This window comes from Sparassis crispa, assembly GCF_003851025.1.
Source record: "Sparassis crispa DNA, contig_000002F, whole genome shotgun sequence".
NCBI classification, from domain to species: Eukaryota; Fungi; Basidiomycota; class Agaricomycetes; order Polyporales; family Sparassidaceae; genus Sparassis; species Sparassis crispa.
The window spans coordinates 1,088,753-2,034,303 of record NW_020939749.1 but is presented as its reverse complement, the minus strand read 5'-3'; the positions used below and the strand labels follow the sequence as shown (position 1 = coordinate 2,034,303).

The 945,551-nt window shown below is 52.3% G+C and overlaps 328 protein-coding genes and 8 non-coding genes across 336 annotated transcripts; 158 read left to right on the top strand and 178 right to left on the bottom strand.

Annotated features, from left to right (window-relative positions):
• Nucleotides 1-38,698: 38,698 nt before the first annotated feature.
• Nucleotides 38,699-41,649, bottom strand: SCP_0306700 (Ochratoxin halogenase; the record flags this gene model as incomplete). Its single annotated transcript, XM_027756059.1, has 11 exons — nt 38,699-39,168; nt 39,274-39,386; nt 39,480-39,633; nt 39,689-40,060; nt 40,173-40,300; nt 40,361-40,509; nt 40,567-40,730; nt 40,866-40,908; nt 41,251-41,347; nt 41,462-41,571; nt 41,626-41,649. 11 exons carry the CDS (start codon nt 41,647-41,649, stop codon nt 38,699-38,701), a joined length of 1,824 nt encoding a protein of 607 aa, XP_027611860.1.
• A 436-nt stretch (nt 41,650-42,085) lies between these two features.
• On the top strand, nt 42,086-45,389 carry SCP_0306690 (predicted protein; the record flags this gene model as incomplete). Its single annotated transcript, XM_027756058.1, has 14 exons — nt 42,086-42,176; nt 42,249-42,256; nt 42,310-42,399; nt 42,457-42,472; nt 42,533-42,600; nt 42,657-42,782; nt 42,856-42,954; nt 43,006-43,070; nt 43,124-43,205; nt 43,258-43,384; nt 43,438-43,502; nt 43,551-43,618; nt 43,685-44,124; nt 44,185-45,389. 14 exons carry the CDS (start codon nt 42,086-42,088, stop codon nt 45,387-45,389), a joined length of 2,550 nt encoding a protein of 849 aa, XP_027611859.1.
• Nucleotides 45,390-46,208: 819 nt separating this feature from the next.
• Nucleotides 46,209-47,657, bottom strand: SCP_0306680 (Probable lipase; the record flags this gene model as incomplete). Its single annotated transcript, XM_027756057.1, has 1 exon — nt 46,209-47,657. The coding sequence occupies one exon, from the start codon at nt 47,655-47,657 to the stop codon at nt 46,209-46,211; it is 1,449 nt and encodes a 482-aa protein (XP_027611858.1).
• Nucleotides 47,658-47,962: 305 nt separating this feature from the next.
• Nucleotides 47,963-50,543, top strand: SCP_0306670 (Multifunctional tryptophan biosynthesis protein; the record flags this gene model as incomplete). The annotated part of the gene is made up of 2 exons (XM_027756056.1): nt 47,963-48,279; nt 48,458-50,543. The coding sequence occupies 2 exons, from the start codon at nt 47,963-47,965 to the stop codon at nt 50,541-50,543; spliced, it is 2,403 nt and encodes an 800-aa protein (XP_027611857.1).
• Nucleotides 50,544-50,827: 284 nt separating this feature from the next.
• SCP_0306660 (hypothetical protein) lies at nt 50,828-52,802 on the bottom strand (the record flags this gene model as incomplete). Its single annotated transcript, XM_027756055.1, has 6 exons — nt 50,828-51,082; nt 51,137-51,837; nt 51,887-52,034; nt 52,100-52,174; nt 52,228-52,534; nt 52,588-52,802. The coding sequence occupies 6 exons, from the start codon at nt 52,800-52,802 to the stop codon at nt 50,828-50,830; spliced, it is 1,701 nt and encodes a 566-aa protein (XP_027611856.1).
• Nucleotides 52,803-55,534: 2,732 nt separating this feature from the next.
• Nucleotides 55,535-57,418, bottom strand: SCP_0306650 (Mitogen-activated protein kinase SLT2/MPK1; the record flags this gene model as incomplete). The annotated part of the gene is made up of 11 exons (XM_027756054.1): nt 55,535-55,721; nt 55,785-55,918; nt 55,985-56,188; nt 56,253-56,334; nt 56,383-56,462; nt 56,515-56,805; nt 56,860-56,892; nt 56,945-57,013; nt 57,063-57,093; nt 57,149-57,183; nt 57,251-57,418. 11 exons carry the CDS (start codon nt 57,416-57,418, stop codon nt 55,535-55,537), a joined length of 1,314 nt encoding a protein of 437 aa, XP_027611855.1.
• A 1,301-nt stretch (nt 57,419-58,719) lies between these two features.
• On the top strand, nt 58,720-60,470 carry SCP_0306640 (Uncharacterized transporter; the record flags this gene model as incomplete). The annotated part of the gene is made up of 5 exons (XM_027756053.1): nt 58,720-58,986; nt 59,041-59,383; nt 59,440-59,528; nt 59,582-59,833; nt 59,889-60,470. 5 exons carry the CDS (start codon nt 58,720-58,722, stop codon nt 60,468-60,470), a joined length of 1,533 nt encoding a protein of 510 aa, XP_027611854.1.
• Nucleotides 60,471-60,667: 197 nt separating this feature from the next.
• On the bottom strand, nt 60,668-62,141 carry SCP_0306630 (D-galacturonate reductase; the record flags this gene model as incomplete). The annotated part of the gene is made up of 10 exons (XM_027756052.1): nt 60,668-60,841; nt 60,901-61,076; nt 61,133-61,312; nt 61,368-61,442; nt 61,503-61,615; nt 61,686-61,764; nt 61,821-61,833; nt 61,883-61,906; nt 61,961-62,024; nt 62,077-62,141. The coding sequence occupies 10 exons, from the start codon at nt 62,139-62,141 to the stop codon at nt 60,668-60,670; spliced, it is 963 nt and encodes a 320-aa protein (XP_027611853.1).
• A 246-nt stretch (nt 62,142-62,387) lies between these two features.
• Nucleotides 62,388-62,470, bottom strand: SCP_t0306620. Its single transcript is given in 2 exon segments — nt 62,388-62,422; nt 62,433-62,470. It is a non-coding gene; the product is annotated as a tRNA-Gln (tRNA).
• A 271-nt stretch (nt 62,471-62,741) lies between these two features.
• SCP_0306610 (Probable phospholipid-transporting ATPase) lies at nt 62,742-67,730 on the bottom strand (the record flags this gene model as incomplete). The annotated part of the gene is made up of 22 exons (XM_027756051.1): nt 62,742-62,901; nt 62,953-63,042; nt 63,096-63,279; nt 63,335-63,360; nt 63,416-63,558; nt 63,608-63,841; nt 63,898-63,941; nt 63,995-64,109; nt 64,163-64,308; nt 64,359-64,445; nt 64,496-64,610; nt 64,662-64,745; nt 64,808-65,056; nt 65,111-65,332; nt 65,396-65,949; nt 66,000-66,017; nt 66,073-66,130; nt 66,183-66,300; nt 66,356-66,640; nt 66,695-66,903; nt 66,961-67,112; nt 67,169-67,730. The coding sequence occupies 22 exons, from the start codon at nt 67,728-67,730 to the stop codon at nt 62,742-62,744; spliced, it is 3,855 nt and encodes a 1,284-aa protein (XP_027611852.1).
• Nucleotides 67,731-68,366: 636 nt separating this feature from the next.
• SCP_0306600 (hypothetical protein) lies at nt 68,367-70,842 on the bottom strand (the record flags this gene model as incomplete). Its single annotated transcript, XM_027756050.1, has 10 exons — nt 68,367-68,454; nt 68,515-68,842; nt 68,895-68,966; nt 69,017-69,152; nt 69,204-69,562; nt 69,617-69,770; nt 69,902-69,989; nt 70,054-70,161; nt 70,241-70,422; nt 70,492-70,842. The coding sequence occupies 10 exons, from the start codon at nt 70,840-70,842 to the stop codon at nt 68,367-68,369; spliced, it is 1,866 nt and encodes a 621-aa protein (XP_027611851.1).
• An 834-nt stretch (nt 70,843-71,676) lies between these two features.
• SCP_0306590 (hypothetical protein) lies at nt 71,677-71,988 on the bottom strand (the record flags this gene model as incomplete). The annotated part of the gene is made up of 1 exon (XM_027756049.1): nt 71,677-71,988. One exon carries the CDS (start codon nt 71,986-71,988, stop codon nt 71,677-71,679), a length of 312 nt encoding a protein of 103 aa, XP_027611850.1.
• Nucleotides 71,989-72,454: 466 nt separating this feature from the next.
• SCP_0306580 (hypothetical protein) lies at nt 72,455-72,801 on the bottom strand (the record flags this gene model as incomplete). The annotated part of the gene is made up of 2 exons (XM_027756048.1): nt 72,455-72,539; nt 72,602-72,801. The coding sequence occupies 2 exons, from the start codon at nt 72,799-72,801 to the stop codon at nt 72,455-72,457; spliced, it is 285 nt and encodes a 94-aa protein (XP_027611849.1).
• Nucleotides 72,802-73,097: 296 nt separating this feature from the next.
• SCP_0306570 (ABC1 family protein) lies at nt 73,098-75,482 on the bottom strand (the record flags this gene model as incomplete). The annotated part of the gene is made up of 6 exons (XM_027756047.1): nt 73,098-73,408; nt 73,464-73,474; nt 73,536-74,277; nt 74,338-74,709; nt 74,766-74,901; nt 75,231-75,482. The coding sequence occupies 6 exons, from the start codon at nt 75,480-75,482 to the stop codon at nt 73,098-73,100; spliced, it is 1,824 nt and encodes a 607-aa protein (XP_027611848.1).
• Nucleotides 75,483-76,195: 713 nt separating this feature from the next.
• Nucleotides 76,196-79,618, top strand: SCP_0306560 (hypothetical protein; the record flags this gene model as incomplete). Its single annotated transcript, XM_027756046.1, has 8 exons — nt 76,196-76,391; nt 76,453-76,581; nt 76,640-76,788; nt 76,853-77,890; nt 77,952-78,131; nt 78,185-78,383; nt 78,437-79,230; nt 79,292-79,618. 8 exons carry the CDS (start codon nt 76,196-76,198, stop codon nt 79,616-79,618), a joined length of 3,012 nt encoding a protein of 1,003 aa, XP_027611847.1.
• Nucleotides 79,619-79,831: 213 nt separating this feature from the next.
• Nucleotides 79,832-82,189, bottom strand: SCP_0306550 (predicted protein; the record flags this gene model as incomplete). Its single annotated transcript, XM_027756045.1, has 6 exons — nt 79,832-80,772; nt 80,827-80,920; nt 80,983-81,236; nt 81,297-81,429; nt 81,486-81,817; nt 81,865-82,189. 6 exons carry the CDS (start codon nt 82,187-82,189, stop codon nt 79,832-79,834), a joined length of 2,079 nt encoding a protein of 692 aa, XP_027611846.1.
• A 1,565-nt stretch (nt 82,190-83,754) lies between these two features.
• On the top strand, nt 83,755-87,107 carry SCP_0306540 (Probable beta-glucosidase; the record flags this gene model as incomplete). Its single annotated transcript, XM_027756044.1, has 17 exons — nt 83,755-84,054; nt 84,147-84,254; nt 84,309-84,379; nt 84,432-84,665; nt 84,727-84,851; nt 84,903-84,983; nt 85,034-85,092; nt 85,150-85,580; nt 85,630-85,657; nt 85,713-85,856; nt 85,914-85,948; nt 86,007-86,145; nt 86,203-86,384; nt 86,432-86,462; nt 86,516-86,691; nt 86,743-86,809; nt 86,865-87,107. 17 exons carry the CDS (start codon nt 83,755-83,757, stop codon nt 87,105-87,107), a joined length of 2,454 nt encoding a protein of 817 aa, XP_027611845.1.
• Nucleotides 87,108-87,455: 348 nt separating this feature from the next.
• Nucleotides 87,456-88,884, bottom strand: SCP_0306530 (Formamidase; the record flags this gene model as incomplete). Its single annotated transcript, XM_027756043.1, has 8 exons — nt 87,456-87,497; nt 87,577-87,597; nt 87,649-87,776; nt 87,881-88,024; nt 88,085-88,093; nt 88,150-88,177; nt 88,243-88,774; nt 88,832-88,884. 8 exons carry the CDS (start codon nt 88,882-88,884, stop codon nt 87,456-87,458), a joined length of 957 nt encoding a protein of 318 aa, XP_027611844.1.
• A 325-nt stretch (nt 88,885-89,209) lies between these two features.
• SCP_0306520 (Importin subunit beta-3) lies at nt 89,210-92,766 on the top strand (the record flags this gene model as incomplete). Its single annotated transcript, XM_027756042.1, has 14 exons — nt 89,210-89,298; nt 89,358-89,451; nt 89,506-89,895; nt 89,945-90,496; nt 90,559-90,788; nt 90,842-90,904; nt 90,958-90,982; nt 91,042-91,115; nt 91,180-91,393; nt 91,456-91,561; nt 91,628-91,699; nt 91,766-91,927; nt 92,004-92,238; nt 92,295-92,766. The coding sequence occupies 14 exons, from the start codon at nt 89,210-89,212 to the stop codon at nt 92,764-92,766; spliced, it is 2,778 nt and encodes a 925-aa protein (XP_027611843.1).
• Nucleotides 92,767-93,180: 414 nt separating this feature from the next.
• Nucleotides 93,181-94,649, bottom strand: SCP_0306510 (Ribosomal RNA small subunit methyltransferase NEP1; the record flags this gene model as incomplete). Its single annotated transcript, XM_027756041.1, has 8 exons — nt 93,181-93,219; nt 93,277-93,461; nt 93,521-93,563; nt 93,616-93,683; nt 93,748-93,889; nt 93,947-94,259; nt 94,317-94,575; nt 94,637-94,649. The coding sequence occupies 8 exons, from the start codon at nt 94,647-94,649 to the stop codon at nt 93,181-93,183; spliced, it is 1,062 nt and encodes a 353-aa protein (XP_027611842.1).
• Nucleotides 94,650-95,010: 361 nt separating this feature from the next.
• SCP_0306500 (O-methyltransferase gedA) lies at nt 95,011-96,637 on the top strand (the record flags this gene model as incomplete). The annotated part of the gene is made up of 6 exons (XM_027756040.1): nt 95,011-95,386; nt 95,442-95,568; nt 95,619-95,866; nt 95,919-95,975; nt 96,028-96,235; nt 96,295-96,637. The coding sequence occupies 6 exons, from the start codon at nt 95,011-95,013 to the stop codon at nt 96,635-96,637; spliced, it is 1,359 nt and encodes a 452-aa protein (XP_027611841.1).
• Nucleotides 96,638-97,939: 1,302 nt separating this feature from the next.
• On the bottom strand, nt 97,940-101,393 carry SCP_0306490 (hypothetical protein; the record flags this gene model as incomplete). Its single annotated transcript, XM_027756039.1, has 5 exons — nt 97,940-98,347; nt 98,412-98,833; nt 98,886-100,485; nt 100,539-100,955; nt 101,013-101,393. The coding sequence occupies 5 exons, from the start codon at nt 101,391-101,393 to the stop codon at nt 97,940-97,942; spliced, it is 3,228 nt and encodes a 1,075-aa protein (XP_027611840.1).
• Nucleotides 101,394-103,843: 2,450 nt separating this feature from the next.
• On the top strand, nt 103,844-110,576 carry SCP_0306480 (Orsellinic acid synthase; the record flags this gene model as incomplete). The annotated part of the gene is made up of 9 exons (XM_027756038.1): nt 103,844-104,464; nt 104,523-105,185; nt 105,239-105,566; nt 105,620-105,804; nt 105,855-107,089; nt 107,147-107,353; nt 107,401-109,955; nt 110,016-110,467; nt 110,526-110,576. 9 exons carry the CDS (start codon nt 103,844-103,846, stop codon nt 110,574-110,576), a joined length of 6,297 nt encoding a protein of 2,098 aa, XP_027611839.1.
• A 214-nt stretch (nt 110,577-110,790) lies between these two features.
• SCP_0306470 (Cysteine desulfurase-like protein) lies at nt 110,791-112,270 on the top strand (the record flags this gene model as incomplete). Its single annotated transcript, XM_027756037.1, has 4 exons — nt 110,791-111,142; nt 111,213-111,565; nt 111,625-112,032; nt 112,109-112,270. The coding sequence occupies 4 exons, from the start codon at nt 110,791-110,793 to the stop codon at nt 112,268-112,270; spliced, it is 1,275 nt and encodes a 424-aa protein (XP_027611838.1).
• Nucleotides 112,271-112,728: 458 nt separating this feature from the next.
• Nucleotides 112,729-114,440, top strand: SCP_0306460 (predicted protein; the record flags this gene model as incomplete). Its single annotated transcript, XM_027756036.1, has 7 exons — nt 112,729-113,203; nt 113,262-113,608; nt 113,659-113,873; nt 113,938-113,960; nt 114,014-114,085; nt 114,133-114,224; nt 114,279-114,440. 7 exons carry the CDS (start codon nt 112,729-112,731, stop codon nt 114,438-114,440), a joined length of 1,386 nt encoding a protein of 461 aa, XP_027611837.1.
• A 413-nt stretch (nt 114,441-114,853) lies between these two features.
• SCP_0306450 (hypothetical protein) lies at nt 114,854-117,249 on the bottom strand (the record flags this gene model as incomplete). Its single annotated transcript, XM_027756035.1, has 11 exons — nt 114,854-114,941; nt 114,993-115,275; nt 115,345-115,416; nt 115,467-115,602; nt 115,658-115,795; nt 115,865-116,010; nt 116,069-116,222; nt 116,347-116,434; nt 116,521-116,625; nt 116,702-116,883; nt 116,938-117,249. The coding sequence occupies 11 exons, from the start codon at nt 117,247-117,249 to the stop codon at nt 114,854-114,856; spliced, it is 1,704 nt and encodes a 567-aa protein (XP_027611836.1).
• Nucleotides 117,250-118,239: 990 nt separating this feature from the next.
• Nucleotides 118,240-121,406, top strand: SCP_0306440 (predicted protein; the record flags this gene model as incomplete). Its single annotated transcript, XM_027756034.1, has 5 exons — nt 118,240-119,377; nt 119,440-119,562; nt 119,617-120,777; nt 120,830-120,916; nt 120,976-121,406. 5 exons carry the CDS (start codon nt 118,240-118,242, stop codon nt 121,404-121,406), a joined length of 2,940 nt encoding a protein of 979 aa, XP_027611835.1.
• Nucleotides 121,407-122,260: 854 nt separating this feature from the next.
• On the bottom strand, nt 122,261-122,701 carry SCP_0306430 (hypothetical protein; the record flags this gene model as incomplete). Its single annotated transcript, XM_027756033.1, has 4 exons — nt 122,261-122,274; nt 122,327-122,530; nt 122,590-122,617; nt 122,687-122,701. 4 exons carry the CDS (start codon nt 122,699-122,701, stop codon nt 122,261-122,263), a joined length of 261 nt encoding a protein of 86 aa, XP_027611834.1.
• Nucleotides 122,702-123,372: 671 nt separating this feature from the next.
• On the top strand, nt 123,373-124,159 carry SCP_0306420 (hypothetical protein; the record flags this gene model as incomplete). Its single annotated transcript, XM_027756032.1, has 3 exons — nt 123,373-123,530; nt 123,585-123,712; nt 123,828-124,159. The coding sequence occupies 3 exons, from the start codon at nt 123,373-123,375 to the stop codon at nt 124,157-124,159; spliced, it is 618 nt and encodes a 205-aa protein (XP_027611833.1).
• An 867-nt stretch (nt 124,160-125,026) lies between these two features.
• SCP_0306410 (hypothetical protein) lies at nt 125,027-126,345 on the top strand (the record flags this gene model as incomplete). The annotated part of the gene is made up of 4 exons (XM_027756031.1): nt 125,027-125,211; nt 125,326-125,450; nt 125,766-125,864; nt 125,915-126,345. The coding sequence occupies 4 exons, from the start codon at nt 125,027-125,029 to the stop codon at nt 126,343-126,345; spliced, it is 840 nt and encodes a 279-aa protein (XP_027611832.1).
• A 3,002-nt stretch (nt 126,346-129,347) lies between these two features.
• On the top strand, nt 129,348-131,480 carry SCP_0306400 (hypothetical protein; the record flags this gene model as incomplete). The annotated part of the gene is made up of 10 exons (XM_027756030.1): nt 129,348-129,584; nt 129,651-129,681; nt 129,737-129,844; nt 129,895-130,008; nt 130,070-130,270; nt 130,326-130,476; nt 130,542-130,691; nt 130,748-130,926; nt 130,989-131,025; nt 131,078-131,480. 10 exons carry the CDS (start codon nt 129,348-129,350, stop codon nt 131,478-131,480), a joined length of 1,611 nt encoding a protein of 536 aa, XP_027611831.1.
• A 2,032-nt stretch (nt 131,481-133,512) lies between these two features.
• Nucleotides 133,513-135,263, bottom strand: SCP_0306390 (Transcriptional activator Myb; the record flags this gene model as incomplete). Its single annotated transcript, XM_027756029.1, has 7 exons — nt 133,513-134,452; nt 134,509-134,609; nt 134,665-134,732; nt 134,789-134,832; nt 134,885-134,919; nt 134,975-135,120; nt 135,176-135,263. The coding sequence occupies 7 exons, from the start codon at nt 135,261-135,263 to the stop codon at nt 133,513-133,515; spliced, it is 1,422 nt and encodes a 473-aa protein (XP_027611830.1).
• Nucleotides 135,264-137,718: 2,455 nt separating this feature from the next.
• Nucleotides 137,719-137,901, top strand: SCP_0306380 (hypothetical protein; the record flags this gene model as incomplete). Its single annotated transcript, XM_027756028.1, has 1 exon — nt 137,719-137,901. One exon carries the CDS (start codon nt 137,719-137,721, stop codon nt 137,899-137,901), a length of 183 nt encoding a protein of 60 aa, XP_027611829.1.
• A 1,110-nt stretch (nt 137,902-139,011) lies between these two features.
• On the top strand, nt 139,012-141,432 carry SCP_0306370 (hypothetical protein; the record flags this gene model as incomplete). Its single annotated transcript, XM_027756027.1, has 6 exons — nt 139,012-139,306; nt 139,362-139,427; nt 139,483-140,005; nt 140,064-140,302; nt 140,360-140,423; nt 140,478-141,432. 6 exons carry the CDS (start codon nt 139,012-139,014, stop codon nt 141,430-141,432), a joined length of 2,142 nt encoding a protein of 713 aa, XP_027611828.1.
• A 247-nt stretch (nt 141,433-141,679) lies between these two features.
• SCP_0306360 (DNA-directed RNA polymerases I and III subunit RPAC1) lies at nt 141,680-143,656 on the bottom strand (the record flags this gene model as incomplete). Its single annotated transcript, XM_027756026.1, has 8 exons — nt 141,680-141,861; nt 142,063-142,174; nt 142,408-142,535; nt 142,642-142,741; nt 142,858-143,011; nt 143,076-143,245; nt 143,297-143,404; nt 143,504-143,656. The coding sequence occupies 8 exons, from the start codon at nt 143,654-143,656 to the stop codon at nt 141,680-141,682; spliced, it is 1,107 nt and encodes a 368-aa protein (XP_027611827.1).
• Nucleotides 143,657-143,765: 109 nt separating this feature from the next.
• SCP_0306350 (hypothetical protein) lies at nt 143,766-144,224 on the top strand (the record flags this gene model as incomplete). The annotated part of the gene is made up of 1 exon (XM_027756025.1): nt 143,766-144,224. The coding sequence occupies one exon, from the start codon at nt 143,766-143,768 to the stop codon at nt 144,222-144,224; it is 459 nt and encodes a 152-aa protein (XP_027611826.1).
• A 708-nt stretch (nt 144,225-144,932) lies between these two features.
• On the top strand, nt 144,933-145,018 carry SCP_t0306340. Its single transcript is given in 2 exon segments — nt 144,933-144,970; nt 144,983-145,018. It is a non-coding gene; the product is annotated as a tRNA-Ala (tRNA).
• A 127-nt stretch (nt 145,019-145,145) lies between these two features.
• Nucleotides 145,146-146,894, top strand: SCP_0306330 (hypothetical protein; the record flags this gene model as incomplete). Its single annotated transcript, XM_027756024.1, has 10 exons — nt 145,146-145,456; nt 145,506-145,599; nt 145,647-145,780; nt 145,834-145,950; nt 146,001-146,099; nt 146,153-146,241; nt 146,310-146,434; nt 146,482-146,606; nt 146,684-146,738; nt 146,847-146,894. 10 exons carry the CDS (start codon nt 145,146-145,148, stop codon nt 146,892-146,894), a joined length of 1,197 nt encoding a protein of 398 aa, XP_027611825.1.
• A 10,163-nt stretch (nt 146,895-157,057) lies between these two features.
• SCP_0306320 (hypothetical protein) lies at nt 157,058-158,483 on the bottom strand (the record flags this gene model as incomplete). The annotated part of the gene is made up of 7 exons (XM_027756023.1): nt 157,058-157,341; nt 157,452-157,503; nt 157,554-157,739; nt 157,788-157,847; nt 157,903-158,038; nt 158,198-158,300; nt 158,348-158,483. The coding sequence occupies 7 exons, from the start codon at nt 158,481-158,483 to the stop codon at nt 157,058-157,060; spliced, it is 957 nt and encodes a 318-aa protein (XP_027611824.1).
• Nucleotides 158,484-160,534: 2,051 nt separating this feature from the next.
• SCP_0306310 (hypothetical protein) lies at nt 160,535-160,916 on the bottom strand (the record flags this gene model as incomplete). The annotated part of the gene is made up of 2 exons (XM_027756022.1): nt 160,535-160,732; nt 160,788-160,916. 2 exons carry the CDS (start codon nt 160,914-160,916, stop codon nt 160,535-160,537), a joined length of 327 nt encoding a protein of 108 aa, XP_027611823.1.
• A 691-nt stretch (nt 160,917-161,607) lies between these two features.
• SCP_0306300 (hypothetical protein) lies at nt 161,608-162,057 on the top strand (the record flags this gene model as incomplete). Its single annotated transcript, XM_027756021.1, has 3 exons — nt 161,608-161,743; nt 161,801-161,822; nt 161,877-162,057. 3 exons carry the CDS (start codon nt 161,608-161,610, stop codon nt 162,055-162,057), a joined length of 339 nt encoding a protein of 112 aa, XP_027611822.1.
• A 476-nt stretch (nt 162,058-162,533) lies between these two features.
• SCP_0306290 (hypothetical protein) lies at nt 162,534-163,149 on the bottom strand (the record flags this gene model as incomplete). Its single annotated transcript, XM_027756020.1, has 2 exons — nt 162,534-162,817; nt 162,876-163,149. The coding sequence occupies 2 exons, from the start codon at nt 163,147-163,149 to the stop codon at nt 162,534-162,536; spliced, it is 558 nt and encodes a 185-aa protein (XP_027611821.1).
• Nucleotides 163,150-163,560: 411 nt separating this feature from the next.
• On the top strand, nt 163,561-172,013 carry SCP_0306280 (U3 small nucleolar RNA-associated protein; the record flags this gene model as incomplete). Its single annotated transcript, XM_027756019.1, has 15 exons — nt 163,561-163,602; nt 163,655-163,735; nt 163,790-163,989; nt 164,041-164,422; nt 164,477-164,759; nt 164,817-165,226; nt 165,279-165,571; nt 165,625-165,914; nt 165,970-166,262; nt 166,318-169,727; nt 169,780-171,370; nt 171,427-171,580; nt 171,637-171,779; nt 171,829-171,920; nt 171,974-172,013. The coding sequence occupies 15 exons, from the start codon at nt 163,561-163,563 to the stop codon at nt 172,011-172,013; spliced, it is 7,704 nt and encodes a 2,567-aa protein (XP_027611820.1).
• Nucleotides 172,014-172,137: 124 nt separating this feature from the next.
• Nucleotides 172,138-173,136, bottom strand: SCP_0306270 (CTD kinase subunit gamma; the record flags this gene model as incomplete). The annotated part of the gene is made up of 4 exons (XM_027756018.1): nt 172,138-172,602; nt 172,657-172,872; nt 172,929-173,028; nt 173,081-173,136. 4 exons carry the CDS (start codon nt 173,134-173,136, stop codon nt 172,138-172,140), a joined length of 837 nt encoding a protein of 278 aa, XP_027611819.1.
• Nucleotides 173,137-173,685: 549 nt separating this feature from the next.
• Nucleotides 173,686-174,480, top strand: SCP_0306260 (hypothetical protein; the record flags this gene model as incomplete). Its single annotated transcript, XM_027756017.1, has 3 exons — nt 173,686-173,923; nt 173,978-174,053; nt 174,108-174,480. 3 exons carry the CDS (start codon nt 173,686-173,688, stop codon nt 174,478-174,480), a joined length of 687 nt encoding a protein of 228 aa, XP_027611818.1.
• Nucleotides 174,481-174,897: 417 nt separating this feature from the next.
• SCP_0306250 (hypothetical protein) lies at nt 174,898-176,164 on the bottom strand (the record flags this gene model as incomplete). The annotated part of the gene is made up of 5 exons (XM_027756016.1): nt 174,898-175,338; nt 175,402-175,605; nt 175,662-175,805; nt 175,866-176,100; nt 176,151-176,164. 5 exons carry the CDS (start codon nt 176,162-176,164, stop codon nt 174,898-174,900), a joined length of 1,038 nt encoding a protein of 345 aa, XP_027611817.1.
• A 140-nt stretch (nt 176,165-176,304) lies between these two features.
• SCP_0306240 (hypothetical protein) lies at nt 176,305-177,439 on the top strand (the record flags this gene model as incomplete). Its single annotated transcript, XM_027756015.1, has 4 exons — nt 176,305-176,497; nt 176,557-176,804; nt 176,861-176,929; nt 176,987-177,439. 4 exons carry the CDS (start codon nt 176,305-176,307, stop codon nt 177,437-177,439), a joined length of 963 nt encoding a protein of 320 aa, XP_027611816.1.
• Nucleotides 177,440-178,243: 804 nt separating this feature from the next.
• Nucleotides 178,244-180,209, top strand: SCP_0306230 (hypothetical protein; the record flags this gene model as incomplete). The annotated part of the gene is made up of 11 exons (XM_027756014.1): nt 178,244-178,298; nt 178,374-178,465; nt 178,527-178,791; nt 178,844-178,899; nt 178,952-179,080; nt 179,148-179,153; nt 179,214-179,361; nt 179,417-179,581; nt 179,631-179,803; nt 179,867-180,082; nt 180,135-180,209. 11 exons carry the CDS (start codon nt 178,244-178,246, stop codon nt 180,207-180,209), a joined length of 1,380 nt encoding a protein of 459 aa, XP_027611815.1.
• A 279-nt stretch (nt 180,210-180,488) lies between these two features.
• Nucleotides 180,489-184,039, bottom strand: SCP_0306220 (hypothetical protein; the record flags this gene model as incomplete). The annotated part of the gene is made up of 24 exons (XM_027756013.1): nt 180,489-180,586; nt 180,643-180,665; nt 180,727-180,758; nt 180,812-180,931; nt 180,984-180,996; nt 181,059-181,174; nt 181,282-181,406; nt 181,460-181,617; nt 181,670-181,794; nt 181,847-181,917; nt 181,967-181,992; nt 182,044-182,097; nt 182,148-182,172; nt 182,227-182,288; nt 182,345-182,485; nt 182,543-182,644; nt 182,703-182,730; nt 182,784-182,843; nt 182,903-182,957; nt 183,012-183,463; nt 183,524-183,638; nt 183,690-183,714; nt 183,767-183,785; nt 183,847-184,039. The coding sequence occupies 24 exons, from the start codon at nt 184,037-184,039 to the stop codon at nt 180,489-180,491; spliced, it is 2,238 nt and encodes a 745-aa protein (XP_027611814.1).
• Nucleotides 184,040-184,673: 634 nt separating this feature from the next.
• On the bottom strand, nt 184,674-186,459 carry SCP_0306210 (hypothetical protein; the record flags this gene model as incomplete). The annotated part of the gene is made up of 3 exons (XM_027756012.1): nt 184,674-184,708; nt 184,760-186,179; nt 186,235-186,459. 3 exons carry the CDS (start codon nt 186,457-186,459, stop codon nt 184,674-184,676), a joined length of 1,680 nt encoding a protein of 559 aa, XP_027611813.1.
• A 4,109-nt stretch (nt 186,460-190,568) lies between these two features.
• On the top strand, nt 190,569-192,802 carry SCP_0306200 (hypothetical protein; the record flags this gene model as incomplete). The annotated part of the gene is made up of 2 exons (XM_027756011.1): nt 190,569-192,656; nt 192,713-192,802. 2 exons carry the CDS (start codon nt 190,569-190,571, stop codon nt 192,800-192,802), a joined length of 2,178 nt encoding a protein of 725 aa, XP_027611812.1.
• An 875-nt stretch (nt 192,803-193,677) lies between these two features.
• On the top strand, nt 193,678-194,247 carry SCP_0306190 (hypothetical protein; the record flags this gene model as incomplete). Its single annotated transcript, XM_027756010.1, has 1 exon — nt 193,678-194,247. The coding sequence occupies one exon, from the start codon at nt 193,678-193,680 to the stop codon at nt 194,245-194,247; it is 570 nt and encodes a 189-aa protein (XP_027611811.1).
• Nucleotides 194,248-194,702: 455 nt separating this feature from the next.
• Nucleotides 194,703-195,760, bottom strand: SCP_0306180 (3-methyl-2-oxobutanoate hydroxymethyltransferase; the record flags this gene model as incomplete). The annotated part of the gene is made up of 2 exons (XM_027756009.1): nt 194,703-195,592; nt 195,649-195,760. The coding sequence occupies 2 exons, from the start codon at nt 195,758-195,760 to the stop codon at nt 194,703-194,705; spliced, it is 1,002 nt and encodes a 333-aa protein (XP_027611810.1).
• Nucleotides 195,761-196,751: 991 nt separating this feature from the next.
• On the top strand, nt 196,752-199,883 carry SCP_0306170 (Probable glucan 1,3-beta-glucosidase; the record flags this gene model as incomplete). The annotated part of the gene is made up of 10 exons (XM_027756008.1): nt 196,752-197,337; nt 197,402-197,689; nt 197,837-197,960; nt 198,025-198,110; nt 198,174-198,289; nt 198,386-198,471; nt 198,539-198,678; nt 198,730-198,868; nt 198,921-199,140; nt 199,281-199,883. 10 exons carry the CDS (start codon nt 196,752-196,754, stop codon nt 199,881-199,883), a joined length of 2,388 nt encoding a protein of 795 aa, XP_027611809.1.
• A 2,643-nt stretch (nt 199,884-202,526) lies between these two features.
• SCP_0306160 (hypothetical protein) lies at nt 202,527-202,943 on the top strand (the record flags this gene model as incomplete). The annotated part of the gene is made up of 1 exon (XM_027756007.1): nt 202,527-202,943. The coding sequence occupies one exon, from the start codon at nt 202,527-202,529 to the stop codon at nt 202,941-202,943; it is 417 nt and encodes a 138-aa protein (XP_027611808.1).
• Nucleotides 202,944-203,185: 242 nt separating this feature from the next.
• SCP_0306150 (hypothetical protein) lies at nt 203,186-204,885 on the top strand (the record flags this gene model as incomplete). Its single annotated transcript, XM_027756006.1, has 6 exons — nt 203,186-203,378; nt 203,439-203,612; nt 203,663-204,166; nt 204,230-204,423; nt 204,476-204,799; nt 204,859-204,885. 6 exons carry the CDS (start codon nt 203,186-203,188, stop codon nt 204,883-204,885), a joined length of 1,416 nt encoding a protein of 471 aa, XP_027611807.1.
• A 3,976-nt stretch (nt 204,886-208,861) lies between these two features.
• Nucleotides 208,862-210,021, bottom strand: SCP_0306140 (hypothetical protein; the record flags this gene model as incomplete). Its single annotated transcript, XM_027756005.1, has 3 exons — nt 208,862-209,119; nt 209,179-209,817; nt 209,869-210,021. 3 exons carry the CDS (start codon nt 210,019-210,021, stop codon nt 208,862-208,864), a joined length of 1,050 nt encoding a protein of 349 aa, XP_027611806.1.
• An 855-nt stretch (nt 210,022-210,876) lies between these two features.
• On the top strand, nt 210,877-211,209 carry SCP_0306130 (hypothetical protein; the record flags this gene model as incomplete). Its single annotated transcript, XM_027756004.1, has 2 exons — nt 210,877-211,015; nt 211,064-211,209. 2 exons carry the CDS (start codon nt 210,877-210,879, stop codon nt 211,207-211,209), a joined length of 285 nt encoding a protein of 94 aa, XP_027611805.1.
• Nucleotides 211,210-214,536: 3,327 nt separating this feature from the next.
• Nucleotides 214,537-214,636, bottom strand: SCP_t0306120. The gene is made up of 2 exons: nt 214,601-214,636; nt 214,537-214,572 (listed from the first exon to the last, which is right to left on the bottom strand). It is a non-coding gene; the product is annotated as a tRNA-Thr (tRNA).
• Nucleotides 214,637-215,255: 619 nt separating this feature from the next.
• SCP_0306110 (hypothetical protein) lies at nt 215,256-217,906 on the bottom strand (the record flags this gene model as incomplete). Its single annotated transcript, XM_027756003.1, has 4 exons — nt 215,256-215,888; nt 215,954-217,500; nt 217,550-217,713; nt 217,779-217,906. The coding sequence occupies 4 exons, from the start codon at nt 217,904-217,906 to the stop codon at nt 215,256-215,258; spliced, it is 2,472 nt and encodes an 823-aa protein (XP_027611804.1).
• A 1,971-nt stretch (nt 217,907-219,877) lies between these two features.
• On the bottom strand, nt 219,878-222,395 carry SCP_0306100 (Protein kri1; the record flags this gene model as incomplete). The annotated part of the gene is made up of 8 exons (XM_027756002.1): nt 219,878-220,390; nt 220,442-220,818; nt 220,882-221,108; nt 221,177-221,425; nt 221,488-221,888; nt 221,942-221,997; nt 222,050-222,241; nt 222,290-222,395. The coding sequence occupies 8 exons, from the start codon at nt 222,393-222,395 to the stop codon at nt 219,878-219,880; spliced, it is 2,121 nt and encodes a 706-aa protein (XP_027611803.1).
• A 1,617-nt stretch (nt 222,396-224,012) lies between these two features.
• On the bottom strand, nt 224,013-225,438 carry SCP_0306090 (hypothetical protein; the record flags this gene model as incomplete). Its single annotated transcript, XM_027756001.1, has 3 exons — nt 224,013-224,507; nt 224,565-224,945; nt 225,004-225,438. 3 exons carry the CDS (start codon nt 225,436-225,438, stop codon nt 224,013-224,015), a joined length of 1,311 nt encoding a protein of 436 aa, XP_027611802.1.
• Nucleotides 225,439-228,072: 2,634 nt separating this feature from the next.
• SCP_0306080 (ATP-dependent permease MDL1, mitochondrial) lies at nt 228,073-232,765 on the top strand (the record flags this gene model as incomplete). The annotated part of the gene is made up of 20 exons (XM_027756000.1): nt 228,073-228,182; nt 228,253-228,382; nt 228,449-228,544; nt 228,603-229,087; nt 229,707-229,845; nt 229,897-230,005; nt 230,068-230,200; nt 230,550-230,605; nt 230,661-230,737; nt 230,789-230,857; nt 230,923-231,115; nt 231,206-231,302; nt 231,355-231,364; nt 231,434-231,651; nt 231,709-231,804; nt 231,847-231,914; nt 231,984-232,106; nt 232,155-232,282; nt 232,341-232,550; nt 232,607-232,765. 20 exons carry the CDS (start codon nt 228,073-228,075, stop codon nt 232,763-232,765), a joined length of 2,706 nt encoding a protein of 901 aa, XP_027611801.1.
• Nucleotides 232,766-234,937: 2,172 nt separating this feature from the next.
• SCP_0306070 (hypothetical protein) lies at nt 234,938-236,055 on the bottom strand (the record flags this gene model as incomplete). Its single annotated transcript, XM_027755999.1, has 2 exons — nt 234,938-235,475; nt 235,535-236,055. 2 exons carry the CDS (start codon nt 236,053-236,055, stop codon nt 234,938-234,940), a joined length of 1,059 nt encoding a protein of 352 aa, XP_027611800.1.
• Nucleotides 236,056-236,486: 431 nt separating this feature from the next.
• SCP_0306060 (carbohydrate esterase family 9 protein) lies at nt 236,487-239,968 on the top strand (the record flags this gene model as incomplete). Its single annotated transcript, XM_027755998.1, has 12 exons — nt 236,487-236,606; nt 236,670-236,734; nt 236,842-236,973; nt 237,028-237,046; nt 237,104-237,453; nt 237,511-237,928; nt 237,982-238,027; nt 238,077-238,194; nt 238,256-238,351; nt 238,402-238,505; nt 239,042-239,321; nt 239,380-239,968. 12 exons carry the CDS (start codon nt 236,487-236,489, stop codon nt 239,966-239,968), a joined length of 2,337 nt encoding a protein of 778 aa, XP_027611799.1.
• A 779-nt stretch (nt 239,969-240,747) lies between these two features.
• Nucleotides 240,748-242,484, bottom strand: SCP_0306050 (hypothetical protein; the record flags this gene model as incomplete). Its single annotated transcript, XM_027755997.1, has 3 exons — nt 240,748-241,518; nt 241,572-241,875; nt 241,946-242,484. 3 exons carry the CDS (start codon nt 242,482-242,484, stop codon nt 240,748-240,750), a joined length of 1,614 nt encoding a protein of 537 aa, XP_027611798.1.
• Nucleotides 242,485-256,030: 13,546 nt separating this feature from the next.
• SCP_0306040 (hypothetical protein) lies at nt 256,031-256,386 on the bottom strand (the record flags this gene model as incomplete). The annotated part of the gene is made up of 2 exons (XM_027755996.1): nt 256,031-256,291; nt 256,348-256,386. The coding sequence occupies 2 exons, from the start codon at nt 256,384-256,386 to the stop codon at nt 256,031-256,033; spliced, it is 300 nt and encodes a 99-aa protein (XP_027611797.1).
• A 146-nt stretch (nt 256,387-256,532) lies between these two features.
• SCP_0306030 (hypothetical protein) lies at nt 256,533-256,889 on the bottom strand (the record flags this gene model as incomplete). The annotated part of the gene is made up of 1 exon (XM_027755995.1): nt 256,533-256,889. The coding sequence occupies one exon, from the start codon at nt 256,887-256,889 to the stop codon at nt 256,533-256,535; it is 357 nt and encodes a 118-aa protein (XP_027611796.1).
• A 653-nt stretch (nt 256,890-257,542) lies between these two features.
• Nucleotides 257,543-260,031, bottom strand: SCP_0306020 (hypothetical protein; the record flags this gene model as incomplete). The annotated part of the gene is made up of 8 exons (XM_027755994.1): nt 257,543-257,710; nt 257,763-258,047; nt 258,096-258,251; nt 258,582-258,766; nt 258,818-259,542; nt 259,590-259,701; nt 259,751-259,942; nt 259,995-260,031. The coding sequence occupies 8 exons, from the start codon at nt 260,029-260,031 to the stop codon at nt 257,543-257,545; spliced, it is 1,860 nt and encodes a 619-aa protein (XP_027611795.1).
• A 30-nt stretch (nt 260,032-260,061) lies between these two features.
• Nucleotides 260,062-263,703, bottom strand: SCP_0306010 (hypothetical protein; the record flags this gene model as incomplete). The annotated part of the gene is made up of 10 exons (XM_027755993.1): nt 260,062-260,386; nt 260,439-260,584; nt 260,637-260,981; nt 261,037-261,666; nt 261,748-261,855; nt 261,904-262,159; nt 262,511-262,601; nt 262,688-262,796; nt 262,844-263,599; nt 263,647-263,703. 10 exons carry the CDS (start codon nt 263,701-263,703, stop codon nt 260,062-260,064), a joined length of 2,823 nt encoding a protein of 940 aa, XP_027611794.1.
• Nucleotides 263,704-263,721: 18 nt separating this feature from the next.
• On the bottom strand, nt 263,722-264,269 carry SCP_0306000 (hypothetical protein; the record flags this gene model as incomplete). Its single annotated transcript, XM_027755992.1, has 3 exons — nt 263,722-263,858; nt 263,913-264,118; nt 264,172-264,269. 3 exons carry the CDS (start codon nt 264,267-264,269, stop codon nt 263,722-263,724), a joined length of 441 nt encoding a protein of 146 aa, XP_027611793.1.
• A 519-nt stretch (nt 264,270-264,788) lies between these two features.
• On the top strand, nt 264,789-268,005 carry SCP_0305990 (hypothetical protein; the record flags this gene model as incomplete). The annotated part of the gene is made up of 7 exons (XM_027755991.1): nt 264,789-264,962; nt 265,011-265,306; nt 265,356-265,481; nt 265,531-265,646; nt 265,698-265,877; nt 265,924-266,888; nt 266,941-268,005. 7 exons carry the CDS (start codon nt 264,789-264,791, stop codon nt 268,003-268,005), a joined length of 2,922 nt encoding a protein of 973 aa, XP_027611792.1.
• Nucleotides 268,006-268,371: 366 nt separating this feature from the next.
• On the bottom strand, nt 268,372-272,137 carry SCP_0305980 (hypothetical protein; the record flags this gene model as incomplete). Its single annotated transcript, XM_027755990.1, has 6 exons — nt 268,372-269,153; nt 269,207-269,486; nt 269,536-270,546; nt 270,595-271,691; nt 271,741-271,960; nt 272,012-272,137. 6 exons carry the CDS (start codon nt 272,135-272,137, stop codon nt 268,372-268,374), a joined length of 3,516 nt encoding a protein of 1,171 aa, XP_027611791.1.
• Nucleotides 272,138-272,347: 210 nt separating this feature from the next.
• SCP_0305970 (hypothetical protein) lies at nt 272,348-273,905 on the top strand (the record flags this gene model as incomplete). Its single annotated transcript, XM_027755989.1, has 3 exons — nt 272,348-272,360; nt 272,466-273,662; nt 273,712-273,905. The coding sequence occupies 3 exons, from the start codon at nt 272,348-272,350 to the stop codon at nt 273,903-273,905; spliced, it is 1,404 nt and encodes a 467-aa protein (XP_027611790.1).
• Nucleotides 273,906-281,295: 7,390 nt separating this feature from the next.
• Nucleotides 281,296-282,372, top strand: SCP_0305960 (hypothetical protein; the record flags this gene model as incomplete). The annotated part of the gene is made up of 1 exon (XM_027755988.1): nt 281,296-282,372. One exon carries the CDS (start codon nt 281,296-281,298, stop codon nt 282,370-282,372), a length of 1,077 nt encoding a protein of 358 aa, XP_027611789.1.
• Nucleotides 282,373-283,518: 1,146 nt separating this feature from the next.
• On the bottom strand, nt 283,519-283,719 carry SCP_0305950 (hypothetical protein; the record flags this gene model as incomplete). The annotated part of the gene is made up of 1 exon (XM_027755987.1): nt 283,519-283,719. The coding sequence occupies one exon, from the start codon at nt 283,717-283,719 to the stop codon at nt 283,519-283,521; it is 201 nt and encodes a 66-aa protein (XP_027611788.1).
• Nucleotides 283,720-285,266: 1,547 nt separating this feature from the next.
• On the bottom strand, nt 285,267-285,920 carry SCP_0305940 (hypothetical protein; the record flags this gene model as incomplete). Its single annotated transcript, XM_027755986.1, has 1 exon — nt 285,267-285,920. One exon carries the CDS (start codon nt 285,918-285,920, stop codon nt 285,267-285,269), a length of 654 nt encoding a protein of 217 aa, XP_027611787.1.
• Nucleotides 285,921-285,950: 30 nt separating this feature from the next.
• SCP_0305930 (reverse transcriptase-rnase h-integrase) lies at nt 285,951-286,238 on the bottom strand (the record flags this gene model as incomplete). The annotated part of the gene is made up of 1 exon (XM_027755985.1): nt 285,951-286,238. The coding sequence occupies one exon, from the start codon at nt 286,236-286,238 to the stop codon at nt 285,951-285,953; it is 288 nt and encodes a 95-aa protein (XP_027611786.1).
• Nucleotides 286,239-287,446: 1,208 nt separating this feature from the next.
• On the bottom strand, nt 287,447-287,845 carry SCP_0305920 (hypothetical protein; the record flags this gene model as incomplete). The annotated part of the gene is made up of 1 exon (XM_027755984.1): nt 287,447-287,845. The coding sequence occupies one exon, from the start codon at nt 287,843-287,845 to the stop codon at nt 287,447-287,449; it is 399 nt and encodes a 132-aa protein (XP_027611785.1).
• An 837-nt stretch (nt 287,846-288,682) lies between these two features.
• Nucleotides 288,683-289,024, top strand: SCP_0305910 (hypothetical protein; the record flags this gene model as incomplete). The annotated part of the gene is made up of 1 exon (XM_027755983.1): nt 288,683-289,024. One exon carries the CDS (start codon nt 288,683-288,685, stop codon nt 289,022-289,024), a length of 342 nt encoding a protein of 113 aa, XP_027611784.1.
• Nucleotides 289,025-289,963: 939 nt separating this feature from the next.
• On the top strand, nt 289,964-290,392 carry SCP_0305900 (hypothetical protein; the record flags this gene model as incomplete). Its single annotated transcript, XM_027755982.1, has 1 exon — nt 289,964-290,392. The coding sequence occupies one exon, from the start codon at nt 289,964-289,966 to the stop codon at nt 290,390-290,392; it is 429 nt and encodes a 142-aa protein (XP_027611783.1).
• Nucleotides 290,393-290,673: 281 nt separating this feature from the next.
• On the top strand, nt 290,674-291,036 carry SCP_0305890 (hypothetical protein; the record flags this gene model as incomplete). Its single annotated transcript, XM_027755981.1, has 1 exon — nt 290,674-291,036. One exon carries the CDS (start codon nt 290,674-290,676, stop codon nt 291,034-291,036), a length of 363 nt encoding a protein of 120 aa, XP_027611782.1.
• Nucleotides 291,037-293,453: 2,417 nt separating this feature from the next.
• Nucleotides 293,454-295,170, bottom strand: SCP_0305880 (Glutaryl-CoA dehydrogenase, mitochondrial; the record flags this gene model as incomplete). The annotated part of the gene is made up of 11 exons (XM_027755980.1): nt 293,454-293,513; nt 293,567-293,574; nt 293,635-293,687; nt 293,739-293,872; nt 293,941-294,115; nt 294,169-294,329; nt 294,388-294,454; nt 294,528-294,646; nt 294,709-294,734; nt 294,877-294,986; nt 295,073-295,170. 11 exons carry the CDS (start codon nt 295,168-295,170, stop codon nt 293,454-293,456), a joined length of 1,011 nt encoding a protein of 336 aa, XP_027611781.1.
• Nucleotides 295,171-296,856: 1,686 nt separating this feature from the next.
• On the top strand, nt 296,857-297,270 carry SCP_0305870 (hypothetical protein; the record flags this gene model as incomplete). Its single annotated transcript, XM_027755979.1, has 1 exon — nt 296,857-297,270. One exon carries the CDS (start codon nt 296,857-296,859, stop codon nt 297,268-297,270), a length of 414 nt encoding a protein of 137 aa, XP_027611780.1.
• Nucleotides 297,271-299,829: 2,559 nt separating this feature from the next.
• On the top strand, nt 299,830-300,129 carry SCP_0305860 (hypothetical protein; the record flags this gene model as incomplete). Its single annotated transcript, XM_027755978.1, has 1 exon — nt 299,830-300,129. One exon carries the CDS (start codon nt 299,830-299,832, stop codon nt 300,127-300,129), a length of 300 nt encoding a protein of 99 aa, XP_027611779.1.
• A 1,679-nt stretch (nt 300,130-301,808) lies between these two features.
• Nucleotides 301,809-303,206, top strand: SCP_0305850 (hypothetical protein; the record flags this gene model as incomplete). Its single annotated transcript, XM_027755977.1, has 3 exons — nt 301,809-302,105; nt 302,182-302,452; nt 302,536-303,206. 3 exons carry the CDS (start codon nt 301,809-301,811, stop codon nt 303,204-303,206), a joined length of 1,239 nt encoding a protein of 412 aa, XP_027611778.1.
• A 151-nt stretch (nt 303,207-303,357) lies between these two features.
• On the bottom strand, nt 303,358-306,609 carry SCP_0305840 (Glucosidase 2 subunit alpha; the record flags this gene model as incomplete). The annotated part of the gene is made up of 7 exons (XM_027755976.1): nt 303,358-303,969; nt 304,026-304,411; nt 304,464-304,662; nt 304,716-304,817; nt 304,881-305,150; nt 305,214-305,842; nt 305,895-306,609. 7 exons carry the CDS (start codon nt 306,607-306,609, stop codon nt 303,358-303,360), a joined length of 2,913 nt encoding a protein of 970 aa, XP_027611777.1.
• A 428-nt stretch (nt 306,610-307,037) lies between these two features.
• On the top strand, nt 307,038-307,415 carry SCP_0305830 (hypothetical protein; the record flags this gene model as incomplete). Its single annotated transcript, XM_027755975.1, has 1 exon — nt 307,038-307,415. One exon carries the CDS (start codon nt 307,038-307,040, stop codon nt 307,413-307,415), a length of 378 nt encoding a protein of 125 aa, XP_027611776.1.
• A 675-nt stretch (nt 307,416-308,090) lies between these two features.
• On the top strand, nt 308,091-308,390 carry SCP_0305820 (hypothetical protein; the record flags this gene model as incomplete). The annotated part of the gene is made up of 1 exon (XM_027755974.1): nt 308,091-308,390. One exon carries the CDS (start codon nt 308,091-308,093, stop codon nt 308,388-308,390), a length of 300 nt encoding a protein of 99 aa, XP_027611775.1.
• Nucleotides 308,391-308,554: 164 nt separating this feature from the next.
• SCP_0305810 (hypothetical protein) lies at nt 308,555-309,256 on the bottom strand (the record flags this gene model as incomplete). Its single annotated transcript, XM_027755973.1, has 1 exon — nt 308,555-309,256. The coding sequence occupies one exon, from the start codon at nt 309,254-309,256 to the stop codon at nt 308,555-308,557; it is 702 nt and encodes a 233-aa protein (XP_027611774.1).
• Nucleotides 309,257-309,739: 483 nt separating this feature from the next.
• On the bottom strand, nt 309,740-311,997 carry SCP_0305800 (hypothetical protein; the record flags this gene model as incomplete). Its single annotated transcript, XM_027755972.1, has 6 exons — nt 309,740-310,413; nt 310,689-310,701; nt 310,762-310,872; nt 310,931-311,541; nt 311,593-311,714; nt 311,771-311,997. 6 exons carry the CDS (start codon nt 311,995-311,997, stop codon nt 309,740-309,742), a joined length of 1,758 nt encoding a protein of 585 aa, XP_027611773.1.
• A 1,359-nt stretch (nt 311,998-313,356) lies between these two features.
• On the top strand, nt 313,357-315,156 carry SCP_0305790 (hypothetical protein; the record flags this gene model as incomplete). Its single annotated transcript, XM_027755971.1, has 1 exon — nt 313,357-315,156. One exon carries the CDS (start codon nt 313,357-313,359, stop codon nt 315,154-315,156), a length of 1,800 nt encoding a protein of 599 aa, XP_027611772.1.
• Nucleotides 315,157-315,636: 480 nt separating this feature from the next.
• SCP_0305780 (hypothetical protein) lies at nt 315,637-316,185 on the bottom strand (the record flags this gene model as incomplete). Its single annotated transcript, XM_027755970.1, has 3 exons — nt 315,637-315,984; nt 316,056-316,106; nt 316,159-316,185. The coding sequence occupies 3 exons, from the start codon at nt 316,183-316,185 to the stop codon at nt 315,637-315,639; spliced, it is 426 nt and encodes a 141-aa protein (XP_027611771.1).
• Nucleotides 316,186-319,483: 3,298 nt separating this feature from the next.
• SCP_0305770 (hypothetical protein) lies at nt 319,484-319,930 on the top strand (the record flags this gene model as incomplete). Its single annotated transcript, XM_027755969.1, has 1 exon — nt 319,484-319,930. The coding sequence occupies one exon, from the start codon at nt 319,484-319,486 to the stop codon at nt 319,928-319,930; it is 447 nt and encodes a 148-aa protein (XP_027611770.1).
• A 330-nt stretch (nt 319,931-320,260) lies between these two features.
• SCP_0305760 (Putative sulfate transporter) lies at nt 320,261-323,352 on the bottom strand (the record flags this gene model as incomplete). The annotated part of the gene is made up of 16 exons (XM_027755968.1): nt 320,261-320,416; nt 320,473-320,512; nt 320,566-320,686; nt 320,743-320,763; nt 320,819-320,927; nt 320,981-321,128; nt 321,203-321,265; nt 321,329-321,460; nt 321,512-321,679; nt 321,735-321,876; nt 321,930-322,174; nt 322,222-322,334; nt 322,401-322,592; nt 322,665-322,770; nt 322,829-322,925; nt 323,118-323,352. 16 exons carry the CDS (start codon nt 323,350-323,352, stop codon nt 320,261-320,263), a joined length of 2,088 nt encoding a protein of 695 aa, XP_027611769.1.
• Nucleotides 323,353-323,886: 534 nt separating this feature from the next.
• On the top strand, nt 323,887-325,571 carry SCP_0305750 (Subtilisin-like protease; the record flags this gene model as incomplete). The annotated part of the gene is made up of 4 exons (XM_027755967.1): nt 323,887-324,342; nt 324,401-324,911; nt 324,962-325,096; nt 325,153-325,571. The coding sequence occupies 4 exons, from the start codon at nt 323,887-323,889 to the stop codon at nt 325,569-325,571; spliced, it is 1,521 nt and encodes a 506-aa protein (XP_027611768.1).
• Nucleotides 325,572-328,561: 2,990 nt separating this feature from the next.
• SCP_0305740 (hypothetical protein) lies at nt 328,562-334,002 on the top strand (the record flags this gene model as incomplete). The annotated part of the gene is made up of 9 exons (XM_027755966.1): nt 328,562-328,747; nt 328,793-328,849; nt 328,906-328,941; nt 328,994-330,247; nt 330,301-331,475; nt 331,528-332,012; nt 332,069-333,329; nt 333,391-333,465; nt 333,519-334,002. The coding sequence occupies 9 exons, from the start codon at nt 328,562-328,564 to the stop codon at nt 334,000-334,002; spliced, it is 5,013 nt and encodes a 1,670-aa protein (XP_027611767.1).
• A 148-nt stretch (nt 334,003-334,150) lies between these two features.
• Nucleotides 334,151-335,789, bottom strand: SCP_0305730 (hypothetical protein; the record flags this gene model as incomplete). The annotated part of the gene is made up of 7 exons (XM_027755965.1): nt 334,151-334,197; nt 334,250-334,385; nt 334,455-335,221; nt 335,276-335,328; nt 335,383-335,438; nt 335,493-335,636; nt 335,694-335,789. 7 exons carry the CDS (start codon nt 335,787-335,789, stop codon nt 334,151-334,153), a joined length of 1,299 nt encoding a protein of 432 aa, XP_027611766.1.
• Nucleotides 335,790-336,364: 575 nt separating this feature from the next.
• On the top strand, nt 336,365-337,825 carry SCP_0305720 (cAMP-dependent protein kinase type 2; the record flags this gene model as incomplete). The annotated part of the gene is made up of 5 exons (XM_027755964.1): nt 336,365-336,680; nt 336,737-336,966; nt 337,028-337,243; nt 337,300-337,661; nt 337,723-337,825. 5 exons carry the CDS (start codon nt 336,365-336,367, stop codon nt 337,823-337,825), a joined length of 1,227 nt encoding a protein of 408 aa, XP_027611765.1.
• A 322-nt stretch (nt 337,826-338,147) lies between these two features.
• SCP_0305710 (Succinate/fumarate mitochondrial transporter) lies at nt 338,148-340,847 on the bottom strand (the record flags this gene model as incomplete). Its single annotated transcript, XM_027755963.1, has 10 exons — nt 338,148-338,377; nt 338,441-338,596; nt 338,647-338,868; nt 338,924-339,122; nt 339,181-339,249; nt 339,299-339,404; nt 339,460-339,506; nt 339,934-340,026; nt 340,091-340,267; nt 340,329-340,847. The coding sequence occupies 10 exons, from the start codon at nt 340,845-340,847 to the stop codon at nt 338,148-338,150; spliced, it is 1,818 nt and encodes a 605-aa protein (XP_027611764.1).
• Nucleotides 340,848-341,577: 730 nt separating this feature from the next.
• Nucleotides 341,578-342,442, bottom strand: SCP_0305700 (predicted protein; the record flags this gene model as incomplete). The annotated part of the gene is made up of 4 exons (XM_027755962.1): nt 341,578-342,015; nt 342,068-342,172; nt 342,223-342,354; nt 342,413-342,442. The coding sequence occupies 4 exons, from the start codon at nt 342,440-342,442 to the stop codon at nt 341,578-341,580; spliced, it is 705 nt and encodes a 234-aa protein (XP_027611763.1).
• Nucleotides 342,443-342,896: 454 nt separating this feature from the next.
• On the bottom strand, nt 342,897-343,151 carry SCP_0305690 (hypothetical protein; the record flags this gene model as incomplete). The annotated part of the gene is made up of 1 exon (XM_027755961.1): nt 342,897-343,151. One exon carries the CDS (start codon nt 343,149-343,151, stop codon nt 342,897-342,899), a length of 255 nt encoding a protein of 84 aa, XP_027611762.1.
• A 767-nt stretch (nt 343,152-343,918) lies between these two features.
• Nucleotides 343,919-347,217, bottom strand: SCP_0305680 (hypothetical protein; the record flags this gene model as incomplete). The annotated part of the gene is made up of 4 exons (XM_027755960.1): nt 343,919-346,613; nt 346,665-346,852; nt 346,914-347,099; nt 347,149-347,217. 4 exons carry the CDS (start codon nt 347,215-347,217, stop codon nt 343,919-343,921), a joined length of 3,138 nt encoding a protein of 1,045 aa, XP_027611761.1.
• A 342-nt stretch (nt 347,218-347,559) lies between these two features.
• Nucleotides 347,560-348,210, top strand: SCP_0305670 (predicted protein; the record flags this gene model as incomplete). Its single annotated transcript, XM_027755959.1, has 1 exon — nt 347,560-348,210. One exon carries the CDS (start codon nt 347,560-347,562, stop codon nt 348,208-348,210), a length of 651 nt encoding a protein of 216 aa, XP_027611760.1.
• Nucleotides 348,211-349,452: 1,242 nt separating this feature from the next.
• SCP_0305660 (hypothetical protein) lies at nt 349,453-351,120 on the bottom strand (the record flags this gene model as incomplete). The annotated part of the gene is made up of 6 exons (XM_027755958.1): nt 349,453-349,530; nt 349,593-349,775; nt 349,832-350,332; nt 350,394-350,725; nt 350,778-350,859; nt 350,920-351,120. 6 exons carry the CDS (start codon nt 351,118-351,120, stop codon nt 349,453-349,455), a joined length of 1,377 nt encoding a protein of 458 aa, XP_027611759.1.
• Nucleotides 351,121-352,895: 1,775 nt separating this feature from the next.
• On the top strand, nt 352,896-356,430 carry SCP_0305650 (Asparagine--tRNA ligase, cytoplasmic; the record flags this gene model as incomplete). The annotated part of the gene is made up of 13 exons (XM_027755957.1): nt 352,896-353,228; nt 353,283-353,429; nt 353,488-353,667; nt 353,723-354,033; nt 354,087-354,180; nt 354,233-354,644; nt 354,699-354,841; nt 355,554-355,732; nt 355,789-355,821; nt 355,875-355,902; nt 355,955-356,074; nt 356,139-356,167; nt 356,226-356,430. The coding sequence occupies 13 exons, from the start codon at nt 352,896-352,898 to the stop codon at nt 356,428-356,430; spliced, it is 2,214 nt and encodes a 737-aa protein (XP_027611758.1).
• Nucleotides 356,431-356,536: 106 nt separating this feature from the next.
• Nucleotides 356,537-358,374, bottom strand: SCP_0305640 (Glucan endo-1,3-alpha-glucosidase agn1; the record flags this gene model as incomplete). The annotated part of the gene is made up of 11 exons (XM_027755956.1): nt 356,537-356,806; nt 356,871-357,109; nt 357,158-357,257; nt 357,314-357,343; nt 357,392-357,535; nt 357,597-357,671; nt 357,728-357,926; nt 357,983-358,102; nt 358,155-358,210; nt 358,268-358,289; nt 358,346-358,374. The coding sequence occupies 11 exons, from the start codon at nt 358,372-358,374 to the stop codon at nt 356,537-356,539; spliced, it is 1,284 nt and encodes a 427-aa protein (XP_027611757.1).
• Nucleotides 358,375-358,789: 415 nt separating this feature from the next.
• Nucleotides 358,790-360,565, bottom strand: SCP_0305630 (Mitochondrial import inner membrane translocase subunit TIM50; the record flags this gene model as incomplete). Its single annotated transcript, XM_027755955.1, has 8 exons — nt 358,790-359,083; nt 359,140-359,330; nt 359,384-359,540; nt 359,597-359,698; nt 359,751-359,855; nt 359,911-360,027; nt 360,085-360,150; nt 360,200-360,565. The coding sequence occupies 8 exons, from the start codon at nt 360,563-360,565 to the stop codon at nt 358,790-358,792; spliced, it is 1,398 nt and encodes a 465-aa protein (XP_027611756.1).
• A 1,817-nt stretch (nt 360,566-362,382) lies between these two features.
• Nucleotides 362,383-364,222, top strand: SCP_0305620 (Inositol-3-phosphate synthase; the record flags this gene model as incomplete). Its single annotated transcript, XM_027755954.1, has 4 exons — nt 362,383-362,642; nt 362,701-363,826; nt 363,879-364,044; nt 364,107-364,222. 4 exons carry the CDS (start codon nt 362,383-362,385, stop codon nt 364,220-364,222), a joined length of 1,668 nt encoding a protein of 555 aa, XP_027611755.1.
• Nucleotides 364,223-365,496: 1,274 nt separating this feature from the next.
• SCP_0305610 (Cell wall protein) lies at nt 365,497-366,748 on the top strand (the record flags this gene model as incomplete). The annotated part of the gene is made up of 4 exons (XM_027755953.1): nt 365,497-365,719; nt 365,782-365,982; nt 366,034-366,140; nt 366,194-366,748. The coding sequence occupies 4 exons, from the start codon at nt 365,497-365,499 to the stop codon at nt 366,746-366,748; spliced, it is 1,086 nt and encodes a 361-aa protein (XP_027611754.1).
• A 526-nt stretch (nt 366,749-367,274) lies between these two features.
• SCP_0305600 (hypothetical protein) lies at nt 367,275-368,486 on the bottom strand (the record flags this gene model as incomplete). The annotated part of the gene is made up of 3 exons (XM_027755952.1): nt 367,275-367,591; nt 367,668-368,369; nt 368,432-368,486. 3 exons carry the CDS (start codon nt 368,484-368,486, stop codon nt 367,275-367,277), a joined length of 1,074 nt encoding a protein of 357 aa, XP_027611753.1.
• A 1,022-nt stretch (nt 368,487-369,508) lies between these two features.
• On the top strand, nt 369,509-369,736 carry SCP_0305590 (hypothetical protein; the record flags this gene model as incomplete). Its single annotated transcript, XM_027755951.1, has 1 exon — nt 369,509-369,736. The coding sequence occupies one exon, from the start codon at nt 369,509-369,511 to the stop codon at nt 369,734-369,736; it is 228 nt and encodes a 75-aa protein (XP_027611752.1).
• Nucleotides 369,737-370,739: 1,003 nt separating this feature from the next.
• SCP_0305580 (hypothetical protein) lies at nt 370,740-371,219 on the top strand (the record flags this gene model as incomplete). Its single annotated transcript, XM_027755950.1, has 1 exon — nt 370,740-371,219. One exon carries the CDS (start codon nt 370,740-370,742, stop codon nt 371,217-371,219), a length of 480 nt encoding a protein of 159 aa, XP_027611751.1.
• Nucleotides 371,220-371,279: 60 nt separating this feature from the next.
• On the bottom strand, nt 371,280-371,729 carry SCP_0305570 (hypothetical protein; the record flags this gene model as incomplete). Its single annotated transcript, XM_027755949.1, has 1 exon — nt 371,280-371,729. One exon carries the CDS (start codon nt 371,727-371,729, stop codon nt 371,280-371,282), a length of 450 nt encoding a protein of 149 aa, XP_027611750.1.
• Nucleotides 371,730-373,793: 2,064 nt separating this feature from the next.
• SCP_0305560 (hypothetical protein) lies at nt 373,794-374,207 on the top strand (the record flags this gene model as incomplete). The annotated part of the gene is made up of 1 exon (XM_027755948.1): nt 373,794-374,207. One exon carries the CDS (start codon nt 373,794-373,796, stop codon nt 374,205-374,207), a length of 414 nt encoding a protein of 137 aa, XP_027611749.1.
• Nucleotides 374,208-375,281: 1,074 nt separating this feature from the next.
• Nucleotides 375,282-376,910, bottom strand: SCP_0305550 (N-acyl-phosphatidylethanolamine-hydrolyzing phospholipase D; the record flags this gene model as incomplete). Its single annotated transcript, XM_027755947.1, has 9 exons — nt 375,282-375,408; nt 375,458-375,565; nt 375,619-376,107; nt 376,166-376,182; nt 376,238-376,290; nt 376,343-376,470; nt 376,526-376,650; nt 376,708-376,735; nt 376,789-376,910. 9 exons carry the CDS (start codon nt 376,908-376,910, stop codon nt 375,282-375,284), a joined length of 1,197 nt encoding a protein of 398 aa, XP_027611748.1.
• Nucleotides 376,911-378,090: 1,180 nt separating this feature from the next.
• On the bottom strand, nt 378,091-380,254 carry SCP_0305540 (hypothetical protein; the record flags this gene model as incomplete). The annotated part of the gene is made up of 4 exons (XM_027755946.1): nt 378,091-379,191; nt 379,243-379,528; nt 379,583-380,067; nt 380,120-380,254. The coding sequence occupies 4 exons, from the start codon at nt 380,252-380,254 to the stop codon at nt 378,091-378,093; spliced, it is 2,007 nt and encodes a 668-aa protein (XP_027611747.1).
• Nucleotides 380,255-381,100: 846 nt separating this feature from the next.
• SCP_0305530 (hypothetical protein) lies at nt 381,101-381,328 on the bottom strand (the record flags this gene model as incomplete). The annotated part of the gene is made up of 1 exon (XM_027755945.1): nt 381,101-381,328. One exon carries the CDS (start codon nt 381,326-381,328, stop codon nt 381,101-381,103), a length of 228 nt encoding a protein of 75 aa, XP_027611746.1.
• Nucleotides 381,329-381,820: 492 nt separating this feature from the next.
• SCP_0305520 (predicted protein) lies at nt 381,821-388,590 on the top strand (the record flags this gene model as incomplete). The annotated part of the gene is made up of 11 exons (XM_027755944.1): nt 381,821-384,507; nt 384,558-385,356; nt 385,414-385,881; nt 385,937-386,598; nt 386,659-387,455; nt 387,505-387,639; nt 387,691-387,747; nt 387,810-387,935; nt 387,998-388,109; nt 388,162-388,315; nt 388,372-388,590. 11 exons carry the CDS (start codon nt 381,821-381,823, stop codon nt 388,588-388,590), a joined length of 6,216 nt encoding a protein of 2,071 aa, XP_027611745.1.
• A 504-nt stretch (nt 388,591-389,094) lies between these two features.
• On the bottom strand, nt 389,095-390,260 carry SCP_0305510 (Uncharacterized oxidoreductase; the record flags this gene model as incomplete). The annotated part of the gene is made up of 7 exons (XM_027755943.1): nt 389,095-389,282; nt 389,358-389,628; nt 389,688-389,727; nt 389,782-389,888; nt 389,946-390,080; nt 390,141-390,161; nt 390,219-390,260. 7 exons carry the CDS (start codon nt 390,258-390,260, stop codon nt 389,095-389,097), a joined length of 804 nt encoding a protein of 267 aa, XP_027611744.1.
• A 326-nt stretch (nt 390,261-390,586) lies between these two features.
• On the top strand, nt 390,587-392,569 carry SCP_0305500 (Uncharacterized ABC transporter ATP-binding protein; the record flags this gene model as incomplete). The annotated part of the gene is made up of 4 exons (XM_027755942.1): nt 390,587-390,595; nt 390,665-390,747; nt 390,797-391,446; nt 391,506-392,569. 4 exons carry the CDS (start codon nt 390,587-390,589, stop codon nt 392,567-392,569), a joined length of 1,806 nt encoding a protein of 601 aa, XP_027611743.1.
• Nucleotides 392,570-392,947: 378 nt separating this feature from the next.
• Nucleotides 392,948-394,175, bottom strand: SCP_0305490 (hypothetical protein; the record flags this gene model as incomplete). Its single annotated transcript, XM_027755941.1, has 4 exons — nt 392,948-393,360; nt 393,422-393,533; nt 393,590-393,758; nt 393,826-394,175. 4 exons carry the CDS (start codon nt 394,173-394,175, stop codon nt 392,948-392,950), a joined length of 1,044 nt encoding a protein of 347 aa, XP_027611742.1.
• A 480-nt stretch (nt 394,176-394,655) lies between these two features.
• On the bottom strand, nt 394,656-396,191 carry SCP_0305480 (predicted protein; the record flags this gene model as incomplete). The annotated part of the gene is made up of 6 exons (XM_027755940.1): nt 394,656-394,803; nt 394,866-395,010; nt 395,061-395,237; nt 395,292-395,762; nt 395,837-396,026; nt 396,078-396,191. 6 exons carry the CDS (start codon nt 396,189-396,191, stop codon nt 394,656-394,658), a joined length of 1,245 nt encoding a protein of 414 aa, XP_027611741.1.
• A 228-nt stretch (nt 396,192-396,419) lies between these two features.
• SCP_0305470 (hypothetical protein) lies at nt 396,420-397,651 on the bottom strand (the record flags this gene model as incomplete). The annotated part of the gene is made up of 9 exons (XM_027755939.1): nt 396,420-396,601; nt 396,702-396,837; nt 396,890-396,916; nt 396,974-397,009; nt 397,060-397,100; nt 397,152-397,181; nt 397,237-397,301; nt 397,356-397,585; nt 397,640-397,651. The coding sequence occupies 9 exons, from the start codon at nt 397,649-397,651 to the stop codon at nt 396,420-396,422; spliced, it is 759 nt and encodes a 252-aa protein (XP_027611740.1).
• Nucleotides 397,652-398,513: 862 nt separating this feature from the next.
• Nucleotides 398,514-399,416, top strand: SCP_0305460 (predicted protein; the record flags this gene model as incomplete). Its single annotated transcript, XM_027755938.1, has 1 exon — nt 398,514-399,416. The coding sequence occupies one exon, from the start codon at nt 398,514-398,516 to the stop codon at nt 399,414-399,416; it is 903 nt and encodes a 300-aa protein (XP_027611739.1).
• Nucleotides 399,417-399,597: 181 nt separating this feature from the next.
• Nucleotides 399,598-400,430, bottom strand: SCP_0305450 (hypothetical protein; the record flags this gene model as incomplete). The annotated part of the gene is made up of 5 exons (XM_027755937.1): nt 399,598-399,687; nt 399,747-399,829; nt 399,887-399,959; nt 400,044-400,295; nt 400,356-400,430. 5 exons carry the CDS (start codon nt 400,428-400,430, stop codon nt 399,598-399,600), a joined length of 573 nt encoding a protein of 190 aa, XP_027611738.1.
• A 408-nt stretch (nt 400,431-400,838) lies between these two features.
• Nucleotides 400,839-402,702, bottom strand: SCP_0305440 (Isoleucine--tRNA ligase, cytoplasmic; the record flags this gene model as incomplete). Its single annotated transcript, XM_027755936.1, has 5 exons — nt 400,839-401,531; nt 401,582-401,764; nt 401,871-402,303; nt 402,375-402,458; nt 402,512-402,702. 5 exons carry the CDS (start codon nt 402,700-402,702, stop codon nt 400,839-400,841), a joined length of 1,584 nt encoding a protein of 527 aa, XP_027611737.1.
• Nucleotides 402,703-403,729: 1,027 nt separating this feature from the next.
• On the bottom strand, nt 403,730-404,827 carry SCP_0305430 (hypothetical protein; the record flags this gene model as incomplete). The annotated part of the gene is made up of 4 exons (XM_027755935.1): nt 403,730-404,025; nt 404,086-404,506; nt 404,571-404,752; nt 404,806-404,827. The coding sequence occupies 4 exons, from the start codon at nt 404,825-404,827 to the stop codon at nt 403,730-403,732; spliced, it is 921 nt and encodes a 306-aa protein (XP_027611736.1).
• Nucleotides 404,828-405,353: 526 nt separating this feature from the next.
• On the bottom strand, nt 405,354-408,509 carry SCP_0305420 (predicted protein; the record flags this gene model as incomplete). The annotated part of the gene is made up of 12 exons (XM_027755934.1): nt 405,354-405,843; nt 405,898-406,044; nt 406,101-406,177; nt 406,231-406,371; nt 406,422-406,537; nt 406,593-407,104; nt 407,162-407,670; nt 407,720-407,850; nt 407,906-407,972; nt 408,024-408,110; nt 408,162-408,254; nt 408,330-408,509. 12 exons carry the CDS (start codon nt 408,507-408,509, stop codon nt 405,354-405,356), a joined length of 2,550 nt encoding a protein of 849 aa, XP_027611735.1.
• A 324-nt stretch (nt 408,510-408,833) lies between these two features.
• Nucleotides 408,834-409,964, top strand: SCP_0305410 (WD40 repeat-like protein; the record flags this gene model as incomplete). The annotated part of the gene is made up of 1 exon (XM_027755933.1): nt 408,834-409,964. One exon carries the CDS (start codon nt 408,834-408,836, stop codon nt 409,962-409,964), a length of 1,131 nt encoding a protein of 376 aa, XP_027611734.1.
• Nucleotides 409,965-410,456: 492 nt separating this feature from the next.
• Nucleotides 410,457-410,639, top strand: SCP_0305400 (hypothetical protein; the record flags this gene model as incomplete). Its single annotated transcript, XM_027755932.1, has 1 exon — nt 410,457-410,639. The coding sequence occupies one exon, from the start codon at nt 410,457-410,459 to the stop codon at nt 410,637-410,639; it is 183 nt and encodes a 60-aa protein (XP_027611733.1).
• Nucleotides 410,640-412,201: 1,562 nt separating this feature from the next.
• Nucleotides 412,202-416,929, top strand: SCP_0305390 (predicted protein; the record flags this gene model as incomplete). Its single annotated transcript, XM_027755931.1, has 25 exons — nt 412,202-412,325; nt 412,385-412,482; nt 412,530-412,683; nt 412,747-412,844; nt 412,898-413,003; nt 413,057-413,129; nt 413,183-413,412; nt 413,469-413,535; nt 413,588-413,764; nt 413,830-413,955; nt 414,008-414,109; nt 414,162-414,209; nt 414,263-414,396; nt 415,127-415,159; nt 415,213-415,255; nt 415,312-415,477; nt 415,533-415,553; nt 415,871-415,937; nt 416,002-416,204; nt 416,263-416,307; nt 416,364-416,382; nt 416,441-416,450; nt 416,508-416,591; nt 416,644-416,784; nt 416,833-416,929. 25 exons carry the CDS (start codon nt 412,202-412,204, stop codon nt 416,927-416,929), a joined length of 2,466 nt encoding a protein of 821 aa, XP_027611732.1.
• Nucleotides 416,930-417,422: 493 nt separating this feature from the next.
• Nucleotides 417,423-418,914, bottom strand: SCP_0305380 (hypothetical protein; the record flags this gene model as incomplete). Its single annotated transcript, XM_027755930.1, has 3 exons — nt 417,423-417,513; nt 417,599-417,980; nt 418,035-418,914. The coding sequence occupies 3 exons, from the start codon at nt 418,912-418,914 to the stop codon at nt 417,423-417,425; spliced, it is 1,353 nt and encodes a 450-aa protein (XP_027611731.1).
• Nucleotides 418,915-419,299: 385 nt separating this feature from the next.
• SCP_0305370 (hypothetical protein) lies at nt 419,300-422,764 on the top strand (the record flags this gene model as incomplete). The annotated part of the gene is made up of 10 exons (XM_027755929.1): nt 419,300-419,599; nt 419,661-419,949; nt 420,006-420,471; nt 421,110-421,217; nt 421,280-421,441; nt 421,505-421,563; nt 421,630-421,889; nt 421,952-422,034; nt 422,088-422,139; nt 422,198-422,764. 10 exons carry the CDS (start codon nt 419,300-419,302, stop codon nt 422,762-422,764), a joined length of 2,346 nt encoding a protein of 781 aa, XP_027611730.1.
• Nucleotides 422,765-422,921: 157 nt separating this feature from the next.
• On the bottom strand, nt 422,922-424,150 carry SCP_0305360 (Acyl-coenzyme A:6-aminopenicillanic-acid-acyltransferase 40 kDa form; the record flags this gene model as incomplete). Its single annotated transcript, XM_027755928.1, has 3 exons — nt 422,922-423,566; nt 423,628-424,044; nt 424,100-424,150. 3 exons carry the CDS (start codon nt 424,148-424,150, stop codon nt 422,922-422,924), a joined length of 1,113 nt encoding a protein of 370 aa, XP_027611729.1.
• Nucleotides 424,151-424,600: 450 nt separating this feature from the next.
• SCP_0305350 (hypothetical protein) lies at nt 424,601-425,119 on the top strand (the record flags this gene model as incomplete). The annotated part of the gene is made up of 1 exon (XM_027755927.1): nt 424,601-425,119. One exon carries the CDS (start codon nt 424,601-424,603, stop codon nt 425,117-425,119), a length of 519 nt encoding a protein of 172 aa, XP_027611728.1.
• Nucleotides 425,120-426,902: 1,783 nt separating this feature from the next.
• SCP_0305340 (hypothetical protein) lies at nt 426,903-427,673 on the top strand (the record flags this gene model as incomplete). The annotated part of the gene is made up of 1 exon (XM_027755926.1): nt 426,903-427,673. The coding sequence occupies one exon, from the start codon at nt 426,903-426,905 to the stop codon at nt 427,671-427,673; it is 771 nt and encodes a 256-aa protein (XP_027611727.1).
• Nucleotides 427,674-428,446: 773 nt separating this feature from the next.
• Nucleotides 428,447-428,671, top strand: SCP_0305330 (hypothetical protein; the record flags this gene model as incomplete). Its single annotated transcript, XM_027755925.1, has 1 exon — nt 428,447-428,671. One exon carries the CDS (start codon nt 428,447-428,449, stop codon nt 428,669-428,671), a length of 225 nt encoding a protein of 74 aa, XP_027611726.1.
• A 506-nt stretch (nt 428,672-429,177) lies between these two features.
• On the bottom strand, nt 429,178-429,663 carry SCP_0305320 (hypothetical protein; the record flags this gene model as incomplete). The annotated part of the gene is made up of 1 exon (XM_027755924.1): nt 429,178-429,663. One exon carries the CDS (start codon nt 429,661-429,663, stop codon nt 429,178-429,180), a length of 486 nt encoding a protein of 161 aa, XP_027611725.1.
• Nucleotides 429,664-429,823: 160 nt separating this feature from the next.
• SCP_0305310 (hypothetical protein) lies at nt 429,824-430,177 on the top strand (the record flags this gene model as incomplete). The annotated part of the gene is made up of 1 exon (XM_027755923.1): nt 429,824-430,177. The coding sequence occupies one exon, from the start codon at nt 429,824-429,826 to the stop codon at nt 430,175-430,177; it is 354 nt and encodes a 117-aa protein (XP_027611724.1).
• An 826-nt stretch (nt 430,178-431,003) lies between these two features.
• SCP_0305300 (hypothetical protein) lies at nt 431,004-434,063 on the bottom strand (the record flags this gene model as incomplete). Its single annotated transcript, XM_027755922.1, has 3 exons — nt 431,004-433,145; nt 433,195-433,475; nt 433,523-434,063. 3 exons carry the CDS (start codon nt 434,061-434,063, stop codon nt 431,004-431,006), a joined length of 2,964 nt encoding a protein of 987 aa, XP_027611723.1.
• A 3,411-nt stretch (nt 434,064-437,474) lies between these two features.
• Nucleotides 437,475-438,957, top strand: SCP_0305290 (predicted protein; the record flags this gene model as incomplete). The annotated part of the gene is made up of 8 exons (XM_027755921.1): nt 437,475-437,516; nt 437,588-437,749; nt 437,830-437,927; nt 437,986-437,996; nt 438,061-438,119; nt 438,171-438,707; nt 438,828-438,852; nt 438,911-438,957. 8 exons carry the CDS (start codon nt 437,475-437,477, stop codon nt 438,955-438,957), a joined length of 981 nt encoding a protein of 326 aa, XP_027611722.1.
• Nucleotides 438,958-439,753: 796 nt separating this feature from the next.
• Nucleotides 439,754-441,133, bottom strand: SCP_0305280 (Aldehyde reductase 1; the record flags this gene model as incomplete). The annotated part of the gene is made up of 8 exons (XM_027755920.1): nt 439,754-439,938; nt 439,995-440,132; nt 440,187-440,295; nt 440,355-440,429; nt 440,488-440,630; nt 440,684-440,843; nt 440,913-440,981; nt 441,035-441,133. The coding sequence occupies 8 exons, from the start codon at nt 441,131-441,133 to the stop codon at nt 439,754-439,756; spliced, it is 978 nt and encodes a 325-aa protein (XP_027611721.1).
• Nucleotides 441,134-443,553: 2,420 nt separating this feature from the next.
• On the top strand, nt 443,554-444,957 carry SCP_0305270 (hypothetical protein; the record flags this gene model as incomplete). Its single annotated transcript, XM_027755919.1, has 1 exon — nt 443,554-444,957. The coding sequence occupies one exon, from the start codon at nt 443,554-443,556 to the stop codon at nt 444,955-444,957; it is 1,404 nt and encodes a 467-aa protein (XP_027611720.1).
• A 1,643-nt stretch (nt 444,958-446,600) lies between these two features.
• On the bottom strand, nt 446,601-447,710 carry SCP_0305260 (rRNA-processing protein; the record flags this gene model as incomplete). The annotated part of the gene is made up of 4 exons (XM_027755918.1): nt 446,601-447,056; nt 447,126-447,268; nt 447,321-447,453; nt 447,510-447,710. 4 exons carry the CDS (start codon nt 447,708-447,710, stop codon nt 446,601-446,603), a joined length of 933 nt encoding a protein of 310 aa, XP_027611719.1.
• Nucleotides 447,711-447,993: 283 nt separating this feature from the next.
• On the top strand, nt 447,994-453,489 carry SCP_0305250 (IkappaB kinase complex IKAP component; the record flags this gene model as incomplete). Its single annotated transcript, XM_027755917.1, has 23 exons — nt 447,994-448,209; nt 448,284-448,490; nt 448,546-448,684; nt 448,734-448,814; nt 448,877-449,064; nt 449,130-449,544; nt 449,609-449,639; nt 449,704-449,813; nt 449,882-449,974; nt 450,031-450,573; nt 450,631-451,132; nt 451,183-451,341; nt 451,388-451,554; nt 451,609-451,742; nt 451,796-451,919; nt 451,967-452,061; nt 452,113-452,176; nt 452,225-452,362; nt 452,413-452,537; nt 452,588-452,750; nt 452,812-452,938; nt 452,995-453,122; nt 453,173-453,489. The coding sequence occupies 23 exons, from the start codon at nt 447,994-447,996 to the stop codon at nt 453,487-453,489; spliced, it is 4,266 nt and encodes a 1,421-aa protein (XP_027611718.1).
• Nucleotides 453,490-453,650: 161 nt separating this feature from the next.
• Nucleotides 453,651-455,739, bottom strand: SCP_0305240 (hypothetical protein; the record flags this gene model as incomplete). Its single annotated transcript, XM_027755916.1, has 8 exons — nt 453,651-453,822; nt 453,882-453,935; nt 453,995-454,091; nt 454,153-454,475; nt 454,534-454,909; nt 454,979-455,038; nt 455,094-455,208; nt 455,398-455,739. 8 exons carry the CDS (start codon nt 455,737-455,739, stop codon nt 453,651-453,653), a joined length of 1,539 nt encoding a protein of 512 aa, XP_027611717.1.
• A 463-nt stretch (nt 455,740-456,202) lies between these two features.
• SCP_0305230 (hypothetical protein) lies at nt 456,203-457,898 on the bottom strand (the record flags this gene model as incomplete). The annotated part of the gene is made up of 8 exons (XM_027755915.1): nt 456,203-456,378; nt 456,442-456,569; nt 456,622-456,677; nt 456,739-457,055; nt 457,110-457,375; nt 457,425-457,499; nt 457,556-457,805; nt 457,862-457,898. The coding sequence occupies 8 exons, from the start codon at nt 457,896-457,898 to the stop codon at nt 456,203-456,205; spliced, it is 1,305 nt and encodes a 434-aa protein (XP_027611716.1).
• A 378-nt stretch (nt 457,899-458,276) lies between these two features.
• Nucleotides 458,277-458,786, top strand: SCP_0305220 (hypothetical protein; the record flags this gene model as incomplete). The annotated part of the gene is made up of 1 exon (XM_027755914.1): nt 458,277-458,786. One exon carries the CDS (start codon nt 458,277-458,279, stop codon nt 458,784-458,786), a length of 510 nt encoding a protein of 169 aa, XP_027611715.1.
• A 6-nt stretch (nt 458,787-458,792) lies between these two features.
• Nucleotides 458,793-459,478, top strand: SCP_0305210 (predicted protein; the record flags this gene model as incomplete). The annotated part of the gene is made up of 4 exons (XM_027755913.1): nt 458,793-458,866; nt 458,921-459,045; nt 459,101-459,324; nt 459,398-459,478. The coding sequence occupies 4 exons, from the start codon at nt 458,793-458,795 to the stop codon at nt 459,476-459,478; spliced, it is 504 nt and encodes a 167-aa protein (XP_027611714.1).
• Nucleotides 459,479-459,691: 213 nt separating this feature from the next.
• Nucleotides 459,692-463,311, bottom strand: SCP_0305200 (hypothetical protein; the record flags this gene model as incomplete). Its single annotated transcript, XM_027755912.1, has 12 exons — nt 459,692-459,916; nt 459,976-460,103; nt 460,161-460,214; nt 460,291-460,523; nt 460,575-460,687; nt 460,751-461,220; nt 461,278-461,338; nt 461,398-461,634; nt 461,700-461,786; nt 461,873-462,058; nt 462,152-462,339; nt 462,762-463,311. 12 exons carry the CDS (start codon nt 463,309-463,311, stop codon nt 459,692-459,694), a joined length of 2,532 nt encoding a protein of 843 aa, XP_027611713.1.
• Nucleotides 463,312-466,512: 3,201 nt separating this feature from the next.
• On the top strand, nt 466,513-467,019 carry SCP_0305190 (hypothetical protein; the record flags this gene model as incomplete). The annotated part of the gene is made up of 1 exon (XM_027755911.1): nt 466,513-467,019. The coding sequence occupies one exon, from the start codon at nt 466,513-466,515 to the stop codon at nt 467,017-467,019; it is 507 nt and encodes a 168-aa protein (XP_027611712.1).
• A 534-nt stretch (nt 467,020-467,553) lies between these two features.
• On the top strand, nt 467,554-468,093 carry SCP_0305180 (hypothetical protein; the record flags this gene model as incomplete). The annotated part of the gene is made up of 1 exon (XM_027755910.1): nt 467,554-468,093. One exon carries the CDS (start codon nt 467,554-467,556, stop codon nt 468,091-468,093), a length of 540 nt encoding a protein of 179 aa, XP_027611711.1.
• A 137-nt stretch (nt 468,094-468,230) lies between these two features.
• On the top strand, nt 468,231-468,461 carry SCP_0305170 (hypothetical protein; the record flags this gene model as incomplete). The annotated part of the gene is made up of 1 exon (XM_027755909.1): nt 468,231-468,461. The coding sequence occupies one exon, from the start codon at nt 468,231-468,233 to the stop codon at nt 468,459-468,461; it is 231 nt and encodes a 76-aa protein (XP_027611710.1).
• Nucleotides 468,462-469,294: 833 nt separating this feature from the next.
• On the bottom strand, nt 469,295-470,334 carry SCP_0305160 (Pre-mRNA-splicing factor cwc15; the record flags this gene model as incomplete). Its single annotated transcript, XM_027755908.1, has 6 exons — nt 469,295-469,297; nt 469,352-469,376; nt 469,433-469,523; nt 469,581-469,831; nt 469,890-470,165; nt 470,222-470,334. The coding sequence occupies 6 exons, from the start codon at nt 470,332-470,334 to the stop codon at nt 469,295-469,297; spliced, it is 759 nt and encodes a 252-aa protein (XP_027611709.1).
• Nucleotides 470,335-470,696: 362 nt separating this feature from the next.
• On the bottom strand, nt 470,697-473,475 carry SCP_0305150 (hypothetical protein; the record flags this gene model as incomplete). The annotated part of the gene is made up of 15 exons (XM_027755907.1): nt 470,697-470,807; nt 470,861-471,023; nt 471,080-471,117; nt 471,171-471,195; nt 471,265-471,435; nt 471,495-471,647; nt 471,713-471,773; nt 471,830-471,904; nt 471,961-472,314; nt 472,372-472,503; nt 472,575-472,816; nt 472,879-473,000; nt 473,061-473,137; nt 473,211-473,364; nt 473,425-473,475. 15 exons carry the CDS (start codon nt 473,473-473,475, stop codon nt 470,697-470,699), a joined length of 1,929 nt encoding a protein of 642 aa, XP_027611708.1.
• Nucleotides 473,476-474,066: 591 nt separating this feature from the next.
• SCP_0305140 (hypothetical protein) lies at nt 474,067-481,171 on the top strand (the record flags this gene model as incomplete). The annotated part of the gene is made up of 13 exons (XM_027755906.1): nt 474,067-474,277; nt 474,326-474,551; nt 474,608-475,121; nt 475,184-475,313; nt 475,374-475,500; nt 475,547-476,163; nt 479,790-479,937; nt 479,991-480,010; nt 480,063-480,127; nt 480,186-480,706; nt 480,766-480,785; nt 480,838-480,902; nt 480,959-481,171. 13 exons carry the CDS (start codon nt 474,067-474,069, stop codon nt 481,169-481,171), a joined length of 2,877 nt encoding a protein of 958 aa, XP_027611707.1.
• Nucleotides 481,172-482,147: 976 nt separating this feature from the next.
• On the top strand, nt 482,148-484,136 carry SCP_0305130 (predicted protein; the record flags this gene model as incomplete). Its single annotated transcript, XM_027755905.1, has 4 exons — nt 482,148-483,371; nt 483,431-483,618; nt 483,677-483,809; nt 483,867-484,136. The coding sequence occupies 4 exons, from the start codon at nt 482,148-482,150 to the stop codon at nt 484,134-484,136; spliced, it is 1,815 nt and encodes a 604-aa protein (XP_027611706.1).
• A 986-nt stretch (nt 484,137-485,122) lies between these two features.
• On the bottom strand, nt 485,123-485,702 carry SCP_0305120 (predicted protein; the record flags this gene model as incomplete). Its single annotated transcript, XM_027755904.1, has 3 exons — nt 485,123-485,531; nt 485,583-485,628; nt 485,678-485,702. The coding sequence occupies 3 exons, from the start codon at nt 485,700-485,702 to the stop codon at nt 485,123-485,125; spliced, it is 480 nt and encodes a 159-aa protein (XP_027611705.1).
• Nucleotides 485,703-486,346: 644 nt separating this feature from the next.
• On the top strand, nt 486,347-488,332 carry SCP_0305110 (hypothetical protein; the record flags this gene model as incomplete). Its single annotated transcript, XM_027755903.1, has 14 exons — nt 486,347-486,358; nt 486,417-486,472; nt 486,548-486,593; nt 486,647-486,746; nt 486,802-486,895; nt 486,952-486,968; nt 487,019-487,170; nt 487,233-487,303; nt 487,359-487,389; nt 487,447-487,506; nt 487,565-487,659; nt 487,708-487,777; nt 487,832-488,204; nt 488,262-488,332. 14 exons carry the CDS (start codon nt 486,347-486,349, stop codon nt 488,330-488,332), a joined length of 1,248 nt encoding a protein of 415 aa, XP_027611704.1.
• Nucleotides 488,333-488,579: 247 nt separating this feature from the next.
• SCP_0305100 (Uncharacterized protein) lies at nt 488,580-489,221 on the bottom strand (the record flags this gene model as incomplete). Its single annotated transcript, XM_027755902.1, has 4 exons — nt 488,580-488,658; nt 488,714-488,781; nt 488,853-489,066; nt 489,217-489,221. 4 exons carry the CDS (start codon nt 489,219-489,221, stop codon nt 488,580-488,582), a joined length of 366 nt encoding a protein of 121 aa, XP_027611703.1.
• A 370-nt stretch (nt 489,222-489,591) lies between these two features.
• SCP_0305090 (predicted protein) lies at nt 489,592-491,430 on the top strand (the record flags this gene model as incomplete). The annotated part of the gene is made up of 3 exons (XM_027755901.1): nt 489,592-489,799; nt 490,215-490,647; nt 490,716-491,430. The coding sequence occupies 3 exons, from the start codon at nt 489,592-489,594 to the stop codon at nt 491,428-491,430; spliced, it is 1,356 nt and encodes a 451-aa protein (XP_027611702.1).
• A 672-nt stretch (nt 491,431-492,102) lies between these two features.
• On the top strand, nt 492,103-493,115 carry SCP_0305080 (Protein FDD123; the record flags this gene model as incomplete). Its single annotated transcript, XM_027755900.1, has 4 exons — nt 492,103-492,237; nt 492,292-492,444; nt 492,503-492,708; nt 492,770-493,115. 4 exons carry the CDS (start codon nt 492,103-492,105, stop codon nt 493,113-493,115), a joined length of 840 nt encoding a protein of 279 aa, XP_027611701.1.
• Nucleotides 493,116-494,771: 1,656 nt separating this feature from the next.
• SCP_t0305070 lies at nt 494,772-494,855 on the top strand. The gene is given in 2 exon segments: nt 494,772-494,808; nt 494,821-494,855. It is a non-coding gene; the product is annotated as a tRNA-Gln (tRNA).
• A 147-nt stretch (nt 494,856-495,002) lies between these two features.
• SCP_0305060 (hypothetical protein) lies at nt 495,003-495,477 on the top strand (the record flags this gene model as incomplete). Its single annotated transcript, XM_027755899.1, has 3 exons — nt 495,003-495,141; nt 495,195-495,367; nt 495,424-495,477. 3 exons carry the CDS (start codon nt 495,003-495,005, stop codon nt 495,475-495,477), a joined length of 366 nt encoding a protein of 121 aa, XP_027611700.1.
• A 657-nt stretch (nt 495,478-496,134) lies between these two features.
• SCP_0305050 (hypothetical protein) lies at nt 496,135-496,379 on the bottom strand (the record flags this gene model as incomplete). The annotated part of the gene is made up of 2 exons (XM_027755898.1): nt 496,135-496,153; nt 496,228-496,379. The coding sequence occupies 2 exons, from the start codon at nt 496,377-496,379 to the stop codon at nt 496,135-496,137; spliced, it is 171 nt and encodes a 56-aa protein (XP_027611699.1).
• Nucleotides 496,380-497,057: 678 nt separating this feature from the next.
• Nucleotides 497,058-500,186, bottom strand: SCP_0305040 (hypothetical protein; the record flags this gene model as incomplete). The annotated part of the gene is made up of 5 exons (XM_027755897.1): nt 497,058-497,236; nt 497,313-499,218; nt 499,296-499,815; nt 499,865-499,939; nt 499,990-500,186. The coding sequence occupies 5 exons, from the start codon at nt 500,184-500,186 to the stop codon at nt 497,058-497,060; spliced, it is 2,877 nt and encodes a 958-aa protein (XP_027611698.1).
• A 1,209-nt stretch (nt 500,187-501,395) lies between these two features.
• Nucleotides 501,396-501,879, bottom strand: SCP_0305030 (hypothetical protein; the record flags this gene model as incomplete). The annotated part of the gene is made up of 2 exons (XM_027755896.1): nt 501,396-501,427; nt 501,486-501,879. The coding sequence occupies 2 exons, from the start codon at nt 501,877-501,879 to the stop codon at nt 501,396-501,398; spliced, it is 426 nt and encodes a 141-aa protein (XP_027611697.1).
• Nucleotides 501,880-502,700: 821 nt separating this feature from the next.
• Nucleotides 502,701-505,306, bottom strand: SCP_0305020 (Uncharacterized protein; the record flags this gene model as incomplete). The annotated part of the gene is made up of 19 exons (XM_027755895.1): nt 502,701-502,922; nt 502,976-503,017; nt 503,071-503,457; nt 503,518-503,566; nt 503,619-503,755; nt 503,808-503,890; nt 503,943-503,951; nt 504,019-504,075; nt 504,133-504,156; nt 504,223-504,285; nt 504,345-504,370; nt 504,428-504,474; nt 504,529-504,628; nt 504,684-504,711; nt 504,770-504,909; nt 504,962-505,011; nt 505,076-505,125; nt 505,184-505,232; nt 505,289-505,306. 19 exons carry the CDS (start codon nt 505,304-505,306, stop codon nt 502,701-502,703), a joined length of 1,581 nt encoding a protein of 526 aa, XP_027611696.1.
• An 863-nt stretch (nt 505,307-506,169) lies between these two features.
• SCP_0305010 (Probable coatomer subunit) lies at nt 506,170-506,868 on the bottom strand (the record flags this gene model as incomplete). The annotated part of the gene is made up of 3 exons (XM_027755894.1): nt 506,170-506,320; nt 506,374-506,599; nt 506,688-506,868. 3 exons carry the CDS (start codon nt 506,866-506,868, stop codon nt 506,170-506,172), a joined length of 558 nt encoding a protein of 185 aa, XP_027611695.1.
• Nucleotides 506,869-507,676: 808 nt separating this feature from the next.
• On the top strand, nt 507,677-509,005 carry SCP_0305000 (Putative monoglyceride; the record flags this gene model as incomplete). Its single annotated transcript, XM_027755893.1, has 7 exons — nt 507,677-508,045; nt 508,096-508,296; nt 508,386-508,484; nt 508,537-508,587; nt 508,642-508,671; nt 508,727-508,801; nt 508,862-509,005. 7 exons carry the CDS (start codon nt 507,677-507,679, stop codon nt 509,003-509,005), a joined length of 969 nt encoding a protein of 322 aa, XP_027611694.1.
• Nucleotides 509,006-509,429: 424 nt separating this feature from the next.
• Nucleotides 509,430-511,778, top strand: SCP_0304990 (Negative regulator of differentiation 1; the record flags this gene model as incomplete). The annotated part of the gene is made up of 6 exons (XM_027755892.1): nt 509,430-509,498; nt 509,553-509,993; nt 510,060-510,599; nt 510,657-511,040; nt 511,106-511,377; nt 511,430-511,778. 6 exons carry the CDS (start codon nt 509,430-509,432, stop codon nt 511,776-511,778), a joined length of 2,055 nt encoding a protein of 684 aa, XP_027611693.1.
• Nucleotides 511,779-512,516: 738 nt separating this feature from the next.
• SCP_0304980 (L-type lectin-like domain-containing protein) lies at nt 512,517-514,421 on the bottom strand (the record flags this gene model as incomplete). Its single annotated transcript, XM_027755891.1, has 12 exons — nt 512,517-512,799; nt 512,858-512,960; nt 513,024-513,045; nt 513,116-513,184; nt 513,244-513,361; nt 513,417-513,450; nt 513,509-513,602; nt 513,679-513,741; nt 513,791-513,838; nt 513,908-513,938; nt 513,997-514,058; nt 514,326-514,421. The coding sequence occupies 12 exons, from the start codon at nt 514,419-514,421 to the stop codon at nt 512,517-512,519; spliced, it is 1,023 nt and encodes a 340-aa protein (XP_027611692.1).
• Nucleotides 514,422-514,746: 325 nt separating this feature from the next.
• On the bottom strand, nt 514,747-515,685 carry SCP_0304970 (ER lumen protein-retaining receptor; the record flags this gene model as incomplete). Its single annotated transcript, XM_027755890.1, has 6 exons — nt 514,747-514,783; nt 514,855-514,950; nt 515,008-515,265; nt 515,319-515,475; nt 515,545-515,613; nt 515,664-515,685. The coding sequence occupies 6 exons, from the start codon at nt 515,683-515,685 to the stop codon at nt 514,747-514,749; spliced, it is 639 nt and encodes a 212-aa protein (XP_027611691.1).
• Nucleotides 515,686-516,544: 859 nt separating this feature from the next.
• Nucleotides 516,545-517,999, top strand: SCP_0304960 (chaperone J-domain-containing protein; the record flags this gene model as incomplete). The annotated part of the gene is made up of 4 exons (XM_027755889.1): nt 516,545-516,957; nt 517,006-517,156; nt 517,210-517,546; nt 517,611-517,999. The coding sequence occupies 4 exons, from the start codon at nt 516,545-516,547 to the stop codon at nt 517,997-517,999; spliced, it is 1,290 nt and encodes a 429-aa protein (XP_027611690.1).
• Nucleotides 518,000-518,193: 194 nt separating this feature from the next.
• Nucleotides 518,194-519,185, bottom strand: SCP_0304950 (Clathrin light chain; the record flags this gene model as incomplete). Its single annotated transcript, XM_027755888.1, has 4 exons — nt 518,194-518,407; nt 518,466-518,618; nt 518,674-518,807; nt 518,874-519,185. 4 exons carry the CDS (start codon nt 519,183-519,185, stop codon nt 518,194-518,196), a joined length of 813 nt encoding a protein of 270 aa, XP_027611689.1.
• A 276-nt stretch (nt 519,186-519,461) lies between these two features.
• Nucleotides 519,462-521,186, bottom strand: SCP_0304940 (RNI-like protein; the record flags this gene model as incomplete). The annotated part of the gene is made up of 5 exons (XM_027755887.1): nt 519,462-519,735; nt 519,795-519,875; nt 519,936-520,128; nt 520,186-520,286; nt 520,339-521,186. 5 exons carry the CDS (start codon nt 521,184-521,186, stop codon nt 519,462-519,464), a joined length of 1,497 nt encoding a protein of 498 aa, XP_027611688.1.
• A 416-nt stretch (nt 521,187-521,602) lies between these two features.
• On the top strand, nt 521,603-525,275 carry SCP_0304930 (Calpain-like protease palB/RIM13; the record flags this gene model as incomplete). Its single annotated transcript, XM_027755886.1, has 22 exons — nt 521,603-521,644; nt 521,701-521,929; nt 522,001-522,088; nt 522,143-522,332; nt 522,393-522,501; nt 522,630-522,727; nt 522,782-522,819; nt 522,884-522,904; nt 522,956-522,997; nt 523,054-523,109; nt 523,167-523,262; nt 523,320-523,451; nt 523,503-523,602; nt 523,653-523,690; nt 523,748-523,935; nt 523,984-524,013; nt 524,068-524,220; nt 524,270-524,487; nt 524,540-524,616; nt 524,669-524,816; nt 524,869-524,961; nt 525,014-525,275. 22 exons carry the CDS (start codon nt 521,603-521,605, stop codon nt 525,273-525,275), a joined length of 2,448 nt encoding a protein of 815 aa, XP_027611687.1.
• A 322-nt stretch (nt 525,276-525,597) lies between these two features.
• On the bottom strand, nt 525,598-527,103 carry SCP_0304920 (Uncharacterized protein; the record flags this gene model as incomplete). Its single annotated transcript, XM_027755885.1, has 7 exons — nt 525,598-525,603; nt 525,666-526,043; nt 526,093-526,314; nt 526,389-526,614; nt 526,670-526,782; nt 526,837-526,877; nt 526,932-527,103. The coding sequence occupies 7 exons, from the start codon at nt 527,101-527,103 to the stop codon at nt 525,598-525,600; spliced, it is 1,158 nt and encodes a 385-aa protein (XP_027611686.1).
• Nucleotides 527,104-527,404: 301 nt separating this feature from the next.
• Nucleotides 527,405-530,418, top strand: SCP_0304910 (hypothetical protein; the record flags this gene model as incomplete). Its single annotated transcript, XM_027755884.1, has 5 exons — nt 527,405-527,550; nt 527,606-527,969; nt 528,035-529,981; nt 530,044-530,311; nt 530,375-530,418. 5 exons carry the CDS (start codon nt 527,405-527,407, stop codon nt 530,416-530,418), a joined length of 2,769 nt encoding a protein of 922 aa, XP_027611685.1.
• A 474-nt stretch (nt 530,419-530,892) lies between these two features.
• On the bottom strand, nt 530,893-533,133 carry SCP_0304900 (hypothetical protein; the record flags this gene model as incomplete). Its single annotated transcript, XM_027755883.1, has 11 exons — nt 530,893-530,961; nt 531,019-531,178; nt 531,230-531,377; nt 531,431-531,680; nt 531,744-532,222; nt 532,281-532,347; nt 532,404-532,481; nt 532,579-532,648; nt 532,698-532,793; nt 532,848-533,069; nt 533,120-533,133. The coding sequence occupies 11 exons, from the start codon at nt 533,131-533,133 to the stop codon at nt 530,893-530,895; spliced, it is 1,653 nt and encodes a 550-aa protein (XP_027611684.1).
• Nucleotides 533,134-533,480: 347 nt separating this feature from the next.
• SCP_0304890 (predicted protein) lies at nt 533,481-534,721 on the top strand (the record flags this gene model as incomplete). Its single annotated transcript, XM_027755882.1, has 5 exons — nt 533,481-533,835; nt 533,889-534,178; nt 534,237-534,362; nt 534,413-534,483; nt 534,547-534,721. 5 exons carry the CDS (start codon nt 533,481-533,483, stop codon nt 534,719-534,721), a joined length of 1,017 nt encoding a protein of 338 aa, XP_027611683.1.
• Nucleotides 534,722-535,111: 390 nt separating this feature from the next.
• SCP_0304880 (hypothetical protein) lies at nt 535,112-535,273 on the bottom strand (the record flags this gene model as incomplete). The annotated part of the gene is made up of 1 exon (XM_027755881.1): nt 535,112-535,273. One exon carries the CDS (start codon nt 535,271-535,273, stop codon nt 535,112-535,114), a length of 162 nt encoding a protein of 53 aa, XP_027611682.1.
• Nucleotides 535,274-535,752: 479 nt separating this feature from the next.
• SCP_0304870 (hypothetical protein) lies at nt 535,753-536,314 on the bottom strand (the record flags this gene model as incomplete). Its single annotated transcript, XM_027755880.1, has 5 exons — nt 535,753-535,816; nt 535,869-535,894; nt 535,951-535,985; nt 536,035-536,090; nt 536,145-536,314. 5 exons carry the CDS (start codon nt 536,312-536,314, stop codon nt 535,753-535,755), a joined length of 351 nt encoding a protein of 116 aa, XP_027611681.1.
• Nucleotides 536,315-537,087: 773 nt separating this feature from the next.
• Nucleotides 537,088-538,378, top strand: SCP_0304860 (hypothetical protein; the record flags this gene model as incomplete). Its single annotated transcript, XM_027755879.1, has 9 exons — nt 537,088-537,128; nt 537,192-537,225; nt 537,276-537,318; nt 537,375-537,589; nt 537,694-537,710; nt 537,772-537,808; nt 537,859-537,920; nt 537,976-538,160; nt 538,218-538,378. 9 exons carry the CDS (start codon nt 537,088-537,090, stop codon nt 538,376-538,378), a joined length of 795 nt encoding a protein of 264 aa, XP_027611680.1.
• Nucleotides 538,379-538,848: 470 nt separating this feature from the next.
• SCP_0304850 (Importin subunit beta-2) lies at nt 538,849-542,240 on the top strand (the record flags this gene model as incomplete). Its single annotated transcript, XM_027755878.1, has 9 exons — nt 538,849-538,953; nt 539,013-539,342; nt 539,571-540,471; nt 540,534-540,607; nt 540,659-540,769; nt 540,832-541,143; nt 541,204-541,678; nt 541,731-542,005; nt 542,061-542,240. 9 exons carry the CDS (start codon nt 538,849-538,851, stop codon nt 542,238-542,240), a joined length of 2,763 nt encoding a protein of 920 aa, XP_027611679.1.
• A 700-nt stretch (nt 542,241-542,940) lies between these two features.
• SCP_0304840 (MFS glucose transporter mfs1) lies at nt 542,941-545,433 on the top strand (the record flags this gene model as incomplete). Its single annotated transcript, XM_027755877.1, has 14 exons — nt 542,941-543,277; nt 543,342-543,437; nt 543,496-543,595; nt 543,665-543,795; nt 543,875-544,071; nt 544,126-544,291; nt 544,347-544,502; nt 544,560-544,580; nt 544,631-544,677; nt 544,732-544,790; nt 544,849-544,985; nt 545,042-545,087; nt 545,156-545,306; nt 545,368-545,433. The coding sequence occupies 14 exons, from the start codon at nt 542,941-542,943 to the stop codon at nt 545,431-545,433; spliced, it is 1,710 nt and encodes a 569-aa protein (XP_027611678.1).
• Nucleotides 545,434-545,699: 266 nt separating this feature from the next.
• SCP_0304830 (hypothetical protein) lies at nt 545,700-546,480 on the bottom strand (the record flags this gene model as incomplete). The annotated part of the gene is made up of 2 exons (XM_027755876.1): nt 545,700-546,057; nt 546,113-546,480. 2 exons carry the CDS (start codon nt 546,478-546,480, stop codon nt 545,700-545,702), a joined length of 726 nt encoding a protein of 241 aa, XP_027611677.1.
• Nucleotides 546,481-548,629: 2,149 nt separating this feature from the next.
• SCP_0304820 (predicted protein) lies at nt 548,630-550,631 on the bottom strand (the record flags this gene model as incomplete). Its single annotated transcript, XM_027755875.1, has 9 exons — nt 548,630-548,699; nt 548,753-548,838; nt 548,927-549,026; nt 549,265-549,379; nt 549,437-549,613; nt 549,669-549,751; nt 549,804-550,011; nt 550,077-550,176; nt 550,260-550,631. 9 exons carry the CDS (start codon nt 550,629-550,631, stop codon nt 548,630-548,632), a joined length of 1,311 nt encoding a protein of 436 aa, XP_027611676.1.
• A 902-nt stretch (nt 550,632-551,533) lies between these two features.
• On the bottom strand, nt 551,534-552,390 carry SCP_0304810 (hypothetical protein; the record flags this gene model as incomplete). Its single annotated transcript, XM_027755874.1, has 4 exons — nt 551,534-551,731; nt 551,787-552,052; nt 552,121-552,253; nt 552,361-552,390. 4 exons carry the CDS (start codon nt 552,388-552,390, stop codon nt 551,534-551,536), a joined length of 627 nt encoding a protein of 208 aa, XP_027611675.1.
• Nucleotides 552,391-555,902: 3,512 nt separating this feature from the next.
• Nucleotides 555,903-557,402, top strand: SCP_0304800 (glycosyltransferase family 8 protein; the record flags this gene model as incomplete). The annotated part of the gene is made up of 2 exons (XM_027755873.1): nt 555,903-556,099; nt 556,463-557,402. The coding sequence occupies 2 exons, from the start codon at nt 555,903-555,905 to the stop codon at nt 557,400-557,402; spliced, it is 1,137 nt and encodes a 378-aa protein (XP_027611674.1).
• A 522-nt stretch (nt 557,403-557,924) lies between these two features.
• SCP_0304790 (glycosyltransferase family 8 protein) lies at nt 557,925-559,747 on the top strand (the record flags this gene model as incomplete). The annotated part of the gene is made up of 2 exons (XM_027755872.1): nt 557,925-558,124; nt 558,859-559,747. The coding sequence occupies 2 exons, from the start codon at nt 557,925-557,927 to the stop codon at nt 559,745-559,747; spliced, it is 1,089 nt and encodes a 362-aa protein (XP_027611673.1).
• Nucleotides 559,748-560,000: 253 nt separating this feature from the next.
• On the bottom strand, nt 560,001-561,763 carry SCP_0304780 (hypothetical protein; the record flags this gene model as incomplete). The annotated part of the gene is made up of 3 exons (XM_027755871.1): nt 560,001-561,197; nt 561,257-561,629; nt 561,678-561,763. The coding sequence occupies 3 exons, from the start codon at nt 561,761-561,763 to the stop codon at nt 560,001-560,003; spliced, it is 1,656 nt and encodes a 551-aa protein (XP_027611672.1).
• A 608-nt stretch (nt 561,764-562,371) lies between these two features.
• SCP_0304770 (predicted protein) lies at nt 562,372-566,207 on the bottom strand (the record flags this gene model as incomplete). The annotated part of the gene is made up of 16 exons (XM_027755870.1): nt 562,372-562,722; nt 562,783-563,049; nt 563,105-563,490; nt 563,553-563,622; nt 563,684-563,827; nt 563,888-563,897; nt 563,955-564,026; nt 564,083-564,154; nt 564,214-564,277; nt 564,335-564,406; nt 564,463-564,715; nt 564,779-564,913; nt 564,967-565,153; nt 565,224-565,957; nt 566,005-566,049; nt 566,109-566,207. 16 exons carry the CDS (start codon nt 566,205-566,207, stop codon nt 562,372-562,374), a joined length of 2,961 nt encoding a protein of 986 aa, XP_027611671.1.
• Nucleotides 566,208-567,791: 1,584 nt separating this feature from the next.
• On the top strand, nt 567,792-569,616 carry SCP_0304760 (predicted protein; the record flags this gene model as incomplete). The annotated part of the gene is made up of 10 exons (XM_027755869.1): nt 567,792-567,922; nt 567,981-568,140; nt 568,201-568,300; nt 568,352-568,556; nt 568,608-568,690; nt 568,763-568,939; nt 568,997-569,111; nt 569,164-569,263; nt 569,343-569,428; nt 569,514-569,616. 10 exons carry the CDS (start codon nt 567,792-567,794, stop codon nt 569,614-569,616), a joined length of 1,260 nt encoding a protein of 419 aa, XP_027611670.1.
• A 558-nt stretch (nt 569,617-570,174) lies between these two features.
• Nucleotides 570,175-576,058, bottom strand: SCP_0304750 (DNA polymerase zeta catalytic subunit; the record flags this gene model as incomplete). Its single annotated transcript, XM_027755868.1, has 19 exons — nt 570,175-570,434; nt 570,486-570,742; nt 570,794-570,964; nt 571,017-571,148; nt 571,202-571,359; nt 571,417-571,596; nt 571,646-571,798; nt 571,856-571,983; nt 572,043-572,286; nt 572,335-572,467; nt 572,519-572,665; nt 572,714-572,912; nt 572,963-573,277; nt 573,334-573,448; nt 573,501-574,242; nt 574,303-574,410; nt 574,484-574,588; nt 574,639-575,794; nt 575,845-576,058. The coding sequence occupies 19 exons, from the start codon at nt 576,056-576,058 to the stop codon at nt 570,175-570,177; spliced, it is 4,917 nt and encodes a 1,638-aa protein (XP_027611669.1).
• Nucleotides 576,059-576,239: 181 nt separating this feature from the next.
• On the bottom strand, nt 576,240-580,000 carry SCP_0304740 (Low-affinity potassium transport protein; the record flags this gene model as incomplete). Its single annotated transcript, XM_027755867.1, has 20 exons — nt 576,240-576,566; nt 576,628-576,683; nt 576,740-576,794; nt 576,849-576,895; nt 576,954-577,102; nt 577,155-577,170; nt 577,226-577,260; nt 577,313-577,474; nt 577,535-577,678; nt 577,727-577,741; nt 577,813-577,820; nt 577,869-578,007; nt 578,063-578,178; nt 578,228-578,601; nt 578,649-578,843; nt 578,899-578,960; nt 579,013-579,450; nt 579,500-579,534; nt 579,585-579,699; nt 579,897-580,000. The coding sequence occupies 20 exons, from the start codon at nt 579,998-580,000 to the stop codon at nt 576,240-576,242; spliced, it is 2,592 nt and encodes an 863-aa protein (XP_027611668.1).
• Nucleotides 580,001-580,877: 877 nt separating this feature from the next.
• On the bottom strand, nt 580,878-585,733 carry SCP_0304730 (hypothetical protein; the record flags this gene model as incomplete). Its single annotated transcript, XM_027755866.1, has 6 exons — nt 580,878-581,828; nt 581,890-581,973; nt 582,045-583,401; nt 583,458-584,683; nt 584,733-585,418; nt 585,484-585,733. The coding sequence occupies 6 exons, from the start codon at nt 585,731-585,733 to the stop codon at nt 580,878-580,880; spliced, it is 4,554 nt and encodes a 1,517-aa protein (XP_027611667.1).
• A 760-nt stretch (nt 585,734-586,493) lies between these two features.
• SCP_0304720 (Cytochrome b2, mitochondrial) lies at nt 586,494-589,027 on the bottom strand (the record flags this gene model as incomplete). The annotated part of the gene is made up of 18 exons (XM_027755865.1): nt 586,494-586,543; nt 586,595-586,727; nt 586,778-586,857; nt 586,908-587,139; nt 587,197-587,231; nt 587,288-587,348; nt 587,404-587,505; nt 587,560-587,674; nt 587,740-587,816; nt 587,867-587,953; nt 588,006-588,099; nt 588,161-588,261; nt 588,314-588,443; nt 588,495-588,557; nt 588,615-588,657; nt 588,707-588,715; nt 588,778-588,810; nt 588,952-589,027. The coding sequence occupies 18 exons, from the start codon at nt 589,025-589,027 to the stop codon at nt 586,494-586,496; spliced, it is 1,521 nt and encodes a 506-aa protein (XP_027611666.1).
• Nucleotides 589,028-589,560: 533 nt separating this feature from the next.
• On the bottom strand, nt 589,561-591,081 carry SCP_0304710 (hypothetical protein; the record flags this gene model as incomplete). Its single annotated transcript, XM_027755864.1, has 9 exons — nt 589,561-589,622; nt 589,675-589,803; nt 589,856-589,937; nt 589,994-590,155; nt 590,210-590,411; nt 590,463-590,524; nt 590,574-590,646; nt 590,696-590,769; nt 590,830-591,081. 9 exons carry the CDS (start codon nt 591,079-591,081, stop codon nt 589,561-589,563), a joined length of 1,098 nt encoding a protein of 365 aa, XP_027611665.1.
• Nucleotides 591,082-594,122: 3,041 nt separating this feature from the next.
• SCP_0304700 (hypothetical protein) lies at nt 594,123-595,159 on the bottom strand (the record flags this gene model as incomplete). The annotated part of the gene is made up of 5 exons (XM_027755863.1): nt 594,123-594,496; nt 594,570-594,702; nt 594,754-594,857; nt 594,918-595,079; nt 595,138-595,159. 5 exons carry the CDS (start codon nt 595,157-595,159, stop codon nt 594,123-594,125), a joined length of 795 nt encoding a protein of 264 aa, XP_027611664.1.
• Nucleotides 595,160-595,957: 798 nt separating this feature from the next.
• SCP_0304690 (predicted protein) lies at nt 595,958-596,646 on the bottom strand (the record flags this gene model as incomplete). The annotated part of the gene is made up of 3 exons (XM_027755862.1): nt 595,958-596,266; nt 596,331-596,576; nt 596,629-596,646. 3 exons carry the CDS (start codon nt 596,644-596,646, stop codon nt 595,958-595,960), a joined length of 573 nt encoding a protein of 190 aa, XP_027611663.1.
• Nucleotides 596,647-598,314: 1,668 nt separating this feature from the next.
• On the bottom strand, nt 598,315-599,282 carry SCP_0304680 (predicted protein; the record flags this gene model as incomplete). The annotated part of the gene is made up of 4 exons (XM_027755861.1): nt 598,315-598,799; nt 598,861-599,011; nt 599,065-599,165; nt 599,222-599,282. 4 exons carry the CDS (start codon nt 599,280-599,282, stop codon nt 598,315-598,317), a joined length of 798 nt encoding a protein of 265 aa, XP_027611662.1.
• An 818-nt stretch (nt 599,283-600,100) lies between these two features.
• Nucleotides 600,101-601,015, bottom strand: SCP_0304670 (predicted protein; the record flags this gene model as incomplete). The annotated part of the gene is made up of 5 exons (XM_027755860.1): nt 600,101-600,113; nt 600,174-600,588; nt 600,650-600,791; nt 600,846-600,949; nt 601,006-601,015. 5 exons carry the CDS (start codon nt 601,013-601,015, stop codon nt 600,101-600,103), a joined length of 684 nt encoding a protein of 227 aa, XP_027611661.1.
• A 748-nt stretch (nt 601,016-601,763) lies between these two features.
• SCP_0304660 (hypothetical protein) lies at nt 601,764-603,388 on the bottom strand (the record flags this gene model as incomplete). The annotated part of the gene is made up of 9 exons (XM_027755859.1): nt 601,764-601,833; nt 601,903-602,126; nt 602,184-602,217; nt 602,278-602,367; nt 602,427-602,595; nt 602,654-602,836; nt 602,892-602,910; nt 602,969-603,092; nt 603,153-603,388. The coding sequence occupies 9 exons, from the start codon at nt 603,386-603,388 to the stop codon at nt 601,764-601,766; spliced, it is 1,149 nt and encodes a 382-aa protein (XP_027611660.1).
• Nucleotides 603,389-605,255: 1,867 nt separating this feature from the next.
• On the bottom strand, nt 605,256-606,596 carry SCP_0304650 (Leucine carboxyl methyltransferase 1; the record flags this gene model as incomplete). Its single annotated transcript, XM_027755858.1, has 5 exons — nt 605,256-605,412; nt 605,461-605,609; nt 605,663-606,000; nt 606,059-606,198; nt 606,241-606,596. The coding sequence occupies 5 exons, from the start codon at nt 606,594-606,596 to the stop codon at nt 605,256-605,258; spliced, it is 1,140 nt and encodes a 379-aa protein (XP_027611659.1).
• A 147-nt stretch (nt 606,597-606,743) lies between these two features.
• Nucleotides 606,744-607,478, top strand: SCP_0304640 (Mitochondrial import inner membrane translocase subunit TIM22; the record flags this gene model as incomplete). Its single annotated transcript, XM_027755857.1, has 4 exons — nt 606,744-606,918; nt 606,986-607,182; nt 607,243-607,403; nt 607,469-607,478. 4 exons carry the CDS (start codon nt 606,744-606,746, stop codon nt 607,476-607,478), a joined length of 543 nt encoding a protein of 180 aa, XP_027611658.1.
• Nucleotides 607,479-607,997: 519 nt separating this feature from the next.
• Nucleotides 607,998-610,620, top strand: SCP_0304630 (hypothetical protein; the record flags this gene model as incomplete). Its single annotated transcript, XM_027755856.1, has 6 exons — nt 607,998-608,232; nt 608,285-608,776; nt 608,831-609,310; nt 609,372-609,719; nt 609,767-610,194; nt 610,252-610,620. The coding sequence occupies 6 exons, from the start codon at nt 607,998-608,000 to the stop codon at nt 610,618-610,620; spliced, it is 2,352 nt and encodes a 783-aa protein (XP_027611657.1).
• A 303-nt stretch (nt 610,621-610,923) lies between these two features.
• Nucleotides 610,924-611,244, top strand: SCP_0304620 (hypothetical protein; the record flags this gene model as incomplete). The annotated part of the gene is made up of 1 exon (XM_027755855.1): nt 610,924-611,244. The coding sequence occupies one exon, from the start codon at nt 610,924-610,926 to the stop codon at nt 611,242-611,244; it is 321 nt and encodes a 106-aa protein (XP_027611656.1).
• A 718-nt stretch (nt 611,245-611,962) lies between these two features.
• Nucleotides 611,963-612,346, top strand: SCP_0304610 (hypothetical protein; the record flags this gene model as incomplete). The annotated part of the gene is made up of 1 exon (XM_027755854.1): nt 611,963-612,346. The coding sequence occupies one exon, from the start codon at nt 611,963-611,965 to the stop codon at nt 612,344-612,346; it is 384 nt and encodes a 127-aa protein (XP_027611655.1).
• Nucleotides 612,347-612,896: 550 nt separating this feature from the next.
• On the bottom strand, nt 612,897-613,502 carry SCP_0304600 (Uncharacterized protein; the record flags this gene model as incomplete). Its single annotated transcript, XM_027755853.1, has 2 exons — nt 612,897-612,942; nt 612,994-613,502. 2 exons carry the CDS (start codon nt 613,500-613,502, stop codon nt 612,897-612,899), a joined length of 555 nt encoding a protein of 184 aa, XP_027611654.1.
• A 398-nt stretch (nt 613,503-613,900) lies between these two features.
• On the top strand, nt 613,901-614,715 carry SCP_0304590 (hypothetical protein; the record flags this gene model as incomplete). The annotated part of the gene is made up of 5 exons (XM_027755852.1): nt 613,901-613,945; nt 614,007-614,191; nt 614,263-614,401; nt 614,461-614,563; nt 614,615-614,715. 5 exons carry the CDS (start codon nt 613,901-613,903, stop codon nt 614,713-614,715), a joined length of 573 nt encoding a protein of 190 aa, XP_027611653.1.
• A 935-nt stretch (nt 614,716-615,650) lies between these two features.
• On the top strand, nt 615,651-617,152 carry SCP_0304580 (APH-domain-containing protein; the record flags this gene model as incomplete). The annotated part of the gene is made up of 7 exons (XM_027755851.1): nt 615,651-615,779; nt 615,832-615,840; nt 615,903-615,934; nt 615,994-616,272; nt 616,333-616,684; nt 616,741-616,941; nt 616,991-617,152. The coding sequence occupies 7 exons, from the start codon at nt 615,651-615,653 to the stop codon at nt 617,150-617,152; spliced, it is 1,164 nt and encodes a 387-aa protein (XP_027611652.1).
• A 479-nt stretch (nt 617,153-617,631) lies between these two features.
• Nucleotides 617,632-620,101, bottom strand: SCP_0304570 (Heat shock 70 kDa protein; the record flags this gene model as incomplete). The annotated part of the gene is made up of 10 exons (XM_027755850.1): nt 617,632-617,709; nt 617,765-617,943; nt 617,997-618,200; nt 618,252-618,494; nt 618,547-619,322; nt 619,380-619,456; nt 619,509-619,584; nt 619,641-619,902; nt 619,952-620,000; nt 620,051-620,101. 10 exons carry the CDS (start codon nt 620,099-620,101, stop codon nt 617,632-617,634), a joined length of 1,995 nt encoding a protein of 664 aa, XP_027611651.1.
• A 412-nt stretch (nt 620,102-620,513) lies between these two features.
• SCP_0304560 (Uncharacterized protein) lies at nt 620,514-622,533 on the top strand (the record flags this gene model as incomplete). The annotated part of the gene is made up of 12 exons (XM_027755849.1): nt 620,514-620,578; nt 620,632-620,868; nt 620,924-621,039; nt 621,099-621,137; nt 621,204-621,296; nt 621,359-621,537; nt 621,593-621,674; nt 621,733-621,897; nt 621,958-622,057; nt 622,113-622,158; nt 622,218-622,281; nt 622,340-622,533. 12 exons carry the CDS (start codon nt 620,514-620,516, stop codon nt 622,531-622,533), a joined length of 1,380 nt encoding a protein of 459 aa, XP_027611650.1.
• Nucleotides 622,534-625,033: 2,500 nt separating this feature from the next.
• Nucleotides 625,034-626,902, top strand: SCP_0304550 (FAD-dependent monooxygenase afoD; the record flags this gene model as incomplete). Its single annotated transcript, XM_027755848.1, has 11 exons — nt 625,034-625,037; nt 625,087-625,109; nt 625,163-625,220; nt 625,279-625,362; nt 625,412-625,477; nt 625,533-625,918; nt 625,971-625,988; nt 626,047-626,220; nt 626,273-626,362; nt 626,413-626,463; nt 626,519-626,902. The coding sequence occupies 11 exons, from the start codon at nt 625,034-625,036 to the stop codon at nt 626,900-626,902; spliced, it is 1,338 nt and encodes a 445-aa protein (XP_027611649.1).
• Nucleotides 626,903-627,442: 540 nt separating this feature from the next.
• On the bottom strand, nt 627,443-628,163 carry SCP_0304540 (hypothetical protein; the record flags this gene model as incomplete). The annotated part of the gene is made up of 3 exons (XM_027755847.1): nt 627,443-627,448; nt 627,513-627,886; nt 627,938-628,163. The coding sequence occupies 3 exons, from the start codon at nt 628,161-628,163 to the stop codon at nt 627,443-627,445; spliced, it is 606 nt and encodes a 201-aa protein (XP_027611648.1).
• Nucleotides 628,164-628,651: 488 nt separating this feature from the next.
• On the bottom strand, nt 628,652-628,807 carry SCP_0304530 (hypothetical protein; the record flags this gene model as incomplete). Its single annotated transcript, XM_027755846.1, has 1 exon — nt 628,652-628,807. The coding sequence occupies one exon, from the start codon at nt 628,805-628,807 to the stop codon at nt 628,652-628,654; it is 156 nt and encodes a 51-aa protein (XP_027611647.1).
• Nucleotides 628,808-629,892: 1,085 nt separating this feature from the next.
• Nucleotides 629,893-633,709, bottom strand: SCP_0304520 (Plasma membrane fusion protein; the record flags this gene model as incomplete). Its single annotated transcript, XM_027755845.1, has 3 exons — nt 629,893-632,152; nt 632,203-632,468; nt 633,242-633,709. The coding sequence occupies 3 exons, from the start codon at nt 633,707-633,709 to the stop codon at nt 629,893-629,895; spliced, it is 2,994 nt and encodes a 997-aa protein (XP_027611646.1).
• A 1,128-nt stretch (nt 633,710-634,837) lies between these two features.
• On the top strand, nt 634,838-635,914 carry SCP_0304510 (hypothetical protein; the record flags this gene model as incomplete). The annotated part of the gene is made up of 1 exon (XM_027755844.1): nt 634,838-635,914. One exon carries the CDS (start codon nt 634,838-634,840, stop codon nt 635,912-635,914), a length of 1,077 nt encoding a protein of 358 aa, XP_027611645.1.
• A 4,909-nt stretch (nt 635,915-640,823) lies between these two features.
• On the top strand, nt 640,824-641,708 carry SCP_0304500 (Protein rer1; the record flags this gene model as incomplete). The annotated part of the gene is made up of 6 exons (XM_027755843.1): nt 640,824-640,997; nt 641,059-641,068; nt 641,139-641,144; nt 641,203-641,389; nt 641,453-641,587; nt 641,639-641,708. 6 exons carry the CDS (start codon nt 640,824-640,826, stop codon nt 641,706-641,708), a joined length of 582 nt encoding a protein of 193 aa, XP_027611644.1.
• Nucleotides 641,709-641,962: 254 nt separating this feature from the next.
• Nucleotides 641,963-642,970, bottom strand: SCP_0304490 (Uncharacterized protein; the record flags this gene model as incomplete). Its single annotated transcript, XM_027755842.1, has 3 exons — nt 641,963-642,705; nt 642,757-642,870; nt 642,922-642,970. 3 exons carry the CDS (start codon nt 642,968-642,970, stop codon nt 641,963-641,965), a joined length of 906 nt encoding a protein of 301 aa, XP_027611643.1.
• Nucleotides 642,971-643,161: 191 nt separating this feature from the next.
• Nucleotides 643,162-643,942, top strand: SCP_0304480 (predicted protein; the record flags this gene model as incomplete). Its single annotated transcript, XM_027755841.1, has 4 exons — nt 643,162-643,306; nt 643,365-643,459; nt 643,526-643,813; nt 643,877-643,942. The coding sequence occupies 4 exons, from the start codon at nt 643,162-643,164 to the stop codon at nt 643,940-643,942; spliced, it is 594 nt and encodes a 197-aa protein (XP_027611642.1).
• Nucleotides 643,943-651,212: 7,270 nt separating this feature from the next.
• SCP_0304470 (NADPH-dependent 1-acyldihydroxyacetone phosphate reductase) lies at nt 651,213-652,225 on the bottom strand (the record flags this gene model as incomplete). Its single annotated transcript, XM_027755840.1, has 4 exons — nt 651,213-651,630; nt 651,691-651,841; nt 651,900-652,105; nt 652,161-652,225. The coding sequence occupies 4 exons, from the start codon at nt 652,223-652,225 to the stop codon at nt 651,213-651,215; spliced, it is 840 nt and encodes a 279-aa protein (XP_027611641.1).
• Nucleotides 652,226-661,189: 8,964 nt separating this feature from the next.
• On the bottom strand, nt 661,190-662,202 carry SCP_0304460 (NADPH-dependent 1-acyldihydroxyacetone phosphate reductase; the record flags this gene model as incomplete). The annotated part of the gene is made up of 4 exons (XM_027755839.1): nt 661,190-661,607; nt 661,668-661,818; nt 661,877-662,082; nt 662,138-662,202. 4 exons carry the CDS (start codon nt 662,200-662,202, stop codon nt 661,190-661,192), a joined length of 840 nt encoding a protein of 279 aa, XP_027611640.1.
• A 265-nt stretch (nt 662,203-662,467) lies between these two features.
• Nucleotides 662,468-663,394, top strand: SCP_0304450 (Probable glutathione S-transferase; the record flags this gene model as incomplete). The annotated part of the gene is made up of 4 exons (XM_027755838.1): nt 662,468-662,572; nt 662,626-662,728; nt 662,779-663,239; nt 663,296-663,394. 4 exons carry the CDS (start codon nt 662,468-662,470, stop codon nt 663,392-663,394), a joined length of 768 nt encoding a protein of 255 aa, XP_027611639.1.
• Nucleotides 663,395-663,518: 124 nt separating this feature from the next.
• SCP_0304440 (hypothetical protein) lies at nt 663,519-665,241 on the bottom strand (the record flags this gene model as incomplete). The annotated part of the gene is made up of 4 exons (XM_027755837.1): nt 663,519-663,534; nt 663,598-664,470; nt 664,525-664,927; nt 664,986-665,241. The coding sequence occupies 4 exons, from the start codon at nt 665,239-665,241 to the stop codon at nt 663,519-663,521; spliced, it is 1,548 nt and encodes a 515-aa protein (XP_027611638.1).
• Nucleotides 665,242-665,837: 596 nt separating this feature from the next.
• On the top strand, nt 665,838-666,780 carry SCP_0304430 (glutathione-S-transferase; the record flags this gene model as incomplete). The annotated part of the gene is made up of 4 exons (XM_027755836.1): nt 665,838-665,942; nt 665,993-666,095; nt 666,160-666,623; nt 666,682-666,780. The coding sequence occupies 4 exons, from the start codon at nt 665,838-665,840 to the stop codon at nt 666,778-666,780; spliced, it is 771 nt and encodes a 256-aa protein (XP_027611637.1).
• Nucleotides 666,781-667,103: 323 nt separating this feature from the next.
• SCP_0304420 (peptidyl-tRNA hydrolase II) lies at nt 667,104-667,880 on the top strand (the record flags this gene model as incomplete). Its single annotated transcript, XM_027755835.1, has 5 exons — nt 667,104-667,223; nt 667,383-667,439; nt 667,494-667,562; nt 667,615-667,626; nt 667,692-667,880. 5 exons carry the CDS (start codon nt 667,104-667,106, stop codon nt 667,878-667,880), a joined length of 447 nt encoding a protein of 148 aa, XP_027611636.1.
• Nucleotides 667,881-668,170: 290 nt separating this feature from the next.
• SCP_0304410 (Ubiquitin-like modifier hub1) lies at nt 668,171-668,605 on the bottom strand (the record flags this gene model as incomplete). Its single annotated transcript, XM_027755834.1, has 4 exons — nt 668,171-668,246; nt 668,304-668,403; nt 668,457-668,487; nt 668,591-668,605. 4 exons carry the CDS (start codon nt 668,603-668,605, stop codon nt 668,171-668,173), a joined length of 222 nt encoding a protein of 73 aa, XP_027611635.1.
• A 197-nt stretch (nt 668,606-668,802) lies between these two features.
• SCP_0304400 (predicted protein) lies at nt 668,803-673,504 on the bottom strand (the record flags this gene model as incomplete). The annotated part of the gene is made up of 19 exons (XM_027755833.1): nt 668,803-669,367; nt 669,418-669,535; nt 669,584-669,647; nt 669,700-670,157; nt 670,210-670,379; nt 670,434-670,597; nt 670,650-670,990; nt 671,049-671,112; nt 671,162-671,223; nt 671,276-671,421; nt 671,474-671,610; nt 671,669-671,734; nt 671,785-672,046; nt 672,099-672,241; nt 672,292-672,409; nt 672,464-672,697; nt 672,750-672,870; nt 672,924-673,290; nt 673,352-673,504. The coding sequence occupies 19 exons, from the start codon at nt 673,502-673,504 to the stop codon at nt 668,803-668,805; spliced, it is 3,753 nt and encodes a 1,250-aa protein (XP_027611634.1).
• A 1,534-nt stretch (nt 673,505-675,038) lies between these two features.
• Nucleotides 675,039-676,722, bottom strand: SCP_0304390 (hypothetical protein; the record flags this gene model as incomplete). The annotated part of the gene is made up of 6 exons (XM_027755832.1): nt 675,039-675,350; nt 675,410-675,725; nt 675,779-676,047; nt 676,101-676,303; nt 676,352-676,660; nt 676,719-676,722. The coding sequence occupies 6 exons, from the start codon at nt 676,720-676,722 to the stop codon at nt 675,039-675,041; spliced, it is 1,413 nt and encodes a 470-aa protein (XP_027611633.1).
• A 1,914-nt stretch (nt 676,723-678,636) lies between these two features.
• SCP_0304380 (S-adenosyl-L-methionine-dependent methyltransferase) lies at nt 678,637-680,340 on the bottom strand (the record flags this gene model as incomplete). Its single annotated transcript, XM_027755831.1, has 12 exons — nt 678,637-678,676; nt 678,731-678,787; nt 678,856-679,040; nt 679,095-679,123; nt 679,183-679,354; nt 679,406-679,430; nt 679,483-679,529; nt 679,583-679,681; nt 679,733-679,764; nt 679,819-679,987; nt 680,035-680,217; nt 680,281-680,340. The coding sequence occupies 12 exons, from the start codon at nt 680,338-680,340 to the stop codon at nt 678,637-678,639; spliced, it is 1,098 nt and encodes a 365-aa protein (XP_027611632.1).
• Nucleotides 680,341-680,917: 577 nt separating this feature from the next.
• SCP_0304370 (Mitochondrial distribution and morphology protein) lies at nt 680,918-683,242 on the top strand (the record flags this gene model as incomplete). Its single annotated transcript, XM_027755830.1, has 10 exons — nt 680,918-681,273; nt 681,328-681,380; nt 681,437-681,841; nt 681,894-682,222; nt 682,278-682,684; nt 682,738-682,810; nt 682,868-682,877; nt 682,937-682,965; nt 683,016-683,167; nt 683,230-683,242. The coding sequence occupies 10 exons, from the start codon at nt 680,918-680,920 to the stop codon at nt 683,240-683,242; spliced, it is 1,827 nt and encodes a 608-aa protein (XP_027611631.1).
• Nucleotides 683,243-683,433: 191 nt separating this feature from the next.
• Nucleotides 683,434-685,380, bottom strand: SCP_0304360 (predicted protein; the record flags this gene model as incomplete). The annotated part of the gene is made up of 9 exons (XM_027755829.1): nt 683,434-683,563; nt 683,623-683,739; nt 683,800-684,059; nt 684,119-684,376; nt 684,430-684,586; nt 684,657-684,780; nt 684,846-684,959; nt 685,023-685,080; nt 685,138-685,380. 9 exons carry the CDS (start codon nt 685,378-685,380, stop codon nt 683,434-683,436), a joined length of 1,461 nt encoding a protein of 486 aa, XP_027611630.1.
• A 276-nt stretch (nt 685,381-685,656) lies between these two features.
• Nucleotides 685,657-687,020, top strand: SCP_0304350 (Bax inhibitor 1; the record flags this gene model as incomplete). Its single annotated transcript, XM_027755828.1, has 10 exons — nt 685,657-685,857; nt 685,908-685,980; nt 686,033-686,043; nt 686,098-686,165; nt 686,223-686,399; nt 686,452-686,506; nt 686,562-686,613; nt 686,669-686,840; nt 686,905-686,918; nt 686,977-687,020. 10 exons carry the CDS (start codon nt 685,657-685,659, stop codon nt 687,018-687,020), a joined length of 867 nt encoding a protein of 288 aa, XP_027611629.1.
• Nucleotides 687,021-687,484: 464 nt separating this feature from the next.
• SCP_0304340 (predicted protein) lies at nt 687,485-690,048 on the top strand (the record flags this gene model as incomplete). Its single annotated transcript, XM_027755827.1, has 3 exons — nt 687,485-687,655; nt 687,712-688,407; nt 688,468-690,048. The coding sequence occupies 3 exons, from the start codon at nt 687,485-687,487 to the stop codon at nt 690,046-690,048; spliced, it is 2,448 nt and encodes an 815-aa protein (XP_027611628.1).
• Nucleotides 690,049-690,945: 897 nt separating this feature from the next.
• Nucleotides 690,946-692,286, bottom strand: SCP_0304330 (hypothetical protein; the record flags this gene model as incomplete). The annotated part of the gene is made up of 4 exons (XM_027755826.1): nt 690,946-691,348; nt 691,402-691,702; nt 691,765-691,916; nt 691,994-692,286. The coding sequence occupies 4 exons, from the start codon at nt 692,284-692,286 to the stop codon at nt 690,946-690,948; spliced, it is 1,149 nt and encodes a 382-aa protein (XP_027611627.1).
• A 210-nt stretch (nt 692,287-692,496) lies between these two features.
• On the top strand, nt 692,497-693,190 carry SCP_0304320 (Mitochondrial import inner membrane translocase subunit tim16; the record flags this gene model as incomplete). The annotated part of the gene is made up of 4 exons (XM_027755825.1): nt 692,497-692,499; nt 692,559-692,649; nt 692,719-692,888; nt 692,963-693,190. The coding sequence occupies 4 exons, from the start codon at nt 692,497-692,499 to the stop codon at nt 693,188-693,190; spliced, it is 492 nt and encodes a 163-aa protein (XP_027611626.1).
• A 1,433-nt stretch (nt 693,191-694,623) lies between these two features.
• SCP_0304310 (hypothetical protein) lies at nt 694,624-698,033 on the top strand (the record flags this gene model as incomplete). Its single annotated transcript, XM_027755824.1, has 3 exons — nt 694,624-695,086; nt 695,218-695,721; nt 695,776-698,033. 3 exons carry the CDS (start codon nt 694,624-694,626, stop codon nt 698,031-698,033), a joined length of 3,225 nt encoding a protein of 1,074 aa, XP_027611625.1.
• Nucleotides 698,034-699,106: 1,073 nt separating this feature from the next.
• Nucleotides 699,107-700,940, bottom strand: SCP_0304300 (Uncharacterized protein; the record flags this gene model as incomplete). The annotated part of the gene is made up of 7 exons (XM_027755823.1): nt 699,107-699,316; nt 699,376-699,474; nt 699,532-699,681; nt 699,737-699,841; nt 699,899-700,203; nt 700,254-700,845; nt 700,911-700,940. The coding sequence occupies 7 exons, from the start codon at nt 700,938-700,940 to the stop codon at nt 699,107-699,109; spliced, it is 1,491 nt and encodes a 496-aa protein (XP_027611624.1).
• Nucleotides 700,941-701,994: 1,054 nt separating this feature from the next.
• SCP_0304290 (Protein kti12) lies at nt 701,995-702,846 on the top strand (the record flags this gene model as incomplete). Its single annotated transcript, XM_027755822.1, has 4 exons — nt 701,995-702,111; nt 702,167-702,246; nt 702,305-702,467; nt 702,526-702,846. 4 exons carry the CDS (start codon nt 701,995-701,997, stop codon nt 702,844-702,846), a joined length of 681 nt encoding a protein of 226 aa, XP_027611623.1.
• A 467-nt stretch (nt 702,847-703,313) lies between these two features.
• On the top strand, nt 703,314-705,218 carry SCP_0304280 (hypothetical protein; the record flags this gene model as incomplete). Its single annotated transcript, XM_027755821.1, has 8 exons — nt 703,314-703,600; nt 703,669-704,149; nt 704,201-704,241; nt 704,288-704,557; nt 704,612-704,678; nt 704,730-704,814; nt 704,869-704,985; nt 705,043-705,218. The coding sequence occupies 8 exons, from the start codon at nt 703,314-703,316 to the stop codon at nt 705,216-705,218; spliced, it is 1,524 nt and encodes a 507-aa protein (XP_027611622.1).
• A 540-nt stretch (nt 705,219-705,758) lies between these two features.
• Nucleotides 705,759-711,149, bottom strand: SCP_0304270 (RhoGAP-domain-containing protein; the record flags this gene model as incomplete). The annotated part of the gene is made up of 10 exons (XM_027755820.1): nt 705,759-705,883; nt 705,937-705,998; nt 706,059-706,386; nt 706,443-706,556; nt 706,612-706,704; nt 706,759-707,372; nt 707,428-707,720; nt 707,785-710,100; nt 710,189-710,633; nt 710,980-711,149. 10 exons carry the CDS (start codon nt 711,147-711,149, stop codon nt 705,759-705,761), a joined length of 4,560 nt encoding a protein of 1,519 aa, XP_027611621.1.
• Nucleotides 711,150-711,435: 286 nt separating this feature from the next.
• Nucleotides 711,436-712,365, top strand: SCP_0304260 (hypothetical protein; the record flags this gene model as incomplete). Its single annotated transcript, XM_027755819.1, has 7 exons — nt 711,436-711,492; nt 711,546-711,607; nt 711,652-711,692; nt 711,756-711,845; nt 711,934-711,991; nt 712,056-712,190; nt 712,248-712,365. The coding sequence occupies 7 exons, from the start codon at nt 711,436-711,438 to the stop codon at nt 712,363-712,365; spliced, it is 561 nt and encodes a 186-aa protein (XP_027611620.1).
• Nucleotides 712,366-713,936: 1,571 nt separating this feature from the next.
• SCP_0304250 (predicted protein) lies at nt 713,937-715,954 on the bottom strand (the record flags this gene model as incomplete). Its single annotated transcript, XM_027755818.1, has 6 exons — nt 713,937-714,143; nt 714,217-714,315; nt 714,375-714,524; nt 714,587-714,691; nt 714,760-715,854; nt 715,916-715,954. 6 exons carry the CDS (start codon nt 715,952-715,954, stop codon nt 713,937-713,939), a joined length of 1,695 nt encoding a protein of 564 aa, XP_027611619.1.
• A 1,119-nt stretch (nt 715,955-717,073) lies between these two features.
• On the top strand, nt 717,074-718,025 carry SCP_0304240 (hypothetical protein; the record flags this gene model as incomplete). Its single annotated transcript, XM_027755817.1, has 2 exons — nt 717,074-717,651; nt 717,713-718,025. 2 exons carry the CDS (start codon nt 717,074-717,076, stop codon nt 718,023-718,025), a joined length of 891 nt encoding a protein of 296 aa, XP_027611618.1.
• Nucleotides 718,026-718,406: 381 nt separating this feature from the next.
• On the top strand, nt 718,407-719,436 carry SCP_0304230 (Probable very-long-chain (3R)-3-hydroxyacyl-CoA; the record flags this gene model as incomplete). Its single annotated transcript, XM_027755816.1, has 4 exons — nt 718,407-718,455; nt 718,504-718,904; nt 718,967-719,279; nt 719,345-719,436. 4 exons carry the CDS (start codon nt 718,407-718,409, stop codon nt 719,434-719,436), a joined length of 855 nt encoding a protein of 284 aa, XP_027611617.1.
• A 294-nt stretch (nt 719,437-719,730) lies between these two features.
• Nucleotides 719,731-721,569, bottom strand: SCP_0304220 (Aspartic protease; the record flags this gene model as incomplete). Its single annotated transcript, XM_027755815.1, has 11 exons — nt 719,731-719,795; nt 719,853-719,873; nt 719,927-719,988; nt 720,044-720,158; nt 720,221-720,257; nt 720,325-720,390; nt 720,444-720,515; nt 720,571-720,639; nt 720,709-720,972; nt 721,041-721,487; nt 721,543-721,569. 11 exons carry the CDS (start codon nt 721,567-721,569, stop codon nt 719,731-719,733), a joined length of 1,245 nt encoding a protein of 414 aa, XP_027611616.1.
• A 491-nt stretch (nt 721,570-722,060) lies between these two features.
• On the top strand, nt 722,061-724,271 carry SCP_0304210 (hypothetical protein; the record flags this gene model as incomplete). The annotated part of the gene is made up of 13 exons (XM_027755814.1): nt 722,061-722,201; nt 722,253-722,451; nt 722,504-722,531; nt 722,588-722,886; nt 722,945-723,017; nt 723,074-723,163; nt 723,221-723,369; nt 723,431-723,524; nt 723,596-723,678; nt 723,738-723,820; nt 723,911-723,926; nt 723,979-724,157; nt 724,221-724,271. 13 exons carry the CDS (start codon nt 722,061-722,063, stop codon nt 724,269-724,271), a joined length of 1,485 nt encoding a protein of 494 aa, XP_027611615.1.
• A 129-nt stretch (nt 724,272-724,400) lies between these two features.
• On the bottom strand, nt 724,401-729,771 carry SCP_0304200 (hypothetical protein; the record flags this gene model as incomplete). The annotated part of the gene is made up of 22 exons (XM_027755813.1): nt 724,401-724,449; nt 724,505-724,634; nt 724,700-725,044; nt 725,116-725,357; nt 725,409-725,484; nt 725,545-725,678; nt 725,733-725,781; nt 725,835-725,882; nt 725,929-725,985; nt 726,046-726,126; nt 726,185-726,278; nt 726,344-726,514; nt 726,582-726,773; nt 726,820-727,179; nt 727,234-727,263; nt 727,327-727,440; nt 727,504-727,677; nt 727,728-727,786; nt 727,872-728,742; nt 728,794-729,129; nt 729,195-729,595; nt 729,657-729,771. 22 exons carry the CDS (start codon nt 729,769-729,771, stop codon nt 724,401-724,403), a joined length of 4,128 nt encoding a protein of 1,375 aa, XP_027611614.1.
• A 281-nt stretch (nt 729,772-730,052) lies between these two features.
• SCP_0304190 (Cohesin subunit rad21) lies at nt 730,053-732,491 on the top strand (the record flags this gene model as incomplete). The annotated part of the gene is made up of 7 exons (XM_027755812.1): nt 730,053-730,055; nt 730,102-730,222; nt 730,281-730,420; nt 730,478-730,593; nt 730,665-731,170; nt 731,219-732,180; nt 732,231-732,491. 7 exons carry the CDS (start codon nt 730,053-730,055, stop codon nt 732,489-732,491), a joined length of 2,109 nt encoding a protein of 702 aa, XP_027611613.1.
• A 316-nt stretch (nt 732,492-732,807) lies between these two features.
• Nucleotides 732,808-734,326, top strand: SCP_0304180 (Probable glycosidase; the record flags this gene model as incomplete). Its single annotated transcript, XM_027755811.1, has 7 exons — nt 732,808-733,034; nt 733,087-733,226; nt 733,295-733,519; nt 733,579-733,660; nt 733,714-734,065; nt 734,119-734,176; nt 734,238-734,326. 7 exons carry the CDS (start codon nt 732,808-732,810, stop codon nt 734,324-734,326), a joined length of 1,173 nt encoding a protein of 390 aa, XP_027611612.1.
• Nucleotides 734,327-734,596: 270 nt separating this feature from the next.
• On the top strand, nt 734,597-737,102 carry SCP_0304170 (hypothetical protein; the record flags this gene model as incomplete). Its single annotated transcript, XM_027755810.1, has 7 exons — nt 734,597-734,633; nt 734,681-734,719; nt 734,766-734,849; nt 734,897-735,039; nt 735,093-736,444; nt 736,531-736,744; nt 736,809-737,102. The coding sequence occupies 7 exons, from the start codon at nt 734,597-734,599 to the stop codon at nt 737,100-737,102; spliced, it is 2,163 nt and encodes a 720-aa protein (XP_027611611.1).
• A 235-nt stretch (nt 737,103-737,337) lies between these two features.
• SCP_0304160 (Cysteine synthase 1) lies at nt 737,338-738,697 on the bottom strand (the record flags this gene model as incomplete). The annotated part of the gene is made up of 6 exons (XM_027755809.1): nt 737,338-737,474; nt 737,528-737,719; nt 737,781-738,183; nt 738,246-738,360; nt 738,418-738,548; nt 738,605-738,697. The coding sequence occupies 6 exons, from the start codon at nt 738,695-738,697 to the stop codon at nt 737,338-737,340; spliced, it is 1,071 nt and encodes a 356-aa protein (XP_027611610.1).
• Nucleotides 738,698-739,207: 510 nt separating this feature from the next.
• Nucleotides 739,208-740,029, bottom strand: SCP_0304150 (ADP-ribosylation factor 6; the record flags this gene model as incomplete). Its single annotated transcript, XM_027755808.1, has 6 exons — nt 739,208-739,283; nt 739,336-739,411; nt 739,464-739,715; nt 739,767-739,817; nt 739,874-739,939; nt 740,002-740,029. The coding sequence occupies 6 exons, from the start codon at nt 740,027-740,029 to the stop codon at nt 739,208-739,210; spliced, it is 549 nt and encodes a 182-aa protein (XP_027611609.1).
• A 297-nt stretch (nt 740,030-740,326) lies between these two features.
• Nucleotides 740,327-742,474, bottom strand: SCP_0304140 (hypothetical protein; the record flags this gene model as incomplete). Its single annotated transcript, XM_027755807.1, has 1 exon — nt 740,327-742,474. The coding sequence occupies one exon, from the start codon at nt 742,472-742,474 to the stop codon at nt 740,327-740,329; it is 2,148 nt and encodes a 715-aa protein (XP_027611608.1).
• Nucleotides 742,475-742,698: 224 nt separating this feature from the next.
• On the top strand, nt 742,699-744,238 carry SCP_0304130 (UV excision repair protein; the record flags this gene model as incomplete). The annotated part of the gene is made up of 7 exons (XM_027755806.1): nt 742,699-742,740; nt 742,797-742,893; nt 742,949-743,028; nt 743,088-743,447; nt 743,508-743,669; nt 743,732-744,061; nt 744,125-744,238. 7 exons carry the CDS (start codon nt 742,699-742,701, stop codon nt 744,236-744,238), a joined length of 1,185 nt encoding a protein of 394 aa, XP_027611607.1.
• Nucleotides 744,239-744,561: 323 nt separating this feature from the next.
• SCP_0304120 (hypothetical protein) lies at nt 744,562-748,827 on the bottom strand (the record flags this gene model as incomplete). The annotated part of the gene is made up of 7 exons (XM_027755805.1): nt 744,562-747,548; nt 747,603-747,707; nt 747,756-747,834; nt 747,890-748,109; nt 748,197-748,463; nt 748,530-748,645; nt 748,711-748,827. 7 exons carry the CDS (start codon nt 748,825-748,827, stop codon nt 744,562-744,564), a joined length of 3,891 nt encoding a protein of 1,296 aa, XP_027611606.1.
• Nucleotides 748,828-749,012: 185 nt separating this feature from the next.
• Nucleotides 749,013-750,113, top strand: SCP_0304110 (hypothetical protein; the record flags this gene model as incomplete). Its single annotated transcript, XM_027755804.1, has 2 exons — nt 749,013-749,222; nt 749,277-750,113. The coding sequence occupies 2 exons, from the start codon at nt 749,013-749,015 to the stop codon at nt 750,111-750,113; spliced, it is 1,047 nt and encodes a 348-aa protein (XP_027611605.1).
• A 6,422-nt stretch (nt 750,114-756,535) lies between these two features.
• Nucleotides 756,536-756,751, top strand: SCP_0304100 (hypothetical protein; the record flags this gene model as incomplete). The annotated part of the gene is made up of 1 exon (XM_027755803.1): nt 756,536-756,751. One exon carries the CDS (start codon nt 756,536-756,538, stop codon nt 756,749-756,751), a length of 216 nt encoding a protein of 71 aa, XP_027611604.1.
• Nucleotides 756,752-756,908: 157 nt separating this feature from the next.
• Nucleotides 756,909-759,304, bottom strand: SCP_0304090 (hypothetical protein; the record flags this gene model as incomplete). Its single annotated transcript, XM_027755802.1, has 6 exons — nt 756,909-758,218; nt 758,270-758,344; nt 758,401-758,593; nt 758,650-758,730; nt 758,779-758,867; nt 758,926-759,304. 6 exons carry the CDS (start codon nt 759,302-759,304, stop codon nt 756,909-756,911), a joined length of 2,127 nt encoding a protein of 708 aa, XP_027611603.1.
• A 183-nt stretch (nt 759,305-759,487) lies between these two features.
• On the bottom strand, nt 759,488-760,764 carry SCP_0304080 (hypothetical protein; the record flags this gene model as incomplete). Its single annotated transcript, XM_027755801.1, has 5 exons — nt 759,488-759,996; nt 760,065-760,145; nt 760,195-760,379; nt 760,437-760,682; nt 760,745-760,764. The coding sequence occupies 5 exons, from the start codon at nt 760,762-760,764 to the stop codon at nt 759,488-759,490; spliced, it is 1,041 nt and encodes a 346-aa protein (XP_027611602.1).
• A 413-nt stretch (nt 760,765-761,177) lies between these two features.
• SCP_0304070 (hypothetical protein) lies at nt 761,178-764,572 on the bottom strand (the record flags this gene model as incomplete). The annotated part of the gene is made up of 10 exons (XM_027755800.1): nt 761,178-761,786; nt 761,921-762,224; nt 762,282-762,875; nt 762,922-762,934; nt 763,019-763,370; nt 763,421-763,495; nt 763,572-763,576; nt 763,654-764,039; nt 764,089-764,335; nt 764,386-764,572. The coding sequence occupies 10 exons, from the start codon at nt 764,570-764,572 to the stop codon at nt 761,178-761,180; spliced, it is 2,772 nt and encodes a 923-aa protein (XP_027611601.1).
• Nucleotides 764,573-765,263: 691 nt separating this feature from the next.
• On the top strand, nt 765,264-766,704 carry SCP_0304060 (hypothetical protein; the record flags this gene model as incomplete). The annotated part of the gene is made up of 3 exons (XM_027755799.1): nt 765,264-765,504; nt 765,558-766,028; nt 766,106-766,704. 3 exons carry the CDS (start codon nt 765,264-765,266, stop codon nt 766,702-766,704), a joined length of 1,311 nt encoding a protein of 436 aa, XP_027611600.1.
• Nucleotides 766,705-766,854: 150 nt separating this feature from the next.
• Nucleotides 766,855-770,989, bottom strand: SCP_0304050 (Chitin synthase 3; the record flags this gene model as incomplete). The annotated part of the gene is made up of 20 exons (XM_027755798.1): nt 766,855-766,905; nt 766,956-767,081; nt 767,134-767,160; nt 767,215-767,454; nt 767,506-767,530; nt 767,589-767,691; nt 767,746-767,897; nt 767,951-768,012; nt 768,066-768,140; nt 768,194-768,214; nt 768,266-768,497; nt 768,550-768,593; nt 768,647-768,660; nt 768,722-768,828; nt 768,881-768,903; nt 768,954-769,036; nt 769,091-769,250; nt 769,309-769,608; nt 769,660-769,767; nt 769,847-770,989. The coding sequence occupies 20 exons, from the start codon at nt 770,987-770,989 to the stop codon at nt 766,855-766,857; spliced, it is 3,096 nt and encodes a 1,031-aa protein (XP_027611599.1).
• A 262-nt stretch (nt 770,990-771,251) lies between these two features.
• Nucleotides 771,252-773,747, top strand: SCP_0304040 (hypothetical protein; the record flags this gene model as incomplete). The annotated part of the gene is made up of 12 exons (XM_027755797.1): nt 771,252-771,390; nt 771,594-772,045; nt 772,098-772,283; nt 772,335-772,476; nt 772,528-772,607; nt 772,654-772,760; nt 772,809-772,854; nt 772,909-773,040; nt 773,091-773,162; nt 773,224-773,311; nt 773,362-773,612; nt 773,670-773,747. The coding sequence occupies 12 exons, from the start codon at nt 771,252-771,254 to the stop codon at nt 773,745-773,747; spliced, it is 1,773 nt and encodes a 590-aa protein (XP_027611598.1).
• A 579-nt stretch (nt 773,748-774,326) lies between these two features.
• Nucleotides 774,327-775,417, top strand: SCP_0304030 (hypothetical protein; the record flags this gene model as incomplete). The annotated part of the gene is made up of 7 exons (XM_027755796.1): nt 774,327-774,373; nt 774,424-774,531; nt 774,587-774,665; nt 774,726-774,836; nt 774,898-775,045; nt 775,101-775,206; nt 775,261-775,417. 7 exons carry the CDS (start codon nt 774,327-774,329, stop codon nt 775,415-775,417), a joined length of 756 nt encoding a protein of 251 aa, XP_027611597.1.
• A 380-nt stretch (nt 775,418-775,797) lies between these two features.
• Nucleotides 775,798-779,948, bottom strand: SCP_0304020 (predicted protein; the record flags this gene model as incomplete). Its single annotated transcript, XM_027755795.1, has 9 exons — nt 775,798-777,102; nt 777,160-777,293; nt 777,348-777,589; nt 777,641-777,883; nt 777,941-778,200; nt 778,261-778,414; nt 778,473-778,669; nt 778,740-779,252; nt 779,334-779,948. The coding sequence occupies 9 exons, from the start codon at nt 779,946-779,948 to the stop codon at nt 775,798-775,800; spliced, it is 3,663 nt and encodes a 1,220-aa protein (XP_027611596.1).
• Nucleotides 779,949-780,289: 341 nt separating this feature from the next.
• SCP_0304010 (hypothetical protein) lies at nt 780,290-780,933 on the bottom strand (the record flags this gene model as incomplete). Its single annotated transcript, XM_027755794.1, has 3 exons — nt 780,290-780,432; nt 780,541-780,625; nt 780,697-780,933. 3 exons carry the CDS (start codon nt 780,931-780,933, stop codon nt 780,290-780,292), a joined length of 465 nt encoding a protein of 154 aa, XP_027611595.1.
• A 137-nt stretch (nt 780,934-781,070) lies between these two features.
• On the top strand, nt 781,071-782,529 carry SCP_0304000 (hypothetical protein; the record flags this gene model as incomplete). Its single annotated transcript, XM_027755793.1, has 6 exons — nt 781,071-781,180; nt 781,236-781,288; nt 781,337-781,627; nt 781,685-782,127; nt 782,178-782,413; nt 782,466-782,529. The coding sequence occupies 6 exons, from the start codon at nt 781,071-781,073 to the stop codon at nt 782,527-782,529; spliced, it is 1,197 nt and encodes a 398-aa protein (XP_027611594.1).
• A 2,852-nt stretch (nt 782,530-785,381) lies between these two features.
• SCP_0303990 (hypothetical protein) lies at nt 785,382-787,021 on the bottom strand (the record flags this gene model as incomplete). The annotated part of the gene is made up of 4 exons (XM_027755792.1): nt 785,382-786,059; nt 786,118-786,160; nt 786,228-786,647; nt 786,702-787,021. The coding sequence occupies 4 exons, from the start codon at nt 787,019-787,021 to the stop codon at nt 785,382-785,384; spliced, it is 1,461 nt and encodes a 486-aa protein (XP_027611593.1).
• A 477-nt stretch (nt 787,022-787,498) lies between these two features.
• On the top strand, nt 787,499-787,830 carry SCP_0303980 (hypothetical protein; the record flags this gene model as incomplete). Its single annotated transcript, XM_027755791.1, has 2 exons — nt 787,499-787,694; nt 787,757-787,830. The coding sequence occupies 2 exons, from the start codon at nt 787,499-787,501 to the stop codon at nt 787,828-787,830; spliced, it is 270 nt and encodes an 89-aa protein (XP_027611592.1).
• Nucleotides 787,831-790,430: 2,600 nt separating this feature from the next.
• On the bottom strand, nt 790,431-791,012 carry SCP_0303970 (hypothetical protein; the record flags this gene model as incomplete). Its single annotated transcript, XM_027755790.1, has 1 exon — nt 790,431-791,012. The coding sequence occupies one exon, from the start codon at nt 791,010-791,012 to the stop codon at nt 790,431-790,433; it is 582 nt and encodes a 193-aa protein (XP_027611591.1).
• A 1,927-nt stretch (nt 791,013-792,939) lies between these two features.
• Nucleotides 792,940-793,193, top strand: SCP_0303960 (hypothetical protein; the record flags this gene model as incomplete). Its single annotated transcript, XM_027755789.1, has 2 exons — nt 792,940-792,985; nt 793,033-793,193. The coding sequence occupies 2 exons, from the start codon at nt 792,940-792,942 to the stop codon at nt 793,191-793,193; spliced, it is 207 nt and encodes a 68-aa protein (XP_027611590.1).
• Nucleotides 793,194-793,756: 563 nt separating this feature from the next.
• Nucleotides 793,757-796,984, top strand: SCP_0303950 (predicted protein; the record flags this gene model as incomplete). Its single annotated transcript, XM_027755788.1, has 6 exons — nt 793,757-794,673; nt 794,752-794,862; nt 794,931-795,334; nt 795,385-795,573; nt 795,624-796,469; nt 796,569-796,984. 6 exons carry the CDS (start codon nt 793,757-793,759, stop codon nt 796,982-796,984), a joined length of 2,883 nt encoding a protein of 960 aa, XP_027611589.1.
• Nucleotides 796,985-797,816: 832 nt separating this feature from the next.
• SCP_0303940 (hypothetical protein) lies at nt 797,817-798,516 on the top strand (the record flags this gene model as incomplete). Its single annotated transcript, XM_027755787.1, has 2 exons — nt 797,817-797,972; nt 798,037-798,516. 2 exons carry the CDS (start codon nt 797,817-797,819, stop codon nt 798,514-798,516), a joined length of 636 nt encoding a protein of 211 aa, XP_027611588.1.
• A 203-nt stretch (nt 798,517-798,719) lies between these two features.
• SCP_0303930 (Histone acetyltransferase ESA1) lies at nt 798,720-800,558 on the bottom strand (the record flags this gene model as incomplete). Its single annotated transcript, XM_027755786.1, has 5 exons — nt 798,720-798,900; nt 798,955-799,286; nt 799,340-799,385; nt 799,440-800,413; nt 800,478-800,558. The coding sequence occupies 5 exons, from the start codon at nt 800,556-800,558 to the stop codon at nt 798,720-798,722; spliced, it is 1,614 nt and encodes a 537-aa protein (XP_027611587.1).
• Nucleotides 800,559-800,852: 294 nt separating this feature from the next.
• On the bottom strand, nt 800,853-803,435 carry SCP_0303920 (ATP-dependent RNA helicase DBP7; the record flags this gene model as incomplete). The annotated part of the gene is made up of 3 exons (XM_027755785.1): nt 800,853-801,284; nt 801,336-803,295; nt 803,344-803,435. The coding sequence occupies 3 exons, from the start codon at nt 803,433-803,435 to the stop codon at nt 800,853-800,855; spliced, it is 2,484 nt and encodes an 827-aa protein (XP_027611586.1).
• Nucleotides 803,436-803,787: 352 nt separating this feature from the next.
• SCP_0303910 (Peptidyl-prolyl cis-trans isomerase B) lies at nt 803,788-805,451 on the top strand (the record flags this gene model as incomplete). Its single annotated transcript, XM_027755784.1, has 12 exons — nt 803,788-803,935; nt 803,988-804,010; nt 804,066-804,210; nt 804,260-804,285; nt 804,340-804,374; nt 804,434-804,495; nt 804,550-804,560; nt 804,619-804,660; nt 804,717-804,765; nt 804,827-804,891; nt 804,956-804,994; nt 805,083-805,451. 12 exons carry the CDS (start codon nt 803,788-803,790, stop codon nt 805,449-805,451), a joined length of 1,014 nt encoding a protein of 337 aa, XP_027611585.1.
• A 992-nt stretch (nt 805,452-806,443) lies between these two features.
• On the bottom strand, nt 806,444-806,694 carry SCP_0303900 (hypothetical protein; the record flags this gene model as incomplete). Its single annotated transcript, XM_027755783.1, has 2 exons — nt 806,444-806,565; nt 806,619-806,694. 2 exons carry the CDS (start codon nt 806,692-806,694, stop codon nt 806,444-806,446), a joined length of 198 nt encoding a protein of 65 aa, XP_027611584.1.
• Nucleotides 806,695-806,919: 225 nt separating this feature from the next.
• On the bottom strand, nt 806,920-807,336 carry SCP_0303890 (hypothetical protein; the record flags this gene model as incomplete). The annotated part of the gene is made up of 1 exon (XM_027755782.1): nt 806,920-807,336. The coding sequence occupies one exon, from the start codon at nt 807,334-807,336 to the stop codon at nt 806,920-806,922; it is 417 nt and encodes a 138-aa protein (XP_027611583.1).
• Nucleotides 807,337-807,589: 253 nt separating this feature from the next.
• Nucleotides 807,590-810,038, bottom strand: SCP_0303880 (Histone acetyltransferase GCN5; the record flags this gene model as incomplete). The annotated part of the gene is made up of 8 exons (XM_027755781.1): nt 807,590-807,786; nt 807,840-807,991; nt 808,045-808,078; nt 808,130-808,511; nt 808,568-808,879; nt 808,966-809,399; nt 809,449-809,569; nt 809,697-810,038. 8 exons carry the CDS (start codon nt 810,036-810,038, stop codon nt 807,590-807,592), a joined length of 1,974 nt encoding a protein of 657 aa, XP_027611582.1.
• Nucleotides 810,039-810,445: 407 nt separating this feature from the next.
• On the top strand, nt 810,446-811,509 carry SCP_0303870 (predicted protein; the record flags this gene model as incomplete). The annotated part of the gene is made up of 6 exons (XM_027755780.1): nt 810,446-810,834; nt 810,890-810,975; nt 811,037-811,044; nt 811,101-811,229; nt 811,287-811,330; nt 811,386-811,509. The coding sequence occupies 6 exons, from the start codon at nt 810,446-810,448 to the stop codon at nt 811,507-811,509; spliced, it is 780 nt and encodes a 259-aa protein (XP_027611581.1).
• A 294-nt stretch (nt 811,510-811,803) lies between these two features.
• On the bottom strand, nt 811,804-813,465 carry SCP_0303860 (Formate dehydrogenase; the record flags this gene model as incomplete). Its single annotated transcript, XM_027755779.1, has 10 exons — nt 811,804-811,817; nt 811,874-812,110; nt 812,168-812,336; nt 812,395-812,453; nt 812,511-812,685; nt 812,745-812,924; nt 812,992-813,054; nt 813,106-813,159; nt 813,206-813,325; nt 813,376-813,465. 10 exons carry the CDS (start codon nt 813,463-813,465, stop codon nt 811,804-811,806), a joined length of 1,161 nt encoding a protein of 386 aa, XP_027611580.1.
• A 1,032-nt stretch (nt 813,466-814,497) lies between these two features.
• SCP_0303850 (EXS-domain-containing protein) lies at nt 814,498-816,090 on the bottom strand (the record flags this gene model as incomplete). The annotated part of the gene is made up of 4 exons (XM_027755778.1): nt 814,498-815,092; nt 815,151-815,372; nt 815,430-815,627; nt 815,684-816,090. 4 exons carry the CDS (start codon nt 816,088-816,090, stop codon nt 814,498-814,500), a joined length of 1,422 nt encoding a protein of 473 aa, XP_027611579.1.
• A 156-nt stretch (nt 816,091-816,246) lies between these two features.
• SCP_0303840 (hypothetical protein) lies at nt 816,247-817,075 on the top strand (the record flags this gene model as incomplete). Its single annotated transcript, XM_027755777.1, has 5 exons — nt 816,247-816,565; nt 816,623-816,696; nt 816,772-816,804; nt 816,856-816,944; nt 817,015-817,075. 5 exons carry the CDS (start codon nt 816,247-816,249, stop codon nt 817,073-817,075), a joined length of 576 nt encoding a protein of 191 aa, XP_027611578.1.
• Nucleotides 817,076-819,165: 2,090 nt separating this feature from the next.
• Nucleotides 819,166-822,472, bottom strand: SCP_0303830 (predicted protein; the record flags this gene model as incomplete). The annotated part of the gene is made up of 12 exons (XM_027755776.1): nt 819,166-819,846; nt 819,906-820,435; nt 820,490-820,614; nt 820,668-821,128; nt 821,185-821,402; nt 821,450-821,515; nt 821,566-821,612; nt 821,665-821,698; nt 821,749-821,930; nt 821,985-822,182; nt 822,229-822,251; nt 822,305-822,472. 12 exons carry the CDS (start codon nt 822,470-822,472, stop codon nt 819,166-819,168), a joined length of 2,733 nt encoding a protein of 910 aa, XP_027611577.1.
• A 609-nt stretch (nt 822,473-823,081) lies between these two features.
• SCP_0303820 (predicted protein) lies at nt 823,082-823,837 on the top strand (the record flags this gene model as incomplete). Its single annotated transcript, XM_027755775.1, has 1 exon — nt 823,082-823,837. One exon carries the CDS (start codon nt 823,082-823,084, stop codon nt 823,835-823,837), a length of 756 nt encoding a protein of 251 aa, XP_027611576.1.
• Nucleotides 823,838-824,508: 671 nt separating this feature from the next.
• On the bottom strand, nt 824,509-825,632 carry SCP_0303810 (Probable ATP-dependent kinase; the record flags this gene model as incomplete). Its single annotated transcript, XM_027755774.1, has 4 exons — nt 824,509-824,671; nt 824,727-824,842; nt 824,900-825,553; nt 825,624-825,632. The coding sequence occupies 4 exons, from the start codon at nt 825,630-825,632 to the stop codon at nt 824,509-824,511; spliced, it is 942 nt and encodes a 313-aa protein (XP_027611575.1).
• A 2,689-nt stretch (nt 825,633-828,321) lies between these two features.
• SCP_0303800 (hypothetical protein) lies at nt 828,322-831,749 on the top strand (the record flags this gene model as incomplete). Its single annotated transcript, XM_027755773.1, has 5 exons — nt 828,322-828,338; nt 828,378-828,413; nt 831,262-831,397; nt 831,469-831,488; nt 831,635-831,749. The coding sequence occupies 5 exons, from the start codon at nt 828,322-828,324 to the stop codon at nt 831,747-831,749; spliced, it is 324 nt and encodes a 107-aa protein (XP_027611574.1).
• A 201-nt stretch (nt 831,750-831,950) lies between these two features.
• On the top strand, nt 831,951-832,196 carry SCP_0303790 (hypothetical protein; the record flags this gene model as incomplete). Its single annotated transcript, XM_027755772.1, has 1 exon — nt 831,951-832,196. The coding sequence occupies one exon, from the start codon at nt 831,951-831,953 to the stop codon at nt 832,194-832,196; it is 246 nt and encodes an 81-aa protein (XP_027611573.1).
• Nucleotides 832,197-833,066: 870 nt separating this feature from the next.
• Nucleotides 833,067-834,469, top strand: SCP_0303780 (Putative uncharacterized oxidoreductase; the record flags this gene model as incomplete). Its single annotated transcript, XM_027755771.1, has 7 exons — nt 833,067-833,090; nt 833,157-833,230; nt 833,298-833,416; nt 833,486-833,553; nt 833,606-833,708; nt 833,784-833,921; nt 833,979-834,469. 7 exons carry the CDS (start codon nt 833,067-833,069, stop codon nt 834,467-834,469), a joined length of 1,017 nt encoding a protein of 338 aa, XP_027611572.1.
• Nucleotides 834,470-834,807: 338 nt separating this feature from the next.
• On the bottom strand, nt 834,808-836,050 carry SCP_0303770 (hypothetical protein; the record flags this gene model as incomplete). Its single annotated transcript, XM_027755770.1, has 2 exons — nt 834,808-835,946; nt 836,002-836,050. 2 exons carry the CDS (start codon nt 836,048-836,050, stop codon nt 834,808-834,810), a joined length of 1,188 nt encoding a protein of 395 aa, XP_027611571.1.
• A 541-nt stretch (nt 836,051-836,591) lies between these two features.
• Nucleotides 836,592-838,398, top strand: SCP_0303760 (Uncharacterized protein; the record flags this gene model as incomplete). The annotated part of the gene is made up of 6 exons (XM_027755769.1): nt 836,592-837,367; nt 837,421-837,485; nt 837,539-837,749; nt 837,810-837,960; nt 838,012-838,114; nt 838,172-838,398. The coding sequence occupies 6 exons, from the start codon at nt 836,592-836,594 to the stop codon at nt 838,396-838,398; spliced, it is 1,533 nt and encodes a 510-aa protein (XP_027611570.1).
• Nucleotides 838,399-838,629: 231 nt separating this feature from the next.
• SCP_0303750 (hypothetical protein) lies at nt 838,630-841,266 on the bottom strand (the record flags this gene model as incomplete). Its single annotated transcript, XM_027755768.1, has 6 exons — nt 838,630-838,983; nt 839,040-839,237; nt 839,293-839,757; nt 839,812-840,729; nt 840,790-840,999; nt 841,063-841,266. 6 exons carry the CDS (start codon nt 841,264-841,266, stop codon nt 838,630-838,632), a joined length of 2,349 nt encoding a protein of 782 aa, XP_027611569.1.
• Nucleotides 841,267-841,488: 222 nt separating this feature from the next.
• SCP_t0303740 lies at nt 841,489-841,583 on the bottom strand. Its single transcript has 2 exons — nt 841,546-841,583; nt 841,489-841,524 (listed from the first exon to the last, which is right to left on the bottom strand). It is a non-coding gene; the product is annotated as a tRNA-Val (tRNA).
• Nucleotides 841,584-841,686: 103 nt separating this feature from the next.
• Nucleotides 841,687-842,944, top strand: SCP_0303730 (hypothetical protein; the record flags this gene model as incomplete). Its single annotated transcript, XM_027755767.1, has 7 exons — nt 841,687-841,701; nt 841,771-841,887; nt 841,956-842,042; nt 842,101-842,305; nt 842,357-842,523; nt 842,579-842,693; nt 842,751-842,944. The coding sequence occupies 7 exons, from the start codon at nt 841,687-841,689 to the stop codon at nt 842,942-842,944; spliced, it is 900 nt and encodes a 299-aa protein (XP_027611568.1).
• A 1,377-nt stretch (nt 842,945-844,321) lies between these two features.
• Nucleotides 844,322-846,125, top strand: SCP_0303720 (predicted protein; the record flags this gene model as incomplete). Its single annotated transcript, XM_027755766.1, has 4 exons — nt 844,322-844,510; nt 844,563-845,041; nt 845,099-845,318; nt 845,379-846,125. 4 exons carry the CDS (start codon nt 844,322-844,324, stop codon nt 846,123-846,125), a joined length of 1,635 nt encoding a protein of 544 aa, XP_027611567.1.
• A 243-nt stretch (nt 846,126-846,368) lies between these two features.
• On the top strand, nt 846,369-848,473 carry SCP_0303710 (hypothetical protein; the record flags this gene model as incomplete). The annotated part of the gene is made up of 3 exons (XM_027755765.1): nt 846,369-848,070; nt 848,123-848,327; nt 848,380-848,473. The coding sequence occupies 3 exons, from the start codon at nt 846,369-846,371 to the stop codon at nt 848,471-848,473; spliced, it is 2,001 nt and encodes a 666-aa protein (XP_027611566.1).
• Nucleotides 848,474-848,827: 354 nt separating this feature from the next.
• On the bottom strand, nt 848,828-849,523 carry SCP_0303700 (Peptidyl-tRNA hydrolase; the record flags this gene model as incomplete). Its single annotated transcript, XM_027755764.1, has 3 exons — nt 848,828-849,192; nt 849,251-849,393; nt 849,456-849,523. 3 exons carry the CDS (start codon nt 849,521-849,523, stop codon nt 848,828-848,830), a joined length of 576 nt encoding a protein of 191 aa, XP_027611565.1.
• An 870-nt stretch (nt 849,524-850,393) lies between these two features.
• Nucleotides 850,394-852,432, top strand: SCP_0303690 (hypothetical protein; the record flags this gene model as incomplete). Its single annotated transcript, XM_027755763.1, has 7 exons — nt 850,394-850,762; nt 850,827-850,883; nt 850,933-850,992; nt 851,054-851,401; nt 851,459-851,893; nt 851,948-852,136; nt 852,193-852,432. 7 exons carry the CDS (start codon nt 850,394-850,396, stop codon nt 852,430-852,432), a joined length of 1,698 nt encoding a protein of 565 aa, XP_027611564.1.
• A 608-nt stretch (nt 852,433-853,040) lies between these two features.
• Nucleotides 853,041-854,938, bottom strand: SCP_0303680 (Malate synthase, glyoxysomal; the record flags this gene model as incomplete). Its single annotated transcript, XM_027755762.1, has 6 exons — nt 853,041-853,508; nt 853,560-853,764; nt 853,815-853,949; nt 854,010-854,339; nt 854,393-854,528; nt 854,593-854,938. 6 exons carry the CDS (start codon nt 854,936-854,938, stop codon nt 853,041-853,043), a joined length of 1,620 nt encoding a protein of 539 aa, XP_027611563.1.
• Nucleotides 854,939-855,477: 539 nt separating this feature from the next.
• On the bottom strand, nt 855,478-856,343 carry SCP_0303670 (Protein GET1; the record flags this gene model as incomplete). The annotated part of the gene is made up of 4 exons (XM_027755761.1): nt 855,478-855,548; nt 855,612-855,878; nt 856,004-856,184; nt 856,260-856,343. 4 exons carry the CDS (start codon nt 856,341-856,343, stop codon nt 855,478-855,480), a joined length of 603 nt encoding a protein of 200 aa, XP_027611562.1.
• A 438-nt stretch (nt 856,344-856,781) lies between these two features.
• SCP_t0303660 lies at nt 856,782-856,878 on the bottom strand. Its single transcript has 2 exons — nt 856,841-856,878; nt 856,782-856,817 (listed from the first exon to the last, which is right to left on the bottom strand). It is a non-coding gene; the product is annotated as a tRNA-Lys (tRNA).
• Nucleotides 856,879-858,702: 1,824 nt separating this feature from the next.
• SCP_0303650 (60S ribosomal protein) lies at nt 858,703-859,038 on the bottom strand (the record flags this gene model as incomplete). Its single annotated transcript, XM_027755760.1, has 4 exons — nt 858,703-858,750; nt 858,807-858,852; nt 858,911-858,969; nt 859,036-859,038. 4 exons carry the CDS (start codon nt 859,036-859,038, stop codon nt 858,703-858,705), a joined length of 156 nt encoding a protein of 51 aa, XP_027611561.1.
• A 219-nt stretch (nt 859,039-859,257) lies between these two features.
• Nucleotides 859,258-859,935, top strand: SCP_0303640 (FK506-binding protein; the record flags this gene model as incomplete). Its single annotated transcript, XM_027755759.1, has 5 exons — nt 859,258-859,413; nt 859,484-859,524; nt 859,589-859,620; nt 859,683-859,781; nt 859,835-859,935. 5 exons carry the CDS (start codon nt 859,258-859,260, stop codon nt 859,933-859,935), a joined length of 429 nt encoding a protein of 142 aa, XP_027611560.1.
• A 196-nt stretch (nt 859,936-860,131) lies between these two features.
• SCP_0303630 (predicted protein) lies at nt 860,132-861,802 on the bottom strand (the record flags this gene model as incomplete). Its single annotated transcript, XM_027755758.1, has 3 exons — nt 860,132-861,050; nt 861,109-861,180; nt 861,240-861,802. The coding sequence occupies 3 exons, from the start codon at nt 861,800-861,802 to the stop codon at nt 860,132-860,134; spliced, it is 1,554 nt and encodes a 517-aa protein (XP_027611559.1).
• Nucleotides 861,803-863,886: 2,084 nt separating this feature from the next.
• SCP_0303620 (hypothetical protein) lies at nt 863,887-864,440 on the top strand (the record flags this gene model as incomplete). Its single annotated transcript, XM_027755757.1, has 2 exons — nt 863,887-864,222; nt 864,273-864,440. The coding sequence occupies 2 exons, from the start codon at nt 863,887-863,889 to the stop codon at nt 864,438-864,440; spliced, it is 504 nt and encodes a 167-aa protein (XP_027611558.1).
• A 1,802-nt stretch (nt 864,441-866,242) lies between these two features.
• Nucleotides 866,243-866,560, top strand: SCP_0303610 (hypothetical protein; the record flags this gene model as incomplete). The annotated part of the gene is made up of 1 exon (XM_027755756.1): nt 866,243-866,560. One exon carries the CDS (start codon nt 866,243-866,245, stop codon nt 866,558-866,560), a length of 318 nt encoding a protein of 105 aa, XP_027611557.1.
• An 86-nt stretch (nt 866,561-866,646) lies between these two features.
• On the top strand, nt 866,647-866,907 carry SCP_0303600 (hypothetical protein; the record flags this gene model as incomplete). Its single annotated transcript, XM_027755755.1, has 2 exons — nt 866,647-866,763; nt 866,818-866,907. 2 exons carry the CDS (start codon nt 866,647-866,649, stop codon nt 866,905-866,907), a joined length of 207 nt encoding a protein of 68 aa, XP_027611556.1.
• A 907-nt stretch (nt 866,908-867,814) lies between these two features.
• Nucleotides 867,815-870,012, top strand: SCP_0303590 (hypothetical protein; the record flags this gene model as incomplete). The annotated part of the gene is made up of 5 exons (XM_027755754.1): nt 867,815-867,912; nt 867,971-868,175; nt 868,238-869,176; nt 869,241-869,411; nt 869,479-870,012. The coding sequence occupies 5 exons, from the start codon at nt 867,815-867,817 to the stop codon at nt 870,010-870,012; spliced, it is 1,947 nt and encodes a 648-aa protein (XP_027611555.1).
• Nucleotides 870,013-872,546: 2,534 nt separating this feature from the next.
• SCP_0303580 (hypothetical protein) lies at nt 872,547-875,252 on the bottom strand (the record flags this gene model as incomplete). The annotated part of the gene is made up of 9 exons (XM_027755753.1): nt 872,547-872,833; nt 872,887-872,968; nt 873,041-873,372; nt 873,675-873,731; nt 873,791-873,970; nt 874,024-874,421; nt 874,473-874,781; nt 874,842-875,035; nt 875,097-875,252. The coding sequence occupies 9 exons, from the start codon at nt 875,250-875,252 to the stop codon at nt 872,547-872,549; spliced, it is 1,995 nt and encodes a 664-aa protein (XP_027611554.1).
• A 1,747-nt stretch (nt 875,253-876,999) lies between these two features.
• SCP_0303570 (hypothetical protein) lies at nt 877,000-877,479 on the bottom strand (the record flags this gene model as incomplete). Its single annotated transcript, XM_027755752.1, has 1 exon — nt 877,000-877,479. The coding sequence occupies one exon, from the start codon at nt 877,477-877,479 to the stop codon at nt 877,000-877,002; it is 480 nt and encodes a 159-aa protein (XP_027611553.1).
• A 69-nt stretch (nt 877,480-877,548) lies between these two features.
• SCP_0303560 (Retrovirus-related Pol polyprotein from transposon TNT 1-94) lies at nt 877,549-881,538 on the bottom strand (the record flags this gene model as incomplete). Its single annotated transcript, XM_027755751.1, has 4 exons — nt 877,549-878,633; nt 878,680-878,983; nt 879,037-880,731; nt 880,966-881,538. The coding sequence occupies 4 exons, from the start codon at nt 881,536-881,538 to the stop codon at nt 877,549-877,551; spliced, it is 3,657 nt and encodes a 1,218-aa protein (XP_027611552.1).
• Nucleotides 881,539-883,057: 1,519 nt separating this feature from the next.
• SCP_0303550 (hypothetical protein) lies at nt 883,058-885,001 on the bottom strand (the record flags this gene model as incomplete). Its single annotated transcript, XM_027755750.1, has 6 exons — nt 883,058-883,709; nt 883,759-883,898; nt 884,118-884,217; nt 884,280-884,772; nt 884,825-884,890; nt 884,944-885,001. The coding sequence occupies 6 exons, from the start codon at nt 884,999-885,001 to the stop codon at nt 883,058-883,060; spliced, it is 1,509 nt and encodes a 502-aa protein (XP_027611551.1).
• Nucleotides 885,002-885,356: 355 nt separating this feature from the next.
• Nucleotides 885,357-887,919, top strand: SCP_0303540 (hypothetical protein; the record flags this gene model as incomplete). The annotated part of the gene is made up of 5 exons (XM_027755749.1): nt 885,357-885,605; nt 885,650-886,014; nt 886,069-886,197; nt 886,276-886,382; nt 886,439-887,919. 5 exons carry the CDS (start codon nt 885,357-885,359, stop codon nt 887,917-887,919), a joined length of 2,331 nt encoding a protein of 776 aa, XP_027611550.1.
• Nucleotides 887,920-888,901: 982 nt separating this feature from the next.
• SCP_0303530 (hypothetical protein) lies at nt 888,902-889,547 on the top strand (the record flags this gene model as incomplete). Its single annotated transcript, XM_027755748.1, has 2 exons — nt 888,902-888,931; nt 888,984-889,547. 2 exons carry the CDS (start codon nt 888,902-888,904, stop codon nt 889,545-889,547), a joined length of 594 nt encoding a protein of 197 aa, XP_027611549.1.
• A 454-nt stretch (nt 889,548-890,001) lies between these two features.
• SCP_0303520 (OsmC-like protein) lies at nt 890,002-890,675 on the bottom strand (the record flags this gene model as incomplete). Its single annotated transcript, XM_027755747.1, has 4 exons — nt 890,002-890,061; nt 890,117-890,298; nt 890,358-890,514; nt 890,574-890,675. The coding sequence occupies 4 exons, from the start codon at nt 890,673-890,675 to the stop codon at nt 890,002-890,004; spliced, it is 501 nt and encodes a 166-aa protein (XP_027611548.1).
• Nucleotides 890,676-891,204: 529 nt separating this feature from the next.
• SCP_0303510 (hypothetical protein) lies at nt 891,205-893,048 on the bottom strand (the record flags this gene model as incomplete). Its single annotated transcript, XM_027755746.1, has 17 exons — nt 891,205-891,310; nt 891,370-891,453; nt 891,507-891,566; nt 891,621-891,630; nt 891,692-891,710; nt 891,771-891,784; nt 891,847-891,871; nt 891,923-891,970; nt 892,031-892,207; nt 892,267-892,277; nt 892,336-892,418; nt 892,466-892,518; nt 892,570-892,590; nt 892,647-892,733; nt 892,789-892,864; nt 892,912-892,954; nt 893,006-893,048. 17 exons carry the CDS (start codon nt 893,046-893,048, stop codon nt 891,205-891,207), a joined length of 960 nt encoding a protein of 319 aa, XP_027611547.1.
• Nucleotides 893,049-894,045: 997 nt separating this feature from the next.
• On the bottom strand, nt 894,046-894,710 carry SCP_0303500 (hypothetical protein; the record flags this gene model as incomplete). The annotated part of the gene is made up of 4 exons (XM_027755745.1): nt 894,046-894,242; nt 894,299-894,401; nt 894,534-894,615; nt 894,679-894,710. The coding sequence occupies 4 exons, from the start codon at nt 894,708-894,710 to the stop codon at nt 894,046-894,048; spliced, it is 414 nt and encodes a 137-aa protein (XP_027611546.1).
• A 235-nt stretch (nt 894,711-894,945) lies between these two features.
• Nucleotides 894,946-895,660, bottom strand: SCP_0303490 (hypothetical protein; the record flags this gene model as incomplete). Its single annotated transcript, XM_027755744.1, has 4 exons — nt 894,946-895,139; nt 895,258-895,304; nt 895,367-895,521; nt 895,577-895,660. 4 exons carry the CDS (start codon nt 895,658-895,660, stop codon nt 894,946-894,948), a joined length of 480 nt encoding a protein of 159 aa, XP_027611545.1.
• A 1,124-nt stretch (nt 895,661-896,784) lies between these two features.
• SCP_0303480 (Pyranose dehydrogenase 1) lies at nt 896,785-899,456 on the top strand (the record flags this gene model as incomplete). The annotated part of the gene is made up of 16 exons (XM_027755743.1): nt 896,785-896,905; nt 896,965-897,043; nt 897,097-897,180; nt 897,237-897,302; nt 897,356-897,396; nt 897,446-897,503; nt 897,559-897,670; nt 897,725-897,780; nt 897,834-897,904; nt 897,961-898,283; nt 898,350-898,522; nt 898,575-898,728; nt 898,788-898,873; nt 898,928-899,087; nt 899,145-899,204; nt 899,268-899,456. The coding sequence occupies 16 exons, from the start codon at nt 896,785-896,787 to the stop codon at nt 899,454-899,456; spliced, it is 1,833 nt and encodes a 610-aa protein (XP_027611544.1).
• Nucleotides 899,457-899,602: 146 nt separating this feature from the next.
• On the bottom strand, nt 899,603-904,022 carry SCP_0303470 (Pre-mRNA-splicing factor RSE1; the record flags this gene model as incomplete). The annotated part of the gene is made up of 13 exons (XM_027755742.1): nt 899,603-900,307; nt 900,359-900,484; nt 900,537-900,743; nt 900,795-900,914; nt 900,967-901,135; nt 901,312-901,524; nt 901,587-901,828; nt 901,884-902,296; nt 902,352-902,713; nt 902,771-902,949; nt 903,010-903,297; nt 903,344-903,735; nt 903,794-904,022. 13 exons carry the CDS (start codon nt 904,020-904,022, stop codon nt 899,603-899,605), a joined length of 3,645 nt encoding a protein of 1,214 aa, XP_027611543.1.
• Nucleotides 904,023-904,683: 661 nt separating this feature from the next.
• On the bottom strand, nt 904,684-908,732 carry SCP_0303460 (DNA topoisomerase 3; the record flags this gene model as incomplete). The annotated part of the gene is made up of 17 exons (XM_027755741.1): nt 904,684-904,841; nt 904,897-904,986; nt 905,034-905,120; nt 905,176-905,301; nt 905,362-905,389; nt 905,444-905,952; nt 906,000-906,378; nt 906,432-906,557; nt 906,628-906,806; nt 906,863-907,054; nt 907,104-907,324; nt 907,378-907,514; nt 907,565-907,646; nt 907,698-907,953; nt 908,010-908,176; nt 908,228-908,592; nt 908,646-908,732. The coding sequence occupies 17 exons, from the start codon at nt 908,730-908,732 to the stop codon at nt 904,684-904,686; spliced, it is 3,189 nt and encodes a 1,062-aa protein (XP_027611542.1).
• An 874-nt stretch (nt 908,733-909,606) lies between these two features.
• Nucleotides 909,607-912,136, bottom strand: SCP_0303450 (U3 small nucleolar RNA-associated protein; the record flags this gene model as incomplete). The annotated part of the gene is made up of 12 exons (XM_027755740.1): nt 909,607-909,823; nt 909,890-909,988; nt 910,047-910,180; nt 910,236-910,307; nt 910,358-910,508; nt 910,563-910,648; nt 910,698-910,782; nt 910,848-911,285; nt 911,339-911,474; nt 911,525-911,579; nt 911,628-911,815; nt 911,872-912,136. The coding sequence occupies 12 exons, from the start codon at nt 912,134-912,136 to the stop codon at nt 909,607-909,609; spliced, it is 1,926 nt and encodes a 641-aa protein (XP_027611541.1).
• Nucleotides 912,137-912,242: 106 nt separating this feature from the next.
• SCP_t0303440 lies at nt 912,243-912,331 on the top strand. The gene is given in 2 exon segments: nt 912,243-912,280; nt 912,296-912,331. It is a non-coding gene; the product is annotated as a tRNA-Val (tRNA).
• A 924-nt stretch (nt 912,332-913,255) lies between these two features.
• On the top strand, nt 913,256-913,806 carry SCP_0303430 (hypothetical protein; the record flags this gene model as incomplete). Its single annotated transcript, XM_027755739.1, has 2 exons — nt 913,256-913,513; nt 913,570-913,806. The coding sequence occupies 2 exons, from the start codon at nt 913,256-913,258 to the stop codon at nt 913,804-913,806; spliced, it is 495 nt and encodes a 164-aa protein (XP_027611540.1).
• Nucleotides 913,807-916,878: 3,072 nt separating this feature from the next.
• SCP_0303420 (predicted protein) lies at nt 916,879-918,206 on the top strand (the record flags this gene model as incomplete). The annotated part of the gene is made up of 3 exons (XM_027755738.1): nt 916,879-917,840; nt 917,908-917,972; nt 918,070-918,206. The coding sequence occupies 3 exons, from the start codon at nt 916,879-916,881 to the stop codon at nt 918,204-918,206; spliced, it is 1,164 nt and encodes a 387-aa protein (XP_027611539.1).
• Nucleotides 918,207-920,342: 2,136 nt separating this feature from the next.
• SCP_t0303410 lies at nt 920,343-920,436 on the top strand. Its single transcript has 2 exons — nt 920,343-920,380; nt 920,401-920,436. It is a non-coding gene; the product is annotated as a tRNA-Val (tRNA).
• Nucleotides 920,437-920,607: 171 nt separating this feature from the next.
• SCP_0303400 (Protein SEY1) lies at nt 920,608-923,670 on the bottom strand (the record flags this gene model as incomplete). Its single annotated transcript, XM_027755737.1, has 13 exons — nt 920,608-920,751; nt 920,803-920,869; nt 920,925-921,268; nt 921,324-921,550; nt 921,612-921,750; nt 921,809-922,185; nt 922,239-922,437; nt 922,493-922,829; nt 922,880-923,043; nt 923,098-923,183; nt 923,236-923,310; nt 923,362-923,459; nt 923,513-923,670. The coding sequence occupies 13 exons, from the start codon at nt 923,668-923,670 to the stop codon at nt 920,608-920,610; spliced, it is 2,415 nt and encodes an 804-aa protein (XP_027611538.1).
• Nucleotides 923,671-924,007: 337 nt separating this feature from the next.
• SCP_0303390 (Malonamoyl-CoA synthetase vrtB) lies at nt 924,008-926,819 on the top strand (the record flags this gene model as incomplete). Its single annotated transcript, XM_027755736.1, has 15 exons — nt 924,008-924,116; nt 924,168-924,268; nt 924,331-924,556; nt 924,609-924,706; nt 924,760-924,971; nt 925,028-925,166; nt 925,218-925,298; nt 925,351-925,475; nt 925,530-925,594; nt 925,655-925,801; nt 925,858-925,896; nt 925,949-926,131; nt 926,182-926,251; nt 926,317-926,584; nt 926,643-926,819. 15 exons carry the CDS (start codon nt 924,008-924,010, stop codon nt 926,817-926,819), a joined length of 2,040 nt encoding a protein of 679 aa, XP_027611537.1.
• A 109-nt stretch (nt 926,820-926,928) lies between these two features.
• SCP_0303380 (hypothetical protein) lies at nt 926,929-927,965 on the bottom strand (the record flags this gene model as incomplete). The annotated part of the gene is made up of 2 exons (XM_027755735.1): nt 926,929-926,952; nt 927,012-927,965. 2 exons carry the CDS (start codon nt 927,963-927,965, stop codon nt 926,929-926,931), a joined length of 978 nt encoding a protein of 325 aa, XP_027611536.1.
• A 2,409-nt stretch (nt 927,966-930,374) lies between these two features.
• SCP_0303370 (hypothetical protein) lies at nt 930,375-932,118 on the bottom strand (the record flags this gene model as incomplete). Its single annotated transcript, XM_027755734.1, has 4 exons — nt 930,375-930,449; nt 930,501-930,515; nt 931,064-931,336; nt 931,645-932,118. 4 exons carry the CDS (start codon nt 932,116-932,118, stop codon nt 930,375-930,377), a joined length of 837 nt encoding a protein of 278 aa, XP_027611535.1.
• Nucleotides 932,119-932,299: 181 nt separating this feature from the next.
• On the bottom strand, nt 932,300-933,508 carry SCP_0303360 (hypothetical protein; the record flags this gene model as incomplete). The annotated part of the gene is made up of 1 exon (XM_027755733.1): nt 932,300-933,508. The coding sequence occupies one exon, from the start codon at nt 933,506-933,508 to the stop codon at nt 932,300-932,302; it is 1,209 nt and encodes a 402-aa protein (XP_027611534.1).
• Nucleotides 933,509-934,290: 782 nt separating this feature from the next.
• SCP_0303350 (hypothetical protein) lies at nt 934,291-944,584 on the top strand (the record flags this gene model as incomplete). Its single annotated transcript, XM_027755732.1, has 6 exons — nt 934,291-934,815; nt 934,876-938,120; nt 940,546-941,470; nt 942,294-943,468; nt 943,812-944,198; nt 944,299-944,584. 6 exons carry the CDS (start codon nt 934,291-934,293, stop codon nt 944,582-944,584), a joined length of 6,543 nt encoding a protein of 2,180 aa, XP_027611533.1.
• Nucleotides 944,585-945,551: the final 967 nt, after the last annotated feature.

Here is a 945,551-nt window from a genome sequence, read left to right as displayed (position 1 = left end):
GTTTCAGGGGTCATCTCCTGTGGAGCCAGCTCCTGAACTGTAGCCTCTGGTTCTGCTGATTCTTGGTTTGCCTGTTCCTCATCCTCGGAGTGGTCATCGACTACACGTTGTGCGTGTAGTCGCGCGGGCCGAGGTTTACTGTAGTTCGGGCACGTCGGGTCTGTCGAGAAGTGGCCCTTGCCACCACAAGAATAACAAGTGATGTTTGTGTTCGTCGCCTTGTTATTTGCTGGTGGTCTCAATCCCGAGACTGCCGGGTTTGTAGTAGGATGACCACCCCCATGATGTTGTCCATCGCATGGGTTCATCATTCTACGGCCAGCATTACCAGCCTGCCGTGCATGTCCTGGGTGTGCCCCTCCTCGTCCTTGTCCTTGCGGGCAGTAGGTAGGTCGTGTATCTCCCGTCGATGATATCATCAGCGCGAGGAATGACATGGCCTTGCTTGAAGTCCGGGTCCCTGTATGGTCCCCAGTCTTCTGAGGCTGTTGGCGGTCCTTGTATGTACGGTATTGATCCAGCCATCCGTTGCCCTGTTCGATCGCCAATGCCAATCGATACAGTGCATCAATAGTGTGTTTCTTAGGCGATAGTAGGTGGGCTAGGCACATTACTTCTACCATTGGTAGCGGTAACGCATCCATAAACCTCTTCCGGAAGGCATATTCCATTGGGTATTGCACCATGCGATCTGCGTGGTGTAATAGCCTGTCGTATAGTTCACTCATGTCACCACGTGATAGGCTGTACATCACCTTGTCGTACTTCTCGGATGCTATTAGCTCTGAGTCCTTGTGTAGGAACCGTCGGTGGAGGTGCATCACTGCATCCTTGAAGTACCACTGTCATACTTCGTGGTTCGGTGACTGCACATTCAGGAAAAACCAGTTGGCAGCATCATCTTTAAGACTTTGCCCCAATATTCGCAGATGATCATCCGCATCCATGGCATCGCCAGTGATGTGGAGAGTCTTGAAGTATTCCAGCAACTTCTGTAGCCAGACCTCGAATGCATCAAGATCGTCCTTTCCATCGTACTGTGGCGGTGAAGGCATCTTGGTGACTCTGAGGTATGCTGGTGGTTCGTTGATGGGATCTCTTGATACCATCTCGTCCACCATTGTATGGATCCTCTCGATTGCGAGAGACATATCCGGAGATATCGCTCCTGAGTCATGTGATTGTTGTACGGTCATGTGGCCTGTGTGCGTACCTGGTGCGGCTGTTGTATTCATTCCCGGGAATCAAGGGGGTCAGTTCACTACGGTAGTGACTGCCGGGTTTGGCTGGGTCACTCCCGATTGGAATGTTACGTTCCGAGCAATGTTGGGCTGTTGCATAGCCGCCATTGCGTTCACTGCAGGACCTTGCATCGGTCCTGCAGGTCGTGTGTTCGTTCCCACTGTGGGCTGCCCTTGCAGCCCATGGGGGTATCCAGGTCCTGCAGGTCGTGTTGGTCGAGGAGGCAGTGGTGGCGAAGTCGATCCATTGGATCGCGGTAGTTGTTGTCCTCCAGGTCGGTGTCCCCGGGGTGGTGTTGCGGGCCTTCAACCATTTCTTCTGAAATGGTTGAAGTTGTTCCCATCATCTCCGGGGTATGGACTGGAGTTGTCTGAATCGTCACTTCCGGGGTCACCTTCAGGAGCTGCTACTGGAGCCGTTCCGGATTGGAGCGATCCCCACATCGCGCAAGGTGTCGATGATACCGGCGGTTGTACTCTGAATGTCCTCAACACCCTTTCAGACTCTGAGGCCATCCGGTCCAAGTATCTGGTGTATATTAACACCCTTTGATTGTAATCCTCGTCCAGCTCTCCCTCCTGCTGTGGTCGGGCCAGCCGATGGTACGCGCTCTCGATAATTATATCGAGAGCACCTGCCATCGGATCCTCGACCTCTGAGGGGTATAATCCTTGTTCTACTGCTATCTCCTCGATGGAGTTCCTCGTTCCCAAGGGGACAGGTTGATCCATTGGGTCAACTTCATCTCCTAAGAAATTTTCGAGTTCATCCATTATCCTTTGAAACCGCTCGTTCTGCACTTGGCGGGTCCATTAGTGTGCCTTACGAATGGCCTGCATCTCACGTTCCTGCTTTTCTTGCAATGCGTCGAGTTCGCAGTTCACCTCTTCTCGAGCCCGCTGGAGTGCCTCTCGGGCTCTTTCTCTGCACATGCGTTCTGACGAGCTCATGCTTGCAGTGCTTCCTGGGGCTCTATCCTTAGCGCAACGTATTTCGTCCGCTAAGGAAGATGTCGGTTGCGCTGGCAGGGCCAGGGACGGAAATCTCTGCGAGTACTGCGAAGGATGTCGTGGGGTCCTTCCCATTCTCATCGTTTCCGTTTCTTTGCTGGCCTGGTGAGATCCAGTGGATCTCACTGGCGTTCTGATGTTACGATTCCTGAGGTACGAAGGAATCATTCTTTATGGGATAGGGCTTCCGCCAAAATCCTGAGGGACAGATGAAACGGCCCCTATGCGTGGGAACGACTTTTCAATATAAATTTGTATGCATGGGCTGCACCTAGTCCTGGGTTAGGTCTAGCGTTTAACTACAAACTTTGTAGTGCCTGTTCTTACTCTACTACATCTTGCATACAGGCGGTCTTTCAAAGTGATTGTAGTAGAAACCAACGCGACTTGCACAAATAGTGATCAACAGAAGTGCCATAGAGAACCAATGCATCATAGTCAGTGAAATTATAGAAGCACATACTAATTCCAACACATACAAAGCAGTACCATTGAAATCTGTGAAGGAAATGGAGCATAATGCTCTCTTAAACCAAGTAAATCTGAGTAAAACTGGCTGAGATATCTCAGTTTTGGATTAGAATGCTCAGTGTGAAGTGCAGAAAAATTGTATAAATATCAGAAAATTTGAGAATGACTCTAAAATGCACATGAACATGCTAGATAGGGCGCGTTATTTTTAACAAGCAGTGCACATTGTTTTTTTCTTAAAGAAACAAGGAGAAGTGAGAGAAAACAGAGAAAATGGACTGTAGCACTCCAGCAAGTGATTTCGATATTCTAAGAGTAACACCGTAAGATTCAGCTTGCAAATATGGTCAGAATGGCCACTTGGTTTATCCAAATCCGAGCAGAATTGAGAGAACTACAAGCCTGGAAAGTTTGGCTAGATGTGTGAAAACAAGTGCTTTGAGCCAAAATGGATTGTAGCACTGCAGGAAGTGATTTTGGTGTTCTGAATGTGATACCATCAGATTCAGCTCAACAAACCGGTCAGAATGCATGCTTGGTTCATCAAAATCCGCGTAGAATTGAGTGAGCTACAAGCCATTCAAGTTCAACATCATGGGCTGAGTCCGAAAATCTTGTCCAAATGCGGTAGGCTGACTTTCAACACACGGCTGAGTTTAGATATTTTGTCGATGGACCTCACCCGTCGACAAGATTTCTAAACTCACCGTGTGTTGAGACTCCGACAGTGGCTGTTGCCGTTCCTTGCCGTGCAGTGCCTATACTTGCCAGTCTAAACATTATACTAGACAACAGGCTAGGAGTCAATATATCACTTTGTAGGCCACTGTAGGGCCCTTACTAACTGGTACTAGGTGGTCTACTAGACTATTGTAAGTATCTTACAAAGTGATACTGGATGACATATCTAACTATTGTAGGGTCATTATAAACATGTTTACTAGGACACTTATGAGAGATTACTAGAGACTAATGAAGGTTACTGAAGATTCTTACAAAGTGATGCCAGGTAACATTTCCGACTATTGTAAGCTCATTACAAACTGATACTATAGTATATATTAGGAGCCAGTATCATAAGGTGTTGTTGACTTGCTGAAGATTATTAGACAATATACTAAGAGTCAGTAGGCAACTTTGTAGACTATTTAGTAGTACAGCCCTTATTAACCCACACAACTTATTACGATTCCTGAGGTACGAAGGAATCGTTCTTTATGGGATAGGGCTTCCGCCAAAATCCTGAGAGACAGATGAAACGGCCCCTATGTGTGAGAACGACTTTTCAATACAAATTTGTATGCATGGGCTGCACCTAGTCCTGGGTTAGGTCTAGCGTTTAAATACAAATTTTGTAGTTACGATTCCTGAGGTACGAAGGAATCGTTCTTTATGGGATAGGGCTTCCGCCAGATCTTGAGGGACAGATGAAACGGCCCCTATGCGTGGGAACGACTTTTCAATACAAATTTGTATGCATAGGCTGCACCTAGTCCTGGATTAGGTCTAGGGTTTAACTACAAACTTTGTAGTCTCTGTTCTTACTATACTACATGTCGCATACAGTCGGTCTTTCAAAGTGATTGTAGCGAAAACCAATGCGACTTGCACAAATAATCTACAACAACAGTGCCACATTCCCTCCTCTCCATCGTTACAGAACCATTCATGTCTCCCATCCTAGCTCTTCTGGTTAATTGTTAGTAGTTCATTCAGTGAAACAGATAATTATGTTATTCACCTTCAAGAAGCTTAATCAATGTGTCTTGCAGCATGATCTTCTGGTATCGTTCATAAGAAATTGACTTTGGCTTTGGCCTCTTTGCCTCCACATCTCTAGGTTTCTGCTTAGTATGTGTCATATTTATACTATTGCATGCACTCACAATACAACCTCGACACATTGTTACGATTCCTGAGGTACAAAGAGAATCGTTCTTATAAGCAGTGGGCCTTTGGAGGCTGAGGTGAACCGTGACGCACTTTTCCCCAAACTGTGGGAAAATCTCAGAGATAGAACTTAGCTACAAACATTCTAATGGCTCTTCTTGCCCAACTACAAGTTGAGTATAGATGAACATTCAAAACTGTTGTATTGAAAACCGGCGCGACTTGTACAAATAACCATCAACAGATGCATGGCTGCAGCACTTTAGATTAGATAATAGATAACAGCTCTATCTCAGGGAACATTAAAATTATATTTTATGCAGTGTTGTACTGTGTTTAATGCATTGTAACCATCATTATTGAATTAAAACCGAAAAAGAGACCTAAGTAGCACTAGAAGACCTGCTTAGTCAGTTTCCTAATTTGGAAACTGACTTACTAAAGGTACCCATGATTATCTGGACCATGCCTCTAATTTTTCCGCTTTTCTCTGTCTTTTTTTGAGATTTCTAACCTCAAAATACACTTGCCCAAATCTGGAAAGTCAGGAGCCTTTGAAGTTACAATTCTTGAGAAACAAAGAGAATCATTCTTACAAGTGATGGGACATTGAGGGCTAAAAAGGTTGGCTAGTATATGTGTGTAATGACTATATAATATTATAAAAGTGTAATTAGTATAAGTTTTTAAGAACCTTACCATGCCTGATGATATATCTAATTATCTTTACTAGATGATGTAGTATCCTATATAACAGCCTACTTCAAAAAATGACACTGAAAAATGTTACCAACATGCCTATATGAATCACTACAAAAAAGGTTACCAACGTGCCTATAAAAATCACTACAAAAAATGACACTAGAAACTGTTACAAATATGTTTGTAAGAATCACTACAAAAATGTTACCAATGTGCCTATAAGAACCACTACAAAAAATGACCCTAGAAAGTGTTACAAATGTGCCTATAAGAATCACTACAAAAAATGACACTAGAAGCTATTACAAATGTGTTTATAAGAATCACTACAAAAAATGACCCTAGAAACTGTTACAAATGTATTTATAAGAATCATTACAAAAAATGACGCTGAAAACTGTTACAGATGTGTTTATAAGAATCACTATATAAGATGTTACCAATGTGCGTATAAGAACCACTACAAAAAATGACACTAGAAAATGTTATAAACGTGTTTATAAGAATCACTACAAAAAATGACCCTAGAAACTGTTACAAATGTATTTATAAGAATCACTACAAAAAATGTTACCAACGTGCCTATAAGAATCACTACAAAAAATGACACTAGAGGCTGTTACAAATGTACCTATAAGAATCACTACAAAAAATGATGCTAGAAACTGTTACTAATGTGCCTACAAGGATCACTGCAAAAAATGTATACAATAAATTGTTATTATATTATCTACTAACTCCTAGTATGCCATCTGATAATGTGTAGTAAGTGTCCTACAATGTCCCACTATACATTGATAACAGTCTACAAAGTCGCCTACTGACTCTTAGTATATTGTCTAGTAGCATTCAGCAAGTCAACAATAGTCTATTACACTGGGTCCTAATATACTCTTTAGTATCGGTTTGTAATGAGCTTACAATAGTCTGAACATGTCACCTGATGTCACTTTGTAATTAGTAACCTACAATAGTTAGATATGTCACCTAGTGTCAGTTTATATGATGCTTACAATAGTCTAGTATACCACCTAGTATCAGTTGGTAAGGGCCTTACAGTAGCCCACAAAGTCATATATTGGCTCCTAGCATGTTGTATAGTAATGTTTAGTAAGCCTCCTACAATGCCTTATTATACTGTTTATTGAATTCTAGTACACCCTCTAGTATCAGTTTGTAAGGGCCTCATAATGTTCAGATATGTCATCTAGTTTGTGTTTGTAAAGGCCTTACAATAGTCTGAAATGCCACCTAGTATGGGTTTGTAGAGACCTTACAATAGCTCAGACTTGCAAGACCTGTTACCATTGTTGTCATAACCTGTACTTATACCAAAAGTCCGAGCTTGTAGTGCTTAAAAGCTGCCCTACAACAGTTACTAATGAAGCTAATAACCTTGAAGCCAAGCTCTATAGTGGTCCCAGGTATACCTGGTGAACGGTTCTTTAGTTCAGAAACAGAACTGCTGACTTTGAACATTTTGCTGCATGTAGTAATTATTCAGCCACCAGAGCGCTGAGAATGAAAAAAGTGTCGATGCGCTCGATTTTTTGGATCACATCGACACTTTTTTCGTTGTCCGCTCAAAACCTTAACCAATTTAGGCAAGTCTCTAGCAGCTGGTTCCCACACTTTCAGCCAAACTTGCAGGGCTTGTAGCTCACTCAATTCTACTCGGATTTTGATAAACCCGGTAGGCATTCTGACCGAATTTTTGAGCCAAATATGATGGTGTTACTGTCAGAACATTAGCATTACTTCCTGCAGTGCTATAATCCATTTTCTCTGTTTTCTCTCACTTCTGCTTGTTTCTTCCGGGAAAAACAAATGTGCACTGCATGTAATAAATAAGGCGCCCTATGTAGGATGTTTAGGTGCATTATAGGGTGATTCTACAATTTAACTGGCATTTTTACGATTTTTCTACACTTTAGGCTGAGCATTCTAATCCAAAACTGAGATATCTCAGCCAGTTTTACTCAGGCTTCCTTAATTTAAAAGAGTATCTGCACTATTTTATGCATAGATTTTAATAATACTCAGGTCTACATCTTAGATATCATTACAAAAACTGGAAGTGTCTGGTTTAATGATGGGGTTACAACTGGGCAGACTTGTATACTAGAGGGACAAATAGAAAGTATGGATTCAACAGCGCTGACAAAGTGTAGATCAAAGATTAGTTCTGTTGTAGTATATGTTAAAGCATGACTGTATTAGATTATAATGTAGCAAAATGAATGTTTAATTATAAAAATATACAACTGTAATACTTTTGAATGATGAGTGTAAAAAAGACTAAACACATGTATCAGAAGTGTAGGCCTAATAGATATTAATATCAGGAATTGTCCTTGCCATGCGTTAGCATTGGCCCACTCCAAGCAAGTGCCTGTTGTTACTGTACTACAGCTTGCATACAGTCGGTCTTTCAAAGTGATTGTAGTAGAAACCAACGTGACTTGCACAAATAATCTACAACAACAGTGCCATATTTCCTCCTCTCCATCATTGCAGAACCATTCATGTCTCCCATCCTAGCTCTTCTGGTTAATTGTCAGTAGTTCATTTAATGGAACAGACAATTATGTTATTCACCTCCGAGAAGCTTAATCAATGTGTCTTGCAGCATGATCTTCCTGTATCGTTCATGAGAAATTGACTTTGGCTTTGGTTTCTTTGCCTCCATATCTCTAGGTTTCTGCTTAGTATAAGTCATATTCATACTATTGTATGCACTCACAATATAATCTCAACACATTGTCTTCTATTTCTCTGGTCTACAGTCCACATTGAAGTACTTGTATTTCTCTGCCCATTCTCAATCGACTGAAATCCTTCTTTGATTGTCAGCTCTCCATCAGTTTTGAGTCTTCTTCCATATATATGCCATTTATCTGGGTTATCCATCTCCCAATACCAGAACATCTCGTACTCATTCAGCTCTCCATGACAAAAGTATAACTCGCGTAAGGTCGGTAGTTCTCTGAACCATGTCGTGATACTAGTCTCTTCATGTTGCGACATCACATCGAAGTATTGCTGACCACTGTCAATTCCAGTGAGTTCTACAGGTGGTGTGAAGGTGAGCATCGGTGTGTCAAGATGAAATGTATGCAGGCAAGGTAGGCGGGCAAGAAGCTGTAGAAAATTGGGTTGATAGCATGGCATTTCTTTTCTCTCTATGCCATTTAGTTGCAGAATTCTTAGACTGGATAAAATGCTTACTTGCACCCATGCTAACAAAGAATCCTCATTATGATATAAATGGAGTTGCTTGAGTGTACTTCTCCCATCTTTCCACCATGCAGTTATGCGTTGGAGCTGGTTTGTGCACACCTGATAGCTGATAATGTACTTCAAGCTCGTCAAGGTGGTCATAAGGGGTATAGCTGCCTTGGCCAATATTTGTATTTGCAGTACATTGTAGTTGAGGCAGTGCCGTAGATCCAATTCATAAATGTTCAGAAATGTCAGATAATTTTTGTTTGGGCCATTGCTGAGATAGCATCTGCAGAAGGACTTCTCGTACTTGATGATTGCTCGAAAGAAAGCAATAAGCTGATCCTCTGTATCGATAATAATTGTCGTTGGAGGAAAGGGAGGAATGACTGTAGCATCGAGCCAACATTTGCTCGTGAGTCACAGCTTTTGCTGCCACATCCTGACCTCTGTCTTCTTTGCCTCTGTCTCAGCCTCCTTCACGGTAAGAACCTTCTTTATGCTGCGGGTCAAGTGCGACCAGTCCGATATGACCCTCTTGCATATTTACGATTCCTGAGGTACGAAGGAATCGTTCTTATACAGGATGAGCTCTAGAGGGCGCTTATCCTGTCACGATGTTTTTCCCAAACCGTGGGAATGACTTTTGACTACAACTTTTGTATGCGTGACCTAGGGTTAGGGCTGAGTTTGTAGGAATGCCACAAGGGTTAGGGTCAGGCTTCATCTACAAATGTTCTAACAGCTACTGACTGTAACTACAAGCGGACATTCAAAAAAAGTTGTATTGAAAACCGACGCGACTTGTACAAATAGCTATCAACAGATGGGTGGCTGTGGCACTTAGATTAGATAGCAGATATCAGCTGTACTTCAATATACAGTGCAACCACAGAGGCACGTGATGTATATATTAAGTGCGATGCAGGTATGCTAAATGTGGAATGCTCCTGTGGTCATGACCGTTAGCTGCAGGCAAAACCACAGGGGCACACAGATGTTTATATCGAGTGCGATGCGGGTATGTCAAATATGGTACATTCCTGTGGTCATGACTGTTAGTTGTGGGCATGATCACAGAGGCGCGTGAAAGAAGGTGTCCTTGCAGTGCGGATACCTATCTGGAGTGCAATGTCTAAACAGTTGGAAATGTTTCATGTGGCACACACCTGGAGTTGTGTCCCTTGGTTGCAGTTGTGACCACAGGCATGTGGAGTTGTGTCCCTTGGTTGCAGTTGTGACCACAGGCATGTGAAAATGTGCGTATTGCCTGTGGGGACCCGTATTATAGCGGTCGGTGTGATTGCAATTCAGGAGGGCTCGTGATAACATGCAATCTGTCTCTGATTTCTGTAAGTGATGACGCTAATATCTTGCCATTTCATGGCACGTCTCTTTCTGTGAGGGTGTATGCTAGTACCCTGCCAATACATGGTGCATCTCTTTCTGTGAGGGTGGACGCCAGTACCCTGCCATTACATGGCAGGTATCTTTTCGTGAGGGTGGACACCAGTACCCTGCTGTTAAATGGCACATCTCTTTTTGTGAGAGTGGATGCCTACCCTGCCATTACATGGCATGTCTCTTTTCGTGAGGGTGGACGCCAGTACCCTACCACTACGTGGCACATCTCTTTTTGCAATGGTGACAGTACCATATTATTACATAGCACATCACTTTCAATGGTGGACATTAGTACCGAGGTGGTAGGAGATAGTATAAAACCATCTGCAGAAGTAAGCACTGATAACGAGTCATTAGACAATACTACATTACCTGCTGTATCAATCCATGGATGCTGTAGATAGCAAGCTGGACATATGTAGACAGCAATGGCAATCAGCCAAAGAAGAGACAACATATTGGAGTGTGCTTAATGCAATGGTCAGAGTTGAGTTAACGATGGTGGTTTTGTAGCAAGAAGCTGAGGCTGCAGAACGGGCAGAATTTTTGAATTCAGCACTCTGAGTTAGGTCTAGCTAGAGTCAGACTACAAATTTTGTACTCTCTGGTGTTAATGAACTACATCGTGACTAGAATGGGGGTTTCAAAGTGGTTGTAGTGAAAACCAATGCGACTCACACAAATAAAGCTCAATAGAAGTGGTACAGCAGCCACAGGAGGCTGATGCATTATAGTTAGGGAAGTGAAGGAAGCACATAGTAATTCTAAGATGTAGAAATGAGTATTATTAAAATCTATGCATAAAATAGTGCAGAATACTCTCTTAAACCAAGGAAGTCTGAGTAAAACTGGCTGAGATACCTCAGTTTTGGATTAGAATGCTCAGCCTAAAGTGTAGAAAAATCGTAAAAATGCCAGTTAAATTGTAGAATCACCCTATAAGGCACATAAACATGCTATATAGGGCGCCTTATTTATTACATACAGTGTACATTTGTTTTTCCTGGAAGAAACAAGCAGAAGTGAGAGAAAACTGAGAAAATGGATTGTAGCACTGCAGGAAGTAATGCTGATGTTTTGAAAGTAACACCATCAGATTCAGCATAAAAATCCGGTCAGAATGCCTACCGGGTGTATCAAAATCCGAGTAGAATTGAGTGAGCTACAAACCATGCAAGTTTGGCTAGAAGTGTGGGAACCAGTTGCTAGAGACTTGCCTAAATTGGTTAAGGTTTGAGCGGACAACGAAAAAAGTGTCGATGTGATCCAAAAAATCGAGCGCATCGACACTTTTTTCGTTCTCAGCGCTCTGGTGGCTGAATAATTACTAAATGCAGCAAAATGTTCAAAGTCAGCAGTTCTGTTTCTGGACTAAAGAGCCGTTCACCAGGTATACCCGGGACCACTATAAAGCTTGGCTTCCAGGTTATTAGCTTCATTAGTAGCTGTTGATAACAATCTCTTGTATACATTTTTTGTAGCGATTCTTGTAGGCACATTAGTAACAGTTTCTAGCATCATTTTTTGTAGTGATTCTTATAGGCACATTTGTAACAGCCTCTAGTGTCATTTTTGTAGTGATTCTAATAGGCACATTTGTAACAGTTTCTAGGGTCATTTTTTGTAGTGATTCTTATAAACACGTTTGTAACACTTTCTAGTGTCATTTTTTGTAGTGATTCTTATACACACATTTGTAACAGTTTCTAGTATCATTTTTTGTAGTGATTCTTATAGGCACATTTGTAACAGTTTCTAGTGTCATTTTTTGTAATGATTCTTATAGGCATATTTGTAACAGTTTCTAGTGTCATTTTTTGTAGTGATTCTTATGTATTAAGAGTCAGTAGATGAATTTGTAAACCACTGTAAGGCTCTTTAATCCTTGTAAAATGAATATTAATAACTTTTTAGTCATGTTTTTATATAGATTTAATAAAATGACATAGTAATATCATTTTGAAGTCCTAGCTACTTTTTAGTAATGTTTTTATATTTTTTTTGGAAAACAGCATAGTAATATCATTCTGACGCCATTTTGAAGCTGAGTCTTTTAGAATGCATACTAATTACTTTTTAGTTATGTTTTTATATACTTTTTGCAAAATGACATAGTAATATCATTTTGAAGCCATTTTTCAGCTCAGTCTTTTAGAATGCATACTCATAACTTTTTAATAATGTTTTTATATAGATTTTATAAATTGACATAGTAGCGTCATTTTGAAGCCATTTTTTAACTCAGCCTTTTAGAATGCATACTAGTCACTTTCAAGTAATGTTTTTGCATACTTTTTGCAGAACAACATAGTAGTATCATTTTAAAGCAATTTTGAAGATGATTTTTATGAGAGGTGTACTAATAATTTTTAGTAACATTCTTATATAATTTTGATAAAAGGACAGTGATATCATTTCAAAGTCATATTTTAGATGATCCTACTCTGAGATACTTAGCAAGATGTTAGACTATTATTAGACAGCAACAAATAAATTATTCTCTACATTGTACTAGATTATCAACTAATATTAAATGGTAGGCACAAGATTGATAGGCGACATAGCAGACATATAAGACTCATGTGATAATATACCATATTATTGTTATAAAGTGTGTTGCACACTCTTATATACTATTATAAGATTTTTATAAACTATGATCATATGACATCTTATAAGTGAGTCAAGAGTATATTATTATCAGAAGCTTACTATATATTATTAAGCAATATACCAGTTGTGGAATAACATTATAGACTGTTATAATGCTTTTATTTAAAAAGAACTAGCATTTTGTGGTAAATGTTTTATATAGACAAATAGATGACATGTTGGACTATTGCAGAACTGTTACTAAATATTTCTAAGTGAAATATTAGATGAATAGCATACTAAAACATTGTAATGCAGTTGCTGATGATACCTGGAGTATCTAAATAATATTATAAGTCATTCTAATACTTTATTTCTTTTTAGTATCTGTAAAAAATGAATTTTTACATAAATGTAGTTGAAATAAAAACAGAGTTTCAGAGCTTCAAAAAATTATACACTAGAAGAAAGACTTGAGTTCTTTACACTTATTAGTATAGCATCAAATGTTAGTCGATTTTTGCCTAAAGTAACTGTTTTAAGTGAATGCAAATGGTGAAACCTTTAAGTAGATACTGAATAAAAATACAACATGCAATGCAATGCAATGGACCACTCTTCACAAGTAATCAACTACTAAGGAGTAATACAAAATGATTAATGCATGTGGAAACAATTAGATGATGAGAGAAAGGCAGGAACACAGGACCTCAGGAATCATTCCTGCCATGCAAAGCAATGGCCCACTCCCCACAAGTGGAATGCTGACTTCATTTGGAAGGGCTGGAATAATTCGATCTGGAGGTGCTGACATGACATATAGTTCTCTGTCGAACAGCATATGATAGTTTACACATGTTAGATTACAGATCATTGCGGGATTGGTATGTTAAATATGTTAGAATCATAAGGGGGATTATGCGCTAGCTCTACGACCTCGTTCACCGCGAAAAGATCTTATAAATGTTCATTTAGCATCAGTTTATATTATATGTCAGAATGGTATTCTTACCAACTTCCTCGGGGAGATGCTCATGATACAGAGCATTCAGATTGATTCTTGTGTTGTCGACTTCAGCAATAAACTTGAAATATTGTCCAGCGATAACTTCCTCCTTCTACAAATATGTGAATATCTGAATGAATGCTCAAGAGATGACTGAACAAACATTGTCATCTTTCTCAAGATTTAATATCATTCATGTTGTATCTGGCGCAGTGACAATGGCGATATTCTGACTCACCTGCATAATATAAGCTCGTATTATTATATCTGAGTAGTGTAAAGCTTACTGCATTTATCATACAGGTGAGCTTGACCTTTCTTCCCTCAGGATATAGGTGAGCATAAAGGCAGAGGATTGTTCCATTAATGTGAGGCGTAAAATGGTCTGAGTTCATGATGGTTATATTTTTCACAAGAGGTGTGTGATACCGAAGACATCAACTGCAGTTTCTGACGGACTCCTGATATCGGGGGGGAGGGGGGTGATGTGACCATCTGCAGCCTCGGCAAGTCCCTGTAAGGCATGAGCTTTGTTTCTTTGTCACAAGGTTGGTGGCGTGGCTTGCTCGCTGAGTCATTGTAAAGTCATGTGGAGTGCACGTGTCTCCGCTCGGAGACTGCACAATCTCTATTTATGTTGCTCCTTTGCAAGCTACAACAGAAAGGACCTTCTCACATTGTTTGACACAGTTTATGGAGGGTCCTAAGCAAATTTTAAGAGAATTGGTGAGGTATTGCATGCACTATGCAGAAACTGGAACCTGTAGAAACCTCCGAATAGGGAGGAAGGACCCCGGAGCCCTAAGGGGGGGGTATGTAACGTTTCATACTGCGCAAAATGTGATTTGGGCAACACATGCGGTCAGGTGCACGTCAGGTCACGTTTTGCGCCATATGAAACGTTCAGCACCACAGAGCGCTTAACGTTTCATACGGCGCAAAATGCAAGGTCCACATAACCTGGGGACATCTCCTCCTCTCCTTCTCTTGAGCTTCAACCTGGACCAGCTGCTTACAGGTGAGTGCAGTATTATTTCTTCCTTTTATCTTTCTACTGAACTTTAGGGGGGCATGCATAATCATGCCCCTCCTCTCCCATCCTTAGATCCCATGGGAAGCCACCTCCCCAACTCCCCTCTCCAGCCCCACCACCTACCTTGCGCGTTGAACACACACCCTCCCTGGCACGAGGATGTGCCAGGGAACACGATCGAGGCCCCCACTTCAACAGTGGGGGCTGCATTCTTTGTCATCAACCTTCAATGCACAGCCAACCTCACACCTCCCGCACTCAGCCTCCCGGCCCCTCCACCTACCTCGGGCAACGAACACGCACCCTCCCTGACATGAGGACGTGCCAGGGAACGCGACCTAGGCCCCCGCTTCAACAGCGGGTGCTTTGTTCTCCGTCATCGAACTTCGACGCGCGGCTGATCTCGCACCTCCCCCACTCAGCTCCCCCGGCCCTCTACCTACCTCGGGCAATGAACATGCGCCCTCCCTGGCATGAGAACGTGCCAGGGAATGCGATCGAGGCCCCCGCTTCAACAGCGGGGACTCCATTCTTCGACGCGCGGCCAACCTTGCACCTCCCTCACTTAGCTCCCCCGGCCCTCCATCTACCTTGTGCGTCGAACACGCACCCTCCCTGGCACGTCCTCGTGCCAGGGAACACAAACGAGGCCCCCACTTCAACAGCGGCGGCTTCATTCTTCTTTGTCAACCTTCAACGTGCAGCTGACCTGGCACCTCCCTCACTCGGCTGTTCCTTGACATATGGTGATGGTATGTACTCTGTGCTCCTTGTGTACTGACCCAAATGAATACCTTTAGATTATTTGGCAGAGAGACACACGTGTACTTAAATTTTGGGCCCTCTGATGTTATCAAAAAATTGGCAAAGGTTGTGTTCTATAATACCTCTATACACGTACATAGAAATGTGCACTAAAAAATACATCAAGAATGCCTACGTACCATAAACTCTGTCATGTCCATTCAACATATCTGCCGACACCTATCTTAGCGATGTCTGATCACTCGGGTTCCTGTTTAGATCACCGCATCCCAGTACGTTCTAACCATTGGCTTTATTTAAGTCAGTGATGATCCTAATTCAAGAAGAGAGACTTACAGACTTATTTTGTACGTTCAATAGACTTCTGAATAGCCTCCTTGGTGATCATCAAAGGAATAGGGAAGAGCTGACCAGACTGATCACTAGCATTCGCACCCATAATCCAATGATCCTGCTCTTTCTGTCCTCGAATGCTCATTTTCTGAAATGTCTCTTCTAGACCGCAAATGAGGGATCTGTACTGAGAGACCTTGCAAAAGAAGTGTTCAAGAAACATAACTCCAAAATGGAGTGTTTCCTTGTCCTCTGGAGAAAGATGGGTATCGAGGTGATCATAAATCACAGTGAATGCTGCACGAACCCAGGGTGCATGATCTGGCTGGTTGACATTAAACCCAAGGACATTGAGACCTTGGAATCCTCCTTTTTCTCCATGTTTCAAGATAAATGCACACATCTCCTCAAGTTCTGGATCCTTGCAAATGCCATATAATGCAAGATTGTTCGTGAACTGTAAAAGGGTAAGGCCAGAGTGTAGAAGCAGCTTTGTTTCTTGAGCCCATTTGAATGTCTCGCTCCAGCTCTTGCGAGGACCAGTATAGGTGGATGGATCTTGGTTCAGCATGTCACCAAGATATGTCTCCCATGCATTTTGAGTCTCCTGCGACCAAAATGGTTTGAATTTCTCTTCCATAGTGATTACTCGAGATGGTACTCCTTTCTTTCCTGGTATTGTGGCATGGATTTGAAAAGCATTACTGGCCTGTCCCCAACAAAACATGTTCTCATATGGCTTTGGAGGTGCTTTGCTGGTACCCGGAGGATATTGACTCTCGTATGCTTTGATGGCCTTATTGAATGTAGCAACACAATCAGCCTCAGACGCAAAGCACATGTTATTGCTTTTGACAAAGTCTGCATTTAAGCTTCCTAGGCCTGCTGACATATAAGACATCATCCATGAGAGTCCCACACGACAAGTGATCTTCTCGGGTGGTAGTGCTTCCCAAATTTGATGCGCGTAAATATTGTCTGCTCGCACAGGGTCATAAAAGTCCAGATTCTTCATCAGCTTGCCATGATATCCTGTACAGCTGACCGGCAGCCCATTCAGAACCTTTCATATGGTCTCATCTCTGACAGGTTTGCCTCTCCACTTATTGAGAGACTCTCTCAAAATCAACTCAATCTCACCAAGGAATGGTGCACCTTCAGCATGTATGTGTGTCTGCAGATAGTGGACCTGGTGGGGGCTTTTCTGGTACGACCTCTATTACTCTAACCAAGCCTCTCCTGGCTGTCCGACCGACATGCTTTGGTACCTGCTGTGGTCCAAGGTGTTGTAATGTCTCAGATCTTTCTAAGAGAATCACATTTGACCATACTTGATCTCCAACTTTCCTGCACAGTTCCTGCAAGTCTGGCTCTTCATCTAAGAGAGCGGTGATGCCTTCATACAGATCTGAGAGGGCTCCAACTGGATTTTTCAAAATCTTCGCTGATGGTCCTTGATCGCTCATATTTTGAAATAGCTTGGCAGGGCTTAGCAGTATATCGACTACGTTGTTTGATGCAAATATTACATCTTCACCGGAGAAAACACTGAGAATGGTCTGAAGGATTGCTCCTCGATTAATGCTACAGCATTTGATTCCATCGTGTTCTTTTTTATTATCCTCCGATGATTTATTCTGTGCAGAGCGTCGGAAATTTGACCTGTATTTCTTATCGTGCTCGCCCATACGGTCAAAAATCAGGATTTGGGATAAAAGTTCCAAGAGAATATCAGCTGCCTGACTATGCAACTTGTTCTTCGACAGCTTTCCAGGTAGCTTTGGAATGGAAACCAAATTCATTCCAGCATCTGGTACAAGGCCAAATAAGTTCCGAGGGATTCTTGCAAGTGTTAGATCTGGTTCATTGGATGCCTGCTGACTCTCTACAGCAGGTGGTGGAATAGCAGATGTCTTTGCTCTCTTTGCTCGAGGCTTTGGAATATACGAAGTGCTCTGGCACCGATATAAGTCTTCTACATACTTGAGCATATGTACGACAACATCTGCAAACTGGCTATACTTTGCAAACATGAATACCAGCTTCTATGCTCTGCAAATCTCCCATCTGAGCGCACGGTTCAGCGTGTCTGTAAATGCTTGAGCAGCTTCGAGTACGGGTAATGCTTTGATCGTCTCTGTCAGCCGTTTAAAGATGACCATGGCACCCTCAGCAGACCATTGACCTTCCGGTAGTAACTTGATCTCCTCATTGATCTGAGTTTGTATAGCAAGGCCACGAAGCCACTGCTTTGGATTCTGAAGATCGTTGGGCAGATGTTCTAGTTTGGAGTGCATAGAACGAAGTTGTTCAAGTTCAGAATGTAGAGATGCTGAATTAAACAGAGTCAAGGAAGTGTTGCCAAGTTTTTGCATTGTAGGTCGACTGATAATAGTCTGAGCTTGTTCCGATGTTTGTTCATTTGACTGCTGTATATCATATTCTGGGAGACGCTGAACAGTGAACTCGTGTGCAGATGAGCTAACTTCGCCTATAGCTGTCTCAAGACTATTCATGGAGATGTCTTCACCCAATGAAGTACTTTCGTGGTTTTTCTTGTGATGTCTTCTTCGAGTACACTCATTAGATGGCAGTGGCGGACCCTCTTGCCCTCTCGCCTGCCAGAAGGCCTGAATCATCTCACTTGCACTATAATATCAATGATCAGTTTTGTTTTTATTATAGTCATATTAGAGTACTCACTGAATATCACTGGTCTTTACCCAAGAATCTTGCTGAGTATCATATCCCAGCCAATGAACATGATATTGGTTGTTCTAAATGTTTAGATAAGCATGTTGAACAATAATATATTAGTATAAAACAAACCTTTTCATCAAAGTCCAGGATCTCTGACAGCTCTTCCTCTGAGTCAGACTCTTCATCATTAAACTCCTCTGGAAGTGTGGTCAAATTAGAGTCTAGGCTTGACTGTCATCTTTTGTGTCGCTTCACTGTTCCTGTACCACAGAGTTGTGTGTTATCCTGATGACTGGAAGATGTCGCCTTCAGATCAAACATGGAAAATGCTGGACGAGATGGCATAGTTTTGAAAGCAGGTTGACTTGAGCGAGTAGCAAGTCTACGATCTTCTGAGGAATGAACTGGCAACACAGAGGAGGATTCTGCACTTCCAGTTATTGCAAGCTGAATGTGTGAGCTGCATACCAGATCCCGAGTAAGATTCATGTAGTACTTGTTAGCGATGTTGAAGAATCGCTGTACACGAGACCGCATCTTAGCAACATAAGCTTGGTCATCTCTTGGATTCCATTCACGTGGCAGACAAGCATGTGTTTCTCCATTCTCATCTTCGTAACTGTGACTAGCCAAGTAGGCATTGATGTCTATGAATACATTCCGAAGCTTGAGTGTGACATTCCAGTCATGCATTGCTTGCTCCCGTATCATTCTATTGTAGAACGAATGAGCAGTTCCCAAGAAGATTCGACCATGCTTGACAAAGTTTAGATGTGAACTCTGCTCAGAATTTGCTGAAATAGGCTCATTTTCAAAACCCACGGGAGGTGAAACAGACAGGGCAGAAGTACGCTTAACCCCTACTGTTGATGGGTATGAAACATATCCGACACGTTTGACCACGCCGAAGCGTGTTCCAATCTCCTTCAGAATTTCAGGTTTCCACTTTCGCATCTCTTCTGGTGGAGCATAGGGAGCACTTCCACCATGTAGATCATTGCCTTTGAATGCAGCAAATAGGGTTAACTCTCCTGTCTCACAAATATATGTTCCAGGTCGAGCAAGCAGAAAAGCACCTGGGTCTGCACCTGGTGGAAAAATATAAGAATTTGTTCAAATATTATCATACTTAGTCAACTTACCAGGGGGAAGCCTGAATAGCAGTGTGAAAAGTGTCCAAAATTCATGAGCATCCTTGCCATCAGCATGGAGAGTCCCTTGTATTCCAATGGACATGATCATTTCTCCTCTGTGACATTCTGAAGATACATTCATTTGCAAGCTTGTATTATTAGGATCCAGTCCACCGAAACCAATAACATTGTTGTCAATTTGATAGAACTTCATGCAAGTCCATTCTTCACAACTGATGCATTTCGGTAGAATCAGAGAGAAGAGAGCGTTTAGCGCCTGTGTGATTGCAGATATGGAGAGTGCAGCAGCTCCTGTTGCTTGAACAGCTGGTTTGAATATACCCAGGCCATTTCCTTCTTCTACTGTCGATGCCAAACTGTATGATCTGTCCACAGAAACTGTACCCTCAGAGTTTAGTAAAGCATCTGTGCACGCCTTCCTGGTCTCTTGATCAGTTCGGTTATTTATCTTCAACCCTGGAAGTGCATAGACCGGAGGAACTGCAGGTTCATCATTTTGAGCTGGACAGCCTTCCCAAGTATACTTTCGAAGTATATCAACACGTTTTTGAATTTCGTCAAAGTCGGGAAAGTGACTAAGAGACTCCATAGTATGTAAACATGCTACAGTTATGGTATCATGAGGATTTCCATCCAAAGTCTGAACAAACAGAATACCGGCAGGCATTTTAACCATTCCCGGTATGGGATCTATCTTCATGACTCCATCCTCCATATATGGATCTACCTTTGGTCTGGCAGTCTTCAGTATTCTTGGATGCTCCTCCGTCAGAATGCGCGATGTATTAAGGTCTGACGTGAAGACTCAACCAGCAGTATATCGATTGTCTCTCTCGACATTCAATTTCCATACTGGCAATTGCAGGTAGGCATACAAAGGGTGGGGAGGTGGTGGCAGTGGTGGACACAGTTCGTCATTTTCTATCACAGGACGCAGCTGCTGTGATCAAAACTTTTGCTCCCATGTCGGAGGTGGATTCTCTTCTGAAAACGGAGATGCCAGAGTTACGAATCTTGGCATACCAAACTGATATCGCTCCCAGTCCACATTCCTGGTTTGGAGTCCTTGTTGCAGCCATGACAAACGAGAACTCTGTGTCGATGGTATTTGGCCGGAGCCTGTAAAAAACAAATAATTTTATAAGCAAACAATTGAAATGATGGGTAGCACAGAACTAACCGATTGTAGTATTTGTGTTACTCCTAGTCGTCATATGTTCCTTCAAAAATGAAAAGTTTCTGTTCAATCATATCTAGTTTATATTTAAAACATAAATACTGTCATAAAAATTTACCTGAACAATTACGACTGCACGCTATACTGGTCAGGCACCTTGTGCTGGAGTCAAACGTAGTCTGCACCTGAATTTATCCAAAGTTAGCTCATATAACAAAAATACAATAAAGGAAGTTACTCAATATCACACAACACACCACCGGTGAACTTTCAAAAAAACAATACACAAGGTTCTAGTACTTCAGAAGAAGCCAAAGTAAGAAGCAAGTCGCCCAGTCGTGAGCTTTAGCCAGGAACACTGATTGCAGTGAACTCATCTCCCAGCTAGTTGGGATAGCCAAGAGTTGAGTGAGAATCGAAAGGAATAAGCTCCGACCTAAGTGGATCTCTAGACACCAAGTTGTGTCCAAAGTCTTCTGATACACCTTCTTGCTAACTGCTTAAGTGGTTACCTCAGCCTCCTCGGCCTTTTGGTCTCTCGGAAAGCCCCCTCCCCGAAGGTTAGTTATCAGGCGATCCCCTGCAGCAACCTCGGTTCACTTTCGTGACCTCAAACGGTACCTGGCAGTCGAACTGGGTGTATCAGAATCTGAAATGTCAACGCCTTGCAAGGTGAGTACTGCAATGCAGAGTGATCTAAAACAAGGTGTATCGTGGTCTTGGAGTGTGGCGAGCTTGGCAGTGCAAGGCAGCTGCAGAAAGGTATCTGAGCAAGAGAACAAGACTTGTGTTGCTAGAAAGAGGCCTACAGCAGAGGATGGAAAGAGGAGGAAAGAGCGCAATGCTGCAGAAGCATGTTTGCAGCACACGTTGCATCACAGGTCACGGTTCATGCCACGCGGAAATATGACTCCAGCGGCACGTGCAGTCAGGTGCACGCCAAGTCACATTTTGCGCCATATGAAACATTAAGGCGCTTAACGTTTCATACGGCGCAAAATATGCCACATGACCTTGGGACTTCAGCTTCTCCATCTCCTCCTCTCCTCCTCCTGGGTTCCTTACAGGTGAGTACAGTATTTCTCCTTCTTATCTTTCTACTGAACTTTAGGGGGCATGCATAATCATGCCTCCTCACCCATCCTCAGGTCCTGTTCAAAGTGTGCTCCCCGTTCCTCCTCCTTGTCATGCGACGCGACCCCCACCACCTCCCCAGAACATCCCCAGGCCCTCTCTCCCACCTCTGCCATCAAAGGGCATCCACCCCCAGCACAAGAATGTGCCAGAGGCTGAACGAGGCCCCCACATCAAATGCGGGGGCACCATTCATTGTCGTCATCGCGCGATGCCACGCGGCACCAGCCACCACCCCCATCTCCTCCTCCAGCTCTATCCTGCCATCTGCCGTCGATCGGGCATGGTCCCTGGCACGAGGATGTGCCAGGGAATGCAATTGAGGCCCCCGCTTCAACAGCAGGGGCTTCGTTCTTTGTCGATGACCTTTGACGTGCCGCCGGTGTGGCACCTCCCGCGCTCACATTTCCGGCCCCTCCACCTACCTCGGGCGACAAACACGCGCCCTCCCTGGCACGTCCTCGTGCCAGGGAAAGCGATCGAGGCCCCCGCTTCAACAGCGGAGGCTTCGTTCTCCCTCGTCAGTGTTTGATGCATGGCCGACGTGGCACTCAGATCCACCTACCTCGGGCGATGAACACGCACCCTCCCTGGCATGTCCTCGTGTTATGGAACGTGATCGAGGCCCTCGCTTCAACAGTGGGGGCTCCGATCTTCATCATCGACCCTTGACGCAGGGCTGCCTGACCACCTATCCCACTTCCTTGCTCGGTGTCTCAACCCCACTCAGGTGTCGAACATGCACATTGCTGGACATGTGGACGAGCCAAACAGCACAAATGAGACGAAATGGGGGCTGATCTCATACCAGTTTTCATATAGTTCATGTTAATTAATATATATTAGTCTGTTGTTTGGTATTTTTGCACAGTTTACTTTTTTTCTTCGTGTTCCTTTGGACACAGGCAGGCTTTGGAGCTTCTCCAAGATAAAAGCTAAAGACAGTTTGCACACCAACCATGTCTTGGCAGCAACCTTTATAGTCAACAAAAGGGGTAGATGGTCAGTTGCATTGAAGATTACTCTGCCTGAACAAACAGAAGGTTCGCTAGGCTTCTACTTCAGCTGCACTGTAAGGAATGTCTTCAACTTGTTCATGAATGCAAGATGCTGACGCCATGCGTCACTTTGCAGAGTGACGCAAACACCATGCGCCACCGACACTGATGTAGTGCGTCACTTTCAAAAGGGACGCCGATGCAGTGCGTCACTTCCAAAAGAGACGCCGATGCAATACATCACTTCCAAAGTGGCGCCAAGACCCCGTGTCACTTATAATCAACACTCTGCATCTCGAACATAGATGCAGCACCTGTAAGTTGTTGCTCTGGCCTGATGTTTGATTTTTGTCATACAGACTTATACACTACGGTAGTACTATATATTGTCATTATCCCTACTAGTAACTCCCATGCTAATTGAAACTCCGAAAACCTCTTTGGATGACCGAGTAAGTAGCACATCTTTGTACATAATACTAGTGGTAGTGTTTCTGACACTAGTATGAGTAGGTGCGGGCTAACGGACTTTGTACAACCTCAAAAAACGCGCAAAATCATTATAAATTGTGAACGGTGCGTCACTTTCCTGCCTGCGTCACTTTTCCCAGCGTCTGCATCTGCATCAATGTGTTGGCGCCTGCATCAAATGTGTCAAGCTTTGTATGTAATGCACCGTGGATGGAAGGGGGAGGAGGAATTTATTGTATGCAATAAATTTTGAGACGGAGATCAGTGGAAACTAGATTGCAATGCAGTTGTCAATTCTAGTTTCCAAGGGTGGTGGGGAAGGTTCTACGAGAGGGGCTTTCGAGATCAGAACGCAGAACCTCCGGAGCGTGCAATGTCGGTCCTGAGAACAGACATCCGAGTCAGGTCTGAAGGGGAAACGAGACCAAACCATCCAAGAGCGCAGCTCCCTACGTGTCGAGTCTCCTTTGGAGACCCGACACCCACACCCCAGAGCTAAGTGATAGATGTAGAGTATTGTATAGCATACCTTGAATATATATATTGTGAAGGACAACAAACCTTAAAAGTCAACTTGATTGAGTGGCTTATAATCAATGATTGACTAATTTTTACAACCGTCATGATGACTTTGACCTCAGAGATTCTCTGTATGGTGCTTGAGGAGGTGGTGCTTCCTTGGTCTGATCTAGACCATGATACAAAATCTTGGCAGCTCTCCCTTCGAACCGTGGATCCCTTTTTCTACCGTGAGGTGACACCTCCGCCTGCAGCCATTCACATCACCAGTGCAGACTCTCTTTAGGAGCTCTTTCATAATATCATTACTTTTGAAGCGACTTGCTGTCACTGTTCCCTTGTCACTGTTCCCTTGTGTATGGTGACACTATGAGCAATCAACGAACACACCGAAACTTCCTTGACATCTATCTGCTCCAGATCGAGTGTGATCTCACCGTCGTTGGTCGGGCACTTAGACTTATGGGTCACCTTTCTGAGCTGAACTACATCATTGCGGAAAGTCATATCCTGTCACAGGGGGATGTCATTGTGGATCACTTGATATCCTGATGGCCAGAGAACCAATGTCCTCTCGAACACTTTCATTTGTATGACTACTGACAGTTGGTGATTTTGTGAGTAGCATTATAAATACGATGACGTTGACATGGCTAATACTTATTATAGAATGACATCACCCAGCTTACAGCATCAACTCCTTGAACAAATCCTCTTTTTCTCATTCATCTTGCAAAATGTCATCATCTTTGAATGGTCGCCATCAACTCACGACTTTTTGCATATCCCATTCCACTTTTACCAGCCACCATTTCCGAACTCCCTGCCTTCTTTGCGACAGGTACTTTCGACTACAAAGGTCGAGAGCACAATCTAGCATGTACATGGTACAGTGCTATACCATCATTGCAACGAATCTTCCTATCCTATGCTGGCTGGGATCCACTCGATGTGTGGAGTTCAGATGGAGAGTCTCATGGGAGAGAAGTGTTGGTGCAGCGTACAATTGGTGAGAGGTTTGAAATTATAGAGGCTTTGAACTCTAGCCTGTATGAGGGGCATCGATATGATCCTCATCCCTTTGATGGACAAGATCACACAGAGGTGTATCCTGATCCTTACGATTTGGATTCACAGATGGAATGGTCTAAGGTAAATGTGCTTATGATCAGAAGATAATGTAGACTTGACGGTAGATATCGAACATGACTTTTTTCTTCTATCCTTCCTTCCTCTCTCCATTTTTCTCATGTACACAGAGATAAAGAGATAAATTACTACTCGAACATACTGTAGAATTGCAGTTGAATGTACAATATCATTGTTGACGTGCATCGTCATGTGTTTAAGGAATTCAGTCGATCAGTGCTTATATTTGTTTATTGTCTCTTTCATCATTCACCATGGGTAACTTTGCAACAATGCCACCAGAAATCTTGAAGCACATCGCTTCAAGTTCTGAATGTATCAAAGATTGAACACAGTTCAGCTGAACACCACTGGCATCTAGAACTCTGTCGTGTCTGTCGTTCATTATTTCAAGGCTTTCTTAACCCTTTACCTTTGTCTGCAATCGATGTTCTGAATCTTGGACGTCTTCTCGATCTTTTTCAGGCTATTGAGGATTACGAACGACAGCTTTGCAAATGCGCACTCAGCAGAGGACAATCTCAAACTCACTGCAACTTTCTTCGCATTTATCAGTTGGGTGTTCATATGGACGAGTTAGACAACAGTCTGGCTGTCCAACGTAGAGCTCGAGAGATCACTCCCTTTATGGGAGACTTCAAAGAGCTCAACATTGCCATCTCTGATATGGCCTGCTCTGCAGTGATCACACGCTTTGCTCAGTGGTGGAATGTAGAAGGATCTGGGATTGAGAAGATCAGACTGATAGATCAGCAGAACTGGGAGTTGGATGAGGTGCGTGGTCTTCTCGTCTTTGTGGATCTTAGCTGATAAATTCAATAGAATATTAACATTCTGGATACTCACCGACCATGGCATGATATTGAACGATTCACATTCGAGCTATCACTCTTTCCTCAGCTACGTGTTCTTATTATTGACACTCCATTCACCATCCAGCCACTGTCACTCACTCTTCCAAAGTCGGTTCGAGGTATCCAATGCGCTATCAATCCAGATCGACCTGCTGTTGTGCAGGAAGAAAGAACAATCACCGACTATTTATTCCAGGAACTTCCACAGCTTCGACGTTTACACATTGCTCATTCTGAGCTCAGTATGTTTCATGATGTGCCGGATTATGAGGGCTTCAATGGCTCTCAATTCACTGGACATCGTACAACCGATGGAATTGTCGAATATGGACAATGCACAGTTGATGAAGACATTCGAGGTCATCAAACGGATCCAGATGAGCTGACGACTTGGGGTATGCCAAAGTATGAGTGTGACTCAGATGACGATCATTCTCCTGCAGCTTGGCCCTTTATGCAAAGTTTCTTTCCTGGGTTGGACGGATAGTTCTATTGACTTACCGAGTTTCTTCCACTTTACAATGTTATCTCTGTCTCTTTTGTAGAGTCATGTCACTTACAATCTGCGATAATTTTTATCTGCTTGTAGGACAATTAAATAGGCTATACATTACTGAATGATGGTGAGTGAACTATTCATGACTACGATAACCAAGCTAACAAATGTGAATTCTACTCAGAATTTGTGTCCATATTCTTCTCGCGATTCTCAGTGTCAAGATGCAAATGTTTGATGCCTCCAATCGTCGAGCCATCTTCATCGTAACCTATCTTGCGCTTGACCCTTCGAACCAGCAATACAGGTGTGACCAGTGAGTTTAAAATAACCTGGTTGCGATCCTGGAATATACGTACATCAGCGTTCAATCTATCTGATCCATTTGATTACTTCTTACCGACAGCACTTGATGATCCAGAATGCAGATCAATTGTAACTTGCTCAACATAAGCATGCATCCCTTCGATATTGGCACGGTGCAAAAGGTGACCTGAAGCTCTATGAGTTGACCTTCCTGGATGACTGACGGCTTTATGACAACAATGCTATACATGACATGCTATACATGACAGTCAGCATTTGTGTTTTGCATCATTTTAAACATTCACTCACCTTGTCTCTCCTGAAGGCCTGGTGATACGTTCAAAGTATTGAACAACATTGTTTGTAAGATACTTCTCATCTCGAATATGGCTTCTTAGGATGCCAAACGGATCAACGTTGTTTCCAATCGGAATCTCGTTGTTGTCCTCCATGTCCCGCATAAAAGAAAGGTACCGATTGGAGAACTCTAATACAAGTTTATCATGTTCACATGTTGGACTCCATGGGATGAGCATGCCTTTATCGAGATGTTGAGCAAACAGTTGATGAATGGCAATAACACCCTTGACTGCTTCTGCAAAGATCGGAGAACTGAGTCCCGTCAATTTCACAGACTGCGTCGCTCTGAAGAGCTTTGAAGGGAGCCTGATATCTTTGAGCTGTATCTTCTGCTGACCACAAAGTCTGCAAAGAAGGCAGCAGCGCAAGAAGAGAAGCATCTGGCCTTGGAATTAAAACCCGGTTACTTTACTGTAGAACATCCTCAGAAAGCAACTCACCAGGTACGACTGCTGGCTGAAGCAGACAGTCTGGTACCCAACTTTGTAGGTGGATTATTGCCTAGATGTGACACCGATCGTGAAGAATACTGCCTGACAATGCTTGACGCAAATACATCCTGGCACAATACCTTTGACGAGTATAACACCCAGACAGTTAGAGCTCATGAAATTCTTCCATATAAGCTATGAGTGCAATGATGCTACAGATGATTTTGCTGCTGCACGTAAGGCAGGCAAGTTCCATGGACAAATGCCCTTTGGTATGGATGACAATGCAATGAATGAACTTGATATCCAATATCAAGAAGATGAAGCCACAGGTGTAACTAATGATCTCGACTTGATGCCTGAATCGGATGACTGGAATCAAGTGGGTGAGAAGATGCTCATCAGAATTAGCAGTATGCTGCAAGCTGAAAGAATTATGCAAACATCCGGGTGACTGGACAATATGGATACAGGTGTGGGCATTTTGAATCTTCCTACTGAGACTATTACAGGTCAAGATAAAACAGCAGTGGAATGGAAAAACTTACTTGCTGAGAAGCGACAGGAGATCCTTCGTACACGAGAGGAACAGGCAGTAGATAACAATTCAGATGAAATAGATCCCAAGACAGGACTGCATATAAGCAAGGATGTGAACACAGTGAAGGTAATTAATTGATCAGTCTTATCTGAATAAGAATTTTGAGGCAAAGAACAAAGCAGATCAAACCCTGATCAATAATACTGTCAAAAACTTTAGTCTCAATACTGACCAAGAACGTGTCTTACGAATCATAGCAAACCATGCAACTGATCCCAGTGGTGAGCAGCTGAAGATGTACTTGGGCAGAATGGCAGGTACAGGAAAATCTCAAGTTATTAAGGCCCTGATTCATTTCTTTGGTGAGCAAAAGGAAGGCTATCAGTTTATGTGTGTTGCACCTACAGGCTCTGCTGCTGCTCTCATTGCAAATTTCAGCAAGTTCGGTAACTCTCAGACTTCCCTGATGCAAGTACGTGCACGACTCCTCAATGTTGACTATATATTTGTGGATGAGGTGTCTATGGTAGACTGCAACAGCATGTATAATATATGTGCAAAAATGAGCACCGCTCTCAAGAATGAAGGTATACCCTTTGGAGGGATCAATATGATATTTGCTGGTGATTTTGCACAGCTTCCACCGGCTGGACCTACCTATTCTTTATATTCACATAAGGTTGGAACACACGTTGATCTTAGTAATGTACATACAACCAATGGATACCATCTCCAAGAAGCCACACTAAGCAAGGCACTCTGGCATCAAGTTACTACAGTAGTAATTCTGCGTAAGAACATGAGACAGCGCTTACAAAATCCAAATGATGCCAAATTGTGTAAGGCCTTGGAGAACCTTCACTTTAAATCCTGTACTATGGCAGACATTAAACATATTGAATCCAGAATTACCGGTCGTGCAGCAGACAAGCCCAAATTGAACCAACCAAGATTTAGAAATGTGTCTGTGATCACAGCATGGAATACTCACCGAGATAAAATCAATGAACTTGGATGTGCATGATTTGCTCAAGAGACTAAGCAGAAGTTGAAGACATTCTATTCTGTAGACAAATGGTCAGATACACCAGATGATAAGCCAAACCGCAAACAGAAGGTGGTCAATCCACAATGGAAGTCTAACAAGATTGAGCCAGGAATTCAAGCAAGACTATAGGAACTGCCTCATGCTAGTACAAATCATCACCCAGGGAAACTCACCATTTGTCTTGGTCTACCTGTAATGATTAAAACAAATGAGGCCACAGAATGCTGTGTAACTAACGGTGCAGAAGGTATAGTTGTTGGTTGGAAGTCAAAGCCACTTGAAAATAATAAATATGCCTTAGAGACACTGTTTATCAAACTCACTGCACCTCCAACACCCGTTCAGCGGATTGCCTGAGAACGTTGTACCTATTAGTCAGCAGGGTATCAAAGTGAAGTGTAATATGCAAAATGATAAACTTCTAACCATTATGCGATATCAAGTTCCTGTGATCCCTAACTTTGCAATGACAGACTTTGGATCTCAGGGTCGTACTCGTCCAGACAATGTCTGTGACTTACAGAACTGTCGGTCTCACCAGTCTGTTTACACTTGTCTATCTCATGGATCTACATATGAGGGCACTATAATTGTGCAGGGATTTGATCACAAAAAGATGACAGGTGGTCTAACTGGTTATCTGAGGCAAGAATTCAGAGAGCTTGAGTTATTGGATGAGATTACCAAGTTGCGGTATCACAATAAGTTGGCCAGTAAAGTGGAGGGCAATACTCGCAATCAACTCATATATTCCTTCCGATCATATAAAGGACCAGACCATGTACCTAAAGGCATACATTCTGAGCTCAAATGGTCACAGGAGAAGCCATTTAAACTTGAGAAAGTTGAAGAAGAGAGCGACTGGCAGTTATTGAAGAAACCTAAGAAGGGAGCCAAAAAGACAGTAAATGACATAGACGTACAGATGGAAGAACCCGAGATCTTGCAGGTAAAGAAGGATATTAGCAAGTTTGTTTCTGCACAAGGCACTAAACAGTTGACAACTGTCAGCAATGATCCAGGACAGAAGCGTGGTGCAAAGCGAAAGCATCTTGAGGAAATCAATGCAATTTTGCCTGAGCAAAAGAGACATAAAACTGAGAATGACCCTGTCAATCTTGCGGCAAATGGTCCAATTGGATTTAAATGGAACAAAGACACTTACAGCTGCACATATGATAGCTTGTTTAGTATTTTATTTCATTTATTCTCTACAGAAACTGGGCATTGGATGGCAGATATATGCATGCAAAATCAATATCTGGAGCACTTTACCGCTGTATTTAGAGTAATACTCCATCAGGTCGATCCTGTTGCACTTCCAATCACTGGTACTGCAGGCTCAGATCTAATAAAGCTGTGTACCACCATGCTTGGCTGTGATGAAGACCATATAACTCGAACCCTTGTCTGCAAGCATTGTGTATCAACATGGATCAGAATCTGACAATACAATATTATGGGACTGCACCAAGTCTATCTGGAAAGAATCAGGACTGAAAATGGGAAGCTCTAAGTGGCGCAAGCTGTCGGACTGGTTATTTCCCTTGTTTGACAGAAAAACATCAGTGCCATGTCCACAATGTGGAAAGAAGATGTACATGCAAGTAAACTTTGCACAGAATCCAAATTTTGTTGTCTTCTCTACCAATGAAGTGAAAGTTGAGTGTAATCCCAAGCTGTACATTGGTGAAGATGATCATGAATATCAACTTTGTGGAATGATATACTTTGGTGGATTTCACTTTACATCTCAGATTATAATGGCAGACAAGCAAGTATGGTATAATGATGGTATTAGCACTGGTACTCACTCCAAATTTGAGTGTTCTTTGGATGACATGGCAGCAAATGTATTGGCAGAAGTTGAGGACAGAAGGTGTAGCATTGTAATATATTGTAAGATGTAGACAGAACCTACTGTTCAAAAATTGCTTGAAAGTTGAGTACAAGAAATCAGGAACACAGGAACATCAGACTATGAGTTGGGTTTATATCTACCTAGAGTATGGTTATACAAACCTATGCACTAACAGGATTGTGGCTATGAACACAGGTAGGTATAACTATGCATAGCCTCTACATGGCAGTGCATAGCATAGCCTACCCTGACTAATCAACAGGTATCTAGGTGCACAGCACCTTGCATTGCTTTGAGTCTAGACCTTTGGGAGACTGATGAATAATTATCTAACCTAACACTTCCCCTTATGTCAACCAGTCTTCCCTCTTCAACACAATGCAAGAACCACCTCATATACCTCCCCCTGAACCCACTCATTTCACTACATCCCAATGTTCCTCGTCGCGCGATTTAGACTTGGATGGATGATCGGCTTCCATCTCACTCTCACGCAGCATCATAGACTTGTGGGGAGTGGGCCATTGCTTTGCATGGCAGGAATGATTCCTGAGGTCCTGTGTTCCTGCCTTTCTCTCATCATCTAATTGTTTCCACATGCATTAATCATTTTGTATTACTCCTTAGTAGTTGATTACTTGTGAAGAGTGGTCCATTGCATTGCATTGCATGTTGTATTTTTATTCAGTATCTACTTAAAGGTTTCACCATTTGCATTCACTTAAAACAGTTACTTTAGGCAAAAATCGACTAACATTTGATGCTATACTAATAAGTGTAAAGAACTCAAGTCTTTCTTCTAGTGTATAATTTTTTGAAGCTCTGAAACTCTGTTTTTATTTCAACTACATTTATGTAAAAATTCATTTTTTACAGATACTAAAAAGAAATAAAGTATTAGAATGACTTATAATATTATTTAGATACTCCAGGTATCATCAGCAACTGCATTACAATGTTTTAGTATGCTATTCATCTAATATTTCACTTAGAAATATTTAGTAACAGTTCTGCAATAGTCCAACATGTCATCTATTTGTCTATATAAAACATTTACCACAAAATGCTAGTTCTTTTTAAATAAAAGCATTATAACAGTCTATAATGTTATTCCACAACTGGTATATTGCTTAATAATATATAGTAAGCTTCTGATAATAATATACTCTTGACTCACTTATAAGATGTCATATGATCATAGTTTATAAAAATCTTATAATAGTATATAAGAGTGTGCAACACACTTTATAACAATAATATGGTATATTATCACATGAGTCTTATATGTCTGCTATGTCGCCTATCAATCTTGTGCCTACCATTTAATATTAGTTGATAATCTAGTACAATGTAGAGAATAATTTATTTGTTGCTGTCTAATAATAGTCTAACATCTTGCTAAGTATCTCAGAGTAGGATCATCTAAAATATGACTTTGAAATGATATCACTGTCCTTTTATCAAAATTATATAAGAATGTTACTAAAAATTATTAGTACACCTCTCATAAAAATCATCTTCAAAATTGCTTTAAAATGATACTACTATGTTGTTCTGCAAAAAGTATGCAAAAACATTACTTGAAAGTGACTAGTATGCATTCTAAAAGGCTGAGTTAAAAAATGGCTTCAAAATGACGCTACTATGTCAATTTATAAAATCTATATAAAAACATTATTAAAAAGTTATGAGTATGCATTCTAAAAGACTGAGCTGAAAAATGGCTTCAAAATGATATTACTATGTCATTTTGCAAAAAGTATATAAAAACATAACTAAAAAGTAATTAGTATGCATTCTAAAAGACTCAGCTTCAAAATGGCGTCAGAATGATATTACTATGCTGTTTTCCAAAAAAAATATAAAAACATTACTAAAAAGTAGCTAGGACTTCAAAATGATATTACTATGTCATTTTATTAAATCTATATAAAAACATGACTAAAAAGTTATTAATATTCATTTTACAAGGATTAAAGAGCCTTACAGTGGTTTACAAATTCATCTACTGACTCTTAATACATAAGAATCACTACAAAAAATGACACTAGAAACTGTTACAAATATGCCTATAAGAATCATTACAAAAAATGACACTAGAAACTGTTACAAATGTGCCTATAAGAATCACTACAAAAAATGATACTAGAAACTGTTACAAATGTGTGTATAAGAATCACTACAAAAAATGACACTAGAAAGTGTTACAAACGTGTTTATAAGAATCACTACAAAAAATGACCCTAGAAACTGTTACAAATGTGCCTATTAGAATCACTACAAAAATGACACTAGAGGCTGTTACAAATGTGCCTATAAGAATCACTACAAAAAATGATGCTAGAAACTGTTACTAATGTGCCTACAAGAATCGCTACAAAAAATGTATACAAGAGATTGTTATCAACAGCTACTAATGAAGCTAATAACCTGGAAGCCAAGCTTTATAGTGGTCCCGGGTATACCTGGTGAACGGCTCTTTAGTCCAGAAACAGAACTGCTGACTTTGAACATTTTGCTGCATTTAGTAATTATTCAGCCACCAGAGCGCTGAGAACGAAAAAAGTGTCGATGCGCTCGATTTTTTGGATCACATCGACACTTTTTTCGTTGTCCGCTCAAACCTTAACCAATTTAGGCAAGTCTCTAGCAACTGGTTCCCACACTTCTAGCCAAACTTGCATGGTTTGTAGCTCACTCAATTCTACTCGGATTTTGATACACCCGGTAGGCATTCTGACCGGATTTTTATGCTGAATCTGATGGTGTTACTTTCAAAACATCAGCATTACTTCCTGCAGTGCTACAATCCATTTTCTCAGTTTTCTCTCACTTCTGCTTGTTTCTTCCAGGAAAAACAAATGTACACTGTATGTAATAAATAAGGCGCCCTATATAGCATGTTTATGTGCCTTATAGGGTGATTCTACAATTTAACTGGCATTTTTACGATTTTTCTACACTTTAGGCTGAGCATTCTAATCCAAAACTGAGGTATCTCAGCCAGTTTTACTCAGACTTCCTTGGTTTAAGAGAGTATTCTGCACTATTTTATGCATAGATTTTAATAATACTCATTTCTACATCTTAGAATTACTATGTGCTTCCTTCACTTCCCTAACTATAATGCATCAGCCTCCTGTGGCTGCTGTACCACTTCTATTGAGCTTTATTTGTGTGAGTCGCATTGGTTTTCACTACAACCACTTTGAAACCCCCATTCTAGTCACGATGTAGTTCATTAACACCAGAGAGTACAAAATTTGTAGTCTGACTCTAGCTAGACCTAACTCAGAGTGCTGAATTCAAAAATTCTGCCCGTTCTGCAGCCTCAGCTTCTTGCTACAAAACCACCATCGTTAACTCAACTCTGACCATTGCATTAAGCACACTCCAATATGTTGTCTCTTCTTTGGCTGATTGCCATTGCTGTCTACATATGTCCAGCTTGCTATCTACAGCATCCATGGATTGATACAGCAGGTAATGTAGTATTGTCTAATGACTCGTTATCAGTGCTTACTTCTGCAGATGGTTTTATACTATCTCCTACCACCTCGGTACTAATGTCCACCATTGAAAGTGATGTGCTATGTAATAATATGGTACTGTCACCATTGCAAAAAGAGATGTGCCACGTAGTGGTAGGGTACTGGCGTCCACCCTCACGAAAAGAGACATGCCATGTAATGGCAGGGTAGGCATCCACTCTCACAAAAAGAGATGTGCCATTTAACAGCAGGGTACTGGTGTCCACCCTCACGAAAAGATACCTGCCATGTAATGGCAGGGTACTGGCGTCCACCCTCACAGAAAGAGATGCACCATGTATTGGCAGGGTACTAGCATACACCCTCACAGAAAGAGACGTGCCATGAAATGGCAAGATATTAGCGTCATCACTTACAGAAATCAGAGACAGATTGCATGTTATCACGAGCCCTCCTGAATTGCAATCACACCGACCGCTATAATACGGGTCCCCACAGGCAATACGCACATTTTCACATGCCTGTGGTCACAACTGCAACCAAGGGACACAACTCCACATGCCTGTGGTCACAACTGCAACCAAGGGACACAACTCCAGGTGTGTGCCACATGAAACATTTCCAACTGTTTAGACATTGCACTCCAGATAGGTATCCGCACTGCAAGGACACCTTCTTTCACGCGCCTCTGTGATCATGCCCACAACTAACAGTCATGACCACAGGAATGTACCATATTTGACATACCCGCATCGCACTCGATATAAACATCTGTGTGCCCCTGTGGTTTTGCCTGCAGCTAACGGTCATGACCACAGGAGCATTCCACATTTAGCATACCTGCATCGCACTTAATATATACATCACGTGCCTCTGTGGTTGCACTGTATATTGAAGTACAGCTGATATCTGCTATCTAATCTAAGTGCCACAGCCACCCATCTGTTGATAGCTATTTGTACAAGTCGCGTCGGTTTTCAATACAACTTTTTTTGAATGTCCGCTTGTAGTTACAGTCAGTAGCTGTTAGAACATTTGTAGATGAAGCCTGACCCTAACCCTTGTGGCATTCCTACAAACTCAGCCCTAACCCTAGGTCACGCATACAAAAGTTGTAGTCAAAAGTCATTCCCACGGTTTGGGAAAAACATCGTGACAGGATAAGCGCCCTCTAGAGCTCATCCTGTATAAGAACGATTCCTTCGTACCTCAGGAATCGTAATGCAAGATCATCCAGTTCGTCAAACTGCTGAATGGTGAAGTGCAGAGAGTGTCGCCGGATGTGCGCACGAGGTGGCACAGCTGGGTGAACTAGCATGTGATGGGACGGTTAATTTGATGCCGGAATGGTGGTGCATTCCAATTCAATGTCAAGTGGGGGTGGTGCCGGCCAGATACGTGTGATAACATAGTAAAATGAAAGGAGGATGACCGCAGGGAAGAGTGCCCCTGCAGTAATAAGAAGGGCGAGAGTGAATGTTTTCATAGTGATTAATGGTGCAAAGAGATAATTTGAACCGCAGCAGTGAGAATGGTATATGACGTGGCAGACACATGATCCGAGGAAATCTGAGGAAACATGAATCCGAGAATGTCCGAGTCATTCAGCACATTCGGAAAGATCCGAGGGTTTGGTGATTAGATCTTCAAGTCCATCATCTCACAGCAGTAGATAATCTTTGCCGCTGGCAAGGGCTTTGTTAAAATGTTCACTACCATCTCTGCAGTAGGAATATACACCGGTGCAATTTGATTAGCCTCCACAGTGTCTCAAAGCCAGAAGAAGTGGAGATCCAAGTGCTTCATTCTCTCATAACATTCTCGATTGTTAGAGACACTCATCACAGACTGATTGTCCATGTAAAGTATACAGGCTTACACTGTATACCCCAGTTCTGTGAGAAGATTACACATCCAGAGAATTCTCTTTCCAGCTGCAACTGCAGCAATATACTTGGCTTCTGTGATGGATTGGGCAATAAGGGAATGAAGCTTGCTACTCCAGCTGATAGCTCCTGTGCCCACTTTTACATGCTAACCAGTAGAGCGACAGTTATCCCTGTCACGACCAAAATATAAGACAGACCTCAGGAATCGTTCATGCCATGCGAAGCAGTGGCCCACTCCCAGCAAGTCTAATCTAAGTGCTGCAGCCATGCATCTGTTGATGGTTATTTATACAAGTCGCGCCGGTTTTCATTATAACTGTTTTGAACATCCACCTATAGTCAACTTGTAGTTGGACAAGAAGAGCGATTAGAATGTTTGTAGCTAAGTTCTACCTCCAGAATCTTCCCACAGTTAAAAGAAAAGTGTGTCATGGTTCACCTCAACCTCCAAAGACCCACCGCTTATAAGAACAATTCTCTTCGTTCCTCAGGAATTGTAACCTTCATGTCCAATAGTATAAAGTGAGCAGGGAGAAACAGGGAAGACAAAACTCTTGGGACCTCTGTATCCAATAGCATAAAGCGAGCAGGGAGAAGTAGGGAGAAAGCACCTTCCGAGTTTTTTCCATCCAATAGCATAATGTGAGCATCAGGTGACACGCTCAGCCAATGTTCTCGGATTTCATCTTAGTCACGTGACTTCTTCGTTGAGCGCTTCACCGGTGGTTACATGTTCACAAGCCAAACACTTTTGATGCATGACAGTGCGGTAATCGAGAGCCGTGGAAAGTGGCAGGAGCAAGGCGTGAAGCTTGCCGAGGGAGATGTGGGGCGTGGGTGTCATTATTAGTAGCGGGCAGCCTTATCTCATCAGCACTGCCTTATCTATCATTTTTAGAGGAAACACAGAGTCATTTCCAGGTGGTATTCAGAGTATAAGGCAAAATAGCATTCCTTGCTAGTTAGCTTGTCGTATCGGGTACATATGACAAGCTAATTAGCTAGGAAACACATGAGGTCCAGGTGTGGGCGCTTTCAAAATTCTGGAGCCACCAGAATTTATGGATGCTACTTTCCAACAAAACTCCAAGTAGTTGCTTCTCGCATCGCCGCCACCACACTGTTGCAAACTTGCCATATGCATATGTGAACTACAAGACTGATGCAACAGCAAACAGCAACCGAGCACAGCGACCAACCTGGTGATAGCCAACATACATGGCTGTGCCAGTAATACCTCACAAGACAACACCAGACCATGCAACATAATAGGGGGAGTCAAAGTTGGCAGTTTTGGGGCGATTCAGAGTTTCTCCGAAAACGGATTCTGACGATGATTTTGCATCCCAGAATTGACTCAAAATCAGAATCGGACGTGAATCACATTGAATCGTCGAATAGCCTCTGGAAGCGCTTCAACCTCAGAATCGCCGATTCTCACACCTCAATTCTCCTCCCTCTGTATCTGCCACTACAAAATATGTAATCATTGGAAACAATTAGTTAGCCTTTATAGAATTCATGATAGATGCATGCCCTAGTGATAATATGTGGACTGTGATCTCATTTGCCATGCAATTCTCTATACTTTAAATTTCTGAGTTCTGCCCTTTCCTTGTTCAATACTCATACTAAAAACACCCAGGGAGATAAGCTGTGGCACACCTTAAAGAAACAATGTATGTCTTTTTCCAGTACAGTACAGTACAGCAAAATCCTCGCTGGAATCGGCACAGAATCGCACCAACCCTTCACAATGAAACGGGGTGGTCAAAATTGATGGGATTTTCACACGATTCAGTTCATCGAAATCGACTCAGAATCGTTCCCAGAATCGCTCACAGAATCGTCCACTCGGACTACCCCTAATATGTGATATCTAAAATATGTCAGTGTGATACCAGAATGTTACCACATCAACTCACGATGCTCCGTCGCCTCGGCCCAAGTGTCTGTGATACTGGTTTTTACTGGTTTTTGTGCTGCACACGAGGGTTTTATGCTGAGCGACTAATGGAAGAAGCAGAGAAGGATAAGCCCCTGATTGTTTGTAACCTAGTACTTATAATACCACAATATTTGAGCATCTGATATTCATACGAAATAGCGGAGAGTCTTAATTAATCAGCGGATGTCCATGCAGAAAGTGGGGAGTTCCAAATAATCAGAGCAGAGAGTCCCAAATAATCCGAAAAAAAACAGCAGATGCCTATTGTGAGCGATAATTTCCTTTAATAGGTTCAGGTACAACCCCCTAACAGCTTATTAAGCAATGGCTGTAAACTCGCGGAAGATAACCGATTCTTTAGGGAATCGAAAAGTGTGTTTATCATTTTAAACTTAGCTGAAAGCAGTCAGCTCACATCATTTCGGACGGTAGCAAGACCCTGGCTCAAATTGTGTTCTATCACTTTTCATGGGGTAAACACGAAACATAATCATTGACCAGCTAAGAGACCTGTCCATCTTTCTGCAGACCCAGCTTTCCCTTCTGCAGCCTCATCACATACCCATCTACCTTCTCCTCCTCAAGGCTATTCAACACATCTCCATGTTCCGAATGAATGATTCGACGCGCATTCACCTTGTCCAATACCATCCGTACCTCAGACTCGCTCTTGTGCGAATGCGACCGTAATCTGCGGGACACGAATTTCTCGATCTTGACTGGGTCAAGGAGCGGCGCGCGAACGTCCAGAATATCAAGAGGGCACGCGTCGGTATCCAACCCCAAGTTCGATGCTTCATGAGGGCTGGACTGGTCCTCGGGCAAGCTATCATCAAACGAATACAGACTCCTCCTTACCATCTCGTGCTGCTCAGGTGTGGTAGGGTCGAACAAGTGGACACAGAAATCCAGGGCGCGCTGGACCTCATGCTCGGAGAGGCGAGTGCCCATTTCAGCTGCTCCTTGTATCACTACATGAACGGTCGAATGATGTCAGCACGCGTACTAGTATGACGATCTACGGGCATAAACCTCGGCGAGCCGCGGAGAAGTGAGATAGTTGAATGCAAACCTACCAGGTCGAAGAAACATGAACGCTTTGTCAAAGTTGTCTTCGCCTATGTCCGCGAGTACATTTGTTGATTGTGAGTGAATCTGCTTGTACGCGCTCAACACGACGACGAGGAACCTGTGTTGTCGCAATCGAAGCCATTTAGAACCTCTCCACACCAGAACATTGGGCACCTGCGACGACGTGCGATCGATACTGGATGTCACCTACCTTGTGTACGATATTGCGACCCTATTGCTGTGCCAGCGCGCCGCTTGGAGCTCCGTGCAATCACCGCGTATGGAGGCAGCGATGGTCGCAGCCGCTGTGAGCGCGCCCGTCAAGCCAATATGGATACCCGACGAGAAGAATGGATCGATGAAAGCTATTTGATGCAGTTATTGAGAGACAGCTGGCTGCGTTAAAACCCGAGCACTCACCACCCGCATCTCCAATAATCCGCCATCCTTCTCCAGCGTAAGTATCGGCAGAATAGCTGTAGTCGCTGGCGCTTCTCGCAAAAGGCACTTCCGCTTCGTTCAGTCCATCTTCGCACACTTTCATCAGCTCACCGTCTCCAATGAGATCTACGACGCCCGGCGCCAGCTCAAGGAAAGACAGGTACCGGTCTGCGAGCGTCGAAGAAGTCTGCGAGGACAGGGACGGCCGGCGCGCATGACCAGTCATCTGCGGCACGGCACTAGCCAATGACGATGCGCGGGAACGAATACCAAGCTGCTTCTGATGCATGACGACACCGACGGAAGCGGTGTTGTTGTGCAATGGAATGAACCACGCCCAACCGGATTCATCTGCGGCGAGAATCCCTCAGTGAGTTTTCGCGAAAAACACAACGGTTTGTACCAGACATAGATGAATACGGCATCTGCGAGGGCTACGCAGATGTAACACTGAGATACTCACCACTCAATGCTTCGAACCAGGGCGCATTTTCTCTGGGTGTGCCCGCTCCATACATGCCAGTACTTCGCCAATAACCCCAAACGGCCACGTTCCTAAGGGATTCGTTGAACTTGCGATTCTTGAGATATCTTTACATCGAAAAGAAGTTCAATCGATACGAAAGAAGCACTTCAATAACACAGACTTACTTTGTGCTCATTAGCCCCGCTCTTCCACTTGCATCTACCAAAAAGTCAAAGGCGATCTCACCCTTGCCTCCAAGGACTGTCTCATATTGCGCCGCCGTCGGCCGTCCCAATCTAGGCTTCTCCACCCCTTCTGCAGCATCCACAGAAATCTCAAGAGAGTCATCAGAGTGCACCCGTTACACCATTGACTAGTGTCGAGTCCTTACCTTGGCATCCAGGCCTGCGTTCAAAAACTCGATGGAGACAACGCGTGTTTGCTCGAATACGCGGACACCACTTGAAGCAGCATGCTGGAGCAGCAGCTGGTCGAACTCGGCGCGCACGACATTCCATGCATTGTTATCGGCGCCTAGAGCGACGAAGTCGGTATCTAAGCGTTGGTTAGCGCATCTCACCGAGACAGCGTAACAGATTGAACAGGGTGAACGCGAAGTCGAACGTGAACGTGATGTATATCACTTGGGCAAGATATGACGAAAAGTCGAGACGAGGTGAGCAAACTTACATCCTTCGCGCATATATTGATTGAATTTGATGGCAGAGCCCGGCTAAACAAGAGATGAATGTAAGCATCTGACTTAAGGAGATGGCGGACATATCGGAGAGCAAGCACTAGGATACAGTCAATGCTGGGAATTTGTTGCGGAGAGCTGATTTAAGCGGCAAGAAGTCGGTGCGCTGATTGGCAGGCACGTGCAGGCCCAGTGTGAGAGGGAATCCAGTGCAAATGCGTCAAGGGTAAAAACCAGGGTGGCCAGAGGGCCATGAAGGCTCAAGACACGCGTTTTGAAAGATACGAAACCAGATGCCACGTATGAGGTAACGACAATACATCTGGACCACCGAGTAACGGAGCTGAGGAGCAGAACGCCAACAGGAATATATATTACCTTGCGTACAAAGCCATGCGCAGCAATCTTGTCTTCTGCGTCGATGAAGCGCAAGAAGTGCCGCACGGAGGGTATCAAAGACTCTCCAATGTGATACCTACGAATGAACGAGTCAACGATTCGCGTCGAAGGCTTCTACTACCGATGCAGCGTCGTTGGTCACAGGAGGGGAAGACCTGTGCAGGACGGCGTGGTCACGCTGAACGCTCACCGAGGAAACTTGGCCATTTCCAAGAGGACGACGTCGAAACCCTCGCGGGCAAGGGTGGCAGCGGCATAGCTACCTGCAGGACCACCACCTATGACGAGGATTTGCGTCCGCTGTCGAGAGACGGTGAGTAATAAAAGGTGCACGACTTGGGAGTGAAGATAAACCTTTGGAGGCTCTGGGACGGGCATTGCGAGTTACAAAGTGTTGGTGGCGGGGGCAAGCAGATGGCGGGGGAGAAGGAGGAGGGGAGAGGGGGGAGAGACGCGGAACGTGTTCGCGAGAGTCAAACAGAGCATTATAAAGACTTCGATTTGAAGACTCGCCCTGCCAGACAGCGTCTGGCAGAATTCCATCGGGACTGCAAGTACTCAGCGGGAAGGGAACCAGGATCTTTCCACCACCACTTCCCAATCGGGCAATCTCATCCTTGCCGCCACCCTAGGCCTCACAGTCCCCATGATGTAGCGCTCCCTTTGATTTCACCTCGTTTGCCACCACTAGTAGTGACCCGGATTCGCCGCCCTCTACCGTCTGGCTACATTCTTTCGCTCGTGGACGTGATCGGAAACCCTTGGTGGTGGCTGACGGCCTTGGTAGTGTCTGACAGCCCGGCATAACCACTGTATGGCCGACGTCCAGAATGGACGGTGCTTTGCAAAGACTGCCCTAGCCGCCGAACCGCCTTTGATCCAAAACGGGAGTGTGATACTGCAAGGTGCCTCCCACGTCCCGCTCACTTGCCCGTCCATACCTACTGAACTGCGCTCGTCTCTTCGGCTGCATCTAGCACACCACGTACGTAGCTGACTATTCATCCCCTTCACAGATTCACCCCGCTGCTAATCCAGATTGGATGGATCATCTCCGGATCCTTCACCTTCGTAGCTATCGTCGTGTCCTTTTGGCTCATTGACAGGCACTTGGTATGGTACACAAATGTATGTAATTCTCCGGACCGCACAGCTGTATCTCATTCTGTATACATCTCCGCGTAGAAGCGCGAGCAGCGGTGTACGTCCATTGCCTCGCGTGTTCGTTTACTTGTGGAAAATTCATTTTCAGGCCCCGTAGACATCGTCCGGATTCTGTTCATGGTCCCTATTTATGCCGTAGTAAGCTTTGCCTCCTACTTATACTGGGTAAGGTCTGTGCACTCTTCGATCATTCACATTTTTGAATTTCTCTGCGTGTGCAGAACCACTCCACCGCCCTCCTTCTCATCCGCGACTGCTACGAGTCGACAGTGCTCACCGCATTCTTCTATCTCCTCCTGACGTACCTCTCTCCTCATGTACCCGAACAGAAGGAGATCTTTCGCAGGGTAAGGTTTGACGGCTGCCGATTGCATTCGTCGTCTCTCTGCTCCTGCTACTTTATTGAATACGATCCTGTAGGTGGGTCTTTCCTGTCAGAATGATCGGGAAGCATGCAGGAGGGGAACGAAGCCAAGAAAATGGGTCTTCCCGCTTTCCTTCGTCCGCTGGAAGCCAGAGGTAAGTCCGATCGCGAGCATGAAACTAGAGTCAAACATATGTTGCCCACAGGACGGCCTGTATTTCTTCCAACTCATGAAATGGGGTGTCCTCCAATATTGTGTGATCAGACCAGTGTGAGTATGCACACCCCTGCTACTTGACACCTTGTTCCCATTATTTCTGTCAGGACGACTCTTGTTGCGGTGGTGCTCAATTATGTGGGCTTGTACTGTGGTGACTCGTGGAGTCCCGGCTGGGGACACATATATGTTAGTAGTCTGCTTACGCTGCTAGCCGACACGAGTCGAATGCACTTCGCAGATCACTGTAGTCGTGTCAATCTCCGTATCTGTGGCCATGTATTGTTTGATTCAGCTTTACCTCCCGATCTCGGAGTACTTGGCGCCTCACAAGCCGCTCTTGAAGCTGTTCGCGATCAAGGCAGTCGGTATGTCTCCGTCAGCGTCTCACGTTCATGTCGTGATAGAATGCAACGTCCAGTCTTCCTTACCTTCTGGCAAGAGACGTTTATCTCCAGCCTCGAGGTGTTTGGCGTCATCAAAGACGTAAGCTCTGTCTCCTGCGACCCATTCTCTGGTTTACAGTTAATACAGACACAATACATGACCGCCGACAACATCGCCACCGGCGTTGGCGCAGTCACGGAGACATTCGAGATGATGTACGTAACATGCGCCGTCCGGCGCGAGACCAGACTAACGACTCTCCTCTCCTGGAGACATTCAAGGCTCTTCGCGTTCCTCCACATCCGCGCCTTCACCTACAAGCCCTACCGCACCGCACCCGAGCGTACTCCACGCTGGCGCTCGCTCGTGCAGGTGCTCAACTTCAAGGAGACGTTGCGGGAGCTCTGGGCGGGTGCCGTGTACATGGCCCACCGGTTTCGCGGGCACGAGACGGATGTGCAGGCGCGGCGGGAGGCCGTCCTCGAAGGCGTCTTCGGGAAGTCGCGTTATGACATCCGTCGCGCCGACCAGGCGGGGAAGAATCCCATCGTCGTCGCGATGGAGGAGACCGTGCACGTCGATGCGGAGTGGCAGTGGCTCCATGCTGCGGACGGGCAGACCCCTCCGTGGGAGGCCCGAGACAGGTGGCACAGAGAAAAGAGCGACCCCCTTGCTGAGCAGATAAAGAAGGGACTGTCGAAGACGGGATACAGTAAGGCGGGTACGTCGATTCTCCCCCCGTGAGTAGCGACCTCTCGGTTTTGATGATTTTCTAAACCAGATCGCATGAACGCTCCGAGATATGATCGCCTCGGAGAAGTCGAGGAGAGCGGAGCCCCTGCCGCCGGCCATTGGCGCCGAGAGTATTCATGGTGGCGAGACATATATGCGCGAATATCGGGGTCTGAGATGCACTGGGAGCTCGAACAGGAGCAGACGTACAATCGCGCCTCTGAGCCTCGAGGTCGCGAAGACCCAACTGGCCAAGATCAGACGAGGTTATTGCAACACAACGTTGGGGAGCATGACTACGAGGATCAACCGCCACCATCCGTGATACGGACGTATAGGGATAGTCAGAAGAAGAAGGGTCTTCGAGACAAGGATGTTCCACTTGCGCCGCAGGAGCCCGAAGCACTGTTGTCTGCATTCGTCTCCCCCGAGCGTGATCCGCCACCACATCCGCCTGCTGACCGGCAGGCGACACTGACATCGCTGCAGAACCGCTCGAGCGTTGTGTCTAGTAACGTCCCGTCGTCCCCGGCGCTCACGGATAGCAACCAGTCGGACAGCTTCTTGGGACGGGCGTTTCCGGACGTGGCGTACTCGTCGACGTCCGCGGAGGTGGTGAGCGTCGGACGGACGTCGTCAGAATCGCACCGGACGCGGGTGCGGCTGCCCGGGGAGCCGGAAGTGGTCCCGGAGAGCGTGCAGCAACTGAAGACGCCGGTGTTTGTGCAGTCGCCCCATCGCGTTCGTCCCGAGGTCGGGACATATCCAGCAGCACTGCCGATCCCTTCACCAGCATCGACGGATCCGAGTGTACGACCAGGTGTGCCATTGGCCCGACCCGCGCAGTCCAAGTCCTCCGGCAGAGGCAGTGCTACCATGCGTGCTCCCGTACTAAGTGACCGCAGATATTCGTACGGCGGCAGACGCAGCACCCCGTTTATTGCGAACCGCTACACGCCAAGTAGGGATAGGATTGTTCTGCCCGCACGCCTTGCCCCTATCACCGATCGTGAGGAAGCGACTGCTCTTTCTCAAGTTGAGCCAGCGTCGTCGGCTGTCCAACTGGCTCCGACACCTTCGTCTTATTCACCGCTAGTGCGTCCTCTACAGGTGCGTGGATCCATGACCGCGTCCGAGGACCCGCCAGTTGGTTCGCGAGGGCTCCGAAGGTCGACATACAACGTGAGGCGACAGAGCTACGCGCCTAACAGTGCATCGCCTTGCCGGATCCATCGGGACGGTAGCAGACGATGAAGGGCAGATCTCGCGGGGCTGTCGATCTGAGATGCGTCTCCGATCTACTCTTTTCTAATCACCTTTTTTCCTCTGAACTCTGGCGACTTGTGACGATGTAACCACGACCCTTGATGACTTTCTACCACGAACGCTTATGATTATTGCATGACCTTGTTTATTCGCGAGCATAAATGTGTATACAACGTCAGGGCTGGGAGTGATCGAGAGAAGATGCGTCCGATGGACGACAGAAAAGGCAAGTGTCGTCTACCGTCCTCCCGTCCCATTTGAGGTCCGTCTGACCTCCGCCACCGACGACTAACACCCGGACCCCTCTCGAGGCTCCATCCCCCTCCCGCCAGAGCCTTCCCGACTACACCATCGCCCTCTACTCCTGCCAGCGATCAAGTACAATAACGACCAGGCGAACGGCAAGGACTACTCCCACACTGGCCCAGCCTTCGCCTTCAAGCTTCAACAAGGTCGCCGGCTTGACAGACAGATGACGTGCATCCGTTCAAAGCCGACGCCCAGGAGGACCACTGCGAAAATGTCCGGACGTATCAGAGTGACACCGCTAGCTGACGGGCCCGAGAATTCAGCACGTCTAGACACTTTCTGTATTCGTTTGTAATTGACGCATTATTCCTCGGATCCGGACTTGGGGACGGTAACATACGGCATCGACGGAAAATGGCATACGACTGCACACCGCAAAACAGGGAACGAAAGCGTACTATCTACATGACTGGACGTGTTGTTGACAGAATGTCTGTGCTGAGAGCGATAACAAGAAACATGCATGCAAGGAAAAGAGGAAGAGCGTTAAACAACGCGCTAGCTCTCGTACCCCGAGCTTACAGACACGGTATCCGACGTGTCCGGAACCTCCAAATATCCGTTCAGCTTTCCCTCACTCAGCACCCGCTCTGGCGCAACGCAGTAGGCGCGCAGAGCTTCGACTACGTGAGGGATCACGTCCTTGTCGATATCTCTGCCCCATAAGACGTCAAGGTGCTCATAGCCGTGCAAGCACCTCGAGGTCGTGTGTCTCGGCAACTCGTGCAGCATCGTGCCAATGTCGACGAGCGAGTCGCGGTCGCCGTAAAGGAGGAAGATGGGGGTGACGATGTTCCGCGTGGGGAAGCGCGCAGGGGCGTACGAGGTGACACCAGAAGGGCGCGCGGCGGTCGAGCGAATGAGTACTACGCGCTGAACGTCATCATCATACATCTGGAACTTGCCGTTGCGCATGATCTGGAACCAGTGCACGACGGACTTGACCGACGCGAAGGAGTACAGGTGGGAGAACGCGGCGAGCTTCTGCTCCGGCGAGATGTTCTCGCTGCGCCAGCCAAACAGGAAGCGCAGCGAGATTGTGATGATCGCGCAAAATACGGGCGGGTACAGGAGGGACTGCCAGGCAGGGACGGAGGAGAGGATGGACTTGCGGCCGAAGATGAGGAAGAGCAGCGTGGGGCTCGCTTTCATGAGGACGTCGACCATGGGTGCGGACAGTCCTGCGGGACTCATGGCGGGGGCGAGCGCGATGAACACGTTGATCTTCTCGTTAAGCTGGGGGTGGATGCTCAACGCGGCGAAGGCTTGGGCGGTGCCCTGGCTGAAGCCGACGTAACTGAGGCTCGCCTCCTTGGTCACGTCGAGGATATACTCGATGGAGTCGGGTATGTCGTGCCAGGCAAAATCGTCTATGCTGTAGTTCCAGAAGCGGGCAGAGTTGGGGTTGTGGTGGATGGACTTCTTGGAGTACTTGTTCCCGCGGTTGTTGCCGAGCCAGACGTCAAAGCCGAGCTCGACGAGGGTGAAGGCGATGGAGCGCTCTGCGGAAGTGAGACAGAGCCAGACCTCGGAGTTCATGAGCAGGCCGTGGTGGAGGTACACGACAGGCTTGCCGGTGGAAGAGCCCCGACCGCGCCTCTGCTCACCCTTCCTGAAGGGCAGACGGTGGAGACCGAGGAGATATCCATCCTTGGTGTGCACGACGTGTTCCTCGAATGTGTAACCAAAAATCTCGCAGAGGCCAGAGAAGTCTTGGGCGCGGCGGATGCGGTCAGTGAAGCGCTGTTTGTCAGACTTGGGGAGCGGTGGACCGACGAAGAAGTGGAAGACAGGGCGCGAGCGGTCGTAAAACCACTGGATGACGGGCTTGGGGAGAAAGGAGATGATGAAGGTGAGAAGAGTTTCGAGAGCAACAAGAAGGGAGCCGACGAGGATAGCAGCGTACTCGGGGCCAGTGAGACGACCTATGACTGGAAAGTACGCCATGGCGGCAACTTGAAGGAGCAAAGGAAGGGTCACGTGGCTAGGGCGGTCTACAAGGAGTCGGTGGCTACTGCCGCGGCAGTCCCACTGTAAGGCTCGTCGCAGGCTCGTCCTGCAAACGCGTTTCATATGCAAACGCACATACAAATGCACATGAGAAATGAACAAAAATAAGCTTTTTTTGCTCACCGTCCAACTATTGAATTTGATGCGGCGGAGTGCACGCAGATGATCAAGGACCATGACCTGCATATCCCATACGCTCAAAGCCTCAGCTCGTGAGGATACCACTCTTGCTACAGACGACCATGGCTCTTCCACCCGAACTCGACCGTCAGATAGACGTTCTGCTCATCGACAACTTTGACTCCTTCACCTGGAACCTATACCAATCCTTGTCCCTCCTTGGCGCAGATGTCACCGTCGTTCGGAACGATGCTATCGCGAAGGACCAGCTACCTGCTCTCAAGATCAAGTTCTTGATTATTTCCCCTGGCCCCGGCCATCCTGCTACGGACTCGGGCATATCCCGCGATGCCATACACTATTTTACTGGCAAGGTCCCTGTCCTCGGTGTATGCATGGGTCTACAATGTCTCGTGGATGTCTTTGGCGGAAAGATTTCGTGAGTTGATGTTATTTTCATATCTTTCGATCTTCTCCTGGGTTTGGTGTCTCATTCGTCATCCTTCGTGATCGCGTTCACTTCTCTCGGGTAGCTGAGCGTTGTATCAACTTCGATGGCTCGCGTCCCTTCTCCTTCATGTAGCCTCTTGCACCACTCAGTACTTACCTTCTTCCAGTTCCGTCGGTGAGATCAAGCATGGCAAAGTGAGTCATATTCGGCACGACGGGCGCGGTTGCTTCACGGGCATACCACAAGGGATTAAATCCACTCGGTATCACTCTCTCGGTGCTGGCATGGCTACCCTTCCTCCCGTCCTCGCCGTCACCGCCACCACGCAGGAGAGCGGCATTATCATGGGCGTGCGGCATCGCCTTTACACCCTCGAGGCTGTGCAATATCACCCAGAGAGCATCTTATCCGAATCAGGTGATACGCTCGTGAAGAATTTCCTCTCCCTCCGTGGTGGCAAATGGCAGGAGAATCCTACGTTTCATGTCCTAGATCGCGACCTCCCGCCGTTCTCCGTAGATCCCGTGGACGGAGCAGCAAAGCCCGCTGATAAAGTGCCGACCATCCTAGAAAGAATCTACGCACAGCGGATGAAAGATGTCGAACTTGCCAAGAAGACGCCAGGGACGACGCCAGAGGATCTAGGTACATTCCTCGCCATGAATCTCGCACCGCCATCCGTCTCTTTCCTTTCTCGTCTTAGGGATGCTGCTCGAAAGCCGGCCCTCATGGCGGAGATCAAGCGTGCCAGCCCATCCAAAGGACCAATAGCGATGGCTGCCAACTCCGCTGAGCAAGCACTGACCTATGCGCTGGCTGGCGCGTCCGTCATCTCAGTCCTCACCGAGCCGACGTGGTTCAAGGGCACGCTTCTCGACATGCGACTCGCCCGCCAGGCCATCGACACACTCTCCTACCGTCCTGCCGTGCTCCGCAAGGACTTCATCTTCGACGAATATCAAATCGCAGAGGCACGTCTCCACGGCGCGGACAGTGTCCTGCTCATTGTCGCCATGCTCCCTACTCCCCGTCTCACTGCCCTCTACGCGTACGCGCAATCGCTTGGGATAGAGCCACTGGTTGAGGTGAACAACGCGAGCGAGATGGAGAGGGCGATTGAGCTGGGTGCGCGCGTGATCGGGGTGAACAACAGGAATTTGCACAGCTTCGAGGTGGATATGAACACCACTAGCAGACTTGCTGACATGGTGCGTGAGCGCGACATCGTGCTCTGTGCGCTGAGCGGAATCAAGGATGCCCACGACGTGAAGGCGTACCAGGATCAGGGTGTTGGTGCGGTGCTGGTGGGTGAGGCGCTGATGCGCGCGGCGGATACCAGCAAATTTATCCGACAACTCTTGGATTGGCCTGAGCCTGCGCATGAACTCATTGCCATAGACAAGGCTCCTCCACCATTGGTCAAAATTTGTGGAATCCAGAGCGTAGTGGAAGCTTTGGGTGCGATGGACGCTGGGGCTGACATGCTGGGCCTGATGTTTGTGCCTACCAGCAAGCGATATGTATCTCTTGCCCAGGCGCAGAAGATCTCTGCTGCCATCCACGCCGCACGCCTGTCACGACCTGCACCGAACACCTCACGAAACGCTACTGTGAATGATCAAACGAACCGCCCTTGGTTCGCCGCAAATGCAGCGCGCCTCGGCAGTGTGTTGTCCTCACCAGACTCACCTGCTCGCCCCCTCCTCGTGGGCGTCTTCCAGAACCAGCCTCTGACGGAGATCGTCGCCGCGATTGCTTATGCCGGTCTTGACATGGTGCAGTTGCATGGCTCGGAGCCTCCCGAGTTTGCGCGCCATATACCTGTGCCCACCATCCGCGTGTTCCACGTCGACGTGCAAGGCAGGGATCTCGCTGGGCTGACAACCCCGGGCCTCAGCGAGTTCGTGCTGCTGGACGCTGTCAAAGCAGGTAGCACCGATGGGCTCAGCGGAGGATCAGGACAGAGCGTGGATTGGACTATTGCGCGTGATGTCGTGAGAAAAGGAGAAGTCTCCGGACCAATCGTACAACAGGGGGGCGAGGACGGAAATGTAGAAGTTCACAAGACGATGCCGATCGGATTCATGCCGATTATTCTTGCAGGCGGCCTGACACCGGAGAACGTGCGGGAAGCCGTGGAGGTCATAAAGCCCTGGGCAGTAGATGTTAGCAGTGGGGTGGAGGTGGATGGAGGTAGGGGGAAGGATCTAACGAAGGTGCGAGCCTTTGTGCTGGCTGCAAAGGGCTTATAGGTCTTCGCTGCGCATTGTATTGTATTGAATGTTTCCACACTACCAATGTACTGGTCTCGAGGTACAAATATTCTTGTGCCTACACCCGCGGTTGGACTTAGAACAGTTTGCGCTCTAGTGAGCCGCCCATTAATTGCCGCGATAACCCAGAGTACAATACAACAAATACACAGCAGAATAGTCGAAGGATGAACAGCATGTACCAACAGGTATAGCAATAGCACGCAAATATCACGAGTCCATGGGATCTCTATCGGAAACCCCACTTCGACGACGAAGACCACTTACTCAGCGACGCACCAAATCTCCAACCTCCCCTCAGATTTCTCCTTGCCCCGCGCGGCCTCCCGAGCGGTCTCGATGGCGAGCTCATAGTCCATCTCGTCGCGTAGAGACACCTTCTCGCCGTCTTCGTCGCGGAACTGCATGCCGAGCCCGTCAAGCTCGCGACCGAACTTACCGGTTACGCGCGCGAGGAACTCCTTCCAGGGCATGTCTGACATGAAGGTCATCCCGCGAACATCTTCTTGGTAATGCAGCTGAACGAGCGGATCAATATGCGAAACAGGGCCGAATAACTCGAGTGACCGCACCTTCACTCGAATCTTAATCACATCCCCAGCGAGATCATCATAGTCACCACTCGCGTATCCCTCCTCGTCCTCCTCATAATCGTGCCGCGTATCCGGCCTAGATCGGGTCGTACCGCGCCGTGTAGGGCGTCTGCGCATGCTGCCATCAGAGCCCGCGCCAGCACCGGAACTCGCGCTCTGATATGTGCTGCGCGAGCGCTGCATAGCGGCCGTTGGCATAGCCGGAGCAGACATGGGCTGTGTATCTTGGCCGTACGTAGACAGATACTCATCGTAGAAGTCTGTCACCAGCGTTGTGCGCGGTGGAAGACGCTTGTTTCTGTCTGGTATGAAGGCTCCGGACGCAGGAAGCGTCGATGCTGGTGCAACGGGAGCAGGAGACACAACAGTGGCAGAGGGAGGAGCGGGTGACGCGTAAGGAGGTGTGCCGGGCTTGCGGATGCTGAGCCCACGCGTGACGCCAGGACCAAGTCCACTCAAAGAAGGTGGCACCGCACGAGCACCGGACGTCATGCTACGGGCAAGAGCACCAGACGGCGCAGGTGGCGGTGTAAGGGTGCGTCTCACAGGAGATACTTTTGCAGGAGAGGAAGGGCGGGATGTCGCAGCACGAGTACGGTCAGCGTAATTAGTGGCAACATTGATCGTCGTTTTAGACCGTTGAAGGGGAACGGCCCTCGCGCCGTCATCATCTCTCATTCCTGCCGAAATCAACACGAAGAACACGGATAATTGGGTCAGTAGACGTACTAGACGCAGTAGGATTGGCAACCGTAGTGGCTCGAGAGAGCATAGCACCGTCGATCGCGGCACCCGTGGGAGAGATTCCTTGCCTCAGGCGCGCGACGCCTGTAAACTCGGTGTATGCATCGCTTTCGTCTGAAGTAGCTACGAGTTTCTGATTGGCAAACACAAAGACCAAAATCAGTTGGACTGAGATGGATGAAAACACGTAACACATACAGCCTTTCCTAGGTAATCCTTGGCCTTTGCGTTCTTGAGCTTGCTCTCAGAAGGGCGGTAGAGTACACCGACGGGCTGAAGTTTTCTGAGCTCGCTGGGTAAGGGGGACAATCGACAGTGACACTCACAATACTGAAGACTGTGTAACCCTGACCACGCTCTGCAATAGCCTCATCTATAACGTTGTGCTCTCGTGTGATCTTCTCCCTGCGAGCTTCCTCCATGTCGGCGAGACCCTCGACGACAAATCCCTTGTAGATGCGGGAGAGACCGCGATTGAAGAGAATCTCAGCTGACCAAAGCTGGAACTTGAGACCAATCTGGTCATAGTTTATGTCTTGATTACCGCGCAGATAGATGAGTGCATCGTCGAAGTCTCGAATAGCAGCGTCAAAGCGGTTGAGGAGAAAGTTAGAGACGCCACACTGGAAATAGCTGTAGGAGATGGATGTGAAGCATGACTGAGGAAAGGACAGAATGGGACTGACGCAATAGCAAGATACTGGTCGAGCTGAACAGCAGCGGTGAACTGCTCCACTGCGAGCTCGTGTTCGCCGAGTGTAGCATAGATGAGACCGATGTTGGTGAGGATCTTGGAGGAGTCGGCTATGGTTGAGAAGATCTCGATGCTCCTCTCAAAAGCTTCCTCGTCGTAGGCCTTGAGGGCTGCGGCCCATGTCTCGAGCTCAGCCTTGAGAGACATGTGGAAATGAAGTCAGAAAGCAGGGCGTTCCGGACGCTGGAAAGGATGGTGAAGAGGAAGAGAGCACCAGGCTGGGAGAAGGGCGAATGAGGCGAGAGCGGGCGGGAAGGGAGCCTTTAGAGCACGGCGGACGGGAGTTTTGATGATCACGGCGGCCATGCCCAACTTTTATCTGCCACTGCCCGTTGACTGTCCGTCCATAATTCGTCCTCCGTTGCCATCCTCTCCCTCGACTTTCTCATCTCCTCCCATCGCCCTTAGTCTCAATACAACCACCCCGAGTATATGCATCCAATGGCACCCGCCTCACTTGTTCTTCAACATTGTTGTGGGCTTGGCAATGGACACGGCCGCCCCGTCTCAGACAAAAATATGTCACTAGATAGGTATGTTGCAGATGCTCCAGAGGTGCCCCGAACCAGCCCCGAACACGCCTCTCTGGTCCGTCCGTCGTTATGGTGACTTCCCCAGCCTCCCTGCTGCCTTGCTGCACTTTATTGTGGCGATGCTGCCTACATGGGAAGAGCCTCCTTGTCCGCAGTCTTCTGCAGCGGCGCAGTTCGCCTAGCAGAGCATTACATACGGTAAATTTTCCGATATTTTCCTCCAGCCTGAGGCGCGACATCGGTCATGTCTATTCAATCCTCGCCGTCTTCTGTCAGCTTTGATCATCGTATCTCCCTGATATGGTGTCCCTGCGGCTCCGTAGCCTCGCATGAACGTGTTCCCGAGCGGCCAGAAGCTGTTCCCGTAGCAGCAGCTTCAACTCATATTCGACTGCGTCCTCGCCATGTTGTTACTTTAGCGTTTCTTCAGCCTTGCTCTCTGCATTAAAACTGGCCGCGTGCCTTTCGAAATGCTGGCTTCACCGTTCGTAGGCCTCTCCTGGTGTCAGATACGGATATCCTGAGGCACGAAGGTTGAAGCAGAGTATCTGCAGCTGCCTTTGGGAGACTATCTCCTGGTTTCTTCCCAGTCTTTACAGTGCCGTCGCAATAATCTATGATGATGGTATGTCTCACCACATCCAATGTCATCGATATTGACATCGTGGGCATGGCATGGCACTGGGAGGAGTCTGTTCCTCAACCTCGGAACAAAATCCAGTTGTTGAGAACAGAAGTCCCAAGACTTCTGTAACGTAAGGGCACATTTAACTTCCGATCATGATCAGACATCGCTCTCGGGGGCAGCGGCTGAGGTTGTTCACTCATGTTGGGCAAGGACCCTGGATAATCCCCCCAAAGGTCGTCGCCAAAACCCCCCCAATTTACAAAAATCTGTCCGGCCCATTTTTGGCCGGTTTAGGGAGTTTTTTGTCCGGAAATAGCGACATCCTCGCTCTGGGGACGTCCATTTTAGGCAATTTGTGGCTATTTTTAGCCTTTTTCGGCTTTTTCCGGCGATTTTCCGGTGATTTTTGCCCGAGAACAGTTCCATGTCCGGATAGTACGACGGCTACATGGTCCTTAGGGGGTCCATTTGTCCGGACATGACGACGGCGTGAGGTCGATTTTCGCAAAAATCTGTCCGGATTTGGCGACGACCTTTGTGGGGATTATCCAGGGTCCTGTTGGGCATCAGTGTCGGCAATCTGACAGTGCCCCCCAGTAATTTAGCCCCACAGTATCTGCAGTAGCCTTGGTACGTTGTTTGCACCTGTCAATTAGGATGTTATCTCCTGTCCATTCTCGAGTGGCGGCAATTTGCTGGGATCACCCAGGGTCTGTCATGTCAGCCAATTTCCTCTTGCAGCACATCTTTTCTATGCTAGAATAACCTATTGCCCAGTTGTACCCGCCCGAGACTTGCATCGAGACTTGCATCGTATTTGAATGCTCAATGAGTTCTACCGTCTGCCCGCAAGTTACAGTCCTTAATTTTCACTCTTCCTCCCTTATTTTCCTGGACTCGACATAGTCGTAAGGTATCCTCAACCATCGCAAGAAGGAAGCGGCTGCTGTAGGTCGCAGTGTCTGCCTTCAATGCCACAATCCTAGGAGATTCATTTTTTTTTCGATGCGACGCTGCATTCTGCCGAATCCCTACGAGTATATCTTAGGCTGCGTGATACTTCCACAACATGCAGAGCTCACACGGGATATGATATGTATTCTCTCATCAGAAACATCTGTTCACAGCATCGTCAGTCTGCGATCACCAGATACATGCTCCCCGTTTCCTAGGCCCTTCTACCTACACTGCAGGGATTCATGCTCCAGCTGTATCTTTCTGAAACTGGCGACCGGTCTTGGCATACATGCCAGCCAAGGGGAATGTCCTGTACTCCGCGCCAGTATCCTCGTCTATGAACGCCTCGCTGTAACTGAAGAGCCCACTCCTTAGTCTCATACCAAGCACCGTCCGCGTTCCGCCGTATTGCGTCTCCTTCGTCCATCGTCACGTCGCCAACGACTCCAGTAAGGAAAACCAGAACGCAAACAATATTTGATGGTCAACGTACACGAGGGTCAGATGTAGGAGAAGGTCTGACTCAGGTCTTTCCCCCAAAGCCGATGGGCTAACACTTAAAGGGGTTGCTATATCTATATGGATACTAGCACCACAGCAGCTAGTACGAGTGTCTCGATTATGATCTTGACCACATAAATAGCAAGTCCTCTCAACATCGGTAGGCATACGCGAGATCATGCCCCGTTGCAAATCTTACATTGTTCTGAACTTCATCAAGTAGCAGACCTCCAACGAATGCACGCCGGTCATTCAGGCATTTACGCGTCTTTTCGTCCGATGTGCGTCCCAGCGAGTTCCCGCTCCAGCTCGGCACTGGGGTCGTCCATCACGGGGCTCGCTGGCCGCTCCTGCTTGGGCGCAGTGAAGCCCGACGTAGCACCGTTTGGCGGGGCGTTCTCGAGCACCGGCGAGTTGAGAATCTCGTCGCGGGATGGCATTGGCAAGCTGAACAGGCAGCAACAAATACATTTAACATTGACGTAGACGAGGAGCAAGAGACAAACACACCTGTCTTGCCGACGAATCTGGCCAGCAGCTCTGGCTTGCGCGCGCACTTCTGAGCGGAATTGCTGCACCTCTTCAACGATGAGTCGCTTCATGCCTTCGATTGAATCCTCGTCTTCGAACCCAAAGTCGAATGACTGCAAGTCGGATACATAGCGTAGTTAGCGGAAGGAAAAACGTAAGTTTGAGATATGATTACGAACCGAGGGACAGACGGGCTCATCCGCGGGGTCGTGCCACACAGCGAGGTAATGGTGGTTGAGAGCCTGCTCACATGTTATGCGCTTAGCAGGGTCGAAATGTAGCAGCTGCGACAATAAGTCAATTGCTAGCGGGTTTGCACGCGGGAAGAGCGTGGCGAATGGCACCCGAGGCTTGATGGGAAGCGAGCGGATGTAATCCTGGGCCTGATAGATATGTTGGCGGGTTAGCGATCAACAGGTGGCGGTGGGATCAATCAGCGGAACGTACGCGCGGTGAACCCACACGACGAAGAGTATCCTCTGAGGGGGTACCGAGGTAGTGCAAGATCTGATTCAGCTGGTCTACGTAGCTACAGACCAAGTTAGCATCCTAACAATGTCGGGCATGTGGTGCTCACTCTCTTCCTTTGAAGATCGGCTTCCCGGCCAACAGCTCGGCCAAGATGCATCCCACTGACCAGACATCGATTGCAGGACCCTGACCTTCAGTCAGTACAGAGCTTACGCACCGATTACTGGCCATCACTCACGTAGTTGGCAAAGCTCAACATAATTTCTGGAGCTCTGTACCACCTAGTTGCAACGTACTCTGTCATGAATCCTTGGTTTCCAGCCTGGCGTGCACTGCCACCGCTGGGACTGTACCCTCGGGCCAAACCAAAGTCGCAGATCTTCAACTCGCAATCAGCATTTACGAGTAGGTTGCCGGGCTTCAGGTCACGGTGGAGCACATTCGCAGAGTGTATGTACTTCAGTCCGCAGAGGGTTTGGTAGATGAACGACTGGAAGTGCGCGTCGGAGAGCGGTTGCTGAGAGCGGATCTATCTTGCGGTTCAGTACACATTGTTATCGCGAATGGGTAGCATCGGACTCACGATCGCGTGCAGGTCTGCTTCCATCAGCTCCTCCTACGAAGATGCTTTACATTATGGAATTTAACGAACTCATCAGACTACGCACGTAGAGGTAAACCTCATCGAAATTACCGTCAGGGCGGAAGACGATATCCATGTCATATAGACAGGTAATCTGCAAAATTGTGAGATCACCAAAGTGTGAGATATGCTCCTGCACAAACATTCTTGTGCCCACGGAAGTGGTGAAGTAATCTGCAAGCGAGAGATAAGAGGCGGGGTCACGCCATGTTTTATTACTATGGCGCACTTGATTTCTCTCAGACATCTTTTCGTCAGTATTCTCTGCAGATAAGTGAGGACGAACTCAGGACGAGCGAGCACGAGGACGGATTGTCGGTCGAGAACGTACTTTGGTGTTGATGTTGGTAATCTTCTTGATCGCACAACCCTCTCCCGATCTGCGATGTTTGGCTGCAACGACGCAACCGTATGCGCCCTGGCCAAGCTCCTTGACAAACTGATACTCCGAGTCTACGATGAAGGTAGAGTTGAGTGCGGTGAATGTGTGCCTTTGCATTATGAACCGGTGACGAGAAGGGGTGACAGGATGGGAAAGGAAGTGGAGGAGGATGTCTTACTGTAGGCAAGACTGCGACTGTATATATTGTACCGCGCCTTGGCAATGCATGAAACGCGATGATGATCGATACCTCAACAAGCGCCCTACTGCCTCCCCGATATGGCATCTCTCCAACTTTGATCTCTGAGGCAAACTCATGTTCTTCTCAACCTGAGTCCGCACCCTTTCCTCGACCCTCTCGTATCTCTCAAACCATTCGACCCCCTGTATTTATGCACGATGTTAGCGCGTCAGAGACACGCATCTTGCGTCCCCCTCTATCACCTCCATCATCTTGTCGCTAGGGGCATTGCTTGCAGGCTCTAGGAGTCCGAGTTGTTTGCTGCCAGTGACAGATGTGCATGATATGTCGTCGTAGTCGTCCCACATGTCTGATATTGCAATTTCAGCCGCTAAATAGACCACCCAAAATATTTGGAGGATGCCACAGGGGCTGGGTGCCAAAATCTCAACGTAGATACTTCACTAACATAGACACGGTATATGCAGCCAGTGTCCACGGGCCCGCACGTTGGTAGCGCATCGCAGTGTGAAATGTTGTACTCTGCCGCTGCATGCTGATCCTGCTAGCAATTGTGAGGATAGGAGGTGAGCGGCAGGGAGGTCGAACTGGAAGTGGAAGGGATAGCGATACGCTGCTCTTACAACCACGGATCTCACCGGAGATCTTGGATTATTGAATACTCCCAGATCTGCCTGCGAGTTGCATTCTGCTCGAACCGCAGCCAAGCAATGGGACAGGTAATCCCTGTATCTCCTTAGTTTCGCCCTCCTCATCGTCAGTACTCCCAGTATTCAGAAGCTCACAATCCCGGTCCGCTTGCTACATGATCGGTTGGAAGATCTGCATCCCAGCGAGCGCTCGATGCCGAGGATCCCACTGGAAGCGAGTCACAGATTTTCTACAGGCATAGCGCTAACCTGCCTGCGGCATACTGTACTGTCGAGTTGCTGCTGGATGCGGTCTATCTTTGGCCGATTTGCTCCAGTGAGTATGCAAGATATGACCATGCGCGTAATCACGCAATATCTGACTACTCTGCCGTCACAGTCTGTGCTTTACCCGTATCTTTGTGTTATTCTATTCCCCGCCGCACCACACAATGTAGTCTTATAAACCGAGGGGCATCTTCTCATGTCACAGTGCTCTCTCTCCCTCTCGGCGCTGTCGCCTCGCTCTTCCAAGAGGCGCCTAACGAAGCTGTGCTCACTGACGTGACGAACTTATTACTCTTGTCATGACAGACCAGACTTCCCCGAACTCTCTCAATGAGAAGGCGTCTCTCACCACTAATGAGGTTGATGTCGTCCCGTCCGCGGAGAAGAGCACCGCGATCGCTGAGCGGAAGCTCGTCCGCAAACTCGACCTGCGTCTCTTGCCCGTTCTGACCATGCTCTATTTACTTTCCTTCCTCGATCGTTCAAACATTGGAAATGCCAAGCTCGATGGGCTGACAACGGACTTGAAGATGAAACAATCTCAGTATCTGAACGTCTTGACAATGGTGCGATCCCTTACGACTCTCTTGCCGATCCCAAATCCCAATACTTTGCTGTAGTATTTCTTCGGATACGTCTTGTTCGAGATTCCGAGTAACATCGTTCTCAAGCGGCTTACTCCTCGACTATGGCTTCCGACCCTCATGGTCGTCTGGGGAATTGTCTCGACACTGATGGGCCTGGTCCACAATTACAGTGGTCTGATGGCTGTGGTGCGTGTCTATTCCACGATTCTCTCATGGGGATTTTCACCAACTGTCATTGTCGACGCGCAGCGCTTCTTCCTCGGCGCAACGGAGGCTGGCTTGTTTCCCGGGGTTGTTTACTACCTCTCCTGCTGGTATAAACGTAAGGAACAGCACTTCCGCATCTCCATCTTCTTCAGTGCTGCTAGTCTCGCAGGTATGGACGGTTGCCTCTAAGTCTAGAGCAGCCCTAAAGCTAAGATTCACCTTTAGGTGCATTCGGCGGTGTGCTCGCATTTGGCATCGGAAAGATGGCAGGTATCGGCCACAAATCCGGTTGGTCGTGGATATTCATAATTGAGGTACTGGCCCTCTCACTTACGGTGTTGGTGTCGAAGAGCTCATTATATTCCAGGGTTTGGCGACCATTGTCCTTGCCTCCTTGTCATATCTCTTCGTGCACAATTATCCAGACACAGTGTCCTTCTTGAGTCCCGCGGAGAAGACGCTGTTGCACGACCGCCTGCGCGATGATAATGACGCATTGAACGGCGAGGTGTTCGCGTGGAAGTACGTCAAGATCGCATTCCAGGACGTTGCAGTGTGGCTATACTGTTTCTGCTTTATGGGCTGCTCGTTGCCGCTGTACACACTAAGTCTCTTCATGGTAAGTACGTGGTATGTTTTCTGCTCATCTAGGTACTGATAGCCAGCATGTACAGCCTACGATCATCGCCGACCTGGGATACTCAGCAGCGAAGGCACAGTTGCTCACCGTGCCGCCGTACTTCGTCGCCACCGTGCTCACGTTCGGCACCGCGTGGGGTTCGCACCTCATCAACCGCCGCGCCCCCTTCATGATCGCAGGCGCGGTGCTCGCCATCATCGGGTACATCATCCTCATCACTGACAGGCGCACCGGCGTGCAGTACTTCGCGACGTTCCTGTGCGCCGGCGGAATCTACCCTGCAACCGCGATCACGCTCTCGTGGCCCGCAAACAACGTCTCCGGACAGCTAAAGCGCGCCGTCGCTTGCGCGATGCAGATTAGTATCGGCAATATCGGTGCAATTATCGGCACCCAACTTTACCGCTACGCACCGCGATTCTATCTCGGGCACGGATTCGCGATTGGCTCCCTGAGCATGCTTACCGTCTTCACCTGCATTAACTGGGCCGTACTTGCGCGCAGGAACAAGGAGAAGGAGGAGACGCTGTCCGGCAAGCACGAGGATCCGCAGCTGGAGAAGGATAGCCGTCTGCATTTGGGAGACGCACACCCTTCGTGGAAGTTTCAGTTGTGAGAATAGTGAGAACATATGTATGTATACAGACCCGACTTCAAGCACTTGCTGTATACATGCTAGATTATGGGTTTGACGGGCCGACAACAAGCCACACCAAAACCTGGAATAGAGATAATATACATACGAACCTCTTATCATTCATGGTAGCGTACATGCACAAATACATTTGGTTGTTCGGCTACACCGTATCTGTACTAGTCAGTCATAATCCCGCCCTTCTTCATATTCCAGCCCAACTGCTCGTACGTCCAGCCAAAAATGAAGCCGTCATCCGTGTAGTTGTGGTAGCTGAGTAGCGACTTGTGCATGCCAGGCTTCTTGTGGATTGCATTCAGGACTGTCATGTCGTCATCGGACAAGTCTAACAACTGTAGGACGACACAAACAAGATGAACTTCAATGAATATCGCAATACGCACGAGCTTACTGTGATATTGGCTTTCATCCTCTCTACGTTCTCACTCTTCGGGATGACGATAGTCCCACGCTTGACCGCCCAACTGATCACAACCTGTGCCGGGGTGCCGCTGTGTTTCTCCGTAATGCGCAGAATATCCGGATCACTGAAGAACACGGGTTTGGCTTCGCCAGGCATTGGTCGGCCTTCGATTTCCGGAGTGGTCAGATGACAAACTGAATTGTAGGTCGGAAGCACTGACCGAGAGGAGAGTAGGCGGTAAGCAGGACGCCGTTTGATTCGCAGAACTCCTTAAGCTCGAACGACGGCAGACAAGGGTGCAGTTCGACCTGATTGGTAGCGGGAATCACAGTTGCATGGGGCAGGATCTCGTTGAGCGTCTTGACAGAGAAGTTAGAGACCCCAATGGACTTGACCTTTCCTGTCATAGGTCGGCGTCACAACGACTGTCCCTAGCTCAGAAGCGAATGTGGTACCAGTCTCGAGCAAAATTTCCATGTCCTTCCATGTATCTAAAATGGTAGGTTTCTGGCCATAGGGTATGGGTTTACCTCAAGGAACGAGAGTAAATACTAACACATAGACAACGACGATCCCAGAATTTCGCACACCTTGATCATCATTTGCTTGAGGCCAGTGGACGAGATAGAGATCTATATAACCACAATCCAAGCTCTTCAGGGATTGTTCAAACGATTCGCGTACTTTGTGATGATGATGATTCCTACGAATAAGTCAGAAGGGGAATGCGTGAGTGAGATACAATGCGAACCGGCTGAAATGTATTTGCGTACGGTAGCTTCGACGTGAGGAAGATCTCTTCCCGAGGAATTCCCGATTCACGGATGGCTTTCCCCACATGTTCCTCGTTGCCTGCAACTACTTGAGCGGGCTGCGGAAGTACAGGCGAACAGATATCAATGGATTACCGTATCCGAATGCCTACACATATATTAGGGCTTCAATCGTCACCACAATTACGCAAACATACCGTGTCTAGATGGCGGTAGCCCAGCTAAAGAAAAGGGACCGTGCGGAGCCATTATCTGAGGTCGAAATACGAACCTACCTTGAGAGCGTTCTTGCACATGAGCTCAACGGTTTCGCCTCCTCCAGGAGTACCCATCCAGCAACTGCAAGAGTGCGTCAGGGTAGCACTTTCAAAGCGCAGAACGTGAGACTGACCCCATACCGACAGAGGGGACTTTAACGCCATTATTAAAGGTGAAGTAGGGGATATTGGCAGTCATCGTGCGGCACCGGGAGACTCTGTGTGCAGCGGGAGGACTGGCTGACAGTTGCTGCCATACCGTCTTGCAGATTATATGTTATCGGAGAGAGGTGCGGAGGAATTGGGGCGCCGGGCCGGGCCACCATGTACATGACCTGGGGAATTCCCACCGATCGGTCCGCATCATTGGCTTCGAACACAGCTCTGAAATCCGTTCACCGTCAGCAAACTTTGCGCCTGTTCGACGGACTATGCGAGGACAAAAAGGCCTAGCCAGGGTTCGAACCTGGGTCCCAGGAACTTCACCGTGTCAAAATCCTACGTGCTGAACCACTACACTACAAGGCCGCGTTCCGCGGTAAATGGCGCCTGGATCTCCATCACAATACCATGAAATTTCTCAGACCGGTGGCTGAGAGATATGATAGCGAAATCAACCATATTAGATTGGCCCGGGGGGGCCCACATCGCGGTTGACGTCCAAGTGGTGCTGAGTGGTGAAGCAGCCAGCGTCGGTCAATCGTACTGGACGTGTACTTAACAGAGGTATCATCAGCCGATGAAGGAGAAAAGATCGCGTGAAATACATTGTCCTTCCGCATAATGATATTTTAACAGATCAGTAGCCTGTAGGCCGTGCGCCTGCCTTGGACGTATCATAAGCTCTAATCATCCGTGCCTGGTCTTGCCTCGCTGCGTTCTCCGTCTGACTGAACGCGAACCCTCTATTACGCCGCATGCGTTGCACGGCACGAACCTTCTTGATCGCCTTCTGGAACCTGGAACACGTTCCGTCATAGCATCACAAGACGACACTGAAACAGACGCACTGTTCTTGACGAGGACGGTAGTCAGGGATATTGTACTTTTGGATCTCCTGTGCAATGTGATAGGTCTCAGGGTGATATGTTCGGCGATAGCTAGAGGAACATCGTCAGCTTCGAGCGTGCCTGCGAAGACTTTTGGCGCTTACTATTTCCATGCGAAATCTCTCGTTAGGCAGAATATGGGCACCAAGATTAGCATGAAATAGAACACCGCATCGGACCACAGTCGGGGTACAAGCCCTCGATATTCTGTCGAGAAGCCGATAGCAGGAGCGACAACGGCATACAAGGGGAGGAAGACCATCGTGAACGCAAACGAACCGGGAATGGCTGTAGTGATCACGTCAGAAATTGCACACGAAAGAACAAGAGTGTTGCCACTCACCTGCCACAGTATACTTGGTCCACAAGCTGATGGAGGAACGAGTAAGACAACGAAAGATCAACGGTAGCACGAGAGACGTACTCGGATACCAGCGCCGCTTTACCGAGAACTGTGAGTAGGACGGAAAGATAAAGCATTGTACCCCAGAACCATAGACCTGAGTCATAGCCAGTAGCCTGCTTGAGATCGCCCCAGAACAGGATAATGGAAAATCCGAAGAGGATCTAGAGAGAAAGTCAGAGAGATAGCTTCTATGTCCACTGAAGGACGTACAATACTGTGATATAACGCATTCGCAACCCACAGCCAGAACGCAGTCTTCGTAAAGAATGCGTTCTTCTGACCCAACATGTATAACTGCGGATAACGGTCCAGTATCCGTGCAGACACAAACTGATCGAAAACACCAATGACAAGAGGTGGGAGGACAGTAAAAACAACGTTGTACATCGACAGTGTCCATGACTCGTATGCGACTTGGCCAGAGAAGTTATTGAAGAAGGAGAACTAGGGAGGTAACGGGATGAGTTATGAATTCACAGATCAGATAAACAACGTAATACCCAGAACTGCGTCATGTAGAGCACAATATTCTTGTAGAAGGAGACTGGAGAGGACAGTGTCAGTGAACAGAAGACTACTAGATGATACTGCGCTAACATAGAAGCAGTTTGGATAGCCGCTGGTAGCTCCAAGAACCGTGCACCAGGAGCAATTTCTTCAGGAATCGGAACTGAGATATCGATACGTCCGCAGACCGAGCAGCTTGTAAGCCCTGGTATATCGTTAGAGACAAATGCTGGTGGGACGACAGAAGGTGGCACGTACCTCTACGCCGGAAATGCCTACGCCAACATGCGCAGCTTGGATCATGCTGACATCGTTAGCACCATCTCCTATAGCCAAGAGTATAGCTTTCTGGTTCTTTTTCACCAATTTGACCACAAGAGCCTTCTGAAGGGGGGAGACACGACCTGTAAACGCATCCTGAGCAAACATTCGAGCCTGCTTGTGTATAACATACAGCAGATAACTGCCTTGCACATGATGGCGAGTTCGAGGAATGTCGAGGAAATCTCCTTCTCCAACGCAAAACCAAGACTCTTGCCGTCTGAACGAGACATGAGGGCAAATCGGGAGAACATGAGCGCATTATCTTACCGATGACAAGTGCAAGATCTTCAAGTTCGCCAGTGTTGCGCTGATTGTTGATAGCAGATAACCTCTTGGTCAGAAAATCCCGTGTGTCAGGCATTGTCTCCTCGTTCACGATGACCTTCGTTCAATGGATGACTAAACTGAGAATCCTGCGGATGCCTACACTTACCAAGTTCATTGACTCAGAAATGAGCCTGCACGACATGCCAATATTGATCGCAGTTTCCTGTCGATCACCAGTCAAGACCCAGACCTATACCAGTAATGCGACATCAGCAGAGTGCAGAGAGAAGGTGTAACACGTTACGATACAACTTTAATGCCTGCCATCTGGAGCGTGTGGATAGTATCAGGAACACCATCCTGAAGCTTGTCCTCAATGGCGGTCGCGCCTAACAAGAACATGTCCTTCTCAATAAGTTCTGCTGCTCCGTCCAACGCTTCGCCACGGCCATTGATCGTAGCTGCCGCTTGGTCATAGATGGTCGACCATTGTTGGTATTCCGCCTCCGAGACGTCACGAAATGCTATACAGAGCGTCCGAAGACCTTCAGTTGCATAGTCCTACCACGCGTAGAATATCAACACACGAATCGTCATATACTAGCACTAACTAACCTCAAGATGGAGTAATGTCTTCTCTGTATAGGGCTGCTTCTCGCCCAAGCGTTCCAAGATAACCGTATCAGCACCCTTGCAGAATAATTTGATCTTCCCGTCTGCACAACGGACAATCGTGGACATCCGCTTCCGCGTTGAATTGAATTCACAGATGTTCAAGATCTGGTATTCTTGAGCTGCGCCACTAATGTTCACGAAAACAGACTTTGGCTTTCGAGTCTATTATGAAGCCATCTCATCGTTAGCACTCACATCGTAGGTTATAACTTTTGAGGAACTTACATGGAACTGATATCCCAATAGCTCCGCACCAGCCACAAGCGCTGCCTCGTCAGGACTACTAGCTTGGTAGTGCATCTTGCCATCGCGAACCTCGGGAATAACGGTATGACAGACAGCCAATAGGGTGAGGAATTCATGGACAGTCTCGCGTTCGGCGTTTGCTTCCGAAGGAACATCCGTAAAAGGATTCTCGCTAGCACTCAGCAACGTCTTCATCTGAGCGAATGTTCGCCAACCATCCTTCCCGTCTTCAGAATCACCGCGTTTACTCTCGTCAACCACATCTGCGTAAGCGATCCCGGCTATGCTGCAGCAACGGAATTCCATCTCGTTGCACGTCAATGTGCCTGTCTTGTCGCTGAAAATATACTCAATTTGGCCGAGTTCTTCCACGAGTGAGGATGTCCGACAAAGTGCCGGTGTGTCTGTCCGCGCGTAATACATGTCAAGGTCGGAGTTGATGAGCTGTGCTTGCCAGAACTTTACGACCTCCATAGTGACGATTAGTGAAATGGGGATGAGGTTATTGTACAGAATGATGAACGTCAGAATATCTGCACCATTCTCGGTCATTGGAGAGTGATCATCAATATATAAGACAGACCTTCAATAAAGTTCTTGGCTACGCGAATCAACTCAGCGCAAGGACTTCCTTACTATCACAGACTGCAACTCACCTCGTCCAGCAATTGACGACGTCTCATATAGATACCATTGTTGGCTCGAGAAGAACCACTACACGGTGGGATGAGATGGATGAGCTATGGCGTGACGACAATCCACAGACCGTTCTTATACTGCTTCCAATGGTCGACCCTAATGACAGCGCCAACAACAACACAAACAGGAAGACAATGTGGACATTGACCTGCCGTTCTACAGCGGTCCTCTTTATTGGTGCGGCGCTAAAGATGCATCACTCAGTGGTGTGATGAGCAAGGATGTAGAATATGTGCTCACGTGGCGTTTCGCATCAGTTTGGTCTCATGTCCGGTGAAGACAACAAGACCGTAAGCCCATGTCGTATTCCTCAGTTGTGCACCCCTGAGCAACAGTTGATCCGGTCCCAGAGGCACCTGTTTTGGTAAACCGTCATTGGTTGTGAGCTCGATAGTACCTTCGTACGTGTACAGATGGTTGTTGGGATGTTCCGAATGGAGGCTTCCATGGAGGACGGTCACCAAGTGTGGAGAAATCAGGTAGGAGGTCTGCGGTGAAGCTTGTTTAATCTTAAGATTAGTTTCGCTGTGGACCTTCAAAATTAAGACCAAGACAATAGCACGAACATGGCTAACTTACCCGTCGAGATTGGACGTTTCAATGTAACAGAATCCTTCGGGTTCGCTTGAGCTGAGCAGGATTACATCGGCGGGAATGAAATCGTCATTTTCCAATCTTAAAACATCGCCAACCTCTATGTCCTTCCACTTCTTTTCCGCAAATGTACCCTCCGGAGTCAGAACTTTCGACTTACGGGCATTGAGCTCAGAATCAGACTGGTGTCTTTTCTGGCGAAAAAGGTATTCATTAGGATGCGTCATCTTGGAAAGAAAGATATCACTAACCAGGTCCTCCTGGGTCTCCTTAAAAGCGGATGCCAAGAGCACAACTGCCAACGGCACGATAGTGGTATAGCGGCCCGTCGGTGATACCCCAGGTATTTGTTGAATCAACGCTGTGAACAAGAAGAATAGATTTGCATATTTCGAAAACTGCTCTGATATTCCCAGTACATCAATGGAGTGCACTTATGCAGAAATGCGCCATCCTCACCGTATAAAAACTTGGGGACAAAGGTCAACGCGTTGTATTTGGTGGTGGAGACGTAATTCGAGCAGAACTCGGCATTTGCCAAGTGGCTATTCAGGACAACTACTCTCTCTCCTGTCAGAACCTGCTCCTTCTTCTGCCAAGGCCATTTCCATCGCTTCCTAAATGATTGCGACGGTCGTTTGCGATGCTTCTGTGAAGTAGTAGAAGCAGAGCCATGAAACGGTACCGAAGATATAGGTAGGGGAGTCGGTTCATCGTCAAAGGACCAATCTGATTGTATAGCAGCAGGGAGGCTCAGCTGAGAGTTTCCAGACCCAGCCGGAGGAGCAGCAGCTTGAGTTAGTGGAAACCCGCTCTCTTTCGATTGCATGGCAGCAGGTCGACCAAAGGCGGAGTCCAGGAAGTCATCCTCGTCTTCGTCATCGAAGAAAGGGTCCAACGCCTGTTCGGAGTGTGGGTGATGAGATGCGGAGGTAGAGGGAGGATAGCCGTTGTTGGCAGGCTGATATTGGCGAGACGCAGGGTTCGCTTGAGACACGAGACGTACGAAGTCGTCGCTCATCGTGTCCAGTGTATGCGCGGAATGAGCAGAGATCGCTGCAGTGAGTAGGGTGCCAGAGCACAGCTGCTCGGTCTAGCAACCAGCGCGCAGTGACGCGCGCACGTGGCTATTCATCGCTGAGCGCTTAACTGTATAACACGTATAAGCTTCCTGTTGACGTCTGTCACGGCGTCCTTCCGTCAATCGCTACGAGAAGTTTTCCCATGGTGGAGAATAATAGGGTTTTCAGCCTTATTAAGATAGAAACACAGTGAACGAAATTTCATAGCACGTTGAGTGAGAGAGAGTCATAGATACGGCCTCTAGTTAGCAGAAGACAGTCGTTCCTTTCTGATAGATCGCACATGCATAGTCCCAGTAGTTATCTATGATCATGGAGCTCGCCGTGTGACGGCACGCAGTGGAAGAAATCCTGTGTTTTCCTATGGTAGCAGCCATGTCTACGGGTAGTCCTTCGAGATGATCCACATTGCCGCAACTTCAACTCAAAGCCTTCTGAGAACTAGCCAAGGCTGTAACTCATACAAGATGCTAGATGCATTGATAATGTAAGGTAGGTAGGTAGGTTACTGGCTATGGTTGATTCTCGAGCCATTTTAATAGAGCGTATCAGGGAAGTGAAAACTTAAAGCAACTCTAACATTCGCCTCGACGCTGAGACGTACGCCTGTGCATGGAAGCCCTGCCGAGGAGTCGCCGCAATTTGGTAGAGATCTTACTCCCGCTGAATTGGCGATGAGTGAAGTGAGATGATGAAAATTGCACAGAGGACAACAACACCTACATAGATTCCAGCGGGGAGTTAGAGACTGTTCCTTCAGTGGTTGCAGGAGAACCGACATCTACAGCTAGCTGTGAGACTAGACTTGAAGAGTGCAGAGTCGGATCAGTTGTCGAAGGCGATGAGTGATCAATCTGCTCTGGGTTGACAGATATTTCGTGTGTGAGGCGAGAATGCTGGCTGTCGGGACTAACACTTGGCTGTGCGGAGGAAGATCCGACTGGCCGAGTTGAGGAAGTGATGTGATCACTGACAGAGGGTGCTGGATGCAGTGAGGCGACTAACTCTTGCGATGTCTCCCTGTACTGAGACTCTAGTTTTGTAAATCTCCCTGTGCGGTTCCACCTCAGCCTGCTACTGAATGTTGACAAGATTGTACTTACATATACGAACACGACCATTGTCATCACAAGTGACAATCAGCTCATTGTTTGGACTCATTCTTACTGCTATCACTGAGAGAAGTTAATTCAGACCTCATTCCAACAACTGAGCATAAACTGACATTGTGCGGAGTCATGGCCCTGCAAAATGCACTGCACCACTGTCGTCTTAGCATCCCAGATATGGACTTTGCCACTATTGTCGCCAGACACCACCCAACGGCCATCGCACGAGATACCTAATGCCCACACTGGAGACTGTGCAATATGTCACACAAGTAAGGAGACAATAGACAAAGGTATGCATGCCTGGTGGCCAACAAACGTCCCACTGTCCCTGGTAACATTGAATGAAGTTTGAGACGCAGAACCACCGGAATGTTCTAGCTCCTGAGTATTTTCATTGACTCCGCCTTGCACTGCTGTATCGGCCAATATCGTGCTGGTATTCCACATCTTCACCGTCATATCAGCGCTCCCTGTTAACATTTTGTCACTACCAGGAGTGAAAACAGCGTCGGTCACCCTATTCCCGTGGGCTTTAAAACGCTTGGTGACAGTGCCTGTCTCCAAGCTCCAAATTCTGATCCTACCACCTTGCTGCCCTACTGCGACAAAGCGTCCATCCAGCGCAATAGACGCAAATCCTAGTTCATGAATTTTGATGTCTGTAAGCGCAAGTGTCAAAACAAGCCACATACGATGCACTGAAAGAAACCAACTACGAATAGCAGTCCCATTGGTCATGTCCCAAATCCACACAGTATTATCATCCGATGCTGACATGAGCAGCCGTCCATCTGTTGTGACTTCGAGCCCCCATACCGTCTGAATGTGTCCAACAACAGTATGTTTGATAGCATCACCATTCCAGAGCTGCAGGACATCATGCACATAGCAACACCATTTCAGAACAGAGGTTTGCATGTTAGCCAATATAATATGAGAGAAATGGTTACTGCTGCCATTGCAACAATCTGGCTATGTTGAATGATGTAATTACTCACACTAATGCGACCATCTGTATGTCCTGTTGCAAGAGTCTTTCCATCTGGGCCAAACGCAAATGCGGAAACTGGATCCTCTCCCAAGGTTCTATTTGCATTCATGAGTACTATCAATAAACATTCTCAGACAATGACTAAAGCATGCATCATACCGAATCACTGAAAGTGTAGCAATCTCGAGTATTCTCAAAAATTGCCTGCCACTCCCAACTGCAATGAGTTTGCTGTCCGCAGAGAAGTGTGCATAATAGGTACGTTCCCTGCACGAAATAAATTCCCGGTGACGAAATGAAATGTGAATTTATGAGTGTAGTTGGAGATGAAGGAGCAAAATGTTACCAGTCAAAGGTATACAAAAGTTGTAGTTGCACGGTTCTTCTGACTGTCCCTTCCCGATCGCGGGAGAGGTTGTACATTGCAGACCAGCCCTCCTCCATCTGACTACCTTCGGGTGGACAAAGGTTTCTCCTGCACAATAGACATCTATCATTTTCACGCATCCAATGCGTCGCGCATCGTTGCTACAAGACGCATCATACGCGATTCCACGTTCGTTAGAAATCGTAACCTGAACAGGAAAGGACGCGCACATGGAAAACATGTCCACATGCGAACTGTTTGAGCAATTCGGGACCTGGATTCGGCGATGTGTCTGCGGTCCCTAAGGACTTCCGCCTAGGAGGCTGATAGTCTTCCCAGCATATGTAGCACCTAGAATTATGATCCTCCAGAGGAAAATCAGCAAACTCCGAATCCTCCCAGTCTTCAGGCTCCGGTGCACACGTGGATGCAGCGTCCATTGCCGGGACATAGCGAACAACAGGGAGGACGTCTGTCATCCTGCAGCGTAAAAACCGCTCGCTGTTGCGGAGGACGTCGTCATTCGTGACATCGTCCTCCTCCATCTGCAATTCCACCTCCTCCGCCGTATTGTCAGACATAAGGATAGCGGAGCGTGCGCTAGGGATGCAGCTGTGCAGGATCACGCAGGACGGGTGAAGTCAAGGATCAAATTCAAAGGCAAGCAGAGGCAAACACATCATTCTGGGCTCGGGATCTGTCACACGCGCGCGCGCTCGTGGATCTTACAGCGTCTATTCAATACACTGCAGTCACCGGGAGGTTCAATGCAAGATCAGCAATTACACAGCAGCAGGCCATGTGTAGGAGAATTTTGATGAAGCTTTGAATAGAGACTGTGAGATACCAAACCATAAATAAGTAATGTAACCAGATGAACGCTGCATCGCAGGGGAAGGCAGGTACAGAGCTTCCGAAGTTCTTTGGCTGGCGCCCACGCGCCCAGATCATGTGAGCGCCCTCAAGGCCTCACGCCCAATGTATTGTAGAAATATATCCTGGTCCAGAACCAGAACGGCAGTTGTTTACGACGATGCTCCAGGTGATGCATTTCACTTTGCAGTTGCACGACGCACAATTTCGAGAATCGTTGTTACTCATTCCTATCGACTAGAGGCTGGTTAACGAGCCTACATCCAGGTGTTCTACGTTCTTTACATAAAAAGCGAGTCAAAGCTGCAGTATCAAAACGACACTTCAAGTGACTTGAGAAATAGTGATAAACTTGAATCATACAAGTGATCCCGACGACGATTGCCACTGCTAACCCAACCGGGACAGACAATGGATTAAGAGGGAAAAAATACAAGCCACTGCCGACGGAGACTTGCATGTGCTTTCGGTTGACCAACAGTGAAGGTACCTGGGATCCTAGTTCAGTGCACTCCTTTCATTCGGGAACGAATTTCTGTACTTTAGTAATCTGTCGGTAAGCGTATGTTGAGAGGATGTTCCGCAATATCGCCCCAGGTCATCGCCGACCACTTTTCCGGGTTCGTCTTCGCGTCATGATAGTGGGCAAATGCAAGAGCAGTATGCTTAGCGCATTGATTCGCTGAGACGCAGCCGATGCCTGTGGCGAGCCCAGTCATGACGACTGTTTCTATTGGGAAAGGCTGTGGGTCCACAGCCGCTCGGTTATTGTGTTCGTCAATCTCAACAAGCAAAGACCACACGCAATTGTACACGATCTCCCTGTGCCACGCGACGGAGCTTGGGAAGCGCATGGTGGGACAGAGTGCGACAAAGCGACAGCCGAAGGTGTTTGCGATGCACGGGGTATCCGAGAGAGGGATAAGTGTGCATGTGCCTGGAGGTGCGAATCCACGCCAGCGACGATATAGGACGGCTTGGGCAAGGACCCTGGATAATCCCCCCAAAGGTCGTCGCCAAAACCCCCCCAATTTACAAAAATCTGTCCGGCCCATTTTTGGCCGGTTTAGGGAGTTTTTTGTCCGGAAATAGCGACATCCTCGCTCTGGGGACGTCCATTTTAGGCAATTTGTGGCTATTTTTAGCCTTTTTCGGCTTTTTCCGGCGATTTTCCGGTGATTTTTGCCCGAGAACAGTTCCATGTCCGGATAGTACGACGGCTACATGGTCCTTAGGGGGTCCATTTGTCCGGACATGACGACGGCGTGAGGTCGATTTTCGCAAAAATCTGTCCGGATTTGGCGACGACCTTTGTGGGGATTATCCAGGGTCCTCTTGGGCAGCACTCGTGAGGGCTGACGGATCATCGGGAGGAGCTAGCACATCGGAGAGGATCTGGTCAAAGCTGAACCAAGTGAGAATTTATTAGCAAGAAAGTGAGCTGTCACGATGCCTATTAGGTCTCACCCGCCATCAAATCTACCGAAGGAGTTGGCAGGAGAGACGACGCAATCGAAATGTGTATTGGGAGGTTTGAGAGGTGAGAGAGTACTTTCGAGTATAGTGACTTGGGCCTGACATTCTTGGGGTACAAGGGCTGCAAAAGCCTGTCGCCACTCATCGACAAGGTCAGTTGAGACATCGAATAACACGAACTTGACAGTCATATCCAGAGGAGTTAACTTGGTTAGGCGAGTAGCCCAAGAGTAGCCCACTACTAACTCCCATATAGCACGTGATTTTACGTCTGGACCAGACTGCATGGGCCGCCACTGCACCTTTTGCATCTCCTTATATGTAGCCCTCGTACCCCAAGTATGTCCTCAAGTCGCTATACTGGAACACTGCGTCAGGAGCGCGCTAGATTCTCAGAGATGCGGTTCTCTGTGATGCTACTGCACCAACGGAACTGGACTCGGCTCTAAAATAAACTCAGGAAAACACCTATGATACAGACCGGAACTCAGCCCTCAAATGCGTCTGCCGCAATCTCCACCCCAAAGTTCGTTTTCGCGAACCCGCGCATCGTCCGCTCGAGCTCGTCCTCGAAACCTTCGCCCTTCAGCCCCAGCCGCACCCGCGTCCACTGCCGCACCTTACTGATCCAGAACGCGAGGTCGATGGACCACGTAACCGCCAGGAACGTCAGGTACCGCAGGTACTCGCGCACGCGCTGTCGCCATGAGAGATTTGGTAGCTCGGTCAGGGAACGCGACGCCCAAGAGCCTGTTATGCGGATGCGGTTCACGGGAGAGCCCAGTAACTGATTATTCCCTGGGCGAGAGCACATCAACATCATGCCTTCACGTAGGCATCGACATCGACTCACCTTGCACGATGCTGTAACATGGTTGTATCAGTAAGCACTTACAGCTCGTAGACGTACCTCAACGTCACTCACCGCATATTCCGCCCGATGAAGATGAGCGCTTTCGGCATCTTATCGGTGTCCGTCAAGAAACCCTTGAGCTTCTCCTTCATGCGCATGCTCCGCTCATATTGGTCCATCTGCTCAAAGTTCTCGCCGTTGTCCTGGTTCGCGAACTTGACAGGCCGCATCAATGTCGCGCTGGCAAACAGGTCTGGCGTCCCAATACCCCACTGCTCCGCGACATCCTTGACGACATCGAAATTGACGGTAAGCAGACCTTCCCAAAGCGTCGCGTACTGCTTCCGGAAGGTATCCGACACCCGAACATACAATCCGTGGTCGAGGAGGACGAACTGCGGGATGGTCGGGTTGGCCGGGTGGGGGCGAATGATGATGTTCCCGGGATGTGGGTCGCAGTGCACCCATCCCCACTCGAATATTTGCGCGCTGAATAGGTCAACCATCGTTTGCATGATAGCCTTGACGCCTCCCTTTAGGGGTGTACCCTGATACAGCTGAGAAGAAGCAGAAGTCAGTGAGCGGGAGTCCTCCTCGCCCATTAGCTGCATGATCCCGGCACGGTCGCTGAGCCGCACGCCGTCTATCCACTCCGCAACCATCACCCTCTTACTCGAGAGCTCGGTGAATACCTTCGGAATATACACTCGCTTGGCAAGACGTGGCTCCGCCGCGACGAAGTCAGCCATCTTCATCGCGTTCTGCGCCTCGAGCTCAAAGTCGAGCTCTCTCCGCAGGTGGTCAGAGATGAAGTCTGTCATACCAAAGATATCAGTCAAGTAAGGGTGTCGAGTGCAGGCGGAAGCGCACCTACCGACGACGAAGTAAACCGGAAGGTCAAAGAGGTAATTCTCATACACCCACATAACCAGTCGGAAAGCCCCCAGATCCCATCCGACCTGTTTACTGACGTCGGGTTTCTGTATTTTGACCGCTACCCATTGCTCGGTGCCGTCCGTGGCCTTGAGTTTCGCACGATGCACTTGGGCAATACTCGCGCTTGCAGCGGCGCGTTCGTCGAAGTATTCGAACACGCCGTCCGGACCATCCGGGGGTTTCCCGAACTCGGACTCGAAGACCTTCTTCACCACGCTGTAAGGGACTTGTGGGGCGTCGTCGAACAGCTTCGAGAACTTTTCTTGCATCGGTCGCGGCATCAGCGCTGCATTATTGGCAAACGCCTGACCTGTCACCACAGATGAGAAGGTTGTGAGAAGGTCCTGTAAAAACCGTACGACTTGCCTATCTTAATGTAGAGTCCGCCATTGGCTGTGAACAGATCGTAGACCATTTCTGCTACGCGTTCATGAAGGGCTGGTATCGACTCGCTCATTTCCGGGGTAAAGTTCCATTTGTAATCGAGAGCGATCACCATGCACTATGAGACATGTGAGAGATCAAGTAGCTTGACCGTAATGATATGCTGCAGTCCAATAAACCGAATGTAAACCATGTGCACAATGACATTATAGACTGTTTCGGAGGTAAGTCCAGTCAGTTGACAGCATTCTTCTGGATCACTGCATGGCCGTCAACTCCGGGCTCACAACCTGTGAGTAGGAGAGGAGTAGCGCGCATATGACATCAAAGGCACAGCATGACAAATGGTTCGAAGCTTCGTGATCTCAAAAGCTTTGCACTACGCTTCCGTGATGGGGGCACCTTCACAATGTCGAAGAATACAGAGCTGGGGAACGATTGACGTACTGTCCAGAATGTGCGCAAATTTCTCGCAACGGAAGATGCGTTGTACTCTCTATCGAGAAACCATAGGCCGCCCAAACTAACGACAGTGTACAGTGTGCGGCGGGTAAATGTCTGCAGACGAGGCTTTGATTGTACGGCGGCTCGTGGGGGAGTAAAGTTACGGCGAGGCAGACAATAAACGGCATTGACGTCCAGCCTTGTACGAAAAGGAGGACAGCGAGCGCTGCCGGTGCGAAAGCATGAAGACAGCATGGCAGTAGACAGCGGAGTCCAAAGCGGGCAGACAGGATGCGAATTCGAGTTAGTAAGCACGATCACCTTCAACACAGTTCGCAATTCGTCGTGAATATATGAGCTCGGGAGGAAGACAGTTGGCAGGGCAGAGTAGAAAGTGAAGCCGTTGGCGCGTCAACGCGGCAGACGCGTACTCGTGACTGCGTGACAAGCGTGGAGAACTCGACGCGCGTCCTCCGAGTCCGAGTCGTTGAGTTGAGGCAACCGGGATGAGGATGACAACCCTCGGCCATGTCTAAGCGCAGTGTGCATCTGCGACAACGAAACAAAACTCGCAGTTTGTTTGAAGGCTAACACACATGTCCACCGTTCGGATGAAACCAGCTGGAGGCAGCACAGCAGTGGCAAGAGTGAGTGGACAACTGGCTCTCGGTAGAACTGCCAGTGGCTGTGGGTAGAACTGGCTCTCGGTAGAACTGGCTCTCAGTAACTCTGTGGTCTGCGCTGTGGAAAACACGACGAAGCCGCATGCGCTGAGCATGGAGAGACGGCGTGGGAAGGGAATTGATTGCCACGCGCGAAACGCATTTCCATCAGGATCGGACACGGCGCGCGCATCGACCTGCCACTGACCTCGTCTCTGCCTTCATCTTCCTCCATATACCCGTCCCACGCAGTCTTCTCATTCCTCAGTCAACTTCGTAGCTGCTACCGCTACCGATATCCCAAACATGAAACGCTCCGGATCCTCTCGCGTTCCGTCCCCGACTAACACCACCTACTCTGGCATCTCCAACTATCGCTCCGAATCATATCGTCCTCTGCGGGACGCCACACCCGGCCCTCTCCCAAACGCGGACCCCCACACTGTCGCTCGCATTCATTTCGACGAGCTAAGCAGATACTTGGCGGCGTACCTCGCCAAAGGTCCGTCAAAACCTGCTGTCTTCCCTTCCGATCCTCATCCGACCCTTTTCTCTCTGGACAGAGCCCGCCAACTCCCGATCTACAGCCAGACAAAAGCTCACTCGCCTCACACGACAGCAATTTCAAGAGCTTTCTACAGATGTATACGACGAACTCGTGCGCCGCAAGAACAACACCACCAATAATGAAGGTTCCTATTATCATTCATTGCTACACTCAATCTGGTTGACCTGCTTTGTCTGTTTCAGTACCTTTCCTTCCTGTGCGCGATGACTTCCATCCGAAGCGAAACCAGGCTCGACAGAAGTTAGCGACATTGCCCACCGGCCGATTCAAGGATCTGTCTAGTGATGTTTACTATGAGCTTGCGCGGCGGTACCCTGAGTTCAAGGAAGATGTACGTCGTTTTATTCGCTATTCAATTTATTCAAGACCTAATTATCTCGTCCTTTTGTCTCCAGCCGACCGATGGTGCCCCCTTACCTTCGCCGGGCTCTACATACGATGACTATCCATCTCCCGACTTCCCGACATCTCCGCGAGGCAACGTCGCCACGCCACCTGTCCCAATTCGACCTGCTCGTCTTTCCGAAGACAAGCCCTTCGATAACGGCTTCGCAGGCAGCCCCTCCACCTCCACCCGGAGGCCCAGTGAGGACACCTACGGCCGGCGCAGACCAAGTGATGACGACTTCGCCAACGGACGCAGCTCCGGTGTCGAGGGCTACGCGGGCAGCCCCGGCGCAGGCGCGCGTCGACGGCCCTCCCAAGACCTCTACCGCTCCGACGACCGGCGGCGCCCCTCCCAAGACACGACAATCCGGCGCTCGGAGGACCGCGAGCACCCTGGCGCGGGTGTCGGGCGGCGGCCGAGCGAGTCCGTGAGCGTGACGAGCGAATCGACGTCCGCATCAAACGCCCAGAGCGCCACTGCCGGAATGGGCATGATCATCCCGAACAAGAGCACGATTGCGGAGGAGGTGATCGAAGTCCCGTACGGCCGCGAGGTGCGCGACAGCTCGAGCACCGCGATTGACGACCGGGATCGCGACCGCGACCGGAGTGGCGAGCGCGGCAGAGAGACGGACACGGATGGGGAGGACTTTAGTCCGCGTGGACTCTCAGGGGGAGGCCTCGGCGGGCTGAGTGGGCTGAGCGCGCGTTTGCAAGCGGCGGAAGGCGAGGACGAAGACGGCGCCGGCGGGAGGAGTGACGACTATTTCGACAAGATGTCGTTCGGGCGTGCGTCGGTTACGTCGGATAGGTCCACCGGTGCCGCTGGGATCGGTTCCAGGATGCTGGGCGGTGGTCGCACGAGCGTGGGTGGGGACGAGCACGAGCGGCTAAGGAGGGACTATGAGTTCAAGATCGCCACTATGCAGTCGCGGATCACGGGCCTCGAGCGGGATCTCGAGGACGTGCAGCAACGCGAACAGAAGTGGTCCGAGGGGGAGGAACGCGTGCGCATCATGCAGCAGGAGCTCGAGGAGCTACGGCAGGTGAGCGCTAGTCTCGTTTACTTGGATGATATGCCGTCAGTTGACGGCTCTGCGATTTAAGCGATTGGAGGAGAAGGGTGGCGCCATACTCTCTGTGCAGCAGGAGCTAAATACGCTTCGAGAAGACCGTACTCGAGAGAAGGGGATTGAAGCGCGACGAGCACGGGAAGATGAAGAGGAGATGCAAATATTGCGGGACAGGTGTGAGCGTTTGGAGGCCGAGCATGAGGGTCGTGAACAGGTGAGGAACCTATCTTTGCATATTATATCCCTTCCACTTACGCTAAAAACAAGGGTAACCCGGAGCTCTTGGATCAACTGCGGTCTGACATGGAGGGTCTCTTGACTGAGCTCTCCGACCTGTCACGTCGGAACGACGAGCTGATGACCGCCAAGGATTCTGACCTTGTGATAATCCGCGATCTTGACTCCCAGCTGAAGGAATACAAGCGCAAGTACGAGCAAGCCAAGACCGAGCTCCGCAGCGTGAAAGGTGAGTGGCGCGATCTTCGAGAGAAATCCAACTTATCTGACGACGTGCTGTAGCGACCTCGCAACTATTCCTCCAAGCACCCCGAACTGATGACCAGCTACCAGTATCTCCAGAAGGTGGCCTCTTAGATATTCACGTTACCGCCTTCGTCACCGCGATCGACAGTCTGCTCACAGCAGGACGGTCTAACTCTCCAACACGCGTTCTCACTCCCATGAAAGCTGTCGTAAACGCTGTCACTGTCATTATCGAAGATGTAAGAGCGTTCGAGCGCCGACCTCGGCGAGATCGCTCGGAGGTTGACCTGGATGCGTTACGAGCTCTGAGAGAACGAGCTGATGCCACCCTCAGCAACCTGGTTGCGGCCACCAAGACGCATGCCACAAGCTCCGGAATGTCGCCTGTCAGCCTCCTAGATGCTGCCGCAAGTCATGTTTCTGCGACCGTCACAGAGATTGGCAAGACAGTATGCATCCGGAAGGCCACCAGAGCAGAGCAGGAGCAGTTTTCTCCCCCTACGACCTCTACATCCGCGACCAACGGGTTCACGCCGTCGCTGCGGTCTGTGGACGAATACCGGTCGGCACACCAGAGAGGTGAGAGCAGCGCAAGCTCAAGACGGGGCGATGAGGTCGCAGCGTCAGGGCGCTTTACGGAGTCTCCTTCTCGCTTTTCGCCCGGCCGATCTTCGCTCGAGGGGCGGCGACCGCCGTCGAACCCCTCCAGCTCTGAGACGAGTTCTCCCCCGCCTATTTTCGACAAGCCTGCCACACATAGCACAGGCGGCATGACTAGTGATGAGTCTGCCGCTGCAGAGGGAACGGAGGACGCCTGGACGGAACTCAAGGTACGGTGTGTCCATAACGCGAGTTCGAGTGCCATGGCACGGTTTTGACAACTTGTTGCAGCCCTACCTTGAGGCACAAACTGAGGCAATTGTATACGCCATCCAAAGCGTACTATCAGGCGTCCGCAGTCCAACACCGTCTCCGACGCTCAGTGAGAATCTCACGCAGATCATCACGATTGTCTCTAGTATAGTCGCTGTGTGCAAGGACAATCTCCCGCCAGAGTCAGCCCCACAAGGCGAGGAGGTTCTTCGGGAGTTGGGCGACCATGCGAACAAGCTGAGCGAGGTGCAGGCGCAAGCGGAGGTGACAAAGGAGTCGCGGCAGATCATGGCGAAGTCGAGCTTCGCGGTGGCGAACGCTATGAAGGGTTTAATGAAGCTATAGCACGAATTTAATTTTGACAGAATACCACACATTCCCGATACCAAGTCCGATACAATTACAGCGCGCAGAGATAATGAGCCTGTGTCCATTGAATACCGCTTCCAGTCTCAGGATACCATTAGCACACGTCTTTTTGCTGTTCAACAACGCCTACAAAGAAACTTGGAGAGGTGAACGTCCGGTCACCGGAATGTCACGACATGCCTATCAAGATCAAACTGAGTCCTCTCCAAAGACGAGTCCAAGTTGACTTTGAAGGAAAAGGCACTGCGCAACTCTGTATGGTTCGATGCTCTGAGTAGAATTCAAGATCACAACCTCGTTGTCTCCTGTATAAGGAGACCACTCCACGAGTGCGCCCTCGTAGTTGGGGTTGCCGTCCCAGGCCAAAGACGTCCATCGATTGATAATCTCGCGCGTGGTCTCGACCTCCGACTCGGACAGCGGCTGGTATAGGTCATCGGTCTCCGCCGTCGCAAAGACCCAGTACAACTCGTCCGCATGGCAGACTTGACCTACACAGGTAGCTGGGTTCGGAGTCAACGGTGAACCGAGGCCCACTCCGAACTCGACCTTATAGGCGTTTCCAGGATTGGTGGTGTTGGTCTCAAGGGATGCCAAATAAACCATAGGGCAGTGAATATAGTAGTCCGTGATGAGCTGAGCGAGAGTCAGAACGGAACCCGAGATCCCGTCCTCGGCAGGCGCAGTCTCGTACGGATAGAGAGTGGTCTGGTTAAGGATGAGAACTACATCCGTCGAGTTGAAGTAAAGAGGGAGACTATCTGGGAAAACAGAAGCAGAAGAATCCGGCGGAATGGTGCTGGGAAGGAAGTAGCAGTACTCGCACTCGTTGCTGGCCCAGATAGTCGGAACGCGGGCGTAGGCACCATCCTTAATGCTGGAAGCGATGTCGGTGAGGACGTAGTCTCCGTCAATCGCGATGCTCCAAGCAATGCCGAGTTCGAAGGACGCCAGGGCAATGTCACCGGCAGAGGAGTTTTTAACGCAAGCAGCTATTTCCTCGGTGAACGTCGTAGTTGTGTTGGGGGCACAATTCAGCCCCTTCGCGAGCCTTAATGATTGGTTTAAAGCAAGTGGAGTAGCCAAGAATGGGTCGGAAGTGCCAAAATCGGACTCAAGTATGGCGGCACCTAACGGCATTACTGAGTAAGGACCGACGACCGTGCTCATATTTCATAACTTACTGAAAAGACCGTCTGTGTAGGCAGGGTTGGTCCCTAGCAGATACCTGGTCATGGTACCACCAGCAGATTCGCCATAAATGAGGACTTTCGTTGGCTATGAAATGCCGAGTAGCGTCAAACTCAGTAGCTTGCCTGAAGACATCGTGGACCACTTACATCTCCCCCGAACGCTTCGATATTGTCTTGCACCCACTGCAACGCAAGAAGCGCGTCCTTAAGTGCAGCGTTTGAGGCGTTGAACCAACCGAAGGCCGTAAGACGATAATTGATCGTGACAAGGACGACGCCTGCATACGATACCAGATTGGTACCGTCGTAAATGTTGGAAATGGAGTTGCCCACGAAGCCATCGGTTGTCATGTTGTAGGGGAAGGGCCCGCTGTCTCCGGTGTTAAGGCCACCTCCATGAACTAAAATCGATGACCGGTGACTAACCAAGCACGTCAAAGGTGGTAATCATTCAGACTCACTGAAGAACATCACTGGTAGCCTTGGCGCAGTCTCATCTGGGCACGTCGCAGAATTTACGAGAGGAGTGAAAACATTCAAGGTGAGACAATCCTCCTCTGTATGCAGTAGATGTCCATTGTCAGGGTCTGGTGGCTGCGAATCTTGGCGATTAAAGCGGATCTGCTGATATTTTTTGTGCGCGAACATACCTGAGCGCACATCGGCCCATATGCAACAGCCGATCTCTCAGTGTTCGATGAAACTTGGTAGGATGTTGCTGGCTCAAACCGAGCTGCACCTGCTGTAGACTCAGCGTACTGGATACCGAGAAAGCGGAAGCTAAATTTGTCGCGGTAGCCATAGAGAACGCCAGCGGAGTTAGTGGGCAGTCGAATCTGGCGCGAAATGTCGTACGAAGTGACGTTGGAACGGGTGAGCGGTGCAGAATTGGTGCAGAGAGCTGGAAGCTTTGCCGCATTCGAATCACTGGACTGCGACTCCGTCGCCGAGTCGGAAGACAGAAAAGTAGCACAGCCACCATCTGTCTTGTTCAGTCTCTCGATCGCGAAGACAGAGAAATTCACTCACCCTCTCCTGCGATCCAAATGTTTTGCCCCAGATTGATCGCTACGCCATGCTTATCGGAAATCAGAGCAGCAGTCAAATTCGCTGCGGTGAGACCGGTGCTGTTAGGTGCGGGTAGAAGTGATTCTTGGAGCTGAGCACAAGCTGCTGCTGCGTCGGAACAAGTAAAGGCACTCTTCAGGTACAAGGCACTGGCGCGGTTGGCGTTCAACGGATTGAGGTCGTTATTGGATACAATGACAACATCCGTGTCGGGATAGGTCTGCCAAGCGTTGGCGACTTGTAGGACAGTAAGGTAAGCCAGCAGAGACCACAGCATCTTGACCATTTCTGCCAAGAGGATGCTCAGACCATGACAGCCTGCTGCCTGCAGCCGACTTTATATGATCCCCGGCCATCCTTTCCAATCCTGGGTGCTCAAACAGGCCCTGGTGCAGATGGGCCTGTGCGGACCACCGGGCCCTACCACTATGCACAGTCCATGATTCCTCGTATTGAAGAAGGCGGGTAGGACTACAGTGTGCGGTCAGCTGTCGTATAGTGGAGCATGTGATGGAGAGTTTTCTACCCTGTACAATCCTGCTCATTTAGTCCGGAAATGCGTGGCTATCGGTGCGTTGTCGCGTGCTAATTTCATTGCCGCCTCAGTTAAGTTGCCTTCTGAGCTTGCTTTTATCCTCAGTCCGTACCTCACCTGCCAATGGCGTATTTAGCAACGGATGCATTCCCTGCTTGTGAACTTCTATTGATGATATCGCGGGAAGAAAGTAAATTCTTCTTAGCTTCCTACCTGAGGACTCGAACAAGAGAAGATATCGTCCTCGATTAGAGCTGCCGATCACTTGCATTTGCAGCTGGGAGGCCACTGGCCAGTGTCTTCCGCCCTCGTCTCTTCGTAACTCAACCAGGCCTCACAGATTGAACCCACCAGCACCACTCAACACTTCCCCTTCCCCCATCTTATACATTCTGGACCGTCGACGATGGACCATGAACGTCAACAGGTCTCCCCTGTGGTCACATAATGGATCTCCGGAACGACGGGGAAGTTGTTGGTTTGTCTGATAATCAATCTAACTGACCCTCATTCACCCTCATTTAACCGTCATCGTGTATGATTTCCGTTTCCGCAAGGCGTTCCGACTGTCCCGTCCGTTATACAAAATGGCGCAAATATGGCCTTCGCACTGTCACATTTTTGACCTGATGACTTGCAGCGTGTTGCTTTCTCTCATCGATTGTTCACGCTAATATTATCATATGGGGGCGATGAACGACCTTCGGGAAGATGTCCAAATATCGCAATAAGTGCGTACCACGTGACCGTGACGCGTCTGTGGCAACTGCTGTTCTATGTTCTTGACCTCGTTACTACCATACGTAGTGCTATGTTGAAATATCTACTCCAATATAGACAGCTATAACATTACAAGGTAAGCAAACAGTTAGGTGCTGAAATTTGCTCTGGTCTGTAGTTCGCACGCAGCCCAATCTCTTCCTGGCTCCGGCGAAATTGAAGCGTGGTTCACCTTCTTTTTCCCCGCTTGAGACTGGCTGCGAAGTGTAAAGCTCATTTATAACAGCTGGTGGCAAGCTATGTTGGGTTTTACCGGTTACCTCTTCATCTTCTCCAAGTCATGCACCGAGATTTATCCGGAGTCTGCAGATCCATTCTCGGCGACAGTTCGGCGCAGGTTTGCGGAAAGCAGTAACTGAACCAACTCGTATGCATCCACTTCTAGCTCAGAGATTGATCCATCACACTGTCTGTCGTCTTCTTACCCTTGCTATAGAACATGCCTTTCAGTCACTGCAAGCGATCCGTGGGTATCGACATGGAAGTCGCCTATATAGTTGGAATGTGGTGTTTTTGTCCGTCGACGGCACCTCCCCATGATGATGTCTAGGCGGGTGTTCTTCTTGTTGGCCATTCTGTCCTGGACGGTGGGCTGGTCCTCCAGGGCGCAGTCTTCTGTGGCCAGTTCCTACTTGGCGACAGAGACAGGTCCTCTGACTCTCACTATCTCGGAGTACCCCTTCACTCCTTTCCCGACTGCTTCATCGACGCCAGACCCTCCGGTGTATCCTGCTACTGATCCTCTGGATCCTCCTCCTGTGAGCCTTGCTGGCCCTCTTGTCATTCCCGACTTCAATCCGGCATGGGACATAGCATACGCGAAGGCACAAGCGACGGTAAGACGATTAAACGTGTTTTGGCAGCAGATCACTCATCAATAAATACGCGTCGCTTCTGGTGTACATCGATGTTCCCGCGCTACCCATAGATCGCCAATTTCACGATCGAACAAAAAGTGAATCTTACTACTGGCGTCGATGGTCTTTGTGTCGGCAACATCCCTGCGGTTGGCAACTTCACCGGTCTCTGTTTGGAGGTGACTTACTACACACGTCGTGAAAAAAAACATGAATAATTGATGGGCATACAGGACTCTCCCCTCGGTGTTCGCTATACTGACTTTGTGACCGCTTTCCCAGCTGGTATCACAACTGCCTCAACGTGAGTCGGTACAACCCCGACAGTGTGCCCTGCCGATTGATATATTTTGCAGCTGGAACCGTGCCATGATGCGTACCCGAGGCTTGTACATGGGCCAGGAATTCGTGGGCAAGGGTGCGCACGCTGCCCTCGGGCCAATGATGAACATGGGACGCATCGCCCAGGGAGGTCGTAACTGGGAAGGATTCGGTGCAGATCCATTCCTCTCCGGAGAGACAGCATATGAAACGATTCTTGGAATGCAAAATGGCGGCATCCAAGCTGTCGCAAAGCACTATATCAACAAGTTCAGCTTTCTTATCTATGACGGATTCGTTCTGGCTGATTGTGTTTGTTCCTCTCAAAAGTGAGCAGGAATGGAAACGCACTCAAGAGTCCTCCAACGTCGATGACAGAACTGAGCACGAGATCTACGCCCAGCCTTTCATGCGTGCAGTTATGGCTGGCGTTTCTTCTGTGATGTGCAGTTACAGTAAATTACATTCTATGCTCTCGCATACTGGCTCACCTGTTTTGTTCACAGACTTGATCAATGATACTTATGCATGCAATAATAACAAGACTTTGAATGACATGATGAAACGGGAGTTCGGTTTCCGAGGATGTAGGTCCAATCCAGCGCTTGTTCATGTCGCGTCTCAAGCATTCGTGAAGACATTCAATCGGACTGGACGGCGACGACAGAGACCCTATCTGCAGTTGCTGGATTGGATGTTAGTGTCCAGCTGCATGCCTTAATGACACACATCTGAACGGCTTTGCAATCGCAGATGACAATGCCGGGAGGTATCAACTTTGGCGAGACTGCATCCTACTTCGGTGGCAATCTCACTGCGTTTGTGATGAACAACACCATCTCCTTGGAACGTCTCGACGACATGGCCACAAGAATCATCGCTGCCTGGTACTACATGCACCAAGACTCGCCAACATATCCCAAGATCAGCTTCAATATGAACGACCCTTACGATCCTGCGACAAACTGGCACATCAACGTGCAGAGCAACCATTACACCGTTGTGAGAGAGATTGGCGCTGCAGGCGCTGTGCTTTTGAAGAACAACGGAGTCTTGCCATTGGCTGCGCCGAGGACTCTGATTATGGTTGGAAGCGATGCCGCTCCATCCACAGCTGGACCGAACCAGTACGTGGATCAGGGTGGCGATCCCACTGGTATTCTGGCAGTAGGCTGGGGTTCAGGGTTGGTGCCTCATATTCCCTACGCGTTCAAACTGATTCCATGTCGCCAGAACTGATAACTTCACATACCTCATCTCCGTGAGCGCTAGGTATCTGCAATTGTGAATGATTACTGATATCATATCTGCAACAGCCCTACGAAGCTATCCAAACGCGCGCTAGAGAGGACCAAACCAGTGTCTTCTGGGACTTCGATGACTGGGATCTGGAGCAAGCCGCAACTCGCGCCCTGGACGTAGAAGTTGCCATTGTATTCGTCAACTCTGACTCAGGCGAAGTATATTGAGCTGTTATATCATCCTTTTTCCCTTCTTAACCTCGAAACTTTTCTCAGGGCTACATCACTGTTGACAACAACGCCGGCGATAGGTGAGTTTCAGACTGTAACAGTTAGGCAATCTTCAAGGCTGTTAACGTATGTGAACAGGCAGAACCTGACGGCATGGCATCAGGGTGATGAGCTGATTCTGGCTGTTGCGGGAGTGAATAACAACACTATTGTTGTCACCAACAGTGTTGGTCCTCTAATTTTGGAGCCTTGGGTTGAGCACCCCAACGTCACCGCTGTTAGTTCTTTCTGCGATATATTTGCTTGCTACCGGTGCTCATGTCACTCATTCCAGATTGTTTGGGCCAGTCTTGGTGGTCAGGAGGCAGGCAATGCTATCACGGACGTCCTTTATGGTAACTGGAACCCATCGGGGAGACTGCCCTACACCATTGCGAAGAGCCCGGAAGACTACGCGGCTCAGCTCGTCACTGGTGGAACAGCAGACGATATCTTGTCAATCACCTATACGGAAGGGTATGTTGCCATTTCAACATATGTATGGCACTGAGAACACCTCTCAGGCTTTTCATTGATTATCGCTGGTTCGATGCCGTGTGTTCTCTCGCATGCTATGCTTTCGACATGTCTTACTAATCGGTTCACAGCAAAACATCACTCCGCGGTATGAGTTTGGATTCGGCTTATCGTACACTACCTTCGAGTACTCCGACTTGGCGATCACCAAGCTTGATATTCCGGACTACGCCGACACAGCTCTGATCAGTAACTGGGAGAATGGAGGAGCCTCCCCTGTTGCCGAAGGATCGTCGACCGCTCTGTGGTATATTCCTCTTGTATTTGTCGCTTCCTGTACTAACGACAGACATCGCAGGCTGCACATGCCCGCGTATGAAGTGACGTTCTATATCACGAACACCGGTTCGCGCTACGGGGGCGAGGTTCGATTGATTCATCCGCACTATTCGTGATCGAACCTAATGGCCTGCACCGCAGATCGCTCAACTCTATCTCCATCACCCAGCCTCAGCGTTGGAACCTCCGTCTGTCTTGAAGGGGTTCACTAACATCGAGCTTAACCCCGGAGAGATCGGACTGGCCACGATCACTCTTTCCCGATATGATCTGTCCATCTGGGATGTGGTCGACCAGGGATGGGTCAAGCCGGCGGGTACCATCACGTTCTCTATCGGTGCTAGCAGCAGAGACTTCAGGCTTAGCGGAACGATCCCTGCGTGATGATCTTGATCGGGCTGTACATGACAGTGACGTATGGGTGTTGTGCTGTGTATAGTACACTGAAGCTCAACCACGAAACGCTGATACACATATAGACTGATTTAGATGGATTCATCACCCCGCATCAACCATGAGTCTTCCACTAATGTATATTGAATGCCAAGCTTGCTCGATAAAGTCTGCGCTGCTCAGGATGACTACGATCCGAGTCCTAAGACATTCCCGAACGAAACTAAGATTACATACACATCAGATATCTCATGTTCTGTGCTATCCGAAAATCATACAAAAACTGTTTGCTCATTGACCTCCAGACATGACGCAAGATTGATTGTTGCCCACCTATGCCTATGCTTTCGTGAAGATTGACTTGGGTATCATCATCCCGATCTATTCAGACGCACCCCGTGAGATAGACGATTGAACGAGACGGATTCGCAAAATCCACGGCATCACAAATGGCACTCACCACATAGTTGGGCATGTCCACCTAGAGATATGTCATTGGCTGTGAAGCTGGGGGAAATCGTGGAGGACTCACAACTTCATGCATTCTCAGGTCTCCAGCCACACTGCACAGCATGTATGCTTCCGTTCTGTCAAGTCCATGCTCTGCACAAAGGAATGCGATCATGTTTCGCACAGAGTCACGTGTAGCTTCTCTGATATCTGGGGGGATACCAGGACATGGAAAGGTCACGGTTGAGGGCATAACAGGTGCAAGCACTACGGTAAGATGACGAAACAGCTAAGCAAGAAAATACTCTGCCGACCTGAATCGATGCCGGTTGTGCAGTAAAACTCTTCTCCGCTGGTGCTATAAGCCGGGATGGAGAAGTGAGGTGTCTTTACGTATGGCTTGTTCTTCAAGACAGTCAGCCTAACCGTCACCTTCATCGGAGTTTCAATGGCCGTTCCTGCGTGGAGAATAAGAAAATCATGATGAAAAGTGGTACCAACAAAGTGTCATTACATACCGCACACTTCTACCGAATAGTCCGCAAAAGTAGACAAGCGAGCGTATTCGGGCAGTAGCGCTCACCTCCGTCGCCCTGTGCTGCGTGGCCGTCCTAAACGCCCAATAATCGGATGTACGATAAATAATTTAGTAGACCTCGACGAGTTGATTGCTTACACCTATGGAGAACAGCGCGCCTTCGACTGCAATGGGGAGATACAGCGTCGAACCTGCACTGAGATGGCGAGTGTCGATGTTACCTCCCGTTTTGTATGGAGGTATAGTGGAGAAGGCACCCTTCTCTCCGGGAGCAATGCCCATCTCGCCGGCGAAGGGACGTAAGGGGATTCTGATGCTGCGAGCTTCGTCGAACCAGGCGTATCCATAGCCTATGCTGCCCGGACTGTTCTTGTTGAGCGACCAGACTTTCAGGGCCGGGTCAGGGAATTCATCAGCAAGGAGACCGAAGCCGGGTATACAAGCCGTCCAGCCCCAGCTTGCTGTCTCTATGTTCAGCACTTCGACCTGAAGCGTGTCTCCAGGAAAGGCAGATGTTACGCGCACAGGACCATTCACTTGATCCAGTTGAGAGAAGACGAGAGATGAAAGGCTCGACACAGTAGATCCCGGATCAATTTGACCATTCGAAGCATCCAGACAATCGAATGTGACGGTCTCTCCGGAAGAAACGGTAAGAATAGGTGCAATGCTGTAGACAATGCAGAATATACAAACGTGAGGTAAGATGTCCATCGTGGTGACTCACCTATTATCCCAAGCCAGATGGCATTGGGATCGACTTACAGCGTGGATTGACATGCTCTAGGCCTATGAACAAATCCGTAGCACTGTGAAGCATGGGAAATAAGCATAGCACGCATACCTACAGACCTGTGTTGAATTGATGTTGTATACTGCAACGCCTGCGTAAGTTCTATCTATCAAGGTGATAAGGTTGCGTGCCGAGAGGGAAGAACAAGCAATAGCATCGACTTCGGAGATGGCCAAGTAAACTTGAGCGCCCGTCTAGGCGCTAAACCACTCACAAAATCCCGTATTTATTGTGCTTGCGCATCGCGTATCCGAAGATTCCGACGACCGTCCACACGATTCTGTTTCTCGTCTGTGCGTGTGCAAGGTAGCGATGGAGGCTGTTGTACCCCCAGAGGTCACCGCCGAGCTCACCCAGATCCTATCTAACCTTGTCCTCGGCGACAACCAGATCCGCGCAAAGTGAGTGAGCACAAGCTCGTGTACCGATACCCCAATCTCTGCTTCTGACTTGGATATAGTGCAGAAAAGGCCGTCAATGAACGCCTTGCTCAGACTCCGGAGCTCTACCTCCTCGCCCTGGCTCAGTTTGCCACTGCCGCAGATACTGAAGTAGTATGTCCACCAGTCTGTATGGCATTCTGTTCCGGGTTGAGCATATCTGCCCAGATGCGCTCATTTTCGCTGGTGCTCCTCCGACGTCTTCTATTTCGCCCCTCGCCGACCCATGGTCTTTCTCTGTATGACCACCTCTCTTCCCAAAGTCTTACAACGCTGGAGCGGATCCTGCTTCATTCTCTCCTACACGAGCCTTCTTTGGCTGTTCGTCGGAAAGCTGTCGACACCGTCACAGATATTTCCAACAATGCCATGACCAGAGGCAGACCTTGGCACTCTCTCCAGGCCCAGAGTTTTTCCATGGTTGATTCTTCTGACCCTATCACTCGTGAAGCTGCCTTCAAAGTTTTCTCCGGCTGTCCTAACCTTGTCATGGACTTGCAAACGGACGCTGTTGTTGGTGTTCTGCAGAAGGGCCTCCAGGATGCCCAGAGCGTAGATGTGAGCGGCAACTCTCCTTCGTACTCTTCGACCATGACGTTCTCCTTAGGTCCGTCTGGCCGCTCTTCATGCGTCAGTGGCATATCTTTCCGCCTCAGATATCAGTCAGCAAGCACAGACCTTGTCTCTACTGTATCCTATGCTCAACACGCTTCCCACCATTCCGCACTCCCACCTCCCTGCCTTCCTGTTTGTCCTTACTCCGCTGGCATCTTCTCATCCTGGTCTCTTCCAAATCCACCTCCCGGCCCTTTTGTCGTTTCTCCCCGCACTGATCGTCCCAACCGTCGATGCAGGACCCACTCCTACAGTGGCGCGCCCGAACCCTGCTGCGGGCGGAAGCAGTTTCGTCTTTCCTCCCCCAGTGCAAAGCGGGAACGGTAAAGGAAAGGCGCCAGCGACAGCGGATGACCATGGTGCCGACGATGATCAAGAACAGGAAGTACGCAAAGCTGCTCTTGAGTTCATGTTGAGCCTTAGTGAGGCCCGTCCAGCCATGGTCAAGCGTGTTCCAGGATGGGTAGACGTCATCGTTCGCGGTTGTCTAGAGGGAATGGGTGAGATCCCAGAAGATGAGACTGATATTTGGCTGGAGGCAGATGTAAGTTATCTTGTGCTAAACACATCTCGACAAACTAACAAGTTTGGTATGATTACGATTAGCCTGCGGACGACCCGACGGACGACACATATCCGCATGTGTATGAGCAATCTATTGACCGTCTTGCATGCGCGTTGGGCGGCAAGGCAGTGCTACCCCCAGCCTTCCAGTATATCCCAGCCATGCTTGCCGGTCACGATTGGCGACTGCGACACGCAGGACTTATGGCTATCGCTGCTATTGCTGAAGGAACCAACAAGGTCATGGTCCACGAGCTGGATAAATTGGTCGAGTGCGTCTCCTGCTTCGGCCGGCGGCTCTTCTCACTCACGATGGTCTGCTTAGTCTCGTCACCCCAATGTTTGCGGACCAGCATCCACGTGTGCGTTTCGCAGCCTGCCAATGCATGTACGTGCCATCTGTCTCTCCGTTTGACGTCCTCGTGTAAAACCACCGTATAGCGGACAGCTTTGCACCGACCTTGAGGTATGCGCGCTCACTTCCTCGTCTTCCGAGCAATCGTTTGACACATTGGCGGAGTGCAGGCGGTCATACAGGAGCGATTCCATCAGCAGATTTTTGGAGCGCTGATACCTACATTAGAAGCACCCGAGGCTCGGTGCGTTCTGATTATCAGAAGTTGTTGAACAGTACTCATGCCCTAAGCGTGCTGCTGATAACAGTGTTCACGCACACGCTGCCGCTGCTTTGATAAACTTCTGCGAGGGTGTGGAGTGCGAGACACTTATACCATATCTCGACCCTATCGTCGAGCGTCTCCTCAAATTACTTCACCCAGGTGCCGACAGCACAAAGACACCCAAGCGATATGTCCAAGAACAGGTTATTACAACACTGGCGATGGTCGCAGATGCCAGTGAGGCGACATTTGCCAAAGCAAGTCCCTCGAACTTATGCGTGTGAACCTGAATTTGTGCTCACAGTAGGCGGATGCACAGCATTATGCGGCGATAATGCCGCTGTTGCTTAACGTTCTGCGGAACGCCAACACTTCGGAGTACCGCAAGTTACGGGTGAAAGCAATGGAGTGTGCCGGGTTGATTGGTGTGTTTTTTGAGCTCATGGCTATTTCGGGTTTCGCCTTATCAGTTCTCCTTGCGTGCTTCCCAGCCATCGCTGTCGGTCGCGATATTTTCAGACAAGACGCTAACACGTTCATCGAGCAGCTCATGCGCATACAAAGTAAGAACTTTCCTTTGATAAACACATAAAATAAGGTTCACTCGAGTGCCGCTGATGGTATTGCAGACAGCCCAGTAGATCCTGGAGACACAATGTTGAGCCACTACATGATTGCAACATGGGCGAAGGTATGTCAAGCGATGGGACCCGAATTTGAACCATACCTCCCTGTGGTCATGCCCCCATTACTCGTCGCTGCTGGTACGAAACCAGATGTATCATTATATGGTATGTCGCCTTCGTGCGCTGCATACGCATTCGCCTCAGACTGAAATCATGCGTTGTGTGGACGTGATCTGTGCAGAGGAAGACCACGTCCCAGAAGAGAAGGATGGATGGGAGACGTTGTCCATGGATGGTCAGCACGTGGGTATCAAGACGTCTGCCATTGAAGAGAAATGTCAAGCGTTTGAGACGCTCATGATATACTGCTCAACCTTGGGCGCGCGATTTGCTCCGTACATGCCCCAAACTCTAGAGCTCGTGCTGCCATCGCTTCGATTTATCTTCCACGAGGGGGTTAGAGAGGCGTGTTCCATGTAGGTTCTTACCCACGGTGATGTTACACCTGGAGTGCTGATCAAGTTCGTGACAGGTTAGTTCCTATGCTTCTCGCGTGCGGCAAGAGCAGTGGAACTTTGACGACGCCGATGGTCTCCGCATCATTCAACCAGCTGGTCACCTGTATCGGGGTAGAGACGGACTCATCCTTCCTCTCATCTCTGTACAGGTGTTTCTCAGACTGTCTGCGCGTAGTTGGGGGCGTCGCTGCTCTCGCTCCCGAGTTCCACCAGGGTGTAATGGAAGCTACGAAGCGCCAGTTGCAGAATATGGCAGATAAACGCAAGGCGCGTGCAGCGCGATCCGCGACGGAGCTCGCAGACGATAAGGATGACCTCATGCTCTTTGAAGAGATGGAGGAGTTTGCACTGGAAGACATGGGAAAGATGCTGGCAATTTTTGACCCAAACCATCCTCTGTTGATGGCTGTCTCGAGTGTGCGGGAGTTGGGGCTGCAATTGTCACAGTGGGAGAGCGAAGATGAGGAAGGCGGCTCCGAAGGATAGAAATTGACAAGTCATATCTCCCTGTGCAGGCTTTCTTGCTGTGTCATTATATCGCTACGCATGCTATTGGATAGAATACCTGGTCGCCACTAGAGCCGTTACACTCGCTCGGTCTGTCATGAATACTTACGGTACCCCCAGTGGACGTCACGATCGCGTGTGCATGAAGTACACCACCGGCACTTCATCAAACACACGTGCTTTCAGTACGCCATCTCAGAACGAAGAATATTACACGATTGAGCACATATCTACGGGGGATGCAGATTACATTCACTCCCACAAAAGATCGGAGAACAGAAATACTTAACCTCCCAATGCCAATCAGCACCTTGGGCAACTCTCGAGCTCAGGTCCAGTGAAATAGACACAAGCGCATAAATAGTGTCTCCTCCCGCGAAATCTGCCTGTTTCTTACACAATGTCCCATAGGTCCTCCAGCGCACAGCAGAACTAATTGACGCTTTGGTATGACTTCAGGTACAAAAGAGAAGTAACACTGGCACTCACCTTACCGCACACAACAGACGCGCTCAGTGCATGTTCACTGATGCTCAGCCTGCCGTCGACAATGTGTTCCGCGAAGTTGTCAGGTCCACGAGCCATCGCGCCCACGAATATCGCTATTGGTCGCGAAGGGGCGAGCGAACGGAGGTATGGTTGTAACCTTCGAGGTGCCGCGTTCCCAGTGAGCGCTATACATCAGTCTGTATCACTAAAAGAATAGAACGCTCAATGACGGTGCTGAACATACCAATTTTGATCGCATCATGTGGAAGATGAGCGTCAAGAGGGCCCTGTCACAATTATTAGTTTCTTGCACAGATGAGAAGTCGTCAAGCCACTGGCATTTATTATTCGGAGTAATACTTTTGAATCGGATGCGCCCAGAATGGCTCCCCGTTGCAACAATTGAACTGGAAGGAATGTCATGTGTGGTCAGGAAGTGCAGTAAAATGCGTCACGGAAAGTGAGACATACCAATAAGTCCGCTGAAACGCTTGAACGTGCGCGGGATTCTCACGTCAGGATGTACCTCGATGAGAATGCGTTGAGAAGTATGGATATATATCTGCAGCAACCCTGCTTTATTCAAAGGTGAGTCTAAGAGCGTGAGCAGGCACTGCCGACATGCTTTTAGCACACACAGACGACAACGCATGCGCAATGCAAACTATACCTGGTGAGTAATGTCCGGCCTGGCTTCACTAATCTCTCTTCCCATTCGCATGAGGAGCTTCTGGTGCTCGTCGCAGTTCAGCAACGTACACTTTGACGCTGTTTGCGTTCGTGCAGTATGGTGCCCTGTTGTATCCACCCAGCAGGGCTCCAATGAAGCCCGCTCCAGTACCACTATCAGCCTGCGGTTGGATATGTCTGGCATCTTCCCCGCATCCTGAAGAGGTACTGGGAGGTCGCATGGTTGGGAGTCATGCGCGTGGACGATGGTCACGGCTGGCGCAGGCTGGTATGTTAGCTCTGGAAGAGGCGGGCTGATTATAAAGACATCCTTAGTCCGGTTCCACGTATGAGAGGTAGGAAACACTCACGATGGCGGAGCAGAGCTTTCTTCTGACATATCTTCGTCGTGGAACAAGTACCAGTCGGAATTGTCTCTCGAGTGCATCTGAAAAATGGGACGCGACGGATCCACTGGGCTCGTACGCGTGCGCGTAACTCCACTGACAGAATTCGGTCGAATACGGGTGTTGGAAGCAGGAACTCTCGGACTCTGCGGATGCATGGTACGAAGGGTATGGGTGCTGCCGGACTCGGATAGACGACGCGGACGAGGAGAAATGATCATGGCTTCGAATGGGAGTGCAGACGAGTAAGATCTCGGACAACGGTGGGTTCATAACTAGCTCACGACTGAACACCATTAGGACTTTTGCAGGCCGTGAGTACGGCCCTACCGGCAAGCACTAGAAGATAAAGGTCGGCTTCTCCGAGGCAGTTAATAGACACAAACGAGTCAAGACCCACATCCCCTCCGAACAGCGGGCAACGTAGGACCCGCGAGACGCGGGTCCAGCGGGCGAGCACCGCGTTGCTCAAGGAGTGGCTGTCCAGCGAGAGGTGCTGAAAAATAAGCGCCCATAATGGAGATCGTACTAGTATACAGTACACGATCACTCGGGTCTATCGCTACCTCGGTCTTTCAAGGGCCTCCACGTCTACCTTGTCCCTTCTCTACTTTATAACCCGCTGTCATGCTCTCTCTGAACACATCTCCAACCCACAATGGCTCCTTCTCCTCGTACAGAAAAGTTACTCGCTCTCGTCGATCTCGTCGCTAACGCCGCCCAGATCGTCGCCGAAGAGTGGGAGAAGGAGGAAGACGCTGCAAGCGTCAAGGGATATCAGGGGACTCCTCTCCCTACCGTGGAACTATACAACGCCCAGCGTACCATTATCTCAGCCTGCGGTTCCTTCACTGAGCTTGTCCATGCGCCACAGAGCCGCCTTCTAGAAGTAGCTGCTGAATATTTCGAGGCCCGAGCTCTTCATATTGCCACCGAACAACGCGTTGCCGATCACCTCTCCAAGGTGGACCGGACGGTTGGAATGTCGGTGTTCGAGCTAAGCAAGATCATCGGCATCATACCCCAGAAGCTCTGTGCGTATTTGACAGCTTGGTTGGGTTAAATTGAATTCTGACGAGATATCAACAGCACGTGTTATGCGCACCTTATGCTCGACTCATATTTTCGCAGAAGTGCAGGAGGGGCGCTTCGCTAATAACTCCGTCAGTGAATGCTTGGTAAACAACGAGCCTCTTCGCGCGTACATTGTTTCCCTGTAAGTATCCTTCCAGCCACGCTCCGAAACAGGGTACTCATATTGTATAGTGCATGGGATATCTATACGGCATCCGACAAGTTGCCAGAGGTTCTCACAGATCCTATCAAGGGCGCGTCCAACTCGGTGACCTGCACCGCGTTCCAGGAAGCCCTCGGAACCAAGCTTGCTCGTTGGGACTGGCTTGAGGAAGGCCTTGGTCAGCCGGATGGAACCGTTAAGCCCCGCCCGGCGCTCGAGATCTTTGGCCTTGCGATGCTTGGCGGTGGTAGAGTCCTTGGAACGCCTCTCTACTATGGTGGGCCTTGCATACACTCGGTATCTTCTTCTGCTAATACTCGAATGCGTAGACTTCCCGTGGGAGTCCCTGAGCTCCGCTACGATTGTGGATGTCGGTGGCGGTGTTGGTACGTGACGGCCTGTCTTGTGACTGGTCGTCGCTGATGCAGTTACGTGCAGGTGGAATGAGCATTGATCTCTGCAAGCGCTACCCACCCCTCAGCTTCGTCGTCCAGGACCGCGCTCCTGTTATCGAGCAGGCGAAAACGGTATGGCAACGCGAACAGCCAGACGCGCTCGAGTCTGGTCGCGTTAAACTCATGCCGCATAACTTCTTCATCGAAAACCCTGTCAAAGGCGCGGACATATACCTCCTGCGCTACATTCTGTAAGCATCTAATTCATCCTCCCCCATCATGGTTAGTCTTGATCATTGAACACGGACAGCCATGATTGGGAGGACGACCGTTGTGTCGACATCCTTGCTTCCCTGCGCACCGCGCTAGGCCCCCACTCCCGCATCTTGATCGCCGATCAGGTGATGAACACGACCCTGGGCTGCCCCGAACTACCCTCTGCGCCGTACCCTCTGCTAGCCAATTACGGTGTCTTCACGCGCTTTGCTCACGAGCGCGACCTAGACATGATGACGATCATCAACGGCGCAGAGCGCACTCCGGCGGAGTTCCGGGTGCTCGCTGAGCGCGCGGGGCTGGAGGTCAGTCGCATCTGGGAGTGTCGTGGTATCGTCTCCATCACCGAGATGAGGCTGCCCGCTGCGAGCCAATGATGCAGAGGGATGCTATAGCTTCAGTTCCAGGTTTATATTGGGGAGGTTGTTTTACTGCTGATTATGTGGTGCTATTCGTGGTGTGAATGCGAATGTAAATGTATGTGTAACTCAATAGAGAGTCGGTGTCCGAAACCGCGTTGCCAGTGTTGAAACGTTGACGTGTGACGTGAAGTCTCTCAAGGACCCATGTAACCTCCAGTTATATAGATATTGAATTTGATGTTCAGGCGGTATACACAGGGACCCATGTAACCGCCACTGATTGTAAATGCAATTTACATAATCTGGGATCTACAGGGATCTGTGCGCAATTAGTGATCTGCAACCGCTGTCAGTGATATGCTAATGATGCACGGAGCATCCAGATGTAGGATGCGCGAGCCAGCGGGGCGTGCGTTTGATATTCCACTCATCGTCAACCCTCCACGGAGTATTCAGGAGAAAAAGGTGCGCTGATAACGCTAACGTACTGGTGGTTTACCGTACAGACTTCGCCTCGGACACTCAGATACGAGCCCATGAAGGCGGCTTTCACACACAGATCAAAAGGTGTGCTATCGGCACTACTATACCTAACAGCTATCACCTGAAGGTACAATTTACTAGTACCTAGTGCGGGTGCAAAACTCACGGTGGATTGGTATGATATAGTCATAGACGCTTTCCCTTCCCCGACACTGGTACTAATGACTCAACGACAGCCTATAGTACGCTAGAGAACGTGGTCAACGAGCAACGTGCCGTCCAAATGCCAATTGAACGGAATCACAAAGCTACTCAAATTTACCTAGCCGTTTCGACGGTCCGACTCGCAAGTCTAGCGTCTTCGATGGATTCCAGAACGACCCTGAAGGCATGGTCAGATTCCATCCCCGGGGTGGTATCTGGAATCTCCGACATGACGACATGGTGCGAGCCATACATCAGAAAGGCATCCACCTGCGCTGACATTGTAGTAAGGGGTGCACGACTGATGGGTCACCCTGAAGACTTGTCAAACTTGCCGGCCGATAGTGTATAGATTACCAGCTGTGGCCGAGCGGTGTGGCTGCGATCCAGAGGCTCAGGCTCAGGTCGGAAGCAGGTCGGAAGGTGTCTGATCTTGTAATCACAATCTGGGATCTTCAGTCGATCAACACGGGCAGGTACCCAAGATCATCGTATACGCCGACCAGCTCGGAGTAAGACACGACCAGCTTCTGGATCAATGATGTAGCTTGGGAGATACTTATACACAAATGGGATATACCAATTCGCATCTACGCGTGAAGCCAGAACGCGAGCAGACATCAGAAATATTCACCTCAGGAACCCTTCATCGCGCCAAAACTTGACATAACGGAGAAGGTGACTGGGCTCAAGTGGCCCGCACGCCTTCAGAGATGGCGACATCGTCTTCGCTATGGACATATCTAGCACCACCTGCCCCGTTGCCATCCTGAGGAACTCGGACTCTAGGAAGGGCATGATCTTTACGGAGGGGTTGGCGACCGTGTCAGGGTTCTCTCGCACTTTGTCCAACCACTGCAGATAGGGAAGAGTTTGGTCTGGCGAAGAGAGTTTGAGCTCTGACGCATACACTTCTAGCGCCTCGGACCACGGTTGGCGAGACGGGTTCTCGAGATGGTACACGGGACAGGACCACGGGGAAAAGAGCAGTTCGATGAAAGCCTGCGACGCTCGGTTAATGGGTATCCACGATGCGTGCTGTCAACCATGAGAACGTCAGCGACCTGTGCTGTACGACATCCCGAGTCAAAGGACTACGAACCCCTTCAACTATTGGCATTCTTCCGACAGCAGCAGCCGACTTGATTATCATAGGCAGATGCTCCGATATACTCCAAGCGCCAGTGGCCTCAGGGCCTGTGAGTTGGCCAATTCGAACATTACCCGCAATGATACGATCTCTAAATCGACGAGACGCCTCCTCGAACATCTTTTCGCAAACCCACTTCGCCTCTGCGTATCCGAAGTGATCGATGGCCTCCGGATCTTCCAACGGTCCTTCCTTGATAGGCTCGTTACCTCCATTGAGGATGGGATAACGCCCTACAACAGCAATGGAAGACGAAAACAGAACTCGTACAGGAGATCTGCAAGTACTATCCAGACAGAGTTGCACAATATTTCTGCTTGCATCGAGGTGAGGGCGGAAAGATGTGAGAGACCGGTTGAAATCCATGGGCCACGCTTACAAGATATCAACATGATGCTCAACCATGACCTAGAATGGAAGACATACCGTTGTGTATGATGTGTGTTACTTCCCGGAGACCGTCATATGTGGAACTATCTAACCCGAAGTGTTCAAGCGACAGATCACCTTCAAGCAGCACAACCTTCTTCCAGTCTTCACCCAGATCAACACCTATTTTCGTCAGCGCAGCTAGCTGACGCTTGTGAATATCACTTGCAGACTGGCGATTCAAACCTATTACTTTCGTTACGAAAGGCGAACGCGCAAGATCGCTCAACAGCGCACTTCCGAGACTGCCAGTGCTCCCAGTCAAGAGCACGACAATGTGCTTAGACGTATCGCAAGAGCGCGGAGCCGGCTGTAGAGCGGCGATCTTCTGCATATACTCTGCGGCGACATTGCGGATTTGTTGGATTCTATCACATGATGCGTCGACGGAACCTGACCCAAGATGTGTCTTCAGAGCTTCGAAGATACCACGGACAGATGGATTAGCGTAGACGAAATTGGGTGAGATGGTCCAGGATCCCTTATCTCCCCACGAAGCGAGCGCGACAGATGCAGCAAGGCGACGACGTAGCACAGTCGCCTGGAGGGAGTCCATACCACGTTCGAAGAAGTCGTCTTCGTCCGCGATAGCCCGTGGGATAGTGAATGACGCGTGGACAGCCTCGCGGATAGCTTCCTTCAGCTGCTCGTCGTCATCTAGAGGCAAAGGCTTCACATTGGCCATGTCAGCCTTCGCGTACAGCGCATCGATCTCTGTCTGGAATAGCTTGGCGTTGTCGTTCCGCGGGATGCTGCCTTTGGGGGTGCGTGCCAGGGGCAGAGAAGACGACGTAGTGACGAGAATCATCTCGCGCGTCACGCGAGCATGGTTGTCTGTGAAGTCGTTACCGAGGACTACCGCCGGCCAGATCTTGTCGAGATAAGATGACACCTCCTTTTCGTCCGCGACATCCAGCTGCACATGGGAAGCCGCTTCGACAAGCAATGCCAGCTGGAACTGTCCCTCCCCGATAGCGACAGCGCCTTTCACAAGAGGGTGCTCCGAAACGTGCTGTTCCAGTAGCGTCGGTCGCACCTTCTCGCCGGTCGCGAGGACAATCAGATCATCGACTCGACCAAGGATCTTGAACTCTGTCCCAGGCTTCTTGGGGTTCACTGTGAGCAAATCCTGAACGATGAACTCGCAGGACGAGCCCAGAGGCAGCCCAACGAGACGGTAATTTCCGGGCTGCCCGTCAATAGCCTCGATGCGCAGGTTCAGATCATCTCTCAGGCGCAGATAGTGCCAATCATAACCCTCTTCGGGAATTATAATGGGCGCAATGGCTCCTAACTCGGTCACGCCCCAGTGATTCAGAATGGGTACACCTGAGGCAGCCAATGGCTCTGCGACGCTCGACTTCATGGCCGCACCACCGACAGCCACAAGCCGGAGGGGACGAAGGGCGTCTACACCACACGAACCCTCAAGAAGGTACAGCTCTTCGAGTATCGAAGGGACTGTCATCAGGGATGTTGCGCCACAAGACTTCAGAATCTCATACGAAGATGTTCCGGTGGGTATCGTTGTCGCTGCGAACATGGCGACTGGAAGTCCAACCGACAGTGAGAGGCAGGGAGCAAGCAATCCGAAGCCCTTAGATGATACTCTCAGCATCATACCAAGATAAACATGTATCATTCACATACATGATACAGCGGCAAAGTCGAGAAGTTCAGACCGCCATCGACATCGTGCTCCGACAACCTGTGGCAGGCGGCATAGCCGAGCAAATATGCGTGTGTGTGATAGATAGGCTTTGGCAGGCCCGTCGTTCCAGACGAATGCAATATCACTACGTTCTTATCCCGAGCATCGATGATCTGGTTCGCCGGCGGCGATGACTGAGACTCCGCCTCCATGGGTGCGGCTCGCACGAAGTCGACGTATGATGGTACCTGCAGGAAGCGAGGTTGCACGGCTAATTCTTCCTTCGACGACAGCAGAGACGTCGCTTCTGCGGCAAGAATCTCCAGCTGCGGAGAAATGAGAATAGCCCTGGCGTTCGTTTCCACGGCAAGGTGTACAACTGCCGGGGGGGACAAACGAGCAGACAAGCATACCACCTGGAGCAAGGACAGATGTCAATCACGTCCTAGAAGAAAAGGAAGATAGAATCTCACAGGAACACCGACGCGCAACAAAGCCAAGAACACGATGAACCAACCGACGTCGCTGGACATCAACAGAGCAACCGGGTGAGCCTTGACGAGTTTGCCCTCCACTATCGCAGGAGTCTGCACCATACCCTGCTCCGCTAGCCACGTGGAGCACCGCAGCACTGCGCTGTGGAGGTCGCCCATCATGATGCGACGCGGCGGTAACTGGACGTCATGCTGATACTGCAGGCAGAAAAGATGCTTCGGATTGTAGCAGGCATTAAATTCGACCAGATCCGGAAGGGAGCGGAGGCTGTCCGGCGGGGGGGAAAATGCCGACGACTGCTGCAAGCTGAATTTCGGGCGCACGAAGGACATGCTCCCTCTGTCGCAGTAAAGAACCATGAGTGTAATGTTTTCGGTTGTGTTTTCAGTAGGTGATCGTGGTTAGACTGCAGCAGAATAGACAAAACAGAGCTCATTAAGAATGCGCTCGCCGCCAGACTTACAGGACGCGAGTGGCGAGGACCGGAGTCGGCTCCGCGTGCGCACGGCGTGATCTTGATAGTGTCACGGCCACAACGGAGTTGTAGGCATGCATGCCACCGATGCCGAAAAGGGTACGACGAGAGTAAAGATGTCTTCAGTACTTTGGTAGTGAGGTGCTGAGGACCGTCTGCGCCAGGGTCGGAATGAGCAGGACGCAGAAAGACAACAAACGCAGAGGCCTAGCGTAGAGGTACACTCCGCAAGGCGTCAGTGATGACATAACGCCGTCATGCCTGAACCAGAGTGACTCTGATCGAACTCATGAGGGGTACTTACTGAAACGCGGGTACAAGGATTGCTGCATTGGAAGCATTCCCTAGCAGCCTGTGAATAACTCTTTCAAGATGCCACGACGTTGCACGTCTCGGGCATCGCAAAGGCCGATGGTGGTATAGGAAGGAATCAAGGAAGCGGTCGCTGATCCTGGTGTTTGAATGTTTGTCGAGTTTGCTGGAACGAAGGTGTTTAAGCCTATGAGTAACATCAAACGATTTACCAGAGGTTGGCGGGACATACCTAGGCAGATGTCGAGTAGCTTCCCGTCGCACCAGAATCGCTACAGGCCAGACTTCAGAAAAAATATGGCAGTAATTGTGGTGTAGTTTACGACTGCAGGGACAAGATAATACACATAACAAGACGTAGCAAGTATCAGCAGCTAACCTCCGCCCCGCCTCAGGCTGAGGCGACAACCATAGGGATGCGCACAGAAGCATTCAAAGTCACTATGAAGCCGTCCCTCCACACATGGTCGTGCACATCTGTGTGCCCAGCAAGAGATGAGCTGGAAGGGATGTTGGCAGAAAGATAGGATGCATCGAAGCAAAAGAATCGGAATATGTTGTCGATCCGGCCATGAAATACTGTCGAAGTTCAGCCTCTGCAGAGACTCCACGCATTTGTCATGGTGCCTTTGGTGGACATGTGGAGCCTTATAATCTGCGGAGATAGCACGCAAGACGAGAAGAACATCCGCACCATTGCCACTCTTTCCCGCGGGATGTCCGGAGCGCGAAGGGAGAGCATTGACCTTGCGGCATCTTTATGACGAACGCAAGTTCCCGAAGAGGATGATGGGTTGCAACTTGTCGAAAAGGCTCTGATATGGAGTGGAGTGTGCCCAGTGCGCAAAGTGCAGAGAGCGTCAAAGGCGCGTTACCTTGAGACCGCAGAGACTCATTGAATGGCAAGAGGATTCTCACCTTTCCGAAGAAGCCGAATCCAGGGTCAATGCCCTGCGGGGAACCCGTCCGAGCAGTGGAAGGTTGGCCTAATATTATCCGACGGCGCGGCAAAGTCAACCCTGCAGAGCGTCCGCGCCAATATTTGTGGCGCATGCAGTGTACGATCTGCATCAAGTTTCTCAGCTCTCCGCGTTCAAGACGCGCGCATAAGTCAGACTGAGTCATGAGTACTGCATGAGTAGTCAGTTTGCTAAATAATAAATGTCGGAAAACTCTTAGCGCCCATATAGTGTCACGATTTTGTCACAATTTCATTGAATATCCTTGAGTTACAAATTTCGTTGCCTTTTAAGGCCATTATAAGGTTTTGTCCCGAAGAAAAATGCCCAAAAATGGTTTAAATGGTACTAGATGGCAAAGTGACCAAAAAGTGACAGTCACAATGCATCACAATTTCATTGAGTACCATTTAAACCATTTTTGGGCATTTTTCTTCGGGACAAAACCTTATAATGGCCTTAAAAGGCAACGAAATTTGTAACTCAAGGATATTCAATGAAATCGTGACAAAATCGTGACACTATATGGGCGCTAAGAGTTTTCCGACATTTTATTTAGCGCTCACTGCAGGATTTCAAGCTGTGCCAGTAGACTGGCCGCGCGTGACAAATAATAAATGTGCACTTGTTACCTCATAGTCCACGAAGAGTTTGGAGATACCGGCGATTTGGCGGAGCAGAAGACTGGAGATAAGGATGGGAAGCCAGCTCGGTCTACTGTATTTTCGCAAGAAATAAAATTGGAAGGAATCCCGGGAGAAACGGTTCATGTCGGCGATCTCTGTTGAAGATTCGTCTGATGATAGCAAGACGCCCTCCGGGCGTCCCGGATATTGATTGATGGGATGTTTGTCCGATGCGAGGTACGGACCGGAGTATGCCATCCTGAACTTTGTCTTCCTTGCATCTCTGCGTCCTCTGGCCATCATCGGGGCTGGGGCTTATCGGACTCTCACTCTCCACGAATATATGTACCTATTCCAAACCATGCTCAAGTCCTCCAACGGCTCTCAACGGCCCCCCTTCACACCCTCGTCTCTCTCTCAGGATTCTACTCCTTCAGATGACGCAGAGTCTCCCATACAACGCATTTCTCTTCGATGGCCAGGGCACCCCCGCCAGCTTCGCCCCACAGACTATCGCCACTGCGCTCCGAGATGCTGAGCTGCCTCTAGGGAGCGCTCTCCTGCTAGCTTGCCACCAAGCATTTTTGCACGAGTTTCAGTCCCTCTCACCAGACGAGCAATCAGTTTCGGGACTAGACATTCCTCGATTCTCCTCACCTCGCGCTTTGTTACATATCTCGCTCGACCTCAGGAGTAACGCCATCGTTGCAAATACACATCTCTTCCTCGTCCAAGTACTGCGCTATCTGGCTGCAGCCGGTGTCTCCAGTCCGGGGTCGAGCGGTTTCTCCACAGAAGCTTCTAATTTCATTGGGTTTTCGTCAGGAATGTTCGCAGCCACTGTCGTTGCAGCCTCACAGGATATCCCCTCATTCCTAGTCAATGCCGTCGAGACGTTCCGACTCGCTTTCTGGTTAGGTCTGCGCTCGCAGCAATTCGCATCCTCGACGCTTTCTCTCCAGCCGTCTTCTGATGCGTCTGCGCCATGGAGTTTTGTATTTTTTGGTGCGCCCCGTGATGAGGTCCAACGTGCTGTGGACAGCTACAACCAGAATCAAGTGGGTTGATTGCTTCATTATACTGTTTTTCGATGCACTCACCATGTCGCTCGGGCAGCCGTCTGGCCCTGTTTTACATCTCACCGCGGTGACGCATGCTACTTGCGTTTCGGTTTCTGGCAGACCGGAAGCTTTGTCCGAATTTAGAGCCAATCACTTATTGTCCACTTCTTCAAAATCTGCAGCGATCCATACTCTGTACCACTCTTCTCAGACGGGAGAAGTCAAGGATCGCATCATGGCCGATATCGCTCGGCGGAACATCCGTTTTCCCACTTACGATGCACTAAAGCACTCCCTGCGCTCCACGGTCGACGGTGAAATAATCAGCGGAGCAAACCACGGATTCTCCCCAACACTAGTCGAGGCGATCGTCGACATGACAATGCTCCATCCCGTAAATTTCGATCGCGTCATCGCCGCTATTTCTTCAGATCCGGCCGTCAAGGACCGTTCTCTCCGCCTCATGAACATCGGGCCTGGTACTTCGCTCTGGCGCGGGATGGCGAGGTCGTTGCAGGATCTGGATATCACTGTCGTCGATTGGACGTCCATCGCAGACTCTGAGGGTCCATCCAACCCAGTCCCGAGAGCCCTTGTAGATTCTGCGCCCAGTCGCGAACCAATTGCCATCATCGGCATGGCTGTCAATCTTCCCGGTGCTCCAGACATTAACGGGCTCTGGGAAGTACTTGAGAAGGGCCTCAACACCGTGTCCGAAGTTAGTCGTGATTATTCTCCAAATTAAAATGACACTGACTGTCCCCCATGCAGATTCCCAAGCGCCGGTTTGACGTCTCCAAGTATACGACTCCCTCGAAGGACTTAAAACGGGTGATGAAGACGCGGTTCGGAAATTTCATCGAGAGCCCCGACGCTTTCGACAACGTGTTTTTCCGCGTTTCACCCCGTGAGGCGCGCAGCATGGATCCTCAGCAGAGGGTTCTCCTCCAGGTAACCTATCACGCACTCGAGAACGCGGGTTACGTGCCAAACGCCACACCCTGCTTCAACCCGGACACATTCGCCACATACGTAGGCGTGGCGACAAATGATTACGTGCAGAACCTGCGAAACGACATAGATGTCTACTATAGCACGGGTATGTGACTTTCTCCGTGGGAAGTATGCACCTAATCCATCTGCCAACATCAGGCACTCTGCAGTCCTTTTTGAGTGGCAAGGTCTCATATGCGTTCGGATTCAGCGGGCCTTCCTTAGTCATCGACACGGCGTGCTCCTCATCCATGGTATCTATCTATCAGGCTTGCCGCGCTCTCAACAATGGTGATTGCAACGCCGCTATTGCTGGAGGCGTCAATGTGATTGCCAGTCCAGACGTACGTTTCCCATGTCCACCAGCAATGTCCATACTGAGATCCATGGGCAGATGTACTTCGGCCTTGATCGAGCGCACTTCCTCAGCTCCACCGGCCAGTGCCGTCCCTGGGATTCCTCCGCCGATGGGTACTGCCGTTCTGAGGGATGCGGGATGTTCGTGCTGAAGCGCCTGTCCGACGCGCTGGCCGAGCAGGACAACATCCTGGGCGTCATCCGCGGCATCGAGGTCAATCAGTCTGCGAACGCCGAATCTATCACGCATCCGCACGTTCCGACGCAGACCCAGCTGTTCAAGAAGCTGCTCGCGTCGACGGGTATCCAACCGAGCCGCATCAGTGTCATCGAGGCGCATGGTACGGGCACGAAGGCGGGCGACCCGACCGAGCTTGAGAGTCTCCGCAACGTCTTCGCCGTCAACCGCACCGCGGAGAATCAGCTTCATATCACGTCGGTGAAGGCGAACATAGGCCACGCAGAGGCCGCGTCCGGTGCTGCTGGTCTGGCGAAGCTGCTCCTCATGATGCGCAAGCGCACCATCCCGGCGGTGATCTCGTTGAAGCAGCTGAACCCCAGGATCCCTGAGCTTTCCATTGACGGCACTTGCATCGACACGCGGCTCACGCCATGGAGCGCGCCCGCTGATGGCGATAAGCGCCTTGCTCTGCTCAACAATTTCGGCGCAGCGGGCTCCAATGGGGCCCTGATTCTGGAAGAACCTCCTGTGCCTCAGTCGTCTGGTACTGCTTCCGCGCCTACGGCCGTCGTCGTCGGCTTCTCGTGCGACAGCGAGGCCGCCGCCGCCGAACTGCGCAGGTCGTACCTGCAGTACGTCGACGAGTCGGTGCACGACCAGCTGTCCCTCGCGGACTTCGCGTACACTGCAACAGCGCGTCGGAAGCTCTACAGGTACCGTGTCGCCGCCTCTGGCAAGACGAAGGCAGAGCTATGTGCCAACCTCAAGGACGCGAAGATGATTGAAGTGGAGAAGTCGGCGGGCAAGACCGTGTTTGTGTTCTCGGGTCAGGGTGGGCAGTATGTGGGTATGGGCGCGAATCTGTACAAGAGCACGCCGGCGTTCCGTCGTATTGTTGACGAGTGTCACAGCAAGTTGATCTCGTGGGGATATCCGAGTATCTTGAGCGTCATCCGTCCCTCCGGTGATGCTGACTCTGCTTCAGCCGATTCTTTCGAGGTGTTCCAGTCTGCGGTGTTCGTTCTCGAGTATGCGTTGGCCTCGCTGTGGATGTCGTGGGGCGTTCGACCTGACGCGGTCGCTGGTCATAGGTGAGTAACATTTGGTCTCGTTTGGTTTCATAGTAATAACACTGACTTCTCTGCCAGTCTCGGAGAGTATGCGGCTCTAGTTACCGCAAACGTCATTACCATCGATGACGCTCTCAAGTTGGTCGCGGAGAGAGCTCGGCTCATGAGTCAGAAGTGCGCTCCTAAAATCACCGGCATGCTGGCGGTCAGGGTGAGCCCCTCGAAGATGACGGAGATCCTCAAATCAGCGAACTATCAGAGCCTGTCGATTGCGTGTTACAACAGGTATGTTGCCATCACCAGACAGGACTATCGCGCTGACACACGTGTAGCACTGCCGACTGTGTCCTTGGGGGCAATCTGGACGAGTTGAAGTTACTGCAGGGCGAGTTGAAACAAGCGGGGAATAAGACCATCCTATTGAACGTCCCATACGGGTACCACACTTCTGCCATGAGCCCCATCCTCCAAGACTTGTGCCAGCTCGGTAACCAAGTGAAGATCTCGGCGCCCACGATCCCTATTGTCTCTAACGTTTACGGAGTCGTCGTAGCCCCGGGCGATCACTCCAAATTCACGCCTGACTACTTCTCCCGTCACTGCGGAGAACCTGTCCAGTTCGAACAAGGGGTGACGAGCCTCATGGGTATTGAGGAGTTCGCGAAGGTGTCTGCTTGGATAGAGATCGGACCGCACCCTACAACACTCCCCATGTTGCGCTCCATTCCTCTTGCGTCGCAGAACACCCTGCACCTTCCGTCGCTCCGCAAGGACATACTGGACTGGGAAACTCTGTGCGGAACTCTCTCTAGCTTGTACTGCGCTCAGACGTCCCTCTCGTGGCGCAGCGTGTTCACTGATCTCGCGCAGACTGCCAGACTTGTCGACCTTCCCTCGTATCCGTTCGCCGACACCCGATTCTGGGTGCAGTATGAGGACGAACGTCCGACCCAGAGCCTCGATGCCCCTGTTACCAAGGCTGCAGCTCCGCCGCGTTTCTCCTTGCTGGGTACTTGTATCAGCGTGCCGCCTCCAGACGTGGAAGAAGCAGCCGTTTTCGAGACTCCGATTGAAATTCTTTCCCATCTCATAGAGGGGCACCTGGTGGCCGGATTTGCTCTTTGCCCAGCGTCGGTGTACCACGAACTTGCACTTGGCGCCGCACACATTCTGCTAGAGAAGACTGGCAAGCTGGATCCCGACGTTGTCTTAGACCTTTCGGAGATCGTCTATGCGAATCCGCTCGTGTATTCATCCGAGGTCCGTCGGACGATTAGAGTGGAGGTGACGCCGTACGAACGAGACGAGAAGCACACGGGCAAGTTTACCATTGGCTCGTGGGTGGACACACCTTCGGACAACCAGGCGCATTGCAGCGGCTTCTTCGTGAAGCGATCGGCGACATACGCGAGCTCGAAGTTGGCACTCTCGAAGACCATGATCGAGCGCCGCATTCAACCCATGCAGAACGGTTCTCCGGCGTCGGAGACTTTCTTCACGCAGACGGCCTACAACGTCATCTTCTCCCGGGTCGTCCAGTACTCGAAGGCATATCACACGATGAAGTCGGTCACCATCGACCCGAACGGCGTCGACGCTTTCGCCGTGGTCAAACTGCCACCCGAGGCTTCGTCTGGCCAGTTCGTCGTCCACCCCATCTTCATGGACACCTTGCTGCACGTCGCCGGATTCGTCATCAATTGCAACGCTGGTCAGAACGAAGCATTCATCTGCAGCCAAGTCGACAAGGCGAAGGCCATTCCCGAGCTCATCAATCCCTCCACGACGTACGGCGTCTACTGCAACATCGGCTTCCTTTCCGAGACGCTCGCCGTCGCCGATGCTTATGCTATCGAGCTTGATGGGACAGCGGGCAACGTCGTGGCACACATGAAGAGGATGCGGTTCCGAAAGCTCAGGATGCCCGGGTTCAAGAGTCTCTTGGCGAGGGTAGCACGTGGTTCGTCTCAAACACACGCAGCACCTGCTATTAGTCAGCCAGGGAACCGCGTCCCTGCCGCAACGCAAGGATGGGAAGACAAGCTGATTGGTCTCATCGCTGAGACGTGCGATGTCAACGTTGCCGACATCAAGCTGCAGTCGCGACTCTCGGACCTCGGGATAGACTCCCTCATGAGCATTGAGCTCGCTGGTCGCATCCAAGCGCTCTTGCCTTCGTGCGACATTGATGCTAACGCCGTCGCCTCGTTCAACCGCGTGGGGGATCTCGTGCTGGAACTCAAGGACAAGTGTGGATCCTCGACTTCTGCTAGCTCTGACACACTCCACGACAGTGACATTGTCTCTCCTCCCCCAACGCAGGTCTCGAGCCCCAGGACACCGGATTCACTGTTGAAAATTAAGGAAATCATGTCCTCGATCTTGGGCGTCGCCATGCGAGACCTGTCTGAGGACCAGGACCTCGAGCGCCTGGGCTTGGACTCCCTCACTTCTATCGAGGCGCGCCACGCTCTGCAGTCTTCGCTGAACGTCAACCTCGCGGAAGACGTCTTCATGATCTGCAAGACGATCCGAGACATCGACACGGCGGTATCGGCAATGCTCTCGCCGCCTTCCGATGTCCCGAAGGTGCATCCCAAACACACGGAGCAATCGGAGAAGCCTGCGTTGCTCGGCACTGAGATCAACCCCGTCAGGTTGCAGGAGGGCAGTAGCGCTGGTACGCTGCCTCTTTTTCTGATCCATGATGGCAGCGGTATGGCCCATCCGTATGCGCGCCTTTCGCCGCTCGGTCGCCCACTCTGGGGGATCCATAACCCGAAACTTCCGACGGGAGATGCGTGGGACGGCGGCGTGCTTGAGATGGCGAGCCACTACGTGGAGCTGATCAAAGCTGCCTCGGGTACGACTGGATGTATCGTTGGAGGTGAGTTCAATTTGGTTCTCGGAACGTGTTGTGCGGAGCGCTGATGATGACAAATTCAAGGATGGTCGTTTGGAGGAGTCCTTGCCTTCGAGGTAGCCCGGCAACTCATCAGAAGCGGCATTCGTGTCCCTGGAATCGTGCTCATCGATTCCCCCCACCCACTGACGAAGAGCCCTCTCCCCGATTCGCTCATCGAGAACGTGATCGGAGGCAAGGGGTCAACGAACAAGCTCACCGAGCTTGTCCGTGCGCAGATGCGCCATGCCACCCGAGCGCTCATTAGCTATGATCTGTCGCAGTCTCCAGCCAGCGGCGTGCTTCCGCCAAAGGCAGTGATGTTGCGCTCACAGGAGGCCTTCTCGCTTCCGAGTGTTGAGACCGAGTCGGCGGCTTTCCTGGCGGAACGAGGCGACCCTGCAAGCTCTGTCGCGCAGTGGGAGAAGGTCCTTGGTGTCTCTGTTCCCGTTATTGACATTCCTGGCAATCACTTCGAGCCGTTCGAGCCCAGATACGTGCGTGTTTCATGCTGTAATTGTCACGATGATCAGTGATTGACGACTTTCATCGCAGGTCGGCGTCGTCTCGGAGAAGCTGAAGGAAGCAGTGGCTATGTTAGATTGATGTTGCATATAGAATGATAGACTTACGGACGCATATTCCATGTACGTATAGACCATGAATGCACTGTTGTATTGATAATTCAGATCCTCGCCGGAGGGTGATAATCCTAAGCCTAACCCTGATTTAGGGTTAAGCCCGGACGGGCACCCGGTTGAGCATTAATGTGTGACCGTATCGATGATTTCCGCGCAGGCGTCGCTGCTATCGAACGACGATGACGACCTTCGACGTCACCCGCGTACGCGCTGCCTTCCCCGCTCTGTCCTCGGACTTCCTGTATGCGGACAACGCGGGCGGCTCCCAATGTCTCGCCGATGCCGCTGCGCGCATCTCTGATTACCTTCTGAACACGAACGTCCAGCTCGGGGCAGACTATTCGGTGTCTGTAACTAGTACGGTCCGTGTCGAGAAAGGTGCTGAGGCGGCGCGGCAGCTGTTCAACGCAGAGAACGTCGACGAGGTCGCGTTTGGCAGCAGTTCAACGATGCTCGTTGAGAACCTGGCACGCGCGATGGAGGCCGATATCAATGCCGGGGACGAAATTATCATCACAGGCGAACATGAGTGTCAGTGAATTCTCTTCTTCTCTTGCAATAACATGTCTTCCTCTCCGATCCGTCTGACAACTCGCTGCAGCTAATTGTGGGCCTTGGAAGAGAGTGGCTACTCGCCGAGGGGGCATTATCAAGTACTGGCACGCAACGCCGTCTCCTCTTTTTCCGAACAACCCCTACGCTGTGTTCCATGAGGTAGACACGCTTCTTCTGCTCATCACGCCAAAGACACGCCTTGTTGCGTTCACCGCGTGTTCAAACATCCTTGGATCTGTTGTACCCGTCAAGGAGGCTGTGCGAGTCATTCGTGCGAAAGCGAAAGAGCTAGGAGTGCAGAAGCTCGAAGTGTGCGTGGACTGCGTCGCGTATGCTCCGCACAGGCGTATCGACGTCAGAGATTGGGATATCGATTACTGCTATTTCTCCTGGTACAAGGTATACGTCGACCCAATCGCTCTACTGAAGCGCAGAAACGTGTTGATTCACCTGCACAGGTGTACGGTCCGCACGCATCGGCGCTGTATGTGCGAACACCTTCCCTGAAGCTCTCATTGTCTTCGCTGGCACACACCTTCCTTGATGTGGCCTCCAAACCGTACAAGCTGCAGCCAGGCGGGCCAGGCTACGAGCTCGTGTGGGGGTGCACCGCCGTGCCTCCATACCTGCGTGCGCTTGCACCTTCTGGCGACCTCTGTGACGCGTTCCAGCTGATCGCGCACCACGAGCAGACTCTGATAGAGCCTCTGCTGGTGTTTCTACGGAGCAAGGAGGCGAGGGGCGTGCGCATTGTGGGAGATGAACACGCCGGGCTGAGCAGAGTGCCAACCATCAGCTTTTTGGTAATTGGCGATCGTGCCATGCGTAGCCAGGACCTGGTGAAAGAGTTTGATAAGAGAGGCAAGGTAAGCTCTCCGTCCAGCTATCTTTCCTGTGACTTTCTAGTCCCCTTCCTCACCGCTGATCGTTTCTGTATTGCAGATTGGGATTCGCTGGGGCCACTTCTATGCGTACACGCTAATCGACACACTGGCACCGAAAGTGGATGTCAAGGACGCGGTTGTACGAATTTCGTTGGTGCATTACAACACTTCCGATGACGTTGCACACATCATTGAGACACTCGAGGAGGTTCTGGCCTGAACGCAAGTGGTCGTGCCTTGGGTATTGCTGACGCAGCATTTATACGCTCTGTCGATAGGCGTCTGTGTCATAAGTAATTTCTATGGTTGTTCGTCCTCCAAATAGCCCAGCAATTGATGGTCGCTTCAACGCGGTCGTAGTCAAGTCCCGCCCTCAGTCAGCAGTGGCCCCGTGGGAAATTTGCGAACTAAAACGACTGTCTAAACAAGACGAACTTATGATGACGCTCCATAGTCGAGGCTGTGTCTATAGCCAAGAGATTGGACGGATGACGCGCGCATGTAGGTGCGTTGCATCACTAATTTTTGGCATTGCGGGTCATACATATATAATATGCTTAGTCGGCTTGACAGCATACCATTACTTCATTATAGGTGGCTCTGGAGCTTTCAGTATGATACAAAGGACGCTACATCTTCACCGCATAAACCAGTCATTGTCCGTTTGAACCTCGACCTATGCCTGCATCTAGGTCCCCCCCACCATGCCTCAAGGATTCCGATCCTGTCTTGCGGTACATTGGAGCTGGCGCCTTTAACGGTATACAGAAGACCGAGCTGGACGAAGCTCAGAGGAAGCAGGCTGCGGCTCCCAGACCCCTTTACCAGTATCCCTGGTTCAGCGATGGGTTTGCTCAGCACCGGCGCCGAGCCCTGAGAACCTACTTCTATTCCAACATCGTCAATTGGCTCATTGTCTGGGCGTCGGTCTCTCTCCTGTATGGCACGTACATCCGGAACGACGATCTGGGGAAGTTGGAGGTTTTCGTTGTAAACTTCGATGACGATAGTCTTGGTTCCCAAGTGGTCGACGCGTTTGAGGTTTCACTTGAGCGGGCGAATCATCTTCGTCTAATTTTTCGAGACACGTTTGCATCAATCCAAGAAGTGCGGGATGCTGTCTACGACGAGCAGGCATGGGGTGCTGTTATTGGTGAACGACGCATTCTAATCTCACGATGAGCTTTGTTTGACGCCTATTCGCCGCCCAGTGAACGCTGCAGCTACGCAACGCCTCAGACAGGCTCTCGTCACCGGAAATTCTAGCTATGACCCAACCAGTGCGATCGAGGTCGTCTCCGAAGGCGCGCGAAACCCGTTGACCTCCAACAGCCATCTTGTCCCAGCAATTCTCGCAATTCTTGAGCCAGTCATCGTGCAAGCTTCGATGAACGCGAGTGCTACATTCTTATCTGCCAATCTCGACAATGCGACGGCAATCCGAACCGCCCTCAATTGCCCGCAGTGCCTATCATCCGGCTTTTCCTACCTGGCAAATGACCTTCGTCCAGCATATAGCCCGAGTGCTTTTGGCGCAGTGCTCAGCGGAGCGATCGCTGTAAGTCTATACCTGCGTTTGACACCGGCAATGTGCTCACTTTTTTTCAGCTTATAACTTTCAGCTTCACCGTGGCTGGTACGGCGAACAAGATCGGCATTTTGCTCGGAGAATATTTAAACATCACGTCGACGATTGCGTGGCGGTGGCTCAGTTGCATGTTTGCATACTTCATCATTGCTCTGTCCATCACGGGTATTCAAGCCGCGTTCGGGATACCGGTTACGACACCATTTGGAGGTCGAGGCTTCGTGATACTGTGGATGTAAGTGGCGATTTTTCCGATCCAAGATGCACTACTTAGAGGGCCGATGCTTTGCGTTACACAGGTTGAACTGGATGACAGTTTCCGGTATTTCTTTTCTCTTCAACTTTTGGTTACGGTGTTCATTTTATTCAATGCAGCTTTCGGATTGGCCATTGAGGCGATAGTGACGGTCTTCGGTTTCTGGACTACAAACTGGTTCCTAAACTTCTGTAAGTAACGTACCCATCCCATCTCCTCAAAGCTTACGTCCAAACAGGGGTGTTCTGGAACTCTGCTGGTGCCTCGTACTCGAATGAGCTGATGCCAGGATTTTACAAATATGGCTACGGTTTTCCACTGGTGCATGCGGTAAGCAATGTAACCATGGATATACGCGCAGAACCGCTGATGCTCTCAGTGCAGATTCGCGGAACGTCGACGATTATATATGGCACAAAGAGTCATCTAGGCCTCAACTTCAGCGTATTGATGGTCTGGATTGTCGTGTCGTCTGTAGTAATGGCAGTTGCGACCACCCTCCGCTTACGCTGCAACATGCGGAGAGGAGTCCACACTCTTCCGTGAGATGGCCTGCCGATTGACGTCATCGTAGAACACATCCAGTAACATACACTGCATTATACCGTCTGCCATCTTCAAGTGTACGAACAATCGTGCTCATGTAAGTGATTGTGTCCCAAGAGCCTGTCTGCTTCGCTGGAATCTCGATATTTGCCCTCCCAAAATTTACATCGGGTTCCGTCCTTGTACCCAAGAGCAGTGTTGTGCTCCACAAACAACATGTTGGTCGGGATTTCAAGTAGGGTTTCATTGTTGTCAACTGGACTAAGGGCAAAGCAAGAAGGTCACTGTGGTGCTCTTGGCCTTTGCTAACATTCATGAGATGTATTTGCACACAGATCAGTGCAAACAGGCTGTACCATTACAGAATGTAGTCAAGGATAATACTAGCAGATGGGAATGATCACTTTTCACAGTCAATGTTCATTTTGATGCTGAGATGTGTGTCGGCGTGAGAAGGTTTGGATGAGGAGTTGCCGCAATTTTGCAAAGATTTTACTCCTGCTATATTGGCCTTAAGTTAGATCCTTTATTTGCACAGGGAACTGCACCTACATAGACTTTGGTGGTGGGCTATTAGCTGTGGAGCGAGAATTCTTCGGAGATTTGACATCAAGGACTGAGTGTGTGGTCTGCTCTGACATGGCAGACACATCATGTCCTAGAAGGTGGTCATTGTCTAGACTGACCCTCAACTGTGTGGAGGAGGATGTGACTGGAAGCACTGTCGCAGTGACAGAAGCTATGTAGTCATTGACAGGTGATGTCGGTGGTTCAAACAAGGTGGCTTGAACTTGTTGTGCTTCCTTGTCAGATGAATCTGCTGTAGTGAATTTCCCTGTATGATGATACTCTGATGAGCTCAAGGTGCACAGCAAACTGTGAGTTCCATCTGAATGGTACTTGCATATATGAACACAGCCACTGTCATCACTAGTGACTATCAGCTTGTTGTTTGGACTGATCTTTACCGCTGCCACTTTAGATAACTCTATGAAACTAGATTCCAACAATTGTGAATACACTCACATCCTGTGTTATTATGGCCCCGCAGAACACACTGCACTACAGTTGTTTTCACATCCCAAATATGAACCATGCCCTGGTCATCACCGGATACTGCCCATTGTCCATCTTGTGATATGTCTAATGGCCAGATTGGAAACTGTATAACTTCTGTGTCATGCAAGTAAAGCAATGAGAGGAACAGGTGCACATGCCTTGTGCCCAACAAATAGACCATTATGAGGCATATCATGACAAATACTAGGCACAGCAGATTGACTTGCTTCTTGTGTGTTCTCATCAACTTCACTCTGTGCTGCTGCCCCACTTAATATTGTGGCCATGTCCCATACCTTCATCGTCATATCAGCACTCCCTGTCAACATTTTCTCGCCACTGGGGGTGAAAACTGCATCAGACACCTTATCACTGTGGAGTTTAAACTGCTTGATAATTCTGCCTTTCTTCACGCTCCATAGATCAATTTTGCCACCTTCCTGCCCGTGAGCTATAAAGGATCCATCTGGCACCAGAGATACAAATCCCAGCCTGGCAGAGCATTTTATGTCTGTAAGCAGATGTGAGAATGAGCTACACACAAATCCAGTATGTCAAACAATACCCACTATGAATGGCACTCCCATTGGTAGTATTCCAGATCCAGATGGTGTCATCATCTGATAATGATATAAGCAACCGTCCATCAGTTGTGACCTCAAATGCCCATGTCATTGCAGTATGTCCATCAAGTGTGTATTCCACAGCATCACTCTTCCAAATCTGGAACACACCATTCAGCATTAATGTTATCACAGGAGGGGAGAATGCATTCCAGCTCAACATAACTCAAAGAGTATGGGGGCTATTGCAGCCATTACAACTACCAGACTGGATAATGGCTCACATTTATGTGACCATCTGCATGTCCTGTGGCAAGTATCTGTCCATTCGGGCCAAAGCATGAGGAGGAGACTGATCCATCTTCGAAAGTGCTGTGTGATTACATGTATTATAGGACAAGGATTAATAAATGTGGTAAGTTTACATTCACAGGAGATGATAGGAAACCCCATCATACCGAACTGAGGTTGTGGCGATGTCCAATATCCATACACCATTTGGGCCACATCCAAATGCGAGGTATCTGCTGTCCGCCGAGAAGCGTGCTTGATAGGCACGTCCCCTACAATCATAGAAGTAAAGTTCAAGCAAACATGAGCATGTTTAGACCTATGGTCTGAGGAAGAGAAAGAAACCACCATTCGAAGGTATGCAGTAGTTGCAATTGTACCGCTCTTTCGACTACCCCATTCTGATCATCTAAGAGGTTGTACATTGCAGACCATTCCGCCTCCGTCTGAGTACCCTCAGGCGGACGAAGGTTTCTCCGGCACAAGAAACACGTATCATTCTCACGCGCCCAATGTTCTGCACACCGTTTCTGCAGTACAGGATTACAAATTGCACGGGTCGGAAGAGACGCACTGCCACGTACATGGAAAGCATGGCCGCATGCAAACTGCTTGAGCAGCTCGGGAGTCTCCTGCTCTGATGCAAATGCGATCAGTGTTGACTTCCTCCGGGGTGGCTGGTAGTCCTCCCAGCATATGTAGCACCTGGAATTGTGGTCCTCCAGAGGAAAATCAGTAAATTCTGAGTTCTCCCAATCCCGAAGTTCGGGCGCAGCCGTGGACCCGTCCTCTGGTGCTGGAACATAGCGAACAAGAGGGAGAACTTGAACCATTCTGGAGCGTAAGAATCGCTCGCTAGTGATGCGGTCGTCCGGCGACTCGTCCACCTCGTACATGACACGAGTAGAGCTAGCTTGAGAAAGAGTGGATTAGATTGAGGTAGCGAAATATGCCACAGAACTGTGAAGTCAAAATAAGCTGTAGAAAGCAAGTCCAAGATCCAGAGACTGAGGAAATGTTAGGGATAGCGCCCGTGCGGCGCTGTACGCGTGCCCCTCATGCTGCAGCCGAAGTGTTTCCATGTACTTACCGTGACTCTGGTAATATACCTATCTACCTACCTACCTATCTACCTCCTCACCGGTTGAGGTCACGCAAACAGGACAAATAGTGAGTGCAGACTACCAGACATTAGAAAGCCATGTTCACAGTCTCGGTGGAGGAAACGTACGTGTCCAAACGCGTCGGCGAGAAGGTCTATGTAATAATCGGCCGGAGGTGCTGTGGCTGAGACGTTCATGAGACGCGCTGCACGTGTGGGGGATCGCCGATTCGACATGTCTCTCCTCAGGTGGACGAACTTCGGTTCTGGACTGAGCTGGAGATGCAATGTGTCTCGCTGTTCCTCGCTAAACATTGGCTTGCTGAGCCTGCGGTCCGGACACAAAATTACAGCCCCTCTTCCAGGGCTTATGAATCTAACCAGCCACCATTTTTAAATAGCCCAGAGCGGTAGCAGTACGTTGTCCGTGAAATCACCCCACACAGCGGAGAGTTCAACAGCAGGCCAGCCAGTCGCGTACGTGTGCAATCTGGGCGAACAACCAACAACCCTCAGTTGATACCGAAGCGTGGATGGACTCCATCGCGATGCCGAGTTTCCTGACCTGTAAGGTGATGGTAAGTTCATTAATATGGTACGTCTCTGTCACGGTTATGTCTCATCCCTGTCGTGTTCAGACTTTGCTGATATGATACTCCCGTCAGTCCGAATACCAATGTCTTACTTTCGACCACAGTTCTAGATTTTGAACAGGCCAACCTCCATAGCCGCCCAATTCTCCGCGGTCCGGCCGTCTGAACCGTAATGAAGCCACCTCCCCGCAATGACCATGTCGAGACTCTTGGCTCTGATTTCCATACGCACTGTGCTCTACGCGCTTCCCACTTTAACACCCTTGCGCGAGAGCTCGCAGTCGAAGAACACTACTCCTGTGCAGGTCTCAGGAACAGCGTTAGCTTTCTGCAGTATGCCTCTATTCACTCGTCACACCAAAAGGCCGCCTTCGCCAGAACCAGAGTTGGCAGTGCCGCATTCCCGTGTTCGTTCTCCCAGCGTATCCCACAAGTCCTCGGATCCGGCTAAACCGCACGGATACAGCAAAGGGGGCTTGCAGAGAGATGCTCAATACTCGCAAGGTGGCGTTGTCCGGCAACCAAGCGAACCTCATCGAGACCCTCGGTCGGAAGCTCATTTCTCTGCCCATCCTTCAGCGAAACCGATGCTCAGGCAACCGTCGCGCCGGGGAAGTACTGGCCAAGAGAGGCGCGAACGCCAGCGCGCCCATGCCGTGTCTATAGCTCTCGATCGCGCCCCTTCTGTATCCGACCCTCGGGATGCGACGACTGGACTCCGTGATTACGCTCTCGTTGGTGACGAGTCGCAGTTGTCCCCGGTACACTCGAGCGTCCGCTCGATCCGCACAATCGACACGGAACCTGATCGGCTAGCCAGAACTTGTGGACAGGGGCCGATCAGTATGCGCACTGCCCGCCCGCGTCCGCTTTCGAGCACCACAACGCCGCGGATGCCGTCGGCGGCACGGGAAGCGCAGTACATAGCGCAGCCTACATTGGGAGAGGATGAAGATATAGGCAAATACGCGTTGTCCAGCGGTGGTCAAGTCTGCTCCTTACGTGCTCGTCGCTCTCCATCTTCGCACGCGCACTCCTTCGTACCATCCTCTTCCTTGGTTCCTATGACTCTTCCGTATAAGCAACAGCCCGACGAGGATGACCATGAGTCCCCAGCGTTATTTCGGACGCCAGAGCCGCGTCCGGTGCTGAAGTCGCTCAGCAAGCTGTTGCAAAGGCAGGGACAGCGATTACAGGATTACATTGAAGTCGAGGAGCTGCTCGAGGACAAGGAGCGTGAGGAGAAAGATAGGCAAGCTATAGCGAGGAGGCTGCAGTCGTTGCTTCTAGATGGTCCCCAGAATGGCGACGGAAAGGACACCAAGTTTCGTATGTGCTCACCTTCTTTCTGTTCTTGAATGTCACTAAAAAGCCCTTCTGCTCGATCTCAGGTGTCTTTGGTGCGTCCTTGCGGGAAGCAGCGACCTATGCACCGACGACCGCTGTGTTGTGCGGGTATCAGCATAACCTTCCTACTGTCGTGTACGCATGCATCGAGGAACTCTATCGCACGGGTCAGTAGTCACTTCATTGTTTTTTACTTTCTTGTATCTGATGCACTTCTTCAGGTATATACCAGCAAGGACTGTTCCGTGCTCTCCCCAATCGCGCTCGCCTCTTCAAACTCGTTGGTTCATTCAACACTGCCCCTCCTCCCTTTTCGCCTGCTCCGTACGAGCTGCCGACGGTGCGCCAGGAATCTATGCCGAACATTTGCGCGCTCCTCTCTACGTACCTGGATGCTCTTCCGGATGCTCTGTTGAACCGCACCTTCCATAACGCACTTTGGAGCTGGTGCATCCGGCCATCGGTAGCCAGAGAGGAAGAACAACGCGCGCGAGAAATGTCGCCCGAGCAGGATGGCGACTCGTACTCCCGATCCAAGAGGCGGCGGAAGCGATCTCAGTCTGACCCCTTCGTAAAGGGTTCTCCTTCCGCTCGGGACATGACGCAAGAGGAGTTGCGACAACAGGAACTGGATGCGGAGGCTCCACAGATTGCCATAGCACAGCACATCTTCCGCCTCCTTCCTCGAGAGAACTTCTCGTTACTCTTCTACCTGTGCGCGTTCTTCACACAGATCCCACTTTGCCCGGACAATGGGATCGTCTTTGAGGACGTCGCTCGTATCTTCGGGCATCGGCTCTTAGGCGGACCGAGCAAGAATGCAGCCAGATTGATGATGGTGTGGCTGTTGAATAGATGGGGACGAATCTCCGAGGGATTTTTCGACGCTGAGCAGGAGGCAGTGTCCAAGAGGGGCTCCAGAAAGAGTACCGTTCAAGTAGGTGCCCCGGATTTCAATGCGGAGGAACGAAACCGAAGGGCATCATACCCCACAAGAATGGCTGACAGCAGCCGTGTGCACCTGACATATATTGACCAGTGCGACACGTATACCGAGTTTGAGCGCGCGGTTCATTCGCAGATGCAAGATCATCTCGGCTTGCCTGCACGGCGACCATACTCCTCGTTCTCGTCAGATGCATCCTCCAGCACGTTCACGTCCACGACGGACAGCGAGCTCAGCGACTTCTCTGGACAGCCCATTTCTAGGTCTTCCCTTGTACCAAGGACAGAGGGCGACGACCAGAATCAACGAGTGAGCAGTGGAAAGGAACCGTATGCGCCAAACAATGTCGCCATTGTGAGGACGCAGGACTATGTTACTTTCCCGGGTCATCCTCCCGGCGATCGCGAGGTGATCGAATCACCGTACCCTGATGCAGGTGAGCACAACGTTAGTGGCCACTGAACCAGTGTTGACGTATGCGAGAACAGATAGACACGGTACTTCTCCGTCTGACACTATGTATCAAATGAGCAGAGTCGAGTCAGCGGCCGATTCTGCCAGTATTTACTCCGCCGGTGAGTGCGACTTGGCTTCCCCGGGTGTGCCGTGTACCATGGTTGATGCTTATGAACAGGCGAAGATGATGCCACGTCTTGCGATGAAACAGAGTCGCGATCACACGAGTCCGACGAACAGTTTAGTCCATTACACCGAGTGGAGCGCCATCCCCCGAATCTGTCGTCTCGACTTGCGGACTCTACCTTCCTCCCTACCGATCTGTCTACGTCCAACCGTGAGCTCTCTTCCGCCCGCGACCGTATTGCCCAGTTAGAGCGTGCCCTTGAGCTCGCTGGCGCAAGAACGCTTGATGGTGGACCCGCCGACGCAGAGCGAACTCCTCGCCAGCAAACCCGTTATCAGTCCGACCAAACAAGAAACGATACTGCGAGCGCCGTGCACAGCGAGACACGGAGACAGCTACAGGTTGCGCTCAGCCAGCGTGACGACGCTCGGAAGCTTATGCTGAATTTTAAGAAAGTAATTGAGGGCGCACTCGAGAAATAAATCCGGATTAATTGGTGTTTCTTTCGGTCATACATGTTGTATCACTCATCTGTACACGCTGTATCGTTTACTTTCGCGGATCCTGTATTTGTGTTCATGTCTGCACCACCATATGCGTAGAACTATTGTAGATTCTGATTTAGTCTGCCAGATCTATCGCGTAGCGACAGCTCCATCCACGTTCCTCAGTAAGGCTAACGTTAACTTAGCCGCTGTAGCATATACGCCAATTTGACGGAGAGGAAGTCGACCCGCCGAGTGATGTGAAACTGAACCTATTTAAATAAGAACGGATGCATTCGTTTTAAGATCATCCGCATTGCTCGGGTTCACAAATTTGGACGTGCGGATGTCCCTCTAAGATAAAGTTTGCCGCAGCGGAATAGAATGTCGTAATACTCTGCGATGTCATCGAGCTGTTCCCAATTCGATTCATTCATTGCAGTTCCTCTAGCTAACCGAGTTCAACCTTTGGTTGACCTGGGTGCGATGATCCTAATTCGTGTACAGATTGGCTAGGACGTGAATTGGTTGAGGTAATAAGCAAGTACGAATGCGTCCGAGGATGGGATAGAATGACAACAGAGACAGGTCAGATGGACCAGAGAGCCAGCAAGATGGTATTAGCTAAGACATCGTGCGGCTGTGAACAAAAACACGTCAGATTTGCGCGGGCGTGCACGTCAGTGAGCGGAACAAGGTCAGCGGAGGAACGGATAGCGGATAGTCGGGATGTCGCTAACGCGGAAGTCGGGTGCACCCAGCTTCACCGTCAAGACGGTGATGGAGGGAGGATCGGAGGAGCCGACAAACGTATAAAGTTCCTAGGAAAATGACACTGTAAGTAAATATTCTCATTGTCCTACATCTGCAGCAAAAATCAGCAACATGTTGTTCTCAAGCAAAGTTCTTTCACTCACCGCGATTCTTCTCTCGATATCTGGCGTCTGCGTCGAGGGCGGTATGTCGAGATTCCCTCTTGGTTTTGCTGTTCGCTGATTGCATATAATTAGCCGTCACACGCACCACCACTACGTTGACGAGGACGAGAACGGTTGATGCCTTCTCAACCACCACCATCCCCGCCACTACCACGGTGACGTCAACGACGGTCGCATCGGTAACTTCCACGACCACATCAGTGGTGACGGCTACCACTACGACGACTCCTGGGGGCAGTTACCCTGGTTATCCTCCTTACCCTGGGTACCCTTAAACACAGGCATGACGGTGCGCAAGGTATTAAACAAATATCTTGAGATGTAAACCGAAGACATTACCTTTTTCCCTATCATTATGCTTAGTCTCTAATGTTATTATATCTATGTAATTTGTAAGGGCTTTTCAGTAATTGAGCTGAGCTCGAATAAGCTCTGAAAAGCTTACTTATTTCTCCGCGTGCAAACTGGTGACAAGAGTTGACGTGGACTCGAGTTCAAAAGTAAGGCACCAACGTACCGTTACTACATTCTTTTAATTATATAAACTGAAATCAAACGCCTCAGAATTCTATGACAAACGATATGTCGTGCAGTTCGGGCTTGAGATCGACGCGATTTTTAAGGTATATTGAAACGGTTGGACAACGGCAGCCGTATCGTGGACACAAAAATGTGGTGATGACTCTGATGAGGCTCAAACGAAACGTTCTACTTACGATAATCACATCAGGACAGGGGCAACTGTCGGCCACCAACTAATCTCCGGGCACGTGACCGCAACTCGTTTCAACTTTCAGCGTCAGGGCGAAGACAGACAGTCAGGCGAGTCAAGGCGTGTCAATGAACAGCTGCAATATTTCTCCTCAAAAAAAAAAAGTCTGAAGATCATGCCGTGAAATTTATCACCCCACACAGCGGAGAGTTCAACCAGTCAGTCGGAAATGGTCTCGATCTCGATCCCTTTGCGCAGGCCTATATAAGCTCGCATCTCTCCTCTCCTCTCGACCTCCTTACGAGTTACAGTCATGTTCAAGGTCGTCTCTATCCTCCTCGCTGCTGCCTTCCTCGGCGGTGTCTCCGCCCAGAGCAGCTCAGCTGTTCCGACGGGGCTTCCTTCCAGCATTACACCGTGCATCCTTTCCTGCGTTCAGCAGGCGGCTGCCTCAGGCGGTTGCAGCAGCTTGTATGTATCCTTTGTATTACCATCCCTGTTTGACCTCTGACTTCGCATTTTCAGTTCGGATCTTTCCTGCGTCTGCACGTCGACTGCCTTCCAGAGTGCCGCGCTCTCGTGCTTGCAGGCCAACTGCACTTCTGCGGAGGTCTCAGCTGCTCAGGCGCTCCAGTCAGCTGAATGTGTTGCAGGTTAGTCTACCGTTTACTGCCTCCTTAGCGTTATCATCACAGAACAGCATACTCTTATGACTGGCCCCTCTCTACCTGATGCACTAAATATGCTGACACGACCCTTTTCATCCAGTGAGCGCGAGCAGCAGCGTAGCATCGGCTACGTCTGTTCCATCCTCGCTTTCTTCCGCTGCTTCCTCTGCAGCTTCCTCGGTGTCCTCTGCTATCTCCAGCCTCTCTTCCGCACTCTCTTCGTCCCACTCCAGCATCTCTTCCGCACTCTCAGCGTCCCACTCCAGCATCTCTTCCGCACTCTCTTCTGCCACTCACAGCAGTTCGAGCTCCAGCAGCAGCTCTACCAGCTCCAGCGCCGCTATGGCTCTTGACCTGATTAGTGCCGGAGGGCTTGCAAGCGTCGGTGTTGCGCTCGCGGGAGTTGTCTTTGGTGCCGGGTTGGTACTCTAGAGTCTAGAGCGGCTGTTTCCTTGCAGAGCGCAGGCTGGTAATATGTCGTTGAAGATTTCCCCTCGCGTTGGACCCTACCTTGAACGTTACATTTCAAAAGTATCACGAGTTTCGCTGTATTTTCACGTAGTGCTACGCCCCTTTACGAACGTTTGTCGACAGGAGGCAGTAGTACGTGCGTCTGCTATTTTCGCAGTGTTATAAAGTTTCCCTCATGCTCGAGTTTTCAAATGAAACTTTTGAAGTGCATGTGAGGCGGCTGTATGCAGCATGGCCTGGGTGGTGCCGCACGTAAAGCGAAATTTGGATTGATCGCGTCTCTCAATTCTTGCATAATAGCATGTCGTACCGCACGGCCTGGGCTAACACCGATTATCATCCATGGCTATCGAGCAAAAGTCGGTGCGACAGAGATGCAGAAGTGACCAGCTGAGGCGCTCACGGGTTGTCATACCACGCGCCCTGCATTTCTCGGAGGCTCTTTGGGACTTCGAATTCGTTAGCATCAAGTGATACGTGTCTTGCGGAACGGGGTCTCTTCTGTGTTCTTCTCTGCGTGACCTCTGTGTCTCGTCCCCACCCTTATAGCCCACGGCAGAGTCTCTCTCTTCTCTCGACGTCCGGACGCTGCAAGCCCCTACGTCGTACATCTCGCCTGGTCCAGCCACGCTCTCTCACGCGTCGTTCTCTGCGTTCTGCTATAAGCCCCCATCCAAACTTTGATCCGCGTCAAATCCGCGTCCCTCAGATCAGTTTCAGCACCAGGCTCGCCGACCATCTGCCAGCCGGTCGTCCACTCGCTTCAAACTTTTCTTGCGGTATACCTGCACCTGCATATACCCACTTGCTTGCTGCATCTCCTGAATTATGCGCGCGGTGCACAACCCCCGCTGGGTGCCCCTGCTGGTGCTGTGGAGCTGGGCGTCTAGCACGCGACGCGACGGTCGCCCGATTGTGCTCGGGCTTGGCGTAGAGGCGCAGCCTTCTGGCCCGCCGCAGTGTGCGGCCACCTGTGCAGTGGAAGCTGCAACAGCGACGGGGTGCGAGGGACTGTGAGTAATATCTATTGACCCCTATGCTTCTGGTTCAATTTTTTTTGTCCTCGTTGTGCATCCTCCGTTCACGAATTTCGTTGGTGCTGACGGTGCATCCTACCGGGACCACAGGGATTTTGCGTGTGCATGCGCATCCCCGTCGTTCCTCAGTTCCGCGCAGTTGTGCATGAGCAACGAATGCAATTCAGCCGATGCACAGACAGAGATGCAAATTCTCGACGCGACGTGCAGTGGCGGTAAGCTTCTACCCTCCTTTAACTTGTCGATGGTGGGTTTGGTCTGGGGAAAAGAGGATCTCTCGCTCCGATGACAGTTCGTCCTCTGGACATCAATCCGACGCCGCCGTGTCAGATCGCGAATCAGGGCAAAGTGGCTTGAGGCATTGTGATGTACTACTGGCATTTCCTCTTGAGCCATATGTTCGAAAACGCCAGTATTAGGCCATAGTGCATCTGGCCTATCTACATTCACTCACAGTCTTTCCCACCACGAACAAGTCACCGTACTCACTTTCCAACGGGAGGGACGCGGAACTGATGGCGTTTTCGCAGCGAGCACCTCTTCGCCAATTCCGACATCGTCAAGTGCATCATCGGCTCCTCCCAGCTCGACTGCAAGCGGAAACTCAAGTAGTAGCTTACCCACTTCCGGTATGTTGCGGTCTCGGAGCCACGCTCTTGGGCTCAATTAGTCATTCCAGGCCCGCCTTCAGGCAGCGTTCCTCCTCCAAGTGACAGCGGCAGTGCAACATCACCTGGAACGAGCTCACCTGCTTCGGCCTCGGCATCCACGACCGCTGCGCCTTCATCCGGGTCGTCAGCCTCTGCGTCGGGTTCGGCTCCCTCGAGTCCCTCGCCGGGTTCGTCAGGTTCGGCGTCATCGTCGGCGTCTCCCGCGTCAACGGCGACTCCGTCATCGCCACCGAGTTCTAGCGCGCGGGCGTCTACTCTGACTGTACCCGGAACGACGTCAAACCCTCTATCGGCCTCGACGTCCTCGTCAAGGAGGCCGACGTCGACGGCCGTGGTTACGGTGACCCGTAGCTCGGGTGGCGCACGGGTGTTCGCGTCCGTGGGCTCGTCGCTGGTCGCGACGCTGGCGGGGGTTCTAGCGGCGCTGCTGCACGTTTGAAGGAGGGGTGTCCGGACCTGGTACATTTAATATGATCTATATGAACACGTGTGTTGTTGTTCATTCACCGAGCAGTTGGTCGTGCCGCGCTGTTGAGTTGCGTGCGATGGTCGGACGTGGTTCATTAAGCCTTTCCTGTTTAGGGACAAATGAAAGGAGTCCCGGCCTGCATCAAGAAAATCAAGATTTATACGGTTAGATTGCGCTGACCTGTGACAGCGTGACTCGCCACTTCGCGCGGATTGCGCTGGCCACACTCACGCCACAGCCTCCTTGGCGGGTCTATGTGGTCCCAGAACTTGTCTCTGGTGAAATATGCACCGTAGAACGTGCTGGAAAGCCTCGTAATTAACGGACGCTGTGTTGGCGTGACGAGCAGATGGACGTGTGACACGCGTGACGTGATGGAAAGAACAAAGGCAGGCGGCTGAGCAAGCAGCCGCGCCGTCCTCTGACAGCCAGCGACTGTTCCCGCTTCTCCCTCCTTCCTCCTCTCCGCCGTTCCCCTCATCCGCCTCGCCCTCCGCCACGACTTCCAACGACCCTCACGCCACCTGTATCCTCGACGCACACCCCGCTGTGTCGATTCCGCTGCTACACTGACGCCGCGATATCAATCCCGCTCATTCAGCCATGGGCAACTGCGTGTCCGCCCAGGACAGGGAGGCGCTGCAACGCTCCCAGGAGATAGACAAGCAGATCGAGGAGGACTCCCGCAAATTCAAGAAAGAGTGCAAGATTCTCCTCTTGGGCTCTGGCGAGTCGGGCAAGTCCACGATCGTGAAGCAGATGAAGATCATACACCAGAATGGGTACACGCGCCCAGAGCTGATGACATACCGCACCACCATCTACCGCAACCTCCTCGAGTCCGCACATAACATCATCCTCGCAATGCGTAAGATCGGTGTGGACTGCGTGCAGCCCACCAACCGCGCGCGAACAGAGCGCATCCTTGACTACGCCGTGGAGACGTCACCATCATATTACTTCTCGGAGGAGATGGCCCAGGCTGTCTTCGAGCTCTGGCAGGATCCGATCATCCCAACAATCATGGATCACAGCAGCGAGTTCTACCTCATGGACAGCGCGAGCTAGTGAGTTCCAATTCGTCCGTCCCAGTACTGCCCTAACGCTCCTTCAGTTTCTTCACAGAGGCGTTACGGATAGGGACGCCCAACTATGTGCCTACAGAGACGGACGTGTTGCGGGCGAGACAAAAGAGTACGGGGATCACGGAGACACGGTTCAATCTTGGACCATTATCGTGAGTGAACTTGATGCATAGTGGCGCTGGCACTAAATTTGGCGCAGGATACACATGTTCGACGTGGGAGGCCAACGTTCGGAAAGGAAGAAGTGGATACATTGTTTCGAGAGTGTTACAAGTATCATCTTCTGCACAGCGCTGAGTGAGTACGATCAAGTACTCCTGGAGGAGAGGAATCAGGTATGTTCGACCTCATACCCTGGACTTGGAGGTGGTCTGACGCGATATCCATGGTACAGAATCGTATGGCAGAGTCGCTGGTACTGTTCGACTCGGTGATCAATTCGAGATGGTTTTTGCGGACATCAATCATCTTATTCCTCAACAAGATTGATGTCTTCAAGAATAAGCTACCCAAGGTACTGCCCCGCCGCTATCCATTTGGCATCGTTGGAACTTAAGTGTTGACACGCTTGACAGGTGCCGCTGGAGAGGTACTTCCCAGAATACACAGGCGGGGCCGATATCAATAAGGCGGCGAAATACATATTGTGGCGGTTCATGCAAGCGAATCGCGCACGTTTGAGTGTATATCCTCAGTTAGCATCGTGACCTCCCTTGCTCTTTTTGTGTGTGGGCTGACTTTAACGTACACAGCTGTCAACTCGGGTCCCTTGGCACGTACGGAGAGTCACCGAGTGAACACGTCAAATGCCAATAGTAAGCCCATCTTTCGGTGCGATTCAGTACGAGGGGGATCTTACTGTCATCAACGTAGGTGTAAGTGACAGATGTGGCGCGCAACTGAGAGCTGGCCATTGCCGCACGACAGTACTTGGGAGTTCGACTGCAGGATCATTCCCGCAGTGTGTGGTACTCCATTCTTGCCTGCTTGAGCGAGGGTGGCAGACAGGTGGAAGGAGTTAGCAGGGATGGACGAGCGATCCTTCTTCTCCAAATTGGGAAAATTACATTCCGATGAATTTGAGAATCGGTCATTACATAACAGCATGCCGCGCTCAGTATAGTTATCCGATTCAGCTGTACGAGTCTTCTTTATAAGGGTCTTTTCTTCTTTATTTCGCCTGCCGCTCAGGGTAACGCGATCTTCTCGAAACGTTCGCGCCTTTCAGATTCCTCGCAATCCAGCTATTCTGTAACATCTCTGTTACGTTTCAACTCCTGTATTTTTGCGAGTGTAGTATCCTGTACCAGCGTGTCTAGAAATTTATGCCATGTCAGTTGCAAACTACGTCTGGAGAATGTGACACAAATCGTCAGCTGCGCGGCACAAGTGGATCGGATCTGGCGTGCGAATGCAGCGCCACTAACCCCAAGTAATAGAAGCGTTTGCCTCCGTGGCACCAACGAACGTTAATGGACGTCCGCGTTGTTGACTACGTACTCGGGTCCAGTGTAATGAACATGAAGTCATCTCGGAATCGGAACACGGAGTCGGGGCGCGGGCATAGCAGATAGGTACGGTGTAAGGCTTTCGTTCTGGCCGACTTACACAAGTTCTAACGTGTGTAGTAGGACGTTTACTCGACACTTGCGCATGGTTAGCAGACGTAGTAACCTGACGGCGCCTGGGGCTATGCGCGAACGGCTATATGCTAACTGCTATGTGGCGTCGACGGGGATGGCAGGCGCTTGGCACGTCTTGGCTTTCGCCGCGACGCAGAGTACTTCATGGCATCTGGAAGTGGAATGGCTCTCGCTAGGTTCCCCCAGTTTTGCTCGAGCTCCACGACGAAGTCCTTCGAACGGCCGTTGGTGAAGCTACTGGATCATGGAAGCGTCCCCCGGGGCTGTGGCTATCTCCCCTCTGCCTCTTCGCAAGATCTCCAATGCCAGGCGGTACACCCTCTTCGTCGTCTTCTGCCTCGCCATGTTCCTGGACGCCTTCAATCTCTCGGCCCTGTTCGCTGCAACCCCAGTCCTCGAGTCCCACTTCAACATGGACGAGAGCCAGGCCAGCTGGGTCATCAGCGCGTTCCAGCTCACATACGCTTCCTTTCTCTTGATAGTAAGCACACTACCAATACTCACGCCGAACCAACGAGCACTGGCTGACTGTATCCCCCTCCTACAGAGCGGTCGGATCAGTGACGTCTACCATCCAAGTGAGGTCATCTCTGTACTGCCTTCGTCACCGCGTATCTCTCACACACTATTCAGAGCCGGCCTTCGTTCTGGGAGTCTCCTGCTTAGGCCTGCTTTCCCTCGGCACCGGTTTCGTCAAGGACAAGATAGGATTGATCATCCTTCGCGCACTATGTGGAATATGTCGGTCATGTCAAATTCTCTTCTTTCTGCTTCTCTGACATAACCGCCAGGTGCCGCGATGACGATCCCTTCTGCTCTAGCATTAATTGTCAGGTTCTTCCCGGAACCCCGCGAACAATCCCGCGCAATTGGTATTTTTGGTGGTGTCGGCGGTGTAGGAAACAGTGAGCCATCAGCTTCTTGCGGTCTAGGCCGTCTGCAGCAGCTCACTCTAGTGGCTGCTAGCTTCTGGGGCTATCATCAGCGCCCTCTTCGTTGACTTCGCGAATTTTCATTGGATATTCTACTTCGTCACCATCCTTGCAGTTCCATCCGCAGTTGCTTGCATCGTACTGATTCCTCCCCAAGACAAGTCGGAATCGGACAACTTGACGGCGAAAGAGAAGCTCAGAAATCTGGATCTAGTTGGCGTTGGCGTCCTTACGGGTAAGTCTGATCTCCCCTGAACACGAGGGCGATCTCAACCGGGATACCGCTGCAGCTGCCCTCATTCTGTTTATTTTCGCCGTCACGAGCGGTTCCGATGCAGGGTGGTCATCGGCGGAGGTGTTAGCTCCTCTCATCATCTCAGTTTTCATGGTCGCCGGGTTCTTCTTCTGGGAGACCCGCCTTCCCCCCGAACGGGCTGCAATGTATGTTGTTCGCTTATATCCTATCCTGGCTAATCGTTCTGATCCTTTGACCCTTGGAACTCCAGCCCGCCAGCGACATGGTTCCTGCCAAATCTCACAGTCCTGTTCGGTGTCTCGCTGCTCCCCTACTTCTGGTGGAACACGGCGATCATGACTTTCTACGGTTTGTGGCAGAAGGTATACGGTTGGTCTGTTATCAAGGCTGCCGTGCACATGTGCGTCTTCGTCGTTCCGTTGTTACCAGACGCCAGTGACTTAAATTACTTTTTAGGATTCCTATCGGTGTCACCTCCCTACTGGTCAGCTTTACAGGTCCCATTGCGCGCTACATCCCGCGGAAGTGGATTATTCTATTCGGTCACGTCATAGCGATAGCGGCAACTATCCTGTTCGTGTTCGCCGACGGACCCGACAAGTATTGGCGATTCGTGTTCCCAGGTCTCACAATTGGTAGGCCTGCGTGCTTCAGTCTCAGTTTACGGGGATTTGCTCATTGGCCATTGTGTTCGCAGGCAGCGCAGGGGCCATGCTCATTTACACGCACACCAGGTTCGCCAAATCCCTGTAATCACATGTAGAGGTCTACTTACATAATTCCTAGCATCGCGATCTTCGAAACTACCCCAGCCACCATGGCCGGTATCGCAGGCGCACTGTTCAATTGCGGCATCGAGCTCGGCGCTGCGGTTGGGCTCGCGGCAGACACTTCGATTGAGTCAAGCGTCGAGAAGTCGCACGGCGGTTTCTATGAATTTTACGGTCGCCGCGCGACGTTCTGGTGGCAGGTCGCGACGCTTGGCGTCAGCGCACTTGCCGTCCTGGTATTCTACCGCGCAGACGCGAAAGCGCCACCTCCCTCGGAGGCGGAGCGCGAATACGTGGCGCGCTCGTCTACGGAGAAACGCGGCGTTGAGAGTGAAGTGGCCACGTCCGTCATGAGCCCGGAGCGCACGCCAGTAGAGTCAGGGCGGTCGACGGCGTTTGAGGACGAGAAGGGGTCGTGAGCTCGCGCAGTGGTCATAGAAGCAAGGCATTGTATCTTATCGCTCGTTGCTCCACGGATAGGATGTGCACGAGATGAAAAGGAACCCCGATACTTAGATGGACGATAGTAGGCACGATTAATGTTCATGCACGTGGCTCGGAAGCGGTTCAGAGGACGTTCTGTGTACTTTGACCGAGAGGGTTACTTCTTCAGATTGAACTGTCCGATCGGTCGGAAGTTAAGAACTGGGCCTTTTCGTCCTGCTCCACGGTGGAAGCTGGAAGGCTTGTCAAGCTCCCCACCGCATACTAGGAAAGCTCGTTGAACTCGGTTGATACGCATAGATTACAGTTTCTTCGAGTCTGTTTCCCAGAAAGGAAGGTCTGCACAGCCTACTAGTCTATGGCAATCTCCGTTACACGCCTATTCGCTTTACATTGAATTTCCAAGAGCGTATGACGGAGAGCGGGGGTGTCGGAGAGCGGGGACGTCGGAGAGCAGGCGGGGACGGAGGGCAGCCTGGGATGCTCGATCGGGTGTCTTCAGATTTCGGCGTTGTGTCTTCCTTCTTCCTGATCCGTCACCAGTATCCCATATTCAAAATGGGGTAACATCGGGTTTGGGAGTTCTCCCGAGAGACGTGCTCTGTGGCTTTGGATTTGCGGCCCCCCTTAACGATCCAAGGCAAGGTGATAGGTGGACCTACCCTGATTGGATATACGCTGAATAGTCTCTATTTTCGGCAGGCCTAAGAGTTCGCTGCTTCTCCACAATGCACGATTCTTTTACGTGCCACGCGTCTGCATGCAGATCGCGCTGGAGTAACTCACAGAGAACCTACGATAGTACTATGTCTATCATAGGACTTCCCCCGCATGGAAAATAATCATATGAGGCCAAAAAAAAATCACAGAGAATCTTGGGCTGAGTCGGAGACGCATGAGGACTTCAAGTTCATGCGGCTGAGGCTTAACAACAGTCTATCATCTGATAATACAAGTTGCTCGTTCAAACGGAGATTTCTATCCGAATCACACATCCCCCCGGGCCACGCAGCCAGCAAGCGTCGAGTACGGGTCTCGGGATCTGATTTCTCGTTCCTAAATGATTACTATATTCGGCCCAGCTCCGAGTCATCATCCCCTTTGGGATACCGATCGCTGTCCCGCCGCGCACTGAGAGAGAGAGGAACTGAGATAGAAGAGATTTGTACAATCGAGTTGTTACCAAGTTAATGTCCTGTGGAGAACAGTGTAGGACGTAGTTCCGTCATCACTCGCAAGGCGCGCTTACTACTACCAGGAAAGGATACTACTCCGGGATTAGAAGAACGCACCGACATCACCTGCGACTATGTACCTGGAGAGTGATGGAAAGAAGTGTTTTGCGGTGCTACGTGTTTCATTGTTGTCCTGCAGTGAAGAACGACGTCGTCTGATGGAGAGGCAAGTCAACCGTTCAAGTCGATAAATGCGTGTATAACGTCAGAGGGGTCCTGAATGGCGTAAGGTTAATCACTGCCGCACGGTCACCGCTCAATTACGACGTGCGCAGCTCCCGGGTCGGCGCGCTCGTGGAGGGCTGCCATGTATGTAAAATGACTTTAATCTGTCCGCAGTTCCGACATCCCGGACCGACGCTTGCGTATCGTGATGCGTGGGTAAGAACCTTGCGAAATCAGAAAATCAATGTTCTCAGCCACCTCATCACCGCTCGTTCTTAACTAGTGATACGCTGATCGCGGCAGACACTTGTTGTGAGACCGGTCTGTCAACGCCTTGTCGCTTGCTGCCCACAGCAAGGATTAACGTGCGTAGATTAGCACCACGGAATACTTACTTCCCTCGATGCTTTACTACACGCATATACTGATGACTCCACAGTAGGAAGTCTATTCTAGCCATCCTAATCGTACAATCCAGCAGAAGTGTATTCTACATGCTAGCATCTAGGTATCAACTGACAACAAACGTCCTCGTCCTGGGAGAATGGCGTGATACCAATGTGAGTCGAGGAATCTGGCCCTCGAAGCAATGTCGCCCGTGCAACGATCATTGAGAGCCAGCGCCTTGTCCGCGCGTTAGAATAGTGGATAAGGAGTGCGATAGCGACTGGACTGTGGACCCGATGTCCTGGCGGTCGCAAATTGCGACTGCGACAGCAATACGCCGATCTGAACGGTCGACATTTGGCTGCGACACCTGGATCCTCGCGCGGTCAGGCAAGCTGGGCACACTCCCAATTGTCACCTGGGCATCAGAGAATGCAGGGAAATCTGAAGGTGGGGAAGTTACGTAGGGAGATCTCAATTGAGGATGTAACGCGGAGGAGGATGTCAAGAAATCGGCCTTTTCCGGCGCGGCGGCCGGCTGGAAGCCGTGAAGATCTAATATGTCACCGGAAAAATGTGGAGCGACGCTGGAGGAGGCCTGCTGCGATACACCAGTCATTGGATCGAGGAAGGATGAAGGCGTGAAAGTTGCTGAACCGAGAACACCATCCGACCACGGTCCAAACAGATTATACTGCTCGATATCTCCCAGAATGGGAGGTGTCCCGGCCGGAGGAACGTGATCTAACAAAGACGTAGGAGAATTCGCAGACAAATCAGCAAACGCGTCGGACATGAAGAGATCTAGAATTTGATGCTCCATGGCAGGACCTGCTGGTGGAGAGAAGGAACCAGAGGGCGTATCTTGGCACATACGTCCCGACTTCATCTTGGTTCTGTCAACGGGGCCAGCCTCGACTGTGCATCCAGATGCACCAACGTCATTCTCTGTGAGGGGCTCCGGAGTCGACGGAGGCATAGAACCCTCTGGAGACGATCGGCTAGTCGCTGAGTACGATTGTGGCGACGCAGGGGAGTATGAGGAGGGAGACGATACCGAAGCACCACGGGTCCGCCTTCTAGAAGAGGTGATGATGGTGGTGTTCCGCCGGCTCCTAGAACCTGCAGGACGATCCGAACCACGTAAAAGGTGATTGTATCTGCAGAGCGTTTCGAGCATGAGAAGTGTCGCACGCACTAAACATTCAAGACTAACCTGTTTTTTGCAGCCAGTCCTGTTCTCCCGGGAAGGCAGTTGCGTGCAATATTGGCCCACGAATGCCCTTGTTCCTCGACCCCTTTGAGAAGAAGTTCGTCCTGGCAATGAGGTCAGTAGTGTTTAGAGTGGGGGTTGACGGCATTAGACACTTGCTTCTTCCCGGCTCCACCCACTACGATCAATAGAAGGATTCAATGCGTCGTTCCAACGCTTTGCGCATTCTGTGATAGATATTGAGAAAATTGCAAACACAGACCAACAAAGGTGCAGCACTTACGGCCACTGTTTCTTGTTCGCACTCGGCTCGCGACCAGAGCCCATCTACAGAGGTGTGTCAGAATGAGAGAAAACATGATATGGCGGGAGATCTGACTTAGGACCGAGCTCTTCAACGGCATTGAACAGACGCTACAGGAGCGTTGTTTCAGCGAACGGAAACTTGGGAGACTAGCTGTGGGTCTACCTCATCTTCATCATTGGTCCAACTACCTTTAGAGACGACGGTAGCCATTTGAGCCCACCACCGCTTCCGACAATCCTTGTTCGTTCTGTTGGGTATATGTTGAGCAATTGCGTGCCACCGCGACGGAGGATTTGTGTCTGGGTCCTCTGTTCATAGAGCGAGTCAATGATGAGGATGGTGCGCACGATAATAGAAGTGCACCTTCTTCAATTGCGGCTAGAAGTTTCTCATCTTCTTCCTCAGTCCATGGGCGACGATCTCTAGGTTGTGCTTCATCCTGTGTCTGCATGACGGTACAATCGTGTAAGTGGGAGTGATCTGGGAGCGAGAGAAGACTTGGGCTTCTTCGGATGCTCAATGGTGTGTCCCACCACGCTTATACGATCGGCGAGAGGGGCGCCTCCAGCACATCCAAGCCATCAAGGTGTCAAACAAACCAGGCAAAATCCAAATACGGGGTATCAAAGGAATAAATGTCCTGCTGTTGAAATCAAAACGGATCGCATTGAAAGTGACTGATACTATTGGCTCACCCTCCGAGCGCCTGCTCATGACCCTGACTTCTTTGGTCTTCCTTACTGGAAAAGAGAACCTAGACAAAGGAATACTTGCGTGAGAACCCGTTGCACTGGTCGAGTTGCGCTCAAATGGCAAGTGCCACAACGAAGAGTCGCTTAACCCTTACCATAATCCTCCAATCATAGTGATATAGGAAGGCAATGGGAAACACCACGTCGTGGCAGCACTGTTCGGATAGATGACCAGGCTTGCCGATGTCATTAAGCACTATGCAATAGATCTCAAATTTGAAGGCGGCTGATGCTCTCGGAAGCCTGAGATAACGACAGTTGGTGAGAAAGTCGGTACTTGCAGAGCACCTGGACGTATACCCCAGACACACTTGCGCAGCGTCTCCGGCTGCAAACGTGTCCGACAGTAAATAATAGTCAGCGTCTACCGGACCCACTTTGAGTCCGTACGCGCCATTTTGTAGCCACTGTAAATCGCTGCGCAGGGAAGTCTATTTCCCCCCGGGATCAAAAAGAGCGCAGACATCGGATGCGATGACCCATCAGAGCGGAGCAGCTGTCTGTATGGTCATTGGATCTCTGCTTCATGAATGCCAATACCAGACGCCAGTGTCGGAAATCCAGTACACAGCACGTAAGTCAAAGTGGAGGAGCGCAATTGCTTTAGAGCAGCTTCCATGATGACGGGAGTCAAAGACATCGCCGTCGACGCGGACTTACGTACATATGCAAGGCGGTGAGTAGCGCGCAGCGTTGACTTGAGTCGTTCGATGAGCGTCTGACTATAGCCAAGACACACATCCATCTTCAACCCAATCGAAGTAACGCACATATACCGCGTACAAGCAATCGGATAAGCAACTATGAAGTTTGCAAGACCTGCCATAACAACATCTGATAAGACAACAATTTTCCAAAGACTGACCCTCACAGCACACCGCGCGAATTCTCAATCGTCCTTCAGTTACCGTGACTGTTCACAAACTCGTGGGCACCGTCAGGCAGGAATGTTGAAGGAAAAGCCTGAATATTGGCAACCGATAAAAGGACGTAGAAACAACTTGACAGAAGCGGTGGATGTTGAGACTGGCGCTGGACCGTATTAAGTAAGGCGCCCGGACGACAACGACAGTCCATCCACCTGCTCGAAGATTCGTCGACCAGGCCTTAGTGCCTTGGCAGGGACTCGACGCATGCAGGATTATATACACAGGCACGTCGACGCCTCAAAGATAAGAGACACACCGTCTGGGCGAGTTGAGATTTACGAATGCAACTTGCGCTGGGCGAGCAAAGACTGCCAACTACACCTATCTGGTCAGCTTCCTTCAAACGGTGAATCTATTCAAAAGCGATAACTGCACGACAAATAGTGCCGTGTTACTTGCAACGCATCGAGTAACGCCTATGCGACGCCAGACAATACCCTGATCAAGCAGGCGGCGGAAGCGTCCACGAACCCAAGTCATCGAGTTAAATCACCAGGCAGCAGAATGTCGAGTACCAGATAGGTAGCTCAGACCGGCTGGAGCGAGGAGGAGAGTGCAAGAATGCATAAAACGCCAGAAAGGACAAGGATCGGTAAGGTATATCCCATGCTTAGACCTTTCTGTCGGGAGCATTGCACTTGTGGGTATATCGAGAACGATCTACGCGAACTTCCGCAGTTGGGCAAGCGGACTTACAACAATCAGAAGGAGAAGTGTAGATCCTGTGTGTTATAGACGATAAATACGACGAGATTTGACTATTAACCACCTACAGGAGCTCGCTCCCCACTTCCACGGAACGTTAGGGATCTCAGTCCGAGGGGAACCATAGACGGAACCAAAAAATCTAAATATGGCTATGCAAAAGAGCAGGTGATACATGTTTCTCATTTCCGTTGGAGCGATGGCCGTTCGAAGCATGTCAAACATGAACTGGAGGCATTGATGGTCAATAAATTTTGGTCGGACGTTCACTTGGCCGACGGCTTCTCCCCACAAAACATCAAGTGTGATCTAGACTGCTGACCTGATCTTGGCGATTGAGGCCCTCGGCGACTCATATTTGTCCAGGCTCCAACACGCTGAGGATCGGCTTTAGGAGAACGTCGCTGGAGTGTGTGAAAAGACGAAGACATCGGCCTGCACTCAGCCTACGCGGAAACAGCGATACGATGACACGCACAGTACTTTGCTACTTCTTGTCACCACAAGTGAGACGGAGTCGATGCACAAGTCATCCAACCAGCGGCTGATTACCAACATTGGTAAGGACGAGGAACGCAGAGACGAGAACGTAAACAGCATGACAGCACGCGCGGGCCAGGACGAAGTGCCAGAATGGCTAAAGCGAGATGGCTTGGTAGCTGGCCTGTTACCGATTATAGATATCTGGGTCTGGAGTCCCTGAGACTGACCGGTATTGAGTTGGGCCTTGCGGCTCCAATTGAGAGGCCAACCGAAGAGCGAAGAGTCAGCCCCGTTCCTGCGAGATACCTCGATATATTCTTGCAGTAGCCTAGATAGATAGGAAGACTTAGGATAGCCTCAAGTATTGGGCATCTCCCGAGTAGTATCTGTAGTAACATATGTCATGGGATTCATGCTCTAATCCAAGCACAAATATTCGAATAGACAGTGGAAATGTCTCATAGGCAGCAGCGTCAGATCTCCTTACACACAGAACAAGAACGTGGATGCAAATTGGGATGCACGACCGCGGGAGGGATCTGATCTGTATGGCACAGCAATGGATAAAGACAGTGGCACACCAATCCAACGGCGCACCAAACAACCAGTAAAAATTCGACCCTGACGGTGACATCCAGATCACCTCGAAAGCGATCTATCGCAGAGACAGAGTCCTCTAGATTCACCGGCGTTGCAGAAATTTGCAAATCTGCCAGGGTAAGCCGGTGTGAATAAACAAGAATGACCGTAACGAGATCGCTCCCAGAACATCATGCAGAGTACCGTAGACATGGTCGACCTGCAGCTTTGAGTCTGGCCTAGTATGTGTTGACCACGGTACTCGGGCAACTGCCAGATTCGTCGATAACGCGGGCCTGCCGCACGTGACAAACGCGCCCGAGTTAGACGCGAGTAACGACAGTAGTACTTGCTTCGTCTAAAACGGTCGCCAAAAACTTGAAACTCATGCACAGAATTACGATTTGTGTTGATCTGAGACTCTGTTTATCGGCGCACGTCTCCTGCGGCCCTGCCAACTTGAACCTGGACATAGTGACTTTATAGCATGGTGTTCATTCGGCAGCCAATCCATCTAACGCTCTTGCCCTGCGTTTGACAGCAGCTTAGACGAGATAATCCTTATCTTGATGGTTCTGTTCGGTCTGCTAGATGTCGCTTCCGTCTGCACTCGGGTTCGGAAGTACACAGGAGGAGGCTCGATCAACTACGGGGACCTCGTTTACTTACTCCGGTCTCATGTGCTCGGATGAGGTGCCTGAGATATGAAGCTTTATAGAGACCCATCGTGGCCGTCGTCAACGCACATCTCATGGTCGACATGTCTTTCCAAACCGCTCGATTCACAGGTCCTCAGAAGTTCACCTACAAGCACGGTTTTCGCCAACCCATTGCAGAGGGTATGACTCAAACAGCGTCTGGTGGGCAAGAGGTACCGTCCTACACCCCTCCTCCTTCCGTAGTGAAGGAGACGTCGGTCATGCCAAATGAACTTGGCGTCTTCTCTGACAACACATATCCTACCTTGCTCAATGGAACAAATACCCCACAAGGTCCTCCAAAATGGTTCAAGAAGGAATCGGAAGTGGATGTCCTGATTTGTGGTGGTACGTACCCTTGGACAACTTTGCGCTCATAGGCTGAGTTTCAAAAATGTCAAAGCCGGTCCCTCAGGCCTTGAGATAGCCGTTTCTCTCATCAGACAGGGAGTCTCTTTCAGGATTATTGGTGAGTAGAGCTTCAGCTCGCATCGTAACTTATATTCTATTCACACGTGTCGCAGACAAGGCAGAAGGACCGCTGCTCGCAGGTAGAGCCGACGGAGTGCAACCTCGTTTCCTCGAGACAATCAGTCAGTGGGGTTTGGCCACCGACGTTGCTGAAGAAGGCCCTATCATCGAACGAACCGCCATTTGGAAGGACGGCCACAACCTGCTGTTTAATCGCTCTCATCAGTCTGATTCACGTTACCGCGGCTTGCACGTCATCACACAGACTGCAATCGAGAACATCTACCTTCGCGACCTCCTCCGACACAGGAAGATCGTCGAGCGCCTGACGTCTATCGAGTCCTTCACCGTCGATGAGTCTGAGGAAATATCCCATCCCGTGTCTGCCACGCTCGTCAATGAGAAGACAGGGGAGACGGAGAATGTCCGCGCGAAGTTTCTCGTAGGCTCTGATGGCGGTTCCAGTACCATTCGTAAGCAGCTCGGTATCAAGTTCGATGGAGTTGCAACCAATATCTATTGGGGAATCATTGATGCTGTCTTCGAGACCACGTACCCCCATGCTGGCGTCTTCGGGTGAGCGCTCTCCGCAATTACGTTCAAAAGCAGGATGACTGACCGAGTTCAACTCCAGCTGCGTCGTCAACTCTGAACATGGCGGATGCTGTATCATTCCTCGCGAGGACGGCATGATTAGGCTGTATACGAAGATTGATCCCGACCGCGTTGTGGGCAAGGAACGCCTCGAGGAAGGTGGCGCAATGGATATCGGCACAATCACTGCGGATGAAGTTCTTGCACAGGCCAATCGTATCTTCGCTCCTTTCACATTGAAATTTGCCTCCCCAGTTAGCTGGTTTTCTATTTGGAAGAGTGAGCGTAACTGTTGCTGTCACTATGCAATCGACTGACAAATCACTCCGCGGACAGTCAGCGAGCGTGTTGCGGAGCGCTTCTCCTACATGAACAGGGTCCATCTCGCGGGTGACGCATGGTCAGTAGCCCGAAATTATCTCGCAAGGAAGATCCTAACTGCCGTCTCCCACAGCCACGTACATAGCGTCATGGGCGCATTCGGTTTGAATGCTAGCATTTTAGACTCCGCTAACCTTGCGTGGAAGATGGGTCTCTGCGCACGTGGGTTGGCCGATACCGAGAAGCTGATGCCCACCTACGAACACGAACGCCGTCGGCATGCTGTGCGCATCATCGAAACTTCCGGCACTTACTTGCGCTTTGTCTGCGCTTCAAACGCACCCATTGTCCGCCTGGATGGCGTGGGTACGGAGGCTCGCGAGGACGAGGACGATAGACCGGCCCTCCCGAAGGAGATAACCGAAGAAGCGGATCCAGGCAGGCGATTCTTGAAGGAGTTCTTCGCTAAGCTCGGGGCGTTCTTGCTGGGCGTGGACTTCGAGTACGGACACAACCTGCTCAACCCGCCTCAGCAGATAAGGAACGACGTCTCTCTGTCCCGCGTTCTGCCGAAGCCTGCGACGGAAGTTGCGTGGGGTGTGCGCGCTCCCAGCCCGCGTGTCACGCTCAGCCAGCAGAAGACGGGCTATCTGTATGACGTCTGTGGCGGGGCGGACAAGTTCACGCTTCTCGTCTTCGCGTCCAACTTCCAGGGCCCCATCCTGCGCGGCCTTACCGCGTTGGATGCCCATCTTGCCTCATCTCAGTCGTTCTACAATCGGTTTGGCCGGTCGAACATGTTTAAGATCGTCCTGATCACCAACCTCCTCCCACTCGATTACGAGGACCATTTCGCCGGCAATGCCACGGGCACTCTGGAATACCTTCGCAAGATTGCGACGCTCGTCTGGGACGACCAGCTGCCAGGCAGGGATGCGCACACGGTGTACGGAGTCGATCACGCAAAGGGCGCTGTCGCCGTCGTGCGGCCTGACTTGTGGACCGGGATATCCGTTCTGCCAGGGGAAGCAGAGATGCTGGACGAATATTTCGAAAGGTTCTTGACGGTCCCTGGGAAGAAATCGTAGTGAGGGCACATCTTGAGACAGTGTACTATTAGAACAGCTAGATTGATTTCGACGACAAGTATGAACTGGTGTAGGTTTTCTCTGAGTCGAACGCTCTATGACATCTCTACTGGGGTTGTACATGGCAAGAATCAGATGCCAACGTCGTACACGCCAGTTGTTTCGCCAGAGCAATAGGTTTGATACTTGTCTTTCTTCTAGCACCAGTGTTACTCCATCGTCCTAGTGTAGCGCTGTCGGCGTCGTATCATGTCCCACCCATCTGTACATCCCCGTCGGGTCCCACAATCCCTGGTTCTAACGCGCCGCCTGAGTCTACGAGTAGCGCCTCGGCCGCCTGGCGAATGCTCGCAATCTTCTCGCGCATGACCTTGATAGATTCAGGGAACAGCTTCTCGGGCGCGTATGGCCCCTCGGACTCGACGCTGACTGGGGTGACATGGGGATCAGCATGTGTGAGAACGCCGGTCGTACGGATAACGAGAGGGAGGTCCTCCCGATAGATACGGGGGGAGCGGCGATACGCCGCGCGACATTGACGATACGGTATTGTAGCCGCGAGCGCCCTCCGGGACTCCGCCCGGAGATTCTGCGGGAAGTGTGGGTAGAGAAGAACAATATGTTACTCACAAATGAACCAGTCCCTAATTCTTTTCAGCTCGACACAACCTTCGAATTCTGGATGTCGGAGCACTTCCCGAGACATACTCTCTTTCCGCAAATTGAATTCGTCGATGGTTATCTGAAGCGCTCTTGTCAGTCTCGCAATCCTCTTTGTGTACAATAACAACCAAAATGGCGCCAGGTGAATGCCCAGGGTGCGTACAGGGTCAGAACAACCAATTGGACCCCAGGGCTTTTCTCAGCAGCGATGCTCCGGTCAGAACGACAATAAAATCGCGACGAATTAATCAACAACGGTAAGCAAAGAGTAGCGCAATATTCGATTCCGAAGATACTGGCGGCCAGTCGTACCTTGCCTTTCCTGTCCACTTGCACAACACCTGGACTGAAACAGTTCGCGAACTTGGTTGCAAGATGCGGGGGTACGGGCTTGGCGGGGTTGAGGACGATGAGCGGGTGCAAGCGGTAGGATGCAGTCGCTGTAACGTATCCGTGAAGTCAGCCAAAATGGACAACTCGGAAGCGCCATGAACTACCGCAGGAGAGATATGCGAAGAGACATGATACTGCATGATTTGAACTCACCGACTGGACTCCACTTCGCGTGCTCCTTCCCGACGCCCTTGACCGCGTGCAGCTCGACTTGGATCTCCTGGCCCGGCCTCAGTTTCGCGATGACAATCTCCTGCTCGCCACGAGCACCAAATCACACCACCGCACACCGCACACCAGCAATAAGAACACCAAGTTTGCAGCCGCAACATGAGCGAACGCACAGAGGGAGGGCGGGGGACTACTTGCCTTATTTGTCGGTGCAGGCGGTTGTGCCAGGGCCATTTCCTCCTGGTCGCCCTGCGGCTGCCATTTAAGATCCCCGCTTTTCACCAGATCATGGATATAGGGATTTTCGCTCCCCTTCTCCGCGTCCTTGTCCCATTCGCAGACGGCATTCAACCTAGGACATTCGCGCATGAAGTCCTGACACATAGAAGACAACAGGTACAGACGTGCAGACGTACTGGAAGACGACGGTGTTGTGGTCGCTCGGTATGTCGGTGGGTGTCCGGAAGTCGAAGAAGGAGGGGTCGACATTGAGGGGAATGAGCCCTAGGCGCTGTGCGAGGATCTCGTCGTGGATTACAGACGTGTTGTTCCAGACGTATACATGCTCGATGGCGATCGTGGGGACCTGTCCTCGGAGGCTTAGCGTGTCGCAGTCAGCGAAGAAGGTACGATGTACCTCCGCAATGAGTATTCGGCGGAACGCGTTCGCAATGGAGGCGTCCACTCCGACCAAGTCAAACTCGATGGATCGCTCTGAGAGCCGCTTGACTTCAACTTTTAGATTCTGAGCTTTCGCAAGCGCAGAAACATCAGTACGCTGCCGACAACATGCTGGCCGGGCCAACCGGCAGAGCAAATTGACTCAAATATGCACGGAACGCACATTCCTGAACTTCTCCAGGTCCCAGCTGTGGTCCTCGTCGGGATAGTGGCCAGGATACTCCGTGCTCGAGACGTCAGAAACACGCTCTGCGTGGATGCCGACATGTCGTCGCGGGTTGAACACCGACGGTGGCAGAGAGTAGGTCGATGCCATTTTTTGGCGAGCGGAGCCGCGGACTGGACCAGGAAAACTGGCGGGAATGACCCAAATATGGAAGGTGTCTACAGTAATCGTCGCAGCGCCGTCGCCATCGACTCGGACTATGTCTCTATCCGCGTCTCACCTGCTCTTTCCCGTACCCCACTCTCAAATTAAAACCGGCTTCACGACCGCGCATGCCGTTGACGTCCCGTCCATCCACCAGGTCCATCTCAGCGACAGTGCTCTCGGCGTGCACAAGGTTTCGTCCGGTACGACCCACACCCTCGTCCGGCCTCCCGTGCCTCCCTCTACCGACTCAGATGAGCACACATGGGACGCACTATTTCCAGCCGGAAGCGTCAACCCAGGAAACAAGTCTGCCCCCCCGGGAGGGTTTGGCTTCTACGTGCACGGACCGCCCGAGTTTGCACGAGCACTGCGCGAGGAGGCGCCGAGGGAGGTGCTCATGAGCTACGCAGTGATGTTCGAGGATGGATGGGAGTGGAGAAAGGGTGGGAAGCTTCCCGGGATATGTAAGAGACCGTCTCTTGCCGCGTGTCTTCCACTGTCTGTCGTCTGAAGTAGGAATTCGTTGACAGATGGAGGGGCGGGCGACTCTGCGTACGGATGCACGGGCGGCAGACAAACGGAGCGCTGCAAATGTTTCAATTTACGACTCATGTGGAGGCAAGGGCATCATGTCATCCGTCCGGTTCTTTCCTCTCACGTTTACTTCTACCTCGTAGAGAAAACGGCGCTGGCGAGCTATATGCTTACCTTCCGACGACGGATTCTAACGCTGCGCGTCTTCTCGAAGTGCCACCTCATTCTGTGCAGCATCCAGACTACGGGTTCTCGGTCGGCAGAGGCGCTTGGCGATTTGTTCCTGGACAGTGGATTACTGTCGCACAGCGGGTGAAGATGAACGAGGTCGGACATGAGGACGGTACATGCCATGATTGGTTTTCAATGGGCTTCGCTGACTGCAGAGCCTACAGGTGAAATCGAAGTGTTCATCGATGGGCGCTCTGTGATCTATGTCGGAGGTCAGACCTTCCGCACGAATGATGCGGTGGACGGGCACGTCCAGGGTCTGCACTTTCAGACATTCTTTGGAGGTGGGTGTTCATGAATGTTATGCTGCCTGCGCGCATTGATGTCTTGTGCACTAGGACACACGCACGAGTGGGCGTCGCCCAGACACCAGCATGCATGGTTCACAAAGGTTTCCGGAGCGATTCTTCGACCCCCAACTCGACATAGTGAGCTGTGAAAATGCCCCGTCTATGGGCATGTGGTGTAGTTGGTTATCACGCTCGCTTAGCATGCCAGCTGATGTGCGAGAGGGGTCCGGTTCGATCCCGGACATGTCCAATTTTACTAAGGGGCAAGGTGAACACTGAATGTAGGGTTAGGGCCTATGTCGTCAAGCTCCAACGCATTCCATTTATATGTCCAGCATGATCAGGCGCCGCAGCGCATCTCTTTGTCTCGTTTCACGATGACCTCCATCACCATCGATGAGGCGGGTACACGCCCCCTCCAGCGTATCCATTCTACCAACCTCCCTTCTCATTCCCAGGAGCCGTCGTTCGTCGCATCCGTCCTTGATAAGCTCATCGACTCCACCGCAACTCACCACGATGTCTCCCACACCATACATGCCCCAATGCATCTCACTCACCTCGTTTCATCCCTCCATTCTCTCATTCCCGGCATAGAGAAGTACGCCACAGAGTACCATGTCGGCAATTACGTTGTAGTTCGCGCCACCGGCGAGAAGTTCTTCGAGAGCATGCCCATCTACGGCAGGTCAGTAGGTTAAACCCAGAGCGTGGCGGCTGCCGTCTCATTATACAAGGCTTGGCATGCATCTCCTGTTCTACGGCCACACCGAGATCAAGGTTCTTCACGAGAAATCAGTGGAGGCTGTTCTCGAGGATCTCTCCATCAGGGTTTGTAGCTTTCGCGTGCCACTCGATCGCCACTGATCGTTGCACAGGAAGGGAAAACGTACGACTCCCCCGAGTCTGTCAAGTCCATTCCGTCCTTCATTCGGACTTACTCGCTCGAACTCGATCAGCTTCTCTATCCCGACATCAGCTACTACAAATGCTTCAACGAATTCTTCTACAGGTACCACCACCCTACCACCCCCTGCACATCCTGACATGACTCTGGATGCGCAGGAAATTGAAACCAGACGCGCGCCCGGTAGCTCACCCAGACGATCCTACGGGTATATGCAGCGCAGCCGATTGCAGGCTCACAGCGTACCAGAACGTTGATCTCGCCAAGAAATTCTGGTCAGATTGCTGAATGTATGCATGTCCTACACATGCTCATATATGTACAGGATCAAGGGTAACCACTTCACCGTCGCCAACCTCCTCGGCGTTGCAGAGGATTCCTCGAATGCACAGGCATTTGACGGTTCCAGCGTCGCCATATTCCGGTATGTTCTCTCCTTCTGTGTAAGTTGACGTTGGCAAATCCGCGTTTGCGTAGCCTGGCACCTGCAGACTACCACCGGTTCCACAGTCCAATCGATGGCGTTGTCGGTGAGACCTTTGACATTGCTGGAGAATACTACACCGGTAAGCAGGTGGCGCCAGGACACTCCACCAGTCTCGGGCGGTTGATGCTGGTGATGCTGGCGCCGTAGTGAACCCGCAGGCGGTGAACGAGCCCAACTTCGATGTGTTCACGGACAATAAGCGCTCTGTGCTCTACATGACTCACCGACTCACCGGCCAGCCTGTTGCATTCGTCGCGACCGGTGCTATGCTCGTCAGTCCGAGCTCCTCTCCTCTCTCCATGCACTGACGTGCCGCCAGGTCGGGAGTATCAAGTGGACCGCGGGTGGCGAGAAGGGCCGCAACGTCAGCCGCGGCGACGAGCTGGGCTACTTTGCTTACGGTGGGAGCACCATCGTCGCGCTCTTTTCCCGCGGCCTCGTCACGTGGGTCGCGTTTCTTCGTCATCCGTTGCCTGCTATGCAGACCTATGAGCCAGTCTGACCATGCTGGCCTGGCTCAGGTTCGACGAGGACCTCCTAAGGAACTCCGAAAGCGTGCTCGAGACCCAGATGAAGGTGCGGAGCGACCCTCTTTCTAATCCCTCTCGTGGCAGGGATCCGCGTGAACCCCGCCGTGCTCCTCTCAGTTGTTGCGCGGATTGCTGATTTCTGATGTGATCATAGGTCGGATGGTCCCTCGGGCGCAGCCAGCCCCCAGCGGCTGCCCAATGAGCGCATCACCGGCATGCAGCATTCACCCGGCAACACGTATCGGGTGTTGGTGCACTTCGTAGGGAAGAACAGCGAGATCTTGGATACCCAGCCGTGTAATTGTATATTTGATAACGGAGACGGAAAGTACACTGAGCCCATCTCGCATCGGCACACACGCCGCAGAGTACTGCGCATCGCTCGCCGTCTGGACGTGCGATGCAGAAAGATCAGGCCCGGGATCAGAACTTGGACTTCGCCTCTGCCTTTTTTGTCATTTTTTCCGGAGATCTGCAGTGCCGCCACTATGCCGGCACTGCGGCGAGTGCGATGGATCTGACTCCGCCCGAGCCCTGAGTGCCGCCCTTCTCCAAGCACATGTCTCCTCTCCGACGTGATAGAAGCGGCGATCCCGACCACGTCTCACGCCTGACCTGTGAGAGTGCAGATACAAATTCAAGTTCACAACTCCGCAGAGAAGCACAGAGTGTCAGTCCAGGCTCCAGGATGGGGGAGCCTGGAGGTCGCCAAGAGTACTTAAGAAGCAAGCGATTGCGCACACCGTACCTCCGATCCCGAGATCCTGAATGGATGCGCGGAGCGAGGCCGTCGATTGCTATCGAACACTTTTAATTGAGTAGGAACAAGCGTTCGTGCCTTCTTCGGAGCGGCCGCAGAACGGCGCCCTCGTGCATGCGGGGAAGCATGAAACGGACTGTCGTAGGTCACCGCAGCAACCGGATAGTGACGGAACGAGCAGGTGAGGCCCAAGTCATGTCCAACAGAGGATGTGTTGCAACTGAACGGGTGGGTTCGAAAGTACGCAAGACGGGTTGTGAGCCGGTTTCCCAGTTCTTTCTCGACGATCTACAGTAGCGACGTGTTGAAAATTTCCCAAGTATGTGCGGTATCTCATTAGGCGGGCGATATTCGTAAAGAGACTGAGCAGGAAAATATACGGTTCCACGTTCGAAAACTTGCCTTGTCCGTCAACAGAGCACAGAAAGAACAAAGATTGCACCAAGGTTCGGTTATGAGTGCGTCATATTAATATAACGGTGAGAAAACATTTGCATCCCCTGTGAAAAGAATCATACACCATGCCCGGTGGATGGCAAGACGTCTCCCAGGAGTAGGGCCAACCCTACATTGTGTCGCCTGCCATAATTTGATCTAGGGCCGTCGCAGACAAGGCTATCCTGTCGTAGATGAAATACCTCAATTGGCCGCGGGGAACGACGATTCGCCTCTGTCATCTACAAATTCATGTCATTAGTGCTAGAACCGAGTACATCATCCCATACACGGGATACCCAATTGGCCACGAGTGGGCGACTCGTCCCTAACTTCGATGGACTACGGCCTCCCGGCATGCGAGCGGTGCACATTGCTATTATCGGGGAACAAGGCCTGTGGCAATGACCTCAGCGGAAGGTTGGTGGCATGCAAATGATGATTCGGTGATAGAGCAAAAATAAGAGGAAGGTGAAAGAATCAGGAATTTCTCTGATTGCGCCGCCGGCGACTGCGCGGGTGTGGCTATCGACATTCTACTACAAAATTCGGGAGAGTTTGTATGGTCAGAAAAGAGGTCCATTGACAGCAATTCAGTGTCTGTGTGATAGGCTGCAATTGGTATGTGACGACGGAGAGGGATGAAGGAATAATTAACACAAGATAAAACCGTTATCGTGCGTACTCATCACAAAAACCGCCGCCAGATTTTATCTATTTTGAGTGACCCAAGAATTTTATCCGTTGTAATCGGATTGTATCAGAGATTCAAGGCGATTACAATCGTGTGACAACATAACAAATAATGTCACGCCTTCTAATCGACGCATCATATGTTAGCACCTTCCAAGGGTATTGCACTCTCATTCCATTCGCCTTCGGATCGCAACACAACGCTCCAAAGCCTTTTGGCCCTTCCCGCCTCTACGTGTGGCGAACTCCCGGGTACTGCCGAGAACTGTACAGCTGACTCCACAACATGTCTTGCCGTTGTCCGTTATCCGTTGTCCTTGCCTTGCTTCAACTTTCAACTCTGGCCATGCCCTTCATTCTAACCTTTTTCTCCACCAGGGGTTCTGTTTCAGATTTCCACTTCACCCTTCAAACATTTCTTCCGCTGAAGTGACGCGGCATCAAGGTTTCAGGCTCATATCTTGCTCTGCCTCTTGCACAGTGGCCCCGAAAATTCATGCAAGGCCTCTGGGCGCTCATGGACTGGCCGTCTCACCTATCTTGTCTCTCAGTTGCTTGGCTGTGGTGCGGTCTCTGCTCTTCATGCCGGCATGACTAGGGGCTTCTCGGATTTGCAAGTAGCTTGTATTCTTGCATGGGGACTCTCATCCAAGGATATGACTCGAGCAGCGTGCTGAAGATATGAGCACATTATCGCAATTTTAGAAGGAAGATTCCACCTGTGAGGATCAAGCACAAGCGCGGCGCATTGCATCCGAAGCTGGTCGTCAACATTCCGCTCCCACAGCGTCGCGCTCAGGTGGTACCCGGTTCCGACACAAGATCCACGCAAAAATACCATCCCTCCATGCAACTCACCGGCGTTGGCAAGCCTGTACGACATGTTGCATCCGAAGCTGGTTGTCAACATTCGGTGTCACCCTCACGGTGGACAGAAGACATACGTGAAGGATATTTGCCCCACCACACGATGCTCGTTGCCAACATTGCTAATCTTGTGCCACCTAAGGCGTTCCCCCACCTGTGTCTATTTGTCGCTCTCCAACACGCTACAAAGTATCACGAGTAGCAGTACACCTCTGCCAGATACCTGATACCACGACGGCCGACAGATCTGAGTGCGAGGAGGCTGTTCACCTCGTTTGATGTTCCTGATGCGGGCACCTTAACAATTCCCGGCCCATAGCACTTCCTGCGCACTCGCCGCCGCCATCAGTGCCCATGGTGACTTTCTGGCTCTTTGTATGCACCACGGTACCACTGCGCGTCCACATGTACCTTATACTCATGAAATATATGTCTTTGTGTACATTATTGCACGGTATATGCAACGCATTGAAGAACTGCAACAAGCAGCTCGAATGCTGGACTGGCAGTGAGCGCAAGTCTTTTAAGCAGTAATTTAATTCAGCCCATTCCAATTGATACAGTACATGATTTTATTGGCATTATATTCAACTTCTAACTTTTCATTGTTAAGGCTTAATGCCATTTTATTCATTCCGGTCATTCTGATGATTTTATCCATTCTAATGACATTCTATTGCGATATAAGGGCATTACAAGTTCTGCGCCTTTTTTGTGATGGCCTATTCGGGGTGGCTTCTCCATAGCCAAAAAGGACATGGCCAATGAGGTGGGTTCCTGCAGATGCGAGAATTTGTATTTTCAACGGCCAGACGCCATAGGATGCAGCGCAGAGGCATATGACTATTGGGGTGCATCACAGATGCCATCGCCCATCATGACAAGAATTTCAGTAGGAAGTGCTCATCAGCTGCAGCGGAAGGGGCTGCCTGAGCCTGAGTGACTCTGCTGCTCGATCGAGCAACTGGTGCTTCACTAGGGAGGTCTGCATGCCTCAAGTCCCCACTATATAGTCCACTGTAGTAGCCCATGTAGCCTTGTTGTATTTTCCAGAAACGTGTAATCCCGGACCCCACGGAACCATGACACTGTCCTACTACACCGCCATTTCTGCTGGAGATCTGCCGGAGTCTTCGCTGCTGAGATTAGATGACAGCCAGGGTAGATAACCCTGGGGATCACAGGCTGATTATCAGTGTGAGATCTATGAGCAGAGACCTCCATAAGAACTGTCAAATATCCCTGTGAGATCCTGAGTGGAATATCAGCAGAGTCTTCGATGGACTCTCTGAGGCTCTGAATGCGGACACCCTCCAGAGCATTTGCATCTGCATCTGTAGTCCACTCCTTCTATACGATTCCGACATACTCCACCGTTGCATCTGTCGACTGGCACACCACGTTCATCCTGCCGGTATTGGCACCACGTTAACTACTGAGCAGCAAAAGTATTATGACTTTGCGGCTGGAGATTCAAACTTGGCACGTGCACGTGAAGTGTGGACTTCAGACCGCTTCAGACGGTTCGTTTCCTCGGCTGTCACCTTTTTCTCTCAACGTTCTTGACTGCTGCTAGTCCTTCCCTTTTTTGTCTTCTTCAACATCCAACATCCTTTTTCGAAACAGGTCTTTTACATTTTTTATGTTAACCTCTCAGTCCTGACCTGCTTTCCGATAACCCTTCGCCAAACCAGAGTCTGTCACCAAGTCCAACATCCGAACCGTTGGAGCGCGTGAAGTGCCAGTAGCGCAAGTGGCCTCACAACACAAATGATTCTATTGCTAGGTCCATAGGCAATGATGGCATGCTTGAGGGCATAGCATCCATGTGGGGGATGATGTCGCAGTTTGCGGAGTCCATTGCATGGAATGCTCAGGAGGGTCCTGTTCCAGGTATGTCATCATCCGGTATCCTGTCTTCTGTTACTCATCTCATTCTGACCCCTCAAAGTTCAGAATGAAGAAGAATCACAACAACCTCTTTGCTTGAGCAACCGGTCGACAACCCCCGGCTGCACATGGACATCGAGCTTGTGCACATCGGAGAACGATGAGGAAAATGTCGAAGTATGTCCTCCCTCCTCAACTGTAGCACTACTCTTAGTGACCTTTGCACAGATTCTGGACAAGGATCAACTCGTGGTGCATGGTCATCACCTCTAATACTTACTCCGGCTCGCGTGACTCAAGTCTCAAGCCACTGCAAGCCTGCACCGCGATGGGCTGACCATTTACCTAGTTCTTGAGGGAGGAATGACATCATCTAACTGACCTAGCATTGTTTCAAAATCCTGTAGTTGTCCTTTTCCTTTTTATATTCTCATGTATTTGCACTCTCATGCAGCTCATGTTTTATACAAACCCTGAATATGCATGCATCCATTGGGTCTTTTGAATGCTCTGAGGCCCTGATCCGAGTGCAATGTCGCAACCACTGCTGGCACCGACATTTGAGGATTTGATAGATCACATCACAAGATCATTCATGCTCTGAGTGAGAGAACAATGGGCTATCCCACGGAGCTCAGGCTCTGGATATCCGCCTAATCTCAGCAGGAGAGCTCTGATAGATATCACGCTCCTGCAAGGGTTCTCGGATTTGATGATTGATCTCCCAAAGAGCTCCTGGCTATATCTTGAAACAGCCGATGTGATTTCTCCGGACATCCCGACTTAGATCTCACACTGTACTCCGGCACAAATGGTGGTGTACATGGCATTGTTTCAGCAATATCGTAAGATTGGGAACTTTATGTCGAGTACATACCAGGCTGCCCCAGTGTATCAAAGTAAATGGAAAATTGAACCTCTGTGAGGTAACGTTGTTCTGACAGGTAAATACGTGTTGGCGCAAAGAATCGCGTGCACATTGCATTTCAGTTGTGAAAGGGAGCGGTCACGTGCATGCAGTTCCTAAGTTACCTTCAGGCTGAGGTTTGGGGTACAGCAAGAGGCATGCACCGGCAAAATCCGAGACACAGGGTAGGGGGAGGGGGGGCAAGAGGGCTCTGGGAATGCAATTCTTTACTGCAGGTTGAAAACCCGAAATAAGAGTCCACAGGGTACCCTCCCTCCCTCCCTCCCTCCTTCCATATCCGGAAGTGACAGCCTAATTAGGAAGGTGAGGTGCCCAAAAGATGTGGTCCGGTGGCTTATGGAGATGTTTATCAAATCCTATATTGGCTTATCCAGAGAGGAAGGGGATGCATCTGAAAGATCACAGAGTAGTTGCATGTCTTTTGACTGACTACAGCACCTCTTGGGGAGGACTATGACACCAGTAATTAATGCATGACTTGCCTGTGTCAGACAGTTTATCAAGGTTCAGTGTCAGAAAATAACATTGCACATGTCCTGGGTCCATTCCTGACCGGAAAAAATGTTCCTGAAATGAGAAAAGCTCTCGGAAAGGTCAATTTATGGTGGCTACACAAACTCATTTAAGGACCACTGGACCCCCCCTCCCTCCCTAACCTCCGGTCTCGGAATTCTCCGGCTGGGCCCTCTTGGGGGGGGGGGTCTCCGAGGCCCTTAACTGGAAATTATTTCCACCCAAGAAACTGCTAGTAGGAGGTGAGTGAAGGCTTATTCTCATGAGTTCCATGCCTTACAGTTGAAACCTATCACAGAGGAGAGCTTGTAACATGTATCAGGGGGTGGTGTTCAGCCAGCGGTGGGGGGGGGGGGGGCAGCATCAGGAAAACCCAACTTTTTCTTAAGAGAACACTTAACTGCCTTAAATGGACTTATAGTTCTTATTTAAGGAAATAAGGACAAAAAGGGCATAAGCCATATTACATTAAGTGTCTGAAATCCAACTTATTGAGACTTATTCGAGAACTTATAACCTTAAATAAGGGTTGTCAGAGCAAAAGGTCTCGAAGGAAAAGTGGGGTTTTCCTGATAGGGGTTGGGGTCAGGGGCTTAGTAGGTGTGATGTCGGGTCACACTAGTCTCCCAAAGGCAGTGTAGCTACTCTGCTTCAACCTTCATGACTCAGGATATCCGTATCTGATGTCTGCTTTCCTTACAGTCATTTGCATATGAAACCAGAAACACCGCGATAAAATCTTTTGTTTGTTCAAGCCAAATATTGCCTTAACCAGTATCACCGAGTCCTCTCTGACTGTCATGCACGCTGTTCACTAGCTCCCTGTGTCCGACATAGTGCAATTCTCTGGATACCACAAGTCCACCATCTATGAAATTCTTCGACTCTACCGAGAGTATGGCCAGGTCTCCAATCCACTCGCTCAAGTGCAAGGCCACCCCTGAGCTCTCGATGCAGATGATGTTGCATATCTGTCCACTCTTCTTGATATAAATTCAGCAATATATTTGGATGAGATTCAGGTCAAACTCACTGAGGATCGAGATATTGACATCTTGTTGGCTCAGTGATGTCAGTTATGGGTGATAATAAATTGTGCTAGTTAACAGCATGAAAGGATAAGCAGGCTCCTAAGTTAGCAAAGGATAATCTTTGAGATAATCCCAAGGATGATCTAAAGGATTATCTGAGTTTAAAAGATGTTTTTTAAGTTGTCACCAGCCAGAATTGAACCCTCAACCTTGAGAGAAGGTCACATGATCAACTGACACTAGACACTTTAGCCACTACACCATATCAGCTTATAAAAGTTACTCTCATGTATCATACATATAGGAGATTTTGCTAAAGAGACTTAGGCAAATTCTGTCTATAGGTGCATAACTGAGTGAAAACACAAGACAAAGAATGTCATAGTAGCATTTCATACAGTCTATACTGCTGTTTATATTATAATACCTATATATTAACTTTGTATATATTGTAAACTACTGTTCACCTTATAGGTACCATTAAAGGTCCATTCTCTAAACTTAAAATTTATGACTATAGTCTTTTTGTAAAAGATGAGATCACATTGTGATTGAATTGTAAAGTATGTATTAAGAATGTTATTATAAATATGCTTTGCCTTGTGTTTAACTTAGCTACTCTCTTATGATTGGCAGAACTTGTCTAAGTCTCTTTAGCAAAATCTCCTATATATATTATACATGAGAGTAACTTTATAAGTTGATATGGTGTAGTGGCTAAAGTGTCTAGTGTCAGTTGATCATGTGACTTTCTCTCAAGGTTGAGGGTTCAATCCTGGCTGGTGACAACTTAAAAAATATCTTTTAAACTCAGATAATCCTTCGGATTATCTCAAAGATTATCTTGAGATAATCCCCCAGTTTAAAGGCTTGCTGATAAGATAATCCTGAAAGAGGTCTGCTAAGTAAGGAGTTTGCTAATCTTAAAGGTCTGTTAATTAACAGTATATATTATCTTTTATAAATGACAATGATGGTTGGCTACCATCTCGCATGCCCTGCACAATCTTGCCCTCTCGTGGTGATACGCTCCCTGCAACTCTGGCCTCTGAAAATGTGTTTTTCAGCGATCGTTCAGACCTCACTACTCTATACCTTAGCCTCTGAGATGCATCCGACCCTTTTGTGACATTCAGTGAACTTTTCTGACTGCATGCAACCTTGTTCGACTTCGCTCGATGCCTCGTGACTTCTCTCCGAGATTTGACATTCTTTCGTCACTTATATGCCACTCTTGCATCTCCCTGCTGTCGGATACCACTTACCCGTTGTCCTTTAGTCTTGTCTGATGCGCCCTGGCCAATTTCCTTCCAAGTCCATACTTCTCCGACATCGCGCCGCCTCCCTGGATGTTGCGCCGACTTGCTGGTTCATCGCGCTGACTTATCAGTGTTGCTCGATGGTCGTGCCCTTTTGTTTTGCAAATCTCATTCCCTTTATCGTTCGACCTTCCCCTTCAAGACTCCTACCTTCGTGCTGGACCGGAGATGCCATTAGAGTGTTCCATGTGGTTCAGGACAAGTAGCATATGTTTTCTTTCGATTTCACTCTACTTTACCGTTCATCTCCATTGCTAACGTACAACATTCACCTCTCCACTCCCTTTACCTATTTTTCCATTGGTCCTAGGCCATTGCGGCTCTTTCCGATGTCAGGATCCATCTTCTGACATTTTGCGACTTTCACATCTTCTCTCCCTTTTTCCCCCTCTATAAATACCTGCTGTATCTACATCGATTATCATTGAAGACCAGTAGGAGACTTTCCCCTTCACTTCAGATCACCGAGAAACTGTGTTTACTGCGATAGCGACTTCAAACTGCAACATACCCCACTGTGACACTGCAACACTGCGACATAGCGATATAGCGAGACTGCGATACTTCGAGACTGCATACTGCGACTGTGATAGCGAACTGCGACACTGCGATATAGCAATATACCACCTGCATTAGTTTTACTCTGACTTTTGCATTAGACTGACTGCAACTTCATCGAGATGGCAACTACTGCGTTTCCCCATAGTGTTCTACCTCCACAGATGGTTCCCTTCACCTTTGTGATTTGGTTCATCTTCGCCTACGAGTTTGGCGATCACATCGTGACCTTAGCTTCCTACCTCTGACTTTCGCGACTTCGTCATAGATTGTCACTCGACTTCACATTTACATCACGAGCCCTCGTTCTTTTACAGGTTGCATCCCCCTTTGGCTTAGGTTGAGGTTCTTGGACCCACTTGCATCATTTTACAGTTGCGACGCCCTTCCCTCTCACACAGACAGCCCTGCTTCTTATTTGTTTTAGTTAGGTTTAGGTGTTTGTGTCGGGTGTGCACTCATCAGCGGAAGCTGATCTCGAAGAGTGCACTGGAGTGGAATGAGCTCCTTCAGGCTACATGGCAGGCACAGTGGGGGGATATACCGATGGAATACATCGTGTGGTTGGATGAATCAAGTGTTAGGTTAGGTTAGGTTACAGCTGGGCTGAGATGGGGAGGGCTTGTGTGCATCGAGATACCTTCATCCGTGGCCAGCGCTATTCTGTTCTTCCTGCACTATCACTCAACAGAATTATTGCCTTGGACATCTTTGAGGGGTCAGTCAACAAGGCACAGTTCATTGAATTCCTAAGGATGGAACTTGTACGTGCATGACAATCTTCTGTGTATATAATGACTCTATTCTGCCTCACAGGCACCGAAACTCAACCCATACCCTGGCGGAACAGCGTAGTAATCATGGACAATTGCGCTATACATCATGACGAGGATATTCGAGAGATCATTGAGGTTGACTGTGGTGAGTGAGACTCAAAAATATTCCGTTTCAGAGCTGAATCAATGTTTGAAGGTGCAAAACTTGTGTATTTGCCACCGTACTCACCCGATATGAATCCGATCGAGCAGGCATTCAGCAGCATCAAGTCATGGCTTCGCCATCATGAAGATGAAGCCACTATGCCAGAAGTTCAACCTTGGCTTATACATCAGGCCATACAGTCTGTCACAACAGAGAGTGCTCTGGGATGGATTATGAACTGCAGATACTTGTAAAGTAGTAAGATATGAAATGTAAACTAGGAGTCAGTAAATGAATGGTAGACAACTTGTATAGACAAATGAGTGACAGTTGTTTTAGATGAATGTAAGTTACCCACGGTCCTCACAGAGCTTATATGCCTCAACGCCGTCTCCGCTTCTGCTGCAATCTGTCTATCCACTCCTTTGCAAATAACTGTAGTTTAATGACTCAACCTTCAACAGCACCAGTCAGCTCACACAAATGAGCCAGCGGGACTTCGGGAATGATGTCTGGTGTAAGTTCTTGAGCAGCAAGAGCATCTTCAGAAGACAGCATGTCAATACCTTTCTTCTCGAGAAAAGCAACAAGGAAGCTATGGAGGTCAGCAGCATCATGAGGCATCCCCAGCGTTGAAGGTGGTGAGTGCAGAGAAGTATGCCAAATAGGCGTAGATGGAGGATTTGCCGCTGAGAATGCAAGAGGAGACACTGCAAGTTGCTGTATCAGAAGAGCTGTGACAATGCCCATCAGAGCTGTGTTGGCATCCGAGACCGGCAACAAGGTGACATGTGGTCCAATTTGTCCTCACAACTTCACAGGGGCATCTGTCCATCTCTCGCACCTTCAAACTCAACCACATTGGGAGGGACTTGCTTCATAGCATCATGAGCTGCCTACAACACAATCTAAGCAGAAAGCTCATAAGAAATGATAAGGAACTCACTATGGCTGCTGCCCACAACTTTAATCTACGGTTGTTCAACAGAATATGTTCATGACTGCCCTTATAGCAATAACCAGGCTCACTGTGCTCTCCAGTATGATCTGAGCAGCTATGCAGCTTCTTGAGCTCCAGGATGATGGCACCGTAAAGTTGTGCCTCATCCGAGACAATTTCCAGATGTGGAACCTAGCAGGAATAAGTGACTTCACCAGTGAATGGAGCCATAATCATTACCTTTGTACCATAGATGAGCTTCTCGTCTGTGTCATTTGCTGTCTCTATCTGTTGGAATACCTGTGATGAGAAGGTTATTAGAATCACAAGAAATGATGTTTGTAGTGGTACATACATGCTTACGAAGACGGAAGCCTTCCAACTTCTCGACATCAAAATCTACATTCACTGAACAGCCTCTCTTCTTGAGGATCGCACCGAGAGTGACACTAAATTCGTCATCAGTTTCAATGGTACCTGCACCACCTTTCCTGCACAAATGTTAATGTGAGCAATTATGGGGTGCGAAGAGAGAATATGTATGTCATTCCAGTCCACCACAGCTTGAACGAAGGGCCTGAATGTGGACCAGCTGCATATTGCTCAGTTAACCCGTGGGCATCAAGGAACACATCTCAACATGAGCATACTTCATGACATGTGTTGACTTGTAACTAACCCTACTGCCGGTATGTGGGGCTCCCTTTACCATCTCTGTATAATACATGATGACATTCACAAGGTATCGGACAGCTATGACAAGTCAATACAGCATAGCAGCCTAGAATATAAGTACTTACATGCTTCCGGATGTGACTGTGGTTCCAACAGGACCGGAACTGGCCCTGGAACACCATTAGGAGCTGGCGTGGGCACTCGTGTGAAGACAGGTGCAGGTGCAGGCACCTGAGCTGGAGCTGGTGCAGCAGCTATCATGGCCCCCAGCTCTCGTGCTCACTGAGATTCTGTACCTGTTCTAACGACAGCAGCCTGTTGCCTCGTTTATATCTCCTGGTGGTTATGGTAGAACTGTGGGGGATTTACTCCACCATCTGTGATGCAAATATGAGATCACATATTCTAGAGTTACAAAACAGAATATACCAATCCAGGCGGGGTTTCTGACCCACCCCTCAGAGACAGGTCACTCGATTGTTGACTGCAAGTGGGAGGCTGATATTGTATAATATGAAGAGGATATGCATTATTTCCCGTGCAGGTAGACTGCAGAGGAATCTGTGAGTGACCCATGGGGGAATGGTATACGTACTGGCCATTCTCTTGCTTTTATAAGATTTCCCCTAGAAATTGTAGACAAGACAACCATAGAACATCTGAAAGTCCATCAGACTGGAGAGGGTAGTCAAGAAACAGCAAAGTCGTGTATATTGCATGGGCACAACATTGACAACCGTTGGTGGTTGAGAACAGGCAGGATTTAACATGGCGATGAGAAGCTTGACTACTGGTATTCATCAGAGGGGTAGTAGTCATAGGAAATGTGCAACAGGAGGGACAGCCAATGAATAGCGACTGTTGAAGGGGGCATCGTAGCGGGCAGTGCCAGCAAGCAAGGGGATGTGACTAGTGTCACAGACTCAGTCATACTCAATAAGGGAATATTTGGCCTGAACAACTTGAAGACCACAATTCTAGATGCTACATATGCTGGGAGGACTACCAGCTGCCCCGAAAGAAGTCAACACTCATCACGTTCATATCAGAGCAGGAGGCTCCGGATCCACTCAGGCAGTTTGCATGTGGCCATGCTTTCCATGTACATCTCTTCTGACTCACTGCAGTTCGTTATCTTGATCTACGTGTACTGTAGAAATGGTGTGCAGAACATTGGGCTTGTGAGAATGATAGGTGTTTCTTGTGCCGGAAAAATCTTCGTCCTCCTGAAGGTACTCAGATGGAGGCGAAATGGTCTGCAACATACAACCTCTTATGCGATCACAGCGGGGTAATCAGAAGAGCGGTACAGTTAGAACTATTGCATACCTTTGAATGGTTTTGTCTATCTTCTTTAGGTCATAGCTCCAGACACGCTCACATTCGCTCACATTCTGCTTGATTACAGGGAACATATCTATTATGCACACTTTACAGCAGACAGCAAATACCTCGCAACAAAGTGGCAACCCCGACTTGCTGCTTTGCTAGAAGACCCGATACGGTTCCCAGGCCCCTTTTATTATGTGAATGAAGACATGCAAGCATCTGCAAAAATTTCAAGGTCTAGGTAGCACTATGTAGCTCGGGTAGGCCAGAAAGGCACGTAGCAGGGTCTCTGATTATGTAGGACTCTGTAAAATGGGGTATCCTATGATAGATGGTGATAGGGCCATAGCATGCGAGGGTGATAGTGCCTGTAGGCTCGCATAGCAGCTGTAATATCAGCTAGGAACCTCTCCCGGACATCCACAACACAGAGATCTGGTGTCCGATGCCAGTTTCTCATTGGCAGACAGGATGAACTCGATGTGGGTTCAAAAATATACAATTAAATGCATTAAAAAGATAATACGTTGGCAGATATGGGTATTGAGACACAATGATCTTACCTTTTGACATTATGGTCAGAATATTCAACACCACCCATCCTCGCAGGGCCTTCAACCACCTCACAGGCAACCCAGCCTCAAAGTTCACCTCAATTCTCTATTGCTGCAAAGTCATCATCAGTCAGTTGATCCAAGATTCGGACCACGGCGGCATCCTCGAGCACACCCGCATTAGACCTAAAACAACATATCAGATGCACCGCAATATGGGAAAAGCTGTACCCTCATCTGAGAGTCTGCAAGAGGTCTTCCTACATGCAGCACGATGCTCGTGAGTGCATCTTCGAGTATGCCTCCCAGTTATTGAGCATGTTGAGGTGCTTTAGATACACCGGTTTGTATTTTCGAGCATGCATGTCGAGCTTCACGTGAGTTTCAGTAGCATATTCATTAATAGCGCACTCGATCTACGGAGATTCATCAGCTGTGCACATAGGAGAAGTGGTCCTCAACATGCACCACAGTAAGGACCTGGGCAATCATTGCCAAAGAAGGTCCTCTGACAAAATACTCCTGATAGCGGACATCATCAGAATCTTCGGCATCCGCAAACCACATCTTGGTCAAGATATCCATAATGATTGGATTGTGGCATAGGGTGGTAGGGCTTGTTGGGTCCTGAGAGTGATCATGAGTAGTCAGACAAAGCACAGAAGACAGTGTGATGATGTACGACATGAGCATGTGCCGCCTTGTGCTTCAGGTGTATGACAAGAGCTCGGTTGTGTTCCTTCACTTCATTAGAATGCCCTTGCTTGAACCCAAACTGCTGCGGCAGAAGACCACGAGCTATTGTCTTCATGACGCCTCGGACTTGAGGTGCACGGTCTCGAATCTGAAGGAGAATCAGTAACACAATCACGCAGAGGGGACTTACTTACTAAACTGCAGTCCTTTCATCAGCAAAACCCAACTTTTTCTTGCAGAGCTATTTTGACTTTTTGGTCTTACAACCCTTATTTAAGGCAATAAGTCTTCAAATAAGTAAGATAGGCCTCACTCATATCCAACCACTCGTGTCGGGCATCTAATGTCACGCTTACACCAAAATGGCGAGCGAAAGTGCTTGCTCGTCTAATTCCTCTTTCCACAAAGCCTTTATCAGAAATGTGTTCCCTGGGGATTGTTAATGAATATTCCCAGGGAGCACATTTTTTTATTTCACCCTCATAGGAGAGAAATTAGGCTGGCAACAACCCAAAGTGAACGGCGACCAAACAGAGCCAACATCCAGCAGGTAAATATTTGGCTGATAAGTGGCCCTTACCACACCATCCATTACCATATCGGGTATCAGACTTTGACTTATTGCTCCCAAATCAATTCTTGCTCGGAGAGCAAGCTCTCCCGACCCAAAAGTGAAAGTGTCCTTTTTACACAGTTGTTGTGCATTATTTGTTTTGTGGCAATTCTGTCCGCTCCCGAGCAAGTTCCGCCGCCGCCTGGCGGCCTTTCGAGTAGCATCACTCTCGGGCAACTGTCGGGTCACAACCATGTCACGGCGCTTAGAGTGGTTGGGCATGAGTGAGGTCTATCTTATATTTACCGGAGGATTACTCGTCTCCCAGGAAGAGAATCTTGCGCAACGCAGACGTGCTCAGACTCCCATCAGTGCGGTCTGTTTTTCACGTACGTTTGATTTTGCATTCCTATGTAGTCCGTGACAGCTAACGACGTGTAGTACAGCAGCTGCGCACGAGCATTGGATGTACGAGAATTGTTCTCTACACCTAGGATGAGCATCTTCAAGATTAGTACCTAGTTGCAGTCTCCTGCCAATCGGCGCAAGCACGGAACACCGTGCACAACGACCTACCGGTTCGCCAGTGGCAGTCGCCTCAGTCTGGGTGATAACATGGACACATGGACATATACTCGACGTCCCGACCGACATGTCATTTATGGAGCAGGATGCCGTTCTTGGATACCAGGACAGAAATTGATTTATGTGGAGAGGGGCAAAGGTTCAAGCAAAGTTGCAGAATGGCGTATAGAAACATAATACTCGCCAGATCACAGTCGTTGGCGCAACTTGAAGACGGCAGATCTAACAAGTTACTCTGCACCACGCAGGCGGTAAACTACAATTGCATGTTATGAATGTATTGTACGACAGGCCAGCACGGGATCGAGCTTGTAGGCAAAATGTACATCTGAAACGCGAGTATCTTCGAATTCATTGACGGGCAGGCTATCGCCCATTGAATCAAAAGATAGAAAACATACGGCTATCCTGAAATGCATGAGAACTCATATAGCAACGTAAACGACAGCACCGATAACAATACATGATGAACGGATACAAGCGAAGCTCTTGAAATGAAGTGACTATCATCGCACTTCAACTTGAACTCGATGTCAATTCACTCAGAAATGATGGAGAATAAAGTAAGCCAAGCAGTTGCTATTGCCAATTGGCTCAACGGAAGCATTCTTGATATTCGCTCAGTGAGCTACACTCGGCGTGGTAGGCGGGAGGTGGATTGTTATCCGCATCGAGCTCCGCGAATCCACGCGTAGTCAGCTCGCCCGGCTTTAGCTTATCCTTTGCAGAGGGGCTCAAGGAGGAGCGCGTTGAACCAGATAAACGTGGAGGGGGGGTGAAGTCAGCTGGTGTTAATGGGTCTTGTTCCACGTCGGAGAACTCCCAACCCCCGTCTGACCTCCGATGAGCAACGCGCATGTTCTCGCCTGGATTGTGCACTGTTATGTCACATTTTAGGAATGTGTAGCACGGCCACCAAATTTGTCGAAGACTCACCAAAACGAGGCTGTTCACCACCTGGTGAGCCGAAAGGCGTGACACGACAAGCAAGGTCACTCGGATCAACAACACTGGAGGTATGCCGGTGGAAACCGTGCACCGGAGCGTGAAACCGTCGACGCCGCAACGTCCAATAGCCGATGCCCAGCAGAGTGAGAAAGGTGACCACTCCAATAGAGACACCGATGGCGATGGGTGTGTTATTCGATTTCGTTGCTGTGGGAGCTTCAGCACTAGCAGACGGCTGAACGCTGGCGATAGACGAAGACATCTATAGTGAGATGTTGGATGAGAAAATGATATCGTGTTACTGGATTAATTAGACATTCTATAGGCCGAGGGGAGTGGTTGAGTTCTTACCGATGATGACCGTCGCTTTTGCGAGGAACGAAAGAGTGTGAGGGGAGACAGCGAGAGAAAATGAGCGCAGCGATCGTCTTGCACAAAGGTTACGAAATGGTTGGAGGGAAGGGGGAAATTCACTCACGTAGCAATGCGTCCCACAGCTGGTCTGTGCCTTAAGCCTATAACCGAAGCAAACGCCAACTTGAACAACGTTGAACGAATGCTTCGTTCAGAGTCAATCACGTGGTGGTAATATGAGCGTCTATTCAGTAGTCACTGCGTTGAACAAGCGCTGAAAAATTCAACGCCTCAGAGTTCATTTGGCCATCACCAGAGAATGGAGTCGCATGAAGACTCCAGACCTGCAAAACGGTTCAAGGTTTGTATACATACATACTTGTATCTCAGAACGACCCTAACGTCTAGTGCAGCACCAGTCCTACAAGGAGACACTAAAAGAAGTCCACTTGCCTTCGGCTTTGAAACAATCATATCTTGATCATGAGATTGATGTGAGTGGACACATTATAATATGATGTATAACTCCTCAGTGTGCTCGGTCGCAGGAAAATGATACACATTTTCGCGAATCTCTCCGTCACTGGAGGGAGCTCAACCTGTCGCCCGCCTTCATTAGCTTCGCAAATGCGGCAGAAAAGCTCTCTGCATCTATGCCGTTGCTGCTGCATAACTGGCAGGACATTGTGGAGCTTTGGCTGAAGGCAGTGGATGCAGCAGATGATGAGGCTTTGAAGGCTCTGTTGGAGTAAGCACGTTCTCAGGCGTCCTTTTGAGATCGTATTGACCATGCAATTAGCGTCTTTCAAAGGCTGGCACACGACCTTCGGACTACTCTGTCTCCCAAGTATCCCGCTATTCTGAGATGTTTGCTGCAGCTACTTCCCCACTCGCTGTCCGCACCTGCCCTCACGGCTCTGTTGGCAACATATTCGGCGGTATTCAAATATGTTCTCATTCCGTCTGTTCAACCCTTGTTGCTGGAGCAGGCGTGGGAGATGTTCAGCAATACACTACCACGATGCAGCCCGGAGGTGCAACGGGCAACGGCGGAGGTTTGGGGAGCGACGCTTCGGAGACTGAAGACAACATCTCGGGATCAATGTGTTGGCCTGATTGCAGCCAGCTCTGAGGGTGATATTGCAGACGCATATGCTTGGATTCTAGTTTATGCATGCAAGGTGAGCACTCTTCATTTGGTCGCTGAAGATCGCGATCCTCATTATGATTTGCAGTCTGTCTCGCAAACACTACATACAGCTACTTCGACTCTGTTTTCACCTCTGCTACAGTATCACATCGCTGTCGAGGCCCCCAAGAGATCATTCACTCTGATACGGCGTGTCATGACTGCCCTGATCCACCACTGTAAGAGTGCAGAACAATTCGCTCCAGTCGCGGATCTTCTTGTGGATCAATTCCTTCAAGCTGTCAAGTCAGATGACCAAGAAAGCATTCGTCGTATGCTTGAGCTCGTGACAGTAGCTTGCTCAGTCCGCCAAGGATCGAGGATGATGTGTGAGTGCGTTTTCTGCATGCGCCTAGTCTCATTGCTGACAGTATTCTGTGTTACAGCTGAACACTTGTCTATTCTCCTTAGGCAATTCGAGTCCTTACCGCTATCCGATCTCCTCCACAGCGCACTTCTGAAGTTTGCTGCCACGTCTCTGACTGCAGGGGACATGTCACTCTGGATGAGACATGGCCGCAAAGTAGTGGAACGTTCATGGGAACGACCAGCGCTCGGGATCGAGCTTTGCGGAGCCTTGTCAGACTTAGCCTGGGGAGGTTGGAAGTTCATCGCTCTGCAGCACGTCCCAAGATTGACCCCTCAGCTGCTGAAAAGTCATCCCAAACAAACCCTGGAACTACTTGTCGCATTGCATCATGAGAAGAGGCTGGATGACGTTGATATTGTCTGGAAACGACGGTTTCAGACATGGGTGACAGATACGTTGCAAGGATGGGAGCAGAATGAAGAGAATGTAGGTCGGAAATTCTCCCACGTCATTTCCTTGTCTCAACGAATCGTTCTAGATTTTGACCCTCAACGATGTCCTGGCATTATCCAGTCTGCTCCCATCAATCGCTCCATTTCTTGTAGGAGTCATCGATACGACGATCTGCGCCACCGATCCGCGGAGTGAGTACGATAGGTCCTACGCAAATTCTGCCTGGGTTATGGGAGCATGTCTTCAGTGCTTATCTTCGCGGGAGCCTTCAGAATGGGTTGCCCAAGTTGATGTCGCGGCCTGGACTGTCAAGCTCGTCAAAAAATGGTATTGGTCAAGTTTTGCACTGAGCGGCCTAGTTTCTCTGCTGCGTGCCAGGTATGTCAATCTGTTCTATCGTGGCAGACGTATTTGAGCTTAACAGGGTGCAGTGGATCGAAAAGTCAGCTTGTCCCGTTAGAGACGCTTTATGCATACCTTCAGGCGTCCCTCCTATCGCATTCACATTCGTTGCGCTTGGGCGCCTTGCGCTTGCTCACGTCACCGCTCGTCAAGTCACCCTCTGGACTTGCTGAGACTCTCAAGAAGTGTCTTCAGGCCGAGGAAGTGTCTATTGATCTACAGGGTGTCCGAGAGCGTGTTCTCAGACTAGGAAAGCTACCATTGGTCGTCAACGATGGAGACGATGCTGCTGCGGGCATCTGTACTCGATGGCTCATAGGTAGGAACCGCGTCTCTGCCAGGGTGCTGCCCAGTTCTCATATCACATATATCAGCTCAGTTCAAAGTCAACTTGCGACCACTCTGGTCTCCTGCTGCTGTGGCTATGTCTACACTGTCTCGCCGGTTTGATGACGTCGTGTGGCGGCTGGTATTCCAGGAGTTACAGGCGGCGTCAAGCAGTTCCGACAGTAGTACTGGTCCGACATGGCTCAAGGAGGATATACAGAGTGACGAGGACGATATATGGGAAGAAGAGCGGTCGTGGCGGGATCCAAGCGCTCACAGAGCACGCCTTGTGCTAAATAAATGGGGTCGCAATGATGGTGCGAATCGGACAATCGTCAAAGTAAGTTGTCACTGAGAATTTATTCTGTGCTAGCCTTTACCCAGATTTTTGTTAGGCTCAGCTTGTAGATGATCGATTCGATCCCGCCTCCTACGAAAGTCAACTTGTTTTGGCATTGGGAGAGTGCGCGGCGCTGGCCGAGAAGCACAATCGTGATCTGGTACCCTTTTTCCTGTCAATCGCTGGACCCGAGGCATTGTCGAAAATGCCACGATACAAACTCACTGCTTGGCTTTCACTTTTGTCCAAATTCGTCAATCCAAAGGCATTACAATCGACAGAGCGTCTACGTTTCTTATACACCGCTACCCTGTCACATCCCGATCGGTCTCTGCAACGTTTGTCGCTTTCTTGCATGCTGACATACAAATCTCCACATTTGCTGCCTCATGAGGACATGCTCCGTATGTTATTGGATGACACTAGATGGCGAGATGACCTTGCCCAGCTGGACATCAGTGGGATCGAATTGGGCGAGCGCCACGAGCTGGTGGATGTCCTTATCAGACTGTTGTTCGGCCTAATGTTGGAGAAGCGCGGGCGAGGGCGCGGCGCACACCGCCGTGCTGCCATTTTATCTGCTCTAGCTGGGTGCACGGACCAAGAACTCTACTTGTTGGTGGATCTCATGCTGCAGCCTATCAAGAAGAATGCGGTCACACTTCAAGCTAAACAGTACATAATTCAACCAGTCTCAGAAGAGGTCTCGGAGAAGCAACAGATCGGTTTTCTGACTCTTCTAGGTGACGTTCTGAGATACCTGGGATCGCGACTCGAATCGCGTTGGCCTGTCCTACTGGAGACCGTTCTGGAGCTACTGTCTCACGCTCAAGCTCGGTTGAGTGCACAGAAGGCGGATGACGCCGATGGAGAGGAAAGCGCAGACGCCGAAGAGGAGCCCGAAGGCGAAGATGGCGGTGAACCCACGAACAGGAGTACTCGCATCATCAGGCAGCTGGGGCTGAAGCGGCTCATGGACTTCTTCCACTGTCCTGTCTCATTCGATTTCACACCTTACATGAAGGAGTCATTCCGTGCTTTCATCTCACCACGCCTGCCACTGCTTGATTCCGAGAATACCCAAGCACCATCCGCCCTTCTCGAGCTCCTCTTCACTTGGACCCTCCGGAAGGAGCATGCGAGATACCTCGTGGATTATGATAATCTCACACTTCCCAAGATCTACGCATGTCTCGTTGCAAAGAACGTTAAGCCTCCTGTAGTCTCCAAGATCTTCGACATCGTCGACCACCTCTTAGCTCTCTCGGCCGAAGATGCACTGATATCAGCGACCGTACTGCGCCCTCACGTCTCTCTGCTACTGACCAACATGTCTCGTTTGATAGAGTGCAACAAAGATGTTGGTACAGTTGCTGATATCCTTGGACGGCGACAGATCACTGTCTTGTCGGAGATTGCCCCGTACCTGACCAATGGCGAGCAAGCAAACACATTGTTAGGATTATTTTCCCCACTTCTTCGCAAGACTGCCAAAGTCGTTCCGGAGAAGGTGAAGGTTGACCTGGCGAACATCTTGTGCAGCCTCTTTCCACTTATCCCGGAACTGTCGGACTCTAATTCCGTGCCGTATACCAAGACTTACACTCTTCTTTCGCGTTTATTCCAGAGCTTGCGTTCAAGACAAGCTCGTTTGGCCCTTGTCGCGGCCTTTGACTGCCTTGCGCAGGCAAATCCCTCCATTCAATCGCTTGCAGACCTTATGGCCTCACTGAATTCATATTCCTCGAAACGGATTGACGAGCCGGACTTCAATCGCCGGATGGAGGCCTTCACCCAGCTAAACGAGTCGCTGTATGCTTCATTGTCCTCCAAGGACTGGTTGCCTATCCTGTACAACATGCTCAATTTCATGCAGGATCCAATGGAGCTGGCTGTTCGAACCAATGCCGGGTACAGTCTGAAGCGTTTCATCGATATCGTTGAGCACACGTCGGACCCGGAATACAAGGCGACTTTTGTAAAGGTTCTTTATCCTGGCATAAAGAATGGCCTGCGTTCCAAGAACGAGATGGTTCGGGCAGAACTACTTGGCGTTCTCTCTTATGCTGTATCAAATTGTGATTGCATCGAATCTTTCCGAGACATGCGGGTGTTACTTGCTGGTGGTGACGAGGAGGCTAACTTCTTCAATAATATCCATCATGTCCAAGTACATCGGCGCACGAGGGCGATCCACCGATTAGCTGACCACAGCGATGAAGGACATCTTCGTAGCAGTACTTTGGCGGAGGTGTTGATTCCACTTGTGGGGAACTACGTAGTCGTGACCGACACTGTGGACCATCATTTGGTCAATGAAGCAATCACTGCAACTGGACGAATGGCGCGGCACCTGAGCTGGGGTGCATACTTCAGGCTCACGCAGCAATACTTGAAGTTGGCACGGCAGAAGGATTCATCCGAACGAGTGTACGTTCGTGCCCTCGTAGCGATCCTGGATAATTTCCACTTCCCAATGGACAACATCGTCGATGACCTAGAGCGAATGGGTGCTTTGAATGGTGATGACGCTGAAGGTGCCGACGAGGAACTGGCTGGTGAAGGACCTGCAGACTTACCGAAAGTCGCAGACATCTCACGAATTGAGGATGCAGTTAATAACCGCCTCCTTCCCAGTCTCTTGAACTACCTGGAGAAACGCGATGAAACTGAGGACAGTCTCAGAATTCCGATATCCATCGGTATTGTTCAGGTGGCACGACATCTCCCTGAAAGCACGCGTGAACCGCAAATCTCCAAGCTGCTGACAGTCCTTAGCCAAATCTTCCGCAGCAAATCTCAGGAGACGCGAGATCTCTCTCGGGACGCACTTTGTCGCATCGCTGTCATCTTGGGACCATCGTATCTTCCTATTATGTTACGGGAGCTACGGGCTGCGTTACTTCGAGGACCACATCTTCATGTACTGGCCTATGTGGTGCACTCGTTGCTGGTGCATGTTACTACTGGGGATCATGCAACGTTATTCAACAAGCTCGATGATTGTGTCAACGATGTGGCCCATGTCTCTGCGGAGGTTGTTTTCGGCGAATCCGGGAAAGATCTTCAATCAGAGGAGTTCAAAACGAAGATGCGAGAAGTGCGCTCTTCCACCGCCAAAGGCCTGGATTCCTTTTCTATCATGGCCAAATATATCACTCCCTCCAAGATTAGCAACCTCCTCCTTCCAATCCGGAATATCATGAAGGAGACGGAGACCCTGAAAGTGATGCAGCAGGTGGATGATCTGCTAAGGCGGATTACAGGTGGCTTAAACGCTAATCAACACTTGGTGCCAGTTGAGCTGTTAGTACTTTGTCATACGTTGATAAGTCAGAGCTCTCGCTTCCTCAAAGACGCACCTGTCTCCCGGAACTTCCAAGGAAAGAAGCAAAGCGACGCCATAGTGCAGACGAAGCGACATCTTGACGTGGAGTCCAACCATTACGCTAACAACTCGTTCAGGTATCTATTCGTCCATCCATGTATTAATTGTTATTTGACGTTGTAATAACAGGTTCGTCAATTTTGGGCTGGAGCTTTTCATTACCGCGCATCGACGCAGTCGTTTCGACTTCCAAGATGCCAGCGTCATTGCTCGCCTAGAACCGATGGTGGCAACGATTGGGAACACTCTGTACACCAACCACATGCAGATTGTCATCTCAGGGATGAGAGCTGCTGCCGCTATTGCGAAGTGCCCTCTGAAGTCCATCCAGAAGTCGTTGCCCGTCTTCATTCACCAGATGATTGACATCATCAAACAAGCCGGATCGACTGAATCAGAGGCAGTTCAGACCGCTTTCAAATCTCTGGCGACCGTTCTTCGCGATCAGCCTACGGCTCAAGTGAAGGAGAAGGATCTGGTCTACCTCTTGGAATTGCTATCGCCAGACTTGGAGGAACCCTCGCGGCAGGCGTCGGTCTTCACTATGTTGCGTGCCATCGTGTCGCGGAAATTCATCGTCCCAGAAATCTATGACTTAATGGACAAAGTGGTAGAAGTGATGGTGACAAGTCAGTCTCCCCAGGTGCAAGAACTATGTCGTGGAGTGTTGCTTCAATTCCTGCTGGATTATCCGCAAGGGAAGGGCCGGTTGCGTAACCAAATGACCCTTCTGGCGAAGAATTTGACCTACGTATATGAAAGTGGCAGGAAATCGGTCATGGAGCTCCTCAGCGCCATGATATCCAAGTTCGAGGTTAACCTAGTCCGGGAATATTCGGATCTTCTGTTCGTTTCGTTGGTCATGGTCATCGCTAATGACGACTCTGCTAAATGCCGAGAAATGGCAGCTGAACTTATCAAGAGCCTGTTTTCACGTCTAGCAGATCGTCAACGCAATGTGATCATGTCTCATCTCCACTCTTGGGCTGCACAGCACGCTCAACCCCAGCTGGCTCGAGTGTCATTGCAAATTTGCGGCATCCTCATCGATCTTGTACAGAAGGATATTGTACCCTACGTTCCAACCATGATCGAGGATCTGAATTGTTCTCTCAGGTACAGCGCCGAGATGCTGGAGTCTGTGATGATGAACTCCGAGGATGCAGATATTGTGGACCAAGACGTTGACTGGCAGACTTCATACCATGCCCTACTCGTCTACTCCAAAGTCTTGCGCGTCAGTCCAGATTTAGTTCCCCAAGCGGACGCAGTGGACTGGCCAGTCGTAGTCACGCATCTGATTTTTCCACATGCATGGACTCGAACAGTCGCGTGCCGATTGCTTGGATCTCTGTTCGCCGCAAAACCAGTAGCAGCGCCGCGCTCAGACTTGCCTGATGATTCTCCCTTATCTGTGACTGGGATGGAGGATGTAGCGAAGAAGCTGTGTTTGCAGCTTCGAAGCTCCAACCTTGATGCCCCTCTTAGTCTGCAGATAGTCAAGAATCTGTTCTACATCGGCAAGTGTTTCTGCGCCATTGAGTTACCATCCCGCGCTTCGGAGACGGTAGAAGAGCCCTTGGACCAAGATGACGACGAGGACGACGGTGGTCAAATTGATGAACATGAGAAGAGACACCCACTTCCTTGGTTATTCTCGAGACTTTCCTTCCAGGCGAGGCACGCATATACGGCGCGCACAAATAAGGCGTCTAGCTCCGTTTGTGCTTTTCTCACTCATCAAATTCTGAAGATTCTTAACCTCTGTTTGGGCAGGACAACTGGTCACATCAACCTGCATCAGTCCTCAAGTGGTTCGCTGCTATGGTTTCATTCATGGATGCAAGCAAGACAGAGCTCTTCCTCATGCATATTCTCTCCCCCGTGTATCGTATCACGGAAGATGATACCATTCGCGACTCGCAGATGGGTAGGTGCATGTGAATATGCTTTTCTTTGGTATATCCTCATACAGCTATGCCATAGACGAGCTCAAGGCACTGGCAGTGGAACTTCAGGAACTTGTGCAAAGCAAAGTTGGCACCACCAACTTCTCCAATATGTACAACCGCATCCGACAAGGTGTGCTGAATGTTCGAAGAGAACGTAGAACCGCGCGGGTGTTGCAGGTTAGTTCTGCTAATGGTCACAAAGAACATATGACTGACCGCATGGCAGGCAACGACTAACCCTGAAGCTGCTGCGAAGAGAAAATTCCAGCGGAATACTATGAAGAAGGAAAGTCGTAAGCGAAAAAACCAAATATTTGCGTGAGTCTTACGTATTGGCGTTTGGAACATCGTCTCCTAACGCACGATTACAGCGAAGGAAAGGGACGAATCAAGAAGAGGAGAGAGGAGTAAAAACAGTCGTTTACTGTCTTGCACGCTAGTTACACTAACTTATTCATGTCCGCTTACGCATCGTTCCTATCCTTGAAGCTTGAAGAAATGCATCATACTTTCGTGCAGGAGTACGAAAAGATAACTAAGATAGATCCATTACTTGTTCACCGTCCTCGTCGTGAGAATGTGAAGGAAGACATAGCTCGTTCTCCTCTACAACTGCATCGTCATCATCCTCGTTCCAATCACTTGTTGTTTCCCAGTCATTCTCAAACTCGATATCCAAGGTAAGCTCTTCCTCCCCATCACCGTCGTCCGTCAGCGGCATGAATGAAGCGAGTTGGGGTGGTAAGTGAGCATGCGGATTGTGGGAAATCGGCTGCACCCATCGCCGTTCTCGCAATCGTTTATGGCGCTCTCGATCCTCCTCAATTCGTTTGAACACCTCGTTTCGAGGCAACGATGTTGAGGGGGTTGAGGACTGAGTAGTAGCTGACGGTTCTGTTGCCGATGATTCCAGAGATGCTCGGCGACTATCAAGGGTGGCTAACACATCGTCAACTTTCTGCGGATCGAGTACACGCTTGCTCCTCCAGCTTTCCAATATCTGGATCAATGATGAGTCATTCCATGATAACAAGCAGTATAGAATAAGGGGTACCTGTTTTGTACTCATAAGGTTTGGTAGCCCTTGTCTGCCTTCGGGAACAACATAGTCTACGATCTTCCCGAGATCCCGAGTGACATAGTCAACGTAGAGCGAAGATGTTTGACTTCCGTCTTGGACGACAGTCCCGGAGTGCGACCTGGCTAAGAGAGACGTTTCACATAGGGAGTCTAACAGATACAGGATGTTGATCCGGTTGTTAATGGACCCCTGGCGGAGAGCATCTGGATAATTGCACATAAGTTGTGAAAAGATGTCTGACTGACTTTTTGGCACTCCTCCACGATACAGTCCCATAGGTCTTCGCCGCAACCGGAGAAGTATTTTAGTGCATAACCGACCACTTTTTGGATGGACTGCTGAGAGCTGATGAGCCATTTAAGATCTTGCCGTTGTGCACCATAGAAAATACACCCACGCATTTAGCCGCCTCAGTAGAGTTAGAAACTGTATTCTGACTTCGAAGGGATCCATATTTCCGCAGCCTCACACTCAATGTGAGTCGCAGCTGATTGAGCAGTGGTGAAACTTGAAGCACGTCAAGAAACGTCAAGCGCCCAGAGGCGAAACAACATGGCTGTCCTGATATGGAAACTCCTGTCGTTCAGTTCTAAGAGATTTAAGGATGCTGACGTTTATTATTCCAAGCACATACTGTACACTTCGCACATACTAAAACTGGCATAAAGAGCGAACGTCTCGAATTCTCCGAAATTGGGGTTTCTCTCGTGTTCCCATCGACTTTTGAATTGTCACCGAGGCTTTTGTGTGTCGCTATTTGTTGCCGGTGGCATGTCCAATGAGTCCATTCTGGTTACGCTGCGACTGTGCATTGAGTTTCCTCTTAACCACGATTGCCAGACCACCGTCCCGCCAAGCGGTTGATCCCTCTCTTTCTTTTGCATCTTTACCCCCCCTGTTATAGTACAAGAAGTTAAAGAAAGCGGGCCAGCCAACCACTGGAACTGTCGACGAGATTAGAGCACAACTCGTCAAGACAATTCGTTGGAATCTACCACTATAATGTTGTTCCCACTCCCACTATCTTTAATCCTGCTCGTTTCGTCGACTATTGCACAACCTTCTTCGGGTTCTGCAGTTGTACCCTCCGCATCTTTGCCCGGAACTCCACTTAGTTCTGCTTCATTCGCCTCCGCTTCCAGAAGCGGAGCGAGCTCGGTTGTGAATGGATCATCCAGCGTAGTCCCATCCTCGACGAATAGTGCGGAGTTCCCGAGCTTAAGTGGATATTCATCTTGCGGTGAGTTCCATGGTGCAACGTCTGCTGGTCATAGTTGTTCATCGCGCCTGCCAGTTGATCAATGTTTGGACATGGCTATTGCGGACACTGGATGTGCCAGTGTAGTGGATGTGGAATGCTTTTGTACCAAGTACGCTGTCATCTCTGTCTTTTCCGTTCAGTACTCAAGAGGCTGCGAACTTAGCACCACGATTTTCACTAACGGACTGGTTCAATGCTTGGCCGCGCAGTGTCCATCTAGCATCAGTGCGGCTGAAGGCTTATCGCAGCAATTTTGTAACCTTGCGTCTCCGAGCGTGTCGCTCACTTTCCCCTCGGCTTCATTGACCTCGTCGAAGCCGTCTTCCACCCCCCTTTCCTCATCCTCTTCTCGCCCGGCGTCGTCTACATTCACTCCACCTACGATGTCTCACACCGCCTCTTCTACGTTGGCATCCACACCTTCTGCATCCTCGACCACCAGCGGCGCTCTCGCAGTGTATCGAACTCCTGGATTAGATATCGCCGTCGCGACAGCATTAGCATTGGCTATATTCGGGATGGCACTAGGCTGTTAGAGACGATTCACCGGCCTTGGGTGCGGTTACCGCGACCGTACGTATGATGTTCGGTCGATTTTGGCGAAGAGAGACATTGGCGCGCCCTCCATGGATTTTTGTCTGTTTCTACTTCTCAGCTGTTGTGCTCGCCTTTCATCACATAGCATAGTCAGAACCGCAGTACTTCATGTACATACGATACCCTACAATGCCTGCATGATGCGGCACGAACTTACATGATCTGAAACTAAAATTCGGCAAGTGTGTTCAATATGGCGAGGACAAAAAACTCGTTCGCATACGAGGTCATTTGGAAGTCGATACGAAACAAAAACTTGGATAGCTATAGCGCAAAGAAAAAGCAGAACGCACTAGATATATGTCAGTAGTAGAGAACAGCACCTACGAAGCATGGCTACGGCACGTTTACCTAGATCAATACTCCACTGCATCGTCGTCGTCCGCATGCATCGGCGCAGGTTCCTCCTTGTGCTCCTGCTGCTGTACCTGCACCTGCACCACTTCTTTGGCGGTCTCCACAGCAGATGGTGCCGCAGTTGCTGGAACAGCCTCATCCTTATCCACTTCCATCCCAGCCTCACGTTCGGGCCGCGGCGCATCCTGCGTCTCCGGCCTGTTGGCAGTGGAGGATGAGACGTCACCACCGGTGCTGTCTTCTGTGGCCATCACGGCATCCTTATCTGCGGCAGCCGTCGGTGCGCCAGGTCTCTCTCCCGCTTCGGGCTCTACTCCTCGTTCCAACTTCTTGCGCGCGTCCTCTTCAGCGACGCGCTGGCGCAACTGGGTGATCTCCTCGACGCCTGCTGTCCGTTCCTCCCGGAAGGCCACCCATTCCTTCTCCGTCGCCTCCTTCACCTGGTGGTGGTAATAAAAATGAATATGTCGCTGGTCTAGGAAACGGAGGTCGAAAACGCTCACCTCCGCTTGACGTCGCTGGATAAACGTTTCTTGCGCGGGTGTGAGTATTGCTGGAAGGTAGTATAGCGGTGGAGGATGTGTGCGTGGCATGGGAGCCAATGGGTTGGTAGATGGCGGCGGTGGTGTGTCATCGTCCACAGGTATCTGGTCGGAGGTGAGTAGGAAGTTGGCCAGCAGCGGTAGTCGTGTCCGGCGAAGTTTGTGCTACACCATCTCCATCAGCACAAAGACATAAATATGTTAGGACCTGCACAACGCACGATCGAATCCTTCAGCTGGAGCTCTTCTTCTTTCCTATTCGCAGTGGTCTTGTCTTTTTTCGCCTCTTCGGCTCTCCTGACAGAGTCAGTCTCTTTTCGCAGCTTATCCTGTAATCTCTGCTCAATCAAGTGCCGCTTCTTGGCCTAGGAGACAGCGCCCCATCTGTCAGCTCCGTACATGCACGCAGATAGAGGCGCGCGTACCGCTTCGCTGGCGTTCCGCTCCTTATCCTCGTTCTTTGCCTTGTTGAGGGTACCCAACACGAGCCCGAACATAGTCTTGCCGCGTTTACGTTCACGCGACTCGACAGCCAAATCGATCCGCGGTCGCTTCTTGTTTTTGGGAGCCATTGCGGCAGGACCTGTGGGAGGCTCAGAGGCATCTTGCATCTGCGTATCTTCGTTTACATTGGGTGGGGTATCTTGAACTTGAACTTGTCTAAAGAGCGATGAGTACAACAATCAACACAGGAAGAACAGATCACGTACTCGTCGGTCGACATGGTCGAATTCGCCGTAGTCGCAATATAGTAGCAAGGGAAATAACGAAGGTTGGAGCTACGAGCGTCGCAGAGGGCTATCCCTTTCTAGGATGATGAGTAAGATACCACATTTGGGAATCCCGACGTTCATACCCTCCGCCATGCCTCCAAAGACGTTGGCGAAGACAGCGAAGACTTCTACTCGCAAACAGATTGTAAAGCAAGTCGGAAGAACAAAGGCTACCCCGAAGCATCCTTCACCAGTATCTGACACGCTCAGACGGTTCTTCACTTCACTTTGTGCACAAATCGACGGCGGTCACTTCAACAATGCAATCAAGACATGCGACAAGAGTATATCGACATCCTGCATCTAATGTTAGAGCTTGCCCTGATGACTATATGATTTGCAGTACTCCGGCTGGATCCACACGACGAGGATGCCTTGCAGACAAAGTTGTTCTTGCTCCTCCAGACCGAGCAATATGGTACCGCATTGATGCTGATTAGCGACGACGGTGCATTCGCAGGCTATGATTTTGAGAAGGCATATTCCTTATATCGGCTTCACCGTGAGTCAGAAGCGGTGGACGTGCTGGGTGTGATTAAGGAGAAAGATGATTCCGACAACAGAGGGGTGCGACATTTGGAGGCTCAGTTGGTACGTATGCATTATGCTGTAACGTTAGCCCGTCCTCAAGTTCCCTGTACCACCAGGCCTACCGGCAAGACTCATACCAAACCTCGTTCGACCTGTACAATCAACTTCTTGACACAGCGGAGCCGGTAATTACTTTGTAAATACTGCTTTCCGCTCGCTCATTCAACTCACGGCGCATATAGCGGTCAGAGGAACAGTCTGATATTTTGACCAACCTCGAGGCATCGCAGAAGCATCTCGACTTCATCAACATAGACTTCCTCCATGTCCTGGACACGCTACCGTCTTCACTGACAAGCGGCCTTGAGTCTGCCCCACCTCCACAGCCCTTGAGCTCTCTGGCTACTGCCCTGGCAGTTGCCACGGTGACTTCAAATACCCGTGCAGAAGACGATTCTGCGAGGAAAGTGAACACGGTGCGGAAGCGTGTGCCAGCAGGCGTGGTTCCTGGCGTCACACCTCCACCAGACCCGGAGAGGTGGCTCAAGAAGAGCGAGCGCTCAACGTTTGGTCAGGGGAGCAAAAGGCGGAGAGGTGGGGGAGGAGCAACACAGGGCTTGGTGGAGAGTGGGGGAACTGCAGGGCATCAAGGAGGCAAGAGCGGTGGAACGGGCAGAGGCAAGAAGAAAAAGTGACACGGTAGAGGCAAGGCGCGCACCTCGTGCTAGCCATGCGGGCCCATGCTACGTACTTGACATCCTTTGCCTGCAGATTATCTGCCGCGCAGCACACACCTGTCGTGCATCTCAATGCATAAGTACTGACCAGTCTGATTGGCACGGTTATCGCGCGAGCTCGGTGCCAGCGCAGGCCACCTCCCTCGTGTTCATGGGCCTTCGATCGTAGCATCAATACCGAGCTTGAGGAGCTGGTTTATCCAAATTATCCACGGCGTCGAGAACACCTGATGCATGGAACCCTGGTGTTTGGGGAGTCGTCCGAGTCTTCGCCTGTCTTGACGGGTGGAACGCCATCACGTGCTTCCTCCAGTCGGGAATGAGTTCGCTGCGGTGTCGATCGTGCACGACAAATTGCGGCCAATACATGCCTGCCAAGAGAATGCCAGTGATCGAATACCACGGAACCTCGCTTTCAGAGCTGATATTCCAGTCGATGTGGCACGTCCGGCGTAGTCGCGTACCAGGCGTGCTGGGGTGACGGTGCGTGGCGTAACGTATCCTCTTCTCTGGGAGGCTGCTCACTAGCTTAAAATATTTTGGATCGACAATGCGCCATGATGGCGGCAATGATTTATTCTGCAAGTTGCATGTTCGCGTACAAGTTCTCGCGTGGCACGGCATGTTGTGCGCAATAAGTTTAGGCTTCGGCTTTGTCTCCATCTGCTGTGTCATCTCCGCCCTTACTGAACAAAGCGTGCAAAACACCTATTAACCACACCACAATTGGCTTCATCCGTCCTGCTCCCCCAACGTGCCACAATGGACACCTCTCACGCTCCCCTTATAAATGCAGTCCGGGATGTGCATGCAGTAGGTCAGCAACCCCACCAGTGTTCACGACTTTCAAAACACTTAGCAGCCATGTCTCATCATGATGTCCTCGGTGTAGTTGTCCTCGCCCGTAATGGCGACCGCGAAGAATACTACCAGGATCCCGTCACCTATCAGCCGGGCCCGACGCTGAGCACGCCCCTGGGTGAAGTGCGTGGCGTTTTTCCACCTCAACATGTTATTATGTGCTGACTCGTTGAACCTCTGTCAGGTCCAAGCACACCAGCTGGGCCACTACCTGCGCAACACGTACCTGAATCCCGAGTCGTCCTCCCATGTCAAGGGAGTCAATTCCAACCTTGTCGACTTGCAGCAGGTACATGTACGCGTAAAAGTTGGCGGCGAGGGCTCTTCGGTGTTCGACTCCGCCACCGCATTGCTCCAGGGGTTGTTCCCGCCCAACCCGAACAATCGCATCACGCTTGCGAACGGGACCACCGTGGTTGCTCCTCTGAATGGGTACCAGTACATTCCTGGTGACCAGCATTCTACATTCTCAATTCCTGATTCGTACTGAACCTTCTTTAGTTGAGACAGTTGAACCCAGTAATGATCGCTCCCTAGAGTCTTGGACAGACTGCCCAGTAAGTTACCCCGTGCTACATGTGCGCTTCAACTGACATGTCTTTCGTGTAGGCCTTCCAGAAGCACGTTGAGAAGGTTCTGGCTTCTTCCGAGTTCAGAGAAGTTGCCCACGGCGCGCAAGCTTTCTTCACCGATGTCAGGGACTTCGTGTTTGGCAGGCCCACGACTATGGAAAACTGGGTAGGTGGAAGTATCACGACATATGTTTGATGTTCTAACCCGATGCACTTGTCCTGGCCTTATATAGTACAACGTGGGTTGAACGTTGTCCACTTCTAACTGTCATGGCACTGATCTAGGAATCGCTTTGAAGGTCTGGGACTACATGAACACTGAGCTGGTCCACAACAGGACTTACGCCCACAGGCTTCTGCCCACTTTCATCGAGCACGCACGTGGTCTTGCCAACTTCCGAGAGAATGCCATCTTCTCCGATCCGAGCATGGGTGGTATTGGAAACAGTTGCGTCTGCATATCTCTGATGTCCGCGATATGTCTGCTAAATATCGTGATCAGTCGCTAGTCGCACTGCGCTCAGCTCGATCATTGAGTCCCTCCAGCGCATCGCGTACAATGGCGATCCCCTCCAGTTCATGCTCATTGAGACTACTTACCAGCCCTTCATCTCGTTGTTCCATCAGACCGAGATCGTGAAGTCCCACCCCGAGCTCGCGGCCATACGTACGCTTCAATATCTCCATGCTTGAATGTGTCTCACATTCCGTCACAGCCGACTATGGCTCCGCTCTGGCTATCGAGCTGCGTCGGTCCCGTTCTCCCGACACCCGCGACTTCTTGAGGTTCAAGTTCAAGAACGGCACGAATGACGATGAGTTGAGGACCGTGCATGTCTTTGGGCACCCCGAGGATATCCCCCTCACCGAATTCATCTACCGTCTGGAGGTGAGTGGACCGGGTACCGGGCATTGTGGATGGAATTTGACTTTGCTGCGGCGTTTTCGTTAGAACTCGGTCATCAACAGCAATGCTGATTGGGCCAGGGCCTGCCACACCGGTTCGGCTTGGCCCGAGCTTCCTCAGTATGCCTCGACCAGCGCCACCACCGTGAATGTGCTCTGTGGCGTAGCCGCGGCGTTCATTCTGATGCTCGGGTTCTGGCTCGCTTCGAAGTCCGTCCGCCGCTTTAAGCACCGCAACTATGTTCGTCTTCAGGAGGAAGAGGTTGGTCGTGATGGCCCTAATGCAGCTTAAACGCTAATAACGCGGTTCACAGGAGTCCCGGGTACAGCCTTCTCACTTCTCTTACAATGCGACTGGCGAGAAAGCAAGGATGATCAACAGAGCTTGAGCTATTGTTGCTTGATTTGATGGTGCTTTGTGAAGCTGGACACTGCGGGACACTGCTTTTCTGGTTCTTGCTGCATATGTATGTCGCTGGTTTGAGCTCAGTCTGACTCATAGTCTGTTCTATCAATATATTGTCTTGTCGTCGTGATCCATAGATTGGGAAGCTATCATCGAGATATACGTACACGCGTGAGATGCATAATTATTTGTCCAGTTTACGGGAAATCCGGGGGGAAATACATAGGATATCGGTGTTGAAGGTCAATGACGCAGTAACCGTCTACGCGACGGTGAAGGTAGAGGATTGTCCAATGAATGCCTTGATGGGTCCAATAGGAGGATTCGAGTCGCCAAAATACGACAGACGATATGTACCAGCTATGCCAAAAACCACTGTCAGTCACATCATTATTATCCGCATAGTCAGCACTTGCCTGGTGTGCCAGTTTCGATGACCCTGATGTATATATATACAACAGATGTCAGTACCAAAAGACACTAGAGAGCTTGGGACAGACCATTTGATAGTCACAGTGCTGGTACCGAGCACCTGAGAAAGATATGTCACGGAAACAACTCTGTCACAATATGCTACCTACTCACAGTATTAGTTCTTAACCATTCGAATGTGGTCGATGGATGCGAATCTGTTCGGACAGGGCTCCATTGTCCATCGAGAAGCCGCTCGACATATAGGAAGGTTCCTTCAAGGCGAAGATTGTTCTGCGCTCGTATGAATAAAGATCCAAATGTACGCGAGTGACCGACTACTGACCCTTGGATTTGCTCTGAGTTTACGATGGTCCACAATCAACACGATGACCAGATAATTCGAATGAACGGGACCCACCCAACGAATTGTGCGACTACAGTATCACCAGCATGGTATGACTCTGCGGTCTTAACGTCTACAAGGATATCACCGAAACTCTTGAAGAGAGGTGGATTGTCCTTCGTCACAGGTTTCTGGACATAATAAGATTGGAAGACAAATGTGGAATTGGAGGGAAGTAATGTGACATGCCAGTCATGAGTGACAAGGCAAAAGTACTGAGGAAGATATGTGGGCATACCTGCATTGAGATGACCTTGCCCGTTAGATCTGGCGGGGCCGGATCCGATGAAGGTGCTGAACTGGTGTGAGCCGCGAGGTACGGCACCAAGTTGGTATACTGGTCGAGGTATGCTTCAAGCGTAACTGCGGACACGAAGGGTTGAGAAGGATCAGCGAAGGGGAAATTGCCGGCTTACATGGGCCAAACACCGTAGATGCGCCCTCATAACGCTGCACCGCATATTCTTCTCTAGTTGTCACATAGTGAGCGTACGTGTTAGCAGGACCTGCAATGACGACATAGGCATCCTCGCCGATCACTCCAGACGAGATGAGCTTCGCGCGAATTAAGTCCCTGGTTGATTGTTCATTAATTCGTGCGAGTATCTGGTGAATAGCCAACTAACCGCATGCGTCTTCCGGCCATGGTGGTCATCTCCCCAGGAACGATGAGCATGACAAAGTTGCCTACGCGTAACATCTGCATATCAACAGTGTTCGGCGACCAATCGTATGGTTGCTTCGCATAACCCTGAGAATCCAGTTGTCAGCATACGTCAGGAACTAGTGTTACATCGACCAACAGCGTTGAGTAGGATAGGCTTGGGATATTGGCATTCAATTTGTTCACGAGGGGGCAGGGGGGTAAGAGCGCCTGGTTGATAATCAGCACGAGCCTGACTTCACTCCGCCAAAATGAAGACCTTTGACAAGTTCCCAGAATGGATTCCTGACCATTCCGTCAGCCGCTGGACTCGTCAGTTACGATGTGAGTGCTTACCGTGAATTTGACGAGTTATCTCCTTGAATAAAGTCAAAAGCCCCTGGGCCGTCCCTGTAAAGTCGATGAATGAGGCACTACTGAATAATCAAGGAGTAACTTACGATGTTCCTCCGGCGAACGAATAGCCTATGAGGTTATAAGTATCAGCGCTGATCCTAAAGCAGAGGATGTGTAGCTGACCCAACGCTGAAGGACACGTTCGCACGGTGGTGCCATTTGGCAAAGTGAAAGGTCGGAATGACCTATTCAGTAATCAGATCCGGGGCCAAACACCTTCACACAGCGCCAGATGACGCACATATTCAGATACGTATGAACCCACTTCACTGGGCCGCTAACCGGAGACAAGGCCTGATCCATCAATCTCTTCGCGCCGTCAACTTGATATTGTGCAATCATGCGGTTTGACTCAAAATCGGATATCCGGAAACCTGGTCCACTATCGCGCATGCGTAGGATCACACTCGATGGTATGGAATACTCGAACTCGACGTACCGTCCTCGGCAGTCCTGTGTCCTATTTCCACACGTGGAATGGTGGAATTCGCAGGGTTTACCATCCCAGGGTTTCCCTGGGCTCTCGCATAATGGCCCCAGACTGAATTAAAAGCGCATTGGGTCAGAGCCAGGTAATGAGGAATCGGATGATCCCTCACGTGTTCGGGCTCGTGTCCCCAACATTCGCTGTGCAGATACATTAGATCCAGAAGATAACCAGGATGCTTGAGCATACGTACATTGGGTGAATCCTGCTACAAATGTAGTGTTACCAGGCATAGCAGTCGGCTCCATCATAGCTGGATGAATGTTACGTATCAGAAACACTATGACTAAACCGACGTTCCGAACCACTCACCCTCATACATGTACGCAGCCATTCCCTTGTTATCACCACTCACGAGAGTGTTATTCTACGAGCAGGGATTCATATCTGTATTGAGGGAAATACGCGCTTTACAATATACCTGATAGATGCTGGTACCATGGACGGGGAAGAAGCTCAGAAATCCTCTTGCATTTCCATCCGTGTCGTCGAAGCGGAGTAGCGTCATATCCTTGTCGATGTCGTGCTGATACCTAGCTCGTTCTTCTGCTGGGTTCGCAAGGTAAGCGCTTGGCGACCGGTTGATGTTCGCGTTCAGGATGGTCGTATTACCGAAGCTGAGCTTCCCGGGCGACAGATTAGCATGCGCGCGTTCTACAGCAAGTACAGTTCCAGAAACGATAGCGTCCGCGGTCTGTTTCACGTAGCCAAGGGAGGTGATGTGGGGTAAGAGGTTCTCGAGATAGCCACCGACACCGCTGTGCGAATGTGTGGCGACGAGAGCGACATTATCGTCCGTGTATAATCCAGGGAATCGGGTAGACAGCTCGGACACGATAGAGCGACGAACGCCACTGTCTCCCATTCCAATGTCTGGCACCACCAACAATAGTTAAGACAAGAACCATCAGGATTGCAATGAGACAACCATACCGGCGTTGATAAATACGATGCGATTGGAGGGCTCGGATGAATCAGCGACAATCCACGCGCGACTTCGTTGTCGCATATGTAACCCAGTATCCGTCTGGTGTTGATCAGCGTAGCCCTAATGACGAATGAGCGGACATTGTAAATCGAGTTCAGTCAAGTTACCCACCATCATGTTGGTTTCGACCACCGGACTAACCTCATGCTGTGAGAACTACACGCAAAGACGGACATCATAGTAATTACCCAGTAATATCGCCTATACCTAACGAACAGAAGTGGTAGTTAGCCGGATAGCCCGTCGAATTCGCTGCGACGGGTCGAACCTAGGCCAATCAAATATTCAGTGGATGTAACTTGGACGCCAACGTTTCCTTGCAAGCTCTGCGGGTACATCTTGGTTGACGCCAGGAAGGCGCTGGTCCACAGAAGGGCTCTGCTCATAAGCTCCATGAACAAGTGCATGATGTTCCAGACACCTGAGTCCTCTCCCAGGTCCGAGGCGTCCAGGAGATACATCTTGGCTATCAAATCGACCTGATCGATAAAGACGTTTGACCTGGCGAATGGTCTTCGGAATACAGACAACTTGTGACGTTCAGATTGACCAGTGAAAACGCAGGACAAGAAGGGATAAAGCCAGCCCTCGTCCTTACAGCTGAGCAATGTAAACGATGATGTCCTCGGCGGTGTACGAAGAAGGCCTTACACAAAGGTTGGGATACATAAAGTTTGAAAGGGTGGGACACCATCGCAACGTTGTCGGCGCAGGAATACACACGCGAGTCCACCACGGAGACGCCGCAGCGGATCTTCGGCGCGATCTAATCAAATCAAATCGTTGCACTCCCAAGAGGCAGCTCGTGACAGCTATGTATCACTGCAACATGATAGACTGGCGGAAAGTACTTAAGGATGCTCGTGAGCACCGCCTGCTCTCACACCATCCACACAAAGCGCGTACGACTTACATAGTATGTAACTTAACACTATGACGGGCCGCGGCCCCGGCCCGCTCACACCTTGGCCATGGCACACACGACTCTCTGGCTGCAGTCTCAGTAGAAGTATGCCATGCCAGATGTATGTATCTGTCAGCATATTTACCGGTTTTTTTTAACTAGGAGTTGATAACAATGCAGTTGTACCTACTTCAAGGTCCAGATGCCCATGGATTCAGCTCATTCACTGCCAGAACCTTTATAAGTATGCGATAGGTGGGTTGTACGTTCGACTTACCAGCACGACGCGGATACAGACCGCGACGGACATCCATCCTGTCTGTTTTTCTTTCTAGTCGAGCGTTGAGGCATGCCATTCCCAGCTGCAGATAGTAAGTATAAGAGTCCATGGATCGACCCCCGTCCTCAATCAGACCTCCGCGGCATCCGTCCACGCGGTCCAACCGCGGAAACAGTGTAACAAGACAGGAAGCTACCATGTCCATCTTTCCGAATGTCGAGTTCATGAGATCGAGCTTTCTCATATGGGAATTGGGCACGAGGGCCGCCAGAGCGTCACTGTCGAGGTCATCCGATTCAGCATTGATCGCAATGCTCAGCCTGGTGAGTTTAGGACAGAGTGTCACCAAACGAGCAAGTCCTTTGAAGGTGACCTCAATCGACTCTACCCAAGAAATCTGCAACATGAGAATGTATAGCTGTGGCCAAGCCCGTGCCATCCTCTCCAATGCCAAGTTGTCCACTTCAAAAGACGAAGGCGATTGGATCTGGATGATGCGCATATTCGAGAAACATAACAATGGCTCTAGTGTTTCTGAAGTGACAGTGTGTCTTTCGTCCAACTCTTTTGGCCATTTACTGAACTCTACGCCCGGAAGTCTGACGACGCGCAACGAAGAATGCGAACACCGATCACGAAGTGTTTCCAGAAATTGCAGAATTTCGGCAGCAGTGGCGGGAATGAAAGCATGCATCCAAATCTCTTCCAATTTGAATGCACGCATGAGGTCCAGCAAGTGAATACAGGAAACCATGCTCTGCAGTCTGAGCGATAGCTTTGTCAGGTGCATGAAAGGTGGATAATGATCGGGGATGGTAAGAAACCCGAAATCTGTCGCGTCTGGTTTCTCTATCGCCACATTGCATAGACGAGGCATTCTGCATAGGTGGCTAATGAAGTCGTCGGTCCACGCCTGGTAATGGACGACGAATTTCCGCAAGTTCGGGCGCGTGAGTGCGATAGCATGTATTGCATCGACGATGCATTTTGGCTCCATACCGTACATTTCGAATTCGAGTAAAGATGGGCATATATCGAGGAGAGACGTCAAAGTGGATACAATGGGCGAATATAGAGAGGGATCGAGATTTGCTCTTGAATTATGAGACAGTGCCAGTGAGAAGGATTTCAGGCTGGGCCCAAAGAATAGCGATACAAACTGCAATGCATCAATTTGATGGATATTCCAGCGCAGTGCCCCAAGATTAGGAAGGAGAACCTTGACAGGCCGGTACAGACTGAGTGAAGTGTAACAGTGTGCATCGATTGCACAATCCGGGGGGATTGCGCAGGACTGCAGCAGCATCTCGAATTCTTGGTCGCGGAACTCGATGTCGCGAAATCCAAGACGTCGAATGCGTGGCGAATAGTAGAGGAATCTATCCCAATCGGTGGACACTAGAGGCCTCATCACAGTCTATCAACAACCATGAGTAAGACACTTTGTGAGGGAACTAAAGATAAGGACTCACTATGATACATTGCTTCTCGCCATATGTATTCAAGGTATCTGATTTGCACCATGCATCCTGAGGCAAAGTTTGTATCAATGGCACAAGTGTTATCAGGTTATGCCAGAGGATGTCAAGAGCCGGTTCCTTGAAAGCTTGACAAGTCATGGCCATGCGAAGGACAGTGTGATAACCACCATAGGTATTCCACATGTATTCCTCCGAGGGTGACTCTAAGTGCCACATGATTTTTGCATAGTCAATGATGGTCAACAGAATCTCATTCACTTGGAGACAGCGATGCATCTATATGCTCGAATTATAGCGTTAGTTTCGGATATCGAGGATACAGGGACGTCGCAGACGTACTGTGACTGAAACCGACTGAGCCACAGTGTTGAAAGCAATTATCGAAATGCTCTACCCAAAATACTCTCCTACTCGCACTGGCCGATGTCGCCAAGTGTGGAGGCTATTGTTACGCGTCGAGATCACCAGTACGTATGTCGACGTGTGGTTATTATAATAATACCTGACCTGCTGCCTGCCAGAGTGTTTGTTCAAGTTCAGGAACACTACAATCGCCCTTCGAAGACCAATCACATTGTTCTGTTGCCAAGTTCAAGTTGGGTAGGGTGCAAGAGGTTGCAGCGACCTGTGGGGACTTCAAGTTGGCTATCGGGGCGCAGGCGGTATCGGCACAAACAAATGATCGAACTCGATCGCAAGCGACTAACTAGGACCCCGGATTATAGGTGAACAACCCTGATCCGACGAGCCCAAAAATGTCTAAGCGCCGAAACTCGAAAATCGACCTTTGTGTCTGGATGAAATCAGGGTGAAGTGCCAATTTCCCCCCAAATCTTGTCTGGATGGCGGCATCAGGCTCCTGAAAGCGCCATTTTGGCGCTCGCCGAGGGCTCTCTGGGGACAAAATGTCTGCACCAGCACCAGGCTTTTCAAAAAATTTCTCCCAAACTGTCTGGATTATATCAGGGTTGTGCGTGGATTTCGCCCAAAATTTGTCCGGATGGCACTCAGGGTTCCCCACCTATAATCCGGGGTCCTGACTAACTCTGACTAACTCTATTTCTTCTTCAGAGAGAAAGTAGTCCAGCCACGTTAAGGGATAGCACGCACTACAGCGGCGAAGAGAACGGGCAGGAGGCACATTATACATAAGTATCGATAAAAAATGCAAGGCGAAGTCCAATGTATGTGAATGAGTCTACGAAGTCCATGGTATAATGATAAAAGCCTCTCTCGACCAAATTTCTAGATAAGAATGCCCTACGAGGCCATTCCTGCATTAGAACCGGGAACAGCAGAATCACATTCCATGTCAATAGCGTTGGGGCCATTTTATAATTGCGTGTGCTGGGATAGACTTTGCCTCGCTGCAGTCATCACACTTGAAGGGCCTGAACACCGATTCTGGCAATCAAAATTAACAACAAACATTTGTCTGGAGGGAAATTCCTGCCAACCTTCACATACTCTCCTACCGGATGTACAACTACAATCTGCATATCCACACCACTCGGTTTGTATCTGCATATCACCCGTCCTCATATCAATTGCAAGTAGATTTGTAGTTCGACACAGAGTGGACGCACCTGTGTATGCGTGTGACAACATATATAATGAACAAACACTCTGGAGAAGGTCAGTGAGTAAGAGAGGTGGTAGAGATTGAGTGATGAGACAGACAGGTGTCTCTCGCAACTCCTCTTCTCAGCGAACGCAGTTTCGGAGATCCGCTTCTTACAGAGAAACATTTATCGTGGCCACGACAGAATGGTGAATGAAGTGAATAGAATAGGAGTTGTTCGCGCACTTTATATCATTCATAGTGCGGCGGCGGTTACTTGAGAAGCTTGGCTGATGGCTCACTGCAATCTGACCAAAAGCCTCATGGTTCTCAATCAGCGAGGTCGCCTACAACAATGACAGAGTGAGTAACTAGCGCAGAGATAATTCTTGAGGATCAATCTCTTTGCCATAGCAAAATAGAGCTGTAACGTGTTGTCCTCACGACAGGGAGGATCTCGCGGTCGTAATACTAAGTAAGAACTTGGTGGTTGTGGCGGAGAGATGGGTCACACAAAGTCTTTCTTCGCCGTCTCCATTTGCTCCTGACAACGTCCATGACTAAAGGAAGAGGCAATAGGCAGCTCACCTTGGTGTCCGGAGTCACAATTGGTCCATTAGGCGGATGTCGCGTTAGCGCCTTGGTAGAAGACAATTCCACGATTGCCAGGTGTTGGACTGCACAACCGGTAAGGGCTTCTCAAAGATCACATACCTACGACTAGAATAAGTATGCTCAATAACAACGTTGCCAGCCGTAGTTATTGTCGCTGTTACAATTGAAACCCCTTCCGCCGTTCACCTAATAAGGAAGGTCCGCGTCGGCACAAGGATGGAACCAACGTCCACCCACAGCTGGCAAAGCAAAGAAGTCGTGGTACATGTTCCGACTCAACAGATATGCAGTGACCGTCTTACAGAAAGGTCGCACTAAGGATCGTTCGTTCCTGCGCAGCGGCGTAAGGTGGGCATAAGTATCCAAGAGTAGCGGTGTGCGCAGCTTGACATCGCAAAAGCTACGGCAGGCAGGTCGACTTAGATTGCAGATCCCATGCTAAGCGGACAAGGCAGGGACACATGGACATACAGGTTATGACAGAAGTCCCATATTGATAGTTGAGGATAAAAGTCCCCGCAGTGTGTATATGTGATGCCACCTTTTAGCTACAAGTCGAAGCCTGAGAGACAGAACATAAATCTCGAAAGTTGATAAGGCAAGAATTCGTCCACCCCTCACTTCGTTCTTCAGAGGCAGGGAGACAACGCGTCGCATTTCAGTAAGACCTAGTCAATTTGAGTGTGAGCCATCAGGAGACATAGCACAACGTGCGCCAAGAGAGAGATACCAGAATATCGAGAAATGAGTAGCGCAAGAGACGAATAATTCTGAGAGACGTGGGCGCACTAGATAGAGGGTAGTGCCCACTGGAAAACGAGTAAACGAGTAAATTTAACAGTCACTGGAGGCAAAAGTGGATGTTCTGCCTTGGAACAGTGTCTGAACATCCAAGGAACAGATTACATTTTTGGACATGTCACATGTTCTGAACATGGTAAGGAACATCTAATATGTCTCGCACAATGTTCCATTGGAGAGCATGCTGGAGACATGTTGCATGTACCATTCTGGAACATATAATATGTCTCACACAATGTCTCATTGGAGAATGTCCTGCAGACTTGCTGCATGTTTCATTCTGGAACATTTATCATTTTGCTACTATATTCTGGGCTTGTCTCTTGGTGCAATATGCTCTGTATAATAAGGATTTCCCATGGCCAAACACATTACATTTCTGGCCGCCGTTAATCTTCAGAACATTGTGAGAAGATGTTAAGTGCTCCTACTCCAAACATACAAGATGTCCTGGGCACCAAGAACATTTGCAGTACATGTAAAATTTTAGTATGATTTTAGTATGTATCATACATGTACTGCAGATGTTTTTGGTGCCCAGGACATCTTGTATGTTTGGAGTAGGAGCACTTAACATCTTCTCACAATGTTCTGAAGATTAACGGCGGCCAGAAATGTAATGTGTTTGGCCATGGGAAATCCTTATTATACAGAGCATATTGCACCAAGAGACAAGCCCAGAATATAGTAGCAAAATGATAAATGTTCCAGAATGAAACATGCAGCAAGTCTGCAGGACATTCTCCAATGAGACATTGTGTGAGACATATTATATGTTCCAGAATGGTACATGCAACATGTCTCCAGCATGCTCTCCAATGGAACATTGTGCGAGACATATTAGATGTTCCTTACCATGTTCAGAACATGTGACATGTCCAAAAATGTAATCTGTTCCTTGGATGTTCAGACACTGTTCCAAGGCAGAACATCCACTTTTGCCTCCAGTGAGTCACCCCAGATCGCGTCACTCACGTGGTCGACGCGTGTGACGTGACTGTGACGATCGTTCGGGGCATGCTCCGCAAGCGGCCTCACCTACCGCCGCCATCTTCCCCAAACATCTTGTTTATCTTGTCACCTATCATTTCCGAGTTTCCGAGACAAATACGACGACATTGAAGTTGCTACCTTACACCGGTTTCCTTGTACGCATTCCTACAGTGGCTGCAATTCATTTGTCTCACAAACCTGCTCTCGAGCCCGAACGTATCCCAGAGTCATTGCCAAATCTTCCTTGCTTTTTTTGTTCAGTTCATTTGATAAGACAATAGGTAAAGCTGATGTGTGGATCAGTATCCATCATCAAACTCACAGTATGCGGTCTAGAGATCGTCCGTCTTTGACTATGCGGACGCGACGCAAGGTTCTTCAGGACAGGACTCCGGGGAATACGCCACAAGCGCACAAGTCCAGTCGCGCCCACATCGCGACTCCCACCTCGAAGCAGCGCATACTTGGCAGTCCCAAGCGTCCGCCTCTTCCCGCGTTCACTGTAGATGATGGCTCGCAGACACTTCCATCGTTCGGTGAGGGCCTTTCTCATGGATCTCTGTTGACTCTAGGCGCCAGGCTTGAGAACCTGGACCCTGCGGTGGACCTATTGCGAAGTCCGTCTGCCAAACGCAAGACCGGTCGTGCAGCAGCCAGGTTACCTATACAGTCTACTCCTCTGTCTTTCTACCGCAGACCTCAGAGATCCGTGGGCAGTATCCTTTCCATCCGAAGTCCCTCTCGCGTGACCCAACCTACAAAACGTGCTATGTCGCCACTTCCGCCGTCTTCTCCTCCCTCCGCTTCCTCTGTGGCGCCATTGGGGTACGAGAATGAAGAGAATGAGGACAAGGAGAACGTTCATGCGCCCATTCCCGACATTGCCGAGCATCACAGTGCAGAGACGAAGCAAGATAGTGACCCATTCGGATTTCTTGCGGTAGAGAGGAAGCTGAAGGCCGCGAGAGATCGACAGCCGCAGCGGGGAGGTTTGATGAAGAATGCACGCAAGACGCGTTCTGTTCAACGTCGGGCACCGCTCGGGCAGCTCTCAATTCCGGTGCCTGTCGCTCCACCGTCACCGCCTCCTCCCTTACCTACGCCACCACCTGCAGAGGACGCCGACGATGACCACAACATTGACGACCTCTATTTAGACAGTCCACCTCCGCGTCGCCGTGCAGTATTCGCAGAAATCACAGGAGGACCTATTTTTTCTGCTGCTGATGTCGAGGCGGAGATTGAGGAGGGTGGTGAAGACAGAGAGAACGCATATTTTCCCCATCCTACGATGCCCGATTTTTCGCCTTCGGTTGCCGAAAATGATGAGGACAAGGAGAATGCGCCTGCTCGTCTTCCTGCGCTGGTCGATTATGCATCTCCAGACGTCGAGGAAGAGGACGACGACAAGGAGAATGCTCCTGTCCGTCTCCCGCCGATGGTCGATTTCGCGTCTCCAGACGTTGAGAATGACGAAGACAAGGAGAATGCCCCTGCTCGTCTTCCAGCCATGGCCGACTATTCAGACGTCGAGGATGGCGACGAAGACAAGGAGAATGTCCCTGTCCGTATTCCGGCGATGGTTGATACCATACCTCCTGATGCCGAGGATGACGATGGCGACGATGATGATCAGGAGAACGTTATAATCGTCCCTGCTATTATCCCGCAGGAGGCGCTTCTGGCTGCTACCAGCTCGTCGTCTTCCCGGGATGACCCCCTCCGGACACCGCACAAACCGCGCAAGCGCTCCCCCCTTCCTACTCCATCTTTCTCATTGTCTAGCTCCGCTGTTTCGTCCCCCGTCGAGGAGCACGTTCGCGCGCAGAGTCTTAGTCGCAGTCTCGCGGTCGGCGCTCTGTCCTCGCTGTCTCCCGTCAAGCCTTTGTCTGCCTATCGTCCACGCCCGAGCGTTGCACCGCATCCGGCACCCCACGATGTCGACATCTCCGTGCAGACTGCCAGTGAAGACGAAGGCAAGAAGTCGGAACCGCAGGCAACGACGGGCAAGAGGAAGCGTACAAAGGCAGATGAAGGGAAGAGCGATACGGAGGAGGATCCGATGGTCGTCTCCCGGAATTTGGAGAAGCTGCTACCGCGGAGGCCGACTAAGCTACCCGCTCGTGGATCCGGGCCATCTACACGTGGACGCGGGAGAGGGAGACGTGGTGCGAAGGGCAAGGGGAGGGCTGTGGAGAGTGCAAGTGAGAGCGAGAGCGAGACGGAGAGCGAGGAGGAAGAGGTGGCCACTAGGAAGACGCGCGGTGCGGGCAGAGGGCGCGGTGCAACTAGGAGCAGAGGCAGAGGCAGAGGACGGGGTAGAGGAAGGGGAAGAGGCAGGGGAAAGAGTGTTGCGCCGAGCGATCGGGTAACTCGAGCGTCTACTGCCAAAGGTAAGGGGAAGGTAAGGGCTCCTGCTGATGAGGACGTGGATGTGGACGAGGTACATTGAGCATCCTGAGACCTTGTCCTCGTGCATGCTGACATATTTTCACGAAGGAACGAGCTCGTGAACGGCAGGCCCGTATCGAGTACTTCCGCAAGCTGGACGAGTACAGCATCGAGAAGGAAGACGTGTACGTTGTCTAATCGTTGCGGAAAGATCTAGGTCGTGTCGTTGTCTTGCTTTTGCTCTTGCATTCTGTTTCATGTCTCACCCGAGATCCTGTATCTCTTGATTCACGGTAAGTGTCTGGTGGCTTGGAGATCCACGGCGGCTGACCATGAGGTTTCATTTTGTAGAGTCTCCGCATTGTATGACTTATTACTTTATGCATAAATCCAGGGCAATAGTTGTCTGTAACAACACGCGTCTTGTCCGAATACATTTACTAATCTCCACACTCCACTTGTCGGAAGACCTCCGAAATGTCAGATGCCCCCGCAGGAAAGCTCTGCCTCCTGCCCCGGTCTCGCCGCAGGGGTTCTGTCAGTGTGCTGATATTCCCCGTGGGCGGCCCATCTCGCTTCTGACTCCACAAATCTGATCTCTGCTTGCATCCCCGATCTTCGCAGATCCTGGATACGTGATAACGATGCTGTCGCCGTCCGGAGTTCGATCATCGTCTTCTAAAAATTCGCGCTGGCGGATCCGGTGCGTCTGGCATGGTGACGCTGTGCGCAAGCCGGTCTCGGGTCGGCAGTTTTAATCGCGTATCCGGTCAGTTTTCCACAGCATCTACAGCATCTGAGTAGTTAATCCACGTCCGTCCGATCAGACACACCAAATTCTACAACCTCCGGGTGCGACGGTCGGGGTGCAGTGAGTTCAGCATCCGAAATTCGCACCTGTCGACCTCGCGCTCCTTGTCCAAGTCTCCTCTCCTCCAATCTCGGTCGTCACATCTATGCAGGGCATTCATTCCCCTCCCTTCCTGTCCACTACTTCTTCTTAACAACAAGGGCACACGGTTCTGCAGCACGTAAGGTAACTCCAACATGACCACCGTCCCCTCTCACCCACGATGCAGAAGATCCGGTGGTACGTGCACAATACAATCCCACATGAACTAGGCCATACATCGTCGAACGATGGACCTTGTCCAGGTCGACGCGCAAGCATACGAACCAACAGAACTCCCTCTGGGTTTCGGCAAGAACCACCACCGGGTCCGCGGGAGCACAACGAAAAATCTCAAGAACTCTCCGCAGAGACGATCCTCTCCTCTCCTCTGGACGACCCAGTGGATCCGACGTCGGCGTCGAAAGCACATCAGATATCTCGCAGCGCACAGACGGCCGCACCGGAAAAGCGCGGCGGTCCTCCGCCGCGGGCTTTCAGTGCTCAACGGAAGTACGTAGTAACTCCAAGACGCACCGGACCACAGGCGGCGGCGGCGGAACCCCTGCCAGCGCGCGCCGAGTCGGGCGTCATGACGTGTTTGTCCATCGTCCCGACGACCAATTCTGTGAAGAAAGCCCCAAGTTCGCGTGTGGGCGCGACGACTGGCGAGCCGGGCACAGCGTGCTGGTGGTACATATACAACGCCCCGAGAACGGGTTTGCGCGCGTCATCTGCGAGAAGCGGCGTGTAGGGAGGGAGCGCATATACGCCGGGCCTGCGATTTGTGGTCCAGGCGGCGGGAGGGACGCAGACGCATGCGCCGCCACTCGGATCTATATATGTGATGCAGTTCGCCGCCCGCGAATGTGCCCCGCACGCGGTGAGGTCCGACTGCTATAGCCGCATGCAAAATAGTCAGGTTTAATTGAGACGCAGATCCGGATGCTCTTGCTGTGTGATGGACCAGAGGGTATGAGGGAGTCGCTGTCGGCTTGTCCTGCTGCTGTACGCGGGAAGACGCGACGGCTTTCACGCGTAGTCACTAGATGATATACGTACATGTATGCGCCGGTACATAATGAGTAACTGCCAGGGGAACATTTCAGCGTCGTGAACTGAAGGAGGCAAGGGTACTCACATTACGGTGGAGCCAAACCACGAGCAGGAAGGATAGCGATGATCCTTCCAAACAGTTCACGTAGAGACTCACGACTCTGTCTCCCCGACACCGGACGACAGCAGGGCCTCCTCCTCGACCAACCGCATGAACTTCTCCAGCTCCCCCTCGGCCATCTCATAGCTCTCCGCCGCGACGGGGAAGGTGCGCTCCCTGACCGCCTGCAAGTAGCTCTTCACGCCGCCCTCGACCGCGCCGGCGACATCAGCAAAGCGGCGGACGAACTTGGCCTGGTGGCCGCCCCAGGTGCCCATGACGTCGTCCCACACGAGCACCTGGCCGTCGGTCTCGGCGCCGGCGCCGATGCCGATGGTGGGTGCGCGGCGGAGGCGGCGGGTGATGTACGCGGCGAGGGGGTGGGGGACGGCCTCGAGGACGACCGCGAACGCGCCGGCGTCCTCGAGGGCGAGGGCGGCGCGGAGGAGGGCGAGGGCGGCGGGGGCGTCGCGGCCCTGCACGCGGTAGCCGGAGAGCATGGCGTGGCGCTGGGGGAGGAGGCCGACGTGGGCCATGACGGGGATGCCGGCGGCGGTGAGGGCGCGGACGGCGGGGACGACCTCGGAGCCGCCCTCGAGCTTGACGGCCTCGGCGCGGCCGTCGCGGACGAGGCGGACGGCGCTGCGGACGGCGTCGGCGGGGGAGGCGTGGTAGGTGCCGAAGGGCATGTCGGCGACGAGGAGCGGGGCGGTGGTGCCGCGGGCGACGGCGCGGGTGTGGTGGACCATCTCGGGGAGGGTGAGGCGGGTGGTGGAGGGGAGGCCGAGGCAGACCTGGGCGAGGGAGTCGCCGACGAGGGTGATGTCGACCCCGTGGGCGTCGCACGCGCGGGCGGTGGGGAAGTCGTACGCGGTGAGCATGGTGATGGGTGTGCCCGCGCGGCGTAGTTTGTGCAGATGCTCGATGGTCACCTTCCTACGGGCTTTTCATGGTGCGGGTGAGTAAAAAACGAGGGGGAGAGGACAGGAGGGGACGTACGTGCGGCAGCCGGGTTGTCCTCTGGGCGGACGCTCATGCATCTCCGGCTGAGGAAGCGAGTAGTTGGGTGACAGGGAAGGCGGGACGAACAGAGACCGAGTAGAACTCGCATGCTGGCAGCGACTCAGCGACGGCGATCACGCGGAATATTATAGTTCTGCTCAGGAGGTGTATCCGCTCTGGGCACAGAGCTCAGCGTTTTTAGCATCGTACGACTTCTCGCACAGTCGCGAGAGAAAGACGCAGTAACTTATATGCCCTCAGCCGAGTCATCTTCGTCCAGCTCGACATTCAGGTCACCTTTCGTGCTTCTGGCATTCTAAACAGAGAGCCTCCATTTTCTACCAACGACGTGTGTCGCAGCATGTTAGTATTGCATGTACTTATTACAGCGACAACCCTAACTGGGACCCATGCCGGTAATATACCTACCTATAAGTAATGGCGGCTTAGAAAAACCGAGGAAGAGAGCACGAATAGCTGCTAGTGCCGTCAGACCAGCTGCGAATGACATCAGTGGCGCTGTGCGCCGATATTTCTTTCCTTTTCCAGCATCTCCCCTTCCCGTTTTGGTATCAGACTTACCCGACGACGTCATCCCTTCAAGAGAACGTCTTCGCTCTCGTGTAGGACTAATCAGAGAGGCCGGAAGGTCCTGAGCTGAGAGTGCTGTACTTTGATGGGTGATTGTGCCTTGAAACTCAGTCTCCTTCCAATGATGTTTCTAATCAACTCTCCCAACCCCTTCTGGATCCAAGACCTACGCTTTGAGGACGCGTAGAGAGCGCGACGTCGCGTACAGTAATATAATACTCCCATCCGAGCTCGCGGCCTTTCCTCCTCGCCTCCTCGCGGCCCTTCCTCCCACGTTCTCCAGGCACGTATGCTCCACCGCCCTACCAACGCAGCTCCAAAGCTACTCCAGGGAAGATGTAATTATCGTCGGCGAGTGGAGCAAGAAGAGAATCGTGGGAGTCGAGAGATATGAAACAGCGCGGGCGGCTAACCTTGCTATATTGGGCACGCATGTCTCTCTTTTACGCCCGGGGCCTGCATCGAGGCTTCAAGCCTCTTCCCCTCCTTCTGCTCTCTCCTCTCCTCTCATGTATTCCGACACAGAGGGCCCTCACTTGTCCACCAGAGACTCGGGCTCCGGCTCAGAGTCCGACCAGCCAGACCCTGCGGTGCCCTTCGTGCCCCATCCTCCTTCCGTATTCCCCGCCGCGTCGGGTGCTTCCACCCCTCGCGACGACTCTGCGATCCCTACGCCCTACTCCGACCCATACCAGCCCTCGGGCGACCTCCTCGCGTCCTCTGAGGGCCTCACAAACCGTGTCGACGGTATCCCCCAGTCCAAAGAGCTGGACGCCGCAGAGGCTTCCGCCGCCTCCGATGCTGCTGCCCGTCGCTACACAAAGCGCCCTTTCTACACCCGCCCGCTCTTCTGGCTCGTCGCCTTCATCCTCCTCGTTGTCGTCGTCCTCGCCGTCGTCCTTCCCGTCTACTTCCTCGTCGTCAAGAAGCACAACCACTCCAACGCCTCTTCTTCCTCCAGCTCTGGCTCCTCCAACGGTCCCCTCGGCACACCCCCAAACACGCCCTTGACAGCCACCAGCGGCGGAAATGGCACCACCGTCACCATGCAAGACGGCTCCACCTTCACGTACATAAACCCCTTCGGAGGCTACTGTGCGTCCCTTCCTCTGCGCACGCTCACCCGAGCAAGCTGACACGTCCCGCCTCCCCCGCGCAGGGGTGTCCGACCCGTCCGACCCGTGGAACAACACCGCGCGCGTCAACTCGTGGACGCCCGCGCTCAGCGAGAACTGGACCTGGGGCCAGGACCGCGTCAACGGCGTGAACCTCGGCGGGCTCTTCGTCCTCGAGCCCTTCATCACCCCCGCCCTCTTCCAGGCCAACCCCGGCGCGGTCGACGAGTGGACCCTCAGCACCGCCCTCGCCGGCAACGGCACCCTCCAGCAGACGCTCGAGCAGCACTACGACACCTTCATCACCGAGCAGGACATCGCTGAGATCGCCGGTGCGTCTGCCGTCCGTCCTTACGCTGTGCTCGAGTCCCCACCGGGCGCCAGACGCGCACTGGCGCCCGGTGGCGTCGATTTGGACGTCGAATTTGAAGTCGCGCTGAGCGGGTGGCGACGAATGCTGATCTGACTGCGCCGCACAGGCGCGGGCCTGAACTGGATCCGCGTGCCCCTTCCCTTCTGGGCCATCAACACCTGGAGCAACGTCGGCGTGGACGCCACCGGGGCCGCCGTCGCGGAACCGTTCCTGGCGAGGACGTGCTGGAAGTGAGTGCATCCGCATCGTGGGCACTCGTCCCAACGGCTGACGCATGCCGGGCGTTCCGCGAAGCTATTTCCTGCGCGTCGTCGGCTGGGCGCGCAAGTACGGCCTTCGAGTTAACCTTGACTTGCATACGATCCCGGGATCGCAGAACGGTGAGCCCCGCGTCGGTCCCCAGCTAAGCTCGCGCTGACACCGCGCTATCACTATGATGCCAGGGTACAACCATTCGGGCAAATTGGGCGTCGTCAACTTCCTGAACGGGCCCATGGGCCTCGCGAACGCTGAGCGTGCGCTGGACTACATCCGGATCCTCACCGAGTTCATCACCCAGGTGCGCAGCTCGCTCACCCCGTTTCGTCCGCCGGAATCTTGAATCTAACTCCGTTCTGAATCCAACTGCGTTCCATGCACCCTGTACGACCAACAGCCCGAGTACGCGCCTGTGATACCGATGTTTGGCATCGTGAACGAGGCGCTGCTGTCGACCATCGGGAAGGACCAGCTCATCACATTGTGCGTCTTCCGTTCCCTTCCGTGCTTGTGCTCCCGCCGGCTGACCGCCCGTCCGGGCCCGTCACAGCTACCTGCACGCGTACGACATGATCCGCGAGATTACGGGCGTGGGCGAGGGCAAGGGCCCGTTCATCTCGATCCACGACGGCTTCCAGGGCGCCGCGTATTGGGCGGGCACGCTCACCGGCTCGGACAGGGTCGCGCTCGGTGCGTGTTGGCGTTGCTGCTCCGGTGTCGCATGCGCCTGACTGCGTGCAGACACGCACATGTACTTTGCGTTTGACGGATCGCCGAACGGCGAGCCAGTCGCCGTACCGGCGAATGGGAATGCGAACATGCTGGGCGGGCAGTGGCCGCTGATGGCGTGCAACGCGTGGGGCCCGCAGGCGAACACCAGGTACGTCCCGTCCGCCGGGCTCGGGCGCGATGCGCTGACGCCTGCGTCGCAGCCAGACTGCGTTTGGGGTGACGTATTCGGGCGAGTTCAGCAACGGGATGAACGACTGCGGGCTGTACGTCAACGGCGTCGGGCAGGGCTCGAGCTCCGCTGCGAACTGCACGTTGTGGTCTGACGCGGCGCTGTGGAACGAGACGACGCGGGAGGGGGTCAGGACGTATGCGCTCGCGAGCATGGACGCGCTCCAGGACTGGTTTTTCTGGACGTGGAAGGTGCGTCGTGCTGCTCTCCCTCGCCCCTTTCCCTCCCCTTCCCAATTTCCATTCCTGCGCGCCTGCCCTGCTTGACGCATCCGGCGCTCGGCGGAATCTCGCATCGGGCATTCAACAGCGCTAACGGTTCGCGGGTGCAGATCGGGAACTCGTCGACGTCAAACAGCGTCGAGGCGCCGCTGTGGTCGTACCAGCTCGGGCTGCAGTACGGGTTCATGCCGACAGACCCCCGGGAGGCGATCGGGACGTGTGCGGCGCTCGGCGGGGGCCAGAGCCCGTTCGACGGCGAGTACGCGTCGTGGCAGACGGGCGGGGCGGGCGCGGGCACGATCGCGGCGACGTCCGTGGCGACGTACGGCGTGTGGCCGCCGACGACGATGGCGGGCGTGCCCGCGCAGTCGGTGCTGATGCTCCCGCAGTACACGGGCACCGCGGGCGTGAGCACGCTGCCGGCGCCGACGGCGCTGACGAGCGTCGCGACGGTCCCGGTTGGGAGCGGGTGGTACGACGCGGGGGATACTGCGAGCGCGGTCACGACGATATCGGGCTGCACGTATCCGGATGCGTGGTATGCGCTCAGCTCGGCGATACCGACGGCGGGGTGTGGGGCGGTGTCGTATGGTGCTGCTGTGGCGCCGGTGTTGACGTCTGCGGTGGCTGCGGCTACGACGACGAGTAGTGCGCCTGCGGCTGCGGCGGCGACCAGCGCGCCGGCGCGCAGGTACGGTGGGGCGCACACATGATGGCACGCGACCAGCCCAGTGCTTCCGAGTCTACACTTTTAGATGCGTGCGACTACTTGCTGTACATCATATACCATATCTTGCGGACTTTGCGAGACGCGCGATTCGCGCCTGGACAGACTTTGCTTATACCCGCACTATGTACCGCGTACGCTACTGCGTGTGATGCTCGTCCTACTTACATACCGATCCTCGACGTCATGTGCTCGCGTTTGCAGTCCGTGCGCATACGGGCGCCCGATGTAAGCGAGCGGCAGCGTGACCCGCGGCAGGTGGCTTCTGTGCTTCTCGAGGACGCATAAGACCTGTTGGGGCCAGAACGGGGTTCGCATGTGCGGTAGGCGTGCATCGACGCCAGTGCGCGTCCGAAGCCCTACGTTCGCATCAGCACGGAAGCCTGCAGGCCAGCAGGAAGAGGCGTAACGTCTGCGCATATGACATGGGTTAATAACGCTGTTATACACTGTCGAGGCTCGAGCTGTTCCATCAGGTGCGCGAGGATTTTTCCAGAAGGCGGGGGCGAACGCGAACCGAAGCAGCCCGTGCGCCCCGGAGCGCGGGGTGTGTGCGCCCGAGGAAATCGAGAGGCTGCAATTATGATAATTAATGGAGATCGTTCCCGAAGCAATAAGCTCATACTGGGTGACTTTCCGTAACACAGTTTAGATACAACTTTTCTAGATTTTGCGTTCCAGACTGCTAAACGCTCTGTAGGCGCCCGAACCACCTGCCATAGAAAGGAATCACAACCGTGACTGAGCGGAGTTCCGGGAAATGTCCCGGATAGCCGAATCTCCGCCCATCTTGAGTCGATTGCACCAAATGCTCTCCAGACAGGCAAATCTGGAGAGGGGGTCGACACCCTCTCCAGACGTGCATCAGAGGCATTAGCGCCCGTCCCGCTCACTTGGGCCGGTCTAACGGTTGATTGTCACACTTGGTCACGAGCGGGTCACGCTTTCACGCTCCGGTTGGAACTCGCGAAATCTAGAAAAGTTGGTTCTAAACGTTACGGAAAGTCATCCACTCACGACTTTGCTGTCCCGCGCCGAGGCGAGCGAAACGCGACGCACGTGCCGCCGCAGAAGACGAGGCGCGTGATCGTGCGCTAGAAGCAGCCCCGCCCGCATCCCCGCGCCGCGCTGCTGGGCGATGGTGCGCAATTGTTCGCATTCGAGATGCGGGGACTGACGCTCTCTTCGCTCGCTGCGCGTCGGTGTAGCTCGCGAGCGTTTCTCGCCATATCGAAGGATAATAATAACATTCCAACGATTCTGGAGACGGCGGCGGCGCGATCTTGATTGCGCGGTTTCCTGTGTGCGTTGATCAGTCGGTGCGTCATATCACACAATACGGCCTCGTGTTTGTGGGCAGATCAGTCCGACCCGACGACGAGCTCCCCGATCGTGTTCTTGTTCTCGTGAACTCGTTTCGTTTCGGTGTTCTCTGTGATGGGCCCATGGGTTTCGGGGTCGCGCGGTCTGGTGACATCGGTGCACGTCCCGAGAGCTGCTCGGAACGGGACCGTGGTACGTCGGTTGACCCATGCAGCGGGCGCGTCTGGCAGGCCTAAACAGCAGCGGTACGACTGACGGGCAGATGCGGCGCGGGAGGGGAGGCGGATTGTGGAATGGATTTTCGGTGTCGACGTCAACGGGTGGAACACATCGACGCGTCCATGGGCCGCGGGAGAAGGGTGACCGGTGACCCGCGATAGCAGCGGGGGCGGGCGTCCATCGGGGTAGGATCTGGGGAAACGCGGATGCAGCGATTTGCACGCGCAGAGTCTGATGCAGACGTGCGCTGATTAGACGCGTCCCAGCCAGTCCCCGTGCCCACCCCCTCAGCCAATGCTCGCCGGGCGCCTCCGTCCTCCAATCGCGTTGGCCAGTAAACCTCTGCCAATCGTCTGCGCGGGCCGGACAGAAGAGATGACAGAACGGTCACGACACGTCGGTGGGCAATCGCTATCAGCACGCACTGCCAGCCAAGCACGTCCAGCTGCGATTGGACCAGGGGACTCACCCGTCAGATTGGCTGGCCAAATTTTTACCAGAAATCAGGTGGTGTCTACGCACTGTGCCGTGAATCGACCACAATATTTCCAGAGGGAGTGCCGGAAAGGCACATCAACGGCCCCTGCGCGAATGAGAGGACGTTCCTCTGCGAATTTGCAGTCGAAAATAGGAGACGCTGACAATTTCAAAGATGCGAGCGGACATATGAGGCAAAGTACGTATAATGCTGTGGCCAGCCTAGGGGGACACGTTAAGTTTTAGCATGAGACAAAAGGCTAATATTCTGAGCGAGATACCGGGCGGCACCCAGAGGATTGATAGCAAGGACGGGGGAAGAGACTGGGAGTCGGGAGGCTGCCCGCTGGACGGAGGCCGGGCGATGGCGTGGCCAAAGTCTTCTCAATTTTGTAGAGGACCACTGTGGCGGGCGGGGATTACCCGGAGAGGAGAGCGTCTACGAAGGAAGCGGAAGGCTTCCCGTTTAGGACGGTCGCTGAGATTCCATCGCCGAGCTGGAGGGCGGTGATTGGCTGGCGCCTGTTCTCCTCTGTTCTCTCCCTGCTCGCCCGATGGTGTATATGCTTATTTGCAACAGCGAATCGCATTCCGGCGTGTTTCGGTCGCGATGGCTCGTCGGGCTGCAGCCGCTACCAAGTCCGCACGCTACGGCTTGGGTACGGCATGCAACTATGGCCACTTGGGGTCTGCGTGGACGGGGAGTTGGCTCGATTTACGGCTGGGGAGGCGTCATATGCCGTCCTCGGGAGTGCTTCTGGCTGAATTCGGGGAGGCGTTCTTCTGGGTAGCCATCGGACCGGAGCGATTCCATCGTCGGTTTCCCCCAGATCGGCGTTGGGGTGCGGGCGATGAAGCGGTCGGAGGAGGATGGACGCCGTCGGTTCCTCGGACGCGAAGCGCGCGTCGCTGTGGGAGAGGGGCAGTGCCGGGCAGTGACACCGTGCGTGGACGAGGTGGGCAGGAGGATTGGCAGGGAGCAAGTGTCCGGATGGGGGAGACTCGAGAAAGCGAAAACTCGAGTTAATCGCACGGAGGAGCCCGCGTATCTGAAACTCGAATATCGATCTGGCAAGCAGCGCGATTCGCGAAGCCAGCGAAATCTCCCTTCTAGCCCCACTCTACCCTGCCTTAATTAGACTCTCTCATCACCCTCGACGCCCGTTCCCGGAGATCGAACTCTACAGGCGTCTACCCTCCACCACTCCCTCTCTCGCTGGATATAAATCCCTCCTCCCGCGGCGACTTCTCTCCCATCCCTCTCTCACAATGTCCGCCGCCCGCCAGTTCGCCCAGCACGTCCGCGTCTCCTCCACAGACGAGCTCTCCTACTCCTCTTCCTCCAAGGACGAGATCAACGACACCATTCAGACCATCGTGACAGGCCGCAAATGTTGGAAGACAATGAAGGGCAAAGGCGAGGTCGTCTGGCCTCCCTATCTTGAGGCCGCCCTCGTCGAAGGTAACCCGCGCATACATCATCCTGTTTCTCCAACGTCTGCTCAACCACGCGTTCGCGCAGGTCTCGAGAAATACCAGCCCGTCGAGTCGCGGACGGCGCGTGCCTTTGGTCGTTTTCCAATGAGGAACAAGTTCATCTCGGACTACATCTTCAACTCGACCGGCAAGCGTAGGACTCCCAAGCAGGTTGGCAGTCGCCTCCAGCAACTCAGAGACACCGCCGAGGGCAAACGTAGTAGGTCCTCTGCCCACGAATTGTTCTCGCCGCTCACCACATCCCTCTAGTCCTCCAGCTCTTGTCCAGCAGACACATCGCTATGATGCACCCCTCCAAGGCGGAATCGCCCAAGGACGTCGCGCCGAACAACAGCGCTTCCGACCTTCCCGGGAACACGCCTTCGTCCACTGCACCCTCTCCCCCGCCTTGCAGCTACGTCTCAATCGACGTCATCCCAGACAACGGCCTCCAGCAGCCCGCAAGCCTCACACCGCTCACCTCCTACGGTGCCGGCCCGTCCTCGTCAACCTCCCCGTCGCCCAGTTCCACGCCGCGCACGCTGCGTTCCATCGATCCCACGGTCACCTTCATGTCGCGCACCCCGCTGACTGCGTACTCGTCCTTCCGTGTCCTCCAGAACGACCGCCGCGTGCACGAGGAGCGCACCGAGCTTGAGCTCTGCTCGTCCTCGTGCATGCCCGCGCCCGTCTGGGGTGCGCCCATGGAGTGCACGTTCCTCTACAAGACGCTCTTTGTCCCGCAGTTCTGGCAGCGGCTCTGCGACTGTAACGGTACGCCCCCGCGCCGTTGTTCTCTTACTCACAATTCGCTTGCTGACGCGTTGCCGCCGGCAGACCCGACGTCGTACACGATCGTCCAGGAAATTGTTCGCTCGTGCAACCCGTCACAGTCTGCCCAGACGCCCGTTGAGGAGGTCCTGCTGTCTGTCGTCTACCAGTTCAACAGCCCCGCCTCGACGCCGCCGCTCTCCCCGCAGGCGAGCAGCTTCGGCGACGCTGATCCGTCCCCCTTCTCGGCCGAGTCCAGCGTGAGTGCCCCCTCTGCTAGCATGCGTGTCAGTGTTCTAATTTTCCCTGCAGCCCGAGGTCGGCTCCGAGTTTGACGAGCTCCTGATGTACGGCGCGCTGGAAAGCCCGGCCACGGTGCAGACCGCGTCAAGCGGCCACGGCGGCTTCGCCAGCATCGCTGGTACGCCGCAGCTGCTCCATCGCGACGACGAGGGCTACGTGAGCCTCCCGCCGAGCCCGCTAAACCTCAACTCGCCGTCAGACTGGAAGTTCGCGGGCGCGCCTGCTGCTGGGATTGCGCAAGATCCCGCGCATGCGGCGCTGTGCGGTGTGGGGACCTACCCTCCCTTCCCCGCTGCCCCCAACTGCTTCGACGCCGCGCCCCTCCAGCATTATGTGCGTCTCGTCAGTGTTCTATGTCTATGACCGCCGCTCATCTCATCGTTGTCTTCCAGAGTTATGATGCCTATGCTGCCGTATGACGTGTTCAACATCTAGTGCCCCGGCCGGACTGCCTCTGCTCTATGCTATGTCTGGTACGCTCGCCGCCGGCGTCGATCACCAGCGCGTCACCATCTCAGCCCATCTCTCGTCGTTCCATCTCCATCTTTCTGCGCTGTAAGTGTCCCTGTATACCTGTATAATGGCCCGCGCGCGCCCTCCGTTATTTGTTCTCGTCATATCTAGGATAGACTTTACGGTACATACATAATCTGCATTTCCTCCTCGTCATCGCCGTCATTCCGCCATTCGCCATTTGGCACTCGCCAACACGTCGGTCATTATTCGTTCCCTTTAACTCATGGTCGTCATTTCGTTGTCCATGTTTTTTTCTTGTTTTATGGCATCCGGACCCACCGCGCCGACCGCGCTGCAGTCCGCATCCGCGTTCGCGCCGCCCGTAATTCAATCGATAATTTAATCGCAATCACACACCGGTACCATCTTGAAGCGCCTTTGCCTTTGCCTTGTTCTTCTGCCAGCGCGTCTATATAATGTGACCGCAGCGTCCGGGAACACCCAGCACACACGCATCGCCCGTCCCTTCGTGATGGCGAAATTCGCAACAGCAGAAGACGAAGAACCGCGCTCGAGCGCGAAAGGAACCCTTCCAAGACCGCGAGATGCAGCCAAGGCCAAGGCCAAGGCAGCGCCTGCCGGGCGCAGCGTCCGCCCGATATTGTGCCGATCGATCTGCCGCATGTTCCGCATCCGTCTCGTTCCGTCTCACAACAATTGCTCGACGAATGCGGTCGCAGAAAATCCACAGAGAAGAAGCAAGTCCACAGACTCGGAGTCCGAGAATCGCAGAGAGCCAGTACTATGTGCAAGCCCAACGCCCGATGGCCATCGACGGCAGGCCTGCGCGCGCTGTGGTCCACTGTGGGTGTGCACCCGTGCACGCCCCCGGTGGCCTGATCGCGAAGGCTCACGCGTGCGCTTCGAAGTTCTGCCCGATCGGACGCGTCGAGTGCGCCAGGCCAGCTGCAAACCGCAAGTACATACCAGCAGGGCCGTCACTCCGAGTCTCAGTCTCTCGCAGCCACAGACGCGGGAAAGACGTAATAATATTCAATTACAAGCGCTAGACGAGAAAAGTAGCCTGAAGCGGCTGGAACGCCAGCTCGTGTGTATGTACACGCATATATGGTATCTCGAGAACAAGAGCAGGCGAGCACCTTCGGCTTACACACAGCCCAGGGATGCGGGGGGATCGCAGCCAAACTCATGGTCACCGTGCTAGGGATGGGTTCCCCCATGCCGCAGTATAGCCTAGCATTTGGAATTAGCACGCAGACGATCAGAGACGCGGAGAAATCGCTGGCGCTATGTAGAAGCCGGGGAACGAAACACTCCGAGAGTCCCAACGAAGAGAACGGGGACGAGACCACTCCGAGGAGAGAACCAGGAAGAACAACCCGAGTACCATCGGGCGGCCGTGCATCGCGAGAACAGTGGTCAGGTTATACAAGGGTGAACACAAAAGACATTGACAGGTGCCAAAGGGGGGGCCGGTACTAGCAGATGGTGGCGCAAGACGACGGAGAACAACGCGAAGGTGGACAGAGACGCGGTGGCGCGGACCGCGCCAGTCGTTGGGGTGTGCGAGGACGTTCTAGTGAGGGTGCAGGCTCGCGTTGCAGAACCGAACAGAAGGCGAATGCGTCCGTTATGGACATATTGCTCTTCGGCACACGGCGGGCTGCCTTCGCGGAAAAGATTCCTGGACAAAGTGCCCCCTCCCGACTGACCGCTTGTTGCCGAGGATTCAGCGTCGCCTGCGCATGTATTTGTCGACGATCCTTGCAACTGGCGCCTGCATACTCGTAGCAGAACACATGTGAGATAGGTCATCCATATGGCATGCAATGCAGAAATGCCATATGATGATCAAGCCGGGGACATTACAGCCACGGTGCTGTACTAGGACGTGTGAGTGCAGGGGCGCGCACACTGCAGAACGCCGCGGAACCGCGTGTATGGGATCGTCTTCGTGAATTCGAAATTCTTACCAGAGCCCGCGACCACATTACGTCTGACATAGATCATCAAAGAAGTTTGTCACAAAAGGGACACCACTCACGAGCGCGTTTGGGCCTTCTGACGGGCTGAAAGAAAGTGGACGAATCACCGCGAGCGAGGCGGGAGCCAATACATGCGCGAGGATGGCGCCACGGAAGAGCACGCCATTGGGGCACGGGGGAGGGCGGTAGTGTGAATATGTTTCGCGCTACCTGAGCGAGGCCGCTGATTTGCTGATGAAAATACGATATGGCAAAGTCCTGACAGATTGATGCGACCCGCCGCGATTCGTTGGCCCCGGACTAATTGGGTGAAATTTGTAGAGGGGGCTCTGCAATCCAGGACCACCATGAGGATGTCGCCATAAGCGTGAAAAGAAATGAGGCCGTGGAGAGAGCCTGGCGAGGTACGTACGTGGGACTCTGGAAGACGGAAGATGGTCATGGGAGATGGACTAACACAACGAGCTCCTTGATCAGAGGGCGAACGTGAATTTGGTGGACAGCATGATTCCAGCCACCCAGTATATGTATCCGGTCCACAATCACATGCATTCTCTTCCCAATTTGGCTCCAGTCCTCCGCCTCTCAGGCCAATAGCGTCCTTGCCCTCTCATTGGCCAACCACATTTAATTCGACTGCAATCTCGGAAACGGGAAATTTAGCTAGAAATTTAACACAAATGGCTCTCGGCCGCAGCCGAACGCGGTGAGTTCAAAGTCCCGCCAATTCTCAAACCAACTTCCTCCTTCTGGCTGACGCTCAGAGGCTTTCCTCTTCACACGGGCAAGCATTCTACCGATCTTACGGCACTCTCCCAAGCACAGGAAACTGCTGTAACGCGCCAGCGCGTACATCTAGCTCCGTCGCAAGGAAGACACCGCAATGTTGGACATGAGCCGTGTCGGGGGAACTAGAAGATAGGGTTCAGCGCCGCATTGCGCTGCTTCTAGATACATCGGATGCTGTATTGTGAGGACGCAGGATAAGCAGGATAGGCAGGTGAGCACCCCTCTGCAGTTCGCACCCCGATTCTGCTGTAAACAGAGCGACGACCTCCCGATGCTCTCTCCCGATATCGTTGATTGCGATTCGGAGCCAATCGCACCATCTCTAATCCTAGCTTATCGCAATCTCACCCAGGAGCCTGGAGACGCGGTTCCGCCAGACTCATCCATGGACGTTGAACGGCGAACTCTGTCAACACACTGCGATGAGGTCTCGGATCGATCGTTGTTCCAGGGTGAGCCAATTCGCGTCCGGTCCAGCAATCGCTGCTTCGGACAGTTCCATTTGTGGTACTGATTGGAACTGCTGCAGCAGATATTTTGGCGCTCTGTAGAGACACCAGAAGGTTCACTGAATTTATTTCTAGCCCGTGCGGCGGTGCGACATTGCACAACTGTATCGTCCGTGCTCGGCAGCCTCAATAAATCGATTTTTTGCCCGGTCGAATTTTACTTATTTTTCTCAAGGTCGCGAGGCCGAACGCTTGCTTCAATTTACAGTCGGTCTTAAGAGGTGAACTGTTACACTCCACAAACATTATTACGAATCTAAAATGACTAGCTATCATCATGCGAGGCTCCCACATCCAAGCCGTCACCCAGACATGCAAAGTGGCTATTGGGAACCTTCAAATAAACCTGCCAACTAGCTGCAGCTGCCTGTGCATTGTAGGCGGCACAAGATGAGCATCAAAGTATTTATCATTGGGTTGACGCCCGCTGTACTTCGGAATTGGGACTCATTCGCCATCAGGCATGGCGCGCAAACCAGGAGTCTCCTTTGCGTTCAGACGGAATGACTCCTGTGGTTCTCGGGGTATCAGCCAAACCAGCATTGGCGTCGTAAGGAGCATATTGAGAAGTTCTGCCTCGGATGGATTGCTGAAATGATACTTCATCCATCGGGACTCCTCTATACGTCGGTGCATCAGCAGTCTCTGATGATGTCCTCGTCTGCAAGTAACCACGGGACAGACAGTGCTTCGGGAGCCGCCTTGGCAGTACTGGCGAGATATCTCTCTGCGTATCTTAACAGCTCATCCAGCGAATCGCCCGACTTGTCGCACGCGCTCTCTCCCGCTCGACTTAGTGGTGGGAGGGGCTGCAGTGGTAGCATCGGCGACCTAGATGCGGGTGTACTCGCAGGTGAGTCCTCTATGAGGATGGGCCAGTAGCCGCCAGTTTCCTGTTGGCGTCAGCTGTCGTCAGCTCATCTCTGGTTCTCTTTTAGGGTGTGCCACGTACCATCTCGTCATCAAGGAAGCTCAGGCGTTGCTCCAGATTGAATGCCTCTTCGTGGATGCCTCTCGCGTCGACTGATATCCAAACCTCTCGCTCTGGATCGACCGGTTCGCATATTCGCTGTGACCGGTGCGTATAGGGTGGTGTTGGAGGACGCTCAGTGCGTGGATCGTATCTCCTTTGGGATATATGTGAAAAGGAACGGAGGTCCAAGAACCACTGTTCATCCTCCTGTAATTCTTCGGGGCTCATAGTGGCGTTATCTGCCTCATCGTCGCCCCGTTTCAAACTTCTGACGAATACACTGCCCTGATTTCTTGCTAACGGGCTGTTGGCGTCGCATTCGTTCCACATCCTCGCGTACGGTGATCCTGGGGACAGGGCGACAGGGCTACCCGAGTATATGCTGGAATCAGATGACAGATATTCAGCCCAGCACGCGCCCCGCTGCGTACATGCGGTGTTCTCCATGCTCGAATACGGGTTTGGAGATGTGTCATCCCACGTCGTGGGTGGTACCAGACGGTAGTGTGCGCTGCCATCGTGTTCTGACGCTGGCGATCTTTCTGGCGACCAGAACACCTCTGCGCTATCTACTGGGATAGGATTGTGGATGGTGCCGAGGTGGTGGTAGTATCCTATCTGTGTTTCTGTGGTGAGTAGATCGTATGTGCTCAGTTTGTTTCTACTTACAGGCGTGTCTTGTTGGATGGTAGGAGCCTGTGCTTCCGCTTCCGGCTCCATGTTGATGTTGGCTTGCCAGAGTAGCACTGGTGAGAATCGTGCGGCTGGTAGCTGTGGTTTGGGCGCCAGGATAGTCTGGCTCGTTTCGTTTGCACGGCTCATTGAGGATAGGTCGAGGAGCAAGATGGGGTTTCAGTGAAGAAGGAATCAGTATTGACGGGATGCGTTTTATACTCTCCTTCACAACGCACAACATGCCTTGCGAGTGGCGTCGAGAGACCCACCACTTCTTTTCCATTGTCCGTGCGATGATGGCACCTCACGCGCTAGCGGCTTTGTTCGTGGAGGCAGTGGGAGTTGCGGCATTGATCGGCATTGATGCCAGTGGTTTGTTGTAGGGCACAAAACGTGGTGGGTGAGCCCTTTTGTGCTGGCTCTGGCCATCTGTAACTGATGGCCATTCACCAGCTACATATGTGTACTCCATCCTGCTTTATCCGTGTCGCATGCGTTTGCAAGGCGATGGTGATCGACCGGTCTGCACGAGTGAGGAAGGAAGATCACTGATCTCCATAGATATGTACAACCTCTAGGGTTAGGTGTTACACAAGGTGATTATCGCCCTTCTCGCCACCTATGTTAAGTTATAGCACTGATTACAATCAATCCTCTGCCGCCGATCCTACTCACCAGGAGTTACATTCGACATGTTCCTCTTACAGGACGATCGACGGCGGCAGTAGCCCTCTCTCTGCGAAGCGAAACATCCACTGTGTCAACTTCGCCACCCCATGATCCATTGTTACCCGGGGAGCTGTCTCGCGGCGACGCGGCTTCCTGCCATATGTTCTGTGAAGAGATACACAAACGTGTCGGCTTCAGTTCCTCGTCAGCTAGTATGGCAAGGTCGCGTGCATATCTGCCATATTCCTGCCACCAGAGCATTTCGCCGTCAGCTCAATTTCCATCTTTGCTGAGGGATTGCGCACCTTGTCACCACCGCGTGCACATCCTCGGATGTCTGTTTTGTCTTCACAGACGACCTCGTACGCTTCTATTAACGCCGTGGAGCCCAGCTCGCGCACACGCTCCATTGGGGCCGGCATGCGCACTTTAGGAGTGGTGTCCACAGGAGAGTCGTTGTCCACATCCAGAGGTAAGCTGGGATCCTTCGGGCTCGCAAGCAAAACCTCAGCGGTTTTAGAAGTCGACGCTGCAGTCGACCATGCAGACGACCATGCAGACAACGTGGACTCCGCGTCACACTCCGTCTCGCTGTCCGAGGAGCACGCCACCGGCACCTCGGAAAGCGGGCTCGTCACTGCGTTGTCTCGCTCCGCCTTCCACTGATAATACTTCTCGAGATCCCAAGTGTACTCCAATTGCGCGAGGACTGGCTCTTGCTCCGTCTGGTTTTGCGGTGTGGCCCCGAGGTCACGCACCGCCATGAACGGGATGAGGCTGCGGTCGAAACGGCTGGACTTCGACGGAAGGTGTGGAGTCCGGCAGACTTTCGCGCTGTGGACCCAGATTGGACTGAGGATGGTGTCGAGGTGGGCATCCTGCTGGTACTCGGTCTCGTTAATTATGCTTACCTCTAACACAATATGAAGCTCACATGCAGCTTGTACTTTTCCGAGTTACGGGGATAGAACCCGACGTTTACTCGTTTGAGTTGTACCAATGGCATGCTGTAGCTTGGACGGCCCATGGTCCCGCACGCTGTGAGGGAATGTGTTGATGGAGTTTGCTGAGCAGCGTGGCCGTGACAGAATGTTCAGTTGACAAGCCTTCGCTAGCGTCACTTGGTAACTAAAGGAATTTGCTGGTTTGCGTGCAGTGTGGTGGAGACGGAGATGCGGGGGCGGGGAGCAAGGTGAGTGAGCTGCTTAAAAGGTAAGTTGTCGTCAAGTGGCTCACGATCCGTCAGGCCGCCACTCGTATCCTCGAACAAAGAAATAGTTTGTTTCGCTCGGAATTGAGAGCTCTACCATCTGGCTCTCCCCAAGAACGTAGCAGTTCATGCATGTTCATGATGTTCGCGACTGGGAAGTACTCGCTCAGACGTTAACAAGCCCGCATTATCGAAGAGGGCGGGCAGCGTGACCGGTATCACGTTATTTCCATATCCGGATAATCCTGGCCTGAATGCGGAATCGCTTTTTGCCGTGGTCACAGGCGCTCCTAGTCACTTGCAGGTGCGAAATTTACCACCTGTATGTTCTCTTCAACCATCTTCTAGTTATATATATGGATTTCGTCGCCAGGTATAGATTGGACATCTAACAAGTTTTCCCTTGTGAACTAGATTTTCAAACGCTCTCCACCCAGAAGCAAGGACAACGGTGCAAGTAAGTACTCACATGGTGGCAGATTGGTTTCAAGATGTATCACACAAGAACAGAGTATTAGTTGAGCCATGTATCAAATGGCTGGATGGAACAATCTGACCATTCCACTGAGCTGCTTGTGTAAGGGAGCAGCTGCCAGTAAGTATGCGGGTTCTCCTCGGTCTCTGCCTTGTCATCCAACCACTCGCTTTCTCACCCGAAGATGGATGAGCGTTCGCCCAGAGGAGAGCCCGTCAGCTGTCCGTACGTGCCCTTCCTACCCTTTCCCCCTCATTTCGCTCACCCGCACCATGTAGCCCGTAGGAAGGTGACCATCCAGCACCTCACAAACTCTGTCACGCCGGTGTACCTATCACGATGCTCACCGCGTACAACTTCCCCGCTGTTCGTGCCTGCTACACTGTAGTGGTCCACATCTCCCTCTTTGGCGACTCTCTCGACCAGGCTGCGTCGGCCTCCCCCCCATCACTCCTCATCCTCGTGATCCACGAACGCCCTCCGCGGCGCGTTCGCCGTCGTCCTCGAAGCTGTACCCCACCCTCTCTCCGCCTCGCGCACCGACCATTGGCATCGACGCGAGCTGCGAGACGGACGGACGGGTGCTCGTGTGGGACGACGTCATGGGTGCCTGGGGCGGGCACCAGGCGAAGTTCGACCGCAGGTTTGCTAATTTCAGGGGCGCGATCGAGGGCGGGGTGAAAGGCTACTTGCAGGCGGTGAGGGATTGCAGCTTCCCCTCGCGGATGAGAGCTAAGAGTTGGGGGAGGGAGAGCTGAAGAAGTTCAGGCGATTAGTCGAGGAGGATGCTCCGCCGTTGTCGGGGAGACAGGGTCGTGATCATGAGTGAACACTCTGCACGCCTTTGTTGTTTGGGAGGTCCCTAGCCCACTCGTGGGTTGGTTCCATCGTAATGTGAGTGTACCCGCCTCGCATTTCATGATGCTAAAGTGTTGTCCTTCTGGCAGTCATACATCATGTACCGGCGCATACATGTACGTATATCATATATTGACACCGCATGAAAGCTGCTGTCAATCTATGTTCCCGAGTTCAGTACTAGTGTGAGGATAACCTGACCCCACTATATCCGCAAGGCTCTGTCCATTGCAAGTGAGTCTCCCGGGATTCAAGTTCATCGCACTTTACCCTGATCATTTCCTGTGCGACCACAGCATCTCGTGTGTGGAGCACAACTCGCGGAAGGTGAACTCGAGAGTCAAGCTGCCGCGCATACATCCGCATGCCTTCCTCCATTTTGGCTGCCCGGACCACAAGCTGCAGATCCTGTATGCGCTTTCTCCCTGCACGCCGACGCTGCCTCCACCGCTCGCGGCAGCAGTCCCATGCTACCCCAGTGCTCACGGTAGTAGTCCGGCGCTACTTCCACGGCTCGCGATAGCACTCCGACGCGGGTAAACCCGCTCTCGGTCGTCGTGGACTCTGCGACACCCAGATAAGAAGCCACCGAACTGCAGGTACGAAGATTGTACATGCGCTCTCTATCATCCCTGCAGGCCGATTGCTACCAACACTTCGAGCGAGAGCAGTCATCCTGCCGGGTGCATGAACCCGCTCTTGGCTGTTGCTGAGCATTACCAGCGACACCTGAGGAGTGGCTTCGGTCACTGATGCAGTGACGGTCCACGAGTTTCCTCGGGCCAATCTTTGTGCGTTCTTCATAATGTGGCTATTTTGTTCTCAAATCTGCCAAGAAGACGCCCAAGGAAGATGCCAGAGGATCTGGTTACATTCCTCGCCATGAACCTCGCACCACCATCTGTCTCATTTGTTTCTCCTCTTAGGGATGCTACTCGAAAGCCGGTCGCAATTTGGACGCGTGCAGAGCGCAAGGACAGCACAGATGAATGCGCCCTCTGCAGGTAGCTGTTCGATATGCCAGAACGACTCCACCACCAGACACGGTCGTTGAAAGTTCTTTACGACGCTCGACATGTGCTATTGAACACCTGGACGAGGCTGCCGCAGCAGTGGTGGCGAGTGACTTGGTGCATCTCACGTCCTCTTCTCTGGATTATCGACAAAACTTGTCCGATGCGGCCGTCTCCACACTGCAACGTATCCAATATGTTATCGGCACAGCCATCGGATTCACTGTTTCGTTTCAGCTACGAGGTAGCTGACAAAGTGCCTGCTTCATGGCACCACCTTCCACAAGCGGGACAATTGTGCAAATGGTCTCCTTGTGATGGCTCGGAAACTCACATGCTAGCTGGTTTCAGAAAACTTAACTTGCCAGTGGGTGGGGCAAGGGGGTGCAACGAGTGTTAGTTGCGTCGGTTAGTTGACTCAAAAACAAATTCAGATTTGCCCGCTGGCTGGATTGAACAACCGACCTCACCATTCCTTTCCCTGCTTACGTAAGAAGGTAGTACGAGTGGCGCGCTCTACCACTGAGCTAAGCGGGCGTTGTCAAGAATTGTTAAATGAATGCGAATAACGGGGATCAGAACAGAGGAGGAGAACCATACTAGAATTGAGTGTGAATCGGAATTACTTAGCCTGAGACGCGTAGACGCGTCAGGGATTCAAAAGCGGTCCATACGTAAACCTTGCAAGATGGGGCAACGCTCGTGCTCTGCGCCATGTAGAGGGCACTCGCTTGCATTGTGTACACTATTCAATAATCCGTCTGGTAGTATTCAGCACTGGAGGCGGAAGGACAATCGTACACATTGACACGCGACTACACAACCAACACAAGAGCGATCCAAGGTTCGAAGACGGTAGAACTGGGGATGAAATAACAGTACGCGCAAAAGGGGATCAACTCGGGGTGATAATACAAGAAAAGGAAAAACTGGAGAAAGGATGCGAAGGGATACTCCACAAAGGCCTGAACGCGCGCAGTACATGTGCCGGGCGACCAGAGCGAGCCAGATAGCCGAATCTTGACAGCCGGATAGCGTGGACTGTATGCACGAACAGTTGAATTCCAGAGCAACCCGCGGCTTCGGCGAGGGAACCACGAGTTGGGCCGTTCAAGCTACCTTGTACAGGGGGATCACAGATCCACCCATCCCTCTCTTACCCCGCGTGGTCGACAGTTACCTTGAAGACAGAACGAGGCACCTCTGTCCTCACTCTCTTCGCGTCGCCATTACCAGCTGGCTGGAGTTCACAGCCATCTTCGAGTTCCTCCGAAGATCTCTTGCGTAGTCGTGCCGGGGAAGATGTGGGGCTGACATTTACCGGCGAGAATGACCCTTCTCTGCGAGGCCGCTTCGGAGGTGTCCCGCCTCGCTCGCTCAAGTCCTTGCCTTCAACACTTTGCACAATGGCTTCCGCAAAAGCTTCGGCGTCAAGTTCCCTTGAGGATCGCTTTCGAGGAGTGACTCGACAGGCAGAGATTTCCGACAGAGATTCTGGAATGGAGGTATCGTCTCCTTTCTCGGATTCACCATCTTCTTCTGGGTCTTCCTCTTCTTCTTCCTCCTCCTCCTCCTCCTCCTCTTCTTCATCCTCCTCTTCTTCTTCAGCGCGTGCTGGAGAAATTCTGATAGAAACAGGCTGCTGCGGCACTGGCTGAACACAGGGTGAAACCTGTGGCGGCGGTTGGCTTGGAACGATGTTTCCGGCCGCAATATTGGCCTTCAAGACTGCACGTTCACAGACGGTACACCTGCATTGGTAGAGAGGCGCGCATGCCTCTCTCCAGGCCTGAAAGGGGCAAGTCACAATAAATTAATGAACGGTGTACTATCAGGAGAAGTAGAAGAACGCACGGCATTGAACGCCTCCAAGCTGTACAGCGGCATGTGAGCCATTGTGACCGGTATATAGGGAATCGGATGCAAGATCTGGGGAGACTTGAGCACCGGGAAAACCGCGATTGGAAGAACGGGAGCAGAAGGCGCAGTGGGGGAAGACAAGCAATCATCGTCTTTAATACCTCCACTCGGCGGAGGGGACGGCGTGGTCTGCAGCGTTGTGGTCGACAGCACTGGACTTGTTGTATGGGAGCCGTCCGATCTAGAGGAGGAAGAGGACGCGTCATCATCCTTCGCTCGCTCTCTGTCGCGCCCATGCTCGCGCCTCGCATTCGCCCTGCGCTCCAGCCAGTCAACGCCGTTGAACCACACGCCTTCATCTCTCAATTCCTGCATAACGTCCTCGGGCGTCATCCTCGCGGCCTTCATCGTTGGATCCACACCGTCAGCCGTGCATTCGATGACCAAACGCCTCACGATGTTATTCATCGGAGGCAATAAAATCTCCCTCATTTGCCGTATGAACGCCTTGTAAGCCTGTTCGCAGAGGTGGAACGAAGGAGGAACCGGTGCTCTGAGCGTTTTTGGCCGGGGATGTTCCAACTCCTCGCCGTCCGCAACGGCCTCGCTCTCGCGATCCTCTAAAGCTCCACTGTATATTGCCCCTCTATTCCAGGGGCATGGATGTTGAGCGGGCACGTCACCAAACTTGCTCCTGTCGGTGTAACCGTACCACTGATCGGCAGGACTGATCCAATGGCCGTCCAGGATGCGGTTTCTTGCCCAATCGTTGATCGCGATCTCGCGAATGCCTCCCGCATCTTCCGTGATGCTCATTAACTCTGGGTCGTCTGCATCGCTCACATCCTCTTCGCTGGTATATTCCTCCCCAGCCTCGGCCCTAGACACGAACCGCGATGCGGCAACGGCTTGCTTCAGCATGTCGGCTAACTTCGTGTTCGTTCGTAGCCAATGTTTCTCCCGAGCGAGGGCGATGACATCGCCGATTGTACCTTCTCCAAGGTCAATGAATGCCTCCAACGACTGGCGCGCCTCCCAGTCGGGACACTCCCAGTCAGTGCCTCCGACGGCCTCCCGATCGGCTGGGATGTGTTGCACTCGTCGCCAGAGCCACTCGGCTCTACAAAATCGGCATGTCGCCTCTACGCCTGGCCAAGTCTCTTCGTCCTCATTCTCGACGCAGAAGACTGACGTTCCTTGGGCAAATTCTGCCTCTCCCTCCGATGCGGGTGCTTCTCGCAAGCAAACCCCGCAGTAAGTGGTCTTCCTATGCTCGCGACATGTGACGATGCTTCCTAATGTTGGAGTCAAAAGCTGTCGTTTGGCGTAGGCCAGGCCGTTATTTGTGTATGGCACGTTAATTCGGCATACCATACACGAGGAGCACCGAACTGTCTGGAAATGATGGTATGGAGTGACGCGTAGGGTTGCGGCATTGGTCGAACCGGCTGTGGCGTTGGATTGTACGAACGCGCAATGCCCAAGGACGTTGTGCGGGTCGATAACAGTGAGCGCATGTTGCCAGAACAAGTGATGCTCCACTGGTGACAAAGATGAATGACAAGCATGGCATAAGCAAAGAAGACATACGAGCCAACCCCCACGACGGACAAAGGCACATCAACTTCTCGAGGTCAAGCGCCTGGCGCAAGACCAGGAATACGAGGCGCGAGGGCCACAACTCCCGCATTTCCCAAGTATTTGGAGGGCGAATGGCTGTTGTGACATCGAGCAGATAGAAAGTAGCGATAAGTCTTTGGATACAAGAATCAGTGACGAGTGGCGCGAACGAGAATGGGCAAAATGAACAAAAGCGGACCTGATTATTTCGTGGGGTAGCTGCTGCCATGATCTGGTGTATTTTCCCTTGTAGACTATGGCTCCGTCGCGGGTGGACGAGGAGAGAGACATGGAGTTCGACGAGGAGGACAAGTTGACGGTGGCCATTGCGGCGTCACAGTATTGTGGGTGGTGACAGATCGCGACTGAGCGGTGTCACAACGCACCCGTCAAGCCACTCCCACTTTCCCACGCACGGACCACCCCTATTATCCCCCCGCTTTTCCAACCCAATTTGCTAGAAATAAATCACGGTCGTCGCTGCTGCTACATCGACGTTGGAACAACCACTGGTCTGATTGAGGTCGTTCAGCCTCAGCCCTGCTCATTCTCCGACGCGCTTTTCTTGCGACGTAATATATTCACGATCGGATAGTGTAGGCGGATCTTCCGGATCCATAAGATCTTTGACAAGATTGTGGCGCGAAAGTACTTGCGCGGAACCACTTCCAGCGAGCTGTCTTGCTTAAAGTCGCTGAGTATTTTATCTTCACGATTACAGGAGAGCCACCTGGATACATCGACGAATTAGCGTACTTGAGTTTCATCTCTATCGGTGAGCGGAAACCAATCGTTGGTGTCTTAGCTCGGCGCTCCGTTCTTTCTCACCGCACGACCTACCTTGAAGCCTGAATAGCTAGGTAAAATTGCGCGCTATCTTTAATGTTCGGCCTCTAGATCTGTCTTATTATTTGGGGAAATTTTTCAAATGTGAGTATTCCTGACCTTTTGAGATTGTTCTTCCTGGGTTGGACGGCACCTGGCCAATTTTATTCATGCTGTCCCATTGTTAAATCAATGAACTTGAATCTGCACAGGCTTCTATCAGTGGATCTCTTGATTCCGGATTCGTATTTTGGGCGTGGCTTCACTGGATCTTCTGTCGCTGTCTGGTCTCCTATCGTGACATATATCCTTGCTACGTCCTGCAATACATTCAAGTTGACTTCAGACTAGGAGAGCCGTCTTATGTCAACGACAATGCGCTGAACCTCCGTTTCCGAGGGCAGAAGTGAGGGCTTGGCCAAATCTTGCCTGACAACTTGAGACGTGTCTTCTTACACTCGGACTTGGAGTCAAGAGGCAGGCAGATCGTCGGAGCTATGGTTGTGGATCTAAGTACTGAATGAGCTCTCATCCTGATTGTCGATGTGTGAGTATTTGTTACGACTTGTTTGTCCTCGTGTTCCTGCCTTGCCTGCACAGCATGCAAACCCGATGCGAGTTTTCTCGCATATCGTATCTTTGGCTAGGACGGGTTACGCACCCCGGCTTCTTGACGGTGATTTGCTATAGGGCCATGCGCAGGACTTGTCAGCCCTTAGTGCACGCATGAACGAAGACAGCCGCTTCTCCGCAGAGTGGGTCACGTATTACGAATGACATGTTGCGGTACCAGTGGGCTTGGTTAGCTTCATCTTTCCTGTGCCGACATACGGACGGATTCCGTAGCGGTCTTATTGAGAACCGCCACGGATAATTGACTCCTATCTGCGCCTTGGGACGAAGTGTCGAGAAATTCAACTCAAGAACTCGAACAGTGACAATTCAGGTATGGATCAAATTTGCGGTGCGTTGGAAGTACTATTCTTTTCTATCCTGCTGAGATGCTGTTCGCGTAGTGAACCCAAATGACCCCGCTCAAAACTCTAGATGTTCCAGTTATGGTCATCGTTGACGTTCACACGCTACAGCAGCGGGAGTGAATGATACGGTCAAGCCTCTGTGCTTCCGTGTATATCACGTTCGTACGTATATGTAAAGGTGTAGAGGATGAATTGAACTCCTGGCAAGCAGGTTAATTGGACGGGGACTTGCCCAGAAACTCAACTATTCCCTTTATGCAGCATGTTCAATTGCTATTCAATAGCTCCAGCCTTCGCAGAACCGAAGTACGTACGCCTGCCTTGGTCGAAGTAAGCATCGTGCTGTAACGTATCATCGGTCACCTGCAGGGTCTTCCTTCCGAGTCTGCTCTGAGCGAACGTCCCTTTCATAAACATTCTATTACACCGCAACTGTGATGCAATCAGGTGTGGGCTCATGACATCCGTTAGACAATCGACGAAAGTACAGGAATCAAATATCAGCATGTTCGTGCTTCCTACGTCGCCTTCGCTTCTTTGCCGTATGGGTACTCTGTTGCACAACATCTGCCTCCCTGTCCACCACTGCGGCCGAGACATCCTCCTCCACATGCGGTATTTGTCGCTTTCGCTTGCGCAACTCCTTCCTTGCTTCAACCTCTTCTGTGTTTTGGTCGACAACATCTGTAGTTTCTACCACCAATGTCGCTCGCTCCTTTAACCGCTCCTTCTTACCCCTTCGCTTCCTTGCGTTGTCACCTACGCCATCTTGTCCCTGTGGATCAAAACCACGTTCCTTCAACTTTGCTTTGAGCTCCTTCAACCTCGATGTACGACTCGCATCCCAGTGCTTGCCCTTTCCTTCCTTGCGATACGGTGCATACTTCTTGATGCCCATATACGAGTTCAACTCCGCGTCGGTTGCCATCAATACCTCGACAGGCGATAGGGCGAAAGACTGCGGTTCCACTTTGGCGTATTTGAAACGTGTAGGTAAATCCCCAACCTAAAAGGTGGTGAATAATCATGAAAGGTACCCTTGCGAGTACCCACGCACCATGTCGTTAAATTCCAATTCGTACAGCTCATCCATGTACTCGTCTAGCTTGCGCTTGCGCATCTCTTCTGTGCCATCCCACTCCTCATCGTCAAGATCTCTGTGGAGACGCTCGACCTCTGCATCCATCTCGTCCACGTCGACCCCTCCTTCGTCAATCACATCTGCAGGTTTGTCTTTCTTCTTCTTTTTCTTCTTTTTTGACTTGGACTCGGAAGGCTCTGAAGGTACAATATTGTCGATGTCGATCTCATCATCCCACTGGGGTTTCTCTTCGTCTACTGCATCCGCATCGTCGTCATTACCATATAGACCCGTCATCTGGCGATCATGCGTATCCGGGTCCCAGTCGCCGTCGAGGTCAAGTACCTGCAGCGCTGCAGAAACATAAAACATGCGCTCAGTATAAAATTTCGGTAAATGTTAGAATATTTGTTGACCTGCAGTGTCCTCGAGGTTTTTGCCACCTTCCTTCCCAATTTTTTCTAGCTTCGCACGGAGCTCCTTCATCTTCAACGCTTTTAGTCTCTTCACCTCTTCCTTCTTCTTCAACAATTCTTCCTCTTTCCTGGCTATGCGTTTCTCTCGTGCTTCCTTTCGCGATGTATCTTCGCGTCGGACTAGCGAGGGAAGATTCCTAGGATACCGCGCAATAGTTGCTGCGTCTCTGGAGGTAAATGGAGACTTAAGCATCTGGAGAAAACGAGTGCGAGAGGCACACGAAGGTATACGCACGGTTCCTCGAAACGGAAATTATACGAGCTCTCGAATCGATCCACAACCTCGTCAAACTCGTCCTCATCCAGCTCTTCACTCTGCGCATCCGCGCCAGTACCCTCTTGCTCTTCCACTTCATCTTCTAAATCCGAGTCAGCAGTAGAAGTACCGTTTGCCTTGCCCTTGCCCTTCTTGGATGCAGTAATCTCACTGTAGGTCGGGAGCCGACGCGCCGAGCGGTCAACCCAACCGCGATTCAAGATGTAGCTAGCCAATTGTTCATACTGTAAGATTGATGAGCACCTGAGAGTCAAAATCTCTGTACGCACTTTATGAGGAACTCCTGGCCTTCATCCTGCTTGCTTTTCTTCGTCTTCTCTTCGCCTTTCTTCTTCTTCTTGGACCTTTCAGCTTCATCCGCAGAACCAGATGGCACGCCTCCGTCTTCTTCGATCGTGACGATATGGGTCAAGTCCTCACCGACCTCCTTCTCCAGGAAAGCACGATACTCCTCTTTTTCCCGCTCAAGCTCGTCTTTTCCCTTCACTCGAGGGACTAGAAGGTCATCGCCGTCACTGTCTTCGTTGACCGCAGTGTGGAATGCAGCAATGGTCTCGCTTCTCAAGACAGCCTGCTCTTCGTAATGCGTAAGAGGCTCCGGAGAAGGTGACGGGGATTTCGAGTCGAGAGCGGAAGCCAGTGCGTGCTGGCGCATCGTGAGGGGCTTCGACTGCAATGCGGTTCAGTATGGTATGAAAAGGATGATATGTAGTATGTAACTACCTTGTTTTTCCGTGTGTGCACGGAGATCGTCGCGTCGCCAGTCTTCTGCTGCTCCTCTACGGGATATATATAATCAATAGATACGCAAATGTAGTAGAACACACCTACCCTCGAAAACATCTATGTCCTTCTCATAAATTGCAGGGTCCTTTCTCCTGATGCGCGCAAGCGTTCTTAGGATGGCTGCGTCCATAGCGGGTGTGAGTTCCTCCCCATCCTCGTCCTCCGACTCTGCATCTTCCGAATCTTCCTCGGACTCTACATCATCCTCGTCGACATCTGACCCGTACTTCTCCTTGACTGCCCTCTCGTGAGGTCAAATTCTCATAGAAGTGTGTGCGCGCTCACGTTTGGCGAGCTCTTCGCGCTCTTTTCCGTACTGATACGCCTTTGCATAGTGCTCACTGATGGTAAAAGTGTGGATGTCTTCAGTGTCAGAGCCTTCCGACAGCATGGTGGAGCCCAGGGGGCAGTGAAGATCTGCAGAGGTTTTCAAGCCACATCATGCGCACGTGATTGACGCGTTCATGTCAAGCGCCCATTCTGACTGAGCGCACGACCTCCTTGTCTTCTGCACTAATCTTTGGAACACGCAACATGGCATGTACTTTTCTCTCAAATCGAGGTCCTAGTCTGAACTAGCTACTTATGGCTATCTTGTGCTATGCTTTATATGTAGGCCTCGCTGCACTTCTGTTCCGAATGCAACAATCTGTTGTATCCCAAGGCTGACGAGCAGCGTCGCATCATGGTCTATGCTTGTCGCATATGCCCCTACGATGAGATAGGCGAAAACAGTTGTGTGTACAGGAATGATTTATTGACTGTGACAAAGTGGGTGTTTTTTGTGTTTGACTGGCCTGCCGTGTGACATGCTCTTCTGTGATGTATGCAATACCCCTACAATGACGGGTTATTTCTTGGCGCATTGATGAGCAATAAATACGCTGTGTTTTTTCAGAGTTCTGACTCTTTTATATAGAGAACAAGTTGGCGTGACGACGGACCTAATGAACGATCCAACACTGGTGAGTCAGAACCGGATTATTCATCGTCGCAGCCTCAATTTCGCACATAGGCCCATTCAAACATGCAATGCCCAAAATGCGGTAATAATGAGTATGTGGTCGTTCCCTATTCTGCTGTGGATCTATTGACCGCTTGCCACGTTGCTCGTCTGTCTTCTTATCTTCGCAGCGCCGTCGTCTTCCAAGACCAGTCAAAGCGAAAAGAAACCCGCATGATTCTCTTCTATGTTTGCACGAGGTGTAACCATAATTACACGGATCCGACACTCCCCAAACAAGATTTTGAAACGGAATAATACTCGGGTACATGAAGGTACATATGATGGCGGTGGATGGTGGGGTCAGCTTTCCTTTTTCCTCTGGCAACGTAGATGCATTTTACTACTGCTAAAGACATCTTGTACGATATAAAAGGTACTCATATACTTAATATTTCCGTGGAGGTCGTCCTGTATACACGTCATCGAATAACACTTGTGTAGCGGCGCTGCATTTGTAGCCCTGCTAAAGCAACTAGTGCAAGACCCTCTCTCCAAAGGTTGTTGTGCCGAGACTAGTCCGCTGATCGGACACGGATTTCCTGAGGCATGAAGCTTTGAAGGTCGAAGCAGAATGTCTACTCTGCCTGGGGAGACTAGTCCGCTGCCAACCTGCGATTGGCGGCTCCCGGACAGCTCACGGCTCAAAGATGCTTCACCAGCACCACTCACACTACGCCATCCACTCGCCAGTGAGAGGCAGAGTCGTACATGTGCAACACCTTGCAAGCGGATATCTCCCGAAATATGAACAGAACCCCGCTCTGGTCGGGAGCTAAGTCATGCGGAATCGCCGAAAGGTAGGTAGGTAGAAACAACGCCGAAAGAAGTGTCGGAACATCCATACAATTGAAGAAACTGTATATGTCAGAAAACCATAGCGGATGTCTAGTCCTCGCCTACCTCGACTCGATCATACGAGCAAATCGAGTAATTATAACCGAACGCAACACCAACTCACACTTTCGAACCCTTTCTAAATCACCACCAAGGCTACCAAAGGTGTCAGAGCTCATCGCGGGGATAGCGGTTGCGTCCTGCATCCTGCGGTCGGGACAGAGCCGGCTGGAAAGGCTCCAAGAAACGCGCCGTATTGACATCAACGTACCAGCCATTAAACACGAGCTGCGGGTCTTGATGTCCCTGCATGGGCCGCCCCTCCTGCCAGGCTATCGGATTGCGTGGATCCGGGCTAGGTCCCAGGTACGAGGAGGTAAGCAGCCCAGAATCCATCATCGACCTGACCCGCAGCCTCGCTTCAGCGAACAGCATGTTGTACGAGGCCATCCTCTTCTTCTTCTTCTCCCTCTTGTCAATGTAATCAAGGATGGCCAAGGTCCATGGATCCCTAACGTCTCCGACCTTGACAGCCTTAACGTTGATTTGAGTGTCGAAGCATGCTGATAGGAGGATGCCAGATGAGCGTCTGCGAAGGTCGAGCATACCGCCACCGAAACAAGCGGTGCAAAGCATTGTCAGATTCGCACTCTGATGCAGGTTCTATATGTTGAGTGAGTAATCTGATATCGAAGTTTGAATTAAGGTTGACTTGCTCACCTGCTGGACGGTGTCCGCAATCCAGTCGTCATGAACAAGCTCTGCGTTCTGACCATCCTCTGTCTCCGCAAACTTCCAAGATTCATCGCGCCCACGTTCATTCTCGTCATTCCCATACAGGGGAACACCGTGAGCATCGACATATAAGAAACGGATGTCGCCAGGCTTGGTGTCTTTGAGTAGTGCAGTGAACTTGCTCTTGAACTGCTCAGCTGTCGGCGCTTCCTGGCCTCTCTTGGTCAGTCTCGGGCGATCCTTAGGCTCAGCATCATAATATAACATCTCGACATTGCTGATGCCAAAACCGAGAGTGTCGACGAGCATGTCACGAACCCTGTGAATGCCTTCATCGACGCCGACATCGTAACGGATAATGAGTGCCTGTGATATTGGACGATGAACTCAGCACGACAGTAATGTGGAACCAGCCATTGCCGACCTTTTTCTTCTGCAGGAGGTCATTGGCCAGCTGCAAAGTTATGTGTTCGGATTTCTCGTCATGGTGACCGCTCATTGTCAAGGTAATCCTATCTCTGGTCCGATCCACCTCCCCATCGAACCTGTAGAAGGTCACCGGTATCCCGAGAGTCTGCGCATCGCCGGTAAAGGGACCCGCCGTGACATCGAGAGTACCCACACGGTCGCGGTTAATCTTTTTCCGGCCGTCAGCATCCTCCATCCATTGCCAATACACGCAAATGGGATCGCCTCCATTGAATGTGGCGGGAACGATGACAGTAAGCATCTCGTCGATAGCGTAGTTACGCCAAGAAAACTTCCCGGTGTACACAAGGCACCTGGGAGTGAACGGAGGCTCCTTGTAACTGAGCTGTAAAACCATGGGGTCTGACCTGGAACCGTTCGCGTCGCGCATCGTGAGCGTCAGTGTCTCTTCATCGGCATCCTGAGCGCCCTCAAACTTGTAATAGTGATCATGGAAAAATCCGATATCCCTGGTCACCGTGACGCTGTCAATGGTCCCATTGAGGGAGACCATCACTTTCTCCTCCCCAGATTCATCTTTAGTCCACTGCCAGAATGCAGAGACAGGTTCTCGCAGATCAAAGGTTGTCGGTAGAACGACCGTAATTGCCTAGTCCACTGCGTAATGCAGAAAGTTGAGTTTTCCTCTGTATATGAACATCCTGAAACGGAATTGTTAAGCAAAAGGCTCTCAGCTCTTGTTGACTACGTACACAGGTGAAGCTTGGAATTCAACTTGGGGAGTAATTCTGCACAGATGCGGAAGAGATATCAATTGAGATGGAGAAGTGACGGACGAAACCTCACCAAGGCTGCTATCATACATCCTTCAGAATTGAATTCATACTGCGCTCGAACCTTCTGCACACATCTGAGGTAGAGGATCGCTAGGAAGCAATCATATTGTAGCCATTGGACAACCCCAAAATCGCTCCACGTGTAGGTGCGCGTGGGGTGCGCACTTTGTGCTGAATTAAACGGGCTTCCCGTGCATTCACGCACTATTGCGATCGTTGCTTCGGCATCGTGCATCGCAGCAGGTGGTCCGTAGCAGTGACGCGTGTTAGTTGGCCTACAGAGCTCTTATCGGCCTTACAACTTCAGGTAATGTCGCCAGATACTCACCTGAATTACCCCATGCACTCACTACGCGCCATGCGCATCCACAGGTGGCACGACACCGATCTGCGAACTCCACACATTGTGAATCTGCTGTACATACCTTTTCGTAAATAGCGGACGCTACCGGTTGCTGCGTGGAGCTGCTGCTACAACGCCGGTGAACACGTAACAGCGCACCTCCTCATGAGAAGTTGTGTATTTATGTGAGCCCAGATCTTTACAGGTCGGCGTTGGGTCGGCGCGCACCCGGCCGTGTGGATCGATGGATGCGCAGTCACGGTCGCATTCATAGGTCCGCCACTCAGGCTGCTGGCATTCTTCACCTGCATCCGGCCGTGGACAACCCGTTTATTATTCAAAAACCGGGATTGACTGTGTTAAAGAACTTCCTAAGAAGTATGGGGTAAATACTAAACCGTCAACGGATATTGATCGACACTCTTGAGGATTTCTCCTGCACTACATCATGCAGGCACCATTGCATATCGCCGCCAAATTGAGGGATATGCTTCCCTAGCACTGCGTGGAATGTGACACGAAAAAAGAGAGTTCGGTAGATAGAAGTCGTCCTTGTCGCTGCATGGCAGCAAGGACATCAGCAAAAGCGGGAAATTTTTATGTAAGGTTACACCAGTTACATCGGGGTAGCAAGGGTTGTGTAAGTTACACAGGACTAGTAATATTTAAACTGATTTGTAATCACAGTAAAGGTAGTAGAGGTCTATAAAGAAGATAACATAGAACAGAAATTGATACACAAGTTAGAACAAAAATACATGTCGACAAAGAGTTGTCGAGCGATGTAACCCAAGTCAAACGTTGCTCACCAGGTTACACAGTCGGAAGAACTTCTAGACGCCTAGCACTCTCCGCAGAACTCGCTCCGAGTTGCTCTTGCATCGTTCATATTCAGGCCCCCGGGTACCGCACCAAATGCAAGCATTAAGGCAAGGCTCTTGTCCAGGCCACAGTGAAAAGATCCGAAGTTGTTTCGAGGCAATTCTGAGGCAATCTGAGGCAATTCTGAGGCAAGTCTCGATGCATCGCGACTACCGTCCGCCGACAATTCTCGCCACCCTCACTCGCGTATAAATTCGCAGCATCTGCCACTGCAATGTGCCTGCCAGGTGAGTGCCGTTACACGCGGCTAACTGTATCGCACAGGTGATACCGGGCTGTTGTTGCGCGCAGCTTGGTTGGGCTTCCGTGGTTGGAGCGACACGCGGTGCGTTCTATTTCAATCTCTATTGTTTTATGCCTGTGGGCGGAAATGTAAGTGTGTTGATTCCTAGTGTTGGTTGTTACAGCGGTACATGGGTGTTGGTGCGGTAAGTAGACCTAAATACTTGTTTGTTATGGCGGCACGCGGGTGTTGTTACGCGGTAAGTGGGCGTTTCGACGGCACGCGGGTTTTGGTGCAGTGAGTAGGCCCAAGTAGTTCTAATGTAGAGCACTTTGTACGTGTTGTACCGCTGTAATATAATATGTTGACATAATTTGGAATACTTTGAGAGTTATGAAACCGATCCGAATGAATCGGTTTCGGTCTGTTTAGGACGGTCTGTGCCTACGTGCTACAAGTGCATAATAAATTTTGCAGGAAGTTATATGAGCTTCATAACCTGTAAAATGTTTCCAGAGTTTATAACTGATTATGCCAGTTGGCAACTCTGCAATCTGACTCAGGATTACAATGCAATGTATTGCTTGGTGAAAAAATTGCACAAGTTACGTGGGATTACACCTTTATAATCTCTTTGGAGAAAATTCCCGGTTTTGCTGATGGAGATGCGGCGATACCTGCACGCCGGGCCGGCCGTCGCGAACAGCCGCTGCGACTTGGCTGCGATGGTTCTTTTTGCACAGGCTCCCGGTCAAGTAACTGCCAACTGACAACATAAATATGCCCTTGAACCTCCCCGGCATCCTTGCTCTTCTACATCTTCTCATCAATCCGCGGCTTGTGATACCATCCATAGCCGTTAAAGGTGAAAGGCCTGTCTTTCCAGAGGGGTTAGGCCATCTAACCTCTCGATGCCATGCAGTAAGATATCCGCCAACTTGATTTTCCTGAGCTACGCAGAGTCGGCTACCGTGGTGTAGTCTTTGACAAGGATAACTGTCTGGTATGTGCTATCGTACAAGCGGAGGGGTTTGAGCTTATCCAGTCGCAGACCATACCGCATCAGGATGCATTGATACCAGCGCTGAAGGTGAGTACCCAAATGATTTTTGTGAGGACATCCAGTCGGTTGATGAACACCATTCTTGTGCCTCAGCAAGCGTGGGATGAGTGCCGGGAGACCTTTGGAGATAAAAACGTGTTAATTGTGAGCAATACCGCTGGATCGCATCTGGATGGAGGAGATATTCAGGTGGGTAGTCAAATCTCGAGCATCCCTTCATTTTGACACCCACACGCGACCTTGTCAGGCTGAGTCTGTAGCCCATCATCTCTCTGTCGCAGTACTCCGGCACTCGTCCTTCAAGCCCTCATATTCCTGCATAACATCCATACGGGCTTATTTCGCTTCCCTCCCAACTCCTGTTGCAGATAATGAGCTGGTCATAGTCGGGGACCGCATTTTCACAGACATCGTCATGGCCAATCGGATGGCTCGAAGGTTTGTGCCAAGGCCAAGCGTTCACGAGAAGGAGTTTCAAGAGGAGAAGACGGTCACCCGGAGAACGGGCCCGTTGGCAGTTTGGACGGAGAATGTTTGGCAGAGGGACAACACCTTACTTCGGTGGATGGAGAAAGGTGTCATGCGTGGCATGGAGCGGTGGTTTGTTAACCCTCGCGATCTCACTGCAAGGGAAGAACTGAGAAGGAGATTTGTGAAGGATTTACCGGTATCGGAGCTCAGTGCCACAACCGAGGGGTGGCTGCACAAGCTGTGGACTACGTTCCGCAAATAGTGTGCGGTGATCACAGCAACGCTTGTGTGAATTTTCACGGCAAAAACATAGCAGAATTTGTTAGTTACATCCCGACTGCTGCTGAGAAATGTTGTGTCACTTGCAAGGAATAATTCAGGTCAATGCCGATCTCCGTAGAAGAAATCGTGGACCCGGAGACCAAGCTGCTACGCGTCGCGGCAGATCACGTGTGTTACGCCACGCTCAGCGGCGGCTCACCGTGTCAGTTACTCTCCACCATCTCCGTGTCGTCTCTGCAGCTCCATTAAGGCCAACTGGAGGGTCAGACGGCTCAGTCTTGGCCGTTACCATGCTATTTGTAGCGGGGACCTTCAGGGCGAGGGTTCTCGTCTTGCCTATCCGCCCTTCCTCTTTGCTAAGGCTTAATTTATCGGCGTGCAAGTCCGACCGGTTCAGAGTTGCAAGCAGATTCCTGGCGACCCAGTCAACCCCGACCCCTCCTTCCACTCCTCATTCTTCAAATACAACTCAAGATGCACATCCGCAGTCAACAATAGAACGCTCAAGACCGCTGCCGGTGAAACCAAAGTCTTCATTATTATCACGTCTCTTCCCCTCGTTTATCTCAGGCGCCGCTGGTAACGCTTCGTCTTTCAGCAAGATTGTCGCGCTTGCGAAGCCGGAACGCAAACCGCTTGGAATTGCTGTTGGTCTCTTGGTTGTGTCTTCTTCAATATCCTTGAGTGTGCCCTTCACGGTCGGAAAGCTCATAGATTTCTTCACGTCCACGGAACCCGTAGGTGGTGGTTCGGTGTCATCGGAAGCGTGTTCTGAACGTTATATGTAGCAAATACCGCTAAGCCTCTCGTTGTGGCAAGCTTCTGCGCTACTACTGTTACTCTTTACCACCGGTGCCGTGGCTAACGCTGGACGTGCCATGCTAATGCGTTTGTCGGGTACGTCGTTAAGTTTGGAATGTCGCCTCATGTAAGGGTAACTTAACGACGTCCGTTTGAAGGTCAGCGGATAGTGGCTCGTTTGCGCGAGCGGATGTACGGTGCAGCTCTCCGGCAAGAAGTGGAATTCGTTGAACGTGGCGAAGGGGATGTGCTCAGCAGACTTAGCTTGGATTCCAGTATTGTGGGTGAAAGGTATGCATCAGATGTTGCTATTAGGCAGTTTGGGCACCACCATTTTCCCGCCGTCAAAAAGTGGCCCCAAATTCCCGATTTCGGTGGTGGGCTACTGTCCAAAATTACGTCGACTGCGGCGGAAATTGTCGAAAAGTGGCCGTGCCCGAACTGCCTATTCTTACTCTCCCATTTTTTGTTTTCGATATGTCCAAAAGATGGCCAGGCAAGGGTGCCATCTTTATTTGCTGCCGCAAATCAACAGAAGCTCCTGCGAAGAAGTGTTCTTCGTCATGAATTGTACCGCGCGCTTCGCTTGCATCTGTAATAGACTTCTACGGAAAACATGGTGACTGAGTTGATGACTTAGCTTGACAAACAACTTGTCGGACGGCCTACGTTCTGTGATCATGGCTTCAGCTGGTCGTAAGTAATTACTCGTGATGAGTACTCGGAATCTTGCTCACAACCATTACATCAGTTGGTGCTATGTTCTACATCTCACCCACATTAACGTTATTGATGCTCACGGTTGTTCCTCCTGTCTCGCTTGGTGTCGTACGTTGTTGTACTGGTTACGGTCGAAGACAATCTCAAACGGCTCTGCAGGTGTTCTACGGTCGATATCTCAAGCGATTGTCGAACAAGACTCAAGAAGCTCTGGGCGACATGACCAAGGTCTGTTTATTTGCATTGTGTTTGCATTGCTACTCAATATCGGTCTGCTTGTCTTGACTACCTAGGTTGCGCAAGAATCCCTCTCTGCAATGCGTACAGTTCAAGCGTTCAACGCGCACCCTCATGAAGAACGGAAATTTCACGAGAAAGTTGGCAATGTGCTTTCTCTTGCACGAAAGGAGGCAATCGCCAGCGGAATCTTCTTCGGTAGTACAGGGTGGAGTGGTAATGTTACTCTTCTGGCTCTTCTCGGTTATGGTTAGTCAGCTTCAATGTCTGCGTGCCAGGTGCCCGGTGTATTCCCTACTTTCCCCTCTCACAGAATTTTGTTACTTACCATTGCCGCAGGAGGATCTCTAGTTACTCAGGGAGCAATCACTGTTGGAGACTTGACCAGTCTGCTGTTGTACACAGTATATGTTGGAAGTGGTCTACAGATGCTAACGTAAGGCAGATAGTTAGCTCAAGATTATTTTGCTAATTCTTCATATCTTCAGCTCGTTCTTCGTATGTACTCGTTATCCTGTTGTCGACGACATGGTCACTGAAGTTGCAGTACTCTTTACCATCTCTTAGTCGTCCATTATGCGGGGCGTCGGTGCCGGTGTCCGCATCTTCGAGTTGCTGGATCGCAAGCCAGCAATTCCTCCAGATACAGGTATTATAGTAGATCACTCGCGCCGCGGTCCTGTTCGATTTGAAGATGTCTGCTTCGAGTATCCGAGCCGACCAGGGGTACAGATCTTGAAAGATTTACATTTAGAGGTGAATGTCGGTGAGAGCGTCGCGATCGTGTAGGTATTCTGTTTGTTGTCGAGGGGCTACTTCCCTGTGATAACATTTCTTCTCAGCGGAAAGAGTGGAAGTGGCAAATCGTCCATCAATGCTTTATTGATGAGGTATTATGACCCCGTCAGGGGCAGAGTTACTTTTGATGGGCAAGGCAGGTCTGCCATGGTACTCTTCTGAATGTGTGCTGATATGGTCAGTCTAGACATCCGAGAGTTTAAGCCTTCCTCGTGGCGTAATTTGATCGGCGTTGTCCCTCAGGCTAGTGGTGCCGCCGTGCTGATTCTGCGAACATAACTCAAGACTCCCTTTTTTTAGGACCCCGTGTTGTTCACAGGAACAATTGCGTCGAACATAGCCTATGGTAACGAGTCAGCTACTCGCGAGCAGATTGAAGCTGCGGCTCGTGAGGCCAACTGTGAATTCGTGTGGGGAATGCCGCATGGTTTCGATACAGAAAGTAGGTGGCATCGTGTTGCGTTAACTTGACACTCACCTGGAACATTAGTCGGGCGATTGAGTCTCAGTGGTGGCCAGAGACAGCGCCTAGCCATCGCCCGAGCCTTGTTGAAGAAGCCTGCGATCTTGGCCCTTGACGAAGCCACTAGTTCCCTAGATGCAACATCCGAACATCGGGTGAACATTGACGATTCTGGCCTTTATTACCCCTTCACTGACACCTTGGACCTGGCAGGTCAACGACGCGATTGACAAAATTCTTAGGTCGAGACAGACAACATGCCTTATCGTCGCGCATCGCCTTTCGACGATTGCGCGGGCAGAGAAAATCGTTGTATTAGAAGGTTCGCCTTGTTCCGCTAAGTTTGTGAAGCCGGGTGACCGATGGTCGTGGCTTACTCTTCCAGATGGACACATCAGTGAGGCGGGAACATTTCGCCAACTGGTACGTTTCAAATGTATCATTCTCTGCAACGAGCAATGCTGATAATGTCCATCTAGGTCAACAACGAGAACTCAAGGTTCCGGGAGCTCGTGGCTGCCCAGCTCAACGCCGCCGCCGGTGAATCTACCTTATCCAGCTCAGCAAAGCCAACACCGACAATTACAATAAATTCACACACCCCCTCCCCACCGCCTCGACCCGAGGCACAGCTGTAGCTCAAAATGTGATCGCAACGAAGTATTCCACTGCTGAAGGGCTACCTGGAGTCTCGGACATCATTATAGAATCTCATCAGTCTGTATTCAACGACTTATCCGCATAATGTTGTATTTAGGCACAAGCAGGCTCTCTACTCATGAGCTATTTAATGTGATACGGTAGACCTGGGCCTCATGACGAGCATAGTGGAAATCGCCTGCGTGTTCGCCTACATACACGACAGGCAACGGTGGCTTACCAACAGCCGCAACAGACAGATAGCAGAGAGGGAAGTGTCTTAAAAGCCTCTTTCTGACCTTCTAGATGCGCACTCGACAAAGAGTTTTTCTGACAACAGGATGTGTTCGGCCTGAGACCCCAGCGTGACAGGCTGGTTGCCTTACATGGAAGATGATCGGAGGATAGTAAATCTGTCCGTTTAACTGCAATGACTTGTAGTTATTCCATCTCTGCAATCCACCTCCATTGATAGATTGTCCGAGGCCATTGCCCGTCGTGATACAAGACGTCAAATCGATCTCTTCTCAGGGTCACGATGCACACACAGCACGATGCACACACATGATGCACTTTCGGTACACAAAGACGCGCGCATATTGCTTCAGCCCACTCACCATCCACATACCACTCTGCATATCAGTGGGAACCATCATGATTCACGCATCACAAGCCTCGATGTCACCCACTGTGACGCAATCCCCGCAATCAATGCACGAGGGCGGTATGCCCACCTCGCAGACCGTCCCGGAGGCTACAGCTGTCGCGGAGATTATCCGGTCTATGAAAGGATCTTTGGATGAGCTGAGCGTTTGTCATTTCCGCGTGCATCAGTCTCCTGTATTCTGATTGGGGAACCTATGTCCGCTTCATCTTCAGAAAACGTTCGACGTATTGGCAGGACAGACTGCCGATGGGCAGAGACCACGCGCAGAACGGCGGGCTGTACCAGGAATCGCCGAGTGGGTCGCACCACAGATATTCCTAGTCGTATGAAGGAATACTGAGTTTTGCTTCAATGCCAGTTTTCAGGAACAGATGAAAGCCTCAGACCAGAGACAGGAAGAGCAAATTGAGGAGATCCAGCGTGAGGCGCCGGGCAGGTATTAGAATCTGATATATTCCATCTGCTGAACCTTCTTACAGGGCTCTTCGACGATGTATTGAAAACCGATGTCGTCGAGCATCTCCAGACCGCGAGTGAGTGATCATAGACCGTATATGCTTGAAAGTCCTCCAGTAAGCTGCCGAACCAGTCGCAAAAGAGCTGTCGCAACAAATAGACAAGGCGGTGGAAGAGCAGGTCTCTCTGCTGCTCCCACAGTATATACCTCAAGACCTTGTGAACGAGATTGTCTGTCATAGGCGACAGCTGGAGGAGCTGGAGCGACAGCTGCACAACTCGTGGGTACCGTGTTGTATTCGTCATCGAGTTGAGCTGAGGCAAGAATCTAGGGAGAGCCGGCATGGCAATTCCATGCTGAGTACGGAGCGAATGAGCGATCCATTGCACACCATTTTGAAGCCGAATGGAGAAGTGAGCGATTTCTTCCCGAAAGACCTCGAAGGATTATTCTACATGGATGGTCAGTGTTTGAAAATGCGCTTTCGGTGCTCACCTGAGATATATTATTTTGTCGGCATGACACAGCGGAGACTGCGAAAGTACTGATGGAGGAGTACGATATCGCTGAAGAAGTGTCCACATCACGGGAGCGCAATGTAAACTCCCTCATGCGGTTCTGCGGGGTGACATATCAGATGGTGCGCACACAATGTCATCTGTTTTGAGTCGTCGCCGATTCTGATAGTATATGAAGACTGTTCGTGCTGGTGGTCAGACACCAAAACTTTCGGTAATCACATAACGGACGGGACTGGATCCGAACATGTCATCGGGTATACGACAACGCGCAGTTGTTCAGGTGCTGTACAACCGCGAGAGTCGTGCAACCGAGACATTGTCGTGATCCGGAGAACATTTCGTACCTGTACTACGTAGTCACGGAAGGTTGCTGAGCATGCACGGATGGAACTGCAGAGAATGTGTTCTTGTACATTGTACAACGTACATGTACATACTATGATCGATGAAGGATATCCGTAATCTATGAATACGAGCTACATCAGTAGCTGAAGTCCGAACTGAGCAAAATACACCTTCGTAGGTTTCACTTTCCCCCACCCATCAACTCGCTGACAATTCGCACAACCACTCCAACAGCCTCTCTGACCTTCTCTCTATCCGCTTCTCGCACTCGTACCATTATCCGACCCTCGAATTTGTCCGGATGAAAACGTAGCATGGTCTCACGAAGCCTGTCCTTGCGTCTCTTGACAGTTTCGGCATCTACTTCTTGGTCACGCCCTTCAGCGGGTACCAAGAACGTCGAAATTGCCTGCAGTGACAGGTCTGCAACAGACATCGCGTCTCCTGTCTTCATGACGGGCCACGGAACGTCCGAGAACCCGATTTGCTGGTGCAGTGGTTCACCCGCTTCAAGCAGCTTTTTCCACTGAGCATTGTACTGCTCCCTCGCCTCTGCCTCGCGCTTGCGGTCTCTACCTCTCTTCCGTCGCATTCTGTCTTCTTCCGCTGCCTTCTCCAGCCTAGAAGTTTCTTCTCTGATAGCCTCTTCATATGCTCGACGAGCAGCCTTCTCGGCCTCCTTGCGAGTTTGTTCTGCATGGTCTGCAGCATGCTGTTTCCTAGTTATTGAACAATCACCATCAGGTCGATGAATGCTTTGCCAATCCGGCATACGTACCTCCACATCCCCGCCCTGATCCACTCCGCGTAGTCCTCATCCTCCATCATCTGTGGGTTTATGTCTGCGTCGTCATCCATCCGGTCCATGCCTCCGCCTCGCCACCTCCTGGGTACATGCGCATACGCGTTTAAGCGCGACTCGACCGCGTCCAAGCGCTCGTCATCTTCCAATGCCCCCCACATCTTCTCCCGGAAGCGCTCCTCCTGCATCTGCGCGTAGATGTGGTCGTAATCCGGCTTGCGCGCGCGGTGGCTGGAGGAAACAGAAGGGGGTGGAGGGGGACCGTACTCTTCTTCGGTGTCAAAACCATACTCGTCGTGTGCTTGTTTGTGTGTGGTCCCGGTATGCGAATGAGAGGAATCTGCTCGCCGCCGTTTCGCCCGGCCATCCTCGTCGCTGGAGTATTCGTTAGGACGCCTCTTCTTCGCTGCCCTCCGTGCCGCTTTCTGAGCCTTTCGCCACTCATGTTCTGCTTCTTCTGCTGGCGTCGGCTTCAGGTGTAGCTTGCTCGAAGGCATGGCGAGTGCTAAAGGCAATGTAAAACGGTGTTGTCAGTTTGAGACCGTGACGTGACGCGTGCAATCCTACTTTCCTATTTTGGACCCCATTCCTCAGCGATAAAAAAGATCTTATCTTATCTCGCCTCAGTTCAAAGGGATCGTGTCTGCTCGAGTGCTCTCCAGCGAATCATTGCCTGTGATCCAGCTGAGGAACTCTAACCTGCCACTCGCTCGTGCGAGGCCTATGGATGCGAGTCCGGATCGATTTCTCGACCAATGTTCGCACCCTGTGTCCCAGATCAGTCGATGGCACGATAGAGTTATCGGCGTAAGCCTCGTCCATATGCTCATCATATGTTTTTCGATCATGTCTGGAATTCGAAGAGGCACCCTTGCGAGCGTCGTAACCACCAGATTCTGCGTTTCTCCCTCCTACCATTTCCACCAACATGTCTGCTCCCAACGGCTTGATCTGTTTCACCAATTGTCTGCTGCCCCACGAAGATGGCAGCTTGGAAGAGAAAGATTTGTGGATTGACGAGCGCCGCGGTGTGATTCTCGATGCACAGGTGAGTTTGAACTTGACTTTAGTTCATGTAATGGAGTTCTTTAAAGTAATCTGGTGGTGTTAGCGTACGTTCTTCCTCCGCAAGGAAAGACCGGACAGAATAATTGACCTTGGCGGAAACATCCTGAGGTGCGTTGGCTCTGAATGATGCTTGGTCGCAGTGCCTGGAATAGAAGGCTGCCTGTTGATGTCACTCGCCATCGTCCCTGTTAAAACTGACATGCTTTATGTCGTAGTCCTGGTTTCATGGACATTCAGATCAATGGAGCTTATGGATTCGATTTCTCAGTCTACGAAGGAGATGACGACGCCTACCGTCAAGGGATGAGGACGGTTGCCGAGAAAATTGTCGAGACTGGTGTCACTTCGTGCGTATTACCGAGTACTTTCCTCCAGCAAAATTGGATTTGAACGCTTCACAGTTTGGTTCCCACAATTATCGTAAGCACCTCAATGTTTCTGTACCTTCTTTTGAGACTCATTTTGTCCCGCATTTAGACGCAAGAGAAGTCACTTTATCCCAAGATCCTGCAGCTTCTACGTCCGTTTACCGCTTCGAAATGCGCGACCCTCCTTGGATGGCATGCAGAAGGGCCCTTCATCCAGCTCGCGAAGCGCGGTGCCCATGCCCCCCAATTCCTGATGGCTGCGTCGGAGGAACTGAAGTCATTCGAGGACGTCTATGGCGCAGATAACCTCGCCGACAAGGAAGACTGGCTCATGACCGGAGAAGGCTCTTCCGATAGCATCGGCGTGCGCATTATTACGGCCGCTCCAGAAATCGCGGGCGTCATTCCTGCCATGGAAGAAGTGGTGAAGCGGGGCGTGATTTTCTCCATCGGACACAGGTACGCCACGCTTCCTGGAATACTCTGAGCATACTGATTGTGGCTGCCGTTTTGCAGTACTGCAACTACTGACGTCGCGACGGAAGCCGTGCGGTCAGGTGCACGCCTCATTACACACCTTTTCAACGCCATGCCGCAGCTGCACCATCGTGACCCCTCAATCATCGGGCTTCTGGCAGCGTCTCCGCACATTTCGTACCCGGGTTCCGCTGTGGAGAGGGCGAGGAATTCGCCCCTCCAGCGTACTGAGTCGTTGTTGAAGCAGGTCGCCCTCTCCAACGCGCTTCACGAGGGCCCCAAGGCCGCCTCAGAAGCGTTCGACGACACCGAGACACCCCCGGAGACACCTGTCGTCCATAATCACACCGAGACGGATTTGCACCTTGTGAAGGGGAAAGTCACCGACCTTGCGTTCGAGAGGCCGTTCTATGAGCTGATCGTCGATGGTATCCACTCTCATCCTAATTCTGTTCGGGTACGTTCCATGAAGCTCGATTGCGACATGTATGGTGCTAATTCGCACTGCAGCTCGCACATTCCACCTTCCCCGAAGGCTGCATCTTAATCACGGATGGTATGAATGTGGTAACTTGTGAAGCACCAAGTCTGACATGTTTCCTCAGCCATGAAGATTCTCGACCCGCATCTGAAAGATGGCGTCCACGAATGGCGCGATGGAAAGCGCTTCGTGAAGGAGGGTGACAAGCTGTACTTGGAAGGGACAGACACGCTTGCAGGCAGGTGAGCTGCGCATCTCACGCGCTGCATCGTATCGGGCCAGCTGACCCGGCGTCTGCGCCAGTGTGGTCACGCTTGACAAGTGCGTCCGGAACTTCTCGCGGTTCACGGGCAGTTCGCTGGGCGAAGCTATCAAATGTGTCACATACAACCCCGCGAAGTAAGTCTCGGGGTGCAAATTTTGGCTGCGCTGTGCTCATATCTTCGCAGATGTCTGGGTCTCGAGAACAAGAAGGGCACGCTGCGCCCCGGTGCGGACGCCGACCTCGTCGTGTTGGATCGCAAGGGCAACGTGTTGAGCACATGGGTCAAGGGTCAGGAAGCTTGGAAGAAGAATTAGGATGGCCGTGGCACTTCCATGAACAGATAGAATGCATGATTGATATCAGACGCATGTAGAGCAGCAGTGTGATATTTGTAGAAATACCAGAATTAGACTCTCGCGGGTAATAGTATGTTATGCAGAATATTGTGCTGCCAGCCTGAGTCCACTCCGTATAACGGTCACTGCAATTGCAATATTGTGATCTGGACGCGAGTCGAAGACCGATAGATGTTTGGGCAGGAGCCAATCAGATGCGGGAGATCAGGCATGAGAGACGTAAAACGAAGCCCGATGATCATCGTCGCTCGCTCAGCTCAGCCACCCGTACGACGTCGAGCTCGACGGTCGGGAGGACTGGGAGCGATGACCAAGACACTCACCAAGCCGCTCGGGGCCGCATACACCGCCAGACTACCAAATCGCAGCGTGGGAAGGGATGACCAGGACCCGGTCATCCGCAATTATAGTCTCGTCCAATTTCACCGCACTGCACTTCCCCCCCTTCCTTCCTTTTCTCCCTCGCAGCCGCAGACATGGCGACAGACTCTCCTTCGCCGTTCACCGACCCCCCAAATTACCAGTTCCCCACTCATCGTCTGCACCGCGTCTTGCGCAACCCAGACAAGCAGCCAATCGTCCTGGTCGCGTGCGGCTCCTTCAGCCCCGTAACCTACCTCCACCTGCGCATGTTCGAGATGGCCATGGACTACATCCGACAAAACACTGATTACGAGATCGTGGGTGGCTACCTCAGTCCCGTCAGCGACATGTACAAAAAGCCGGGCCTCCTTAGTGCATATCACCGGTATGTGCTCCTCTGCAGACTATCACACTAGACGCTGATCGTCAGACGACCCCCGCAGAGTAAATATGTGCACGCTTGCAGCCGAGCAGACCTCCTCCTGGCTCATGGTCGACCCATGGGAGGCCTTTCAGTCCTACCAGCGCACCGCGGTCGTGCTCGACCACTTTGACTACGAGATAAACACCAAGCAGGGCGGGGTCACGACCGCAGACGGCGTGCACAAGCCCGTGAGCGTGATGCTCCTCGCGGGCTCGGACCTCATCGCGACGATGAGCGAGCCGGGCGTGTGGTCGGACGCGGATCTCGACCACATCCTCGGCCGGTACGGCGTGTTCATCATCGAGCGCGCGGGCTCGGACATGGACCAGGCGATCGACAGCCTCTCGCGCTGGCGGCACAACATCCACCTCATCCATCAGCTCATCCAGAACGACGTCTCCTCGACTAAAGTTCGCCTCTTCCTGCGGCGCGGCCTTTCCGTGCGCTACCTGCTGCCAATACCCGTCGTAGACTACATCGAGCAGCACGGGCTATATACCGACGATGGCTCCTCCGCCGCTGAGCGGGAGAAGGAGAAGGGCAAGGAACGCGAGGCCGGGTCGAGCGACAAAGGAAACGTCGCGCTCGCATCGTCCTCATCATCATGATGCACGGACATCATGGATAGCCTTAAAGAATTATAGAGACGGAGAAGTCTTTTTGGCGCGTGTACGATGACATTGCTCTCACGTCTACGTAGATGAGCACTGCATTCCTCTATTAATATTCTGTATGGTATTGGGTTGGGAGACTGAGGAAGATCGTTGTTGTACGTGCTACTCCCCTATCAGTGTATGATAGTCCCCATGCGATGTCTCCCTTTCGCTGCGGATGGTGCAATTCTGAGTTCATGGAGACTTTCCGGATAGGGTAATACCAGTTGTATTCACGTGCATGGGTCTCGTGACCTTTATCGCATGGACGGTGAAACCGGGCCGCCAGGGCGTCTGTATCACTACCGTAACCGCCGAAAGACAGCTTCCAAAGTGTAGTTGCTCCGAAGCTCTCCTGCAGTCTACAGACAGGCTTGACTTTGCTATATGTGCCTGAGATGGGGTGCCGAAACTGTATTATCTACTTTTGCGATTAACAAAGACAAGTAAAGTGTCAATACAGAGACCGTAAGCAAACTATCGGGGATGCGGGGTATAAGAGGAGATGCGAAGACATGATGCGAATGCAGACATAATAGGCCATACCAAGCGAGAGTGCAGACATACGGGCATACGAGGGGGGCATATGTATTATAGTACACTTACCACCGTCGCCCGGGTCAATAATTGAGTAGTTGGTTCCAAAGGAGCGACAGGACACGAGAGTTGCATGCCAAAAAAAATCCGGATCCAGACACCAGCAGGATCATGCGAAACGTCCGTCAGAGACCCGATCAACACACCTCTACCTCCCACTCCCCTCCCTCCCTCCCCGCGCTCGGCATGCTCTTCAGCGCGATCCGTACGCGCCGTCGGCCCGTCGCCGGCGAGCCTTCGCGCGAGAATCCGCTCGAACTGCTGCCGTACTCAAAGTCGAGGCTCGACCCCGAGGTGTCAAACAATGACGGGAACGTCCTCCTCGGTGACGACAGACCAAGTTCGTCCTGTCCATCCAAGGACATTCGACCGAGACCCGTGCTGTACTCTGTGCCGATACCAAGGAACGGACCCAAGCGGTCTTCGCTCGAATCACGCCTCGTTGAAGAAGACGCAGACGACGAATCGCTAGTGCCGAGCATGGCCTGATCCTCCAAGTCCGAAGAAAAAGCCGGAGAATCCGCAAGCGCGGACGCTGGGGGGTGTATGCGAACCCGAATCTTCCCATTTTCCGTGGGGGACGCGTCAAACGAGATGTCCAAACCGCTCAGTCCGAGAGCCTCCGAGTCATTGTCCACAAATTCTAATTTCCGGGCCGGCGAGATGGTGGGGGTCGGAGCCATTGTCGCGACGCGCCCCTTGTCGTCGAAATCAAGGTCTACGTCCATTACCGAGCTGCCCGTGTTTACACCCGATAACCAGTCGTAATCGCCAGGCATATAGTTCTGCAATTCGAATGGGTTCGAGGGAGGAAGTGAGGATGAACCAGCGAGGGGAAAGGTGAACGCGCTGGGAAGGGTGGAAACTCTAGGCATAGACAACAGAGTAGGCAGAGCACACAACAGAACCTTGATGAGCTCCAATCAGCATATGCTCTGAACGCCGCAATCAGATGTCTCACCATGAGTCCAAGACTGGCGCCGGATCTTTCACCCTTATGGACTGATTGCACAGACGCTGAGCGTGCAGGGAGCTGAGGTTCTGAAGACTCCATCTTCACTGAAGAGGCACGTGGAGATGCTTCGTGCGACTCGAACTGCGCCGCAAGATCACGTTCACGCTGCTGCACAGCAGCCAACTGGTTCCGGAGCTGTTCCACTTCGGACTGCAACCCGCCGCGCACGTCTTCCTGCTGCTCTGAGATGCTCGCATTCTGCGTGAGCGCCAGTAACCGCGCGTTCTCCTGCTCGAGTTCGGCAACGCGACTGCAGAGCAGAAACGGGCACGGAGTGAGCCGCGTGTGAAAGTGGATGGTATCCTCGGGAACGGACATACATCTCCATGTTCTCGAACTCTTCCCGCTTCCGCTGCCGGCTGAGAAACGCGGCGGCACGGTTTTTCACAAGGCGTGCTTCGCGCTTGCTGAGGCCCGATACGTCGGGGGGCACGAAGTCCCTCGTCGTAACGCGCTCGCCGCAGGCGCGCGCCTTCTTACTGGAGGCCATGGCGGTGCTTGATGGTCTTTTCGATGGAACGACGTTGGAGTTGATGGAGATGGAGAGGTGCGGTTGTTCCGCAGGAAGGGACACGGTCGAGCCTTCGGGAGAAGGGGTGTACATCACGGTAGGGAAGTCATTGAAGACCTGGTGAGTGGGGAGACAGAGCGCGGGCTCGCAGCCCTCCGGGCTCATGCGAGTCTTGAGCATGCAGGACGCGAGTATAGGGGACTCAGTGCCGGAGCTGGGCGGCGAAGGGGGAAAGGTATGGTGGGAATGGGTAAGTGAGAAAGAGTCGGCTACCGAGTGGTGGTCCCAGGGCGCAAAGTCTGAGAGAGGGGAGGACAGGGGCGCGTCGCTGGAGATGATGGCGGACATGTTGAGGACCGGGAGGTGTCTAGACATTTTGGTGAATTAGGAGAAGGTAGTACGAATTACGGTAGGGATTGAGCGTGCGGTGGTGGTGGTGGTGGTGGTGGTGGACGGAAGGGATCAAAAAAGTTCGGATAGGTGAGAGAGGCCCGGGCTTATATCGCTAGGATCCCCGCCAAATCCATTCATAGACCCGCGACGTAGCCGACCAATCAACCCAACTGATGTTCCACCCAAAGTTCCACCCCTGCCCCTTCCTCATCTATCATTTTTTTAGTTCCTGCCAGCTCCCATGTACCCCCCCTTACCACCCCACCTTCTGTCACCCACACGCCCTCTCCCTGCTGCAGACTTCCGGGTTCATGCCATTTCCATAACACTGTAAACTCTATCCGAGTAAGCTTCTATGCGTCACGCTGACTGCCTGCGCAAGTACTGTCCGGTCACCACGTACTGCGGCTCCCAGCCCGATATGTCAACTCTGCAGCCCGGACGAGGTCGGAGGGCGTGTACCAATATCCCAGAGCATATCCTCATTCTGATTACGCGGGCGGTAATTAACTCACACTTAAGACGCCATTCCCCTCCGAGGACAAAGGGAATGTTTAGCTGGCGTTCACGCCGCTCTCCCCGCTCGAGCAGAGTCAGACAGTCTTTGTGTCCTCCCTCTCTCTGCTCCGACTCGGGTCCTTGCTCTGGCCGCATCTAAACAGGTACGCCGATCGTTTCCCCTCTATCGTAGTCTGGCGCGTTCCGTCCATCACGAGTGCGTCCTCCTCTGGGGCTCCGCTCGCACTCGTGAACATCTATCTTCTGCTGCGGGCGGCGTCGAACCTCGGTCCTACACTTTGTTCTTGCCCTGACATCACAGGAATGTCTACGAACGTGCACGAAAACTTTCCTGGTACCTCACCGTGCGGTAACGGTAACGTTCCTCGATTGAATGGAACGGTTCTGGAAGGCTGACTGACGTGAGTTGCCGGGGTACACCATGTAAATTTCTCATGTCTTGTTGCGACTAACATCATGTCGATATTCTGCGAGCTTCCTAGCATTTGGCCAATCATACGTGATTTTGCAGTGACCGTGGCAAGATACTGACGGTTGGCTCTTACGCCTTCCTCAATCAGCGATCATGCAGTCCTGATGGGCCACAATCACTACAAGTCCTCGGACTTGTTTCGGCGAGAGCGATTTTTGCTTCCGTCTATCTTATCTAACCAAGTAACCCCTCAAGCCTCAAACTCAAATCTGAGATAACGACAACTTAGGCGCTCGAGGGCCCAGCGCTGCGTGCGCATTGTACGGAATGACAGAAAACCGTGCGCCACCAATTCCCGTCCAAGTGCACTTCGCCGGTCAGGAAGTCGCAATGTCCGCTCCATCTCCGACCATCTCCGGGCTAACACCGTTGGGAGTTCTTGTTTTACAGCACCCACGCACATCGCCTTGGTAGGCAGTATCTCACTGGCAGATTTCCATTGAACAGTGATGCCCTTGAGAGAAGTGGATCAAATACACTGTTCGGACATGGCTCACGGCCAACGCGCAGACCAAGGGTGCAAATGCAAGAGGACTTCTGCCGGCTACATAACTATCTCAATTTACAAAGGTGGAGTGATGGAAAGCTATTGTTTTGTCCAAACTATGGCTCTATCATGTTGCCCTATAGTATGAACTGAAAATGTTCAAGAACGATTGGAACATGTACAGAAACAAATGTATTTCAGTAACATTATGGAATTATGTGGATCTGTTTCACCACTTGGGCAGAATCCATGACCACTACAGGCCATTGAGATGAGCACTGCTTGAACAGGTTCCCACAATGTAAGGTCACTCAAATCAAGTGCTGGAAATCATTTGCATCCTTAAGATCCTCAGATAGATTAGACCAAAATGTGAAAGATGTGCTTGAGATGTTCAAATCTAGAAATGATGAAATATGGCTGAACAAAAGAGTCTCCAATGGATTGGAAACTATGAATTGATTGCCTGAAGAAAAACTTCCATGAGCCCAAGAGAAGGTTTAAGCATAATTGTAAGCTGAGCATCAACTGGCTTCAGATTAGAACAAAATAGAACAGGTGCAAATGAGATTCTTTATTGCAGTGATGACAAGAAGTAAGGAAGGGCAATGAAGACTCAACATGATGTAAGTAATGTATAAAAAAGGAAGAAGAGACAAATAGTAGAATAATTCTATTGAGAAACCCCCAGAAACCCAGAAACTCCAAGAAACCCCGGGTTTCTGAGGCTGCTTACAGAAACCCCTCAATTTGGAAACTTGAGAAGTTTCCCTGCCCAGAGGAAATCTTGGTGCCAGGCAGGCCACCCTCCATTGGCTGCTATCGGTGCTGTCCCAACAATGACAAACCTCTGGTGTTGTTTGTGTGGAAGGCAGGGCAGACTCACTACTGAGGTTCTCATGCCGTTTCATTGAGAAACCTTGCAAGCAAGCAAGGTCTGTTCAAGCTCTTATGTAATTACTTGAAAGGGAGAGGAAGAGGGAGACTTGGCACCCTTTTTTGGTTGATGATTGTCATGTTTATATTTTGCGAGCCATCATGGCAGCAGCCACTTTTAGAAGTATATCTGTCTCATATATCCGAGAGACCAGCGAGAACAATATTTCCTCCATTTCATATACATTCTGAGTTCTCATACCTTCAGTGTGACTTGTTTGATAAGCCCTAATTCTCATAATGAAGTTTCGAAGTTGGGGAGGTCACGCTTCGCTCACTTTTCAGAAATTCTGTACAACTGGTGCCGCATCTCGCTAAGCAAGACACCTACTAGTGATGTAAGTGCCCAGGAGCCCGGCCAGCTGTCAACAGTCTTCCTTTGAGAGAAACTGGGTTGCTGAACAACTCAAGGTGGTTTCTGGGGTTTCCAGGTTTCTCAATAGAATTATCCCAAATAATACACTATGTGTTTGTGGCTAGATCACATGAGCACAGTTGCACAAAGCCCAAGCCAATGACATCAACATAGCCCCCCTTTTAGGGTTCTATTCAGAGGTTTTGACACTTCATCTCTTCAGTTTCTGCATAGCATACAGTCTCTCATGTATCTTCTTCAAAATTGTGTGACCCAACATATGTATCAAATAATTGATTAAGCAGCTTTTTGTCAGGTCAATGAGCTGGAGAGTGTTTAAATAAGACTTTTGTCATTCCATGATGGTTGTGCATGTGACATTATTGAACTAATGCAGAAGTGTGCATGACAAAATAACACTGTGGCTATCTCCCTGTCTCTATGTATAGAGTCTATACTGCTGTAATATGTTTTCTCACTGCTGGACTATATTATTAATTACTTCTACCTCAGTTGTTCTAATTTCTTTGTCAGAAGACTGGTCTCCAGTTTCTCAATCTGCTGGAATCAGTGATACTTCTGACTCACTTCACTACCATGACCAATTCTCTTTAATTATGAACACTACATCAGGAACTCGAGATAGCTCTATAGGCTCCATATGGTAGCGGATGGAGCTCCGGAGTGATGGAAATCCCCCCCATCATATAGAGCAGGCCATCTCCGTGCCATGCCAGATGGAGATCATGTCTCTGCATGGAGCTGGATGGAGACAGCACGTGGCTTGTGAGACATACTCGTGAGCACCAGAGACAGGCTCAAGCTGTTGGATATTCTTGGAAAATACTCATAGAGCATGTAGGAAGAGATATTAATGCTGTCTAGATACATCTGCTTGCTTAGGGCATTTAGCTCTCTCTGTCTATAGCTGGCATCTTCATGCAGAGGTACAATCTCCATCCAGCTCCAAATGGAGCCGAGGAGACCTATCCTCCATATGGAGGAATCTTGATTCCCTGATATAGCAATGGCAGCGCTCCTACATACCAGAGTAGTCACTCCATCTACATCAGCAGAAGATAACACTTTCTTATCTGATAACTTAGCTGACTTAGCTGACCTTTGAGTCTTAAATGAGCCTGTCAGATATAAGCAAAAGACATCAGCCAGCAGAACACCCCAGCTGTCTCACCACTCAGCGACATCCCCACACTGAGATTCTGTCATCACCACACCCACTGCTCGATGGCCACCTGATACTGTACATCTCACTTGACTCACACGTGAATTAATTAAAACATCTGCAGCAAGGAAGCCATCAATTACCAAAGACAGAGAGAACTTCAGGGGCATACCTTGAGACAACACCAGGCAGGTCATCTACTAGTAGGCCTTTGTCTACAGTTAGAGGATGTCAAATCAACTTTATCAACATTTAGTGGACAGGCTCCTGATCATAACAGGGATCAGGGTACTGGTACATGCACCAGGTGATGCATATTGCAGGGAAGCAAAGCACAAAAAAACATGACCAAGCCTGACATATGGTCATACATGATGTCAGGTCTTCAACGTTCAACAGACCATTACAAAAAGACATGAACAAAGGGAACATGAGCGTGACAGGAGACAGATGAGAAGGGGTCGAGATGTCAAAGAGATGTTGAACTTCCAAGCATCAGTGTGGTTACCATCAAGAGTTGACTGAAAACTGTTCCGGCTTCAAACCGGGCAGAATCTCAAGTTGCATCAGGCTCTGTATGGGATAGCCTCAGGCTGATCAAACTTTGAGCCTTGTTGGACTCGGAGCTCAATTCCACCACTCATTCACCAGGCTGTGTTACAGGGGCCAGTCATGCCACCGTACATCCGGTTCATCATCGTCAGTGACTAGGCCTTCGCAAGGGCTTAAGTCAATCATGGGGGGTCCGACCTCGAGTCATGGCGATGACCAGAGGTCGGCCCAGTGGAGCTGTCTTATGAACACTTGGCTGCTGTCTGCGGACCAAGGTGTTACAATGGTCCCTGGCATGGGCCATGCGAACGGGCTCCGGCCCGAGTTGGAACATTCTCACAGTATGCAGCTGTGATGTCGAAGCCTCACCTAGAGGCTAGACCTTTGGATATCACGTGCTATGATGTCACTAATCTAGAATATGACGTCATGGTTCTCGACCTAGTCTAGGTACAGCCGACCCTAGACCTCGGTACGTGTAGTCGGCCCGGCCTCATGGCCACCTCATGATGCTTATTGACGACACACCTATACCTCATGGTGTGCACCTGACCTTGTACTGATAAGATGGACCAATGACGGCCATTGTATTATATCGTATGTACGAGTATATAAGTGGCATGTATTTGATAGGTTCCCCAATCTGAACCTACCCATTCATAGACCATATCTGGTGCATGTTGGCTTGAGGATGATCGCTTGAGTCTTGCACCGGTCCCCGACGGGGCCGGTTGGCATCGACGACTTGAGCCTCCTAAAGGCTGGTGTGTACTCGGGTCGCCCCTTGGGTTCCCTCGTAACAAAAGGTTCAGATTCCCCTTGCTTGCCTGACCTACTATGGTCTAAGGCACTCATTGCATCTGACAACACTTGATGACATTGACGATGACGATCTGTCGACCACGACTCTGATGATCGAAGACATTGACGATGGCTCCGACTCTGATGACCAAGATCTCTGACGATCCCCCAGTCCTGGATTGGACTTCGATGAACGACATTGACGATGACGGACACGACCACGAGCTGGATAGCTCACTGATAAGAATAGCAGAAGGATGGACGAGCAGTAGCAGGGACTACACTATGTGCTCTTACTCTTATGTCTTGATCACTACCACTGACAATTCACGATGAACGATGAACACCGACGATGCCGAACACCTACCCTCCAGGGGTGCACCCAGTTTGGTTGCCAGGTGCCGCTTGAGGTCACGCTTGTGACTGAGGCTGCCACTAGAGACAGACTGATCACTGATCCTCAGAGAGGGGTCTGTCTGAGAGACCAATAGGCCGAGGAGGCTGAGGTAATCACTCTCGCAACCAGCAAGACGGTGCACAGGGTATGATGCTTCGAGACAAGCAATGGGCTGTTTAGCCGATGACGAACGAATTCGCGAAGCTGGAAGGTGGGCAACTCCAGGAGTACTAAGCCCCACATCGTCGACAAAGGCTCTCGACGTTAAAGATACCTTATGACAAGAATGATCGAATGACAAGAAAGATGATCTCGACCGAACCCTCGATAATGGCTCTCAAGGCTGAACAAACCATCGCTCGAGTGGACATTCGCTATCCACTATAAACAAACAATAGATCTTAGCTGATGACACCTAGTGAGGCGAGTTGCCCAGGGTGCAGAAAGATTGACAACTCAAGTATCTTACGAGTTGATTGACAAGAATGGTTGTTGCCAAATGGCACGATCTCCGATGAAGGCCAAAGGCAATGATTCGCGCCAGAGGTTAGAATGACCAGCGTTATGAGCTCGAGGTCCCGATCGATGAATGCGGGAACTGGATACCCGAAGAATAAACCAGTTCGATTCTCTCGATGATGAACGGTGCCTGGGCTGGGGTACGTGCGATATCAGTGGTTGACACACCACATCCGAAAATGAATGTCAATCATGGCTCTCGACATTAAAGAAACCAACTTGAAGACCTTGATGCAATAACCAAAAGGTCTGATTGATGAACGACAGCTGAAGGGAGGCTCCAATGAATGCAGCACTGGAAGGATATAAAGGCGAAGGGCACCACGGAGTTAACTGGAGGCAACACGATGATGATGTCTGAGCCTAGGCCGAAGGCTCGATGGGGCGAACTTTCACACCTTTCAATGAACAACAAATTGAAGAAAGAAAGATTTGGAGGTTAACAGTATGCGACACTCCAACCCGATGACAATATGGATATTGGCTCTCCATATAAACCAATGAACATCGAACAATATCTTACTGGAAGATGAATCGTGAGAGATTAAGTTCCCCGAACCTGATGAAGAAAGGGCGCTGGCAACCCTTATAAACCAAGCCCCTGGGAAGGGCACGCTTTTCGAAACACGTGAGGGGTTGTTCCTCGTGAATAGATGGCACTGATAAACAAGTATGATCGAAATCGATGTAACTTGAATGGTCATTGCCAGATGGCATGACTTTGGACGGACACTGGTGATTCGTATAAACCAGCCTGACGGAAGCCTTCGACAAGGCGCTTTCCATGACATGCGAGGGGTAGTTCCCCATGGATAGAAAGGACACTGGGTCACGGCCGACCCTTGGATTTGATGTAGGCTGAGGCCTCATCACTTGGATGATTTAGAACAGCGATGAACGGCAATTTTGATGCCATGTGAGGGGTTGTTCCCCATGGATTAGGAATGACACACGAAACTGGAACACATGATGAATAGGGCATCCATGGAATATGGACAGAGGCAGTCGATTCTATTCGACGCTGATGCACGATAAGACCCGACGAGAAACAATGACGAAGTACATGCCTGGGCTAGGGTACGAACCTGGGCCGGAGTACGAACAATATTGAAATATCGAACGGAACCTTGAGCGGGAGCTGATGCTCTTCGCTCCTGATGAATTACTGGAATATCGACTTGGACGAATGAACACGAAATGAAAGCCAAATGGCAGGACCGTGGCATTCACAGAATGTGAAGGAAGATAGTCGCTTTCATGCGACATTGACCCAAGATAAGGCCATGGTCATCCCGATGATTAGAAACGTTGAAGGTCTCCTTTGGAGACAGTGACAGACACCAGTGCTCTGTAGAAACCGGTTGATACACAAATCAGCACTTGAAGAGTGCTTCCTCAGGAGTTTATGCTGGTGCAAATAGCCTGAGGGCCTGATAGTCTTATCGAATGACTTGACAAGAAACTTCGAAGAACCCCTTGTGTGGGTGATGCACACATATACCAGAAATGCGAAGGGCTACACCAAACGGCTAGTCACTGGGCCCATTCCGAGACTGTAGAACCCCACCCAAAGTGAACCGGAAGTTCCAACACACCATCATGCTTGTGTGTTCGAATGGATGAAGCTTTGGAGCTCCAGCTTTTACAGGACCACTATCCCAGAACCGCCAACAGTCTCAGATGAGAGTCTGACCATACCTTAAAAGGATGAGGCAAGGATGTTCAAGATGAGTCTTTACAGAAGAATCGTGGTAAATCAGGACCACGACGACACTGTCTGACTTCTCAAAAAGAAACACATGTCTGCAATGACTATAAACTAGAAGGATCTTGCTCAGATGTCAAAAGAGCACTGCAAGTCCGTAATGACCTTAAACTAGAAGACAGCCGAATGCTCCAGTTGTGAAGAATGGCTTTCAAGTCGAGGGCGACTTGAGCCTTGAGCGGGAGCTAATAGGCATAGTAAGCGAGGATGAATATCCGAGCTGGAGTAATTGGGCTTTAGGAGCCCGGGTGACAAGCGAGAGCGAGGAACCCTACCACAGGGCTCAATTTTTTCCCGCCCTCCCTCCTCATCAAAACGACTCTTACCTGCAGTCGCCTAGAATAATTGGGCTTTTGCCAATTTTGGTACCGGGGTATAGAGGAGGTGTAAGCCTGCTGAAGGCTTACGGACCTGTGAAGGTCCACCGACAAGCGAGGCGAATGGGCCAAGTGGCATAGAGCGCAGGGCTTAGTGAGCCAAGCTTCGAAAAGAAGTGACGAAGGAACTTCCATCACGAGTCCGAAGAGATACGTGAAGTAGCTCGAGGACGAGCGACCTGAAGGGAGCAACCGGCAAGAAGGTTGCGACTAAAAGGGAGGCGGAGTGCAGTGATGGCTCTGGCCTCTGGCTTTTTCTTTTTTTTCTTCACCGATTCCGCCTCTGATTTCAAGAATCATGCGAGGCTGCACTTCGATGATGAATGACGAAGACGTGGAATTTCTTTTCATTTTCCTCCATCTTTTCGACTCCGGACTTTTCCCCTGGATTTTGATTTTAGATTTTGACACTCAATCGAGGCGACTGAGCCTTGAGCGGGAGCTTATGTTACAATGGTCCCTGGCATGGGCCATGCGAATGGGCTCCGGCCCGAGTTGGAACATTCTCGCAGTACGCAGCTGCGATGTTGAAGCCTCACCTAGAGGCTAGACCTTTGGATATCACGTGCTATGATGTCACTAATCTAGAATATGACGTCATGGTTCTCGACCTAGTCTAGGTACAGCCGACCCTAGACCTCGGTACGTGTAGTCGGCCCGGCCTCATGGCCACCTCATGATGCTTATTGACGACACACCTATACCTCATGGTGTGCGCCTGACCTTGTACTGATAAGATGGACCAATGACGGCCATTGTATTACATCGTATGTACGAGTATATAAGTGGCATGTATTTGATAGGTTCCCCAATCTGAACCTACCCATTCATAGACCATATCTGGTGCGCGTTGGCTTGAGGATGATCGCTTGAGTCTTGCACCGGTCCCCGACGGGGCCGTTTGGCATCGACGACTTGAGCCTCCTAAAGGCTGGTGTGTACTCGGGTCGCCCCTTGGGTTCCCTCGTAACACAAAGTCGATTCGTCGCACAGATGTAGATGGTAAAACTGGTTGATGTGTAATCAGGACAAGATGGGGACTCCAGCTTGTCCTGTCGGTCTTATATACAAGTACAGGCGTCTGTCTACCTGTAATACTAGAACTACGATTGGTCCATCGGTATCAATACAAGGGCACAGGGTTCGTGTACCTGTCCCACAGTCATGAGAATGCTGAGTCAGTCATGACTCTGCGTGAGAGACAATCTGTCCATATGGAGATAAGGTCGTGCTGTAACGTCAAGGCAGCAGCGAGGTCGTCGTGCATCTAGCACATGTATCAGGGTCTGGGGCCATGCCCATGAGGTTCAGTATCTGTATCGTAAAGGTAAGGCAGAGGTGAGGCACACATGCCTTTGTCGTGTGTGTGATAGGAAGTGCGTCCAGGTCTGGATCTCGCACATGAGGTAAACATGCCTTGAGCACAAGGCGCATATCATCAGATGATCTTGTAGATCCGGTACAGCTCTAAGATAAGGGTTCTGGATAGATAAGCACGATAATCATGATGATGTCATGGTCACATGGCCAGTCTAGGCAATGTGACATCATTGTCACATGATCGTTCAGGGTGGAGGCGGAAGTCGTCCGCGCGTTCCACAGAGAAGAGCTTTGTAACAGCAGCTCCCGTTCAGGTCTTCAATTCCCTGGATTGAAGTCGTCAAGAAAGTCAGTAGGGAAATGGAATGGAGAAATTCCATGTATTGTTGTTCATCGTGTCATATCATCGCATCATTCTGGATAAATCAGAGGCGGAAAATGAAAAAATTGACCTGGGTATTAATCCTGCTTTGCAAACTTCATTTTGCTTGTCGCTCGCATCCCTCTAGCATTGCTCACTCCAAATGCAAGTCTTCTGTTTGTCTTCTTCTCATAAGCTATTCAGCTATGTTCATCATCTTTCATTAGTCTTGTTTCTTTTCGTTGTGCTTTCGCACAGTGAATGGTCAACTCGTGTTGCCCATTCTTCCCTACTACTACCCCGGCCTAAAAATCATGAGGGCGAAAGGTGTAGTGTCATCTTCAAAAATTCGCAGTATGGAAAGAGAATGCGGTGGAAGGGAGGGGGGGAAAAAATTTGCCCTTGTGGGAGGGTTCCTCATCCTCAATTACTCTTGTCGTTCCTCGGCTTTGCTCGTCACTCCTCGATTCCACTCATACCTCATCACCCAGGCACTCGGGCTCATTCCTTTGGCTCGGATATGCATCCTCGCCTACTATCCCCTATTAGCTCTCATTCACCAAAATCAAATTCCCTGGATTTGAAACCGATAAAAACAGATAACAAATTGTAAGAAGGTGGGCAGCAAGGGTCTTCCAGTTTCGAGTCGTTGCGGACAAGTATCGTCTTCTAGTTTGAAGTCATTGCGGACAAGTATCATCTTCTAGTTTTAAGTCATTGCGGACAAGTATCGTCTTCTAGTTTTAAGTCGTTATGGACAAATGTCGTGGCCTGCTGGTTATAGTCAATGCCAGCATGGTCAGTCATCTTCGTGATTAAAGGATGTCTTCGATGTTTCTAATTATCGGGATAATTGTGGCCTTATCTTGGGTTGATACTGCACTTCGTCGGTTATCTCCCTTCACATTCCGTGAATGCCATAATCCTGCCTTTCGGCTTTCATCAAGGTCGTTTGTCCTTCTGATAACCTTTCTGCACCCCGGGTATCTCGCCCTACTAGGTGTTCTCAGCAAAGGTTCAGATCAAATATCCAATGGTAAGCGATAGCTCCCATTCACGTTTCATGTCCGATTTCATGTCTTTATCATTAAAGTACCCGGCCTAGGTTTGAACTACCCCGGCCTAGCGTGATACTTCATCAAATATTTCATGTCGGGTCTTGTCGTGTGTTGGTGTTGAATGGAATCAACTACCTCCATCCATATTCCATGGATGCCCTATTCATTGCTGTGTCATATATCGAATTTCGTCTGTTTGTTAAGTTCATTCTTCCAGATGATGAGACAACAGTCTACATCAAATCCAAGGATCGGCCGTGACCCAGTATCCTTTCTATCCATGGGGAACTACCCCGCGCATGTCATCAAAAGTGCCATATCAAAGGCTGTCGTTCACAGTAGGTTTACCCATTGAGATCAGTCTGATCGTCAAGGGTCGCTAGACCTGTTTAGGCATCTAGCATCGGGTGTCATCATTGTGGTGGTCAACAAAGGACCGTCTGGGACTTCCAGACATCATCAAATGAGTCATGTCTGTCTGATCATGCTCGAGTCGTTATCGTGGTGGTCAACAAAGGACCATTAGGGGTTTCCTAATATCAGGTGTCATTATCGGGGATTGGAGTGTCGTGTACTGTTAACTCCAAGTCGTTCTTTAGTGATGTGATCTTTTTTTTTAAGTTCAATCATCAGGATAATCGTCGCCTCGTCGAACCTTCGGCCTAGGTTCAGTATGGATCATTGGTTTATATGGAGAGCCAGGATCCGTCTTCTGTCAGAACCTTTTGCTATGTCATCCAAGGTTCATCCAGGTTCAGTTTCTTTATCATCGAGAGCTGTGATCGACAGGGAATGATTGAAGTGTCAAATCGTGTTACCTTCAATCAATTCAATGGTCATCAACTCATAATGGCATTGAGTTGTCAATCTTTCTGCACCCAACAAAGTATAAAAAAACTATCATACAATAGCCTGAAAATACATCTTTTACTAATAGTAGGACATCTCTATGTACCCCTGGCACCATGGGACAACCAGTAATACTGGGATATAAATATCAATGCCCTAGTACTATAGGACATCCCATATGATAATTGTGCCATTGGACCAGCCTTTGCCCTGCCTTTACCCTGGGTAATCCCATATAATGCCCTGGGACATGTATTGGTACTATGGTCTGTCTGACACCTGAGAGGCTCTTAGCCACTACACAATATAGATTATGTTGAAGCTAAGAGCTAGGTCAGAAGGGTACCCTGAAGTGCCCCAGGTAACTCGCCATGCAGGGTGTTCTCAGCCAAGATCTATCGTTTATTTATAGTGGAGAGCGAGTATCCACTTGCTCAGTCCGAGCTCCCATTCAGAGATCACAATCATCAAATGGTCATCAGATCGGACTCGATAAGAGTCTACAGTTTATACGGGTTGCCATTCCCGGGATCAACAATCATCAAGTGTTCTTCAGATCAGACCCAATTAAGAGTCTACGGTTTATATGGGTTGCCGTTGACGGGATCAACAATCATCGAGTGTTCTTCAGATCGGACTCAATTAAGAGTCTACGGTTTATACGGGTTGCCGTTCCCGGGATCAATCTGCACCGTGGGTATCTCGCCGCACTCGGTGTTATCAGCCATGATCATTAAGTGTGCGACTTAAGTCCTTCGTCAAAGGCTGCGCACCATCCTTGGCCCATCACGGTCCATAGAATTGGTACTAATTCTATGGCGGCCAAACCTTTCCGATTCGCAGTCACATGCAGCTCGTACATGTCTTTGATTATTACACATGTCGTAGCTTTCCTCGCATGAGGGGATTCGACCCCTGAGAGTCACCCAATGAAGGGTAAACTCTTGAGAGTTCATTTTAGACAAGGTGCCAATCAATTGTCTTTCGAAAATCTGGTCTCACCTAGGAATGACCAGACAAGGGTCATCATCGTTGTTCCAATGTGGGATGTCAAGAGAATGGAGTGTCAATCGCGGTATCTCCATCTCTGTCGTCACAGGTGTCCTAATGTTAATGGACAAAGTCAAAGTTATCAAGTGCAAGGTATCTGTCGCCTTGTTTGGTCAAGAGAGCTGTCCGCTCCAGCCCATTCAGTCATGTTTGTGAACTGGACTCCCATTTACCCTGACATTGTCATAAACTGGACAGCCAGCGGACGTCGGCCCATCGGTCTGTGTAAGGAGCTGTCAGCGATCGGCTCATGGCGATGAAGGGAATGCTGGAGCGATGGGCCCACCGCCATAGGAGTATTTCTGAGCGATCGGCCCACCACCATGATGCAACTATTATACAGGCATGGGCCCACCGCCGTGGTGATAGTTCTGAGCGATGGGCCCACCGCCATAGGTGTATTTTTGAGCGATCGGCCCACTGCCACGGGGCTATTATACAGCCATCGGCCCACCACCATAGGTAGTGTTCTGAGCAATCGGCCCACCGCCACGGGGCTATTACACAGCCATTGGCCCACCGCCATAGGTAGTGTTCTGAGCGATGGGCCCACCGCCATAGGTAGTGTTCTGAGCGATCGGCCCACCACCATAGGTAGTGTTCTGAGCGATGGGCCCACCACCATAGGTAGTGTTCTGAGCGATCGGCCCACCACCATAGGTAGTGTTCTGAGCGATGGGCCCACCGCCATAGGTAGTGTTCTGAGCGATGGGCCCACCGCCATAGGTAGTGTTCTGAGCGATTGGCCCACCACCACGGTGCTATTATACAGCCATCGGCCCACCGCCATAGGTAGTGTTCTGAGCGATAGGCCGACCTCCATAGGTAGTGTTCTGAGCGATGGGCCCACCGCCATAGGTAGTGTTCTGAGCGATTGGCCCACCACCACGGGGCTATTATACAGCCATCGGCCCACCGCCATAGGTATATTTCTGAGCCCATAAGCATGGGTCGCCTGAAATATCTGACTAGCCCGGGCATAGCTGAGTTATTTGCCTTGCCCTAGGTTGTCAACTGGGCTCGTATTGTGTCCGTGTCGTCTTGGTGAAGCATGGGTGGTTGAAGGAACATACCGGATGATTCATCAGGGAGTAGCATAGGTGGATGTATGAAACATGGAGATTGGTCGGGGGGAAGCATGGGCGGATGTATGAAACGTGGAGATTGGTCAGGGGGAAGCATGGGTGGATGCCACACCTGGTTGCCCGAGCCAAGAAGTAGACCATACGAAGTGAACGGATTGTACCCGAAGTCAACCGAAGAGCACGAAGTAGACGAGGATGCGGACGTGTGCAAATCAGCATACGAGCCGAAGGACACCACAGAAGAAGGGGGCTCCGACGCCGAGTCATTGCTCATGCGGCACCTCTTGCTCAGACCTATCGGCCCACCGCCATAGGTGTAGTTCTCAGCGATCAGTCAACTGCCATGGGCATATTTTTCAGTGATTGATCCACCACCTAACAGGGCAATGATGGAGCTACCGCCGGCCAATAATTTTCACGTAATCCACCGATCATTCCCTCCAATTCTGGTTAGCTCACTATCAGCTCTCCTTGCAGTATCACACTCTCTCCCACTGTGGGAAGGGTTGGCGAACTGTGGCGAATATCCTTCGCCATCTGAACATGGAGTTCAGAATGACTTCGCCAAACTCTTCCAATTGGCATCGGCGTTTCGAGACATGCATCAGATACAATTTGGGATGTGCCCTTCTGGGTAGAGTATGTGGAGACGAATGGCGGTCCTTTCCACCGTGAGTAGGGTTGGCGAACTGTGGTGGATATCACTCGCCATCTGAACATGCAGTCCAGAATGACTTCGCCAAACTCTCCCATGTGGCATTGGCTTTCGAGCCATGCATCAGATACCATTGGGGATGTGCCCTCCTGAGGAGAGTATGTGGCTACTATGTTTCGCCTTACCACACCAGGTACATTGCCCAGGTAAAAAGACATGACAACCTTATATTCGACACACTACAGCATGAACGGACGCCTGGCATTGGGCGATTACATTCCTAACTCACGCAGCTGCCGCGTCGCCTCCTGCAGCTCTTCCAGCACCACATCCAGGTTCTGATCTGTCCTCTCGTGCAACCAACTAGTGAGGTTCGTGATGCGAACATGCAGCTGTTCAAGCTGCACCAGTGTAGACTCGGAGACGGTGTACACCTTCTCCTACGTTCTCGAGGTTCAGCAAGACTGTAAGGTGCTGGAACGTACCACTCACCCAGGGATCACCAAGTTTGTACCACCAGGCCTCTATAGGGCTCCCCGCCGGCCCAACCTGATGATCCCATTTCCACCAGTAGTCGGGTGAATCCTCGAGTAGGTTCTTAGGACGAGGAACGAGGGTGGTGGGGTGTGGAATCGCCTTGACGTCAATGCTGATGGGGCGCAGAACTTCACGATTGAAAGTGCAGACGGTGAGGACACTGGCGATAACTCCGCCATGGTCAATATGGTCAGCATGACCCGCCAACGCGAGGTCGCCACAGATACCCCTGACGGCGAACTGCACAGGACTCAGCAGGGTCAGGCGATATCAGCAAGAAAGGCGTACCATCTCCCGGCGCAAGCCTTCCTCCCAACGGACCTTGGTGAAGTGATCTGGGTCAGGCTCCAGTGCCAGAACAGCTTCTTGGATCCTCCAAGTGTAGACTTCCAACTGCAACCTCCCTCTGGAGAACAGGCAGGGGCGCGCATCTGATGTTGAAGACTGGGCAGACATGACGGTGAGTGGATGAGCCGAGGTTGATATCTGATCGACCTTATCTGATGTCTGATGTCATGCGATTGGAGAGCACATGCCGAGATGAAGCCCTCAGGCGAGGATGGAGGTCACTTCACCAAATGTGATATTGGTGAGTAGGAATTACATATATGACGATCACTACATCGATATAGCAAACATGAATATGCGTACACCCCAGTGAACCCTGACTCAAAGCACATTTTCATCGCCCGCCCTTTCGTCCTCAATGTCCAGGGCGAGGATGTGGCTGAAGGCGTCAGTGGCGTGGCTGGCGAAGGTCCGCCACATACTCACTTGCCTGGCGGCATAGCAAACATGACCCCACCAGGAAGGATCCGTCACCTCGAGCCAGTGAGCCCATCGTTCCGCATTCCGCTTGAAGGTGGCTATGGTCCAGGCCATTTCCGAGTGGACCAAGACACGCTCCTCCCTCCATCTCTCATATCGAGCTCTGGCACGCAGCCAATTCACTCTATAGACTGGAGGGTAAATTAGCAGGAGGCCTAGAGATTGATCGGACAATTACGAACACTCGTCCATCCATTCTGATGAACCTCGATCTCCAGCGACATCCATGGTCCAGAACCAAGCCAGGTTGACGTTCCTGAGCCCGGAGGTGCTAGCCTCGATGACGGCAGTCTTCACGTGCAGGTCCTTCTTATCCAAAGGGCGATAGAGGGCCAAGTCTTCATCGGTGGCGCCCAAGTGCATAATGGCGCGTCGGTTGGCGGAATAGAGCCTGGCGCAGGCCAAGACGGTCTGATCGGCAGCATGAACCTCTGCCTGTGCACGGGTCATGGTTCCGACGCTGTTGGCTGGACGAACCCTCTTGCGGTAGAGGTAAGACTTCAGTCCAAGCGCCATGCGAAGCTCGTGGAGGATGTCATTCATCAGGCCTTTGCGCAACTCCAACTCTTGGGCCGCCAGGGTCTGGAGCCTGTTGGTGACGGCGGCCACGAATCCGATCTGCGAAGGTAAATTCAAGGAAGCTTGCTCGGGTGGAATCGCATCCTCGCCATACTCAGCGTCCTCCGGGTGTATTTGAAAAGGATTCTCATCCAAGGAATCCCAGAGCGCACCATCGTCACGATCTTCCATGGTGGGAACATCCTCCAACCTTCCCATGAACTTCTCAGAGCAACGTTGGAATGTGAGAATGCTGACTTCGAGGCGCTGACGGCGCTCAAGAGTCTTGAGGTCCTCCGCCACGCTCGGATTTTGACCCGCCTTGCGGATATCATTCGCAAGCTTAAGCCTGAAGGCTGTCAGAGCTGTATTTTTGTAAAGACGAGGCAAACTCACTGTGCTTCTTGAATTTTGAGGCCAGTCGACAACCATCCGGCGGTGCCCTTCTCCAAGCCCTTGGCGGACTCCTCGCCCGCCAGTCTGAGTTGGGTGAGGTCTTTACCCGGGGCTTGCATTCACGTCAACTACATGCCACACGACGATGGAAGGATACTTACCCTTCCTGAGCTGGACATTGAAGGTGTCCATAATCTTCGGATCATTTTGGCGAGCCTCCATAGCGTCGTCGTACTCCTTCTGCCATGCCTCAAGGACCTCCTCATCTGTGGATGCAGATAAAGCTTCAAAGGACTCCTTGCTTCTTGGGAAGCCCAGGAGCACGTGTTTCCACTTTGTCATCAAGGTTGGCACTGTAGGCAGCATAAGGCAGGTGGCAAATAGGGAAGGAGGAACCAGGCTCACCCATGCGAGTCGTCTTCTTCCAGTTAGAGTCATTCATGTGATCGTCAAGGACTTCTTGGCGGTGAGCTCAGGTCATGCCCCTGGTACTGCCTGAGACCTCATTTGTGGGTGCCCACAGGGTCTCGATGACCTCGCCATCGACCATACCAGCGCCAACTATAAAGTTGGGCGAGAACCATTGGAAGCAGCAATCTTGGTGTCCGTGCACATGAAACAAGCCGATGCCTTGGTCTATCTTGAGCTCGAAGGGCATCCTCAGATAGGCGCTGTGGCGGAAATGTTTGCAGACATGGACGCCATACTGGCACATGATGTCGTACATGACGAGGACGAGGGTGATACCGGTGAGGGTCAGGAGCGCATTCCTGAGAGAGTAATCCATATTCATTTGTCTGCAGAGGGTGCGTCGGTGAGAATGAATCATGACAAGAGACATATGCGAACCTTTCTCCCTTCTGGAAATCGACGACAGTATGAGGGACGAAGAAACCATGTCTGGCGCAAGCAGTGGCCCCGATTCCTGTGGCGTCGAGGTTGGCGCGATCCACATTGGCCTGATTGACAGTGCGGTGCTCATGACAAGTGGAGCGCTGGTGGGCTTAGGAGTCAAGGTGGAAGAAGAACGTGCAGCCAGACACGCACCTGATGGGACTCCATGGCCACCGCCAGATGAGCCTTGTAATCCTCTTGGCCGACCATGAATGCCTGGCCGTCACTGAGGGCGACGTCCTCCTCGGGGTGCTTCATCTTCATGTGCTCTGCACTGAAATTGCCATCCATGACAAAGCCGCATTTGAACTTCCACTGCACTGGATCTGCTTGCCAATCGAAAGGCAGGTTGAGCCCAGGCTGGGGACAGGCGGGACAAAATATGGCGAGGCCACCCTTCTCCACAGGACGGAGGGCATCGTGTGAGAAGCCGTGCCACTTGCGATATTTGAGTTGGCGCCATTGGCGGGACACCCGCATCAGCTCACGATAACGGTCCTGGCGAGGAACTGGCATGAACGGTTGGGCCATGGGAATGCATGTGAACACTTACGGGAACGGTGCCAGGGAAGGCATTGCTCATGACCCGTTTGAGCTTGCTGTAGTAGTTTAATGCCGCCGTCTTGCACTCTTTGTTCTCCAGAAGGAAATCGTCGAGGACAGCGAATGTGAAGGCGGTATGGGGATCCTTGACGGTACCAGGGTAAAGTCCCATTTGAAGAAGCTGCATGTCACGCTCCACTGCCATCTCACACTGGCACCAGTCAACGCCGATATGGTGAACGCCAGAGATGTCGACAATGACTATGATCCGATTCCCGTAACTGTCACGGCGAGGTGGCCGGGAGAGCACCGGTGGCACATCTTCCTCCCAAGTGGGATCGGGAGCATCGTCGGTTTGCCTTGCTTCACCGTCAAGGGTGCCTGCCAGAGGTGCAAAGTTGAATGGGACCTCGCCATCATCTGAGACCTCGCCATCATGTGCATTTAGGTCTTCATTGGAGGCATTCCAGAAATCGGACCCCGGGGCCACCACCGGCGCAGGGTTGTTATGTGCTGTGAAGGCGCCCAGAGGGCAGGGATCTCCGCCATGCCCCAAATGGATGCAGACGCCAACCCGATACAGTGATGCCAGCTCAAAATACTGACCCTGCCAATGCTCTATCCGATGGAAAGGAGCACGCTGATGGCCATTACGACAGCAGTCGGTACAGGTGAGCAGTCTGCCCATACAGTCCAGGCATCGCCACCGTCCCTCACCAACCTTGCATTCCGCACAGTTTCTGGGCTCAGGCGGGGCTTCCATCTCGACAATGGCATGAAGATAGTCATCACGGTGGGGTATCCAGTCCCTCATGAAGTCATTCTGGGTCTATCACGCATGGTCAGACCGTCAGATGGTCATGGCGGGAGTGCCCACCTTTGTCTTCCGAGCCGCCGGATCCAGCTGAATCGGCACACCTATGTTGCCCAGGACGTCGCCATCATCCAAGTTAAACAAGGAGCCTGAAGCTGGAGCCTTCGATGGACTTTTGGAAGGCGATGGCACGTTTGAACCCGTGGGCATGGGCAAAGGTACGTCTACATAGTGTACTCCCCTAGTGGTCTGCTTAGCTACCTTGGTCACAAACTCAACCTCGTCATCCAGGTCTACAACGAGCCTGCTTTTGTTGCGTCTGCTCATGGTTCAGGTCAGTGGGGAGTCGTATTCCAAGCCAATCGATGAGCATTGTGTCCCTATCGCACAACACGTGCAAATCACACACGGCCTTGCTGCCCATCAGACTACTCATCAAGGTGGTTAAGAATGGCTGCAATGCCTGGGCCTTATCACCTCGTGGTCTCTTTAGGCACCATATCAGCATTATGCAGATAAGGATGCCATGTTGGTGAGAGGTCCGCCAATCGTATGTCGCCCTCAGTGCTAACTTTGCCTTGACTCGGAGTAGCATAATGTTCAAAAGGGACACGTGCACTTGCACCGCGCGCTCGCCAACACTGCCGCCATCTGCCCCACTAGCACTCACAACTTCTCGACTGAATACATTTCGCCACCATCTCCGCCAACTTCGAGGTCCGCCAACCATACGCTGCCATCAGTGATAACTACACCTTGAGCTGAACACTGTCGAGATGTGAAATGCGCACTCGTACCGCACGCTCGCCAACCTTCAGCTAGGATTCGGAAATTCGTGACTCCATACATTTCGCCATCACCTCCGCCAACTTTGTCCCGCCAATGAAGCTGCCATCGACAGTCTCCATCCCCTGCATAGTGTTCTCGTCTCCATCAGTCTTTGGCATGATGTCCCTCTAATAAGCGAGCCAGTTAGGACCTGTTCTGAGTTAGAAATGCAGACTCGGTGATGAACTGTGCACATGCCAATGTGTGAGGCGTAATATGAAGCTTGCATCCAGTGGGGCGCCGGAATGCCTAGCCTGTTCTGGACACCCTCTCGCATGAAGTATGCATAGACGAGCCTTTCGCCATCTGCTCGAGTGACGCCATGACGAATCGCCTTTCCACAGAAGGCTATGACAGTTCCAGGACTATAATCAATGGCGACACGCATGGCGGGGAACTTCAACCACGCGCAAGTGTAGTTGCCCAACGTCGCCAACAGGTCGTAGAAGGTGTATCTTGTCTTGCTATCTCGGTGGAAAGGAGTTTCCCGGTTGGCGATCACCTGGAGCGCATTGAATGGCGACGACCAGTTCAGCGCCATCTCTCGCAATTCTGGGTCTTGCTGGATCAAACCTAAGCACTGGCGTCCTGCGGCATATAGTGTTGGGTGAACGACGGCCAGGATGGCGCCCAGCAATGCGGAGGAGTCATGAATATCACGCAGCCAACTTCTTCCGCCCTCAAGCTTCAGGCTGGCGGAGGTCTCCAGCCTCCCAGACTCCATATGCTGCAAAGGCTGTCCAGATGCAAGGCAAATGGCGTGTTGTTGGAACCAACCTGGCGAGAGACACAAGGAGCCCGCTGGGAATTGGGCACACTCCTCAGAAGGCAAGAAGTACAACGGGTTGTGTCGCCAACTGGCGGTGGTGCTGGAAGGCTTACTGGCTGCTATTGCTGGGTGTAGGGCCCTGGTCGCTTGGAGCATCTTCATCTGACAAATTTGTCAGATCACAGCGCAAGGCTGGGCAAGCCACTCACCTGGCGGTCTGGTATCAACACTCTTGGAAGTATCCAAGCCAAGATGCGTCCGTGCATGTCCACGAGGGTGGCGGGCTAGTCTATGCGTATTTCGCTCTCACCAAATGGAGGAGGCCACTTCCGTTCCAGTTCTGCCTCGAGGACTTCATTCTGCCCCGTGGGCTGAATCGAAAGGCTGTCACAATATCTATCAATGTCCCACTGCAGCCTTACTATTACAATGGCGTGATCAGTGTGATCAGACCTGCGGCAAGACTAATGACTACCAGGATTACGGATGGCCTTCACAAGAGCATCTGCAATGCCATTGCACTCCAATAGGAGGGCGGATGGCATGGACGGAGGCACTTCTATAGATGGCGCAGAATGGGCTGCATGAGTGGCCAGATGGAGCTTTCGGCGGAACATGAGCTCCAAGACTCCTGCTATCTGATCGGTCAGTGGCATGGGTGACAGATTGCTCATCTTGATACTATCTGCCAATCAATGGGACGATTACAGCATGCATCGGTTGAAGGAACGCACAGGTGTATGGCGGGCTCAGGCGGTTGGCTTGCAGATGCAGGGGAGAATGTAGGAGGGGCCAGAATGGCAAAGAACAGTATGCATTCATCTGCCTGCATATTGCTTGCAAGCACGTCCCTTGCACATCTCACATGTTCATCATGCCGCCGAGCCAGACTTGATGCCGCCATGCCGGATCACGGGCCGGGTGGTCCGCCATGTCTGGGCCCTTCGTCACCGCCATCTAATTGGCCGAGCCTAACTCCGAGGAAGCCCTTTATCCCACAGATTAGCATGCAGATGATCGCCAGATTGCCTCCGCCCAGCATTCGCGAGATGAAGTTGGCGTGGTGTGCTCTGCCATAGAAGCGGCATTCAACATTGCCTTTCACCAGGTATGAATGCTAGTGCATACCTACTACCACCTCCTGCCACTGCGAAAAATACACATACAATGCTTCAGCAGTCACCACACACCATGGCGAGGAGGGTAATTGGTGTAAGCCCAAATGGGCCATCAGCACGTGCATGTTGAGTTGTGGGCGGCCGACAAGGAAATGGACAGAGCGCTGCCCATTGAACTATCGACCCCCTTCACTGCCCCAACACAAAAATCTCATCCTCGACATCGAGAAAGCATGCCGGCGAGATTTGTAATTTTGACGGAGCATCAGCCCATACTCTCTGAGAAGCTGCGGTCTTATGACATGGCAGATGCCAAGGGACGCAAGACTCTGGTTCAGAGCTTGCGCCAGAAGCTGAAGACACAGTTTGTCGACACGTCAAATTATGATGACATCATTGTGGAAACTGTGAGCAGTGTTTCATGTCTGTGAGGTCCCCACTAACTCTCACCGCAGAAAATCCGAGAGTGGCTCAATAACCACGCCCGCCATGCGCAGGAGAAAGCGACGAAAAAGCGTATGCATGTTTCTGGCAAGCCCAATGCCTTCAAGGTGTGGGATGCGCTGGAGAGGGACAAGGTGACTGAGGCCGCGCGAGCACTCGCCGCAGATAAGGGTTGCAATGTCTCCAAGGTGTGGAGAGTCGCACGGAGTGCCGAATGGGCAAAACTGTCCGAGGAGGAGCAGAAGGTGTATGAGGAAAAGGCGGAAAGTTGGCGCAATGGCACTCTGGATGATAAGACGAAAATGAAGTGCGTACCTCCTGTCACGTAGCATAAGGCAAATCCTGACCTAAGACAGGCTGAGGGAGCAGCGAATAATGCAATATCTGAAGAAGTTCGCCAAGACTATGTGGGACACCATGGGCATTCGCATGGCATTCATGCTAGCATATCCGAAGGAAGCGGGGAGTCTGAAGGTAGAGATGTGAGCGTAGACCGTCCGACTGTCGCCATCTGCTAACCCCCGAGTGAAGGGTGGAGGTCAACCACGCCATCACCAATGGAACTCCATTCGGGGCCTATCCTGGGTGGCTGCGTGCTTACCAGCCTCTAGCAAAGGTGTTCTCTGAGTGGGCCAAAGGCGAATACTGTAAGAAGACCTCAGTTGCATTGTCGCTGGCACACTGACCTGATTCCTTAGGTGTGACTGAGACTACGGTGACGGTGAAGAAGACACCTGCCGATTGCATGCGGGCCATGGACAAGATTCAGTTGATGGCCAACAGTTTTCCTCTGCTCCCGTCGGTGCCCGAAGGTATGGCGGAAGCACCTCTCAAGGTGATGAAGGTACAAGTTCGAGACTTCATGAATCATCACTATGGTATGACACTCCCACTGGGTGTTGAGAGATGCTGACCAGTTTACAGCATTGGCGAAGGGTGTTCGGAACTGCAAGTCGCCATGGACGAAGCTGAACAGCATAGACGACATCAATGAGGTTATTCCAGCGGAGATGCTACCTGAGAACTTCCAGTGGATCGATCCCTCAAAGATGACAAGTGTTCCCATTCGTGCCCTCCTCGACCACTGGCGGGCACGCCAAGAGGAACATGGACCTGAGCAGACCATGCGATTCACCCAGTACTTCAACAAGGATGGCGAAGCTGCTCCCGCCAAGTATGATCCTCTTCCACCACTTGACGGATCAGCACAGGCATTAGAAGAAGGATCTGAACATGAGGTCCAAGAAGCACTCACACCGAAGAAGGCGGGGAAGGTGAAGAAGAAGGGTAAACCTGTGCGCAAGGTCACGGGAAAGGCGGCATCGAAGGCGACAAAGGGCAAAGCGGCCCCTGGCGGAGCCAAAGGCGGTGGGCGTAAACGCAAGACGAAAGATGCATACGACTCGGAAGATGATGCCAGAAGCAGCCAAGACTCTGATCGGAGTTCGCTAGATATACCCAGCATGGCTTCCGAAGAAGATACGGCCAGCGATGAAGATTCAGGGGATGGCGAGAGCGTGATTGCGAATAAAGCGAAGGGCAAGGCAGTCGCCACCACCAATGGACGTAAGGCTAACAATGGCGGTGCACCTCAAGCGAGTGGTAGCGGCGGTGCCAAGACGAAGGCAAAGCGAGGTCTCCAAGACCTTCCTCTGGGCGAACTGCACAGATTTGACACAGAGGAGACCGATGAAGCATGGAGTGAACTGGAGCCCAGTACAAAGGAGCTCAGGCTTGAGCTTCAAGGCCGAGCCCCACGTCTCACTGGCGGGAGTACTGTGGGGAGTACTGTGCCCCACCTCGTGAAAAGGAGAGACGTGTTTCTCGCCACCCTTTCCGTCGAACCGCGATACCAGGATATGCTGAAGGAAGTCAAGATTGCGACTGTGGTGAGCTCCTTTCGTGGGGATTCATAGCCACTATTGATCATCCGTCATATAGCCCCAGGTGTATCGTTTCGCCAGGTATGATCCGATTCCCTGGAGCGAATGGTCGTATGGCCAGCGCTACCTCCCGCCGTCATTTCATGCGGTGGACAACTTTGACATCGTCGAGAACTGGTTGGGCGACAAACCATGGCTGACAAAATATCGGTTCTTACATCCACAGGGCGTACAACAATCTGCACTCATGATTGGTATGGCACTGAGGGACCTCACACGATCTCAGTTCATTGAGGAGGGCGAACCGACCAACCTTCCCGACTATGTGGTGAACTCGGCGATCTCATTTGACGCAGTAGAGCAGCTGCTTCGCTGTTGCGAGATCATTACCTTGGACATGGTGGAAGGGAACGTCACCCATGCCATGGTGAAGCCAGTGAGCAAGCCTGCCATACGCAGTGCCCCACAAGGTGGCGATGGCCTTGGGGGCCAGGAGGAGCAGGAAGGTGATGCCTCTGCAAGAACTCACGATGGCGCTGCTACTGCTGCCAAAGTTCACAAGGCTCACCAGCCTGCCCCCATGGCTGACAAACCAATCATTCCAAGTGGAGGAGATGAAGGGCCGAGCCAGGAGACCAGTGGTGGGGCCTCTGACGATGGCGAAGAGGACGATGCACACTTGTCCGTACCTAGCAGTGGTGCTGAACGACCGCCACCACCTCCGTTTATACCTAAGACGAGGAAGGCCGCAGCCACGGAGGACCGACCGTCAGGTCAAGCCAAAGTGCTCCAGGGAAGGTCGATCACTGATGCCCTTCAGAGTAATATCCCCGGCAGGATCACTCGCAGTCAGCGTCAAGCGATGGATGAGTCGCCCGCCAAGAATACCCGCAGTCAGCATCCACTAGGAGCTGTGAAAGATTTGAAGAAGCTTCCTGATCCAAAGCGGAAACGTCAACCAGCACGTCCCGAGCCCGATGGCGAAGACAGCTCTGGCGAAGACAATCCGCCACCTCGGAAGCGTGGACATGGTACTCGGGACAAGTTGGTAGTGGCCTCGCCGAGGAAGAAGAATGCGAGGGCCGAGGACTCGGATGATGGTGACAAGCCTCCCGCAAAGTGAAGACGAGCTCTGCCTCAGACCCCAGAGGTCAAGGACAAGGGAGAAACCAAGCTGAAGCCGGTCCATCTGGGGAAAGCAGCCGCCAAAGTGAAAGAGAGTGGCCAAGTTGGCGCAGGTCGCAAGACCCGCAGTGGCGGCACCAGACCTTGACAATATAACTCCAGTTCAAAGTAGACTCGTAGGCTTCCACATTGTTTAATGTGACCCATAGATCTACATAGGTAAAGCCATGGAGATGGTGGCAATGGCGAGGGGAGTTGGCGAGAACTTCAGCAGGCATTCAGTTGACTTGGAGTGGCAGTGGCGAATCGAGTGCATGGAGATTCCATGCTAGGTTAAAAAGCATGTATATCAATACTCTAATGACTACACATTGTGGCTATCTGGGCGAAAGGCGGTGAAGACCATGGCGGAGTCGACCTTCTCTCGGAATGCGTCCAGAGACTTTGCCACCAGCGAGGTTTCCTCTCTCACCGTTGCCACCTCCTTCCCCACCTTCTTCGCTTCATCCAAAGCAGACGTCGCCACCGCCATCGAATCCTCTTTGGCGAGCGCCAATTCCATCTCCAGCTTGCTCGCTTGAGCGATCGCCTCTGCCGCCGAAGACCTGAGCTCCTTCTCCATGCTGTCTGACCGCGCTGCCTGGAGCTCCATCGAATGACGGAGGTCGGCCAATTCACCCTGCAGCTTGTCGACATCTGCTTGGCTCACCGTCTGGTTCGCGCCTTGCTCCAACCTGTTGACCTTCTCCTTGAGCTCTGGCAGGCAATGTCGCTTGGCGACGAGGTCCGCCACCGCCAACTTCACGCTCTCCTGAAGCTCGATGGTGACCGGCCTGCGAAACTCCTCCATCGCCAACTTGACCTCTTCGCGAATGCTCCGGGCATTTTCTTGAAATGCAGATGGCGGGTTGATTCGCTGGAGTGCCGCTGTGATCTCTGCCTTGACGGTGTTGAGGTCCGCCATCCTCTCCTGGAATTGGACTTCCATCCCGTCCTTGTGCGCCAGGAACTCCTGTCGCAACTTGGCACAATTCGCGCAGTCATCGTTGGATGACTGCGAGGTTTCTTCGCCACTGGGGGTGTCGCCTTCGTTCACTGGAGTGGGACTTCCTGTAGACACTCGCTGGATGTCGCGCAAGTGGGGTGCTGTATCCCTGGTCAGCACTGCATGGATTCGAAGCTGTGGCGGGCACACTTACCCTTGCTGGTCGGAGGCACTGCTCTGAGGCGGTTCGCCTTCGCATCCCTTTTCGCCTCCGCCTCCTTCTTCGCTGCCTTGCGGTCCAGTGGGGCGCCCCTCTTAGCTGGCCTTCGCCCTTCATCGAGATGTCCTGCCTTCGCCAATGTGGAGGACTTCGCTCCCTTCGACGCCTTGGATATCTCCAGGGAGGGCGTCACCTCCTGTGCCACCTCACTCGTCTCGTGGAGCATCAGCAGCGAACGCCGCTGATCGTCGTGTGGCCGCTCCAAGGACGCGCGCTGTTTCATGGTTACATCGACTCCAGCTGCGACAAGATGTCCTGCTTACCTCATCCTCCACCACCTCTGCCTGATACTCTGGTGCATCCTCTGGTTTGTCGGCGACTGGTGTCAGCATGCGCTTGCTGCTGCTAGCTTGCGGCGGAGCAGCTGGCCCTGTTTGGAAGGCCATAGCCCGCACCGCCTCCATTGCCAGCCTGACGGCTTTCTCCATGCCATCGCCTTCTGCCAGAGGCATCTTGGCTGCTGCCTTCGGAGCACTCGCCTTCACCTTCCTGGTGATCACGGGCACCATTGGGCCCGAGCGACCTCCCATCGCCACCCTTGTCGTCTGCCCGCCCTCCTTCGCAACAGACTTGGCAGGCAGGACCTCATCCGGCTCACGTACTGAGGTCCTGGTGACCTCGCCACCATCTTGCGCACCTGAGTTTTGGCTCCTCACCGGCTTTGCCTTGGGTCCTGATTTCTTACCTTCGCCAGGTTTGGCGACTGCACCAGACTTGGCAGGCGCACCAGACTTGGAGACCTTGCCAGAGTTGGCGACCTCACCAAAGTTGGACAGAGCCACAGCTCCAGTGGCGGTGGCGGACTTGGTGGCGCGCTTGGACTTCGACGATTTCTCCACCGAGGCCTCGCCTTCAGCGTTGGCTTCATAGGACGTGATGGTCGCCTTCTGCTTCGTCGCCTCGATCTCCTCGCCACCCTTGACCATGGAGCTGGATGCTGCAGCATTGCGCGTCTTGGTCTTCTTCGGCGGCTTGCACTTCGACGCTCCCATGACCATGGGTTCTGCACCGTCGGGCTCATCGGAGTCGACCTTGACGTCGTATGGAGGTGGCGACGTGGGCAGTGGCTTGCCCTCTACCACCAGCGCTGCACACATCTCTTGGAACTCACGCTGTGCGGTGTGTGAGTTTCCTCGCAGGGGCACGCCGTCCGTGTTCCTCGGCGCGATGCTGCAACTGACGCCTCGTGCTGCACATTCGAGGCAGCGACCGAAGTTGGCGGTGTTGAGCTTGCATGGCCACTCTTTCTCCTGGCAGCCAATGCAAGGGACGAGCTGCAGGAACATTAGCACAGGTCAATGTCTCACAAGATCGTTACTCACCGAATCTGTTGCATGTGCCCACATGAAGTCAGACACACGGGTGGACATCTTTTTCCACATGTCCTTCTGCGACACCGTCACCTTCCCCTTCCCCTTCGCCGTCGCCTTCCCCTTTGCCGTCGCCTTTGCCTTCCCCTTCGCCTTCGCCTTCGGTGCGACATGAGGTGTCGCCGTCATCCTCGTTGTCTGTTTGACAGGTTTGGCAGGGGTGTTCATCTTCGCAACACCGTCGTTAGAGTCCCCTGCGGTCTTGGCGGGTAGATTGGAAGGCGGTGCCGGAGTCTCGTCTTCACTTTCGATGAACTCCTTGCTCTTGTATTCCTTCGTCGCACGCTTATTCTTTGGCGGCTTGACGGTCGGTACTTCCTCTTCATCGCTTGACTCCTTCGCCTTCCTCTTCCCGCTCTTCTTCGTGCTCACCTTCGAGCCCTCCACCTCGGTCTGCGCCATCCTCTTCTGCGCACGCTGCGCTCGGCCAGAGGTGGTCGGGGCCTCGCCTTTCTCCTTTGCGACCTCGATCGGCTTCATCCGCTTCGCCTTCGGAGCCGCCTCCTCATTCTCACTCTCCTCACTCGACTCTGTGATGACCGCCTTGCGCTTTCGGAGTGATGGGGCAGCTGGCGAGATCGATATTGGTCTGGCAGTTGGCGGAGGGGGCGACGCCGCATCGACCTCGATGGATTCGGGCTGGCCTGCACCCGGCACGTCTTCCGCCATCTCATCGTCGTCATCTTTGTCGGCATCGTCGTCCTCGTCACTGTTGGCATCGTCATCGTCCTCACCCTCCTGCTCCTCTCCCTCTCCCTCTCCCTCTCCCCCATCCTCTTCCTCACTCATCGCATGCGCCGCCTTCCCCTGCACCTTCTCCTTGCTCTTGCCCTTTCCCTTGTCCTCCCCCGCCTCCACGTGGACGATACGCTCACCCACCATGCCTGTCCCGACATCGTTGTCAGCTCTCTCCTTGCCTTTCCCCTTGGTGACGAGGTCCCCGGTAGCCAGGTCCTCCTCGCCACGTCCCTGGGTGTCGTCATCGGCTGGCACATTGCCCCAGCCCTCCGCTGGCATACTCTTCACCGGTGGCAGCTTGCAATATGGATCTGGTGCAGTCAGTGTGTCGCTCGACGCCTCACAACACTTGTGACTCACCTTCAGTCCACCACTGCCTTCCCAGGTCCTCACACTCCCCATACTCGCGCACAGCCAGAGGGTACCTCTTGTATATCCTCTCGTCGTCGTTCAATATGTGGTCCAGCTGCGCCAGGGCCTTCTGCTGGTACGCCCGGGTGAATTCCAGCAACGCACTGATGACGATGCCAGGCATCCTCAACGACTTCAAGGGCTGCGGGAAACTCTTTTCAAGCCGACTCTGTGTGGCATATTCGGTGAGGGTATGCCAGACCTGCGACCGATGACTTACCACTTCGAGGTAAATCCTCGCCTCCCAGTCCGAATAGCGAGGGTCGTCCTGGCGAGGCGCCGCTGCAACAATAGCCGTCAGTCGCGCGGCCTGCAGAACATAGTTGGGGTCGATATCCAGAGTCATGGCGAGCTTGGCAGAAGAAAGCGTGAGGGTGTTTCAAAAGCAGAGGTTGCAGTACAGCGGAGGCGGAGCAGACGACGCTATGAGCTGGCAGACGCGATCTGCACCAAGTTCAACTTCACACGCCACGCGACCACGTGCTTTGCACGTGATCGCTGGACTTGCACGATTTCTCAAGTCTCTCAAGGTCAGTGTGACCTGCCGCAAGTTCTCATGGCTCCCAACAGTAAGTTCTATTGCTCTCCTTGTGGAATCTGACTCCTTTGTGATGTTATCTGACCTTTCTATGTCATATCAATCCCCTTTCTACAACTGATCTCCCGCGATCCAGGACTGATCGAAGACTTGTCTGCTCACCACAATCTACCTGCCATGGCCAGTGACGCGGAACCTCCTGACACGCTGGACATTACGATGGGCGAGTCGGATGAGGAGGATAGTATCGCTGAGCCCCGTCGTCCACTCATTTCGGATCTCCTTGACTCTCCTGGATCTGCCCAGATCTCCTTGCCTCTCCACTCTGCTTCTCAGACACCCCTCACGCCCTGCCACACTACCCCGTCCCTGGCGGCTCCATTTGCGCCATCCAACTCGCCACATGAGCATCTTCACCGCCACGCCTCGCCAAAGGTACAGGCGTCATCTGGATCTGTGGCGCCTGTGGAGGGAAGTCGCACACTTATTCCTGACCCTCTGGCGCCAGCTTGGGATGAAAGTCGTGGCAGTTCGCCAATCCATAGGCGTGCACTCATCTCAGATTCCACCCCCACTGTGCCCGGTGGAATGTTCGACTTCGACACTCCTGGCATCTCGCCAATCCCTCGACGCGCCCTGTTGGAAGCTACTCCCCTTCCTCCACCAGCTCACACTTTCGACTTTCGCACTCCTGACACCTCCCAACTCCCTCGACGATCGCTCATTGCTGAGCCCCTTGACGCTATGCCACGTACATCCATCCACTTCAATAGTCAAGCAAGTACGCCGATGGCGAGGGGCATGCTGGTGGACGAGACACTTGACGCGGAACCAGTGCCGAAACTGCTGGACTTTGACAATAGTCCTCCCGCCACGCCAGGACGACGGCAAGCTCTGATGATAGACAGCCCTGGTGCGACGCCTGTGCGTAGCCAGGTCCGGTGGCTAAATAGTCCCAGCACTTCGCCTCCAAAGAGGCGGCCTTTGTTGGACGATGTTTTAAGTCCACCGCCTCCGCCATCGGCGCCCTCTCACTCGCCAGCTCGCACTTTCGATGACAGCAATTTCCGCCATGATGCACCTGTCATTCACTATATGAAAGGCAGCATCGAGCCAGTCACTGTTACTTCCAGGATGCCAAGTCTGGCAGCACTTCCAGATGAGCTGCCGATCCATCGTCCCACCCATTGGGAACAGGTTCCAGGCTTATTCCCAGATACCACACAGCTGCTGCCAATGGCAGTCCCTGGAGAGACGAATGCCGCTTCTGGCTCACAAGTGGCCCGCCTCGGTAGATCGTTTGCGCAGATCGCAGCAGAGGCAGACAGTTCCAGTGAGTACATCCCTGGCAACCTTCAGTCTGATGTTGACCTTATTCATAGTGGACGATGACGAAGGTGATAGCTTTGCAGTTAGTCGTCATCATGCCATGTTGCGGGAGCGCATTGTACGTCTTCAGCGTGAGCTCAACCTCACTGAGGATATGCACGTTGCGAACCTCAATGCCAGCTCGACCATGTTCCAAATGGGGTACATTCTGAGGGACATTCGTGGCGAGGCGTATCGCAGCAACTGAACTAGTGTCTTTGAGCGTTCTGGTGTTAGCAATATATGACCGCTATGTAACAGCTTGTATACCAGTACAAAATGGATACATTCACTTCTGCATCACTAAGCTCTAAAGCCCATCGCTCCTCCAGTGTACTCTTGAGATGGGCGGACTGCGCTCGCCATCACCAAGGCATGTTGTTGCCAGCAATTGGCCCATCGCCAAAGGACCTGAGTGAAAGCTTCACTGCATGGGAATATCGCTCCGCCAGCAAAGGGCCCACTGCCAAGGGTCAGAGGGTTGGCCATCGCCAAGCCGTGTTTTCGCCACCAATTGGCCCTCCGCCATGAGTGCTGGTGAGTGATGGGCCCACCGGCAAAGGTCAGAGGATTGGCGATCACCAGAGCATGTCATCACCACCAATGCGCCCAGAAACTGCAGGGCTGTATGTGACAATGGGCCCATTGGTGGCGATGACATATCCTGGTGATCGTCAACCCACTGGCCTTTGGCGGTGGGCCGATTGCTGGCGATAACATGCTCTGGCGTTGGCCAACCCACTGGCTTTTGGCGGTGAGCCGATTGCTGGCGGAAACATGTCCTGGCGATGACCTATCCCATGGGTGCTTGCAGTAAGGCCCTCACTGAGGGTGCTTTGGCGATGGGCCGACTGCTGGCGATAACATGCTCTGGCAATCGTCAACCCTCTAACCTTTGGCGGTGGGCCCATCCTTCAGGTTACACTCTGGGTGATCGGCCCACTGCTCATTCGTCATACTCTGGCGGTGGGCCGATTGCTCAGACAAACATGCTCTGGCCATGGCCAACACTCTGACCTTTGGCGGTGGGCCCATCCGTCATCTCATTTGTCATACTCTGGCGGTGGGCCGATTGCTCAGACAAACATGCTCTGGCCATGGCCAACACTCTGACCTTTGGCGGTGGGCCCATCCGTCATCTTACACTTGTGGCGATGGGCCCACTGCTCATTGATCATACTTTGGCAGTGGGCCCATCGATGGCGATAACATGCTCTGGCGTCGGCCCACCCTCTGACCTGTGGCAGTGGGCCCATTGCTTAACGGTTACAACACTGTAATATGCCCTGCTAGTGGGCCGAGCACTGGGATAAGAACACTAGCGGTGGGCCCACTGCTAGTATCCCACACATGAAAGATATGGGCCCACTGCTGGTAGAGGTCAACATGGTGACAATGGGCCGACGTCCACTGGCTGTCCAGTTCATGACAATGTCAGGGTAAATGGGAGTTCAGTTCAGGTAACATGACTGAAAGGTGTGTCCGCTCATGACACAGTCGCTGTCTGCGAACTGGTCGAAGTCATCATTGTCGTTCCAATGTTGGATATCAAGAGAATGGAGTGTCAATCGCAGTATCTCCATCTCTGTCATCACAGGTGTCCTAATGTTAATGGACAAAGTCAAAGTCATCAAGTGCAAGGTATCCGTCACCTTGTTCGGTCAAGAGAGCTGTCCGCTCATGACACAGTCGCTGTCTGCGAACTGGTCCAAGTCATCATCGTCAAGAAATGTATCATAATATGGTCACTGTCTGTGAACCAGTCGAGTCAGGGTCGTCAGACTCTAAAGCATAGGAGCTTGAGCCAAGGAAAGAGATCTTGTCCTAATGTTACGGAGGCCAGTTGTGCCACTGTACATCCGGTTCATCATCATCAGTGACTAGGCCTTTGCAAGGGCTCAAGTCAATCATGGGGGGTCCGACCTCGAGTCATGGCGATGACCAGAGGTCGGCCCAGTGGAGCTGTCTTATGAACGCTTGGCCGCTGTCTGCGGACCAAGGTTGATTCATCGCACAGATGTAGATGGTAAAACTGGTTGATGTGTAATCAGGACAAGATGGGGACTCCAGCTTGTCCTGTCGGTCTTATATACAAGTACAGGCGTCTGTCTACCTGTAATACTAGAACTACGATTGGTCCATCGGTATCAATACAAGGGCACAGGGTTCGTGTACCTGTCCCACAGTCATGAGAATGCTGAGTCAGTCATGACTCTGCGTGAGAGACAATCTGTCCATATGGAGATAAGGTCGTGCTGTAACGTCAAGGCAGCAGCGAGGTCGTCGTGCATCTAGCACATGTATCAGGGTCTGGGGCCATGCCCATGAGGTTCAGTATCTGTATCGTAAAGGTAAGGCAGAGGTGAGGCACACATGCCTTTGTCGTGTGTGTGATAGGAAGTGCGTCCAGGTCTGGATCTCGCACATGAGGTAAACATGCCTTGAGCACAAGGCGCATATCATCAGATGATCTTGTAGATCCGGTACAGCTCTAAGATAAGGGTTCTGGATAGATAAGCACGATAACCATGATGATGTCATGGTCACGTGGTCAGTCTAGACAATGTAACATCATTGTCACGTGATCGTTCAGGGTGGAGGCGGAAGTTGTCCACGCATTCCACAGAGAAGAGCTTTGTAACAGGCTGAACACGGTGCATCTGAAGGTCTAGGTGTGTACCTACCTACGTACCTGTGACCTTGTGATGGGTGCGCGCCAACAGGACCCCCATAACTCGCTTAGAGCTTCGATCCCGCCGGAGGCCATTTTCAGGGGTTAGGAGACAGTCATTTTTGGGGGTTTCACACTCAAGCTCCTGACCTCCCAGCCGGTTTCAGGAAAAAATGAGATCAGACATCTGCGGTGAGAAATGGGTTTCCGCCAGGTTCAAAACAACTTTTCGCCGGAAGTTGAGGGTCTTGTTAGAAATCGCGCCTTAGTTCCCAAATAGGAAGGCAGTGATGGCGGGTCAAGATGCATCAGGGCACGTGATTACGCGTCCTAAAATAGATTTCTGTATATATACAGTTCTAGACGCTCCACTTTATATAAGCAAATTTCCTTCTTTACCTTCCTTTGTAATCATGCCCTCGGCTTGTCTGTCCCAAGGGAAAAATTCTGGAGGCTCCAGAATTTTATGGGCGCTACTATGGGCACTACTTTCCAACACTCCCCCTCAAGCCGATGGGCATTCCGAGCTTCTTTGTAAGCTTCTCGTGCCTCGGCTTAGGGAGTGACTTTGTTAGGATATCTGCTATCATGTCCTCCATGGGACAGTAATGGATATCAATATATTTATCCCTCAATTTCTCGTGCACATAATGATGCTTTACATCAAAATATTTTGATTTCGCGTGGAATTGGAGATCACATGTAATTGAGATCACCACCGTATTGTCCTCGAATAAAATCGTAGGATCTTGTTGCTCGAAACCTATTTCTTTGAATAGTGTTCGGAGCCACACGACTTCTTTTGCCGCTTCGGCGGATGCCATGTATTCGGCTTCCATGGTAGATGATGTGACTGTGGTTTGCTTCTTTGAGCTCCACGTGATCGTACCATTTCCTAATTTGAATAAATATCCCGAGATTGATTTTCGATCTCGGATATCATTCACATAGTCTGCATCTGAGTAGCCCACGAATTTGGCTTTATCTTCGGGCTTGACATCTGCAATTGGCCCGTAGATTATTCCAAGTTCTTATGTTCTGGATAGATAGCGGAGGACACATTTAGCAGCAGTCCAATGAGCCATTCCGGGATGGGCAGTAAATGAGCTAAGCCGTTGCACGGCGTGAGCAATGTCTGGCCTCGTGGCAATTGCCACGTACATCAGTGATCCGACAAGTGATGCATATCCGTTGTCTTGGTTGCATTCGTCATCGGTTTCGGGTTCTTCTTTTTCAAGCACTGTATTTGGATCAAGAGGCATCCCGACCGTGTTAGCGTTCATAAGCCCATTCTTGTGTAGGATAGACTCAATATATTTTGTCTGAGAGATTTTAATTGTCCGCTTTGAACAGTCTCTCTCAATTTCTATCCCCACAGTTTTCCGGGGTTCGCCAAGGTCGGTAACTTCGAACATATTTCGGAGTTCACTCTTCAATTAGTCCATCAGTGCACAATCATTGGTAAATATTAATAGGTCGTCTACCCAAACAGTGACGATTTCTATCTTATCACCTTTGATCTGAATGTACGCACATGGATCCAAGAATAGGCACTTGAATCCCGCGTCTAGTAACTTGCGATTCAGCACGATATTCCATAAAGGGTTTTCTTCAATTTACATACACGATACGTTCCGTCACTGTATCCTTCGGGTTGCCACATGTACACTTCTTCTTTGAGAGTTCCGTTAAGATAGGCGCCTTTCACGTCCATCTGTCCGATCTCCCAATCTAAGATTGCAGCTAGCCCGAGGATGGCTCGAATGGTTTCAAGGCAGACTACGGGCGCGAACGTCTCGGTATAGTCCATGCCTGGGATTTGGGAATATCCCTTTGCAACCAGGCAGGCTTTGTATTTAATTATTTCACCCTCTTTGTTTGTTTTCTTGACTAGAACCCATTTATTTCCTACGGGTTTTCGATCTTCGGGAGGTTCCACTGACTCCCAAGTCTCCATACTCTGTAGTTGATTGAGTTCCGTCTGAACTGCCTGTTCCCATTTGGGCCACTCAAGTGATCTCTTGGCATCACTGAGCGTCTTTGGCTCGTCCGCATCCGCATTTCCATGGGCGCTCATCGCATTATAGACTAATTCGGCAATTGATTGATCTGGATCATTATCCAGATCTTCGTCTGCCTCTGGGTCATGCATTAGATGGTAATCATGCCGAACTGTCTTTCTTCTGGTTCGTCTGGGCTGGCTTGGTGCGTCCATCCCGCTTTCCTCGCGTTGATCAAGATCATCATCCTGTCTGCACTTTCGCAGATTTTTGGCAGGTGACTGTGGCGCGGAAGTTCCTAACTCCCCCTTGCACTGCACATCTGCGGTTGTTGTGAGGTTTGGGACTTCGGGTCTCCTTTCCACATGCGGCACGTCTGACGCATTGCTAGGTAAAGTGCTCAGAAATATATTTTGCTCCCCCTCACGCTGTGCTGTGAGGATAGGTATGTCGGATCCTATTTGCTCTTGTGGCACGTGAGGTGCATTGCTGGGCAAATGGTCCAGGGAATTTGAAGAAAATTGGAAATTATGCGAGATTTTAATCTAGCGTGTGTGCGCATCATAATATTTGATGGCTTTGGGTCCATCCATGTATCCAACAAAAATATATTTGTTGGCATGGGGCGCTAGCTTGGATAGTGTTGCATCCTCTGTGAGGACCCATATGGGGGAACCAAATTCTTGTAGGTACGAGATATTTGGTTTCGTCCCATTCCATTTTTCTTCGGGAGTTGCCCCATTTAACGCCTGGGTAGGCGATCTATTTTTAATATAGACTGCGTGAGCAATTGCTTCAGCCCAAAGATAATGAGGTAGATCTCTCGCATAGATCATCGTGCATGCTATTCCAAGCAGTGTGCGATTCAATCTCTCAGAGACTCCGCTCTGGGATGGTGAGTACGGCGCAGTCGGACCCATCTCAATCCCTTTCATTTGACACCAGTTAATTAATTCGGTGTTCATGTATTCTCGACTGTTGTCGAGCCTGAGTCGCAAGGGTTTGTTTCCAAACTTGCACTTCAATATAGGTAATATAATTCTTTACCTTTTCAGTTACTTCATCTTTATGCCTCATAAATAGTACTGTACTTCGACGACTGTAATCGTCGGTAAATGTAATAAAATATTTCCACCCTTGTAGAGCGGCTGTCTGCGCAGGTCCCCACACATCTGTGTGTGTTAATTCTCCAGGTACCTTGCTGCATTCATCTGTCTCTTTGGGAAATGGCTTCCGCATCGCCTTTGCTTGGATGCACGCCTCGCAATTAATTTCATCTGGGCTTGGCGATATTTCTAGGCCATCAACAAGCCCTTCGCGATATAATCGCATAAGCGCTGGTTTCCCGATATGGCCATAGATCTTGTGCCACTCTTCCCAGGTATGCGGGTCATATTCCTTAGCAGTATAGGTTCGTGCAGGTTGCGGAACTATTGGACGCAATTTCAACGAATATAGTCGTCCATTTTTCTTGCCTATAGCAAGAGTGTGTTTATTTTTATCTATTAGTATTGCACAACTATTACCCATAAGTACTCTTCCTCCCGCGTCGTTCAAACGCGTGATGGAGAGGAAGCTATTGGGTGCTGTCGGCGCATACAGTACACCATGGAGACGGAATTTCACTTTCCGGTCTCCTACTTCACTTTCGACATCAACCGTACCGCGGCCCAATGCCTGTGTTGGTTGCGGTCCGATGCCAGTGATCGCGTGATCTTCAAGTGCCTGATAGGTCGCGAAGACTTCACGATGATTTGTAATGTGCAAAGTTGTCCCAGAGTCGGCAAACCACTCATAGAAAGAAGTGATTTTGCCATCAGATCTGAGAGATACAGTGTCGCTATCATTATCGTAGGCTATTTTTGCCTCATCCTCTTTTGATTCGACCTCACGCGCTTTGTAAGCATGTTCCATCCTGTTACAATGGTACATTGAGTACCTATCTTTTTCCTTTCGATTACATTGTACGATTACGCGTTGACCCGAGACTTCGAGTCTCGATATCTCTCGACTCGATCTGGACTCTCTCTCTAGACCATGACACCATAGTCTAGAACCTGTACTGACTCATCCCTCACTGTGAGGGTACTCACTGACTCATCCCTCACCGCGAGGGTACTCGCTGACTCGGCCATTACTGGCATGTATTACTCAGCATGTACTATTAGTATATAAGGCTGAGATCGTCGACTGGAACCCCAGTCTCGATCTGGTTACTTTACCTCTCAATACACAGGATTATCACCTAGTCCTTGTGTGATCTTCTTGACTCTCGATTCTTGACTCGCATTTACTTAGTCATCGAACAACTTAGTACTTGCTCAACGAACCTCGGACAAGTGGTACGCCCCAGCGTAACATAAGATCGAGACTATCCGATACCGCTCAACCTTTTCAGGTTTAGAGCAGAACTACGTTTACAGAAACCTGACGAACCTTAGCCGATAAACACCTAGCAGGGCAAGTTACCCGGGGTGCGGAAAGGTTAGGAAAACATTGACGCACTAAATTTTTGAGGACTAGAAGAATTTTTGTGCCCTCAACCTTCGTCGATAAGGTGGGATGAAAACCTAGGACATCCAATCCACCGAGGCTCGTCATCGAGAGAATTCAGAGCCCTCCTGACTATCAGAGAAGGAAGGCCGGGTTGGAGGCTTGCATCGGACGAAGCAACCTACCGAAGAATCTTTGAAGAATTCACCAGAGACTATCCAAACGAAGCAGAGCGCTTCGCGATTTACACTGAAGCAAGATGAAATGTTAACCAACTACTCGACCCAGCAGAAATACAATGAGGAGTTGACGAAATAACCCCGGGACACCCATTAGCAGAAGCAGCAGCAGCAGCAGCAGAGGCAGCAACAGAATCAGAAGCGGAATCGGAAGCAGGACCAGAAGCGGAAACAGCAACCCCTGCACCAATCCCCATGCAGCTTATACCTGCAGCAGCCTTTTCTGCGATCCCGGTCCACAGACACATCATCTCGAATCCATTTCCCACGATGACAGCACCAAAGCCAACCGAGCTCAAACTCTCCCAACCTGAACCTTTCTCGGGAGATATGAGCAAGACAAAGATATTTCTGCAAAGGGTTCAGACGTATGTCGACATCAATGACGAAATTTATAACAGCAATAAGAAGAAGATTGCATTCGCGATGTCCTTCATGAGAGGAGGAACGGCTGAAGCATGGGCTGAAACATGGTACGATGACCACACCGACAACCTAGGAAAGCTGAAGGACTATGGAACCTTCGATGCATGGGTCATCGACTTCAACAAGGCATTCCAAGAGACCGATCCCATGGGATCGGCGATGAAGGACCTTGAATCCCTTCATCAGACGGGAGAAGTACAGGATTACGTTAACTTGTTCCTGGTACTTATGAAAAAGGCCAAAATCACGGAATACCCAGCACGCCTCCATTACTTTAAAATTGGACTATCCTGCCGACTTCTCGAGCGAATCATGAACGTCAACCCACTCCCCACCGATATGGAAGGATGGTACAAGAAGGCGGTTGAAATTGACAACCAAACCAAGTCAATGCAGATGTATACAAAATTCCAGAACAGTTGCCCTAGCAGACAGCAGCAGAAGCAGGGGCAACAACAGAGGAAGGGTCCCGTCTACACACGAGACCCTAATGCCATGGACATCGACCGCATGTCGCAAGAAGAACGTGACAGGCACATCAAAGGAGGACTCTGCTTTGAGTGCCATCAACAAGGACATCACTCGCACGATTGTCCTAAGAAGAAGCCGAAGAACCCCAGAAACACTTCCAGAATGCACAAGGAGATACAGGTTGAGGAATACGAAAGGGAACCCTCAACCTCGAAGACAGAAGATGTCGAAGAAGACACCGCGTCAGTCAAAAGAATGACCATCTCCGACAGCAACGTCTCCAAATTACTCCAGGAGTTACGAAAGATGCAGAAGGAACGTAATGACTGGATCAAGAAATTAGAAGGATCAGATTTTGGATCCGACGGGCTGTAACAGCGTCAGTACCGTCATTGCCGACTTGCCACCCAAATGTAATTGTATGCGAATTCTTGGGAAAATCGATACACGTTCCTATTACCTTGGGTGTGCCGAGTGAAAGTGCTGATATCTCTGCTCTACTGGACTCAGGAGCTGGAGGGATGTTCATGGACAAATCATTCATCGAACAAATGAAGTACCACCAGGAGAGACTTCCAAAACCAATTAAAATTCTCAACGCTGAAGGTACTCCAAACAAGCTAGGATATGCGACACATTGCGTATGGAAACGTACAAAGGCTGGAAGAAGACAGAAAGTATTCCAGTACTATGTTACCAACCTAGGAAAGGACGAGGTTATCCTCAGATTACCCTGGCTTCAGGCAATGAACCCCCGGATTAATTGGGAAACAGGCGAACTGGATTACAATTGGAGAAAACCCACTGTAGAAACAGTCCGAGATAATGAACCAAAGGTACAAAAGGCGGCAAACGCCCCCTACATCAGACCAATCGACAATAACGGACGATCTTGGGAAAATAACGATCCAAAACATCCAGAGAACCGAGTTAAACCAGGGGACCCAGAGCTAGGAATTCCTGATTACAGGATTGAACTAGAGGATAGCGAATTGCTTATCTCGTATATCCAAGGAAACCCGGTACTGGTGATATTTGATTCACCAGGCGATACAGCGACTCCCGAATGGCCAACCAGAGGTGGTAATAAACCAGCCTCGGGACCCAGTATAGGGCGAATAATGAGGGAGTCAGAGAAGTTTCAGAAAAGTAGTCATCGATAATGGATTGCACTCCAGATGATGGCATAGTGGAGGTTCAGAGGTAGTGAAGGTCTACGCGGGCGATTGCTGAGATACGATGCAGGCGTTGTCGCCTTTTGTATTCCCCTAGTAGTCTCTCGGCATTTGTCAGATTCATTTCGGGTTCCCATGAGTTCTCGGCAGAAGCGTATCCTTTCCACTTGACCAGGTATTGGGTCCAACCGTATCTTTGTCGGTGGTTTAGGATTGCTTCGACTTCGTATTCCTCGTGCTCTTCGATAAGGTCAGGTGGTGGTCTCGTATCATTCGGGCCATGAATCTCCGTTTCTTTGTAAGGTGATAGAAGGCTGGCGTGGAATACGGGGTGGATTCTCCGTCCTCATGGTAGGGTCAGGCGGTAGTCCACGGGGCCTATGCGTTCTTCAATAATAAAGGGGCCTTCACGTTTCGGAGCCATTTTCCGTGTCGGGTACCCAATGTTCAGGTTCTTTGTGTTGAGCCAGACCTTCTGACCCTTTGTGAAGTGTGGTGAGCCTTTCCTGATCTGTTCTGCCAAATGCTGTCTTGCTAGCTCGTGCATGGCTAGGGCCTCATCTCGAATCTTCTGGAGTTCAGATAACCGAGTTTCCACCGAGGGTACATTTGTCCTAGGGAGTACCGACGGGATTCCGCGTGGTTCATATCCCATCATCATGCGGAATGGCGACATCTTCCGTGCTGAGTGTTCGTGTGTGTTATGGCAGAATTCGAGGTCCGGTAGTCGGTCTACCCATGACTCGGGGTTGTTACCGCAGTAGAGTCAGAGGTACACTTCTAGTTCCTGGTTAATGTGCTCCGTTTCTCCATCTGACTGGGGGTGGTAGGCTGTACTCATTGAGGACTTGATTCCCAGTATCCTGCATAGTTCTTGGAATACGTGTGATGCGAATTGTGTTCCTCTATTGCAAATCAGTGTGTCTGGGAGTCCGAATCGGGAATAAACTTTTTCGTGGAAAAGTTTTGCCGTTTGATCCACCGTGACCGTCTTCAAGCAAGGGCAAAGAATTACCCCCTTCATAAGGTCATGGTCTACCACGACCATGAGAGAGTCAGAACCACATGATAATGGTAGGTCTGTGATGAAGTCGACTGATGAACAGGAAAATGGTAATGCGTTCGGGGTTGCTGGTATAGCATTGGAAGAGATTTAGTGGGGTGCGTATTGATCTTCATCTGTTGGCACCCTGCATATCCTTCTATATAGGCGCACACTGCAGAGTAAAGTCCTTGCCACCAGAAATCACGTCGGACGAGTTCAAGGGTTTTGTAAGAACCCGGGTGTCCCATGGCCGGTGTGTCATGGTACAACTTGATAATATCACGTCGGAGAGGTTGTACTGGGGGTACATATATGCGTCCTTGGTATTGGACAAGCCCGTCGGTGATTTTCCAATCATCGAGGGCAGATTTCATTGGTGGTGGTCCTTTGTGCTGCAAGGCTTGGAGCGCATCGTGAACAATTTGATCTTTAATCGAATGTGCGCAAATATCTTGGTATAATTGTGTCGATATCGAATGCACAAGCAATGCTTCTGGGAGAAGGATACAATCTTCGTTATCATGGTCTCGGTCACCCTTTCCAAGCAACCGAGATAGGGTGTCCGACTGTATCATTTGCATTCCTGGAACGTGCACCAATTGGAGTTCAAATTGTGATAAGAAAAGACTCCATTGTGCTTGGCGTCTGTTCAACTTCTGGGCTGTCCGGTAGTAGGTCAGGTTCTTGTGATCGCTGCATATTATTATCGGGTGGGGAGAGCCATCAAGGTAGTGACGTCACTCTTCGAGGGCCCGAACGATCCCTAATAGTTCTCTGTCATAGATTTCGTAGTTTCGTTCAGCTGGGTTAAATGATTTCAACAAATATCCACATGGGTGGAGGTCTCCATTGACATTAGTTTGTCTAAGCACTGCTCCTGTGGCTACGAGTGAGGCATCGGACTCAATGATAAACGGTTTCGTCTTATCTGGCATGAGGAGTATGGGCGCAGAGACAAATTTTTCTTTGAGCACATCGAACACCTGTTGGCAGTTGGGGGTCCATTCTCATATTGGTTTCTTTGTCGTCATCGTGAGATCTGTGAGCGGTCATACTATTTTGGAATAATGATCGATGAACTTCCTGTAGAAGTTCGCAAAACTAATGAATGCGCGAACGGCCTTCACCGTTGTTGGTTCTGGCCAGTCCTGGATCCCTTTCAACTTGATTAGGTCCATTCCAATATGATCTGGACGTATAATCATCCCAAAGTATTCAACTTCTTGGGAGTCGAACGTGCATTTCTCCGGTTTGACGAACAAATCATTTTGCTTGAGTCGTTCTAGGACTCGAAGTGTACGTTGTCGATGTTCTTCCATGTCATTCAAGAAGATAAGGATGTCGTCCATGTAGATGATCATCCACCCTTCATTGATCAGGTCTTTAAAGATTTCGTTCATCATTTTCTGAAACGTCGCCGGGGAGTTGCAAAGTCCGAAAAACATCACTGTTGGTTCGTATAGTCCTCGATTTGTCTTGAACGCTGCTTTCCACTGATCGCCATCTTTGATCCATACATTGTTATATCCAGATCGAAGGTCCATTTTTGTAAAATAGCGTGCTCCCTTGAGTTTGTCGAGGAGTTCTGTGATCAGAGGAAGTGGGTAGGCATTCTTGATCGTTCCTTCATTCAAGTATCGATAATCTTGGCAAGGCCTAAGGCTCCCATCCTTCTTTCCTACGAAGAAGAAAGGGGATGCCATTGGTGATATCGATGGTTGAATATATCCTTTTCATGTATTCTCGTCTAGGAATTCATCGAGTGCCGTTTGTTCTTTAGGAGAGAGAGGGTAAATCTTGCAGTCTTTTGGTACGAATTCGGGTTTTAAATTGATAGCATGGTCCCATGCCCGTGAGCTTGGGAACCATTCTGCCGCTTTCTTTTCGAAGACGTCTTTGTATCCCATTAGGTCGGAGGGGATGAGCTCTTCGAGCTCCTTCTTCGCTCCTCCTGCCTTTTGGATTGCCTCTTGTACCAATTCCTGCGATTTTCCGCTAGCCTTATAGAGCAGTGTGTCCATGCCAGTGTTACATAGCCAAGTGTTTTGTGCGATACTAAATCGCCCAGATCGCGTATCCCTTGTTATTCGCCCTATACTGGGTCCCGAGGCTGGTTTATTACCACCTCTGGTTGGCCATTCGGGAGTCGCTGTATCGCCTGGTGGGTCAAATATCGCCAGTACTGGGTTTCCTTGAATATTGAAGGGTTTCCGATGAACAGTGTGATGCCGTCGGAAGCAGGAGATACGTAGGAATGCCTTTGAGGGCAAAGGCGGCATAGGAAGGGGCTTATATTACAATGGTATGTTGAGTACCTATCTTTTTCCTTTCGATTACGTTGTACGATTACGTGTTGACCCGAGACTTCGAGTCTCGATATCTCTCGACTCGATCTGGACTCTCTCTCTAGACCATGACACCATAGTCTAGAACCTGTACTGACTCATCCCTCACTGTGAGGGTACTCACTGACTCATCCCTCACTGCGAGGGTACTCGCTGACTCGGCCATTACTGGCATGTATTACTCAGCATGTACTATTAGTATATAAGGCTGAGATCGTCGACTGGAACCCCAGTCTCGATCTGGTTACTTTACCTCTCAATACACGGGATTATCACCTAGTCCTTGTGTGATCTTCTTGACTCTCGATTCTTGACTCGCATTTACTTAGTCGTCGAACGACTTAGTACTTGCTCGACAAACCTCGGACAAGTGGTACGCCCCAGCGTAACACATCCTCTGCTGTTTCATCGGCGGGCCCTGTCCGGCTTTACCGCCGCCTTTAGCCCGACAATCCATGGCCTTATGCCCGAATTTTCCGCAATTCATACATTTGACCTTGTCGCGGTGCCAACACTCATTACCAAGATGTCCAGGCTTTCTGCAGATCAAACATTTTTTGTATTCCCTGAAGGGGCGCTTCTTTCCTTTGGCAACCATGGCTTGGTCCGAGGATTGGCTGTGCTCGCCACGCTCATGCCTTCGCCTATTTTCATCAAGAATGATGGCAATCAATTCTTGTGATGTAAGCTGAGGGCGCACGTTGTCAGCACCTTCGGCGCCAACATTGTCGCCCATGGCGCCAAAGTAAGAGCTGAGGAAAGAGTCCCAGCTCTCCGGTAATGAGGTAGCCAGAATGAGCTGGAAATCCTCGTCAGAAACAACCTTCCCCATTAGGTGGAGTTGTTCCTGGATCTGTCATAGCTGTGTGATGTGACTGGAGATATTATCTTCTTCCTTGGCTTGCATCCGGTAAAAGTGCCGGCACAGCGCGAGAATCCCATGCTGTCCACGCTGTTCCTTGACTGTGCGAAGCTGCTCCCACATGGCCCATCTCGGCTCCAGCAATGTGAACCATCTGGGAATCTCCCAGCGATAGCACAATTACATTCTGGGCCTTGAGGTCCTTCTCTCCCCAGGTGCTAATCTCCGCCTCTCTCGCTGCCCTATTGGCCGGGTCATTACTCGGCTGCGGCTTCGGTGTCTTTCTGGTCACATACTCCTGGAGACCCTTATCATTAAGGATGGCCTCGACGTGGCGCTTCCACGGGAGCCAATTGTCTTCCTTCAGGAGCGGGATTCGGTAAGCATTGCTATTGCTCGTATTATCAGCACTGGTCGACATTATTTGTTCTCGTACTAGTAAGGGGGTAACAATTTTTGTAGCCACAATAGGGGCTGTTGTTATCCGAGTATTTATTGGCTAGAGCCGGGGCTCATAACCTGTTAGAAATTGTGCCTTAGTTCCCAAATAGGAAGGTAGTGATGGCGGGTCAAGATGCATCGGGGTGCGTGATTACGCGTCCTAAAATAGATTTCTGTATATATACAGTTCTAGACGCTCCACTTTATATAAGCAAATTTCCTTCTTTATCTTTCTTTGTAATCATGCCCTCGGCTTGTCTGTCCCAAGGGAAAAATTCTGGAGGCTTCAGAATTTTATGGGCGCTACTATGGGCGCTACTTTCCAACAGGTCTCCAGGAAATTTTCTCTCAGGGACCATTTTTCGGGGGTTTCGCACTGAACCTCTAGCAGAAGGGGACAATTTCGGGGATGTCCTGCACATAAGTTGTACCGGTTTTTGGACGATTTTCGGGGGTCCGAAATCGGAGGTCCGGCCTGCGGCGGGTCCAATTTCGGGGATTCAGGCATCGGGGCTCATAGGGAACTGCGGGGGGTCCTGCGCCGACGCGTGACTAGGTATTCTTCCAAGCTCAAACAGTTACGGCCACAGGCTCAGCAACATTGATGTCTGCCAATATATGTTATCGTCCAGTACCTGCCTTGTTTCTATTCACAGTGGAAGTTATGTCCGGAGAAGGAGTCAGAAACAGTTGCGGCGCAGCACCCGCAGCTGATTGCAGTCGCGCGAATCATACGGTCATCGCGCTAAGTCGCGTCATGTACTAGCGCTCGAGAGCATATTTCGTCCTTCTAGCGTGTGTTCTCTTGTCCACCGCCATGATCATTACGGATGATACCCCGCCCTCGCCCTCCAAGAATGCGCAACCGCTCCCCGGCGATCAGAACCACAGCGATACCAATCCTGCGCCTCCTGCGTATACCGGTTATCAGCAGGGTCAAGCCTACCCTGGCCCCGTCCCCAGTGGCTCAGGATATGTCCCAATAATCGACGCGGAACCTCTCCCTGAACCAGCAGGGAAGCGGTTCTTCAAGGCGTTCGGCGTTGCGTTGGTCATCTATTTCCTTCTGGTTGTGTTCACCGGCAGCGCCATTGATGTAGGACAGAGCCATAGGCGCAGGGTGAGTGGAGTCGTCTGTCTGTTACCAGTCCCCGTTTGAGACGTTGTAGTTGCATCGGGTTGACCCTAACGTTCCCGCGACTCTTCCTGAGGGCCCACCTGAGGACTCACCTCAGATCCCACCTCAGATTCCGCTCCCGCTTCCGGTCCCAGGTGAAAAGTACGGCAAGGTGATACGCTGCGCCAGCGGGACTGCGGAGAGGTTCCCGTCAGAACCGTTTCGTACAGTCACGTTTGAGTTGCCGCTCTCCGCAGACGTCTTGTACATATTCTCTCGTGGATCTCTGGCAAGGGGAAGCATAACATTCGTGGAAGAAGAGGGTGCACACGCGGATCGTGTACATGTCGATGTCTCTTTACTCGTTGGACCGACGGAGCCACGGGACGCAACCAATGTGTGCTTGCTGGAACGTCAAGAAGGCCAGACCGGCATTGGAATACTGGTATTTAATGACCACAGCACTCTCCTGTACACTCATGATGACTAGGAATTAACAGACACCATCTATGGTTGGACCATACGACCCCCTCCAGTTCTACGTGACTGTCCGATTTCCGCGCTCTTCTGAACAACATCTCAACGTTTCGGCCTTTGAGACCGATCTTCCTTTATTTTCGCACCACATCAGCAGTTTGGACGGCAAGATTGCTTTCAAGTCACTAAATCTTAAATCTACCAACGCTCGTATTGTTGCCGAGGTTAGTTCAGGTTGTGTCAGGAGTTTGCGTTCTGCCGGCATCTCACAGCATTTTTTCAGTCATTGTACGCAGAAAGTGCAAATATTAAGACCACGAATGGCGCTATCCAGGGTAACTTTCGCACATCTGGTCATCTTTCACTCGTCACAACAAACGCGCCAATACAAGTTTACGCCCACCTTACCCACGATAACGTCAGGGAAGAGAGTACAGAAACTGCGATGATTACCACCAACGGGTAAGGGGACTTACTTGACACCCTCACCGGTGCGAGTTACTCATGCTAGCGGAAATCGGCAGAGCCATCACAGCATCCGTCCGAATGTCCTCACCCGACTCGACCGGCGGCGCATTCAAAGTCTCTACCCAGACCTCCAATGGCCCAGTGCACGTCCACTTCGTCGATTCTCCTGTGGACACGTATCTGGACTTCTCAGCAAGGACGTCTAATGCACCCGCCGGGGCGTCCTTGCATCGTGCCTATGAGGGATCGTTCAGCCTCCACACCACGCATAAAGCGCCGGTCCTGCATATCAGCGAGCATGCTGAGGACCCTTCTGGAAGAGCTCGCGGTAGGAATGTCACATCTTCCCGTTGGAGAAGCGGCCTGGAGGGAAGCGTAGCATGGGGAAACCCACCTTATGACCAGCCGTTGGGCTCTGCTTCTGTGCAGAGCACCAATTCTGCAGTCACTTTGGAGTTGCAATGATCGCCGGCATGTGGGTGAGTGGCGAATGATGTCCCACCGGGTGTTTTGCATGGTGAACCCCCTTCACAGGCAGCTGTTCGATGGATTTATTTGAAGCGATAGAATCGTTTACTGTACAGTATTTGACGGCCGGTGCAGCGATAATAGGCTACTTGGTGCTGAATGATAGCTGTGACGTCGTATCTCGTGATGGCCTCGGACAGCTTCTACGAAAGTGACTTTGCTATCGTCGGGCCCGGTTGAGTTGTCCTGGTACTCAGACTTAAACTAGTATACCTGCCATGCCCTTCAAGCGACCTGCCCCTCAACCACATGAGGACGACGACTCCCAATCCGAGTCTTCTTCCTCCATCCTTCGGTCATCCAAGCACGCGCGGCTTTCCCCGTCGGATAAGGCTCTCCCTGAAGTGAAGATATACATCGTTCAGGCCAAGCTTGATGTAGCGACGATCTCTGAGCTCTTCCTCCTCGCAGAACGACACACCGCCGCAGTCTGCAGACATGCCGAGGACGCAGACGTGATTATCACCGCTGTGAGCATGCGCAGACGGCTGGAGAGACACGTTCCCTGGGAACTTGCCGTGAGTATTTTCGTCGTGCTGGCTCTGCATTCCAAGTTGTATGCAGGACTTCTCTACTCTTGAGATATCTTTTGAGGTGTGAAGATCGTAAGATTGGAGAAGTCCTGCGCTCGGTACCGCTGGAATGTCTACTTGCCGTGATACGCCGTCTCAAGAACGCTTCTACTGAAGCCATCGTCCACCAGAAAACAAAAGCTGTCGTCACCCTGGACTGGCTACGAGACTCCATCAAACACGGTTCACCGCTTCCCTGCGGCGACTACGTCGCATTAAAGGACTTGCATGAGGAGATCATCACCCACTGCCCACTGTGCAACGCCGCCCCCTGTGCTTGTTCAGATTCCTCTTTTTACCCGTCCCCTGTCACCTCTCCTGCCGCCTCGCGCAGTCCAAAGTACTCACTTTCTCCTCCGCACCACGTATCTCGAGCCAATCAGTCTCGCGGTCCCCTCATTCCTTCTCCTGGGCCCTCCACCTTGTCTGCTCAAGCCGCAGCTATGCCTAAGCTTCCGTTAACCTCGGTCAAGATCCCGTCCAATCTTCAACCGCCCTTTCCGCCGATACCTACCAACACTTCACGACTTAACTACGCTTCGCGTTATGCATGCCAACGCGCATCTCCTCTCGTCTGTCCGAACGGGGGTCTTGTTGCAGAACTGGATATCATGCACCGCACTAGAACTCTGGAAGGAGAAGCACGCAGCTCGTTGAGCTATCAGCGCGCCGTGTCCGTCATCAAGGGCAAGTGTACAATCCAACAGTTGTACTCCCATCTTGTTCATCTATCTGTATAGCCTATCCTCATCCCATCAAATCACTCAAACAGGTAGAGAAGCTTCCTTTCATCGGTACAAAAATTGGCGCAATGGTATGTTCTTCCCCACCCTCTAATCCCTTTATCCGCTAACCCACCGTCTGTCTCAAGGTTGAAGAATTCGCGAAGACCGGGAAAATAACCGAAGCCCGTGCGTTCACACTCCCTGTAGTCGTCTCATACCGCTAACTCGGGTTCTGACCGCTCAGAGAAACATCTCACGTCCGAGCGCTTCCAAACACTATCTCTCTTTTCCTCAATTTATGGCATTGGACCCACTACTGCTCGCCGCTTATACAATCTCGGCTTGCGGTCGTTGGAAGACCTCGAAGTATATTACGGCGTCGACGATTCCCCGACATCAGAGCTTGTGGAGGTAGAACACACAGACACCCGCAGTGCTGCGAAAGGACGTCACTCCGGCGGCGAGAAAGGCGAGAGCGATGAAGGACTGGGGGAAAATTGGACCCGCATCGCCCTGGGATTGAGGGCGGATCTGAGCCTCAAGTACGTGTTTGTTTTTCTCCCGTCCTTTCATATATGTGGTCCCGAGGTTTATTTATCTCCTTTATCACCAGGATTCCCCGAGGCGAGGTCGAGGAGATGGGCAAAGTTGTAATGGCTGAGCTCGACGAGCTTGAGCCTGGGTGCGTGTCAACGATTGTCGGCGGGTCTGTTCACCTCATTGATTCAGCTTGCAATCGCTCACGCGTTGTTCATCTACCTCTAGTTACAGGCGAGGAAAGCCGGAGAACAACGATGTCGACATTGTCTTTACCCATCCAGATCCAGGGCGGGTGAAGGGACTCTGCAAGCGGTTCGTGAGCCGATTGCACGAAAGTGGTAAGGTGGTCTTCGTTTATCTTCGGATTGCTCTGCTCATGATCGTGGTCAGGAATGGTCACTCATGTCATGCGTACGTTCCGACTGCGTAGCTACGCATCCGCTCCTCATGATATCTAATGTCCAGACCTATCTGGTTTTCATGGGCACAATCCCCTGCGCACGACACACTGGGACTCGCTCGAGAAGTCATTGACCGTGTTTGTCCTCCCACCGTCTTCCCCTTTCGCGCGCGGGGTTCGCAGACGGCTTGACCTCATCTTCGCACCCCCCGAAGTCTACTGGACAGCCGTCGTCGGATGGTAAGCTCACTGAACTCACCCAGGTCAGTACTTCTGGGGAGTATGTAGCTCACGGTGTTTTCTGTGTAGGAGCGGCTCCATCATGTTTCAACGAGATCTCAGGCAATGGGCGAAAGATAAATTGTATGTCGTTTTCATTCCTAGTCAAGACTCACATTTACCGACGTGGGCGTGCGAATAAACAGCTCCATGAAATTTGACAGCTCCGCAATGTGTGTGTTGCTTTTTTAATTTAGTGACTATCGCTCACACGACGAGCAGAACTCGCCGGTACGATTCCAAACAAATTTTCCCAAAGACGGAGAAGGAGGTGTTTGACGTATTTGAGCTTGAATGGATCGATCCAACTTTGAGAAATGCGGACGCATGACTTGCGAGTAAGGCGAACCATGTCATCGAATGATTTTATCTTGCGTTGTTTCCTCTCACCAGGGCTGAACTTGTGCATCCATTCATCATATTTGTAAGTTGTGCGATCCACCTTGTATCATACAGAGCATATGATTGCTTTTTTGTACAACCTAATTTGCGAATGCTTGGATTCCTGTCATGGCTTTTCCCAGAATGAGGGTGTGTATATCCTGATGAAAATATAGTGAGCATTTCCACCGCAGGGACACATGAAATAACGTACATATGTCCCTGTTCGTCACGGCATTATGTTTAGCAGTCCGACCCAAGCGTACCACATTTTACTCTTACCTTCGTACGTATTGACGACTTGCAGATTCGCAACATGACGCCCTACATGGTACCTATATGCGCGATCAGATACACAGACACCGTGATAGAAGCGAGTAACTGACTCGTCCGAGCACGCGTTCCCGCCCAGGATATCCAGCACCTTGCGTGCGTGCTCAAGGGCTTTACCACAGTTGTTACGCTTCACGACGCTAATCATCTCTGGGGCCAGCTTCCCAGCATCCTTGAGACGGCCGACCTAAAAAGTATGAAAGATGTCAGCATCTCAACACGCACCAGGACCAACTTTATAGCGGATAAACGCACCTGCAAGCTCGCATGCAGACCTAAAACAGCCTCGGTCTGCGCATCCACGAGTTTCTTCTGCACCAACTGGAACGACGCGAGTGGTCGGTTGAATTGGTGGCGTTCAAGTGCATATGCACGTGTTCGGTTGATACAGTCCTCTAGGGCACCGATGGCACCCCACGAGATGCCGTACCTGAATTTCATGTAAGACGAGAATGACACGGTCGTAATACGAGATAACTATGCCTGGCGTTATTCAGACAACCGAAGGGTGCGCCTAGACCTTTCGCCTTGGGCAGGAGGGCGTCATGTCCGACCTCGACACTGTCCAAGAAGATTGAGCCCGTAAGGGAGCACCGCAACGCGAGCTTATGCTTGATTGCAGGTGCAGTCAGGCCCTTCGTACCCTATCAAGCAGATCTTTAGATTATTCCACATGCGCCCTCGAGCGGCAAATATGTATACCTTCTCCAGGAGGAAACCTCGCACTTTATCGTCCCACTTGCAGCGAGCCCAGATAACGAAGACGTCACTGCGTATGCATATTGCAAATTGTTAGCAGGTTTGTGGAGGAACATAGGCATAAGACGGGAGAGTAGGCTCACGCGACAGGGGCGTTTGAGATCCAAGTCTTCGCGCCGTTTAGAACAAAGCCGCCGTCTACTTGATCTGCAGTGGTCTCCATGCCCGCAGGATCTGAACCATGGTTTGGTTCTGTGAGGCCCTACGAATGGAAGGTATCATGAAACGGTAAACAGTAAATCAAATAACAACATAAGAACATACAAAGCATCCAATAAGTTCGCCCTTCGCTAATGGTCACGGACGTCAGTTTCGTGACACCAAATGAGATGCAGTCCATGCAAATCGGTAAGGGTATCGCTTCGGGATTGTCGTATCCGAATACAAAACATTTGAAAGATATGTAGCTGCATGAAGCTGGAAGGAGCTCACCAAGTCGGGGTAAATACTTTTCCTTCTGTGCGTCGCTTCCGTACTCGTTGATTGGGTGCATCACAAGGGAGGATTGAACAGAAGAAGTTGAGCGGTAGCCAGAGTCAACCCTATGGGATGCAAAGGTTACAATCACCACCAAAGGGATACGCTCGAATATGTTTGAGACGCAACGATTCGAATGACGAAGACTGACCGTTCAACCTCGCGTGCAATGAGTCCATACGCCACGCTGCTCACACCTGCGCATCCATAGCCCTGAATAGTAGGTCCCAGGAAGCCCAGCTTACCCATCTCGGGAAGGATGTCATGATTGAATTCTTGAGTTGTTAAGGTCGGGCGATGTGTGGTGGGGTAGTAATTTCGGGATTATGTCGCGCCGGGGGACAGAGTTTCGCAACCGATGCATCGCATATGGCGAGGTTCCCAAATAAGAGTCAGAACGGATTCAGAAAATGGAGAATCCGTCAGTTATCAAGTTAGAGCAGAGTTGATGTTGAAAGACGCGAGAGAGCGCAGCGCCATGCCACCGAGGGAAAGTAAGACAACGCAGACTGACCTTCAGTACGTTGAGCCTCAAGGACGCGCGGTAGGAGGTTCTCCTACTAGTTGGGGTAAGATTTAACACGACTAGCACAACAGCTAGAACAAAACTTGCCTGACAGAATGCTCTAGCAGTATCGCTGGGAAATCCCAATAATTGGTTGTGTCTACAACCTTACTTAGTTGACCGAATAGACATACCGTATAGCAACCTCCTCTTCCGTCAGAAGACTCTCCAGGCTCAGAGGATCCTAGATAATTGAAAGGGGATATGGTGGAGTTATTACAATGTAAGGACGCAAAAATTAGATGTACCTCCCAATCAAACGCCACATATTCTGCAAGACAGAGATATCAGACAAGGGTCGATAACAGACCTGCACATTCGGCGAGCACCTGTAGGAATTAACACATACTTGAACTGGCCCTCGAAGGGATAGATGAGGAGAACGATCGTTGCACAGGGAGAGCAAGGCTCCTTTTCGCCTGATGCTGAATATGCGGTAATCTCTTGAGGCTACCAAAATTTACAAGACGAAAAGCGGGAGTTGCACTCATGGTTTGAGGAAGGATATGGAGGAACCGGGGAAAACACGGTCACGGCTCGTCGTCGCCGAGTCAATGCGGAGACTTTCGCGGAGTTACGCCTCCCACCCCGCTTTCCACGTTCATCACGCTGGCGCTCCCGTCTACCAACAACTCTCCTCCAGCACTCAAAAACTACACAGTTGCAGGAATTATCGGACAGCTTGAACTTCAGTTCCGCGAGACACAGCGTCTAACTCGAAGGACCAGTCGGGGGTGTATCATTTTGAACACCTCCTGCATGGTATGAAAGCTTGTACGACATGACCATCGGCATCGACTTGCAGACTGCAATTATAATACTCCTCCAGCTCCAGTTCAATCAGGTATTCCTTACGTGGTTACGATAAGGTAGTGGCGACTCAAGCTTAGGGAGGATGTGGTGTTTTTCTAGGTAAGCCTGCCAACATCTCCGTGTCTGCCACATCATATTTACCTGTAAGCTGAGCTTCTTTTTTGAAGAAATATCGCTCAGCCTGTGATGCATAGTCAGTTACAGAACGCGAGAATGTTGCTCGAGTCGGAGTGGTACGGGGAGGCCCGTAGCCTCCAGCAGGGCTTACAGCGTGCGTCCTCGAAACTCTCCTTCCACACTTTCCACGGCTGCTGTTCGGTATTAGTCTCTTGGGCTCAACTTCAACCAAAAATTTGAGTTGACGATGTCCGTCGCGTCGCGTTCGTCCAAGTTGCGATCATGATGATGCGGACACGTGATTGCTTGTACTTCTAAATTTACATCAGGTCATCCGATTCATCGGTTCTTTGTACGAGCAGTCGACCTTCGATAGCGGAGATGTCGGCCGTCAGGTTTCTTCCAACCTCTTCGCACGATCAACCACAGTCAGCGAAGTAATGTCCCGCTCTTGTGTTAACGAATATGACGTTGAACCTGCCCCCGCGCTCATGCCTACCGGCGCATCGACACCAACCATGCCCTCGATATCTGATGCTCTTGCCATGTCCAATTTGCCCACAACTGAGCCGAACGAACCAAGAGTTCCCAACCGTTCAGAGACGCTTTCTCTCACAGACCAAACCAATCTAGTTCCCTTCAAGAAAGTGATCACAGTATTTTCTGGCCTTTCGCTTTGTATTCTCGTCTCATGTCTCGACTCCACCATCGTTGCTACTGCCCTTCCGACAATATCTGATGCATTCGACGCTGGCGCTATTGTATCGTGGGTTCCGTCCGGGTACCTGCTCACCTCTACTGCCTTCCAGCCGCTCTGTGAGCAGATACGATGTTCCCTCAATCCCCGTAGCTGATTGTCTTTTCCCCAGATGGTCGCTTCAGCGATATCTTTGGGCGTAAGGCCGGCCTTAGTCTGGCCATGTCTATCTTCATGCTTGGCAACCTCGCCGCGGGATTTTCGCGTACTATCATCGACCTCATCATCTTCCGCTGCATTGCAGGTGCGGGCGGTGGTGCCATCGTCGGCATTGCACAAATTGATATCTCTGATGTGGTGACTCTACGTGAACGGTGTGTTTGCAGTTCATGAAGATTTTAAAGAATACTGTCTCACGCGTGCTGGTCTACGTCTGCTCTGAATCTATGTAGGGGTAAATATCAGGGCATCATTGGTGGGGTCGTCGCTTTTGGCTATGCCACCGGTCCTTTGATTGGTGGTGTCCTATCAGAAAATGTCTCTTGGCGGGTTAGTAACCTCATTCCTTTAGTCTTTGGAGTTGACGATATGATTATTGCACCGAGTTTCTTCTCCCACTGACTTGAATCACTCAGTGGTGTTTCTGGGTTACTCTCCCCATCTCTTTCACCGCAATGTGTATCGTTCTCCTTGTTCTCCCGCTCAAACCTATCGAAGGCAACTTCCAGAGGTAAGCAGCTCTTCGAATGCTTGGATGTAAGCATAGGGTAGGGTTAGGGTTACTACATCGAGGTAGTGGATGCTATACTCATAACTTCTCCCACTGATTTGGGTGCGTTGGGGCTCGATATGCTGGTGATTAACTCAGAGCTTGATTGTGCTATCCGTGCTATGGAGGTGTGACCTTCCCATGGGCTTCAGCAGTTGTGCTTGCAACTCTTTTCGGCGGCATCCTTATTGTTTCTCCTTTCTGTGTCTGGGAGTGGCGAGGTGCATCTCTACCCGTTATACCTAGTGCGTTGATTATAAATTCTTGCTGAACCCTATAGTGACACACATGCAGTGTATATTTCTAAACATGTCACTGTTTCCGGGGTCTTTATCACCATGTTCATCAAGTGAGTTCGAATTTCTCTCTATGCCATAGTTGTTCTCAAACAATGCAATGGTATCATCTTCTATGACACGCTTTTCTATCTACCACAGTTCTTCTAAGTCGCCCTTAGCTACTCGCCCATCCGGTCTGGTACCTTTCTCCTTCCCGTCCTCGTCAACCAGACAACTACTAGTTTCGCCGCTGTGCGTGTCGTATCTTCGCGCCCCGTGGACTTGCTGCGCAGTGCTGAAGATGATGGTGTTGCCTTTGTCCTTGCTGGCCAGGGCAGTTATCGGTCCAGATTTGCATACGTGGACGGACCTGGTGAATGTTCCAGCAGCATTGTATTGTTGGATATCTGTGGACGTTGCGAGAAAGACTGAACTGTTATCTGGCGCCCAAGTGCAACAGACTGGTTCTGAGAGCAATGAAGAAGTTGATGGAGCAGTGGACGGTGGCCGTTTCAGCGCAGGTTGATCGAGGCAGATAAGAGATTCTGTAGTAAAGACGGCAAGCATGATGGTTTGTGCACCGTTCTGTATTAACAAAAAAATTGGTTAGATGTACTGAGACGCGCGCTGTCCAACGACGGTTCCCTGCTTGCAACCACGTCCGCGGCTGCAGCACATGTCCACAACCTCACGCACGGTGCACACACCGTGCTTCGCGGGCTGTCCGCGGGCACGGGCGCCATCGCTGCTTGCGCCTTTCATCCCCACTCGCGTACACGGCTGTTGCTCGGTGCGGGAACAGTTCTGCTCGCGTACGACACCACACGCCCCTCGGGGCCAATCAAGACCGTTCTTCTCACCACAGCCTCGAGGTGCACTCGGGCAAGATTGTACAGACGTTCGACACCCACAAGGCGCTGGTGACGACTCCTCGAGATTACTCAGAGCAAGAAGGGGTATAATTCTTGAGCCGCATTTGTACTGATGCTCACTGCTTGGATTGTGATGGTGAGCAGAACCGGCCGATATCGTGTACGTCCTCCGTCCCCTTAAGACATGACTCTGCTCCTGATTCTCATTGACACGTCCTCATACTAGACCATCATCCACACAGGCTTCGCTGTCTGGGCAGTCGGCTGCGGGTGTCTCTCTACCGTGACCGACCGCACGTCTAAGGGGCTGCTTGTATTCTTCATGCTCCTCGCTGGACTGGGTCCGGGACAGGTAGGTGAAATCGCGTGTCTACCGAGTAAGCAGTTATATTTCAACTGCAGACACTGCAAACAACAACCGTGGCTGCACAAGCCAGAGTGTCCAGACGGATTTGTCCGTCGTCACCGCCGTACAGAATGTACGACCATTCACTGTTCATGAGATAAGTCTTACTGATTAGTTACTTTGAAATTTGCGGGCGAAACCACAGTTCATCCGTCTACTTGGCGGCACACTGTCTCTTGCTCTTTGCTCAACAATCATGTACGTCGAATATTGTCACAATACTCCAGCTGTATAATTCACCACAGCAACAACTCGCTTAGGCACTCTATGATCCCCTCGGCCTATCCTCCTCGATAATCGGTAAGATACTCGCCGACCCCACACTTGTCGGTGCCCGTTTGTCTTCCACGACATCTGCAACTCCCTCTCCACGCTGGGCATCACGCCCGCTATGGCCGTGCGGATTCTGGCGAGATACACCCGTGGTTTCCGGGCGGTTTTCATCACGAATGCTAGTCTCTCCGCGGCTGCTACGCTAGTGAGCGTGCTAATGATCCGCCACAAGGAACTGACACGGGGCGACGAGGAGGGGTTGCGCATGGACGATTGTGCGCAGGAGAAGGCGGCACGAGAGGAAGACAGAGACCCGGAGAAGGCCGTGACTTCGTCGAGTCGTGCGGAGGATGCGCCGATGGGCATACTCCGTTCGCAGAGCCTGAGGGAGGGGTCTTCTGACGAACGGGGGTCTTGAATGCTACGCTAACCAAAGGAGCTAGATGCCGGCAGCTGTCAGTATATTGATATCCAATGGTTTTTGCTTTTGAGGAATATATGTGTGTGGGATCGCATTCTTTAGATACATATTGTAACATGTAACAATGTTGAACAATTTCCATGAGACAACATACCTTCTCGCATGCAGTGGCAACGCGTAGATGCACGGACAACAGCGGTGTCGACTATGAGAACCACCGCTGCAGAACTGGATCTACGAAATCTCCGTGGAACGTTGGATAGTCGAACCATCTCGTACCGCAAACCACCCCAAGTCGTGTCTTCATAGCTCGAAGCATCGGTAGACAACCCGTGATGACTTCCACCATTGCTTCGAAGGTTCTGTCCGGCACATCCCCAGGACAGCAAATCTGGAAGATGACCTCCAGATGTGGACGGTCCTGCGCATTGTTAGACAAGCTTTGGTCCAACCGGCTCCAATCCATACAGCGGCTTGGGTAGAACGCTGGTGGGACCGCGAATACCTGGAATGCTTCTATGCTGATGGTGACCTTCTCCAGGCGGGTGTGCACAGGTTTGATTCGGGATAACAAGAAGGGAATATTGTCTAGGGGAGGACCTGCTACGTGACGTGTTTGTGGAAAGTAATGAGACCGAATGTGGAGCGATGTGAGTCGCGGAAAGTTCTCGACGTCAGTGCACTCTTGCCAGGCGGACGGGCATAGTTCGACGGAGCCCAGTAGTGAGAATGTTAATTCTTCCACATGTGCACCAGCTGCATGCACCAGCTGCTTTATGAGAACCAGGCTATCTGCCAACGCCAGCCCCTTTATTTCAAGCTTGCGGATACAGACCCTTACCGAAGCTCGAGACAAGCAAGCCATCAATGAACACCCTGAGCTTGGGTCGCACTTCAAGGAATCGACACCAATCGCTCTGGCAGTTGAACTGGTCGCGGGCTCGGGATCGTCTCGCACCGCAAAAAATCGAGTTAGAGCCAGAGTAGAAAGACGGGGGCTTGCGCGCAGCAAATGCAATAGATCCTCCTTGCTTATGATGACACCGTCAAGCCTGAGGAATTTCACCGTCGCAAGTAGCACGGGCAAATTGACCCTGATATCGTGCGACATGTCGGTGGCTGACCAACTCTTGATAGAGAGGTAATTTACGTTCGGAAGGTTCTTGATGCGTGGCGTCTTTTGATTGAATCACCCACTCTGGTCACAAGAGCCGATGGCGAGGTTACGAACGCAAGAACCCAGGTCGGGTGATTCTTTTAGCAGCCCCTCAAAAGTCAAATAGTCTTCAGCATCTTTCAGCGTGACGGTGCGGAAGATGCAGCGGCGTGTTCTCGCACCCCACATGCGGCAGGTCAGGCTGCATGCTATGAGGGTGGGGTCGTCGTCAAAAAAGTGGTCCAGAATGAGATCGACCAATTCCGGGGGCAACGCAAGCCGCAAGGAATGCATCCTCGCACGTCCTATCACACGAGTAGTGAGCCCATCACAAACACAGGGACGAAGCCCATATGGACAACACAGCTTACGATAATGCAATTATTCTGGGACGCTGGACTGAGGATAGCGTGCAAACCTGAGTGCATGCAACCGTGACAAGCCCGGGCCAATTGGAGGCTCGCATCACGTGCATGCGAAGTGTCTGCGAACTTCGCAATTTCGCACCTCTACGGTCTGCATGTTTGCTCGAATACGTCCCTCCTGTAGCGCGAGCCTCAGGCAGTGCGCCCGACGCGCCCTCGCGACGGAGGGCCAATCTATATCTACAGAGCTGCCACCACCTCTCGATTCCTTTCCACCTGTACCTGAAGCCGATCGCCACGCTGACCAGCAAAAGGCGCCAGCTTTCGACGAGGACAAAGCTGGCATAATCGTGCGCCCATGGGACGGCATCCAGTCAATGCCCGAGGTATTTTCACTCATTCGCGGAATCGAGCGCAAGTATGGGAAAATACGCGAATATAGCATTTCACGGGTGAGCGGTGCACATCGTCTCCTTCCTACGGGAGGCGGCAGTGGCGTTTCTAACGCACTGAGGCGCGTTATATCAGGACTATGACTTTCGGTCGCAATATGCTCCATTTTTCTGGGCTCGCTTTGAGGACCCCGCATCATACGAGCGCGTCAGGGATGCGAAAAGGATCACCCAACTGGAAGTTCCTGTCGTAGACACGGACCGCCCTGGTAATGTAGGACTAGACGACCTGCAGGATCTACTCCTGTCGGAGGATTGGCAAGGTCCAGAGGAGCAGGAGTTGGCGGTAGGAGAGGTGGAAGGGCAGGTTAAGACGAGAACGGTGGACGTGAAGATCGAATTCTCCAGTGAGTGAACAACGCTCTTTCGATCTTCGCCCTCGTATCACACTGAGCGTCTACTCGTGTCTCGCCGGTATTCGCTCGACCAGAGTTTGGTTTTTATCTCACATCCGTGAAGCCTGACAAGACGAGCAATGGCGCGTTCCAACAGGCATATCGTTCATGGGGTGGATTCTTCCAACCCACCCCGGATACTCCACCCGAGGCGACCCATTGGATGAGACAGGTTAAAGGCAACTCGACCCGCAGGCCGCGGCAGGTGGAGGAGAGCCCTGCCGAGACGCACAAGGTAGACTCGTTTGGGTCACCTCAACAACTTGAAGGTCATGTGGGGCACGAATTCGATACACAAGCTGAAGCGGATAATCTTGCCTTCACTCGTTCGGCAGCGCGTGCACCACCAGCAAAACCCGCCACACCACCACCTGAACAACCCGCTGCGACATCTTCATCCTGGTCAGACCCTGTCCAATCTGCTAGTGTTATCCCTCCCACAGTTGAGACTGTACCGCCTGTCGTCGAGACATCCGTTCCGCATACCGCTGAGAAGACCGAGGAGCCCAGGGCCCCACCGCAGCTCTCGCGGCGCGAACGCATCCTTGCCCAGGCCCGTGAAAACGCTCGCACGCCACTGCCCTCACAGGCGCAAAAGGCGGAGCAAGCGAAGCTGGAGGAGGCAGAAAAGAAGAAGAAAGCGGAGCGTACGATGCTTTCTGTGAGGGAAAGGCTGTGGAAGATTATGGGCGAGAAGTGGTTCTGAGGCGGTGTGGGACTGCTTGGCGCAGGATACTCTACAACTACTCTACGTATCCAGTCTTTGACATTGCGAATAACAATGCGCAAGAATATTAGGAACCTGATTTCGTCTGTCAGAGAGAAAACGATGATTCACAGCAGTTCTAGTATACATATCACACTTGGACGACAATCTCCCAATCCCTCGTCACGCTCACGCTAGGGTCCTTGATGACTAGCACACTCGCGCCTCCCTCCCTGCCCGCCGCGGCGACGCCCGGCGTAAATTCGAAGCTCAGCTCAGCGCCGCCTTGCACCTTCACGCTCATCGGCTTCGCAGCGAGCCCGAACACGACGACCCGCTCGACCCTCACCCCTGCGATACTCCTCGCAAACTCATTCGCGTTATCATACGTAGCCAGCGCGACCCCATCGACCGCCTCCGCAGGCTTCTGAGAGGCGAGGTTCCTGCTGCTGATGCGCACGCCCTTGCCCGCCTTCTGCGCGCCGAACTCCCGCCAGACGAATTGGCCTTTCTGGTGGGCATACGTCACGCCGTCGTCGAGGTACAGCTCGCCACGCGCCCCACCGCTCTTGTCGAGCGCGACACGCAGGGTGAACGGGTCATGCGCCATGAGCGGCGACGACCGCCGCGGCCGCTCGCGCGTCGGGACGATGGACCCGCCGCTTATGAGCAGCGGCGTTTTGTACAGCTCGGCAGGGATCGTGACGTTCTTGCCCTTCGCTGCACCGTGGTACGCGTAGTGCGTGAAGTAGTCATAATAAACCTAGCGACAGATATCAGCAGGTCATCTCAGGCAAGCACGAACGGAGTGACACGCGCCTGGTCTTCGGGGAGATACACCGAGATCTCTTTAACGCCTTTCTTCACGATGGGCTTGACGAGCAGGCCCGAGGAGCCGACAAAATACTGGTCGTCGACCGCAAAGCCCGCCTCGTCCTTCGGAAACACGACGTAGTGCGGGCGCAGCACGGGCATGCCGGTGACGCTCGCCTCGCGGAACGCGGTGTACCACACCGGCAGCTGGCTGTAGCGGAGGCGCAGAATGCTGCGGAGCATGCTCTTGTACGGCTCGTCGAGCAGGTACGGCTCCCGCCGCTTCGTGTCGATGTGCGCGTGCGCCCGGAAGAAAGGCGAAAACGCGCCGACTTGGTACCACCGCACGAGCATCTCTGGCTCGGGGTTGCCGAAGAACCCACCGACGTCGGCTGGCCCGTCGCGTCAGAGACAGCAACGGTAGAAAAAAAAATACAGACGTACATCCTGCGAAGCTGAAGCCGCCAATGTTGTTCGCGAGAACCATCTTGACACCGACTGCCATGTGCTCCCACGTTCCGAGGTTGTCACCAGTCCACATCGCTCCGAATCGCTGAGAGCCAGCATAGAAGGAGCGAGTGAGCACAAATGGCCTATATGATGGGTCCGTGCGGGCCATGAGGGCTTGGGAAGTGATATTTGGCTGCGACATATCGAGGTCAGCAAGGAGAAGAGAAAATTCTAATAGATACCAACGAGGAGCATTCCGTTGATGTTATGAATGTCGCGGTGCTCCCACCCACCATAGTGGACATTATCTCGGGGCATGCTAATTTCTGGACCGTTAAATACCGAGGGCTAAAACATTAGGTGTAACCATCAGATCAGGCAATCGCTCCGATGGATGGAGAACACCCAGACCTCATTCATGTCGTTCCAGATGTAAGTGTTGACGGTACTTTCTGTCCATGTCCAATGATTGGGGTCTTCCTCGGTTTTGAACAACGACTTCCACCAGTCCCAGCTCGCCGGATTGAAAAAGTCTATCCACGCGCTGCCGCCGCTCCAGCACCAGCCCTCGTATTCACTCTCACCGTTCTTCTGCTTGACGAGCAAACCGAGGTCGCTCGCACTCTGGTAGACAGGGTAGTTGCTCGTGCGCTTCAGGTGCGGGTCGACGATGACGACCATCTGCGCGGAGGATCAGTCGGAATCCAACCTTCCTGATGCTCGAGCTCGAGACGCCCCACGCACCTTACGGCCTATCGCCTCAACGTCCTTCGTCATCTCGACGGGGTCGGGGAAGGTCTTCTTGTCCCAGATGAAGTACTTGTGCTCCTCCGCGTACTCGATGTCGAGCCAGAACACGTCGACGGGTATGTCCGCCTGGTCGAAGCGTCGCTGAACGTCGCGGACATCGTCCGAGCTGATGTAGTTCCACCTGCACTGGTGGTGGCCGAGCGCCCAGTGCGCGGGAAGCGCGGGGGTTCCGGTGAGCCTTGTGTATTGGGCGAACACGTCCGCGGGCGTCGGACCCGGGATGAGGAACACGTCGAGGATGCCTGACTCGGATATCCAGTGTGTCTCTGTCGCGCCGGGGGAGCCGTGCGCGATGTCGATCCACGTCTCGGACGCGATTGCGTCGAAGACGGCCACGGTGGATGCCGTGGAGTGCGCGTGCATCAGCGGGATAGAGCCGTACAACGACATGGGAGAATCCGCAAGGTACTCGAAGACGTCTGTGTTGTAGAGCCGGAAGGGGTCGGAGTAGTAGGCCGATTCGCCGCTCGTAGTGGGGAGCGAAAGACTCGTGGCGTGTTGGGGAATGCCGTAGACGTGCCCGTGGTTAGGGAAAGAGATATCCAGAGATAATGATTCGGGTCCTCAGGCAAATCTTAGAAAAGTGCTCAAGGATTCATATCGGAGCGCACTCACCTTTGGGCTTGGAGTCGGTCCACGAGGAAAACGTTTCTTCCCACCAGCCATCTTCCGTCTCACCTTCGAACCATGCGCGTGCATTAACCTGCTGCATAACAACTTGAGAGCCATCCGAGTCAACACCCTCCTCAGCAATGGCTTCGGTCTTCTCCACGGACTCCTTGGTGCGGAAATGCTCCATGTGGAGGAGACCCTGGCCATTCAGGACTACCTGCTCCTTGCCTTTCCGCAAAAGCGAAACTTTGAGAGGCGAAAACGCGACCACAACTTCGAATTCCTTCTTGTCCCCGTACACAGCTCGAACTTCATTCTTGCCCGCTGTCCACTTGATTTCCCGACTAATTTCGGGCTCTGCCAGCAGCGCCCAGGATGCCGCCTCATCGTAGCGCTTCCTTAGACCTCCCACCTCGTCCATGCGAACGCGGACTACGCCGTCCTTATGTACACGGACGTCTAAGCCGAAGTTGACTTCTGGGTAGATGGACGACTTGACGCCGGCGGTGAAGGACGCCTCCTCTGGTGCAATGGCAATAGTAGATGGGTCCACAGAGTAAGGAGAGCGCCATGTAGACGAGGTTTTTGCTCTAGCGGATAGGGCGCGACCTCTGCGACAGAATGCAGCTTGCGAACATGTTTTGAAGTCTTGTGACTTAACGGCCAACACGGAGGGCAGGGTAATCAGCAACAGCAGCAACGAGCCCAATGCCCGCATGGTATATAGCTGTTCTCTTGGGAATATTGTCAACGCAGACACAGACAGAGACAGAAACAGGGAGCCTCGAGAATGCGTTCAGTTCACTCGGAAGCATTGCTGGCTGAGTGCACGTGTCCGGCAATCTACCCCGCCACACCGGTTAGCGATCGAAAGACGGAAGGATGTTTCACGCGTTTCGACGCGTCGGGGGCTCGTGTTGGTCCCATGCACATTCTCCTGCGACATCTTTCCCGTCAAACAAACGCAGGCGGACATCCTCTACTACTCTTTGCGAGGAAAACATTCTCGACGTGCCGTGCAGCTGCGGATTTCAGGCGTGGCGTGCCGGCGGAGGACAGAGATAGCCACATCAATCTCATGTTCGGTTGCCTGAACGCTGGAACATAAAGGCAGCAACTCGCGCTCGCCAACCCCTCCATTCCAGCATGGCTGCGACGAAATCAGACGCTGATGTGCAAGCCATCCCGACGGTATTCGACCCAGCAACATGCACACGGCGCGGCTTCTGTCCGGTTACCCTCCTCAAGAAGGGTGCAAGCCCAATCGAGAGTCATTCGCTGTACTTTGAACAGCATGGCTCGGGGCCGGAGAAGATGCTCTTCATCATGGGGTGTGTGCGCAATGCTAGAAACTTGTCGATCGCTTCTCATACATACAACATTAGCTTGAATTCGACGTCTTTCACAGGCTATCAGCAGGTCGAATATTTCGGGCGCAAGCCCGAGTACTCTATCCTGGTGTTCGACAACAGAGGTATCGGGAACAGCGGGATTCCGATGGGACCGTACAAGTACGTTTATTAATCTGTTCACCGATGCGGTCACCCCGTGTAACAACCATATTCATGCAGCACGAGTGGGATGTCGGAAGATGCGATTGTGCTCCTGGATTATGTCGGATGGACCGCCAAGCGGGATGTGCATGTGGTTGGAACCTCGTTGGGAGGCATGATCGCTCAGGGTACGATATCGAATCCCTTCGTTTCGTCACCCGTCCAGACCAAATTCCATACAGAGCTTGCTACGCGGATACCTGACCGCATAATTTCCCTAACGCTCGCAGTAACAAGAGCGCGCGGGAAGTCCCTGGCGACCTTACCTTCCGTAAGTGTCCAAACCGCGCTCGCTGACGCGTTCCTCACTGTGCTTCCAGTGCAAGGGCATGTTATCGTTGAGCAGGTACATCCCGGAATGACTCGTCGCATCGATTCATTCAGTCTGACGCTGAGTTCAGAATTTTCATGACTCGCAACCCCTACGACAAAATCCCAATCACTCTCAACATGCTATTCCCCCAAACGTGGCTGGATTCGCCAGCGCCCAACGACTCTGAGGGCCGGACGAACCGGGAGGTCCAAATGGAGGCGAGTCCTCCGCCGGTACAGGTACTTCCATGAACAGACTAAGCCCTCCCCGCAGGTGTATCGCAAGCGCATGCAAGTGACCCCCCCGCAAAAAGCGCTGGGCACACTCTCACAAATGGCGGCGGCGGTCACGCACACGGTCTCGCCGGAGCGACTCCGCACGATCGCGACGTCAATCCCCAAGGTCGTGATCATGGTCGGAGACGAGGACAACGTCGTCGACACAAGCGAGAGCCGCTACATAGCGGAGCACATGCCCAACGCGGAACTCGTGGTGCTCGACGGCACGGGCCATGGGATCGCCATGCAGCGCCCGGTGGAGTTTAACGCAGTGGTGGAGCGGGCGATTCGGGAAGGGAGGGAGAAGCTTGCGCAGGAGCCCGGTGTCGCTGACGAGGGAAACGACGTGACTTGAGACTCAGACAAGTGATGTACGTACCCTGTATTGTATCTGTGTAGACGTATATCTACTCATCGGACAATGATACAAGCACCTTAGATTGAAAATTGGTTGCCTGCCCTGAGAATGGGTATATCGAAGCAGATTGACAACAGCGGTTCAATCGCGTCCTGCCGTAGTTATACCGACGAACCGCTTTCCTCCTTTCCTTCCCAAGCCACAGCTCTGATCGGGCTCCCATCGCACCCCTGCAGATTCAGCGGGAGCAAGCTCACCAACGGCCGCTCCCACCCGCTCTCCACTAGCCGGCCGAGCCCACACAAATTCTCCACGATCACTCCCCCGCTCCCGAGCACGATCCGGTGCACCATCCCCGTGTCCACGCCGGCGGCCCACTCGTCCGGACTGAGCGCGTCCATGCCGATGACGCGCACGCCCATCTCCAGCACGCGGCGCGCCGCATCAGGTTCGAGCCACGGATGGTCGCTGTAGTTCTCCTGCCCATAGAACCGCGACCAGCCGGTGCAGAGGAGGAGCGCGACGCCGGAGCGCATCGCGTGCGCATGCGGAGTGAGGTCCGCCCAGGTGATGGGGGCGTGCGCGGGCTTCGCACGGAGGTCTACGACGAGCGCGGGCGCTGCGGCAAGGAGCTCGAGGTCGAGCGCGTGGATGGGCGCGCCGTCCATGAAGAAGTGGTACGGCGCGTCAAGGTGCGTGCCTGTGTGCGAGCCGAGCGAGAGCGCGTGCACGTTCGCGAACGCCCCGGCGGAGAGCGAGGAGATGAGCTCTGCGTTGTAGATTGGGTGGCCAGGGCAGGCGGGCACGCCTGCAGGGACGAGCGGGTGCGTGAGGTCGATGATCGCGCGCTTTGGGGAGGACATGGGTGGCACAGACGCGGGGGCTGGCGCGACTCTGAGGTCTCCCAAATATTGCGTGGTTTACTTGGGTGAGACGATGAGTATCGATCAGGCGGTATTCATCGTGCATATATGCCACGGCTGACCGGTCCGGACCCGCCATCGCCCACGCTACGGTGAGGAACAGCCTCAACTCGACTTTGAACCCGTGTCGTAGGCGGAATGTATTATCTGATGAGGATTGACTTAGTGGGCCTTTGGATGAAAGCTAGGAAGCGAGGTAAGTCTCCTTGAAGAACACTCACGTTCACGAGGTTCTCAATGAGATGTCACATTCTTCATTGAACACCTCAGAGTCTTGTACTGAGACATAACTTGCCACATAACCTCAGGAAAATCGATAAACCGGCCTCCTGTGATCCGGACACACTACACTCAAGGGTCAAAATCTACAAATCCAGCGTGCAGTGAACAGCACCGAACATAAAAGCAGACGAACACCTCACCTCAAGAGCGCACATGTCTCCACGCAAACGCACGCACAGGCGAGCCGTCGCACCCCTCAAGCTTGAGCGGGACTAGATTAACGATCCACTCTCCCTCCTGGATCGCCTCCAGATGATTCAAGTTCTCCGCAATAATACCCCCCGCACCCAGCACAACCCTATGCGCCGCGAAATCCGCCTCATGGCTCGTCTCGTCCGGACTGAGCGTGTCCACGCCCAGCACCCGTACGCCAGCGTTCACAATCCCCTGTGCGGCACGCTCATCGAGGAAGGGGTGCTCCAAGTACGTCTCCGTCCCCCAGTAGCGCGACCACCCCGTGCGGAGCAGCAGTATTATGCTACCTCCCTCGCCTGAACGCCGGCGCATTTCGCTTTCATACGGCGTGAGGTCCGCCCATACGATCTTCTCCTTTGCACGCTTGGCAGTCAGGTCCACGACGAGCGCAGGCCCGACGAACCGCTCTAAGCCGATCTGGTCTATGCGCGTGCCGTCTGCGATGAAGTGGTACGGGGCATCGACGTGGGTGCCTGTGTGAGAGCCCATGGAGATCGCCTGGACGTTCACGCCGTCCTTTGAGAGAGTGAGGGCAGGGCAGCAGGAGTATTGCGGGTCGCCGGGGTAGACGTGGACGTTTGCATTGAGAGGCTGTGAGAGGTCTACATATTCCTGAGGCCCTGACATAGCACTAGAATAACGCAGTACTTAGGCACTTGGTGGTAGCTGAGGTGAAGTCACAACAAGCCCTGCGTCACATGCGTGGATGTCTGATGCACGTGATTGCGACGCGTCACGTCTCAGTACTTGTTGATAGACAACTGAAACGATCTCAAACTCTGAGTCTATTCAGAAATTGGAGTAGTATTAATGATATAATCAGGCCTTTGTAGGTATAGCTTAGCATGCACGTCCGCGAGCCCGTCAATTGTTCGTATATCAACAGTATCCGTACGCATGAGACTTCTCTGTTAAAGCATAAGGCAATTAACATACAACACCACTACTGAGAGAGAAGGGTGACGCACCAAAGCAAAAGAGGTGCCCCGATAGATCATCTGGAACAGTTCGTTGAACTCGTCGTGGTCTTTGCCTATTCCGTGATCGGCGAGACATCGCACGGCGGCTCTCTTCACCGTCTAGGCGGAAACTCTCAGTTCCCAGCTAATTGCCGAAAGAGAAACTGAAATTGCTCACAGCCTTGTTGGCTTTCTCGACGTCCTCAGGAGACGACGTCTCCAGCACACCACCAGCACGATGCTTCCCATCCACCGTGTGCCCACTTCTTCCTGCAGTCGAGCTTTGTGGCTCGCTGGGCAACGGGGTCAACCTCGCAGGCAGCATCGGCACCTTAAATTCGCCATCCCTCTTTGCCACTCGCGCGTCCCTCCCGAGCGTCCTTACCGACTTCCCCGGTCCAGCACGACTCGGCCCCGACCTAGGCATATGCAGCATAACCTCCCGTGCCCTCTCCAGCGCATCCTCATCATCTTCCAGGGCCCCGTCTGAGGGCCCCTTCCCCTTCGCATGCGACGCTTTGCTCCGCTTGGCGGAGTCTCCAAGTTCGAACCTCAGTCCGGACGGCTCGCGTTTCCGCTTCGCGCCAAATAATGGGGGTGGTTTACGCGGAGTCGGGTCGTCGGGGCGGGGCGGGCGCACTGCTGGAGGGGGCGTCGGGAGGATGCGCGCCGCGAGGAGGTGCAGTGTCGTCGGTGTTGAGGTGGAGGTTGATGGTACGGGTTCGTCGGATGGGTCTTCTGCAGCTTTCAGTTGCCCATAGATCAGGATGTCGGTTGTTCCTACATCGCCTGCCGAAACGTAGGTGATGGACAAGGCATGCAGGACAGGAGGAAACTCACTGCTATCGCTCAGGCTGACACGGATACCATGGTCGGTCTTCCTATTAGCGGATGTGATAGGTATTGAGCAAAGTATGTTCTCAAAGCATATTCTAGTGATTGTAGACAGAGGATGGATGTCTCTGAAGCAAATCACAAAAGGTCAAATCGTGCGGGAGGATCAGCATGGGCTACACACACGCTAACATTGCCGACAAAATCCAGATAGACATTCTTCAGCGTGGTCGTTCCCAAGAAGTGCAGACTTGGCCTTCCTCGCATACTCTCCAGGGCGAGGGCGAGTGGGTTATTGAAGAGATCTGCACCATCGGCAATGGTGGCGGTGAAGCTGAGGCCGTCGAGAAGGAGATGGGAGTCGGGAAGAGAAAGCGCCCCTCGGTACAGCAGACGGTGGGCTGCTGCCATGGGAGCGAGTAAGGCGGAAGCAGTCGCAGGGGTCGGGAAAGTGAACTGCCGTGACCGGACGCGTCGCGACGCGTTATTTATCCATGTTTGCATCACGCGCCAGGGCTGAGTACTGAGTGACAACAGCCTTCCTTTGGCCTTCCTTCGTCCCCAGCTTTTTTCGTGGGCCGTCCTCCCAATACTCGGCATGGGCATGAACATTCACAATGCATGATATTACACCATGTCAGATTGCATTGTGAGTGTTCATGCCCCTTCAGAACTCGTCCCTCTTCAAATTGATATCGCCACTGCACGCATACGACATGTCTAATGCCGCTCCATGTCTACAAGGTCTGAGCGGCTCTTTGGCGTGTCAAGATGAAGGATGATAACGATGCCTGCTTACTGCGTTCGGAGATCTTTATTTGACAGACGAGGACAAATCACTTCGCACTCGTATGCCTGCCCGGTCCAAGCCTTGTTCCCCGTCGATGCGTTACCAGCCGTGGCAGTGTTTGAGCTCGTTGCACAGGGACCGTCGTGTGAGCTGAACTCTTCTCCGTGGCGAATACCTACTGACTACACGTTGATATGACAGTACACCCACATCTCGATGGTGGAGCAGGATGTTGTGCCGCCTCCGGTTCCTTCTCGTCTTGCTCGCGCATCTGCATCTCTGACCATTCATTGATCGCCCTCCACAGATACGATGCGTCGCCTCCTCTTGAATAAATGCAAGTCATAGCGAAGAGGAATACGGCAGGTTTTTCTCTGAAGCGTCCTTGCTCGATACAGTTCCGAATGTATGGATGAGCTCTTCTTCTTTCGTCTCTCTCGAGGACTTTGCCAACTGATTCATTCGTCGGATCGGCTGTGCAAGGACGCCTCTATTGATTCCATCCACTGAACATGTTGCTTTTTGAAGCGTGTAACCGTACTGCATGACTCTTCCCGGCCTCGGTCCGTACTGCGTCACGTTGCATGCATCCTTTGTATATTGTATAGATCGTCTATATAATGTGATGTTGTAAGAACCGTTCTTATGCGCCTATGCAATCGCAAAAGGCAAGCGCTGTGCGCTGTCAAGTTCGATCTACAATGTGCACGAGCCGATACCAGAGCACCGTCCTCCTTTTGCAGCTAGCGAGGGCGTACTAGATCACTGGCGCGAACACATGCACGATTGGCACTGATAACCTGACAATCGCTTTTGTTCGTCCGCTTTTCATCTCAAGCAACCAACGTGGGACTGTCACACTGTATGACTCTACCCCTTTGAGGACTCGCCACTTCCGTTCCAGAACCTGGCTCACCGCTTTTCCTCCTCTTTCTCTTCAACGACCTCCGCAGCGGCTTCACTTTCGTCGTACTCTTCCCATGTCTTCTGATAGCATACCGGCCGTCGTCGACAAGGATGTACGCCCGAGGCCGCATGCTCCACCCAAGTGGAAAATCCCGTACAGCCGCGTCTCGTGGTCGTATCTCAGGAGGAAGGGCGAGCGCGACCGAATCCCGGCAGCCACACCGATCCACCCACGGCCACCGCATTATCATGATTTACTTTTGCGCACCAGATGGAGGCCTGTCGTGGAGGAACCGCGCTCTCCAGACGAGCAGGATTTGAATCCGACGTTGGTGGGAGTCAGAGTTGCAGAGGACGCAATCAGCACTTATGAAGCGGACGTCGGCATGTCTCCTGACAAGAGCGAGGTGCGCGTCGATGTAGAAGTGCCCAAACTTTTCGACGGTGAGCTGGAGGAGCCCAAGCTCGCGATGCTGCAGAAGATATGGGACGATCAGGTGCGGATGCTCCTGGGCGGCGTGCTCGAGCTCCAGCCGTCGCTGTCGCTTTGGGATGGGCTGCCAGACAAGAACCTGTGGGATCTGAACGCCATCGATAGTCCAAGCGTGTTGTCCAGTGTTCCTCGCACTTCACCTGACCTGTTGGACCCCACGGATTCAGAGCTTTCTGTCGATTCCGATCCACTCCCGTCGACACCTAAAGCGACAAAGAAGTCGTATGCCCATGCAGTTTTCAGCGACGGCCGTGAGTCCTCGTCTCCCGACAAAGATCAGGTCTTTTCTCCCCTGCCATCGAAGCCACTGGATGCGTCCGCTCTTTCATTCATCCCCCTACTCTCAACGTCGGTTAACTCCTTCCCCCTTCATTACCCATATTCATCACCCTCACCTTCGCGCTCTCCACACTATTCCTCCCCGTCATATGAATTTGAGTTCCCATCACTGAATTCCAAATCAGCCCCTCGGTCTGGGTCTCGTTCGCTCCCGCCGACGCTTCAGAAGGACGAGAATGGATTCTACAATCAGGTAGACATGTTTGCATCTGCCACGTTGCAGGGACACGCGTCCCGAATGACTACCCGACGACCATCTGCCGCCTTCCTCCCCGCCTTTCTATCCGAAGGCTCTAGCCCTCAGCGTGCACGCCATTCGTCGAAGACACGCGAGCTCGTGGACCGTCTTCGTTCGTCAAACTCACGAGAGAGACCGAGCAAGGGCAGAAGGATGGATTGCAGCCACCGGAGTTCCCTACCTACCGTGAAGGATGCAGTGGAGTCTTCAGAGGACGGGTCGGAGCAAGATAACTCCGAGGCCACCACCTCCAGGGCTGATGTACTATCCGACACTGATGGATGGATTACTAGCATCGTACAAGAAGACGGCAGGCTCGAGTCCACTATGTCGGAGGATGGGTGGATATCAGGCCTGTCTGGTGTTACAGCGACCTCTTCCGCCCACGCGAGGCCTGCGAGCAGTGCGAGCCAGTCAACATCTTCATCCACCTTAGGTGGCCCTTTCTCACCCGCCGCCTCCTTAGACAACTTCAATGTGCCCTGTAGCCCGACCGCGTCACAGGCGTCCACGTTTTACCCTTCGCAGGTCCCGTACGCGCCCTTCGCTCCCACACTCTCCCCGACCAACCCTGCCATGGCGGCGTACATGCAGATGACGATGCACATGCAGGCGCAGCAGCAGTGGCAGATGCGGATACCGGTGGCGCCTCCGAACGTAGGGTTCTCCCCAGCACTCGGCGTCTTTCCTCCTTACGCCCCTTATGCCGTCCCGCCGACGGCTCTCCCGCCGTACCCACTGCAACCGGTGCCCGCGCTTTACGAGGCCCACGCCAAGGGTGCGAGCATGCATGCTCATTGGTGAGCGAGCCGTAGGCGTTGTTTCCTGTGTGTTTGATTGTCGCTGATGTGTGATTGCAGACGGTTGATCGCTTGTGTTCCTTAATTCTGCGCACCTTTTTTTCACCGGACGTCTGTTGTAGTAACTCGTTTTAGGTAGCTATACACGGCTCTGTTACGGACTTTTGTATAGGTTATTCCGATTCATGTCCTTCCGTTCAGATGCCCCTTATTATTACTGTGCTTCTCTACTCATTTGACCTCCGCTTCTTCAGTGCGAGCAGTCTCGTAAGATTGAGTGCAGAAATGTAAAGGGTTTGTCGTAGCCCTCCATTTGAGGATTCACGTCACTGCGGAGACTTCACGAGGTAGCAATATAATAGTCATTCGTCACAGCAGGCAAGATATACAACATCGAAGAGGCCACAGGCTTTAGAAACTTAGAACACGTGCAAATGAAGGAAGAAATTGGCTGTCGAGGATCGGTTTCCGGTCGTCGGTCTGGCTACTTGCGGGTCGGTTGGGCCGACGTCTCGCCTGACTGGGATATGGGGGCAATTTTGTCCACTCGGCGCTGCATCATGTCCACGTCCTCCTCGAAATGCTTGGCATCCGCACAGCCCCCGGTGATGAAAGTCATAGCGGGCGAAGATTTGGGAGATGCCTTACTGGCTTTATCGAAAGCGCGCTTGGGGCGGTCCACCGTGCACCCGACTTGCTTGAATCCAAGATCCAACGTGATCGTCCGCGTAACATTCCCCGGTTTCGTCATTGGAGGATCGACTTGTGCGGGGGGTACTCCCGGAGACGTCAGTGTTGCCTTCGTAGCTGCAACAGCAGTACTACTGTCGATCTTGGGAAGCATGGTTTTTTGCACACACGTCAGTTGTGGCCAAAAATCAACACCAAGGAGACGCCACTTACAGGGCCTCGGCGAGAAGAATCATCGCTCGGGGCCTTAGGTCTGTCGAGCTCCTGCACGCGAGTCAGTTGTCGACGAAGACGAAAGAATTACGATGTGACTTACAAATGCTTTCCGTGGTGTTTCGGCCATGTTGAAACTTGATTCAGGAATACTTGGAGGTGGAGAATGGGGAAGAGAATGAGAATAAGTGCTGGGGTGATTGAGCCTTTATATACCGTGGTGGCACACATTGCCTGAACCGTGGACAATCGTCTGGCTTTGTCTTGCGCAATGCTTCTATGATCGAGCTGCGTCATCACACCCAAACGCCACTGGACACAGAAAATCCTGACAACGGTGGCACACGAGAAGCAACGACGACGGATGCTTCAGATTTGCGCGGACCCATAAGGCACAATGGACGCATAACATGGCTGTAGCTATCTCCACAATGGCTAGTTCAAAAGTCTGTTCGAGTGTACACACCTCGAGTATCGACACAATCATTGCGTGGAAAGCGCACGACAAAGCGATCCACAGATTCCCGCACAAGATGTCTTGCAGGTATACAACATTTTGCCCGGTTGCCCCTGCGCAAATAAAGAAAGATGACCGCCGTGCTTTGTGCAGCACCTACAGCACCTAGTAAGCGGTAGCCCAAAGCCAATATTGAAACCTTGAGTGCCTACGAGTCTACGACTTCAGCGTACTGGACCGAAAATTGCACAGCCTGAGCCAATAAGGTCGTGTAAACTAGCCTGAGAAAATCATGTCTAGGTTTCGCCACAATGATTGCTGCAATCGCCATTGAGGCGTCGGGAAGGTTGCTAACATGAGGCTGCAGCGTGTGAAGAATCGTCCAAATCTGTCGTCGCAACGTACGCGCGGAGTCCGAAACAAAGATTCAAGATGAGTTTGTCACCGTGTGACGCTTTCAAGTTCCACTGGCGGTGCCACGGTGGTCCCGCGACCGAAGCTACATGTTCTTTGCCATTCCATAAACCACTAAATCACGGCTTGTCCATCACAACATCATGATCTCAACGTTCACTACAGGCCAACTTCCACCAACATTCACTAGTCTATATCGTCTTTTTCTCAGGTCCACCGCGAGCTCGGTTCTGAATCATCGCAGCGCCACCCGCCGTCTGAGGATGCTATGGAGACCGACGTTTGAAGGTGCCGCACGAGTGATACACGCTTTGCGGAGTGATTCCCTGGTTCCGAATGAACGCAAGAGGTTACAACGCTGGTATACCACATGGGAGAATAGAGGTGAGCATAACTGTAACTTAGGCTTCTACTTGATCTCAACGTTACCCTCGGGATGCAGTGGATAACACCCTAACCTTGCTATGTATCTCTGCACAGCATCGTGGTCTTTCCCATAGTCTCACGCGAAACATGGACTCGTTGGTGCAATCTCACCTCCGTTACGGGCGACTTAGAGGAGTTCTCTGGCGGAGGTTTTGGAATCCAAAATTAGATCCCAACTCTAGCAATTATCAAGTGAGAAACATAGGCGGTACGCGTTCGAAGAACAAGGCAGATATGAAAGCCTCCAGGGATCAACTCAATGACGGTGTGTTGGCCGCGCTTGGAGAAGTCATTATGATGGCCGAAGGCAAAAGTGGTATCTCGTTGGGCAGAATCCCGAGCATGGATAAAATGGCTGGATACAGCGGAGGCCTATATCGCCATGGAGTCAGTCTCACTTGTGTCGTGTTTGCTGGATGACTGAACTAGCATGTCCAGGCATCCGAGGAAGCTGAACTTGAGTGATCCGCAGTGTTTCCCTGGGAATACTCGATTCGGGATGACTGTTCTTTTAACTCTAGTCCTGTAACAGTGGATGGGGCCGTGTCATTTTTCCCATGATACGGGGTATGGGCCACGAAATTCACCTCTTGACGTGGAATTGGCACTTGCGTTTGCACTCTGTATGTCGTTGGAATCACTGCCCCTTGCCACGCCCCACGCCAGCGTGACATGCCCTTGACAGACTCGCATTCTATGCTGGCTGTTAAGTGCTATGAGGCTTGAGGTGTAATCCCCTTCACGCGCCAGACAGTCAAAACTTTTGACTGTCTGGCGCGTGAAGGGGATTACACCTCAAGACTCAAAAGGCTACCTACCGGCGGCGCTGGTATCCAAGCCCCAAGCAACTATTGACGGTGTGTTTCCTCACTGTATGCGGCATGCATTCTGCAACTCTGACTTGACTCTGATGATCAGCCTGTGCGTTGCTTCGCGTCAACAAGACTTCGGTGTCAATCACCTTCACGGCTCGGTGGTGATCACGTGATAAATGTGTTACCCATACGTGAACGGCGATGCGCTCTCCCACCACTCTCAACGCTTTGCAGATATCATTAGCGCATGACTACGCTTGCTGCATGCCTTGACAGACCATCATGCTTCCCGATGTATTTAACTAGCGGGATGATACCCTCGCATTCGAGCGTTACCACCACACTGGCAGGTGTCGCGTCACGTCAGGAGCAGTTCCTGTGCTTCTAAACTCCATAGAAGTAGAGCTCAACGCGAGTTCCTCCTTGTGCTCGCCCACTTTTCCGTCCTTCTGGGATTTCGGTTTGGTTCGGTCCCGGTCTCTTTTCTTCGCTCTTCTTTCTTCCAACTTTCGGATTTCGTACATTTTCTACATTTCTTCTTTCTCTTTTCGACATTATGAATCCCGCACTCTCCAGGTGTCGCTCTGCCGCTCCTGCTGGACCCCGGCGACGTTCGGAAAAGTCGGGAAAGGTCGCTGCGCGACCTAATCTCTCAGTGGACCTTGGACATACCTCGAGGACAGAAATTGCCTGGAGCATTGTCGATTCTCCTGTACTTGGCAGGATAGAGTTTACCTCTTCAAGATCCTCTGACGTGGTATCTCAGAAGACTGTCGAACCTTCTCCTTCACCAAATTTGAAAGCAGTTGGTTGTCCTCTTTCGTCCTTTGTAAGCCTTACTGAGTTGGCACCTCTAGTTTTCGACTTGCATTATCTCGCCTTTAAATGTTAAGAAGAACCGCCGAAGGGGATTAATCAGTGGCGCGCGCCTTGTGCTTCCTCCTTCCCCTTTACCGCCAGCGACGCCTGGACGTACACCTCAGACTGCCTTGACATTCACGGCGGAATGGGATTCCACGGAGAGAGAATTTTTCTTCTCGCCCGTGTCCGAGGAGCAACCCTCATCCTCCATCAGCCTGAAGGTGTTGTTCAGCCCTGTGCCAGTCGATATCGATGCAGAGTCCCATGGAATCGAATCAACCCGGTGCACACCCCCCGACACTCCATACAGCTCTGCTGATTCAAGATCTTTTCCTTCCGACGACATATTTATTGAGGAACGGAAGGAGTCTATTTCTACCGCCCCCACCTCCGCGGTCGATGGGTCCAGAAGCATCCACCAAGAGTCACCCGTGCCGCCTCGAGTTCCCTTCTACATGTTCGAGACGGAGATGCGACGCTCCATCGCCGTTTCGGAATCCGACGAAGCATATGACAAGACGTGTTTCGAGGGTCTGGATGAGGACGTGTTGTTGCACCCTTGGATGGCGTTCGATTCGTTATGCTGGGGTTCTGCGATTGAGAGGCTACGCGCTTCGCAGCAGGCAGGAGGGTGGGACACTGTACCATGTGCACCCGTTTTCAGCAAACCACTCCCTGATGTCCCGGTTGATCCAATCGGAAGCAAGTTGCTCGGTTCTCGGCAGGTAATACTATCGTGCATCTTAACGCACCTTGTGCTGACCTCGTCCTTGCACGACCCAAGTCGCGCTTTTCCAGGGACAGCTGCACACCCCCACATCGAGTTGGATTTCCGCGTTGCTTCGACGTGTGCAAAGTGTTCGCTGGGGCCTTCCACTTTCGTTAGCCCTTTTCATGACTAGGTTTCCTTATCCGTTGACAACCTTACTCGCGATATACCTCGCATGTACCACTATCTCCTTACCGACGCCGCGCATATCGCATCTTTAACCGTTAACAAGAGCCTTCCGTTGCTGAGTAGTTATAGTCCATGTGCATCACCGAGAATTTCATCGCTTCCACATTGATCCACTGTCGCCTGTACAAACCGAGTTACGTTGATGAGGCAAGCAGATGGGGGCCGGCGGAATGATGAGTACATACAGTGGGTCTCAAAATCGTCGGTATCCTGTATGTACTCTAGATACGGGGCATCAAAGTCATAAACCTAGTCGTCACTACCCGCGCATTATTTAACGCTCTCGCATGGACTGCTCGATACGCGCCATGGCGCTTGCGACATCCTTGCAGAAAGCCTTGTCACCAAGGAGTGTAATAATCCCACCACGCTCAAAGGATTCGCGGGGCCCCGGCTTGAGATGGGTGATATATAGACCTACCCCGCGGCTCTGAAACAAGATGATATGAACATCCCCGGTCGATGTGAACTAAAAGAAAAGTGTACTTTGTAAGTCTCCACTAGTTCGTAGAAAATCTGAGTTGCACTGTCGCACAATGTGGGGTCAGCCAGGGCATCGGGTAACACTCGGGAACATACGAAGCGTCTATGCTATCAACATCTGCAAGATGGAACACGAGAACGCTGGCATTATGCCGAAGCGGCTCATCGGACGGATGATGTTTGTCGTTGCCATAGAGTTCCAATCGACGAAGGCGCTCTTGCAAAGAGAGTTGAGTGTGGGAAGCAATCACAGCCGCGAATTTGGGCCGTTACCTTTCAGCTGTGCCGTGTTGGCTACATTATCATCAGATTTTGTTGATTAAACTCGAGTTGTGTGCGGGGCACCCACCGAAGTCCAAATTTTCACGAATGCGCACAATCAGTGCACCGGCGACATCCTCTTCAGCATCAGGGTTCTCATCAATGGATTTCCACCTGTCCGTACCCGGGATATGGCCCTGTCCAAGACTGAGTGAAACGAACTAGATGCACCATGAAATGTAGTAAGTACCAGAATGGTCATCCGTGTCTTCGATGATCGATGCACGACTAGCAACAGAGAAATGACCAAGCTGACCGCGACCCCAACCTCGACATTCCAGACAACGGTGAAGACGAACGTGAGAGCCATCAAGAGTAAGTCGACCCAACTGCGCAGTCTGGAAACAGAGACAGGACAATCAAAAGTATTCAGATTATGCGATCGCCCCGCAGCATCTACGCATTCACTCACCTCCAATAGAAGATGACGTCGTGAGGCACCTCCGCAAAAAGAGTAAAGACGACGAGGCATATCCTAAGGTCAGCGGGTCATAAGCACTGTCATGCAAATATTGATGAGCGGGCAGAGCGGACTTACACCGATGCAAGAACACATTTCGGCAGGTAGTATAGCCAAGGGAGGAGAAAGAATATTGCAAGGAGAACAATCGCGGAGCACACTAATGAAGACATTTGGGTTCTTGCCCCAACATCGCCGTTAACCCTCGATCTGCCAACTCATTAACAGATAGCCCGACGTGGCAGCCTACACATTACGCACCGAGTGATGGAGCCACCAGCAGGCAAGGTTCCAGGGATGAACGATGCGACAAGATTTCCAGTTCCAAGTGCGACGAGCTCCCTGTTCGGGCTGATGGTGTAACCGTAGAGGGCTGCGTTCTGCTTGGCAGAGACTATACTGTCAAGGAAGCCTATGATAGCACAGAGGCTGAACGTCAAGTCTCAGCATCCCACAAGAGTTGCGTCAACGTGTAGCAGCTTACAGCGCGGTTGACGTGGTTCGCTTCATGTATTTTATTGTGAGCTTGTGAACTGGAAACTGTAAGAGTGACGACCCTGTGTTGATTGGGACACTCCCTAAGATTTCCACACCGGCCTGATCCCAGTCGAACTTGTCTGATAAAACTGTTGGATCACAATTAACGTAAAATCCTAGAGAAATAGGGTCATTCACTTGCTCGTTGAGAGTACAACCACCACAAGCACTTCTGGGAGACGGTATATAAACCAGTAATTCTTGAATGGTCCCTTCATATTTCTCAAGAAGACCAAGACGAACAGCGCGCCAAAGCTGATAATAGTCGTGGCGCGGTGACCATGGGTGAAAACGTTGTTAACGATGAACAACGCCTTGTCCACGGCTGAGTGCAATTCATAATTGTGCTGAATTGCAGAAAGACCCAACATGGGTATGAGTTGTTCTCTGCCACAATATGAGCTAGTCCTTACAGCACCAAAATGATGACTCACATCATGATCACCAGCGCCACGGCAGTGACAAACCCACGTAAGAGCGCCCTACTGAGCACTACGTCCAAGAAACCAAGTCGGAAAAAACCCAAAAGGAAGCTGATTAATCCCATCTATTCCAGCACAGAAAGCAGGATGATGAGATTAAAGAGCATGTGAAAAAGTAGGCATAGTCGCACCTGGAACGTAATTATCGTCGTCACAGCGAGCGCGATCGTATTTCGGTCTAAATGGTGGGAGTGTGGGTCGGAGTGGCAGATTTCGTCAACGGTTTGACCGATTAGAAGAGAGAGAGCCGCTTCTGGCGCGACGTTTAGCTGGCGAGAAGTACCAAGAAGAGCGTATACCATCCCGGGTATAGAAGCCGAGAACTGGCCAGGTAATAATAATGGTCAAGACGCGTTCCAAACACGACTGGAGATAGTTGATTCTGTTTCACGTACCAGGCCAGTAACAGGACTCAGCTTTGCGAGAGAAGTAGCATACGAAACAGACTGAGGAATGAGCATACATGCTACCGTGAGCCCTCCAAGGAAGTCCCCGCCGAATCTGTTGTGCAAGTCAACACATTAACCAGAGATTTGTGATTAATAGCGTCAAGGCTCACAGCGAGAGCGAGTACTGCGGTATCCAGCCAAATGATGGAACGTAATACTTCACCTTCGCCCACGTTGAGTTCCTTCGTGTTGGAGGAAATAACTGGCCTGAAAACGCCTCTCGTAAATGAGAATTTGTTGACAAGACAAAAAATAGACGGCGTAAAGAGGTGTGCGACAGAGTAGATGCAAACAGCTTGGATAGTATCCGCTGACATGCCCGAAGATGTCGATGAATACTCCGAATGAAACAGCGTATATCGCGCAATGCATGCGGGTTGGCACTGACTATTCACTCACCCGTTATCGACGACCTCGTTCCATAGGCTCGCGATGCCTGCTCGACGTCTTCCTCCGCACCACCAAGTAGTGCAACCCGTTCCTCTGTCATGCCCGGTGTTCGAGGAGTCTTGGTTCCACTGGGGGTGCTTGCACCAGAATACATGGCTTTCATAGACGAGGCCGCGGATTGGGAGAAGGTATGATAAGGGGGGGTGCCCTCCGAGTCCGCGTCAGAGCCATGAGGATTATTCATTCCGATGGTTCCGCCGCCGCAACAGACGGAGTTCGGATGAAGAGAAGAGCTCGAAACCCAAGTCTATATAAAGCAAAGGTACTTCGATTGAGTCGACAGAGGCTGCTCCAATGCACACACAGCGCAGCATAACACATGCAAGGGGCGTGCCATTGACCAAGTATCTCACAGCCTAAGCTAGTGGATTGCAATGTTCGCAAATAAAGTGTAAATGACCGAGAGCTATTCGATCGCCTCATAGTCATCCATTATTATGCAGGATTAATCTGGAAACTTCGTGGCATCGATGCCGCCGCAGAACCACTAACTTCCCGGACCTCCCCTTACAACAACCACGTCGACAACTGGAGATTACCGACTGTACTGGACGGCCAGGTATAGTGCCATCGCTGCCTGCGCTACTGACGACTTACAGAGAAGTCTCTGGCGAAGTGGGGTTGTCAGCCACATTAATAACAGGACCAAATAAATACGCGTATCCGTTATCAACTGCGAGCGGAGCGTGACTCTTCACCACGTCCTCGTCTGACGACCATGTCTTCCCTCATTTTGACATCTCTTCTGGCCGTCTCGTTGGCGGCATCTGGATTTGCCACACCCCTATCGACTCACCCGTATGACATCCCCAGCGAACGGTCGTCGATTGCATTCGCGCCTCTTATGGTCTCTCACCATCCTCATGGATCGGTGAACAACTCGTATATCGTCATGTTCAAGGACGGTATTAGCACTGCTCTCATGCAGAACCATTGGAACTTCTTGCAGGCTGTGCACGTAGAGCACCCGTTGTTGGACGATGTCGACGGTTTGAGCCAAGTATATGATGGACACGTCAAAGGTTACGCTGGCAAGTTCAGCGAGGGTGCCGTCCAGAGGATCAGGCAGATGCCTGAGGTGGATTTCGTGGAGGCAGATCAGATCGTTAGGACCCTAGACATTGACGTGGATGCCCACGTAGACGCGGTGGAGACACAGAAGAGTGCGCCATGGGTGAGTAATTTTGCTGAGTACGTTGTTCGTCCCTCGCTGATGCAGGATGTGCATGTAGGGTCTGGCGAGGATCAGTCATCGCGCCAAGCTCACTTTTGGCACCTTCTCCAAGTACTTGTTCAGCAAGGAAGGCGGTTCAGGCGTCGACGTGTACGTAATTGACACTGGCGTCAACATCAGGCACGTTGAGTTCGAGGGTCGTGCGTATTGGGGCAAGACTATTCCGCAGGGAGACACCGACGAAGATGCCAACGGGCATGGTACTCACTGCTCGGGTACTATTGCTTCCCGGAAGTATGGTGTCGCCAAAGCTGCGAACATTATCGCGGTCAAAGTCCTCGGCAGCAACGGCAGTGGGTCGATGAGCGATGTTGTTGGTGGTGTAGTGTGGGCTGCACAGTCAGCTGCAGCAAAGGCTGTTGCCGCTGCGAAGGAGTTGGCTTTGACCGGTAAGACGAAACACAAAGGTTCTGTTGCCAACATGAGTCTTGGTGGCGGCAAGTCGAGGGCGTTGGATGATACTGTCAACAAAGCTGTTGACCAAGGCATGCACTTCGCCGTTGCAGCGGGTGTGTAGTGTGGTATTCTTCCTCTCACGCACTGTTGACATTCTCTGCAGGTAACGATAACCGCGACGCATGCAACAACTCCCCTGCCGCTGCGGAGAAGGCCGTTACTGTCGGTGCCTCCACTCTCGGCGATGAACGGGCCTACTTCTCTAACTTCGGGCCTTGCGTTGATGTCTTCGCCCCTGGTTAGTACAGACTTCTCAGACGATTCGTCACCACTGACTTTTGCTTCGCCATTCAGGTCTCCAGATTCGCTCCACCTATATTGGCAGCGACACCGCTGAGTCTATCTTGTCTGGAACTTCCATGGCATCTCCGCACACAGCCGGCCTGCTTGCATATCTGCTGTCGATCTACCCGTCGTCGACCTTCGACCCATTCGTTTCCCCTGACCTCGTTCCGCCGTCGCCGCTGTTGCAGGGATTCCCATCCACCTCTTTCTCCAGCATTTATGCGTTGACGCACGCGTCGCTCCCCGGTTGGGTGTCAATTTTCCTCCCGCCTCCACAGTTGGTCGAGGAGGCATTGCTGCCGGTGCCAAAGACGATGACGCCCAAGCAGCTCAAGGTCGCTCTGCTGGCGTTGGCGACTGAGGATGCGCTATCCGTTATCCCTACTGATACGCCTAACCTGTTGATCTTCAACAACGCCACTGCGTGATGCCGCCGCCTGTCGCTATGTAGTCCACGGATTCGCTGTCTCCCACTGTCTTTGCTTTGGTCTCTGTAACCCACCGTTCATGTTTGTATAGCCTTTAGTTACGGATCATCGACGCGATTTGCCATAGCTGTTGCTGTTTAACGGAAGCTCGATAAAGTCAAGGTACAGATTGCAATTACTAGGGGTTGCAGGCTTGCTCGGTTGAAGTCAGCGCTTGGTGATGTCTACTGGATTCTAAGCACACCACATATGAATTGTTAAAAGAGCGCTGAGTACTGAGTAGCGAAACACCAAATTTCGATGAGATGCCCAGCCTGACGCCTTAACCCACTTGGCCCTCCCACCTTGCGTTCAGGTAGAAGGGAGATGCTCAGCAGGGAAATCCACACGGGAATCTGAGCCAACCAGAAAAGCGAAAATGTTTACTGTCGCAATCTTCGCAGCAGATAGCTACGCTGAATGATGATATTTGTAATAATTCTCCATCTGCAAAATAGAGCACAAACGTCGGTGACGGAGGATGGACATACCCAATAATGCAAGTGAACTTTGAGTCTTGATGATGATCACTATGTAGTGAATAACCTGAATTGACATTAACAATGTGTTGCTGCATTCACTAGCATATGCCAATAGTCTCAGCTGCAGGACTTAGTAGTGAATGCATAATGTAAAGAGGAGAACATCCTTCAATAATGATTGACCTAGAGATATCATCACTCGTACCAGTAAAGTATGATGTCATAGCGGACTTAGACCGCGATAGACTCTGGCTTCTTGGTCACCTCGTAGTTGCCTCGTAGGGCACGATGAGCTACTTTACCTTCGACTACATCATTAGTGGCAGAGTGCAGGGCGTCTCTTTCAGAGCCTTTGCGAGACATGCCGCCCACGAATACGGGATCGTAGGATGGGTTCGCAACGACGATGTAAGTCAACATTCGGCCGCAGTGCACCGAGCAACGAACTCACCGGCATTCCTCCGACCTATAGAAAGGCAATGTCATCGGTGTTGCGCAAGGAGAGTATTACGCTCTCCTAGATTTGTACGTCAAATGACCGCGTTGTTCGTAGAATGAAGACGGACTCACTCCCGTCCAGCAGAAGTGCGCTCCACACGGGACCGCGGCATGCAAGGATTAGGCATGTCGAGATATCCAACGAGCGCGCCCTAGAGGTGCTGGAGTACGACGCATTTGAGGTTCGGCAACACTAGCGATACTCGGTTAAAGGGGATGTCTACGTGTTGTGGACGGTGTCAGATGGATGCGAGTAGCAAGCAGTTGTAATCGAACTTGTTCCACAAGATATCCAGAGGCCCAAAGCATTAGATGCTTAAAAGGGCGCGGTTTTGAGCGCCTATGTAACTACGGGCGCTCAGTGCGACTCGCACACTTCAAGTTGTCACTTACACTCTGCCTTTTCTGTACCCTGCGCCCTTCTGTCCTCTGTTCACCTCGGGATGGCTAGCAAGTTGCGCATGTCAATAGGGGATATTCTCCATCGTGGAGTGGTGTACTCGCTAGTAGGCATCAGCATCTGGGGGGTGGCCATGATGGGCTTCGTTCACCGTGACACGCTGCAGAAAGGCAAGGGTAAGCACATATTCGCGTCGTGCACCGTGAGTTGATCTGTGAATCTGTTGAGTAAATGGTCTTCAGAGGTGAGTTTCTTCCTACAAATGCAAGACCTGCTGGGATTAATCTATATACGAACGCACAAGGCTCTGGCGCTCCAAGAAGCGACCGCATCCGCACAGAAAGCACAGCAGGTACACTTTGCCGAAGCCCATTCTCTTACAATATCTCATGGTTATGCATCAATTCTGATAGGACGAAGCGAGTGAGCGGGCGCTCGCAGAAGCAGCGCAATCTGCGTTCCGAGGACAAAATAAGTCCTCATGAGTACGCTGTAGTACGCTGTAGTTCGAAGCGACCCTCCACACCTATACCTCTTGGTTACACTGGTCAGCCACATTCACCTGCGTCCAGGACAGGTATACTTAGACAGCCCTTCAGATGTTTGCGCACACGTCCGTGTCATAGTGGCTATTGTATCAGCACCACCTCTCAGAGTCTGTGCATCACCGTGCGATAAGCTTAATGTTGCCGTCTGTCGCCCCATGGTCCTTTCGACCCTCGGACTTTCCGACTCTGAAACAGTTATGGTGAGAACCAATGCCCTTGGCTCGTAGATACTGCCTGCAGCCAGTGGAAACTACAGTGGTTCACCGTATTGTTCCCCCGTTCGACATTGTGCATACTCTTGGAACCCAAAGCCAAAATTGCCTCTGAGCATCTCCGTCAGCTTCCAATATGCCACGGTCGCTCTGTGTTACTGTATACACTGACCTGAGTGTAGCTTGCAAATTATCTACGGATGGTAGTATTTAAATATCACTCGAACGAAAGACCCAGCACTTGATTTTATCTAGAGTAATTTTTCTGGAGGAGCTGTTCGTGAGATTTCGTACATCCCGGATTCCCCGTCCTGTATTTTAAGCTTGTTTCGTGCTTCAGTTCCAGGAATTGAGAAGTGCTGCCAGAGATGGGGCAAACATTGATTGGCTCGAGCGGAGAGGACGACTTATTTTATTGCTGAAAGTGCGAGTTCACATTACTGGGTTCGTCGAGGCCTGTCATTAGACATGTCCTAAGCCCACTGCAGGGGCGAAGGCGGATATCGTATTGTAAACATTGTAAACAATATTCGAAGTTGCCGGATATGGCAGGAGAGACTTGACTACCAGCCCGTTGTTTGTCAGAGACAAATAGGCTCCTGGAATCGCAAAATGGCCTGCGAACATCCTCGATCACATACACCGTCCGCGTTTCCGCAAACTCCTCCACATCTCCATATTCTTGACCCTGCTCTTCCGGCCTATCTACCGGTCCAAGAATCTTGTCGAACCGTGCTGTTTTTGCAGAGATCACCTAAGTTCGCCTCGTCTCCCACGTGTCGGCAATGCACACAGTCGAGAACGAACATAAATGAGTTTTCGTAACGCTTCCACTAATAGCAGGGCTCCGAAAAAGTCTTCACGGCGTAGGCTTGGTGCCGATGGACACGGGATACCTGGTATTCCAGGTGGCACAGACGCAGAGGATGACCGAGCAGCGCGTATTCAGCAGAGGCAGCATGAGTTGGAGGAAGTGTTGGATCGTCACGACACCTTGGTACGTGAGCTTACTGTGGCTTACTTTTGATCTAATCTGTCCTAGGTCCGTGAAGCTTTTCACCTCGAGAAATTCGGGTCTTTAGTGCGCTACGATCCGAAGGTGCGCAAGTTCGTAATATTTGAGGCGATTTCCCGTTCCTTATCCATGTGTGTTAGGTCGCGAAGGAAGACAATTCTGCTGTTTTTCAGGAGGTATGCTTTTGTTGCTCATAAAAGATTTGTGCATCGCTTGAACGGTTCGCAGTACAAGACTCGGTTTGACCTCTTAGAACAATCCGCAGAAGCAGGTCCCTCTCGCCGTACTACGCGACGGGCGCACACAGAGCGTGTACAGCTTCTCAAGGGACCAGTTCCTGGTCCTTCTACCGCTTCGCAAGGCAGGCAGCTAAGAAAGGCGGAGACGTTGAAACAGCCCGACAACATCTCTGTCTGGCCAGCACTATCTGCAGTCAAGGGCAAGGGCAAACAAAATGCTGATATTGATGGACTGGTAACCACTGTGCATTCAGAACGTGCCCGAAGGGGCAACGGGAAGGGGAAGTCATCCGATCAATTCGCTCATAGCATGCCGGAGCTGCGTTCACAAGAATCATCTCAGACGATTTCTGGTAGACGATCTCTCAAACGTAGAGCGGATGACATCGTTTCCAGTGCTGCAAATGGACATCCTCGTCCACCCCTGGGGAAGAAACGGAAAGTCATTCCATCTATATCTTCCTCGAGCGCTGTGGATCTGTATCTGCCAGCTGAAACAGTTGACGACTTGGAGCAGCCCGATAGAATAACCGACAATGGCAAGCTTTTCATGCCTCCAAGTGAACCATTGCCTACTGTACGTTCCAAACGTTCGTTTGGACGGGAACGTCATGCGCAAGCGACCAAACAGATTTTATCTTCTCCAAACCTCCCCACTGCTGTCATTTCATCTCACCCTCCTTGGCCAGTAAAACTTGCGTTACCACGCATCAAGTTGATTGTACGGCGCCCACCACCATCATTGTCATCCCCTCGTCAGCGGCCTTCACCACCTCAGTACGGGGAGTCCCTCACATCGTTGTTATCCTCTTACTCAATGTGGGACAACAAAGACATCGAGTTGGACAAACTGGAGCGGATGGCACAGAACGACGCTGCGATATGGGGTCGAATAGACGCACTCCGGCGCCATGGCAGGTTACTTCTTCCCGCCGAGGACGTGGATTTTTATTTTTCGTCTGGTAGTCAACCCAAGCCTTCTGGTGGCGCTGGCACTCCAAATAAGCCTACTGGTTTTGGTGACATCTGGGCGCGCGTGATCGAAGCTGTGGTAGAACGATATCGTTCATCCCCGGTAATTGGCCCGCAGGTTGCTTCTCAAGTGGCCAGCAAGATTCGAGGGTATTGGGACGGGCAAGCTGTGAAAGAGGACAAGGTCAAGCTACAGGAGGAGAAACGTCTCAGGGCTCTGGCCAAGGCTACTATCAAATTGGTTGTCGCAGAGTGGAAGAAAGCTGTGCACGTAAGTCTGACTCTTCTATTGTACCTCTCTTTTCATCTAATGGATTTCTGTAGCATGTTAGAGAGGAAGAACGACATCAGCTTGAAGCCGAAGAGAAGAAACGCGGCGATCAACATCTCAGTGCCCTAGTTGACCAGTCTGGTTCAATACTCAAGGCACAACATCTCGACTTAAGCAAGGCAGTCTCTCGCAGTCGTTCCAGCAGTGTATCAGGTGCTTTTGGACACCCAGCTTCTCCTGAGCCGCAGCCGAGCGACTCTGTTTCTAAAACAGACGAGGATGAGAGTGCTCAAGACGAATCGGATGATAGTGAAGACGATGATGGTATTGGCTTGAGTTATCTTGTCCAAGATGCCCAGGACGCTCCTCCCATCGGCAAGTCAGTGACGAGCAGTCGGTCCCCATCTCCTGTGCCGACGATAGGACAAGAGGAAGCCGACATGCGAAGCGAGGGGGCTGCCAGCAGTCAGGGTGCTCTTGGGACTAGTCGAACGGCTTCACCGAGTTTGTCATTTGGTCACATCGAAGACGACGCATCCGCAAACATGCAGGTTACCGAATCAAACACCGAAGACATGTCCGAGCGTTCGATGTCGGCAATGCTGTCCTCATATCGAAGATCTCCCAGCCCACAGCCCTTTCCTAGCGTTGTTCCACCGTTTGGCATGTTCGAAGATATCTCTGATATAGCTTTTCCGGGGCATCATCCGGACAGTGCTCTTGCTACGATGCAGTTACCTTCCAAGTCGCCTGCGCCGTCGATTGTCTTCACGATTCAGGACGAGTCCATCAAAGAAGCACTGCCCGTATGCCAAGATGCCGAAAACCCTACGTCTCCCGATGTGGAGTCCACGCCGACCCATCTGGACGAGGCGTCTCGCTCCTCAACAGTGCAGCCCGAAGAAGGGACTGAGCTTTACAACAAGAATCCTCGGTTTTCTGTACAGTCTGATGTTGCAATGGAGACCCAGGTAGATGCTGAGGACCACGACGAGCATGCGGCGCATGAAGACAATGCTGCCGAGGACATGGAAGAGGACGTGTCAATTCCTTTTTATCTTCGACCGTTCGCCGTTACGCCTGTCGAGTGGGACACACAGTCAAAGATCAAAGCGCCATTCCTTCTTCGTGGAACCTTGCGGCCATATCAGCAAGCTGGTCTTGAATGGCTGGCCAGTTTGCATACTAATAATCTGAATGGTATCTTGGCTGACGAGATGGGTCTAGGGTATGTTGGTTGAGAATGTTCATTTGTTGGGTGCTGACGTATCACTGTTTAGAAAGACTATTCAAACCATTGCGCTGTTGGCGCATCTTGCTTGTGATCGCGGCATATGGGGACCTCACTTAATCATTGTTCCTACCAGCGTGCTATTAAATTGGGAGATGGAGTTTAAGAAGTTCTTACCCGGCTTCAAGATTCTGAGCTACCACGGGAACACCAAACGTCGGAAGGAACTGCGACAGGGGTGGAATAACAAATACCACTTCAATGTTTGCGTTACATCATACACCCTTGCCAGTCGAGACGCCCATGTCTTCAAACGGAAGCACTGGTACTACATGATCCTTGATGAAGCTCATATGATCAAGAATTTCAAGTCCCAGCGATGGAACACGCTGCTGATGTTCCGCTCTTTTCGTCGCCTGCTGCTGACTGGTACTCCCCTTCAGAATAACCTCACCGAGTTGTGGGCTTTGCTTCAGTTCCTGATGGCAGGCACTCACTTTGCTAATTTGAAAGAGTTTGGCGAATGGTTTTCCAGTACGTCTTCGACCTTGTTGTGGTACAGCACGGGGACCTATCTTCTCGCTCTTTAGATCCTTTGGAGAGGGCGATCGAAATGGGGAACGTTAACGAAGAGACTCAGCAACGCGTCTCGAAACTGCATACTGTGCTTCGGCCTTATCTGCTTCGACGACTGAAGCGCGACGTGGAGAAAGAGCTACCCAGCAAGTTTGAACATCTTGTCATGTGTCCGTTATCCAAGCGCCAGCGGTTTCTTTACGACGAGTTTATGGCTCGCGCAGATACAAGACACGATCTACAATCCGGCGTGTATCAGAAAATAGCCAACATCCTGATGCAGCTGAGGAAGGTTGTAAATCATCCGGATCTCTTCGAAGTTCGTCCAATCTTGACGTCATTTGCGATGGAGCGATCTGCCATCGCGGATTTCGAAATCAAGGCACTTTTTGTTCGTCGCGAATTGCTCAAGTCCAGCGACGAAGATCGAGTGAACCTCGATGTTCTGGGATTGCAATTCGTTGACAATCAGAACACCTCTCTCTTGGCGGCTGTTGAAACTCGCCGCCTGGATGGTACACCTCACCTACCAATGATTACAGAATTGCCAGGAGAACCACCTCCTTATGATACACGTACCAGCGCAGGTTACAAACGGTATCGTACGTATCAACTGCGCGCTGCCAATATTGCCAGGTGGAGTCATATTGGTTATCTCAATCTCCTCCGCTGTCAGCGTATGCCGATTTACAGTCAAGAACTGGTGAGGTGTGTGAAGCCCCTTCACGAGTCCTTGCCACCGTTGGCAGTAACTGTGACACCGTACTTGAATACCGTCGACCGGATTCACTCCGCTATCAAGTCATATGCTTCCCGGGCGGATGAGATGGCTGGTATCATTGACAGGTTCGCGTTCGCCACCCCTGCGGTTGTCGCGCGGGATCTTCCGGCTATTGCCCTCTCTGGACTCGAGGGGCCTCTTCTGCGTACTTTGCAAGATATGAATTTCGACGTTGTTCTCCACCGGGCTGCCGTGAAGCTTCAGATTGCTTTCCCCGATCCTTCCCTACTACAATACGACTGCGGTAAGCTACAGGAACTTGCGCAACTGCTACGGGAACGCAAGGCTGGCGGTCACCGAATCCTCATCTTCACACAAATGACCAGAATTCTTGACATCTTGGAGACCTTCCTCAATCTGCATGGCTATCTGTACTTGCGCCTCGATGGCGCAACGAAAATCGAGGACAGGCAGTACATAACGGAACGTTTCAACTCGGATCAAAGAGTCTTCTGTTTTATATCCTCCTCGCGATCTGGTGGTGTTGGAATCAAGTACGTGTTTTCATATACCCATTGACCGACAGCTTTGTTCACTCTGCCCTTGCATTTAAAGCCTTACAGGTGCAGATACTGTCATCTTCTATGACAGCGATTTCAATCCCCAGATGGATCGTCAATGTGAAGACAGGTAAGTATCTTGTAATTATTTTATTCTGCTTCCTCCGATAAGTTGTCTGCTAGGGCGCATCGGATTGGACAGATCCGCGATGTCCACATCTACCGGTTTGTCTCTCGCCATACAGTCGAGGAAGCGCTCCTCCGCAAAGCGAACCAGAAGCGCTCCCTAGACGATCTGGTCATCCAGAAGGGCGAATTTGACTGGCGCTCACTGTTCTCGGATGAAGTGGCGCTTACGAAGGCGTTGGGTGACGTCGAGGACACTGAGGACGCACATGCTGCAGCCGTTGCTGCCAGGGAAGCATTTGCACTGGAAGGAGCGGACGAGGCAGACTTCGAAGATGGCGGTACAGCGAACAGAGCTATCGAGACGGCGGAAACGGAGGCAGAGACTGCTGAGACCCAACAAGCAGATGATACTGTCGTGCTTGAGGATGATGAGGATGCACAGGCTGTGGAAGAGGAAGTCGAGGAGGAAGGGGGCACTGTCGTCGAGTATATGGTTGCTTTCGTCCGTGCTGATATGGAGTACTTCCGTGATCTATGATATGCTTTTGTATGCCGTATGATAATGTTCTGTTGTATTCGATACATGGGTACTGATTAGTGTTTATGTTATTGGACGACACTGACCTGCGCTAAGAGAATCAGGGAGGAAACGAGCATGGCGGTGAAGGCTATGGGTAGGTTAATAATCAAGAACTGCATAGCGCGAACATGAATGCCTTTCTGTCGCAAAATCCTACGCCATAATAAGCCAGCCAAAGAGGCAGAGAATGTCAGTGTGAATGCACCATAATTAGAGCCAAATGCAAGTGCGTATATGGCGCCGTCTCGAGTGCGAGTGTCGATGATATTACTCGAGTTCGAGATCCAGAGCTGGATGACACGCGCGAGAAGAATTGTCGCACCGATGTTAGTACCGCAGACCTATACAGCAAAGAACGATGTCAAACGACCGAGTTGAAGAAATGTCAGTTCAGAGGAATAAAAACGCACATTGCAAGCTATGCATGCCAGAAACCCCATCCCGCCGATAGCCCCAAGCACACCAGTCTTGTCGATCCATGCAGCCCACCACCTGGCGAGAACCTCCACCCAGCCTTTAGTGGCGAGTGCTTGTACAAGAATGAACATTAAGAAGGCGAAAGGGAGTAAGGCAAGGGGAAGACGCTCTACGATGGTGGTGACCGTACGGAACGTGACTGAGACGACGCCGAAATAACGGGTCAGCCAAGACAGCAGGGTTTCAGGAGGTGCTGTGAACAGAGACGACTGGTGCCCTCGTGACGGTATTTGGTGCAGCTCAATCTCCGATTCATGAGCTGCACGATTCACGGGCGGTTGAGACGTTGGTCGAGATTGAAGTTTCTCGAGAGATAATCGTCGGTGCCGGGTCCAATCGTGGTGGAGATCCCGCGATAACATCATCACCGCAGGAGGGACAGTCACTTCCCACACAGGGATGCCTATGGCGCTCGTGCCCACAAGCACACCAAGTGTGATTAAGACCAAGATGCTCCCAAAAACGGCACCCTTTTGGTCAACGAGGGTCACGCCAGTGTCAATGTCCTCGAATATCACGTCGATGGAGCGAGGGATCAAATCAGGTGAGCGAAATAGGCCCACGACCAGAACAGGATAAACGAAGACGGCAGCGGCAAGAAAGGGTAGGATGCAGTGCGCAGTGTACGTTAAGAACGTCAGGGAGAATGCGCCCGACAAGACCAGATTGGTAGGGTTTGAGGAAACTAGTACTACCGATGCTGCAATGGCAGGGTCTCAGGACATTCGATTATTATTCTGGGTGGCACTCTTACCCATGTTAGCAGCAGCAAACTGAGCAAATATCCAAGCAGTGGGGGGCGTAATCCTGAAAGCATTCACATGAGACCTGTGAGATGGATTCATGCGTAGACGTACTCACCCAGATATTCTCGTCAAGTATGCCAAAAAAGCAGTGCCAGACAAAATCACGGGATCCTATGAGAATGTTAACGCTGAGCAAATTCCGCAGAAGAGTGCACGAATACCCACATTACCGACAAATACACCACAGACTAGGAAGAAGCAGTAGAGATACAGGTATAGCTTACGGCCAGATGAGCCACCTTTCCGGACTACCCAGAGAGCAAGAAATCGGAACAATCCTGTAGCATCCAAAGAGATTGACAGGTATGCCTAAAAGGATATATTTCTGGGACGTTCCCTCATGTCGAGGTTTCTAACGAGATTTACCAGCGATATGAACAGAGCCATTATGTTCAGAGGTTTTACGCCATTGGCACCAACTATTCCTTCACGTATGACGGTTCCATCGATTGCGCCTGTCATTAGTAACAGAAGAACTGAGAATAAGGGGACCGTGATATAGTTGAGATGCGCATATATTCTCCTCAGAGGGCGGGAAGACGTAGGTAAAATTCGGAATACTGCCAAGACGTTCAAAATGCCCCGGTGGATGGTCTGTGGTATCGGAACACGAATAGGGAAGACCACAGCAATGTCTTGAACCACATAGAAAGTATATAGACTTCAGGAAGCAGAATGAAATATCCGGCTCGGACTGGACTGACTGGAGATCACAAATAAGACCAAGACCAGGACAGCGGGCCAGCTTCCAACGCCAGAATTTGAGGAGACCATCTCACTATGTCCTGAGGTAATCCTGAAGTAATCTGGCTGAGAAAAGATAGAAGTGCATGCTCAAGTCAGTGCGATGATAATTTCGAGGAACTGACTACCGCGGGACCCCTGACAGTACTAGTGGCGGGAGACCGACAAGACGGCGAATTTGTTGCCACCGACATGGAGAACAATGGCACGGCCAACAAAGTCGCGTACACGTCTTCCTCTACTCACATCCCCCCTCTGATCCCCCCTCACTGCTTGCTGCTTAGGCTGACCAAATGTTTAAGAAAGTAGCCGACAAGCTGGGACACCTCGGTCCTAACAAGCAGTCCATGCATGCTTCGACGTCTTCATCGGTCTCGTCGATGCCGTCTGTCTCAACTATGTCTCATGAATACCGCTCGTCGATCTCTACGGGGATGACCTCCGTGAGCGGTCGAAGCAAGCGGCCGGAGAAGATAGAGATCGAAGAGAACATTGGGATGGTCGGTCATCCACTCCTTCCACCGCGAAGACCAAAGGGATCCTACCGGCTATCCGACTTCATAATTCAGCGGACTCTTGGAACGGGAAGCTTCGGGCGGGTGCATCTTGGTTTGTTCTCTTGCGCCATGTGTCCACCTTGATCTCCCTTCTGAGTGCATGCGCAGTACGAAGCAAGCACAATCTACGCTTCTATGCGATCAAGGTGCTCAGCAAGGAGCGGATCGTGCGCATGAAGCAGATCTCGCACACGCGCAATGAGCAGATGATGCTGCAAGCGGTGCAGCATCCCTTCATCGTAAACCTCTGGGGCACGTTCCAAGACTCGGCGAATCTCTACATGGTCATGGACTTCGTCCCTGGTGGGGAGCTTTTCACTCTTCTGCGAAGATCAAACGTAAGGACTGCAGGAGTTGCGTGCTGTAGAGCAGCGACTAACATGCTCACTCGCTACGCAGCGGTTCCCAGACCCAGTCGCCAAATTTTACTCCGCCGAGGTCGCGCTCGCCCTCAACTACCTCCATTCGCTCGACATCATCTACCGCGACCTCAAGCCGGAGAACATCCTCCTGAACTTCGACGGCCATGTCAAAATTGCAGATTTTGGTTTCGCGAAGTACTGCAACACCACCGTGTGGACGTTATGCGGCACACCGGACTACCTCGCGCCAGAGGTACGCGAATTCAATTTTGCGATCTCGTTGTAGTGGCTTGGCCTTAGACCGTGTAGATCATCGGGAACGCGAGGTACAACAAGAGCGTCGACTGGTACGCACTCGGCGTACTCATCTTCGAGATGCTGGCGGGCGTCCCACCATACCACGAGCCGGACACTAGCGCGGTCGTGCTCTACGAGAAGATCACCCAGGGCCCCTCGTGCATCAAGTGGCCAGCATTCCACCCGAACGCGACTGACATCATTCTCAAATTCATGGAGAGCGACCCCTCAAAACGCTTTGGCAACCTGCGGCACGGCGCCGGCGACGTGTTCGCGCACCCGTGGTTCCGGGAGGTCGACTGGGACAAGCTGCGGAATCGCGAGATCACCGCGCCGTACTTGCCCAAGATCAGCGGTGACGGCGATGCGAGCGCGTACGTCGTTGTCCGTCGTCCGAGACTGCTCTGTGGGTGATTTTGATTTCTGCCTGGACAGGTTCGAAACATACCCGGAGGGGAACACGGCGGCGCAGTATGGCGCGTTCACCGAGGACCTATACGGTGACCTGTTCCCCGAGTTCGAGTATGCGAGTTCATGACCACGATGATGATGACCACATACCCCATAGTATTTATATCCATATTGTGTGTACTATACTCCGCAACGGACTAGGTCTGTAGGATTGATTGTCACAACGTTATTTCTTGTACTCATCACGCATATATCCGTGTCATGGCATGCATTTGATGACGTACCGTCCGCAGCGGAAGTCAGACAACACGCTGGCGAATTTGACTGGCTCGGTGAGATATACAAAACCATATGCAGACAGCTTCCGTCTAGAATGTCCGTGTCCTATATATGCAGTACAGATCCTACAGAAGCGGCACACGCAGAGCCTCCGCCGCGCGCCCCGAAACTCACTCGCTATACACTTTCTCCTCCGAGGAGCCCTGCATCGTCTCCATCGCCCTGCGCACGCGCTCGTACACCGCGAAGACGATCGCCTGGCCGGGCGCGACGCGCAGCACGCGCGGGGTGATGCCCTTGTAGAACGAGCTGACGCCCTCCTGCCGCCACATGTCTCGCGCGATCGCGGCGATGCGCTGGAACGCGGAGACGCCGGGTGGCGCGGTGGCCTTCTGCAGACCTAGAACGGAAAACGCGCAAACGTGTAAGAAGAAATAGAACGCGCGGACCGGAAGACACGTACGGGTCTTGATAGTGTCAATCGGCGCGTTGGAGAAGGGACCCATCGCTCCGGAAATGAGGCCGATGAACATGTGCTGGTACGAAGGCAGATCGGTCAGTTCAGGCTGTAACCGGTGCGCAAGCTTCTTCAGCTCCTGGTATGCGGTAAAATTGGCGCCTAAGGCGAAACAATTCAGAGACGATCAGAGCAAGCGACACGAAACATACCCTGGTTGGTCGCCTGCCGTAGAGCAGTCAGGGTGACCCCCCGGTACAGGGCGCCAAACCCCTCCTCGCGCACGATCTGGTATACAGCATGTCCGGCATTGCGGTATTGTGGGACCTCGAGCGGGTCAGCGAGGGAGTGCTGCTGCGCCTGCAGCCGGATCTTGACGACCTCCATGGGGGTGACGACCATCACCGCTTCCGTGCATCCCGCTCCGAGCCCCGCTGCATCACGATGTCAAAATACCAAAATTGACCCGCACGCGGGGGAAAGACGCACCGAGGAAGATGTTTCCGACACTCGTCTTGCCCGTCTTCTTGTCCGCCAGCTGCTCCTTGTACGTCTCGAAGCTCGCGAAACGGATGGCCATCTTCGGGACGATGCCGGAGAGGACAGCGCCGAGACCCTTGTAGAGGGCGAGCGGGGTTTCTCTCCGTATGATCATGCCGCCGGTAGCCAGGAAGCCGCGCGGTTTTGTCTGGGTAGCGGGATGTAAACATGGCGGGTGACACCGAGTGCGGGGGAGGTAGACGTACTCCAGGGGCTCTGCCCGACCGCGAGAGCTGCATGCGGACCTTGATGGTGTCGAGAGGCTGACAACATAGCTGCGAGAACAGTGAACGGTTTGTTAATCGTTCCGACGCCGACACTTACTGCCTCCATCGCACCAGCGAGACCTCCGGCGGTCAACTGGATCGCAAACGAGGGTTTCTTGCCATCGGCCGAGCGCGACATGGCCAGTGCAGGGAGCGAGGAGAAACTACGGTCGACACCGGTCAGCACGTCGCAACAAAAAAGGGGCCGCTGGTGCTCACAAAAAAATTAAAAGCGGGAATTGGTATAGGGAAGGGGACGACGGAAGCTAAGACATTACACTCGAGCGGGCGCGGGTGGCTTTTGAGTGTGACTGCTTGGTGGAGGCGGGGTGGGCATGTGAATTAGTCTGGGCTGGCGGAGGTACCCCAGACATGGCCAGGCCATCCCCGCATTCCCGAGCCCCGTCGGCCGCTCCCCTTCCGTTCCGTCGATGTTCTTCGCACAGCCTGCACTCGTCCGGTCTTTCCGAACCATGCATTGGAATGACTGTAGCTTGATGACGGTCTAAGATGGTACATACCAAGGGAGAAAGAGCGTGGAGCGTGGCGGATGCAAGATGGACAGCAGAGGCGCTCGGGAAGCACTCCTCCAGTATACAGACAACAGTGCGGGGTAACTACATATGTGTGGCGTGCGGAGATAGTACAACATCTACTGAATATACCCAACGAGCGACGACGAGAGCTACTAACTAGCGAGGGATCCGGGGAGGTACAAATAAGCAACGGGGGAGGTAGAGATATAATCGAGTCCTGCAAGTTTATAGCAGATCCGCGCTGCGGGCGCTACGCATCATCATCATCGAGACAAACCGGAACGCAGCCTGAGGCCAGCCAGCCCCCGCATCACAGCGGTCTTCAGCGTGCCCCCCTCCGCTCGCCGCTCCTCGGGCCATGTGGGGAAGAAGTGCACCGAGTCATTCGGATCGGAAGCAGGGCTGGAGAGAAGGAACGCCATCTCCGGGTCGCAGAAAGCCGGTCCCGCCAGGATCGCCTCGCTCATCGACTGCGACAGCGGCAGCGGCGCCTTGCCAAGCGCGATCACGATCAGCCACGCAGCCACTAGTGCGCACGCTGCAGCCACTCACAAAGGTGACGCGCCTGCGCTCTTCGGCGCACTTTGCGAACGCGAACGCGGACCTCCTCCACCGCAGCGCGGTGGACAGGTCGACTTCTGTTGGCGTGGTGATCTCAGAGTCGGAGTCGCTCGCGGTGTCCGATCCGTGACCCGAGTCGCTCCGGAGCCCGCGCAACGCTGTCGAGTCCTTCGCGCACTCGTCGCCGTCGCACGTCGTAGTACACTGCGCATAGCACAGATCAGCGAACGCATCGACCGGTGAAACCAGCACGTCGTCGTCGAGCTCGTATAGCCACGAGACGTCGAACGCCAACGAGACCAGCGATAGAATGTGATCCAAACGCAAACGGTCTTTGAGGTCGGGTGGCGATAGGTCCAGCAGGGTGTCATCGTCCCCATCATCGTCCCACGGCATCATGCTCGTGGGGGAGTTGCCGGGGACATCGGCAATTTTACTCGTAGAGGGATAGGAGTGAGGATAGGATGTGGATACGGAACTATCTAACGTTGAGTCTTGTGTGGAGGTCATGGTACTAGATCGTTAGCTGAGCAGGGCTGCTGAGCCCATGCAACATCAGGTCTGCGCTTCCTATCTCACGGAGAAGACAAAGACTCACAATCCGTATGATCGAGAGTGATGTTGAGTAACCGTGGGCTGGAAGAAACGGAATGGACGTCTGACTACTATTCTGATCAGACACGATACCCAGGAGTGAGCTTCAAGCGTGCATTCTGCTATCGCTGGAAGCACTCACCTAGAGGACAATCAGGGAGTTACAACGGATAAGGGCACTGCCCAAAGTTCGGGGCTGGTGTGAGCACGGCACAATCAGACATAGAGCGGGCCCGAATCCTCAGGTATTTATCTGTGGATGCTAGCACGGCACCACGACTGTGCTAATTGTGAGACGCTAACCAAGGCCAATTGTGAACGCCCGAAGAGGATAAGCGCGGAAGCGGTCCGTAGTCACGCCCACGCGTCAAAGTCACATGATTCTGCTCAGACGCGTCGCACGCGTATGAGATCCAGCGTCAGAGATCAGAGAAGAATGCCATTGAACAAGAACAAACAAAATGCGAGGTAAGACGATCGATGTAACGAGAATGCAGGATAAGCGACGATGCGAGCGACAGCAATGGACAGACAGACGAGCAAGCGAGATGTGACGAGGGGAGATACAGGCTGAGTGAGGTGACATGGGAGGAAAGGACGAGCAGCAGGTAAGTAAACGAGAAAAGGAAGACCTTGCCGAGAAGCATTATCTGTCGGGACTGAGAGAGAGCGCGGCCACGCTTTTTCGCCTCAGTTTCTGGGTTACACCCTTCGCCTTGTCAACCCAGTTGTTCGCAGAGCTCTTCTCAACGGCCATAGAACGCTGGTGACGGAGAGCGGAAGAGGCGGAAGAATAAGCTACCGAAGTAGCAGGTTCATGATGGGCGCTTTCGTGGGCCTCGGCTTCGACCGTGGCCTCCTCGACGGAGACGCCGATGACCACGTTGCTGGAGGACAGGGGTATCACGTCCTTGGAATGTCTGCGGCTGCGTGAGAGTTTCCGGCTGAGCATACCGCCCACGGCCCTGGAGATGGACTGCCGTCCCGCGATGGTCGCGACATGGGTAGTGAGTGCCTCGTCCGTGTCGTGATCATCATCGCCAATCTCAGTGGATGCCAGAGAATCTGCGCTTCCCATATGCAGCTGCAGGTGACCGTTCAAATTGAGTTTTGTCTTGACATGGAGTGACACGTACATGAGGTTGTACCTGATAGAAGGTGGGACCGCGGACGACGTAAGAAGACATGGTCGGCGGAGGTGTTGAAGGAGGGCCCGTGGAGACGTCTGAGGGCTCTACAGGCTGCAGCTCGACGTCAGGAGAGAGGCACGGGGAGTGAGGACAGCGCTCACTTGACCAAAGCGAGAGACCGAGATACTGCCGCCCCTGCGGCGGCCGGAGACGGTGGACGCGGTAAAGACAGTGCTCCCTCGAGTAGCCTGTTGCGCCCGCCGCTCACTCTCCTCCTCGACGCGTTGGAAGATCTGTATTTGGAGGCCAGTGTCATGGACACGATGGGGGAAAATACGCGAGGGTACTGACCTGCTCGATGCGTTGAGAGCGGGTGGACATCTCGAGGAGGGAAGGTCGTCAGTGGGGGGAGCAGGAGGTCAGAGGGTGGTGAGGAGACGGGAGAGGCGTGGGTTGGCCATAAATATACGGTTGAAAAAAGAAGGGCGGGAGGACGAGATGGCATGTTGTTGCTTCCAGCTGGATCTGGACAGAAATTTCCCGGGGAACGGGGACTGCCTGCGACGGCCTTCGGCAAGAGCCTGGCGCTTACTCCCGTTTCAGGAGTGCGCCCTCCCAGCTCTCGCCAAGTCCGCGAGCACCATCACCACCACCCGTCGAAGCTACCTCTCGTTTTACGTCGCAAGTCATCAAATTTTTCCTCTCCAGATTGCACCTTCCATTCCGCAAACTGTGCGTTTGACCGAACGCCTCTTCTGGTCGTAGAAGCGCCACTACTGCGCCAGCTGCTGCACCCGCGAATACACCACTCGCTCCTTCCCCTGCTGGTCCAGCTTTAGTCCGGACGCCACAGATGGCCTCCACCCGGTACTTGCCCCACGTCCTCTACTCCATGGCCATCACTTCCCTCGGAATGCACCTCCTCCGGCAGCGCAAACAGGTCGAAGCGGACCGCGCTCAGATCAGCGCCCAAATATCCATCCTCGAATCCACCCTCCAGCGCCTGCGAGCCGGAGAGCGCGTCCCAGACCGCGAGTATGAAAGGCTTCGGAAGCTCGCGTTCAGTCACGAGGAGCCCCAACCGTCCCATGCCGCTGGGAAGGAGGCGATTGGGTGGAAGGAGGTATTACTTGGCCGGAAAGACGTCGAGCCTTCTGTTATGGAAGAATGGGAACACAGGGACTTGGAAAGGGGTGAGTAAAGTTACTAGCAGGCACTGCACGCCAACCCCATCTTTTCTGATTTCGCTCCAACTCTCAAGTCCGGAAAGAGGTGGAAGACACATGACCCCGCTAACGTAAACGCTCGTGAGCTAACTGCTTGTAACGGAAACGTCTACACTTGGCTATGGGAGCGTTCATCCTACTACGTCTTGTAAGTGCTGCTTGTATTGTGGACACTACACGCTCATCTATGCGTCTAAGAATTGTCGTACAGTACAGTATATATCACTGTTGTATCATGGTGCCACTGTGTTCCCTAGTGCGATCTGCGGAGGCTCGACGGCCCGTTGTGGACGTTTGGAGGTCCCATATATGATCTTTATCTGACCGGCAAGAACCATATAGCAAGGCGAGGCTGGGCTCTTCGCATCCATTATACCTTCTGAATTTGTATTTCGGCGATACAGGCCCTTTCACGTTACCGCGTTACCCCTCTCGAACAGGCCCAAAGCATGTGGATGACACGGCTGTTCCAATAGTAATAGACTGTCTTGGGTGAAGAACATATACGATCAACGTACGGTACATGACGCGTGATGACACAAGCACACACAACAATATCGGAATGCAGGACAACAAGGATGCGAGCGTGAATAAAGCCGTCCAGAGTATTCCAGGGTTCCAAGTGCAGTAGTTACTCTCGGTCACCTCCGAGAAGGGCGTCCATGAACCCACCCCAACCACGACCGCCTGCTGACGCAGTCTTCGCGCTGGCCCTCCCTCCAGCTTCCCCCGGCTTCTGACTGTCACTCGGCGTGGACGACCTCGCACCAGCACCTCTGCCAACTCCCCACGCATTGGTGTTCACAGCGAGTTTGGCTCTCTCCGGCGTCTGCGGCCTGCCAGTGCTAGTCGACTGTTGTCCAGCATTAAGAGGCTTACCCCACGCTCCGCGCACAATTCCTGGCGCCTGTTGCTCGTTCTTGTCTGCCGGGTTTGCCTTGGCGTTTGTCTGATTCGAAGGCGCGTCGGGCGGTGTAACGGACGCTGCCTTCGCGCTTGCACCCGCGCCAGCTCCGGTCCCGGTCGATACGCCCTTGTGAGGCTCGGGGGTGGTCCCGGTGGGGCCGCCTGTGGTCGTTTCGCCGGAAGACTCAGCACCTCTCTGCGCGTCCCCTCCTGTCTCGGGTGTATCGTCCTCGGCCTTGTCTTCCTCCCCAGCGCTCGATGTTCCAGCACCGTCTGGGCTCTCGTTCTTCTCCTTCGCCACAAGTGTTTCCTTCTCATCGCTCTTGGGTGGGACATCCGGCGCCTTTCCTTCAGTGGACGTAGGCGTAGACGCTGCTGTCTCGGCTGCGACTGTTCCCTCCGCTTTGGGAGCAGACTGGCCGGATTTGGCAGGTACAGACGCGTCCGGGCTCGTGTCATTCGCCGCAGGCGTTTCCTCGTCTCCATCCTTCGTAGGAGGCGGAGGCGCGCCTATCCCGACTGCAGTGGTCGCGTCGACTGTGGGAACAGATGGGTCGGGCTTAGCAACTGTGGGGTCGTCCGTCTTTATGTCACCATCCTTGGAAGGCGCACCCGATGACACATCCTTTGCGGACGAAGCTGTCTCGGCTGCAGCGGTCACATCGATAGACTGGGCAGCCACAGAGCCATCTGCGCGCTTATCGTTGGCCGTATTATCTGCCTTTTTGTCGCCATTCGTCGACGAGGCGTCCGTGGCATTACCCGAAGCATGCGGAATAGCTGGTGTAACGCTCGTGCCGACTTTGGAAGCAGGTGACTGGGACTGGGCAGCCGCTGAGGCGTCTGTCTTGTTGTTCGTACCAGCGGATTTCTTGTCACCCTTCTTCGCAACCGCAGCCGACGCGTTCTGTAGAGACTCAGATGCACGAGGTTCTTTGCCTTTGGGAGTAGATGAGTTGGATGTGCCAGATGGCGGGATGTCTGCGCTTCTGTCCTGCACAGGCGATTTCCCACTGTTGTCACTGGGAGAGGCGTCCTGCGCATTCTGCTCTATTGGCGAAGGCGCGTTACTCTGAGCAGCATCGGCCATCTTCTTAGCCTGCTTTGCAGCTGCTCTCCTGGCTTTGGAGGTCATCGGCTTTGTAGGTGTCTCAGCGAATATAGATGCGTCATCGGACGCCTGTGGTTGTATCGTATCCGTCGCCGTGGCATCCGCGTCCGCAACGCCTCCGCTGCTCGATAGAGTCTCTGTAGGTTCGTTGGTCGTCTCTGCCAGTGGTTCTGCAGGTGTCGTTCGGTCGCTCTGAGACGTGGTGAGAGAAGCGCCAGCATTATCCGGAGTGCTCGCGGCGTCCGATTGACTAAGAGACTGCAAAGGGCTGGTATCGCTACGATCTGCCGCCACGCTTTCTCCCGTTCTGGCTACCGGTTCTGACCCCGCCATTATTCCCGCCGTTCCCTCCCCCGGACGCTTTGTCTCCAGCGGTTTCTGTAGGAGTACCTGGGGCATCTTTTCCTCCTTTTCCTCCTCCTTCCTTCTCCTTCCCGTTTGCTTCGACGGCGGCGGCGGCGGTAGCTCGGGTTGTGCTTGGGGCTGAGGCTGTGCCGTGTTGGTCTGCTTCGCCGGTGACACCGGTGCTTCCACCGCTGGAGTCGACGGGTTTCTCCTTCCCTCCGCCGGTGTCGAGGAGTTTCTCTTTCCCTCTGCCAGTGTGGTTGCCTGCGAGATCTCTGCAGGAAGCTCCGTTGTTAACCGCGCCGGCTCCTGCGGTTGAAAAGTGGACATCAGTCGACTGAGCGATGGGGGAGGGGAAAGGCTCGAGTTAGATTGACCTGTTGCCGCCGCGCCGTTCGGCGCAGTCGAGGCGGGCGAGAACACGTCTCCGGTGCAAATGCTTTTCACAGCCGTGGCAGATGCGGAGCCCAAGGTGCTGTAGGTGTATGGCGACTTGGAGGGGGAGATGCAAGGGTCGAACCTTGGCGCGGTCGGGCTCGACAAGTGTCGCACAGGAAGGAGCGAGGGTGAGACGATGGCATTCAAGCTGAAGACATCGCTGACAACGTTTACCATGTCGTCATCTTGACATTTTACCGGCCCAGGGCTGCGAGCACCGTTGTCAAGAATACCACGCGCGCACTCGCGTGCGGTCGCCAACAAGAGCGAGGTCTCGAGGCCGATCTGACGGCCCTCCTTGAGCGACAGAGGCTGGGGGCGGACACAGATCTCGATGTAGGATGGAATGAGGAGCTTCTTGTCAAGTTCATACATCTGGTACAGCTCGATCTTGTCTAGCGGGGCAATGTCAAACTTCTCGAACTCGCGTTGGCATAGCTTCTTTACTTCAGTGAAACACCAGTCGGAAGCCAGTTTGACGATGGCTTTCCAGTCGTCAAGGTGGGCGTCGTAAATGGAATATTTGCTGTTCACAGCTTATCAGGCCGATCAGCATCTCATGAAGACCTACACTCACGGATTGTAGAAAACCCATAAAAATCTTTCAAAGTCGTCAGATCTAATGTCATCTAAGGGAAACGGATTTGTCTCCGTAGATCCCCTGGGGCTCTGGCCAGCCGGAGCGGGTACTGCCAGGTTTTTGCGGAACCATCCTGACTCCCGTTCAAAAAAGTAACGGTGAACGCGAAAGAGGTGTGTCTCCACCTTGAGAGACGGGTGATCTCAGCACCTGGGAATATGGAAATGTATGAAATCGGGACATTACCAAAAAATGAATGTCCCCCCCCTGGAGGAAGTACTTGGGGTGCCGTTTTACCTTCTCAATGACCGTGTCCACGGGCGTCGAGCTGTGGTAGTGCGCCATTGGAGAATTTTGATGGGCGGTGGGAGACAAGACGAGGGACGGTGCTGAACCCAACATATAGCGCAGGAGATTGTCGAAGACAACCGGCTACACGTGTTGTTCGCATGTTGGGTGAGATAAATAGTTTCGACCCGACCTCGCGTGCGATCTCGCCCTGCACGTTCCGCGACTGCAGGCCGCCAGCAGGCGCGCTTATCCCGTCCATTACGTTGGTTGCCATACCGGGAAGAGGTCACATCAGAGTCACCAAGCAGATCGTGGCGCCTGACCGCGACCGCTCCGAGTCGATGAACCTGCTCCGGTCCCTCAGATTCCACCGTCTTGCGCTCCTCTCTCGTCAGGCGCACACTCAGGCCTCGCAGACGGCACATGTATTGTTCGAGCGACGTCTTCCTTGGTACTCACGGTGGACTTACGCCATCATAGCCGCCGACATCGTTGTGACGTGAGTGCCGACTAAGCTTTCGACCCTTTAAACTTGCCCGGGCCCTCGTCTGACTCTTCTTGTAGTGCTACATCGTGCGAGCTGGTATGGAACCATTGGACAATGGTTGAAGAAGCTCCGGCCGATGTATCGTCCATCACTACCCCAACAGACGACCAGGCCAAGGTCGTACAGCCTCCTGCATCGACTAGCGACAAGGTTTCAGGGGAGAACCGCTCCGAAGGTGCCGCGAATACCACGACAGATGCAACCGCGCAAACAGAAGGAGGTTTTGTCCTTCGTCCATGGCACTACCGAGCGCTGTACGTAGCAGGGCAGCTGTTCGTGGGCTTCGCCATCGCAGCTGCCCTATACGGAACCCAAGCACGCGTCATTCGCAAGATATCCTTCATTCCTTCTCCCGCTTCTTCTCCCAGTGTCGAAGCGACCGCTCGCACGTTACCCAAGCTGGCGGCTCAACCTAACGATCGCAGCGTTCTCATACAATCTGCGGTTGATTTCCGCGATCAGGGTATATTGAAACTTACGCAAGACTGCACTCTAGAGAAAGCCAGCAGGGCGGAGGAGATGGTTCTCCGGTGCAAAGACATTGACGGTGTGTTCTTGTTGGGTTTCGATAACGCGACTATCAATGGCGAGGAAATGCCGGTGCAGGCTAAAAGGGATGCCATATGGAAGGCTTTGTATGGAGCGAAGGAAGGGCAGAGACTAAGCACGGAAGAACGGTGGAAGAGAGGGCGTATTCTGGACTGAATATTCATGACTCCCTCTGACAGTGTTTTCATTGTGAATAGAGTGTTGATGACATGCACACAATAAGTGGCATAACTCAACAGGTTGACCGAGGTCTACTGGAAGGTGGAAGAGAATAGCACAGCTAAAGAGTAACAGGATAAGGCTTACACAGGCCGAGCGTTCATGCTCCTCTCCCTCTGCCCCTTCCTCCGCGCATGGGGATTCCGCGTGCAACTCCGCGTCCTGATATCCGCCGCTGAGTAAAGTGCAATGAAGAAGAGAAAGAACGACATACCTCTTGGCGGCGCTCCACGACCTGATACAACACAGGGATTGAGTACCGCGAGTAGACGCGGTTCGACAGTACGTACCTCTGCCGCCTGAGCCACTCACATGCGCTCCTCTTGCGCTTCTGCCGGCCTCCCTGGCCTTGGTCTGTTCCTCACGTACAGCATCCAGTAGGGTGTCAGGTACTCGTAGATACTTTATCTGATCAACCAGCCTAGGTCATGATCCAGTGTAACAGCGATCAAAAGCACACGCACCGTGCTACCTCGAATATAGCACTCTTTCAGTTTCCAGAACTTGTCGCCTTCCGCGCTGGTCTGGTACACTTCTTTGAGGGTAATGTTCATGAAATTGTCACAGTTGACGAGATGCCCGTTGAACGTCTCTCCATTCTTCAGTTCGACTAACTGTGCAGACAATCTGCTCAGTTGAGAGACGAAATGGCAGAGATGGCGAGAGTGGCATGCTCACCATTGGCTTGTTCTGCGCAGCGTTCAAAAGGGACAGCGGTAACTTATGATAATGAGATATTTCAGTGCATTCTGTAAATTCTGAAAACGAGGATCTCACCATTGTGGACTGAGTTGAGGTGTTCAACGCTGCAGGTTCAATTGGCGCTCAAGATCACCTTGCCGAGCTGCCGTTTATAGCAAGGCGCCTCACCAAGTACTGCTTAGCGCGCGGGCATGGTTGCAGGACTTGCTGAGGACGGAACATAATTCACGGTAGTTTAGCCATGAAACGGTATACTCACTCGCCAAATGGAAGATATGTTTACATGGGCATGTTAAGCATATATGTACATCGTGTATAGATAGCCATGGTTCAACATAACATATACAGAATGAACCCTACTAGTAGCGGTACAAGCTCACCACATATTGTAAGACCTATTCAAGTTGTCAATATTTCAATCCATTTTCCCGAGTCCTTCGGAGGACAGCATGATATAGTACTATTTTATGGTATTAGTCACGCCCACGAGTCACGAACGACATCGCAGACAACCTCGAAGTCCAGACGGTTAGTTGCGTCGATTACCCATCGACCCTGGAAATAAAAATCAGACAGGGCTGGATTTTCCGTCTTGCACAAAATAGTATCAAAATTACCGTGTATAAGACCCGCCCTATACCCACAACGCGTAATGTTTTGCCCGGCAATATCAAGCTTCGCGCGTGCTCTATGCCGAATGACGTGCCCGTCCCAACCATGCCACGAGAGGGCATCCAGCTTGTATACAACCGCAGCTGACGCAGTTGCTGCGCGTGCGCGACCGCCGCTTCGATTTGGCGCTGGAAGATGTGGGATCAATGAATACCACATCATCGAGTACAACGTATGGGCGCACCGGCTGAGGTGGGAGCGGAATGGATAAAGTCAGAATTTCAAGCGCAGGAAATAAAGTGCAGATACACTGGGCGTCATTGATGGTCAGCTGTACAGAGGACACCGTGAAACTCTTCAGCGTCGATCGGTGCACAGCGGCGAGATCGAGGAGAAACCGGCGGGGAATGAACGCATCGCCCAGAGTGGAAAAGGAATTGAGAGTGAAGGTCTCCAGCGAAGGCCGGGGTAACAGTCGGCGAATCCACGGCCATAAATGCTCGGGACCCTGGACGTCTATCGAGCTCGTGCGAACAGTCAGCTCTTGAAGAGATGCCAAGGGCTCGTCCGAACACCACAACAAGCCGGATCCGAGGTACTCAGTGTCGAGCGAAGTTAAGTTCGGAAGTAAACTGAGGATTTCCAGTATCGCGCTGCTAGATGCGCCCTTCAGTCGCAGTGATCGGAGGGAAGGCAGATATGAGAGAACTGAGACCAAGATCGTCGCAGGAACACCAGCACAACGCTGCAAGTAAACCGAACGTTGAGAAATTTCGACTCCGACAGCAGCTGGTATAGCAACTGACACCTAATTCAAGTGTGGTAAGGGAGCTGCCCAGTTTTTCCGACCATCCCTGCATGATCCGCGGTGGGCCTTCCATACACCACAGAGCGACTTTGCGAAGATTTGTGAATTCTTTCAGTTTTGACCAGACTTCTTCGCTAAAACCGAGGTAGGTATGAATGGTGAGTTCCTGGACGTTGAGGCCCTTGAGAACGTCTAAGTAATCAAGCAGAACCTTGTCGTATTTGACGCCGGCGGAATCATCGCTCCAAGAGAATGACACCAAATTGGTGCACAGATTGAGTGCTTCTCGGCAGCCGGGCAATAAGCCAGGCGTATAGAATGCGACCCCGCCTGATCAATGCTGTGAATAATGAGGCACGGGAGATGCCCACATAGGACCTACTTGTTTCCCTCACATGTCGCACATATCTTGCATAGTCTCTTTTTTCCAACAAGGTTGTAGATGGGTGCAAGACCACAGATTGCTCAAGACCAACATCAGTGAGACATAAATTCCGAATAACTCGAAATGCATGGTGTCATACCTGTGATCGTGTGTCGATACGTGAATCTAAACGTCGGTAGAGGATGGGGGTGGCCGCACGATGGAAGGATCGCGAAAGGCTGGCACAGATATGCAAATCTCGCCGATCAGCGTGCTCGAAGATGAGAGGCAAAACGTCCGTCGGCATGTCATCTCGACTTGCAGCAACCATGGAGACCAGCCCAGATGTAGTGTAGAGCATATGTTGAGTCTGGGGAACGGGTAATGCAGCTCGGACTTATCGCCTGGTATCCGGAAAGACGCCGCTAAGTCTTCCGTACTATGACCGCATAGTAACATAGTTACTTGGGGCCTTACTGAGGTGCCTTGAAAATCGGTGCAAAACTGTCCCAGGTCTATTCAGGCTCCCATGCTCAACGAGGACCATGGCGGGAGGTTCAATGGAGTGGGAATGCAGCGCGAGATCTAGCATGAATATAAGTTCAGCATGCACATGGATATATGCCAAAAATTGCGCAGAATCTACAGCGCCGCCGGCGCGATTTCCTGCGAACCCGGTGAGCCGGACGAATCTGCAGAATCTAATCTCGGCTTCTAGTCAAAGCTTGCAACCAGCCATTATGTTCTATCTAGTCGGTCTCGGTTTGTGCGATGAAAGCGATATAACCGTGCGTGGCTTGAACGTACGTCGGAGCTACATCTCTGCACATATGTTTTTCTGACCTGAGATAGATCGTGAAAGGCTCCTCACGAGTGTATCTCGAGGCCTATACTAGCATACTCATGGTACAGAAGGAAAGATTGGTTTGTTCATTCCGGTGGTTATATCCGTGATACAGCTAAGATAGAACCTCGCAAGGAAGCATTCTATGGGAAAGACTTGATTCTGGCTGATCGGGACATGGTCGAAACCGAGAGTGACAAGATTCTACGAGATGCCGACAAAGAAGACATATCTCTCCTCGTAGTCGGAGATCCCTTTGGGTGCGTAGTACAGTAAAACTGTGAAGTATAACCTCGATCCAACAGAGATGCAGGGCAACCACACATACCGATATCATCTTGCGAGCGCGGGCATTGAACGTACCCACCAGAGTCATCCACAATGCGTCGATCATGAATGCTGTCGGGGCTTGCGGTCTCCAGTTGTACAATTTCGGGCAGACTGTTTCTCTGGTATTTTTCACGGAGACATGGAAGCCTGATAGCTTTTACGACCGTATCAAGGAAAATGTGGATCTAGGCATGCATACGCTGGTACTCTTGGATATCAAAGTGAAAGAGCAGAGCGAAGAGAACTTGGCAAGGCGCGTTCCTTTCTGCTGAACTAATACTATGCTCAATTAACATGTCCTTTCCAGGGGAAGGAAGGTCTATGACCCACCACGATACATGTCAATATCGCAGGCAGTTTCACAAATTGCGGAGATAGAAGATGTTCGCCAGGCAGGTATCCTCAGATCAGATGAGACTCTAGCTATTGCGCTATCTAAGGTGGGAGGGGGCGACGAGGAGCGCATCGTAAGCGGAACTCTCGCTGAACTACTGAACCAACCCGACAGTACATTTGGCGAGCCTCTGCACAGTCTTGTTATCGTGGGGAAGCGACTACATCATCTTGAAGTCGAGTATGCTCAGGCGTTTGCAGTAAATAAGGAGAGTTGGCAGAGGGTCGCGAGAGATGTATACAGGTGTGCCTTAGAATCCTGATTTTTACTTTTGTACATGTTTCCAGCTGAATCCTATGGCACACATGAACAATAATTTTCACATAGCCACAAGGGTAATATTTAACGTGTAAGATACGCGCGCCCTGAATATCTACGCGATCTATGTACGGCGATGGCCATGCCAGTGGCAGATAGTGATCGAGTCATCTACGCACCGATTTAAGTTGACAGTACTCTAGTGGTTCGGAACTTGAAACTCGTCTGTCTCATCACTGCATTTCTGACTCGTGCGCCTCTGGCTATCCAACATAATTAGAGGCAAAAAAGGTATAGTCTTTACACCACCATGGCTACAATACATGTAGACGAGTCTGCGGGCTCCGATGAATCTGGCAAGGGCACTCCGGAACTGCCTTACCAGACACTTGCCTTCGCTATTTTCACTCATGGCGCATCTCCAATTTTGAGTCGCAAGGATCCGTCGGGTACCTACGAAGAACCTACACAATCCGCTTTGAAAAAGGCGAAGAAGGGGGCGGATGGTCTCGAGAAGAAGCGCGAGAGGGCCGAGCGGGAGGCGAAGGAGAAGGCGGAAGAGCGACAACGTCGCGAAAGGGTGCTCGAAGAGAGTAAGAAGGTAGTTCTTACAGAGGATAGTAGCTTGCCCGCAGCGACCAAGGTGATCGTGCACTTAACTCATCCTTCTCTGTCCTCCGAACTGATGTCTTTCTAGGCTAAGATCGGTAACCTCACTCCCTTGAGATCCAAGCGCATCCGTGTCTCGGGATGGGTACACCGCCTCCGTGTACAGAAAGACCTCATATTTGTCGTCCTGCGCGACGGCACGGGCTATCTACAGTGTGTCTTCTCTGGTCGCGTGGTAAGTCTTCGCCCGACTGGTGTACTCTGAATTGATTCGACTGCGGTCCGCCCGACAGGCTCAAACGTATGAAGCGCTTACGTTGACACTTGAGTCGACTGTTGAGCTCGTGGGTACTCTCCACCCAGTTCCGGACGGAAAGACCGCTCCAGGTGGCCATGAACTGACTGTTGACTACTGGAAAGTAATCGGTGCTGCTCCAGGTGGTGAAGATGCCTTTACCAACAGATTGAACGAGGTGCGCTGCAGTCTAGTATCGTATTGTTTTTTTTTTCACTTCACTCTGGCTTTAGAAATCAGATCCCTCTATCCAGGCGGACCTCAGACATCTCGTTATCCGTGGAGAGACAGCGTCTGCTGTCCTCAAGCTCCGGGCAGCCCTTCTTACCTCATTTCGAGCATCCCTTACGAAGCGTGATCTTCTAGAGGTTACGCCGCCGTGCATGGTGCAGACGCAAGTGGAGGGTGGAGCGACATTGTTTAAGTTTGACTACTATGGTCAACCAGCATTCCTCACGCAAAGTTCCCAGTTGTACTTGGAGACGTGTCTTCCGTCTCTGGGCGATGTATTCTGTGTACAGGAGAGCTTTAGAGCAGAAAACAGGTACAGATATATTTTCTTGATGAAGGAAATCCTCTACTGATTGAAATATATAGCCACACTCGCCGTCATCTGAGCGAATATACCCATCTAGAAGCTGAGCTCGCATTCATCACTTTCAACGATCTTATGGATCACATAGAGGGTGTTGTACGCGTCTGTGCACCTTATTACTGTTCCTACGTCTTAACAGTCCACGTAGATCTGCGATACCGTAGACATCCTCCTAGAGTCCCCTAGCTCCGCTGCGCTCATCAAGCAACTCAACCCCAACTTCACCAAGCCTGCGCGGCCATTCCGCCGCCTCTCATATGTCGACGCTATCAAATGGCTCAACGAACACGGGATCCAGCACGAGGCCGAGGACACGGAGGGCAACGTCATTAAGGACGAGCAGGGTAACGCGAAGATGGTGGAGCACGCCGTTGGCGATGACATCGCCGAAGCTGCTGAGAGGAGGATGACAGATATCCTGGGCACGCCGGTCTTCTTGTATGGGTTCCCCGCGGAACTCAAGGCCTTCTATATGAAGAAGATCCCCGGGGAAGGCTCTGGAGAGCATGTGTTCACAGAGAGTTGTGATTTGCTCATGCCTGGTGTGGGCGAGATTGTTGGTGCGTCGATCTCTCAGAAGTCCGTGTGTACCTAACTAATCGATAATATCATAGGTGGTTCCATGAGGATAGCTGACATGGAAGAGCTCCTAGCCGCCTACAAGCGAGAAGGTATCGAACCTTCTCCATACTACTGGTTCACCGACCAGCGTAAATATGGCACCTCCGAACATGGTGGCTATGGCTTGGGTGTGGAGGTGAGATCTTCTGCAGCCAGCGTTGAGATCGAATGTAGAGTTCACCATCTATCTTTCAGCGATTCTTGGCATGGCTGGCCAACAGGTATACTGTCAGAGAATGTTCGCTTTATCCAAGGTATGTTGCCGTACTCTGTTTCCGATGTGTTTAGTGCTGACGGCTACCTTGACCGTTAGGTGGCCTGGTCGTGCAACACCTTGAGCTGCAATATCCTCCTTGTAGACTTCTAGATGTGATATCACGCTGTTGTTCCGCATCGTGTAAGCTGTGAATTAGTACGCTATTTTGGCCGAGTAATATTACCCATGGGACCGTACGCCAATATGATGGAGATGCAGACAAAAGTGAAACATTTCTCGCGTTAGGAACTGATCGGTGTAACCGTTGCTCAAACAGCGACCGAGCAACGAGAACGAGAGCCCAGCCTGAGCTGCTGGGAAGCAGGCGGCTGTATGAACCTGGTGGCTTTCAAGAGAATACTCGTCGTCCTCAGCCTGCAGGACAATTGTTGAATTCGACATCGCGTTGTGCATGAGCTCACGACTTCAAGCTGTTTCTCGACCAGCGCGTCCTTTCGTCACTCGGACCACCAGGATGATATCTCGCTTCAGCAAAGCTTTCTTGTCGATCATATTCGCACTCGTATGCACACCCAATTCTTCGCCATGCTGCTGCTGAAGTTCTGAGCCGTGGGTGTGATTGACCTACTAGTTTCTCCTGGGCTCTCTTGCACTTTTACACCCTCCATCACGGGCGTACATCGACCCATGGACCGGAGACCTGTTCGGAGAAGGTGGCGTTGAGAAGGATCCCCACATCTACCCTGCGTCGCATGCTGAAGGCGTCCACGGTGGTGTCATTATGTCGAAGTTGGGGAACGCTACAGCTAAGTGAGCACCTTTCGGTGACCTTACCAAAAATTAGCCCTAACTCAACTGTCGGTCAGGGCTCAATTGGGCAGAGCAACGTGGAAGTTGCTGTGAGTATTCACATTATAACGGTATTATGTGGTAACATCACGTCGGTGCACAGGCATACCATGACGCTGCGTTTTCCCGAAGTTCGTTTAGCGATATCTTGTGCGTTTGAAGGAATCTAACATCCGTTATCAGAATCCAAGCCAGGATGAGAGAGATGCGTTCAACAGTTATTTTCATCTGTTATCTCGACTGTACCCTTGTGGAGAATGTGCCATTGAATTCAAGGCACTCTTGAAGAAATTCCCGCCACAGGTATGTCCCTCAAGGCTGTTCATTCGTTTATATGAGAGCACTCAAGTTAAATCCTCTTCAATAGACTTCATCTCGAAGGGCGGCAGCTACCTGGTTCGTTATGAGTGTCTTCGATTTCTTTCGGTTGCCGACTGTCCCTCTTGTTCAACAGGTTATGTTTCGTGCATAATCAAGTGAACGCTCGGCTGCACAAGCCCGAGTTTGACTGCGCCGACTTGGACGCGACTTACGACTGCGGCTGCGGTGACGCGCCTGTGGGAGCAGTGACCGCAGCGGTACATGACCCCATGGATTTGGAAGACGATGCCAGCAAGGATCGCATTACGGGTGTGGAGATGATCAAGGGTGGAAAATAGTCGGCTGCTCTGACCAATTCTGTTTTTGGGGGGCAGTGGGTGGGTGGGTGTGATAAATCATTACTATTTATTCGGGGGGCCATCTGTATTGTATCGACCTGCACTACTATACCGACATGGTAACGTACGCGTTGAAATTGAACACCCTTGGCTGTGTCTGGAAGCGAAAGCCGTCACGTTCCGGCGTACATTCTGCGGCCAGGACGCGGCTCCGGAACAGCTGCGCTTTCATGCTTCCACCAGGGACCATCTTGGAAGACAGCTTGGTCACTCCGCCAGCAACCTCCACTGTCTGAGGAACCTGCTCGTCGGTGCTTGTGAGGACGACCAGACCAGGCGCGGTGGAGAAAATTACGACCCAGAACTCGTCGTCCGTCTGCAGCATTCAATGTCAGCATATCAGACGGCCTTTACTCAAACACTGGCAGTAATCGACTCACTAGGTGCCAGTTCTCCGGACGGGGCAACGTATCCTCAGTCGCATCAGCATCTTTCAGATGAGGTCTTGACCACATGTAGATCTGGTCTTTTTCAATCGCAGAATAATGCCCGTTCTTGAAAGCGTCCGCGTAGTAGCGAGTTAAGTGCAACCAAGGTTCGTGTGGGAAGCCGTCCACCCAGGCCTGGGAGTTAGGCTGCGCTCCCTTTATCGGTCCAATGTAGTGCGATTCTCCGTAGTCTGCGACGATCTGATTCAGTTCAGCCATGTGCAAAAGATGGAACAAACCGTTCCAGGAGATGATCTGCACGATGTCGATCTCGTCGCGCATAGCGATGAGCTGCTCCCATCTACGGACATAGAGCCAGTCATCGCCACGGCGGATCCACTGTATAAGAGAATTACAGTCTCATGGTCCTCCAGTCATAGCAGAAGGATGCCCACATTCTTGTTCCAGGAATCAGGCCCGTAGTGCTGTCAATTCAATGAACGCCAAGACTTCAGAAGGCACTGAACTCTTACTGTGAAGAACCAAGGTGACACCGCCGCCATGAAAGTCCGCCCCCCTAGATGATGAATATGATGTCGGTCAGTGTCCAGCCTGGGATACTTGACCTCCTCGCGCGGTGATCCTGGATGAAGGTGAAGGGGCCAGCTACCATTCCACTTGGACGAATAGAGAACTTAGACTGAGGTAACAGGGAGGATGACAGAGGGAAAATCCTACGTTGAAGTAACCGTCCATGGCGGTTATATGTGGATACCGCGCAGGATCGATGAAAAACGAGGGTACAAAATGTACCTTTGTTGTGCAGACATTGTTAGCAGCATCCAATGACACAGGCTAGTTTTACAGACTGGAGCAATCTCCTCTAAGGTTGACTTGACAAACTTCCACGCATGGTTCAAATCCGTATGACCAAATAGGTTGCTCTCTCCTGCGAAAGTCGAGATAAACACTTTACCATGATGAAGGAGCTGGTTCGGATGGCCACGGTAGCGTGTCACGTAGTCACAGAAAGATTGGACATCGTCCGAACAATTAGCAGGAATCAACCTGGCATCACAACACTTTCTTGAGTCAACGACTTAGAAAACTGAGCTAAAACCTACGTCATATCGAAGCTTGGAAACAACTTGAAAGGCACACCTGATTGCAGAGCCGCATGGTAGCAATCCGCCACACGACTCTTCTCCCATTCGTCTCGGCCAAAATTGAGTGCAAACCCGTCACTAAAAATTCAGGGGTTACGTGGTAGGCACTGACATTCAGCACTTCACATACATTCCATGAGAGCTCGCTAGGCGAATATCATCAAGCCAATCTTCCACTGTATAGGGCTAGTGCACGGAGCATCGTCAAACACGCAACGCGATACGAGGAGACCCTGCCCTCACGTATGCATTTCCTACCATGAAACTGATATAAACGATTGAGCACGCAGTATCCGGAAGGGCGAATTGGAGTGTACGTACTGAGCGACGACCAACTTCCTCGCGCACATGGTGCCTCGCGACAAGCTTCAGGACAATATTCAAACAGAGTATGCCCCCTCACGGATGGTATCTGTGACGATGATATATGTATTTGATCTTAGAAAGTACTTACCCAAATAAGGCAAAGAGAATCGTATTCCAGTGCCACCGACGAAGTAGAGCAAGGCTTGCGTCCTCTTCGCCGAGGAGAACTTGAAAAAGAGAGTTGCAGTAGTCTCAGAGTATTGCTGTGTTTTCAGTACTAGGTGTCCCGATCTTAATGATGGTCAGATATTGGCCAGGAGTCGGTCCCGGTATTCCCTCGAGCCTCTGCACACAGAAGATCTCTCCAACAAAACCGGCACCTGAAAACCGCGTAATCCATGCTCACTGCAAGCAAAGAGTGGAGATAGCATTGGGATACACTAAACTCGACAAGTCTGGTTACGGGGACGTTTTCCCATCGGTGACAGGCACGGACACCTCTGAACCCTTGCCAGCTTTAGGCTGTGCGCCCTCGCCCTCCTTCTTTGGCGGTCCACCGCGCAGGAATGCCTCCGCAACGCCCCAGAATGTGCCTGACATCTCCTTCGCCATGGCCTCCTGATCCTCCTTGATCAACCGGTCGAAGTTGTCCTTGTTCGCATGGATGTATGACTGCTCCTCTTGGTACTGCAGCTGCGCCTCACGCCGCTTCTGTTCTAGGTAGGTTGGAGGGACTGGAGAGGTGTTCTGTGGCTACGGTTACCATTCAGTGATGTGGTGTCAGCAAACATGCGTCCGTGGTTACTCACCTGGCCTGGCCCGCCAAATAGATTGCTCAAGGTAAACGAGCTGGTCGAAAAGCCCCTTCGGTTATTTTCCCATTCCTCGATATGCTTCCGCGTAGCCTCAGCCTCTTTCTTCGCATACTCTATTGGTATGTCCTGCCCGTGATACGCTTCGAGAATCGGCCGGACATCTTGAGGCTTGTATATCGCAATCGCTGTAGGGGAATTGGTATGTGACAAATAAAGATACGGGCCAGAGTGTACTCACATTCAAGGAATGGGATCATAGCAATAAGACCCTTGTCGCGTACTTCGCCCGTCCACTTGGGAATAACGACGGCGTTTTCTGGCTGCGCAGAGATATGTTCTGGATGTGCGTCCAGTAAGATGACCTTTGACAGGTCTCGGTTGAGGTATGTCAGATCCTAGATGAGACTGCTAAGTATCTAATTCAGAAAAGAATGAACCGCTGATATCTCGCCTTGATAGGCTGTCCATTAATGGAGCGAGTAGCATCGCGGAAGAGTCTGTAGCTGATGTAGAACTGGTACGGGTCTAGTTTCTCAATTATAGGAGTAGCAGTCTGTGTTCAATCGTGAGCTGGCAGTAAGCATGGCCATGAGAAGCAGACATACGTAGTGATATTGAGTTGTGAATATCACAATCTCATAAAACTGTGATAGATAGGCTAGGAAATAATCTACACCTGGTCGTTTTGCCGTTCGCCAGCCATGTTGACGCTGAAAATTTGCTTGTCAGAAGGCGGTGAGGAAGTGCGATGTAACAATGACTGACATCCCAAGTTGATGTTACGAGGAGGTCATCAACGGAGACAAGTAGTGTATACGGCTTCTGCATCTGTCCAGGCAGTGGAGGGGGCAATAATTCTGGCCAGAGGGGCTCCGTGAAGAACTGATGTATAATATCTGCATGTTAGCATTTATACAGGTCGAATGAAGCGGCACGCACATCAAACATGCTTGTGAATCGTTCCTTCGTCCTCCCCCACCGTGTAGACGGTGCATCTTCTATTCTCTGAGCCGTCCGTCAGCGCATATGTCTCAAATCTTATAGAGCAACAAACCAGCTTCTTAGCCTTTAGCTCATCTGCCTCCCAATCCCGGCCCATGTACCACGTTTCCACGCCAGCACCAATGACCGCCACGAGCATAGCACCCCGCGCCATGAACCGCCGTCTTCGTTCGATGCTCGACAAAGAATCCTTCGACGAGCGCGCGCCCGTTCTCTCCCGTCGCATTTCCTCCTCCGTTGATGGTGCAAAGTCCAAGCTCGGCAGCGACGGAGACGGCGCTGGCGCTGGAGGAGGGGGACGCTGGGGTTCCATCGCTGGTACCTTCGGCGGCGGCGGGGGCTTGGACGCCAGACATCGTACAGACTGGGAGACGACCCTACGTGCGATGGGTGTTCGTGCCAGCAGAACGGCGTGCATTTTATGAGGGGTGCCGAACCTGATGTCTGACGAAGAATTTCTTTCTCAAAGTCGCTTGCAAGGGTACCAGGACCGGCGTCTAGCCTTCCTTTTCCGGCCGGAAATCATTTTTGAAGCTGACTCTCTTGTTACTCTCGCAGCTCATGGGATCCTTGACTCTGCGTGATAGGCCCAGTCTGCTCTCGTAAAGACACACGTCCTGTGGGCCTCTGAAGGTGTCCCTACGGCTACACTGTCGTGACGTCGCTGAATTAGTGCTTGGTCAGGATGTCGTGGTAAGTCCACTGGTTGGACTATGGTTAATGAAAGAGCATGTCTTTTGCGAGGTCCAACTGCTCGTGGACTGATTACGCTCCGTTGTTACGAGGTTCAACGTGTGCACTGTGCATGGTATGAGCGTGTTCGGCTTTCCAAAATGCGCTCACTGTGCGTTTTCCGCTGGCTGCCAGAACTCGCGCATCGCGAGCTTTGCGTCATCTCGTGTTAGCAGGTTTCGGTTCCTGGTGTGCAACACTCGTTATATTTTCTGTTTGTCTAGGAGAGCGCCATCACTCTCTGCAATCGTCACATTTAATCTGATCTATCTTGGCCTTTCGATGGGCAACTTGTGACCGTCATACCATCCTAGTATCATGCGTCTATGCAGGTCAATGGGCTTAAGTTGTCTTTCAGAGATTGAAGCTTCTTGCTAATCTTCGATTGACAACTTAAGCTCATTGATCTGCGGCCTTTGACTCGTGCTGTGACCAATTGATCCGGTCTGTTTCACTCCTAGACTGGCTCTGCATATGCGAGATGTCCTCCGAGTGTCAGAGCAGATGCGCGCGTTCTCCAATCCTCATCGACGTGGTAGACCGGCCTGCCATCTCAGGCTGTTAGCCACGCTCTTCCATCAAGTCTTCGGCGCATGGTTCCGCTCTGCAGCAATGTCTTCGACGTGAAGCCAGCTGGGGGCCCATCTCATGGGTAATAACAATTCTTACTGGGGAGATTACCTGTTAGCGTTATCACACCCACGCCGCCCTTCGCCTTGTATTGGTGAGCTTCGATTAGTCTTGCTCTTGCTCGAAGTGTGCTGATATGTGTCATACAGTATGCCTGCAGCATCACTCGACTCAAGACCATGTGTCTCGGTACGTTTCTGTACCGGGTTCATCAGAATTCTTGGAGTCCATGGTGCGTCTGTGTCCGGCTTGAGGGGACAGGTTCGTGAACTTATCGTGAAGTCACTTAACGAGAACGTGTCTCGCTGAGAGTTTGAGGGTGCGCATTGCCAACGCATTGCAACGTCTTGAGACGGTATCGTCAGATGTAATGTAGACGACCTATGTACGACGTGGTATCGCTAGAAGCAGAAAAGTTTGCTTTTTCGCCCTTTTTTACGCGCGCGAGTGGGGCTCTGAATTTGTCGATCAAAATCAAAATCAAGCGAGAAACGAATCAACAGCCGGGTAGAGTAGTTACCGAGGGATAGCGCCATCGATAAGTCCGAGATCATGGGCTACTATCAGAACGTCCTCGTGAGATATCCAAGACCGCCTATAAAGTGTCGGCGTGAGGTCCAACTTCTGTTGTGACCCTTGTCTTCACCCACCTTGCGCACCAGCGAACGACACCGCGCCTTGCTCGTCTCTTTCGTATAAAGGGCATCGCCCATTTGCTATAGCACTTCGAGACCCTTCGACTTGCATGTTCTCAAACCAACTAGGCAGCCCTCACAACCCCCATAGAGGTTCCAAGCACACCTGCGGCGACGCGTTATATCAACACTGAAATTCTCCCTGTCTGTCGTATATTTACTCTAGACATTCCATACCATGGCACCGTACTCGAACTCGTCTGGACTGAATACACCCGAGTCCGAATTGGAGTCCGTGCTCCCTGTTCACCCTACAGCTGCGCGTCGCCCGTATCCAATCGTGGTACAGTCCGAGCAGACCTCTTACAGCGATGACTTCATCACCGCTAAGTTCACCAACCGCGGTGCTAGCGTCACCGTCACAGACGGTCAGTACCTCATCACGCCTTCCTTCAAGCAGTACGAGTTCCAGACTGCCAGGAAGGTTTCCAAGACTGGGTATGTGTTTTTTTTATTAATGATGGGGACCATCTTTTAAACGCGTTTATATTGATAGTCTGATGATGGTCGGTTGGGGCGGTAACAATGGCTCCACCTTGTCCGCGACCGTCCTCGCCAACCGTCACAACATCGTTTGGCATACCAAGTCGGGTATCCAGCAGCCCAACTACATCGGGTCTATGCTCCGTGCATCCACTGTTCGCCTCGGTGTCGATCCGTCTACGGGCAAGGACGTTTTCGTTCCCGTCGCCGACGTGCTCCCGATGGTGCACCCCAACGATCTCGTCTTTGGCGGTTGGGATATCTCCGGTGCTACCTTGGACCAGGCTATGAAGCGCGCGGAGGTCCTTGACTGGGACCTTCAGCGCCAGGTCGCGCCCCACATGGCTGCGCTCGGGAAACCCCTGCCGTCCATCTACTACCCTGACTTCATCGCTGCGAACCAGGAGGCGCGCGCTGACAACGTCATCCCGGGAAAGGACAAGCAGGCGCACCTCGAGCGCATCCGTGCGGACATCCGCCGCTTCAAGGCTGAGAACGCGCTTGATCGCGTCGTTATCTTCTGGACGGCTAACACGGAGCGCTACAGCGAAATCATCCCGGGTGTGAACGACACCGCGGACCACCTCCTCGCCTCGATCAAGGCATCCCACTCCGAGGTGTCCCCCTCGACTGTCTTCGCTGTTGCCGCGATCTTGGAGGGCGAGCCTTTTGTCAACGGTGCCCCCCAGAACACCTTCGTTCCAGGTGTTATCGAGCTTGCTGAGCGCAAGAAGTCGTTCATCGGCGGCGACGACCTCAAGTCCGGCCAGACGAAGCTGAAGTCGGTGTTCGCCGAGTTCCTCGTCAATGCGGGTATCAAGCCGCTCTCTATCGCTTCGTACAACCACCTCGGTAACAACGACGGGCACAACCTGTCAGCGGAGCCGCAATTCAAGAGCAAGGAGATCAGCAAGAGCAGTGTGGTGGACGATATGGTCGGCGCGAACGCGTTGCTGTACAAGCCTCCCCAGGAGGGCCCTGTCAAAGGGACTAAGGCTGCCAAGGGCGAGCATCCCGATCACATCGTTGTGATCAAGTACGTCCCTGCGGTCGGGGATTCCAAGCGGGCTATCGACGAGTACTACTCCGAGATTTTCTGCGGTGGTCGTTCCACTATCAACATCTTCAACGAGTGCGAGGTACGTTTTTCAACTCTTTGCGCTTCGCGCGCTGTCTAACTATCCATGACAGGACTCGCTCTTGGCCACGCCCCTCATTCTCGACCTGACGATCCTCACGGAGCTCCTCACGCGTGTCAAGTACCGTGACGTCGCCGGCCAGCAGGCTGAGTTCTCGCCGCTGCACCCGATCCTATCCCTTCTCTCGTACATGCTGAAGGCCCCGTTGGTAAAGCCTGGTACGTCCCCATGACGGTAGCGCACGTTGCGCGTCCATAGCCTGATCGCCGTGTTTCCGCAGGCACCGATGTCATCAACAGCCTGAATAGGCAGCGCAATGCCCTCGAGGCGTTCCTGAAGGCTTGCATCGGGCTGGAGGGCAGCAGTGACCTCCTGCTTGAGACTCGCCTGTGGTAAATGTTGGACGGAATGTACCATGCCCTTGTTTCTCAACAAACTTGTGCGGCATTTGGACGTGGTGTGTAGACAAGGATCCATCGGGCCTTCAACGGTCCCAAAGTGCTTTATATAGTGTATCTGCGAATTGAGAATTGATTTGATGCTCGTGTCGTTGTGTTTATTAGTGCGAACGTCTGGGTCTACTGCGACTTTGCCGCCACGTTGTCTTCAAGTAACCATCGACATGCGTGTCAGTGGCTTTGTCTTCGTCCTCGTGGAGACCCTTTACAAAACTCTATGACAATGTTCTCGCAGCTCCACGGAAGGATATCATTATGAAAACGGTAAATCGAGGCCAATCCTTCCGTATGCCGTACTGGATGCGTACAGTAGGACGCAAACGTACAACATGGATTCTGAAGTTCCCAGCCACCGGAACGTGTGCGCCTTCCTCCTGCGAGCTCAAGGCAAACGCGCACCTTTCTACGCATTCCCAATGTTCTGACATAGAGCGGAAAGTAAGGAGCTAGCCGCTTGCGAGGCTTCTTGGTAGCTACCTTGACAATGGTCATCTCTTCTTGAACTGTATGTCGTTATCAGCGTAGTACCGGCAGAGGAATTACTGCATGCACACTGGGAGCCTGAGGGCGAGCGAACATGTCGATACATTCGCACGAACGAAATTTACAGCGACGGTAAGCGCACGGCACAGTCACTTATCTCTGGAGGAGGAGAGCAGCTGTCATGCCATATGTGCCGTCTCTCTTAGCGGCCAGTTCCTTCTGGCAGGGGCTGGGAAGCACAACAAATAACGACCGATTGAGTGGAGAGAATTTGGGGGACCGTCCTCTGGACTTGCTCTCGTCGTTGCTGAGACAGGCAAATACCACTGCTAACTCGCAGTCGAGCAGCCGAGCCTCGAGGGAGGCGTAAGCAGGTTCAGAACACGAGAAGCAAGTAGCACCGCGCTGAAAGGCAGCCAATTGCGCGCAGAACTGCCGCGGTACATAGTCCTGCTCATCAGTTTCTCCAAATGCAAAGACGCACCGTACTCATGTCAAATTTTTCTTCATGAAGAAAATGGACTGCGAGGTTATGCATATCTGTGCCTGAGTATTATGTGGTTGTCGAGGAGCGTGATCGGAAAGCTTGTCTCGCCCGCGAGCGCCTTGTACTGGAACCATTCTTTCCTTCGACTGCACGCTCCCACTCTGTCCTGACGACTTTTAACACGCTCGTTCATAAGACTCACATTCACTTCTATAGTCCACCGTCGTTCGAGATATTGCATAATGTTCACCCTCTCTCTCGTTGCAGCCTCATTGTTCCTCGGCGCAACAGCCCAGGTGACGCCCTCGAACATCGTCCCCTCGTCCTCTGGCTCTCTCGCCGCCATCAAGTACACCAATGTCGGCGGGTCAGGTACCTACAGCCAGGTCACCGACATGATCCCTGGCACTTTCCCGTCTTGCACTATCAACCCCTCCTGCATCACGCAGGAAGTCTCCGTTAGCGGTGAGAACGCTCCCACAATATGTGCCATGAATCCAACCTCAAATTGTCTCCATTTGCTCCAGGCAACCTCGCGCCCTTTGACGATGAGCTCACCATGGTGTACCGCGGTCCCGCGAACATATACAACATTGCTGTATATCAACCCACCAGCAACAGCTCCAGTTCTACTTGGGCTCAGACAAGTTCTTGGACTGCAGGACAGCCACCCACAAACTTGGTGTTCATGGCCAACATGGGCGGTGGAGCCAGTGGGAACTGGTCGAGTAAGCAGTCGCTTCTCAGAGTGCACGTTTAAGATGCTCACGACGCGACAGTTTGCGGTGGATCTAGCCAGGCCTACGCGAATGGTGCTTGGAACGCCGCCGTCGCGACCCCCAACGAGGAGGTAGCTTCTGGCTACCTTGACGAGACGCACCAGATCGTAAGGGTCGTTCTCCTCGAGACTCTTATGCGGATTGATCTCCTATTTCTCAGAATATCATGACGGCTACTACCTGCGAGGAGAGCCCTTGCACGGGCTACTCCTGGGGCACTGCCAACCACGGGTGGAAAGGCTCCAAGATGTTCGTCTTCACGCTCGACATGCCGGCCTCGGACAACGCGGCGGACGTCCCCGCCGTCTGGGTGCTCAATGCGCAAGTCGTCCGCGCAGCGCAGTACGGCTGCAATTGCCGCGGCATGGGCGGCAATGGCGGCTGCGGCGAGCTGGACATCCTCGAGGTGCTCAGCGGCTCCAGCCCCAACCAAGCGATCTCGGAGCTCTATTCGTTTATGGGCGCGACTGGCTCGGGCGGGGAGTCGTTCGCGCGCCCCAGCAGCGCTTCCACTTATACCGCGATCTTCGACATCGACACCGACTCGATCGCGATCCAGCAGTTGACTGAATGGGACTACTCGACCCCGTCCATCACTCGCAGCCTCATCGAGGGCTACCTGGCCGCCCCGAAGACGCTCGCCTCAGTTAGCGGCAACTCGCGCCGCTCCGCACGCAACCTCATGGGCGCTCACCGTCGCCGCCACGAACACTGAGTGCGTTGAGCGCCATGCGTGATCACGACATGCATCATGCACGCAGCATGCTCCCACTTGTTATCCGGAACGATATACACGTTATCCTATATTCCACATTGTATCCTTCGCTGCTCTCCATCTTCTGTTCGCGTTTGACTGATTGGGTATCTCCTATCATCCGTCCAGGGTTACTTTCCGCTGCACATAGTCGGCGTGTCTCCGAGCCCAGCGCTCGCTATTGTCCCTTCGTGCTCACTGTCGTCCCTCCTCCTACTTTACAGGTTCGCACTGCTAGATGTAGTCGGGTCGATGTATCCCGTATCACATGGCTGATAGAGTGTCTGGTGGGCTTCATGCCCTGTCAAAATCAGATCTTAAACAAATTATTCAACTGAACGTCCTAGATATGTAGCTCGACGTGAGTATATGCAAGAGAACAAGCAACCAAGCCAGCGAACAATAAGAATAAGTACCAAGACCAAACAGACTGCCAAGACGCGGAACATCGTCGCGAGAAGTACAGGCCCTGCGGCTCCCGCGTTCCTCACTGGGACGGGCTCTGACTACGATAGGGTGCTTGGGTGTACAGCGGCATGCTAGAGTAGCCGTACCCAAACGGTTGTACGCCTCCAGGGTCGACGGACATCGCCCCACCCTGCCTGCTCTGTGATGCAGCAACCGCGCCCGGACGACCTGCGTAGAGGTCGTTTCCCTCAGGAACGTCGTTAACGTCCATTTTCACCTCGCGCGCGACTTTGTTCGGTCCGATCCGCAGCGTCCCGGAGCGGAACGTGGGCGGGGGGCCTTGGTTCTGGTCAGAGAGTTGGGAGAGGAAGTCGCTGATCTCCTCGTGCACGATACCTGCCCACGAGAATTTAGAGGACTGGGCTTAGCACATCAACCTATCACCTTCGGGACGCAGTGGGGGCGCACTCACGTTGGCTATCGTACGCGGCCTGGCTGCGAAGCGAGGCGACGGACTCGGTGGATTGGGAATGTTGAGGTGCTTCCTGGGACTGAGACTGAGATTGCAACTGCGATTGAGACTGAGATTGCAATTGCGGCTGTGACTGTGATTGCTGTGACACGGAGGGAGATATGCCCATGTCCTGAGTCAACTGAGTCTCGACATCCTGGGCGGATGTGGACGACTCCGAACTACTGTTCCTCTGCACATGCGACAGAGGCTGAGAAGGGCGCTCAGCGCGCGGGGCACCTGGCGGGATCCGCCGGGGTAAGGGCAGAGGGGAAGGGCGCTTCATCTTCAGGCGTTCGCCATTGGCTGTTCCACGGGGGGAACCATTGAGCTGACTGGCGATATTGATCGCGTCCGTCACCATATTGGAGAGAGCGGGTGAGGGCGGGACAGAGGCGATGTTGGGTGTCACCGAGGATTGTGCGGCGTATCGGGCAAAGCTGTTTCGCGGAAGGGGAGTGGTAGGGAAACCCGGCGGAGAAGGCGACGGGGAGTGAGGGGGTGTCGGAGAACGCCGCTTTTTAAGATTCCTAGGGAGGGGCGGCACGGCGAGCGGGGAAGACCGCTTTCGTGGAAGGCCGTTCTGTGAGGGTAGTACTAGAGGAGAGCTATGCGTCGAGCCCTGTTGGGAGGTGGTCGACAAGTTTGTGGCCAGCAAACTATCTAATGTCGGTCAACGGTTGAGTTGGCCTAATCGTTATCGCACGAAATGGGCACGAACTCACCTGTTGCCCCACTTGTTCCCTCTGTTGACCGGAGATAGAGATTCCAGTCCTGCATTTTGACAGTCAAAATGTCGGTGAAGTGCTGGTGTTCCAGGTGATGCACCAGGTCGCGTCCATCTCGGAAAGTCTCCCTACACCAGTTCCAATTGCAGTGGTATACCTCAGGTACTGTGTTCATAAATTGTAGCTCCCGTAAAGTTCAGACTGAAGAGATGGGGAAGGAGGACCGTCGTAAAATCCGGACCCTAAGGCTGGGAGAGTCGGTGACCAGACTTGGAATGCGCGCCGGTCACGTCACCTATGTCACCAACACGTGATGGTGGCGCGAACGCGTCGCGTCCGCCAGCGGCAAACTTCTCCAGCCTCGACGCACAGGCCGACCCCAGTGGCTGTATGTTGGCGTAAAGCTATCCATTCTTTTATTGCTTATTATGTGAACGTGTATAGATATCACTTTCACCCAGTCAGCCCACCAAAACATATTCCGGCTGTACGGCGCCACTACACTTACCAGTTGCTCACTAGATGGCTACACGAACTATGCCAACATGGGCGAACGGCAGACTATACGATAACATACAAAAGCTTAGCGTACATACCCACTTCTCGTACCTTCGCTAATGCAGATTGAGCTTGCCGTAAGTTTCTCCATACCAATCTCAGAAGCTGGCGAGTTACGGTGGCCAGAGTTGCCCGACTACAAGCTCGTCGTCGAACGGGCGACGTGTTTCCGGTTATTCTGAGGCAAATTGACCACGCCGTGATCAGCGACTGTTCTTATCTCCTCCTCGTCGTCGTCGAACACCTGCGAATCGCTATGCACATTGACGCTCAGCCACGCGTTTGACAGGCGGTGCCGGCACCTCCGCCACATTGCGACCACTGCCTCCTTCCATTGTTTTCTGTAGCCGCGATAACTCTGCTTCGGAAACTCTTCAAGGAATGCAGATTGTGGTCTGAAGATCCATAGTCTGCCACTTCCGGGTCGCTTTCAGTTACTTTGTTACCGTCCACATATATAATCGCTCTCAGGCTAACCACAGGCGACACCAGTGGGCGGCGCACATTTCTGGCAACATGCCTAAACGCCCTCCTCCTGTACAGGCGAAGGAAGAGTCTCGTTTTTTGACCGTCGTACACCCGTACCCCGCCCACGCGAACATGGAGCTGGAGGACGCCCGCAAGAACTTCACTTACTGGATCGCGGCTTGCATCGGCCAGGAGAACATCCTGGCGTTCTTTCACAAACCTCTCGTACGTCACACTCTCTCAGATGTCAGTCTGATCAACCTCATTGTTCTCTAGTCTCGCAACATGATTATCATAGAAATACCGAGAAAATATCCTGAACCACACAAATTGCTCGGTGGGCACCTTTGGTCAGACTTTCTCCAATGCCCCACCTTGGAAGAGGCAAAAAACGTCTCCAGGGTTTTCTACTGTCGGTACAGCACGGGATGGGAGGTGCAGAAGTATGGTGAGTCTTGGTCAGATCCGTTCAGAGGCGACACTAAGACAACGTGGTCAGGATGGAAACGCGTTTCGGTTAAGGAAGCTTGGTTCAAGAGTAGGAGGCCGCAGGATAAGTCAGTCGAAACTATTCCTTGCACTTCTTCGGCCACAATGAATGTGGATATTTTTCAGTGTGTTCAAGTTCCCGTACCCGGAGACCCATTTCTGCGAGCTTCCGTCGGAGGATCAGACCTCGTACTCACTCTGTCGGGATCTTCCTTCGAACCGCTTTCCTAAGCCGCCGCCCTCCCCTGCTCCTCCCGGTACGTACCCATCTACTCTGACAGCGTATCATACTGGCTGATATAGGTCGTACCTCCAGTTGGGTCGGCAGAATGGACCGAGTCAAAGGCCGTTCCTGTGGCTACTCCCGTCCCAATTCACCACACTGCTGGAGATTGGTCCGATGGTAGCTCCCCCCCTTCCGATGCCGACAGAGGTCCAACTAATGCCTCAGAGTGTGAGTTTTCCCTTCCCGCGCAATGAAATGTCATATTAACAACACTCATGCGAAGTCGCGCACGCTGCGTCTCTGCCGCTTCCGAACCAATCGAACTCGCCAGCTCCTCCGGGAACACTTCGCTTTCCCCCCGGGCTCAACCTCTACTATGCCTCATCGTATGGCTCAGCCTCTCCGTGCACGAGCGATTTTGGGCTTCCCGTTCTCGAGGGCGGCGGCCGCAATTCCTCCGCGGCTACTTCCGTAGATGGCGAGAACACAGACTGGCCCAACTCGCCCGTGGATGCGGACGTCGGGACAAACGTTCCGCCGGCCCAGGAGAAGATCGAACGTGTTATGGAGAGTCTCACCATCGAAGGCTCCGCGCCCGCCAACTCAGAAAGCGACTGGGGCGTATGTGAGGGCGCGGGCACGGGCGATTACACCGGGGAGCCGATTACGCAACCCAGCAAGGGTCCTAGTCTAGTGATGGTGCACGATTCATTGTGGCCAGAGGAAGACAATTCGGAGACGAAGCAGGAGGAATTCCGATGCACTGTTCACCACGAGAGGGGCCGATGCTCCAAGGGAATTTGCAATGAGTACAAGGCATTTCTGAAGAAGAATAAACTCAAGGGTGGAGTGGTGGAGAAGGAGCGCAGCCCGGCCGATAGAGGTCCGTGGAGGAGTCGGGGTCAGAGCAGAGATAGTGCAGCAAGTGGTGCGTGTTCACGCTTCAGCTTGGTGCCTGTATTCGGGCCCTGTTTCGTGGTCATGGGCGTAAGTATCGACCTTTCTGTGTTTCGCAGGTGTGTCTTTCGGCAATCATCCCGGTAATGTGAGACGCACCGGACGCCCTGGTGGCAACGCCAATGACAATGTCCGGGCCAAGCCTCTTCATCTCGGGCTTGGTGCAGAGAATAGCAGCACTTCTCCTTCTCCCTCTCCCTCTCCCTCAGAGCCCACTCCGCCGACGAAATGTTCCGCACCCAAAGCTCCTAGCACTGCTGGCACCGTTCGAGACAAATCACGCACGGTGAACGGTAGCGAGGCGAAACGGGCGCAGAATGTTACGTCGGTGACGGGCTCTGCTAAAGGCGATGTCGCGTCGGGATCTGGCTGGGGCAACGTCTGTAACTCAGGCGTCACTTCCAAGCAAGCTGCCGACGATACTCGTTCGGTGGCAGCGAGCTCGGCGAGTGGCTGGGGCTCAATAAACGATCCGTGGCCTACCGTAGGAAAGAAGAGTTGGGCTGACGAGGTAGAAGAGACGATGGATGATTGTCGGTCTGTTACTTCCGGCGGGTGGGGCGACGCAGTCCCAGATCCATGGTAATTCTGAATCATATCACGTTTCAACAATGTCAATGCAATGAGGTGCGTGCCATTTTGATTTTATTTCGGCTCGTTGACTTTGAGATCATAGAACACAGACCCAATATCTCGATTGAAAGTCTCCTTCCTTCCTTCTTTTCTTGTTGTACTAGCTCAGTCGTCGCAATGTTGTCGTCGCGCATCGCGTTGCTTTATATCGATCTCCTGGCACGCAGTTATCTGAACCTGCGATCACTGTACCAAGCTTTCTTGAACGCCCCTTCTCGTCTTGAAAATAGCCACTTTTATATCTATGTTACCTACATTGCTCCGGGATACTGCTTACGATCACTGTGTAGAAGGGACTGGTCCCTTGTATCATCTGGAATCAATGCAGTGTAGGTCGGAAAGTGTGGGGATGCACCGTCATGATATATTCTCCCCATGATTCTTCAGCCATTTCCGTACAACATTCGGCATGGGACACGCTGTCGATTCTCCCTTATCGTCGGTGTCGTCGTACATAGCCTGGCAGCACTTGTACAGCTTGCGAAGATGATCATCGCATTTTTCTGGGCTGTACATATTTTTGTTCAGGCATGTTTGCAGTGCGCAAGCTATGATTGGCTGAGCCTGAAACTGCATGATAACGCGATGAACAAACCTTCGGCCTGACATTGGGGCTCAACAGATGACTGAAGGATACAAGAGTCAACTGTGCGCATCGACTTCGGGATTTAAAGCTTTCTATACCTCCGGCATCAAGGCACAGGTCTTGCGCCCCGCGCCTCACTGAACGAGTCGAGTAATTGGGAGTTTTCGCACGCAAAGAGGCGATTTTCGTCAAAGGTTGAACAGGTGTCGGTGGAAGGTAAGAAGTATGGTACAGATAGTGCCTAGCATTCCAGTCCTTGCTGTGCAGAGTGCAGAAACTTAAAGCGAGGAAACAAGGATGGAGAAAACTACGTCAAAGTCATGGCACGTGGTTATCCCGAAAACACCGGATCTCTGAATCTGCACTGGTTCAGATTGTTTGAAGATGTCACCGGCGGTCTTCCATTTTACTACTGCTCTATGTCGGGGCCAGCAGGACAAACGGTCGGCGTACATCCCGGATGGGATAACACATATCATACTCAAGTATCGCCACAGTGGATGTGAAACCTCGGCTGAACTAAATCCGGCAGGCGCCCATTCATGACCATCATTCATAGCCCCGAAAGCGAGACATGCTCTCGTTCTATTTCTAGGTTAGTACTGTATCTTCTACCATCTCTATGTTGCAGACTTGGTGCGTACCGTCGCCGGTGAGTAGTTGAGTGGTATCTCAATTACCTTACAGGATTTATAGTGAATCTGACCCTTCCGCCTAGTGATGTCAAATTCGTGGATCACCGCTGTGATAGCGCTTTCCATTCTCATGGGACTCGCTCTCATTGCTGGCTTGCTATACCTCCTGTATTGTCGCCGGATGCGGCAAAAGTCAGGGGATGATGGTATACTAGAAGATCAGCCTGGTTGGCTAGGGCGGATCGCCAGGAATTTTGAAGGCGGGGAATCGCGCAGAGCCTTATCCCCACTCACATCAGCTTCGACCTCCCAAGGACTTCTGTCACAGCAAGAAGCGATGAAAAACGCTTGCGAAGAGCAATCGAGTCTTTTGCAGGATCCTGCACACGTTGTCTCTCACTCACATACGCTATCACTTCCGCCGTTAACTCCCAACCGGTACACAGTGTCCGAGAGCCAACCCTCATCGTTGGATACCCGTCGTTTGCGCTTTCCCCGCTTTTTTTCGCCGAAGAGTGACTCCAGAGTTGGTTTTCCTCTTCCCCTTTCTGCTCCACCTCCGTCTCTTCAGAGCGGGGGGGTTCAACATCGCGCAGTGCTGCCAGTATTATTCAGTCGAGGCACCCCAACTGCTTCCCGTGCTTCTCGTCGCGATAAAGAGCTGCCCACGTGAGTCAGATGCAGCGATACACGAACTTGCTCACTGACATTTTTTCTTTCAGTTTGCCTTCGCATACAGAATCATCGCGGAGCTCTTCAGACACCGATTCAAGAATACCACTTATACGACAAGAGTCCTTCCTATCCATGTCCTCCGAACGCTCTATATCTGTGACCTCCTTGCACACCATCCCAGAGTCCAGGCTGGAGCTCGAACTAGCAGAGGACGAACTCTCATTCCCCACTTTCGAGATATCTCCGACCTCAATGGCCTCGCCACGGTATAGCTGGCTGCCTAATATCGTTCAGAGGAACTTGCCTTGGCGAGCGCCGGCTGGGAGCGTCATGTCCATGCCTGTGCCTGTGCTCGAAACTCCCGAGTCGTCTGTGCAGGTGCGCAGCTTGGCTGCCCTTCATTCGACTCCCGAGATGCTAGAAGCCGAGGACGAACCGCCGATGTCGTCCGGTATGATTGGGTTCAGTGGGTACACGTATCTGAGCAGCTCGACGGCGGACTACTACTCATTGTCGCGACCCCTTCCGGTGCCACCGACGTGCTGAATGCAAGTACTTCTTCACTACCGCGTACTGTACACGATACCTCTCCGAAATACGGAGTTTCTCAGGCCTACGACTTTCACGCTAGCAAATCCCTTATACAATTAATAGGCATTCTACCGTACTATATATTTGCATACATGACAGGTCGTACCCGCACAGCACTATGGCCATTCTTGCAGTGTAGGCATAGCACCCGACCGAAACCAGAAGAAATGAAACACGGTTGAGATATCATAGGCCGCTACAGTCTTTGGCGATTCCGTGGTCTCTGACGCCCATCGATTACAGCGTCTTCGGAAATCCTTGACGTGCACTTTTGTCTTCTGGCGAGACGTCTTGCTCTTGTAGGTTGAACATTGAGCGCAGGCGGTCGGGAAACACGTCCCGCGCTCCGCTACGACGAGGCAAGATCCTTGCGTCAGATTGAGAAATATTTCGTCAGTAGTATCCTCATCTGCTCCCATGTGCGGGGGCCCGTGGGACACATTTTGGTCATCCTGGTGCGCATTGTACATTGACAAAAATAGCGCATTTATTCACGCGCAAGCTGTAGTGCAAATACTGGCTATCAGCCATAATGCTAAATCAGGGCTCGGAGGGTCGGGACTCTGGTGGAGGCCACGGACCTTCTCAAGCGAGGAGATCATGCCATTAAAAAATGGCACACGTTGAGGTTTTCCGAAACCGCTGTAAATCTGAGTGGGGACTTGAGCCGTTGAGAACACTGCTCTACCATCAAACATTCAACATGGAGCGAGAGAGGCGAGCACTTATTTTGCAAATATATCTGCTATTCTCGTCTGCCTCCAATACCGGGCGTAGGAGATGGCACGCTCAAATTCGGCGCATGTCCTGAAGCGTTGCCGGCCCAGGGCTTTTCGTTCGATCACTATTGACGATGTTTCAATGCCACATGTTGAAAGTCTTCCAAGTAAACTTTCCAGGCAGATTGGGGATGAAATGGCAAGGTAGGATTCCTGCAAATGCGCACCGCTCATTTCATTGACACATCTGCTACGTAGCACACCTACTATGAAAGGGAATGACGGAGATTAGAAAGACAGTAAACTGGATTCAAATTACACGCGTCTCGCCCAGCCCACAGATATCGAACTGGCTGTCCTTCAGCCCGGCTTCCGCACAGGCCTTTCGCAAGAGCAGGGGTGGTTCCATGATTGGCTCGGTAGTTAATATCCACGTTCTGGCTTCAATGTTAATAACGCCGACGTCGCAAACGTATGTAGGCTCACCCCCAGTGCATCGCCAAAGCCTTCTTAGCCCTGATGTCCTGGAAAATCCTGACGCTGTCGTAAGGATTCACGTGCAGATTGGAGAACAATGTCCGTGGTGCATAAGCACTGAAACAGTTTTCAGCACATAGTCATAGTGAAAAGGAAACTGCACAACATACCCTATTGGAAGAAGTGCAAGGTCGAAGCTGCCGAATCGTTCTCCAATTTCAGAGAAGGCCGGACAAACAGGCACTTTCTCCTCGTCTTCTCCATCTCGTACCGTCCGGTACCCAGTATCACCTCCGAAATAGACCTTCTTGCCAGTGTCGGCCAATTCGTCCTTTCCTTTCAGCTCTTCAATCGCCCACGACGACCATAATGAGCGCCATCGGTCAAATAAAGAGCGGTTGGCGGTATGCTGCGACGGTGTGCATGTTATTCTGAACGTTGCATCAACGCGGCGCTCTCCGCCTTGCCCTACATCCGTGTTCCCAGCAGAAGAAGATGGAGAAAGTGGAACAGTCACGGATCGCGCATCCCACCAGTCCAAAATGTGGATATGCTTGCGCGAAATGCCCATTTCTCTGAGGGTTTGGAGGTTGCCGAGAGGAGCGAAGACATGCGGGTGGTGGCGTTCATATAGGACCCGAAGTGTGGACGCATCCATGCTACATGTCAAGTTAACAAGCTGCACGAAGCTAGTCAGGTGGCGATACAAATTCTTACTGATCGTAATGGTTGTGCTAGCCAGATAAGTTAGCACAGGACCTTTGATAGAGATAATTGGCCGATACTTGCCGAAATAACGATTGCATCTACAACAGGGATATTGTTCGCAGAACAAGGGGCCGCTGATAACCAGCTACATCAGACATGGCAACTGTGAAATTCGAGCTTACTCACGAACAAGCCTTTCAGGTCCAGCCCATTGTACAGGCGCGCAGCGTTGTGACATCACAGGGTCTGTCAATATCCGCGGTCCCCTCGAGCCACCCGGTGGGGTTGGAAGTTCTATCAAATAACACGCATGTCTATTGGAAGAACTGTCGGCGCAGAAGCTTTGGATAGAACCAACTCCTTGCTTACCCCAACCATGTTGCCTTGATTGCAGCACCATCTGAATCCTTACCCCACGTCGGCTCATGCGTTGGAATCCGGTCGGATAAATCATCAGGCACCCTAGGCCGGGATGTAGCTTGACGAGTAAAGAACTGGTGAGGCAACACAAGTGAGCCGTATCCAAGGTGCCGTATGTATAGAAGACGCACTGAGACCCATTGCCAGAGGGCTGGAAACCTTGGGCCGAGAACATTAAGCACTGAGTCTTGTAACAACGATAGAGTAGTTACCGGAATGAAGGCCACGGATTACGAAAGCTGGACTTGGTGTCGTCCAGATGATGTTCTGGACGACCACTAAGCCTTTCAGCAGTCAACCTGCTCGGAAGTTCTTGCACGATAGTCTCGCTCATGGCGGGGGGTGAAGCCATAGCAGAAAGTAACGACGCTTAGAGGCTGTAGAAGGGCAGGGAAGATCCAGTGAAGAAGCGGCCGAGCACACGCGTGTTCAAAACCTTGTACGGCTGGAAAGCTGAGCGCTGAGGCGCTGACATGCGAGATTGTGACGAATAAGTTGTTTGAAAGACGCTACGCGATGGTAATAAATCAGCAACAGCGGTTCGTTGATTCAGAGTACTCGTATCTCGTCGGCGACGGCAGCGTTACTACCAGTTGCGCCAGCTCATAACGTTAACCAGAAGCCTGGGGCACGAAAACACAATAGGGTAGTTCAGAGTAGAGGTTTCGAGAAGCCCGAAAACTGTTTTCAACCTTGAACAACCCGCCGAAAACGGTTTTCGGCTAGGCGCGGGCGACACTGTTCGGAGGCGGACTTCAAATAAGCCGCTCTACGGGAGAACCTCGGGCATGCCTACCGAGCTGTCGGCGACGCCAAAGTAGCTGTGCTCATCGTGCGCGACAGCGCCGCTGTCTCGAAATGCATCCCCCGACCTAAGCACTTATTGTCTGCCATGTTTAAGAGGTCTTTCATAATTTCCATGAGTATCACCCTTCCAGAATAAGTGAGCAGAAAAATTAATTTCTCCACCGGAAGACCCTGTCACTGTCGTCGACGACAGCGACGACGTGCCCGTCGTCGATGATCGGCATCTTGCATAGCTCACTTTCAGAGTCCGAAGTTGATGCCGAAGAAGCCGAAAACCGGCTTTGGGCCGTCATCTCAAAACCAAAGTCGTTTTCGGATTTCTCCGGCCTCGAAAACCGCATCGAAAACCAGCTCGAAACCCGGTCGAAAACCCTACTCTGAAATACCCTAATGTCCACTCTGCCTGGGGGAATACCGCCTACACATTCTGTAATGCAGCCGCTCGTGGAAAAAATTTCTGTCAGTCTAAGGTTGACGAAGGAACTCACCCAATCCAACTATATGTGGATCCATCGAAACAAGTCACAAACACCGCAGAAATGAGACAGTGGGTATACCATCTTTTTCATACATTAAGCAGTTAGCGTTACATGCAGTAGTAATCTTGCAGGGGTTTACGTATGTGTTAGTACCAGGTAAATCCAGCTGTGAGTTAGGATAAGCATAGTCCAAGTAGCTGGCGCATCCGGATCCCGACTCGACGGCCGCTACTCATAGCACAGAATAAATATTCTGCCCTCCTTGACCGATATGATAACCGCGCCCTGCGATTGGTCAATGTTAATCGTCTCCACGGCATCTAGGTCCAGTTCCTGCGGTATCTCCAAAGTCCTCACCGCTCCCTCCGTGTTATATCCGTCAGCAGGCTCCTTCGACGCACCCCCGGTCTTCCCGTACAACGTCTCATGCTCGTCTGCGTCGCTGGTGATAGGCGGGAATGACACGAAACGCAACCGCTTGGGTTCCGGCCCCCAGTCTTTCCTATCGGTGTCCACGAATTCGATCCATACCGCATGTCCAAAGTCAACTGCCATGAGCGGTCGAGGGCGCTCCACCGTCCCCGCCCCGTCGTCGCCCTCCTCGTCCACACCGTCGATTACGCACACCACCTCGAATGGTTCACTGACGTACCATATCCGCATCATTGCGTCCTCAAGTCGTCGAGGCCGTCCCTGTGTGTTATTCGCCGGGCCGGAGTTGGCACTGTGGGGCACTTCTACTCCACTTGGCGAATCCGAGGACCCCGCCCGCCCATGTAGTTGCCCACCAGCTTCTACGGCAGCTGTTAACGCGCCAAGAGAATGATGAGCATCTGGCTCAGCCAGAGGTACCTTGAAGTAATGTTGTGCAAGGACATATCGCGTCCTGTGTGTATCTGGGTCGTGATCAGCCAATAGAACTACCGTGCAGCTCAGTCTGGGGACTGCAGACAAGGTAGGCCACCATTGCCGCACAAAATGCGCGCTCTCGGGGTACCAAGGAGGGAACGGGAAGGGGTTTGGCGTCACGGATGCAGCGGCTGGGTGACGTGGGCCACCAGTATTGTCGTGTCCCTGTCCGTTGTTCGAAAGCGAAGTTGTTGCAGATGCAGGAGGGGGCGAGGGAAAAACGAACGGTGCAGACATGGTGTACGCAGGGCATACACGGTCGGAGATGGTCGGGAAGAACCCCTTGGCGGAGGACGACGGCTTGACATGCTGCTGCAAGAGAGAAATTGGGTAAAAGTATTGATATGCGCGATCGCTCTCCTCTGAGTGAATTACAATCTGTTCCTTGTGGAGAATACATGACCAATTTGAGGACAGCGACTTAGAAAGAGAATGTCAGTTGTGACACGGCCACGGAGGAGGGAAACTCACGCATTCAATACCGGTATCTATAAATACGAATTCATTCTTGTCCCAGTCCAAGAGTGCGTATAACCCAATGGTGTTCAAGGCCGACACCCACACAAATGCAGATAGTAACCGAGATGCAGGATCAAGCAGAAACACATTCATCACCACCCCGATCGTCCTGAACGTTGCTAAATGGGAGAATACAGGTGCCACAGACGCATCACCATCTGCATCAGTGCCATTCTCTGTCCCGCTATCAGGAAAATGCAGCTTCATGAGCACAAACTCCATGAGTCTGTCGTCGTATCTGTAGCAATCACGTTGTAGTCAACAAGAAGGAATGGAAATGTAAGCCACCCACGTCTTGTGCAGAACTTTGGCCATTGTAAAGAACACCGTGCGGATATCGAACTCCACGCGGCATTTCCACAGCTCCCATCGCCCATTCGGGTCCCACTCCGCAAGACAAATGTCACGGTGGACATCCCAGCACACGACTTTCCCGCTTTTCGTAGCACACAAGCTATAACTCGAGGTAATCGGGGAGAGCCAGTCAACCTCTTCGTAAGGCGGGGCGCTAATTACTCTGTACCACTTGGGCGTCGAACTGGAGTCTGTAGTTTCTTCGGCGTATGGCGATGAGTGCGACGGACGTGGCGCACGGATCGACCAAGCTGTCTCGAGACGGGTGGCCTTCTTGACGGCTGCAATGAGCTGATCCGTGCTGAGGTCCGATAAGCGTTGAAAACCGGACAGAGGCAACGCCCGACAGCGGCGCAGAAGGTCCACCGCGAGGTTGCGGAAAACAGGCCTGGTAGTTGCAAAGTCATGAAGAGACTTGCACGTCTTAAGTACACTTGCATTAGCTGAATATCGTTACAATGGAAGGCCAGCTCACCAGCTGAACAGCGTAGATATCCCGCAGATCGAGGTGTTGAGCTACATTCAATAATAGATCGTACGGAAGGGTATTCAGAGACATGTGTTCTTGCGGCGGTGAATCCCAAGAATCGGTGGAGATGGTCGCTGCCATTGAGTGGCACGCGTCTAATATACGTATGAGCTCCAGTTTGCAGCTTTCCCGCGTCCAAAATGCTCGCTTCGACTGCTTGAGAATGTCCAGCTCGCTAAGTTATATTACCGTCGGGCACCATCACATGGACGACATGGACAACAGTTTGCGCGATGTAGTGTGACCAGGCGCCATTTGTTTAACCAGACAGAGATGAGCACCGGGGAACTTGGATATACGAGAATGTTGCTCACAGTAGAATAGAACAAAGACAACCAAAAAGGCAGGGGTATCTGGACAACTACAGCGGGCAGTTTCAAGTACAATCCGTGGACCAGATGTCAGAAACGATGGAGTTCTTTGAGCGTCATACAGAAAACATTTGTTTCCTAACGCTTTCCCTCTGTGCAAGGAGGCTCAGACTATCAGAAACAGCGCTTCCACGTAGGCTGAATGAGCGAACAGTGCAGGCAGTCGGCCGTCGGTACTGAGTTGGAGAGTATAATGATAACTAAGCAATGTATTACCATATTTGGTGCGCTCGGGGTAATGCCATATCATTCCAGTGAGCACTTGCAGCACCAACGACCACGACGATTACTACGTCGTCTGCTCACTCCTCTCCTTTGGATATACCACCTCGTTTCACTCAGAAGTCTTTATTATTCCATACAGTCATCGCTACGACTCCAGAAATATATACCTGCTGCACCGACAGCTCTCAGTGCGAAAGTCATCCGACCTTCCGGCACGAAACATTCGATCAATCCCTCCTTTGTCCCACACTGCTCTCTTATCCCCAACTCATTCCATGGCCCCTCGCCGTGGTGTACCTCCTGCTAGCTCACTGAGCCCTCCGGATCCGGTTCAGTTGGGCTTTGGCCTGTCTCCCGGAGGTACCCCGTCTCCCTCGTCGCGTTCAGTTTCACCCTCGGGTAGCTTCGCGTCGTTTCTCTCGCGTCCGACGAAATGGTTCCATCGCTCTACGCCTGGAAGTGGCTCACGTTCGTCCATGAGCTCAAGCGAGCCGAGGTCGAGCACCAGCTCGGTCGGCAGGAAGCCCAAGATATCCCACCCGACGGATCCTCGCCCCATTCTCGATCATATTGCGGCAGAAAAAGGTCTGATTGGAAGCGGGGCAAGCAGGTGAGCATCTGGTTGGCTTATGGTGCGAAGTTATTGTAGCGTTCCAAACTTGCTATTTCGGGTTCTCCAGCACCGCTACGTCTCCACGGTCGGTCTCAGTATATTACTTCTATTGTTTAAGGCGAATCTTGGTCCATGTTTCCCAATTGCTTTTCTGTTGCAGATCCGAGAGAAAATTTACGAACTGTTCAATATTTGAGTAAGAGCTGTCTCATGGTCGAGAGTGTCCAAGTACCTTCTCGAATCACTCTTAGTGTCGACAGAGATTCTCAATCTACTGTACAGTTTGAATTCTTCCAAGTATGACTTGCATAAGCGGCGATCTTTCCATACCAGTCGTTTCATCTATGCCCGTCGACTATAGCCGTTGGAACGAGAGATGTAACACGGGACTAACTACCAGCTCACAGATCCGTCCTTGACTTGTCTCTGACCCGCGAAATGACCGCAGCAGATTTTTCCAGAGTATCGACTCGAACCCCATCCTCCCCATCACATCCTGTTCTTTCTCGAGGTCTCGGCGACTTGCGCAATGTTTCACGCAAACCCTGGTCTAAGTCTGCAGATGATCTCGGAAAATTCACCTCCCAACTCTCGACTCCTCCCCTTACTCCCATTGATACATCTTTCCAGGGCAGAATTAAGCAATATAGGAACAATCGCTCAGACAGCTTCGGAAGCATGAACACCATACCCTCGCCAGCCGGCCCTCCAGCAGCCTCGTCGCAGAAGCACTTCCCGTTTCCTGTTATCGCAGCTTCTGAATCGCTTTCCTCATCTCCACCTTCACGATCCGCTATGCCACCTCCAGCGCCGTCACCTGGTGGCTCCAGCAGTGGATCACTGACACCCATCGGTCCCAATACTGGTTCCCATGTCCATGTACGCTCTCACTCATTTACACCACGCCTTCCGTCGAAGCTGTCGGCTCCAAAGATCGCTCTAGTCCCACCTAGTCCGAAGAGGAAAGGATCGTCGTCTTCTGACCGTGAATCGGATAGAGAACGCGACAAAACGACATCTGGTGGAGCAGCCATCAGCTCTCCCAGCAGATCCCCTTTCCCTTTCAGTCTCAGCGGCGGTGGAAATGCCTACAAGGCCACTTCTCCCTTCAATCCCACCAACGCGGATTCTTTTGGTCACCCACCATCCTCTTCTAAATCTCTGGCTCCACCCACAATTGTCGAGCCAGAAAATGACGGATTGGATCCGAAGAGGAAACGTACGTCTCAAGTGGTGTATCATTCCGGATTCGTGAACCGCCTGGTAGACTTCTCGCCATCTGGAATGAATGCACGCGCCAATCATGCGTACATGGCCGGCGGTGTAACCCCGTCATTTTCAAGGGGTTGGAAACCGTTCAAGTTAGTGCTGAAGGGATCCAAGTTATATTTCTATAAACCTCCGAGCGATCGTAGTGCCGCTGTGAAGGAGTTATTTCCGACGGAGCTAGTCGCCGTGTTAGAAGACGAGACGTTGACTGACACGGAGGCGGAACCGAACGATGTCGATGTCGAGGATCAAGAAAGAGGTGGAAAGGGAAAGGAGAGAGAGGAAACGAGAAGGAGAAGAGCCTACTGGGGTCGCAGTACTCACCCATCCTTGGTTGTTGGCGCGACGATTGAACGGGGGACCTTTGAAGCGCTTATTCACGAGGCCGTCTTTGCGACGACGTTTGCAAACCCCTCCCAGCAAGCATCCCAATCTTCTGCTGAACATCGGGAGACGGAACCAGATGCAGACTGGGAAGATGCTGTGGAAAAACCACAGAATACTTCGCGATACAGACCGGAGTGGCGAAATTACTCGTCAGCGGCCCTGCTCTGCCTTCCGGCTCTTGTAGATCGGCAGGCCTTTGAGACAGAGTTCATGCGTTGTTGCGCGTATCTCGTGAGCGGAACTAACGATGATGCAAAGGTGGAAGAATGCGCCAGGGTGCGCTGGTTAGCGACCACTTACCTGAAGTACTATGGAAAGCCTCTCGACGCCGATGCCTGGGAGAAGTGGCGGGCTGACACGATGTCCGACTCCGAAGTGGATGACGGCCCTCGCATTTCAGGTCTTCCGCAGTCTTCGTCCATGCAAGGGTTGTATGCGCTGTCGCCTCAAATGTTCACTTCACCGCAGACTAAAGGCCAAGAGTTCTCACCGAACGTAGGAATGTTCTCGCCCCGGCCAGAAGGAGACAGCAGGCTGATGTCTCTTGTGGACGCGCTGGCTGAGCCTCCTCAATCTGCTACTAGTCACTCTGTGACGACAACCCATCCCACAACTCAATCGACGAAAACGTTGTGGAATATCCTGGAGCGTGACGGTTTGTCCAGGGATGTGCTTATTGGCCTAGATCCCCACTTGGTCTCACGCAGTCTCTTACTGTACCAGAAGAGACTGCTCAGGAATATACCCGATAACTTCACTGCTGATCTTTGTCTTGGGCCTGAAGAGATTGATGTTCAGGGCACCGTCACTTCTGACCCAACTCCAAGCCTTGCACCATTTTATGGAAGTGAAGAACTGCCACACTGGCTTACTAGACTGATATTGATCCAAATTCTTGTCCCGGAATCTCATGCAAGCTCAACTTCCTATGGCGGCACTGTGTCGCATGTGCCCGATATGCCAACCTCTCGTACGCACTCTCGTTCCGAACTTGTTTCCGCGTGGGCGAGAATTGGCGAGGCGTGCCGTCGGTCCGGAAACGAATGTTCTTGGCGTGCAATCATGGCTGCGTTATGCTCTCGCCCTGTCGCTCGATTGGAGAAAGTGTGGAAGCGCGTAGATGTTGAAGCTTTTTCCCTAGTGCAGTCATGGGTGCGGCCTTGTGAAACAGGCGAAACTATGCATGTTGAGGAGCCAAAGGTGGTGCCATGGGCTGGTGACGTCAGACGCCTCCTGAAGGAGTGTCTAGAGAGATCCAGGACTGCTGATTGCAGCGAATGGCAAGTCGACCCGCTCATTGAGGCCCGCGAGAGATTCGAAGCATTTCGGACGGAATTTTCGTTGTGCGGCGGGGGCAACGCTGAACCAGGGCCAGTCGAGGACACGGATGACGTCGAAGCATTGGTGGAGCAGTGGAAGAACTCATGTGATACTGAGGCCGTTAGATCTGTGGCTTCGAAGTTCATCAGGTATGCGTTCTTTTTCTCCGTTAATTCTGCAGCTCATCCAAGCTATCCAGAATTGACCAGTTCATGTCGCTGTCTCTCGCCGCTGAACCCCGGCGTAAGGGTCTCTTCGAGCCGTACTACTGGACACGACCTGCCGCTCAGCAACTGAATCATTCGTTGGCTGCATTGCTATTTCCCGAGCCGTTGCCGACGTCATCCCTCATCAACCGAGAACTCGCCTCACGTGGCCGCTTGGAGAGCAATGCGTCCACTCTCAACGTACAGGATTTACAGTATCTGCGCGAAGTACGACTGAAGTCCTGCAATGATAGCGTGGAGCCCGCTAAGCCGAACAGCCTCGATCTCGGCGGCACTATTCTACCTGTCTTCAATGGCGAACTTCTTCTCCTTGTTCAACCAGGTGCAGATACCGTACCATGTTCGCGCCCTGGTTCACGAACTGCGTCGCGTCCTCCCAGCTCCGTCGTAGATCATGCGCCCCCGGAGAAGACAATTGGGCGTACACCGTCGATGAGAGTGACACCTGGCTCCTCTCATGTATTGGAACGGAAACCAAGTGTCATCCGTCGCAATTCTCTGCCTTCAATGTCTCAGAGAACAAGCCTTGTGGTTAGCGAAGTAAGCTCCGAAAGACCTCTTCGTGTCGTAGTGCAGGCTGGTACCCTTGATCGTCTTGTGGACGTACTTGCACATGGTCTTCAAGGCATATCCGTCTCTGTCGCAGATGATAATGGCGAGATGCCGCTAAATGACAAGAAGGTAAGGGAAGTTAAAGTCGATATGGACGACTTCTTCCAAGTCTGGTGGAACGTGTTTCGCAGCTTTGTGACGCCACAGGTCTTATTCGAGGTACGCATACGTTTAAACCACGATTCGGTATGATCTTTCCTCACTGTCAATTGCCAGTTGTTGCGAAAGCAATATATTGGTGCGCATCTCGGTGCCACCCCTTCAGCTGCGGAAGTATCTCGCGTTGTGAAAATTCGTTCGGAGATACTGGAGACCATGAACGAATGGATCAACCGGGGCGGTGGAGCTCAAGATGCCTTGGATGACGTCCACCTTTTCAATTCGTTTGACAGTTTCTTCAGGCACTCCCCAGATCATGCTCTCCCAAGCTCGACTAATGTTCCCAACTTTCCGCAAGCGCTCAACTTCCTTGACCAGATCAGGAAGAATGTGCAACTATCTTTCACTTCCCAAACCATGAGACCATTGGCTTCCATCCTCCCCATATCCGAGAGTTCTATGAATGGCCTGGGTATCCGAAGTTTCAGTTCTGAACCTCCGGAGATTGATCAAATCGACCCGGAAGAATTGGTCAACAACCTGGATGCGATGGTATCAGCTGCTTTTCGTAACGTTAGCGAAGAGGTACGTTTGTATGAACCTATTCCAGTATTTCCATTTGAACGGCTTTTTTCCGTAGGACCTGTTTGTTACTGCCGATCTGCTCGAGATTCAGTCTGCAGACCGCACTGGATGGTTCCTTCCTCGTGATCCCAGTTCTATCGCAGACGAAGTGGAGATTCAGTTCATGGACGCCTACATCATGGAGATAGAACCATCGTCACTCATCTCTGAGATGTCTCAAGATTGCCTTTACCGCTTGCTTCCCCCTTCCATCCGAAGTTGCATCAGAGCATTCGGTATACTCCGTAAATGGCTACTGTCCAAACTGATAACCCCCAAGTTGGGTCTTCGCGCGAGACATGCAAGGATGGAATTGATAATGCAAGCCATTGAGGTCTGTCGCCTCCGTAGCGAGTCTGGCCCATCACATCTCCCGCTTCCGGACCGTCCTTGCACCCGAACCTTCGTGGAAGCAATCCTCACGTCAGCCGTCCTCAGCGTTGAGAGTCGCATGTATCAACGTGCGTGGCAAATTGTTGCCTCTGCACGCGGCACTTCATGCGACACGTTGTACGCTTTGTTGAATAAACCGGCTATCACGTCTATTACATCACGAGGTAGCCTTGTCGTGGACGTAGGATGGGTCTTGGACAAGATGCTGGAAATCATCAGCACCCCCGATATCTTAGAGTCCACGAACCAGGAGTCCGTGGGTCTGGTAAACTTTGACAAACGCAGGTGCGCGCAATATCAGGCACGCGTGTCGCTAACTAACCAGACTATTCATTCTCTGACAAGGTCTCTGCATACTCTCATCAAGACTACTGCAGGACCTATAGCAAAACGCAGGAATCGGCGACACAATGTGGACCGGCACGACTTTGAACGCTTGAATCGCATCGAGAAAGAGATGAATTCCACGCATTTTGACTTCCGGGTCATCCGCGAAGAGGCCCATCGTGAAGCTACGCAAGCTGGCCCTCCTGGATCGTCGATCCCAAAACGAATTCAACGTCCCTTCCATGGTTTGGTTTCTCTTCAACAAGAGAAGAACAAGCGAGACAGGTACCTGAAAGATCGACTAAGCAGAGAGAAACGACTAGAACAGCAGCGGAACGACAAGCGGGAAGAATATCTCAACAAGGCGATGAACACTAGACGACAATTTACATCGGTCCAAAAGCAACACCGGAACAAGAAGAGTATGTCATCTGCGTTCTTCCAACTGATGCGGCCAATTTCGAGTGCATTCTCGTCTGAGAGCGTGTCGGCCATGTCCAAACGAACACCAGCCGAGCTAGACTTCACTCCAGCGCAGAAGCCTTCGTTGGTATTGAGCGTTGTTGATGCACGAGTATCTCACTTCGTCAACAATGAGCGCTCGTTTACGTTCCAACTCGACACCGACGATGGAGGGCACTGCTTGCTGCAAGCTATTGGTAAACCAGAGATGAAGAAGTGGATGGACACCATCCAGCATGTATCGAAGACGGCTGCCAAGCGTCGCTTGACTTACTTAGGGCAAAATTCTAAGATGCAACTTTCGGATCATCTCTTAAGTAAACCTGCAACAGCGTCTAGAGATCCTGTGGCTGGTGCGTAGTCCTTGTTACGACAATGTCCTCCAACTAACCTTTACTGCAGTATTTGGAGTCGAACTCGAGTTTCTGCTCGAGCGAGAAGCTCCAGACTGTGAAGTACAGCCTGGTGCTATCCCATCTGTCATCGAGCGTCTGATCTGTGAAGTGGAAAGCCGGGGTCTTACCGAGATAGGCATATGTAAGTCTCGTGGGTGGATAAGTTCCCAACGGGTCTCATAAGCTTTGATAGATCGTATCGCTGGTGCCCATTCTGAAGTCAATGCTTGCAGAGACGCCTTGAACAGAGGTATGAAACTGCCGCTATAATCTGAGATTCTACTTGGCATGCTCAAATTCGTTGACTTGCAGGCGAATGGCCCATCAGTGAATCTACGGACGTTCACGCTGTGTGCGATCTTGTCAAATCGTGGTTCCGGGTTCTCCCTGGTGGGGTCTTTCCATCAGCCTCCTACAGCGAGATTCTGTCAGCTGCCGGTGAGTATTGCCACCCTTCACTGGCGGTTTTGTGTGCTGATAATTGTGCTCTGGGAAACTAGCGCTCGACGGTGTCGACCTCGATACACGACTGTCACATATCCGCAAAGTTGTGCATGGACTTCCTGATCCGAATTTCGACCTTCTCAGGCGGATTGTTGAACATCTAGAGAAGTATGGCTGACCCTTGCTTATCGATCATAATTGGAGCTCACTCTGGGGATAGGGTGACTGATTTCGAAGAGAACAACCAAATGACCGCCGAATCCCTTGCGACTGTGTTCAGTCCCAACTTCTTACGTTCACCTAACAACGACCTGGGGGCATTTTTTGCAAACATGAGTGCTGCGCATCGCGTCACGAAATTGCTCATAGCACATGTCAGTTGTCGTGCACCGTCGTATATGTTTTCAACTGACCACCCATCACCCAATAGTTCCATATGATTTTCGACACCGATGTCGATCAAGATCACGAAGCTGAGCTTGATCATGATCAAGACGAGTATGATTTCGAAGAGCCCATCCCAGAGGAGGATGAAGATATGGACATAGTCCCAGACCCTCCTGAGAAAGACAGCATACCATTGGATCCTCCCGTCCTCGACGCAGAACTCAGCAACCCACTGACATTCCCATTCCCTGTATCGTCATAGTATCAGTCTTTCCCTTCCCGTTCTGTCATTTCTGCGTACCCTATATGTATCCTACGCCTTGTGCTCACGGACTTCACGCTCTCTCTAAGCCTCCTCTCTTTGCGTCGGTACTGTGCTGTGTTATCCTGTTACATACTCGCTGCTTGCGAGTGGCTCGGACTTCTAGGCGAGAGCTTCATGATACCATATCCGCAAGATGCTAGATGACGGACTTGCCTGCCTAATTGTGACTTATTGCACCTATCTGTCTCAGTGTTAATACCAGTACGGGATGTTTCCCCTGTATCCGGAACCTCTGCCTAGATCTCGCGACCGGCCTCCCGCTTTGTGTCATGATTTCGTTTTTTGCATCCGCTGCGATGTCAACATCCTTCCATGCAGTCGTGAATGGCACAACGTCACGTCTAGGACAGACACTAAAACACACTGCGAATTTCACGAGTACGTACAGAATCTACAGATACACTCGACTCGGACTCAGTAATGACACGGACGCCTCAAAGCCTACAGCCATTGCTTGTTACCGAAGTGCGAGATGAAGGCGCCGGTGTCGGCGACAGTCGTCTTACGGATCGTGTCGAGCATGTGCTTAACAGAAACCTCCGGCGTGATCGGCTGGCCATTCCAGCCCGGAGCTGCCGACATGAACTGCGTGACCATCTGCTTGATACCTACGAGCTCCTCCGGGGTGGCTGTAAATCGGCGTTGAAGGCGAATACGAAGAAGTGAGAGCCATAGAGACAGACGAAAAAGGACCAACAACATACGAGGGCGCAGACTGGTGTTGACGAGGCCAGGGGAGATCGCAAGGAAGGTGAACCCCTCGTCCTTGAAGCGCGCACCGTACTTCACGACCACCATGTTGAGGGCAGCCTTCGAGACGGAGTACGGGACGTGCACGGCACTCCCGGAGGCGCGTGTGAACTCGAGGTCGGCGAGGCCGGTGCTCAAGGAGACGACCTTCTTGACCGAGCCCTTCTTCAGGAGCGGCAGGAACGTGTTGGTAGTGTGGAGTACCCCGATGACGTTAACGTTGAACTGTGCGTGGGGACAACCATGAATACATGGTCAAGGGACCGGGAAAAGGAGAGCCTTACCGACTTCTGCATGCCCTCTGCAAGCGTCTTTTCGTCAGGGCTGAAATCACATATTATAAGGCACCGAAGTTAAACATGCGGTGGAAAAACTTACAAGGCGTCAAGAGAGATTTCCCTCGTCTCGTCATCGACGTATGCAGCGTTGTTGATCAGATAGTCCAACGAGCCTCCGGTAATTTTTGCAATATCAGCGGCAGCAGCCTGCAGCGAGGTGAGAAACGTCCCTAACAGCCACAGAAAATCCTCGTTGTTAATTACCTCGAGTGCGGGAAGGTCCAGAATGTCGGCCTTGAGAACGTGAAGGTTGCTCCTGCTTTTCTGGAGCTCGAGCAGGGCGGGAGAGCCAGCAAGGTTGCGAACCAGTCCGAAAACTGTGTTCTCCCTGTTGGCGCTCTGTATATCAGCAGTAGAATCAGCGTTGCGTTCCACCAAGGCTAATGGATTTCGCCGTACCAGCTGACGAACAAATTCGAGCTGAAGGGCAGATACGTCAGAGTGAAGTAGTTCGCTGCGACACAAGGACGAACATACCCCGAGACCACGAGAGGCACCAGTGACGACGTAGGAAGGCATGATGTATGAGAATAGGGGTTTATGTTACGAGGCTTACTAAAGAGCTGGAAAGTCGAGGCTGGAACTGAGGAGACAGTGGCAATGTTGGCCCTCCTTATATACCACAACCCAGTATGCCATGACGTCTGAGCCTAAAACAGCAGCCACACCTGTAACCACTCTGGTGGAGACGAACTTCGCCGATCGAGGGGATTATCAAGAGCAGAAGGGTATATGCCGATTCATTAGGGATTTGTCAATCGAATTGCACATCGTCCTGCTTGATGTTTTTTTTCAGAGGGCCGCGCGCTGGTGCCTCGGCTGCGATCACCGAGGCCGTGTGAGGGATGAACCTGGTGAGATCCAGAAATGAGATTTAAACATACGGCTGGCTTACGTAATTCTCATACTAACTTTACGTGCAGAGACCATCTTCGACAGCCACCGGATCGTTCAAGGCTCTTCAACATCGGTATGCAATGGCCTACCTTCCGGGCGACTCCTGGTTGTGCGTTCCGCCCCCTCTCACACAGGCCATGCGCATCTCGACTCTATAGCAAGTCTTCTCGCTCAGCCTCGGCCGAGTCATCTCCCCTCATCTTGCACATGCCCAATACTTCCGTTTATGCCCACGGAGCTTCCGACGAAGCGGAACCTGTTTTGCACAACGTATCGTGGACAATTCGTTCCAATGAGGCATGGGCTGTCATCAACTCTGGGTTTGGTGCAAGTAAAAGAGATATCCTCGAAGCACTTCTTGGTCACCGCAGGTTACATCCCTTCCCAGTGAAGGGCCTTTATCCTTTCCTCAGTGACAAAGATCCACATCATCATGTGCGTCTTGTCTCCTTCGCGCATAGGGATCACTCCGCAGGAACGGGTTTCCAAGATTACACTGCACGGTATGGTGCACTACGCCAGGAACACAAAAGAACGTTACGCGAAGTGTATTTTCCCGAAACAGCCCGTCCTCCGGAGCATCTTGCTCGTCCAGAGCTATTCAAAAATGCAACCGGTACAGTGTCGTTAGATGAACATGAACGGAAGATGAAGCACGAGTTGTTCGAACAACTAACTACCCAACTAGAACTGACAGACCTGCTCGACCTACCGGTTATCGCGCTGAGTAATGGCCAGACGCGTAAAGCGCGAATTGTTCAGCATATTCTCAATAGACCATCTGTGTTAATATTGGACGAACCGCTAAGTGAGTCGAGCGCTTATCCCTACGATTCCCGCACGTATTCACTCGCATCCACCCACCAGCCGGTCTGGATGTGGGTACAAGACGTTTGCTGCTCGATTTCCTGAAATCCTTACATTTCTCCGACTGTCCGCATTCCCCTCACATCATCCTCGGCATGCGTCATCAGGATTTGCTTCCAGAGTGGATATCGCATGTTGCCCTAATAAGCCCCCACCGCACGGTCAAGACTTGCACGAGAGAGGATATGATTAGAGGAGGCCATGCTCACCCCGTTGTACCCACTGCGAGCAAATCACTCCACGCCAGACAGGTTTGCACCGAAGTAGTTCGCATGGCACACCTGAACGTGAGCTATGGCGCGCGCCACGTCCTCCGCAATATCAACTGGGCCATCCGCGAGAATTCGCGGTGGCACCTCATGGGCGCCAATGGCTCGGGCAAAACGACGCTCCTCGCAATGCTCACGGGCGAGCACCCGCAGTCGTACACGCAGTCCGAGCACCTGCAGCTCTTCGGGCGGGAGCGCGACCAATGGCCCGCCGCGAACCTCGCCCTGCGCATCGGGCGCGTATCGCCAGAGCTGCACAACGCGTTCCCGCGTAGGCGGGGCATGACCGTCTGGGACGTGATCGGCACGGGCTTCAGTGGCAACTTTGTACCGCAGGGCCGCCTGCGCATTGGCACGAACGAGGACAGCTCTGCGATCGTGCCTGGGTCCGCGTTGGAGCATTACAGACTGAGGCGGATGTGGCAGGTGCTGGAAGGGCTTGGGCCGAGAGCGTGGAAGGGCCAGATACCTGACGGTTCGTACGAAGCCGACGAGGACAAGGAATTTTCCAAGTGCATGTTCGTCGACCTCTCGCCGGGCGAGCAGGGCATTGTGCTACTCATGCGCGCTCTGGTCGGTCAGCCGCCGCTCGTGCTGCTGGACGAGGTGTGGTCCGGGATGGACGAGAATATGGTGACGGCGGCGAAGCGATACCTGAAGGACGGCGGAGGAGGACTGTCGTCAACTCAAGCGTGTGTGGTCATCAGTCATTGGGAGGATGAGGTGCCATGGACTCGCGAGGACGGCGTGCAGAGATACCTACTGGAAGATGGCGAGGGGCAAGAAGTGAATTAAACGGGGGGGATCATGCAACTTTGTTTATCCTGAATTCAATCTTGGCGTCCACGGTGAGGCCTGTGTCTTTGACGTGTCGTTAGCAGTATGCTGCAAGTTTACATGTCATCTAGAGATGGAGGATTCAGAAGACTGCAAACCAGATACAGCAAGACCCATTACTCTTCGTTGTGAATGTTCGCTTTCGCATCCGACCAGCTCGTTCACTCAGCGCAATTTTCTGGAAGGACAAAGCATATTGGTGGTAAGGCATAAGACATAGAGCATATAGGTCATAATGAGTCCATGTCCAAAAGGACAGCACCATATCGCAACACCGGGAATAACGTACAGGATGGCATACTTTTCCTTCCTCACCCTCACCCCTTCGCCTTCTCCTCAACACCAGCATCCAATGAAGCTAGCAATCACGACAGGCGCAATACGCAATACAATAGCCTCTGCGGATATTGGCCTCCGTTGCTTCATGAGATCTAGCATCACAAATGCGAGCACGACGCCAAGTAACACGACCTTGTGGTTCTGTATCCCATAATGCCACGCAGCTTTGGCTGTGACTGCTATGGTATGAGGGATACCGACAACGGCACGGACCGCCATCTTGATCGCATACCGCAGCGCAAGGTATGCCACGACAAGCGTTACTAGCATCGAGAGCAGCTCAAACCGGGCACGTGGAGAGTGGCGGAGCTTCCAGCTCATGTCTCCGCATACTCCCCTTGTCGTTCGCCACTTGTCGATGAAGATTACCCTCCTCTCCCGGGCGAGGAGAGTCGCGGGGCCTGGTCTTTCTGAAATACGGAGAAATACGGGGTTGAGCGCTCTCCTGTCGTGGCGTAGAGGAAATCATACCGATGACGCGGAGGCAGCGGTCGAAGTCCCTCGTCATCACCTCTACGGCGAGACTGGACAACCTGTCCGGGTCGCCCGGGACCATCACTTTCAAGCGTGTCCAATCTACTGGCTGTGGATCATGGACGTCAACGGCGACGCCGGAGGAACTGTAGGCCGTTGACTCACGTAACAATTCTCAAGGTTCCACAATCTCCTGATTATGCGCATGTCGAGATCGCCATTGCTCTCCAACGGAATGTCCGCAAACAGATCTGGGTCCTCGAACAGATCTGAGTCCTCGAACAGATCAGGTACCATGTGTTCGATGGAGTGGTACCACCTCACGCGCACCATGCTGTTGGGATCGAACACAAGAGGTTAGAAAGAGTGTTCGTTAGAAGGCATTCCGACGGAGATGGTACCAAGGCGGCGGCGGCGGCCTGTATGGCACCTGGTGAGGTGCACTCCAATTGCTCTTAGATGGCTTGCGGTATGGCCGGCTGTATTCGTATGCCTCGGCCGCGAACTCCAATGGCGTCTTCTGCAAAATGCGCGGAACGGAAAGCATATAGTCAAGTGGCAACGCCAAAAGATGAAAAGTTCGAGATTTCTCTGCCCAATCGGAGAAGCCGGGAACCCAGCGACTGACGGCATCGCAGTACGTGCGGAGGTACTCCGGCGTTCCATCAATATCACGCTCCTTGGGAGGCTGGAGTCCGAGCAAGTCGAAGGGGTCACCGTAAGTTGCAGGTCGGGAGATTGTTGAAGGCATGACTTTTCAGTCGAAGTGACTCCTTCGCAGCCGCTCCTTTAAATACCGTTTGGAGCTGGGTGGCCACCGGCTCAAAAAGTTCAAAGCTGAACGTTGCTTAGCGGCGGGACTTCTCGCCGAGCTAGAAGTGACGCAACAAGGCTTCCAAGACGACGTTGCACCATAAGCCAAGTATTCACGTATAGGGAACAAGGACATGTCTGTTATAGGGCAATTATTTGGTTGATCGTTGAACGAGTGGCGTGCAGACAAGGGTGGCCAGAACCAGCGGCTTGGTCTTGCGGAGTACAACAAGTCACGTGATCGCGACGCGACGCGGAGTGGCCACTCTCAGCTTGAACGTTCTTGTTGAAGACTTATGCAGACATTCTATATGCCAAGATACATTGGTTGCGGCGGAGAATACAAAGCATCCAAAAAAATATTTTTGGGACGAAAATTGGACGAGAAGGTCCTTTCCTCGCCCGCAAGGTGACGGGCTCATTCGACGTCCTCATCGATATGGATGACAAACCTGGAGTGCGACTCCGCACCAGCCCTGGCCATCGTATCCTCGTTGGAGCACAAGAACCGGTGCTCTATCGTTTCTCCGTCTTCTTCGGTCTCTACTATCAACACCATATGTGCTCTGTAGTGTATGGAGAAACATTCATCGGTAGTCCTGCCCAAACACTGTACTGATCAACGCACCTGTTGTAGAGATGTTCGATCCCGAACGTGCGGCAGGCTTGCATCAGGACCTTGGATACCAAGTGCCTGCCGCGTGTTTTGAACAAGGACTCTTCGCCGTCGCCATACACAACTGAGATCAAGAAACGGTCGTCTGCAGATGGGCCTGGCACTGCGCTCGCGTCAGTATTCTCATGAGCAAAATGGTTCCCGTACCATCCTGCGATTGGCTTTCGGATTGTGACTGCGACTGCGCCTGTGCAAGCGCCACAGACGCTTTTTCCGTCTTCACCTTGGCCTTCACCCTAGCGTCTTCCGCCTTCATCTTAACGTTCTCTGCTTTGTCCTTCACGTCTTCAGCACTAGATTTGAGTGGCTTTTCCTGCGGACGACCTGGCAGATGATATCATCGTCTGTTAGCGAATGACACACGAACGGGGGGCAAACTTTGGCTCGAAACGGAGCTGCGTGAGTGGCTCGGGCCCGCTCTGTCCTCCCGTTGGAATACCCGAGAAACGTGTTCGACAGGCAGGGGAGTGAGTTCACGCTCTTCCTCGGCGGGTGGCTGCGGAATATCCGCCGCCCCGCCTTGCGGAGCATCAGGGTAGTTCTCAGCATCTCCCTCTTCGTTCTTAGGGACGGCTTTGTCCATATCTTCGTCCACATTTTCCTCGTCGGAAGACATGTGTGTGGGGCTTCTCCTCCCTTTCTCAGTGGCCGAGTCTGGCTCGTCTCCGCTCTCCGCGTTGTCACCTTCATGAACGCGCGGCACGGGGGAGTTGCGGCCACCGCGGGAGGAGACGGAGGACGACGGTGTGAGCTGCTGCTGTACATTTGAACCGACCGACTTCCGAGAGATGACGCGCGAAGATAACCTGCGCGACGCGGAGGCCTTAGAGAGCCTCGAGATGATGTGGCCTATCGCAAGTTATTGAATATTGTACATGGACGCGTCGATTACGTCGACTGGAAGGCTCTGGCGGGCCACTTACCTTGCAGAACGCTCTCAGACATGTCGTTTTTCACTTCCCGCACTGAGACGGACCGCAGCAACTCGGCGATGCCCTTCCAGGCACCGCCGTGGATTTTCACCCTTTGTCCGTCCCAGCCGGAAAGATCTTGCGTCTCCAATTGCAGCACACCCTTCAAGCCAAATTCGTCCCTTACAATCTCGAGTGCATCCTGAAGTGACAATAAGGACGTCAAAACGCGTCAACCGCAGGGTCGGAAAACATTTGCCTCGAAGCTCTGGGGAAGCGGTAGCAAGCATCTCTGGTCAGCATGACAGAAAACGATTAGCTGCTGTGTCGACTTTAAAGTCGGATCGTACGATGACTGGAACAACATGAGGAAAGCGTGAAGGAGAAACAAGTTCAACTGAAGAAGCACAATCGCGTAGCCACCATCAGACGCGCAGATCACGTGGTACGCGTAATGACGCGTAAGCTTTGAGCGAAGAAGTATCAATCGCGAGAAGGAACATGTACGAATACAGCTATAATCAACAGTGTAGTACTACCTACTATTCAAATATGCACAGATCTTTGTCCACACACGCTTCATCCAGACCCAGCTCTACGGCGCGCTGAGCACCGTCTGCATGAACTGGTCGTAGTTGATCTGGATCCACCCATCTCGGTCGGCGTCCAGCTTCTGGAACGCCTCGGTGAGCTGCTTGATGACGACGCACGCGCGCACGAAGCGGTCGAACGTGATCCCGTCGTCGCGGCCTCCGGCGCCGGAGCCTGCTTTCACATCTACCCCACGGGGTAGAACAGTCAGTGAACATTACACACACACCATTGCACAGGAGAGGGAGGAGGAGAGCGAGCGGGAGCTCGGATGGGGGATGCTCACCGTATTTTCGCTCGACGAGCCCGAGTAGCGGGGGAGATAGGTTGTAACCGAACTGCCTCAGCGCATCTTGGAGCTCGCGCTTGTCGATGGATCCGGAGCGGTCACGGTCGAAGTGCTTGAAAACATGCTGCCAGTCCTGAAACCGGAGATTCGAAAAAATACGGAAAAGTTCTTCAATGGACCCATACCTTAATGTATTTCCAGAGACCAGCAAACTTTGCCGACATTATCTGTCACACTCTTGAAATTACACAGAAAAACAATCGACTAACCTCGTTGTAACCAACGGAACCACTCCGATCCGTATCCTGTCTATGCATTAGGGGAAAGGCAACTGAGGAAGGAATTGGGATCTTACGAAGATAGTCATCAGGAGTTTCACAGTGTCAAGGTCAAATGCTGGTGCGATTTAAGCTGACCGCAAAGTCTGAGCGATCTTGGACGACTCACGCGTCCAATCTCCGTTGATCAGCGCCTTCTCTGTGGTTCGAGAATGAGAAGGACATAATACACAGGTAAGTAGAGCGGCACCCACGAAGCTCATGTGGGCTGATCTGGCCTGATCTGTCTGTATCTACGGCAGTGAACCAGCTCCATAGTCTGCAGAGACGAATCAGTGCACAGGAGTGTATCGCGTCGAGATCGGACACTCACTGGGGATCAGCACCGGCAGGAGGTCCTGCGGTCATCGCTGGGGCAAATCCTCCAGGCTCTCCGCCGTATCGTCCGTAGCCACTGGCGGGAGCGCCCCCGTATCCGCCACCATACCCTCCGCCATATGCCGGCGGGGCTCCTGGGGGAGGCGCGCCAGAGGGAGGCGCATATCCAGCTGGGGGGCCACCAGGAGGAGGTGCGTATCCACCGCCTCCGTATCCACGTCCAGGCTGCTAGCACATGTGAGCAACATACCTAGCACACGACAAGTTGAGCAGACGCACCCCGTACGACATGTTAATTCAAGATCTGATTTGGAGTGAGGACAGATGGGTATGAGATAAAGAGAGTCGAATTGCAACGACTCTTGTTATATAGCCGCCGTGGAGCACAGCCTAGCTGAGTGCACCGCCTGGATAAGATTCAGAATCAGAGGAGCGCAGTCGTGTAATACTTGGCCACTATGGGCCATCAAAGGTGAGCGCTGCCTAAATCGGGACGCGCACACAACGCCAATCATAGGTTCAAACCCGTCCACGCCGACACAGACTGCAGCTCTGGTCTAGCTGCTCCTAAATACGCAAAACGTGCAATATAATCATCGAGAACAAGGGTTTGGTGTTCTACGGCCACCACTGGAGGACTGCTATGGGCAAGTGTCGCTGGTCCCAGCTCAAATCTCCGAGGCAGGCTCGGAGATTTGAGTTCTGACCAGCGACGCCGGGCAAGTACTCTTCAGTGTCCCAACAGCGAGGGTGCACGGATACAACTTACGGGCGGCAGGATGCACATCCGTCTCCGACACGGATGTGCAATGCTCTCGTCCGCACGCCGCTCGTGCTATAAAGGCGGTATGTATCGTGGCAAGTGCCCACCTAATTATCAAGCCCCATCCCACCGGCACTCACTTATCGCCCCTTCGTTCAAACACACCCTTTTTCAGGAACCGCCTCCTGCCGACACCTCACCTCGTGTTGCTAATCTGTTTGTTCGTGGCACCCTCGTGCCATCTGTTCCAAAGCCATATATAAACTTCTTCCGCGCGATCTCTTGCCCCTCAGAAGAACACACCTCGAGTCTGCGACTTGAATATATCGCCTGATACAGCAACTCGTCAAGATAAATCACATACACCACTCATTCCACTATCTTACCGCAATGGCTGCCGCGACTTTGACACTGTCCCTCACTCCCGTGTCCTCGTCTTCCGTACCCCCGATCCACCACTATCCATCGACACCCCTCGTCCAATTTCCCCCGCCGCTCCCCAGTCTGCGCCGTCCGCTCAGGGAGCGTTGCGGCTTCAACCTGAGGATCAAGACCACCTTCACTCAACCAGAGCACACCGCTCCGCGATCGCAGAAGGGCCACATTCAGCCGCATCGTAACAATCTTCCTCGCAGACGCAAGGGCGCCAAGCGTACCATCTTCCACGAGGAAGAGCATGTCGCAGAAGCTGCCGTCGTGGCCCCCACGAGGGAGCCGCCGAAAGTCGTCGACAGATGTGTGCAAGACATCATCCCCGGCCTATCCATCGCCTTCAATACGGGTTTGAGGAGCGATGCGACGCAGCTCCTCGCAGAGGGCTATACCCACGTCGTCGACGTCTGCTACCCCGCTGATGACGCCCACGAGTTCGTCGCGGGCTCGATCGAGCATGCGCTCGAGGGCCGACTGCAGAGGCTGTGTCTCACCCTTCCGTCGTCCGCACGCGTCGACGATATCTCCCAGCGAGCGGGTCTCGCGCTCACCGACCAGCAGCTGCGCGCCTCTAGAGACTTCCTGGGGCAGACGCTCCCCTATGCGTCCGCAAGCCAAACATCGGGCGGGGACGTGCGTATCCTCGTCGCCACCCCCAGCCTTCGGACCACGGATGCAATGTGCATCGCCGGCTGTTATCTAGCCTTTGTGTCGGGCAAGAGCGTTGAGACGGTTCTCCGCTACATCGATGAGGAGGAGAGTGTACTTAGTGTCTGGAAGGGCGAGGTGTCCGAGGACGAAGCTGAGAGGGCGGAGCGCATCGCTAGGCTATGGTCGTGGCTGTCGAGCGTTAGACGGTGAACACTTCGGCACGCCTGGAGCGTCCTGACCGTATCATACGGCACAGCTGTAGCATTCCAACGCAAATAATGTACTATTGTTATATATCATGAAGACAGTACTTTGCTATTCGATGACAAGAAGGGACCTGATGATACAGTGGAGGTATAAATGAGCACTATGGGTGAAGAGAAGGGAGTAATCAAGCAGGTCTGATGCGCTTCTGTGCTCGTGAGAAGATCTCCGCAGAGGTGAGTTGTCGGCCATAGCGAATGTATGCTAGTCGCAACTCCTGCAAAAGCGATTAAATATGCGCTGCCAGCCAGCGTAAAATAGTAACAAGGGGCTCACCTCGAAGCTGTGCTTCTGGTACGCCGGCATGCTAGAGATGCAGTCCAGGAAATCTGAGTTCTTTTCGCCATCTATTATGACAGCTGTGATATAAGATGTTGAGCGCGTTGCTGTTAAATGCGTGGCGAACTGTTACGCACCGGGTGATACTTTGTGTACGACGGGCACGGGCATGTACTTCTTATCGTCTGCATATGCCGAGCACCGCAATTCCTTGAGTCCGCCACAGATAGGGGCAACATTGACGAGTGGCGTCAGAATCGAGTACTGAATCGCATTATGACGACAGAGACTCACCTCGAAAGACCAATTGCAGAAATCGGGCTGGAAGACGATGGAATGAAACACGTTATGCTTGTCATACGGGTCAGCCGTCGGCCGGAAGACATGCGTTTCTGGGAATTCGGGTGGCACGACCGTCCGAGGCTTGAACAAAGGTGGCAGACCAAGCGTGGCGCGCTCAGCGTCGTCGGTTGGCACTTGAGGGCACGGTGCTGGGGGTTTCCCAGTCTTTTCGTATGCATGGATATAGTCTTCGACGCGGAGCTCCTAACGCTCGTAGGGTCCATTAGTTCAGACCAGGGAGACGACGACGCGGTACGCACTCACCTCGAAACTCTCCTCTTTCCCACCGCGCACAGATGCGACGTACATGTGGAGCTCCACGCGTTTGACGTGTACCATGGTGGCTCAGCACACCGGCCGTGAGCCACAGATTGAGATAGAAAAGAGTCAAGTTCTTAGCCGCTACTCTTGGCGCAGGCGCTCACTGAACGTCGAAATCGAGTGCTTGTCCACTTATGGCAGGTGTTGTATTGAGGTTGAAACATTCACGTGCAACGCACTGGCAGCGGCTGGCACGTCCAACAATTGCCAATAATAGGTGGTGGTTGCTCCACGAAACACCAGGCAATTGAATTGTCCTACATAGACCACTTGTCTATCTAACCCTCTCTGCCATTGTGGGTGGAAACAGATAACAATTCGGCGAGAATCCCATATCATGGAGACACAACGAACGAGCTCTGTACAACCAAGTCCACATATCACATACAGGACGCTCGGGCCACCTCTTGTCGACCAGTGTGTGCTCTAAGGCCATGCCAGAGACAGCATGAACCTCATGTCAGCTACCTCCTGCTCCTCCTCGACAATACTTTCTTTCTTCTCCTTCATCTCTCTGGTATCAGCGGGCATTGCACCTACCGTTCTTGTGATGAGTTCCGCATTCTCCGCCATTGCTTCCACTAGCTCCACAGCCTTCCCCTCCGTGAAGCAGTAAAATATGTCCACATTGTCCGTAGCTTGCAGACTGGCCTTCTTCCGCAGCCTTTGGATCCTGTTGATGAGCTCCCTAACAAGCCATTCTCCCGTCAGTTCAGGATGGACTTGGATGTCAAGTCTGACTACGACATCATTGTCGGTATGAGTGTCATATTGCTGCTCCGAGGTAGGAGGTAATTTGATATAGCGTTGGACCACCAGATCGCCAGCGATGAGCTGAATTCCATCTACCGTAATTTGCCCTGCCTTGAGATAGACTTTGATCTCGTCGCTCGAGACATCAGGCAAAGCCTTCTTCACCCGCCCAAGGTCTTTTCTCAGCTTCCTTCCCAGAACGCTCCAGTCCGCGACAGCTCGGTAGCGCACGCCTGAAACGGTCTCATCGGATGTGAAGATAACGTTGCGGACATTAAGTTCAGACTGAATGTAGCGCTGCAGAGAGCGCACATCACTAAGGTAGCGCATGTCCGCATGAAAGACCAGCAGCTCTTTGAGCGGCGTCTGTAGAGGGGATCGGTGAACTGTCCAGTCAGGTTCAGCACGGGACTGACCTTCAGTGATAGACCATGCCGTTCTCTGATGTTGCGAGTCAACTCGATGACTGCTTGCATCCTACGCACTCGCTGCTCGATCTCGGAGTCGAAGTACTCTTGCTTGACTTCAGGAAAGCTGAGGAAGTGAATCGATCGTTGATCGCCTGCAGCGGGATCCTCCGGGATGAACGATCGCAACGACTGATACATGTGTTCAGTCAAGAAGGGTGTGTAGGACGACTGAAGGCCGCGATTCGCCAGTATTTTGTCAGTATGATCGAAGCTGATTTAATGAGACAATGCGCACCATTGTTTTGCAAAGGGTGAGGAGAGTCTCGAACAGGGTGTTCAGGGCAGCCATCGTGTCCTGTTTTCCGTCTTCTCCCTTCAGCCGTTTGCGATTGAGACGAATATACCAATTGGTGAGATCATCTATCAACTCAAGGAGACTAGGAATGATGGTATATAACCTATACGCTGCCATCTCTTCACGGACAAGGTAAATTAGAGACTGACAGCGAGCCAAAATCCACCTGTCCATGACATTGCCAGAGACTGGCGCGTGCGGGTCGTATCTGAAATCTATTCCACTAGTCTTCTTCAATAACGCTACTTGTCCTAGGAAGAAACGGAAGGAGTTTAACCAAGGTAGAAGAACGCGGGACACTACTTCGCGGACCCCATCCTCTCGGAAGCGGAGGTTGTCGCCGCGTACAACGGGAGAGTTCACGAGGAACATCCTGTGACAAGTGCAACCGTATAAGTGCAAGCCATTTAGAAGCTTCAGGGAGGTATTGGCACTGGCTTATACCTTGTAGCGTCAGCGCCATATTTATCGAACATGAGGTTAGGATCCGGATAATTCCTTGCACTCTTGCTCATCTTCTTGCCGTTCCTGCACAACCATCAGGTCATGTAAAGGAGAGTGTACAGCGACTGGCGACTCACTCTGCGAGAACGAGGCCAGTAACTATCAAATTCTTCCAGGGCGCCCGACCAAACAGGTGAGTAGACAGTACGAGCAAGGTGTAAAACCATCCTCGGGTTTGGTCAATGCCCTCAGAGACAAAATCGCCAGGGAAAGTCTTTTCAAATAACTCCTTGTTCTCGAAGGGATAATGAACCTGAGCATACGGCATACTGCGGGACAAAAGGCATAAACGATGAGACCTTGCCGGTCCGACGTGCCCAGACCTACCTTCCAGACTCGAACCAGCAATCGAAAACCTCTTCAATACGTCTCAGAGTGCCCTTGCCTTTCTGCGAAGGAATTGTGATGTGGTCGATTTTGTCTCGGTGAAGGTCATTGATATTTCTGGTCCCGGAAAGTCGTTCCAACGCTTCAATAGAACCAACGCAAACAATCTAGATGTGATCGCCTCCTCAGGACACTGATCGATCTCCCAAATGCATGACGAACCTCCTCCATGTCATCACTCGCCCACAGCGGGATGGGCGTGCCCCAATAGCGATTCCTCGATACGTTCCAGTCCCTAGCGTTGGCGAGCCAGTTTCCAAACCTGCCCTCTCCGATCGCTTGTGGCACCCTGCAAAGATGGCAGTATTACTCTGGATAGCACTAAGAGGTAACCTGCATAATACGAACCATCTTGTCTCTCGATTGTTCGCTACCAAATGATCGATAATAGGCTGGACGCGAACGAACCATGCAGGCACAGTCCGGTAGATTAGTGGGGTACCCGACCTTTATTGGAACGTTGATCAAATAGATAAAATGAGCAGAAATACCCTAATGCACCTCCAACAGAATGGATATCGGTGTTGAATGGTCGACTGTACTATCAGCCGGCCCTTCGCCCTGACAATTTTCTGGATTTCTTTGTCTGCATCCTAAAAATAAAGAATATATTCTTACGAGCGTTGAGGTCGACCGCGCCACATACCTTAACATAGCGTCCCTCTAGGTCCGGTATTTCTTTGGTGAATTTGCCAGATTCATCAATGGGGCAGGGTGGCATTTCATCCTGCTGAACAATCCCATTGGCTATAGCAACTCGGAGGTCTTCTGCTCCAAAACCGGGCGCTTGATGAACGATACCCGTACCGTCAACATCTGTCACGTAGGGGTCTACGACGACTCTGAACGCCCTATCTTGGAACTGAAAATATTAGACACGGGATGGAAGGAAAAAAGAGATATATGCATCAGGTTACCTTGTCAGTGAAATATTCAAATAATGGGACATATCTCCAACCGTACATGTCTGACCCTCGGTACTGGCCGACCCTCTTATACTTGGCTTTCTTGAGGTCCTTGTACAGTGCTCTGAGCAAACCTTCATGCAGGATGAAATATATGTCACGCTCCTGATCGTGGATCTTCACATAAGTAAATTCAGGGTTCACGCAGAGGGCCAAATTTGATGGTAAGGTGTACGGCGTAGTAGTCCAGGCCAACAACGAGGTACCAGGATCATTCACCAGGGGAAAAGCAACCGTAACTGTACACCATTGTTTAAGGCATGACAATGACTGCAATATGCGGAAGAATGTGGACTGACTAGCGGGATCGCTGACCACTTGATAATTCTGCTCCGCTTCGAAATGGGACAACGGTGTGGTGCAACCCGTAGAATAAGGCATCACTCTCATTCCACGATAAACCATATTCTTCTCGAAGAGCTGGCTAAAGGCCCACCAGACAGACTCCATGAACGATGGATTCAGCGTCTTGTAGTCATTATCGAAGTCAATCCAGCGTCCCATGCGCTCGACCGTGCGTCGCCACTCAGACGAATACCGCATGACAATACTTCGACACTCGGCGTTGTACTTGTCGATACCCATAGCCAATACGTCCTGTTTGCCCGTGATGCCCAACTTTTTGTCGATCTCATGCTCGACCGGAAGACCGTGTGTATCCCAGCCAAAGCGTCGTGATACATGAAATCCGTTTGCATGAGCGTGTCTGGTAACGATATCCTGAGGGTCATAAGCACTCATGTGATGATAGATCCACGTCGTACTCTTTGATTCAGATACGTACTTTAATCGTCCCCGCGAGCAAGTGTCCATAGTGGGGCAGGCCAGTAGCAAACGGCGGACCGTCGTAGAAAGAATATTCAGGCCTACCTTCAGACAGCTTCAAGCTTGTCTTGAAGGCATCGATAGCCTTCCAATAGGCGATTACCTTCTCCTCTTCCTTCGGAAAATCGAAAGGAGCTGCAGCTGGAGAAAAGATAAGTCACTGTGTGAAGATGTAGCAATTGTTCGCAACTTACTGTCATGCAGAGCGAAAGACATAGCAAGGTCTGAATGTGACTGTCTGTTTGATACTCTCTGAAGTCGAGAGAATATTTAATCGATGACTGGATCAGGGCGGCTACGAGTCATAGCGAGTCACCAGAAAAAACCTCCCATACTCACATGTGTACTAATTTCTACTCTACGCAACTCCATCTATTCACCGTAGCTATGAAACATGATAATTAGTCAAAGTTCAATCCATTGCGTCCTACGAGAGAATACTCAATCGCACATCTTGGAGTGTAAATAATCGAGGAGACTCACAAACTTGGTGTCTGTACGACAGTCACAGTCACTCACTGGAGTGACCCTTACTAAGAAGTGGGTCCACAACAACGAGGGTCTTGTGTCCAGACTGCGGTCCACGTAACGGGGAGCCACCACCAGCTGAGTGATAATGATATTGCTACAGTATTAGTACGATTACGATCCACAATATAAATGATGTCCCAAGGATACAGCAACACAATCAACATAATTTACATCCGCACAACAATAATCAGGAAGGACGCCGGCGACCCGCTCACGCACTCGCCATGACCACAGGCGGCAAGGACTCCGAAGGCTTCGACTTCTTCTTGCTCGTAGAAGCCGAGCTCTTCGTCTTCTTCGGCGAGTCGGCGGCCGAGACTCTGGGAGCGAGAGATTCGGAAAGGTCCGCCTCTGAGGCTTGGTTCGTCGGTGCCCCAGATGCCTTCCCCTTGGGCTTCTTCTTTGACGCGCCGGAGGGGGCCGCCTTGAGAATCTGACCTAGAGGTCCTACCTTCGCGTGTGACGGAGTGGGGGCGTCGTCAGGAAGAACAAGCATAGCTGAGGGGAGGACAGTCGGGGCGGGAACAAGTGGCTGACTAGGTAGAGCTGACTGAGATGGGGCGATAGCCGTAGATAGAGAAGAGAAACGCTGCTGATAGTACGGCTTGAGAAGTCCAATCTGGTGATCAATCATCTGAGAGTTGAAAGGTACAAATGGTGGTGGTGGTGGGAAAGGTGGTGGAGGCTCTGAAGGCTTGGCGCTGTTGGCGACATCATTAGCGTTGGAGGAGCAGTTATGGAAGACTAGAACATACGCAGAAGGTCCCTCTTTGTTCCCTTGGTTGCCCTTGCCTTTGAGCAACCTCTTCGGGATCGTAAGACTTGACAAACCGAACTCGGCAGCGATACCTAACTCGCGGAGACCAAGGAAGTCTTCGCCGAACGAATCTGCGAAATTGCCCCTACAAAAGAACATCAGCATCAACAGTTCATCCGGAAGGCATAAATGAATACATACATGACAAACTCTCCCTCTTCCGCTTCATCCTCCGCATTGTGGAACAACGCATCATCGTCCCAAGCCTCCTCTGTGGTCTGCAGAAGGAAGGATCAGCAAGATGAACGAAGCCTCGGGGACGATGACATACAGCTTCTCGATAGGCATTGCCAAGCTTCTTCTCCAACTCGGCCAATCTGCCCCCGTACCGAATGATATCATCGTTAATATACCGTTCAAGTTCGTTGATTCTAGTTGTCCCGCTCTCAAATAAGGTATGCAAAATAATTTCCTACGGGTAATTCTGAAAAGAGGTGACCAAATCAAGGACATGTCACATACCTCCGAAGTCATCTTGTCTGCATACTTATCGCATAGAAAATGAATGGTCCGTCCAACGTTCAAGAGATATTCCGATGTAACGCTCGCCAAAACGTCTAAGGCTGCTTTAGACGTCCCTGAAGACAATGACATATGAGTCACATTGTCATTCAGCTGGGAACATGATGATACCTTGGAAGCCGGCATGTTCGAGAACCTTGCTCCCCATCCAATGCAAACAATCGTCCGCATTTTCCTCGCCAATGTCGATGCCAGAACCCATTGGCCTCCAGGGCCGTTCATCTACAACATCCTCGACGTCCTCCACCGCAAGATCAGGCGGAACTGCTAGGGAATTTCCCTCTTCGGTGGACTGCTTTAGAGCAGAGAACTTGGCATGAGTTGTCCGCACCCGCTTCAACGTTCGAATATTGTTGTTCATGTGGAACAAGAGGCTGCTTTGAGCTAGCTCGTCCTTCTTCCTCTTTTTCTTCCGACGAGTAGCTTCTCGAGGTTGGTCAGTTATAGGCTTGAGCGGTGAAGGACTGGGTATCGGTTCTGACGATGCGTGCGCGAGAGTGGGGAGACCATTTCCCAGCAGTTCGTCGGACTGCATGGCGTCCCACCACAATTCGACCACCTCCTTCTCGACCGGAGTATGCGTCCGGGCGCGTTTCCGAGGACGGTTGTCAACATAGCCGTTCCTACACAATGCACGCCACGTCAGTGATTACAGACATCTTTGAGTCGCCATGACGCACAACTTCCGCTTCGTTCCTACTTCCCCTTCAATGGTCTTTAACGAAACTTCCGGATATTTGCATCCACTAGATTCGCCTTCATCATCAGACAGTAATGCGTACTCGCCCAACCGTGTGGCCAGGTCAGCCGTCGAATATTCGACACCGTTGGGTATAGCTGGCTTCCCAGCTTCCTGAGTAAAATCCCCATCCAGACTCAAGAACGTTGCCATTCCAGCAGGCGTGCGAACGATGGCAGGAGAATCTTGGAAGGGCAAGTCTCGGCGGGCTTTTCTACTCGTGACGACGACGGACGGCTGCTTTACCGGACTAGGGGACTTCATCAATGCGGGAGTATATGGGGGACCATGGCCGTTGACAGTCACACCATTCAACAGCGGGGTAACACAGCGAATGGAGATATCAGCGGGGATGACAGGATCGGCGCGTTCCTTCCAATCAGTGATGTTCTTCAGGAGCTTCTCAGCTTTGACCTTGAGGCGCCTGGCGCACATGCGCAACGGATGGTTCTGCAGTACCCGTGAATAACATGATAACGGTCATACCAGGGTTTCTCACTTCGGTGGCGTTGTAGGTGAAACAATTGGACCATATCAGGTCTAAGTCATCCTTGAACTCTCTCTTGGATTTATATTGCTTCTGCTTGACCTTCCTGAGCATAGTCTGCAAGTCCATGGGATTCGCGATAACTGAGTTTCCATCAGTATCGGGCGAATATGCGCAGTGCGCAGCGTGCCCACATACCATCGTAATAATCTGGCACATCTGTCTTGGACACCGGTTTGAGGAAGGCCTCCGCGTCATGGTTGTCCTGCACGTGCGACGTGAGTAGGCGTGAGGCCAAAACGCGACGCGAACGTACCGGTGTTATCGTGCGGAGGTCGAGGAGTAGACCTTCCAGGGAATCATAGAACGCATCTCCAAGCTTGGCCACATCGCTGCTTTGTCGCTGCGACAAGTTTGTTATGTGCAAGTCATGGCATAGTAGGTGGATACTCACGCGGCTTTCCTTTACGGCGCTTAAGAGTAACTTGAGATCGGTCTCGGGTAGAGAGGACTTGAGCTGGCTTGCGGTTAATGTCCTGAGGAGATTCTGCATGACGGTTGCGGTTCAAGCGTCGACATTAGATGGATGGACGGAGAGAGACTCTGCGCGGGCTGCACTCACATTCATCCTCACTCCATCCGGAAGTGGCACGCGGTGGCGGTAGTGAAACAAAGCGGGACTACAAGCTCCGCCAGCTCCGTCTAGAATAGAGCGCCACACGCCGAAGGACCACAATTCCCTCCATGGTCTGTTCTTGCTCCGAAATCCTACCGACTTCACCAACTCTTGCTCACTTGCCATAGATACTCTGCACGATGTGCCGCGCTGCTACAGTCCTTCAGGAATCCTCGATATTCGACCGGTCGGCGAAGAAATCTGGGTTGCGGCGTTGTGCCACAGTCGCTGACATAAGACGCGTCGCGGCATAGTCAGCCAGACTGAGCGACTGGGGTTGTTTCCTTCGTCCTCCACCCTCCGTCGCCGTCTTCTGGGCTTTTTGTCTGCTACTACCACATTGATGCTAGGTTTCGACTGATTTCTGCTCATATTTTGCTGTGTTATCAAAACCTCATCCAATTCATCTATCCAACAGTCGACACAATTAACAAACCTCGCGCCGTGACCATGTCTGGCCTCAAGAATTCGCCCTTTGGCAAGCGTCTTCGCGCTTCACATCAAGATCAAGACGAGGATGGTCCCCGAAGAAACCGTCCACGCGTAGCCCCGTTATTCGGTGTCGCATCCGCGTCGACGCCCTCCCTGGACTCGCGACCAACAACGAGCGAAAGTGGCGGTCCCGAGTCGCCAGCAGAACAGCGAGGTCCCCGAGATTATGGAGACCGGTTCGTACCTACAAGAGATACAGGCGACATGCGCACATCCTACCATCTTATGGACGAGAGCGCTCCATCCACGCCGTCTAAAAACAAGATCATCCCTACCGAATCAGACGCTCTGAAAGAACAGGCCAATGCTATCTTCACCTCTATCCTCCACACAGAAGTCACACCACCGTCCCCTCGCAGAGCCGTCTCACCCACCCGCTCGGGCTCGGCTGTAGCCCCGCCATCGACGCCGACACGACGTCGACTTTTCGCATACAACTCTCCATCCAGATCCAATCCAGCTACACCCACGCGGCGTCTCGACACACCGACAGACGAAGCATACTCAATGAGTCCAGTGCGTGCGGAGAGCAGACAGCTACTGGAGAGTCCTCGGCGGCAGCTCCGTAGTGTCTGCAAGACCCCATACCGGGTGCTGGATGCTCCAGAGTTGGCCGATGACTTCTACCTGAACTTGGTGGATTGGTCAAGTACGAACGTTTTGGGTGTTGGATTGGGCTCGTGCGTTTATTTGTGGACGGCGCACAATGCGGCTGTTTCGAAACTGTGTGACATCAGTAACGAGAACGATACAATCAGCTCTGTATCATGGGTACAGAAGGTGACCTTTATTCTTTCCCCTCACCTTTGGAGACTGAAAACTTATGCCTTAGGGCTCCATGCTTGCCGTTGGCACACTTTCTGGGCGACTGCGTATATACGATGCAAGCACGCTTCAACTACAACGGACGTATCAGCAGGCGCATACGCAGCGGATTGGCGCCCTTTCGTGGAATTCGCATGTGCTCAGCTCAGGCTCCAGGGATCGTCAAGTACACCACCGGGATGTACGAGAGCAAACCTCACGGCCATTCAAGCGGTGTCAAGGGCACCGGCAGGAAGTATGTGGCTTACGATGGAGTTCGGATAGTGGACCACAGGCTGCCACGCTTGCCAGCGGGGGCAACGATAACAAGGTCTGCATATGGGATCTACGTGGGTCTAAGAGACCGGGATTGGCAGCTGCTGGCAGGAGTAGCACTGCAAGCGCACAAGCAAGCAGCAGTGCAGGAGAGGATTCAGGGGAGGTGCCGTTGTGGAAGTTCCATGAGCACACAGCGGCGGTGAAGGCCCTTGCATGGGATCCGCATGTGTCGGGCATTCTGGCAACGGGAGGAGGAACAGCGGACAAGCATATCCGTTTTTGGAATGTATTCAACGGGAGTATGTTGAATGAGCTAGATACTGGCAGTCAGGTGTGTCTTCATACTAAGTGACAGGTCCCCACAATCGACTCACGGTATGTATGCAGGTGTGTAACCTCACATGGTCCTTGACGTCTCATGAGCTTGTGTCAACACACGGGTTCTCGTCGACTACTGCCCAAAACCAGATCTGCATATGGAAATATCCCTCATTGGACATGGTTGCATCATTGACAGGCCACACGCATCGAGTGCTCTATCTCGCTATGAGCCCGGACGGCGAGACGATCGTCACTGGCGCTGGCGACGAGACACTCCGGTTCTGGAATGCGTTCCCGAAGAAGGATAACCATGAAGCAAAGCGGGAGAGTCGACTCGACTATGGACGACTGATTCGATGATAATTGCTACTGTTATCTTTATTTGTTGCATATCTTCTGCTCTCCGAGCTCCAGCACCTCTCTTCCCACCTGCACGTCGTCTCTCTCCACTGCATTCAAGTTGACACCGTTCTCGCACCACCCATTCCGTACAAGATGCCACGCTCACACCCTACACATGCTCCTGGAACATGTTCACCCGTGTTCATGTTCGTCCGCTACCATCTACTAGTCATCGACATTCGCAGCATCGTCCCTACGCACAAATGCACCACGATCTCCACGTCTTCCACCCTCGCTGCCCACCAAAACGGGTAGCGTACGCTTATTGCTATGTAATGTACCCGGATTGTTTTTTCCCTCACTTCGCCTTGTCGCTGTGTCACAATGTGCGTTCGGACGTGTTGCTTCGTCAATTGTTGTTTCACTCCCTTTCGGTTTTTTGTGGGAGTCACATAGCTCATGATCTCTATTAGGGTTCGCGTTTTATGTACACTTCGAGTTCCAAAGTCTTGGTCTCGAGCTCTTAGACATATATGTGATGCTCTGACGTTTGGTGTGTCTCCTTATCAGTGGTGGTCCTCGAAAAGGCAGCGCTCAACCAGCTGCAAGGGGGGCTCGTGAATTCCACCGCACACGTAGTACTGACTAGTACTAACGCTCAGGCGGACCTATGCAGAGCGGTCCACGCAGTCTTTTGTACCCATCTATGATGGACGATATCGATCCTAGGAGCCGGCGCTCCGCAATGCAGTGTCCCAATGTTGTTCCAGCCGGAAACTGCCCTCACACTGTGGCCTCATCGATATCTACGAGGTTCGTAGTGACGTTGAAGTGGAACCATGCTCGAGCCTTCACGCGAATTTTGGACCAGGAGATGTACTGGGTACAGAATGTTGTAGCTAATTCCGCGTGACAGACTGTTTGGTTTCGAATGCAGCGTGTAAGACATATTAATCTCTGCGCTACTGTAGCAGCTTGACCACAGGTGGATGTCAGGTGCATACACAGTTGTGCCAACGTTGCTCATTCGCGTACTGAGATCCACAGAATTATCAACCGACGAATTACCCTTCCAGATGACCTTGTAGGCTCCTACATAGCTGAGTCTGTCTCGATGCCCTATTGACAGTGGTGTCATGACACGGTGCCTCACTAAACACAGGGATGACGAAATTAGTCCGAGCTTCTACTGGAACCCGCGAGTCTCTTCGTGAAGCTGTCACGATGACTTGGGACCATGGGTTCGCTCATTAAAGGCCCGATGACTACTCCTTCGACTGTCTGGCAATCGTTACGCCACGGTCTACCCCACTGTGCGTGACAGCCGAGCCTATCAAGCTGCCATCTTCTATTCACACGGGCATTAATAACGTAGGTTCCAACTATTGGTTCGCCTATGCGCGTACTCACGAGAAGTCTTCCGGCACAGAGCCCCCAGCCATGGATCAGATTCCAGCAGTACTTCTATCTCGACGTTGTCATGAGACACCTTGGCATTATATTGCCGGTATGACTGCCACCTAGCATAAAAGTGTGGCTTCTCGTACCTTAGGAGGGTCATTCACTTCGACCGTCCAACCATGGGGTATCTTTCCAGTATCGTCTTGTTGGGAGCAGTTGCTCTCTTGTATCGTCTGTACCGCATCTACACTCGTGTGTCCATCGCAGATATTCCGGGGCCAGAGTCGCAGTCATTCCTGCTAGGTGAGTCGTGAACACACCGGCTTGTGGGTCATCCCAACGTTAAATTCACTATTTCGCAGGCAATTTCCCTGAACTATTTCAGACGCAAGCAGGGGCCATAGACTTCGACTGGCAGAGCCGGTTCGGAGGCATCGCCCGCATCAAGGCACCTCTAGGAGTAAGTTTCGTATTGGTATCGCCGTGCTGAAGCTATTTTGATTCCAGCTCATGCACAATTCACAGGAGGACTACCTGTGGATATCAGACCCTAAAGCTCTGCAATACATCTATCACACGTCAGGTTACAACTTTCCGAAGCAGCCTGAACGTCGAACTCTGTCATACCTCACATCCGACCACGGTTTGACTTGGGCTGACGGTAAGATAGTAATAGCATCCTTCATTGGCCGCTACTCTTATTGATTTCAATTACGATTTATAGGCGAAAGGCATCGGCGTCAGCGGAAGGTGATGCTCCCTGCATTCGGTACGCCTGAGTCCAAGGCCCTTTTGCCAATCTTCAGCCACTATGCCGAGCAAGTGCGTGAAGAACTACTTTAGTGATTTACAAACGCTCTAACGCATTGTAATAGATATCCTTGAAGTGGAAGGACCTTCTGCTGAGTCTGCCTGAGCAGGCCTGTACACTCAATGTGTCTGCCCAAATCACTCCCGCCACTCTCGATTCCATTGGCGAAGGTTAGTATGTCGTCGATCTCTGTTCCTATCTGTTTGAAGCATTGTGCGTTCAGCCGCGTTCGACTACAAATTTGGACTCCTGAATGACGGCAATAATGAGCTGGGGCTGGCATACAAGAATCTGGCGTAAGTTCTGCTTCGAAAAGCTGTTGTGGAAGGCGCCTCAAAAGGAGTAACAGCGCAACTATATTCTCGTCCCCTACGAAGGCGCACCTTTTTCTTTCTAACCTCGGGCACTACATTCCGATGCCTGTACAGGAAGCCATATACAACTACCTTCCAGGGCGGGGGCTTGACAAGGCGCGGCACAACCGAGCGATTGCCCATAAAGTTGCGAACGAGTTGCTAGAGATGAAAACAGAAGCTCTCAACTTAGGTAAAGGAAGCCGGGACGTAATGAGTATCCTAGGTACGTCTGTCGTTGGATGGCTCTGGATGAACGTGTCTGAAGTTCCTACCGTGCAGTCAAGGCAAATGCATCGGAGAACGAGAAGGCAAGGCTCGATCACGAAGAGATGGTTTCGCAGATGAGGTATATCAGCTTGTGTGCTCTTTCGCGCGTTAGTTAACAGAGGGGATCATAGGACGATCATGCTAGCTGGCCAAGAAACTACCTCAAACACTTTGTCTTTCGCGTTCCTCGAGCTCGCGAGACACCCTGACATGCAAACGCGTCTCCGCGAAGAAATCAGAGCAAAGGAGCGCGTAGTACACGAGCGTGGAGACAGCGACTTCACCGTACCAGACATGGAAGCGATGCCGTACCTGCAAGCTGTGTGTTGCGAGAAGTACTGCGTTTCCATCCTGTGGTTCCTCACAATTATAGGCAATCGGCGAAGGACGATGTCATTCCTTTGTCCAAACCGATCACGACGTTGTCTGGAAAGGTGATAGACAAGGTGCCTATCCCGAAAGGGATGAGAGTCGTCTTGTCCATAGCGGCTTACAATCGGTGAGTGTTGGTGCGTCTCATCATGATAATTGACGGCATAAACCTTGTAAAGCGACACCGATGTATGGGGCAAAGACGCACATGTTTTCAATCCCGAGCGATGGTTAGAAGTTTATGGCAAACGCGGCCCATCTGTCGGCGTGGTTAGCAACATGTGCGTATTTCATAAAACTGTGGTGGCAAATATGCTGATGTGTTGCGAACAGTCTAACATTTGGTGGCGGCATCCGAGGTTGCATTGGATGGCGATTCGCGTGAGTCGAATACCATATTCTTGGTGATTGATCGAGATTCAACCGCGACACAGGCTGTACGAATTGCAAGCATTCCTGATTGAGCTCATATCAAACTTTGAGTTTGCACTCACGGATGATATCAAGCGCCTCCGGAGGGAGAATTCTTTACTAATGGTTCCTACCTTGGAGGGAGAGGTTGAGAAGGGTGTGCAAATGCCGTTGAGAGTGTCGTTGGCTGCTCGAGATTAGAATAGCTGTTTATTTGCGGTACATGTATGATTTTCTTTATGCTCCGTTGACCCAGTTATTTAAATCCTGTGAGAGTTTGGAACCACGATATATCTGCTTGTCTACTCGGTGAAAATGGCGGCAAAAATGTGATCCATGGTTGATGATGATGATGATGAATTCAGCACTTATAGACGCGGTGTTCTCCGGTCGATACATGGGTGTCTACTGTATGACTAGGAGAACGTCCAGGTGGGGTCGAGGTATGGCGTGTGTATCTCGAGAGGGAAATAGTACATAAAAGTAACGTGTAGATTGTGTCGCGTGGGGTGTGAGGTGTTCCTCGGTGTTGTGATCCATGGTTGCAGACACGGAGAAGAGCACAACAGCGACGTGGTGAGGCTTCTACTGCACATGTAGGTGGCTGGAGCCTGAGACTAACAAGGGCCCCGAACGGTTCACGGAAAGCGCGGAGGTAAATCTGCAGATTAGATATTGACGTGACGAGATTCGGTTGATCTGATCTACCGTTTTGGCAATCGGCCAATCGCGTTTTCAGGCTGTACTTAAGTAGCCGTTCCCGCACTTCCACGCTCCCCTCCCTCGTAGCGTCTCCCTGGAGCTCTTGGGTCCAGCGCTGCGCAGATTCCCTTTATTTCAGAATAGGGCTACAGCCTCGTATTGTTTAACCATGAGTTTCTGGACAGAGACATCTGACGGTGCCATTGACAAGCAATATTGTGAGCCTTGCTTCACGTCTCTTATGACACTGAGTGACTAAAGTCTTTTCCAGGTGTTCTCTCAGTAATCGTGCAGCTTTTCAGTGGCTTGTGCACGTCAGTTTTTCTCCACGCCACGTCTGCCTCGAATGGAACTAACCACTCCGTTATAGTTGGGATCTCATACAATGTTTACCCTTTGACATTTCCTTCTGGCGAGGGAAGCGTGTGCATGCCCGTCATATCTTCTTTGTCTACGCTGGCTGTCGGTACATCTCGTTTGTGTCGGTGGTGTGCAAGGTCGCCTACGTTTGTGCACTGAAGTTTCATAACTACGAGGTAGCTTCTTCCGTCTCTGCCTACGATATACAGTTCATCATTTTCTTTGTATCAGGCTCTCCTTTATATATGCCAGGTGTGTTCCTTCACCTAAATCTGTGTATGATCAGCTAGACTTCGAACCCTTGCCCAAAAGATTACCTACTGCATTTCTCTGGCATTTGCATACCAAATATTTGCAATTCGCATGTATGTAAAAATCTGCGACCCAACTCTCGTCGCCACATTCACTCGTAATTACCTTGATGATTCAGCATTTCTCTGAGCAAGTGCAACGTAGTAACGTACTGTGTGACTGCCCTTCAGATAGGACTATGCATATGCATGATAATTGGTATGGAGTACACTTTCTCTTTGCAGCGGTCGCATGGGTCTAACATCCTGGTCTTCCAGGTATATCGCAGGTCGGACGAAGATGGCATTCAGACGTATTTCGACATTTCTACTGGGTTTACCGTACGTATGCTGTCCCGCATGCCGTCCCTCACCTTCGCAATCTTCTTGACCTCGTGATTCGCTATCAGTTGCCTTTGTATCGGCAATCTTCCTCGGCCTGGCGATCTGCTTCTTGCTTCGCGCTCATCGCCGTCACGCGTATCCATCCGAGTGGCAGGACTCTCGCAGCAACACAAATCTGAGGAGAGATTGGTCAGCTCTGTTCGATCAGCTTATCAGGGAGGCAGCCTTCGATTTTGTTCTCGTGTGTATGATTCGGACGGTTGCTACGGTTTGTCCGCCATGCTCACTTGATGTCTGTGAGCCAACTGAAGCATCTCTCGCCTTAGGTATTTCATCTCATTGCACTTGACCCGAGTGCGAATCTTAGACGGGTGCGCTTGTCTGGACATATGGATAATCTAATGACTTATTCTTGTTGACATGTTAGACAATTGACTACGCCGCATGTGAGTGATATGCACTTATGCGTCTGATGATACACCAACGGACATATTCCCTATGTAGTCATTGCAACGTTCGTGCTTATACTCTTCACCTTGATTTCGTGCTCATATCCGGTCTGTTTGTCCAGGATCATGTGCGCTTGCCATACATTCAAGACGCTTTCCCGCCAAGGTGATGTCCACTCGTCTTGTTTGTTTTATCTTTTGAATACGTGGGTGTTCCAGCTTCGTCACCTGCAACCGTTTAATCATCGTAAAGTTCAGTTTGCAAGCGAGACGCGAGAAGCCGAGCCCCGCGACTCCGCCCGAAAGCGCAACCAGATCCCACAGCGTCATATTATCACCTGGTCCGTCCGCCGTCGGCGACAAGCTGAACGGCGAGATGGAGCTTGATGTCTTCCTCGAGTGAGTACTCCGGCGTTTCGACCGTACCATCTCATAGTTGTACCGCAGCCACGCCGCGCTCCCGCTCAAGTCGCCGCGGCTCCCTGCGCCCTGCGCGCCCTCGTGCTCTGCTGCTGCGCTGCCGCCTCGTGCTGTAGTCGTATAGCACGACCCCTTCTCCTCTCGCACGGGTCCACGGCGTCTCAGCCGAGCCCGTGCCTAGGCCGACAGTCATCCATCGCAGCTCCGAGTCTCGCATCATGCATCGCGAGTACACCCCTGCGGGTGGGTCGCCCGCCCGCTCGTATACCACCCCCGTATCTCACAGTCGCTGCTAGTGCGAACCTTCTTCGGCGTCCTTTTACCAGCACGCCGAACTTTGCAAGGAGCGCACTAGAAGGGCTCGTCGTGATGCGGTGGTAATGTGTACCTACATGTACTTTGTAGCTATAGCGTCGTTTTGCATGTTTTCGGACGGATGAAATACATATAATTGTTGGTCATTACAGGACATCGCACGGAATGGTGGTGGTACAAGACAATTTGGATCCTCCAGTACAGCAAAGTCCATCGTGAAACACAGATAGCATAAATAGAAATTCAGATCGGAAATAGCGACGGCACACATGAAAGCAAAGTTAAGAAACGAAGGAAGCCTTCTAACAAATAATGCACTGCGCATCTGGCTTGCCCAGCCGCGCCTCGAGTCTGGCCTGTAGGGATTCGTCGCTGCCAATGTACGAGCTGCCACTGACGACAAAAGAACAGAATTAGTGACATAGTGATATGCAACAACACTGACGGAGGATCGAAAATCAGGGAGAATAACACTTACTCGTATTGGAGGCTGTTCGCCATGAGGCTCTCCCCAAGAGATGCCACAATCATGTCATTAGGATAGTTCGGCCCTGCTGGGGCCAACTGTGAGGAGCCTGACTTTAATCGCAGTGAAATTGTGGGTTTGGAGTTCGCTCTCGCCTCGCCTCCCTTCGATGGCGAGAAGGGACGCACAACATCCACCAAGGACTGTGAAGTGGAGGCTGATTCAGGTGAAGTCGAGGGCGCCTCCTCGATTATGAGACGAGAGTCAATCCACGTGGGGGGACTGTGTTCTACGAGAGCTAATGTGACGGCCCATGTACCTGGCCTCTCGCGTCTGTGACTCAGACGTTTGTCGCCGTCAGTCACAATGAGGAATTTCAATGACCACATCCTGCCTGCCGCAGTCTTCAGCAAATGAAGATGAAACCGAGCACGCGAATAACACGCACCTCTAGCTATGAACTCTAACTTCACTTGTTTGGACACTCTCATCCGCTTCTGAAACAGCATGACGCGGAACCGTACAATGAATGCACCCTCGTCTCCAGGGACGTTTTCGACCGCAATCTCGTCTCGAGGAGTGGAGCTACCTAACAAGATCTCGTCTTTGCCATTCAGTGGAGAGAAGACTGGCATCTGCCTCAGCCATTGAAACAGCGGTTGGTTGGAATTCTGCAGGCACGCGAGGCGGATCTCCGAGATGGTGGCCTCAGTCAAAGGCGCAGCGAGATCGAGAAGGGTTGAGATAAGGTCACGCTCGTGGGGGCTGGGAGGCTGTAATGGGTGCTTTATGACTGCCCAATATATGGTACTGCGGCCCTCGAGAGAGGGCTCTTGGAGTATGGAAGGTAGCGAGAGGTTATGCGTACGACATGCTTCGGCGCAGCTGTCGATAATGAGGACAGACGCCGTCGTCTCGGGCTGTTTGACAATCTCCCGCAAAAGACCTGTAACAGACTCCTTAACTTCTTTCGCTGTGCGAGAACTGGACCCGAATGTACGGGCGAACCAGGTGGAAGAACGGGCCCCTGGTTTCTTGCTCTGCAACGACGATAGAGTGGAGGAAAGAGTAGGCGATATTGGAGTCGAGGGAGAGGGAGATGATGGAGTGGAGACGGGCGAAGTGCGTGGAGTCGAAGCAAAGGTCCGCAGGATTCGACCGAAAGGACGTGCGGTGGGTGGACCGGCCTTTGTCTCCTGCAGATGAGCATATGCCTCTGAGGTCGCTGCTGCCCACTGGTCGAAGTCCCCATCCTCGTACGCCGGCGGTGCCTCTGCGGCCAGCTCAGCCTCGCCGATGTAAGGGAGGGGATCCTTTATTACGATCATCCTGAGCTGAGGGCAATGAAGGGTCGATAATGGAATGCGGTGGGCGTAGGAGCCGAGGTGACTTGTATACTCTGTCGGTCCCGCGGACGAGCTTCAATCACCATCACCGCAGCGCCTGTCCACTGCGCTTGACCGTTTCTCTGCTCTACAGTCCACACCTGTGACCGACCAGTGCGATGGCTGTGTTGCCGCATTGCAGCATTCGACGCCGTCTAGATACGGCTTTCCGAGTCCTCATCATCGAGGGCCGATAGGCCATTTGTCGGACATGACAACGTGAGCGACTGCAAAAATCGTTCCGTGTTCCGCACATATCTCAGCCGTCCATATTTATGTCCAGACAGCATGTTTACAAGTATCCTTCACTGCGATCCGCCATACCGCCATGGCCTATCGAATTTTGGTCGGGTCATACACCAACGATATCTACACCTTGAATTTCGAACCTGATACTCCGTCTCTCACACTCACCTCGTCGGTGGACGCCGGGTATCATCCGTCCTGGCTCACCTTCAACCCAATAGATACATCTATCGTGTATGCGGGTCTTGAACAACAAGATGGGAAAGTCGTCTCGGTAGAACTTGACAAGGAGGGCCGAGGGACGTTACTCGGAGAAGCTCCCAGCGGTGGAGTTGATCCTTGCTCCCTGCTCGCTGTTAGAAATCAGCTTCTCGTCGGAAATGTACGCATACAATTCACATTAGATGCAGAATATATGGTGACATTCATGTCCGATTTTTAAGTACACATCCGGCACATTTGCTACCGTCCCTCTGTCGGCAGAGCCGCCTTATCTGCAGGGATCGCAGATATCGGTCCTGTCCTTCCATGGAACAGGCCCCAACAAGGAGCGCCAAGAATGTTCACATATCCACCAGGTTGTCCTACACCCCAAGCGCGAGGAACTCCTGGTTCCTGACCTGGGCGCCGACGTTGTCCACAGATTTGCGAGAAGCTCCAAGGGCACTTGGGAGCCTGTTGGAGCAGTCCACTACAAGGCAGGTGGCGGTCCGAGGCATGTCGCCGTTTATAGTGAGCAATTTATCGTCATCTGGTCTGCCTTTACTTCTCGTTGACCGTTCCGTCAGACGATGTACTATATACCGTATTAGAGTTGACGAACGAAGTCACTGCCCACCGATTTCCCCAGCTTCCAGCGGACCCTATCCTCATTGCGACCCTTCCGACCATGCGCAATCCACCGCCGACCACTGTCTTAAACATGCTTGCCGCAGAGATCCTGCTCCCGACACCAAACGCGACGTTCCCTACACCCTACCTGTACGTTTCCAATAGAAACGACCCGTCTCCGGAGGGCGACTCTATCTCCGTTTACTCCGTCGCGGATCGGGAGAAGCTCGAGCTGGTTACGGAGGTCAGATCAGGTCTGAAGCACCTACGCGGAATGGTCTTTGGCGGTCCCTACGACAAGTTTCTTGTCGCTGGCGGTGTGCACGGTGGAGGTGTGAAGGTTTTTGAGCGCGTTGATGGAGGAAAGGGTCTGAAGGTAATCGCTTCCATTTTCCTGGAGGCACCTACTGGTTTCTTGTGGGCGTGAGGGGCTATAAGGACAAAGTGGTGATACTGTACTGACACCGTTGTAGAACTCTCATGGATTGTATGCTGTAGCTCGGTGTAGCTCTTGTCAAGTAACTGTACAACAAGGTGTACTTTACGGTCTTTGAACGATTGATTCTTCTCGGACTCTGTTGCAGTTAACGTCGCTGTTACCAGGCCTGTGCGCTGCTAGTGGTGGGGTCATCATGCTCATGATCGCGATCACCTGCATTGAATATGACCGTCCGAATCGCCGACGCCCTTGCACACAGGCCCGTCGAGCGTCACGAGTGCTCAAGTCATGTCGAGACGGCGGATACTTCTCTCCTCGACGGGTAGCAATATTGCGACGGGGACTCGAAGGTACGAATCCTCCTTCCCCATGGTCAGTGCGAGACGTACTAAACACCACACCTTGACCACGTCATTTCGCTGATGTCGGGGCGTCCAGACCATGACCTTCTGTCGTTGTTTGTTAACTCGGCGGATTGCAGGCATCCAAAGGTCGACTTTGCGTTCCGACTATTTTGCATGTCAATGTTTCACAAAGCGTCGGTGAGTGATAACCTTCCCACCCTCCCCACCTGGGAATGCACACGCTGAATTCTACATGATGACTTGCATTATAACACCAGATCATCTACCGGGGCGCCCATTACTCCGCAGGGCCTCCCACTGTCAGGGATCCGCGTCCTTGAACTCGGACAACTGATCGCAGGGCCATTCTGCGGACAGCTATTGGGGTGAGGCGATCAACATCATGCTGCTGCACAGTAGAGCTGAGTATGAATGGTGGAACCTTCAGTCACTTCGGTGCCGAAGTCATCAAAGTTGAACCGCCGCACGTCGGGGATCCCCTCCGTGTGTGGAGAGAACTTGACGTCGACGGCGTGAGTCCGTGGTGGCGCAGCATCGGGCGCAACAAGAAGAGCGTGACAATCGACTTGCGCAAGGAAGAAGGCAGAGAGTGAGGACTTTCTCGCATCTAGCTATTCCTAAGGTAGTAATCCTACGACTGCATCCTTACCAGGCTCGTCAAAAGGCTCGCCATCAAGAGCGATGTCGTAGTGGAGAACTTTAAACCTGGGAGTAAGTCCCGGTCTTCTCCTGCACGAGCATATGCAGTACTAGATATCCTGATTGCCCCTCCCTCAGCTCTGGAGAAGTGGAGCCTTGGTCCTGCCGACTTGCATCCACACAACCCGTCTCTCATCTTCACTCGTGTCAGTGGATACGGGCAAACTGGTCCTTGGTCGTCCCGCCCAGGATATGCGTCGGTGTGCGAAGCAGAATCTGGGTTCCGGTACATCAATGGAATGCCCGATCCCCAGACAGGCGCACTATCGGGACCTCCTGTACGACCAAATATCAGCCTGGGTGACTCGGTCGCTGGGCTGCATGCAGCGTTCGGTACGGTGAGTGGAACAAGAAATGCAAGTGGGATGAGAACTCTAAGACGTCCTTGTTGGTTGCGTAGGTTTTGGCACTCTTGTCGAGACGGGCAAAGCTTGACAAGGGTGAACCTGGAGGGCAAACGGTAGATGTCAGCATATTTGAGAGGTACAACTACCTAACTGGATGTTGCCCTGCCGTATACTGACTTTAAAGGACAGTATGATCAACATGATGGAGGGAATCATACCCGAATATGACCGCAAAGGCAAGGTAACCGAGCTCTATTACATTGTTACCCCGTAGATTTGCATTGACCGCTCATTTCAAGATACGTGGTCCATCAGGCTCCTCCGTGACCGGCATCGTGCCCACCGGTGCATACCCTTGCAAGCAATCGCTGATCTCACCGGAGGTTCCCTCCTACGTGGTCATCGGCGCCAATGCAGACACGATGTACAGCCGTTTGATGACCGTCATCGATCGTCTCGACTTGACCGGCCCCGAGTTCGCGCACAACCACCATCGGGTAGCCCGCCAGGCGGAAATAGAAGAGGCCATCAGTGCTTGGACACGATCACGCACCGCTGAAGAGGTCGAGGAGGCACTACACGCTGTCGGTGTACCTGCGGGACGCGTTCTGAGCGTGAAGGAAATTGTGGAGAGTCCGCACACGAAGGCTAGAGGTGTGGTGGAAGATGTTTGGGTGGGCGATCAGGAGAGCGGGTGGAATGTGAAGGTTCCAAAGGTTGCCCCAATTTTGGAGGGCTGCCAGCCGAAGACGCGCTGGGCTGGTCCCCACTTGGGTCAGCACAATCGGGAGGTGTTCTTACAAGAATTGGGGTTAGAGGAATATGAGCTGGCGCGATTGCAAGCAGAAGGTATTGTTGGAAAGTAGCTCCTGGATCTCGCACCTCTTCTCGTTCTCATGGCAGGAGGCTGCTGAAGCTGTGATGAATAGCTACAAATGTCTTCGGAGCTATGCATCATGCTGTACAGGACGATATCGAAACGACGTACTGATAATACACATCTGAGCATAGACAGGTAATAAGCTACCATGGCAGCTCGTATACCTCGCTTTGTTCACTACTGCCAGGTTTTCCAAACACCACTTCTGCGCAAGGCTTCTCCCTCGGCTCGAACATCATCACAATATTGAATAAGGTTGCAATACGAGCCAGACCACCCTTGGCAATATCGGGCACACAACATATTGCCTGCGGGGAGTTGACCGAATCCGAGAAAACTCGATCACGAAGAAGAGCCGGATTTACACCCTGAGGTAGACCTTCGCATCCTAAGTCTTGCATTATATTCCCGCAAAGAGAGCGCGCTCTTTTCAATCTCATAGGTGAACCTGATAGCCATGGGGGCTCGTCCACGAGGTTATTCTCGAGGAAGTGGTTCGTGTGCACGATGATACCGTTCCTGTCTTCCTTGAGATAAACACCTCCACGGGGGGATAGCTCAAGCCCACGTCCTCCATTGGCATCTGCTATGAGGATATGTTGGCTCGATGCCGCACCGCCAAGGCGTTCGATGGCCGCGATAGCTGAGTCAACGGAGTCATGCTCAAGAGCTATGCGCAAGAGTAAATGAATGGGAAGAAGGGAAGTCGAAGTCGGAGATGCACGAATGGCGTTCAAACACACACCGACGGATGCGGAATTGAACCCGATCTTTCCAACGATGCCAGGCTGGTGAGATTCGGAGGGTAATCAGCAATAGTATTACGGAACAGGTTCGCGCGCCAATCACCTCAATCACCATCCAGATGGAGGGCTTTCCAACCTGCGTGATGTGTGCCAAGGCGAGGTTTTCACCGACTGACGTCCTCCAGTCCCAGTTCTGCGCGAGCAACTGCTTCCCAGAACCTCTCATATTCCACGCGAGGCTCGTGCAGCCGTCATCCCATAGTCCCAGAGCAATCTCACTTCTGGAATTAAGGGCGACAATATCCAGAAGGCCGACGTCGGTGCCACCGACACCGTCCGCAATTCCACGCATCTCCTCAAGGAGTTCCGGTGCAAGCGCAGCGATGATCGACCGGTATTGCGCGGCTAAACCCAGTACTTTCGGCCATTCAAACTTGCAGTTTTCTAGGAAAATATCACGGTATATCTCCAATTGACTATGGATTTGGGGTGCGAGAAGACGGCCGTGCGCCAGCCCAATCTGAGAAATGATTTAGTTTCTGGCGCCAGAAACCGAGCAAGAGCGACGACAGTACCTCGTACGGCGAACCGCTGAGCTCGACCCTGGGCACGGTGGGCCGTGGCATTATCAGCGTCAGAAAGATACCGACGGAAGCAAGTCAGCATGTTGGTTTTTATGGAAGAGGAAGCTAGCGGCAGCCTGAGGGATGGAGCGATTATCTTGGGTCACGACAACAGATAGCAACTGTGGGAGCGAACTACTGCATTGGGAGGATACAGCCTCGTTGATATTGCCGGCGAACGGACGGAACGGTGCGTCTCAAATACTAACTCCCTGCTGCGGGCTGCACACTGTTTCTCTTCAGAGATTCCCCCGTATCTAGGCTAGACTTTACGCAGAAAATCGGTGTCGTTGTATTACATTTACGTTTGACGGGTGAGCATCCAATTTTCGAACTCTCCATAAAACCACCGACTCTGATTGCCACCAGCCAGAACTGCTGGCAGATTCAGGCTGCGCCCTTCTCATACCCAACCGCTATCAAGGGCTGTAAAATTGTCATTCTGGCGCCAAGATGGTCCTCGAGCGAAAGCGGTCTCATTCTCAGGATGTCCCCATGCTTCCTAGCTCTTCCTTCGCCACGGCGACCTCTAATTCCTCTGCCCTACCGCGTCAAGCCTTCAGTGCTAGAGGTGTAGTTTACCCACCCAATCGTAGTTCCTCACCTCCAGCTTCCGCGTACTTTCCGCAATTCTCGGGAGACCACCACCAGGACCTTGAGCCAACCACTGCAGAAGCTAGTGCACACTTTGCGTACAGTACAACCCTTCGCAGACACCATGTTGAAGGCATCCCAACTCCAGGAACTGCTACTGGTTTCCCGTCGTTGGACGAGTTGCGCTCCGTAGCCGCTACGGAAGGTGCCGCAGGACTCTGGCACCGCACTGTTGGAACTATTTCCTCGTGGTTTTCCCAAGGGAGAGAGGGTTACGAAGCGCTGCCAGTATCGAAGGAAGAGACGAAGGCGACAGCATCCTCTCGTTTTGCACACTACACTGCACAAGTGAGCAAATTGGTTTCTCGTGCGAAGTAGTTCCAACCATTGTACAGGATACCCTCGCTCACTTCGGCACTTCTCCCTCAACGGGTCTTTCGTCTGCCAGCATTGCTGGCCTACTTGCGACTCACGGATACAACGAGTTTGTTGTATCTACGCCAGAGCCACTTATTCTCAAGTTTGCAAAGACGATATATGAAAACCCTCTTATATTACTTCTATGTGGAAGTGCATGTGTGAGCGTTTTCATGGGAAATACCGACGACGCCGTGAGCATAATCATAGCTATCATTATTGTGTTGACCGGTAAGTCCACCATCTTCTATTGATGTGCGCACTGCTACGTTTGTGGATGTGGGCTGCAAGGCATTGCTATGTGATGCCTGCAGTCGCTTCCCTCAAGCATATGCAGTGTGTGATCTCACAATCGTGACATGGTGGCGTCAAGCTCACAGCATTATAGTTGGATTCGTACAGGAACAAAGATCGGAGAAAAGCTTAGAGGCTCTTAACAAGCTTGTTCCTCACCATTGTCACCTCGTCCGGTATGGCCGAACATGTTGTCCTAACTTTTTCTCCCATTGACATCATCGCAGTGATGGCAGCACGCTCCACGTGCTTGCCAACGAACTTGTCCCTGGCGATATTGTCACCTTTGGAACGGGCGACCGTATACCAGGCGACGTGCGACTGCTCAGTGCACAGGACCTCGAGATAGACGAGAGCAGTCTGACTGGAGAGACAGATGCTCGCCGTAAGGATGTCGACCCCTGCATACCTGTATACGGTGCTTCCGGTAACGGGTATGCAAACGGAAATGCAATCACGCATGCAAGTGAGCCGGTCGCATTGGCAGAGAGGTCGTGCATTGCGTATATGGGCACGTTGGTCCGAAACGGTGTGTACCGTAGAGACTTGTATTGCGTGTTGCTCATCTGTTGTCCTGCAGGTAGAGGTTCGGGTGTCGTCATTGCAACGGGCACGGAGACCGAGTTCGGTGTTATTTTTTCTATGGTGCAAGATGTATGTGGTCATGCACCTTAGCCGTAGAGTCATTCCTGATCGAACGCCTGTCACTAGGTAGAAGAAAAGCGCACACCTTTGCAGCGTAGCATGGATGAACTAGCGAAGAAGCTCTCTCTCATTTCATTCGGTATTATTGGGGTCATTTGCATCATTGGAGTGCTTCAGAAACGGCCATGGCTTGACATGTTCACCATCGGAGGTACGTTCCGCACTTGGCTCTGCAGAGTCGATATATTAACAGCGTTATCGAAGCACAGTATCTCTCGCAGTGGCTGCGATACCCGAAGGTCTTCCCATCGTCACGACAGTCACTCTTGCACTCGGCGTGCTTCGGATGGCAAAACGCAAAGCCATCGTCAAGAAGCTGCACTCCGTGGAGTCGCTTGGCTCGGTCTCAGTTATCTGCTCGGATAAGACTGGTCAGTGCACATCATGCACTTAGCAACATGCACCGGTAGGCAGAATTTTATTAATACACTTGTACTTCTGCAGGTACTTTGACAAAGAACGAGCAAACTGTGATTGAGCTCTACGCCGTTGACGAGACGGTACAGATTGATCCTTCCGCACCTGTTGCGCCAGCAGGTATCTCCCATGCCACGAGGAAAACGCTTTCCATCGGATGCCTATGTAATAATGCATTACAGAACGAGGAAGGAATATATGTCGGGCATGCTACGGACGTGGCTTTGCTGAATGTGCTTTCTGTGTTTGGGATGGTGGATCATCGTCAGGTATGTCCCACCTCCAGCATCTGTTCGGCTGATACATAGCTTTGGTGCAACAGGATTTCATGCGTCAGTCTGAGCTATCATTTAATTCCGAGAGGAAGTACATGGCAGTCAGTGGCGTTCATGTATCCTCCACAACTGCTCCCAATGGCACAACGATCAAGGAAACGAATCGCGAGATGTACTACATCAAGGGTTCTATCGATGCCATCCTTGAACGATGTAAATTCTACTATGTATCTGACGAATCTACTCCTGCGCTGGACGCTAACACGAGGAACGTCGTGCTGTCTCAAGCGCAGAAAACAGCCTCCCGCGGTCTTCGTGTCATCGCAGTTGCATATGGCTTCGGAACTGTCGAGGCAGCCAGCCGATCTAGTAGCCGGTCATCTATGTTACCTGCCACCCAGGCGACTCCTCCGTCGACGCCTCTACCTACCATAGATAGAGAGAAGTCGAAGAACAATCTCGTATTCGTCGGCTTCCAGGCAATGCTCGACCCCCCACGCAAGGGCGTCGCTGACTCCATCGCGCTTCTCCAGTCTGGTGGCGTCCAGATTGTCATGATCACCGGAGATGCAGAAGAGACTGCGCTGTCGATCGCTCGTGCGCTTGGCCTGCGTGTCGGCTCCGGTAGCTCTGGTTGTTTGACAGGCCAAGTGATTGACCGCATGACGAAGCAGCAATTGAAAGAGCGTGTTGGCGGTGTCAGTGTGTTCGCACGGACAACACCGAGGCACAAGATGGCTATCGTGGAAGCATTCCAAGCGAGAGGAGCGATTGTAGCTATGACTGGTGACGGTGGTATGTATGTTTCCTTCCTAGTGTCTTAGGGTGAAGTCTCACGGTACTGGTGCAGTGAATGATGCGCCTGCGCTGAAAATGGCAGAAATCGGTGTCTCAATGGGGAAGAGCGGCACCGATGTTGCGAAAGAAGCAGCAGATGTTATCCTCGTGGACGATAATTTCAGTACTATCTTACCAGCCGTTGAGGAAGGTGTGTTGTCTTTGTTCCTTCCTCGAAGCACGGGGGGCTAATGCCCGTTCGTGGTTCGTCATCATAGGGAAATCTATCTTCCACAACATTCAGAATTTCCTCTCATTTCAGCTGAGCACCGCCGCCGCCGCATTGACACTAATCACGCTCAGCACAATGTTCGGCTTGAGCAATCCTCTGAACGCCATGCAGATCTTATTCATTAATATTTTGATGGATGGTCCGTTTTTCTCCATCTACATGCTCGCCACCTCTAGCTGACAAGCTATCAGGTCCGCCAAGTCAATCGCTGGGAGTAGACCCTGTCGATCCTCAGATAATGCGCAGACCGCCAAGAAGAAAAGACGAACCAATCATCAGCAAGCGCTTGCTGTATCGCATTATTTTTTCGGCAACCATCATCGTCACTGGGACGATGTCTGTCTACATGTACGCGTTGTCTGACGACCACGTGTCAAGACGAGAGCAAAGCATGGTAGGTTGTGGCAGTTCGAAATCGTCTGCCGTCGGTACTGACATGATCGTCAGACCTTTACATGCTTCGTCTTCCTTGACCTGGTTTCTGCCGTGCAAAACCGGGGACTCTCGTGCGGGATCATTCAGAACCGGATGCTCGTCGCGACTGTCTCTGTATCGTTCCTGGTCCAGTTGGCACTCATCTATGTGCCCTTCATGCAGAGCATCTTCCAGACAGAGGCTCTGGGTATAGTGGATCTGGCGACGCTGCTAGGTTTAGCAGCAGTATCAATGGGTCTGCATGACGCTCGGCGGAGATATGAGCGGTCTCTGAATGCCTCGCTCACGTACGCCAATGTAGCAGAGGAGATGGCGTAACTTACATGTGACGATATTTATGCTCATTCCATTGCGGGATCCGGAAGTCATCAAACACTCACCGAGAGCATGCGTGCATTTGGGTCTCACGATATGTGTACGAGCTGCAAACGGTGAAGGGCTCTAACGATGAGATCTCGAGAGCGAAAGCACACAGTTCATTGGACAAGCAAAGCTCACTACACAGCACAATATTTGCGAAGCGAGATGCATGTGCAGTGGCAGAGTATCAACGATCTGCCCTTCGGAGACTAGGACAACTTGCCAGCGGCAGGAGCTAAGGTGCTCAAGTACGAATCTTAAAGTAGGAGAAAATATATGTACATGGCAGACGCCCTTTGAGCAGCATTCATTGAGCAGCATTCAGTAACCCCAATCGAGATCCTGTATGTCGGAAATCACTGGCCCTCCAGGGGCAGTGTCGTGGGCATTGGACTCCCGGCCGGATACAGCTTCCACTCTCAGTCAAACCCTCTTCCCCTGGAGTTGCGGCAACCATTTTGCCACTACGGATCCCAGCCTGTCAAATTCTGACTTCTCCACCGGAGTATGAACGTAACCACCAGGTGCGGTCGCCCCTCCGCCACCCGGGCCAGTTGCCTGTCGAGTTGCTCCGGTTGCATGTGGACACTTGGTTCGATACGCTGCATGCGGACGCTGAAGTGGATACGCTGCAGCCGAGAGTGCACGGAAGTGATCTTCGACAGGATGGTGGTTACCCAATCCATCGAATTCTCCTGACTGATGAGAACACTCTTCAGGTGCAGAGAGACCAGTCGAGGATTGCATGAGAGATCCAGAATGTCTGCGTATAAGTCCTTCCTGTGCGGCGGCACTTCGTCGATGGTCAGTGCTAGGTGTTCCATGTTGCGCCCAGCCGTCCGTAGGAGGCCCTGGACATGTGCCGCTGCTCCTTCGTAGACGCTCAGCCATGCAACCTCGAGCCGGCGAAGGTGCAACACGAAGGGCCCGCGCGATGGCCAATCTGTCATCAGCAGTGAGGTGTGTGCCCATGAGGGTATCGATGGTGATGCTTTCCTCGCCCACAGAGTTTGGAGGGATATTGAAAGACTCGGAGTACCGTTCGACTAGTAGCCCGCGGGTTACGTGAAGAGCGGATAGCTTCGGAAACGAGCAGACTATGGCGTAAAGATGCTCCGCCATACGAAACGAGCACTGGCAGAGGTGGAGGGTTTTGACATTTGGAAAGAATTTCCTCGGAAGGTCCGGTATCACCTGCTCGGTCATCTCTCCAGTATACCAACACCGGAATGTGAGGTCTTCAACTCGAACGAACTTCTGCAACAACGCAAGGTGCTCGTGATTCTCCGCGTCTCCGCTTTTCCGGTAAACGACGAGTTTTCGAACGTAAGGCGCAAATCCCGGGAACTGTTCAAGACGGCATTCGAGAAGCGCCCACTCTGGTCCAGATTCGACGAAGAGCGTGCGGAATCGATTAGTACGTGCCGTATGGAGCCAGTCATTGCACGTCAAGCTACAGCCTGAAAGTGCGCGAGGATCGTTACAAATATATCCAATGATCTCGTCCCATATTTCTAGAGGTAATCTTCGTGCGCTGGTTTATTGAGACACCATGGTCGACTCAACGTCTCCTGCAACAGCGTCGATTGAATCTGCGCACATTTCTTGCCAAAGGAAAGAGATATGTACCTGTCTGATGCATCGTGATCACAGATTGCGTCAAACGCGACCTAAATGGCTCGCACTTCAAATTGTCTTTTCTAACAAGCTGCATAAAAGACATAAAAGACATGGGTTCCCGGTCAATATCCAAAAGCAGGGAAATAGGTGAGGGTGCATACAACCAGGTTCGAAGCCAGAGAGTGATTGATTCGAACTACGGACAGATGTCGTGATCTGAGACAGAGTGAGCCGCCCGGGCGTTCAGTAACATCTTTGCTAAGAATGGCAGGTGAGTTGGAACGGTTAGACGCTCGGACCACGACACAATCCAAAGCACGACCCCTCTCAGCATAAAAACAGATCTAAGAAAGAATACAGTACTAGTTGACTTCTAACTGGCGATCCCAAAGTCATATTTCTACTCCATCCTCCAAGTGTCTCATTATTGTGATGCTTGTATCTACTACTGCTGGTGAAGATAGACTGTCTGCTGGTACAACATACATAGCATGGACTAAGCATCAAAACTAGACATACACGCAAGAAAAACTCTATCTACCGAGATGGATCCACATACCGTACATGCGCAAAAGATGGGGTGATATGGATATACAGCAAACCGTCCGACCGACACAGCAGAGACGAAAAGACACAAATGCAGAGGAACATCGACCATTCCGCGACCAGGCTAGTCCACAGGAACAAGAAAACTGGCAAGTGCCCAACCGATGTCGCCCGTGCGCAGGCGTACCAGTAGAAGACAGTCCTCGCCATCGTCCACGTACAGTGGAAGTTCTGGATGTGTCGAGGGATGACCTGCTTCCCGAAGCACCTCAAATTCATCGTCCTCACGGAGAGTGAAGAACGGCAGGCCTTTGTACGAGATACCCGGCGGCGGTAAGCAGGGATGCACCACCCGGCAGGAGTACATAGCGGGTGCCTTACTCCCGTTGGTGAACGTAGCGGCTTTGGGAGAGGGCGAGGGGGATATGTTGGTGACACTTATGACGGGCAGCGAGGGCGAGCGGCGATGCCGTGAGTTGATGGATGACGCGGGGCTTGGGCGGAGGGTGTCGGTCAATCGCCGCCGAAAGCTTGGTTTTCGTGACGGCCGGCCGCGGTCGTCATCTAGCAACGTCTCAGTGACTGAATAGATTGTTGATGTCACATTATGCAAGCTGCTGCTCGCACTGACGCTGGTGCTCTCCAACGTATCGATTATGCGTCCATGTGAGGTCGACTTTTTGAGCGCTGTCGGAGAGGATATGGGCATGCTTCTGGTGCGTGAGTACGCAGGCTTGTGCAAGGAGACCGTTGATGCACCGTATACGTAATTGGCCTCATCTGGGGCTATCTCTGGCGTGAGCTTGAGCGATCTAGTCGATTTGCCTGACTTCTTCGACCGTAGACTCTCGTTCGACGGGCGGCGCTCAAGCTGCCGCCGCCCAAGATCGATAGAATGCGTGCTGCGGCTCTTCATGCTAGCGGGGGATGCAGCGAACGAGTTGTGCGACGGGCTGTGTGGTATATGTATGGGCTCCAGCGCGGAAAGCACGGATGATACGACGACAGTCGAGCCCGACTCACTCCACATCTCGAGCGAGCGCGGGCGGTCCTTGCGCTTCTCCGGAGTTGCCTGGCGGCGTGGCGGTCGCACAATGTTCAGCCCACCGACGGCGCCCTCGACCTGAGCAAAGCGATTCCACCAGACGCTGACCGTCTCCGCCGCGCCCGCGTTCATCTCACCCTCGGCCTTGAGCGCATCCCACAGCTCGGCCCAGCGGTCGCGCACATCGCGCCAGAACATCGCCTGCCAGTTGGCGAGCTGCAAGATGCAGTGTGTCATCCCCTTATTCAGCAATGCGATATATTGCGGCAATTCCGCGAAGAGCTGCGCACGGAGAGCCACGTAAGACTGCGAGGCTTCGAGGAGCTGCGGGGGTGGACGTGACTTTGACACATTGAGGTTGAGCAAGCCGTAATGGAGTGGCTCAAGCGTGTGCATCGCCTCAAGCAGACGGAACGGCGCAAGTGTAGTGTCCATAAGAGCTGACAGCTGCCTGAGTAGCTTGTTTTTGATCACACCCGCGAGGTCGTTGCATGTAGGTAAGAGCTGGCTGCTGATGACGGTGATGAACGCATCGAAAGCCTCGGACTTGATGTCCCGCGACATCCAGATGATACGCCCGAAGCACTCTGCCCACTCAAACAGGTGCTGCATCACCCCACGCACCGAAGCAGTCCAGTCCACTGTTTCCTTGGCGAGCTTCTGGATGAACACCTCGTACCGCTTCAGCTCCTCGCCCATCTGCACGACCTGCTCCGCCTCTTGATTTGCCTCAGCCCCCTCCTTCGTTTTCTGCGAAGAGCTCCGCAAGCTCTTCATCCGCCCAAGACTGACAGAGGTTGCGACGCCCAGATTCAGGCCCTTCTTCTTCGGCTTCGGCTCGCTCCCTTTCTTGGTCGGCGAGCCAGACGCAACACCCGTCAATACCTCCTTGACGACCTCGCGTCTCCGCTGTCCCTCGTTCACGTCGCGCGCGACCTCCTCCATTTTCTCCCGCGCCAGCTTTAAATTCGTCTTATCGCCATGGGAATCGGGGGTCTCGTCGATGATCGCGCCGAGCAGGAGCGAGTATTTCAGCAGCCGCTGCACGGGCTTGATGAGGAGCGATGGGAGGTCCCACGCGTGTGTGAGGCTCGACGCGAGCGTACGCGTGTGCGCGAGGTACGCGATCAGGGCGCGCGTCTGCGGCAGGTTATTGAGATGCTCGAGTGCGGACGGGTGCTTGGTGATGTAGGCCTTGTAGAGAGGCTCCAGCGTGGGGATCTACGGATCGTCAGTGCACACATAAGACCGCGTGAGGAAGGGAGCCCACCGTCTCGAGGAAAAGTGCGCCGACATGGTCCTCACCCGTGCCGCCGTCAAGGGCAGCCCCAAGGGCCTCTTCAAGCTGCTCGGAGAATGTATCCGCAAAGACGGCAATTTCGGAGACATTAGTGAAAATAATTCGTGAATCTTCCCGTGTCATCGGAGGAACGGGAGGGACCGCATTAGATGAGCCGCTACTAGAGTCGGATGCTGTGGAAAGGGTGCGCGAGGATGAGCTTGATGATGTCGGAGGCGAGACCGAGGACGCTTGGAACGGCGCAGGTTGGCCTGAACACGGATAAGTGAGCGCCAGCAGTAAGGCGAGCATGTCATACCTAGTGCTAATGGGATGTGTATGTCGCGGATCAAAGCGAGATCAGAGGCATACGCGCGCTCGGAGGAGAGAAGCTCGAGGAGGGCGTGGGTGCGCTTGGTGACTGTTACGGGTGCATGGAGGAGTGACGACGCGGTGGATTCTGCGTCAGCTTCGCGGTCGTCGTCCTCGATCGGAGACAAGCAACTGGATGTCGAAGGATCCGGTGTGATGGGTAGAGGCTTGTCAGGGGTTTTTGAGCGAACTCGAGTAGTTTCTGAGAGACCGGTGAAGGAAGCGAAGCTGCGGGAGTGCAACAAAGGCATGCTGAGCGAATCTGGCTGGGACGAGCTGTGAGTAGAGCCTGCGGAGTTGGCGGGGGGTCTGAGGGGGGACCGAGGGGGAAGAGGGGGCAGCGAGGGCGCCGTGTCTGGAACGGCTGGAGGAGCTGGAGGAGCAGAGGGTGAGCTGAGAGCGTCGGTGGAACGAGTAGTACCACGGTGGAAGGTGGACGGTGGATCCATTATGCCCACGCGGCGGGAACGAGGCTCGCTCACGGTCATCTTCTTCGATATATTCTCCAGCCCTGCATCCAATTCTCCCGAGCCTCTTCTACCCAGGTCAACTTACCACACAACGCTGCAGCCTGCTCCGCGCCTCCGAAGCTGGCGAGAGGAAAAGAACACCCAGTTTTACTTTACAGCCGCGATCCGTGAACAAGCAGTGCGGTGGGACGGAGCAAGATGCGTACACGTGAACCACTCGTGATCCACACGCTCCGCCCACACCGACACCATTTTCCCGGATATCATCTCCAGACTTCCAGTTGCTGATCTGTGCTCTTACAGCAGAGTGCTTTGGTGGCCTCGGCAGCTACCCAGTTGCCCTACCCTATCCATTCAACGCCTCTGCGCATCTACACTGTCCTGCTGCTTCTACATAGAATTCTGTATTCGATTGACCGTGAGGTGTATGCACCGCATTCTCGTCACTTCCCACCGGCAGAACCAACTCGCACCGAATCCAGATGGCAGGTCAACGGAACAGGAGGTAAAGTTGTGTTTGTACTGAAGATGTTGTCGATACATTGTTCCTCGACGCGAACGTCAGTCTCCGGCATGGGGTTCATGGCATGCGCGGCCTCGAACGGAAAACGATGCAAGCTGTCGAGCGCGAGGTTGAATTTTGCTGCAAGGTATGATCCATTACAACAGGTGGTGCGGTCAATATTTGAAGGGCAGAACGTCTACCCCCCATTTCCCGCAACTGTCATCTTTCCAACTCTTTAGTTGCATGGTGATATGTTAAGTAGCAACGCAGACAACAAATCTCTTACTTAGAAAAAATGATTGCCGTTTCGCTTTGCTTCTTCTTCCCGGACCAAGTGCGCGGTAGCTTGGCCAGAACAACGCCTGCTCATCTTAGCCTCAAACTACAACCAATACAGGACTCACAGGCCAAAGGCAATAACCAGCAAAGCACGATCCGACGATAAGGCACAAGAAATGCTTCCGCGTTTCACGTGAGAAGAGACCGCACATTGCCGGCGGAACGTGCCAGTGTACCTGGCGATGGGATCTGTGCTTTTCCACGCTCGCGTTCCTGATGTGAGCATCTTCAGCCGAGTGTGCACATCGCTCCACACAGACAGAAAAGTTGCTGCGAGACGAGGGAGCAGAGAAACTCACAGTTGAGATCCGAGCGGATGAGAGATGTCTCAGGAATTGTCCCGCCCGGAAGCAAATACGATAAGTTGATAGCGCCCACGGAGAGATCTAGCCAAGCTGCAGGGCCTGACTTTGGCGCGTCGCCGTGCATGAATAGATGAAGACGCGCAGCCTGCAAACCGGTGACGGAGAAGGACCCAAGCAGAGAGTAAGGAATCCTGGACGTTGGAGTCATTGAGGACACGGGACGACAGGCGGACGGATATAACCAAGTAGTGGCAGGCTGGCCCTCTTTGGTTGAAGCGATCTAGCGTCCGGCTGTTCTGGAAGACGTCAGACGCGGCGGGCGGCCTCTTGCAGCTCCTGATGGCACGGCTATGGTACTGAGGTCGCGCACATTGAGGAGAAGAGATGGCGAAGCAGGCAGTATAGTCGCGCAAAACACAATGAAAGGACGAAGGAAGAACGAAGATGAAATGATGAAATGATTACTTGTCCAGAAAAGGGTAAGTTTGGAGTAAGGAAGCAGTAGCGCTTGCCTTATGAAGCAAGTGTGATGATAGGAATAAATATATTTCGAAATAAGGTTTCTGGTGACGGTTGGCCAAAGTTGCCAACCCGCGTCCTCCTCACGTTCCCATCCAATCTCCCACCATCCAACTCATATACAGCATTCTACATTACCCCCTCCCTCTTGCGCGCTTCCCTTCAACCCCCTTCACGACTCACATTGCAGCACGCGACATTAGCAACTAACATAACACACAATTACCACCCTGCCCTCGCAGCGGAAAGCACACTAGCGCCAGAGGACTATCACAGACAAAGCCATCTAGATTTTTACTCATCGTGACCCGGCACACTTCGTCTACAGTCTCATGAGCACAGCATCCCCCACTGCCTTCCTTCTGTGGGCAATTATCTCCGTCCTCGTGCGTGTCTTATTCTTTGTGTGCACAAAATAAGGCTCACCGCACCATGGCAGTTCCTCACATTTCTTATCTACCACCTTTGGAGCTATGACCGCTTCAAGTGTCTGCGGTGGTCGGCGGGGCGGCAGCCCGGCGCGTTTAAGCGCGTCATGACGGTAAGTTACGCTCCGCATCTAAAGGTGAATGTTCAGACGTGCTTGGGGGCTAATTGTGCATTTTGGATGTAATAATATATAGTATTCGTACTTAGGCGCAGTACCAATGTTCGTCATATACAGTGTCGTGATGACGGTCATTAAGTTTAGGGAAGGTGCGAGTCCTGGTCATTCCTCTACTGCCTTTTTATCTACACGCGTTTTTACGGTTCTTTTTTTACTGCACATAGGCTTCACTACCACCCCAGAACTGAAGAGTACGTACACCAGCTATCCGCTCATCCCCGACGCTAACTGCGTGGCTGCTGATCTTTCGCTTATCCGTTTGGGAATGCTGACTCGGAAATTGCTCAAACCTCGTGTCGCTCACTATTGGATATCAACGCTTCGACCGATGACCTCATGCCTTATTCCCTCGTCACGAATTCGCTGGTGGATCTGATGCTTCCTCGGCTTCAATTCCGATACTATACGATACGATCTGGACCCTGGTTTAATTGATGATGACGTCGAACGAACTGACGTGCCGCGTCTGGAACGGTTTCCAGTCATCCCGACGCCACTGAACATGTACAACACGCAGAACCATCGCTGGATCGTCCCGATTAACTTCGTATTCAGCTTCGCTTGGGGGCTGGAGCTGTAAGTTCTTTGTGCAGTGTCACCTTGTTGCTGCGCCTCAATCCATTACCTGGATTATTCTTCTCTTCGTGGTTCGCGACTCAATTCGTCCATCGACATGATGTAATATAATGCAGAGTGACACATCTGGAAGGTCCGTAATCTCCGCTTCACATTCTGAGATGTCGCTCTGACTAGGCTTCAATTACTTGTCCTCCGGATACCCATAATTACCTGCCCTCCCGGACTACTTGCACTCTTAGAACTTGCCTTCTGGCTATACCTCTTACATCAAAACCCAGACAAAGCGCCATGGTTCTCAAGTTGGGAATACAGGTTGTGGTATAATGGTAAGTTATAACTTACAGCTAAGAAACCTCCTTCTTTTTTTCCTGCGACAAGCATGCGTGAGGTTGACGTAAATACGGCTCGCCAACATTAACTCCGGCTACGTGAATGCGCAGTCGGTAATGTACATGTCGTACATGGCTATTCCTTTTCAGCATCTGCACGTGAAACAACTCTTCTGACTTCTTGGCTGTTCCGTACTTCTTCTCCCGCTCTTTGGGTTTCCAGGCAGCCTAGTGGCTATTGTGGGTATGCCTCTCACTGCGTTTATCGCGCGACACAACGTTGTCACCGTAAGTTTGCCAATTTGCTCTGGGCTGGCGCTCCGATATTAACCACCCCAATAATCTGACACCGATGATAGATTGATGCGTATATTTTCCTCACCGGCTCGTGCGGCTCAACGAGCACGACGCTGGTCTTCCTTTATGTGTTGTGGCGCTTTCCACGCTTCATAAAGCATGTGAAAGAGGAAGGAGCGGATCCCACTGTTGTCGTGCGGTTGGCGACGTTCTATCAGCTCAACGTGAGTCCTTGCATTCTCTCCTATTTGCAATCGGGGGAGAAGGGAACGGCGGTACACTGACGCTCGCTGTTTATAAATAGCTAGCTCGGGTGGTGTTCAGGTTCATGTTTACGCTCCCGCTGCTCGTCTTGGCGTTGGACGGCATCATCGGACGGCGGCACATTGTAAACAGGAACTTGTGAGTCTCATCTTCTGTGACCTAAGTTTATTTGATTTTAGATCATTCATTTTGATAGATTTTGGACAGGTAAATGGAGCTTCAGTCTCATATTATTTGTTGATTCGTTGACGCTCTGACCATGCAATTGTAGATTTCCTATTGATGATTGCAGGCATTGGATGTTTTGTATCCAGTACGATCACGCTCCTTGTAAGCGTATCTCATTGCACCGTAGGGATTGTGCTAATGTTATGGGTGTAGATTTTCTTCCCTCGTTCGATTATTCGAGAGGCTGGATACAAGCCTAAACCGTCATCAACGGCCGCCAACTCGCCGAAAAGCGCGCCTATCACCCCTCCCGCTTTGTCCTCGCCCTTCAATGCAATGAGCTCGCATGTTCAATCGCCGCTCTTCTCCCCCACGACTTCGCAGGCTGCACATCTGACTATGAACATGCTATCACCCGTGTCATGGGATAGCGAACTTGCAGGGCCAGCATCTCCCGGCGAGTCGAATTTCGAAGCAGAAATGCACCAGGAACATGAGCTCGAATACGATCCTGAGTCCGCCCCACCATATCCACACCTATACCAGCGCCATCCCTTCCCGCACTCGCTATCGAGTCCACAAGTCCCTTCGGCGCCGTCATCACCACACGAAGTGCGTGTCACGATACCACAGCCCGTACGATACGCTCAGGAGCCGGTCTATGTGAGCTATCGGCAGAACGTGGGCGCGTCTGAGGACGCGGTGCATCCTATGATGCGCAGTACGCAGTCACACGATTATAAGCACGCAGTGCGTACTAGTACGGTGCCCTGTCAGAGTAATAGGGCGGGACCGAGATTACATCCCTACGTGCATATGCCTTGTCACCTGGATGTATCGATTTTTCGCTGACAATTGACTGGTTTGCAGGTTATAACCTTCACGTCTCCCATTGGTATATGAAATTCGGCACACTGTAGTTGACAAAATACTTACTTCTTCGTTTATCGCAGATCTCATTGGTATACCCGACGAAGTCGACTATCCCCGAACGATATGAGTCGGACTCCCTCTGTATCGATCAAACGAAACTGTTGCCGCGTCAAACCCGCAACAGACACGAGCCCTCCTAACGAACACTGGATACCCATCATTTGTACTTCTATCATCGTCGGTGTTGTCAGCCCCAGCATCCTGCACCTCTGGACAGCTCTATTTGTCCGTTGGATACGCCCTCCGTGTCGCCATCCACACTTTCTTTGGTCTGTACGGTTCGTTATTGTTTTGTATCAGCCATTGTTTAGCAAAGTCTCACCACGAAGTGTGTAGGCCAGAGTGAAGAGCAGGAAAGCACACGAAGCGGGCGCGCCTGATACATATTTTGTCATGTCGCAGCTTCTCGCTATGTAGTGTATCATTGTCCGCTTCGTTGGTGGTCCCTACTGGGCTTACAGTATGTCTATATAATACAAGGGAATATTTCTAAACGGGCTGCCTGGAAAGCACTCAATGCCGCCCGAGCTGCTGGATGATCCTGGCTGCCACCAATGATCGATGCACGCCACTTGTTCAGATCGAAACCAGTCATCCATAGCCAAGACACCCTCAGAATCATGGTGTGTGAACCAATTGTGCAGTATGATCAGGGCGGTAGTAAGGAGTAGTCTATTTTGAGACAGGGAAGATCACCAGCGTTTTCGTGCCCAAGTGAGCGCTCATACTTCATCAATAAGCTTCAAACCTCATGAGCATTGTCAAAAAGCACGTCTATTGATACAAAATACGAAGTCGAGTACGAATGGATACATGTGAAACGAGGTACTGGTGGTTCTCAACAGTACCCCCGCCGCCCAGCTTCACGCAATCTTGATCTTGTGCGTGGCGGTCTTCTCTAAATCGTCATTGAAAATGCTGATATCCCAGTGCGGCGCATACAGGAAGGGCATGTTATAACGCGTAGCGTGGTGGCGCCCCAGCTCCGTGATCTTCTCGTAGTACTCCTTAGGCAGAGTGATCTGCTTGAAGTTTGAGATAATGCGATCTAATACGTATCGAATGGTCAATTTGGATTCCAGACAGGGATGCTGATGCACGCACCTTTGTGGACACTCTTGGGAATCACGCAGTAGCCTCTGTAGACACCCCACGCAATCAGGACCTGCGCAGGGGTTGCGTCGAGTTTCTTCGCAACCTCCTTGACTTCAGGGAAATCCGTCAATTTCGGCTTGCCGAGCACTGTCATAGTCCTGATGAGATTCGAAGACTTGCAGAGGGAGGGAAAACACTCACTGTTGTTGCCCAACGGACTGTAAGCCGTAATGGAGATGTTATGCTCCTTACAGAAGGCGACAAGATCGTCCTGAGGCAGAAGAGGGTGCGCCTCAATTTGGTTCATTGCCTGATTAATTTATATATTCAGTGGAGAGTCATCACCGTTGGAGATCATGCATTACATACAGGCCACACGCCAGTAGCATCCACGATGCCTTTGATGTGCTCGATCGTGAAGTTGGAGACGCCGACGGCCCGTACCTGCACATCCATGCAGATTTCTTAGACACCGCAGACACCTTATGCAAGCAACTCTTACCTTGCCAGTTTTAGGCAGTTCAATCATCTTCTTCCACGTCTCCACAATGGTGGTATCTGTATCCAGCTCGATCCACTCCTTCTTGTCAGCGCGCTCCGGCATGACACCCCTTCCGGTGACAAAGGCCACCGGCCAATGCACCACTGCAAGTAGTCAGTATCAACCGCAGCAATGATGATTCCGATACTGAACGCACGATAAAGGTCCAGATAATCGATTCCCAGTTGGGAAAGTGTCTCGTCGAGCTCCTTCTCGACTAGCTCAGCCTTGTGCGAGGTGTTCCAGAGCTTAGAGGTGATGAACAATTCCTCGCGCTTGACGACCGACGGAATCAGTTTCTTCAGGGCGCGACCAACCTGTGCAGAATCAAGTCGTGCCAGACATGATCAGTTAGTTGGTCTCTTGAAACCAACCAACAGACGTACCTCGTCTTGGTTCTGATAAATCATCGCAAGGTCAAGGTGGCGGTAACCATTTCGCACGGCGATCTCAACCTGGACGAAAGTATTAGCTCGACTATTACATGCCATTTCCAACAAACACTTGCCGCTTGTTCGACTTCGTTAGGCTTCGAGAGCCATGTCCCCAGTCCGATCTGTGGTACCTTAGCTCCGTTAGACAGGGTAACAAACTGCCCATGCGACATCTCGATTGAACACTAGGAGGAATATCTGCTTCGGAGGAGTCGCCGGCCAACGCATGAGTGACTTGGTCGCGCATTTATATGGGCGAGCTCCCGACCTAGGTCAGGATATCGTCACCGTGACGGCCCTCAGGAGTGGCCCGGGCCGGGCCGCGGAGACCTACAAGGGCTGACCTAGAGGCGCGCCCCACTAGGACCCTGGATAATCCCCCCAAAGGTCGTCGCCAAATCCGGACAAATTTTTGGTAATTTTGGCCCGAGGTCATCGCCATATCCGGACAAATGAGGGTCCCAAAGCCACCATGGCCATCGCAGCATCCGGACACAAAAATAGGTAGAGGATCCTAGGCCATCCTGTTGTCCGGACATGAGTTTGGATAGCCGGAGCCTGGAAAAGAGTCGATGTGACTAGTAGGTACAACATGGTACAGTGTTGTCAGCGGTAGCGGTTTACGTTGTAGATAACTCTGTGTTCGAATCCCGCTGTGACCTTTTTTCTTGTCGAAATTAATGCATTTCTGAGGTCGTCTGCGCAATCCGGACAAAAAAGTCACCTTTTCAAGGCCATCTGCAATGATCCGGACAAAAAAATCGCTTTTTTCAGGCCTAGGCCGTCTGCGCGATCCGGACAAAAAATTGGCCAAGTCGAGGGTCGTCGCCGATTCCGGACAAAAAAGTCCCCAAATCGGCCAAAAATGGGCCGGACAGATTTTTGTAAATCGGGGGGGTTTGGGCGACGACCTTTGGGGGGATTATCCAGGGTCCTGCCCCACTCCAATAACGCATGACCGTTTAAGGCGTCTCACATTCCGGCTGCATCTGGATCAAATCTGGATTGCATGAACGAAATACATGCGGTACAGTACCTCGACGCAATCGTTCCAATCGACTGGAATTGTGCATCCTACCGGGATGACTATTTCCATTAGATATTGACGGTGAGGTGCATCATCAGCAGAAGATGGATGGACAGACGTACCTCAAGGATAAATGTCAGCGCAGAAGGCGATACCGTACTTTATAGAGGAACTTAGGAAGTGCGAGATGGCCGACTCCGGAAGCAAGTATAGTTTCTCTAGTCACAAGAATTACTCGCGACCTTCGCAACCTTTTTCCTGTTGCTGCTTGATGAGCATGACACCACCTTACTCAATAAGCATCGTCATTGGGTCGTCATTTCCATTGGCCGACGTGTAATGACAACTCACAATACGGATGGGCTGAAACTGCGATTGTCGACATTCATGTTACATAGAGGGGGTCATGACTCACGGCAAAACCTGCATCACAGATGCTATGTCCATTATGACGAGATTGCACCAGCACTGGATGCAATTTCCAATAAGTTGGTGGGAGTACGCAAATGTTATTTGAAAGGTAGAGTGGATAAGTTTAGTGTAAATGGCACTGCTTACAAGAGACTTATCTGAAAGATTTAAAACCTATGCCAAAGTAGAAATAACTTCATAATAAGTTTTCCATTTCTAGGATAACTTTCAGATAAGTCTCTTCTAAGCAGTGCAACCACTAAACTTATCCACTCTATCTTTCAAATAACTTTTGCATAGTCTCCCCAACTTATTGGAAATTGTATCCAGTGCAACCACTGTGGAAGGCGTGGGAAATTCGCCTAAATACGACATTGTTCGGTAGAAGCATGTGACATGTGACATCCGAACTAATTAGTAACACTTTAAACATTGGCGGACTCCCGCCAACTTATTGGAAATTTTTACCGCTCATCTTTGGTCTATCTTGGGAATTTCTGAAACGGCGTTGCCACCATATTCAGGGGTCCTGACACATTTGACACGCTCGGATATGCGATCGAGGACGTCGCGGATGTTTGTCTGATGGGTTACCACTTGTCGTCAATTCTGAAAGATACTGTATACAGGACGACGGCGCCGTTCCATGAGTAAACTACAGAGCAGGTGGTATGGAAGATGGACGGGAGCAAGATAGAAGAATAGTGAGATGGCGCTTGCAAGGACTCGAAGTTGAAGCTTTCAAGTTGAAGTTGAGCTTGAGCGCTCGTCGGAGCCGCGAGCAGTATGACGATACTATATACAAAGGGACGACTGTCTTCCTTGCAATCTAGAGGCTCCATGAGCCTAAGTGAACACCACTGCCTACCCTGACGCGGTCTTTGGAAAACGGGCGTTCCGTTGGAGGCACGTGTGCGAGCCATAGTCTTCCATTGAAGGTTAACATGGTCGTCTGGAGCAGCATGTACGTTTGATTGTTGGCTATGTATTTGGTATGGGACATACCTTGCACCACTCACACTGCCGTCACCAGATTACGTCCTCCTATTTTTATCCATGCGAGGACAGGTAACCCTAAATTATAAAACAGACAGGGCCTCGCAAGGTCAGCTATATATGAGACATCCGTCTTAGCTGCCATCCTTTGGTTTAGAAATGGCGCCTCCTAGTCTATCCATCCCGCCGTCACACTTTCCTCAACATATCTTTAACGAGCTGAGCGTTGCCGTTAGAGGACCGGTGTGCAGTCGTTACAGCTCAGAGTACGTCTGTTCGTCCATGACCAAACTGTTATTCATGAATATGTTTCACAGGTTTGCTGAGCGTTCCAGAACTTTCAATGGCAAACTCAACTCTACTTCCCGCATCGTCGTCTCTCCTCTCGACGCCGAGGATGTCAGTACAGTCGTGCGCTTCTGCACACAGCATGGGTTGTCTCTTTCCGTACGGGCCGGAGGTTACGGTATTGCTGGATGGTCTGTGGCGGGAGACGTGATCGTCGATCTGAGCATGCTGAAGGAGGTTGACATCGAAGCTCCCAAAGCGGATGCCGAAGGAGGAAAGGATTGGACCAGGCTCGCAGATATGCCACCTCCTGGAAGTAAAGGGAAGGGACATGTCGATGCGGTGCCTATCAAGTTTTCTGGAGTCGACATTGCGTCGACTGCTGCCCCCCTGCCGTCGGCAAGTCAGGACACAAAGGCGATGCAGATCTCGACTGCAACCGCGGTGAAACGTCGTCGCGGAGCTCATGACGATACTCCTCCCGATATGGATGAGGAACGCAAACGTAACCGCCTCGGTTCTTACGATGCTGCATCACAGGCCGTCGCATCTTTTCTCCGTGGTCCGCCACTTCCGTATGAAGCTGGAGAGAAACCCAGGGATCCTCCGGTGGATCGTGGAATGTTGCATGGGCCGGCCTCTGTAGAGCCGGGCATACCTGCGGAGCCAGAGAAAGAAGATGAACCGCATTTGCCCGTGCTTGACGCTAACTCCAGGCAGGTGTCGACCACCTTATCGTCGAGCACTGGGTCTGAGTCTGGGGCGGATCACACTTCTCCCTCGCGGAGTAGCATCGGCACAGCAGCTACAACGCCACCCAGCGGCAGCCCTGATCTGCCCTCAACGAATACGCCAACTTTTAGGGGGGCAGAGCCCTTTGGCTATATCACTTCTGGTTTCACTTTCACCGAGCGACCACCGGTATACAGCAGCGCTCACCCACTCGGCTTCGTGTCTGGATTGAGCTCTGGTGTATCAAATGTAACTGCATGGCGCTCAAGTGGACAGTGGGGTGGCGTCGGCGTAATTCCGTCCGTCTCAACGCGCGGTCTTGGCTCGATTCCGTCCGCATTTGCCTTTCCTTCTGGTGCAACAAGGCACTTAGGCAACTTGACACCTGCGCGACCGGTGCATCCGCATGCGTATCTCACCTTCGGTGCAGGAATGCTTCAGAAGGAATTGGACATGTACACAGCGGATCACCCATTGGAAGGCATCAGTGGCGTCACCGGAGCGCAAGAAGACAGGCTCATGCCGTACCATATTCCCTCGTGAGCACGCATAATTTGTCTCTTCTCGTATACGGTGCTGACCGTGATTGAATGTACAGTTCAGCCCATCCGGTCGGTTCCTCCATCATGATTCTCGGTGGTTTCGGATTCCTGAGTCGCATGTACGGTCTGAGCGTCGATAACGTGGTAGAGATAGAAATGGTCCTTGCGGACGGTCGCGTTGTTGTCGTGAACGCGGAGGACGATCCTGGTGGGTTCCTCCCATTTGTATCACAATTCCGAAGTTACGTTTACATGATTCTGGATTTCAGATCTTTGGTGGGCAATGCGGGGTGCTGGCCCAGCTTTCGGGATTGCGACGCGATACAAGGCCCGAGCACACCCGGTTCCTGTCGTCTTTGCTGGTAACCTGATCTAGTACGTGTGCGATGGTAAACTTGTGTGCATTTTTCATTAATTTTTCACAGCCGATTTCACCGCGCCACTGCGCCTTCTCTGATCAAGCACTTTCGTGACTGCATCAAGGGCGCCCCGCGTGAGCTCTATGCGAACGTACTGCTTACAGCAGGGCCTGCGGACAAAGACTCTCTGATCGTCATTCAAATGTGCTATGTTGGGCCCAAGGAGAAAGGCATGGAGTATTTGCAGGCAATCTCCAGTTGGGATGGCGAGCGTTGTCTGTTGAATGAGGTGAACGAGAAGAGCTTCCTCAACCAACAATATAGTGTCGCGCAGATCTTGCGAGGGAAACGTAAGTTGTGAAGGACGTATGACGTTCTCAATAAGTGCATTTCTGACTTGGCCTACAGCCGGAAGACAATGGTTCACGCGCTCGGCACTGATCAGCACTCTTCCGGACGAAGTAATACACCAGACTGTTCTGCAATTCGCTAATACACCGATAGGATGCAGTGGGTACCCCTCACGAATACTATTCTGTCGTCGAGAGTGGGCTCATCATCTTCTCCCCAGCGTGGTTATTTGAGCTCGCAGGGGGTGCCATAGCGGACTTCGAAGATACCTGCATCCCGAAAGAGCAGCGCGAAGCCACCTGGACCGTAGCTGCATTTCATCAGTGGGAGATGGGTATTGATGATCCTCGCTGCATCACCACCGCAGAAGATGTTCGTTGGTCCCACCTAACTTGTCTGTGTCATGTCGGGTCTGACTTCAGCTTGCCCAGTGGATGAAAAATACGATTAGTATGGTTGCGCTAGGCGGACCCTATCCCATAGTGAGATTCTCTACCTCCAATTACTGGCATTCAGAGGCCTCTGACAATCATGGTTGGCAGTTCCTTGGCCGGCACGAGCCTGCATCGCGCACAATGGCATGTTACGGCAAGAACTGGTCTCGTTTGGCTGAGCTGAAGCGCAAATACGACCCGGATAACGTGTTCAGACACAATTTTTGGCCCACTAATAAGGATGGCCAGCCTGTGGAGCCGTTCAGTCATGAACCGCCATCGCCTTGAATTTGTTCAGATAGCGCACAGTTGAAGTCTTGTTTGAATTTTGTTCTTGCCTTTGCTTGGCTTTCGCACTCATGTTGATAAATGCTAGTTGTTGTGTATCATTGCTGTCTCGTACATACCAATGGACAGTCAGGTATCCATATTCAATGCGATGTCGCTCCCAGAACTCTGGTGAAGACAGCAGGACGTAAATTACGATCAGCATCATGTCCTCAGTGTTGCGAATCATCTGGCATATCATCATCTTCACTTTCCTCGCTCTGGCTTGCTTCGTTCTCGTCTTCCTCGTCGTCATCTCCAAAGAAAGCATCTCCTGATACGAGACCGCCCTCCGCATCATCGCTATCCTTGCCTTTCTTCCCACCATCCCTGTCCCTGTGCCATGCTATAGGCACCTTTCCAGTTCCGCCTGCTCCACTGCTGTTCTGTCGCTTTCCTGTCACTGCCCCTTCGCTTGCGTTGCGTGGATAATTCTTCTCGACCTCTGGCTCCCAGCTCAGTTCACCGCGCTCCATCTGTGCCCTCATCGACGCCCGCACCTCTTCACGCTGCGCGTCCGTCTCCGTCGCGCTTTGGTTCTCCTTCATGGTCCCTTCTGTGGTCGGGGCTCCTTGCACTCGTACCTCAGGAGGGAACAGAGAAATATATTTCTTCATCTTGGGGTAATGCTGAGCTCACATGAGTCGAAGGACCTCACGATCAGGACTGTGCAAACCGGTAAGATTGATTAGACGCACCAGAATGTAATTGAGATCGACTCTCAATTCCCGCAGACGCTCCTCAAGGGTCCTCCGCTCACTCTTCGCAAGTTTGGTCTTTCCGTCAGCATTGGCCAGCTGGCGTTTCACCTGCTGGATCTTGCGTGTCACCTTTTGCCGTTCTGTATCTTTGTCAAAAATGGTGCTATGTTACCAGATGCATGTTCAGCTCACCGAAGAACTTGATTTTATGGTACCGAGTTGCCAGAGTGCGTTCTTTCCGAGCATGTCCAGCTTGTTTAAGATCAGCCTCTAGAGCACGTTGCCGGCGTTCTGTCGCGACGCGTACATCCGCCGCAAGTTTATCCTACATTCCAACGCGAATGTTAATGTCGTGACCATACATAAACAGCACGCACTCACCTTGGACAACAGCCGGCGGGTTTGTCTCAATGCTGCTTTTATCTTCTGGACTCCAGGGATAGCATCGTTATCGGTCGGGTGAGCCTCTTTGTGACGCGGTTTCGACCCGTGTTTCACCTTGGGATTAGAAGGTCCGGCGGTTGGAGTCGACGAGGAAGGGGTATGGAGATGTTGCGTTTTCTGTGTTCGCGTGGGTCCCATATCAAATGATACCTGCAAGCATCCCAGCAAATGAACAGATTCGAGCCGTCGGTGAAACCTTCGCGAAACTTCAAGCTAAGGCGCTAAAGGTATATTATAGGCACGTGATAAACGCGACCGAGATTCTGTACGAGATCTGAAGCAGAGAACCGTGACTAGGGTACAGACTTTCGACTGTTCTTGACTGGATTGGTTTATCCTCTGTCGTCTACATCGCGGAGTATAACGCTGGGTAAACGCTGGGTTAGTTACACCATCATCTCTCTCGAACCCTCCTTTCGGCATGCGCAACCTCGCGCTCTACAAGTCCATATGCACTTCTCTAGAGAGGCCCGCCGACTTCAATTTTCTGAATGAGAACACCAGAATATGTGCTGTTGCTGTTGACACAGATCAGGATGCTCTATACGTTGCATCAGATTTCTTCAAGGACGGCGGGGACGTTACTCTCGAAATCTGGAGAATTACCGGAGGAGATAGTACGCAAGCGGAAAGTCAAGTAGGTTGCAATTATTGCCCATATGAGCATTGCACATTGTACTCATGTCGTCACTGATTTTTGTACTATTGTAGAACGATATTCCAAATGCAAGTCGGATAGCGACTTTTACTACGCCGCCATCCGCAGCAAGCAACCCCTGGACATCTCCAGTACCAACATCCTCCAATCATATGAATGAGATTATCTCGTTGAGACTTCTCGCCGATACGCGTACTCTCGCTTTGATTACTCGAGGAGGAGACATTGCGACTCTCATGGTGGACGAGGATATGAGAGAGGTACGTGCGACCTTGGCAGGCTCTGGTTGAATTAATTGTGATGGCTGCAATTCAGGTCGAAGTTGTCGGTTCTATATCTGCTGGAATCCTCGCTTCGTCTTGGGGATCCGATGATTCATTACTAGCCTTGGTTACTGGTCGGTTCATCTTCGTTTATCGGTCCTTGCTTCCACTGAACGTGCTCGTCTTCCCTCGTATATTTGCTCCATGCAATGATATCCGATATTTTTGTCTCACTGTCAGGCGATGACAAATTAATTCTGATGACTTCCACGTTCGATGTCCTGTGCGAGAACGCACTGCATCCTACTGAATTTGGAGAAGGTATGGACAACTTGGATTCCTGATGTGTTACACTTGGGATCTTTAATTCATTAACTGTTCAGATGCGCCAATTACACTTGGGTGGGGTACCAAGCAAACCCAGTTCCACGGTTCATTGGGAAAAACTGCAGCGCAAGCAGCGCTTGATCTCTCAGAAGTCGGTACTAGTCCAGACGATGACGGGCTTCCCCACATCAGCTGGCGCGGAGATGGTGCATTCTTCTCGGTATCGGTGCTGTCGCCATCATCTGTAGGTCGCGTATTCATCAGGCGACATCACATATTTAACTGTCTGTTTCCTTCCAAATAATCTAGTATCAAGCCATTAGTACTCGTCGTCTGCGTATACTGCGCATTTATTCGCGTGAAGGTGCCTTACAGAGTACTGCAGAGCCTGTTCCTGGCCTTGAACATGCACTTAGCTGGCGTCCCTCGGGCAACCTAATAGCAGGAACTCAACGTTTTGGCCCGGGTTCGGGAAATGCAGACGAAGCGGGCTTGGGGAAGGGCAAGGAAGGGAGGCATGATGTCGTGTTCTTCGAGCGCAACGGGCTTCGTCACGGAGAATTCCAGCTGAAAGAGTGGAGAGACGGACATTCAAGGAGAAAGGAGATGAATGACGCCAATGATAGCGTTGTTCGAAGATGGGGCTATAGTGTGCGAGATGTTGGTTGGAGTGCGGACTCCAATGTACTGAGTGTATGGATTGAAGGAGATGGCGGGGACGTTGGTGCGTATATTCTCTTAAGGTGATAACCGGTGTTCTGAGGTTGTCATTTACCTGATGTTATTAGTGCAATTGTGGACAATAGGGAACTATCACTGGTTTGTGTTTCTTGGTTTCCGATCACTTCAAAAGCTGGCGTGTTCAATGATTATTGCAAGGCAGGTACTTGAAACAAGAAATATCAGCCCCACCCACTCTTGTTGGTCCGGGACGCTTTACTTCAGTAACTTGGCATCCTGAAGATGCGCTACGAATTATCCTGACAACGTCCTGTGAGTATATCCTCTCAAATCATTTTTTGGACAGTCTCATTCACTTGCCGTGCGTCTGCTACCGTAAGCGGAGATTATGCAGCGTACATATGCATGGGAGACGTTCGCTTCAAGTGCTAAGTCACCCGTAGACACTGGCTCCGTCGCAGTCATGGATGGTGGTACGATTTCGTCCTGCGTCTTCTCGCAATTTGAGTGACCCATCTCCATTGGACAGTTGACATTCTGCTCACTCCCTTCCGCACGCAAAATGTGCCCCCTCCCATGTCGTCCTTCGTTCACACACCCCACTTACCGGCAATGCAACAGACACTTCAGCTCTCACGAATCCCGATGCCCATCCACGTATCGTTCTCCTCCTCTCGTGACCTCCTCGCCGTTTTGTGGGAGTCTGGGCTGGTTGAGCTGACAGACCTGCGGACGCGCATTAACGGTAGTCGCGGGAGGGTCATGGATACTCTCAAGATATGGGCCGGTATTATCAACAGAGCACTGGGAATTTCGTCATGCCGACAAATTGCCTTGTGGATCCCTGGGGGGGAGTTACACAACAAGAGTGAAGGCGATGCGGAAGTCGTACATGTAGCCGTACTGGGCGCAGAAACGAACGAGGATGCGCATGATGTTGTTTGCTGTGTAGCGGTCAAAGGCGGAGAGGTTGTAGAGGAGAGCATAGCGCCGATGCCCTCATCGAATGGAAGGCTGGTCCCAGCGTTTACAGGAATCACATGGCAGTCACCAAACGGTGAACTCTTTGTTGGTAAATCTCTGATGCTGCATCCGTCCTGAAACGAGCCGCTCTAATACTTCTGTTCAGTTGATCAATCCACACATACACCTATATCCAAGGCCCGCTTCCCCGAATTCTGCTTCTCAGCAGTACAAGAACCCATTCAACCGGTAAGAGGAAGTAGAAGCATTGTCGACGAGGATGCCGCTGCGACAAACCCTTCCTCCTTGTTCATAGGCCTGTCCAACGGTGGAAAACTGCAGGTTGCTGACGACACGGGAGCGGTTCGGACCCTGTCCAGTAACGTGAACTCTTTTACTGTTGCTTCAGGGTTCTTGACCTTCACAACCACTGCTCACAATGTCCAGTTTGCTCCTATCGACCAGCTTACCACTGTGCTACATCCCCATATCGCTGAGACGGTCCCTGCGCTGCCAGAATGGGAAACACGGAGAGTTGAGAGAGGGTCAAGGATTGTCACCGCTGTCCCGAGTACAATGAGCCTGATATTGCAAATGCCAAGAGGCAACCTTGAAACCATCAATCCCAGGCCGTTCGTCATGAATATCGTGCGGCACGAAATTGACGAGTAAGCAGCCACCCCTCAGCAGCACAATGTTTCCTGATGTAGCTTTACAGCGGCAATTATGGGAAAGCATTCTTGGCATGTCGCAAGCATCGTGTTGACTTGAACGTACTAGTTCAACATAATCAAGCAGCATTCAAGGAGCGAATACCTTCATTTATCGAACAAATAGATGATGTGGACTATATCAACTTGTTTTTGACTAACCTGGGGTACGTGTGTTCCACATCGCTGGTTAGCCATGTTGACGTATCTCAGGCAAGGCCCTCTCCCGGCGAATGATATCGCTGACTTATGCGATAGCATCCGTGCTGAATTGGAGAAGAAAGATCTGAATAGATATATTAACTCAATTTTGACTGCTCACGTCGTCAAGACGCCACCAGATCACGAAGCTGGATTGGCACTGCTACTTCGTCTCCGAGGTGAGAACGCTTACCTTGTTCTGCTGCAGCTCGTGAGCTGACGTAGACGCGCAGGCTCTGAGCCGCAACTAGTCGAGGATGCAGTCAAGTACATTATTTTCCTTGTCGACGCTGACAGACTCTTCGACATTGCCCTCGGAATGTATGATTTTTCTCTCGTTTTGATGATCGCTCAGCATGCGCAGAAGGTGCGAACGTTTAACAGGTCCTTGGGCCGTGTCGTCAATCTCATATACTGCAGGATCCTAGAGAATACCTTCCGTTCCTACGCGAGCTCCGCGCTTTGGATCATCATTACCAACGCTTCAAGATTGATGACCATCTTAAGAGGTATCAGAAGGCTCTCACAGATTTGTCCCTCGCTGGTAGGACTTCTGTTGAACTCAATTGCGTAGCTGCTGACGCCGAACAGGGTCAGAGCGATTTGATGAGGCCATGCTCTATGTTGAGAAACACAAACTCTATGACTACGCCCTGTCGTTGTGGCAAGCGACTGAGCAGTACGATGTACGCGATCTTCTTTCGTGCATGAGCCCGTTGAAGTTCATGTCATTGCAGTCTGTTCTCAATGTATACGGCAATTGGCTCTTTGAGCGTCGAGACTTCAGGGAAGCGGCGTTTGGTCAGTAGTCCGAATGTCTGTCGGAAAATCGACTAAACTCTGTTACAGTATTCCGCCAGGCCAACAAGAATTCCAAAGCTTTGGTCGCTTATGAAAAGGCCCTTGAATGGCAAGAATTGTTCGAGCTCGCGATACAAGTAGAGACGTCGAAAGATGACTTAGCATCCATGGCGTATCGTGTCGCAGGTCCGTCTCTCGGGCTACCTTGAGTTACCGATCCTAACCCATCTGAGCAGAAGATCTGTCGTCGAAGAAGCGGCATATGGATGCGGCGCGCGTGTTGCTCGATTATGCGGAGGACGTGCGTGAGACCGTCGGCGTGCTTGTGCGAGGAAGCCACTTTTCTGAAGCACGGCGAATAGTAAGTTGTCTCAGTATCTGGCTTCTACCGCCTCTGACCGTCGAGTATAGATTACCCTCCGCGCATATCCAGAGTTCTTGGAAGACCTCGTCTACCCAGGCGTTCTTGAAAGTCGCGCACAGATCGCGGAGGAGATTGGTGAGATGCAGGACCAGCTGCGAAAACAGGTCCAGCGCGTTCATGAGTTGCGGGTGCGCAAGGTCGAAGAGCCCGGTATGTCCCTTTGCCTAGTCGTGCTGGTGTAAATCGTGCTTGCTTATGGAGAATGGTGTAGATGCCTTCTACGGCGTGGAGGATATGGACCTGCACAATGTTGACGTGATGACCGACGTCTCTATGGCTGCAACCACGTTCACCCGATATACAGTGGCTCCCTCAGCTGTCTCGCGTACGACGTCCAAGTGAGCCTTTACTCACCAAGGTGGTAAACTTAGTTCTCACGATGGTCTCTCTACAGACGCAGCTCGCGTTCGAAGAGGAAGATGGAACGCAAAGTCGGGTCCGGGCGGAAGGGGACAGTGGACGAAGAAGAGTATTTGCTCAAATCGGTCACGAAGCTCGTTGGGCGATTCAACACTGTCCAAGGTGCGTTCCGTCCACGGCTGTATTTCACGACCTGACTGTTCTGCTGGCAGTCGATGCGGCAAATGTGCTTCCGCACCTCTTCCAGTTCACGGAGGAGCACCGCGCTGAGGGTATGGCTCTGCGGAAGGAGGTGGCAGACTTCGAGAAAGAGTTGAAGGCGGCTGTGGACGAGATCTGGGCCAAGCCTCCTGGGCCCGAAGATACCGGCGAGGGCGGGGATGGGGCGCCGGGAGATACTTGGGCATCTCGGATGCAGGAGCACGAGAGGCAGCGACAGACTGACCCGCTGGAGAAGGTGGCGAAACCAGACCTAGCGAAGCAGGAGTGGACGTTAGTCCTGCCGCCTAGTGGCAGCACCCCAAGCTAGACTGTACGGCGAGGGAGCAGGGAAGTAAAACAAACACGTATCGTTAGCTTGTACACACGCTACTCGCTACAGCACATCTACGTCTACAATGTATCCTACAGTATGAGGCTCTGCCACCGCATACATCCGAGCCTGCCTGCGGCGTTGTCGTGTTCATGTATTCAGGCCAGAATGGAATTCGCTGCGTGGATCAGCTTCACCTCCGCAGCGGTGGCACCACTTGGGACTTCGAACGGCTCAAGACCCAGCAAACGACGGCCCTCCACACCCTCCACGTCCTCGGTCGTAGCACAGCCAAAGAACCGCGATTCACCGTCTCCGCCTGGAAAGTCACTGCAACATATACCCAATACTCGATGAGTGATTGAAGATCGCGTAAGGAGGCCACGTACGGAGGGGGGAGACCGCCCTTGAAGGCCAAGCGCTGCTCGCGCAAATACGTTGCACTACGATCACACGAGGATTTAGTAACCGGTACATATGCCCGAAGCCTGACGATACCGACTTGTGCTCGGTGAGCGGCACCGCCGGGATGTAGAGTACCGAAGAGTCACCCAGTCCGTTGTGGTCGGTTTCCACGGAATGCACCAGATCGCAGTGCCCTTCATGTAAAAGTTGCTTTATCCACGCCGATTATCAACAATATGCACCGCGAGGACTCACAGTAAACTTGGTCACCAGGCGCGATGCGGGGCATCGAAACCATGGTTCGGTCCAGTCGCAGATGCGGGTGCGTTTCGGCGTTCAGTTCCTGGGTCTTTCCAGGCGAGCTGCCCGGGAATGCCGTCCCATCGAGGTCGAGCTCCCAATCCGCTGTCTTCAGAGACGACGCCGTGGCGCTGGAGCGCAGACGGAAGAAGGGGCGGAGCATGATGTACGCAGTGGCAAGGCTGAGCATCGGCAGGACGCGCAGCGTGCCCTCGCCCGGCCCCGTGTGGGACAGGGAGGTCCAGCCCTGCCACGGGCGGAATACCGAGCACTGGTTGCTGTTCGCGATAACGAGTGAGTGCGACGCGTCGCGGCCATAACCACGGGCGTGCTCACGGGGCGTTGTACAGATCCTGCTTCGCATGCAGGCGGGGCGTCACGTCGAACGGGTTGTGTGCCCGCCAGTCCGCACCGGCATCCGAATTCAAGATAGTGCCGAAGCACGCGCGAAAGCCGGGGTCTTCCCAGCGCTCGACGCCGCCGCCGTCGATGTGCGGGCCCAACGTGAACACGCTCGGGCCCGGCGGGCGGATGCGCAGGCGGTCGAAGTACGCGACTGGCGTGTGAAGGCTGACCGCTGTGGACGGGGACGAGGTGTGCCAGAGCGCGAGCAGCGCGCGCTGCGTCGCGATCACCGCAGGATGCGTACGGGCGTATATCTGCGGGCGAGAATTGTACAGCTCGTAGAAGACGATGTTGCCCGGAGGACCTCCTGTCGAATGACGCGTTCATGCTTCAGATGAACAGCAAATGTGAGCATCCTCTACGACGGCGCACTCACCTTTGACTCCGTCTGCGTTTACTCTCGCGTATTCTCTGATGGACTGCTTCCATGACAGAGCTTCCTATAATGACCAGCCTTCAGACCTTCAGGAAAAACGGAACGACACCATTACTTGCTTGCTCAGGGACACCGCCTTTGACAATGATCACACCCGCCTTCGTGACATTTTTTATTTGCTCTGTTGAAAGTCCCCGCACGACATCTCCATACAGTACCTGCGGAATGACCTGAAAAAAAAATACGATGAGCTGCCTATCTCTGCGCAATGGGTTTTCGCGAATACGATTGAAGGGATCGGAGAGTCGCTGACGGTGCCAGAGCGGTGCCAATGACTGGGTAAATGAACAAGCGGGTGGACGCGATCGCGCCGCCCTGTCGGGCGCGATTTGAATGGGACGGTCGCGTCGGTTACTCACATCTGCACCTCTCGCCGCAATCTCCTCCGCAGTGCTCTCGAGCTCCTTCAAAACGCCTTGCCAGCTGTACACCATCTTCTCCGGGTTTGCACAGATCTCGCGCTTTAGCGCGGCGAACCGCATAGGTAGGACGACCGCCTCGCCCGAGAGCGTGCCAAACACGTCCATGATTGTGCCCTCCCTCTTTGCAGCGCGGCGAGGCGTTCCAGGGACATCGATGGACACAGAGGTGGTGCTCGGGCCCACGGGGGCGCTGGTCGTCGCGTACGGGCGCGGGCGCGCGAGGGGCAGGTGCAAGGGTGGTTTTGCTCGGAATGGGGGTCTGCTGCAGCGGAGAAACATCGCGAATACGCCTCTTCCTTAGCCCGCTCCAGCGTATTTGAGCGTGTTCCCCCCCTTTTCTCCGGACCGCGGAGGAGCTTCGATAGCATCTGACCTTCTTGCCGTGTCATCATCTAACTCACATACGGTCATGTTGCGTGCTTGCTCGTGGTACGCGTCGAGTCTCTGATAGGCGATATGTACCTGCGTTTAATCCAGGGTGAAGGATGGAAGCGACGACAATCAGTTAGTAGGTGTACGAATCCCCGCTGCCGCCTCTGATCAAAATCCTTCATGATTCCATGTCGACAGGAGACCACATATACTCGAAGACACACCTGGGGGGCCACAGCAATTCCAAGTGTATTACGATAGATTGCTTAAGATATCACCCGGCTAAAGATCCTAGCACTAGCAATGAGTCATATAACATGTTGACGGCACCAACCGTGGTTCGGCGCCGACACCACCGAGTTTTCCCCGACTACTCCTCCGGCGGAACGACCACGCTCTCAAACTCGAAGCGTCCGCACGCCTCCAGGCGATTGATGAGTACGTCCCCAAGTGCGCTCGCGGGCGTAAGTACCCCGCCGACGCGCGCGAGCGGGGGCAGTAACGACTTGTCGAGCAGGAGGGCAAGCGCACACTCTGATATTATCACTGACAGGGGTCGGGCATTCAGTGATCGAGTGGAGAAAGAGATGAAGGTGATCATGCACGTACTGGACGACAAGAGATACCCAGGGTCTCCTCGCCCGCGCAGCACGGTCTTGACGTGTGTTTCTGGCAGGTCTGGGCTTGGAGCAGATGTGGTGTAGTTCGTCGCCTCTATAAATCCTGCCTCCAACACCCTGTTGACAACATTTAGATAATTGCATAGAACCGACCCAAGTAAAGACGCACTTGTCTGACGGGCCCTCCCCGGGCGAGGGTACGAATGCCTTGAAGATCCATCGCACCTACGCTCAGTATCATGCATCAATGACGTATTCCCTCTAAGCGGACATAAGGGTGACCTACAGGTGGGAAGATCATCAGCAGCGTAAGCCCAACCAGCCACCCTGCGCTAATCAGCGCCGACGGAACGCTCCAGGGAACCGGGGACAGCGCGCCCTCGTCGTACGTGAAGCGGGGGCCGTACGTCCGCCGACGCGCGCTGTCAGTGTCCTCGGGCGCGAGCCCCACTGACTGCGCGGCGAGGGCATGCAGGCCCCACGTGCGCTGTACGACCGCACGGTCCGGGAACGAGATTGGGTGGAACGTCGCGTGCTTGCCCGAGCGCGTGAAGGGGACGGGGCGGGCGAGCTGAAGCGACTCGCTGGGCGCGCCGTGGATGGCTGCGAAAGGGAATGAGCGTCCCGGAGCGTATCTAGGATGGGAGGGGCACGTACCGGAGCTGAGAGAATAATCCTGCATTGCTGCGGTGAGCCTCGCACGAGGGACGTCTTCGAACAATGACAGCGCAGACGCGTACGTCCCGCCCGACGCGAGGCCCGGCATGTCGTAGACAGTGAGGGACTCGCCGAGCGAGACATCAGGGCCGAGTGTATCCTTGAGCGTTTTGTTCGCAAGGTGGACGAGGAGGTCGGCGGGCGCGGACACAAGGCCGCATGAGGGGATGATGATTGTATTGGTCTTGGACGCAAAGTAGTCAAACCTGCGACTGCGTGAGGACATTATAGGGCCACAAGCATCTGGAAACTCACTTGAATATGATCTTCTGTATCCACGGCGTCTCTGCGGCGAGGTCGACGTAGTGCACACCATGCCTCGTGCACGCTCTGCAGACCCATAACTTTACGAGAGGTCGCGGGAACACACGATAAGCCTAGCGCACCTGACAACTTCTGTGCCCCAACGCCAGTACGGGCCCACGGCGTTGATGACGACCTTCACGCCCTCCACGGCCGCGTCGAGCTCTTCGGGTTTTGCGACATCGATTTGTAGGAGCTCGACGCGGTCGTCGAGTGCGACAGAGGTCTTGAGGGACTCTAGTTTGACTTTGGAACGCCCGGCGACGGCGAGGGTGAAGGTCGCACGTTGGGGATGGTTGCAGAGGTATCGGGCTATGAGGCGGCCTGTGTAACCTGGTGAAGCTTCGTGAGTTGTGCATGAACGCTGGTTGAGACGACGCCAACGCTACCTGTAGCACCGAGGAGGAGAATGTCTGCGACGGCCATGGCATGAGTGGAGAGGAGAAGAGTGTTACTTCATAGCGTCATTGCGCTCTGCAGCAGCCTGCGGGCCACATAACGAGCGACGTGTCATCCCGGCGGCTCTCGCGCAGTCCGGGTCTTCATTTCCTCTCGACGTTCGAGGTCGCGCACTGCCTTACAAAAAACTCTGCATGCATTCACCGTATCCAGTGCACAGTCATATTTTTCCTACGGTGATGCAACGTTGAGCGACGAGGTTGCAATTGGAAGCGCCGAGGACACCAGCTCCTCGTGCAAACAGACGCGCGATCGGCCGGCGCGCTGGGCCCGTCTACTAGTGCTCTCACCGCCATCTCAGCTGCACCGACGACCCCACACGACGTCTAGCTCATTTACATCGTCATGTCATCCAGGGCGGACGACCGATATCGACAGCACACGCGTACAGCGAGGAGCCACTCGCGAGAGAGGGAGGAGAGGGTGAGGGAAAACGGGAGGGTGAGGGACACAGACCGCGGACGCGACCACCCATACTCTCACTCCCCACATGCGACACGGCGGGCAAGTCGCTCAAGGTCACGGCGCCGCTCGCGTTCACGCAGTCCGAAGCGACGGCGGCCGGACTCGCGCTCCCCTTCTCGCTCGCGGGAGGACAGGCCTGATCACAGGAGCCGAAAACGAGGACGGTCCGCCTCACGTTCGCCGTCGCCCTCGTCAGATAAGCGTAGACGGTCACGCTCGGTCTCGAGTGAGGCGTCGAGCTCCTCTGAGCACAGGCGCCACAAACGAAGGAGAGACAAGCACACGAAGCGTAGGAGCAGGAGTCGGGAGCGGGAGAAGAAGGAGCGGAAGAAGGAGAAGAAAGAGAAGAAGGCGCGTTCTCGCTGTCTACCTCATGTTTTTCTATCTTAACCATGAATGGTCTCGCAGAAAAAGAAGAGTGGTGCTGTGAGCCACCAGTGGGGAAAGTATGGAATAATCAACGAAACCGAGTACGTACATCATTGAGGCGCGAACATGTGCATAAATGCTCATCTACCTTCCAGTTTGTACACTAAGGAGCAGGAGTTCCGCGCCTGGCTCGTTGAGGAGCGCAAGATCAACCCAGAGACAATCTCCAAGGAGCAGACGAAGAAAGAATTCGCCCAGTTCGTGGAGGATTATAACACTGGTCTGTTTCCTCTCGGCTGACCAACGCATGTCGCTAACTATGTAGCTATCCGTAGCAACGCTTCCACACGAGAAGTTCTACCACATGGAAGCATACGAGCGGCGCATGACGGCGTTGCGCTCGGGTGAATTCGTCCCACCTCCAGACGACGCGTATGATCCCGCAGCGGACATGCGGGCCCTCGAGAGCACGCACAAGCGCCGTGCCATCGAGCGCGAAACGTACATGAACAAGGATCAGCTGCAGGAGCTTCGCCGCGTGCAGAACGAGCGCATAGAGGTACGTCGTGATTACACCTGCACCTACCCACTACGTCATGCTGATGCGGCTGTTCCTCGTTTCCTTTGAACAGGCTGGGAAGATGAAGCTGTTAGGAATGGATATCAAACAGTCCATGGGTGTGCGCATGGACGGCAGCATGTTTGACGGCTGAGTGCGGTCGACGGTGTTTGGTTTCTTGTCCTCCGTATTTTAACCTATGACCAACTTGCCGCTGATGACGTCTTGAACGAATCAGCATGTCAAAAAAAATGTATCACAAAAAAATAGGCAAGTCTGAGGATCCGACAGCAGTAACTACATCTCCTGCGAGTGTTCGAAAGAAACACTAGTTTGTGGTATGAAAGACAATACCGTTGTAAGTTCGTCACTCGTCCTCCTCTTCATCCCCTGCGCCCTCGCCCTCATCCTCATCCTCCGACACTTCCATCCCAGCCTCACGCATGCGCACCTTATCTCTGCGGCGCTTGCTGTTCAGCTCGTCGAGCAGCACCAGGAGGTCCTCCTGCTCCTTCTCACCCTCCCGTCTCTTATCCTCCGCGACCTGCACCGCCTCTTTCAGTGACGAGATCTCGGCCAGTAGCTCCTCGCGCTGGAAATCACCAATTCAGCATGAGCGACAAAACTGTCGAATGTGCACGAAAGACATACATCATTTGTTGGCGGTGCCGCGGGAGAGAGTCCCTTCAGCTGCGTGCGCAATGCCTCGATCTCTGTCGCCTGGTTCCGAATGACGTCCCGCAAAGAGGCGACCAGCATCGCGGTCTCAGCGCCTTGTCCTGTGGCAACAGCGCCCTTCAGTCGTTCACAGCAGACGCGACAGGTTTTGCACTTACCGGCGGCAGAGGACAGTGACTTCGGGTCCGCTGCGATCCCCTTCTGCACCGTATCTGCGAATGACACGATCGACGATTCAGCTTTCCCCCACGCGAATAGCTTTCGGAAGAGATTGGGTGCGAATCTCACAGTAATTGGATTTCCAGAAGTCGACAAATGCCCAGTCGAACCAGATCTCGGCTTCTCCGACCTCGGGTTTCCCTGTGGGACCCGGGGGCGGACGAAGATGCGGGACATTTGGCGACGGAAGGACGAGCACGTCGGGTCCGACGGCCTTGAACCGGACGTCGTCCCGTAGGTGTGTAATACGCCCTACGAGCATATCCACGCCGAGGCGAGTAAGAATGGGGTATATCGTAGTTCTGGATACTGCTTCAGTTGCGAGCAGACGTGATGAGAAAGACAGTACATACCGGGTGATCTCTCCTGGTTCGCGGTTGAACTCGTAACATACGCCGAGTAAGAATACGCAAAGGCCTGGGATGACAGCGTCGGTGTCTGTTGTCTGGTTGATTGGCTCAACCAGCTATGTCGGTGAGCGACTTAACACGTGAACAAGTGAGCGAATCTGCCAGTGACTTCTACGTACCACGCTCAGCGCACCGGCCTCTAGAAACTCTCGCACGGCGCGAGGGTCTTCCCACAACCATTGTACCAGTAAAGTCAGATAGCCAACCAGTAACCTGTCCCACTCCCGTGCCTCCCGATCTGGGGTATCCGGGCGTCCACGAGCTAGGAACGCCAGCGAGAGATGCTCGCTGAGAATTTGCAGGAGCGTCTGCGGCTCATCAACGTCCGCGGCCTCTTCGTGTGTATCCGCAGGAGGGGGACCGCCGTCTGCTGGAACAAAGAAACTGGATGCTTGCGCAGACTGGGATGAGGCAGTAGGAGGAACGATAGAGCGTGCGACGGCTTTTGCGCGCGGAGATGCACGGAGTAGATGGGAGAACAGGAGTGCGGCGAGATGCGTGGAAGTCACTGCAGGTATATTGAGCGGTGAACTAGGTGGCGCGATCAGCGCATAAAGGAGAGGAGTCACTGGTGCTGCTTGTGCAGAGCCTAAGCAGTTCATCCAACGTTAGGTTATGGCGCAGAAATGGAGAAAACAATGAGAACCTTGCGGTGTTACCATCGCCCCCACAATTGCCTCCGCAATCTCTTCATTTTGTACGAAGTTCTACCGGAGGCAACATGATCCAGATTCTCAGCTAAAGTTTCTTGACTGGACCCACTTACCTGGAACACTCCCAGCGCGACGCCTCTAAGTTCCATGCCGATCTTCGAACGGCGCTCTCCTTCGAGCATGCCATTGTATTCTCCGTGAAGGACAAGTTCAACTAGCACATCTAACGCCGACGAAGGTTCGAGACGGTCCCACTCTTCGCCATTCGTATCGGGCACAGGCATGTACGGCGTAACAGTCATCTGTGCGAGCGGCAGGCTGGATAAATTTGAAGGAAGGCGGCGGAGAGCCTAGGTGCATCAACAGGCGCATTAGGCGCCAATGGGTGCACTTCAGATCGCGGATGGACACTTACTGCGGCCTTCACCGATGTAGGAGCATTGGAAGCTAATCCGAGCTCAAGAAGACATCGATTGAAGGGAAAGGTAAGCGGGTCTTGCGACTGCAGCACATGTCAATCCACATGACGCGGTTAGTCCAATTAATGGTGGGTGAGAGCTTGAGGCCTGCTAGGTCACCAACACTCACACTACTGCTACCCTTTGCAAGCAGGCCAATAATGGCAACCACGAGGATTGCGTTGGGACGTTTCTTCGCGTCATCCCATAGCTGGAGGGCAAAGCCCTGTGGCGGGGGAGCATCGTGTGGAAGATTTGGAGGGAAGCCAAGGAGGGATAGAAGGAGAGGAGGAAGTGATGTTGCACGGAGATAGCTCTGAGGGAGGTTATCAGTCATGTTAACACAAAGGCAAAGACATCTTGAGAAGGAATCGGACACGAGTCATTCATAACAAGACAGGGTGCTCACCTGGTTGGATTGGTTGAACCTCAACAATCCGTCGATGCACGCTAGTGCTTCGTGGACCACTGTTCCACCCTCGATCCCACCTTCTGTTGCCACGATGTTGAAAAGTCGTTCAAATGCTCCCTCGAATGCCAGTATCTTCTGGATTTCCGGGCTTTGAGATATGAGGGACTGGAGAACGAAGATCGCTTCTGTAAATGCGATGGACATGTCAGAACAAATGGAGGCAGACAGAAGAGGGTAGCATGGACTGTGAATGGACTCGTTCTAAACGACGCGCCCTGTCACTATAATAGAACGTAGCAAACTGCATCTGTCACGTAGAAACAGAGAACTGTGACAGCACGCAACACTGATAGGTGTCGAAGTAACACACGAGCTTTAGATAGGGCAGAGAGTTTACCAGGATGCAACGAACAAGCAGTTTTGCTCAAGTTACGGCTGTGCACTGTGCCTAAATCAACGGCATCCTCGGCAGTTACAGAGTAGCAACAAGCGTTCACGAGCAATTCGGAATATGTCAGTGAAAGCCTGGATATTATCGGAACGACAGACGCGCTTGTGGGAGGAATACCTGGACCCTTCAACATACGGGATAGAAGATGGCACGTACCGTGCCGAATAATCTCCCTTTTTTCTTCCAGTACGGCAACAAAACTGGTAGGACCGACAGGTGCTTTCAAGAAGTAGCCCTGCACTACTTGTGGCCGGTTCTGCAAGAGAGTGGACAAGAACTGAAGCACAGAGAGACGAAGGTAGAACGATTGGTCGCCCAGAAGAGCGAAGAGTTTGTGAGCTACTTTCTCGTCAGCTAAGACAACATCCGTGTGCTTGAAACCAATCTCGCGGGCTTGCGCTTGAGCTCCAGCATTGTAGTCCACCTCACACAAGATATTGAGGGTCTCAAGGACAGCTTTGCCGATATCTGCATCAATCTCTGCATCATTCTGCAGTACGTCTATCAGTCCAAGAAGAGCACGCTCGCCAATGTCTGCTCCGTGGTCACGAGAAAGACCCTTGAGGGTAAGGACGGCTGCGCGACGATCTGCGAGGAGAGTGGAAGGTGACAAACGGTCTGCGAGACGGCCAATGGTATCTGCTGGGGACTGAGGGGCTCCGGTTGGGCCCCGAAGGGCAATGTATGTCTGAGAGAGAAATTCCATATGCTGCCAGAAGTAAGAACGAAGAATCTGCGCGGAGTCCCGAGACTTGAACGATCAGACAAGCCCTCCGTAGTCCAATCTGCCTGATTGACTGTTTGTGTTCAATGCCCCCGCGCACATGGTACTGTGAGCTGCATGGATTTCCAATACAGGGCAGGAGACTCACCTCTTGTCACGGAATGCTGACCTGGATTAACCAGCAGAAGACTTGTTCTTGTCGAACGACCTGGTATGAACTACCTCTTCCGCCTGAAGCGCTGCTAGTAGGCGCTCTGCCTTGCCCGCAGGCCGTAACGCGTGTCACGTGATAAATCAGCACCTTCGCGACGGCTCCGCTCGTTCGGAGCAACTTGCTACCACTGAGCAGGCACTCGGTATTCCTCGGTCGGAAAAGCTCCAGCTGACAGAACTCTTGAGTCTACGTTGTTATCTTCTCGTTGTTTTGAAAAGGAAAGAGACCTCACATGGCTGCCGCGTGCCGATTTGTCGCTTGGCAGAGTTCTGTCCGCGATGGTCCAGGTCCTGCAGGTATGTCTCTCATCTTCACACACCTTACTGATGCAGCAGTCGCCCTACGCTGGGATATCGTGCGTCGACAGCCGATATGGGCCCCATGCTCTCAGCTTCGAGCTCAATGTCTTCCAGCGTGTCGAGAGTCCGCTGATCCTCCTTGTGTCCACCCACCGTCCTGCTCATGAATTCTCACTGAAGAATCTTACCGAACGATCGCATGACTGTTGGCTTACCTATCTGTTCCTGCGTCTTACGTTGGTGACTCTGATCGTCGCTTGTCTTGTGTCTGCTTCCACGAAAGCGATGAGAAAGATATCCTCTTTGCGTCCGGCTATTCAATTGGGGATGTTCCACTTACACATGCGGCCCAAATATCGATGTTTCTTGGTCGAAGAACGAGGTTACTTTGTATGACGGTACCGAGAAAACCTTGAGTAGAGGTCTCTCACCGTCCGTCGGCCGGGCGGTCATCGTGTCTACGAGCTGTCCGCCTGTTCGCATGGATTCACTGTTCTGTGAGATTTAGATGCTCCGGATCTGCGGTGTTCATCAGTTCAGCAGGACGGCATATTGTGACGGACAGCTCTGATAGTCGGTACTCGTTGGATCATACGGTGCAATCTTTCCGCGCTTCATATTGGCCTCGACCTCTGTCGGTGTCATAGGCGGTTTATCTAAATCACAGAAAATTCTATTTCAATATTTAGCGCACCACGAACGGACTTGGCCGTCTTTTGTCGTTCATACCTTCGCATGGTAAAGTGCTTCCGCCGATAATTCCGTGAAGTCTAAATCCCTTCGTTACCGGACCTTTGTCGACTACTTAATGGTGACCCGTCGGCCAATGTCGCATGCGTCATATTAGTCCTACGTACGTGGCGGAAACCACAGATACGTCTTCCTCTAAGGTATGGTTTGAGCGTCATAATACTGATCTCGTACATTTGACAATTGGATATCTAGTGATGGTCCGTCACTTCCAGGGTATCTATAGAGTTTAAGTAACCAGTGTCACGTACCGCAGTACCTCACCATTGTACAGATGTGGCTGCAAATTCAGAATCGTACAAGTTTCACGGTCCAACATCAGTGAGCTCAGGACATCGAATCTTATGTCAATATGTTCTTGGCGGCTTTCGTTGATCTCACGCTATTACTTTGTTTTTCGCAGGTACGCATTGTCCCTAGACTTCTTTCTCTCTCGAATGTTTTGCGCAACGTGAACACACCCATGGACACTGTGCCTTGGTTTGTTATGTGGTCCGTCTCCTCGGGGCTGCGGGGCTCCGCTGTTGTTTCCTGCCGGCAAGCGAGTGGTGTTTCGTACCGACAGAGCGCTCATTGAACTGCTCTGATGAATACTGGTTGGAAATTGGACAGCGTCTGGGTCCTCTGACATTCAGGCATTCTCATGGATCGTTGGCCGCCGTGAGTAGTCTCGTCGCCCTCCAGTTGTGGTACCTTCTGCGCCAGTTCCCGTCCCGTACAGAACGGTGATGCGCATGATCTCAGAAGGACCGGATCTCCGAGCGCATCATTTAGACTGTGTGTGTTGACTTAGAAGGTGCGAATTTGTCTGCGCCCAATTTAGTCGTTGAACTTCTTTGTCGTAATCCCCTGGTGACTCTGCGCTGACTCCTTCGCTTTACTAGATATTGCCTAAGCTTTGTCATTGTGACTAAAGAGAAGTCGGCTGCCGGTTCGCGGCTAGATGGCTTTGTGCTAATCCTCCTACGCTGCATGAGGAACGCTGTATTCGTCGAAAATCATCTGCTGTGGAGAGGAAGTTGACTACCGGTCTCAGCGTGCACACCTTCTTGCTTCTGGCTATTCAGGCTGACAATGCTGGCCTTCCTATGTTCTTCTGATTCTGGGAGCCGTTCTTCGTGGTATGCAGTCGATCACTATCTGTCGGATGCGCAGCCCGGTCTCGGGGTAACGTCTGAGCGTGAAGACCAAGCGCTACGATATGGTGCAGGCTCATTGATATCCGGGCTCTGAGTAGATCACTCTCGATACCAAGTACGGCGCGGCTCCTGCCGCTCATCCGCACAGCTTCTAGGCTATGCCGTTCGATTGGAGAACAATGCCCGTTACCGGATAGCAGCATTGGATCTGTGAGTAGATTGTGCCGGGGGCCGAACGCCGGCGACATTGACATCTTCGGGGGATGGATAGATAGTATGTCTTGAAATTCGCGTATAATCATATGTAAATTTCTGAACATCGTTTGATGAGCGCGACGCTCAGTGTGTCGGTCTACCAGACCGATAGCAACAACGTCCTCGGCAGGAAAAGATGCCTCGTTACATGATGATGGGCTCCACGAAGAGGACGGTGTGGTGAGGTGTTAATCCCACAGTTGACACCGGCTGGAGAGCTTACCAACTGCTGGGGCCCTGCAAGTCTCAGCGCTTCTCGGGGTGACAACCCATATGCGGCAGTTGACTTGAGTCAGGTTCAGGGAACTCGATGCAATTCTCGGGAGTTATCCGCTCCCCCGTCTGCTCGCACAGCCTACCGTTCGCAGCAACCAAAGTCTGCTGATGAGCTCTGGATAGCTCCGTTCCTTGTTCCCAAGTGCCGCTGGACGATTTTGTATAAAACCTCTGTGTTCTGTATCTCTCTGTACCCAGGCTACGCTTTCAGTGCTTCAGGCTAAACGTCTCTGAATTTCTTTCCTAAACCATGGGACACACTCATTCTTCGATAGTGGATGCGCAGGCCCAGCACCCCCCGCGGTCCATCGTGCGGAAGCAGTCCAAGGCCGCATTCTCTGCCCTAACTCTTGGTTGTGCTAATAGCCCTGCTAGCTTTTCCCCTGAGACTTATGGCTCGATCACCGCCGTCACAGAACGCTACCGCAGCGACGAGAAGGCCTCATTCGATCCTCCACCTCTGTATGCGTCCTTCACCGTCGACATCCTCGAGGACAGTGCCTCTGGAGCCTACAAGCTTTTCCTGAAACAACATCCACAGTATCAGCTTACTTGGACCCTTGATGCATTGAGACGCAGCGACTTCGCACGCTTGGACCGCACCGGAGAGACATATGTGGACTACATGGGGGGCTCGCTCTATCCAGAGAGTTTGTTACGAGCCCAGACAGACTTTCTCCACCGCAATATTCTAGGCAACACGCACTCCGTCAGTAATTCGTATGTATCTCTCGCCGCCTCTCGCATATTCTCATAACTGACTGCAGTTATTCGCCGAACTTGTAGATCCAAGTTATCGTCGACTTGCGCGAACGACGCTCGGAAAGCAGTGCTTTCATTCTTCAGAGCCCCGCCTGGTTACACCGTAGTGTTTACGGCGAACGCTACGGGTGCTCTGAAGCTCGTGGGCGAATCCTTCCCTTTCACAAAGGGAAGTGTGTTTGTCCTCGGCGTCGATGCGCACAATAGCGTACACGGCATCCGGAACTTCGCAGCGCAACGTGGTGCACAAGTACATTATATCGCTTCTACCGAGCACGGAGGATTAGAGATCAATGATGCCAAGGTACCCGAGCTCACTCTTCATCAGATGGGCCTTCACGTTGACCAGTTATGGTAGGGGATTTTGGAACGGAATCACCCGCAGAACAGGCGCTCTTTCCCAAGTCTTTTCGCACTTACCGGGCAGTCAAACATTTCCAACACTAAAAACCCACTTTCCCTTATCCATCATGCAGCGTCACAAGGATATTACACACTCCTTGATGCCGCAGCTCTCGCACCGACATCTATGTTTTCTCTGACGGACCATCCTGTCGATGCGATGGCCGTCAGTTTCTATAAGATGTTCGGTTACCCGACAGGAATCGGCGCCTTAATTGCCAAGGAAGAGTTCCTGGCGCAACTGGATCGTCCCTGGTTCGCAGGCGGTACTGTAGATGTCGTGCAGGTCCCTGGTATGAACGTGACCATGAGCTCCCACCAGCACGAACGTTTCGAGGTGAGACCAGTGAGTCTGCCAACCGCTTTTCAACCGGCTAATTTTCTTCTTCAGGATGGAACCATCAACTACCTTAATCTGTCCGTGATCACGGAGGGTCTCCGTTTTCTTTCTGCTTACCTTCCATTCCTTCCACTGCGTCTTTCCTCTCTGACGAGCTACCTCGTCTCATCGCTATCACAACTACGACATGAATCAACAGGCACGCCGGTCGTGCGGGTCCTATCTCGCGTACCTTCGCGACAGCTCACAGCAATCGGGGAGCAGTCTGACACAGGGTCAACCGTCTCGGTCGTCTTCCTCTTCGTAGGTCTCCCTTATCTGACCTAGACATACATTGACCTATTTTTTTCTGTGAATAGCCCTCCGGTGAGAAGATTCCAATCTCATTCGTGGAGTACGCTGCCTCCAGACACAACATCTCATTGCGCACCGGATGCATGTGCAACCTTGGCGCGGCCGCGGCCATGCTTGGCCTCGATGGAACTATGGACCTCGTAACTGAAGGAACAACCAAGCACGGGATAGAGCGGCACTTGGGGTACGAGATCGGTCTCGTGCGCATCAGTTTGGGACTCGCCAGCGATTTCCGAGATGTGTATCGGGTCATACGATTTGCGGGGATGTTCGCTGGAGCGGGCATCACTGGTCCGCTTTGGCAGGATTGGTTGGATACGAAGACAGAAGAGTTGGCGTGAATGCCAGAGCGAGCGCGGCTATCCTGGGATCTGTATCGACACATGCTAGCTTGGATTTGTACTTGGATCATCTCGTATTTAAAGGATCTAGCAATGGAGTGTATATTTTCAGATGTTTTCAGGCTATTGCGTGCAGCTAGAAGTGCTTTGTAGAACACTCGGGCCCGACATAATGATAAATTGAACGGGGGACGTACATTCCGACGTAAACCAGTTTTGCAGAATCCGAGAAGATCGGAAGAAGTCTGAACACCATGGGGCTTCGGAGAAGCCGTATATCGATGCAGTGGTGGATTTTTGGGACAGGGTCATCAGGGTAGAGAACGGAACGCCACAATGCTGAATCGGTTACTGCAACCCTCCCGAGATGAGTTCACCGTTCGATCGCTCTATCTGAAGATCGCGTCAGATTAACCAAGGTTGAACAGTGGAAAGTCATCTAGATCTAATGTCCGGTGGCAGAACAAGATCTTGTACGCCGGCAACAAATCCCAGCACGGAGACTTGGCAAGCGAGGCTATGGCGACATCCCATCCGCGAGCACGTCATTGAGCAAGCACCGAGCGCGCACGCCATACGGCGTCGCGGAGTCCACGGAGCCAGTTCAAATTCTCGGCATTTAATGAGATTGTCTTCAGATGTGGGGCAGCGACAAGGCATTTCCATCAAATCAATACTGGTACCAAACATAGTACTATTCGCTCCAGTGGTTGTAAATGTATTTTGGAAGGACATGACGACTCACTTGCATCAATAGAGCTCACAGGACCACGTCGATTGACCAGGAACAAAGGGAAGCAGACAACGAGAGAATAAACGCTACTACGGTATAATTACTGGGGTAAGAAATGATTAGCGCGACTGAAAATGGCCGTGACATGACGATGTACCTTGATGAACTTCGCCATGAACTTTCTATGTAGCACAATCAGCGTTAGAAGCAGCGAGTATCCCATGACTGAGGGACTGACTTATGGAACTCTGTCCGTAACAGGTCGTTTACAAATTGTCCCGACCTATCCTTGTCTCGTGAGCTCATAGCCTGGTTCTTGAAGATCAAGTCTGTCAAAATCCATTCAGCCAAGAATTCGGATTATAGCGACGATCTGAAAAACGCACCGTCATCCCAACGTCGCTTCACCGCGAAAGTTCCTGGGACCGTGGTATTCACTCCTTGAGGATTCTGACCAAGTGCAGCTGCAAGATTCAGTAATGGATTTGCAATCGCGATTTCAGCCTCGCGTGCTGCATTTGTCGATGCAGATTGTTCGCGCTCTTGCCGTTCCTTCTCTTCCGCGCGTTCGCGTTTTATCCTCTCCAGTTCGCGCAGGAGTTCCGCGGTATCATCCTCCTCATCTTCGTCATCTTCTCTGTTCAAAATTGGAGTCTCGGTCGATAGCTGCGACAATGAAAGTCAGAGTCACGCACTCGTCTTCATCTTCGTCTTCATCATCGTCCTCTTTCTCCTTCGCATCGCGATCCACGTCATCATCTCTGTCTAGTTCTAGCGCCTCCTGCAACAGCTTCCTACGCTTGTTTGCCTCCTCATTCTGTCCTTGCGGGGCAGTGGCCCCATTCTCAACGGCCAGTGGAGGTTTCCCTTCAGCCTTCCGCTTCTTCTCCCGCGCTTCCTGCTCAGCCGCCAGAAGCTCAGATCGTAAGTCCTTCTTTCCGACTTCCGCTACTGATGTCTGTCCTGGTTGACTTGTTGACAAATCGTGAGCGTGAACCGACATGACGCGACTACCCTGGCCACGTACCGGAACTTCAATTTCGTGTGCGCTGCCATATCTCGCACAGAGAACTGGCGAGAGCCGCCCTTTACATCCTTCGCCTGCGCAGGATCCCATGTCGGTCTGTGTGCTGTCGACATAGTAGACGAAACGGAGTTAGTAGTACGTTGGACGCTCAGCAATGTACACGCCACAGCGGGCAACGAAATGGTGCCACGGAACGATCATCGGAGATTCAATTATCAATCACGTGATCTTGACGCGTCTCGTCCGCCCGGTGAGATGCATTTAAATAAGTAATATTGATAAACTATGTGGGTTGCGAGCAACAGACATTGTAGAGTGTGTAGACTGTATGTATTACCTAAAGCTTCAAGGTCGCACTGGCATGGGAGAAGTAAATAAACGCAAGCAATTACAAGCACAAGAACGATAGTACGGGGATCCAGTCGACTGTCCGTGCAGTGAAAGAAACACCGTCGCAGAGATAAAACATAGGCATCTACTTCCTGCGCAGCACGAGTGCGAGATACAGCATCACCCGGTACACCGCGATGATGCAGATGAGTATACCAGTGTACAGCCCGATGTCAATGCCAGCAATCTCCAGTTGCTGTCGGACAAAATATGAGCACAACCCGCATGCCTGAGGTAGACGGTACGTACGTCGAGCACGTCCTGGCCTGATACGGCACATTGACCCTGGGCAATGAGCGAGCTCGCGTATGAGCACTGGCATGAGCCATCCGCGAGTGTTTGGCAAGTGAAGACCAAGCCTGTAAAATCATTCTTCACCAAGTTTGCGAAGGCAAAGTTCTGGTAGTCAATCCTGTTAAAAGCATATTATATGAATTCAATTGTGCAAACGGGGGAATCTGAGCTAACCAATGAGCCCAGTCACGCCAGAAAGCCGGTAAATTGCGCTGCCGTAGACGTTAGTCAAGATAGTTCTCAGAAAAAACCGACGGCGACTCACAGTCTGCATGAAGTATCCGCCGACGCTTTCAAAGAGAAGTTGGACGGTCGTTAGCAAGTTGTCATCGAACTCGTGTAACAGATCAGACACGTACCTCATCCAGAAGCCGTTCATGAAGCTGGCCACTGCAAGGGACGCCACGAAGATGGGAAGAATCGCAGCAACAAGCACGCTCTGACTCTCTGCAGCTATTGTTGCGAGGAAAAGAAAGAACGTGAAGCGCCAGAACGCTGTCGCACCCGGATGCAAGCCAATTGCCCAATAACTAACGCCAGACACCACGATATCAGCACGAAGATGAAACAGGGTCAGTGAGGATATTACCAGATCAGAGAGAAGGATATTGCACAAATGAACATGAACGGAAGGGTGACAAGCGTGTTGGAGATGATGAATGCACCTGGGCCAACAAGTCCGTTGTCGCGCTCGCGGATGAAGAGCGAGCGTTCTTCCAGGAAGGATGGGATACCAGCGACGCTTAAAAAGATATGCCCCTAAATTCATATTGCAAAATTAACCGATCATGGATATCCGTGACATACCTCATGAAACTCAAGAATGCGACACCATAAAAGTGAACAGAGAGACGGTCGTTGATACGTTCTGTGTTAGGAGATATCACTCCATGACCCAGCCCCCATGAGGCATATAGTACTTACGGTCATCCTTTGGCAACCTGATCCAGATAACCGCTAACATGAGACTCATCCCGATATACATAGCCAGACGAATGCCTGAAGAATCAAACGATCGTCAACGTCCAAACCGATTTAACGTTTAAAAAACTTACCATGGTTCAAGATATTTCGCCGGTAGTTCAGGAACGTCCTCTGAGCAAGGACCCACGTGCGGTACATATCCTGCGGCACGCTGTTAATCTTCCCGCCCTCTTTTGGAGGGCTTAGGGTGTTCGGGACACCGCATAGTGGTGATACAATGGACGGGTCGCTTCTTTCGCATATCTGCCAGGCATTGACGAACGTATCGTAACGCGCAATGACGTTCTCCTTCGTCTCTCGTAGGTCTGAGTCTAAAGTAGACAACGAGGTAAAGTCGGTGTTGATAAGAGTCATGGCGTGATCAGTTGGGTTGAAGTGGGTGGGAGTAGGATAGCCAAGAACGGAAAAGTGCTCCTCCATTGCAGCTGGAGTTAGAGAGTAATTCGAATCACATATGGAGGCATAGAGAACGAGCTACGTACTGACGCTTCCAAAGAAGAGTGTTCGTCCGTTAGCAAGGAGCAGGACCTTGTCGAAATGCGAAATCGTCTCGTAAGATGGCTGATGGATCGTGCAAAGTGTTACAGAATTAGTGGTCTGCGTAAGCCGCTGTACTGTTATGCCACATCGACCACAATGCTGTTAGTACGTTGTGACTAAAATCCACTAACACTGAACGACTCACCTGCTCGAACTACCTCGGTAGAAGTAGCCGAGTCAAGTCCTGAAGTGGGCTCATCGAGGATGAGGAAGTCTGGACGAGCCACCACCGCGCACGCAATCGTGACTCGGCGCTTTTGCCCGCCACTGACTCCGCGTTGAATTGCTGTGCCAATGATATTGTCTGCTACATGCGAAATACCCAGCATGGTGAGGGTCGAATCCACGCGTTGCCGCACGACTTCGGGAGGGGTAGAAGCCGGCATGCTAAGACAACAGATTAGGATATTACAGAAATTAAGAGAATCAACGGAGTAAAGGATACGTACCTCAGTTTTGCGGCAAACTCGACTGTCTCTCGCACTGTGAGGACACCAAGTAGAGCGTCATCTTGTTCGACATATGAAGAATAATCACGCATCCGAAACTTTGCTGTACTATCCAGTTCGATCTATAAACGATAGCACCGTCAATTTACGCCAAACAGCATGCCTCAAAGTGAAAAACGCACCGCGCCCGAAGAAGGCTGCGTCCGTTGAGCAATCAGGTCGAGGAAGGTACTTTTTCCCGCACCAGACGGTCCCATGACTGGGTGGTTTTGTATGGAATAAGTGAGGACCAATGAGCGCGAATGAGATGGCAGTGAAATAAAGGACCTGACTTGCAATCATTTCTCCAGAGGAGACGTATCCCGAGAGATTTGAGAGGATCGTCTTCTTGACGCCCTTCTTGGAGACTTCGAAGCTGACATTTTTCCACACTAACGCATGGTGCTCTGCACGGTTCTCGGCAATTGAGGACACCGTCTGCTGGCTCTGGAAGATATAATTGAGGCATCAGGGGAGAAAACACAGACGACGACAAAGCGGCCTCACTTCGAGATCAGAGACCTTGTGGGCCACCTCGCGGTGAAACACGGTAGGCATGATGAACTTAAGGAAACCATACGAATAGCTGGCGCCATCTTATATCTGCAGACAGTACCCGGGTCAACGAGCGCGTAGAGATGTATATTTCAAGCGCGAATCTGGCTGTCAACAACTGCGACCAGCTGTGTCACGGTGACTCTGAATAAGCGGCCGTCTGGGGTGACGAAGGCGATCAGTAGGAAGAAGCATGAGATGCCGAGCATAGCCGGTTGTCCGGAAACGGAAGGTGCTGTAGTCTGCCACAAGCCGGCGGCAGTGTTTTTGAGCTACAGAACGATCAGGGACCGGAAACGAAATGTTTTACCGCTGTCGTCGTCGATCAAACGCATTCAGCTCTTCGGCCAGTACTTGCTGCCTCTGTTGCAAAGAACGTGCAGTTGCGGTAATTGAAAAAGGGCTCGGAAGTCGGGCAGGCGGTAATGTCTCCTTTTGCAGCAACATAGCCGGGGAGCGCCACTCTCTCGTCTGAACCGCGACTTGACCATTATGACTCGTCCACTCCCAGCTCACAATGGACCTCGTTCACGCATCTCTCTTGCCTGTCTCCCCTGTCGCCGCGCCAAAGTCAAATGTGACGGCAAGGCACCCATGCAGCCGACAACTCGATATGATGTGGGCCCCAAGCCGTCATCGGAGCCGTGCACCAGGTGTCTGAAGAACGGCTCCGAGTGCACATGGTTACCTTCTCGGAGGATAGGCTCAAAGCGGAGGCTCGCGGAAGAGTCGAGTGGTGATGCCAGCTCGCAAAGGGAGGATTCACACCTCACGGAAACGTCTGCACCAGCGGAAGATGTTTCAGGTGAGTTCACCACTCGCTTTATACTTCTATTCTAAGTCAATGTGCCAGACGCTTCTTCGCAACCGTTCGTGACACCGCCATCGCTTCTTGTGCGGTCTTCCCAGGAATTTCAGACGACTCTCAGTGAGCTGCTCTCTCCATCGGAAATCACATCACCTCTGTCATTTCTCGACCCGACAATGCATCTCAGCGACCATGAGATGCAAGACTTCTTTACTGTGGTCGGTTCTGCACCCAGTGTGGACATAATACCACCAAATGAAGTCCAAGAGATGTACGGTCAACCATTCCTATGTCTCAGTCAGAACGCTCACTTTTTTCTCTGCATAGTATCTCCCTCTATTACACACACGTACACCACTTCTGCTACATACTCCCTCCGTATTCCATCTTCATAGCCTCATCTCCACCGGCGAGCCTGGTGATTCTCTCTGCTATGGGCGCGCTTGTCTCCCCATTTGCACCGGTACCACCTTCGACCGACTACGCCACACTCACCACCACCTTGCTATCCACTGACACCACCACACCTTTACTACAGCATATACAAGCTCTCATTATGCTTGTACATGTTGAATATGGCTCCGGGACGATCGATATCGCACGAGAACGTCTCGCGACTGCTGTTCGACTCGCTGTATCTAGCAGCATGCACCAGCGTGACCTTGTGCAGGCCGGAGGGTCGTCTGCAGATGCAGAAGCTGAGCGCAGAGTGTGGTGGGAGCTATGGACGCTCGACGGCATGCTTCAAGTTGTAAGCGGCCTACATCGCAGTGTCTTAGGGGGTATTTCAGCTGCTGTGAATCTCCCGTACACGTGGCTATCATCTGGCCCAGAGCAGCAGGTCAGCAGTTCTCTTACCGTAACGTTTGTCTGACACTGAGTAATTATTGCGGTACATGCAAGCCATCGGCATTTGCGCTGCGTGCTCGCACAATCTCCCTCCTGTTGGCAGTCTCATCTCCGGCTACTACGGAACTATCACAAGCTGTTCAGGAGGAACGGGCAAGAGCGATTATGACTGCCCTTGCTAACCGTAGGTGTCGCTTACTCACGTCAGTGCTTCCTGTTCTAATGCACTCTTATTGACGTCAAGTTCTCGTCCTTTCCCGTGAAAGCTATGATTGTTGCTCTGCGCGAGAGATGAATACCGAGGGGGAGGACGCCGTCAAGTGGCGAGCGAATCGTGAGGCAGCTTTCATGGCACTCATGATGAACTACGCGTAAGTCAATTCTATCTAAGGCAGTCATTTGCTGACCTCTCCGCAGTGCAATGATTCATCTGTACCACCAACACAACAACGTCCTTTTACAGCTTACTAGAGACTTGGACGCATGTTCGCTTAGCAGTTCTCCGTACCCAATAAATTCTCCACTGGCCCCCACTCCTCCTATGGTCGACTTCGATTTTGGGGTTCTTACTCCTTTGGCGCCGAACTTTGAATTCAGACAAATGACTACTCCCCCGCCCGTTGCTGCAGCACTGCTGTCGCGCGTTCCTGCTTCTCATGTTGCGGCGTCTGTGGCTGCTGCTCAGTCTATAATGGCTATTGTTCGCGAGGACTATGAGCATCAGCGGCTACGTTCGTTGGCCGTGTCTACATCCGGTTCCTCTAAAACCAATATTGGCACATCCTCACCATCATCTCGTTCTTCTCCTGGGATCCCCTCTATTCCATGCCCTACAAATCGACACCGTCCGAGCCACTCACCGTTCTTCGCCTGTTCGCAAGTTATCAGCGCATACGGTCTCCTGCTCGGATTGGTGTCCAATGGAGAGGAGGTATCGTCATGGCGTGACCTGGAGCTTCGTAGTGACCTGGAGATGGTCGAAGAGACTCTGCGGAGACAGGCAACAGTATGGAGAGTTGCGGGAGAACTTTACGGTGCGTGCGAAAGGATGAAGACAGCTCTGGTAGGTTTTTCTGACGTGAGACTTTCTGTGCAGCGAAAGTTAGACGTTTCAGGGCACTAATACAAGGGACATCGTCATATCCCGCATGATACTAGTCGGTTGCGTTCCAGATCCTGCCTTGCAGTGTCTTCTATTGCGAGAAGTTGCTCGTACGCTCTGCGCTCATTGACCTACTTGTCTAAGGATCCCAGGCATCCTGCGCGATGCGGTGGATGCTGCTTCTACCAGGCTCAGCCTGAAGTGCGTCGGGAACCGTCATGGTCCTGCCTACACAGACCGTGGAGCCCAGAGTTCGGACAGGCTGATGGTTGACCAGTGAGAGGCCGGGAGGCGCATTTCCGTACCTGATTTGTGAGAATTACTTTGGTTTTCCACGCAGATTGTCTCTATGGACAGCGGACAGCAGAGCCTACTGTTCTAGCCACTGCGACTCCTTCAATTATCAATTATCAATTATTACCTTTCGCCTTATCTCGGCGACCGTTGTGAAATTCGCCTGACGATGGTGGGAAGACGATCTTGTATGTGCTCTGTTTTCAACGGATGGCCAAGTCACATCTTTGCTTCGTTTGAATGGATAATTCACTGTCAGAAGTGTTTTGCAGCCCCCTCCGGAATTCTGTAGTACTCACAAGGATGGTCCCATCAGCACAATCACAGCGATCGCTGAAGTCCCCGACTTACCTCCGAGAGATGCACCTGCATGTCAACTCGGCGGCACAATGGGATTTTTCCTAGTGATTCTACCCGAAGTTGGCCAGAAGTTCCAGATGAGTTCGGTTTGTTTACGATGTTTATGATATGATATTCGCCTTCGCCTTGAAAGGCTTAGGACATGTACTAGACATGCCTCGACGAACCCGATAAGTAAGACATATGAATCTGCGGGAACTACCATCTCATGAGCGGGACGTTCATCGGACTAGCACTCCACAACCTGAGACCACCGATGGTATGACATAGTAGGCGAATGGGATGGTGCGAACAGAAGAAGGGGTGAGCAGACGAAGAAGAAGAAACACATAATTGCGGTCATCGGGCAATGGCAGACTCGTACCATCATCCAATTCCGCACACCTCTGGCTCAGTTTCCTCGTATGTATCACGGTGACATTTGTAATGGATGGTGATGATGAGATCATCAATGCAAGACATTGCTGGCAGCGGCACAACGAAACACATTGACACTGCCTTCAGCCATGCCGCAACGATAATGGGAAGGACGATGGTGACGATGGCGATGATGGCGACAGAGGGTTTCAGGATTGTCTGCATCTGAATGAGTGTCGGTGGCGAGGCGGGAGCTTGTGGAGCTTGCACGAAGCTCACGGTGGAAGTATGATGATGTGCAGGAGGCGACGCATTGCCAGGAGGTGAAGCGGCCTGCAAAAGCGCGGCCATGTTCATCGTCCCTTGGTACCTCTGCATCAACTCGTCCCATGCTTCCTCACTCCCATCCGCAGCCAGAGCACGAATGGTCAGCTCATCACGACCCTGGTGAGCAATTAGCAGTGCAATGCTGCGATCGTGGAGTCGAGCACCGAAGGCGCTGATTTGATTCTCGAGCTCGCGGACGTCAGAAAGAAGCTGCCGGATGCGGTCAGCGACAATGTCACGCTGAACGCGAGCGGCGCATTCTGCTTGGCGGGTTTTGCGGAGGAGGATATGGATGATGGGTGGAAAGGTCCTGGCTTTGGAGAGGGTCTGCGTGAAGTGAATGGTGGGGGCCTCGTTCGATCGAAGGCGCTCGACATCCACCAGCAAAATTTGGTTCGTTTTGCGTGCGCAAGCCAAAAGTAGTCGCAAACTTGTTGAACGCAAATTTGAGGACGCGATTCAAGGCCTCTCACAGCTGACTTTGAGGGTCTTGAGAGCAGTACAGGATAGAAGAAAGTAGAGAATTAAAGTGGAATAGTGATTTGAGTCTCCCGCGAGCGGGGTCGGTGATGGTGGTTGTTGTTGTTTTTTCTAAGTGACCTAATCAACGAACTGATCGGGAGTAGGCTCGGAGGTTGTGCCACACCCTGTCACATGTGGCACCATTTCTAGACATTACATAATGGCAAAACCACAGTGTAGCGGAAACTGGATGCCTTCCCGTAGGATTTGGAGCACTTCTAAATCACAAAGCGGACTGCGAAACACCCCACTGTGTCGGAACAGCAGGATTTGTGAAACTGTAGCGTCGCAACATGATGATGATCAAACCAAGTTCTACAGGGTCGGAGGACGAGCGGCAGCATGATGTAAGCAATATGCAGCACCAAATATAGGCAAAGATGGGCATTGCGAGTGGGCGGAGATCGAAATCATCGTTTAGAGAGACGTTTAGAATCTGGAAGGGGGGGGCGACCCCCCCCCCTTCCAGATATAAGGTTTAGAAAGAGCTCACTTTGCTCTCACGGTATGCGGAGATCAATTTGCCGACGTGCCGGCCTGATTTAGAGACGAAATTTAGTTTAGAACGTTTCTAAACGGCTACGGGAAGGCATCCACTTGCAGCGGATGCTGCACTCAACTTTTTCTAGTGTGTTGGGCTATGCCAGGGACCAAGATACTACCAAGATATCCTCGTGTCCAAGCATGTGACCATGTCCGAACATGTGACCGTGTCGCGACGCACCACGCGCTCGTCCTCGACGAGTCTGGCGTTAGTAACATCGAGGACCGGCTTAGAGTATTATAGAGGAAGTTGGCAATCACGAACGTCGGTTCTGACTGCGTTCGTTGAGTAACAGATTTGAACAGAGAGCGAACCCTTGGTTTGAAGAGCGAGAGACTTGTATTGAGGCTCCTCGGTAGCATTTGTGACCGTTGCGCCCTCTCATGTACTCGTGCTTCCTCCTTAAAGGAAACAACGATCAGCAGTGTTGCCAATCGAGAGTGTCGCCGGCAGGTGCCTCAGGCTTGCATGCTTACCATCAGGGTGCGACGACCCACTTCAGTGTCGGGCCACCTCAAGAGTCGGAATCAAGATGAACAACCGCGCGCGATACTGTAAGCGATAACCCCATACTTACGTCGAGAACAGCGTCGATCAACAAATCCACGAGCTGAATGCCCAACCGGTCTGGGGCAACGTGGTCCGTAAGGCTTTGGCTTGCAGTGAAGACACGGTCGCTGCAACGGAACGGCCGGGGGCAGATCTGGCGGGATAAACGTGTTCGATCCTGACGATGTCCGGAGAGTGACGGCCTTCAATTCTAAATATTACCAGAATTATAGAATTACTGTACATGCGCGCGCTGGAAGTCGTAATAGCAACGTTCATTGTTGTGTCAAGTACGTAGTACTTAACAAACGGTTGAAAGTGGCGATAGAAGTGATACCGTGACTAGGCGTGTGCTTAGCGCTTATGGACTAAAGAAAGTCGCCATTGTGGACTTGTCTGATTAGCTTCCTTTTGTTCGAAATTGAACATGGACCAGCAACATATAAGGATGGCCACATATCCAACAGGCCTCTTTCATCCCTTGACATCGTTCCCTACGCCGGGCGTACTTCTCTCACAGGTGCTAGGCGCAGCATATAATTCATTTCTTCAGCGGCCGAGCCACCACTTTCTCTAACAGTCTTTAGATCCTTTCTCGTGTCTAGCCTCCAAGAACGCGATGCTTTTCACAACTTTCTTGCTGTCCGCTGCTGTCACTCTTTTGTCTGTCACGTCCCTACCCGTGAAGAGAGATGTCGATGTCAGCCTCGTACCCCAGTATGGAGTCCAGCAAGGGATAAATCCCGATGGAAAGTGAGTGGCATTCCTGGCCTGGCTTGAATGATGTAGCTGACTCTCCTCGGTAGCAATTGTGATGGCATTGCCGGTATGGGGCATCGAGACGCGTCCTTGATGTTTGATTCCAAAGACTTCCTCAGGTTCGAATGGCAAACCCGTTCTCATTCCTTGCCAATGCCCGCCAGATCGCAACGAGTTCATCTCGGTGAGTGCAATTTGGTCGGTGACCGACGTGGTTCTTTCTCATTCCTCAACTTCTGCAGAAATTGAATGCGAACGTTGCCGCCGGCCACGTGCTCCAGAACCCGAGCGTGCAGTTGAGCTTCCCCTCAGATAACTCAACAGCGTCCCAGCTAGCCCGCGTTTTCGCGTGCCTGGTGACTCTGCAGAACTTCAACAGCAGCGGTGTCGGTTGCCCGGCCTCCTCCACCACCTGGGTTGCACTTCAGCACTCCATCTCGGAGGAGGGCTCTTCCCCAGCACCGTCTTCCGCATCTTCAGTTGCGACTAGTCAGGCTGCTGTTGCTACTAGCCAAGCTGCTGTCGCTAGTAGCGTAGCTGCCGCCCCTACTGATGTGTGCGGTAGTGTTCCTGCAGCAAGTTCGGCTGCCGCCCCTGCCGTATCTTCCTCGGTCGCTGCCTCTGCCGCTTCGCCCTCAGTTGCCGCCTCTTCCGTGTCTAGTTCAGCCGCCGCCACTGCCACTGGCTCTTCTTCCGGTGGAGTTGACCCCAACTTGGTGCCGCAGTTTGGCGTTGAAGCAGGTGTAAACCCCGATGGTACTGGGTATGTCTAGTTTTACATTCAGGATGATCCGTGATGTCTCACTTTTGCTCCCGCTGCAGCAACTGCGATGGTGTCGACGGTGAGGGTGACATCGTGCATTTCATCGGGCTTCACTGACTGTGTATGACCAGGCTCTAATAGCAAGCCTATCTTAATCCCTTGCGCTTGCCCACCAGACAGGACCCAGTTCATCCAAGTAAGTCTTCGTTAGTATGTTGCCTACTTTCACCACCTAACTGTAACGTACTTCAGAAACTGAGTGCCAATGTTGCTGTCGGCAAAGTGATCACCAATCCGAGCGTGAACCTCACCTTCCCGAGCGACAATTCGACGGCGTCGCAACTCGCGCGCCTGAACGCGGCCTCCGTCACCCTACAGAACTTCAACAGTTCCGGCCGTGGCTGCCCGATTAGCTCGACCACATTTACCGCGCAACACCAGGCCATCTTGGATGAGTCTTCGTAGTTCCCACCACGCACCTCCAAGACCTTCCAGTTCGCTGTCCCATCGTTTGCTTTCGCTTTCTATTTAGTTGCATGCGACCCCCTAGCTAGTCCATAGGCAATCTATGACCGGGTGCGAGGACACCACTGGAAACACTGTTGAGGCGCAGATCCGACGTCGACACAAGAACTCTACTAGCCTCGATCTTCTGAGGTGAAAGTGGGTCGCACATACCTCAACACTGCTATCACGCTAGAGATACATTAGGAACATATGAACTTGCAGTCTGAAAAGTCTGATTTCACACCTCTACCGCACGCGCACGGTCTGAGCGTGCGAAGAGTATGGGGCTAAGTGTCATGTCGTGCTTTGTCCTCGTGTTTCTTCTTGGTGCAAGCTTTCTCCCCTTCCTCAGGATATAAAATCGCGGGCTCAGCTCGAAATCGCGATGCGAATGACCGTCTTAGACTTATTGCTAAGCCACAGACTGTGTTCCCCGACGTGCGGCGCTAGCTCAGCACCTGCCAATTGTCTCTTCGACAGGCAAAACATACCGGAATGGTGTTCTCAGGCTAGCCAGCAAACAACAGCACAAAACCTCATCTCCAATCTTTTGGCATGGGCGGCCCGGAACAAGACTGAAGTTCGAGAGCTCGTGATGGCCAGTTCGGCGCAGGAATCGTGATTCGTGGACAAGAGCGTTCGGACTCAGCTGAGTGCATTAGCGTGGCCCAATAAATCGCTTAGCTCGGTGGTATTGTATTCTACTCCTCCGAGTTTGGACCGCGTTGGGTGAGTCGTCGTCCTTGACGATGGTCCTTTTGTTTATGTCTTAGGACTGGTCTACCAAGGGACCGCTGTGGACCTACTCGAAGGTCTATAATACGCCCTGTATTGAATTGAGGACCGTCATTCCGCGCTGTGCGCTTATTACGGTTTCTTCCTACCTGGTCCTCCTCAGCAGCCGTGCTCAACCCTTATACTTATTTTAATAAATATGGCAGGCCAACTTTCCCACTGCTCGACGCTAGTCTTACCGCCTTCTCCTCCGTTAACCCTCCTTACCGCCACCTTCTCCACTCCCGACTTTGAATGCGAACTCCAACCTTCCCTCGTATCAGCCGCTGAGCTTTCTTCCAGCGAGGTTTCGCTATGCGAATCTCAGCGGTCGCTCGAACAGATCCTGGACATTCGTGCGGATGTCACACTGCCTGCAGAAGCATCCAAGACCGGTACACTGTCGTCGCTCCTGCACTGCTCTGACCCTTTCCGTGCGCCTCTCTCCGTTTGCACACCGCTATCCGACATCCAGAGCATTGACAACACGATGCTCCGTCCTCCCCACATTGCCTTCACGGTCCCAGTGCAGCAGGCATCGCTAGATATGTCGAGAGGCAGGACGATGCGGCGTCAATCTCCCACGGACTCTTGCCCGCGTTCAGACTCTCGCACCGGTCCCAGCAGACATGCAGGCAAAAGCAGTGCTGTCCTTGGGCTCTCCCCCGGAACCTTGAGCCCCTCATGCACTACGCCGGACCCTCCACAGTCCCGCTACTCGCATAGATTACGTAGAATGGCGCCTCCACCTCTGCGCTTCGTATCCGTCACAAACCACCTCGCCATCACGCTCACCCAGTCCCCCTCCCCTCCCCCTCTCGTTTGTGCTCCAGATACTTTCGACGACGTGCCGCTCAAGACTTCGGGAGCGTGTTCACCATCAGCAGCTCTGCCCAACGCGGTGTCTGGCATCGCAGAGGGCATGTTTCCTACACCTATTTCTCTCGAGCAGCCGAGCAGCGCTGAATATCGCGAAGGCGCGTCACACGCCCACCAGCCATCGCGGGCGCAACATGTGGTGATCCCCGGCGCTACACTCGCACTAGGACCATCTGTCTTCGTGTATCAAGAACAACCACCAATATACTCACGAAATCTGCCGTCATCGCGCGAACCCCCGTCCGTGCTCTTCAACGAGCAGCCCCACCTGCGTTCCATGATCGACTCGGTTTTGGATTCGCCAGTCACTTCAAATCTTGTACCTCCGCCGCTCCAGCGCGCCGCCTGGGCGGCGTTGCCTCCAGTAACGTACGAAGATCCAGTGCGGGTGGAGAGTTCGCCTTTGCTCTCGCCGCTGGTGCTGGATATCCGTCAGGCCTTGGCCATCGACAACTTCATGGTCCGTGCGGACAGATGCGCGGAGGCGGTAGCGCAGGCAGCTTTAGTGAGTTCATTCACGATTCCCCGATGCGAGTGAGTGTGCTGACCGATTTGTGCGGGAAGTCACTAGGCTCAAGCAGCATGCTCAGAGACCCAGAGGGAATCACGAAGATCTGCGACACTCTCCAAGCAGACCTCGAGTCTATCCAGAAGGCTCTTGACGACACTCCCGAGCAGCTAGACGTCATCAACGATAATGCGGAGCATAATTGGCAGCACAAACATTGGCAGATCGTCTCCTCTCTTGACCGGTAAATATCTTCTTCTACTATGGGTGCCGCGCCGATGCTGACTCGAGCATGAGGGCAGGAACCTCGACCTTTTCTACCTGTTTGCCAACCAGATCCGACAGCGACCTCCACGCATCCATCGGCTCGCAAGCCACGTCGACAAGCTGCATGCGTACCATCTCAAGTTCACCGATCTGGAACGGAGGCTTACCGTACGTATACCCCCGTCTTCCATTCACTTCTAGCTTGACGCATGGCTCCTGTGACAGCTCTCGCATGAAAAGTTCCGCTTACTCGCCCTGCGAAGCCGGTACGTCCAGGAGCACAGTTCAGCGCGTGCACTAGCGGACATGGAGCGAGCGCATCGACGCGAGTTCCGTGAGGCGTGGCAGGCGGGGCGAGTGCGGCGGAAGGAAATGCGGGACGAGATCCGCCATGTGCGGGGCGTCACACAATATAGAAGTGGACGTGCGATAGCGGCTCACGAACCTGCGATTCATGGCGAGTCTGCTGATGACCTCCACGGCTGCATGCCGTGATCTTAATCGCCGTCTGGAGGTACGCCTGGGACATCTTGTCCATTTATTTTCGAGTTCCACTACGGATGTCAATTTGGTGTGCTTTATGGACACTGTACATATACGTGCTCACGGTTCTGTTCGATTATTTCTGTATCGCTAGTTCCTCCTCGCTACCATCACGACCAACCCGACCCTTCGTTACTGGGTATGACTTTTACGATTTTGTATATAGACTGCACTGCATGCTGGTACCGGTGAGAGATCATTACAGATCTCTTCTCGCTGTCTCTACATTTGAACGTTGGTGAATACATTACTATTTGATAGTCCTCGCGATTGTACAACTTCTGTCCTTCCTAGGAAGACACCAAGTGACGCGCACGGACCACCCACATGTCCTGCCCTAAATGACCGCAGTATATAAGGACGCGCTGGACATTGTGTTTCCTCAGAACATACTCAGCTAGGATCTATTTTATAGTTTCTAACTCGAGTCTCGCATGTTTATACGTGCCACATCCTTCAAATCCAGTCGATGACAATCGCGCCCACTCGTTACACTGAGAACATGCCCGCTTCGTGCGGGTTCGAGGACGTTTGGTTCGTCTGACTCTACTCTCGTAAGAGTGGTGGAGGAAGCGAGCCAGCGAGTAGGGCGTTCGTCTGATGGATTCCACTGTGACTATTTATTTGTTTGTACACTTGCAATGTATTTTATGCACACCTGTCCATGGAGAACATTTGAACAGAAAGTGGCCCCGTTCTATCGGTACGATGGTGGTCGACATTCCAGCCAATTTTGATGGGCAGAGAGGGTTACTGAATGTGCAGCAAAAGTTTCCCCATCAAAAGATCAGATCTCAGACAGAGGCAGACACTGTTAGCCAGCTGCGGAAGTTGACTTCTGACGAAGGGATAGCGATATGCTACCGAAGGCAATTAGCATGATGGACCACTCTATTACAGTCGGGAGATGGCATAAACCCTGAAGATGAGCATACAGTCTAAGTTTTCACTGCATCTCCCGCAGTAGAAATCTGCCCTATCTTCATTTTTGCAATTTGACCCTCTGCATCCTGAATTTCCACCTCAATATCGCTAGGATTCTCCGCCGTCTGCAGCTCTTCCTTCCTCCTTCCCCCTTCGTCTAGGTTCATAACCTCCACGAACCACTTCGCACCTTCGTCCCATCCTACATTCTCCGCCTCTCCCAACGGTGACCTCCCGGCGGAATTCTTGATGTCAATCAAGTCTGTCCCAGGCCCAGAGGGAAAGTTCACCAGGGCTTTCGCGCAAGGTAGGTGTGAATTGAGGGCAGCCCAGTGTAACGCGGTAGACTTTGCGTCGTTCTGCGCTGACAGCAGAGAAGGCGAGACCAACCGGAGGAGGTATTCTAGCGCTTCTGTTAAACATCTTGCATGAATGAGATTGCAGTTGGTTGCGGTAAGGTCGGGATGGTTATACCTGTGTGTCCGTTCCCGCAAACCATATGCAGGACGGTGTTGCCATTCTCATCGCGGATATCGTTCAGCGCATCGGGTCCAAACTGCTCGACAAACTGGTGAATATCGTCGAGATCGCCATAGCGGCAGGAAATCAAAAGGTCGTCGAGATCAACGTCGGAGGGTGAAGAGACGGACATGGTGGTAACTTGGAAACTTTCAGTCTGCCATGTCGCGAGCCCGGCCCGCTAGTGTAGGCGCCCTTAGCCGCAACGCGACCGTGACGTGTTTCGCTGTACTATGCAATGATGCTATATTTTCGACCGATGCAGTCTCCTAACAAAACATTCAGTTTACCGACACTACACAAGTCTCAGATTTAGCTCGTCTATCAGTTCTATTTCATGATGAAGTACTCGCAGGTCTCTTAATCCCCCCTGCTCGAAGGATGACAGGGATGCCCAACGAAATCAGAGCACCCACGCGGTCTTATCACTTCAGTTGAACAGCTCACAGGTTATTCTCGGCGACTCATCACTGCATCCCCTCACCATCAAAAACGTCGCCGTGATTCAAAATTTATACTGATCCCACCATCAACTGAATTGTGTCCCATGTGCTAGATAGATCACTGCGCGCCACAGGCCATCAGCTATATCCAGGACGCACCCCATCTCCCCACCGTTTACTTTGCGATGCCTTCTTCCTGCATCGTCCTTCCCGTACCCCGTATTTCCTGGCAAGATGTGCCATTCTTCCCCTCCAACCTTCCTTAGCTAGGCAGTTATGTCCACGCTGGTACGCCTTTCTCTCACCCTCGAGCGACGCAGAATTGGTTCATAGTGCGCGTGTCCAGCTTGGCACGTTCCTCATCTTTCACCTCTGGAAGTTCGACAGGTTCAGATGCCTGAAGTACGTTTCTTGGAATTGGCAGTTGCAAATTCCCTTCTTCGTCACCCCATTTGCATGCTGATTAGGGCTCTGCAGGTGGAACAACGGCCCTTACTCTGGGGCTTTCAAGCGGGTCATGACAGTGAGTGCCCTCTCCTTGAGCAGTAAAAGTGGGACTTACTGATTGTCCGCCAGTACACGTATCTCTTGACTATACCGCTATTTATGGCATATTCAATTGGGTACACCGTGATCAAGTACAAAATGAGCTATACCTTCATTGCTGGAGAAGGGAGTAAGTGAGCTTCTCATGTTACCAAAATTAGTTGGTGACACAGCTTCACCCTCAGTCGTCCCGACGCCTTACGAACTATGGCCGGCCAAGTATCAACGCTCCATTTTTCCACTACAAATGCTGTTTTCAATAGCGTGGAGTCTTGAAATGTTCGTGCTTCATGGTCGAGCGTTTATCTGGCATCTCCTGAGTTAATTTATCGCAGGATCACACACCTCGAAGGTACTGTATTCTCCATACTCTCGGAATGCGGCTTATCGGAGCAATGGCAGAATTATTGTTCTGGTTGTTCCTCATCAATGCAAACTCAGCACAGCAGGACTGGTTCCGTAGCTTGTATTTTAAAGCATGGATTGTCGGATCTGTCATTGCTGCTGTCTACATGCCTCTGGTGACGATATTCACACGTGCTGACCCTTTGAAAGTAAGTTTCATTTACTAATCCATCATTGAATTGTCTTAGTTATAATTGTCTGCACGTGCTAGAGCGAGGCGTATACTTTCTTGGCAGGAAGTTTGGGCGACCTGTCGTTGACGTTGTGGTTCATGCCCGTCCTGTAAGTCGGATTTCCGGACTTATCGGTGGCACGATCGAACTTGTCACATTCACAGCTGGACGTTCCCCAAATTCCTGGCCCACCTGGTGAGTGTCTCTGGTAACGGTACACAAGCCCCTTGATTGTTCACTTCCGCTTTACAGAAGAGCGAAGGAGTAGATGCCAATACAGTCGTGCGACTCACCGCATTTAACGAGTTGAACGTAAGTATGTTATTGTTTTTTTGAAGGGAACAATCTTGACCGGTGTTATCCTCCATAGAACATTCGAGTAGTTTTCCGGGTGCTTTTCGTGGTTCCGTTGTTGGTTTTGGGTGTCGATGGAATTCTGACGCATCACCACGTCAATACGAGCGAGTAGGTCATTGATAATGGTCTTCTCAATTTTACTCACAATTCTACTAGGTTCTGGACCGAATGTCTGTCTTTCTTGGCTGCCATCGGTTGCACAATCTCCTCAGGAATCACCCTTGTGGTGAGAGGCACAACTGAGGTCTCCTGTAAAAGTAATCTAACATGCGTTACGTAGATCTTCTTCCCTCGATCCGTACAGAACGAGCTTCGGGCGAAGGAGGCGTCGCGTGTGAAGTCGAAATTGCGCAGCCTCCGCTCAACACCGTTCTCCGATCGCGACTCCTTCCCCCCCGTGTCGCCCGCCGTGCCGCAGTACACCCCGTACGCGGAGAACGTCGCCTACGAGCTAGACGACAAGCCCACAAAGGCCATGATGCTCGACACGCCTGTCACGCGGAAGCTCACATTCTCCCCGAACCGCCGCCTCGACTCGGGCGTGACGGTGGAGGGTGCGGTGGCAGTGACCACGCTCACGGAACGCAACCTTGCACGACATAATCAGTCGGTGAACGTGCACCCGTTCGTACACAATTTCACTTCACCCATCGGTACGTTCGCCTTCGTTCTCATGGACCCCGCTGATACTGATCCGTACCCGTTGGCAGATCTGATGCACGGCGACAGCTACCAGGGAATCGCGAGATACGCGAGTCAGCGGGCATATGCTAATGTGTGATCGGTGAATCCTGGAGCTGGGATGGAATGGAGCGAGGTGGTTGTACGATATGTTCCGCGGTCACGCACATTGTTTCGGTGTGCGTCCACTTTGTAGCTTAAATCGTGATTATTTCACCTCCACAGGGGTGTACTTCGTTCATCAGAATCCTAGATCATTTCAAAGAAATGCATATGCAGGTTGTACGACGACTTCGGTGATGCAGCGAGAGCAGGGTATGCGGGCGAGAGCAGGAAAGTCAGAGAAATCACCCCACCCGATCTGACAGGTCCTGGCCGAACAGAGAACGGGAGGGATCTCGTTTGACGCGTTCGTCTTTCAGCATCCTGAACGGAATAGCAGGATTAGTGGCGATGATACGCGAATCTACATGTCACCGACCGTGCGTTGATCCTTGGGTCGTCGCCTTCCACTCCAAGGACTGCTTGAGGCGTCTTAGCCTCAAGGACCTGAACACGAAAAAATGAACGAAGTAAACGCGTCAAACAAGAGACGTAAGGGAGGAAGACGGGGTGCGTACATAATGGTTGTCGCAGTGCGGGCAGTACTCGTCGCTCTCCTCGTAGTTGGACATGTCCTTCCTGAACGCCTTCCTGCACTTCTTGCACATGAGCGTCATCTCGGCCGTCTTCGCCAGGCGGTGGTCCTGCGTCTCGGCATGACATTCAGCGCAATCGAACCACTGCTTGCAGCAGGGCGCGCGGATCGCGACTTGGGCATTCAGGATGTGTTTGCTGGAGGGAGAAAAGAGTCATCTGGTCGGTATCTCGTCATTTCAGTGGCGGTAAAGGTGAGGGGTCTGCTTGCTCCTAGAGCCTACACGGGGTGTGTCCGAGAGCCTGAAGCAGACCGATCGTAATATAGAACAGATTTTAGAGACTAACCACATGCTGGTGATGAGTCCACCGGATGATGGTACGAGGAGGGTGTTGAGGACGTGACCAAGGAGTGACCCGTGCGCGACGATTCCGACTTTCCGTGCAGCGACCTCGGCAACGCTCAGCGGTCCTCTTCGACGCTCAAGCTCGCAATCTCGCTGCTGCCCCGAGGGAACATGGCTCGCTCTTATCGCTCACATTCCTGATACTCCATACCCACGAGGCTGATGCACCACCCTCAGAGGGTATGGGCTTATTCAAATAGCTTGCAGCCTGCCATCGCGGGCCCGCGACTCTCACACTCGCTGGCGACGCCCGTCTCTGGCAGACGCCAATACTTTCGACTCCCTTTCTCTTCCCCGGCCACCCCGCCTCTCGTGCATGGCCAGCACACCCGCTCCGTCGGTGGAACGACATGCTGCTGTAACCACACTTAGCGAGCCAGATCTCGGCATGTCTGTGAGCCCCGCATCGCAGCCGTCTCCCGTCTGGCAGGAGCTGGACTATTGTGCATGTTTGGCAACGACGAGCATTTGGAATTCGACATATCCCTCTGTGCCAGACAGCCCTCTGGACAGTGAGTCGGAAGGTGAGTGAGATGGTCTTCGCATTTATCTCTCTTCGTCGTTCGACCCGCGCATACAACTTGCCGGAGGGCTGTATGCATACCGTGACATCGAGTCGGACGTGCAGCTGGACCGTGCGCTCGCATCCAAAGTCTTGGCAGACGGAGCACGTCGGATTGCCTATTTGTCGTGGTTATCCGGAGCTGGTAGAGTTGCCGCCTCTCGCGGGAGGCAGGCCTCGCCAAGAGGTCTTTTCAGCGTATGTTGCGTACGGATGAAAGTCATAGTGAAGCTCGGATATCCCTGCGATGTACGGGCTTTACTCTGAGTCCCTCCGCCAGAACTGCATACCAGAGCGAATTTCAACAGTTTCTGCCTACCCAGATGTCCCGTCGGTCCCATGTAGTTCTCAAATTGCCGTCGTTCTTTTTTTGCCAGGCGGCGGGGACACCACCGTGCAAATGCCTCTGATGGTGACACGCCAAACGAGCATCAGCCTCGGTCCTCGTCAAAATGCGGACCACAGCCTCGGTCTGTTTCCTGCACCGGCACCAATTTCTGATTTTCCAGCCCAGACCACGCCGCTGATCGTCCTAGCGCGAAACTCCCCGACTACGGTCTTCCTCGAGACTGATGCGCCCGGCTCAACTTCGCGTTCGATCTATTATTATTCGTCGTTCACGACCACGCTGCCTAACAGCTCAGTTGTTGTGGTGTTGACGACGGTCTCGTCCGGCGCGTCGTCGACCGCGACCTCTCAGGCGGCCCACTCACAGGGCAGTGTGAACAGCGCACTAGGCCCGTTATTGGGTGGTCTATTGGGCGGATTCTTTGGATTGATGGTAATAGGAATTCTATTGTGGTGTACATGGTACGATATTCTGCCTTTTCTATAAGGGGTTTAGTACCGAACATATACTGAACATGGCGCAAACTCAGGCGTCGAAGGCATGACATCTGTGGCGGACGTCAGCCGGTCGATCCGACACCAGCGTTCCCCGAGACTGATCCCAAGATTCCCGAGCATCTCGACCGCCGCTCCTCGCGCTTCTCTTCGCAGTTCTCGGGATACCGCTCCCCACGCCGTTCCAGCACCCCCGCACCTGAGCCCTTGCCGTACCAATATGGCGCCCTCGGTCGCCCAAAGTCTGTAGGGTCGACGACGAGTTTGCCGGGCGCTCAGTCTCCGCCGCATTCCCCTTCGCAATCGCACTCCCGTCCGACGAGCAGCACCACTCCGCCCCCGTCGGCATACCTGCCCAACGCGTCGGTGGGAACGCCGCCCGGGATAGCGACTGCTTTGACGCCTGGGCCGAGCATGGCGTCGTCGTTGCGGTCGTCGACGCCCGCGTCGTGGTACCCGCCCTCGCTGCAGCAGTACCAGCAGCAGCGTCAGCAAGGGCGGGTGTCGTGGCCGCGTATGGCCGGAGAAGAGGAGGAGAGGGTCTCGCCCGTGTTGAGGCCAAGAAGCGAGAGACGGCCATCTCGGTTGTCGCTCACGTTGGCGAACTGGAATCCAGAGACGGACGAGAATGTGATGGAGCGAGAAGAAACGGATGTTGGGGCCGAGGATACATCAAAAAAGAAGACGAAGACGCAGGAGGAGGGCGGGGCTGGAGTTGAGGTCGAGGTGACGCGGGATATGGAAGAATAAACCGAGATGTTTCGCCATCATCGGTCGCCCGCCTCTCTGACCTTAGCTGTTCCCTTCCTTCGACACTCCCCCGGACGTCTTGCCATACACGATATGTATCACCGCCGATGTCGGTGTACACCTTCGCTATATTCGCGATTTTAGCCAGTTGTTGTCTCTGTTCCACGTTAGAGTAGGTGTAGCACCCCAGACTAGTACTGCTTGGATTAATGCGAGGTTTGGCTCCGAGTGATAGCAGTTGGCCTGGGCGCGGGTCGGGTCCGGGCGGAACGGAAGCGGCGGTGGCGGACGGACTACAGGACCTGCCTAACCGGGCGTCGAGACCGCGCCGCTCTGCTTCTTTGATTGAATGCCCGGCATTCACGCTAAGCGATCGTTCTCGCTCGAGGAAAGACTGCTCTCGAAATTGTTCGACTTTCATTTCGCAAGTCTCGAGACCGCTCCCGGCTGCATGCGCCGAGCTCACACCTCTCACACCCCGTTTCATCCTCGTTCCACTCCGTTCCAACATCGTCCCATGGCCTTCGCTCGTCATACCATCGCCTTCTCCGTCGGAGCATACCGCACCCAGCACCTCTATAAAATGCAGTCTTGGTCAGTACACTGCCTCGCATCGTTTCGACGCATTGAGATCTTTTCCCTTTAACACTCACCCAACTTCCTCCGCGACAAATGGGTAACGACGCATTGCACGATAACCCCCCAGGCGGCACCTTGCACATCAGCGTCCATGGTTCGGACTGGCTGTGGGCCGCCTTCTCTGTGTTTGCGCTGTCTCTGTTGATCGTCCTCGTCGTCTCGTTCACCGTGCGCGATACCTTCTCTTTCTTCTCGCGCCTAGTCATCTAACACCCCCAACAGAAGCCAAGGGGTTCTCGGTTCTTCCATCAAATAGCCGTTATAGTCCTCGCCGTGTCCAGCATTGCCTACTTCTCCATGGCTTCCGACCTCGGCTATGCTCCCGCCCCGGTCGAGTTCCGTAAGCACGGTGGCGAACCCACGCGTCAGATCTGGGTATGCCTCTTATAGCCGTTTCTTTTCGAACAAGGCCTAATGCCGCCGTCGGCTTTAGTATGTGCGGTACATCCAGTGGGTCATAAACCTCCCGCTGCTGCTCCTCGAGCTCCTGCTCGTTACGGGCGTGTCGGCTTCCGATATCTTTACGACAATTTTCGTCAGCCTGATCTTTATCGTCGGCGGCCTGGTTGGTTCCTTGGTCCTGAGCACGTACAAGTGGGGTTATTTCACGTTCGGTGTAGCTGCCCTGTTCTACTTGTGGTACGTGCACGCTCACTTTAATCCATATTCTTCCAAAGTCTGACATGTACTCACCGTCTAGGTATGTCCTCCTGTTCTACGCGCCCCGCAGTTCCTTCGCTGCTGGTAGTACGCTCCGCAATCGCTACTACCTCGTCGCCGGATACTTCTCGTTCATGCTCATCACGTACCCAATCTGTTGGGCGTGCTCGGAGGGTGCGAACGTCATCTCTCCGACATCGGAGATGGTGTGGTACGGCATTCTCGACCTACTCGAAGGCCCCTGCTTCCTCTTCCTCTTCTTGTGGGGGCTGCGGGATGTTGACTACAAGACCTTCGGCCTCCAGTCCAACAAGTACGTCGGCTTCGGTCGGGAGCCGACTTCGTCGAAAGCGGCTGAGGCGGGCGTTGCCGCGGAGACGGTTTAATGAAAAATAATTATTGTGTTGGAGTTTATGGTCGTTCACGACTTCGCTAATGATTGTCCGTTCATGACCCCTCCTCCTTTCCCCAAACCGAAGTAATAATATTGTCGTGCGTCCGCCTCCGTTCTTTGGTGACTTGCCACCGAAAATATATCCCTCCTAATACTTGTGCTCCGATAATATATACATCGCCTTTCGCATTTCGTTGTCGTAGTCGTCATTGCGGTGTTGTACACGATCGTCCTTGTATTATAATACATTCTTTCACGGTAACTGTGGTGCCATGAATCGCCTTCTAATTTTGTGAGTGAAGTACTTACGTGGGTTGCGCACGCTTGAGGTCGTTTTGCGTATGTGCTTACTTTTTTGTTTTTGTTTTCAATTTCACCTTCAATGTTTTCATCAGGGCAAGCTACCTTGGTCGAGGAGGGGAACTACATATCTACCGGCTCAGGCCGTTATTCAAATGACTGGTGATGCATTGATGTCAGGCTTCGCGTCTAGGTTCGTGAAGCAGTTGCACTCGCTGGAGCATCGTATGTGTATCCCTGACGCTCATGTCAGCCCGCGGCTGCTTCCTGGGTGTTGGGACGCTTTTGCTTCGCGCCTCCTCAGGAGCACTGCGCCATCATCAGTCAGCGCAAGCGTGCTGCAATCTATCATTGAAAGGTTCTTTCTCTCGCAAACGTTCCGTACCTTACTTCGCCTCTTGATCTGCAGGCAATATTGGTACTGTAATCTGCAACTTATGTTTCTTTCCGGCTCCGTCGTCGCGACTCGCGAGTCGGGACCCAGACTCGGGACCGTTGTGGCGCTGACAGTAACATTTGGTGCATCCTCGATCGATCGATCATTGAATATTGAACCCTCTCCTCCTCGGAGGTAGGTTTGTTACCAACATGGGACCCAGTCAGTGTCGACCGTTCAGCAGGGCTCTTCCGCGGTCAGCCAGAGGTGGCCTATCTGTCCTGATATATGCATAGAGAGGTGCGGCGAATAGAAACTGAATGCCTGTACTTGAAGCTTGCACGACCGAGACGAACAGAGGCTCTGGGCTCGTGGCGTCTCCAGTTATTCTAGACGGTGGACTCTGGTGCAGAGGAAAACCCCTCGTCGCAGCCTCCAGGCATTCAGGTTGCCGTTGTGAGCTCTGCACCCTCCCGCTGTTAGTCTCCGATTCTCCATTGCAGAGCACCTCATCTTGCCGAACGGTGGCCAAAAGCCAGCAGTCTCCATTGTGGAAAGCACTGAGGATGGCTTGCAGATAGGTTCGAAGGTGTCGCCATTCTCTATACTACAGTACTTCGCAGATATTTGATGCGGCACTTGCTACAAGATTTGTGACACAGAGGTTGAAGATACATGTTCCCATTGTTGGCAAAAGTCCAGACATGCCTGTTTGAACTTTGGGCCTGACTACACTTCCACTTCAAGACCTGACTCAAGTTGCCCCCTCTTAATGGCTACAGTATTTCCGTCCCTGCACTTATCGCGTGCAGCTCTTCTTTTTTGCGTCATTCACCAGGACCTGCGAAGGCATTTATTCCCTTCGTCTTGGCAAGGCTTACCCGGCTCGTAAGGGTGCAATTCTTCGTCAAACTTTGTCGTTGTCCTGTCTTCCTTATGTAAATGGGCTAGCAAGAAGATTTGGGCGTTGTCGGTGCTATAGTGTAGTGGTTATCACTCGGGATTTTGACCGTGAAGAAATTTCCCGGAACCCAGGTTCGAACCCTGGTAGCACCTGGTAACCACGGGTGTACTTGATTGAGCTTATGCCACTCGCATTGTCGCATACGTCCTCTCCTCCCGTACGGAGTATGTTAAATCGTTTCGCAGCCTCCGCGCCTTTGGGCGTGCGGTTTAATCACAACTTTTTAACCTTCTCATCGCATGCAGCGGTTTAAGCTAGTTTTCTTTTGTCCTGTCCCTTCCACGCAAGGCGTTTTGCAGCACTTGTTTGCCAAATTCCCGCGGCATGTCGGGCGGATCGGACTGTATGGTGGATGTGCATTTGTGAGCAGGGGCACCGGTCGGTAACCTGTTTGCCCTCGTGTGCCAATTGCTGATCACTGATCTCGGCAGGCCAATTCACCCCCTTAGCAGGTGCAAATCCTGCCATAGGCTCCGTTGGTACACAGGAGTACGTTGAGGAGAACCGTGTTGAAGTTCTCGTGCTCCCCGATTCCCCTGCAGGTCCTAAGCAAGAGAGTAGAGATTCTGTACAGGTCACTCGTGTCGTAGAAGAGCTGAAAAAGGTGTGTATAGCCGCACTCGCGACTGGCTGATCCCAGTTGACGTCACATTGATGCAGGTGCATCCGTACGAGGAGGTCGCTTACGATGTGTATCGCCTGGAAGATTTTTGAGCGTGGTTTACTCGCCTCGCAGTACTTGGCTGCTAGGTAGTACAAGGCACATCGACACCCCTTTCTCTTGAACTTGTGCAAACTCAATTGTAGGTAGGAACCTCACGACAGCTGTGCCACAGTGTCACTAGTTACAACTTGCATGATGCACGTTTCTTGCTTCCGGCGTTCCTCTAGACTTGAAGGTAGCGCAAGCACTCGACGGGTTTATGCATGTCTAATCTCCCAGCTGATTCATGCAGGATGCGAAGTGTATCGGCTTCCCCGTACTGCATCCAAAAGTCAGGTACAAATACAAAATGATACATGTCATACAGTTCCGTACGTATCCTCCAGTGAAGAGGTGGGGTAATACTGCTATACAGTACACGACAACTAGAGATAATCAAAGCAAAGTGAACGTGGCTGTCGAGAATGTGTACATCGCGACGGCGCAGGTATTACACAGCATGTGGAGAGAGCGACAGGGAGATGTGAGGATTTGCGGATCGGCTTCTTGTATTGTCGGTCGATCTGTCCGACACAGAAGAAGACGATCTGGCGCCTGCCGCGTTTTTGTTCATTAGTGAAAATCCGGACAATATGTGCGGCACCACATACCACCGACACCTCAATGTGTGTCACGCACCTCCTCCGTGCATCCCAGCCAGCTGCCTATTATCGGATGCGCGCAAAGCTGCATCAGACGACAAACGGACAGAATGTCAGTACGCAAGTCTCACACGACTAAGTTGCAGAATACGAACGTACGCATCAAACTGCCACAGACTACTGCCTTTGAACCGGAGTGCAGCAATGGAGGATGCAAGCACCATGACAATAGCGACGAGGGCGTACAGAGCCCAGTAGTCTCTCCGAGAGGCCTCGAAGGAAGGGTGCTCATATACATCCAGAATGCGCATGGTTAAGATCCGTTGTATAAGAAATCGTAGCGGATCGTCGACTGAGAAAGTGTGAGCAGGGAATGCACAAGCCGTACGCGGGAGGAAGGGAGGAAGGAAGAGACTAAATATACTGACCTCCCGTGCCCTACTTGGTACTAGTCGAATTCGGGACTAGACTCCTGCGCAAGATTGATTGATCATGTTCAGCGCGAACTGCTTCGGCTTATCCTCTCAACGATTGTGTACTCTTTCTGCGTGACTTTTAAATAAGTTGCAACGCATGAGGGTGCTGCAGCCCGCCTTCACCATTTGCGAAATGAAGGGCAACAAATCAACGCCCTGCATGGCAATAAGATTGGTATCTAAGATCTCAGCAACGTGTCTCCCGCGTGTCTGCTATCTATTTCCGCTGGGCGACCTACGAGAGACAACACACAACCGCGGTGCACGTACTAGTTTCAGCATGATTTACACAGGATATAAGTATGCCAAGACACGATATGAGTATGGAGAACATAAGGAAAGGAAGACGAACACGAGCTAGCGAATAAATAGATCCGTACCAAAGTGAACCGGTATCCATCCCACTCAGGCCGCTACCATTACAACTGTCCTGGTAAAACCAACATAGCAAGGAGAGCAATTTACTCTCACAGAGAGTTCAGATACGCAGCTCGCCAAACCAACGTCCCCTGCTCAGAAGAGACATACAAAGTTGCTCGGGAAGACATGTCGGCCGGGTTGTCTTCGAGCCTCGTCTAACAGTTCCCCGCTCCACCATCCGTCTTCGGGTGTCGCAGTAACGGCGATAATGTCCCCAGCCTGAAAGTCAAATTCCTCATCAATCGTAGCCTGGTAGTCATACAGGGCTTTCACTGCAGGCCGTAAGGGCCGTAGATCGAAGATACAGATCAGCAATTATTCGTCACTAACAATTACGATGGCACTAACCGTAAAACAACACACCCCGACCATCTTCCGTATACTGTCTTGTCGGAGGGGACGCTTGTCTCATTGGGCTCGGCGCGCGGTAGACCTGCTGTTGTTGTGGCTGTTGGGGCTGAACCAAACTACCCTGCTGTGGGTAGTATCCATTCATCGAAGCTCCTCTTTGCAAGCTCTGTACAACCCCGCTCTGGCGGGCATACTCGTGCGGCTGGGGCTGATAAACTGGTTGCTGCTGTGGCTGTGGCGGAGGGTGGGATTGTTGCTGAGGAATGTAATGCGTGGCAGGTGGTGCGTACGCGGCTGACGGAGGCACAGCCTGCTGTGGTGGTATTCCGTACTGCATGCCATATACAGGGGCCGGGGCAGATGGCGCATACTGCGTAGGTGGCTGGGTATGAGGTGGCATCATATGAGGGGGAACGACGTTCGGACCCTGACTGTAGCTCGGCCGCCGCTGTATGGATTGCTGGTGGGTCTGCACTTGGGGACCGCGATATGAATTTTGCTGCTGCGCATACACGTCAGCCATTTCATCCATCGCTACGCGGCCGTTCTGGTCGAGGACGATGCCAACACTGTTCGGGCTCGTTGGTCGCTGTTGCTGTGCAGTAGGCTGGGGAACAGATATGGATCCCTGGCGAATGCTTCCCGGTCCCCCGTGTCCCTGCGCATTGCCGTTGACAGTAGGTGGTGGTACCCTGTAGCTATTCCGGTGGGAAAGGTTACTGGCTGCTACGGCAGGGGGAGCAGGGCTAGCGCTGTGAGGTGGAGGAACAAACGGCTGTGGGCTCGTACTGCGTCCCTGCGCACCTATGCCTGCGTGGCCTTCAACGCTGAGCGGGCGTTCATGTGGATGTTGATTTTGAATACTTCCAGCGATGCTACCAGCTCTGCTCGTTGGTCTGCTAACGGATTTACGCTCCCCAGGGAACGACTGTCCATAATTAGCAAGGACTTCTTGAACGGGCATATTCGCCGACGGACCAGCATTGTTTTGTGAGGGAGGAGCAATGAAGGATGCAGTGGGCGGGTTAGGCGACGCAGGTCGGGAATTAGAGAGTTGTAACGGATACGCCCCAACAATAATTTCGGCTGAATTACGGTAGTCCCGATTTGGGGGACCACCACCGCCAGATCCACCAGGTGGAGGAGACAACTTTGCCGATGGATCCCGCTTTACAGGAGACGCAGGAACGGGGGCTTGCTGGGCTTGAGAATTCCATTGCCCACTGCGTCTCACGCTCCCCCCTCCAGCAGAAGCTGCATTCCTCAGATTGGCCATCTGTTGGGCAAGCGGGTCGCCATCCTGCCCCACTTTCACAGTATTGACCACGGAACCAGTTCCGTTCAGCGTCGGAGGACCAGGCCTCGCCTGTGGATCGCGGGAAAGGTCGACCTCGTAGGCATTGTCTCCTACCTTGAGCATCGTCTTATGAGTTGGATCGATCGGGTCGGCCTGCGGGTCGGCGGGACGCGTTCCCATTGCAGAAGGCTGTTGTGAGCGAGAGGTAATGGAAGGCGAGGAAGGTTGTCCGTTCATCTGTGGCTGCTCCTGAGCCGCCCGTGCACTAGTACGACTCCGTGACATAGACCGACTCAATCCAAGGTCGGCTTCTGCCTCCACCTTGCGGCCTCCCCCCATACCTACGCCACCGATGTTCGTGGTCGGTTCGAATTCTTCTTCTGGTGGGGGAGGGGGTGAAGCCTGTGTCCTTGCACGGTTCGATACACGGCTGAAATTCGCGGGTCGCGTGACCGGCCGTTGAGAGGGAATAGCGTCAGGGTTTGCATAATTGACGAAAGCGGGAGGGTCCGGTATCGCGCTGCCTGTCCCGTAATCACGAACAAAGTTTTCCATGTCTCTTTCTGGCTCAAGTTGTTCAAGTGAGATCCGCAACTTCTCGCATGACTAAAAGAAGAGGGAAGTGATGATTAGATTCTCGAGTTTACAATTCTCGAGCCAGGGAATTCAAGGAATTTGCGTACCTCGTCATCACTGACACAGATGGTTGATATTGCATTCGCATACGCCCACATATTGTCCTTTATGAACTCCATACGCTCTTCCTCTAGATCCTGGCAGCTATCGCAGAACGTCTTCCAATCCAATTCCCACCTCTGCACCGTGTCCTGTAGCGCGCGAGCAAAGTTTGCGAAATCGCGCTCGTTTGCCTGCACTGTCTGCTGCGCGCGCTCCAGTTTCGTGTGTATCCTATCAAGATCCTTGCCTTGCATGAGTGTGCTCTGAGCTGTGTACGAATTAATTCGTACACAATCGGCCTCGTATTTCTCCCGAGCCTTGTTTACATACGCCTCTTGCGTCTGCTTTGTTTTGAACTCTTTCTCCATTGCGGTTTGGAATGTCTTTTTGTGGTGCTGCTGCTTGTTAAGGAATGCAGTAGCCTGTCCCTCCAAGTCCGTTCTGATCTGCTGGGCGAGCGAGAGATGGAAACCGGCTTGTTTCTCAGTTTCCTGACGTAACGTGTCCAGAGAAGACCGTAACTCTCTGGGCCAACTGAGTATGTCATGCGCAGTGATCCGCTTTCACCACGTACCCGATTTCGTCTCTGCCCAACGTGGTCTTCGCTAGACTCGCCATCCGCTTCGCATATTGATCTTCAATAATGGCTCTGCAATAACATGAATTTATGTACGATACGCATGACACGTAGCTTCATACCTCTCTTTCCAAAAATTTCTGAGCTCATCCATGGTCCTCGCAGCACCCCGCATACGAGCGAAGAGGACATCGACACCACCATCGGCAATACCCCAGAAGGCATTGCAGAAGTCAAGAGAACGATTGGAAAGGTCGGGAGAACTGGCCCTTGCATACTTCGAGAGCGACGTGGTCGACGCTTGTCGTCGAGCAGACATAGTGGAACAGCTCTGAACGTGTGTTGAATGCTACGCTGTGCTTGCTTGCGCCGTGCACGCGGGCATTACCACACGACCCGTTTAAGCTGATACTTTACGGACTTATTAGTATTCCGCTTATCTGAGTATTAAAAATTCCTTTCTGAGTTCAAATGTGGGCAGAGATCATCTGCGGTGAGAAACTGAACTCACATCATAATGTGCCTGACTACGATAGGTGCTGCCACTGTTGCAACTCTTGACCAAGTGGCTGCGATGAAAGCTTGGATTCGTGATTATAGTTAAGAGGTACAGGAGGGTGTCGCTTTGCATATATAGCGCGTTCAGGACTGACCGTTTGTCGAAGACCAGATGTCGAACGACCCGGCTATGATATCGATCTCGCTTTCTTACCCCAGGACACACAACAATGTCCGTGTGGCTCTTGCTAGTACACTTATGTGTGGTCTGAGGACACAGTCTGATGAATGGCATTATATGCAGAACAACTATCTGCTTCGACGTTGCCGACCCAGGCTCACGACGCAGACGTCCCACCCCATCTGCAGACCCTGGGTTGAATGCCAACAATTAACTCAGGCATGCAAAGATGAATTCATGAGAACCTACCTCCTAGCTCACGATTACCTCTCCATCTTCACCGCAACCCAAAATTCTGCCTCGTACAGCCATTTCATCGTGGCCTGCTTGTCCGCCGTATACTCGCATTCAACTGTTCTTCGCCTTACCGTACTTACACCTGAATTGTGGCAGTCCTCTCCCATACTGAAGCCAACCATCTGGATCAAGCGCAAAACCTCATCCAGACCAAGCTCCACCGCAGCTTGACCTCCATTGGTCCAAAGGAGAGGTCCTAGGTTAATCCAGATGCCACCCGGCTTAAGTAGCTCGTGAATGTGTTCGATTGTCTCGATTATATTCAGAGAGGTGTCAATGAAAAAGAGGGTCACGACATAATCGTACCCCACCGGTTGCCCGGAGGATGGTGACGGAGGTGGATGGAGGGAGAGGAAGTCGCACTCAGCAAATTGCAATGCGTCAGACTTGCGAGGAACGACGTCCGGAAAACGCACAGCACGAAATAGGGCATCGTTCGTGCGTTGATGGGAAAACCAGCTGGCATACGGCTGCACGACATGCTGGTTTGGGCTCTCCGTCGTCTCGCCGGAGAGTAGGAAACGAAATGCCAGATTCATAAAGAAAGACAGTTCATTCGCTGTTGTTGAATAACCTGTCAACACCTTCAGAACAACACAGGTGAAGCTAGCCGCTCAAACATGAAGATAATCCGGAACGCACCAAGTTGAGATATCTCCCATGCAAGTCTACCGAGTCCAGAGCCTGGCACAAGGACTCTCTTCGTCGGCCTCAACTCAGCATCTACCTCCTTGAGGAGATCGAGTATCGGATCAAATATTGTGGTGCGCTCCTGCTTGCCCTCCTCACTCCAGTCTCTGACAAAATGTTTCAGAGACTCCCCTACTCTGCCCACGTCACCGTAGGTGTCTCCAGAGCTGAGGTATGAACCTCGTAGCGGTTCTCGATAATCATTGCGCCCAAGCTTAGCGATGGCCTCAGTGATCTTCGCGTTTATAAGTACCGCATGCTCCAACTGCTCTAGCTTCTTGGTGTAACCAAGCTCGTAGCCTATCTGCTTGTGCGCCCATCGAAGTCTTTCATACGAAGAACGCATAGTTGAGATCTCCTGTCGCGAGAGCCCCACATAATGTTCGTAAGAGAGCAGCGCCCTAACTAGAGGAAAATGCCCGGTCCTAGCCGCAGTCGAACCGTAGAGAATGCGATAGGTCTCTCTCCGCAAGTCTCGTAGTCGCCGTAAAGGATTCCCTCCGAGCTGAAAACAGACAAAAAATAGTATTAGAGGGAACAGGTATGCGAGAAGGCGATCTGAACTGAGCAGCTGGTTTACGTCGACCGACATGTGGACGGATCGAGTACGGTAAACAACTGCAGCTGCCTGACAAGGAAATTGCTGGTGTCTCACTCCATACATAACTTACGGAAATAATATAATCTGCAGTCTGTCAAGGTTACCAGTAGGAATCATCATACAATTCGACATTCGAGACACGCGCAGTATTGATCGGGCTAAGCAAGAACTAGGTAGGTAGGTAGGTAGGTACATAAGTAATACCGGCATGGTCTAAGTCCCAGTAACACTATTACTCCAATGACATGATCATGAACTACAACCCAGGGAAGTACGTCTCGTCGACCGTCGGAGATATCACCTTCGAATAAAGGAAGGCAGGGTTTACGAGGAAGCTCCCTTCGCGGTCGACGTAGAGCACTGGACGCGCATCTCTGCCTCTATCGATTTCCGCGCCTTTGCTGCCGTCTCTACGAAGTGGAACCTAACCAGGAAGTTATTCATTGTACGTAAGTTCTATTCAATGCCGTCCTCTGATGATAGAGACTCAGGTGTACATCGCGAATGACAGAACAACGCACTGGTCCAATTCACTATCGCGTAACATATCCGACCGGAATCAGACCCTACTTCCAATACTCTTCAGCGTACAATCCGAGGATGGCGTTCGCCAAAAGAGGGGAGTATAATGAAACATCAGCTGCGGTGTAGTTCTTGTCGCTCTGTACACGGTTGAGGATTACCAGCAAATCCGACTCGATGAAGTTCACGAAAACCAGATCGACTGGAGTGTCTGCAGTGACATTGGGCGGGTAGGACGCGATGTAGTTGGGGGAATCGTAGTAGGGCTACAATGTCGAAAGAGTTAGAAGTGAGACACCGTACAGTCTGGAATCCCCACCATCGCTGCATGAAGCGTGTCATCACCAGCGCCCGGGCACCCCTGCGCATCTGCATGTCAGCGATCGCCAGACGCAGAACGGCATCCCCACGTACATCCTCAGTGACATATCCCAGTGTCAAGTTCTCAGGCACTGACGACCTCTTCTGGGCACCAGTTTTCCTATCCATCTCCCGCAGCCAAGAATCGAATCGCAAGCTAACATCTCCACGAGCATATCGTTCCATCTCACGGTCCAGTGACTCTGTCGAACGTTTCTCGCTAGCGCCATCCCCGTTCAATGCGGGGAGCACCTGGTTGGCGACGCTGAAGGGGACGTCAGGAATGTATAAGAAAGAATCCGTGAAGGGGGCTGAGGTGAGCTGATCATTCTTCGTGAAGGCGCCGCCGTAGATGTCGAAGCGCAGTTCACCGCCGTTGCAATGGATAATGTTCGGCGTCATGTTACGCGAGTTATTGATCGAAAGTGAGTAGGGCAACGCCTGTATTGTCAAGAAAGGGGATTATTATAATAGAGTCACCGACGGTTCAGGTGTCTGTACCTCAGCAACGTAGAGGGTCAGCACAGAGCCGTTGGAGGGGTAAGGATTGCTGTAGAAGAGGATAAAAAGGTACAACACACCAGAAGAAATTCATAACTCACCGAGATAATGTGTAATCCTGGGGGGCATATCCGTACAAGTAGCTGAGGTCGTAGTTGATCGCGAGCTGCTCCAAGCCCTGAGTGATTTCCTTGCCGGACAAAGTGTCAAACGTGTAGTTGTTGTGAGTGCTGTGATACTGTTAAACGGCGTAACAGTTAGGGCATGGGTAACGATTTCTACATACCCACCTCATAGGTTACACGGTTGTTGTCGAGGTAACGTCGGCTGAAGGTTAAATTTTGGTTACCGGGAACATCAAGGGATCGAACACCTGTGTCGCTGCTTCAGACTTCTGTCATATAGCAGAGAAGTGAACCCCTTACTCATCCAGCCTACAAATCACGGACTTCAGTCTCACATCAGGAACATTCGAGGCCCGGGGTAGTAGGTATTACGCACCGATAGTCTCCATGTACCGACCACTTTCAAGTGCCATAGTCCGCCCATCGTACTGCTCTAATAGAGCACAAAATCAGTACTCAAAGAGTGGATTCCCTAGCTGCGTCGACTTACGGCAATCCCGGATATGAGTGTGCCCTGATCGTCCGGGGAAGGTTAGTTCGACAGTTTGATGATGACTTGAACGCACTACAACATACTCACCACCGAATATCATGATAGGCGTCGTGGGATGTACAGCCCTCACGGCATTGAATACGACCGGCCCTGTCGAATAGAAAGTTCACATCATGCATACTTCGAATGCAAGCTGCAGGGAGCCTCACAATTATCAAGGCTGACGGGCATGTGTCTGCATAGAGAGTGTACCGTAAGCGGCAAGTACACCCATGAACTACATATCACGTACCCAATCAGAACAAAGACGTCAGGCTCCTCCTCGATAGCTTCCTCAAACTGCATTTAATCGTCATATGAGAACTCGGCATATATCATCCGCACCAGACTCACCCATGATTCCTTGACCATATTGGCGACTGTCTGCACAGTCGTGTTGACGTCGTTTCCAGTAAAGTCATAGAGAACACCGATGGAGGTAACAGAACGGCCCCTAAAATTGGATGTCAATTTCGATGGGACACGGTACGCGTAGTGGGAGCGCTGACTTCCTGGTCTTGAATTTGACATACCGTTCTGTAAAAGAAATAGTGTAGTGTCGACAAAACCGGACGCCATAAGTGAATGCACTTACCCCCAACGGGAACGCTGACAGGATTGTTACTCTCGTCAAATACAGTAATGTTAACATTCGAAGACAGGTACCGCCCGTTCATGTACGGAACGAAGTTGGTGTACATGTCATATGTGTCAGCATAAATATACAGCTCGTGGCTAATAAAAATATCAGTATCAACTGCAGCGGAGACGACGACCTTGCACGTACTTTCCGATACACATGAGGTCGTATGGCACCTGCAACATGAACTTGTTGGTCTAGAGGTATGAAATTGTGACTACTTCTGAGTAGCCGGGATCGTTGAAGGTAACGAAATCCTACTTCTTGCCCGTCCACTCCACCAGGAGGGTAACCATCTGACAATCCCGTACCTACATTTCCTGGTGTTAAACCCAGGCCAATGAAGAGCGCACTGGGTTGTTCCATTACCATCGTGCAAATCTCCGCTATCCACGATGAGGAGGTCAACATCTTTCTCCTGCGCGATAACTACTCGTCAGTACTAAATCATGGTAGCAAGTAATGACTACCCACGATAGCAACCTCCTTCATATGCGCGACGAACGACGCGAAATCACCCAGATCACCACTGTGCGCTCATGAGTGTCATTTTCTAACTTGGACGCACACTCGAACCTGAAACTAGGCTCTGGAAAAGACGTATGCTGGTGCCCAAGGAGCCATCCATGAGTATCCGTGCTGTGGATGACGTTCCTGCGCTGAGTATCAGAGGTGAGTTATGCACACAGAGGATTGTAAACGCACAAATCCCCCCAAACCAGGGGCCGGTAGGGAGGAGTGAGGGGTACCTGAGGATAGAGACGCTTCGAATGCTGGTGCTCATCGTGATGATCATGTGCGAGCACACATGTCGCGACCGCCGTGAGCGCGGCAAAGAACCTGAACGCGAACTGCATTCGCCTGGCACGTCGGAGGAGTCTCTTCATGATGGCAGCGTTATATATGCGAAATCCCCTGACAGAAAATTGATTGGACGCATCGTCTTCCAATTGATGGAAGAACGTGAGGAGAAAGAGTGCGTGTGGACCACAATGAACGTGCGCAACTACACTGGGGAACACATGGGCGTGGGCTATCATGCAGGAACGTCCGACAGTCAGTCACGGTAATGATCACATGGCGCAGGTACGCGGAACATTCGTTACTCCCACCATTGTCAGAAGCACGCAGCAAACAACTTCCAACCCCACCAAAATAGCAGACCCTGAGCAACTTCGCGTGATACAGTCATGTCAGTTGGTAAACCCGTGAAGTCCTGCTGAAGGTAATGAGAAGGCATACGCCTTTGATATGTTCTCAAGTATGGTGTTACAATGATCTATCGCTGGTGAAGGAATAAGGATGAGCATCTTAAAGAGATCCGGAAGAAGACATACAAGAATAATAAATACTCATTACAACTGTCCTATCCGGTGCTGCACTTTTTCCTTCACTGTCTGGTACGCGCTCAGCAGCGTCTGCTCGTTGATGACAATCTCCGTCGTGTCTGCCCTTGGCCGACTGACTCGTGACGCGATAGTGGTCGAGTCCGTCTCAACGATGATCCTAGAACAGCAATATTGGAGTACGTCGTTGGGCGGACGATGACAGAGACGTACCCGTCGTCGATAGTCTCGTCTAGACACAGTAATACCAAGTCCAGATTTTCTAGCACCGCGCGCTTCTCCACTTGGTTCCGCAGAAGTAAGTGGACTGCGTCAGAGAAAGCAACAAGCGCAGAGTGCAGCATCAATTCATTCTCGGTTGGGTCACCAATGAGATAGAATATAAGGTCTAGCGAGTGCTTGTAAACCGCCAGATGTGAATCGAATAGAATGATGTCGCCTGCGGTTTCATGACACCGTGTTAAGCGCGAACAACATCAACTGAGATATGTGCGGATATCACTCTGAACGAGCTGCATCGGACGAACCTCCGGCTTTCTTTGTCTTCTGCCATAGACCCTTCTCAAACGCACGCTGCTCCTTCAACGTTGTGAGTTTCTTGGACTCTCCTTGGGGATGGCTTCTGGGATGGTAGTACTTCGCCAACACGCGATGGCCATCCGTGTCAATGATGAGAAAGGCGGTGACGGCGTATAAGGACAAGTTCATTTCAGCACAAGATATCTGCTCGCCAGCCTGAGCGTGCTATGACACGTCCTTAGCAAGTTCTTAGCGTGAATGAAGGGGAGCGCGTAAGTACTAGGTTCGGAACAAGCCGCCTTCTCCACGTGCATTTTAGTGCTCCGCACACCTTCGTTGCCGGCGCGCCGGCACGGAGGCTTGCTCCGGACCTACAGCAAAAGTCAACTTTTGCTTACCATTATTCACCCTTATTGGCTTTAATTGCCCAAATAATAACGGAGACCTCCTTAAGGAGATAAGGAAGCTAAATGGAGGTAACCAAAAAGTTGATTTTTGCTGATGCAGTACACGCGCGTCACAACGGGTCCGTTGCGTTCCCTCAGAGCAGTCTCAGTGAGACTGTCTCAGAGCAGGTCACAACCCCGTCTTTGCTGGCTCAGATCTGGTGTCACGCCGGTTCAAGGTTGAGAGCCAATTTTCGTGCCCGGCCTGCGGACGGGGCGCTAACTAGTTGGAATAACAAGTCCGTGTCACGCCCCACTAGCCTCGGTTGCTATCCGATGTGAAACGCCAGAGCGGTAGCGAGCGCATCACACCCGCCAGCGCCCACCCGCTGGGGTCGGTGCCACCATCATACACGCGTACAAGTACTAGTAATATCGAACGGCCGTAGCATTCTATTTTGGAGCGGAGTACGAATGGACTTTTCCGTTCACCTCATCAACACCCTACCAACACCGCACACTAAAATCCCCCTAGCAAAGGCCTGTCCTCAGATTCCACACGGTTACATCCAGGCTTTGTCCAAAGGCATATACAGTTGACATCTGTGCAAATGTCTGACACCCCAGTCGTTACAGAAGCCTGGTTGCCGGGCTTCGACGGACACCAGTTCTACACAAGGACTTACCCCGCCGCTGACTCCAGCGCCCCTCGGGGAGTTATCCTTTTCGTCCACGGTTTTGCAGAGTACACTGCTCGATATGCCCATGTTCATCGCATCTGGGCTGCGAGAGGTTATACCCTCTTTACATACGACCAGCGCGGGTTCGGCCAGACGGCGGTTGATCTGGAGCATCGCAGTAAGGGAAGTGCATACGGAAAGACGTGTCTCAGAGACCAGTTGAGCGATGTCCAGTGGTGGGTGCAGTACCTGAAGGGTCAATATCCGGACTCTCCTCTGTTTTTGATGGGTCATTCCATGGTGAGTGGTGTCGTCCTGTGCATGCTGCTCTTCTAAGAAAGAGCCTGTAGGGCGGAGCGCTTTCTCTAGCCTTCGCCACCCGCGTGAAGGCTCCGCCATCTCCAGAGACTGTTCAGATGCTTTCTGGGATCATCGCGTCGAGTCCTTTCCTCGAGCAGACTACTCCAGTCTCAAGGTTGCTTCGATGGGTAGGGGAAAAAGCCGCTATGGTCTTACCGCATATGCCGTTCCCTGCGGAGGTACTACCCGAGGTAAGTGTTCCAAGAGCATTAATCTGTATGCCATTTACGCCATCTGTGTCTGCATCCATGCTGCTATGCTGTACTCACATCGAGTCTAGCACTTATCACATGACCCCGTCGTTAATGAGGCCGCGGCGAACGACCCCCTTTTGAAGCAGAGGGGCACCTTGCGCGGGCTGGCAGATATGCTCAACTTGGTGAGAATTATTGGATAATTGTTCTCAACACAACTCTGTGACCTGTGATTAGGGCGAGCAATTGCTGTGGAATGATTATAAGCGCTGGCCGAAGCAAATTCCGGTGTGTGGTGATTCATCCCAGTGCGCGTAAACCTTATAACACACGTCCTATCAGCTCCTTATCCTGCATGGGACCGATGACAAGGTGAGCGAGGTTCCACGTGTTGTACCTTGACTTGGTAAGAGGGATGCTCGTACAGATTGCGTCGTGCAAAGCAGTGGAAGAATTCTACGGCAAGCTTGATGCGGAAGACAAGAAGATCTCGTTGTATTCGGTATGCTTCTCGTGGTTCTATGGAAGGCGTGCGAAATGTGACGATCGGACACGATCACAGGACGGATACCACGAACTTGCAAACGAGCCTGATGGAGTGAAGGAGAAATTTGTGGACGAGTGCATCGAGTGGGTGGAGGCCCGTCTCAGCAGGCGTTTGGGCGAGGTGCCCGAGGCGAGTAACATACCAGTGTCGAGGCTGTAGATGGACTAGCGGATATTTCTTCGGTAATGTCATATGGAATTATATCATTTGACGAGTGGTCCGTGCGCTGGTGTGTGGGAAAGGAAGGTGGTGTAGTGAGCGGCGGTGGTATCGAGCGCCAGGCATCGCTCCTTGTTTATCGTTCTTCAGTTCTCGTTTCCGCTGTCGCCTGCCCGTTGTCCCTGACTCTTCTTCCTTCGTGGTTGGGCAGCCGTGAATTCAAGAGCTTTCCTTTAAATAATCATATATATCGCACCCCACTGCCCTCTTTTTTGTGCGTGTCATTTTTTAAAAACCAACACACTCTTTTGCTAGAGTTTCCGCCCGCTTTCGCGCACCCCCACACTCTCTAACTTGTCTTCTATCTTTTTCTTCTCCGTTACCTACTCCCCCATCCATTTTCTCCATATCCCCTCATCGCACCATGGACGACTCGCAAACAGCTTACGCCCAATATCCAACCTACGCTGGTCTTGAACTCGACATGATGAAGGTGCGTCGTCTCCCAATAATTCATGCGTGTATTGACGCGGTGCATTTCACCCAGAGGACTATGGATGCTGTTGGTGGTCCTGACGCGAAAAAGGCCCGTTGGTCACCCACTTCGTTCGGTCCTAACGGACTTTCGAACCCCAATGCGGCTGCGCGCGATGCGTTTGCTAACTATGGATATGGCCCGCAGGCAAACATTAACCAGGCAGGCTATGCCAGTAACTCCCCGCCTGGCGGTTTCAATGCGAACCCGCTATATTCCACTCCGTCGTTGACCATCAACACTGCCACGGCTCCCAACGGCATGCAGCCGCAGATGAGCCCCAACACCGCTGGGCCGTACACACCTCAGCAGCAGCAACCGCCCTCTGCAAGCGGAAACCCTAACGCACAATACGGCGCGTTCCCTTTCAATATGATGGGTGTGGGTATCCCTGCGATGAACCTCCTTACAGCATATCCGGCGTACAACGCCCAGATGGCGAACTTTGCCCAGGTGAGTGCATTCGTCTTCTGGAGAAATGATAAACTCAAACACATAAATTTCTAACGTACGCATTAGAATATGGGTCAACAGCGCGTGCCATCCCTCACTATACCCCAGCTACAAGCTCCTGGCCCATATTCGCCAGCTACATTATCTGCAGCGCTTGCTGGTCAGAACAATGCGACAGGGAGGACGGTCTATGTTGGGAACCTTCCCGCCACGGCGTCCGTGGATGAACTTTTGAACTTGGTGCACTTTGGGCCTCTCGAGTCCATCCGAGTACTTCCTGAGAAGTCTTGTGTCTTCTTGTCCTTCTTGGATGGCGCCACGGCAGCAGCTTTCCACGCGGATGCTCTTATCAAGAAGGTCTCTCTGCACGGACAAGAGCTCAAGATTGGCTGGGGTAAGCCGTCCGCTGTCCCAAGTCAGGTTGCTCTCGCGATTCAGCAGAGCAATGCAAGCCGGAACGTCTATCTGGGTGGTTTAGATGAGAGCGTCACGGAGGAGCTGCTGAGGGACGACCTCAGCCGTTTCGGGTTGATCGATCAAGTCAAGATCGTTCGCGACAAAAACATTGGCTTCGTACACTTCCTGAGCATCTCTGTTGCCACGAAGGTATGTTACACACCTTCTGATTATGGTCACACACGTCGTTTACGCCGACATAAATAGGTGGTCAACACTCTACCAACGGAGCCGGCCTGGGCGGGCAAACGCGTGAACTATGGCAAGGACCGTTGCGCTTACATCCCCAAGTCACAGCAAGCTGCAGCTCAGGCTGCCCAGGCTGCCGCAGCGCAGTCACTCGTGGCGCAGTCTGCGGCTGCAACACTGACACCTCTGCAGGCGGCCCAGCCGAACCCGTTCGCGTCTCCGCTCTCGCCGTACATGGCTTTCTCGCCGGATGCGCTTCAGGGCATGACAGGTAGCCAGGGCTTGAACCGTACTGTCTATCTGGGTAACATACATCCCGAGACGACGACAGAAGACTTGTGTAATGCTATTCGTGGCGGTGTTTTGCAGAGCTTGAGGTATATGCAGGATAAGCACATCGCTGTCAGTACTACGGTATTTGTTCTGGCGTTGTTCATATCCGCTCACAATTTTCTTACTACCTACAGTTTGTGACTTTTATCGATCCGGCGGCTGCTCTGACTTTCTTCCAAGTCGCATCATACCAGGGCCTGACACTCAACAACAGACGTCTCAAGATTGGTTGGGGAAAGAACTCCGGGCCCCTACCACCCGCCCTGGCTCTTGCAGTTCATTCAGGTGCCACGAGGAATGTCTATGTCGGCAACATCGAGGATTTCGACACGTTCAATGAGGATAAATTGAAGAGGGATTTTGGCGAGTATGGTGACATCGAACTCGTCAATTTCCTCAAGGAGAAGCGAGTATTTCGTCGTCCTTCTGGGTATTTCCTTCGCTAACCTTGGTGTCAGGAACTGCGCGTTTGTGAATTTCACAAACATTTCGAACGCTATCAAGGCCATTGATGGCGTGAAGAACAAGCCCGACTACGCCAATCTGCGCATCGCGCATGGCAAGGACCGATGTGCGAATCCGCCTCGATCAGGCCCACAGGGTGGTTCGGGTACTCGTCGCTCTGCCAGTGGCAATGGCCTGGCATCCGCTGGGCCCATCAGCGATGCGAAGGCAGAGACCGAAGGGGAGAAGATAGACGGTACGATACTTGACGGAAGCGACATCAAGGAGGAGCCCATTGAAATCAGCGTATCTCCTGCGGGAGAGGCGACGGCGACCGAAGGCATCACTTCGCCGATAAATTAGCTACTCAAAACTTCCGACTCTGCTCGCTCGACGTCCCCCGGGCTGTACGACCTGCTTTCCGGATACCCGTGTCCTTCCTTGCCTTTGTGTATGTAAACGCCATATGGTCCTCCGCTCTCTTCTCTCCTTTCTCCGGATCGAAGCCAGCCGCGATGCTACTCCTTGAAAAACTTAACGAGTGGATGGAGAGGAATATGGTACCGGATCCGCATGTTTCCTGCCTGTCACCGTTTCCTTGTTCTTCCGACGTCCTAACCCGTAGTGGAAGATCGATCGGAGGAAGCGTGGATGGTGGATGGTGAGTTGGGACAAATCACTGTCCAATATATATCCGCGGTCCTTGGGCTATTGGTTGTTCCTTCTTTATCAACTTGTTCTTCGCCCCCTGCTTCCTTCCATTTTGCACTTCATACTTTGTCCTCTTCTACTGTTCCGTGTGTTCATAGCTGACAGGCATCGTTCTTGTTGCCATAACTCCTTGCGTATGATACACAGATGGATTCGCTCTGCTCCTCGATACCGGTACGATACTCGACTGACATAACGATGCCTTAATTCTGCGTGTAACCAAAATGCAATACCAACCAAATGCCAACGCATGTAAGAGGCGTTGAATGGAAGTCCGGCTGCTTTCTTGAGTCAACGGAGTGTTGGTCTTACCAGTCATGTAGGACTGGTAGATTCCAGAAAGACCGCAATAAGTCACGACAATAGGTATATACAGCACCCCGTATGTTATCAGAATCTCTTGCCATCGGCATACAATCTACCGAATCCTGTTGCACCCTTGCCTATGAGGGTGGCACCAAACGGCCTTCCCGACGCCTGCGATAGCACCCACGTCTTGTACGCGTACAAAACACCAGCAACGACTAATAAGAACAGCACCACCTTGAGGATGGTCCATATCCATGACGGGGCCTTGGATATCCGCAGAATAGCCGATCGCGTCCCCGCGAGCTTGTCGCGTTGAGCATCGGGACTTGAGAGTATCGCGGAGTATGTTGTTACACTGACAATGCTATAGAAAACGTGCTCAGCATCGAGTGCCTCGGATCTGGGAAAGGCGAGGTGCGTACTCGTGGCTATCGAACACGTCGCCTGTCATAGCGGAGAAGCCGAGGTAAGGCGCGCTGGGAAGCGAAATGTCATGGACAGTGAAGCAATCAGTCCAATCGTCCCCTATTCCGTTCAGTATGAATCAGTATGCTGCAACGAATGAGGACTAGGTGGCTGAGCACTGACATGCTTTGTATTGCACTTTGACCTATTAGTCGAATTCATGTGGCAATGGCTGAAATCAGTAACCATCCTAAACCATTCACGCCGCTACTTACATTCAAGTAGGTGTCTTTAATGTAAGTGATCTTTAATTTGGTAGCGACATTTGTGCGGCGGTAATTTGCCTGTAAACCATGAGCAATGGCCAAATTAACACGTCAATCGTCAATCGTCAGTAGCCTACCGAGCAAGCACCGATACTTGTCCTCTCTCCATCACGCTCCTGATCATATGTAGTTTTTCCGTCACCAAGCATAGCGTTCAACCGGGGGAACGAGTACGAATGTCTCGAGTTCGCATATCTGCATGAAATTATTGAACATACGTCCTTTGTCGCGAAACATAGTGAGAACTCACGTGTCGAGGAAGACACCTAGACCGTCGAATTCATCTTCGATGTGCGATATGTCAATCCAACCAGATGAGACAGAAAAACAGACAAAACAAACCAATGCTGCCGAATACTGGCCCCGGTTGTGCACGGGCTGTTGTGAACCAAACCGCTAGACCATCACCAAAGAGATGACTCGTTTCACCGGAAATCTAAGAGATGAATATTTAGCACGAGATAATTCTCGCGATGGGTATAGAACAGTTCTGGCTAGCATGGGGCACACACTTTGAACTCCACTTCGACAACGAAGTTGGCCGCAGTCAGTGGTACACGGGACCATAACCAACCCTGAGTAAACGTTAGCGCCACGGATTGATTATTCGAGGTGCTTATGTACCATTTGTGATGGCCGCTCCCGAGTCAACCGAATGTGCTTGTTTGTGTTCTGGATATCGTAGAGTAGACACGGTCATGGCTGATCCAAATCTCAGCAGCTCGACCAAATGAGACATACAATGTATGCATCTGCACCAAAGTCCCACCACCTGACAAGATTATGCAATTGTTCACAAGCCCCAGTCGTGAAGTTGTCAGTAGACGAACCGATTCTGTAGGTCCTGATCGATGTATGGTGCGTAGATCGAGTGCGTTCGGAGAGCGATGGTCTGACAAGGAAATGTTAGAGCATGTCGGTGGAGAACACAGCAAGTCCTGAGCATTCGTCCAGAGATCATCTATGCCACCACTAGCTCTGCTGGTGTGATTCACATCCTTCCATATCCTTCCACACGTATTCTGCTTGTCCAGCAGAAGCTTGGTGCATGGAGGCCCAACAACGTACCCATCTACTCCTCCGACATAGCTGTCTCTTTATGCCCTCGCCCGCGTAACCAGATACCAATGACCGCTTTTGAGAGAGCTATAGCACTCACGCGATCAACCGTCCGGTTACCCAGCTTTGGATCCAGCGCGAGAACTCCGAAGGGGAGTAACCCCAGCCCGAACAGCATGGACTTCAGCAGCATCATTGTGGTGAGTGACGGCCGACCGAAACAAAAGAGAGACGAGAATAAAGATAGATGTATCGAAAGCCACCAGTCGCTGAATTTACAGACTACCGAGGCTTGCCAGAGGCTTGACCAACTGACAGCAGCACAATGAAGCAAGGAACAAGATCTCGCATTTCGATCGCGCAGATACATAGCTACAGGTCTCTCGAATTTCTCACGCGTATCTTTCGGAACGTACTTATATGCTCAACCTCGCGCATGCAGGGTAATGTCCGAGTAACTAGTCGTTCTTATACTCTCTGGAGTGAGATGAAATCCAAATACTGTAATTTTTGAATAGTATTCATGCAGGTAACTCGAACTTCTGTCCTTGCAGTACTCTGCAACGTTCCAGAGAAAGAAGTGATAGAGCAGTGAGTGTATGCAACATGTGCAGACGGTAAGCACTTACTTGGTGACGTAGACATAGAAGAAGTCGAGGTAGAGACCGGTCTGTACAAGGCCTGCCGTGACAGCAATCGGGTCGACCAAATCTTCCGTGAAGTATCTGGACTATCCAATGAGGCGGAGCTAACGACGGAGGAAAGTAGTCAGTCGCACACACCTATAGATCCAATTAGGTATGTATAGTGCTCTATACGCGCCCAGCGCGGCCAAATAATGTGTCGTGATCGTTTCCGCCTCGCCAGTACGCTGCAGCATAAATAATTGCGGAAGGATTGCCACGGACTCGAGGAAGATGGAGAAGGACCATAGGACTTCGGGGATGGTGAAGTGGTAGTGGAAAATCAAGGCAAGGATTACACACGGCCCCACGAGGTACTCGACTCGGAACGTGTCAATTGACGGGTCGTTTGTTGGTCTGTCAATGACGTACGTTCAGCGCGTGGAGATGCACTAAAGCTAACTACTCACCGGAACTTCACTTTCATGAGGTACAGCACATAACAACTGCTCGCGATGAAGAAGACCTTCATGAAAAAGTTATACACGGACACCCATTCGTAGAACAGGTCAAGGTAGCGAGAGACGAATACAACAACGTAGAGAACCTGCGTCTTGAACGAAATTCCTGCAGAGTGCACCGTACAAGTCAGCCGACAGCTCTCCATAGCCACAGCAAAGTGACAATCGTTCCTACCTCGACATGACCGTGACGTCTGAATCTTCTGCAGCAGAATGAAGATGGACGCTAAGTGGGACATGTCCCCTGCGTGAATCAGTGAGCAGAGAAACAAATCCGAGTCCAGTGAATCGTACCGAACAGCCTGAAGAGATTCATGACCTCGAGAGTGCTGGATGGACGTGAAACGGAGGGCAGTGGTTCAGCGTTCGGCGCAACTCAGAACACGACGTGTAACTTCAGCGACGGGGTAAATCCCATTACATAAGCGTCTCTTTTGTGGCTGCGGCGCGTACCGTACGCCACAACTTCAACTTCCACTTCGATCTCATACTTATCGTCAAAACGGCAGAAGACACCGTGGAGAGGCTGGAGGTTGTGGAAATATTTGGCAAGTATTTCTTCCTGTATCATTTTGATATCGCGAGGATGTTCTAGTAAAAGGGTCGACTCCAGCGACCAGGCGCGTCTTCTCTCCTGCACCAGAGCCCCCGAAGTGTTCGAAACCCGACGTGCTATCTCAAGAGACTATCGTAGCACGCCTTAAGGCCGGACCAACATTATTCTGCTGACTCTTACATAGGCTCGCATGACTGGAAGGCCGAAGGCCTGCGAGCAAAGGTCGAGTCTACAATGGGTTACACTCCTCGCTCATCCGAGGCAGTCTACCTGCGTTCAAGAAGCCAAGCCTGTGCAGACAAAAAAATTTCTGTTACAGGCGGTCTCTAGATGTGGTTCTTTCATGAACGGCATATAGCCATCTCATGTGGCAGGCATAGCTCAAAGCGTCTGAGCTAGAGCTCCATGCTCATGGCGTGTGGTTCTGTGCGTAGAAGTGGCAGGTTCTGATGCACATGCGTGAGAGGAGACGTCGTTGCTGGAGAAATGAGATCACATGTTTCTGGGTGTAATCCCTTCCTGAGCAACCATTCATATCCTCTTGAAGCTATTCATATGAGTGATACTGACACTATTATTCGTCTTTACACAGAATCACCTATACCCTAATTCCTTGGTCATGCTATCCTTCATCCTGTCTTTCTTCGGGTGGTCTTACCTTCCTGACTATGCCACCCAGCATCTGCTGCCTATCGTGCATCGCCATTTCTATCAGCGCGTTTTACGTCGAATCCCTCCTCCCCCCAACACTCCATTATGGTGGCAGCATTATCGTTATGTCTACGCGTTTACTGTCTTCAGCTATTTGTGTTACAATTTTCGTGATGCTGCCGTGTCCATGGCCCCCAACTACTACGAAACACTGGGAGTGGAACCTGTTGCAGACGAGAATACCCTTAAGTCAGCGTTCAGGCAATTTGCTCGAAAGAACCATCCCGATCGGGTGGGTCCACAAGGCGAATCTGCGTTCATCGAGGTGCGCGACGCGTTCGACGCCTTGAAGAATCCAGTAACACGATTTGCGTACGATAGGTGGGCTTTAAACTTGCGCGTAGTTATTTGTCTAAATGTTCGGTGTAGGTTTGGTCCTGATGCACTCAAGTGGACCCAATGTTCAACTCTCCGAGAATATATCCGTCACGGACTCATGCAGTCTTCCGGGTTCTACATAGTAGCTGCTTGCGCCCTTCTACTATGGTCTGTCATTGGCAAGCCAAGTCATGTAGCTTTTGTGAGTATCTAGGATCTACCTCACATTCGATGGACGCCTGAATCTAGCGTTAGTGGCGATATCTATTGTTTGCGATAGTGTTCGCATACGAGCTCACCTTCATCCTGAACTCGTCGCCATCCCGCCCAGTGGATTCTTCTCTGTCTTCGTCCATTTTCTCCGCATCCGTATCAAGCTTGTGTACGACGTTATTTGCCTTCATCTGGCCTCAGCGCGTTGCATATCAGCACATACGCTTTCTGCACTCACTTTTCCTTTTCCTATCGGTCGCATTGTCCAGAGTCGCTCCAGTGCTATTCCCGTCTCCTCAGCAAGACTATGCCGATGCCAAGCGGATCAACGGGGAAATTGACAGAATCAATCTACTGGCACGGCTCATCGACCGCGATGGTAACGCAGCAGCTCTGATTACACTCGTTAACAGCACTGACAAGGCTGTACTCTTCCTCTCTAGTATCGTCACAAATCCAGGTGGACCTTCACTCTGTCCACGGTCCACGGACCAACACACCACCTACGGATGCGACTTTTGCCTACGTTCCACCGTGCACCGAGCCTGCAGAGGGAGTCGTGAACCGGCTCACATCAGAGATGGAGAACATGGTCATCGAGAGTCAGCTGAGGGACGGGGGTCCTCTAAAACGGGCGGTAGACGCGGTCATCGCGAAACAGCGACGAGCGCAAGAGCAGAAGACCACGAACTCGAGGACTGGCATGCCTTCGCCGACGCCATCTCCTCCCCCGCCGTTATTCCTAAGGCACGACAGGACTTCCTCGCACGAGAGGCCGTCTTCTGGAAGCTCGCTGTCTGGGTATGTACGCGGACGATCACAGTCGTATTGATGCTTGGCTGTATAGGATAAGTGTTTGAGGACCCAGATGTGTACAGGTCACAGCAGATAGATTCTTGTGTTTAGCTGTCCCCTAGAATGTAGTCCGGAAAGTCATCAAATAATAATCGGGAACACTACAGCACAATGTGAAGCTGTAACGTAGTGAAGGATTGTGAACCCTTGAAATAATACCTATTTCCCTATCTAATAACCGGCTGCACCAGGTGCTGCGTCGCCCTCTCTTTTGAGTCGCAGGAGCACCTCCTTGAACCGCGATAGATCCGTGGTGCCAGTGCCCGCCCTGGCAATTGTCTTGCTCTGCGAGTTCTGCAATTCTATGAAATCACAGATGCGTTGCCATGTCGTGCCATTTGACAACGAGTCGGAGAGCACGGCACGAAACTCCTCCTCGTGTTCCCTGGTAGTGAGTGGTTACATCAAAGCAAGCGGTAGGAGGAGAGAGGGAGATGACGCACTTGTTCTCCCTGATGTTCCTCTCCTTCTTGGCAGCGTATTCCTCGTAGAACTGGTCAATAGCACGGTTCGCCTTTTCGACGGTCTCTTCGCGCTTCACCTTCGAGGCTTCGTCGCGGGCTTTAATCTCGGCAGCCTGTTTCTCTCGCCAGTCCCTGCGCGGCGGAGTCAGATATGCCGTACACAATGGGCAACATATGGATTGCGCACTTGATAACTTGCGGCTCTTCTTCGTCCACGGCATGGCTCAGGATAGGCGTTGAGGAGAAAGCAGACTGTTGAGGTTGTGGTGCAAAGGTCGTTGGAGGACCGAATGCAGGCAAAGTTCTCGGAGGTGGAAACGACTGTTGATTACACAGGCGACAGTTAGCCATACACGTCGGCACGTACGGGGCTCGGTGCGACTTCACCTGAGGAACTTCAATGTCCGGGAACTCACTCTCGAACTTCTCGATTTCCTCGTCTCCCGTCACCTTTACCTCCGTCGCCCGCTCCCGGGGCGGACTCGCGAAGTCGTCGAACAAGAAGGTGGAGGTTTTGGCAGGAGGAGGAGCGGAGGCAGCTGGGATGTCGCCCGAACCGTCTAACGAGATGTCGGGGAAGGCGGAGGCGGCGCGGTCGAAGTCAATCTCCCCCCCGGCAGTAGCGTAGGAGCCACCCGTCGGTGTTCCAGTGAACTCCTCGCCCAACAGCTCGCTCTCTCGCGCAAGGAAGTCAGTCATCGGTGTTGCGTTGAAATACTCGGCGGTCGCTGCTTCGTCGCTGCGTTAACGAATTATTGGACCATTATCACAAATAACCTGTATTTGGGCTTATCCGTACGAATCCCGCAGTCGAAGCGTTCGCGCGGTGGTCAGTACATAGTACGGTACAGTAAGACTAGTCTACAACAACGAGCTGTACGAGTACAATACAGTGAATTATAGCTACAGTATCAGTCTAGATACATTCAAAACGTCCAGTAATGTTCATCATCGCTAATGCTGTCCGAGAAAGTGTCAAGAGAATTGGCATACACTACATCCACCCTTAGGAGTGAGCCCGGTGCCAGTCATGCTGCACTCCTGCAAAGCAGTAAGAGAGCAGAAGGACCCAGTGACAGACCCGGTGAGGCCAGTGTTGTTAGACAAGGTCAACAACTGCAGCTTCGGCGGGAAAGTGGCGGGAATAGGGTTGGTGAGGTTGTTATTGTCCAGATGGAGCTCAACAAGTGAAGAGAGGGAAGAAATAGAAGAGGGAATCGATCCCGAGAGAGAAGTCGAAGAAAGGTCACTGAAGAAACGAAGTTGTCAGGTTTCACACAGTTACCACATTCGCAACCGAACACCCACATTAGTTGGATGGAAGACCGGATGAAGGAGCTTGAAAAGAGTGACGAGAGAGGATTCGTCAGGGACTGCTGGTTCACCACCCTATAGACGAACCACCATGAATGTAAGGTACAAAGCTGGGTGAAAGGACAATCAACCCACAAATTCTGCAAAGATAGCCCGGTCACACTCGAGGGCAAGACACTGCCCATATTGCGGTTGCGAACCAGGGTAATCGTTGTGACCTTCTTCAAGGACGAAAACAGGTTGTCAGGGAGTGCAGATATGGCGGTCGACTCAAAGTTGAGGGTCGACAGTGCAGTTAGGGACGTGAATGACGAGGGAAGAGAACCAGCTATCAAGACGATTTGGGTTGAGATACATGAAGTAAACATGTGGGGAGCGAACTTACCTGGAGTGGTTGTGTCACCGGTGATTTGCAAGCTTTGCAGGCCCGTTAACCCCCCAATTTCACTAGGAAGAGCTGCTGGGACAGAGGGGAACGTCAACTGCCTATATATAAAAATAAGTACCCGAACACCACACGCACTGGAGAGAAACTTACAATGATGACACTCGTCCAGAACCATCGCATGAAACACCAGTCCATGCACAGAACTGTACATTCTGTACCCAGCTACCATTCGCCAAAAGACTCTGTCCTGCACTGTCCGTGGTGTCGAATATGCTGCGAAGACTACAGAACTGTAAAGCATTCTGAATCTGCTCGGCATCCCCTGGATTCCCGTCCGAGAAGTTCGATGGTACACTCTGAAAAATTGGAAAGCACGTGGAGCATGGATAAAGAGAGGGTGTGCTTGGCGCATTGATGATGTACTGTGAGAGGCATTGCTGCGCGCTTGTCGACAACGTCGTGGATGTCGACGTCGACGCTGGCGACGGTGACGACGAAGTTGACGGATGCAGCGTGCGCGCATCCAAGACAATCGCGTTGATTAAAAGATAGATCACTATAATTAGGAGTACCCAGCGGAAAACAATGTGTTTTCGTTTCTTCTTGGGGTCATGACACCGACAGTGCTGGCAGCACTGGCGTTTCTCTATGTGTAGGGGAGGCCATTCGGACAACTGAGGTTGCTGGATAGGTAGGTCCGGTTCTCGTTCCCGACCAAGAGTGCGTACATCAAAGAACAGCCTGGTAAAACGGTCTCGGAAAGAGGGTGCAACAGATCGGTGCGTGTGCATGCTGCCGGCTTCCACGTCCTTTGCAGAAGATTTTGCAGCGAATGTCCAGCTCGACTGCGTCCTAGAGGGAGAAGATGGATGTGACTCTGGAGAGAAGTGAGAGGTCTCTGCAGGCACAGAGTGATCTGGAGAAGGAATGGATATCGACAAAGGCTCCTTGTGGACAGAAGAAGGCTCCCAAGAGAGTCTGGAGTTGGGAGGCGCCATCCTAGAGGTATATCGAGTGGCAAGATTAGAACAAGGTAGACGAAAAACGAATACGGTGAAGGACTATATGTCGAGTAAACGCAGCCATCGTTGTCTGTAATACCATTCTGGGGGAACAATAGTTGCCGATCGAACAAAACGCCGACAGAAGTCATTTTTGTTGGATAGAAAGCGCGCTGTCAGAAATAGTGGCCTCCGTTGTTGACCATACATATATCGATGCTGGCGAGACGGTCGCGGACGCGACAGTCGTCGTCGACTGCGAGGAGCAGCCACGTGTCTTGCACGTCGATACCGATTTACAAATATGGCAAGACCGATCTGTGATGCGACCGCCTCCGAGGCCTCCTGGCAGACACACACTCCAAGTCATGTAGGCACTATCCCGGGTTCAAGCACGTTTAGTGGTATCAGGAATGAGCTCCAAGCGAAGTGGAATGGCTCTCCAGGACGCCGAGGTAAGCACATTCACATTATCAGATAACATGATCCTCACCAAGTTTTCTTGGCGCAGGGAACGTATGCCAAAGCCGCCAAGGCCGAACTCGAAAAAGATCTCGATCGAGCTTTCCGTCTTTACATCAAGGCCGCCGAAGGCTTTCTATACATCAGCCAGTACGCAGCTGACTCCAGCTTGCGCACGACCTCCAGAAATGAGGCTGCCAAAGCCTTGGAACGTGCAGAGAAGATCAAGCTCATCCGGCAAGATCTCACTCCCGTCATCAAGAACCATTTTTCCGACCGTATGTAGCAAAGCCATTTCCTTTGCCCTTCTTGCTCACAATCTCACCTGCGAATGTGTGACGGCATCCAGAGGAACAAATACACGTTCTCAAGAAATCCTCCACCGTCAACAATATTCGTCTGCCGCTTTGGGATGAAGATTGCCCGGACGACTTATCGTGTGTTCTGTCATAATCTATCTGTTCTGTCCAATCGAACATCTTTCATACCAGGCAGCCCAATTTCTCTCCTGACCAGCAGCAGCATTCTGCATCATGGAGACGAATAGGAGCTGGGACAAACGTTTATTCTTCCTCGTTGCTCCTTCTTCCGCAAGACATCATTCAACACATCATATCTGACTGCTCTGTCTGTGGCTCCATTGCAATTTGTATCAACCATCATCGGCGGTTCAATTCGAAGGCAGGCTTTGTGGTTGCACACGTATCATGACTGTCGTATAAATAAGGCTTTCCTTAACAGATAGGATTGTCAAGCTTCTATCCACAAGCACCTGAAGGCGTACCACGTCACTCAGATGCAGGGTATTATTGGCTCCGAGTGTACTTCAATGGCGCCCTTCGACGTGTCAGTTCGTTTTGATGCCATCCACGGTGTTCCACTGACCATAGTCGCTCGGGTTTGCGATTTGCAATTAGATTAGTGAGTTCGAACTTCGAATCCTCCTACTCTTTATAAATCGTCTTCCTGTTCATTCAGAAGTAGATGATCAATTGCCAATGTATCCAGACGGCACTCTCATGTGTATGTCGACGGGCGATAAGCTCCAATTATGGCCACTACTCGTGGAGAAGGCCGTGAGTCCTGTTTAAACTTACGTTATCTAGAGTACTAACAGCTGTCTGTCGCAGTACATGAAATTAATGGGTGGATATGACTTCCCTGGGTCGTGCGTAACGCATTCTTTTCTCCTGTATACATATGATTAGTGACGCCAAATATATACACTCTAGAAATTCAAGCTTCGACTTGCAGTAAGTGTTTCATTCTCACGTTGATTTTCGCCGGTTTACCCGCCAAAAAAGCGCATTAGCGGGCTGGATACCAGATCATGTAGACTTGAGAAGGTGCTGCAATTCAACGTCCACATATGGCTGTTACTCATCCATGTTCAATGTAATAGCCCGTTCCATCAACGAGAAAAAACATGGTCCCGCGTACTAGCTGGATTTGCTCGAGGTAATAGGCCTCCTTCTAACCACGAACTTTGTTGATCCATCCTATGCAATCCTGCAGGACACTGTATTTTCACTGTAGGCACAGGGACAAGACTTGTTGTTCCGAAATGGTCATCGTTCACCTTGTTACCGGCTCATTGTTACGCAGTTATCGGTATGCATTGTACCTCCCAGATGCAACACAGATAACTTATAGGCGAGCACGTTGCAGACATGCAAGACTCAGACGGTGATCGAACGCTGACTGTTCTCGACTCGTGGGTTCAGTCTCAACGGACTATAAACGACCCGGAGAAATCGGACAACAGAGTCTCAGAATCGCACACCCAACACGATCAGCCACGTCAGTATGCTGAATTATTCGTAAAGGGCTATTGATTGATCGTACTCCCAGGAACCTTGAACATCTCATGGGATGCGATACATGATATCTTCGACGGTATTTACCTCAGTTGGGATCCTGGGATATTTCGTCATCAGTTATTCTTCCATGGGTCAGTCCATGCCGTAGATCATGTATTCTTCGACGTTGACAAAGCGACAGTATGTGGAAATCGAACATTCCAGGGTACGCACATAGGGGTATGCTTTTTATTTAGTATCGCGCATTCATGTCCATTCACACATTACTGTTGGAAGTCGCACATTTTCCATTGCGATTGCGTACGCAGCAAGGTCGTAGCATACAAGGTAGCCGCGATGTCTGGATCTTGCTCAGCCGCCATGTTACGGACATCAGTCGAAAGTCGGAGTACATAGCTCTACTCGTCACCAGCGGAAACGAGACAACTCCCGCTCTAGAGAATCCCAGTATATCGAAACTTCAGGTACATCGTTAGTGTTTTGCAACGCGTATACTAATTGAAGATGTCAAGGGCGAATATTCCACTGGAATGCACGTTCTCGTGAGTGCAACTGTCTATTTCTACCACATAACCGGACGTGACAACGATCTGCAGGTGAAAACGCAACTTAGTACTTCGACCACCATACTCTCCCTTGTTGCCTCATATGATGGCGACTTTGAGGACGTTGGCTTCACCGTTACCGCGTACTCTAATGTTGCTCTGTCATGGATCGAAGACTCCTCGAACGCACCGTATAGCAAGCAGGTGAGGAAGCGTGCGTTTATTCTGACTTCCTGCCTGACCTTGGTACTAGATCGATGGTGCATTCACGACCAAGTGCGCTGGAGGAAATTACAGCTATCAGACGTTCCTCACCAATCCTCAGTACCATCTGCGAATACACTCCACCGAAGAGTCGTCCGTTGGCCCTATTGGGAGTTCTAAGGCGCGGATATCGGTGGTCCTCCAAGCATGCCGGAAGCTACCCATGAATGCCACTCTCGTTTGGTCTCAGGGAGATCGAGTGACCGAGTGAGATGTGCAAGATCCACTCATTCCTTGAATATTGCTCACCGATCTCCAGGTTTGGACGCAACGATGTCGCACTTTCTTCTGGCCCATACAGTTACGGCTACGCACAGGGAACTAGCGATTTGCCTGGTATGCTCGTATTCATTGTTCTTTACATCGGCCTCTGACACGATCGATGTAGTGGGTGATTATACTCTGATCGTGTCTACATTCGAGCCGCAGCAGCTGGGAAAATTTTCATTGAAAGTCGAAAGCTCTCACCGTATAGAGCTCACTCCAATTCCGCAAGAGGGTGCTGGGATGTTCAACAAAGTTATCCATGGCGCGTGGTCAGTGTATCTTTTCCTCGCTGAGTTAGACAGCTTGTTCAACCACCCGTAGGACTGTCGAAACAGCAGCAGGTAGTCCGAGCTTCAATCAGTACTCGTCAAATCCCAAGTATGAGATCAAGCTGGAGACATCGAGCCAACTCAAGTAAGGGTTCATTTCCTGTCTAATACTTGACACTACATGCTGCGGCCTGCAGGATCCGTCTTCAACTGGACAAACTTTCTTCGACCACTTCCGCGAATATCACCCTCTTCCGCTCAACGGAGCAGTTGCCGATGAGCGTACTTGTTGCTACATCGGGACCATACTCAGACGCAGTCTCTGGAGTCGTTACTCCGCAGATGAAGCTCCAGCCTGGGACGTATCTTGCCGTTCCATCCACATACAACCCAGGGATAGAAGGGTCATTCACATTGAACATCTACAGTACGAGTGCAGTGAAGGTCACACCGGGATGATCACCTGCCGGTGGCATCGCGTTGACATCGCGTTACCGTTGGCGTCGGAAGTCCGGTGAAGACAGGATGAATTCGTTCACTCTTTTGAGGGTCACCCTGGATGGATTGACCTGGGGTCTGCTGGAGATAATCCACTGCAGGCGTGTACGAACTGACTGTTTACAAGCAGAAGCCCCTGTGTAGTGCACGTTGATACCTACTGGCAAAAACAGTTAGAATTCACGTACTGAGCGCAGCTTGCTGTTGTGCCGTCGCGGTAAAATTTCCTGCATCATCGAAAAATAATTGTAGAGCAGCTAATGCGATTCCGGCGCTGGCATCTTTACCACTGTCGCAACAAATGCACACTTGAGCTTTGCGGGCCAACTGAAATCCAATGAAGGTGCTCGCTTTCGGGAGAACATTCCGAAGGAAGTGAAGTTGCTCCTTCTTCCCCTCTGAAAGGCGTAACTGGAGAACAGTACCGGGAGCATCGAACCCTGGATCATCCAGGGGCTCTGAGGTTGAATTCCCACTAATCAAGACGAACGCGATATCGGCACCCGACTCGGGTAAATGTGAAGGTAAAGCCAGCGGTAAATCAGAGATGGCACCAACCAATATGGATCCGCCGACCTGAAAAATGGGTGTCGGCAGAAGGGTCCAACAGTCGTTGCGCGACCGGCTTGGAGACTCTTTTACCAGAGAACCAACCAAGGTAGGAAGGTCCGAACGTATTGCTTTGAGAATGACAGTTTTATGCTGCCAGAACAATTGGGGGGTCAACCCCTGTTGGTGGTCAGCAAATAACGTCAGGGAACGCAGAGAAAAAACTCACCACTCCCCAGAGTTCATGATCATCACCTGAACCTGGAACGTATGCAAACCCATTCCTTCGCCTTTCCAAACCCTCACTCATAGACCTAGACGCAGAAACGCATATGACGGGTAGATAATTCCGCAGAGCAGCCGAAGTTACTTGAGGAAGAACTGTAGTAGATGGCGTGATCCATAGCGGCTTCAGGGGAAATGCCAGGTCGGGTAGGACGTATGAAGAGGCCTATCGTCACGAGATAGTATGATCAACTCACTATACGAGGGTAGAATACTTGAGCTACAGGGGCATCGACTTACAAGAAGTGAATCGACCCATCCATCGATCCGCTCCTCAATCTGTGCCATTTCCTGCGAGCTGACAACCCCGGGTGGACAACACAGCGCCGTATCCCATTGGCGCTTCTGAGTCATGGGATTAAGACTGCGTATAGCACGGTTGACGACAGTACACCAGATCGGCACAGTCTTGGACAGGGCATCGGGAATCCGTTTCCCGGATCTTGTAGAGTCGACAATTATCAAACTAAATCGTTTGCTAAGCGGGAAAAGTGACATCATCCCACATGCGGTCGACTCACCCTCCTTCTGACAGTGCGACCTGCAACAGGTGCAAGTTGGGTCGTCTCAAGTTGAAGCTCCAATTTCCATAATGCCCGTCAGTAGACTTGAAGTAAGCCGGTTCTCTTCTTGCCTTTGACACTTTACATCGCCGCTTGACTAGAAGAGGTACGTACGAACAACTCACCGTTGATGGATCCACATACCACGCGCCGCATCGCAGATTCGCTGAAATGAAGACGTGCATGAGTACTACGACTGGTTTAGAGAAATCATGCCTACGTAGAACAGGGAGATGAGGGTATGAGGAGCAAACACTTGTAACAAATGCAACGTCCTCCTCGATAGAGTGCAAACGATTGTAGATATCCAGAGATTCTTTGTGGAGATAAGCGAAGGCTAATGCGGCAATGTCGCGATGAGAGCCATATTCCAGCCCATGTGCGACGGGCATCTGATCACAGGATAGTATACAGTTGATTTGAATCGGGGGCGGGACTCTTTGTGTCTTTGCTGGCTGTGTTTATTGTTACTAAAAAAAAGCCCACGCATCGGAGTGCACGAACGACGTCACTTGCCGTACGTGGCTCGGAAGTGTTGGCCACTGAGTGCATCACGTGATGCAACGCGACGCGTCTCCAAGTGCGCGGTTGCAACATTGTTTTCTTTGTTGTCCATACAGGGTATATAAGCGGCGAGGCAGCGCCACAACATGTTTTCTCTTTTACTACCACTGATACACTGTCGAATGAACAATGCTCATCGTTCCGCTCTTACTTGCCGCTACATTAGCCCTGTATGGCTCTTTCAGCACTCCTCTGTTCGCAACTCTACGAGCAAACATGAGAGAGCAGCTATACCGTCCGGTCTTGTCCTCCATCAAGCTTGCCGCTGGTTTGATGCACGTATTCAGAAAATTTTGTCGTTTCGTCTCTGACGTTTACTTTTCACAGTAGCTTTACGCCTCTATCCGCGCTTGTATCGCCACACTCCCTTTCATCGTCGCCTATGCACGATGGACGAGCGGATCATCTATCTATGACCACCGATCTTATTGTGAGGCCCTTGACTGATATAGTCCCTCTCTACTCCCCCATTTCTACTTCCAAGGCTCCCCTCCAAGTGCCGCTTCTAACTGGCGGCCGTCATGTCACCATATTCGATATCTATCGTCGCTTCCCCTGGGCAGAAATTGGCGCCACATTTCTTGTTGCATCTCTATTAGTTGCAGCTGCCCTTTTCATGATCGTACAGTTAGCGAAACTCTCTATCTTCAAGATAGACCGTGCGCCACATACTGAAAGCAGCTCTTTCCCAATCGTGCGTGTGAGATATTTTTCACCGGAAATTGTCTCTGATCGCAGGTTGATTTTCTGCGCCTCAAGGTTGTGTCTCATGATTTCACCAACGCGTCCGTGTCATCCATGCCTAGCAACTTTGGCTCCGAGTTATTCGGATTCCCCGGTCCTCGCCTTGAACTTGAGGCCCCAGTTACTGCTTGCGATCTGTCGGTGGTCATATCACCACTCGACGTCTACCATACCGGCTGCATCATTCTTAAACCCCATGACCTCCCGCTCTGCACTGCTACTGAACTGGATGAGGAGCCCGTGAACGGAGGAACCGATCACATCCTCCCTCAGAGTCAAGTCATATCCACATCCCCTTACCCTGACAATGTCCCAATACCTGATCATCAAGACGGTTTTATGACCCCTAATCTTGAAGGTATTCATTCCGTCTCTGAGCATGTGGATGAATCGACCCAGACAGCTTGCAATGACGAAGAATCAGAGTGTTTCTTTTATCCCGGCGGTATGGAGGATATCTATAACAAACTTCTTCAGGCCATTGGCAGGAGCTTACCGCCTGGGTGCAACAATGAAGACTTAACTCAGAACATTCTTACCCTCCTTAGTGACAGCTTGTCTACTGTAATAACTGGGGACACTGCTGCACCGATACCCATCCAAGCAATCAATACTCCAGGCGAAGTACTTCGAGGAATTCTTACTCTCGTCAGACACATACTAATGCCCTCTACGACGGCTGAGGAGACTGAGGAGACTACTGCACCGATAGCCACCGAAGTGGTTAATACCAACCCGGGTCACATACACGGGACAACTCCTCTCACCAGTGACACCTCGTCCTCTGCGATGATTGATGAAACTCCTGCACCGATCCTCACCGAAGCGGTCGATACCGACCCTTCTGCGATTGGCGGGGACACCACCGCACCGAATTTCGGTCTCGATGATATACCCGAATCGACGACTCACGTTATACCCAAATCGACTCATGTTATACCCGAATCGACTCAAATTATACCCGAATCGACTCAAATTATACCCGAGTCGACTCAAATCATACCCAAATCGACTCAAATCATACCCGAATCGACTCAAATCATACCCGAATCGACTCAAATCATACCCCAAGAACTGCCCTCTGAAGGTCTCGAGGCCTCCGACTGGGCACCTGGCGGCCGTTACCGTGCTAGGATATCGGGATCCACTCATGCGATTCCCTTGAAAGCGAGCACTGGTACAAGAGTGCCGGTCAATGTACCCTCTGGAGGTCTCCAAGACTCCCGTCGGGCACCTCGGAACTATGACCGCGATGGCTTATCGGAGGAATCAACCCCCCTGGAAGAACGCGCTGGTGCAAGAACACCGGTCTTTGCCTCCACAGCAACGTGTTCTGGAACTCCCAGGAACCCTATACGTAGAGCTAGGGAAAACCGTGGCGCGAGAGGCAGTTATCAACGGCAGCGACAAGCTGTTGAATCTCAGGCTGGTCCAAGTGCACCTGCCTCTGTGTCTTTAGCGCAATCTTCAAGTTCTGCCGACCTGACGCATCCACACGAGAAGTCTCGCGGTCCGGGTGGCAATCGCACACAGACGCTCGATCCTCACACGGATGCTCGCGTTGATCCAGGAGCATCGACTTCGGCATTCCCACCAGCGGAGCCACCCGCTTTTCAGAAAACAGGCAATTCCCGTGGCAATTGCAATTGGGCGGAAGATGTTCGCCTCCAACGAGAGGCATCAGCCTCTTCGTCCTCGAAACCACGTCTTCCAAGTAGCATTGATGGTTCTATGCGGGCCATCGAACGGAAAGCACAAGTCGGTGGGAGCACTCATGTCGGTCACACTGCATCAAGACAGATCGTTCAGGATCACCCTCCGTCAGAGAATGGGCAGGGAGAGGGTGGAGACGGGGACGGATATGTGATATATTCCACGCCTTACCCTAATGCTAAAACCAGCAACGGATCGCGTTCTGCCGCAACTCCTTCAAATGTCACCCATGGATCGACCCACTATGATGTGAGTCCTCATCTTTAATTGTATTCGCTGTATATTGAACTACGGTGTTGTCATCGAATCAGATGAATAACGTACTGTATGAAACTGGTCCGTCGAGAGCACCACCGTCGGAATTGCATTCCGAAGGCCCTCGTGACTCAATGCAAGCCCCTGACGAAGGCGAGAAAGCCCCTGATGACGGAGGTGAGAATAGAAATGGCGGACACGAGGGATATGTGACTACGGATACGAGGAGGGCAGGTATGAGGGGGCAAGAGCACAGGGAAGGAAGCAGTGAGCGCAGTATTAGAGGGAGGGTTAGAACCCGTAGTCTCGACGAAGGTAACTCAGGTTAGCCCTTCTCTTCTTTGCCCGACTCAAGCTGATGCGATGTCCTGTGTGCGCGATGTACAGATCGTCCTTTCCGGCGTAGCCCAGACCATCGAAACTCCACGTAAAGTCGGGTTAACTCTTGCAACCACAATGCCATCATGACCTGGTCTGGGATGATATCAACGGCATCATTTATTCTTCATATTAGACTTGTTGGCACGCGTCTTTGCGGTGCCATGGTCGGCAAGAGTGTGTTGCTTTTTCCACACTTACCATTGGGTGTCGACATCTTTCGCCAGAGAAAAGGCTCTCAGGCGCTCCGACTATTGTGCATGTATCACGAATTACCATCTCTCGTTGCATATTATTTTGTACTCCGATGTAATGCTTGCTGTCTCGATTTCTGTAGTACGATGTACTGTCCGGATCTGTGGTTCTATCTACTCAGTCTCATGTTGGGTAACATCTACGCCTGTATCCGACCAGATTTATTGTACTGTACTCTGTACTTAACTTCACTAGAATTAAGATGTCTTCATTACTTTCATCTCCTACACTTTTCTGTTTAAGCTGCAGGGCAAATACACAACAAGGTAAGGTTAAGCTCGTGACCATCTCTCAATGAATGTGTCCATCTTCCGCTCGTCCTGACTGTTCAATTCGGATTCCTGTAGCAATTCTCCGGTCAGTGACTGTCATTTCAAACAATGACAGCAGAGGCGTGCCTTCTGCAGTCTGATCACCGCCTGGCTCAACTGATCGACTTTCTTCTTCGTGTCTGCGTCCAAGATGCGCTGCCCTCGCGCGGCAGAGAAGGGAGGAGAGGTATTGACGGGAGAGTTGGCGTAGATATGGGAGGACAGTCGGGATGCGGGACCAGTTCTTCTGTCCAAGGACAGTTCAAGAGCAGAACTTCGGAAGGCGAACGTGACTTACAACTCAGATAGCTTTCCTGGCAGGCGAACAATCCACTGGTCTTCCGCGAGATCAGCGCCCTGCAGGCGCTCGGAAACAGCGTGCAATTCCTTCGCGAGGTCTGCACGGTCCAGGAGGACGAGTAAGCCATTGTCTGGTGCCCGCGTTTCTGTCGGTAAATTCGTCAGCACAGTCATATATTGCTCGGTTCAGCGGATTTACTTTGCGTCTGCTTGAGTAGGTCTACTAGCTCGCCTTCTAGAAGGTTGCGGGCATCTTCGTCTGCTATCTTGTCTAATGCAGTGGAGGATGATGCCCGAGCAGCGGCGACGTCGTCTGCACAATCCTCGAGCTCTTCGATAAAGGCATTGATGAATGCATCTGCACTACTGGCAAACGTGCTGCTCGCCGTGAGCTCATCGTGTAGATTATGCAGAGGGGGAAGAAGATGGTCGACGAAGCTATCGTGTACCTAGCGATGACCATCCATCAGAGTCTCAGCGGTGATTTTATCGTATGATAGAGACCAACATACATAGTCTAATACTCCCTCGCGCGAAGCAAGTAAGGCTGCTTGGTCTAGCTTCCACGCCCGGCTGATCTCGCCTGCAATGTTCACGTCAAACGGGTCGAGGCGGTCCTGCAAGTCCTCTGCGTTGGGAAGTTCAGCCTGGCCTACAATATTCTCCAAGGTCCGTGCAGGACTGTCGCCATTGGGCGCTTCCAGCTCCTCGCACATCATACCCAGCTCCGTGCAATATGACGCAGCTTGCAAAGCGTTTACACTCTGTTTTCGTGTTTCGTTGGTTTGTTGGGATAACCGGGCGAAAGCATCGCACAAGCGCGCAGCCTCACACTCTACTTCAGAGGGATTGGGCAGTGTCCGGCTAGCATCTTCAATGATAAGTAGCTGTCGTTCTGCAGAATCCACGATTTCTGAGCGAAGATTAGAAAGCGAGGCCAGCTTTGTCCTGTGCTCGGAAATACTATCTTTCACATCTTTCGACTTTGGCGCTGATGTAGCGCTCGATGTGAGCGGCGATCGTTGGGCATAGAAAGAATGACATCTTACGTGTCGGATGGAACCCGTCCAATAATTGATTTGCCAGCTTCGTCGACTTTTCGATCGATACGTCAATCTGGAGAGTAACTGTCAGTTGACGGCTGATGGATGGTCCTTCGTGAAGACGACAACCTCGAGCGATATTTCACCAAGCTGTTCTTGCCGCTGTTGAATATCCGCATCTGCAGACTTCACTGAGGCGCGCAGCATCTGAATCGTCTGTGATATCTGCTTGGATACAATCCTTTGTTGATCGTGAGCGGAGGTGGAAAAGGAACAAGCAGGAACCTAACTTCGCTCCTCTTACGCGATGCTTTAGCATCTTCGTTTCTTCCTTGAGGATTTTAGCCTCTTCTTCCATGAATCTCGCTTGGGAACTAAATTTTGAGGGTCAACTCAGGGTGTTGCTGTTAAATCAACACCTACTGCAACGCTGATGGGACGTCATAGTTGGCCAGCTTGCGTGAGATATCAGTGGTGTCTTCTGTATTGTCAATCCCTAGCTTCATAGAAGCTCTAGCGCTGCAACTCGCTGTAGGCGAGTCCGTATGAGACGTATGCAATATGGGTACATACTCCGTGGCTTCTTCATGACTCAATGCAATGGGCTCTAGCGCGGAGCGAACTTGAATCTCAAGACCACTTGCACTCAATTGTTCCGGTAACTGGTCTGCGAGCCACCCTAGAAATGCACTGCCTGCAGGAAGATCCGTAGCCCATGTAACCTCTTCAGGCGAGCAGTTTGGACCGCCAAGATACTGCAGCAAAGCAGAAAATTTCTGCGCAGAATCGCTGGATCTGATACATTTTGGAGTCAGAGGTACACTGTCAGATCCTCATGGACTTACCGTGCGTGTGTCATGGCTGTAACACGGTGGCGCATGTGGGAGACGCGTCTGCAGTGTGCACGCGAAACCCGGTCACGTGGGTCGAAGTACGCGTCGGCCGTCAGCGTGGTTACGCTACGCGACCCACCGCCATTCGGCGGGCTCACACCTTTTTCTGTTCCGAGAAATCTGATGTCATCCTGAAGTGGAAGTTGCATCTGTTCGCCCAAATTCCGGTAATTCGTTCTGTGCTCTCCTCCGTTGAGCTGCGTCAGCTCGTCCTCTCCTTTCTTCGCTGCTTGCCCCAAACCTCACGCCTTCTTGGCTTTCAAGCTGTTTGTCACTTGCGTTGCGACAGCCCCCCTGCTCGCGGCCATCCTAGATGGCCACCCCAGCCCGCCTCCTCCATATTCTGGCGTGGCTGTTTCTCACAGTCGTCGGTGACGCTTCCGCGTCGCCCGTGGACCTTTATTCTGTGGAGACTTCCGGGCAGTCTCTGTCAAAACGAGGGCCATATATCAGCCATGCGAACGGCACCACCTCCGTCATTGACCCCAACTCGGGAAGTATCATTGCGCAAGGTTCTCCCTCAGACGGTAGCGGCCATGATTTCTCCGCCCCAGCCATCATTTGGATTGTCTATTCGTTCGCTGTTGGCGTACCCTTAGCCTTAGTCGGACTCAGATTGTTGAGGTTCACCTCCGGCACTGGCCTCGGTGTCCTTCTCACTGTCTGCAGTACGTGCTTGTTACCTTTGACAACAGACGCGCTCAACAGAGCCGTCCAATAGTTTGGGTTGCCTTCATCAATACGGAGACGGCCAGCGCCTTACCGGATCTCGTCATTACTCTCGCACCTGTCGGCGGCTTTCTCGTTGCCTTCTCCTTCGGCATGCACGAATTTGGCCGAGTCGCAGGCATCGGATTCCTGTCGATCCTGGGAGGCTTTGCATTTGGCGTGCGCATATGTCTCTTCCGTGACGGGTTGCTTGCACCCGAGCACTATGCAGACTGGCTGATCATCACCGGATTTGGCATCATTGGTCTCCTCATTTTCGTTTGGAAACGGAGAGCATCAGTTGTGGGTTTACATTCTCGGGTATGAAGGAACACTTCCGTGCTCATATTTGAATTTTCAGGCGCTATCGTCCTCGTCCGTCGGCACATTCCTGACGGCGCTGGGGATTGACCTCGTCGTTGAGAAACAATCCGGCATGAGTTGGGGCTTGCGTTTCCTGTTCGATCGCAACCATGCTCATTTCGAGGTATGCCCTTTCTCGTCTCGTCTATGGTGTTTCCTCATCTTACTTCCTAGTATCTCACATACGTGGGCTGGCGACCGACTACCGTTACTATCATCCTTCTCGCTGTATCTCTCGGTCTTACGTGAGTCTAGCAGACGGCTTTCAGCTTCCCTCGCTCTCACATCGCGTCTGATCAATTGTTCAGGCCTGTTCTTGCGTTTGCACAACTGTGGATCTTCCGACGTCGACCGGAACATACGTCCATCCCAACAGTGGATAACCGATTGTCGACAGAGTATCACTCGGAAGATAAGACTCTGGAGATTCCGCGGGTCGCGATACAGTACGCACCTTCACAGGAGCCTACCGAGCCGGCATAGCGAGCACGCATGAGTGACTTCATGACACGCATCACGAGCTGTATTCGCGTATCCTGGATTTGGTAGATCTTGGCATGGTAACTACTACTCTGAATTCTGAGAGCACGCGCAGCACGCGTCTTTTGTGGTCGACTCTAATCTCGCGACTTGCCGTTTCGTTGCATCCGTTGCATGCTTTGCATTGTAGAACTAGTACGCTGCATTACATAGATTTAGTAATAATCTCGCACCGTCGTATACCCTCTTACCAGCTAGAGCTGGTACATTGATTCATTGGATGGAATTTGTTCCTATGCACATATACTTATTCGCTCCTCCTATTGTTCTTCTACGTGATCTTCAACGAACAAGATACAGTGCTCAGTGACGTCGATGTATGTGTGCGCCGCTTCATACTGATGCAAAGATGCCTCGCAAATACCGTGTCATGCCCTCGACTCCGAACATTACGCCGCCAATGGTATGATCCGGCCTGACGATCACGCCCATAGGTTTTCCCCCTGAGACGGCATAGCCTTCGTGGGCATATCCCTCACGATCAACCAGGACCATATCGGCACCAACCACGGAAACATCCTGAGGGAAGATCACCACCGAACGCGTGGTGTCCGGCGGGTAGGCCTTCAGTTCCTCGAGGAACGGGGCCGGTCTGCTTGCATTGCTGGTGAAGACCAGCACGGTGTGCTCGGTCGGGCTAAAGACGCGGAAGAGTGAAGCTGATCTTTCACCATCGTTGGGGAGAGACCCCGAACTACCAAACCAGGCGCATCGGCGACGCGATCGCCCGGATGAACAGCAGGGTTGCTCCCACCCGAGCCGTACGCGTCCAAGGGCTGCTAATGGTCGCCGGCGTTGTATGACTCCCGCTCGTCGACTACGCTCCAGCGGTAGTTGACGCCCAGCTCGCTGCCCCGGTGCCAGGCGGATGTATCATTTGCGCTCCCGTTCTTTGCAAACCATGGTCCCGTTGAGCAGTCCTGTCGTCTGCCTGAGCATCTCGGCGACGACCGGGAGGCGCTCCTCGGTATAGGTCAAGAGGAGCGTGGGGGAGGCGAGGCCTTTATGGACGACAGCGAGTTTCCAGCCCAGATTGAACTGTCGGATATCCACATCAGGACGGTAATATGCAATGAGATAACATACGTACTGCATCCTGCACACGGAGTTTACACCCTGTGATACAATACTCGACATGGGGCCGGATGATGTTAATAAAATGATAAACTAACCTGTCCGCCAAATGGGCTGTGAACATGAACAGCATCTGAGACTTCACGTGAGAGGGATTCCACTTGAAGGCAGCATTCACATACCGCCCGCCACAAAGACCCGTCCATCGCCAAATTTATTCACCATTCGGATGTTCGGTCTGCCCAAAAATCAGCTTCGAAACCGGAGGTCAGCCGTGTAAGGATTTACAAACCTATATTCCGCTAACCACTTGACTCTATCCAGAACAAGCTCATCCCTACCTGTCTTGGCGCGCAGGATTTTAATCAATCCTTCGTGGTCTGCGAGACACTTTGCATGGTCAACTTGACCTCCGAGCATCAGGACGAACATTCCTTCGTCTTCAGTGGGGGACAACATCATGCTGCCAGCATGACAGTTAGTACTGCCGATCAAAAGTTGCTGCTGGAGAGAGCAAATGATGCATTGCATCCCTCGTCTCACCCACAAAAGACACCCCCAGTTGCTTGCGTACCACGCCTGCGTGCAAGAGATCAGAAGCGTGTACATGGAAGAGCTACTACTAGCCACGGGATATGAACGGTCTCTGACGTCTCTTCTCCGCCGTTAGTCTTCACGATGTGCGCTTCTACACGGTCGTCGCGCTGTCCAAGGCGGCGTTCAGCTGAGATTCTGATAGCGTCGTAAAACCAAGTGCCAGTAATGTCCACAAATCACAAGGAACACGTTGTTGGTGAGGCCTCGAGGACGTGAAGATATATTAATATGCGTAGAAGATCTTCGCGGCCAGTGCGCGCCGCCTTCAAGTTGTGACTTGAGTGTAACTTGAGTGACTCGAGTGACCGACGCGTCTAATCATGTGATCTACAGCGAAGGGCCGGGTACGCCGAGTCAGAGTCATTCAGAACACCTCCGACTTTCATTGAGACACAATCGTCAGTGACTCTCTTTCATCTAATATCCGAAGTAGGTATCATTTCAGCCAAGAAATGCAACAGTCATAGCCCTACTCAATGAATCTATCTCCCACTATGAATACCCCATGCGCGCATTTCTCAGGAATTCAGGTGAAGGATGTGGAAGAGCTTCACTTGAGTAGGACTCTGTCTCTTACTACTTTGTCTCAGCCTGTTCTTCGAAGACTGATCTTTAATCATTTTGCTAGGTAATCAGTCATGACTACGAACGCCCCCCGGCGTGTGCTTATGCTTCACGGGCGAGTCCACGTCACACTATTATTGAAGGAAAACGCCAATTAAAAATCTTCCTGACTTTCAAGGTACGCTCAGAGCGCCACAATATTTGGCAAGAGGGTATGTTCTCTCCATTCGTGATGAAGCGTCAGACTTAAGTCTATCTACAGATGGGAGCTGTTCGTAAGACTTGTGGCAAAGACATAGATTTCGGTCAGAACAATTATAGTGGCAGTTCGTTTGTTCTCATGCTATAATATTCATTGCAGTATTTATCGATGGCCCCCTTGTGCTGTCCCCTGTTGACATCGCTAAGGCCTTCTCTACGTCAGTCGAGGAATCGGGGGCATCCGAAGCATCAACCCAGGATCCCGCATTAGCTCCTCGAGGATGGTGGAGAGCCGAACCTGGATCACGGCAGACGTTTGGGCTAGAAGACTCTCTTACCCTTCTCCGAGATGTGCTGCAAAAAGATCATTATGATGTAAGTTTCGGATTCAGTGCTCGCTACAAGCTTTATTTGTCACCGGAGTAATTTCTCTCACTTACACATTTGCCGCCTTTGCTGTACCCTTATAATTTTTGCAGGGAGTTTTTGGATTTAGGTCCGCTGCCGATTCATGCCTACCCAAACTCCTCGCTAATGCCGCATTCATTTCCCATCAGCCAGGGAGCCGCCATGGCTGCACTCCTCGCTGCCTTGGTATGGTTTTTACTTCTTTCTATTTAATGTTACCAACTCACGGCTTCCAGCTCGAGAGACCTGATGTGTATCCTCCTTTCCTGGTCAACGGACAAGCCCCTCATCCCCCATTGTGAGCGTCTCACCTTGACTTTGCCATCATCTGGAGGTCTCATTCCTTATTTCAGTCAATATTGTGTGTCTGTGGCGGGTTTCCGCCCCACGGGTCCCTTGTGCGACAGCATTTTCCAGTCGTCCTATGCTACGCCGACTCTTCATATACTCGGGAAAACTGACATAGTCGTCACCGAGGAGCGATCGAAGCACCTGCTGGAGCTGTCCACGAACAAGCGCGTCGAATACCACGATGGGGGTAAGTGAGACCGTTTGACTTCCTAGGATACAGTTGCTCATGACTCGAATTCTGGAGGTCATTTTGTCCCGTCAAAGGCCAACTGGCGCAATTTCCTTCGCAGTTACCTCCGCGGTCCTCTTGGGGATGTACCATCTCCGTCTCCAATGTCACAGCCTGCGTCTGGTGTAGCGACGCCCTTGTCTGAAGGCCTGCCTGCGACCCACGAGGTCTCATGATGTTACCCGTCCAGGAAGTCATGCATGAATTGTCGCCAGCTCTGATAACTAGAACTTAAGTAGAAGTACAACTACCCTTTCCATAGATTCGTGCAACCATATTGTATGTACATCAGTACTATTTGTCTTCGATCTCATTTCCGCACCGCTGATCTTCACCGAACCAAAACAAGTCATGGAAAACTTCCGACACACCTTGGATTTATGGCAAAGCGAGTCATCACACGATGACCCTATGTCAGTAGTGGTCGGCAATTGTTTCTCGTTGTTGTTGTCGACGACAAAAGCATTGGATGGAGCGATCGGATCGATATGGTGGCGCCGAGAACATACCAAAAGAGGGAAGGAAAGACAACATTGGTTATGTAAGCAGACAGGGAGCAAACAAAGTAGACGGGGAGTTGTGATTGAATCTCCTGCACGCGTTTCTCGACCAGCCTTGCGCTCCGAACGCGTCTTTCGCCACAGCCATGACTTCCTGGACGCCGCAGCACGCAGGTCTGCAGGAAATACTCCAGACAATCCACGATTCAACCGACACTCAAAACACTCAGATCCAGCGTACAGTTACTCATGTGCGTCCACCACTGACCCCGCGTTTCATTCCAGATGATATTAACACATTAATATCCAGAAATTGAACAACTTCACGCGTGCACCAGACTATATTGCCTATCTTGCTTACATTCTCGCATGCTTGCCCCAGGAAGAGGACCGTATTCGTACCATTGCAGGATACCTCCTCAAGAACAATGCCCGACTCATCATACGCTCTCCACCAGAGGTTACTGCTTTCGTTAAAACCTCTATACTTCAGGCTTTCAACGATCAGAATTCCATGATTCGGAATGCTGCTGGACAGGACATCGTCGCCTTTCTAGGAATCCTTGAGCCAAAGAACTGGCCGGACTGTCTCTCCCAGCTGGTTCACTACCTGGATACAGGGGATCTGGAGCAACAAGAGGTAAGTCTCTTCATTACCAAATCGTTGTGCGGGTCTAGTGGCGAGCAGGTCGGCGAGGGGAATGGGCAGCGCGCGGGGCAGCGGCGGCATGTGGCCTTTCCGATGCTCATCACGCAGTACCGATGTAGCTTCCTAGTTGTGGCAAGAAGGCGTTATATCCGTACCATCTTCTTTCTGTTCATCTTCGAAGTATTTGCTTGTACTGACACCGGTTTCCATGTGATGTAGGCTGCGTTCAACGTGCTCGAGAAGGCTTGTGAAGACTTCCCGCGGAAGCTAGATGTCGAGATGAATGGCACCTGGCCACTTGAGTACATGATTCCCAAATTCCTGCTGCTCACGGAACACCCATCGTCAAAAATGCGCTCGCACGCCATCGCGTGTCTCTCGTATTTCATCCCAATCAACTGTCAATCACTCTTTGCGCACATCGACGCCTTCATTGCTTGCCTATTCAAGCGTGCCTCCGACGAAGATCCTGCCGTGCGCCGGCACGTGTGTCAAGCCCTAGTTCTACTGCTCGCGTCTCGGCCAGAGAAGCTGATGCCCGAAATGCAGAATGTAGCAGAGTACATGCTGTATTCGACCAAGGACAAAAACGAGAATGTCGCACTGGAGGCTTGCGAGTTCTGGCTGACGTTCGCTGAAGACCCTGAGCTCGCTCATCAGCTATACCCACTACTGCCTAAGGTGGCCCCAGTCCTTCTTGATTGCATGATATATGGCGAAGATGATCTCTTGTGGCTCGAGGGTGACGCGGAGGATTCTGCTGTCCCGGATAAGGATACTGATATCAAACCGCGGCATTACGGAGGTAAGGCACACGGTCTTGAGCGTGAAGAAGCCAACGGTGCAGACGCGTCTGCGAAACCACGTATTGGCGCTTATGGGGAAGAACTGGACGAAGACGACGACGATGACGGGTTCGACTCGGACGACGAATTCGCAGACGAGATGTCGACAGAATGGAACTTGCGGAAGTGCGCCGCTGCGGCTTTGGACGTGCTTGCCGTGCGATTTGGTGCGGAATTACTGAACGTGCTGCTGGATGCACTCAAAACGAAGCTGTGGAGCTCGGATTGGTTGGAGCGAGAAAGTGGAATCCTGGCGTTGGGAGCGATGGCCGAAGGTTGTACGATTCTGCTGAATGAGTGAATGAGCCACTAAAGAATTACTGAATGTGCCATGCAGGTTGTATCGATGCCGTGGAGCCTCATCTACCTACCCTTGTTCCTTATCTGATCAATATGCTTAATGACCCAAAAGTACGAAGTCTCCAGTCTTGTTCATACTCCTGTCCTCACATTATCTTTCAGCCTCTCGTGCGCTCGATCACGTGCTGGACGCTGGGCCGCTACGCAAGTTGGTGTACCCAGCCGGTCTCAGATGACCACAGAAACCAGTTCTTTGTACCGACGTTGGAAGGGGTGAGTATGAATGGCCACATTTCCCGCGATCCGGAGCTGCGCCTAATACTTCTGCGTGCCAGCTTCTTCGTATGGTGCTCGACAACAACAAACGCGTGCAAGAAGCCGGCTGCAGCGCCTTCGCTACTCTGGAGGAAGATGCAGGGATCGAGCTTGCGCCGTTCCTTGAGCCGGTACTCCGCAACTTGGTATTTGCATTCGAGAAATATCAACACAAGAACATATTGATCCTGTACGATGCCGTCGGTACACTCGCTGACGCTGTTGGCTCGGCCCTGCAGAACCCGGCGTATGTGGATATCCTAATGCCGTCTCTCACGAAGAGGTGGTCCAAGCTAAGGAATGATGACGACGATTTGGTACCATTGTTGGAGGTTTGTGCCTTTATTTTTGAACTTCGTTACAGAGAAAATAACTGTATAATCATCGTACAGTGCCTTGCTTCAGTGACGATAGCGATGGGTCCTGCGTTCCTCCCATATGCAGGCCCTATATTCGATCGTTGCTACGGTATCGTCCACTCACAACTGTTACAGTATCAGGCGTATCAGCAAAACCCTGAGATGGACGAACCAGAGAGATCGTTCCTTGTTGTGGCGCTCGATCTCCTATCTGGCTTGACCCAGGGCCTCGGGATGGCTCTTGAACCATCAATCTCGCGTACCGAGCCTAATCTTTTCGCGCTGCTATCTGTCTGCCTCCAGCATCCACAAGCTCCAGTACGGCAGTCAGCGTATGCACTAGTTGGCGACATGGCGATGAATTGCTTCCCGATTTTGCGACCCCACTTGCAAGTAATCATGCGGGAACTCATCATCCAGTTGGATCCTGAGCCGAAGGTTGAATTCATTAGTGCGTGCAACAACGCGGCATGGTCAGTTGGAGAGATTGCCCTGCGTTACGGCCGAGGTGAGCGAAGGTTTACTCCGCCATTCGTTCCCGACGTGACATTTACTGCCAGACGACCCTGAATTCCAGCAATGGGTTCATCCATTGCTTTCTCGACTGATTCCCATCCTCTTGCATCCGAGGGCACCACGCAGCCTGCATGAGAATGCTGCAGTCTCAATAGGTCGTATTGGCCTGATGCATCCCACTCTGGTCGCACCACTCCTTCCAGAATTTGCGCAGGCCTGGTGCCAGGCACTGTACGAGATCCGAGACAATGAGGAGAAGGATTCCGCGTTCCGAGGGCTGTGCACGCTCGTGCAGTCAAATCCTGCGGGGATCACGAAGGTCAGTTCTAAATCTACTTATGTCAGATCATATTTTGATCGATGTCTGTGCCCAGAGTCTATTGTGGTTCTGCAATGCTATCGTGCGATGGAACAATCCGTCACCGGAGTTGAACGTCATGTTCCAGCAGCTACTGACGGGATTCAAGGTGCATGATCCTCCTGGGTGGACGGCCCAAGTGAGCACATTCCCTCCAGCAATCCAGGAGAGGTTAGCGCAGCGTTACGGCGTATAGAGGTAACCAGTATGCTTAGTGGCTTGTCGTGTCTGTTATACATAACGTCGTGTTGCAGTGTTGTGCTGTCTCTCTGTCTCTTGTTCATCATGTGGGTCCTTACGTAGCTGTAGTCATTCGTCCCCATCACATTGGTTTTGGCTTGCGTTCTCCTCCATCATCCTGTTACTGCCAATTCCTTATCTTTCACGTCGGTACTGGCCTCATCACGTTGTAGAGTTACATAGCTGAATTCGAGATTACTCGCTGGCCATTACAGGCCTCTTAGTTGCGTACGATTACCTAGTATAATGACTGCGAACGAGTACGAGTGGAAAAGCAAAGACACTGGCAATGTACTACGTACTCCATGTATGTTTATGTACTGTACTTCACCGTACTAGCGGGTTAACTATCTGACGACTTCCGAATGTTTGATCCTTTCATCTGAGATACGTGACTCGTCGGCGTTTGCATGCCACGACTATGCCACGCAGCCCACGCTAGCCCACGCTGTTCTTGCCGATCGACCCGGCAGAATTATTTAGCAACCTTCATAGTTTCACGCGTACACTAAAGCCAGTCGTCTTCAAAGGAACTTTAATTTAACTTACAAGTTCCGGTTGTGGGGGCGCAGTTGTAGGACCTCTGAAGGAAAGGTAAGTTGTTTAACCAATGTTATGCCATGGTGCTGACACCGTTCACATGTGAAACAGTGAATATGTTGCAGGATGTTGATCGTCGTTCTATAACACCCGACCCGGAAGATACGGACAATCCTGAAGGCACATCCTGTTCGCATCCACTTCTACCAGCAGGCACAACCCTGCGCGGGGGAACACTTATCTTGGACCCTGACGGACACTCCTACACCTATGCTTACGGTCCCAAGGGTATCCCTGGGCTGTTCCACAATTATTACGCCCTCGGCTGTGCCGTATTTGCCTCCATGGGGGGGCTGCTGTTCGGCTACGATCAAGGTGTGATTGCGAACGTGTTGGTCATGAAGGAATTCACTGCAAGGTGGCCGGTGGGCGCATGGGAGAAAGGCGTCATGAGTGAGTGTCCTGTGCACTTCTTCTGCTGTTTGGAGTCTGAGCTTGATCGACCCTCCTCACTTAGCGGCTGTGCTTGAGCTGGGGTCGCTGGTCGGCGCCTTGATATCTGGTGTCTTCGCAGATCGGTATTCACGACGACAGTCTGTCCTAGTAGCCTGTGGTAGGCAAACCTTCTTGTCCTACATGAAGATCCTGAATGCAAGAGCGATAGGTCCTAGTCGTGTTTTGCATCGGATCTGCCTTTCAGTTCGGTGCTCAAACATTAAACCATTTGATACTTGGTCGTGCTATTGGAGGTCTTGGTGTTGGTGCACTCAGGTGGATATTTGCATTAGATTCCGACTTGGAAGACATTCAGAGCTAATCTTCTTCATTATCCCTCATCAGCATGATTTCCCCTCTTTACATGGCTGAGATCAGCCCACCTGAACTGCGAGGGTCGCTTATGGCCATCGAGCAGTTTGCAATAGTCTTAGGGGCCGTGCTTGGCTTCTGGGTGGGGTTCTTTGCTCGCAACAGTGCGCTTTTCATTTGTCATCCCTTTTCAAGCTGTCATTCTTGACTACATGTTGCGCGCTCACTTTTCACTGAATGCAGTTCCGAGTGCCATGTCATGGCGAACGCCCTTGGGCATCCAGTTGATACCCGGCGTGCTGTTGGCGTTCGGCTGTCTATTCCTACCGCCATCTCCGAGATTGTTGGTTTCCCAAGGACGAATAGAGGAAGCACTTCGCTCCCTTGCCAAGATGCGTCTCCGTAGCTCTGCTGAAAGCGATACAGATATCTTGCTGCAGGTAGGTCCTGAACCTCAGCGTGACGACTACAGTCTGATGTTCGCATCATTCCAGATAGAGCTTTTGGAGATGCAAGCCGAGGCTACTTTGATAGAGCAGACGATAGGTAGCGCCCCAAAATCCGGCGCCATTCGCACTGAAGCCAATGCATGGGCACGACTCTTCAGTCACAAGTACATCAATCGCACTTCCATTGGAGTATTGATGATGTTCTTCCAGCGTAAGCGCGTGGTGACCCGTTGTCCACGTCCTGCATTAACTAACTGCGGCGAAAGAATGGAGTGGAATTAATGCCCTCCTGTACTATGGTCCCACCCTTGTGCGGTCTCTGGGCCTGCAAGGAGACGAGGTCACGCTTATAGTTTCAGGAGGGATAGGCATTGTGCAATTTCTGGCTGTTCTTCCCGCCATTGTGTTACTGGATAAGACGGGTATGCACGATTTAGCCAATTCTCCTTCGTTATTCCGACAATATTTTTGACTTACAGGCCGAAAGCCCCTTCTACGAGGTAAATACGTCAAAGCGAGGACGCAGTAGCCACGATTGACATATAAACAGGGGGAAGTACAGTGATGGCGGTCTCTCATTTCTTCATCGCGATTTTGGTGAGATTTCATAACCGTCGGTCATGCAAGGATCGATCTGACAATCTAGATCAGGTTTGGCTACATGAAGGCGATTGGGCTTCTCATGCCGTTGCCGCATGGATTTCTGTAGGGTGCGTGTCGCTTTCTGTCCATGAATACATCTCCTCAATCCTCTCGAATGGATTATAGATGCGTGTATGTTTTCACCGCTGCCTATGGCATCAGTTACGGGCCCATTGGCTGGGTCCTGCCAAGCGAGGTGTTTCCTCTATCTATACGGAGCAAGGGCGTCTCACTATCGACCGCTTCCAACTGGTTCAACAACTGTGCGTCCCTCTGTCGCAGTTGATCTATCTCCATTTCTCATCTACGTCCGTTCCAGTTTTGGTGGGCCTGCTTACTCCAAGTCTCATGGATGCTTCCGCTTCGTACGTATTGTTTTTATACCGTTCTCTCCCCGATCGACATTGATACTAAACAAACGGCGTGGAAATAGTGGAACATTTATGATTTTCGCGACCGCCTGCTTTCTGGGTTACTTGTGGTCGACGTATATGGTGCCCGAGACAGCAAATGTGTCTTTGGAAGATATGGACGCGGTATTCGGGTCGTCTGTCGGACAAGAAGATGTGGAGTTGAGGCAGCAGGTGAGTGTCCGATTGCCATGTAAAATTTCTATTGCAGCTATTGAATGAACTCTGCATCAAGATTGAACGTGACCTAGGATTGCACGATCTTGTTCATCGTTGGGCTACTGGAGACAACGCAGACTGAGATTTTGGGGATATCATGATACGAACTACTCTCTATTCTCAGGGACTGGTGTCATATTTATTTCCTGCATGTTAGTATCGTATTAATTCGGGTAATATCATTCGTATCGGAGAGATTAATGAGCATAGGGTTGATACTAAGAATTACCTCGTGGTTCAAGTGCGCTTGCATCCGGCATGATTCATAACGAGCATAGTGAGATGAGATGGGCCCTTCAGCTATATCAATGGAAGTGCTACACTGTGCACAGAATGATGACGATCTACCTAGTTGTGCTTCTCCTTCGCTTTTCTCAGCGCAGCCTTCACGCTTTTGATAGCATTCTCTCTTGCCGTCACCAATCGCTTGGCTTTCTTGATATCCAAAGTCTCTCGCAGTGCAGTGTAGTCTGGGGGGTTCTTTGGTATCGGGCGATCATTGGTGGTACTGCTTTCAGTGGTCGGTGTATCGCTTGACAAGAGCTTCGCGAGTTCGTCACGGAGGGATCCAAGTATGTCATCCAGGGAGGAGAGCGTCGCGATGCATGTCTCGACATCATCCTGCAGCCGGAAGGTCCGGCAGACCTCCCTCGCACAAGACTCAAAATGTGCGAATCGAGCAGGCCCGAGCATGATGCCTCCATACCTATCTTCATTCCGTCAATTGTGCGTGTGGACAAAATATGGGTCGACACACTCACCATCTACTCACGACGACGACCGCGTCAATCACACTTTCCTCCTGCATCACTTTCAGGACCCTGCCGTCTGCGTATTTCTCCCCGTCGTCTTCGCAGCCGGTTTGAAGCTCGAAATCATTCGGTCCTCCCAGTCCACTCTTGCCCGCCTTCAGCACCATGCACCGCCATGCAGCTACCTCGTGCGATGCACGATGCTGGCCGTGGATGACGTTTCTGAGGTACGCTACGGCTGCACGGGCTTCTTGGGGTGAATTGGCAGCGAAGACGTTAGCCACAAAGGTAGAGCCGCGATCCCTGATCTCTTGCGAGGTGGCGAGACTTTTCGGGACTGGCTTTGACGAGCACACGAACGAGTCAAGGTTCGACATTCTAGTTAATCGGCATGTTCCTCACATCGCAGACTGACCGCTGGTTGGACTTGGGAGGATCGTTGAGCACGATGTGGCTGAGTCCGCAAAGATAGGAGCTTGTCCGAAAATGGCAGGTGTTGTGTTCATCCTTGTATGTAGCTTGGACTCAGCACGTTTCTTGACTTCAGGGTTACCCAAGTTGTAGTCTGACATTGCCTTGGAAATTTCGTTGACTGAGACGCTCGGAATTATAGACTGATTCACTGGATTTCGCGGATACTCCTACATCCTACAGAAAGTGCCGCACTTCTTGTTAACAGTAATTCCACTATCACGCGCCGCACAGGTTATCTTCTGATGGTACTTGAGAAGAAAAACGGCATCCACACCAACATACACTCATGCCATATCCACGCCAGGGCTAATTTCGTTTGACGACAATCTGTTCAAGCAGGGGCTTAGTAAAGTACCAAAATCGAGCAGTGCATAAATTCACCATTGGAAGCAATCTGTGGGGTACGGTGGATCGTCGAAAAAGTTGGTATACGTGTAAATTTCGGTGTACGAGGCAGTGTACACCGTGGTGACAGGTGTTTCGCCTGGCGTGCCTGAGTTTATAACGCCCGAGAAGGTATAGATACCCGTTTCGGTGGTAGTGGCAATAGGATATTCCACACCAGTGATTGTTACCGTGGTGGTGTAGGGGTATGTTGTACCAGGCGCCTCGATCAACCCAGTGTATGACAGGGTTTCAGTGTAGCTCGCCGGACACAGTGGATTCACCGTTGGCTGCACAGAAGGTCATCAAATTAAGCATGGATGCACCGCCCGGGCAGTGCGAAGGACTCACAGAAGCAGCTTGCGGAGCCGCGAGGACGGCGGTGGCACACACAAGAGCGATGGCGGCTTTCGCGAAGGCGTTCTTGTTGGACAACATGGCCGCTGGATCGCTCGAGTCGATGGACCACACGAGCTAGGGTCACCTGAAAAATGAAATGCGCATTTATACGAAACCTAAGCGTCCAGCGCAGGTTTGCAAACGGCGAAAGTGAAAAAGGAATGAACGCCCACCTCATGGCCAGGGATCACACTTTGCTCCATCTGGACTTTGGAGGGTACGATCAGAGCATCGAACAGAAGTATCACCTCATTCAACTGCGTCTTTGCAAGCTGCTGTGCGAACCCAAAGCCAAATGCAGAATTCTTGAGGGATTGGCGGAATCACGCGTTGCCGATTTTCAGGTCCCTTTGTACACTGACAAAGACAGAAGCGCGGACGCTATCAGTAAAGTCTATCAGACGACCACAGCTATTTCATAGCAAGCTCAGGCGGAAAAGACGGATGCGAGCCGTGCTCGAACGTCTACCTCTCGTCGGTTCTATGATAGAAGACCATCATCACGTGGGAACGGTGACCGGTATATGGCTTCAGGATCCGCAGCATGGCGTTCATGATGAGCGATGTTCCAGCCGGATTTTCCGTATGCACATTGCATAGCGCCTACCTCCATAAGTACGGCATATGCGGTGAAAGTTCGCATTCACACCAGTCAGATCAATGACATGAAATCTCAATGATGTGCAATCCACTTTGGCCCTTGAGAAGATAATACCAGAACCGCAATCCAGAGTGTAGCGCACATGTCATGTACCAGCTGGGTCGACACTGACCAATGTCCATAGCTGCCACAGCGCCGTCACTGGGTCTCAGCGTAACATGCGACAAAAATCGGCATGTTAGTAAGTAACTTAAATGATCTTACCCAGTGCCGATAGATGGTTCGCCAGCTGACAGAAGAGACGGGTCCGAGGCAACTCCAAGTCTCAGAGCCACTCAGACAAAAAACAAGGCCAGGACGTATGCCAACAAGATGAAGGTCTCCGGAGCAGTCGGGTGATCTAGACTCCGGGTCCAAAATCCCGACAAGCATACGGTTGATTTGCGGTTTATCGCACAGAGAGCGTGTTAGTAACATTATCCCGAAGGAGAATGTACACGTTCCAAGTCAAGGAAATTACGCCGTTAGCGATCTCAAGCATATACATTCGACATGTGCTGTTGTGAACAATGACTCGCCGGTCTTCTACCAGCCTAGCCAAACTCACACAAAATGTCGCGCTGTCCGTCCGCTCGGACATTGGATTGAATGGATAAAATGTATAGAAATCATGTTGACTCCGTATGTACGCGCCCTGCCAGCTCCCGAAAAGTTGCAACGTCCTCCAAATCTTCATCTCTAGAATGCGTCGCATGAACCTTCCAGCCACAGGACTGCAACAAGAGACGCACAGAACAAGACCGCGAGCAATCTGGCTCCTCGTACATTGCTCCAGGTAGGGCAACAGCAGCGCAGAATATTTTGGCGCGCCCTTGTACTGCGGGCCGACCACACGACCGCCAAGCGCAGCAGAAGTGCTCAAAAATCAGATTTTGAGCGGATGACGAAGAGCAGGGGGTGCCGACCTTCAGCAACGCCTCGTCCGACTCGGTGTGCATCTTCGCGAGTAGCGCAGGCACGAGCGGGGTGTCCGCGAGGTCGCCCATCCGTTTCAACACTGGGTGGCTGCAGGGCATAGCACGGGTCAGGACCTTGTCGATCGAGTACGTGCAGGGTATAAATATTTGGGCGGTAGCTCGACGCACCGCGCCGGCGATCAGGCATTTGGCGTTACATGAGCCAGTGAGACGCTTCTGGGCCTGGAAGACCATGAATATGATAACATTTAAGTGGCCCCCAGGCTCTCGCTAGACACCGCTGGGGCGACCCCCCATCCACACAACGCATGAACAACTGTACTCACATGCCGAATACGATGCCACCAGTACGAGGGAGCTTCCGGAACGTCTGATGGTCGATCCGCAAGAACAGGTCCTCCGGGCGCTGCGTCTCGCGCAGCGGATTAGACGCGATATTATCTGCAGCGAGTCCCGTCAGTAAGCGCTAGAGCGAAAAATTGGACGAAGAAGATGCACGCCAGAACAAGTTTCGGTCGTCCACGACCATCCAACTCGAGCGCTCGAATGGACGATCGGGGGGGAAGCGCACGAGCGTGCGCGCGACGCTGCGGAGGATCTTCTCTGCGAAATGCGGGACCGCGGCGTGCAGGGCGTGCAGGGGCTTGCCGATGTGCTCCGAGAGGAGGTACGAGCCTGCGGCAGACGGGACGTCATTTGCTAGGTTCAGCCAGGTGTGAGTAAAACGCACCGGGGAACGCGAGCAGGCCGCCGACGAGGTAGACCTGCCCATCGGGGCGCTCACGCGCCATGAGGAAGTCGTCCTGCACCAGCCTGTCAAACTATCTAGTGAATCCCTAGGGGAGATGCCTCGCGTGCGAATTACCTGGAAACGACACGCAGTGCGTCGACCCCGCGCAGGCCGTCTGTAGCGGAGAAGCGCTCGTCTGTTACCCTGTTCCAGATGCCGCAGCCGGGCGGCGGGAGGCGCGAGAATAGGGTGGGGAAGCGCTGCGGGAGGTGCTCGACGAGCGTCGCGAGGAGTTCCGCGCACGCATCGTCGTTCTCTGGGAGCGAATCGAGTACCTTCGTGCCTGGGAGGGGGCTCCGGTGCCGCTCAGTCAGAGAAGTAATCATTTGACTGTGCATAAAGACACACCGTGCTCCGCGATGACTTGCGCCTTCTCGTCGAGGTACCACGCGTAATCGCTGTCGATTTCTATCCAATCGTTGACGTGCATCGGCTGGTGCGCCATCGTCTGTGCGCGTTGCACAATCCAGCATGAAAACCGATCCGCTGATAAAGACGCTCCCCATTATAATCATAGTGAAGCAGACGCACCTGAAAGTACGGATAGCGCAGAGTGCGATTCGCGTAGACGTAGTCCCTCAGCGACGCGTGGGATGGGTCGAAGTCGGAGAGTGGGTCCGGCTCGGGGAGGCGACCTCCCTGTGGCCTCATCGCTTTGGGCCCGTATAACGGGTTTGGGGCCCGCACACGCCTAGTATCATTCCCTAGTGGCTTCTCTTCTATGGCGGGTCCCTCGGAACAATCGCCCTCGGGCACCCTGGCGATATATGCGCCCACGCCGGTAGCAGAACGCGTGCGGGTGCGCACATACAACACCCCGTAGAACACGGTGACCAGGGCGATAACGACGACGTCACGGACAGTCCACCGCGAACGCAAGTCGTCCGGTATTGACAGGACCATCACCTACACTTGTGCACTCTACCTGGTAGTTCAGATGGACCTCCCAGTGCTGCCCGCGCCAGTCAGCGTCAACCGTAACGCTCGAAATGTTTGAAACTGTAAACGGGAGAACCTACGAGTGTAGCGATACTTCAAGATCTCAACGCCTATGAGATTGCCGGGAGAGATTACGGTCCATAGCCAACCGGAGTAGACCGCCTCGAGGGCAGTGGCGGCCAGAGCCCGAGTCACGGTCCTCGGAGGCTTGTCGATCTTTGCGATCTCGAGATTCGGTGTACTCGATCGACGTTGGCACTTCCCGTCGTCAACGGTCAACTGCACGCCAGCAAAATAGCAGAACATCGACAAGATGACAAGAAACTCGGATAAATATGCAGTCTACGACACAGAAACTCGCACAAAAGAACACAACAAACACCGTGTGTCTATCAATGTCGTCATAAGTACCCGATACATATGGGAGTGGCAAGAAGACGAGGGTATAGCAGGGGGTATGAGTGGAACACGGACACAAAGTAGCAGAGCAAACGCAAGAGCACAAGTAAACGTCGTTGCGAACCAGGTTAGACGTGAGTGGAAGGGAGAATAGTCGACAATGAGCAATGCAGATGGTATACGATAGTCTACGGATATGGTGGAAAACGCGGCGAGCAGAAACCAATAGTGAAGCCGGAAAGCGCAGATCAACCAGTCAGAGGAAACCAGGCGCGTAGCGAACCAGTCACGGGCTGGTGTCTGAGCATCTACATTTTCCCCAAGAAGACGCGACGGTGTGAGATCATCACATCATCCTCTACAACCCCGTGCCCTCCCCTCGGCTCCACGACCGGAGCAGCATTTTCGTAAATCGTCAAACGGGGTATATACTGAGTCAGACAGCCCGTGCCTCACATGGAGGAGCACTAGAAGTTGAGGAGAAGAGCCGCAAAGGCGAGAGGAATCGCAGACAGCCCGCCGATCACGACATTGCGATCCGCAGCTGAAGAGCTTGTCGCAGTCGAGGACGAGGAGGACGCGGACGTTGACGAAGGGGCAGTCGAGCTCGGGTACGCGCTTGAGGTGCTCGAGCTGTTCGTGCCATTCAGGCGGATCGCATTACGCTGTGACCCGCAAACGATCAGTCCAAAATGATCAAACATGAACGAGGCTGCGCACCTCGAAGCCCAGGAGAGTCTGAGTGGAGGAGTCGTTGGCGTTGATAACGCCAACACCGCCCTTGGCGCACGTGTTGTAGTCGAAGAACCACAGAGGTGTGTTCACGTTCGTCTCGTCGATGGTGACGTTGAGGATGGTGATGGCAGTACCGTTGCCTGCGTCGCGGAACTCCGAGTTGAAGCCGTTGATGCTGCTGTTCGTCTCGAACGCGAGCACGCAGGGCGCTGCGAAGGTGGACTGCGTCGCGGAGTGGTTACCGAGCGTGACTGCAGTCATGGCAAGTGGAGGCTGGGGTGAGCGAATATGTCATCGGAGGTAGAAAGGACGAACGCACAGTTGAAGACGACGCTATCGCCGAGCGCGGCGTGCACTTCCTGCGGTTGGAAAACCAGACTGGAGTTCGTGGTGGTGTTGCCGCCAACGGTAATAACATATTGCGTCGCGGATGCACCGATGACCGCAGTCAGCTGTATCACGGAAAGGACGCGCAACACGAAGGAAAAAAGCACGATAGACGAAAACTTTATGAGTTGCAAGTTCACGCAAACGCGAAATAAAATAAAATGAAGCTTACAGCAGAAAGAAACACGGAGAAGGAGTGCATCGTAGGTAACAGACTGGAGGGTGGGGGTCTGCAGTGGGGGGTGGAAGATGGGGGGGCAAAAGAGCGGAAGCTCAGGGAGAGGAAGCAGCGAGTTCATGAGGAGCGTAAACAACATGTCGAACGCGCATCACATGATCTATGTGGGCTCCCATTGGCGGGATAATCTCCGGTCCCGATCAGGAAAGAGACATGCTCCCGCGGCACCGTCCGGCGGTTCCCGTCGCTCGGCATTTCCCACGCTTGCGCCACTCGGGACCGCCTATTTTGTGCCTGCATCTTTCTCGTCGGGCCATACGATTTCAAGGCCTTCCGCACCCAACACGTACTCTGCCTCACTACATAGGGTGTTCTAACAAGATAGTCTAGTGTCACATGAGGATCACTTCTCCGTCGTAACGCCCATCAAGGTTATGTATGGAACCGAAACACATCCCGACTCGGACAGCGTCAAATCAGCACGTATTTAAATTTGTACCTTTCTTTCAAATCCGCCTCGAGGACCAGAATTTTCACGCCGTTCACGTCCAGACTCCAGCAAGGCGTTTCCAGCACTTTCTGTTCAGGCCCCAAGTGAACTCCACTCGATATCGCACCGGTAGACCTGTAGCTCATGGCTCAGGTTCTCAAAGACGGACGCCACGTAACGCTTTACGTCTGAGAGTACAAGCGTCAGAAGAGGTTAAAAGACATGGCCGAACACCTGAGAAGCTGCCAACTCGCTGTCGCACCCGGCGATTCCTTCGTGCTCCGCATTTCGGAGGTGGTGAAGTAAGGCGAGTCCGAGCCGCGTGCCCAAGTACTTACTGGAAGGCGACTATGCCGCAGGAATCAAGCTTGTACGCTGGCAAGGAATCTTCGAACAAGGTTGAATATCGGGATTCGGGAGATAACCCACCGTCTTCGTCTTCCATGCATCTAGACCCGACGCTTTGCAGGCGAATCGCTTCCTGAGTGGCGCAACTGAAAACACCTGCTTCAATTCTAGCATTTAATGCGGAGGGATTCTGCCTAGGAACGCCTAATAAGCAGGGATGCGAGGCGCCTGATTTCCGAAGAGGTGCCGACATGCGGTTGGGACGAAACGTGCGTCGATATCCAAACTACATTCTGCGTCTTGCAACAACACGGTTCAACGGACTCTCAGCTCTGTATCTACGGGACAATGACCTGCGTTAATCGTCTGGTCAGTGGCGGTGACCAAATCCATCGGAGTGGTCCAAGCTATTTACGAACTGCTTCTGCTCGTAATCATTCACTAATTAGAAGGCATCTCGCGACCAATGTCCACGCCATATCGAAGTCTCAAAGTCTCGTGGACACTATTGGACCCACATCCCCACCATGACCGACCGTGGTTCCTGCCCTTCATGCGGAGCGGAAGAATCCCTTCATCATATACTGACGCAATGCACAGCCCAAAGCCTGATCTGGACTCTGGCTAAATCACTCTGGTTTCATAAACACCACACGTGCCCCCCCCTCTCTAGGCACTATCCTGGGATGTGGTCTAGCTGCCTTCACCTCACGCTGTGGCAAAATACATCACGGAGTCTCCCGCCTCTTCCGTATCGTAGTGTCTGAGTTGGCATACCTCATCTGGAAACTCCGCTGTGAACGGCGCATCTCCCATAAGGATGACCCGTCTTTCTCGCACTCACCGCAAGAGATTGAAGCACGATGGCGACACACAATCAACTCCAGGCTCCACCTCGACCAAGCATCCACAGGCCCGAGCCTTGGGCGTCGTGCTCTAAACCGGAATTTAATTATAGCAACCTGGGGAAATACACTACTACACGAAAATGAGCTACCATACGACTGGATAGATCAGCACGAGGTTTTAGTGGGGGCTCGCCGGAGGATCCGTGGCCTCCGCCCGATGTAATGAACGCGACCTGAGCCCCAGTCTGCCCGCCTGTTGGCGGGCGTGTGCAATGGCATTTTTCCTCCTTGGAGGGTCGTGGGGTGAAACCCCCGCCGCTAAGCAGGCCTGCGCGGGCTGTCCGAGTACAGTTGCGCGCATGTGCCGTTAAGCTTCCTCCAAAACAAAAAAAAGAAGTCTCAAAGTCCCGTACATACATGCTGTTGTCCTCTCTTGAAACCGTCCAGGAATTGTATCGGTGAGTGAACGTAAGTTTTGTCAGCCTCACAATGTCACCATTTGTCGCCCATGCAACTTTATTGACAAAGCTTGCATGTGTAACTAGAACTCAGAGTTGGTCTCTCGTGCCAGTTTGTCAACAGGTGAATGGGCACGTAAAGAAGATAACGGACAGTCTACTGCACTTCTTGCATCCCCGTTCACCTGCGTGCACGGCGCTATCCCTGCTCATGTACCTGCATCCCACTGAACTGCTGGCCGTTCTCCTTCAACAAAGCTGTTGATTACCATCTTGATGGCGCAATCAGTGGGCACCCTTTAAGTGCACATCGAGAGTGTTGCTCATGGAGCTGTCCGAGCTCTGTCCTGCCTTGACTTGGATCTCTGAACTTTGTCTTGATACTTGCTCCAAGCCTCCCTCGGGTCTGCGGCTCTTCCTCCTCCTACTGGATCTCTTTGCACCTCCAGTTGTTTCTGCTCATACATTTTTGCCCAGTGAAGCCGCGGACCGCCTTATGTACGGGGATGTGCTGCAGCACACATTTCCGCAAACAAGCTGTAAGGCGATACATGTCTACTCTGGATCTTTCCGGACGCAGAGGCTTTTGTATGTAAGTCTCTCTTCAAAGTTTCTACGTCCAGCTGAACGCTGTGAGGCTGTATTCCTGCCAGTCGTCGCGTATGCCTGTCGTACCAGATCTTTGATTATGATGAGTGTGTCCAGTGTGTGCCCTGCCATGCACTTGGTGCTGGACGGGCCCAGCATTTTGAAACACTCGGTCGACAGTGATCGATTGAATGCGCGCCAGCTAACCACTCTGCTTCGCCGGAGTGAGACACATTGCAAGTCTACATTAATATTGGAAGTCTACAAGTACACGCAGTATTTTAGCGTATCTGTACTCAGAGGCAGGGCGGTTCTGCAGGCAGCCCAGCGGCACTTTCGGCGAAATCACAACCGGAGGATGTGGTAAGCGTCATCATACTTGCGTGAGCGTTGGACCCAAGCTGCATCTGCGTCGCGGTGTCCTCTATGTAGTGGACGTTTGCGACTACGAAGAGTAAGATAGGAGAAAAACGGAATGAGGGAGAGCTGATAGTCGTTGAACGTTGATGCTTGATGGAGGGCGCCTCTGGAAACGTTTCGGTACACAAGCCACTCGACGCTCGGTGAGCGGCCGGCTGCTGCTGCGCACGTCCTTCCGCCCCGTGCATATATACGAAACTGCCCACCAATGTTCCGCAATCGAATACTCCTATATTGACCTGCATTTCCCCCCTTGTGAGTTTCACGCACGCGTACACGCCTCAGTGCACGCCCAGCGTCGACACGGGCGTCCCCGACCACCGTGCCCGATCTCCTTGCCGCGTTTACTACCCTCTCTCCTACCTACCTACCTACCGCCCCACCATGTTCTCCTTCTTCCGCTCCTACAAGGACTACACTCCCCTTTTCCCCTCAGACCACCCTGGTGCCGCCAAGACCGGCAGGCGGATATACATCCTCCTCCTTTTCGCCGCCCTTGTCGCCTCGGCCGTCCTCAATATCGTCCTCGGTGTGAAGCTGCGTGGGAGATCGCCGGAACCCCTCGATAATTATCAGAACCTGTGAGTACTCCTCTGCGACGGTCTGTTTTGAGTATTGCTATGGGGGATGTCATCGGTACGCCTGCATTCCCTTTGCCCGCCCATATCCCTGCTCGGACCTTCCAAGGCATGGACCCGGTGCATACAGGTACCACCGTGAGGTGGGCGTAAGTGCATCGCGTCGACGCACGCTCTCACTATGACGGCAGTGGCGAGGTGTCTCGGAGTCACTGCCCTTCGTATACGCGTCACGAAGGGGTTCTTTCGTCGCTGCGGGAAACTGTTTTGTTTCACACATGTACTCGGTATGCGTTTCGAGCCGACTAGCATTATCATGCCTATATGCACATGTTTCTTCTGCCCCTAACTTACAATTTTTTGCAGAAACACACAGCCGATAGTCAGCACGGACGCACTCAACCTCTTACCGCAAACAAACCCAAACGAACACGCCATCGTCACCACGCTCTACACCGACGCCTATGCGACCGCCATCGCGACCCTCGGGCACTCCCTCAACAAGGTCAACAGTACCGCTGCACGCCTGTTGCTGTACCTCCCCGACCGCGTCTCCCCGCATGCGCTCTGCGTCGCGACCGCGAGCGGGTTCATGCCACGCCCGATCTCGCGCATCCCGCCACCGAACAACGGCAAGGGCGTGCACCCGCGCTTCCTGGACCAGTACTCGAAGCTGAACCTGTGGACCCTCGACGGGGCGGGCGGGTACGCGAGCGTGGTGTACCTGGACGCGGACACGCTCGTGCTGCGGAACTTCGACGAGCTGTTCGGGCTGCCGTACAGCTTCGCGGCGGTGCCGGACGTGTACTACGATGAGCGTGGGTTCGTTGTCTCGTTCAACGCGGGGGTGCTCTTCCTCCGCCCGTCGACGACCGTGTTCCACGCGATGCTGGACGAGATCGCGACCGCGACGTACCCGATGAACGAGGCCGAGCAGGCGTTCCTCAACCACTACTATGCGGCGGAGGCGGTGCGGCTGCCGTACGCGTACAACGCGAACCTCGCAATCAAGATACGGCAGCCCGCGCTCTGGACGGCGCTGCTCGCGCGCGAGGCGCGGATCGTGCACTTCACGGTGATCAAGCCGTTCCTCGTCACGGAGGAGGACGGGCACACGGTGATAGACATGCGGCACATGGAGGAACACGTGCAGGGGCGGATGCGCGACCAGGGCGGGCTGTTTGAGGAGGAGCTGGGTATCTGGCTTGGGGCGTGGCGGGAGACGCGGCATACGTACTCGGAGGCGTTCGCGCAGTGCTCGCGGGCGCATCCTGCTGCTGCGGTCACCACGAGTGCGGCAGCATAACCTCGTCTGGCGCATGTCGTGATACGATCATTCACCGCGTGAGTGTCCTGTCTGATCGCGCTGCTGCGCCTGTCTGTTGCTGGGTGCTCAATCAGCGTTGCACCGCAGAAGTCAACTAGCAGCTCTCGTGTACAACGGGTTTCATGTCACCTTCTGTATGTGGGCGGTGGTGTTTTCGTCGCATTTTTAAACGTTGCATGGATGTATTTTATAGCATGCATCAGTAGTTGCAAGTAGCATAGGAAGCTAGTCTCCCGAAGGCAGCTAATCTCATCGCACGGAATTCACCGGCCGGTGGCCGCCAATGTCGGCCCGGGAAGGTGGCGATTAACTAATGTTGATCTAAGTTACCGCGAACCAATATGTCGGAGGTCGAAAAACCATTGCAGCCGCCGAGGAACGGCGCAGCACGATCGTGTAGCGCAGACGCCTTGAATGGTCGCAGCGCGCGAAGCGCTCGAGCGCCATCATCCTCCTTTTCTGCGCGTGCTCGTCGTCTGCTACGACTGTCACGTCGACGCCATGTTCTCATTCCTCGTCTCGCGATACAAGGACTACATGCCCCTCTGGTCAGACTCGCCCGGCCATCCACGCAGGAACTTGAACAAGCGGCCGTGCACGCCCACGACCGCCTTTGTGATACTCTCGGTGCTCTTCAACCTCTTTTTTGCCTGGCAGTTCTTCTGGCCGTGGCCGAGTGCTCTGGATAATTATCAGCCTCTGTGAGTGTCTCTCGGGGTCGGTACGCGTGTTTAGCAGCGGATATACTGGACGGACAATAATTTGTCCGTCCTGCGGCAAGCCCTAATTTAGGGTTTGAATGAAGTCTCCCGCAGGTCTTGTACCCCTTGCTGAAATATTTGGTTGTGCACCATCCACGACTAGACGAGGCCAGTTTGCGGTACCGATGGACAACGTTGACTTCCGTTGAATATCTCCGTACTTGTTCAAAGTGCTGAGCGTCAACTATAATTCTAAAGACAACTATAGAGTGCCTCTCTTCGACAACGATGAAATGTGCCTGAAATTTCATCGTTGTTGAGAACACTGTTGAGGTCAAGCCTTGGATTATAGTTCGAGCTTGTAAGAGCAGAACGCGGTTTGGCATGGTACCCTTCAGTGCGGGCTGACTGGATGGGTGGCGTTACTTTCGCTGATACCCAACGAGGACGGTACAATTGTTGGAGAGCAATAAGCCCCGCACTGTTGTGGTCAGCTCATTTCAGACCGATAGTTCTTTCGTCGTCAGCGTCGTCGGTATTGTTCAGATACTTGCAAGTTAATCAGTGCGCCGTGGCACGTTTGCAGCTGTACAGATTCTTGAGCGCAAGCTGGCGCGGAATTTACTATCGTTCTAAATTATCTGTAAGAATTGATGATTGGTACACCAATCCACGAACGTATCTCAGTATTTGGCTACCTATATGTACTTTTTACTCACCCATCTGCTCGATAGAAATCAACACCCCATAGTGGATGAAAAAGTTGTTGAGCCCCTCACGTTTGAGAACTCCAACGAATATGCAGTTGTGACGGGTCTCTACACTGATGCGTTTGCGACCGCAGTCGCGACACTCGGGCACACGCTAAATGCTGCGAACAGCACGGCCGCGCGCATCCTGCTCTACCTGCCGGAGCGCGTCTCACCGCGAGCTCTCTGCGTAGCGACCGCCAGCGGCTTCCGCCCGCATGCCGTTGCGCGCATCCCACCGCCGCACGCAGGCGTGCACCGGCACTTCCTCGACCAGTACTCGAAGCTGCGGCTCTGGACTCTCGACACGATCGGCGTGCGCGCTCTCGTATACCTCGATGCGGACACGCTCGTGCGCCGCAACTTTGACGAGCTCTTCTCCCTCCCGTACGCGTTCGCCGCGGTGCCCGACGTGTTCCTCGACTCCCGCGCGTTCGCGAGCTCCTTCAACGCGGGCGTGCTCTTCCTCCGCCCGGACTCGGCCGTATTCGAGGACATGCTCCCCAAGATCGCGACCGCGGCGTACCCCGCCGAGGACGCGGAGCAGTCGTTCCTGAACCATTATTTCGGCATGCAGGCGCTGCGCCTCCCATACGCGTACAATGCGAACCTCGCGATCAAGAAGCGACAGCCGGAGATGTGGCGGGACCTCATGGCGGCGGAGGTGCGCATCGTGCACTACACGCTCGTCAAGCCATTCCTCACGGGCGACTACGCGGAGGTCGAGTTGGAAAAGCTCGACAAGAACGTGGAGTCGAAGAAGCGAGCGCGCGGCGGGGCGTTCGTGGAAGAGGTCGAGGAGTGGGGGCGGGCGTGGCGTCAGACACGACGGTTGTATGGCGATGTCTTCGACCAATGCAGAAGCGCGACGTGACCAGTTGATTTTGCCGTGAGTTCAATGTTCTTTACCTGCATCTAATAATGCTCACGGTACATTTTCTCCTGCAGATCATATTTTGTCATCATGAGCCCTGAGATCATCGGACTTCACACCTCTTGTTTCACACAGATACTACCTCATACCACACCTTACGATATGTCCTAGACGCAGGATACCAAGAGGAAATCCATGTAATAATACAATGCTTCAAAACAGAGTACTAACATACGACGAAAGTCAAGAAAGGTCAATACACAGTGGCGTCTTGCAGCCGCCATCGCTGTAAAGGGCCCCACCACCACATCGACGTTGGCCGGTGCATCCGCGCCTGTTGCGTATCTGGTAAGCGCCCCTCTTCTACATGCACACGCTGCACGTCGTCCTCGGGGTTCTCCTTCCCGCGGCCAACTCTCGGTTTCTTGACTGGCTCCATCTCGTAATTTCCGTCCAAGTTCACCTGGCCCGTCTGCCTCTGCACACTCCGTTTGGTCCCGAAGCTCCCTAGACCCCAACCAACAGCGCTCCGACAGTTCGTCGAGTTCTCCCCGCCCTCCTTCCCGTACACCTGGTTGATTCTCTCCACTTGCTCGACCGCTTGCTCCCGCGCGGCGGTAAGGTGCGCGTGCCGCACGTGCAGGAACCACCCGTACATGTACCGCCCCGCCGGGTGATTCCAGAGCTGCGCAAACATCCCGCTGCTTGATGACGCATTCGTGAGTGTTGAGGCACTGGACGGCTGCTTCGACGCGTCTGAGCCCGCCGATACTGCAGAGCGATCGCTCTCTGCGGAGCTGCGCCGCCGGCCGCGGGTTCTTCGCCGCGCGAGGTCGAACGCCTCCTCACCCTCCTCGCCCTGCTCTCCCGCCCCCGGCTGGCGGCTGAAACCGAATGCGCCCGTGACGCCCTTCCAGAGCGTCTCTGCACGCTCGCGACGGACCTGCCGGCGTGCCAGGCGCATCTTGCGCTTCCGACGGCGCTTCTCCTCGCGCTGTAGGCGTTCGTCGATCTCGCCGACGCCCATGCCTGCGCCGACCCACCACCACCAGCCGAGGAAGCTCTGCCAGAGGATGACGGACCACATCAGCGGCGGCATCCACGTGTACTGGTCCTTGCTCGGCACGTAGAGGAACGAGATCGCGGTCGACATGGGTGCCAGCGTCAGCGCACCCGCGCCGAACGCGGCGGTCCCGCCGTCCGTGCGCCAGGCCTGCTTGCGGTTCACGAGGAAGCCCCAGACAAAGAGAGACCCTGTGAAGAGCAGCGAGAGAGTTGCATTGCAGACGTTCTGCACCGCTGAGGCGAGGCCTTCCAACTTCGAGCCCTCGTGGATCCGCAACATTTGCATCACTGCAGATAGACAAGCGAGCGGGCCGAGCAGGCAAAAGATGAGTCGACGTTCGAGCGTCGAGGGGAAAAGCAGGGTGAGGAATTGGATGTGTGTGATCTGAGCATTGCGACATCATTCCTGCTGCCTGAATGCGAGAAGTAATAGATTCAACGTACCTGAATCAGTACAGACGTTGTCGCATTCATCAATAACCATCCGGCTACCTGCGATATTGGCCAGTCAGTCGTCCCCGTAGGAGGTAAATCCACCGCGACATAATTGAGCATGTACGGCCAAACACGGCTCTGCTCCGTCGCGGTGGATAAGACGACTTGCAAAGTTACAATTGAGGAGATGAGGAGGATGGATACCGCCGACAGCTGGAGTGCAAAGTTGACTGGCGCGAGTGGCCAGTGGTATTGGGCGGTAAAGATTAGGTGGAGGAGCAGTACGGAGGAGAGTGTGAGGACGATCCCGACGAGTAGGATCTGCACGGGGAGAGACCGAGCAAAGGCAGGTCGGAACTGAAGAATTGGGTCATTGGAGAACCTACGATACTTCAGCTTCGTAAGCATCACCTGCAGAAGATAAACGTACCCATAATCAGTCCCACTGGAGACATTCTGTGCGAACACACAGGATATCAAGTAGCTTAAGACACAAAGTACCCATCGGTGACCCATGAGGGGTCCGAACCTCTCTGAAACCTTATGCTAGAAGGTATTCGCCGAGCCCCGCGCCAGTGGACTCGGCAGAGGATATAACCAACTGTTTCTCGTTCGTATGCAGGAGGAATGGTCGGTAGATTCTAGGGGGTCTGCTCTTGAAGTCGGTCGGGGTGGCTGAGAGTGCCTTCCATATGCGAAACTGCCAGGTTACGTAATAGCATTGTGGCACTATAGACGCCCGAATGTGCCCCACAGTCCTTGCAATAGACAGAACCGCCTCCTGGATTCTGGCTCCAGAAAGTCAGAAGTGCGTCCATAATTGTCCCGTCTACTGTCCAAATTACTACAATGATATCAATAAGTATGCCAAGTCCGTCATCTTCGCTAATAGCCCAGCATCATGCAAACGATATCATATCGCCGACAGAGACAGACAGAGGGAAGAGACACAAAGCCGAAGCAGCAGACCAGCGTACAACCCAGCATATACACGAAAGCAGACGACAAATAAAGATCGACCAGAGCCTCCTGCGCGCACGCAGGGTGGCCTAAGCAATGAGTGTTACAATTTTCAGCAGGCTGGGCGTACACATCGATATCCTCCGTCGCGCCACACGGCCGCATCACCGCCATGTCTCCTGTCGCGACGGGCTCGGTCTATGCAGTGGTGCTTGGCGGTACGCATCTAGCGAAGCTTGACGGTACGCGTCGTGCGGTAGCGCTTGACGGTACACATCTCCTGATGGTTGGCGGTACCCTTCCTGCGGTGGTGACTGACGGTACGCTTCTTGCGGTGATCCTTGACGGTACGCGTCATACGTGTGCGCCTGGCTCTCGAAGTACGGCGGCGCCATGGGCATTGGCGGAACCTCGTGCCCATCGCCAACGGATAGTGGAGAACCATACTGAGATGGCGTCAAACTCATCGTGCTCCTGCTGGCCATCGCGCCAGGCTCATAGTATCCAAGAGTCTGCTGGTACAAGCTGGCTTAGTATCCGCTGCACTTAAAAGATTCTGCACATTGGCCACTTACCGGAGCGGTAAGTAGAGGCTGTTGGTCAGCGTCCATCCGAGTCATCTCGATCTCGTGATGGGGCACCTGCGCAAGATAGCGGTCGTATCCCGCCATCTTCGAAGGGGCCGGCGACGCGCGCCCGCTGTTCGCGTAGAATTGCGACTTGGCCGGCTCCAAGGAGGCGACATCAGAATTGAGGAGGGTCGTCGACGACATCGAACGCTCGTCCCAATCGAGTTCTCCCCGGTCGCGGCCATACAGTGCAGGATCATACTCCAAATCGCGCTGAAACACCACCCAGATCAATAACGCTACAGAAATGTTGGACGAGGTGGCCTACCTCGTCGATACCAGCGATCTTGATGCCCTGCACGACGCTCGCCTCGACGCGGGTACCGCCAATCTCGTCCAGCTTTGTCTTCACGTTGCCGATCTTGCCTGTATACACCTCGCTGAGCAAGTTTGTCATGTTCGCATGTACCATCGGTGTAAATAGCTCCGCGTGTAGTGCCGGGTGGCCAAACCGTTTTTCAAGCTTGTTCCCGACGTTGTCCGCGCGCTTCGAGTGCACGTGCGCCTGCGTGAGCTCCTCGTCGGTCGGAATGTAGTACTGGAACGCCGGCAGGAACGCGCGGTTCAGGTAGACCTTGAAGATGAAGACGAACAGGATGGGCGGTACGGTGGACACCCAGATGAACGACTTGAACCCGTACTGCAGACCGATCGCTGGGAACAGAGTGCGTTCAGCGAATGAGATAACAACTGATCGCAAAGAACCTGAGACTTACTGAGTAGCATGAGTACTTGCATTAGGATGACCCCAACAAGCAGGCGATTGATGACAACATTCCACATACGCTGATGAAATGATGCATCATCAGTAGGAGTGGCGTCGACTTGAAATGACGAAGCAACTTACCCCACCTGTCTCTACTCTCGAGACAAAGACAAACATCAATTGATATTTGTACACCCACGAACTGGTCCAAAACACCACAAAAGCGGCCGCCGCTACAAGAGGCGCGAGAGGCGCAAAGAACAGCCCGACAGTGGCCATGAATAGCTGCACGATTCAAGGTTCAGTCATTGCATGCGGAGCTGGATAGACGGTTAGCGTCCGTACCAGGTTAGCGCTGCCGTGGACAACAGCTGTTAGGACACAGAAGGAACAGGCTACAATACTTGCTTACTAATAGATGTAATACTGGAACTCTGGTGGCTTGGTCCACTCGCGATGGTCACGCGGTGTGCGCCCAAACAGACTAGAGGGATCGTAAAGGTTAGAGTAACGCGAATGACGTAGAGTAAAAGTACCCACTGTGTCTTGACAGAGACAACCACCAGGTTGATGATCTGCGCCAGGTCAAAGAGCACAAGGAAACCACGAAGCCTGACGTATGGCAATAAGTTCATGAGCAGGATAGCATTACAGCAGGCGTCATGACGTACGGGAAGTAGGTCAACCAATACGATGCCTGATCGATGTACGTCTGATTGATGAGACTAGGCAGGGCTGAGGTGACAAGAAGTCAAAACTATAGGTGCTGCTGCCATGAAGAGAACACTGTACTATGTAGGTTCTCGATAATAGCCTTGATGTTCTGATGCTCGCCGATCTGCTGCACAATCGCCCGCACAGAGTCTGTAGATCATAAACACCTAGTTAATAACGATTCCGAGCTATCTGACACTACTCACTGAAGATGACCCCGATCAACGTGAAAATGATCAACTGCGAGATAACCAAGAACGCGAAGTAACGAGCGGACACCGCGCGATCGAGCCGAGAGTGTGTGGGCGCGCCTTGATACTTGGAGAGCCACCGCATGATGAGCGGAAGAGCATAACTAAAGATTGCTGACACTGCCGGGGGCAAGACACCGGAAATGAACGTGAACGTGCCAGGCGAAGCGACAGACCAGGAGTTAAGGAAAGGCACATAGGTCGTGAGCTGAGAGGATAATGCCGTCAGTTAACGAGACCTGGCGGAGGACTGACACAGACGAAGGCGTACCGATGCCAAGTTGGCAAGAATAGAGATGACGAACAGCGGGAGCGTGTTGAAGAAACAGACAATAACTAGGAAGGCCCAACCTATGGTCTTGTTTCGCGCAATCTCTGCTTTGCTCTTACTCAGGTTTGACCAGACCTAAGAGTGGCTCTGGTCAGGATGCAAACAACGCCTGCGAGAGCTTCGCTCACGATGTCCTTCGGGTTAGGTGCAAGTGTGATAGTACTGCCTTTGGGGTGCTTGCTCCTGAGCATGTTCGCTACGATATGCGCATACGGAACAGCAGCCATCGACGCGAAACCGTAGTTCTCAGGCTGACGGAGGTCGATTTGAGCGCGGTACTGCTCCACCGCCGTTTCCGAACGCTGCAACTTATCGCTGTCGAAATGACACAAAGGTAGGTGAGGAGGGAGTGAAATCTTAGCACGCGAAGGAAAGGACGACCTACGTGTAGTAGTCTATGGCATCCTTCTTCTCCCCTCCAAAGCACAAGAACCCCCCTACTCTGATCGTAGGTCTCTGCTTCCCAATCTTCCCATCCTTCAGATATTGCACTAGCACACCTTCGAGTTCCTTGACGGTGTCGTTGTGATACTCGATGAGATCCGGTAACTTGCCAACTTTCCGGCCAATATGCACGGACGTGGTGGGGTACGGAACCTGCACGGACTGGAAGATGGCACGAAGACCTTCGTCGGACTTGAGCTTCTTGGAGACGTCGGTGACCATGAGCGTGCGCGCGTAAAAGGACTGGATATATTCCGGCGAGCGGAACCACTCCCGGCGGAGGCGCACCACCGCGCGCCAATTGTACCACACAAAGCCCATCACCAGGAACGAGATAACATATGTCACCGCGACATGTGCGAATAGTAATGTTCCCTTGACATCACGGATAGTCATCATCGATAGAATGTCGCGTGACTTGCTCGGGACGTTCTTGAGATTGTAGACGACGTCAACGGGGATGAGCACTGTGCAGGTTAGGAAAGCAATGGATGTGAATATCCAGCGCATCATGCGGAGAAAGCGGAGAAAGAGAGCAGCGTCAAGCCCAATCTTGTCGATTAGTTCGGGCTCTTTGGTATGTAGCAAAGGAGATATCCATCCTAATAGAGAGTCGGATATTCGTGGAGGTTTCTTGTCCCCCACGTGGTATTTGACTTTGGGTTCATAGACTACCTGGATGAATGTTAGGAGCCACCGCTCAACTACTCCGACAAACATACCTTGTTTCTAGGTCGCAAGACATTGAAGAGAAAGATAGCCACGACCTATACAATCAATTCACAATTCACATCCCGCACATGGACGCCCGAACGACGACACGCACTGAGATGACGCTCATCAGCAGCACCTGGGAGCCGACAGCGGCGGGCGCCAGCGTCCGCTGCGAAGCGTCTTCGTCAATGAGGTTGGTGATGTTCGACATTTGAGCTGTTTGTGGTTCTCCAGGGTGGAAGAGTCAGTCAAGAGAGAAACCCGGTCCACAGGAGAATGTAAAGGAATGAGTGAATGTCGTCGGGGTCGTCGTGGTCGTCGGTCAAGGGATGGTATCAAAGAACAATGCAGGAGAGGATGCAGTAGCGCTGAGTCGGCCTGCCATCCGGAGAAACGTTATTTTTGTAACTCCGAAAAGCCGGCGGGACAATAGATTTCAGATTGTTACTCTCTTGAATAGTCTCCCGAAGGCAAACCAATATTGACCTTGCTGAGGTGGGGAGGACGGTCAGAATAAAGCACTCTTGAAGCAACTGCGAGTCTGCGTTGTGCCATGTCTCTTGTCTTTCCATCTCCAGGGAGCAACTCCTCTTGTCATGTCACTGCCATGACATTGTCTGCCACTCGATATCATCCGGAGAATTGTACTTAGCGCCCGACATAGCTAGGCCAAACCCTCGGTCGAGTCGCAGAGCGCGCTGTAGACGAAGTCGGTCTCTAGTTCAAGTACGACGACCATCTTTCGTGGCTCTGGACAAACCACACGAAGTACCAGCAGGTGGCGCCCAAACCTATGTCTCAAGCTACATGACAGCCGTGTGCGCGAATCTTTTGCACGTTTGCCATGCGCAGACAGGGCCTGCCGTAAGAACGCGGTTCTCTTGATAGGCTTGTCCCCCACGCAGCTCCTTATTCTCCGAGACTGCCAGACAATGTGACAGGCCGTTCTCCGGTCTTTTGCTATGGCCGTTCGATGGGACCTATTATCATCACGGTCGACCGCTTCGGGACTTCATCCTAGTCTGCTTGAATTGGCGGGGGTCACACCGTAGTCCGTGCTTTCGGGAATTCAAGTTGCCGTTCATTTCGACGCGTCCTGACGTTGTCCTGACGCATTCCATTAGCGGTCACTCAGCTGTGGCGCTCTCGTTATTGAGCTGGGGTGGGTCTTTCGCGGTGAATATCCTCTTGAACCTGCTCAGAGCACTTTCTATGTGCATCTCGCAAATTTTTCGTGGTAGTCAAATCGAACGTGGGCGACGAACGAGTAAAATGCTTTCCGGGCTCGGCATCTTCCTGGCGAAATCGTGTACTACGGGCTCAGGGTGCGCGTAATCAAGCAGACCTTTATAATCCGTCCTCCCCTCAACAAGGATTATATTGTAGTCTACCTACGGGAGACTAACTTCATCATAACATCCGTCAAATTGTTTCATAGATCTGACAGCAATTGTCAAGCTTGATCACGGCCTGCATGACTTGGGTGGGAATAGGACGTGTCGAATTATGGCTGGTACGAATACCTCCGTCGGAAGCTTGGACATACGCATGAATACCGGGAGCTCGCTCACTTGTCGCGTTACCATACAACTTGATCAGCAACCTTGAGGTACCAACCGTGTCGCCTGTGATGAAGAATATTCTGCAGGGCAGCTGATAGCTTATCCGAAGGCAACCTCCTGGAGGGGACCTTTCTAGACTGGTGGAGGAAGCCTGGGAGCAGAGATGTCTAGGATAGCTGCACTGCCATACCCAACGCTTCCCCACATCATCAGCACGGGTAGCGTATTATAACATGACTTTCACGCCCGCATTGCAGGACCTATTCGCTCTGGGAGTTATAGCGGCGGTATATGCGTTCTACTATCTCCGTTCGCGGAAAGGCCCGCAAGGCAGTGACTCCACCGCGTCGCAAGCGCCTCAACGGTAACGCGCAGGTCTTTGGGTCATCAGATCCATAGCTAACGTCTCAGCAATCTACCAGCGTTCTACAGCAGGATGGCAAGGAATATGTCAAGTCCGTGCCAATACTGGCCTGCGAGGTGCTCCCCGATCCTGATCCTTTAGTGGACTTTGATCTGGCAACGGCGTCCACACGAGATTATATCTATGCGAACAAGACGATGCGCTACCCATACTTCCAGGTATGTTGCATGAAATACTGCTACTGCGCGGTTGGTGAGCTCAAGCGTATCGCACGGAAGACAATGTCGCACCAACCTATGCATATCAACCACTGGATTGAGATCGACAACGAGTATGAGTGGTACTTAGGGGAAAAGGCGCGGATCGTCGAAGAACAAGGTATGCATGATCAGGTCTGAAGTCAGTACAAGCGACTCACCTGCCTTGTAGGCAAGGTAGCGCTTGACTCGCTCCCGGAGAACGACGATGCGTGCGGCGAGCTGCTGGAACTTGTTGTCGACTATCTCCCGAAACGATTCCCAACACTTTTTGAGCGTATCCCCTCGGGTCTCGGGATCTGGAACAAAGTGACGAACGAGCGGTTCCCCGATGTCAGTGCTCTGCGCGGGGTAGAAGCCCTCCGCGTCGTCTCTAGGTGAGATGAGAAGAAATACAGCGCCAGCGGTGCAACTCTGACATCAAAAAGATTGGTACAGGACGACTTTCTCATGGCGCGCGAACGCCCAGACGGGCGTATCTACCTTGTCGGTGGTCTGCTCGCGTTCCCCGGTATGCCACCATCATCTGCGTCCTCCCCACGGTGTGGTGGGTGGTACTGATGTATTAGCCCCTCGTTCCCAGGCAACTATCTACTCTCGGAGAAGATGGACCAGCCGGTCCACGTCCTGCACGATCCTGTGCCCCACTTCAACTCAAAGCTCCTCCTGAGCGTAGAGCGCACGCTCGTGCGATTCACCCCCGACAAGCCGTTCGAGCGCTCGAGCTGGATGATCGTAGATGACCGCAGCTTATTCTGGCGTGTGTACTCGGAGCTACACTTCCCGTTTCTGCAGATCCCTCACGCGTGCGTTGCAGATAACATCGCGTCAGTGCCGGTGCCGGACACCCTCCACCCCAAAGACCTCTTCCTGCGCGTAGACCATCAGACATTCCGCAAGCTACGCCGCACGGGCGGGATCATGTTCGGAGTGTGCGTCCTGCATACCCTCCTCTGCAGATACATCTCCCTCATGGCTTTCCAGGCACCCCGTGCTCAAGCGCATCGGGACACTCGCTGATAGCCCGCTCGTTCCCGCTATGTTGGCGAAATTGCATACGGAATCTGACAAGGCTCTTCTCGACGTACGCATATCTATGTGCCGTGATGCTGACACTTAGCGCTGACATCGTGCCCGCTGTGAATTTACGCCGGTGGATACAGTACAAGCTTGTCGAGAAGTACAACCCCATTTTGCTCCCTTACCTGCAGGAGGTGACAGAGCAACAGATCGCGAGGGGACTCATCCGGTGCGTCTCTAATTCACCATTTTATCGTCCTAGGTTTCCTAGATCCGCCGTCCGTGCTCGGCGTCGCTGACTTGCCGAAATACAGGGAAGAGGACCTAGAGGATGTCTCTAAATTCCGTGAGCATGTGGGTGGAGAGTTTCCGATGTGGCATGTGAAACCGACGAGGGAAGCGCAGGCCGTGCATTGAACGCGTTGCGTCTCGCACTGTCGTCCTTGGCAGATGCAGCTGACATTCGAGTTCACACTCGGTGTTTGCATGTCACAAGAGTTCGTTTGAGGAACTGCTTGGCACTCGTAACGTGGTCTTCATCGTCGCTGCTTGCTTACCTGCTGTCTCTCTCACTAACTGTGCTTGTAGTCTGCACCCCCCCTTTCCCACTACAGTTCTTCACCGTCGCACGCCGTGGAGTTTGTACCTTACTGGACTTTGAATCCAATACTACAGCGCAGTTCATGACATTGCTTCTTAGACTCTCATAACAGCCATTGCATTCATGATACCTGATACTTCCTTCCGGCAATTACTGAACGGTGTTATTTGCACAACAAGTGTACATCCACCAAACTAAAACAAAGATCAACTTCTGCCAGTAATTGCTACGAAGCCACTGAAACTGGACTTGACAAGAATTGACAACTGGCGCTTGGGCCTCCACAGACTCACTGCCAATGCGTATGACATGGGGACGCATCTAGTCTTGGCACTAAGCTGTAAGCTCTAGTGCGGTAGGAGGTAACACTTACCTCAATCGCATGAATCACGCTCTAGTTCCTCAGCCAGTTCCCTGACAGCCGTCAGACAGTCAGCTTTACTCTCCGCCTTCTTTCGTTCGAAAAGCCAGGGACAATCCAGCGATTCGCACTTGATGGGTTCTGCCGGCGCAGAGCCAGTACAGGAACTGCACACCATTTGCACGTTCCTTAGACGATCTTCTGTGGCTCGTATACGTGACTCAAGACCGCATACAGTTGTCTGAGGATCCGACATGCAAGCTTCACAGAGACCTAAAAGAACAATGTGATTCCTGGCTCAGCTCATCGACCGATAGAACTTACCCTCCAGCGTCGGCGCACCGCATAGTAGACATTGCGAGCTCTGAAAGTGTCCGTCGATTTTGATCGCATTCGAGGCGACTACATTCGGCTTGGCCTTCCTTGGCGAAAGCAACAATGGATCGAGCTGATCTGCCCGCAGTGTCTTCGGCATATCATCGTACCAGCTCCGGACATCTGCCCCGACAAGGTTGAATATACGCTCCAAGGGAGGAATCAGTACACGCGAAATGTAGTAAGCAGCGTCGAGGGCCTTCTGACTGGGTAGTCTTAAATTGAATAGAGCCATAAACAGAGATGAAAGTATATACCTGTTGTCGAACAATTCCTCCGGTGCGACTGCACGGTCTACCAGTCTTGAATTCGGCTCACCGCGAATAATTACGTACGGTATGCGGTCGCCATATTGTGGCTCATCGTTTGGATCTTCTAACATCCGGCGCGCAGCAACAGTTGCTCCCGGAGGAGGAGGAACTTTGTCACTAGCAGAAGTTCAGCATCGCAATGGATAAGAGTTATTTCAGTAGCAATTACCTGTAGGTACCCATCCTGACTTCTTTTGCGAAGATAAAGTCCTGGATCGAAATTTTGTTTTCCAAGATCCGCGACCAGGATCTACAGCAGTACTCCTTCACGCGGCTGAGGTCTTGTGTTCGAAACAAGATCCTGCCATCTCCCAATGAGGATGGCTATGCTCGAACGAGTGAGGAGACATTTACTTTAGACACGTTTCTGTCATCTTCTGCTGCGCTGGAATGCCGTCTCGGCGAACAGTCTCGATACCCTTAGCATCGAAGACAGGCTCCTTGTCATCAGGATTCTCGAACTTGAACCCGACATAACGCTTCTTAGCCATCAGGACACATGGGAGGTAAATCTGTTTACCTGCACTGTAACTTACGTATACCAAGGCGACAATTGCAACATCACGTACCTTTTCGAATTTGAGCTTCACAGGCACAGGGTTCATGGCGGTGATTGTGTCCGCCATCTCGTGCCCGATTCTGAAGGCTTGCTCTTTCGTCTTTCCTCGAAGATAAATGAAGACAGAGTCTGTGTCGCCATATACAACTTTGGCACCCCACTTCTTCGTGGAATCGATGACACGAATGGCCTGCATACCAATGTGTGAGCATGGCATAATTGTAAACAGGAGCAGCTACTTTTTCAAGTGTTTCGCGACCGCTCTGGACAATACTATCAGCAATTTCAACTGCTGGCATTCGCCCCGAATATGTTGCGCTCGTGTACCCATAGGTGACGTTAGCGATGAATTTGAGCCCTAGCTGGCGGGCGTCCAGCACCCTTCTGAGCGCCTGGTGGTCACGTCAACGATGGCTTAAACTAGCAAGACAAAACTCAGTAGAAGGTACCTTATCGTCTTTCACTCTCTTCATAGCTTGTTTTACCATGACTCTTGTGTCCAGAATCTCCGTTAACATTCTTGCCAGAAGACCTCTGCGGACACTGGGCTTAACATACATAATCCCATTAGGAGAGACTATTGAGCAGTAAAAGCCTCCGATGAGCGACAAGTTGTACTTCAGAGAAGACACGTACCGTTAATATGGTCGTGTAGAGTATCTAAGAATCCTGCAGGCTGACGCAGGTCAGTTACACCGAACTTGTACTGTCCTTTGAAGTCCGTAACGCGTCCGAGACAAGTAGAATAACAATAATTGTAGGCGATCATGATGGATGGATACAGCGACTGAAAATCTAATACAACGAGAGGGCTGTTATAGAACGCAGAGAGTGGTTCCATGATTAGTGGCATGCATTCTGCGGCATTTTGTTTGCCAACCTGTGGAAGGTGTTTACAAGGGATATTCACCGGGATGGGATTACTTACGTCTTGTTTACTCGGAGATAAAAGTACAAAGCTCTCTGGCTTAGCAATGCGGAACATAAATGATTCTACCTTGAATTGGGATCCACGGCTCAAGACTGAGAAAAAATCGACCCCGAAGACACGGGCAAACTCTCTGTCTACGATGTTAGATGATATTGGAAGGGCAGAATCATAAAAGACATACGCAGTCTTTGTGACCACTTCCGCCGCGTCCAATAACTCTAAAACCATGGATGTGCGAGCGGAAAAGTAATGCAAAACAGAGGCCGTATGGTTGGGGATCGCGCTATTGAACCACTCCGTCAAGGTTCTGGCCGAGTATCGCGGGGTACTAAGGCAGACATTGTAATAGATAACATCAACCTAGCGTGCTACTCACCGGCGCCTCAGGAGATTAAATACCACGTTCTCAAAAGTATAGCTGGTAAAACTTTGCTCTGCACGAATAATCCGCCACAAGTTCAACACATGTCGTCCGATAACTTTGAACGTCGAGGCAGTTCTCATCCCCCATTGGTTAGAGCCACCTCCGATGGGTCTGCCGGGAGCGCGAGAGATCTGTTCTCCAATATCGAGGCCTGCAATCTACTGTCAATAGAGTGTGGGCTATTGCACGAACAGTACGGACCATAGCTCTGACCTCTAGCACTCAAATAACCCCACGATGCAGCTTGTACCTCCCATCCAACCACTATATCAGGATCAATTTCACCAACGATGTCCACGAACCTGTTCAACAGGTCCAGTTCATTCGACGCAATCTCAAGTGGGAATTCCCGTAGTCGACGAGGGTTGAGTTGGTTGTGCTCCACGGCGATGATACCCCTCTGGCAGCTGAAAGCCTCATTGCCATTGGTGTCGGTGTCAGCGTCCTGGTACGAGTAGAAGACAGCAACAACTTCGTCAACTCCTGGATCGGGAAGATGATGTCCCTGAGAAGGCGCTGAAAGACGGGTTAACATTACCAATAATCATTTGTACGAAAGGTCAAGCACGTACCAAAAACTTCCAAGGAAAGCACCGTCATATTTCGCCGTTCTCTCGTAACAGAATCTGATGGTTTTACCGGAGTTACTTTCAGTCCAAAAGGATTCATCTGAGTAGGACCTTCAATCTGACAGGGACTAAGACTTATATTCACTACCACCAAGAACTCGATTACGCACCTGCGAGGGCTGCTTCACTCGGGTATCCACTGCCTGAGTATTCTCCTGACCGTGCAACCATCGGCGAACCTGTTTTATACTTGGGGGAAAACCAGTATACTCCCACCCTGTAACACCAGTAGGATCCAACTTCGTCGTCTGGCGAGAAGCTACTGCATCCTCCGAAGCAGGCGAATCAAGATCTGGTACCCAATCTTCAAGAATGGTGAGTCCATCTCCCCCCTTGAGATTGAAAACCAAGCCAGCGTATTCCCTCGGTCGTTCAGGAGTATCGCTCACCAAAGAGTAGTAAGGGTCCCGGTATACCTTACTCTGCAAGTTGTGGTCATCAAGGCTGCCCAACAGCTGCAGGGTAGTAGGGGGAGACTTTGAGTACACGTAATTGTTGCCGTTCGTGCTACAAGAGTCGGACAACGTCAATACGGCGAAGTCTGGTGCTTGTGATACAGGCTTCTCATATGACGATTGCATTGAGCCGGACGGCTCCGAGCTATAGGAACTTTCGACGATCACAGAACTCGGGTGCACTTTCTTTGATGGTCTTGTTTCGTCTTCGCTCGTTGTGTTCGGTGGTTGAGAAGGCTGTCTCGCCTTTTCCGCTAATTCGTCATTCGTGTCATGACGAGAGAAAGCCTCGGCTATGCATATGAAAGCAGTTGAAACATCCTGAGAGCGATTACCATGCAGTGGATGTCGCCCAAGGGTATGGGGGTCCCGCGAGTTGTGGCATGGCTGTTGCGACCTTGAATTGCGCAAAATCAATGAAATCGAGTCGAGTGAAAGCACTAGCGTTTGAACATACCTAGTGGCGGCATCAATCACTTGCGGAGAGAACAGATCGTCGGCATGTGACGGTTTTGGTGCCCCCGTCTCCGGAGTTGATGGGCACATTGTGGTGGTCATTCGCATCCTAGTGATTGGTCAAGAGTTACCGTCGTGGGGTAATTGTATGACTGCTGCAGCACAGCTCTTAGAAAACGTACCTCTTTGGTGTCCTCCACACATCACCGGCAGCCTGAAATGGATTGGACCGTTTCGATGGTGAGATCGTGGTAGCGGTGTCAGGTCTTTCCGTTGCTGGAGATAAGCTATAGCATCATCAGATGGTCATATCCGGTCACAATTTGGAGGAAATTACCTCTGCGCTACAGATTCATCAAACTGTTGAACGGATTGAACGTCAGGAGGTGGGCCATCCTCAAGAACATCGTCTTCATCCTTAATATCATCTTCGTTCTCCTGATTTCCGCCAACAATCTTCGCCCATTCAGCCTCCTCATTCTCCACCAATTGACTCATGGCTTGGCTTGACAAAAACGTCTCATCCACATCCACGTCGGCTTGATCCGCTGCGCCTTGCGAAGAACCTTCCGCTCGAGACGAATCGTATGGGTTTTCCTCTTCCTCATTCTTGCTGAGATCGGACACACATACAGCAGCGACTTCCTCGCTTCGCCCAGGTCTCCATGCTCTCCACTGACGCTCCCAGAGTGCCTCCACACTCTCAAAAGTTGTCATGATCCATCTCTCCCAACCCATGCTGCTCAGCACCTTCTCCGTTCCCCGTTCACTCTCAATTCGTTTCGCGATCTCCTCCCACCACCTAGCTTCGGCTACCCATTCGCCTCCGTGTCCCCGAGAATCTGCGCTAGGATCCTTCGGTATTTCAGGAGAAGGTGACAGACCTTGGACGACTCGCCGTCGACGCTCGTCTTCCCATAGCTCACGCACGCTAAGGACGAGGGGTTCTTCGGGTGACGGTGGTGCAGGAATCGTGAGCTTGTGGTGAAAATTCCGTGCGGTAAGCAGGTGACGGTTCAGGATCTGGTGGGCAGCGACATCCACCTCAAGGGACATACGAGACTGACGGAAGTACGGTGACACCCCAAACGAGTTGATTGCTTCTTGACATTCCGTTTCATTGTCTTGTTCGTCGTGTATCTCTTGGCGGCCACGCTCCCAGACTTCGCCAAGGTCGATCCACCCGCAACCGTACAGACCGAAGTCACACAGGAATTGAAGGAGATAACTGAGATGGCTCTCATACACGCGGAAACGTGTCTTCATGACAGTGCCGGACTGCATAATAGTGACGGCACGGGTTACGAACGCAGGGTCGGCAATGTGGACCTTGAGGAAGGGAGAGTATGATGCGTGGAAGCCATAGAAATGCACGCCTTTCACAAGCAAGATAGCACGAATGAATTGCGACTTGGGAGATTGAGGATCACGCTTCATGGATATAGCAATCGCATGGTTCAGAGAGGGAGTTAATCTGGCAATATAACGGTTCACTGCGCATGGGTGAGCAACCCCTGCGGTTGGGCACAGCACGGACACTTACCACTGTCTGGATTCATCTTCCCCTGGTATTCGACGAAGAAGTAAGGGTACACTTGGTGTACATGGACACAAGCCTTCCTGCCTTTCGAAGACTCGCCGTAGATCCTAATGATGGGTACTCGAGGCAAGGTAGAGTTGTCGAGACTTCCAGGCAGTGCAAGTGTGTAGTCAATCTGGTTTATTCTGACGCGCAGAGATGGGTCCTGGGTGCTCATGTTGCTGCATATTCCGTCATGCGCTCGAGGAGTGAAGACTCTGAAGACCGTGACTAACTGAGACACGTCGTGTCACGTATGACTGACACGCCCGTCACACGTCGGTCACCATTGCGTCTGAGCACGTTTGACTATGTTATACTTAATGCGGGGCACAATGTTTCCATCCTAATATATAGATCTATCCATTCCAAAGTCGCATTTCATGTATTGAGCTATCCGAGTGTCTGCGAGAGAATGGGTGAGGTCGTTGTCGAGTGCTGTTGGTCTCGTGAAGATAGAGGTTGTCTGTCTGTGGCTCCGGTCTATCAAACGTATCGCGACTATCGTTTGGTGTGTCATGACTTCGAATCGGAGAATCCTGGTCCAATGACTCTTGGAACTCGGACGGAAGCATGACGGCACGGTCGATAGCCACAGGCAAACCCCTGTGTCTTCCACGCAGCATGACTGCGCATAGAATTAGCTTGGACAACGGTCTAAATGCGCCGGAGAACGAGTAGTTGGCCTACAGTTGGACAAGACATTGTGAGTAATCTATCCGACGAAATCATTGGGATGTCACCGACATATGGAACGCCTAGACTTAAGCCAACGGTTCCGTAGGCAGAGACTAGTTCGAATACTACGAGGACTGTATGTCAGTATATTGTATTTCGTCACAACACAGGTAACTCGCACAGATACTGAAGATGGTGAACCACTCCAAGTTGTTTGTATTGATGAGATTGTCACGCTGGAAAAAAGTAGCTTCAGTGTTGACTACTGAATACGCAAACATATGTCATACTTCGACGATGCAGACGAGGAACAACGCCAAAGCTAGCCACCACATATCTGTTGGAAGAGGAAAAGGGATAAGAAGTAGACATTTGGTTGTGTAAGACTAACTTGCCGAAAGAAAGCTGTTTTCGCATATGACTCGCTAAATATCGTCCCCAAACTGTCACCCGATTTCCGGAGGGGTTGAAAGTTTCGTCTATAGAGTCATCCTCTTTGAAGACCCCTAAGGACCTCTCTTCATAGACATTCGTCGAACGCACACTGTAAAAGCATTATGAAATCATGTCAAATGCTAGCAGTAGATTGAAAATACCTCATGGCGATCGGATCTGATATAAATAGTCAGCAAGCGAAGTAAACACCCGCAAACTTACTAGCACTCACATACGCTGATGTACATCATGATCACATACAATACCCTACAGCAATGGGTTCATTGGTTCATTGAAAAGCATGGATGAAAAGACGTACTTCACAGCAGGTGCAAGGACTGAAAGCGGGACGGTACCAAAGCCCGAGGCTCGGACTGCGGTGGCTTGAAGTAATCCAATGATGACGCGTACGCCAACTGGTATTGACTTGATGGCAGAGTTACCGATGTCCAACACAAGAAAGAAGAACCAATCCGTGCAACTGATTCAAGCGTACGTGAGCTGCGAGCACCGCTATAGCTAACAAATTAAGATGGCATACTTGAGCACCAGTAGCACTGTGAGCAAAAACCATGTCTGATGGGAGGGAAACAGGTATATGAAACATCGCCGAGGGTGATCGAGCAAGAAGTGTAAGGTCACGTTCAAACGCGAATGCTTGGGGATGACCTTGGTAATAGTCCAGCTTAATGCTCGTCAGTATAGAGCAACCGAGCTATAACAATTAACTGACATCATGAGCCGTAAACTGTGAGATCACCATCCGGCACGGGTATCAACATTTAGTAAGTGATGTCAATAATAAATCCGGCAACTCACAAGACAGGCTATGAGGTTTTGTCAGTATCAACCTGAAAGAGGTGGCAGAGACTTACGAATGCGGTGTTGCCCGCAAGGATGAGGATTATCATGAGTACAATCATAGGATATGCCGTTTGAAAAGGGACCATGGATGTGTCTTCCAGAGACATCCCAGTGTTCGTGTAAGACGACACTACTTGGAAAAGCGAAAACCTGGAAGGGCGGCATCAAGGGCTGATGTAACAGGTGCCCAAAGACGATTCCTTACCACACAGGTGACACCTCTCGATGAAGCATAGGTGGCCTGAAGTCACTACTCCATCGGGGAATGGACATGTAGGGCGCTATGACAACAAACGCCAATAATTGTAACAGTATATGATACTAGAGACGGTTCAGAGCAGCCGAAGATTTGACACAAGTGAGGACTTACCCCAGCAACTAGCCACAACAACGCAGTGAGCCCACGGTACTCGACTCCGCCAAGTTCGTCCATTTGCTCTCGCGTCAGGTTCTTGAATGCCGAATTGCGTCCTACGACCGCCTCGAAAGTAATGTAAGGTACCGCATTCACGCCAGCCAATACGGTGCCATGCTGGGAGGCGATGGTGCGTGTGCGAGGTATGGTCATGGTGCGAGTGAGCTTGCGTTCGAACTTGGGAAAGAAGCGCTTCAATAGCCTCGAAAAGATCACATTAGGCATAGGGAAGCCACCAAAATCTCGATGCAATGCGCGACGAGATGAAGGGTATGGCGGTGGTGCGTCTGTGCTGCGAAGCAAGGACGAACTTGGACGGCGCATTGATCCTACAGAAACGGTGAGCGAGGTCCAGAACGTGAATGCTAGTGCTTACGCCCATCGTGAGACAATATTTCGATGTGGTCAGGCCCCACACTGAATGGTGTGTGATCTGGCAAATTCCCGCCAGCGGCATGGGCATCACGAGATGGGCGCGGGACAGAAGAGAACTCGACTGCATGAGTATGAGGCATTCCCGAGGGAGGCGGGGTAGCGAATGTCGTACTGATGGGAGAGATTGTGTGTAAACCTTCAATATTCAGATTCATTGCGGAACTGCAAATGTAAGGTCGAGAAACACATACTGTGCACATCAGATACCACCGACTCAGATAAAGCTGCTGGGTTAGTGATCATACGCCAAGCTCTGCAACAATGATTAACATCTGCGATAGATGTTCGCAACGGATGCGACTTACAAGGTGCCATCACCCCTCCGGGTTGCTCTGCTGTCATCGGCCACTGGTCTCGACGAATGCACATCTGAGGACGGCGGGCCATGAGGAGAATCCGCCCGAAAGTGATCTGCTGTCTCATGGCTGCTCCTCGGTTTATCAGCTCCAGCGAATGGACGTGTCCGGCCTTCGCTGATGGAACCGGTGGGATTGATTAATCTTGGAGCGTCATCCATCCGCCGTATCATGTCAGGTCGTACGTGAGGGGAGGAACATCGATCTAGAGAATCACTTCCTTTGAAGTCAGGGCCGTATGACCTCCTCCCACCGGGGTGCAACATATTCAATGCCCGTCGCCACCATGGGACGAGTGTCACTTGAACTGGTGCGTGCACTTCGGCAGCAATTCCTCGCGCTAGATCCACGCCAATCATGTGCCGGAACTTTCTAGCGAAGAAACTCCTGCACAAAATTTCAGTAACTTGTTGGGTGTACAGTGGACACCCTGTACCTTCGAGTGTACACCATCACCCATGAAACGGCAACCTGCGCGACCCCCAGTAAGCAACACAAAGATAACCGTGAGGTCAACTCACCGGACTGCCCAAGCACATCTGGATAAACAGCAAGACTTGCTGGAACGCAGTCAACCCACTTAAGTCCACCGTGGAAATACCACACACGGTCATCGCGCTGACACTGTTAAACAGACTGTCGATGTAGGTAAGTGGATTTTCGCCATTGCACGCATAGAGAATGCCGGAAAATATAAGGGGCGTGAATGTGCTATAATGGTGAGATGTTTAGCATACATTCCTTGAAAAGACCTATGATTTGCAAGGGGTAGCGGTGGCGTCCAAGAGGTGCATTTTGAATGACCTCTGCGTAATGCAACGGGTCATACTCACAAGAAAAGTATGTGCACACGATAAAAGTTCAGGTGATGGACCAGGAACGAACGAATGGCCCGTGTTCGGCTTTGAGAATGGTGCGTTGAAGGCGAGGGGGCCATTCGTGTAAGTTGGTGTTATTTTGACATTCTGAACGAAAATGACTGAGCAACTGTCGGTCCGATTTGTGGGATCAATATCTTACGAACACTATGTGGAAAATCGTAGTTGTCGTGGCAGAAAGGTGAACAGTAAGATAGGCCTCACTCATATCCAACCACTCGCGTCGGGCGTCTAATGTCACGCTTACACCAAAATGGCGGGCGAAAGTGCTTGCTCGTCTAATTCCTCTTTCCACAAAGCCTTTATCAGAAATGTGTTCCCTGGGGATTGTTAATGAATACCTTCTTGAATATTCCCAGGGAGCACATTTTTTTATTTCGCCCTCGTAGGAGAGAAATTAGGCTGGCAACAACCCAAAGTGAACGGCGACCAAACAGAGCCAACAACCAGCAGGTAAATATTTGGCTGATAAGTGGCCCTTACCACACCATCCATTACCATATCGGGTATCAGAATTTGACTTATTGCTCCCAAATCAATAGCATCACTCTCGGGCAACTGTCGGGTCACAACCATGTCATGGCGCTTAGAGTGGTTGGGCATGAGTGAGGTCTATCTTACCACTGGTCGGGCGGCTAGGAGGCGTCCGCACTCCGATCGCAAGGCATGCCAAGACAGCCGATCAGATCTTGCCGGTGTTCGACCCAAATCCATGTAGAAATCTACAACTCCAACTACAACAACGAAACGATACATCTGCACAAGAGACTAGGGAATATTATCATGCAGTATCGTGCGACGTATGAATACACACTGATGCAAGGCAACCACGAATAATATCAAGAGCGAACGTGGCGAGAACGACGAGCAGACGACGATGATCAGGGTAGCAGGAAAAGTAATGCGACGGAAGCAAGAAACTATACGATACATAGTCTATGAGAGAAGTGCCAGTAACTTATCGCTCTGCGTCGATTTGCTCGCCAACCGTGTCCGACGTTCTTCATCCTCATGGAGATGAGCACCCTTCATCATCGCCGTCATGAGGTCGAAGGCCTTGGGCGCATCGATGGCAATGTCATCCAGGATCTCAGCGGCCGGCATGAAGCCTTCTTCAAAGGAGTTAGGCGAGCATAGGTTCTTCGCCACGGCGCGGCTGAACAAGCCTGCGACAAGTTGTGCATCCGACTCCTTAGACTCGATGGCTAACGACACTAGTTTGTCGACAAGTCGCCACCTGTGTTCTGAAGGGAGCTTGGTGAAGTAGACCTCGGCTTCGCCCAAATCCCGGACACTGAAGAACTCCTTCGAGTCTTCTTTGATCCGGGCATTGGCTTCCTGCTCAGACATTGACGGCGTATGCGTCTCAGCTCCCTCGTCCTCTGATCCAGCCTCCGACGCCGCTGGTGTCGAGTCTGCTCTGCCTTCGTCGGGTTTTGGTAGCGTACGGGGCAGGAGGTTGAGCCTCTTGCGCTGCATCGGAGCCTCCGGCACTCCAGACGTTCCAAGATCGACACTAGGTTTCCGGCTTGGTGGCCTGCTCGACTTCGACGTCGCTGCGACCTCTGCCGCAAGCTCCGGGTTACCGCTGAGCATCGAAAACATGTTACTGGAACCTGCGCGAGACATGGTAGATTCCCGGCTCTTGGGCTTCTCTTTGGTGAAGACACTGCTCGGGCCAAAAGTCATAGGCTGTGCCTTGCTGATCTTCCCAAAGTTGGAAAGATCGCCGGCCTTGGGAGGAGGTCGCGGTACGTTTCCTCCAGCGACGGCCCAACCATCAGGACCAACTGAAGTATGATCACCGCGCTCGCCTCCACGACGTGAACCACCTCTCGACATGCTGAGACGCTGGTAATCCTTATCGTGCGCCTTCTCCTTTGCAGCCTGAAAGACACATAGATACACTGAGTGACTGGACGCAAGACCCAATCACCGAGAGACTCACAGCTTCGTGTACGGCAGCAATGGTACTGGGAGCGGCGACAGCGTTCCGTGGGATCCACTTGCGTTCCCGCAGCTCAATGACATCCTGCAAACAGGTACAAACAGGTACAACCAGGTTTACAACCAGGTTAGCCATGAATTAACGACCAAGCGTACCTGCAACATGAACTGCATACGCGAATTGACGTTGGGGCTCTTGCACAGCTCTTTCATACGCGAGAAGTAGACGTCCATATGCTGGCGGGCTTTCGCCGTGTCGAGGATCTGACCGACGGTGGACAAGAGCTTGCACAAGCTCTCAATCTCTTCCTCCTCAGGGTTCTCGACGTTACCCAACAGCTTCTTGACGCACTCGTGCATGATGCGCTCCGTCAGCATCTGCAGCTTGAAGAGCTCTCCGATGAACTTGATGAGACCAAGACCCTGACGCTTCGCCTTCTGTGCAGCATAGTACTCCTCAGAATAGAGATCGCTGTCGTCCGTAGTGTTGTTCTTCTCCGCGGCTGCCTTGGCGGCCTGGTCCTCGGTAGCCTTGGTCGCGGCAGCAGCAGCCGTCGTCTCCTTGGCGACCCAACCACGCTCGAAGTCCTCTTGACAGCGATTGAGCAGGTATTTCCGGAATAGCTGTCCACCAGCGATAGGCTTGCCCTCGTTGGTCTTGATGCCCTCGTCCTGAACCTTGGAGCTGATCTGCTCCATCATCTTGCGACACAAACGGGCGTACATCTCGGACCACGTCGCCTCGTCAGTGGCCTTCTCGAAGACAAGGCGAATCACCTGGATGAGCGTGCGCCCATCCTTCTCCATCTCGGACCTGTTGGCCCAGGCGATGATTTGGTCGGAGATTGAGTCGAAGCGCTCCATGGTGAGCTTATTGAGTAGCCCGCGAACCTTACGGTCAACGACGTCCACGGAATCGGTCTCTTGCTGCGGCTTCTTGCTGACACTAGAAGCTTGCCAGCGACCCGCCGTAGCCTCTAGAGGAGCAACAGGCTCAAGCGACATGCCGGCCTGCATTGCCATAGATGATGCGTACGACGAACCATGGCTCGACGACCCAGCCATTTTGTTCGCATCTGGGCGCTTGTCGCCACGCTTGCTCCGTGTCCGATTGTTGCCCATCGGAACGCCACCTGGACCACCCTGACTTGAAGTACGCACCATCGGTGATGGGCGACCAAAGGGCATACCCGAAGTACCAGACATTGAGGTGGACCGCGTACTCGACATGGCAAAGCGCTCGTCACTCGTCATCTTCGTGGAGAACTGGCCCATGTTGAAGCCACCTGAACCTGGCTTGAACCCAGAGATGCCAAGACCGACGCTGGCTTGACGAGTGCTAGTAGAAGGTGGGGGTGGCATGCTGGCGGAAGAGGATCGGCGGCCGGAGCCACCGCGACTCATGGGGAATGATTGCTCGACTGATTCCAGACCAATGGTATTCAAGGGAGGCAAAGAGTCTGGTTTCTCCTTACAGATTGCCATGAACTGCATAAGGAACTCTCGGTCGTATCTGTACAACGACACCATGTTATCATCCAGTGAGAAATGATTGCAACGTTCATGTACCTGAATTTGCCGTGCTTCGCGTTGACGTTGAGCTCGACCTTCGGGCTTTTGATGCCTTCAGGATAGGCAATGGTGCCGAGGTCTTCGATGACGCGTGCAGTAGCCAGGGCTGAAGGAAGAGGTTGAGGGATAGACTGGCTTCGTGTGGAAGAGAGGTCGAGAGGGCCAGGCCGCTTCCGTGGTATTTCAGGATTGGGCACAGCGGTGTCAATGCGCAAAATGTTTTTGTTCAGCACTTTGTCCTTGGCTTCCTCTTGAGTGGCTTCGTCCAACTCTTCGGACTCCTTTGTCTCCTCCTTTGTCTCCTCCTTTTCCTCGACTTCGCCATCCTCCGCCTCCGCTGAAGGTTGTTCGACGCTTGCCTCCGCTTGCTTTGCCTTCTCTTCAGCCTCCCTCACAGCCCGCTCCTCCTCTTCCTTCTTCGCCCGTTCCTTCTCCTCTTCCTCCCTTCGTATCCGGTCCTCCTCCTTCTTCTTCGCACGCTCGTTCTCCTCTTTCTTGACTCGCTCGCTCTCCTCTTTCGCTCGCTTCTTCTCCTCTTCCTCCTCTTTCCGCGCCCGCTCTTCCTCCTCCTTACGCGCCAGCTCCTTCTCCTCTTCTTCCCTGCGCTGCCGCTCAACCTCCAGCTTCTTGCGCAACTCCTCTTCCCGCTGTTTCTCCTCCTGCTCCTCCTTATCCCGCTTCGCCTTCTCATCCGCCTCCATCCGTGCGCGCTCCTCCGCAAGCCGCTTCTCTTTCGCCTCGGGTGTCTCCATCCGTACCACTTTCTTCGCAGGTGAAGTGGGAACTGTAGGCGAAGGTAAGACACCCTGCTTCTTAAAGCTCTCGAAATCGAGCTCCATCCCAGTCGGGGTCTTGAGCGAGATAACGTTACCTTTCCGCGGAACGAACGCGCTAGCATTCGTGTTCAGCGTCGGGCCGGAGCGAGAAGCGGTGGAGGGCGTTGGCGGAGGCGATGACACGCTGTTAAGACTTGTTGTGTGTGTGTGTGGCGATGGCGACGCGCCCGCATGTGGTGCATGAGATGTCGTCGGAATTGCTGGCGTAAGTGTCGGCGTGCCTGGCCCGTGAAGGGGGGGCGGGGGATTCCGGGGTGAGATAGGCATGGCGCCATGAGGCGAGGGACCACCCTGTACCGGGTGGTGTTGGTGCTGTGGTGGCATAGGTTGAGGAATCCACTGCGGAGGGTACGGCATGTAGTCCGGTGGCATGGTAGGATAAGGATACTACGATACACGGTCAGCGGAAATGATATACATGCGGAAATAAACGTACATAGTAGCCCCACTGAGATACCTGCATCGGAGGCGGAGCCATCTGGCCAGGCGGTCCCATTCGAGGGCTCGACATACCAGCACTGGGCATCCCCGCACTGGGCAGGCCGGCGCTAGGAAGACCCGCAGCCATTGGTACAGGCGTTCCTGGCATCCCGGGGGCACCATTTGGGCGGCCATTCACGTTGCCATTGGGCATTGATCGGGGATAAACAGGTGACCGTGGAGCACCGACAGCAGATGGTACACCATTTTGCGGGGGACGGGGTACGAAGGGCGTGTAACCATGACCGAGTTGCGAGGGGGGTGATTGGTGCGGGGGATGAGGGTGCGGATGGATATGCGAATGCGACGGCTGTGGTGACGGCTGGGGAAGGGGGGAAGAGCGATGCGAAGGAGATGTTACGTCGACGGGCGATTGCGGGGCGCCGCCGCCGCTACCCTGAAATAGCTTTTTAACGTCGACTTTGTCTAGTGTTTTGGGAGCATGTCCAGAGGATGCAGGCCGAGACGATGCAGACGAGGAAGGAGAGGAAGTGGATGGCTTCCCGTTGGGTACCGGCGAGGATACTGCGGGAACCGAGCCAAACGTCTTCACACCTTCAGACTTGATTGCGGGAACGGCGGCGGGAGAGGAAGAGATTGGGGCGGCTGCATCATCAATGGAGCCGAAAGTCACCGACGAGCCTGAAACGTGCAACACCCACACGCACATGAGTAATAACCCGCTCCGTGATTTTTTACACACGTACCTGATTTTGCTGTGTTGGTGGGAGTTCGTGCGCCAGCAACACCATCTTTGAACGAAACACCTTGACCTAGCGTACTTGGCCGTCTGGAATGAGATGGATTTGTCACCGAGGGGGCAGGGCTGGATGCGTTCGGTGCGGGGGATTGCGAACGTGAAGTAGCAGTAGTTTGGGGCGGGCCCCTTGACCAAGCTGACTTTGACGGTAGCTGGGTCGGAATCTTTGGTGCAGAAGCCGTCGAGGATTTGCTCATTCTGCACCACAGGAAATCTGTGTTAAACACGCAGGAAGGCGTGCATGAGAAATTAACGCACGAATTGTTACGATTGCTTGAGATTCGACTGATAAGTAACGGTTTGTTGTGGTCGCGTGAAGGTCGGTCGTAAAAGATGACCTGCCTGCAGGCGGACGAATGGTCGCGAGGGCGTGGTCGAAAAGAGCCGCACTGGAATCGGATGCTGGTGAGGCAGCAATCCGCGGGTGTCTGTCCTGGTGGAAGACGAAGGCAACTGTCGCCCTTCAATCCACAAAAAATCAGCACCCCCGCAAGACCCCAGTCACTTCCGCTGGCACCCCCTCTCCCGCCTCGGCACCGTCCTGCCAGTGACATCCTCTGTAAATATTCTGACTCTACCGTCACCTGCTAGATCCACCTGCGCACAAACAGGCTTCCGGGAGATAACGTGTGCAGCGCTTAGAATATTAATATTATACTCCTATCGTAGGGGAAATGCACAACAACGCCCCGCAACGAATCTATTCACCATTCACCGTGTTACGGTATATTCGATATCCAGCAATCACTTATCCAGCCAAGATCTCTCGGGGTAAGTCGCTCGACACCGCGTTGACTATATATACAAATCTCGGGATATCTAGTAAGCCAAGGACAACTAAACGCTGAGATACAAACACACAAACACCGTGTCACAGACTGGTCGTAAATATACACCAAGGAGAACGGTCCCAACGGAACAGCGTGCTTATCGGTGCAACTATTCCAGAGACGACGATCACATCCTCGGCTTGATCTCCCGCAACCGTGCTGACTGGATGCTCTCGTCTACGACAGCGCATCAGTACACCGACGTGCGTACGGCAGAACAACACTCACAGTTGGCCTCATACAGACGGTCAGACGGGACGGAGACGATATGCGAGTGAATCGACGATGCCTCCACCATGGCGGGGACAATTTCCTTGATGTTACGAGCACCCAACAACCGCATGTTCATCTCGAATTCATCCTGTGATCGAAAATTAATATGGACACTATTGACATAGAGACAAAACATACATGGAGTATCTGCAGTGCCTTGTCGACACCTTCTACACCGTACGACGAGAAAGCGTACAAAAACGGACGCCCAACACCGACTGAGCCCGTACGCGTCAGTGATGACAAGATATTCTACTAGCTCACACACCTGCAGTAGCACCGAGGGCAACAGCCTTGATGACGTCAGTAGCGCGTCGAACACCTCCATCGACAAAGAGCTGGAATTTCTCATTGGGGAACTTTAGGCCGCGCTTCTCCCCTAGTTTCGGAACCACTTCGACGAGAATCTCAATACCGGAACGCGCGAAGTCGAGCTGTCGGCCACCGTGGTTTGAGAGCACGACACCAGCGAGGCCTCTGTCATAAGCTTCCAACGCGTCCTAATGAAAATCAACATCAGTACTGGCCTCGTACATGCTGCACCAAAATTCACTCACTTCCCAGCACTGTACACCCTTGAGGATAAGAGGCACTAAAACACCATCATAAACGCTACGGCAATGTGCCGACTGTTGTGACGTCACTTACTCTTCGTGATGGACTGGAACCAGGGTATATCCTTCCAGTCCAGACTGGTGTCGATGAAAGACTGCCAAAAACCTTCTCGACTGACCCGTACACAAAAACACCAGAGATGGACTTACGCTGATCGCGCGTGCCGCGCCATGAGAACGGTCCACACGGTCCTGCTGCTTGTTATCAGTCACCTCAGCAGGGTCCTCCGCCTCGAACTTCATGCGCATGTCCTGTATGCATTCAATTTGATCAGACAAAGAAGTGTCAACAGTACGGCAACGTACCTTTTCACGTCGCCCAAGCTGGGGAGCATCTACAGTGATAAACAGCGCCTTGACACCGCGCTTCTCCGCGTGTTGCACGAACTTCCTCGTAATCTCCCTGTCCCTGTTAACGTACCTGCACAAATAGGTGATCCAATCAGCTATTCCCGGTTAGTCCAGTGATATCGTAAGGTCACGAACAGTTGCAGGAACTGGACTTGGCCGGGTTGTGCCGTATCGACGATCTCGTCGAACGAACATGAAGCAAGAGTTGGGATCTGTAGTAACGTTAGTCTATCTTATGACTATCCTGCGTAAAAGCGCGGACCATTTGGATAACCCCGTGTTTCGCAGCGGCCCTCGTCAAGTTCAACTCGCCATCTTTGTGACCCAATTTGCCCAATGCGGTCGCAGTCTAGAATGTCGTGTTGAGCAATTACAATGAGCTGCAGAACAGTTGCATGTACAATGTACACCGGCATTCTCGTTGGTTGTCCGAGTATCTTCGTTGACCAGTCCACGTGCGTGACGTCGCGGAGTATGCGAGGGCGGAACCATACTCTGAGTTACAAGCGGAAACGCTCAGAATTCCCGCAGCCAACTCAGTGGTGCTTTAACAAACCTGTGATACGCTGCATGGTTCTCCCGGTGTGTAATCTCATCGTCAGCGGCGGAGCTGTAGTAAGCCCACGCCTTCTCGGACATGACGAGCTTGCCGATCGTCTGCACCAAGTGATTCAGCGGTGGATAAAAACATAATAAATGAGAGTATTACCTCAAAGTCGTGCAGGTTGAGGATCTCGGAGAGTGGCGGTCGTTGAGCCATGCGCAGCTGACGATCCCTCTCCTCATCCGTAATTTCAACCTCAACTCTGAGCACCGTGTCCGGGTCGACGCTGCCCAGGCTGGAAAGGAATATGAGAACACTCGCGATCACCTAGCGAGATTGTGCTTACTGCTTCTCTGGCGGCAGATTTTTCGTGATAGCATCAGGAGGGTGAATGGGATCGTATTCCGCGCTATCACAAATTGATAAGTACGAGACGTCACTGGACAAGAATTGTGCGGGGACTTACGTAGCGTCCTTCCCGGCGTACTTAAGAATGATTTTGCTACCGCCTGTAGTCAAACCTTAGCGGGGAGGGAGAAATACGAAGCTATGCCCTACCTGGGTGCTCTACAGAAAACAACATGTCAGAGTGAAGCTCGAAATTTTTACTGAGTTAAACAGACACCTACCATCCAAGAAGTCCGTCACGTCGTAAACCCTGCCTACGAGTCGTCAGTCTCCCGTGCACGTCTGATATTCGCGGTGGCCAAATGTACGACAACGACCCCCGTCCATCCTCATGAATTGGGGCTGTGTCCATTGACGCTGCACCTTCGGACATCTGTGGAGCACGAACAACTCACCATGGACGATGATCCAGCAGCTCTCGCGGCTGTTGTGCTCCGCGACCTCTTGCCCCGAGATATGCCTGGGTGTCATGGCGAGCTCGCAATATAAAAGTCGTGGCGTGCGCTGTCTAAGACAGAGTCGCAGCTGGTAGATATACCTCCAGGGTAGGTGGTGTGCTTAATCTTCTTAGCCGGCCCGTGTCTCCGGCGGAGACGGGGACCCGAACGAGACAGAAACAATGTAGGAGAGAAAGGCAAGCGCATGACAGACGGAAGGGCTAGCCAGCGGTACGCCTTTGACTTAGCGAGCGGGATGCGGAAGACTCAGTCAACATCATGATGCATGACGAGCGGAATGAGCGGGACAAGAAAGTTTGTTGGCTCATCAGCGCGTCAGCATCCGGGCCTTCGAGTCCGCACAACCAGACTGCTAAGTTAGCATTTTCACGTGTACAAACACTTCTGACGCTACCCATCAAAAGCGAGGAACCGTGTAGAAACGAAGACGCATTGATAATATTAATTCAAAGTCTATAAACATGATGCAAAACTCGGCCCAACATAAAACCCAAGAGACAAGAGGCAGGCCTGGGTTCGTCTATATGTACGGTCGTGGCGGTGGATTTACACCATCTCGAAGGCGTTACCGCCAGCTTGAGCATCGAGGCGGATGACATCGCTTAAGCCTAATGACAGTCAAGTCAGCACTACTGCAATACAAGAACGAATGTTACTCACCCATGACCTCGAAGAACGCCTTCGGGTCCATGCCCCTTGCTGATGAGAAGTCTGTGCCCGTCTTCTTGAGAGATTGCATGGCAGCCCGGATGCCATGCACCGCCGCGACGCAAGAGACCAAGGAGAAGACTGCAATAGAGGATTCGTAATTGAACATCAACAGGCACGGCAGAAGACGCACTGATGATCTTGGCACCCATCTCTTCAGCTTCCTTGCATGTGAAGGAAGGGGTGAGACCGCCGGAGATGACGTTGACGAGCACCTTAAGGTTGTGTCAATTGCGAGGTAGCCGGCGTTAACCAATAAGGAAGTACTTACGGGTTTGGGAGCCAGGGCATCGACCGTGGACTTGAGAAGGTCGGCGTTACGCACGCCCTCGATGAAGCACACGTCGGCACCAGCATCCGCAGCAAGCTTCAGTCTAGTGACTGCTTCCTCCATGCCAAGCACCTGTGCTGAGTCGGTGCGACCGATAATTACCTAAACGGACAGTCGTCAGTTTTATGTACGCGAAGCAAAGAGGGAAATTCTCACAAAGTCGGACCCTCCAGGGATAGAGTCGCGAGCAATTACTGCCGCACGGATACGCGTGATGAATTCCTCCCTGGATACTACCTGCTTGCCCATCAAATGACCGCAGCGCTTTGTCTGTACTTGGTCCTCAATGTGGAGACCGGCAACACCTGCACGGGCATACTGGTTAACAGTACGCGCAATCATAGCGGGGCCACCGAAGCTGGTAGAAAACGTCAGTTGGGAGTCTCCCGTCGAGTGAGGCCTAGCATACCCGGTGTCAGCATCGGCAATGACAGGTACGGTGGGGTCCAAGCTGCAGACCATCTGTGCGCTCTGTAGGACAGTCAGAATGGAATAACATTAGCGGAAGATAATATCTGACCTGCACAAAGTCGTTGAGAGTGGCGATGGCGAGGTCGGGTTGGCCCAAGCGTGATGCGGTCGTCGCAGCACCACTGGAGAGGGTGATGAGCATACTGTATGGAAGCGCATATACAGACATACCTCTGATACAAGCACTCGAAGCCAGCCTCGAGAGCGCAACGAGCACTGATGCCATCGCAGATACCGGGAGCGATCTGAAATGAAATGAATGTGAGACGATGTACGTATAACAAGCGCACGAAATAAACACGTACTACAATTCCAGGTCGAGCGAGCATTTGCCGGAGACGAGTAGCCGGGTTCCACGACAAGGGACCTTCGAGGAAGTTCTTGGGGTCGAAGCGGGGGTTGTAGTAGACATGCGGAGAGTGTGGGGCATCTTCGTTCGAGGAGGTGTCCGAGTCTGCCGTTGGCGCAACTTCGACTGCTGTAGCCATCGTGGTGTCCTCTCGGACCTCGGTGGGCTGCGACCGCTCTGAATCCATGAAGTAGTCTAGTCCGGGCATTTCAAAGGTGGTAGACAGGTATGAGTGTAAGAGTATGTTTTGATCTCAGAGGAGAAGGTGGGATGGAGAGACGGTGTTGCAAAACCGCTCTGCTTAAATACTAAGAGACATGCACCGGCGGCCAAGGCGAGACCATTCTCACATGCCAGAAAATGGGGAATATAGAAAGAACTCACAATCAGAGCGCCACCCAAGAACTGCCGATGAGAGCCGCCGCGACTACTACGGAACGCTCATGCTGCTTCTCCAATAGTATAGTCTTGCTTCTTCGACCGAATGGGGAGATAAAGAGGAGATTTTCACGCCAGCTTGAATTTCTTGGCATCGTATCTCCACACGTGCTGCGTACATGTCGCTGCCTCCAAGACGTACATATGATGCAGATGTCGGGAGGACAGATTAGAAGCCCTTGGCATCGGCAGCAGCGTGCAGAACCGAGCAAGCACAATGCCCGAAATATACCATTAATGCAGGCACTGGGGCGCACATAGTCAAACTCCGTTCAGCACTCATACGCGCTGGCACCAGGCTTGTAGAACCCACACGGTGTCCACTCGGCAGGTACTGGCGACATGCGGTGTTAATGCGGATGCCCATACAAGACTATGGCCGCCTAGGAAGTTCCATACGACACTGGATGAGTGAGATGCATGTCTTCCAGAACAATTCTGCGGGTAAACCCACCATGTGAGGCCCTACAATATTGGTTTTTACTGTCGATTCTTTGACTTGTAGGAAAGGATACTACTAGTAGCAAGCGAATGGTAAGTACGCTAGCGGATCGACTCGGACATCAAGCGACGGATCAAAACCTTATCTAAGCCGTCCTCGGATGGGAAACACCCCCTGCCGAAAAGAGAAAGTCTTGACGATTGCTAGACTGCTGTACTACCACCGTAAGCACATGTCCAGACGTATGCCGCTGACATTAATCTGTGTCCGAATGTGTTATGATTGGTGTTTGGGCTTGGCGAATTCTCAAGCTGCTCGCCGCCTACCTGTGACATCGCCTCGCGACTCGGATCAGGAGGACTCGGACGGTGGGTGTTAGACGCGGGTAACCGACTCGTAGCAGATAATACTACCCGTCACCTACTCCACACTAACACCAGGTTCTCTGATTCACTGAGGGAGTCCAACTGGCAACAAAATTGCGATTCGCTGTTCGAAATTGGACATGTGAGTTCCTCAACCTGTTATCAATTGCCTGCATGGCTGTACCCGGATTCCTTCATAACTCGCATAACTACGAGAACGTTCTTCCCTTGACAACCAATATACCAACAAGTGGAGTCTCTGGAAGGCTATTGTTCGCTCTCCGTGTGTGATTGTTCTAATTACAAAACCGTCCTCTCACCAATGGTCTTCCGTTTCGTGCAGTTTTATCGGACGGCCGCCCTCACAGGTACTCCCATGGCACCTGAGTGTGTCGTTCAGCGTCCCCAGAGTGTTATAACCCGATCTAACACCGGTTCTGTGAGCCCGTATCCCTCCTTCTCACCTGGCATAACTCCGATATTCTAAAACTTCTCCGGCGGCCATCTTGTCCCTCCGTTGTCGTATTTACGCGACTATCATGTCCTATCATATGGATATCAATCATTCCAGAACGTACCGGTGCCACACTTAGTTGCGATCTGTACTGGTAGCTTCCCACTGTGTACTTGACTCATGATGTGAAGTGGTCTCCTCACAGGGCCGGCAGAGCTCTCAAAGCATCTACTACATTGTTTCACAGTACTGACTTATTCTATCGTTCTAGCAACCGAATTTCACCCTCGCCGTTCTGCAGTACGATCAATGTAGGATCCTATTCGGACGTAGTATCGCACATTTAGTGGGTTTGCCCGCGTGCATCATGCCAGGGCAGCGCGCGGACTGGCGCCACATCGGCATGCGCCGGTGGTGAGCACGTTAAATGATTGAATTTATGCATTGACTACCGATCGGATACCATCACGCCCGACCTGCCTATTCAGCGTCGGTCAGTCGCACAACCTCGTGGCCCTCCACTTAGGCTCACTGGATTGCGGATGGTGCGAGCGCGCGTGTGTGCTCTAACTTCCGCGCCCGGCTCCGAGTCGGAGTCGGGGGGTTGGAGGATGCCATTTCTCTCCACCCGTTTTGTTGCGGAGCCATCGAGGAGACGTCCCATTGCACATGACTCTGATGTAAATCAGTGACTAGCGTTGCACTCTATTTCACGAAAGTCACAGAGTCGTATGTTGTTGCAATGCTCCGTCTCAGCCTGGATCTCTGCGACAAAAATAGAGCAAGTGTTTAAACTTTTGGAGGGCATCATGAACGTTCCACATTTACACTCAGGCCGTGATTGTACTGACCGGAACCAACCGGTCACGACAGAAGGATGTGGTCTATTGAACAGTGAAGGTTCGAGGATTCCACCTTGGCACTCAGCCAACGTCAGTATTCTCCACCTCGTGCCCAGGAACACCTCACGAGTCGTTGCTCGGCGGACAAATGGCGACCATCCGCGTTCGAGCAATATCAGATATACTTACATTTTCGACCAACCCGGCGGAGGGTGTGACCTGTGACCTCGAGGACCTAAACCGGCCAACCGGCGGGACCAGGTGTGACCGGGACAGGATGTAACATAGCGGCAAGGCGGCGGGGCAGTGGCATCGGAGGCGCCGGCGTACAGCGAGTGCAGCTACCGTGCTACTGCCGGATGGAGCTGCTGTATAGCCGGTGGCGAACAAGGACCGTGCGATTTTGGCGCCGCAGGCCGGGAAAAAATGCCTCTTTTCCATTCATTTGGGATCGGCTCGTTGTGACATGTGACACATGTCCGAAATCCGGCAGGCCATTGTCCTTGTGACCTGTGACCCGCCGGGTTGGTCGAAAATGTACAGTAGTAGCCTGTGAGTGAGTGCTGTGTTTCGACCTTCGTCACGGCCCAAGACATCAGTAAGAAGACAGTAGTTATTTCATCGCAAGATGCGGCGGTTCATTACTTAATATACGAGAAGTAGGATAGGTCGTTATCATCAGTGCGTTACGTTCGTGATCATCTCTGTTCATGGTGACGGCAATGTGGTCGAAGACGGTAAGAAAATGATAACAAAGCTCGCAGCAAAGCAGACTCCCGCGCAAACGGTCGCGAAAATGCTCGGGCTGCCCATCATGCGCGCCCACATAAAGCAGATAACGCCCACGATGGCAAGTACGAACCCGACTGCGGCGAAGAGGATGCAGAGGGAGTGGCAGCGTTCCAGCAGAACCGTGGGCGGCTTATCCATTTGGAACGGGCCGAATTGCTCGAGGCGCGGGTTCGACGACCAGATGCCGGTGAAGGTGGGCTTTACGCCCTCTTCAACCCTCTTCTCTTCAATCTTGGCCTCTTCGACCTTGTAGCGGATGAGGAAGAATGAGGCGAGAAAGGAGATGATGGCTTTCCATGGACACAGTAGAGTATGTAAGTGATCAGCCAACAATACAATCACCGCGGAAACTGCACGACGTACCTGCGAAGAGATGCAGCACAAGAGCTCCAGAGAGACCAGTGGTTGCAGCTCTTTCGATCGGAGGACTTTTGATACCGCGCTCCGGCGTCGCGATACCCAGTAACCCTCCTTCAACGGCAGCGAAAAACGTGGTCTAATAAAAATTTGATTAATTTACATTCAATAGAGAACGGACGCAACCTACGATTACGCTGATTAGCTGTAGCCGGTCCATCCAAGATTGAACCAGCTCTCCCATGACCTCCTTGCGCATCTCTGCATCGCGTTCATCCTGATCTTCCTGCGTCCCTGAAAACATCATTGAACAGTCTGAGTAGTGTCGTACTCGGTCACTGCGAAACAACATACACTTTCGTCCAGGTAGCGGTGTGACAGGCGAGCCAGAAGATTCGTGCGTTTGCGCAGGATATCCCGGGTACTCAAACGGATGCTTCATCGCGTCAGGCGATTCAGTGATATACATTACACTGATAGGTTCCGTCTTGACACGTCTCCCTGGTCCAAGCAACACTGCACAGGTGGGAATGAATCCAGACCTCCCATTTCTAGATTCTAGATGGATGCTCACCATTATTGCTACGAGGAGGCATCACATACGAGAGCAAGTTTGGTAGTCGAGGAACTAACACCGACCGATATAAGGAGAACGCTGGCGCCTGCTCGACTCAACTGAATAGCGGTACGGGCGGATCAGTTCTCTAACTTGGCAAGCAGGCGCTGGGGCGGTGCTCTTCCAACAGTGGGTCCACACCACTGGCGCTAATCATGGAAGGCCAAAGGCCAAGACAACTTGAACTGTGACCGAGCAAGACGGCACCAGAGGTCAGCACATGATGCCCAATCCAGTTACTGGATCATAGAAGAGCAGCGCCAGAACAAGTAGAGTGACAGATAGCTGTCAAGTAAACCCTGAATCTAGTGCAGGAGAACTCAGGTTGCAGTTTTAGGAAGGGCACGAGTACGGCCGTATTATGTACAGCAGAAGGCGTACTTCGCGAAAACGGGCAAAAGACATGCCTCAGAACTAAGCGATGAGGGAGGCAGAGTTTCTGAGCACAGCAGTCCTCGCATGCAGAAGGTCAATATTATTCAGTGGAGATCACAGCAGCAGACGCGGGTAAAATTATCCCTGTGCAGGTGGACGTTAAGAGAGAGATCCCGATTCGGACATGAGTGTTACGATCAACGCTTCACGTGTTCACAACTTGACTCGAAGTGAATATATGGGTGCCTCTTCTGATCAGTTCTGCGACTCATCATCGCCTGCCTGTAATTATAACTGCTTACAGTATTAGATCCTCCCGGTCCAAACTGTATCGGTCACGATATCCAGCATCGTCACAGCATCCCTGTAGTAGCTTATCCTCAAACTCGAAGGCTTCCGAAACCTACCACCCAACCGCTGCGATCCACGCAGCTTCATGTCTGAACGCCGCCACCACCTCAGGGTCTGCATCTCGGTCCGCCCGCCCACTGCGCTGCTCCAGATCTTGCGCCAGGTCGCTGAACCCGACCGAGCACATCCGGTGCCCCTGCGGGTACGCGGAGAACACCTCGCGGTGCGTGAATATGGCTTCCAGGTATTCGCCGCCGGTGGTAGGGTACCGTCCTATGCGCACCTCCTCGCGGATGGCCTGCAGCAGCGCGCAGCCGGCGTCGACGCTCTCGGTGGAGCTTGAGGATGCCGACGGGCTTGGCTGTGCGCTTCGGGTGAGCATCCGGGTCGCAATAAAGCGAAGTGGGTGATGGGTCGGGCCGTACCTGGTAGCTCGAGTCCTCGCTGTCGGAGGAGTCGTACATGAGCGCGTCTGGAGTGTCCGCTATTGGCGGCATCGATGCCGGGATAAGCTCTTCGCTTTCCTTTCTCCAGAGTCCGAGGGCTATGTCAGAGCGCGCTGGTCTGCTGTCGAGTGAAGGTAAGTGACTCACAACGTCCGTCTTGCTCCATCTGCTGTCAAGTTTCATGCCCCCAAATAATTGAGATAGATGCATATCAATCTCCATCATCTGCGTACTCGCCATTCAACAACATGGTGCGCCAAGCAAGGTATTTACTCACAGAAGTTCCTGCGTTCATCGTGGTGATAATCAGTGTCGTGGTCGAGGGCTCGTAGGTGGAAACAGAGAGGACGCGTCAGGGCACTACGACGGGGTAGCCGGACTTTGTACTATCTGCCATTATTGAGACACGCTGCATAGTAGCGTCGGCCTCGTTGCACGTTGCTCCGCGATCAGACCAGTCACGCCTGATATCGGATGGCTGCCTTGAGGCAACAGAAGCACTTTACTGCAGGCATTTACCAAAACGGCGCTATGCTTCTGCTGGAGGCTAGTGTATTGAAATCGATGATCATTGTCGATATCATCGCGAACTCGAATTCGCGGGTACATATCAACTTCCGCACAGTGGCATACGAATATGTGGAGATGAAAGCACTACGAGACATGGCGACTTGCCTCTCCGTAGATGTTCTGCGGAACGCTGTGATACTGCCATGATCGTCCCCCCATGCAACGTGGCAAATGCGTTGTTGCCTAAATGCAAAGCTATACATCAGTGACTTGTGCTTCTTGACCACCGCAATAGATGCGCAGAAATGGAACGGGCGTCAGAGAGAAGATAACGTCTCCGCCAGGGCAGGAGCCGTAGTCATTCAGGAGCACCGCGCATCCAGAGGACGCACAGCCTCCCGTCACGAAAATACATTGATACGTGTTTGTCATCAAACGACTCGACAGGAAGAGTATCAGAGAAAGGGACTGAAACAAATGGAATAGTGTGGCATGGAGTCACGTACCGCGTTGTGGTCTTCACAATAGTACTTCCCAAATGTCACTGAAACAACCTTGATCCGAGCGCTATATCTCCTGAAGGCGGTTTCCGGGGATAGAACTGTGTCCGAGGCAGATGAATCCGCGCAGCCCATGCTAAGCCAACAACAGCCATTAGCGGACACACGAGCGCAATTATGTCATTCTTCCATGGCAAAATAAATCGGATCTGCAGTACGGTAGTAGACGTCCGGAGCATGTCAGACCGAGCGCAGCTACGGCAAAGCTTTACGGATCATGTCTGAATCGCCACCTCATCCGAATACAGTTGCAGATCGAGGGAGATTCTTCGGTTTACTCTCAGCACTTCCACTTAAGTAAGAGAATGCCATTCCACGCACTGTAGCTATTCTGTTCCGAGGACCTCGATATCGCGTCACCACAGCATTCGACGAACCGGCCGAGTTGGGCGCGAAACAAACGCGAAAAGAAAGTCTGCGCTGGCTGGTGTGCCCACAAGTCGGATTCCCGAGCCATTATTTCACAAGGTAAAAGCGAAAGCAATTGAGCAAAGTGGTCGGAGGGTACATTCGATGACTTCCTAGGTGCCGGTGGTCGGGAGCCAAGGCAGAACGCGTTCAAGTTGAACTTGCGGGATCAACTGGGCACGTGCACGAGTGAACCGCGACTTCCCATTTTGGGCGAACTGCCGGAGTGACGGACTCGCGAAATCATGTCTCCCTTCAAATACAACTGACGACTGCTATTTTCACTCCAAAAATGCAGAGAGGATCTCCCAGAAAGGTATATTCGCAGTGGACTACAAGTGCAAAATCCTCTCGCTCCCAAAATACAGCAATATTCGTCAGACCATGAGACTCGTTCAAGCATGATGGGAGTCGTAGCATCGTGAAACAGCAAGGGGTATCAAGATACAGCATTCATAAAGCATTGCAACTCACTCTTTTCCTCTCTACCAGATAGCAATGCACGTCGCGATGATACATCCACCGAGGCACGCCGACGAGAAGATGCTCACGCTCAGAGGCGTCGCGGTCCACGCGTACGCGAGGATGCCCAGCACTGCGAGGATGAAGCCCAGCACGGCCATGACGACGGCGAGCGCGTTGCAGCGGGAGAGAAGCTCGACGGGCGGGCCGGGGTCGAGGAGGCTGTCTACGGGGCCCTTGGGACGCTTGGCAACCAGGCGTCGGATTACAACCCGACTGTAGATCCCGTTGTACGCCGCCCTCCACTGCGGCTGGCCCGCGTGCGCCGCGTTGAAGGTATCGCTGGGGCGCAAGGTGTTGTCGAGTGACAGCGAATTCTCGCGCATGTCCGAGACCTCACGCATCGGCTCTGCGTATATCGCCGGGATGCCCGCCTCGTGCTCCTGCTGATCCGCGTCCACCAGCTGGAGACGCACGAGCACAAAGGATCCCGCGAACGCGACGATGGCTGGACACGTGAGCGGTGTCAGCAATGTCGCGTAAACGAGGCTCAAGGCGCATATATTCACCTGAGCAGACATGGAAAATGAGAGCGCCCGCGAAACTGGCGGTCGTGAGCTTGTCTATGGCGTTCCAGCCACTCGTATCCGGGTCACCGATGTGGGTGGCAGTGGAAGCAAGGGAGAAAAGAAGGGAGTCGATGGAAGCAAAGAAGGTTGTCTGCAAGCTTAAGCGCGTTGGCACGCGAGCGTGACGTATAGCTAGATACTCACTATGCCGCTGACGAGTGCAAGGCGGTTGAGCCAGATCTGCACGACGGCGAGCACGGCTTGCCTCATCGCGTCATCTTGTGCGCCGGATTTAGTTGCATCAACTGTTGCATGAAAGTTGGCACAAGATTGACTCGCAACGAATTGAAGAGATGCGTACGCTCGCGCACCGTAGCTGTATAGTCCTTTGACTTGGGTTCCTGCGTGGCTTTCGCCGGCATGGCGTGCAGCGGTCGTAATAATGGTCGTTACGGGGAGAAGGAGGGGGATGGTAGTGGAACGAGGGAAAGATTGAGCTAGGAAGCCAGAATGGAGAGGGCGGTTCTTAACGCACTCGGTAGTAGCTCAGCTGTCAGTGATGTCCGACAGTTGCCAGCCTAAGCCGCTTCTACTTCGATGGCTTTCTTCACCGCCGTCGCGGCGGGCACAACCACAATCTGGACGATTTCTACTACGTATACTATATAGCATGGCGCTGCCACGGAGGAAACAGAACACACAGACGGAGGAGGTTGTAGGAAGGATACAAAGTCACAAGCCCTCCCCCCTCTGGCACGAAGTTGAAGCTGCTGTCAGTCCGTCTAAAGGTAGTCCGTATAACCTCATGGCCAGCGCGCGTCGCCGCAGTGACTCATTACGTCTCCATAACTTGAATGTACATATATATGTCGACCTAGATCTTTTGTTTCAATTTGAGAACTTTCCTTTGCATGTCTTGCTCGGAGAGCAAGCTGTCCCGACCCAAAAGTGAAACCGCCCATCTGTTGTCGCTATATTCGTTTTGTGGCAATTCTGCCCGCTCTCTCTGAGCAAGTTCTGCCGCAGGTGGCGGCCTTTCGACTCAAGTTTCGAGTATGTCGCCGCGAAAGTCACGGTTCTACCTTGACCGGTTCCGGGGTCCTTCCGAGCACTGCCCCATCCGTCAGTACTTCTGATTCTCTGCTGCAGCTGGTTCTACGTTACAACATTACTCATGGCTCGCAGCTACCCGTCTCAATTCTTATGGCGGACTGCAAGAAAGAAATCATTGGCGTCGCCATCATCTCGTGAGACTAGTCAAATGTTGTGTTAGAAGTAGTAAAGTGCAGCATCCACTGTTTTTCGTCACTCACATTGCGTATCTAAACGACACAACACCGCATGTAAGAATGCACCCGCCAAAGCACGCCGACGTGAAGATGCCTATGCTCAATGGCGTGACGGTCCACACATACGTCAGGATGCCCACCACTGCCAGGATGAAGCCCACCCCGGTCATAACCACGGCGAGTGCGCTGCAACACGCTAGTAGCTCTACGGGAGGACCGGGGTCGAGGAGCGACTCGTTAGAGCAGCGCCTGGCGAGCGGACGGTGGAAAGCTACTCGGCTGTACACGTCGTCGAATGTCGCCTTCCACAGTCTCCCTAGCTCCGAAAATTCGAGAGGCAGCGCTTTCTCAGGCGGTATTCCTGCTTCTACCTCTTGTTGGTCGGCGTCCAGGAGCTGGAGGCGCACAAGCGCGAACGAGCCCATGAACGAGATGATCGCTGAGAACCGAAGGCGTTCAGCAGTGTTCCCTAGGTGTAATCTGAAGGTGCGTTTATTCACCTGAGCAGATATGGAGAATGAGCGCGCCGGCGAAACAGGCCGTCGTGAGCTTGTCAACGGCGCTCCACTCTTCGTCCTGGACGTGAGTTACGACGGAGGAGAGGGAGAAGAGAAGAGAATCCATTGAAACGAAGAATGTCGTCTGAGAATGCGTTGGCGATATCGATGACGGAACATCGACTGGGCGAGTACTCACTATGCCGCTGACGAGCGCGAGGCGGGTGGTCCAAAGATGCACAACGGCGAGGACAGCTTGTCGTTTCGCATAGATTTTGGCATTCTGAACAGCGTCTGTAGCTTCTTCAGCGAGATCAGGGCAAGTTAATCTGCAGAAACTTGGTGTAGATGGGACGCACTCTCTAACATAACGGGCAGTGGTCGTGATGTCAGTCGTTACCGGGGTACGGGATGCGGAGTGGGGGGTGGGGGGCCGAGGGGGTGTGAGTTGAATGCCAGTTCTTAACTCACAGGCTTCGACAGCTAAGTACCTGCTGCGAACTCGAAGATGCATCCACGTCCATCATCGTTGGCATATAGGACATCCCCATTTTCCCCCTTGGATAGCGCTGGGTCCAACTGAATGGAAGAACGCATCCCGAGTTGGGTGGAAACAGGTGCGGGCGGTTGTGGTATGATGCCAAGTCATTGTCTTTCCACAGGCGCGAGCGCTAGCAGCGAAGGACAGGTACGTTTCAAATATAAATATCTGTAACATCAGGCACCTAGCTCCCGTACGCATCGAAACTGCAGACCTGTGTATTATTGTCTTGACAGATATATTTCCACTGAATAGAGTATGCGGAACGACCTTCGAGTCCAACCATACTTCAAAATGGTCTGCCAGAGCACCAAATGTCTCGGGTCGCAACAGATTATCACAGACCTCCTGCGCAATGGAAATGAAGTAGGAACTTGATATGTGCGGGAACGAGCAGTGATGTCTTTGTGCGTAGAGCAAGCAGTCAGTTGGTGTCCCGCACCAAAGTTAGGACTGGGATTACAAGAGTATACCGACCAGGCACCAAGTGAAGGAAATAAGTGGGCGCAGCCACACGGGTGGTTGACAGAGTTGCATATAATTATTCGGGGCCACAGATAGATCTAGAATAATTACCTATATTTGCAGGAATATCTTGTTTCCCTCACGCTGTGGGTTCTGCCCGAAGTATCGGGCATTCTGGTAACTACAGAGAAAAGTGGGGATTCACCGCTCAGGTAGATGACCCTGCTCCCACTGCGAAGAAAGGACATACCTCCAGTGCAAATTGCCGGCCGCAACGTCCTTGCATCCTTGTACGTATCGCGCTATTTGGCCGTCGAGCTCTGTGCTCCCAGTTACTGGTAGATGAGTCTCCGCCATTTCGAGCGAGTGCCGCGCTGCGCGCACGAGGTCGCACGCACGCTCGATGGCTTCCTGGAGCGTAATGCTGTGCTCGATTGCGAGAACTGGTACAATGTTGTCGAGTTGGTCGTCCCGCTGTGTCATATACAGATTAGCACGTGCTCAGGAACAGCAGGTGCGTAAGACGCGCACAATCTCTTTCACGAAAGAGACAATGTCGTTGACTCTGGGAACAAATATATGGTCAGACCTCTTCTAGAGACTGTCATCGTAAGGGAAGGCACACAGATGGACGATGAGGCAAGCTTGATGGAAGATGGTCTGGAGAGTATCATGCTCCAAGATTAAGGTGGGTAGATCGATGTGATAGATGTACCTGTCAGACCGGGCACCTTATAAATCACTCCATACAGACGAAGTGATAGCGAAACATACAATAGCAAAGTAATGCTTGGGCCAGCACCTCCACTGCGCGCACGCTGGGCCATGAACTTCTCCATACTTAGGAAGGCCTTCTGGTCCTTCTCACCTTGCCGCTCGCCTGGCAGCGCACACGCGCCCTCCACATATCCTTCCAGTTCGCGTAGAACTTCTGCGCGTGCGTCTATGTATGGATGCGTGTCAGCTGTTCCAATTCAATTCTCTCGGCGAAGCTGACGCACCTGGTGTGCTCCCTGCCACCACTTTCTCTGCAACCTCACAAAACGGCGCCATGATAGGGCCTATAGGCGGTCGAGGTTCTTTGAATGGCTCCGGACCGAGAGTGTAGTGGAGGCAGTCGTCTGTTTCTTTCCTAAAGATTTGCGCCCCCTCGTAGTCATGTGTGAGAGGGCCGCAATCAAGCTCTTGCAAAGGATCTTGTGAGATTGAGATACGTATGGTGCTTCATGAGACTCGTACCATCGTCCCAGACGAACACCTGAAACAAAAGCGCATGAACGTACAGGGAATACGACAACGTTGTGAACAGAACGTACCCAGAGGTGATAGTAAGCCATCATTAAATATTCTTCCTCCTCAGCATCGGGATAGAAGCACCCCGCAAGCAGAGCAAAGTCGGCCGCCTGCATACGGCGGCGGTTCTTCTCATCGTCGACCCAGCTATGCGAGACGGTAACTCAATGCTGCTCGGAAACGACGTTCGACTGCCATGACGCGCACCTCAACATCCACTCGTTCAGCTGCTTTCGGACAGAATCGCAATGCTTGTTGACATTGAACCGCCACCCAGGGAGCAGAGCGTACAGGTCTGGGATGAGCACGCGTGATCCCTTGAATTCAAGAAGAAGATCTTCCTTGGATAGAGTAGCAATGGAGGGTCGGACCGAGTGGGGTTTAGACAGAAGGAGCGACACTTGTATAAAGAATTTGTCCAGAATCTGTCCCAAGTTAAGCATAATTAAGATAGTATGAACAAGGAGCGTGGAATGAACGGTGGTGTTCGAATGACGCTGCAAGGGCCTTCGAGGTAAAATCTCAAGAGGGTGGCTATATATTTGATGCCAATATATGAATTAGCGCCCGTCCTCGGTTCGCCCGTTTATGCGGTTACGGACGGCGGCCTTCACGGATTTGTACGTACAAAACTGGCCCTGCAATAGTAGATCGACGGTGTAAGCTTCCAGGTTTCGATTGCCTTGGTGGCTGCAACGTCCAGGACTTTCCAGTTGGTTGCCAACACAGGCCCTCTCCTCTCTCGAAGCCCGTGCAGTTGCCTCATTTCAGGGGACAGTGGACTGTTCACCGCTTCAAAGTTGCCAATGGCCCGGGACCGAGTCAACCCGACCTGAACGGCAGGGCTGGAACCGCCTAGCTGTTGTTTTCTGATCAGTTCGGTCAAATCCGAGATCAAGATTTGGTTAGAAGTCTTGTACAAATGAAGTAAGAACGGTCTGTTGTCGCCAGGAGCAGGTGTCGCCGATATCAACCAGATGCTCAGAGATGCTCAGAGGTAGTCGATCTGAGTTGAAAACAGCAAAGGTCAAATTGTATACCCGCGAGACCGGCTTGGCCAATTTGGCACCCTAGAAAAACCTGATGGACGTCGTCACCAAAATCGCTGTGTTCGGATACTGGAGGGACTTCGAAATAAAGGCTTTGCGACAGTTTCCGGCTCATCCCTTCGATGGCTATTTTCAGCCCCTGCGGAGCCCACAACCGCCTTCATATGTAGACGGTCGAAACGTCGGGATGCTAGGTCCCCTTTTGTCCCTATTGCGAAGATGGCACTGCTTCACTCCTACTCGTGAATTTGACGCGCAGATGTATTTACTGCCACTCACCGCGCAGCGCTGCATCAACTCTAGCCGTGTTAAAAATGGAGTAGTATGGCTGCAAACAGTAAGTACTTCGACGAGCATGACCTTACCTCCCGATCCACATTCAAGCCGACAAGTTTAGCTGTACAACATTCCAAGGTTGAGAACCTGCCGCCGCACAGCGATAGCCAATGCGATTATCCCTGGTGACATCGCTGGGACGTGTAAAACAGCTCTCTTGGAAGCGGGCTGTGCCGCACACAGCACGTTATCGCCTCCCAACGGTCGTTGTGGGCACGTGTGGACACCTGATATAGTTGAATAGCGTAACGAAAATAGTTAAATGCGTCGCTTACCGGAGGTAGGCCACAATCCGAGTCTAACCAAAGACATTTTCTGAGACATGATCAGTGAGTGCGTTGGGACCTCATCGCTTACAGCAGAGGGGGGTACAACGTGGTACGTCTTCTCGAGAAATTTGACGGTCTTGTGCATTACGGCGTGCTTCATGACATGGCGGTCCGGGGCCATCCGTGATCTATCCGACCTACGTGAAGCCACGCTTGTCACTACTCAGCTGAAGATGAAGCCGAAAGGCGGAAGTGTTCTGGTCGTTCAAGCGAGCAAACGTCGTAGCTCAGAGTGACACTGTTACGTGAATTTCTCGTAAAATTCCTCCTCAGCGCATCACTGATGCGGCACGCCGAACGACGTAGGTTAGAGGCAGAGGACCTCTCTCAAATCGAGACCCGTGCTAGACCTGAGGCCTGAGGATCAACCTGTCCACACTGGCAGCAGCAGATTTGTACGGTGTAAAACAGCACTTACAACACGGATCTTGGCATCATAAACAGCAAACTTTCGTACTGATAGGAATGACAGTTGCATCAGGCAAAATTATACCCGTCTGCTGCTACCGCCTGGGACGCTTGCAAAGACCCGTCCACGTTACGGGACATTTAATCTGATTAACGCAGTCAACGTGATATGGATACATACGTTTGCTTTACTCTTCTTGTTCTTTCGCCGTCAAACCCCACGTCTCCCATTTCGCCTTGAGGCCGCTCCCATCCGGGGGTAGCTTGAGTCCCCAGGTAATGGCGTAGTGCTCGAGCACTAGCTCCAGCTCCTCGATCTCGTCGAGCATTTCGAGATGGGATATCCTACAACAATGTCAGCACAGGTAAGGAGTACCAGCCTGTACCATCTACCTCTCGAGCTCGGAGCGACTGATATGCGCCCTCCGAATTTCTCGGAGCGTCAGCGCCTGAGATGCGGTATATCCGTGCTGCAGGAACCTCTCCGGTAGTGACAACAGTGTGGGGTACGGGTCTACCCCAGGTAGAGAGACGTTGCGTGCCTAGAACAACAAATGAGGAAGACGGTGTCAAAGAAGACATAGAAGCGGCTGGCCTGAAGATTCTTCAGCATCACTTTACCAAATGCGTCGCCCAAGCCAAACATTTCGTATACTATTCCGCCAAGGACACTGCTGCCGCCCTGCGCAGGATTGTCAGAGAAGTAATCAACGAACCACTCAATGAGTGCGTTGGATGCTGCAGGGGACATGTATACGAGCACACATTCGAAGAGCATGAGACACGGAAGAGAAGGTGAGAGGATGGACTGCGTTGTAGAAGAGACAGGGGAAGGAGCGGTGAGCAGGGGTGCCAACGCCTCCTTGGGTGGCAAACGGAGGTCTATAGGGAGCAGATGGTACTTTGGGGAGTGCAGGCTGGTTCCGCCGTTTGCTAACCATGAGTGTATAATTCAAACAATGCTCGGACCTTTTATATCAAACAAACTTGCCTAGCTTAACATCCTCAGGTTTGCCCAGGATAGCACTCAAATCCTTGCTCTTACGGATCGCCATAGCCTTTTTGATCGTGTTCTCCGCGAAATCGAGTTCAATGTAGGTGTTCAGCCAGCTATTTCTCTTCCCCGCCTGGCTAAGGGTCGCTGTCACACGTGCTCAGAGGCAAGTAGGAGACACACGCACGGTAATGCGCCAGAAGCGGGTATCACTTCCCGCCCCGAAGCTCACGATCTGGCAGGGCTTGCCTTCCTGCTCCGCGAGCGCCAACCACCGGTCGACAAGCTCATCGAGTGCCTCGGACCGAACATAAGTTCCTATGTTAATCAGCGGGGGCCGGACAGGCTGTAGGTGTGCGCGCGGGACGAAGTGAGTGATGAAGGGGTCGGCGAGGTAGTGCCTCTGCACAGCAGACAGACGAGCAATGGCGGCATCGTTGTCAGTGAGGCGTATAGCACCATCAGGATCGTTATGGCGGCCCACTGAATGCGGGTGAGGATGCTGGCGCGGTCGAGGCTGAAGCGGTGGTAACATTCCGAGACAAGTTCACTTTAGCGCCGGGTGGCGGGCAAGTACTACTTTTGGTGACCGCCAGCTTACGTAATCCGACCTGTGGTTATTTCGTGTACAGCGTAACCTGTCACTGATCTGTTGGACGAGTCTTCGTCTCCGTCTCCCACCATGTCACTCACGATACCCATGGTCGCGCCGATCTACCCGGCAGGCAAGGAGCCATTACCTCCAGGTATTACAGAGGAAGAACGCGAGCAGTTCCTCCAAGCCAAAAAATACCAGGACTACATGACGATGGGTATGGAGTCGTGCGTAGCAAAGACGATCATTGCGGGGGGTGGAGGTGCGTCTCTTTCAATATGTTGAATGTCAGCTTGGGACATCTTTTAGAAGCCTTCACTATCGGATAGGTTTCGCCATCGGAGCGGTGTTCTCTCTCATGAGCTCGTCGTTCGCGTACGAGGACCCGATGGCTCGAGCAAGTCTGAGCACGACGCAGAAGGCGTCGGAAATTTTCAAGGAAATGGGTCGGGGCATGTGGCGCAGCGGGAAAGGTTTTGGCAAAGTCGGTGCGCTGTTTGCCGGGCTGGAATGCGTACTAGAATCGGTACGTGGAGTACAAGCTCGTGTCAGTCTGCAGATCCTAATCAAGCGTGACCTCACGCAGTATCGGGCGAAGAACGACATGGTCAATCCTGTAGCCGCAGGCTTTCTGGCTGGCGGTGTTCTCGCGCGAAATGCGGGACCGAAGGCAGTTCTCGGTGGTGGCGTGGCGTTTGCGGCATTTTCAGCCGTAATAGACTTGTTCCTGAGACGAGAACCGGCAGAGTGAGCCTTGGCCTTGGCTGTGTTCCTTTGCGTTCCGGAAGAGCTGATTCCGCTTCACATGACAGTGACGACTGAATTTGGCGAGGTCCTAGACGTGCTTGCTGCTCTGCTTCGTGCTGTTGTGTAGACTACATTATTGTGAGATATCTAGTTGTTATACGCGGATGTGTGCACCTGGTACTATCTGTTATTTTTCCCTCTGCCTGGCTATGTGGCATGTGTTGAGTTCAGGGACGTAATATGTAATGTATGGGAGAGGCGGATCTTGCATGGATGCGTGGATCTGCGGCGTCGCCCGATCTGGATTTCCTGTCGGCATAGCTCCTCGCCTCAGTCCGTCTCCTCTCCTCCTCCTTACCGTCGTGCACCCGCTCCTCTCCTCAGAGCCTGCGAGCAACGTTCGTGGCCTTCGCAGTTATTGATTGTTCATTTTCTCAAAAATCTGACTCATTGCAGTCTATTTGTATACCTAACAGCGTGATCCGGCTCCTTGCTCTGTAAATTTGTTCAGGCCCGCGTTGGCCCGGTTCTGCTCATTCTGCTAACAAACACCCTCGAGCGCTCTGTCGCACTCTTCCTCTCCGGCCTTGACGTATGCTAATGCCCAGTAGTGCAAAGCTACCACACAAGAACACTCTCGAGATTCGCCTCGCTGAAAATGTAGTCTTCCTCCGTGCTGGAGATGCAACAGGCCGACTACGTTCTATCCAGGCCGATGCGCCACCGGGGATGCTCCGCGGCCTCCTCACTCTCACTCTCGTCAAGCCAACCCGGATTTCGTCTATTGAGATCGAATTGATGGGGAAGACCAGCACTGCTTGGCCAGAAGGTGTGTCGTTCACAGGCCTGCGGTCGATTCTGTTATCCTAACACGCTGATAGGCATCGGCGCACGCCGCATAGATATCTCCGAGGAGCACGACATTTATTCAGAGTCTTACGTTCTCTTTCGGGCTGGTTCGTCCCCCTTCAGCAGCCGCCGTACCCTCTCAGTAGGCCCAGGTCTCGCGCTGGATCACGAAGACGAGGACCATTCCGACCACTCCAGCGAACAGCTTGATGCTGCACGAACACCGGAAGAGCAGAGGGGACGTGACCGGGGCCCACCATCGGCTGGTTTCAACAGAGCCACCCGACGGCACCTTAGCGTGGACCAGACAACGTTCCAACGCGGCTTCGTCTCACATCGCGAGAACAGTGGTCAACTTCCTCCCTCACCACAGTCCCCGGCATACTCTCCGGAAGCCACGCCACAATACTCGCTTAGCCCCAGGAATTCCATCTCATATCGTATGCATACGCTAGAAGAATCGCCCCCGCGGAGCCCAGATAGCTCTCGGATGACTTACGGCGATTCTGACGCAGATCATCGTAGTTCGTCCTCAGTGAATCTCGGGTATATAAAACAACTGACTCTACCATTATAAGGCACCTTCTCGGGTCGTTCTCAGTCGCTCGTCCCAGAATCCACTACATTTAGTTTTCCCCAGGACGGCCTGTACTCGGGGCGCCCCAGCCTCGATGAGGATCGGGAGTTTCAAGTCGGTAACAGCACCGGCACGCTGCAACCCCGCTCGCTGTCGCGGTTGGCGCCCCGCAGGGAACCTTCGAGGTCATCAGAAGGTACAGAGATGGGCAGCGGCGAAGACGCGCGTGGGAGGAAGCACAAGCGCTTCAGCTTCGCGAACGTGTCGAGTGTGCTGTTAGATGCGGTTAGAGATCATGTACGGTCTCGTTCTCCCATGATAGAGCAATTCAGGGAGGCTACACCACCTCGGGGCAGAGCCGTGGAACGGACGCTCGAGCGACCGGATGGGGCACCTGCTGGCCCGATGCAGGCGCGGCTCCGTGGGTATGATGGAGAGAGTGCAGAGGAGATCGGGGACGGCTGGAAAGAGTTCCGGAAAGGTGAGTATCGCCCTTGTTACATTCGAGTGAGGGCGCGATTTGACCCGCTAGGGGATTATAGGTGTATACACTTACCCCATCTCATTTGCCATCCCAGCGATGTCCCCGCCCACTCTTAATTGTGACTACGGAACGGTATCGTGGAACCTCAAGGCGTACGCTCACCGCCCTGGCACGTTCACGTCGAAACTCTCTGCCACGCAAGAGATCACTGTCGTCGCGTGTCCTGGGGAGGATGATACGGAAGAAAGTGAGAGCATCATTGTCGAGCGCCAATGGGAGACGCAGATGCAGTACCTCATCTCGATCTCCGGGCGCTGCTTCGCAATAGGCGGCGTCATGCCCGTCACGATCACGTTCATGCCATGGACGAAAATGAAGATCCATCGCATATCCGTTCTAATCGAAGGTACTTCATTTTTATCTTCAACAAACCAGTTTTTCACCGCATCTCAGAAAAAATCGATTATTGGACGAACTTTAAGCGTGTCGTCCGGTCAGATCCATTAGCACGAGTATCCCTCCTCTCCTACAAGTCCCCTCAAAAAGATGGGCCTCCCATATTACCCTTGAACCCAGATGACCCTGACGCCTTCCGAAATTCTCCCTTCGTCGATGTAGTAGGCGCTGACACCGACGTGGGTGAGTTCGCCTCGAGTCTAATGGGTCCTGGGCCGTGGACGCTGCACAAGGATATATCTTTGCTCAAGGAGCATACCCCGCTGCACTTCACCAACAAGAATCGGCGGAGCAACATGTCCGTGTCGCATACGCTCAAGATTGTTTTCCGAGTAGAACGGGGCGACAATGAGGCTCTTGACCCGCATACGGGAAAGCGAAAATTGTTTGACATTGTTGTGCAAACCCCCATACACATACTTTCTGTTGGTCTCTCCCCATTTCCCACCGCACTCTGAGTGCTAACGCAGGGCTTCTCATAGTACCTGTGCAATCCCGAACACCTGTCGTTACCACCATACTCACGGGTAATGGAACCAACTCCCGGAACGACGCTGCACTGGACCTCCTTGCCGGGCAGCGCCACGCAGCTCAATGGCGACCGCTCGCGCTACACGTCTCTACTATCCCCTGGCCCTGTTACGCACGCGGATTTGGGGTTCTCTGCTCACTCCAGTACCACTACTTCGGAACAGAGCCTGAGCATGAGCATGAGTCCCAGCCACACGGGCGCGGCCTTCGAACCCGACTCAATTTATGATCGCAGCACACAGTTCGAGCGGCTCGTCGCCGGGCAGGAGAGCGAGATCGGCGAGGCGCCGCCGTCCTATGAGGCGGTCGTCCATGCATGATCTTTGGGTGAGCCCGCCTTCTGTTTGTGCCGTTCTTCAGCCTGACTGACAATGCTCGTCAGACGATCTCACGTTTCATATTTATACGCGTAACATATATCCGTGGACGATCTACCGAGTATTTCTTACATTGCGGTCGGGTTAATGCGTAGACTCTGCACTAATTTTCACGAAATTCTCTAGACTGAAATTACGCTTAGAGTAAGGATACGTGTATGAATGAAGTCGTGCTCCATTTCTGTATCAATTTATCGGACAGTGACCTGTGACAGCAGAACTCTCTCGTGTCTCTTATTTGTGTCCATGTTCCGCGCCCTCATATCATCTCTATCGCGCGGCCCTTCCAGCGTAATGTCTATGTTCTTCTCCGGCGGCTATGACCAGCCTGAGGTCAGCCCCTACTCCTCAAGCATACCCTTCTACAGATCACTGAATACCATCGTAATTGCAGGTCTGTGGGCTGTCCAGCAAGCACAAGCATCGCCATGTCTTAGTGCCGCTTGCAAGTGGGGATATGAAGAGCGACCAGAGATGGCCGGCGAGTTCGCTGCTTTGCACGGATTACTCCCGTGCAGCCAAGAGGCCTCTTGGTGGGGCTGTCCCCTCCCCATTAAGGTTGTTTAATCGACAGGATTTACGTTATCACCCTAAATCCCAGTAAAACGGTAAGTCAGATCACTCTTGTTCTAACCGATGATAGTGCTGTCAGCCGAGTCCTGGCCAAGTCGCCTGTTTTTGAAGTGGTCCTTCCCAAGTCATCCCCTGCCTTCATCCAGGCCGATTTTTCTTAACAGACTGGATAAAGCTGTGTGAGCGTCGTGCTCTGAGGACATACTGGTGGTCGTGCTGGTAGGCTGCCATCCGTGGGGTATGGTATATCAGCTATCGCCAGAGGGGCAATTTGTCTTCAACGTGGGGAACCTCGAAGATATCGTACGGGGTGGCAAGTGCAAGGTCATTCTCATCGTTCCATGTTGTGATCCGGAGTACTGGAGGAGCTCTCACCGGACGCTTCTGACGGCGGCTGACCGCAATGGAGGCTCTCACGTCCTCACGGATATTTATCATGCCCTTTGAGGACCCTCTCACCATCGTTCTCAAGGCAGCTCATCAGGGAACAAAGACATTCCATGTGTAGATGCGGATGTCACACCTATTCCCGAGGGGCTTCCTGACACCATTGACATGTTGGACTGGTTCGACAACCTCAAGAGACGTTGGTTCGCCCTCCATTCTGTCCGTGCACTGTGAAAATACATCTGTGGTACAACTCCTCCGTTGCATCCCACCGTCAGTCAGAACATTACCGCAGCCGCCTCTCATTGCGTCGACACAGTAGGAGATGGCCAAACTCAAGCCTCTGTGCGAGAAGTATAGGTTACTCCCATGTGAACGCGGGATTACGTCGTGGGCGTTGTGCACATGCTATCTCGATGGTACACTTAAAGACGGCAAGAAGCCGTGGCTGTACAAGATGCTTTCGCGGCGCAAGCAGCGAAATGAACGCGCAGTACGCATCGCTGCAGGTTTCGGTTGGAGTAAGAACCAGGTATTTGGGGATCCGGCTGAGCAGCAGGCACCAGATTCGAACACTAATCGAGAACTGAGAAGACTCGCGGAGATGCCATGTGTCGTGTTTGGAAACGCACCGGCAGGACACGTCGCAGGATTAGACCGGAGCGGCAGATTGGCTGGCGAAAGCTTGGGAGCTTGCTGGGTGCCCTGATGTAATAAAACCGATCAATCTCAAATATTCGCTGTCCTTTCCCTTGTGCAGATTTACGAATAATCTGACTGATGAAACCCACCATGCCCTCTGGCGTTTCGGGGACGTTTATACCAGACCTAATAATGCATCGCTCTGCGCAAGCAGCGCACAGCGCGAACGATGGAAGGGAGTTATCGCAGCTACAGCTGAATGAAAACTGGTTGAACCGACGAAGAAGGAGCTGCGAGTGAATCCACGTTTAGCAATCAGATTAGTCATGAAAGGATAGGTAGCTCACTTGCTGGATGGCTTATAATCGAAGGTCGATTTAGCCCAGCACTCGAGGACACAAATAACATACAGACAAGGCGCTCCCAGGGAGAGGATGAATCACCTGCTGGCTCTCAACAAAGACCGACCTCAACAAGGTAAGGCCACACAGAATTGGATGAACCTCGATTATTCCACCAGGGATAAAGTAGCCAGGTGGAACTGGTACAAGAGTATAAGAGCAGAGGCGGGAGTCGCTAGATATCCAAATATTATCCGGGGGGGAGGGGAATAATCATCATCGAATGGGCCTGTCCAAAAGCTCTTCGTGTACGTTGAAGTACCTGACAAAAAGCAATGAGTATTGACCACGCCTACATACAGCAGATTCTGACCTCGCAACCCTGCCGATCTCGCGACACCGGCCCATACCATCCTCGCTCCAATTCACGATCCACCGCCCAATCACCTTCCCATCCTTGTTCGTCGTCTCTGCGATAGTCTCCTCTCTAGGTAGCAGGCCCGCGCTCTTCTCCCGAGCCGCCTCCGCCCTAGGCAACTGGAACATCTCTGCGAGCTCCCATGTCGCGAACGGTCGACTCGCAGGCACCAAAAACGCGGTATCGTACACGCGTGTGATGCGCTCGCGCAGCCGTAAGGTGAACGTAGTCATCTCCAACGCGCGGGTGCTCTCCTTCGGCGTGCCTTCCGGCTCGAGCCATCGCAGCTTAGTCACGTAGGGCTTGCCGCACCAGGAGATGAGCGCGGTCGACACCCCGCTAGTGGCGACTGCAATACCCGCCAGAACAAAGCGGCCTGTTAGAGGGAGGGCAGAGGTGGTTTCCATGATGAACATGAGGGGAGTTACGGCAAGCGTTAGGCCAAGGGAGGATAAGGAGAACATCTTTAGCCGGCGGAATGTCGCAGTGAGGGGACCATAGTATGTCGCATCCTTGGACGCATCATCGAGCGTAGACTTGATAGCACGCTGGTCGCCATGTACGGTGGTGTCAGATGCCGGTGTTGGGCTGGATGTCGCAGTGCTCAGACGCGCGTTCGCGACTGCGACTCTCCTCGGAAACCATCGACGAAGGAGGCTGTTCTGAACGTGAAGCTGGCGGGGTGAGGTGCATCGTCTGAATTGAGCAGCTAGAATCGCCGCGCAGGGGAAAGTAGTTTGTCGATGGAGAAGCTGAGCACAAGCCGACATGGTGGAGTGGCACAAGCCCACCACTCCGACAGGCGCCCGCCGCTGTGCTGCCGGCGAGCCATCATCTCAAGCGCTAGAGTTTACTGGCCGCCATGGACTTGCCAATTTATTACACGAGGGCGGAATACATTGAGACTGTACGAGGACGTTCCCTTCATCTCGCTTCATGTAAGACTGACCTTTTTTTATTCACAATAGGACACTGGTAACAAAGTCTCCCGACGCGCAACTATCGCTGGTCCTCAGAACATTATATTGGGCGGGAAAACGATCATATCCAGCGGCGCGATAATTCGAGGCGATCTGCGGCGAACGGGACCCGGACATGCAGTAGTCATCTCGCTCGGCCGGTACTGTCTCATTGGTGAGGGCTGCGTTATGAGGTGCGTCCGTTGAGCCACAAACACAGGTCATCATTTATACAGAAAAAATATTTTTGCCCACCTACCCACAGACCGCCGTACAAGACGTACCGCGGTAATTTCAACTATTATCCCATGAAGATTGGTGACTATGTGCACATTGGTGCGAACACAATCGTGGAAGCAGCAACTATCGGTAATCACGTAGAAATCGGGAAAAACTGTGTAATAGTACGTGTACAGATTCACTTTCTTCGTTGGCCTTCTTGTAGACACACCGGTATGCCTAGGGCAAATTCACTATCATTAAAGATTGCGCGAAGATTGCAGACAACACGATTGTTCCACCAAACACTGTAATTCCCGCATTGGCGCTCTTCGCCGGTTCACCTGGTGTGTTCATTTTTTTGTTGTTGTCGAAGAATGTACTGACATTCAATTTAGGACGGTTCGTTGAAGACCTTCCTGAGTCCACACAAGAAATGGTGGAGGCGCAGACAAAACAGTATTACACCCGATTTCAGCCCCTTCCTGCCGAACGTTGACTCTCGAAGATTGCACTACTCCGCCTCTGCGGCGTTGAGACTTGCCAGGCAGATTCATGTCATACCCTACATTTTGCGATACCAGCTGTGAGCGTTATTCCAGGCTCAGTGCCACACGATCGAACAGTCTAGAAGTCAAGCCCTGGCATTTCCCTTGATGGTTCTATTAAGTTATTGCTGAACTTATCTTCCGCTCTTCTTTACCGTGATGTCAAGCTCATGGCTGACTTGTGACTTTAGTGCAGTTTCTTTTTTCTAAACTTGGGAGCATTCCAAGGTAAGCACCGACCGCCAATCCTCGCTACCCTCATGATGCACTGAGCGCTGACGCGTAGTCTGACAAGCTGGCTTGGCAGGATTCACTCCCTTCCGGTAGAGTTGAGCTATATTGGGGGATCTCGCCATCGCGCTACCTTGCGGCACTGACCGTGGCTGAGTCGGCTAGACGTCTCATTTGTGCCCTATGAATCATATGGCGAGATGGCGTCCATGTCGGGATACAATCCCATGTGCGGCTCAAGTCGTGGTCGTGCTTGCGATAACAACAGAGATTTAAACATCAGGTGGCGGCTTGCAGCGGACTTCCAGTTGAATTCGCCTCATGATTCTTCCACGCTACCTCGTAAATTTGAGCTGTACAGTATAACCTCTGATCGATGATCATTCGAAGAGTACGCTCTCGAGTAGTAGTACTACGCGTGAAAATACTTCCTGTTGGGGCGCAACCTCCATGATTGGACTGTACCGGCCTCAGCTGGGGATACGGAACGAGTGTTTCAAACCATTCTTGATATGAGAGTCACCTGCACCGTTCCTCCCTCGGCCATTGTCCAACATTCCCCGGTGTGCCGGATGTAAGTAACTCGTGCTTCACCCGTCCCACGTAGCGATACCGGAAAGCTGAAAGCCCGCGTTGTCCTACAGTTGTGACTACCATGTCCTCGACCAAGGTTGGCGGCGAGTATGGTCCGGTGCGCGCCAATATCGATGTGGACAGGCTGAACGCATACCTGTCTCAGCACGTTGAGGCGATCCACGCGCCGGTGGACGTTAAGCAGTTCAAGGTGAGTTGCTGCAGGCTCTGAGGAGGGCGCCAACCTCTGACTTGGAGTGCAGTTTGGACAGGTCTGTCGACTCTCGAGTGATGTTGTGCTTGAGAGCGTCATTAAATAAATAAGCATTCGTAGTCGAACCCGACGTACTTCCTGACCGATGCGAGGTGCGCGACGTTGTCCGTGGTATCTTCTAATTATGCTGAATAGCCTTGCCGTGGAACAGGTCAAGACGATTCGTGCTGCGCAAGAAGCCCGATGGACAGCTGCTCTCATCGACAGCTCACCAGGTTGAGAGGGAATACACTATGCTCCGAGCTCTGTTCAAACACAACATAAATCCGGCCACTTCTCCCGAGCGCAAGGTACCCGTACCAGAGCCCTTTGTACTATGCGAAGATACCACCGTCATCGGGACCCCATTCTACATTATGGAATTCTTGGACGGGCGGATATTCACTGACATGAGGATGCCGGGCGTATCCCAGGAAACAAGGCGTGAGTGGTGAGTGCCCATCCTATCATCGGACATAGTTCAGTACGTCTGAATACTACCACTTCTCAGTTGGTTGGCTGCTGTGCGTGCCCTCGCCGCGCTCTCTTCCCTGCACCCGAATGAACTCGGGCTGTCCGCATTCGGACCATCGACGCCATACTTCCCCCGTCAAATCAAGTCTCTCACCCGCGTGTCCCTCGCGCAAGCACAGGCCGTCGACATCGAGTCGGATAAGCCCGTAGGCGCAATCCCGCGGTTCGACGAGATGGTCGCATGGTACCAGAAGAACCTGCCCGACGAGCGCAAGACCGGGCTCCGCATCGTGCACGGCGATTACAAGCTCGACAATCTGGTGTTCCACCCGACCGAGAATCGCGTTATTGGTATTCTCGACTGGGAGCTGTGTACCCTCGGTAGTCCGGTTAGACCCCCGCTTCGTCTTCTCTTCGTCAAGATGCTGACGGGATGCTCCAACAGCTCGCAGATCTGGCGAACCTGACGCAGCCGTGGGTGATGGACTCAAGCAAGGTCACGACGGGCGCGGCAATGGTCGGCTTCAGGAATACGAACGACATGCCTGTGCCTCTGCAAGAACTAGAGCGCGAATACTGCCGTCTCACACAGCAGTCTTATCCCATCAAGGAGATGGGCTTCGCGCGCAGCTGGATGCTCTTCCGCGTACGCCCTTCTCTCCAACCAGAGTGCTGTACTGACGCGTTCCTCGTAGACGGCAGTCATCTTGCAGGGCATCGCAGCTCGCTATGCCTTGCGGCAGGCAAGTTCTGAGAGGGCATCCTTTATGGGGGACATGTTCCCTATCATTGGGAAGTTTGCATGGGACGCTCTCAGGGAGGCCGAGGATTCTGGCGGGATCACATCAAAACTCTGACGTTGGATGCTTCGTATACCACTGCTATCTGTAGGCAGTTGCGTGGAGTCTATGAAGTAAATTCTTGACCAAATGTTAACGTGTGGCGGAGACGTTACGGACCACTCTCGAGGACGTCGACGTCGAGAATCTTTAAGTCCTATGCGCACTTGATACTCCAGATGCGAATGTGATACATTGCGTACGATTACGGGGGAGCGTGAGCGGAGACAATACACATAGCAGGAGCGATGCTGAGAGGGGGTTGAGCGTTCAATACTACTACGTGAAATAGTATGCGATGTGATCATAAGGTAAAGCAAATAGCTGCGCTGTGATTACTTTTCTCTAGTCTGCTAAAGGGAGAGTACTCCGGGCTATGGAACCGGACTGGGCGAGAACCGTGACGAAGTCGAGGTGATCTCAACAGGGACAGTCGGTTCGTTGCGGGAATGTGCCGATAGTACATGGGTTCGTGAAGGAGGAGAGGATAGAGGCGCTTAGTCCTTCTTCTCCTCATCCTTCTTCTCCTCGGCCGGCTCAGAGTTGGCATTGTCCTGGTTGCGCTTCTCGTACACCTGATAGACCCTGTGTAAGCTACGGTAGCGAATGTCGATAACTGATTGTACACACCTTCTGGAAGAGACCAAGTGATGCCTGTTGTGCCTCACCAATCTTCTCCTTGATGGCTTCAGCAGTAACCGATGCATCGCCAGCCTGGCCCTTAACAGCGATCTCACGGAGTTCAGCAACGAGCTTGACGACCTTCTCCTTCTCCGTGGCATCAAGTTGGTCCTTGAACTCGTTCATCGCTGCAATGACGGTTAACGGAAGCTTGCTCATACGAATAAGGATGTAAGCTCACCCTTCTCGGTATCAGAGCAGACAGAGTCCGCCTTGTTTGCCTCCTCGATAACGTTCTTGCGCGCCTTGTCCGTCTCAGCGTACTGCTCCGCATCAGAAACCATGCGCTCAATGTCCTTGTCGCTCAAGCCAGATGACGACGCGATGGTCATAGACTGGTCCTTGTTCGTCGCTTTGTCCTTGGCAGTGACGTGGACGATACCATCTACAATAAAGTGTCAGCTCCTGAACATACCATACAATGTGAAGCACATACCAGCATCAATGTCGAAGGTGATATCAATCTGGGGGACACCCTTCGGCGCAGGGGGGATGCCAACGAGGTTGAAGTTGCCAAGGAGCTTGTTGTCACGGACGAGCTCACGCTCACCCTGGTGGATCTTGACCTCAATGGCAGTCTGGCCATCAGCGGCGGTGGAGAAGGTCTGCGTCTTCTTCGTCGGGATTGTGGTGTTGCGCTGGATCAATTTGGTCATAATGCCACCGAGCGTCTCGATACCTAAAAGAATAACATGAGAAGGGACACGACCGGGCGTATCATGAAGACGTACCAAGGGACAAAGGAGTGACATCGAGAAGCAGGATGTCAGTGACATGCCCCGCCAAAACTCCACCCTGGATGGATGCACCGATGGCGACGGCCTCATCAGGGTTCACGCCCTTGCTGGGCTCACGACCGAAAACGGACTTGACGGTGTCGACCACGCGAGGCATACGAGTCATACCACCGACTAAGATGACTTCATTCACCTCGTTCGCCTTCACGCCGGCATCAGCCAACGCCTTCTTGCAAGGCTCGACGGTGCGCTGGATAAGTGGTGCCACGAGACTCTCAAATTGCGACCTCAGGATCTTGAGGTTGATGTGCTTGGGGCCTGACGCGTTGGCGGTGATGAACGGCAGGTTGATCTCGGTCTGTGAAGTCGACGAAAGCTCTATCTTCGCCTTCTCGGCCGCTTCACGGATGCGCTGGATCGCCATCGGATCCTGACCCAGATCCTGGCCGTTCTCCTTCTTGAATTCGTCCAAGATATGCTTCACGAGGACGATGTCGAAGTCTTCACCACCAAGGTGGGTATCACCGTTGGTCGACTTGACTTCGAACACTCCCTTCTGCATCTCAAGAATAGAGATATCGAAGGTTCCACCGCCAAGATCGTAGACAGCAATCACGGCCGACTCCACACGGTCAAGACCGTAGGCAAGGGCAGCTGCTGTCGGCTCGTTGATCACCCGAAGTACATCCAAGCCAGCAATTTGTCCTGCATCTTTTGTTGCTTGGCGCTGAGCATCGTTGAAATATGCAGGAACAGTAACCACAGCATGGCTAAGGCACGATCAATCGAAATTCACGTGATGACGTGGCTGAGGAAGGAGCACTCACTTTACTTTCTTGTTGAGGTACTGCTCGGCAGTTTCCCGCATCTTCACCAAGACCATCGATGACAGCTCCTCCGCGGACTACATAAACGTTAGGAGACGCGACAAAATAGAACATTGCCATATTACTCACGAAGATCTGCTTTTTTCCGCCGTTGTCGACCTCAACGGCAGGGCGTCCATCGGGCTTGGGTACCACCTTGAAAGGCCTGGATATATGTCATTAACACAGACAGAAAAAAATGACGACCAGCAACACACGCACCAATGCTGCATATCCTCCTTGACCTCAGCATCGTTGAATTGACGACCAATCAAACGCTTGAAAGCAAACACGGTGTTGTGCGAGTTGACAACAGCTTGGCGTTTGGCTGGCAGACCGACCAACCGCTCGCCATGCTTCGTGAATGCGACAACGGACGGTGTTGTCCGTGCACCCTCCGAATTCTCAATCACCCGTGACGTCTTGCCCTCCATAACGGAGACGCAAGAATTCGTTGTTCCCAAGTCAATGCCAATGACGGGGCCTACAAACTGCTCAGAAGCTCCGAATGGCTAGAAGAATGCCACGCATACCATTGACTTTCGAGTTCATATTCCTCGCGATCAGCGACCGCGGAATACGCTGCAAAAAGATCAGCGGTGCTACTTCAGACGGTTCCAAGCCACACTCACGGCATAGTTGCCAGTGCGAGCAACGGAACGGAGACAACGCGCAGCCAGCATGATGAAAGAGGTGAAGGAAAGGTGGGAAAGCGAAGTGCTCTCCTCAAATTTTGTAAAGGGTAATATTACCTAAGCATTGCGGCAGGCCGGCTGGAAGCTTCCGGAACCCTTCACTAGGCAAGTCGCATAAGACGAAAACATTATATACCCTGTCGACTGCGAGCTCAACAACACTTTCCGCAAAGTCGTAGAGGATTTCGTAGCCAGCCGAGCAGTACAGACAACGCGCTTGTTTTTGCGACAATTTTTTTTCGGGATTACCAGTGGTGACTAGTTGACTTCCCATGATGCGGATACTGTAGATAAGAATTTGGTGCAGATCCTCGACGAATTTCTCGTGCAGTAGTTCTTCTGCATCTCACTCCCAGGTCCTCTTAAGTGCACACTTTACTAGTTGTCATAGGTTGACGGTATGCATGTGAAAGGACATAAACTCGAAGTGTATCCAGGTTCACCGGAGAAGACGAGGGACAGCCTGTAGGTGTGCGCTATTTTGTAGTCGAACGTGAAATACTTATTGCTTCTGTCAGCCTGCCTAAGCTTGCAGTCAAGCCATGGATTAAACCGTATCCACCGGATTTAATTTTGCGCAACGCTCAAGTCGTCGACCCCGAGAGATCGTCCCTCGTGCAGGGTCTACAGGACGTGCACATCCGGGAAGGTCATATCGTGTCAATTATTTCCAGTCAACTGTACAATGCAATATCAGGCAATGATCATGAGCAATTTCCTAGCATCGTTGATCTTGGGGGGAAATATCTATGCCCGTAAGTTTCATAAGTTGACTCCGTTGCCCACCTATCTGCATCTGAATTTTGCCAGAGGTCTCATTGACTGTCATGTCCATGTCACAGCAGTGCCAGGAGTTAAAACAGTGACTGAGATGGCGCGGTTGCCCGAAGAAGCGATCAACTTAAGGTCAACATATGCACTTCGAGGTATCTGAAACGCGCGCGATCTGCGTCAGTCTCTGAACAGCTTACATTGGTCTTCAAAGAAATGTTATTACGTGGTTTCACTACTGTCAGGGACACAGGTATGTCAAGGATATGTCGAGGGTTGTGTAGAGCCCATTGATAGAAGATGATGTCGCTGTTCGTAGGCGGTGCGAGCAAGGTTCTAGCCGACGCTGTTTCTGAAGGATTAATCCTTGGACCAAGACTAATTCAATGCGGTAAAGCGCTCTCTCAGACTGGTGCGAAGCGATACTGCAGGAACTCGCGAGCCCGTCCATATCTTAATATCTTGCTTTGTCAGGAGGGCACTCTGATTTCGGGCCGGCGACTCGTAACACTGGCTGTTGTGGAGGGCATGTTCAATCATTGGGTCGTACTTGTGATGGTGTACCAGAAGTCCTGAAAGCTACCCGTGAGGAATTGAAGGCAGGCGCTGATTTTATCAAGGTTATGTGTGGAGGAGGCGTAGCGTCTCCAACCGTGAGTCTGCGTTGGCAGCGGTAACCGTAGCAGCTCAAATATTTTGTGTTCGTAGGACGCTATCGAGACTATACAGTTCACTGCGGAAGAGATTCAAGCCATCACCACGACCTGTAGGCACATGGGTAGCAGACACAGTAAGTCAGGACGACAACTATCAATGGGTTCAAAAATTTATCCACTTTACCTTTCCAGCAACAGCGCATGCATATACTGATGCGTCTGTACTTCATGCGATCAAGAATGGAGTGAAAGGTATCGAGCATGGAAATCTGATAAGCTCCGAGACGGCCAAACTGCAAGTGTTATTTCCCGGTCTCCTGGCCATGATTAATGTGAAATACAGGATGGCCGAGAAGGGTATATTTCTGACCCCGACCCTTTCATGCTACAGAATCATGACCCGTCCGCCATATGAAGATTTTCTTCCTCCTGACTCGAAGGCGAAGAATGAACAAGTTATGGAACATGGTTTGGAGGCACTCAAAATCGCGGATGAAGCCGGTGTGACTGTTTGCTAGTCCGTCCACTCATTCGCCGGCCTTTGTCTGCGATTCTGACAGATTTCTATCTAGCGGTTCTGACCTCTTGACGTCCTTGCAAGCTCTGCAGACTGAGGAGGTTGGTAATGAAGTCACTGCCGCTGAGTCCTTTACAGCAACATTGAAGCCTTCTCTCAGTTCACAGTTCGGTCCTCCGTTCTATCATCACCGAAAATTCTCAAGCACGCAACAACTAACGCCGGTGAGTGCATTCGAGATATGGCTATTGTGATCATTGATAGGGATTTTCCCGTTGATAGCATTGATGCTCGATGACGTGAAGATTGGGCGCGTCGCTCCAGGTGCCTACGCTGACATGATAATTTTGGACGCCAATCCTCTCGATGACATAACTGTGCTGGATTATCCAGAATATCATCTCTTTGCAGTCATCAAGGATGGCAGGGTAGTAACCAGCAGGATCAACGAGTTGCAAGCCGATGTACTGTATTGAGGTAACCTGCCTTTAAAGCCCTAAACCAGTGCGTGGATGTTACTGATATACATGGAACAAGTCTGACTGAGTGCCATACATTGTGAATCATCTGTGTCATGATACACCAAGCAGCAAGGACGAGAATTATTGGCTATACCCTCTACTGGGTGTATCTCGCACAGCCTGGGATACTTCTAGGACACGTGCGATGAGCGCGAGCTCGCTATAGCTCGCATATAGTTATACCATGCTCTTCTTTGTCTCTTGTGAGTACTTGCTGAAGTGATCTCCCAAAATGACAGACAAGAGGCCTCATGTGAACCATCGATGTCAAGATACGCTCAGTTATACTCGGCATCGTATAGCGTTTGCTATCCTCGTATCTTCAAAGGCTAGCGCATGAACCATATGCTCGAAGCATCGTACTTTTACACGCATCCGTAGAGCGCCCCGGACGTTTTGCACAACGATCCCTCCAGTGTCTGACCAAATTTTAGATTCGTGACCGATATATATGTGACATGTGACACGAAATTTCCAGCCAACCAGAGCTCGAACCGGGCTTAGGGCCTGTTCGGTAGACGAGTGATATCGATAATTCGCTCGAGTCCGCGATTCTCGGGATCGCTCCGGCAACAGCGGCTACATCAGCAAAAGTCAACTTTTGCTTACTGGTGTTATACCCTTGATTAAGGATAATTCTATTGAGAAACCCTCAGAAACCCGGAAACCCCGAGAAACCCCGGGTTTCCGGGGCCACTCGAAGAAACCCCCCAACTTGGAAATTTGAGGGGTTTCCCTCTCCGGAGGAAGTCTCGGAGGCCGGCCGGCTGGCCTCGTGGGCTACCCCAATTGGTCCACCGCCACCGCCACCGCAGCTGTCAAGTCCTTGCCAATAATAAAGAATGCACTCCTCCTCGTCGCCAGCCTATCAGTCTAAAGGAAGGCTCTTCAGTAATGGGTCGCTCCTCGTTCAAGTTGATTCACCTGTGGTACCAGTATGACACAATGGATAACCCAGTTGACAGGTGCACGGTTGCCCTCGCGCAGTCAGCACCGGAGTTATCACAACATCCTTCAGTTGCTGCGCTGCCGTCAAAGCCTGCTCGTAGCACAAAGATGCATGGAGGGTCTTCCCACCAGCATCTTTGCCGGATGTTCGCGGACAGGCCATAATTGGCGGAATTGCACTGATTCTTGTGCTGCTTCAGAGACGGAGGCTGACGAGTTGCTGGTAGTTAATTTCATAGTAGAGTAACTCACATGCTGAAGCTTAAGCGGGCAAATTTCAGGTCGACATTCAATGTATTTGGTGCGTCTGCCAGCGCTAATGCTCCGGACTGCTCTCCGTCCACGTCAATGTCATCCGGCGGTGAACCGATCCTCCTGGTTCAGAAACCGGATTTCTGAACTACCCAAAAGGGTTTCTGGGGTTTCCGGGTTTCTGAGGGTTTCTCAATAGAATTATCCCTTGATTAAGGAAAAATAAGGAGATCCCGTTTCTTATTCCTCCATTATTCACCCTTATCGGCATTAATTGCCCAATTAAGAACGGAGACCTCCTTAATTAAGGAGATAAGGGAGCTAAATGGAGGTAACCAAAAGTTGACTTTTGCTGATGCATGTGACCCGGTGTGACCCAGCGGTACAATTGGTCCATCCTCCATCCAGCGCGCGCCGCTCGCCATGTCCCGACGCTGCGCCCGTTGTTCAGTGCCGTGGCGGCGAGCCATATTGGGTAACACCAAATACCGACACAGTGACCAGTACCCCCATTTCTGGCCACTAAGCATAGAAAATTTTACAGAACTATCTAGCATGACATAATTCTCACTATCCTGAGAGTGCAGAAAACCTTGTGCATGGGCCTGGACATCCTCGCCGCTGTCAGCGTCGTCGGCGTCGGCCTCATCATGCGTGAGAACAATAACCAAAAAGTGCGCGTGACAGCCGGGAATGTTCGGAGAGCCTTCGGAATATGCCGAATATCGCACATTCGAGTGAGTTATCGATATCACTCGTCTACCGAACAGGCCCTTATTGATGGACTCAAACTTCGAGTTGTTCCTTGCGTCGAATATTTGCGGGTCCTTTATCCTCCCAGATTTCGCGACGACATCCAGAGAATCCAGAATCAACATGGCCCGCAGTGCAGACGTGCCTCCGGAGTCGACAGGTCCAGACGGTTTCACAGTAAGAGTATCGGATCAACTTTAGGTCATGTTGACCTCTGGTGTAGCTTCACTATGACCTTGTGTGAATGGGCGCCTTTTGTACGGGGAATCGGCAGGCAATACTGGGCATGCATCCTCGACGTACGATGGTATTTGCTATCCCGAAGCTCCAAGCATATGTTTATATCAAGCATAAGGCATTCCCAATTCGCGCTTTTGTTCGAGCCGTGGATTTCTCGAGACAGTCTGACTCATAGACATTCCCTTCTGGCTTATCGTCAGGTTTCCGCTGGTTCCAGAAGAGTGTCCTGGTGGGGCGAAATCTTATAAAGAGGTGACTTACCATGGGTATGTGCGTCCGTCTTTCGTGTCGGAACCGTATCCCAACATGAGTGAGGCGAGACTCCGAGTTGCTATAGTGTGAGTTGGCGGCCCTTGGATGTTTTGACGTACTAATCTCGAAACGCAAATAGCGGTGCAGGTCTGGGGGGGCTGGCTTTCGCACTGTCGCTACACAGATTCAGCAAGGACGTCAGCGTTGACATCTATGAGTCCGCAGCCAAGCTCACTGAGTATGGTGCTGGTATAGGCGTGTGGGACAGACCACGGAGAATCTTGTTTGATCTTGGGCTCGCGGAAGACCTACGGATCTTAGGATACCGGGAAGATACTGGTATGAGTTAGTAATCACAATCCCATGGACGTAGCTAAATGACGTGTAGTGCAATTTCAGTACAGAAAATGTGATCAGCAGAACGGTATCGATTTTCACAATCCTACCACTGGCTGTACGTCTTTTACTTCTACAGTAATGTCACTATTGCGGCTATAAGTGTTCTCTAGATGGCATAGCGAACTTTCATAGAGCAGAGCTTCAACGTGCAATAAGCAAGCATCTCCCCCCATCTTACATCATCCACTTTTCCAAAAAGCTCGTCTCATATACCAATTCGGCTTCAGGCGAAGTTGTCCTCAGTTTTCAGGACGGATCTCTCGCCACCTGCGACGTCGTCGTTGGCTGTGACGGCGTTCGTTCAACTGTTCGTGGGGCCCTCTATCGCTCCTTCGCAGAGAGAGCTGAGCGCAATGGAGATCATGCAATGGCGGCAGAAGCGCTGTCTCACGTGAACGCGACGTACAGCGGTAGTTCCGTTTACCGTGGTCTCGTTTCAACAGACGTGCTGCTGCGCGAGCATCCTGGTCATAGAGCAACCACTGGCCGTTTCATGGTAAGTTTCCTTGATATTTGAAAAGCCATAACTTATTCAGCTACCACCCAAGTGTTTTGGGAAAAACAAGGTTGGATTCTTCCCTCTGCTGTGAATGCTCCCTAACTGCATCGGTCCCCGCTCTACAGCACCTGGTTTTTTATCCCGTTTCCCATGGCCGGATAATCAATGTTGCGTTGTTCATTTCACAACCTGAACTCGAAGGCAAACCATACGACGGTCGTTGGGTGGTGCCTGCGACGAAGCAGGAGATATTGGAAAATTTCAATTCCTGGGAACCTGAGGTAAAGAGCCTGCTCAGAGTGAGTTTGGGAGAGGTCGTAGCATGCAGGGTCTCGCTGATTCTCGACATAGTGCATGGATAATGTGTCTCTCTGGGCGGTCAACGTCGTGATGGATTTGCCTACCTTCGTTGGCGGGCGGGTGGCTCTACTTGGGGACGCCGTGAGCACCTTGTTCTTATCTTTCCTGTATAGCGCTGATATGTATGCTAGGCGCATGCAATGACTCCTCACCAAGCATCTGGAGCTGGACAGGCATTCGAGGTACGTCCAGGGTTCTAGATGCACCCGCGGCAGTCCCTATCTCATGGTGTCATAGGATGGATACATACTCGCTTCTCTTCTTACACATCCTTTTGTCACTCGGGCAACTGTCGACGATGCTCTGAAGGTCTATGATGCAATACGTCGTCCATTCGTACAGGATGTACAACGACGCTCTCGCGACATGGGAATGCTCAACCAGTTGAACGGCGCGGAGTGCCAGGCTCTGTCCGAAGATGACAGTGCTTCGGGCGCTATATCGCTCGAAAAACTTGAAGGGGTTGCGAACGCGATAGATGATTTGATGGGATGGATGGGGGTAGGCTCAGTCATGAGCGAACGTACTCGGGCCTTGAACATGTTGGAGGGCAGTATGGAGCGCTCCCGCATACCGGCGTCAGCTCTAGCGGCTTCCATGTTTGCAGTGCACAAGTCATGATGTTCTACAACGTCCCAAGAGTATGCTACAGGACGAGTCTCACAGCATGATAGCCTGCATACATATCTTTCACGATCGATTCACTGGCATTCATTTACACTGTACCTGTACTCTGCAAATTCGCATACGTCCACGTACGGTGCTCAAGGGAATTCCTTTCAAAACCTGCGTCTGATGGTCAGCAGGTGATGTAACCACTGCCTTAACAATCGCGGTGGTACTGTGATACAGTGAGTAGAGTAGTAGTACTACGGGAATAAAGAAAAAAAACGTTTGAAGGCTCGACTTCAATTGGGCACGATAAACAACCAACCGATAGTTAAGCGGAGTCAGATGAAGCTGAGGTTTGTCACAACCGGAGAGCTTTCTCCTACGCGAACGAACACGAACGGACACAAGGATAGACAGAGAACAGATAACATAAGTATACAATTGAGCTCTGTACACGCCTATGGTATCAAACCATGATAGATTTGCAGTGCGGTGTGAGCTTGCCATCATCTAGCGCAATGCTTGTAGCCCTGGGGTTCTATTTGACATCTACGCCTAAATAATAATCAGGGGATATTCAATAACATCGCTCCCACTTGGAGCGAACAATAACACGCACACTACAATGCAGAATATTCCGTGTGTGCAACTTCGGCAACCGAGTCAAGAGTGCTTCGTCCCACTTCCAGACTTCAGTTGTTCTCGGGATCTTGAACGTGACTGATTGCAACTTGGCAAACTTCGTAAGGGAGAGTGTCTCCTCAATGAGATTGCAATGAATCAAATCGAGGACTCTCTGGATTATTCCTTCTATGTTTGGATCGCCGTGAAATTGGGGCGGGATCCACACATTGAATATAATCTCGTGAAATTCACGAGATGTGATCTGGGAGAGAAATACGGGTAACCAGGAGTAGTCCGGGTCATTGCCAACCATAAGCCCCATCGTGAGGGAGGTGAGGTTGACATTCTGCGCAAGGCTGAGATGCTGTTCTATAATAACGGATCAGGGCATGCATCACACAGTGTGCGGAAAATACTTACCCACTGTGTTCTTCAATTTTTCTGCGTCAAGATTGACGTTGGCAAAGACACCGAACTCCACCAAACGAAGAGATGCGCCTGCAGCTTGCCACAATCTGCCCAATCCGATTGTCTCCATATCCTGAAGTGGAACCGAAGTGTATAGCTTTATGTCACGGAGAGAGGCGCCTGCCGTCGCATCGACGAAGACACGGAATATATCCGCGATACTCGCAGGTAACCCCATAACGTGGAGATCGGTCAAGTGTGTGTGAGGACCATGGCGACGAATAACGAGGGGATCGAATCTATTCTTCGTCCACTGAATGTTGGTGCAGGAGAGAATCTGAAGATTAGGGAAGCCAAACGCGAGGCGACCGAAGTCTTCGACAGAGCGAAAATTGATGCTTCTCACACTGAGGTGCACGAGAGACGTGAATTCCGACAAGCCTAAATAAAAACTGTTGTGGACCAGTGGAAATGTTGACAATTTGAACTGCAGGAATCCTAGCTGGGGCAAGTAGCGCGCTAGCATGAGCGGAAAGGGTGCCACGGGAGGCACAGCTTTATGAGAATTGCTTCCAAGTTCGTTCTCGATGTATATTGATGCGACGTATTCGCCGAAGTGAGGCTTCGCAGCCAGGAAAGCCGTGAATTTGGCCAAACGCTCCCGAGAGGGAAACCTGATACTGTGAAGGAGATTAAGACGACTTCTGAAGTACCAGGCGTGACATGTCAGAGCGCAGGCCAGGAGTGTCGCATCTCGCTCTCACTCCATACAAACTCATTCCGCTCCATATTGTAGACATGGGTCGGCCACTTGCCAATCCAATCGGTGATATGCTCTAGAACTTCCAGAGGTAACGCCGGTGAAGGAATGACGGACGACATGGGGGTGGCCGAGATGTTTTGAACGTAAGTGTTCCTGGTTCAGAGTTAACATCAGCAAACACATCCCGGACTTTCTACACAAATCTGGAGAGAATATATGATATCCGCAAGCACTAGACACATCACACGCAGGTCCCTTGGTCTGTGAGTGTCCGTGAACGTTACTCGAAGAAGATGCTATAATTGGACGATATTCCGAAAGTATGGATCACGGCGGACGCACCACAGGACTCGGTCACTAGGGAAAATCTCTGGAGAGTGTCAATATTGTGACACTGAGCTACTAGAGTGTTTCAGCTGCTGAAAACGAACCAGCATCGCATGTTCTTGACGACTAACCTCTTCAAACTTCATGGAGTTGTCAGTGTTGGAGGGGGATTTAGGAGAATAGCGTACCTTTGTAGGCAGCTTCAGGTCCCCGCCTAAGGGAGGGCTTGGGTGCGCGACTATAGAGGTTCGACGTCGCAGCTTACAGCCGCGGGACGAAGCTGGCATTTATACTCATCTTCAGGTAGGCTTGGTACTCGGATATGTGCCTGTGTACCTGTGGCACGACTGCTGCCGCCCTGAGCCAGCCCCGTATTGGTATGTTTTGCATTGACATCGATCATGCAAATGCGGCGGCTACCATGATTGCTCTGATCAGACTATGTAGCTGCGATCAATCATGAGAGCCGCCGCATCCATAGTCAGTGCTTGCTGTCGTTTATACACATTTATGCAAGAAGTATGGTGAAAGACGCCGTACCGGAGTACAGAACTAGTAGTAGACTTCTGACGGGCATAAGTTGGAAGTGCCCGACTTGCAATCCAAGACACATCACATCCCTTCATACGATTTCAAACGCGGATAATATACACGACTGTACTCGATTATATAGCGGTCTCTATGTATATGTGCGCGCATACGACAGTGGTTGTGCTACAACGTCAGTGGACCAATCAGTGTCAGAGACGAGAGATAACAATACAATATGCAGAGGCGAGAGCCTACAAGGAGTGATGATGAGCAGCACATATGCGAGAGCGTGCCCAATAACAGATAGCGCGTACATCAATACAAAGATAATGAAGAGATCACCCACTCATAGAGCCATAGCAATGAAAGGGTTCGTGGGGATGCTCCTTCTCACGGAGAAGGGATCGGATGAAACTTGGACATCTGGCACCTGGTGCTCGTCGTCAAAGGGCGTTACGAACGGGTCCACCGCCTGGGAGGAGTGCGCGATAATCGTGGGGTGGAGCGAAGGTGGCACAAGTACTCTTATGTGGGGCATCGATGGATCTGGTTCGAAGCCATGGTGCAAGGGAACAGCGACAGGAAACTGCGGTTCAGGCGGACCATAGACGGAGTCCACGCTCACAGGAACGTCAGTGCGTAGAGGCTTGGAAGTATGTGAGGATGGGAGATCAGACTTCCTCGCAGGTGTCTGTTTGTGCATCCAGGGTAACTTGGGAGGAGAGAGCACTGGCGACACCGACCAAGCAGAACGAGGAGTATCATCAACGTCAGCACCGTCTACTACAGTCAGATCGTCGCTCTCGGTCGACGGCGCGTCCACTCTAATGGTAAGTTGAGGGCGCGCCCTTGCGCGAGGCGAAGATGTCTCATCCATTTGCTCCTCTGCTCGATCGTTCTTCCGCATCACGTTCCACAGCCGGGGAAACCACGAGGTGGTATGCTTGTCCGATGCGCCCCCTTCAACATCGGCCTGCTTCTCGTCGCCCGTGAACCGCTCGCGGCCCCTGCTCCCTAGCGACATCAGCTTCGTCGGATGGCTGATACTGGGGCTGCTGCTGTGACGCTGTGCGGAAGCAGCAGCGGCGCTATGATCAAGGAAGCTGTCCCAACTCTTCTCGAATTGGGGTTTGCGCATGCTCAGCGGGTGTGAAGGGGGTTGCAGCAGATGGCCCTGCGAAGGGGTGCCGCTGTGGCGGCGCATCGACGTACGAATACCGTCGAAGATACCAGAGCGGGGATGGGGAGAAGGCATGGGCGTGAACGAGGGCAAGTTAACCTCCACCATCTCTCCACCATCCTCGTCCTTCAAAGGGGGCACAGGGGTCGAAGTGCTGGTGTTCCGGAAAGGAATCACCAGTCCGTTGATTCCCGCTCGCTGCCTCCGCTGCCACTTGCGCCTGCGGTGCGCCTCCAGCCAGTCCCTGCCATACGCGTGCCAGAAGATGATGGCGAGCGCCATGAGGACGACGATGCCCCAGAGGCCCATGAAGATCGAGAACATGATCCGCTCCTTCTTCAGCCCCTCGATGTAGTCTGCAATCAGGGTGCCGAGGATACCCGTGCTGTTGTTGGAACCCCCGCCCACGGCCGCCGTCGCGATCGGCGCCGTCATCTCGTTCACCTGCGCGGAAGAGAGCACGAGCGCGGACTCGTTCACGCGTGGGATGTTGATGTTCAGGTTGTTGTGCAAAAACGTGAGCGCGATTTCGATGTCGCTGACCTTCCCGCCGATGAAGCACTTGATGAACTCCGAGACCGGGCTCTCGAGGATCGTGCCGTTGAACACCGTGGAGACTGCATCCTGGAGATCGTTGTAAAATGCATTAATCGTGTCGTTGAGCGTGGTAGTCGTGCTATTGACCCAGCCAAAGAGGCCGTCGTTCACCGTTGACTGAACAATATCCACTTGCGCATTCACCTGGTCGGCATAGACAGACGACTGGTTGTACATGCTGCTGTTGATCGACGTAGCGATGAGATCGGTGTACCCTGAGACTGACGCGGCAGCCTGCTGCGAATACTTGTCTGCGAGAGGTCTGATAGCGATGATCTGGATCTGCACCGAAAGCAGGCCAAAAAATCCGATCAGGAAGCATGCGAGAGCCGGCGGGTGGAAAACATAGTGGAAGAACCAACGAAGGTGAATGTATTGCGACGGGCTCATGCGGAACAATCTCGCAAGCATATTCGCGATCTTCATCAGGTGCGGATGAAGCGCGTCCGCCTGGAGAACCATCAGGTTATGATCGCTCATGTCAACCGTGGGCACAGACGTCTTCGCGACTGTGATGTTATAGACGCTGGGGTCCGACGTCCACGCGTCGCGGGTCCTCTGCAGGTGTTTCTTCAGGAGGCGCCACTTGTACCACTCCAGCAAGCAGTTGGAAGCGAGCAGAAGCACGGCGAGCACAAGCAGGATGACCGTGCCAATCTTAGCCACCTTGACGATATCGCGAGCAAGATCGTCGACGACCGAAGTGTCCAGGTTGTCGCAAAAGGTGAGGGTATTCTGCTGCGGAATGGGTAGAGCATTCACGGTGAACGTCATATTTGCGAAGGTCTCGTTGATTTCCTTGACTACGAGCTCGAACGGAGTGTCAAGACTGCGAACGGTATTAGTCGGCGACAACGGTGGCGGGGCGACAAAACGTACATGGAATCAAGATCGGACTTGAGGGTCGACAGCGTTGGCAACGAATTGTTGAGAGAAATCAGCGCGCTCTCGAAGTCGCTCGGAAGGGTGACGTTCTCCAATGAAGTCAAGCTCGGAATGCTGAACTGCGGCACTGATATGTTACCGAAAGGGTTGATCTTGTTGATCTCGTTCACCGCACTCGCAATGGCCGAATTCGCAGAACTGACATCATTTTGGATGGATGTCCGAATGCTGCCCAGAGTGGACGAAAGAAAGCTGTTGGCCTGCGCAACAAAATCGTCAGCATCGTAGCATAGAGTTGTTGCGGATTGACATGTGAAAATGGCGAGGCAACAGCTCCCATGTCAGTTCCACTGTCGCGGCAGATGCGCCTTCACGAGCGCGTTTGGAACGCATTCAGCGTCCACACGTGCACGCACCAACATCGTTTGACACTAGACGCGAACAAATGACGGGGCTGCACTGCCATTCTGCCATTCTGTGGACGAGAGTCCCATTCCTTGCGAGATGCATTCTCGGAGCGTCTACTCGGAAGAACTGAGTAGAAGAGCGGCACGAATGGCATCGCATGGCGCACGACAAAGCGTCCGTCCCTCTTGTATACACATCCCTCGGCCTCTCCTGACAGAATTTGTTCATGAATGCGACTGTATGTGTATCATCAACTCTATCTGAGGTATCAGGGACCAACAAATGTGTCGTGCGACGGTTCTCGTGTTTCGAATCTTGGCTGAGGTCATATTGTGTGACGAACCCAACCCCGGCCTATAAAAAATGACCAGATGTTCTGACGACCCTCCACACCGAATCTAAACCAGGGTCGAATCTCAGAACGGCTGGTCACGAGACTATGTCTCCCGGTGGACGCGACTTCTTTGCAAATGCACCTCGCGAGGACAATTTACCGTGTGATGAGCATCCACGATTGCATGCCCAACGCCAGACGCGAACAAAGGGTATACTGGCATATCACGTGCGTAGAAAACTAGCCCAGAGAGCGCTGACACAACTGCAGCAAAAGGTCTGACGAACTCACCTCTTGGACAAACCCGATGAGAATGGACAGGCCACCTCGCACCACCAACTCCAAGAAGCAGAGGAACGTTGAGCGATAGGTGTCTACGATAAAGTTGATGATCGCCTCCATGATGGTTAGAGCGAGGATCATGGTATCACGAGCAGCGTCGAGCATGTCGTTGACCGCATTGGTGATCTGGTGGTTCACGGCGACTGCGAGATAACGCGGCATGCTCGCCGCAGCGGTGGCTGCGTGCTGAGCGGCGTTACAGCTGCTGAGAAGATCCTGCTTTGCGCCCGCAACGGAACCCTGTGCAGACGCAACGGAGAGCTGGAGTCGGAAGACGACGAAGAGCAAGGAGAGGATGGGGTAGGCGAGCCATGTAAGAGAGAGCAGGTGGGGAAGTTCAAGGTAGGGCTTGAGAGTGGTGGTCGCATGTGAAGGAGAGTCGTAAAGAGGAGGTGGAGACAAGCCGCGAGCAGACATCGTGAACGAATAGGTCGGCTGGCGACGGAGTGCAATGTGCTCGAACTTCTAAGGAGGTCGTCGACGTGCGTGGCGCGGAAGGAGAGAAGAGGTATCCCGGAAGAGAGGGAAAGAAAAATACATTGCGAGGTGTTTTAGGAGCGGAGAACTCATTGTGTGCTTGTCGCCGTCTGTGCAGAGAACAATGAAAGGCTGGCAGGTCACCACAATAGACTACCCTGATTTGGAACTTCCACGTGTCGGAAGTTTATCTCGATCTAATCTCGCGTGCAACCCCATACTAACTGAATGTCCGGAACTAATACAGACTCGAGCGGACAGGTCTGCAAGATCGTCTTAGCATCGAGGTTTGGAAGAGCTAATGCGTTGCAATATCTGCCTCGTCTAGAGCATTTTCTGCAAGTATTGACTTCTCCGAATCACCAACCGTGCCCGGGGCGCCCACTTTTGCTGCGGATTCCGATACTAATTGTTACCAATGAAGTAAACTTGGGTGCCAATCCTCACGGTCTGCGAGGACGGGCTGTACACAAACCCGAGCGCGGCGTGCCGGCGGCATTTGTACCCCCGTGCTCTGCATATGACTGCAGCTCTGGGAGCTGAGAGCGCTTGCTTGCCATTGCAAGTCTTTGTCTTATGGCGACTGGTAGGCGTTGTCTCTGTGCGTGCTTGGAGTGTAAGTACATCGTGATGGAAGTCCAGGAGCTCAATGTTTGAGTGGTACTGTCTTTGGCTGATATTCTGGTAAACACCTCAATTAAACAGAGCAAGAAGTCCGGGCATTCTATCCTTGCACGCAGATTCGCAGCAAAACGAGGGAGTGAATGCCCACCGTGTAACGCTCGTCCATTCCAATGAATCAGATTCAGAAGCACCACATATACAGCTTGGAGTGGTCGGCACCGTGTCTGCTGCAAGTGATCGACGAAGCTGTCAGCGTCAGCCTCGTAGACATATCACCTCGTCACACCCCGTTCGTCTTTTCTGCTTCAAGTTCTTACGCTCAAGCAATTGCAACGCGCTCACATCCTAGCACTATCGTGCGTACCCGCTTTGTCTACAGACGACATCACTATTCTCCCCGGTCATTTCTCCCCTGCTTCAAGATCCTTGGAACATCTTGCCACCATGCGTCCCTGCATCATCACCATCCTTTCTTTCGCTCTGGCCGTCTCCATTGCTGCTGTGCCTCTTACCATGTCCACTCCTGTCACGATTACTGGCATAATGACAGCTACCATGGGCCTTATAGGTCCTAGCGAGGTGCCGAACCCTGGTCCGATGAAGCCTCTCGTCCCCTTCCCTCGCCGCTCCGACAGTCTGCAGCGCCGCCAAATTCGTATTGCCAACCACGACATTGGTCCGAACGTGACGCAGCAAAACCCGGTCTCTGCACTCGAAGATCCCTCCCTGTTGTCGAAGCGCGAACCATTGGAGATGGTGGATCATCCTGCGACGGTGGAGAAACAGGTGGCTGACAGCGCCCCGGACGCAGATAGCGCTTCCGGTGTCCTCGGGCGTCGCCAAATCCGCGTCTCCAACCAAGACATCGGTCCGAACGTGACGCAGCAGAACCCCGTCTCTGCTTTGAAAGATCCCTCTCTACTGTCGAAACGCTCCTTGACAGGCATGGTTACGCCTGAGGAAGCTGCGCGGAGGGGGCCCGAGTCGGGGGATAGCGCACCCAGCTCGGGCAGCGCTCCTCAGAACCCCGGCATCTCGTCAGGCACGAAGGCCGTCTCGTCGAGCCTGCAGACGTTGGGCGCAGCCCGCACCAACTCCTCTGCCGTGTCCCACTCAGTGCTCGGCGAGGTGTTCGGCTCTGATGCCGAAGGCACTTCCTCGCCCAACGTGTTGCACAACGCCGTGACGAACTTGCGCAGGGACGGCAAGCCCGCACACCCCCGCGTCGGGCTAGTAGTCGTGCACAACCAGCCCGGGAAGCGCCATACATTTGTGCTCGACACCGACGCCCTCCTCCCGCCCCCACCGGACCCCACTTCCTCTCTGAGTGTGCAGCCGACCCCGATCCAGGCATATCAGAATGTGGGCTTGATCGACATCGACAGCAACCGCCCGCCGCCCGTGATCCCTGACGTCTCTGCCCTCCCGAAGAACTTTACCATGGTGAACGGCACGTCGAATCTGGCTCATGCGGATACCCAGACTCCGGTGAAGAACGTGACTAACGTTGCGCACGCCTGATGGTCTCGGTTGGGTGGTATATCTGTGAAGAGGAAGAGGTCAACTTGCATTGAGTCTGGCCCCACCACACACGCTCCTGTGTAGATGACATTGGATTACGACTGGGTGTATCGTTCACTTGTCACACCTTGATCTTGTGCTCGACTACGACTTCTCACCTCTATTGCGAATCTATGTACGAACGAAATGCGCGAGTCTGGCGTAGATTTTGGCCACATGTGAAGCATCGTCCCTACGCGTCGTCTCTCTTACCCGGGCAAATATTGCCAAAATGACTAGGAATACTTCAAGGCCAAACAAACACACCTGCCAAACGCGGATGTGTTGAATCCAGTGGCTGAGACCAAGCCCGTTCGCCGAATATTCCCCGGTACAGACCCCCTCGGAGTTCCGCGGGCCACTTCCATTTCCAGCGAGAAGATATTCAACGCCAACGTTGTCGATCAGCTCTGAGACTGAGTACGTCATACTTCCCACTTGTCTTGCCGATGTCTCTCGGTGATGTATGTGTTCCCCTCAAGAGATATCATTGGAGGTGAACCAGCAACCCCGTCAGCTCGCGGCCTGCCATAAAGCGTCATCAACAAGGGAAGTCGCTGGATCCATCCTTATATGGAAGTGCCGTTGTGCCCTAAATTAAGGAAACGGCTCAAGCGTTGCCATCTGATGGGAACCAAACCCGATTTGGCTTCAAATCCTATTGTGTCTTGCCTCGTGGCGTACGTTGCTTTGCTTGTTGCTCAGATTGGACTCTGACTCATGCATCTGGCAGCCATAGATCTTCGCTTTGATTTGAAAATTTCATGCTGCGGTTTGCCCTCGAAGCGTATAAATACACCAAGTCATTCCTCCCACTTTCCCCCATCGCCTCTGCCTTCTCTCTTCCACGTGGACGGTTGGGTTTCTAGGTATATAATCTTGTGTTTACCGCTCTTTCTCCCATCGCTCCTTCCCTCTGTCTTCCATCACCTATCCTCAACCTCAACGTCGACCTCAACGTCTTCCACATCCTCAAGCTATCTTGCTCAAGCTCTTGCATGACCCCGACTGAGGATTCAAGAACAAAGGCAAGTCGTCTCCGACGTCGTTGTCCACTGTCTGTACTCAACGGTCGCCCATCCACGTGGCAGGTCACTCCAGTGTTTTTCAACATGTCACTAGTAAGTTGGACTGGGCTCCCTCCTGGTCGACGAGCGGTATCCCCAGATTGGGCAACACAACGGCGCGACTTCTCCGGCGTTGAATGGACTCACTTCAGCCTCGGCGATGGTGGCCACCAATGTGGCCATACCAACACTGGGCTTCTTTTCTTTTTTTCTGGCGACGGGTGGGCAGTGGGCGGGTCTCAGCTTCATTCTTTTCCTCTGACGCATGCGAAACACTCGCTCTGGCGACAAACTCTTCTCTGGCCCTCTTCTGTGGGACTGGGCAACATAGCTTCTACTTTTTCCACTTCCCATTCCTCTGCTCCTTTTTTTCATTCCTTTTGTCTTCGTGACGCTGGGCGACAATCGCGTGGACCGAACCCCCCGGGGGCTGGCGCGGACCTCTTTGTGGTCCCCGGGACGAGTACCCCGTCGCCCTTGTGCGACGGGCGAAACCAACTCGCGCCAACCTCGAACGCAATCTGAAATCCAAGGTGTGTCTTTTGGTTTGTTCCTCTATAGTTCGTGGACTAATATTTTGCCGTTCCATTCCAAGACCGCCGTCGATAGCCCGACGTGCGCTTAATCAAATTCTTTCGCACTAACAACTCTTTGTAGGTTCGCTCGGATTATCGCCATCCCGTCTGCAAGGCTAGCACAAACTGTTCCTCAGCATCGGCGACTAGCGTATGGACCCTGTAAACCCTTCAGAAGAGCGAGATCATCACAGACCAGTGTGCAATGATTTGGGCATTTTTCTGCCTTCTGCACCCTGTGGCTGGTCGGCAGGTCACCTTTCGTTCTATGTCGACTGCAGGCGAGCACAAGCTGTTGCTCAGAATCGGCGATGAGTGTATCCTGCAAAGCCTCTCCAAGGGTGAGACCGACGATGTACTGGAGTGCAGCGATGATGCTGCACGACGGTTTCCGTGACTGGTCGACAGTGATCGCTCTCGTGGGTTTTGTTGACTGCAGTCTAGTGCAAGCTGTCGACGGTCGGCATCGGCGAGGGGTTTGACGCTGTAAACTCTTCTGAAGGGCGAGATCGATGGAGAGCCGGTGCGCAATGATGCGGGCATTTTTTGCCCTCTGCGCACCACAATGGCTTTCTGTGACTGGTCGGCAGGTCGCTTTTCGGTCGATGTTGGTTGCAGTTTGTGCTAGCCTTGCAGTGCGGTTGTCCCCAATGCAAGAGAAGGTGAGATTTGCAGCAATTTCGTTTTGTCTGCATTTTGACTAATAATGTTGTGCAGGGTCGCCAGATAAGCGCGTTCAAATACCCTCAATCATATCAGGTGCGTCCCGAGGACGGGCAGCACTTGCGATGCAGCGCTGTCCGGGCGCGGACCTTTACGTGGTCCTCGGGATAAGTACCCCGTTGCCTCCGGGTGGCGGGGGAAACCAACTCGCGCCGAATCGTGGTTTGCTTCCAGTTCTATGCATCACTGTTTGGCTGACTATTCTCCGGCCTTCCAGACATTTATTTTTGATCATGGATGTCTGGCTCGAAATGAAGGTGCGCTCTTCTTTGTGTTATCTCGTTCACTGACCAATGGTTGTCCGCCCAGACTGAGGATGGCCGTCGCCGTCCCTGCCGCATGGTGAATGTAAACTGCCAGCCAACGTCGCGTAAGGAGCATACACACTGCGCCCTTCCTCGAAGGAGACCGACGGAACGACCCGGTGCGGTCTGATGACGGCACTCGTTGCCTCCGCGCACTGTAGAGCTCCCCGTGTCTGGTCGGCAGGCTGCTTGTTGCTCGACGTTGGTTGACGGTTTGCGCTCGCCTTGCGGTTGTCGTCAAGAGGAGACGGATTCGCCGGAGGATACCATGTGGCCCCATGTAAGGTGAGCTATCTTAATTCTGGCTAACTTTTGGTATAGCTGCGACGCTGTGAGCGTAGGTGCTGGTGGTGCCGGGTGAGTATTCGTATATCTTGTCTGGGGTACACTTTCTCTGGCGACACGATACTGCGGCCCCTTGTGCGTACTGGTTCTGGTTTATGGGCAGGTAAGTTGACGACGGCTGGTATCGACTTTGGCGACAACGCTATGTGTAAAGGTGAGTCAACAATCGCTGGGTCAAATCTACTCTGGCGACACGGCTCTTGAGCGCCGACGCTCGAGTCTCGGCAACTGGTCTGTGGCGACTCTTAGGCGACGGTTCATTGCTACTCTGCTTTTCCGTTAATAATCTGCAAAGTGTGCCTCGTTTGCTATTTGTGCTTGTCTCTCTGGCGGCTGTCATATGTCGGTGAGCGTTGTGGCATGATATCATATTTGTTTCGTTTGATTTCTCTCAGAACGAATTCACGAGTCCGACATAGTATGCGACGTCGCAGCGATTAAATGATCCATTTCCACTGTGTGGGGAGGCTCCCTCCACTTTAGTTCGGCGAGTGTGTGGCTGCTTTGACATGTTAGTTGAACGTAGACGCATTTGGCATGAACGCCGTTGTCAATCGACTACGCTTTTTTACTTGGTGAGAGTTCTCTTGTCTCGAGTTGGGTGATGTGCTGCGCTCGTCCGCTTTCACACTGATTAAAGGTATAATCACGACAAGACCGCTATATCCACAGGTGCGTCGTTTTTTTCCCGAGGGCGGGCAGCGCTTGTGGTGCAGGCACTGTCCGGGCGCGGACCTTTACGTGGTCCTCGGGATAAGTACCTCGTTGCTTCCTGGCAGCGGGGGAAACCAACTCGCGCCGAACTTCAAGTATCACTTCTTTTTCATCTCATCTCATTACATGATTCCTTCTTGAAGTTGCCGCCGCAGTAGGAGCAAGAATACATTTCGACCGCTGCGATTGTTTGCCAACCTCGAAACGGCAATGCTGTTCGAGGGCGGCGGAAAAGGATGGTAAGTCTGATTCAATGCCGCCATCTTTTCTTTCTGCCTGATTAGAGCCTCCTGCATGAGCAGGGAGCAGGAAATTTACGCTCGCCTTGTTACCATGGGCTTTCCGAGGATACTATTGATGTTGGTTGTTGACATCCGCTTGCTCAAAGTGGATTGCCGACAGGGCGGCGCTACTTCTGCAATTTTCGAGTTTTGTTCTGGCGACTCGACTATCGCGTTCGACTCTGCGTTCCATATATGAGCTCTGTGGCCTCTGGTTAAGAACACTGGCAACACCGGCTCTATGTTTCACTTGACGGTGACGACTGGACTGGCCGGCTTGTCGCGGTGACACCTGAGGCTTCCTCTTCTGGCTGTGACAGTCTTGACATTGACTATGGCAGTTCTCTTTTCGCTCGCTGGTTTGTCTAGCTCGTTTGTCGTATCCAAATCATGGAATCTGAGACTCTTGTCTGTGGCGGCTATGTTGTTCTCACGTTCTTAACTCAACTGCTCATCAATGGCGACGGCTGTCTGAGTCTGGCAGCATGGCATGGCACTTCCTACACTCGTGCACTTCGCTCTCCGTTTTCCGTAAATTGATCCAAGTCTTGTCTCTGCTTTTGTCCTTTGTTTTCTGTAATTTTCGTATAGCATTATTGTCGGACATGTTCCACCGTCCTGTACCTGAGGCAGGGTGCTATCCTCGCTCAGACCTCTACATTTGTGTATGTCGTCGAAGTTTAATTCGCCTCGAAATGATCGATCGAGGGCGACGGTCTTATCTATGTAGCCTTAATCTTTTGATCTCCGCTCGGCCAATGCCGCGCCGCAGAAGTCCCTGAGTTTTGCAACTGGACAGTTCAGCACACCGGACACGACCTTCACGGCTCTCAGCATCGCCGCCCTCCCTCGCGCCCAAAATGATGTCCTCGTCAGAGCCAGGCGCCCCCGCATCTTTATCGTTACAGTACAGCCGTGTGCAACGGCAGTACCAGCAAATCCTCGACCGGGTGACGCCCTTCGTGCTCTACCGATGGCTCAGCTTTGCGGGGCTGCTCTTGCTGTTTATATTGAGGATCTTTGTGGTACAAGGGGTGAGTCGTTTTTTGTGTACTGTGATGTGGAGAAACTGAGGAAGTATTACGTGGGTTACAGTGGTATATTGGTCAGTTTCATGCTATGCAAGGATTGACGTTGTCTCACTCAATGTATCACCCCTGCCGACCCGTTCACAGTATGCTGTGCGTACTCTCAGTTCTCTCCACAGCAACACTATTAACTCCAAATTGCACAATCCAGATGCCTACGCGATATACCTCCTGAACCTTCTGCTTGCGTTCCTGCAGCCCAAATTCGACCCCTCTCTCGAGGATGACCTCATGGCAGACGAGATCGAGGAAGGCGGCGAGCACACGCCCACCCTGCCGTCTCAGCGGGACGATGAGTTCCGACCGTTCGTGCGGCGCCTGCCAGAGTGGCAGTTCTGGTACGTCTCGTATTCTATGACGCGTTCGGGGGGCTGACAGCTGGTGGGTCTGTCGTTACTCAGGTTGTCTGCGACGCGCGCGACGGTGATTGCGCTGTTCTGCTCTCTCTCACAGGTCTTCGACGTACCCGTGTACTGGCCGATCCTGCTCATCTACTTCTTCGTCCTGTTCGCACTTACCATGCGCAGACAAATACAGTACGTGTTACGTATTTGCCGTGCGTACACTGCACTCATGTTGGTTTTCAGACATATGATTAAGTACAAGTATATCCCTTTCGATATTGGACGGAAAGTACGCTACGGTGGACACAAGTAGTCTATGGGCGCGGATGCTAGAGTTTTGTCGTCGACATACTGTAGCTAGGGTCAGGTGGGGTTAGACGCACGGACTACAATACCATTCGCGGGCTTCATGCTCTGCATTAACTCCTGTCTCACGTCGATGCACATTGTTCTACTTATGAGGTGCTACATTATAGAGAACGACGCATGCCTGCGCAGGTTGCAGGGCCTAAGTAACTGAGTGTCCATGGATATTTCTCCGAATTACAGGCCAAAAGTCACATATGCTCAGAACAGGAACGGAATGACAGCCTTCCTCTCTTTCGGATAGTCCGGAAAACGGCTACGATACCACTGGTGGCCCCTGTAGGCGCGCGGGAGCATGACGGATAATTCTGAAAGGAAGAATAAATACGGGGGGCTGAGCGTCGCCATGAGCGCTGTACCCGACGCAAACGACGGCAGCGGAGCTGCAGCGAGCGCGAATCCGAGCCACTCGCACCACTCGCAGAAGTAGTTAGGGTACGAGATGAGGCTGTAGAGGTACCCGTGAGGAATGGCGTAGTACTCCTGCTTGTTCTTCCCGTCCCCTATGCTCTCGCGGGCCTTACCCTTCGCCTTGGCCTTCCGCCGAATATCGAGGAGCACCTCGTCATGCAGGACGTTGCCCGCTAATCCCGCGGCCCACATGCCGACGCCGAGCCAGAAGAGCGGGCGCGCAAAGGCTTCAGCGAGGAAAGTCTGCGCGCCGGGCGACGAGAGGTACGTGCCCATGAGACAGCCGTTCACAACGTTGAAAACGATGGCGAAGAGGGGGACGATGATGTGTGACTTGGAGCGCGCGGGGGAGCGCAGCGGCGAGACGAGAGAGCGGTTCAGGTAGTGCAGCAGGAAGAAGGCGGCGAGGAGTGTCGCGGGTGTGCTCAGCGTCAGCGGGGGAATACTATGCGTCGGGGAGAGCGGAGATTGCAGGTATGTGTAGGTGAACGCGATGGGCGCAACGAGCTCCATGGCAATCCATGCCTTGATGCCTGCGATGACTGTCAAAGTGCCACTAGTGGGTCGAGTGTTGCAAAACTCACCGTCCACGAGAAATATGCTCTCGTTCTCTGGCGCGAACCGTCCGAAAGGTGCGCCAATGAAGAAAGTGATGGGCACTTGGAGAGGCGGTACGATTGCGAACCACTTCCTGGCCACTACCGCGCCCAGATAAGACTAGTTGAGCAGGGAAAAACAGCTCGACAAACCATCGTATAATGCTTGTGCTTGCGCAATGTCCAACATACCGAGCGCCATCTTCGAACGACGACCTACCTAGTCTAACGTAGGTCTCCAGCTGAGTGTGGATCGAACTCGAAGCCTCGAAGCCGTGGACGCAGTAGCACCTGACGCGACGGGCTATGGGCGCTAAATGAAGCTCCCGCGACTCTTTAATTGACCGTGCAGATGCGGTGGTACACACGACCCTGACCGAAACTATCCAACAGATGGGCGGGGCGTCGTCAAAAGCCACACGCCAATTTCCCAAGCCAAAAAAGCCGTTATGGGCTGGCGCACGAACACCAAGCCCGGGCGAGGCTCCTCAGAGTGCGAAACCAACGCTACCCCGGGCAAGCGAGACACGGAATGAAGGTATTCAGCCAGGTTACTTCTGGGAATGCAGCATAGCTGATGTCAAATTTAACGGGAGATATTGAGCAGGATGCGAAGGACCCGCAGTTCCTCGCTAACTTGAGCAGGCTGGGGCCGGTCAAAGTCGACCACCACATGCAAACGTTCCGACTTGTGAGTCGCTCGGTAGTCAATCCATTCTTTCACTGAAGCCCAACTGTTTTTTTCTTGCTATTTCAGGGTGCTGATAACACACAGCACGTCCTACAGACTCGCCTGCAGTCCGAAGCAGAGGCACGGTCCTCGCACCCAACCCACAACCGCCTTTTAGCAGCATCGCTGCAAGAGCTCCTCGAGGAGCGCAAATCCGTAACCACACAGGCAGAGCTCGAGAAGCTCGCGAAGCGCTACAACGTGGATGTCGCGAAGCTGGAGAGCGTCGCGCAATTCGTGAACAGCCCGAGCGTCCTCCCAGGTTCCGTCGTGCGGACTGTCAGTGATGATGGCGAAGAGAGAATTACTATGTTGGTGAGTGTCACGTCTTGTGCCGAATTCCATTGCAGAACTTTGAATGCATTTGTTCTTGCCCAGGCTACTTGGGCAGATCCTCAGCATCTGGAAGGTCGACCGCTGGTAGGTTCCAACACAAAATCGTGAACTAAGTGCGTTCCCACTCATTCTATGGTAATGTTGTCGCATAATAACCCATTAAAAGGGTGGATGTAGATGTAACCCTAATACTAGCTTGCAAAATATATCCGCTTTGAAACAATGCCATTTTGAAGCTTCAGTCCCTAGAGGTCAATGGCTAATGCATCCACGGGTATCCAAAGGTGCACAACGATCGATAGTTCGATTCACATGAATGGGCTGCACGAGTGCAGCACGACCACAAGCGCACGCAGTGCCCAGAGGACTACAGACGAAACATAAGATAGTGTCAACCTGCTGTCGAGTCGGGAATTAAATCGCCCGCTTGGAGATGGTATTTAGCTGCGAAACATAAAAATAAGGTCGACCAGCCGTGAAAAAGAGCAGCACATCGTATACATTGCGAACGTACGTTAAAACTATTCATTACATCACTGCCGCAGAACCGCGATAACAACCATTCGGAAGAACCACTCACCTCAAAGACATCGGATCTCTGAAACTAAATGCAGAGCAACGTAGACAAATTATCGGTTCAAATAATTTCATGCAAGTTGTCCGTAGGATCTGCTCTGGATGGCGGCGAAGCACTGGTCAAAATTGACCGATGCGAGAACTCGTTGGATGAAGGCGAGAGCCAGTACGAGATAGACTATGTATCCGAAGAGAGGCGTGAGGATAATTGGACCGGGCGAGATACGAAGAGTGGACATACGTATGCTGCCGTGACGCAGCAAGCAGGCGACACGTGTAAACCAGGAGATAGCCATGGCTACAGGTTGGTGCAAGTAAGGTGACAGTCTAGTTGGAGGAACGCATTGCAGACGAGCTCAGTTACTCCTGTGGGTTCTCGTATCTCGTCCAGTACAAGCACGGACGGAGCATTGGGACCAAGTTTCTTGGGCCGATATGCCCAGGCGGTGACCTGTGCGCAGCCGGCTGGCAACCGGGTCTAAAACTCATTCGTATCTGTCAAGAACGCACAGGCGCCCTGCCAGGACCGGCTTCGCGAGTCACCAATCGGGCGCATTAGTGCCTTCGTGCAGACCACATCGACCTCAAGAAACAGCCAAAAGTGTCGTCAGACCGCTTTTGCGGTGAACCAGTAACATCAAACAGTGCACTCGTGTCGACACGACACTGCGCGTTGCAACTAATGACGTACATACGTCGGGGCACAGCATTGCTGTTTCCCTCTTGCGTTTAGCCTGGAACCTCTCGGGAACCGTGAATGACTGGGGGAACGCCACAGCACTGCCACGCACCCGCGCTTGTGATTCGGTTTTGCTCTGCTCTCGAAGAAAGTGTGCACGGGGAAGGCACTCACCTCTAGCATGCTGCCCAACCACCCGGCGGATGAAGTAGATAAGTTCACCGCATGTTCAAGCTGGCGGGATCTGCCAACTGTGAGAATGAAAAAGGTTTCGTGGTGCTTTGCGTAGAAGGAACGGCCGGCGAGAATCTCTCACTTGCGCCGGCGAAGATTGCTTCAGCCTTGTGATTGTCTGATCATGGATGCTTAGAAGTTATTCTGTGCGTCAGTGAGATAGGACAAAACCATGGATCTTCGGCGATAAACAGGACGAAGAGCAAGCTTTAAGACACAGAGGGGCTCAAACTTGGTCATACTAAAAGGGCGGCACCAGCCGAATTCGAAGGATGCATCAAGTGTCACTGATTCTATAGCCTTCCGTGGACCGTGTTCATGTCGAAGTCCGAGTCGGCGCAGACTTTCTCAGAATTATGGAAGACGGACTTACGTAGTTATATAGTTGAGCAACCGAAGTTCCATTGCTAAGAAACACAAGCTCGTCTACTGACATGAAATTTAAAGTAGACTCGTACAGAGCTCAAATTACAGAGTGGATAGAACCAACATGGAAATAAAGCTGTGAAGTACACAGCGGGTTACAGAGTGGATAGAACCAACACCGGGACACACATCTTCTCCAACATATAACGCGACCGTTACAGAGTGGATAGAACCAACACCGAGACAAACACCTTCTCCAACGTACAAGATGCACGTTACAGAGCGGATAGAACCGATACGGAGATAAACATCTTCTCCAGGTACAAGAGGAAGATACAGAGTGGACAGAACCAACCAACGTCGATCTTCAAGAATTGCCGAACGTCGAACCCAACAAATTGCCAGCTGCCGCGCGCAATATCGATATCCTCTCGACCGTACTATGATTGGTCTTACGGCTCGTATTGCACTTCGCTCGCTTGTCCTTTCGGGATCCAGGTTGGTACTTGTAACCGGGATATTTCTGACGGTGGGCTTCACTTTCGAGGGTCGCGCGATGCTTGTAATACTTGCGCTCCTCCGAGTCCTCGACTTCAGTTCCAGCGCTTCTACGGCAAGATAGAGGTGGCCGGTGTGGTGAAGACCTGCTCAGAAGTGGACACAGGACAGTATGAGATTGGGTGGGTAAAGGATAGGCATAACGCTGAGTGTAGCCGATCCTCGGAGTGATCGCCAAATGGGAAAGGGACGACCCAATGATGATCTGCTCGTTCGCACCTCCAAACGATAAGATGGGGTGCTCAGGCCGCACATTAGTGGGCTGGCCACATCCATCGGCCCCCTGTCGCTCCTAGACGCGCCACCATGGCCCACGGGAGCCTTGGGAAGCATATAGGGTCGAGGCACCTGCGATCAGCATGGTTCGCGCGTCGGCCACCTCCTCCGGCCACTCGAGGCGAAACATCCGGCCGTTGTGCAGGAATCACCCGTTTGCCACCTGGAAATGTTCATTCACAATGGCCTCGCCTTGACGTGGTGCTCAACGCCACCGGTGTCAGCGCTGCAGAAAATGGAATCATTAAGATAGTGAAGAGACGGACAGTCGAGTTAACGCACATCCATTCGTAAGATAACGCGTGCGGTTCGCGGATGAGTTCGTCTGAATGAGGTCCAGAGCTCATAAGCGGTGATTCGGGATACCAGAGATCGTTTCTTCATGTCTAGTGGAAGTGTGGAGGAGTGGGTTTAACTGAGGGAAAGCTTGCACCTGGTGGACGGTCTTATATAGCTCGAAAGCCCGGCGCTTGTGCCACTCAGCAACCTCGGCAGCAAGAAAGCGGCGAGATGTTGGCGTCACGTTTCAGCAGAAGGACAATCATCTTAGATACAAAACAATAGGGAACGCGCCATGCGTCCGATGCAGAATAGTCGCCAAGCAAAGCAAGAAAAAATTTTGGCACGAGAGAAACCGCAGCACGCCGTTATAAAAATGCACTGCCTCCAGGATCCAGTAGAGATGGGGATGGGGCGATTTCTGGTAGTGGCTATTCTGAAACGCTTCAGCACAGCTGAAGAGCAAGAAACACGTACCTCGTTTGTTAGGACGAGTAATTGCCAAAGCGTCGATGATGTCACAGACGACCGAGCCACGCCCGATTCCACTGAAAATCTGACCATTCGCCAACGCCAAAAACTGCTGGCGGTAGTGCATGCAAAATTCAACACCACAGAGATCCGTGACGAGCTCGACTTCAGAAAAGCGACGACTGACAACTTCGAGGTAAAAGGGACTGACAAGGTCTGTGCACATTAGCAGCGCTCTTTCCAGTCTGTGAACAGCTTGGACACCTTGAACATATCAACACGGTCCACGGAAGACTAGAATCAGTGACACCTGTTGCGTCTTCGACTGGTGCCGCCTTGTTTTTGCTCTTCGTCCTGTTTCTCGCGGACGATCCGCACTGATATAATCCTCGTAAGTCGTTCCTTGTCTATGTAAAGTATCATGGATTTCATTCACACAGTTGGCAGACCCAGCCAGCTTGAACATGTGGTGAACCTATTAGTGTTTACTTCATCCGCCGGGCGGCTGGACAGCATGCTAGAGGTGAGTGCCTTCACCCTGCAGACCATCGTCCAGAGCGTCCTGCGAGCAGCACAAATGAACCGCAAGCTAGGGTGCGTTGCGATGCAGTGTCGTGGTGTTCTCCCAGGCATTCACGGTCCCGGTGGGGTTTCGGGCTAAACGCAAGAGGGAAACAGCGATGCTGTGCTCCGAGGAGTGACGAATGTACTTAATTGTAACGCACAGTGTCTCAAAACTGTCGTGCATTATTTATGCTGCTGGACGTACTTTGTTTCGGCGTAATCTGCAGGTAAACCCGAGCTCCGAAGGCACCAAATGCATCCGAGTAGGGACTTACTTGCAAGCTGGTCCTGGCAGGTGCGCCAACTGTTCTTCTTGACAGATACGAATGAGTTTTAGAACCCGTTGATACCAGCCGTGCGCACAGGTTGCCACCTGGGCGGCCCTAGAAACTTGGTCCCAATGCTCCGTCAATGCTTGTACTTGACGAGATACGCGAACCCACAGAAATAATCGCGCACGTCCTGCGTTCTACGTCATAACTCGTGCTGCTGCCCTCCGACCAGAAGTACTGTCCCCTTCCTTGCACCATTTGTAGGTATGGCTATCTCGTGGTTTATACGTGTCGCCTGCTTGTTGCGTCACGGCAGCGACGAGGGGGTGGCATCGTGACGGCGAGGAAGAAGCTTGACGTCGAACTTCGTAGGGATAAGATAAGATTGAGATAAGATCCAAGCTGCTCTCGGCGCTAATCGCTCTTCCAGACGGATGAACCCTGCATAATTGAGCAATAGAAGTTCCATAGCTAAGGAACACAAGCTCGTATACTGACATGAATTTCAAGTAGACTAGTACAGAGCTCAAGATACAGAGTGGATAGAACCAACATGGAAATAAAGCCGTGAAGTACACAGCGAGGTTACAGAGTGGATAGAACCTGCACGGAGACGAACATCTTCTCCAACATGCAAGGTGCATGTTACAGAGTGGATAGAACCAACACGGAGACGAAACCGTCTTGAACGTTCGATCCCGGAGGTGGATCACCTTCCACACATAGCCATTCTCCAGCTCCATGCTTGAGCTCCATGTCTAGGTAAGCAAACAGCAACAGGAGTCCTCGGTTCGCTGACCTGGTCACTGTGGAAAAAGAAATCAGCAATATGATCTCGGAGGGCAGGCGAAAACGTACCAAGAATCGAATCATCAGCTTGGCGCTTTCTCGCCCGTAGTCTTTGTTGATCACGACCTCGTCACGCCGGGTACAGTCCGGCAAAATTCTTAATTAGGGCGTCCCTCGCTGGAAAGAACTTATCTCCATTGTTGCAGAATTTGAATGTCAGTGCCTCGTTTGTTTGAAATTCACGCGAGGGCGTGGAACGCTTTTGCGGAATCCGGTCAACCACTAACTGGCTCTGTTCAACTAGTTGCTGGTCCAATACCAATTGGTTCTGTTCAATCACTAGCTAGTCCTGTTCGACTACTGGTTAGCTCTGTTGAAATTTTGTCAGTACAAACAATTTAGGCCTCAAGATCGCATACCTCGACGACAGCAGGATGTCCAAGAGCTCCTGCAAGAGTAGCTCGAGATGCGAGGAGGTGTCGGATGACGCAGTTCCCCATTTTCCCACCTCCTCTGGGCAGGCCCATGGTCGTCCTGTAGCTTATAGTCAGGTCGTATTCTAAAATGCTTCGTCATGTGAAGAAGATACTGATGGACCCGGCAGAGCATGTTCCTGCTGAACAAACGGGGGCTGTACACTGACGTCCGCCATATTTGCCATGGAGTCAGACATACCTGAGTTGGGCAGTGACATCAGTCTCGGTGAGCGAAAGAAGACTCTGAAGCACTGTTGTTGCAAGATGCAAGGTATACGGATCTTGGAAAGAGCCGCACTCCGCACCGTCGATTTCCCTGCGCATAATACTCATCATCCGAACCCGTGAACGCACCTGTGACTAATAATGTCAGCGCAGTTCTTGAACTCACGGAAAGGTTACTGACTAGACAACGCTCAATACGCATTCTCATATGTGCTGTGCCGGCACTGCAGAAAGGGAATCGTTAGGATAGTGACGAGGCAGATGGTCGAGCTAACGCACATCCATTGCAACATAACGTGTGCAGTCCACGGACGAGTTTGTCTGAATGAGGTCCAGTGCTCATAAGCGGTGATTTGGGATACCAAAGTTCGTTTTTGCATGTCTAGTTGAAGTGCGGAGGAGGGGGATTAACTGAGGAAAGCTTGCACTTGGTGGAGGGTCTTATATAGCTCGAAGGACCGGCGCTTACGCCAGTCAGTAACTTCGGCAGCCACAAAGCAAGTGGCGAGATGCTCGCGTCACGTTGCAGCAGAAAGACAATCGCCTTAGAGACCAACAATAGGGAACGTGCCATGGGTCCGATGCATAATAATCGCTAAGCAAAGCAAAATAAATAAATTGGCACGAGCAATCGCAGCACGCAGTTATAAACAAGCAGTGACCCCAGCATCCAGCGGAGAAGCGGAAGTTTCTGGTAGCGGCTGTCCTGAAACCCTTCAGCACAGCTGAAGAGCAACAAATACGTACCTACGTCGGATGGCGGAAGCGTCGCTGACGTCACACACGATTCCCCTGAATATTTATCATTCGCCCAGCTTCAAAATCAGGAGATAAGTACCTGGTGCTGCTCGTAAGTGCAAAATTCAACTCTATTGAGATCCGTGAAGCGCTTCATTGCAGAAAAGGAGACGTTCCGACTGGCAACTTTCTAGCACCGGCGGAAGAGGGCCAGAGGCTGCCAAGCATTCGAAGGCATCGAGGGAAAATCTAGTCGCACAGAAGAGCAACGTGCATACACTTAACAACATCCAAAGTGCATTTATCGTTACAGAGACACAAACGTTGAACGTTGAAGAGTCGCAACCCTGCCATTGCCGTCCGACAGCGAATGTTGCCGGCGAGTGTCTCAGCCGCCTCAATCTTATCTTATCTAAGTTTTCCAAGTTCAAATCACACGACTTTCGCTTAAGTTTCTTCCTCACCGTGATGCTCTCTGCTCGTTAAATGTTTCTGTAGAATGACAGGACCCGTGGGTTTTGATGGCATACATTGATTCTGAGGCGGCATGACTCTCACGACTTTCCGTGAACTTATTGGTCTTTTCATCATCACACTGACCAGCTTTCTCGGTCGTTCGTTCCTATATGGCGGGCCTATGGTCGAATCCTACACTCCTTGAATCTTGACGAGACAGCTGGGAAGCTAACCGGCACCACTTGGCTAGCAGACTCAACAAAGAGTATCAAAGAGGATAAATCGTCAGGGGTCAAATAGATATTAATCGTAGACACCCAGAGAAGTCGTGGCGATTCGAAGCCCAAGGAATAGAAACTCGCTCAGAACAGCGACACCCTAACATCTTGACATGGGAATCAGTACCGAATATCCACCTGCTACGCCGCCTTGTCACTCCGCCAGCTGAACGCTTTCCATAGCCGGCCTAACACCCATCCTCTCGGGAGCCACTTGAAGATTGCAAACAAGAACGACGAGGTGCCCAGCGTCATATACCGCGGAGGACGGTGGGCGATGGCCGCGCCGACCACACGGCGCGCGAACTCCTCCGCTGGCATCGCGCGCCGCTGGCTCATGTTAACGCGCACGATGATCGCGTCAACGTACGGCTTGTACAGCGAGTCTGGTGGCAACACAAGCTGGGTGAGGCTGTTACGCGCGAGGTTGGAGCTCACACCGCCCGACGAGACGTGCACAACAGAGATGTTGAACGGCTGGCACTCCATGTACAGCGACTCGCTAAATCTCTCAACGCACGCTTTCGTCGCAGAATAGATGCCGTTCCAAGGGGTGGTACTGTGAAAGATGGGGAGCCTGGGTTAGCCTGGGGGAGTGACTGCGGGTGGACGTGCGCACATTTCGCCCCCGATGGATCCTATGTTCACAATCGTACCGCTCTTCCGCGAGGCCATATGGGGTATAACTGCCCGCGAGACGCGCAAGATAGAGAACACGTTCGTCTCAAAGACTCGCTGGGCAGTGTCCATGGGGACATCAATCAATGGGCCTGTAAGTGCACAGTCACGGGTCAGCAATGCAGCGCACATCAGACGCAACCTACGAACCATGGCAGGGAACCCCTGCGTTGTTGACCACGATGTCTATCTTCCCCTCCTCGTTGACAATGGTTTGGACGACTGCGTTGATGTTCTCCTCGCTGGTGACGTCCAGGTGCAGCCGTTGGATGTTTTCGTGCTTGAAGCCCTCCATCGCCTCCATACGGCGCGCAGTCGCATACACCTTGCATCCGCGCGCTGCGAACTCCTCGCACCTGCCCGCCACGGAGTGAGCTTTTCGACTAAGTCCGACACAAATTGATGACTTGCAGTGCGAATCCTATGCCACCCGCGCTGCACCCGGTTACAAGGACGACCTTCAGTGAAGCGGACATGATGGCACAAGCCAAATGGGATTTTCGCCACTTTGGAATGCGTGATGTCAACGCCGATCGTACTTACTTAAGAATCAAGATATGCCTGACCACTCCACGTGGCAACTGGTTCGTGTTGGGCCCGGCAGTCTCCTTATACAGTTGACTATCTCATAATGCATAACGTCGGTGCCCGGATTTTGCTATGCATTATGAGGTCTTATGCAGTTCCATATTTGTCACAAACATGTGACAGTGGGTAATGTATATGACTTTGGCTGAGAGGTGTGACATTGCACACGACTATAGGCCCAGCTGGCGGCGTCATGGCTATCTACCTACCTAGAGACTTAGTCCTTTCTTCTCCAAAACTGCTCCAGGGTAATCTGTGTGTGTGAAGCCATATCCTGCCGCCTAAGGTGACTGCGCAGCAACTGAAGTTGGTGCTGCAATCTCAGTGCAGATACACCAGGCACCTTCAGCATTTGAGTGTATGACACGCAGCCGTCCGAGCTGCTGGCACATTGTCTCCTTGTCCACCGAGCTTCTCCATAGGTCTGTCAACAGTGAAAAGTACTGGCAGACATTTTACCTAGCATGGTCTGATGCGTCTGGGCCAGCAGCCGGATTACATTTTTGGCAGATACTTCCATTTTTGGTACATATACTAATGCATAACCTCCCAAATGGACATGCATTATGCAAAGTGAGATGTTTTGCATAATTTGGCTGGCACCAAGTCGGTGCCCAGCTCGAGCCATGCATTATGAGGTCTTATGCATTATGAGCTCATGCATTATGAGCAAGTCAACTGTAGTGGTAGGGTCGAGAAAAGAAAGAAATTTAATTAAAATTAATTTGTGGATGTGGAGAGTGTTACGGGGGCCAGTCGTGCCACCGTACATCCGGTTCATCATCGTCAGTGACTAGGCCTTTGCAAGGGCTCAAGTCAATTGTGAGAGGTCCGACCTCCAGTCATAGCGATGACCAGAGGTTAGCCTAGTGGAGTAGTCTTATGAACGCTTGGCCGCTGTCTGCGGACCAGGGTCGATCTGTCGCACAGATGTAGATGGTAAAACTGGTTGATGTGTAACCAGGACAAGATGGGGACTCCAGCTTGTCCTGTCAGTCTTATATACAAGTACAGGCGTCTGTCTACCTGTAATACTAGAACTACGATTGGTCCATCGGTATCAATACAAGGGCACAGGGTTCGTATACCTGTCCCACGGTTGTGAGAATGCTGAGTCAGTCATGACTCTGCATGAGAGACAATCTGTCCATATGGGGAATAGGTCGTGCTGCAAAGACAAGGCAGCAGCGAGGTCGTCGTGCGTCTAGCGCATGTATCAGGGTCTAGGGTCATGCCCATAAGGTTCGGTATCTGTATCATAAAGGTAAGGCAAAGGTGAGGCAAACATGCCTTTGTCGTGTGTGTGATAGGAAGTGCGTTCTAGGTCTGGATCTCGCACATGAGGTAAACATGCCTTGAGCACAAGGCACATATCATCAGATGATCAGGTAGATCCGTGCCAGATAGATAAGGGTGATGACCATGATGACATCATGGTCATGTGGTCGGTGATGTCATTGCCACATGGTCAGTCTAGGCTCTGTGACATCATTGTCACATGATCGGTAAAGGTAACGGCGGAAGTCGTCCGCGCGTTCCTCAGAGATGAGCTTTGTAACAGAGAGATTAGTAGATTGTACATATACCGAGACTCGAGATGTCAATGAGCAAGCATATCCGTGTGCTTCAGACTTAGCCTGCAAGCGAACAACCCAATTGTAATAAACCTGACTGCTGCCTCTGTCACATACGTCAACTTGGACCACCCTGCGTTCACCGGTTTTTTGCCTCACTGTCATTCAACACTGCATCTCCTCGACTGTCTCCTGTCTCATTGTCTTGTACCTATGTTGTTGAAGTTTAGCCATTGTGACAGTGCACAGCAATTGGACACTCACTTGGTTTCACACTGCATTTTCTGCGACTAGGACGAGACAGTACTTGACGCCCCAATGGCCTTTGCATTCTGGACTTCTGCAGTATGTGCAGTGTCACACTTATTTTGTGGTCTCTGTGGAGTCTTTTGCACACTTTGGTAGCCTGCTGTCCATTGTGAGACCATTAACGTTCACAGGTCTTTTTGTGCCGTGGCTTGATGATCCATTATTTGAGTGCGTGCCGCCAGTAATTTCAGCATTGTCGCTGTTGTGATACTGGATTGCAGATTGGAAGAGTCAATGTTCGGCAAGTAATTTTCTAACTGTCCACCGATTGATCTCCAGCTCACCGGTGGTTGATAAGTGCACACCCGACACAAACACCTAAACCCAACTAAAACAAACAAGAAGCAGGGCTCTGTGTGAGAGGGAAGGGCATCGTAACTGCAAAATAATGTAAGTGAGTCCCAGAACCTCGACCTAAGCCAAAGGGGGATGCAACCTGTAAAGAAATGAGGGCTCGCGACGTAAACACGAAGTCGGGCAACAATCTACAACAAAGTCACAAAAGTCAGAGGTAGGAAACTAAAGTCGTGATGCAATTGCCAAACTCGTAGGTGAAGATGAACTAAATTGCAAAGGGGAAGGGAACTATCTGTGAGGTAAAACGCTATGGGGAAACACAGTATTCGCCATCTCGACGAAGTCGCAGTCAGTCTAATGCAAAAGTCAGGGTAAGACTAACACAGGTGGTATATCGCAGTGTCGCTATGTCGCTATTGCAGTGTTGCAATTTGCTTTCGCAGTCACAGTCGCAGTTTCTAAACGCAGTACACAGTCTCGAAGTATCACAGTCTTGCTATATTGCAGTATCGCAGTCTTGCTATATTGCAGTGTCGCAGTCTCGCTATGTTACAGTGAGGTATATCACAGTTCGAAGTCATTATTGCAGTAAACACAGTTTCTTGGTGATCTGAAGTGAAGGGGAAGTCTCCTACTGGTCTTCGATGATAATTGACATAGATACAGCAGGTATTTATAGAGGGGGACAAAGGGGGAGAAAATGCGGAAGTCGTGAAATGTTAGACAATGGATCCTGAGATCAGAAAGAGTCGCAATGGTCTAGGACCAATGGAAAAATAGGAAAAGTGAGTGGAGAGATGAATGTTGTATGTTAGCGATGGAGAAGAACGGTAAAGTAGAGGGAAATCAAAAGAAAACATATGCTACTTGTCCTGAACCACATGGAACACTCTAATGGCATCTCCGGTCCAACACGAAGGTAGGGGTCTTGAAGAGGAAAGTCGAGTGATAAAGGGTATGAGATTTGCAAAACAAGAGGGCATGACCATCGAGTGACACCGATAAGTCGGCATGACAAACCCACAAGTCGTAGTGCATAGCAGGGGTATGGGTAACCCGCAGGGGTCTCGGGTAGCCTAATCAGGAAAACCCAACTTTTCCTTAGGGACTTATTTAGACTTTTGGGTCTGGCAACCCTTATTTAAGGTCATAAGTGTTCAGATAAGTCTCAATAAGTCAAATTTCAGACACTCAGGGAATATGCCTTAGGCCCTTTTTGTCCTTATGTCCTTAAATAAGGACCATAAGTCCATTTAAGTTATTTAAGTGTCCTCTTAAGGAAAAGTGGGGTTTTCCTGATGCTACGGGTATGCATGGGTAGGGGTAGGGGTATAGAGTCTTACCTCAGCCATATCTGTGAGGTACCCACAACCTTTGGCAGATGAGCTAAGCATTCGCTATCGTAGATCCAAGATCAGAATTGTGACCACAAACTCTAAATTATAAACTAGACAGGCTTATGATCACAATGCATAAAAAGATATAGATATCCGATACATTTGAAGCTGTGCAAGCAATCATGGCACAGAAGCGTAAAGGTAATCACACAGCAGCTTCTCATGCAAAGAAGATATACAAATCTGTCAGTACTGTTCCAGATCAAAGTACAGCTAGTGCGATGTCAAGCCGCCGTGCATCGGTGTGTACTGAGGATGAGAACCTGGCACGACAGAGGGAGGAGGGTGTTGAAGATGCTGGAGAGGCTTTGGAACCAGAGGACTCGGAAGACAAACTGAGTATGTCACTCCATCCTCAGAATGAAGGTATTACTCACATAACATTCAGAACATCTTTGTGAGGAATGGACTGCACCCGTGTATGCATTCTTTAAGCCCGAAGTCAAAATTGAGTATTGTGAAGGCCATTGTACACATGTCTTCAAGTGTGCCAATCGTGGTTGCAAGACATCAGTAAGGCGCTACCTCAATAAGGGTGATGCAAAATCCACCAGAAACTTATGCAAGTATGCACGCAAGTGCTGGGGGGATGAAGCTCTTGCTGCAGTGGATGGTATGAAGGAGGCAGGATCAGCACATGTAGCTGTGGAGAAATATATGCGCTCGGGTTCAATCACTGCATCGTTCATGTGCAAAGGAAAGGGAAAGATTACCTTTTCAATGTGGCAGCACACCCGCACTGAGACATGGTGAGCTTGATGCAATTTGACTCCTCCTTTGCGTGTCTTCCTTCTCGTTCCATTGGCATGGGCTGACACGTGATTTTTGCCTGTATGCAAGACTTACAGTTCTTGTCCAAGCTGGCCTTGTCTGTCAGCTGTATGCCTTTGACTCTGCCTTCATGGACAAGAATTTCAGTGATTGTGCGTGCGATATGTCCCATGTGGTGATGGAAGTCCATGATGGAGAGTGAGATGAGAGCACACTCATCTTCGCTCTCCTCTGTGACTGATGCTACCTCGCTCGACTTCGGGTGCTCAACTTTATACAGCCCATTCATCGAGGGGATGCACCCAATTATGCAGGAGTGTCAATGTGAGCATAAACAACACTCACTGTTCTCAAAGGTGGTGAAATAGCCCGCACCATTCACTCGTGCAATTGAGATAAGGGCAAATGCAATCTCAGGTGCATACAGAATGTCTTTGAGCATTACAGTCATTGACTGATCACTGTTCAGAATTTTGATTCTCATGGTGCCTTCACCGGTTGCATGGTGTAAGCCTGACACTTACTACTTATGAATGTTTACACATGTTGACATGCGGCCACCATTTGCTTCTGTAACATGGACACATATCTTGCTTCCACTCCCCCATCATCTAGAGATCCTTTTTCTCCATGATACTCCCATCTCCCCTCTTTGATTAGTGCAGAGCAGGGGTATACTCCTGGGTATCCTGAGGCTTACCTGTACCCATACCCATACCCATACCTGTGAGGGTATCGTACCCGTGCTCATGGGTACAAGTTTTACACAGGTACCTACAGGTTCTCACGGGTTCTCTTCAATTTTTTGCCCTCAGATGGATTTATTTATATTAAAATATATATGTATATTATGCTACAGGGAGAATGAGTGTGAGCACACAGGGAGGATGGGCATGAGTGCACAGGGAGGACAGGTGCACATGGAGTGCGAACGCGAGTACACAGAAAGAATGGGCACATGCACGCAGGAAGGACGGCCATGTGCTGATGAGTGCACACCCGACACAAACACCTAAACCCAACTAAAACAAACAAGAAGCAGGGTGATCTGTGTGAGAGGGAAGGGCATCGTAACTGTAAAATAATGCAAGTGGGTCCCAGAACCTCGACCTAAGCCAAAGGGGGATGCAACCTGTAAAGAAATGAGGGCTCACGACGTAAACGCAAAGTCGGGCGACAATCTACAACAAAGTCACAAAAGTCGGAGGTAGGAAGCTAAAGTCGCGACACACTCGCCAAACTCATAGGCAAAGATGAACTAAATTGCAAAGGGGAAGGGAACTATCTGTGGGGGTAGAACACTATGGGGGAATGCAGTATTCGCTGTCTCGACGAAGTCGCAGTCAGTCAAAGTCAGATTAAGACTAATGCAGGTGGTATATCGCTATATCGCTATGTCACTATCGCAGTGTCACAGTTTGCTATCACAGTCGCAGTACGCAGTCTCGAAGTATCGCAGTCTCGCTATGTCACAGTGTCGCAGTGTCGCTATGTTGCAGTGGGGTATATCACAGTTCGAAGTCGCTATCGCAGTAAATGCAGTTTCTCGGTGATCTGAAGTGAAGGGAGAAGCCTCCTACTGGTCTTCGATGATAATCGATGTAGATACAGGAGGGGAAAATGGGAGAGGTGAAATGCGAAAGTCGCAAAATATCGGAAGATGGATCCTGACATCGGAAAGAGTCGCAATGGTCTAGGACCAATGGAAAAATAGGTAAAGGGAGTGAAGAGGTGAATGTTGTACGTTAGTGATGGAAAAGAATGGTAAAGTAGAGAGAAATCAAAAGAAAACATATGCTACTTGTCCTGAACCACATGGAACACTCTAACGGCATCTCTGGTCCAGCACGAAGGTAGGGGTCTTAAAGGGGAAGGTAAAACAATAAAGGAAATGGGATTTGCAAAACAAGAGGGCACGACCATCGTGCGACACCGATAAGTCAGTGCGATGAACCAGTAAGTTGGCGCAACATCCAGAGAGGTGGTGCGATGTCGGAAAGTACAGACTTAGAAGAAAATCGGCCAGGGCGCATCGGACTAGACCAAAGGACAACGGGTAAGTGGTATCCGACAGTGGGGAGACGCAAGAGTGGCGTATGAGTGATGAAAGAATGTCGAATCTCGGAGCAAAGTCGTGAGAAATTGAGCGAAGTTGAACGAAGTTGCAAAAGTTCGCATAAGGTTGCGAAAGGGTCGGATGCATCTCGGAGACTAAGAAATAGAGTAGTGAGGTTTGAGTGATCGCTCTACTAGGCCACTTTGCACTTCAGGCCCAGTCAAAACCCCACCTTGCCGGGTCGGGGTAGAACGAAATAGATCGGCACCTTCGACCTGCCTCGATATTACACGAGAAGAGGAAAATGAACGGTCCAGACCGAAATGAGTCGAACAAAATCAGGACGGGTTCGATGCAAGATCGGATGTAGTCGAAGCCCATCGAACGGCACCGGGAGAGGAGTTCTATATTTGCTTGGCATTGCTACACTTCGATACGCTTCAGTACGGTTCAATCCACTTTGATTTATACCAATGCAATTTGATACAGTGCGATTTCTGTAGTTACTACCGTCCTCCCATCCAGCCACCCGCCCCCGCCCCCGCCCCCGCCCCGCCGCCCCCCTCCGCTGCCACCCACCGCCCGTTCCACCACCTATCCCATCCCTCTTCGCTGAATATGCAGGGCCGCACGGGCGCAATGCAGGCGGGAACTCGCATCAGCGCGGCGCAGCATTGCGGGATCTCGGACCTGTGCGCAGCATTGAACGCTCACACCGGCGGCGGAAAATCGAACCTGGTCGGGAACCTGCACGCACTGGCACGCGGAGCACTGGGAGGGATGAACAGTGCAGACATACACACGCGCGACTCGGACCCTTGCAATGGCACCCCGCATTAGGCGGGAATGCAGACTCGGGCAGCAGGAACTCGAACCTGTGCGCGCGCGGCGCAGGGCGGGAGCTCGGACTTGCACATGGGAGACTCGGACCTGGACCTGTGTGACTCGAACCTGTGAGTGCGCGCTGGTGGGTGCCGGAACTGGCGTCCACGGGCGGAGACTCGACGGGCACGGTGCTGGGAGGGAACTTGAACCTGTGCGCATGGACTCGCATACTATTGCACAGGGCGGGGACTCAAACCTGTGCACATGCGCAGCGAGGTGCATGCGGGTGACTTGCTCCCGGAGTGCTCTTCTGCACTTTGAAACTCATTAATAGTTTGTCCAGAAACTCATCACCTACCAGTGGATTGAATATTTGACATAACGGACATGGTCAGTATTCATCAGTTTGAACCATACAATCAGACTAGCACAACAATCATACCAGCACGAACAACTTATAACACCATCATTCACCTGAGACGCGTACGGTGTCGTCGCCCACAGGGGATGTGACGTAGGGCATGCTGAATGCACCATTGACCATTTGAGACCTGATATTGACCGCACAGGACCCGATGTCATTAAAACCTGGCTTGACATTGTCCGTGGCTCCTGCGGGTCATTGGGGTCAGAAATAGGGGCTGAGCGAGAGTATCAAATCTATCGGAAAGGGTAATGGATTTGAAGCTTGAGCGGCAGAGAAATAAGCTTGAGTGAACAGGATGAAACAAAAAGATCACCAAGATATCTATCGGAGGAGACTCTCAGAGCAGAGAGCCGTGGATGGTGTCTCTGAGCGGCAGAGAAATAAGCTTGAGTGAACAGGATGAAACAAAAAGATCACCAAGATATCTATCGGAGGAGACTCTCAGAGCAGAGAGTCGTGGATGGTGGAAGGACGAAGGGCGACGTCGAGTATAGCGCCGTTAGCGGTGAAGCATTGTGACAATGTCACATGACCATGTATTTCGAGAGCTTTAGAATTTCGTTCACGGACGTCGAGCATTTGAATGTAGATATTTCCAGGCCTGATGTAAGAGAATTCTATGTACATCCACGAAATGCGTCAAATTCCCAGAGCATTTCGAGAACGCTGATCAGAGGAAAATCATGTGCAACTGTTACCTTTCGGTCTGCTTCGATTTGGTACGACGGTCCTCCTTGTGTGCCGAGCCTCTTCGATTTGGCCCGACCTGGGAAGGTGGGGTTTTGACTGGGCTTCAGGGTCAACGATAGTACAGGCCCTTTTCATCTTTATTACGGTGTACGTCGCCGCAAGTACCGGTGCTGTTGTTGGTGCGTCACGATCAGGTATGTGGTCTTTTCATCACCACACTGACCAGCTTTCTCGATCGATCGTTCCCGGTATATGGCTGGCCTACGGTCGAGTACTGCACTCCTTGAACCTTAACGAAACAGCTGGAAAGCTAACTGGCACTACTTGGCTAGCAGACTCAACAAAGAGTATCAGAGCATAAATACCCAAGATCGCAGTGAGGGGTCAAATAGACGTTGATCGTAGACACCCATAAAAGTCGGCGATTCGAAGCCCAAGAAAAGGAAACTCGCTCAGAACAGCGACACCCTAACACCCTGACATGGGAATTGGTACCGATCCATCTGCTATGCCGCCTTGTCACTCCGCCAGCCGAAGGTTTTCCATAGCCGTCCTAACACCCATCCTCTCGGGAGCCACTTGAAGATTGCGAACAAGAAGGACGACGTGCCCAGCGTCATATACCGCGGAGGACGGTGGGCGATGGCCGCGCCAACCACACGGCGCGCGAACTCCTCCGCTGACATCGCGCGCTGCTGGCTCACGTTAACGCGCATGATGATCGCGTCAACGTACGGCTTGTACAGCGAGTCTGGTGGCAGCGCAAGCTGGGTGAGCATGTTTTGCGCGATATTGGAGGTCACACCGCCCGGCGAGATGTGCACGACAGAGATGTTGAACGGCTGGCACTCCATGTAAAGCGACTCGCTGAACCTCTCGACGCACGCTTTCGTCGCGGAGTAGATGCCACTCCAAGGGGTGGTGCTGTGGAAGATGGGTTGTCTGGGTTAGCCTGGGAGAGTGACTGCGGGTGGACATGCACACATTTCACCCGCGATGGATCCTATATTCACAATCGTACCGCTCTTCCGCGAGGCCATATAGGGTATAACTGCCCGCGAGACGCGCAAGATAGAGAACACGTTCGTCTCAAAGACTCGCTGGACAGTGTCTATGGGGACATCAATCAATGGGCCTGTAAGTGCACAGTCACGGGTCAGCAATGCAGCGCACATCAGACGCAACCTACGAACCATGGCAGGGAACCCCTGCGTTGTTGACCACGATGTCTATCTTTCCCTCCTCGTTGACAATGGTTTGGACGACTGTGCTGATGTTCTCCTCGCTGGTGACGTCCAGCTGCAGCCGTTGGATGTTTTCGTGCTTGAAGCCTTCCATCGCCTGCACACGGCGCGCAGTCGCGTACACCTTGCATCCGCGCGCTGCGAACTCCTCGCACCTGCCCGCCAAGGGGTCAGCTTTTCGACTAAGTCCGACACAAATTGATGACTTGCAGTGCGAATCCTATGCCACCCGCGCTGCACCCGGTTACAAGGACGACCTTATGTGAAGCAGACATGATGGCACAAGCCAAGCGGAATTCAGAACGCTGCGAAACGAAGATAAGAAGCGCTGTCAGAAGTCTCCCGAACTTGGATACGCATTTTCGCCACTTTAGAACGCATGAGATCCCCGAGTCAATGCCGATGTAGTGTGCTTAGTACAGGAGTAGGTCTTACTTTACAGGTGGCGTGGATGTTCAAGCGTTCGCTGGGCCGGATATGGGAAGCTAAGAACAACGTGCCGTGATTGATTCAAGGTTTGTAAGGTGATACCCAACCACGATGAGCATCCCAGACGAAAGGTTCTTCCCGTACGCGACAGGCCTCGCTGCCCAAACTGTTGAGAAGCATCAGCAGCCCCAGGACCTCATTTTCTATGCCGGATGGGTGTGCATTGAATCTGACTTTTCATCGCATTATCGTCCGACCATGTTCTATAGTTTTGCCCCTTTGTGCATAGGTCATGGATTGCACTTGAGGAGAAGGGCATCCCGTATCAGTACAAGGAGGTAAACCCATACAAGAAGGAAAATCATTTCCTCGGTGAGCATACATCCCGACACATAAATCCTCTCGTTCACAGACGAACGCAGAGATTAATCCGAAGGGCCTTGTACCCGCGGTCGAGTACAAGGGAAAGGCCCTCTACGAGTCGCTCATCATCTGCGAGTTCCTCGAAGATGCATACCCCTCCTACACACCCCTCTTGCCCTCAGACCCCTTCGAACGCGCACTCGTGCGCCTCTGGGTGGACTTCATCTCAAAAAGCGTCGTCCCCGCTTTCTACCGCGTCATCCAGGCGCAGGACGCGGAGAAGCAGAAGGCAGGGCTCGATGAGTTCAACAGAGTGCTGCGTACGCTCTCGGAACAGGTGAAGGGCCCGTATTTCCTCGGAGACCAGTTCAGCTTGGTCGACGTCGCGCTCGCGCCGTGGGTAGCGCGCGATTACGTCCTGCAGGAGCATCGTGGCTATACGAGGGAGGCGGCAGGCGCCGGATGGAAGGAATACGCGGAGCGTCTCGAGAATCGCGAGTCTGTATTGAAGACACAGAGCGTGAGCCCTTATTATGCTCGGATGTCTTGAAATGTGCTGATAAGAGTCCCATGCAGGACAAGGAACATTACGAGGAGATATATGACCGGTTCCTTCGCAACGAGGCGCAATGCGAGGTCGCAAAGGCTACCAGGAGTGGGAGTGGTCTCCCGTGAAGTCGTACAGAGGCTGATGGAAGACTGTATCACAACCACTTTCGGAGTTTTGATTGTCTTCGCCCTTCTTGTGTGCAGCAGACTCCACTTCATCAGGCTGAGAATCTTCTGCGGAGCGGCCAACCTAAATAGCATCAATGCTATCGATATATATATTAGTGTTGTCAATGGAATACAAGCGTCAAAAGGAAAGGCAAGCATACACAGTTGGAAAGAGCTCTTCGGGAGTCAATCCCATCACATATTGGTCTACTTCTCCTTCCCACTTTTCTCCGTATGACAAAGGCTGGAATGGTTGGTGTTTAAAGTCAGATTCGACGGCTGTAGGAACAACGAAAATCAACATCCACTTGCGTCTAACTCGCTGCTCAACAGAAAGGACGTTAACGCCTTCGAGTCCTTTGACTTTGACTGGATGATCTGGACTGATGGTGAACTGGAACAGGACCAGGGTCCCATCAACGAATGCGAAAGAATCGATACCCGGCAAACTTCCCGGCAGCGGACGATAGTACGTACGCTGCCTCGCATTGCCGGATATCGGGGCGATATTCTCGAAGGTCATACGGGAATTCATCGTCAGGTCCTTTAGTTCCGTAGTGGAACGACTCCGACCCCGTGGGAGAGTCCTGAGGGAGTGAGTGCGTGATGCAATACCGCCGAGGAGGTGATGCGCCATATCCTCGAATATGGTTCCCGTTACTTCTCTGCAGATATTATTTGACAAGAGGTGTTGGTATGTTCGCCGTATGGCTGATCCCAACAGATGTTGCGCCTCTTCATGCACCATGTTCATGATGTATGAGGTGGCGATCTTTCCAATGAAGATGTTTCTGTGGACAACCCCATCTATGGTCGCCGGCTCCACGACCACCAATACATTGCTGGATTCATCCCAAGCATCATCATGTTGGGGGAATAGCATTGAAGGGTCTTGACACTTTCGTAATGCATAACGAATATTGTTCTGGTGCTCCACAGGGTCTGATTTGTATACGATGTGTGCGGACGGACCAAATTGTTGATAGGCATCCCAAAGAACCTTAGTAGTACGAGATGCGGAGGTCTGTAGTGGCCTAAAACAGAATTTGATCAAATCTTCGTAATAGCTGCAAAACCGCCTGACATACGCTCCAGCACATATCTCAGACCAGGACCACGGTTTCATGACATACTTCATAGCATTTTTTTGTTTGACCCATTCCTTGTATCTGGAGAGTTTCGGCGAAGAGGAAATGACGGTCTTCCACCTCAAGAACTTCGCGCTGTTCCACGTCAGCGACTCTTGGGATTCATTCAACTCAAACAGAATCCATCCTTCATCCACCGCACCGAAATCCCCTCCGGGTACATTTCGCCCGTGTATTTCGCGCATCGCGGAACGTAAATCTCTGGGCGTCATGTCCTCCGACGTGAATTGGTAGGCACCGGACTCTCGAAACAGATAGCATGACCTTGGATCGGTGGAATAAATCGTTGATCGACCCTTGATGAGCCGTTTGATCAGAGCGTACAGAAGGAACAGCGTCTTCCCTGGTCGCGCAAGTCAGTTACATTGTCACTTGAATTCGTCGGGCCGTATGCCACGCACCAACACCGGGTTGCCCAATCAACATCACAGGCCTCTGGTCTTTCTCAAATGTCTCCACTGCATCTACATACTCCTGTCGAGCGAGTAGCATGGGCTGAGAGGTTATGAGAGACTCGGGCAGCCACGACAGGTCAAGAACGGTGTAGTCGATGGCAATGTGAGGGATATCGTCACCAACAGCTGACGCGGCCGCCTCATTGTTATCACCTTCCACACTACCTCCCGAGGAATCAACCTCCATAGCGTTGGACTCCATCGTATCCCGCAAATCTTCATAATCTGGAATTGAGCGACGCTTCCGAACGAAGACTTTGCCCTCCCCGTCCCCTTGGCTTCTCCACAACTCGCGATATAGAATACGAAAGCTTAGGTCATCTTCCTCAAAATCCTTGTCGTCGGCGGCGAGATCAGATAGGTATTTAACCACCATAACCGCACGAGCAAGGCGATTACCGCTAGGGCTCAGGAGGAGGTGAGGGGATCCACTCACCCAACGATCTTCCGGATGCGGCAACTTCCGCGATGTAATTTCATTGCACACTTTCACTTTCACGTCGCGTGTCCGGTAAGACGGCGTCGACCGCAAATTCTTGGATTTTTTGTCCGGAGATGGCGTCTAAGGGAATTATCCAGGGTCCTAAAAAAGCCTTGGTAATGACCTATTTTCTGCCGATCTGAATATTCGGGGGAGGAATAATTACTCTAGCAGATACACTCTATTACGTGAGGACGAGGTGAAATCAAGAACAACGTGGCTATTAGTATTCTTGATTAGTATGTCGTCATACTCAGCAGAAGATGGCATGCACTCTCCGCGGTATTGCTGCGTAGCAGACAATCCAACGAACCACTATGAGCATCCCAGATGAGAAGATATTCCCCCACGCAACTGGCCTCGCCGCCAAGACAGTTGAGCTGCATCAGCAGCCCCAGGATCTCGTCTTCTATGCCGGATGGGTGTGCACCTAATCCGATTTTTCATCACATACATCTGACCGTTACTATAGTTTTGCCCCTTCGTGCAGAGGTCTTGGATTGCGCTCGAGGAGAAGGGTATCCCGTATCAATACAAGGAGGTAAACCCGTACAAGAAGGAAAAGCGCTTCCTCGGTAAGTGCACACGGTCACGATGCATGCAACCACTGATTTACTCATCCACTGGCCACGAACGCAGAGATCAACCCGAAGGGCCTTGTTCCCGCGGTCGAGTACAAGGGAAAAGCCCTCTACGAGTCGCTCATCATCTGCGAGTTCTTCGAGGACGCATACCCCTCCTACACGCCGCACCTCCTCCCCTCAGACCCTTTCGAACGCGCATTCGTGCGCCTCTGGGTCGACTTCATCTCGAAGAGCATCGTCCCAGCTTTTCACCGCGTCATTCAGGCCCAGGACGCGGAGAAACAGAAGGCTGGGCTCGAAGAATTCAACAGGGCCCTGCGGACTCTCGCAGAGAAGGTCAAGGGCCCGTATTTCCTTGGAGAGCAGTTCAGCCTGATCGACGTCGCTCTCGCACCGTGGGTCGTGCGCGACTACATCGTGCAGGAGCATCGCGGCTATACGAGGGAGGCGGTCGGCGCCAGGTGGAAGGAGTATGCTGAGAGTCTCGAGAAGCGCGAGTCTGTGCTGAAGACACAGAGCGTGAGTCTTCACCATGCTCGGATGTCTTGGAGTGTGCCGATGATGACATGATGTGCAGGACAAGGAACATTACGAGGAGATATACGCTCGGTACCTGCGCGACGAGGCGCAGAGCGAGGTCGCGAAGGCTATCAGGAGTGGGAGGGGTCTCCCGTGAAGCCTTGAAGCTTGAAGTTGTACGATTCATGGAAGACTGTATTACGAGAGTGTTGTACTTGTAGTTTTGAACCATCGTCCTCGAATGAGCGCCCTGTCGCTTCGACTTCACGCCATCTCCGCCTGCCCTCTGTAACTTACGCCAGCTGTGGTGCACGAGCACTCTGCGCATTCGCACGTACAGTGAAGTTCATGATCCTGGGTCTCTCAACTTCCTTCACTTCGACTTCAAGAAGAACGATTGTCCGAACCAGTTTTACTGCGAGAAAGCCCCCCACCATTTACTCTTCCGCATACTCTTCCGCACACCACACGCACACGTCCATGGCGACCTCCGACACTGGCTCGAGCACTGCAGCGCCATCGGAACAAGACAATCCTAATACTGAAGCTCAGCTACCGCCGCTCGTCATGCAAATCGTTGTCCGCCGAGACTTGCTCGATGTCCGTCTCTCCATCTGGTTAGGAATGTGCTGCCACTGATCCCCGCCCTCGACTGACCGTCTGCTCCGATTCAACTGCGATGCGTGTCTTGATCTTGGTCCTTCTGGCTGCTGCGCGCCCTACTGTGCTACATCTCTTCGATGGCGGTGGTGGATCAAGTCTGAGGACTGGGGCGTCGGGCCACTGATGGCGCAGGCTGCACACGCTACAGCTGCGGTGCGCATCTTCGCGCCTTACTCGATACACATGCAACTAAGGTCCACGGCACAGGTGCTGCACGAAACGAAGGACAGACCGGAGACCCAAGCATACCTCGACAATCTCACACACATGCGGAAGGTCCGTCCACCCTTTCTCTACGGTATAATCCATCTCCTTTGACCCTTCCCAGGTCGTCCTCCAGGTGCCGCGTACTGTCCCCCCCAAATAGCCTCGTCTGACGTGTTACCTTGCTCTGCTCACTTCCAGACAGCGGACAGGAGCAGCATCGAGCGCCTGCACACGCTCCTCGCGTCCTGCACGCCACCAGTGCCGCACCATCTGTGGGTCGAGCAACCTGAAGACGTCCCGACGTGTCTCGCGCTCGCGCCGAATCGGAGAGAGTCCACCGTCAGGAAGGCGTTGGATAAGGCGGGGTGTCGGCTGTGGAAAGGCTGATCCTAGCAGGAAAACTGGACGTCGAGGATCATATCGGCGTGATAACAGACGCCGTACGAATGTCACGGAGTGCACTGGCTTGTCGACGTGGGCAGAACTCGACCGGTGGCGAGGATCTGTCCACACAGAGATTCAGGGAATGCCAATAGATTGCTATGTAGGAACTGCACAACTGTCCGATACTCGTACACGCATATCTCACTTTGACAACATAACGGTTAGACGGACAACAGGAATTCGAAGAGGGCGTCGTCGTGTGAGCAGGCGACGGTCGCTGAGGAGAGTGCAGACTAGTACATCTCGAGGCTCATGCCGTCATGGATCTCGTAGTCCGCGAGCGTGATGTGGTCCTTGTATATCGTATACCTGTGGCCCGCGCATCAGTGTTCACGCGCGTGGAAATCGGTCGTGGTAGGGGCCCACCATTTCTTGAGCTGGATTTTCGTCCAGTCCGTGCCCGTCTGCGCCGCAATTAGCTTCTTCAGGTCGCCGACGGTGTCGTCCGGGCTGCACTTCACGCGCACTGTGCGGGTGGCCCTAATTAGCGTATGATTGAAAGAAAGAGGGTCTATGTACCTTTGCGCCCTAGACGATCGTTGGCAATAACCTGTTCAGCACGACGGTATCAGTGAGTTGCACGAAAGTACGTGGAGAGATGGTGCTTGTGGATCAGCAAGGATCCGAACAAGAGAGAGAACAGGAAAACTAACCTCAATCAGCGCCATGGTCAGCAGGCTTGGTGGATGTCGAAACGAGGTCTTTCACGGCGCGCAGCCAGAGGCAAGAGGAGAGAGCAGCTTTGACTCGGAGTCGGAAGCGATTATGTAGATAACCTTGATCCGTTGTAATCTGGATCTTATCTGCTTTACATGATCCCCGAATCTGAAAGCGCTAATTTAGTGAAAAGAAATAATATATTCTATCACGGCAGTACAAGAACTACAGGTTGACCAGGCGGGTGCACCACTTCCGAAGGGTCCTGCTGCACACCCTCTGGAGTACTCGAGCCTGCTTGTTGCGCATCCCCGGCTTCACCAGCCACTCTCCCATCCCAGCGAACGTCGACGATCTGAACCTGCTCTCCCTCCGTCTCCACCTCAGCATCCTGCCCTGCGACCGCCTGGACGCCCACCGCTTTCCTCCGATCTGTCACCTTAATCCGAGGGAGCTTGACATACCCGCACTCGATGGGTATCAACTTCCACATAAGCCTTTCTTCGCCTCCAGGCAGCAGAATAGGTATTCGTCCGCTTCTAAGGCCGGCTGCAACAAATCCGTCAGCGTTATCGGGCTCCAGTTGTACAATTACGTTTGCGCCGTGCGTCGGATGGCGGTTTCGAACAGTCAGGTGCAGCGAAATTGGGTTGTGCAGCTTCGCAGTCGATGGCGCTTCCAACAGTGCTATAAGCCCGTCCATGGGTGGCCGCAAGGAAGGGAGGTGAAATCGGGTGACTGCCATAGTGCCGTATAATCCATCAGGCATGATCCTAGTGAAGGCATGAGTATGCACTACCGTATTACAGGGGTTGCACAATACCTCTTCCAAGAAACTTGGTATGTCCCAGGTCCAGCAATTGCCTCCTCTTCGGAGTATCGCTCATCCGGGGCCAAACTGATGCAGCATCGTTCACAAAGCTCATCTCCTGGAAGCCATTCTGTCACAAAGTCAGAAGCCGGCCCCTTCCACGTTATGAGAGATATACCATCGAGACGGTCATCTTTCCCTTCCTCGATCGAGCTAGCCACGATCTTTGCGAATGGACCATCCTGTATACGGTGGTGAGACATATTGAAAACGCAGCATCCGCGGTCTCTGTACCTCTCTGTTCAGACTGACGTCTTCAACCACGATGCCTGGCGGAGCTAGACAAGTCATGACGGTCGTCACAACGGCTTCGCCGCCATCTCTGTCGTCCCAGAAGTCTTCTTCGTATGTCTGCAGGTCTGCCAGGCCAGGCTGCGCTTGCAGGGATCGCCTGTACACGATCCGGTGTTCTACCTTGATGGGGTCCAAAGCAGGGACAATCAGGGTATGCAGCACTTCCCCTCTATCCGCGGGTACTGTGGTAGAGGCAACGTCCGGCGACGCGGGCTCTGAGGGCGTGGCCATCGAAGGAGTACGAGACTGTACAGAGATATCGATGATCCTGTCCGCGGCAACGCCCCTGCACCCGAGATACAATGTCTTCACAGCGCTGACACCTGGTGCCAGAACACCGAATGAGACACCCTTAATCAGACTCGTGGATCGTTCGTCGCCGAGGCTGATGAAGTTCACTGATGGGATCGTCAGCGAATCTGTACGACGGCCTTCAAGTATGGTACCAACGTTCATCCACTTCGTCGATGTCAGTGGGCTGCAGGAGAACGTCCACGACAACATCTAGTTCCTTCCCATCTGCATTGGTTACGTCCAACACGATCGGGAAATCTTCTCCAATGTAGGCTGGCGCGCAATGCGATAGAGTTACATGCACCGCGTGGCGTCGATGGTGAATACTGAGACGCGAAAGTTATTCATCGAAGACAAGTGGGAGAGAATTGGGAGCGTACGTAACAGTAGAGCAGTGATCTCTTCTGATAGGAATGAATTGCACAGGATCCAGTGATGTCAGCCAGCGAGACGGCGACAAGTCCACGAGGGAGGGATCGACGAGATGCAAAGGGACCTCGATAGACCATGCCCCCTCCTTCATCGTTAATGCGAGTTTGGAAATCTGTGTACAGGTAAGGCGCTAAGTCTACGCAGAGATAGATGTTGCTTCCCACCTTTACATTTGTCGGTACATCAGAGGATACACTGCCGGCGAAAATGGTCGTCGTCCCAGGACCCCACTGCAGAACACCGTCGACCTCCTTGCCGTCAATCTTGCTCTCAGTCGCGATGATATGCCCTAGCGCGACCTCGCATGTAGGTGGCACTTTCTCTCCTTGGCCAGCGCGAGAGTGGCGGACAGTGATCGGCGGAATGTGAGAAGAGAAATGGATCTTTAGTGATGTCCAAGGCAGAGATGACATAGGAACGCCTGGCCGCGAACTAAGCGACAATTGGAACGCTGCAGCCTCTCCGACATTTACGTCGTGTTTCCAGAACACCATGGAAGAATTTACTACGACGATTTCAGACAAGTTTGAAATTGTGTGGTGGAATGAGCGAGAATCACCTACATAGCGGCTCCGAGTCCGACAAGTCGATCACGAAGACCTCATCAGGTGAAGATGGTACTGAACTCTGACCGTGAAGTTAGCACCATGACACCAGCATCAGCCACCGAGCGCACCTTTAGGACCGCCAGTAAGTCTTCCTGAATCGCGTCAGCATCATCCTGATGAATATTCATGCCTGACATATTTGGTAAGTACTCCAAGCAATGAAGAGGGTTCGACAAACAAACCGTGACCCAACATCTCAAAGAGCAGTCGAACACTCAACTCCACGTCACCCATTTGTTGCGCACAAGCATACCATGTCGATAACAGCGGTTGCAACAAAGATTCCCACTTTTCACGACGGTAAGTCTTTGCTATCCGTTCGAAGAAACTGAAAGAGATCAATGTGAGACGAGCTGAGAAGTTGGGTCTCCGCGACGTACCGGACCGCCATGTCGAACTTTCCTGACTGGTGGTACGTTTGCGCAATGAGACACGCTATCCAAAGTGTCAAGCGGCCTTGATTCTGGCCATTAGACGTATTATACTTCTTGAATAGCTCGTACGATCGCGTGTATAGCTAAGATACGGTCGTCACAACTCAGGAAAACAAGAGTTACTCGCAGAAAGGGACGGACCTCAAGTATGAGTGCTAGATGGTCGACCTTTTTTTCGTTGGTATAACCTGGGGTAGATGTTGACGACTTGGCATGCTCAGGGTAACACCTCAGTGATTAAGATCGGAAGTACCCACCTCCGCTTCAAGAGCGCTCAGGAAGCGCTGCCTTCTCCTCTCCGTGCACCGCGCAGCCATATAGTAATAGAAACCCGGATGTTGTAACGCTTCATAGGGATTCAGACCCATAGCTCGCAAAGGATCCACGTCTATGAGGTTGCGCTGAATACCATCAAGAACTTGCGTCGTTGGTACTGCTGCGACAGAAGAAGACCATTGAGTCGGGAGCTTGAGTGTCGAACGCGTGCCTTGCTCAAGTAATTCTGCAAAGACCCGGTGTCTGCTTAACGCAGTAAGCGAAGACGATAGAATGAAGCCTTCATTGAACTCACTGCCTGGCTAACCAGCTCCAGAACTCGAAGGTCTCGTCACCGATGCCCCAACCTCGCGAGAAGTCCGCAAATCTTCTCATATGATTGTTGTGATGTGAAAGAGCTAAACCGTGCTCGTTGTTATACAAGTAGAGTTTGCAGATCTGCCAAGAACGGTCAGTAGCCATCGTTCCCTCATTTGCTAGATACAGACTTTTAAGCTGATGCAATCGGCCAGTACTTTCGCTTCTGCCCACCGTTTTGTCCGAGGTGGCAGGATGGCAGTCGAGCCGAACATAATTAAGAGGGAGGAGTACGCATCTTGATAATGTCTTACGGGACAATAATGAACTACAAAGCCGAAAAGAAAAAAGCGAGCAGCGTACTTCAAAGCGACCTCATACTCTCCACGGAACTCTGCGAAACAAGCCATCTTGTACTCGTATCGTACCGTCCAACCCTCGGAGCGTAATGGTCGCGCAGCATTAGCTGCACCGATGGGTGAGTGCGGCACAGCGTAGGAAGCGGTAATTTGAGAGTGTCGGTTGCGTTTGCGGCGCACGCGTTTCGAATGATTGGTATAATACTCCAGTGCAGGCTCATAAAGTGCCTCTTGCAAACTTCGAATAATTATTCACCTAAGAAAAGGTATAATTCATAACACGACCTTACCTCCGCACAAAATCACCAATCTCAGACGAAGTAACTGGACTGAGGACAAACAATGCTGCACGCGGATCCAACCCGCTTTGTCGTCGAATGTACGTTAGGCGAGCATCCAACGATGGGTCGTCTGTATTTCGCTCACATTATTATTCAAACCTACCAGAGATTGACGAGACATACCCAACATCCGCCTGCTTGCCATGAGCACCACCGTCAGTTTGATACCTCTGTCATTCGTGCTCCTCTTCCGCTGTGCGATCTCAGTAGCTAACTCCGCATCCCTGCGGCGCTCTTCAGTCTCTCTATCTCGGGCTGCATCCACTGCATCCGAAATGGCACTGGGAATAGGTTGCACGTATTCGAATATACGGGTGAACACTACGAAGACAGACGGCACAAGAGTAGTGTGCTTGCGGATCCAGATTGGTGCAATGAGGCCGTCGGGGTATAGCGGAGAAGTTGGTGTCAACGGAGATAATGGCGAATGAGACGCGTTATACTGAGGGTCTTCTGGTGGTAGCAGTTTCCGAGGAGGGAAGCGAACGTCCTGGAAATTGCCACTCCGGTCGTTAACCAGATACAGGTTTGCAGGATCACCCAGAGCGCACCTTATCGACCAAAATGACTTGGAACGTTTTCGTTTTCTCAGCGTGCCAGACAACTCCCTTGCGCTGGGAATTGAGCGCGTCACGTAACCGGCCAGATAGTATGGCAAATGGATCTTGCGTCTTCTCTGGATGGTCTAGTCCTGAGACAAACATAACTGGAGCTAGCTGCACAAGTAGCTCAGGAGGATATGAATTCATCTTAAGCAGGTATATTCGTACAATACCGACATGAAGGGATGGCGCATCCGAGTCTGTGGGCGACGCGTAGACGCTCTGGCTAGCTTTACCGTGACCGGTATCGAGCCGCCTTTATTGTTGCCTTTTTCGATTTTTTTTTGTAGTGCGCATGGCAAAATTAATTTAATTAATTCGAGAGGAAAGAGAGAATACGTGACAGGCGAAGGCCTGTCCAGTTTGAGCAAAGCATTCGCAATATTTGTATGAACTGTTCCCCATCTTTACGGTTGCTAGAGTGCTGTACATGTAATTGCAATACACAATTCGAAAACACGGATACTAAACACAGCTCTAAGAACGATCATGAATACCGTGGCCTTAGAACACCTAGGCGTTCACCGCCGCTAGGCCACACTGGATGCAATTTCCAATAAGTTGGGGGGATTACACAAAAGTTATTTGAAAGATAGAGTGAATATGTTTAGTGTAAGTTGCACTGCTTATGAGAGACTTATCTGACAGTTATCCTAGAAATGGAAAACTTATTATGAAGTTATTTCTACTTTGAGATAAGTTTCAAATAACTTTTGGATAAGTCTCTTGAAAGCAGTTCCACTTACATGAAGCTTATTTACTCTAGCTCTCAAATAACTTTTGCATACTCCCCTCAACTTATTGGAAATTGCATCCAGTGCCATGTATCGGATGGTCTCTACGCAACATGTAACAAACGAAGCCACATATTGAGTGCACTCACGTGACATGCCCCTCACTCGAGTTATCGAGTTATCGGGCCCCGACATCCACCTAAGGACCTGTGCCATCGTCGGCCTGTTGCCCAGGACAGCATCCAAGAGTCGGTTACTGATCCGAAGCAACCGCTCGCGCGCCGGCGATAGTCTACAACGGCGGCAAAGTTCTTCAACGACTTTGCCGCACGACCACAGGTCTGCACGGATCGGGTTATACTGCCCTCGACCAACCTCCGGAGCAATGTACCCTTCCGTCCCGACATGACCTGTGAACGTATGGCGCGGGATCCTTACGCGAACGGACAAACTAAAGTCGATGATGGTAAGCCATCCATAGTTCGGTGGGATGATGATGTTCTGCGGTTTCAGGTCTAAGTGCGCGACGCCGTGGCCATGCATGAAGTCAACGGCTTCGAACAACTGCTATACGACAAGCCATAGATAAGAATCAGGATCCTTGAGCGAACTGAGCCGGCCTCCTGCAATGGGCATCAATATGGTCGTCCCCCCATCGATCGGCCAGATGCGAACAGGGCGTATGGTATAGTTAGTTGGGGCATCGATTCTATGGAGGTATTGCAGAATCTACAGTTCCTTGGCTCCGTCTTCCACGAACATGAGATATCCAACAGCAGAATCGTCCTCCTGTCGTACAACAAGCGCAATATGGGGGTGCTGTCGAAATTCTCAGTACATGTCGACATCAAACGCGGGACATTCCGCAAACGTACTCCGAAAGCAACATACGACACCCGTAATTAATGTGATCGACAACCGACCGGACTTGATCGCTGTTGATGGAAAATTCCCAGATCATCTTCCTCTTGGAGCCCCGATCTATCTGAGTTTGAAGACAACGAAGGTCGCGTACTCCGCCGAGCTCTTCTCCGATGATTGAGAGACCTCATCTTTGAAGCGACTTGCTGAATTGTTAACAGACTTTCGCGTTTCAACTCATCGAGTTCACCCGCAAGCTCGCCCAGGAGTTGCGAGAGATTGCACATTTCACCGAAGAATCGGACGGCTGCATTCGCATCTGTAAGGTCGAAGTCTGCCCGTGCAATATGGACCTGCGACAGTGGAATTTTTATCGGCGGAATGGGAAGAAGTTAAGACAGTACAATCCTACCTGTCTCCCTGAATCTGCTTCGGTCACAATGTACCTTGATGCGCACAAAGAAGCTGCAAGGTAAACCGCTACGACGAAGAACCGCGATTGGGAACGATCCTTTAGGAGGTAGCTGCCCGTTCGGGCAGCAACGATGGCCTCTAGCAGCATGCGGTGTCGGTCTTGTTCATGCTTCTGCGAGATAACGTCAGAAATGACGAAAGGACATAAATGTGTGCGGGAGATAACGCCGAAGTCGCTGTCTGGGGTGAACTTTCTCCATGGTTCTGCCATGCCGCATGTGGCAATGAACATTGGAAAGTTCCATGAAAGTTGTCTCAAATTAAGCTATGAGCTTGAGATGCAATTTTCAAGTATGATATCACTTACTCTTTGTACTCGAGAGGGTCCTGCGGAGGCCTCCACGAGAAGAAGGGAGGGTGAATAAAATATACAGCGAAGGAGCTTGCTTTCAAAGATGATGAGATATTCTGCGCGATTTTTTCTGAATTTTCACGATAACAGCACAGGGCATTGCAAAAGGCGACAAATTCTCCGTCGTTCTGGACATCCACGGAACCAGCCAAGCTGGGCTCGAAAATCGAGGAGAAATGATCTCTATAGGTAAGCGCGATGCGAAGATATTCACTGCTACTCTCCTGATAATAGTCCTGGTGAGAAGGCTTATAGGAAATGAAGAGAATAAACGAACTCGGTACGATCGCTTCCTCGTCAACTTTGTCTCTATGTCTGATATTTCGCGTGGCGTAGGTTGATTGCCACCCACGTAGACCCCACCGCTCTCACGGATATCATCCGCCGACCAGCGACCAGGATGAGCGACGGTGATTTGCAGTCGGCTAAACAAATCGCTGTAATTTTGCTGCAACTGTTCGATCGCTATGCCCGTCTCGTCTAGTGGTACCGTAAGTTATCTTCTTCATCGGTACAACAATAACTCACCTGGTGGGAGCTTAACTAGCACGCAGATGAAACCCACTTTGAATTGCTCTGCGAACTGTTCTATACGTGTGTTAGAGTCGAGCGGCTCCAAATTGCCTTCCGCCACACGAGATTCTAACGGCGCATCATTCCGTACTGGCTCTTTGAGCTTGAAATAAGTGAGCTGGGTAACCGTAAGCAGTGCGAGCTTGTTCTTCAGGGGGACGGAGAAGGATCTGATCCAGTGGTAGATCTCCATCACGACCTCCCTCCTTTCCATTTGAACGGAGATAACCTCGCCCTCTACTAGAACAGAGAACTTGACCAGAGCTGTCCGAAATGTCAATGTTCCTGCGTTTGAGGAATGAGGAATACAGAAAGCAATTACACATATTGTCGTCCTGAACTTGGTAGTAAGTTAGAGAATACCAAGCGCCTAGCCGAGCCAGCCAGCTGGGGAATGTTGGGTGGTCTGCTTGTCCTTGTTATGGTTCAACCAAAAGCGGTATGTCTCCGTCCGTTTTGAAAAGATCTTGTATAACATATATTTCCGACTCAGGATCCCATTTCCTAGTATATGGCCCGTTACTGGTACTATCGATGATCCGGATGTGCCATAATATGGCACTTCTGGTCCCGCAGCACGACGTCTTGCTCGATTGTCTGCGGCATCTCAGGTGATGTTTCTGTAGTATACAGAGTACTATACACCATTTTTTCGGATTTTTTTAGCTGTATTGGACACCTTGGAGAGATGCCGAGGTGTGGCACCAGCCAAATACTCTTGCAATCCCGAATTTCTTGGGATCCAAGTGAGCTATCTTTGCTTCCCAAACTTTTACAGTATTAAATTAGGGTATTTACAACTCTCTGTCTATAATTTTGAGGGAATCGGCAAGAGGATCAAACCACAGAAAAAAATATGGCACTTCTGGGTCATATGGCATATCCGGGTCACTGATAGTAGGTGTGGCCTGATACTGATACTGATACTGATACTGACCGGACTTTGAATTACATGATACTTCCTAATGCGGAAGGTTCTGTGAGTGCGAGCGTTCGAGGCACTCACTTTGCTTGCACTTTGCGCTCGTTCTTTGCGTATATTGTGTATGATGACTCTTCTCTTGTTCTATCGAGATACTGACGTCGTTCCTTCGGCTCGGCTTGTCTCTTCAACGCCTTGCGTTTAGCTTCCCTAATCTTCTGACTCTCTCGTGCACCAACATTCAGTGGACGAAGAATAGATTTGATCCCCTCGTTATTCGGCACCAGGGTACTCACGCATCCCTGACGGATCTTCATGTAATGGCATTGCCTGCGAGTATCGCGGATATATTCCGTGTATTCGTCGATGCGACAGCAAGCACCTCTCTCCGTAACATAAAGCTATACACTTCGATTCAACTTCAGGATATGGAGACAATCGGATTGGGCAGGTTGTGGCAAGCCGCGGGCGCATCTCTTCGTTTGCTGGAGTTCAGTATCTTTGCCAACGTCAACCTTGACTCAGAGAATTGAAGAACACAGTGGGTAAGTATTTTCCACACATCTTGTGTTGCATGCCCTCATCCATTATTATAGAACAGCATCTCAGCCTTGCGCAGAATGTTAACCTTACCGTGCTTACGATGGGGCTTATAGTCGACGATGACCCGGACTACTCCTGGTTACCCATATTTCTACATCTCGTGGATTTCACGAGATTATATTCAATGTGTGGATCCCGACCCAATATCACGGCGATCCAAATATAGAAGGAATAATCCAGAGGGTCCTCGATTTGATTTACTGCGATTTCATTGAGGAGACACTCTCCCTTACGAAGTTTGCCAAGTTGGAATTAATCACACTCAAGATCCCGAGAACAACTGAAGCCTGGAAATGGAACGAAGCACTCTTGACTCGGTTGTCGAAGTTGCGCACACGGAATATTCTGTGTTGTAGTGTGCGTGTTATTGTTCGCTCAAGGTGAGAGTCATGTTGCTGAATATCTCCTGATTATTATTTAGGCGTAGACGTCGAAGAATAATACACTGGTAGACCAGGGCCACAAGCATCGAGTTAGAGGATGGCGAGGTCGCACCACACCGTAAATCTATCGTGGTCATATTCGCAGCTGTGTTGGCTTTATGTGGTCTTTGGTGGAAGGAAGTTTAATTGCGATATACACGTTCCAAGAAATATACACCATCATCCTCCACCGAGATCTCTCTCCGACAATCAGCACAAAGACGAATGTCGTCAACGGCGGGAGCCAAAAACCCCCGACGTAATTGTAGACCTGTTGTACGTTAAACACGCATTCAGTCTTTCCTCTTGAACAAATAATGCCCCACGCCCCATCTGTGAAACAATTTGACTGGGTCAGCAGGTTGTGACATACGGAAGTCGACGCACTCTTGGCCATCGTTCATGGAAAACAACTCTGCACATGCCATGTAGAATACTCTGAACCTAGATGAAGCGCGTGTTAATCCTGGACCCACAACGAACTGGGGCGCAGTTTTCACCCAAGAACAAACCTGTAGAACATTTTCGAGCCCTCTTCACCGTCGAGGCCCTTTTTCTCTGCGTCCATCTTGAGCGTCGCAAGACCCACCGCACCAAACTCGTCCTGCCGCTTGAGCCAGTCCTCACACGTCTGCGCGTAATGCCTGCCATTAATATACCAGCTACGTACAAGAGACAAGTCGTCCTGGAAGTAAAGCTTGATGATAGGTCAGTGAGAAAGGTTACTTTCAAGCGCCCGGGCTCAACGTACGAGGAGATCGTGAGAGGGCATGGTTCCACCTACGCCAAAGGGGATCAACCAAGACTCCGTTCAATTGCAGAGAATATGATGGACAGACCAGAGAAGAACATGCTAGCCATCCAGCCATTGCCATCCTCGAAATCATACGGCATAGTGCGGTGGCAGAAGACTTGTATGAAGACAAGCGCATTTTCGGCGGCACAATCTGGGCGAAGCCAAGACGAGATCTTGGCCATGAGCAGCTTGTAGTTCTTCATGTGCTCAAACATCTAGCATAAACTGCTGTGAGAACACTTCAGTGCGCCAGGTATTATTTGCACCTCTATGGATAGGATACGGTCAAAGCTACATGAGGATTGTTAGGAAGAAAAACTGTGACCCGCTCATTGTCACTCACTGCTTTGAGCCTTTGAAATCGAAGATGTTGATGTCTGCGGTGATCACCTAGATTATTGAGTTGAAAGCATGGTGAATTATGACATGCAACACCTCGTTACCTCTATATTAGTGATGCCTCGACAACGTGCTGTTTCCTCGATGTATACTCTCTGGGTGGTTGAGTTCGACAAGGCCGTGATACGCGAATTTGGGTATTTCTGATGATAACGGTCAGCGTTCGTTTTAGCTCGGCCGTTGGACAGACTAGCCTGAGCCAGACATAATGTCAAACTACCCCATCCTTTCAAGCTAAAGGATCAGAGCGTGCATGCACATTTGGGATAAAGAGTCGTACCACACCCTAGATCGAGAACGTCTTGTCCATCCTTCAATTGTGCATTCTTGCAATACATCTCCAGCATATGAACTTCAGCTTCTCCCAGTGTCTCCTCTCCAGTTGGATAAAAGCAGGAGGAATACTTAGCGCAGGGCCCCAAGCAGGACAAGATGAAACTGGTCGACACCTGCAGATACGATGAGAGGTGATTATATGGGAATGTCAATTACTAACTTCGTAGTGTTGCTTGTTTGCTTTTTCTGTGAGATCTGCGATGGCCTTTCGCGCGCGGGCGCGTTCAATCCACTCCATCTTGGCGGCATGATTGGCGTCGAATGAGCCGGTATCAATCTCACGAAGTCTCTGGCGACATAAGGCTCGTATGACTGGGCGTATAACAAAATCTGGAATAAGGCCCTATCGTTCCAGTAGTTAATAAGCCAGAGTCCTGCAAAGTTTTGTCAGCAAGAATGTGTTCACCTTGTCCAAGGATGAGTAACCAAGACATAGAACGGCTTCGGTCACTGGCAGCGGAAACATGGTAGTCACGAACGAAACGTCTTCCTGTCTGATCGAGTTCGTATACCAGCGTCAAGGTAAGGTAGTATTTATAGTATACCAGCTGCCTCGAGCAACGAGCCGCCATCGCCACTGCCATGTCGAAATAACTCCCCGTTACCCAGAGCTCCGAGTAGCAACTTGAAGGAGCTCGGCTTCCATTCTCGGAAGACGCGAATGGGCAAAGGTCCACGTGACCGCAGAAAGTGGCAAAAATTTAATTAGTTTCTCTGCCTCTGCGTTCTACCACCAACTCACTCCTGCCAAGCACCAAGGGCTCTAAGTCCATCTGCTTGAAACTGTCGTCCATTATTTTATGCATTTGACTCAGAGGACCTCATTTCTTCTACGGCACACCAGTCGTGCCCGAGGCTCAGCCGCTGTTGACCGATACACCACCATACGCAATTTTTTCAGGCAGCAGCAGCCCACTCGTGCAATTACACACGCCCGAGAAGTCCATATCCAATTGCAATCCCGCCCATATTTTGCACTTTCAGATGCGTTGGCGCGTGGACATGCGTTTGGTACGCCCTTGACCTGTCGGACGTTCTCCGTCATGGCGTGTCGAAGAGAGGAGCAAAAACATTCTGGCTTACAAAACTCGGGAGAGAAGCAGAGTCGGACATCTTCTACCACCACCGAGCGTCCTGAAGATCAGAAACCCGAAGAACCTCCACCTGTCGGCCTCGACAACTATCCACGCTTGTTTCGACGGCTTGCTGCCTCTTTGCCTCATCTCCACCGGCCAACCAGAGACGACTTTCTGCGTGCTTCTACTGGATTCTGGCAACGTGCTCGAGTGCGATTCAAGTGGCTCACTATCCGCTCATTCCGCAAGTACAATGCCGACGACATCTCGGCTTTCGTGACCTGGTTCTTCATGAGTCAAACACTTTGGCTTTTTGTCGGAACGTGAGAGCTATTGTACTTCTGTTCTTCCCATCGTCTAACTCACAATACATTCAGTACTACCTTCTTCTCTGTAGTCTTCACAACGTTGAACAGTCTACGGTTACAAGGTGAGGCTTCTCCGGATGTCATGCGTGAGGAGTAGTCTTTTTTAACTTAATGACAGAGTACGTCGCACGCGCCCTCAGCGACTACATCACTTCAGAAACAGGAATCACTATTATCTTTGAGTCTGCGATCGTTCCCAAATGGAAGGATTCACGGATCTCGTTCAAGAATGTATATATGACGCGCCGTCCGAACGGTGGCAAACACACGGAGCGCAAGAAACCAGACTTGAATGTGGGCTACTCGGCGGCATTAGGATATGACGTCAGCAACCACCCGTCCAATCACCACATTTTTGACGAGGATGAAGTGAACATAGAGGACATCTCGGATGAAGATACAAATTACTCTATGTTTGACTTGAGTGTGGAATCAATCGACGTCACTCTATCTTTTGCTCGTTGGTTTAAAGGTAAAGGCCTGGTCGCAGATGCCGTCGTCAAGGGAGTACGGGGAGTTTTGGGTACTCATTAGCACATTTCTTATCGGGAGTCAAACTGAACTATCGTCTTCAGACCGTCGCTCCGTGACGTGGGATCCTGACCATCCACTTGATCCTGCATCCTTCCGACTTGTCGGACAGCCAGGCGATTTTGAGCTGGAGTCCCTTCAACTCGAAGATCTCCTCGTCACCGTCTACCAGCCAGGCGGTTTCAGGCCATATACAGCGTCCATTTTCCGTGCGGATATCCGAACTTTCCGCAAGCAGTGGCTTTTCTATGACTTCTTGTCCGCGGAGAATGCTGTCGGGCAGTTCGACAACTGCCTGTTTAGTCTGCATAAGCCGCAGAGTATTGGACGTACTACAGAACAGGATCTCATGGGCGGCAAGTGGGGGCGCATGGTGAGCCAACTTCCTATATAGCACTTCCTTCAGTTGACCTCGTTACTGTGAACAGTCACGCTTCCGCATCGACGGCGTCAACATCGATCATCTGCAAAGCATGACAACGCAAGAAGGCCCCTTCTCGTGGATCACCTCTGGCAAGGTCGACGCGGTGCTGGACGTCAAATTTCCGCGCGACCCCCAGGACGAGCTTGCGCTGAACGCCATCCTGGGCGAGCTTGCGGACGCCATCACGACGGCGGCTGCGTCTGTCTCCGACTACATCCCCGGCCAGCGCGAGCTTGCGAAGCCGCCGCTGAGCGCGCCCTCAGATAATGAGGACGTCGCGGAGGACACGCCCAAGGTGGTCATCGACATCGACTTGCGCTTCCGCGACCTTAAGGCAGCCGTCCCGATATTTACGTCTGACTTGAGCTACGTCAATAACGCACTTGTGAGACCCATTGTCGCGTTCATGAAGTGCGTTACCCCTTGTTGAATTCGTTGACATTATTGATTGAGCTCGTCGTCAGTGCTAACCGGACTTTGGTACCCATCCGCTCTCGGGTGGTCACGGATCTCAGTAACTTTGACGGATCGTTGACGGTGAGCTATTCCTTGCATTATACCTCCCATCTTAATTCTAACATTCCGCTACCACAGATGTGGGAAAGTCAGTCATAAAATCTCTTCATTATCATGTACCGTTAGCTCACGATTTATTCTTATTAGCCGGTCTTATGGATATGATCTCATTGAAGGTGATCCAACCTCAAAGTAATCCTACTCGCATGCTGACACATTCTGCTAGGTCTACGAGGCAATGGCGTACCATGTCATGCAAGCTAACTTCAATCGCCGTGTAAAAGCGGTCAGTGCATGGAGCCTGCAGATGACAGCGAGCGCCATCTTGTCTGCCTTGCGGACCTTGATGGACCCCATGGCGGCACACCTGCGCGAGCTGTACGACCAGGGTCTTCCTTACGATGCTGTACTTCTGATGCCGGGGAATTTCCCTCTGACAGAATAAATTCCTGACTGCTTTGTCAACACAGAAGTCATCCGAATCATGGTGTTGTGTGACCGAGAGGGTTGCGACGCGGGTAGTCAAGTCTCCAGGGTGGAGCTCAGGGTGTTGGACTAATTAAGTAAAAGCGACAGTACAGATAATCTACATACATCCTGTTGGAGAAAATCTACAGACATAAATACTGTATCCGATACGCATACTACTTGTCGTCGCGGTACTTCCTGATGCGCTCTGCGAACGACCCTCCGAGTAGAGTGACGAGGACCATAATGATCACCCACAGCTGGCCGCCGAGGATGTTGTTCGATGCCGAGAACGCGAAGAGGGAGCTGTCAGGTTTCCGATGAGTGTTGGGGACCACTCCGTAGAGATACGACACCCTTCTCACCTGACAACAGTTGGTCCCAGCGCAGCGAGGGACGACTGCGCGAACTCGGCCATGCCGTTTGACGTTCCTAGAGACATCGTTCCAGGCGTATGGTCCTTCGTAAGGATCATGATAATCCTACCACCAAACATATCATTCAGGACACCACACTCTACGCAACATCGACGCGACACTCACGAGAAAGCCATACAGCCCACTCTCGACATGAACAGAGTGAAGCCCACAGCGACCCACTCGATCGCCTTGCTCTCCATCGCGACAGCCTGCTTCGCGACGAACGAGAGCAGCGCCATCGACGCGAACGTCACGGGCCACGACTGCATGCAGGACCTGAACACGGTCAGCGTCCCGAAGCGCCGGAGAAGCACCGGCATTGTGAGTTTCAGGAAGATCGAGACGATACCCATAACCGAGAGTGCTTGGCCGATTGCTAGCGGCTTGCGTTAAATTTTTGTCAGCACATTTTTCGAAATAGTTGATGGACATGGAATCGTACCGAGAGGGCGAGCCCGCCATCGTGGATGGGTGTGTACGCCATGAGGACGAACACAGTGTTGAAGCACGACCCAACAAAGCCTAAAGCTGCGCTGGATGCGCAGATGGATCGGATGACAGGGATTGACAATAATGCCTTGATGCTGAGAGGCTTGGCTTGAGTAGTTTGCACGATCTCTCCTTCCATCTCGGAGAAGGATGACTCCTCGGAGAAGAGGACATCGTACGTGACCTTCGTTCTGCGCTTGCTGGGAAGGGTCTGACAAAGAGGAGTAAATATCACGCGGTGGGAAAGTACTATAAACCGCCTACCTCCTCGAGAACGAACACAGCAATAAATAGCGTAAGCATAGCGATTGATGCAGTGACGAGGCATGGTAGAAAGTAAGGATATATTCTCCAGAATGGACTGTCGAACCACCGAGGGAATAGGGTGGCGGGGTTTGCGAAAGTTCCACCAATGAGTGGTCTGCAAAAGCAGGTCATCACTCCGGACCAATGGTTCGCAATAAATATAAATCAAGGCAAAATTAACTGACCCAATAACAAAGCCGAGTGCTGATACGATGTCATACAGCGGGAACGCGGTCGACTGATTGCTGGCATCGGTGATTTCACCCACCACAGAATGAATCGCTCCAGTCGTGCCGGAGAATATTCCAACTAGAGACACAGCGAGCGAACGTGTGAGTGAACCGGAGAACGGTGCGGACAGGTAACATACTGACCCAGAAAGCGCGTCAATAACACGGTCGCAAACGTGCGCGACAGGCCAAACAATAGCGTAAAGACGGCAATGCCTGTCGTACCTAGCACGATCACGGGTATACGCCCGATCCTATCTTACGTTCAAAATCTCGTGAACCAGACACGTATATTGCGATGCGATGGGTGCGAAATCGTACCGGAAATCCGACCCCAGAGGTAAATTGTCAACAGATGTGCGACAGAAGTAGCACTCCCCTGCACGGAAGTTCAGGTATCCCAAACCACGTTCAGACGCGAGCTCAGCATGCTAACCACCACTCCACTGTAGTAACCCGTCTTTGCACCGTCGGACTTAGCCAGTCCCTGGACCAAGACATTCAGATACGGCAGCACTTGCGTCTGCGCGATCGGCAGTATCAGCTTGATGGCATACACTGCGCCCAGCTGCACTTTCGGAAGAGGAGTGGGTCGTGAAGCCTGCGGACTGCGGACCAGGAGGGGATCCGTCTCAATGTCCCCGGCGACGAACTCATCCTCAAGCTGGTCGGTCGACATCTCGAGGGCGTCGAGAGGATATGTTCAGGAGAAGGAGGCAACACAGGGGTTGTGGTCGCCATCTGCACCGCCGCTATGTATACCGCACACTTACGTGCTCGCAGCCACAGATGGCGAATAACATTCGGGCTGGTCACTAGAGCGGCCGCCGCGAGGACTTGGACCGCAAGGGTTTGCATTTGGAAGCACAGATAACATAAGTCACGTGAGAGGCTATGACATACGCAGCTGTGTCTCGGCCGCGAAAGCTTCCGCCCATCTCTGCCAACAACAATCATGAGCACGAACAATTATACCACTGCACCTCCCGCCTACCAAGGCGCATTCGCTGCCCAGAAGCTCTCCACTGTTCGCGCCGAGGATGATGCCACTGAACCCTTACTCGGGAGCCCCCGCAGTGCGCAGGCAGGACCCAGCAGTGGTCCGGGAGCCATCTACAACCAGCCAGCGTTCGGCGATGTTCCAGATGATTTCAAGGTATGCGTCAAGTTCACTAGAGCAGGACTATGGCTGACAGGTATGGTCAGTATGGAACGTCTGTATCGGAGAGTTCGCTCGAGATCAGGAATGCATTCGTGCGCAAGGTGTACACAATCCTCTGTGAGTAGACCAACGCAATCCTCTTAGGTGCCGTACTGATTTCTTCGATTAGTTTGCCAAATCGTACGCTCCCACTCAACCACCTCAGCTCTAGCCGCTAACTTGCCGTTTTAACAGCTCGCGACTTGCATCGTAGGTGGCGCTGTTTCGCATTCGCCAAATGCCGTTATCTGGGTTCAGACTCAGTGAGTGCCATCTTTGAGCGCAGCTTCATGACATCCATACTCATAAACATTGGGTAGCACCTGGGCCTTCTATGTTCCACTCATTGGAACGTTCATTAACCTGGGCGTGCTTTACTGGAAGCGTCACAGCCACCCCCTGAATTTGGCGCTCCTCTCGCTGTTCACCCTTTTCGAGGCTTTCACGCTCGGTGTCACGGTCGCATTCTTTGACAACGTGATCGTCCTTCAGGCATTGTGAGTATAAGCATCATGAATCTAAGGAGTGATCTAACTCCATTGGTTCAAGGCTGATCACACTTGGCGTCTTCCTTGGCTTGACTCTGTTTACCTTCCAATCCAAAGTGCGTCCATAACGTAGTCGAGATGTTCCTCACAGGTATTCACTGACTACCACAGTATGACTTCTCTGGAATGGGCTCTTGGCTGTTTGCCGGGCTAATCGCCATGGGTATGTCTCATATTCAGTCCTGTCGCTGCCATGTAGTTTTAATATTACTGTACAGTGATGACTGGATTTGTTTCGATCTTCTTGCCTTTCGGCAGAACGACAGATCTTATCTTCGCTGCGGGGGGTTGCCTTCTTTTCAGCGGCTATGTTGTCTACGACACCTATATCATCACGAAGAGATTGTCGCCAGATGAGTATATCCTGGCTGCTATCAGCCTCTACCTTGAGTGCGTATCAATCACTTCGCTATGTTACATCGCAGGCTGATCTGTTCTTGTACCTCCATAACAGCTTCATCAATCTCTGTGAGTAATTCATTCGCTCAGGGACATCAAGTTATCCATGGCTGACAAATGTCCGTAGTTATCAATATCCTGCGTCTCCTCAACGACTCGCAAGATCGCTGAACAAAAGATGACCGGATCGAGCGATGCTGGGGAGCTTCTGTAGCTCAAATGATTATTGTAAAGTAAAGCTGGTGTCTCTGTTGTTATCTTGTTCTCCTAATGTTCTACCTGAGCGATGCCAATCTATGTTTTTGTGGTTGCTGGGTGTGCTCCCCTGTAGCAAGGCACGGAAGCAAAGGTAGAAAGAGTTGAAATTCCGCGAACAAGACATAATGGGCTCTGGCACGTGGGATATGATCTCGGGTGGCGTCAAGCTTGTGGCGCACAAAGAGACTTCAAACATGTCTGCTGCCATGTAAACGCCCTTATCCTCTTTTCACCAACACGACGATCCTCAATCTTCGGCCGCATAGCGGCCACACCGCCTCCTGCTCGCCTGGACTACATTCTTACTCTCAAAAACCTGTTCGGAGTACACTCCGACTCGTCGTGTTAAAGCGTCCTCTGGATAACATCAGGCCATCATGCCACTCCCCGAAAGCGGCACTTTGTCGCTCCAATGTCCTCGCCCAGGGGAAGCCACCTACTCTAAACCGCGGCAAGCCATGCTCCTCCGCATGTCGCAAGAGACTCTCGAGGCTCTGGAGGGCTATCCCAAGCAGCCCGAGGTGGAGATCGAGCTCGGTGCGAATCCGGTGAGGTTTCATCTCTTCTCGTCGCTTTGAGATGGCCTGGCTGACTGTGTGTGCAGGGACTATACATCGGCGGCGTGTTCTTTCCCATGCGCCTGCTGAAGGAGGACTGTCCGAACGAGCTCTTCCTGCGGACAGCGCCCAATTCTAAATCTACCCACTCCAAGCCGACGACCCCGCTAAAACTCTACGCCAATGTCACGGGAAAGGGCTCTATCAATCCTCAGCTCGGGAACAAGGTCCATGAGAAGATTCGTGAGAGCACGCTCATGGCGGAGAAGCAGCGCACGGAGCGCAAGACTATCTTGCTCGAAGTCCCGCCAGATATGCCAAAACCGAAGAAGCGCAAGGAGCCACCGCAGATGCTGCGGAAGCCGCCACACCTCGTCGACGGCCACCGTAATCTGTCTGCGCCAGTCACTTCGCAGTCGACACGAGTGTCGTCTCCTGCAACGGGTGTGGCCTCTTCACGTCCCGGTCTATCTACACGCGTCGCATCTCCCCGCCCAGGCCTGTCTGCGCAGGCAGCATCTCCACGCACTGTGCCAGCTACAAGGGTCGCATCTCCCCATACTGTTCCATCGACGAGAGGAGCATCGCCACGCCCTCCGCGCGAAGATCCTCTGAAGTCTACGCGCTCACGCATCATTCATTGTGTGGCCACCAATGATCGTACATCGGATCAGATTCTCAATATGGTTGGCAAAAACTACAGTGCTGCAGCCCGAGAAGATCTTTTCCGTATCTTAGAGGAGGTGGTTCTGATTACCTTGCGCTTTTCCGAATACCCTGCTTATCGTGCACTTTATCTTCAGGTCGCGGAGCGCGCCCCACTTCCTAGGGGTGCCAATAGAAGTTCTGGTCCGACGTGGAGGCTCAAAACAACATCATGGATCGAGGTTCGGCCTTTTGACTGGGGGCGTCTTCAGACAGCCGAGCGAGAGGAGCTAGCAACCCAGGCTCGGGCTGCGTTGCGACAGTTGGATATCCCAGAAACGGACCCTCGTTGGGATCCCATGTGGCCTCGCAGCAGGGACTCCACGCCCACTGTCTACTCGCGAAATGGGTCGTCAGCCGCCACGCCGGAGGGCACGAAGCCTGAGGCGCGGATCGGCATCATGTCGAAAGACGTGAAGTCGAAGAAAATAAAGCCAGCGGACGGCGCGAAGAAGCGCACCGCGTCCAACGTGATCGTCGCGAAGGACGAGGGTGTCCGACCATCCAGAGAGGTGATGGGCAAACGCAAGGCGAAGGAGGAGAAGGCTGCCGATTCGTCGGGCTCTTCTGGGGATGCCCCTTTGGCGCGGCTTGCAGCACGTCGCTTGCCAGGTTCCGGATTCAAGGCAACGGCGGGGAGCTCGAGCGTGACTCCCCCTGCGCTGGCGTCGCCAACGGTGCCACAACCTCCGAAGAAGACCAAACTCGTCGATGTCCGGGAGGGCAAGAGAGACGCCAAGGATGCTCCCGTACCGTCAGGGTCTGCGAACCCTGGCGCGCAGAAGAAGAGGAAAGAGCCAGAGCAGGATAGAGAACGCCCCCGGGAACGTGACCGAGCACGAGAACGGGAGGCGATGCGCGAGCGAGACCGCGAAAGAGACTCGCCCGCAGTACAGGCTACTGGGAAGAAACGAAAGAAAGTTATAGATGATGACCAGGATCCTGAATACCCGGAGCGCGGCTCCGCCGTTGGCGCGATACCCAAGAAGCGCAAGACCGAGCCAAAAAGGGAAACCAAGGCTGAAAGGGGGCGAGACAAGGAGAGTGATAGAGAGAGTGCCAGAGGCAAGAACAGTGAAGCGGCATTCAAGAGGCCCGCAAAACGCGATGGTTCTCCTCTCCCTCCTCCCCGCATTAAAGTTAAGAAAGAGGCATCGCCCCTACCTCCTTTACCCCCGGCACAGTCGCTGATACCCCCATCCCGCCCTTCAACCAGCGAGAGGACAGCTCCCGTGGCGTCATCGTCGTCTCAGAAACACAGCGAGCACAAGCGTGCCCGCGGCTCCTCTAAACTCCGTCGGCGGTCGCCCATATACACCTCTTCTGAGGACGAGAGTGAAGATCCCCCGACTCTGGACAAGGCGATGCTGAAGTTCCGTCGCCTCAGCCTTCTGCGCCCGCTACCCCAAGACAGCGAGCGCCTTCAGTCGTATTATAACGAAATATACATCCGCTACATGTGGATGCACAACTTGAAGAGTCTCATGAGGGAGAGGATACGAGAATTGCTCAACGCTCTGTCAGAGAACACCGCGTCTGGTCCCGACGATAATACCGTGCCCGTGGATCCCCTTACGTCCAAGGATTTCGTGGCAGAGTTTGATCTGGTAGAGAAGGAGGTGAAGGCTGTGGAGCAGCGACTCGAGGAGCTTGCAGCCAACAAGACGCCAGCAGCGTAGACGTCAGTTATTGTGGTAGTGGCGATCAGAGGACGCTCTCGGATCAGGTTCGCGACCCTTGTTGTATTTTTAGAGATGGTGGGATTAATAGACTCGAGTCTGACGAAGATACCAGCAAGTACATACTCCATAATAACTGAAGCCTGAAGTGCCGACGTTGACATACGAACCTTGGAAGCGCGGCTGCCATGCAGAATGTAAGACCAGCACAAGTTGTGACGCAAATGCTAATGAAAATGGGCCTCTGCTTGTATTCGAAGTTAGAGCCCACTCACCCGTGAAAGCAAGCTCAAGAAATTTGTCTTGAGATCTCCAGTGGCAATGTAGGAACCTGGTGAGACAGCCTGAGGCACGCGGTCGTGGAGGCGACTTGCAGATTTCTCTTCTGAGATAACTAACCACGTTGATCTTGGGGAGGATCAATTTCGTGCGCCGACGCGCGGAAAACTGCTAAATGCTGCATGAATGTCTGCCTCAGACTCTGAGTTTCGCCATAATACATTGACAGGAAAATCCCAGACTCATCGCTCACGGCGTGTAAAACCTTGACCTTGGTCTGCAAGGATCCTGCAAAATTTGATTTAAACAACAGGGATACGAAAGATTGCACATCACTGGCAAAGATTCTAACAGTCAGAGACATTCTCATGTTGATTGCACCTAAGCTTGAGGATCCTGGCTGTAAGCGCTAGCCACACCCTATCAGGCAACTGAGTAAGAACTGCCTGAGCCGGATATCCTGAGGAACGAAGGTTGAAGCAGAGTGTCAGTCTGCCTTTGGGAGACTGGCCTGAGCGTCCGAGGACCGATACGATAGCCGAAAACCGTATACGTGGGGGGAGCGATGCAGCAGGGCAATACGTGATGACGGAAAAAAATACAACAAACTCGATCTCGCTAGCTTTTCTTTTTCTTTTTTGCCTTCTTCACCTCGGGCACATCGCTGGCAGCACCGTCCTGGCCCTGCACTGACTTTGCTTCCTTCCGTTTGCGCCTTTTCTCCTTCCTAGCGGCTTCCTCTTCCTTCACTCTCTGCTCCTTTTCCTGTGCAGCCGCTTCGTCCGCGAGCCGCCCCAGCATCTCGAACGTGTCCTCTTCCTCCTCGTCTTCCCCGTCCATAGCGATGTCTGGGGAGTCGCCGTCAACCGCAAGCGGTTCAGGCTCGTCCGCAATATTCGAGGGAGCTGCTTTCTCCCGTGACTCCGATGCAGCCGCCGTATGTACGGGAACGTGTTCGGGCGAAAATGGGTCGGGCTGGATCGACCCCACGAGCGAGAGCATCTGGTTCGCGACGGTCAACCTGTAGTGGATGAGCACCGTCAAAATATACGAAAATTGAGACAGAGGACGCACCCAACGACCGTGAACTCCAGAGATCCATCCTCTCCTCCTAGCTTGGCACCGGTAATTTTGTGCACCCATCGCCCGCCCCGATCCACGCCTGCCGCCTTCTCATCGTCTGCGCCCATCTTTGGCGTACCGTCCGCATCATTCTCCGCCGCGACCTCGGGTCCAAACTCGGGGTCGTTTTCTGCGGGGCCGTACTCGAACTCCCATTCGTCCGTGGATATATGATGGCGCGGTATCGACGCGTTGAACGTGCGGTGTATGAGCAGCGAGACGTGGTCCGGCGAGCACAGATTCACCTTCCCCACTGTACGTGGCATGGATGAGTACAGCACGCCGTCAGAGCAAGCAGCCAGCGTGAGCGCGCACCGAGCTTCATGCCCACGCGCGGGCTCCAGACCGTCGCGTCGAACCCGACGCGGCAGTTTGCGAACGGGCAGTCCGCCTTGATCGTCGCCGTCCTGTCGAGGAACCGCAGGCTGTCGTGCGCGAGCACGACGCCGTGCAACGCGGGGATGTACCTATCAGCCGCAGGGAGAGCGCCTCCGCGATCAGTTCGCCGGGGCCTGCGCACGGAGGAGGGGGAAGCGGCGCGTACCTCATGAGCATCGAGTCGAGCAGCTCCTCGACGCCCCTTGCGAGGTTGCTGGCGAACACGGGGGGCACGGAGACCGCGAGCGACGCCTGCACGACGCGGAACTCGCCGTCCACGTCTGCGCGCGCCTTGCCCTTTCCCTTGTGCGCGTGCGTGTGCATGTGTTCCGCGCCCGCCCTGTGTTTGTCCTTGTCCTTCTTCGCCTTCTTCGCGGGTGTCGGGGGCACCTCGTCCGCGCCGATTTCGGCGAGGGCGTGCTTGCGCTTTTTTGCCTTTTTGTCGTGCGGCTGCGACATAAGTGAGGAAGTGAGTGAGCAGGGGCGAGTTCCTGCCCAGAGTAACTAGTGTAGAAATACTGGACGAGACAGATATCAGAATGCCGTTCTTCATGCAATGACGGTGTCGCGAGAGGAAATTTTGACGGTGGGCACGTGCCGTGCCCGCGCGCGTCTCCTCTGCGTCCACGGCCAGCATCCTGCGCTCGCTCATCGTGCGCCGGTGCTCCCATGGTCAGTACTCGTGTCTCTCCCAATGATGCTAAACCAGGCGCTGACGGTGTGCACGGCAGTCGTCCCCCAAAATTATTGTGCAGATAGCGATCGCGGGCGCGCAGATCCTGGGAAAGGCGTTCGTCGCAGCGGGCAGGCAGGCGATCCAAAGTGCGTCCACCCCCCGCACTTCACACATGACGCCCGGGGCGTACTGACCGCTGCTGCGCGGCACGCCAGACGCGAAGCACCGACCACAGGCCGCGCTCGGGGGCGACGCCGCGGGCGTGCAGAACGCGACCTCGGGTTCGCACACGGACCGCCTCACGCGCGAGCACCGCATGGCGCTCGACGAGGCGCGCCTTATCCTCAACGTGAAGAAGGACGACCCCGCGGAGCTGCTGCACCAGGTGCGTCACGCCCCGCCCTGTCCCGCCCCTTCCTCCCCGGTGTTTTCTCCTGCGTGCTGACGCGTGCGTGCTAGCGCTACGAGCACCTCTTCAGGGCGAACTCGCCCCCGCCCCTCCCGCCAAAACCCCCAGGCTCGGGCACGGGTCGCGCACAGCCCGGGCCCGCGCACTCGCATTATCTCCAGTCCAAGGTCGTCCGCGCGCTGCAGCGGCTGCAGGCAGAGGCGAGCACGGGGGAGCACCCCACGCCCCCACCCCCACCACCGCCGTCGTCGAACCCTCCGCCGCCGCCGCCATCATAGCTAGGGCAGCCGTGGTCCGGCTGCGAGAGCCGGTGCATCTTATTTAGTCGTATAGAGCTAATCTCATTGTATTGTTGCACGCCATCCCCACTTCGCTGGATCACACCGAGTAATTGCAGAGGTGGTACACGCAAGCAGCAAGTAGATCGATTGAAGGGATAACTGGTGTGTGACGTAAAATTGTACAGCAGATGCTCTACTGCGGCTCTACTCTCCCTACTGCAGCGACACACCGCATACAGCTACCCGCAGGGTGGTGGATGAGACCCAGACAAACGAGCCCTAAAGCTCTAGGTGACGCACAGGAAGGCTGAAATCGGCAGCGCAGCACCAAGACATCTAGACAAGCCGTGCGGCGTGCGCGTACACGCATATAAAGGCAGGATCTGCACATTGACAACGAAGATCCGCAGGCGCATACACTATGCCGCCAAAATGCCGCAGTAATTAGAATCGGAACCGCGACATCGGTTTGACGAAATGGAATGCGGGCGCACGCGGGGCGGATACGTTGTTTCTCTTCCGAGTTTTGACCAGAGCGCCTCGAATGCCTAGTGAGGATGGGTCGATGTACGCACCGGCAGCGGCCCTGAGGTGACGGTTGTGTTGTTCTGGATTGAGTGCAACGATGCGGCCCTCCTGGGTCGGAATGTTGACGCTCTTGCGCCTTGAGGGGGCCACGACTTCTTAATACGCGGTGGTACGTATCGGGAGTGGGGACGATTATGACGTGCATACACCGGCGTCAAACTAGTCGAGAAACCGACCGCACATGAGATCGAGGAGCATCGCGAGCGATGATACTGTACAGCCGCAGAGATCCTAGAGAGCAACAGGACGTGATGCATGTCGCCAGAACACGCAACGGCGAAAGCAGCAGTTGCAGATGAGACAGATGCGAGAAATTGAATTGCGATAAAAGACGCACGTATGATCCGGATGGCGAGATAGAACACCTGGAAGTATGGCATGGTCGAGCAAGTAGAGTTATCACGAAGCTGAGATCCAAGGCGCGTTTAGCAGTCCGCGTCCTAGCGTTGCTGTGTGTCAAGTGATGCGGATAAGCTCACTCCGAGGATCGTGAGGAGTTGAGCGCATCTGAATGGGTCGTGTGAGCAGAGCGGGGACCACGCTGGGTACAGAAGACGCGATATGCGAGAGCGAGGGTTCGGCTGGCAGCCAGAGAGTAACAATGCAGCCATCCAGCAGCGTGTTGGAATGGCTGGAGGATCCGCGTCGGTCCCGGCGGCCGAAGCAGGTGTAGATCTGCGGCAATGTGCGTGGACGAGTGAGGATTCGGCGAAGAGCCCCGTGGCGGGGAAAGATAAGTGGAGTGAGCACGGGAACTGGGGCGTCTGCGCGAGAAGGACGTCTAGCGAGGCCTGGCAGCACAAGAATCGATGGCGGAGGCGATGGAATGATTGATTCTGAGAATGAAAAGAGTCGGCCGGGGCCGAGAAATGCGCGGGCGGCGGGTGGCGGTACCGGAGCGGAGTTTGGTTGATGGCTGGATTTGGTCAGCAGACGGTGCGGCGGTGAACGCATCGCAGTCGTTTTCTCCTCTTTTTCGGTCGTCTGTCTCCCCTTCCCTTCCCTTGACCTCTCCACATCCTCTCACCATCCACCATCGAAGGGACGCGCCCCGCGCGGCCCACGCAACAGTGTCGGGCAATCTCCACACCCACAGCTCAACTCCAGCCAGCAGCACTCAGTCTCGCCCCCGGGCAGAGGAGAGGCGGCCATTCCTCCTCTTCCTCACCATGGTCTTCGGCGGCTTGACCGCCATGGTCTTCCGCTCCAGCCACACCGCCATCAACATGGGTCTCCTCCTCCGCAAGCTCGACTTGCGCTCCATGTTCTTCGCCACCGTGTTTACCATCATCCTGCTGGTCCTGGGTGCGTCATATTCTATTATTCATCTTCTTCGGTCCCCCCCTTCCCCACCATTTCCTTGCATTATCACCTGCTCTCTTCCGTTGTTTCACTTTGCCTACTCCGTGCGTCCCGTATACTAATATCCCCGCCAGCCTGTCTCACGAATCCATCGGAAACGTCATTTCGTACCTATCTCACCGAGCAGTCCTTCCGCCAGCATCTCAGCCGCCTCGACGACAACGCACAGGACGAACACGCGGAGAGGGAGGACTCCGGTGTGCACTACAGTCTCGCCCGTCGAACCCATCCGGCTTCTCACAAACCCGGCTCTCACTCTGACACCAACTCGCCGTTTCACTTCGTCAAGCGCGCCTCGGTCTCCCTGCGCACCCCCAAGCACGTCTTCCGCAGCTTCGGGATCCTCACCATCGCCGCGGTCTCTCCCCCTGCTCGCTCGCAGCCCCACATCTTGCGGAATGAGGGCCTCGGGCCGATGGTGTCTGACTCATGGTTTATTGGCATATTCGGCAAGTGGTGGCGCGGCGGCACTATCCCGCCCCGGTGCAACGACGCCCTCGACCACATCAAGGACGCAGAGCGGTGCAGCTCCGGTATCCTCGATCTCAAGGCGCTTGATAGTCTCCAGGGGTACGATGGTGAGCGCCTCACGATGAAGCAATACTCGGACACTCAATAGTGCTCTATCCCAGGTCTTCCGTTCTCTACCCCCTCCCTACGTGCACTGCCGAATAGCCAAGATGTGTCCCAGAAATCTAGAGGCTCGGAACGATCTGCACAGCGCGCGACAAATAACGCCCCTCGGAGTACGACGCCCCCACCACTCCCCAAGTCGGCCTCACTCCCTCTGCACGCACCCCGAGTTCCCGTCGCGACACCTCCGAAGAACGAGCGCGGCGCGAGCCAGCGCATGGGCCCGGCTCCATCGCAGACACAGGCGCCCAGTAAAGCCGAACACAGCGCGCCACACCCCGCGGCCTTCCCGCCCCCGTCCACCTCGTACTTTGACCAGTCCCCGATGATCGCTGACATCGTCCGGCAGATATCGCACTCGAACGCTGCCGTGCACGACCTGCGCACACAGCTGACGGACTTCCGCGCCGCGTCATCCGAGTCGCGCGCGGCGATCCAGGGCGACCTCGAGGCGCACCGCGAACGTAAGCGCGCAGAGGACGCTTCGCGCGTCGAGCTCAAGGCGCGCACGAAGACGCTCGAGGACTCGAAGCGCGCGACGGAGAGCAGCAAGCGCGATGCGGAGAAGCGGCTCAGGGCGGCTGAGGGCCTGCGCGATAACGCGAGCCAACGCATCGAACGGCTCGACAAGGAGATCGGCGCGCTGCAGGGCCGCATGAGGGAGGACGAGCAGGCGGCGGTGCGCTGCACGGAGGAGAGCGACGCGGCGGAGCGCGAGATGACGCAGCAGGTGGAGCTGAAGAAAAAAGAAATCAACGTGGCGGAGGATGTGATCGCCGCGCTCAACGCGCGCGCGAAGGAGCTGGAGGAGCGCATTGTCGAGGAGGAGAAGCGGCTGCAGCGCGCGAGGGAGCAGGCGGAGATGCGGAAGCAGGATCGCTCATTCTTTCCTCTTCATGTGGTCGGCACTGCCAGTGTTGACCCGTCGTCGGGCCCGTGGTCGCCCATCGCGCCGTATGATCAGTCTTACACGCAAGATCCACATACTCACATCAATACTGACTTCTCGGAACACATTGACGTGTTCCCCCCGTCCTTGCAAGTGCCGCCTCCAAGTCGCCGGTCGTCGGGTTCGGGGAGACACAAGGACTTTTCGGTCTCGCCCAGACCGAGGCATTTGTCCCTCGGGGGCATCTCCAACTTCCGCGAACATGTTCACCCTGTTGTGTCAGAAGATAGCGGCAGCCAGGTCTTTTTGCGCCCACCAACGTTCCCTATCCCCCTTTCCTCTGCACAGTCGCACTCCACACGCTTCTCCCCTTTTAGCGACAACGACGTCGACGTCGGTGGCGTTTTATCTCCCAGAAGCACCTCGCTGATCTCGACAAGCCTGATCAGCTCCCTGGAGGGTGGCGGTGGCGCAGAGGAGGCGGTGTCGCGATCGTTCGAGACCGAGGGCGACGCAGTCGTGCCGCCCGACTGGCGCAAGCGCTACCCTCCCCCGCTGCCCATACAGGTCCCCAGCGTGTTTACCACGTCCCCCACGTCGATCACCTGCCCCTCGTTCGACGGCGTCGACAAGGAGGACCCCTTCGAGATCCGCCCGCCGCCGCCCCTGCGCCACCGCCTGACCACCGATGCGATGGACATGCAGCGCGCGCTTTTCCCCCCGCCATCTCGCACGACGTCCGACCCGCCGCCACTCACGCGCGCGCGCTCACGCGAGGCGGACGACAAGGCTGGCGGGGCGCACCGCCGCTGGTTCTCCGCGGACCCGAAGGAGAAGGAGCGGGAGAGGGAGAAGAAGGGGCTCAACCCAGAGGCGAAGGTCTTCCGCCTGGCGAAGAAGTCGCTCCCCTCCTCTCTCGTCACGCCGCCGCCACTCGCGTTCAACCCGCTCGCGCCGTCGCAGCAGCAGCAGCACGCGTCCGCCGCGTCGACGCTCAGCCTCCCGAGCATGCTCGCGCCGCCGCCCGCGGAGCCGAGCGCGCTCCTCTCGTCCATCTCGATGCGTGCGTTCGCGCCCTCGCCCGCGGAGCGCGAGGCGCTCCAGCGCGCGCTCGGTGGCTCGTCGAGCGGCAGCCTCGAGCGCCTCCCCACCCTCAGCGAGGTCGCCATCGCGAGCATGCCGCCGTCGCCGTCGCACGTGCAGGCGATCGCCGCGCAACACCACCCGGGCGGCAGGACGCTCCTGCCCCCCGGCCTCTCCTGGCTCCAGCTGCCGCGGATGCGCAAGCACAAGTTCAGCCCGTGGGAGGACGCGGACGAGGTGCCGACCGAGGCGGGGGCGGGCGGTACGAGCAATGCGAGCCAGTAGTTGCTGTTGTGCGTCGTGCGGTGTCGTGGTGCGATCTAGGTGCTCTGGGAGCAGGCTATGTAATTTTGTTGTTGTGGGACGGCGGTAAAGTAAAGTGTACTGGGGGAGATCTAAACCAGTTGGCGGGCGGGTTCTGCGCAGATTATAACATGCAGTAACGAATGTTGAAATGACAACGCGGTGCTCTTCGGCATCTCAGCTGCAGGGGGTGTGTATGAAGCGGAGTGTTTTTTATAGACGTGTTGCTATACATATTGCCTTCCCCATTCGACGGCGTGCCAGGAAGTAGGCCCTTCGTAGCCATATGGCCTCCCGGGCACTTGTCGGCATGGGGCCCCATTCGCGCAGAATACTTGGTGTGGCCATGAGGCCATCACCGAGGAGGTGAAGAGACTCATGGGACGATTCCCAGACGGAAGGGAACGGCCACTCAGTGGTTTACAAATACACCACTGTGGGTAATGAAAGCGGCGTTGATTGTCGCGCACCGTTCACACAGCACACCGTGTACACTGAAGCAAACCTCGTCACTGTATTCGTATCGGTGCGTCACTAGCGGAAAAGCAGGGGAACCTGAACGTATGGAAGGGTATCACGGAATAAATACTTGCGGCGAGACCTGTCGCGACATAGTGCATTCAGCAAAGGAGGCGGAATAGCGCGCTGCTCGCAAACAGGCGCAGCATCGACGGACACGTACCAAGCGACTGTGAAAGCACAAGCGAGCGTGATGTGCAACGAATCCACCCAACAGACAACACGAGAGACAATCTTTCTGAATGAGTTTCAATCACGTCCCCCAGGCGGTCATGCGCTGGAGGACTCACCTGTTTGCGGGGTATACAAAAACATGAGAATGGACAAGGACTGCCGATGTCCCGATGAGGTGAAGGTAGATTGTATAGGATAAGCGTGAAGATGCACTGCGGTATCACCGGACGCAGCACAGTGGAAACTGCCAAATGGCTTATCAGGAAGACTAACTCTACCTGATAGCGCAGCAGGACTTTCAAGGATCCAACGCTGGCAATCTGGGGACTAGAGCAACCAGATAGGGTGAACGGCGCAAAGCGCTATATGGACGGGTCGAGGATTCCTCGCACGTCTACAGGAAGTGCGCCGAGATCGGTAAGGAAGGGACAGAGGTCGGTGAGCTCAGTATCATGGGGGTCATTGAACCACGACGAGATAGGCACAGCGTTGTATGGATGGAAGATGTAAGACGCGGGTGAGTTGTCGAGAATGATCGTATCGCCTATGGGTCGACCCAATTGTGATAGATCCTGCACAGATGGACGTTAGTGAACGATGGTAGAAGCTGAAGCGGAAGGAATTCACTGACCTTGACATAGTTACCTCGATGGTTGTAGCAACTTTCCCGAAACAACCGATGTGCGACGGATCGGTGCGGGTCTAGTCTATCCAATACTGGATCCGCGTACTACATGATATTGTCATGAACACATGCGATAGATGATGACGCATCTGAAGCACTAACCTTGCTCAGACTTGCCGTAAAAACTACTACCTCGTATATCTCCCCCATCTTCTGAAGGAAGCCGTCGACCCCAGGCCGCTTTAGTACATAGAAGTTATGCCAAAAGGACTCAATCTCCACTGGAACAACATAATCGGGTGATGGCACCGCCTGTCAGAATATCACGATAAACGAAACTCCGGAGGTAACACATGCACCGACTCACCTTCAGACTACTATGTACAAGAGTCTCGTCAAGATCAACCACAAGGCACTTGCGCCCCAAATGTTCCAGAGCAATGGGGGGCAAGAGAGGCATCTTCTTCCCATCCTATTGTGTATGAATATGGGCGAGCAGCTCCGCAACGTATTAGCAACATCAACTCACAGGGCCAATAGGGATACCGGCTCCTCCCTGACGGATGAGCCTCTGCTCCTCATCATCAAACTCTTCCACGTGTATGAGATCCTGTGATACTTCATCCTCCGACATCGAGCTGTCCGATTCGTCACCAGAGTCTTTCACATGTGGGTGGAGTTCGTGTGTTACATCGTGTCCTGTAGATCCTGGAGGCTGCACCGCACCGGACGTGAGACCATCTGTTTCTGAGTGAGGAAGAAGTTGCTTTGGCGCTATAACAACGTCCGAAGTCTCCACCGGAGTAGGAGGGACGACATTTTCGGGCGGTGACACTATGAAAGTCTGTGAATACTGTACTGCGACAAACGATATGCAACCCTACCTGTAGTAGACGTGGAAGACTCGCGCGACGGCTGTACATCCGTTATGGCCTGTTTCTCCTTGGTGTACGAGCCATCCTCGTCTGAAACGTCTACATCTTCGTGGTTCGACCTACCTATGCACGGAATACAGAAATGCAGCAAACGAGTAATGAATGATGGTTTTGATTTCTTCGGCTTCTTCTTACGACGGTCCGAGGGTCGTACAGTGGTGCTGGTCACCGTGTGAGTGCCCTCGGACGCCGACTTCTCGCCTCGGTGGCGCTTGCCCATTGGCTTGGTGAACGTCGCGGTGTAAGATGCGCGCTCCTCCTTCTCAGATGTGTCTGGTGCCAGCCCAGTAGAAGAAGGCCCCCGCCTTATGCCGCTGCATGCCTGGTCTGCAGCCGAAACAGTGTCCGGGGTAGAAGCGCGTACGGGGAGCCGTCGTCCCGAACCACTGGCAGCAGCCTGCGTGCTCTGCGCGCCGCTCGCTGGTGAACTCGCGAAGACGTCCTCTGCGCGCTGGCTCTGCTCGGCACGGTCCTCGGCGACGGTGTCGACTGGCTGAACGCTGACCTGGGTGGCGTCCATGTCTGTGTCCGTGTCCGAGGTCTGTTCACGCGTAACTAGTGAGCTTCCTGAATTTTTTTGTACATCCGATACGACGATCGTAATACCTGAATGGTGTTCGACGTTGAGGAGGCCATGCGAACGACTCAGAGCCTGCGGAGGGGGTGAAGAGAGAGAGGAGGGGACGAAGACGATGTGGTGGTCATCCAAGATGTCCCCGAGTCGAACTTTGCTTCCAGTTCATAGGGTCTCTCACTGATCAACCAAATGAAGTTCTAGGCCTTCACACGCAAATCTAGTTATCTCATTACTATGGGTGGAAAGTGGAGAACATAGAGACGATAGCCGCAAATTTCTTCTACGTGGTTCCGCTCCAACTGTCTGGTATAATGACGGGCGTAACCTAACATACGGTGCCAATACGTACGCGTGAAGAGGGAGACTTCGCAAATACCATCTGCCACGTCAAAAAAAGCTCCGCGATCGGCCAAAACGCCAAGCTGCGGGTCATGCTGCCTGCCCTCAATAAGGTGGTCCGTGCGCACATCCCTCGCCTATATAGTCCAACCCTCTTCAACGGATTCCGTATTCTTGTGCTCGGGCACGTACTGTCGCCAGTGAGGTTATACCGAGGCACAGTCTTTTGCTGATTGCAAATTACACATCCGAACACGTCTGTTAGCTTCGGCTTCCAGCAATTTTTGGACAACTTACTCCCTGTGATGACACTTGGTGTTTGAGGGTTTTATGGCGGGTGGATGTGGTGGCTAGTGTACTGTGCATGTGTAGAATACCAAAAAAATTGATTTGTTCAGTGGTATCTTTTGGTGTTGGAAAGTTTTCTGAGTCCGAACTGATAATTGACTTGAATTGTGTTGTGAGTGTTGAGTTTCTTGCCTTTTAACCAGTAGAACCTTGTATTGCAATGGCCCTGATAACAATATCTGGGTACCCCTCTTCAGGTAAAACTCGACGTGTTGAACAGCTTCGAGAACAGCTGGAATCGCGTTTGCAGGATCCGATATATGCAGGCCCGAAGCTGAAGGTCTCTGTCCTTTCGGATGATGTGCTAAACATTGGGAGACATGTATACAACGGTACGCCTTGGAGACCCTCACCGTGCTACGACAACCCATATGTTTTGTAGATAGTAGGACAGAAAAATCCGCTCGCGCGGCCCTCTTCGCCGCAATGCAGCGACAGATGGGTCAGGACACCATCCTCATAGTCGATTCATTGAACTACATCAAGGGATTCCGCTACCAGATGTACTGCGCCGCGCGCGAGCAGAAAGTGCGAGTGTGCACTGTATGTCCTCCGTTTTTTCCAGCCAGAGGGTGTGATGCAACGTACCACGAAGTAGATGTACGTCGTGGCCCCACCCGAGCTTTGCACCAAGTGGAACGCCGCGCGGCCGGAAGGAGAGCAGTATGCACCTGAAACGTGAGTCCGCGACATCATGAGAGGGAGGGAGATAGGCTGACGAGCATGCGTATGCTAGGCTGGAGAACCTCCTGAAACGATACGAAGAGCCCTCATCGATGGTCCGATGGGACTCCCCGCTCTTCACCGTACTATGGACAGACGCCGACGTGCCTGCTGACAATATCTGGAAGGCAGTGATGGAGGGAGCAGTGAAGCCACCCAACGCAGGTACCCAAGCGGTACGTCTTCACGCGTCCTACCTCGTCCCAACTCGCTCATCTACCCTCCTCCCGCCAGGTCCCGAAAGCGCCCACCGACGCCCTGCGCGCGCTAGAAAGCACGACCACCAGTGTAGTAGCGGCTATCATGGCGGAGCAGAGTAGCGGTAGCACAGGCGGCACCATAGTACTCTCGCTGAGCACCTCGCTGAAGCCGCGCGTCACGCTCCCGCCGCGCAGCGTGACGCTGTCCGAGCTGCAGCGGCTGAAGCGTCAGTTCGTGACGGTACACAAGAAAGCGATCACGCTCGGGACGACGGAGAAGGGCGCGGTGGATTGGAGCGAGGAGAGCGTGGCAGAAAATTTTGCGGCGTATATCGAGGCGAACTTGAGACCGTGACGACGACGGCTCAGGCGCTGTACTGAAGTACCGTGTAATTTATTTTTCTCCCTCGACGGTGCATTGTACGTATATGAAGAGCGGCCACTTCTATTTTCCTATGATAACTCGAATCTATTTTCCTATGATAATTACTACGGGTGGCCTGGATCTTCGGAAGAGCCGTTTGTACGAGCGGCCCTTATGCTCAAAGCGTGGGAAAATCGTGTTTGTAGGGTGAAATATTATACACGCCTGCGTCTGAAACGGTTGTGGCTCGCCGTAGCTTTCCGTTCGTTTGTCCTCAGAAAAAACATAGAGAGCTATATTGTGAGGAACGGCAGGTGAGCTCGAAGCTACTGATGTCTGGAATGACTCTTGGCAGATTTGTCACTCATACGAGGATCCCTGGGAAGCTATTTAGTATTGCCCTGAGTCACATAGACTCCCGAAAGACTACATTCGTCTTGCGCCTCTCGTCCCGTTGAATGAACCCACCACATATCCTCATTGCGCGCAACTCCCGGGGCCTAAATACCGCGAACCCGTCCGCGTCCCTCAGTTCCCCCACCGAGACTCACGCCGCGGCGGCGGGTATATTCAGGTCTGCCGGCTCCCCCCCATGGTACCTCCAGGAGTGTGAGTCCGACGAGATGGTCTCCTCTCTCAGCAATGACGGCGACTATGATGACCCCATCGAGCTCGATGGAACCTTCACCAAAAATGCACCTTTCCCCGGCACCGTCAAGATCATCGTAGAGAGCACCACCTTCTGGTGAGTTCTGTGCCTCTCGGCTCCGTACTGAATTCTTCGCTCATCATCCCATCCTTTGTCCATACTAGGGCGCACAAAGAAGTGCTCTATTTCGCCTCGTCCTTCTTCCAGGCGGCGCTTAGTGGCCAGTGGGCTGAGACAGGCCGTCCCTTGTCCATGTCCTCTGTTATAACCATCTCGCAGCCTCCTTCCGTACCCGGGTGTTCCAAGGCAGGGGGTCCTCCGGCGGAGATGACTTTCGCCCCCGTGGACCCTGATTTGGATCCAGAAGAAGGTGGCCTTGGACTTGACATTGACCCCGATGCCAAGAGAGACTCTAGCGGGTGCGAGGATAACATAGATGAGAATGCTCACATTACAAAGGTACGAGCTAGAGAGCGCAGTCTGAATAAGCTCGAGAGCACGAGCCCAACCACCGTGAACGTCGACAAGGGCACGCAAAGAGCACCTGACAACGACGGCGAAGTGGGGATACCCGTACAGAAAGATGGATTATTATTAAAGGACAAGAGAAAGCCCGACGCGATCATCATTTTGAAAGAGGAGAAGGTGAGTCTCGCACTGGGGGTGTAGACAAATAATGTCTTACAGCAAGACCAGGCTAGCACATTTCATGACTTCCTTAAATTCGTATATCCACAGTGCGTCATCTCTTCCACTGTATCTGCTTGTGCTCACACCGTGCAGCCTCGTGTGCACGATCACCTGGAACAACGTCGAGGGGCTGATGAACATTTCGCATAAGCTGCATGTCGGCGCGCTTGAGCGCGAGTGCCTTACGTTCCTTCTCACACATGCAGCCGGGCGGCCTCTCAAGGCGATGCGCATCGCGGAGCTATTCGGTGAGGAGGAGCTCTATCGCGAGTCCTCGCGCTTCGTACTCGATAATCCTGGTGGCTGGTCCGAGGAAGAGCTCAGCACTCTCAGCCAAGAGACCCTCCTGAAGCTGGAGAAACGGTGTGTGGCCATGTTCATTTCCCCAAATGGGCGAGCGTCACATTTGCTTCATAGCCGGACGTGGTTCCTGGAGCGCGTCCTGAAGCTCGGCCTCGTCCAGGTAGCGAAAGAGTACCAGTGTGTGAGGCTTAGGTCCCTCGTGTCTCACTCCTGGTATTCATCGCCGGTCTAGTGTTCAACATGCCCGGACCCCGCTAACTGTGCACGCCTGCTCGAGGAAAAATGGAGGCTAGCTTATCAAGCCGTCTTCCGCTTCGGCAAGTACAATCATCACCCCGCCTCAACGCGTCTCATCTATCCGTGTGCAACAGGTCCCTGCCAACCTTCAATGGTTTTCCGCTACCTGCGAACCATGGAAGGCATCAGTCCGCCGCTCTCCCTCACTCACCTCAGCTGCCAAGCGACCGCGAAGGCGTTCATCACTGCACGTAAGTTAGTTCATGTCATCCATCCATAGCCTACATCTATGCCTATATGTCCGTCAGTGTTTGACAGGATGTTCTCACTCGGTGTGTGGGGTAGTGGTACCGACACTGCTCCGCTGGGCGCGCGAGTTGCTGCAGTCGCTGGAGTGTCGACTGGTCTTCGACGCCATTTCTTGTATTGCACACTCAAAGCCGAGCCGACTACGCGCGGTAAGCGGTCTCGCGAGTTGTCGTAGGCACTATTGCTGTATTCAGTAGGACTGTCGCAGCGGCAAACACACTAATTCACGCCATTCGGTAGGAATGGTGCGAATTTGTGTGTGTTTGCCCCCGCGACAGTACTGAAAACAGCAATATCTATATCATATCTCTTGTACCCAAAGATTGCAAATCCACTTGTTCTGAAGTCACACCATGCGTTCGGGCCTGACGAAAGAGACGGGTTACTCCAGAGTAAGGTTAGGTAGGGAATAAGTAATGCACTCGGGCACGATGAGATACGTATGTATAAAGTGGCAGGGTATATCTAATGAGGTTATATACGCATGCAACGTGGTAGTCATACAAAAGTGCCAGGAGGGGCAGGACGAAAAAAAGCTGAAGGAGAGACATATATTCGAATGAAGGATAAATGAATGCAGGGGGATATGAACAAACAACGGGATGGGGGATATATGGACAAGCACCGCCAAAGATCCAAGGGTATCCACCTCCATGACGAAACCGAAATAATCAAGAATAAGACGAATGCGTTATTGCGTTATTGCGTTATTGCATTATTGCGTTGGTCCTGAATGCTCAAAGACCATGGGAGCATTCTCAATGAGCCACTCGACAGAGAGGGCCTTGCCAGCCATATCGACGAACTCAGCATTAGGGTCGCGCGAGCGCATGAGGGTGGCTAATCATCAATATTAGTGAGACGAACAGGCTACCCGATGATAAAACACGTACGTCCAAATACGACCCCCAGATTCCTGGCGTGCATGAGGTTTTGGTCGCTTCTCTCGCTGATCCTGTACAATTACATGTCACTGTGAGTAGCCAGTCAATTGTGCAGTAGACCCCGAACTAACCTATGCAAGTGGAGCATCAGAGCACGTGTGGTGTGGTAATGCTCTTTCGGTAATTTGTGCACAAGCTTGGTAAGTGCCTCACTTTTCACAGCAGAATCCTTGATGTTGGAAGCGGCAATGAATTCATCATGTAATGCGTATGTTAGAAGAGGGTCTGGCAGCGCCCGGAAGTATGACTTGAGCACGGAAGTGACGCTGCAGATGTCGTTGAATTTCTCCGTATTGCGCAGGTCGAAAGACCGGTAATTTGCGCTATTGAAGAGCTGAGTGATTACTTTCGATTGGCCTGAGCCGCCCGTCTTGCGGTATATGCCCTCATAATCCAGTGCTAGCGAACAATTCAACATAAGAGCACTAAAGCTGTTGAGGATGATCGAAACTCACCCAATGCATCAACGGCATCAATACACTTTTCGACGATGACCGGAATGGACCGCGGGTCTTCCCGCGAATCAAACCGTACTTGCTCGATGAGGTCACGTCCGAAGATCGAAGGGTCTGAACAGCACGACGTCAGGATCAACAGCGATCCACCAACGGGAGCAGTACGTACGAAGTGGAGCCGCGTTATCCTCACGTGCGACCCTCTGCTGCGAACATGGAGCTACTTGATGGATGCAACGTGTATGGACTGCAATGTTGCAACCTATAACGCACAAGATAGGCGGGGGCTTCGATAAGAACAGTGTGCTGTACTTACTCGAACAGCGCAGCTGTGAACCCCACATCTTGTCGCTACAATGGTCACACCGTCCAAGGCGTAGAACGCTGATTTGCTGGAAGACATGCTCCTTACGGCCCATCGGCTTGTGAGGGTCAGGCCAGGCCACAGCGACATTATCCTTCGGTGTCTTGGAACCCGGCCACTTAATGAATCTGGTCGGCTTTACCTGGGGACTCTCCATGATATCTGGTTTCGAGATCTTAACAAATCTCGATTCGGATGATTCTTCGGTCAGTGACGAGACAGACGCCGAAAAATCTGCCAGATTCTTCGGTTTGATGTAGTCGATGCTGTCTTGAAGAGCGTGGCCAGGTTTGGCGTAATCAATTCCGGCAGCCTCCAGACCACGGACGTACTGCGAATTCAACTGCGCCAGCTCCTCATTACGGGCATTCAGCATGGTGGTCTCCTCCAGGAACGCATCTCGAGAGGCCTTCAGTTCGGCAAGCTCTCGTGTCAAAGCCTCACGTTGTTCCGTCAGAGGGAGGAGCTCAAGCTTGTACTGAGTCTTGATGTTGTCGAACCGCATTGACAACGCCCGGGTCATGGAAGCAGGCGAACCGTCTTCGGCACCAACGACAGTGGTGGAACTAAATACGAAAAGTTAGCCAGGCAGGTATGAATAGGCCTGTGGCATGCACTCGCCTCCTTGATGCGGAGAGCTGTTCTACCTCTGCCAACGTCATGTCCCGTTCAACCTTCAGCTGGGAAAGAGACTTCTCCAAGGTGGAAAGATTGTCGTTCAGTTCCCGAGACAACTGTTTCTGCACCTCATGGCGTTTTGACTCCCCAGAGATCGCGGATAGTCGCACTGCTTGCCCTGACAGTAAGACCCTGAGACGGGTAACTTCTGCCTCTGCATCCCGCCGAGCTTTAAGCTCACGGTCATACTCGGTTTGTGCAACGGTCAATCCGTCAATATACTGTTTACTTGCTCTCTGTGAGAAGATACAGTAAAAATTCAGATTTGCAGATAGGGCTACAGACAAGACCCGAACAAACCTTTGCACCGTCAAGTTTTTGTTTGAGATCATTGTACTCTTCCGCACGCTGTTCCAACAATGCAAACATAGTCTGTACTAGATCAACAGGCAGTGTCACATGAGTCTCTTTGCGTGAGGCAGCGGTCGACAACACATCCTGTAGCTGCCGTTTAACCACACTTGCAGAGTCAGCGCGCAACAGCTTCGAGGTCAGGTTGTCGGGAGATGTGACGGTAATGTGCGCAGCGTCACGTGACTCGATGGTTGCAGTGCGCGAGGAGTGGGTACTAATCTTCCGCGGCCTTGATTTGACGTCCAAGGAGCGGCGACCGTCCAGATGGCCAGACTGAGTAGATGACGGCCCCTCGACTAATGCTCGACGATCCTCCAGAACACGCGGGGATTGGGGTCGACTATCTGTGCCCATCCCCACAGAATCTACATTCGTTGATAGCTTGGGAAACGCACGATCCTTGGCCAGCGATGGTGTAGGGCTTCCGCTTCTCTCGTGAGCTAGACTTGGTTGCCGACTCAAGCCATTTCGGATTGGTTCTACACGTTTGACAGGGGTTTCGTCGGTATCAGGAGACTTCATTATGCCGTCACTCGTCGGTGTTGACGCAAAAATGGAACTAGGCGAGGGAAGTATGGACGGAGATCTCGAGATTGAGTTTACGCTGCCATCCTCGTTCGCCTCCTTGAGCTGGTCGAGCTTGAGCACATTCCCCCCCACAGACTTCAACAAGTCAGAGAAGTCTGTTCCTCCCATAGAAATTCTGATCGGCGGCAGCGCAGGTGCGATGAAAGTCGCATGCGACGTCCGCTCCACAGGAGATGACTCGGGAGATTCTACGATACCCTCTCCACTGTCGGTGTGACCTGCATCCGACGAGTTACGACTCATATCCATTGTGTCCAGTCGTAGAGGAGGTGGACGAGCAATACTTCCCCGGTGCGGCAGACCCTTGGGCGGTAGGGCCGGTGGGAGCGCGTCCACATTAGGCTCTTCCATGTCTCTGCTCTCCTCTGATTCTGTGTCTGTGCCACTCTCAATGCCGTGAGGGACGTCCACATGGTGAGAAGGAGACATCGGGGAAGATGAGGCAGGCGGCAGCTCAAGCTCCATGCCAATCGTGCCGGACGAAGACCTGCTATTTCGCAGAGTATGTACTGAAGGTGTAGGACTCGCCTGCGGCCTGTCTACCGACGACTCCTGGGCACGAGCGACGTTGCCATCTGCCAAATGAAGACTGGGTGGTCTACGCTCGTCCTTACGCCGGCCGTCACCAAACGAAGGACCTGCATCATGAGAGCGCGTGGTATCTCCAGCCGCAAGACGGGCTTGCTGTTCCGAGTGGCTTCCGGGGCGCGAAGGTAAGTGATCCAAGCCAGATCCCGGTCTTGAGAGGGAATGAACGGCTTGATTAAGCTGCTGCTTATTCTCCGACAACGGACTGCCAGATGAGCCTGAGCGGGCGCGTCCCAACAACTGTGGGTTGAGATTATACGTGGCCGGGGCGGGCGGGACCGATAAGGAATAGGCAGGTGCTGTCTGCTCTGCAGAGGTGTGCTCATGAAGAGTAGATGTGGACCGAGGGAAGTCGCGTCCATGCGTCGATGAAACCGCGGGGGCTGTACTACTGCTAGAGGATGATGGCTGAGTTTGCGCATTGGCGAAGGATCGGGCGACCGCGGGATTGATGGAACTGCGCTTGTCTCTGCGGGCCTGATCTCTGTCGGGCAAACTTAAACCTCTGGAATTCGGGCTAGCGCGACTCATACTGGCAGCAGCTTTTAAAGAATGGGAACTGTGACTTGGACGAAGTTGCAGATTCGACGGCCTTACGCTTCCATCAAAGCTCTTCCTCGTTAGGAGCGACTTCTCCGCACCAGAGGAAGGAACACCGAGAGAGTCCATACGTGGTACCGGAGAATGAGATCTGACATTCTCGGAGAACGAATTCTTACGCGAACTCGAGTTCGATGCAGGGATAGCTTTGGGCTGACAAATAGAGACGGTCAATGATCCAGTGTCGGGGAGAGGGGTCGATCTCTGCGGTTGCGGTGGGGAACTTGGGGTAGCGGAAATGGAAGGGATGGAGGATACTGGCACCGAAGGCTGACGGGGAACGTGATCGCTACCACCATGAACGCCGTCCCCACGGTCCGGGATAGAGGATGCTCTGTGCGCACTAGGGGCGGACTTCGTAGCACGGATTGGACCAGGACGGTGATGTGTGCCGTTCGGATCAGCGCGAGAGTGCGCATGCGATAACGGACGAGGTGAATCCGGAGAGGAATGATGGTCCAGCGGAGGCGACAATCGGGCTGGGGCCTGTCAATGCGAATTACCATTCGCCATCAGTATCACTGATGCGCAACATACCACAGCACACAACACAGAACATATAAAAGAGACTCACTCCTATCACTTCCCGTGCCTTTGCTGCATCTTCGCGAGAACTGGCGGAACCTCCGTCGACAGTTCCTGCGACCGCTCCAGCCTGCTCCCTTGCCCTTTCCCTCTCCTTCTCTTCCTCCCTCTCGCGCTGGCGCTGCGCGTGACGTCTGGACCGTGCCACCCGCTCACTATGGCAGTCCATGCAATAGATTCCTTGGCTGGTCTTGGCAAACATGAGCTCATCTATCCGGTTCTTGCACACTTTACACTTGAAACAGTGGGCATGGTACGAATCATCGCCGGCCATAATCGCCTCATCCAGGATCGGCAACTTGCAGATACTGCAACAATAGGAGCAATTCTCGCATACTGGTGAGCCATCCGACAGAAGGAGCAAATTGGTGTCGGCCGTAACTTGGTTCCCGCACTTGGCGCACATGAAGCAGTCTACGTGGAAGAACGACTGGCTGAACGAGCAGGCATGTCAGTAATTTCCGGTGAGCGATTTAGTAGGGTGGGATTTTAAGGCGTTATTACAGTTGCTTCCAGTAACTACGACCACGACGTTGTGTATGGAGATCCACTTCCTCGTTAGGGAGTGATATCGTCCCAGTACTGAACAACTTCAATACCGAAGCTAAGAACACTCTCATCTAAACCTATACGGAAGTCGAAGCAGCATCTTACACCGCGTATGACAGCGCCAAACGCGTAATAACACGGACGAAGTCATACGAGCTGCAGCGACAGCGCACCACACACGACCGTTCGGGAGATTCATATCTGCGCTAACTTCATATCAAGAAAACTCACCCAAAGGCTACCACTACACCTCCGACTTCTGTTATTACCGATTTCTTGCATCCTGGACATAGTCTACTCTCGTTCAAGAGCGGGGAATCCGGCTGCGCGGAAATACCGCGAGACCCGAGGTTTGAAACGTCTGACATCGGTGCAGAGTTGTAGGGCAGAGCGGCCAGCATCGCACGGCGAAGTGACGGAAACTAGAGAATAGTACACGAAATATAGACTGGGATAGTGTGCGAGAGACCGAAGATGGACCAGCAGCCGGCGCGCCCTGCGCCCTGTGCGCGAGAGATGAGGGGGGGAAGACAGAGGAAAGACAGAAAACAAACCGAGGGAAGAGACCGAGAAGAAATAAAGGCAGAGGACTTTCCGGAGCCTCCAGGTGTCTGAGGGAGTTGAGAGCAACGAGCGGGGGTGATTGCACTGCAACCACTTACCCGTGACCGAGCCCAGGCACGTGCTATGGATCTCAGATCCCGTCTTCTTCTACATTCCCTTTTATATCCTTCGTTCCTGACCGTCGGACCCGTCGTGCCCTCTCCGAAACATTACTTAGACTAAGATACTAATAGACCACTCGTCGTGCTCTGCCTCACTGGGATTGGCATTTCAGATCTGTGTCATATTCTTCCATGTACGTATACTTTTCTACTGCGATAACTCATCAGATATTTCCAGTCGAAAGTCTGGTGTCTGGACCGCAAGAACTCATCACGAAAGTGCGCTGAGTCCTGACTACCCGTATTAAAAATGCACTACGAGTCGACCACGCAGTACCGCAGACTCCGCTTGTCGCGAGGTATGGGACTTCATCAGCGCCGCAGCATTGTCGTCATGGTGTCGGCTCTGCCCATGGAAGTACCACATACCAGGTGCGTACTTATGTGTAATGGCCTTCAAACGCGGTCAAATATGTGTGGTACACGGTTGATCTTGTAGTTATTCTCTTTGTTTCTGTAGGCTGTGAGGGCGTGAACATTGGCTCCACCCCCAATTTTTCATGTGAAGGAGATTCGCGGTATGTGTTCATGATTCAGTGGTGAGAATCTAGACGCCGTGCAAAAAATAACTCACTTGGATAGGTGCGAGCTTTTGATACATGTGCATATGGGGATTCAGGCTATCGTCGTTTCGACGGTGATGCTACTGTTCTCACCTGCATTGGCTGAAACACTCGATTTGTGCCCTCTTTTTGAGCTCTCATGTTCGTCGTTGCAGTGAGTGAATTTCATAAGCATCATACGCATGTTCACCATGCCTTTGCCATGCTTCAGTCTGTTTGATACGTGTCGGTGTGAAGTTGATCCGAGCACATCATGGCACTGTATAGTACTCCTTGGCGGCGCAAGGCCGCTGACCCCGGCTCAGCTCTCTCACGCCTGCACAAGATAAGTTTCTGAAGGGGCCACGGTACATCTGATAGCTCCGTCTCTTCATCCGTTATATTTTGCTGCATCCCTGACTGGCCGTTCCAACTTCCAACCGCAGCCCCACCCCCACCCCCGGGCCAATTCATGCCAGCACTGCATAACTCGACCAGCGCTCCCACCGCGGCGCCTTTTCATGTCCCTTGACCGCCCGAATCTGCCATGTTCAGCCGTGCCCCTTGACGAGTCTCCGTCTCTGGAGCAGTATCCTGGACGAGTTGGTTTGCCTATAGACTCAGCTGGGTTTGGCTTGCGAGTATGCTCCGGCGACTCCTCTGATACTTAGCTACGAGTTGCCTTGGACTACGCCGCAGTGCAATCTCACCCGCTTCGCTGTCAATGAAACCGCGTCCCTGAGGCGGCGACATCGACTCTCCGGTGGATGAAATGGGGGTGCCCCATCACCACAAACAGGCGCGATCATATCTCCACTGAATTCACATCACGAATCCGGGAAGGCACCCATAGGACCTTCGGACATTTCAGGCGCTGCTTCCTCATCAAAGGGGCGAACGAGGACTTCTTCTTGCCCTGGCGAACCACTTCCCCGCGTGGCACTTCGCAATAGGCCACCTCGCATAAAAATCGGGCTGAATTCATGTGACTGCAATATATATATCCTAGTCTCATATATATCAGTTCGTCGACGCGTTCGTGCTATTCGTGACGGTAGGGAGGTATACGCTAATGCCGGATGGCGTGTACTAGCAACGGCAAGTGAAAAAGGTAAGCCGAAGCGAACGAGAATAGGAATGAATAAGTGCCAGAAACGGACGACCGTTGGGATCCAGCGCGGCGGGTTGATTATACGCGTGCGTATGGGGTGTCGAAGAAGCGAAACATACATATAAAGGAAGGGAGACGAAAGCTACCAGCAAATATAGGAATACGGACGGTCCGGCAGATACAGTGTGTACTGTGTATATATGCGAGGTGAAGCGGGACAGTTGTGCACAAAAGGAGGGAGCGAATTTCGGACTGGTTGGGTTTTGGCTTGGTTGCGAGTAGGAGACGAGCGACGATGGACGAACCACAAATATGCGTAAGTGACAGAGCAGAAATCGTTTAGTCCATGGAGAGCGGAATAGAGTATGATATCGCAGGGAGGGCGAATGCGCGAAGACCTCAATCGAATGCGGAGACGACAGACTGGCTGGGTAGATGGACTGCAGTGGATTGCGGGGGTATACAGTATATGTACGAAGTGACGGATGGCTGAAGAGACACGAGGCAAGAAGGGCGAGGCGAGGCGAGGACTGGCGCGAGACTGTTGTTCATGGAGCGTCTCGCGTTGACGGGGCCGAATTCAAAGTAACAGTAGTCCTGCTCCAGCAGCCGTTTCGCGGCGAGGGATTATGATACAAGCGGTGTGTGTTGCACAAGCAATAGACAGATAGAAACAGCTCGCACGGCGGGGAGGACAGGTCAGAACAGCAGGTATCGAGATAACGAAGTAACGAGGAGGATTGCAGTCCAACATGACCAACGAATGCCACTGCCCGCCTTGGGGCGGCTGCAAGTCCGTAGTACTAAAGGCTATAGGCCGCCGTCGAGAACGCCTCTGACGTCGTCGACTTGCCCGAGGTCCGCAAGGAATGGGCAGAGGTCGGTAAGTTCCGTGTCATGTGGGTCGTTAAACCATGACGAGACAGGCACGGCATTATTTGGGTGGAAGATGTACGATGCGGGCGAATTGTCAAGGATGATCGTGTCTGAGACTGATCGCCCGAGTTGCGAGAGATCCTGTATGCGGAGCGAGAAATGGGAGATGAGAATGGAGAAGCTGATCGAGAACACAGATCGATATGCAACTGACCTTGACGTAGTTCCCCCTATGGTTGTAACAGCTCTCCCGGAATAGCCGATGCGAAACGACTTGATGGATATCCAGCTTGTCCAGCACCGGATCAGCATACTGCGACCATAAGGTCAGATCTCAGCCGATCGGCGTGCAAAGACAATGGAGACACCCACCTTGCTAAGACTTGCCGTGAACACCACAACCTCATAAATCTCCCCCATCTTCTTCAAGAAGTTGTCGACTCCTGGTCGCTTGATCACATACACGTTGTGCAGGTGATATTCGATCTCTACTGGCACAACGTAGTCTGCCTGCTGTATTGACTGCAAATACGCGCGAGCTGTTAGGTACAGCCACCCCCAGATAAGCTATACAAGTGACATACCTTGAAGCTACTGTGTACTAACGTCTCATCAAGATCGAGTACAAGACACTTTCGGCCAGCGTGCTTCGGCAAAATTGGAGGTAATAGAGGTTGTTCGACACCGTCCTATTATTCCGTTACGCAGGTGAGTCGGGTGAGTTTGCCGGACACCACAGACGAGGAATGTCACTCACAGGTCCTATTGGGATGCCTGTTCCCCCATTCATAATGAGCCGCTCTTCCTCGTCTTCCACCTCATCAATCCGATTAGGCTCCTCCATTTCCTCATCCTCCGTAAAGCTAGTAGAGCCATCACTCTCGTCTCCCGAGTCCCGCCCATGGTGTGCATGCTCATGAAGGCTCTCCTCTCCTGTGGATCCCGGCGGCTGCACCGCACCGGACGTCATATTATGCGTCTCTTCCTCGGGAAGCAGTTTCGTGGGCGTTGGCGGAACGATCACCGCAGGATCCTCAGGTTGCTCTGGGATGTCAAGCGGCTGCAGCGACAGGTCTGGTGGGCCTGTGGGTAGGTCTGTTTCTACTGGAGGAGCAGGTTGCGGAACTTCTGGGATTTCCTCCGGAGGGGCACTGGGCATCGGTTCCTCTGCGGGCGGTGGAGGCGGGAGCTTCTCCGCCTCCTTCAAGGCCAGCTTGCCCTTCAGTGCGGATGTGCTGGCATCAGCATCGGCGCCTACCTGAGGCTGGTGCAGTGGCCCGCTCTCGACGTCGATAATGTGCGCATGCGTATGGCCAACGCAGGGAACAAAGACGCGGAACAACTTGACGAACACCGACGACTTGTGCCTTTTTGTGTGTTTGGGTGCGCGTTCCGGCTGTTCCGCCATGCTGGACATGGTATGTGCGCCGTCCGACGACTTCCCGTCCTTCCTAAAGAGCCCGTGCGAGAAGGTCTGCGTTCCCGCGAGGGTGGTATCAAGTGAGTTCTTGTCCTTGGAATCCGTCTCTTTCTGCTGGTCGGGCTCCTCCGGCCGCTCCTTGCCTCCGGATGGAAATGCAGACGAGGAAGACGAGCTCGTATTCGGCTCTTGTGGGGACTCTGGGTGAAAGGGTGCTTGGGATGCTGCAGGGGCCTGCCCTGGGTCGGCGACAGAGTGGTGGTTGCCGTCAACGTTGGCAGAACCATTGGACTCGCTGGGAGCGGCACGCGGGGCGTGGTGGTCTGGGTCGTGCGTAGCCGAGGCATGCACTTTGCTGCCGTTTTGGAGAAGCGTTCCCTCTGCAGGCTGTGCTCGGGATTGCTCTGCCTCTACTTGCTTTCCCTTCGCGTCCTGTGGGGCGAAGAAGTCAGAGAGATTGTGGGTGAGCAAGGCGGTGTATGAGGAAAAATACCGGGGAACTGTGGTCGGCGGGGGGGTGGTCGGTGTCCATGAGTAAAAGCAGCACTGCAGAGGGCACGGGGGGTACGAGGACAGAGAGAGCGAATAGACGAGAACAACGGACGCTCTTCTCGAGGTCGCGGCGCCTGCATCGTGGGCCCGTGGGAAGCCTTCCTGCCGTTTCCGGACATGTTCCGTGTCCTCACTCCCGCTCAGAGTGGTCAACAAGCATCCACAACCACATCACACGGGATCATAATTGACATAGCAGCAATTCAACCATATATTAGGGACAGGCTAGAAGCAACATCAAGATATTCCAACACAGCCTTACGACGAAGAGAGTAGTAACGGAAAATCGTCCACGGACCACGTCTCCAACTCATGCACAGCCTCAACATGCAGATACCACCTGCGGTCCTCGCGCGCCGAGGCTGGCAAAATATTTGGCAATCGCGTCCATCGGTTCATATGAAGGGAATTTCTAAATAGTGATACCAGCCATCCGGAAGTCGTGAAACGTCGCATTTCTCCGAGGAAAGTATGCATCGCAAAAGCCCAGTACTAAGTAAGTATCAGTGGCCCGGATATGCCATATGGCGCAGAAGTGCCTTACTTTTTCTACAGTTTGATTCTCTGCACCGATTGCCTCAAAGTTAATCAGGGATGCTCTCATACATTGCACTTCAACACTGTAAAAGTTTAAGAATTAAGCGTGGCCCACTTGGGTCCCACGAAAATCGGGATTGCCGGAATGTATTTGGCTGGTGCCACACCTCGGCATGTCTCCAAAATGTTCAACACTAGTGCAAAAACTCCGAAAAAAATAGTTTCTAGTATTCTATATGCTACAGAAACAATATCTGAAGTGCCGAAGACAATCGGGCATGGTGGCGTGTAGCGGGATCAGAAGTGCCATATTATGGCACTTCCGGGTCATCGATAGTATCGTCGATACCACCCTTGTCGTGATAAATCTTTTCGGTGGTGCAGGCCGCACTCAGCATCCTCCTGCGGGTCAGCAAGGTCGGCATACTGCCCGGAGACAGGAGGTGTTAGGTAAGCAGGGGAGCGCGGGAAAAGCACTCGTAAGCGTTGTGGCGGCGGCACGGGGTGTGCCGAAAAGAGGAACTCCGCCTGCTTACGATTCTTACTAATACACACGCCAGAGATGAGGACGGTTGAATTGGCCATGTTAGGACACACCCCGTATCCTCCTCCAGACCCAAATGCCATACACCCACAGCCGCCCCATGCTCAGCCACCGGGCACTTTCCAAACCCTTCGTCTTCGCGACGAACCTCCCCCCGTGACACAACCCCCAGCCCCTCGCTCCCGCAAGCGCAAGAGCCCCCCCGACGCCAATCCCGACCAGCAACAGCAGCAGCAGCAGCAGCAGCAGCAACAACAACAACAACAACAACAGCAGCAGCAGCAGCAGCAGCAACAGCAGCCCCCCGGCCCACCAGGTCTTCCTGGTCCTTCAATGGCCCCCCCTCCGGGCATGCATGCATTCCACCCACCTCCACCACACCTCGGTGGCCCGCCCATCCCGCATGGGTACCAGTACCCCCCTACGGACTTCACCTCTGGTGGTATACCTCCGTCGCTTCAACCGCAGCCGCCCCCGGCCCCACCACAGCAGCCTGATCAGCAAGGGGGGACGTCTGTGGGAAGGACATTGAGCCAGAGCAAACGCGCGGAGCAGAACCGGAAAGCGCAGCGTGCGTTCAGAGAGCGACGCGACCAGTGAGTAACGCCCCTTATGCGTATGCGTGACGGGCGATATTGATCGTTTTATATCGTGCAGACACGTTAAAGCTCTCGAGTCGCGCTCGCAGCTGCTCGACGCTGCACTCGCGTCTGCAGACGAAGCGAACAGGCGCTGGGAAGAATGTCGCACCCTTGTCGATCAGCTGCGAATCGAGAACACTGCTCTGCGCGCTGCACTCAATCAGATGCAGGCAGCGGCAGGACTTAACGCGAACCCTCCGAACGGTGTCCCTCCCCCTCCTCCGATCCCCACATCGTTGTTACCAGAGCAGCCAAGGGTGGACGATCCGAAGCCTGCAGAGGGAGGAGAAGGAGTGCTCGAAGAAGAGAATAACCAGAAGGAAGATTAATTGTTGTGCGCTCTGAACTATCATATTTCGAATGGCTATGTTTCGTCTTACAGAGTCCGAATCGACGTCTGGGTTTTATCCGAGTGTCTGGGTGCATTTGCGTACACGTTATGGTAAATAATAGCTGTTTTGTTCGCCGATACTATATTATTAACTTAGCTTCACTGTTGTTTTCTGTGTTACCTGGGCCATATGTTTTCGGAGATTATCTTTATCAAGCAATATGTGTTTTGCCGGAACGGCATTTGTCACGTGTCTCGCCGACGCGTCGCGTCTCCACGTGTCTACTCAATAGTTAAGACTGTCTAGCCCAAGGCCTAGCCTGTTATTCTGCAAAGGTCTGCTAGACACGTATTTCAGCCCAGTTACACACGCACGAACATGGCTCAGATCACAGAGGGGCCCAACAAGACAAGGCCGAAAAGGCGGGGTGAGTCTGCAGTCTCATGCACCGTCATAGCACTCACATGCACCTCAGGTCAGCCAGCCGTAATCAAGTACTATCTTGTTCTTTACAACCTCCTCTCTACTCTCGGGTGGTCATACGTCCTCTTTGCAACCCTCACGCACTTCCTCACCTCCGCGCCGCCTTCCTCCCGGCTAGCCTCCTACCTCCCAGCCTTCCTCACGCATTCCTTCCCGTTCCTTCAGACGCACCGCTGGGAGAAGTATGCTCCTCCAGAACTCATCCCTCTATTCCGCAGGGCCAGCTCGACCTATGCTGCCGTGGGCGGGGTGACCGCGATCGTGCAGAGCTTCGCGGTGCTCGAGATCGTGCATGCGCTGCTCGGGTGGGTGCGGAGCTCCCCGCTCACCACATTCTCGCAGGTGTATAGCAGACTGTACGTCGTCTGGGGCGTCCTGCATCTCTTCCCGCACGTAAGTCCTCTCGCCGCAGCCCCAACCCCATCTGCTCACTCAGCGTCCCCGCAATCGTACAGACGCGCACGAACCCGCTCTATGCCAGCGCTGTTCTCTCCTGGTCCATCGCAGAGGTGATCCGCTACGCCTTCTACGTCTGCACGCTACTCGGCTCCGAGCCGTACGCGCTCCTCTGGGTGCGCTACACCGCGTTTCTCGTGCTCTACCCCACCGGCGCGGGCTCCGAGGCGTTGCTGATCTTTGACTCGCTCCCCGCCGCGTTCACGTCCCCCACCGTCCTGCGCGCGGTGCTTGGCCAGGTGCGGGGCATGTCCTGGCCGGAGGTCGTGCATGCGGACTTCCGCGCGATCATGTTTTGCATCTGGTGGCCTTGTGAGTGTCGAGTTTGTCGTTGGAATTCTGGGTGCTGACGTATGCCTACACCGTGCGTGGTTCAGCGTTGTACATGCTGTATACCCATATGATGCGCCAGCGCCGCCGCGTGCTGGGAGGCGGGCGCACGCTCGGCGCGAAGCCGAAGACGCTGTGATGCGCTAGAGATGCTGAGTTATATATATATACGATCTATTTTCGCGTGTTTGTGGCGGTGTGATGGCATTTAATCGTAGATCTCGGTGTGTGCTCAGGCTTCTGTTGTCTTGTGATTGCCGTTGCTGACCGGGACACGAATCTGGATCCCATGTTTCCAGGTTCTCGGTATACTATGCTACGCAGAAGAGTACCTACTCGTAACCAAAAAGATACATAGCGTTGCTCTGATGCGTCGTAAATCAAACCCACACAATCCATGCGTCCCTCACCCTCTCTGAAGTTCAGCTTCCCGTCATTTGTTGTTGATGCTCGGCGCGAACCCGACGCGCAGCCCCGCGTAATCGAAGACCGAGTACCCTATCAGAAACCTCATCACACAGGCGAAGGTAGGCGTCAATCACTAACGCGACTCACAGGACTTCAGGAACTCGTCGCCTGCATCGGGTCCACACTTAGCAGAGCTCCGGGGAGGGGTAACGTGGACTCACCGACAATCGCGAGGTCCGAGGGGAAGTCGCTGCCCAGCGCCAGGATGCCGCCGACACAGTCCCTGGCCGAAAGGAATCAGCTAGAATGGATGGACGCCGACGCACGCGGGGACGCACGGGGACCCGGCGGTCGTCCGCCCCAAGTTGAAGTCGAGCATGTTCACAGAGAAGGAGTTCCCGCTGAAGGAGAGGGAGATGTCGAGCGCGGACGCGCAGGGGAAGGTGTAGAACCCTGCGCCGTGTATGTGAGTGGTAAGAGCGTTTGCTGATCGGGGACGGGTAAATGGACGGCACCTGCGCCGAATTCCGTGGTGGATTGCGAGCCGGGGATCTGTGCGGAGTGAGTGGATTCAAGGAAGGTGAAAGAAACGTGGAAAGAGGGTATACGGACGGCTCACCAGCGCGTAGAATTGGTCTGCTACGTCGTCTGGGACGTAGATCAGCGACGTGCCGGTATCGATGGCCTAGTGCGTGCCATCAGATAGTCATGAAATAGATGCAGTAGTCCGGGACGTACTGCCGTGAGGTTTGTCGAGATGGACTGGCCCGAGATTGGAGAGACACCGTCCATCAGAATTGACCAGTATGTCTTTGAACGAAAGATCATGAGCGACGATAGCTGACTTCTGAGGTAGCTTATGCACCTGCGAGATCAATGGATTCCAGCGTACCGTGCCCGTCGTCTTGGTCGCGTCGTAGCATCCAAAGCAAACCTATTGCCCCGTCGCCGACACCTTCAGTGGTGAGTAAGCGTCCCCTTGGCCATCTTCTTCCTCACGCACCTCAGACCCACTCGCCTGCCCGCGCTCCAGATGGACCGCAAAAGCACCCACAGGGATTTGTTTATCGCTCAAGAGGTTCTCGAAGAGCGTCGGCCTCTTCGACCGTGCGATGCTTCCGAACGCGAGTCCAAGCAGCCCGGCACTCGGCTCGTCCGCGAAGTCGTATGATTCGCTGCTCACCGCGAGGAACGCTTGCGTAGGGACGACGAGACCGCCCGCCGCAACCCTGTCCTGCACGAGCGTGCCGGAAACGCGGCCTTCGCCCTGCCGTGTCCAGCGTGTGCAGCCAGTCGGTCAGCGTCACTTTGCATGGGAAGCGGGAGGACTCAAACGTATGTGACAGAGAACCTCCGCCCGAGACTTTGGTATGAGTTGCTCTCCCATTCGCGGAATTGCTCGCCCGCGCAGGTGCGGCACTCGACGGGGACCCACAAATCCGCCGAACCGGTGTCGATGTCGACCGTCAGCGGCTGCGCGCCCGAGCCGAATGTGAGCGACCCGTAGTACAACACGTCGAGCCCGTCGGTGACGTAGTCCGTCAGCGGCAGCTCCGCCGTACCCGGGAGCTCGAGGATCCCCGTTGCGGTGTCTTCGCTTGTGTCGGCGGAGAGGGCCGTGGTGTTGGTGAGTATGAGGAAGGGAGCATTGGTCGCGTTGGGTGCAGTCGGGTTGAAGGGCGCGTAGCCGCTCGCGGGGTGCGTGCTTGGGTTGAGCCCGATTCCGGCGAGGAACTGCGCTGCCTGAGCGTACTTCCCCAGGACGCCTTTCAGCCCGTTTGTCTGGTAAAGACATCCATCGTGGTTAGCGGAGAGGCGATAAGCAGGATTGACCTACCGCGAATGTCGGGTTGAAAATGTGCATATCGTTTGCATTCTGTGCAGAGGTTTGGTTTGCACGCCTCCTCACTCTTGCGACGAATGCCTTTGAACGTGTTTCCGTGTGGCGTAGCTGATTAGTGCCTGTGTCAGCCAGTGGCGTTGAGTAGGAGCCGAGCACGAGAAAAAGAAGAGAGAACTGCGTGAGTCTGGTGCTCATTCCTGCGCACGGCTATCATGAAGAAGGCTGAAGGGCAGAATTCGAAAATGCGCCAGGCAATGCTCGCGGAGCGATGTGCAGGATAAATGTGTAGAACATGGTACGGTAGATATGTTTTGTGGAGGCTGCCACTCGATCGAGGGTCGTCGATCTAATCTCACGTCTGAGATGAGATCGCGACATTGATCATCGCCCGCATTGTCCGGAGATTACCCGCGACAGGTACCTTACGTGCAGTCGCAGTATTTCCGCTCAGCTTTGCTCTCTTCCAGGTTCCTCCATCAGCGAACTCCCTCCTTTGCCGCTGACATACAGACATGCCAGGTCCAGATATCCAAGCAGGTTGCTTTTCCGGCCTGTTCTCCTTTTTCGCTACGGGCAATGCACGCTCGAGGCGTTCCACAGCTGCCGATATGTCTAAACTAGAGTTGAGCAGCGGACGAGGTGCAGTTGAACTGGTGCGTTTTGTGTGTAAATGTATGGTTGTGTTCTTTACTATTTCCCCGAAGCCCGCGGACTTCTCCAACTTGAACTGTCACCACTGCGACTGGCATGGTATGCCCGTGTCTCCCCCCACCTCGGAGATACCACCTGCGTATACTTTACGTGACGCGGAGGACGTCTTCCGTCCGGAAGTGATCAAGACGATCGAGGAGACTGTGGACGAGCTCAATCCGGAGCTCCGCGAGCTCAACCTCGAAATCTGGAGTAAGCAACTTCGTATCTATCCGCGGCATCCTCGTATTTACGACGTACGCAGACCATCCTGAAATTGCGTACGAGGAGAAGTGTGTCGATCGCTGCATAACTTGGCTCTCACCATCCTGATCAATCAATTCCACAGGCGCGCTCATGACGTTCTCACCAAGTTCATGTCGCAGCATGGCTTCGACGTCACCCCTCACTACCTCGACCTCTCCACCGCCTGGCGCGCCGTCTTCAAACACACGTCGTCCTCCACCAAGAATGGGGACGCAATCCGCGTCATTGGCGTGAACTCCGAGATGGATGCGCTGCCCGGCATCGGGCACGCTTGCGGGCATAATCTCATCGCCATCGCAGGTGTAGGAGCCGCTCTCGCTGTGAAAGCTGCACTCGAGAAGCATGATGTGTCCGGGAAGATCGTGCTGCTCGGGACCCCAGGTGAGTGCTCTGATTGCTGCACAGAGGACACCTGCTCAGCTCCGGTTCATACGTCCAGCGGAGGAGAGCGGAGGAGGCAAGGTCAAACTGCTGGACCGCGGCGCCTACGACGAGATGGACGCATGTATCATGTACGGACTCTCGCTCGAGCGCTCACATATTCCCCGCTCACGTCCACTCCCAATAGGTGCCACCCCAGCCCCGGTCCCCTGCACAGTGTCTCCGTCGGCCCTTGCCTCGCCTGCCAGACCATCGAGGTGGAGTTCTTCGGACATACGTGCGCCCACTTTTTCCTACCGCTTTGCTACCCACGAGTTGAACTGTTCGCGTAAAGCGCACACGCAGCATGGGCACCATGGGAGGCGCAGAACGCGCTCGATGCAGCGTTCCTCGCTTACACCAACATATCCGTGCTCCGCCAGCAGATCAAGCCCACGCACCGCGTGCACGGGATCGTCAGCGGGAAGAACTGGGCGGCGAACAGTTTGTGCACGATTAGCTGGCTTCCTCGTCATGTACTGACTTGTTCTGCCATGTCGTACAGTCATCCCCGACTATTCAAAGATGGTGTGGATCGTCCGCGCACCGACATGGCCCGAGGTCGAGGTGCTCCGCGAGCGCGTCCTCAAGTGCTTCGAGTGAGTATTTGTTATCGCACGTTGCTTTCTACTGAGAGTTATGCCTTTCCTTCTTTACTTCATCCTCACAGGGCGGCGGCGACTGCCACGGGATGCAAGGCTGAGATAAACCAGGAAGTCGGGTACTATGATCTCCGGCAGAACAGCGTCCTTGGTACGTCTCCAATCTTTACTCAATGGCCATCCCCAGGGTTAATGTGGACTTGGCCGCAGGTGATGAATTCTCGCACATTATGGACGCCCGCTATGGAGTGAAGTCGCTCGCGGATGGCGGGATGGGCGCATCGACGGACTTTGTGCGTTCTCATTTCTCCACCCCGCAACTAAACTGCTAAACTGCATGAATCCGTCCCTACGTCATGCACACCGTCGTCCCTACGTCACAGGGAAATATCACATACGGTACGTCCACACCCCAGTCCTGTGCTAATCCTCATCTTTAATTCATTTACAGCCCTACCCGCGCTGCACCCGAGCTTCACGATCCCGACTGAGCCAAACGGCTCGAACCACACTCCGCAATTCACGCAGTCTGCGGGTACGCCTGCGGCACATGCCGCCGCGATCGCGGTCACCAAGGGCCTAGCTGGCGCGGCGTTCCGTGTGCTGGACGACGCGGAGTTCACGGACAGGGTAAACTTGACACTTCACTGCCGAAATGTGTGAATACTGATTACTTCGCTCGATCCTGCGCAGGTAAAGAAAGCTTTCAAGCACGATCAGGAGGCAAATGTTGTGCGGGCCTAAGCGTGGTATTGTATGTGGAGGCTGCAGAGCTGTCGATGCAGAAAGTGTCACTCTGCTTGTACGAAGTAGCATCGTTACACACTCACAAAATGTCCTGTGATAAAGTCCTGGTATACGAACTCATGGCGTCTATGTCCTTCCATAGTCGAAAACTTTGACCCTGCCAGACAAGTCGCCCCTGCTCGCTTCTTGTTCAGAAACTCGCCATGATGAGTTCAATGAGTTGCACTCACACGACAAGCGGCTTGTCCCCCCTGTCCTTCCCCAGTGCAAAATGCGCGATATCATAATCGCACCCGGCCACGGCCACACCATTATACGGATCGCTAGCGGCCCTGCGGACGTCCCACATGCGAACAAACCCTGACAACCAGTCGTCACCGGCTAGGTCAGCCTCCGCCCAAACAATTTCTCAGGACACGCCTCACCATCATTTCCCCCTGTCAACAGCGCGCGACCACGCTCGACCCATAGCGCCTCGACAACGCCGTATCGCGCAGGCTTCTTCGTCGACCGCTCGTCGTGCGCGAACGCCTGCAGCGGCCCACGGCTGAGCATACGTGCGTCATACACGCTTACGGCATTATCACTGCGCGCGACGGCGAGGAACAGCGCGTCCGGACTGAATGACATGCGGTTCACCTCGTTGAACCCCCCGCGGAAGCGCTCGAGAGCGACGGTCTGCGTTGCCCGCCGGAGGCACCGCCGCGCATCGTACAGGTGCAAGTGGTGTGCGCGGGTGGGACTGAGCGTTGCAAGGGCGAGCGTTGTGCCTGCGGGGAGTCGGCACGTTGGGTGTTTATAAGTGATGTCGGATGAGTGCATTTGGGGGGGTGGAACGTACCGCTCTCGTCGATCGCGAGCCTCTCGCCTGGGTCTTCCGCGTCAAACTGGCAGATCTCCTTGCCCTTGGTGACGTCGAATGCCTTGTGCACACCGTCGCCTTCCCCTGCGGCCGTTGCGAATAACTTGTTGGCCGAGCTCTCCGCACCCCAAGTGAGGTCCACCACGCCGCCTTCCGCACCCGAAGCGACGGTCAGCACGGTCCGGTACTTCAAATTCGTATTGCGCTGCAGGTACACGCGTCTTTTGGCCTGTTGGTAGTCGCAAGGAGGAGGGAAGGTAGTGGTCACTCACCCATTCGAGCCCGCCACGGCGAGCACAGAGCCCTCCGGTTTGAACTGCATAGATTCAGGTATGCAGGGGAATGTGACTGTGAGAGGTAATTCAACAACTTCTGTCTTGGTGGAGGTTTGAGTTTCAGAACAATTACCTGTTTGGACCAGTTCTGGCGCACCGTACTCCGGGGTCGTAGCATATTCCAGAGCTGTAGCACCAGATTCAACGGCGGTACAATCCCAAACTTTTACTGTGAGGTCATGTCCACACGAAACTAGTCTTGTTGGACTGTCAAATGAACTTCTTTAGTATCCTGCATTCAATATGCACGGAATAACTTACAGGGCAGGATCGAACTGAACATCGTTCACGGTATAGAACCTGCGCATATCTGTGTTTCACGGACTCAGCGACTACACTATCGCGTTATTGGGGAGTGCATACCTCGACCTTCTGAAGTGTAACTTCTTTCGTGGCCATACAGCGTAAACTCTGACAGACAGTCAGCACTGCACGCACAGAGTATAATCAGATTTACCTGTCCCATCGCACCAGACTCTCAAATTGCCTTCACGGTTGTATGCGCTTGGCTCCTCTTCAAACAGTAAAACAGGTGAGAACCCTAAGAGCATGGGAGAGAACGGGTTCAGCTTACGATCATCCATGTCAGCTGTTCCGTCAGCGACGGCGCTCGCAATTGCAATGATGCCGGCGGATTGCCGTACTTTCATGACGGCTGGACTCTGGAATTTACTACGAAAAATTCAACGTGTGCCACAGTGCAATCGACTTACAACCTGAAGTTGTCGATAGTGATTTGGCTGGAACCAAGTGGTCATATGGTGACCGACTGGAACACTTGAATCGCGGGCGATGCATTCCTTGTAACTAAAACACAATTTTGTCAAATTCTCATCTATGCAATACAAGATTGAAAAGAACGCTATATGTACCCTGCACCAAACGTCTGTGCCGTCTTCATTGTCAGAGTCCCAGGGTGAGGAGAATAATGTGCGCGTGGTGGAATAGGTTGACACGGATAGCTTTGCCATCTTCTCGGCAAGGGTCTGACCTTCCTTGGTTTCAAGTTCATAATCAACTGTGGACTCGGGGAAAGGCTCCCACTGGCAATTGACATTGAGAATATTTCAGCTAAAGCCGTAGAACATAGATAGTAAGACATATACTCACATTACTCTTTCTGTGCAGATCATATGCGTCATGAAAGTAGTCATACTCAGAGTCAGGATCAGGATCAGGATCCGGCCCGTCTTGACCAAGCGCTAGACATTGCAGGACTTCGGTACTACGACCTAGTTCATCCTCCAACTCAGGAACCGGATCTGGCGCATCAGGCGTGTCGTCCGGGGACGTGCGCGCTCTCTGCACGAATATTCAGTTACACCCAAAGCAGATAGAACGTGCACACCTTTAGCGGTAATTCCTCCTCGTCAGAGTCGTCAATGACAATCACTTCCGCCTCCCTGCTGGAAGCCATGAGCGGTTGGCGAGGGCGCTTGCGGGAGTAGGGGTTGGGAGCGGGTGCAAATTTTCCGTCCGAACCTTTAAAGCGCTTTGCGGGAGGCTCTATCCTCTCGCCAGGATCAAGGTTTCGCTTCTTGGACTTGTCGCTGGAAGACGAGTCCCTCTTCGCCGGGGGCTTGGCTTTGTCGTTGGAAGGTTGGCGTCCCTTCTCGGAAGATTTAGTCTTCTCACTGGAAAGTGGGCGTTTCTTTGCAAGAGCCATAGCTTTCTCATCAGAAGGCAACTTGCTCCTTGACGAGGAAGGCTGAGTATGAAGATGAGGAAGTTGCACTCAGTTCAACAATCTTGGAAGGCATACATGTGACCGTGGCAAATCCTTTGCAACAACCTTGCCCTTGTTGTCAGAATGGCCATGACAATTGTATAAGATCAGGATTCGCAGGGGGCTCACCAGTGACTTGGGTCTGAAACCCTTCTGTGGCGCGATACTGGGACCAGCACCTCCGTCCCCCTCATCGTCAGATATGAGGTCAATCACATTATTCTCCCTAATGCGATTAACTAGCTGCGTCCGCTCAGGTGAGACCCAACCGGTGAAGAGGATACCCTCTTCCTCTAGCTTACTGACGTATGTATGGTGTGCTCCTACGTTGCGGTAGAATCCTCGGAATTGGACCTCATTAGCGTCTTCTGCGGCATCGACGTCGATAACGTCGTGGTTGCGAGTATTCATGCAGGGCAACACGAGGAAAAGAAGAGTGTTCAAACTGGATGAGACCGGGGGAGGCTGAGCGGCGAGATGCTGTAGAGTAAACAGACGCCCAAACGCGTGACCGCGTTGCATCCACACACTGGCAGTACCTGCGAACGCATCTCAGTCTTCGCTGGCCGACGCCCCATCATCAGGATCTCTAGAGATGATTATTAGATAATATAGACATGATCACTCTTGTCCCCGTCGCGTATCCTGCAGCCACGCTCCCCGCCGACGCTCACTGCGCGCGACAGGGTCAGGCGTCCCCTCCGACCCTTCGTTCTCCCCTCCAGACTGAATGAGCTTCTCCAGCTTCTCAGACATCTCATACCCGCACTCCACCATCTCATCCACCGCAAGCTGGTACCGCGTGTCTCCCACCTGCACGCACTTCCGGATGATCGCCTCATACACCGTCACCGGTGGCAGGTGCCCCTCGTTCTTCATCTCCTCCAGGTAGAAGAACGCGTCCTCATAGTTCGCCTGTGTCAGGCACAGCACGATCAGCCGCTCGTACGTCCGCACGTCCGGTTTGATGGACGCATCCTTCATCTCCCCTAGCAGCCGGTCACCCAGCTCTCGGTGCTGAGAGACGATGCACCCGGAGAGTAGCAGGTTATACGAGTCCACGTTCGGCGCCACCCCAAGGTCGCCGGCCGCCTTGTACGTTCCGACTGCCCGCTGAAGGTCACCGATCCCAACCGAAGCTTGGATTATCACGTTCAACGCAGTCACGTCCACCACCTTTCCTTCTTCGCGGAGCGTCTCCAGGTAACCCCATGCCTCGTCGACAGTATCAGGGTCTTTTTGAATCATCTGGAATATCGGATAAGCTGTCTCCGAGATGGGGTTAATTCCATGCGCGCGGATCATTGCCAGCATCTCCATCGCGTCCTTGATCTTGTTGTCCTTGCAGAACGCCTCAATGACGGGCGCGAAGTGATACTCCTGCCAAGCGACACCTATACGACTGAGCACCCGCAGAACATCAAGGCCCAGTCCAGATAGACCATGTCTCGCGGCCGTATGCAGGACCTGAATGCAACAACCTTCGTCGGGAGTAATGTTGAGCTCGTGTACCACCTTTTGCCAAGTCCGGAGGACACCTTCCTCCTGCATAAACATGTAAAAACTCGCAACCCATGCGTCATCTCGCGTACGCACGTATAATGCCTCGGAGGACGATTCCAAGCACTCCGCCCAAACTTCTCCGTCCAGACGGCGCACAGACGTCTGCTCGAAAGCCTCTGCCAGATCCAATGCTAGTCGTGGGAATCCCATCGAGCCTGCCACGCGGATAATGCCTTGCGCGGTTTTCAATGTTGGAGACAAGCCGCGCATGCCTAGAGCGGAAAGATACTGCAGGGCGAGCTCGAGATTACCGCTCTCAGCATACTGCAATATGATATACTCATATGTCGACTCATTTGGTCTTATATCGAAGCGCTCCATCATGGAGATGACCTCCCAGAGCTTCCGGCTGTCCTGGTAGCGTGCTGCCTACGAATCAAGCGTGTAAGCCAGCCAGTCTCGGGGAGCGCGACGCGCAGTAAAATTCACCTCACATTGAGTAGGTAATGGAAAATCTCGCGGTCAGGACGAATGTCCATTGAGACCATATCCTCGAGCGTCGCGCGAGCCATGTCGTAACTGCCCTCAATACCGCACGCCTGCATGATATAGGTATAGGTCGTGAGGTTCGGCCGGAGGCCCTTGTTCTTCATCTGGAGGCAGACGCGCATCACAACGCGCGTGAGGCTCCCCTCGATGAAGCGGCTGAGCTTGAGGTTGTACCGCGCGACCTCGGTCATAACCGTCGTGCCGCGGAAGTCGACGTCCGGTGTGAACTGGTAGGGCTGGTTGCGGAGGCCACCATGCCGCCGAGCCCGGCCATCGCGCTCATGGAAGATATTCTGCTGCGTGCGCACCTGCGCGGACGACTCATGCCGCTGCTGCTGGGCGCACCCTGTGAGGCAATCGCTGGCGTCGTCAGAAGGGAAACGGATGCGGAACGAATAGAGACGTACTTGACCAGCCGAAGGTGACCACCTGCGCCTGCTGGGCGCTGCAGAGGTCTGTAGCTATGCCCGAAAGTCGTGTATGCGCTGTTTTGAGTGCATTGCGAGATGAGCTTGCCAGCATCCCGACTAGCTCGAGCTAGCAGACGCGTTTGTGGAGAGAAATTATCAGGCGCGTGCCACCGTTAATAAAGCGGAGATTCAAGTGGGTAAGACTGAGAGCCAATCAGTAGAAGCCCGCCTATATTCAGTGAGCGGAGATCGAAAAGACATGGTTCTGAAACCTAACGCGGTAACTCCACCTTTAACAGTTCCCGCCACCGTGTGTGCTCGCGATACCTCCGCAACGCGGTCTGCTATAGTCCCAACAGACGCGTTTTTCATCTTCTTGGATACCCGTACACTATGGTATGTTCTATGATAACGCATTGCGCTTTTGGCTGACAGTCTGCAGTTCTATTCCGAAGCAATCTTGTCGCGGCGAGGGCCCCTCGCGAAAGTATGGCTCGCCGCACACATGGAGCGGAAGCTCTCGAAAGCCCAAACTCTGCAGACAGATATCGAGCAGTCCGTTGGTACGTCCCACCACTCATCCTTTAGTTGGACCGAATTGATGAGATCCCACCGCTTTAGACGCTATAATGGGTCAGGAGGTTGAAGTGATGGCTCTGCGACTCAGCGGCCAGCTGCTGCTTGGTGTGGTGCGAATCTACAGCCGTAAAGCGAAGTATCTACTGGATGATTGTAATGAAGCACTGTTGAAGATTAAGATGGTGCGCCCACCATGTATCCGTCGTGAAAAGTGGCAGGTTATAATTTTCCTTTCGCAGGCGTTCCGTCCAGGGGTTGTGGACATGACAGAGGATCAACTCGCCGTTAACAGCAATGCCATCACGCTACAAGGAAACAACCTCGACCTCGACGCCTTGCTCCCCGACATCAATTGGTACGCGCCGCCTGCAGCTCATACACACCCAAGTTGACATCGGTTTCCCGGTGCTTTTTGTTTCTGTGTAGGAATATGGACTACGAAGATCGGCCAGTACAGCCTGGCGGGCAGCATATTGCACGCGTGGCGGACATCACGCTGGCCACCGCGGACGATTTCCAGTTCGACTTCGACGAGCCAGGCTACGGCTTTGACCTCGGTCCGTCCGACGGCATCGGTTCGCAGGATTTCGAGGTTGATCTCGGACTGGATTTCGGTGACGGGCATGTTAGCGTCCAGGGCACGCGCGCCGAGGACGACAGCATGAGCGTCGAGGTGGGACGAGATGCAGCGCCTCCGAGGGCGATGCGGGAGTCATTGGATTCGCACCTCCTGGGGCGGCGCGGGGTGGATGAAGATGTTGATATGCTCTCGAATAAGAGCAGGGAGCCGTCCGCGCATCCCTTTGATGCCGACATGAATTTGGATTTTGGTCCGGATATTGGAGGGATGGACCTTGACCTTGGGATCAACTTTGGTGATAACGTCCCCAGCGAGCATGCGCCCACACCGCGTCTCACTCCCTCCCGTGCATGTGAGTGCTATATCCGGCCGTTGATGACGATGCTAATTGTTCGTGTAGCCTCCCCTCTTACGGAACCTCCCCAGACTCCTCCGCCGGACGTCGAATTGACTCCACGGGCCGACGCACAAGCAGCAAAGGCGAAGAAGAAGAAAGACAAGAAGCAGATCATCGACTCCGTCACAGAGCTCGCCGACGGTCCCGGTGCGAGAGTCGGCCGGGGACACAATGCCGGCCTGGAATCGCAACCGAAAGACGTGAGCAACATCGTGATGGAGCACCACTACCTGCCGCGGTCTCCGCTCGTCATGCGCCTGCTGGAGATTCGCGACGACCCCCTCGCACACTTCCTTCCCACTAAAGTGACACCTGCCGGGACGTTCTTCTGCGCCGCGCCGCCTGGGCTCGCACCAGAGCTGGCAGAGATGTTTATGCGGCCAGTGCAGAATCTTGCTCCGCCGAAGCGCCGCGGTGCGTCTCCCGAGAAGAGCCCCAACAAGAGACGCCGTACCGAGGGCAGCGTGGCTGGTGAGGACGAGGTGGAGCTGGCGCGTCGCGCGGGGAGCGTGGCGCCGAGCATGGCGTTGGGCAGCGACGTACTTGGACGGGCGAGCATTGGGCCAGGCGTGAACGACTTCGGCTTTGACAATACTGGAGGTGTTGAAGATTTCCAGATGGAGGTCCCGGAGTTTGAGATGGGTGCAGTGCCAGGGATGGAGCGGGCGCGCTCAAAGTCTCTTGCGCTCTCCGCACTGAGCCGTTTGTCTACCCCCGCTCCCGAGGGAGCGGCTGTGGAGGAGGGCGAGGAAACCTACGCGGACGTAGCATGCCCCATTGCGGCATTTGACGACCGCTCGTCACGTTCGCAAACACAGAGCGAGGAGGGGTCGAGCGACGACGGGAAGGGCTACAGCAGGAACACCGTTAAGGCGCTGTCGATCATCCGCAGAGAGCTGCGGCCGACTCCCGGAGAAGAACACGACGAAGAAAAGGTGCTGAGCTTCAAGAAGATGTCCGAGAAGGTTTGTTGTCTTTTATATCCTGCAATATGTTGTCTCACCGCTGGTACCAGGCTACTCGTCGAGCAGCCTCGTCGTTCTTCTTCGAGCTCCTCGTCCTCGGCACCCGTGACTGTGTCAAGCTGTCACAGGAAGTGCCGTTTGAGAATATCGAGGTGCGGGCGAAGGATAGACTGTGGGACCGCCAGCGACACACGTCTGTCGCTCCCTCCGTTGTGTCGGCGTTGCGGCAGAGCTCTGTCGCGCCCTCTGTTACATCTCCTAGGCGGCGTGGCTCCGTGGCTCCGTCGATTGGTTCAGCTCTCGGGCTATGAGATTTTAGGAATGGTTGGATGTGTCTTGCAGAATGTCATTTGATTGAATGTTGTACTCTTGAATACAGCTTTAATAATTATATCCGTTGTGGTGGTGCATTCGCCGATTTGGCGTCTACCGGACATCTCATCTTATCTACGTCTTTCCCAAGTGCTTGCTGCAACTTGATGCTCGACACCGGTTCACGACCTCTTCACCTCGTTTCTTCGGTTTGCTTTACCCCTCGCACGCTGTATAGCCAACAGTAAGCGAAGAGAGGCTACAACTAATATTCACACGCAGGGTTGTGTTGTTGACCGCTGTCACCGACTGCATATGATCGACGACCCACGATTGACCCGCCGCACTCAATTGAACCAGAAGGCCCCCTCTTCGTCGAAAGTCAACATGTCAGCCGCACGTCTACCCCCCTCGACTTCCCCGCTGGTCGTCGCAGTCGTCTCCTCCAGTTTCTTTGTCATCGCCGTCCTGCTCTATATCCGCCCGTATCTCGAGGCAACCGTCAGTCCTTACCGGATTTTCAGAGACGTCTATCAACATGCGTACTGGTTATGCTATCCTCTGTCTTGCGTCCGTCCTTATGCCCACTGTCAGCGGGCACTTCGCGTTGGCGGACACCTATGCCGGGCGGGATTTCTTCGACAGCTGGACTTGGGAGACGATGGACGACCCGACCAATGGACGCGTGAATTACGTGGACCAGAACACCGCCGTTAGTTCGAACTTGTCTTTCGGTACGTTAACCCCCGTGTCCGTTATATGCGGACACGTTCCACAATTTATCGTCCCCTTTTCCCTCTAGCGACGGATAGCAAGTTCATTATGCGGGCGGATGACCAGAACGTAGTGGCACCTAGTGCACGGGGAAGAGACAGTATCCGAATCATCTCGAATAACGCGTACAGTGATTCCGTCACGGTGCTCGACCTCCAGCACATGCCTGAGGGCTGCAGTACATGGCCTGCGTTCTGGTCACTCAGCCAAGCGGGACCGTGGCCGCAGGGCGGTGAAATCGACATAGTAGAAGGTAGATTCAGTGAAGAAAGTGCCGGGATTCGCTACTCATACTCGGCTGACCCGGTGCAGGCGTCAACCTGAATAATGGCAACCTTGCTTCGTTGCACACTACCCCGCTTTGCACCATGCAGCAGCAGAGGGCGCAGACAGGGTGAGTTTCCTTTCGTCGACCTTATCCTCCCTCAATTACGTCCCCCACTTCAGCACAACGTCCTCGACGAACTGTGACGCCAACGCGAATTTCAACCAAGGCTGCGGCGTGTCCTTTCCCTACGGCTCGTACGGCGCGCCGTTCAACGCGGCTGGCGGCGGCTACTTCGTCGTGGTGCGCACGCAGCAGGACGGCGTGCGCATCTGGTTCTGGGCGCGGAACGACGCCGCCACTCCAGCAGAAGTGATAAATCCAGCTCCTGCGGCCCTTGGCCTGCTCGGTCCGCCCACGATCTCGCCAGATCCTTCATGGGGCACGCCTTCTGCGATATTCCCCGTCGGGTCGACGTGCGATTATGACTCTCACTTCAATGCGCACCAGTTTGTGTTCGACCTGACCTTCTGCGTAAGTCATTCAGCAATTTTGCAATCATTCGTTTCACTGAAGGTGTTGAGCAGGGCGATTGGGCTGGTAATGACTACACATCCACCGGTTGCAGTGGGTCGTGCACGGATTGTAAGCAGCATTTCCCCCTTTCCATTGCGTGGTTGTTGTATGATTGAACACTGTTTGGCAGACGTTAACAACAACCCTCAGGCGTTCGCGAATGCGTACTGGGAAGTCAATTCGCTGCGAGTGTATACCCCCTTCGACCGCCCCTCATAGACGTGTTGTATGTAGCATAGATTTGTACTATATCTAACATCTAACTACACTGTACTCGATATTACTGTAGTCTGGTTTCCACATACCCCACAGAAATGTGGTGTCGCGGTCAGGTGCTGGAGCGCCAGAGTCCACATGACTGCGACGCGACTTATGTATTTGTTCGTGTTTGTTCGAGTTCCCAAACGCGTGGACCGGGTTCAATTTCGCCGTGAAGACAGGCGTTCTCCGCAATCACTGAGCAAGCAGCAAATTCAAAGTGAAGAGTGCATGTTTCCCAAAGGACCACGTTTCCCTGCGGTTAAAGGTGAGTACACAGTTGTATGCGATTCGGTCTGTGGTTGAATTCCTCAGTTCCGCAGGTCCCTGGACCAAATGCTTACAACCCTCAAGGTATGTCCTTTACACAGTCATATAACTCGTGTTTATCGTGCGCAAGAACCCGACTTCGATGCATACAAGCATGGCGCCTTTCTGGAGAAGACAACCCGGTTCATGAAGGAAAATGTGCCTGATGTTCCCGGTGAGTTTCGCTGCGAAGACAAAGAATGGGGGCTGATGTATGTACAGGCCCCGGCGCGTATGATGCAGATGCTGCTGCAAAAACTACAAGGTCGTCTTCAAGAGCGGGAAAGCCTGTCACTGATCGTTCTGCGGCGTTACAGCACAAACTCGAGGAGCTAGAGCGAATACACGCAGAGAACAAGAAATCGGTGGGAAAACACATCTGATTCCCTTACCAATCCACTTATCTTCTTCAGTGCAGCATCATCTTGACCTAGAACACCTCAAGCTCGAGCTGAGCCGTGCTCAGAAATCCGCGGCAGAGCACGCGGAACGCGCCGACAAGTTGAAGAAGCAGAACGACGCCCTGGAATCGCGGGTGCAGGAGTTGAAGAAGACGGGCACCTCTGACCAAGCCGACCTGCGGGAGCTCCGTATGAAGCTGCGTGTCGCGGAGCACGAGCGTGCCCAACTCGCTGCGAAGCAGGGCTCTGCAGGAGAGGCACGGCAGGTTCTGCAGGCAGCAGAGTCAAGGAGGAAGGAGGAAGTGCGTGAGCGAGAGAGGAAGCTCGCCGAGGTGGAGAAAGGGCTGAACTCGGAGAGGAAGAAGCGCGAACTTGCCGAAGCGAGGCTGGCGGATATGAAGAGCAAGGGCGATGAAGAATTGCAAGCAGCCCGAGTCGTTGCGAATAGTTTGGAAGCACAACTACGCGACACCCGCGCAGCCGCCCAGCAGATGAAGGGCGCGTTGCTCGACTTGCAGAAACGCACTGGAGACGAGGAGGAAGGGCTTCTTCAGCGGCTGGAGCAACATCGAATGCTCGTGGCCCAGGTTGCTACCGAATATGGTCGACTGGCGTCGACGACGGTCCCCTTGTCAGTCCACTCCCGCATCAAAGAAGAGTCCGCGATCCTGCAGATGCGCGTGTTGAGACTGGAGCGCAAACTCGCAAATGCAGAGGGCCAGGTCATCGAGTTGGTGAACTTGATCCGACACACCAAAGAAGACAAACAGTTCCTGTCTGCCCGGCTCCGAGAGGTAGACGCGGAGACGGCGTTCTACTCCCAAGCCCTGAAGGATATCACCCAGGAAGAGCGGTTGGACGAGCCCTCAATTTATCGGGACCTCGATAATTCCCTGTTCTCCATGGGTCACGAGGTTCTTCAGTCGCAGGCTTCCGTCCAGCAAGGGCTTGTCGCGGATAGCTCTGTATGGAGTGAGTTCTACCGCCTCAGAAGCGATACTCTACTTCTGCATAGCTCAGCCCTTGTGAAGGGCCTGGGTAATGCAGAAATTCAGCTTGAACAGAGCGCCGCCGAACTGGCACAGGCCGAGGGGAAGTACACAGAGCTCCGCGCCACACTTGAGGCTGCTCAGGTAGCGCACGCAGAGGCCCAGCGGCAACTCTCCGAAACAACAGCGTCTCTACAGATTTCCCAGGTTGCAGAGGCGTCCACGAAGAAACAGTTGGAAGACACTCGCGCGAAGGCGCAAGCGGATGTTTCCAGAGTCGAGCAAGCACTCCGGACACAGAAAGACGCGAACCATCGCCTGGCAGAGACGGCGCAAAAGTGCAGAGCAGCCGAAGAGGCACTCCAGACTGAGGTCGACCAGTGAGTGTTCTCATGTTGGCCGTGATTGTTATCCTGTAGTTCATGGAAGCTTACCGCGGCGTTAACCCTGCTTCCGCAATTGACAGGATGGCTTCAGAGCTCGCACAAGCAGAACGCTACCAGGAGGCATACAACAGCCTTCTGGAAGAAGTCGATGCTCTGGTTTATCGGAATGCTCTTGCGGAGGAAGAGGCTCAGCGTATCAGCCGATTCAACGCCGAGATTCTAGGTCATAACAATCCAAACCAGCGCATTATGTATGTCGACAGGATCCGCAGAGAGTTGTACGAAACGAAACAGGTGTGTTCCATGTTTGTTAGTTAAGTCAGTGCCAAGACAAGCGCTGACACCGGTTTGTTTACAGAAATTACTCATGTCCACACGCGACAGAGATGCAGTTGCCGTGAACAACGAAGACCTGCGACACGAGCTGGAGCTGTACAAGTCTGTTGCAGTCCCACCAGAGATGAAACCGCGCACAACCGTCACGAGGGTGGGCCGCGTTCCGCTCGCCATTCAGAACGTGAACGTCATCTCCGGCACTCGGCTGAGTGAGTCTGCGAAGAGCCTCAGCAGTACGGGCAGTCTGAAGAAGCTTGAGCCGATGCCAGAGGTGGAGTATGGGCAGGGAGATATGACCATTGACGAGCTCATGTAGAGTGTGGGTGCAGTTCTCCTATATCTGCTGCATCTGCTGTCCATATGTCCTCGATCATTTATTTTCGTGATTTACGTGTCCCATCCAAGCTTTGTGCACCGTAAGACGCAGATGTCGGAGTGACATGCGTGTGTAGTTGCGAGAGAGCCAACATTTGCGAAGCACAATCCGACGACCTTCTAAAGAACTTACATCAAAGCAACGATAACTTCAATGGATACAACACGATTCCCAGCTAGTCCAACACGGCGTATTTCTTCAGGTGCTCGGGGATCGCACCCTCAAGCTCCTTCGCCTGCAACCACGTTTTCGAGAACAGTCGGCTCTGGTACCGGTAGGCACCATCACAAAGGATCGTGGCGATAGTTTTGCCTGCACAAACGCGTAAGTCAGGCCACGACAATGAATTAGAATGCGATTTGTACCTGGACCCAGTTGCTGTGCAAGTTCTACCGCAGCGACGACGTTCAGTGCAGAACTAGCTCCCAGGTATAGACCTTCTGTATCCAACAAGTCATAGATCATCGCCATGGATTTGGTGTCGGGTATTTGCAACGCCCCCGAGAGTTGTTTGACAATTGTGCCCAAGTTGTTTGTAATACGACCCTGGCCAATACCTACGAGGAGCGGTAACATATTTCTGAGCGAAAATGCTTCTTTGTATGAAAGTGCACAAACCTTCCGTGATCGAGCTACCGCTCCTCTCAGTGAGTTGTCCGCCGCTGGTGATATAGCTGTAAAGGACACTGCCCGGTGGGTCCGCCAACCATATCTGCGTCTTCCCGTCACTCTTCTCGAGCAAGAGCTTACCCGCACCCGCCAATGTGCCGCCGGTGCCGGTCGCGCAGATGAACCCGTCGACGTTCCCGCCAGTCTGCTCCCAGATCTCCGGACCCGTGGTCTCGTAGTGCGCCCGCGCGTTCGCGGTGTTGTCGAACTGGTCCGTCCAGATGGCGTTCGGCAGCAATGCAGCGAATTCGCGCGCCTGGTGGTTGTAGTTCTTCGGGTTCTCGTACGCGACCGCGGGAACTGGGTAGACCTCGGCGCCCAGCATCCGCAGGAGATCGATCTTTTCTTGACTCTGGTGTACGGAGAAAGCCCTAAGCAGAAGAACCGAAGAGGAAGATGGTGCTTTGGGCTCACCTGCGAGTCAGGCATGAATATCACACATCTATAGCCCCGGGCTCTGCAGACATGTGCGAGACCGATGCCGGTGTTTCCTGCGGTGCCTTCGACCACGGTACCTCCAGCCTTGAGACTTTACGCCTATAACCATCGGCAACGAAACGCTGAGTGTGCAGGGTGAAACACGTACAGACCTCGTTCCTCGGCATCCCGGATAACACCCAGCGCAGCGCGATCCTTGACGCTGCCTCCTGGATTCTGGAACTCTGCCTTGCCGACGATGTTACACCCAGTTAGCTCAGAGAGCTTTTTTAGTCGAATCTGAAATTCGTGTGAGAGGATGGCCCGCCATATGCTTCAACCACGGCTGTACTTACAAGAGGTGTGTTTCCGACAGCCCCGACGAACCCGTCGACGGCGCGGGAGGTGAATGCCCTTCTGAAGGCTTTGGCCCGCAATGCACTCGACATAGGTGTGGGAGAAGCAGAGAGCGAATACAACGCGGGCGAGGCGAGTATATTGACTGCAAGGCGTGATCGTGAGCACTAACTACTACGTACATACTACGTCGGACGTATCAATTTGTCGACGGAGTCTTGATTCCCGGGACTGTTTGCAGCTGCTCTGGTCTACTTCAATATTTCTGAACTTCGTGAAGCGCTGCTATATATTGCAAACGAGTTGGACAGAAGGATTGTAGACACGAAGTAAAATGAGATTCTGATCAGCCCTATCCATTAAAGTGCATGTGCATAGGCGTATCATCGAAGAGGGTAAATAGAAAACATCCCGAGACGTGTGGAGCAAACAGGACCCGGTTAGCTAGCCAAAGGAAACAGTAAACGGAAGGCGTGTGGACCGAAATGTCCGTCGTGCGAGCGTGCGTGGAGTCATGCGAGCCATAAGAGTTGATGTCCCGAGAACGGGACGGGTATAAGCAGAGAGCAGACAGATATCCGGATGTGACAACAGGGGATGGTTCAAGGCTGGCGCTTCTTGACATTCTGTGATAGCCACTGAAGGCCCTCGAACAGACCCTCCCCAGTAGTCGCGCAACTGACCGAGCATCAGCATTGCGAACATCTGGAAGAAGAAACAAGCCACGCACCTGGGATGGACATACCACGACCTATCACGCATCCGGTGTAAACCCAACTTTTCTGTCACCTCCGCTGGGGACATCGCTGTGGAGTAATTGAGTGAACGGGTGCAGAAACGCGTAGTCTGGCCACCCACCTCCTGGCAGATCCTGTTTGTTGGCGAACACGAGTAGCAAACACTCTTTCATCTCTCGGTCGCTCAATATTCGATGCAGCTCCTGCTTCGCCTCATCTATCCGCTCCCTGTCCTGGCTATCAACAACGAACACGAGTCCTTGGGTGCCGGTATAGTAATGCCTCCACAGAGGGCGAATCTTGTCCTGGCCACCGACGTCCCACACATTGAACTTTACATTCTTGTATGTTACAGTCTCCACATTGAAGCCAACTAGACAGAAATGGATTCCAAGCGTCAGAACTACAGAGTTAGCGGACTGACCTGTTGGTATTGTGGTGACAGATTGGTTCAACTTGAGCTTGTACAGAATTGCTGTTGCGAGAGAACCGTTCAGGCTGCACCCATATTCCTCGGACAGTACCACTCACTGGTCTTTCCTGCTGCATCAAGACCCAACATCAACAACCTCATCTCCCTGTTCCCAAAGATCTTCGCTGAAAACATATACACGTCAACAGCACGCCCTCTTATTCGCGTGAGCGATGCAGTGGCCTACCCAGCGCTTTCGAAAGATTAGCACCCATGTTGGATATCGACGAGTTGTAACGAAAGTAAAGAACGACAGGAGGGTGAGTGTGGCCACCAGAGAGGTACAAAGAGAGAAGGACGCGGTCGAAATATTCCACGGCGCGTTCCGACCTTCGTATTCAGAATGACATGTCTCGTGACCTCGGACTAGTCAAAAACATTTCCGCCTCAAGAAATGAGCATGCATCCCACCAGCCAAGTACAATACACGGCGATCATTACGGTGAATATGTACGCACAGAAAATACAAGATATCGATATTCCAGAGAATGGTATATGTGCATGAAGAGTCGTTATCCAGAAGGAACCCCCGGCGAGCCCAGTTGCGACTGGTTGAATACCTTCAACCACCCTTCCCCCATGTCTGACCGCAAGGCTTCCATGCGTGCACGGAACACATCCGCCTCCCTGAACTGGTCCACCTTGCTCTCCTCTGCAGGCTCGTACACTGACGCAGCCACCCGCGCTCTCCGCATGGAACCCCTCCGCAAAGACGCTGCGTTCCCCATAGCCGAGGTAGTGAATGCTGCCTCGTCGGACGCAGCATTGGACGCAGGCGCGAACTCAGTCCAGTTCCGAGTATGCCGCGACTTTCGCCCTGCCCCGACAACTGGTGTGGCTGCAGACGGCGCTGCCTCCACTCCGGCTTCACTCGAGGGTCCCGCAGGAGCTGATTCCTCTGGCAAAGGCTGAGTAGGAATATCATTCCTCGTTGGCTGTGCGTCCGTAGGCACATGCGCATGCGAACCACTCCATGAGCTCCCCGCTTCGCTCGTCTCCACCCCACCATCCAGATCCACAATCCGCTTGTTCTTCCGCCGCCGCCCTCTACCAACCAAAGCTGCTGTCTGTGGTGAGGCGGTGTGCGAAGGCGGTGACGAAGGAGAGGAAGACTGCAGAGGGCTCTCGCGTGATGGCACACCATTAACAGTCGGGGACCCAACGGCAACTACAGGAGGTGACTGAGCGACCGACGGTGGTCGAGAAGATGTCATCTGGTCAGGCGGCGGCGCCGACATATACATCTTCTCGTAGAAGCCTGGCAGTGAGCCATCGAGCAGGATACTCTTCCCCTCCTTGGAGAAGTAATCGAAACACCGTATGCGATAGCCTTCCTCGATATCCACCAGGGGGTTCCCCTCCACCCATACTTCGGCAATGTTTGGAAGAGCTGCCAGTCTGCCTACTTCCGCGCTCTCCTCGATGACATTCTGTCGCAAATCGACTCGCTCTAAGGCGAGAAGACGCTCCAGACCACAAATTGATTCAAGCCGGTTGTGAGAGAGGTCAAGATATAGGACCTGTCCAAGGACTGTGTAAATGCCCAGGACTGAGTCGATCATATTATCCGACAGATTGAGCGACACGAGATTATAGAGGGCGGAGAGACCTGACGGAACGGAGACAAGCAGATTCGAGGAGAGGTCAAGATGGGTTAGAGAGGTTAGGTATGGAAGCGGTGACGATGGGAGGAAAGTGAGGGCATTATCGCTTAATGACAGGTGTCGGAGGAAGGCCCACTTCAACGAAGGCAGCTCTACAGGCATAGAAGGCTTGGGTGTATCTTCAACAGTAGGTGTAGAGGGCATCTCTGAGGATTCTTCGGCATCCTCTGGCACAGAGTCCGGTAAGCGTGTGCTGTGAAATGACGTTTGTCGTGACAACAGCCGCGCGAGCTTGCGGGATCTCGAGCCGCCCAATCTTCCCTCTCTCCTTGCCTGATCATCTACGACAGCACTGACAAAGATGTCAGAGACATCCTCCAACCCACTCTTCTTGACTGTCAAACTTCTGAGGCTCTCCGCCAGCCGGTCCCAGCCGAGCAGCGTCCGCGGGTCGACATCAATACAGTGCAAGGTCTGCAGGTTCTTGAACGCGTCAAGCGGCAACGCGTTCTGGTTGGGAGCTTCGTCAGCTAGTTCCGCAATCAACCTAGCTTCTGGCGCATGCAGTGACAACGCCGGGATCTTCGTGAAGCAGCTGTAGATGTACTTGAGCTCTGCATCCACACTGAGAGGTGCTGGCCTGCCCCACCAGCCAGCGCCCAGAGACAGACGAGAGACGGCTGAGAGAGAGGAGCGGAAGGACATCAGAGAGAGGGCATCTGACTTGTCCGAACCAGGAAAAATATTGATGTAGTTCATCGGTCTGGAAGGAGCTTCCACTTCCACGTCCAGCGAACCAATATCGAGTCCTAGCGCCTCCAGCCGCATCAGCAAATAGAAGAGGTGGTGCGAATCAAATGACAGGACGACAGGCTTGACGTTCAGTAGAGCAGCATTGTCGGAGGAGAACCAGCCCAGAGGATTGAACACGGATGTCTCTGGCACACCCTTCGTGCGCCGCCTGCGGGTGAGACTAGCCGCTGCGAGACCCAGCTCGTGCTTTCTAATGTATGCGGCAATCCGTCTGATGTACTCGTCGCCTGGTTCGTGCTCCATGGGGGTGGTGGGAGGAAGACAGCAAGTGTGGACGGTGTAAAGCCACGAGCCACCGCCAGCCTGAGTATGGCACAAGCTTAAGCGAGTCACGGGATGGGCTCCGGACTACCCGGGGGAGGTCCGGAGCAGCTCCGGCCGGGAGGCACGTGCACGACGCGTACTCCTTTCCTTCTGGGCTTACCACTTGCCACTTGCTTCCATCTGCCCTCTAGTCCTATATCACCATGAAGCTTACAGTGAAGACTCTTCAGCAGAAGATCTTCCAGGTATGTCTCTGTCTGAAAAGCTACTTGGATGTGTCTCACCATCTTTCTGGCTTCAGATCGATGCCGAGGGCACAGATACGGTAGCTGACTTGAAGAAAAAAATTCAAGAGAGTCAAGGACACGCAGTAGAGACCCAGAAGATTATCTACTCGGGTAGGATCATCCATCGCTCATAGTTAATTGATCTGTCGACTTATCTCAATTACAGGGAGGATTTTGCCGGACGGGAACACTGTTGAATCATGTGAGATCAAGGAGAAAGATTTCTTGGTGCTGATGGTGTCGAAAGTGCGTCCGCTTGCTGAACTTAAAGTAGGATCCTTACCAACTTTTTTTACTCGGCACAGCCTAAAGTTTCGCCTGCGACCCCAGCTGCTTCCACAAGTGCCACCGTGACCGCAATTGCGGCACCAGTTCCTGCTGCCTCCCCTGCGCCGTCGGCACCAGAGCCAGCGGCCGCGCCCGCTCCTGCTGCCGCTGTCCCTGAGCCGCCGAATGCTCCTCTCCTTAGCCCAGCCACCGTAGCTGCACCACCGGCGGAGGCTCCACCGACCGCTTTCGGGGACTCAAATTCGTTCGTGACAGGCGATGCGTTGCAATCAACAATCCAGAACATGATGGAAATGGGTTTCGAGCGGGAGCAGGTTATGCGGGCACTGAGGGCAAGTTTCAACAACCCCGATCGAGCGGTGGAGTATCTGTTCAGCGTGCGTCTCGCAGATATATTGTTTTCATTGCAAGTTCGGATCAGCTAACGCGAAATACAGGGCATCCCTGCTCACTTGGAGGCACATGCTGCAGGTCCACAGGGTGGTGCTCCTGCTCAAGCTGAACCTGAACCTGAAGCTGGGGCTGGGGCAGCGGCCGCTCCCGCTCCCGCTGCTCCAGCACCGGCTGCCGCTCCGAATGTTCCCCAGAACCTTTTCCAGGTGTGTCTAAACGACGCTTTCTCTCAAACGATTCCTGCTAAATTTGCATTCATTCGTACTAGCTTGCACAACAACAGCACCAGCAGCAGCAACATCAAGCACAACCCGGGCTTGGGGGAGCAGGGGGTAATGTTCCTGGTATTGATTTGGCAGCTCTGCAGGGCAACCCCCAGGTCCAGCACCTGCGCGATCTGATGCAGCAGAACCCCGCCATGCTCCAGCAGGTTCTCCAGCAGCTCGCGGCGCAGAACCCGCAGCTGGCTCAGGCACTAGCCCAGAACCCCGAGGCCCTTATGCAGCTCCTTGGTCAAGAGGGGGATGAGGAGGGCGATATACCCCCTGGTGCACATGTCATCCATATCACGGAGGAAGAGCAGGCCGCCATTCAGCGTGTAAGTATCGGTGCAAGGTGTAATCATGTGTTTACAGAGCTGACCTGATCGCACGGATAACAGTTAGAAGCCCTCGGCTTCCCGCGCCAGGCCGTTATCGAGGCGTACTTCGCGTGCGACAAGAACGAGGAGCTTGCGGCAAATTACCTATTTGATGGCGGTTTCGAGGATGCGTGATTGGTGGACGTGTACTCTGGGTCGAAGGGCAGTGCGCCGTCGATGTAGTTTCCATTGCCATGTATGAGGTCACTGTTTGCAGGCTATGACTCTGTGCATGTACCGCTTCTTACTTGTTTCTTACCATCAAATTTCCACACTCGTGCACAGGCATATTCCTCTGTAAGTTGAGCTACCATCGAACGCGCATACTATTGCGATCCATTTCCTGGACCTGAGTTACTATGGGCTACGTGCAACGTAAAGGAGCTCGAGTCTGGGTAGAGTTCCAGCGACGGACAAATGCATAGAAAGGTCAACAAGAACAACGTGAAACCTGAAGATCATCCTTGCTTGGGCCGGGGATGTTCCCCCAACATTCTCCGCTGAGCAAGAGTTCTTGTCCGACCCGTCCGCAGTAGAATATTCGACAGTTCGCGCCATGTTACCAACGGAGGCCCATCCCTCGCCCGCACCATGTTGAAGTCAACGAAGTATCCTCCAAGCAGCCCCGAGGAGCTCCGAGTCGCTGGCACTTCGCCACCAGATGCAGGTTCCCCGCTGTCGTCAGGCTGACTGTCGTCCTGCTCCATTTTTACACACGTTGAACCCACGGCTCTTGAGCTCGACGCTCGGGAGTTTTCGGCTACTTGTCGAGCAGAAACATCCTTGGCCGCCTGCACAAGAGGACGGATATCTTGTTTGAAGCTGGCATACTGGACAGCTCCCGACCCCGCCCTTTTGTCTCTCTTCCGAGACAACGACCGGGACGACTCTGTCGAAGAGAAATCGACCTGCTTGATCTCATGCGAAGTAGAGCCACCCGGGGAAAGTTGCTGGATAGTGCGGACCTCCGGCTTTGATGTGGACGCCTTCATAGACCTCTCCGCATCGTTCGGTCTTTTCCGTTTCGTTGAAGGGGCCGAGGAAGACATGGAAGCGGTCCGAAGCAAGTCCAGCTTCTTTACACTTAATCCATTCGTATGTCTCCCCGTTCCGTTTGTCGCTGACCCTGCGGTGGCCTGGACTTCCGAGGGCATATTTTGCCTCTCAATTTGCCGAGATGACGATCCCGCGCTCGGGACTAGTTGGATTTTTGAGGATGAGTCCTGCCTCTGATCTCGGTGGAAGGACTCGTCGGCACTTGTCGTACTTGTCAAGTTTTGGTTTTTCAAGAACACATGATACTTTTCATCTCCCACTGACGGACCTGACATGCTCGTCGCACTGGCAGGAGCAAATGAAGTGACCGACAACTTCTGCTTCTTCGGAGGCGGGTGTTCCGGGGAAGACACAACCTCAATTGGCCTTTTGCTACGAGCCGCAGGCTGCCTCAGTGCGGCCTTCGGTATAGGTTGCTCCCTCTCCTTGCCTTTGCCATTAGTGCGCAGTAGCTGGAAGGCAGGCGCACGCCAAGCTTCAGGGTAATGATAGATGGTCTCAGCTGGAGCGTGCGGCTTGCCAGAAGGTGGCGTCTTCACCGCGCTAGAGAGTGTAGGCTGTGCTACGACGGAGTTCGAAGTGCTTGCGCGAGGTGCTTGGGCGGGATGTGGTTTTGAGAAGGACCCCCTCGAAGTGAGCTTCATCGGGGGGATGTCCTGGGAGGCGTGGAAAGACGCCTCGCTGAGGAAAACGTCGGGGCTTGAAGGACGGAGGGGGGCATCCGAGCCCTCGTCATGCAAAGAGGAGTGGGTCGCTTGACGTTTGAGTGGGCGCCGGGCTTTCGCGGGCTTTGGAGACACATCTCGACTGCCTGGGGAGCGAACGCGAGACGACCGCTTCTTCTCTGAAGAAGCGGTGTTCTCTGCTCTCTCTGGTGAGTGGCCATCGACCACCACTTTTGTCCAGGCATCGCCCGAATCGAGCTCATTACTCGACGCCCTGCCTCCTTCCGCGCCCTCCTGCGCGTGCGTCTGTGACTCTTCTGCAACAGCCTGCACAGGCGCGGTCTGCGACTCCTCATCTTCCTGCGCCAGCGGGTGGGCACGGCTGCGCTGAGGCCTGCTCTTCCCTTCGACTTCGTCCGCTTCATCCTCCTCGGTGACTGGCAGTGAGTGAATGCTTGGCGACTCTTCCTCCTCTTCCACGGGAAGCGACTCTTCCTCCTCTCGTGCCAGAGGGTGGGTGCCACGTGGAGACCTACTCATATCGAGTTCGTCAACATCCATCTCATCGTCTGCGTCCTCATCCTCGGTTACACTAATATCGTTCCCATCTGTCGGCTTTGTGGCCTGAGACCGCAGAGCGGCTCTGCCCCCCGGCTCAGTCCCGTGTGCCTCTTTAGCAGTAAACACCCCCTTCGACGAACGCCTCGCAGCCCGACCGGTTTTCAGCTCAGGCGACCGATCGAGAGCTTCCGCCAGAGTAGCTTGATGGGCAGTCTCAGTAACACTTTTTGGAGCAATTGGCGCGTCGCTACTGGGCAAAATCTCAACCTCGTTCCGGAGCTGTGACCGAGTCGTCGGCCGGCTCGTCTGCATTTGTCCCTGGCTCATGCCCTTCTCGTACGACGACTGTGACGTGTACGAGAGGGACTGGTGCGTGCACGCCGACTGCCCACTTTCATGATTCTGGCTCTGGCTCTGGCTATGGTTCTGGGACGGTGGAGCACGTGAGGGAGATCGGTGGGAGCCGTGCTGAATCTGCGACGGGCCTGGGATGACCTGAGACGTCTGAGAAGGCTGAGACTGTGACTGCGACGGCTGCGACGGCTCTGGGATGATTTGAGAAAGTTGCGACTGCGATTGCAACTGACCCTGCTCCTGCGATTGGGGCTGGGACGCAGTCCCAGAAGTATCCGAATTTGGCACCAGGATCCGGCCAATGGAAACGACACTGCGGCCGGCACGGGGGAGCGGGACCCTGCGGGTATACGGCCGCTGAAGGGGGGTTCGCGTGTCGGGTGTCTTGGCACTCGACATCTGAGGATCCTTGGACGCGGTCGGGGTGGAGGGGGGGTTCGGCAGGGGGGACGAAGAGAGGGGCATCGGCCGCTGTGCAGGCGTCGGCGCGGAGAGGTAGGAGGAGAGGGTGTTTGGGAGGGGCGCGTAGGGCACTTTGGCTTTCTTCAAATCGCTCTGCGCGTCATCGTCGTCGCCGACCAGCGTCTTCTCCGTTGATGCCATCAGATTGCGGGCTCTGGGTGAGCCATTGTGGTCCGTGAATTGATTTGCCTCGTCTTCGCTGTCCGACGTCTCTGCGTCCGGAAGATCTGGTTGTGGACTTCCGGGTGAGGATTCGGACCAGTGAGACGGTGTTGCTGGCAGCGGTTCAGGGCTCTGCGCTTTGGGGGATCCAGGAGGGCTCGATGAAATATCGAGTGGGTTTCGCCCTGATTGGGGGTGATGGTTAGGCTGACTTGAAATGACAGTCTGCGATGGCTTACTTGGCCGAGGAGGTTTTGGTGGAGTGGAGGATTCTGCCATGCTGGTGACAGCCTTCGCGTCAGTATGCGGGTCGCGAACGGCTTCAACCTCGCCATTGCTCACAACTATAACTAGATCAGCAGTTGTAGTGGCTCACATGTAGAGAGGCTCACGCGTGACCTTGTGAATCACCGCCAGAAGATCTGCAGGGGGTAGCGCACGTTTCCGTCTTGCCGAACTCGAAGTTACATACTGCAATAAAATAATCAGGCCGACTCAGCGTATACACATTGGTAAGAGCACGTACGCGCCAGCTTTTCTCATACACCTTCTTTGGATCGACTCTCACTTCGGCCGAGGCAGGAGCAGGTCGTGTGGCGGGGACAGCTTGAGGAGCACGTTTAACCGTCTTCCTGGCGCCAGCTATCTGCGCGGGCCTTCGAGGCAGCGTCTGCTGCCCAACTGGCTGCTTCTCGGCGAAGACCTCGGACACCTGCTGGCGAGCCTGCAGAGCTTGCAGCTCCAGCCTGCGTAATTTCAGTACATTGCTAGCATGCGAAGAACCTAAGATTTAATTGGGCACTGTGCAAGCAGTGAGAGAGAGCACGACGTACCCGCCGCCGCCGCCGCTCCTCAGGCCCTCCATCCACTCGCTGACCTTCGCGTTTGCGGCGATGTCATTGGGAGACCCCCAAACGTCCTCGTCGAAGGAGCCCTTGACTTGGAAGTGAGCGATTTCGAGGAACAACTGCTCCGAGGGGGACATGCCGCGCCCGTCACCACCCCCGAGAGGAACGCGAGCGAAGCAGGGGCGGAAGTTCTTGATGAGCACTAGTGCGGTCTTGTATTGTGTGAGCGATTTGCCGTGGAATGTTGGGTTGCTTTGAAAAAAAAGTGAGTGTCATGTCGATGAGGGCAGCAGGGCGAGTTGGCACTACAAAACGCACAGTTTGTGTTGCTTGATAGCTTCGCTGGTTAAGCGTACGTGTATGATGTGGGCCTTGTCGGACAGCAGCGCCCAGATGCACGAGCCCTCATCTTCAGGCCGCAAGTACGTCAAAAACTATGTCGCAAAACCGAAAATTAGCAAGCACGATCGAACAAGAAATGTGTTGTGCTTGCCTTGACCAGCTGTGCTCTGCCTGGTTTCTCGCGCGGAGGAATCGCACCTAGATCGCCACCATACGCCTCCGCCATTTGAATGAGGTAGTCTGAAATCCACGCCGAATGGATAGAGTCGGCCATGGGCACGCTGCGTGCCACAGTCAATTCACTGGTTGAGTGGACTTGTGGAGGATGCGAAACAGGAGACGTCACAGTCACCGTCACGCGTCTCCTGTGACTTGACGCGACTAGATCCACGTGGCCTTTCCGCTTTTGGTCACGAACGAAGATTTGGGCGCTCGTCATCACTCTCTACCCTTTCCACCATGAGCGAATACTGGGTCTCGCACAAAAAGTACTTCTGCAAATACTGCAACGTCTACATCGCAGACGACGTTCCTTCGCGACGACAACATGAGAGTGGCCTGCGACACAAGGGCAGCGTCGAGCGGTTCGTACGAGGACTGTACAAGGAGGGGGAGAAGAAGAAACAGGATCTGGAAGAGGAGAAGCGGGAGATGGCGCGGGTCGAGCAGGTACATTCTTTCAATATATGAATGATTGCATATCCTAACTTGGAGTGGTCATAGGCAGCTCAAGCTGCATACGCCAGAGATGTCGGCGCAGGCTTGGTGAAGCCAGGCAGCGGTAGTAGTGCACCCACTCCCTCGACATCTTCTACATCCAGAAAGCCTGATCCGAAGCCTTCGAATCCATATGCAAACTACTCTACCGCAGAGTCACTGGGTTACCAGGATCCAGACGCGGAGCGACTCAAGGCCGAGACGGAGCGTCGCCGAACGCAAGGAGTAGCAGGCGAGTGGGAAGTCGTCGCGATTGTGGAACCAGCCGCGGAGATAAAGGAAGAGGAGCCTGTGCCACCTCTCGCGGAGGGCGACGCGAGTAGAAAGAGAGGCGCGGAGCAAGATGATCACGAAGATAGCCGGACCTTCAAGTTGCGCAAGAAGACGGTCGACGTTGGACTTGGGGAGGTCTATGACCCTGGCCTTATCCCAATAAAGCTGAAGAAGGAGGAGTCTGTCGAACCACTGCCTACTCTTACGGAAGGTGGGTCTAGCTCACATGCTGGTACATCAACACCCACGGCGAAGCCGAAGTGGTCCGCGAGAGGTTGGAACAGACCAGGAGAGCGCAATGCCGGTGGAGACGACCAGCCGGGAGAGGATGGTGTTCTCGCTGCGGAAGATTCCGGCGTGAAATTTGAAGCAGAGGTGAAGGAGCAATTGGCCATATCTCCTGATGTTCCACCTGCGGACGCCAAAGAGACCTCTGCAATTCTGAAGACAGAGGATGCGGAGGTCAAGGTAGAAGTAAACGGAGGTGCCACAGTACCGTCAACGGGTAGTCTGTTCCGCAAACGAAAGGTACCTGCTGGTGGTGCTGGAAGCAGGGGAAGCAGGGGATAGCGCTTACGTTCGACTTCCTGATTCCACCGAAGGTTGGGACCATCGCTTGGTGCGCAATCACATCGTTTTCTGTGTGCATACATAAAATTAATGATCGGGTCTTTGAAAACAGTCTAAGTCCGTCCCGTCCGATGTACACAACATCGGTTATGATTCCGCAGCGCTGGGGCATTGTGCCAAGTTCTTACTGCTCTGTCTATGCTGTCTATGCAGTGAAGACTGTACTGCGGGTCTGATCACTTACCTTACCGGCACATCCGTGATCAATAGAGCGATATCGTGTTCCTCAACGTCAGGTGCGCGATAGTAGCATGTACAAGAACAAGATGATCAAGGTAGACACTCGGCCCGGATATATTATGCACGAAGTGTGCAATTTCACCGTGGTATTTACATCAAGCACTGGACTCACTGACAGACTCTCAATGATATATCATCCACATCCCCCAACGAGTGGCGCCGGAGCCGATTGAGCAGTGGCTAGCGCGCATGCCGAGTCGTTAGGTGGTAACAGCGACCCCAGAAATTGTAGCCGCAGACACGATCGAGCTCCGCAATGCATACCCTGTGTCACCAGAATTGTACTGAGTCAGCGACGAGTGAAGATTTCGGAGAGCTCAGAGACAAGTGTCGCCCCAGACGAGCCATAGCCGAGCATAAGTATACAAAGAGACCAAGCGAGCCACAGTATCAGAAAAGCAGCTGAATCGGAGCGCCGCGCGCAAATCATGGCAGTAGTGGACGGTCGCCAGAATCGCCTCGAGGCAAACACAGTTAGCAATCACTCCAGAAGCCATCGAAGATCGCCATGAACGTCATAGCCAAGCCAACCAAATGTCGAGTCAACTGAGGGAGACACCATTCGTCGAACAAGAGCGTCAGACGACACGGAACCAAGACACTTGTTTTCATTGACGTCTGCGTCGTGCAGGGGAGTAACCGCCGCCAATTCACTTGAGATATTCGGATGGCTGTTCTGAGGCTTTCTTAGCTTCAAAACCAGCGGACGAATGAAACAGAGAATATACGACCAACTTCGGCGCGAGTTCGTGTCCCTTGCCCCGAGGCAACAAGGTACTCGTCCCGAGTAGGCTCATAGATACAGCCTCTAGTTACCTGCAGGAAGACAGTCGTTCCTTACGTCCCGAGGACCACGTAGAGGTCCGCGCCCGAATGGCATCCGCTTTCCGGACACCACCCGCCCTCAGGTACATGAGGACGCATGCAACATGAGTCACGGTGTCGAGAAAATTCACAAACAACGAAGACTGGACAGAAAGATGAAATAAAGACGAAAATAACAAACAACTTGATCAAGACATTGACGTTCTTGGTATGTTGGTATTGTTGGTGGGTTCGAGTTCAATCATAGCACGACACCAGACTAATGATACGGCGAAGCACCAACTGAACAGAAGAAAAATGTCACCGTGTGAAGTGTGCAAGAATAAGTCGAGGAGCGCAACCGAGCAGCAGTGCAAACTAGATAGAGGACGTCGCCCAGACAACAGAAGAGAACCAGATCCTCATTCATAGAGCATAGCATCCCACTGACCGATGTGGCCCATAGTAGCGTCTTCAGTGGTGTTGCCAAGTTGTTTCGCGCTATCTCGAGAGTCCAAAAGAGTGTTGGCAGCCAATAAGAATAACATCAAGCCTAGCAACAGCGACAAGATCAGGAGAGGAACATCAGTTATGTCGCAAGAGGCCGCCACCGGTCGACAGTCGCCGTCCGAGAGCACAGAGTGGCCGAGGATAACGAGACGTTGATGTGAGAAATGTTGTGAGGGACATGCGAGCATATTTCACCTATACATCGGAAGACAAGGGTATCGGATAAGGTCTGCAAGCAGACATCACTCGTCCACGAATACAGGAGGAGAGAAGTAACATGATTGTCGGAAGAGACCAATCCAAATGAGAAAAAACAAACCCTACCAGACGATGAGCAAAAACGCCGACGCAGGACAAGGACCAAAATACTGAAGCCAGGTGGAGAGGCAGATGCAGCAACAGTCGAGTTAAGACGTGCCATAACATGTCGCCGGGTGCAGAAAGAGACAGCAGTCGATGGAATGCGGAGCAATGACGAGAAGTCAACGCAGATATGGTTGCACAGTGCATACCTAAAGTCTCTTTGCATCTTCACAAACGTCGCATTCAGTCGCAGCCAAGAGCACTGGCTGCAGAGGAACTACCACAGACTACAGTCAACGTCGTCAGTCATAACCAGATGAGCAACGGCCGCAGAGGTTGAAGGTGCGATCGCTGTGAACCAATCAATGCAATCGGCGCCATCGAAAACAACCGAGCGGAGGTAGAGTCCCTAAGCCAAAATCAGCGCCAAGCGTGATAGCTGGTCTGGAGCCGAAGGCGGCAGAAAGGATGCTGTCCAGACTAAAAAAATCGGCAGTCGACTTCGAGGAAGTGAATGTCGAAAATAACACCGATAGTAGCTGCCTGATGCACCGGATGGCAGAGCGAGTATTAGTCAGGCACAAAGAGAAAATAGCAGCGTTGTATTAGACTCACCTTTCTCACTGCGGTGTGGAAGGGGGCCACCAAGGAGAGCTGTCAATATGGAAGCAGGTGAGAAGATGAAGGGCCAACAAGGGGAGCTGTCAATATGCGGCGGCGGCAAGGAGGAAGCATGTGAGAAGATGAGAAAGAAATAGTACCTGAAGTTCGGCGCGAGTTGGTTTCCCCCGCTGCCAGGAAGCAACGAGGTACTTATCCCGAGGACCACGTAAAGGTCCGCGCCCGGACAGCGCCTGCATCACAAGCGCTGCCCGCCCTCGGGAAAAAAACGACGCACCTTTACTGGATATAGCGGTCTTGTCGTGATTATACCTTTAATGAGTGTGAAAGCGGACGAGCGCAGCACATCACCCAACTCGAGACGAGAACTCTCACCAAGTAAAAAAGCGTAGTCGATTGACAACGGCGTTCAGGCCAAATGCATCTACGTCCAACTAACATGTCAAAGCAGACGAATGCCACACACTCGCCGAACTAAAGTGAACGGAGCGCTCACCACACAGTAGAAATGGATCATTTAATCTCTGCGATGTCGCATACTATGTCGGACTCGTGAATTCGTTCTGAGAGAAATCAAACGAAACAAATATGATATCATGCCACAACGCTCACCGACATATGGCAGCCGCCAGAGAGTCAAGCACAAAGTAGCACACGAGCCATACTTTACAGATTATCAACAGAAAAGCAGAGTAGCAATGAACGGTCGCCTAAGAGTCGCCACAGACCACTGCAGTTGTCGAGACTCGAGCGTCGGCGCTCAAGAGCCGTGTCGCCAGAGTAGATTTGACCCGGCCATCGTTGACTCACCTTTACACGAAGCGTTGTCGTCAAAGTCAATATCAGCCGTCGTCAACTTACCTGCCCATAAACCAGAACCAGTACGCACAAGGGGCCGCAGTATCGTGTCGCCAGAGAACGCCGAACAGGTGGATGCAGTCGCCAGAGAAAGTGTAGCCCAGACAAGATATACGAGTACTCACCAGGCACCGCCAGCACCGACGCCCACAGCGTCGCAGCTATAGTACCAAAAGTTAGCCAGAATTAAGATAGCTCACCTTGCATGGGGCCACATGGTATCCTCCGGCGAATCCGTCTCCTCTTGACGACAACCGCAAGGCGAGCGCAAACCGTCAACCAACGTCGAGCAACAAGCAGCCTGCCGACCAGACACGGAGAGCTCTACAGTGCGCGGAGGCAACGAGTGCCGTCATCGGACCGCACCGGGTCGTTCCGTCGGTCTCCTTCGAGGAAGGGCGCAGTGTGTATGCTCCTTGCACGACGTTGGCTGGCAGTTTACACTCACCATGCGGCAGGGACGGCGACGGCCATCCTCGGTCTAGGCGGACGACCATTGGTCAGTGAGCGAGATAACACAATCAAGAGCGCACCTTCATTTCGAGCCAGACATCCGAGATCAAAAGTAGATGTCTAGAAGGCCGGAGAATGGTCAGCCAAACAGTGATGCATAGAACTGGAGGCAAACCACGATTCGGCGCGAGTTGGTTTCCCCCACCACCGGGAGGCAACGGGGTACTTATCCCGAGGACCACGTAAAGGTCCGCGCCCGGACAGCGCTGCATCGCAAGTGCTGCCCGCCCTCGGGACGCACCTGATATGATTGAGGGTATTTGAACGCGCTTATATGGCGACCCTGCACAACGTTGTTAGTCAAAGTGCAGACGAAACGAACTTGGTGCAAATCTCACCTTCTGTTGCATTGGGGACAACCGCACCGCAAGGCTAGCACAAACTGCAACCAACACCGAACGAAGAGCGACCTGCCGACCAGTCACAGAAAGCCATTGTGGTGCGCAGAGGGCAAAAAATGCCCGTATCATTGCACACCGGCTCTCCATCGATCTCGCCCTTCAGAAGAGTTTAAAGCGTCCAACCCCTCGCCGATGCCGACCGTCGACAACTTGCACTAGACTGCAGTCAACAAAACCCACGACAGTGATCACTGTTGACCAGTCACGGAAACCGTCGTGCAACGTCATCGCTGCACTCCAGTACATCGTCGGTCTCACCCTCGGGGAGGCTTTGCAGGATACACTCATCGCCGATTCTGAGCAACAGCTTGTGCTCGCCTGCAGTCGACATAGAACGAAAGGTGACCTGCCGACCAGCCACAGGGTGCAGAAGGCAGAAAAATGCCCAAATCATTGCGCACTGGTCTGTGATGATCTCGCTCTTCTGAAGGGTTTACAGGGTCCATACGCCCCTCGCCGATGCCGAGGAACAGTTTGTGCTAGCCTTGCAGACGGGATGACGATAATCCGAGTGAACCTACAAAGAATTGTTAGTGCGAAAGAATTTGATTAAGCGCACGTCGGGCTATCGACGGCGGTCTTGGAATGGAACGGCCAAATATTAGTCCACGAACTATAGAGGAACAAACCAAAGGACACACCTTGGATTTCAGGTTGGGTTCGAGGTTGGCGCGAGTTGGTTTCGCCCGTCGCACAAGGGCGACGGGGTACTCGTCCCGGGGACCACGAAGAGGTCCGCGCCAGCCCCCGGGGGGGTCGGTCCACGCGATTGTCGCCAAGCGTCATGAAGACAAAAGGAATGAAAAAAGGAATGAAAAAATGAGCGGAGAAATGGGAAGTGGAAAAGTAGAAGGTATGTTGCCAAGTCCCACAGAAGAAAGTCATCGCCAGAGAAGAGTTTGTCGTCAGAGGAAAAGAATGAAGCTAAGACTCGCCCACTGCCCACCCGTCGCCAGAAAAAAAAGAAAAGAAGCCCAGTGTTGGTGTGGCCACATTGGTGGCCACCATCGCCGAGGCTGAAGTGAGTCCATTCAACGCCGAAGAAGTCGCGCCGTTGTGTTGCCCAATCTGGGGATACCGCTCGTCGACCAGGAGGGAGCCCAGTCCAACTTACTAGTGACATGTTGAAAAACACTGGAGTGACCTGCCACGTGGATGGGCGACCGTTGAGTACAGACAGTGGACAACAACGTCGGAGAAGACTTGCCTCTGTTCTTGAACCCTCAGTCGGGGTCATACAAGAGCTTGGACAAGATCGCTTGAGAATGTGGAAGACGTTGAGGTCGACGTTGAGGTTGAGGATAGGTGATGGAAGACAGAGGAAAAGGGCGATGGGAGAAAGAGCGGTAGACACAAGATTATATACCCAGAAACTCAACCGTCCACGTGGAGGAGAGAAGGCAGAGGCGATGGGGGAAAGTGGGGGGAATCACTTGGAGTATTTATACGCTGGAGGGAAAACCGCAGCATGAAATTTTCAAATCAAAGCGAAGATCTATTGCTGCAGATGCATGAGTCAGAGCCCAATCTGAGCAACAAGCAATAGCAACGTACGCCACGAGGCAAGACACAATAGGATTTCAAGCCAAATGGGGTTTAGTTCCCATCAGACCATGGCGATGCTTGCGCGGTTTGGGGCACAACGGTACTTCCATATAAGGATGGATCCAACGACTTCCCTTAACAGTTGATGACACTTTATGGCAGGCTGCTACTCGGAAGTAGTATCCCGCGCTGACGCGGTTGCACTGGTTCACCTCCATGATATCCCTTAAGGCGAACCATGAATAGTTTCCCCGAGGAAATCCAGAAGACGAGCGGGAGATACGATGTGCTGAGTCCCCAGGTTGATCGGCAAGGTTGGCGTTGAATAACTTCTGGTTGAGAACGGAAGTGGTCCGCGGAACTCCGAGGGTGCCGCTACCGGCTATTCTCAATATAGAGACTGGTCACGAGTACTTACTAGTACTCTTAACCGACTCAAGTGGAATCGGAACACCTGGACCTCACATGTTACTAAGCTAATTAGCTTGCCATATGGGGTGGGTACGGCAAGCTAATTAGCTTGCTTCCCCTATTTTAGACATACTGCCAGTAACATACCAAATAGCTATGCTTTCCCCTACCGGCACAAGTCCTCCGGCTATTGCGGATGACCCGAGGCTCCCGATGACGCAATCTATAGATAGCGGGAGGTCTGGGCGGTCCATCCCGCCGGGCGTTGAGTATACCGTCGGCTATTCCCGCTCCCGCCGCCACGTGCACGGCGCACCGTCCCCGCCCTCGTCGGGCACGACGCCGACACTGTTTCCCCCCTACTTCCCGTAGTTACTGTTACTTTTCCTTCGTTTTTTTTCGCAGTCTAATGTAAATAGAGTGTAGTATAGATGGCTCAGACAGTCAGCATCAATAAATCAATAGTCTTCTGTATTGTGAGGTTCAATACTGAGAACAGCGGTTTCTAACACACTCTATGCGATACGGGCTATATATTTAGCAACGGAGATGCATCAGTTGCAAAGGGCGAGGGAGCAGGGCCAGCTGGCATGAAGACAAAAGGAGTAGAGACACCGGGCGCGAAGGTGGCAGGAGCACCGGGCGCGAAGGTGGTAGGACCACCAGGCGCGAAGGTGGCAGGAGCACCGGGCGCGAAGGTGGCAGGACCACCGGGCGCGAAGATGGAAGTAGCACCGGGCGTGAAGGCGGCAGGAACACCGGGCGCGAAGATGGAAGTAGCACTGGGCGTGAAGATGGAAGGAGTGCTCGGCACGAACATGGAAGGGGCATCACCGGGCACGAAGGTGGAAGGAGTGCCGGGTACGAAGGGGGAAGGAGCTCCAGGCATGAAGGGAGAAGGAGCACCACCGGGTGCAAAGGTGGAAGGAGTACCGGGTGTGGTGGCAGCAGGTGCAGGGATGGGAACGGTAGGGCCAGGGGCAGTAGGCGGGGCAATGACAGGCGCAGAGGTAGTATTGCAGGCAGAGGCCAAGGCAGGGGGAACACGATGGCGATGAGTGGAGGGACGATGAGGAGAGGTGGCCAATGTGGGAGGGACAGAGACGGGTGGGGCAGGTTCAGAGGTGGTGGTCGAAGATGGGTTCGTGTTCTCATTGCCGGCAGCTTGCTTCTTCCTTGGCCCCTTCTTCATGCCTTTGTCCGAGCGGTCCTTGCGAGTTTTCTTCTGAACTGTGAGGGGGTTGCCGTCAGCACCTGTGACGACGTTGATGAAGCTGCTGAGAGGCTGGACGGTCTTGGCCTTCTTGCGCGCTTCTGCACCATTGGCCAGTGCATGACGTTTTGCGCTGGAGGACGTCTGACTGGACGTGCCCTGACCCACGATCAATGCTGCAGAGGAAGGGGATGAGGTATCGTCATTCACAGACCCGGCCCCTTCATTGATGGTCATCGTAGCTGTGGCATTAACGTCAATGGGCTCGCCGTTGGATGCGGTGGACTCGGGCACAGGTGACTGCACAGGGGATGTGGGTAACACACTGTTCGGCTCGTCCTCCTTGCCCTCATCCTCAGCTGTCGGCCCACGCATCTCCCACATTCTTCCTTGGAATCGTTCCTCCTCCCACTCCTTGTGTTCCTCATCGTTGAGAAGCTTGAAGTGTGTCGTGCCGCTCTCCCATGCACAATACAGGAGCTGCAGGTCACCCTTGTGGGAGATGTCGCCAGGGCTATTGAACTCTTTGAGGGGCCAGTTGACGACGGTAATGCGATAGCGAGCCGTCATCCTCTCTTCAAAACCTTTGTAGTACATTTTCGAAATTTTTAACGGAGAGATATCCTCTGTAATCTTCATCAGTCTCATACAGAACATAAATGTAATGTAATACTCACGGAGCTTCTGAATGATCAATGCACTTATCCTCCGCTTGAGGTCGAGTATCTTCTCGACATGATTCATCACAACTCCTGCAACGAGTAGTCAGCAGTGACCTCAAAAGACGTGCGATCCTGTTGATGCTTACCTTCCACGCCGGAGATGCCATAGGATTCCATCTTGATGGCAAACATCAGGATGTCGGTTTTTGTCTTCAGGTAGAAGTACTCAGGAAGGCGATCGTTGCTAGCATAGATGAAGGGCTGGTTATACTGGTCCGTGCTTGAGCGAACTGCAAAAAGTAAAGTCTCGGTGCCGGTACGTTGACTTAAGCCTTCGAGCTGTGGAAGGTCAATTAATATAAAATCGGTACAATCAGTGGAGCATAAGTACTTACCTCACGGGATATGTTGTTGAGAGTAGAACGAGCATCATGGAACGCGTTGATGGGGGCATTATGCTTGGCCGTCGCCCTCATCTGTCACAGCTCATTGACTTCCTGTATGTGGTCCTCTGTCGCAGCTACCTTGTCAGCTTCGCTCATGACATTCCATGTTGCCGATATCTCCGCCATGTACGCAGAAGCTTTCTTGTGCGGCATACCCGCTGGCAGGGCTGAAGGACATGTAAGTAAGTGAGTATGCACAACTATACCGAACGTAGTGGGACTCACCTTGATTCATGCGCTGAACTTCCATGCGCTGGAAGACATTCCAGCGGCTCACTTTTCTCTTCAATGAGACAAGGCGAGAGCACTGCATGACCTCCTGGTGGTAGTACTCAATATTGTGAGGACCGAAGCGCTCCTGCAGGCGCGCTGCTTGCTGCCATATCACATCACGGGCTTCGCGAAGCGCCTCCACATACGTCTCCTTACATTCATACCTCTTCCCTTTCAGGTATGCCTTCTGGGCAGGTGTCTGCACCACTGCCTTGCGCTTCGTCCTGGACCTCCATGGAGTTCGCGTTCTGGTCGTATTTTTTGGAGCGACCTTTTTACGCTTTTTGTTAGAGACGCGCTGAAGGCCGTCATCTTGAGCCGTCTGCGCCATGAGAAAGAGAAGAATGCATCTGACACATAGAGATGTTGGCACCTGTCAAGAACGCGTCTTCGGAATCCCAGGACTATCTTCTTCAACAAACTCACGTGATATAATTGGTCATGTTAGAATCACTGTTAATATTATGAAGTACAAAATCTGTGGCAAGATAGCCACGACATATCATACAGAGCATCACGAGATAGGGGAATGTATGCGAGAGTGCGGATTATAAGTCGTTGCAGCCTCCCATAGGAACTCTACCTCATCAACTACCATACCTCTCACAACCAGATAGTTGACGAACTGCTCGAGCGATTGGCTGGTCAGGTAAGCCTGATTGATAGCCAGCATGGCCTCGACATTGCCACCATATCCGTGGGTGTGAAGGTATCGATCTGCGAGATAACCAAGCTCGGTGTTGAGGGGTACGTCAGCGCGCCTCTCGTAAATGGTTCCGACTATTCCAGTGAGTGATCGCTCATGCCTATAACGGATGGTCACAGGTACAGACACGCGAGAAGAACTAGTTGAAGTGCCATGATAGGATGTCGAGACAGCAACAGAGATCGGAGAGTGCATAACAGCATACCGGAATGCCGGAGAAGGACTTACAGGAGTGGAGGGGACAGTGACCAATGGGCTGCGAGGTGGGGTCAAAGGTAAAGCAGGGGTGCCTTGGTTATTCTTGCCCAGCCTTAAGCCTGGTAGATGCACAAAATATCAGTGGCATTGTTATATACTTCATCGCAATCAAATACCACTGGCTTACCTGCCATCATGGATACGGGTATGTTGACTCCCAAATGACCCGTCGACGGTTGAGCAGCTGCAGAAGAGCGAGGTGTCACAACTAAGTTCTGTCAGCTTCACGAAGTCGCACGGAATGCGATCAGACTCACCTTGCATCGGCGCCTGTGCTGTACTCTGCCCAGTCGATCTCTGACTCGATAATGCCGGCTTCACTGGCTCTGGATGAGGTCCTTTGCACATATAGTACACGAGAGCATCAGCGAGGACCAAGAATGATTTATGATTCCGCCAATGGAAGCCCAGGATCTGCTCCTCTGCTTCATCACGGCCGTCCCTAAGTGATCACGAGGTGATCAGAGTTTAATTCCATTGACATGACCGAGAAACTCACCATCTAAGATAGATACCAGTATTTTTACCTCGTACCACGGCGTAGTAGCGCAAGTCTACAAATTTCTTCATAGTGTTCCTAACCTCGCGCGAGTTCTGTAGTGTATCCAAGAGGCCCTCTAGGTGTGCATGCTCATCATCGAAGACAGCCTGCAAGGTGACCGCTTCCTCGACTTCGGCAAGCTTATGTAGCTTCAAGACAATTGGGAAGGGCTCTGTATAGACACCTAGCGCAATGCCTTCAGGACTTGAATGTCAGAGATTGTGAGTTGCGAGAACAATACCTTGATAACGCAATATTAGACTCACCGATCGTTGTATACTGTCATTAGTCCAAGCCGATAGACAACAAAATAAGGTCCATCTGGTGGCAGCGTAGCAGTGAGGCCTCGCATGCGGGCAAGATCAAGAGAGTGGTTGAAGTGGTGCCGCACAACCGGACGGTGGCTGCACAGGCAAGTCGCGAGTTGCGAGTTGCAAGATGTTCAGTCTGATCGTGCACTCGAACTGTGAGATCAGTTTGTAGCGGACGGGGCATAATTTTCTAAGCTCCACTAAGTATCACAATATATTTCTATTAGTTCACCCCTGCTGCAAACCAATTTTTGTACACCCCCAATGCTTGCGAGACTCAGAGGTTTGAATTTGGTTGAACTGTACTCCAACATCTGTAACACTTCTGCCGCTCGTCCATCTAGCACATTGCTGTAAGAACTGATATTGCTAAGAAGTACATGACATGCTAAACTGCGAGGTTGCACATATAATCAACTATGCCGCCGATATCCCCCTGGAGCTCCTCCTCCTCCTCCACTTCAGGGTCCACATCGTCGTCCAAATCCGGGGCCAATGACGAAGAAGCCAGAGGAGGGGCCATAATCGCAGACCCCTTCCGCTGCCCAGGGGATGGGGCACCAGTGAACCCATTCAATGCATATAGCCGCTGAAGTCGCATAAGGTGTCGAGCGTTCACATTGCGGCGGTGTTCACAAAAATCTTCTACCGCTCCACAGATCGAAGCTTGCTGCTCCTTCAGCTGGTTGATGACCGCAGTAAATTGCAATTCCTCATCACGGATGGATGTATGAAGACAGCGCGCCTCAACGTTGCACCGCTCGAGCTCGACATGTGCTTGGGCAATTCGACGTGCCTGCTTCATTGCTTCCCGAACAGCAGGCCTTGTCCACTCCTTCTGATGGACATCATTGCGGGTATCCTTGAGAATATGGAACTCGTCGATGAAGCTGTAATGGGAGACCTTCGTCCAGTCGAGGGTGGGATGCGGAGGGACAAGGGCATTGGCAGCAGCATTGTACACCTTGACAGCATTGCGAATCACCTTGCAATGGACCTGGAGCGATTTGGCGATGTGAGTACAGACCCGATACGATGGGGGCTGTATGAGTCATAGCAATGCATGAATAAAATCTGTTACTTGCCGGTCTGGGAGAGATTGAGCTTATGCAGTTCAAACAGACGGTGCACAACGAGACGCTGCAGGTTGTCGAGAGCACGATGGTACTTGCGAGTGGAAATGTACTTGACGGTGGCGATGTATTCATTATCAGTTGGCTGCCAACGACGCGCTATGCCCATCTTAACTTCTATCGCGATGACATCGTGATGGACCTTGGCTTGGCGTTCGGAGAGATAACGTTTATTCGTCTCGAGCTTGCGAGTCCGGGATACGTCCGCATTATATACCACACGCCCCGATGTCAGCTCCATGAATATATAGTCATCGGGTGTTGTGGCGAGGAACTGGGTGGACGTGTTCTCAAGGTGTGCTCTGCAACGAGATCCAATCAGAATGATCGTGCACAAGAATATGAGCATCCAAACTTACGTGATGGTGCGCAACTCCTGGAGACTTTCGACGTAGGCCATGGCGTGGATATCCCACTCGGGTTCCTCACCGAGGCTCTTGAAGTATTCGCGCTCCTCATGCGACCACTTGGCGAGATCTTCATGCGTGATCTGAAGAGCCGCTATGGCTTCTTTGAGTGCAGCTCCATCCTCCTTGATGATCTTGAGAGCCTGGACATAGTTGTTGAATAACATAGTGCTGAGATTGGCGTACTTCTCCATATCCCACTGGTGGAAGAAAGCATCGATGAAGAGGCGCCGGCGAAATCCCGACGCATAGCGTGTGATGGCGGCAAGGTTGTTTGATGCGCTAAATATCCTTTCCATCGTCTCAAGGTCTTCGAGACCCATACCTTCAATGATGTTCGGGTGATTCGTGAGTTGACAAAGATAGTTGTGGGAGTAGCCGTGGAATGCATTCACGCAGCAACGGCACTGGCACCGTTGCCATTCAGGTCCCAGCGAGCTACGCTGTATTGTACCCTCAAAGACGCAGCCGATGTCGTAACCTGCCAGTGTCTTGTCACTGAGTACTTCCAGCGCCTTTGCAATGGTAGCAAGCGGATATTTTGCCCTAATTTACAGGTTAGCAAATTTTTATGGCATCCGATGTAATTCACTTACAGCTCACCGCTACGAACCATGTCGATTAGCCACAGGATGAACCTGTGGGGACACGCGCTCGCAAAGATCCCAGTCTCTTCAAAAATACCCCACATGCATTTTTTTCATCCGCCGCTGCCGCCTTCCAGTTCTCCATGCAAGGAACGATAATGTCACCAAATGCCCCGTCAGTCGGGTCCCCTCCCTCTGGATCTCCGCAATTGATGTCGTCCTCCTGGCCGTGTTCTTCCAGGTCATCACCGTTGCTTGGGGTGCTCGAGGTCTGGCGTGGTGGCACTTCATCCGCGTACTTGTCGACAAATTCCTGCGACAGATAGTAGTCGCTATCGACAAAGACTCGGGCATCACCTCGAATGCGGTTCCCGACCTGCGCGATCCGCTTCAGCGAATTGTTCCCATCCATACAGAACATGCGGCTCCACCGGCGTGGTGGCTCTCCTTCAAGCTGTGGGACTGTGAGTACTATGATGCTCGGACTGCAGCCTGACTACTCACCTCATATGTACAAGCAGGGCAAGCGTTGAGCACCCGCCAGTTGGGCGAGTCCCAGCCGAGTGCCGAAAAGACGCGCTTGTCAACAGCACGCAGAATTTCGAGATAGATTTCAAAAGTGTCAGAAAGGAGGGTGTGATAGTGACGGCGATACGGAACCTATCACGGCGGGGTAAGAATTATAAAGATAAATCCACAAATATTACTTGCCTTGTAATAATGGCACAGGAGCTTACCGAAGGCTTCAATGCTGAATGAAGCCTTGACGAGCCTCAAGCTCCGGAGGAGCTCCAATGTCTTGAGTGAGATTGCCATGGATGGGAAAACAGGCGATGTCCCTAGGTAGCCATTGAGAACGAGTGTATGTGCCATGGACCTAGAGTCCTCTGCACGAGAGATGGTGGCCGATGAAGCGAGAGAGTAGAAATCCATCACGTTGATCATGAAGTCATAGGGGGAAGGGTCATCCGTAGTTGCAGGCACATTGGGAGGCTGCTCAGGAGCGTATTTCCAGGTAAGATAAGCATCGATAAGGTCGGGGATGAGGGGCCGCCAGTTCTCATCCATCCTATGCACGCGCTGGCGCCAAGTGCGCGCATCTTTATACCACCGTGCCTTCCACCTGTGTGCAGAATGTTAGATGATGAATAACTACCATTCATAATACATACTCAGAGCCGACAATGTCCCGCACAGCATGCACGAAAGACGCATCACCTTGAAGGACCTCGGGTAAATCTTCCCACTCCATGCCATCCTGCAGTCTCGCAGATGAAGGGTCATGTCCTGTGTTTGGTGCTCCTGCTCCTTCTGCTTCCCCGGTGTTAGCGAATGGATTATCGGGAGCGCTCGCGTCTCCCATGGGAATGTCGTCTTCTCTGATATCCGAGAGTGCTTGAAGACTCTGAGCACCCAGTCCTGTGAATGATATGAGCTGGACACAGGTCAAGATCCACCATATTACTTACCTGTGACCGCCAACCGATACCGCTCCTCTGCTCGCTGTTGTTCCCGGGCAATAGCCTTCGCACCATAAACAGCTTCGCGGTGGTGCTTGGCATGTCGAGAGGATGATCCACCAGAGATTACAAGAGATGCTACATGCACCGATCGAGACATGCCCTGGCGGCGGGTGGCTCGCGTGCCTCCCGCCATCACGACGACAGAAACGTTGTGGATGAGGCGCCGAGTGTGGCTGTAGGCGCGGAAGGCGCGTAAGAACTATGCACGTGATCTTGTTGAACATCAGGCTTAATGCGAAAGATAAACGCTGCATTACAATAAACTAATAGCCTGCATTATTTACATTAGACTGCGAAAAAAACGAAGGAAAAGTAACAATAACTACGGGAAGTAGGGGGGAAACGGTGTCGGTGTCGTGCCCGACGAGCGCGGGGACCGCGCGCGGCGCGCGTGGCGGCGGGAAAAACGAAGGAAAAGTAACAGTAACTACGGGAAGTAGGGGGAAAACGGTGTCGGCGTCGTGCCCGACGAGGGCGGGGACGGCGCGCCGCGCGCGTGGCGGCGGGAGCGGGAATAGCCGACGGTATACTCAACGCCCGGCGGGATGGACCGCCCAGACCTCCCGCTATCTATAGATTGCATCATCGGGAGCCTCGGGTCATCCGCAATAGCCGGAGGACTTGTGCCGGTAGGGGAAAGCATAGCTATTTGGTATGTTACTGGCAGTATGTCTAAAATAGGGGAAGCAAGCTAATTAGCTTGCCGTACCCACCCCATATGGCAAGCTAATTAGCTTAGTAACATGTGAGGTCCAGGTGATCGGAACTGTACCCTATCATCGCTTGCTCTTTATTCTTTCAATCCCCCCCGCACAATAAATATTATGGAGGTTCTCCCTGCACCTACGCCCACGGAACAGACTCCAACCATTGTTCGCAAGGACGATGGGCCGGTGCCTATGTCTTTTCCTGCCATCCTGCGGGCCCCTGGGATCTCAGACCGTTTTGCGCATTTACGCACCACTGCAGATGACCTGAAGGAAGCATCGTTTGCCCCGCTCGCCCCTAAGAAGAGCAGGAGGGACGATAATGAGGGCAAGCGGTGGATCCGGCGTAAAGAGAACGGTGAGTCAGGTACCATACCCCCCATCAATCCTAAGTCTGAATCCTCCTCGCAGCCCGCTTCGTGGGCAACTCCCACATCGTGCCCCCAACCAAGCGGGACTACGCTGTACCCGCCCCCAGCATCCATGCGACATTCCCGCAGCCCCTACCGTGCTATCTCTCGCGTAACAACGCCGTCCCGCCCGCCGCGATCCCCGCGCGCGAGCCCGCCTCAGCCAACGCAGGCCGCTTCAGCTTAAGCCTCAAGGGCATGCGCCGCGAGCTGCGCAAGACAGGGCCCAGGACAGAGCTTCTCGTCCGCGAGGTCGAGGGGGAATTGCTCGCCTGGCTGCGCGCGGGCGGCGTCCTCTTATCTCCCGACGCCGCCGCACAGATGTCTTTTCCCGGGGTGCGCGTCGGGAGCACGGACGCGATCCGTGAGGTCGCGCGCACTCCCCTGCAGCTCGTGTGGTGGATCGTGGACCATGCCTTCACGCGGTACGTCGTGCACTGCTGTGCGCGCTACCACGATGTCGTCAGTTTCAGTGCGTCGTTCCTCCACACATGATGCGTATGTTCGCCCCACTGACCCCGGCATGGCTGAATATGGACGGTCGCACAGGCAAGGAGACGTCCGGCAAGCGCCTCACTTATCTCCTGCGCCCCAACGTCACCCGCCCCAACCACGGCACCGCCGCCGGCCTCGACACCCCGCCCTCAACGGACCTCGACTCCGAGTTCGTCTCTGAGTTCGACCTCGTCTCCGATCACGAGGTAGGCACCGACTCCGACGCCGACGGGCTCACCTCCACACCAGCAGAAGCACGAGCTCAATCGCTTAGCGCGATCGCAGAGGGTTCAGACGCCTCCGCGCCGCTATCTTCTGAACTCCTCCCCGTGCCCACGTACGCGAGCGATGACGCGTGGTCCGTCATCGGCGACACTGACGCAGACGCCGAGGACAGCGAGGCCGACGCGGAGGCAGAGCGCGGCCTCCCTGCAGCCGTTTCTCCACTGGGCCTGCGTGACGCCGGCCATGCTCCGCGCGTCCGGCAGGTGTCGCTGCGTGCGCATGTGTGGGAGCGCTCCCGCCGCTCCGCATCTTCGCCCTCGCGCTCGCCCGCGAGACGGACCTCGTCGCGGGTGCGCCCCCGTGTCGAGCCGCCACGCGTCGAGCAGCCGAATGCCGCACGTTCGTTCTACGAGTATTTGTTTGCGTGATGCTTTCCGTTTGGTGTTTGGGCTCGCTCTGTAAGCTATGTGGTATAGGTATAGCAGTCCGTGTCTATGTACGACAACTACTGAAGACAATGTCCGCTGGTGCCCACTGGGGCTGTATATACGATAACGATACATGAGCTAGATGCGAAGTTACCCGGTGAAGATGCGTGCGACGAGATACATTGTTGAGCCGAGGAATCGCTGTGCGCCCAGAGTGAGTATCGGAATTGTGACGAGCGCACAAGACGTACAATGATGGTGGTGAATGCGACGAAGGTAAGGATGAAGGTCATATACGCCCTTGACCGAGTGAACGATTGGCCGGTGAACGCTTGCGAGGCGTCCCCGCAGCCCAGGATGAACACCAGCAGTAGGACCTGTTAATAGCAAGTGTGCATCACAGCCAAGCCACGACAAGAAACCACTCACGTTGGAAATAACCCATACCAACAATACCTAAACAACACCATAAACAGACTACCCGGGCACCCATTGTAGAAGACAACATACATTCGTTCGGACATTCGCGTAGTAATCTCTGGCCACCTGTTCCTTCTCCGCGATGCTCGGTCCCGCACTGGCTTTCGGGACGGGTTTTCTGTCCCGCAGGTTCAGGAGCGCATCCTCGTAGATGCCGTTGACGTCCGCGGCGTCCGTGAGCACCTCAACGTCGACCTGCGAGTTGCTGTTCTGGATGACCGCGCCGAGGTCCGTCTCCACGTCCGTGTCTTGCTTGGTGCCCCACGAGATCTGCGATGATACAGCTCAGCGGGAGCAATGGCAGAAGGCGAGAGCACTGACATCGTCCAGGTTGGAGAACGCGTAGCTGTTGGGTAGTCTGGTAAGCACTTTTATTACTGCCAGAGAAACATGTTAGAGCTTACATATTCAGGATGTTGATATACGTGGGAGACAGCAGCAGATACGGTATGAAACTCGTGAAAATATGCCACGGATCGAAGGCGAGGAGACTAGAGAAACAGTAGACTACAGACCGTCAGCCCTCGCCTGCACATTCGCTGCAGGAGCCAGGATCCTCACCTCCATAGGTCACGATGATGCTAAAGAGCATGACCCGATACGCCCCGCCGCCCTGGTATGCCGCCTGTATGGAGCACATGACGGCGGCGAAGATGATATAGACCATCATGACGGCGAGGAAGATCACCGATAGCTTGTACTTCCATTTAGATCTGGACGCAGAGGTGGAGTTAGCGGGAGATGGTGTGTTTCATGTGGTGCTCACGCTTTTGGTTTGTTGCCCATGGAGAACAGGAAACACGCCACGATGACACTTGCCATCAGGAACTACATGCCCGGGCTCAAGCCACACGTTAGCCAGGAAATAATGTGGTAAATACCTGAACAACGGAGTTGAAATACTTGATACCTGTCATATGGAAGGATGGGGCCTCCAAAGATGACGTCAGAATAATCTGCGTCGTCATTCAGCTTGGAGGAAACATAACACATGGAGATGTCAACTAACGAAGAAAACATAGAAATTGCCCTGTCGCCGAATCAGCTCAGGAGCACAGCGCAAAGCATGAAACTGACTTACGATAGCAAACCATGCCGCCACCAGGTTGATCACATTGTAGATGGTCTCGAAGACGAGAACAACTTTCCGGTGCACACTATGCCCCGACCGCAGAATTTGCCCCAAATGGGCGATCGCGTAGGTCGCTGCGAAGAAAGATCCATTCAGCCACCGTCTGCGTTGGCTGATGAACTCAGGCAGAGCGTCGGGGACATCCGTCTCGGCGATTGCACTCTTCACGTATTTGAGTATCCTGTGAGGTATCGGGTGTAAGTACCATGAGATGAGATTCCGTCTGAACTCACCAATTGGAATTCGACTTCGCGACAAGCTCGAAGCACAGAATTCGCTGCACTCAAATCGTAAGCGGATATTGTCAAAGAAGTAGGTCAAAACGCATACATCCTCGGCGAGGTCTGTTCATCAAACGATCATTATCATCAGATGAATTCAGATGAGATAGCAGGGTGAACGTACACATGTTCGAAGTGAAAATATCCGTGTCGCGACCATGCAGCACTTCACCCTTGAAGTACGATGCCAACGGCCCATAGCCCATCTTGTCATTTTGCAGTGCGATGTACCTACGACCAAAATGAATTCGCGACATACAGCGCACGAGTCGTCATTACAGACCGATACGCTGAAAAGGCACCGGGCTGGGGAGCCGTCAAACAGCAGAACGATCACATGTAAATGACTTACTCACCAGGACACTGATGTAGCCGAACAGTGACTCTGTCGGCTTGTCGAGGATGTTGGCAATTTTGTACTCGAAATTTTGTGCCGCAACTGGAACAAGGGTGTCACGGAAGAGTGCAGAATATATCGCGTCGCACAACTCACCGAGCGGGTTCAGCAATGCGGACCACCGTTTGCCTTTGTACGCAGCAATTTCGCCGCATGCACCGGCGACGTTGGAGTTCACGTCGAATGCCTTCCACAGGTAGTATATGCTCTTGTTCTCGGGTCGCGTACCGACATCGAGGAGGACGCAGACGTTGGGCTGAACACCGGACATCAGCCAACAAGTGAGGTGTTGCGTATTACAGAATAAATACTACCTGCAGCATGGGAGCAAAAGCGTTGAAGAACCACCGATGACTGTTGATCTTCTTCTGGTTCTTCTCCTTCATGCAAAATATAATCTGTGTCGGCATGACACCCTTGTCGGGGTACTTGAAGTGCAGGTTGGAATCCAAACCGAAAGATGTGGTGTACTCGAACAGATGGGCGGTGACGGGCTTGTTGTTGACCATATTTTTCATGTGGTCGCCGGCTTGGTATACGCCGAGCAAGGTCAGGCAGTCGAGGACCCGTGGGTGCACCTTTTTGCGGCCATCCGCTACAATACAGACAACGACCTGTATGAACAGTAAGAAGGTCAAGAGAGATTAGGGAGGGAATAAAAGAACCTTCTTCCACGCATCCTGACCCCATGTACGGGAATTCTTCCGAGAGCAAAGATGAGATATGTTCCGCATGACACCATATATTGTCCTGCAGAAAAGAACCTCATCTTCCTGGAAGGAGGCGAATGAGCAACGAGACGCAAGCTATGTCAAAGAACCACACACCCAGAATAACGAAACGGGTACGTACATTATACATAGTGATAACAATAAAGAGCTCGGTTGTTCTCCTCATCTCGTTCTGTCTCAAGAAAAAGCCGCTTTTCTCGAACTCATCTGGATCGCAGGTCACAGCAGTGTATCGTGTCTTCATCATCTCCGGCTCCCCCTTCCTAGGCAGCACCAACGTCGGGGGGATATCCAGGTCGAGCACCAAGTTACCATTCGTGAGCTGCACGCGTTTCTTCGTCTTGCGACGACGAAGGACGCGCCCGACAGGCGCAGGGCCGAAATGGCGAGTGGTGACGGGAGTCGGGGGTTCGGGGTATGGGGACTTCTCCGGATTGCCGCTTTCACCGCTATACATAGTCTGCCCGTCTGCGTCGGTGTAGGAGCTCCGATAATGTTCATGTGAAGCGGCGGCCTTTTCCTCATCATAAGGCGATTGCTGCCGCGCTGGTGACTGCCCCGTGTAGTGGACGCTGTCGTTCCCCACTATCTGGTAGTCCTCATCATCCACGGCAGGAGTAGGAGAGCGGGATCGCGGGGGCCGGTAAGACGGGCGGGAATACGTCCCAGAGGCGTAGGCCTCCGTGTCATGCCTGAAGTGGTCGATTGATAATTCGTCTTCGGACTGATAGTATGTATATCCCGTGGAGTTGGGGCGCACAGGAGAAGGATCGGCGCTGACTGCGCTGTACGCAGATATGGGCCTTGAGGGAAGCTGCCAGCTGTCTGTTGTTGTGTATGAATAGCCAGAATTGCGGTAGTCCTGAGATTGGGTCGTGTTCTGCGTTCGTGGGCGTACTGGGGACTGTACCGCGCTTTGAGGGGCCGAAAAAGGATCCTCGTCCCCTTGAAGGTGCAGGTCGTCCCAGTGCAGTGGTTCGCCAGAGTTGATGGCGGGCAGGGGATTGTAGTAGTTGTCGTATCTCTGAGATCGAGGTACAAGAGAGATTCCAGACGCCGTGTTAGGTCTCGAAGGTGAAGACCAGTCGCCAATAGAAGAATTATCTTCCGTGTCCTCTTCAACGGTAGGCAGAGAAGGGTTGCGGACAGGCGACGTCCTGGATAATCGACTTAACACACCGGCAGCAGCCTGGTCTCTGTTATCGTAGTCGAAGCTTGAGTCCGTGGAGGGCATCGGAGCATTCGTGAAATGGTATCCTGACATGTCGGTCTTGAGCTTGCTTCGATGAGCCTGGTGCACAGCAGGCATTAGCAGGGAGAGCCGCACATGCCCACATGTTTTTCACCTGTTTTCGTAGAAGTCAGTTCTCTTCGTCGTATCCCTACGCAACATAAGGGAGATCGTGGGTCGTCGTGGTTGGTGTACGCGTCCTACTCGAACCGTGGACGCGCAGGGATCACGTGCACGCGTACTACATCCAGCGCTAAAGTAGCTGCCGGCGAGAGCGCTCGACGCCACCGCTTGCATGCCTTCCACTCTCTGCACGGCCAAGGCCTCCTACAAGAAGTTGCCCGGCCTCTTAGAACTCACTCACACCCATCTTCTATGGACCCAAGATGGAAAGAAAGTACCATCTGTCAGGGTATCCTATGCCGAAGCAGCATGTGAGCTTTCCCAATACTTTTGCACCTCGTGTATTGGTAGGCACCTCGACTGAATCGTGGACTTCGGTGGACGGGCTCGCACTTTGACCTGATATGTGCGCGATTCATTCGAGCTTTTGTCCATGTGCACTTAATCTCAGGTTTATTATGCCGAATTATCTCTGTCTCCCGCTCAAACCTTTACTGACATCCCCCTCTCGAAGCTCTATTTTGCAGCAAAGAGGGCGCCGCACAAACACGTCTCAAGCTCGGAGTCGTCGGGGATGACACAGGCCACAACTTCACTTTCACAGCGCCACAAGGCGTGGCGCTCGCCGAACGCGAAAAATTCAAGAACGAACTGACTGCCATCATCAGCCGCAACCGTAGCGGGGTCGCAACACCCGCCTCCGCTGTTCCCCCTGGAACCCCAGTGCCCGCGCGGCCTATCACGCATGGACACCGACCTTCGGTACAGGCGTCTAGGGCGTCAACGTCCCGCGCGCCCTCTACTGGCAGCGACTCGCACGCCTCGGGAACTCCGGTCAACGATCCTACGAGCGAGTTCAGGCTGCGCAAGAAAGTGCTTCTGAGCAACCCGGAACTTGCGGCTTTACACAGAGAGCTCGTCATGGGCGGGCAAATTACAGAAAACGAGTTCTGGGAAGGCCGAGAAGTAATTCCAAGCTTTGCACCCGTGTGTACCGTCTTTTGAAACTTTTATGCAGCATCTTCTCCTAGCGCAGGCTGCTACCGAGAACCAGCAGCGAGGAAAACCAGGTCAGTTGGTTGACCCACGACCACAGACCATGGATGGGGAGGTCAAGATCGTCATCACCCCACAGCTTGTACATGATATCTTCGAAGAATATCCCGTCGTAGCGAAGGCGTACAGCGAGAACGTTCCAAACAAGGTATCTCAAGTCTTTGTCTCTCATAGCGCATTCCATTAAACCACACGGAAGCTCTCCGAAGCGGAGTTCTGGAAGCGCTACTTCCAGTCGAAGCTCTTCAACGCTCACCGAGCCTCCATCCGCTCGTCTGCAGCTCAGCATGTCGTCAAGGATGATCCGGTATTCGACAAGTACCTGGAGAAGGAGGACGATGGTAAGTAGTCGTCAAGCCAATGAGATCGTGAATCACGCCGGTCCTGCTTAGAGTTGGAGCCCCGGCGGCTCAGACAAGAAGGCGTGGATATATTCATTGACTTAGGCGCCACGCAGGAGGACCATGATGAGGTAGTGGTAAATGAATTCACAAGGTGTCTGGCTAATATTCTGGTAGACTGGCAACGCGAGAGACGTCACGATGCAGGCGGGGAAACAGCGAGCGGTCCTGCCACTCATTCGCAAATTCAACGAACACTCAGGGAGATTGCTGGATACCGCGTTGTACGTCTCCCATATTCTTCCAAGATATTCCGTCTGAAAGGGAAGAAGAGGAGAACCTGCGGCGAAACGGAAACGAACAGACGAAGGCCTCGATGTGAGCCCCTTTTATCTCTAGGGTATCCTGTTCTCAGAATTTTGATGTCGACAGCGCCTAGCGCAATTGGACCTAGAAGACCTACACGATAACCAAGCCTCTGCAGGTATTCTGCTAGATATGCAAGATCGGCAGCGATACTTCCAAGGTAGGATGGAGTCGTCAGCACCACAGACTCCGAATCCAGTGAGTTTCGTTCCATGCTGTCTTTACTCCCTAACCGCGGAGACACGTAGGGTCTTGATCTTCGAACGGCGTTGCGGGAGGCGAAAGAGAGTATGCAGGGGTGGTCTGCTGATCTCAGCCAGGTACTTCATTTTTCTTCTAACGCTAGAAGCTATATAATTCCAATCCGTACCCTCGTACCAGCTCAAGATAGAGCGAAAAGCCTCAGATACAGCCCTGCTTGGGATGACGCAGAACGTGAGTGCCCGACTGGAGGTCAAGATGAAAAAGCGTAGGTCTCCTCATACTCCTCTCCTCATTCACACCCAATTCGTTTTCCAGACGACCTGCCTGAGGGCATCTTCCGACAGATGACCACATGCCAAACCGCCGCCAACGAGTTCCTGCGACAGTTCTGGCTGTCGATATATCCGCCGCTGGTAGAGGTGCAGACGCTGTCGATGTCGACGCCGGTGCAGAAGGCGGCGAAGGCGGCGAAGATGGTCGGGTACCTAGGGAAGACGCACGAAAAGGTAGATGCCCTCGTGCGCGCCGCGCAGGCGGAGGGCGTCGATCCGACGCGCGTGCGAGTTGTGAGTGGTTTTTACGGTACTCTCGTGTATAATGATGCAGCTTAATGGTTGATGTAGGCTATGCAGCCGATCCTGGACGCAGTCGACAAAGCACTCGCATTCTCGCGGGTGCGCTCTTCCAAAATGCCTCGGTGATGACCTCGACATGTTCGAAGGGCTCACTGGCGAACTTTCGTATGGTATGACATTCATGATACATCCATGACACGCATAATTCTGTTATATTGCATTCTTTTGTATCGATCCTCGGGCGCGCTCGGCGATCGGAGCCGCAATACATCTTGGAAGCTAGTTGGGATGCACTGCCTTCTTGCTAGAGCGGCATGGGGCCGGGTAGCCTCCGGATGAGACACGTGTCTGGCGCGCTGTATCATCTTCACCCGGGGCAGACTGTCCTATGCACGCGTACCCCCTTTTAAGGTTGGCAGTGCCCCACCATTTGGCGTAAATCACCACGTATTTTTTGTAGCCTTGTCCATGCAAGCACAGTTCTTATTTAAGATGGACGACTACTTAGAATATTGCTTGTCTGAGGAGTTAGAGGTTGCGTCTAAGCGCGCCTTACGCAGGGTCGACGCGTCTGTGCACGCACGTGGCTGTCGATCGCGACGCGAGTCACGTTCGCGCTCAATCTTTTAATTTCACAGTGTGCAGGTAACGATTGGGGTAGACATGCAGTTATAAGCTCTCTAACTACTCGCAGATACCCAAACCATGGCTACCTCCATCCAAAGACAACTGGTTGTGTTCGACTTCGACTGGTGACTTCACAGTTCGCTGGAAACCCTCATCCATCTCTGACCAGTCACAGGTCTCTGGCAGATCAGGATTCGGACCGATGGGTCTTCGAAGTCCTCGCCCCGGAGTTGCGCAGGAAAATGAAGACACTGAAGCTCGACATGCAGTGGACTGATATCGTGTACGATTACAGATCTCACCTACGCGCTCTACGCACTAATGACTGATCTTACCAGCGCGCTACTCTTGCACGAGTTGCATGACAAGGGGGGCTCCAGGGATGATATTGAGGGTGCTCTGAGAAAGATGCCTTTCGTTAGTGTTCTCCCGTCCATCATTTCTTGGCCCTTTCTGACGGTCGCTCTATCTACGCAGCACCCAGCAATGATCCGTGGGGTGCAGGCCCTAAAAGCCAAGTCCAACCCAAGCACCCACTTTCTCTGCCTGTCCAACGCGAACATCGTGTTCATCTCCACCATTCTCAAGGTCGGTTACTCGGATATTCCCTCACGCGCGCGTAGACACGTCGTCTAAAGGCTATCCGCAGGATAAGGGCTTAGATTCCCTCTTCGACGAGGTCGTCACTAATCCTGCCGAATGGGACGCGTCAGGCCTCCTCAAGCTCCGGAGAAAAATTGACCCTGCCGGTCCCCAGCACCAGTGTGCGGTGGGCTGCAGCCCCAACATGTGTAAAGGTACCGCTGCTCTGGTGTGCTGACCGGCTCTGTGTGACTCCGACATCTGCCCTAGGCGAGGAACTCGAAGCTTTCCTGGCACGACACCGCCCCGACTTCGACCGGGTCATCTACGTCGGAGATGGCTCAAACGACTTTTGTCCAATCTTACGTCTCAGAAGGTGACCTCTGTGTTGCTCTCGTTCTTACGTCACATCCACTCAGACTGTGTACAGCCAAGATATGGTGCTCTGCAGGCGGCACCGCGGTCTCCACAAGCTGATTACAGCCTACGAAGGCGACGAGACGTTCGCGGACGATAGGCGTGTCAAGGCAGAGGTCCGATATTGGACCGGCGCTTGGGAAGTGGAGGAGATTTTCGGAAGCCTCTGATAGGTCTCTGACAAACGTCAAACGTAATCCCCGCACTCAGTAGACGCACCTTGGTGTCCTCCCGGTACCTAAGCGCATGTAATTAGTAGAGAGGTTGAGTACAGCAGACGGCAAGGTCAATCATGAATTGTCTGTTGGATGGTAGGTACAGTCGTGGAATATACACATAGCAAAGGTCAGAAGCTACACCGCAGGTTGAGTCCATGGGCGACTAGCGCATCCTGAATTGATTGGGTCATGCATGGCTTCGACAGCATATCTTGCGTCATCTGAGTATGATGCGACGGAATCAAATGGGGTACAAATGGGGAGAGCAGATGTCGAGTGAAACCACATCGGATGTTTTGTAGAGACAAGAAAACGAGAAGCGGGTGCAAGCTTTACTGTGTCCACAGATCCATTCCACTCTTCCGTCGACTCTCTTTGGAGCTCACCTGCCCCTGGGAGGTGGGCAAAGTGTCTGCGGTGGAGAACGGATTGCGCTGCTGGTTGGTCGCCATTCCCGCAGGCACGACACCCGCACCATAGAAGGACGGTGGGACAGCCTGGGCAGGCGGTGCAACTTGGCGAGCAACGGCCGACGCCGCCGCCTGATTGCTGTATGATCCATACTGGTCAGGCTGCATTGGAACATATAGGGTACCGATATCCGTCCGTCGGTCGAGGGAATCGAAAGGAGAGGTGGGCGTCTGCTGCGGCTGCGTATAGGTCGCAGCGTACCGATTCCCCGACGTGGTGGAATTGCTCGAGTACGCCTGCGGAGGGGTCGGGATCACGTTCGAGTTCGAGCTGAACATATTAGCGGGTGGCTCTGCGCGCGCGGCGGAGCGGACGTTCGACAGGATGGCGTCCCGACGATCCTCGTCAACAACCATGGATGTAGAGGGATGATACGAATGCGCAAGGTTCGACGTGGGCTGATGATGATAACTCCTCGATGTGCCCGTCTGGCCCCAGTTGGTAAGCCCTTGCGCAGCTGCGAGCTCAGCCTGCTGCTGCAAGAACTCCAACTGTGGATAAGGCTGTGCTGCAGCAGCCTTGCCCGATTGCCGCCGCTCCCATTCCCGGATGGCATCGTCGCGCTTTAGCACCGGTGTCAATGCCTTGCGCCCGCCTATCACGTCTTGATTCATGTGTTGCAGCCGCGCCAGAGCTGGGGGAATGTTATCCATCATGTTGTTGATGGTGTTCGACCGTGCCCGGGCAGAAGAATAGTAAGAGTTAGACGGCGCAGTGGGGCTGAGATGCGACGCCGCGGCAGGGAACGCGCCTCCTTGTGGATGCCCGGCGTATTGCCCGACATTCGTGTTGACGTTCAGCTGCCCGTGTGAGCTCTGATGAGTCAGCCCCCTCTGGGCTGTCGCTTGGGCAGGCTGGGCTGTGTACTGCTGCTGTGCGGCGTAGCTAGTCGCGGCATCCTGCGACCCCGAGTACGACGTCGATCCTTGCTGGGAAGTCTGTGGTGTGATGTATGGATTCCTGTACACATTCTGCGCCGCCTGTGACGCAGCCTGGGCTTGCGCCGTGTATGCCTGATGTTGGGCGAGATGCTGGTTGTATGCAGCTGCATCTTGATATGCTCGGGTACCTTTCGGTTGTGACGGCACCAAACCACCGTAGGGTCGCTTAGTGTCAGGCCCGCTCGTTGACGGCGGTGCCACTGCGTTGTTAGGCTGTCCAGCAGGCTATCACAAATGCGCAATTAAGGGTGCCGCATCATCGCAAGATCAAAGATGGCTTACCGTCCAGGGCTTTGTCCACTTCTCTCCCGTGATGAACGGGTGCATTCTTGCCTGCTGAGGTGACCATCGCTCGATAGGGTTCATGTTCAGCAGTCCTTGACAGAAATCGATGAAGGATGCTCGATTGTTCAGTTCTATCCAGCGATTAATCCACATTTATCCAGTGACAGGAGGAGCAACGGACTGACCTTTCTCCGCCTCATGAGCCTGCCTTGAAGACTTGAATGTTGGCATCGGAGCCTGGGTGATGATCTCCCGCAAAGAGCTTGCCTTGAAGTATTGCTTGCCAGGCTGCTCTTGGGTGTTGTGTTCGCGAGAATACTGCTCTAAGGTCTTCAACTTGTATTTCTTTTGGCCATACACGTCCGTGTAAGTGTCAAAGAACTGGCCGGTCTGCTTGCCTATGTCAAGCATGTACTGTGGCGGTAACCTACGCATATTGGTCAGCATATCGGCAATGGACGACAGATTGTAGACATACCCCAGCATGTCCACTATCCGTGTGATCTGATTGTACTCGCTCGTACCAGGAAAGAGAGGTAATCCCAAAAAGAGCTCGACCGCTATGCAGCCTAATGACCACATGTCAATAGCCGCCGTGTATGGTATTCCCAGTAGCACTTCTGGCGAGCGGTAGAATCGAGATTGGATGTATGTGTAGACCGTTTGTCGTTCATGACACGCAGAACCAAAGTCGATGACTTTGATTTGTGGTGATTGTAGTCTGTCGGGAGGTGTCAGCGCTCGCGCCACCGATGTCATAGCAATATATTCAACTCACGACTTCAGAAGAATATTCTCTGGCTTCATATCACAATGAATTAACCGAGCCTCCTTCAAGACAGTCATCGCGTCCAGTAACTGAGCGGTGAAGACTTTCACCAGCTGGGTACTAAGGCCTTGGAATTGGTTCTGCTTGATCAGCTCGTACAAATTAGAAGACAGCAGCTCAAACACAAGACACAAGTGGTTCTTGTGAATGAATGAATCCCGCAACCGCAATATATGGTGCTCGTCATGTGGATCGCATTGTGAGTTCAACTGTATGACGAATATCACTCGGTGATTCAACTGACGCAGAAGGGGAAATAGAATACGCACCAGCTCTAGGATCGTCACCTCCATCATACTCTGGTTGAAGTAAGCCGGCTTGTTTTTCACCACCTTCACCGCCACTACCTCGTGTGTTTTCATATCTTGGCATTTCACCACCTGCCCGAATGTTCCTTGTCCCAAGATGTCCAAAATGAGGTATCTGATGGGGCGTTGTAAATCGACATTCAAGAAGAGCGAGTCGAGACACCGCAACGCACTTATGACCTTCATCTGTCCCAAGCCAGTCATTGACGTACAGGATGTAGTCATAATCGTCATTGTCAAACCCATCGTTGTGCGAAGGTTTGCTTGGCTTGGTAAGAACCCGCCGTGGATTGTGAGTCGATTCGTATCTGAACTGGGGGTTGCATATTTGATATGTCTCGACTATATTCGTTGTTAGCTGTCTGAGCGGCTGTAGATATAACGCGCAGGAGCATCACGTTAGACCATTGACTAGGTAACTGGCGGCACAGAACACTGACTGAAAGAAATATGCCACTGGCATCCATTCGCCGTCCGGCAGGTTGGGCATTCACATATGGCCGCAAATCTCGGTGATCTCTGACGCGCCTGAGCCCAGACGCACGACGCTTCGGCGGTGGCACTTCCACAGTCATAGGCTGATGCTCCTGTGCAAAGTACTGCGCCTGTGCCTGCTGAGCCTTCTGGGAAGTGTGCCCGAAAGACAAAGGCGTAGCAGGCTGCGACACGGAAGATTGCCGCGGAACGCGCTGCGTAGCAAGATTCTGCGACGACGACGGCGCTGGGCTTGTGGTCTCCATCGGATACACAGGCGAGTAGACATTAGATGTCTGCAAGACGTTCTGCGATGAATATGCCGATGCGGCCGGGACGGGTGGGGTCATAGCTTCACCCTTGCTTTGAGAGTGGGAGCGCGAGTGTGCCTGATAAGTCCCGGGCATATACGCTCCCTGCTGCTCCAGCGATGGCGAGTAAGGGTAGGAAATTGGGGTCGAGGATGAATACTGGTTCTGCTGTGGAATGTAAGGGCCGAGTAGCGCATTGGATGTAACCCCCCGATGAGGCGAACGCGGCGCCCTGGAGGAAGTGCTCACATCGTGCTGTGTCTGTGATCTTCTCGGCTGCTGCCCGGTGGTAAAATAAGGGTCGTGGTATGAATCAGCGGCAGGCGCTGCAGAGGCGCTGTTATTGGCCGCGCTGCCCACCGATGACTGAGCTGGATGGTATGCAAGATTGGGGGGATACAGCGAGTGGGAAGACTGCTGCATTGCCTGAGAAGCCTGCCTCTGAACGGACTCTTCGTCGACATGGAATGCGCCCTCGAGATCGTCCTGTTGATGGCGGCGCCCTCTGGAAGTGGGCGCTGCGCTAGCGCCACCACCGAGGGAGACACTGCGTGCAAGACTGCTTGAGGTGTACGGAAGGGAATTCATGACAAATGGTTGGTCTTCATCGAGTAGCTGCGTGATACGGGGTTGGCGAGAAGAACCTGTAGGCGACTGTTGGTGCATCGGTGCAAGACGATGCGCAGTAGCTTGCATCGGCGGCAGAGAGGGGCCCTGCGCGTATATATACGAGGCTTGCGCTGCCGACTGAGCAGCCTGTGCCGAAGAGGACAGGCCGTCGTGAAGAGTCTGAGTATGCCAACGGGGAAGGTCAAATTCTTCGTTTGTACCAGACATGTACGGCAAGAGCTCGGGTTCCGACATAAACTGGAGGGTGGTCGTCGTGGATGGGAACGTCGAGGTGCCCTGCCGATGATGTACGAGGCCGACGAGGACGACAGAGAAGACGACGAAGAGAATGGAGGGCGAGCAGAGCTCAGATGAAGTGAGCCCCGATCATGGACGCCGAGCCGTTACGGCGCAGCCGCGAGTGGCGAACATCCTGCGCCTCACTTATCGATAGCACCTGGATGGCTGCTCGATTTCACTCGTTATTCTGATGCCTTTGCACTCATTCTATTCTCCTATCGACAAAAATGATATCCTACTACCACATATCTATCGACTTGCCGAGCTACTCGATGACAGTATATCGTGCCGCGTGGTCATGTGCGCCTCTGCTCCAGCTCCTTCAGCGTCTCTACCATCGTCTTCTCTACCGCCAAAATCAGTTGCGGACCCTGCCCCATCGTCTGGAACGAGGGCGGAATGTCCACCGACAAGAATATCTGTTTTTTGAAGCGCCGGGCTGTATTTAGGAAGATAGGGCAGTTGAGCGTGCCAGTGTGCAGTTACGACATCCGGGGGTTGCAGTCAGCGCAGATCGGATGTGGTAGGAAGAAAATGGAGCGATCACCCAAACGCTGTGACATCGAGAGCGCGATGTCGGAGCCTGAGGTGCGGAACAGAGAGGTCGCTGCAGGCGGCAGACTTGAGTTGATCTTGTCCAGTATCAGTCAACAACCGAGAAGCCTGCTCGTTCACTTTGCCGCACCGGCTGAAGAACACTCACATCTCGGGTGGGCATGGCACATGCCCAGTCTCTCGCGAGACAGCCCTGCAATGGCGCGTTCTGCACGCTCTCGGCGGGCTCGTTCGTCGTGCCGATCCACAGCATGTAAGAGTCGACCATCTCGGTTACCTGGACGGCCAGAGCGGGTAGAGAAGGCTCTGGAGGGGGTATGTACCTGGTTTTGACATGGATACGCGAGCTGGACGAGGGCGAGCTCTCCGTTGTTGTGAGGGACATGGTGGTCTATGGTGGTTAGTCGCGAGCAGCCGATCGGTCACGCGCCTTGTCCATCTTTGGTAAACTGACTGACGAGGGGCGGTGCCGTCCTGCGCCATCACAAGATTCACAACTCACTCTCCTTCACCCCTTCCGCCATGGCCAAGTCAAAGACCAATCCCCGCGATTCAGAGGGTGTAGTCAGATGTCCTGGTCACCATGAACCTGCTCAAAGACTTGTTAGCAAGACTGATAGGACCAGAGGTCGGTGAGTTGTGTCTTGTACGGTCACTGTTGATCGACTGCTTTACAGCAGACCATAGTGCATTTTACAAGTGCGCAAAGCCCGTCAATTCGGAACAGTGCGACTTTTTTTGTAAGCATCTAGTGGCTGCGACACGGTGTTTTAATTGACTATATGCAGATTGGGAGGACGACCTGCCCCCTGCCCAACCGCAGGCTGCTGCGCCTGGCTCTTCTCAGGAGTCCCCTCGTCCTTCCCAGAGGCAGCGAGCAATTATGGCTAGAACCCCCTCGGCACCGTCGTCACCTACGAAGCGGCCTCGTTCCGCCACCCCTCCTGCCACTCCGACGCGTCAGGGGCCCTCATACGGCTCCCAAGCTCTACTGTCGGGCTCCCAGATGACGCCCTCAAGCAAGTTCACGCCGTCACAGAAGGAGAGGCGTCTTATGGATATAAATGCTGGTCTTTCAGGTAAGAATCTTTCCCATCGCCTCGCAGATATTACAGCAGGGTTCACTGCGCGACCAGCGCGGAAGTCTATGGAGAGTCTGCGATCTGTTCCCCCCTCACCGTCGAAGCGCAGCCGCATTGAAAGCAGCGAGGGAGGTCACTCTTATTCGCCGACAGAAGGCGACGTAGGGGGTCAAGAGGAGAGCGTCGACGAGGATGCCGTGTGGCTCAGTCACCAAAGTCAGGGCGAAGACGGAGCTCGTCCTTCAACGCCGCCGCCTTATCACTTTCGGGGAACCCATCCTGAAATTCGCGGGCCGCGCACCCCTGGGTCCTCCAGTGCACATGGACGCAGTGAGAATGACATGCTTCTAACGCCACCGCAAAGCTCCCAGCTGGCCTATGCATCCTCCAGTCAGCTCAGCTATGCGGACGCCCCCGATTCTCCAACGAAAGATAAGGGCAAGGGGAAAGCCTTGGATGGTTCGAATCTACTGTGCGACAAGATACAGGCAGATCCTGTGAGTATCGTTATTTATGGGCGCCGAATAAACATCTAACGATGTTGCAGGAGTATCCATTCTACGAGCGTGCCGCTGCTCTGCAGGGTTCCACGCAGACAGGCGGCAGCGTAACCCTAGATCAGCTGTCAGCAGACGTCATTAATTCGCGAATTGCTGGATTGTCGAACATACCGGACTACGTTCGAAAGCTTGAAGGAAAGCTTGCCGCCGCTCAGCAGAGTGTTCTCGCAAAAGAGCACAGGATTGAAGAACTGGAGCGAGAACTGAAGCAAGAGAAGTTGTCGTGCGTAGTTACTTCTATGATTAATCCTTGGATACTGACGAAGTTACCACAGGATTCAGAACCAGAAAAACACCTATATGGAGATTATTTCGACCATGCAAGCAAGGCGTGAATGAGTGCTTTTTCCTGCACGACATTGATCCTGCTCTTCAATCCGACAACTTATTGTCTCCATTCGGTGCTTTTCTCTTTTCTATGCGGACGGCCCATTTCGTCTCAATCTGTAGCCTCGATCTGTGCGTATTCTCTATTTTGCGTGTGGTGCCCTTCGTTGTGTCTCAAGTTTGGTTTTATATTCCGATTCGGTGCGGCTTTGCTGTCCCGCCGAGCGTCGAGATCCAGTCTACGTCATCTACGTACCGTGTTGTTGTATGCATTGCTTGCAATGAATGTATCCCGTGTTGCTTCGACTTCTCGAGAAGACAGACTGCGGCACCACATCCACAGCCCCCGGTATGCTGTTGAGTTAATAAGATATGTGATAGTTACGGCAGCCAGCAGTTCTGTCGCCTTCAAGTGCGGGATAGAAAGCTCTGTAAACGAACAGCCGGCAATGCGACCTACGCGCGTCGCATTCCTCCCTGAGGCGCTGGCTGCGATTTCTCACTTCAGGCTGGCCCTGACCGAACGACTGGGATGATGATCAGCGGTACGATAATCGAGATGAGCTTGAACCTTGAGCTTGAACCTCGCACAAGATTGATGAGGGGGCCTGTGGCCAATCATATTAAGGGCCCTCGGGATGTTGCGCGCCAGCTATCCAGCGGACGGGATGCCAACCTGTACAGAAGGCTCTGATTGCAGACATTCTGCACGGGTGGCTACAACGGGCCGTTATGCACCGTCATCTGTAATGCAACAACGCGTGTGGCAACGGCCGTTGATGTGTGCGAACTAATTAAGCATTGGAAGGCAGAGCGGTGCCTTCCGGGCTATGTCGGGACATTTGGACGCGACGGGCGAGTTTGAATTCTCTGAAGAGGTAAAAGACTCTCATAGGGGAGAAGAGCAACAGATGGTACTTACCGAAATATTTCGTCCTCGCCGATACCAATTAGAGATGCTCGGGAGTAAGTGCGATGTCCGCGACAAGGGCTGATGTATTAGGAAACAACGACTTCAAATTCACTTCAAATGTCAGGAAGAAACTTCATGCACGTGCATTCGGTGATATTCGCTTTCCAGTCGGTTTGAAATTATCGCAAGTGTCGCATGCAGGAGAAGGTCAGTGGCGGGGTTCTCGGGCACAAGGCAGATTAAGCACAGGAACATGCCAAGGCTCGTTAAGGACGAATCAACGCAGCTGAACTCGAACCAGTATGATAACTCACCACCTAGATGAATACAGGGACGCTAACATAGCCTGACACCCGCACAGCAAATCCCTCGTGTGGAGCAGGCTTCGCCGAGCCGAGTGATTGCAAAAGCCACGAGCAGGGCTGGATCGAATCAGAGGGCTTCAAGATGGCGGACGACGGGGATGGCCCAATTGATCTGAAAGGGCTGCGTCCTGGAAAGAGTTCACATAATTGAGAGAACAAGGAGATCACCGAGGGCATCCGCGTCGAAAGCAACCCATAAAAGGTTGTATGAAGGTAGAATGACCGCCTTTCCATGCTACTCAACTTCAACCTTCACAGCCGAGGAATCGAAATTGCACATCGACCAACAAGAGGGCTGAAACGTCCGACAAGCGTATTGGCCATGGCATACGTTAGCGATGGGAGGGGGAAAGATGTGTGCCAATCACGGTCGCGACCCTGCCTTGAGGCACGAAGAAATTGTAATGCTGAGGAGAACCTGACTTGATGCCGACAGTGTGGGTACAGAATTACGACTCTGCTGTGGTTCGCTAGCCATTAGCCAACCAGAATGAAGACCGCAAGACTGTTGAGCGGAGATCTCCATGCGGAAAGAGGCCTATCTGCAACGACCAGGAGGTAAGAGCGGGGACAATTGCTGCGTAGAAGGGAAGGGAACTGAGGATTTTTGAAATACAGTCCGCGTCGCAATGCATTTATGCTTTGCACCCTCTATAGACGTGCTTGGCACGCCCCAGTTCACTTGTGAGCAGACTCATCGGTATTAGACTGTCCCCGATTTTTTGTTCGTGATTCTCAATTTAATGGTAAACCACCACGGATGTAACGGAGGGAATAAGACGCACCACCAATCTGCACATCCCCTAGATATTGTCCCCGAAATCATGAGCGGCAAAGCCACCGCGACCTGCCACATAGAATCGAATCGTCAGTGATGTAATTTAATGGTCCACATCACGCGGTCGACTCATGGATAGCCAAAGCACTCGATTACGCCAACCACTGGCGGGGAAGGACCGGGATTAAAGCGTATACTACGACTTCCCCTTGGAGGAAGACAGAGATTACTGACCCGGTAGATCCGAGCGGCTTGGATGCAAGCAAAAATATCACTCGGAAGCTTGCGAGGACCTCATGCTGCGCACTTTGATTCAAGACTGCATGGTGATTGGGAAGGCTTGGTTGGTATATTTCTGGCGTGCCGACGGTCGGCGCAATCGACAAGTCGTAGCTGCAAGGATGGTCGGAAGATGATCATGACGAGACTCAGACTGTCCTGAATATCAAACTAGTGTTCTCTGTTATCAGCACATATTCATAGCAAACACTATCAACATCGCGGGTGGAAATACAGGGTATGCGCAGGACGACCATGTGGGTCTATGTTGTAGAAAAAGGGTAGGGGGAGGAGGGTAAAAGGGATGTAATTCGCCGTGAGACGTCGGACGATACGATGTATACAATACACGGAATGTACATCGGGCACAGGGATGAGATACGCGCGCGTGGCATGGTATGTCCGAGGAAGCGATACTGGATACCTGCACGAGATGCGACGAGGGGACAAGCCCCGAGAGAAACCCGACGCAGTGGGGCATATGGGGTGATGCGGGGGAGGTGAAAGTCTAGATCGATTATCCGAGCGACTAGCAGAAGATTCTCTGCAACCAAAGCTTGAACCTCGTCCACCATCCACCTTCCCAACCAGTCGTGCGAGGTTTCGCTCCAAGCCACATGGTACCTGTACCGATGGTGATACGCCTGGAGTCTTCCTGCATCTCTTCGCCTTCCTCGATGTCAGCAGGCCGTTGAGACCCTGACGTGATGGGGAATCGAGGCAAAGTATTTTGCGTTATGAACGCGGGGAAAACAGAAAGTAGGTTAACATATTCAGGATTGCGGAGATCGGGCGCTGTCCAAGTGCGTAGGTGACCATCCAGATCACAAAATTCAGTGTTAACGGAGGCTGCTTGCGCGAATACGTCTTCGCCATCCACTGGAGTGGTGGGAGTAAGTGGTTCCTCCGCCAGTGTGGAACCAGAGGTTGATAGGCGAGTCGTGGTGGCGGACGAATAGGATGCAGACAGAGCGGGTGTATCCGAGAACGGGTCGCTTGGGGCTCGCGGTCGCTTGGGCTGTGTCGTCGTCGTAGAGCTAATTGGTGGGACTTTCTGCAAATTAGGAGGAGCGGAAAAGTCTGTCGGAAGTGGCTGTGATTGCGACCGAGAATGTATCGTCGACAACGGTGAAAACGCCGAGTAAGGTCCAGGAATAGTAAGTGAAGGGGAGTTGTTTGTCGTCGGTGCCTCTTCGAATCCAAGAACCTAAATTCAAGTGCGCAGCGAATGAGCAACGGACCAATGATAAACTCCGGACGCTTACTCCTTTCAGGACGTCAATGGCGTCAAGCATAAAGTCTTTCCCGCTGCAGCGGAGAGGGCCGACGAACGGTCAATCGTCGCATGAATGCGGTCGAGAATCGAAGTACTCACGCTGCTTCTTTGAAGACGCTGTCATCGATTTCCCACTCGATTCTCAATCCCCCGGCGCCTCCCAATGCCTGTGGTATGACCTGCAGCCTCATGACTGCCCAGAGGCCTTGAAAGAAAGGTTTCGTGCCAGGCATACCCATCGTGCACCACGTTCGGACGAAGCGCTCAAGCCGTTCGTAACGTTCCTTCTTCGCCAGGGGACCGTTTGGGTCAGCCCGGGAATGAGGCATCAACGAACCACCAGGCTTCGTAGCACTGAGGTGCGCTTTGAATTCTGCATTTCGTCGGGCGTTGACACTAGCATGGTATGCGGAACGAACAGATGCTTGTAGTCTAGCGAACGGTGCCCGTTGTGAAGGAGGCAGAGTCGCGAGAGTTTGCGTCATAACACGTCCAGCGTTGTCGTTCTGTTCGTAATACCTGTCATAGAAATCAATTCCAAATTCAGTAACAAAGCAACAAGGGCGGAACTACCATGCTCGACAATGCTCAGCGAATTCCTCAAAGTCGCTACGAGCAGGCTGAGATGGGGTGATCGAACGATGGGTTGACGGCGGGGGTGTCATACCGCGGGTCCTCGCACGAGACCTGAACGGGGAGCTCGGCGAAGCGATTCCAGACGGAGACGCTGTGCGTCTCGTTGTTGCTGAGGGAACGTCATAAAGGAGTGTACGTGTCGCCTCTCGGCTGCGATTGGATGGTGTAGGAGATTTCGCAGAGAAGTTGTGTGTGCGAATTGGCGGGGGCGGGGGGCGGGGGCGCGGGGTCTCGAGCCTGTAAGAGGACACGGACATAGTAGAAAACTGGCCTGAGATATCTCAACAAGCCAACGAAGGCCTGAGTTGGGGGAAGATGCGTATTTGGTGTCGGAGATAGCCAGGGGTGCGCGAGCGTAGGAGAGAGAACGATGAGAGTGCTGGCCAAAGCAGCGGCTCCGCCGTCGTGTTCGTCGAGCTCGATGCTCAAGACAATAGATGGACGATGATAGCAGGAAGCAAAGTCATCCAGAGTGGTCACCAGCGACCTCAAGGCAGCGTTGGTGGCAGCTCCTGGCACGGCCAGGCTCAACGCCATGCGACCCTCGCGTGGGCTTCCCATATTTGGTCATTGTGGCGTCGCCACTGTGGCGGGCAAGTTGAAGTTCAGAACTACTTACCTGTCCGAGTCTGTCGCAGTGGAGCTCAGCTATACTACGGGCACGTATCTCGTCGGGTGATTGATACCTGGGGACGTCGCGTTCTGGAAGAAACACCCCGCCCTGCTCGTCGTCGATGCCATTCGTCGAGGCGACACACTCACTCTTCTTCGTCCAGGTCAAAGTTCTTCCGGGGTTGCCTGCAACGGTCGGCGGTGATCTCTCCATGCTCTTTGTCGCGACCGTGACGCGAACTGCCCTTTCACTGGACTTCTCCGAACATTCTCGCTCCCTTGAATGTTCTCTTCCTTCTGATTCTCCGGGAGCGGAAGGTATGGCCAAAAGTTAAGGATCCACCCTGCTCATACCTTCAGCTTAAGCCACCTGCTCGAAGAACTTACCCGGTATATCCCCGAGTACATCCCCCACGGGGAAATGTGCTTCGATGGTGTTTCAAAATTACGGTGAAAGTGAGCTGCTTCTTCGGTTGCAAGAGCTCATGACCGTCCAACTGACTCTTCAATGAAGTCCTGCACGCGTCGAACAACGCTCATTGCCTTTCCAAGCGTTTCTGGTGAAGGTTTAAGTTCACCTGCCGAGATCAGAGCTGGTTCTCACAGTACTCAGACCCTACCTTCTCTCAACAGCCTCCGCGACTAAAACATCTTCGGAAGATGAGTCGTCGAATTCGTAAGATCATGTACCTTTGTGGTTAGTGCGTCTTCTTGGATTTTGTCCTGTGGTCCGAGCGTGCCCACTTGAGATTGACTGAATTATGCCGCGCCGCGGACCCTTTTCCTGTGTTGCAAAGCCGCCTTCGGTTGATATGGTGTGTTCTCTGAGCATGCTCATTGGTTGGATATGTCAAGGTTGCCGGTTTGCCCCCATTTATTGTGCTAACAGCTCGCTTATATTCTGAACCTACCTTTTTCTAAGTGGTCTTTCATATATTCGGTGGTGGCATCGTTTGGCCTCGAGATGAAAGCGAGGCTTTTCACTGATTGCCAGATCGGTATGTGATATCAAATGTGGTAAACAGCCACCTTGCTTGTCTTCTCTGTCGTCATACTGTCCAACGGTGTTACTAAATATTCATGCCAGATTTTGTCATCTCGACCCTATGGCTGCGACCATTCGAGAATAGACTTTTCCTTGTTTATTTTGCTCCATCGGACCTGCTGTGGTGATCAGTTTTTACGACGTTTCTCGTGCAAAGCTGGTGCTGCTGCGATCTATGATAGACCTGACAGGCCGACCCGTCCATGTGCTCCGCTCAAGTTGATATGTCAGACCCGGGCTCCTGATACTATCTCCATCGCTTCGCACCGTGCATCAGTTCAGATGCCAATGTTCCCCGCGCTTAGTGCCGGTGGTGCCTCAAGTGTTCGCTTGCCCTCAAACTCTCGCAATCCTCGGCGATATGACCTTCATTTCGGCAACGCAAGTAACGTTATTCTTACCGTCCGAGCGATTCCAGTGACCGGTCCCTCTTCCACCGGCAGTCTTGTTTGGCACCTATTACAGCACTGCCGCACCTTCACGGCAGGTGATAGATGCATCCTTGTGTTTTCGGACCGGGCTTCATTGCAAGTCATGCGCTTTGGACAGGCTCGAAGATGATGATCTCGGGCACTGTCCTGCCGCGTTGTTGCTGCGGTGTTTAACAAATGACCGCCTGGACCGATTCTGCCTGCCGTTATGGCCACCGTGCCGGTAGATTCCATCCCGCGATACACTTTCGGGGCTGTTTGGATGGTTTTGGCGTATCTGTATCTGCAGGCCGCGCTGCGCAATTGCTGAAACTGGTCGGCGGGCTTTTCCCTTCACTGTCGATGTACCGCGCGCGATCTCTCGTCGGAAAACAAGGTCTTGATCTTTTTTTTTCTTTCTGCTATCCTGCTAGTCTGAGATGATCACGCGCGCCTGGTAAGCATTGTTCGCCGGTCTTCGTTAATTAACTTCTAGGGGCGCTCATCATCCTCGAGCCTATGTAGGGTACTAGGGTACCAAGGCCACGCTCGAACTCTGCTGTACGAACAACCTCTGGGGTACGTAACGTCTTCCTCAGCAAATGTTGCAAGTGATATACATGTGCACTTGCATGTCACCGCCGGTAGCACCGCGCACCAGCCTCGCGCCAGGCATAGCCTGCTCTCTGACGTGCTGGCATGAGGAGTCCGTGGCCAGGCCACCTGGAGCAACGGCTGCGGTGTTGAGGCAAAGCTGTCCGCCGGGAGGGCCAGCGGGTGCTGCGCCCTGCGGAGCGTATTTGGGTATCATCGGGACATTTACAGGTTCCATGCAATCTGTTGCGCTGATGGCCTGTCGAAATCTCTCAGGTCGATAGCAAATTTTGAGGGCGTGATGGGGGCGCCGACAAGAGACTGCGCCCTCACGCGTGCCGTTTGGGACTGCGTCGGGCGACGGTTGCCGCGGTATCGCGCTGGAATCGTCAACGTTTGTTTGATACTTCATCGTTCAACAATATCGCATCTGGCGCGCGCGGCCGTGGCTCGGACGCTTGTGGATCGCTGCTCTTCTCGGCGAGGCGCCACGGTGGTTGTCGTGGCTAATATTACTACCCCTTCTTCTACTTCGCTGTGCGCGCCAGCCTGCCGGAGTCTCCTTGCCATTATCGCCGGACCCCTTCTGCGCCAACGGCCGGTGCGTGCGTTCCTGGGTCGACTCTCTTTGGGTTTATTTATACAGGGTTAGCTTGGCGCTTTGCGAGAAGCACTGGCAGCCGTGTCACGGTCGCGTTGGCTGGCTGCCGCTGGGGGGGTGTGATGTGATATGATGGTGTACGCAAGTTTCCGGGAAACTCTGGGAAGACGAAGATTGTCCGAAAGAGAGTCGGGTTGTGTCATATCATTGTCAGGCGTTCTGGCTCTTTCTTTGGTAGGCATGCTGTCCGCGTTTGTCTGGGGGCGGGCCTGCGGGGCTGTCCGGGACTGGACGGGTGGGGGTTTAGAGTTGGATGCTCGCCCTGTATGTACCCACGACCACGTCCATGCTATTAATGCCCACCGCGATCCTCCGTTCCAAATATCGAGGAGCAAATCTAGGTTCTAAATCTCCCACTGAACCCAGCGCACCCCGTGCTGCCGCCCTGAGGGTGGAGCGCGGAGTGCAGAGCGGCGCGGCGGAGCGCAAGGATGGATCGCGGCCGATTGGGGCATCTCCTTGCCGCGCACGCGCATCTGACGGAGGCCGAGCGGGCCAACCCTCGCGGAAGCAATCCGCAATCGGGCTGCTTTGTATCGCGCGGCCGCAGGTGTACGGTATGGAGGGCGCCGGGAACCAGCACTTCGTGCGGTGCGCGTTGCAATCGACGCGTGAATAAGGCTGGCGTGACCTGGTCCAGGGCTTATGCCAGATTGTGCGTTGTGCACGGTACGCTGTGCGTCATCGTGCCATTGCGCAATGCGTGTATGCGGTGCTGCTGTGAAGCCGTCCAGTGTCAGGGCGGACGAGGGAAGGGACGGGGGCTCGGAGTGGGAGCGTCGTCGCTCGAAGGGGCTTGGCACCGATCGCGCTGTCCCACTCTCCTCGGTGCGCATGTATCGCCATCGGGGCTGCACGCACGCGTACGTATGCGTAGGGCCCGTCTGTACGATATCTCGCCCGTCTTCCGGGGCGTGTCGCCCCATCGGCGAGGCTACGCGCGCACATCAGATCAGAACGAAGGGGTTCGCGAAGAGGTCGATCATATGTCACCTTCGTACGCTATCTACGACGTATCTCTCGAGGTGCATCTGGGGGCAGCAGCTATCGTGCGCCGCCAGGAGCTCCGTCGCGGCCTATCGCGTCTGGGATCCAAGGCGAAGGGGGGCTGGTGCACATGGTGGGCGTGGCCAACGGGGAGAGGCGCATTGGTTCGCAGCGCGGAGGTGCACGACGGCCATATGCGCACCGGGGCGTGCTGTCCCCGCGGCGTCCGCCGCTCGTACTGTCGATCCACGGAAGAATATTAAAGATGCACAACAAATTGCAATTGGCTGTGAACATTGGAGGGTCGGACGCACATGCTGCGCGGGCACTGCCAGGGACGCGTTCATTGGTGAGCTGGATTGCAAAAACGCCAGGGAAACGGGGTTGGTCGAACATTGGGCTCGGGCTTCGCCAGGAACACATGGGGGTGTCGATGAAAGAGCGTTACGCGACGCGCCTGTGCGCTCCCGCGACGAGTGCGACTGTGATTTATGGGTGCCATAATATTGATGTGACGATAGACCGATAAGTATACATAACGGGCAGATTCGTGGGACGGCGATGACGACAGAGCTGGCAGGCGAACAGCCGTCGTCACGTCACCGGGTTGCCTTGGGCGGAGAGTTGGCAGATGAGACTGACCGTGACCGTCAATGCGTGACGTTTCCAGCGCGTCGGTCACGCGAAAGGAGATTCCGTCACGGAAATGCACACTGACGGCATTCACGCGCACGGGCAGACGAGTTCTCGACGGCCTTGCTGCTGGGGCCCCTTGCGAAGACCGTCCGTGACCTGAACGTTGGCGTCGACGAACGAGTCACTGCACCAGCCCAAAATTCCGTTCCCCCTCCAGGAGCACGGCAGAGGCGAGCAGGACCTTTGATCGCCTCTCATTCCAAACATCTCATTTGTTTTGCTCGGGCAGATGCGCTCGCATCGCTGAGCAGGCCAGGCATGCCCGTCCCGCCGCCCGCGGAATGAGCAGACGTCGACCCCGAGAAGCGGTGCATCATGCTCGCCGCTACGCGTGCCGCGTTCATGTCCACGCCCTACGTCACCTGCTTGATAGACTTGTATCGAGTATTCAACGAACCTGAGCGCTTTCTATCTACTGGGATGGGATACAGCGGTACTGTCATGACGTCGACTCAGACTGTCCGGTCCAGCCTGTAGTAGTGCTCCGGTGTATTGTGTCCTGTGTACAAGCTGTATTTTTCGTCCACAACGCGCATTAATGTGCGTGAGGAATGTATGTGCCACGTGGGGGCGATGCTAACGTCTATCTATGCGAGGTGGTGTGGATGACGAACGGGTTACGTTGAACGCGGCGAGCGGATCTGGCAGGTGAGGGGGTTGCAACGATCAGGGATACAGCAGCGTCAGTGTCAATGTAGGCTGGCTCATGCGAGGACGGAGGAGGATGGACGGTTATTCAGCGGGCTGCGGAGGCACGCGGGCGAGGGGCGGGCGGGCCGGAGGATAGAAGTTGTCGGAGGCCCATATGGCGATGCCGTATAGACGGGTCCCGGATGGGGTCTGTGGTCTGTGGTCTGTGGAACGCCCCGGGGGTTCGCCGGAGAACATCAGCGCGATGGTTCGAGGGGGTACGCAGAGTTCGATATGGAAGGAGGGACGGAATGGGCAGGAGGGACGCTGGGACGCGGGCTGGCGTGAGTGACAGGAGAGTGACTGAGGAAGTGACAGCGGTTGGGCAGGCAGTGATGGATGGAGCCAGAGGAGTGGGCGCGATGGAACAGGAAGGCGTCGATCAGGCAGCGACAGATGGGTAGGAGAGCAGCCAGGGGGAGAAGGGATTACGCGGGAGAGAAAAGAGGGCGGTGGCAATTGACGACGGGACAATTGGACATGGACGCAGACGAGCAGGCGCAGAAGCAGGCGCAGAAGCAGGCGGGTCGGTGGCAGTAATTGCGAGGGGACTCGTGGCTGAGGGTCGGGCAGACGAGGAGGACGAAGAGGAAGATGCAGGATTGGTGGAGAGCAACATGTCCGCCGACTGGGATAACGTCAACGCGCACGGGCCAATCGGGGAAAAGCATAATATTCGGAAGAAGGACGAGCAGGACGTGGAGTCTGATTGGGAGCCTCCTGATGGTGATTGAGTCGCCGGGCGAGATTCGAGCATCGATGAGAGTCTGACTTTGCCGCAATATTCGGCGTGTCGACGACGACGGCCTGATAGCGAATGAGCTTTTCGATTACAAAATACAAATTGCATTCGAAAAACCCATTACAGATCTCGTCAGCATCCTAGTATAAATATCGCGCGCAGGAGATCCTGCTGCACACACCGCCAGCAGCCAGTCGTGTTCGCAGCTCCGCTCTTCTCCTACTCTGCCAAGCGCTTCGACGAAGACGTCTGTCCGCTGTCGCCTCTAAAAACTCTGACTCCACCATCGAAGACTACGTACGCTCAGCCCCGCACGCGACTGCCGACCGCGACTGCCGCCGACGACAATAGCTTCACCGAACCACCATGGCCTCTGCCGCTGCCTGGATGTCCGTCTCGGCATCCGCCGACCGCCGATCAGAGTATGGTAAGTAGGCGATCGCGTCTCGCGTCGCCGCTCCTCTGACCTCTCCACCCGGCCTCTCTCTTATACCACTACCACCACCACGTCCACTCTCAGACTTGCTCAAGCCTGCTATCCACCGTGAACGCAAAATGTCCATCGACTTCTCCTCCTCCGGCCCCCCACACTCCCTCTACTCCCAGCAGGACATCGACCCCTTCAACTCCCTCCAGAATGCCGACCTCGCGTCCTCCGCACAGAACCAGCACCATCCCAACTCCCAGTTGCACATCAACCCTCATTCCCTCGATCGCGTAGACAACATCGACCCTGCAGATCACCAAGCGTACGATCTGTTTAACCCCGCTTCCTCCTCCCACCGTTTCCGCCAGACGCCCTCCTCTTCTGCTCCCCTCACGCCCTACAATGGTCTCGTCGACTCCATCTACTCCCCAGGGCCCTTCCCAGATCCTCTGCCGTCCTTCAACTCCCCCAACGCCAACCCTTATGACATGCTCAGCAGCCTCTCCTCCTCCTCCTACTCCAGCGGCAAGCCCTCCCCGCTTACTCCCTCCGACGGCATACCCTCCCTGCACTATTCCCCTGGCGGTTTCCCGAACCAGAACAAAGACTTCCATTCCACCTTTCCAGACGTCCAGGATCGTCGCATGAGCAACGTCAGCACCGGCAGTTACCAATCTGAATACAACACCGACTACGGCGCCATGGGCATCAACTCGGCCATGGGCATCGGCTTCCCTCCGTCCCAGGTCCATCAATTCCAGGACCGCCTGCGCATGCAGCCCGACACGCGTTTCTCTGGTGCCATGGTCTCCTCCATGCAGGGCAGCTTGCCCGCCCACTTGCACCAATCTCACCCCGCTGACCTCATGCGCGGCGTCAATCCCCACGCGACCCATGCCTTCAGGTCAGAGGGCATGTCTTACGACGACCTGCCGGCGTATATGACGCCCAACCCGCACGTGGATTTCCCTATACGCATCCCCAGCGTGGACGAGACCCTGTCGCGCATGCGCCTGCAGTCTACTGATCTGCAGACGTTCATACGGTACGCGATTCCCCTGCCGCATCTTACGTGCTATGACAGAACGGTAACGCTCAACGAATGAATGTACTGATTCCGCAGCCCGTATCTGGATCAATATGTGCGTACCCCGAACCGTCTCGCCTTTGGCGAGCGCACCGTGATAGTGATGTCCAGCAAGGTTGCCCAAAAGTCTTACGGCACGGAGAAGCGGTACGTACATGCCGTGCTTCTTGCGCGTCTCCTGCGCCGACTGAGCGTTTCCCCCGCACCTGCTGCAGCTTCCTCTGCCCTCCGCCAACGGCCATTTTGATTGGGAATTCGTGGTGGTCGGACGTCATTCGTCGCGGAGAAGAGCCCAAGCTGTGCCCGCCGCGGGTCGTCGTCTCCATTTCTGGGGAGCCTGCTCCGCAGGAAGGCTCGGTCGAGTGGTGCGGTGGCGCCGGGAAGCCGTTCGACACTGCGGACCCGCCTACAGGCACGACCTTCATTGGCCGCTGCGTCGGAAAGCAGCTATTCATCTCGGACGTTGACGAAAAGAAGAAGAAGGTCGAAGCGCTCGTTAAGATTATGGCCCCTTCCGCGGATGACGAGCCCGAGCGCGTGATAGGCACTTTCCCAAGTCGCTCTATCAAGGTCATCAGCAAGCCGAGCAAGAAGAGGCAAAGCGCCAAGAACCTAGAATGTGCGTCCCGTGGTGTGCGCTAGGCTACCGAGTGTCTGACTTTGTTTCAGTGTGCATCAATCATGGGTCTACGATCTCGCTGTTCCACCGTCTTCGCTCGCAGACGGTATCTACGAAGTATCTCTGCGTTTCTGGTTCGGGGTCGTCCTTCAAAGGATCGGACGGTAATCCCCTCATGGGCCTCGACCAGCGTTCGCGGTCGACGACGCCGTCGTTCATCGCCCGCACTGCCAGTTGGGGTACGTGACGCTGTCTTCATTGCAGGCGCCACCTTCTAACCTCCGATCAGATCCGTTCATCATGTACATTGTGGATGTGAACAAACCCGCTGGTGGCGTAGACGCGCCGCCGCCGCCTCCGCTGCAGCCGGACTACCCGTCACCCCCTCCAAACGCGATCCCGTCCACGAACAACGGGTCGCAAATTCCGATCTACTACAATCAGACGGTCGTCCTGCAGTGCCTCACCTCGGGCGTGGTCAGCCCCGTGCTGATCATCCGCAAGGTTGACCACCAGACGACGGCCGTCGGCGGCGGGCTGCAGGAGGGCGCCAAGGGCGTCGCGGACCACTATTGCGTGCCCGGCGAGGTGTGCGGCGACCCCGTCTCGCAGCTGCACAAGATCGCGCTGGAGGTGTACGACGCGAGCAAGGCGCTGCCCGAGCCGGGTAAGCTCGGCCTCACTGGCGCGTTCCTCTCTTGCCTGGGCGAGAAGGTGAACACGTATCGTCCGGTCGAGGGGCGCGCATGGGCCGCCCCGCAGAACGTGCCCGCTGCGCGAGAGAGCGGCTCGCCGATCGCGATGCCCGGCTCGCCCGCGGCAAGCACGCCGACGTCGAGCTCCGGCTCCGCGGACTACTTCAATGGCACGGGCGGCGTGAGTAGTACGCCGACGTCGCCCGACCCGGCCGAGTTCCCGTCCAATGACGGCGGGCGCGTCAAGAAGGGCAAGCGCGGGTCGTCCAGCGGCGGCGGGCTCTCGAAGCCTGCGTCACAGAAGGGCCGGCGCCGGCCGACGTCGGCGGGTTCGGCGGGATCCAGCCGGCGGGGCTCTGCCAGTGATGCCGGCGCGTCGTCCGGCGCGCTCTGGCAGGTCGACATCGGGGAGACGAGCGTGTGGACGATCGTCGGTACCGGTGAGCTTCGCGCCTCCACTTACCCCGCTTACCCCGCTCTTCTCTTCTGTGCTCTGTGGCCGGACAGCGCTGATCACGTTTCATTAATTGCTTCTGCAGACCAGATCCGGTACAACTTCTACGTCCCAGCGGTGCTGTTCGACAATCAGAACGCGCCGCCGACGGGCTCATTCCCGACGCCGTCGAAGCCGGTGACGCCGTTCCCGGGCGTGGTGAAGTACCTCCCGCCCGACCGCGCGTCGGAGGCGCCGAAGCAGCACAGCGTGTCGTCGCGCGGCGGGCTGGCGAAGCCGAATCCGCACGCGTCGAAGATGCTGACGGTGTACGGCGAGAACTTCTCCAAGGCGGATCCGTTGACGGTGTTCTTCGGCTCAGAGCCGTCGCCGTACGTCGAGGTGCGCTGTGCGGAGGTGCTGGGGTGTCTCCCGCCCGACTCGCAGAGCACGAAGCGCCGGCCGATCATTCTCGTGCGGAATGACGGGATCGTGTTCCCGTCGAACGTGTTCTATCCTTAGCGCGATGGCGGTGGCTTGGTTGGTTTGTGTGTTTCGTGTGCTCGCTCGCTCGCGTCGTCCTGGTTGGTTTTGGTCTGCTCGCATCTTCGTCGCATTTCGCTGTTACGATCTATCTATCTATCGACTACCCCCTCGTTTCGTTTGTTCGCCATAGACTTGTGCATGCTATTCCCGTGTGTTAGTGGTAGGATATCGAGCCCTCGGCGGCGTGTACCCCTGTATATTAGCATTGCATCTCAACGTATGTCCGACTTCATGCCATGTATGCGTGTGCGGCAGATTCCCGGACCGGAGAGTGCCGCGGAGGTATCTGGTAAAGTCATTTATACTTTTGTTGCAGACATATGGGATGCTACACTCCTTCTGTATGTACATGGACTAGTAGCCTACCATGTATAGTACAGAAAACCGGCGTTCCTGATTGGGACCCAAGCCGGAATATACCTCCCTCCCTCCCTCCCTCCCTTCTTTCCTCTTCATTTTAGTCTCTTCTTCAGGAATTAGTTTCTAATGTATCAAATCTGTCCCTTCAGTAGCCCATGAGTGAATCCTTCCCGATGAAAAATTAACATCTTTCCACGGGTGTAACCTAGTTTTAGGGCTTAAGCACCAAACATTATACACCCTTGTTCTGACAATAATTCGGCCACACCATTTCCGATCTCTTCAAAGCTTGGGAATCTAGTGCGCTGTATGTATCCCCAAATTTCTGCCTACTCAGAATGTTTGTTGTACAGTGTGGCGGCAGATGGCACCAAAATTTTAGTTTTGTTGGTGTATAAGCCAAGCATAGATGACTGTAAGCGCGCACGCCTTGGCCTGAGCGACGACGATGGTCGACTTCCTCTCCGTCCCCGGCACACTCTGGCATCTGTACCTCGACTATCTCTGGGACTACCATTCGGCCTCGTGGGTCGCCAGCGTCGCATACACCTTCCGCGCCCTCGCCTTTCTCTCCATCGCCCCCTTCGTCCTCCTCACGCTCTTGGTACGCACCTTCTCTGATCCGCGTCGCGCTTCCCTCGCTCACTCCGCCGTGGTGCATCTGCTAGGACGTCGCCTCATACGTGATCGCGCGCACGCTCGGTGTGGTCGACGACACCAAGGCGTCCACGAGCCCCGCGGCGGCGGCGAGCAGCACGCCCGCGATCGTCATCCAGGACAGCAGCGAGTCCGAGAGCGCGCCCGAGCCCGAGCCAGAGTCCGACACCCCGCGCGGCGCGTTCCTCCGCGGCGCGCTCGAGTACGACGGCAACCTGCAGCTCGCGGGCGTCGGCATGTTCTCGCCCGCGCCGTCCGAGCCGCCCTCGCCCTCAGCCTCCCGCCGCGAGCTCGGCCCGCACATGCACTACTCGCCGCACGACGTGCTCGAAGAGGAGGGGGAGGAGGGAGGGGGCGGTGGAGGACAGCGGGACGCGTCGAGCAGCGGGGAGGAGTCGTTTGCGATGCTGGAGCCCGAGTCTGGGTCCGAGGAGGCGGCGGAGGTCACGGTGAGAAGGCGGACGCGGCTAGACGATGCAGATGGTTCGTAGCATGCGGGTGCGCACCGAGAGTTCAGGTCGACGCGCTTCCGTCTTCCGTCCATGTTCCTGGACCATGGACAGCTGCACACGCCCCACCACGACCCAATTATATGCTTGTATTTTTACCGCTGGTGCACATACAGAATATGAGAGATAGTGTACATCGTCCAGATAACCTTGACTGACACGCGTGCGAGCCCCCGAGCCATAACTCACCAACCAAATCTTAGCTGATCTCTCGTGAAGACGGGAGGCTTCCAGGCGGTCAGTTGATCGGCGTGTATCCGCCGCTTGCGCTTTGCTATTCCCTTCTTGTAGCGCTCCTGGACAGCCTCTGGGATGGAGATGACATGCTGACCCTTGTAGTGCTTGAACAGCTGCAACGTCGTGCACCTGGCCAGACAGAATGTCAGCAGCTAGCCTCAGCCGACGGTGGGCAAAACGTACGTATTCATAACGTCTGCGTGCGTAATCGACGTCTTCTGTGCAATCTCGTCTATGCTGATGTCGTCATTCGTGTTGAGCAGAAGCTCGATGATCGTTTCTGCCCAGAAAGCCCGGTAGCTCAGCAACCCAAGATCACTGAGTGGCTTCTCGGGGCTGCCAAGCTTCCCCTCCTTCTTGCTTAGCTCGTAGGAAAACTCCATAAGAAGTTTGCCGTATCCATGGCGCTGGTGCTGCGGCAGCGTGAGGATGCAGGCGACATTGTAATTGTCTGCGGATTCCTTCTCTTTCGAAAAGTAGCCAATGATATGGCAGCCGGAAGAGTCCCGGTGACACTGCAACACTGGGGGGTCAGAGATAACGAGCAAGACGAAGCTGCAACACTTACCATGACATAGTACAAGAAAGGTGTTACATCATAATACAAAGTTTTGCTGCACGGCGGTCAGCCTGAGCTCAGAAAGTCGCTAAATAATGGTAACACTCACTGATCAAGAAAGCATTTAGATAGCAAACTGAGATTGCGGCACCACGTCAACTGACGCTTTCCATCCAGCTCAAAGACGGAGATGTCTTCATAACGATAAATCTCATTTCCAGGCGGATGGAGCAGGTTGCATCGCTTCCGATGTCTCGAGAGCATGAACGGAGACGCAAAGTAGCTCAAACAGAACTCGCAGATGTAAAGCACAGGCAGATGGGCGTACTCCTGAGGGTACGGGCTGAAGTACCACGACTCGACCTCGTGCCTGCCAATCTGCAGACGGTTCAGATTCTTCACCCGTGCAATCTCCGAAATGGACTGCGTCATAGAGCCGGACGTGCGCAGCTTCTCGATCTCCTGCTCTTTGCTGAACGCAGAGGGTGGGGGCGGAGGCAGGGGCGTCGGTGTCTCGTCAATCTCCATCACCTCACCCTCCGCGTCGACGTCCATCTCGCCATCCGCATCCGCATCGAGATCCTCGTCCTCTTCCTCCTCATCCTGAGGAAACTTGCGCTTCAGCGAGCCGCTCGGCGCCGGGGAGGGGCTAGCACGCGCAGACGGCGTAGACGGAGCCGACGGGGCCGGCGTGCCAAAATCCACCTTTGAACCCGCGACCGCGAGGGCGTTGGTCGTCGCCGCCTTCTTCAGGAGCGACTGCGCGCGCGCAGGGGTCTTCTTCCCGACATATTTCTTAGTCGCGGGCGGCAGCTTCGGGCGGGGCCACTCGAGGTCCTTGCTGAGCACCAGGCGTGAGCCCGAAACCCATTCGTCCAGCCGTTTGTTGAATTGGTCCCAGTGCACAAAGAATTCAAGCCGGTCCTCTGGTCGCTGCGCCTCCTCCTGCTTCACGCCGCCCTGCAAACGTGCGGCGTACGGATTGACGGGTTTGTCCCGAATAGAGAGGATTTCTGCTAGACGTTCCTCCTCGCCGTCGGGGTTTTGGCGACGAATGTATATCTTGCAGCCTACGGAGACGGTCTGAGTCGCGTGAGTGGCTGTGGCGCAAGAGTTGGTCGGACTCGTGGCATCAGAAAACACATACCTGGATGGAATACGTGCCTCCTGGCGTAATTGGGGGAGGCTCCTGAGGTGCTTCATCTTTCGCAGGGGTGTGTGGTGCCATGAAAATGTCTGTTGTAGAGGCGCAGATGTGACTCACTCTTATGTTGAGATTCCCTGACATATGACTAAGCAGGTGGCGTCAGCGCCCACAGACCTCCACAAACTGCATGCTATGTATGAGCTTCCTCATGTCACTTCATTAAATTTATTGAGTTTGAGAGCCTTTCTGTGCGCCATAAGCTCTCTGCGATCAGGGCATTGCACACCGGGCGGTGGAGACCTGTGATCACGATAACGATACAAAGAGGAAGCTAGTAAGAAATGCTCAAAATACGAACGGATGAAACACGGATAGCTATGTCCGAGATCCTTGAACGAATTTTTCCAACGTGTACCCTCCAGCGATCTGGAATTCCGACGTCCCAGTGCTGACCATCTTCCCTCCTTTCTTCGTCAATCGTCCTTGCGCCCTCACCACCTTCTCCATCCGCTTCTCCGCGTCCCCAATATCGTGGCCGTTGTCCGTCTCAGTAGGTTTGCCCCCCCTGCTCCTCGGGTCTCTAGCTGATGGCTCGTGATGAAAGGTTTTGCGCTTCGCTGGGGCCTTGGCGCCCCTGCCCTTGCTTCCTGCGTTGGTCACAGTAGTCGGAGCTTCACGCAGTGCAAATGCTTTTGCAAGGTGTCCGAGATGCAGATGTCGGATGTGGAAGATATGTTTTTCGTCTGATGGATGGGTAGCATACGCCCGCACATGGGACAAGAAGGCTTTACGAGCGAACTGTGCGTTCTAGAAGGGTGTACCATTAGAGTTGGATATCGAAGTCGAGAAGGATCACACCTGTTTATCTTTGAGTACCCATCTCTCGAACGAGAGTTGCACCTCTGTTGCCCGCTCCTCGTATTCGCTCCCCTTACCCCCAAAACCTTGTTTGAGGACTGTTTCTACAGGAACACCTTCCAATGCAACGTTCTTGCCCTTGACGTCTTCCAGTGTATCACCCTGCATCTTCCCTTCCACCCATTTCACCCATCCAGCCTCACTGGGTGCAACAATGCTCCACGCTTCGCCGCCTTTACCCACTCGTGCGGTACGTCCCACGCGGTGCACATACTCTGTTGCACCGCCTTCGGTCGGTAGGTCATACTGGATGACGGCTCGCACGAGCGGTAAATCCAGACCCCGCGACGCCACGGACGTACATAGCAGCACAGAAAACGAAGATACATCGGTAGATTTTGGTGATGGCACCGCAGAAAATCCACGCAGAGAGGCGAGTCGCGTTTGCAGAGGGAGCGAGCCGTGTAGCCGGAATATGGATGTATCAGGAAGTAGCGGTGACTTGAAATGTATTTTTTCCGGCGATATATCTATCCCGTTCTTGCGTGGAGATGGATCCTGTTTTTCGATACCGCTCTGTTCGCCATCGGAATCGTCTGATCCGTCTTCTCCATCACCCATAGACGTACCACCCAAGAGATGCCAATGGAAGTCGACTGAGTCTGTGCAGCTGAGAAAAACAATAATCTTCGCTCCTCTTTGACTCTGCGCCTGGGATAGTAGTGAACGGAGTAAGGCCACGAGAGTGACCATGCGCAGCTTCAACGGGACAACGACATACTTCTGAGACAGCTGCGATGGTGGAGTGAACTTCTGGCTGTTTGTGGCAAGCCCAGACACATCGTCGTCGCGGAGGGCACCATCTCTGGGCCGTGGGGTATCGTCCTGCGTCGCCCTGATCATGATCGGGTCCTTCAGTGTGGTCCCGGCCAGCTTCTGCACGTCCTCGCGCATCGTCGCCGAACACAGTACCGTCCTCCTTCTCGTCTCCCAATCCCATCCGCCCACCTCCGTGCTCTTGCCTTCGTCTGCCGCCTGCATGGCAAGCTTGCGTCGCCCGTCGAGGCCGCGCAGGATGCCCTGAATCGTCTCCTCGAATCCGAGTTCCATCAACCGGTCGGCCTCGTCGAGCACGAGCCAGCGACACTTGCCGACGTCGAACGACTCGGTGTTCTGGAGGTGGTCGAGCAGGCGCCCGGGCGTGGACACGAGGATCGGTACGCCCTTGCGGAGGCGCGCCTTTTCGTGCGTGCGTGTGGAGCCGCCGGTGAGCAAGCCGGAAACCAGCCAGCGCGTGAGACGGGGCGACGCGTCCGAGGCGTCCGCGGTTTCGTCTTGAGGCCGCAGACGGAGCTGCAGGAGCGCCTCCAGGACATCTGATATCTGCTTAGCTAGTTCGCGCGTCGGCGCGATGATGACGGCTAAGGTGCCGATGGAGCGGTCAATGTACGATAGAGAGCTGAACGGGAGGAGGTCTTGGATGATCGGGAGCAGGAACGAGAGCGTCTTGCCGGAACCTGTTTCCGATTGGATGAACACGTCCCTCGAGGAGGTGTTCTCGGATGCGGTCAGTAGATGTGGGAGCGCAGCCCTCTGTATTGATGTGGGCTTGGATATATCCATCTTTGAGGACAAGTGGGCAACCATGAGGGGATCAAGGCCAAGTCCAGAGAACGTGGACAGGTCGGTCAAGGGGGCATTACTCGGGCGAGAAGCTGACTTGAGGGGGTGTGCAGACGGAGTGGGCTGCTCGACTTTCGGGTTGGATGTGAACAGTGAAGAAATGATTTGTACCGGTCGGGCAGAGCGTTCTTCAGTATGATCTACATTTGTAGACGGCGTGGGATGCTCTTCGCGAAGTTTCTTTGAAGGACGTCTTTCAACATCATGGTCTGGCTCCTGTGTGTGTTCAGACTCCTCTGATCTTGTTTTCCGCTTCGCGACCCGTTTCGCTTTCAGTCTGCATCGGTCAAAGAAAATTGCTGCGTAAGTCTGCAAATGTGCTCACCGGTCAGTCCACCGCCCACCTTTCTTGGCCGACGTCACTTTAGACGTCGAGGCATCGTCTACGGCAAGGTTGAGCACCAGTCCGTCGTCCATGTCGAGCGGAGGGGAAAAATATCGAGTAAATCGAAAGAAAATGCTCGGGATGTCACTTCGATCGCGCAGCACGTGCACCGTTCTATGACCATCTCATTTTGATTGTCCAGGACAGAATGTACTGTGTGTGCCTTCTATTCATTTAATACACCACAAAACAGGTAGTATATCCTGTATGTATGTAGTACTGAAGAAGGGATTCGGTGGTATATCACTTGTTCTGCAACTAACAGACAGTGAATCCGCCAGTGTTATATACCCGACGGAGTGTCGTGGGTCCCGATCATACTGATGAAGCCACGTCTGCATTGGTCGAGCAGCTCATACTTTTCCTCCATTCCGACCGAGCACCATGATGTTCCGTCGGTTGACCCTTGGCCTCATCTTGGTCACCATCGCCGCATTCTTTTGCGCGCAATCAGTCGTGGCAGCGAAGGGACCCAAAATTACCCACAAGGTCTACTTCGACATCAAGCATGGTGACAAGGATATGGGCAGAAGTGCGTGTCATGCTCTGTCACAACCGAATACATACTCAATATCACTTTTCAGTCGTCATTGGGCTGTATGGCGGTGTAAGTTTGTCGCTGCGTGACGGCGTCCCACGCGTTTTAAATACAGCGCTGCTAGACTGTACCCAAGACCGTTGAGAACTTCCGCGCTCTCGCTACTGGCGTGAAGAAGGATGGCACTGAACTCGGTCCCGGCTTTGGTTACAAGGGTTCTAAGTTCCACCGGGTGATCAAGAACTTCATGATTCAGGGTGGTGACTTCAGTACGTGTCCGTTGTTGCGTCCTCAGACAGTATATTCATCACGATACAGCAAAGGGCGATGGAACAGGAGGAAAGGTATGTGTGCTCATGATACGTGGATGAGAAGCATTTAACATCGCCCTGTATTAGTCAATCTACGGCGACAGGTTCCCCGACGAGAACTTGTGAGTAGCACTTACTCGTTACTAGACGAGTATATGTCAATGTCGTTTCATTTTTCCAGCAAACTTCGCCACACTCGCCCCGGTATTCTTTCCATGGCAAATGCAGGCAAGAACACTAACGGTAAGTCGTAACGCTTTTATTGCCCTGCAGTGCAATGCGCTTATCTGCAGCTAGGTTCCCAATTCGTACGCCGTGATCTTCCCTGTCTCCGTAGGATATCGTTGACGTCTTACTTCATTTTAGTTCATCACGACTGTCGTCACGGGTTGGTTGGATGGCAAGCACGTATGTTTGGTTCCGTCCTCAAGTCAGATCCACTACTTATTCACAATAACTGCTAGGTCGTCTTCGGTGAGGTTGTGGAGGGTATGGAAATTGTGAAGGCCATCGGTTTGTCGCATCTGGCTTGTTCCTCTTCGTAACGCCAGTCTCACCATTACTCACCAAACAGAGGATGTTCCGAAGGGCAAGGCTGACCGTCCCCTAGAGGACGTCACCGTCGTCGACTCCGGCGAGGTATGCATTCGTTTCTTTTTGGTCGTTTGCACCGGCGTTGACTCTCTTACCTCCGCTTTCATAGCTGTCGGTCGAGCCGGACGTAGACACGGATGGAAAAGAGGTACCTCTCAGGGTTGAGCTTTAGTTTGCCAGCCTTTATCTGTGCAGTACGATGTGATACAAACGAATGCTATCTTTGCTGCCAACAGGACCTTACTTTTGAGCCGAGCACGTCGGCTGAGTTGTCCAGCAGTGTGGCTGCCTCCGTGACAGTCATCACACCCGTCTCCGAGACGGTCATCACGCCTGTCTTCGAGGCGACTGCGAGCAAGGATGAAGCCGCCACCGCCGTCAAACCCGTCGACGACATCGCCGAGCCGACAGGGAGCCTTGCTCCCATCGTCTCCGACGTGAAGCATGGCTGGAGTTTCCTGACGTACCTCATCTTGCTAGTCGTTGCCGTCGCGGTCGGTGCACTGTTCTGGTGGATGGGTGCCGGGCTATGGGTGAAGTCGCTCGTGAACAAGCGGGGCCAGTACCGCAAGGTGAACAGCTCGGACCGCGATTTGGAGAAATAGGCTGGGTTGGCCCTTGTTTTCGGTAGAGGTCGGTCGTTCTTGCTTGTATATTATCTGCATCGGGCACTGCGCACCAAATATCATTCATTTCTTCGAATGTCCTTGTGGGCCAGGATCGTAATACGCCCCTCTGATCGTCGCTGACGCATTATGTACTGAGCCGTCACAGCATACTTGATTCCTCTATTTCAGAAGATGGACGACTCCGTATCATTCAGCCGAGGCCTGCAAAGGAAATCCGCAATTATAGAGACATCATTCAGGGGAGGTATCTCAAGTATAGTAGTTTTCCTGCTGCAAGATCCCCCCTGTGGCTGCGGGTACAGGACCAGATCTTCTTCGTGTCAAATACAATCTGGTGTATGTATCGTCGATCGTGATGCATCGACGATCGTGCATCATCCCGCAGACACGACCAGGCAATGGTGGCTTACCAGCATCAGCAGGCGGATATATAGCAGAGAGGGAATTGTCTTAAAAGCATCTTTCTGAGCTTCTTGATGCACACTCAAAGATAGTTTTTCTGACAACAGGATAGCCTGATTGCCATACATGGAAGGCGATCAGAGGATAGTAAAACTGTTCCGAGTGACTAGTCCTTGCAGTTAAACCTTTGTCCACCCGTGCAGCGCGAGGGACATGGTTGATGTTCATCAAAACAATCCCATCTCTGCAATCCGCCTCCATTGATAGATTGTCCGAGGCCATTGCCCGTCGTGAGACATGTGCAGTGTGTAAGTGCTCGATCACTTGTATATTCAAGTCTTCGACCGATCCGAAACACGTTGAAGCCAAACACCCGAAGTGAACGAGTAGCCCCTACGAGGCCGTGACATTACTCCATGGTGGCCCCCAGGCCTCGCGACTACATTCAGTGGCATCGGAGTAGGGTTCCTCATAGTCTTCAGGACCCTCGCGTAAGTCACGCCCCACAACATCGGTGTCCGGCTTGTAGTCCTCAGCACCCTCTCTGGCGACAGAAACAATGAAGGTCAAAGATGGCTAACAAAGAGCAGAAGCATATATTCGCAGGAAAGGGAGCCCCTGCGCTCAGCAACGTCGGGGTAAGGCGCCTCATGGTCCTCTGGGCCTTCCCTGGACGCCAGAGCGACCGCTGAAATTGGGATCAGAATAATGGAGTCGCATACGATCGGATGATTCGCTTACCACGAGATCCAGCGGGCTGCGCCTTGAGCGCACAAAGTGCCAACACGGCAAACAAGGGAACAACTCGGAAGTGCATGCTTTCGACTGCTGGTGAGAAGCGACTTCACAGCAGGGCGAGCTCTGACCTAGCAGGCCCCAGTGAGACCCTTTAAAGCCGAAGGCACGTTCGTTGTTACTCTACGAGCGCTGCTGCGCTGCGTTTAGAGTATTCGTCAGACTGTGTAGTCCAAAAGTATGATATGTTGAATATCAATGGTCGACTCTGCAGTATTCCTCGACTGCCCCAGTGTCTGCAATCCGTTCAATAGACCAACCAGTCAGCTGCCCTCCCAAGCACATCATCCCAACTCTCCCCCTCCGCCCTGTCCCATGTCCTCACGCTCTCCACTTGGTCCTTCCCGAGCTTCAGCCCATTGTAGAGATGCGGGAACATGCCCTCGCCGCCACGCGGGCCACACACCTCCGCCTTGGGATCCTCCCATCGGATCTGCGGCTCAAGCACGTCATACGCCAGCCGTAGGATGTACATGCGGCACTCGCTCCCAAAGAACGTCTTGAGCGTGTTGGGCACCTGCTGCGCGGTCGAGAGGTGCACGAACCCGGAGGATGCATCCAGGCTGCTCACGGGTAGCGCTGCTGGGAGCGGGTCGGGAGGGGGGAAGTCGCGTGATATGAGTTTATAGATGTAGGTGGGCTTGGGGTCGCCTGCGTTGGCCATGATGATGTTGGCGGGGTAAGCTCAAGCTCACATTGGATTGTTCCAAGTCAATGCGCGTCGATCACTACCCGATCATGTGTCAACTCAATTATCGATATCGATCTGACTTCACAACAAAAAAGCAGACCCGAGTCAGCATCAATACAATTTCCGCAGTCTATAGATACAACATGCGCGAAGAAAACATGCATAGCCACGCGATAACAGCGACGACAGAGCTAGAGGTATGGGGAGAGGGAAACGAATGACGGTGCTATTCCTCGTGCTTCAACTGGTAGAGAGATAGCTGCTCCTTCACGAATTTCTCCACCTTCGTGGCGTTCTTGTAGTAGGTGCCGCCCTCGGGATTGTACGACCGGCAATTCTCGAAAACTAGCTGTGCGTCGACGAGGAACGCATCCAGGTTCGGGTACTGGTTGGTGTCCAATTTGTGTTCCATCATGCTGAAATCTGCATCCCAATCGATCAGCGATCACGTGTGAACGGGAGCTTGGCGAGCGTACCCATGGGTTTCTTGATGACATCGTAGTAGTCAGGAACATCTTGGCCATTCACTGGTTGAAGGAACGCCCATGCTAACGGATGGCCTTGCAAGTCTGAAAGCAGCTTCTGCATCGCCGAGTGGTCGACACTTCTCCCTGAAGGCCGAGGCGGACTATTCAGGATCGTCAGGATGAGACTGATGCAGAGAGTACATTGTTTACTGACAGTGCTGCCATGGATGGTGTCCATCCGCTCTCTCCTACAAAGCCTATCAGTAACGATATCGCGGCTTCATGAGATAGACTCGTACTCAAGCCAGGAACGTCCTTCGGGTCCACTGTGATGCCCTCAGGAGCACCCTCCCGGAACTGGGGCAGGCCTTCATACACAATATGCGAACGCGACATCTCGCGGATCTTGGTGAGAATCGCTTCGCGCTGCTGCGAAATGATGTCGCGCGTCTCGAGGTAGTTAACCTTCCGCAGCATCGTGCACTGCATGATCGTGCCGCCCTCGTAGTCCTTGATATACCCTGCCCAAACGGAGCGATCGAGCGTGATCTCCTTGGTGAAGCCCTGCTTGCGGAAGTACCCGACCGCGTAGTTGTCCGCATACGTCAGGAAGTGCATCATGTCTGGGTAGGTGTTGCGAATGTGCGACTTAAAGTGGTCCATGAGCATCCCGCCGTATCCCTGGACAGCGCCTGTTGTGAGCAGGGGTTCCAGATCGATGTGGCGCACAGGCGTACCTTGACTTGATCGATGGACGTTGTGGCGAAGAACACTATTTCCGCGAATCCTCTGTGAGGAAACGGCCGGAAACATATTCCGCCGACCACCTTGAATCCGTGCTTGACGATCGCAAGACATCTCGAGTTGGAATCATAGACCAACCGTGCAATGTACTCTCGAGGCATCTTGGGGAGTTGCTTCTGGAACAATGTCTTCAGGCCGGTGAGGATGACCCAAGATCGTGGCTGTGCGTCATTCTCGACCGCAACGACGCGAATAACGCCCTTGCGCAGCTCGATGTGGGCCATCTTCTCCGGTTTCAGTGACGGCTAGGGATGAGAAAGAGCGTGAGCGGGAAATGGAAGGTGAGAGGTAGTCAGCAGCTGAAATCAAAGCCAAACAGACAATGGCCCACCATTGTTGTTGTCGTGCCACTCGCGTCCACGGTCACCCCAGTGGCAAGACGTGTAAGCTGACCCTCGTCCATCTTGTCTTCGACCTTGATCCTTGGCTCGCGGCCAATCACGCTCTCTGCGGGTCTGTTCATCGCGGTTTGCTCTTCCCCCGTCGGTGGCGCGATCGTTGCGGGCGCAGTATGGGCTTTGGACTTCATGCTTGGCATCTGCTTGCCACTCCTGTGTGCCACTCCGCGAGTCCCGTTCTCACGCGTGGGAGCTGGAGGCGCGGCAGACACGCTGGCTGCGAGTGGCTTGTCCTCCTCTTCGTCATCGTCGTCGTCGTCAGCGTCGCTTAGAGAGGAAAATGACACGCGGCGCTTCTTCGATGGTGGTTCGAAGTTGTCGCTTAGAAAGGACGAAGCCGGCGAAAGAGGCTGCCCGGGCGAAGGCACTGGAGAGCGCGTCAGAGCGACGGAAACAGCGTTCGTAGTGTGGCGCACCGAGTGAGCCGAGCACGTCGGACAACGAGCTGTGTGGGGAGTCTGGAGGGAGCTGCATCTGCTGCCGCAACGACTGGATATCCTCGTTTGTAAATTCGAAATCAAGCAACTTGCTGCAATCCTGGCAATGCCGTAAGGAAAAAAATACGGGTACACAAAGCGACGGACTACCAAATTCGCACCTAGAAAGATACAAAGGAATGCCTTGAACGAGGCAGCATCGCTGAGATAACGGTCCCGGGACGCACCTGTAGTAATTCATCGAGACGGACAGCAACCCGTCCTCGCCGGTCGAACTCCTCCTTTCCGATGGAGGCAATGTCGGCGCCATGGTCAGCGACACCGTGTCCGCAGGCGCAAATCTCCAAATAACTGGTGGAACCGTCGTCGTCATCAGAGCCGTAGATGGCCAACGTGCCCAGCGAAGACGCTAAGTGCTCTGTATCTAACACGACCTGCACGTCTGGTGGTGGTCGGAGTCCGTAGCAGGAGGGGCACGCGGTGCAGCTCGAGTGCCGCGAAATTTTGAGCGCGAGGAGCGCGTCGGACAGCTGGGGTATCTCGTGTGATGCAGGGTATAAAGCTTTCATTGTCGTGAAAGCCATGATTTTGAGGGAGAACGGTACGCTGCTCGACGCCGTCGTCGTCGTCGGGCACAGCGCTGACTCGCCTTTCGTGGAAGGACCCTGGGCACTCCAGTTCTCCTGTAAGTTATGATATTTGCTTCCGCTCGTTCAGCTGCGTCGATCTCGAGATCCTGCACTTCCGAAAAACTCGAGAGAACTTGCAGCAGCTCGAAACATGGCTTCATGGATATCTTCTCTGTCCCCCAAGGCCTACGGGCGTCGGAGGACTTAAACTCGGCCACGTGTCGGTTGCTAGACTCCAGATCATCTGCCTGAGAAGTTCCTGCAACTTTTTGTTGGAGTTGGTGTACCATGTTCTGCGCGCAGCTTTCATTCTTTTGACTCTCGCGCGACCTTCTACCTCGGCCGCCATGGCCTCATTCCCCATCCCGGTACCCCTCCTGGCTTTTCTCCTGGGTCTCGCCGCGGTAGCAACGCGCGCTCAATGGATCGACTACCCCGCGGACGGCACCGCGACGCTGACGACTTACTCTCTGCCGGAGAACTACATCGCCGCATGCGGGTGCACCGCGGACAGCACGCACTACCCGACCGCCGCCATGAGCCAGATGGCGTACGGGAGCAGCATGGCGTACGGCCCGGGCTGCGGCCGGTGCTTCAACCTCACGCTACTCAACACGTTCGAGTCCGACCCGCCGTTCTTCCCGGACGTGCATAACAGCGTCGTCGTGAAGGTCACGGACCTCTGTCCTGTGGGCGGGAACGGGTGGTGCTCTGCCACGTCGAGTAAGCCGAATAAGTGCGTGCAATCAGCGTTCAGAGCGTAGGTACTGCGGCTAAGTCATGGACGGCAGAGGCGGGGCGTATATCAATTTTGACCTTGCGTTCCCGTCTAACTCAATATCAAACGACTTCTTCCCCTCCAACGTCTCGGAATACGGCGAGCCCTTCTGCCACCATTGACTGGCATTACCAAGCTGACATACCCACCTATGACGCAGGATACGCTGTACGTGCCGTCAATATGAACGAGTCATGACTCGTGCATTGATACGCCTTGCGCAGTCCTTCGGCGTATGGAACGTCAGCTACGAGCTAGTCGACTGCCTCGGCTCCTGGGCCGGGTCCAACAACCAAGCTGCCCTCGGAAGCGTGCAAGACGGCTCCAGCGTATGCTGTCCCGCTAACCCTTCCGTAAGCATGCATTTTCTCGCTATCCGCACGCCTACCTGACCCTCTCGGTGCCCACAGGGCAACGATACCTGTCCTTCCTACTCACTACAAAATGGTGTACCGTGAGTCCAGAATAGTCTCATTGCATGCTTGTCTTACTGATGACGGTCTGCGCAGACCAGATACCCAGACGTCCCAGTCTCCTACTTTGGCAGCGATACCCGGCTTGGAAATGATATCAGGGCATGTACTAATTCTGTTTTCTGTTTTTGGATTCCTGGGAGCGCTCTCGTGTTGTTGAGCGTGATGTACGGCCTTTCGGATGCTAGTTTTCGTGATGTCATACTGATCTCTCCGTACCGTCGTATACGTGTAATCTGCACGCGATTCGCCGCTCACTGGTGCGGACAACTTCACTGCAATGCATCCGCAATGAATCAATGCCGTAGAAGTCGAAATCACACTGACGACATATGCAAATGATAATTCAACAGTGTACATATTTTAGACAAGATCTCTTGACGTCAGTACTCATACAGTCAGTCAAACCCTCAGCCTAGTCAGCGTCCACGCGAAGGAACTCCACACTCAGTACTCAACGCTGGCCGTCTGCAAGGTGCATCAGCCCGCGCCCACGGTGCATTACAAAGAGTGAAGTCACTCACAAGCCTTGGTCTCGTACTTGCCGAGGCCGACGATGATGTTTTGCGGCTCCTGTGCCTTGCCGGTGAGGTAGTTCTCGAGGATGCTGCGGGTGCCAGCGGCGTAGCGGGCCTGCGCATCGAGCGTCGTGCCGGAATAGTGGGGCACCATGCCGTTCCCGCCGCCGAGCGGGTTCTTCATCGTGCGCCAGGCGTGGTCGACGGGCGCGGGCTGGACGTTCCAGACGTCACCGGCGTAGCCTGGACGCTATGTCAGCGTATGCTGACGAGCGCGGTTAGACAGATTAGGAGCATTACCGTTGAGCTGACCGCTCTTGATGGCCGCGGCGACGGCGTCCTTGTCGCAGATGGCACCACGGGCGGTGTTGACGAGCCAGGCACCCTTCTTGAAGTGCTTGAGCAGGTCTGCGTTGACGAGCCCACGAGTGCCCTCGTGCAGCGGGCAGTTGACCGTAACAATGTCGCACTGGTTGGAAAGCATGACGTCACCGACGGTAAATTACCTCTAGAATGGCTAAACATACCTGCGAGACCATCTCCTTGAGGTCCTCGACGCGGCGCGCCTTGACCGCCTTCGAGGCATCTAACAAAAATAGAATGAGTGGTGTGACGCCATTTTCTATCGATGGCTATGACCTACGCTCAGGGAGGTCAGCGTAGTCGAAGTAGAGGAGCTCCTTGCAGTCGAAGGGCGTCAGACGCTGCAGGACACGGTACCCAATACGACCGGCGCCAATGGTGCCAACGACCTTGCCCTCGAGGTCGTAGGCGTTACGGGCGATCGCAGACACCTGCCAGTCGCCGCGCTCGATCATCTGCAAATATGCGCCGTCAGGCCGGGCTCGGCAAATAGTAGCGAATTACGAATACAAACCTCATGGGCAGGGACGAAGTTGCGGACAAGGAGGAGGATGCTCATGACGACGTGCTCAGCGACGGAGACGACGTTGGAGCCAGAAACCTCGAGGACCTGGATCTTCTTCTCGACGGCGGCGTTGAGGTCGACGTGGTCAGAGCCGACGCCGGCAGTGATACAGATCTTGAGATTCTTGGCCTGTCAAACCCGTCGATCAGCATGGCATGACGCGTGACGTCACCGCCGGGCCGGATAATTATCGTACCTTTGCGATGAGATCACGAGTGAGGTAGCCAGGATGGAAGGGTGTAGTAATCAGCACCTCAGCCTACCATAGCTCGTCAGCAGTGAGCACTTCGATGAGGCGCAGTGTACTCACATCAGTGATGTGCTTTTGGAAGTCGCTGTTGGGGCCCTCCTTGCTGTCGGAGACCTGCGAGGCGTTAGCGAAACAATCCGCAATTCATCAGAGGCCGTACAATGAATTCATGACCCTGCGACTCCAGCCACTGGCGTAGGCCCAGCTGGTTCTCGACGGTACCCAAGAGACGAGGTTCCTGAGTAGCTGCGTCGCCACCCTTGTACAAGATAGCCAAAACCTGAAGAGGATACGTGAGCAGAAACTGCGAAGAGCCGCGGTGTCGCGCACCTTCATGTTGCGTGACGAAGTTTGGGAGAAATTACGAGCGAGGGGACGAGAGAGAGAAGAGACAGGGCGAGATGCCAAGCGATTGAACATCGAGACAAGTACAAGAGGTCTTATAGAGATCTAGTTGACAGGGGAAAGACCAAAGGTCATGAGATGAGGTGAGTAGTGTGGGAGTCCTTAGATACTCTTGAGGAAGGAGGCCCAGCCACAGCGACCGGAAACGCGTCTAGAGGGCATCACATGTGGCGACCGCCGGCTCCACCCATGAGGCACACCAGAAATAGCGCTGCTCCGGATTTGCACGAAAGCCTACGGCGCTGCCTGTACCTTCCGGAAGCCTCCTCAGTCAGGACCGTGCACGCGCAGGCCGCATCCCGACTCGCACACAACATATAGCCGCCAATTACGGCCGCCAACCCCTGCTGCGGCTGGCAGTTGCGCCTTGGTGTTGCCTTGGTACGCCGTCAACACGGTCCTCACCGTCCCGCAATAGCCCCCGTATTCACTTCGAATTATCCGTCTGCTGATCTGTAAGCATCTCCCCGTGCTCCATTCCATCCACGCAGCTATCATGATTCGTTACTGCGCTCACCACAGGCGCGCCCAGTGGTAATCCCTTCAGGTCACGAACCTTCCCGGTGCCAATTCTTACTCAACGTCTTGTGAGGTCATGCACGCTCCTGCACGTCCACCTGCACGACATGTCCCGACTTGGCGGGCAGATTAGACGTCCTGTCCCACAATTGGCCGTCGGTGGCACCCCGAGCGTATCAGATATAGGACACATGATCAACCAAGACTCACTAGAGGCTGGTCAACAGTTCGGCCCATAGACGCATGGTGCCGACGCTGCCTTCCGACGTGGTCCGCCTCCACTCGCTTTGACGCTCTGGCGACTTCCGGCCAGCGGCGAGGGCTGACTGATACACGTTGGTGGCAAGCGTGGTCATTTGAAGGTACATTCAAACTCATATTGCGACTCCCACATATCCGTGTATCCGTGTATCTGTGTTACAGCACTCAATCAAGGTACTCTGCCCTGAGCATTCAGTGCCTTAGCTTCTCCCCGCATTGACACGATTCCACTCACCTACGCGCGCCGACCTGACCTGCCACCTCTCCTCATCCTGTCTCAGATATGTTTCCGCTGCGATCCGACGGGATCATCTCGTAGTCGTCATCCGCGTTCGCATACTGCTTGTGTCCCTCGTCATACACGCGCGCCGTGCGCGTTTCGTGCCTCTCCTTGATTATCTCCCACTCGATCCGTATGAACACCCACATCCAGCGGCGCACAAGCTCCGCCAGCTCGATCCAGAAGATCGCCAGGTCGCCTTCCGAGTACGAGTGCAGGTGGCTCGAGAGCTTCACCGACCACGTTAAGCGCAGGATGAGGTCCGCGAAGATCGCGAAGGGGTATATCGGGAGCGGGAGGAGGAGTGTCGGGCGCAGGCCGAATGGGTACGACCGCGCTCCGAAGGAATCAGCGCGCTTGGTGGACAGCTGTCCGCCCTCGAGAAGTGCCTCTTTCAGTGCGCCGTCTGTCGGCGACGACGCGCCGTTGAGAAGGGAGGAGCGCGAGTGCAGGTGAGGCAGGACTAGTTGCTTTGGAGGTGCTCTATTCGCTCTCGACCCTGGCAGCAGCAGATCGAACCCCCAATCGTACGTTACGTCCCACCAGAATGAATACAATGAGTTTACCAGCGCAGCGAGCAGCCTGTGCATGGTAATATTAATTATGATCTAACGTTATTGTGAATTACGGCACGACTTACCACAGTCGGAACAGATGGTGCTCGCCGTGCCACGCTTCTCGCACCACCGCTTCGCCTTTCACCGACATCAAATCAGACACGACCATGCGCTGTGCAGCCGACAGGTATATCACAGGGAAAGAAGACGCATATTTGAGCGCATTTAATAGCGGGCGACGATCGCCACTCTTAGACGCAGTGTACTCAAGCAAGCACTGTCGGAAACGGACCGCATATGGAAAACTGTAGCGTATGAGCGGGACATTTCAAATGGGGCACAGCCGTCAAATAAATGCTCACCTCATTAACGTTGGCAGTATCCAACGCGACCAGCCCTCCTGTGTAGGCTGGACCAGTAAACTTCCTCCCGGCATGAGCATGCACCAAGACAGCCACAGGTCCCCCAGTACTTTCGCATACGATGTGAATACATCCGCGAACACGATATCCGCAAAGAGGACGCGCTCGTTCGCAGGGAAAAGGCACCTCCGGATGGTGCTCACGACAAATGAGACGTCGGCACCAGCGGCAGCAGACACGACAAATCGACTTACAATAAAAACCTGTCGCGCTCATGCTTCTTGAGAATCTTGTACGGGCACACGAGCACCATGAGGAGTGTCAGTGCGGTGACTGCGGGCACGTATTTAAAGGTGTCCACGAGGAGTAGGTCACCATGGGTCCATCGCCGGAAGAGCAGCCACGCGGTGCCCACCCAGACGGTGTACACTACGACGAGCCGGTACAGGTCCTCGTACGGCCACGCCGTGTCCGGCTCCATCTGCAGGCTTACGATGAGCGGCGGACCACGGTAGCGGTCCTCATAGTTGTGCAGCTTCAGCGTCGCGGCGGGGTCGAGCCCGAACTTCTGCAGCCAGTGCAGGTTCGCCGCCCAGCCGAGGATGCCCAGCCCGGCGAGGCAGAACACACGGAAGGGCAGCGGGAATGCTGCGGAGAACATGAGTTCGTCGGGTATCTCATTGCTCATTGCGGAGCCAGCAGTGGTCACGGTATCCGAATTAACGCGCACAGTCGGTCTGACGTTTATTTGAGTAGCATGTATGGGCGCTCGGAGCGACAGTGCGCGCGAGAGTAGTAGTCCAGCGAGAGTGAGCGGATGCGTGGTCACGTCGATGGTAGGGAGTTGAGCAAGTTGTTACAGGCGGGTGTACGAAATACCGCAACTGGTTTTGCAGGTGCGGAACGTGTCTACAACGTGCACGCCGGCTGTGCTGAGCGTTTTCAACGTTTCAAACCCGCTAGGCGCCTTGCGCACAGCCATGAGCTTGGCACAATCTCGACAATAACAAAGTCTGCTGCACAGACAGAAGGGTGCCTCCAGAATCTATGCATAATAACTTCACACTGGACGCGGCCTGTGGTGGTTGGTCGAGGACGTCCATCGGGCTACGATTCTAGAACTTGCAAAACCAAAAGTTGGTTCTAGTACAAAATTGGCGACTGTATACGTCGGCTGATTTGACAAATTCAAGTGCACAGGGGTCTATATAATAGTCCGTCTGACTGTGCTGCAAATTTAATTCTACGGTGCACGGACGAACACTCGGTATGTAGGCAGAGATGACGTGCAGCTGCCGTCTTGGCTGAAAGATCTACCTTTATATATATAATTTCATTCCAGCTTCAAACCGTCTCTAGAAATTTGTTGCGGCAGGTACGTGCTGCGTTCTTCCTCCCTGCACAGCGCTCGTATATTCTTGGTCAGGTCAAGGCGTGCAATCGAATTCGATACCATTCAATTCAACCCTCCCCCCTCAATGTCCCGGACACAACATTCCTCGAATATTCTCCGTCGTACGCGAATCCTCAGCTCCCCCTGGGTGAAACTCAATTGCATAATTCATTGCTGATATATGGTACCAAGATGCTGCGCGGCACTGTCTGCCGTCAACCAGCGAGCAAATGATATAACATACAGACGGTAGGTTTTCTGATCTATGGAGTCTACTCATTCCAGCGGCGCTCTTTTACTGCACTGCGTCAAAGGGCTTTCCGGGTCCTCGTATGCAAATATCTGTGGGAGGAGCAAATCCGGGAGCAGCAGCAGCGAAGCTCATCAAGGCGAGGACATAAAGCAACGAGGCGAAGGCGTTAGTGCGAACGGCGGAAGATGCTCTGACGCTTGCTAAGGCAGCTCTGGCGATTTCATGAGCGATGGATAGGCCTTATGTGCTATAGAGATGTGTCGGAAAAGATCAACTCTTTGGCGAGCATATTCTCTCTAACGGGGTACTTGACCTGTACTGTCGTTCTGCCTGCAATTCGATGCCGCGGGTACCGACTGCAATTATCAAGAGTAAAAACTTGGTGAAAACTGCCGATAACCTGACAAGTAGTAGGTGCGAGGTTAAATAATTAAATTTTCAATACAAACGCATACATTCAACGAGCCCAGGGTGCACGAACAGGCAGCATCATGACCCGGTGATGCAACTTGGTCTCGCTATCACGCTGGCCCAAATCTACTACTAGAGTATTATGCTCGATCTCCCGCCAATTAATCGCAGCTATTTTGGACGGCTTGGCAGAACAACGGAGAAGAGAGAAGGGTAAATTTGGCACCCGCCGGTATAGTGACCCTCCGTGTGGTCGTACTCGATAAAAATACTTTCGGACTAGTTTTATCGCTAAAGCTATTCTAATAGTACTAATACTGAACTCAGGCTTGACCTGTTATGCCGCAGAGTTTCTTATGAGTCCAGCCCGCTGGAACTGGAAAATGAGAATCAAGGTCGGTAGTCTAACTTGAATATTAGTCTGTCTAGACCAATCAGCTGTGGAGAACTAAATAGGCGTTGACGGGCGTTAATTGCATTGCCCTTAGAATTCAACAAGGACAAACAACCCAATGCATCCGTCGACCAGTTGCAACTCAGCTCTTTCGTAAGGTTTTCTAATTCCTTCAATTTTCGATGCAGTAACCTCAGGGATACAAATGATTGGATCCATCAGCTGCACAGGTGTGGAATATTGAAGATTCCAGATATGCATATGGTTTGTCTGAGGTCTTCAGTAGTTTTAAGCTAACACAAAGATTGCCGCATTTAGTCTTCCTGAGTCCGTCGATACTCTGCTCTAGCCCTCCTGTCTCAAGAGATCTGATCACCAGTGTAAGAATTTAGCACCGCTCAATCGTTATTCCATATCGGAAAGGCATTTTAGGGCCTTAGATGCTCCTGAGAACTTCGGCGGACATGAAGCATTGCGACACCTTCTGTAAGAACAATATTCCATGCGTACAGCGCGATCAATCTTAGCCGAAACGTGCACAGACCGACAACCAATACACTGGAGGGCGGCGACCGCAGCGATGTTGTTACAAGAGAGTAGTACCGGTAATCATACAATTTCACACTTCCTCGTTATTGGACGCGACACCTCTGACACAACTACAAATTTAAGTGCAGCTGCAGACCTTCGACTCTTTGGCGCAGGTGCATTCGGCGCCGGTCCCCTTACACTGGCACTAATGGACGCGGTCAGCACAGACCAGGAACGAATCAACTGGTCATCGACGTACGCTATTCGTGTGCGACTTATTGGGGCAATTCTCGCAGTTGCATTTGTTCTTTGGGCATGCACAACCGGTTCCCTCGGGGCCACAGGCTCTGCAGAGAGGTCCATTCGTGATAGATCCTGGACGGCAGCTTCAAGAGAGCTCACCCGCAGGCGCTCTGGCAGGTGCAAGTGTCAACCATCTCGAGTCGTATGTGAGCGAAAGAGAGTGCACTTCAAGCTGAGGGGAGACAGCAAGCAGACAACCGGATTTATATAGCCCGGGTACTGTTTGGGGAATGACGTCGATGAAGCTTAAGTATGACATCGCAGGGCCTGGTGCCTTGGCCAGATGCATGGCCAGAATATCCACTCAGGAGCCAAAATATCGCGAGACGCCGGGTACTAACTATGGGTCAGAGGACAACGTCAAAACATAATGTGATCAATATTAGCTACAACTCTGTGAGACGTTCAACGGCAGACGACGACCTCTGTTTGATCACAGGGCTTACAGTAGCTATCCGCCCTCTCGCGAACTCGTCGCCTTCAGCGCACCCTCAGCCTTCCTATGCTTCGAGTCAAACCACGCAAATTTAGACCGATGCTTCTCCTGCATCGTCGCGGCCTCCTGACCCTCGTGGCGTTTATCCTTGTGCTTGTGCTTGTGCGCGTCTTCGTCAGGCACGACTGTCAGGAAGTCCACGATCAGCGACCATAGATTGTTCCCACTGATTGAGCTCTCCGACAGAACTGCCTGGTCCGCGATCTTGGCAAGTCTCCGTGCCTCCTCGGTGTCCCGTCGCGAAACGATGCTGCTTGGCGGTGGCTTCTCGTCCAGGTCCAGCGCCCACGCCCACGGCAAGCTCCCCGTCAACACCAGGCCCTCCCCGACGCCCTTGGCCGTCGCATCCGCCGCGCGGTGCTCCTCCTGCGCGAAGAAGTTCTGCAGCTGCGTCATGTTCTTCAGCGTGTCGTTCTTCGCCCGGTTGAAATTCCGCCGCCGCTTCTTATCGATCGACCTAGTCGTCTTCGCGAACTTCTTGTCGAACTTGGCCCGAGCGTCGAAGTACCGCCGCATCGTCAGCTCAGAGATCACGCCTACAAGCTCTTCGGGGTACTGCAGCGCGGTCAGCGCGTCCTCCGGTTCTAGTGGCCGAATGACCCCCAATGTCGAGACGCGCTCGCGTATCATTGTATCCTAGATGTTGGGCGCATTGTCAACACACATGAATGACCTAGAGTTTTTGTACTACGCACCAATCCATTACTATACACCGAGGGTTCACCCGCCCTGCGCAGACCATCATCTTCGTGCGAAGGCGATCGTACGCCGAACCTTGGCCCAGCGACGTCGCCCGTATCGGTCGGTTCCATTGAGTCTGAGCGCGAGCTACGACTGTCATGTGCGTCGTGAGAGCGGAAGAACAAGCTCGGATGCTTCATTCTTCTGCGAAATGTATGCAATGATCCCCTCGAAGGCGGATTAGTATCTTGACCCTCCGTCCCCTGCGGTGAATGTGGTTCGTGCAACTTGTGTGAGCGCATGGTCGGCGACGAGTTGCTGCGGAATACCTGCGGTGACGGACGGCGCAAGTCCTCGCCGGAATGTGTTGCTTCTGACACGCTGTCAGGTGAGCTTGGGATGGCAATGGGAGAGGGGAGGTCCATCGCGAATGGCTGCACAAGGGGCAATCCGGTGACGAATTTGCAGAACGTTGCGATTGCGCGGAAGCAGTACTTCGCGGGGGTTGTGAATGAAAAGAGGACAGGGAGTGTGTGTGCAGCATCTTCCGACGGGTCATCAACTCGGATCAGTCACATTAACGTACAGAGATGCTCACCATCATATACTTGCAAATGAACCTTCGTGGGACCGAACCGTTGCTCTATGTTCTTTAATGGAGGATATAGCTTTCGAGCTTCCTCGTTGACATGATATCTACTCGGGTAAGCGGCCTTGTGGGCGCTAGGACACACATGATCAGTCGAAAACAGAGTAAAGGTTTAAGAGCTCCTCACGAATAAATAATCTCATCTCTCAAAACCTCCTTCTCGCTCGCAATCACAAGTAGCGGCGGCAGCCCGCCCAGATACGACAGCGCCGGGCTGACCAGTGGGTGAACCAGTAGATCGTTGGTGGTGTACATGTGCACCTGGTCATGGACAGTGAGAACCTGCCCGTCTGTAGTGCGCAACGAGATCGTCTGGCCCCGCTGCGCCGCGCCGGGTGTCGGGAGCGACGCCGTCGACCCGAGGTGCAACGTCTGGCCCGTTTGTCCCACGGCGAACTCGTGGTTCCGGCAGGGCGTGTGCCCGCCCTCATCTACTGCAGGTGGCGCGGCATCGCGGCTGTAGCCCCTACGGAGCGCATGTAGTATGCGACTGCGCATGGACTCCATCTCGGCGGAGTATTCCTCCGGGGGCGACGGCCAGAGTGTGCTCGGCTTGTGGAACGACAGGCCATATTGCGGGATCACGTCCTGCAAACCGACGGTGAGTCGTGCGCGCGATTTATGGCGTACTTACTCCGACGTACCGTCGCCGTGTTGATGTGGATGCTAGGGAACGAGTGCGTCAGGTCGCACCAGGGCGAGATCAGCACGCCACCGGCGGGCATGGGAAGCCCCGTGTCGCGCAGTATTTGCAGCAGCGCAATGCACAGGCCCCCGCCGGCTGAATCTCCCGCGACCACGATGTGCGCTGGGTCCACCGGACGGTGCGATGCGCCCTCAGGCGGTCGAATTAGGAAGAGATCTACTGCCGTGAACGACTGTGCAGATAAGTACAAGAAAAGTACATACATGCCGCGAGGAGGTCATGGATCGCGCAGGGAAACGGGTACTGTGGCGACAGCCGATAATTAATCGCTGCTCAAACATCAGTCGCAGCGCCATGAGAACCAAGGAAGCTCGCATACTGAAAACGCGTCCATTGATCTTACGCGCGTACCGCTGGATGCCATATCTATTCAATCGATCAGAGGACGTCTGCTCGGCACCACGAGCGTTTCTCATACCTCTCTTGGGCGATGCTGCCAAAGTAGTACCCACCTGCTCAGGTGTGAACACTCTGGACGAGAACACGAGGATTGATCCCTCACCTCCGTGCGCAAACAGGATACATCGCATCGCGTCCATCTCCGGCCCATACACTGCCGGTCCATCTTGGCCGTCCACAGAGTCTTCGCCGCGTGCGTGCTCGGAATTTCCCTTCCGGTGCGCCTCGTCCCGCCGCTTTGCCTCCTGGTAGTCCTTCTTCGCGGTGATCCATTCGGCGTCGATACTGTGATCGTGAGTTCGTAGCGGGGGAAGAAGACGGACGCGACGGGGCACCTACCCCTTGATACCGCGGACCTGCCACCACTTGGTGCCGCCGACGATGCGCTTCGTTGCCTCTTCCCCGCCCAGCGCCTGGATCAGGAATGTAGCCGCGTCGTCGCAGCAGGACATGGGCACTCGCAGTCGGACGACGTGTGACCATGGTGAAGAGGGGACGTAGGTGTTTGAGAACTCTTGCAGTTCTTCTATCGTATGCCTGGGGGGCACTCAGTAAAGTATCCCGGCGCGAGGGAATCACGCACTTGGTAGCAGCTTCCATGAACGTCTGCAACCGAGTTAGAAACGGAGACAGGTGATAGACGCGACGTCGACACGCACCTTGATGATATTGAACGCCTCATCATACAGTAGCTCGTCCTGCCGCAACTGGGTGATATGGTCTCCGTGTTCCTTCACGATCCGCTCGAGGTAGTGCTTGACGAGGGTTTCGAGGAGCAATGGCCCGATTCTGATGCCTGCCTGGCGAGTGAGCGAGTTCAGAGGCATGGTTTGCAGCGTCTTCCATGCGGTGTCCAAGCAAATATTGGAAAGGCGAAGGGTGCCACCGGAGGAGTAAGGCGGGATGACATGAGCGTCATTGCGCGCCGGGTTTGATCAAAGCGCGCGGTGCGGCACGGAAGCCTCTTTCGACAAGTGTTTACCGTGACTATTTAGTTCGTCGACACAGAGCACATTAATGGCGAAACGTTTGGAGATGCAACGGATTGCAAGGCAAGGCAGGATTTTCAGCAGTTTATATCGCCGTCGGATATCGATCACACTGACTAGCAGGTGCGCACGTTGCCAGTCGCTAGCGCCCCGGTATCGCGAAGTCCTCGCAGTGGGGACGAAGAGGATATTTCCGCTGTAACTTCAATCAAATCTGTTGCATGTTCCGATTCGAAATCACCCTCTGATATATGTATCTCTCTGATGGATAGACCTTATATAGTGACCTCGTGCGTCCCAAAATTATCCGACGAATGGATCGAAGCTCGGACGCTTCTCCGCCAGAAGTGGCGTGTCAGGCCAGCCAGCTGAGGGGAGGAGCCATTCACCGTTTCCCCTCGCTGCAAGTCCCCCCAGCTGCACACGTCGCCGCCGTCTCTGAGGAACATGTCCCCGACCTCCCCGATGATGCTCGCGCTCAAGCAGCGGCTGCAGCAGGCCCCTCGCCCCCTCGCCCGCCATCTCGGGATTTCCATAGCGACCTGCGTTCTGTTTTTCATCTCCTTCCTCCTCTTCTTCCTAGTCGCTCTTTCTCTCCCTATCATCAAGACCATCTACCTCTTCTCCCTCAAGTTAGACACCGCCCCGGGCGTGCCCGCCAGCTCCGTCGCCACCGATCTGATGTTCGGGGTGTGGGGCCTGTGCGCGAGCAGCGTCCTCGAGGGCTTCGAGGTCTGCTACGGTCCGAAGCTGGGCTACACCGTGCCCACCGAGATCCTGAACCTCACCGGGTACCCCAGCCTGGTGGAGGGCGTCATCGAGGGCCTCACGGTCCTCCTCGTGCTCCACCCCGTCTGCGCGGGCCTCGCGTCCGTCGTCATGTTCACCTCGCTCTTCCTCGAGTCGCACGCGCTCTGCATCACGTCTCTCGTCGTCTCCATCTTCACCATCGTCCTTGCCACCGCGGTCTTCGCCGCCGACCTCGCGCTGGTGCTCATCGCGCGCATCAAGATCCCCGCGCTCACGCAGTATTCGTACTACGTCAATTGGGGGCCTGCCGTGTGGATGGTCCTTGCGGCGCTCGTAGTGCTGTGGGTTGGGATGATCCTGCTGAGCGTCGTCGTGTGCGAGTGCTGCGGTGTTGGCATGCAATACAAGGAGTCGGACGAGTCTGACGACGACCGGGAAGTTGACCGGTACTGAGGGAGTTCAAGTGAGTGGACGTCGCAAGCGAATTATTTGTCGGGGCGACTCAAATTCAGCGTTAAAAGCCTCCCATATTTATTCATGGCGCTTTTTGCAAAACCGCCTTCACAGGACAATTGAATAACGATCTGTAAGTATCCAATTCGAGCATTGAATCTTTCGGCTGATGTCTCTGATGCCCAATTATGCGGCTAGTTATGACTTACGACGATTACGACACTCATGATCATCCCAGGACTCTCGTCCTTGCATGTTTACTCTGGGAATATAGTATTCGGCCATTTAATATTGTTGTCTTGTGCAGTTCGATGGGAACTCCACCCATGTTGTTTCGATAGATCCTGGTTTCACTGTTCTATGATTCGATCGCGTGGCGATCATATCTGAAGTAAACGCTGAAACCTGACTGCGAGAAATCGTTGAGCGACTCTCATTACTGCATGAACAAACGAGAATCGGGGCAAAAGAGGTGCGGGTGCAGGGCAGCAACTCGCTTAGCACTCGTATATGTTGTGCTGACTCTTGACGTCATGGTGCCTTCTAAGTCGGAAATATTAGCAGATCGGTATCATTTTGTCCGGAACCTCTGGTGCTACATGAGTCTAGGGTACAAGCTAACGACGATTGTCAGCACTGCGCCACGATGTATCGAGGATATGTTGCTCACATCAGAATTGAGTGACATCGACGACTTCCCTGTTCTCGCCGATCTGTACTTTCAGACCGTGTCCGATCCAGGGAGGGAGCTTCTGCTGTCCATTCGCATCGACGGTGCCGTTCAGCACACCTTCGCCGAAAAAGACGTAGCCAGGTATATAGCGATCTACGAAACTGCCAGACGCTCAGACGATCGCGCTGCCTCGGAAGTGTCAGTGAAAGCGCTCACCTCTCAACTTGTTGATCCGTCATGCCTTTCCCGCCATTGAGCGACTTCATATGGTGTTCCTGCTGCAGTCGCCACCTGTAGATGAACTCGTACGGATGCGCGTCCGCGGGGTTGATCTAGCGGTGACGTTAGAAACCTCGCTGGTGCGCCGTCGGCCAGCACGACCGGCTCACCTGGATGAATACATGGAGGCATTCCCACCACGCGACATACTCCTTGAGCCTCTCATTCACATCCACCACGTCCTCCTTGCGGAACCCGCGGCGCACGAAGAAGTCCTCGCCCAGACCCTGCACAGGCAGCGCCCACCGCCGATCGATCTCCTCTGCCGATATGGGGTAAAATCCCACACACCAGCCCTCGAGAACGACAACGTCAATAGGTGGGGAGACGAGCGTCGAACCTGCACGGTCGCCCTCGCCCCCGAAGAGGCTCTTGTCGAAGCGCGGGATGTTCACCGCGCCGCCGCCATCGTTGATGCGCCGCAGGCTCTCGAGGATCTCCGCACCCAGTGGCACGTCGTGCGTCCCCGGCTGTCCGCGCCCGCGCAGCAGCCTGTTCTGCGGGTGCGCCGAGGCGAGAGCGGCGAGGCCGGCGTGGGGCAGGTAGAGGTCGTCGATGGAGAGGACGGCGACGGCGAGCGCGTGCGGTGGGGAGGAGAGCTCATGGCGCAGACGGGAAGTGAGGAATGTCTTCCCGCTGCCCTGGGGACCCTGTACGCCAACCAGGAGCGGGGGAATGGCGCGTGCGGAGGCGAAACGGGCGCGGTGGGCGGCGAGCTCCTTCAGGACGTGCGTGAGCATGTGCTGCACGGCGGGCGGGAGATCCTTATGTGGCGAGGGCATCGAGCGAGGCGTGAACCACGGCTACGGAGAAGGAGAGGCGTGTGCGACATACATCGTTCATATCCACGGCGAGCTCGCTCAGAAAGTGTCTGTCAGTGAACTGACGGTGGCTGTGAATAGCAATTCGCCGAGTAGTCGCCGGTAGCGGCACCCTCGGAGCTCCGCGGACCACTTCCGTTCTCAACCAGAAGTTACTCAACGCCAACCTTGCCGATCAGGGGACTCAGCACCTCGTATCTCCCGCTTGTCTTCTGGATTTTTTGCAGAAAATATCCATGGTTCGCCTTAAGGGATATCATGGAGGTGAACCAGTGCAACCACGTCAAGCGCGGGATACTAGTCCGAGTAGCAGCCTGCCATAAAGTGTCATCAACAAGGGAAGTCGTTGGATCCATCCTTATATGGAAGTACCGTTGTGCCCCAAACCGCGCAAGCATCGCCATCTGATGGGAACTAAACCCCATTTGGCTTGAAATCCTATTGTGTCTTGCCTCGTGGCGTACGTTGCTTTGCTTGTTGCTCAGATTGGACTCTGACTCATGCATCTGGCAGCAATAGATCTTCGCTTTGATTTGAAAATTTCATGCTGCGGTTTTCCCTCCAGCGTATAAATACTCCAAGTGATTCCCCCCACTTTCCCCCATCGCCTCTGCCTTCTCTCCTCCACGTGGACGGTTGGGTTTCTGGGTATATAATCTTGTGTCTACCGCTCTTTCTCCCATCGCCCTTTTCCTCTGTCTTCCATCACCTATCCTCAACCTCAACGTCGACCTCAACGTCTTCCACATTCTCAAGCGATCTTGTCCAAGCTCTTGTATGACCCCGACTGAGGGTTCAAGAACAGAGGCAAGTCTTCTCCGACGTTGTTGTCCACTGTCTGTACTCAACGGTCGCCCATCCACGTGGCAGGTCACTCCAGTGTTTTTCAACATGTCACTAGTAAGTTGGACTGGGCTCCCTCCTGGTCGACGAGCGGTATCCCCAGATTGGGCAACACAACGGCGCGACTTCTTCGGCGTTGAATGGACTCACTTCAGCCTCGGCGATGGTGGCCACCAATGTGGCCACACCAACACTGGGCTTCTTTTCTTTTTTTTCTGGCGACGGGTGGGCAGTGGGCGAGTCTTAGCTTCATTCTTTTCCTCTGACGACAAACTCTTCTCTGGCGATGACTTTCTTCTGTGGGACTTGGCAACATACCTTCTACTTTTCCACTTCCCATTTCTCCGCTCATTTTTTCATTCCTTTTTTCATTCCTTTTGTCTTCATGACGCTTGGCGACAATCGCGTGGACCGACCCCCCCGGGGGCTGGCGCGGACCTCTTCGTGGTCCCCGGGACGAGTACCCCGTCGCCCTTGTGCGACGGGCGAAACCAACTCGCGCCAACCTCGAACCCAACCTGAAATCCAAGGTGTGTCCTTTGGTTTGTTCCTCTATAGTTCGTGGACTAATATTTGGCCGTTCCATTCCAAGACCGCCGTCGATAGCCCGACGTGCGCTTAATCAAATTCTTTCGCACTAACAATTCTTTGTAGGTTCACTCGGATTATCGCCATCCCGTCTGCAAGGCTAGCACAAACTGTTCCTCGGCATCGGCGAGGGGCGTATGGACCCTGTAAACCCTTCAGAAGAGCGAGATCATCACAGACCAGTGCGCAATGATTTGGGCATTTTTCTGCCTTCTGCACCCTGTGGCTGGTCGGCAGGTCACCTTTCGTTCTATGTCGACTGCAGGCGAGCACAAGCTGTTGCTCAGAATCGGCGATGAGTGTATCCTGCAAAGCCTCCCCGAGGGTGAGACCGACGATGTACTGGAGTGCAGCGATGACGCTGCACGACGGTTTCCGTGACTGGTCAACAGTGATCGCTCTCGTGGGTTTTGTTGACTGCAGTCTAGTGCAAGCTGTCGACGGTCGGCATCGGTGAGGGGTTGGACGCTTTAAACCCTTCTGAAGGGCGAGATCGATGGAGAGCCGGTGTGCAATGATGCGGGCATTTTTTGCCCTCTGTGCACCACAATGGCTTTCTGTGACTGGTCGGCAGGTCGGTTTTCGTTCGGTGTTGGTTGCAGTTTGTGCTAGCCTTGCGGTGCGGTTGTCCCCAATGCAAGAGAAGGTGAGATTTGCACCAAGTTCGTTTCGTCTGCACTTTGACTAACAACGTTGTGCAGGGTCGCCATATAAGCGCGTTCAAATACCCTCAATCATATCAGGTGCGTCCCGAGGGCGGGCAGCACTTGCGATGCAGCGCTGTCCGGGCGCGGACCTTTACGTGGTCCTCGGGATAAGTACCCCGTTGCCTCCCGGTGGTGGGGGAAACCAACTCGCGCCGAATCGTGGTTTGCCTCCAGTTCTATGCATCACTGTTTGGCTGACCATTCTCCGGCCTTCTAGACATCTACTTTTGATCTCGGATGTCTGGCTCGAAATGAAGGTGCGCTCTTGATTGTGTTATCTCGCTCACTGACCAATGGTCGTCCGCCTAGACCGAGGATGGCCGTCGCCGTCCCTGCCGCATGGTGAGTGTAAACTGCCAGCCAACGTCGTGCAAGGAGCATACACACTGCGCCCTTCCTCGAAGGAGACCGACGGAACGACCCGGTGCGGTCCGATGACGGCACTCGTTGCCTCCGCGCACTGTAGAGCTCTCCGTGTCTGGTCGGCAGGCTGCTTGTTGCTCGACGTTGGTTGACGGTTTGCGCTCGCCTTGCGGTTGTCGTCAAGAGGAGACGGATTCGCCGGAGGATACCATGTGGCCCCATGCAAGGTGAGCTATCTTAATTCTGGCTAACTTTTGGTACTATAGCTGCGACGCTGTGAGCGTGGGTGCTGGCGGTGCCTGGTGAGTACTCGTATATCTTGTCTGGGCTACACTTACTCTGGCGACTGCATCCACCTGTTCGGCGTTCTCTGGCGACACGATACTGCGGCCCCTTGTGCGCACTGGTTCTGGTTTATGGGCAGGTAAGTTGACGACGGCTAATATTGACTTTGACGACAACGCTTCGTGTAAAGGTGAGTCAACGATGGCCGGGTCAAATCTACTGTGGCGACACGGCTCTTGAGCGCCGACGCTCGAGTCTCGACAACTGGTCTGTGGCGACTCTTAGGCGACCGTTCATTGCTACTCTGCTTTTCTGTTGATAATCTGTAAAGTATGGCTCGTGTGCTACTTTGTGCTTGTCTCTCTGGCGGCTGTCATATGTCGGTGAGCGTTGTGGCATGATATCATATTTGTTTCGTTTGATTTCTCTCAGAACGAATTCACGAGTCCGACATAGTATGCGACATCGCAGAGATTAAATGATCCATTTCTACTGTGTGGTGAGCGCTCCGTTCACTTTAGTTCGGCGAGTGTGTGGCATTCGTCTGCTTTGACATGTTAGTTGAACGTAGACGCAACAACATTTGGCCTGAACGCCGTTGTCAATCGACTACGCTTTTTTACTCGGTGAGAGTTCTCTTGTCTCGAGTTGGGTGACGTGTTGCGCTCTTCCGCTTTCACACTGATTAAAAGTATAATCACGGCAAGACCGCTATATCCAGTAAAGGTGCGTCGTTTTTTTCCCGAGGGCGGGCAGCGCTTGTGATGCAGGCGCTGTCCGGGCGCGGACCTTTACGTGGTCCTCGGGATAAGTACCTCGTTGCTTCCAGGCAGCGAGGGAAACCAACTCGCGCCGAACTTCAGGTACTATTTCTTTCTCGCCTTCTCACATGCTTCCTCCTTGCCGCTGCCGCATATTGACAGCTCCCCTTGTTGGCCCTCTTCCACACCACAGTGATAAAGTTGAGTCTAATACAGCGCTGCCATCTTCTCTTTGTGCCTGACTGATGCGCGCTCTGCCATCCTTTGCATCCCCCAGCTACTATCAATGTTGTTTTTGACATCCGCTCGCTCGATGTCGACTGCCACCTTTTTCAGTCTGGGGAACATCTGTTCTGCTGCCTTCGGCCTGAGACTCTGGCAACACTCGCTCGATTTTCTTCGATGGCGATGATTACACTGACCGGTTCACGACGGCTGCTCACCTGGTTATGACTGTGATGATGTTGACTGCAGTCTGTGGCAGTTCCCCTGCGGCCAGTGCTCTTTCGTATTACTACTAGCTCTGGGGTGTCTGGCTGCGACGGAATGCAACATTGGTGAAGATGCGAAGATACTTTGGGTGTGCACTGAAACCGTATCTGCGTCGAATTCTCGTCATTGCTCCGTGTTCTGTCGACCGCTGTCTGTTTCTGAATCTGGCGACATGCTATGGCACTTTTAAACTCGACTGTCGCTGCATCTCCACCTGGCTTCAGAATCTTGGTCCACACGTCTTGCCTCGGGTTTTCTCTTCATTTTCTGGTACGATTTGTCTTTTCTCATTTGGATTGGTGGTCTCTTCCGACAATCATGTTGCTTGTCCCTTCCTGTACTCGAGGACGGGTGATGTCTGCTTGCAGACGTTGTCCGGGCGTGGGCCTCTACACGGCGCTCGAGACGAGTACCTTGTTGCTTCTGCGCAAGCGAAACCAACTCGCGCCGAATTGGAGCGTATTTTTTTTGGCTCAATGTGCTGTCGTTTGCTGATGGTCCTTTCATTTTCAAACCATACAGATATCAAATGTTAGCCAAATTTCATTCAGTTGACTGGATGGTGATTATTTTCTTGCAAGGCCCCGACTGACTCGGAGTAAATGACTTAACGAAGGCAAGTTTGGTGATCGCTGTCCGAAGCCCTTCCTTGACGACGTCCTCCGATGTGCAGGTGAACTATGCTCGCGCGTCCTTCACAACATTCTCCACATCAACATCTCGCTAGCCTCGGCCGCTCTGTGCTCTCGGACCGCGACTGTCGACCGGTAGAAAGGCCTCTTGTCTGCGGCGACGTAGCTGATATTCCTGTCTTGATCTTCTCGCTGTTGCTACTGATCTTGTTCTTACTGGCTCTGTGTATTTGTGCCAACAGTGTTTTGGACTCTCGAGATGGCGCGAAACAACTTGGCAACACCATTCAAGACGCTACTATGGGTTAGATCGATCAGTGGGCTGCTATGCTTTAAGTTTCTGGATGAGGACCTGGTTCTCTTCTGTTTTCTTGGCGACGTCCACTGTCTGGTTTGCGCTGCTGCTTGGTTGTGCTCCTCGACGTATTCTTGCACACTTCAAATGGCGACGTTTTTCTTCTGTTCAGTTGACGCTTCGCTGTACCATTAGTCTGGTTTCGTCCAGTGGTTGAACTCGAACCCACGCAACAATACCGACATACCAAGAATGTCAATGTCGTCCTCAGATCCGTCATCAGATTGTTTCTCATTTTGTCTACCTCGTCTCGTCCTTGTACATGCTCATATCGCGCACATTGAAGTGGAGGATCATGATATTGATCCATTGATCACGGACGTGTATTGTTCGGGTAAGGTAAGTGATGTCACTGGAGCTCTGGGCTGAGTTCTCGTGCGCCAGCTGCTAGAGATGGGCCTCAAGACGTCTGCCGATCGCAAACCATTTCTAGGATGTCTTCCTCACCTTGTACGTGTCAGAGACGCGCAGCTCTGTGTCGTGTTGAGCGTTCTCACCCCGGGTACACATATACACGGATCGCTGGAGTCGTAGGACTCCTGGGCTTCCACGACGTGCACCAGCTCCTAGAAGCCAGTTACAGTGTTCGCGGGTGAGCACACCTAATGCTTTCGATCAGTAACAGGACTTTGATCCATGTACGCGTTGGTATAGCTGTGCGTTCAAACAACGTGGTCATTGCGCAACAAGGGTATGCCTCGTACGGCGACAAATACGAGGTCGTTCCCCTTGATGTCATTAGCGGAGACTTCAGCGAGATTGTGCGAGGCGCGTTACTGAAATGCTGCATCAATCCGCTGGGATGTGCTCACCTAACATTACATGTATGCAGATCGCGCAGAAACTATCGATGTAAGTGGGTTGCATCATTTGTGAGGTGAGGTCTGAACGTCTGGCGGTTGAAGGAACCATAAATGTTCTGCGGGAAGCTGAGAACACAGGCGTCAAGCGATTCGCATTCACAAGTAGCATGATCACAGTCTTCTGTTATCGTGTAGGTTAGGTTGGAACACAGTTACGAAGGAACAGGCATTTAACGAAAGTGGCACAGACCCGATGTTCGTCTACGACGTGGAGAAGACACCTTCGGAGCGCGCCATCTGGAAAATCTAACTCAACGAGCAAGTGAACCACCCTACTTCATCGATTCTTTTTCCCGGGCTTCCGTGACCCCGACGCGACCTTTTCGGCCTGGAGCTCGAACGAGCTAGTATACCACTTGTCTTCACGCGTACCGTCGACGCGCGCGACGTCGCGCGAGGAGTCGTGAACGCCCTCAAGTCGCCGACGAACGTCGGCCGGAAGCGCATCCTCATGAGTGGTGAGTGGTTTGGCCGGAAGAATGCAGTGGAGCGGGGAGCATCCAAGCCCCGCTTGGCTGCCTTTGCGCTCAAGGCCATCCCTGCTCCCCTAACTTCGATCGATAACACTCGCGCAAGGGAGCTGTTGGAGATGACTCCCTGGAAGACTTCGGTACTCGATGTTGTGGAAAATTTTCTTCAGCTGGAGAAGGAGTGGCTCAGTAAGGGTCTAACGATTCGAGACCCCTACCCTCGCTGAATGTGTAAGACGACCATCGTTGATATTTGAAGAAGTTGCACTGTGTACTGTATCCACCCTCAAACGCGGAAAATTTATCCCCTCGTAGCGGTCACCGGGGAAAGTGCAACAGGTGGACAGACGTATCTCAGTGCCCGTCCTCCCACGTAACAAAATCACTAGCGATCTGCATTGGGGAAACCAGGCGTGATTGTGTCCGGTCCGATAGGGTTGCCCTCAAGCACGCAATCACAGCGGGAAGCCACGGGCTTAGGGTTTTCTCTGAGAGAGAACGTCCTCCCACCTACAAAAGCATGCAGTGGAGTCTACAAACGGAGATACTGAGCTCTTGCCTTCCGAGCGGTTAAACATATTTAAACGCAGCATAGTAATGCAGTATGCTTCAGGAGTGTTGCTAGAATGCCGTGGAAGTGAGTGTGCTGGGTAATACCGTCGATAGAGCACCAAGCAGAGACAGACCCAAGATAGTCCGATCACGACTTACGGACCCACTTCAAGTTCGTGGAGACGATCACACGTGGCAACGCCACTTCAACGATCTCAGATCTCCCAGCGTCGTGTCTTGCGAAGCCTCGGGCTGCTGACAACATTGTCGTCGTAGTTAATCATCCTGTGCCGTTATATCCATTTGTTGGTCATTGATTTTCACTATCCAGGCTTCCCATGGAGCCTGTGGAAGGTTCTGAGGCTCGGCCCGCTGGTTGCGCGTTATGAAGAAATAACCAAGCAACCCGAGGGGCTCAGGTCAGCGTGTGGGAGCCCGAGCTTGACCTTTGTTGGCTTTTGTCCACAGTAAAAAGAAGAGTTGCTTGAGAAATGTCCTTTCAGTATTTGCGGATCGCAGAGACTGTACGGCGGAAGATTCTCAACATGTCTACCCCCCCTCTTGTCCTTGTACGTGCCCGCCATGCGTTATTTGGATAGTATCAGGATGCTCACTACAAAATCACATTTATACAGGTCACTGGAGTCACTGGATTCCTAGGTTCTCATGTCGTATACCAGCTTTTAGAGGCTGGTTACCGTGTGCGTGGGTGAGCTCATTTAAAAATGCTTGGTGATGGGATGCGAGGAAGATCTAACGTAGGCATACATTGATAGAATTGCACGTTCCAGCAAGGTTTCCATGGCGCAAGAAGGATACGCTGCATATGGTGATAAATATGAAGTCGTTCCTTTTGACGATCTCGTTGGTGGAGACTTCAGCAATATTGTGAAAGGTATGTCACTGAATTTTCCTTCATCCCGTCATTTCGATGGTCTGCTCATAAGACTTTGTATTCGTGCAGGTGTTAGTGCTGTTATACATGTCGCTGCGCCCTTGGCTGGCCGAGCCGATCGCGCAGAAGCCATTCGTGTAAGTTCGCTGCTTCGTACTACAGATGAAATCTGAAGGTCTCCCTTAATAGGTGGCCGTCGAAGGAAACCTGAATATCTTGCGCGCGGCCGAGAAGGTGGGAGTCAAGCGGTTCGCCTTTGCGAGCAGCATCATTACGGTCGTTTCACCCAGTGGTTCTATGACTGACCAAAGCACGTATCACATCGATGGACAAGTGTTGTCAGCTATTCTGACATGGTGAATATTAGACTGGAACCAGGGCACGAAGAAACAGGCACTTGACGAAAGTAGCGATGCGATGTTCGTCTATGGTGTCGCGAAGACGATCTCGGAACGTGCCATCTGGGACTTTGTGGAGAAGCATCCTGACATAGACGCCACTACCGGTATGTATGTCTTTACCCTATCTTCTGTTACAGACATGAAATGTAAATGGGCCGTAGTGAATCCACCCTACTTCATTGGCCCGTTCGCCCTGGGCTTCCGTGCCCCCGACGGGGCCATCTCGGCCATGAGCTCAAACGAGCTCATATATCGTCTCCTGCAGCCTGACTGGGAAGTGAACGCCTTCGGGCGGACCGTCGACGTGCGCGACGTCGCGCGCGGGCTCGTAAACGCGCTCAAGGCGCCGACGAATGTCGGCCGCAAGCGCATCCTCATGAGCGGAGAATGGTTCAGCTGGAAGGATGCAGTGGAGTTCATCGCGGCTGAACGCCCGGAGCTGAAGCCCCGCTTGGCTGCTTCTGCGTTCAAGGCGGTGCCCGCCCCACCTACTGCGATAGATAACACTCGCGCGAAGGAGGTTCTGGGGTTGGAGATGACGCCCTGGAAGACCTCGGTGCTTGATGCGGTGGATAGTCTGGTCCAGCTGGAGAAGGAGTGGATCAAAAAGGGTTTGACGATCCGAGATCTCTACCCTCGTTGGGATGTGTAGGCGAATCGTTGTCGATTCTACAGTTGCCCTGTGTTCCTTATTTTCTACAGTGCAGCAAATGACGGCGTTGTACCTGGTACTAGAAGCAATGCAATTAAGTCTGTGTTATGCATTTGAGATTAAAGCAGATATTGTACATCGTGGACCCATCCAATTTGCGAAGGTGATCCGAAATAATCTCTGAAGCGCTGTTATACAGGGTATATATGAGCTGGGGAATGCGACGAAACCACAGGACTACATGGAAAACGAAGAGACCAAAAGAAAACCGGGATGATGCGAAGGAGTAGCGGTCAAATTCAGAACGTCCCTCGTTCGTGTTGTCCGTCCATTATGAGTCAGAGTTCCATGTGTGCATCAACATCCATCATGTCCTCCCGCACCAATCTCCGGCGCCCCTTGTCCCACCGCCTCAAATAATCCTCACACCTTTCACGGAATACCTCCAGGCCGTCGAGGAAGCCTTGCGGCAACAAATCCTTCCGCTGGTCCCATGGTTTGACATCGACGAGATCGCACCGGTCCAGACATATGAGAATCATGCCAAAACTGTACGCGTCTGCCAGGCGCGCATCCTGACACTCCGCGCGAAGAATCTCGGGTGCGGAGAATGGCCGCGTACCAGGGTGTATCTGTTCGACTTTCCTTGGTGGTGGCGGCGGAGCTATCGGGAGTGGGGGATGCTGGATGTATGGCGGTTTTGGGACGAAACGGGAGTTGGCCCGAGGAACAAGTGTGGGCGAGAAAGGGGGAGGTTCTACCGTGTCATCGCTTGGCGACGCATAGACGGAGTCCGCAGCCACAGAGCGGCCAAAGTCCAACAACTTAATAGTATCGGAAGAGTGGGTCACCTGTACGTTAAGCAACGAAAGATCACCGTGGCTCAGGCCGAAAGAGTGCAGGTGTGTCAGTCCGTCCAGGAGCTGGTTGTGGAAATCGATCTTCTTGTTCCTTGTGAGTACGGGGCTCTCTCGAACTACGTCGAAGAGAGTGCGCCCCTCGATGTACTCCAGTACCATCCCGACATTCTCGAGGCAGCCGAGGAAGGCTGCGATGTTCCTGTGGCGCGTGAGGGTGGTGTAGACACGAAGCTCGGCAAGGAACTGCGTGGTCACATCTTTGGCATTTGTCTGCATCTCGCCGTTAATTTCCAGCTGCACAACATTGGGCTTCTTGACTATGCACTTGAACAGTTCGGAAGCGGAGCCGGCTGCGCAAGGAGCCAAGTTTTGAGTGGGATTAGGATGAGCGGAGTACGATGTTGGGGTGGGGAAGGAGAATATGGCAGTTGGATTATGGGAAGGGGTATATACTGGAATCACTGAGGCGGTTGGATGTGGAGATTGGTCGAATGGGCGTGATGGGCGATTGTGGACAGTCCGGTGCGGGTGCGCATCGAGATTTACTGCGGTCTCCTCCGACGAGTAGATATTCGCTGGAGCGCTGTTTTTCTCTTTCTCCTCTTCATCCAGTTCGACTGGAGAGACAACGAGTGAAACATACGACGCGTGAAAATGCCACGGTGGACATACCCATCCACCAGTTCTTCTTCGAAGTCAGCGTGACCCGCTTGATGTGCATCGTGTTAGACGACATGTCATCAGGACCCTCTCAAACAAGTTCTTGAGGAACCTGCGTGACAATTTGCTGCAAACGCACGACTTGACCGGTGACCAGTGAATGGAAAAGACGTGAACGTGCACGGATTATGTAGATGCTTCTCGGATCTCGGGAATTTTTGATCTTATCTTATCTACGCGGGTCTGCACAGAACCTGTAACTTACGAAGGATCGTCGTCGGTAAGTTACTAAGAACCAGACGCTGCTGCACAAATTCACGAACTGGTAAACCTGAGGCAATGCAACCGTTCTGATGGACGAGTGAATTTTTGTTGATAGGGCGCGGGTGGGGCGCGGCATCGTTGAAGCTGATGTTTCTTACCTAACTCTTACCTAATCAACCGCCGAGGTTGCCACTGGCACCACCAGTCACCACAACGCCGCACCGAGCCTCCACTCCAGCCACATCATGAACTGAAGCCGATTCTAGTCTCACTGCTCGCCCGTGTTTGTTACTGATTCTCACCATAGTATAGGTTCACTCTTAACAAGTTTTGCGAACATGTCAGCCTCCGTGAACGAGACATCTCACCTACGCCCTCGTGACAAACACCGACGATTCTCTACATGTCAGACTGCTCCCAATTGCTACTCGCTTCCGCTTTCTTTGGAGGCCCTAGATCTTTCGTATGCTTCCCTGACGCCCGCTTTCGTCTCTCTGCGCCTCCAATTACTCTCGTATCTCGCCGATCTCGAGACGAGCCTTGCCCTTCTCGACTCACCAATCTCACCCGAACCCCTCAGAGCAAAGGGAGAAAAGACTGTGGAGGAAGCGAGGGCGTGGGCCAGGGACGGTTTGGAGATGCTCCGCATGATACGGAAGGATATCTGCTCCTACCTTCCGGACTTTCATCTCGACTCTGTTACTCCTACTGTCGAGAGCTTCGTCAAGTCACGCATACCAGACGTTCCAAGCCTGGATGACATGCGTGCGCACCTGCCAGAGCTGCCGGACTTCGACATCTCCGAGATGTGCTTGCGACTCGAGGACGTTCGCTCTCGCATTTCTGATATAGACTACCACAAATACATTCCAATGCTTCCGGAGCGTCTGCAATCCCTCCAGACACATCTGTCCTCCATGGAGTTCCCTTACACCAGGAGAATTGGTGAGATCATATCTGAAATCTCGTCAGATTTGCGCGAGGGAGAGTTGGAAAAGGCTGCAAGAGACATGGCCCGCGCTATGAAGCAGTCTCTAGGTGGCACGCGTTTGATAGACTATGTCGACCTTCCTGAACCATGGCGCAACAACCCGTTCGTTAAGGGCGGTTACCGGTGTGTATATCCATAATTTCTAATGTTACGCCATAGATTGATTTTCAATCTAGATTTATTCCTCTGCATGATTGGCCTCGCCTTATTCTCTCCGTTTTCACTTTGCATAACGAGACCTGTATGCCATTCGACACTGTTATTGCGTACTAGCTGACCTCTGTGTACGCGCAGTGAATATCCACACGCACTTTATACCCTTCTTGGCTTTCTTGTTCACCCTCTACCCGTTCTCCACTGGGCGCCTCGAGACTCCCGTGCTAGCGTTCACCTCATTCGCTCTCCTGTGCCTTTTCACGAGTTCACTCTGGCACACGATGGCGGGCTGTGCGCACTTTCAAGGCATGGATATCTGTGCGCGCATCGACTATGTCGGCATCGGCTGGTACGTGTTGCGCATCGCGCCTAACCTCGTTTGGTGTCGGATAATCATGCTTGCTCTTAGGTTGATTAGCGCCAGCGTTGGCACCATCGTATACTACGGTTTCCAGTGTAGCCCGACCGTGCGCAACCTGTTCCTTGCGCTTTGCTTAGCCATAGGTCTCTCGGGGAGTATTCTTCCGTTCATGGAGTGGTTCAACATGATAGAGTACAGGGTAAGTTCCATGCAATTTCCCGCTCCCTCAGTCTTACGCTTCTCCTTGCAGAGCCACCGCATCGTCTTCTTCGTTGCCCTAGCGCTTGCCAGTGTTGCACCGCTCGCATGCCTCGCCCAACAACATTCCGCTAGCGAGATGTTTGCCTTCATCGGTCAGTACACCACCCTGTCGTCACATCACTCTGTTCGCTGAAGCGATCATCATACAGATCCTGTCGTACCCTCGTTCATCTCGTACGTGATTGGGCTCGTCTTCTACGCGTCGCACTTTCCCGAGCGCTATTTCGTGCGCGCGGCGCAGGCGCACTGGCTCGACTGGGTCGGCGGCGGCTCACACGCGATCTGGCATGTCTTCATTGTGCTCGCGATCAGCCAGCACAAGCACGGGATGGCGCAGCTCAAGGGCGGCATCGGCGCTATGTGCGCTATGCACTGACCCGTTGACATGCTGCGCCGTGTTGGCTGTGGTGAACTTGCCCACTATTTTGTTCTTTGGGCTAGGTAGACTAGTTTATCGCTACGGGCTGTCTTTACGAGACATAGTCGGGGTGTGCTGGAAGGCATCTAAGGCGGTACAGCGAGTAAAACAACGTAAATCAAGAAATTATGGTATAGATAATCCAACACGCTCCGCGGCCGCACCTAACAATTGGCCGTTTAAGTGCCACTATGCGATAGTCTCAAGCAACATTGCATCAACGTCCTGCGGAGGGTTTGGTAGCAGGTAGTGACTCTTCGACTTCATGTGAGCACTCCGGCGGGCCGAACAAGCGGGCAATTCGTTCTGCATTTCTTCCGGGCCCGATGCATATACATCATCGTCCTCCACCCGGACCACTTTCTTCCTGCGGCTAGAAGACTGAGGCTGTGGAGGTATTGACTTGGATGATCCCTTCTTCTTCAGCTTCTCCGCGGCAGGATCGGTACCCCCCGTCAGTACCGCGCAAGCGACGTGTGCAGCCAGCTCTCGCTGGAAACGCTCATCGTATCCAACACACTTCATGCGCCATATGATTACTGTCTGTGAATGCAGAAATTGAAAAAATCAACGACGACAACGCAGGAACACCGACAGACCTCAAGTCCGACCTCGAAGACATTTAAAATTTCATCGACCGTGAGCTCCTTATATTCCTCATTCACGTCCTTGAGAGCTTTGCCCACTTCTCGCGTCGTCGGCTCACGGCCTCCATACTCACGTCGATAGATGATGCGAAATCTTACGTCTCTGTCGGTTTTTCGCGTCAATATCACCTTGCTCCACCTTGTCTTGGCCTGGGAAGAGCATGGATCATCATAAACGGAGAACGAAACAAGTTATTCAACGTACCTTCAGCGGCAGGTTGTTGAACTCCTGAGTAGATAGTGGCGCGGCGGGGGACATCTCATACTCGCCGACGTACCGGTAGGCATTAGGCTGCAAGCGTACGAGCACTTTTTGGTTTCCTGGTTTCCACTGCGGCTTCTTCCTAACCCTGCATAGAAGTCCTGGCTGTCCCGGCTCTACAGGTGCATGGGGGTTCATTGCTAGGGTGGGATACATGAGATTGTATCCATGCTTGTATTTCTTGCCAATAGTGGGGCACATAGATCGCCCGGATCCGCCGTACTTTGAAGACATGAGTTTGCGACTGACCACGACAGAGCGAGTCTCTGCATCTAGATTCACGGGGAAGGACTCGAACTCGTCGGAGGGCATACGACCTCGGACAATATCCTCCGCCAGGAATGGTGGTCCCACATTAGGTTTGATATCAGTCTTGACTTCAGCCTTCACACTAGAACTGCCAGATGCCTACGAAACTCAATCAGTAAATGGATGTCTCTATCGCAAAGGCAAGATACTAACCCTCGGCAGATCAAATGCATCTTCAGGAGGTGCATACTTGTCTTCATAATCAGCATCTGCTTCAGCATCTCCGTGAGGATCGTAAGGAGGATCATTTGGATCATCTTCCTCTTCATCATCGTAGCTGTAGTCGGTCAATTCTCCACTGAATATGTCATCTAGATCGACTTCACTGGCTGCTTCTGTGCATGTTCCACCTTCGCACACCTCAGCACCACTGGAGCCTACAAGAGTAGTCGACATGTGCCAATCTTTCGGGTCGACATAGGATAATGCTGCAGAGGGCTGGCGGCAGACAGGTGGGGGATGAATGAGGCTGCATACTCGACAGTACCATTTCGATGGAGGGACCAACACTTCAAGGATCAGATGTCGTCGTTTCTTGAGGCCAGAAGGTCCAGCCGCCTCAGTTGTATGCTTTGCCTTTCTCTTGAGCGTTTGTCGTGGGTCTTGGGGAGCCTGAGTAACCAAGCCGGTGAGGCGATGCGCACTGATGCTCTGCGCAGAAGGCTCTGTGCCGCCATCATGACCTGCATCAGCAGTGAAGCTTGCAGATGTGTCACCCTGCTTATGAATGACAATGGTATCCCCTCCAATCTTTCCTGGAATAACTGAAGTAGGGCTTGCTTCTACGACATCCTCCACGGCATTCTGCATGGAAGGAGCTATATCTTGGTCCACTTCGCCAGTCAACGTTACAGATGACTTCATCTCGTCATCATCAATAACAAGCGGATTATCTTGACTTCCCGAATCTGCTTTACTAGCCATGACCTGAGATGGGGAATGCATACGATGCATCTCCACCTCAGCACTGTGACTTGTGGAAACGTGTGTCAGTTGGTCGTCAACAATAAGCAGGTCGTTTGCGATCTCTTCACCGACAGGTTTGATGGGTTGTTCAGATTTGACGGCCGCCTTTGCAGGATAAGATGTTCAAGTGATACCAGCAGTTTTCAGTAGGATTCCTCTACTTACAGGAGACACATCAGACATAGTATCTTCGACTTTTGGCCGGCCGTCGGGTGTTGTTCCAGAAATATTGGCAATACGTGTCCAGTTAGAATTACTCGCATCTGTCTGAGAGCTGGCAACGACAGTATGTGGAAGTGAGGACATGGTACTGAGTCGTCCAGTAACATCACGTTGAGAACCTTCTGTCGAGGAACCGGCTTCAACAGGGGTTGCCTTCCCTCGGAAGGTTCTCTCAGCGTCAAGATAGTTGATATGAGATGATTTGTAGTGACATACCGCATGCTGAACCTCTGCACATCCAGAGAGCGTTCTGTGGGGGTCCCTCGGCCGCTGAACAGTGCTCTCCAAAGCCTCCAGTCGTGCGGCTTGAGATCTGATGACCTCCTCTTGGATGTCAAGACGTTTTCCTAGAATTTGCACAAGTTCCCTATACTTCTCTAACTCCGTAACATATGACTGGATTAAATCGGTGGCGGACATCGTGAACACAAGTCATCTGGTATGCCAGGAAGAATTGAGAGGAGTCACTGAAGGGCGTCATTGGTACTTACTACAGGCCACTTCCTGACGACTGCACTAGCAAAACTGCAGCGGCCAACAAGGATGAACAGAAGTCCCACAGTAACCAAAAACAGGGGCGGAATAGAAGTCAGGACAAGTAAACAATCCTGCCAAACGAGATAATCAAACGGCCAAAAATAATGAGTCGGCCCAGGTTCGAACTGAGGACCTTCTGTGAGACCGCACAACTGACTGTGATGTTAGACAGATGCGATAACCAACTACGCCACCGACCCTCTATAAGCCTTGGGAAATGGATGTATTACATGAACAATCCATTGCACGTCAAGGATGTCGCTGTGCTTCATTCTCGAACTTGGCACAACTGAGCAAGCAAGCATGACCTCTACACCGGTACCTAACCCAACTCCCAACTCGAATTCCACTAACAACATCATCACCGCTCTTGGGAATGCATTCAAGATGCAGAATGGCGATCCCGTTTCAACCGACCGCATCGCCCAGCTACTGCTTCAGAACATGGGTCAGCTCGGCGAGCTCGCAAAGCAAGGCAAGCTCAATGCAGCGCAAGTCAGGCAGGTACGCGCGTGCTCCTACCACCATATGGCCGAAGTAGTGATGCTGAATTGGTTGGCCTCGTGTTGCAGTTGAGAGAATATGCGGACAAGCATAAAGCCAGTATCAGTCCCAATACGACGAGTGGCGCAGCCGCTGCAGCATCGGCCCCTTTGCAGGTAAGTATCCCGTTTGTTTGCATTTGTAGGTGTCGTTAAGTTGAAAGTGTTCTCTTAGGCCACAAACACCAACACTACCGCTGCCCCTTCTCCGTTAAAGACAATGAACCCGAGCCCGTTCTTGAGCGCTACTCCTTCAAACGAGTCCACCTACCCTATCAGTTCGACGCCCAGCATCACCAATCCAGGTCCTGTGGCTTGGCAATCAGCTCAGCAAGGCCGACCCACTTTGACGGGTGGCATCCCAGGTGGCAGGGTGCCCGGTGAGCATTGATCCAATCCTTGACTGCTATGCCGTTGCTCATATGGGACAGGAACGCCGGCACAGGTCGCGAGGCCACCTGATGATGCATCGCTCTTGCTGGACGACAGTCGCACGCGGAGGAAGACTACTCCAGGCGACCAGAGTATGCGGAGATCGATACAAGACTTGGTATCGAGTATTGATCCCAACGTCAAGATTGAGCCTGAGGTGGAAGATGTACGATAGATTTGTATTTCGTTTGCTGTTCTCTTTAAGTGATTCTCTACTTCAGCTCTTATTGGACATTGCCGACGAATTCATTGACTCTGTGACAAACTTTGGTTGCCGTCTTGCGAAACATCGCGGTGGCGACACACTCGAGGTCAAGGACCTCCAGCTGCATCTGGGTAAACCTCTAGGTTCCTCCTTCCTGTGTCTTCTCGATTTAACATGACATTCAACAGAACGGAACCACAACATCCGAATTCCTGGTTTCGCGTCCGACGAAACACGGATATCCCTTTCCCAGACTGCTCCTGCGCCTGCGGCCCCTGCGGCACCCAGCACCAAGAAGGGTGCGCAGACCACTAACATGACCCTGCGAAGCCACCGGCTCGCACAAGTGCAACTGGCAAAAAAGGAGGCGAAGTTGATGTGATCCCTTCTGTCCGCCCATAACTACCTGTTCTGAGCATTTACGTTGTGTTGTATTCTGACCCTTGTTGTAACTTTTAGATTACATGTTGTTTTCCAAAGGATTTTGTGGATCGTCTTTGTGGATTTTCTTAACCTGACAAGCTGGGTAGGCCACGCAACACTCCACCTATGATATGATTGGAACGAAAACTGTAGCCACTGCCAGCACTTACTGGTGCTTATTCCATTGAACGATGCGCTCTCTGTACGACGAGACAGCTGTCTGCGTGATAAATACCACTACATAATACGACGTTGTATTACAGTCGTGTGCTCCTGACGAATCCCCAAAGGAAGCCTGATTTCTGAGGTACGACTCAAACGGAAGACCACTGAAATAAACACTATTGGTCTTTACAGACCTGTCTACACGAAATGCTTCATATGCTTTCAACTACTCAACGTCCAACAGAGAAAAGGAGCGGAGACAATATGGGGCCACGCGCGATGGCATAGGATGGCATTCATTCGTCCTCCGTCTCAGTAGCGCTGTCGCTACTGAAAGGTATGCGGCAGAGGCGCTTAAAGACACTAGATCCCAGCGGCACGCAAGCGCAACAGATGTTGACATATGGCCAGGAGGGTCTGATGTTGCAATAGCTGCTACAAATGACAGTGTTGCATGAGATCCCACAAGGCACCTGGAAATATGAGAAGTATAGACAGGGTTCAAACTGGGAGATGTCGGGTCTCATAACCCTTGATCAAACCGCGCTTGACCGCCGGAAATCCTGGACACTGTCAGCGACGCGCCTGATCTCCCGAACCAACAATGATGTCCGATATTTTGATGCAATCGAGTTATCTGAGAAAACGCGATTAAAGTGCTTCAAATCGGAATGTACACCGGTAGCTCGGGGATGTAGATCCATAATGGGAGGTTCAATATTAATGACAATGTCGCGCACCTTCAGTATAGAAAGGGGTTCAGAAAGAGCTAACCCACCCATCTCTGGATAGTGGCGAACGTGAGTTCGAAAAAAACATGGATGCACTGGTCTGTGTTCGTCCGGGTGCACCAGAATATATACTTCTTTTTGCTCCATAAATCTAGCCCGTTTGTTCGATCGAAAGCCAATTCGAGGGTTGGTGCGAGGATTGAGAATAACGTTTAGCTCAGAAGTAGACAACACTAGTACTGAGTACTGAGAGTGAGATCAAGAACAAAGCAACACATCGCCATCACGTGCGCGTGGATCTCATGTGGCTGGCATCCCGCTTTAGGGAGTACCCTTGTTCTCCTCGGGTTTCACTTCAAGTTCAACTTCGTTCTTTAACTCCTCAGGTGCTGGTGCCCCCCGAGTAGTTATCCCTTATCCCGCCACTAGTGCACTCCAATATGTCGATGACCCTCGCAACAGTTTCCTGTCCAGCTCTTCTGACTCTCCGTTACCAAAGCTCTCTAGCCGATTTCGACACATACCTCTCCTGCACCTTCACGCGGACCTCCATATATTCACTACCGGATGACCTTCTTCTCCTGATTATTAGCTATGTCGAGTTGAAAGATATTTTGGCCCTGCGAAAGGTCAGTATAGCCAGGTGGAAGCCGCTTACACACACTAAACCGAGTGGACTAGACTTCCAAGCGCTTCTACTCCATGACGAAACTCCGCTGGGTCTGGTACGATGCCATGAAACGCCATGTGATAGCCAAGGGTCTTCCTGTGCCTGCTGCAGACGTGGATCTGAGGGTGTTCTCCGCTGAGCACCTCGAAGCCCGTGCTGTCCATGCTGCCAAGTTCCACGACAACTGGTGCTCTCCCCAGCCCAAACCTAGACATTCGATTGAGTTCCATGCGGAGAGGTGCTTGCCAGACGAATTACCGCAGGACCTGAAGACAACGGTCAAGCATGTATTCTTTCTTCCAGGTCGCAACGGCGAATTCCTCGTAACCGTGGTCGGCCGTGTGATTACGTGCTGGGAGGTTCCTCTGGATGGGTCTGGGGCATATAGGGTTGCGGAATGGGTGAGCAGTAGCAGGGTTGAACAGGCAGTTGTGAACGAAGATCCCAAGAATGAGGCGGTACTCACCTTTGTCTCCGAAGTCTCCACTGGGTAAGACTCACATTTTCTACGATCGATCCACCAGGTTTTCTACAGCACTTTTTGTAGGCCTGGCGAGGTAGAACTTACCACGTTGTCTCTCGACAAATTTCATGGACATTTCACGGTGCGCAACAGAATCCGGGGACATCGCAACAGCGTACTTCCTTTGCACGTTATGGATGGCGACTACGTTATATTTGGCGACCCTTTGGTGGTTTGGTTCCGCACGTCTCCGTTGGATGTCCAAATCATTCCGGAGAGAGAAGTCTACCCACTTGTAGGCGACGTAAGCTGCTCCTCCCATTGATCACTTACCTGTGCCAGTGCTGAACGAACCGTGAATTAGGAGAGCAATAAAGTCCTAGTTGTCAAGCCCATTAACCGCTACATGCTCATTGTCCGCGAACGCGAGTACCAGCTCGTCTATTCCCCCATCTGGAACGGTAAACGTACGGTGTATGGCCCCGCAAAGGACATTTCCGCTTGTGTCTTGACGCAGTTCCCTGCCAAAGATGCCGTAATCATCGCGAGAAGTTCAGCGGCCGCCAGTGGCGACGACGAAGTGGAATGGCCGAACGAGCTTGTTACGATTCTCATTCGCTGTTCCGAAGACGGACTCGATACCATCCAACAGTTTGACCTGCTTCCCGCTCCCCAGTCAAAGACTGTGCAGACCGAGCCGTCGGAACCGAAGGAGGTCTTCCGCGTTCCGTGCGTCTTCCCGACAGGGTCCACTCGCGTGCTCGTCGTACCGCCGTCCTGCTGCAAACTGAATGCCGGGTCTAGTGGGAAGGGGTATTGGATTCAAACGTGGAACGTCACATCGCGGCACTCCGAGTACCCTGCGCGCTGTCTGATGGGCTTCCATCTGTCCAGCGAAGGGGAGGGGAAGGACGACGCGATCAAGCTGCAGTACGGCCAGCCTGGGAGCGACCTGAACTTGTGCCAGGGCACATTATATTCCCGCAGATGCGACATGAGCGAGATCATCTGGAAGAAGTACATGATCGTGTCGACGGCCCTGGAAGACACAGTAGGGCGACTTGCGATCGGAGACAGGACGGGTAAGGTGGAAGTGGTAGATTTCGTATGACGGCAAGTGGTCGGTCTATCTGCGAGGTGGGAGGTGATCAGGGTGGGCTTGTGTGCCGCATTATATATCGTACCGTATTTTGTGCTATTACAATTTTACTGTGATACCCCCAGCAGAACAATAGAGGTCGTCTCGTTTTGGCAGGTCACCAAGTTCCGCCATTTGCGTCCCGTATGGCCGACCACGTGTCGACGCACTTTCTTCACCTTCTCCGACGTTCTCCAGCCTCGGGCATGCTGATAGATGGACAACCTCTTCGCCATTGGCGTTGGTCTCGCTCTCCGCGCAGTCATCGACTCTATCACGCACCATAACCACAGGGTCAATGGGTCGCTCGTTGGCTTGTGGGAGGGAGCCGTGCTGCACCATTTTTTGGCGAAATTTCCTTCATCATTCGACCCGTATGTCGCTTTTGGCTTCCGGCTCTTCATCGATCTCCTAGTTACGGAAAGCCTGACGAGGATGACGATTGTCATTCTGTGGACCGGACTGGGGATGCTGCTCTCCGATCTCGGCGTCGACATGTGGGCCGATAAACGGGTGCGGAGGCTCTGGCGTCGCATCCGGCATGCTTCACCGTTCTATATCTCCAGTAGCAGCAACAAAGTGCCCACAGGGAACTCCGTATCTCGCGTCCAGTTTCTTCACATTCCAACTAATTCGACGGTGTCGTCGAACACTGCACGCAGCCCCCGGTCCCCGCAGGATTCACAGGCTTCATTGCGCTCGCGCGATCCTCCATCTCCCTCTTTCCGTCGCCCAAGTACACATCCCATTCCGGGTGCATTCTCCGATTCCTCTGAAGCGGTGAGCGATGTCTCCAGGCAGCGTATCGTGCTGCAACAGCAGCAATTACGGCAAGAGCAGCAGCGTATACGACAAGAACGGCTGCAGCAGCTTCAGCTTCAGAGGCAGCAGCAACTACCACCCCAGCCATCATCGCCTCAAAGTCCTCAGCAACCGCCACCCCAGTTGCAGTCACCTCAGGGTCCTGAGCAGCTACTACCCCGTGAGCAGCAACAATCACTACCACAGCGACAGCACCAGCAACAACCTCTACAATTACCGCAGCAGCAACAACCTTTACAATTACCGCAGCAGCAGCCTCCTTTTCCGCCTCAGCTGCAATCGCGGACACCTTCAGAAGAGCTGGAATATATTCCTCTCATTCCGGATACCTCGGGAGACGAATTCCCTCCAGTCCGTCCTCGAGCGTCTGCATCCGATGCATCTGGTCTCACCACCCCGAACGAGCACGGGTCCCCGAAAATCCTCGTACACAGTCCGCGACCTAATTACTCTGGGCTAACCACTCCAGCGTCTTCTCCCCCCCATGTATCGCAGGAGCAGCTCCCTCCCGTCACGATTTATGGTGATGCCGACAGCAAGGGACAACCCTACATGTCTAACCCCACTGAACTCTCTGACGTCCCTCCTATACCCATCCGCCTCCGCCCCGTGCCAGAAGAACCCGATACCAGCGGAGAAGGGTCTACGATCACGTTTCCCCAACCCGATATTATTGATCCGCAACCCAGCCCTGCCATCCAGCCGCCGCTGGCTGAGATGCCCATCATTCCCGGTCCAGAGGACGGAGAGATGGCTGCGGCCGAACCCTCGACTGCGTTGGACGATGCCGATAGAGGTCCTCCGCCTTCGTATACCCAGGCGCAGGCGGACGACAGTCCAGATAATGTATCCGAAAAAACGGCTGCCGAAAGCGTCATATCGGGGCATTCAAAGAGCATCATCGTCGCGAAAGCTGACGAACTTCGCAAACAGGCCGCTGAAGAAGAGGTATTGCGGGCGAGGCTTCGTCGAGAATGCAGTGAAGCGCGGAGGAATCACCAGTATTGGAAAGCATTTCAGCTGAACGTCGAGATTAAGGAGGCGGAGGAGAATGCAAAGCAGTTGCACGCGAAGGCCGCTCGTCGGTATTACAAGGGTATGCACATCCAGTTATTCGAGTATCTCTTGTAAGCTAAATGTTCCCGTAGCGCATAACCTCAATCCCGAGCCTCATGAAGTTGATGTACATCGCCTCCATGTTCCCGAGGCTATCGAGAAAGTCGAGAAAGCATTATACGACGCCATGATGTCTGGCGCAACCGAGTTGCGCATCATTACCGGCAAGGGGATTCACTCACAGGGGGTCAACCCCAAGGGAGTTCTGAGACGTGCAATCATCGGCGCGATGCAAGAGTGAGTCACATTCCCAGACTTGCTCATCGCGCCAAATGCTGACGGTGCCCAGCTACCACATAGAGGCGAAGCCTGCCCTTGGCAATGATGGTGTACTCATTATCACTCCTCCAGCGAAGCCCGCGGAGGCGCCTTCCAGATCATAGCTTGGTTGTTGACGACTTTTGATGATTTATTGACTACGTCTTCTACTGATCTGTATCATTGTCCTGATTGTCTTTACTCGTGTTCGTTGGTTGTATTTCGCTATGATTTGCCATTGCTTGGTTTATCGCTATCTACTGTTTTCTGTTTCCGCCACCTGAAGGGCGATGACCTGTGGAGCCAAGACGACTTGAGTACTGGTACGCGAAACGACTAGAGAGACTTCGAGATCACATACTCACTGATGGTCGATGGTCACGCATCGTGCCATATGCAGTGGTGATGAATGGGGTATATGCGTACACGACCAGGGTGGTATTAAGAGCAACCATCCGGGACCTTCAAGTTTTCTGGCGCTATCGCAGACCATTTCCTTTCCGCGAGGCAATCTTCGCGATCTCTCCACAGACGAGCTCGAAACCTTCACCTCCTTTACTCCAGAAAAGACGCTCGTCTAACGGAAGCCGGTCAAGAACATACTCAGCGGCATCCCCCTCACGTCCAATTCCAATCCTTAGACGATGGAACCCGGTTTCCCCGCCAAGACCGGCGATGATGCTCTTCACTCCGTTGTGACCATTTGCTGAGCCTCCGAATTTGTGGGATAGAGTCGATGGTTTGCGCAACAGATCGTCATGTATTACAATCAGATTTGAGGGCGACACGACGGTTTTGCGCAGTGCATTTGCGACGGATCGTCCAGAAATATTCATAAAGGCATCTGCATGTAATACATCCCTTTACGGACAGACGCCCAACATACGGGTAGAATTACTCACTGGGCTTGAACAGCGTAAGGCTGACCGTAATTTTACCGAACGGGACGTCCGATTTACTTGCCACAAAGCCTCCAACGACTCGGTCCAGCCGCAGAGACATGCCGTTGGAAGAGGCCAGAGCATCAAGAATGAGATGCCCTACGCTTATACCTCCATGAGCACGATCCTTAGCACAAGCGTCGAGCTACAGCACTGATCTATTCACCTGTGTCTTGTAGCAGGATACGGAAGATTCCCTAGACCAACAATTAAAAGTTCACGAATGGCGGCCATGGCACACTCCCCAAATATCCCAGCGATGAACAGCAAGCAGCTTCTTGTGAGCTCCAACTCGCTGCTCAAGAGATGGTGGATGAGAGCAAGATCGGCGCGTACACAAAGCTCAACAACGCCGCGATCACACCGTGACCGCAACCGTGACGCAGCGGCAGAGGGGAGATCAGGCGGGCCCGCGCGGGGCTAGTCTGCTTTCTAACGCGCCTCCTTGTCGAGAGGTGGGACAATTTAGGCGGAGCCTAAAGTTTGGTAGTTCTTTCTAATGCGGAATCTTAAACCTTTGTGATACCACGTGATGCAGGTGGCGCTGTAAATCCGCCGAAATTCACGAAAGTCCTGAAGATCCTCTCCACCCTGGTTTGGGCACATCGCAGGTGAGATGAGGTGCTACAATGGATGGGTGATGGAATGGTGAATTTTGCTTGGGCGCGGAGCACAGAGAATAGAGGGATTCCTACGAGATTCAAACATGTAATGCCCTCTTGGACCAGTACAAAGCAGATAAGACTGCAAAGTCTCCCAAATCAATCTCAATTAATATACCCGTTGGAAAGTATTGTATACACATGCAGCACAGGACAATGGGTGCTTCTTGCGCTCGAAACGCGACGCGTTCGGCGCGATTTACAGACGCGTTGTGACAGCACGTGATGTGCCGGTTCGGCAATCAAGACCTCCTAGTAAGAGCCCGTAATAGAAAGCAGACGTCAGACACGGATATCCGAGGTACGAGGTTGAAGCAGAGTGTCTACCATCTGCCCTCGGGAGACTACGCGGGGCCGCCACTGAGCACTACATACCGCTTCACTCTGTGTTCGGGCAGCACAGTCACTCTATTTCCATCTTCTGTGCTGATGTCTCTGGCCGATGGTCGATGTGAATGAGCGAGTGGAGGAGCTGCACGAGATTGTACGCGCACAGGCTGTCGAGCTTGCCGCCTTGCGCCAGACCATGCAACTTTCGACAAATACGACTCGCAGTGCCGACTCTGGGCCTGCGGTTGCGATAGCAGCACCCGCACAGCACTGGCACGCCACAGGCGAATTCGAGGAGCTAGTTGCCCTTGTTCAACAGCATGGACACGAGCTTGTTGCGTTGAGACAAACCGTTCAGCAGTTCGTTGACACAGAAAATCCCGATAAAGATATAGATGAGGCTAACGGACCAGACAATGCCTCGGACACCCCACGAGTTGTTGAGCGGGAACATGAGCATACAATTATCTCACCAAGTCAGGTAAGCTACCTCGTCATGTCAGTGCGAACCTATCCTGAGTTCTGACCGGCGCACGATACCGGAGATTAATCTGGAAGAGCTAGATTCCAAATCGCATGATATCGAGTTCGTTCCTGGTGAGGTCAGTCGTATCGGGCATTGCACGTTGTTTTGCCTACGACATCTCGCAGGACGCCCTCAGTTTTCCAGACTCGACGAAAGCTGTCCACACTCAGTATCGGGATGTTCCCGTGAGTGCTAGTGGTAATTTCTGTCGATGACATCAAATTCTCCAATGACAAGCACTGCCAGGAATTTGTGCAGGGTTCCTCAAGAGATCTTCATAGAACTTCGGATGCAGACCGATCGGATGACCACGCACAACCAGGGACCTTAAATATTGTCAAGAAGATATCTCCATCGCCTATCGCACTTCCATTAGAGTGGTTGGACAATCCGTTGGACTTAAAATCAGAAGATGTCAAGCCACCGAGGAAGAAGCCGAAACTGATCGTAGAAGTCGTCCTCCCACCAACGCGATCCAATAGACCCAACGCTTCGTCTCAAGCTACAGTACAAGCACGAGATAGGAAAAAGTCACTCGCCTCAAGCAAGGCTCCTCAACGGAAGGAGAATATTCGTCGGGAGGTCAAGCAAGAGGTGCGCCGCCAAATATGCCCTACTTTGACCTTCTAACTCATGTTCCTGGTACAACAGCTGAAGGTCGAGATCGGCGAGGATATCCTGAACGAAGACGCAATCGCCGACCGTCTCCATCCTATCGGGCTGGACCCCTTCCCAGTTACTCTTGACTCCGCTATCCGGTCTGTCATGTTTTCTCGGACCTTCACCTCGAAAGTCTTTGGCGGACCAATACTCGGGCTGCGCCCGTCTGTCGTACCAAAGCACCCGAAGGGGTTCAAAGACTTTTTGTACCCGACACTCGACATGAACCCCCATCTTCCGAGAGAGCCAGGTCACCCGGGTCTTCTGTGTAGAGTTACTCGCGCAGTTGGGGATGAAGGCTGGGCTGCTGTAAGCAAGGTGTTTGTGCGATGGGGAGTAAACCGATTCCAGTACATGGGCGATTACAAGTTATCCCAGTCAGACAAGCCGCTCTCGCCGGAGGAATTCAGGAATATGCCCAAGAAGGTTCGTAAAGTACTGGAGTGGTGCAAGCGGGCTTGGGCTGAAATTTAACGATAGATGCAGAATGCCTTCGCGTCTCTGATCGCGAAGCGCAGTCAAGACAAGGACGTACGGGCTCGTCTTCACCTCCTTCGAAAGTATCGCCGCGAGCCGACTGCCCAGGAGCTGCAGAAGGCGCTCGCCGGAAAGAATAAATTCATACAGGATCCTGATGATATCATGGCTGCATTCGAATCCGGAAATCTGGTGGGCTTGAATCGCTATCGTTACTCTACTTGTTTCTCACCTACCTGCACGCACAGATTATAGCACTGTGGTGCATGAAATGTATCGCCTACGATGAAGAGCTTCAGCGGGAGCTCGCAGAGAAGTATCCGGGATTTTTGGAGAACCGCATCACCAAAACAGAACCAAAAAGGAAGGGGAAGGGGAAGGAGGAGGCGAAACCTTCAAATGATCGCGGGGCCCACGTATTGAGGAAACGGAAACGCTCCCAAACTAACCTGGATACCACTCTTGCGAAGGACGAAGAGTTTGAGTAAGGGGTCTTCCGCGAAGGAGCAGAGTACCTTCCGAACTGACCGTGCTGGACTTTTCTGCCGTGCGATCTGTTCAAGGCTCTGGAGTTGCAACATGCTCATCTTAAAAGTCAATGCGGCATATGTATCTATCAAATCTACGATGTGTGTATCATGTACTCCGAAGGAATTCTTCCATATAGAACTGTCTTACTCTGTGTCTCACAGTCCGAGCATAGATGTGAGCGACGAGTCCCAGTGTGCGGCTCCCTTAGGTGGAAAATCGCTCAGCTGCCCCGCTGAATAAATTGAGTGGCACCGACAGTATTGACCAAGCGCAAGCCCGGATTTGATTCCAGCCTAAGTATCCTGTACTAGCTGATGAAGAGCACTGGCATCTAGATACCGACACAACTTTCCAGAGGCGCATTTCGGGTGGTTAACGAGACAAGGCTCTGAGTCATTCAAAGCACTCTAACTGAAAGATTTAAGCTAACTTCGCGACGTATGCCGAAGACAGTATTTGGATTCGTGACTAATGTACACTGCCGGAAATACCGTTGTAACAACGAGGAGATAATAATGCTACAAAGGAGACAACGCTGCTAATTCGGAACACTGACCGCCACCGCTCACAGAACGCTGCGCTGCCACTGAGCCGGGCAACCGTCCGCAACAGCGAGATAGCCCATCAAGTCGCTCGTCAGGAAGTCGCTCGGCCACTCTTTGCGAATCTGGCTCTTGAGGTACTTGATGACGATGTCGAGGTTCTGATCTGTGATTCCGGCGCCCTTCACCGTTGGCGCGACCTCGTCCACGACGCGGTCGATGAGGTCGGCGGAGATCGTCTCCCCGGTGTCAGAGATCCGCGAACTGTGCTTGACCCACTGCCAGAGCTGCACACGGGTGATTTCTGCCGTCGCGGCGTCCTCCATAAGCCAGTTGAGGGGAATGCAACCGCCGCCACCGAGCCACGCTGCGCTGTAGGCAAGCGAGGTGGCGACATTTGAGCGGATACCCTCTGCGGTGATATGGCCAGACACATTGGTGTTCAGGAGGTCGGCCGCGGTGACCTTGACATCCTCACGGCGGACATGGTACTGTACCACCTGTTAGCACAAATCGCGTATATGCAGCGGGTACAACCATACCTGGTGGGGGCCAAGCATGTACTGGTTGAAGATGTCCATGGCGATCTGGTTAATGAGGGGGTGCGCGATCCACGTGCCATCGTGGCCGTTGGTGACCTCACGCAGCTTGTCCGCCTTGACCTTTTGCATGGCGATCTCATTCGCCTTCGGGTCGTTCTTAATCGGGATTTGTGCAGACATGCCGCCCATAGCCGCAACCTTGCGCCTACAGACAGGATGTCAGAGAAGGTCTAGGGCAAGCGCGTGCCAACCTACTTATGGCAAGTCTGGATGAGTAGGCGGACGTAGGCGTCCATAAATGGCGACTCCATGGTGACATCCTTGCGGTCCGGGAGGACAGCGCTCTTATCGGCTCTTCGCCTTTTAATGAAGCTGAAGATGTAATCCCAACTAAAAGCGAAAACCAAAATCAATATAACACATTTGTCCAAGAACCACATATGCACTCACCGACCACAGTTCAGACCGGAGGAATGGGTCCGCAACTCGAACAATATTTCTTCCATCTGGAACGCGGCGGGGAGAGTCTCGATGAGCACGGTGCCCCTGATGGTGCCGAGCGGCATGCCAATATACGACTGCGAGAAGTTGAAAACGTCATTCCAGAGACGCGCCTCGAGGTAGTGTTCCATTTTGGGCAAGTAGAAATATGGGCCGAGGCCGCGCTTGACAAGCTCCTTGGCATTGTGGAAGAAGTACAAACCAAAGTCGAAAAGCGAACCCGAAATTGGCGCGTTGTCGATGGTTAAACGGGGCTCGTCGAGGTGCCATCCACGAGGACTGGGAATCAACACGTGAGAACCTAGGAGAAACAGGACGGACAGAAAACGTACCGAACAATGAGAACGGCCGGCTTCTCCACAAGCCTGTACGATTTGCCTCCGGATTCGAAGTCAATCTGCCTTCTGATGGCGTCGCGCAGGTTCACCTGACCGTTGATCATGTTGGCAAACGTAGGCGAATTAGCATCTGAAAACAACCGATAGTCAGTCAGGATAACTAACGCCAGCTACGAGGCTGAATGAAAATTCACCCTCGAAGTCAGCCATGAAGGTCTTTGCGCCGCTGTTCAGGGCGTTGATGACCATCTTCCTGTCCGTCGGGCCTGTGATCTCGACTCTCCTATCCTCCAAACCGGGCGCGGGAGGTGCGCAGAGCCAAGAGGGGTCCGCACGAATGTGAGCAGTCTCTGCCGGGAAGTCAAGTGAAACACCCGCATCGAGACGAAGCTGAGCAGCCTCGCGAGCGGTAAGGAGGCTCTGGCGGGTGGACTCGAAAGTCCTGTGCAACGCTGCGAGGAACTTGAGGGCGTCGTTGGTGAGGATCTCAGACTGAGCCTGCTGGCCCTCCTTTGTGTGAATCTGGACTCCGGCAAGCATGGTTGTGCGAGGAAAGAGGTGGAGAAGGGAAAGATGGAGTTAGGAGAGAGACATGTTCTAGACGAGTATAAGTACTGTGGCGGCTCTCCGCTATACCGTATTCCACATATGGAAAGTAGACGTCACTCAATTCACGTGCCCTCTGCAGGACCCCGGATCTTCCTCATTCCGTCGCACGCCGTCTCCGTCTCGTCTCCGGCGTCCCGTGCGATCCATCTTGCAATTGCGGACGCCCTCGCTCGGTTTCCTTCATAACCGGTCGTATTTCACCTATGCGCACTAGTGCTTGCGCTATCGCCTTCCACTGTCTTTGTGTGCATTTCTCTGCAATAGAATTGCATTGTGTGGTATGTACGCGCGGACAACCTGGCGTTGCGTCCGGAGACACGGACTTCGGAACAATCCAGATCTTATCTTATCTTTTAGACTACAGTCCTGAAGGGGTAAGTCAACGAATAACATTCAATATTCAAGATCCATGTGCGAGATAACGATCGCAGAACTACACCGCCGTAAACGCGGACCAACGGCACACCCCGTCATGAACTCTTCTCTCCGGCAGGAGTAGCTTTCTGCTGTTCCGACGGAATAGTTACGGACTCGGATTCTACTGCCAAGCGACTGCGTCAGTAGAGTGGCTTGGAACGTTCAGAAACTTTCGAAAAACACTCACCCATCACTAGATCTCTCACCACACGTTCGCCCACCTTAATCACCCGCCTACAGGCCATCTGCCAAACCCCGCAGCTCACAGAGCCTGCGGGGGCGAATGGCAACGCCAACCACCAGGTGACGGGCCCGAACCACCCTGGCGGAAGGAAAAATACTGCTGTTTTGCGGTACCACCAACTCACGAAGAACTGCAGCCCCGTCGTCAGGAGCCAGATGGCGCCGTTGAACTTCAGCGAAAATGACGATCGGTACGAGGAGAGCTCGCTGTCTGCAATCGCGTTAGTGTGACATGTTAGGTAAGATTGTGCGAAAGGCGACGAGGCAATGACACGCGTCTCTCTCCTGAGACCCAGACGTTCCGTCGGCGACATGACGCTGGATGCGGACACTTACTGAGCTTCTCCAGATCAGCCAACCCCTTGTCTACACTCCTCCTCAGTTTCGCCCACTTCGCGAACTGGTCCTGTGCACTCGTCTGCAGGAGCTCCTTCTTTCCCACTAATATCTCCGACTTAAGCTTGCGCTGCCGTGCGACAGCGGCGGAGCAGAATATGCGCAGATAAAGCGCGTACACCTATCCCGCCCAGCACAGGGGGAACAAACGTCGTGTCAGATGTCAGTATTGTAAGGCATACCACCGAACACTCACAAAATCGAACAAGACGGATTTGCCGATCCAGGAGATCAGCTCAGTTATGAAGACCAACACAAAGATGGTCACTATTAGAGACATCACGAGCTATGTTTGATTGATACAGGAACAGAGGTTGAGATGGAGAGAGCTCTTCAGGCTAGAAATCTCAGGGTGCCAGCGCAGACCAGGCTGCATACGATGTATAACACGGTGCACATAGCATGACACGGTGCAATACCGAGCACGTGGTTAAGGCGTTGTTTGCACTTGTTAGGATCAGAGGCTGTCGCCTTCGTCCCAGTCATCCTGTCAATGGAATTAAATATCGAGCATGTAACATCTCTTTGCACTTGCGAAACAACGCTCGGTTGAAAAATAACCTATCCGTACAAAAAGATGGTCCTTTACCGCCAATAAGAGAACAACTACGGGCGCACTGCCAATGGTCCCGAGGTAACCGTATTCCAGGCCAACACTAACTTCTCAGGCACTTCCAGCCCACCTTCGCATCTAGAACATGATGCGAAAAAACCTACTAGCCCACCGTGGGGGTCGAACCCACAGCCTTCAGATTGGCACCGTCTCTCGCCAGACGATAAGAGTCTGACGCTCTATCCGATTGAGCTAGGCGGGCATTGACAACTTATATACTATACTCCTCATGCTCGAAGACACACAAGTAGAATACAACTTTATCCGGACATGACAGCTTCCGCTCCGTTATGATCTTCGGAGAGTGGCTTCTCCCAGTTGTTAGTGTTCCTGCACTGGGGCCTGGGTATTAAATCTGTAATGGTGCAAGGTGAAATGGACATCCCGGCCGCCATTGCACTGCAAAGCATGAAAAGGGCCGAGTCAGTGTAGCATGGATCCTACGTGCACGTGCACGAAGAGAGCCCACGATTTGGATAAAGCCCATGTGCTTGATAGCTTCTGCGTCGCTGTAGCATGTATCCACCGGTTGACGATCGCATTGTTATCGGGTTTCCCATGGATGTCAACGGCTGTAGTTTTCACGGCGGGGGTGGAGTCCATAACGGACTAGATGAGGACGTGACGGTGGCACCGCGCAGTGCTCTGGTGTATGCGAACGGCCAGATCAAAGAGGAGTCAGTGAATGTCATATATTTGGAGAAGCACACGACCTGTATGTCGCGCATGCGTTTGATAGCCTCCGTCGCTGCAGCAGTGCGTACTGGCCAATTGTAGATAATGATCTGCTGGTGTTATCGCCTGCGGTAAGTTTGTGTTATAGTTTTTGTGAAAATGAAGCCAAACCACTCACTACTTGCCATGTGGTCCGTGATCACTGCTTGGATTGGAGGAATTGAACTGACCCGCGTGCTTGGATCAAACGTCTCTGCGGTAATAAATCTTTATGTGAGCTGATCTTCGCGAACGCCAACGTTGAGGCTGCATCAGTACTGCGGACCTTTACAGGCACGGCGAATTGTTCCTCGGAAACTATGTGACAAAAACAAAAAATTTCCCCCCCGTCTCTGAAGACAAATGGCCCCAAGTTGGTCAGAGCAATCATGCGTCGGCCTTCAAATAAAATTGCATGTTATTAAAGTCGCTCGTGAGCACCGGGTCCTCGGTCGGTCAGCTTCGAGAAGTCTGTAGTGAACACCATGCCGATTGGCTCTTTCCAGTCGCAATCAAACATCACCCAGCGCTCCTGCCTGTGATATGCACGGCGGCATTGAGGGCTGCCAGCGGTGGTAGCTGGCGGACCTCACCGTCCTGGCCTGCATACCGCGATGCAGCAAAAGTGCATCTTTTTTTGACCAAGCGGTCAATATGAGGTCCTTCCTGAACCCGTGTCAGCTTATGACAGAATGCAACCCAATACACACCGAACCAAAGTTACTACTCACATAAGGTGAATTGGAGCTGCAACGGTAACACCCTCTCACCGCGTCATGGAAGACAAGTTCGCATTGGATGTGCGCAGCCAAAGCGCATCAGTCGAACTTACTGGCATACCTGCGAATACACCGCATAGGTGAAGAACGTTACAACTTAGCAGCATTTCCAAATTCAACACCAAGAGCGCCAACGAAAATCGGGCCGACGGAAAGGGGGGGCCAGAGTAAGGAAAAGTGTGCCAATTAAATCACTCCGCCAAAAAGTGGGACGTATCGAGAAATACTCCCTGGTAATCTGGGACTACGTCCGCGCCTAGCGCATAATTAACGACTAGTCCTGAGAAGGAAGGAGAGGACATAGTTCATGTAGGAGCCATCCAAAGATTGATCGCATGCGCTCAAGTCGATGAGAAGTCCCACAAACACTAAACGCACAGATGGATCATGACATGGAAATATTTTAGCGGTGAAGCCATAAGCCGATATCGGAGGAATACATGGGTGCGTGGGCGCGGTGCGTGAATGTCTCGGGTGAAGTCCTATCTGTTCTCTCCCAGTACAACAAAGGCGACGATGAAAGTCCGGAAGACTTAGATGTTGAGCTTCGTGCGTCTCCAGTGGCGGCGCTTTGCGTTATACTATAGGACAGTAACATTAGACACGGTTATACCAAGCTGAGTTCCGGCTAGCGCACTTGAATCTTTGTATCCGACTTTAGGCGGAACCACTGGGGAATTGGCCTAACACGCAAGAAGTCAGGAGGAAGACCGCAAGAGTGCACTACTACTGCAAGCATACCGGTTCTGGCGCGCAGCCTTGGCAAGGATGCGCTTCGTCCTGAAGGTCTTTTGAGAAGGCTATTTCGCAGAACTATCATCAGTACATCTCTCTTGGAGGTATACTGGGTCTGAACAACAACGTACCATCGTTCGTCAATGTCGGGGGCGGCGATGGTGTCGATGGCAGGAAGTGAAAAATAAAGTTACGGACGTTGTGCTCTGTACAGTTCTGACTAAGCGAATATTTCCCTGATGGTGGAGTAAGCGGCATAGACCGACATTATTCCCACGGCTGCTAACCGTTGAACGCCAGTGACTAGTGACGCACCGTGGCTGCCAGTGGTGGCTTGGAAATCTCAGTACACCATGAAGTTTCTGGCCTATCTGTTTACGTTGTTCCTCGCTCTTGTCGTTCTTGCAGATACACCAGAGCCCCCCCAAGATCTGGTCATCCAGACGACGTACAAGCCAGAGGACTGCTCTGTACAAGCGCAGAAGGGCGATGCCCTCAAGGTGCACTACGTGAGTGAGGATAGGAGATAGAAACGCGTTCCTCTACATCTTTCAGGGCGTTCATCTGAGGGTACATTAGACCGGAACCCTCTTCTCGAACGGCAACAAGTTCGATTCCAGGTAAATGGCCATAGACGCGAAGTAAATGCGATTGCTACGGTGACTAACGCGTTTGTCTCGTCAGTCACGATCGTAAACAGCCCCTCGCCGTGACTCGTGTGTTATCTTGTTCATGCTTTCGCTGACATTGTGCATGCTAATGTATCCTGTCTACCCAGTTGGCATGGGTCAAGTAATCCGAGGCTGGGATGAAGGTCTGAAGGGCATGTGCACGAACGAGAAGCGTACGCTTACCATCCCGCCCAACATGGCGTATGGTAAGTAAGATGTGTCTTTGAAAAATCACCAACCCTGAAATTGCAATAATCAGGACCTCGTGGATTTGGAAACGTTATTCCCCCAAATTCCGCCCTCGTGTTTGACGTGGAGCTTGTGTCATTGGATCCTAAGGGGCCCCGCGAGGAGCTCTGAGCAAAGACGGACAATGTCCTTCGAGGTATCAGCCTTCCTGCGTGCAGTTGATGGCTCAACTGATTTTGGTCGTTCAGCAGAATTCAGCGGAAAACGTCTAATACTAAAACTGCACGATTACGACGAAATCTATAGCATTACAATAGATGACATGGTACACAAAGGCTGCCGGAGGGTCACTACAGTATCGGTGATATTACTTGGTAGCTCCCTGCGACTTGAGCTTCTCAGTTACCAGCTCCTGGAACTCTTCCCGCAAGATCGTCTCCCTCCGCTCGCGCTCCTCCTGCTGCAACTTCAGAATGCCCCGCTTCTCCTCTGCACTGATAACCTGGTTCTCCTTGCGCATACGAACGGCGTTCATGCGACGATGCCTGCTGCCGCTCATGACGTAGCCGACGGATTCGAACGAAGCAATCTCGTCCGACGACAGGCCAATTTCACCACGACGAGGGATACGCATGTCAGTGCCGTCCTTCAGGAACGCGGCCATCGCGCTACCTTCTCCGCGTAGTAGTGCACCTCCGTACTGCCGCTCGTCGACTTTGCGCGAGGACGTCACCTTGTGAAGAGGCTGGGGCCCAACTTCGTCGTCAGAGTCCTCGTCTTCCCCGGTGCGTTTCGCAGTCATTGACGCAGATCCGGACGTGGGCACAGGTGGAGGCGGCATCAAGGCGCTGCCGTTGGTCTTGGCTGGCGGCGAGACCGCGAGCAAACCGGTCGCTGGTTTCTCCACCCACTCGTCCTCATCCACATCCGGAGTGCGAGGATGCTGCTCAGGGCTCTTTGTCCGAGCCTCGCTCTGACGGTGCCTGTCCACGCTCTTTTCCCCGCTTTGGCTTCGAGCTCGATGCCTGTTCTGCTTGTGCCTATCTTCTTCGTCAGAGTCGTTGCTGTATTTTCGAGATTCGGATTTGTGTTTGTGTCTGTGGCGATGGCTATCCCTGTCCTTGTCTTTATACCTGTCCATGTCCTTCTCTCGCCGTGCTTTTTTGCGCTCCTTGCGGTCGCGACGTCGCCGCTCCTCCTCATCAGAGTCGGAGTCGTCGGAGTCGTCAGAGTCGCGATGTCGCTTACTAGATTTCTTGCGGTGTTTTGAGTCGGGACTGTTAGATCTACAGAAAAGGTTATATGAAAACTAGTTCAGTGAGGGACTGTCAGTCTAACACTCACAATACTCGAGTGGGAGCTCTTGGGGAGGTTGGCCATATCGAAATCGTAGACTGTTCGCGCTGCTTCCTCCGGCTAGGCAGACAAGTATATGAGCACACAAAGCCCTCAACATTGCCGCGCACACCACGTACCTCTCCAAAAAGTCTACACCTCCACCGTACCCGCCATGCGGTGGGCCTCGGTAACCGGGGTACATATTCTCGTGCTGTCGCCACGGTGCCTGCGGCACCGGGGACCTCTCGCGCTCTCCAGGCGACGACGGGCGTCGATACTCCGAGTACACGGGACTCGGCCGGCGCGGCCTGTTCCCCTCTAGCCTGTCACTACGCTCGTAGTCACGCTCCCTGTCGACACTGCGAGTGCGGCTACGCTTCCTTCTTCTATCGTCCTCGTCAAAGTAGTCGTCTGCCCGCGCACGTTCCCGCTTGGCGTCGTCGCGCCGGCTGTCATGATCTCTTTCTCCGTGCGTGTCTGCATCTTTGTCTTTTCCCCTGTCCCTACGCCTGTCTCTGTCATCTTCGCGTGAATCGTCCCTGCGGTATCCTCGGAGTTCGCTGCTCAAGGGTGAAGGAGTAAGTCGGCGATTGGATCGGGGTGATGGGGGACGGCCACGATCAAGAGTATGCCTGGACGGGTAAATGTCTTTAGGGTCGTGCGGTACAAGAGCCAGGCGTGAGGGATGTATGGTGGCCATGGCAGGAGGATGAGCAAGTGATGGAACGTCGACTCAGAAAAAGCGCTCACGTAAGCACGTGACGCTGTGGCTGAAAAACTGCGACGCCCTGAAACACCTTGCCCCTCATCGCTCCATTGATGAAGCATTCTCTTCACTACTGCACCTCTCTCGCCTGCCCTTCCTGCACAATCTTCGTCATTTCTCCTTTTTTTCCGCAGCCCAGATGCCTCGCAAATTTTTCTTGAGACGATTATCGCTGATCCCTCAAGACGTCGCACTCTAGCTCGTCTCGCATGTACCTCCAAGGAGCTGAAGGAACCTGCCCTCTCCCTCCTTTGACGCGAGCTGTATTCATTACTACTACTCGTGTTGCTATTCCCTCCCCGTCTTCTGAAATTAAACGATGGTCGAATTACCCTGGTGGACGACGTGTGCCATATCCAGTATACAGTAGTCCAGTCTGCTGACTTGCCTCTATGCAGCAGAGCACCTAAACTGAAGGAGTGGTCGCGTCTTGTTGTGTACGGAAAGTTGGCGAGATATCATTCCAGGATTGAACAACTTAGGTCCAGGAAACCCAATCTTCCCAATCATCAAGACCCTCTGGCCACCGTCGTACATTCTCTCTCACCTCGTATCGCTTCAAATACCATAGCTACAGCATCTGGTACTAATCCCTGAATTCATGTTCATTTTTCTCCAAATGTGTTTGTGGCTTGCCTGAATCTGCCTGAAAGTCATCTCAATCTACCTGAAAGCCATCTGAATCAGTCTGGAATCCATCTGAATCTGCCTGAAAGCCATCTGAATCTCTGAATTGAGAAAGGGACCTCATGGATTCAGATGTCATCATCTGATGGACTTAGCATCTGAAAGAGTCTGAAATGTCTGGTGCCAGATCAATCAGACAGATAAGATAAAATTGCCATTTCTCTGATGCTTGGAGAAGTATTACTGGAGTGAACACACAGTTAAGCTTGCATTGGCTGAATGACAACAACCTGCACACTCACGGCATGGTCCTTCAGCATGATCATACTGCAAATGAGAACCCAGTTTGCAGGAGAATAGTGAGCAATGTGAACTCCATTGCCCACAGCCTGTCTGGTAAGGGGCCTGAGAAAAGCTTGAGAATGAGTCTGAATGATGCATCCCTTGATGATAGTAAATTAGGGAGAGGACGAAGACAGCTTTTTAGCTGTCCAAGTATGCAGACAAAGAGAAATGATGGACTATGAGGACCACTGCAGTGTGAGGTTTTCCATCACACTCTTTCTAAGGCACAAACACTGATGTCAGTGTGAGATTGACTTTGTGATGAGGCAGAGCAGCAACTAAGTGTATGAGGGAGCGGCCGGTACCACTATGTCTCGAGCACCACTGTGATGCATGCATTTGTGTAATTCATGCATAAGCATCAGAACCTAGTGCGCCATGGAGTTTGTCCGCCACAGGGAAAATTGGTCATTCCAAGGCTTTTCCCTGCTGAAGGCGGGCCGGAAAGCGCCCAGGGTTTTCCTCCGCGGTGTCAAAATAGGCACCCAGGATTTTCCTCGCCAGTGCGCGGAATTTACTCAACCATCTATGTGTACACTCTTTGTACAACTACCTTTCTTGCTTCTGACACTGTAATACATGTATGGCATACCTCCAGGCATTCAGGATTGCTTGCCCAGAGCTGAGTGGTTGAGGATTCAACACAGCTACCTAATTTGGGCCTGCACCGGTGCATCGTTGATGCGTAAGTACATTCGTTCGAGCTTTGGCAAGCTTGTCCGATATACTAGAGAGCGCGCGTGCCGTGATGCCCTCGGCTTAATATATGCTCATCGTCGTCGACTGGAATGAGTCCTTGCAGTGGCAATGCGACAGTAGTACTGTCACTTCTTTTTGGTAAGTGCTCAGCCCTTGTTATATAATGTGCCGCTGCCGGTGCACCTCTCCTCCTCTTTGCTCTCATCCTCATTGCATGCTCGATGGTCATGGCCCCTCACCTCTTCAACACATATCAGCAATCTATCTGCTTGCTGGAAGCAGCGGACAGTCCTGATCTGTCCGCGGTTTTCTTTGAACCTCTGACTTATTACCGTACTGTCTGTTGCATGCCTCCCGCCTCACCGGAACAGGTGTCTGCGAACCTCACCCTGAAGGATGCCCAAGTCATCTTTCAGGTGATTGGCCAGATCTCGGCTGATGAAGACAATGCCACTTTGGACGGGATTCATGATGGTCCCAATGCTGAGGAATCTCGATTAGCGGCATCGTGCTGGATAGAAGCCCGACCGGACTTTATTTCGTGCATTCAGTGGAACAGGATCCCGACAGCTGTTGCTGCGGTGGCGGCTGCAGTCCCGGGTCCTGGTCCTGTAGAGGTCTCATCAATGCTTCGCGCCGACCCTGAGACCGGAAAGGTCAAGTTGAAAGTCCACTGGAACCAGGTAGGTAATCATCGGTCTGTCACCTGAGCGAGTTCATACGTAGTTTTCAGGCTGCTAATCCTGCGATTCCCATGTTTGACTGTGCTGGGAACTTGGTGCAGGTCGAGACGGCAGAGTTGCATGGTCGGCCGCTGCGGGTCCTGTTCTGGATCCACTGTGGTGAATATAACAGCAGGCGTGTTTTGCTTGCAGAGCTTATTTATTTGGTCGATATTTGACTGAGCGGAACCTGTGCTTGTTGCCGGAATGGTGCGTGCCATTACTTTGGACCACAACGGCTGTAGCTTACACACGTGTAGCACACCACTACGGATAGCATGTCTTCAGTTTCAAATAGGAATGTTCGGTGTTGCTGCCGTGTTTATGTTTACTGTATGTATGAGTAGTATGGTGTTTCGAGTGTATTATAGGTCCCTTGCCAAGATAAGCATTCAGAATCGGTACACGGACTTGAGACATCGGCTATGGAAAGTGAAACCGAGCCCAAATTCGAGCAACGAGCATCGTACCCCTAAAACCTCTCTTGCAGCAAACCTCCACGCAGTGCCGCAGATGTCTGTCTTCGAGCCTGAGAGCATCATTCCGATCCTTAGAAATGCTGCTGAGAAAAAGAAGGGCTTTGAGAAGAGCTGGAAGGAACAGTTGCATTTACTCACTACAGCTCAAACACCATCATGCTGACTGTTGCCCGTTTGATAGGTTGAAAAGCGCTGGAAGTCCTGGAAGCGAAAGCACGAGACTCAGTCACAAGTCACCGGCCAGCTCGAGTGGGAAGCGCACGTCGTCGAATATGTGAATTTCGTCTACAATGAGACGAAGCTACACGGGAATTCGAAGGAGTGCGCACCAACACTGCGCTGAGAGGTACCACTTTTAGGACCTCAATTTCTGCCACCGTCATATGAACAGTATAAGAAATGCAATTCCATGCCAAACATCGTTCCAGAAATAGCGTACCTCAAGCCCGTGAATGTGATCCATCCATTCTATTTTCCTGAGCTTGCGCGATGTCCGCAGTGCAACTCGGACGATGTCAAGTGGACAGGTTGGACAATGACAGGCCATCGTGAAGTCCATGGTCTCTCTTAGGAAGAGACCGCCCTCGGATTCCAGTTACGATGCCAGGAGTGCGCCAAGAAGTACGGGTGAGAAGGGGAAGAGCAAGGAACGTACTGTTTTTCCACAACGAGCCACCTGTTTTGGGAGAGATGACAGCACTGGGAAATTCCGCATGAGTACAATGTGCCTGTCACAAATTCGGGTGATAAAGTACTTACTGCCGATGAAACAGCGGCCATCCCATGCTGTCTAAGGCGATGTGCTGTGACACGGGAGCTGTTCGATCTGATAACTGAGCTGCGTCCATCAATGACATCTGCAGGACTAGCCGAAAATGTCAGATGTACGTGTGCATCCCGGTCAGTTTGATGTGCCTCGAGGGATCCTTACCTGTCGCATTTGTAGAACTCCATCTCCTCGAGTATCATAGGCAGAAACTAGCCTACCTTCAGGCTTACAAGTGGCGCCTGGAACGACACAACAGCCCACAGCACAACGCTCCGGATTCTGACACCGACAGATTGTTAGAGAAATGTCAGATTTTAGAACATTTCCCCAACATTGTGCCTTAAATACCCCGTGCAGAGAATCTACCTCCGATTACACATTTTTGCAGCATTGTTCCATCATTCTACTGAGCATTTCTGCTCACATTTTACCATATTCTCACCGGCCGTGCTGGGTGCCACCCTGCCTTCCCTCGCCTCCTCCTTACCATCCCTACCCTTGTCCGCCCATATAACAGTCTCCCGCAGTATGAAAAGCAGTAATGCGTGCACCGAAATGATGTATTAGGATAGATTAATGAAATAATCACATATCCGCGCACGCTCGCATTGTACAGCCGATGAACGAGAAGCGCGCAGAGAGAGACTGCATCCCAAGCATCGGAATCTGCATCCACTGCTCGGCCTCATATGCGCCTTCAACCTTCACGGTACTAGGACCTCACTTTCTTGCCATGGCGGAAACGAACAGCACTGAGAATGCAAAGAAACAGAAGACGGTGATGCTTGTGGCGCAGGTGTCTGATCACCAGATGCGCATCGAAGTTCTGGAGGGTGAAAAAGAGCTGTTGAGGATGGAGATGGAGAGCTTCAAGACAGTTGCAGAGACGTACGAAAAGCGCCTCGAGACCGCAATTGATCGGCTCGATAAACAGGCCAGGCTCATTGGCGGACTGCAAGACTTGGCATCAGAGCTGCAGGCGCAGAACTCGTACCTGGGGCGGCCAAGCCCATTCGAGATCTTCTCATATCTGATGCTGAGGAGAGCGTGAAGAAGAAATTCCGTGCACTGCAAAAAGCTCTTCGTGATGAAAAGCTGATCGGTGCACGTGGTCGTTCAGTAACGGTTAAGCGGGATATGAATGCGACGGCGTACGAGGATAATGATTCCGCAGAGGCCGGTGAAAATGGCGCTGTGAAAGACATGCCCGTTACAGCGAAGAAGTCAACACATACTACCAGTCGTGCAAAAGGGGTAAGTCTGTCTGCAGTTCTGAGTAACGAAGGCATGGGCTTACATATGTTATAGAAGCTTCAGGTGCGCATCCGTAAGCGTACCAACATGCCCAAGGAATCCGAGTGGCCCGATCCAAAGTACGATACAGCGCGAGCACAGTGACATTGTATGCGAACAGCTGTAGACATCAGAGAGTGTTGTCCTTTAGACCGAGACCCGAGCACCCAGGGAAGACTTGGTAGATACTTGTGTAGCCCTTTTCGCAGAGAAATATAGGCGATTGAAGTGCATATAGTCAGGTGGTGGCGGCACGAGAAGGCGCGACGTGACTCAGAACGTGACTGTGCCAGTGGGCGCTAATTGACAAGAGTCTTATTTTGTCTAAGTCTTGATATTCGGAAAGCATGATGATAGAAAATCTATATTTTCTAAGGTTCTGCATGTAGGAATTACTCGGAGGCTTCACAATCGTCATAACCTACGGAGAATCGTGGAAAATCTGGGAACCGCTGACATTTTCCCACGTCCAAAATCTCTGGCGTTGTGCTGTGGCCTAGTCCCTCCTCCAGCACTCCAACAGTTCTTGGTGCCAAACGAGAACACGACTTGTGGCTATGGTGACCATTCAATTACAGATGACCTGATCACGGACATCTACACCAAATTTAGTGACCAGACACGACAGCACGAGTCCGAGGACTACGCACGAACACTGACCGGTGAGATCCACACTTTGCACCTTCGCGGGTTCTGTGGCAGTGCACACTCACTGCGACATCCCTTTTGGTAGCTATCTCCATTTCCCTGGACAATACCTTTCGTGCCGTGGGAAAGGCAAGCATCACAGACAGCAAGAAGACTCGAAGCAAGGAGTTTAAAGGCGGCATCATCAATGTGATCAACGAGAAGAACGAGATCGTTTCTTGGGTACGCATCGTGCCCGCTCTCACCTTGGCTGCATCTCACAATCACACAGCGCTTCTGTCAGAGTCAGTCCACTGCAGAGATTGAAGAGGCACTGACTGGTCTGAAGCGATGACATCAAATCCTCCATGTGGCTGATCCCAGTATGGCAATAGTGGACAACTGCTGCCATTCTCGCTCTGCAATTCTCAAGCCATTTCCAAGTATTCACGTCGGCCTTGATGTGTGGCACTTTCTAATGAGGTAGGCAATGTCACACCCAATCACATCTCTTGCGTAACTCAGCCGCGGCGATTGCCAGATATCTCATTTGCATCATCGATGGGACCAAAAATCCTCTGCGGGCGGGAGTCGCCAGAGACATTGTTGATGCGATCCTGAAGATGACAGCAGACAAACACAGTCCAGCCACATACTGGGATCGGCACGAGCAAGAACGACGGATGGAGGCCGTATACGAGAAGTGGGCCAAGCATGAGGGCATGTGGACGGCAGCCGCCGCAAAGGTAAGATGCCTTTCTCTGTGGATAGCCTGTTCTGCTAACCACCATGTGGTGCGATAGAACAGGTTCATTTGGACCAGCTTACCCATGTGCGCAAAGGATGCCTCACGCGTCCACGTCAGGATGTGCGAGCAGATGGTAGCCACATTGAGGGGTCCCACAAAGGGTGGAACAGCCTGCAGCGGAACCACGCCAGCAGGATCATCGTACTGCACACGTTGTGCCATGACTTTGTGTTGCGGCAGAATATCCGAGTCACCTACAGGAACGATCAGCGAACGACGGGCGATTTTCTTCAAATAACATTCAGCTCTCATCACGTTCGACTGGTGGACACCGTCGCGAAGTTTTGGAATGCACTACTTACTGGCGATGACATTGGGGCCCTTCCCGCAGGTCTTCACAAGGCTCCCGAGCTTGAGGTGGTCTCCAGCGGCGAGACTTTTGGTCTTGTGAATGCAAAGAGCGCTATGGACTATCACAACCTGCTCGAGATCAAAGAGGAACCCGATGAACTGATCGATCTGTCCTTGCAGGATGAATTGACTGCTGAGTCTATTTTGCGGGAGCTTGACATCAACCCCGCCCTCCTCCAGGAACCTGCAGCACATGGCAAACGGCCCACCAGTGCACTGAGCATCCCCTCGGCGAGTGGTGCACCTCGGGAACTTCCGACTACCGTCGATCTGACGGACGATGCAGCCGGTTCAAGTTCTCTACAGCTGGTCCGAACGGACGTGGCATTCACTACATTGCTGGAGTCTTCGAGCCCATGGGTGATGACTGCTTCCTCCGGTCAGACGGCCATCGAATTTTCTTCACTGCATCGCGCCGTCAAAATTTCTCTGTCGCGATGGGCCAGTGACTTGGCGGCGACTGACTGTGATGCAGTCAACCCACAGGTTATACTTTTGGAGGGCACACCTTCAGAGACAGCGACTGTCAATAGTGTCGAGACCTCCCAGAAAGCGGAGCAAAAGCAGCGTGAGGTCGACTGTTTACCCGTAAGTGATTTTCGGCCAGTGCGACTCTTGGGGTGCATGTAGGACTGACGCTGCGATGTATCAGATACGTATCGGCCCCTCAAACTCCAGTCTGTTCAAGCGGAAAGCAGATGCCGAGCTGTCTCACCCCACGGCGGCTGTGGCTCAATCCAATACAGCGGAAGTCCTGCCTGACAGTGCGGCAGCCAGCAAGAGGTTGAAGCTGAGTGCAGAAGGGTGGAATTCCTCATATGTGGTGAGTCCTGCAGCTCCAGAACCCAACCATGGTCATCTCAAGTTGCGATTTTGATGATTTTCCGTAGTCCTCAAAGTCAGCATTACATTGTTCCAGTGCAGGTGCAGGTCCGAGTCGGCCGAAGGCCATATCCTCCAGTATGAGCGACTTTTTCGCAGTCCGCACTCCAAGGGCGACCTCCAGCATGCTGTCTGGAAAACGCTGTCTTCCCACTGGTGCGTCTGAGGCTGTGCTGAAGACTCAGTCCGCTCTCGCGCTCACGCTCGCACTTCCGGCGCTCAACATCTCAGGTCTGACGGCATCACAGCGCGTCTTCTCAATCTCGACCGGTATCCACATCTTATCACTTACAATTTTGACTGACAACGAGTTCTACCTATTCATGAACCTGCGGAGTGAGTTCCAGTGGGTTTCCTACAACATGACGCCGCAGAAATGGGTCGTTGCCGCCAATGACTACAACGTCCGGCTTGAGGCACTCAATGGAGCGAAGGGGAAGAACACGATCCGCAAGACTCCACGCGCTCTGATGGAGAAGTTGGGCGAAATTGAACCCAAGATACTCACCTGCCTGTCGTCAGGAAAATTCACTTGTGCATAACTGAGCTGTTCTCTTTCTGTGAGAGGTCTTGACCGTGAGGCTTGGCATACCAGCAAAGCGCTCGAATACCACCGCGTTCTGGAAGAAGCACCACCAGTAGCTGGCAGAACGATGCATAAACCCCTATAACTGTAGGCCGGTCATGTTGCATACATCCCTGTAACTGTAGTCCGGTGTTTATGCATATCCCTCACATAGGTCCATCCCATTTTGGACACCTTGGTTATGCATCCTGTTATGCATAGAGACGAACAATTATGCATCCCTCTCTTTCCCGCCCTATGGTTTGTTTTTGGATGACCGCGCCTCTTGCGCGCCCTCCAGATTATTCCCCGATTTTCCGAGGCTTGGGTAGATCCCCCTCCCCTGTGTAGATCTCACGGCCCTGCTGTCGAAGCATTGAGCAACCTCTTCGACACTTCTTTTCATCGTTCCTGGCACGTCAATCTTCAGATTTCAAATTGCCCCCGGATCACTGCCTCTGTGCATACACAGCTCCACTCCCGCCCTTATCCCACCATTCTCGGTTGGCCGCAGCATGGCCTATTAAGGGGGAGAGTGGTGTCTTCCTGTCTCTCAGCAGTGATGTCAGTTATGAAAGATAATCTTTTCTATCAATAAGTAGCAAATTTTCATGAAAATTGCTACTTTTAAGTAGACTTATCTGTAGGTGCATAGATTAATTTAGGATAATCTTAATATAATCTTCCAGATAATCTGAGGATAATCTTCTGGATAATCTGAGAATAATCTGAAGATTAGCAATAAAATACAATTTTAACTTTGACACCAGCCAGGATTGAACCCTGGACCTTAGGTTGATTTTATAGAATATAATTCCAAGTGACACTTTAGACCACTTGACCATTAGGCCATACATCACAACTATCTTATATTAAATTAGACATCTTTTTATTGAAAAAGACTTAGCCAAATTCTGTCTATTAGAAAAGAGTAAGTAAAAGACACTTGACTTTTATCATAGATAGACAAGACTTATAAACAAACATTACTCTGAGTCTTATAGTCTTTTCTAATGCTTGCAGCCTTCATATAATGTAGTACAATATGTAATTAATAGAATATATGTTTCTACAGTTACTTCAGCAAAACAGAACTTTGCTATACAATTAGAAGATAGCTATAAAGATCTTGTATATATAAGTGCTCAGTCTATAATATAATAGACTCTAGAGTATAAGCCTAAAATGAACAAATAAAATATTGTCTCTCAATAACTTGTTATATATTATAGATGACTATATTAAGATACTCTATAGTACTGCATGATAGTTTACAAAAACTGTAAGCTGTAGAACAAGACTATAATAAGATGCAGAGTACTGTTGGTCTATAAGGCTTGTCTATCTATGATAAAAGTCAAGTGTCTTTTACTTACTCTTTTCTAATAGACAGAATTTGGCTAAGTCTTTTTCAAGAAAAAGACGTCTAATTTAATATAAGATAGTTGTGATGTATGGCCTAATGGTCAAGTGGTCTAAAGTGTTACTTGAAATTATATTCTATAAAATCAACCTAAGGTCCAGGGTTCAATCCTGGCTGGTGTCAAAGTTAAAATTGTATTTTATTGCTAATCTTCAGATTATTCTCAGATTATTCAGAAGATTATCCTCAGATTATCTGAAAGATTATATTACGATTATCCTGAGTTAATCTATGCACCTACAAATAAGTCTACTTAAAAGTAGCAATTCTTATGAAAATTTGCTACTTATTGATAGAAAAGATTATCTTTCATAACTGACAAAGATGCTCTCAGAACTATTGTCTCTTTCATGGCTGGCAACACCAACTCTCGTCCTTGCAGTGCCGCGCCGCATAAAATATAGCAATGTGCGTGAATCCCATGAATAGGTCCTATTACCCTTCCTTCCCCCTTCGCATCAGCATAGTATCTGTCTGAGCTCTTCGTTGCTGGCCCTGTGCCGGCCTTCCTTCGCTGCCGCATTGGTGTGTTGCCCCCGCCAGTCATCACCATTATTAGCAGTTTCTCGGCTCACTTCTCGATTGCAGGTACACTCTCCATCATGCCAGAGTCGGTCTTCACGTGCAGGTGGGCGAGGGAAACTTGTATACTATTGGCTGACCAGCCATCAGTTTGCAGGTTCCTTTCTTAATACAGTACCCTGTAGCTGTAGCGCGTCCGCCCTGCTTCCGCATGCCCCCTTACACCACGGTATACTCTATGCATCATCGTGTAACATGTATTGCCCGCACGTACCCTCCTGTATGCATATTAAATCTACTATTCAAATATTTGTTGGTCATCCCCGTCGTTGTATGCATCATGCCTGCTATGCATTATGGACGGTCCATGATGCATCACATCAGCTTTTATGCATACAAGCGTGCATTATGCACTCTCCTATATGCATTCTTCATTGTGCGCTGAGCATAGTATACTGTATGCATACTTGTGCATCGTGCGCAGTCAGGCACGAGCATGTATTATGTGCCCCGAAATTTGCGATTCCCATTCAAACCGTCATAGCATTAGTGCTTTGTACTGTATACTAATCCACCTCGTCTTCTACCTCCAGCCATTCCGGCACATCCTTCCATGCTCGTTCACAAATGCTGCTTATGGCTCGGCGTATTTCAGCCTGGCGATATGCATATGCGACGGAGCCCTCTTCATGTTCAGGTGACCTTCCGACATTCCTTTCTGCTTGGTCAAGCCACCAAGATGCTATCCACTCTTGGAATTCGAGGACACGGCGCATCTCCTCTTCCAGCAACTGGCATTCTTCTGTCCACCTATGGGCTCGCGCTCTTGCCTTACACCACTCTATTCGAAGACCTGAGAGTTGCAGTATTAGGAGAATCCATTAATTGACAATCTGCATCACTTACTGTCTTGCGTGTCTCCTACACTGCCTTCACCGGCTCCAGGAGCCATCCAAATCCAAGCCAATGTTCGTCTACCTTCGCTCTCCTGAGATAATGGTTCAGTCATCCCGCGTATGTCCGTAGTATTGAGTGGTCGCAGCTCAGATTGCTAGCTGACCTTGTTGAGAGACTGAGCAAGAGCTACAAGGGCCGAGAAGGTTGTCCGGTATCGCGTGGCATCCACGTTCACCTTGTCCTCGACAATTTGAATGGTGGTCCTTGCACGGGTGTTCTGTCGCTGTCCACGCACGAAGCGGTCCTTGTAAATGTACATGTGGGAGCGGAGCCGCAGATGTTGCCGAAGGTCGTTCAGGATGTCATTAGCGAGCGCATAGCAAAGTCGCCATTCGACTTCCATCAGAGCAGGACTACAAGCCATCGTGCCTTGAATGGCACTTGGCAGAAGTAGTGGCATTTCTTGCGCAGGAAAAGGAGTCTCTCGGGAGGCAGCTGCGCGCGCACGCAGCATGTCGACACTTGGCATGTACAACCTCTGTATCCCGTATCAAGCCTCAATCTTCTGCTGCAGGACATTGCGTCTCTCCTGGATCTTAGCTCGCTGGAGCTCAGTCGCGTGTTGACCTAGAGCCGCGGCATCGACTTGAAGATGTCGTCTGAAGCTCCTTGTAGTAGAATTGCACTATTCATTACATTGAAAGGTAAAACTTACTGTTGTTCTTCAAGATCAAGGCCGTTATTGATCATCATACTCGCCGACACCTGTTCATGCACGGCGATGTCTCATCCCTCACTTAAATTTGCAGCTTCTTCCTCGGCAAGCTGAAGGCGAACACCGGCCAGAGTGACAGCTGGAGGAGATGATGCAATGACATTCAGTAGCTGTACAATGTAAAGCAATGATACTGACTAGGCCGAGTGACGATGAATGGATTTGGGGAGGCCAAATCATTCTCCCAAGCTTCCACCATGTCCTTCCATCCTTCTGCCGAGGATTCTGTGGTCATAACGGCATTGAAGTCATGAAAAGCACAGACGTGTTCACAGCGCTCTTGAACCGCCATCTTGACCTTCGCTAAAAATGTAGATGCTAACGATATGGTATAAGCAAGTTGTGCTTTGAGAAAATATGCGATTACTCACCAAGGTTGCTTACTTTGCGCCAGTTGCTGTCGCCAAACGCATCATCCAAGACGTCACGGCGGGAACCTGGTCCCATTTCCTTCATGCTGGAGGCGTACAGGTTGTGTGCGGCATGTCCCCGCTCGACCCCTTCACCATCCGTCCGAGCAACCCATGGCAGAAGGTTAAAAGAGTATGCAACGTGGCACGATTCTTGATGAGCAGGAAGATGGAACTTAGGAATGACGAACGTAAAACTGCGATTGAGGAGGTTGGAAGACATCCCGTAGTGCTTGAACCGGGTCCAAATATTCTTTGACCACTGACATGCAATGTCGTAGGATGCGACAATGTCAATCATCTCGAACGGGCTGTGCTGGCAAACAGTAGACCAAAATATATAATCCATGTTGACATATCTATGAAACCTGGGTCAGTTCAGCGTTGACTTTTGGCGTACCAAGACGTACTGCTCCCCCTTCTGTAGATCGCCGACCGAGCACGGTCTCTTCATATCGTGTCGCGCGCAATCGACTGTCCCAACGCCACTGGCAGCGGTACTTTGATGGGCACCTTTCATGCTCGCAAGCTTCAGAGCGTCGTGGTTATTGCATGTGCTGATTTCGTCTGGGAATGCCTTGTCGTATGTACGAAGATGCTCCTTGTATGCCTTCTCCTCAACGAAATACGCATATCCGTGGTTGAGGCCAGGGTTGACCTGATCAGAGGATACTTTTTTGCGTTTAAGCCAGAAGTTGGCATCGATAGATAGGAATAATCTGTAGAGCCAGCTTCATAACTGTGAATTCGTGCTCTACCACTGTATGAATGTGGCTTACCTCTTATCCTTCGGCACGTCGGCCCAATCCGCGGGCAAATTCTTGCCAGGGTGCGGACATGCAGGGCACAGTACCGCACAGCTACCAGGAAGCGTGGCCGCAACACCACCAGGGTCATGTCCACATCCTGAACGTTTGAGCATCTTCAGATGTCGCCATTCGCGCATCATCCTCATGAAAGCAGGATAACGATTCTACATAGGATAGCACATCAATTCAAAATTCAAAACACATACACCCAGGAATAAGCCATACCTTCGGCGGATTTACACCGGTGTTGTCTGTACGTCGAGCTAGAGCAGTATAGAATTCATAACCTGATATCTTGGACTGTGCAGAGATGAGATGGAATGTTTCCAGAAGGCGGAACGTGGCTGCAGTCTTCGGATCCACTGAAGTGGCAGGGAGCATATGATTGCGAAGTAATTGAGTCGGGTGGGACTGCGTGATCTCGCATCCACAGAAGTCCAGTCCGATTTCATGAATACCAGAAATGTCCACAACAACGAAGTCATCGCCGAAAGCTCGAATGGGATTTGGGCATTGATCCCCAGGTGCATGTCCAAGTTGCAGGCGCAAGCCTATATTCTTGAGTGTCTCGCGGCGAAAATGAGTGTCAGTCCAAGCCTATCAAAATATCCGGATGAGTGAAAAGTATCTATCGAATGAGCAACTGCATAACTGTGTACCTTCAGTCGGTGGAAGGGGCTTCGAGCATGCCTATTCACGATACACGTCGTACAGTAGAGCCGCAAATCTTGACAGTCTTCACAACATATAGTGGCTTGATTAGTTTGGCAAGCAGGGCAAAGCTCGTCCGTGTAGCCGCATCTTCCTTCAAGACAGATGAGTTCTGCTAGCCAATTATCGATCTCGGGTACCCATTGCAGCAGAGGGTTATCCTACATCATCATTTAATCCACACTAGATGTGCAGTGAGAAATACTCACAGCAGCAGTGCACTTCCGAGCTCGGCCTTCAACTTCATCAAGCTCAATGTTGTGGATGTATTCGACGTCAAGGTCCGAGTATCGATCTCGCCATGTACTGCTGTTCACGATGGAGTCCACATTTGACATGTCTCCGTGTTCGACCGAACCTGAGACAGCGGAGGCACGACTGTGATCATCAACAGTGTCTAGGAAGGATGTGCGAGTAGTGACTTTGCCATTCCCCAGGAATGAGTATGTGATATGGCACTGGAGAACAGACAGCTGCACAGTGCGACGAGGCAAATCTTCATCCTGGCCAGGGCGAGATGACCTGTAGACCTCGATGCGGGCACCACCGTGCCTGGCACACTTGGATGAGCGAAACATGACTGGAGAGGGAATTGCGCAGGCTCAATTGCGCGGGCTCCAATCGGTCACAATGGTGGAACAGCAACAACGGCAATGCAGGACGGCTGCACGGATAACTATGATGTGCCCGCTGAATAACACCATCAGGAATTCATGTAGAATTTGCACGCGCTCCTAATTCGTCGTGATTGCAGACTGAAGTGGGCGCGTCAATCTCTCACGCAGGAGCAGGAAATGCACATAGAATAACAGATTTTCTTCGGCGGTGCATCTGGGCACCACTAATTCTTCGTTTGGAATTCATGCACAAATTGGCGGACATATCTGACACGAAGCCAATGGAAAGGACGGACTTTCTCACACGAAGTCCGCGTGCGAAATCACCAGTGGAGCGCAGCGGGCTCTTGGAGCACACATTCGATAATTTTTTTTCCTGTCAACGTCAGTCAACGAAGAAGGCAGTGCGGCCAGTCCCTGCTCAATAAGCACCCTTCATAACCATCAGAAAATACTGACATCTTACAACCGTGAATCACAGCAGCAACCCACGGTGACAAGCACAAATGTGGACATCATGAGACTGTTGAAGACTAGACACGGACTGAATCAGTCCCTCAATCCGATGTCAATAGCAAAAGGACTAAATTATCTACCTAGACACGGACTGAATCAGTCCTACAGGTAGATCAGCATGAGTAACTAATGTATAGTATAGGAATGTAGCTTACCCTCAATCTGATGTCAATAGCAAAAGGACTGAGGGAAACGAAACGTGTAGCGAGCGTCCGTGCCCGATTAGGAAACTAACTATGAAGGAGTGAGAGGACTACACGAAATTGTATCTACAACACACCCCCTCAATGGAGTGAGAGTCCTAAATCAGAAACCATTTTGGAAAATGGCTCCTTGTCCAGGGGCTTGGTGAGTCCATCTGCAATGTTTGCTGCAGTGGGACAGTGAACGACATTGAAGTTTCCGTCTTGTATGCGCTCGCAGATGAAGTGGTGCTGTACATCGATGTGTTTGGTACGTCCATGGTGATGGGTATCCTTCGCAATGTCCTTGGCAGCCATATTGTCTGTTAGGAGTGCGGTAGGGGTTCCTCCGAGAGTGAGTCCAATTTCCGTGAGGAAACGCCGGTACCACAGTGCCTGTTTCGCGCCATAAGACAAGGCCATATATTCGCTCTCAGTTGATAATGAGGCAATGGTCATCTGGCGTTTGCTGCTCCAGGCTATTGATGAGTTGCCGAGCTGGAAAACGTATGCCGAGACGGAGCGTCGAGTGTCAACGTCGCGCGCCCAGTCCGTGTCCTTATAGCCGACCAATTCATTCATGTTGCCTTCCTCGTCTGCAGTTCCCAATTCGAGGCGAAGGTCGCGAGTGCCCGCGAGATATCGAAGCACTCATTTCACGGCTTCCCAATGCCTCTTGCCAGGATTGGCGTTGAACTGCGCGAGGTGTGCGCTGACAAACGATACGTCAGGGCGCGAGATGACCGAGATCCAGGTCAGGGCGCCAACAAGTTCGCGATACGGCCGTTTCTTCATCTCTGCGATCTCCTCCGGTGTCGACGGTGCATCGTGAACTGAGAGGTGCAGACTGGACTCCATGGGGGTTGGTACAGGAACGCAATCCTCCATTTTGAAGCGTCTGAGAATGGTGGAGATGTACTGGCGGTGCGAGATGGAGACAGTATGTTCCTGGGGATTGTCAATGAGTTCGAAACCCATCAACCAGTTGGGATCCTCCTCCTTCATCTCAAAGATACTGTGAAGCTGCTTTCGGACAGAAGCGAACTCCTCTGCTGAGTCTGAGAAGCTGAGGGTATTGTCAACATGGATCGCCAGGATGGAATTCGCACCGGTTTCTGTACGACGAACATAGATGGCACTATCGCAGATCAGTCGATGGAATGAGATTGTTGACAGTTGGCCATCCATGTACTCGTTCCAGAGGTGGGATGACTGCCTAAGACCATACAAGCTGAGCAGTAAGCGACAAACACGTCCAGTACCGTCGTCAAATCCGACAGGCTGCTGCATATAAATGATAACGTCAACCTTGCTGTGCAAGAATGCGCCAGTCACGTCGTCCTGTCCACGATGCCATCCATGTGCGGCGGTGAGATGTAAGATCGCCCGAAGAGATTCGAGTCGAACAGTGGGGGAAAATGTGTCATTGAAGTCTATGCCGGGAATCTGTGAAAATCCCTGTGCAACAAGTCGGGCTTTGTATCGTAGGATCTCGCCTTGTGGGCCACGCTTGATAACATATGTCCAGCGGTTGCCGATGGCTTTCCGGCCAGGTGGCAAGTCCTCGAGTACCCATGTACCACGCCTCTGCAGCATGTCGATCTCTTCGTGCATTGCTGTCCACCAGTTATCGGCCTCCGAGCACTTCGTCGCCTCACGGAAATTCATTGGTGTGTCCGTGCCAAATGCCGCCATATAGGCGACTTGCGTGACATCACCTTCGGGTGTCGTTGGGACTGTGGTGTCCTCTGGTATGGGTTCTGGAGCTGTCCTCGCCTGTACCTTCATTTGTCTCCGCAGTGTGCGTGCTTCCTTGATCGCCTTGTTGTGTGTCTTTGTCGCCTGTTCTTATGCCTGCTGTTTCTCGGCAGCTTGCTTGATCCAAGATGGGCGCGTGACACGTTCTGAACGTCGGAGATGTGCGGGAGCTGGCGCGGGCATTGGTGCTGGTGCGGAAGTACTGGCGGGAGTGGGTGCTGATGCAGTGGATGGCTGATTTTCGGGCGGTGTAGGGATTGGCGCTGAAGCTGGTGATGCCGAAGCCTGAGGAGTTGGAGGATGTGGTGGTGATGTCGCGGAAATTTCTCTGCCAACAGCCTTGTCAGGACTATTGCTTTGAGTGGACTTACTTGCGGTCACCCCCTCGCTCAAAGCAGGGTTTTGGTCATCATCATCGGGCATTGCTGGGACATTCTCGTAGACAATAACATCTCGAGATACCATAAACTTGTGCCTCGAAGGGATCCAGATCTTGTATGCCTTCTGATTAGGTGCAAAACCGCAGAAAATGCCATCAAGCGAGTGTGCATCGAGCTTCTTTTGGGATTCGGGTGGAACGCGAACATGGCAGCGTGCTCCGAAAATGCGAAGGGTTGAGACATCTGGTTTCTGGCCATAGAATTTCTCGTTGGGCGTGGATTCAACCAGGGCTCTTGTAGGACTTCGATTGCGGACAAGCGATGCATATGCATGGGCTTCAGGCCAAAAACCCGAGCTCATGTTAGCTTCTTGCAACATGCAGAGGGCGTGCTCATGTGTCGTCTGGTTATAGCGCTCGGCTACGCCATTCTGTGGTGGAGTGTGTGGAGCGGAAGTCTCGTGTTTGATCCCCTTCGATTTGAAATATGTCTGGAGGTCGTTGCCTATAAATTCGCCACCACCATCGGATCGAACGATCTTGACTCTCTTGTCAGAGAATGTCTCGAGGCGTGTGACCAAATCCTTGATCTCTGAAGTTGCATCGTTTTTGGCCTTCAGGAAAGCCTTCCATCCCTTGCGGCTGTAGTCGTCAACGACAGCGAGTGTGTAGCGATAGCCGGTGATGGATAGGTCAAATGGTCCTTGAAGATCCATGTGGAGGCGATGGAGAATGCTTGTAGCACGATTGGTGGCTTGCTTCGGAAAGGGTGCTTGGTGATGCTTCCCCTTCGCGCAGCCGTCGCATGGGCCAAGTGTCTCTACGGATTTCAGATCGAGTCCTGTGACAAGGGCGTGCTTTACCATGTATTGGAGACTGCCCTGTCCGATATGAGCAAGCCGGCGGTGCCAAAGCTCGCTATCAGATGGAGAGAGTTGGGCGGCGAATGAGATCTCAGAGGGATGGGAGGATGGAGGGGCGATTGCGCAGTCGAGTTCATATAAGTCACGTCGTCGCGCACCTTCCATGATAACCTTCCCATTTGAGTTCTGGACAGCTACCAGGCCATTCTGCTTGTGGATCGATAGTCCCTTCTGATCCATACGGCTCTCCGAGATAATATTGTCACGTGCGTCCGGGCAGTAGCATACATTTCGTAGCGTGACGATGTGCTGGTCTCCGCTATGAACGTGGCATAGGATGAGGATATCACCTCTCCCGTGCACCTCAAGTTGAGGTCCTGTCTTCCAAATGCCGCCGATTGTCTCGCTCGAAGGCGTGAATGTAACGAAGGCCGATTTCGTTCTGCAGATGTGAGTGGTAGATCCGCCGTCGAGAATCCAGGTGAATCGGGAGGATGAGCCGGGTGCCGCCATGCATGAGAGATGGTCAGAGTCTTCTTTCACCTCGTTCACTCGCTCCTTCCCCTTCACATCCTGTTTCTCTGAATCCTTCTTCTCCTTCTTCTTACTACGTGGTCCCTTCCCCTCAGCTCCACCCCCTTTCGACCAGCAGTCCTTGATGTAGTGACCGGGCCGTTCGCAATTCTTGCAGAAGGGGTCGCCTGGTTTATATTCCTTCTTCGATCGCTTGCCGGACTGCTGCTTGGCATTGTATGCTCGCGCTGTCGATTGCTGGTTCTGTCGTATGGCATATTCTTCCTTCAGACGTCGTTCGATCTCAGAAGATGTGTAGTACTGAGAAAGGCCAGAAAATACGTAGTTCCAGGATTGTGGCATAGAGATTCGGATGAAACAAGCATAGAGGTCGTCAGGGATATTTCGGGACATGAGGATGAGATCTCACCGGTACGCTTTCATCTTTGCAATATGAAGGGTCAGATCTTCGCCATCGGCATACTTCGTCGTGATGAGACTGGTGATAAGAAGCGTCCAGTCGGTAAGGGTTTCGCCTGCGAATAGTCGTCGCACTTCTTGCCAGACCTGTGCCGCGACCGTGAGGTGGCTGATCTGCGACACGACTTCCTCGGTCATATTCGACGCGAGTATGAGTCGGACGCAGGCATTCGCGTGCTTCCAGCGTCGCGCACGCGCCTCGTCGACATCCGGATCGGGCTCGGGAACTTCTCCGGTAGCGTACTCGAAGAGTTCGATAGTGTCGAGCGTTGATTCCATCGTCGTCATCCACGATACGTAGTTCGTCGGCGTGAGCTTGTGGGGGAGCTTCGTAAGGTTCATGTGCGAAGAGTGGTCGGTATCCTTGTGCAGGGTCCAGTGCTCTGCTCCGCCTTCTCCCAAAGGCCTGTACCTCCTTCCGCCTGCGTTCGGGCTCAGCGTGGGCCGTCTCGAAGGTGCCGCGGATCTGCGTGGTGAAGACTGCGCGTACAGATTTTCTCCGCTGCGCTGCGGTCTCGCGCGCGGCCTGTGACCGCCGGTAGGCGTGCCGGGTTCGTCCCAGTAGGCTCTGCACAAAGGTGGAGGAGTCGGAGAGCGCCTGCATGGCGACGAGCGTCCGCTCCAGGGGTTGCGTCGTTCGCCGCTCATTGCGGTCTCGTGCGGGAGGTTCGGCTGGCGAGTCGAGTGCGCGTTTTAGCTGCCTCTCGGGGCTCGTAACCTGTTGAAGACTAGACACGGACTGAATCAGTCCCTCAATCCGATGTCAATAGCAAAAGGACTAAATTATCTACCTAGACACGGACTGAATCAGTCCTACAGGTAGATCAGCATGAGTAACTAATGTATAGTATAGGAATGTAGCTTACCCTCAATCTGATGTCAATAGCAAAAGGACTGAGGGAAACGAAACGTGTAGCGAGCGTGTATACTACGCGAGCGTCCGTGCCCGATTAGGAAACTAACTATGAAGGAGTGAGAGGACTACACGAAATTGTATCTACAACAGAGACAATTGCATTGGAAGAGCGTATGAACAAAATACATTACAATACAGAGAAACATACATGTACATCTAAAACACGTAGCCACCAACGAAATCCCATCAAATAACACCACACACATCTGGACAGACATAAGATAAGCAAACATTACATTTCTTAACAGTGGAGACTCACCCACAATGATACATTGCAAAGTCCGATGAAAGCGACAACAAGAAGGACGGAGCGACGACGATGGAAGAAACAATAATGATGGGCAGGATAGAGGGGAAATGTACCACGATGAACACAGCAGTATGCCGACTATGTAAGAGGAAGGTGCAGCGACATCAGGAATAGGAAGATATGGCGACGACGAGGTAGACGACGGGACAGGAAGCTACACCGACCATAAGAGAAATGAGAACAACGACGGAGGGCAAAGAACGATTGCGGAGGGAAATGGAGGGCAAAGAATGACGATGGAGGGCAAGCACGACGACGACGGAGGGCAAGAACGAAGGGTAAGAATGACGACAACGGAGGGTAAGGACGACGATGGAGGGTAAGGACGACGACGGAGGGTAAGGACGACAACGGAGGGTAAGGACGACAACGGAGGGTAAGGACGACGACGGAGGGTAAGGACGACGGCGGAGGGTAAGGACGACGACGGCGGAGGGGAAGAGTGATGATGGTGGAGGGGAAAAGTGATGACGAGGGTGAGCAGGGACGATGGCAAGCTGGGCCAGAACGACGACGAAGAGGGTAAAGAATGACGATGGGGCAACCAGAGGGATGACGAAAAGATAACTCTGGAGGAGAGAAGGACGAAACAGGCCAGTCTTATATACACACCTGAGATAATTGAGACTCCGCCATCGGACCAAGGCGCTCCGGGACAACCCGACTCCTGGTGTTTGAGTGAGGAGCCAATCAGCCTGCGAATAAGTGTCCTGCTGAGTGACCAGGAGGTAGTGCAAACATGTCGTCAGCGCCTGAAATACGCAAGGGAAGCCTAAGTATACATACAAAGCTAGTAGGGCGAGCATACAGCAACATATATATTGCACCAGAATGTCGTGGTGGAGTGCTGTCAAAGTGTTATGCACATGGCATTGAGTTGAGCATGGGTGAACTTCAAGTTACTGTACAGTGTACTACGCTCGGTTCGTACTAAGGCGGCATCAATGTACAGTGTTCATACGCTGCCACGGTAACTTGCCCACTTCTAGGCTTCTCATATACTCGACCTCACCCTTCTGAACGATCTCGAGCTCCCTTGCCAGGGTACAAATTATTTTCGCCCCCCAGTCCAATGCGATGTCACGTCCAGTAGTGACTCTGCCGTCCTCCCAACTCACACCATGCAGGTCTACCCACGCTCTCGTGCGCGCAGTCAATTCTCTCTCCATAGCCAGTATCTGATCTTGTATGTCCTCCTTCTCATCCCAGATTTCCAACCTCTGTCTCCCTGCCTCTACCAACAGTGTAAACTGTCGACTGCCGAGTGCTCTTGTCAAGCATCTACGTTCAAGCTCGCTGACCTGGCCCAACTTGAGGTGAGCCTCCTCTGAGATGTTTGGATGTTCATGCTCAGTCGAGGGACTACCCTTCGACTCCTTCTGAAGGCCAGCGGGATTGAAGGTGTAAGGTGGGGCCCACAAACCGAGGTCAATGGCAGTCTGCTGTCTACCTCCAACGATGGAAGGCTTGCGTGCGTGTTCGAGGAGGTCGGGTGGGAGAGAAATCCCAGGTGCTGGAAAAAAGGGGCTAGGATGATCTCCATTTCGTCGTGCATATGCTCGCTGATTCTGTTCACTCCGCACTCTTTCTCCTCTGCATTATGAGTTAATGTCGTGTGTACGCGACTGACTGATTATCTTACAGCTTCTTCGTGTTATATCTGGCTCTGGCAGCTCGACGTCCTTCGCTTTGGGCAGCTGCTGTGAGATATATTGCGCGACGACCCATGACATCCACGATGAAGTAGAGGGGAGAAGAGAAGACAGTAAGTATGGGCGCACGCTGCGCGCTGTCTTATTTACTTCGTTAACACCACAGGGATTTGCGGAACACGAGATTTATTACACGCAACACCAGCAGACAAGACACCGCGAGCCAAATCTGGCCCATACAAAGACATAGTGGTCTACCAAGAAATACGGTGATACATCAGATACAGCGCCAAGAGCCCACCCAACCCCGATGGTGGTGATCTCATGGTAACAGCGCGACGGTCCTCACAGCGACGGCCGCGTGGAAGATCTGGAAGCCGTTCTCCCGGGAGGAGATGCGCTCATGGCACGTGTTTGGCACTGCGGAGACGAGCGGCGAGACACTGGCCCTATAGGTACACAATGTTCCGGTGAGTCTCAAGAGCATTGTGTAACATGACATGCAACTGACCAGCCTTGAAAGACACCAACTTCCCGTCCGCGAGTAACAACATACCATCTACCCGGGAGCACCGGCAGCAGCTGGTTGGCCATCACCAGGGTGCCCTCAATGGCTACCTGAAGTGCCTCTGGGTCGTTAAGGGGCCCAGGTACGTTGGGTTGACCCAACCCGGGAACAGGAGCTCCGGCTGGACCAGCTGTGGGGCCAGCCATGGCGGCAGTGGGGGCAGCAACAGCAGGAACAATGGCAGCAGTAGGAGCAGCGGTGATGACAAGGGGGCCAGCAGCGGCAATTGTGGCAGCAACAGGAGCCGCGGTCGCAGCGGCAACTGCGGTAGCAATAGCTGCAGGGCCGTCAACAGCATGAGTAGCACCAAGGCCACCGGCGATGGCAGGAGGAGGCCCGTCAGGGCCTTTCGCGCCTGCGCCAGCTACGTCGGCGTGAACTCCTATTTTAGCAAGGTTCATCAGTTGCTGTGTCCGTCGGGCATAGTACTTACTATCTGCATAGTAATGTCGGTCAGTCTCCTCACATTCTGGGGCCTGAGGACTTACTGGCTCGCGCATCCTCTGCAGCCTCATTGGCAATGAGCTGCCGGATGACCATACACCACGCTTCATCTGCAAATGAACCGGTAAGTTTTGAGGACTGTATTTGCGATGCGAAGACTCACCAAAGTCGCGGCCAGTGATGAGAGTAAGTGCCTGGAACAGATCCTCCAGCGAGAACATGAGGGGCGGAACCTGCGGGGGGGCTCCGCCACGCATGTTCTGACAAGCGGTCATACTGCTTAAATGGATGAGAACAATGGAAGGAGACGAGAATGAGCTTGGGTGGATCAGGCAAGCTTCAGTGCCTCTTATATGGAGTATGAGGCAACAGACGTCATGCCACGGGACTCATCGAACTGCTGACGCATACTGACAGGGTGCTTCTTAACATGACCTGCAAGAGAACCCACCCGCTCAACATGGTACTAGGTACGTGCTTCAATTGGGCGATGGACTCCCGAGCGCTCACTCAAATAATCATTAATAGGTGGGGAGCTTGTTCTCAACTGTCCCGTGCTCTTCGAAGTTCCCAGTCATGCCACAGAAGTCTTGGGCCACTGAGGCCGAGACGGTGCTCCTCACCTCCCTGCGACCGTCATTTCTTGAGCACCAAAAGTGTCGCACCCTCACCAAATTCTGGGCCTCCCTGAACACTGAATTTTTCCAGCGATTTCCTGAGCGTGTTAAGCTCTTTGGCCCCGACATCTCGGATAGCATGTTGTCTGAGGAGCAACGGACCGCGCTCGGGGAAGCAATCAAAAAGCGGCAGAGCATAAGTAATACTGTAATATCTCGGTCCGACGACGATATATGCTAAAGTCTTCGCAGCAATTGAAAACATGGTTCAATTGGCGCCGCCCTAACAATGCTCGGAAGGTCGCTCGCGTCACCCCGATCACGATGGAGAGCTTAGGCATGAAGCCCAAGCACCGAGTTCTCAAGGAGCAGGAGGAGTATTCAAGAAGGTTCTACAAGGATAGAATAGAGTCTCACGTTAAGGCGGCACTCGAGCGTGAAAAACCGACGTGTCACGAATCCCTTAATGTCATTAACCGTGTCACAGATGAATGGTTCGAGCAGGAGGAGGATTGGGTGAGGAAGCAGGTTTTGGATGCAATTGAGGCCAGCAAGAAGCAGTCAGATGAGAAGAGCTGTGGCGGTGATACCGAGAGGTCTCCCCGCCAGTACCAACAGTGAGTGCTAATTTTTTGTTCAGCAGGAGGCTACGTTTTTAACAGTACTCACAGGGCAATTAACGACATGCCGATTATCCTGAAGCAGGTATTCAGCGAGCTGGCAGCGGACTCAGGTTGGGACATCACAGTCATAGCGGGAGGACCATGTCCAGATGAAGGAGGCGACATCGTCACCATTGCGTATGTACTCCCCTTTATCTCAGTGCTCTCGTTGGCTAATGCATAATGTATGCATACTTTATGCATAAAATCCCACAGGTCGCATTCCGGAACGACAGAAACTGGTCACACCTTCGGTGACATCCACCCAGGCATCATGACCAACGTGATGGACACCTTCATTGAGCATTTGAAGGCCGTATATCGTAAGTCACAATCGGATACATACGTTGTTCAGTCTGATACCAAGAATGTATTATAGCTTCAGATGTTCAACGGCACCGTGCACTTGATCTATCGGACGAAAGTGCTGCAGACAGTCTTCCATCCGCGGCAGGTCCATCGTCTGCTGGTACAGGAAGGGTAGCTACACCGGAACTCCACCCACTGCATGGCATGAGCACTGAGGATTCAAGACGTGCCAGCGGGGACAACTTTTCCGAGACTCCTGCCGTTCCACCATGCCCGTCGGAGCATGCATCGCCATTTCCGCCATCATTGCCCGCACTCTCACGATCCCCATCACCGTTGCTGCCCTCTTTGTCCTTGCCATCTTCTTCAGAGTTTGTGGCTTCATTGACAGGGCTGCCACAATCCCCAATCCCCATGCCGCAGATACCTCATCCTTCGCTATCAAATGTGATGAACACCTCGGGATATGCATCTTCCAATTTTGATCTGGCGGGTCACGCGTCTACCACATCTGTCGAAAATGACGTGCTTCTGCAAGTGCCACTGAACGGGTGGGGCGCCGCATGGCTGTTGCCATCGGGTCTTGGAGGTGAGCAAATACCATGGCCAGACTTCGATGTCGGAACGTGGACGCCCGACACTACCAACTGGGTTATCAACGAGCTTGGTGCGGGACCTCTTGACCTCGTGGACTCTGCTGCCCCGGCAGCGATTTCAGGAGCGTGGGGTCACGTTGATGGAGTCCCATTGCAGCCAAATCAGGGTTCTCGTTTGGGCGATGCCTCCGATACTGGCAATATGGTATCTGGTGCGCACGAGCCTGGACCTCACATTGCAACCAGTCCAACTGACATTGCCAACCTTGGTATGCTCTCCGTTGTGCAAGATCGGCCTATCGTTCTCCCTGCCACATCCGATACGGCCAGCAGTTCAATGTTCAGATTCCCGGTACCACCCCCTGCATATGTGATTCCCATGCATGCCCTCACCGCCGCCGCCATCAATACCAGCTCCCGGACTTCCAGTGATGCAGTCTCGGTGCCCGCTGACATTGTGCAGTCCGGCATTGACGCATCTGCCGAACGCGATGCTCTCCGACATTCTGAAGTGCATAGTGCACCCATCATTCAGCCTGTTCCGGTGTCTGCCGTGCCAACTATTGTTCAGCCAGCTGACCATGTCGCGCCCGTGCACTCTATTAACACATTCTCCCCCCCCTCTGTCGATCTGGATGGTACTGCTACATCCGCAGTACCAAGCAGTACTTCCACGTCGACCTCATGCTCCTCCTCACCTATCGATCTGGATGGTACGGCTACATCCACAGCACCATCCGCCTCGAACTCTTGCTCCTCCTTAGCTCGGCCTTCTCGCACGCGTAAGCTTCCTCCGACTGCAGACTCAATATGGGAGCCCACAGCAGCTCAAGCCAGGAGGCTCGGCATTTCAACGATGGAGAGTGATTCTGCGAAGCCGAAAAGAAAGTCTGCGAAGGAGAACAAGGTGGAAATGGGTGAGGGCAACGATGGGGTGAAGAGAAGGAGGCGATGAATGCTCTGGTGAGTCTCGTGTAGTGATCTTGGTGCCGTTGCGGCCACGGCATACCATTTCTTGTACTTCTTGTATTCTTGATCATCGTGATATCTTGTGCGCATTGTGTTCAGTCATTTCCGCTTCCGTAGTGAACTATCTTGATAGAAAAATACTTTAGTAGCACGGTTGTGAACAAATATATTATTTGTTTTCAGCCTTAAATTCTGCCACATGTTAGGATAAAACACCTTGATGAATTGATACTGTAGTCGACAAAGTAAGGACTCTATCGAAACTGCCCTTGCCTGGTGAGATAATGGTCGAGATCTGTGTTACTCGTCCTTCAATCCTGATGGGAGAAACTAGCCCTGCGAGTCTCTACCTGTCTCTGAATTCCTGCCCATCTGGCTTGCTCATGCACTTGTGTTGAGCGTGCACTCTGGTATCGCCGCGCGCACCTGGCATCGCTGCGTGCACCTGGCATCACCGAGGGCGGCAGTGCACCCAGTGACATGGGACCATCAACAGACTGCAAAAAAGGAGTGGTAAGAAAAAAATACTCAGCTCCTGTCTGTCGTGCCTGCATGGACACGGAGTACTGTGCATTGAGTAAAAGCTCCCCGAGATGTTCGCGCATCCAGTCACGTGAATAGGGATCAACCAAAGACATGGAAGGACAGGGAAGATGTAAAAGAAGATCCCACAGAGATATAAGATCGAATAATAAGGGACCGAATACCGCTGAAGCAGGAAGGAGGCAGGTGGCGGTGCTGGAGGGCGGGTTGAGCGCCAAGTAGCCAGCGGGAGGATGACCTAAAGCAGATGGGACTAATAATAGCATTTCAAAAGAGGAAAGGGGGCGCGCATCCTCCAATGCATACTGTGATGCATCCGCTATACATGAATATGCATCCTGAATGCACAATCTAATGCATGTGCAGACTGTACTATGACTACAGGTGAGTGTGCATCACACTCGGCTTACAGTCCTAGGTATATTATGCAACAATATGACATGTACGCCTGGAAGGTGAGTTGGCACCACTTTCTCCTCTGTCCGCGGGAGCTGACTGGTCCCATAGACGACACGCAAGGCCAATACGTGCAGCAGATGCAAGGTGATCATGTATCCAGGCCCGGAAGGCTCAGATATCAACCACAAGCGATCGTTCTGCTCCGACGGTGTCCGACAGAAGCCGAAGAAGTTGGAAATGCTAGTTGACGGCAAGATTGTCAAGTCTGTCGAGGACGTGCCAGCCTGGCCGCAGCCCTCGGGCATTTTCAGCACCGGTACACACTTCAACCCGCACGTCTTCCTGGCGACCATCCGCACCATGTACGAGGACCTCGTGGTGAAGCGCTCCACTGGCGGTGAGCACTCGATGGAGTACGTGGCATTCGCCGCGCTTCTCGAGAAGCGCACCGTCGTCGACGTCGACCCGGAATCCGAGCCGGGCGGCCGTATGGTGCTCTTCGAGCTGTTCAAGTCCCTGGTCGTTGCTCCCAGCAGTGCCGATCTCATTGTTGAGCGCGGGGGTATCAAGTACATGCGGTTGGATTGCCTTCATGAAAGTGTGTCGAAGGCCGACGCCGATGGCGGGGACAGGTGCAACAGTTCCGACTCGGAACCCACCGCCCAGGCCTAACATGTCTTTCCAAACATGCAGTTTGATCCCGCCTGTCATTTCCTCTGTCCGTGATTACTGTATGTAACTTGAATTTCGTTTTCGTCGGTACTACACTACGATAGCGTACTGAATACATGTCGCGCTCTCTGTCCTTGGTCCGTCGGTGGAATATGACGTCAGCGCCACTTCCGTCAAATGCACGTGAGGACCTTTTAGGTCCTGGCCATTGGGGTTAGGGTTCCAAATCGTTCCTTGGGGTCGAGCGGACCAATTGGTCGACCAATTGGTCCGGCCCCTTGGTATGGCGGAGTACCCCGCCACAGGCGCGCGATCGTCACGTGCATACACGAAGACGTGACGTTTGCGTGACGCAACGCGCTCGGAAACCTCATGATAGCATCCTCACGAACAAAGGTGGGGAGAATACAGTACATGCCACGCTGTTTGATTCTTGCTATATCTCCTACATCTCCTAAGTTTTGGAAACATTCACAACAACTCCGTACTTCAGTGCACGACTATACGGGCAGGCCTACGCGTCAAGATCTTGTTAGCTCACTTTTATTCTGAGTACTGACGCGCCATACCTCATGACCAGCTTTGATGAGCTCCTCGTCTGCTCCCTCCACCTTGATGCCCACTTCCAGCCCAAATCCACCCATATCGTTAGGTTGTCCAAGGTGCACCTCCGTGTGGATTGCCGCGTTCTTTGCCATATCCGACTTTCCCATCTTGCTCGCGACCATCTGCAGAGCTCCCAGGAAGCAAGCTGCGATCCGCGCACTCGCTCAGCACTTTCGTGTAGGAGTACGAATCCGGTGTACTCACCGGAATATCCCATCGCGAACAGTTGCTCGGGGTTTTGCCCGTCGCCTTTACCCCCGAGGGACTGAGGCATGGCAAGCCGTAGCTTCAGACCGTCGTCGTCGTCGGACTCAACCTCGCCGTTGCGCCCTTGGCCTCGCGCGGTTGCATGCGCGGTGTACTGAATATACAACCACCAGTCAGCACGAAACCCCAGCGTCGGAACAGGAGTCAGTGGACCTTGTGGTTCTTCAGTGTCATGAGGGTGCGTGCAGGCTGAAAGACAGCTCGGGTGACACGAGGGGCTGCCCGTCCTGTAATCCCGAGAGTGGTGCTCAACATTGTTGGTCTTAGCTGGCGAGGTGGTGGAGGAGTGGAGGAAAGGAATATGTATCCGAGGTGTCTGCACTCTCCTATATATCCAGACGTTGGTAGACGTCTAAGTGGCTTAGTACGAGGTGGCACTTCGACTTCTGCCGAAGAGCACATTACGTTCGGCTTCAAAGCTTCACGTAGGCCATCACGTGGCTGTGTGCTTCAAACTCGTTCCTTAGAACGCATAACTTACTAGCCTGAAGTGAAGAGATTGTACTGGTGCCAGATGTGGTCGCATGTTAGAAACTTGTCTCAGCTTTCCATCCAAAATGCAGCATACATTTACTGGCTGGATTTCAGGTTTCCATGAGACTTGCACATACGCATTCTTACTGTCAGGACGAGGATGACGTTGTCAGTTGTGTGTTATCTCTAGCTCTGTGCTCTAATCTAAGTCGAGAACGTACAGCAACATTACAATGTCCAAGAGGCCAGGCTCGGAGCCGGAACTAGGCAAATTCACAAGGAAAATCCAAATATTCGATGCAGAATGCGCTTAAGCCATGTCTGCACTGACCCCCGAAGGAGTCACGGTGAGGCTGGCCTTGGACACCTCAATTCCTTGATCATCATAGACATCCTGTTTCGTTTCCACCTGCACTCTTACCAGGGAAAAAGGGTTAACGGAGGTACGTTTCACCGCTTAGGGTAGAACACGCACCCAGCAAATCGGCTCAGTGGTATCGAGGACACCTCGACATTGTTAACCGGCACGAACCTGGACTGCTGGGTAACAGTCGCCATGCTGTGCATCGTGTCTTAGTGATAGCACAACCCTTGGGAGAAAGATGGTCGTACATGTGGCCTGAATGCGCAAATTCATACAAGCCTCTGTGCATGCGCGTTGCACAGATCGCCCTAAAGTCAAGAGTCAGCCGGTGATATTTCGAGCGGAAATATAATGAGTCTCACATGACGACGTCTAGACGTGATTGCGAGGAAGACTTCAGTAGGTACGCACAGCAGACCAAAAATCTACATACATGTGGGCGTTTGTAGCATCTTGTCAAGGGATCAATTAGTGGTAAATTACCGACAGATTCCTGGACCATCCCAACGTACCAGGTTCATAGGATCTTCGTCGCAGTGGAAAGCGCTTGTTAGGCGACGGGAAAAGCATGCCGGAGAGACCGCTTACCGTTCAAATTTAAACCAATTAACGCCTAGACGCTCTTCAATACCAAAATAAATTTATGAGCACATATTAAACGCACCACAGGAGGTATATAGAACAGCGTAGCAATCACGAGCCATACCACGCCCTGAGCCGGACATTCATTTGTTAACTTGAGACTGACCCAGGCAATTCGTTCGTCTCTCACCTGGTGGTAGATCACCTTCCAAAGACCGCCACCTCCCTTGCTCCTGAAAATTCCGACCAACATCACGAGGAGCAGTGTGACATCCGACGATAGGGTGACACAGATGTTCGCCCTGCTCTTTACAGAGTCGGTCAATAAACAGGCTACACTCTGCGCATCCCACATAGCAACCGGGCTCTGGAGACACTGCGTGAGTACAGCTCGCACAATAGCTCGGCGAGACGACGAGAACGCACGTCGACAATCCCTGCGTGTATCTCATCTGGTAAGACTGACGTCCCGTTTGGAGCGGCGGGTGGGCTCACCGTAAATCAGAAACCCGACGTTGAGGAGGTACACAGCAAGCACGATGATAACGACGAAGACATTCCAATGCCATATTGCGATTCTGAAGTTCCCTTGAGTTGAGCGTAAGAAAAAAACTGTGTGACGTACGCTCGTAGGACAATCAGGGAAGAGGATAATGCCAGAGACAGATATCCAAAAGACTGCAACGCGGTGTTAGCGGTCCTTGGGTCATCTACGAGAGACCATCGTACCAAAATGAGCCTATAGATTACCTATGGGCGACAAGTCAGAATGAATATGCGGTCCATAGGAATTAAAGGCTGCCTACCATACAGTCAATCTCAGTCGTGACATTAAAGTCGACAAGGTTGCAGATGATAGCCGCTAGAGTCGCAACTCGGCAGGAGATGTAAAGCTGGAGGATAACAGGCTTTGAAAAATACTTCATAGCAAAGATCCATGAGATTTACAATGCCAGACGCTTTGATCTCCCTTATGTGGGTAATGAGCTTCCATTCGAACGGTAGATTCGTGGCCCATTCCCAACTATGGACGTGGTCAGGCTGGCTCGCGAATGTGGACCTGTAACCTACATGTAGATACCACAAACGACGTGAATGAGCTTAACGAGAGACACTGTTAATACGAGGTCAGATTAGCCACTGCGCGCAAAAGCACAACACCTACAATATTCCGCCTCTATGATAAGCGGATCCAGATAATTGACCATGGCCGACTCGGCAAAGAACGGAGGAGGTCAACTAGAGGAGGTCAAGTGGAGTGGGGTCGCGATGGTATTGAGTGCTTGAGAGAACGATGCGCAGTGGGAACGGTGTTCGCAGTTATGTGACCTTCTAACGAGACACATGGCCCAACGGAGATGTCAGATATCAGCCCCCTGCCCTTCGTGGACTCAGCGGAAGGCATACAAAAACGGGCCAATCAGGTAAAAAAAAAATAAGAGCCGTACCGATCCAACAAGAACCTTTCTTGGCAGCCTATAGAAATGGCCAGCGGCACAGCAGGGCGAGGGCCTGATAGAATCGTGGAGGGGGCACCGCCTGATTAAACCGCAAGCAGCATGGCAGACTAACGTCAGATGCCAAGATGCCAGAGGAGACAGTCGCGGGAACTCGCGCAGGTTGGGTAATGGGTGCTCCTTGGGCGTCCGCGTCAGGCAGCTGATGACATCCGTTCGAACATAGACACAGAGGGTACTTGATATCGTGCAGCTTCTCTGAATCATAACAAGATTTGTTGAACATGTTACAACTGCGCAACAATGGACGGGATGACATACCCCGCGACAACACCAGTCATTTTCAGCTTGAGATAAGAAACATGTCACAACCGTAGACACGGTATATGTGTTCAACGTTCAGCGCTCAGCCCTGGCGTGCTTCCATTGGCCCTGGACAATGACAAATTCAGTCCGTCGAACTTTGAGTTATGATGAACATGCATTCCATATGAACGCCCGACGAGCGCGCCGCGCCATATTAACCCCCGCACGATCCGAGCCCCAGTCTCAATTGACCCGTACGGGCAGCAGTGCCATCACTCGATCCGTCGAGCAACCATCTACGGAACATGGATGTAGGACTGTACAGCCGAGAACACAGGAGTGCGCAGCGAGCATTCGAACGAAAGGGCTGCGATGACACAGTTACACGGGCCACACAATACGGTTCATTAGTACAACGACGGACCATCATCATCTTTCAACGCTACACGTCTATGTGCAATCCATCTATAATCGCCTCCCAAACGTGATTCCCTCCCAACTGGCGAATTTCTCCCCTGATCTGTGCTTCCAGAACTCGAATGGTGTTCGCGGTGTATTCCAAAGACTTGGTGTGGTCGCTGAGATACGCAACCGCGTGTGTCTTCAGCGTTGGAGACGATGGGCGCTTTTGGAGGATATCTTCGGTATTGGGCATGAATGAGTGGACTACAAAAGGGAATCCAAAGTTCGCTCACTTAAAATACGAGTATCTGAAGGGTCTGCATTGATCCCGTGTATCACCGGGAAGGAGAACTTCCCCTCGGTCAAGTCTTCGGCGTATCCCTTGTGGACTGTATACTGCGCACGGCGAGAAATCAAGAATGTCAGAGGGTTTATCAAGAAGAAGACGTGTCAGAGAAAAGGTGAGAATATCATCCATCCCACAGACGTTCCATAACATTGAAATTGTTCCGCGCAAGTGCAGCTGACCTCTTTAGCGTTCGGCAAGTTGGCGTAATCGTCCCGGATCTGGTAAAAGATGCTGAACAAGTTAACAAGTCGCATGTAATCCCTACGAGCCAAGATGATCCCTGTCAACGCTCAAGAACGGGCGCCTCTAGGAATCCTCACGTACAAGTCGTGGTTAGCTGTGGAACACGCTACCATGAGTTTGACGGTCAGACGCAGTAACCCTCCTGTCTCTGTGATAACGGGTGTGCAGCCATACTTCAACAGAAAACCTACGTCCAGACTCACTGTTCAACGCCACCCTGACATATTCGGCTTCTGAGGGACACTGTAGGGAGTCCCGTCGGAGAAGTTCCAACCCCTGACCACGGTGAAGACAAATGAGTTCCTCTTGTCAAACCTTCTTTCAGTGAGCGCAATGGAAATGACTACGTTAGTGCGTACCGGTAACGATGTCATCCAAAATAACAGACAGTGGTCGTCTGTCGGCCTTGTATAGGTAAGGGTAATCGTGACAACCAGATGTGGAATAAATTTCCTTCAAGGAAGACAATTCTCGGTAAGCCATAAAATACGCGAGATTCGCGGCGTTCAGTGTTTTAGGGATCCCAAATACTTTGTGCGCAACTGAGAGGACAGATAAGAAGACAGATCAATATCCTCGATGAAAGGACGGGAGGACAGTATGATGCAACACCGCTGGAAAATTCGCGACACTACGGAAACAAGGTAGACTGAGACGTACCCGGTCCGCCTCTTCTTATCTGAGAGTTGTCTTCAATGTCGTCAATCCTGTGGTTTGCATATAAGCACCGCGACGTTTTTGCCTCGACCACGACCAGAAAAAAACATACATAAGACTTCCAGTGTGCAGTAGGTCCACTATTCGTGTGATAATTTCAAGCTGCGGCTTGGGTACCTTGAGCCAGTGGTCGAAGGCTTGGATCATCCGCTCCCAGATACCCTTTCCAGGGCGCGACTGGATGTACGTGTAAGGCTCCAACAATGCCTGCAAAATTGTGAGTAATGTCACAGGCATCCAAATCGGTTGCAAAGGAACATACGGTGTCTTCATGGCACGACTTGCCACTCAAAGACTGGACATTGTCAATGATAGCGATAATGTCGGCGGAATCTGAGCTTGCCATGAAGTGCAGATGTAGTTCGGTCTATAACCCTCTCGAATGTCACTTATCGCACGCTGGGTTAGCTAGAAGCAGTGCCGAAGAGCGGAACACCTGGATCAAAAGGACATCCTACGAGTCAAGGGGCGATATTCTGGCACGTCGTAGCCCGAATATTCGCTACCCTGAGAATTGCGAAGGGGAAGTTCCTTATGGATGTCGGAGAGTGTATGCACGTAACTGGGTGCTGCGCAACTATTCACGGTGCGCTGTCTTGCATTCCCAGGAGTGATAACCCTACTTCGTGTTCCATCAAGAGGGGAGTACCGCGGCGGAGATGAACGTAGCAAAGAGCCCGAGAACATTAATTAATGGCGACAGAGTCACAACTGCCAGCAGGAAGCGCCAGGCGGCATAGAGGATCCCCAAAAAGGCTCCTTGTATTCAATACAGACGTCACAGTGCCTAATCTTTACCAGTACTGTCAAATGTCAGACGGGAGAATGCAGGAACTTGAGATAAAACCCGGCTCGGCAACATATTAAATTGGTACTACTTTCGAGTGGGTATGTTGTTCATGTCGCTGGATTGGACTCTGGTGGAGGAAGGTCGAACGAAGACGAAAACGCTGTTCGCTGACAGTTGGCACATCGTGTAAAAACATTTCTGTGGTATGCTGGGCCCGAATGCCAATCGCGAAGTCATCAGTGAAATGAGGCAGAGGTGCCTGCTGACAGGAAGGACGTCTCCGGAAAGGTCACAGTGATGGACAACGACGGGTCTGGGGAACACTGTTGCAAGTCGACCAACACCACTTACCAGCCTTTCCGGACTCCGTCATTGGCTTTGGTAGTGACTTGGTGGCGGCACGTGGGAAGATTTGATCTGCCCGTTGATCGGTTACCCTTACCGTACAGTACATGCCACAATGCCACTGCGGCGAGATTAATATGTATTCACTGCCATCCCGCAGGCCAGCGGCTACATATGCTCGATGATGATCACATTCCCATAAGTGTCCGCAATGTTCCGCCGTAAACATGCCATCCCAGCACTAGCAGGTTACAGCACCATGCCGGTGCCTGCATCTTCTTAAGTGACTTGCTCGCAGCATTTCCCTTCTGCTATCTTTCTTACGCCCCTCGCCCATGGGTGCTTCTTATTCGAGGTCTATCGTCTCTGATCCTGCCCAGTTTTCAACGCCCGCTGGCGATGGCAAGTCTGATAGGTCAACTTGGCGTGAATATGACTACATCATCGTGGGAGGGGGTTAGCATGTTTTCCCAGTTCATTTGTGCACCTCGTCACGGATATCCTTCCCTCGCTAGGGACTGCCGGTTGTGTGCTGGCCTCTCGCTTGTCCGAGGACTCGGATGTGACAGTGTTACTCATCGAGGCAGGTAAAAGGCGAGTTTCTATGCAATCTTTTACTGTGCATGAATCTGAGGAACTGCAAACAGCCACGAGAGGGATCTTCTCACCCGTATACCTCTCGCATGCACAAAAATCTTCAAGACTGCCACCGATTGGAGCCATGAGACAGTGTGAACACTATCCGCTGGCTGGTTGGCTGTCATTCCCTCCTAACATTCGTGTATAGCCCAGAGAAGGCGTTGAATGAGCGCCAGGTGTACTGGCCGCGCGGGAAAATATTGGGTGGTACAAGGTCTGTACCACAGTATTCAGCAATCGAGCCTTAAAGATTCCAATCCAGTGCAGTGCCATCAATGCGCTCATATATCATCATTGTGCGCCTGAAGGTAGGCACTGTTCTCACCTCTTTTATGGATTTAATCTTAGGACATTTAGATTTCGACGAATGGGCTAGAAACGGAGCAACGGGTTGGAGCTTCGACGATCTCCGGCCGTGAGCCCCAAGCCATCATTTTCCATCCAATTTCCCTGACCGTGCTGCCTGATAGATATTTCCGCAAGTCGGAAAAGTACACGCCAAATCCTCTATTCCCTGACGTCAAGTCTACGGATAGGGGTTCCACAGGACCATGGCAGACTACTCACACCAGCGATGCGGCGGTGCGCATATAAGGGGTTCGAAACCTCGTTCGGGACACTCACATGTCAGTGCAGCCTATAAACACGCTGATCATCGAAGCATGCGAATCTATGGGAGTGCCATACAATGGGTGGGCATTCATTTACAGTTGTTGATATCGCTCCCTCATTGAATCGTCACCAGCGATCTTAATACCGCCCGCGGCACCTTGGGAATCGCTCATTTTTCTGGAATCGTCGATCGCAAGGGCCAACGTGAGTGCAAGCCATCTCTTTGAGTTGAAACGGAGTTTATGTCCTTCTCCGTTCAGGAAGCTCGACTGCGAGCGCGTATCTCACAAAGGACGTGCTGTCGAGACCAAATCTCACCGTCGCTGTGAATACGACCGTTGATAAAGTGCTGTTTTCGACGGCCGAAAACAGCAGCCCACGAGCCGTAGGCGTCGAGGTTTCTACAGCTCCAACATCACCTCGCTACCGAGTCGCAGCCCGTCGCGAAGTCATCCTGAGCGCAGGGGCAGTGGCAACACCCCAGATTCTGCTCCTGTCCGGTGTCGGGCCTGCTGCCGAGCTGGAAGAGGTTGGTGTACCAGTGGTCAAGGATCTTCCTGCAGTGGGGCGTCATCTGTCCGACGTACGTCTACTCTCTGACTACTTTTAACACCTGTTCGGCTTCGACCTTGACGTCCAACGCCTGCAGCATATTTCATGCGGCCCGTTAACCTTCCGCGCGAAGTCAGGCTTCACCTGGGACCACCTCAGTCGCCCGCTTGCCGGGGCGATCGCCATGTTTAAGTGGCTCATGTTCGGCACAGGGCCCCTTTCGGCACTCGGGCCATCCTCTGGCGCCTTCGTCCGCTCAGACGACCCAAAGTGCGCATCTGCATCTTACGCCATCGACCTCATTCTGACAATGGCTGTTTAGGTTCCCGTTTTCTTCGCCGGGTTGTGAGTCAGGTCCCGTCAAAGATCTGACGTCTGGTCCCGGTGCGCCCGACATCGAGCTGGTTTGGTCTCCTGTAGTTTTCATCGATAACGGCTTTGTGGAGCCTCCGGCGGGTTCGTACGGGTTCACTGCGGTATGTCCGAGCTGCGGTGTTTGTGGGATGCGAGTTGGTCTTGACGGTATCATATGCAGGGTGCGATCGCTTTGAGACCAGAGAGCACCGGAAGTATCAAGCTGAAGTCAAATAATGCGTGGGACAAGCCACTGATCCATGCAAAGTATGCCAATTCGCTTAGCATACTCAGGACCACCGTGCTGACTCTAGAACACAGTTATTTTGATTCAGAAAGCGACATGAACGTTGTTATCCGCGGGACGAGGTTCCTCCTGCGAATGGCGCACACGGAGCCCCTCGCGTCTGCTTTGGACTTGAGACCCGAGTCGCAGGATAAATCCAGCTTCTTCTGGCCCGGAGATGCCGACCCTGAGAAGGTCCAGCGTCGCATTTATGCCATTCTCCCACTCGTCGGGCTGATGATTCGATTCCAGGTTACCGATGATGAGCTCAAGGAGTGGATCAGAAGAAATTCGTCTCCCTCATTTCATCCAGTACGTTCGTGGCCACCATGGCTTGTGCGACATGTGCAAACCGGCTGCTTCTGTACTCCACAGGTATCCACCGCGAGGATCGGCCAAGGCGCAGAAACTAGCGTCGTAGATCCCTCTCTTCGCGTGCATGGCATCAGTGGGGTGCGTGTCGTAGATGCATCTGTTTTCCCTGGGCAAGTATCTGGACATCCTTGCGCTGTGGTTGTGGCCATCGCAGAGAAGGCCGCCGATTTAATTAAGACCTCGGCTTGATTCAATTCTTCTCTCGTTCCTTCCAGGGTATTGACGTTTCAGTCGTTTGCATTGCAATGCGCTTTCATACGCGATATCTATAGACATACACTTTGCTGCAAGATATATAATACACATTCATCAAAGCCAGCACGACTAGAATAAAATTAGAACCCGCTCGCCGTCACGCGGAGCTGCTCCAACTTCTTCAACACCTCCCCTACCGTCCTGTCCAACTCGCCCGCGATTGCGCTCTGCTTATTAGCAGGCAGTCGTGCAAACGTCTCACACAAGTCCCCGTCCACCACCGCCTTGACAGGGACGTAATATCCTCGCCACGCCAAGTGGTCTCGGCCCACCAGGCTCCCCTGCTCCGTGCGCATGTGCTGCTCCAGGGTAGAGATGAAGTCCACGTCTTCCTTGGACACGAACGGCACAAGGATGCCGATGGTGCCATGAAGCCCCGTGTACAAGAGCACTTCACGACCTCCCGCAACAAGAGAGACCTTGTGGATCGACGTCACAAGATCGCCGACATGGAAGTGGGCCAACATCTTCGTCTTGTGCGGAGCACCCGCCAACACACCCTTCTCGTGCAGGATACCAGCACCGGTAGGGTCGTCGTCTACTTGATCGGAGATTTTTGGGTCCAGACGGTTGACAAAGACGTTGCCGAAACGGTCGCCCCCCACCACGGTGTTGTAATCCACCATTGTCATCGCGGTGGTCCAGCGAGCTTGTGTGTCATCCGCGAACACCAACAGCCGGTTTTCTGGAGGTTTGTAGACAGCATAAGACACCGATTCTTCCATGTCTCCAACAAGGATACGGGATCCCTGTGTGTGAAGACTGACGATTGCAGAAGCGAAAGTCTAGTGGCTGGTGTCAGTGTATACAATCCCAGATCACTACACACAACGTACCTTATTCTCCACTTTCCGGAGCAGTTTTTTCTTGCCCATATCGTAAAGCCTAAGGGATTTCCCGACACCAGCTACAAGTCTACCTTGGAAGCCCAGTACCGCCAGTGGCACATCGTTCGTCTCGGTCTGCATACGGCGACGTCAGTGCATGTTGAACGGGATACCTGAGGTAACGTGCCTTGTGCAGAAGCTCCAGATTTCGGCCGCCCTCCACGAAGCGATACGTTCGAAGGAATCCACTTGTGCAGGAACGCGGGGCAAGGAATGTATCCTGCGCAGTGCCAACTACCAGATGAAGCTCACCGCCCCGGACAGAGAACGGAACGACAGCTATAGAGAAAGCAGATTCATTATTATCTAGCTGGATGACGTTGACAGTTTGTGCCTGTAAACCTGATATTAGACGGGCAAACGAAGAAGTTGCAGGCTAACTCACGCTAACGGGATCGATGATGCGAATACACGACGCCCATGTTCCTGCCGGAGCCTTCGGTCGTCCAAATAGCGCAGGAGGAAGCTCAACAACTTCATCGTCCACCATCCTGCCTTGCTGTCGCTGAAGTGACGTTTGTCAGGTCTGTGTTTAATAGTATTGCCGACGGACTCACAAGTTCGTTCAGCTTCTTTGCTGCAGCAGCCTCGCCCATGACACGGTGGTCGCCCTCAATAAGATAGAACAGACCGTTCGTCGGATGAGATATGAATTTCCGCGGCGTGTAGGAAAGAGGAATCGCGTCTTGCTTAAGCTTCGTTCCAAGCTTGGGGATCTGAAATATTCTGACAACACGCCGGAGTTAGTACGAGGAGCGTATCACATAGGCGCTTCGAGAAGGATGAAGCTCAGCAGGAACAATTGGTAATAATAATGTCGTTCGGCATGTACCTCGTCGAGGTACATTACGATCCCTTTAACTCATCTCGGCTGCAGTTGAAATCGACAATTGGTGACTCACCTAAGCACACTGCCAGAGATACCAATCAGACCCTCTGGGCACAGTTCGGCGGAGAAGCTCCAAGCATAGTCAAGGTTGTCAAATATGAGCGGTGTGAAGTGCATGAGATTTTGATAGGTGTAGTTGAGCCATGATCGAGAAGAGAGTGCCAGAATTCCTGGATTATTGTGGATAACAACCCGAACAAGACGGATGGGACGGGTACCAAGGAACCTATGGTGCGGGACTGGCGTCAACAGACTCATCGAGGATTGACGAATATCCATAAGACATACCGAGTACGCGTATCAGTTAATTGACCGTTTACAGGATCAAGCACAGTACGTAGCAGGACACCGTTTTGCAGGCCGATGTTGACGAATGTTGTCGGCTGCGTCTTGTTGATACCTGCGTCAAGCATATCCGCAATGCATATTGCGGATGGTGGGGCGGTCAACGCTTGCAAACTGATCGTTTCAAGGGTGCTCTCGGGATCAAGCGAGACTATCCGAACAGTCTGATCTTCACAACCAACAGCCTTGTGAGAAACGTTAACGAGTGATCTCCTCTTCAGAAGGACAAAATATGCTTACCAAGTACGGGGTACGCTGCCGACCTTCGGGCACCTCCGCAACGCTCAGCGCAAGGACCGTGCTACCCATTGCCTTCCGATCCTGATATTCGTTGAGCTGACCATCCAGATCCAACTCAAAGTAAACTAGCTCGGCTGAGCTCAATGCAACCACGACCTGTCGCTTGTTCGTGGTCGCGCTCACAATGGTTTTTCCCGGTGGCACTCTCCACTCGTTGACGCGTCTGTCAGCAAGGACATGACGAATGCCATGCGGATGGACCTGCAGCAACGCGTCGGCGCCAATTTGCTGTACAGCCAAGGTGGGTGCAGAGGAAAGGAAGCCGGTGTCCTGCACTTCCTCGATTGTCTCACCAATGCAGAGAACGAGAGTACCATTAACGAAGGACAAGATAATGTACGAGTCGTACGGATCTGAGATCGATGGTGATGTCAGTTAACTTCGACGTCTGAAAGCCAAGGGACACACCATCTTCCTTCACTTTAGTCGTCCAAACGGCATTCGGAATACCAGGGAGGTCGGAGCTGACAACTTCTTCCACCTCAAGACCGTGTCTGAGCATCCTGAATGTACTTCGTGGGCCGCGACCACAAGCGGCAAAAATCTGCGGTGTATCCGAGTTGGGTAGCAGATTCATGACTTTTGAGTCGAGGATAGGACAGAGTGAATCGATCTCGTCGACGAGAATCAAGTTGTCCAGAGCTCGTGGTCGGAAGAATGCATGTGGTAGCGACGAAGACGGGTCTGCCATGCCGAACGACGTATACGACGTCGAGGAGAACTCCGGCTCATTGTCATCGTCACCCAGTTTCTGGAATTGATACAGGTAGCTGGGCACATTGAGCTGAGTGATTTACAGTAAGGCAGGGGTTGACGGAATACTCAACTGGTTACCAAATTCCGACGCTACAAAGAGGAATCCAGACTTCAAAATACAGAGGCTGGACGCAATCGGGACGGTGTCAAAATACTTGATCTTGAGAGACCTGACATCTTGGTCGTGATGCTCAATCGTGACCTTGTACAGATCGCCTTCTTCACTTTGCAGAAGGAAGAAAAATGCGCCCTTCAATCGCAAAAGAGTCATATAAGCCTCGAGGCACTTTAACACGTTAGGCCACCGTACCTTCATTTTATGCATGACAGCAGCTATGATGATGAGACCACGGTCAGTGTCTGACAAAGGATGTTGTCTCCGGGGAATCGGAACACGGTGCTGGGGAGCATCCATGTGTCGATAAATTATATGGTCTTCGCAGCAAACCAACACACCAGAAGGCCCATCGTAACGGTCTGAGGAGGCCAGTTGGCCACCAGGGACCTGCACGAGTAGGTTCGCCCGAGGATCCGTTGGCTCGGTCCACTTCCGCACAACGTGGTTAAGACCAAGGTCAAGCTCATAGTATGTCAACATCTGTGTATCGGTTAGCGGTATCTGGATTGAAGTGTCTGAAGCGCACCTTTTCGGCATTGTTAAAGGCTTCCCCTGTAGGGTCTTGGTCGGACTCGGAGTAATCCACCTCCAGGGCAGCAAACATGGGGTTGTCGAACCCCACATCAAGGCCAACAATGTCATGGATGATAGATGTATTTTTGTGAGCTTCCAATGGAGACGATATCGTCAGATTGGCAGCCGCGTCGCGGTTGAGGATATACACTAGTTTTGCCTTCTCCATGGCAGAAATCATCACACTGCGTCCCTTCGGATCCACAGCTAGATATTGACCCGGTACAATGCGACGAGCTCCAGATTTTCCATAGGTTTCCTGATGCACCTTCACGAAACTGCTACTTCTGGGATCGTACTCCAAGATGATTATACGACCCGAATCAGACCCTACGATGGCGTAATCTGAAAAAGAACAGAAGATGAATAACACTGAGAACATTGGACACGTATTGGAGCTCACCCTTCGTGCCGCCAGTCAATCGGAACGCCGCCAGTGAACGAATGGAGCCAAACACATCGCTGGCAACTACGGTCGAAACCTTCCCACTTTGAACATCAGGACGTAAGAGCTCTAGACGAGTTCCCCGAGAGACAATAATTTCTTGTTGTCTCGAGCCAGAAAAGTTCCCGGCGATCGCATGAGTAATCGCGGTCGGTGGCTGAAGGGTCAGATTGTACAAGTGCAACATGAGGTGAAATCAAGCAGAATATAGCCAGGTAAGCACCAACCAGACCAGAAACCTATGTTCCAATTTCTGGATGACTCGCTTTGAAAGAACAGGTCAGAGCAACACAGCCGAGGTAGATGTGCACGACACGGAAAAGCATAACAACCTCCTGTGACGCGCGTTGAATTCACTGTGACTGGAACGTGACATTATCACGCTCCAAAGGTCACGGCAAGGTCACGGTCTCTCACAGCCAATAATATATTAATGTCATGATATCATGATCCATTCAGCTGAAAATAGCCATTCAAAGCAAGACAGATTTGAGTATGGATTTCTGTGATATTATTCCTTAAGTGATTGGGGAATATGAACTACTATGCCCTACCGTCACATCGGCAGCCCCCACAAGTGGGCAGTAACGCATTATGTCATACATCAGTCACACCATTTCGGATGTCAGTGTGACACAAAGTGTTTTCCTCCGAAAACAGAACTCAGTCAATAGTCCACTGTCTGCCGCTGTTCGCAAATGTTTGAGATATGCCAGTACAAGCATATACAAAGAAGGTAAGCAGATGGACCTGAGACGGGGGAGATATGCTGAGGTGCCGACTTGTGGGGGAGTGCCGATGTGACGGTAGGGCATAGTATGCGCCTATGCGTATGCTGCAATATACTATCAAAATTCATCTGCCGCAGCAACGTATGACTTCTTCTTGCTACCTCGTCCGCTCGCCTTGGTGACGGTTGAACTCCGCCGACTCCCTCCCCGTCCTTTCTTAGTTCCTCTTGTTGATGACGACGATCTACTGACTGATCCGCGCTCGTTTGGACACGCTATCCGTGGCTTTGCGTCAGAAAAGACGCGATGGGCCTACAGTTTTGTGCTCACCGTTACTGTAGTGGCCGGCCTGCTTGCACTGGAAACATGTTATCCCGTCATTAAAATCACGGTTGTTGGTCTGGGATTTACTGGGACATGCTGAATAAATGTTAGCAACACGCCTATTGCATGAAAATCAAGCGAACCGCTACTGTAGTGACCGTCCTGCCCACAGATATAGCAGGCATTCCCAGTTCCCTTGGCCGAAATGTTGTTCCGACCTTTGGGACATGCTGTATATTCACATTAGTGCATGAAGCGGTTGGGATGAGAGCATGCCATACATACCGCTGGCGAAATGGCCCTCTTCCCCGCAATTATAGCACGCATTCGAGTTGGAGGGCCTGTTCCCACCATCTGCATTATTGCCAAAGCTCTTGGACCTTTTGGTCGCAGGACCATCATTTGGACAGGCTGTGTCAGTGCGAATATTAAGACATCGAATCATTAGGTCATGAGCGAAGGCACACTAACCACTTGCCCAGTGACCCTCCTGTCCGCACTATAGCAGTGGCTCAGCCGTACACGTCCATAGTTCGATTACGCTGATACTTACTTTGAAGCATTCTCCAGACCCTGAAACACTCCGACCGGGACCCAGGGCGTTTCCACCCATCGGTTGATCAACGTTTTCGTCGGCCCACTCAAAGAATTTGCATTTCGTAGCTTCCGAAGCGTTGGGGCAAGTCCAATATTTCTTACCTTTATTCACTCCTTTCGTCGTCTCCTTCAGAACCGCGGCTCTATCACATTGGCAGAGCCGTGATGATCCACCACGATCAGATACACTTCTCTTGGCCGGGATCGACTTGGAACCTGAAGCAGCACCTGTAGCTGAGGACGGTCCATCAACCCATTCGAAGAATTGACAGCTCGCATTATTCCCACACGTCCAGAAACGCCTCCCCTTGTTCACTGTTTCCTTGACCACGATTCGTTCGCCAGCGGTGACTCCACAGTCGCATTTGGGTCCTGCGGAAGACGAGGGAGCAGGTGCAATTACCCTCTTGGGGACTGCAGGGCGCTGGGGCGGAAGAGGTGGGGGAGGCGGATCCTCCTGCCAGTCTTCTAAAAGATCAGCGACAGGAAATGCGGAAACGGAACAAGCGCACATAACTCATCATCATCATCGTCAATGACAATTGGTTCAGGAGCAGCACCTCCCCTGCCTCTTCGAGCTGCGCGAGGTGCCGCTGTAGGTGCACGAGCACGTCCCCGTGCTCGGGTCCCTCTTGTCCGTGGCCTACCTCCATTCGCACTCCCGTCGTCATCGTCGGAATCACTGTCTCCTCTTCTACCAGCGTTACCTGTGCGCGCACCACCTTGTGGACCCCCTCTTCCACCCCTACCGCCTCTTCCGCCACGCCCTCCTCGCGCACGCCCCCCCCTACCACCACGACCTCCTCCTCCTCCGCCCTCGTCATCCCCTCTGTCCACGTCGTCATCTACTTCGGGGACATCACCGTTACCTTGCAGCCGATTTCCTACGCACTGGGTGCCACATGAGACTGGCCGCACCAAAGAGATCAAATTGAACAACATACATTGACAATCTTGTCAAACTCGATCTTGGTCTTCATAAACATTTCCTTGTACTGCTCGATGCTCACGGTCAGCATGTCGTTCTTGGTACTGTTGCCTTCACAGATCTCCACCATCCGCCGTTCAGTCTATTTGGGAAGCAGTCATAATATGCATCTGCCATTGACGGAAAATGTTATCGTGGAAGAAGACACCTACCTCGCGTCGCAATTGAGGCTTGCTGAGACTTCTGTCGAAGCCAATCGCATTATAGCCTTCGACTAGCCCGATACCTAACTTCGACGGAACTAGATACTTCGTAGCGCCTTGCATACGCTCAACTACGTAGTTGCGGTCGATGATTGTCTGTATATGCTGCGCGATTGTAGCATCCGTGCCTGTCATGCCAGTATTAGCTCGGGAGAAAAAACCGCACAGGAAATTTGAGGGTCACCAATTCCGTTTTTGTCCATCATGGTAACCAGATCAGCCTCGGTGAGCAAGGCAGGCTTCGTAGTTTGTCCCTCCCTCAGCTCACAGACGGCTGGCATAAACATTTCGCCTTGTTGGAATTGGGGAAGCTCTTTGTCTACCCACTTATCGTACGGGTAAACGTCCAGGTAATTCCGTTCCAGTACCGTAAGACCTGAGGGCCAGAGTCACCCTGGGGACAAAGGATGTCACAGAATACTGACCACTTGCGTAGAACTCTTCGCCGCCGTAGCCGACATCCACGGTGATTTCCCAGCCCAACGCGTCTTTGGAACAACAAGCCAAGAATCGCCGTGTGATGTATTCGTAGACTTTCTTCTCGTCTCCGGCAAGATTCGCCACGTGCGCAGTGGGGTGAATAGGTGGGTGCGCCTTGTCGTCTTTCTTCCCCCGTCGCGGCTGACCGAAGCCTCCATTTTGAAGACTGTCAAGTGGTATTTGAGCGAGTACCAGGGACCCTCAAATTAGATGACGTACGAGGTGGCGAATTGACCCCAAGCAGGATCTACTGTTTGCTTCCCGATGAGGGTCATAAAGTCGAACTGTGGGTCAAACTGGTCTGTTTCGGTGCGGGGATATGACAGGAAGCCTTGTTGATATAAGCGCTCTGCAATCTTTGTAGACGTCAGTGTAGACGAAGATGGTTGACAAACAGAGACTTTACATCTAGAACTTTCTTGGGAGATATCTTTAGCAGCCTGGAGCCGGCCTTCTGTAGGTCCACGGTTGTCAACGGAAGGGGTTTCCTGCGGGCTCGATTAATACAGGAGATGCAGCCATTCTGTCTAGACACTGACCATTTCTTCGTGTCCTTGGTGGTCACCCTCATCACACGAGCTGTGGGTGCCTCGAGTACATCCTCATATAGTGACAGAGCAAGGTCAAATTCAAGGATGTGGCCTCGTCTCCAAGAGAAGATCGTTTCGTCTTCTGAGCCATCTGAAGATTCGCGCCTAACAGACAAGAATATATACCAGAAGGACTCTGGGACGAAGGCTTTGACCTGGTTGTAGCGCGAAACTACGAAACCAAGTGTTGGAAACTGACAGGGCCCTGATGCAGATACATGATGATTTCTGGAAGATACAAAACATGTAAAGAGAACCTACCATAAGAGATAACATCCTTGAGATCCTCGAAACGATTTTGCAAGCTCAACGTCTGCAGACGCGTGAAAGCGGATCCAATCCTCAAATCGAGCAGAATGCGCGCTTCCACTGCATTTGCTTGTGCCATATCCAATGGAACAGGGTGTTGGGCTGCATGGTGTATTTGCCTGTGGATCTACTCAGAATGACGATGCTGTGAAAACACTGAATACACATACTGGGGAATAATGGCACTGAATCGAGCCCGGTTGACATTGATGTTGCGTCTCACTTTTCTGCACACATCCGCAATCTCCGCCCCGATGTTCTCACCTTCTCTGTCGCAATCTGTCCATATCATTATGACTTGTGCATTCTTTGCTTCATTGGACAAATTCTGGGCAATAGGTTTGGAGTCCTTCTTGACTGAAGTTTCGACCGGTGCATCAAAGAGTGTAAACGGATCACAAGATGTCCATTTGGCATGCATGTAATTGAAGTCGTAATCTAGCAGATGCCCGGTTACCGCGGTGACCGTGAAGAAGGAATTCGTCTGGGGGTAGGGGAAATCATAGTTCTTGATATATGGGCAGGCAGTTTGCCGCTAGCGTGCAAAGTCTCAGCATGCGGGCAAACATAAATAGTACGTAAGCAAACCGTGTTGAACTGTCCTCCGGACAGTATTTGAGTGATAGACTTTGCAATGGATGGTTTCTCAGCAACACAAAGAACTCGAGGAGGCATTATACTGGTTGGCTACTGAGTGTGGACAGTCAGGCAGTCAGGCAGTCAACGATGAGAGGCTGAGATATAGACCACGATAGGAAGTTTAAGACGGAGATTTCAATCGCAGAAAGGCGGTTGATTCTCAAAGGAAACTCGTGCGCGATATCTTTTATCCGAGATCTACAAAAGAAAATTTGAAATATCTGCACGGTATGAGAATGTTGCAGGGCATACCTATCCAAGCACTTCCCCAAGTGTTGCTCTCACAAGCCACGAAACACAATGCACGTAAGCACCGAAACTCCTCACTGTCGCCAACACGGATGCTATCCTGGAATCTTTTCAAGACTATAAGACAGTGTGTATGTTTTTGTAGATTTCAGCGCAATCCACTGCTGTCTGGAGAATGTCTTGCGTCCGTGGTGTGCCACCCAATTTCGGCCACAGAGGTTCGGGGGGTGGGAGTGTTGCTCAGAGATGTTGTTAGCACTTCTGCGGTAAAGTATTGCACACTGATCTAAGGCAGATGAACACGTGGGAGTAGGCTAGTGTGAACGGTGGAGGGGAGGAGACAGCAATCGGAAGTCGCGTCGCGTCGCCGTCGAGTGATCACGTGCTACGTGCAAACCGCCAAGCCTAACCTATCTCAGAAACTTACTTGCCCCGAATTTTTCGAGATTCATGCGCGTGGTATACAGCGGGAACTTGAACGCCACTAGCGGATTGCGCTGTCCTCCCGAAGACACACCAGCCTGCACCGGTGAGAGCAAGACACATGTTCAGGTTTCAATGCCTCAGGCCTCGGGTCTCATGCTTGCCATACACTTGCGTAATAATCCAGTACAATGACCACGAGAAGAGGGGCGGTAATGTGGCACCAAGTAAGAATGGTCTAAACGGAACCTCGCTTCACTAGCTCTGACGCTCCTTCCGTTCCAGCAATCCTCTCCAACCTCAACCAATCATACTTTGAGTTCAAAATCTGGCAAGTGATATCCGATGCCTCGACACCTTCATCCAAAAAGGGATATGATAGGAACTCAGTGTAGAAATGCGCATGCTCAGGCGGTCCGTAGAATAGCAAATTCCGAATACCTCGGATCTTATACCTGGACGTGCATTACAGAATTTCATGGTCAGGAAGGTCAAATGCAGTTGAATGCTAAGGAACGAACCTTCGAAAGAAGTGGAAACGTTCGCTCACTAGCAGGAATGCCTTCTTCCCACTGAAGAATGCTTGCCGAGCGCGAGATATGTCTTGATTCGAAGTATATCTGCGAGAATATGAGATCAATAGATATTCCACAGCTTGACTTGGTTACACCAGCGTACTCTGATAGAACAGTAAAGGAGACGCTGGTGTTCTTCCGGAAATGGTTATGTACCCGGATAAAATCGAACGACGACGGAACAAACACGACTGTATTCGCGCTCCGTACTGCTGATTTGAGCACAGCTGGCAACACCTGGTATTTCATGGTTCAAAATCCAATCACTCGCGGACAAATAACTTCATAAGACCTGTGTTGTGAAGTATTGGAAGCGCTTGTCGGCCTCATCCTTCAGGCTACTACAGCTGAACTGAACAAAGTTCTGCTGGGAAGTGAGATTGGGAAAATGAGAGCAAAGGCCACCAAGCGTACTTGATCAATTCCTTCAGGAACTTCCACAGGCGCCCATCGCCTCTCTGTTCTAACTTTGCCCGCAACGTTCTTCAAAGAGTGGTTGAACAAAGCACGAGTCTCAGGTGTCTCGTAAGCAGTCAGTAAGATAGACTGGCGCAGGTAGGATGCGCTGGGGGACGAGCATTCATTCGATAGGCTACGAGACATGTACTTGTGCACTTACTGTCCATCAAGGTACCATGGTTTGATACGGGAGAAGTCCACGTCGTGCGATTCCTTCGGGAGTTGGTTGAGATGTGAGAAGACGAACTGGAGAAGCGGTCTGAGTTTATGAATGATTCAGAGGATGAAGTCCAACCTGAAGATGGTCCCAGTTTTGCATTGCCAAAGCGTCCATTTGGTCCACGACCAAAAGTTCAATCGACGACAGAAAATCTGCGTTCCTGGATGACAAAAAGCACGAGTCGGAAAAGAAGCGAAGATAGGGAACAAACGATAAATTACACACTTCTCCTTCTCTATTGACATTCTCAGTCCCAACGGGCTCGCGATTATCAAATCGCACCCATAGAACTCGGCAAATAACTTCACACTCTTCCGGGTGAACTTGATACCAACTCTGAAGCTGTCGTCCACATTTCCTTTGAACATCTCCACATGGTCTTGAGGATATGCGCCCGGCTCCGCATTCGCCAGCTTATCCACAGCACCTGCGGGCAAGCCGTACTCCGACTGGAAGCGCGACTGGTTTTCGATCTGATAGGCAGGTGGTGGTGTGTGCGCTGTGAGTGCGGCGAGCCACTGCAGAGCAAAAGAGCGGAATGGGAGGAGTATAAGAACAGAGGGTCTTGTGAAACCTTGATCCTGAACGTCTTCCAGCGGGGGAGCTCCAGATTTTGAGGCATGAGCCAGCCGTTCGTTGTTTTTGACAACACGACGGCGCTTTCTGCAGTGACATATGAACAACACAAACCAATAACAGATCCCCAACGGACAGACTTAGTTATGTGATCGATGGCATGCAGCGCTATCGCTTCCCGTACGTTTGCATGCGTGCTCACAGACGTCCGCGTGAGGTAGAGATCACGATATGAAGATAGTACAGACAGTACGTCGTCTTGGAGCTCAGATATTTCTGCTTCAAAAGTCAGTTCAGCTTACCCCGCTCTGTATCAGCGAACGCACCGCGAGATAGCTTTGCTTGCCGGGCTGCAAAAGGCTCCCTCAGCTTTTCTGCAACCTGGATAAAGTTGAGAGAAAGGTAACATCGGAATGGATAATTACGCACTGCATGCTGCGGTCTGCTCCTTGTTTCACTGCTTGAACCTTCGGGTACGGCCTGTACAACAGCGCCGAGTCTGCGGTGTTTCTCTCTTGCCGCCCTCCACCTGCGTTCATCCACTGCTTCTCGAGCAGCCGCTGTAAGGATGGTACTCTTCGCGCCAAAATGCTCTTCGCATGTGTCTACCACATTTTCTGTTCAGAATAGTCAGCAAGCAACATCTGATACGCCACCCGACACCGCGAACTACCTTGAGTATTCTCCTCTGCGTGCTCCTCGTCTTCTCTTGTCTCTGGAACCGATGAGGCATTTGCATTCTCAGATGTAGGGGGGTTCTCCGGTGTTTCTGCCTCGTGCTCTTCTTCTGTTGTCACTCGGACTGCGCGTCGTTTGTTAAGCCTCTCCGTCGGTTGCGTCTCCTCGAATGTCCTATTGCGTTTCCCCGCCTTGGTCGCAGACACATTCAAAAGTGTTAGAAGACGCGTAGTCACTGGGTTGCCATTATCAATGGCCATTTGCGAGAATATGATGAGCGGACTTGGACGAAGTAAACCAGCTGTGCTCAATGCCAATTACAAGAAATTTCGGACTTTTATTAAGTGAAGTCTTGCAGTGAGGGAGGGGTCGATGGCGTAGTTGGTTATCGCATCTGTCTAACACTCCTGTGTTCACATCACAGAAGGTCCTCAGTTCGAGCCTGGGTCGACTCATTTTTCTTGCCCCTGAAGCAAGTTCAACCGGGATATCTTGGATTTTTATGCCTAATATTTGTGTTTGCATTCTTAGACTTTGAGGTCACTGGGAAAGCGACGAATTCGAGCTTCGAATTACAATGAAGGCGTTTGTTTTGAAGCGCCTGGCCGGACAAAAAGTAATATGGATCTCCAGCAACTTATTTGGTTTTTGCAGTAGGGTTTGGACATCCTGACACTGTTTTCGCTGTGCTGACTTCAATTGTGGTTGGTGCTCGTTTTCGGTTAGCTCCGAATGTGACAGACTCATCCTCGTCTGTTTCCCCCTCCTCGCTGGCCTGCAGAACATACGCGACATGTTGTCTTCTTGGCTTCTCATACTTCATAAGGTGTCCCTTAGGTCATGGATATTTGATTATCAGACATCTACATTTTTGCTCAGATATCTGGTGGCAAGTTGGATGCAGTGACTTCATATGTGTCTACTGGTACAATAGCGCGATGCAGTGCCGCATACCGACATTCGTAGACCACGTACAAACGTTCGTAGATGGCATACAAATATTTCTGTGCGTGTCTCAATCAGTACCATGTCGTGCTCCAGCTGGTAGTATGGTACCTGACAGGCATCCAATGTTGCGATGCATGGTGCAAATGCGCCTCCGCGATGTTCACCTTGTACGCATGATCAGTGTGCCGCGTGCCGCATACGTCGGTACACCCGCCAGTGCATGCGAAGCCGCAGCGCAGTAGTCTAGGATCATTATCCGGGAGCCCACTGAGAAGTCCCCCGTGGGAGTTTTTGAGCTACGTGCCAGACAGCGGAAGGGACGGCTGCGTCATCGGCACTAAACTATAATTCCCAAAACGCGTCGGTGGCAGAGATGTCAGTCGCGTCAACTCTGTATGTATGCTACGTAGCTGTAATCCACGCCGTTCTCTATGTCCATCATACCTGCAGAAGGCTCTTCAGAATGGCTCGAGTCGTTGATCGTTCAGAAGTGCGGAGTTCCCTCGGTTCGCGATTTCCAGCTATGCCATGGCATGGACCTCATCCGCGGCAAGGATCTGTTCCTCGTCATCGCGCCGGGCCAGGGGAAGACGACGGTTATGCATGCTCCGCTACTGGCTGCACAAGCCCAGATGAAGATAGGAATAGCTCTCATGATTGTGCCTACTAAATTGCTAGCATTGCAGCAGGTACTGTCGTGCTGACAAGCACACCGACAGTAGTTTCATTCTGACCTTGAGTATAGGAAACTGTGGCCAATAGCCGCGGAATTCGTGCACTGGCTATCAACGAAGACACTATGAGAGAAGCATACCACAACAATCGCGATCTTCTGGCCGAGCTTGTCAGCGGAGAGGACATTCGTCTTGCCATCATGAGCCCTCAAATGCTCCGGTCAAAACGCGTTCGTAGCCTGCTGTTGCAGCAAGCTGTCAAGAGTCTTGTCTGCTGGTTCTTCGTTGACGAAGCACCGTCGCCATGAGAACTTTTTACAGCACGCGAAGCTTGTACACAGGTAAGACGCGCCTGTGGCTGCACGCGACTTGAGCGCTAAAGATTCGTGCGTCGAATTGCCGTCGGCATCGTTCAAAGTCCGGTTTCCCACGGGGGACTTCTCAGCGGGTCATCGGTAATGATCTCAGCCTCTATTACAAAGGAACGACTGTCTTCCTGCAGGTAACTAGAGGCTGTATCTATGAGCCTAGCAGCGCAGTACGTGGGTGGTAGAGCGACACGTACCATGCGTGGGTCGAGTACTGTGCAGGCAGCGAGAAGTGCATTGATCCACTTATTTATTATACTCAGTTCAAGCTGTAGGTAGATTCCTTAGAATACAGACCCTAGCCATCAATACACTTTTTAAACCGCACTGCAAAAAAAAAACAGTTCAGTGGTCTGCAGGCCAGTGAGGTGGACAGCCGAAACAGAAACAAACACCGAGGATGAAATCCTAAGAAAGGCAGGCGTGGTGACATCTGTCACGTTCGGATCTAACCGAAAACGAGATATGTTGCAGCGAAAACGTAACAGACGACCAAACGCTACTGCGAGAACTGGATAATTTTGTCCGCTGAGGCCCTTCATAGTTTGTGGCGGAGTCATACGTTCTTCATAGTATACCCTGGAGGTTCAAATTTCAAACCCGAGGATTTGCAGGGATGTCCTAAACCAGAGTTATCGCGACGGTAGTCTGGGCATCTGCCTTCCTGATAGTGCGAATGCTTGTCCAACCAAGTCAGAACCGGCTGGAGACTTTCGCAGACCGTGACGGTGCATTCCGGATACGCCCTCCATCTAAAATATCAAGGACTCGGAAACCCATACTTACGTCTGCCTTGACGCGGCCGTACTTTCTTGCGTGCAAGCTATTCTAGAAGTCGTCGGAACATCCACCCGACACTGGCAACCTCGCAGGCCCATCGGCATACACGGTGACATATCTACTCAAGCGATATCAACGTTCGCAACATAGTCGAGTCACCGTATCGTTCTCCTAGCTCTGCGTTGTTGGTACACAGTAGTGTGACTCGTCCATGCCGGGGCGACCAATGGCAGAGTTGCTTCCGCCCAGTATTAATGGTGCTCCGCTCTACTAGACTACTAGCCCGCTCTGCCTGGAAATTTTTCTCAAGGCGCTTGACCACAATCCCAAACTTTACACGGGAATGTTCCCGTGGCTATTCCCGTACGGACTGGGGGGGTTCAAGAATGATTTGATTCAAACTCGGCTTGAGCGTGCGCGGTATATCCGTGAGCAATATTCTACTCACACCGTCTTTCCGCCGTATAAGCCAACTTGACACAGGAGCTATCTGTGCTGTGCCGTTAGTCCGGTATGGAACGAAGCCATCGTCGGTATTCAACCAGACCTTAAGCCTTAGACTTAATATTATTCCATTTTCCAGCGGCAGTACCTCGTCATTGATTCATGCTCACGGGTGTGTGGCCATCGGAGATTCAGGCCTTGGACCTTACACACGGCTCTTTTATGTCCAGACCATAACAAGTGAGGTATGTCCAGACGTCCTTGCAAGTGTATCATAGCATACTGATATCGACGGGATTCCAAAGGATGCATGTACAATGACTTAATGTGCCCGAGCACACCCCTAATTAGGCTTGGTGCTTCGTCACGCAGACACACGAATCTTCCGTTCGTGCATAAAATGCGCAAATTAGGGACATCTCCATGCTCCGAACAATAGTCACCTAACATTTTAACCCTTAACAAGATGAAAGTGTAAAAACGGACATAAATGAACTCAGTTTTGCTCACACAAAGCCTAATAGTCTCAATTGACCAGCTTTTGAGTTCTCTGTCTAGGTGTGTGTTGTCCTTCTATCACAGACTGTGCAATTTATGAGCCAGGTGTTTCGCCAAGTTCTGCAGTTGCTGTTCTGCCGGTTCTGCCAGTAGAACTCTGGTCCATTCGGCATCAAAAAATGCATTTCTCGCAGATGCCGCACAATGTCATGATTGGCCAGTGGTGACATGACTGTGGAGCGACGTCGCACAAATTGCCTTTTTAGGATATTCGCGCAATGACTGCAGGAAGAAATAAATACCTGATCCAATATTATGCAACACCCTACACTGAGACCTCGCCGGCTGTTCCCCGTTGCCAATGCCTTTAGACAACCACAACTTACACCATCTCAGAGCCCAGCGTTGTCGTCGACCTCCTGCTCGTCGCTCACCACTTCATCGTCCGACTCCGCGTTGTCGATACCCTTTGATCACCTCACAATTCAGGACCAGGACCTATATCGACTAACAGTCAAGTACGACGGTGGTCCATACCCGCACGCTCCCAGCCACGCACCACTGGGCCCAGTGGTTAGATTAGAAGCACTGGAACACTTGGTCGAAGAGAGAATGTTGGACAAGAGCTCGAGGGTGTCTGCAGACGAGGGTGCGTGCTCGCGATTTCTTCCGTCGTCAGATTTCTGCTTCCCCGTTGTTCGCCCTTGTGCACGTTTCACGCCGTTACGGATTAGCCTGTTGCCGCGTCTGTGCGATCGAGGTTGCAGGTAACATAGATACATACTACTTACCACGCCTGTATCGCCGGGCAGCCGCCCTGCGCTCTGGCGGACGATATGGACCCTGTGAGTGAGAGACAAACCTGCGAAAACAAGACTGGTCGGCACGGAATCCTGAGGGATTTGGCTTTTGGCTCGCAGCAGCTGAGAACTTTTTCTTATCACCATCTCCGGGTATCCGATGCGCCGAGAAATTGGCTCCTACGCCGTATGTTGTCATTGCCGTTGCGTGCACTTGGCAGTCGTCACGTTCGCAGTCATCGGCAGGCCGGTCGCACACGAGCCATTGACAGCCTACCTGATTTCCGCCTAAGATATTTTACTCTGTGGGTGCAACACTTGCACCAAATCTTTCTTGCGCATTACATACATGGACTGATGCCATCGTTCTGCAGCTCCCTCTTCCTATCATATTCCCTCTACAGCCCGTCCCTTGCTCCTCCCCAGGAATTCTTCCTTTTCCAAACAACACGCATCCTTTGATACGCCTCGCGAGGTGCCTCTACCATATATGCCCTCGCCCCCCCACCATACACCGTACGCTGGCAGCAGCACTCCATCACACTCTCGTACCAACTCTGCCGATCAGGATACGGAAGCTCTTTCATGCATGTCCTCCAGGGCTGCCGAAAAGAGGATAGACACTGCGTACTCCGGTTACGACTGTCCGTCATCGGACGAGTCCCGCACGTCTTCCGATAGCCTTCCGAGCGTGCTAACGTCGTCGTCGGGATCAAGCATGCAGCGCACCGATACGCCCATGGACGTCGGGCCTGGCTCGTACTACGTGGAGATGTCCGAAGCCTCCACTTCGCAGTATGCGTCAACAAGCTCCTTGCAGCAGTACCCAAGATCGGCGGGTAAGGCCATCAGCTCTCCTGTGCAGCTATTTTCTCGTCCTTCCTCATCGCCAGACGCGTCGGCACCAGCTCTCTCCCGAATACATTCGCCTACTCCCGTAAGGCCATCCGTACCTGATCGCGGTTCCACGGCGAGCCTTCCCTTACCAATGCACACTCCTTTCCACACGCTGCCGCCCTCCTCCGAGCATGTCACTCAGGAGGATCGCGCGGTGGGTACCTCACCACAGGCGGGGTTGAGTCGAATGTCTATTTCGCCCTATCGTCATCCGTCATCCGGGCCATCGTTGTCAGCGATGTTCCCTTTGGGCGATTTAGCTTGGATGTATGACAGAAATGCCTCTCCACCTCTTGCTTCTCCAATCAACAGCGACTCTCACTTCTCGGTATCTACACCATCAGCAGCAGTTGTGACTGAGAGATCAATGCCTCCGCCAGCACCTCCCACTGTTTTAACTCCTCCGCCCTCGAACGAGGAAAGGTGTCCTAGGGCTCCCCATGACTCTTTCTTGGCACATTCTCCGCCTCCAACCGATAGTTATATCGCTGTCGAGACAAATCCTCACGAATACAAGTTACTCGTGCGGCTCCCGGGATTTCGAAGAGATGCCATGTGAGCCTTGCATTCATTTATGACGGGTTCTCATCTTGATCCACGACACGTATTCTTGCCCATACAGTACACTCTCGACACGCAAAAGACGTATACTGCACGTTGTCGCAGACTCGTGGGAGCCTGGAGGTGGTAAGCCAATTACCGCAACGTCGTGATCGCGTCAGATGATGGGTTAACTTTTTCCTTGATGGGTCTGCCTTTTCTTCGTCTCAATGTCGGCGAATAGGTCACTTCGAACGGCGAATCTCTTTTGGGTACGACGCCGATCTCGCTCAAGTGCGTGCCGAATTCGATGGCGAATTCCTCCGCGTGATCGTCCCGAGGCGCGCATTACCAGCGGCGTATTGGAATCCGCGTGTTTGATAGGAAGTTCGCTTGGCGTTGTCTCGTGCTCTCCGTCTTCTCTCTGAAGAAGCCTACATCGGAACCAAGAGATGGAGGCAGTAATAGCTGCAGAGAGTAAGAAAGAACCAAGGACAGCCCATAATTATACCCTCTTGACAGTTACGCATTATGACTATGACCCGCCGGCCCAGCGCTTGTAAATGTGACGGCACATTCATTTTTCTATCCAGTATCCACCACATCGCAAAGCATCGGCATCGACAGCTCCTCATACTCTAGGACACCTTCATCGATTTTGCACCTATATCTTGCATATTTCCTGATCCACTGCCACCAAGCAGTACAATGCATTGCGTACGAGTTCGTTGCACTAATACACGCTCACCGGCACTCACGCTCTGTATCATCTATCGAGGCTATCCAGTACTCGTCCTCGCGTTGCTCGCCATTCCACGTTTCCTTCTGGGAATGTCTTACCCTCACCACCATGAAATCCCCTTTCGCCTGCATGATATCATTTTGTTGAATTCATAACCCGTCACATAGCTGTTCTCTATTCCCTGTTATGTCCACTTAACTCCTGCTTGTACCGTATTTTCCCTGCACTTGTTGCTTGTTCTTCTGTAGGTACGGACTCGTTACACGTTCTTCCTATTCACTTATATCCATAGCATAATCTAATGACATAAAATGCCTTGCAGTTTTATCCGTCATCAACCTTCTGCCGCCTACCTAGATATTTATGCTCTCCGAGATGCACATGGTGTTTGTGTTGAATCACAGGTGCGCACATACTATATATTTAGCCTGCTTCAGCTAACATAAATGATTTCAACCAAAGCGCTCTTCACGAGACTTGCCAAGGAAGAGGATCGCATCACCAATATAGCATCACCAACATGTGTTATCAACACGAGCATGACAGAAGAGACTGGAGCTCCGAGGCACGACTGCAGGGACTTCTATCGCGATCCCGCAGACGCCGAGCACACTTCGCACATCAACATGGAAGCAGTCCGATCTGGAAAGGATGACAAGCTGGGTCCCAACAGCTTGACCACTGGCAGCGACGATGGACAGCAGAAATTACGCCGCTGAGTCCAGCGGTCGCGTGACGAAGGGGAGAGCTTGAAAATGGACGTCATGGCGGCCTGTGATCGCTTCCAGATTTTTGTGGCTGCCCTGAGTTCGTATGCCTTTGTACCAAGACCCCACGCCCGCGCACGCATTTCCTAGTCGGCCCGTACACCCACGACATTGGGCTTTGCAGACGCAAGGAGCATCGCAACGATCCTCCTGCAGTTCATTTGCAACTTCCACTGCGAAGAAATCGTCTTCTTGGCCGGATGACGGGCCGTGACAGTGCCTGCCCATTTCAAGGAGGCAGCGATCATGAGCCGGACAAAGAGTATATTTCCACTTGCGAGAGCTCTTGAGGATATGATTCGATGCCCTCCTTCTGCATAGCCTTCACTTGTTATCGATATGCATGTCATCTCCAACAGGCGGGACAGTGCCCCGTTGAATGCAATTTTGTTTTCTTATGACAATTTTGTTTAGTTAGTAAAAGCTGTGGGCGATAATAACCGCAGTGCCTTACCGGAAATTATTGAGAGCGTGTCTAACGCAGGTGCAGAGCTCGCGGTGCGGCGGTCCTGTCCAGGGTGAGACAGTACTTGAATGACAATTGCAGTCGTTGAATCAGATGCGGAAGTGAACGCCTGAGGTGGGCCGACGCTAAAGTTCAACGTTCAGGGCGGCCAGATGTTGTAAAGTAGTCTCTCCAGAGTCGGAGTCCACTGATTGCACAGAGCCGTGCTCCAGGTGGAATCGAGCCTATCATCGACTATATCTGCCGACGTTTCAACATCCGAATGAATCGAACGATAACTATGCAAGAGTCGCAGGAAAGTTAAATACTTGCTCTTCAGCGCTACAAGATTGCTGTATCTCTCCAACATGTCGAGGCAAAAGCGAACGCTGTTCCTCCGCCCCGAGAGACGGTGCCAGTGTGATTCTGGGAAACTGCTGGCCTGAACCTTCGGGTAATCTGGTAGTATACAATCTTTAAGGAGCTTGCCTACTAAATGACGTAGGGTACTATGGTTTCCGCACGTCGAACTAGATATTATCAACACTCCGCAATGTGAATCCGGGTCGGTGGCGTAGTTGGTTATCGCATCTGTCTTACACATGGTCGTTTTGAAATGTCCACAGAAGATCCTCAGTTCGAGCCTGGGCCGACTCAGAATTGTAGCTTTTGCCTCTCGGACCCTTCTATTCAAGCTCATGGTTTGCAAGTTGTAGCCTTTTCCACATCATCAAGGTCCCAAAACAATACTTATGTGGTTTGAGAGACAATTACAATCCCAACACTAAATATTATCCAGACTGATCCAAAAAACATACGCATCGCAAATCACATCGGCTCTGCCTTAACATGCCTGAGTTCGTGGTCCTCATCAGCCTCATACTTCACTGGCAAAGGCCGTGACCGAACAGGCTGAGCGTGGACATGCTGGGAGAAGTGTTCCCGGAGGCGGTCAGTTGCTTGACGTTGTATCTGTGGAGTGTGAGAACGAGCAAGCAGAAGTCCAGCGACATGACGGCCTACCTCAGTGCTAACCGTCCTCAGTAATGTAAAGAGAGGCCCGACCAAGCCCAGCTGGACGATAATATACCTGAGATGCGGTACAGATCAGCGGTATGTGCAGGTGGGAAGAAACCCGAACATACGCAGCAGCAATCAGGCAGAGGAGTATCGCGAAGTATACCGGGTTGAAGAGGACGGCCATCGCTTCGTTCCACCCGAGCACAACGAGCACGCCGTACATCCAGTACGGAATCTGCGCGACGCTCGATACTGTGCTGCGCTTCGCCTCGACATAGAACGCGTCCGCATCGCGCCTGAACCGGTTCATGAGATCGAGGATCTTTGTCTCCGTGAAAATGATGAGCGTGGCCGGGAAATCGAAGTCTTCTGCCCCGGTGAACGAGTCGGACGTATCTGACGGTAGGGTATATTGCAACGACGGGTCGATAGGTGAAATCTTGGAATAGACGGGAACGAGCTCGAGAGTCTACGTGCACGAAAGTATTGAGCGCCTTGAAATACGCGGAACACGCCAAACGCACCTGATCTCTCGCATTCTTGAACGCGCCGTCAATGTCGTCACCCGGTCTCCACACCCGCGGCACACCGTGTTCGTCATACCTGAAGCGCTCCTCGAAGTGCACACGCAGCTTGCTGAGGAAAGTTGAGTCCGAGGTTTGCTCGCCGATCTTGGCACACAGGGCCAGCCATGCACGTTTCCTCAGTGTTGCAAGAGCCGTTGCATTTTCTTCGTCCGTGCAGTCGAAACCTGCAATAATCCAGCCATCGTTTATATATGGACACGAATATCATGATTTTGTGAGACTCACTTTTCGCCTTAGCAAGATACGATGCCTCGGCTTTCCCCAATATGTCACGGAAGACTGTGAGCACCTTATCCCACATGTCGATTCCAGGCTTGTTGAGGTGTATCTCAACGGGTTCCGAGATCTGCTTCTTGAAATTGCGCTGCGCCGAACTCGATCAGCCGCACGATATGGCACCGCGGCGTTATATGGCGGCTCACCTCAATAATGTTAACCATCTTCTTCGTCTCGTCCTTTCTGCACTGGTCCGCAACGCTTCTGACGTCCTCCTGCAGGAGTGCGAAGGCGTCGTCATACGTCCACTCAGCGCCGTCGACTAGCGCCTCCCCTGCGGCCTCCAGGAATCGTGTCTCGCACCGCCCTCGGGCAGCTTTCACGACGTCGGCGAAGTTGTACCCCTCACCGCGCATGCCCTCGTGCATCTCCGCCTTGAATGTGACCATGCAGTCCTTGTGCAGGTTCTTGAGCTGCCCGAGGAAGAGCGGTGACAGGGTCGAGTCCAGCACGCTGATCAGGTCTGCACGCTTACGTTTGTACACGCCCTGGTGGTAGCGAGACGCGTCACGGTCATAGCGTTCTGAGGTTCGAAGGTCAGCAATTATGCGATGTCATCTGAGGGGGAGGGCTGACCTAGTGCTGTCGAACGCCAGGTGCGCATCATCCCTCCCAGGCCTTCGACTACCTTCCCTGACTCGATTGGTCTTCGTTGCGGCTTGGCCTGCTCGCTGAATTCAACCAACGCCGCGGTGGAAATCTCGTCACAGCGAAATTGTGCCAGTAGTTCTCGCTGTGTAGGAAGATCCAGATCCTTATTTGTCTGAACTTGTTCCTGTATGGTCCGAGCTGTAACCAAGTGACTCCTCGAGCCAGCGAGCTCGACTTACCCAAATACCTTCCATATAGAAGGCAACGCCATCTGCTGGAATTCTCTTATGGTATGCAGGCTTGAAGACATAATCATCACGGGACTTTTCAGCGAAGCGTTTCCTCAATGCTTGGACTTCGACCTCGAACTTGTCTGCTGCCAACATCTTATGTGGGAGAACAGCAAAGGAGAGGTCGAAGTAGTCGGAAAGCCGGCGGTCTTGCAGTTCTGGAGGCTTGGAGAGGGTTTCCCAAATCTTTTGCATGTCCGCCGTCAATGTTGCCTGCAGGTTAGCGAGCGGAGTGGTCCCAATGTGATCACGAATCACGAATAGCAGCATAGTACGTTGATTGCGACTGCGAGAACAGTCAGGAGCTAACATGTGAAAACGCAGAAGACGACGTACCCATCTGCAGTCTTCTTTCCGAACAGGCCGAGGTTCACTTCGAAGACAGTCTTGAGCAATCCCATGTTCGCTCCCTGGTACAAGCCTACTTGGTGTTCCCACAGGTTAACGATGAGGACTTCGGACGAAGCCAGAGAGAAGAGTGCAGATTTGCGTTCGAAGTCCTACGGACGCGTGGGTGTCAACACTCCAATAATCTGTGAAGACCATGAGCAAACCTGATCTTCTCCACGTTCCCTGCCGTCAGTTCCTTCCACGTCCATGACCATCACATTCATTCCCTTAGCCTTACACATCCAGATCCCTAGTAATGACTATGAAGGACTGGGTTGCCAAAATGTTGACAAGATGCTCACCTTTGGTCGTCTGCTGACGTCTGGATTCGTCCATGACGTCGAAGTTTGTTCCAAACAATCTATTCAGTAAGGTACCTAGAGGGTGAATTCAGACATCAATCCTGCCCGAGAACAGGGTAAACCGACTTTTCCCTGTCGACTGTGAGCCAAATACTGAAACAATATCGTAGTCGAAACCAGCATTCTGCAGTCCCCACGTTGCGATTTGGGGAGTCAATTCAGACCTTCGAGAAACGAGATTGAACACCTGGCACCAATTAAGAGAAGAAAAGCTAACGTGAATTGCTTCTCGTCGTCGATGATTTGCACCCGCACGGACGCAGACTCTCTGGTCGCATCGCCGTTGGAGTAATGGCCGTTGACCAGCGACGTTCTGCTCTTGGAAGATGAGCTCTGAGAGCTGGACGCTGGGGGTAACACGCTCGGTTGTGCCATGAGCAGGCGTGAGGATGGTAGTGGTGGTGGAAGGAAAGTGTTGTGAAAGGTGTGTTTCCGACGCGGTTTGCTCGAGCTGCGTGTCCCCACAAGCGCCAACAAGGTAGTTGTTCCAAATATGGCAGTCGAGTCGCGCCCGGCGCTTGTTGTATGTGCTCGGCGCACGGGTGGCAGTTAGTAGCGGAGCGGTTATCTTTGATACTCATGATCAGCCTCAGCTGACCAACCTCTTCTCGATCTCATTTAAACTGTCGTGTTTGCTCACGAAATGGTACCCCTCCTTCTTTAACCTCTCGACAAGCCATTCTGAACGGTGGGAAGTCCCCCCCCGCCTAGAATGGATCAGTTTGCTCAATCGAGGATCATATGGCGCCCTGCCAATCCCGCGCGGACCACTGTGGAGGCGTTCCGTCGCGCGATTAACCTCAAGCATGGTCTGAACCTCAGTACGTCGCGACTGCACTCCCGCCTGAACCCGACGTTTACACCCAATGCAGGAGACTTCTACGACCTGTACAAGTACTCAGTAGGAGACTACACCTTCTGGCTTGACCTCTGGCAATACGTTGGCATCGTATACTCTGTTCCGCCGGCAAAGGTCTACCTAAGCTTACCGCTCACTCTGAGTTCTTGGCTGAAAATGATACCGTACTTGTCTAGATCCTCGAAGAGGGTCGCATGAAGGAGATACCAATTTGGTTCCCGGGAGCCAGATTGAACTATGCAGAAAATCTTCTCCAGTTCAACGATGACGGCATTGCGTGCACTGCCGCGAAGGAGACCGGCGAGGTCTCTCACTACAGCTACAGACAGCTGCGGGAGATGGTCAAGGAAATGGCCGCGGCCATGAGGGTGAACGGACTTGTTGCTGGTGACAGAGTTGCTGGTAGGCCAAGTTCTGCGATTTTTCCTTCCAGTCGCTCATCTGGTCGCGCAAGCCATTGTCACCAATAGCATCTACGCCGTTGTATTAGCGCTTGCGGCAGCGAGCATAGGTGCTATTTTCTCGAGCACTGCTACAGATATGGGGACCCAGGTATGCGGTTGTGCATGCCTGGTCCTGCGTCACGTCTCATCACACTTCCTTAGGGTATTCTTGATAGATATAGACAGATTCAACCCAAGTTCATTTTTTCGGAGACTGAAGTCATCTACGTTGGCAAAACCATAGATCTCCTGCCCCGCATTACTGAAGTCTCTCGGGACCTCATTTCGCGCGGCTTGCAACGTGTGATTCTACTTCCTAGTGTGAAGAGTGGGAAAGAGGTGGATGCAGTGCAGACCGCGAGCGTCCCTAACAGGTGAGCTTCGCGAACTGTCTCTGTTCATGTGAAGTTCAATTGCCTGTTTGCTGTAGTCTTACACTGTCAGCATTTTTGTCGACGGGAGATGGTCGTCCATTGGTGTTTGAACAGCTGCCTTTCGGTCAACCGCTGTACATTCTGTACTCTTCGGGAACCAGTGGACCGCCGAAATGCATCGTTCATTCGGCTGGTGTAAGTGCCGCGCCTTCTGCTTGCTCATTCCTTGATGGACCATGTATCTAGGGCGTACTGCTTCAAGTCAAGAAAGAGCAAGCCATCACGTATGGCATGAACCGGGATGACGTGTATTTCCAGTATACCACCGTACGTGCATGGCATGAGCATTAATCAATTGTTCTTATCCCACGCTTTGCAGACTGGATGGATGATGTGGCCATTCATGCTGAATGGCCTCTCTTGCGGCTGTCGCGTTATCTTGTACGACGGCTCCCCGTTCTACCCAGACGTCCGGGACTTCCTCAAGTTCATCAGCGTCCAGGGGTGAGCGCTTTTGTTGTCTGCCTCACGGGCCCACGTGAACTGATGCCTCCCCAGAGTGACCTTTTTGGGAACTAGTCCCCGCTTCCTGAGCGAGGTGCAGGGACGAGGCATACTACCGTGTTAGTGCACCTCCCCTATGATTTAGCGAACGCGTGAGCTGACGTTTGACACTGCTTCAGGTAAGCTTGCGAACTTCGACTCCATCCGCATCATTGCATCCACCGGCGCGGTCTTGACTGCCCCGACGTTTGAGTGGACGCAGCAGGCGTTCAACCCGGATATACATCTCATGTCTGTCTCCGGCGGGACGGATATATGCTCTTCGTGTAAGTAATGCGACACTAAGCGTTCTCCTCCTCCTCACGCCACATCGGACGCGTAGTTGTTTCCTCTTCGCGTACGCTACCCGTCTACGCTGGAGGTACGCAGTTCTCCCACGTCCAGCAGGTGTGCCATTAACGGTGTATATGTAGAGATCCAGGCGAAGACCCTCGGCATGAAGGTCGAGATATTCGACGTGCACGGCAGAAACATCGAAGACACTGGTGTCGCCGGCGAGCTGGTGTGCACCCGGCCGCACCCCTCGCTGCCCATATGCTTCTGGGGCGACGAGTCCGGAGAGAAACTGAGGAATGCGTATTTCGAGATGTACCCTGGTTCGTTCTTCCCTGCCTCTAGTTACATCGGAGCACCCACGTGTGAGCAGGGGTCTGGCGCCAAGGCGACTTCATCATCAAGAACCCAAAGACACAGGGTCTCATGATCCTTGGACGCAGGTGCGTAACGTCCTTCCTAGATATTTCTCTCCCTCCGTCGCGCCTGACCATTTCCCCCTCCACAGCGACGGTGTGCTCAACCCCAGCGGTGTCCGCTTCGGCTCGGCCGAGATCTACTCCGTGATGGAGCAGTTCACCAACACCGTAGATGACTCGCTCTGCATCGGGCAGCAGCGCCGGGAGGACCCGCACGAGCGGGTGTTGCTCTTCCTCAAGATGCGTCCCGGACACGCGTTTACGGAGTCCCTGGTAGACAGAATCCGTGCTGCGATCCGGAAGGCGCTCAGCCCTAGACACGTACCCGCATACATATTCGAGATCGAGGATATTCCGGTGTGTCTCTCCATCATTGAACGCCAGCATGATCTGACGCCTTTAAATTCTGCAACAGTACACCGTCAACGGCAAGAAGATCGAGATTGCCGTGAAACAGATCGTCTCTGGGTCCAACCTCAAGCCGAGTGGAACGGTCGTAAACCCTGAATCGCTGCAGCTATATTACAAGTATAGAGAGGTGGAGAAGGTGATCGGTGCGAAGGGAAACCCCAAGATGCAAGCTAAGTTATGAAGTGTTACAGGATTTTGTGCGTAGACGTAGACCAGCGAATGGGACGTATGCCGCTTCCAGATCGGCCATCCGTATGACACAGTGCAGACATCCATTCACTTCTAGTTCATCACCACTGAATGTCGAGCTTAACCTGTGTGGAGGGTGTGTGGAATTAGTCAATCCATCTTCATTCGAATACGTTGAACTCACGGCGGCTGTCGCTGAGTCTATTCTTTTAGCCAGATGCTTACTGAACTCGAGCAGTTGCTGAAATGATTTAGGACCACATTCGGTGCAGCTTCCCGCTCTACACACGGACGGCTGCATCGATTCCATGTCCAAGGCAAGTGATCCAATCGGTCGGGCTGCGACTTGATCTTTGACTCGTTGGACGTAATCCATCCACCAACTTCTGCAGGTGAACGTTTCACGCATCTCCCGTAGCACTACGGGAATGTCGTGCGGATATGGTGTACATTCTCTACACCAGAACCAGATCCACGCTGATGATGGCTCCAGTTGCAGGCGGTTGCGTTTAAGTATACGCCGACCCCGTTTATCGGTCAGGACCCACCCGAGGTCGGTGAAGACACCGAGTGCAGCCTCCGTACATCTGTCATGATACTGCATAAGGTTATACAGTACAGTGGAGGGAATGAGGCATAGCTCAGTAGGCTTGGGTAGCAAGGGTCGCATGAAGAGTTGTAGAGTGCCCTTGGCAGCGAGACGCGTCTCATCTTCGAATCTGAAGGAATACGCAACGCAGAGCACCCGGAAGGGCTCCTTCGTCGCAAAGGCCATGAGTGCATCCTTCAATCCCTGCACCAGCTGATCCATCATGTACTTCTTGGCTGCGTCCAGGACTGCATGCACATCCTCCAGCCGCGTCAAAACCGGCTGGGCAACGGGATAACACATCCGTAGCAGATTCTCCAGTGTTCGACTGTCCTCTGTGACAGAAACTACTGGGATACTGAGCTGAGAGATCTGCGCAGGCTTTTCCGCAGGTAATGTGAACATGTCCTTGAAGACGGGGGACGCCTTGGAAAGAACAACTTTGTACACACGAAAGTCGACGCCATCAGATGAACGAATGATGATGTCGGCGTCCGCATCGTCAAAGGGATGTTTGGGGATGGTCGGTTCAGCTGTAACGTCGGACATAATTTGGTGAACTGGACGGGAAGGGATGTGACTGTAGGACTTGGGGCAGTATTAGATATCGATCGATGGCACTGAGAGAACGACTCTAGAGGCGAACAAGTACTAGGCGGACGGCGCTTCTATCAACGCGAGATCCCGGGCGTTGAAACGTTGAACATTAAAGTTCAGCGCTGAACTTTAATGGGTCCATATGCGTCCATGCAGATGACGTCGACATCTGTGTTGAAAATTAAATAATATCCATAACGCACTAGTACTGTCAGTGTACGTGCACACTGGTCTTGCACCCCGTTCGCGTGAACAAAGTCGCCAGTGCAGCCTATCTACCCAAATAACAGGGATGGGTACGAATTCGATCTACAGACTGCAGCAGGATAAGCCGAGACTCGTGAAGCAATCCTAAAGCAATCCGTCAGTGGCAGATCGACTCAGGAATTGAAGATATTGAGCATCGCAATTCAAGGTACAAACGGTGAGCGAGACTACAAGATCAGCCGGAAAATCGACGAAAGACACCAGTAATAATGTCATCGACACTAAAAACCGAGATCCAGATCCACCTTGAAAAAGTGCGGGTAGTGTGAATGAAAGCTCTTAGAATTCATAGGAGAAAAGAACGTACCTTCGAGATGATCTCCTCGACAGCCTGACCCAATGTATGGCCGACCTTTGCCACCCAGGCGAGATAACCGGCCAGTCGCAGGGAAGACCATCATCTCGATGCTCGTCGCAACGCTACCACAAGGCGAGCTCTGCAGAACAACGGCAACGTCTTTCACATCCTTACCGAACCACCGAACCACCTGCACATTGCTTGTCTGTGCGCTGTGCCTGTACGCGGTGGGTTCGGAACACCTGCACGTGAGGCACCCAATGTTGCTCAGCGAGTCCACGCTAATCCAGGTGCAGTCGCAATAGGCCAACAACTTAGCCACCACTTCCGTGCATCTGCGACTGTACCTGAGCAGCTTGAAGAGTCCGTCGACAGCGTCTTCAGCCCTGGTACGTAAGTCGGATCGCCGAACTCCATGGGCAGGCGTAGCCAGTGTCGCTAGTGTTGCGTAAGAAACTCAGAGCATGTTATTAACGTTATGTTTATAACGTGCTAGGTCCCAGAGGTTTTTGACATACTGCTTTTAACGTTTAAAACATGCGATCACGTGACACATTTCGGCGCACTGTTAGGCGGGACTCTAGCTATAGTGGTAGGGTCCGAAGAAATTAATTTAAATTAATTAAATTAATTCGAGAGAGGAGAAGAAGACATCTCTGTAGCATCATGCATTCAGAGTTTTGCTTAACCTCTTAGTTGATATGATTGCCCAAGCCCTCAGCTTGAATACACAGAACATTTTGCATCAATCTAACTGGAGACAGACAGGATCTATTCAAATGTTGTTGACTGCAGTTCTCGGGGACTTGCATCAGACATCAGACTCTGCACAGCTTATACTGCTGAGTAGAAAATTTCTATACACATAGACACATACTATAGACACAGTAATCAAAATTTTCTTCTCATCCTGTGGGTGAGGCCTGGAATATGTACTGTACATGCCAGTGCTGCATCATCAGCAATAAAGAGACAACTTCACACCATTGTATGCTCACCCATACTGCACCTCATCCTCAGGATATCCCCTTGGTAGACATGCAGTTCTTACATTGCATTGTGTATGATATACAGCTGATGGATAAGTGCCATAGTCAAGCAATCAGGCTGCAGCTGAATTTTGGGTGTCATGAGGTGCAGAGCATGGTGAACTGTTGCATCACTTTGTCTACTTCCAAAGCTTTCTCTGGTGTATACCATCAGTGTAAGCTCACCCGGAATTATATTTTACAGGATGCAAGTACACTGAGGCAGAAATAAATTGAGTAGAGTAGAATTCTTGCCAAGATGCACCAGTCTGCTTATGTCAGAGGTGCACCATATAAAGCACCCACCTTCCGAAGATAGTAGGTATTTCAAACTCCGCTAGGTCCAACTCCGCTAGGTCCTAGGTACCCTACCACTATAGCAAGAGTCCCTGTTAGGCTGCAGATTTCTCAGTATCTGGAGACTGCAGAAGGTTGAAAATGCACGAATGATATTATTCCCAGCCCGGTACACTACTCGAAGACCCCCTACACTACCAGTGGAACTCCCAGTTTACATCCAAAGAACCATTCTCTTCAAGATGACTATCCGAAGTGCCTTCGATGTTCTGTCTGTTCTCATGGGCCGCTGCGTTCACGTCGGAGGATCGCTGATGAGCATATCACAAAGATCCGGCTGTGACAGGTCTTCTTCCAACACAAAGACATTTTCATGGCATTTCTCAAGCGCAGGTTCCCGAGGTTTTGTCGAGCCACGGCTTATGAGATCATCATCGCAAGTTGCATGCAATTTCGGAGTGCCGGATTCATTCAAGTAAAGACGGAAGCGGTGTGCTCATCCCCCATTGATTTCCACACAATGGAATACAGCTTGGCAGTGAGGACCTATTAATATGTGGAGGTGAGGACATCACCAGGGATTTAAGAACTACATACACCGAGAATGTCAGCCTGAGGCATTGTCACAATGAATTTCCACCAGGTCACAACAGCTTGGCCCTCGTTCAGCGGAATGCTGAACGGATAATGGCCTGATGCATAAGTGCGAAAATGGCTTACAAGTTGTAGCAGAGCGTCAGGTCTGGTGGTAAACCGATGAGAGCTCGTGGCAAATCCCGGTACACCCTAGGGACTGGCGTGGGCCTATTCGGGCCTATGGGGACTTATTGACCTTTTTGACATAGCCATTTGGACCTCATGTTTTTAACATGTTTTTAACGTGTTTTTAACACGTTAAAAACATACATGTTTTAAACATGACAGTTTTACACGCAACACTAAGTGTCGCGCAGTTGACAGTGCGACGTCCTTCCACATATACCGACACGCAATAGCGTAGACACGTAGTGGCCCCTTCTCCGTTATGAGTGATAACGTCTTCTTGGCGCTGCTCGAGACGAAGTCATACTTCACGCCGACTTCATATACAGAGACCATGTCTTCCAGCCTTGTGTATTGCGGGTTCTCCACGGATAGCAGAATTGCAGGAGCATGCTTACAACGCAGCTATCCTCTGAGAGATGGTCCCTCGACAAATCCATCAGACGTCTCGTGTTGTGCGCCTCCAGGATGTCGATGATGGCGTCCATCGGCTCACCCTGCACCCCAGTCCCTGACGAGATGCCGAATGGAAGAACGTGATCAATATAGAAGTCACCTGGATCACATTGAATGACCAGAAACGGCTTGTGTGCGGGTTTGATGGGAAGATTGCGGAATGTGGAGTCGATGTCAAGACAAGCCGCCTGCGCACCAGCAGGTGCATTGACAATCTGACAAGTAAGTTAGCATTGTCTGCTGTAGACATGCTCTGGAATCCACCCGCACAAGTAGTGGGGAATAACCAAATGGTATCCCGCGCGCCGAGCATGTACCAAATGGCATCAACCTCCTGCGCACCGGGCAATGGTCTGACAGTGCGATCTCCCGCGCGCCGGACAATGATCGGAGAATGAACAGCAACCTCCTGCGCACCAGGCAATGATTGCAGAAGGAGATCTCCCGCGTGCCGGGCATTGATCTGAACTGCATGTCCCCTCGCACTGGGAAAGGATCGAGAAATTATTATAAAGGAACTCACGATTTCTGCGACCTTGGCTGCAGTGCCCCATTTGGTGGGGAAGTCGTCCGAGTTGATCTGGCTATTCACCGAGACTCCAAACTCGTCCTGATATGAGCAATTCTGCACGAGACGGAATTTTTTCGAACCAGCCTTTGGAACAACAGCAAGTGGAGAAGATACGAAGTAAGAGCCCAAGATATGCTCAACCTGAGCTTGCGAGTATGGACCAGTCATGCGGCCAAGAGAAACTTGCTCAGAGATATACTGGTGAATGAAATCGATGTGTTCAGCGCTGGAAGAATGATTGGGAGGAGCAAACGTGCGAAGGAGCGGAGCGAAATCACCAATGGGGAAACCGTAACGTAATTTGCGAGGCAAGAAGGGATAACACTGAAAGAGGCCGAGCGCGTGAAGAACCGACTCGAAGGCATCAGCGTCGTAAGGGGTAATGATACGCTCACGCTCCGAGACACCGCTTAGCCGCAGCGGCATGACCGTCGGAACCACAGAGGGAGCAGATGTGTCCGCTGTTTCCGGGACAGTACATACCGTGGCAGGGCATGCGACCGTGCTGGACATTCCAGGTGAGGCAGATCTCCGCACGCGTGGAGATGGCGAGGAGCTTCTTGTTCTCCCAAACGGTGAATGCGGGCTTGCCATTTGACATGGTCGATCACCCGCACTGACTGGCCCGATGTCCACTCTCGCCGCAGATGAGGCAGAGCATGCTCGTGGACGCAGATGCTCTGCTGTCACGAAAGGGCTTGGCAGTGGAGTCTGCCGCACCATCGCGGCGCGGGCGACGTGAATCGGGGGAGTGTGATGGTGTACGATACGGGGTTTGGGACGAACCGGCAATGGGAGCCGCAGGGATAGGAAGCGTGCCTCGAGTACCATTCTCGATGTGCTCCAGGCGGACTTTGAGAAAGTGATCGTTGTAGCTTTTCGAGTCAACGACGAAGGTCTTCTTCGTGAGGAAATATCCACGGCGCCCATCGATATCGAATGCGAGGATCACTGGGAAGATCCTGTTGAAATCGCTCTGCCCGGAAAGCCACATGTAGTGCTCCGAGAAACGCTTGACAATCTCATCATCGCAGATGGCCGGTAGGATCTCGAAGTAGTTGCGCCAAGCATCGCGCCACTCCTCCGGCTTCAGCGTCTGTTCATCGGGCCATTGGGCAATGTCGATCAACGCCCTCTTGATCCCTTTGCCGTCATGCATCTTACGATACTGAACCTGCTCCGGATGCTTGTGCATCTTGGTCATCACCTCAGAGGTGCACATGGAGAGCGGAAGATGGAAACCGTTCCTGAGAAGCGCGGGGAGTTCCTGAGGCGTCTCGATGACTCGGCCGGCAAAGAGGTCAGTTTTGATCTCTGAGTCTATGGTTATCAGCGCGTTTTCGCTACCCTTGCCTCCACTTCCTGCGGTAGCCTCTGCCCGAGGGCCAGTTCCGCTGCGCTTATCAACACCTGCGTTCCACAACTTCAGGGCGATGCCCCGAGAGTTTGGAGTCATCTTCATTACGTCCCGAAGTAACTGCAGGTTATCGGTATCATCTTCCGGCGTCCTGGGTCGCGAAGGCGCGCCTGCAGGCATTGCCGACGGTTCCTGGGAGTCTAACTGACCCGGAGATGCACCATCTGATCCATCCAGCATTCCCAGCTCCTCGTCATCGCTGACGCTATCTTCTCCGCCCTGTCTACGCACTGCCCTAGCAGCGTTCCGGGCCTGCCGCTCCCAGTTTTCCTGAAACAAGGCCAACTGGGCCGGGTTGGGCAGGCCCGCGGTGCTTCCACCTGATCCAGACCCATCGGGAACAAATGAAGACAAATCCTTACCGCCAACGCTCGGGGGAGGTCCTTGAGACGGCATCATTACAGATCGACAGAGATCGTGCGTGTGGAAAACACCAGAATGAAAAGAAGCGAGAGGCTGTAGGTGCAGGAGGAACAGACTGGCGCTTACGGCACCTATTCCTCCGCCTTCAGCCTCTCGCTTAGTAAGCACTAGTTTGACTTAGCGCTCGCGAGCTCGCTGCTAAGCCAAACTCCACTGGGCCCGACGAGTGTTCGGTTTGGTCTTGTTGTGTCCCTTCCGAAAATGGTATGTCTCCATTTCATTTTGAGGAGATCTTGTACGACATATTCTCGACTCAGTTCCCCTATTCCTAGTCATACGATTTCGTCACTTCCTGACCCTCTGACAAGTCACCCGCTACATATGACGACTCGTCCTTATTCCCATCGAGATTCTGACTCTACGTAGCATCGATCCCACGGCTCGGCTTGTCTCTCGCTGACTACACTTATCTCTGTACTGACTCAGACCGATTGTACTGTACGAGTATTTAAGTAGGCTGAGAACGACGAATACACCAGAATTCTCTCGCCCCGTTTCGCAGTCTCACTGGTCTGAGCTCCGTAAGAAATAGGGCAATACCACACTTGATCAAGTGAGGGGTTACCTGCAGCAGCCTCATACTTCGAGACAGGACTCTCGCTGTTGATCGAGCTTCACTCTCCTCAGCTAATATCTTTCTGTCGACACTGTTCTTGACATTGCCGTTCTCCCGTTGACGTTCACCCCCCCCTTCGCACTCAGTGGTACACCATTTATTGTAGTACTACACCTTCCTATTTCGTACTAAGTGCGCTGCTATGGATCCTCAGGCTCAGCTCGCCGCACTTCCTGCTGGCCTTCCCGAGGACACCTATCACGCTCTCGAGGCAATCCTTCATGATCTTGACCACTGCGTTACTCACGCTCAGGCCCCAGCCCTTTCTGCCAACGATATCCGCATTGCCCTCGAACACGGTTTTGCGAACACCCAATTCAATCTCCCTCCGGCACATTTTACTCTCCCGCCTGCTCCTCCTCCGCCACCTGTTTCTGTGCATCCCGGCCAATTCAAGGTCGACCTCGCACATTTCCACAGCAAGGATAGCGACGATCTTGGTGCTTGGCTGACGTTGATCGAGGATTACCTCCGAGGTCAGCACATTCCCGAGGTGGATTGGCCGTTACAAGTCCCGATGCTGTTCCGTGGTGAGGCTCAGCATTGGTACGTTGCACAGAAGAAGAAGATCGGGCGCGGCTTTACCTGGGCTGAGTTGCGAAAGGCTCTGACAGACAAGTTCGATACACCGTTGCGTGTTGAGACTCTGCGCAATGAGCTGCGTTCTGTTCCTTAGAAAGGGAACCTTACTTGATATGCTGTCGCTTTCCGCGACCTCGAGACTCAGATTCCTGAGGTTGACATAACGTTTGGTGACCGCTTGTCGAATTTTCTCAGCCGTCTTCCAGTCGAGTTTGCAAAGGACATCCGCTGCGACAAGCCGAAGAATGTCAAGGAGATGTATTTTTCGGCGCGCGAGATCGAACGCCTCTCAAACCTTCATCATGTCCCTGCGCAGCATCAGAACAACACGAACGGTTTCCGCAAGAAGACGAAAGGGTTTACTCACTGTCTTTTTTCATCATCTTCGTCTTCTCTGTCTGCCGCATCATCCTCACCTTTGGCTCCTCCTACGTCTTCGTCACCATCTACTGGTCCAGTTCCGATGGACCTTGATGCGATGGAACAGCCACCGCCACTGAAGATGAAGGATCGGGTTAGCCGTGTACGTTGCTTTAACTGCAATGGCCTTGGCCATTATAGCCAAAATTGTCGCTTACCTCGGAAACGTCGTCCTCCGCAGGAGTTGAACCTCTTCGAGGGAAGCGAGCCCCCGCTGTTCACTGATTGCTGCGAGGAACCGTTGGAGTTATCAGTGCTTGGTCTATCCGATGACGCACCTGAACCTCATTTATTGCCCACCTATGCTGTCCAGCTCGCTCCCAGTGTCAATGCGAAGCCTCTTCAGCTCGCGTCGGCCATTATTAATACTGGTGCCGCCTACTGCTATATCAAGCCGTCAGTTGTCAGAAGGGCTAATCTTACGACGTACCCTATGACAGCTCATTCTGTTCGCGGTGCGGGTGCCACTACCACGTCAGCTTGGGCTCATTTCACCATCAAAATCGGGGGTTGGCAGAAGCCGATTTGCGCATTCATTTTGGACACCGATACACTGCGCTTCGACATGGTTATCGGCCAAGAATGGCTGCAGAAGTATAATGCGCAGCCTGATTGGGCTACGCACTCTTGGTTCTTGATGGATCCGCGTACTTGTCAGGTTGTACGGCTGCATGCCATGACTGTACAGCAGCCTCTTCCCCTGCCGCGCATCGCTGGAGTCACTGCATCAAACCGTTGGGCTTCTCTTGTAGCTGCCCCGTTGGAGTTGTACTCGTTAGCTGAAGAACCTGTAACTGAGTCTCCGCAGGAAACCTCTGGCCGCAAATCCCCACTAGCGAAGATCAAATCGTTTGGTGCGTGCTTGCATGCGCGTATGAAGGCAAAGTTTCCATGGTTATTTCGTACGAAGCTTGGTGCACCACCGGCAGGTCGATGTGAACATGTCATCGATGTGACTGGAACACGACCAATTCGTGCGCATGGGCGTCCTTTATCACCACCGGAGCACGAGGAGGTTCGGAAGTTTGTTGACGAAGGTCTGCGGGATGGAATTATTGAACCGAGCAAGTCTCCGTGGTCCGCGCCATTGATTCTCATTCGGAAGAAGGACGGGAAAATGCGGGTATGTGTTGATTTCCGTCAGCTTAATAACTTCACTGTACGGAATGCTTACCCTCTTCCTCGTATCGATGATTCCTATCAAAATCTTTGTGGCGCGCATTTCTTCACGACCCTTGACTTGCGATCCGGTTACTGGCAGATCCCACTCAGTGCTGCATCACGCCCGCTGACCGCGTTTGCTACGCGTTTCGGCCACTATCAGTTTCGCGTTATGCCTCTTGGCCTCTGCAATGCACCTGCGACTTTCCAGAACTTTATGAACGACCTCCTTCGTTCGCATCTTGATCGCTGCATAATGGTCTACCTTGATGACATCATCATCTACTCACCGAACCTTCCGCAGCATCTCACTGATGTCGACTGGGTCCTCACCCGTCTTGGTCACCAGGGTCTGATCCTACACGAGGACAAATGTCAGTGGGTTCAAACCGAGTTGACTTATCTCGGGCACATTGTTTTTATTGCCGGTGTCCATCCGAATCCAGAGAAAGTCCAGGCCATCACTGAATGGCCACGTCCCAATAACGTTACTCGTCTTCGCGGTTTCCTCAATCTTACTGGCTACTACCGCCGTTTCATGAAAGGGTTTGCGAAGATTGCTGGGCCAATGTACGATGTATTGAAGGGCAATCCCCAGAAGCGTGCTGAAATTAAATGGTCAGCCCCTTGCGAACAGGCTTTTGTCGCTTTGAAATCGCGACTTACCTCTGCTCCTCTTCTCAGTTACCCATCACCTTGGTGTCTCTTCGTTCTCGATGTTGATGCTTCGGGCCATGCTATTGGTGGTATCCTCCATCAATCGCAAAATGATTTTCCCAAGGGGGAGGGAGATCGCTCACACTTCGCATTCAAGGAGTCTGATCTTCGGCCGATTGCTTTTGAATCATGTCGTATGACCCCGACTGAGCAGCGGTACTCCACACAGGAGCGCGAAATGCTTGTGATTGATCACTGTTTGCAGAAATGGCGAAGCTACGTTGAAGGCTCACCTGTTGTTGTGCGTTCCGACCATGAATCTTTGAAGTACTTCTTGTCGCAGAAACATTTGGGTCGCCATCTTGCCCGTTTCGCTGATAACATCGCACACTTTGATGTGCTAATCCGGTACCACCCCGGTCGTAATCCGCTTGCCGCTGATGCATTGTCCCGTCGTGATGGCCAAGCTGATGTTCCAGACTACGAGGCCTCTGGCCCATTGTTTGTGAACCCGATGGAGCCAGCAGTGGACCATGATAGGTCAGCGCTTTTCGAGACTTTGAAGAAATGGAGAGAAGACTTACTTCGAGATGTTAGTGCTGAGCCGAGTCGTCGCGGCTTCCTCGTCCGCGATGGTGCACTCTTTCACTCTGTTGACCTTGGTCAGGGCGAAGTCTTCTTGCCAGTTCCGGTGAACCTTGACGAGGCCTTGCGGGTCATTCGGGAGGTATACACCGACCTCGGACATCTCGGTGTTCGTGCGGTTGCGGAAGCATTGAAGTCGCGTGTATGGCTGCCAATTGTCACTGAGTTAGTCGAATTCGTTATCCGTCGCTGCGATGCTTGCCAGTTCACGCAGCGCGAGGCTCCACCTGCCCAGCCGTTGCACCCACTTCCTCGTACGGATGTCTTTGATCGTTGGGCTTTCGACTTTATAGGTCCCCTGGTGAAATTGAAAGAAGGAAATGAGTATATTCTTACCGCCATGGATCACGGCACCGATTTTGCCTACGCGACTGCAATTCCACGCCATTCTCATATTGCTGTCATCGCGTTGCTGCGCCGCCTTATCACGACCCATGGGAAGCCTTCCACCATCCTCACGGATAATGGAGAGGAATTTCTGTCGTATCCTTTTCAGAATTATCTTCAGTGATTAGGAATTCAGCACTTACACACCTCGCCATACCATCCGCAGACGAATGGCCGCCTCGAGAAGTTTAACGATATGCTGGTACAGACGTTAGCGCGTTATACGGCTCCCAACCGACAGGACAAATGGGATCAATACTTACCGGATGCACTTCTTGCGCAGCGCGTGCACGTCAGTTGGAGCCATGACGCGTCACCTTTCTTCCTTGCGTTTGGTCGTCAGCCCCGTCTTCCGCACGAAACGACTTACGACCTTCTTCGGGCGCCACCGACCGATGCGGAGATCATGACATTGCAAAACTGTCGTCTTGAGCATGTTCAGAACCTTGAGAGGTTCTGAACCGAGGTGAACACGCGCACCTTGCGCCGCTTGCAGGACGAGGCGCGCCGCCGTGAGGGTACTTATCACGAACGCGTGCTCGGGATTGGCGATTATGTCCTTCGACATTCGGAGAACCCGACAAAACTCCATCCACGCTGGGACCGACCCTTCATCGTTCACGATGTCACTGACCGGAACGTTTATCAGCTCCGCACACGAAATGGCTACATCCTTCGTACCTTGTACAATGCTGCCCGTTTGAAACGTTATCACCCGTCGAATCTGGATCCCGAGTTATGGTACTCCTCTGCCGACCTTCAGCATCGCGACGCCCGAGCGCGAATGCAACGCCAACTCGACACCAGTCTCGGTCGCGCTGGCACCTCTCACGATGCCTAAAAAAATGGTGTCAGCTCTTTTAACGCATGACCTACCTTCTCTTATTGTCTTCTGTCTCCTTGGTTGTCAGTATTCATCGTTTATCTTGCCGGAGCAAGGTTCTTGTACGAGGGGATGGTGTTGGGCCCGACGACGTGTTCGGTTTGGTCTTGTTGTGTCCCTTCCAAAAATGGTATGTCTCCATTTCATTTTGAGGAGATCTTGTACGACATATTCTCGACTCAGTTCCCCTATTCCTAGTCATACGATTTCATCACTTCCTGACCCTCTGACAAGTCACCCGCTACGTATGATGACTCGTCCTTATTCCCATCGAGATTCTGACTCTACGTAGCATCGATCCCACGGCTCGGCTTGTCTCTCGCTGACTACACTTATCTCTGTACTGACTCAGACCGATTGTACTGTACGAGTATTTAAGTAGGCTGAGAACAACGAATACACCAGAATTCTCTCGCCCCGTTTCGCAGTCTCACTGGTCTGAGCTCCGTAAGAAATAGGGCAATACCACAGAAGGCGGGCGACACGTGTTTCGCTCTGGAGGTCTGTGCGCACTTCCCCTAAGTAGGAAGCAAGTGCGGACAGGTCCCCTCACCTCCTTCCTCTCTACACATCGCCCGCTCCCATCCCGGCCTCGCTTTTTTCTATACCTACTCATCTCCGATCCCCTTGATCATCATGACCGGCTCCATCGCTCCCACAGGTGCAGCCAACAAAAACACATCCACAATCCAGCCCGGATCGGGCTCCGGCGGCACCAATCTCCCAGGGTCGACGCCCCTGACTACCGAGGAGAAGAAGACCGAGAATTTGGCGAGAATCGCTCGCAACCTCCTCTTGCAGCAGCGCAGAGGCACGCAGGAGATGAACATTCCCGCTGACGAACCCCTTCTTTATACTATCTCCCGTCCTTCTACTCCCACCTCTTCCGTATCTTCCACTCCCATTTCCGCAGCTCCTAACGTAGTAGGACTTCTTTTGGCCTTTTCCCAATTCTCCCCCGGCTCGCAAAAGAAACTACAGACCCTCATCAATACGTCCTTACCTACAGCAGATAGTACTCTCCCCGACTCAGTCCCTAAATTACTCTTCTCCATTGAACGCGAGCGCCTGTCATCTTCTACTTCCCACGCACAGAGTTTTGGCATTCATCCTTTTATTCTCAACCTCGGACAAAACTGAGTACACATTCCCCTATCGCTATTTACCACTTCCTCCACGAACAAATTACATAATAACTCTACCTCCATCAAGCAGAACATCGTCTACAATTCCAGCGGTACGAAGTGCCACCTGATCGATCTAACCCAATTCCAGGCAGAGTCCGAAATGGATGTCGCGGACTGGCATGAAGCATGGAACTGATACATTCCCTTCCTCCGTACTCACTCTGATACAGCTGTGGCTCAGCAATGGGAGGAACATTACCAGTTCCTATCGAAACAAGATGATTTCAAGCGTGACTTCCACGCTATTCTTACCTTCGACATCAAACAGCGAACTCGCTACTCGATCGCGCCTGAGGCACACAATGAGGACGCGTATCAGTGGCACTTCGAAGCGGTCAAACTTGAGGACCTGCGATCTCAGATTCTAGCCGACAAACAAGCAACGCGCCCGCAATACTCGGCGCCCGACAGGAACACCAATAGGAGCGGCTGAGCATACGAGCTGTATGATTGTGATGCCCGCCGTAATCCGCAGAATATCTCCACCGACAAACCTCCCTTTCGAGAGGGCAAGGGAGCCGATTCCGGGTCCACTCCCCTCTGCCTCTGCTGTCGCCGGCCCGGCCACAAGTTCTCTCAATGCACGGAAACGACAATGGCGCAAGGAGTCGACACGCTCTCGAGATATCTCAACAACAAGCTCGTACTCCGTTCCAACTCAGCCCCTCTCTGCATCACCTTCCAACTCAATTCCGCCAAGCACATCTGCAAACAGCACCATCCTGAACAACATGTCTGTTCTTTCTGCGGCTCCTCCGAGCACGGAGCCTGTGCGAGAAAATGCACCTAATGAGGGCGACGTGACCCTCCTTCTTGGCGTGCGGCTACGTCTTCTTGATGACTTTGAGGAGTGGTATCCCCCTCCTGATCTCTCTGCTCCCAACAAGCCTCATGTGTACTTCAATGATCTGCGATTTGAGCCCTCTGCATTTGACAATGACCCCGATTTCTCCCTCATCCTGACTCCATATTCCGCGCCCGCATTCAAGCGCTATCTTGAAGATGCCGGCCTCCTCACGCAATATCCTGAACTATGCTTCAAACTCACGCACGGCTTTCCACTCGGCAATCTCGCCCCCATTCCCGAATCATTTACTCCCAACAACCTCCCTAGCTTGCACATCCACGCCGAAGTCATTGCAGAGTACATATCTGAAGAACTCGCTCTTGGCCGCTTCATGGGCCCATTCACACGAGCACAACTCGAGGCCAAGATTGGGCCATTCCGTTCATCCCCTCTCCAAGTCGCGACGAAAGTCGGTGCATGTGGTGAACCGGACAAATTTCGCATCTGCCGCCATCTCTCATACAAGGGCACAGTGGGCCAATCGGTCAATGATGAGATTGATGTGAAAGACTATCCCACGCGATGGGGGAAAGCCACCGACGTTGCAGAAATTGTACGTCTCCGATAACATCTCCTCTCTCTTATCCTCTCTCCTCTCTCCTCTCTCTCCTCTCTCCTCTCTCTCCTCTCTCCTCTCTCCTCTCTCCTCTCTCCTCTCTCCTCTCTCCTCTCTCCTCTCTCTCCTCTCTCCTCTCTCTCCTCTCTCCTCTCTCTCCTCTCTCCTCTCTCCTCTCTCCTCTCTCTCCTCTCTCCTCTCTCTCCTCTCTCTCCTCTCTCTCCTCTCTCCTCTCTCTCCTCTCTCCTCTCTCTCCTCTCTCCTCTCTCTCCTCTCTCCTCTCTCTCCTCTCTCCTCTCTCTCCTCTCTCCTCTCTCTCCTCTCTCCTCTCTCTCCTTCCTTCTCTTTCTCCTTCTCCTCTCCCTTATCTCTCCCCTTTCCTCCCCTCTCTCACACAAGTGTATCCCGAGCAGATCCCCTCACATGCACTTCATATTGGGGTACTCTCTCAACATGCACAACTCTCGCATACGTCATCCCATGCGCATCCTCCCGTACGCACTATCTCACTCTCACCATCTCATACGCGTACATGTCCCCGCACACTCCCATCACCTCACATCCTCCCAGGCACTTCTCCGCCTTTCTCGGACTATTTTTTTTCAACTCTCTTGCAAAATGATGGACGCGCTTCGCCGGAGATGATGAGTTGTTCTCGGGGGGGTTCACACCCCTCCAGACACTCACCAGATCCTCGCTCGAAGTGCACGTCACTCTCGCAAGGGACCACGACCCATCACTTGGGTCGTTACCATTCTTTCTCTCACCCATATGTCCATCCGCTGAGACATGCTCACGGGTTCACATGGATATCTCTCAGATCTCAGCGGCGCCACTTGACACGCAGGTTGCCACGCTGGACATAGCAGGTGCATACCACACGATCCCGGTCAAACCAGACCACAAACGCTTCCTCATCGTCCTCTTTCGAGGATTTTTCTACGTTGATCATAATGTACCTTTCGGCCTCGCTTCTGCTTCGGGCCTCCAAGGCGAGGTCGCAGACGCCACCGTCGATATATGGGAATCTCTCGAGGTACTCCCAGTTGTCAAATGGGTTGACGACTTTGCTCTCTTCCGCTCTCCGTGTGAGATCGGATCTTTCACAAGCAGTGGCTTCCACTACCGCTATGATCTCACTCACGCTAAGGAACTTATCGCTCCGCTATGCATCCCATGGCACTTGACGAAAGGCCAAGAGTTTGCGGACTCATTTGATTATGTCGGTTTCCACTGGGATATCGTGTCACGTACCATCTCTCTCCCCGAGCGCAAACGACTTAAATACCACGCTCACCTCCTTCTCTTCCTCCAGACCTACGAAAACTCGCAGGTATCGAAAAAAGAAGCACAGCGGCTCATCGGGAAACTCTCTCACATCACGTTTGTATACCTACACGGTCGCTCATACATGAGCAACTTATTCATCTGGCTTCGCACATTCAACAACGACTTCGCCCCGCGCTACATGCGCTCTTCCATCATCTCCGATCTCAAATGGTGGCTGTCCACCCTCATGACTGCCTCCACACCTCGCTCACTATCCCCTCGTGGATCTACTCGTGATTATGGCATCTGGGTGGATGCCTCGACGAGCACAGGCATCGGTGTCATATGGAACAGCTACTGGGATGCTTGGCACTCCGTCGAGGGCTGGAAAGTACCCGGTCGAGACATCGGATGGCTCAAGGGCATTGCAGCTGAGATCGCCATACTCATCGCATACCAACTGGGCATCCGAGATGCCAACATCCTCATCCGGAGTGACAATGATGGCATCATTGGCACCTTTCAGAAGGGTCGCTCCAACAACATGGAGACTAATCTCTGCATTCGCCGCTCCGAAGAGATCTTTCGCACGACTGGACTATCAATTTCCCTTATCTACATCAATACAAAAGATAACCTCGCGGACCCCGTATCGCGGGGGATCTATCCCGCTGACTCTTTTCATCTCCCTCTTTCCATCTCTCTCCCAGCCGCCATCTCTCCCTGGTTCTCCCATGCATGAATCCTCTCCCATCTCCAAGCTCCTCCGCGATGTAGACATAGATGCGGAAGCAGCAGCTTTCTTTGCCCAGATCAACTCCAACATCTGACACGTTGCCACACTCCCACCACCTGGTGGACGCGTTCGTCTCCCTCGTCGCCCATTACCGCAGAATCACATCACATCTTCTTCACACCGTCCCTCCGTCCTCGCCAGCGACCGTGTCCTACTCTGGACCACCCCTCACTCTCATTCCTTTCAACTCGCACTCGAGCGCCTCCTCCCCTCTGCTGCAATTCTCAGACTCTTCCAAGTCATGCTCTGTTCACTTGATGAATCCACGTGTAGCAACTATGGGGCGGGCCTTCTATGTTTCATGCAATACTGTGACCAGCACGCCATTGGCAAGTCACAGTGCAAGCCGGCATCGGAGTCACTCCTCGCAGCATTCGCAGCCTCTGCCGCGGGCATGATCTCGGATAAAACTCTCTCCAACTGGCTCGCCGGTCTCCATTACTGGCACACAGTCAATGGTGCAGCATGGCATGGACGCGACATGCTACGCCATGTCCGACGAGGTGTTGCGAAGCTTGTCCCTCCTGACTCGAAACGCGCAAAATGGCCACCAGTCACCATTGAAGCCCTCACAGCCCTGAAAGACGGGCTCAATCTCTCGAATGCTTTTGATGCAGCCGTTTGGGCTATAGCGAGCATCGCGTTCTGGTGCTGCTGTCAGTATGTCCTCCTCTCTCACTCCCTTCATTCTCCCTTTCCTCTCCTCTCTCCCACATCACCCGCGGACTTTACCGCCCCGATACTTACACCTCTCACACAGTCTGGGGGAGCTGGTCATTCCGAGCACCAACCTGTTCGACGCTCTCAAACACGTATCACGCCTCGCCCTTCCAGTCACGTTCGGTCATCTCACCAATGGCGTGGACTATGCCACCTTCCATATACCATGGACAAAGACCACCTTACAGGACGGTGCCGATATCTCCATCACTGCGCGCAGTCACTCCACTTGTTCTCTCGCGGTGCTTCATCATCACCTTGCATGCAACATCGAGATTTCCGCGTCTGCACCCCTCTTTGTGTTCGAGACGGCGGCTGGCGGCTGATCCCCCATGATCAAGCCATGGTTCATGCACCGCTGCAACACCATCTGGGTTGCGGCCGGCTTCCCCGACATGCCTGGTCATGCATTTCGCATCGGGGGTACCACGGAACTACTCTTGCAAGGGGTGAACCTGGATGTTGTTGCCACGCAAGGCCGCTGGAAGTCCCAGGCTTTCCTCGAGTATTGGCGTAGAATCGAAGCAATCCTCCCACTCTTCATCTCCACTGCAGCAAACTCTTCTCGTGCCCTTCATCTTGGCCCTTCGATGGATGCTTTTTCTCGCCGTCACCATCTTGCCTCGTGCACCTCTACCTCATCAACACTTCCTCTTCTTCTCGCACGTTGTATTCCTTTGTATCTTACTCTAATTACCATGACTCCCGTCTCCGCTATGTTTGTATGCTATCATTTCTCCCCTCGAAAATCTTATGTTCCCATCACTTGCTCATTTGTGTGGGTCGGGTCCCCGCGGGACTCGACATAGTGAGCTGTGCTCTGGTGCAGGTATGGTCTCGTCTCCCCGGCTGACCCGCCATGGTCTGGCCGCGGGATCACTTGCCAGGCTCCGAAGGTTCTGTGGGCCGATCTCGTCGGCTTTCCCCTTTTGGGAATTTGCGCCTCCGAGTTCCGCTCCCTCACGAAGCCCCGCAGAACCTTCCCCCCGCCCGTCGAAATTCGTATGCAACACTGCGTGGCGCACACCCATTTCGGTGTTCCCTCCTGCGGACAATTTTATTTGTCCCAAAATAAAATTGTTTCTCTCACTCTTCCGCAGTCAGCGCGCTACATACAAAGCCCAGATTGGCCGTGCAGAATGTGCAATCAACAACGGCGGAAAGCGAACAAACGTATTTTAGTGGCACGTGATCAATAAATCTAGATAGTGATCGTACTCACCTTCCGGCTACCCCAGCCAATCATCGCGAGGCACTATGACTTTCCGACTCTTGTACCACGGAGAAAGGAAA